The sequence below is a fragment of the Myotis yumanensis genome, unplaced genomic scaffold (genome assembly GCF_028538775.1).
Source record: "Myotis yumanensis isolate MYYU_CA2020_CCGP unplaced genomic scaffold, mMyoYum1.0.hap1 SCAF_3, whole genome shotgun sequence".
Lineage (NCBI taxonomy): Eukaryota > Metazoa > Chordata > Mammalia > Chiroptera > Vespertilionidae > Myotis > Myotis yumanensis.
The window spans coordinates 197367768-198463803 of NW_027223754.1; the positions used below are offsets into that span (position 1 = coordinate 197367768).

General features: G+C 40.1%; 6 protein-coding genes, 1 long non-coding RNA gene, 3 other non-coding genes and 1 pseudogene across 28 annotated transcripts; 6 read left to right on the forward strand and 5 right to left on the reverse strand.

Moving 5' to 3' along the window:
• The first annotated feature begins 10012 nt into the window (after positions 1-10012).
• TRNAD-GUC (transfer RNA aspartic acid (anticodon GUC)) lies at positions 10013-10084 on the forward strand. Its single transcript has one exon. It is a non-coding gene; the product is annotated as a tRNA-Asp (tRNA).
• A 768-nt stretch (positions 10085-10852) lies between these two features.
• On the forward strand, positions 10853-10924 carry TRNAW-CCA (transfer RNA tryptophan (anticodon CCA)). Its single transcript has one exon. It is a non-coding gene; the product is annotated as a tRNA-Trp (tRNA).
• Positions 10925-18525: 7601 nt separating this feature from the next.
• On the forward strand, positions 18526-52770 carry TMPO (thymopoietin). Of its 4 annotated transcripts, XM_070410871.1 has the most exons (9): positions 18534-19064; positions 31796-31922; positions 35866-36024; positions 41455-41552; positions 47674-47793; positions 47893-47988; positions 48411-48521; positions 49762-49850; positions 50577-52770. In XM_070410871.1, the coding sequence occupies exons 1-9, from the start codon at positions 18798-18800 to the stop codon at positions 50860-50862; spliced, it is 1353 nt and encodes a 450-aa protein (XP_070266972.1). In that variant the 5' UTR covers positions 18534-18797; the 3' UTR covers positions 50863-52770. The 4 variants fall into 4 exon arrangements, with proteins under 4 accessions (XP_070266971.1, XP_070266974.1, XP_070266973.1 ...); XM_070410872.1 differs by lacking the exons at positions 47674-47793; positions 47893-47988 and having other exon boundaries at positions 18533-19064; XM_070410873.1 differs by lacking the exons at positions 47674-47793; positions 47893-47988; positions 48411-48521 and having other exon boundaries at positions 18532-19064.
• Positions 27838-64519, reverse strand: LOC139007439 (uncharacterized). Its single transcript, XR_011470853.1, has 3 exons — positions 64390-64519; positions 62593-62710; positions 27838-28116 (listed from the first exon to the last, which is right to left on the reverse strand). It is a non-coding gene; the product is annotated as an uncharacterized lncRNA (long non-coding RNA).
• A 153-nt stretch (positions 64520-64672) lies between these two features.
• On the forward strand, positions 64673-71353 carry SLC25A3 (solute carrier family 25 member 3). Of its 3 annotated transcripts, none has more exons than XM_070410876.1 (8): positions 64673-64774; positions 65011-65171; positions 66396-66520; positions 68375-68554; positions 69376-69557; positions 70216-70388; positions 70822-70932; positions 71014-71353. In XM_070410876.1, the coding sequence occupies exons 2-8, from the start codon at positions 65015-65017 to the stop codon at positions 71172-71174; spliced, it is 1089 nt and encodes a 362-aa protein (XP_070266977.1). In that variant the 5' UTR covers positions 64673-64774; positions 65011-65014; the 3' UTR covers positions 71175-71353. The 3 variants fall into 3 exon arrangements, with proteins under 3 accessions (XP_070266977.1, XP_070266979.1, XP_070266978.1); XM_070410878.1 differs by lacking the exon at positions 66396-66520 and adding an exon at positions 66696-66817; XM_070410877.1 differs by having other exon boundaries at positions 64756-64774; positions 65015-65171.
• On the forward strand, positions 69898-70145 carry LOC139007912 (small nucleolar RNA SNORA53). The gene has a single exon (XR_011471039.1). It is a non-coding gene; the product is annotated as a small nucleolar RNA SNORA53 (small nucleolar RNA).
• Positions 71354-75252: 3899 nt separating the features above from the next.
• Positions 75253-97262, reverse strand: IKBIP (IKBKB interacting protein). 2 transcript variants are annotated; one of them, XM_070410875.1, is made up of 3 exons: positions 96830-97259; positions 88352-88469; positions 75253-76168 (listed from the first exon to the last, which is right to left on the reverse strand). In XM_070410875.1, the coding sequence occupies exons 1-3, from the start codon at positions 97003-97005 to the stop codon at positions 75413-75415; spliced, it is 1050 nt and encodes a 349-aa protein (XP_070266976.1). In that variant the 5' UTR covers positions 97006-97259; the 3' UTR covers positions 75253-75412. The 2 variants fall into 2 exon arrangements, with proteins under 2 accessions (XP_070266976.1, XP_070266975.1); XM_070410874.1 differs by lacking the exon at positions 75253-76168 and adding an exon at positions 80663-83766 and having other exon boundaries at positions 96830-97262.
• A 278-nt stretch (positions 97263-97540) lies between these two features.
• Positions 97541-172566, forward strand: APAF1 (apoptotic peptidase activating factor 1). Of its 5 annotated transcripts, none has more exons than XR_011470854.1 (27): positions 97541-97690; positions 101504-101682; positions 101954-102143; positions 102800-102997; positions 109166-109349; positions 113117-113229; positions 113332-113463; positions 114932-115170; positions 115524-115691; positions 116768-116899; positions 121005-121118; positions 121834-122018; positions 123923-124049; positions 128127-128252; positions 130311-130442; positions 134211-134336; positions 139066-139227; positions 142949-143077; positions 146352-146477; positions 148084-148203; positions 151907-152023; positions 154333-154458; positions 160326-160445; positions 160753-160878; positions 163125-163250; positions 164534-165040; positions 165989-166072. XR_011470854.1 is itself a non-coding variant. In XM_070410879.1 (27 exons), the coding sequence occupies exons 2-27, from the start codon at positions 101545-101547 to the stop codon at positions 170651-170653; spliced, it is 3750 nt and encodes a 1249-aa protein (XP_070266980.1). In that variant the 5' UTR covers positions 97541-97690; positions 101504-101544; the 3' UTR covers positions 170654-172566. The 5 variants fall into 5 exon arrangements, 3 of the variants coding, with proteins under 3 accessions (XP_070266980.1, XP_070266981.1, XP_070266982.1); XM_070410879.1 differs by lacking the exon at positions 164534-165040 and adding an exon at positions 170507-172566 and having other exon boundaries at positions 165989-166135; XR_011470855.1 differs by lacking the exons at positions 134211-134336; positions 139066-139227; positions 142949-143077; ... (7 more) ...; positions 164534-165040; positions 165989-166072 and adding an exon at positions 129350-129507 and having other exon boundaries at positions 130311-130383.
• A 9187-nt stretch (positions 172567-181753) lies between these two features.
• Positions 181754-973985, reverse strand: ANKS1B (ankyrin repeat and sterile alpha motif domain containing 1B). Of its 7 annotated transcripts, none has more exons than XM_070410884.1 (27): positions 973824-973985; positions 865726-865806; positions 856688-856844; positions 853801-854097; positions 848443-848518; positions 846272-846373; positions 842467-842580; positions 841332-841498; positions 790596-790739; positions 731929-732094; positions 717291-717427; positions 690090-690270; positions 595329-595918; positions 593563-593635; positions 530559-530665; positions 453663-453761; positions 426042-426194; positions 253034-253141; positions 250700-250879; positions 230156-230227; positions 223611-223739; positions 221452-221523; positions 208667-208678; positions 207669-207755; positions 201084-201221; positions 187261-187428; positions 181754-183614 (listed from the first exon to the last, which is right to left on the reverse strand). In XM_070410884.1, the coding sequence occupies exons 1-27, from the start codon at positions 973955-973957 to the stop codon at positions 183507-183509; spliced, it is 3852 nt and encodes a 1283-aa protein (XP_070266985.1). In that variant the 5' UTR covers positions 973958-973985; the 3' UTR covers positions 181754-183506. The 7 variants fall into 7 exon arrangements, with proteins under 7 accessions (XP_070266985.1, XP_070266984.1, XP_070266988.1 ...); XM_070410883.1 differs by having other exon boundaries at positions 181754-183617; positions 230156-230230; XM_070410887.1 differs by lacking the exon at positions 230156-230227 and having other exon boundaries at positions 181754-183617; positions 593575-593635.
• A 30465-nt stretch (positions 973986-1004450) lies between these two features.
• On the reverse strand, positions 1004451-1085545 carry BLTP3B (bridge-like lipid transfer protein family member 3B). Of its 3 annotated transcripts, XM_070410891.1 has the most exons (22): positions 1085278-1085526; positions 1071011-1071155; positions 1047200-1047362; positions 1045795-1045833; positions 1044716-1044807; positions 1042922-1043111; positions 1042234-1042374; positions 1041193-1041363; positions 1040258-1040438; positions 1036608-1036691; positions 1028917-1029099; positions 1028276-1028394; positions 1025588-1025729; positions 1021175-1021368; positions 1017910-1019405; positions 1017464-1017633; positions 1015932-1016074; positions 1015132-1015282; positions 1010026-1010279; positions 1009582-1009690; positions 1006897-1007090; positions 1004451-1005253 (listed from the first exon to the last, which is right to left on the reverse strand). In XM_070410891.1, exons 3-22 carry the CDS (start codon positions 1047260-1047262, stop codon positions 1005134-1005136), a joined length of 4236 nt encoding a protein of 1411 aa, XP_070266992.1. In that variant the 5' UTR covers positions 1047263-1047362; positions 1071011-1071155; positions 1085278-1085526; the 3' UTR covers positions 1004451-1005133. The 3 variants fall into 3 exon arrangements, with proteins under 3 accessions (XP_070266992.1, XP_070266991.1, XP_070266993.1); XM_070410890.1 differs by lacking the exon at positions 1071011-1071155 and having other exon boundaries at positions 1085278-1085527; XM_070410892.1 differs by lacking the exons at positions 1004451-1005253; positions 1006897-1007090; positions 1009582-1009690; ... (4 more) ...; positions 1021175-1021368; positions 1071011-1071155 and having other exon boundaries at positions 1019308-1019405; positions 1085278-1085545.
• Positions 1038960-1040193, reverse strand: LOC139005727 (high mobility group protein B1 pseudogene; annotated as a pseudogene).
• Positions 1085546-1096036: the final 10491 nt, after the last annotated feature.

Genomic DNA, 1096036 nt, shown 5'->3' on the forward strand with positions numbered 1-1096036 from the left:
AACATAGTGGATGGAACGCACATGGAGCCTTGTTCCTGTAGAAGGTTGCTGGCCTCTTTAGTCAAGGGATTTCAGCTGTCCTCAAGTTGGTGGTTTGGTTGTCCTTGTTGATCTGGCTATCGGGCAGCGTCATTGGCGACGGGCTTCCCCGAAGCGTCAGTGAGTCGAAGGGCTGCATCAAAGGGTCCATCAGGGCCATGCTTGATGGTGGTGTCGGTGTCCGGGGAGGAGTCAGCTGTGCCCTCTGGGTCGGACGATATGGATGATACCGGGGAGGAGGAGGATGAGGAGGAGATGGAGGGTCGTGTGACATAAGGTCGGATTAGACGGTCTGGAATCCACACAGGTGAGTCTGCATCCTGTGGAAATATACAAGCATCTCCTCTCCCCTAGGTTAAAAGTACATCAGGTCCCTTCCAGGCTTATGTAAGTAAGTCTTTCCATTTGACGAAATAAGTGAGTTTCTGCTAAATGAAAGTTTCTTTTGCTGATTTACTCAGAGTCCTTGGACTTGGCTGAGAGAGTAGCTTCCACTTCTTGCTTTTCTACCATCTGTTGGGCCTCAGTTGTTAACTTCTTCAGCTGACCCTATGTTGGCACCTCAGTCCCTTGCATAGCCGTCCTTTTCTTCTTTTTTTCCGCTTTTCTGTCATCGGGGCAACTCTAAGTCTTTGGAACGATGAGACAAGGAGCTTCTCTGGGTCCATTGTGGTGACGCACATAATGCATTTACTCAATCCAAAGTAGGCATTAAAAAGAAAAATCCCAAATGCTGTCCTGTATCCATTTTAAGAGTAGGATTGGCACTTTTTGCTATTACCTGAGTCCTGATCTATCACCCCAGGGAGAGCTTTCCAATCCTGCACTTTCCCGGGGTGGAAAGGCTGCAGTGGGGTTAAGGATAAGGCTCCTTGGGCCTACCTTCTCCCATGCCTCTACATTTACCTTTCTGGCACCTTTCCTTCCTCAGAAAAGCATGGACATACTTCTTGTATAAAACATTCCGTCTGACTGGACGTAACCTTAACTCCTCTGCTAGCAAGCATATGTGTTAAAAGATCAATACAGAGTCTTTTTTTCTTTAGACTCAGTATGGCACATCTTCTTAATCTAAAGATCAATACAGAGTCTTCTTTCTTTGGACTCAGTATGGCACATCTTCTCAATCTAAGTTCTGTACTATCTACCTTCTTACCCTACTTATCCTCTATAGGGGGGTCTGTAGCACCCTGGTGGAGTCCTATCCGTCCCGAGTGTGGGGGTTCTCAATGGGGGGAGGGGCTTACCTAGGGGAATCCTGTTCCAGGGGTTCCCAAAGGTGAGGATGGAGTCGGCGAAGAAGGAATGACATGGAGACAGCCTTCAGTTGATCAGCAGCCTAGTCAGGACCTATAGCCAGGATCTCCAGCCAAAGTTCTGGTCGGAGCTCTGGTTAGGAACTGATGAGGTTCTGATGCGCCATAAGCTGGTTGCTGGGGTCCAACCCCAGCGGGTCCAGGGGTCCTCAAAGGTGTGGACGGAGTTGGCGAAGAAGGAATGGCATGGGGTCAGCGTTCAGTTGATCAGCATAGGTTCTCTAGCCAAGATCTGTTCAGGATCTTTTGCCATGTTCTCTGGCTAGGTTCTGGTTAGGATCTGAAGAGGTTCTCAAAAAATCAATAAAATATATTAAAAAGAAAAAAAAAAAAGTCAGGACCTGGAAGGTCACTGACTTTGAGGCTAGGGACCAATTGTCACAGGCGGTTTTCTCAGAGGAGAAGCTGAGACTAGCCCAGAAGCAGATTACAACAGGGAAGATGATTGCAAGACCTGATGCCCCGGAGGCACCCAGGGACACCTAATCACTGAACCTGCTGCCGGGAATTACTGCACCCAATAGAGGCAAGAGTGGTGATATTCTCGCCCCAGAACATCAGAGAAATCTCTGACGCTCTCTGGGCCTCAGTTTCCTTATCTGTATAATGGAGGGGTCTGAAAGATCTTGGAAGTCTCCTGCCAGTTGCTTAATCTGTGATGTTTCACTGTCCCCAAATGTGCATGGTAATGAATGGTGAAGACATTTCCTGCAATCCACGTGCAGCAGCCCTTCTACTGGGTGTTTCCAAATCTCCACAGATGCTTTCAGAGCCTTTGCTTCCTCTTCTAGAGGTGCTGGAGAACCTTTCCCCTCCTCTTTCAAAGTTCTTCAACATCTTTTGAAGGCCCAGATGAAAAGTAGGCCTTTTTCAATCCCTAGCAGAACTAGTCCTTCCTTCTCAGAAGTCCAATAGTATTTTGTACATACTTCCATTTTCTACCTGTGTGACCTCAACCTTCCTGTCCCTCAGTTTCATCATCTGTAAATGGGGGGAAAGTACTATTAAACATATCAAATTCACAGGATTGAAATAAGGATTACAAATGTAAAGCACTTACAACAGAGTCTACGTGCCGTAGGCTCTTAATAAGCATGGACTATACCTTCACCATGGCACTTAAACTGTATTAAAACTACCAGTTAAAGAGTCCACCTCCCCCATGAAATCTGTGTTCCTGGAGGGCAGGAAGTGAGCCTTACTTATATTTCTGTCACCAATACCTGGCTCCATGCCTGGCAAAAGAATAAACCAAAAAAGATTTTGGGGTGTATTGTTTGTTTGTTTTTAAATGAATGAGAAGAAAAAGAAAAGAGTAAAATGTTAAAGTGTTGATTAAAGTGGAGGGGGATAGACTTTAGCCTCTCAATTTTAACTTTGGGTTACTATTTAAATAAAATAAGAAATGGGATTTTTGGACTGGAACCTGGATTATTTGTCCGCCGGAATCAAAGAATGAATCCACAGACAGAAAGTGGTATAGCAAAGTTGGAGATTTATTGAAGAATAAGTGCAGACTCCCATGTGGGGAAGGGGAAAGGGTCCCACTGAGTTCTTTCTCCCTATGGCTTATAAAGGCTGCAGAGCCTAGTGCCTCGATATCCCCTCTGATTGGTCACTATTCCCCTAGGCCAGTGGTCGGCAAACTGCGGCCCCTTGTATGTGGCTCTCCCACAAAATACCACGTGCGGGCACGCACGTACTGTGCGATTGAAACTTCGTGGCCACACTCAAGGGGCCAAAGAGCCGCAGTTGCCAACCGCTGCCCTAGGCTGGTTACTACAGTAACTCCTAGGCTCAAAGGTCGAACCTCACATGGGACATGTGAAGTTCTCCCCCCTCCTTCCTTATTATTTTCCTATTCCCTTTGGGCTTTCTTCTTCTATAGACCTTTTACTGTTCCCAGCTCCCTCGTTCTATGGAAATATACCTGTTGCAGCTTTTCAGCTTCCCTATTCTATGGAAATATACCTTCTGCTGCTCTGCAGCCCTGTGCTTCCTCCATGTTTTCTAAATTTCTAAATTCCCCCTAATTTCTAAAATTTCCTAAAGCCTGTCTTTTTCACCCCCAAAAATTCCTGTTTCCAAAGGAAATAGTGACGTATAAGCATCCTCATAGATTTTTTTTCCCCCTTAACAATATAAACATGTACCCATCTAAGTCTGTCTTCCAGGCCCAAATCGTAAACATTCAACTTTGAATATTAATGTTTGTGGAGGTTTAGTTCCCATATTTGCATGGGGTGTTTTGCACTTTGATAAATGCAAATAATGTTTCTGTGAGTGAATGATTATAGAATCCAAAACTGCCTGGGAACAATTTAGGCTCTTTTTAATTATGGGGCAGGAGCGGAGGGAAGAAGGAAGGTTGCGTAGTGAGCTGGCCCAAGTTCATGTTTACATTATGTTCCAAGGTTAGGTTGAGGAAGTGAAAAAATAATAGAGAAAAAAGGGAAGAAACACAAGAAATCAGGTCATGTATGGTCTGATAAAAAACACAAGTTCTTTAAGAGAGTGAAAAGACAAAACACAGCTGAGAAGAACATACATCTCCCAAGATATAGGTGTGATGAAATATTGCAAGATGTAGCTCAGATATGGTTTGGAACACATATCTGATTTTTTAAAAAGACCATTAATTAGAATATACAAAGAGCTTTCAAAACTCAATAATAAGAAAACAACTCAATTTTAAATCGGGCAAAATCTGGATGCTTAAATAAATCCATAAGTGGTGCTCAACATCATTAACCATTAGGGAAATACATGTTAAAACCACGGTGAGATCCCGCTACACATCTATTAGAATGGCTTGAATTAAAAAAAAAAATTTAAAAAAAAAGTACAGCACAATACCAAGTGCTATTAAAGATGTGGAACAACCACATTGTTATGTATTGTTAGAGGGAATGCAAAATGTTACAGCCACTTAGGAAAAGTTTGGCAGTTTTTTATAAAGTAAACAAACACCCTATAACCCTAGCAGTTCCATTCCTAGGTATTAGCCCAACAGAAATGAAGATATATGTCTACACAAAAACATATACACTAATGTTTATAATAGCTATATTTACAATAGTTAATAATTGGGAACAACCCAAATGTCATCAGCTACTGAATGAATAAACAAATATCTATGCAACAGGATAGTAATGGCCGGTCACAAGCGTCTTGTAGCTGCATCACTCCAGTATCTGCCTCTGCCTTAACATGGCACTCTCTCCTGTGTGTCTATGTCCCTATTTACTATTTATTTTTTTTATTTGTATTGATTTCAGAGAGGAAGGGAGAGAGAGAGAGAGAGAAACATCAATGATGAAAGAAAATCATTAATTGGCTGCCTCCTGCACACCCCATACTGGGGATGTGGCCTCTAGTGGTTGAGCCTCTACTCATAAACCAAGAGGTCACATGCCCTGAGTTGCGGGGCTCGATCCCCAGTAGCAGACATGAAGGAGGCAGCCAATCAATGATTCTCATCATTGATGTTTCTATCTCTCTCTCCCTCTCCCTTCTCTGAAATCAATGAGAATATATATATTTTTTAAAAATAAACTACCAGTGAGCAATTGAAAAGAAAAAAAATTAGTAATACATACAACAACGTGGATGACTCAAAAGCATTAGGCTAATTGAAAGAAACAATATTTAAAAGGCTATTAATATGACATTCTAGACCAGTGGTTCTCAACCTTCCTAATGCCACAACCCTTTAATACAGTTCCTCATGTGGTGACCCCCAACCATAAAATTATTTTCGTTGCTACTTCATAACTGTAATTTTGCTACTGTTATGAATCGTAATGTAAATATCTGATATGCAGGATGTATTTAGGCAACCGCTGTGAAAGGGTCGTTCGACCCCCAAAGGGGTCGCGACCCACAGATTGAGAACCGCTATCTAGACAGATCAGTGGCTGCCTGGGGCTGGAGGGAGGGGAGTGACTGCAAAGGGGCATAAGGAAACATTGTGATAAAAGTGATGGGGATGATGGAAGTAGTCTAGAACAATCAAAATTCTATAACAGTACACCTAAAAACAGGGAGTTCTAACTTCCGGTTGCAATCAATCCATAATATTCCTAGGCTTGTAGCTGCATCACTCCAGTATCTGCCTCTGCCTTAACATGGCACTCTCTCCTGTGTGTCTATGTCCCTATTTACTATTTATTTTTTTATTTGTATTGATTTCAGAGAGGAAGGGAGAGAGAGAGAGAAACATCAATGATGAAAGAAAATCATTAATTGGCTGCCTCCTGCACACCCTCTACTGGGGATCAAGCCCATAACCCAGGCATGTGCCCTTGGAATTGAACCCAAGACCCTTCAGTCTGCAGGCCAATGCTCTATCCACTGAGCCAAGCCAGCTAGAGCCCTACTTACTCTTCTTATAAAGACCTTAGGCATTAGATTTGAACTCACCCTAATCCAGTATGACTGCATTGTAATTTAACTAATTACATCTGCAAAGACTTTACTTCCAAAATAGGTTACAATCTGAGGTTCCAATTGGACGTGCTTTGGGGAGGGGGGGGTATTATTCAACCAGGTACTTGTTCAAATTCTCATGAATTCTGAAACTCTGTGAACTGAATGAGTTTCTGTTGTGCCTGAAGCCCAACCCTGTGCCCATAATTCTGAAGGTAAAAGAAAGAAGCACGCAGATTGAAAATGGAAGGGGAAGTGGGAGTACTGTATACGGGCAATGCAGAAGAGCTCATGGTCTGGAGAAGGAATAAATATAAAAAGAGTTTAGATTTTTCTGAAGCAAAGCACAAGACACGGGATGTTTTATAAAATTGGTGTGATTTTCTTTAACATTTGATACTTTTATGTTCTTAAGTGTCCTGGTACCGTGAACATGGTAGGTGCATGATACATCTCTGCAACTATATATATTAACACAAGTTCACTTTCTTTTTAATCAAAGACAACACTACCAAGAAAGCAACCTATTTGTGTTTTTAGATGTGGACTTTTGGCCATCTCTCTATGAACAGTCACTTCCTGGCTCCCCACTGCAGCAAATTATTGAGAGCTGGAATGGTTCCCAGGAAAGTATATTGGAATTTACTTTATTTTCTCATTAAAGTCAGGCAATTGCAGTGTATAGGATAAATTATGCCTCCACTTAAATTACATGTTTTCCTTTAATTGAGGGAGAATTCTTCTCTATTGTTATCTTCACACGTCTGGCTATAAATCCATAAATGAAAAGGACAGTTTTTTAAAAAGTTTTCCCAAATAAATATCAGCATGGGATTTTTTCAATATGCTAACAATAACTATTCCATGTAAGTGATTTTTCTAACTAATTTTCAGCAACTCCTTTTCTCTGAAATTTTAACTATATTGATGAGACTGCCTCTTAAATGTATTACACTTGCCTACATTGGTAAATAGAGCATGGTAGATCATATTTAACCTTTTTTTTGTCATGACTTCAATTGAAAGTTACACATTTATATCGGGCTGAATGGTAATCCCAAAAAAAAGATGTGCTCATATCTGGTATGAATTCCACAAAATTCATATGTAGAAGCCCTAACTCCCAGTATGTCAAATTGTAGTTGTATGTAGATGGAAATAAGCTCTTTAAGAAGGAAATTAAGTTAAAATGAGGCCTTTAGGGTAGGCCTGAAAAAAAAAAGGAAAGAAAAAGTGATGGCTGTCATGGAAATAGACTAGAAAATCAAAATTCATATAACAGTACACCCAAAAAAAAGTGAGTTTTGCAGAACATAAATTATACCTCAATAAACCCTAAAATTAATTAATTAATTAATCGTGATGAGTAAGAGGCCAAAAAAAAAAAGCTCTTAACACAGCCTGAGAGGCCCTGCATTGTCCCACGCCACTAGCCTTCAGCCTCATCTCTCCCACGATACTCCTCACTCTCCCTAGCCACTTCAGTTTCCTTTCAACCCCTCTACTCACCATGACTCCTCAGTTCCTGTAGCCATTGCTCATCCAGTTCCATCTACCCAGAAAGCGCTTTCCTCATCTTCTTCCTGGTAACTGTCACAGTTGTAGTTTTACCTTTTTGTTGTTGCTGTTTTCCTTTGATTAGTGATATGTGTCTCCTCCACTAAAATGAAAGCTCCTTGAGATCTTTGCTCATCACTGTCTCTCCAGCTCCCAGCACTATCTATCATCATCACCTCTCACATTCTCCACCACTCCCACTGTAGCCTGAACCACCATCATCTCCCACGTAGATTATAGCAGTACACCTCTTTGGTCTCCTTGCTTCTGCTCTTGTTCCCTACTGTCTACTCTCAAACAAGCAGCCCCAAACCCTTTAAAACATAAATCAGACCATGTCATTTCTTTGTTCAAAACCCTAGAGTAGCTTCCTATGTATACACACTTTAGCAGCTGATAACTCACTTAATTTTCACTCCTTTTCAGGTTTAACTGGTTTGAAATAATGGGTGAAGCCAGATTAAGCTTTGAACACAGAAAATTTATCCTAAAGTGCCACTAGACTTTTTTATGGGGATACATAAAAGATAAAGTTTACAGTACAAAACTGGTAACTGTCGATGAATTAAAAGCACACAAATACCGAACGAAATGATTCTTGATATTTGCTATTCCATTGCTTCGAGTTATCAGCACTGCCTGGACCAGAACAGTCATCAATTTGAAAACAGGCATTAACAACAATAACAAAATGTATTCATTTCTGTAGATTCTTTTAAATTTTGAAAATGAACGGTATGCTAATAAACCCTGACTTAATAATCATTCAAATTTTGTATACACGATTTTAGTTTGGGGGACATCCTGTATGTATACAGCTTGAGTGGTTCCTGGCCTCTCTCCACTTCGTACCTGTATGAATCTCTTTATCCATCTGTAAAATAGAAATGAAGCGCTTGTCCTCACTTGCAGGTTTAACTGGTTTGAAATAATGGGAGAAGCTGGATTGACTTCACTTAATTTTCACTCCTTTTCAGGCTTAACTGGTTGTTGAGAAAATAAAATGAATGTGAATGATTTTGCAAACTGTGATAAGCCATACAGTTTTAGGTGGGTAAGATTTGAAACTTTCAACAACATCAATTGCCATCATGCTATTTACTTCCAAGGAGAGTTCTGTGCTTTCTGTACTGCCAGTCAGATTTTAACCTTTACTCTCTCGCAGAGCTGACAGTGAGGAATCTCTCAGCTCCCTTACCCTGTTCGGGTTAATTACTCTCTTTTCCTTTCCATTTTAGGAAAATGGACAGCAGGTGCTGAGTTCCCTGCTCCAGGACTTCTGCTGACTCAGGCTGCTTCTTCATTTCCCTAGCGAGGAATAAAGAAGCGCAGTAACAACACATGCAGGAACACGGACATAGCTTCACCTGAGCCTAGGTGGAAAGGGTGGAGTCTCTTCTGAAGGGGGAAAAAAATTAAGCCTAAGCCTCCTCTACCCAAGCGAGGCACTTGGGAGGGGGTCGGGGGGACAGGGACACACAGGCAGGTCAGGAAGCCTAGGTTCCCCCTTCCCTGTGGCTTTGACAACTGAGAAACCTGTAGCAAGTCTCTTCAAGTCTCTTCAATCTTACCAGGAGGAGGACATCAGCATAGTTATTATAGTGACTTTGGAACTCACAGGTTATTGGAGGATCAGAAACAGAAGAAAACTCCAAGACACTGAGTTTTATTGAGACTTTTGGGGTATTTAATTTTAAGAGTGAAAAATAATGCCAAAGTGCCCTCAAATTTTTCCCTATTTTAATGCCTTCAGCAAACAATCTCATTCATTTGGTGGAAAATAGCATGTAACCTATGGTCTCTCAAACTAATATAGTTCATAGTACACTACAAGGAATGACTTACTTAGGACACAAAAGTTTTTCCATAATGAAAACTTTCAACTATCTCAGTTTGTAACTTTAAATTCGCTTATTTAGAGATCATGTGAAATCTTTATATGTACATGAGGCCCTCCTGGTCCCCCTGGCAAGAGGCTTGATACTGTTTATGAAAAGGCTCAAGATGATACAAATTATTCTATTAACCCATTCTTCTAACCCTGTATTTAATCAATGGCATATTCTTGTGAATTATTTAAATCTATTATATTAACAATTTACGTGTTTTTTTGTCATTTTCAAATAACTGTACACGCATAAGGGCCCCAAATGCAGGAAAAATCGGCTAATAAAATTCCATTCGGCTTCAGCTGGCCAAATGCGTGAGCCCTTTTGTGTCCCAAAAGCTTACAAACTGAAGAGGCATTGGACTGTGTGACAACCCGGACATTTGACAACCATATGATATCCTTGAACTTCGACTTCAGAATGAGAATGTAAATGTGAGAAAGTAAAGCTCTGCTTCAATTCATATATTCTTGCTCACTATTTAAAACAAAAACCTCCTGCCTGCAGCCTAAATTATCCGGAGAACATTAAGAACCCGGAAAACTACTTTCAACAATACACCACCCCTAAAATTGGAAGCACATTTTGTTTCATTTATTCGCGCCCATTTATTAACTCTTTTCCCCGACGAGTCCAAAGTACTGAGAAAGAATAATTAGCAGAGGAGTAACTGCGTTTTGACACTTCCGGGTTGTGGGCGGAAGAGGAGATAAACGAGAAGAGGGCGGGGGAAAAAGCTTGACAAGCTTTAAAGAGGAACCTGGGAGGACCAGCAGCAACAGCTCCTCGTTAGTATAGTGGTTAGTATCCCCGCCTGTCACGCGGGAGACCGGGGTTCAATTCCCCGACGGGGAGGTTGGAGCTTTTTACTAATTCCCTTTTCTCCCCTATTTTCCTTGTAATTCCAACAATATGCTAATTGTTTGGTAATTGTATCTTTTCTAAATGACGATTTTTATTCCCTCCGCTCCCTATTTCCCTTGTAATTCAACTGCGCGACATTGCTGACAAATACAACAGACTCACTTTTTGTTAATTTCTTTGTGTGTCTTTTCTAAATGATGACTTTTAAGCTTAAGTCTCACCATGAAATAAGTGCCTACACTGAGAGCAAACGCTTTATATTGTTGGCAAAGGAAGAAGAGAGGGGAGAAAACGCCCAGGCGGACCTCTGGGCTTGCTCCCAGCCGCTGGCTGGCAAAGGCGTGCGCGTGCGCAGTGGCGCCCCGCCAAATTACAACGGAGGAAGGTCACGACCTCGGCTCGCGGGCCCCGTGGGGGGAGGGGAGAGAGAGAGAGAGAGGGCGGAGTCTCCGCCCCTAACGGGGCGGGTAAGAACGGAAATCGCTTACTGAAGAGGAAGGACGGATTTCCTCTGAACGTGGGGACTGGGCTAAACGGAAACTCCTTTCTCCGGCCTCCGCTAGTTCCGTCCCCACCTAGGTAGGGGGGTAGCTGTTAGGAAGCTCTTGGTGGTAAAGGTATCAGTCTCCACCTCCGACCTGGGCTTCGACCGACACGAAACGGAGGGGCAGGGGAAAAACTGCGGGCACCGCGGGGGTGTACAAAAGAGACGCCATGTTACCGGAGTCCTAAGAAACTGCGCGAGCCACAGCCCAGCAGGACCTCGTGGCGCAACGGTAGCGCGTCTGACTCCAGATCAGAAGGCTGCGTGTTCGAATCACGTCGGGGTCATGGCGTTTTTTTTTTTCTTTTGTGCCTCCTCAACCACTGGCTTCTTATAAACCTAGATGTCTTCCCGCCATTTTTTGAAAATGCCTTTACCTTTTAGAATTAAATCTTCCTCGTTCAAATGTTATCCTAGTAACCCTTATTCTGCAAGGAGACGAGACTCAGTATAGATCGCAGAAGGGCTCATGATTTTTGTACTGTTTCGCCTTTGAAAGTGAGTTTTCTGTCGTTTAACATACGTAATTGTAAAAATAAGGGTGTTTTAGTGGGAACATCAGTCCACGGTACAATATAACTGTGCTTAGATGGTTTTCCAAAGATGGTTTTAGACCCGTTTGCCTTTTGAAAACCAGAAAAAAAGAGTAGAATGTCTAACTTTTAGTATTATAATAGTTTACATGGTTTAGTCCGCGTGCCAGACACTGTAAACAACCTTACAACATGCGATTAATACCCCACTTTTACAGATGAAACTGTGACACACAGGAATAGTGAGTGACCTAACAAGGGTCACCCAAGATAACAACCCAGGTGACTTGACTCCAGATCCCCCTCATCACTAAATGTTTATAATAAAGGTGGAAATAAACTTGAATTTAAGTGATACATCAGTGCACCATGTTTTCATGAGTGGTGCCAAGTCAGATAGCCACTTTCAACTACTGTATTACTCATTCACTTTCGTAAGCTTCAGAACTTTTACTACTACACAGTTCCTTACAGGCATGTGTCAAATATTTGTTGTGCAAAAAGTAAATAGCAAGGCTATGAGAAATGAATATTTTTAGATTTTTATTTAATATGTTTCATAAAACTTCCTGACTTTTTTTGTTTAATGTTTTGAAAATACCAAATATTAATTTCTTAGGATTCAACCTAATATAGCAGTAGAGCTGGACCCTGTATTTTCACTTTGTGTAGTTAGTTCTTCCTTCCCCTATTTGGTTGGATTGAGATTAGATCATCCATTTCAACAGATATTTATGGACTGCCAAGTATGATGAGCCTGATACTGTGCTAAAACACTGAGGAAAAGGATACACTGAGGAAAAATGGGTTTGTGTGTTTTTTGACCAGCAGTAAGACAAATATGTTAAGTAACCAAATACCATGAAATACTTGGGGATAAGTGCCATGAAAGTAGCATAAACAGAGTGGTGTGATGTCGCTAAAATAGGGACGTTAACTCTGCCATGTGTAGTTCAAGAAGGCCTTATAATAGAAGATCTTGAAAAATAATGAAAAGTTTGCTATGTGATTTTTAAGGCATTTATTTACCCAATGGACATATTTCAATGCCTTTTTGAGTCAAGCTCTTATCGCTTAATATTCTTGGGATCTGATTTCTTCAACTACAAAAATAGAGGTTGAAATTAGTTTTCAAGGGCTGCTGTAGCAAAATACCACAGAATGAATAGCTTAAACAATAGAAATTTATTTTCTGACAGTTCTGGAGGCTTAGAAGTCCAAGATCAAGGTGACAGCAGGGTTGGATTCTTCTGAAACCTGTTTCGGCTTATAGATGGCCACCTTTTCACTGTATCCTCACACCGTCTTTTCCCTGTACTACTACATCCTTTTATAACGACACCAGTCAGATTGGATTAGGGCCCACTCTAATTGTTTCATTTTAACTTCATCACCTCTTAAAAAGGCCTCATTTCCAAATACAGTCCCATATTGAGGTAATGGGGTTTAGGACTTCAACCTATGGATTTTAGGGGGACACAACTTAGTCTGTAACAAAACTTACGTTCTTTCTCCCCCTAGCAACCTTTGCATATACAGCGTATTATCTGCATGCAACAATACTTGATCTTAGCTTGAACAGAGCATGTTATCTATTTGTACAAAATCATACTCTTGTGAAGTAGTCCCAGCAGGTTGTATTACGTTGTTAATCATTTTGTTATGGCAGCCCTGGCAAACTAATACAGCTTTGTTGGAGAACCGCTAGTTCTCCAGTATGGCTGGCGAGGAAGAAAGAGAGAAAGCTGTAGAGGTAAACAGTTCAGATCACTCATTGTGTACTATCCTAATTTAGATGTTATTCTGAAGGCAATGCTGAGCTATTATTCAAGAATGTGGAATGGTTGGCTGTGGCTTTACAAAGAATGTAAAAAAGCAACAACCTAGAGTTGATGTTTCTAGACCTGCATCCTGGGGAAAAGTAAGGAATGCAATTTTTCAGGCTCTACCCTAGACCTGCTGGCGACGGGGCTAGCAACCTGAGTTTTAACCAGACCTTCCAGGTGATTCTGATGGAAACTAATGTTTGAGAAACACTGGTCTATACAGGAAGGCCAGACTGGAGGTCCTACTTAACTCACAGAGTTGCTAAGAGAACAAATAAAAGACTAACTTGTAAAGCAGTGTATATACATATCATTACTAATACTGCTATGATTCTAAAACTGGGATGTCTGTCGTTTCTTAGAATGGCCAATTTGCTGACTTGCTATAACTTTGAAAAGACCTAAAATCCAACACTTCATTTTAACTTAAACGTCTGCGATCATTATATAGAAATGATGTGAGGAAAGTGGCTGTGGAATAGACAGATTCATGTTTGAATTACCAAATACTGATGATAGCTATGTGATTTTGTTTTATTTCACGAAAAAAAAATGCCAGTCTGTTATTCTTCCAAGTGGATTTATTCACTGGTACAGAGTCCTTTGAGCATTTATTTCACCTGTTTAATATGCCAGCTTTCTCTTTTGAGGTTATTTTCAGTTACCTAAGACTGATATACTCTGGATGAGCTGATAAAATGGAGCCTTTGGAAATGCAAAACAGACTGAATTTTGAAAAGCGAAGTGATTACCTGATTTCTCACACTGTTTCAAAAAGAGAAGTAGTTATGGATATAAAATCATGTATTCATTTTAAAAATCTTGGGAAATATAGAAATACGTAAGGAAAAAAATAAAAATCATTGTGCCCCAACACCTAGAGGAAATTACTAGAAATATTTTGGTCTATATTCATTTAGTCTTTTTTTGTATATATTTTAAATATACACATATCCATACATACTTTAGTTCATTATAGAACTGAGATCTTACCCTAATTCAGTGGTTCTCAATCAGGATTTTAAAAAGATTCCCAGGTGATTCTAATGTGCAGCCAACATTGAGAACCACTGCCCTAATTGGTTCTCTATTTTTTCTGGGTTTTTTTTTGTCTGTTTGTTTATTTTTTACTTATTGCTGTATCATGAACATTCTTTCATATTAAAAAAATTTAAGAACATGACTTTTATGACCTTTAGTGTTTCGTCATCTGCTCTGTTTGAGGTGACACCCTTAAATTCACAATTAAGTCCTATGCAAAAGAAAAATGTTATTTTTATATGTAATGTTTTGATAATAAAAAACAAAAAAGTCTGCAGTACATTTAATAGCATTAAGAACTTCAAAAAGGAAAATGGAAGCAGTTATCAAGTGATTTAGAAAAAAATGTTTTGGCAGAATTTTCTCACAAAGTACATCAATTAAAAATATTTTTTAAATTGATTTAGGAGAGAGCGAGAGAGAAACACCTGGGATGAAACCAAGCAACTTTGTTGACCTGGGATGATGCTCTAATCAACTGAACTACCAGCCAGGGTTTCAACTTCTTTTTATAGCTGTGGCTTCACAGAGACATATTTTAACACTGTTTTAAAGATTTTAGGTATCAATGCTGTAACATGTAAAGATTAAAAAAACAACACCTATGCCAGTATGAACATAAAGATAATTTTAAAATTTTATTTATATTGGATGAATGTAACAAAATAAAACGCCAATCTTTTTCTTTTTAATTCAGAAATTTCACAGGAGAAGACTGAAAGAATAAAATTCTTGAGAAAGAAGTGTGAGATCCAGAGTTCAAGTGGTGGAATTCACTCTGATAGAGGGACAACTCTTCCATTGAAACAAGAAAGATGCAAGAGAAAATGATTGCAGATTTAACCATCTGAAGTTGAAGCATTCCCTATAGATGGTTTCTGTTTCCTCAAGTATGAGGCAAGGCCACCAGCTGAAAATGGGGAGAGGTGGGGAAAGGCATGTGAGTGATTTGCAGGAGAGAAGTGAAGGTGTGAATGATTAATCCAGATGACTAGCTTTTCCAGCCAGTGTTGAGTGCTCCTATGAGATCTGACATCATAATTTAAAACGAGCCAGCCCTGTTGTATGATTTTCTCCAGTAATATTTGTTACTTGGTTGTAAGCAATGAGAAAGTTGGTTTCAGCAGGGTTCAGTCCAAGCAAGGTTGAGGTTCTTCCAAATAAGAAAGACAGAGACATTGGGGTAAGAGAATTAAAACAGTTTGTAAAAGACTGGTTACAAGAATTGATCAGGGAATCTAAGTCAGATGAGTTGGACATGATTATATGATTGCAGAAGCAGGATAATAGATTTTTTGAAAGTGTTGGAGTTAATGGATTGGAAGTCTCATTTAGGTCAATGAGAGTACAATAAATGAGCCAAAGGGAGAAGGATAGCAATTGATAACGGGCATGCTTGAAATTGAGATTTAAAAGGTAAAACAGCTATTGATGACAGGGTTCAGATTCTTACCACTGGAGTGGATGGATGTGATGGAATAGAGCAGTGGTTCTCAACCTGTGGGTCGCGACCCCTTTGGGGGTCGAACGACCCTTTCACAGGGGTCGCCTAAGACCATCCTGCATATCAGATATTTACATTATGATTTATAACAGTAGCAACATTACAGTTATGAAGTAGCAACGAAAATAATTTTATGGTTGGGTCACAACATGAGGAACTGTATTTAAAGGGCCAGAAGGTTGAGAACCACTGGAATAGAGGAACAAGTTTTTGGAGATGGAGAGATCAAGCATCCAAGAGGCCAAGTGTTGGTGGTATATGGGTCATCTGTAAGAATGTTGAATTCACACACAATGTAGACAAAAGAGATGGTGAGGAAAACCTAGAGCAAGGAGCAACAGTCTATAATTTCTGAGGGAGAGTGGCCAAGAGGTTGATAAATGATAGCAGTAAAGAAGGAAGAGAGTCCATGGCCTTTGTGCCTATGTGGTTAGAGCATCAACCCGTGGACAAGGGTCCTGGGTTCATCCCTAAAAAAAAGTAGTGCAAGGGATATACTGATGTACCTAGGATGATACCAAGTCTGAATTTGATAACTCGAGTTTCTGGATGATGTAGAAAGGCAGTCTCTTTGCCTGATAGCTTATGACATCAACTATGTCTCCTGAGAAATGTAGAGTCCACAAGTAACCTGTTAATCAGTGTCCCCAGAAAAGAAAAGGTGAGATGATCAATAACAGGGAATGAAAATGATGCTTTTGCTCAGGGAACACTTCAGGCATCTAGAATGTAGTTCTTTGTGAGTTATCTTTAATACTGGCCTATAGGGCACAGTGCTACGTCTATTTAAAACAACTTTCAGCCCTAACTGGTTTGGCTCAGCGGATAGAGTGTTGGCCTGCAGACTCATGGGTCCCAGGTCAAGGGCATGTACCCTGGTTGCGGGCACATCCCCAGTGGGAGGTGTGCAGGAGGCAGCTGATCGATGTTTCTCTCTCATCGATGTTTCTGGCTCTCTATCCCTCTCCCTTCCTCTCTGTAAAAAATCAATAAAATATATTTTAAAACAACTTTCAGACGCAACAGGTAATTATTTTTATTTTTTTGCTTGTGGTAAAAATAGGATGAATTACTGCCTCTAAAGATTACACTGTCTGGAAAATTTCTGGTGCAAAGGCCCTATGGAAACAGAGTTCCCGTGTAGCACCCTCGGGTGATTCTCTCAGGTGGCACTGTGACTTCCGCATTGTACTTTCCTCACTTCATATGAAGGGAGAAGAATATTATCCTTAAGTGTCGGTCCTGCCACCTCCTCTGAGGATCCACGTCAGCAACCAGCTGCCCAGGTATTATCAAACCATAGCGGCTTGGAGACCATTCCCGTCAGATCAAGTCTAGCTCTGGTGACTCCGACACTTTTCAGTGAGAATAGCTAAAACCTACCTCTTCAAAACTATTAGTACAGGTAAGCCGGAGCCAAACTTTGCAGGGTTAACGATTTAGCAGGACAGCTTGCGGAGATTATGCTCAGTACTTGGTTGCTCTGCCCATTACAACTTGAGACTACACTGGAAGAAGTAACTGACCTGTGGCAGGCACCATGCACCTCGGGACCGTCCTATATGCATTAATTCCGTTTGTGAGGTTACCAGTACTGCAAACGCTTGGTCCTTTGCCACTCAGTGTATTCAGAGAAGCTTGCTAATTAAAACACAATATTTAATTAGTATTACTAAGTTTAATACTATTGCTTAAATATATGTAAACACTGAGGTTTGTAAAAAAAAAAAAAAAGTAAAATTGCCTCTAGGAAAATAGCCTTTCATGAAAAGAAATGTCTCCTCCTCTTGAACAAAATAAAATGATTTAATCCACAGGAAACATTTTTAGTGAAAGCGTTTGAATCGACTGGAACTTAACCATGCAGAAATCAGATAAACGTTTAAAAATCACCTTAAAGCAGCTTATAAACTAGTTTGGAGATCAGAATCTGGGTAAATGATTAAGACACCCTAGATCCAATCTCGGCTTCTTTCCTTTCTTGGAAGAAAGCATCGTGAAATATACAAGTTCCTAAGAAGTACAGATACTTGCCATCAATGGCATTTCTGAGGAGGATATTTTCATTGTAACACGTTTCTGAGCTTCTGCCAGGTTTTGATTTGATTCAGTAACCGGTTAGGGTTTCCCGGCCTCCTCATAGTCACCGGGCAGGGTTAACACCGAGTGTGTATCCATCCACCTCGCTTATCTTAAGTCGCCCATTCAGGCATGCCGAAATGTTTCCTTTCGTTTTGTTGAATCACTAAACGTCAGGTTTAAACCGTGGTCAGATACAGGTGGAGGGTAACTCAGAGACGGCTCCCAACAGAAAGACAGCGGAAACCCAGCTAACTGTTCGCACGTAATAACTTATTAATGCCCCCACCTTCAGGGTCAGAAGCAAATGGGATACTTGACAATACAATTTTATCACAAATTCATGGGCAATCTGAAGTTCCCCGTAGTCCAGGTCCGGCTTTCCCCGAGTTTCGGGAACAAAAGAAGCGTTCCCAAGCCGAGACGTGAAGGCGTGAGTATTACATTTACTCGAAAGTAAATCAAGGGCGATGCGTGCCCGCACACACGCCTCGCTTCTGCTCCTTCCCTTCGGGGCCAGCGGCTGGGGAAGGAGGGGTTGCGGCTATTCTTCGCGGGTCGTGTCCCAAGAGTGAGGCAGGCCCAGCCGCGGTCCCCGCAGCTCAGCTCGGGGGCGCCCGACCCGGGGAGGAAGGTCCTTCTCCATACAGGAGGGGGGTGGGGGGGAGGAAACGGCGCACAAAAGCAACCCGACTGGTTCCTTATCAGCGTCCAGGGGAAGGGTGGAGAAAGGGGAAACAGAAACGGGCCGGCGCGGCGCTCCCGCCCGAGCGGCTTTTAAACTGCGTTTCCACAGCCTCTCGCAGGGCGCCGCGGCTAATGGAACCCGCGCGAGGCGTCGGGCCAATCAGCGCCGCGCTTCCTCCGGCCGCCGGCCAATGGCGGCGCGCGTTCTTGGGGCGTGGGCGAAGCAGGCTGCTTTCCTTGGCTGTCGTGTGTGGGCTGGGGTTGGTGCGGGCTGCACTTGGTCCGCAGTTCTGCGCCGGGGGCTTTTGTGTCCGCCTTTTGCTTTGCTTTCTGTGCGCGTTTTTGTTTTTTTTCTTTTCTTTTCTCCGCGCGCTGCTCCCCAGCGGAAGCCGTGAGGCTCGGAGGCAGCAGCCCTCACCCCAGGCGAGGAGCGAGCGCGCCAGCGTGAGCACCGGAGTGACGGCTGCGGGGAAGGGGGTTCGCCGCCGAGATGCCGGAGTTCCTGGAAGACCCCTCGGTCCTGACGAAGGAGAAGTTGAAGAGTGAGTTGGTGGCCAACAATGTGACGCTCCCGGCGGGGGAGCAGCGCAAAGACGTGTACGTGCAGCTCTACCTGCAGCATCTCACGGCGCGCAACCGGCCGCCGCTCGCCGCCGGCGCCAACAGCAAAGGGCCCCCGGACTTCTCCAGCGACGAGGAGCGCGAGCCCACCCCGGTCCTCGCCGCCGCGGGCCGCGGCCGCGCCGCCGTCGGCAGGGTAAGGGCGCCCGGCCCGGGCCACAAAGGCGGCCGTTTGGCGGTTGTCGCTCCCCGCCGCGCGCTGGCGGTCCTCCCTCCTCGGCGCCCCCTCGGGCCTCGGCCGGCGGCGGGGCTGGACGCGGGCCCTGCGCCGCGGGCTTGCAGGCCACGGGAGGGGAGGGCGCTGGAGAGGAGAGCCCCGGAGTCGCGGCCGCAGGGTTGGCGTCTGGGCTGAGTGTGCCTGGGAGGCGTGAAGTTCGCGTGTGCGCGGGGGCTGCGCTGGGGGCTCGGAGTTGCTGGACGGGCCGCCGCGACGGTCTTCGGGCGGGGACTGCCGAGCCCTTTTCGAAAGCGCTCCGGGGGGGTCAGCCCGAAAGTGCCCCGGGTTACCTTCGAGCGTTTTCCCGCTTTCTTAACTGCGGTGACTGGTAACCGAGTCTCGGAGCGCTCCCTGGAGGGCAATTTGTGCATACTAATTTCTAACCCAAAATTTGAAATAAATTCCCGCCTTTTTATGTGTGTGTTTTTTTTTTTAAATCTGGAGGGCTTTTTGAACCGTTTATGTTTTTCTTGTTTGTGTTATTCTTTTCCAGTAACAGGCTATGTTTTGGTGGAGGACCTTAAAATGAGCATTTTAAAAAGACGCCGTTAAGCGGTTATCTTAGACACTCAAACATTTTAAAATTCTGGTTTTTAAGGGCTTTGGTTTTTGGTCAGTTTTGTAGGAGGAAAGCAAAGACTTAGGATGATTGAGACACGTTTATTTCAGGACATTCTGTTATGTCAGTGTCACAGTTTGGAATATCTCAGATTGGCTCCAGCAAATGGATATTTTGTTTGAAAACAGTTTGGGAGTTTTGTTCGGTGGGTTTCTATAGGTGGTTTTGCTGGTAAGAATCTATCTAGTTACCAGACTTTAAATCCTAATAGAATGTAGTTCAAAGTAGTGATTGATGTAAGGGACAATGCTTTGTAAGACTTAGAATATTGAGCTTGGAGCTGTTGCTACTAATTATTGGTATAATTCAGAAGTACTTCTTTCGAAGTTATGTTGTTTAACTTCAGTTTTCGATCTCATGTGCTTTCTGGACTATCCTATAGAAATGAAAGAAAGATGTAATAGATACATGTAAATTTAATTGAAAATCTTAGCCTGGGCTTTCAAGAATTGAAAATCTTATAACCTACGCAGTGCCTGGAAAATAGTAGTACTAGGTCTGTATTTGTTCAATAAATAAACGACTGCTGGGCCGGAATGGCTCAGTGGTTGAGCGATGACCTATGAACCAGGAGGTCACGTTGGATTCTGGTCAGGGCACATGCCCAGGTTGCTGATGGGGTTGCAGATGGATCGGTACCAGAGGCAGCCAGTCAATGATACTCATTGAGTCTCAGTCTGTCTGTCTCTCTCCCTTTACCTTCCTCTCTGAAATAAATCTATATATTAAAAAACTAATAAACAAATAAGCAAAAAAAGACTGACCTCTTGTTTCTGATGTCTTGTTTTTGTGGATTTGAAGAAAGCCACTGGACTCTTCCATAAAAAAAACCCCAGAAATTTACATTTGAAGTAAAGCATACCACTTACCTGTTTTTCTCCAGTCCCTCTGAAAAAGAAATGCTCAAACTATTTCAGTAAAGATTTGGCTGAAAATGAAATGTTTTCCATTTAAATGAGCACACTTAAAAAAAAACAAAAACACAGGTCTTCTATAGAACACTATCCTGGTGTGCAAACATTCTTTTTTTTTTAAATATATTTTTATTGCTTTCAGAGAGGAAGGGAGAGAGAGCTAGACATGTCAAGGATGAGAGGGAGAATCATTGATTGGCTGCCTCCTGCACCCCCCCTACTGGAGATCTAGCCCGCAACCCAGCACGTGCCCTTGACTGGAATCGAACCCAGGACACTTCAGTCTGCTGGCTGACACTATCCGCTGAGCCAAACCGGCCAGGGCCAGACATTCCTTTTTGTTAATTCTTAACCCAGGGCCAAGCATTCTTTTTTGTTGTTAATTCTCAATGGAGGATATTTTGTTAATTTTTAGAGAATGGAAGGGAGGGAGTCTGGAAAAGAGTTGGTGGTTAGCAACATCGCAGTGAGGTCGTCAGAGGGACATATTGTTTGCCTCCTGCACACTCCCCACTGGGTATGTGCCCGCAACCAAGGTACATGCCCTTGACCAGAATCGAACCTCGGACCCTTCAGTCCGCAGGCCGACGCTCCATCCACTGAGCCAAACCAGCTAGGGCATCATCGTTGATGTTTTTATCTCCCTCTCCCTTCCTCTGTGAAGTCAATAAAAAAATATTTTTAAATAATGGTCTCTTAAAAAAAAGTAAATAGTGGTAGTTGCTTAATAACATCATAAAAAGCAGAAATTTAAAATCATCTGTTTTAAAGCACATTAAGTAAAAGTGGTTATAATTTAACTTAGGAGTCTAATAAACAGGTTTGTCAGGCATAGGAAAAATATCTTGAATATCTAGGAAAAGCATCTTGGCATTTATAATAGCGAAATTACTCTCTATTGAACATTCCTTTTATGTGTATAACATTTTATGTTCTAGTCATTGTTATCCCTGTTTATAGTAACAATATAGACACATTTCTTTCTTTTTTTAATGGGAACTTGGGAAGAATTAACTTTTTTTGAAATACATATTTTATTGATTTTTAGGAAGGGAGAAGGATAGAGTTAGAAACATCGATGAGAGAGAAACATCAATCAGCTGCCTCCTGCACGCCCCACACTGGGGATGTGCCTGCAACCAAGGTATATGCCCTTGACCGGAGTTGAACCTGGGACCTTTCAGTCCGCAGTCCGATGCTCTATCCACTGAGCCAAACCGCTTAGGGCAACTTTTATTATTATTGATTTCAGAGAGGAAGGGAGAGGGAGAGAGAAACATCAATGATGAGAGAATCATTGATCGGCTGCTTCCAGCAGTGCCCCTCGTGGGGATCGAGCCTGCAACCCAGGCATGTGCCCTGTAGGGGAATCAAACCATGATCTCCTGATCCATAGGTTGATGCTTAACCACTGAGCCACACCAGCTGGGCTAGACTCACATTTCTTTCTTTTTTTTAAAATATATTTTATTGATTTTTTTTACAGAGAAGAAGGGAGAGGGATAGAGAGTTAGAAACATCGATGAGAGAGATCGACCAGCTGCCTCCTGCACGCCCCCCAGTGGGGATGTGCCCGCAACCAAGGTACATGCCCTTGACCAGAATCTAACCTGGGACCCTTCAGTCCGCAGGCCGATGCTCTATCCACTGAGCCAAACTGGTTCGGCAAGACTCACATTTCTTAATATTTTCAATCTGTGAGAAAGCCAAATTATGTTTGAGAGTTGCAGAAAAGGCAAATATTTTAGGTGGTGAATTTTTAACATTTTAAAATAAGTCAAACTGTGGATTTGGCCAGAGGCATAGCACTTAAACATGGGTTTATGAGGAATATTTTTAAAAAGAATGTTCTTACTGATTTTAGAGAGAGATGAGGTGAGAGAAACATCCATCGGTTGCCTCCCATATGCACTCAGGCCAAGGATAGAACCCGTAACCTATGTATGTGCCCTGATGGTGAACCAAACCAGCAACCTTTTGTGCAAGGGACAACACTCAACTACCTGAGCAATTGTTTTCTGTCATCGCTGTGGTCTCTCAGATTCATTTGATGTAACATGACAAAAATGTTTGCATGTCCAAAATTTGGTTTTGGTTTTTATTTTACGCATTTTGGTGATTACCAGTATTTTTAGGTGTTGAGGTGATCTAGATTGTTGTCACAAAAATAAACATTTACAGAGTTGGCAGTCTACCTGTTACTGCCAAGGTGCAAAGCACTGTAGCAATTTTGAATCCAGTAGAGCATAACATTCTTGAATGATCTTGCTCTGGTCAGGATTATGAATTCTTACCAGGAAATATTTGAAGACATGAAACAAAACATTAAAAAGTATGCTATGTGCCCTGGCCAGTTTGGCTCAGTGGATAGAGCATCAGCTCTCTGACTGAAGCATCCCATATTCGATTCCGGTCAAGGGTATGTACCTCAGTTGCAGGCTCAAATCCCCCAGGTGGGAGGATGTTTCCCTCTCTGTGTCTCTTCTCCTCCTTTCTACTCTCTAAAAATCTATGGGAAAAAATCCACCGGTGAGGATTAACAACAAAAGTATGTTAATGGTTGTACATATTAATTAAATCATAAATTGGCCATCAGACTTTACAATAAGGTGTTAAGTGTACAGGCTTCTGAATCAGCTGCTTATTTAGATGACTTTTAATGAACATTGGCCATTGGATACTCAGTTTTCATTTGGAAAATAGAAATAATCTAGTAGCTACTTAATTAGGTTAAGGTTTACAGCAGGTTGCATTTCTGAAAGTATCTAGTACTCAGCAATTTCTTCTACTACTACTACTACTACTACTACTACTACTAGAGACCCGGTGGATGGATTCGTACACTGGTGAGGTCCCTCGGCCTGGCCTGCGGGGGATGGGGCCAAAACCGGCTGACATCCCCCGAGGGGTCCTGGATTGGAAGAGGGTGCAGGCCAGGCTGAGGGACCCCACCGGTGCATGATTGGGGCCCGGGAGGGACCACGGGAGGGTTCCAGGGCATGTCCAGCTCGTCTCCCCCAGCCCTAATTGGCCAGACTCCAGCAGCAAGCTAACCTACCTGTCGGAGCATCTGCCCCTGGTGGTCAGTGCGCATCATAGTGACTGGTCGAGTGAACGGTCGGACACTTTGCATATTAGGCTTTTATTATATAAGATAATGTGATTTCTAAACTTCTTTGTTTTTATTTAATGCCAGAACAATACAGTGTTACCATAATATATTTTTCAGAATTGGGTGAGGTAGGTTTGTGAAAGTGATGTATACATAGTCTATTCAAGTGTTACTATACAGCATATTATGCAGAATGCCTGAGTTACCCATGCAAAAGTGTACTTAAGTTTTCTCTCGTAAAATGGGAATATTAGTATCTATCTCATAGGATTTTTTTTTTTTTTTTTTTTTTTTAATATTTTTTATTGATTTTAGAGAGGAAGGGAGAGGGGAGAGAGAGATAGAAACATCAATGATGAGATAGAATCACTGATCGGCTGCCTCCTGCACGGCCCACACTGGGGTTCAAGCCCACAACCTGGGCATGTGCCCTTGACCAGAATCGAACCTGTGGCCCTTTGGCCCACAGGCCAACGCTCTACCACTGAGCCAAACCAGCTAGGGCTCTCATAGGATTTTTAAAAAATATATCTTTATTGATTTCAGAGAGGAAGGAAAAGGTAGAGATAGAAACATCAATGATGAGAGAGGATCATTGATTGGCTGCCTCCTGCACGCCCCCACTGGGGATCCAGTCCGCAACCCGGGCATGTGCCCTTGGCCAGAGTTGAACCTGGGACCCTTCAGTCTGCAGGCCGACGTTCCATCCACTGAGCCAAACTGGCTAGGGATCATAGGATTTTTATTGTTCATTAATTTAGTACATGCAAGGTACTTAGGAAGCAGCTTGGTATATAAGTATTCACTAAAATCTGTTTCATAACAATAATTATTATACTTCAGCATCTTTACTAATGGTAGTGATTTCAAAATAAGTAACTCTTAGGTGATACTATACAGCTGTTGGATTTTATTTTATTATTATTATTTTTATTGATTTCAGAGAGGAAGGGAGATAGAAGCATCAGTGATGAGAGAGAATCATTGATTGGTTGCCTCCTGCACGCCCCCTACTGGGGATTGAGCCTGCAACTTGGGCATATGCCCTTAACCAAAATCGAACCCAGGACCCCTCAGTCCGCAGGCGGATGCTCTATCAACTGAGCCAAACCGGCTAGGGCTTATTTTATTATTTAAAAAAATGTATTTATTAAATTGATTGGGGTGACATTGGTCAACATGAACATAAGGTTTCAGGTATGGGTTTCTGTGTTAGAAGATCTGTATATTACACTCTGCCCACCACCCAAAATCACATCTCCTGTCACCTTATATTAGGACACCCTTCTCCTCCTATCCCAACTGTTGGATTTTAAAGTTGAAAAGGATATTAGAGATCACCTGGTAGTTGGGAAGAAACTGGAGAACAATGCCTGGCACTTACTAGGTACCAAGTATTTTTGAATGAATGTAACTAAGAGATTAACATGATTTAATTAAAAGTAACAAAGCTTTCTGAAGACAGGAATCAGTACAACTAATGGTTTCTTCCTCACTGAAACTGCTGGCTTGATAATTATGTATACCACACTACCTGCCTACCAATTTTTATTCTTATTAAAGTTGACATTTCATAAAATGACATTACTTTTCTGAAATTTTCCTACAAATTAAAAATAAAAATCAAGCCCGGATCGGTTTGGCTCAGTGGATAGAGCGTCGGCCTGTGGACTCGAGGGTCTCAGGTTCGATTACGGTGAAGGGCTTGTGCCTTGGTTGTGGGCACATACCCAGTAGGGAGTGTGCAGGAGGCAGCTGATCGATGGTTCTCTCTCATCGATGTTTCTAACTCTTTATCCCTCTTCCTTCTTCTCTGTAAAAAAAATCAATAAAATATATTTTAAAAATAAATAAATAAAAATCAAGCAGCCTGTTATGAACCCCTGCTCAATTTAACTTACCTTATTCCAATGTATTAACCTCTAATATTTCTATGTACAGCTGTCGTTTTTTCATTATTTTAAGAAAATATAAGGGAGTTGGTTTCCTACTTCGATTTGATAAGCTTTTTTCTTTAACAAATGGATTTTTTGGGGGCGGGAGCAGGTGGGGAGAGTTCAATGGGGGGGAGACATATGTAACATTTTCAACAATAAAGATTTTTTTAAAAAATATATTTTATTGATTTTTTACAGAGAAGAGGAAGAGGGATAGAGAGTTAGAAACATTGATGAGAGAAGAGAGATCGATCAGCTGCCTCCTGCACGCCCCCCCAGTGGGGATGTGCCCGCAACCAAGATACATGCCCTTGACTGGAATCGAACCTGGGACCCTTGAGTCCGCAGGCTGACGCTCTATCCACTGAGCCAAACCGATTCAGCAATAAAGATTTTTTAAAAAATGGATTTTAAAAAATATGTGACTTTTTTTCTCCCCAGGTGACACTTTCATACATTCAACAAAACATCAAGTACCTGTACCTGTGTCTGGCACTTTTTCTTTTTCTTTTTTTTTTTTTTTTTTTTAAATTAAATCTTTATTGTTCAGATTATTACATTTGTTCCTCTTTTTTCCCCCCATAACTCCCCTCCTTCCAGCTCCCACCCCACCCTCCACCCTCACTCCCCACCCACTGTGTTCATCCATAGGTGCATGATTTTTGTCCAGTCACTTCCCGCATCTCCCACACCCCTTTTTCCCCCAAGAATAGTCAGTCTATTCCCTTTCTATGTCCCTGATTCTATTATAATCACCAGTTCATTCTGTACATCAGGTTATTTATTCACTTGATTCTTAGATTCATTTGTTGATAGATGCATGTTTGTTGTTCATAATTTGTATCTTTACCTTTTTCTTCTTCTTCCTCTTCTTAAAGGATACCTTTCAGCATTTCATATAATACTGGTTTGGCGGTGATGAACTCCTTTAGCTTTTCCTTATCTGTGAAGCTCTTTATCTGACCTTCAATTCTGAATGATAGCTTTGCTGGATAAAGTAATCTTGGTTGTAGGTTCTTGGTATTCAGCACTTTGAATATTTCTTGCCATTCCCTTCTGGCCTGCAAAGTTTCTGTTGAGAAATCAGCTGACAGTCGTATGGGTACTCCCTTATAGGTAATTAAGCCTCTTTCTCTTGCTGCTTTTAAGATTTTCTCTTTGTCTTTTGCTCTTGGCATTTTAATGATGATGTGTCTTGGTGTGGTCCTCTTTGGATTCCTTTTGTTTGGGGTTCTCTGCGCTTCTTGGACCTGTAAGTCCATTTCTTTCTCCAGGTGGGGGAAGTTTTCTGCCATTATTTCTTGAAATAGGTTTTCAATATCTTGCTGTCTCTCATCTTCTGGCACTCCAATGACTCTGATATTAGACCGCTTAAAGCTGTCCCAGAGGTTCCTTACACTATCTTCACACTTTCGGATTCTTTTTTCATTTTGCTTTTCCAATTGGGTGTTTTTTGTCGAATCTTTGGTTTGATTATTGTACTCCTCTGGTCTGCTATTGGGTATAATATTCTTTATTTCAGTCCGTGTATGCTTACTTTCTAATTTCTTTATCGTAGCATCGAGGGTCTCATTAGTTTTCGTGAGGCTCTGCACAAATTTATGGCAAGCCCTCAAAATTGCGATTCTTAGCTCCATATCCTCCATTTCTGTCATGTTTCTTTGTCTCCGCATCTTTTATGCTTTCTTGGTGCACCCCCTTGTGGTCTCTGTGCGCAGTCTTGTTCTAGCCAAGCCTTAATTGTTGTAGTTAACACTAGAGGGATTTGACCCCCAGGCAGGCTGGCTGTAGGAATCAGCTGTATGGAAAACGTCTGCCTTCTGGGGAGGCGCTAATCCAGCCTTTGCTTGAGGCGATCGGCAAATGGCTGTGCGCAGGCTTTGGGCGGGGCGGGATCAACAGGGCGGGTGGAGGGAGCAGTTATGGCCACGCTCAGTCCCGTTCCCAGAGGCTCTGCTTCTCAGAACCCCGGCAGCCACTGCAAACCTCGGAGAGAAAGCTGCCCTCAGGTTCCAACTGATGCCGGATAATCCCGCTTCTCCCGTTTGAGTCTGGGTCCCTAGAGACTCGCCCGGATCTGGAGCCCAGAGTCTGAGACTCACTCCCGACAGAAAACGACAACCGCGCCCTCAGCCACCAGCCCGCTTTGCGCGCGCACCTCGGTACCTTTGTATTTTCCACACTGCGCCGCCTCTGAGCCTCGATTTGCTGTTCTCTTTCCTTCTAGTTGTAGAGTCTCTCTTCAGCCAGCCTACCTGTGGTTCTGGGTGATGTCCGTTCAGTCTTTTAGTTGTATTTTTGAAATGGTTGTTTGCGGCAGCGGTCTCCGGTGTTTACCTACGCCGCCATCTTGGTCTCTAGTCTGGCACTTTTTCTTTTTCTTTTTTTTCTAATATATTTTTATTGATTTCAGAGAGGAAGGGGCGGGGAGGGAGGGAGAGAGAGAGAGAGAGAGAGAGAGAGAGAGAGAGAGAGAGAGAAACAGAAACATCAAGGATGAGAGAGGATCATTGTTCAACTGCCTCCAGCACTCCCCCTACTGAGGATCGAGACCGCAACCCAGGCATGTGTCTTTGACCAGAATCAAACCTGGGGTCATTCAGTCCGCAGGCTGATGCTCTATCCACTGAGCAAAACTGGCTAGGGCTCAGGCACTCTTTATTTTAGATGTTTGGGAGAAAAATATAAGTATAACAAGACTTTTGCTTTCTGCTATGTTATTAAATGCTGCATCCAAAAATCACCTGATACTCATTGAAATACAGATTCTCAGGCCCAAGATTAGGACTCATACTGGGTAGGACTTTTAAAAATATATTTTCATTTATTATAGAGAGTGAGAGAGATAGAAACATCATTGATGAGAAAGAACCATTGATTGGCCGCCTCCTGCATGCCCCACACTGCAGATTGTGCCCGTAAAATATCCTGTATGTTTTGTTGATAGTAGAGTTTGAACATTCTTATGGTGGGAGGGATTATCTACAAGTAATCTGTACCTGATTGTTTTTCTTTAAGGTATTTATGTTATACAGTGGAGTTTTTCTTTCTAGTCTATCCACACATTTTGGAAAATTCAAGTAGATCATCAACACGGGATTAGGTCTATTTGATTAAAAGTGTTTTGTCTAAAGAGACTTCAGGGCTTTGATAGATAGAACTCTTAGGCTCTAGGCAACTATTTTGATATCAAGGTGTGGGGTTGCTTTAAGATAAGTGCAGTATGTACAGGGGTGGGCAACAGTAGGTTTAAAATTGTAATACAAATACAATAAGTAATAAATAATAATACAAGAATAAACTTTTGCATACTCACAACTATAAACCTACTTTTGCCCACCCTTGTATATTAAAGCTTTCTGAAAGTACCCTCACTAACTTGTCACAGCCAAATTTTTATTATTTACCTTAAATTGATATCATTGCTCTTATTAGCAGCTCTCTTTAAATAATGTCTCATAATCTTGTCTTCAAATTTTTATTTGATTAAAGTATTCAAGTTTTTATTTGGTTAAAAAAGCAGAAATTCTAATCCATGGCCAAATAATGTGATTTCCCCTCCTCCCACTCACCCCCCCCCCCCCCCATCATTGGAAAGTAAGCAATTTATACAACTTTATGATTTTTGCCCTTTTGCATAAAATATTTTATGTGTTAACTGTTCTGCTTAAATATCAGGGCCTACATTGACTTTGACATTTGTGGCCATTTAAATAGCCATTGGAAGTTTACACAGTTTTTCCAGGAGATACTGCCATTGCTTAAATTGTTCTTAAAAATTCCTTTGTAATTTCTCTCAAACCTTGTTCCATGTTCTTTCAACTATAATAGTGTTCCCCTTATCCATGGTTTCAGTTACCCTTGGTTACCCTTGATTAGCCAGTCTAAAAATATTACATGAAAATTCTAGAAATAAACAGTTCACACATAATTTTTAAATTTTTCACGGTTTTGAGTAGCATGCTGACTGAAATCTTGCACTGTTTAGCTCTGTCCCACCCAGGACATGAATCATCCCTTTGTCCAATGTATTTATGCTATACATATAATAATACACTAAGATATTTTAAGAAGCCACATTCATATACTTTCATTATGCTGTACTTATAATTGTTCTATTTTATTCTTAGTTATTGCTAATCTCTTACTGTGCCTAATTTATAAATTAAACTTTTTCATAGTTACATATGTACTAGTGCCCCGGTGCACGGATTCGTGCACATTAAAAGGAAATTAATTAGAAGGTGGCTGGCGGGGTGGGGTGGGACTAGGCGAGAAGGGCTGGACAGGCCCTGGAGCCAACCTCCTGAGGTCCCTCCCCTGCTGGCTGCACCTGGGGCAGCACCTCAGCTTGAAGGGCATCTGCAGAGTGAGCGGGTCCCTCTGGCAGGTGGGGTCCCTTGGCCTGTCCTGTGGGGATTGGCCCCAAACTGGCATCCCCTGAGGAGTCCTGGATTTCGAGAGGGCGGTTCTTGGGTGACACACCCTGGAATCGGGCTCCCTCCTCTCTGGTACCGGGGTGCATCACCTGAGAGCTGCCACTGCCAAGTCACCAGAGCTCAGCGGCTCCTGCATTGAGCGTCTGCCCCCTGGTGGTCAGTGCACATCATAGTGACCATTTGTTCCATTGTTAAGTTGATTTGCATATTACCCTTTTATTATATAGGACTAGAGGCCTGGTGCACAAATTTGTGCACGGGTGGGGTCTGGCCAGTAATGGGGGCCAATCAGGCTGGGTCGGTAGGGGGAGGGGCCACAGGTGGTTGGCCAGCCAGCCCCGCCCCCATTTGGGGTTGGGGCTGCCAATCAGGCTGAGCTGGCTGAGGGGAGGGGCCGCGAGAGGTTGGGGGGATGATTGGGGCCCAAATTGGGCTGGTTGTCCGCCACAGTGTGCATCATAGCGACCAGTCATTCCATCGTCATTCTGGTCACTGGGCTTTTGGATGGATGGATGGATGGATGGATGGATGGATGGGGAAAATATGGTGTATGTATAGGGTTCAGTGCTATGTGCAGTGTCAGGCACCCACTGGATAAGGGCGGAATTTTTTTCTTTTTTTTTTTTAAGGGAGAGGGAGGGAAACGTCGATGTGAGAATGTCATTCAGCTGCCTCCTGCACACACCCTACCAGGCATTGAGCCTGCATCCTGGGCATTTACCCTGACCAGGAAGCGAACTGGCAACTTTTCAATGCATGGGACGACACCCAACCAACTGAGCCACACCAGCCAGGGCCAGACTTCTGTATTCTTAATGAGATGGTCATATAGATCTGGGATCTTGGAATATATCCCTTGGATAAGGGCAGACTACTGTATTCGTAATGAAATGGTCATATAGAACTAAGTATGGCAAAAAAGCTTTTCAGAAATGATGTGCCTAACTTCCTTCATGGGTCAAAAACTGGCTATTAAAGTCATTATAGTATGAGAAGAATATTCACTTAGGCTTTGTAAATTCTGATGTGTTTGTTTAAAGGAAATCATTTTTATACATATTTATGGTAAAGTCTTAAACTCCTAGATTAACTTAACATTTAAATATTATAAATGTTTTAAAAGGCCAGTAGTGAATTGTATTTACAGTTATCTGGATGAAAATATTTAAATCCGGTCCATTTACTGGTTTGAATTTTTCATGCCATCACCTCCTCTTTAAACAGGTTAGCCCACATTGACTGTTTTAACAGTAATGTTTGGCCCTAGCTGCTTTTGCCCAGTGGATACAGCATCGGCCTGCGAACTCAAGGTTCGATTCCAGTCAAGGGCACATGCCCGGGTTGTGGGCTTATCTCTCCCTCTTCCTTCCTCTGAAATCAATCAAACAAAAAATGTCTGTAAAATTGAGTTGATTGGCTTCTAGGTTTGTGTAATTATAACCAAACTTAGAAAATATCTCCAAACAATGAGTTACTTTTAATTTAGTCAAATAGCTGAGGCTTAATATAACTATAAATCAACTTGAAGGTGAATTTCCATGTTTATTGTACTAAGTGTTATTTATACATTGTACATAGAGTGAACATTTTAAAATTCATATTGAAATGATAACTGGACTTTGTTTACAGAAAGCCACAAAGAAAACTGATAAACCCAGACTAGAAGATAAAGATGACTTAGATGTAACTGAACTCACTAATGAAGATCTTCTGGATCAGCTTGTGAAATATGGGGTGAATCCTGGCCCTATTGTGGGTAAGTTGACAAAATTTTAAATATCTTTTCTGTGAAGTAGTACCCCAAATTGTTTTTCCTTCTTACCTAGCACTTAATTTTGGGTTTTAATGGCCACTCTGCCAATCATTTCTATGACCAGGACCTTACTTTTTTTTAAATTATAAATGAGGGAAATAAAATGAGGGAATTGGACTAGACAGTCTCCAAGATTACCTCACCTCTGTGTTGAGATTGTTTCATATGTGCTCATATTGTATTACCTGGTGAGACACGTGGTAATATGTGTCTGACATGTCAGTGGAGGAAAATCTGAGGTAACATGACTGGCCAAAGTAATTTAAATCAGTAATTTAGTAATTGACTTGTTAATAAAACTCAAGTTAATCAATACTTAGCATTTTCAGTTATTAAAAGGACCTTTTTTTCTCTTTTTATTTTTAATGGGAGAAAAACCAATTTAATATGTGCACATGGAAGAATCATAAAAAGTCTTGTTTTGGTTAGAATTGAAGATGATATCCTGAACAAACTAAAAAGAAAAAACTTGGAACTAAATATACTGAATTGCCATCATTTGGTTACTTTTGCAAGGCTGAGTATGCCTTAATTTTAGAAGGTCATGGCAATATATAACCTCAGGATAAAGTTCTACATATTTTGATCTTATAAGTTATGTGAAAGTTTGAACACTGGAGATTTGTGGGTTTGTTTTCTCCTATAGGCGTAGGAGCAAACAAGGATTTTGAATGCGTCTTTCTTTTGTTCTATTTAATAACTGTATCTAAGTAGATAGTATTTGCCTATTAATATAATTACCAGCAGACATTTGATACCCCTTTAAAATTTTATTTAAAATTCAAAAGGGAGATGTTGAAAAATGTGTATTATCTATCTATATATATATAAAAAGCCAGCGACCAGAATGTTGTAACGACCAGAATGACCGGTTGCTATGATGCCCACTGCGGCCAGCAAACCGGCCTGATCAGGGGGTGGGTCCAGCCAACCTCCTGTGGCCCCTCCCCCTAGCCGGTCCCACCCCGATCAAGGGCAGGACAGCCAGCCAAAACCCCCCCCACGACCCTTCCCCCTGACCAGCCCCACCCTTGATTGCCCCCCTACCCCAATAGGGGGCAGGGCCGTCTGGCCCATGTCCTGCAGCCCCTCCCCCACCCTGGCCCCACCCACCCCAATCAGGGGCAAGGGCAGCCAGTCAACTGCCTGCCGCCCTTCCCCCCCCAGCCAGCTCTGCCCCTGATGGGCCCCCACTACCCCAATCAGCCCATGACCCCTCCCCCCAGCCAGCTCTGCCCCCTGATCAACACACACACACACACCCCAATCAGGTGGGGCTGGCTGGTCAACCTCCCCTGGCCTCTGACCCTTCATCGGTCCCCATCTCGCGCCCCCCCCCCCCCCCCCCCCACACACACACACCTTCATTTGGGGGCTGGGCCCGCTGGCCAATCGCCCACCGTCTCCTCCTCTATTTGGGGCTGGGCCAGCTGGACCCCATCCATTCACGAATTCGTTCACTGGGCCTCTGGTCAGTATATATTAAACTACATGTTGGTTGGTATACAGACTATTCCTTTTTCTCCCCCAGCTATATGGAGGTTTAGTTTACAAAATTATATATATTTAAGGTGTGTAACTTGATGTTTTGATATATATAATCATTGTGAAATGATCACCGTAATCAAACTAATTAACATATCCATCACCTCACATAATTTTCTTTTGTGTGGTGAAAGCACTTAAGGTTTAACTTCTTACCAAATTTGAAGTATATAATAAATACAGTATCATTAACTATGACCCATGTCATGCATTAGATTTCCAGAACTTACCCATCTTGAAATTTTATACCTTCTGACCAACATCTTCCCATTTCCCCCTCCCTAGCTGTTCATCTCAAGACTACTTATATAACATTTTGAGATATGTGTTGTTTCTAAAAATATACATTGTCATTTTATTCATCTTACAGAAATCAGGAGAAGACATACAGCTAGTTTAAAACAAAAAATAAAAGCAATTTTTTTGCTTTAAATCAGGGGTCCTCAAACTTTTTAAACAGGGGGCCAGTTCACTGTCCCTCAGACCGTTGGAGGGCCGGACTATAGTTTAAAAAAAAACTATGAACAAATTTCTATGCACACTGCACATATCTTATTTTGAAGTAAAAACACAAAACGGGAGCAAATACAATATTTGTATTTGCATGTGGCCCGTGGGCCGTAGTTTGAGGACCCCTGCTTTAAATTGTCATTGACATTGAAGTGTTGAGAATTATTTTAGCCCATCTAGAGTGTCTCAGCTGTGCACCAAAAAGCTGCCAGTTCAATTTCTGGTCAGAGAACAAACCTGGGTTGCAGGTTCAATCTGGTTGGGGCAAGTATAGAGGACAATGAATCAATGTTTCTCTCTCACATTGATGTTTCTCTCTTTCTCCCTTCCTCTGTCTAAAGCATGTCCTCAGATGAGGGTTAAACAAAAAGTTTATTTATATTCAATTTTACTTTGCCATCTAATTGTTATAATTTCTGTTACACAGTTTTCATAAAATGTGGTTCAACACTAAATTTACACAATTATATATATTTCCAGACGTATTCATCTTGCATAACTGAAGTTTTGTATCTTCTGACCAACATTATGCCAAACACATTAACATTTTTAAAAGTGATTTATAGCCCTAGCTGGTTTGGCTCAGTGGATAGAGCGTCGGCCTGTGGACTGAAGGGTCCTGGGTTTGATTCCAGTCAAGGGCACATGCCTGGGTTATGGGCTGGATCCCCAGCAGGAGGCAGCCAATCAATGATTCTCTCTCATCATTGATGTTTCTGTCTCTCTCCCTCTCCCTTCTCTGAAATCAGTAAAAAAATATTTTTAAAAAATGGATTTATAGTATTTTTCCCATAACTGGATGGCTATTTTTGTTGTTGTTTAATATGTTTTTATTGATTTTTCTTAGAAAGAGAGGAAGGGAGAAGGATAGAAACATCAATGAGAGAGAAACATCCATTGGCAGCCTCCTACACACCCCCAATGGGGTAACAAGCCTGCATGTGCCCTGACCGGGGAATTGAACTGGAGGACCTCTTGGTTCATGGGTTAGTGCTCAACCACTAAGCCACTCTGGTTGGGCAAGTTGTTAAATTAATCCCAGTAATTTAGATGAGTACAATCGTTTAATAAAAAATAGATTTTCTACAAAGGCAAGTACTATTATGTAGTACTGGAGAAAATATACAAATTCTAAAACTTTTGAGGCAAAAATACTCAGTCCTATCTGGTTCTTCAGTAGGTTATCTAAAAGGACCTATATCAATCTATGTATCCCATGCTATAAAGGAAACATTGTTGTAATTTTGTGTTAAAATACTATGAAAATATATTTTTATAAAATAATTCATTATACAACTCTGGCCGGATGGCTCAGTTGGCTGGAGTCCATACACCAAAAGGTTGAGGGTTCGATTCCCAGGTAGGGGTGCATATGGGAGGCAACCAATTGATGTTCCTCTTCCTCTCCTTTCTCTAAAACTATAAAAACATCCTCAGGCAAAGGTTAAAAACAAATAATTATTTAAAAAAGAATTCATTTTTCATTTTTAAGCACTTAAATAATTAGAAAGGAAAAAATGAAAGTAACATTTTAATGTTGCTAAAGATAATGTCTGAGCTTATCTTAAATAAGACAATGTAAGTACTAAAGCAGCGGTTCTCAACCTGTGGGTCGTGACCCCTTTGGCGGTCGAACGGCCCTTTCACAGGGGTTGCCTAAGACCATCCTGCATATCAGATATCTACATTACGATTCATAACAGTAGCAACATTACAGTTATGAAGTAGCAACGAAAATAATTTTATGGTTGGGTCACAACATGAGGAACTGTATTTAAAGGGCCAGAAGGTTGAGAACCACTGTACTAAAGCGAGTTCTGCCTTAATACAGGAACAACCAGGAAGCTATATGAGAAAAAGCTGTTGAAATTGAGGGAACAAGGAACAGACTCAAGATCTTCTACTCCTTTCCCAACAATTTCTTCTTCAGCAGAAAATACAAGACAGAATGGAAGTAATGATTCTGACAGATACAGTGACAACGAAGAAGGTAAAGTTTTAAATGATGTTAATCAAATATATGTGGTTTTTTTTTTCAGACTCATAAGATACAGTAACCATGCAGATGATAAAATTTAAGATATTACCAAGACATGTCATTTTTTTTCATACTATATCATTAATTTTCCAAGTAATTTGATTTAAATAGCTTTTGTTGAAAACTCTAAGAAACAGAAAAGTACAAGTGTCTAATATTCTGTCACCTAAAATTACCTAAGTACCTGTATCTTTTTTGCTTCAAATCTCATTTTTCTCAGAGAATAAAATATTACAAATAAAGATAAAGTTCCCCCACTTAGCCCTTTCCAAGTATCATCTACATAGAAATAATCACTGACATTAGTTCTATGCTTTCCAGCCCATTTTAAAATGTTTTTTTTATATGCATCTATCTAATACATGGTATTACTTTATACTTTAAAAGATCTATATAAATGATATCATGCTAAATCTTGTCACTTTTCTTTATTCTATTATACTACCAAGATCTCACTTATCACTTGTCTGTTTTATTCCTTATAATTAATAAATAGCAGTAGTGTTTACATATGGCATGTTTTCTCTGTTCTCTATAGGCATTTTAAATTGACAGTTTTTGCTAGATAATCTGATTTCAAGGCAACTTCAGAGCAGATATTTTAGTGGACTATTTTAAGAAAATTTGACCATATATTTAAATATTTTTGAAAATAGTACAAGAAATAAATGACCTTTTAAAATTTATTATAAGAACAAGTTTATATTTATAAATGTTCAATTCATTTATATGACTTGTTTTATAATTTCATAATTAATTAATTTGACCCAAATTACTTATATCTCTTAAGCATTGCCTGCCAGGGCATAGTTTGTCAAATTGGTTGTTCCGAGTATGAAATATAGAGCCTTTTCCTTCAACAGCACTATGTTAGCAAAGAGGCAAAGAATAAAATCAGCTTAAACACAAGTAATGCTTAAACTTCCTGCCTCTTTTGCCTCTACAGGAAAGAAGAAAGAACACAAGAAAGTGAAGTCCACTAGGGATTTTGTTCCTTTTTCTGAACTTCCAACTACTCCCTCTGGTGGATTTTTTCAGGGTATTTCTTTTCCTGAAATCTCCCCCCGTCCTCCTTTGGGCAGGACTGAACTACAGGCAGCTAAGAAAGTGCATTCTTCTAAGGGAGACCCACCTAGGGAAACTCTTATTGCCACAACCTTGCCTGGCAGGGAACAGTTGCACAAGTTAGCCTCTGGAGGGAATTTGTTCATTTCCTCCAGTTCTAGCCATGATAGATGTTTAGAGAAAAGTTCTTCGACATCTTCTCAGCATGAACTCGCTGCCATGTTGGTCTCTGCTGCAGCTTCTCCTTCACTGATTAAAGAAACCACCACTACTTGTTCTAAAGACATAGGAAATATTTACTGTGGAGAGAAAAGTGGAATTCAACCATTTTGTACTGAGAGGTCCCATGGTTCAAGTCAGTCGATTCTGTCCAGTAAAAGGAAAACACTAGAAGAGTCTGAGAGATCACAAGTAATTTCTCCACCACTTGCTCAGGCAATCAGAGATTATGTCGATTCTCTGTTGGTCCAGAGTGGGGTTGGTAGTTTGCCTGGAACTTCTAACACTACACCCTCACTGGATATAGAAAACATATGGAAGAGAATTGATCAATCTAATTTTCAAGAAACTGAATCTCTGTCTCCTCCACGAAAATTGCCTAGACTGAGTAAAAAGTTAGGAGAGGAAAAGGATTCAGGTTCCTTTGTGGAATTTCAAAATATACGTGGATCTGAATCCATGTCTTCTTTTGCTACAACTGTTGTCTCTCACTCACTTGCTACCTTAGGCATAGAGATGTCTAAGCAATCACAGCATGATAAAGTAGATGCCTCGGGACTATCTTTTCCTTTCCACGAATCTATTCTAAAAGTAATTGAAGAGGAGTGGCAGCAAATTGACAGGCAGCTGCCTTCATTGGCATGCAAGTATCCAATATCTTCTAAAGAGGCAACACAGATATTATCAGTTCCAAAAGTAGATGATGAAATCCTGGAGTTTATTTCTGAAACCACTCCACCAGCAGGTATTCAGGTAGCTTCAACTGATAAACAGTTGGACTCAGCACTTTGTAGAGCATATGAAGCTGCAGCATCAGCATTGCAGGTTGCAACCCATACCGCCTTTGTAGTTCGGGCTATGCAGGCTGACATTAGTCAGGCTGCACAAATTCTTAGCTCAGATCCTAGTGATAGCCACCAGGCACTTGGGATTCTGAGCAAAACATATGATGCAGCCTCATTTCTTTGTGAAGCTGCATTTGATGAAGTAAAGATGGCTGCCCATACCATGGGATCTTCCACTTTAGGTCGCCGTTATCTCTGGTTGAAGGATTGCAAAATTAATCCAGCTTCTAAGAATAAGCTGGCTGTTACTCCCTTTAAAGGTGGGACATTATTTGGAGGAGAAATACACAAAGTAATAAAAAAGCGTGGAAATAAACACTAAGAAAGTTAAAAATAAAGATGCCCATCTTATCTTTGATATAGGGAACTTAGCAGATTTTCTAGGAATTTTAAGTACTTTTAAATCAAAAAAATTTTAAGGTCTTTTTAGTTTCCAGATGGGGCTGATTTCAAAATGTCAAGCCATCAAATTATAGTTTAAAAGTAATTGCCTACATAGAACTGCCTTTTAAAAAAGGTTGCACAGATAGAAATCCTGATACAATTTAAAGCTTTGTAGGTTACATTTTTATCTCTAATTGTTCACTCCTTTCCATAAGATTTTATAACTCTTCAAAACTAGTTCTATTAACTAGAATATAAGTAGAGTCTTCGCTGGTCTTAATATCTTTGTACTTTCTACAGCTTTTCTACATTTTTTTTCTTTCATTATTCTCCCTTTTGTTTGTTTTTATGTCTACAGTATCATTCATAATATTCTAGATTATTGCATCTCAGTGTGCCAGTCTTCAGACTGTTACTGATCCACAGACAAGCATGCACCAGAACTTGACTGTAGGAACACTTTTCAGATTAATGACAGGGTTTGTTTTCTTGGTAAAATTTTATTGATAGAGAAAACAGTGTGCAGACCTACACTCTGTTATAAGAGCTTCATTTCTTCATGGGCTGGTGGCAAACAGTTTGTTGACTACACTGAGAAACATTGCTCGACCATGATACTCTAGGATAGTGCATTCTCACTATCACTGTAGTTTATTAGATGAACTCCATACTGGAAAGATGGGAATTTAAAAGTAACACTTTCAACACTTTGCAGTTCATAGGTTTAATCTAAATTCTAAAAGCAAATTTAAGTTAGTTGGGTGGTGTGTTTTTTTAAAGTCATAAGAAATCATACTATACCCCAGTATCTTTGTGTCTATATAAAACAATATATTATCTTGTGTTTTCATTTCTATGATTGTAAGATGAGAGTTTAACTGTAGAGGCATTTGATAATCGAACTTCTTTGTACTTTTATGAAAATAATAGTATTTAAGTATAAACAAAATATGCTCCCTTGGGTACTCATAGGCAGATTCTTAGACTATACATGCCCATCTTTGCAGCTTTCTGGGAATAATTTTATTTGTTATTTGTCTTCTGAAATGTACATGTATACATGTACCTACTAAGTGCTGTGTGACTTTAAAAATGTATTACTGTAGAATGCTTCTGCAAATTCAATAAAGTTGTTAAATTTGAACAGTTTTGTGTGGTCTCCAGCAACATGTTGTATGTGTGTTTTATTCTTGGAGTTAAAATAAGTTAGATATTTGTGAACAAACATCCCTTTATCATTTCATCATTGAAACTCACTTGACATTACAGTGGTATAGTTGAAAATATTCTAAATATAGTTTTATTATATTTGAGGACCATGTTTTTATTGGCTGTTGGAATTTAAAATTTGTAAGAGAAATTAATCTGTAACCAGATACCTTATTTGTTTAAATCAGTTTCTGCTCAACTACTATTGAGTTCTTTGGATGTTTTCTAATTCTTAGGATCTGAGTTAACAGCTTAAGATTTTATAAAGTTAAGGATTGTTCCAAATACAGATATATAATAGATCTATTAATAGGAGCTTTGGGATGTAGGGGATAGAGTTGATACTTAATCCTAAATAAAGATTGAACTATTTGAGCTAACATGCTGAAAATAAAAATCACTACTCATTTTTGGGAAATTTGCAAGTAGACATTGGACTGACTAATGCTAGACTAGCTAGCAAGATACATGGCTCCCTTGGCTACTTTTAGTACAACTGGATTGAGTTCATGCAAAGCTAAGCTTTTAATAATTGACTCCATTTCTTCTTTGGTGCGAAAGTAATCTAAAATTTTTGGTAACAAGTTTTAGAGGTAACAACTGACATTTTGCTCTGTGATAATAAATGGCTACAAAATGTGGAAGTTAACTAAAATTTATATTAGTCTTTTAATAAATCCAGCTCTTCAAGTGATAGAGGAATGGAATATTAAAGCCTATAAAAAGACATACATATTTATTTGGGTTGTTAACGTTAATAACTATTATGGTGGTATGCTAAGTAACACATATGCACTAGCTTCTTTTTAAAGAAATGTTATATTGTATTGGGAAGAGGTGGAGAAGTGGCCTGTGATTGGTTGCACTTTTCTGCCAACAAGATTTCTCCTTACCTCCTCAGTTGTACTCAAGTTTTTTTGAAATATATATTTTTATTGATTTCAAAGAGGGAGAGAGCGATAGAAACATCAATGATGAGAGAGAATCAATGATCAGCTGCCGCCTGCACGCCCCTTACTGGGGATCAAACACAGGACCCTTCAGTCCCCAGGCCTATGCTCTATCCACTGAGCCAAACCAGGTAGGGCTGTACTTAGGTTTCTTATAATCACATCAAAAAAGAAGGGATGAGAGACTTAAACTGCACTTATGTATTAACATTGTTGCACTTAATGTTATTGGAAGCTTGGTACCATATCGGTAGGTTTGTTTTGTTTTTCATCTTAAAATTCCCTATAGCTTTTTCCTTTACATATTTCAATTTTTAATTTAATAAACATTTGCACTGTGTGAACAAAAGAATGGCAACAACTATATTTTAATGTTCTTTTCCCACCTCTAAATTGTTTTTCGTGAAAAGCCTCCATGGGAGCAGTTTGAATTCACTTTGTTTCAGGTTGTTTGTCCCAGAAAAAGGGAAAGAGAATAGAAAGTTGTGATCAGATTAAGGAGTGGGGGAGATAAACAGAAATGGGATAAAATAAGAATGGAAAAGAAAAAGACAAAAATTACAGTTAAACAGTTTTGGTTTGTTGAGGTAATAACAGATGACTTGTTTTACATATTAGTGTGCCTAAAACCAGCATTCCAAACTAATGTTAAGATGGTTTTGTTTATTGTATGTTTCAGAAAGTAATGGTTTCTAAAATGTTATTTCCAGACTCTAAAATAGAGCTCAAGCTTGAGAAGAGAGAACCACTAAAGGGCAGAGCAAAGACTCCAGTAACACTCAAGCAAAGAAGAGTTGAGCACAATCAGGTATCTTTAGTTTTATGATCACTGTATTCAGGTATAAGTAGTTTCCAGGCCTGTGTCCTAGTCTTTGGTTAATAGTTGACACCTAGATTCCATCACACTAAATATTATTCATTCATTGTTCATTAAATGGCATCAGAAATCTGAATTTTGTGTTGTCAGTAGTGTACCTGTGTTTACTGCAAAAGTGTGTTCAATAAATGTCTCATTTGTGTTTGATTCTGTGCTAAGCATGGTTCAAAGCCAGTCATACTGGTTTTGAAATTTTTTATTTTTTTTTTTTATTTTTTACCATATCTTTGTAACTTTATTTTCCAATTACAGTTGACATTCAATATTATATTAGTTTCTTGTGTGCAGCATAGTGGTTAGACATTTATGTAATTTACAGAGTGATCCTTTCAGTAAGTATAGCACCCACCTGGCATTATACATAGTTATTAAAATATTATCGACTATAATTGCCTATGCTGCACTTTACATCCCTGTGACTATTTTGTAACTACCAGTTTGTACTTCTTAATCCCCTGACCTCATTCACCCGGTCCCCCAAGCTCCCTCTCATCTGGCAACCAACCATCAGTTCTCTGCATCTGTGAGTCTGATTCTGTTTTGTCTATTTTGTTTTTAGATTTCACCTGTAAGTGAAATTATATGGTATCTGTCTAAAAAAAATATTTTAAAAGATGGACATGCCTAAGTAATTCTGATGTTATTTCTTTAAAAGGCAGGGAATGGTTTTTTGTTTTCTTTTTTTAAATATATTTTATTGATTTTTTATAGAGAAGAAGGGAGAGAAATAGAGAGTTAGAAACATCGATGAGAGAGAAACATCGATCAGCTGCCTCCTGCACACTCCCTACTGGGGATGTGCCCGCAACCAAGGTACATGCCCTTGACCAGAATCGAACCTGGGACCTTTCAGTCCGCAAGCCAATGCTCTATCCACTGAGCCAAACCGGTTAGGACGAGGCAGGGAATGGTTTTATATTTGTGTCTTTGTCTCTAGATTTCTTTCTTTTTTTTAAAATTGATTTCAGAGAGGACGGGAGAGGGAGAGAGAGATAGAAACATCAATGATCAGAGAGAGTCTGATCGGGTGCCGCCTGCACGACCCCCAATGGGATCAAGCCTGCAACTCGGGCATATGCTTTGACCAGGAATCGAACTGGAACCTCCTGGTTCATAGTGACTCAGGACCAACCACTGAGCCACGCTGGCCAGGCTGTGTCTAGATTTCTGGCTTTGCTTTTACTTTTGCCTGTCTTCTGTGACTTTTCCTTCAACTCTGAACTTGGTCTGGTTCTAAGACCACACTTTTCTTGTTTAGATGAAAATTTACCTTTTTTATTATTGGTGAGGCAAGATGCACTTAGTGTAGAAACTAGGAAAATCTGGTGAAGGACACTGAAATAGACAAGCATGGATAATTTTGGCCCAGAGTATAAAGGCAAAATGATATAGGGCTAGCAAGAATGTGTGACTGGTCAGATAACAGGGAAAAAGGAGGGAGGAAGGATGATATTAAAGATGGTTTAAAGGGTAATTGTTTCCATTGGGGAAGCTAAACTGAAGGACAGGATAAATAATCAAAGGAGAGTAGATTGAGGAGACGACAGCAGAATTAGACAGTGGCCTTAGATAACAAAATTTTAAAATATAGAAGAGTGGAGAGAAGAGTTTAATGACTCTTCAGTCACAGAGCCTCAACAGTTGTCAACATTTTATCAGTTTTATTTCATCTTCACGTGTACTCTATAACTTAATTCTTTGGTTTTGTTTTGCTTTTCACCGGAGTACATGAAAGCAAATCTCTGACTTGTCATTTCACACATTAAAATTTTGGTATATGTCTCTAAAACATAGCTGTTTTTATACACACACAATGCCATTTTCACACCTAAAAATTATTTTTCATATATACTCTGTTTAATTCCTTCAGTTTCAGAAATGTCTCGTGATTAAATTATTCAACTTAGGATCCAAACAAATTCCACATATTATTTGTTGTTGTTTTTTATCTCAAATCTGTAGCTACTTCCCCTATAACTGTTTTTCCTCCCTCCATTTATTTGGTGAAGAAACCATGTTGGTTTGCTATATAGAATTCCTCATATTCTGGATTTGGCAATTGTTTCTTCAAGTGTCATTTAATTTGTTCTTCTATACCCTGTATTTCCTGTAGTCTGGGAGTTAGAGATTTATAGTGGGGCAATGCAATTGACCTTTCTGTGATGACAGAAATGTTTTGTATCTGCTGTCCATTATGGTAGCCCTGAGCCATATATAGGTATTGAATACTTGGAATGTGACTAGTGTGGCTGAGAAACTACTTTATAAACTTAAATTTAAATTACCACATGTGGTTAGTAACTACTGTATTGGACAGCATAGATTACAGAGTTGGTTAGATTCAGGTTCAGTTTCCTTGACAAGAACATTTCATAAATGGTGGTGTGGCCTTCATATTCCATCGTTCCACATGATGTCCTTTGGTTATGCTAAAATTAGTTAGTAATGGGTTCAAATGTTGAAAGCCTAATCCATTCATTATAAAGTTCTTTTTTTTTTTTTTTTTAATATATTTTATTGATTTTTTACAGAGAGGAAGGGAGAGAGATAGATAGTTAGAAACATCAATGAGAGAGAAACATCGATCAGCTGCTTCCTGCACATCTCCTACTGGGGATGTGCCCGCAACCAAGGTACATGCCCTTGACCGGAATCGAACCTGGGACCCTTCAGTCCGAAGGCCGACGCTCTATCCACTGAGCCAAACCGGTTTCGGCCATTATAAAGTTCTGTATCACCCTTTCATTTAATGGTTTTGACAGCCATTTATGATTATTGCCCAGATCCATTATTTCATTTGCAGTTGTAAGATGATTTCTCTCATTCCTTTACCTGTATAATTGGAATTTTTATAAAGAACTTTCTTCCCTGATGAACTGCTTAGTTACCGTAAAATAAAACTCATATAGGAATGCCAGAATAAATGTTTAATTCTTGTCTTTTATTTTCTACTTTTCAAATCAAAGTGCCCTAGTTACTTTGAAAAGGGATCATTAAATATCTTTTAATAGTATGGTATTTTTTCTTTTTTTCTCTTAATATGTTTTTATTGATTTGGGAGAGAAAGAAACATTGATCAGCTGCCTCCTGCACACCCCTTACTGGGATCAAGCCCCACCCAGGAATCGAACTGATTACCCTCTCAAATGCATTGGACAACACTCAAACAACTGAGCCACACTGGCCAGGAAAATAGTATGGTTTTATATATTTTATGATCAATTGCAGTCATTCTTTTTTCATGTTCAAATTATGCCATCTTTAGCTATTAGGGATTACTAAGTTGGATCCTGTTTCTTTTTATTGACCTTGTTTGTCTTTGATAGTTTCTTGTTTTCTGGCACAGTAAGTTGACCCATGCTCATATATATTTCCTGCCTCTTACCATATCAGCCATTTTTCTAAAGAACCCTAATCCTTTTCATAGAAAATATTATTTAGAGACTACCTACAATCTGGATGCAATCACATTAACTACTAATTTTATATAGCAGTGAGTTTCTTTTTAATTAATATTACTTAGTCCATCTTCCTAAGTAGTTATAACACTGAATTATAATTTTATAATTTAAATTCTATTTCTTCTCGAAGTCACTTGTGTATAGTGGATTCTGGTAGAAAAAATTCTTTATAATTTTCAGAGTATCTTTTCTGGTTGTATTAGTTTTCTGTGAAGATGATTACTTCTAAATTAGATAATGAGAGTCAAGAATAAAACTGATTAATAGTCCTCAACCAAAGAATTCAACAAACTTGAACAAAGGGAAGTATAAATAATTTATAGCGAAAAGTATCCATCCCACCCCCTTTCCCAGTTATTCCCACAGGTAATAAATATGTTTCTTGTGTTTCCTTCCATAGAAGAAAATAATCGTTAAATGGTACTTGGCCCTTTTTATTAACCATAATAGTTTTAATAGATGTTTCATAAGAATTTTTGATGAAGGGATTATTTTAGTTATTTATTAAAAATAAAACGTAACATGGGAAGTCCTGGAATTTGGTAGCTAACTAATTTTAAGGAAAAAGACATTGTCTACCCAAGCCCCCTACCTTCATGAATATAGGCTAAATGTTTGGTCTTTATATTGTATCGGTTGCATAAATGGTAAATATTACACCTTTCAAGCAATGCAGTTTTATATTCATTGAAGAGTTTTAAAATACTGAGTTTGATAATACCAGATAGACTATTTTACCTAGACTGTTTTAAAATAGAATATTTTAAAAATACTTCCAATTGTTTATATTGGCATTGATTATTAAAGAGGAAGCAATGAGGTGCATCATAAGTCAGTTAAAATATTATCTTAAACAAGTTCTCAGCTCTGGGTGCACATTAGAATCCCTTTAGGAGCTATAAAAATTTAGTATGTACAGGCCCTTCTAATTCTGACTTGATTGGTCTAAGGTAGGGTTTTTTATATTGGTATGTTTTTTTAAAAAGCTCCCAGATGATACTGTGCTTCAAGGATTGAGATTGAAACCATTGTTTCCTTCTATTCAAATAATCAGGAACTTAACTATTAATAAGCATTAATTATATGTATATGTAATTTGTTCACAGATTTGTCTTTTTACTAACATTAAGTTTGCATTCAGCAAAAATTTCCTAATTGAGAGCAGGAAAAAGGACTCAGAGGTTCAGATTGTGAGTCAAAGGGAAACTACAAAATCAGTCCAATGAGACTGTCAGTATCTTGTGGGGTTTGGTACTAATACTTCCAACGAAATAAGCATACTTATTGGGTGACCACTCTTGTCCCAGGATAAGAGTAAAATATATTCACCTTTATTTTATTTTTTTAAATATATTTTATTGATTTTTTACAGAGAGGAAGGGAGAGGGACAGAGAGTTAGAAACAGAGATGAGAAAGAAACATTGATCAGCTGCCTCCTGCACACCTCCTACTGGGAATGTGCCTGCAACCAAGGTACATGCATATTCACCTTTAAAATTAACGGACATTGACTCAAATATAAAGAAACATCCTTTATCTAGATAAAATATTAGCTTGAAAGCAAAAGTGACCATATATGCGCACTCTAATATGCTAATCATGGATGGCTCTTTTCTAGTTAAAAGAATTTTAAAGGATCATCTGGTAATGGTGGCTTCAACGTTGAATAGCTTGATGCTTGGGGTGCAGAATCTCAGGTCCCATACCTGGGCTACTACATTAGAATCTGCATTTTAACAAAAGCTGCAGTTGGTTGAAACACACAGTACAGTTTGAGAAGCACTAGTCTAATGGCTTTCAAGCTATTTTATAAGGACTGGTAACTTAATTTTTCAAATGAGGGAATATTACTCAGCTTTTCAAGGAAGAAATGAATCATGGACTGGAAGGTAAAACAGTAGTGTGTCACTATTATCTTTCTGTAGTGAGGAGTGGATAGCATTGAGGGAGGTTTGGCTGTGACAGGTTAGGCATGCATGTTCATGAAAGAGGTGACGCCAAGTTTTTGTTGCTATTTAATGTCTTTAAGAAGAGTTTGACACTTGGGAATTTTTAAGTTCAGATAGCTGTGTATGGATTATAATTTAAACTGATTCTATTTAATAGTTTAATAGTCCTAACCACAAGAAACGAATAATGTTTAACAATTATAAAATTTGTATTTTGTTTTAAAAGGATTCTGACTTGTAACAAATGACTTTTTTATAAGTCAAAGAAAGTCTCTCATGCTCAGCCTCAGCCTGCTTGTTGATTAAACGGTCAGAGATGCAGCTGCAATGCTAGAGGCAAATAGCACACAGCAGTCACAAAAGGAGTCAGTGATGAATTGATGCACTTTTTCTCCCCTTGTTTCTATTACAATTTGTGAGCTTCTATAGTTGGACTCTTGAATGTATTTTTACCATCCGTTAAGTATTTTCTGATAACTATATATCAGTTCAGTCAATACATATAGAAATATATTGAGGGCATAGCATTGTTTGCAAATGCTGGCATTTGGAGAGTTTTCATGGCTTGTCGGTGCTAATATGGCCATTATTAAGGTGTTTGATGTTAGAATATGACTTTTTAATGTGTCGATGTTGATTAGAGCTATTCTCAAGCTGGAATAACTGAGACTGAATGGACAAGTGGATCTTCCAAAGGCGGACCTCTGCAGGCATTAACTAGGGAATCCACAAGAGGGTCGAGAAGAACTCCGAGGAAAAGGGTGATGCAAGGCTTATTGCTTAGAATTGGGTTTTCAGATTGGTAGGGTTTTAGTGATTATTTTATATTTATTGTTTTTGTTTTGTTTTCAAACTAACAGGTGGATACTTCAGAACATTTTCGTATAGATGGTGCAGTAATTTCAGAGAGTACTCCCATAGCTGAAACTATAATGGCTTCAAGCAACGAAACCTTAGTAAATATGTTTCATAAACTATACAAGTTGTATTCTTTGTAAACTACCCTTTAATTAGAATTGGGGAGGTGGTGATTTTTGGCAAATATCAAACTTACATGTTTTTAAACATGTGTTAAACTTATTCCCCACATAATTCTAAATTTAAAATTTTCAATATGGCCAATTTACATATGTATAAATTTTAAATCATTGCTCAAGAATCCAAAGTATTAAAAGGATACTTTTTTGCTAAAATATTTAAAGCGTGATAAGGTTTCATATGTGAGAACCACTGAATATATTCATTTCTGGGTCCTTTTGCCTAAATTTTTATTAAGGGAAAGTTCTAATAATATAGAAATAAAATATATTTTTCTTTTTTTCACATGTCTTTGTTATGTTTGGATAATTCTGAGTCTGAATAATTTGAATCTTGGCAGGTTGTCAATAGGGTGACTGGAAATTTCAAGCATGCAGCTCCTATTCTGCCAATCACTGAATTCTCAGACATACCCAGAAGAACACCAAAGAAACCATTGACAAGAGCTGAAGTAAATGAATAAAATTTAGATCGATGTTATCATTGATCTTTTAAAGAGGAAATACTTATATTTGTTTTTTAGAAGTGGGAGGGAGCAGAGCTTTATTGAGTGGGGGGTGTGTGTGTGTGTGTGTGTGCACGCGCACATATATTTTTAAAGACATCGGCTAGTGACAATAAAAAGTAACCAATGTAATATGACGTGCTAATACTATCCTCTTGCTACTACTGTGTGCCTCTTAACTTACAGTTTTCAAGGGAGTGGTCATTTGTGTGCTGCTTATAACATGTTCTCTTCGTTATGGATGAGAGTTGAAAGTATAACTGGGCAATACGGGAGGCTATACGTTCTTTCACTGAAAGATCAAATAATGGGACTTTAAAATGACTTTGTATGATGCTTCATTTGATTAACTCCTGTATAATTAAGCTTTAAAGTACTAACTGCATGATGCATTATAGTTTTAATGAATTTTTACCAAAGGTTATTTTGATCGGGGCATAAAGGCAAGCAAGCAAAACAATCAGGTTGTTGAAAAGTATACATCTTGCGTTTTTTTAAGTTAGGAAGATCAGATTGACTGCTTTAAAACACATACTAAAATTTGTTAAAGGTCCATATTAATTTGATATCTTCTATATTTGATCATTTATTACAAAGTATTTTTTTAAAATATGTTTTTGTTGATTTTTTTTTAAGAAAGAGGAAGGGAGAGAGGGAGAGAGAAACATTGATGAGAAAGAAACATTGATTACCTGCCTCCTGCAGGCCCCCTACTGGGGATTGAGCCTCAAAACCCTGGCATGTGCCCTGACCAGGAATCAAACTGGCAACTTCTAGGTTCATGGGACTACGCTCAACCAACTGAGCCACTCCAGTCGGGCATATTACGAAGTTTTTAATGGAGGAAAAAACAATGTACTCTTAATGTTAATGAAAAGCATGGGAAATCCAGTGGGGGAACTTATACTGCCATATTAGCTTCACTGAATTTTTTGTTTCTTTTACTTTAACTTGTTAATTTTTAATGTGTGGCTATCCCCCTTCCCCCCAATTATCACATTAACATCTTAAATTTGAAGAAATTTGGAAATATGTGGATACTTAAGTGATAATGAATTTAGAAATAGCGGTTAAAAGCTAGGATAGATTTAAGTGCATTCTCTTCTTTGAAACTTCCATTTAAAATATATTTTCATTGTTGCACATTTACACTAATTTTTAACCTTGGTTGTTTGTTTCTTATTAGGTGGGAGAAAAAACAGAGGAAAGAAGAATAGAAAGGGATATTCTTAAGGAAATGTTTCCCTTTGAAGCATCTACACCAACAGGAATTAGGTATTCAGATACATTGAAACAAGTATTAGTGTATTCTATGGGGGCATTTTTATTTATTCACTTATTTATTCCCACCTTTTTTTAGATATAATGGACACATAAAATTATATACATTTAGGGTATACAACATTATTTGATACACATAAATGGGAATTTTAATTTGTCATTCTTCACAAAAAGTTAACTATACTTGTGTTCTCAGAATTAAACTGTTCTTTGGGAAGATTTCTAAGCTATCAGTTCATATTCTGGAAAATTGAGTCAGTTTCAAAATTAACTTTGTTAAACTGAAGGATTATAAAGAAATAATTTACCTATTTTTAAAGAAGGAAATCATTGTTTTCACAGAGAGATTCTGTTTTCTGATTGAAAAGACTATATTTAGATATCTGTTGAATTGTTTCCTGACTGAAGGAATCACAACCAAACTACCTTATTTCTTTCCTCTTATCTCCTAAATATGTTAGCTCTGAAAAGACTTTAAGAAGGCAAGTTTAGTGAATATTTATCAATGTTCTGAATATTATTTTTTAATAAAAGATAATGTATCTTTTAAATGGAAAATGTATAGAAGTTTTAAGTAGCTTGACCTGTTTATATGTGACATTTACCTACTGTTAAGGAATGCATTTGGAATAAGGAGTGGTAATGATATTTTATATTACTTATGTAACTCATGACTTTATCTAAAATTTATTTTTTTCTTTGTCCTTTTATTCCCAACAGTGCTAGTTGTCGCAGACCAATCAAAGGGGCTGCAGGGCGGCCATTAGAATTCAGTGATTTCAGGATGGAGGAATCTTTTTCATCGAAATATATTCCTAAGTATATTCCTTTGGCAGATGTCAAGCCAGAAAAGACAAAAAAGGGACACTCTATTCCCATGTGGATAAAAATTTTGCTGTTTGTTGTTGTGGCCATTTTTTTGTTTTTGGTCTATCAAGCTATGGAAACCAACCAAGTAAATCCATTCTCTGGTTTTTATCTTGGCAACTCTAAAAATCACAACTGAATGATATCTCTTTGGCACACTCAACTTGGTCTCCTATTTTTAATAACTGTATAAAAAAAATTGTGTACACTTCTTGACGCAAGAGCTAAATATAATGTGATTCACCTCAAATGTAGTATTCCATTGAAAAGTAAGCAATATATAAATGGACTTCATTTAAATGTTTTGGACTTTGGACTAGTAGGAGATCACTTCGTGCCATACAAATAATCTTTTTTAGCTCTGGAACTTTTTTGTAGACTTTATTTTTTTAATGTGGGCATCTTATTTCATTTTTGAGAAAAATGTATATTGTTTCTGTGTTTCAAGAAGGGCGAAATGTATAATGTGAAGCTACACATTTAAATACTTTGAATTCTTACAGAAAAGATTTAAGAATTATTCTCTGCTGAATAAAAACTTTAGAGATATGTGAAACATGAAATTTGGTAAGAGAAAAAGTAACTTGGAGTTGTACTTTTGTAACAGCAACGAAGTTTAATGGTGTTTATGGGGAAAAATACGGCAATAATCTCTTCAGTAACTTTTATTACTAGTAATGCTATTAGTGTAGCCCTGTTGTACTCACTTTTTAAAAAATTTCTAGTATCATGAATGTCCTACTTCAGTAAGACCCATTTAAATACAGTTGAATTTTAGCAGTAATCTTTTAGTGCTAAAGATTCCTATATGTATATGTTTTAGAAAACTGCTAACTGGCTATCCATGTTTTTAAAAGCTGTTTAGCTAGCTAGAAGGCTATAATTGGGAACCTGTATTTTTTATTTACAGCTAAAAATATTGTCAATCCAGTTTGCTACCAAATATTTTTTAATAAATAAGTGTGTGTCTATTTAGAAGTTAGAAACTTTACACACTGGTCTTTGTTTCCATTTGAATTCCTTATTGCATTGTCTTCTGTTACTAAAAACAAATTTTGCCAAGTTTTTTTGCCCAGTTTCCCAACATAATTTGATTTTAAAATGCAGAAAGTATTACCTTTTAAATTACATAAACTTTTCTTGGATACACAGTAGTTACATGAATTTGTGAACTCTGAATATGAGGTGGGCATTATGATTTTTGTGTACTCTTGAAGTGGTTAACTTTATCTTGTGGTTGATGTATTTTTTTTAGCTAAAACTTACCTCATGTATAACTTGGTTAATTAATTGAAATTTCAACAGAATCAAGTAAAACAAAAAATTTAAACTTACTCATTTGAGTTACTAATTTTACAGTCTTTGCCATAAGCACACTAAAAATGTAAGTTATTTTTAAATGCCATCTGAAATAAAAAGATACTTTTGCAAAAGGGAAAATGCTAAAGGTGTATATTTAGACCAGCAAACAATTTTTATTTGAATTAGCCCTTTTCTGATATTTAGCTTTTAGATATTTTGTAGACATTTTTCACTTGGCAGTTTATCAGAAATGTTTATAGGCCCAAGGGAGTAAGAAACATATAGGTCAGAAATGCTTGCCTCTTTGAGTAAAAGTGTTTCTTTGAGATGAGCCACACAGGGGGCACGTTTTACTCAACTTTCCTGCGTAAGATAATAGCAGTCTACTTTCACTTTCTTTGTTTTTAAACTTTGTTTCCCATTTTGTTTTCGATCTTTTGTTTATAATTAGAAATTGTGAGAAGCTGCATTTACTGTTTAAAAATGTGGGATGATAAATCAGACTTAATATGTATGTAAGATCAATTTTCTAATAGGAAAGGTGTGGTCCAAAATAGCAAAAGTAGGACCAGATAAAAGTCTTCCCCCCCCTCTCCCCCCATGTGTATTTGGTCTTTTGTGTGTGTCTGTTTTACTCCATTAGAATTAATGTGTCCTTGATGTAAACGCAAAGCATTTCTTCCCGATTAAACTGTAGATGTAGACTTTACAATATAATTCAACAATAAAAAATAGTTAACCTGTAGTTTTGTCATTGCAATAAATGCTTTTTAGATTGCACAAATTACAAAATGTCCTGATAACATTTCTTATGTGATATTTATGGATTGTTGCATTTTAGTTCTCATTTTCAGTCAGCTCCTTTATGTTTTGTTCTAATCATTGTAGTAATTGGGTCCTTGTTTATTCATAGGTAAGTAGTATGTAGCCATTATGTGTACTTGGAGAATGACAGGGAAGCTTACAGAGGCACCTCTCTCTCTCTCTACAATGTAGAAACTACTTCTTTTCAGTCATCTTCCTCCACCCTTTCCCAGCTTTACTGTCTTAATACTTTTCTGAGGCATCATGACAGTTAGTCTTTTTTTTTTTTAATATATCTTTATTGATTTCAGAGAGGAAGAGAGATAGAAACATCAATGATGAGAGAGAATCATTGATTGGCTGCCTCCTGCACGCCCCACCCTGGGGATCGAGCCCGCAACCTGGGCATGTGCCCTTGGCCGGAATCGAACCCGGGACCCATCAGTCTGTAGGCCGACGCTCTACTCACTGAGCAAAACCGGCTAGGGCAATGGTTGGCACTCATTAGTCAGCAGAGCCAAATATCAACAGTACAACAATTGAAATTTCTTTTGAGAGCCAAATTTTTAAAACTTAAACTATATAGGTAGGTACATTGTTATTAACTTAATTAGGGTATTCTTAAGGCTTAGGAAGAGCCACACTCAAGGGGCCAAAGAGCCGCAGTTTGCCGACCACTGGGCTAGGGCATGACAGTCTTGCTCTGAGAATAAGCAAAGATGTTGTTATGGTATATTTATCATGGAGCTGTGTTCACAAGGATCGAAGTGCCTTTATCTCTTCTTCATTCATGTGTTCCCCAATTTATTTAAATTGGCATTTCTCATAGTAATATATATACTATAATTAGAAAGAAAATAGGCTTAAAAATTCCTAGAGGTTTGGAACTTAGAAGGACCACCAAAGTCATACAAAGAACAAGGCTTAAATAGAACTGGTGTAGAAAATGAATGAACATGCATGGTCTTTTAGATACCCTTATTTCCCAGCTGTGCCAACTTGGGCAAGTTTCTTAACCTCTCTGAGCATCATTCTCTCCTCATTTGTAATAAGAAAATACCTACTTCGGCCCTAGCTGGTTAGTGGATAGAGCGTCGGCCTGTGGACTGAAGGGTCCCGGGTTCAATTCCAGTCAGGGGCACATGCTTGATTTGCAGACTCGATCCCCATTTGGGGGTGGGCACGAGGCAGCTGATCAATGATTCTCATCATTGATGTTTCTATCTCTCCCTCTCCCTCTCTGAAAACAACAAAAATAACTGGCTAAAGCAAAGCATCTATTTAACCCCAGGGAAGGCTCCCTAGGAACCACAAAGAGAACCAGGAGTAAAGCTGTGGGTGGGGGCAGCACGGGGCCAGGTAGAGCTAGTGGGGGGCATAAGGAGGGGCCGTCCCACACCGCCTGCTCCCCTTCCAGGCCTGTAGCCATGAGCAAACAGCATCCAAGTTGCCCCCACTTCCAACGGTTGCAATTCCTGGTCCCCAAGTAAGAAGTGAACAAGAACTCAAGGAGCTAAGATTACCCGAGCCATTACAGCCCTGGGATGGGAGTACCCCTGCCTCACCAGAAGCACCACCAGGCAGGTGAACAGGAGATGAGGTGTAAAGCACCACAGGTCAACTGGCCACCAGAAGCCAAAGGTTTGGTTGGTTAGTGGGGGACCAAGGACAGGAAGCAAATCCTAGTGTGAAACTGGTCTGCAGTGGGGACCCTTTACCTCCACGAGGCAGCTCACAAAGTGGCAATTGCATTTCTGAACCAAAGATTGAGATACAGGTTTTGACAAAATAAATTTTTTGTCAATGTATTTGGGATGGCCTAAAGAGGTTTAAGAAATCATAATGTATTTTTATGTGAATGAATCAGTTCTATTACAAAAATAAAATTTTAAGAAATCAGAAAAAAGCTCTTCACTCGGGAACTCGTTCAACACGTGTGCTGTGGGTTCCTCTGGCACTTGCTGGACCTGGGTCTTGGGGGCGGGGCCTTCATAGGTTACCTTTCAGGTGCTAGGAGACAGGTAAACAAGAACAACACTTTATTTCAGAAAACACTGAGAGCCATGAAGAAAACAGGTGGAGGTTATGTGATTAGGGAGTGACAGGAATTATATTGGTTTTCTATTGCTATTACTTCAAGCCGAGGGGCCTACACCACAAAGTGTGATCACAGGTGGAGGGGGTCAGAAACCTGAGGCGGGCCCCAGCTGGTTGCTCAGTGGTTAGAGTGTTGGCCCATGCACAGAAGGGGTGTGTGCAGGAGGCAACAAATCGATGTGTCGCTCTCTTGTCCATATTTCTCTCCCCCTCCTTCCCACTCTAAAAATGGAAAAAATATCGAGTGAGGATTAAAGAAAATAAGGGATAATATATTGAAAATAATGGAACAGCAATTTTATCTCTGTCAGAGAAGGTAGTCATAAATCTGAAAAAAGGCACCTGGCCAGCATGGCTCATTGTTGACCAATGAACCAGGAGGTCATGGTTCGATTCCTTGTCAGGGCACATGCCCTGGTTGTGGTGTTGATCCCCAGTGTGAGATGTGCAGGAGGCAGCTGATCAATGATTCTCTTATCATTGATGTTTCTCTCCCTCACCCTTCCTCTCTGAAATCAATAAAAATACACTTTTAAAAAATAAATGAAGAATGAACTAAATAAGTAAGGAGAGAGGAAAGCACTTCCTTACAGTACAATAGTAATGTAGAACTGGTGGAGTTAGAAAATCATCATTTGGCAATTATCACAATAGATTAGGGCAATAATCATTGACAGATATGAAAATTAGTGGGTGAAAGTTTGTTGTAGTCTCAAAGCATCACCCCACATATTACTTATTAATTAGAGATGAGAAACAGTAAGTTACCATGAGGAAGCCTGACAACCCTACCTTGATTAAGTGATCCAAGTCCACCTCACCAGTAATAGGACAAGTCAACATCACATGCCTTCTGATATGATACTCCAAAAAGAACAAAGAATCACTTCTGTGATATTCCTGCCCTAAATGATTAATTTAAATCTAATCATGAGAAAACATCAGACAAATTCAAATTATGTAACATTCTCCAACATATCTGTCTTCAAAAATGTGAAGGCCATGAATGACAAAGAACTGTTCCAGACTGAAGAAGCTTAAAGAGACATGAATATTAAATGCAATGTGCTTCTGTCTGGATACTGGACTAGAAGAAAAATAATTGTTTTTTATTTTATTTTTCTTTTAAAGTAATTCTGTTTTCTGATTTGTTTTTTTGTTATAAATGACATTGGGAAATTTGGATAGGATCTATGAATTGGATAGTAGTAGTATATCAATGTTCATGTCCAGATTTTGTTGGTTGTCCTCTGTCTTTTAGGAAATACACACTTAAGTGTGTAGAAGTAACTAGGCACCCTGTAGATTCAGGAAAAATATGTGTATACAAGGGTATATATGTATGTGTGTATGTGTAATCTATCCATAATATAAATATATTATATATGCGCATGTCTATATATGTGTCTGAAAACTGATGGGAGACAATGATGAAGCACATGTGGCAGAGTGTTAACAATCGGGGAATCTGACTGAAGGGTCTATAGACGTTCTTTGCACTATTCTTGCATCTTTTCTATAAATGTAAAATTACTTCAGATTTTTACAAAGTAAATAAACAATACCAAAAACATAAAAAATAAAATACTGAAAAGTTTCCCCCAAAGATAAAAGCTAATTTCCATGGGAGTAAAGGAGATTCCTGGGAAGAGAATGAAGGGAGGCCAAAGACAGAACTTTGGACATATCCACAGTACCCTAAACTAGGTGTCCAATATAAATTAAGTAATTTAAAAACATAACCTAGCTATTATATTACTTTTTAAGATTATTATACTAAGATAGACACTCATTTGTCCTACACATATTCACACAATATACTACATTAAATGTTTTAACAGTTGAAACATGCCTGATTTTTTTCAGTTACCCTTGAATCCATTGTGTTAAGGCAATATCTCAAATGTTTCAATCTTAAAAAATGTGATGTTACCTTGTTCTTATTTTTTTCAATAATATTAAGAGTGAATGGTATTCCAAAAACTTTTAAGTTGTCTAGATCAACAATTTTCAAACAGTGTGCTGTGGCACACTGGTGTGCTGCAAGAATTTTTAAAACATGCAATACCTGACTATTTAGTCAGGGGCACTGACCTCTTTTCCCTTAGATTGTCAAATAAAATAATGACAACGGCCAACACAACAATAGCCGTCTGATGTGAATGAGTTAAAAAATCTATTTTTTGATGTTCCACAGAATTTTAGTAATTAGTTTATGTGTGTCTCGAGATGAAAAAGGCTGAAAATCTATAGTCTGGATTCCTATTACATAGAGCAGTTTTAATATACATATATTGACAAATAGGCAAGTAGGAATGATGCTTAGATACTTTCTGAAAGATTGGACCTAATTGGGAGATTGTTTTAGAAAAACAGTGACTACGAGTAGCCAATAGGACTAGGTCAGTGGTCGGCAAACTGTGGCTCTCGAGCCACATGCGGCTCTTTGGCCCCTTGAGTATGGCGCTTCCACAAAATACCGACTTCTGCACACGAGCCACGAAGTTTCAATCGCACTGTACATGCGTGCCCGCACGTGGTGTTTTGTGGAAGAGCCACACTCAAGGGGACAAAGAGCCGCATGTGGCTCGCAAGCCTCAGTTTGCCGACCACTGGACTAGGTCATGGCAAAAGAAGGTATAAGAAGTTCTGAATGTTTAAGACTGAAGCTTTTCCACATAACTCAGAGATTAATTCATGTAATGAAAGTTATGAAAACAGGAACACATAAAAACAAGCCGGGTTAGGTACAATTTGTTTGAAAGACAGTAGTAATATTGGAACACATACTATTCATGTGCAAGAACACAGTATAAAGAATCCCAGTGTCCACCAATGTATGATGAACAGATAGCAACTTAGTTCTAAGAGTAATTACATTTCCATTTACACAGACTTCAGGTGTTTATCATGTTTTTAAAAAAATAGAAAATTAGTTCCTAAGCTTCAACCCATACCACTTAACAATGAAATGAATAATAGTAATAATCTTTTTCATTTAATTCAGACATCAAATCTGATCATTCAAACACCCAGGAACAAGTTATGCTGACCCATAAGCTGCCCTAGATAAATCAATTAGGTTGTTGACAAAATTCTAATTTTTATTTTCTCCTACTCTATCATTTAAATGAAGGATGATTTAAATATTTTTCAAAGTTGACATTCTTGAAATCAAGAGGAAAAATACTGTTTCTTTTCCACAATGATTCAAGTCACCAGAAATTATAGAAAATTTAAGTGATTGCTAGTGTTATATAGGTTAATTGTAATTGTGTAACAGCAATGTGTAGTTTCAGAAGAATCAAGTCCGTCAATGTAACTAACATTTGAAGAGATTGCTCTCTAAAGCAGTGGTTCTCAACCTTCCTAATGCCGTGACCCTTTAGTACAGTTCCTCATGTTGTGGTTACCCCCAACCATAAAATTATTTTCTGCTAATTCATAAAATTATGAAGTTGCTACTTCATAACTGTAATTTTGCTACTATTATGAATCGTAATATAAATATCTGATATGCAGGATGTATTTTCATTGTTACAAACTGAACATAATTAAAGCATAGTGATTAATCACAAAAACAATATGTAATTATATATGTGTTTTCCGATGGTCTTAGGCGACCCCTGTGAAAGGGTCGTTCGACCCCCAAAGGGATTGAGACCCACAGGTTGAGAATCGCTGCTCTAAAGGATATGTTTGATTCCCTAAAGATGGTCCTTCTCAATGGGCTGCCTTCCAAGTTTAGAGATATCATTGCAGAACACAAATATTTTCCTGAGGTTCCATTATGTTTGCAAATTTTAATTTCATTTAGGGCTGACTGCAATTGTGCTCATTTGTGAGAAGGCCCCTTAATACCTACGGCAAAAATATCACACAAGTGGTATGAGTTTGAACTACGACAAAACTGCAGTACATTTCAGTTCATGATGACCCAGGACATAAACAGAAACTTAGTGTTAGGTATCTTCTGTCCCATGTCTCTAAGGATGGACGGAACTATTTCTACTCCTTTTAATAAAACTTAATCCCTTTATTTTATTTTCATCACTTTTTCATTCATTTCTCCCTAAAATGTCCTGTATGGGCCCCTCCTTGGCTTACTTCTTTTCTATAACATTTCTAGAGCCAAAGCAGCCTTGCCTAGTCTCTCCCTTGTTGCTTCTTCTATCCCAAGACCTTCCTTGTTTCACTGTCCTCAGCTTTAATAAATGTACTCTCAAAATACATAAACAACAATAACAAAAACAACAACAAAGTTCCTGTATGTTACACTCTTGGTGTACACCACAGCCTAGCACCTTGCTCTTGCACTTGATCAAACCACATCAGCAAGGATCCTTTCTAGTAACTAAGCACTTTGTATCAATGGCAAACCTGGTAATTCAGGATATTGTCTCAGTTTACAGATAGGAAACTCGTGGCAGGCTCATTCCACCGGCTCATGTTTATCTTTGAATTCCCTAGAGCATCAGTTCCTAAACCTGGCTGTCTATAAGAATCACCTCGGGATCTTTAAAAATGGCAGATTCCAACACTCCTCTTCAGACTTAGTAAGTATAATCTTTTGAGGCCTGAGAACATCTGTGTTTCAAAAAACTCCCCAGTGCTTTTATGAGGAACCAGATTTGGGAGCCTCTAATCTGTGATGAACAGGCCTCATTTAAAAGCTGTCAGGGTGATGGATTGTAGCCATTGAGTGACCAAAGTTGCCACATGTATGTGTACCTTCAATGTGGACTATTTTAGGGTCTGTCACATCTAGGTAGCCTCTCTCCTCTCTGGGCCAAACCAGATTTTATTATTTTAATTGAAGAAAGAAGGAAATTTCTAGATGTGAAGAAAGACTGGGTAAAATAATCCACCTGCCATTTATCCTAGATAATAAAATCCTAATATGCAAATTGACCAGTCTCTATGACATGCACTGACCACCAGGGGGCAGACGCTCAACACAGGAGCTGCCCCTTGGTAGGGGGAGCGCCACTGAGCCAGAAGCTGGGCTCACTGCTGGTGAGCGCAGCAGCGGTGGGGCACTAAGTCGGCAGGTGGACATCCCCCGAGGGGTCCTGGAGTGCGAGAGGGCGCAGGCCTGGCTGAGGGGCCCTTCTCCACCTCCCCAGTGCATGAATGTTGTGCACTGGACCTCTAGTTTCCTATAAAATACAGTGTCCCTGAATATTCATGTGTAACTTTCAGAGTTTAAATCCCCTGCACAAATATGGGTGACTTTGAGAGTCTGAATGTGAGCCTCAGAGCTGGGTCTGCTTATTGGGATGCACTTTGGTAGAGGGGTTGCCCCTAATCTTATAGCCAAGGTACTCTAGGCTCAACCTAGGATACCCTTCCAAAGAAAATGGGGGTGGTTTGACCTTGTAAAACTTTCCAGAATAAAATTATGGCCCCAAGGTGAAGTCCATTTTATTTATTTTAGATACAAAGAGACAAATTTCTCCTTACTCTATTTATAGAGACATGCAAAAAAAAAAAAAACAAGCCCTAACCGGTTTGGCTCAGTGGATAGAGCATTGGCCTGTGGACTGAAGGGTCCCGGGTTCGATTCCGGTCAAGGGCATGTACCTTGGTTGCAGGCAACATCCCCAGTGGGGGGTGTGCAGGAGGCAGCTGATCGATGTTTCTCTCACTCTCATCGATGTTTCTGACTCTCTATCCCTCTCCCTTCCTCTCTGTAAAAAAATCAATAAAACATATTTAAAAAAAAAGAAAAGTAAACAAAGCCCTGGCTGGTTTGGCTCAGTGGATAGAGTTTGGGCCTGTGGACTGAAGAGTCCCAGGTTCAATTCCGGTCAAGGGCATAGGCCTGGGTTGCAGGCTTGATCCCCATCAATGATTCTCTCTCATCACTGATGCTTCTATCTGTCTCTCTCTCCTTTCCTCTCTGAAATCAATAAAGATATATTTATTTTAAAAAGCAAACAAGATTTCTAATAAAAAGAAAAGACAACAACTAAGTGACGTTATTCTTTTTTATTCAGGGCAGGTATGAAAAGGGACTTTAGTCTCCTTTCCATAATTTATTATATCCCTCCATTACATGGCTGTGGTAGGAATTATTTAAGGATTTTCTTGTGATTCCCCATGTAAGGGATAATCCTAAATGCAAACTTGACCGCTAGCTCTAAGTTTACAAATGCTTGTTGGAAAGTTCCACTCGGATGTTCTATCTTTCTAGCATCTCAAATTCTGTTTATCTCCACAATACAGTTCTGGGTGAAGATTGGCCACAGGGGAAATTTGTGTAAGATTTCAAAGGCGGAAGTGAAGCAGCAAGTATTACATTCTAAAGGTTAGTATAGGCCCTAACCGGTTTGGCTCAATGGATAGAGCATCAGTTCGCAGACTGAAGAGTCCCAGATTCCATTCTGGTCAAGGGCATGTACCTTGGTTGTGGGCTTGATCCCCAGTAGGGGGCATGCAGAAGGCAGCTAACTGATTGATGTTTCTCTCTCATCGATTTTCTAACTCTCTATCCTGCTCCCTTCCTCTCTGTAAAATCAATAAAATATATTAAAAGAAATCCTGTTAGGACTTCACTGAAAATAAAGTAAAATAAAAATAAAGGTTAGTATAGGACATGAGGTGCTATGGCAGCTCATGCACATCGTTGCTAATCTGCTGGCTCACCTTGGAGTGGGGCAGTGGCCAGGTGTGGAGCTCTTTCAGCAACTGCTGGACCTTCTTCAGTGTCTCTGAGTCTTGGGCCAGATGCCTGTGTAGCACCATGCCTCCTGCATCATCAATGCAGGTGGTAAAGACAGATGGCACAGTCTAGTTTATGCTCAGGGGGTCCAGTTTGTCTTAGTGGGTTCCATTTTGTCCCTGCTTGTCCCCACTTCATGTCCAGTTTTCCTGCCTTGACTGTAAAGCCCTATCAATTACAGCAATTTTAGGTCCAACCCCAGGCACAGAGGCAACTTTGCCAGCTCCCACAATTTCATAAGGTCTAATCCCTAAAATAAATATCTTATTGCATATGACTCATACTGGTTTTGCTCTTCTCTGGTCAAACTCTAAAACAGAAATAATTCCAGGAGAGCCAAATGTTAATAATGGGTTCTCTGAATTTGATTGGATTTAAAGGCACTGATGACCAGTTGTCAATGTGACACTGGTTGTCCATGGCATGCATCAGCCAAAACAGTTCCTTAATATCGCACTTGTGGACACCTGTAATTGGTAGCTAAAGAATCGAGGTTTTTGGTGACTAAGTAGATGCTTCCATAGCGTATTTAAGTGAAAATAAGACATACAGTGGAGTTGGTTGGTTACTCCTAATTATGCCTAAATGGGGGAAAGGGAATGATAAGCTTAGGGCTTTAAAGTCTCAGTTCAAGATGAAATAAAGGACCAGAAAGTTTATATGACTGCCTTCCAGTATCTGCAAGGCTGTAATTTCTAAAAACCAAACCCCAAATCTAATCCTGAATGCAACTGAATTCCCAATCTTGTAGGTCTCATGTTAAAGGTAGAGAATTTAATTTCTTTCATTTTTTGAGGAGCAGTGAGCCTCTGAACACCGCAATGGGAACAGATGAGCAGATTCAGATGATTCTGATATCACAAACCCCTAAATTCTGCTGAGCCTCCTTTGCCAGTAGAAATAGCCCTTCCTCCCTTGCTGAGGAGCCTAGATTCTCCTTACCTGTAAAATCTGTAATGGCCTCCCCTGATTTGGTTGCCTTGCAGGGTCTGCCGATCCTCCTCAAGGTCAATTCATTGACAACACCTCCCATTGCTTCTAGTACCCATGGCAGGAGATCCTAGAAGGTAAGAAGACTCTCTCCTTGAACAAACTTTAGTTAGGCTCTTCTGAGCCCTCTTCCCACTAGGCCTGCTATTGGGCATGTCCTTCAAGATCCCAAGTGTAACAAGAATTCTGTCAAGTCAGTTTAGTTGATAGTTGATAAAATTCTTCACCCCCAAATGGTATCTGATTACCTTGGCTTGCCTTCAGCAAGAACCCTATTAGACCAATTTAGCAAGAATTACCCTACTCTCTCTCTTAGTAACTTCTCATCCACTCACCCCCTCCCCAACCTGGCTCCTTAGCTAAAAATACTCACTTTTAGAAATCATCTTACTGAGTTCGCATGAACTCTGCAAGATAGGCATTATTCCCATCCAGCTCCAGCTACATAATCTGCACAGGGCCCATTCCAAAAAATGCAGGATCTCCTGTTTGCTAAAGAGAAAACCACAGGCCCAAAATGGCATCAGTCATGCTTAAAGCCCAATGTATCAGACCTAGATTTAATGCCTGACTTAACTGCAGTTTCAACCTCTCCAAGAAATATAATCTTAATCAACCCATCTGGACTTTCTGGTCAATCAACAGTAAGGTATTTCTGTACCATGGGCCCTTTCTATCTCCTCCCTGCCACCCCCAACACCCCCCCCCCCCCCCCCCACACACACCATAGAAAGAAGAGGCAATCAGCTGATTAAAACCCTTGCCTTTTCCTCTATCCCAAAAGAGGATATCTGGGTCTAAAAAGAATTCTTTCTTTTCTTTTGTTGATAGTTCCCTTGCTCATCCTTCTTCCTATACAAACCCTCCATTTTGTATTGCCCTTCAGGGCACTCTTCTAGTTGCTAGATGGGATGTTGCCCGAATCATGAATGGCTTAACAGCCAATTATATCTTCAAATTTACTTGGTTGCATCCTGTGTTGTTTTTTTTTAACATGTTCATAAATTATTAAGAGTTTCAAATGGTGGCAACATGGCATTAAACCAAGCACAGGGTCCTGTGTAAACTGCATAAGGTAGAGTCTAGGATGATTATCAGTCAGGTGTCAGGCAGTCTGGATGATGGCTGTTAGGCGGATGTCAGGTCCTGGGCCCTGAGTCCTTTTCAGGGGGTCATCAGAGACCTGGTTATGTCCAGATACATGGACTGTAAAGTTCAAAAGTTCAAGTTCCCAGGCTCGTTGGAACAAGAATTGAATGGGTTTCTCGTGCCTCTCAACCTTCATAATGTTACCTTTAGCGGCTTGGTTAAAGGGACTCCATATTTTCACTCTTTCCTCAGAGGTTTGACCTCAACTAAACTCCCCCTTCATTAAAGTAGGTCCTTCTCTGTTAAACTGAATCTAATGAAGATTTTCTAAATTTATTCAACGCACAAAAATCTGCTGCCAGCCACTTTCACCCTAGCTCATCTCTGGACCCTCAGGGCTTACACGGCATGTGTTGAATGTTTTAATGTTACATAAAATACTGTGATGAAGCAGCAAGCTGTTTTGTCTACCTTTAGAATTCTTGCTGCACATTTCCCTTTAAAATCCTCTTCTAAAGTCTTGCAGACATTTCTACTTGTCACGTCAATGGAAGTCACACAAAATACTGCAGGGACATTCTAACCGCAACACCCGAAATGATTCGCAACAAGCATTCCGTGTTTGTTTGTTTTTTAAGCCTCTATTATACCGGGACTCACTTAAATGGAAAAGAACGGAAGCCCCAGCGTCAAGGAGAGACTCTTCAAGGTGAAGGGACACGGAGGAGGAGGTCACGAGCACAACTCCCACACCACTCAAAAGCCGGCCCCGCTCGCGCGCCTGCGCAGCACGAATCCTCTTGCGCAGAAGCCGGACCGGAAGGGCTGGGGCCGGTGGGGCGGGGATAGGGTTGCTAGGAGAACGCGATGACGTTACTGCCGCGGCGCTCTTCTCCGCCAATGGGTGTCGCCTGACTGTAGTGACTGGCTGCGTACGTCACACTGACGTTGTGCGAAGGACACTCATCTAAGGGCTCGGAGGACGTTCGGCCTCTGTGAGCCGCTGCGTTTCCGCGGAGCGCCGGTGTGTTCGCCATCTTAAGGAGTGAGTCTGGTCCGGCCTTCCGCGCGGCAGGTGCGGGGTGGCGGGGCGCGGCGAGCGGCGCCCCTGGGGGATGATGTTTTGGCGGTAGGCCCGGCCGACCTCCTCTTTTGGGGAGGCGGCCGTGACCTCCTCAAGGGCGCGGAGGCGGGAAAACCAAGGCCCAGGCTGCCGGTGCCTTGGGTCGGCCTGACGGCGCCCTTTGCCTTTCCTCTGACCTCCCGCCCCTCCTGCCCTAGGAAGATGTTCTCGTCAGTGGCGCACCTGGCGCGGGCGAACCCCTTCAACGCGCCCCACCTGCAGCTAGTGTACGATGGCCTCGCGGGTCCCTCCAGCAGCCCCGCCGGGCCCCCGGGCCCGCCCCGCCGCTCCCGCAGCCTGGCAGCCGCCGCGGTGGAAGGTGAGCGCAGGCCCTGCCCCGCTACGCTCGTTATGCCCACTCGGGGTCTGCGGGGCCTCGTTGCCCTGCGGGGGGCCTGGAGGGCAGGAAAGGACGTGCCCGCCCGCCGCCCCGCAGGACGGCGCTCGGGTGCTCGCGGGAGGATGTCAGCCCGCTCCTCGCAGGCCGGGTGTCGGAGCCTTGGCCCTCCCTCCAGTCAAGGGCGTGGGAGGCCGAGGCCCGGCTCGCTCCGTGACCTCCGCGTCCTCGAGGTAGCAGAGGAGAGAGGCCTTGACTAGCCCCTTATCTCCGCCGTAAGTCCGCTGGGTCAGCATCGGGTAAAGTCTCCTTCCTAACCCCTGGCCATCTGCAGGTCCGACGGTATTACCTGCTCTTTGATCTGGCCTTAATTTCCTTCTGCAAAGCACTCCCTCCTCCGTTAGGTGTTGGCCCAGGATAGTGTGGGATAACGGGGTCTCTCTCAATGCGGCTGGTGGAGGCGGCGAGGAGCAGCCTCAGATATCTGGGCCGTAGAAAGGACGTCATTGGTATAGGATCCCTTAGGTCTTATTTCTGGGGATTCTTGGGGGTTAGACGCCATTAAATGAATTGTGTGAGACCTGAAAACGAACTTGTAACTCCAGCACGGCGACATCGTACCTGTAAAATCTCAGGTCTGTTTTTCTTAAATCGGTATGTGTTTCTGTTGCTGAGCCTTTAGTGTGGGTAGGAAACCCTCTCCCTAGCATTCCGTCCTTCCATTTCGGAAGGGAAAGCTAGCGCCCTAGCGCCCTTGGCGTAGTCCATGGGCTGGAGGGCAGGAATGGATGTTTCCCCAGCTGTGTGCGCTGTGGGAATCCAGTGGGGGTGGGACTGGTCAGTGGCTGGGGTCAACCTAGGATTTGGCAAGCGGAGTGCTCCTTCCGAGTTTGATTTGTACTCTGAAGTGCGTTCTTACCAGCGATTAATGGTTGGAAGTTTGATTTTAATCATTAATGTAGGAAACTTTTTTTCCCTCACAGATGGGATCTTCATCATCTTTTGGTGATTGTTTTAATTGTGACGGTGAATTTCTTGTTACTCGAGCTAGGTGGAAACTCACCTTGCAACTTAATTGTAAACAGGTGGCCAGAGCTATTCAGTTGCGATAGTACAATTATTTCACAGGGAAACAGTTCTCTTCATTCCCATGGCCTTCGTCATCTGAAGAAATACTTACTTGATTTTTTTTTTTTCCCCAATCAGAGGAGTATAGCTGTGACTATGGATCTGGCAGATTCTTTATCCTTTGTGGAATTGGAGGAATTATTAGCTGTGGCACAACACATACAGCATTGGTTCCTCTAGATCTGGTTAAATGCAGAATGCAGGTTTGTTTTGCATGTGGGACTGAATAAAGCATATTGTTGGCGCATGGCTAAGTTGTAAGATGTAGTCATCTACTAACAAGCTGTGTGGGAACCTAACTGTCCAGGAGGTAAGTTGAGAACCAGTAATAACATGAGTTTTATACTAAAATGCATGGTGTGTCTTGTCTTATTACAGAGTACAGTTGTGAATATGGCTCCATGAAGTTTTATGCACTGTGTGGCTTTGGTGGGGTCTTAAGTTGTGGTATCACACACACCGCCGTCGTTCCTCTGGATTTAGTGAAATGCCGTATGCAGGTTTGTATTGGGATAACAATGTTAAAAGCTTTCATGTGGGACTTAATTCCAAATAATCTTAAAGGACTTCACAAATGAGAAGAATTTGAATACAGGAGAACTGCTAGAAACTTTAGTAGGAAACCAAACCTGAATTTCTTTGTTTTAATTAGCATTTTAAATCCAAGAAATGCCTCTTTTAAAATAAAGAATGTGGGTAGATTGTTGGATCTTAGACTCTGGCTGTCAATGTTTTTTTGCTGTTGGGCTCATTTCTGGCTAGAGTGCCTCTTCAAGACCTGCTGGTTCTTTATGTTCCAAGTAGTCATTTTATAAGCAGTTACATGTCAGAGTGGGTAATCATTCTTTGTATTATGTGAAGTAACTTTACATCTCTTAATTGATAAGATTAAGGCAGACAGTGCTATGTAGATTTAAAAATGTATTTTAAGCTTTTTATATATTCACTTACATAAAAGGTTTTTAAGTAATTAGAATATCTTGATTAGAATTATTGAAGCAAAAATAATCAAACCTTAAAAATTTATTTGTTCCAAACAGGATTAGAAGTCTACTTACCTAAAAGAGAAAGGAAGTGAAATATTAGCAGGGAGAGGAAGGTGATGTATACCGGCCCTTGTAGTACTGGCAGAAATAGTGAGATAAGATAACCCCCCCACCACTTAGTTAATAGAATAGATATGAAATATACCTTCTCTAATACTTTTTATGCATGTCTCTTGAAGTGAGTTGAGGTCAGAAGACAGATACTCATTATGTTGATGTACCTTTTTAACTTGTATTTAGTTTGATTGTATTAAGTTCACAAAACTTTGACTTTATAGTGTAATCTACTTAATGGGCTAGCCTATATCAGAGATATACAGGCAAGACCCTTCATGAGCAAAAAGATTATGAGTTGCTGAAAAGCTCAGGTGGTGGTTAGCATTTTTAGCAATAAAGTATTTTTTATTTAAGGTATGTACATTGTCTTTTTAGACAATGCTATTGCACACTTAATAGACAACAGTATAGTGTAAACATAACTCTTATGCACTGGGAAACCAAGAAATGTGTGTGACTTGCTTTATTGTGATATTATCTTTATTGTAGTGGTCTGGAACTGAACCTGCAATATCTCTAAGGCATGCCTGTAGAGTTATCTGTTATTTAGACAGTAGTTTTGAAACTAAATCTTTAAAATGGTAGAGTTGGGTGGTGAGAACTCTCTTAGAGTCAGTTTTGTTATGTATTTTTGTATTGTAGACATTTTACCCTCTGAACTAACCCTCCAAGACTTAAGTCTAACTGAAAGAAAGATAAACCTCATTGAACACCAAGCATGTCAAACTCGCGGCTTGTGGGTCTCGAATTTGACATGCTTGATGTACACATTTACAAAGATAATTATAGATAATAAGCTGTTACCATGTGGTGAGCTTATGTTGTTCTACCTTTTGTGTAGTTGCTGAAGTTTATTTTAGAACCAAATGGGAAGAAAAACTAATAAGAAAATTAAGTATTTATGAGAAATGTTAGCTCTTTGGTACATTTTTTTTCTTTTTGTTTTAAATATAGGTGGACCCCCAGAAGTATAAAGGCATATTTAATGGATTCTCAGTTACACTTAAAGAGGATGGTGTTCGTGGTTTGGCTAAAGGATGGGCTCCAACTTTCATTGGCTACTCTATGCAGGGGCTCTGCAAATTTGGCTTTTATGAAGTCTTCAAAGTCTTTTATAGCAACATTCTTGGAGAGGTATGTAAGTTAACTTTGCAATTGAAAGTCCTGAGCTTTTAACTTAAAGTTTGAAACCAAAAAGGATCTTAGATTTTTGTCTGACCCACCTCATTTTAGAACTGAGGAAATGGTCTCAGAAATGGTAAGCAACATGTTTTGAATCATAAGTCTGTTCTAGCAACAAGATGAAAAAAAATATATATATATCATTATATTTCAGTGCTCTTTTTATTATACACCGCTGCTTTCCAAAAAGTTGGATTTTGAGTTTATGTCAAGAGTTTATTAAGGGAATTTACACACTAAGCATGTCTTGGGTGGCAGCAAGACAAGGCATGGATATCCTACCACATGGTAGGCACTAAGGAGTTATTTAGGATTGGGAGAGATGGTTGGGAGACTTGCATGTGACCTGCCCCAGATAAAGGGAAAATGCCTTACATGCTTGCTTGTGGCAGGGCAACGGAACCCACACATCTGGGGTGTAAGGAACAGGTCCATCAGGCAGTCTTTGGGTGAATTTTCAGGAAGCAATCTCTGTTCTGGATCTAGAATGAGGTTCCAGCAGTAGTCACTCATGGCACAGTCTCTCCTCCACAGATTCTTTAGTGTAGTTCAGGGATCAGCCATTCTTGGTACCTAGATGTTAAAGCTATTCACATTGCACTGTGGTTGAAGTTTTGAGAGGTAAACATATTCAGTCTCATATCATGTGTATTATCCATGTACTGTATAATAGAGAAACACTTAAAATGTCTGAAATTTAACTGTTTCCTAGAACTTTCCCTTAAAGTAAAATTGAAAATAGCCAATTCACTTCCCTCGTGTTTTTCAATTAGGAAAACACCTATCTCTGGCGCACATCACTGTATTTGGCCGCCTCTGCCAGTGCTGAATTCTTTGCTGACATTGCCCTGGCTCCTATGGAAGCTGCTAAGGTTCGAATTCAAACCCAACCAGGTTATGCCAACACTCTAAGGGATGCAGCTCCCAAAATGTATAAGGAAGAAGGCTTAAATGCGTAAGTAAACATTTCCCTCAATTTATAGTATAAGGTACTCATTTGAGGGAACTGCATTGGTTAGCATTAAGCCTACCAGACTTTAAAAATTTTTTGTTTAATGTTCATCCCCTCAACCCCTTTACATAGAACATAAACTCCAGGGGCAAGAATAAGTTGATAACATGGTTTGAGCCCTGAATTAAGAATTTTCTCTAAAGTAGGGAGGGAGGGACCATTTGTCAATCTACAAGTGACTTGATATTTGACATAAACATTAACTGTTAATTTTTGGGGAGACTTTGTTTAGAATTCTTGTCATCTGTATTCACAGTTAAGAATTTGCATATGGTCAGGCCACAACATGCTTCCTTAGATCCACCTTTGTGGATGCCAATCTTGAACTGAGTTCTACTTGTAAACTTTACTGTTTCTTGTAGTTCCAGTCAAGAAACATCCAGCAACTTTTTGGTTGTACAGTCGAAGGTGCTTGAGTCATTGGCATGTGAGATAAATATACCTGCATGTTAGTCTTAGGTTCTGATACAAATGGCATGCCATTGTGCTGCCATTTTTGTACTATCAGGACTTGACTGGTGTGCGGACACTTCTGTTAATGATGGAAATTGTGCTAGATAAATATATGCAACTGACTAAAATAAGTCCTGTGATTTCCTAGATTCTACAAGGGGGTTGCTCCTCTGTGGATGAGACAGATACCATACACCATGATGAAGTTCGCCTGCTTTGAACGTACTGTTGAAGCATTGTACAAGTTTGTGGTTCCTAAGCCCCGAAGTGAATGTACCAAGGGAGAGCAGCTGGTTGTAACATTTGTGGCAGGTTACATAGGTATGAATTACTTAGATCACGCTTGTCCGAAATGAAAGACAGAGTTATTTTCATTACTGACCTCTTGTGAAAAAATACTCTAAAGAAGCTATCTTCCCATAGCATTTCATATGACCTTCAGGATTCATTGTTTGCATGGTTAAGCTTGGGAATACATTGATTTGATTGCTCTCCTATTTGTTTTTTGTTTGTTTTGTTTAGAACAGATTTAAAAATACAAAGAAAGTGTTGATTAAAAGCTGAATATAAAAACTTTTGAAAGATTGGGTAGATCACTTTATAACCTTTCTTGTCAGTCTTACTCTAATTCTGATTTGTTCTTAAGAACCACAAAATTTTATTACTTAGTCATGTCAGTATTGTTGGCTGTGGTGTGGTTTTTTTTTTTTCTTAACTGACACCATATTGAATCATATTTCTTGACTTTTTTCAGCTGGAGTCTTCTGTGCAATTGTTTCTCACCCTGCTGATTCTGTAGTGTCTGTGTTGAATAAAGAGAAGGGTAGCACTGCTACTCAGGTCCTCCAGAGACTTGGATTTAAAGGTAGGATTGTTCTTCCTCTAAAGAAAGAATAACACTTTGGGGTATATTCCATTTTTCACTCATATTTCATTTTTTAACCAGGTGTGTGGAAGGGACTCTTTGCCCGTATCATCATGATCGGCACTCTGACTGCACTACAGTGGTTCATCTATGACTCCGTGAAGGTCTACTTCAGGCTCCCTCGCCCTCCACCACCTGAGATGCCAGAGTCTCTGAAGAAGAAGCTTGGATTAACTGAATAGATAGATCGATGCACATATGGACTGAATCTGCTTTTGGTCAGTGTTGACGGAAGTGCTAAAGGAACTTTTATATATTTGACAGTGTAGGAAATCGTCTATTCCTGATATAATTATTGTAGTACTCTTGCTTAAGGCATGAGTTTCAAATTTGCTGTTGAAATAAATCCAATTGGTCATGATTTGTGTGTGACTTGATAATTATTTTTAAAACTATAGTTTTTAAAGATTTAATCCTAAAATGGAAAGAATTAGTATAAAACTTAGAGAAAAATGCAAACTAACCACTGTTGGTTCAGTCCTCTGATCCCTACTAGCTAGCTGGTTTGGCTCTGGATAGAGCATTGGCCTGAGAACTGAAGGGTCCCGGGTTCAATTCTGGTCAAGGGCACATGCCTGGGTGTGGGCTTGATCCCCACTAGGGGCATACAGGAGGCAGTCGATCAATGATTCTCTTCACTGATGTTTTTATCCCTCTTCCTTCTCTCTGAAATCATAAAAATATTGGCTCTGGCTGGGTAGCTCAGTTGGTTAGAGCATTGTCCAGATACACCAAGGTTGCAGGTTCAATCCCCAGTCAAGGCACATACAAGATAGCCAATCAGTGCATAAATAAGTGGACCAACAAATTGATGTTTCTCTCTAAAAGTCAATTAAAAAAAAAAAACAGCCTGAGTTTTGCTAAATTATGCATATGTAGTAACATGTAAAATAAAATTGGACTGAAAAAGAAGTAACAGCTTAAATCTCCATTTTGTGAAAACTTCATGAAGTGTTTTGAGCATACAGTGGGGCCTTGACTTAAGAGTTTAATTCGTTCCGTGACGGAGCTCGTAACTCAAATTACTCCTATGTCAAATCATTAAAGTGAACGAGTGAGACACATGATGCTGGGCTGATGTGGCGTTCACTGTGACATTCGCTGCGCCAACTAGTGGTGGGGTATCTGAAGCTGGCTCATAACCCGAATTTTAGCTCGCAACTCAAAGCAAAAAATTGGCCGAGAGACGGCTGGTATCTCGAAAAACTCATTAGTCGGGACACTTGTAAGTCAAGGCCCCACTGTATTTCAAAGTGAGTTTAACATTTCCATGATAACTTTTTGGGATAGAAATGCCCATATGTCCATGAAATTTGGTGCATGGCAGTCTTGCTGCTAAATTAGAGTTATACACTGTTTCTTTAGCATAAGGCTATATAACTGTTCATGTAATTTTTATCATTTATGAGATAAATCACAATTGTTAAAAATTTCAGATACCATATGATGAAGGAACAAACTCCAAACTTCAAGGAATCTAGCTCAAAAGTGCTATGCCTCTCCTGATATATCAAATAATAATGTGGTAGCTTAAGTCGGCTCCTCGTAACAGTTCTTACCTCAGATATTACTGAATCATTTATCCCTTAAAAGGCAGCCCTGCCTTCACATTTTTAGCAATGGTCATAGGAGTCTATGAGGTGTACCTTCATCATTGATAGAGTTTATGAACCTTTGGGTTATTACAATGTGACTTGAGTTCCCTAGAAAGCAACAGTTCCAAAGTTTTTCATGAGTTTCTATGGACTAATGTGCCATGCATGCAACAGTCACTTAATAAATGCTGGCTATGCTGAATGAAAACACAAGACATACTGTAATTCTTATCTGATACTGTGATTTGATGTACAAGTCTGCTGGCTTTCTTTGTGGAATGTGGTATATATGAGATTTGAAAATGTAGGATAATTCATGTGAAGGACAGTATTATTTGAAGACCCATGAATCAACCCCAGGGGGTTGTATTAAGCAAGATTAAAACTATTAAAAAATCATTAACATTAAAATATAATGTGACCCACTTTTATGAATAAACAATGATTTACTGATTATATTGACGATGAAGCTTTCACTGATATTAGTGCAGGGAAATTTCACAGCTGAGGATGACTCCCTCATAAGAGACCATATATATTATTGAAATAAGTAATTTTACATCATCTGTTAGGGAACATAAAGTTTTTCATCCTGTATTTGCCATGGAAGCTATGTGACTTGAAGACAAAATCATGACCATGAGCTTAGTGACATCCAGATTTTAGGGTTCCTTCTCAGCATGGCTATCAAATTATAGATTTGTGAGTCATTATTTCAATGAGTAGAACTAGCACCAAATAAGATGAGTGCCTTGTTTATTTGGCACTGATAGAAACAAATCTTCATAAATGAATTTTCAGATAAATTTGTATTTTAAATGCTGAAAATTGTTTTTTCATGTCTAAAATGCATTATTGTATCATAAGATAATTCCATGGAGCATAATTTACACTTCATTTGGTATCATTATGAACAGTCAAGGGCACCTGCTGGGTTGTGGACTCAATCCCCAGTAGGGGTGATGCAGGAGGCAGCTGATCAATGATTCTTTCTCACCATTGATGTTCCTATTCCTCTCCCTCATTTCTGAAATCAATAAAAATATATTAAAAAAATAAATATGGCCGAAACCGGTTTGGCTCAGTGGATGGAGCGTCGGCCTGCGGACTGAGGGGTCCCGGGTTCGATTCCGGTCAAGGGCATGTACCTGGGTTGCAGGCACATCCCCAGTGGGAGATGTGCAGGAGGCAGCTGGTCAATGTTTCTCTCTCGTCGATGTTTCTAGCTCTCTATCTCTCTCTCCCTTCCTCTCTGTAAAAAATTAATAAAATATATTAAAAAAATAAAAATAAATAAAAAATAAATAAATATGTTCATAGAAAAACTCACAAGGACATATAAAAAAAATGAATAGTAGTATTGACTGAGAAAAACGGATAAGCCTTAAAGAACCTGGGAGATGCAGGCAAAACCACACCTTCATCCGAGGTGTTGCAGCCTCTGATCAGGTCAGCCTCCCTCAAGTTTCTCTTTGGCAATCCTTCTCAATATCCACATGAATTTCCTCAGGATTTTATTACAAATGCAGATTCTGATTCAGCAGCTCTGAGGTGGAGCCTGATATTCTATATTTCTAACAAGTGCCTGGGTGAGGTTGATGCTCTGGTCTCTTCGAAGGAGAGAGAGCTCTGTCTATTGGTACTGGCCTTGTGGTTCCAGATCCCATGAGCACTGGTTATGGCACAATTCTTCCCTTGGGATACTCATGAAATTAATAGATTAAACGTCTTCCCCTGTTTCTTGCAACCAGAGCCCTGATTAACCCCCCTCATAGCCAACTGTAAGTTCTGTAAGATCAGAGGATACTTGTTAGCCAGCTTTGTAGCCCCCAAAGCACCTACACTTGTGCTGGGCACACACTGAGCACTCAAACAATTTTCAAACAAATGAATTAAACAACTAAGGACAAAACTACCTCTTTCGCCCTAGCTGGTTTGGCTCAGTGGATAGAGCGTCGGCCTGCAGACTGAAGGATCTTGGGTTCGATTCCCATCAAGGCCCCATGCTCGGGTTGTGGGCTTGATCTCCAGTAGGGGGCGTGCAGGAGGCAGCTGATCAATGATTCTCATCATTGATGTTTCTATCTCTCCCTCTCTGAAATCAATAAAAATATATTTTAAAAAATACACTAAAAAACGATCTCTTCCTCTAAATGGATAATGAATGCAACAACCCTGATTCTAATGGCAGGATCCAGTTAGGACCCCAACCACACAGACTATGCTACCTGGCAGTCAGTGAGGGCAAGTGGGGATTCAGATTCTGCCCCATCTAGTTTCCCAGTGCTAGACTGGCAGATCCTGCTTCTCCCCACTTGTCTGAGTGTGTGTGTGTGTGTGTGTGTGTGTGTCAGGGGGATGCATAAGGTTTTTTTTTTTTTTTTTTTAATATATTTTTATTGATTTTTTACAGAGAGGAAGGGAGAGGGATAAAGAGAAACATCGATAAGAGAGAAACATCGACCAGCTGCCTCCTGCACACCTCCTACTGGGGATGTGCCTGCAACCAAGGTACATGCCCTTGACCGGAATCGAACCTGGGACCCTTTAGTCCGCAGGCCGACGCTCTATCCACTGAGCCAAACCGGTTTTGGCGAAGGTTCTTGCTAAAAAAAGTTTCAATTACATGTTTTAGCATACTTATTTTGAAAAATCAAGTGCTCAACCCTTTTCAAGATTTTATTTTTACTGTACAAAATGGAATCATGTACAAAATGGTATTTATTCCAGAATTTCATTATTTCTAACTTGTCAGTCTCTTCATGACATGACAGAGGTCCCATTTAAAAAACAACTTACTTCAGTCTAACCTAAATAATATCAAACTAATCCGTACCTGAAATGTGTGTTATTTCATCTTTTATATCCTTAATCTCAGCTTGGACTATTGTTAAATTAGATATTTTTTCATGTAAGAAAGCAATTTCTTTCTCTCTTTGTAGTAAGTCAGCAACCAGTCTCCCAATGCGTAGTGTTAAATCATTTACCAACGGTTCCAAACGGGAAAAGTCCTTCTTTAGATTATACACCTTAGGCTTTAGATCATTTGCAAAAGTCACTGTCTTCAGAACTTTAGCTCTGTCACTTTCTAAGCTTAACAACCTGTCTGTGTGCTTGTTGAAGTCACTCCTTAGCTCCGAAAGCATCTTCTTAACAGAGTTAATTCTCTGTGAATTTTCAGATGCTGTCTTTCGGAGCATTGCTGTTCGGTCAATGCTGCTGGAAAGGAGATCACCTATGTTTTTTACTGTATTTTTTTCTGTTTTTTCTATTTTACTTTCCAGTTCTTGCACAGAGTCTGTCAAGGATGTTATATCAGTTACTAAACCTGAAATACGGCGTAGATCTGTCTTTATAGTTGTAATCTTGAGACCAACATCTTTTGCCGTGGAAGTTGTACTTTGGTCTACTTTTGTAATATCTTGTGAAAGAGTCGTCAAATTGTTGTTCAATATGCCCTGTTTTTCAGTTATCCTGTTGGACCAAGTTTTCAACTCATAAATTTCCTCCTGTAGATGCTTCAGATGAGCAATTATTTGAAAAGACTTCCATTGTTCCATGATAGCTTCAGACTTCTGACACTATAAGAAAATATAATACCACAGTAACTAAGTTGATTAAGATCTCAACAGTTAAAATTTAACTTAATTTTGTTAATCCTCACCCGAGGGTATTTTTCCATTGATTTTTAGGGAGAGTGTAAGAGAGAGGGAAAGACAGAGAGAAACATCGATGAGAGAGAAACACACACATTGATTGGTTGCCTCCTGTACGAGCCCCAACCAGGGGAGGAACCTGCAACCAAGCTACCTACCCCTGATTGGAATCGAACGCTGACATTCTATCCACTGAGCCAAACCGGCTAGGGCTTGACTTAAATTTTATGTTAGTTTTAACCATAATTTCACTGCTCCTCTGGAAAGCATTTGATAAAAGATGTATTAAGTATGTTACTAATGAATAAGAAGGAAAACTAAGGAAATATAAAATGTTACTGAGAATGACATTTTTCAGTTATTATTTTTGTACTATCAATCCTCTGTACAGTGACAAAATGAGCTAAATAATAGTGACTTATTTTTCTGTTGCTGGAGAAGGGAGGAACCTTCTAGATGAGCACTGGTAGAATTGAAGGGCCAAACAAGGCAATAAAACTTCTGAGACATAAATTGTGTGTAGTTATAACAAGTGCCAGAAAGAATGTCCAAGACACTTTAAATACACTTACCGTCCTATTACTTATATGAATAATTTTCTGGGGTATCTATCTTGAATAGTTCAATTTAACTAATTCTTAAGTTCCTAATATGTTATTAGGCATGCCAGGTGTGAGAGACATAAAGATGAATACAGCTTAGGCCAGTGATGGCGAACCTATGACACGCGAACTCATTTTTTTGGTTGATTTTTCTTTGTTAAATGGCATTTAAATATATAAAATAGATATCAGAAATATAAATCTTTGTTTTACTATGGTTGCAAATATTAAAAAATTTCTATATGTGACACGGCACCAGAGTTAAGTTAGGGTTTTTCAAAATGTTGACACACCGAGCTCAAAAGGTTCGCCATCATTGGTAGGCTGAGTTCTCAATTCAGTTTATTGGTTTAGTAGAGAAGACAGGTGAAAAACAAAACAACAAATAACAAAAGCTATCTCCACGGTTCCAAAATTCCATGATTCCAAATACAAGTGGTTCTCAGTTCTTGTATGTTTCAATGCCATTGTCCTTCCCCACTATCCACTGTATACTGATATCTCTGAATTGTCTTTTTGGTTTAACTTGGACACATTAGCTGATGAACATTTTGAGTGCCTGGCATTATTTCAAGTTGTTTTTGTTGTTGGCGGTGGTGTGTGCAGGAGGCAACCAGTCAATGTGTCTCTCCCACATCAATGTTTCTCCCCCGCCCCCCTTTTGATAGAGAAGTTAGATTGTGAAAATGTCATTGCAGCTATGGCAATAAGGGACAGCCACAAATGGGAAGGAAATTGAGTAGTGATTGCAAAACCACGTTTTATTTTTAAGGGGAAAGTTTTGCAATAAAATGTATTTGCTAAAACAGAAGATCCCCAAGGGTGAAAAGAGATGGCTTACTTTCACCTATTTCATTACTAGGTTATCATTTATTAATGTATCTACTCTGTAAATGTTGTTTAATAGCATATAATTAAGATACCTCAGAAAGAACTAAGTTTATTCTTAAAGGATCAGATCACTAAGAAGCTGCTAGTAAGCCTCTTTGTTTTACTTGGTAGCTTACAAAAGCAATTTACCAAGAACTTCCACTGACCTTTACTAAAATATAAGCTTGATACATACACTGTAGGATTTGTCTACTAATTGTTTTACTGAATTATTTTTAAAAATTACTTATGGCTTGCTAAAGCTACTTAGTTAGGATGTACAGAAGACAGGGAGAGTCTACCAGTACCAGTAGCAGTTCAAAAGATTCAGCCAATAATTTGAATATTTACCAAGTTATATATATGCTAGAGGCCCGGTGCGTGAAATTCGTGCGGGGGGGGGGGGGGTCCCTTAGCCTGGCCTGTGCCCTCTTGTCGTCTGGAAGCCCTTGGGGACATCCCTCTCACAGTCTGGGACCCCTTGCCCCTTACCGCCTGCCTGCTCGCTGCTCCTTACAGCTTGGCTCGCTGCTCCTTAGCGCTGCCACAGAGGTGGGAGAGGCTCCCGCCACCGCCACTGTGCTCGCCAGCCGTGAGCCTGGCTTCTGGCTGAGCGGTGCTCCCCCTGTGGGAGCACACTGACCACCAGGAGGCAGCTCCTGCGTTGAGAGTCTGTCCCCTGGTGGTCAGTGTGCGTCATAGTAACCGGTCGTTCTGGTTGTTCTGCCGTTAACGGTTGCTTAGGCTTTTATTATATAGATGCAAAGTACTAAGCTAGATTGTCCTACAATGATAAATATTGTCTGGATATACAAACATAACAACATGGTTCCAGGGAATGATTTCTGGGTCCAATTGGCTTTCCAAAAACTTTGCTAAAAAATCTTTGAACTGCACTAAACGACCTGGAAAATGTCTCTAAAATTTAAGACCACTTTAAGCCTGAAGGAATCATATCATTTGGCACAATTCCCTCATTTTACAAATTAAAAACCTCAAAATCAATTGCCCAAGAACACACACTTGGTGGCAAAGCCTAGGTCAGAAGATTCCCAACTAAGGTTCTTTCTCCTCCCCTGCTTTCTCACTCTTTCCTGAACATTGATTAATTCCTTCTTATGCCCAAGGTCACAGTTACAACTTTTGAGTGACTCAGTCTAGTTTAATAGCGATATGGTAGTTGTTACTTTGCTATACCAAGTTTGGTTGAATTACAGCTTTTTGAATCCTTAGGGTAGTTCTACTTACAGATTCCTTGTAATTTTTTTCCCTCCCCTGGTTGAACAGCAGTGGGCTGCATCGAATAGTGTGAGGTCAGTGGCCTCTGGAGTTGGACAGACCCAAAAGCTTGTTTGCAAGATTCTTAATCTTGCTGAGTCTCAATGACCTCATTTGTAAAATGGGTCATAGTTAGCAAAGCTGTGGTGAGAATGCTAATGAACAAAATAAACTAACAAACAAAATAGAAACAAACTCATAGATACAGAGAACAGACTGACAGCTGTCAGAGGGGAGGAGTTAGGGGAGCTGGGTGAAACAGGTGAAGGGATTCAGCAAAAACACCACCACCAAAAACTCATAGACACAAACAACAGTATGGTGATTACCAGAAGGAAAGGGGGTGGGAGCAGGTAGGGGAGGATAAATGGTGGTGGAAGGAGACTTGACTTAGGGTGGTGAACACACAATATATAGATGGTGTATTATAGAATTGTACCTCTGAAACATATAAATTTTTTTTTTATTTTAATAATTTTTATTTCTTAAAGTATTACAAAGAGTATTGCATATGTCTCCTTTTTTCCCCCCCTTGACATTCCCCCGGCCCCTACCCCCCGCCCCCCCCCGCCCCGTGTCTTGTGTCCATTGGTTAATCTTATATGCATGCATATAAGTCCTTCAGTTGGTCTCTTAATCCCCCCCCCCCCCAACCCTCCCCAGGCTTCCCACTGTAGTTTAACATTCTGTTCAATGTTGCTCTGCTTCTGTATCTATCCCTGTTCATCAGTCCATACTGGTCCCCTTTATTTGTCCCAACCTCACTGGAGTAGTCTCAACCTCACCAGGGCCGTCTGAGCCTCACCAGGGCCGTTTCAACCTCACCGGGGCCGTCCCTACCTCACGGGGGCCGTTTCAACCTCACCGGGGTCGTCCCTACCACACCGGGGCCGTTTCAACCTCACCGGGGTCGTCCCTACCACACCGGGGCCGTTTCAACCTGACCGGGGTTGTCCCTACCACACCGGGGCCGTTTCAACCTGACCGGGGTTGTCCCTACCACATCGGGGCCGTTTCGATCTGACCAGGGTCGTCCCTACCTCACGGGGGCCGTTTCAACCTCACCGGGGTCGTCCCTACCTCACGGGGGTCGTTTCATCCTCACCGGGGTTGTCCCTACCACACCGGGGCTGTTTCAACCTGACCGGGGTTGTCCCTACCACACCGGGGCCGTTTCGACCTGACCAGGGTCGTCCCTACCTCACGGGGGCCGTTTCAACCTCACCGGGGTCGTCCCTACCTCACGGGGGCCGTTTCAACCTCACTGGGGTTGTCCCTACCACACCGGGGCTGTGAAACATAAATTTATTAACCAATGTCACCCCAATAAACTCAATTTAAAAAAAGAAAAAAAAAGACATGCCAAGTGCCTGGATGACGTGACTCAGTGTTTGAGCACTGACCTAAGAACCAGGAGGTTATGGTTCCATTCCCCGTCAGGGCACTGGAGCATGCAGGAGGCAGCCCATCAATGATTCTCTCGCATCACTGATGTTTCTCTCTCTCTCTCCCTCTCACTTCCTCTCTGAAATCAACAAAAATATATTTTAAAAAATCATGATGATGTATCAAATATGGTGATAGGCCAAACAATTAAGTAAATAGAAATGAAGGATACAAGAGATCACATCTCTCTGACAGGATGGAGGTTTAAAGAACAAACTCCAGCTAACTTTATAATCTATTTTATTAGTACGAAAATAAAAACAAAGAAATACAATTTTGTCAGTGCACACAGACAAGAACTTAGACATTCAGAACTCGAGGAATTTATGTTAAGATTCCAGAAATTAATGCTGTGACTTTTAATAGAAAGACTCTTCCATTTTTATGATCCACGGCTATCCACCGTAGTAGAATGTATTTGGGATTTCTCCCAAAATGTGCAAATTTACATAGTACAACTACCTGACCATAACTACCTTTTGTAACTGATTGCTTTCAAGTTGTTTGTGCTTAATTCCACTGAAACTGCATTACAAAAAGGGACTACAGTTGGTTATTGGCAAGAATGAACAAGAATAGTACTTCCATATACAGTTGTCTCAGTTTTCAACACCAAGTTTGGACACTCTTGATATATCAGTTTACCAATAAAAGTCTCATGTGTTCCCCCCAATCCTGCACATTTCTGATTATCGTTATTAGAAAAATACAGCTAGGTCTCTGCTTAATCACCTTGGTATGCCTGTCTTATTCCTTGTGACTCTATTAGGTAATTTTGAGTAAAATAAATCACTATGTGAAACAAATATTTTTGGGTAATTAGTTTGGGGACCCTTTAAAATAATGACATACTTTTAACTACCCTAATTGTCATAATTTCTCTCTCTTTTTTAAATGTTTATTTTTTGTGTACCTGGCTCACTGTGGGGAGTGGTCCTGGGGCAAAGGAGAGCGGGTGGAGCAGAGCCTGAAAAGCAGAGCCTTTTATTTTAATTTTTTTTAAAATATGTTTTTATTGATTTTTAGAGAGAGGAAAGGAAAGGGAGAGATAGAAACACCGATCAGGTGCCTCCTGCAAGTCCCCTACTGGGGATGGAGCACACAACCCGGGCATGTGCCTTGACCACCTAGGAATCAATGGGTGACTTCTTGGTGCATAGGTTCAGCCACACCAGCTGGGCAAGCAGAACCTTTTAAATTTGTTTCATCAAATCCTGTGCCTGTGTGAAGAGGCTGAAGGTTGCACCTCTGGATGAGAAAGTAACCACTCAGGCTTGGGGAAGGCGAGTGAAGGGGATGCCTGGAGAGCTGCGAGATGGTGGGAAGCTGAACTGGTCCCCAGAAAAAGGAAGCAGAGGTGGCAGGCTGGCTCTCATTTCTCGTTTTGCTGCTTTTTCCTTTTTAAAACAGGCCACAGGCTTATTGGTGTATGTTCTCGATAGAGTAATTTACCTAGAGATCCTGTATCTAGCAAACTCAGGAGTCTGCAACACAGTCAAAACTTTTTTAAAATAAAAAGCTCAGCTATACAGAGATATTCCAAAGGTCCATACTTAAAGCATACTCATGTCATTCCTAGGAAAAGCCTTAAAAAAACCCCCCAAAAAACAAACAGAACAAAAAAAAACCCCCTCAACCATATGGGTGGGGCAAAAGTAGGCTTACAGTTGTTTGTATGGAAAATAATACACTAATGAATAAATAATAATACAAGAATAAACTTTCGCTTACTCACAACTGTAAACCTACTTTTGCCCCACTCTATATTACTCTTGTTTAAAAATTCTTACAAGTATCTATAACACAGTTTAGAACCTTAACAAAAAGTAAAAACATTTCCAAGGCTCCATAGTTTTCAAAAAGTGCATATTAATTCATTGCAAAGTACCCCAATCTTGCTCTTGGGCATGTTATTTTTTTAGTTTAGACAAAATTCCTATGAACTCCGTAGTCTGGATTCTTAGCCTGTAGTAAATTACAAGGGAAATGAAGGCCCAGCTGAGGCTGGCACTTCACCGACCCACCTGACAGTAACAGGTCAGTGGGTCACCTTTTCAGGTGACAGAGGAGATATAAGAAGTAGACATAAGGTTTGAAAAATAGCAAACTGGGGTCACTTAGTGAGGAGGTAAACACCCCTCATTAGCTACTAGAGATACTATATATTTGGGTCCAATGGGTGAAATTCATAATAATGACCAGTAATTATTAGAAAAACATGAAAAATATTAAGGATATTACTTTAAAAAAAGTATATATATATATACATATATATATATATAAAGAATTATTTTTATTTAAAATGATTAAAATGAAATAAGTTGTATTGCTTAGAGATAAGCTTTGATTGTCTGGATAATATACTTCTGTGGACATCTCACCTCTTTCCCAATAATGTAGGGTAAGTGAGACATATCAAAATAACACAGAAGCATGGAACTAATAAATTGATGTACAATAATATGATTCATCAGAATAAATGTAGTGCGTTTAAAGGTTACTATCAATTCCTTTATTTTCTAGATTACGTTCTTTTAAAGTTCCCTTTTCCCCTGCACTTGAATATACTATAAAGTCATGAACTTTTCCTTTCAGAACGTCCAGTTCATTTTGCATCTTTAATATGCTGTTGTCGTACTGAAGTCCTTCAAGAGTTTTCTGCATCTCCATGATCTCAGATACTGCTTTCAGCATATCATCTTCCATATTGAACATCTGAAGAGTTAAATCTTCCATTTTCTTTTCTGCCCCTATCAGATCCTGAGAGACTCTGAGAACAGAGCGAATTGCACTTTCAATGGTTGGCAAATGTGTCTTGCATTCCTCAACTTTGGGTTCGTAGTTGGAAAGCTTATTAGTCAGGTCTTCATCTCTGGCCAAGAGAGCATGCTGTTCCTCTTCCAACTTTTCCACTGCTTTTGCATCAGAGCCCAGCTGCTCCTCGACTCGCAGAAGATCCTCTTCTTCTTGTCTTTTCACTGTTCTGATATTTCTGAGTGTGCTGTCTTCCAGATCTTTTAGTCTTTCCGTGAGCAACTTTATTCCTTGTTCAGCTGAGTTAATTTGGACAGTCACTTGCGAATGCATATGCTTTGATTCTGATTTGAAAGTGTCTGTATCAGCATTCATTTCTTCCAGGCTTCTCTCCCAGAAATTTGTGACATTTTGGAATTTCTCATTAAGGCTTTGCATCTTTTGAGCGAGCATCTCTTCACTAATTTGAATGTCATGCATGATATGCTGGAGGCTGGATACTTCCTGTTCAACCTGGGTCACCAAAGACATGGATGATGTAGCTTCTTGCAGGATACTTTCAGTAGATTCAAGCTGCATTTATAACACAAAACAATTCCCAAGGCTACTTAATAACTTATATTAGGGAAACATACTTTAACAGTCACGTGCCAATTTCAAATTCTGAAGATGTCTAAAATACCAAGTATATCAGAGCCATCCTGGCAAAAACATTTATTACTTTCATGTTGTTTTAACGTATTTAAATTTAATAGATTAGCACTATGGCTGAGAAATATACCTGAACTTATAATGCTAAATATTTGCACATTTTCATGGAGGGATATTCAACTGAAAGATAATGCTAAAGGGAGCCTGGAGTATAGCACATTTCTTTCTTTTTTTACTCCAATGGAAAGCAACTTAGTTGTTATTTCTATGGTTATTTGAATTTTTAAGGAACTGTAAGTTAGTTATACAATTTTTTCACTTTTCTAAATCCAATGATTCTGGAAGAGTTTCTGCCTGAAAAAAAAAATTGGTTGACCGACCTTTGTGGAGAAGATACCAGAATCAGATCTTACAAATATCACAAAGGCAAAATGAAGAAAAAGCTAGTGTAGTGAGACAACTATGTCAAATAGCAAAGTGTCCTAAATATCTGTAAATTATGGTAAGCTCCTGGCATGTCCTCATGTGCCTGGAACATAGGTAGATGAGGTTGTGCGTCTCTCTTAGTCTACACTTACAAAGATAACAGCCTTAGAGACACAGGAAGGACTAGAAATGAATATCACTTTATCAAATGTTTGCAGCCTTGTGTTGAAGACTTAATACTGTTCAAGATACAGTTCTGCCCTTAAGCAGCTTAGTGTAATTGGGGTGAAAGTCAAGTCTATATACGCTATGATAGGGGAAGAACTATGGAAGCACTTACATGGGGCACCCAAACGAGACTGATGATCAAGGCAAGTATTCTAGAAGCATTATCTAGTATCTGCTTCTAATTACTTCCTCCCTAAATCATCCTACACACTATAGTCAAATTAAGCTTTTAGGAACTGCTATGTATATCGTGGTACAATATGATGTTTCCTAAAATATTGGTACAATATGATGTTTTCTAGGTTCAAGTCCCAAATTCTATAACCTCTCTCTATACTTGTCTTCCCTCCTCTTTGCTTAGCTGAGTTCTGTCCTTCCTTCAAGGCTCAGACCAGATCTCAGCTCTTCAGTGCAGCATTCTCCCATAACCCTAGTCCAGTGATGGCGAACCTATGACACGCGTGTCAGAGGTGACACGCGAACTCATTTTTTTGGTTGATTTTTCTTTGTTAAATGGCATTTACATTTATACAATAAATATCAAAAATATTAGTCTTTGTTTTACTATGGTTGAAAATATCAAAAAATTTCTATATGTGACATGGCACCAGAGTTAAGTTAGGGTTTTTCAAAATGCTGACACGCCAAACTCGAAAGGTTCGCCATCACTGCCCTAGTCTGACAGCCCGAACTCCTGTACAGCAGCACATACTGTATTATGTATTTGCCACCTATTTGGCACTCAGCACATATGATTCAAGAATTTTTGAGTGTTCACTCTGGGCAGGACCTGTGCTAGACACTGGACATAAAATTATAGATATAGTATAGTCCCTGGCTTCACAATTTGGCAGGGGACACAGAGATTTGGATCTTTTATATTCTAGAGTTCCAGTAAGACTTATTGAGTGTCCTTTGTTCCATTATTATATAGAGATATAGGAATATAGAGATACAAGACACTGTGATTGGCCTAAAGATCAGTAAAGGAGTCAATTAACAACAACAAAATCACAATAGATTATGACTTGTGTTATGACAGAATTAGCACGGGAGAATGGATGCTTAAGGAGAGGTTAGAAGTCTGGATCTCAGTGAGGGAAGGCTTAGGAAGTGACTCGGAAATCTGACCCCTTAACAGACTGATGAATGAGACAGTGAAGATAGGAGAGCTTCTAAATTCCTTAGGCGAAGAGAGCACATCTGGCACATTTTTGTAGTCCCCGTATCTTGAGATATAAAGAACATGTTTGCTGATGTTTAGGAAGAAGAGTGGTGTCCAGCCGGCATGGCTCAGGGGCTGAGCGTCGACCTATGAACCAAGAGGTCACGGTTTGATTCCCAGTCAGGGCACATGCCCAGGTTGGGGCTCAATCCCCAGTGGGGGGCATGCAGGAGGCAGCTGATGAATGATTCTCTCTCATCATTGATGTTTCTGTCTCTCTCTTCCTCTCCCTTCCTCTCTGAAATGAATAAAAATTTATTTTAAAAAAAAAGAAAGAAAAAGAAAGAAGAATGGCCATAAACCTTCTGGGCCCACCCCCATCATACATGAAGCAGTTCCAGGTGACAGCTGGGAGCAATGTGCAACCCCACTGAATAATACAATAGGAACACTTTGAAACCTTGTTTACAAATTATCTTCAGTGCACACATGTAGCCATAATACAAGTTCCTTTAAAAGCCAATTTTGAGAAATACTTGTACTTTGGTAATACTGCTAGGTTTAGTTGTCTTGTTAGCAGCATTTTGAAGAGGCAAGCTTATCTTCCCCAAAGGTAATTTCCTACCTGGACTGTTCATCAGAGCATCACTATATTCTGAGGAATATATCTCAAGAGTCCCAAAAGTTCAAAAGGATAACAAGGTTTCAAGATTTAATCTGCAAACATATACAGCGACTAGTATACCACAACAGCTGTCATTTATGGGCTGCCAATATATTCTAATAGTTTTTCATTTTTTTAAAGAGAGCGAATACCTTTAAAATTTATTACTGCTTGAAAGTTTTCAAAGTTTACATATGTATTGTATCTCATCTAATCCTTATAAAAATTTGTTATTCTCATTTAATAAATGAGGAAACGGAGGCCAAGAGGAGTTAAGGTGATTTTTTTCTGAGGTGATGTAGTTGTGAGGGAGTCCAGGTCTAGTTGTTTTTCCTCCTACTCCATGACACTAGCCGTGAGGATCAGCTTTGTGAGAAGGCAGCTGTTGTTAAACTACTCCTAGGCAGACTGGGAGAGAAAGAGCTATGCAAAGACTGAATATTTTTTGGATCCTATGATAATATATATTTTAATAATTAAAAAATCTGTTTTAAAAAGCATTTTATTTGCTATCAAATTTTTCATTTAAAAAGGAAATCTTTCTTCAAAATTTGCTTTCCATAGCTTTTAAGCACATTCAGTTTCTGTTTTCTGACATTTTTTTTCTATCATCATCTCCCTGATGAGAGGGGCCTCCAACAATTATAACCAGATTCCAACTTGAGCTCTACGTCAAAATACCAATTCTTTTTTTAAAAATTTTTTTAATTGATTTTTTACAGAGAGGAAGGGAGAGGGATAGAGAGTCAGAAACATCGATCAGCTGCCTCCTGGCACACTCCCTACTGGGTATGTGCCCGCAACCAAGGTACATGCCCTTGACTGGAATCGAACCTGGGACCCTTGAGTCCGCCGGCCGACGCTCTATCCATTGAGCCAAACCGGCCAGGGCAAAATACCAATTCTTGCAGCTCCTTCCCAGAGGCCCCTAAGCTCACATTCGATCTCCTGGCATGTTCGAGGGGATGTATGATTATCATCCACGGCTTTTATCTTCTGAGGGAATATATGCCCATTTTGTGCATGAAGCTGCAGGAACTTAGACCCTTTATTTTTTTTTCTGTTTATTTTTATAACATTCTTTTTAAAAATTTTTTTATTTTATTGATTTTTTACAGAGAGGAAGGGAGAGATAGAGAGTTAGAAACATCGATCAGCTGCCTCCTGCACATCTCCTTCTGGGGATGTGCCCACAACTCAGGTACATGCCCTTGACCGGAATCGAACCTGGGACCTTTCAGTCCACAGGCCGATGCTCTATCCACTGAGCCAAACCGGTTTCGGCTTATAACATTCTTGCTCACCCTGGTGCCAGACACAAGTCCTATCTACCTTATGACTTAAGTAAAGATATAGTGCATGAAGAAATGAACAAACAAGATATGTTTCCCAATGATACTTTGGTCCCCACTAGCCAGGCAAGGCCCACAGATGTCTCGTTGATTACAGCAGACCCTCTCCTGAGAAGTGTAGTAGTTAACATTTTTTTAATCAGTTGCACATTTCTAAGAATCATAGAAATAATGCATCTGCATTTGCAGCTTGAAGAAACACAACAAAGACATGGATTTCAATTTTCATTTGGCTACAAAATCAATATTTATTTTTAGGTTAATCAGTCTTATATGCACACATATATGTTTACCAAGCAGGAAGTAAAGAATAAAACACTGATGAAACCTTGCCCAACAAATGCTTTTCCTATTCTAATTTTATACCAAAATATCAAGCATATACACTTGATATTTAAATAGAAAACTGAGGTCACCTCAATATGAGCATGTTAGTCTTTTCAAACAATAACCGTAGTTGTATTTTAAAAAATTATTTTCCTTTCAAAATGTAATTTAATTCTAAATTGGATTGAAGGGAGAATGTAAAAAGGTAGGGAGACCTGTGAGAGTTAAAATAGCATTGCTTAAAAGGCAAAAAAAAAAAAAAAGAATTTATGAACTGGGGTAGAATGATGATAGGAGGAAGGAAAGTGGAAAAAAATCTTCCCAAATAAGACAATTAATAATTACCTTTTCTGAAATTAAACTGATTTTACTTTGAAGCCCTTGGAATTCGTTGTTTTCTATTTTCAGTAATTGGTATTCGTTTTCCACCTTTGCAAACTTTTCCGATTGTTGAAATACAAACCTGGAAAAGAAAAAAAAAATCACTATCTTACCTAATTCATATGTATTTAAGTCTGAATTTTAAAGGAGTATTTTTTTTTTTTAAAGGAGTATTTTATACCCACTTCTGGTAAGGACGACATAAATTCTGGTATAGATACTCGCAGCTTTTATTATTTTATTTCAATAAATATTTAGGTAGGTAGTGGTTAAATGATACTACTCATGCAAAGATGAATGAAACTGCTCCTGTTCAAGTTCACAGCTAGCTTAGTGAGCAAGACGATGTGATAGTTGTAATAGACATATGCAGAATATTTTGAAGGAGGAAATAATGAATTATTTATTTTCTTAAAGGTCTTAGTCTTTGCCTTTTTATCAATTAATTAATTAATTAATTTTTTTACAGAGAGGAAGGGAGAGGGATAGAGAGTTAGAAACATCGATGAGAGAGAAACATCGATCAGCTGCCTCCTGCACACCTCCTACTGGGGATGTGCCCGCAACCAAGGTACATGCCCTTGACCGGAATCGAACCGAGGACCCTTCAGTCTACAGGCCAACACTCCATCCACTGAGCCAAACTGGTTAGGGCAATAATGAATTATCTAGAAAAAAAAAGTTATCTCTACTATTTTGCCTATGTAAAAAAAGCATTTTTAAATGAAAATGTAAAAGAGAAAAAAAAGCAAGCAGTGGAATGGAAGAAGACATGATGGTGATTAGAAGTTGCAAAATAACCAGACCCAAAACTGATGAACACAGGAGTCACTGTTAAAGTGACAATAGAACACATATGCAGTGCAAGGTGTATCATATACACAATTGTTTATAATAAGAAATACACGTCATATCGATGTACTTTGGATGTCCTAAAATTGGAGTGTTTTTCCATCTGGCAGATAGTGCAGGGTAGAAGCATGAAAAAGTTATCCCAGTTTTAAAAACTATAAATGGACTGTTTTGTGTTTAGAACTTGAAATGAGCAAGCACAAAAGACATGCTTCGAATATAGTACCATTCTGGTCCATCTACTTTGACTCAATTCTTTGGGATCTGAAGGAACAGCAGTTGAAATTCTTCGTGTGTTTGATGCATCAAAAAGCAGTGGAAGGTTGGGAGGAGGGGGGCAAAAAGGGAGAAAATGGGAGTCATCTGTAATGCTGTCCACAATAAAAAGAAAAAAAGAATAGCATGACACAGTCAGCCATTTTTCTATCATATTAAATTTTTAATAAATTTCTGCTATTAGTAAAAAAAAAAAAAAAAGGCAGTGGAGCCCTGTTCAGGTGGCTCAGTTGTCTGGAGTATCATCCTGTACACCAAAAGGTTGCAGGTTCAATTCCTGGTCAGGGCACATACCTAGGTTGTAGGTTCGATCCTGGATGGGGTGCATATAAGAGGCAACCTATCGCCCTGATCTGCAACCTTTTGGTGTACAGGATGCCAAACCGGTCAGGGCAAAGAAGTATTCTTGAACAATGTTCAGGATCCCTTCTTTGCTTTCCACCTGCGTTCCTCTATCTGGCCAGAGAGTACGGCTTCTGGAGAATCCCCAAGGCCCGTAAGCCACCCAGGAAAAGAATGATCTCAAAACAAGTTCTTACCTTCACTGGCAGCTCAGTGGCTGGGAGTGGTTGGGGCAAACCAGAGCAAACTGGCTGGGAGGCTTGTAGAGTAAGCCATGTGGCCAAAACTGGATGGACCAAACGGGGATAGGAAGTTTATTTTGTAGTTTTTTTTTTCCTTATTGTGTGACTGGCTCAGTGGATAGAGCGTTGGCCTACGGACTGAAGGGTCCCAGGTTCGATTCCGGTCAGGGGCATGTGCCTTGGTTGCGGGCACATCCCCAGTGGGGGTTGTGCAGGAGGCAGCTGATCGATGTTTCTCTCTCATTGATGTTTCTGGCTCTCTATCCCTCTCCCTTCCTCTCTGTAAAAAATCAATAAAATAAATTTTTTTAAAAAAAGAGACAACCTATCAATGTTTCTCTCTCTCTCAAATCAATAAAAACATATCCTCGAATGAGGATTGAAAAAAAAAAAAAAAAAAGGCAGGTGGAGCAAAACCCGTGAAGCCAGTGTCTAAATCGGAGTACATATACCAGTGGTTCAAAAGCTTTGCTGCATATTGGAGTCACCTGGCAGTTTTAAAAAAGTCTGATGCCTGGGTCACACACACAGAAATTCTGATGTAATTGGTTGGGGATTTGACTTGGATATTGTAAAATTTAAAAGCTTTCCAGGTTATCCGAATGCTCAGCAAAGTAAAAACCACTAATTGACACTGGTTTGTGAAATTGACTTCGGAAGTCAAACATTTAAAGATCCCAAAATTCAATGGAGGGGTAGAAGATATGAGCTTTGTGCATCATTGCAAAGGTGGTGACATTTCAAACTCATAAATGTCATCATTATGCTGTTTCTATAAAACTATTCAAAACTAAAATAGACTTTTTGCTTTTTAAACAAATGTTTACAATGTCAGATGAAATAAATTTATTTTAGTGATGGCTCCCATCCATTCTATAACACTGAATGTGCTAATAGGAACTTTTAAATAAAACTTCTGGTTATTAGAAAACGCCATTATCCTAATTTTTAAAGATGGATATGTAGCCCTGGCCGGTTTGGCTCAGTGGATAGAGCGTCCGCCTGCAGACTCAAGGGTCCCCGGTTCGATTCTGGTCAAGGGCATGTACCTTAGTTGCGGGGTACATCCTCAGTAGGGGGTGTGCAGGAGGCAGCTGATTGATGTTTCTCTCTCATCGATGTTTCTAACTCTCTATTCCTCTCCCTTTCTCTCTGTAAAAAATAAATAAAACATATATGTATTTTTTAAAAAGATGGATATGTAGACTTAATTCTCTTTTGATTGGTTGTTTCATTCTTGGCTTTTAAGAGGTTCTTTTCAGAGTATAGGCTTATCTGAGACCAATAGACCAAGGATAGAGACCATTCTAAAGAAATACATCTAATTTCAAGGACTTTAATTCTGAAAAACTAATTTTTAAAACAGGCTTTTTAACAGGAGCAGTTCAAAGCCTTTTTACACCCATCTTCCCTAGTTTAGATGAGACAAACAATTAGGTTCTGCTAAGGGCTACAGCTTGTAATTGAAGAAAGAAAAGAACTATAAGTAATTTTGGAGTAAAGATTTCTATCTCTAGGGCCTTGCCTCTTCTTAGATTAATAATACTGGTTGAGTGTGGATTTGGGCAACTTTGGCTCTGCCATTTACTAGCTATATAACCTCGCTAGGTAAGCTAATGAAGTTATCTTTGCTAGTTTCCTCATCTGTCAAGAGGGGATACTACTACTGAGTTCATAGGGTTGTTGTACAGATTAAATAGGTTCTTATTTGCAAAGCTCCTAGACAGTGCCTAGAGCAGGGGTGGGCAACCCCTGGCACGCGTGCCAAACATGGCACGCCAATAACTTTTGCTGGCACGTGAAACCCTCTCTTATAACTTTCCATTTACAATTTTTTCTTAATATCGACTTTTTTTATTTTTCAGATAAATTCAGTGTAGGTGCATCTTAGATAAATAATTTTACATAACAAGTTATCTTAAAGACCATAGACATGGATTGACCAGAGAGGGAAAGAGCAATTTCTATGCCTCTGCCTTAAATCTCCCTGCCTTCCTAGATCCGACCAGTGTTTTGGTTTCATCCACATACGCTTGTGAATATTTGTTCTCAGTGATGAATTTTGTTAAGTCTCGTAATAGGAGTAGCCTGACGGATGAAAGTAGTAGCTCGTGCATATCTCTGAAGGTCACGAAATATAAACCTGATGTAAAAATCTCTGTCATCAGTGATGCAGCAGCAAAAGTCCCACTGATAATATCAAACGGGGTCATAAAGTTTCCTGTCGGATTAGCAGTGTACATGTATACATTAAAAAAATAAATGTATTTTTCACCATCATATACTGTTTTTGTCGCTCGAATGAATTTTATTTCTTCAAGGTTCTTCACATACGTACACATTAAGAGATATCACGTAGGCGTAACATGTTCTCAAAAAATTAGGGTTGGCACGCAGAAGAATTTTGAGTCAGAGATTTTGCTGGTTTTGGCACGCACTCACAAAAAGGTTGCCCACCCCTGGTCTAGAGTGTAACACCTCAGCTATTCTCTCGTACCCTTGCCTTTTCTTTTGGACTGCATTGTGCAGCTACTTTGCCATCCTTCTGACAAGCCTATAGTGCAGTGATGGCGAACCTTTTGAGCTCGGCGTGTCAGCATTTTGAAAAACCCTAACTTAACTCTGGTGCCGTGTCACATATAGAAATTTTTTGATATTTGCAACCATAGTAAAACAAAGATGTATATTTTTGATATTTATTTTATATATTTAAATGCCATGTAACAAAGGAAAATCAACCAAAAAAATGAGTTCGCGTGTCACCTCTGACATGCGTGTCATAGGTTCGCCATCACTGCTATAGTGGGTGATAGAAACCCCAGGCTTGTCCCCCTTTGAAACCAGGGTAGGGTTTATAGCAAATGAAGGATGCAATGAATGGATGAGATCTCGAACAGGAAAGAGAATAGCTCTTATTCTGTTTTGGGCCTCTTCTCCTTATGATATAGATAAAGGTCTTGAAGCCCAGCTAGTGCGGCTCAGTGGTTGAACATTGACCCATGCACCAGGAGGTCGCTGGTTCGATTCCAGGTCAGGGCACATGCCTGGGTTGCAGGCTCACTCCAGTGGGGGGGCCTGTGGGAGGCAGCCAATTGATGTTGATGTTTCTTTCTCATAGATATTTCTATCTCTCTCCCTTCTTCTCTCTAAAATCAATAAAAACATATTAAAAAAAAAGAAAGGTCTTGGAGGCTTGGAAATGTAGGAGAAAAGGACCCAGTTTAATTGGCTACCATAGTAGGGTTTACAAAAGGAACCTTTCTGACTCCATAATCCACTGCAGTCTATAGAGACTTCATACAGATCCAGGGCCCTATAGTATTAAACTGCATTTCCACATTGTGCTGCCTCTGCACAGCACCTTTAAGACTCTGATAGTCGCAGACAGCTGATTGAGGACTAATATTTTATAGGAGTTTCCCTGTTTCTGCTTCAACTTAATGAGAAAGAGGCAAATAACCAAAGGAAACTGTTATTATGGACCTTCAGCAAGAAAGGAAGTTTCAGGGCTACTGCTAGGGTCAGTACCCCCTTAGTTCTGTTTCATTTTTAGCATAATACTGAATGGTCAGAAAAACATTGATTATATTCCATTTTTTTAAAAAAAATATTTTTATTGATTTCGGAGAGGAAGGGAGAGGGAGGTAGAAACATCAATAATGCGAGAGAATCATGGATCGCTGCTTCCTGCACACCCCACACTGGGGATCGAGCCCACAGCCCGGGCATGTGCCCTAACCAAGAATCAAACTCTGACCTCCAGGTTCGTAGGTTGACGCTCAACCACTCAGTCAGACTGCAGGGCAAGAATAAACTATCTTTTAGATAAAACTTCATTAACAGAAAGATGAAAAATGGGGTTAGCCATGATTTTGCTGTATATGACTTGTAGTGTGTTAGATGATAGACAAAAAAACCTGAGTTAGCTGGCTGTTTAAAGAGCTTTTGACTTGCACTAGCTGGTTTGGCTCAGTGGACGGAGCGTTGGCCTGTGGACCAAAGAGTCCCAGGTTTGATTCTGATCAAGGGCACATGCCCAGGGTTGCAGGCTCAATCCCCAGTGGGGGGCGTGCAGGAGGCAGCCAATCAATGATTCTCTCTCATCATTGACGTTTCTATCTCTCCCTCTCTCTTCCTCTCTGAAATCAATAAAAATATATATATAAAAAAAGAGCTTTTGACTTCTTATACATAATTATCACAAATGTGTTGAAAAAATTTTATAAAGGCAATTTAGAAATCTGTTGAAACTTCCAAGAACACATTTATTTTTTACACTGGAACTTCTGGTTTTTAATTTACATAATTAAATAAGCTTGTAAAGTATCATTTGTGTCTTATTTAGTAACTACACAACTTTTAAACTTTTTGAAAGCAGAATTTCTTCAAAAATTTTCTTAAGAGTTTACAAACAGTATGCAAGCTAACACTCAAAGCCATATAGTCTTGGGCAACTGTTATCTCCAACATCTTATTGTTAAACTGTCAAGTCAGGACTTTATCTGTTACACATTATCTACTTACTTTCTAAACAAGAATTCCAAGCCTACAGGCCTGGAGGCACTGAAGTAGAGATGTCTTGAAATCCTCCAGAGGCAGTGGAAGGGTTCAAACTTCCCCTCCCAATTTAATCTAAGTGTAAGAAGATGGATAAACTGTGTTGACAGGCACATGTATTCAATGTTGTATTTTAATAATCATGACAGGGTCAGTACAATAAGCATTACGTATTTGACCAACTGACCTGTAGATGCTGAAGCATGTGTTCTAGAGGTAAAAAAATTTCGATGGCTTTGTTGTAATTCTAGTATTTTGAGATGCCAAATGTTTATTTGGAAAATACTTGCAAATGTCTTACCAGAATAATTTTTCATTCCTGAATTTACCATGAATACATATTTTGCTATAAACAGTGACTGAAGTATTTCTACTTCCAACTCTTGCGGCAAAAGATTTCACAAGAGCAATTAACAGTCAGCTATTTTAATAACAATCATAGAATCTGCCTGTTTTAGGAAAAAAGCTTTAGATATTGTTTTATCATTTTGCAAAGACAGTTAAAATAAAGTCTTCCTACTGAACGTAATTTCTTTGGGTCTAACAAATTCTGTGGAAAGTAACCTCACAGGGTAATTTGATCATATATTTCTAACTGGGCAGGTCATGGTGGGTAGTCACATCCTAGGCATATAACTTTTTTAGTAAAGGTTTGCCTTTGCCTTAGGCAAGCCCTGTCCATTGTTTCTGTTATCTAGGTTAGTACACCTTTGAAATAAATAACCACCCTCAGGAGAATTAATCTTGTTAACTATCCTATAATCAAATCCCCATCTTGCTTTTTCCCACCTTTATATATTCTTCCTTAAGTTTTTCCTTAATTTCAAAGGCATAAAAGAAACTGAAAAACTGTTACTCTCTGGGGAATTTTTAGACCTTGCTTCCCAGCAACTGTCACCAGTTCTGGCTCAAATAAACTATTAATAAAAATTCTCTAGTTTTGGACATTTCTTATGCCAACAGATTACTATTAGTGTTTTTCCCCAGGACAGGAACTAAATTTTTGAAAGTGAACAACTTGTGATATAATTTAGCTCCCATGAATATGTATCTTCAGATAAATTCAGTAAGTAAAACCAGTTGATCAGGTTCCAGAGAAAAGCAATGTATATCTTTGAGCAAACTAAATTCTATCACTGAATAACCTTCCCAATACAAAAAGGGTTTAACTTACTTAAAGAAGGCCATGCATTTTAAGGTATAAGAGCAGTTTTCAAAACAGTAAATTCAGTACATTTATTCCTTTAAGACCAAAATAAAATATTCCATAAAGAAAAATAACATTAGTAAAATGACAATATATCAAGAGACCATTTAATAATCAACATTTCACAACACTGTGACCAATCTTTTATTAAGTTCAACTTAGGATGAGTCACCACTAAAGCACAATTCGAAACTCACTAGCCTGAAAGATGTTCTAGACTAGAGGATGCCCAGGGCCCCTTCCAGAATTTGATCACTTTCGAAGACGAATAACTATCTTCTAAATACCTTAAAAATCAATGAAAAAATGGAGGGAAAGTCTAATGTAAAGTGTGTCTTGTCACAAGGGCTACGACATACGTTTGTAGCTTCCCAGAACCAAAATTCGCTCTGCAGCCTAGGAATAGACTCCACATTCACATGAACGCATGCACACGGATCAGAATATGAGAAATCCTCCAAGCTTTGATATAATCATTAACGTTTGTTGCTTTGAGATCCTAATGAATTCTTTCAAGGTTGCACACGTGGCCATCAGGCATTTACAGGGCGGGGCGAATCTGTCCCGGACGCATGCATAGCGGACTGGAATAACGTGTTTATGCAAACGGTAGAGCTTCTGAAGTGTAGCAGGCACTGCATAAAAAAAAAGTTTGGCAGAATCTGTTCTCTCTTAAGAAATGGCTGACTCGTCCCAAACCTCCCCCTCAACTGCAGTTGAGCGATCGGGGCGCGATCCTGGCGCAAAGTTAAAACGAGTTACAGGAAAAGAGCGAAAAGGAAGAAGTTGGGTTGTCCCTTGGTTGAGGTCGAGGCAGAGGAACAGAAGCCGCAAAATTGGGGGTGGGGGGGAAGGGTTGGAGATCTGTGCATGCCGAGCCGGGTGGGGCCAGGGCGGGATTCCGACAGGAGCGGGGCGACCGCTGGAGGCCGGACTTGGGGCCCGTGCGGCCTCGCGTCCACTTACCAGGACAGGCCCAGGCACATGCCCAGCGACAGCAGGCTCACGCCGGTCCGGGGGTCCGCCCAGCCCCCGCTTCCACCGGCCCGCGCCTCGGCGCTCTTCCCGCCCTCGCTCCGCTTCCCGGGATCCGCGGGGGCTCCCTTGGGCCCCGACTTCTTCCGGTTCTTCACCTCGGACATGTCTGGAGGTCCGGAGGACAGCAGACTCCGGGCGGCCCCTACACCCAGAGGGAGTGGGACGTGGCCGCCTCAGCCTCCGCGGGAAGCCACGGCGGTGACCGCGCCCCCGCCCAGACTTAGCGCCGCCCACGAACCAGGCCCCTCCCTCTCCCGGCCATCCTCGCTGCTTCGCCGGGTCCTCCCGTCTCCTAGTTCCTCCAGCTCAGTCGGGCGGTGACCTCACTACCCGCTTCCTCAGCGTGAATGCTGCAAACCCCAGGACATCGCCAATTCCGGAAGCTGGCGGGCCGCGGGACGCAGGGGTGGGGCGGGGCAACGCGCGCAAAGTCCAGCGCGCCGCCGCCTGGGTCCTCCCCTCACGGGAACGCGGCGCGCCCCTGCGTCTGAGCCACGCCCCTAAGCCACGCCCCCGCGTCTGAGCCACGCCCCTAAGCCACGCTCCCCGCCGTGGCGGGGCGCAGGGCGCTTCCTTGTGCGTGCGCGGGCTAAAGCCGGAGCGGGAGCGCGCACGGCGGCGGCCGCCCGCCTTGGGGCTTGGAGTGTGTTTATTTGCATGCGCGGGCGCGCGCCGTCCGGCTGGGCGGGTCCCGCGGATTTTGACTGCTCCGCGCTCCTACGGCAAAGAGGCGGCTTCAAGTGGACGCGGATGCCTTATTCCTGGACCGAAGGGGTGAGGGAGCCGAAGGTGAGGCAGCAGTCTGGGCCGATAGCGCCCCGCGAGGACTTGAAGTAGCCACGACAGCGTCCAGAGTGGCCCTGGGCTCCCCGGGTGCAGCTGCCGTCCGGGGGAAGGAGCGACAGTGGCCCTCCTTTCTTTGTGTCTGGGGTGGGGTCCACCGGCGGGGCGGGCCTCGGGCCGGGCCTCACCTCGCGCCCCGGGACAACAGTGTTGGCTGCCTGGGGAGGTGGCGCCTACATCTCCGCCCGTCGGAGGTCCCCGGAGGTGTTCGGCGCCCCCCAGAGGTGTTCGGCGCCCCGGACTGCGGAAGCCCAGGTGAGGCACCTGGCAGACCCGGACTAGTCCGGGCCGCGCTCCGAGTCCTGCTTTCCCTTTCGGAAACCCCCGTTACCGGACCACCCCCCGCCCCCACACACCAAATTTGGTTTCCAAGTCTGTCGCCGAAGAGCTCCTCTTCCCAATAAGATCTTGGTGGGAAGATTTGGATAAGTTTGCGCCTCGATTTTCCCCCCAAGCCGGGTCTTTGGAGGCTCAGTGCCGATTTCCAGGACGCAGAATTCTGGGACAAGGTAGTTTCTCTACCAGGAAGAGAAATTATCTAAAGAGGAAGTAGTCAGCTATTAACAGGTTTCCTGGATGAAATTGCCCTCCTTTAGAAAGAATAAGGGATTTTACATCTATGAAGACTTTTGACTTTTCATTTTGGTGTGGCTACAAAAGATGGGGCGCTGAGAATTTACTCAGGATATTTCACTTTGTGCACTTTAAATTTTACGTATTTTTAATAAGTCTAGGTAATTAGGAATTAGTTGGAAATTAGTTTCAGATTGTCAGAATGTCTTCTTGCTAGGCAATTGGACATGATTTTAAAAATTCATTTTTGTTTTGTCAAATCGAGTTTTATTGCTTACAGTTAAGGGATGTTTTACGTTTAATTGAGATCATAAAAACGTTATTAACATTTAAAAAATCTGATAGCTGTGATTCTAATCATAACTTTTTCTTTAGCAGTTTCGTTCCAGGCCTGGGCATTTTATGAAACTTGACAAGCATAGGCAAATGCTCTACTTTCCTATATTTACAAGTGCCACACTTGGTGGCCCTTTAAAAACATATAGTCACTAGAGGCCCGATGCACGAAATTCGTGCTAGAGTAGGCCTTTATTCCCCCGCTGCCGGCACCTGCTTCCCTTGCAGAGGGAGGCCCATCCACCCGCTGCAGCCTGCAAGTTGGTGGCCTGGGCCTCCCTCTGCGGACGATCACGGAGTGATGGCCAGGCCAACCAATCGCATCGCACCCGCCTTGGCTGGCCTGGCGCCAGTGGGTGTCATAGCGTGGTCCCGGATGGTCATCCGGATGGATGGTGGTCCAGATGGTCGTTCTGCTGTTTGGTCGATTTGCATATTATGCTTTTATTATATAGGATAGGATAATTGAAGCTTACTGGTTAGTGCTCCTGTTACTTGTGTTTATCCCTGTTTTTGCTCTTAGACATAACATTCTAATTATCTATTTTTAATTCCCACTAGATTGTGAACTTCATCAGGGATATGATTTAATCTTTTCTGTAAATGCAGGGCTTGGCACAAGGAGAGGCTCAAATGTTTATTGAATGAATAAACGAATATACACATTTAGACACTCACTGTAATACATTGGATGGAGTTCTGTTACTGTTCTAAAACTTGCATACATTCTAATCTGGGTTTTATAACCATGGAAAAGTTTGCATTATATTTGAAATAAAGTTGGTAGAAACTTAAGAGTATAATACTGTAAATAATATGACTCTTTCTTTGTGGTCTCTTAATCTAAGAAATGACATCAGAGTGTATTTCCTGTTGCTTGGTCATACTTAGCAGCTCAGCAGAAATATTAGTGGAGTGAGCATATGAGAACTGTGTTTATCATTGAAGACAGAGCTGACATACACCTTGTGTGAGAACTATTACACAATACCAGCAACGTTCTAATTAGTCTTATGTTGAATAAAGAAAACAAAAAGGTTTATTTTATTTTAAAATATATTTTTATTGATTTCAGAGAGGAAGTGGGAGAGAAACATCAATGATGGGAGAGAATCATTGGTTGGCTGCCTCCTGCATGCCCCCCCACTGGGGATCGAGCCCACAACCCAGTCATGTGCCCTTGACCGGAATCGAACCTGGGACCCTTCAGTCCATAGGCCGATGCTCTATCCATTGAGCCAAACCAGCCAGGGCTATTTAAAAATGTTTTGTTTTTGCCCTAGCTGGTTTGGCTCAGTGGATAGAGTATCGGCCTGTGGACTGAAGGGTCCCGGGTTCGATTCCGGTCAAGGGCACATGACTGGGTTGTGTGCTCTATCCCCAGTGGGGGCCGTGCAGGAGGCAGCAACCAATGATTCTCTCCCATCATTGATGTTTCTCTCGCTCCCTTTCCTTCCTCTCTGAAATCAATAAAAAAAGTTTTTTAAACATGAGGACTTCAGTATGATTATTGTTTATAAAATTTTAATTTAAAAAGGAAGTTTTTTTTATTGTAAAAGTGATAATGTGTATTGAAAAAAAATTAAGACAATACAGAGCAGTACAAAAGAAAGACAGGGCAGAGGGAGAGGAGAGGGGGAAACCCCAGAGTCTTGCTACTTGGAAGTAACCCAAACATTTTGTTGAACAAACTTTGAAACATCTCCCTATATATTTACATGATACATATTTTGTGCTGTATATGGGATCATATTTCTAATTTTTTAAATCAGCAATGTGTCATTAGCATCTTTCCATGTCAGTTTATGGAGATGTGTTTTATTTTAAATGGGTATATAATACTAGAGGCCTGGTGCATGAAAATTCATGCACGGGAGGGGGAGTCCCTCAGCCTGGCCTGCCCCCTCTCACAGTCTGGGAGCCCTCAGGGGCGGGAGGTGACTAGTCAATCAGGGGAAGGTGACGCCCCATCACACCTCTGCTGCTGCCACTGCCGGCAGCACAAGCCTGGGCCGGCCCTGGTTACCTGAGCCTTGGGCGGCCCTGGGCAGCTAGGCAGCTGCCATCTGAGGCTTGCCTGCACTTCGGGCATCGGCTGGGCAGTCGCCATTCGAGGCTTGCCTGTGCCTCGGGCCAGACCTGGGCGGCTAGGGGGCTGAAAGGGCTGGGGGATTCTGGAGAAAGGCGCCTTGCTGTGCACCTGCTGCCCTGGCAGGGCTGAGGGGACTGGGCACTGCCATCTTGTGGCTGTGGGCGCTGCCATCTTTGAGGGTGTGACAGTCAATTAGCATACTCCTTTCTTATTGGCTGTGGGTGCTGCCATCTTTGAGGGCGGGGCAGTCAATTAGCATATTCTCCTTTTTTGCTGTGGGCACCGCCATCTTTGTGACGGAGGATCAATTAGCATATTCCCTCTTTATTAGATTATTAGATAGGATTCTATCTTATATACATACCCTAATTTTTAAAATCCATATTCAGATTGGTTGGCATTTTGGTTGTTTTCATCTTTTCTTTCTCAGCTGAGCACTCTCTGTTAACTCTTTTTGTGGATATTTTTGTGTACATATATGAATGTCTCCTTGGGATAAATTCCTAGAAGTGACATTTCTGGGTTAAAGAGAATGCTTACTTTAAACAGTTTTGTATCCTAGATTGCCTTCCAGAAAAGTTGCATCCATTTTGTACTCACCTCAAGTAATGTATAAGAATATTCATTTTCTCACACGTTTGAAAGCATTGGATTTTGTCCATTTAAAAAAATCTTCACAAAAAATAAAATCTTATTTTTTTAAAATATCTTGACTACCAGTGAGGTTACACATCTTTCATATATTTATTGCCCTACAGCTCATGGTTAACAGCTCAGAGAAAGAAAAATTTGAGGGAGAATGGATGCAAAAGCTCGAAATTGTTTGCTTCAACATAGAGAAGCCCTGGAAAAGGACATCAAAACACCCTACATAATGGATCACATGATTAGTGATGGAGTTTTAACACCATCGGAGGAAGAAAAAGTAAAAAATGAGGTAAAGTCCTTTTAGGCAGTCTATGCTTTCTTTAAAATTAGAACTTATATGCATAATCCATGAACACATAGAATAGTGCGGTGAAGGCCTAGGGGGAGGAGGGGGTAGGGTGGAAGGGGTCAGTAGGAAAAAAGGGGGACATTCAGCAATAAAGATAAATTTTAAAAAATTAAAAAATTTTTTAGAATTTATTTCAGAACTTGCACTGTTCTCCACTGATTTGTTGCAAACATATTCTTTATAGTACACTAAACTGTTACTTTTTTTTTAGCCCACTCAACAGCATCGAGCAGCTATGCTAATTAAAATGATACTTAAAAAAGATAATGGTTCCTACATATCATTCTACAATGCTTTACTACATGAAGGATATAAAGATCTTGCTGTCCTTCTCCACAGTGGTCTTCCTGTCATCTCTTCTTCCAATGGCAAAGATTCAGTTGGTGGAATAACTTCTTATGGTTTGTATGCATAACACTTGCACCTTCTATCACATTGCTAGCACAGTGGCTACATTGCTGCAATTTTATCTTATTGTAGATGGAATCTGCTGAAGAGACTAATCAGTTCACTGAAAAATGTGAAAAAATTGTTTTCCAACCTAAATATTTTTATTTGCATCTATATTAACTCACATTTTCTTTTTGCTCAGTGAGCTACCTACTGCTCTGAGGTAAGAATAGATATATCCTAATTTTTAGAGACAGTAAGATAATTTATAGGCCTTTATTTAAGTTCTTCTCCAGTTCTGTGTTTATCAAGTTCATGCATAGGAAAGAATAAGACTTATTAGGAATCTAAGTTGTTGAAAGGAATTCCATATGCGTCCCTTTACACACTCCTTCCCAGTCTAATCTGAGAGAGATTGTAGAGTCAGAGAGAAATAGGGTAAGGGCAGATATAGATGGAGATTTCCAGTGTCTATAGTCATCTTGAAAGGTATATGTTTGCTTTTGTTCTGAGTTTTCTGAGAAATCAGAAAGTTGAAGTTAATATGCTAGCCACATTTTCTTCTCTTGGAAATTCTGAAGCTAAGGCTTTGTACTCTGGTTGTTATGATATTACTTGAGTAGTCATTTCGAAGTTCTGTTCACGCTTTCTTTGTTTTGGATTTCAGTAAGAACAGTCCTGTGTGAAGGAGGAGTACCACAGAGGCCAGTTGTTTTTGTTACTAGGAAGAAGCTGGTGAATGCAATTCAACAGAAGCTCTTCAAACTGCATGGTGAACCGGGATGGGTCACTGTATATGGAATGGCAGGTTGTGGGAAGACTGTATTAGCTGCAGAAGCTGTTCGTGATCATGACCTCTTAGAAAGTAAGTTTTGATTACCATGTGTTGCTGGCCAAGCAGATATTCTTTAGGCATCGTATTAGTTTCCTGTTGCTGCTGTAACAAATTACCAAAACTTTGGTGGCTTAAAATGAAACAAATTTATTATCTTTACAGTTCTGGGGGTCAGAAGTCCAAAATAAGTTTCACTGGGCTAAAATCAAGGTGACAGCAGGACTGAGTTCCTTCTGAGGATCTAGGGAGAATTCTTTTAAAATATATCTATTTTTTAAAAATATTTTTATTGATACCAGAGAGGAAGGGAGAGGGACAGAGAGAGAGAGAGAAACATGAATGATGAGAGAGAATCATTGATCGGCTCTCTCCTAAACGCCCCCTACCTGAGATCAAGCCCACAACCCCGGCATGTGCCCTTGACCAGAATTGAACCCAGAACCCTTAGGTCCACAGGCCAACGCTCTATCCACTGAGCCAAACCGGCTAGGGCTAAGGAGAATTCTTTTCCTTGGATTTTCCAGCATCTAGAGGTGACCTGCTTTCTTGACTCATGGCCCCTTCCTCCATTTTCAAAGCTGGCAGTGCCCAGCATTTTCATATCTTTCTCTTTCTCTCTGATCTTTGCTTCTGTCATCGTATCTGTTTCCTGACTCTGACCTTCTTGCCTACCCCTTATCAGGGCCCTTGTGACTCCATCATCACAAGGGTAATCTTGGGATAATCTCATCTCAAAATCCTTTTGCCGTGGTAGATAACTTTTGCAAATTCTGTGGAATGGGATGTGGACATCTTTGAGGGGACATTATTCTGCCTACCATAGTTATGGTTACATTGGGAATATATTTTCGACCTAGCCTGTCACAATGAGGCTTGGCTAGCCAGGCCAGTAAATTCATGTATTATCAGATGGCACTTATCACTGGAATGAAGCTAGTTCCCTTGTATCTTACCAATGAAGGGACTGTAGAGTTGAAAAAGGATCTTGAAAGATTATATCCCTGCTTTTCAGGCAGTAGTAGACTTACTGATAAAGCTTCCTATTTAAGTGTCTATTTTGGCAGAGTGCTGTAGTGCAAGAGATTCTTGGAAACTCAGTTCCATTAATGCCTGTCCCAGTAGGTGATTCTCCCATGAATTTGCATCCTGTGTTAAACTACTAATTCTATTTCTATAATTTTATCAGTTGCTTATCTTTAAAAATAAAAATCTTTAGTAACTTGTCTATTTATGTAAGCCTCAAGAAGAAGAAAAATTGGGAGTTGACTAGGTTTCTGGGAGTTGATAGGTTTTTGTAGGGGGATTTTATAGATACATTCGGTATCTGGTGACTGACTTTTCTTGCTTTAGGTATTCCGTAAATGTTTGAGAGCCTTCTGTGGTGCCAGCCACTGCTATGGGTACTGGGAATCCAGAAAGAAGGCACAGTTTGTTTATCTAATAAGGATTCACTCACGTTCTAGTAGGGGAGATAAACATGTAAACAAGTTATGATATTTGTGATAAACTGACCAGTAGAAACAAGTATAAGGTACAAAGTTAGAACGAAGGACAGATGCATTATGTCTATAGGGAAAGAGGATAGGCTTCCTGAATGAGATGGCATTTTAGCTAGAGTTTGGAGGAAGATTAGAAGTTTGTCAGACAGACAGGTAGGGATGGGAGACTAGGGAAGGTGGGAAGTATATTGGGTAGTTACTGGAGTGGGGAAGGGCAAACTGTACAGAAGAGGGTTTTAGGACATTTGGCTGGTGTACTCCTGACTTTAATGAGTCTGATAGGTTCTCAGGGTATTGTCAGGAATAGTTATACAGCTCCCTCATTGGTTGCCTCTATTCATTAGTGAGTTCTAGGAGAAGTAAAGTACAGTTCCTGACTTCTGGTTGTTAGTAACTTTTTTATTTTTAATGCGTAATTAGTCATTAAAATCCTTTATGATGAGATGACAGAATGAATGGAATAAATATTAAACCTCTAAGAGATTTGGAAAAGTGAAGGCTAGGGCACACCTGTTGTATACATGTGGCTTTATTTATACTTCAAGCCTTTGTCAGCAGTGTTGGTCTTACTCTTGTTGAAAGAATGCCCAATTCCTACTTCTTTGTCATTATAAAGAAGTTTCCTGGGACTTAGCTCTATGTAAATCTTTATCTACCTATCTATCTATCTATCTATCTATCTTTCTTCTGCAAAATTGATCACCAAGTATAATATTTCAGGATGAAATCAGATTAAGTTTCTTTAGTGTGAAGAAATGGGTTTTTCTTTCAATATTATGATGAATTTCCTATAAGATATACATTTATAATGTGCTAATTTATAGGGTTAAAAGTGTACCCTCAACTTAGTTGAAATCACTCAATTATTGGAGTGAATTTTCAATTTTAGCAGTTAAAATTGACTAACAACTTGTGGTATTAATTGTCCAGGAATCATATTGTATAAATTGTGCTGTTGGAATAGATTTTAAATATTTTGTTTTAGGAAAATGTTAGCGACAGTTGCAATTTTCCCGTGTATAGTGAGCTTAATTCATATTCCTCATATGCTCTTGTGAGAGTTCAAGTACAGAGGATTGAATTAATCGTATTTTTTAGTTCACAGTCTTTTTAAAAAAATATATATTTTTATTGTCTTCAGAGAGGAAGGGAGAGGGAGAGAGAGAGAGAGAGAGAGAGAGAAACATTAATGAGGGGAGAGTATCATTAATAGGCTGCCTTCTGCATGCTCCCCGCTGGGGATTGAGCCTGCAACCCTGGCATATGCCCTGACGGGAAATTGAACAGTGACCTACTGGTTCATAGGTGGACGCTCAACCTTTGAGCTGTGCTGGCTGGGTTAGTTCATAGTCTTTATCATATTAGGTCTGTAGTTTCTTGTTGTGTGTATTTCCTTTTAAGAATTTTTCATTCTCATTTCCCTTCCCCACTTCTAAGGGAAAACACACTCCTCCTATGTGTCGCCTCTACACAACTACAACACTACTTAATTTCTGACACCATAGGTGAGTTTTCCACACAGCCAGCAATTCTTCAGCACCAGCTGGGTATCCTATGATTTAAATTCCATTCTGACACTGTCTATCTGGAGATAGCGTCCGATTCCATTGGTTAAAGGTTCAGACTCTCTCCCCGCTATCCCGCCTTTAGATGCCAATCACAATTCCAGATTGTTACATATGCTTCTGACCAGGGGTTCCCTCTCCTTGGGTTTGATTAATTTGCTAGAGCGGCTCACGGAACTCAGGGAAACATTTTACTCACTGGATCACTGGGTTACTTATTATAAAAGGATATAACTCAGGAACAGCCAGTTGGAAGAGATGCAAAAGGACAAAATATGTGGGAAGGGTGTGGAGCTTCCGTGTGCTATTCTCCCTCCACCTCCTTGTGTCCACAAGGCAGAAACTTTCTGAACCTCACCCTATTGGGCTTTTATGAAGGCTTCATTACATAGCCATGCTTGATTAAATCACTGGTTATTGGGGATTGAACTCATTCTCCAGCCTCTCTCCCCCTGAGTTTTTAAAGAATGGAAGCTTTTTCCAGAGGCTGCCTACCTATTTGCTTCTGTCCTTCCAAAAGTTCCTTGATGCTATTATATTATTAATTGCTACCAGGATAAACCTTGTGTGGAAAGTAGGATGGGGCTAATTTTCTCTGAATAAAGGCATTTTTTCTCTGAGTGAATTATAGAAATCATACAAGGCTAAATTGCTCCCTCTTGTGCCCATAATCAAGATGTTTAGGTTCTTTCTGAAATGTGGAATTAATGCTTCAATATTTGTCATTTTGTGATGGTAGGAGTTTTTCAGATCAGTAGGTCATTTGATCTATATTTTTAAAGCTAGTAGTGTTTTATTTTTTTCTTACATATTTTTATAATGCCCTCATTTATTAGCTTTAAATTTAGGAGAGAAAGACCTTTGGTGTAAGTAATAGGTAATTAAATTTAAATCTAAAGAGTTTATTAGCTAGCTATATCAAAGAAAGGGTACTTTCTCTGCCTTGTCTTTAATCCTGGGATGATTTTAAAAAATTTCTAAAAATAGAAAGCACAAATTAAAAAATAAAAGAACTGTAGGAGCAACAGGTAGTTTAAAACTTTGTTTTAGCCGAACCGGTTTGGCTCAGTGGATAGAGCATCGGCCTGCGGACTCAAGGGTCCCGGGTTCGATTCCGGTCAAGGGCATGTGCCTTGGTTGCGGGCACGTCCCCACTGGGGGGCGTGCAGGAGGCAGCTGATCGATGTTTCCAACTCTCTATCCCTCTCTCTTCTTCTCTGTAAAAAATCAATAAAATATATTTAAAAAAAAACAACAAAAAAACTTTGTTTTAAATATTGCAATAGTATATGCAAAGCCATGGACACAGACAATAGAGTGGTGAAGACCTGGGGGAGGGGGCGGGTGGAGGGGGGGAGGGGGTCAATGGAAAAACAACAAACAAACAAAGGGGACTTCTGTAATACTTTCAACAATAAAGATACATTAAAAATAACTATTACAGTAGTAATATTTTCATTTAAAAAGAAGATAAAAATTTTTTCACTTACCTTTCTCCCCTTTCTCCTAAATTCTTCACCAGCGATAGTCATGGTTAACAATTTACAGTAAATTCTTTCAAACTTTTTCCTGTGCATTTACAAACATATGCACTCACAGAACACAGCTACAACACTAGGTGGAGCCAGAAAGTGAAACAGAAATCAAGGATTTACTGCTTTGTAACTGTTGCCTTACTCTGAAGGAAGCATAAGAGAACTCAGGAAGCTTTTAGGAGTAAAGCTTAGGACTTGTCCAGCTTCTTCTAAGACAGTGGCACTGATCATCAAACCATGCTTCATGGAGCCATCTTTAACTCAGTTATCACAGAGTTCTTTGTCTCCTGGTCACTTGTTCTCTTTTAGATTCTCAGTACATTGCCAATTCTGACCTTGCCACTGGTATGATCTAAAGCTACTGTTCCCCATATTTTACATTTCTTTTCTATCTATGGGGAACTGATTAAGTATAGTCTATGAAGGATTAAGGTTTTTGACCCCTAGTGATATCCAAGTAAAAATATATACTTTAAGAAATGCTGTGCTTTAATTGACAATAATGATGATGATAACAGTTGACAGAACAGTAATAATAATGTCCACTCTTCTAGAGTGCTTACTAGTTCACAGCTTACTATGTGTAAGGTGCTCTCAGATCTATATCACTAAGAAAGTCTGTTACAGCCCTTTACAGTAAACATAGCAAATTCGCATATTTTATAGCATTAATTTCTCAGAGTAACTCTGAAATAAGTAGGGTAAGCAGTCTTATTTCAGTATAATGAATGAGACTAAGGTTAAGTGATTTGCCAAAGATTGCATAGCTAGTAAGCATTAGAGCCAGACTTGAACCTAACTTTTTACTTTAGGTCTCTATATGAGAACCGTAATGAGTGAGTTACCCATTTCTAGCCATCAGTGGTTCTCAATCAGAGGTGATTTTGCCCCCTCACCCCGCAACTGACATTTGGCAATGTTTGGAGACACTTTTGGTTGTCGTAACTAGGGAGGGGGAATGCTCCTAGCATCTACTGGATAGAACCCATGAGGCTGTTAAAAATCCTGCAGTGCACGGGACAGTCTTTCACAGCAATGAATTGTCTGGTCCAGAATGTTTCAAGGGCTTAGGTTGAGAAACTGCTGTACAGTGATGATTGATGGCATAGGAAAAAGATTGTGCAATTTTGTTTGGTAAGATTTTACTGATAAAAAGCAGATTTAGCCATAGCTGGTTTTGCTCAGTGGATAGAGCGTCAGCCTGTGGACTGAAGGGTTCCAGGTTCGATTCCAGTCAATGGCACATGCCCAGGTTGCAGGCTTGATCCCTAGTAGGGGGCGTGCAGGAGGCAGCTGATCAGTGATTCTCATCATTGATGTTTCTATCTCTCTCTCTCCCTCTCCTTTCCTCTGAAATAAAAAAGTATATATATAAAGCAGATTTACTTCAAACTTAAATTTCTCTGTATTTTCAACTTTTCTTAGATTCAGGCTATAAAGCTCAGTAATACCCTACAAGTAAAATTTATACTCTTAAGCAAAAGAAGTTGAAGATGTAATGCGATTGAAGATTGGAACAAATCTGCTGCTTATCAGTAAAATCTTTGAAAGAAGGACTCATGTCCAGAGGCCTAAGTTTATTCTTTTTTTCCTCACCAGGTTGCTTCCCAGGGGGTGTGCATTGGGTTTCAGTTGGGAAACAAGACAAATCTGGGCTTCTGATGAAACTGCAGAATCTTTGTACGCGGTTGGATCAGGATGAGAGTTTCTCCCAGAGGCTCCCACTTAATATTGAAGAGGCTAAAGACCGTCTCCGCATTCTGATGCTGCGCAAACACCCAAGGTACGGATGGTCAAATGTAGTTGGTGTATGAAGTTCCAATGAGACTTAACTACTGACATTTTGAGAGCATCATACCCTTTCCTCGCTGTTTGGTAGAGGATCTAAGAAAGAACCACTGCTTTCCTGCTCTTCTCTCTTGTGTTAAAAAAAAAAAAAATGGCTTTCACTGGCCTAAAACTGCTACTTTTCTCTTTGTCTCCTATATACCACATCATCTCTTATGTCCCACTAGAGGCCCGGTGCACAAAATTTGTGCAGGGGTGGGGTGTCCTCTCAGCCCAGCCTACACCCTCTCCAATCTGGGACCCCTTGGGGGATGTCTGACTGCTGGTTTAGGCCCGATCCCAGGGGCATCCCTCTCACAATCCTGGACCGCTGGCTCCTAATTGCTCACCTGCCTGCTTGCCTGGTTGCCCCTAACTGCCCCCCCCCCCCGGCCTGATCACCCCTCACTGCCTCTGTGTGCCGGCCTGGTCGCCCCTAACTGCCCCCCACTGCCGGCCAGGTTGCCCCCAACTGCCCCCTCCCTGCCGGCCTGGTTGCTCCTAACTGCCCCCCCTGCCAGCCTGGTCACCCCTTACTGCCCCCCCTGCTAGCCTGGTGACCCCCAACTGCCCCCCTCTGCCAGCCTGGTCGCCCCCAATTGCACCCCCCTCCCCGCTGGCCTGGTCGCCCCTCACGGCCCCCCCGCTGGCCTGGTTGCCCCCAACTGCCCCCCCATGCTGGCCTGGTTGCCCCTCACAGCCTGCTGTTCAGTTGTTTGGTCATTTCTCACTAACCCCCCTGCCGGCCTGGTTGCCCCATGCAGCCTGCTTGTTCAGTCGTTTGGTTGTCCCTCACTAACCCCCCTACTGGGCTGGTTGTAGGCAGACATCTTGTGAGGGGGTGAGGGTTAATTTGCATATTACCTCTTTATTAAATAGGATTGTTGGCTCAAGAAATATTTCTTAAGTAGGTGAGTGGTCTTTGCTAGAAAATGCAAGCTTGTTACTCTGAGCATTGTTTCTAAGGGGTTAATAAGAGACACAATAAATCTAGAGCAAGAGACAGAATAAATTTAAGCAACTGAGTCAGGAAGGATTTTTTATTTAATTGGGACCCTTCTATTGTGTTGAATTAGTTTTTGGGTATACATGTAATTCGTCTATTTTCATGTACTTTGAGTTTATTTTATTTTTTTATTTTAATAATTCATTCATTCATTCAACAAATCCTCCTATATAATAAAGCCTAATATGCTAAGTGTCCCAGTCATCTGTTCAACCAATCCTATATAATAAAGACGCATATGCAAATTGACCATCACTCCAACACACAAGATGGCCGCCCCCATGTGGACACAGATGGCTGCCACAAGATGGCCAGCAGGGGAAGGCAGTTGGGGGTGACCGGGCTGGAAGAGGACGGCAGTTGGGGGCACCCAGAACTGCAGGGGAGGGCAGTTGGGGGGTACCCAGGCTGGCAGAGGAGGGCAGTTGGGGGGGGAACCCAGGCCTGCAGGGGAGGGCAGTTAGGGGCGACTGGGCCAACAGGGGAGGGCAGTTAGGGGTGACCAGGCTGGCAGGGGAGGGCAGTTAGGGCAACCAGGCCAGCAGGGGAGCAGTTAGGCGTCGATTAGGTTGGCAGGGGAGTGGTTAGGGGGTGATCAGGCTGGCAGGCAGAAGTGGTTAGGGCCAATCAGGCAGGCAGGCAGGCAAGCGGTTGGGAGCCAGCAGTCCTGGATTGAGAGGGATGTTCGACTGTCCGTTTAGGCCCTATCCCACGGGCAGTCGGACATCCCTCGGGGGCCCCAGATTCGAGAGGGTGCAGGCTGGGCTGAGGGATTACACACACACTGCCCCCCGTGTACGAATTTCATGCACCGGGCCTCTAGTCAAAGCATAATATGCTAATGATATGCTAAGGCCGCTCAACCGCTAGCTATGATGTGCACTGACCACCAGGGGGCAGACAGTTGACCGGTCAACCAGTCACTATGATATACACTGACCACCAGGGGGCAGACGCTCCAATTGGTAGGTTAGCTTGCTGCTGGGGTCCAGCCAATCGGGACTGAGTAAGATGGGCCAGACATGCCCTGGAGCCCTCCCACAGTCCCTCCCTGGTTGGCCAACCTCCCGCGTCCCTCCCCGGCCCCGATCGTGCACCGATCTTCCCTCAGCCTGGTCTGTGTTCTCTCACAACCCAGCACCCCTCGAGGGATGTCGGAGAGCCGGTTTTGGCCCTATCCCGTGTGCCACGCCGAGGGATCCCACTGATGCACGAATTCATGCACCGGGCCTCTAGTACCAATATAATGATGTGCTAGGCACTGTTACCAGCTATTTCACAGTTTTCACTAAACCAGAAGGGAGACAGCAGCTCAGTTGCTATTTATATGGAGGGGATAGCCAGAGATTCAGTCAGTAGTTTCATTTCCATGATCTAGCGGCCATTCCTTTCATTTGCTCATTTAAGTAGCAGTGAGTTTTGTGCCTGGGTCAGTGCTGCAAGAACAGAGATGAGTAAAGCATTCCTTGGGGGTGTAACAGTAAATTGGGTGAGAATTAAGTGATGGTACAGATGCACTTGATGATGTAGTACATACACTGTCATATGTAACAGTTGCTGAGTATGGCAGTGATTTTCAAATTGGTAAGGGGATTAATATCAGGATATCAGGTGAGAGGATTAATTTTTGGAAAAAGCTTCTTCTAGATGATTATGATGGCTACTCATTTGAGGGAAGCTTCCTTTTTTCTGGCTTTTTTCTCCTCCAGTTCCCTCTATCATCTCCACTTCCCCTTGATAGTCACTGGTATCTATTCTTTTCGAGAAAATAGAATTGAGACCACTAACCATTTTCCCTTTTTCTTGCTCAGTATCTTCCTAATCCCACTTCCCTTTGCAAAATGAAAGTGATTTGTGTTTAGGAAAACATTATAATTACTGTCAGATGTATCGGACATGGCTTATGATGCCAGCCAGTAATTTTGTTTTTCTCTCAGCATTATTTTGGCTTATGCTTCTGCAATTTTTAACCTGTGTATGTACTTTTTTTGTAGTGTTCAGAAGTAGTGTGCCATTCAGACAAAAATGCTAGTGTGTAATTATGCTATCAGGTTTTAGTTGCATTTTTTCTCATTTGTTCTGGTGAGTTTAAAAAAGTTTTTGGAGAGACCAGTCAGGAATTGACACAGAGGTTCTTTGTCATTATGAACTGATTTCTTGGATGGAAAACACCCCACTAGTGAACCAAATGAAAAGTAATCTTGCTAGTGTATTCTGTTAGGTTGGAACATATGAAATTGCTGGTTTTGTAAGTAAAAAAGGTTAAAAATCATCATTGTTCTATGATTAAGTCTAGTGCTAACCTGAGCCTAGTTGCCATTTGGTTTTGATGCTTAAAGACTGAATAGGAAACATCCCATTACATGGATAGTTCTTTCTAGGCACTAGGTTGCTGATTTCTAATACTTAGAGCCCTCTTTTTAGAGGGCCCTTAACTTTAATATGCCTTGAAGGTGGGAGGAAGGGGAAGGTTCAAAAATTTTTTCCTTATTTGAATCAATACATTGGTGAGCAAAAGTATTGGTTTATTTTCGTATGGAAAATAATACAATAATTAATAAATAATAATACAAGATTAGACATTCTTGTACTCACAACTGTAAACCTACTTTTGGCCTATCCCTGTATTGTGAAAGGGATACGGCAGTAGTGGCATTCTCTTTTTTTAAAGGAAGCTTAAAATGTCATTAGTGACTCAATACAGTTCTTTTAATTAGGTCTCTATTGATCTTGGATGATGTTTGGGATCCTTGGGTATTGAAGGCTTTTGACAATCAGTGTCAGATTCTCCTTACAACCAGAGACAAGAGTGTTACCGATTCAGTAATGGGTAAGGATTGTTAATTTAGTTTTTACTACCTTTATGTTTTAATTCAATTACATTTATACATGTGGCACACCAAATTATTTATCATACCTTGTGATTTTGCAGGTCCAAAATATGTAGTCTCTGTGGAGAGTGGCTTAGGAAAAGAAAAAGGACTTGAAATTTTATCCCTTTTTGTAAATATGAAGAAAGCAGATTTGCCAGAAGAAGCCCATAGTATTATAAAAGAATGTAAAGGTAGGGTTATTTATTTTGTATATAAGGGGTTTATAGAGATGTTAATTTACCCTGTTGTGTAAATTAAGTTAATGAATATGACAATTTAGCACAGGAACATCCAGAAACTTTACTAAAATATTTAGTATTTTAGGTTCTTCTCTGATACCCTAAATGTATAATAACCCTAAATGTGTCATGATATTTTGGTATTCATTCATTCATTAAAATAATATTAAGTGAAAACCTGCAGCATCTTAGCATAAAGACGTGACTTCTGCTGTCAAAGAACAAAAATATAGCGAGAGCTTAAAATTCTTTTGGTTGTGATTTTATAAAAATAGTATTCTAATTTGAAAGTAAAAACTGGTTTTGTCTTCTTAATTTACATTTTTTTACTAATGAAGTTAACTTTTTTACTTATCTATTGAATTTTTGCATTTTAATAAATTATTCTTGACTCGCTTTTCTTTTGTGATATAAGTATTTTTATTGACTTTTAGGTACTCTATTGAAGCTATTGGCCTTTTTTCATGTTTTTTCCCCCCCAAATATTTTCCCTAGTTTTTTGTCTACCTTTTAATCTCATTTATAGTCTTTTTCAAATACAGAAATTTAAACTTTAAAAAAACCCTCATCTGAGGATATGTTTTATGGATGAGACAGAGAGAGAGAGAGAGAGAGAGAAGCATTGATTGGTTGCTCCGGTATGCACCCCGACTGGTATGTGCCCTGACTGGGAATCAAACACACAACCTTTTGGTGTACAAGACGATGCTCCTGCCAACTGAGCCACCTGGCTAGGGCCAGAAATTGAAACTTTTATGTAGTCAAATCTATCAGCATTGAAGATTACTTTTTCCATAGTTGTTACTCCATAGAAATACCTTCTTATTTTTCTTTCTGCCATTAAATAGATACTTGGTTTTGAGTTAATTGACTTTTTAAAAAATCTTAAACTTAGAAAAAAATACTTCATTTTTATAATTATAAAGTTGATGCATATTCATTTTGAAACTGTGTGAATCTATAAAGAAAAATAGAAACTATTCATAATCTGATAATTATTAGTGTCATGAGAGTATTTTTTCCAGTCTTTTAGGACATACAACTTTGGAAAAAAAGTCAAGATTATAATGTGGTATACATCATTTAAAATCTTGTCCTTTTTATATAACAAATCTTGAGCATTTTACAATGCCATTAAATATCTTTTGAAAAAAATTTACCAGTGACATGCTTTAATTCAGTCATTTCTGTTAAGATTTTTTCATTATCTTAAGTAATTCTGTGATGAATATGCTTAAATGAAATATTGATTATTTCTAGTAACTTCCTTATAATAAATACCTAAAATGAATTCAAGAGTTAAAAATACTTTAAGGCTTTGGATAACATGCAGCAATAAATTGAATCTTAACTTAGTAGTGATTCTGAAATGAGACGATATTAACACAGTGACTTTTTTTTTTTTTTTTTTTTTTTTTAGGTTCTCCTCTTGTAGTGTCTTTAATTGGTGCACTTTTACGTGATTTTCCCAAACGCTGGGAGTACTACCTCAGGCAACTTCAGAATAAGCAATTTAAGAGGATAAGGAAATCTTCATCTTATGATTATGAGGCTCTGGATGAAGCCATGTCTATAAGTGTTGACATGCTCAGAGAAGACATCAAAAGTTATTACACAGATCTTTCCATCTTTCAGAAGGATGTTAAGGTGCCTACAAAGGTAATAAAAGGATCAAGAATCCGCATCACTGGGTATTTATGGCATGCAACCTTGGATACAGTACCAAGGATATTGTTACAGAGGATACTGGAAAGATAAGACCGGTGTGACTGAGGTGGTGGGGTGGAAGGTTCAATCTCCATCAAGGGCTTGATGTTGAACTGGAACGGGTTACCTAATTTTCAGTGGTTCTAGTGAAGCTGGAGAAGCAGCCGGCTTCTTTCTCTTTTCTACCTTGAGGAATGGTTGAGCTGCTTCTTATGAAATAGATTCTTCTTCAGGGCTTTAAGATATGATTTTTGGGTGTGTTTACACCTTGTCTGCAGTCCTGCTCATTTTATTTTGATTCCTAGGTGCTATGTGTTCTCTGGGACATGGAGACTGAAGAAGTTGAAGACATACTGCAAGAGTTTGTTAATAAGTCTCTATTATTCTGTGATCGGAATGGCAAATCATTTTGCTACTATTTGCATGATCTTCAGGTAGATTTCCTTACAGAGCAAAACCGCAGCCAGCTTCAGGTACTTGCACCTCTGTATGCTCTTTTTTTAACTTTTTATTTTGAAATAATTTTTTTGTTTGTATTTTATTATTTTTGAAAATAATTCTTTATTGTTGAATATTTTAAAGTAATTTTAGACACGGAATAGTTACAAGATAGTACAGAGATTTTGTGCATAAACCCTTCACCTAGTTCCTCCCAAAATTAATACTTTTATGTAACTATAATGTTACTAATTCACAGACTTTGACTTTTGCCAGCTTTCCCACTAATGTCTTTTTTTGTGGTCCAAATCCAATTCAGGATCCCATATTGCATTAAATTGTCATGTTTCCTCAAATCTATGAAAATTCCTCAGCTTTCTGTATCTTTCATGGTCACTTTTGAGGAGTACTAGCTAGTTTTTTAAAAAAATTATCTTTGCCCTAACCGGTTTGGCTCAGTGGATAGAGCGTCGGCCTGCGGACTCAAGGGTCCCAGGTTCGATTCCAGTCAAGGGCATGTACCTTGGTTGCGGGCACATCCCCAGTGGGGAGTGTGCAGGAGGCAGCTGATCGATGTTTCTCTCTCATCGATGTTTCTAACTCTCTATCCCTCTCCATTTCTCTCTGCAAAAAATCAATAAAATATATTTAAAAAAAAATTATCTTTATTGTTGAAAGTATTACAGATGTTCCCCTCCTTTCCCCCATTGATATCCCCTGCCCCCGCTTCTACCTCCTCCCCAAGCCTTCACCATACCTAGATAGTTATTTTGCATATTGTCTTTAGGTTTATCTTATATTTTCTTCTGCCTAGAGTAAGGTTATATATTTTTGGCAAGAATACCACAGAAATGAAATTGTGTCCTTCTCGGTGAATCATATCAGGGTGTTGATACATCTTACTATCAGTGATGTTACCATTGATCACTTCATTAAAGTAGTATCCACCAATATCTCCACTGTAAAGTTGCTATTTTTTCTTTTTGTAATTAATAAGTATCTTATGGAAATATTTTCTATATATTCTTAAATAGCTTTGGAAGCTGGTGTTACTGTAATGTTTAGGTTATAAATTGTTTCTGTCCTCTGAAATGTTTCCTTTGTGTTTCAGGATCTGCATAAGAAGATAATCACGCAGTTCCAGAGACATCACCAGCTACACGCTCTTTCACCAGATCAGGAGGACTGCATGTACTGGTACAATTTCCTGGCCTATCACATGGCCAGTGCCAATATGCACAAAGTAAGAGGACTGACTTAAAAATTATTTTCTTTTATCTCACTTTTATTTATTCCTATGTTTAGAATTTTTTAATTTATAAAAATAGAATTATAGACTAAGCATTTTTGTTTTTGCTACTATTTTTACTTGCAGTGATTTTTTTAAAAAAAGGTACCTTAGTAAGTGTAGTAAATGAACCACCTGAAAATTCATTTTTTTCTTGCCAGTAGCTTTTCTTTAGAGCCAGTATGAATTTGTTTTTAAGTTTTAAGAGGGAACGGAGGGTGGTGAAGTATATTCATTCATTCAAAAAATATTTATTAGCCCAGCTGATGTGGGTTGGTGGTTGAGTTTCAACCTATGAACCAGGAGATAACAGATCGATTCCTGATCAGGGCACATGCCCAGGTTGCAGGCTCTATCCCCAAGTGGGGGACGTGCAGGATGCAGCCGATCGATGATTCTCTCTCATCATTGATGTTTCTATCTCTTTCTCCCTTTCCCTTCCTCTATGAAATCAATAAAAATATTTTAAAAATATTTATTAAATGCCTGCTATATACAATTATTGTTATTCATTGTGAGGCTATGTTACAGAGTCCCTCTTGTCATTTAACTTACATTCTTGGGTAGACTGACAGTGGACAAATAAATGTATACTATGTCAGGGGGCAGTAAGTGCTCAGAAGTAGAAAAAAGCATGAAGGGGAAAGAAAGTGATGATATAGTAGTAGAATCTTCATCATTTGCTGATGGATTTGATAGGCATTGTAAAAGAGAAGAGTCAAAGATGACTTCAAGTTTGTGCAGTAAAAGGATTAGAGTTGCCATGAATTGAGATGGCGATGTCTGTGGGTAGAACAAGTATTTATGGGGCCAGGGTGAAGATTAAGAACTCATTTTGAGTATATTAAATCTGATACTCATATTAAGACATCTAACTGGAAATATTAAGCATGTAGATGGATGTATAAATCAAGGTTTCTGGGGAAGATTATGGACTAAAGATAACATTTGGGAACCATTAACACATAGATGATATATGAAGTCAACTACCAGCTAACTATTAAATATGTTAACATTTTGGAAAACTTTGAGTAATTTTTCTTTTCTTTCTTTCATTTTTTTTGTTTATTAATCCTCACCTGAGGATATTTTTTCCATTGATTTTCTTTTTTTGAGAAAGTGGACGGGAGGAAGGTAGGGGGGAGAGAGAGAAAGAGAAACATTGATGTGAGAGAGACACATCGATTTGTTGCCTCCTGTACATGCCCTGACCAGGGTAGGGATCAAACCTGCAATCCAGGTAAATGCCCTTGACTGGGAATCAAACCTGAGACCCTTTGGTGCTCAGGCCAATGCTCTAACCACTGAACATACTGGCCAAGGTGAGTTATTTTTCTCTGCTTAGGCACATTATTTCTTGGTTACAAAAATGGTGCTGTAGTCTGGTGGTTTTTTTTTTTTGTCATCTTCCCTGAGGATATTTTTCCATTGATTTTTAGAGAGGAAGGGAGGGAGGAAGGGAGAGAGGGAGGGAGGGAGGAAGAGAGAGATAAAGAGACATCAATACAAGAGAGACACATTGATTGGTTGCCTCCCACACACTCCCTGATCAAGGCCTGGGATTGAGCCTGCAACTGAGGTACATGCCCTTGACTGGAATTGAACCCTTTAGTTCATGGGCCAACACTCTATCCACTGAGCCAAACCGGCTGGGGCATGGTGTTTTTTTTAAGGTATGCCAATAAATATCAATGCCCTAATTTAGTTAACCAAACTGTAATTGTTAAACATTTAGGTTGTTTTCAGTTTTTTTGCTTTTATGATGCTGTAATGAATATTCTGTCTTTGCACCTATATTATTTCCTTTGAAAATTCTTTGAAGTGGAATTAATAGGTCCAGGTATTTAAAAAAAAAATCCACTTAAAATTTTTTTTAAATTGATTTCAGAGAGGAAGAGAGAGGGAGAGATAGATAGAAACATCAATGATGAGAGAGAATCATCCATCGGTTGCCTCCTGCACAACCCCCAGTGGTGATTAAGCCCGCAACGTGGACATGTGCCCTGACCAGAGGTCACTGGTTCATAGGTCAATGCTCAACCATTGGCCGGGCTATCTTGTGTTTTATTTTTTACTTAATTATATTACGTGGTCATCTTTTTATGTCAATTTATATAGAGCGACATAATTTTTAAAGCTGCATACTATTTTCATTGTGTAGCTACATTATGATTAACCAGTTGATCAGTTAGCTTGCATAAGCATACTCATCTGATTATTGTCTTAGCACACATATTTGTAAGTATAATTTGTGGGTCACTTTTAATTTTAATACAGATTGCCGAACTGTACTCTAGAGAAGGGTTGCTTTGACTTACATCACTACCAGTAGTGTAAGACAGTGTTCATTTCCTCTGATTCCAGCTGATACTCTTATCATTTCTCTTAGTCTCTAGAATCTGATATTACAAAATAGTTTGTGATGGGTAAGTCTTACACAGGCAGCCCAACACTGAAGTTTTCTTTTTTTTTTTCCTTTTAATATATTTTATTGATTTTTTTACAGAGAGGAAGAGAGAAGGATAGAGAGTCAGAAACATCGATGAGAGAGAAACATCGATCAGCTGCCTCCTGCACACTCCCCACGGGTACATGCCCTTGACCGGAACCGAACCAGGGACCCTTGAGTCCGCAGGCCGACGCTCTGTCAGCTGAGCCAAACCGGTCAGGGCCCAATACTGAAGTTTTCACCAAGTTAGACCCTGTTTCAAAGATTCTTTTAAGAAAACACAATGAAAAAGAATTCTTTAAAAAGTTTTTATTCGTCTTTTAAAATTAATTAAAAATGGTACCAATGTTCCCATCCAAGATTAGAGTGAATTTAGAGATAGAGGATTAAGTAATGACTTTGTAATTAAGTATGTGCACAGAGAGTTTAGATAACATGGTACTTTCTCATTGAAATACTTTAGGTTGAATTTGTCCCAGCCTTTATCCTTGCTCATGTAAATAACTGCCTATGAGCCATGATAGGTAAATGGGATTAGCTACTGCTTGAGATAATTATATTCCATGAAGGCAGTGGTAATGGTTAAATATTGAGATAGGGTTGTTATAATAATAAGAGCTAAAAATTTTTTTTTTAAATTTATTTTATTGATTTTTTACAGAGAAGAAGGGAGAGGGATAGAGAGTTAGAAACATCGATGAGAGAGAAACATCGATTCAGCTGCCTCCTGTACACTCCCCACTGGGGATGTGCCCGCAACCAAGGTAGATGCCCTTGATCGGAATCGAACCTGGGACTCTTGAGTCCGCAGGCCAACGCTCTATCCACTGAGCCAAACCGGTTAGGGCATAACAGCTAAAATTTACTAAGTATTTACTGTGCACCAGGATTTGTTCCAAGCATTTTACACATACTAACTCATGTAAAGTTTTATCACAACCCTGTGAGATGGGGCTACTAGTATCTCCATTTACAAAATGAAGAAACTAAGGTTCCAGCCTGGTGGTGGCAGAAAAAAAATTTGTGCTTTTGATTTTGTGAATTGGTTCTCATCCATTGCCTTTACCTATTTTTTATATTGGGGTGTTTACCTTTTTCTTATTTTTGAAGAATTTTCTATAAAACTGAATGAGTAGTCATTTTTATTCTATTAATACTGTCATCTATTATACCTCTTATAAATTTTTTTTCCTGGTTTATTTTTTGTCTTCAAATTTATTTATATTGTTTTCTACTATATTGAAGATTTGAGTTTTTATGTTATTAAATGCACCATTTTTCTTTTTTGTAGTTTACTTTGGTGTCATATCTGCAAAAATTTCCTTCATTACAGGCTTATAGAAATATTTACCTGTTTGTTCTAGTTTTTTTCTGAAGTTTTCTATTTTATATTTAAGTCTTTAATCCAACTAAAATTTATTTTGAGTTAAGGTGTGAGGTCCATTTTATGTTTCTTTGGAACTATTTATGTGTTTCTTTTCAATAGTTTCCTTTTTGTCCTTAAATTTGTCTGCTAAGTTTCAGTAGTGTTAGGATAGTGATGGTAGACTTAAAATTCTCTGATTTCTTTAACAGGGCTCCTGATCTTATTATTTATTTATTTTTTAAAAGGAACTTTGTGCTTTAATGTTTTCCCTGGATTGGATTAAAGCAAAAACAGAACTTGTAGGCCCTGCTCATCTGATTCATGAATTTGTGGAATACAGGGATATACTGGATGAAAAGGTATATATTCATTCAAAAAATAAGTCCTGAAAGGACATGCTTTTTCTGACATTTAATTCTAGGGTTTAATAGTGGGGACGAGCAGAATAGAAAGGAATGAAGAAAGATAATTTTCTTATTTTGACCTTTGATTATTCTAATTATTTTGCTTCCTAGCCTGTTGGGAATGTGAATAGGATTGATTTTTGAAATTTGAAGAAGTAAAGTGTTCAGTGTTTTTTTTGTTATTGTTTTTAAAGAATGTATTAAGAAAGTAGTACTTTGAGAATGAGATTTTTTTTAAAAAAATTATTTATTTATTTATTTATTTTAAAAAAAAATATATTTTATTGATTTTCTACAGAGAAGAAGGGAGAGGGATAGAGAGCCAGAAACATCGATGAGATAGATCAGCTGCCTCCTGCTCGCCCCCCAGTGGGGACGTGCCCGCAACCAAGGTACATGCCCTTGACCGGAATCGAACCCGGGACCCCTGAGTCCACAGGCCGACACTCTGTCCACTGAGCCAAACCGGTTCGGCGAGAATGAGATTTTTATCTTATGTTTAAAAGTTTATCCTATGTTTAAAAGTCTATATTTGTTACCTAAGTGGTTGGTTATTCAATTTTAGCTCACATAGAGACTATGTCATTTAAGCCTTTAAAGTGATGAGATCACAGAAACAGAAAAATGTTGGCTCTGGTTATATTTCTAAGAGATTTCAGTTTGTTCATAGGATTATGCAGTCTGTGAGAATTTCCAGGAGTTTTTATCTTTAAATGGACATCTTCTCGGACGACAACCATTTCCTAGTATTGTACAGCTGGGTCTCTGTGAGCCGGAAACTTCAGAAGTTTATCAGCAAGCTAAGCTGCAGGCCAAGCAGGAGGTCGATAACGGAGTGCTTTACCTGGAGTGGATGTAAGTAGGTTAGGAGAGACCAAAGGGAGCAACGTGCTAATTATATCATTATTTTTTTCAGGTAGTGAATAACTTCACTCCAGGAAGATTTAACTACAGTTCTTTGGAAAGGCTGGAACTTTTAATAAGCGTTTTTACTTATTGAGAAGTTTTGGAGAAGTAAGCATAGGAGAAATATTCATGTTCAAAGAGTCCATAGAAATAGATGCTGTCTGTTTGGCATTTTGACAAGTCATTCTAAATATTAACACCAAATGCTTTACTTAGTGTAATACAGTAAGTAGTGAAGAACATGGGCTTTGAAGCCACAAACCTACTTTTGAGTCTCCTTTCTAAAATCACAGTTTTGTGATTTTTGAACAAGTTATAGCTTCCTCTCCTTTCTCATAAGTAAAATAGAGATAACAGTCCTTTGGGGTAAGTACAATTTTTGTGAAGATTAAATGAGATATTGGGTATAAAATGATTAGCACAGTGGTTCTCAACCTTCCTAATGCCGTGACCCTTTAATACAGTTCCTCATGTTGTGGTGACCCCCAACCATAAAATTATTTTCGTGGCTACTTCCTAACTGTAATTTTGCTACTGTTATGAATCGTAATGTAAATATCTGATATGCAGGATGTATTTTCATTGTTACAAATTGAACATAATTAAAGCATAGTGATTAATCACAAAAACAATATGTAATTATATATGTGTTTTCCGATGGTCTTAGGCGACCCCTGTGAAAGGGTCGTTCGACCCCCAAAGGGGTCGCGACCCACAGGTTGAGAACCGCTGGATTAGCACTTTGTCTTGCACTTAGTCCTTATTAAACTTTCCCTGAATCATGATTCTTCTAACTTCTTATCAATTAGTAAAAGGAAAGCTAAAATATCATCTTTTTCATGCCTGTAATATACAGTAAGCTCACATCTTATTCATTTTATCTTCAGAACAACCTTATAAGGTACTATTAAATATTATTTGCCCTATTTTACAAATGAGAAAACAGGCACAGAGAGGCTGAGACTTAATTAGGCTTGCATGCCTTGCTGAGGGAGGGAGAGGGAGAGAGAGAGAGAGAGAGAGAGAGAGAGAGAGATTGATGTGAAAGACAGAAACATTGATGTGAAAGAGAGACACATCAATTGGTTGCCTCCCACATGAGCCCCAACCAGGGCCAGGGATCGAGCCTGCAACTGAAATACATGCTCTTGACTGGAATTGAACCGGAGACCCTTCAATCCTTAGACCAACCCACTATCCATTGAGCCAAACTAGCTAGGGCCAAACTTTGACTCTTAAATTAAACACGAAACCATTTAACATATATTCTTGTACTGAGAGTTACTGACACAGAAATCCTGACTGTTCTGATACTTTTCTCATTTTAAGTATATGTTTTATTCCTTTACCCTTTTGTTCTTTATTTTTTTGTTCCTTTAGCCCATGAAAAATCATATAATATTTATACCTGTGGGATAGTTAGTATTCAGTAGATTAAGATACACAGAAAATAACATTGCTTTATTTACTTTTTCTCTATATCTGAATAATTTTACTTAGAGAAGAGCAGTTTTAAAGTACATCATCATAATGGCAGGTGTACATATTATTATTAAAGCTTCAAAGGAAAATAGAAGGTGATGTGTATCTGATTAACTAGATTTCTTCCAACTCAGTGACATTTGTAACACATGACAGGTTGCTTGATATAGGGTGGCACTTCTCTTAAAATGCCAAGTTTGTTATATTAATGCTTTTTTCCTTCAGGTGATCTTCTGTGCTGTCATTTACATGTTGGCAATTTAATTTTAAGAATTTGGTATTTTGGGGAATATAACTAAGCTAAAAGACAGTTTATTACTGAAGTTTATTCTCACTTGTTGGGTTTTTGTTCCTTTTTTCCTTGTATTTAGAAACAAAAAGAACATCAAGAATCTCTCTCGCTTAGTTGTCCGCCCCCATACAGATGCTGTTTACCATGCTTGCTTTTCTGAGGATGGCCACAGAATAGCTTCTTGTGGAGCTGATAAAACCTTACAGGTAAAATATGTCTCGAGAAAAATTGAAAAGGGCATGTATGCAATACTGTGTGTATTAAAATATATTTAAATTCTAAAAGTCAAGTAAATTGCACAAAGTGATAGAGAAACCGAATCTCTTGAACATTTTATAAAAGCTTTCTCTAGCGATTTTAAAGATATGGTAGTGTTTTTTGTTTTGTTTTTTTCCATAATTCTAAACTTGCCAAGTGACATAGAGGTGCCTTTTACCCTGCCAGTCAGTTGTCATCACCCATGTGCCAGCTAAAGGTAATGAGGAATTGATTATTGTTGAAAGACATAGGACTTTCTAGCAGAGTGAGCAGGGCTCTGACTGAAAAACAACGATTAAGTAAAATACCTATTTTATCACCAGCTCAGGCACAGATTTCTGGCGATAAATGGAATTGGGCTAGGTTGTTTCCTAAGGTGCCTGAAGGAATTTCCTTTTAAGTTCTCATTTGTTTTCAGAAAATATGGACCTTGAGAGCTTGTTTGGAGGTTCTAGCAGGGGAGCGCAGCTACTCGTATACCCTTGACCGAAGACCGGTCCTCTCCTCGGGGGGGAAGGTCGTCCTCTTCGACCGAGCGCGCAGCTTCGGGAGGGACGCACATGGATCGGTGAGGGAGGAGGGGGACACCCGCCTAGCCAGCCAGATCAGCCGAATCAACCCTGGCGATCAATGGGGTGACAGATGTCGCAGCCAGATCGCCCTCACATCCTGTTTTCAGAAAATATGAATGAGTGCTTTACTTTAAACTTGTGCTCTAACTTTTGGATTTTGAAGGAATCAGGATCAAATTAGTTAAAACTTTTATAATTATGATAGCTTTAGTCTTTGTAAGATTATGACTATAACCTTTATTCCTATGTATGCTTTATTACTAATTTTGTCTTTTGAGCCCCGGAAATAAATTATATTGCATGAAATATTTTCTATTTGCTTGTTAAGAATTTGTGAAACTATTCTCACGAATTGAAGCTATACTCTGTTAGTTATTTTTATTAATATTACTAACATTTAACAATGGATAGTTCTCTATTTTAAAGCATACAGATTCTGACACAAATTCTGATTTTTGGAGTGATTTTGCCAAGGTTCATTTTTTTGCAGAATAACAATGATTAGGATCTTTTAAGGAAAGATTTTTATTTAATAACTAGAGGCCAGGTGTATGAAAATTCGTGCACTGGATGGGGGGTCCCCTCAGCCCGGCCTGCCCCCTCTCACAGTCTGGGAGCACTCAGGGGACGTCCTACTGACGGCTTACGCCCGCTCCCTACCTCTGTGGGAGGTGACCAGGCCAATCAGGGGAAGGCGCTGCCCCATCACCCCACAGCTGCTACTGCCTCTGGCCTCCCTCTGCAGTAGGTGACTGGGCTGATCAGGGGAAGGTGCTGCCCCATTACCCTCCTGCTGCTGCCACTGCCGGCCCTCCTCAGCCCTCACAGCTGTCATGGCTGCCAGCCCTCCTCGGCCCTCGCAGCTGCCGTGGCTTTGTCTGGAAGGATGTCTGGTCTATCTGGTCTAATTAGCATATTACCCTTTTATTAGTATAGACTAGTGGGCCCGGTGCATGAAATTTGCGCAGGGTGGGGTTCCCTCAGCCTAGTCTGCACCCTCTCCAATCGGGGACCCCTTGGGGGATGTCCGACTGCCGGTTTAGGCCTGATCCCTGTCGAGTAAGTGAGTGGCTCCTAACCACTCGCCTGCCTGCCTGATTGCCCCTTACTGCCTCTGCCTGCCTTCCTGATTGCCCCTAACCACCTCTGCCTGCCTGCCTGATTGCCCCTAACCTCTCTGTCTGCCTGCCTGATTGCCCCTAGCCACCTCTGCCTACCTGCCTGATCACCCCAACTGCCCTCCCCTGCTGGCCTGATCTCGCCCCTAACTGCTCTCCCCTGCTGGCCTGATTGCCCCTAACTGCCTCTGCCTGCCTGATCGCTGGGGTCCGGGTTGCAGGTGAATGGGATTCCTGGCTGGCAGCTTGCTGACAGCAAGCTATCCAATGGCCGATTCTGCGAGGAATGGGGCTCCCTCCTCCCTCCTGTCAGGGTCTGGTATGTAGGCCGGCCACACCCTCAATCGCAGGAGACCCAGAGTTCCACCTCGCCCTGGGCGGCTGGGGCCCACAGTCCCCTCCTGTCACAGTGCTGTGGCGTTCCGGGGCCCACAGCCCCCTTGGCATTCAGTGCTGGGTTGCCGCAGCACCCGTGGTGGCAGCAGTCAGTGCTGGGTTGCCGCGGTGCCTGTGGGAGCTGGGGGGGAGGGACTGAGAGGTCAGCAGTTCATCCCGCTCACCAGTCCCCGCCCACCCGAGCCTGCTGCGCGTGAAGCCTGGCATTCGGTCGTCCCTTCAGTCATTTTGGATGTTACGGACCCTGGCTCTTTATATATATACTAGAGGCCCGGTGCACAAAAATTTGTGCACTCGGGGGGGAGGGGGGGTCCCTCAGCCTGGCCTGTGCCCTCTCGCAGTCTGGGACCCCTCGGGAGATAACGACCTGCTGGCTTAGGCCCGCTCCCGGGTGGCAGAGGGCAGGCCCAATCCCTAGGCGCAGCCCCTGGTCGGGCTCAGAGCAGGGCCAATTGGGGAGTTGGGGCGCCGCTCCCTGTCATGCACAGAGCAGGGCGGATCAGGAGGTTGCGATGCCACCCCTAGTCACGCTCAGGGTAGGGCTGATTGGGGGGTTGGGGCACCGCCCCCTGTCACACTCAAGGCAGGGTCGATGAGGAGGTTGCAGCGCCACCCCGTCATGCACAGAGCAGGGCTGATCAGGGGGTTGGGGCGCTGCCCCCTGTCACTCACAGAGCAAGGCCCATCAGGGGGGTTGGGGAGCTCCCCCCTGTCACGCACAGAGCAGGGCCCATCAGGGGGTTGGGGAGCTCCCCCCTGTCACACACAGAGCAGGGCCCATCAGGGGGTTGAGGAGCTCCCCCCGTCACTCACAGAGTAGGGCCAATAGGGGAGTTGGGGCACCGCTCCCTGTCACACACAGAGCAGGGCCCGTGGGGGGGGGGGGGCGGGGTTGGGGCGCCGCACTTTGTCACACACAGAGCTGCAGGGCTGATCAGGGGGTTGGGGCGCCGCACCCTGTCACACACAGAGCCGCAGGGCGATCAGGGGTTTGGGGAGCTCCCCCCTCTCAGGCACAGAGCAGGGCTGATCAGGGGGTTGGGGCGCCTTCCCCTGTCACGAACAGAGCATGGCGGATAGGGAGGTTGTGGCCCCGCCCCCTGTCACACACAGAGCTGCAGGGCGATCAGGGGGTTTGGGCGCTGCCCCCTGTCACACTGCTCCAGGGGCCAGAAGGCCTCGCGGCTCCACTGATCCCGGTGCTGGGAGGCATATTACCCTTTTCCTATATAGGATAGAGGCCTGGTGCACGGGTGGGGGCCGGCTGGTTTGCCCTGAAGGGTGTCCTGGATCAGGGTGGGGGTCCCCACTGGGGTGCCTGGCCAGCCTGGGTGAGGGGATGATGGCTGTTTGCATCTGGTCACACCCCCTTCAGGGTGGGGGTCCCCACTGGGGTGCCTGGCCAGTCTGGGTGAGGGGCTGAGGGCCGTTTTCAGGCTGGCGGGTGACTGAAGCTCCCAACCGCTCCTTTTTTTCTTTTTTTTTAATTCTGGGCCAGCTTTAGCTCTGAGGTTCGACTCCAGCTATGAGGCCTCTGCTGCTGAAAGCAGGTTTCTGGCCTTTGTTTACCTTCTGTATTTGAAACAATGTTGCGATCCTGCTGGCTGAAGCCCGGCTGACTAAAGCAGGTTTCTGGGGTTTTGTTTAGCTTCTATATTTGTAACAATGTTTCAAACTGCAAGCTCAGAGGCCGGCAGCAGCAGGCGGGGAACCTGGCTTCCTCCGTCACTGGAGCAAGCAAGCCTCCCTGTTTGCGTCAGCTGCCTGGCTGCCGGCCGCCATCTTGGCCGGCAGTTAATTTGCATAAGGATATGCTGATTAGCCAATGGGAAGGGTAGCGGAGGTATGGCTAATTACCATGTTTCTCTTTTATTAGATAGGATAGATGGTTCATGGTTAAGTGATACCTAGTAAAAAGATTTTGTTGTTGCTTGTGCAGGTGTTCAAAGCTGAAACAGGAGAGAAACTTCTTGAAATCAAGGGTCATGAGGATGAAGTGCTTTGCTGTGCATTCTCAACAGATGACAAATTTATAGCAACCTGCTCAGTGGATAAAAAAGTGAAGGTAAGGAAACATTTTCTCTTCAGTTGTAATCACTACAGAATTTATTTTCTTTTTCCATGATAGAGGGACTAGGATAAGAAGGGTTAAAGGACTCCTTCTTGCCTGTTGATCTACTAACTTGAGGTAAATTAGTTTTATCCATTGTAAATTAACTCTCTCTGAAAAACCTTTATATTTAAGTCCCAGCAAAATATCCAGGTTGATCAGTCTGAGATATTTACCAGGCAGCTGAGAAAAAGAGTTACAAATTAATGAATTTGCCTGCCATTTATTGACTGGTCTGTGGGTTAAATATCAGTTTAAATCTTGCTTACCATTCTTGCTTTTCTGAGGATGGTCACAGAATAGCTTCTTGTGGAGCTGATAAAACCTTATAGGTAAAATATGTCTCTTGAGAAAAATTGAAAAGGGCACATACCCAATACTGTGCATATTAGAATATATTTAAATCCTAAAAGTCAAGTCTACTGTTACTGCACAGAATTACTATCTGAGATTGGATTCTGTTGTAATTTGTGAAATGCAACCTGGATTTTTTACCTTTATGAACTGGCTTATATTCAGTGCAAAACCAGATGGATAAACAAATTAATAATTAGGTTACTAGTCTAAAAAGTAAATAGAGAAAAATAAATACAGGAGTTTTTATCTTTGTTAATTTTTCTTTCTTGTCTCTTGTCCCTAAATTTGGCTTTTAGCTAGAGCATTTATGCAGAATATAAGATAAATTGAAGTCCAAGGGAATGTTTTATATGACAAATGGAGGGGGAATTTCACTTCAGGCTTTTTTCAAAGGGTTGTGGAGTGCTGAATTTGGCTAGGTGGGGTGGACCTTTGGAACAATATAATTGACTTAGGAGTTTTCCTGGAGTTTCTATCCACTTGAAGAAGGCTCTGGAGTGTCCAGACTAAATTGAGATCTTGGAGAAACCTATTTCTTGATATATTGGACTCTCTTAGGTAACTTTACAACCAACTAGTTAATTTACTATGTAACCTTCACTCTGAGTCAGACTTCCAGTTGGCCACTCTGAGCAGTTCCAAAGTCAAAGTTATAAGGAGTAAAAGGAAATAATATCAAGTTTCTCTTTTCTAAGAATTCAAAATTTAAAGCAAGAGACAGAAATTAAAAGAACTTCAAAATAAAGGAAACTCTCTGGACCTCTGGGGAGTGCTTTGATGAGATAAAAAGAAAATGCTAAGAGAGGGACATTAGTACCTCTGAGAAGTCCAAAGCCCAGTGAAGAGTGATTAGGTAATTTATTTCATTTGTTTATTGTAGATGGAGTAGACATACTTAGTTAGTCGTCTTACATAGTAATTAGAATGATGATTATTTTTTATTGTGAACTCAACACTGCATGAAGCTTTATACTATACATTTTCTTAAATGATCAGTTTCACTCTACAATTTGCAAAGTAAGTATTGATCCTATTTTTCAGATGAGGAAACAGGTTCAGAGGTGAAATTATTTGCCCAAACTCATGGAGCCAGGGTTGAAAGCTAGGTTTCCCTCAGAATCTACAGTCTATTTTTTTCACTGAGCCATCTGCCTATACTTACTTACTGGTATCTTACCACACCCTTTTCCCCATTTGATACCATGCTTGTGGGACAGGTATACATATTCCTTAAGAGGGAACTGAGGTGCAGGAAAATTAAGGACTTGCCCAGGGACACTTAACTTAAAAGTGGTATAGCCAGGTCTTGGATTTCATCCTTCCCAGCGAAGCCCGCTATTCCATTCGCATATAGCACTTCTCTGCCTGCTTTCATTCATATGAACATCTGAAATCTTGCCCTTGAAGACTGGAATGTTTTTGAGGAGATTCCAGTTATGCTATAGAAAGACACATGTATAGACTTGCAAAATAAGCTTTATTAAAAAAAAGCTATTTGACATGTTTTAGGGAAGTGGGAGGTATTTATTAACATCATCTACGCCTGAGGAAATGTGACAGACAGAATGGATAGCATCTGTAAAGCAGTTCATATTTTACTTGCTTTATTTCAAAATAAGAGGTAGTGGTAAATTTTATTTTTAAAATTTTCTTTAGATTTGGAATTCTGTGACTGGGCAACTGGTACAAAGCTATGATGAGCACTCAGAGCAAGTCAACTGCTGCCACTTTACTCACAGCAGACATCACCTTCTCTTAGCCACTGGGTCAAGTGACTGCTTCCTCAAAGTAAGTATGGATAATGAGAATTATGTAGAGACATTTGTAGACCCATCAGGACATTGCCTTTGACTTTCTTGTACATCGTATTAATCAGGGCTCTTGGTTGCAGTGACACAGACTTTCATATTAGCTCACTCAACAGCAACAAAAGATATTATTGGCTCATGTAACTGGAAAGGCTAGAGGGAGCATGGCTTCAGACAGAGCTGATTCCAAATGCTTAAACTACGTTCTCAGGCTCTAACTCCCTGTCCATATCTAGAGTTGGCCTTTTTGTTGGTTTAGGCATGGTATCTCTGTGTGACAGGAAATAGAGCTATTCTCAGCTCGGCTTATATAGGTCTTACAACTCACAATCACAGAGGAAGAGAAACTTGCTTTTTCCCAGATTCTGCATATTTAATTTTAGAGAAAGCTGTAGTTGACCTGGTTCTGGTTATATACTCATTTTTAAATAACCCTACTAGCTGGTAGGATGGAATCCTTAGGTTGACCAAGGGTCACAAGTTTAGTCATGTAGAAATTGGACAGATGAGGTGAGGTCAGCTCCACTAGAATTATAAGTGGGGTTTGATTCAAAAGAGAGATTTTGTTGTCAGAAGAAGGGGAGAAAAGGTGCCAATAGGAAAAAAAATGTAAAAAAACAACAACCCTCTAAAACCAACATTAGCTATACATTTCACGTGTTTGATAATGTTTTATAATTACAAATTATAAAAGAGTCTATCTTTTTTTCCCACTTAAGTGGCATACTAAAGATAGCTAGATTAAATTTTCTTGGATCCCAGAAATGTCTGCTTTTGGATTCTTTTTTTTTTTTTTTTTAATATATTTTATTGATTTTCTACAGAGAGGAAGGGAGAGAGACAGAGAGCCGGAAACACCGATGAGAGAGAAACATAGACCAGCTGCCTCCTGCACATCCCCCACTGGGGATGCGCCCGCAACCCAGGCACATGCCCCTGACCGGAATCGAACCCGGGACCCTTCAGTCCGCAGGCCGACGCTCCATCCACTGAGCCAAACCGGTTCCGGCTGGATTCTTTTTTTGGTTTGGTTTATGTCCTTTCTTTGTAAATGTCACACCATTTTTGCATTGGGACATTGCATTTTTTGGTGAAGTAGGTAAAACATTTCAGTTTGGAAAACCTCATAGACTCTGTGTTTTGACGTTTAAATAAGCTATTTTAAAAAAATTTATGAAAATATGGAAACATTTGTTGAAAATTGCCCCCTTCCCTTTTCAGGAAGCTGAACTTTTTTTTTTCTCCCAAAGAGAACTTTATTTTTTTAAATACGATATAATTTTTAAAGAGTATATATTTTATTGATTTCTGAGAGGAAGAGAGAGGGACTGAGAGATAGAAACATCAATGATGAGAGAGAAACACTGATCGGCTGCCTCCTGCATGCCCCCTACTGGGGATTGAGACCGCAACCTGGGCATATGCCCTTGACCAGAATTGAACCCAGGACCCTTCAGCCACAGGCCGATGTTCTATCCACTGATAGGGCCCAAAGAGAACTTTTATATAGGAGCTCAGTGTGTAGAACAGATAAAACCCACTTTTTTGTGTGTTGAGGTGGCGGTATGGGCCTGCATTTCTAATCTCTTTTATTCCCTCTCTTACTCCCCGCCCCCTCTCCTCCCCCCCCCTCAGTGCTTTTTCAGACATGTTTCTGGAGTCCCTGGACCCTGCAGACACCACCAGATTGGATCAAAATAATATAATAGCATAAAATTATCTTAAAATTATAGATCACTTTTACTCAGTAAAGCTTATCCTATTGAGTAAACCACCTTTAAAAAGAAGACTGTTGTACCATTTCAGAAAAGCTCTTTTTGAATGAATCCACTTCTAAAACTAGATGACTTTTGTAGTATATGTGACTAATTTTGATGTTATTGTTAACATTTTGTAGGGTGAGGAAGTTTATATTTCCTCCATTTATTTATTATTATTCTTTTAAAATATATTTTTATTGATTTCGGAGAGGAAGGGAGAGGGAGAGAGAGAAACATCCATGATGAGAAAGAATCATTGATCGGCTGCCTCCTGCATGTTCCCCACTAGGGATCAAGTCCACATCCCGGGCATGTGCTCTCACTGGGAATCGAACGGTGACCTCCTGGTTCATAGGTCAATGGTCAACCATTGAGCCACACTGGCTGGGCTATTTATTATTTTTAAAATACATTTTTATTGATTTTAGAGAGAGGAAGGGAGGGGGATAGAGAGAAATATCAATGATGTGAGAGAATCATTGATCAGCTGCCTCCTGCATGTCCCCTACTGGAGATCAAGCCCATAACCTGGGTATGTGCCTTGACCAAAATCGAACCAGTGACCTCTTAGAGCATTAGACAACCAACTGAGCCACACTGGCCAGGGCAATATATTTTCTTCTGTTAAATGTAGACCAAAATCTCTAAGATGTAGGAAGGGGTTATTGGTTAGTCAAAAGTTTTAATTAAGAACAAGTTTTATTGTAAGACCTGTCATACCACACCTGCATTATCCTGAGGGCTATTAGAACTCACTTATTGTGACTCTTAAACTGAGAGAAGCCAATGAAAATATGTAAGTTTAAAGCTGCCCCCCATGTAACTTGCTCCTCTGAGGAACTGGGTTTACCTGGTACTGGTTAGGATAAAGGAACCAAGCATGGAGATGACCATGAAGAACAGGACTTCCCTCACTTACTCATCATTTCCTAAGGATTTAAATTAATTGTGGGGGATACTTGATTTACCCTTTTGTGTTTAGTCTAGTTGGCATAAATCACCAGAGATTACTATTGTCCCCTTTATTTGCATTTTTAAATACTTTTCAACCATACCCAAAAGGAGAGGAGACAGTAATGAACTCCTCTGCTATCCACCATCTAGCTCCAACAATTATCAACATTTTCCCAATCTTATTTTATTTTCCCACAAACTCCAATTTTTTTTGGACTAGAGCATTTTTAGCAAATATCATTTCATATCGCCCCAAAATACTTCATGTGCACATTTCCCCATTAATCTCAAAACATATCTTTCTACCATGGGTTGATTGGGGTCAGAATCTGAAGTTCAGGTGGCATTTGGTTGTTATTATGCTTCTTAAGTCTTGTTTATTCTATAAAAGTTCCCCTTTCTCTCTGCCTCTGTTTTTTATGCCATTGTTTGGTTAGAGAAATTGAGTCATTTGTCCCGTGTAATGTCCCACATGCTGGATTTGGTTGATAGATTCCTGAAGGTATTATTTAATTTACTCTTCTAACCCCTTATATTTCCTGTCATATATTTACTAGTACATCTATCTTTGCTATCCTTGTATTTTTGAGTCGTTTTTAGAGCATTAATAGATTTTAGCTTAGTTAGCACACTCAAGGTTTGCATTGGGAAATCTTAGAAATGACCACTTTTTGAGTTGGGTAATCTAGCATCTAAAAGAATTTGGGGTGATTTATTTTGCATATTACTTATTATAAAACTGAGTAGAATAATAATGACTTCAAACCACCTTGTTAAAATAAGCAGTAATTGTTCAGTTACTTAGTGCTCAAACTAAAAGTCCAGGCGAGCCTTGAGTCCCTGAGTGGATTTAGGTGCTGACCTAAGGGTTGCCCCATTACTTGTTAATCACAAGTTCCCCTTTGTGTTACTGCGAATTGAACATCTGCCTGTAACTGAAAAAGCTTAAGTGAAATGGAAGAACTTTACATGATTTCTAACTTTCCTCCATTCAGTATTAGTTTTTTAGTTATATTTTTATCTTTCTCAAATAGACCTGGGATTTGGATCAAAAAGAATGTCGAAATACCATGTTTGGCCATACCAATTCAGTCAATCACTGCAAATTTTCACCAGATGATAAGTTTTTGGCTAGTTGTTCAGCTGATGGAACATTAAAGGTATGCTTTTGTTTATCATTAAAATGGATTGTAATTTTATGGCCTTAGAATTGGGTTATGAATTAGGCTTCTGTTTCACATTTCTGCAGAAAGAGCTTCAACTTCCAGGACCTTATTTAATGTAACTGTAATTGCTTGTCATAATGATTGTTTATTCATGGTTTACTACCTTATGCTTTAAAGTTCATAAATTTGATTTCTTAATTTTTAAGATATATTTCATTTCATGACTTCATAAAATCTTTTGAGTTCTATGGGGTCAAATTTGTAAAGGTTCTGCTTTTATTTATCATTTATTTATCCTGCCTTTTATGTTATTATTTTCCTTTTTTTAAGAAGTCTCACTGGGGGGAAACTCAGAGCTAAGGAAAAAAGTTTAGTTCAGTCCCCTAAATCAGTGGTCACCAACCGGTGGTTTACGGACCACTGGTGGTCCATGAGATCCGAAAGGTTGGCGACCGCTGCCCTAAATTATAGTTCTAAAAAACCTAAATTCTTCCTCCTTAAAATTTCACCTAACTTCTTCAATAATTTCACTCTCTTTTTTTTTCTTGTTTCTACAATCATTCAGGTCTGTTTATTGATTCTCCTTTCTTCCTTTGTTCTTTTTTTTAAAAAAAATATATTTTATTGATTTTTTACAGAGAGGAAGGGAGAGCAATAGAGAGTTAGAAACATCTATCAGCTGCCTCCTGCACACCCCCTACCGGGGACGGGTCCCGGGACGTGCCCGCAACCAAGGTACATGCCTTTGACCGGAATCGAACCCGGGACCCCTCAGTCCGCAGGCCGACGCTCTAATCACTGAGCCAAACTGGTCAGGGCTCTTCCTTTGTTCTTAAGTCCAATCCACCTTTGACTTCCTTGTCTTTTGGTCTACCTTTTCCCTCCCATTCTATAGTGTTTGCTGTGGGTTCCTACAGTCATCCCTCATGTCTAATAGCAGCTTTCTAAGATGCACTCTTCATTCCTCCTTAGCGCAGTGCAGAGCTGCTAGAATCCTCCCTACCTCTATTTTCATCTTGCCACTTTTAGCTGGGGTGAAAAGGTGCCATGTTATAAATTGTGATAAACCCAGGTTCATTAGGTATTAATTCGAAGGCTCTTCACCTTCCATCATTTTGCTGCCTCTGTTCCTATCAAATTTCTTTTTTTTTCTTTTTGATGATTAAGGTCTTTCTCTCTCTCTCTCTCTCTCTCTCTTTTTTTTTATTGCTTAAAATATTACATCCTAACCCATTTGGCTCAGTAGATAGAGCGTCGGCCTGCGGACTCAAGGGTCCCAGGTTCGATTCCGGTCAAGGACATGTACCTTGGTTGCGGGTACATCCTCAGTAGGGGATGTCCAGGAGGCAGCTGATGGATGTTTCTCTCATCGATGTTTCTAACTCTCTATCCCTTTCCTCTCCTCTCTGTAAAAAAATCAATAAAATATATATATATATTTAAAAAAAAATATTACAAAGAGTAGTACATTTGTCTCCTTTTTTTTCTCCCCTTTACTTTCCCCCAGCCTCCCCTACCCCCCAGTGTCTTGTGTCCGTTGGTTATGCTTATATGCATGCATACAAGTCCTTTGGTTGATCTCTTACCCCCCGCCCCCCCAACCCTCCCCAACCTTCCTGCTGTAGTTTAACGGTCTGTTTAATGCTGCTCTGCCTCTGTATCTATTTTTGTTCATCAGTTTATAATGCTCTTTATTATCCATAAATGAGTGAGATCATGTGGTATTTTTCTTTCACTGACTGGCTTATTTCACTTAGCATAATGCTCTCCAGTTCCATCCATGCTGTTGCAAATGGTAAGAATTCCTTCTCTTTTACAGCAGCATAGTATTCCATTGTGTATATGTACCACAGTTTTCTAATCCATTCATCTGTTGATGGGCACTTAGGCTGTTTCCAAATCTTAGCTATGGTAAATTGTGCTGCTATGAACATAGGGATGCATATATCCTTTCTGATTGGTGTTTCTGGTTTCTTGGGATATATTCCTAGCAGTGGGATCAATGGGTCAAATGGGAGTTCCATTTTTAGTTTTTTGAGGAAACTCCATAGTGTTCTCCACAGTGGCTGCACCAGTCTGCATTCTCACCAGCAGTGCACAAGGGTTCTTTTTTCTCCACATCCTCGCCAGCACTTGTCGTTTGTTGATTTGTTGATGATAGCCATTCTGACAGGTGTGAGCTGGTACCTCATTGTTGTTTTGATTTGCATCTCTCGGATGATTAGTGACTTTGAGCATGTTTTCATATGTCTCTTGGCTTTCTGAATGTCCTCTTTTGAAAAGTGTCTATTTAGGTCCTTTGCCCATTTTTTGATTAGATTGTTTATCTTCCTTTTGTTAAGTTGTATGAGTTCCCTATAAATGTTGGAGATTAAACCCTTATTGGTGATAACTTTGGCAAATATGTTCTCCCATGCAGTGGGCTTTCTTGTTGTTTTGTTGATGGTTTCTTTTGCTGTGCAGAAGCTTTTTATTTTGATGTAGTCCCATTTGTTTATTTTCTCTTTAGTTTCCAATGCTCTAGGACAGTGATGGCGAACCTATGACACGTGTGTCAGAGGTGACACGCGAACTCATTTTTTTGGTTGATTTTTCTTTGTTAAATGGCATTTAAATATATAAAATAAATATCAAAAATATAAGTCTTTGTTTTACTATGGTTGCAAATATCAAAAAATTTCTATATGTGACACGGCACCAGAGTTAAGTTAGGGTTTTTCAAAATGCTGATATGCTGAGCTCAAAAGGTTCGCCATCACTGCCCTAGGAGATGTATCGGTGAAGAAGTTGCTTCGGCATAATTCTGAGATTTTGTTGCCTTTGGATTCCTCTAGTATTTTTATGGTTTCCCGTCTTACATTTAAGTCCTTTCTCCATTTTGAGTTTATTTTTGTGTATGGTGTAAGTTTGTGGTCTAGTTTCATTTTTTTGCATGTATCTGTCCAATTTTCCCAGCACCATTTATTGAAGAGACTGTGTTGACTCCATTGTATGTTCTTGCCTCCTTTGTCAAATATTGAACATATTGGTTTGGGTCGATTTCTGGGTTCTCTATTCTATTCCATTGATCTATATGTCTGTTCTTGTGCCAGTACCAGGCAGTTTTGAGAACAGTGGCTTTGTAATACAGCTTGATATCTCCTACCACATTTCTGTATTCTCCCTCCCATATATTAAGCACTAATTGTCACTTCTAGGCAGGGTAATTTTGAGGGCTTATTTTAGCTAGTGTTTCTATATATGTTTTTTTTAGTTGTTCTTAGTGTTTTTTTTGTGTTTTGTTTTTTTGCCTACAGTTTACTTGTCCCTAGTTTTTAATGACCTTTAAAACTATGCAAAGCCTTCTTCAGAAAGTATTCTTTTATAACATCCATCTGGAAGGAAGGAAGGAAGGAAAGGAAAGGAAAGGGAAGGGGAAGGGAGGGGAGGGGAGGGGAGGGGAGGGAAAGAGAGGGAGAGAGAGGAAGAGAGAGGAAGAGAGAGGAAGAAAGAAAGAGAGGAAGAAAGAAAGGCAATTACTTGGTTTGTCTTCCGATTTCTACTTGTAAATGTTTTCTGTTTAGTTCAGTTATTTTCATGTGTCTTGTATTTCTCTGGTAAGGTTGAATATAGGTTTATGATTGGCAGAGACCTTGTCATCTTCTTGTTGTATCTCTTTGATGTTTGTAGAACACAGTTAAACTTAAAACATGCAAATAATACATTGTATTGGCATATACCTCTTCCAAGGAAATACTTGAACCCCTTTGGGCACTTCTTTTGTTAGATTCTCTAGAAAAGGAGATACGTTAAAGCTACTAGGTGACTCCTAAATTATAGTAAGGTAAATTCTCTTGATACTGATCCTCTGGTTGAATCTTTCTTAATTTTAATTTTAATAAAATAAAATAAATATTTTTATTGATTTCAGAAAGGAAGGGAGAGGGAGAGAGAGATAGAAACATCAATGATGAGAGAGAATCGTTGATCGGCTGCCTCCTCTACATCCCCACTGGGGATTGAGCCTGCAACCCAGGCATGTGCCCTTACCAGGAATTGAACCATGACCTTCTGGTTCATAGGTCGACACTCAACAACTGAGCCATGCCAGCCGGGCTGGCTGTCATTTTTAATGTTGAACTCCTGATGTCAGACTCTTTAGATCTTTTGTGTTGATCTGATGGGGTATTCAGAGGAAAATCTTCAGTCTTCTACCTGTAGAGTATGTCTGGCTGACAAGTTCTGAGATTTCCAGGCAGAGCTTTCAGCATATCTTCTAATTTCCCTTTTTACAGAATGGTGTCTCTGGATGCTAGATTATAACTTGGCTTGGACTGGGTCCTGTGTTCACATCTACCGCATGCTGTCCATGCAGTAGATGTGAAGCGCATTTCACACGTGGCACAGCAGAGGGCAGCAGTGGCAAGTTGTTCGTCTTCATCTCACTTTTCTTCCAAGCTCATCCTACTGTCCACACAGCCTTCTCCACACATGCAAGGCTCTTTGAACATTTTATTTAGTTTTCCATTCTGCATTTCAGGCAGTGCTTCTAATTGTTTTCTTTTTAGGAATATACTGAATGAAACTGGAGTTCTTAATTTAAAAGTTTTATAAAAATAATAAGTAAAAATAATCATTAGGTAAAGTGTGTAGTTTGCGGGATATTTAATCCTGGTGGCATTCTAGAGGTGTGATTTGAGATTAAAATAAACTTAAAATGTTTTGGTTATGTTTGTAATTAAAGCTTTGGGATGCAAAATCAGGAAATGAGAGGAAAAGCATTAATGTGAAGCAGTTCTTTCTAAGTTCGGAGGAGCCTCAAGAGGATATAGAAGTGATCGTGAAATGTTGTTCGTGGTCTTCTGACGGTTCTAAGATAACGGTGGCAGCAAAAAATAAAATCTTTGTAAGTACCAATATTTTAAAAAGCCAGATTTAAAAAACATTAAAACTTCTGTTGATTTTTGCATTTTTACTTTTTTTATTGAAATAAATAAAGTATAGCTACATGATTTAGCTCTGTGCTCAAGGGGATGTCGATAGGCCTTGTGAGAAAAGGTCTCCATGGTCATACAGGTTTAGGAATGGCATGTATTGCTTCCCTCTTATAAGTAATTAGTGTATGCTAACCTATTTAAGGCTTCAAGAAGTCCTACAGTACAGAAACAATCCGTGTTGTTTAATCCAGTGTTCCTCAGATTAAGAGCATAGAATACTTTCTGTATCACTTCTTGTTGTTGTTGTTTTAAAATTTTGAATATGTTGGTTCAGGTGATTAAAACTTTTTTTTTTAATCCTCACCTGAGGACATGTTTTCATTGATCTTGGAGCTAGAGGGAAGGAGAGAGCAAGAGCGAGATCGAGAGAGAGAGAGAAAGAGAGAGAAAGAAACCTTAATCGGCTTCCTCCTGTAAGCACCCAAACTCTAGGGATCAAACTCGCAACCTGGGTACATGCCCTGACCAGGAATCGAACCTGCAACCCTTTGGTGTACAGGACGACGCCCCAGCCACCTGGCCAAGGTTTAGGTGATTTTCAAAGTGCTTTCTTACCCCTAAAATTTTGTGATTTTGTGACTGATAAGCAAAAAATACTCATCAATGCCTGAAGACAATTGTGAGATTTCTATGAAGTAAATGAGGAAGATATGCAAAAAAAGTAAAAGACAAGAAAATGCCTTCCTCCTTTTTCAAATCTAATAATAGCTTATATTTGTAATTTCTTTTCATATAAATACCCAAGGGACAAGCAGATTGCAATTGCCCAATGATAATAATGAGACAAATGAGGTTTAGAACAGCCAAGGAATTTGTTCAAAGTTACATCATGACTTGGAGAGCCAGGTTTTATGGCTCAGCAACATTCCATTCTAACAGTAATTTTAGAAGACTTGAATAAGAGATATTACAATTTTATTTTTAGCTTTATTGAGGTATAATTGACAAATAAAATGTAAGATATTGAAGTGTATAATGTGATGATTTGATATATCACTATACACTATGAAAAGATTCCCCCAATCAAAATAATACAACTGTTATCTCACATGTTTACCTTTTTTTTGATGAGAACATTTAAGTTTTATTCTCACAAATTTCAGTTATGCAATAGTGTTCTTAACTATAGTCACCATGTTATACATTAGATCCTCAGATCTTATTCATCTTATAACTGAAAGTCTGTATTCTTTTACTAATTTCTCCCTTTTCCCCTCATTTCAGATATTACATTTTAAAGAACACATTGAAATATACCATATAGTTATATAAAAACTCACTGAGGGACTGTTTACATTATTATTATCGATCTAGTAGCTATGACCCTTGGATCTTGGCTGCTTATAGGTTTATACCCCTTTATCAGGAAACTAAATAAGAATATCTCCTTTTGTCTTAAATTTGTGAAAGACTATAAGAACAGAAAAGGAACCACTAAATTTACAACTTGAAGATTACAAATATTTTTTGTTGTAAAATATATAGATGTAAAATTTGCCACTTTAAGCATTTTAAAATGTACAATTTAGTGACATTAAACATGTTCACAGCAGTGTACAACTGTCACCACTGTTGCTAAAAATATTTTTCATTCTAAACAGAAACCCTAACCTGAACCCGAACCCTAACCCTAACCCGAACCCGAACCCTAACCCTATAGTATAACTAGTAAGTAAAAACTCCATATCCCCTTCTCCCTGGAATCTCTAGCGACCTCTAATCTAATCTTTGATTTTGCCTATTCTTATTTAATGTAAGTGGAATCATAAAATATTGAACCTTTTGTGTCTGGTTTATTTCATTTAGCATACTATTTTCAAGGTTCATCCCTATTGGAGCATGTATCAGAACTTTTATGGCTACCTAATTTTCCATTATATGGATACACCACATTTTGTTTATCCTTTCATTTGCTGGTGGACATTTGGGTTGTTTTCAACTGTTGGCTATTATGAGTAATGTTGCGATGAACATTGGAATGCAAGTATCTGTTTGAGCCTCTATTCTCAATTCTTTTGTGTATGTACCTGGAGATGGAAGTGCTGGGTCATAGGGCAATTCTGTACGTAGCTTTTTGAGGAACCACCACATTTTTCCATAGCATCTGCACCATTTATATCCCCATTAGCAATGTACAAGAGCTCCAATTTCCCCATATCCTTGTCAACACTTATTTTCCTTTATTGTATTATAATCACCCTATTACATGAAGTGGTATCCCATTGTAGCTTGAGTTGCATTTCCCTAGTGACTAATGGTGCTGAGTAGAATTTGAACATTTTAGAAGATATGTTACAGTGAGAGAGGAAAATAGTTTTATATTGCATGAAATGCCTTCTTAGTTTAAAAATCTAGACCAGCTCCTTATTTTACCTGCTAAAATAAAGCTACCCACCCTAGCTGGTTTGGCTCAGTGGATAGAGCGTCGACCTGTGAACTGAGGGGTCCCAGGTTCGATTCCGGTCAAGGGCACATGCCCAGGTTGTGGGCTCGATCCCCAGTAGGGGATGTGCAGGAGGCAGCCAATCAACGATTCTCTCTCATCATTGATGTTTCTATCTCTCTCTTCCTCTTCCTCTCTGAAACTAATAAAAACAAATATTAAAAATAAAATAAAATAAAGTAAAGCTACCCTAAGATCGCCCTTAACTACATGTAGATCCCAATTTCTTACTTTTGGTCTCTCCATTCCCCTCCTCTTATTTCTTTCCAACTCTTTTGTGTTGTTAGTTCACACCTATTGTTAGGTATCTTCTTTTTGCTACTCAATAATCAGGATAGCTGGCTATATCATATTTGCCAAGTTTCCTCTCTCACTCTCAGCCATTAATTTTTAAAAATGACCTGTCCTGGAAGGCATTTTAAGTATGATTCCCTGTCCTTTGTGGTTCGCCCCTGATGTTGTGCTGCTTACCATCTGTGCATGCTGCATTCCCAGGACGTTTTCATGGCTCCCGCTGAAGCTTATTTCCCTTTGCAAGACTGCCTTACCCTTACATTGCTATACTGTATATATATTGGTATCAGTGTTTGTATCATTTGGAAAAATTTTTGAAGAGTATACTCAGCATTTAAAAATATTTCAAAAATTGAAATGAAGTTTGAGTTACTCAAAAGTAGCTCTTCTTTGGTTAAAAAATGGGAAAATGATTGATTGTAATGGAGTAATTTGGTAGCTCTGAAGAGAACTAGAAATGATTGAACTAATTTCATTTTAGCAAGCCTCTGCAATATATTATTTTGATCATCTTCATTTCTGATTATCTATTTTCTCTTTTGAATAAACAAGCATTAGGAAGAACTGCTCTATAAATTTGGCTACTCCATTTTTTTCACAGGGGTTCTGTTTCTCTCTAGGCCAGAGAGATCATCTGTGATAAATTTTCCTTTATAGGAAACACGTTTCAAGATGAGTGATATTTTAAGAGCATATATGTATTGATTTATATATTACTTATGACTGTTAACAATATGTTAATTATCAGTAATTATAGTGTATTTTCAGGATTTATACTTTATGTTTGAAATGGCAGGATATTCTTTTAGAAATAAATTTCGATTCAGTTTGGATATAGCTTGTTTTAAAAAATATTTTGCTTTCATTGCTTCTCTCTTTTTTTATGTTGACAGCTTCTTGACATTAATACCAGTGGCCTATTGACAGAAGTCCACATAGGCCACAATAGCACCATCCGGTACTGTGACTTCTCCCCCCATAACCATTTGGCAGTGGTGGCTTTGTCCCAGTATTGTGTGGAGGTGAGTAATTGAATTTACGCTGTGAAGTCTGGGTCTCCAGAGGTACAAGGATGATGAAGAATGGACTGCTTAAACCATTAACTGCTGAGGATGTTTGCTTGGGAAATTGTATTTTCTTCATGGCATAATGACTTATAGCTTTAAACTATATGGCCATCTTTATTATTTAGCAGGTTAAAGACTTGACTGTATGACAAATCATATTGGGGATGACAGTATTATTCACCAAGTATTTGTTGGATGGGTAGTATGTGCCATGGTCTGAGGAAACAGTGGAATGACCACTGGTTTTCGAAGCAGAAACAAAGCATCTCTTAAACAATAGGCATAGGCTCTTCTGTAAAAGTAATGATGAGAGCTGAGTCCAGTTCAGATTTCTTAGATCACTGAGAAGGATAAGATGGAAGATATATTTATAATTGGTTAACGTAGGATGTTCATAGCTAAGCACTAATGAATAAAATGACTCTTGTGTTTGTAATTTAGCACTTACCTGATAGGTTTATATTCAGAGTCTGTGCCTCTGGCCCTGGAAGAATCCCACCCAGTGAATTGGTATATATTTTTTTTAAATATATTTTATTGATTTTCCACAGATCGGAAGGGAGAGAGATAGAGAGCTAGAAACATCGATGAGAGAGAAACATCGATAGCTGCCTCCCGCACATCTCCCACCGGGGATATGCCCGCAACCAAGGCACATGCCCTTGACCGGAACCGAACCTGGGACCCTTCAGTCCGCAGGCCGACGCTCTATCCACTGAGCCAAACCGGTTTCGGCTGGTATATTTTTTTAAAAAGCAATGAATTCCCTGATATTTTTCCTCCAAAGACGGTTTTTCCATGCTTTGTTACTACCCATTTCTTAAGTGGTTCTTACTACCAGGTAATTTGAAGTCCTTTCTGATTACAGCCCAAGAAAATGAGGCTGGGCCTTTATCTGGAAAATTATTTGGTTCACAGGTTCTCTTCAAAGGAAGCTTGACTACTGCAAGCACTTCTTCAGTGTTCTGTGCTTATTTCAGCAATTTTTAGTGAGTTTGCCAATCTTGCCCCTTACTCTGAAGGTGTGTGTGTGTGTGTGTGTCTGTGTGTAAGTGAGAGAGAGAGAGAGAGTTGCTGAGCTATAGGCGTTCAGTATGGAGAGACAGATGAAATGAGAGTGAATGGATGAGTTCTGTAAGCTCCTCGTAATTCTAAGTTCAGCAGTGCGACTTAGAATTTCCCTGCCAAGAATCATTCCGTTGGGAGCAGAGGCAGTGAGTGTGAACAAACTCCAGTCCTATTTGAAACAGTGGGAAGTAGGGTGCTGTGGGCAGTGTTCTCTTTGGTAGAGGCGTTGGATTGAAATTTTCAGATCTGCTAGGAATCTTGCACCTTACCTGGAGATCCTCAAGGTAGGTGTGGTTGGAAATTTCCCCTTTCTGGATTTTTTTTTTTTAATCTTCACCTGAGAATATGTGTGTGTGTGTGTGTGTGTGTTTAAATCATTATTATTATTGATTTTGGACAGTGAGAAAGGGAGAGAAAGAAACATCAATGTGAGAGAGAAATATTGGCCTGTTGCCTCTCTTACGTGCCCTGAGTAGAGATCGAACCTGCAACCTTTTTGGTGTAGAGGACAATGCACCAACCAACCAGTCACCTGGCTAGGGCCTGCTCTGGGTTTTGTCAGGATTTTTAGGAGGTATGGAGATGCAACCCATATTTCTGCTTTTCCTGTCACTTCTAAAATCTTTGTCCTATTCTTAGAAAGCTCCTGGGAACATTATCTTTTCTTCTTGAAATACAGGGATGAGGTTTGGGAGGCTCCGGGTAACAAAGAAATGATGGGGGAAGAACTAAAAAGGAAGAGAGGGAAGGATTTCAAGGGAGATTTTTCAGTAGTATAACCACTTTCATCTCTGTGTCCCACCTTGGACTCTAGAGATAAGGCAGAGAAAATTTCATGTACTTAATTTGTAGCCATAGAACTCTCTGATTGAAAACCACTGGGCATGTGATGAAGCACTTGTTTGTCCATGCTATTCTGAAATCATAAAGTAGGTCTGTAATTCAGAGTGTAATGAGAGGAACTCGGGCACATATGGTACTTCATTAGACTGGAATATATTTGAGTCATTTACAGCAGTACTGAGGACAGAATACAGCCGGGCTGGTGGTAGACACTGACAATTTGTAACAAGCATGAATAACAGGAGAAATGTGTACATGTACAATTAGTACCTTCATTTGTTATAGGATTTTGCAATCAGTTGAAATGAGGATTAGATGACAGTGGAAAATAGTCTGAATATAGAAGCTTCTTGTGTTCATCTATTTTTTAATTGATTTTTAAAAAACACATAAAACGTTTGCATGATTCTAAACCAAAGCTTTATAATAAGTTATACTCAGAGAAGTCTTGCTTTCATCATTATCCCTTCCCCTCCACTCTTTTCCACCCCTGTCCATAGATAACCATTTTGGTTTTTGTTTAACATTCCAATGTTTCTTTTTGCATATATAAGCAAGTATTTATACGTACTGTTTATCTCCACATTTGTATCCATTTATATATTTACTGTTTCTTATTTTTTTGTATTGCATAGTGTGTATATACATATGTGTATATATTCTTCTACAGAAATATATATACTCTGCTTTGTTTTTATAAGCAGCATTGCCCAGAAACTAGTCATTATCAGGATGCTTTTCTCATTACTGTTTTTGGCCTCATAGTATTCCATTCAATGGGAAATATGTGTAATTTATTCAGTTGGTCCTGTTGGTCATTTGGGTTGTTTCCAGTTTTTTGTGATAAAAAATAGTAAAATGCTCTGACCAGGTGGCTCAGTTGGTTGGAGTGTTGTCCCATGCACCAAAAGGTTATGGGTTTGATTCTAGTTAGGGCATACACCTAGGTTGTGGGTCCTATCCCTAGTTGGGGTGTGTACAGAGGCAATAATAAATGTTTTTCTCTTTCTCTCTGTCCCCCTTCCTCTCAAATTAATAAACATATCCTAGGGTGAAGATAAAAATAAATAAATAAATAATTAAATATATAAAATAATGAAATCAATGAATAGTCTGCACAAGTCATTCAGTATCTATAATAATAAAAGCGTAATATGCTAATTAGACTGGACAGCCGAACAACCTTCCAGACGTCCTTCTGGACGAAACCAGGGCTGCGAGGGCTGAGCCCCTTGCACGGATTTCGTGCATTGGGCCTTTAGTACATATATAAAATGCTTATGATTGTGACTTCCTGTATGCTGTGTTTATTCTGTAGTTGTGGAATGTGGACTCCTGTTTAAAAGTGGCTGATTGCAGAGGACATTTAAGTTGGGTTCATTGTGTGATGTTTTCTCCTGATGGATCTTCGTTTTTGACATCTTCTGATGACCAAACAATCAGGGTGAGAAATACTGACATTTTTGTTTTAGACATTTATTGATGGTAAGCTAAACCTCCTACAAATTAAGAAATTGATGGTCAGTATCAGGGGAAGTGAAATAGGAAACCAGTACATTTAGATTTATCCTTGAAAAGTGCTATTATGTGGACATAACAGTTTCATTCATTTAGGACATGCTCATTGAATATTACTATGGGCCAGGTGCTGAAGGAGTCCAGTGATTAAACTGTATTTTGGTTAATTTAAATATGTTACATTTGATTCCTCAGAGTAGTATTGACTACTTCCTCTACCTTGAATTCCCACATCTAGTTTCTTGCCAAATCCAATGGATCCTACCTTTCCATTTTCTATCATTTATTTCTACTTTTCCATTTCAAGTTTAAATACTCATTACCTGTTGCCTCTCTTGTATTAGATTCTGCCTTGGTTTTCTATTTGCTGCTTCTAAGATATTTTCCTTATGTGCATATAGCCATGTTATTTTTGCTAAAACAACAACCAGATAGTGGCTCCTTTGCATACCAAAGTAAATGTGTACTAAATCTCCTATCAAATTTTTCTACAGTATGGCCTCATTCTGCTGCAGTCTGTCTTCTAGTTTATTTCTATAGGTGACCTACTCTAAACTGCTCACATTTCCCCAAGCATCTTATAGTTCCTTGCCTCTTTACTTTTGCTTATGTGGTTTCTTGTGTTTGGAATACCCGACTTCTCCGTACCTCTCCTTATTAAAATCCTAACGGTTCTACAAGCCACAAGACTCCTCTGAAGCCTTTCCTAGTGTTTCATTTGGGGGACTGTAACTCTAAGTCATTTTCTTATGGTACTTACCAAATCCTGCCTTGGACTTCGGTATACATTTGATTTACTCCTCATCTCTAATACTCTGTTGCTCCTCTGACTTGTGCACATATTTTAAATGATGAATTTGTTGAGGCCAGGGACTCTGGTTTGTCTCTGTAGCATCTAATACAGTGTTTTATACAAATTGTAACTAAAATTCATGTAGTATATACTGTATGCCTGATGTCATGCGAAGTGCTGTACATGTGTTTGCTAATCCTCACAACGGTCTTTTGTGCAGCTGAGGAAACAGACACAGAAAGGTTAAGTCAGTGCTACACAAAGTGCCAGTCTCAATAAGCTTGAGCCAGAAGGATAATCCATGCACTGCTTCTTTCATCAAGGAGTCTTGTTTAAAAAAATCACTAAGTACACTGTTAACAGTGTGTAGTGTAATAGAGTGGATTTACATTCTGGTACAAGCCCCTTATCTTGGTATCAAACAGTTTGAGAACCAGCAGAAGGTTCTTATCTTTGAATAGCACTGGGTTTACATAATCTGTCCAAAGTTACAGGTAGAACTAGAATTTACACTAAGGCATTTGGGCTCTAGCACCCATTACTTCAATACTAACTGCTTCTTACTATAGCATGTAATTAATAAATGTTTATTGTTGAATTATAATCAAATGATCGAATATTTTTTAGCATGATAGGCATTTTGAGTGTGAAGCTTGTTTTGTATTTTGCTAAGGCTTGTCTTTATTAAGATTTTGAGAATACAGTAATCCTATTTTGTTTTTTAAAATCTCTTAATCAGCTCTGGGAAACAAAGAAAGTTTGTGAGAACTCTGCTATAGTGTTAAAGCAAGAAATAGATGTTGTATTTCAAGAAAATGAAGTGATGGTTCTGGCAGTTGACAATATAAGACGTCTGCAAGTAAGTATTTTTTAGAAAACAATTAGAAATTTTTTTAAAAAATAAGTCTTTATTGTTGAAAGTATTACATATGTCCCCTTTTTCACCCTCATTGACCCCCTCTAGCCCTTCCCTGAGTCCCCCACCCCAGGACCTCACCACCCCATTGTCTGTGGCCATGGGCCATGCATATATGCATACAAGGTTCTTGGGTGAACTCACAACTCACAATTTTTCTTGTTTGCTTTTGGGCTTGGGCTCAGGCACAGTTGTCTAGTATCCAACAGATGCTCAGGTATCAGTTGACTAAGTATATAGGTCTTGAGTTGAGGCTCAGATAGTATTTGGAAACATCTCATTCCTCTTCTGTTGGTATCAGTGGCACATGCTTTGATTTGCATGGAGTCTAGGATAGCATGAGGACAAACTTGAACTTGTCCACAGCAATGATTTAGACATGTCTGTTGGAGTATGCAAGGGGGATGGGCATACCAATGGGAGTGTTATTACAGGGAAATGATAACAGGGTCTTTGGAAGAACAAAATCACATCAAGTGAGGAAGGAGTCTGACCCACTGGAACTGAGCTGGAAGGAGCGGGGCTTCACATACTGAAATACACCTGTTTATTCACTCATTTATTCACACATTTGTTCAAAAATATTTCTTGAATGCTTCTTATGTTTCTGAAAAGGAAAAGTTTTTTAAAAAAATATTTTTTTATTGATTTCAGATCGGAAGGGGGGGGGCGAAGAGAGAGAGAGAGAGAGAGAGAAATAGAGAAAGAGAGAAACATCATTGATGAGAGAGAACCATTGATCAGTTGCTTCCTGCACGCCCCATACTGGGGATTGAGCCCACAACCCGAGCATGTGCCCTGACCTGGGAATCAAACTGTGACCTCCTGGTTCATAGGTCGACGCTCAACCACTGAGCCATGTCGACCGGGCAGGAAAAAGTTTTTAAGGCAAAATTGAAAAGGCTCTATCATTTAGGGATCCAAACAGATGTACCTTAGATCTTGCCCCTCAATGAGTGGGACACATAAGAGGAAGGCATTTCTTGACTGGCTGATGAGGAAAGGAGCCCTAGAGTCAGGTCCATTGGCAGAGGATTGATAGGAGTTTTGAGTGGTGGTAATTTAGAGCAGATGTCTTCAGGATCATTGGGCTTAATATAGGTAGCAAGAAGAAACGTAAGAGAATGCAATGAGATAGTGAAGCAGAGCTAGAAGAAAGAGAGAAACAATAGAGAAGAGGAGAAAGAAATAGCAAGGGCTTTAGACAGAGACCGGCCAAGAGCAGGCCAGAGCTGAACATGTTCTAATGCTGCAAACCTCAGCCTGATGTAGTGGAGAGAACAGTGACTTCACTCAGGAGACCCAGGTTCAAGTCCCGGCTATATTACCATTAGCTAGTTCTGTGATGTGGCGTAAACGGCATCCCTTCTCTGAGCTCACTTTTTTCAGAAGTCTGTGAGCTGGTTATATGGTCAAGGTGGAATTAAATCCAGGAGACAAGTACCTGAGAGTAAATTGCCTATGGCATGTGATAGTTTTTCCTTATCTACTGTGGAGGTCAGTCAAGCTGTGAGACACCCCTACATATGGCTTGTTCTATATTTTACAAATTTTACGTTCATCCTTAATATGTTGATGCGGATCACCTGATGCCTTGTATTTCTGGGATGGATTGGGATGTGGGTTGAATGTGAATTCCTCATTAATTTAGCAAACTGGTTCTTCACCTTGGGAGATTTTTCACTGCAGTATTTTTGTCTTCAGTGTTCTCATGCTTCTATTTCCTTCATTAAATTTGTGCAACCTTTCTTTAACAGTTATCATTACTGTGAGACTTAAAAAAAGTTATTTATATATATAAAAGCCTAAGCAACCTTTACGACCGGTTGACCGAACGACTGGTCGACTGGTCACTATGATGTGCACTGACCACCAGGGGCCAGATGCTCAATGCAGGAGCTGCTCCTTGGTGGTCACTGCGCTCCCTCAACCAACATCCCGAAGTTGGCCAACATCCCACAGTCCCTCCCTCTGGCCGGCTGGCCCCCATCAGCCCTGATCAGGACTGGGTGAGATAGCCCTGATTGGCTCTGATCCCCAGCCAGGCTGAGGAACCCCATCCATGCACAAATTCGTGCACCGGGCCTCTAGTCTGACTATTGCCATTTTATTCTATGGCAATGATTGTGGGAGACTTTTGAGGATAGTTTTTTTCTCTTCTTAGAAGCTCAGCCATTTAGGGACAAATAATAGTTGCTTTAAGTGAACAAAACATTTTTCAGTCACTTCTTTAAAAAATATAAAAATCGATTTTTGAGAGAAGATATTAAACTTTTAGAAGTTCCGTCTTTATTTTGAATGTCTACTAGATCAGGTTGTGCTGGGTAAAATACTGTAAAGAAAAAGCTACCTTGATTGATTGACCCTATAATCTTGTACCTGAAATAAAGATTACTGCTTATTTCATGCTAGAGGCCCAATGCAAGAGTAGGCTTTCGCAGCTGAGGCAGCTGCCTCGATCCCATGGCTGCAGCCCCGGCTTCATCTAGAACAGCGGTTTTCAACCTGTGGGTTGTGACCCCTTTGGGGGTTGAACGTCCGTTTCACAGGGGTCGCCTAAGACCATCGGAAACATATATATAATTACATATTGTTTTTGTGATTAATCACTATGCTTTAATTATGTTCAGTTTGTAACAATGAAAATACATCCTGCATATCAGATATTTACATTACGATTCATAACAGTAGCAAAATTACACTTATAAAGTAGCAATGAAAATAATTTTATGGTTGGGGGTCACCACAACATGAGGAACTGTATTAAAGGGTCACGGCATTAGGAAGGTTGAGAACCACTGATCTAGAAGGTTGCCCGGAAGGATGTCCGAGCGGCCATTCTGTCGGTGTTCAGTTGATTTGCATGTTATGCTTTTATTATTATAGATTGAAAAATAACTCAAGACATCGAGGTTGTAACACTCAGTCAGAGAGAGGTATCTGACAGTTGATTTAAGTTTGAGAAATATTTTCCTAGGTCACATGTTTTAGTTGTGTGATAAGATCTCTTTATTAGGGGATTTAAAAAATAATAATTAGCATTGGTACATGTTATGAAATTGCGTACCTTTAGTTTCAGTTTACAAGTCCAGCCACCCACATAATGCTCATGGTTTCTTCTCCAATGCTCCCTCCTCCCCCCAAAAAACGGGAAAAAATAATTTATATTGCCTTGTGAGTGATTTGGAGATTAAAAACCCATTTTAATTTTAATTTGCCTTTTTATGTAATGTCTGTCTCAGTCTTGTTTTCACCAACCCCATTGAATAATATCAGAAAAGTGTCTTTTTACAAGTGATGGTCCTATTAAATCGGGCTCTGCGAAGAAATGGAAAACAGGGTGTGGAACTAGCTGTGGGGTTAGAAATCAGACAGCTGTGTCTGAGGTGGAGGGCACAGCAGCTGCTTTTTAAACCTTTTAAAGCTCATTTTTTCTTATGAAAATGTATTTGAACTGCAAAGGTGAAATGGAAGGACAGCGTGAAGTGCTAAACGCAGCTGCTGAGACTAGGAAAGGGCTTTGTTGTTCCCTTGGGCACTCTTGTTGGTTATTTTCTCTGTTTTTATTATTTTTCAATTGAAGTCTCTGTTCTAAGGAACAAAAACTGCTCTTTCAGACTAATAACTGTGTCTTATTTTTCATTAGCTCATTAATGGAAAAACAGGTCAGATTGATTATCTGACTGAAGCTCAAATTAGTTGCTGTTGCTTAAGTCCGCATCTTCAGTATGTTGCATTTGGAGGCCACGATGGAACCATTAAGGTATTCAGTTCTTGACTCCAGTCAATCTGTGCAATATAGTTATTTATTTAAAATTAATCATGGGTCTGGCACGTGGACATGTACTACATAAATCTGTGTTAGACCAAAGATACTCTTACAATTCTGTTGGTTATATATTTTCAGACTGCCTTTACTATTGTTTCTCATACTTTTTGTCTTTTTGTGTTCCTTATTCTCTACTTAGTTGTTTTGCTGTTTTCAAAGAATATCAAATACTATCAGAGCTTCTATTACTTTGCAAAGAGCATTTTTTTCTCTTCTTAAAAGTGCAGCCGTTTAGGAATAAGTTGTTTCCATTTTGGTACTGATAAGGTTCGTTGGGAATATCAGTGCAGGATTGCCTGTGCTTACCTGTTTCACCACCCCTTGCTGTTCTTCTTCTGTACACCTGTTCACCACCTGAAATTCTTAACTTACCAAACAAGACCAAATAAATAATAAAAGCAGGCTATATGACAAAAATGTAGTGTAACAAAAATCATTTTGGATAAAAATGATTTTCTCACAGATGAAATTCATCACAAATGCATATTTTCTCTAGTTATATAATAGTTTTTCAAAGAACATTGGCTTCTTCAACTTTTTCTCACCCAAGCTTTTTGGAATTTGTTCTTAATGTATTAATTAATTATTTCTTAATATATTAATAGCTATATTTATGTTACTTTTTATTCATTTTTATGAGGAATTACACAAAATATTCTCCTGTTCATATTGACCCACAAAGGGGAGACTATATGTTCATACACAAAGTGAAAAAGAAAGCTTTTGGAAATTGATGTCAGTGTTATGGAATGTTAGCCATGTCTGTTGTGGCATGGATTCAGAGCTAAGGCTTTGGGTTTTCTTTTCATTATCCTGAAAAGTTGTTTATTAATTGTGAAGATGGCTGCTACTCCGAAAAAGTGTATTGTGGATGTTTGTTAAGCAAGGAACGGTTGTACATTTACGGGTGAATCTTGCTCTTCTCTCTCAGTCTCATCTCGCAAATTTATACACAGGTATTATTTATTCCTAAAGGATCTTTGGCTCCCCTTTTCTTTTTTAGCTTGTTGCCAGCACTACATTCTTTTTGTTTTTACTATCTAATCTTATTCTTATCCCCCTTAAAGTCATCAAATAATATTCAAATAATATAAATAACATAAGTGAATAATGTAAAATTACTGCCACTTAACTGTTTTTAACCTATAAAATGACAATTTTATGTGATTCAGCCTAGTAACATCAAATAATAACAGCTACTATGTATTAGGTATTTACTGTGTCACATGCTCTCGTTGGATGTTAGTTATTCTTCTTCTTTTACAGATAGATGTCTGAATTCCTAGTTTCCACAACTTTATAAAATCAGTAAGTGGCAGAGCTAAGATTCAAACCCTGAGCTTCTCTGCTCAACTATTAGGCCCTCCCCCCAGGGGAATTATGAGATCCTCTATCCTGTTCATCCAGGAAGGCTTTCATTCCCACAATCCCCTGTGCTTTCTACGGGACCTTATTTCAGACATGCAGGTTAGGTTTGAAATTCTGCAATCTCCTATTTTAGCATCATCTGTATTTTCCTTAGGCTTCCTTGAGTACATTGGGCAAAGAAACCATGTTTACTTTTTGGGGAGGGGTGAGTTCATTTGAAAACCTTTTTACATAGTCATTTTAGTTCTTCTACCACATTTTTTCTTCTTCTGATTTTACATGTTACCACTTTCTTAATCTCTGAATCTGGCATATTAATCTTTAGCCCTTTTAAGGCTTCTCAGTACAATGCCTTCCAGCCCACTCACATCCTCTTTTCCTTACCTGTCTCCCTCATTATCCTTTATCTTACCTTGTCTCTGTGTTGTTTTGTAAAGACCTTGCCATGTCTCTTATCCATCTTAAATGTCATTTTCTTTTTGGATGTTGAGCCCAGACTGCCACTTGTTTGATGAATTGGATCGTTGACTACTGAGAAGGACCACTGGTTCCTACTGCCATGTGGTCATTCCAGTGAGTCTTACAGGTAGTTTAAGCAAAAAACTCACAAAACACACATGTGTCTCATCCAGTGAGTGTTTTAATTTAGGGTGTGTGTGTGTGTGTGTGTGTGTGTGTGTGTGCGTGCGCGCGCAAGCACGTTGGTGTGCATGTATGGATGTGTACCATTCATTTATGGCTTTAGTTAAATTGAAAGCACTATATGAGATGGAAGTTCTATACCCTTCTGTAGTTGATTTAATAACTTTGGGGTGATAAGCTTGGGTCTTGCTGAGTTTCTTTGTATTCATTTTCTGTGGTTTTCTATTTTGAAGATTTTAGAACTCCTAAACAACAGACTCTTCCAATCCAGGAATGGGCACAAGAACACTGTACGGCACATCCAGTTCACAGCTGATGGGAAGACTCTCATTTCAAGCTCTGATGATTCTACAATTCAGGTGAGAAGGAGGATAAACTCCTAACACACGTAACTCTGACTCTATCAAAGGAACACTTTGATTATGGCTCACATCTGGTGTGAATTTTAAACATTTATTTAACATCATATTACTCTGGGCATACATTCAGACTATGCACATTGTTTTAGATGAAACCGATTTATGTTTCATATTTTTCTATAGGTGAGGCAGGCAATTTAACTTAGAATTCTCTGTTGGAAGGTTGTTTATTTTGAAAATCAAGGATTCATTTGAATTCTCCCATCTGCCTTGGTATTTGGATTTGTATTTACTTTTTGCCACATTTATGTAATGTCTCTTTATTTTTCTTTATAGCAATAAAATCTCATTGAAATAATTTCATTCTCTCTTTTAAGGAGAAGATGTTTATTATAGGGATGAATCTTTTGAAAAAAGAATAGTTCACCATAATGAATGATTGTGGCTATAAAGGCCTTAAGCCTACTATATGTTCTTTTAAAATTTATTTTTATCAAATTTCAATGCACATACTTTTAAGACTTAAGGAGTACTACTATAAGGCTTATTATGAAAAACAGACTCTCCCATTTCTCATTCTCTAGAAGCACCACTTTTAGCTTTTTCTTTTGATATTTATCTTCATGTTCCATGTTGCATGATTATAAAGCTAATTCTTGATTTTTATTTTGAGGATTTATCTACTTACCTCCTTATATGAAAATTTGGCTTTTTTTTCTTCTCCCACTTACCCTACCTATGATTTAGGCATATACCCTTTTATCAATCCTCACTATCTCTATATAACAAAATTTTGGTTAGGTCATTAGTGACGTCATTATGACTAAGTAGACTAAGTGTATTATGAATGTCTTTCTTACTTAATGCAATTTAGGAAAGTTCTGCCTTTGAGTAGATGTAGCTGGAAATTATTTTACCCTAAAACATTGCTATTAATAATTTAATAAGAATAATTTACACTATTCAAAGCTATTTCGGAAAAAATTTTTAAAAATACATTTTTATTGATTTCAGAGAGGAAGGGAGAGGGAGAGAGAGATTGAAACATCAATGATGAGAGAGAATCATCAATTGGCTGCATCCTGCATGACCCACACTGGAGATTGAGCCCGCAACCTGGGCATGTGCCCCGACTGGGAATCAAACCATGACTTCCTGGTTCATAAGCCGTCGCTCAACCACTGAGCCACACCAGTTGGGCTATTTTGGAAAATTTTAATGTTATGTCTTTGTGAGTCCTATATGATTAGAAAGAAATTTGGCTTTAGTACAGAAACTTATTATAGGCTCCCATGGTACTGGTGGATTAGCTGTGAAACTGTGAAATATTCATCCTTCTTCCTTTCCAGATGACTTTGAAATGGGTAAAACTAAACTAGGTCTGATGCAATTCTGTTGAGACATTGTATACTGTATAGCCTTTCTGTCAAAAGCTCAATTCAGGGGTTTTATATCCTGCTTAAAGATCAGATATTTTCAGCCAGAGGGAGTAATATTTCCTAGGAATATCTTTGGTATTGGAGTTAGGTTATTTTTAGAAATATAAGTTAAGTTGTGTTTCATCCTCTTTTTCTGCTTCACTAGGAATACTTTTTACATTTAAAATGTTTTATGAGTATACATTTATGTAACAAAACTCTTGGTAGGTATTTCCAAGAATAGACTGGTTGAGTTTTTGGTATTTTAGTATAATTAATTGGAGTCCCCCCCCCCCCCCCCCCCTTTATTGAGGTGTAATTGACAAAACTACATGTGTAAGACATACAATGTGATGATTTGATATGTGCACACAAATCCTCACCTTGCAGAGTTACCATTTTGGAGGTTTATTTTAATCATCTTTGTATCCTTAATGCTTGGAATATAGAACGGTTTCAGTAAATCTTTGTTGAGGTGAACGAAAGTTATTGCCAACATAGGAAGAATTAACTTGTCTGCTGTTAGCACCTAGAGTTGTGAAAACTGAGGTCTAACTTGGTAGTTTTTGATTCTTTACCTTAAGGTGCATAAAGCCCAAGTGGCAGCCATGCTCACCAGAATCAGTGTATGAGAATGTATAATTTTTTGGAGGTAGAAGAAGATTCTTCAGCATGTTTTTAAATTTAAATTTTATTATTTATATACTTGAAAAAATTCTACAGTGTAAATACATTGCAAAAATTATACCTAATGGTAGAGACATCCCCAAACTCAGCCTTAATATATTTGACTAATGCTGGTAGAAGTTTAGCTGTTATATAAGGTGATTCAATTCAGTATATTTGAGCCCAACAACAACAACAACAACAATCCCTGTCATCATTGCCTCATCAGAAAGCTCCTGCAACACAGTCTGCTAAGGGTATCTCAGTCTCCCCTCAGTGATTGCTAAATTCTTTGTTATATCTGCTCAGGAAGGCTCTCTGACTTCTTGATGTGGGGGGTTGCAGAAAGAACATAACGCAGAGCCTGGCCTGCATCGCTCAGTGGTTGAGCATTGACCCAAGCACATGCCCGGGTTTGCAGGCTGGATCTCCAGTAGGGGGCGTGCAGGAGGCTGCCGATCAATGATTCTCTCTCATCATTGATGTTTCTATCTCTCTGTCCCTCTCCCTTCCTCTCTGAAATCAATCAATCAATAAATAAACAAATATATATCTTATCTAATAAAAGAAACATGCAAATTGACCACACCTCTGCTACACTCACAAGCTACACCCACCAGCCACGCCCACCAGCCAGTCAGAGTGACTATATGCAAATTAACCCAACCAAGATGGCGGCCGGCAGCCACATAGCTGGAGCAAGCAGAAGGCTTGGTTGCCCCGGCGATGGAGGAAGCCAAGCTTCCTGCCTGCCCTGGCTGGCTTTGGCCTCTGCTAAAGGCAACAAAGTTTCAATTATAGAAGATAAATAAATCCCAGATACCTGCTTCCATCCAGCCTCCACTGGGAGCTTGAGTAGGCAGCCTGCAAACAGCCATCAACCCCTCACCCAGGATGGCCACACCCTCATGGGGTGAGGGTCCCTGCTGGGGGCCTTGGCCAGCCTGCAAACAGCCATCAGCCCCTCACCCAGACTGGCCAGGCACCCCAGCAGGACCCCCGTCCCTGAAGGGGATGTGGCCAGCCTGAAACGGCTCTCAGCCCCTCACCCAGGCTGGCCAGGCACCCAAGCAGGACCCCCACCCTGATCTGGGACACCCTTCAGGGCAAACCAGCTGGCCCCCACCCATGCACCAGGCCTCTATCCTATATAATAAAAGGGTAATATGCAAATTGACCCTAACAGCAGAAAGACTGGGAATGACTGGTCACTATGACACACACTGACCACCAGGGGGCAGATGCTCAATGCAGGAGCTGCCCCCTGGTGGTCAGTGCGCTCCCACAGGGGGAGCTCTGCTCAGCCACAAGCTAGGCTGATGGCTGCCAGTACAGTGGTGGTGGTAGGAGCCTCTCCCGCCTCCTCAGCAGCGCTAAGGATGTCCAACTGCAGCTAGGCCTGCTCCCCGCTGGCAAGTGGACATCCCCTGAGAGCTCCCGGGCTGCCAGAGGGATGTATAACTGCCAGCTTAGGCCCAATCCCCCAAGAAGCGGGCCTAAGACAGCAGGTGGACATCCCACGAGGGGTCCCAGACTGCGAGAGGGCACAGGCCAGGCTGAGGGACCCCCCGGAGTGCACAAATTTTTGTGCACCGGGCCTCTAGTATATATATAAAGAACATAAGGCAGGAATGAACATGGAGTCAGACACAGCTGGGAATGGCAGTTCCCATCAACCAGGACGAGCTATTAATAATAGCCACTGATCCTTTAGTCCAGTAAAGCCCAGAAAGTCCGGTGAGAATGGTATAGGATAGTTTATGTTTAATTGCACAGGTGCCTTTCCTTTCTGATATGATTTGGGGAGCCAGAAAAGCCCTTGACATATCACTGGGTTCTTAAAATGCTGAAATTCCTAATTCAGTCTCTTTAAGTTATTCTCACTTCCAGCTTCTCTTGCTCTCATAGAAGATACTTTGCCCTGCTATCCTGTTTCTGTGAATGAGCACTTCGAGGCAGAAGAGACGGAGAGAATCTGAGATCTAGGGCTTGGTGGGGAGGAAGGGTGGCTGCTAAATGTGGAGGAGAAAGGAGTAAAGAAAGGCAGGGATAAGGGAGATGGCATTTCTTTTACTATTTTACCTAAGTCCCTGATAGGAAAAACCTTAAAGACATTTCTGCTTCTTAACCTTCACCAGTCAAAACCAGATCCAGAATATTACTAATATGCACTACTTCCTGTAGTGGTGGCTGATTTTTAAAAATAGAAGAAAATTCTGTGGAAGCCTGCCTGCTTGTCCACAGCTCAGATATCAAGCTCTGGGCTGTTTTGTCAAATATTTTCCCAACCTTTTTTTCCTACTGTTCCTCTGCATGTCCTGTACTCCAGCCAGATTGTGGACTATGAGCAGGACCTTATAATCTGTCCATGTTTCCTGCTGGCACTCATGTCCTTTGTTTGAAATGCCCTCCACAGTTTGTGAATCATACTTTCAAACCATGCCTCAAGCCTACTTTGAATGTATTCTCTCCATCAAATCCCTAAGGGATCGCTTTTTCGAGTTCCACAGAACTTTTTTTTTTTAAATTTATTTTTATTGATTTTAGAGAGGAAGGGAGAGGGAGAAAGAGATAGAAACATCAATGATGAGAGAGAATTATTGATCAGCTGCCTCCTGCATGCCCCCTACTGGGGATCAAACCCGCAACCTGGGCATGTGTCCTTGACCGGAATCGAACCTCTGGGACCCTTCAGTCCGCAGGCCGATGTTCTATCCACTGAGCCAAACCGGCTAGGGCTAGTTCCACAGAACTTTTATCTGTATCAATAGAGCTTCTGCTGTTTGTTTGCTTTTGGGGCGTCTCATTTTCTTTGTTAGACCCTTAGATTTCTTAATGCTACATTCTTGTTTCTTTCATATTTGCCTGACTTATAGGTGCTAAGTAAATATTTGTTAAATTAATTTCAAGTCAAGAATTAATAAGACTAAAAACATAGTTGCTTTGATTTAGTAATTAAGGGTTCTGTACATGGACATGACATAGAAGTAAAAGTTTTGTTCACCTATGTGCTTCCCTTTTCTTTTTACTATATGTCCATACATTTTTAAAAATTGAATTTATTGGGGTGACATTGGTTAATAAGAGTATAGGTAGGTTTCAGATATACATATGTTTACCTTTGTATACATATAAACATATATTTGTATGCCTTATTTTGTGCCAGTTACTTATCTTATTTCAGTTTCTTCTTCCCTTTTACCTGAGGACTTTAATTGGAGCTCCATGTGAAAAAGAAAAATAATGTATATATCACTTCCTTTGTCATTTTTGAGGATTGCATTTGGTTATAGCTAAGATATCTGGATCTTGGAAATTCTGAGACCTTGTCTGAAGCTGCTCTGGTCAATTGACCTTGCCAGGAAGGGACCAGTAGGATTCAGTAGCTTTAGTGGAGCTGGACTCTCCAGACTAGCCTGGCTTATGAGATCAGAAATCTGTAATTAGGATAATTTTCTGTGGAAAATTTAATCAGATGGTGAGCTCACTAACATGTGATGGCTTTTCTCTATCTTCTGGTGTAATTAACTGCTCTCCAGCAACTGAAGAAAACAAATTTTATTTAGGAGGAAACATACTTTATTTTACTCCTAGTCAAGTTATTTAACCTCAGGTTTTCTCTGTCTGTAAAATGGGGCACCATATTCTTTCTTGGTACTCGTCTTTGTTTTACTGAAATGCCACAAGGATAAAAGACTTAAGAAGGGATCACATTCTTCCCCACCCCTCCACTGGGATATTATGGGGAGAATGTTATAACACTTACATTTTTTTAATATTCAGGTATGGAATTGGCAATCAGAGGAATATTTCTTTCTGCAAGCCCATCAGGAAACAGTGAAAGACTTTAGGCTCTTGAAAAATTCAAGACTGCTTTCCTGGTCATTTGATGGCACGGTGAAGGTAATTTGAAACACAGATTTTTTTTAAAAGTATTCTAATGTTGCAGTGATGATATTGTGACAGCCAAAAGCAGATGGTTGATAAGTAACTACTTAATTTTCAAACTTGTGTTCTCATGTTGTTGTCAGTTGACTGCAGTCACCTATGTGTGCTCTGTGTTTATGAACATTTGTACTAAAGGGCACGTAAAGGGGTCAGAACAACCAGTGTGCTAGCGCTCTTACTGTATAGGCCTGTCTTCTAGCTGATTATGTCCAGAAACACAGAATGGTCTTAAAAGTGTCAACTTCTGAGTTTTTCTTTGAAGGTATGGAATATCACCACTGGACGAATAGAAAAAGACTTTGTCTGTCACCAGGATACAGTACTTTCTTGTGATGTTTCTCCCGATGCCACCAAGTTTTCATCTACCTCTGCTGACAACACTGCAAAGGTAGGTGGGTCAGCTGAAATGTGCATGCATAAAACTTTGGTATCGGTTATGTATTATGAGTCCTATGTACAGTAGGTCCTCGGGTTAGATTTTCACTGTAAGTTGGAACCCACCTACATAAGCACCTATGGCACTCACATGGAGCACATACACAGCAATAATGAAGTGAAACAGTAAAAAAAAATTTAGAAGAAAGATAACAATTCCTGACCTTTACTTATGGTAAATAAATAATATAAAACATAAAGCACATATGCACATACGTCAAAATGACGGAACTTTTTTTTTTAAATAAATAAATGGGAGATGGCAACGTAACCATGAAACGATGTACGTCGAGTCCAATGTAACCTGAGGACTGCCTGTATTATGAGTTCAAATAATGTGTAAAGTGGAAAAATATGTTTCTGTCTGCATGTCTGTCTTATTGTGTGAGTTTTTGGAGGATTCCCATTGGCCTTTAGTTGGTGTCAGATAGATTACATGAATAACATCAAGGACTTTTGATTTTTCCCTTACTGATTACTTTTGTTGTTACTAAGCAAATGCAATCTCTGCTGCATATTATAGGCAATAAAAAGCATTGAAAAGGGTTTACATTTAATTGCACACCCACAGTAGGTTTTTATATAATTGATATAAGTTGATGCTTCTGAAAATCACATTTCAGTGAAATGGTGCTGCCTATTTGGGGACATTGAATACTCCATTTTCTTCTTTTTTATCCATCTTGTTAATGGCATTATTATCTACCTATCTTTCCAAACTACAAACCTTAGAATTGTCTGGGACTCTACTGTCTTTTATGCTCTGTTGATTACTTCTCAATACCTCTTGGATCCTTCTTCCCCTCCTTGCCCCCACTCTTAAGACCAGGCTCTCTTCCTTCATTGGTGGGCCTGCTTCTGGTCTGTGCCTCCTCCAGTTTATCTTCCCTACTGCAGTCTGAGTCCCTGCTGAAACACCTCCCCGACCTGATAGTTTGTAAGCCAGATTCCTTAGCTCAGCAACATCTGTTCCTTTCTTTCTTTCTTTCTTTCTTTCTTTCTTTCTTTCTTTCTTTCTTTCTTTCTTTCTTTCTTTCTTTCTTTCTTTCTTTCTTTCTTTCTTTCTTTCTTTCTTTCTTTTCTTCTTTCTTTCTTTCTTTCTTTCTTTCTTTCTTTCTTTCTTTCTTTCTTTCTTTCTTTCTCTCTCTCTCTCTCTCTCTCTCTTCTTTCTTTCTTTCTTTCTTTTATTTATTTTTAAAATCTTTGTTGTTAAAAGTATTATGAATTTCCCCCCTTCCATTGACCCCTTCTAGCCCGCCCCTGCCCCCCGGCCCAGACCCTCACCACCATCGTTCCCTCTGTCCAGGCTGCTTCTCCCTCCGACTTTTTGTGCATGCTGTAACTGTGGCTTGACACAACCTTCTATTCCTTTTCACCCTGAAGCATTTTGACTCATTCTTCCATACCTAGATTTGGTGCCAACTCTTCAGTGAGCCCTTTCCTTGCCCTCAGGCAAGATTAGCTGCTTCACCCTCAGTGTGCCAATTCCATGTTTTCACATTTATTAGAGCATTTACTTCATACCGGTGTTCACTTAGCCATTCATAAGCCAGCGTTCTGATTAAATTACAAACTTTTCTAGGATAGGGGCTATATCCAGTTCATCTTTGTATCACTAGATCTTAGCTCACAGTGCTTGGAAGATGGTAGTTTTCAGTCTATGCTTGTTGAATGGCGATGACAGGATCATACGGGAGAATATTGGAAAGAAAGAACTGTATTTGACTGCCAGGATTGTAGGGTAGTATAGTGACTAACCTTTAAAGAACTCTTGTCATATGTTAGGCCCTGTGCTAGGAATGTCACTCTATTATCTCATTTAATCTTCACATCATCAGTACTTTGGTCCCCATTTTACAGATGCAGAAATTAAAGCAACAGCAACTTATGTGTATTGTCGTAGGCCACAAGGAACTAGTAAATAGTGGAGCCACTACGCACAGACTGGTCTTTACTCATTCACTGTTCTTTCTTCTATATCTAAAGTTAAGAACTTTGATCCTTGAGCTGAAGTTAATTTGAATAATTAAAGGGAAACTCAACAAGGAACAAGGTTACAAGTGGGAACTTGGGCCTCTCAAGAAGGTTTATGAACTTCCATATGATCAAGTTTGTGGTTAACGAACACTCAAGACAGGGTTTGCAGATGTTTATTTTGAATGTATTTACTGTTGCTAAACAATCCTAATTGCCTTCCAGATTTGGAGTTTTGAACTCCTTTCCCCTCTTCATGAATTGAAGGGCCACAAAGGCTGTGTGCGCTGCTCTGCCTTCTCTGTGGACAGCACCCTGTTGGCGACTGGAGATGACAATGGGGAAATCAGGGTAGGGTGTTTGTGACGTGAAGCACTGCTCTTCGTGTAGCTTGGGCCAAGCTCCCTGCACCACACTGGGGACCTTTGTTAATGGGACCAGGAAGCGCTGGGTTCTGGATGGATGGGTTCTTTGTTTTTTTCTGTGCACGTTGTGTTCACAGCTGCACTCTATTGCAGAAAGAATTCATTTTAGAGTGAAGCATTTCCTGTGTAGGTGAGGAGGCAGATGCCCTAGTTATTTGCAGTTGGTTCTCTGCTGTTATCTTGAGAATGAGTCATCTTAATTCTTGGACCTGAACCAAAGGTTGTTTTTAGTGGCAGAACTTGGGGAAAATAATTTCGTAAGTCATTATCTAGATTATAAATGAATTGCATATTTTGCTGTTTTCAGCACTGAAAGAAAACATCTCTTTAGCATCATACCCATTAGATAGTCAAGTTTTACAGTGTGGCCTATGGCAGGCCTCATGGCGCTGCCTGCCTCTGGTTGTTAGAAGGAGTGGGCACTTGATGGGAAAGGTTTGGGCACTGGGGATAGCTGCTATGGTAACCAGTATATTCGAGGAGAGTCTTGTTTTTTTTTCTTTTTCTTTTTTATAAAAAATGAATTTAAAATTCAAGGAGTAGGTCTATAATGCAGAAGAATGAGAGAGTCTGCAGTTGGCAGGCGTTACCAGATAGGCATTCCAGGAACAAGGAGATTCTCCTGCTTGAGCACTAAGTAACCAGTCTTCTCTACACCATTCTCATAAATGCCATGCCAGCTGAAGTGGCTGTGTGGGACATTCATTTTGCTCTAAGTTCTCATCTTGGATGAAAGGGCTCCTTTACTGGTTATGAGGCAATGTTTCATTTTTCAGAAACCCTGAAAAAAAAATTGCCTCTCTATAATATATCTTAGGGAATTCTTTCTAATGAGCTTTTCCATTTGATTCTTTTTTTGGGTAATTTTATGGCCTTATTTGTTTATTTATCATTCATTCATTAATACTACTTTATTGAGGTATGCTTAGCATGTAAAAAGCTGTGCATAGTTAATGTATACAATTCAGTGAGTCTGGGTATATGTATTCACCCTTGAAATCATCATCACCATCAGGCCCTAGATATATTCATCACATCTCAAAGTTCCCTCCCACCCTCTTTATTATTATTATTTTCTTTGTGAGTGGTAATAACACTTATCATAAGGTTTACCCTCTTCTGAGCAAATTTTAAATACCCAATACAGTATATATATCTTGTATAACAAACTTTGTAACCTTTGACCTCCCCATTTTCTCTTCCTCTTAGCCCCTGAAAATCATCATTTTATTCTCTGATTTTGTGAGTTTGACTATTTTAGATTCCATATAATTCTTTTTGATTTTTTTATGCCTCTATTTTTTTAACTTTTAATTTTTTTAGATTTCAAAGAGAGAGAGAGAGAGAAACATCAATGATGAGAGAGAATCATCAGTCATCTGCCTCCTGCATGCCCCTACTGGGAATCTAGCCTACAACCCAGGCATATGCCCTGACTGGGAATCAAACCATGACCTCCTGGTTCATAGGTCAGTGCTCAACCACTGAGCCACACTGGCTAGGCCGTGCCTCTATTTTTTAAAATTTAGACTTTATTCTCTGTATAATCTTTTTTTTTAAAATCCTCAACCTTAGGACATGCTTAGAAAGAGGGAGGAAGATGAGGGAGAGAGAAAGGAAGAGAGAGAGAGAGACGAAGAGAGAGAGAGAAAGAGATGTGAAAAAGAAGCATCAATCAGTTGCATACGCTCTCTGGGGATGAAACCTACAACCCAGGTATGTTCCCTGACCAGGACTTGAACTGGCAGTCACCTGAGCCATTCCGGTCGGGCTTTTTTTTTTTTTTATAATATATTTTATTGATTTTTTACAGAGAGGAAGGGAGAGGGATAGAGAGTTAGAAACATCGATGAGAGAGAAACATCGATCAGCTGCCTCCTGCCCACTCCCTACTGGAGATGTGCCTGCAACCAAGGTACATACCCTTGACTGAAATCGAACCTGGGACCCTTGAGTCGCAGGCTGACACTCAATCCACTGTGCCAAACTGGTTAGGGCACCAGTCGGGCTTTTAAAAAAAAAATCTGATATGCATTTCTTTGAAAAATTAGAGTACTGCTTATATATTAAGTGTCACTTGAAATAAATGGGAATATTAACATCGGTAAGTAATATGGTTGTTTATAAGAGTCTAGTAAATAATCATGTATATTTAGAACTTTATTAGGACTTCTAGATTTTTTTGACTTCGTGTTTAAAATATATATGCTTTACATATTTGAATGACATCTGTCAACATTTTAGTGGTTAATTTTAGGGTAGAATTATTTTTTTAAATAATTTGTTGGGGTGACATTTCTTTGTTGTTTTTATTTTGAGGTAGTTTATATGCTACGTCTTTTTTGTTTATTCCTTTTTTCTCCCATTATTCTCTTTTTATCAAATGAAGAGAGTCACAGTATTCTAATCAATCACTCTAAGTTCTTTTGTTTTACTTTTGGGAGTATAGTTAATGATAAATATTGTAAGTAATATATTTGTGGTATAATTAGTGTTTTTAAAAAATTTGAACAAGAGAGAACTCAGTCTAAAAAAAATCCCTAAGGTATCATTGAATTGTAATTACATTTTTAAGAAAGATTTCCAAATATGTTTCAGATGAGGTAGCTATTTATAAAGAATTTCTGGGCAGCCCTGTTAATGAATTGTATCATGTTTATGTAGATATGGAATGTCTCAAGCGGTGCGCTTCTTCATTTGTGTGCTCCGGTTTCTGTAGAAGAGGGAGCTGCTACCCATGGGGGCTGGGTGACTGACCTCTGCTTTTCTCCAGATAGCAAAATGCTGGTCTCTGCTGGAGGCTACCTTAAGGTAAGAGTTCATTAAAGACTGAAAGAAAAGAACAGCCTGTATCCTACTGTGCAAACTGTTTTCACTTCCTGTTTCTCCGTGTGTCCTCATACAACCCGACAGAGTGCAAGGGCAATTCCTATTATCCTGTTTTGCGGTGATGAGGCTGAGAGGAGCAAGGCCTCACATCTGTTGGAAGTTCTGGTGGCAGTGTGGGGGATGTTCTCAGTCCAAGGCTCACACTGCCCTGTACTAAGTCTTAGAGGATCACAATGACTAGAGAGTGGGGTGTTTAACTTAGTTTTATTTTCTACCTCATAATTATTAACTATTTTAGTTGAAAGTCTTTAAAACTTTTTTGAAATTTTCTTAAGTATTAGTAGCAGTGGTAGTAGTATTAATAATAGCTGGAGCATATCTATATCTATAAAAGCCCAGCGACCAGAACAGTGGAACGACCAGAACAACCAGTGGCTATGACGTGCACTGCGGCAGCTAACCAGCCTGATCCATGCCCCGATTGGTGCCCCCCCCCCGCTGGCCCGGCCCCCAATCAGCCCCCAACACCCTGATTGGGGTCAGGGCCAGCCGGCCAATCGCCCACAGCTCCTCCCTTCCACTGACCCGGCTGATGGGCCCCCATTGGAGAGGGCCAGTCAGACCCCACTTGTGCATGAATTCGTGCACTGGGCCTCTAGTTGTTTTATAGTTTACAAAATGCTTTACTTACATCATCTCCTCAGCCAGTTTTATGAGGCCTGAATTTTACTGTATTTGGTGTATGATGAGGAAACTGATGTTCATGGAGAGTGGTGACTTTCCTAAAACTGTGCAGTTAATAAGTTGCTGTATACAAACTTACTATGAGTGACCACTGTGGCCAAGGCTGTGTGTTGTGGTGCCTCGGGGTCATTTTTTGGTGCTTGCATCTGTTTACCCGTCCCCTCAATAAGGATGTGTTAAATGCCACTGTGTGCTAAGACACTGCTATGTGGTTCCTGCCTTTGGTGGCGTACAGTCTATAGGGGGAGCAGACAGTAAACAAACAACATCTCTTAAGTGTAAGAGGGATTCTGACCTGTTTGCATATGGACAGTGGGGCCCAGAGGAGAGGTGAGAACAGTTTTACCTTTGGGACTTAGCAGAGGCTTCCTGAGGAGGGGGATGCTGAGGGGAGGCTTCTGAATAGTGGTTTACTTAGAAAATGGAGATGATACTGAGTAGCGTACCGACCACTTACAATACCTCCCTAGTACATTAGATCTTATGATACTGTTATCTCTGACTGAAGACATTCAGGTGTAGGAGATGATTCTGTCTAACACAATGTAGATGTTAAAAAATATTGGCACGAGTGAAGTTTTTGGTTACACGGGACCCATGTAATTGTAATTTTACTCCACATAAAAACCTAGTTTATAAAAACGGTAAGTAAGAGGGCGGTTTTTAGTTCTATGAGAGGATGTACATATGGTCCCTTTACAAGTGTGCATTTAAAATAGCATGCTGTTGCCCTAGCCAGTTTGGCTCAGTGGGTAGAGTGTCTGCCTGTGGACTGAAGGATCCCGGGTTCGATTCCAGTCAAGGGCACATGCCCAGGTTGCAGGCTCAATCCCCAGTAGGGAGTGTGCCGGAGGCAGCCAATCAATGATTCTCATCATTGATATTCTATTTCTCCCTCTCCCTTCCTTTCTGAAATCAATAAAAAAGATTTTTTAAAAATCCCATGCTGTTTGCAAGATGTTGCATTAACCTATACTTTTTTTGGGCTTGCCTTTATTTAGTTATTAGGGATTGTGAGACTGTCACCACTCGTTCCCCCTTACTGCTCTGAGGATGATGCTGAGAAGAGCGGCATTGCTGTTTGTGTTGGGAGCTGGGAATCTTGATCTTTATTAACTGCTAAAAGCTGCTTTGGCACTGAGCTTCTAGAGACCACGTCACTTGATGCTCTGGGCGCCCTCGAAGGCTCGTCCATGTTCGTGAGCCTGGCTTACAAGATGGGATAGAGATCAATGACCAGGTTTCCAGAGTTCTTGGGGAACTTTGAAATAAAGCCGCAGTGTAGATAGCTATGCTGTAGGGGTTATGCCTCATGGGTGGGAGAACCTTTACCCTGTATATTCAGTCTCTGTTATTTAGGTGACAATCAGGCTGCTCTTCCCTCTGGTTAAGCTGATTATGATGCAGCCCAGCCTGCATCTACCCAGCTTGGTAATGAGACTCTCCAAAGCACAGAGCAAATTAAATGTAAAAAGAAGCAGCTGCTGTAGTGTCCAAGAAAATGGGCCTTTTGAGTCTGTTTACTCTAGAATCCAAGTTGCATAAATTGAATGTCAATAAGATAAAGTAGGTATCCAGTAGCTAAAATGCTCTTAACTTTCAAAATTGTTCCTATTTCTAAGTTAAAAATGATATAATTGAGCTGTCTACCTGTGTTATGCCACAGGGCATGTATACTGTTAGAATGACACGAAATCCACATTAATTCATACTCCTGAGGAGAAAGGCTGGTTTGAAATGTAGAATACAGGGAGGTAAATGCAGGTTTGCTGTTGCTTAGAGGCAGCAGAGTGTGATGGTCAGGAGAAGGCACCTTGGGGCAGGCTGCCCAAGTTCAAAGCCTGGCTCTGCTATTCATTAGCTTTGTTAAGTTAATAATCTTATTAATCACAAGATTATTAAACTCTCTGTGCCTCTGTTTTCTCATCTGTAAAATGGGCACAATAATTTTGACCTCAGGGTTGGGAGCATTAAAGGAATTAATACATGTAAAGCATTTATACATAATAACATAGTGTACCCTGAGTAAATGTTAGCTGCTAGTTTTTAAGAAAAAAAATTCACTTTATTTCTTAGAGCAGTTTTAAGTTCACAGCAAAATTGAGCAGCGTGTACAGAGTCCCAATACACGCCCTGTCTCCCCCACTATCAATGGCCTGCCATCAGAGTGGTACCTAATTCAATTGATGAGCATTCATTGACACATCCTTATTACCCAAGGTCCATAGTTTACATCAGGGTTCACTCTTGGTGTTGTTTGTTCTGTGAATTTTGACAAATGGCACGTGTCCACCATTGCAGTATCATACAGAATAGCTTCACTGCCCGAAAAATCCCCTGTATTAGCTACCACTCTAATATCATTGCTTTTTAGTCCATACTCAAATTAGTGACTAGTGTAGTGTTTCCAAGTAGAGTGGTCTGTTTTAATAGAGGGAAGGTGGCGGTGGGATCTCTTGGACGAGGAAGCCGGAAACTGTTGTACCTCTGTCACCTGCCAGCTGGGTGGTCTTGGGTGACAGGGCCTCTCTTCTCTCAGAACCTTGGTTTCCTTCTGTGTAAGGTGAGGCAGTTCCTGGGTGACCTCCAAGGGGCTGCTGCCTCTATCATTTGCCCCTAGCAACTCAGAACAGGAATGTGTCCTCTGCCATCTTGTTTACATTGCTGTTTTACAGAGCAAAATTGTCAGTTCTGGAAAATGTCACGTTAGTGCATGTTGCTTCAGTGGGGTTTAGAAAGTCCATGGGGTGTACTTGTACCAGTTATTATTACTGATAGCGAACATGAAAAATTGACTCAGTCACATGCACAAGGCAGAACGCGAGGCATTACCACGGATGCAAAAGTGACCCCATTATTCTGTTCATAACACTCAGGCTCTTGATGTACCTGAGCCCTTTTCAAAAGAGGCTCATGCACAGCGTCTCTTTGGCCCTCATTTTAGCCGTGAGATATATGGGTAAACTTTATGACCTCCATTTGGTAAGTGAATATAAATATTGTTAAAATCTTAGTGAGTTCAGTGATTGGGAGGAGAAGGGACGGACCTGGCCAGAGCACATGCTACATTTGAGATGTTCAGTATTTATTTAGCAAATCCATGTATGAATGACAAGAGTTTATAAAGAAACTTGGTCATCGGCTCTTGAATCACTCCTGGTGAAAGGGAAGATTCAGTAGAGAGGACATTCTATCCTGTAGCCATATTATGAATAGCCTTGGTGTCTGCCAGTTCATGTCTGCAAAGGGGCATTTTTAGAGGAGAGAGGGCATTCTTCTGCCCATTCCACTGAGAAGGACGTGCAGACGAGCTCAGCCCAACCATGGCCTTAATGGACATCGAGTGGCCTTGTATCTGCTACTCTCAACAGGCTGCACGCTTCTCCCAGTGGAGGGAGGTGTAGGGTCTCTGTGAGACAGTTACCAGGGTTGGTCAGGAAAGGCTGACCTGGTTGATAACTGTATTCAGAGTTAACTGTAGACTTCTTTCCTGCTGTTTGCTTGAAGTGTGGGCGTGGGGAGGTGATAGGTTGAAGGGTCTGGCTTGTACTACGATTGTCACACAGTGTAATTACCAATCTAATGGGAATTTTATTTTTCTCTGAACAGTGGTGGAATGTCATCACTGGGGAATCCTCACAGACCTTCTACACAAATGGAACCAATCTGATGAAAATACATGTGTCCCCTGACTTCAAGACATATGTGACTGTTGATAATCTTGGTATTTTATATATTTTACAGACTTTAGAGTAAAATAGTTAAGCATTAATATAAGTCGAACTCTTAAATTTTGAATTGGAAAAAATTGTGATGAACTCTGTATTTCAACTTTTTATAAAGCTGTGAATTGTTTTACAGTATTGCATTCATTACAGAATTGTTTATGGTTTGAAGAATGATACTAATGTAGCAACACACCTTTAATCTTGTTTTTCATAATCATCGTTATTTTTAACAATTTGTCTTTAAGATGCAAATGAAAATGTAAATACGCACCTTGTTATACTGTTGGTAAAATTCTCTCTTGATACATTCAAATTGGTTGACATAATTAATGAGGATAACTGGAAGGAAATATGTATTTTAATATTGTCATTATGCGAGTTGTGCCTCAGAGTAACAGTGGCCTGCTTTCTGAGCCACATGACCCCACCGGGGTATAGTTCCCCAAATACAACCTTGGAGCTTATTTGCACTCCTTAAATTAGCTTTAAAAATATTGTGTCTGTGAGCACAATTTGCAATATTTTCTTTAATTCACTACATCAGTGAGTCGTGGATTTCAAAATTCTTTCTGTGGAGTGAAAATTATGTGTTGCAGAGTCGATTTTATTGGTCTACCTTCCCTCACTAGTTGAGGACAGCTCGTGCCCTAACAGACTCCCGTGGTCAGCCTTTGAGCTGGGCACTGTCCTGCTCTCTGTTTTTTTACATACCAGACCTTCTTTAATCTTCACTATTTTTCTGTTTTTTGTTTTGTTTTTAAAGCAATTTGCTCTATAGTTAGATATTAGTAAATCAGATTGATGGAGAAGGAGCCAATTTTAATAACAGAATTTTCCTAAGAAATATAGAATAGTAGAAAATGATTTTCTTCTAATTACATTTACTTTTAGATGAATGGCAGTGTCAGTGCTGTTCTCTGAGTGAATTTAGGAGAGTTCTCAGAACCAGAGTCATCGGGACTCTGCATGGTGCTCCCTTTGACCCTCCAACCAGTCTGTCTCCCTTCCCTTCTCTCCTTATCTGCTTCCTTTCCTCCCTGCCTCCCTGGGAGGTTAATCAGAAAAGGTAGATTCTGACAGGGAAAAAGCACATCAGCATCAATAATTAGCTTTTTTGACCTCTTGATTAGGAACCTTAATTGCAACTTAAATCTAAACATTTTCCCAGAAATATATTGTTAAGGGATATGCTGATAAATGAATGATAGATATGGTTGCTACATAAAAAAATAACCAAAATTTAAAAATTTATTGCTGTAACAGGGACTAAATCAAATGGGTATTAGTGTCAGCAGCAGGTAGGCCATGAACCAGTTTTTATTGTTATCACATAATAGGGTGGGCGGGAGGACTAGACCACTCCAGGTGTATTTTAGATTAGATATTTCTATTTAGCTTTTCAGAGAACCATAAATAGAGTGAATAAAATCTTTTACATTGTTAAGGAGGTTCTTTTTTGGGGGGTTAAGGAACTTGTTACAGACTTACTGTGATTTAAACAAATGTGATGTGCAGTCTTAATTTTATAAAAGAAATTTATGTAAATAGCATGTTCTGCTTAGAGTATCCTCATTAGAACTTCATCTGCATGCAATGTTTAGGAACTCGTTTATAGCTCAGAGTGTAAAGTATTAACTTTTGGAATTGAACTTACTTGACTGTTAAAGTATAACAACAAACATCAGCTCTTAAAAGGCCTTGATGGCCTTTGTCTTAAAAATAAATTATAAAAGAAAATGGAAGAAAGAGTAGGTAACATGAGGGATGAGGAGAAGCTAGGAGGATGTAGCTGCAGATTTCATGGCAGCTCAGGTGGTCAGTCAAGGGGAGGATGTTGCTTTGTACTTGTGATTCGCATTTTGCCCTGCTTTTTTTTATTTTATTTTATTTTTTGTATTGGAAATTACATTGCATTTTGTATAAAGATTTTTTTACATTGTATGTGTCTTGTATGTTTTGTATCTATAATACAGTTTACATGATTTTTTTTGTCCTTGGTATACATTTTAATACATGAAATAGAAACATTTTTATAAAAATAAAATTCCAAAAAATATTTTTGAAAAACATTTTCAGATTGTTTCATACTCCTTGCTTGTTCTTTGTTGATTAGAAAACAAATGTGAAGGATTCTTCAAACGAAATCCATCAACCTTTTGATGAAGTGTTATCAGCTCTGTATAATTCACTTCTACCAAAATTTTCTGTCTCTTTAGTCTGTCTGATCGCTGCTTGGTGTAGCTGGCCTGGAGAAGATCCTGTAAAGGATAGAATTCATCTATTCATTTTTTCATTCAGTAAATATGTATTGAGATCTACCATGTGTACCTGGCATATTTGTAGGGAGATAGCAGTGAGCAAAACAAAGTCCTTGCCATACTGCAGTTGGGGGCGAGGGAGAGGTGGACGAAAAGTAAATAAGTAAAACCTGTAGTGTATTAGTTGTAATACTGGGTGTACATGGGGAGGGGAAGGGTTACTGTCTTAGATGGAGTTGCTTATTGAGAAGGTGACACGAGTACAGACCTGAAAGGTGAGGGACTGAGCCATGCAGGTATCTGGAGAGCAAGCGAAGGCCTGAAAGTGGGATGGGTTGGTCTGTTCGAGAACCGGGAGGAGGTCAGTGTGGCTGGAGGAGACCGGGTGAGGGGAGTATAATAGGAGTGCACTGTGGAGGGCCTCCAGGGGCTCGAGGAGGGGTAGAGCTGTGCAGCATGTGCCTGAAGCTTTAACTTGATCACTCTGGCAGTGGGAACCAGCTGACAGGCAAGGGCGGAAGCAGGGAGACCAATGAGAAGCTTTTGCAATAATCTGGGCAAAATGAAGGCAGCCAGTCTAGAGTAGCAGCAGTAGAGGTTGTGATAGATTCTGGATATAGTTTGAAGATCAGAGTTATTGGGTTAGATAAAGGTTGTGAGAAAGACAATTCCAGAATGACACCAAGTTTGGGCTTGTGTGGCTTGAACAACTGAGATGAAGACAATGAAAGGTGTGGTTTTTCGGACATAGTACATTTGAAGTGGCCATTCGGCATTCAAGTGGAGATGTTGAGTAGCTGGTTGGGTAAAAGGGTCTGGAGCTCATGAGAAAAATCTATGGTGGAGATAGAAACCACGAGAATCATCGTGACTCGTGACACTTGAAACCACAAAACCAAAAGAGATCAGCAGTGAAATGGATGTCAAGGAGGCCCGGGACTAGGTCCAGGTTGGTGAGTTGAGGGACCAGCACAGGGACTGAGAAGGACAGCAAAGACTAAACATTACAAGTTAGTGTGGTAAGTGTAGTGAATACAGTGGGTGTGACTGTATTCACCAAAATTCCTTTGTTTGTTCATTCGGCCACCTATCTATCTTATATGCCTTGAGGGTCTACTGTGTGCCAAGCACTATTTTAAGCAGCAGCCAAGGGAATAAATAAATACATTTTAGTTGCTGGGGGGAGATTAGGGACAATAGATAATAAGAACACAAGAAGATATCAGCAGCTGTCTTACCTGTAAAATGCTTCTCAGGGTTGTTAGGATTTAGTAAGGCAATGCTCACGAAGTATTTATCTTGGAGCTTGGACCAGTGAACAATGCTTGCCATTATTTGGGTCCCATTATCTGCCTGGCAACAGGTCCCCAACTACCATCTATGCATCAGTCCTGCCCTCTGCATGATTTTTACCTCTTTAAAACCCTGGGCCTACTGTGTGCTCTCTTGTTTCTGTGGCTTTGTATATATTGCCCTCTCTTCCATACTACCCCTCTTCCCCCTATTTTTTTTTCTAATTCTTTCTTATTCTTCATAAATTCTTTGAGATTACCTTTGAAGCGCCCTCTTTTCTCTTACATGACTTGTGTTGCCCTGTGTCGCTTACTTATTGGCGTCCCCCATTAGGTCGGAAGCTCCACAAAAGCCAGGTCTCTGTCTTTTGTACCAGAGTCTCACGTAATCCTGGCTCCCATTGGAGCTTCCATAAGTATCTGAATGATTGAAGCCCCTGCTTGCCCGCCCGCCCAGAGCACGTGCTGTGTTCTCTCTGCACTAGGGTACCAAGGGGCTGTCAGATTAAGATGCAGCACGTCACCAGCATTTTCTTCACCTTCCGGGTTAGTTTCACATTTTATAGCGAAGCAGCATTAGGGAAAAGTAAAACTTTTTTTGGATAGAAAAGATTTGCTTCCAAATTAGATGAAATGAATAAACATATCCCCGGAGTGTTTAGGTTGGCAAGTATGGCAATCTATGACTCAGCAAATGCTCTGTTATCATAATTTACTTACTGACCTTTAGAAAAGGAGAAAATGGTTTTCTTATAATTCTTAGTCTCTGAGGATAGTCACATGAATAGATTTCCTTGCCTATACCCTCTCCCTAAGACTACCTACCGATGTATGATGTACGGTTATTAACATTCCCGCCTTAGGAAGAAAACTGCTGTTCGGCTGTGCGTTTAACCACAGAATCGTTGTGTAGTTGTGTGCACGCGTGTGGAAGGGGCAGAAGAATCTGCATCCAACCCGGGACTCCTCAGAGGCCGGGCTTTTGAAGTCATTTGTCATCAACAGCGACTGACTTCTGAATCAGATGATGTTGTGAGGAGACCAGAAGTTAGGACATTTTCATTTCCATTATGATTCAGGAAAATGAGTTGCTGTTATTCATTGTAAATTCACTCATGAGGCCAGGCTCTCAGAACAGGGAATACTGCTTATCCCACAGAAGTGGAGAGAAAAACCTGCCTCTGCGATTCCCCATCACCCAGGGCTAGAATAAGAAACCAGAGAGAGCATTCCAAGCCCGAGTGTGTGCCCGGTGGTTCTGAGCAACAGGTCAAACTGGAGAACACCCAGCAGGTGAGTGAAGACGCCTGCTTAAGACCCAGGTGGCTGCTCTGAGAGCTGGAGCAAATGTTCACATTCATCCATGCAAATCTGCATCACCTCCCCACTCAGGGCACTGCCCAGCTCTTATTTTATTTTTTAAAAAATATATTTTTATTGATTTCAGAGAGGAAGGAAGAGGGAGAGAAAGATAGAAACATCAGGGATGGGAGGGAATCATTGGTCACGGCCTCCTGCACACCCCTCACTGGGGATTGAGCCCGTAACCCGAGTGTGTGTGCTGACTGGAGATTGAACCGTGACCTCCTATTCATAGGTAGATGCTCTACCAGTGAGCCACGCTGGCTGGGCCCAGCCCTTATTTTATCTTCACAGTAGTTACGAGTGGATTTGCAGACTATGCAGTTGCAGTTTATAGAGGAAGAACCACACCCCAGGCAGTTAATCAGTATCAAAGCCAGGGCCAGAATACAAATCTGATTTTTTTCTTTCTCTTTTATCAAATACAAATGCAAGTTTATTTAGAAAGTCACAGAGGTAGAAAAAGTGAGCCAGTTGGGTGTGTGGGCTCAGGAAACAAGTTACAGAGGCCCATAGAGCTTACTAGTGGGAGAGAGAGAGAGAGGATTTGTTCTTTATAGAAAGACCCAGACCACTGGGCTACAAGTGGAGTGTCAGTTGCAATTGGAAGTGGAATCCTTTTGGGGTCATGGACACCTGTGTAGGGGTCAGCTGGAGAATGCATTTGAGATCTCTTTCTCCTTTTGGATTCATCTTCAGTTAGCAGTGATTCTGAACCCTTCACCTTGGGTTTATATGCCTGTGGATGAAAAAAAGTTCTAGGGAAAGTAACCTCAAAGGGTGATCTGATCATAAATTCCTAACTGGGCAGGTCTGGTGGGCAGTCATGCCCCAGGCATATAGCTTTTTAGCAAAAGGTTTATTTTTGCTTCTGTGCACCTAGGTTTCACGAGAGCACATAATCTTAACTATCCTGTAATCCAGTCCCCGCCTTGCTTTCTCCCACTCTCATGTACTCCTCCTTATGTTCCCACATTAATTTCAAATGCATAAAAGAAGCTGAAAAATTGTGATTCTCCGGAGCATTTGAGGTCTTGCTCCCCAGCATATGTTGTCAGTGCGGTTCAAATAAACTCATAGGAAAAGTCTCTACAGGTTTGGACGTTTCTTATGTCGACATGCCCCACTCTGTCAAGTAACTTTCTGAGACAATACATCATTTTTAGGAGGAAGGAAGGGGGAGCTACTACTTTTTATAGGCCTTTTATGTGTCAGGCCCTGTACTGGACACTTTCACACATTTAAAAAAAATTTTAATGTTTTTTATTGATTTCAGAGAGGAAGGGAGAGGGAGAGAGCGAGATAGAAACACCAATGAAGAGAGAGAATCATTATTTGGCTGCCTTCTGCACGCCTCCTACTTGGGATCGAGGCCAAAACCTGGGTATGTGCCCTGACTGGGAACTGAACTGCGAACTCCTGGTTCATAGGTTGATGCTCAACCACTGAGCCACCATGGCTGGCAAGAATCAGCAGGAACTGAGTAGCCATCCCCCCCACCCCCAAGATGAGGCAGTTGCTCTGTGGGTCATCATAGCCCTCCCTCCACTCCTGTTACCTGTGTGGCCTTGAAGCCGTCTGAGTTTACCACCTCTCCCCTCCCCGCAGACCAACTCCCCAGAAATGCCTGCTGAAGTGGGATTCCTGAATTTCCTGTGCCTGCCTTCTTTCCAAGTCTCCCCTGATTCATCACTTAGCAAATTAGGTTTTTTTGTGTTGTTTTTTTATTTTGTCTCCGAAAACTGAGCATGCAGGTTTGAGAAGTGGCGAGAAATCAGCTTCTCAAATGTCAGAAATCAGCTGATGTTGCTTCTTACGTGGAGGCGTCTTGACTTCCCTCCAGAGGTGTCTTATTGACGAGAGGCAGTAAGATGGGGGCGGCAGGCTCCCCAGGAGCAGTTGTAGGGGTGCTCGATGGAGGCCACAGACTCAAGGCCAGCTCAGTGGAGCACTGACGGGACTGCTCTGCCCAGCTCTCATCCCAGGCTGAGATCTGAGTGGCTGTGAGAGACCCATCTCCACTGACTCTCCCTGTGGCACTGAGAGTCCTCCTAAATGGCAGGACTTGGAAGGTGCATGTTAGCTCCGCTGTGCTCATGAAGTCTGGTGTGCGACGCGTGTGCTCCTCAGGCGTCTGAGCCAAGCAATGGGTCAACCTCAGCTGCTTGCCCAGCTGGCGTGGCTCAGTGGTTGAGCGTCGACCTATGAACCAGGAGGTCACAGTTTGATTCCCAGAGTATGTGCCCAGGTTGCAGGCTCGATCCCAGTGTGGGACATGCAGGAGGCAGCCAATCAATGATTCTCTCTCGTCATTGATGTTTCTATCTCTCTCTCCCTCTCTCTGAAATAAAAATATATTTAGAAAAAAACAAACCCAAAACCTCAGCTGTCACCTTCAGCTGGGTGACGCCCCTGGAGAATCTTTATTCAGTCTGATGTATGTGTAAGTGTTTGCATTGGTGGTCATTACTCTTGGAATGCCTGTGCAGCTTTTACTACACAGGTCTCTGGGGTTCTAGAGAGGAAAGCAGACATTGTTTTGGCGGTAATTTGTAGCTGTGATTTGTTAGGAGTTACACACAGAGGGCAGTATGTTGGGTGGGGATGATTGGCTCTGCATTCACAACTCTAAGTACAGTGGCGCCACCCTGAGCTCAGAGTGAGTTTTGAGTGAGCACATGGGCTTGAGATGAAGACAGGAAACAGTTACGTAGAACTGGTGTTCCCCAGGTCAGCACCAAAGTCTTAGGATTAATCCCACCACCAAAAGTAGGTTCTGGTTGCCCTGGATTATGTTGCTAAGTGGCTAGAGCATTGGCCCTAGCAAAGAAGGGACTCAGGTTTGATCCCCGGTCAAGTGCACATACCTGGATTGCAGGTTCCATCCCGGGGCACATACAGGAGGCAACCAATTGATGTGTCTCCCCCCCCACCCCCTTCAACTCTCTCTAAAAATCAATGGGAAAATATCCTCGGGTGAGGATTAACAACAACAAAAAAAGAAAGTTCTGATTTGAGGGCACCAAGGGAAGCTCACAGTGTGCACGATGGTCATTACTCGACAGGGCTAAGGAAATCCTCTGCCTGTTTGGAGCTGGTTTCTGTGGAAGCAGGACTCTGCCACCGGGGCAGGCCGATGCCTGGGTTCACATGTTTGCTCCGACAGCAGCAAATGGGTGTGGGGTCCAGGGGTGAGGGCACCTGATGGAGCACCATGGTGCAGCGCGACTCTGCTGGCCTGTGCTGGGCGCTTACCCAATCTTATTTTAAGAAAATGTGTATACTTTGAAACAGCATGGAGGGACCTGGAGAGTATTATGCTAAGTGAAATAAGCTAGTTAAAGAAAGACAAGTATCACATGATCTCATTCATACGTGGAATCTAATGAACAAAATAAACTTATGAACAAAATAGATCCAGAGACATAGAAGCATAGAACAGACTGCGGAATCTCAGAAGGTAGTAGGAAGAAATCACAGACCTTGTATGCATATATGTATAACCCATGGACACAGACAATAGGGTGGTGAAGGCCTGGGTCGGGGGAAGCAGGGGAAGGCTCAAAGGAGTCAATGAACGCTCTGAAGAGAAAAAAAAAAGGAGTAAATGGGGGAAAAAAGGGGGACATATGTAATACTTTAAACAATATTTAATTTAAAAAAATGTGTTATAACGGTCAGATCGCTTAATTTTCATAAGAAACATACTCAGTGAAGAGCTTGTATAAAAAAAGAGAACTGAAAAACTTAATGTTAAAAAAAAAGGCTTTATTCCATATAGCCTTCTGAACACAGACATCATATTCCAATTCAGTGAAGAAGCAAGAACTCTGGAGGTTCACCCACTTATCAAATTTTCATTTCTTTTCAGAAATAGCTTAGACGCAATGTTATTTGGTCCAACTGTGAATTTGTATTGATTTTTGGGGATTTGGCCATGTGTTCGTTAAGCCTGTCTCCCGCCCCATCACATCCAAACGTGATATGCACCAGCAATATTCCCAAGTATTCCAACAAAAAATCTGGTGTCTTGAGAAAAATCACTTCCATGACTTATTAATGAACTAACCAGGAATAATTTTCATAGGGTTCATTTACCCAAATTTGTCATAGAATATAATTTAAGGAGAAAAAAATTAATGGAGTGATTGAATTGAAGTCCTTTTTGGAATAATAATAGCATTCAAGGATCCTCACGCCCATGGACATGGCAATTACCAACTTGTCAGATTTCCCCTTCAAGAAAATTAGCTCAAATCCCTTCTTGATACGTGGGGGCTCGCTCTCTGTTTGCCACTTAGATCCACTCCTCCCTGTTCCCAGTCCTGATTGGTGGCTAGGGGCTGCCCTGTGTAGACCATACCAGTGGGCCTCCGCCCTCTGGCATCCGTGGGTTCAGGTAATGCAGAATGGAAGGTAGAGAGTGAGATCAGGATACATATATATTTTTATTGATTTCAGAGAGGAAGGGAGGGGAGAGAGAGAATCATTGATTGGCTGCCTCCTGCATGCCCCCAACTGGGGATTGAGCCTGAAACCCGGGCATGTGCCCTTGACTGGAATCAAACCTGGGATCCTTCAGTCTACAGGCCGACATTCTATCCACTGAGCCAAATTGGTCAGGGCCATATAAATATATATTAATCCTCACCCGCTTAGAGAGAGAAAGAGAGAGAAACATCAGTGTGAGAAACATACATTGATTGCCTTCCATACACACCCAGTCCGGGGATGGAACCCCGCAACCCAGGCATGCGTCCTGATAGGGTATTGAACCAGTAACCTTTCAGTACACAGGACAACACTCAACCAACTGAGCCACACCGGCCAGGGCTGAGATAAAAGTATTTTAATCCATGGCTCTCTTGCTGAGGGCCCCTGCACCAGGCCACATTCCTCAACCTGTATGCAGCCCCCTCCTCTCCCATTCCCTCTCAGCCCATCACCAGCCCAGGGACACTGCTCTACCCCCTCTGTTACCCTACAGGCTGCCCACACCTATGTTAGTATTTTATTTATTAAACTCTTAAATGATCCTAATTGGAGTGTGCCATCCGCTTTGTGCTGGGGCCATAAATGATGCAAATAAGCATTTGATCCATGGAGAAAATGAATAAAAGCAATACTGACCTTTGGTTAGCAAAGATAAAGGGCCAAAGTAGCTCAATTGAAGCATTACCATCTAAATTTCTAGCCCAAACCTTCCTTCAGGAAACCCGCCCTTCTGCCTCTGTGAATGCCACCCCATTGCAGGATGGTTTTAGCTCTTTGGGGTTTAAAGCCCCGGGCCTCTGCATGTCAGGCTGGGAGTGCCCCAAGATTGCTTTGGCATGTGTTTTGCAGAGTAACAGACTTGGATCCAGCTGTGGAGAGATCTGAAAGCCACAGGGTATGGAATGTGAACCATTGATCTTTCCCGGTGTGTCTCTAACCACTCAGTTCACAGCTGGCACATGCGTTTTAGGGAAAATGAAAGGATTGATGAATGTTGCTATGGAATGTTGGTGTCCCCTCAAAATTCACATGTCGAAGCCCTAATCCTCCAATGTGATAGTATTTGAAGATGTGCCTTTGGGAGATAATTAGGGTTAGATGGGGTCATAAGGGTGGGGCTCTCATGATGGGATTAGTGCCCTTGTAAGAAGAGACACCAGCAAGCTTGCTGCTCCCCACCTGGGCTCACACACACAGAGGTCATGTGAGCAAACAGCATGATGGCGGCCGCCTACAAGCCAAGAGAAAGTGCCTTCTATGAAAACCACTGTGCGGGCTTGGACTTGACATTGGACTTTCCAGCCTTCAGAATTGTAAGAAATTAAATGTATTGGTTAAGCTCATCAGACTATGGTATTTCATGATGGCAGCCTGAGCTAAGACAAACACGCAGATGCTTTACCCAACCTGCCATCTCTGTGATCCTATAAAAGTGACCCAGTTGGTGGTCACTTCCTCTTTTAGAAATTTCTGTTTTGGCAATTTCTCCTCACAGCCCACTTTAATATTTCAACCAAGACAACGGGGGCTTTTTGGCTGAAATTCAAGCTGTGAAGGCCACTGTATCTTTTCAGACAGGTTGAACTTGGAGATGAGCAGATTTCCTCAATTATTGTGCCCGTGTAAAGATCCCTTCGGCTATGCACGCGGAGAGGGCTGGCCCTCTGGTTCCCCGCCTAAATGGAAGCAGGAAGTGCTCACAGAACAATGCCAGGCACCGGCGGCTGTACAATCTCCTTTTTATTCTGTGTGCTTTTTTACAGGATATAAATAATGACAAAAATTACAAAATTTATAACTGGAAGCCCAAGCATATTTACACGTATGTTTCTGTTTCGGCAAAGCTACTATTCACTTTGCTCCTATACAGTTTCCTTTTGGTACCATAGATGTGTTATTTTACTTTCCATTTTCTACATACATATCGACAGTGAATAGGCAAAATATGTACAAGGAACTGTTCAGTTCAAGTAATTTAATATTGTATTAAAATTCTTCCACACTGAACTGAAACCACATACATGTGTCAGTTTGAAATAAAATGTAGTTATCTTCCAAAACTCACCAACTGATGAATGTAACTGATATTCTCAGGTTTAAAATCATATCGGTTAATTATTTTTTAAAAAAAAGCAACATTAAGACAGTCCCACAATTTATCAATATTTCTATAGTGAACTTCAAAATGATTCACAATATGATCAGTTAGAACAATATACATTAAAACGTTATTTTTTTTCTATAATGATATTGATACTGTATATAATTTGATTCTACATAAATATACATTATGGTATTTATCATACAAATACTCCACAGAGACATTAAAAAAAGTAAAATAGCTTAATGAAATGTAAGTAAATTTTATTTAATCAAATAGTAAGCAAACATTATTTATTTTTCTGTGTCAAGAAAAGAGTTTTATTACTTTGGAATCTCTTTTTTTTTTTTGTATTTATTTTTTCTAGAAAACAAATTTTTGCAATAGAATTTTATTAACACCTTTCTCAAACAAGTTTTCCATGACAGAAATCTTGACAGCAGGAGCCCTAGTTTTTTATTTTAACATGTTCTTTAAAACACGGTGAAGATTTAAAAAAACAATCTCTGCAGGCTTGTGGCTGCGTCAGCAGTTGGGGTGGGATCCCCGTCTGCTTGCCCGAATCTCCTGCCCGGGGGAGAGTCCCAGGACCTTCCCACGCTCAGCCTACCTTCTTGGTCGTACGTAGCAGTAGAGATTTAGTTACTTGAAATGAAACCGGGAACATCCCTCACAACTAACCTCGTTTGCTTATCAATGCATTAATGAAACATCTTTTTAGTAAAAATATTGAATACAAGACACATTTTCCTGTGCATAATAAATTTCTCTGCTTTAAAGCATTCGTAAATTTTGAATCAGTTCGTAGATGTGAAGGTTTTCTTTAGCCGACATAGTTGATGACATAAAAAACCACAAATATAGAAATTGGGAGGCAGGGTTTCCTGGCCACTATGGAGGGTGGTTTTTGTTGCGTGAAATGATGCGCAGTGATAGAATGATTTTACAGATGCTTTGTGGGGGCTGTTCTGATTCTACCTTTAAAACTGTGGACAGTGAAAAACCCAAGATTTTTATACTTTTAGGCAGTATTAGAGATCCCCTGCACTTTTTTTTTTAAAGAGATGTTTATCCCCAACGACAGCAAAGCAAGTGTGGGGGCCAAGTCACTGGAAATACCTTGGGTGGTGACAGGGAGGGGAGTCGGGAGCCCGCGGAAATCTCAGCTCGTGCCTCTCAGGGTTTCGGCTGCGCTTTCTGTCACTGGTGCAGAAAGAACGTCCCCAGGAATGGCCAGTGGCCTTTCGCCTGTGACAAGGCCACACAAACAGAGCAGTCTCCCTCCTGGGCTGGGTGGGAACGGAGGCGGGAAGGGAAGCCTGCTCCGGGCTGCTCGGCGTGCAAGGCACCACGAGGGCGGGAGGACGGTGAGTATCAGAAAATCGTGGTCTCATACTTGGTATTAATCCCCCTCTTGGCTTCTTGTCCCGGCTCCACGATCCACGGCAGGTTGGCCAGAGTCTTTTGCTCAGAAGGGTCGATCTGCTTTGAGAGAGAAAGGCTGATGCCTGTTATGTGGTACCTGTACGGGGTGGGAGCACGCAACCTACCACTACTCAGGGGCCAACACCACCCCAGCAGGACTTCAGGGCTGTTGGCTGTGAGAATCATTTATTTGCTCTTTCGACCACATTTAGTGCATATGGACCGTGTGCAAGGCACTGGAGAAGGGACGGGGAATGAGATGTGGGTTTTGTTCTTGAAGGCACACCGTTGGGGAGCGGACAGGGCAACACTCAACACTGAGAGGTGAGATGGGAGGGGGAAGGGTGCTCTGTGGACCCCACGTCAGGGAACCAGGGGGACTTGCAGGAGGCGGTGATGCCACTCCCTAATTCTCAAGCCTCCAATGGTTTCCATCACAGAATAAACCCAAAGTCCTCAAGGTGACCTGCAGGTGGCCCTGCCTGCCTACCTTGCTTCGCTCCAGCCACATCGGCCCCCCTGCTGCTCCCCCAGCACTAAGCCCTCGCCCAGGGCCTCTGCCACTCTGGCTGCTCCGTCTGCTCTGAGGGATGCTCCTCTCCAGACCCCTGTCTGCTTTATGTCCTAACGTCATTCAGGTGGCGGCTCGAACATCAACCTCCTCACCGTGGGCCCATCCAAAACAGCGCCCCAGCTTGCTGGCTCTCCTCTTACTATTCTGTGTAATCCTTCGCCACACACATCCTGTCGCATCTGTTTATTTGTCTGTTCCGTTCACTACCTAGAAAAGCTCCCGGCAACCCAGTTAACAGTAGGCACATCATACATACCTGCTGAAGGGGTAACATGAAAAGAACGGGATAACGTCTAAATGGAGAGCTGAAGGAAAGCGAGGGTCGGCCTGGCCAAGGCAGGGGAGAGGGAACAGCTTGGGCAAAGTCCCCAAGGGAAGGGAATGTGGCCCATTTAGGGCTTGTAGTCAGTTCACAGAGGGGGAGACAGGAGGGGAGACACCTGCAGGGGGAGGTGAGCAGGGCCAGGTCAGGCTGAGCTGGAGAATGGTTAAAGCTGGCCTAGCCCTGTGCATGCAAAGCCATGAGCTCTCAGAAGGGCCTGGGGCGAGTTCTTCACCAAACACCAAAGGGTGTTTCCCAGTCTGCCCCTGGCTCTGGCCCCCGGCTCTGCTCAGCAACCCTGGGCAAGGGCACGGAGGGGAGGCCTCTCCCATTGCTCTTGCACAGTGAGCTTTGAAACCTGCGGAGGTTGAGATCCATGCCCATCGCTTACCTTCCCACGTGATTTGGTTGCATCTCCATAAGGCTGTGGGAGCAGGTCACCTATTCTCAGGAATCACGGATTATTTCTCAGCAATAAACGACTGGGGCCGAGGGACATGGAACACGGACACCAGGTGCAGGTCGAGGCCTTGAGGCCCTTAACGCACATCAGTGCTGTCACTGTGTGTTTTCATATTGCTCAGTGAAGCTCCCAGGTGGATTCCATGAGCCCGCAGAGCGCTCAGCCCTCAGTGCTCTTCCGGCTGAGTCTATGGGGACCAGAGGCGCCTGCCCAGAACTGATCTACAGCCCACACGAGAATGCATAGACTAGTCTAACAGAAACCACAGAAGGATCCTGAAAATTCCTGGATATGTAACTCATAGTTTTTGTAGGGGAAGAGAGACAATAAATCTCCATTTATAAATGCTACACAGAATTAAGAGCAGAAGATAAGCTTGAGTGTGACGAGGGAGCGTGGCCCAGAAAAAGCCCCCTCATGTACTGAGATCTGAATGACAGAGTCAGCTACATGGAAATCAGGGGGACACGAGGCCAGGCGGGACAGAGGCCTTGGGTAGGAGTGAGCTTTGTCTCCCAGGAACAGAAAGGCCTAAGCGTCAGAGAGAAGGACAGTGGGAAGTCAGGCTTTAGGGAGCTGGGCAGTGGTGCCATGATCTGACCCATGGGCTTGTTATTTTTAATATTTTAAAAAGATTTTAGAGAGAGAGGAAGGGAGAGGGAGCGATAGGAACACTGATAAGAGAGGAACATTGACCAGCTGCCTCCTGCACGCCCCCTGGGGATCAAGCCTGCTTGCAACCCGGGCATATGCCCTGACCAGGAATCCAACTGGTGATCTCTTGGTGAATGGGGTGACGCTCAATCCACTGAGCCACACCTGCCGGGCTCTGATCTATGATCTGAGAAGACCCTAGGTGCCGTGTGGCGGCCGGGGGTCTGCTAGGAGGTGTTCTCCTGTAGTTTTAGGGAGGAGCGGTGCTGGACCCTCATGGGGTGAGAAGAGTGACAGGAAAGGAGAGGAGTGGGCAGATCTGAGACACGTTTTAGAGGCTGAGTGGACGGAAGCTGCTCATGGGCTGGACGCAGGCCGAGGGGAAGCCAGGAGTCCAGGGTGACGTCTAGATTTACAGCTGGAGCACCGTGGGGAATGGTTGTGTCATTTACCGAGCTGGGAAAGATCACAAACAACCTCGAGGGGAGAACCAACCATCCTGCCCTGGACATACCCCGTTTCAGGTGTCTGTAAAATGCTGAAGAAATCTGACCTGGTGAGTCTGGAGTTCTGAGTTCTGGGAATGTGTCAGGACCGGGCCGGGAAGGGGAGGAAGGGCTGTGGAGGGAGGACCAGGGCATCAGGGGGCAGGGCGTGAAGGACAGGTTTTCAGAGGCGCCCAGTCCCTGGTGATGATCAGCAAGGAGGGCTGAGCATGGAGTGATGGCTGAGGGGGGTGGAGGCAAGGTCCCAGAGTGAGCTGACAAGGAACACAGAGGCCCGGGGCAGGGACCACCCCAGGGACATTGATGTTGCCGAGAATGGTGACAGGAGCAGAGGCCAAAAGGAAGATTGCCAACAAGAACCCACAAGGTCACAAAGGTTATCACAAGGTCACAAAGAGAGGTGCCTCTCCACAAGCATTAGAAATCTCCCCCAGGGCCCTGGGGCCAGGGGTTGGTGGGAGGGGAGGGAGTTACAGATGGAAGGACAGGCCTGCCCCGCGTTTCTAGGGGGCCATATGAAGCAGAAGCCGGTTGGGAGCATTCCTCTTCTGGGTGTTGCTACTACCAGAGGAGGGCGCTCCGAAGGCATGCAAGTCTGTAAGACAGGGTGTCTGCAGAGCTCCTGGGAGGGCAGGGGAGAAGATTCCTGGAGGAAGGCAGAGGACCAGGAGGAGGGGCCAGGGGCCAGCCATCTAGACTTCCCCAAACCCCAAACTCAAAAGTCGGTGCAGCTCTGCTCCGACTGCCCAAGGCCTGTGCATCCAGCTTCCTCTGGGTTAGAGTCACCTTCACCGTGAACCTCTGCCAACCTCCCTACAGGCCAGGGGCTCGAGGAGGCTTCCCCGGGTGGGACGGCTCCCGGAGGCTCAGGGAACGTTGTTCCCACACTGGGACCTTCAGAAAAGATGCACAAGGACAGCAGCAGGGCCCAGCCCCTCCTGGCTGCCAGAGGAGACAGAGGGGGTGGTGTTTTCTCGGGAGCCCGCAGGTTCAGGCAGATGGTCCCCCCTGCTTTCCAGGAACTGGGCTGAGAGGATGGCAGACATGTGCCGGGAGGAGGCCACGGAAAAGGTGAAGAAAGGCAGGCCCTGAGTGTCACCGGCACCCCTCCCCGCAGGCACCCGGGGAGCAGCCCCTTCCCCTCTGGTCCAGGTTTCCCCAGCATCTGCATCCTTTCTACTTACCACGGACTTGCGGATGCTGACGCGGGGCTTGGGGATGGGCTTGGAGGGTTTGTTTTCAAAGCTTTCTGGGAGCGTGGAGGAATGGCCCCCTTTTCTCGCCTGCAGTGCGAGCTGGTAAGCCACTTCAAATGCCTGTCCCAGCGTCAGGATGATTTCGTAGGCTAAATTCTGCAAGAGAAACCAGGAAGCGTTTACGATGGCTCAGTGCAGATTGGAGAAGTCCAGTGGCTGAGGAGCCTGTGGGGGTGAACCGGCGGGGACCTTGAACCACTCCACCTGTCCTGGCAGTGAGTATGCAAATGTGCGGAGAAGGGGACACTCCGGGCCCAAATCAGGGTCTGCACCAGGAATTAGTCACTGATGCCAGGCACTTGCTTACAGCCAGCCGAGCTAAGCAGCCTACTTCCCACTTCTCCCCACTGGGAGCAGGCCCCCGCCCCCACCCCCTGGCCTGAGCCTGCTCGCTCCATTCAGAGCCCCCCCTCCCCGCACCGTGGGCAGCTGGCTTGCTCCCCAGGCCGGGGAAGGGAGGGGGCTCCCCTGGCCTGATGCCTGAGAGTGCCCAGCCGTGCCTGTGACAACCCCACAGGCTCCACGGGAGGTGTTCCTCAGAAGTTTGGGTCTTTTTACCTCCAACATCTGCGATTCAGTGAACATCTCTGAAACACAATCAGAATCTAATTTAGGCGGAGGGAGAGGCGTTAGTCATGCTGGCGGGTGGCTCACAGGCCCAGCAGCGAGCACGCCAGCAGAGCCAATTATCCATCTACTTCTCCAGGCGGTTGCTCTCCCGGGGGGTCCACTCCATATTTTATCATCAAATCAGCAAGAGACAGGAGATTCTGTTAGGCCCCAGCTCTGTGCCCAGGCGGCCGGGAGGAAGGCTCTTTCCTTCAGACCTTCAATCACTCCCTCCAGGCGACTTCCAGCTTCCCTTTCTCTTCTCCCGGTGTGAATCTTTGATTTCTGCCTTCTCTTCTGAGAATAGCTCCACCCTGCCTGCTCTCCCCGAGAAAACAGGACACTGTCTGACCCCAAAGAGGCAGGGTCTGGACAACACCCCCTGAAGTCACAGCCCATTCAAAGGAGGCGTCCATTGGTCACAGAGAGCAGTCTGTCCCAAGTTTTCATTCTGATGAATGTCCCTGGACATCTGTTCATAGTTTTTTAAAACCACAGAAAGAGCGTTCTGCTTATGCGATCTATCCCCCGATCCCCCTCACTCCCCGTTCCCCCCAATTGAGCACAGAGAATAACTTAGTTCCCATGAGTCTCAGGACTGTTCGGTGCTGATCCCACTTGATGAGACGTAGTGGGTAATGCAGGATGGCTTTCAGAAGCCACGTGGAAGGGCTGTGGGTTTCTGGATCGACCACATTTCCGACCAATGCCAGACTGACTCGGTCTTAGACCTGAACGGAAGAAACGCCTTTGGGCGCGAGAGTTAATTTGACAGAGAATGTCTTCTCCTTGGAGCCACCTGTTGGGAAATGATGGCCCCACAGGACGGGTGTGGGCTGCTTGGAGACGGTGAACCTCACACAGCCAGCCAGGCACTTCCTGCAATGAACACCGATCCAGTTTGCCTCCAAGGATGAGTCAGACTGGAAAATGAGTAAGGCACCAACAAATGATAGTGGAGGAGGGCTGAGCCCTCCCACTGCCTACACTCCTGGGCTCTGAAAGGCAGACTGGGGCTGCTGACTTCTGTAGTCTCCGCAGGAAGTCGTGGGCTCTTGGACTTGGTTGTCTACCATGGAGATGGGTGAAGTCCAGCTGTCAGGGATACGTAGCAGACATCTGTGCTCTGGGTCAGTACGGGGAAGCCGGCGATTCCGGGATTCCACACCATCAGCTTTCCGATGCGGGAACGGCGAGCTTCCTGAGTGTGAACTCCTTTATCACTAACCTAAAAACAAGTTCCTCCAAGTGGGAGCTCCTTAAAGCTCCAGTGTCTTCACGTGGAAGTCAAAGATGGTCACTTGAGCAAGTGCGATTTTTCACAGGCCTATTATGGGACATGTAAAGGTTGCGAAAAGTGCTGGGTCAGAAGCTCTGCCCCTTCGTTTTTAATTAGTTCCTGGTGTTAGAAAGCTGCTCAAATAAAGACACGGAGACCAGACTGTGGGGCGGGGGTTGCCTGCCAAATGGCCTCTCCTGGTTTGGCCTGCACTCCCTGACGTCTGGCTTTCTGCTTTATTTTAGAATGCTTTGCAGAGTTCTTCTTTCATGATTATGTATCGGATACAGGGCATTGTTACCTTTCCGGTATGAGAATCCATACCTCACACACTGCCTCCTGCACACTCCCGGTGTGTGAGGTATGGATTCCGGAAGTCAGGGAGGGCCCATGGGTACGCGGTGCAAGGAGCAGCTGGTGGCATGCTGAGTGCTGTGCCACCAACATGCCAGGGCCCTGAGCGGACACATGCTGGTCAGATGGGACCTGGGATACACTCCGACCCGAGGTGGGGGCGGGGGCAGACTCATTTCTTCTGCTTCTCCTTAGTAACAGCCCCCCCCCCCCCCGCCCCCAACACACACACATTTAAAAAGGGGAGAGAGCAGGGGACTCTACTGGGACGAGGCCAAAGATAATGTTGAAATATCCAAGAGGCGTAGGTGACAAGCCCTTGCTTCCCTAACGATGCCAGCTGGCACTGGCTAGCCCACTGACACCGCTTTCTAACACCAGGAACTAATTAAAAACCTGAAAGCCCAACTGGTCTCTGTTTGCAACATGTTGTCCTTGCCCCTGTGGGGAGGCCTGAGCCCGAGCCTGTGCCTGGTACACTGCAGGCACCAAGCAGATGCTGGCAGAATGAAAGAATAGCAAAATGGCAAACCAGAGGTGTAACACTACTAAGTGATTACTCTACGTAGTGTGCCTACTACGCAGGGAGAACTCAGTTGGTGTTAGGCACTGTGCACAGCCCTACAATGATCTCATTAAGTCTTACTGAAGCATAGTAACCTCCACTTTGTATAAAAACTGCTGTTTGAAATTCTCTGCTATTTTTAGATAGTCCCTTATTCTGTAAAATAGCCGTTTTAGTTTGAATAATAGAAAAAGATAAAAACTTAACTGTCTGACCTTGCAAGCTAGACCAGCTAACGGAAGGGGCTGACACACTGCTACTGATACTGATAATATTCTCATGCCAGGTGTTTGTTAGATATAATATGTACTCAAGGTTACAAGTTATCTGCAAAAGATATAAAAAGAGAATGCTTCTTCCTTTGTTTGCTCAGAATTTGAAAGACATTTTTTTTCTGCGTAATAATAATAAAGTGTAGCTCCATTTCTCTAAGCGGTGCTTGGTTTTTCTCCGGTCTTCTGTAACATTACCATAAGCATCTGTGGTAGAATATCATTATCCTTATTTTATAGATAAAAAAAAATTGAAGCTCAGAGAGGTTAAGACACTTGCCTGACATCACCCAGCTCGAAGGTTACCGAGCTGTGGTATGAACTGATGTTTGTGACTCAAACAAAGCCCATGTTCTTAGCCCTCCCCCTGTGGTCGCTGGTCTCCAAGCCCGCTGCCACATTCCCCGCTGAGAGGGCGCAGCTGCTCCTCCGCCTCCTAGAATCTGAATGGGCTTTGCTGGCTCCCAGATAGCAGGATGCAGCAGGAATGACACGCTGGCCCTTTAAGATTAGATTGTAGGGAGTCTGGCAGCTTCCACCTGGGCCTCTGGGAACGCTCGCTCTGAGGGCAACCAGCCACAGGTGAGAGGTCTGAACACCTGAGATTGCAACGCTGCGAGGATGTCCGAGCTGGCCGTGGGGAGGCTGCCCGGGGAGCAACAGCAGCCATCCTGGCCCAGGCTCAACATACCGAGGGGAGGAGTGTCCCGGACACTGGAGCTGCAGGAGACGCCACACGGGGAGGACCTCAGGCTCAGACAGATGTCCCCTGTCGAGCTGCCCCAGCACCTGCAGCCACCTGAGCCACCCCTGCGGAGGCCCCTGGTATTGTCAGGCAGAGCAGAGCAGAACTGCCGTGTTCTGCCCAGATTCCTGACTCACGGAATTGTAAACATAATAAAACGGGCATTGTAGCCGGCTAGCGTGACTCATACATGGCTGAGCATCAACCTATGTATGAATCAGGAGATCATGGGTCGATTCCTGGCCAGGACACATTCTGAGGGGAGAGGGGGGTGGCGGGGGATGGCGGGCTCAATCTCCAGTAGGGGGCGTGCAAGGAGCAGCTGGTCAATGATCCTCTCTAATCATTGAGGTTTCTATCTCTCCCTCTCTCTTGCTCTCTGAAATCCATATAAATATCTATTTTTTGAAAGGGTGTTGTTTTTTGCCATCAACTTTTGGGGTGGTGTGTAAGCACCCACAGGTCACTGGAGCACCACGCAATTGTGAAGAAGGCTGGTGGGACCCTCGTCCAGCAGCGGGAGGAGGCGCCTCGGTCTCAGAGCTGGGTGGGGTGAACTGTGTGTGGCCCTGGCTGCAGGGAAGTGGCTGACGCCTCGACCCATCCTGGTCACAGGGCACAGCAAACACTAAGGCAGTGATGGCGAACCTATGACACGCGTGTCAGAGTTGACACGCGAACTCATTTTTTTGGTTAGTTTTTCTTTGGCATTTAAAAATCTGAAATAAATATCAAAAATATAAGTCTCTGTTTTACTATGGTTGCAAAGATAAAAAAATTTCTATATGTGACACGGCACCAGAGTTAAGTTAGGGTTTTTCAAAATGCTGACACGCCGAGCTCAAAAGGTTCGCCATCACTGCACTAAGGTATCCCTTCCCACAGGCCACAGGCCACAGGCCACAGAGCCGGAGCAGGGCCTTTTAGGTGGCACAGTTGTGCTCTCATGTCTAGTTACTACCTCCCTTGGGTATAAATGCAAACTCACTAACGTCCCGTCTCTCAAATGCTGAGACTCGGCTGTCTCCGACCATGGCTCCCTCTGCCCCTCCTCGCTTATTGGAAAATTCCTGCGTTGGCCTTTCCAGTGAGTCTCTTTCCATAGTCACACTTACTCTGGCAATTGGCCTTGAGTATTTTCTACCTTCCATGGACCACCCAGGAAAGAAGGCGGCCCAGGTGTGTGCGTGTTTGGTACGGGGGTGTTTGGTGCAGGTGGGGGGGTGATTACTGGGAAGAGCATGCGCCGAGCCTCAGTTCCCTTATTTTAAAACGGGGATAATGACACACGCAGTGCCTACCTCACTGGGTTGTTCTGAGAATCACTCAGGGCAACAGTTACTTAATGACAATACCAGACAACATTGGTTATCTACTGTACTCTACAGGCGGACTCATTTAATCCTGACAGCCCCATGCCATGGGCTATTATTATTCCTGTTTTGCCTGTGGGATAATTAAGTTTAGAAAGGGTTAAATAACTTGCTCATGAAGCCAGCACCTGGCTGAGCTGGGGTTGGAGTCCAGGAGTTCTGGCAGGCCTTGCTCTTGGCCACTACAGCTTAGAGCAGTGGTTCTCAACCTTGGCTGCACATTAGAATCACCTGGGAATCTTTTTAAAATCCTGATTTCTGGGCCCCATCCTCCGGAAATTCTGTTTCTTTGTTACTAATGTTGTGGCTCCACCCCATAACAAAGAAACAGAATTTCCGGAGGATGGGGCCCAGAAATCAGGATTTTAAAAAGATTCCCAGGTGATTCTAATGTGCAGCCAAGGTTGAGAACCACTGGCTTAGAACCACACGTAAGCTGAAAGACTTCTGCAAACTGTTAAAAAAAAAAAAAAAAAAAAGACAACTTGAAAACATTAAACCCAGAAGCTCCGGGAGATCGATGCATCTGGGTTGGGGTAGGGCATGCCAGTTGCCTGGGTCTCACATCAGGACCAGTGGAGAGGCAGCCAACAGCAAAGGGTGTCCTTTGTGACTGGACATGAGCCACCAGCACAGGGATTCTCACCCTGCAGGCCCTACCTAAGGCAATACTGTGTCCAGCAGAGGCTCTGCGTCATGATTTAATGGGGACAACTGCCCACCGAAGCACTGACCTTCCCTCCCCTCATCCAGGAACTTTAATCGGTGGATGAAGAATTGCTACAGTAGAGGAAGCTGAGGAGCCATCCTACTTTAAGGATAGATCCTGATTATAATCCAGGAATGCAACCTTGTTTTTGTTGTGCAAACTGGAGACTGTGTGGGCTGCTTGTATTTGCCGTGGGCCCGTAAGGCAGGCAGGACTGCAGTTGAACATCCCCATGGATGCGGGCTGAGCTGCCCTCCTGTGTCAGGGCTCAGTCCCAGGAAGTGCTTGCTGAATGATGGGGGTTCGGGGAGGGTGGGGGGCAGGAGAGGCTTTTATTTATTTATTTTTTTAAATATATTTTTTATTGATTTTTTACAGAGAGGAAGGGAGAGGGATAGAGAGCCAGAAACATCGATGAGAGAGAGAAACATCGATCACCTGCCTCCTGCACGCCCCCCACTGGGGATGTGCTCGCAACCAAGGTACATGCCCTTGACCGGAATCAAACCTGGGACCCTTCAGTCTGCAAGCCGATGCTCTATCCACTGAGCCAAACCGGTTCTGGCAGGAGAGGCTCTTAGAGAGACAGAGAGATTCCCGGCCCCCCTTTGTACTCCTGCGCCCTAGTCACAGGCTGTACCTGCTGTAGGCAGTTGGACAGACGTGAGCAGAGCAAGGACAATGGGCCAGGTATAAAGGGTCACCAGGGTGAAAAGCCCCGGGGGGCCTAGCAACCGAAGATCAATTGTAGGGTGGGACCTCGCCCCCAGGGTGACTTTTCCTCCCCTAGCAGATGGCTGGGCATGTGGTTTGGACCCCCTGACCTTTCCTCCCTGGAGATAACATGTGGGCCTCAAGTTGTATTTCAGCTCCAGGCCAAGATAAGCAAGGAAACCAGCCTAGGCTGAGGTCAGGACCACCTGCATGGAATAATGACCCCCTGCCCTGGCGCCGGCCAATCAATACAGGGGAGACCACAACCCTGCAAGGACACACCTGGAAAGCTGCTGAATATTCGATGGAGATCTTTCCCTGGGACCGCCCCTAAAATCTCCACCCTTAAAACCCTTAGGATGGAGGCCCCAGAGCTCTCCCTCCCTCCCGGGAGCATGGCCACACCTTTCCCTTTTCCCTCTCCCTCCCCCGCTCAGCCCCAGGCACTTTACCATTAGCTTCCTCACGCCCAAGCTCCAAGGGCCCTTCTATTACTGCCATCACTTGTTTCCAAGGCCCACTTCTTCTGGGCATGACTTCTTCTACCTTTGTAATTTACCAAATAAAGGTTTTCTTACAGTTTGGGTCTTGCTCTGAATTCTTTCCTAGTGAGAACCCAAGTACCGAGGTTGCTTTAGAAAAACCGCAGCAGCAGGAGACCACAAAAACAGATCCAGAGACAGAGAAGCATCAGATCAGACTGTGAAACCTCAAAGGGAAGGTAGGGGAGGAGGAGGGTGGAGGTAAGGGGGAGAGATCAACCAAAGGACTTGTATTCATGCATATAAGCCTAACCCAGTGGTCGGCAAACTCATTCGTCAACAGCCAAATATCAACAGTACAACGATTGAAATTTCTTTTGAGAGCCAAATTTTTTAAGCTTAAACTATATAGGTAGGTACATTGTTATTAACTTAATTAGGCTACTCCTAAGCTGGCCTTTGCTAAAAACGTCCTCAATCTGATTGAGGTATGTTCGCTGAGGTCACCCCTTCCAACTCTCCCATCCACACTCGTCTTATATACTTGTTTTGTCTATCTCCTTTCCAAAAACCCATTTCTGCGCATGGGCTACGAAGTTTCAATGGCACTGTACGTGCGTGTCTGCACGTGGTATTTTGTGGAAGAGCCACACTCAAAGGGCCAAAGAGCTGCATGTGGCTCTCGAGCCGCGGTTTGCCGACCACTGGCTTAACCAATGGACACAGACACCAGGGGTGTGAGGGCATTAGTGGTGGGGGTGGGGGGGGGGGCAATGGGGAGATAAGGACACATATGTAATACCTTAATCAAGAAAGAAAAAAAATTAAAAAAGAAAAAGAAAAACCATAGTAGAGACCGTGGGAAATCTGTCCCCTAGGACAAACTCTGACCACCAGATAATTAATTTATATAAACTGGGGCACCACTAGGATTTGTCTGTGTTGGAAACTCCTGGTTTTTTTTTTTAATTGTTTAAAGTATTACAAAGAGTATTACATATGTCTTCTCCCCCCCCCCCCCCCCCCCCCCCCCCCCGCTCTTGACAATCCCCCGGCCTCCCCTACCCCCCAGTGGGAAACTCCTGGTTTGAAAATCTTTTTGGCTCAAGGGTCCAACGGCATGTTTGCAAGAACATTCATTATAGCGTTTAACATTTTTCATTAGTAGGGGTCTGATTAAGTACTCTGCATAGAGCAGTGGTTCTCAACCTTGGCTGCACATTAGAATCACCTGGGAATCTTTTTAAAATCCTGACTTCTGGGCCCCATCCTCTGGAAATTCTATTTCTTTGTTACTAATGTTGTGGCCCCACCCCATAACAAAGAAACAGAATTTCCGGAGGATGAGGCCCAGAAACCAGGATTTTAAAGATTCCCAGGTGATTCTAATGTGCAGCCCAAGTTGAGAACCACTGGCATAGAGCCTCGACGTGGAACACGGGGCAGCCCTTTCAAATGAAGATTGAGTCATTTAAAAAAAAACTAGAGGAAAGACTGTAAGTAAAAACATGTGTATACATACAAAACTGGGTGTCATCTGTCCACGTGCGTGGGCAACAGAGGTACGATGTATCCACGTGTTACCAGTGGTTACCACGGCGCAGGGGACTGTGGATGAATTTCCTTCTTTGTACGTTTTGAACTTTATTCAAATGAAGATGAATAATTTTATCATCATCAGGATAAGCCTTTCCGTTTTGATAATTAAAAGCGTGAGAAAAATCTAGCCGAAACCGGTTTGGCTCAGTGGATAGAGCGTCGGCCTGTGGACTGAAGGGTCCCAGGTTCGATTCCGGTCAGGGGCATGTACCTGGGTTGCGGGCACATCCCCAGTAGGAGATGTGCAGGAGGCAGCTGATCGATGTTTCTCTCTCATCGATGTTTCTAACTCTCTATCTCTCTCCCTTCCTCTCTGTAAAAAATCAATAAAATATATATATATAAAAAAAAAAAAAGCGTGAGAAAAATCTAGCTCGAAAGAGTCTTATTTGTTCTTTACCTGCCACCTTGGGGTTTAGTGGCCCCTCATTCTTTTGCAGAGAGGGCTGGGAACTGTTTTCCAGGCAGAACCCAGGCCCTGTTTGCAGGTGGTGCCATGGCTCACCCCCACCTACCAGTGGGCTGGCCATTTGTTTGGCCGACCTCGTGCTACACACTGAAGGTTACAGAGTTTGGGGGTTGCAAGTAAGAGAGAAATGGGCATGGTTAAACTATGAAAGACTGCAAACATACTCTTTATAGAGAAGTGAGAATTAGCGAGGGTCTAGCAACAATCACGGCTTTAATGCTGGCTATGAACAAAGTTTAAAAAAACAACCTTGCCTGTTTTAAAACTATTGAATGAGGTCCTTCCCAGTTTTTAAAAATAGACCCAATACTCCCACAGAGAATGCATCAAAGTCTCTCTGATCTACCTACCTCGATTTTTGACTTAGAAATTGGACTAACCAAGTGAGTAATATACATATATATATATCTATATATATCTATATATATATATATCCCTTCCCTATCGTGGCCTTCGAAGGATGATCACTGCAGCCTTGGGATCTGGTGGCCACTGAAATCCTCAGCCCCCCAACCCCTGTAATCCTAGCAGCAGGGAACACCCCTTCACTAGTTTGAGATGAGAGGGGCAGAGAGCATTGCTGAATCCATGTTTTGAACCCCACACATCTAGTCTCATAACACATCCTTCGTTTCTACCCAATCCTACTGCTCCCTCTTCCCCTAAGTTTCCCCTGCCAGGAAGGTGGGAAGCCTTTTGTTCTATGAGGTCTGCTCCGGGCCCAGCAGGTTAGACATGTGAATGGAAATCAGCTGCCACAAGACTGCGAGTCTAGAAGGCAAAGCAGGCCTGGTGCGTGCCTGTGGGGAGGTGCTGGCTTTCTGTCTTGGGAACCCCCATTCCATCTTTGCTCTAGTCTTTTCATCCACCTGTCATCTAAAACTGAAAATACCACAAGCGGAATGAAGCACAGAGTCTAAGAAATGGGAACAGGCTTAGAGATCAGTAGGTATAACACTTCCTGAGGTGTGTTCTGCAGGACACCACCCCTGCAGGTTCTCTCCCCAAAAGGCTGCCTAACGAAAGCACTTGGGAAGAGGCACACTGTACCCCTCCCGGAGTCTGAGCATACGGCGCTCAGCCATGCCCCAGAGTGAGTGAAGTATGTTCAGCTCACATGCTAGCTTTTGTAGGGGTCTTGGGCCTCCCTTCCCAGGTCACAGGATCTCTGTGGGAAAAATGCTCTGAATTTCAAATCTAACTCTCCATGAACTGGAAGCATCCTAGGGGCCACTACATTTTCTTGACGGTAGCAGACACTCAAAAACATCGTGTGACCCATAAAACGCCTACAAGGTCAAAGTGGCAATAACTTTGCAATAAAAAATGTGTATGTATTCATACATGTCAGCTAAAAGATTAAATGTATACTCAAGGTATTTTCTTTCCTCTCTTGCTTCCCTCTCTCTCCATCCCTGCCTCTTTTATCTTTTCTTTCCTTCCTTCCCTTCCTTCCTTCCTTCCTCTCTCCCTTCCTTCCTTCCTTTCTTTCTCCTCCTCCCCTCTTTCTTTCTCTATCTCTCTTTCCTCCCCTCCCTCCGTTCTTCCTTCCCTTCTTTGCCATTTGGGCAGCCCAGAGGCCTGACTCGTATCAAAAGAATTTTAAGGCTTCAAGACTGGACTGAATATGGAGCTGCCCTACATAAAGATACAAAATCCACGCTCAAAGAGGCTTATTTTAGCTCCAGCAAAGCTTGTTGCATCTCAGAATCGCTCAAAGGCCCAGGTCAAGGCTGGTGGCCTCTGTTACTATTTTTGAAGTCAGACAAACTGTTCAGAGGACTGAAACGGTGGTTTTGTGGTGGGAGATGAAAATCGTTTGGAGCTGATACTGGAATCCTAAGCTAGTGAATATCTACATGAAGTCAAACATCTGGACGAAGACATAGAATATGAAGCCATTCTCCACGCGATTCCCAAATGGATCAGGGATATCACGTTGATCTGAAAACGAAACACTCAACTACTTTCCCCCCATGTTTCATCCTAGTGTTCTCGTGTCTTGTACACATATAGTTAAAAACCTCAAGGGGGCAGATGGTCCATGGGTATCATTTTTAGTTCAAATGTAGAATAACGTTTGGATACTCTTATGAAGGCAAATTAAATATTTTTAATTTAGAAAAAAAATGCTACAATACTCAAGGAAAGGCTGGACTTCACCCTAAAAAGTACTGGAATATTAATGCTGACATTCAGTGAAAACAAAGGGAGGTGATACGCCAATATGAGGCCTGCAGAGTCCATGTTTTCTATGAGTCCTGTTTTATTTATGTATTGCTTCCTATTCTTTCATTTCTTTTACAAGGGCAATGGGAAAACTTTGGACCATAAATACACTTCCGGCAACTCTATCTTATGTCTCTTAGCAGAAAAAGGGGCCAGGCTGTCTGTCAATGGTAATGTCGGCGGGCGAGGAGAGCGGACAGGTGGAAATGGAGCTCATGTCCAACACCTGTTATTTATGAAGCCCTCTACAATGTTCCTTCATTTCTATCCCCATGGAAACCTATGAGGTGTAAATCCTTGGACCCGTTTTATACACCAAGAATATCAACTCAGGAAAGTCCTACAGCTTGTCTAAGACCAGGGAACGGGGAGCTGTATGGGGTGAGACAGCAGTCCGACTGCCACAGGGAAAGGGGTTTCCTGCAAACCAAAATATAGGTGGACAGGATGGAATTTTGCTGCTTAAAAAGACAACCGCATTTCACAAGAATAGGCTTACGTCACCAGAAACCTACTCCTGAAATGACTTTAATCATCATGGTTGATTCCATGCAAAAAAAAACACACATCCAGAGATATTAGGAGCCGCCTTTGAGGGCTTTGCTTTGCAGCCCTTACTGTTACCACATGTAACTTTTACACTAGTCTCCCCAGGCCTCCTAAAATAGAGGGAATTGTTTGAAGGCACATGAACATTCAAGCCTCAAAAATTGAAAGGAATGAGCCACATGCAGCGTGATCCATGCTCTGGATCATACCTTAGAATGATCTTCCTTAGAGTCTGACATACCTTAGAATGGTGTAAATTTTGCATTGTGGTGGTCTGTGGTCCATGCATGGTTGGCAGAACTCAAACAGACTGTTTCAAGAAGTCTTATCCCTGACACTGAACTCCCAAGAATATATTACACTGCAGTATCGATGTACAGTGGGGCCTTGACTTACGAGTTAATTCATTCCGAGACTGAGCTCGTTAAGGAGCTCGTTAATTCAAATTACTCTATCAACTCAATGCAAAAATTCGGCCGAGAGACAGCTGGTATCTCAAAAAACTCGTTAGTCGGGACACTCGTAAGTCAAGGCCCCACTGTAATTTCTTTTTTGGGGGTAAGAAACCATTTAAAAATATATTTTTATTGATTTCAGAGAGAAAGGGAGAGGGAGAGAGAGAGATAGAAACATCAATGATGAGAGAGAATCATTGATCGGCTGCCTCCTGCACGCCCCCTACTAAGGATTAAGCCCGCAAGCCGGGCACATGCCCTTGACCGGAATCTCACCCAGGAACCTTCATTCTGCAGGCTGACGCTCTATCCACTGAGCCAAATGGGCTAGGGTTGATACAATTCTTTATGTATATTTCAAACACACTGAACAGAGAAGAACTGTCAAATTAAAGTAACATTTTAGAATTCTCCTGATTCCGAAGTATTTCTGGTTACAGCCATATCTGTTCTATCTGCTTCAAATGCAGAATGCCATTCAATTTGTACCATCTTGAAGATGTGTGTGTATTACGGGAACACTTGTTGTTTTCTAGAGTTGCTTTCATTTTCCAAGTTTGTAATATATGGGCTAGTTTTTAGACCTAATAACAAATAGGACTCTAAGAGGTACAACACCATGAGGACATCATTATAAGACTAACTTCTGACTAAGCCAGCGGTTCTCAACCTGTGGGTCGTGACCCCTTTGATGGTCGAACGACCCTTTCACAGGGGTCACCTAAGACCATCCTGCATATCAGATATTTACATTACGATTCATAACAGTAGCAACATTACAGTTATGAAGTAGCAACGAAAATAATTTTATGGTTGGGTCACAACATGAGGAACTGTATTTAAAGGGCCAGAAGGTTGAGAACCACTGGACTAAGCCAATGGGCCAAATGTTGGTGTTCCTAATTATTTTTGTGGGTGTCTAATTTGACTGCTATTCAAAATAGAAAACCACAGATATTGCATGAGGCACTGACATTTATTTTTCGTCCAAACAAACCCAGACTATTATGTCCTACTATTTAGAAACAGCAACCAGAGAAACGGACAGGCACAGTGAAGGAACTGGAGGCTGGAAGACATTTCCTATATTTTGATACCAGAGAAAGAAAGGGATTCGTCAAATCTGAAAAGTGAAGTTAGTAGTTGAGCAACGACATTTTCGATACCAGGTAGAAGTGGAGTGATACAGAAAAAACTCAGGAAAACTGAGTCTGCACAATACCTTATACTAGGTATACCTTAATTTTGGCTAAACATGCCAAGTAGCTTAATGGCAAGTTGGGCTTTCAATACATTCCAGGTACATTTGGGAAAAGATTTAAACTGTCCGTAGAGGGCAGCTACTCACCACATCGAAGGCGGTAAACACGTGACAGTAGTGGTGATTGGACTTTAAATCTTTTGTGATGTAAGCAAACGTGGAGAGGTCGTCCGGGTCCTGGGCGGCACAGGAGATGTTACGAATTTCATGCTCGGCAATTATGTTCTGGAAGAAATGACACGAGTGACCATTGCTTTCCTTTGCAAACCAGCATATTTTATTTTATTATTATTTTTTAAAAATCCTCACTCAAGGATATTTTTTCCACTGAATTTTAGAGAGAGTGGAAAGGAGAGGGAGAGACAGAGAAACACCGATGTGAGAGAGACACATCAATTGGTTGTTTCCCACATGCCCCCGACCAGGGCTGGGAGCCTGCAACTAAGGAAGGTGCCCTTGGCTGGAATCGAACTCGGGACCCTTCAGTCCACAGGCTGATGCTCTATCCACTGAGCCAAACCAGCCAAGGCACAAACCAGCATATTTTAGAACCAAGGCAAATGACCAGAGAAGCAGCCGCTTTCTCCCTTCCTAGAATGTTCTAGACCAGAAACATTCAAAGCGATCCAACACACTCTCCACGGGTAAGTGTATGCCAGGTCTGGAAGGCATGTGTTCGTTTAATTAAAAACAACCTAAAATAGTCACATCCTGGAGCAGCGGTGCTCACCAGGTGCTGCACACAGAAGCAGTTGGGGTGGCAGCCACTTCTTTATAAAGAGTAATTGCTAATCACTTTCCTGTCTCCATTCCCCACGGGCACCTGTGGATAGGCAGGGCGGCCTCCTCCTGCCCGGTCTGCACGCTAGGAGGAACTCTGCCCCAAGGAGGCTGATCTACACCATCGTCCCACCCCTGTCTGCTCCCTGCCCCTCCTGCCCCAGGGCCAAGGTCGGTGCAGAAGAAGGCAGCAGGCAGGCAGAAGCATCAAGGGGCTGTCTCTCTCTCTCTTAAAAATTTTTTTTTATTGATTTCAGAGAGGAAAGGAGGGGGAGAGAGAGAGAGAGAGAAATATCAATTATGAGAGAGAATCATTGATTGGCTGCCTCCTGCATGCTCCCCAATGGGGATCAAGCCCGCAACCCGGGCATGTGCCCTTGACTGGAATTGAACCTCGGACCCTTTAGTTCGCAGGTTGACGCTCTATCCACTGAGCCAAACCAGCGAGGGCAAGGTGCTGTCTCTTGATTCTGTGCAGGCTAAGGTGTAGGGGTGGGATGAAGGAAAGACCATACTGCACTATTTGGGCCTTAGATGCCTTGTTTGAGGTGGGGTTTTGGGGGTGACACTGTGTACATGCTCCCCACTGGGGATCAAACCTGCAACCTGGGCATGTGTCCTGATTGGGAATTGAACTGTAACCTCCTGGTTCATAGATCAGCACTCAACCACTGAGCCATGCTGGCCGGGCTCTTTCAAATGATTTTGATGCCCCTCATCCCTACCCAGCTCTCACTGGTTTAACATAATTTCATTCTTCTCTCTGTAGCATTTCTTTATGCCCTCTCTCTGCCAGCACCCTCATCCCAACCTGCCTCTGAGGATCACTGGTGGGAGGTGAGTGAGGAAAGGTGTAAGTACCATTATCCTGAAGCACAAGATGACTAAGGAGCATCCTTGCTGCAGAACCCTGCTAGAAACTTCTTTTGATACACAGATGTATTTAAAAAGCAAAAAATTTTTCACATAATCATGCAATCATTTTTTATCTTATAATATCCCATTTATGTTTTCTGCAGTTGTCATAGATCTAAAATCCTCAATACTTTAGTTAGCCTAATTGGGTTTTAATTGCACAGTCTTAAATAACCTGTCGGCAATATAATGTTCCATGTATACCCATCAATGTCTACAAAGACGTACAAAATGTCCTTCCCTGCCAGCAGCCCCAGCGAGGACTTCATGTCCCTCACTCTCCTGAGCTGTGTGGCTGGGAAGCAATTACAGAATTAACACATAAAAGAAAATTAAATTAAGACATCCTTCACCGGGGCCATGTCTGTTGACATTACATGCAGCGCTCTGTCAACTATAACTCAAATTGAAATTGGAATCCCGTAAACAAGTACCATTCTATTGCAAGATATACGGTTTCGAAACAGGAGGTCGTGAGCCTCTTCTGGCATTCAGATAGCATTTCTTCGAGTAGAAATGTGAATTAGGATTGAGTGAGTCTTAAAATGAATTTAAAAATAATAAGAACTACAAAGCCTTTACAGGTATGACAGAGGCAGGTGCTGAGAGCCTCTACCATCATTTTAATTGGGGGCTGTCAGTGCCTCGGGAAGTCTGGGTGGATCTGGTCTCACCTGTCCAGGATTCACTATTACCGGAAACAGAACTTTGACTCCAACTGTTAACTAAATTGGCATTTCGTGTTCTGTTTTTTTTTTTGGTTAATCCTCACTCAAGGACATTTTTCCCATTGATTTTTGGAATGGAATGGAGGGGGAGAGACACAGTGAGAGAAACATCGATGTGAGAGACACATCGATTGGTTGCCTCCCCCTTGCACCCCAACCCAGCCAGTGATTGGGCCGAGGACTGAGCCTGCAACTGAGGTACATGCCCTTGACAGGAATTAAACCTGCCACCCTTCAGTCTGAGCCAAACCGGTTAGGGCCATTTCGTGTTCTTGAGATCATTTACCAGCATAAAGTAGATCAACTTCTTGGGAAAGCATTACAGTGAAAAGTGCCCCATGGTTTTTATTGCACTAAATTTCCTGAATCTTGCCAAATGATAAGGTGTCATGCTTGACGATTTTCAAGGGTGTATGACAGCATTGTGGCCCTGGGCCTGTGTAGGGCGGTATCTTTAAAAAAAAAAAAATTAAAATTGATTTCAGAGAGGGAGAGGGAGAGAGAGATAGAAACATCAATGATGAGAGGGAATCATTGATCAGTTGCCTCCTGCACTCCCCTTACTGGGGATTGAGCCCACAACCCGGGCATGTGCCCTTGACCGGAATTGAACCCTGACCTCCTAGTTCTTAGGTTGACGCTCAACCACTGAGCCATGCCAGACGGGCTAGGGAGGTATTTTTTTTAGCAGAACTTGATATATCCACAGTGCCAAAATGTGGTGAGGACCTGGGATCTCACTACTGAAAAACTAACATCATCTTTGTTACTAATGTTGTGGCCCCACCCCATAACAAAGAAACAGAATTTCCGGAGGATGAGACCCAGAAATCAGGATTTTAAAAAGATTCCCAGGTGATTCTAATGTGCAGCCAAGGTTGAGAACCACTGGGCTAGGGGGTGGGAAAGTCAAGTTTTAGTCCTTCTCCAAGATCAACTGGCTGTGTGACTGTGGGACAGTCCCTTAACCACTCTACTTGTCCAGGTCAGGTTGAACCAGCCCCTTGACTGTACCAGGGCAGGGTTAAAGAGATGTAGTGGTTAGGAGAGGGCTGTTTATGAAGAAAGGGCAATGAAAACATCAAATATAAATGTTAAGGTGTGACTGGGTTGAGCCTAATTACAGGCCTAGTGGTCACTAGTAACTAAAGATGCCAAGTCTTCCAATATGTCTACATGTCCACGTCCTTCTCTTCAAATCAAAGTGCTCACCAAGATAATACTTCCCAGGGGAGAAATCTCTGGTACAGACCAACAGCAGGACTCTGGAGTTTATGTACCTGCCCCTTCCCGGCTGTGGGCATTAGAGGTCGGTCTTTGCTACGGAACAGAGTGTTGTACAAAGATGCCAGCGCAAACACTGCTAGCCTCTAGGTGTCTGAGCACAGTTCCTTCCACGCCACGACCTGAGGGGTCAAGGTCCTTCAATTGTGGGTCCTCCATGACTTCTGAAACCAGCCCTGCAGCCCTGGTTGCTGGTAGTGTTGCTCGGCCTTCTACAGCCAAACCCCACCAGTGTGGCGTTGCACCATTGCTTTTTTCTACTCTTCCAAATACTGCCTGTCTACTTTAGTCCTCACACAGCAACTCCTAGACCAGTGGTCGGCAAACTCATTAGTCAACAGAGCCAAATATCAACAGTGCAACAATTGAAATTTCTTTTGAGAGCCAAATTTTTTAAACTTAAACTATATATGTAGGTACATTGTTATTAACTTAATTAGAGTACTCCTAAGGCTCAGGAAGAGCCACACTCAAGGGGCCAAAGAGCCGCATGTGGCTCGCGAGCTGCAGTTTGCTGACCACGGTCCTAGACTATTGTCCTGAGTCCCCTGCTCTCTCCCAATCCGCTGTCAGGTTGGGGTAGATCAGCTACATTGCAGGACACTGGGATGGGGACCCTGGATAGCCAGTTGAGGTCAATGTCCCCACATTACCGAAGAACCCAGGCACAGCCCTGGCTTGTGTAGCTCAGTTGGTTGGGTGTCAGTCCCATGCACCAAAAGGTTTGATTCCTGGTCAGGGCATATGCCTGGGTTGTGGGCTTGATCCCCAGGGGAGGGTGCATGTAGGAGGCAGCCTATCAATATTCTGCTATCACATTGATGTTTTTCTCTCTCCCTCTCCCTTCCTCTCTTTCTCTAAAAATCAATAAAGAAAATATTAAAAAAAAGAGAAAAATCTAGGCACATAGTCATATAGTCATAAAGAGGTCGGCTCCATCTATCACCAACATATGCACTTTGCCTTTGCTCTAGATTTGAAAATATGCAGAGGACCACCCTGAGGACTTATTTATTTAGTGTCTTCTTTATTTAGTGTCTTTATTCACCCAAAATTACCTTTTGCATGTCTTTTGGTGCTTATACCTTTTTTCAACAGTAGTATATATTACTTTCTTTTCTTGGTGCATATACTTCCAAAGAGTAGTCATCTGTGAGGAGAGATCTATCTAATCATTGGTGGTTGAAGCTTGCTAAGGTTGTTCATTCAAGCCAGTGTCAAACTCACACACTGAAAATATATTGCTATTCATGGTTTTTCAAATGCAAATGGGGTGGAGAGTTGCTCCAGGTTAGAAAAAACTCCAAATGCCAAAGCTGTTCTTGAAATTTAGATATAGCGGTAGCAATGATATCTTCAGTGAGTTTGGGAACTTTTAAAATCAACTGACTATCATTTAAGGATAACGCAAGTTTATGGTCCAGTAAAAATGTTTCCCAGAAATCAAAAAGCACATCAATTGGGATTTTTCTGATTAAGTCTCCACAATTGTCATCTGACTAACAGTGACTGTCACCAACACATTGCAGAGTTGAAACTAACATTCCATGTATTGACTTGGAGACTGTCAGCCAGCATGATCATGCAGGGTTATAAGCTTTCTGCTTGGTTTTCAAAACTGTTTCTAAACTTGGGAGGTTGTTTCCTTAAGTAGATTTGGGGGGCTTGGGCATATCTGACTGCTAATGTGGCAATCTCCTTCATTACAGAAAAATCAAGAAAACTTCGAATTGGTTGATTCAGATGCTCAGGTTTAGTGTAGACACCCAAGGGTCACTGCCCATGGGACTTCCCCTGGCATCTGAATCTGGCTGCCCTGGCCCTAAGGTATCCTTACGTTCACCTGTTCCATGACTTTCAGCTCCCAGTGGGGAGGTCTGAGTGGGGAAGTCCAGAAAACAAATGGTATTCACCAGTGGTGATCACCTCATTCCCCCTCCTTCTATACTTCATCAGTTGGAAGGTGTAGAAATAAAACACATGGACGTTGGGGGTTTTGTGAGAAGGAGCCAGTCAGCTTTGCGTTTAGGGAGAATGACAGTGTTCACACCCAAGCTTTCTGGCACTGTCATCTTCGCCAAGAAAGGAACTGCAGAATACCTTTTAAGTAAAATGCAACCCAGTTGTCCACACTCAAACATAAGGCTCCCAACTCTTCCCACTGAGAGTACAAAGTCCCAGCAGAGCCCAGCACAGTTTGGCTTTCTTTTCTGATTGTGTCTCTTAAGAAAACTACACAGCCCAGCCGGCGGGGCTCAATTGTTGAGCTTCGACCTATGAACCAGGAGGTCATGGTTCAATTCCCAGTCAGGGCATATGCCCGGGTTTCCGATTAAGTTTCCACAGTGTGGGGCCTGAAGGAGGCAGCTGATCAATGATTCTCTCTCATCATTGATGTTTCTCTCCCTCTCCCTTCCTCTCTGAAATAAAAAATAATAATATTAAATAAAGAAAACAATACAGCCGAAATTCTCTTTTCCATCTCAGTAGCTGAGAATTAAATGCACTTATAAAATATCAAAGTCAGAAAATGTGTTCCTTGGTGAGGTATTCATTACATGTATCAAATGAGAGGACATGTGTCTCTAGAGAAATGGAAAGACATATGTCTAAGAGGATGACATTGCTTCATCTTCATTCTATACATTATTTTTTTCTGTTCTAATGTTCTCTAGATCCAAAGGGACAAGCCAGATAGTAAGTGGCCACAATCGATTAGAGAAAGCTCCATAGACACGTGAAAGCAGAGTATGTATAGGAATCCTAGGACAAGTCCGCAAAATGAAATGTGTCCTTCTGTATACACGTGTGAGTGTGTCTGCAGTTGTGTTTAGGGAGCATGAAGTTCGGGGAGTGGGGAGGGATTAACATGGGGCACGTTGGTCATGATGGGAAGCGAAGGATGTTAGATCACATACTCAGGACTGTGTCTGATATCTAAGCCACAGAGAGGTGCAGTACCCACCTTATTTGTTGCATCAATAAATTTGACTCCTTTATATGAGACTGAAAGAATAATAGTAGGGACCTTCTTCATTTGCTCGGTGGACTTCTGAAATTAAAATTAGAGAGCTGTTAGAGCAGTTTGTGTTGCATGGCAACTGCAGCACATAATTTTTTCTCTTGAAAGATAAAAATGAGCTACACATACACACACACACACACACACACGTTCGTGCGCGCGTGCCCCAAACACACTCTCATGTAAATGTTATGTCTCCCTTCTCCTGGGCTTAGCTATGGTTTGGGCTTATACAGAGTCTGTCTTGCACTTGAGGCTCTGGAAGGAGCTTGCTCTGCTGTGTCACGTGGATGAAGGGACACTCACTCCCCCCACCCCCCATCAAAAGGAGAAACGCATGACACTGCCTCCCACGGTGATTGCAAGCGACAATTCTTCTGACTCGAATTAGACCATGTCAGGTTTAACTCCAAGGGTGAGGTTAGCATTAATAAAATATATACCACCTCTCCTTTTTTCCTAGTCACTCTCTTGCTTCAGGGCGCAAGGTCTGTCTAAATACGCACTTAAAAAAGGGATGTAAAATACATCGCTATGCATTTTTCTTGACCCTGGCCAAATCCGTGACAGCTGATAGTGTATTTATGGCGGAATCACCGTGGCCACACAGGATGTAATGCCGCCTGCGACAACTAAGCCGTCTGGGTGCAGCCTGTGCTCGGAGCCACAGCAAAACCGGCCGGTCCAGGTAACCTGCTTTGTCATTCAGCGCTGCTCCGTTCTCTTAGGGCAAGTTCTCACGGTAGATGCTCACACTGGCTAAACACACTTAGAGCGTGCAGCTTGCAGCTTCCTGCATCTGCAAGAGGTTTCTGCGTAATTTAGTATGTGCCTCTTCCGTTTAGTTGTACCACTCATCACAGGTCACTGACAGTCTGTTTACTTCTTCCCCGCTATGGATACTCCCCTAACAATCACATCCCACAGCCAGAGGGACCTACCTGACAGTTGGCCTGATGCGTTTTCCAGACAAGACAGGTGGGAACATAACAGGAAAGAAAACACATAAAAAGGTGAGTGGAAACCATTTCAGTAATCCGCCAACCGCACACATTCATTAAAAAGTAAACAGAAGAGGCTTGATGGCTCTATGTGGACGCAGCGAAACCGTTATTTTAGGAACGCTGCAGGCTTTACAGACCCGTCTCTCCGTGTCTTCTGTTTTCTCATCATTCTGTTCACTGCATTGCACCGTCTTATGACTGACATGCAGGAACCTTCCGCTGTGAGCGGTCCACTACCAGCCGTCTTGTGTATATTAAGGGAGTTGGGAGACAATATGAACTTGTTTGATTTCTTCGTTTACATGTACTTTCCAATTTTCTGTTTGTGAATTCTGACAATGGACCAGAATGGAAAGGAAGCTTTTAGTTGGGTAGTGTGAATGATAGCCATTGAACTCAATATGATAATTATACTGCCTCTCTCACTTGAGCCACCCAAAAGTGATTTTGTCCTAGTTATTTTGACACATCTTTTTGATAGTTACTATACCCATTTCAAAGATAAAGATAATGGATCTCTAAGAGGATTGCTACTTAGTATTTATTAGGTGTTTCATACAGTATAGAAAAAGCAGCTCTTTTGAAGGGCTTTTTTTTTGTTGTTGTTAATCCTCAACTGAAGAAAATTTTTTCCCATTGATTTTTAGAGAGAGTGGAAGGGAGGGAGGGAGAAGGAAGACAAGGAGAAGGGAGAGGGAGGGAGAGGAAGAGAGAGAGAGAGAGAGAGAGAGAGAGAGAGAGAGAGAGAAACATCTGCGTGAGAGAGACACATGACACATGGATTGGTTGCCTCCTTCACATACCCCGACCGGGGCTGGGGATCAAACCTGCAACCCAGGTATGTGTCCTTGACCAGGAATGGAACCCGAGACCCTCCAGTGCTTTACTACTGAGCAACACAGGCGAGAGCTTGATGGCCTTTTTAACTAGTTTTAAAATTACCCAGACTCACCAATTTTCTTTTGTGATTGCCAAAAAAAGACACTATGAAATTGGGGTGTAAGGTTAGACATTTTTACCTTTTTAATGCTTTATCCAACCAACTCTTAAGCATGTGCAAGATAAATCACAGGCCAACCTAGGAGAAATGATGTGCAGTGTGCTGATTTTAAGGCAAAGCAGTGGACTGAACTCTGGAAAGAGAGAGGGCTGTGGCAGGCACGGGAAGGGGTTTGGTGGGCTGAATGTGCAGTTTGTGAAGAATTCTTTGCAAAGAGTAACAATGGATTGCAATGAAACACCTCGCCTATCTCTTGCCGTGAATACCAGGCGTATTCTCCTGAACAGATCTATTGGTAACATGAAACAATATTTAACTAACATAAGGTTAAAAAATCAACATTTATTTAGTAATTAAGAACCCCCCTCCAAAATTAAAAATTAAAACAAGAAAAACCCATTTGTCATTCATTTTTAGCAGTTGAGTGGTTATATCAGGCAGCTCATTGGGCTCTGGAAAAACTCAGAATCTATTTCAGGGGACATGAAACAGACCTCAAATTGTGTGCTAGCTGCAGTTGGCTGAAAAGGGCTGTCTGAAGGGCTGTGTTGAGAAGGATTCTGAGCCTGTGTCTGGGCTCGTGGGAAAGAGGGCTGGGGAGAGGGAGAGGAAGAGCAGCACATTCCTGGCCTGGTCTGATACAGTGAACGGCTACAATACAAGTATCGACTAATGTGACAGAGATATGAACAAAGTGTCAACAGAGTACTGAGCAGGGAGAGCCTCAGTTTGCATGAGAGAGTGGGACAAGACATACATTCATTCATTCATTCATTCAACAAACACTAACTGCCTGCCAGCTGGCTCTTAAAAGACAAATAGGAGCTGGGCTGGTGTGGCTCAGTGGTTGAGCATAAACCTATGAACCAGCAGGTCAAGGTTCAATTCTAGGTCAGGGCACATGTCTGGGGTTGTGGGCTCCATCTCCAGTAGGGGGAGTGCAGGAGTCATCCAATCAATGATCCTCCCCATCATTGATGTTTCTATCTCTCTCTCCTTTTCTCTTCCTCTCTAAAATCAATTAGGAATTTCCAGGTGGCAAAAGAGGACAAAAGAGGCAGTTTTAGCAGCAGAATCAACATACACATACACATATGCCTGGAACTAAGAAACAATGTGGAGGGTGTGGGCAATCGGTGGGAGATGATGCTGGTGCAGTAGGTTTGGAAGATAGTGACTTGCTCTGCTAAGCTAGGATCCAGTGGCAGCTTCTAAGGAGGGAGTGAGACAGTCAAATCTGTGTCGCAGAGAGATAGCTCTGATGGCTGGATGGACAGGAACAAGGACAGGCTGAGTGCAGGGTGGCAGGAAGCTCTGGTACAAACCCAACGAGAGAGCCTAAGCAGCCGGGGTGAAGTAGAGGCTCTGGAGAATGCGCCAGGGAGCCACAGTTCCAATGAGGAAGCATCAAGAGGATCTGCTAACTGATCCGCCCAGAGATGAGAGAATGAGAGGATATCACGGGTAAAGAGGCCATTCGCTGGGATAAGGAACACTGGAGGGGAGTATGCTTTTGCACACAATCCTTTCGAATGTGCTCAGTTTGATCACCAGTAGGAAATCAGAAACCAGAATCAGATCTGGAGCCCTGGCCCATGTGGCTCAGTTGGTTGAGGGTCATCCCATGCACCGAAAGGTTGCCGGTCCGATTCCCAGTCAGGACACGTATCTTACTAAGGTTGCAGGTTTGATCCTTTGTCAGGGTGCGTGTGAAAAGCAACTCATCTCTCTCTCTCTCTCTCTCTCTCTCTCCTTCCTCTCTCTCTAAAGTCAATAAAAGCATATTAAAAAAAAAAAGAATCAGATCTGGAAATCCACCCACATAGAGGATATGGCTGAAGAGATGGTAGCAGAGGGAGTAGCTGAAGAGATGGTAGCAGAGGGAGTGAGCAAAAGGAGGTCTAAGAACCACCCCTGAGGAAAGAGAATATTTACCAGCTGCAGCAGGATGAAGGAACCTGAAACAGAGCTGGAAGCAGTCTGAGAGCGGAAGTCGAGAAAGAAGATTCCTTCAGAGGTGGGAACAGTGCCTGATGCCCTGAGGGCTGAAGAGGCCGAGAAATCTGAGCCTGGCTTAGTGGCTGGCACACGGAGGAGCGGCTACTTTTATGGGGTCTCCTGGGTGAAATCTGTAGCTTTAGCAGCTAGACAATTTGTTGCTGAGTTTATTAAGAGCCGCTTCAGAACGGTGGCAGCAGACGAAGAACACAGCGAATGTCCGTGAAAGGGAGCGGAGAGATGGGGCAGTCAGCGGGTCAGGACACACTCTCAGGCTGAAATGAAGGCATTCGAGGGGATTTCTGTCCTGATACAAAGATTCCACCTAATCTGCTCAGCAGAGCTGAACAGAGAAGAAAAGATAAAGGAGGGCCCTTTCTTTTTCTTCCCAGGGTGCCAAGAATCCGTCTCCGCACTGGAGGCAGGCTGGGTGCCGATGATGCAGGCTGTGACAGGCCCGTGTGAATGGCAGACAGTGCTGGGGGTGGCCACGCATCCCCATCAGCACCTGGTCGCTGCTCACATTACAGCATGCACTGCCAGGCAACACTGGTTTCTAGGGCCTATCTATCTGCAGCTTTGCTGGGGGGTTCACACTCCCATCTGTGTATGTTAAGAATCCAAGCCTTATTTATTTGTGTGTTTTTTTTGTGTGGTTTGTTTTTGGTTAATCCTCACCCAATGTATATTTTTCCATTGAGTTTTAGAAAGAGTGGAAGAGAGAAGGAAAGACAGAGAGAAACATCATGGTGAGAGAAACACATCGATTGGTTGCCTCCTGCACGAGTTCTGACCAGGGCCCGGGCTGAGGAGAAGCCTGCAACCAAGGTATGTACCCTTCACTGGAACTGAACCCAGGACCCTTTGGTCCACAGGCCAACGCTCTATCCACTGAGCCAAACTGGCTAGGGTCAAGCCTTATTTATTTGTGTAAGCTGAATTGAACCGGTGACCTCTTGGTGTATGGGATGACACTCAATCCACTGATCCATACCGGCCAGGCAAAACTGCCATATTTAAGGGTCAAAAATGGCTAACTTGGAGCAATTTCCTAGGGTTCCATGTCCCAGCTGCTGAAATCCGCGACTGTTACATGAATGAGCAAATGAGTTCATGTGCGGTAATGAGCACGACGCTGACGTTACCACAATACCAGCTCCTCCACGCACAGAGCTCAGCAAACCCTTAGAGAACCTCAGTGCCCGAGCCAGGCATGGAGGCCTTGAAGGAACTTGGAGAACCACAGATGTGATTAAAGATACCCCAGGAGATTCCTATGGGGTGGCAAACGCTCCACAGATCTGGTGATTTTCCAGCCTCCGGGAGAGAAGCCTTCATTTCCGCGACAGAAATCCAGCTTCGATGGCGAGCGCTGAGATGAGGAAAGACTTCCTGGGAGGGCGGCTGGGAAGCTTCTCCCTTGGGATGTCTTAGAGCAGCGGTCGCCAACCTTTTGGACCTCACGGATCATCAGTGGTCCACTGGTTGGCGACCGTTGTCTTAGAGATAGTTTGGACATTTACCTGTCACTCATGACTCAGGGGTAAGTCTCCTTTGGCTGGGAAACCAGCTAAATGACCTCTCAAGGGCTTTTCTGGCCATAGGAACTCTGATACAGAGGCTGGGCGAACGCAGAGCCTGTGGGAGACCATGTGACATGAACAGACTGTGGGCAAGCAGCCATGCGAACTGCTCCTCTGGCCTTAGACACGGCTGCTGTCCCCCAGAGGAACTCACATCCGGGCCAAATCTGGCACAGCGCAGAGCCATGCTCATCTCCTTTCCTGCAGCTGGTTTGCCGGCACCGTGGCAGAGGGATCCTCCCAGGGCAGCCTGTCTATAGCAGCCTCACTGGGTGCCCAGTGGACCAAGGCCGTGGTGCCCGATCTCTCCAGTGCCTTTGAATCCCATGGAGGGCTCGGTAAATAACAGACTATGGACCAAATAGTTGTCTCATCAAAATTCATGTTGAATTCTAACACCCAATGTGATAGTCCTGGGAGGTGGGGCCTTTGGGAGGTGATGAGACATGCGGGTGGGCCCTCATGATTCCCGGTGCTTATGAGAGAGACCCCACGGAGCTCCCCTGCTGCTCCTGCCATTTGAGGATGCAGTGAAAAGACGGCTCTCTAGGAAGCAGGAAGAGAGCTCTCACCAGACATTGATCTGCCAGCTCCCTGACCCTGGACTTCCCAGCCTCCAGAGCTGTGGGAAGTAAATTTCTCCCTGTGTATGGTATTTTTGTTACAGCAGCCTGAACGGACAGACAGTAAGTCTGAGGTAAGGCCTAAGATTCTTCCCTTCCTTTTCCTTCCCTTCCCTTCCCTTCCCTTTTCCTTCCTTCCTTCCTTCCTTCCTTCCTTCCTTCCTTCCTTCCTTCTTTCTTTCCTTCCTTCTCTCTCTCTCTCTCTCTCTCTCTCTCTCTCTCTCTCTCTCTCTTTCATCTATCTATTTATCTATCCTATATAATAAAAGGATAATATATAAATTGCTCCCCTCAGGAGTTTGACCGACCAAGAGTTCAACCGCTTGCTATGACGTGTGCTGACCACCAGGGGTGATGCAGAAGGAAGGAAGGCCCCAGCTGGCAGCCGGGGGAAGGAGGGCCCTGATGGGCCTGATAGCTGGCCAGGCCTAGGGACCTTACCTATGCATGAATTTTGTGCACCGGGCCTCTAGTCTATTTATAAAAAAACGATGCACGAAATTTGTGCAAGGGGCTTGACCCCTGCAGCCACAGTGGCTGCCTCTGCCTTGGCCCCTGCTGCGGCGGCTTCGTCCAGTAGCTCGTCTAGTCTAATTAGTATATTATGCTTTTATTATTATAGTTGGTATTTTTTGTTGTTGATACTCACCTGAGAATATTTTTCCATTGAATTTTAGAGTGGTAGAGAGGGGGAGAGACACAAACTTTGATGTGAGAGAGACACATCGATTGGCTGCCTCCTACATGTGCCCTGACCGGGGCCGTGTTCGCCCAACCTTTGTATTAGGGTTCCTATGGCCTGAAACCGAGGTATGTCCCTTGACCAGAATAAAACCCGAGACCCGTCAGTTCACAGGCTGACACTCTACCCACTGAGCAAAACTAGTTAGGGCTAAAAATATGTTTTTATTGATTTCAGAGAAGGAGAGATGAAAACGTTGATTGTTTGTGCCCTGCAAGGCCCCTACTGGGGGTCAAACCATCAACCCGGGCATGTGCCCTGACCAGGAATCCAACCGTGACATGGAATGGAACCAGCAACCTCCTGGTGCATGGGACAACTCTCAAACAAATGAGCCACTCTGGCCGAGCAGATCCTGTATTTCTAACGCATTTCCAGATGCTGTTAGTCTGGAGACCACACTTTGAGAACTTCTGCTCTAAAAATGCAGTTGATGAGTTTGATGGGAAGTCACTGTCAGAACCGCTCTCTGCTGCTGTGCAGGTAAACTGCGTCCTACATTAAGTCAGAAAGAAGTTAATTTACCAAAACACACTATTCTCCACTTGACAAGTGATTTCCAAAAACCCTTAGTTAGCACTCAACTGCAGCTCTCGGTCTTCAGAGCAATTAAGAGTTATTGAATTCTTCCACGATCTCTCAAGGGCTGTGAAAGTATAAAATGTTCTTCATAAAGACAGACTGTAGAGTTACGTCTAGAATAGATGTCGGTCAGACAGAGCCCATAAGCCCAGGGGTCATGCTGAAGACGTACAGTTTTCTCATGAAAGTTCCCCCGCTCTCCCTCCCTAGGAGCACATCCAAGATATTAAGTGTTTGCCCCTGTGACATGTGACAAGCGAACGTCAACACGTTTCCAGGTCCTGCTTCTGGGGGACTGAACTGGGACAAGCTTTTTGGAAGGCAACCTGGAAATTCTTACCCAGTCTCAGGATGTGTATACCCTCTGACCTAGCTATTCTACATTTAGTGGCTTATTCTAAGGAAATAATCAGACCAGTTTTGAAAGAGTTAGGTATGGGGACATTACCCACAGTATTGGCTACAATTTGAAAAAATTGGAAATGACCTAATGAGAAGAACTGGTTAAATAAGTTTGAAGACTGTCTCCGAGCACCAATTGAGCTGGAAAACCCAACCAGTAACATAAAAGGCATCACTAAACAACTATGTTCAGATTAAAATAAATATCTTAATGTTTTTAGATTTTAATTTTACGTGTAAATGTCTCCAAAGTTGTCATGGTACAAGAAAGAAGCAGCCAATTGTACAATTAAGGAGCAAAATATATCATTCATAGAAACCATTCTTCTTAAAAGTGTGCCTCAATATCAAGGCATAGCCAATCTCTTAGGCTTTTAAAGAAAACTCTAAAAGGGAAGGCAAAGATTGCAATTTTACTTAAAAAATTATCAGGTGTTAATGCAAGTTCCTATTGACTCTTCTTCGCAAGACACAGTTCAGAAGATAATTTTAAGAGGAGCATTATTTAGAGTTTGAATCTAGGAGAAAAATAATCTAAAACACTTGGGTTGCGGGAAACGAGTTAAGTCGGCTCGCGTGAATTGCGCGTACTCCGCGGGAGCCGTCTTAAACTCAGTTCATATAGATTTGCGGTGGAGTGCGGGAAACGTGTAAACTCGGGCCGATTGTAACTGCGTATTACCAAATATTTCATTTCAATCGAACCCATACTTCAAAAGATATAGGCATTTTAACGCGCCATCTTATATTTTGGCGGGAAATTCACCCGCAACCCAAGTGTTAAGATGAAAACCTGCATACACATGTTTATAGCAGTACTATTCATAATTGCCAAAACCCGGATGCCACTGAGATGGCCTTCAATAAGTTATTGGGTAAACAAACTGTGATATGTCCATACAATGAATACTATTCAGTGATAAAGTAAAAATGAGCTATCAAGTCACAAAAGACATGGAGGAACCTTAAAAGCATATTGTTAAGTGAAAGAAGCCAGTATAATTTCAACTATGAGATTCTGGAAAAGGCAAAACTACAGAGACAGTACAAAGGTCAGTGGTTAGGGGGGCAGGGGAGAAAAGAGATGAATAGCAGGAGCATAGGGGATTCGCAGGGTGTGAAATTTTCTGTATGATATTATAATGTTGGATATATGACATTATGCATGTATGAAATACCCACACACTGTATAACATAAAGAGTGTACTCGAATGTAAGCCACAGACTTTAGTTAATAATAACATATCAATATTGGTTCATAATTGTGACAAACGCACCACACCAATGGAAGACGTCAGTAATGAGGGCAACTGCCAGGAGGAGGGGTAGAAGGAGTGTATACATGATAACTCTCTGTGCTTTATGCTCAAATTTTCTTAGTTAACCTAAAACTGCTATAAAAAATAAAGTCTATTAAAAAAATCTCAAGATGGTCTGAGGAAAAAGACTGGTTAACCTGAATGAACAGAGAAGTGATTCCATATTATAGAATGAAGTGAATTACTACTATCTCACACATGTTAGTGTACTACAGCATAGTTTTAATTGAAATGATAGGTGTATAATAAAACACCAGGAAGATTAGTGTAGAATTAACTTTATTTTAGAATTGGAAGGGACCCTAAGGATGAATAAAAAGGTTTAGATAAATGTAGAAATTAACCAACTGTGACTATCAAACATTCCAAATTACTCTGAGAAGAGAAAACTGTTTTGTTTCTGCTGGGGCAAAGTGAATGTGTTAAAGTGAGTGCTGTGGAAAAAACATGTTCCAGTCTCTATGGATGCAATAAAAACTCTCTTGCAATTTTTATTTATGTTAACACATTAGAATAGAGCCCAACTTACTACATATGTCTGTACCTAAATGGTTTAATTTAGCCAGTGCTAATCTTATAGGTTCTTTGAAGGTTTCTAAAGTGATTTCTTTTAAAAAGTATGTTTTTATTGATTTCAGAGAAAGAGGAAGGGGGGAGACGAAGAGGGAGAGGGAAGGAGAGGGGGAAGAGGGAGAGGGCGAGAAACATTGACCGCTCGCCTCCCATATGCACCTTGATGGGGTTTGAACCCACCATCTGGTTACGTGCCCTGTCTGGGAATCGAACAAGTGACCTTTCAGTGCAGAGGAAGATGCTCGACCAACTGAGCCACAGTGACCAGGGAAAGCTATTTCTTTATCAATAAAAATGATCCATATCTTTTCAAATATTTTAAAACTCAGGGCAAGAAGCGTTGTACTGGCTCATTAGAGAGCTGGTACAGTCTGGGGTTCAGAGTGTGCGTGGTGGAGTTAGGCTGCCTAGGTTCAAGTCCTGGTTCTACCACTTGTTGGCTGAATAACCCTGGGTAATGTACTTAACTTTCCTTGGCCTTTGTTTCCCCATATGTGAAGTGGGGACATAGCAATACTTACCTCATGATGAATTAATGCACATAATCATTTGTGTAGGGCCTGGCATACAGACCTCAAGTGTTAACTGTTATTAGTCCTTATAAATTGATTTTAGGAGACCACACTTGTATGTCACTTTTGGGATCATCTATGACAATCCATCAGGCCGTGGCAACATGAAGATACCTCTATGGTAATACTTCTGCTACTTTGGGGTAATTAAATGGTAACATGGTAGACTCCTCCTCTAGGTCCAGTGAGAGCAGGAGCCAAATCTTAGTTATGTTTATCAAACTGCATATAATGAAACATTTCTCAGAACAAGGACCCACAGTGATTTACTTCTTCCGGAGACAGAAATTTCAATTTCAGCTACAATGCATACTGCTGAATTGAAAACAACTTTTTTTTTCAATTTAGAGAGTAAGCCAGGTAAAGTTTGAATCTACAATACTCTGGTCTAAAAATCTTACTGTACATCATCTGTGTCCTAAAGTATTTCCCATGGGGAGACTGATTATACTGGGACTTTGAGCTGAACGGCCAGAAAACAGAGAAAACAGCAACTTGAGGTTCAACCTGAAAATTAACTGCACGGTGAGATCCACACCGTTTTTAGTTGGCGAGAGTTCTAATTCACAACCCAGCAGTCCCTGATAGCATCAAATCCACGCTTCTGATTTTGAAAGGCTCTGGTGAATCCAGCGAGTGCAACTTTAGCTCCCGTATCAAAGGCTGATACTTATTCAATCAAGATGGGGAAATAAGGGTTTGAGATATTCTAAGAAGCAATAAAGCTCCCATTTTCATGTAAACCACTCAAAATAACCACCTAGAGCAGCAAACCAGAAGAACGCCCTAAAGAATGGCCTGTAAATCGGCAGCCTTTTCAGTTTCATTTTAAGCAACAGACAAGTATTTAGCAAAATTATTCTCCACCGAGACTATTAAAATGGCTTTGCCATTGCTTAGCGGAATGAAATTTCAGACCCACTTAATTTCAAGAAATTGACTGAAATTCAAATCACAGATCGGGTGTATGTTAAATGGTGCTATGAGCTCTACCCACTATTTATGCTGATTATAGCATTGAAGTAGCTGGACTCAGATAATTGAGTTAAGAGTATGAAATCAGAGATGCCAAGTTAATTTCTTAGGTATGTTCACGAAGAGCGCTAACATCATTACAGGGCTTGATGATTGGGAAACATTCCCATTTTCTTTTTGTGCCCTGGTGACATCATTTAGATGATATATATTTAGAATACAGGTTTTCCAGAATTATAAAACCAGGAGGAACCCTGAAGGGCTTCTCGTCCAATGTTCTCATGTTCTCAGTAAGAAAATGAGGCCCAGGAGAAGTTGGAGAACATAATAAATGCTTGGGCTCTGGGGTCAGATGGATCTGAGTCCCAGTTCCAGATGGGCAAATTCTTCACTGTGTGACCTGGGGTCAGTTATTTAACTCTATAAACCAAGCATGTCAAACTCACAGCCTGCGGGCCACATTTGGCCCACAATGAATATTTTTGTGGCCCAGCCAATATAACGGTATGTAAGAAATGTTTTAATAAAACTTTCGTAACTTAACTTTTACAATATCCTGTATACATAATTATTAATAACAAACTACAATGTTCGCTAATGACTGATTACTATAATCGTGTTGCATTCATTTCCCTTACACGCCTTGCGCATAGGTGCACCATTTCTCTCCACTAATACTAGCAGCGAATATTTTAGCAGGCAATTGCCACATCATTAGTCTTGGACTGACTTGTTTGGTGTGCACAACAGGAAATATTTTGCTTTCGGGGAACAAGAAAAATAGGTTTATTTGTGCTATACTTATTAATGTGTGCAGTTATTCAGTGTCTGCTAAGTTAATGTTCAAGAAAAAAATATTAATTTTTATTAAAATGTTCTATTATTTTATGTTAATGATTACTCATTTATTTCAGCCCTTTGTATTCAGCATGTCTCTATTGAAATAAAACTTCGTTTCTATGAAAATTGAAGCTTTTTTTTTTTGCGGCCCACATAAACTTAAACCTTGTTTATTTGGCCCGTGTGAGCCTTTGAGTTTGTCATGCATGCTCTAAGCCTCAGTTTCTCCACCTGTATAATGGGGATAATAGTCGTACTATCTTACAGGGGTGTGATAAAGATGAAATAAGATGAACATGCACAGGACTCAGCACAGAGCTGGGCACATTGTAACTACTCAGTAAATGTTAGCAGTTATGATAATGACTAAAAAGTGACTCATGAGCCAGGTCAGCAGCAACCAAACTAGACTTAGAGTTCCTAGAACATACCAGAGCTTTTTTCATAAACACAGTCCCTGTAATAAAGGCTCACTGACGCTGACAATTTACATACAACTTCTGCATCAAGTAGAAAGAAAACTGTTTCAGGCTATCTGCTACTGAATTGGTCAAAATATTAGATCAGCGATCACATGCTGAGGTCTCAATTTCATGAAGACTCACTCACATTTGGCTTTCCATGAGCAATGGGTATTACATATTTACCTTCATATCTGTTTTTAGTTCAGTTATATGCTTTTAAGTAACTCCCACCAAAAGCTGCTCATATAAAATAAATGACAAGGTATCTGGTCGAAAATAAAAGTTAGGGTTCACTCAGTAATGATGTTAAATCTGACTCCGGTTAGTTGCTATGTGGAATAAGTCCAATATTCTTAATTTGTACTGTCAGTCAGCTATTGCTCTAACCCCTATCCATCTGCTATGGAGGAAGCAAGACTAAGGGACTCTCGGAAGAAAGAGCTAGCGTGGTTCTGCAGTGTGAGAGTTGGATTGGCTGGTACAGACTCCAAGGAATCCTGCAGCCACCAATCACAGAGGTCTGGAATGGCCAGTTCTGTCAACATTCACTGTTATTATATGATTCAATGCAGAGTTGAATGTGTTTCTTATACTTAAAAAGAATAATTAAGAAGCCTCATAAAGAACATTAGCTTTATAGAACATGTTCCCAGTACTTCTGAGTTTGATAAGTTTTAGTTAATTGGCAGCCTTTTCAGAAAATCAGTACGTAGACTGTCAAGTGGGTGCTGAAAACATTTTCTTGTAATAAACTAAAGATCATTTTTTCCTCCGAATCTGGACAATGATCCATGTATATACAATTTGTTTTCAATCTTTAAGTGTAAATGTCATACATATAAATATATCAAAAAGACATCATCTCAAACTATAACGAGATGAGCTCAAGTATAAACAAGAACAAGGCCCGAACACCTTCTCATGCAACACCAGTGTGACTCAGCAGACCAACAGATGAAGAAAGCAGGAATGTGAAAAGTGGCAATTTGCATCCATACCCAGTATTTAGTATTTCAGTGATTAGAAATAAAATTGTTTGGCAAACTTACCCGCATTTTTGCACAAGCATCTTGGGTTGATTCTGTCCCCCTGAGCTCTTTAATCAGCATAGAACCTAAATACTAAAACACACACACACACAAAAAAATCCAATGACTTATAAATACAAATATGAGCAGCGATTTAAAAACACAGTGTGAAAGTACCATTGGCTAGCTTTCCTGGCTGTGAGTTGGTGCACAACTTTTAAGAAGGAACAGTAACTAATCCTAACGAATCAAGACTTCTGTAGAGAGGACACAGTGGAGTTAACTACAGTTCCGAAAGCTGTAAACTGCTCTTCATAATAAAACTGCAGCATTCTCTAAAGACACCATCTTTCACATCATATTTAACTGCAAAATGGGGGCATCTAAAAATGTTTTCCCTGTGTTTTTTTGAAGCAGCAATGTCTGCAAAAATAAATCATGCTGCCGTCTATGTAATTACAGGGTTGTATGAGACAGCTGAGGAGCTGAGCCACAGGCACCCCGTTTGGGCTTAGTTGGCTGCTTAGGTAATTAATGTTAGGCTGTTCCAAGGCAGAGATGCCTATTTTGGACCCTTTCCTTCACAGCTGTGTGGCCTCTGATGGTTGACCCACCTGAGAAGGGGATGGGAGCCTGTGGGGAGGGACAATGTCACCTCGGTTGTTCAACCACGGAGGGGGCCCTGGTGCAGATGAACAGTGGAGGGCTGAACCGGGTACCAGAAGGCTGGGAAGCTCTCTTCCTGGAATCACCAACCACTTAGATCTTAGGTGATGGGATCCCATACTGCCTTAGTACAAAACACCACCACGCCCCAGGTTCTAGCTGGAGCAAACACGTCTATGTTAGCAAAATGTTTATTTCACCTTGCTATCAAGGGACTCCTCAACTATTTTTTGTTGTTGTTGTTAATCCTCACCTGAGGATAATTTTCCATTGATATTTAGAGAGTGGAAGGGAGGGGGAGAGACACAGAGAGAGAAGCATTGATATGAGAGAGATACATCGATTGGTTGCCTCCCGCATATGCCCCAACCAGGGACAGGGATGGAGCCTGCAACCAAAGAACATGCCCTTGACCGGGATCGAACCCGGGACCCTTCAGTCTGCAAGCCAATGTTCTATTCACTGAGCCAAACCAGCTAGGGCACTCCTCAACTTTTTGAAGCTTCAGTAGGGTTCTTTCCATCTGTCACTTTTCCTTCTCTAATTTCCTTCAGAAAAAAAAAAAGAGCTCTAGGTGTGTTTTGTTTTAGGTGAATTAAGGTAATTATTTTCCTGACATGACTGAGGAGACCCTGGCACTCTCTAAAAACAGGATTGGCAACCAGTCCTGCAGCCAGGGAAGTCCCGATGAGCAGAGGATGGGCAGGGGCACAGTGTGGTCAAAGGCTCTGAGAAGGCATGTTCAGAAAGTCTCCAGGATTTGGAGGAAGAAGGGGGCATTTCACTCCTACAGATTTTGGGAAATGACTACTGAAATAAATCCCATGTTTCAAGATAAGCAAGCAGTAAAAGAGGTGCAGATAACACCAAGTGGAAAAAAAAAAAAAGCCTAAACTGCTTGAGAAAGCCAGAACGCCCACATCTTAATTAAGGAAAAAAGGATCTTGGTGAAATCCTTATCTTTTAAGGTATCAGGAAAGTTTGTCCTAATTGAAACACTTGCGAGGCAGTTTCAATGCACTGCTGAGGGTTCAGCTATGTTTCCTGCTGTAGTCATGACAACCACCTGCCCCCAAACCTATGGTATCTTTTGATCAATTACCCGTTCAGATTACTCACAATTCTCAGCTAAGCTTGATTCCCTCTCCTATTAAAAAAATCCTTAGTAATATAATCCCATTGATAACAATGAGGAGAGGTTGGAATTTTTATAAGGCAGTAGACCCAATGTTTTGAGACTACTGGTGAATGGAGATGTCTATATGTGCTATATTGATACTCATTTCCATTTTAAGGTTTCAGTGTACAACATTTTACTTAAAATATACAATTATATAAGAAGGGAAAACAGACCTTAAGCTTCTACGATTAAAAGGGTTATAAAGCTCTATGTATTTGGGGAGATCATTTTAGGAAGATGGGCATTTTGGTATATTTTCAATATAAAATAAAGAAGCCAGAAATATACCCACTACCCCTACTCAGACCCAAATACTGAATTCAAGGTAACTTACAAAAGCTTTGTAATCACACGACTGGAAGATGAGCTTTTCTGGGTGGTGCTGCCAATACTGAACTGGAGTTGAGGCCGTAGCTTCATTTGGAGGGCGCAAGGTAATGGAAGGTTCTCCCCAGTCTCCTGTCTGAAAATCACATTTATTCCAGAGATAATATGAGCAGTCGGCAAAGTTCATTCCCTGTGGCTAGCCCGAGTTCATCATATACACAGGTGCTGCACATGTGCAAATAAATTTGCGTGTGTTATATGTATACAAACAGTTCCACTATTTATTATGGTTTTATATGTATTAGCATATTTCCCAAAGCTGAGCTAATTTTTGAGGTGTGAAAGAACTTGAGTTATTCTATTGTTAGAATGACACTGTAAGCTAAGTAATTTAAAATTAAAGGTCTTTAAGATATTCATAAGTGGTTTACTAATTCATACTTTTCTGTTACAGGGGAAAGAATGCCTAATCTTTGAAAGAGTTTTCCATTTTTAAACCTGACTGTTTGAAATTTTTAGTTTGAATTGCTTTTATGTGCAGAATACTCAGTTCCATAAATATCAGTTCCCAAATATGACAGGTACCATGTCCTTTGAATAATTTTATCTCTGGAGAAAAGGCTGTATGTGACACTAAACAACATTTTAGAAGAAAGATTTACTAATGGATGACAACTCGTTTCTCTCCTGACTTCATTTGCATTGATATAATGCCACTGTGATTGTTGTCGGCATTATTACAATGCCATGTTTGGTCATATGTGCATATGCATGTAATTGAGGATCCTGGCTCACAAATACAAGCATATATGCATATGCTGGGCTATCATATAACACATATGCCCACTAGGGCAGACCCATCATTTGACGTATCATTTTCCACGAGGTGAGCCTCAGCCTGTTTTATTGCTTTGGCATACCTCGGAGATACTGCAGGTTCGATCCCAGACCACCGCAATCAGGTGAGTATTACAATAAAGACAGTCGCAATCTTTATTTTTTATTTTAGTCGTAATCTTTTTGCCTTTTGTTTGAAAAAAAAAATACAACATCCATGAAGCTCAATGAAGCGAAACGCAATAAAACCCAGTCTGCTTGAATACGGTTTAGTGTGAGATCTATAAAGCCAAAGGCCTGTGTTGGCAGGTCTTTTCTGGGCTCTAGTCTGATTTAGATATTACACATGGGAGATTTCTTACTCTTTCCCCTGGCCAAAATTCTGGTTTTTCAAAATTCTGTTCTTTCTTCTCAAATAGACATAATTAAAACTAGACAGTAGGCAGATTTCCAAAGCCACTCTTTCCTAACCTGGATTTGACTGGTCTTATAGAATTATGAGAAATTACCTTTCTTAGGAGATGAAAGAATATAAAAAGGTCTCATGAGCTCCCAAACCAAGCAAAACTTTGGCTAGGGACCACGTTCCATAGATGTACTAGCATATGGGTTGACACTGTAGGATTCCTTAAGTAGGATTTTCAAGGAGTCTAGGATAACAATGCAACGTTTTCGATGTAGGTGTTTTGGAGGAGAAAGTCCAGAGCTTTCATTAAATTCTCTGAAAGAATATAGAGATTGCCAAAGACTAACCACAATTAACCACAATTCTCCAGGATGTGTGTTTTGGGGAAGAGGACCAGCATTCCAATTTTTTCCTGTGCACTTTGGACTTCCGTAAAGTGGCCTGTAAGGTGGCTGCCAATGCTGGAACATGTTAGGCACAGGCTTTGCCTTCTGGAAGTTTCTAACTGGCTTTGGAAAACCAGAAGAAAATTCTAGAGTTCCTTGGGAATGCACAGACCTTTGCATAGAGGGAGAGAACCTGATGCTTTTCTCTTTAAGATGTGTCACCCCAGTCCCAGAAAGAGCATACTCAGTATCATGCTCTTTCCCGGGCTTCTCACTGGAGCGTGTGAGCAGTCAGAACCCCTCTCACTCCTCTCTCATGTTCTAATCTGAGCTACTCTGTGAGTTCGTTTTCTTCCAGTTGCTGGTTTACATGCAGATGGTGTGGTTCTTCAATCCTCCCATCTGTGGATACTGTTAGGACTTTACCTGGGATATCTATTTTAGCGTTTTTGTCTGTTTTATGATCCATCCCTGATTCATTCTTGAGTTTTTTTCTTTATAGCTATATGAATGTTTATTACGTAAGAACCATAACTGACTGCAATTAAGTTTAGCATTAAGCTTTCCCCTGACTTCCTATTTTGATCGTTTCATTTCCTTCTTTCTCAAACATCTGGCTCTTTATTATTTCTCCAGTCTTCATTGCAACTGGCTGTGATTTGGTCTAAAAAAAAATGTAGGCTATGTAGATTTCAATGTTATTTTGAGGCTGAGTGTAACAACTTCTATGTGACAATCTCTCTCTGGAAACATGCAGCGATGTGTACTTAATTAAAAGCTCTCCCAACACCTATAGCAGTTCATCCTCTAATCTCCCCCATTAACTTTCCCCCGTCTCCCGCCCCCTCCCCATAGAGCAACAACAACATAGCAACAGGTGTCGTACATTTAAGTCACAGGTAACACTGTTAACGGAACAACAGAAGTTTGCACACAACTCCGTGGAATGGTACAAAAGGAGCTGGTTGGCATCAAAAGATCCTTCGATCCAGCATCTGCTGAAGTGACAGCTCAAACCAAGCATCAGATCTTCACGTTAGCCCTGTCACCGTCTAGCTGAGGAACCTTGGCCGAGCTCAGCAGGCAGTTTCACAACAGCCTACACAGACAGGGCAGGAGCTGGGGGCACGATGGGTTGCAGGGGGAGGGGTGGGTGGGGCGAAGCTGGAGTTATGGGGACGTTTCAGGTGTTAGTATATTAAGCATGCAAATCATATGCAAACTCATTCTCTAATTGTTTCATTAACTCAGGCACTTTTATAATTGAACTTCAATGTGAGTTCCATACACTTAAAGCAGAACTACAGCCAAATGCTAATCCAAATATTTACATCATCCAGCATAAACTGTAGCAGCCATTTTGGGAATAACAGGCCCCAGCACATACCACCTCCATCTGGAAATCACCCCGATCTCTTATGAGATAACCACTTGAAGAAATTAGTGGCACATCCATTTAACTTTGTTTGGCAATTGCATCATCTGCTCTCTTAGGATTTCACTTTGTCCAGAAATCACAAACCACCTGCTTTGAATCCAGAGTGATCAGACGGGACCTCCCCATCGTGTTTGGGGGAGGTAATTATAGGGAAGAGAAATATAATCCTTACTTTACTTTCTTTCTGGCCTTGAAACATTGCTCGAGTCCAAATATTTTTAAATTCTCTACGTGGCTGAATCTACCTTTCTGGAAATAGAAATTGAGTTTTGTTATACTTAGTGCTATTTCCAGAAATTCATTTTCAAACTGAGGGAAAAGTGTTCTTAATATTGAATTGGTAAGAAAATAAATTTCTTTTCTTCCTGGATATTCATCAACTTGTTTGTTTTAAACCTTAGAGCTAAGAATATTTAGAAGACTCAGCTCAAGTGTTGCGTTTTCCCTCTGGAATTAATTTAACAGGAACGGATGGACTTGGCATCACACTGTGGTGAAGGGCACATGTGGCCTTAGCCCTGGGGTGGGATTCAGCTTCCCCTGGTTGATTGACTGTAGGAACAAAAGAGTTCAGAGAACAAGGGTGCTTTAGGTCTCAGCCCTCCTGGAGGCTGAATTACAGCAGGAATGAGCCAGGAGGAGCTGGGCAGGGTACTGACTATCTGGGGTTTGGCATTATATGTAAAATGAATTCAAACTATTAGCTTCTGTTAAATAATGCATTGGTACCTAGATAATACCTGTATTTTTTCAAGTAAGTTGAAAGAACTAATAATCTTTCAGTTAAAAATGTTCACTAAATATGAAATAAAAATCAAAAGGTCTTTGGCCTCAAATAATGATTTATAATAAAACTTTATCTTTAATGAAAAGTAGATCTAAACATGGGTTCAATGAAGCAATAATGTTTAATTAGAATAAAAAAATGAAGTAGGAAATGTCTGGGGTAAATTCTGTCGTATTTTAAACTACCACTGACTGGCAGTACTCTTTAAAAAGCTTAAGTAATTACATAAGAATAATGGAATAATTCAAGCCACTCTTCCTAAATGTGTCCAGGCTACCTCTTTAGAGCTTAAAATACCTAGAGAAAATTTTTCTTTTAGGCTCTTGTATTGAATGATCTTAATATTTCAATAATTGGGCAATGGCTTAAAACATCATTTCCTTGGCATGTGTGTATTTATTTATTTCCTTTAGGATATATAAATTATACAGAGGAAAATGTACTTTATTAACTATCCCTTCAAACTCAATGAAAAATTAACCTTCTAAAAGAAAGAAAAAGTATAATTTGCCCAGCCGATATGACTCAATGGTTGAGCGCTGACCTGTGAACCAGTGGGTCACGTTTCCATTCCCAGTCAGGGCACATGCCTGGGTGGTGGGCTCGGTCCCCAGTAAGAAAAAACAGAATTTGAGATTAGAATTTTAAATGGAGAACTGATTCTGTGTAACAGGTATTTGCCAACTGCCAACTAGAAATCCACAGTTGGGCTGAATCTGAAGGATCATAATTGGGTCATGCCTGTACGATGTCATTAAATTAAGTGTCTCAGACCACCAGCTGAAAAACATAAAACTAGGAGCTGAATTTAGTTTTAACACAGGAAAGTAATTCACAGAAGTCTACAGATAGGTTTTTATTGCATGGCAGAGTCTAAAGCAGCTTTTAAACTTTGTATTATTTCAAAAGGTGGCAAAGCTGCATGGTTTTAGTACAAATGTACCAGATGCCTAAGACAGGCGTTGAAATATTTTATCGTATAGTTTTCTCCCCTAAAAAAGGAAACTGAAGATAATACATATTCTATATGCTCTGAGAATACAAAGGGGGAAGCATTATTTGTATTCTTATTTTCTTCTTGAGAAAATTTATTTACTTCCTAAGGATGCCAGTAAATAAAAGCCATGGCTATGACTTAGCTTTCTAACACGACAGGAAGGCAGGGTATCATCCAAGCCCTCTCATATTTTTTTTAAAATTTATATTTTTAAAATTAGAATTTAATTGGCTTTTTAAAAACTGAGGCTTTTAAATCTCTTCTATTAGGAACTGCTCCCACCTACCTGCTTGTAAATTTAGATCCGAATATTAACAAACATTATTTCCTACTTCTTCAAAAACACTTAATGGAAAACTAAAATGATTTTAAAGGACAACTGCTATTTTAAGGTTTCACTTTCAATAATTCTGACAAATGTCAGAGACGGGCTCCCCCCAACATCAGACATAGATTTCTGTGATTACCTTTAATTTCTGTTATCTCTAAGGCTTTGCAGAATGCTACATATAGCTCTCTGCTTATAAATATGTATACGGCTACTTGAATGTGAATGTAAGAAAAAGCCTCCTTCAAACATTCACACACACAAAAGCAGGATGCTGTTGTAATTCCTTAAAAAAAAAAAAAGAATAAAGAATGCTAGTTTGGTCCAATGCAGTTGGTTATAATGAGTTTGTTCCTTCTGATGATACAGAGCAGAGATGGCCACTTCTGAACAGGAAAGCACGTTTTAGCATTTGCAGGTTCAGGAGGAACTGCTGGACCTCAGAGCACCAGCACCAGGCAACATCTAGACCCCCCTGGTCCCCAAGAGCCAGAAGTCCCATGCACAGGAGGAGGGGTGCGCTGGCGTGGCACCCCGAGAGAGGACCCTCGCATGCCGCCCCACGAGCTCTGCTTTGTGATTCTCAACCAAATGTCACAGCCTCTCAGACGGTAGGCTAGTCAATGGGAATAATTTAACAGGATGTGAAAACAGGGCTGTAGTTTAAACAACAAAATGGAAAAAAACCCCAAACATTAGAATGTTTCCTTTCCAAACACAAATGAATTTTGGTGAAATGTGAACATCTGAATACTATTCAGCAGCTCAGAGTAAAATGGGTCATGATTCCACATTCCAGAGATCAGTTCAGTGCTGTCAGATGCAAAAGGCTGAGAACCACTTTTAGCTGTAACAGTGCCTCCCCTGGCTCGCCTCCTCCCACATTTGCATAAAACGGATACGGAATATCATGCAACTCACACACCAATATTTCTCACTAGTAAAGCGCATGAACCTTGGAGAACTGTTAGACACAGTGGGCTGACTAGCCCATGGACACGGGGAAGTACAAAATGGGGAAGAAAAACACCGATATATATATACATGTGTATATATATACCTATTTACCCCTTTCCTTCTTCCTGTAAAAGCAAGTTACACAGACACCTGATATGAAAGCCAAAACTCACATGAGACAGATTTTAACTGTAGACTTCAAAACCAAGTATGTTTCTCATTTTAGGACAATGTTTGCACGTCAACTGGTCACAAGGCACAGTGAATGAAGTATCATAGACAAAAATCTCAGGAGTCATTAGACATCACGCATTTTCTGCATTGCCAGGACACAGTCCCTGCGGCCACTGACAACACTTTGCGACACATCACACAGCGCAAATTCAGGACAAGAATATAACCGTTTGTAACCTTACATTATGGACCTGATGGATGGCTGAGAAAGGGAATCCAGCGTTCTGATTCGTCCATATCTCACAGACAGACGACTGCTGATATAAACAGAAAACTATCTCATCTTGTCAATATTTAAAACATGGCAGCTACCGAGGTAGCATCAAGGAAGGGAGAGAGGAAAATAATAAAAAGCAAAGAATCACATTTCTTAAAAAAAAAAAAAAAAAAAAAAGAAAGAAAGAAAAAAGCTCAAAAAATGCCCAAGGTTTAATCATTGACTTCTAAGCCATTCTTTTGCTTAAAAACATTTTGGGTTGGCTAGGAAAAAAAAAAAGAGAGAGCATTTAGGTGTTAGCTTTAGATCAAGGGAAATGGCCAATCATGCTGGGAAAAGCCAGCTGCGGTTTACTTTTGCTGAACGGAAATAGTTTCCCTCTTCACATCATTTCAGAGGATCAATAGTTTCAAGAAGGATGGGAGAAAACCTTTAACACACGTCAAACATCTTTATTTTCTTATCTTCAAATGACCACGAGCAAACAATGCAGTAAAATGACTTTTGTGATTTAGTCATTGCTCCTCCATTCGATAAACCTAGGCGATATTTTTCCCTCTGGAGTTCTCAAGGGCAAATCTCTGTGGTTAACAAGGGCAGAAGTGTCAGCCCGCCGCCCGGCCCTGGGAGTGTGTGGTGGCAGAGGTGGCGGGAAGGAGGCTGGGGGTGGGGAAGCACAGTTCTGTAATTCAAGCAGAAACTTTGGGGAACAGCATTTGAATGAATCAGCTCCGTAATTCGCTCTCTCCACCATACCACCGCCAATCTAATAACTAGCAATTATTAGGAGGCAATGAGGTCTGCTTAGGACTAAACTGACCAACAGCCCCTCGCAGGAGTTAGAGTAGAAACCACCAAATAGAGTGAGTAGGCGCCTGGCTGACCTTTGCAGTTCTTTTCCTGAAAAGGAGTGAATTCCATCACTAAAAGACATCATGAAATGGAATCTCAGAGCAGCAGAGCTGCTGAATAACCTTATTATAAAGATCATAAAGATCAAAGCACTGATCTTTCTAGAACCCAGCACTGTGGACACCCTGAGAATTCACGAGTAGATGTGCAGAGATCAGGGCAGGAAGGAGATAAAAACGTACCCGCGATATGGTTCAGAAACCCAGTAAAGAACAACATCACCGGCCAAGGGCTCAAGGGAAAGAAAGCTTCTTCCGGCTAAATGCTTCCCCTATCCCAACCCTGCCAGAAATGCTCACCAGAAATTTAACATCTTTTTCTCCAGCTACATCTGCACATACGTACATCTTCGCTTTCCATCCCTTCTGGCTTGCTGGGGACAGAGTGTCGGGTAACTGGCATTCTATTAAGCAAGAAAGAACCCCAGGGTCTAACCAAAAGGCACCTCCAACCACCTTCCACTTACACCAGCTCTGCTCTCCTCAGCTCCCTCTCTCAACTTCATGTCATTCTTTCCCACAGGGCATCTTCCTCTTCCTACTGTTCAAAAATGAAATCCCTAGCAGTTTAAGTCTTGGGCCCATTATCCCCCCAGCCTGGTCTCCAATAGCCGCCATCTGATTTAAATATATTCACTCCTTGCCTCCGTGGGATTAGCATCCTAACAGGGACAGACTCCCTCCCAGGATCGCCATGACCCTTCTGCACGCTCACCCCCAGGCCTGAGCTAATCCTTTCCTGTAAATCACATCGCCCACCATGTTCACAGATGTGCTAGAAGGGGCCCAGGGACGCCTGTCACCTGCAGGTGAAGACACTAACATTCCCAGAGGTAAAGTGCCTGCTCAAGTCACATGGGAGTGTCATGCACGTCAGCCTGATGGGATAGGGAGCAAGGCCTGGGACCGACTTCACCGGAAGGCAGAGGGATCCTGGTTACACGGAACTTGTTTTGCTGATCCTGAAACAAATATAACAGGGTGTCCCCCAAAATGTATACATACTTTAACAGCTGACAGCTCAATTAATTTCGAAAATGAACTGTAGTTTAATAAAGACTGCCTTTATAATTATTCAAAGTGTGTATATACATTTCTGGGGGACATCCTATATATACATGGGACCCGTTCATGGAACAGTCTCAACTCTCTCAATTCCTCTGGGGTTCAAACACCTGAGTGTTTTATTGTTTTCTCCTCATTGCTCCCACATGGGCCATGCCCAGTCCCTCCTTCCAGATGGGCAACAGGCTAACTGACATTTCGGGAACAGTGCATGACTTCCTGGTCCCTTTGAGTCTTGAAGAATCCATTTTGAATAAAACTCCAATGTCCTATCTGATTCAAACGCTGCTCTCCCTCACCACAGGCCAGTCTTGGGGGTTTACCAAACCTGGGGGTCATGGTCAACCTTGGCTGCCCCCAGCCCCAAGCCCTGCCTCCTTCCTGTGCTCAGTTGGGGAGGAGGGTACAGAAGGGCTTGGGGCTTTCTTATCTGGTGGAGCCTGGGTGTCTCTGTGGTTGTCACTGGTTGTCAGGGGAACCCTAACTTGGCCTCTGATGGCCTCTTGAAGGCACAGCCCTGCGGGTTGTACTGTATCCACATGAGTTCTTGGAGGGCTCTTCAGGGGAGGGTGCAGTCCCCACAGCACAGTTCCAGACGTGCAAGCTCTGGCTCCAGCTTGGCTTCCTCCACTCAGCCCTCTGCGAACACATGCACACACCGTGGGTGGGATGCTGGGAGAGGGCATAAACCCAGCCTCCGTCTGCACACCCGGTCCCATCACGTGGACACAACGTTTTCATGCAGGGCAGGCTGCTCGGCGACCACTCCCCTCTCTGCCAGGACAGCTCTCTCCAATTCTCTATTTTTCAGCTCAGGTTGGTGCTACATGATCTGCTTGCCAGAAGTCCAACTGTGGGAAGAGATGTGCTCCCCCTTCTTGTAGGCTCCCCAACTCTGGTAAGTATCCTCATGGGGCCCTCTCACCAGGCTTGGAGAGCATGGGGACACGTTCTCTCTCCTCTCCCAGGAAGGCAGGAAAGCCTCATCTCTTGCCACAGTGGCTCAGACCATTCTCTGCCCTTCCCAGCACTGATCTTCTGCTCCATGACTGATAGCTGAGGGCAGGCTCACCACCCCTTGGTAAGCCCCGAACAGGTTGCATCTTTCTCTTTAGAATGTGCAGTATTTACAGGAAAATTCCCACATAGCATCCGGTTACCTGAATATATCTTCCAACAGTCCCTAAAAGTTACCAGAGTTAAGGAGGAAAAAGAGGGTCTCACGCCATAGTTAAATATTTTTAAATTAATATAAATTTTTTTCTCAAGGAAGAAAACCCCCCACCTCTAGTCATATACACTGAAGAGACAGAGTTCATATGTGGCTTACATATCTTTTAAAGTAACAATGACTATTTTCCACTTACAAGCTATGTTTTTTTTTTTTATTATTAAATCTTTATTGTTCAGATTATTACATTTGTTCCTCTTTTTTCCCCCCATAACTCCCCTCCTTCCAGCTCCCACCCCACCCTCCACCCTCACTCCCCACCCACTGTGTTCATCCATAGGTGCATGATTTTTGTCCAGTCACTTCCCGCATCTCCCACACCCCTTTTTCCCCCAAGAATAGTCAGTCTATTCCCTTTCTATGTCCCTGATTCTATTATAATCACCAGTTCATTCTGTACATCAGGTTATTTATTCACTTGATTCTTAGATTCATTTGTTGATAGATGCATGTTTGTTGTTCATAATTTGTATCTTTACCTTTTTCTTCTTCTTCCTCTTCTTAAAGGATACCTTTCAGCATTTCATATAATACTGGTTTGGCGGTGATGAACTCCTTTAGCTTTTCCTTATCTGTGAAGCTCTTTATCTGACCTTCAATTCTGAATGATAGCTTTGCTGGATAAAGTAATCTTGGTTGTAGGTTCTTGGTATTCATCACTTTGAATATTTCTTGCCATTCCCTTCTGGCCTGCAAAGTTTCTGTTGAGAAATCAGCTGACAGTCGTATGGGTATTCCCTTGTAGGTAATTGAGCCTCTTTCTCTTGCTGCTTTTAAGATTTTCTCTTTGTCTTTTGCTCTTGGCATTTTAATGATGATGTGTCTTGGTGTGGTCCTCTTTGGATTCCTTTTGTTTGGGGTTCTCTGTGCTTCTTGGACCTGTAAGTCCATTTCTTTCTCCAGGTGGGGGAAGTTTTCTGCCATTATTTCTTGAAATAGGTTTTCAATATCTTGCTGTCTCTCATCTTCTGGCACTCCAATGACTCTGATATTAGACCGCTTAAAGCTGTCCCAGAGGCTCCTTACACTATCTTCACACTTTCGGATTCTTTTTTCATTTTGCTTTTCCAATTGGGTGTTTTTTGTCGAATCTTTGGTTTGATTATTGTACTCCTCTGGTCTGCTATTGGGTATAATATTCTTTATTTCAGTCCGTGTATGCTTACTTTCTAATTTCTTTATCGTAGCATCGAGGGTCTCATTAGTTTTCGTGAGGCTCTGCACAAATTTATGGCAAGCCCTCAAAATTGCGATTCTTAGCTCCATATCCTCCATTTCTGTCATGTTTCTTTGTCTCCGCATCTTTTATGCTTTCTTGGTGCACCCCCTTGTGGTCTCTGTGCGCAGTCTTGTTCTAGCCAAGCCTTAATTGTTGTAGTTAACACTAGAGGGATTTGACCCCCAGGCCGACTGGCTATAGGAATCAGCTGTATGGAAAACGTCTGCCTTCTGGGGAGGCGCTAATCCAGCCTTTGCCTGAGGCGATCGGCAAATGGCTGTGCGCAGGCTTTGGGCGGGGCGGGATCAACAGGGCGGGCGGAGGGAGCAGTTATGGCCACGCTCAGTCCCGTTCCCAGAGGCTCTGCTTCTCAGAACCCCGGCAGCCACTGCAAACCTCGGAGAGAAATTTGCCCTCAGGTTCCAACTGATGCCGGATAATCCCGCTTCTCCCGTTTGAGTCTGGGTCCCTAGAGACTCGCCCGGATCTGGAGCCCAGAGTCTGAGACTCACTCCCGACAGAAAACGACAACCGCGCCCTCAGCCACCAGCCCGCTTTGCGCGCACACCTCGGTACCTTTGTATTTTCCACACTGCGCCGCCTCTGAGCCTCGATTTGCTGTTCTCTTTCCTTCTAGTTGTAGAGTCTCTCTTCAGCCAGCCTTCCTGTGGTTCTGGGTGATGTCCGTTCAGTCTTTTAGTTGTATTTTTGAAATGGTTGTTTGCGGCAGCGGTCTCCGGTGTTTACCTACGCCGCCATCTTGGTCTCGCCTCTCTTACAAGCTATGTTTTAAACTTAGAAAAAGTAAAACCTTCCTCATTTCTAATAATTATGTGACTCAGCACAAATGGTAAGATGTTATATTTTAAAAACAGTTTATAATAGAGGCAGTTAATTATATTTTAGTTATGAAGGTTGTTTTGTAAAAAGCTGATACATTTCAGATATCACAGGAATTCTGTTGGCAGGAAAGGCTTCATCAGGCTCACAGAGCAGTAACTTAAGGTGGACCAGCTGTGACTTTATCACATGAAATGGCTCTTCTAGCACTGAGTGCTGGAACAAATGGTTTAAATACAGAAGTTTCTGCTGTGGAATTTCATTATATTTATGAAGACAATATTTCAGGGTATACCATGTATTAAAGCACCGAGTTTTGAAGTTTTGAGAAAGAAAATATAAGTAATAAAATTTCACCTGAGGCTCCAATTCCTAGAATGGTAGTGATTTAAATTTGAGTTTTAATTAAGCCTTAGAATGTCTTCATCTGTAAAGATGAATAATAACAGTACTTGACCTACATATCTCACTAGTTTGTTGTGCAGCTCATGGCAAGCTTCATGAGAAAGATACCTTTTCCACAATTTCTAGGACCTAAATTCCTAGGACGTTTGCTTGGAACACAGAAGGCTCTCAAGCATGTTGACCGAAGAATGAAATCAGAGGATGTGTTCAAAGATGTTCTGGTTAGTGGTAACGCACTACAGGAACATTCATTCATGTTATTCATTCTCATTTGTAGTTGGTCCACGTGGTTGTTGGCACTTGTGCCTCTCAACTAGTCACTGCAGACACATTTCTGGTAAAATGCACCAGAAACCAACCCTGCAGACTTCTTGTTAGAAATGTTCTCATTTTTCCTGGTAAGAGCTGAAAAAGTGTGGCCAACTTGGTTGACGAGAGTAGGAACATTTGTAATTAGCATGCCTGCATGTTACAGGGCTACTTGGAAACAATTCTATAAAAGGATATTAAACAGCCCTTTGCAGTTTCATTTGCTTATCAATTTTCTCTCAATCCCTTTTCCACATATATTGGAAAGGCGAATGTAGTTTATCTGAACCCGAATCATCATGATATCCAAATAAATGGGGGTTAAGTAAAAATAAAGTAGCCTTATAACTGAGATACAATTAATACTTTAATGTTTACTTCTTGGATGATGAAGTCAACAGAAATTTGCAGGTGTCTAATTTTATCTTTAGTTCAGACCTGCCTCCTGACTCTGAAAACATTTTCTTAAAATACAACATACATCTTGCTCTTGCTACCATCTGTCTCTCAGGTTATCATGAATTCAGTTCAGAAAATACAACATATTTGCCTTGAAATCTAAGAATAAAGTGAAAGCATTTTACTTATCTCCAAGGTTTTCCTCCTAAAGGTGGCCTTCTTTTCTGCTCAACTGGTAGCAATCAGGTAGTTTATAAAAGCTATCTCTCCTTCATCATCCATTTTTCCCCCTTTACTGGAACATTCTCAAAAAGTGCTGTAACATCTTCCACACCAAGTAAACAGACTTCTTCCCTTGACCCAACATCCTCCTTGAGATCCTGCTCAATTTCTGCTCTTCTTTAAGATGCAAACTCCCCCAAAGGTATCCACACAGTCTCCACTTTCCCCTTTCCTATTGCACCCGAGCCCACTGTACTGAAACTGCTCTTCGCAGCACCCGCCACTCTGCCAAATCCACCTGTTCATTTGCCCTGACCCATCTGACACTGTTCATCACTCCTTCCATTTCTCAGCCTCCTTTGCTGGTTCCCAGGATCTGATCATCCTCTGATCCCATCAGTCCTGTTTCCCTCTCTGGCTATATGAGGTGGTCTCGTCCAGTCCCAACTCTCAAACTTGTATCTCCAGCCCAGACCTCTCTCCTGAACTCCAGACTCAGATATCCAGTTGCCTTCTTGATCGCTCTACTTTGACAATGAATAGGCACATTAACCTTAAATTAAATGCTCAGAGCCAAGCTCCTGATGATCTTACTCCGCTTTAAGCTTTCTTAGTAAATGCCAACCTCCTTCTTCCAGTTGTAAATATCCTTCTTCCAGTTGCAAATATCCTTCTACTCCCATTTTGCACTCAACCTAGTAGGAACTCCCATTGAATCTCCTAAAATCTTCTCACCCTCCCATCACCTACCTTTTCTTAATGGATTATTTCATTAGCCTCCAGACTGGTCTCTCTACTTTCATCCTTGCCCCCTTAGTCCTTATTCTCAACACAATAGCCAGAATGATCCATCCAGGTCATGCCACTTTGCTCCATTTAACTCAGAATCCTAACAATGGTCTGCAAGGATCTCCATCCTCTGGCACCATCCCCGCCTCCCCTCTCCGCCCCTCCTCCCTACTACTCTTCCCCTTGACCATTTGGTTCTGAACAGCAAAGCACATTCATGCTTCAAAGCCTCTGCATGTGTTTTCCCCTCTGCCGGAAATGTCCTTCCTTCACAGACTGCAGGACCAGCCCTCACTGCCTTCAATGCCCCTTTCTCAGAGAAGCCTTCCCTGAGCACCCAGCATTTTATATCCAAATCGAGTCTACGCTGACCTCACTGTAAAGGGATTTCTCTTTCAAGCAGAAATTGAAAATCTGAAAAAACTTCAGAGCACAAGAACCTGTCTCCCTGGCACCCAGACATTCATTTAAAGGCTTGGGTTGCAAAGTGAGTAGGCATCCACCTGGCTTTTAGTGGATGACTGTGGGATGGAAATTGCTATGGACACCACCCTTTTTCTATTGTCAGGACTAGGAGTAAGCTGGGATTCAGAGGCCGACGGTGGGTCTTGGAATGGAGCAAGCTAACAATACTTCCATCACCTCAACAACTCCAATTAGGCTCTGAAGACCTTCCGGGAGTCGGCTGATGCTGCATAGCTAGTTTAATAAAGAAACCTGTATGAATAGAGCCCGCTGGTCAGATTCTATCAGAGAGGAATTTTTTGCTTTGTTCTAGCCCTGAAAAAAAATGGACTTTTCCTGTTTCTTCTCTTTTTTGGTCTTAATTCTTTCACAGTACGGGGTGTTCAGAAATTTACCAGAAAGAATCCAACAAGAAATAAGAAAGGCTCCGAGCAAAAGCCAAAGGAAAATAATAAAGTCGATTCCTTCTCTTGGATGACAGCGCTTCTATAAAAAAACAAACTTGAAGAGCGAACAAAATAGCTTCAAAGGCAAAAGAAAAAAGGGCACCCCAACCAAGGAGGCCTCTGCCCACAGCCAACAGCCAAAAGCCAGCAGCCAGCAGACTCCGTGGCTCCTGGAGCTGGGACTAAAACGAAATGAGCTCTGTCAGAGGACAGAGTCGAACAAATCCAGTTCAAACACCTCCGGTGCATCTTTGCTTCCACAGGAACAGCCCCGTGGCCTCGGCCTCTTGTTCCAGGGGCACTACGTGAACCTGGTCAGGAAACCAGAAAACTGCAACCTCTTGTCTCTCCCCAGTTACCCGCAGGCCAGCATCTTATCATCTCTTTTGTTGCAGGTACAGGACTCATCCTCCTTCTCTCCTCTCAGGTGAGTTGTGCGATATGTACAAGGCCCTGAACCAACTGTATTATGTGATTCTTCTCAACTACACTGTGAACGACTCAAGTTCAGGGTTTCTTATCAGTGACTTTTTAATTAATTAATTAACTAATTAAATATTTTTTATTGTGATAAAAAATTTTAAAAATCTTTCAAGTACAGCTGACGTTCAATATTACATTAGTTTCAGGTGTACGGCATAGTGTTAGACATTTATATAACTTACGAAGTGATTCCCCCAACAAGTCTAGTACCCACCTGGCACCATACCCCACTGACCCTTTTAATCAAAGGATTCAGATGAACTATTTTATTTGCAGGGAATGCCGGACTCAAGAAAATGCTGTTTCCTGTCATTTCTCCATCTTTCTGAAGAGTAGTCCTTGCAAACCTTTGTGATCGTGACCTTCCCCATGTCTACAGGGAAATTCTTGGACAGATCGGTAATCACCTGTTGGATGTGAAAGCCAGGCCAACAGTCGTTTCTCCATGTGTGACCCACTGTTGCTGGTGTCGGCATTAATCAATCTAGCAAAAGTGGGAGGAAGTAATACTAGTAACCACCACGTTTGGTCCCATCATAAGTACACTGGCATCATATATATATTCTGCTATTACCTTTAGCCTGCTCAAGTTTACAGTTTCCCTCCCTCCCTTTCTTCCTTCCAACGCTGATTCTGGAACTGATAGCACATAAAATAAGCCCTTAGCTGCCAAAGAAGGAGAACTATAGGCTATGTGATTCCTGTTATTCATTTGTAGAGATAATATATAACCTGCATTCCTAATATGACAGTTGTGAACCTAAATTACAGAATTATTTATGAAAAAATAGAGCAGAGAAAGAAAAATGGAACACTAACTCCAGATTCTGCTGGGCAGCTCCCCAGGTTCTCTGGGTGTTTCAGGGAATGTGAGTCAATTGGGATCACGCTATTTATTGCAATATGGGCTATTTTACTTGTTCTGCCTCAAAGTTTGGATGCCATCACATACATTTTTCAGGACCACTAAAAAGCAGAAATATTAATAACTCACTCAGAAAAGCAGTGATCAGCTTTTTATCAAAACATGAATTGCTGCAAAGAAACTCGATTTTGCGAAGTAATGCTGTTCTTTGCCTGTAACATCCCTTTAAAATATACATTATGTTCCTTTCTTGCAAGCTGAGGCTGTCATTTTCTTTATTTAAACCCATTTATTAACTGTAGGTTCAACACCGCTTCCTGCCTCTGGTAAGAAGAGAAGTATTGGACAAAGCAATTCATTCAATGACTAGAGGTCCAATGCACGAAATTCATGCAAGGGGCCTGGCCCTTGCAGCCTAGGCTGGCCCTCACAGCCCTGGCTTCATCCGGAAGGTCGTTCGGCTGTTCAGTCTAATTAGCATGTTAGCCCTTTATTATATAGGATGTTTATCAAGATCCCCTTATTTCCTCATTTTATCCTTGTGGAAAACATTTTAAAAAAGGTCTAGCTGAACTATTAACTTGAATGATGCCAACCTAAGAGGTCTCTGGTAGACGTTACAGTTTTCCCCCTCAGTTCTGTCCATTTAGCACTGAAATTGATAAATTGTAGGGTCACTTGAAAGATGTGCTTTTTTGAGGTAAGCTTTTAAAATGAGCACATTACATAGTCAGGAAGGATTACTGATACACAGAGTATTGGCCAAGTTTTAAAAAGCCATTGGTAGAAGGTTATTAGGTAAACTTGAAAAAAAATTTTTAGCTGGAAAGTAATAATGTTAATGCAAAATCCTGCGTTAAGGTTAAACACACACACACACACACACACACACACACACCACTGTTGAGGGCTGAGAAGGGAGCTATGACTCATGGCCATTAACAAAGGCTGGAAAACTTCCAAACTGGGGAATCAGGATGCTGCGTAGCCCACATCCCACTTATCAGAATGATATTGGCAAGGAGCTAACTATGGTTAATATAGTGAGGGGAGGACAGCAAGTTGTCTTCAGTCTAGAGAACTGTTCTCAGCAAGAAGGAGCAGGTTTCTTCATTGTTTCAGAAGACAGCATTAACTACACAAGAATTTTAGGGAGGCTTATTTCAATTTAATATAGGATGAAAGTCCTACCAATTAGAACTTTTCCAATGGTGGAGCTGCCTCACAAAGTGGGGGGCACCTTTCCAGGGACAAGTGTAAGCAGAAGCTTGTGGCCGTCTGTTAAGGATGCATTAGAGAGCGTGATGCATCATGAGGCAGGACTAGAGGCATTTTCTGGCCCCTTCCCACACAACAATCCCGCTTTCCTTTAACAGAAGAATCTTCTGGGTATTAATACACAAACACCCGTGTGATGCTGCTTTCAAACCTCATTAACATAGAGACCCACACAGAAAGGGGGTCACCTCATTTCACAGCTGTTCACATGAAGCAATTGTTTGCTGTCCCTGATTTGGAAAGGATAAAAAATGGGGTGTCCAGAGTGAAGGACTGTCTTCAAATACAATGTTTATCCAATGCTCCCCTAGAGGTTTAATTCTCTACTAACCTCACATTTACATCAGGGATTAGATATTATTAACAGAATTTGTTGAAGGACTCAAAACATGGCACTGGAGCCCTCTGGGGTTCTAGAGTTTCTAGAGGGTGTCATGGACCAGTTTGTAGAGACAACTCGGGTGTTCATCACATAGTGGTTAAGGCCTGGGTGTGAATCCTGGCTCTGCTCATGACCTGTGTGGCCTGGAATGAGCAACATAAACTCTGTGTCCCAGTTTCCTCATTATAAAGTTGTATTAATCAGTGCGGGCTCTGACAATGATGACAATGAACTACCAGATCAAGCTAGGTAGGTGACACACTGCAGTTCTAGGTAGTTTATTTCTCTAAAAAAATTTGAGACCATCCCAATTTATGTCCAGTCTGCTGTCCTAGAAACATGTGTTGTTTTTTGTGTGTGCCTATAACCTTGTGTAAAGTAATCTGATCAACAAGTATTTATGGAGTGCTTATTATAGGGAATTAACAAGTGATCAGTCGGGCCTTGCCCTTACATAGCCAACATTTTAAGAGAAATAAAATAAAATATTTTAACATAAAGTATGATATATTTTGATATATGCTAATGCATTAGGGTATTTAAAAGTATTTACTAATAAGTATGGGATATCATCCCTAAATGTTTTCCAAAGAGCCCTAATGCTAATTAGGTTACAACACGATAAGAACCTGTACCGTGTTTGCATTCCTAAAAACGACTGTTTCCGTATCAGTGCACAAGTATTAGTCTGGGCTTACAAGCTGGAAAACAGAAATGGTTTTGTAGAACACAGCAAAATAGTATGAGCTTTACTTTAAAAGACATTTATTCCCAGTTGCAGTTGAAAAGGCATAATGTAGAAAACTAGAAGTTATCTCAAATAATAATAATATCTAAAACAACCCAAACTTACAGCTTTGTAGTTTGTAAAATACCTTGACAAATATTACTTTACTTGTGTCTCAAAACCATGCTGTAACGTGGGCATTAATCTCCCTGTAGGAAGAGAAAACAAAGGCTCTGAGTAGCTAAGAGGCCTGTTCCAGGTTACAGAGGTAACAGACACCAGAGATGGAATTTTTAACCCTGATCTCATTACTTCAAATCGGGTATTTTTAAAAAACTCATCAAATTAAGTATGCAAAAATGAAGTCAATAGCTGCCACAATATACGAGTTTTCCATCAGACATTCTCATTCAAAAGTCAACGTGGGTTTATTCAGGCACCCACCATTGCTATCCCAGCCTGCCTGGAAACCATACCCACTTCTGGCCACGGCCCTTTGACTGTCCATGGGAGGAGCTCCCTTCCCACCCCTCTCAGTCCATGTGGTTCAGGTGGAGCTAAAACCACCTCCAGGCATGTGACCGAGGCCTGGTTAATCACCCCCCTCCTGTCTTTGTGATTAGCTCAGGGCAGATAAGTGATCCAAACCAGGCTGATCTGAACCAATGGGACTCAGTCTTGGGACGTTTAGGGGAACTATTAGAAAGATAAGCCTTCTCTCTTATAGGTTCAAATTTAGCAGGACTTGAACTCGACACTCCTTTCATGTAGAGAAAGCCTGTTTGGGTAAGGAGCTAGCCCACAAGAGAGCAGAGCCCGAGGGCAAGACATACCGGGATCAGGACTGTGTGGACTCCGCAGTGAAGTGACTCAAATACATGCCCTTTTATGCTTTAACATCTTGAGTGGGATTCTTGTTACTTGCACGCATCCAGAAGAGTCCCTACTAATATGTTACCTTAGTCATATATAAACGCAATTAACTCAGACAGCACTGCATAATTGGCCCTGTTTCCTCTAGACATGAAAAAAATCCTCGCTTTTTTTTTTTTAACACCGAGAAAAGAAAAGGAAGAGGGAGAAGGAGATTAAGAGAATTTTCCTACCCTTGAAAATTTAGCAAGGTCAGATTATACCAGCCAAAGCTCTGCCCTGTGAACCCAAAAACTGGACTGAATATAATGAGAAACATTCCGAAAAGTTAACAAGTGGAAAAATAGCCTAGTGTGCCTCTTTGTGAAGAAGCCTAAGGCACCATGAAATATCACAAGGTCAATGCCACTGAAACAGGTTTTTTTTAATAGACTGTCAGATTTCTTATTTATTCCGGTGAAAATAGGATCTTTTCTACTGATTAAAGAAAAAAAAAATCCATGGTCTGGTTTTAATTGGAAACATTCACCTTGGCTAAATCCCAGCGCATAGAGGGAAGGGGAGACATCAGAGCTTCCCTAGCGAAATGACCAGTGGTGTTACGGTCTGCCCAGCAGCAGTCAGAGTGAGCCGCTGGCCACCTCATTTGCCTCACTGATGGGCTTGAGAGAGAACAAAAGAACCAAGATTTCTAAGATCAGTATCAAAACCTAAAAAAGCTCCTACTTCTTCCCATTATTTTTTTTAAGACCAATGAACATGATAGTGACATGCCAATGTGGCCTGAAGGACACTCATCATATTGGAATTTCCAACCCCAGGTTGTCACAGGGAGAGCAACGTCTATGTTGAGAAAAGGCAATTAACTGTCCACATAAACAAACAAGGTGTACAACCATCAGGTTTGTTTCAAGTATGAGAGCAAAGTTTTCCACTTTTGCCCGGGAAGATGCCTTTAGGAGTAGATGGCCGGTGGTCTAGTTCCTGGCCTGGAACCGGGCACAGATATCATCAGCATCCCAAGGTACATCTGAAGCGGGTGTGTCAGCTTGTCAATGTGACAGGATATCAAATGGGGAGTTCCTGACGGAAGAGCTTACTGAGCTTATTCTTTTAACCTTCTTTCTTTTGGGTTATATATTATGTGTCTGTGCTTAGCATCACAAGTGGGTCTTTACACCCGCATGGAAGAAAATGTTAAAGTCACGGTCAGGCTGAGCCTTTCTGAGTAGTGGGGATAGGTGATGAAAATCTGAATTAAAAAATACCCACTAATTATGGGCATTAAAAATAATCTGATATAACACAGGAATAAGAAACCTTGTGTAGTTTGTGGGGGGACAACCACTTAAAATGCTCTTGCTCTTAACACAGTTGGGCTATTTTCTGTAGGCTGAGCCTGTAAATCCCCATAATGTCAGACAGTGGGAAGAAGTCCTAGGAGCAATAGGCTTTCCCTCCCAGGGAAAGTATCAAAGGATAAATTATGATCTTCCTTCTTTTCCAGAGATGGCCAAGCATTTGCCCTGTGGCTTTCTGAGCTAGCCATGGTTCTCCAGCTAACAATTCTGTGTACTGTGTATTTCAAACAAGTTCTAAATTTCTTTCTAAGTGGTTTATCTCACCCTGTTACAGTGATATCACGCTAATACTATGGGGTGTCCTTTGCCGCAGACTTTGATAACCTGTATTTGCAGGGACTATTCCATCTCTCCTCTCCTTTCTCTGGCTCTGATGATCATTCTGCACAGATCCCGTCTTCATCATGACAGATGCTCCTTGGCAGCCTTCATATTCATACAATTAAAAGAATAAAGAGGAAAATTCCAATTCCATTTTCAATATACATTCAAAGCCCGGATAACACCAGAACAAAAGTGATTGTGTTTATAGAATGGATAGCCGCCTGACAGCTTTGTCATTAACTGGCCCTACGATGGATCAGGACCTTTGAATTAGGGGCTGACAGTCATATATGCTAGTCATATCATCTAAACATGTAGTGACTTATGGTTTGAAATGTACTTTCACATGAATCATCGTATCTGACACACTCAAACCTGAGAGGCAGGCATTACCTATATTTTAAAGACAAGGAAACGGAAGTCCAGAGAAACCGCATGACTTGGTACAGGTCTCAGAGCCAGAGAGAAACCAAATCAGAACACCAACTGAGGAAGCCACTAAAGATACAGCATCCATTTTGGAGAACCCCACAAGAACTTCTCTGTAAATGCAGCAACCCCAGACCTACGTGCGAAGCTCTTCACAAACACGGGAGAAGGGCAGAGTTCTACCAGGAGGTACAGGATGGGTTGTCACCGAAAGGATCAACAAATAACCACTGTAGTTCTGCATTTAAAGGGTTTTGTGGTGATTAACCATGAGCTGATTCAGTAAATTTCCACTACTAGTGATTTTATGCTCAATCTGCTCGCTGTGCCTGCATAAGTGTGATCTATTAGAGCATGTGGGAAATTAGTGTTTGTTGAACTGTTATTAAACATTTTATATCATTGTAAACAGAGGCAGCCCACAGGGCATCAGGACCATGGAGGCAGCAGGGTATGACCGGCAGAGCAGAGCTGGAGTGCTGGCTCTGCCGTGTACCGGTGGTGAGGCCAAGCACTCACCCACCTGGGCTTCCTCCACTACAGAGCGAGCTGCTGTGAGGATTAACTAAAATACCGCACATGGAACCCCAGGCACAGACCTGGTCAGGGCAGGACTTCTATATGGCTGTTTCCATTTCTCTTCCTTTAACAAAAGAATGAATATTTGGCCCAGCTGGCAGTGTGGCTCAGTGGTTGAGTGTCGACCTATAACCAGGTCACTGTTCGATCTCAGTTGGGGTATATGACTGGGTTGCAGGCTTGATCCCCAGTGTGGGGCATGAAGGAGGCAGCCGATCAATGATTCTCATCATTGATGTTTTTCTCTCTCTCTCCCTTCTTCCTGAAACAATAAAAATATATTTAAAAAAAAGGATGAATATTTGTGGAACTAATATAATATGTAAAAATGCTTTCAGATAAAGGAGGAATTGATCTAGTCATACTTATTAAGTTGTACTGTTTGGATGAGAAAATACTAGACTTTGAACTGAATCAACTTTCTATGATTTAGAAGCAATTTAGACAAAGCCTTTCTAGGAGCCTCACATACTGCTCCTAGCAAATTCTAATTTGGTTTCTTATGGGCTCTGCTACCTGGACCAAGTCAGGGAGTTTCTCAGTCTCCTTGCCTTTTTTTTTTTTTTAATATATTTTATTGATTTTTTATAGAGAGGAAGGGAGAGAGATAGAGAGTTAGAAACATCGATGAGAGAGACATCGATCAGCTGCCTCCTGCACATCTCCTACCGGGGATGTGCCTGCAACCCAGGTACATGCCCTTGAGCGGAATCGAACCTGGGACCTTCCAGTCCGCAGGCCGACGCTCTATCCACTGAGCCAAACCAGTTTCGGCTCCTTGCCTTTAAAATGTGGCTCATGCCTGCTTTCAGGGTTGTGCTCATCAGATAGGGCCACTGCCCCAGGCGAAATTAATATTTTCATTTTGATGGTAGTGTTCAAAGCACAAAGACCTTTACATTATGAATTTTCCTCATGAATATTAAGCCAAAGGTTGTGCGAAAATATGCATTTCTCTTCCTTTTAGAAGTCTTTTTTTATTTTGTGAAAATAGAGGCATTATTTCATTTTTCCATAAATATTTTCTGTAAATGGAAGCCTTCTATAAATGGTTTTAAGTTTTGCACCAGAGAACTGTTTTTCCTTTTTTTCCCCATAAGTTTGAAAATGTGGTCTCTAAACTTTATTAATTCCATTACTCTTCTTTAGTATTCATTTACCCCCCCTATTAGTATCCACTTTAAGAGTGCTTTGACTTCTCCTAAATATCATTCAAGAATATTCCTAAAGATTGAGATTAGGCTGTAAGAACTGGAAGTATTTTTCTTCCTTCTGATAGTTTCCCCATATTTTCATTTACTATCTCATCCCCACAGTACTCGACTTAAAAGCTGATCTGCCATGTGCTACACGCACATCAATGGTTGTGCAGTATATACCTTGTTTGTGCTAAAATGAGATAACAGATGTGAAAGTATTTTAAAAGTTGAAAAGCTTTAGGTATTATTATATAACTGTGAATGCAACGCTTATTTATTAGGTGTATGGAAATAGGGGAACATTTCAGAACTTCTGAGCTGAAGTGTCCAATTTAGAATTACAGGCTTGAAAAGCTATGTTTTTAGCACAATAGGAAACCCACTGTTTAGATGTGTTTACATCATTACTCTCAGTGGTTTAAAAAATGCTATTAGTACCAAACTCAATTTTGCTTCTCACATATTCATCTAAGATAATTTGAGGCAGAATACTGATTTTATCAGAATAAAAGCAAACAACAGCCACAACATTTGCAAAGCCCTTATATTCCCAAACAGCTATTTTTCATATTGGTTTAAATGGAAAACAAGTAATTAAACACCGCTCCAGTGTTACCTTTTAAAAAATATGTGCCAACAAATGAACTTAATAGGTGGAATGGACATCGCTCTCAGCATTGTGTTTCCAAGTGAAGCAAAGCATTTCCAAACGTTTGGTCAGCAGACCTTAGGAAGGCAAAACTCCCATGAATGACTGCAGCCACCGAGAGCACAAGGCTTCTCGCCTACGGCTGGAACTCCAGATCACTCCGGTGGGGCCTCAGATAAACCTGAGGCACCGCCAGCATGTCAAACTCAGGGCCGGTGAGTGTGACATGCTTGCAGTAGAGTGTTTCCTGAAAACATGGATCTGTCTTGGTGATTCTCTTTAACTGTGTTTCCCTGTCCTTTAGCAACAGGAAAGAAACTCTGAAGATGGACTTCAGCGACTTAGGAAGAGACAAGCATGTAGTGACCAAACTACAGTAAGCCTCTGGAGAGAAACCGCTGGGGGAAGACCCGCTGGGACTGGGCTCCTGGTGGGAAGGCGGTGTGACTGCTGCTTGCTTACTGGGATTTTAATGGCTAATGCAAGTCTTCGGGAAGATTCGACTTTACTGGCTAAGCACATAACTTTGAGAAAAAAAATGTAGTCTAGAGAGTATGTTTTTAAAAAGCAAGTGAATTTTTGAAATTATGATAGCAAATGACCCAAAAAAGAAAAAAAGATCAACCTCAGTTGTTGAGTGGTGGAAAAGCCACATACATAAAACTGTCCGACAACAAAATTATCAAGTATTTCATATCTTGTTAGGTTAGGCACTACTTTAAAGAGGTACATACGTGTTCATTTTTTCATGATTTTTTTGGTATTTACAGATGAGGAAACACTCTTAAAGCAAACGAATCAAAGGTTGCAATTAACACAACCTGAAGAGCTGCAATCCCAGAATGCCTTTTCTTATAGGTCAGATTCCTGTAGTGCCACCTCCTATTTTCTCAGCAGCAAAAGTGCCGTATCGAACAGCAGGATTTTAGGACGTTTTTAACAAGCTCCTGGTTGCTGATGGAGGCCTGTGTCTACAACTAGTCATTTGAGCATTGTGAGCAGCACACGTGAGGTGAATGAGCACATGCACACAGGCCCTCCATGGCTCACCACATCCCACCGCCTGCTTGTCTACCTCTTCTTGCTGCTTTTGGCCCTCTCTCACCCAGCCAGATACAAGTTCACTGAATCTTCTCAAGGGCAAGACAATTCCTGAAAATGATGCATTCAGACTGGAGTGACAAGAAAACAATGTAGGTTATTCAAAAGGTACTACTGGCCCAGTTTGTGACTCTCATAAAGAAAGTAAGAGAGAAATTTTGCTAGAGTACTTCAGAGAGTTAATATATAGGAGGAAGAGTAATTAATTTCCTCTTTGGAAAAGCTGTACCATGTGGAGAAATTTCATAAATTATGTGAGCAGCTGAGATGGGTAATTCTGTTCCTGAAGTCGACACAGCCAATAAGAGCTAATGCTCATCCACGCACGATCCTACCTTACCCAGCAGAGAGAAGGGTTCGGAAAACACCCTGTTTGCATTAATACATAAAGAATACATGGTTCAAGGTCAAAATGTACCATGTCTCTGAAATCCTGTCTTTAGAGAGATTTAACCACCTATGTCAGGGGTGGGCAAACTTTTTGACTCGAGGGCCACAATGGGTTCTTAAACTGGACCGGAGGGCCGGAACAAAAGCATGGATGGAGTGTTTGTGTGAACTAATATAAATTCAAAGTAAACATCATTACATAAAAGGGCATAGTCTTTTTTTTTTTAGTTTTATTCATTTCAAACGGGCTGGATCCGGCCCGCGGGCTGTAGTTTGCCCACGGCTGACCTATGTGATCCACAAATTCTAACAAGTAGCAGGAAATACATGAACACCTTTTGGAAAAAAGTTCTCAGACTCGTTATTTAAAAGAACATCAGTGAAAACAGTAATAAGGATTAAAAGGCAACACATAACAAGAGAGAAAGGGAAAATTATTCTTTTCTTGTCTCTCCTACATTTTCCATCTCCCTTCAATAAAGGATTCTCCACAATCCCAACATTGCCATTCCTTGCACAAAGAACTCTGAGGACAATTCAGAGCTGGGAGAGCTAAAAGGAGATGCAATATATCAGGCCCTTTCTTCCTGGGGCATTAGCAGGCAGAATAGCCATAGTTTCCAGAACATTCTCTTCACATTTTTTTTTTTTTTGTGAGTAGCAGCATAGAATGTTTGCCAAAGGCTTTTAAAAACAGAATCTCACAAACAGTTGAGAGAAATATTTAACAACCAAGGCGAAGCAATTACAGTCATATTTTCACCTCGAAATTTTCATCTTAGGTGTGAGAGGCAGAGAGAAGCCTTTCAACACATCATTCTGAACCTAGAATGAGGATGAAAAGGGCTGAATCTGCCAATTGTTGTCAACAAATCCATGTCTCTGAATCTCAGGGCTACACGCCAGGGCTAGCTGTCCACATGAATGTGCGCTTAAGAACAGCGCCACTGTTTGGCTACGGCTGACTCCCGTCTCAGAGCGGCCATCTGAGGACAGGTCAGACATAGACGTCCACACCAAAACAGGGAAAGGTCTGAATGTGACAGATCTCTTTTTTCAGTTCTTAGTGTCGGGCAGCAGCGGCATTTTCAGCTACTCAAGTTCACAACGTGAGATGATGCAACTAGTCCCAATAGTACACGTCTATGCAGGTGTGTCTACTTGGGAGGGAATTAACAATATTATCGGAGTTAACACTTTCCCCTGATTTCTGCTCTGTATTCCAGCCCATTTACATTTTCTAATCTAGACTTTCATTATTCATTTTCATTATGATTTCATTCTTGCCCAGTAATTATTCCCTTTAGGGCAAAGACTTATGAGAGTGGACATAATTTCTTCAGTAAGAATGAAAACCAAGCGTTTGTGTATACCTTCCATTCCCAGAAAGGTCTGTTTCAATCTAGGTCAAGTGAGCAGGGAATGAAAGCCATGGCATAAAATGGTCAAATTCCCATTGGTGTGGACAATAGGCATCGTTCGTTAGCTATCGCTCAAGTTTAGAATACATTTCGAGATATGAGTGAAAGGCAAAAAGAACGTTAGCGAGGCATTTAATAACACCTTACCTGGGCCATCTGCCTCTCCAGTTTTGATCGGGGAATATCATCAAAGTAGTTTTCATTTCTTCTCCTCCTTGCATCGCCCTGCATGATAATGTGAGGAACGTCTAGGGAGCCACCAGTGGTGTAAGTGCTTTGGCTAAGTGATGGAGACAACTGAGGAGGAGTGTGATTACCACTGGGTTCCTGAATGGAAATACATCATGAAGTAAATACCACGTTTTGGCGGCTAACCTTTGGTTGCAAAATTGTGAAATACCGACAAGACACTCTGTGGGGGTGGGGACTCATTTTTGAATCAACTGCCAAGGCGTGGATGGCATCCCACTGTCCTGTGAATGGCATGATCTAGTCAATACTTTCCCCCCCTAAGTATTTCAGGCCGAAGGGTTAGAGTACAAAGAATCAGGCTGTTTTCTTCAACCAGCACAGTGGGTGATCTCAGGGGAGAGGACGCAGATGTCGGGCAACCCTGACACGACCGCGTGTGTGTACAAGGGCAGGAGCTGCGTCCTCCTGTGGACAGAGTCCTCACCACGGGAGATGCTATGACGAGGAAGCTAAATGGGAACCACTAGGGCTTGATTCTCCATCAAACGGTGGTCTGGCAGTCAGGTGGGGAAGAGGACACAGTACGGAAACAGAGCATGTCACACGTGCAGATGGCAGGGCAGTGCATAGAATGACTTTCAAAGGCAAAGGTGACTTAAGCTGGGGAAAAGTGGTCGGAAGTAAGATAAGAGGCAGCAGACAGCTGGGCTCTCGCGTTTGCAAGTAAGAGGAGGGTTGGAGGGTGCTGACGCCCTGGCCCCCAAAGGTTCTGGACCTCCTTTGACAAATTAAGGTTCTGCACTTTTTCTTGGGAATCTCTATTGTTCTCCTAAATCGCTTTCAGGGGGTCAGAGGGACGGGTTCAGAAGTGGGAGGAAAGAGAGGTGAGTAAGCAGCAGGGAAGGCCTCCTCTAAACAGTCATTCCTGGAGGGCTATCCTGACGGTGCCTACATCTTTCTCCCCTTCTGTGTAGCAAAATGAAGGTAAGACAATAATCCCTCTCTAGCCTCATTTTTCTCCCAATTTATTTGAAGCTCCTCTTATTGAGGGAGAAAAATAGGTCCTAATTCTACGTTCACTGCTCCCAAAGCCCTCAACTAGCCTCTGAATGTCCCAGCGTCTCCCAATTGCCCCAATAATTACTTTTCTTAAGGGCTCCGTCTTGGAGCCAATTCTCTTTCATTTCCAGAAATCTTTGTGCACTTTCTTCTTTAAAACAGAATCAGACTCAAATCTTTTTTTAAAAAAATAAAATCCAACAACTTTTATTGTATAAAGTATTACCTGTCTCCTTTTCCCCCCAATTAACCCCCCCTGCCCCACCCCAACTCAAATCTTAACAGCTCCTCTCCTGCCCGACCCTCTGCCTGGCCCACGGTGGTTAAGCTGTGTGCTGAAATCCACTGATAGGAGGCATTCTACTGCATCACATTGCTGGCCATTCTGTTGAAGTGCCACACTGCGCATCAGTTATTACCGCTCCCTTTTCTGACACTTAGAGAAAGGGAGTCAGAGGCACCAAGCGCAGGACTAAGAGCACAGAGTGGGAACTCCCCAACTGCTCATGGACAGTCCAACTTTTCGATGAATTTTAGAAAAGTTCCTGGAGGCCTCAGGTACCCGGTGAATACGGGCTTCCCCTCCCTGCTCCATTTCGCCTGGCAGTCCTCTTGCTCATTCTCTTCCTCTCTGCCTTTTCCTCCTCGCTTCCCTTCCCTTTCACTGTATTTCTCCCTGCCCCACCTGTAGGGTTTCTCTCTAGTTGTAGTGCCCCATAATTCTAAACAATAGCTGAAATAGTTTATTAAATATTTAGTTCTAGCTTCTCCAACCTTAATTTCTGAAGTGGGTAAGGCTGGGCAATATTTACTTCATAAAAAACCGGAGACCCTAAGGTTAATTTCAAATTGACCTTCACTTAGCTGTGGCCTCTGATCGATTTTCTTTCAGTGGGTTTGAGGAGTCTGACAGAAAACTCATTTCCTCTCTCTTGGTGTAAGATGGGAGTGTGGGATGGCAGTAGTGGGGGGGGGGGGCGTTCTTTAAAGGTGGGGGTTTGTCTGATGTGTATCTAAATCTCAAAAATATATATTTAGCCAATCGAGGGGAAAAAAATCTTGTCTTACGAAACACAATCAGAAGTGAGATTGTTTTTCAGATGGGTAAGGTAAGCTGTGTGGAACGCAGCCCGCACTTCCTGGCTCATTGCTTCAGTCATTTCAGGTTATTGCCCCACGTTAACTCTGGGGGCTAGGCGTGGAGAAAACAGGGATATCCTGAGCACTTACCCTGAGGGTGATGGAGCGAGGGGGCTTCTGGGGCGGGTCCTCGTGCAGCCTGTCTCCCAGCGACGCCAAAATACGTTTCCTGTGGCCAATCAAACTGATTTTTAAGACCTGAAACGACACACATTTGGGTTGTTTCATTTGAGAAAAATGATTTCTGTGGGTCCTAAGAGATGAAGGAAGGAAAGGAGATTTGTGCAAAGCTACCTCTGCCCCGGGACAGATGTGAAATCAGCGTGAGCCTTCGAGTCCAGGAAGGTAGAAATGCCATGGAGAAAGTGTCGGGCGGCACAGTGGTGGGGGGAGGAGGAGAAAGTGGAGATGGTGCCCCTTCACTCAGGCTGCCCCAGTCCCAGCCTCTACCAGGAGCCAAAAGACCTTTCAAAAGGCAAGCCGTCTCCCCAACCAGCTGGACTCTCCGATCGCTTGCTCTGGCTCTTAGAATAAAAGCTCAGTCCTGACCTGGCTTCGAGGCTCAGCAGGGCTGGCTGCCCACTGGAGGCCTGTGTCTGTGTCCCTGCCTCTCTCCCTTCCATTCAGGATGCTCAGTCACACCGGTTTCTCTGCTCCTTGAACATCTGGTACACATCCTCACCTTGGGGCCTCTACCCCATTTGTCCATCTGCCTAGAAGGCCCCTGAGAGGTCACATGACGCCTCTCACCCCTCTGGACACTGCACAAGTGTGGTCTCCTCACAGAGGCCCCCACACCTCCTCACTGAAGCACTGTGCCCTCAGCCCTATCACACGCTATTCTACCCTGGATCTCCCTGCCCCCCTTTTAATATGTTTTCATTGATTTCAAAGAGAGGAAAGGAGAGGGAAAGAGAGATAGAAACATCAATGATGAGAGAGAATCATCAAGGGGGTGCCTCCTGCACACCCCTTACTGGAGATTGAACGGGCAACCTGGGCATGTGCCCTGACTGGAAATAACAGGAGCTCCCTGAATAGGAGAGAATGAATGTTAATCAGTGGTTCTCAACCTTCTAGCCCTTTAAATACAGTTCCTCATGTTGTGACCCAACCATAACATTATTTTCGTTGCTACTTCATAACTGTAATGTTGCTACTGTTATGAATTGTAATGTAAATATCTGATTTGCAGGATGGTTTTAGGTGATCCCTGTGAAAGGGTCGTTCGACGGCCAAAGGGGTCGCGACCCACAGGTTGAGAACCGCTGATTTAGATAAAAGTTGTAACGTAGGGTTACAATCAAGCACAGTGACTTGGGGGACTCCGGTCTCCCCCCGATAGGGTTTTAAGTCTGACAGAGCTGCAAAGGACACCTTGGAGAAGAGATGACACAAGGAACCAAGATTTGAAAAGTCTCAGTCCCTACCCTTCCTGCAGCTTCGCACATGCTGCCCTTTCTATCCTCCCAACACTCCTATCCAGAAGGGCTTCTTCTTGCTTTACAGACAAGGAGACCGAGGTTCAAAGTGGTTCAGAGTTGCCTATCCAAGAGCTAGTATGAGGTGGCTCTGAGATTTGAATCAGGTTTGCTGATTCCAAAGCTTGTAAATTGCAAAGTTTGGGTGTATCTCCAAACATGATTAATACAACATGTAGATGCATTCACAAAAAATGTATTTACCCTGTCCCTGCCCACGTGATGTTCCAGGATACAACTCATTTTGGGTAACTAGTTCCCAAAGTAACTAGTTTCTTAAAAAATTTTTTCTCTCTTTTCAAGTTTTAAGGGGGAGGGATGAGTATGTCTTTGGGCATTTCATCCTATGTTAACCTTGAATTTTTATTTGCCTATTTGTCACTTGGCTTATTGGCTTTTCTGCCTACATTTATTTAGATTTTAAATTAGCACTTAAATTCGAATGTCCACAAGCACACACACCCCATTGATTTTATAAACCTCCAAGGCTGACGAGTCCTACACTTTGCAGTTTGTTTGCGTAAAGCAGGCCCTCTTCCCAGAGATCACTTTAGTCCACTTTCTCTGCACCATCTCCTACTCTAGCACAACTGCTTCAGGGGTGTTGAAAAAAACTGCTCACAATAAAAACAAACAAACAAACAAAAATTGCTCACAATATTCCAGGTATAAGTGAACCACGTCTTTCCGTTTGAGCAGGATACAATTTTCTGCTTTAATCCCCCTTTAAATGCCCTTTTATTTTTTTATTATTGATTAAGTTATTACATATGTGTCCTTATCCCCACATTACCCTCCACCCCCCCGCTCATGCCCTCACCCCCCTGTTGTCTGTGTCCATTGGTTAGGCCTATATGCTAGCATGTAAGTCCTTTGGTTGATCTAAAATGCCCTTTTAAAGCACATCTGAGGTAGGGATAAGTAGGGACAAAAACATACTAGTACACTGGCTGCAAAACCTCTTAATTTTGTTATAGTTGACAGGTCAAAACTCTTTGATCTTGGAAAGATGGTTTGAATTATTTCTCCCTAAATTCCTTATCTTACAGTTGTCCATGCAGAAGCCCATCTGCCATGCTCTGCCCACTCACACAGCCCTGTGTACTCTCTCTGCATTCATATTAGTCAGCTTGGCATTTTGCTACCTGGAGGAGCTTGGCAGTTTCTGCAAATCTGGGATTTGACCATAAACTCCTTCTTCCAGATGATTTATAAATATGCTAAGTGTGGCCCCAATGCTGCTGACTTATAGGCAACACTGTTTATATGATCCAGGGAAATGCCTTTAAAATATTCTTGCATTGTTTCTTTTTTTTTTTTTTTTAAGCATCAAGATCAAAGAATCCCCAATTTCAGAAAAACACAACAGTACTCTTTTCAAATGTATTTTGTAAATCTAAAACATTGCATTTTCTTATTCCCTTTTATTCTTATTTTCAGTTACTTTGCCAAAGATTTCTATTGTGTATAAATTCCTTCCATAAAATTCTCACTGCCTTTCTCCCAGTAGGAAATTGGATCCGATGCTGAGGGTGCTACTTCGAGCTCCTGAGTCCTGCTAAGAAATGCTTTTCGTAGTAATACAGATGTTCAAAATTATTTTGACAAATAACAGACACTAAACAACAAATAACTGGTAAAAGCGAGCGGGTGTAACCGCCTTTGCTGCTTCTGGTTTACTCTCTCAATTCAATTGTGGGCAAGTGACCTGACTCCTGTGGTCTCTGTTCTCTCACCTATAAAGTGAGAACATTCATGCCAATCTCAAATGTTGTTGGGAAGATGAAGTTGTGAGCATAACCAGCACAGTGCCTGGCATAGAGAAGATGCAACCTTCCTGGGGTGCTTATCCTAGCTAATGGACCCAAAGGATGCACAGAAATCCTCACCCAGGAAACAGAGACTTGGCCGTTTTCATAGTCAGTCATGTCAAACAAATTCGCTGGTGCTTTGCATGAAGAGATGTGGCTAACCTGGGAAAAGTCCTCATTGAAGTGATATGTAGTGAGTGATAGGAATGGATCTAGTTTCTAGGTCTTAGTTTAATTCTGGACCTAATCTAAAAGAATGCATGCTATTCTTCCACACACACCATTTACTCTCTGACAGGAGGTACTCTGAGCCACTCACTGGAGCTCCATCACTGTCTCCTCCACAGAACTACCCAGAAGAGAATGGATGGATGGATAGAATAAAAAAATTAACAGAGTGATAATTCATATCAAGAACATTTGGATAACTTTCCTTATTTATTAGAAATGACTCTATATCACAGATGATAATGATAACTATTATCCTCTGAACATTTGCTATGTTCTAGTTCTATGTTCTAATTGTGCTAGAAACTGTGCAAAGTGCACCATATACGTGTATAAACTTCTCACTTAATCTTTAAAAAAACATTATCATTCCCATTTAGAGATACAAAACCTGAGACCACGGACACTGAGCACCTTGTCTGTGGTCACGCTGCTAATGGCACCGTGGCTAGGATTTGCACCTGACTCAGCCTGCTCTTCCCCACTCACCATGCTCTTCTTCTAGGTATTAACCTCCTCACCTTAGCTACACTATTGTTTTATACCATGTCTTGAGATGGTGCTCTTTGCTTTGGGTTGTCAAGTTTAAAACATTTATACTGGGTCTTGACCATCTGAAAAACATTAAAATTATACAGCTTTAGTTTTGGATGAGGCTTATAGCTGTGTTAAAGCTGGGCCAAAGGAGCCCAGGCAGATACCCTACAGAGTTCCCTGTGAAATGCCTAGACAGGTGTCCCCCCGCTTTTTGAAAATTCGCCCTACGCCACTTGGCTTTCGACAGACCTACATTAGTTCCTGTTGTTGCTAAGTGAAAGAAATCTGAAGAGGGTTTTTACTTTTACGTAAAAAGGTGAAAATGGGAAATAGCATCCAGTGTTTGTTTTGCATGATGGAGGCAGCTGCACCCTGAGCAGCGAGAGTGGCCCCCAAGCTCCTTCCCTGGGAACCACACTCAGCATCTCAGCATCAACCGCCACAGCTCTGAGCTGTCTGTGCGCATCTGGGCTTTATCTCCGTTAATTTTGTGCATCTGTTAGCCAGATGTGTCCTAAGGTAATTTCTTCTTTGCTTTAAGCCACTTAGGCTTAAGAAAGGTCTCATAGGAATGCTCTACTTTCTGAGAGTGGGGGAAATCTGTATAGACAAAGACCAGAACATCCTCATCAACCCAAGATTCAATCCAAGTTGGCTAAGAGTAGAGTGGTAGGGAGGGTGACATTTGGCTTCAAAACTTCCAAGTCAACAATATGAAATCCAATCAGCAAGACAACAACAGAGAGTATTCCAAAGAAAGAGAGTCATATGGGAAAAGTCAAGCCCAAAGGCCTTTGGGTTTGCTTTGAGTGAGATCAGCGTAACATCTGATCATCATTGTAAGCAATAGGGAAGTAGTGAAATCCTACCACCCCAGGCACCATGACAGATGTCCAGTCAGTTTATAAACAGTTTAAAAAAGCCAGAGCAACAGTTACTGTGGTAGAGAAAAATTCTGTACGGTTTTCATTACTGTTTGGGTGAAAGTTAACTGCATGTACAAGGACCCCAATGGGAGTAAAAGGTAAAGTAATGGCAATATTAGGGGGATTTAGTTATTCTAAGATATTAACACGATTCAGTTCAACTCAAAAACAATATTAACTTTCTGCCACCAATTATTTGGAGAATTCAAAGGGAAAATGTGCAGAGATTGGGCACAGATAACTACATTGTCAAACCATTAGCTAAGGAAAAATTACTATACACATGAGCATAAGAATGTGCCCAGTTCCAATAGATAAGAAATGGAAGTTATGGCATGCTCCCTTTGTGGGTTTTCACTACAACTATCATGAGAAATGTGGGTCAAAGGCAAGGAATACTGAAACAATACAGGTCTGCTGAATATTGGTATCCACTCATCCAAGGAGTAGCTACCTCTTCAAATTTTCTTCACTGTCAATTAAATAGAACTTCAGAAACAACACTGCAAATTCCAGCAAGAGGAGAATAACTGTGCTGAGTGACAATGCCATACTATTATGCCACTGTCATTTATGTTTCTGGGCTTAGCTGTGGGAATTCTGCTAGACAATATTATGACCCTACCCCTGCACTGAGCAGCTCACATCAGAATATATGTCCCAGCAATACAGGAAGTCAGTGCAGTTGGACTTCTTTTTTATTCCTTTTAAAATGTAATGTGCCACAAATTAAACATGTTAAATTTGAGGTGATGTAAATGAAACATGCTTTTTTTCCCCGCCTGATTTTTAAAAATTGATTATAATAACAATACTGCTTTCCCATGGTAGAGACAGAAAATATAGAAAAATAAGAGAACAAGGTATCTATAGGCTATTTGCATTTAGGCATATTTCGTTTCATTTTGTCCCCATGATTATGTTTTGTAGTGGCCATAAGTACAATTTTCACCTTAATTTTTTCGCCCAATGTGAAAGCTAAAGAGCTTTCCTACATATTCAAATCTCAGTAGATGTTTTAAGTAACTCCATATTACCATATTATTGCTTTAGAGAAGCACATCATAATTCACTAACCATTCCCCTTATTGCTGGATATTTAGTTTGTGATTCCTTTCTGGATATCAAACATTCCATGTCCTTAGAAATATCCTATCATCCTTCAATTTCCATTTTCATTGCCATGTTTGCATAGACACGATATGAAAAACACCAATGAAAACTGCAAGACCATACACATCATGCAGAAAAGTCATGTAGCGACAGTCTCTCTCCATGCTCCTCATGAAATTGCAACCCATTTATTACCGGCTGGGCCAAGTCCCTCCAGGGACAATGGCATGTCCACATTATCTTCCTCGGTGTCACCCTGTGCATTTGTTATGCTTTGGGGTTCAGATTTAGTGGGCAGACGTGAAATAACACATGTAGCTGGAATCCTCCAGAGATTACACATGCAGCATCGCTGAGCACACAAGCGATTCTAGTTATCATTGTGCCTTCTCATTTCTGTGTTTTTGTGCAGGGAGAGATTTTTTACTTTGTTTTTATTTAAATGGTCTTTAGAATGGAACAGCTTCATCTGCATTCTGAATCCCCCTCTTCCCTTTCTAGATACTTGCCTTGAGCTTGTCTGGCTTCAGAGCGGCCTCTTGATCTAAAATCTACCCAGAGATATGTATAAAGCAGCACATTAAATAACAAAGATACTATTCAAAATCTTGCTGTTAGGGTTATTCAAGGGTGGAGTAAGAAAGTTTTAAGTTTCTGTTATACTCAAGAGAGAAATAATGCCTTAGTTCAGGGCTTTATAATCCCCAAAGCAGCTTCCTAGTCATTCATATTCAATTTACAGAAATCTGCACAAACCTGCAAGTGTTCTGCAGATTCCTGGTGGTCTCGGATGCCCAGACCGGATGCCCAGACCGGAAGTCGAGGTGGAAGTTTATCTACTTTGTTCTCATATGCAGAACTAAAATTGCAATTAAATGGGAAGGATTCCCCCCCTCCCTGGTTATCATTTCCAAAAACTTTCCACCTGAGAGCATCCAGGCAAAAGTGCCAGTGTGCCATCGGATTTCCACTCCCACAATTCCAGACACCCTCGTTGGAAATGGCATTTGATTTCCGACTGTGACATTTTCTCTCTTATTTCTTGGAAAGTAATAATGCATGCTGGCACTGCTATGGTGGAGAGAAGGACCTTGGAAGCAGAAGGTCATGATGTTGTTCTTTTCTTTCTTTCACTCTTCTTCTAGGGAAGTGACCTTTGCGTTGTGATGGTCAAGGGTCAATGATAATCTTATTCAACAAACATTTATTGAATATCTTTCACATATGACCACCGTGCTATGCAATCTGTGAGCCACAAAGAAGAAAAAAATATTCACTCCTCTAGGGCTTTTAATCCAGAGGCTGGAAAAACATTTTTAAAATTTGTTTATATATTTCTATTATGTGTCCGTCTATCCATCATCTATCTATCCATCCACCCATCCCCACCCACCCATCCACCTACCTACCTAACATCCATCTATCTAAATATATATGTCTACTTAGCTACATAGATTAAGAGAGATTTCTGTTAACTAAGGCATTATTTCTCTCTTAAATATAACTTAAAAAACGTTCTTACTCTATCCTGAATAACCCTAACCACAAAATTCTGAATGGTATCTTTGTTATTTAAATGTGCTATTTTATAGATATCTTTGGGTAGACTTTAGATCAAGAACCAGCCCTTTCTCCTATTATCGAAACTGTCTTTAACTCCAGCCAATCTCCTCCATGTCTCCAACTGCACCACATACACCCCTTTGGCCCACATATACAACACCTCTGTACACTCTAGAATGTCTGTGCCTCCTTTTCATTTAGGCTCTTGCAAGCATGAAATCAAGACCCATCTCAAGCCTTCCTTGCTCACCTTGGATCCCAGCAACCTCCTTCTCTGAATTTCTCTAGTATTCAACCAGACTATAAGCTCCAGAGGGTGAGATACAGGGTCACTGTATCTAAGGATCCCTCATAGCACCCAGCACACAAGTACACCATCAAGGGGCATCCCTGAATCTCAGACTTCACCCCTTATGTGTAGACAACAAATGAAGTAGGAAGACATCTCTGAAAGGCAGAGGGGAAAGGAAAAGAACACCGTATCCTATTTCTTTCCCTTTTGACTCTCAACAGTTTTCTATTCCTTCTGAGCTTTGGTGCCTTGATGTAAAATTTCCTTACCTCCCATCTCTTCCCTTTAACTCAAATGCTTCATCTAAGAAAAAAAGTCACTCTGACTATATCTTCCCTATTTTTCTCTTCTGCTATTAGTTTTCTTTTTTATGTTTTTATGTATGTATGTATGTATGTATTTATATTGATTTCAGAGAGAAAGGGGAAGGGAGAGAGAGATAGAAACATCAATGATGAGAGAGAATCATTGATCGGCTGCCTCCTGTATCCCCCTCTCTCCCCTGCTCTGCAATGGAGATCAAACATGAAACCTAGGCATGTGCTCTGACCGGGAATTGAACCAGCAACCTCTTGGTTCATGGGTCGATGCTCAACTATTGAGCCTCATTAGCTGGGCTGCTTTTACTTTTCAAAGAAACTGCTACTAAATAATAATTTGTATGATAGATGCCATCAAAATGCAACTGTGTTAACGTATGGAAAGGACCAGAGGTTCCAAGTTACACAGTTCTAGAGAGAGCAAAGGACAGTGGGAACGAGTGAAGGAGGGGCCGGGGATGTGTGTTTTCTGAGTATAGTCTGTTTCAATAAACAGGAAATACTAATTATGAGGAAATGAGAAAATCTTTACATGGAAAGAGAGACCTTACTGGTATAATTGCCTCTGAGCACTTAAGGGTGCTGGAGGTAGAAAAGCCTTCTTTTGTAATCAAGGAGAATCATCAGTTTATTTGTAAAGCTCTCTGAATTACCTCTTGATGAAGGTACTAATTTTCTGATTATATTTTCACATAAACCTTACTCCAGAAGATTAAAACAAATACAAACAAACCAACCAATCAGTTCCTAACCAATTTCCCTGTAAGTTACTTTTAAGTACAGCTTGCTGCAAATTCGGTTTTCATAGGAAAAATTTGGTTTGCATTGCTCAAGAACCCAATAGTTGGAATTACTGAAGGAAAATTTTGTTGCTAAAGAAAATGGGAAATATGTGCTACATCCCACACCCGAAGTTATTCTTGCAGACGTGATGATGGCCTAATAGCATTTGAAATCTGAAAATCTCTTTGCAGTATTATTAATATATAAAAATGCTCTGCAGCTCCCAGCTGGCGTGGCTCAGTGGTTGAGCATCGACCTATGAACCAGGAGTCACATGCCCGGGTTGCGGGCTCAACCCCCAGTGTGGGGTGTGCAGGAGGCAGCTGATCAATGATTCTCTTTCATCACTGATGTTTCTATCTCTCTCTCCCTCTTCCTTCCCATCTGAAATCAACAAAAATATATAAAAAAATATATTATGAAAAAATGCTCTGCAGCTTAAAAAGTGAAGTGCTGCTTATATTTTGCTAACCATGCAAGACATTTATGGCTATTGAGGGTACTTTTCAACTTATTTCCTTTCAGTTTTTGAGATCATAAAACTTAGGATCTATTATATTATATGACTGATGCTCTTAGTAATGTAAATAAAATTATATTTAACAAAATTCATTATTAACACATTTCCATATATTATAAATGCAACTGAAAGATGCAAAATACATAACATACACATATTTGTAAGGAGTAGTTTTTTAAAAAAAATATTTTATTGATTTTTTTACAGAGAGGAAGGGAGGGGGATAGAGAGTCAGAAACATCAATGAGAGAGAAACATCAATCAGCTGCCTCCTGCACATCCCCTATTGGGCATGTGCCTGCAACCAAGGTACATGCCCTTAACTGGAATTGAATCCAGGATCCTTCAGTCCGAAGGCCAACACTCTATCCACTGAGCCAAACCGGTCAGGGCTGTAAGGAGAAGTTTTAAGATAAACTGAATCTCAGGAGACAATCCTAGGCAAGTGAGGGCCTGGTTATTCAATGTTTGGATCATAATTGGTTTTCCTCTCTGCTCTTTTGCTGCCTCCTTCTTGCTGTTTCACTACTTTAAAGGCACATAATACCTTCCATCAGCTTGTAGAAGAAGAAGAGAGCCAATGAATTAAAATAAGTAAATTCTGTTTTGTTTTGTTTTTCCCTCCAAGTAGCTCTGATATATGAATGTGGTATAGGAGGAGGTAAAAATCTATCTAAAACTAGCTAACATTCAGGTTTAAAAAACACACCTGTGGGTTTGGCTTAGCCTAGCAAGCTACTACTGCTCTTTAGATTGGGTGTTAGTGTATTTCGGCCCATGTGTAGAGGAAGAAAGGATGTGAAGGGCTTATGAAAGTATTTCTAAGGAAAGCAGATGTTGCTGTTAGTCCCAAGGACAGGCTCCAGATGAGGAAGCAGGCTGACAGTGGGAGACAGATTTTTATAATCCCTTTTTCTTCCATTGTCCACCCCCCCCACCCCCCGCCTCATTGGCTATCTGCTTCCTTCTCTCTTCAATAAATTCAGCACCACTGAGGCAGCAGAATCTGCTCCGCAGGCACAATAACAGCAGGGCTCAGTCTCAGGGGGACCTGGTGTGAGCTTTGACTCTGACACTATATACGACTCTGGGTCAATTATTTAACTCTCTAAGCTTCACCTAACTCATCCAAAATAATGGTGTTAAAAATAGTGTGTATAGTACTGGAGTGCTGGGATTAAATGAGATACATGAAGAGTACTTAGCACAGTGCCTGGCTTAAAAAAAGTTTCAATAAATGAGAACTCATTCAGTTTTTTTGAGTCCAGTTTTCTGCACTGGAAGGGCTGAGCTCACTGCTGGACCTTGGTCAGCTCATCAATGTCACATCAATGCCACAATCTGAAACATGTCAGTAACTGGCCAGAAGCCTTTTCTCTGGCAGCAACCTCTGTGTCATCAGCCACTCTTCTTTCCCAACTTCAGTGGTCTCATTAAAAATAAGTTTTTGCTGGACTATATTCATTTCCTTTCTCTGACAGGGTTGTTAGTATGAGGTTGACAGACTAGGAGAATGCCATAGACGCAGTCTTTGATCCCAATAAAGCACTTGATGAGTTCTTTCATTATCTATAAGATGGGGGGCACCAGGAGAGAAAAATTAAGTGGAATCACAGCTGGTTGTCCATCTACACCAAGAGGCTTGATGAATGACACTGTTGCCGCCTGTAAGGGGACCACTGATTGAATGCCACAGGGCTCTGGCCCTGGATTCTGCTCTATTTGATATTCTTATTAATGGCATCAAAGTAGACATAAGAGGAACGTTTATCAGGTTTTCAATGGCATAAAGCTGTGAAGGCTATTTAATATGGTAATAGGCCAATGCAAAAATTGAAAATTTCCTCTACAGGTTTAAAGGCCACGCTGACACCGAAATGATGACATTTAAGAGGGAGAAATGTACTGTCCTACATTAAGGTTCCAAAAGAAATCAATTGTGCAAGTTCAAGATGGGAGAAGATATGGCTTTGCCACAGTTCAAAGAGATATCTGAGTTTTTAGTTGGACACGAGAAGCGGTTTAGTGGAAAGAACGCAAGCCCTGCTGGCGTAGCTGAGTGGTTGATCATCAACCTATGAACCAGGAGGTCATGTTTCGATTTTGGTCAGGGCATATGTCTGGGTTGCGGGCTCAATCTCCAGTGTGGGGTGTGCAGGAGGCAGCCGATCAATGATTCTCTCTCATCATTGATGTTCCTATCTCTCTTTCTCCCTTCCTCTCTGAAATCAATTAAAAAAATGTTAAAAGAAAAGAATACAAGATTAAAGGTTAGAAAGGGAAGGGAGCACACACATTTAAAATGACTGTTCAAAACAAATAATCTCATTTCCCTTACCATTCAGTCTTAAAGATTGGTAATCATCTCTATTTTAGAAATGAATAAACCGAGGCTCAGGGATTTTAGAAACTTGCCAAAATAGGTGACAAAGCCAGGATTTGACTTCCACAATCATGTTCTTTATATTCATGGTGCCCAGAGCTGCTGTGAGGCTCCAGTGAGACCATTTTAATGGAGGAACCTGGCACAGTGCCTGGCACACATCCTCTGTTCAAAAGTGGTTTGTCTATTCCCAGGGACTCCTGTAGCTGTAAGGCTGTGTGATTATACCTAAATGACTGGTACTTTATTTATTATAATAGGAGACCTGCAGTTCATTCTCTTTCCAAGTTTATCCATTAATACAACTATTAGAAATGATTCTGTCAATTTTTCTACATTCCTGTTACTCTTACACCATTATTCCTAAAAGCTTAATTCCAGAAGAGGAAGCTCCGGCCAGGAAAAAGGTAGTGGGAAATTTGGGGGCAATCTGAAATCTCAGTCAGTAATGATTCCTGGATAATGAAAACTTTTTTTTCCCTTAAGGTAATTTTCAAGGGCTGCATTAGTGGTTTAATGCTGCATATTTACATGAAAAAAACCTCAATTACCTTTAGATAATGAGGTAGTGCATATCTCCGTAGTATAATGATATGATGTAGAATGTACAAAATTCAATGATTTAATTAGTGTATTTTATGGCTAAACCCTTTCCCCCCTGTTGTTGTTGGAGTCGTTATTTGACTTCTTCCAAAATATATGTATATGTGTTACATATAAAATATGTTCATATGTATTATATAACATTTGGAATTCTTCCTAAATATGTATATATTTAGAAACATATATATATATATGTATATAAAAGCATACATATTTAGGAAGAATTCCAAATGTTATATAGTACATAATATATATTCTTCCTAGATCTATAATCTATATAGTTAATATAAATATATAAATATTTAAAAAGAATTATAAATATTATATATAATCTATCTATATAAAACCCTAATATGCAAACAGATCGAAAGGTGGAACAACCAAACAACTGCTTGCTATGACGAGGGCTGACCACCAAGGGGCGTGTGTGGAACATGTAGGCGTCAGCCACAGTGGGATGGTGGAGCAAGTGGGCAGGGGTGCCAGACCAAGGCGGGGCGCAGGTTGCTGTAATTGGGGCGAGCCTCTGTTGGTTACTGAAAATTCTTTGCTTCCCACGTGCCACGGTCCCACCTGGTGCTTGCACCCGCTGCCGGCGCCCAGTGCTGCCCCTGATCATTAGCGCTATCAGCGGGTACAAAGGGCGGCTGCAGGCTACGATCGCCCCTCAGGGCTTCTCCTCTCCCTGCTCTTAAGGGGAGATTGGAGCTGGCAGCCACCTTTCACACCCGCTACTAGCAGTGGCCCTGCTTGCACCTGCTGCTGGCGCTGGAGCTGCCGCTTGTACCCGCTGCCAGTGCCTGGAGCCGGTCCTTATTGTTTGGCACCATCCGTGGGTGCAAGTGGTGGCTGCCAGCCCTGATCACCCCTGAGGGCTTCTCTACCTCCCCCTGCTCCTGAGGGACAATTGGGGCAGCAGCTGCCGCTTGTACCCGCTGCTGACCACAGCCCCAATCACTCTATGCCGTCAGCAGGTACAAGCGGGGCCAGTGCTGTCAGCGCATGGGAGCAGCAGCAGTGGGAGCCGGGCTGCCGGCAGACAGGGGACGGGGGGGGGGGGAAGGGAGGGGCGTGGCGGGAGGGGCCAGGCGGGGGCATGGAGGATGGGCCAAGACCAGCCCCTGTGCCTACCGCAGCCTCGCAGCCCACAGTTCCTTTCAAGGTGCACGGATTCGTGCACTGGGCCCCTAGTATATATTATAATCTCTACATACCTAATACACACATACACACATTTTCCCCCTCCCCTGCCTAAATTCAGTTTATCGAATGTCCTTACTTCTTTCCTGAAACTTGGGAATACTGCCAGTATCTGAGCCACGCTCTGTGAAGCCCATCAGTCACTGGCCACGGTGCTGCTGCAGAAGGAGGCCGAGGAAGACACCGTGGCCCCAGCAGCGTCCCAGAAGGTTTGGCTCTTTTTAATAAATGCTTAGGAGCAGCTGTTTTTCATTGTCTCTTGCATTAAAAGCAAGGGCTGACAACATTAGCTATGTGAAAGTCCAGTTAATGGAGGGTTTATTGTAAAAAAAAAATAGTATTTCTTTTTGGGGGGGGGTGTAGGGGGGGGACTGACCTCCTTTTAATTTTCTCTTTCCTTCTCTTCTTCTAGGCTAGCCATGATTCACAAAGCTGGAGAATGGAGAGTCATTTAAAAGATGAAGCCCCAGCCAGTTTGGCTCAGTGGACAGAGTGTTGACCCACTGACTGAAGGGTTGAGGGTTTGATTCTGGTCAAGGGCATGTACCTCAGTTGCAGGCTCAACCTCTGGCCCCAGTTGGGTTGCGTGCAGAAGGCAACCAATTGATGTGTCTCTCACATCAATGTTTCTCTCTCTGTCTCTCTCCCTCTCTTCCACCCTCTCTAAGAAGCCTGGGAAAATATCCTTGGTGAGGATTAACAACAACAACAACAAAAAAGATGGAGTCATTTGCTGCTGATGGTGCTGGTCCTGTTCTCTCCACACCCTGGCAGGGAAAGGGATGGCCTGGTGAGTGACCAGGTTGCCCTGTGCAGCGGACAAGCTGAGAACGTCTGCTGCAACCTGTGTCACACAGATATGGAAAGAAGTGATGTTTCCGGGGATGGAGGATCCTTTAGGGGCCAGAGGTAAAGTGGGACACTCGCTTCAGGTTTTCAAGGTACATGAGTTTTGTCTTCTTTTTGGACTGCCCTTCATCTCTTCACTATCTGGTGAACCCTACTCATCTACTTATATAAAAACCATGGGTGGTGTTCATCACGACCACAACCGCCGCGATCAAGCGGAAGGAAGTCAGTCCTGCAGGGGTTGTCTTGGCAATGGCTGCGCCCTCCCCTGAGCTGTTTCCCGGAGCTGTTTCCTGTAAGGGCGGGGTTTGAGGCAGGAACCCGCCCTGGGAGCGTGGAGGCATTATCTTTATAAAGTGTGCTGCGCCAGCACAGCCAAGGGTGAACCTGAGTGGGGGCGGCTGAAAGGCTTAGAAGAGACAGACAAGAGAATGAAAGCCAGGTCTTGGTGGGATGCTGCTTCTCTGAGAGGCAGCGACCACGCCCACAGCCATGCCTTTATTTTATAGCAGATGCTACGAGGCAAAGTAAGGGCGTGACCAAGATGTTTACAACATTCTCCTGGGTTTCAATCCTACTCAACTACATGCACCTGAACTCTATCAAGCCTACATCACTCAGGCACGTGGGGCCACGCGTTTGGACTATAGGTTCAAGCTTACAACTATAGCTGTTGGCTATAATTGTGCTGAGAGGGCCCTGCCCTCCAAGCTGGGACTTGCACGTGGCAATGCGAGGACTGTGCCCTCTCATCAGTCCAAGGCTTGAACCTGTCCAAAACACTGTAGCGGCTCCCCAAAATAAAGTTTTAATTCTGTTTCTTTGTTACAGAATGTTATGCCCCCCCCCCCCACCCATAACAAAGAAACCATTTCAGGAGGATGAGGCCCAGGAATGAGGATTTTAAAAAGATTCCCAGGCGATTCTAATGTGCAGCCAAGGTTGAGAACCACTGCTATAGATAATATTAAACATATATCTAAACGTGCAATTCTTTGTCCAAAAAATGAGCATGTTCAAAAATTAAATGAAGAAAATTTGGATATACTCGATGGAAATTTTCACACATATTTGAGTGATGATTCCACTGATTCCACAGATGATGCTGAAAAGGAAAATTTTCCCATCGAATTTCTTAATAGTATTACTCCTTCCGGAATGCCATGTCATAAATTAAAATTGAAAGTGGGTGCAATCATCATGCTATTGAGAAATCTCAATAGTAAATGGGGTCTTTGTAATGGTACCAGATTTATTATCAAAAGATTATGACCTAACATTATCGAAGCTGAAGTATTAACAGGATCTGCAGAGGGAGAGGCTGTTCTGATTCCAAGAATTAATTTGTCCCGATCTGATACTGGCCTCCCATTTAAATTGATTCGACGACGGCTTCCCGTGATGCCAGCATTTGTGATGGCTGTTAATAAATCACAAGGACAAACTCTAGACAAAGTAGGCATATTCCTACCTGAACCCGTTTTTGCACATGGTCAGTTATATGTTGCTTTCTCTTGAGTTGGAAGAGCATGTGATGTTACAGTTAAAGTTCTAAATACTTTATCCCAAGGGAAATTAGTCAAGCACTCTGAAAGTGTTTTCACTCTTAATGTGGTGTACAGGGAGATATTAGAATAAGTTTAATCACTTTATCAGTCATTGTTTGCATCACTTGTTCTTATATCATGTTTTTGTTGTTTTCATATCATGTTTTTGTTGTTTTCATATCATGTTTTTGTTGTTTTTATATCATGCCTCTGTTGTTGTTATATCCTTTTGTTACTGTTTATTTATTAATAAATTTATATATTATTTTCATATACATTTTACTAATTTCCTTTCATCTCTCACACTTCTATTATAGAGAAAGGGCAAATAGCAATATTAAAATATCTTTGCTAATTAATTCCCTTTTAAAAAAATATATTTTATTGATTTTTTACAGAGAGGAAGGGAGAGGGATAGAGAGTTAGAAACATAGATGAGAGAGAAACATCGATCAGCTGCCTCCTGCACACTCTCCACTGGGGATGTGCCTGCAACCAAGGTACATACCCTTGACCAGAATCGAACCTGGGACCCTTGAGTCTTCAGGCCGATACTCTATCCACTGAGCCAAACCGGTTAGGGCAATTAATTCCCTTTTAATGTGCACGGATTTCATGCACCGGGCTACTAGTTTTCAATAAGTCAAGACCAAGTTCAATGATTATATTTATGAGAGATGAAACTTCTACCAGCACCCTTGTCATCCGTCCCCACCACCTACCACACTGTGCCAAAGCCAGGTGTTCACATGTTTCCTTCTACTGACCAAAGTCTTCAATGTAAACATGTGAAAAACAAGCCTTATCTCTTTCTATTCCTAGCATGCGGTACATTAGAAGGTGGCTCAAAACTATTCCCAAGCAGACCAAAACAAAGAAATCTCAAAAAAATAAGTGCAACGACCTTTTGAATGACAGTATCAAATTAGCCATGCTACAACAACAACAACAACTACAAAATCTACTCAGCCCACTGTATGAAAACATGAACAACATTTATTTTGTGTGAGGTTTGCAAACTTGTTGATCAAATTCATGGGCTCAAAACAAAAAAAAAGTGAAAAGGAGGTCAATGCTTTCAAAGTAGATGCTGAACCATCACACAGAAAAGTAATTTTCCCTACTTGCCAATGTAATTGAATAGAAACTACAGGGTTCCAGTGAAAACCAAGCAATAGACAATGTTTTAGTATTTGGTAGAAAATGGGGCTTAATATGAAATTGTCACTAAACTCATTACCTATATATAATGTCATTTGTACAGTGAGAAATTATTCATTTTTACTTCAAGATAATTATAATACTAAGCTGGACAGAAAAACACATGATGAAAATTTGGTAATTTATTCTTTTTTTTGTGTAATTTATTCTTATATGAGAGGCTCAGTGCACAGGATTTGTGCACTGGTGGGGTGTGTGGCATGAAAGGATCAGCCCACTGTGGGAGCACGACTCATCCCGGTCAGCTGAGCAGTGCTCCCACTGTGGGAGCACAATGACCACCAGGGGACAGCTCCTGGGTTGAGCCTCTGCCCCCTGGTGGTCAGTGCATGTCATAGTGACTAGTCGACCGGTCATTCTGGTCATTCTGCTATTCGGTTGCTGGGCTTTTATTATATAGGATTGTCCTAGAATGCTGATAATATGGGGCATGTCATTAATTAATTAATATAATGTTATTCATGTAGCAGGCACTTGATATCCCTGAAATGCATAATTAATGATGAAAATGCCACAGTGTTAATATCATACTTACTGATTACATCAAGTTTTTTTTTCACACATGCTTAAATGAAATCCTCCTGAAATTTCTGTTTTCATCTTTGTGGAATTCAAGTAATTTGTAAAGAAGCAAAAAAGATGAAAAATTGAAAGACCAAAGCTTACTTCCTACTTATGAAAAAATGATTGTTTGCCAATTAGAAGTATTTTAATCTCAACTCTTTAAGGAATTTACTGATATTATTTCAGGCCTCGAATGTTGAAATCCCATATTTCAATTCCTTGAGATGACAGTGGCTTCCCTTTCCTCAGCAGTTCTTGTTTTTATTTAGGTTTAATCTCTTCTTTCATCAAGCTTCATGGAAAATGATATTTATATCTCCTGAACATTAAAAGAATGTGTTGAAGGCTCCCTGTGGAAAAACCACGAGTAGAAGTAAAAATCATTGCAGAATTCTTAGCTTCTTAACTACTGGGTCTCTTGGAGAAATGTTGCACATGAGAGATGCTAATTAAGGAGCCCAGGAGAAAAGAGATGCTACCTTGCCAAACGCAACATTTAAAAAACAGGTGCTATTTACATGGCGGTTTTATGAAGCACGTGGATCTTATATAAGTATGGCTTATTTTTTGTTTCATAAAAAAGATGGCATTAGGGCAAACTAAAAACTGAGTAATTTATATATTTATTAAATATATTTTTTAATTGTTGATAGTATTATAAATATGTCCCATTTAAAACTGAGTAAATCATGACTTTGAGAGAAAAAAATTTGCATCTAGGCAGGAACTGAATAAAACGCACCTTTTCAAACATTTCCCCCTATTTTATAATCTTTACATGGCTATTTGCAAAATCTCTAGTCATGATGTTAAAAAAGATGATTTTAATTTTAAAATAGCAATACTGCACTCACTTATGAGGAGTTTTGCAGGGAGAAAGGTTTTATAAACCATTCATCTTAATGTAAAAGGGCATACATTCAAGTGTTTAAACTTAGAATCTGAATTTACTCCTTGGAATGGCCTCCTGGCTAATGTCTTGTCTGTATGCAAGGTCTAATAGATGTATATCCCCAGTTAATTTGAACCGACCACAAAGCAATTTACTAGGAAGCTGGAGGATTTGAATTGATCATTCAAACAACAGAACAAATGGGCTTTGTCTGATTAGTTCAGTTTACTTGATGATTAAATGATCATGCGTGCAGAAAATGCACTTGGCTTCCAAATGAGATAGACAGACACCCTCATGACAGACTTACTATTTAGAATCCTATCTCAGTTAAATAAAAACCAAACAAACAAATTTCTAAAACTCAGCATTAAGCATGTTCTGTTGTTTATGTCGTTGCTGAACTGCCTCTCAGGGAGTGGAAGGGCTTCTGGCTGCTATACTTTCTGATCTATTATCAGATTCCCCACAGCTGGAGGCTCTGGGGCAGATGGGTAATCTGGGTGTAAAATAGCAGAAGTTGCAAGTACCTGGTCTTCCTTTAGCAAATACTCCTTTTCCAAGTGTTCAGCTGATCTTTGATTAAAATTTAGGCTAATGCTTCCTTAGGAGGCTATTTCCCACATAATGTAGGTAATGGAGACCATAGAGACAACATTAAAGGGGGAAAGATAGAATCTCTCCAATTCCTGCCAATACTTCTATCTGCACAGCACCCAGGCCCATCAAGACCTAACCTGACACTGAACAAGGGTACATGCTTTAACCGAGTATGCAGTTCCATTACTGTTGTTACTTAAAGTGCAAATTACTAGGAAGAAAGCTTATAAAACCTGTGTCCTTAACAAAATTGTTACAGTCCTGAGTTCTAGATCCCCATTGGAAGTTTCTGTTCTGAGGTGGCTCCTTGATGGGGGACCCCCAGAATGCAGCCTGAGTACCCAGTTATTCATCAGCATATATGCCTCCAGATTGACTGTATTGGTTGTCAGGGCATACAGAAATGAACGGGATATAATTACTCCCGTAAGGAGCTTCCGGAAGACATGGAATTACTGGCACTGACAGCTACTCCAAGGGAGTACATTCAATGTAATGGAAGTGCAGGGTGACGGGAATTGCAGATGCTTCATGGGTAGGAGACAGGCTTTGAGGAATGAGTAGGAGTTTTCCAGGTACAGAACTAAGGGAAGGGAATTCCAGACAGAGGAGATATCGTGTTCAAAAGCACAGAGGTATGCAAGAACATGAGAACATGAGCTGTTTATGTTTTAAAATTTTTACTTATGTTCCTATTTAGTATTGGCAAGTAAGAACTGTATGTGTGAATGGCAGGACCGGAGGCTGTGAAGGTGGGTTATGGCCAGATTTAAGGGCATTCTAAAGGAATTTGATCCCAATTTTATTAAATCAGATACCACATGTAAAGTGCTCCCAACAATACTTGGCATTTCGTGCACACTCAGAAAATGTGGCTTGTTTTTATTATATTGAGATCTTTGGAAAACCTCCCAAGTTTTAAGGAAGGGAAATGAGTTGATGAGATCAGAGATCAGGATTGCTTATCACAATCATTTTGATGTCACTCTTGAGAATGAATTGGAGTAAGGAGGTTCAAGCCACAGATCAGTAAATTAAAATAATTTGAGTGAGTGAGGATGACAGCAAGAATGAAGTCTTGTTCACTATTGTCTTGCCAGAGTCCAGTGTAGTGGCTGCACATGGTAGGTACTCAATACATAGTCACTGAATAAATAAGTGAATGGCAAGGAGAGAAAGGAGCAGATCTGAGAAATATCCAGGTGGAAGAAAGGGCAGGGATGGTGAGTAGTGTGTGTCGGTGGACAAGGGAAGGGGATATTTAAGGATGACTCTAGGAAATTGGGCTTGGGAGAATGGCATTGCAGAAAGGAGGGGGAACAGGTTTGGGATGGAGGGTGTGTGACAAGGCTCTGTGATGACTATTTTCCATGCAACTGCAGGGCTTATCCTCTCCTGAGTGTTGAGAAAAAGCAGCCAAGAGGGGGAGAGGGCGAGGCCCCTCACACAGGCACTGAGCTGAGTGCTTTCCCGGTCACCCCATTTAATCCCCACGCGCTGTCTCTGAATTTGTGATCCTTGTTTACAGGTGGGGAGCCGGAGGCTGAAGACAACATATTCATTAGGTGGCGGAGCCCAGATTAAAAACACACACACCTTCCTGTGTCTGCTTTTATCACTCAACCATAATGCCTCTCCTGTTAAAATGAATATTTGGAATGAGGTATATTCCAAATTCAGAATGCTGTGGCTGCATGGAACAGACTAACAGACTGACAAGTCTCAGAGGGAAGGGGCGGGGAGGGGGATGAAAGAGATTAACCAAAGAACTTCTATGAATGTCTGCATTACCTATGGACACAGACAGTAGTGTGGTAAAGGCCTGGGCGGGGCGGGAACCAGTGGTGGGAGGCAAGGGGGAAAGACAGGGGGTCGGGGGAGGCATCTGTAATACTCTCAACAATAAAATTATTTTTTATTTTTAAATATATTTTATTGATTTTTTACAGAGAGGAAGGGAGAGAGATAGAAAGTTAGAAACATCGATGAGAGAGAAACATCGATCAGCTGCCTCCTGCACATCTCCCACTGGGGATGTGCCCGCAACCAAGGTACATGCCCTTGACCGGAATCGAACCCAGGACCTTTCAGTCCGCAGGCTGACGCTCTATTCACTGAGCCAAACCGGTTTTGGCAACAATAAAAATTTAAAAAAAATAAAGTACTTTGTTTAAAAAAGAAAGTTTGTGGCTGGAGAGGGGAGGTACTTTGCAAATAAACCAAAACATAACTTCTGTTAACTTTTTTTTTACTTCATTAATAGGCCAAACATGTCTTCCCTATTCACAGAACCAAAAAAGATGTGAAAATCTTTTGAAAACTAGAAAGCCTTCTATAAAAACAAGGTGACATGAAAAACGAGAAAAATGTTCAGATTCTTGTTAAGGAATTCTAGAGACGTGCAGAAGATGATGGGAGCTGGATGCAGTACTGGGGTCGTGTGATGGCAAAGGCACCTTTTTCAACCATGGCTCAGAGAACTGGTTGAGTTGTTTTGCTGCCTTTATGAGTCAATTTTCCTAAAACATGAAAATCTGAGTTGGAGGTGTGGGAAAAGAATGAATATTGCCTTCCACAGTCAGAGGGTTTATTACTCAACTGTTTTCAAGGAGGCTTGGTTCTGAATAAACCCAAACTCATACCACTCATGTCTGCAAAATTCCCTCTGGGACTGGGTGGGGTGGTCACTGGTGGGGAGCAGTGGCCACTGGGTAGGATGTGCTTCCTCCTGGCGCTGAACAAAGCCTGTGAACATCACGGGGGGGGGGGGGGCCTGCAGAGGGTGCTGATCTGTCTCTTGGTCCCATCACACCGTTAGCAGACTGAGTAGAGGCTGCACCCACCTTCTGTGGTAGCCGTAGTGCCTGGCTTTCAGTGACATCACTGTGTGTCATTGGACCCTTCCTGTGACTCTCACTGCACTCTGTTCATTTCTCACATGGTTCTTTTTAGATTTTCTAATCACACCTCTGCTTGTTTGCTTCTCTGCTGCCTCCCTCTCAAACTGAGGGCAGGGAGCATGCCTATGTGGTTCAGCCCAGCACCTAACATGGGCCTGGCATACTGTAGGATATTGGAATCTATTTGTTGTTTTAATGAACAAATGATACTAACCCTGAGATGGTGAGACAAGCGTTAGCAAAGCAGAGGACCACTCAGCCCCTGGGGGGTGGGGGGAGTTGTCCCATAGTTGGGCTTAGTTATGATCTGGGACCGGAAATGGAACACTGGATTGACTCATGTGTAGATGGAGGCCACCTCTCTGGTCTCATCAGCAAGACAGGCCAAACAAATGAAGTGACTGGCCCACACACAAGCCCCCACAAGGAAGAGCACATGCGCATTACTATTCCTCAATCTTGGAGTAGTTTTCTTGCTCTTCTACTTAAGTATGCATGGTTTATAAAAATAACTGTGCAGACAGAAGGGCTCGCTGTTGCTCACAGTAGTCCAGGGAAGTGTCTGAACCAGTCAGTGGGCGGTGAGACCGCCAGGGAAGTCAGGAATGTGCTGGGGTGGGAACAGAGACTACTCCAGGAAATGGTACTGCAGGAGACAATTGACACATTTTACAGCACGGGAGGTTCTGGAACAGCATTTGTTCCCCTGCATTTCCACCACTGAAATAAATGGTTAAGACCCGAAATGAGCAGATGATATGCAGTGATAGAGCTGGAAAGCCATACAGGACTAGCTGATAGGCGAGTCTTTATGCATAATTTACCACATCAGCTCCTTACAACATGTATTGAAGGTAATAGTACCTCCTATGTTACAAATGAGGAAACAGGTTCAGGGAGGTTATGCAAGCAACTAAGTCTGTTAGGTCTCAACACTTGCACTTCTTTTACCCTCGAGCCAACGCCAGATAACTGCTTAGATATAGTTCTACTTATTGCAGTGTCATTTCTTACATATTTCTTTTTTTAAAATATATACTTTTTTATTGATTTCAGAGAGGAAGGGAGAGAGATAGAAACATCAATGATGAAAGAGACCCACTGATCAGCTGCCTCCTGCACTCCCCACACTGGCGATCAAGCTGGAAAGCCGGGCATGTGCCCTGACTGGGAATTGAACCGCAACCTCCTGGTTCATAGGTTGATGCTCAACCACCGAGCCACACCAGCTGGGCATCTTACATATTTCTTACATACCTTTTAGATAGCAGGAATACACACACACACCCACCCACACACACACACACACACATATATACATATTATCTGAGGGTATGCTTTTATTGATTTTAAGAAAGACAGGAAGGGATGAGAGAGAGAGAGAGAGAGAGAGAGAGAGAGAAATATTGATGCATTGCCTCCTGTATACACCCCGAATGGGGATTAAACTGCAATCTAGGTATGTGCCCTGTTAGAACGTTGCCACCCTTTGGTGTATGGGATGATCCTCCAACCAACTGAGCCAGCTGGCCAGGGCTAGATACCAGGAATATATGCATTGCAAACATAGTGGCTTCCAAGAGATGGGATGCATTTTCCACTTGGAAACACAACTAGGGGAATGACAATTTTCCTTCCTCATTGTTAATTAAAAGGTCAGTCATTGAGAATTTCACCTATTTCCCATAGAGTGATTTTAATCCTTCTAAACAGTTCTTTTCTTTTTAGAAACAACATCCTTATAAACTCTCTCCTTGTAAAACACTTATATTTTTTAGGAGATATCTTCTCCGACGATTCTTAAGAAAGGTACGTGAATTCTACATCCAAGCTAGAGTTGTCAAGAGAGTTGAAATATGCAGTAGCCATATTTATAGTACCCAAACCTGTTCGTCTGATGTGGCATTTTGCTGACCTGCTCATACTGAAGGGCTCTGGTGCCTTAAATATCCCCGCACGTCATTTATTGCTGCTTATTCACCAATTTTTGAAAATAGAAGCGCATTTAATTTTCTGATGTTGAAAATGATCACTTCTGGTCTTCACCCAAACTATATGGAGTACCTGGCATATGGAGAATTTTGCTGCCTTTATGCAGCAAAATAGAGGCAGCAAAAAAGAGAAAGTTTATTAATAAAAGAAAATAAACGGAGGCTAACAGAGTCTTTAAAAAATAATTCTATCCTTACATAATTTCTTGGATTGTACTGGCATAAGAGCTGGGATTGCCTATACAAATACGTAATCAGTGTGAAAAGTTTGGTAAAGGGGGATGCAGAATTCACAACTGGCTCTTGGCCCATGATTTATAAAAGAATAAGGTCTTCAAATATTTCTCAACTGAAAATGCCTTGGCTGCCCTTCCCATCCCCTCTTTGCATCTGGCATTGTCACATGATCTCTGCATCCTTCCCCATTAGTCTGTGGTCTGGGATCCTTACGTATGGGGAGTGTCAATCTGCTCCCTGAGATGCACAGTGTTTCTCAAAAGCTCGGGCAGGCAGACAGATACTGTGAAGTTCAGGATGGGGTGATGCGCTGGGACTCTATGCTGACTTTCAGGAAGGGTCTGCTCTTCTCTGGGCCTTGATTTCCTTGTCTGAATCTTGGAGAGTCCTCTGTTTCAAATAAAAGTTATAAATATAAGTCATTCCTCAGTCCCGTGGGGTGCAGATATCAGCACTTAAGAACATATCTGAGCCTGATACATCATGGTTTAGTAAATAACTTATATTTTTATGATGCATGCAGTGCAGCTGTAAATAATCTACCACAGTCATGCGTACACGCTATACAGTCATTAATGTTAATCAATTCTCCCTATCTCTCAGGCACTATGAGTACCAGAACGTGCACTTGCTTTGATGTGGAGACCTGGATTGGATTCCTGCCTCTAATATTTACAGGCTGGATCTCACCTTTCCTAGATTCGGTCTCTGGACCTCCTGCACAGATCTCTTGAAAGCATTTCATGTGTTGATTATATGTATATAAACTGATGTTAATAAAATGAGATGGTTTTTTTTTTGTGTGTGTGTGTGTGTGTGTGCACGCGCATGTGCACGCATGTGTGCATGTGTTTGGTGCAGGATTAATAAATGCTGTCCTTCTCTTATGTGTTATTTTTTAATATGATTATGAGGACACTGGTCAGTGCTATTAATTACCTTTTCCTTCTAGAGGTTAGATAGGGTTGAGTCGGATAAACGGGAGTGTGGCTACAGGCAGATCCTGAATAATCTCTGTGAGCCTCTGAGGACAGACAGTTGTAACTAGCTAGGGACAAAAGAGGAAAAGCTAAGCTCTGGCCAGGTGGCTCAGTTGGTAGGAGCACAGACCCACACACCAAAAGGTTGCAAGTTTGATTTTCAGTCAGAGCAGATACCTAGGTTTGGGTTCAATCCCTGGTTGGAGTGTGTAGGGGAGGCAACAGGTTGATCAATGTTTTTCTTCTCTCTCTCTCTCTCTCTCTCTCTCTCTCTCTCTCTCTCTCGTCCTTTCCCTCCCGCCTTCCATTCCTCTCTAAAATCAATAAAGATATCCTGAGGATTTTTTTTTAAAAAGATGCCCTGTCCTATGTTTCTCAGTGGTTAGAGTGCTGGCCCATGTACCAAGGGGTTTCAGGTTTGATTCCTGGTCAAGGGCACATACCTGGGTTGCAAGTTCAATTCCTGACCCTGGTTGGGGCACATGAGGGAGGCAGACGATTGGTGTGTCTCTCTCAGATCGATGTTTTTCTCTCTTCCTCTCCCTCCCTTCCTTCCACTCTCTCTAAAATTCAATGGAAAACATATCCTCAGGTGAGGATTTAGAAAAGAGGACAGAAGAAAGTTTCTATTTGAGAACATAAATGGCATGATATGTGTTGACTTTTATTACGTACCACCTGGTAAGAGGGAAGACAAATCATTCCACAAACATTGGATAAAATATCAACTATGTGAGAAAGCCATGCAATGGAGAGACATTGATTCCTAAGACATAACCCATCATGCAATGAGTTCTCCATCTAGGTAATTAGAATAAGCTTGAATAGACAAGAGAGACTACCCTGCCAGGCTGTGATTGTTCCTGTATTAAGACTGTGCCATGGGAGGACCTGAGAGGACCAAGGGCATTTCCAAGAAGCTGGGGATATTTTAGGCTAGGTCTTGGAGGAGCAACGGGATGTTCACAGCGAAGGGGGATGTACATGAGTTAGGGATGGGGTCCTGTGTGAGCAGTACGCAGAGAGTCACATATATTCTGCTACTGCAGCAGCACAGTGACCTCAGCAGTGGGGTGTTGAGGTACATTGCAGGGAGCCTTGAGGCAGAAGAACTGAGGGAGTTTGGAGAAGGAGTGTGGGATGGACCTGGAACACAGATAAGAGTGCTTAGCTTTGGAGAGATGGAGGGACACATGTTTCTCTGAGCAGGTGAGTCTGGGTGTTACTTGGATAAGTCTAGAGATGGAGAGGCGGGGTTTTTTTCTTTCTTTTTTCTTCTGTTCTATTTTATTGAGGTATGATTGACATATGAAAATGCTTTTCATATTTAATGTATACAACTTGATGGGTCTACACCCACGAAACCATCATCACAATCTATGCCATGAAATTACCCATCACCTCCAAAAGTTTATTCCCACTCTCTGGCTGTAAATTCTAAGTTACATTCATGGTTTTGGCGAGGTGAGAGGCAATGCTGTTGATTGAATGAATGAATGAAATTGGCTAGCGTAGAAGCTTAAGAAACATAAAATAAAAAGCTATTTATGGGGATCCGTAAACAGGAAATAAATGAAGGCATGGCTTCTGACCTCAGGTATTTGAAACATATGTAAAGACATTATACGTAGCTTCAAAGCAGAGGAAGTGAAGTAAATGGTTCATATATTAAGAGTGTTCAAAGGAAAAAGTATGTTTATGAATTGCTTGAGAAAAAAAGATTGTGGCTACATCTTGTATACTACATTATGGTGCATCCTAATTTGGGGGGGGCTATGTGTTCCCTTCTTAATGTTAAAAATATAGCTCACCTATGTGACAGTAGTTACACTTTAGTTGTATTCAGGTTTCTGACAATGTTTTGTGCACAGACAGAATTGGGCAGTTTCAGTAATCCAGTGGCTTTTCCACTTACTCCCTGTGTCCCGACCCTCCATTCCTGGGGTCTTCAGGCCACAGTTTGGGACCTACTATACTATAGTGCTTCCTATAAGCAAATGGGGTGATTAGTGAGTATTTCACTGAGAAGATCCTGAAAAAGAAAGCTCTTGAATCAATGAAAAAACATAGTTCAGAGTAGAAAAGAGAGAGGCAGGAAGAACGGAAGTTAGATTCTACATCTTACAACTTTGTAGAGAATCTGACCCTCACGCATGGGCAGTAGGAGCCAGGGGGCAGGGCTGGCACGTGTCTCCTGCACTGCTGGGAATTGTGATGTCCGACCTAGGCTCTCTGATAGCTCTAACTAAACACAACCTTAGCACTTGTCCCAATTTCCCTTGAGGAAGCGAGTCTTGAGAGCCATCTGTTTCCCGTGGGAAGAGAGAGAAGCATAGATTATCCAATTATATTAAGTAGACTTCCGGCTGCTCTTACGGTTATTGTCTCTTTCGGGGGGGGTCTCAGGCAAGTGAGTAAAACGCTGATTTTTCATGGACTTTCTATTTGCTAACGAATGTCATGTCTAGTTTGTTATGATACATTTTTCCCAAGACATCCTCATGGCCATGGACTAATTTGGTTCATGAGAAAAATAAGGGGCTAGGTTCTAGAAGAGCTTTTGGGTCTCTCACCAGTATGTCTAACCCTGCAAGGAAGAATAGATAGTTTGGGGAACTCAAGCTACCCAAAAGGACTTCAATAGAACAGTCACATGTGTGAGGGTATCTGAGCACAAGCCTTCAAAGAGAAATATTTTGAAAATTCTCCCTGGTTTCTGCCAAGAGCAGCAAATCCTGCCTTTTCAGTTCTTTACAAAAATAAGAAAAGACTAACCATTTAAAACCTGGGCATTAATCAAGCATTTAATAATGCCAACAAATGAATTGAGTTCTACTGTAATTCACTGTGGGGAGATTAAAGGAAACCCAAGAGCTACAAATAAGCCATTAGGAGCAGTTGATAATGATTGAACACATGAGCTGTGATTAATAATGAATCAGAAGTAAAGCTCAGAATGACAACAAACAGAGAAGACTCGTTAGATTAAGAATTTCATCAGAAAAGTATAACTTGGGTGTTGATTCAATGTTTTCACTGGTAACAACAGGGAAAATAAATGATCTTTTGTGCAATGTGTTTTAGTTGATCCGATTCAAATGGATAATGTCTGAGACAACATTTATAACAATACAGCCCAACGGGATGTAAAAGTATAGGCTGCGTGGTCTTCTAAACAACTGGCATCTATAGATTCAACTTTTCTTAAGATAATTGTAAGAAAAATGGGGAAGGCGCCCTGATAGTGCGGCTTTTCAGGAGGCAGGCTTGTTAGTCTTGCTTATATTTAGGTCAATATACTGACATGTTGATGTGTGACAAAAACCATTTTCCCACCCATATTTTGGGCTCAGGTTTTCTGTATTACACAGAGAATAATTTTATTGCACAGAGAAACAGCAGCTACGTGGAATGGATTTTATAAGCTGCCATAAGTACAGCTCCAGAAACAAACGCAAATGGAGTGAACAGTTCTTCCCATATGTTTCATGTAGGCTACTCACGCTCTCCTCATTCCAGGACGCTTTAAACACCTGTGCTGTCAATGTATGTGTGCCACTTCTGCAAGCTTAAAGATTTAAAAACCTACGAGTTTTCGCAGTCCTGATGATCCTAATACAATGTTTTTTTCTTTTTATAAAATTAAAAAAAATATATATCTTTATTGATTTCAGAGAGAAAGGTAGAAGGAAAGAGAGACAGAAACACCAATGATGAGAGAGAATCATTGATTGGCTGCCTCCTGCATGTCCCCCACTGGGGATCAAGCCCGCAACCCAGGCATGTGCCCCCGAAACCCGGGACCCCTCAGTCCCCAGGCCGAAGCTCTATCCACTGAGCCAAATCAGCCTGGACCTAATACAATGTCTTCACACCTGGAAGCTGAACACAGATACAGAACTAGATTCTACGAACAAAGGAATCTGAGGGCCCATGAATTTCTCACCGCACGCTGAAGCTGTCCTGCGTCAGCTCGTCACGCACATACCACACTCGTACTTTTATTTCCGTAAGTTTGACCGGTTGTTGTCTAGTTCTGCTCCTCAGAGAAGCAAGTCTGCCTTGTGCTTGCTGAATGGATACCAATGTCTTAATTAAAGCTTGACAGAGGAGCACACTACAGCCCTCACTTAAAATATGCACAAAACTAGGGGTAAAAAGAGCAGGATGCAGAGGGCCCAGCAAAGGAAGAGGACAGCCAACTGTTAACAGTGCATTGACAAGACTTCCTCAGGCTGCTTTTCCACTAAAGGCCCTAAAGTGAAAACCGCTCTCACTTCCCCTTCATTGACATGCGTTTTTAAATAAAGGATATATATATATATATATATATATATATATATATATATATATATATATATTTAGAGGTAAAGGAGCAACAAGAACAGAGTGGTTTTAAGTCCCTAAAAGGATTGCTGATAGTCTGTGACAATCTCAAAGCTTCCCAGTTCATCCATTTCCAACCCCCACTCCTCTTTGGGGTTAGGTCAGGTGGACAGGATTATAAATTTTCTTTTTTAAAAAAAGTTTTTATTGCCTTGTTTTAGATAGGGAGAAGGGGAGATAAAAACATCGATGAGAGAGAAACATCAATTGGCTGCCTCCCGCATGCCCCCTACTGGGGATCAAGCCTGTAAACTGGGCATATGCCTGCAATCCCTACTGGGAATCGAACCCATGATCTCTTGGTTCACGGGTCGACACTCAACCACTGAACCATACCGGCTGGGCAAGGACCATAAATTTTATACTAGATTCTCTTACAGTAAAATTTTGACTGCTTTTCCTTCAGAGTTTATTTCATCATTTCCAGTTCTGAATGGGGGTGTTGTTCATATAGATTGATCAGGTTTTTATCTTGATTTCAGCATTCTTCATCAATTTTTTTGGGAGGACTTTCTTGCAGCCTAATTTCTGATGGTAAGAAAACTGATTTAGTGTCTCTTTGTGGGGGGAGGGAGGGAAGGAAAATGGAGGAGGAGGAGGAAGAGGAGGAGGTAGGTAGGTAGGTAGGTGAGGAAGAGGAGAGAACGAAGGAAGAGGAGGAAAAGGAAGAGCGGGAGGAGGAAAAAAGAGAGGGAAGAGAGTGTTGCTTAATTAATAGATCATCCTTGTTGCTTGTTGTTCTAATGGCTCCATATGGCTCTGTACTGTGTGGAGAAGATATTACAGTGCCTTCTTGGGGGAGAAATAGAAGATTTCATCAGCTTTAGCAAATGACCAAAGGTCCATTGTGATGGTGGATTTAATGTGATCAATTAACAATGTTTGAAAAAAATTGTTTGCCCAGCTATGGATCTCATCAGGAACTCCCCCCCACAATAATCATGTTAGAAAAGAGTTTAGTTAGTTCTCATTCTGAGATGGCAAACGTTGCAAATTTCTAGTCTCAAGATATTCACAAGGTAGAACTGGCACAAACTCTGGTGATTGCTAGGAGAGGATTTTAAGGCTGTGGAAACAGACTCAGAGGGTGCCATGTTCAAGGTCACCTAGAGTTAACAGAAGACCCAGGAGAGAGTCTTGGGGCTTCCGGGTTCCAATATGCTGCTTTTCTACTGCAAATCACAGCTTTTGAGATTCGCACATTGAAAAAGAATGACATAGAGTAACACTGTCATTTTGTGGTTAGCTTTTCTGGTGATGGATGATTTAAAAGAAAAATCTTGGCCTTCTTGTTTCAACATGTTTGAAATGCTATTAATATTTCAAATTTCATTTTTGTTCTTTCTTCTTTAAATTCATTAGCGATTTTCAAAAGATAAATTTGCTGTATCAATTTCTAAAGGTTAAGAATTTATGTCAGTTCTCTTTTATTCTAAACTAGAGGCCCAGTGCAAGATATTTATGCACTTGGGTGGGTCCCTCAGTCCGGCCTATGCCCTCTGGCAGTCTGGGAGCCCTCAGGGGATGTCTGACTGATGGCTTAGGCCTGCCCACCCTCTCCCAGAGAGGCTCCCGCCACCACTGCTGCACTAGCTAGCTGTGAGCCCTACTCAGGACTTCTGGCTGAGCAGTGCTCCCCCCTGTGCGAGCGCACTGACTACCAGGGGGCAGCTCCTGCATTGAGCGTCTGCCCCCTGGTGGTCAGTGTACATCATAGCGACCTGTGGTTCTGCTGTTTGGTGGATTTGCATATTAGCCTTTTCTTATATAGTATTGTTTTAATCATCCCTCAGTGTAATAGGATTGTGGTGTGACTATGCTGACATTAAAGGTCCTATTTCTTAAAGTATAAACTAATGACCTTGAGATAGTCTAAGAGCACAGGCTTTGGGGTTGGTCTGGCTGAGTTCAGACCCCATCCTACCACTTCCCAGCCATGGGGGAGTTACTTAAACTTGTCTGTATTTCAGTTTTCTCCTCTGTAAAGTGGGACTACAGTAAGTTCTTTCTCAAAGGGTTGTTGTGGGTGAGAATCAAATGAGCTGATACACAGTGTGGAAACAGTGACTAGCACATGGTAAGTACTCAATACAGTTGATAGCCACTATTATTATTAGAAAACAAAAAACTGAGAAATTATTTTATGTAATTATTATTCACATGACTATTGGGAACACAGCTTCACAACACACTATGTGAAGGATATGAAATTTTATCATTATGTCTGAATAGACATTTTAACACAAAATCTTTTGCACAAATAGTGTAATTTAACAATGACTGACTTTTAGAGATTGGGGAAATTGGGTTAATAATGCAACATCCCTTCTCCCCTTCCCCCACTACCACCAAAAACCCCCACAAAACACTGTTCAGGACAACCTTGCTTTACATATTATACACATTAATACACATTCAAGAATCATTTAGAGTTCTCAAATGTGATGTGCAGAGTGAGCATCTTGTAGGGATATGTGCCCAAATAATTGTTTTTGGCCCCAGTGGCAAATAATAAATCTCTACCACAGACATTTGCATTTAATGGTCCAATATAGTGCCTGCGACAAATCATTGAACATGACCGCCAATACATTGGCACTATGCCACACAATCTAAAACCCATTCATGTCATTGGGGTTTTCACCAACTCTTAGGTCCTTGACTCATCTGTGACTGGAAGTCTCTCTTCCCAAAGATAAGCTTTTTTGAATACTTTCAGGGATACAAGCAGCTGCAGTCTTGCCCTGCAAAATAACGTGTTGTTTTTTTTTAAGGCTCAGTAAGTGGAGTTCACCTACTCATCCCATTAGTAAATGTTTATTAACCATAATGACAAATACTAAAGAGGTTGCATCTTCTCTCACCCTGCAGCTCTGCGGGACCCCAGCCTCTGTGACCTCTGCTGCTAACAGGCTCTCCACAGGCAATGGGCAGGAGGTGCCAACCATGCAAATTAGAGTCCTGATGTTCATTACAGGCTGCAAAACCCAAATGACCCTGAATATGAGCCAAAGGAGGCATTTCTATGCCCTGTACACGGTTAGGTGGGGACCCTGGTTAGTCTGATTATGGCATCAAACTTTTAATCCCTTATGGGATGCATGGAAATAATTTGTTAACCTCTTTTCTTAAGAAAGGATTGAATAAAGTGTGTTGGCTGTATAGATTCACTAATAAGAGGAGATGAGAAAGAAGGCATTCTTATATAGAAATAAAATTTGTTAGTCTGCACATCAAGTTGGTTGACAAACAAAAGATGTTGTTTTCTCATATCAACTATGGGCCATTGATAACATCCCTGGAGCACCCAGCTCAGGTGACCAAGGAGACTGCGCCACTGGGTCCCACAGGACACTCACTACATAAGACCATCCTCCCAAGAGTGGGAGTCATGCCAGATCTATCTAATACATAGAAACGAACACAAATAGGCAGTCAGATGGGGAGACAAAGAAACAATCCTAAATGAAAGAACAGGAGAAATCCCCAGAAAAAGAGCTAAATGAAATGAGGCAAGCAATTTATCAGATATAGAGTTAAAGAAATGGTTACAAGGATGCTCAAGGAACTTAGTGAGAACTACAACAGCATGAAAAATGACACAGAAACAATAAAAAAGGAACCAGTCAGAAATGAAGAATACAATACTTGAAGTGAAGAATACATTAGAAGGAATGAACAGTAGGTTGGATGAAGTAGAGGACTGAATCATTGATTTAGAAGACAAGGTAGCAGAAAACACCCAATCAGAGCAGCAAAATGAAAAAAGAATCTTCAAAAATGAGGATAGTTTAAGGAACCTTTGGGACAACATGAAGCATAACATCAGCATCATTGGAGTACCAGAAGGAAAAGAGATAGCAAGGAATCAAGAACTTATTTGGGGGGGAAAAAAGAACTGATTCTTTGAAAAGATAAACAAGATTGAAAAACTTTTAACTAGACTCATCAAGAAAGAGAGAGAGAGAGGACTCAAAGAAATAAAATCAGAAATGAGAGAAGAATAGTAACAACTGATACCAAAGAAATACAAAGAGAAAATATTATGAACAACTACATGCTAACAAATTGGACAATATGGAAGAAATGGATAAATTCCTAGAAACATAAAATTCTTCCAAAACTGAATCAGGAAGAATCAGAGAATCTGAATAGACAGATTACAACTAGCGAAATTGAAACAGTAATAATAATAATAGTAAAACTCCCAACAAACAAAAGTTCTGGAGCAAATGGCTTCGCAAGTGAATTATACCAAACATTCAGAAAAGAACTGATACCTATCCTTCTCAAACTATTACAAAAAATTTGAGAGGAGGAAAGACTCCCAAGCTCATTTACAAGGCCAGCATTATCCTAATTTTAAAACCAAATAAAGATATACAAAGAAAGAAAATTATAGGCCAATATTCCTGATGAACATAAATGCTAAAATCCTCAACAAAATATGAGCAAACCATATCTTACTATACATTAAAAAGATCATACACGTGATCAAGTAGGATTTATTCTGGGGATGCAAGGTTGATACAATATCTGCCAATCAATAAATGTGATACTCTAAACAACAAAATGAAAAATAAAAATCACATGATCATATCAAGATGCAGAAAAAGCATTTGGAAAAAATCCAGCACCCATTTATCCTATATAATAAAAGAGAAACATGTAAATTGACCATCCCTCTGCTATGCTCACCAATCAGGAGCATGCAAATTAACCCGACAAAGATGGTGGGTTAATTTGCATACACAGGAGCTGAGCGGAGAGCAGAGCAGGAGAGCTGGCGGCTTGGAGGACTTGGCAGAGTGGGAGGCCATGGGATGGAGACAGAGCAGGAAGGGAAAACCAAGAGCGTGGGGAGCACCAAGAATGCTGGGAATCGTAGTTCTGGTGGCAGACGGATCTCCTAGACCAGCCGTGGGCAAACTATGGTCCGAGGGCCGGATCCGGCCCGTTTGAAATGAATAAAACTAAAAAAAAAAAAAGACCGTACCCTTTTATGTAATGATGTTTACTTTGAATTTATATTAGTTCATACGAACACTCCATCCATGCTTTTGTTCCAGCCTTCCAGTCCAGTTTAAGAACCCATTGTGGCCCTCGAGTCAAAAAGTTTGCCCACCCCTGTCCTAGACACTAGAGCAGCAGTTCTCAACCTGTGGGTCGTGACCCCTTTGGGGGTCGAATGACCCTTTCACAGGGGTTGCCTAAGACCATCGGAAAACACATATATAATTACATATTGTTTTTGTGATTAATCACTATGTTTTAATTATGTTCAATTTGTAACAATGAAAATACATCCTGCATATCAGATATTTACATTACGATTCATAACAGTAGCAAAATTATAGTTATGAAGTAGCAACGAAAATGATTTTATGGTTGGGGGTCACCACAACATGAAGAACTGTATTAAAGGGTCGCGGCATTAGGAAGGTTGAGAACCACTGTACTAGAGCAAAGTGAGCCTGGAGCAAGTTACTGTTGCAGTGGGTATGGAGGGAAAGCAAAGGTGAGAGACATAAGTAAAATCAGAGTGTCTAGGAAAAATTAAAGAGAAGATATCCTAAAACTTCCAGGAAATCTCCACCAATGAAGCAAAGAAAAAAAAGCCTCTATTATTCTGTGAGCAACAAACCAAACTGAGTTGGGGTCTCAGACAATTCACTCATATGATTGCAAAGACAGACAGAAACTCCAGGATTGGAGAGGGCTCCCCTGAGGGCTCCCAGATTAGAGAGGGTGCAGGTCGGGCCGAGGGACCCCCACACCCCCCAGTGCATGAATGTCATGCATCGGGCCTCTAGTATTATTATAAACTCTCAGCAACGTGGGAATAGAGGGAAAATACCTCACCATAATAAAGACCATATATGACAAAGACACAGCTAACATTATACCCAATGGGCAAAAACTAAAAGCATTTCTTTTAAGATCAGGAACAAGACAGGGATGTCTGCTACCTCAGTCCAGGCCCTGTCCTTTCTCATTTACATTAATACGCTGATTTTCTTGGTGGTTTCCTCATGTCCAGTCTTGTCCCAAACCTCCATCTATTTCCTACACAGAAGCCAGAATGAGCTTCCAAAAATGCAGATGTCACCTGCTCAGAATTCTTTCATGGCCCCCCACGGCCTAGGGGCTGCTGTGTGCAGTCCTGAAGCAGGGCTTAGGGACCCTCTTCCATCTGGCTCCAACCCACTGCTCCAATGTCATCTCTTGCCATGTCATCCCACCCTCGACACTTGGCCACATGACCCTACAAGAGATGCGCAGAACATGCCATGTTCTCTCTGGCCCCCATGCCTTTGTGGGTGCTGCTTCCTCTTCCTGAAATGTCTCCCCCAACCCCCTTCACTACTTACTGCAACTTTCCTCATGTTGAGACGTGTGGTCTGGTTAGCTCAGTCTCAGCTCCTTTTTTTCTTTTCTTCTTTTTAAAATACACTTTTATTGATTTTAGAGAGAGAGAGAGATATAGAAACATCAAGGATGAGAGAGAATCATTGACTAGTTGCATCCTGCACGCCCTCTGCTGGGGATGGAGTCCAAAACCTGGGCATGTACCCTGATCGGGAATTGAACTGTGACCTTCTGGTTCATAGGTTGATGCTCAACCCTTGAGTCATGTTGTCTGGGCTCCTTTCTTATAACATCACTTCCTGCAGGAAGTTTCTCCTGACCTTCCTCTCTCTGTGGCTCCCCTTCACTGTGCTTCCCAGAAAGCTATGGCCTATCTCCACAGTCTCCTTTTCTCTTGATCTCCCCACTAGGTTTTAAGCAAAGGTGGGGATGATGCTTTTTTAAATAGCCCAGCACCTAGCACCTGGCTTGACACAAAAGAGGTGTTACATAAACGTTTGTTGAATTAATAAATAAATTCATGAATAATCCCCATGTGGATAAGATAGGGAAAAATAACTGTATAGCCTCCTCTAAAAGGGAATTTGCTAGAGAAGCGGAATCTGTAACCCTGGGCAGCCACCTAAGGGAACGGAGAAGTGATCCGAGCTGCTTCTGTCGCTGTGGGTGAGCATGAGCTTTAGGGTCAAATGGATTACCCTGATCCCTCTTCAGAGCAATTACAATGAGCCTTGTCTCAAACAGAGGCTGTGCCAGAATCTGATCTCTTTAGTCCACACTGTGTGAGGCCATCTCCAAACAAACCCTGTCTCTGGTTTCACAGACAAGAAGTAATCCATTCCCTACACGTGACAACGAAAGAAAATCTAAAATGGCATAAAAATGTAACAGTAATAACATTCAGACAGGAAGGAGCTCAATCAAGAGGAAATAGAGCCAAATGCAATCAGCAACTACCAGGAGGAACAGGGCAGCTCTATCTTCACTCCTTTCACCAACATCTTTTTTGGGTTTTATTCTCTTTTGAATTGAATTTATTAAGGTGGCACTAATTAATAAAATTATACAGTTTTCAGGGGTACAGTTCTATGACACATCATCTGTATATTGCACTGTGTGTTCACCACCCCAAGTCAAGTCTCCTTCCATCACCATTTATCCCCCCTTCACCCTCTTCTACCTACCCCACCCTCCTTCTCCTCTGGTAATCACCATCCTGTTGTTTGTCCATGAGGTTGTGTTTTTTTTTTCTTTTTGCATAAATTTCTTAAAGCAAATTATATCTTCTAGACTTTAAGTCAGTTTTCTTTCTGGATATGACTGCTTAATGCTTCTGCCATCAGTGGGAGGTGAAGCATTTTCTACATTCCCCAAGTGAGACGTTGCCTCTGAATCCCACGGAGGTGTTTATTCATTAGAGTCCACCCTCTCTTAGCACAGCATCTTCCCCAAACACCTCCAGGTCTGACAGTCTTCTCCTTTTGTCTCCTATGGAACCACTGATTGAAACACAATCTGCATTGATTAATCAACATGCGTCAGAAGCTCTGGGTGCTCTGAGTCCACAGCGGAAAAGGTCTAGATTCAGATGTATAAATCTACAATTCAAGGCAGAGTGCACCGGGGCCTGAGGGGGCTGAGGACAGGTGCCAAGTGTGGGCGGTGCATGGAGCAGAGAACGGAACACTGGTGTTAGGTGTGGGCTGCTTGGAACTCTCAGGAGTGGCTCGCCTCATGTTCCAGACCAGGCATCCAGCTGTCTGGAGGTGGAGGTTCCATGGATGCTGAGTACTGCGCAGATATAGTTTCAAATTCTTTTGCAGGGTGCACACGTTAGGAGAGACATCCTCAACAAACAAACAAACAAACCCCTCTAATGGCTTTAAAGGAGCACGGAGCATTCAAATATTAATTAATCTTTGGCTGTGTAGACAAGGCGTTTCCCAAATTATCTCAAATGCTGATGGCATGACTAATTGTCCCTTGGAAAAAAAAGACCAAAACCATGAAAGACTAAATGTACTATTCATCTCTGGGCAGGAAGAGAAGAACCTGAGCAGAACTGAAATCACCCAGAGTAGATCTACAGAACGAGATGGTGCAGCACGAGACCCGGCCCTGTAGGATACAAGCCCAACAATGGGGGGGGGGGGGGATTCTGGTTATAATTTATTACTGTTTATTCATCTCTTACCAGCTGAGCACTGCCACAGGAAAGGCATCTGCACTGGAACAAAAGAAGGGGCGGGGTCTTGGAGCCAGAGAACTAACCTTTTGCTACATATCTTGTGTCTCAGGCACTGCTGGCTCCTCCATGTGCTGCTTTCACTGTATTTTTCACACAGCCTTTTCTGAGACCGTGCACACGTCTTATAGAAGAAATTCGTGAAGGCTCTGTAGCTGTTAAGCATGTCCAAGGGCACAAAGTTGGTTGGCAGAGAGTGAAGACATGGACACACGTGCTGGACTCCAGAGTCGGTCCGGAGCTGGCTTGTGGTTGGAGTGGCTTGTTCTCCCACAGAGCAACCCTTGCAACTGCTCCTGCTCCTGTGGTGTTTCCCCAAAGCCACTCGGAGAGTAAGCGCCAGGAGAACAGGACTTTTATGTTTTTGTTCATCGTTAATTACATCCACAGTGCTTGCCAGGTACTTGGTGCTCAACAAATACTGAGAAATGAACAGACCCAAGGCCTGGAGAAGAGCTGTCTGCCTCCAGCACCGTCTTCTATGCATGTGGCATGAGTTCTCCCCTTAGGAGGGCTGGCGAGAACCCGAACATTCCCAGGAGGAAGTTTTTACTATTTTTTTTAAAAAAATATTTTTATTGATTTTAGGGAGGACGGGAGAGAGAGAGAGATAGAAACATCAGTGATGGGAGAGAATCATTAATTGGCTGCCTCCTGCACACCCCCCCCCCGCCCCCCCCCCCCCCGCAACTGGGGATCGAGCCTGTAACCTGGGCATGTGCCCTGACCAAGAATTGAACTGTGACCTCCTGGTTCATAGGTTGATGCTCAACCACTGAGCCATGCTGGCCGGGCTTTACTGGGGTCACTGAAGGATTCCTGACCCAGGAAGAGACTTGTGTCAACCCAGATGACAAAGGAACCTGGATACCCTGGATGGAGTTACATCCTAAAGATATATCTGGGGGGGGGGGGGGGGGTCCATCTTTTGGTGTTCAGCAATTCCCAGTTTGGATGAAAATTAAAATAAATAAAATTCCAGGACTCTAGAGGTTCCCAGAATTGTGGTGACCGTCTTTAATGGGTTTAACACCAACCATCTAATCCAGTTTTGCAATATTCTGATTTTGAGCTACAATAGCACAAAATAACATGTACACACACACACACACCTACGTATACATATATATGTGTATGTATATATATATTTGCCAACCTTTGTCTTATGTGGGAAATTCGAGTTTAAAACAAAAAGAAACTATGTCCATTATACTTTCCTAATAATTTGGCTATTCAGCCACTCACTGTCATTGAATCCCTTTGAGCCTCAATTCTTTCTATAAAATGGAGTTAAAAAAACAAACCTGCTGCTGCATATAAAAAGCACATGCTGCAATATGGTAGCATGTCTTGACAACCAGAATGCAGTCTTGTCCACAGCGGGGGTCTGCTTATCTCTTCCACTTTGGGCGTAGTAAGCAGTTAAGATGAACGGCCTGGGCCCCAGCCCTGGCTCAGCCTCCTGGGCTTTCTAGGGGGTTTGGGAGACCTGTGCTTCCATTTGTTTAATGTCACTGAAGGCTGATCGTGTACCCAGCTCTAGAGCCATTAGGGAGATCAGCACTTACAGAGGCCCAACACGTGAGGAATGCTAAACAAAGTTAGCTATGGCTATTACTCTGCTTTCAGAACCCGTGTACAAATGTCGAACCTGGCCAGTTACGAGCTGCCTGAGCAGTAGATCCTTCTGCTGTCCTCAGGAACTGGCCGGCGTGAAGGGTGGGCAGATCCAGGCCCACAACCCCCAAAAGGTGGTCGTCGCAGAAGTCACTTTACCAGACAGAGAGGAACCCAAGAGAAGAGCTTTTTGGGGTATATTATATATTTCCCTTTCCTCTCTCCTTCCCTTCCACCTTTCCTCCCTTCCTTCCGTTTTTTTCTTCTCGCCTATTTAAATAAGCCACAGAATTCAGAACTGCCTGGGAGGAGATGGCAGGGTGGCTGGGAGTCCAGCTGTGAGATGATGAGGAAACAGGGCTCAGCCCCTGCTGTTCCACCCCAGCCACTCCATCTTCCCAATTAACTGGCAGTGAGGGGGGATCCCCTCCTGGAGTCCCACTTCCTGCTCCTAAACAAAGCTTGCACAACACATGTAAACACCCGGCTGTCAGCATCCAGCAGCCCGGATGTCCATCACACCTCCGGGCATGCTCACTGGCACCCAGGAGGCGGGCCCAGGACCACAGCAGCCTGGGTGCCATGCCCAGTGCTGTGCCAGGCTCTGGAGGCACTTACAAAATGCTTTTACATGACAAAAACAACAATGGTTCCCTATGGGAGATTTGACAAGAAGAGACTCACTCTGTGTCATTCCTCTGATTATTCAGACTTGGGGGAAGGGCAGGCAGGGTGTCTCCTTTTCATTTCCTCCTTTCTCAACTAACACAATTTCCTCGCCCCTCTTTGCACTGGACCCAGGTCTTCTTCCCTTTTAAAAATCAAAGACATCTTTTTCATTTTACCTTAAGAACAACTTTAATGGTCTAATTTTCTTAAAACTGTTCCTTCATGTAATAGAAGTGACCTCTGAGGTTTCTTATATCTTAGACCTTTTGAGCTTCAAATTTTGTTCTAAACCAATTCCCTCTTGGCAATGCATCATTACTTTCTATTCACATAAATACGATCATCTCCAATTTTCTCTCTTCCACCATAAAGTATGGTTTATATTTAAAAAATAAGTTCTGGTATTTAAAAAAAATCTAAATGATGTCTTACATATTAATTAAGTAACTTACACTGGAAAATGCACAAGAATATAAAATATTAAACAAGCTTTATGGAAATACTAGAGGCCCAGTGCACGAATTTGTGCACGGGTAGGGTCTCTCTGGGTGGCCTGCAGGAATCGGACTGAAACCGGCAGTCCAATGCTGCCTGCAGCTCCTACCTGCCACCCTGGCTCATCCTGGCCCCACTGTGCCTGCCGTGGGCTCGCACCCAATCAGTCCCAATTGGGAGAGGCTTGTGCTGCTGCAGCAGCACTTCCCAGCCATGAGCCCTGTATCTGGCGCCCTCCCAAGGGGAGTGGCCTGCGGGATCAGACTGAAACCAGCTCTCTGACAATCCCCTGAGGGGTCCCTGATTGTGAGAGGGCGCAGGCCAGACTGAGGGACCCCACCAGTGCACTATCAGGCCAGGGAGGGACTGCTGGAGGGCTCCAGGGCATGTCCGGCCCATCTCACTCAGTCCCAATCAGCTGGACCCCAGCAGCAAGCTAACCTACTAGTCGGAGCATCTGCCCCCTGGAGGTCAGTGCACATCAGAGCGACTGGTCGACCAGTTGACTGCCTCCTGGTGGTCAGTGCACGTCATAGCAAGCGGCTGGGCAGCCTTAGCATATCATTAGCATATTACGCTTTGATTGGTTGTTTGGTTGGCCTGCCGTTCGGTCTATTTGCATATTACCCTTTTATTATATAGGATAATCATCTGCACTGGACCAAGGAGGTGTGAAAGTGCTGGAAAAAGGAAAGCCTTGAACAAGCCATGGAGTGAGGGGGCCCTCTGAAATCAGAAGGGACAGCTTCCAACCATTGCACAGTTTTTCCTGCAAGACCACAGAAAGATACACTATGAATGTCTGATATGGCAAACTCACATTCAACAATATACATACCCCCCAAAGGAGATTCAAGGAAACAGGTCATTTTGTTGAGGAGTTGCGTGTTGTTTTTTTTTAAAAAAAAACTAAATTCTTATCTCTATTGTAATTCTATACTGGGATCTGCCTAAATCAAGATAAATTAATTTATCTCTACAACGGGAACAGATTACTGGAAATTAAGCCATTTAAAGCCTAATCATTTTATCCATGGAAATGAACGTGATGTGGCTTCCGCTGCAGCACTGAAAGGGTTCAGACACTGTCATGTGTCCTGGGTCTTTAGGGACAAGGTTCCATATTTAATGAGGTGTGACTTCTATAAATGATATTTTAATTCTAAACAGAGCTACCTGGGGAATCTAGGACATTTATAGTAACATTTAGTATAAGTTTAAAACATTGAAATAGCTTTGCTCGGCAGATACAGCTCATCGCGTGTCCTTTAACGAAGCCAAGTGATTCCGAAGTCCAGTTATGCCAAAGGATCAACGCTACCAAAGACTAAATACAAACTCTTATGGGCTGAATTGTGCGCCCTCCACCAATTCCTATGCAGAAGCCCTAACCCCCAGCCCCTCTGAATGTAATTCTACTTGGAGATACGGCTTTTAAAGAGGTAATTTAATTACAAGGAGGTTGTTAGGGTGAGCCTCATCCCATAGGACTGATGTTCTTATAAGAAGAGGAGATTAGGAAACAGACATTCCAGAAAGAGGGTTGGCCGTGTTAGGCCACCATCTACACACCAAGGAGAGAGCCTCAGGAGAAACCAAACACTTTGATCTTGACCCTCCAGAACTGTGAGAAAGTAAATTTCTGTTGTTGAAGCCACCCAGTCTGTGGAATTTTGTTGGTAGCAGTCCTTGCAAACTAACACACAATACTAATACTTATATTCTCACTCCAGCCTCTGTGCCTGTGTTTCCTGTAGCTTTCTGCTTCCTCCTTTATGCCAATAATACAATGATGGGCTGGTCTGGAAGGAGGAATCAGGACAAGTTGAGAATACCCATCTTATAAGGCTCCATGAAAAGCCATCCCCCTTGTCTGCCTAGAAAACTCATCCCAATTCCCCCTGAGTTACAGTTAGATTCTTCTTCAGAGCCTTCATCTCCTCAGGGCAGTGCCCCTGCTACACTTTGTAAACCTGTCATAACACATATCTCACCCAGTTAGAGCTGTTTCCACTGCTGATTCCTTTGCCACCTTGGGCTTTGAAAGGAGGGGCTCATCTTTGTAGCCCAGTATCTGACACCTCGAAGGTAGTCATTGAATATTGGTTTAATGAACGAATACATGAAATAAAAAGATTTCCACGCCTCCTGAAATAAGCCTTGAATAATTAAGTCCCCAACACAATTTGAAATATAGCTGAATTTGTTTGTTCAGAAAAGTATAATGTGATACAAAGCTAAAAAAAAAAAGAAGTAAAATATATAGAAAGAAAGTACCTATTGATGAGTTTGTTGACCCTTGAACAATAGAGAGTTAGGGGCACTGGCCACCTGTGCAGTTCAAAAATCTGGGTATAAAATACAAGTCATCACCCACCTCCCCAGTATGCGGGTTCCCAACTGCCAGGTGACCTTAAAACAATGAGGACTTGAATTATGGGGGCCAAGTGAACTGTGGTCAATGGACCCATGCAGTTCACATTTCAATGGACCCATGCAGTTCAAACCCACGTTATTCAAGGGTCAACTCTTAATTGAGGATGAGATCATGAAAAAGGAAGAACCAAAGACCTTGGGACAGAACAATGCAACCTAACAGGGCAGCACTTGGGTGTAGACTTGGTTAGACTTGAGGAAAGGAATCACAGGGGCGGCTGTTCTGAAACAGGCCCTACAGCACCCCTCATCATGAAGTTCAAGAAGCGAAGATTCAAAGAATACTCCAGGTGCAGTTGAAAAGGACAGTCATCGTCCTGGAGGTAAAAATACCTTTATTCTCTAATCAACAGAATCATGAGAGAACAGGGAATAGGCAGATAAAAATCAACTATTTGTGAGTTCTCGTCTAAAGGGCGGCAAAAGCAGATGAACTGATGCTAATGGATCCTGTAAGGGGGCCGGGAGGTTACACATTACAGCACCTGGGGTGGAGCAGAGGCATGCTGGCGGGTAAGAAGGAGGTGATGGAGTCGGTCAGGATGGCACGGGCATGGTGTGAGTGGAGAGCCCCAGGTACAGAGCCCCAGGGAGATCGTCTGCCTGCCTCTCCTCGCTGTCACTGCCATCCCCTATAAATAACGAACCTGGTTAACGGAAGGCGTAGAATCAACAGGAATCCAAAGACGTAGGCGCTACAAAATGAGGCAAAAGAAAAAGAGAGCCCTGGTTTTTCAAACAATGAAAGTGACCCAGGCAATCGTAATTTGGAGAGTTTGCAATATTGTGAGAGTAAGAAAAAAAAATCTCTTAACACCTAGACGGAATAAACTCCAAAGTAATAAGAAGCTGAACATCAGGAAGCATGCCAAATTTGATTGCTTTTCTGATGGAATTAGAAGATTACTAGTTTAAGGGAATGGAGCAGATGTGATGTATTTGAGTTTTATTAGAGCATCTGGAAGAACATCACACACAATTTCCTTCACAAAACTAGGTAACTTGGGCTTGAACGTGGACTCAGGAGATCAATCAGTTTCACTGGGAGGAAGGTATCTAAGAGGTGGCACAGGGCTCCTACTGTTTAGGGTGCATAGAATATTCTTTTATTTTTATTTATTTATTTTTTAAAATATATTTTATTGATTTTTTACAGAGAGGAAGGGAGAGGGATAGAGAGCTAGAAACATCGATGAGAGAGAAACATTGATCAGCCGCCTCCTGCACACTCCCCACTGGGGATGTGCCCGCAACCAAGGTACATGCCCTTGACCAGAATCGAACCTGGGACCCCTGAGTCCACAGGCTGATGCTCTATCCACTGAGCCAAACTGGTTAGGGCAATATTCTTTTAAATGATCTATAAAAACAGAAGGTTGAGAGTGGAAGACAAGAAAGGTGGAGATTTATTAAACAAAGGGCTTAGAAACTTGGTTAAAATCATCTGAATATAGAAAAAAAAAGCTCACAAAGATATTTAGAAAAGTAAATACACTTGGAAAAATATTTGCAAAAATGCACACACACACAAGGAGGAAGAAACCAGAAATTAATAACACGGAAAACTGCCTAAGGAAAACCTCTTTGCTAAAAACTTGAATTGTAACACAGATACAAAACAGATTTTACTGACTCACACCATGTCACAATGAAAGCACATTTTGTATTTTGCCCCAAAGTTGTTTAGGGGCAAAAGAGCTGATTTTCCCCCTCATCATTGGATTTTACCAGAATTTTAACCATAAAGTTTAGCAATAAAATGATTAAAACAGATGAAATGAGCCATTCTGGGGCGGGGGCGACTCATCCAATTTCCCTCTGAGATGCTGCCTTGCTTTTGATCTGATCCTCAGTGAGGCCCAGCTCAGCCGAGAATATTTCTGGACAAATGAACCTTCTCCAGGGCAGGCCTGACCCGTTCTAAAAGGATCCCGAGCACCGCTGTGAAGGTTTGCTGCTGCGGCTATTGCTTTCAGAAACCTTTTTTCAAAGTTAAAGAAAATCTCCTACACAAATTCTCCTGAGCAGGGTTTGAAAACTAATGATTATGCCCTGGACTTGTCCACCCTTAATTAAGCTCATGGATTTGTTATCAGCTAAGTGAGAAGCTCCGAAGCCTTTATGTCTGGGTTCAATCCCTGGCTCAGCTGCCTGTGGCTTGGGGACCTTAGACAAGTTACTTCCCATTTCAGTGCCTTAGTTTCCTCATCTCAAAGGGGACAACATTGCCCTGGCTGATAGCTCAGTGGTTAGAGCGTCGGCCCATGCACAGAAGGGTGATGGATTTAATTCCAGGTCAAAGGAACATACCTGGGTTGCAGGTTTGATCCCTGGTCCGGGCACATGTGGGAGGCAACTTCTCTCTCTCTCTCTCTCTCTCTCTCTCTCTCTCTCCCTTTATTTCTTCCTTCCCTCCCTCCCTCTCCTTCTACTCTCTCTAAAACTCAGTGAAAAAAATATCCTCAGATGAGGATTAACACACACACACACACACACACACACACACACACACACACACACACACAAAAGGGAAGTGCCATCAATGTCTACCTCACCAGATTAAGTGATTCAGTGAACTAATACTAGGCAAAGCACACAGTGAGCCCTCTAGAGGCATGAGCTATTCCAAAATAGACTCACTGTGAGCAGATAACAAATTGAAAAGAGATAAGCTTCAGAGGAAAACTTTATATTCAACTCTAGAAGCTCAACAATGACTATTTGCTGCAAAAACAAAAAATGAATTCCATTTTGTCAGGATCACATAATCTAGCGATTTATCTTCAAAGCACACAATGCAGTCGAGAATGAAGAAGCAGGGCGAGGATTCAAATCCTCCCCTGCCACCTGGGCCGTGTGCTTCTGCGCACGATGGATTTGCATCTGCATAAGGAGGGCATTGCCCTTGCCTAACCTTCCTCAGTGGTTTTGAAGTAAAATCATATAAAAGGTAGAAACAATGTGCAGGACTCCATAAGGCTTATGAAAGGAGTTTTATTTTTGACAATATAAAAATGAACCAAGGAGGAGAAGGCATAGTAAGGGTATGTGACTATAGTGTGGCTCTCAGATCCACACAGAAGTGTAACTCATATCACAACAGTGGCACTCATTGGAAAACTGTGCCATCTGTGGACTGTGAGCCTCCTTTTTCATCCTTGACTTCACCCTCTTATTCATCTCTACACCCATGATCCACAACCCCTGGCAATTTCACCTCCTCGCCTCTCCTTCAGACTCATCTTTATCTCTCCGTTCCACAGATGCTAACTTGGTCATAGCTCTCATTATTTCTTACCAGAATCACTCTCAGAGCTGAGTAACAGGGACACAGAGGCAGTTTCCTGTCTCCAGCTTGTTCCTCTCAAATCTGCTCTCTTTGCTCTCAGAACAATCTTTCGGCAGAGCTGACCGTGTTAATTCTCCCTGTTTAGAACTCCCTGGTGTACCCCTTGGAGGCTCTGGTCCCCTCTGACCTCTTTAGCGCCTTCTGTAATCACCTCCCTCCTCCCCTCCTCCACACGCTGGCCTGAGGAGCTTCCAGTTCTCAACAGCTCCTTCTGTTTCTCTGCCTTGCACTTGGACATTCCTGTCCACCCCTCTTTGCTTCCTTCTTCAGAAGACGTAGACGCCACTTGCAGGAAGCATTCCTGGTTCTCTCCCTCTCCCTCTCCCTTCCGTTCCTTCAGTTCCTCTACTACGACATTCATTGTACTCTGTAGGAATTGTTTACCTGTTTGCAAATGGCAGAAGGCAGGGACTATTTCATCCCTCTAGGTCGCCAGCCCAGGACACATAGCAGGCCTCCAGGTACATGCTGAGTGAACGGACACAGACGATCAGCATACTCAGGGACTGCATCCAACATCAAGGCAAGTCAGGGCTTGTAATCAAAAGCGCCTTGGTTTTGTGAGCAGTGCACAGGAGGTAGAAATGGCCCACACAAGGACTATAGCGATGACACAACCTAAACGTTGGTATAACAAGTCAGCGGATAACTGAAGTAGGCAACCTGCTGGCCTGTGGCCCTTAAGTTCAGCCTTCCTCAGTTCATGTGGCTTGGAACATGCTAGAATTTAGATCAAGCCCTGCAGGAACTATAATAAAAATGGAAGGAGGGGCTGGTCTTTAAATACAAACAACATAGCAGAGGACCAGGAATGCAGAATGCACCCAAGTGACCCTCCCACCTACAAATCTAACCGCACCACATCTCTGCCCTTCTATCGCTGGAAGGCTGAAGTCTCACAGCCTCATTTCTCTCCTCCTCTTCCTCATACCCACCCATACTACATTACTAGTGATTCCTTTCATCACTAGCACATGCTGTTTCTTTACCTAAGGGACTCTTTCCCTTGTCTTCTCAGGTTTTCCTGGTGAACTCCTGGTCATCCTAGAAGACTCATCTCAACGTCACCTCCTCTGAGAAGCCTTCCCTGACCTCTCTATGTAGAGCTAAGCATGCCTCCTTGCTGCCTCCAATGCACCTTGTAATCTACAAATGTAATTGGACAGACTGTCTGTTTACATGCTTGCTCCTCCCTCACATGGCAGACATTACATGCATATCTTTGTATTCCAGGATTCTAGCATAATGCCCTGCCCAGATTAAGAACTCAATAAATTATGTGTTTAATTGACTTCGTTGAATTCACATGGACGAGAACACTTATTTAAAGCCTGAACAGTGGTTAATCTTTTGTTTCATTTGACAATAGGGAACATCATTAAAATGAGCTACAATGATCAAGAATTTGCAAAAAGATCTTCACAATCAGAAACTATGGGGATACCAAACCCTTTAGTTAAATAAACTGAAGACAAGGGCCATCACAGAAAATAGTATTTAATGGCTTTAGAGTGCAGGTAGATATCACATGATATTTTTAGATTTCTTTCTATAATAATGCATCAAAGCATTGTGAAAAGCCCCAAACCAGCTTTTTAAAAGTGGTGTTTTACAACAGGAATTTCAATTCTATTTTTACTGTGAGTTTATTCAGCATAATTGTACAATAAAGTAAAGCCCTTGGCCTTCAGGTTACTATGCAGATATAGCTAAATTATGCAATTAGATCACTGTAATTAACTGGAATAGCAACAGAGCCAATCTAATGGGGCCAGTTTGGGTCTGAGTGACTCATAAAAACATTATGTAGTTAAGTATATTGGCACCTACAAGAACACTGGATTGCAGTATACCTACAGCCTAACCGATCAATCCCTCCTGCAACTAAAGAGAAAACAGAAAGAGAGAGCGTAGAGATGGGCATCTCACTTAACATTCTGCCCAAGAAGGAGCTGAGGTGCCATCTTGATTCTTACTCCATACAACTTCTAATGAGTCAGGAAATCTCTACAAACATACAGCTATCAACATGACCAGGTTGACCTACCATTACTAGAAATAAGAAGAGAACAACATTTATCAAAGCTTATTTTGAAGAAACACTTCCGGACCCATCACTCGGGCAGTACAACAGGGTGAATATCCAGTAAGCAAGAACTAGTGTTAGAGGACGTGGAAATTAGATTTCTTCCTTCTTCTTCAATAATTCATACGTGTCAAGCATGAGTGAATTAATAAAGCCATAAAAGAGAAATGTTATGTTTTTTGGTAATAATAAAGGTTTTGTTGTTGTTGAGTTTTGTTTCATGGGGTGATTTTGGTTTTGTTTGCTTGCTTAAAATATGGAAGCATTCCAGTTTTTTAAAAAAATGTTTTCATTGATTTTAGGGAGAGAGGTGGGAGAGGTAGGGAGGGGAGAGAGAGAGAGAGAGAGAGAGAGAGAGAGAGAGAGAGAGAAACATTGATCAGCTGCTTCCTATATGCCCCCTACTGGGATTGAACCTGCAATCCAGGCATGTGCCCTGACCAGGAATCGAACCAGTGACCTTTTGGTGCACAGGACGACATTTAACCAATGGAGCCATGCTGGAGGCAAAGACCAAAAAGTAGTTAACATGTAAATGCGAGAAGTCTATCAGAAGGCTGATGGACTGTGATATTCAGCAAGGGCTGAGAATCAGCATTGTATTATCCTGCTGCTGGCTGAATGGCTGAAGGCAATCCCCTAACCCCATGGTCGGCAAACTGCGGCTCGCAAGCCACATGTGGCTCTTTGGCCCCTTGAGTGTGGCTCTTCCTAAGTGTTAAGAGTACCCTCATTAAGTTAATAACAATGTACCTACCTACATAGTTTAAGTTTAAAAAATTTGGCTCTCAAAAGAAATTTCAATTGTTGTACTGTTGATATTTGGCTCTGATGACTAATGAGTTTGCCGACCACTGCCCTAACCTGATAATCCTTTATTGTTTACCAAACCTTACCATTGATGTCTGTTTGCTTTACTAAAGGGTAAATGTATATTCTCGTAAATAAAAATCTATGGGTCTGGAGATTCGGGGAGCCACTCACTAGAGAGTAGGTCTCTGCCTGGCTCCCCCCAATAATTTCTAAATTTATATATTTCTTATCTAGTATATCCATTTGTGTGTGGCCCCTTCTCCAGATTCTGAATCCTTGCTGCAAAAGGTTGTGGCAGAGCCACATGGATCAGGGAAGCTTTCTAGTTTTGAAAGGATTTAAGCTAGAAACAGAAGGCATCCTTTAAGAATTATCCAGCTACCCTTGTCTTCATCAAGAAGAATCTAGCAAATGTCATATGAAATGTTTTCATCTTAATTTTAAGTGAGAAATAAAACAATCTAGCCATGTACTCACAAACCCATCCATCAACTTCCAACATGACTTATTCCACATATATTTACTGAACATAAATATACGAGGCTTCAGTGGGCACATGAGGGTGTGGAAGTTTAGTACCTGCCTTTAAACTGCTTACAGTCTACCGGAGGAACCAAATCTGTCACCCAATCTTTATTTTCTACTTCGAAATGGCTTGGGTATATACATACATTGTAATGTTTTAATTAAAATTGTATATATAAAATTATAGAAGGATACATACTAAAATACAGAGGTAAAGCAAATTATTTTATTTTTGTGCTTCTCTATATTTTCTAACACTTTTCTATAATGAGGATATATTACTTGTATACAAGGATGAAAAAAGTTATTTTATAAAAGATGAGAAAAAAGATCCCATTCTAGGTAGCCTTGTCTAACTTTTGAACACTTACAGAGTCTCACTGCCTAAACTCTGGAAAAGCCAACAGAGTTTTGTTGATGACAAAATCTATAATAATTTCTGGTTTCCTTGTCTGCCTCTCCCCGACCAGTGAGGCAGTTCCTTGAGGGCCAGGCGTCTGTCTCTGTTGTTAGAGCTAATAATGCCTAATATAGATTGAGGCCCACAACAGGCACATGATAAATACATGGGGAAGAAGGCGGATAACAGGAGAGGAGGAAGAGAGGGGAAAAAACTGGAGTGTCTCATGGAAACAAGTCGTTAATGTAATCATTTTGGTGAAACTAAATCAATTAAATACATTGTAGGCATGAAGATGACATAATTGATATGATGACCAGTATGTTTTACTGTTCAATCAACTCCATTGTTGGCAGGAGCACCCCCTTGAGAGATGTCAGTATACATGACATCTGGGAGCAGGCTGTTCCCCCACCCCCTTTTATACAAGGGATTTTAAAAATCCAAGTTGTTGTAAAACCGAAAAAATTATTTTTCATGCCTTGATTTTTATGTTTTTTCAAAGGCAGAGACTAACAAAGCAGATCTAATGAACCAGGCATCACATTGTGCATACTGTCTGTGTGAGTGGCGCCCCCTGGCGCCGCACAGGGGATCACCTGCGTGTGTGAGGCCATCGTCAGCCACTCTAGGTTTGCTTGGGGCCTTAAGTTCTCATCCTAGCTCTGATTTTTCAGGTCCATGTGGTTTGAAAATATTGATCGATTGGGGTCCTAACTTTGATGATGTATTGAGACGGGCAGGCTAAGGATGAAGGCAAATGTCTGTAAGGAATCTAGGAACCTTCAAAAAATAGCAACAAGGGTTTATTCAGCACCTACTGTGCATCAGAGGGCTATCCGTCTACCGGTCTATCTGTTAGTCCTCAGAATAACCATGCAGGCTAGCCATTTCATTATTTTACAGATGAGGACAACAAGGCTCAGAAAAGTCAGGCAATTCTTCCAAAAGCACACCCAGCTAGTTAGTGGGGGAGCTAAGATATAATTCAAGGTCTGCCGAACAATGCCAAGCTCATTCTTCCTCGCCATTCCCCTGAAGAAATGCAGCAACTTACACCAGGGTTTCTACTGACATGTCATAAATTTAACCTTCTTTTCTTCCTCATTTTACTGTGTATATTCTTCCTGTTTCTTATCCAACCCCCTGCCTCCATTTCAATTCCTGTTCTTTCTATGTTTTTGTGGCATTTGATAAACCTTAGTTTTAAATTCTTTAAACAGTGTCTGCAGGTCTTTGGAGAAAAAGTGCCATAAAATAATCTTTAAATCCTTAAAAATAATCTTTAATCTGCATAGCATAGATAAACATATTTAGGCTTTCAGGCACCTTGAATATTGGAAAATAATTCTCTTGGAATTTTCATATTCTCACACACACACACACACACACACACACGATTCGAATCATTTGTTTTCAATCAGAAAGGACAATTCCTTTTGAAATGATTATTCAATATTAATCTCACCCTCAGTCGAGAGTTCCACAATGCCTGATAAACAAAAAGGGGGCTAAATACTGAGATTTTTCAGCTTTTTTCTTTTTGTGGGTGTGTGCATAGTGTTACAACTATTGATAAAAAGTATAAAATATATGTTAACAATACACAACGGAACCATCTCCGACTCTTTTCAGAATGGAGCCTGGATATCCTGGGATGCTGACCTCCTGACAAATCTGTAAGTTTTATTTCCTGTGGCTACAGTGCTTCCTCTTTTTTTTTTTTTTTGAAAACAAGTAAGTAGAGCCTCACTGTGAGACAATAACAGCTCATATTTAGGATTACCTAGTTTCTCTATAGAAGAGAGGCTCAGGTATCAATAGGGAAAAAAAAGATTTCCATTAAAATCATTTAAAACGATTTAGCAACAACCACCACAAAAGACAGACACGATGGTGGAAGTCCATTAAAATGACAAGCATCCTATATAATAAAAGGTCAGGGACCATAAGCATAATGACCGGAACAACCGCTTGACCAGTCGCCATGAGGTGCACTGACCACCTCTTGGCCCCCACCCCCACCCCGCCCCGGCCTGTGAGTGGGGTGGCGAGCAGCGGCAAGCGGCGGTGAGCTACCCGTGCACGATTTCGTGCACTGGGCCTCTAGTCTAAAATAAGACACTAAGGAAGGAGGCAATCTCAGGAGCTGGGCTTTGGTAACAATATGTCAATTGGAAACATGAATATAAACTAAATCAACCTGAACTGGAATTCACAGGTATGCTTAGCTTCACAAGATGGATAGGTTCCTCAGAAGTTCTGTATAAATACAGTTTTTTTCCCATAAATATAAGAGAGAAAAAGACATAATACAATCTTGCAATAAATTTCTCCATAACAGAGAAATGTTGTTCTATGGCAAACAGATATCTGCTTTGATTCCCTGCCTGAAAAGATTTTTTAAATTTTATAATACATGATGATTTGTATAACAGCATGTTTTCTAAAACGGCAGCAAACCAGTACGTCACTGTGAATATGGAAAAAAGAGAAAAAACCAGAGGGGTGATTTCCATTTTACTTTTGGTATTTAAATGCCAGAGGGATAACTGAACACGGTAGTGTAGAATCAAATATATTATTTTCAATTGTCTTGTAAATTGCTCAGGCCTTCGGTCCATAGTCAATAAAATATATGCATTGGCTGTGGTTTATTCAGGACTGCAGACATTCAGAGTGATCAATCATTCCAGGTGGCTTTTACAGCTTTCTGAGCATCGAGAGCTGTATTTCCCTGAATGCAGGCATTTAATTAGTGGTATTATTAAAGTGCAATTTTCCGCATTAAACAATTTTCTATATAAACTAGCTTCATGGTATGCTGACTTGTAAAGACAAGGTTATCTTGAGTTCACCCAACAGACAGGTAATGCCTCAGTTTTGTCTGTGTTTTCTGATTCTACAGAAAGCATTCTTTTGGCTGTAAAAAAAAATAGTCTCAGAACAAATATTCTCCGAGGTTTTTCTTGTGTTACTGTCCTATAAATGACGTTTTTAAAGACTAACCTGCATACTAACATTATATATTGTGACATTTCTTTGGCTATAAAGAAAACTGTATCATAATTATCCCATGGTTGATGGACTAATTACAGCCATTCCACCACAAAAGTGCATGTTTGACAAATGTCTTTTTTCCACTACAGGATAAAATACCATTTTGAATTTTATTTTAAAAAGACAATGACAGCCTTGGGTGGCTCAACTGGTTGGAACGTTGTCCTGTACACCGAAAGGTTTCAGGTTCGATTCCTGATCAGGGTGTTTATGGGAGGCAACTGATGGATGTCTCTCTCACGTCGATCTCGATCTCTCTCTCTCTCTCTCTCTCTCTCTCTCTCTCTCTCTCTTTCTCTTTCTCTCAAATCAATGAACATATCCTCAGGTGAGGATTTAAAAAAAAGACTGCGACAAATGACTATTAATTCAATGCATAAATTCTATCTAATAATGATCTAAATTTATCAATATAAATGGCAGGAGGAAAATGAACCTGGAATGAATATGTACTTCACATACATGGCATACATGAAGAAGCATTCAAGCAAACGAATCCACTTGATTAAAGGAAAATATTATAGACAAAATCCAGGAACAGTGGAAAGATTATCTTTCTTCGTTACTACTGAAATTCACTGGTTGGAATACTTAAGTTGCAGATCTTTTCTTTAATGGTAACTTTTGTTAAAAGATCTCTAACAAGGCACCATTGCTGATTATGTAACACTGATGACAAGATGCTGCGATTTCTCAGCTCTGTACCAAAAGATTTAAAAAAAACAAACCCAATACATTGTAATGTTTTTAAGTAAGAATATATCCCTAATCAATCGGGACTTCTCAGCATTGTGCTAGATGTCCTGAATATTTATAATACGAGAAGTGACAAATGATATAAAGAGTAATATCAATTCTCACAAAATTCAAACTTTATAACATCTGAATGGATACCATGGATGAACAAAATATCCCTTCTCAGATGATGTGCAATATAATTAGCTGGAAAGGTGTGCCGATGTTGTTGGTTTTGATCAGCCAGTTGGAAGGATTATCAAATAAACAATCTAGCTATTGCTGCTTCGCTAACAAACTGATCCTTCTTAGTGGTGAATATTAATAATCACTTTTTGAAAAAGATTAGAACCTAGCTTTTTGAATCACTGCATGCTTTCTTGCAAATACACAGTAAGTAAATCAACAGTTTGTCTAATCACCTATACTGTATACCTTACTATAATGGATATAAATAATTGTCGCTAAAGAATAATCTGTTATGTGTTCAGATAAAGCTATAGATATCTGGCCTGTTACCTAGCAACTGGGCAAGTAACTGCCATACTGCAAAAAAAAAAAAAAAAAAATCCTTATTTTTTAGGTAGAGAATGTTCATAAGACTCTGCGTTAAGATGTTAAGAAAGCCAAATATACAGTAAGGTAAAATTGCAAACTATTTTAGGGACATCTCTGATCTACATTTTGAAATGACACACAATATCGAAACAGTCAATATTTAGGTCTATTATATGAGCTGGTCACATGCAATAACACCCTGTACAGTTTTGTTTTTTTTTTAAAGAACCACCATACATTACCAATTTTTATTTGTATTATTTCATAGACAAAGGAATCCCGGCAAGCTCTGGTGTACTGATTTGTGTTTATTGAAAGGGCGATGCTGACTTGTATCAAATACAATAGAACTGTTCTAATTAGCGCACTGTCAGGGACCCCAATTATTTCTTACACTTCATGGAACAGCTTCAGGCATTAGATTGATATCATTTGGGGGAGTCTGACTTGCCAGCTCATCTCAATTTTGCTTTAAAAATCTGGATTCCAGGACTGTGTGTGCCTAAAATCTCACTGCAAGAGCAATAGGTATTTGAGACAATTACATGATTGACTTCTGAAGTCTACAGAATCAGGATGTGGGGGCCCTTCAAGACCCCGTGTGAAAGCAGTGTCTTCTGGTGTGCGGTGCAGGCTGACTGGCTGTGGCTGTAGGATGGTGGTCACACGGCCGTGAGAACACCGTGTGCCCCTGCAACAGGCAGAGGTTGTCCCCGGGCAGATACAGCTGTGACAGCCAAGGTCCTCACAGCACCGCAGACGCACTGCTGACACGGCACTCCCGTGCTGGTGCAACGTGGGACGCTTTCACTCGTACTTGTATAGAGAGAGACACAATTCACAAGAGCTCTTCAAGTGATTACATGGAATTAATACAAAGAGGATAATTAAGGAAGGATGGAGCTGAAAATTAAGTGTTTGGTTGTGGGACCCACCACTTTGTATCCATTGGCTTCTACTCATTCTCACATCACTACCAAACCCGTCTTCTTTGGTTTGAGAAGTAATCCGCATTAAATGTAATCTGCTAAATAAATCATATTTACACAGAATCAATAGGAGGCTAGAAATCAATCCGTTTGAGTTTGGGGTGTGGGTTTTGGGAGAAGGCAGCGGTTCATAAACTTCAGTGTTTCTGAGAACTGGTTGAAGGTGATAGGTTTTGTGCCCCACATCTGGCTTGAGAGGAATGGCTATGCTCTGTTTTTCTTCAAGACCTTCACATACACGATCTCATTCAGTGCCCACAGCCTTGTAACCCCGGGAATACACATATGGATACTGTCATCTGACTGATGGGGAACTGAAGCTAAGAGACTGGCCCACTGGAGGCCACACAAGCAGGTCAGCAACAGAGCTGGGACTCATGTTTTGATTCCCAGGTCAACGTCTTTCAGACAATGTTATGCTTTTAATTTGAGTAAAATTGTTTCACTTTGTATAGAGAAGCCTGCATTTCGATTGCTATATGCACTCTATACACATCTAGACAACTGATTTAAAAAGTGATGAACGAGGTTGTAAGGGTTATTGTCCCTGCCCTCAAGTAGCTTAGAGTCTCACCGAGAATATTACAATGTATGCCAACACCCAAATGTAAGGCACAGGAAACTGGGAGTTCAGGTGAGGGCTGGTTATTTCTAACTGGGAGTTCAGGTGAGGGCTGGACATGACCGATGTGACCTGGAGCACAGGTTAGGATCTGAAACAGCATGAGCAAAAGTGTGAGGGAAGATACATCTGTGACATGGTCCTAGTCGACCAAACTCTCCATAACGTCCTCCCTCTGCTGGCTAACCTTTGTTACATAATGGTTCATCTCCCCCCTAACTATAAAATAATCTATTTCCATTTGCTTTGGTTAAGAAGATCATTAAAAAATTTTCACATTTCTTGATAAAACTGTATAATTTAAGATAAATTATGCTGTATTTCAGAGCCAGAGGGAAGACTGGCTTTACAAATGAAAAGCTGAAAGTCCAGGGAAATTAAGTAGCTGGAAACTGTGTAACTACACAACTTCTTGAAGACATAAATCTATGTACAGGGCTTAAAACAGTGCCCGTCACACCGACAGGATGGTGAGTGTTTGATATTGTTACCTTTTATTACTGCCATTATTACTGGCAGAGTTGGCTCTAGAATTTGTTTCTCAATTTTCAGTGTTCTTTTCAGGAAGCACAATCCCTCAGAATATAGTAGTGCAATTAAGTTGATAATGTCCATCTTCTATGAGCAAAAGCTTCATTTAATTGTAAAAGTATGTATTCAATAAAAATGTATCTATGACTTCATTTTGAATACAGAAAAAATTGAGTCTTTGTAACTAATAATTTACCACTATTTATTTAAAAATCAAATCTGTATCGTCTTCAACTGTATATCATGGATGTGTAAATAGCTAAAAGCAAGTCTAAATGATCTCCAAAAGGGTACCCTTTACTAGTGTTACTGTGTAGATGTAGAAATGTAAATTTTCCCATCTTTAAAAATGTTCAGTGCTCCACATTTCTCACTAATTCATACCGGTTATTAACCTGATACATTTACCCTGGAAGATGTCAGACGTTCGTTAGATTAAGAACAGTTTACACTGAGCCCAGAGAGTTTGTACATATACACATCTCCAATACTCGTTATGCACTTCCCTGTTTACATCTCTCTCTCTCTAAGTGCTCTCCTCCAGGTACATGATTTTAGATACCATCTACATGCTCAGCATCTTTCCCATGAGCTTCAGACTTGGAAATCCAACCACCTGCTCCGCCTTGCCATGTGGATGTCAAGTTTCTCTAACTTAAAATGCCAAAACAGAACTCCTCATTCCTTCTCCCACCACCAACCCAGTCCATTCATCATCCACCCAGTGGCTAAGGCTAAACATGTAGCCTTAACTCCTCTCTGTCCTTCATCTTTCAAATTCATTAGCAAGACAACTATCTCCAGATATATCCCGGAGTCTGATTCAAGCGGATCCATTTTAACTGCCTCATAGACCTTCCCTTCCTAAGTACCTAACAAAATGTAAAAAAAAAAAAAGAGTAAACATTAGTAACAAAAATACCCAATAGTAACAAATCAAGGAAAGGAACATAGACAAATATAAATAAACCTCAAAACTGTCAGCCAAGGAAAGAAAACAGCAGACTCTGGAGCAGGGTAAAGACGCCCGGTGTTGCTGGGGTCTTCCTCCTGTTCTCACTCCCCAGAGAGGCGAGTCAACAAAATTCTGAGAATTCTCACCAATAACCCTAACTTTGGAGAAAAGCACACTCATTGAGTGCTCTTATCTGTTTCCTCCCTCTACTGAGCAGCAATGGAAACACTGGATGTGGGAGAAAGGGAGCAAAGGGCTGACTCCACGTTACTGAAGACTCCAGGGCCCCACTGTAACGGGAATCCCTTGAAGTTCTAGGTTATCTCCAGCGTAGCTACAAGTCCACAGGAAACCCTTCAGTTAATTATAAAAAGGCTGTCCTTGGTCTCTCCCTCTCCCCCTTACGAGCTGGTGAAATGAATGCTGATGATAGGGATATTCCACAAAATATCTGAGAAAGCACAGCCCAGAAAATCTAACCAAGATTACAAACAGACAGCTTGAGCTACCTCTCTGGACAATTTCTGCCTCCTTCTGCAATGTCTTCAGACTGCAGAAAAAGTGAATAGATTTAGGCAATAAAATAGCTTGAAGAAGAAAGCAAACAGACCCCTCCAAAAAGGTAGGAAGTGATTTAAGAAGTTACACTAGGTCTGGGCAAAGCTACCCAAGTACCAGCAAGATGGAAAAAAAAAATAGCATGGCAGATATGCAAGCAAGGGAGGAAGGACGAAGGGAAGGACACAGAGAGACAGAGAAGAAGAGAGGAAAGGGAAGAAATAAAATGCAAGGGTCACAGCATAAGGAACTAAATCTAGAACTTTATTCAAAAAAAGAGAAGAAAATCCTCACACACTTTCTACTATGCAAGAATGGTTTTAGTAAAAACTGAAGCTTAATAGCAGAATAATGAAACAATTGAACGAGATGAAAAAGAGAGACTGTGGACCTAAGGAAACAAATTAAGGACCAAAGACATCATTTTAGAATCAATAAATAAATTAGAAACATCCAGAAACAGAGCAGACACTTCTGAAAATTGAATTACTGGCACAGAAGAAAGAATTGACATACTCGCTATGAATACAGATGAAAATGACAAAAAGATTAAATTATAAAGAAACTAATAGATACGACAGAGAGACAAAGCTGATCCAAAAGAAGAATAATTGATGTCCCTGTGTGGGGAACAATACACAAGGAATAAAAGGTATCTTTAAAGATATGATACGCTATTATCAGATTTAAAGAGTCCATTGATTGTACTGCGGAAAATTTTGACACAGAGCATTCAACACCTAGACTTAAACCTAGCTCTGCTACTGAGTCATGAGGATAAAAAGAAAGAATTCTTTGGATCCAGGCAGAAAAAGCAAATTACCTATAAAGGGTGGCTTCTGATTTGCACAGCAATAGTGAATAATTGTAAACATGGAGTAATGGCTGCAAAATTATAAGGGAAAGAAAGCATAGCACAAGTATAGTATAGTCAGCCACTATAGTGTTCAATTTTAAAGTATCAGGAAGGCATCCTCAAATATTAAAAAAAAAAAAAGCCGTGAGAAATGCAGTAGTCATGAATGACTCTTTCTGGAAGTGAGAACAAAAAGCAATTGACAGTGAAAAGGAGGCAATCAAGAGATGACTCAAAGGACTCATCCACAATTGAAGAAGCTACTCTGAAGAACTGAAAACCACGGGGTCTATTTTAATAGAACTTATACTATATAAGCTTAGTGATTATGATTACAGAATAGAAAGTGTGTTATAAAGATGATCTATATAAATTAATTAAAAGTATTCGCTGAAGAGAGGTGATGAGCAATCAAGTGACAACACAACTTTTTTTAATAGCACAGAATCGATCTGATGTATTAAAAATTGGAATAGGTAGTTTAAAAAACACACGATGATTCCAAACCTGGGGTAGATTTGAGGGAAGCGATGGAAGCTCCAGTTTCAAGCCCCCTCAACGCCACGGGAGACTTGCTTTGCCCTAGGCTGTGGGAGGTGTCACAGCAGAGCATTCACATCATCATGTGTTGGCAAAATTTGTAAAATACATGCCATTTTGTTCCGACGGAGTCCCAAATTGTATAATCTTCCCACAGCTCTCAATCCATTCCTGCTGAAACATCTTCACGTGTTTCATAACCATTTCTCTTAACGAGGGGAGATCTTTTAGGAACTAACCCTTGTACTAAGGAGACATTCCTTTGAAGTTCAACAATTACTTAGCTCTTCTTACTTCCATTTTTCCTGCTGCTAAATACAAGAACACACATTTTTAATGCTTCTTATGTAAAAAACAGCATCTCCAGTAGGATTCCATTGTTGCCATTGTTATACAAGCATTTCTTTCTATTCATGCATTCATTGATCAACCCCTGTGTAATAGGAAGATGCTTTTAAATGATATTAGCCTATTGTTAAAGATGGTTATTTCTGGGTGGTGGGATTTAGAGTAATTTATAAAAGGTAGTATTTGTATTGTGTGCACTGCCTGAATGATATGATCACATATCAAATATCAAAAATAATATAGCCATTACTTTTGCTTAACAATGCCAAGATATTAAGATATATTACGCTGGATGGTCAGAACTAGGGAGAATTGTGATTTTCTTCTTCGTATTTTCCTACCTTTGTGAAATTTCCAAAGAACTGTTTGCAATTTGACATTCTCACTCTTCTTTATGTACTGCCCTTGCCCTTGTCCAAATCACTACCACTTCTCAGCTGGACTGCTTCTACCTGTTCTCTCTCCGTTCCATGCTCACCCTAGTAATATCCAGTCTTCACACAGAGGCCAGGGTATTCTTTCCAAAGGTAGAACTATCATACGCCTGCTTTCACACTGCTCCACAGTTTTCAGAATAAAGCCCTTTGCCATGACCGGCAAGGCTGACCTGAGTTGGCCAGGACGCAGTCCCACTGGCCTGCTGCTTGCTGTTGCCCAAACGCATCGCGCTTAGCTTACCCATGAGGTTCCCTGTGCCTGGAGAGTGCTTTCCCCGCCATCTCTGCCTGTGTGGCTACTGCTCACCATTCAGGTCTGTGTGAGGGGCACCTTCTTAGGGACACCTCCTCTGAACAACTTTTTAAAAAGTAGCATCCTTGTCTGGCCTGCGTGGCTCAGTGGTTGAACATCGACCTATGAACCAGGAGTTCACGTTTAGATTAGTCTGGGCCTATGCCTGGGTTGTAGGCTCCGTCCCCAGTGTGGGGCATGCAGAAGACAGCCAATCCATGATTCTCTCTCATCACTGATGTTTCTCTCTCTCTCTCCCTCTCCCTTCCTCTCTGAAATCAATAAAAATATATTTTAAAAAATAAATAAAAGCAGCATCCTTTTCTTCAGAACATTCTCAAGCATGTCACCCTGTTATGATCCTCACAGCACTTACCACTATCTGAAATTGTCTTCTCCATTTACTTACTTACTGGCTTTGTGCCACCCCTCCCCCACTAAGTATCGCTCTAGAAAACAGGGATCTTGTCTATTTTGTTCACTGTTATATCTCCCGCCCTAAGAAGAGTGCCTAGAAGATAGCAGACACTGACTATTTTTCAAGGGAATGAATATACACGGAGATTGTTTTGCAGCTTAAAAAAGAAGGGTTGTGTTTGCAAAGCTGTCTGTTCAGTCGGTGGTTTAGAATTCAGAATGCATAGTCCTTCAAATAAGCCTCAGTATATATAATAATTAAATATCAAGGTTGGCCCATGAAAGTCTACTGGACCCATAAGAGGCTAGGATTCTGTATCTATGCCAAAAATACTAGAAAATCAACATGAGGGATTATCATTGGCATACTCTATAGCATTTAAAAGAATACTTTTAATTTACTTAAATATGGACAAATTACAACTATTATTTAGCTTTCATATTGGTGGAAATATTTGTGGGTATTCTGAAGGGGACTTCTAAACATTTATAAGGGCTGTAGAGCTTTCTGGTCCTGGTTTTTTATTACATAAAACATTACTTTAAGATGGATGGCTTTCTGCTCCTTTGACAACAGACATATTCCTAGAACCACCCTGGATTATTGTCAGTCATGACTTGGCACAGTGCATCAAAAACATAAAACAGGAGCCCAGTCAGCATTGCTCAGGGGTTGAGCATCGACCTATGAACCAGGAGGTCACTGGTTCGATTCCCAGTAGGGGCTCATGCCCCGGTTTTGGGCTCCATCCCCAGTGTGGGACGTGCAGGAGGCAGCCGATCAATGATTCTCTCTCATCATTGATGCTTCTATCTCCCTCCCTCTCCTTTTCTCTCTGAAATCAATAAAAATATCTAAAAAAAATATATAAAAGAGGAAAGAGCACAATTATTTCTGGAGGTAGGAGAGGAGATGAGGAAAATGGTTAAAGAAGATGTGTGATTTGAGAGATACCCGAATTAAGAGCAGTGCAGGAGAGGAGAGAAGTCAGTGCTGAGTGGTTGGGAGAAGATGGGAAAGAAGAGTTTCTCTTGTTAATTAGTAGGGAATTTCTTTTTTTATTAAATAGTTTTTTTATTAGTAGTAGGAGGAATTTCATCTTCTACGTCAGCTTGGTTCCTGAGTGGAGTGGTTCTGAGTGGATAAAAGGAGGGAGAGCCAGTGTGCAAATGTTGAAGCTTGAAAGGGATTGTATCTTTCTAATTTGAAGCTTTGTCCCAAATTTGGTTTGCCATGAGTTTTTACGACCAATCCACCAGTAGGGTGAAATAAATAGCATCATTCATGTCAGGAATATGAACCAACCCTCGGGAGGTATTCAGGAGGCTATGCCAGACCTTCCATTCCGGAGGGAAAGCTACACTACAAGAAAACAATTTGAGCCAATTATTTTTACACTAAGTTGACAGTTAAGACAGAAACAAAATGTATTAAGAGCCAAGAGCTACTGCATATGGTCTGCAAGTCTTTTCTGGAGAAATGAATCATGGAGATACAGAGAAGCCGGCTTATTTTTTTTACAGTTACATTTTACATTTCTAGAAAAATAACTACAACATGGTCATGGTTTCTAAACACAGGGAAATGAGACTTTTATGAACGTTACACAACACAAAACATACCACCTGTTGCAGTTACAAGTATGTGCAAGTCATTCTCAAGCCTTAAAACCAATAACAGACCATAAAACGTATGGTTTCCAAAACATTACTCTAAAGGAAACACGCTAAAATGAGAGGACGCTCAAATAGTCTTAAAATATAATTTTCTTTTGCCAAGTGTCTTGGTTTAATAACGGCCACAAAACCTAGCCTTGGCCAATATTACTCGCGCTACAGAATGGAGTACTATGTAAATGTAAGGTCACGCAGCGCTGAGATTATGCTGGGGGTGCCCACTGATTCCAACAAAGTCTTCCCAGGTACCCCAAAGGTACTGTCTGCAGTGACGGAGGTGCTAACACATGGCAAACATCTCAATACAGTCACTGATTTTCCAGAGCGAGTCCTTGTGCTTAGTCCTGTGAAGTTTCTCATTTCAGTTTAGTTACGTGCAATCCAAACCCCAAAGAAATGTATCCATAAAGGTCCACTTATAGAACAACTCTGTTTTGAGATTTACGTAAAAGCACACTATCAAGCATTTCATAACAGAGGGGATCAGAACACGCATTTTTGCTTCTTCCAGCTCAAGTCTTGTTTTGATCTCTGCATTTCTTCCTATTGCCGTATGAGAAAACTACCAGGAATAAGTGTTTGCTCTGTAAATACCAGAACTGAGAGATACTGGCAAACGATCATTTTTTTTAAAAGGAAATTTATCTTGGGTTTTCACCTAAACAAGCTAATATAGTCTCACATTTTTTAAAAAGGAAAAAAAAAGGCTCAGCTTAACCATATTTTGATTTGTAAAAAACCATCTCATGATTCCAGGAAGAGAAAGCAAAAATCAGGCGAGCGAGAATGGTTTTCATCTCCTGCTAGATTTGTAAGAAAGGTTCATTTTTACATGAAAATTACATCTACATGAAAATAGAATTCTGGAACAATGCATTATTGACAGTTACGTGGGAAGACAAATGCACTCATGTAAATGTTCTTTCTCAAGCAAATTATTAAATATATTGACAGTATTGCATTTTGAAAACAATCATTTTAAAGAAAACAAATATTAACACAAAAGTAAAACCATCATAACTAATAGAATCTTTCACTCAATGAAATATGCCTACAACTATTTTTCTAAGGCTTATTGATATAATCTGTTATTAAATTCAATGGCAAACATTTATGCTTTGTTACTGGTTTTTGTCCCTGGGAAGAAAAAAAAAGTAACCAACTGATAAATTTGGATTCTGTCCACACTTCTGTTAATTATTGGTGGCCTACGGAAGACCTTGCACTTCAATTACTGGGATTGGTACTTGTAAATGCTAACCAAGTCTGAGTTCCTGCTACAAATACAAAATGTGTAAAAGATCAAACATATCTATGGAAATACAATACTTTACTCATGGTTATTAATGAGTTTAATCAAGCAGAACTCCTAATTAATTTTGCTAATTGTTCATTCCTCCTGGGACATTAACTGGCTTAATGGCGATTACTGGGATGTACTATATGTTGACACGAGCATCTGGTCAGAAACAGGGACATCAATAAACTCTATCCGGTGTTTCCACAGACTCTGCCAATGCAATAAACATTGACGATGCCAAAGCATTTATTTCAATGTAATATTTAGAGAACATGTCTGATTCCATTTAGAGAAAGAATAGACCTGCTTCGAAACACATGGTGCTCAAAGTTGCCTATTCAATGAATGATGTGATGGGAATGACTTGATAATAAATTGGAAAACATCTGTCGGCCCACATTTAAAAGAGGATAATAATATCAGAAATGATTATTGGAATGCCTTTCCTGTACAATGTACTGTCTGTTGATTTATTCCCTATTTAGAATATGTAGAATAACTTTAAACAAATACTACTATTTTAAAGAAAGCAATTCCTTAACATGTCAGACGACTGTACCGTATTAGAATTCAATACATGTATACAAATTTGATTAAACCTGAAAACTTTTAGATTGTTAATAACTATTCAGTGATTATCAGTTTAAATTGCTGACAAATAAATGTATTTACACAGTTTTGTTAAGAACTGGTACCCCCAAATATCTTATTAAAGACTATAGCATGCTGTATCTATACTTCAAAATTATTTTACTGGAGACTTCAACTTCAAGTAGAGGCAAGACACTTTGTTCTCGCTGGTCCCCCCTTAGCAGAAATGTAACAATACAGGGTTTTTCATTCCTGATACATGGATATATTGTCACTCTATTGTCCCTGACGAAGAAAAAAAAATATTGCTTCAAAACTACAAGTGTCAAAGTGTATTAAGCAAAGGAACGCCAGTGCAGTAAATCAGGTTTTGACAATTAGCAACTGCGGGACAAAGTTCCCATCTCTGGACAGAGCACTGACTGGTCATTGCTTTTTTCCATCATCACATTTCCCCTGCATTCTGAAGTTAAAAAAAGCCTTTGCAACAATGTTTCTGTATGACCCTGTCACAAGCATCCCAGGTAGTGTGTATCTGTTTTCACTTCATTTGTACCATTTACTCCTCTCTCCACCCTCTGCGTCCAGGAGGGTCAGTGCCATCACACCAAGCACTACCAGGACAGACAGAACAACAGAACAGAACACATCTGAAGAAGCCTTACAGCGGTATAGCAGCAGCACCAGTCATTACACTACTCTATTTTGTCACAGAGCCATGAACACTATGGACTCAAATAACCCAGACACCACCAGCATCTTGCCCAAGCACAGTGGCTGAGTACAAAGAACACAGGTTTGGGAGGAACCTCAGAGAGGTTTTCTAATCTTGCCTCTCTTCCTTCCAGCTCCGAATCCGCTCTGAACTTCAACATGAATCTTAAAGACTCCCAAAGAGGAAGATTACAGTCTCCCTTGGTAACATGTCAATGTTAAGGAATGTCTTAAGGGTGCCTAAATTCCAACAGTTTCCTCTAATTCTGTCTTTCCAGATGCAAGAGTCCCCGTAGCAAGCATATTAATCTAATAAGTGTCTAAGCATCCTTATCGATCCCAAAGTTCATATGCCTCCAATCTACCAATACAACACGTTCTGTGCATATATGCAGTAAGGGTGTTGCATTTCTCAGTCTTCTAAAAACTAACATCAGAGTCGCTCATTGAGGAGAAATGGTAACGGCAGTGAGGACTAGGCTTCCTGGCCAGTCTCTGAAAAAGCAAAGCCTTTGGCGGAGGGCGGGGGAGTGGGGGGGACGGGAAGGGGGGACGGACTGCCCGCTGCCCGTTTGTTTTAGGGGCTCATGTTTACCGAGGGCTAGTTTTCCTGGAGGAAGACAAACCAAAATAAATAAATAAAACCCCCCGGGGCGGTGGCAGCATCCTTATAAAAGCAAGTCCTCCTTTGGCTTTGGCAAGTTTTTAGCCTGGAGTAAAATTACCTCCAAGTTACAACCACGGAAACTGGGATTTCGGTGGAAATGCTGACCCGACCTTCAGGAAAGCAGCGAATTGCAGTCTCTGTGACCATTCCAGGCGTAGCGCCGGGAAGTCCCTGCCCACCGCTCCCTCCGATTAATCAATGCGTAAAAAAAAACACAAAAAACGAGGAGAGAGGACACGCTCCACACCGACCCTGCCAGCGCCCATTCTACCTGGGCTCCTGAGAGGGAATGCAGAGCGCGCCTGGAAATTACACGGGATGGCGTGGCTTTCTCACGCTGAAGACAAATGACCTTTGGAAAAATACATAACTCATGAAAGTCAAACCGTTTGGAGAGATCCGGCAATTTATTGCTTCAAACTCCTCGCAACCCCAAAGAGGAGGAAAAAGAGATGGAAAATGCATCCAACACGAGGGGGGGAAACCAATATCCAAACCACGTTGTTGTTTAAAAAAAAAAAAAAATCAGCCCACACGCGAGAGACCAAAGCCTAGGCTGCAACAAATGCCCCAACAAACACTGCCCGCAGCCTCCCCGGATTTCCCGACTGGCTCGCTCTTTTTCCCCTGCCCCAGCTGCAGCACCACTTCCCGAACCGCCACTCGCGAGCGGGGGCCGCGGACCGCAGGGGCAGCTGTGCCCCACGCCGCCCGCGGCCACGCCGCCACTCACCCGAACCGCTGGGCACTAGCGACGGCAGCGGCCGCGGGCTGGCGGCGAGCCGGGATCCGCGGGGGACAGACGGGCTCCGGCCGCAGAGGACGCGGACATGTGTCTGGAACCTCCTCTCCCCTAGCCGTGGCCTCTGAGCATCTTTCTGGGGCCCCCAGCGAAAGCGAGCGACGAGGCGAGGGCGGGCGCGCCGCGGAGGGTGGGAGAGGCGCCGAGCTGAGCGGCGCCGCGCCGAGCGCCGGGCTCTCCCCGCGAGCTCCTCGCGCTCCCGCGCGCGCCCCCGGCCCCGCCGCGCGCCCTCCCGCGTCCGGCCCCACGCAGCGCGCGCCAGCCCCGGCGGTGGCGGCAGCGGCGCGTCCTCCCCCGAGCGCCGTCTCCGGGGCTGCTGGCGGCGCTCTCCATTGTTCTGCAGCTGCTTCCCGGGGGTGGGCGGCGGGGGAGGGTGGGAGGTGTCGGTACAGTTGCCGGGGAGGGCTTACCACTCAGTCGGACCCTGGCAGAGAGAGCGACGCGGACCCGGGCACGGCGCGCGGGGGCTGCGGGGCGCCTAGCACCGCGGGCTGCGGGCGCGCGGGGACTTCCTCCTCCCGCACTCGCTCCCGCCCGGCGCCCGGCGCATCCTGTGTTACTATGGATATCTCGCTGCTCGCCGCCTCCTCCTCGCACTCCGAGAGGCCGCCCGCCCGCCGCAGAGGCAGCCGCCTGGCTGCTCCGCAGGCGCCCAGGTGACCAGCTCGCAGCAGCGGTGGCAGCAGCCGCCACCGCCGCCGTCACTGCCTTCGCCGCCGCCGCCGCTGGGGAGAGGAGGAGTAGGAAGAGGGGAAAAGCAGGTCCTGGTCTACCCCCGGGCCACTTCGAGTTTCCACCCAGTAACCAAGCTGCTTGGGATTCTCCACGTAAGAGAAGCCACAGCAATGCTCAACACATGGACTGGTGGCGCCACCCCCAGCGACTGGCGGTCCAGTTGTTCTCTGAGGAGGATGGTCGGCCCCCAACAGACTTGGAGGCTCAGGGTTAAGATGGGGAGTCACATTTTGATATGGTTCAAACACCCCGCATCCCTGCCCCAGATGTAGACATTCACTTCAAAATTAAGCCAATTAAATGAAGTAAATCTGACCTTAAATGACCAAACTTCCCTTCCCCCCCTTACTATAAACAAATAAAAATAATGTGTGGCTTCCATTTTGCTTAATACCATACATTGGAATGAACACACCTAGCAACCCACGCATTTCAGTGCTTTGGTGTTTCAACATTCCATCCAAAAGTGTGAGATTCCCTCTTAGTCTGAGATAAAGACCACAGACTTCCACAGGGGATAACCCAACCTCTGAAAACAAGGCAACAGCCCCCAAAGAGTCTGTGAAAAAGAAAAAGAAAAAAAGGTTGGAACGAAGGTACTTTATGTAAAAGTATTTAAGTAAAGGTATAATATGATGAACTCCAAACAGAAGAATTCCATGATGTAATACAAATTCATCTAAGACTGTTGGTCTTAAGCCAACTAGAATTATATACTTAAGAGAAATGCTTTGAGTGTCTTAGAGGAAGAAATACTTTTATATTTAAGAATATTAAAGTAAAAGATCTTTCTTATCTCAGTGTTAGCTTATCTTAGTATTCTACATTCCACAGAGGATAACCCAACAGCACCCAAAGAGTCTGTGTGTGAAAAAAATAGGTTGGAATGAAGGTACTTTAAGTAAAAGTACTTAAGGAAATATATAATACAATGACCTCCACACAGTATTAATAACCCATTGTTTAGGGCAGTGGTCGGCAAACTGCGGCCCCTTGAGTGTGGCTCTTCCACAAAATACCACATACGGGCACGCACGTACAGTGCGATTGAAACTTCGTGGCCACACTCAAGGGGCCAAAGAGCCGCATGTGGCTTGCGAGCCACAGTTTGCCGACCACTGGTTTAGGGTGCTTTCTCTTTCTAAACTTTAAGAGTATACAGTAAGTTCTCACTTAACAGTGTGGATAGGTTCTTGGAACTGCAGTGAAGGGACGTATAACAACCAATTTTCCCATAGGCTAATTGATAATTCCTACGCATCTTATCAACATTACAACAAAAGGACATTATTTGAGGACCTGCTACACATTCAATGCCTTAAAATCACTAAAACAAAAATTTTGATCAATGGCAAAGCACCAGGCACTAAAATAGAAGTGTGAACCAATTCTTGTATAGTAGGTAACCTTTACTGAGCATTAAGGTGTGTCAGGCATCTGTGAATTATTTAATTCTCACAGTTCTGTGAGGTAGGTTTGATTATTATCCTCGCTTTTCAGATGAACAAAAAAGCTTAGATCTGCATCTAGTACTTATGGGACAACGTTCACTTCCTTAAACAAGAAACACTAAATGTGCACCATCTTTTCCACCCTCATATCATTGTCTGCTTTGGTGAAGTTCAGGTTAACAGTGTTCCCTGAAGCCACCCTGCTAGCAAGGGGCAGGAACAGGGCATAAATCCAGGCCTGTCAGGCTCTAGAATATGAGCCTTTAACCGTATACAAGCTACCAGTATTCCTCACTCACATGAGGACTTCATGAAGCTTTTTGATTTTACATCTTACATGTATAGAAAGAGAAACAGATTGGACATGACCTGCCTTCTTGCCTGGAGCATGATTGGATATGTCTGGGTTGCTGGTTTTTGTGTGTGATCAGAGATGAGTTTGGAAGTCAGGCCACTTAGTTCTACTTCTCACTTTGCAATTCAAACATATGTGACTTGAGGCAGAATAGGTGTTTTCTTGCTTTCCCAATCCCACGAATGACTGAAGGGCATCACTCTCTTCTGAATATTGTTCTCTGGTGACAAATACTGGGTTACTTCAGAGAGATGTCATTTGCTAGGACTGAATTACAGGCTCCTTGGAAAGGAGGGGTGCTATGGTGTCGGGTCCTGCCCACTCTAGAGTCATTTGGGGTCTATAGCTATTTGTGTCTGTACAACCCCTAGAGAATGGTGGAAACCTAGGCATTTGTGCTTGGCTAGTGAAAATTCCTTGAGGGAGCCAGGATGAAAAGTCTCTGTCCATGGTGGCTGTCACTGATTCTCCAATTCAGCATAATCAGCTCGCACATTAAATACTGCCCACATTGTCCTGTGCACCAAAAGGTTGCCAGTTCGATTCCCATTCATGGCACATAACTGACTTTTGGGTTTGAGCCCCGATTGGGGCATGTATGAAAGGCAACTGGTCCATGCTTTGCTTTGCTCTTTTCTTCTCCTCTCCTCTCCTCTCCTCTCCTCTCCTCTCCTCTCCTCTCCTCTCTCTCTCTCTCTCTTTCTCTCTCTCTCTCTCTCTCTCTCTCTCTCTCTCTCTCTCTCTCCTTCCCTCCCTCTCTAAGCATGTCCTCAGATGAGGATAAAAAATTTACTAGAGTCTTGGAAATTAACTTCAGTACAGCAATAATGAAATTTGGCAATAACCTAAAGGTATGAGAGTTAAAATACAAAGGTCTTATCAGTGTAATCTCCTACTGGTTGGAGTAAAACATTAAATAGTTCACAGAAGAATTCCATGATGTAATACAAATTCATCTAAGACTGTTGGCCTTAAGCCAACTAGAATTAAGTACGTAAGAGATCTGCTTTGAGAGTCTTAGAAGAAGAAAGACTTTTATATTTAAGAACATTAAAGTAAAAGATCTTACTTATCTCAATGTTAGCTTATCTCAGCATTCTACATTTGAGCATTTTTAAGCAAAGAAAATATTTTTAAAAATACCATTAAAAAGCAGGCATTGCACATATCTACTTATAGAAGTTGTCTCTGCCTTTAGGGTTATAACTGCTCGAAATATTTCAAGTCCAGTGAGGTAGTTCAGATGTAAATAGGATTGAAAGGTGATAAGGAAGTAAAAGAGAGAAAAAAACATTTTGACCCTATATTAAAGCTCTGATAACTTAGAGTCGATCTTAGAGAGTACATGTTTTAGATTGTGTATCTGTGTATGTACATGAGTGTGTATTTGCTAGAAAAAGCTATGGTATAATCCTTAATACCATGTTAGTGATTTTAAAAAGATAGTGATATAAAAATACTTCCATCCATTATGCCAAGATTTATTGAATGCCTATGAGGTCAAACATTGAGCTGGGTGCTGAGGGAGAGGAAGGTAGATTAGAAATGGACTCTTGCTTTGTAAAAATCTTTCTCTGGGTAGCTTCAGTTTATCCTATGGATTTTAACTAACATTTATTTACTCCAGTAAAGTTTTTATACATCCCTCGCCCTGCACTGGCCTCAGAAACTCTGCTTCTTCTAATATAGTATTTATCACTTTTTTGTAATTACTTGTTTAGTTATGGATCTCCCCATACGACTGCATGAGGTCAGGGACCCTGCTAATGTAATGCTTCATTCATGTTCAGCTTCTGACTCCCAATAGGCATTAGGTAAACATTTATTGCACAAGTGAATGAAAGCTTGGGACATGTTGGATTTCAGTTGCTCTCCAAATAGACACCTACAGAAAGCAGACAAAATCTAAATCTGGAGCTCAGGTGAGGGCAAGAGATACAGATTTGCTACCAGCTTATTCCTGGTAGTTGGAAGGCTTGGGAGTGAACTGTCATCAACAAGAAGAGGTTTGAAGTCAGTACCCCGGACAGCGCTCACACCACCAATCTTAACAGGTCAGAACGCCGGACAGCGCCCACACCTCCAATTTTACAGTGAGGTCAGAACCCTGGACAGCGCCCACATTTTCAATTTTACACTGTGGGATGGATGATACCTGGCCCACTGGTTAGGATAGAACAGGGTGGGAAAAACCCACCGTCAAATAAATCTTTTGAACCACGTGAGCAAGTTTCTAATGAGCAGGCATTTCAGAACTAAGCTATTGTAGAGGTAGGAGCACTCTGAATGTGAATTTATTATATTCATGATATTGTGGAATTTTACCTCCCAATAATATAAAAAGCAGGGCTTTGAATTTTGCAAAAAAAAAAAAAAAGGTCGTATGTGTAGTTAGAAGGAATAGGACACAAGCCAGAGAGAAAGACAGTCTGTGTAATGGTGCAGCAACAGAAGTAAGGTGCTCCATAAGAGTTAGGCATCAAGAAAGGCTCTGAGTGGTGAACAGACTTGGGTGGCTATTGGTGTATGTCCGCCATAGAAACAGTATGGTTTTCTATACTCAGGGCTTGGCTGTCATTAATGAGATAAGTAAGGCATAGGTCAGCTTCCAACATTTACAGATTCCTATTATTTTTTTTTATTGTATGATCATACCTTTGCTATGGAAAAATGTCTTTATTTGAATAGCAAATTTAAAACAACTCATCGAGTGCCTATTAACCATGGGCATATTTACAGATCTAACTATCAAACTAACACAACACAGAGTGAGCAGAAGGGACATTCACTTTTTCCTGAAGGCAAGCAGGCTTGGAATCCAGGGGGAACGAATGTAAACACCAAGGCCCATCTGCCAGGAATGTTCTGGCCCAGTCTTCTGAATTAAGACCTTGAGACTTCTTTTATATGTTCACTATGTTTAAGTCCTGAGCCACATACAGCCCCAGTGAGCCATAGTGAAGATGTTTGCTGGCAGCTTTTGTTTACAACCATCTCCTGAGAATCCATGTTAGCCTCATAGCACAGGTGTTAAGCACCTCATCCTTCTAACACCTTTAAGCAATGGAGCAGTGTGCTCAACACTTGCAGCAACTTTCAAGGTTAGCCACAAGAGGAGAAGGCTCCAGTAACCTGTTCTGAGCATCTGTTTTACTACATGCCCATCCATTCCAGATGTCCTAGGTTGGCCCTCTTTGAATAAGCTAGGCCATGAGATCTGATTTGAGTTTGGAAAATATGGTCTCTAGCATTTTAAGGACTCATACTTTAAGTTTCAAGGAGATGGTAAAATGTACAGAAAACCTGGGTTCATGCCTGACTCTATCAGTTACTAGTTATAGACCCTGAGTGAGTTGCTTAACCTTGCTGCACCCCATTCTGCATCAGTAAAATAGGGATAATTGTTCCTTAAGGATTGAATGGGTGCACCCATGTAAAAATATTCTTAATACCTGGAGCAAAATAATTATTCAACAAGAGAATTAAGTGCACCCTAGTATTAATTCATAAGTCTTTAGAAACAATAGGCTACACTATCTTATCAACTGAATTAAATGACTAAGTTCCCTCCCATAGTACCTTCTTGTGTGCTTGTCATCTGTGTAAGTGAGGAAAGGCCCAATGCACCGGGGATTGGAAGTAACATTTTATGGTATAGACTCATAAAAAAGTTATATATATATATATATATATATATATATATATATATATATATACACATACACACACATATATATATATATATTTTTCTCCACAGGATTTTGTGGAGGACAAGATAGCCTATTATTTGATGGGGATTATGTACATATATCATTATATGAATTCTCCAGCAATACACATCAAGGGTGTTGAAAATACCAGAGGGACAAAGGGAGAAAGAGTTACCTAATAAATGTTAAAAATAATTTTGGGTTGGAATAATTGAACCTTAGGATAGGAAGGTGTGGTTGATGTCCACTGTTTTGCTCTTGCTCAACACCCAGGCCCTATACTTCTGTTAGCAATAGTCTGATTTTTTCATTGGGGACATACCTCTCCAGCTCTCTGCCATGAAATCCTAGAAAATTCTAGAACATCTGACCATGGAGTGGACCTGTGATCCATTGGCCAATGAGAGCTTTCCATTGCTCAGTCACAGTGGTTCATCCAGGGAGGGTGAGGACCAGGACTCTGTTGGAAATGTTGGGAAAGAGAAGCTCTGTCTTCACTGAGGTTTCTGAGTTGCCAGAGTGCTGAGCTTAATGCCTGGGACTGCCTAGGGCTGTCCTGTGTGGAGGGTCTCCAAGGGTGAAGCCAGTGCAGAGGAAGCAGAGACATAGAGAGAGAGGCTGAGAGATTCCAGTGATAGCTTTAAAAATATATATTTTTATTGATTTCAAAGAGAGAGAGAGAGAGAGTGAGAGAGAGAGAGAAACATCAATGATGAGAGGGAATTATTGATCCGCTGCCTCCTGCACACCCCACACTAGGGACCAAGCTTGCAACCTGGGCATGTCCCTGACTGGGAATCAAATCGTGACCTTCTGGTTCATAGGTAGATGCTCAACCACTGAATCATGCCGGCTGGCTCCAGTGATAGCTTTTGAGGCTCTGCATCCAAGCCTGCCTGAAATGATTGCATATTGCCTCATTGACAAAATATATTCAAATACTATCTCAATTAATCCCAAAGCAACAACTTAAAGGCTGGTATTGCCAATACAGTCCCTATTTTTATGGGCAAGGAAACAGAGTCCCTGAGATGTTCTCGGACTTGCTCAAGGTCACACCGCTAGTAAGTAGCAGAACTACAGCTGGAATTCAAAATTTCTAACTCCAAGTTTCATGTCTTTTCCAATGACACTGCAGCTCCTGTCCTGGGCCAGCTGCTGCGAAGTGGGGCTTTGTCAGACAGTGAGAACAGCATCGCTCTCAAACATCCCTTCCCTGGCAGAGCAATGCCCAGCCTGACACTTGGTGGTAGTACCTGCTCTCACTCTCACTGGCTCACAAGAGAAAGACCCCAGGGAAAAAGAGGAATGTAGGCTCCCTGGAGTTTCTGGCAGGGGTAGAGGGTGGGGCAGGGGATGGGATGCTCCTCAAGAACCTTTAGCCCATTCCCTTTGTGTGGAGCACTAGGGCGAGGTCTATAGTGCGGTGCTGTGAAAATCCTCCTGCTAGTTCTACACACTGTCAGGACCTAGGATAGGATGAAATGACTCCCTGGGTAGAAATAAAGTAGAAAGCCACATTAACTCTTTCAGGCCATTTGGTTATTTAATAAATTACTACTTTGCTCTAAATGGGTCCCTAGTGGGTCTGGAATGTGAGAATATTCTAATTTGTGTTTTCTCCCCTTTCTCTCAGCTGCTTTGTTTAATTATGATGTAGACCAAGAAGCTGTGTAATAACTGCTTTATTCTGACTCACTAGATGCTCTTACGGATATGAAAAGTGCCCCCGCAGCCCTGACCATTGTGGTTCAATTGTTTGGAGCATCGTCTGGTGCATCCAAAGGTCGTAGGGTCAATTCCTGGCCAGGGCACATACCTAGGTTGCTGGTTCAGGGTGTGGACAGGAGGCAACCGGTCATGTCAATCTCTCTCTCTCTCTCTCTCTCTCTCTCTCTCTTTCCCCCTCCCTCCCTCCCTCTCTGTTGCCCACTCCCTCTCCCTTTCTCTCTCACTCACTCTCATTCTCCCTTCCTCTCTCTCTAAAGTCAATAAAAACATATCCTTGGGTGAGGATTTAAAATAGTTGCCTATGCAGATCTGTTATATTGAAATGTTTGGAGTCAAATCTATGTGTAATGTGTGAGGGGCTGGGAGCTGCAGCCCAGCACCCATAGGACCAAAGATTGACCCAAGGCACTGGGACATGCCTGGTTTTCAAGTTATGAGTTAATAGAAGATGTGTGATGGAGAACCCATGTTCCTGGGGGCTTGGGGTGGTGGGTAGGGGGAGCAGATGTGGGAAGTTCCAGGGTAGGAGTTCCTTTCTCTTGCTTAGAAGGGAGGATCCACAGTACTGATCTGAGGAGGACTCAGGGTCTCTGCCCTGGCATACTGTTTCAAGGGAGATTTCTGGGAAGGGCAAGGATGTTCCCTGAAAATGCTGGTTTTACCGATCACTCAGAATGCATGAACACTGACAGCTGAAGGAGCTGGGAACATTTTTCCTCCCTGGAGCAAAAACAAAAATGTCAGAAGTTTCCTTTGCTCTTGAAAATCTGGGGTTACTAACTTAATGCCCAATAGAGCAGCTAGGGAGTGTGATTACGTGATTGCAGCAACAAGCTTCACATATATGGAGCATTTGCATATCCATTGTTGATATGGGCTGGCTTCATGGACATGTGACCAGTGCTCTCCCACAGGGTCTGGCTCCCAGAAGGGCCCCATGTTTGGTTCAATGCTCTGCAGTTGCAGACTTGTACATCTAAATAATTGTAACTTTGAATTTGTATCTGATGGGACTATGGAGCATGTGCTGGAGCTTCGACCCTCAGCTCACTTGGGGTCCTGCTTTCCTGGGAGGAGGTTTTGGCTATTCCCTACCTCCTGCTGCCCAGGGCCCTGCCTGCACCCCCACCCTGGGCTTCCCCCACAACCACTGCTGTCCTTTGCCTGGGGTAGCAATCAGGTGGCATTGACAGGGTGGGGGTGGGCTGGCCTTCCTTCAGCCCTTGCCTTTCTTCCTCCGCTAGTGGTAGTGATGGGTCTTGGCATGGAGGGACATCACCCTGTGACTTTGGAGGCAACAACCATTCTTTCCCTAAACTGCAACTCATGGCGTGTTTGATGGGCAACATGGTGGGGTGATTCTGCAAAAGCCTCTCACCCACAGCACATTCTAGCTTAGAGACTGTTGTCCCTTGGTGAGGGTGGTCACTTGTCTGCTGTAGGTTGGGTGGTGGGGCTGTGGGAGGGGGATATTGACTTCCCAGCCACTGGCCAGATCCCACATTTTCATTTTGTACTGGGTCCTGCAAACTGTGTAGCTGGCCCCGTCGCTGACACTCATTATGATAGCCAAGCAACCTCAATAGGACAAGGGTGTCATGACTATTACATCTTCTGCTGTTATTGCTCCTGCTAGTGGAGGCCACCGTTACCTTCTCAGTGACGTGCACTGGAGTAAGCCTTTAGCAATGCCATCTTATTCAGTCCTCACAACCACTATACAAGATAGGGCTTGTCCATGGGGTAGTTCCCTAACTTCTTTGAGTTCGTTTCTCATCTGTGAAACTGGCACAATAATGCCCCCTTCACAAGGATATTGTGAGAATTAATATGGTGTGTGTATAGAAGGATGAAGGAAATTTTATTCACCTGCATTAACCTAGCACTGTGTTTGTTTGGAAGAAATATTTTGATAAGCTTCATGAGGAGAAGTGTGCGGATCCCCCTCAGCCCCCCACATTCTCAGGTAACTCAAGAAGGTAGCTTAACTTTTGCACATATGACAAGGAGAGGAGTTTGCATTGTTCCCTGGAGGAAGTTGGGAAAGAAAGAAGAGTCCCTGGGGCAAAGGCTTAGGGGGAAAGAGAACACAAGTGGCCATCTGCCCTTCAGAGGATAGAATACTGAATGGGGCCTTAAACAAATCGTTGGTGTTGGGTGTATGCTGTACACCCATCTTCACAGAGTCTTCAGTAACGATAAAATAACTGACTGATGCATTTGGGTGTGATTAGATTAATGGGGGGAGGGGAGTCTCCAAGAGATATTGAGGTTCACATTCATGTTGGCACATATGGAAGGAGGCAGCATGTGTGGATGCGTGTGCCAGAAGATGAGTGTAGAGTTGATGCTAGGCTACATTATTCTTTGATGGTTTCCTCCGAGTGATCTCACTTTTTGTTCAGGTCAGGTATTTTTGAGGGATATGACAGCAGCTATGTATATTCTGTTTAGTTTGTATTTTCCCACAAGCCTCACCACCAGGCTCTGCACAAGGTGGATACTCAAGTGTAGAGGGCTGACTAATGTGAGTAGTAACTACTAAGGAAAGGAAATGGATATGACTTTGTATAATCATTTCAATGTATAATCATACTTTGCATAATCATTTCAATGACTCTTTGACATAGGTATTAGTCTATCCAGTTTACAGATGAGGTATCTGAGGCTCAGAGAGGCCAAGATACTTGCCTGGGGTCACACAACTACTAATGACAAAGCAGAGATACAAATCTATGCCCATTACTTAATGTCTCCTTGATCAATGTACCTTTACTCCATTATCTAGAGTTTCAGTGTCATATAAACCAAGCATTACTCATATATGTGTAGTCTAAAACCCCAATGAAATCAGAAGAATAAGACAAATCGATTTTAAAAACATTCCTAGAGAATAAAACATTTTCTTTTCAAATGGGTGGAGAAAGAGCAAGAGCATAAGAAAAACATATAGCATAACTCAGTTCTCTCTTAAATAATTGTTGGATTGTACTAATATTAGTCATTGTACTATAATGAAACCAATGGGAAAAAATGTGCCTGGAAGATGCAACCTATTATGCAAGAAAAGGCTGACTCAAATGTGTCTAAAAGCATAGTTCTCCCTTCAGCCAAGTCAAGTCCAAAGGAGCGCATGAATAATTGGCTGCAGCTACCCTTTAAGCCAGTGCCAGCTCTCTCTGCTCAGGTTGATACATCTCCAAACCTCAGGGAGTCAGGAATCAGCTGCCAGCAGCCAATGGGCTTCTGAGCATTCATAACCAGACCAGGTGCTGATCCATCAAGCTAATTAGCAGCCTGTGGGCCACAGTTAGCTGGGAAGGTAGAGGTTTTTAACTCTTTTCTTGATAGACTCTGTGCCTATCTCTGTTTTGTGATCAATGTTCTATCAGTAAAACCATACCCTCCCCCCGCCCGCAAGCATTTAGAATTCAAAAGGAGGGAGCTAAATGGAAATGTAGGCTTTAAATAAGAGAGACTGAGAAACCAAAGTGAACTTGGACACACCCATATAGTGTACACATAGTGCTTTTTCCCATTCTATGTGCCTTCGTTTTACTTAGCATATCATCAGCACAGAATGGACATCCAAAAATAATAAACAAAAGGAGGACATAGAACAGAATTACAAAAGAACAAGAGATATGGTTTGTTGGCACCTCAGATGCATTTAACCATCAGGATCCAAAAAAGAGCAGAAGAAACAGAATTGGCTTTGATGGGAAATACAGAGAACATGTTGAGAGTTTGGAAAAGTGGAAAACCTGCTTTAATTAGGAGATGGAGTTGATGGAAGACATCAGAAACAGTGTTATTGTAAATTACCAGGCTTAAAAACCAATGTGTAAATCAGCAGAGGGAAGAATCCAGTGGATCTTAATAAATTTGCAGAAACTTGTTTGAAATAGTGTGGTTAAAGTCAGTTCGAATGTGGTGATCAAACAGTAAAATAGAATCAACAATCATTGAAGCCAACACCATTCCAAATGTCCGCCTGGACACAAGAGAAGCATTCCGCAGCCAATTTCCCCAATATTCCCGACTTTAGTGTGATTTGGTTTTTCATGGATCCAGTAATCTCCAGTGGAACAGTGCCAATACGTGATCTGGAGGTATCACAAAAAAGGCATTCTAGCCCTTGAAAAAGCCAAATCTGGAAATCAGAGAGGATGGTAAGGCAGAATCCTGGCAGACGTCTTAAACCACAGAGGTAACATTTATGGAGATGTCTGCATGAGCTCTTCCTCAACATATGGAGAATTGAGGAAGGGCTATGGGATTTCAGTGACACCCCGTCACCACCATCTGGATATGAGAACCCTGCAGTACATTTTCTTTTATCTGTGATATCTTACTGATGAACTTTATATTAATGACAAGGTCCTAGCCAGAGTCTCCCTTGGACTGCGTACTGCAAAACTGCTTACTGCTTTGATTCTGGGGTTAGAAAACAGATTTATGGCTCTGCGAGGAACAGCTGTCATTGTATTTGTGGAACCAGAGAATCAAGATGCTGAAACTGATTAATATTCCAGAGCCTACAGGAACCTAAAGAAAGCATTGCACAGCCAGAGGAACTTGGGATGTACTGGCTAGAATGTAAACTGTACTGCCCCAAGGAACAACCCTACATGTTGAGATTATGAGCTCAAATCTTTCCACAAATATTCAGAGTGAGGAAAAACAGAGTGAGTATTTCCTTAGGAGGAGCAGGTGCATGGGTTGGATTACTTTTGCTGTAAGAAACTAATGCACTACCCTGGACTAGAATCAATTTCAGGATTGCAGTCCTTTAAACAAGAGAGTAGTTTATCCAGGGTCAGGGAGACATTGGATTCATGCCAAATGATAATTCTCCATAATGCTTCTTACAGGCTTATGTGTGTGTATAGATGAGGTCACAAGTCTATTCTATGGCCTCCAGGAATATTGGTTCTGGTTACTGTCCTAGAAAAGCAACTCTCCTACTTCCCATCCACTCCCACAAACTGTGGTTTGGTTAGAGCTACCTCTGAATTTCTTCCTGCCTAAGTCATTTCTTACTAGCCAAGGAAGAAAGAAGCATATGCTCCCGACTTTTTCTTCCTCTCTAGCCTCAACGCTGGCCTCTCTTCCCTTGAATCCTTTGGTGCACCTGCAAGGATGCCATGACTCAGTGCCTTTGCCTGTGGGACTTTCTTGACCTTGAACATCCTTCCACCAGTTCACTGCCTTGCACACTGTTTCTCCTTTATGCGTTACCTCCTCTTGAGAGCTTTCCCTGATCACAACAGCAAACACGTAGCACTTAATTGGTACTGGGTACATGTCGAGCCCTATGAAGTAGGTACCATTATCACATCCATTTTAGAGATATGGAAACTCAAAGGCAGCAAGGTTAAGAAATGTATTCAAGGTTACAGGTAAGGAGCAGAGCTGAGATTATGAACTGACGCGGTAAGGCTCCAGAATGTCTGTTCTTCACCACTGCTCTCAGCACAGTGATCCCTACAGCTTGCCATAGCAGCCTGAGCACACACAAGGTGCCTGGCACAGCAGTTGTGCTTTCTCCCCTCCCCTCTTTCTGTGCTAGTGCCAATGAATCCTTCACCATTCAGCCCAAGCATCATTTTCTTTTTTTCCTTAACCCTTCCTGCTCTTACTCCCCAAGTCTGGGTGTGATGGATCCTCCACTGCTCATGTGCTAGAGCCCAGCACCATGTGTCTGTTTACCTCTCTGTCCCCCCCATCAATCCATCCAGGGATGGTCTCAAATGTTATGGTAATCCACACAGGGCCTGGAACATAGAACTATGTATTGCTAATACATATTTGTCTGTTTCATGAAGGACATCTTTATTTTGCAACTCTGGTTTCCAGGGTTTGCAAGCACATTAAGAACAAAGGGGATTCTATCTCAAATCCTAGGAGAATAATGACAAATGCTTAACTCCAGTATAGAAAGAAACAAGACTGTTTATAGCTCAGGGGCTCAACGTTACATGACCTGAACTTAATTTTTCCTCACGGCTTAGATTTGTAGACCTGTAGACTGGAAGGGCCCTTGGAGATCATTTAGTGCAGGCATTATAAACTGGTGGCTTTGAGATACCACCAGTTTTATTTGAACATTATTGTTTGTTTCTATTTTTATTAGGACACCGATAAGCAGGACATTTACTCTTTATTTCTCCACACTTTGTACCATATCCCATCATAAAATACCACTTCACTTATTGATATCATCTTCCTGGCCCTTTAAGGCACTTGATATGAAAAAACGGATTTGAGTCCAGCCCATTTTTAGCCCCCTTTGACAGCCAAACTCTTCAAGTCTGTACCTATAGGCCCCAATTATCTCATGAACTCATTCCAAGCAGGTGTTCATTCCACCTTCTACTGATGTGTCCAAGTGACCAATGACCTCCATCTCGTGAAGTCCAGTCCCCAGCCCTGACCTGAGACCCACCTCCTTGATTTTCAGAACCATACTTCCCTGGTTTTCCTCCCACTTCTCTGGCCTCTCCTTCTCTGTCTCCTTTGCTGATTCCTCCTCATATGCTTGACCTCTGGTAAATATCAGATGCCCCAAGGTGTAGCCCTTGGCCTGCTTCCTTCCTTAACCTATTCTCATTCCCTTGGTGATCTTATGCAGGCTCATGGCCTTATACTGTTAACGTCCTGGCACTTCCTCAATGGGAATCATGGTTGTCTAATGGGCCTGTGCAACTTAAAAACAAACTCAAACAAACTCTTGAATTCCACCCCAAATCTGCTCTTCTTAGAGCAGTTAAGGGTGTATCCATCTTACCAGTTGCTCAGGTCAAAATCCATGAGGTTATCCCTCCTTACCCCTCTCTATTATTTGCCACATCTAAATCCTTGGCAATCAATTCTCTACTCAAAACCCCCAGTATACCCCCAGTTCTTTCAGAACAAAAGCCAAAGAAAGTCTTTGTTTTGATGTGCAGGAGCCTTGATGTTCTACCACCGTCCTTATTCCCACCCCTACCTTGATTTCTCTTCCCCCTTTTCCTACCACTATTCCCCTTACTGACCAGCTGCAGCCACACTGGCCTCCCTGCTGTTCACTGAACACTCCGGGCTGCCCCCACCTCCAGGTCTTCGCACTTTCTGTTTCCTTTGCCTGGGACATGCCTGGTCCGACCTTCACCCATTCCCCAGGTGTCTCCATGGGTTGTGACCTCACTCCCTTCATGAGTATAGAAATAAGTCTTCTTATTGAGGCTTTCCTGGACCCACCTGATTTAAAATGGACTCCCTGACCATAAGATTCTTTGCCCTCCAACCCCTTCTGCTGTACTTTTCTCTAAAGCATTTTATCACCCTTTAACATGCTGTATAATTTACATATTTACCTATTTTGTTTGTCTTTCCCTACTAGAATGTAACCTCAATGAGGGCGGGCATTTTGTCTTTCTTGTCACTGCATGTCCTCAGCAACAGAATAGTAATACGACTTAAATGAATTGAATCATGTGATTCCCCCACCCTCATTCATATCTTGAAGTCCTAACCCCCGGTACTTCCAAATGTGACCTTTGGAAAGAGGGTCATTTCGGATGTAGTTATTTAAGATGAGTTGGAGTAGGGTGTGCCCCTAATCCAATACAATTGGTGTCCTTGTAAAAAAAATGCTATGTGAAGAGAAAGACACAAGCATAGAAGGAAGACAATGTAAAGAGTCACATGGAGAAGGTGGACAACTCTAAGCCAAGGAGAGAGGTCTGGAGCAGACCCTTCCCTCTCAGCCCTCAGAAGGAACTTACCTTCCTGAAACCTTGACTTTGGACTTCTAGCTTCCAGAGCTATGAGACAATAAATTTCTGTTTTTAAAGCACTCCCAGTTGGTGGTACTTTGTTATGGCAGCCCTGGCAAACTAATATAGTCTTCAAACAAATACTCAAGAAAAATGTATGGATAAATAAATTAACTTTTCTGATGAAACAACTGAAGCCCAGTGAGGTTAAGTAACTTAATTAAGAAACACATAGGGGTGAACCGGCAGGACCAAAACCCAACTTCCCTACGTCCCCATCGAGCTCTTGGCTGCCACCTCCTGAGGCAACCTAGGTCTGTCTGGCACACACTGAACAGTACTGTGCTGTGGGCAAAGGAGATCTCTAGAGATGTCTCACCAGGTCTCAGGTCTCATCTTTTCTGCTTTCCTACTTAACACCCCCTCTCCTGGCTGGACAAGGATTGATGTGTTTGCTAAGTGGTCTGCTCTCCTCTCAGAGGGAAGCCCTGTGTGTGACTCTTCCATTTTTTAGGAAGTAACAGAAATTATAGTCATAATATAGAGGGGGAAATGATTCACTGCTGAGCCACTGAGCCATGGGGAGCAATCCAACGTCTCGAGTAGACAATCAGCTAAGAGAAGTCACGATGATGTCACAGCGGAACATACAACTGCCTCAGTGGGCTGATCCAGAAGAACATCACAATTAAGTCAGCCTGCTGCCGAGCACTCCTCCACATCTGGGAAGAGCGGCTCTCCCTGCTGACAGCCACATTCAAGGAAAGGCAATAAGAGATGGTGGGAGGCAGCAATCTAGCCAACACACTCCATGGAGGAAGAAATGATTCCAAACTGCTACAAAGCAAATGAACATCAGTCACAGAGAAACATTCTGAAAGAAGTCAAACATGTTTGGGCACTTCCCAAACAGGCCGGGGAACAGTGTTTTCTTTTCAGAATGGAGTTACGGTGTGACATCGGGCATGAAAAATTGATGAGGGCCATCAGGGGTGATATTTAAAATATTTAACAAAGTGTCGACAGCATAGGCCATCAACCGCTAGCAAAGCCTTATCAGGACCTGGTTGTTGAGCATGGTCTTTGGTGAAACTCACTCCGCTAGAATAGCAGGATGCTCTTAACCTCTGTGACCCTCGGTCTAGTTTCTTTGGAGGGTGAGACGCCCCCTTCTAATTCTCAGTATTTTTAGGAAGATTAAGAGAACATGTTTGTGACTGTCATGTACATATCAGTCCCTCAATAATATGTTATTATATACCAGGCATTGGCAAATGCTAATTTACTTAATCTTTACAATAACCTTAAGATTCAGCAATTGTTGTCACTATTTTACAGATGGAGAAACTGATGTACAGAGAAGTTAAGCAACTTTCTCAACGTCACACTGCTAACAAGTGGCAAGACGGAGTCTTTGGAATAGGTAGTCTGGAACTCAGGGGCTCAATCTCCTCCCTATACTACCTCATAAATGTCAGAGCCCATGTTTCTGAAAACACAAAGTTTTATTGACTCTAAGTCTCTGTTAAGGGAAAGAGGACAGTACATTGCTATCTGGCGCTCAGCAATTTAGCCTTTCTTTCCACGTCTGCTCAGCTCCGTATACAGAGAGAGAGAGAGAGAGAGAGAGAGAGAGAGAGAGAGAGAGAAAACAAAACAAACCCCTTCCTTCCAAACAGTCAAATTAATACAAAGGCAAGATCAAAGTTTGGGAGTCTTTTTTTTTTTAAATTTAGTATCAGCTGAACCACTCTAAGCATCAGGGTTGAAGAGTTATTTATCGTAGTTAATGAATCTCATGATAACATAAATGTCTTACAGCTTTGAGCTAAGTGAGTAGCTCTTGTCTAGGGACCACTTAGTGAAGCTAATCTGCATGAACAAAGGAGGAATGGGATTTGGGAGAATGAGGAGGGGAGGAGAGGGAGAATGAACTTTTGTTGAGTAGCTACCTCATGCCAGGCATCACACTAGGTGCTTGACCCTCATTATTTCCATGTATTCTTATGGCAACTCAATCATTCAACACACACCCACTGAATGGCAGGCATCATAATAGGTGCTGGGGTTACCAAATTAAACACTTCATGGTCCCTGCCCTTCTACGTAAAATGAAGAAAGAAAACAAGCAGAACAGCCACTTGAGTTCATTGTGATAATATTTTGATGTGAGTACACAGCCAGTGGAACTATGGGAGACAGGCCAAGATGGTACCAACATGTTCACAGTCTCCTCCTAAAGGACTCTCCTGGGAGAGAGCAGCTGTGTTCCGAACAAGGGGATGCTACCACTGCTCCTCCTTGCTGCCCTCCTGCTCTCTTCCCAGAGAAGGGGGTAAATGGGTTTGATGAGTTGATGAATTAGAATAAGTCAACCTACTCTGACTCATACAAAGAGTCAGAAACCCTAAACTCTTTACCTGGGTCTGGACTGATTTACAATGGGACAAACACACTGTACTTCCTGGACTCCAACACCCACTTTCCAATTGCACATCTTTCAAAAGAGATGTCAAATTAGATGTCTTAAAAAAAAACAAAAAACACCTCTTCCATTTGGGAGAAATTGTTTTCTTTATTGTTTAGCTTGTATTTACTTAGTGTCCAGGGCAACTTCAACTCATATTTTCATAGGGTCTTTTTTAAAGTGTGATAATTGGATAGAAGCTGATTGGTGCAATCATTAGTTGGCTATGTTTCTAAAAGTATGCACATATGAGTGCATATAACAAACAGCAATGTCCACAGGGGAATAGGCAACGGGAACATTCTAAAGAATGACAACACTCTAGACCAGTGATGGCGAACCTATGACACGCATGTCAGAGGTGACACGTGAACTCATTTTTTTGGTTGATTTTTCTTTGTTAAATGGCATTTAAATATATAAAATAAATATCAAAAATATAAGTCTTTGTTTTACTATGGTTGCAAAGGTCAAAAAATTTCTATATGTGACACGGCACCAGAGTTAAGTTAGGGTTTTTCAAAATGCTGACACGCCGAGCTCAAAAGGTTCGCCATCACTGCTCTAGACTTTCCATTTCAGCAATGGAAAACTTCAGGAATTGGGAAAAGCCCAGTAACTCAACACCCAATTCTCTGAAAGTAATGGTGTATGAGTTTGCTAGGGCTGCTGTAACAAAGAACCAGGAGCTGGGTGGCTGAAGCAACAGAAATTTATTGTCTTACAGTTCTGGAGGCTACAAATCCAAGATGAAGATGTGTAATCAGGGTTGTTACCTTCTGAGGGCTGTGAGAGAAAATCACTTCTGGTGGTTTGCTGGCCATCTTTGGCATTCCTTGGTTCATAGAAGCATGACCTTGATTTGTTTATGTGAACTTATGTTTACTCTTTGGAACATGTGATCCACTTTGTAACCAAGTAAAAAATCATGAATCAATTTTTCAAGAGGATCTGTAACATTTCACCATTCCCTAAATTTCAGGTTTTATCCATTGGACCATGTTTCCCCCAATATTGCATTAACAAGAAATATCTTGCTTGATTCTCCATGGTTAGCTGGGAGAAAACTCCTTGTTTAGAAGCTTGTTGAAGTCTCTTTTTGCCAAGCATTTGTCTTTCTTGGGAGCAGAGAATCTTGTTCTTTCTGATAAGATACTTCTTAGAAGACTCTTTAAGGCAGTGGATTTTGAACTTTTAAAAATTCTTATTAAGAAATTACACACAAATTCTCATATTTATGGTTAGTGCAGGGTAGAGGGCCTGAACATCCTTTCTTAAGGTTTCCTGTGACTTAGAGGAGATTGCGCCCAAGGGCTCCCTGGAACACAATTTGAGAACCACAGTGTTGAAGCTTGGTCTAGAGAGGAATGAAGAAGCAGGTTTTCCACACTCTACTCTTTATATCATAAAGTAAGAATCACAGGTGGTGACATCAAGGAAGAGATAGGAACAGTATTGGTACACATGTCCTGTGATTCACCTGGAAAGTCTAGCAATGATGTCTGATGGCTTGCCAGTAGGTTTCTTTCCTATTAGGTAGGAAGGGTTTAGTTTTAGTGATTTAGGACATATATGCCAGTTTCTCTAGGGATTACTGACTGATCCCCCAAGTTGTATGCGGAAGTACCTGCTTTTACGTTCACAGCCACCAGTAGCTGCACTGATATTGCATCTATATTATAATGGACAGTTCTGCTTACTAGTTGGATCCTCCAGTAAAACTCATTGAGGATGGGAGCCATGTCTTTTTATTTTTATATCCCCAGTCTAGTAGCTGGATAATAACAACAATTATTAATCAATTAATAATCAGTAATAAATAATAAATTATTAATTAATAAGTCATCATTTTAAAAGCAACTGGCATCTTTGAGCACAGTGCCAGACTGTTCTAGTTAGTTCATATGTGGTATTTTATTTAATCCTCAATTGACCCAAAGAAGTAGATTCCATCACCAGTGTCCCATTTCACAGATGAGACAACCGTGGCACAGAGAGGTGGAGTCAGTTGCCCCTTAGTTCATGCAGCTAGGAGGAGGAGCTGGTTTCTAAACCCAGGAAACCTTTTCCCCCCACTATATTATATAATACTAGAGGCCCAGTGCACGAAATTTGTGCGTGGGGGTGTGTGTCCTTCAGCCCAGCTTGCACCCTCTCCAATCTGGGACCCACTGGGATTGGGCCTAAACAGGCAGTCGGACATCCCTCTCACAATCCAGGACTGCTGGCTCCCAACCGCTCGCCTGCCTGCCTGCCTGATTGCCCCTAACTGTCCTCCCCTGCTGGCCCAGTCACCCTAATTGCCCTCCCTTGCCATCCTGGTCGCCTCTAACTGCCTCCCCTGCAGGCCTGGTCCCTCCCAACTGCCCTCCCCTGCTGGCCTGATCGCCCACAACTGCCCTCCCCAACTGGCCATCTTGCAGTGGCCATCTTTGACCACATGGGGGCGCCATCTTGTGTGTTGGAGTGATGGTCAATTTGTATATTACCTCTTTATTATATGAGATTATTCAACAATGTTTGTGAGGTCTCTCTGTGTGCCAAACATGGTTCCAAGCACTGATGATACTTGGTGGTCAAAACCAAGTCCTTGTTTTTGTGAAGTGTACATAGTGAGGTACTCTCTAAATATGTGCAGATAATATATATTAAATGAGTGAATTCAAAGATTATATATATATATATATATATATATATATACATACACATATATATATTTTAAAATTCATTATTGTTTAAAGTATTACATATGTCTCCTTTTCCCTCCATTTACCTCTCCCCGGCCGCTCCCACTCCCCAGCATATGCCTTCACACAACTAGTGTTTGTGTTCATTGGTTATGCTTATATGCATGCATACAAATCCTTTGGTTGATCTCTTACCCTTCCCCCCTCCCTTGCCTTCCCTCTGAGGTTTGACTGTCTGTTCGATGCTTCCCTGTCTCTGGATCTATTTTTGCTCATCAATTTATGTTGTTCATTATATTCCACAAATGAGTGAGATCATGTGATATTTATCTTTCTCTGACTGGTTTATTTTGCTTAGCATAATGCTTGCCATGTCCATCCATGCTGTTGTGAATGGTAAGAGTTCCTTCTTTTTTACAGCAGCATAGTATTCCATTGTGTAGACCATAGGCCATCAATCATCCCAAATACTTAGATAACATAGTTCCTGCCCTCAACAACTGCACAGTGAACTGATGGGGGAGGCTGGGAGTGATTCTTCTATGAGAGTGGATTAAAGGAGTCCTCTCACATCTCTCGAATGCATTCCATGATGTTCCCATCTGAAAGCCATCTCAATAGTCATAGGAATGTGTTATAGTGTTCCTTCAAGTAGTTCAGTCTGTTTTCCATAGACTTTGCCAATTATTGCTGTTCTAACAAGGTTCTAAAGCAAATGTTTGATGTTTGGGGCCTTTTCATTACACAAGGAATATCACCCGCCTTCCATAGTAGCATGCCCACCCTCCGACCCAAGAAGCAGGGAGGTGGGGGTGACACAAAAGGCTACTAGGGAGCCATTGCTGTGCCCCGTTTGCCTGCTTTGGTTGAGTCTAATTTGTAAATTAATTGAAAGAAAGTGATTATTAATGAAGAGTATTTCCATCTATAAAGATGGAAACTATAAGGATTAATCTGAAGGGATTTTTTTGACATTGAGTATAGAACCTTCCTTTCACTGAGCTTAAAGTCCTAGATTTTAAGAAATTCCACAGTCTGAACCAAATTTATTTACTTTTCAGAATGGAAAGAGCAAAAATATCTTAAAGACAGAGCAAAAATATTTTCTTCCTATAACATCAGCAAATGTGAAGGCTGTCTGCTCTGGCAATTTTTTTTATTATTATTTCAGGATATGGACAAGGAAACAGTGATGTAGTTATCAGTGCCTTTATTTTGCACACTCAGAATCACTCTGCAATGCCTTGGTGCTGGAACATCTACCCGCAAGTGGCACCTCTACTGGGGAACTATAGTTCTGATTATTTAGAGTGTTCTGTAATTTTATTTCATGATGTTAACATTTAATAATATCATATCCCGAGAGACACCCTTGTGCAACTTTAAAATATACACATCTTGCCCTTAAAAAAAAACTTTAACCTTTTATTCCTCCAGCACTCTGAATATAATGGAATCTATATACATTTTAGTGAGGATTTTTTGATCCCTGGTTCATCACTTATATTCACTGCAGGCTTTCCATTGCAATATAAATTCCTGCTCCCCATACATTGATTCTAATGACTTTGTTGGAAAGGTAACTATGTCATTGCATAAAAAAAAGGAATTAGCCCAGCTGGTGTGGCTCAATAGTTGGCTGTCGACCCAGGAACCAAGAGGTCACAGTTCCATTCCCAGTCAGGGCACATGCCCAGATTGCAGGTTCGATCCCTGGTGTGCAGGGCAGCTAATCAATGATATTTCTCTCTCATTGATGTTTCTATCTCTATACCCCTCTCCCTTCCTCTCTCTCTAAAAAGAAAAAACATATTAAAAAAGACATTAATTGATGTAAATCTCTCTTGAGATCTTCACATGAATGTTGCATGCATACTTCTGATTTATTTGTGGGCTTTTGTGTGAAGAAGATGACATTTTCTTACAAATACTTGGAAAACCATGGAGGTTCTCATTGTGCCTAATAGCAGATTCCCTGAGCGTTCCCTCCTCAGAGTCAAAGAGGAACTTCAATACCAGAAGATGACCTACTGATGAAGGAAGAGAGGCTTTGGTTTGCCTGCTATAAACTAATTTGAGTCCAAACCCAACATTTTTTAAAGATTTAGCTTCCAATGCGTTTTGGTCTGTAATTCACAGACAAATGCAAAAAACATTTTCTGCTTGAATAGAGCAGGCACACTTTCATGCAGAGTGCATATATAGGAATCCCTTTTTGGGTAACTGATAAGATGGTCCCTGATCCCTTCCTCACTGCTCTGAGCCACCAGGGGAGAAGTGGGACATTGTATTGGCATCAAGAGGAAGCGGAGCCCAGTAGGGTTACCACTGAGTCCCGAAACAATAGCTGCTGCTCATTTTTCATCTTCCCTACTTTTATCAGAGCCATTTATTTTCTTCTAATGCTTCCCTCCTCCTTGTCCTTTTTTTGCTCTTAATATCTCTGGGGGACACTAAAGGAGGCATTTACTTCTGCATTCATTAAAAATGCTTCCATGTTTTGCCTTTTTGTTCCATTCCCACTTGGAGCACAAGTAAGATGCAAACATGAAAGCAAGTGGAGTGTTGGACACAGTGGCCCTCAGACTCCGGTGCTGCTGTTTACACTGAATTCTCCCCGCTGCTCAGGACTGGAGGAGAGAGGCAGTGGTGCGCTCGCTCCTTAAAACATGGACTCCCCTGCCCACAAAGGCCCCCGCAATGTAATTTCAAGATTAAATGCACCAATATCCCCTCCATGTTGCTATTTCCATGCATTACAGGACAGTGAACTTCCAGTGTCTAAAACAAGTGGCATTTTTCATTGTCATTTATTTCTCTGCTCAATAAGATAGATAATACAGGTTTTAAGTGTATCTTTCTTCTCCCCCTCATGAGACTTATCTTTCTCTCTCTACAAAAAGACTGCCTTTGCTTTTGAACATACATGCTAGCTCCAAGTGTTTTTGTGTGACTTTGACCTTAGGAAACTGAAGGAGCCTCTCCAAAGCCATCCTCTCTTTCTCCTTTCTCTTTTGTTCCCCATAGCCTAGTTTTACCTTGTTCTCGTACACCACCAACCCAAAGACACTGCCTTAGGGACACCACTGTGGAATTGGTGTAGTTGGTTTTATTTTGAGGTCATGCAATTTCTCTGCTAAATCATAGGATATCTAATGGTGTTGGAAGAAAATTTCCTTCTTTATGAGGCTTTCAGAACTTCTGGAAAGGAATTCATAATGGAAGCTGGTTCCTTTTGCTTCTTAATCAATTCATTAAATAGCTTCTATCACATAGGGAAATTATCCCCCCCAACTGAGACCGGATTTTGAAACAGATTATCAAATAATAGTGCAGACTAATTTCCATAGTTCAATGAGTAGGAAGGCGGCATACACTATTTGATAATGCAAATGCTGAGGCTGTTCCAACAAATTTAATATTCATAGTCCAGAAGGGACAAGAGACAAAAAAGCGATTGCTTAACAATTTTCCAAACCAAAGTGACCCATAGCACACAAAATACGACTCCATTATGTGCAACTGACACTTTCTTTGTTAAGAATAATGAACTGCAGCAGAATGGCATAATGTAGAACTTCACATATGATAAGCTTTCTGCATAAGAACAGAAAGAGAATATTCCTTAAACAGTTCTGGGTCTACTGCTTGCCTTGAGGAGGCACTTAATAGCAATTACTGTTAATAGTTACAATATAAAGCTAATTGGTTTATAATGAAGCAGCAGAAAATACTGACAGTAAGATTGGGATATACAAAGGGAGAAATAAAAATCTATATTCAGGCTACATAAAAGTGATACTTAAAAAGTAACTTAACCTTGATATTATATTCATAAAGGACAGATTTGTTCATTGTAGTGAACATTCCCTAGGTGACTCATCAAATCTCATCTCTAAGCTGGTGACTCAAATTTTTATACCCAGTTCTGAATTCTCTTGTAAGCACTAGACCAGCGATGGCGAACCTTTTGAGCTCGGCAAGTCAGCATTTTGAAAACCCTAACTTAACTCTGGTGCCGTGTCACATATAGAAATTTTTTGATATTTGCAATCATAGTAAAACAAAGACTTATATTTTTGATATTTATTTTATATATTTAAATGCCATTTAACAAAGAAAAATCAACCAAAAAAATGAGTTCACGTGTCACCTCTGACATGCGTGTCATAGGTTCGCCATCACTGCACTAGACTCACATTTTCAACTGCTCACTTGATATTGGCACTAACAGAGCTAAGACACCTCAAATGTAATATGCTCCAGATAAAACCCCTGATATTCCCCTCTGCTCCTCTTTTCCTTCTCCATCATTGGCACCACCACTCACTCAGTTGCTTCAACTAATAATGTAGGAATCACCCATAATTTTTCCCCTTCCTCCAACATTCCCTCAGCAAGTTCTGTTGCTTCACCGTTAAAATATATCTTAAATCCAAGTGCATTTCACTAGCTCTACTGGCACCATCTCATTCAGGCCATGGTAATCTCTCAAATAAATCAGTCTCCTTTCTTCTACTCTTGTCCCTCCACTGCCCATTTTGGCAGAGGCAATCTGTGATCTTTTGAAAATGTAAATCAGGTCATGGCACTTACCTGCTTAAATTCCTCCAATGGCTTTCCTTACCCTTACAGTAAAACTAAGACTCCTTACCCTTGTCTACAAGGCCATTATCTGACCCATGCTTCTTTGTCAGACCTCATCTCTCATCACTCTCTGCCATATTTTACTCCCAAGCTTTCTTGTGTTTCATTGAGAAACCCATTCTTGCCTCAGGGTATTCAAACTTGCCATGGCTCCTCCCTGGATCTGCTGCTCCTCAGATCTTTGGATACCTTGCTCTTATTTCAGTGACTGTGCTCTCCTCGGAGATGGCTTCCCTTGACTACCTCTATATAGCCACCTTCTGTTGCTGGCTTCAAAGCTCTCTCTAATCCTCCATCGCCTTCTCTTGCTTACCCCAACCTAAATCTATAGTATGCATTTAATATTTCCCCACCCAAGAATATAAGCTCTATGAGGTCAGGGCTATTGTGTGGCTCACTGCTGCATCCCCAATGCACAGAATACTCAATAGATATGTTGAATAAATGAATGATTGATGCCTCTACTTAAGAACTTTCTATGACTTTCCTTACTTAAAGAATTAAAGTTTAAACTTCTTAGTCAAGACCTTCCTTAGTTAAAGTCCCTCACTCTCTTACTTCATGCTCCCTTTCCAGCCACAACTTCTCCCTGGGCATTAGTCACCTTGTACTATCAGGCCCCAAAACTTTATGGGCTCAAGGATATCTTCTCTTTCTGGATGCCTGCCCTCCTTCTCTGTGGGCAAATTATAGCTCATCAGTCATGCTTAGCTCTTAGATCATTTCCTTCTCAGACGCTTTGCATTAAATTGATTCCTCCCATCAAATTGTTATTATATTCATTATAATAAATACCACATCCCCAGGGAATTTCTTTAAATAATCAGCAGCAATTGTTTAACATCACAGCTGCCAGAGTAGTGATACTAATTAGAGCTAAATAGAGGATGACCAAAAACTTTATAGAAAAAGTAGAGAATGATATGTTCATAGGGGCTTTGAAGAGCTTCAGCTCGTTCTTGGTAATCTAGAAGGCCATGCATATGTGCAGGGCTGTGTATATACCCAGGAAAGACCTGAGAAGGCCCTAATCTCTCACCCCTGTACAAGCAGAGGCAATGAAAGTGAAGATATATCATACCAAACATTATGGGATATAGCTAAAACAGCAGTTAATGGGAAATTTATGGCTATAAATACCTATATAAAAAAAGAAGAAAACTATGAAATTAATAACCTAAAATTCTATCATAAGCCACCGGGGAAAGCAGAGAAAGACAAATACCATATGATTTCATTTATATGTGGAATCTCATGAACAATAAACAAACAAACAAAATAGAAACAGACTCATAGATTCAGAGAACAGACTGACAGCTGTCAAAGGGGTGAGGGTTAGAGGAACTGAAAGAAAAAGGTGAAAAATTAAGCAAAAAACTCCCAAACAAACTCATAAACATAGACAACAGTATGGTCATTACTAGAGGAGGGAAAAAAGGGATGGGGTGAGGTAGAAGAAGGTAAAGAGGGGATAAAGGTAACCTAGGAGATTTAACTTTGGGTGGTAAACACACAGATAATGTATTATAGAACTGTACACTTGAAACCTATATAACTTTATTAACTAATGTCACCCCAATGAATTCAATAAAAATTAAAAAAGAAGAGCAAACTGAACCCCAAGTAAGAAGAAGAAAGGAAATAATGAATGTTAGAGTAGAAATAGATAATACAAAGAATAGTAAAACAATAGAGAATATAAAATTCAATGTATATCCTTTAAAAATTTCAAGAAAATTGTTGACACTGACCAAGAAAAAAAAAAGAGAGAAGACTGTAATTACCAAATTATGAATAAAAGAGGGGACAATGTGATCATCTATATACATAAAACCCTAATATGCAAATAGACCAAATGGCAGAACAACTGAACAACTGGTTGCTATGATGTGCACTGACCACCAGGGGTCGTGTGTGGAACATGGCAGGCATTGGCAACAGGAGGCAGAGTGCAGAACATGGCAGGCATCGGCCATGGTGGGATGGTGGAGCAGGTGAGCGGGGCACCGGACCAAGGCGGGGTGCTGGTCACTGTCATTGGGGCGAGCTTCTGTTGGTTACTGAAAATTCTTTGCTCCCACGTGCCACGGTCCTACTCAGCACTTGCACCTGTTGCCAGTGCTGGAGCCACCGCTCGCACCTGCTGCCGGCAACTGGTGCTGGTTCTGATCACTCAGTGCCGTCAGCGAGTGTGAGTGGCAGTTGCCGGCCGATCACCCCTGAGGGCTTCTCCACCTCCCCTTGCTCCCGAGGGGCAATTGGGGCAGCAGCTGCTGCTTGCACCTGCTGACTGCACCAGCCCTGCTGACACCTGTTGCTGGTGCCAGCCCCAATCGCTCCACGCCATTAGCGGGTGCAGCAGGGCCAGTGCCATCAGTGCATGGGAGTGGCGGTGGCGGGAGCAAGGCTGCAGGCAGACAGGGGATCGGAGGCCACAGTGGGAGGGGCCGGGCAGGGGCATGGAGGATGGACCAAGTCCCGCTTCTGTGCCCACTGCAGCCTCGTAGCCCACAGTTCCTCTCAAGATGCACGGATTTGTGCACTGGGCCCCTAGTATATAAATAAAAACCATTATAAGCAACTTCTATAAACACTGTATGCCAACAGATTAGATAATCTAGATGAAATGGGAAAATTCTTAGAAAGGCATAAAGTATCAAAATGGACTCAAGAAAGATAAAAAATTTGAATACAAATGTTTAGGAACTATATTTGTAATAATAATAAAACTTCCCACAAAGAAAAGCCCAGGTCAAAATGACTTCACTGATGAATTCTACCAAATACTTAAAAGAGAATTAACAACAATCCCCATAAGCCCTTCCAAAAAATAGAAGAGGAGGGAATACTTCTGGACTATTTCTATGAGGCCAATATTACCTTGAAACCAAAAATGAGATGAAAACATCACAAGAAAACTACAGACCAAGATCTCTTACAAATATAGAGGCAAAATTTTTCAAAAAAATGCTAGCAAACGGAATCCAGCATCATATTAAGAGGATTATACACAATGAATAAGAAGAATATATCCTAAGAATGCAAGATTTTTCAATACACAAACAACAATCAATGTAATATATTATATTATATTATTTATATTATATTTAGATTAAAGGACAAAAATGCCATGATTAACTCAATAGATGCAGGAAAAGTATTTGGCACAGTCCAATACTCTTTTATGGCAAAATTATTTGACAAACTAGAAAAAAAAGGATACTTCCTCAAACTGATAAAGGCCAGCCATACACAAAAACTACAGCTGAAATCATACTTAGTGGTGAAAGATTGCATGCTTTCCCCCTAAGATCAAGAATGAGACAAGAATGCCAGCTCTTGTCACTTCTATTCAACATTGTACTGGAGATTCTAAACAAGGTAATTAGGCAAGAAAAAGAAATAAACCTTATCCAGATTGAAAAGGAAGAAGTAAACAATCTCTTTGCAAATCACATTATCTTGTACATGGAAAATACTAAGGAATACACACACAAATTATTAGAACTAATCTATAAGTTCAGCAAGATGGCCTGATATAAGATAAATATACAAACATTAGTTGTGTTTTTACATATTAAAAATGACCATTTCAGAAATAAAAGTAAGAAATAATTCTTCATACAACAGCATTGAGAATAGAATACTTAGAAATAAAATTTTAAAAGTATATACAATGCAATATATAGATGATGTATTATAGAATTGTGCCCTTAAAAGCTATATAATTTTATTAACCAACGTCATCCCAATGAACTTAATTTAAAGTATTAGATATAAAAAAAAGAAATGAAATACTTGTAGAATGAAAACTACAAAACATCATTGAAGGAAGGATCTAAAGAAATGGAAAGACAACTCACGTTCATGTGTCAGAAAATTCAATATTGTTAAGATGGCAATACTTTCCTAATTGATCCACAGGATTCAATTTACTCCCTATCAAAATTTCAGCTGCTTTTATCTGTAGAAATGACTAACTGATCCTAAAATTCACATGAAATTGAAAGGACCAGAAAAAGTTAAAAAATCTTGAATAAGAAGAACAAAGTTGGAGGAATTCACATTTTCTAATTTCAAAACTTATTACAAAGCTACAGTGATCAAGATAGTGTTGTACTGGCATAATAATAGAAATCTAGATCAATGGAGTAGATAGAGAGCCCAGAAACAAACTCTTACATGGTCAATTGATTTTTGACAATGCGCCAAGACAATCTAATCAAGGGTAAAAGAGTCTTCGACAAATGGCTCTGGGACATCTGGATATCCATACTCAAAAGAATAAAGTTAGACCCCTATCTCACACAATATGCAAAAATTAATTCAAAATAAGCCATAGGCTTAAATAAAAGGGCTAATACTTTAAAACACTTAAAACAAAACATAGAAAGGAATCCTATGACCTCAAATTAGTTAATGACTTCTTAGATATGGTCAAAAACATGACAAGAGAAAAAAAATAAATAAATTGGACTTCGTTAAAACTAAAACCTTTTTGCTTCAAAGGACATCATTAAGAAAGTAAAAAAAAACAACTACAGAAATGGAGAAAGTATTTTCAAATTACATATCTGATAAGAGACTATATTCAGAATATATAATTAACAGTTAGAACTCAATAATAAAATACTACTAATAAAGAGACAATTAAAATGAGCAGAGAATTTGAATAAACATTTCTCTAAAGAAGATATACAAATGGCCAATGAACACATAAAAGATGCTCAATCTCGCTAGTCATAGAGAATGGAAATCAAAACCACAATGAAATACCACTTTGCACTTATTAAGATGGCTAAAATAAAAAAAAGACAGACAAGATAAGTGCTAGTGAAATAAGCCAGTCAATGAAGGAAAAATACCACATGATCTCACTCATTCATGGATAATAGAGACCATTATAAACTTTTGAACAATAATAGTTACAGAGGCAGAGCTGCCTCACACAGATTGTCAAACTGCAGCGGGAAGGCCGGGGAGGGTTGGGGGGCAGGAGGGAGGGGGGTAAGAGATCAACTGAAGGACTTGTATGCATGCATATGAGCATAACCAATGAACATAAGACACTGGGGGGTAGGGGAAGCCGGGGTATTGTCAAGGGTGGGGAAAAAAAAGGACACATATGTAATACCCTTTGTAATGCTTTAAGCAATAAAAAAAATTAAAAAAAATAAAAAAAATAAAGTGTTTTGCAAGGTAAAAAGAAAAGATAAGTGCTGACAAAAATGTAGAGAAATTGTAACCCTCGAATATTACTAGTGGGATTGTACATCGGTGCAGCCTCTTTGGAAAATAGTTTGGCAGTTCCTCAAAAGGTTAAACTTAGATTTATCATATAACCCATCAATTCCACTCCTAGATATACACTCAAGAGAATTAAAAACATACATCTATACAAAATTTACATATGATGATTTCTAGCAGCAATATTCATAATAGCCAAAAAGTGAAAATAACCTACATGTTTCTCAACTGATGAATGGATAAATAAAATGTGTATCCATACAATCGAATAAAAATTCATCAGTAAAAAGAATGAAGTAAATACTTAAAGTGCTACAACTTGGGTGAACCTTGAAAACATTATGCTAAGGAAAAAAAAAATACAAAAATGAGACATTGTATCATTCTATTTATAAGAAATGTCTAGTATAGGGGATGGGGAGAAAGAAGAATGGGGAGTGACTATTAATGGGTTCAGAGTTCGTTTTTGGGATGATGAAATATTCTAAAATTAACAGTGGTGATGGTTGCACAGCTCTGTGAATACACTAAAAACCACTGAATTGTACCTCTTAAAAATAAATTTAATACTATGTGAATTTTATCTCAATAAAGCCATAATAAAATGTGGGCACTTTTAGTTCTTATATTTCTTCTTATTGTTGTTAATAATAATAATAGTGGGGCAATTCAGAAGTTACCATGCTGGCATCTCTGGTAGAAAATGACGATGACAACAAATGACATTTCAGAAATGGCTTTTAAGGCACCAGGAGCAATAGCCTGAGGATAATCAGAGTTGTTAGGCTACTCTGCTACCCTGGGAAGTGAAATCAACCTGATTCTGTCCATCACGGATACTGTTGGCTTACAGTTGTTGATGAATACTCTGTAAAATTTCACATCCCCTGTTATACTTTAAACTAGAGGCCCGGTGTACGAAATTCGTGCACTGTGTGTGTGGGGGTTCCTCAGCCCAGCCTGCCACCTCTCACAGTCTGGGAGCCCTCAGGGGATGTCCTCTGTGGGAGGCAACCAGGCTGATCAGGGGAAGGCACCACCCCCATCACCCCACTGCTGCAGCCACTGCTGGCCGCTGCAGCCGCCAAGGTGTTTTCATTAACATGGACTTCAGTCCCTTCACCATGAAAAAATAACAACTTTCTTTAGGCATTTTCAAGATGTCTCTTTCATAGGATATGGCATTTCTTTCTTTCTTTTTAAAAAAATCCTCACATAAGGATATTTTCCTATTGATTTTAGAGAGCATGGAAGAGAGAGGGAAAGACAGAGAGAAACATCAATGTGAGAGGCACACTTCAATTGGTTGCCTCTTGCATGAGCTCTGACCTGGGCCCCAGCCAGGGAGGAGCCTGCAACCTAGGTACATGCTAGGGCTGGGGGCCGGCCCCCCTGTGGGTTTGTGTCTCCGCTCTGGCCCCAGCAGCCCAGCGCCGTGGCTTAGGAGCTGGGGCTGGGGGCCGGCCCCCTGTGTGTTGTTCTCTCTGGCTCTGGGCCCCCGCCAGGCCCCTCCTCCTGAGCTGGTTGTGACTGTTACGGTGTCCTGGCCTAATTTGCATATCACCTCTTTATACATATAGATATAGAGTCCAATTAACAATATCTTTCAAATGCAGGCTATTTTGAACATTAATAAAGTAGAACTTTAACATTAGAAGGAACTTGAGGCCTCTGGTCACTGGCCAAAGAGAAAAAAATCATTTTTTTTATGGCCTGGAGATATATTTAGTATTAAAAGAAAATGACTTCTTTAAATGAAAACAAGGGAGAGGCAAAGTAACTAAATCAGAGGTTCTGGGTAAATACAAAGCAACAATTTCTACTTCCTCCTTTTTCTCTATTAGGATAATATTTGGGGATACTACATCTTCAAATAGTAGCTCTGTATACTTCAAAGATAGGGTCACTCTTTAAAATCTGAGATAGAACACCTATATTACTGTTTTAAAATTTATATTGATATCCTGTTACAACCCTGGTTTGTTGGGGGTTTTTGTGTTTTGTTTTTTTTTTGCCTCTGGGACTTGGGAAGAGAGAGAGGGAAAGGACCCAAACTCAGCTCATTATGTTGCCAAATACTTCCTCGCCGCTTTTGTATGTGATAGGAAGGAAAAGTCATTCACAGCTGCTTTCTCCATGAATACTGCCCTTCATCACTGCGCTTGCCCCCTTAAGCTTCACCTCTCTATTTCCTGGTTGGCTTCTCAATAGTTCACACCAAAATTCTACTTCTTTAAGGGAAACCTAAGGAAGCACTTTCCCCAGAAAGAAATTGGTGTCTCTGACTATACATCCTCAAAGCCTTCTGTGGAGTCCTGCAATGGACACACCTGTGCATCTGATTTTAATAAGCTCTAAATCTACAGAGTGTTCTTCAGCGCTGCCTGTCAGAGCTCAGTCCAATAGTGGAAAATGCACCAACCTCAGCTCTCCCTGCGTTCCCTGGCTTAAATCCCTGCCTATTTCTCTCTGCCTTCTTCCCATTGTCATGTCCTCTCCTACCGCCTCCAGCCCAGGCAGGGGACCAGGGGGAAGTTCGGATTAGCACCGTACACTCCTCCTGGTTTTGTGTGCTGCATCTCTTGGTAATTTCTCTACTCTGGGAGGCAGCACTCATCAATCAGCCCTGCAGCTCCACCATGGAGAATTCTTCACCAGGAGCAAGCTTTCCTTAGTCATAGCCCCTTGCATAAGAAGAGATGTTCCCTCTCCCGAGCTGTTTGCTATGCAGCACAGTCATCCCTCCTGTTCTGAAAAGCTCATCCTGAATAGGACGGTACAATCCCAGGATGTTCAGAACCATAATACCTTAAGCTTTGTGTTTCCAAAGCAAATTTCATGTTTGTGAAAGGAACTGAGTTTGATGAGTGGCAGGCACTGAAGGCTAAAGGCTTATCTGTGTGAAATTGTTGCTATAGAAAAGAGCCATATATCTTCCCTCTTTTGTACCTACTAAATCTTCCAAAGGGTTAGAAAAACAATATTTCATCTGTCGTTGGCTTTCTGATAATACCAAATAGCATAGCACATGGAAATAGTCTTACAGTTTCTCCAGATAAGCATTTCCCAAACTTGTGGTTATTGAATAGCTGTTCCTGGGGGATGTGATATTTATTCTTGGGAACCAGAAAGGTTTCCATGGTCAAATGCATTTGAAAATTTGGGTTAAAAGAAAATAAACTGATTTCCTTCCTGAAGAGCTTCACAGATTCTTCAATAATACTAATGCTTGCTTTTTTTTTAACGTCTCAGATGCAGCTCTGGTAAACAGCTTTGTCTCTGGAACAAATACTTATCCTTCAAGGAGCTAGTGTTCTGTGAAAGAGTTTGTGAAATGAAGTTTTAGATTCATACCCTTTAACCTGATATAATAATTAAGGGAGAAGATTTTGGATAAATAGGATTCGATTCTAGTTGTGGGCCCTCTGTCAATTAACTTCATTTATAAAAGATAAGAATACTTGCTGCAAATGGTGTTGGGGAAATTAAATGAAATATTATATGCATACTAGCTAATAAAATCCCAAGCACTGAGTAGGCTTTAAATAAATGAGAGCTGTTACTATGTATAGAAAAAACGAGTTGTCAAACTTTTTCCAACAAGAAGCAAGCATTTCTTTAATTTACAATGATAATTTAATAGAGGTTTCTGAAATAGCTTCTGTATGATGCAAGAAGGATGGAATTATATTTAATTTTACATCCAATTTTAGCGATTAGTACAATTTATGATATTTTATTTGTTGAGGATGGGAGGGAAAAGAACATCTATTGAGAATTTACTTCATATTCACATCACTTTTATGGTGTAGAAATGAACCAACCCCACTACACTGATGAGTAAGCTTAAGTGAGTTGCCCAAGTGTATACGGAGCATATTAAGTGGCAGAATTAGGATCCAAACTCAGTTCCCTGTATCCTAAGCCGGCATTCTCTCCATTGCCTATTCCCTAAAGCAGTGATGGCGAACCTTCTGAGCTCGGCGTGTCAGCATTTTGTAAAACCCTAACTTTGGTGCCGTGTCACATATAAAAATTTTTTGATCTTTGCAACCATAGTAAAACAAAGACTTATATTTTTGATATTTATTTTATATATTTAAATGCCATTTAACAAAGAAAAATCAACCAAAAAAATGAGTTTGCGTGTCACCTCTGACACGCGTGTCATAGGTTCGCCATCACTGCCCTAAAGCCTTCTTTAAGAATTGATAATTAATTCTTACATGTACATGGTAGCTCTCTGTTAACAAAGACCAACTTAATCCTCATTCCAGAGAAACTGCTACTCTCCTAGATTTCAATATGATGATCCTATTTCAATATCATCCCAATGATATTTTATGACCCCTTAGTCAAAATTTCTCTCATGTAATGTTAAGATAAGGAAGGATCATATCACTGAACACCCAGCTATATCTTGTCCAAAGCCTCCTGACTTCACAGGAAATGGTGGTGAGGAGTACAGCTCAGGGGAGGTGATAGGAGGTAGTAGGCAAAACATTACCTGGGTCTTAGTCCCCGTCTTCCCTAGGCTATAATTAGTTGCATGACCTTGACAAGTCATTCTGTATCTCTGGGGCTCAGTTTTCCTACTTTAGCCCTACTTCCTTCCTTCTGTGAAGTATGGATTAAGTCCTTCACTGCCTTCTCCATGTCTGTTGTAGTTGTCCCAAAGTGGGGTATACATACTCCAGGATGTGCACGGCGATTCATTGAAGTGAAGGAGAACGATATCAGAACTTCCATCTATAGTAATTTTTAATTTTGTCCTTTAAAAAAAATTCTCTTTTGCATATGTTTTGTAATATAGCCTAGCATTACATTAAGGTAAATTATAAACAGGCAGATGGTGGAAGTATGCTCAAGTTTTTCATTAATAGGTGTAAGTAATAAAAATTCTGGAGGCCCAGTGGCCTCTAGGATAAAGTGCAAATTCTTTGTGAACTCTAGCCTCAGTTCTTCTGCCTGCCTCTCCCACCTAGTAACCAAATGCACCAGCATGTTTCACAGCTTTGTTGTCTTTGCTTATACTGTTCCCTCTGCCTGAAAGTCCTGAAGCCTTTCCCAGTCCCCCACCTTCCACTTGGAAACCTACTACTCATCTTCAAGACTCTACGAAGGAGTTACTGCCTGGATGAGTTCTTTCCCAAACCTCCCAGGTATACCAGATGACTCTGCCTGGAACTTCCATTGGACTTTATACATGGAACCTGCAGCTTGTCTGGAAGTGTATTTGTTTGACTTCATTTACTAGTTTGTATGTCTCTGAAGGGCAAGGGCCCTATTGTCTTCATCTTCCTTGTTTTGGCACCTAGTATGCCTCCTGATTAGTGTTTAAAAATATTGATTAATTATGCAAATAGCAAATGAGTCACGAGAGTAGTATTATAAAGTGTTAAAATCTGCAGGCAAATGCAAAATCATTATTAGTAACATTTGTTAAATTCTGATGGATTTCAGTGGAATATATTGCTGAAACATTTTGCTCAGGCGATGGGAACAAAACAATTCTAACTGACACTTGTAGGCATTGGCTCTCAGCCTTGGCTGCACATGTCACCACGGAACTACCCCAAACCCCAGTGCCCAGGCCTTAGTCACAGGAGTTTCGATTCAATTGGTAGGGAATGAGGTCCAGACACCTGTTGTGCTTTTTCAAAGCTCCTCAGCTGGTTTGCATGAGCAGCCAGGGCTGAGGCCACTGCGCTAAGTAGCATGGATAAACCAAGAAAGGGACTTGGGTAAACCTGAGACAGAGTTGAATGTATCTCCTAAAAAGGCAACTGCGGTTGTGAAAGTCCTCTGTACCCTGCTTTTGTGAGGTTAGAATCCCTCCTTGGGAGAGGTATGACACACAAATCGCAGTTATTTATTGAGAGCAAACTACTGAGTCACTTGGATGAAAATGTGAGGGTTTAAGACTCCCTAGCATGGCTTCACTAAGAATAGATCATGTCATAGAAACTGAAACAAGTTCTTGAAAGGAATGGCTGAAGATATTGACAAAGGCTGAGCAGAGGATACACGTTTTGTGAGGTCCCTCATGGAGCATGAGGGTTGTGACAGGTAAAAACATACTTGCTGATTGTCATGAAATAAAAAAAGGCCTTGGTGATGCCGAAACCGGTTTGGCTCAGTGGATAGAGGGTCGGCCTGCGGACTGAAAGGTCCCAGGTTCGATTCCGGTCAAGGGCATGTACCTGGGTTGCGGGCACATCCCCAGTGGGAGATGTGCAGGAAGCAGCTGGTCGATGTTTCTCTCTCATCGATGTTTCTAACTCTCTATCTCTCTCCCTTCCTCTCTGTAAAAAATCAATAAAATATATTAAAAAAAAAAAAAAAAGGGCCTTGGTGAGAAGGTGGTGGGGGTTCATGGTAATACATTGTGCTGAGTTTTAACAAGACAACTTATAGAAAACCATCCTGAGAACTGTAAAGGATGACACATCTGTAAGGAGTTATTATTATATTGAAATATATTTTTATTGATTTCTGAGAGGAAGGGAGAGGGAGAGAGGGATAGAAACATCAGTGATAAGAGAGAATCATGGATCTGTTGCCTCCTGCACGCCCCCTACTGGGGATCGGAACTGGGGATGTGCCCCAACTACAACTTCCTGGTTCATAGGTGTTGAAGCTCAACCACTGAACCACACTGGCTGGGCTATTTTTAAAATATTATGGTCAGAGTGGGTGGGCTCTGTCTAAAATACTCTCTGGGAAAGAGAGTATCTCAGAGTACAGAGAAAACAAAAAGGCACATGTTTGTTAAATCCGATACTGATTTTGCAATTAACACCTTTTTTTCCCTCCCTCTCTTTTTCACCCGGGGGATTGTAAGAAAAGTGAGTGAGGTGTCAGATTAGCTTCAAACTTCATCTTGGTGACAACTTTAGGTGAGCAACAGCAAATACTAGCCCAGAGTTTCCATAAGGATATTTTTGAGAAATCTTATTAGGCTTGATGTGTATGTTGTCGATATTGTATTTTTTAAAGAATCACAATGTTTATCTGGTAAATAAGACATTTTTAATTTGCGTCCTGGACATCAAGGCCTGCTGGATAGAAATTAACTTTTGCATTGTATACTAATTTGGGCACTGCTGCTTTACATCAGAAAATAATCTAGCCTATAAACAGCTGAAGTTTGAGTTAAGAAAGAATTTGCTAAGCAAGTCATGGTCTGCCAAAGGTCACTGCAGTTAATCTTTTAAAGAAAACTTAATATTTTACAAGCACTTAAGTGACATGTGTTATGAATCACACCACCCAGACTAGCTACAAAGGAGTCTTATCTGCTCATTGAGGTTGGACAGGCCGGACCTCTAGTGGCAGCAGCTGGTTAGCAGTTAGATTGGTGTCAACATTTAAGAAAGAATTTAGAAATAGTATTTCTTTTACATTCTGCTTGATATAATTCAGACTAATACCCCCCTAAAAACCTCCAAATAATTAAGCTTTGCATGTTCCAATTCCTAGATGTTCAAATTGTATCAAGTTCTGTGTACACATTTCTTGGAGGAGTCCTCCCAAAGCAAATGGTTTCAAAGAGTCCCTGGCAAAATAGACACTTGGACCTCTTCAAGTAATGCTGCCCTTAAGGCATGGAACAAGGTCAACTAATGTTTTTCATTGGTTCCCGGCTCGAATGTGTATTACTGACTTGTTCTCAGATTGCACACTGATATCCCTAAATAGGCATTTCTACTCTGAATTTGATCTTTGAAAGAACAGCCATAGACGGTTTTGAGCAGTGGCTCCATTGGGGGAAAGGAGATGGGAAACGGGGGGTTGACTGTATTTGTGGGAAGCCTGTAGTTACATCTGACCCCTCTCTTCTGTCAGCCAGGTCTTGTGGGGTTCCCTGGCTGGTATGTGCTGCATCCCATCCGGACAGGTGTCCTTAGCCTAGCCTAATGGCCCCTCTACTCCTGTCTTTGTTCCCTCTGTGGTGGTGATACTGTGGTAATTAACAAGTTACTAATAATAGGAAAGGAGCAAAGGGAGGCCAAACATTATAAGCATGGCCATCTGGGCAGCTTCATCAGGAAGCTGCAACTATGCACTCCCCAGGGAACCACTGGCTCATTCCCCAGAGACCACTCCCCAACAAAGGGGAGATAAGATCATGTGCAGTGAAGTTGGGATGACTAGGGAAGGTGCCTGTCAGTCACACCTGAGAACAGAGATCATTGGCCAGAATGGGTGTGGCCCCTGCAAGCCCAGGAAAATTTGAGAATACATAATCCCCTAAAAGTGGTTCTCAAGCTTCTGGCCCTTTAAATACAGTTCCTCATGTTGTGACCCAACCATAAAATTATTTTCGTTGCTACTTCATAACTGTAATGTTGCTACTGTTATTAATCATAATATAAATATCTGATATGCAGGATGATCTCAGGCGACCCCGGTGAAAGGGTCCTTCGACCGCCAAAGGGGTTGCGACCCACAGGTTGAGAACCACTGAAAGGAATTCTCTCTCAGTTCCCTCTTGTTTCTTAGCTCGTGGGGCTCTCTCATTCCTATTTCCTTGCATTCACCTGTGTTTCCTCCATAGTCATGTGGCCCTGCAGAGCACCGCCCTGCCCCCCCCGGGCCCCATGTGATGCGCTGATGGACTGCAGTGGAGAACACAAGCTAAGCTAGCCTGATGCTGGATTGGACACTGCTCCAATATGGAGCAGAAACTCTGGACACTGACTCTGATTCTAGCCTATTGAAGCCACAGCTACACTTCTTCCATGGAAGGAAGGAAGGAGAGGGGACTTTGGCAATTCAAGGATATAATTTCACAGAAATAAAGATCACTTGTTCTCCCGTGCGAGTCTCAGAAAATTCTTTTTATTGGGATACTGCAAGAATTCTACTCCCGCGAGCAACAGGTGGGAGCGAGGACCTCTTCCCACTGGTAACAGAGGGGGTGGGAAAGAGGGTGGTACTGGGTGTGGACAGGCAGCCAGATGGTAGCCTGACCCCGTGGTCACATGCACACACAGGGCACAGCCCACTAATGCACCATTTGGCTTGTGCGGTGGGGAGAGTGAGGAGGAAGGAGAGTAAGAGAGAAGAAAAAACTAGGAGTCTAGTGTGCTTCAGCCCTGGGCTCTTTCAGGGCTCAGCTGACTAGGTCATGCCATCCAGGAACTCCTCTGTCATCAAGGTTATGCTCTCTTCTGTGCTTTTGTAGCTTCCTGTACTTGTCCTTTCTAGCACTTATTACTAGTATAATAAATTATTTGTGTAAATATTTGCTTTTTATCTGTCCCGTTCAGCTGATTATAAACTTCAGGAGGGAAGAGACTGGTGTCTGTCTTATTTTATTTTTATGGCCTTTGTGCAAGAAGCCTGAAATATAGCTGGTGCTCAATAAATATTTCTTTCTTTTTAAAAAAATATATTTTTATTCATTTCAGAGAGGAAGGGAGAGGGAGAGAAATAGAAATATCAATAATGAGAGTCATTGATTGGCTGCCTCCTGCACGCCCCCTACTAGGGGATTGAGCCTGAAACCCAGGCATGTGCCCCTGACCGGAATTGAACCTGGGACCCTTCAGTCCTCAGGCCGATGCTCTATCCACTGAGCCAAACCAGCCTAGGGCTAAGTATTTCTTGAATGAATTAATGAAAAGCACAAAATGTGTATATAAAAATGATCTTTGAAATATCCTAACATTTAGGAAGAAAAAATAAATAAATCATGTAGATCCACTTGGTCGAATACATCATTAAGGACATATTTTAAAAAATTTAAGGACATTGAGAAGTGTTCTTAATGTAAGGTTAAGTGAAAAAAAAAAGGTAGGACACAAAAATTAACATATGCCACAATTACTTTTTGGCATGTAAGAATACAGTAGATTCTTACAATCCATGGTAGTTATGTTCTATAAGGCCACCAGGAACCCTGCATTACCAAATACTGACTCATTGCTCCGAGGAGAAATACAGCGTTTGGTCACATATTTGTCAACTGAATAATTTAATGTACCTTACTTAACTTATGTTGTTGTTGTTTCATTAATACTGAATGCACAGCCAACGACACTCTAACTCATATCTGCATGAAGCTTATTTCACTCAGGCATTTCCCAGTAAGCACATCCCAACCTTGAGCTTAGAAACACGGCGCAGCACTTCGGCCCTGTAATTGGGGGTCATTTTAAACAATGAAATCACCAAAAAAGCACACAAATGAGAACAACGTGGCTCAGAGCAGACTGTGAAAAGGACACTGTTTACAGCACGTGTGTGGGTGACTCAGATGTTTTGCTGCTCCATGCATGTCCACAGTGGCCAAGAAAGCATGCTGAGAACTGATGCTGGGGCTACAATCAAGCTTTAGTGTGTAGGTGAATTCGGAATCTGTAATAATGAAGGCTAACAGTATATACTTAAAAAACAAAACAAAACTGAGGGCAAAGATGCCCCCAGGGTAGTAGGATTATGGTGAGAAACTTTTTTTTAATACTTTCCCACAATTTTCCAAATTTCAAATATAAACTTGTATTATGTTATAGCTAGAAAAATAAGCATTATGTTTCTTACATTAAGAATGAGCAAAATGTAATGGGCATGATATATAGAAAGGTTAGCAAAAGGTTATTTGGGCAGTTGTTGCATAGCTGTTGCATGAGCGTCGACCCATGAACCAAGAGATCACTGGTTCAATTCCTGGTCAGGGCATGTGCCCAGGTTACGGGCTCGGTCCCCAGTAGGGAGTATGTGGGAAGCAGCCAATCAATGATTATCTCTGATCATTGATGTTTCTATCTATTTCCCTCTAAAAAAAAAAAAGCATACTGAGCCATAATTTTAGAGGACATGTTGCATCCCCTGGACATGATGTTTTAAATGGCCAATGTGTTCTTCTACAACCAAGAACAGGGCTTCAAACTGACCAAAGGAAAGAGAAAGAATAAGATCCAGCTCTTCAAACAGCACGCAGCCATCTGACTAAAGCAATGCAAACGGATCTGCGTTCTCTAGAAAGCTTTCAGCTACTCATTCCCCACTCTCAGCCAAGTCTGGGTTAGGCACCACTTGGCAGAGTGTCCCTTTTTCGACTATGGCCCTTCGCACGCTGTGTGGTAATGGCCTTTGTACGTGACAGCTAGCCTTTAAGCTCTGAGGAGCAAAGGCTGAGGGCAGCTTCTTCATTATGCATCCCACCAGCTAGCACAGTGCTTTGTGCACAGGGAGGGGCAATAAGTATGTGTCCAGTATAGATGGGATGATCATGCATCAAGAGCCCCCATAGGCAGTGACTCCTGTCAGTTGTCACCTTTACATCCGAAACACCGAAACCTCATCCAAAGATGTTGAACAGTTCAAATGAGAACATTTCAAAGACATAAAATGGACAGGATGTCTTATATTCAGGCAAATAGAGACCATGGAAATAAGAATCTGCCTCTGTATGAAAAGCAAATCAAGCTCTTGTTTCCTTTTGCATTCTTACAACGGTACATTCTGTTCAGCAGCATTCTGGTGTGCGATTACTGGGGCGTGTCCACAAACACAGATAGCAGAGCCCAGTCCCTGACATGCGCTCCTTGTGGGACAAGGCGGGTTGGGCTGGATCTTGTTCAGCCTTCAGTCTATTTCCTTAGGCATCAGAGAGTGTTCCAAACGCAAGGCTATTTCAGTAGCTTTCTATTTGCCATGTGTGATTTTATAAAATGATCGCTGTATTCGTTTTCTTTGGCTGCTATACAGGTTATTACAAAATTAATGGCTTAACACAAATTTATTATCTTACATTTATGTAGCTCAGAAGTCTTATAATGGGCAAAGATCAAGGAAGGTGTCAGCAAGGTGCATTTTATTCTAAATGCTCCAGAGGAGGAGCCATTCCTTCCATTTTCCATCGTTTGAGGCCACCTGATTTCCTTGGCTCATGCCCATCCTCGTTCATCTTCAAAGCCAACTCCAGGGTGCGTTCTCATGCTGTCATCTCTCTGTTCCCTCTCCCCAAACTCTCTTCCATTCTCAAGGACCCTGTGATTACACTGAGCCCATTGGGATAACCCAGAATAATCTTTTTATTTTAAAGCCAACGGTTTAGCAACCTTAATTCCATCTGCAAACAATTTATCTTTGCCATGTTACTTAACATACTCACAGGTTGGGGGATTAAAACATGGACATCTTTGGGGCCATTATTCGGCCCACTACAACTACGTATGCATACAATTATACATACACACAATCTAAGAAATATAGTAAGTCATTTTAAAAACCATGTCCCCATTCCAACTCTCCCCCCACCCCAAACTCCCTCCCCCAGGAAAAGAAAAAGGTCAAGTTCTGCTTTTGTTACATGGATTTAGGAGATTAAACTCCACAGTATCACTTCTGTGGGAGTGTATGTGTAGGAATCTAACTCTCATGAGTTATTCCTATGGATCCTCACTCACAGTAAGAACATGCGTGATCCTGTTATGATCTGCTCACTGTTTGCCCGAAATCGTGCATACAAATTGTGTCTAAAACTTTTCTTCTTAATCATTCCTCATTCAGGAATTTTGTTTCTCTTTCTAATTTGATTAGACAAGGCTCCCCCCGCCCCACAACTGTTTTTTTTTTTTTCAACAGGGAGCACAGAGTCAGACTCTGGCTAGTCCCAGGAAGAATCACCAGTGATCGGAAATCAGCAGGACTGATAAGCTTTTCTATGTGGTTTACCCAGAAGGCGCACACTGCAAATTCCATGCCCTACATGTCCCCTTCCTCTCCCACATCACACACTGAACACATTATAAGTAACAGAACTCAAAGCATTCCACATTCTAGCCTGTCTACAAACTGTAAGAGTATGAGACATTGGTTGTATTTAGTTTTGAGTGAAACCAGAATCGATAACAAATTTGTTTCCTAACTATGCATTCCTAAATATATTTGCTGTGTGAGTATGAATTGCCAGGCATGGTGTGAGACTGTCGCACTCGAGCAGGGCTCCCGTGCAGCCCACATCCACACCTCCCAGGCACCCGAGCAGGGCCAATACATCATAAAGCTCACGTGCTACTGAATTCAGAGCATCTCCTGAAAAATCAATCGAGGTGCCTTCAGAATGATCAGTTTTCGAGCTTCTCTTTCTAGAGCAAATCCCTTTCCCGACCCCTCTGTCTGCCTTTCTGTCTCACTTGGCTAACTCTGAGGAGTGGACACTGGGTTTGCCTCCTCTCCATCCACCTCACTCCTCCCCCATTGAGATGATCATCTGCTTGGGGTGAATTTTGGTTAATCTTCACTAAGTCCATTGTGCTTTTTTCATCTCCTCTGTGAGGCATAGCATTGCCTATAATTTCCCTGGCAACAAGAACAGGCTCAATCTGGGCCAATTAGATGCTAGCAGAAGTTTGCTGAGGTTTCTAGTTAAAGTGCCCTCATGCTTAGAGTTTCAAAGAGTCACCCCACATGGATCCTGGAAGCTTTTCAGTATCAGCCCGACAAAGTAACTGACCTGGAAGAATGACAGGGAAGTAGACCCCTTCCCGAATCCCACATACACCTCTGAACTTCCAGATACATGGGACAGTGTTTCCTTTTTGTTTAAGTCAGTTCGAGATGGATTGTGTATTACCTTTACTCATTCATTTCACAAACAACTACAAATGTCTACTGTGTACTAGGCACTGTTCTAGGCATTTGGGTTACACCAGAGGACAAAACAAAAGTCCCTGCCCTCTAGTTTGAGGAGTTAAATCCTATATAATAAAAGCCTAATATGCAAATTGACCAAACAGTGGAATGACTGGTCACTATGATGTACACTGACCACCAAGGGGCAGACAATCAATGCAGGAGCTGCCCCCAGCCCATAGGCCCCAGGCCGGCCAAGGCGATGCCAGCGGCACCCCGCCCCCCATCACCCTGCTGGTTGTCCCACAGATTGGCCCTGATTGCCAGCCAGGCCTAGAAACCCTACCTGTGAGTGAATTTAATGCACCAGGCCTCTAGTAAGAAAATAATAGAATAAATCAGGGAACTCAGAGTGGTTGCCAACCGGTGGTCCATGGACCACTGGTGGTCTGTGAGGTCCAAAAGCTTGGTGACCACTGCACTAGAAGGCACTAAGTAGAGCCAGTGAAGGAACTAGGCAATGAAAGGAGCATAGGGTGACAGATGAGAGTAGCTGACTGCAGTTTCTTGGATGAAGTGAGCAGGTGTGGACATTTGGGGAAGGACCTTCTTGGCAGAAGCAGCAGCCAAAGCGAATACCCTAAGTTGGGAGCTTACCTGGAGTGAGAGAGAAAGGACACTGGGGTGGTGGGAGTGAAGGAAAGGAGGGCAGAGGTTATACGGGGAGCCTATGGGCCTTAAAGGCCAACGAAGAAGGATTTGGGCTTTTACTCAGTGAAATGGGGAGCAGAGGAGTGACAACCATTCCCTTGGGAAAGACTTCGAAGGGGAGAGGGAAGTGCAGGAAGCCCACCTGGGAGGCCATAGTCCACCTCCAGGTGTTAGTGATGAGATGATGATGAGTGGTTTTGATTCTGGATAGGTTGGTTGGCCGAGCCAACAGGATATTCTGACAGGGTACATGTGGGATATGAGAGAAAGAAAGGTATTAAGGATGACTGCAGTGAAAGCAGCCTAACTCATTCATTCATATTTACCTGGCTTGCCGATTATCTACTTATAAACATTGTGTTACAAATCATGGAAAAGTCCAACCAAACATAGCTACACCCAAGCTAGTAATTCGATATCGAGGGCTTTACAATTTCTATTAGTTCTCTCCTCCATGTAAAACATGCTTTTCTCGGCTGCCTTGTAAAAATAAACATCCTCATTCCTCACATAGGACCAAAGTGATGACTTTTCTACCCTGGGCAGTAATGTCCTTGTCATTTACCTTTGTGTGGTGCCATTTCCCTTACTATTCCTCGTTGGTGGACTCAGCCTCCATGTATGGGATGTTTCCACTGCAATTTTGCTGATGCATCATCTTAATTGTCTGGTTGTTACTGCCTTGTCACTTACCAACTGGTGTGAGACAGTCTTTGCCTTTTCATCTGGAACAGAATTACAGTCTCTATCTTTAGGAATGATCTATGCCAAGGATTGTTCATGTTTATAATTACATATCTTCCAGCAGAAGCACAATTATTAAAAACCTTTGGAAATGACATTTCGTCTCACATCGCAGAACTTGCTGATAGCTTCTCGTAAGGGTGTTGCTTTTGTTGCTTTAATCTCCACCTGCACTTTAATTGTAATTTAACATTATTGTCTCTCTCTCTCTCTCTATCTACCTAGTTGTAATGGCTAGGTTTCCTGCTGTTTATCCTTAAATACTTTTCCCTCTGTTCTAAATCCTACTGGGCTATTTTCTGTGGTTGCAACCTAGGAAACAGCTGTGGCAACACTTGTTGCCTTATGATAACTCGAGAGGGAGGGCTGTTTCATCTCTGGGGCAGGCCAGTTAGGGGAAGAGCCAGAGGCAACTTTGGAGATCGTTTATTTTAAGGATGAAGAAACAGAGGTTCTGGGAGGTTGAGTGAATTTGCTCATGGTCACCTAGTTTCTCATTGTTGGGTTATGCTCTGGAGTAGCAGGTATGGATATATTCAGGGATATTTGAAATCTTAGCAGCTTGCAGTTGAAACTGGTTAACCAATGATCTAGGTGACAGAGCTGGGTGGGAAGGGAAGTGACCCTGTATGCTTCTTCTAAGCCACACATTATGCTAGGCGCTTGTATCATGGACCACTTTCATATCCACAATAACCCAATGAGTTAGGAATCACTATGCCTATTGCAATGGGAAAAAATGAGGCTCTTGGAAGATTAAGTAACAGGTTGAAGAGCATACAGATAGTAATCTGATTGACTTAACTTCCCACCCTTTCTTTTTCTACTAAATAAGAACAGAAAAATAGACAATATCCTGAACTGTTGGGGTGAGAGCAGCATGAGCTACTTTTTTTGTTGTTAATCCTCACTGGAGGATATTTTTTCTATTTATTTTCTTTTTTTTATGACAGAGTGAAAGGGAGTGTGGGAAGAAAGAGAGAAAGAGAGAGGAATTCTGAGAGAAAGGGAGAGAGAAAGATCAATGTGAGAGAGACACATTGATTGGTTGCCTCCCGCTGGGGTGAGGGATTTTTGAACCTGCATCCCAGGTACATGCTCTTGACCAGGAATCAAACTCTTGACTCTACAGTGCATAGACCTACACTCTAACCACTGAGAAACACCAGCCAGGGTAGCATGAGCTACTTTTAAAGAGAGAGGTGCAAGCATGGGCTACTTTTAGGGAGATCTGGGAACTTAAAAGTGTTTGGGAAAATGTGAAGATGGTGTTAGAGACGGTGCCTCACAATATATGCCATTTCCTTGGGTCTGTGCAGCTGCCTCCATTATTTTGTCCTGAGCAAACCAGACCTGGCTAAGCAATGCCACCCAAATGTTAAAAAAGGAAACTCAAAAACTAGGACATAGGAAGCCAGAGTATTTGCTTAATACATGAATTTTTAACTTTAACTTTTGAGGTTGTGTTGTGCCTTATTGGTGCATAGTGTTCCAAAGTGGCTCAATTTGGCTGGTGGGGTTGGTGGAGAGTTAGAGGAGAAAGGAACTGGGGGGAAAAAGATACTGTCTACATCTCTATAGATAAGGATGCTGCCTGAGCTTGCCTGCCTGCAAATAAGAGAGTTTGACTCTACCATAGGCTCTCTTCCTGAAATAACCAGAAATACTGGACATTGGAGGCATGTAGTCCTTTAATTTTTAGCTGTTTCCATTGCTGCTGCAGAAACAGAGAGATGGCTAGAGAATTAAGATTAGGAAATAGTATAGAGGTCAAGGGAATCTACTGATTTTTTGCTCTGTTGGGCTATCTGAATGAGTCACCCTTGAATTGCAGAAGGTCACCCAGTATACTTCACTCTCGAGAGATAGTTTCTAGAACACTGGAATTAGCACTAAGTCAAGAAAGGTCAAGAGCCATAACCGTGATGATGGAACTAGAAACTATATGTACAAGCACAGTGGGAAGGGTTGAGATTGTGAAAGGCTGAAAGAAGGAATGGTTGTCTTTCAAGAGGGCATGGTGAACATGTCGAGTGAGGGATGAAGTTAAAATAGCAATTGAAGATGCATGAAGACCTGAAGGTAAGGTTTCAGTAGTAACTCCCTAAGAGTTCAGCCCCATAATGACGTATTGAAGGATCTCTACTAAGATCTTCAGAAAAAGCAGAGTGTCACATCTGCCTAGGAAAGGGTAGAGCTGGGGTCCCAAAGAAATGAGATTAGAGGTTTCAAAACCTGCTTTCTTACCACAATGACCTTGATTAATTAAAAAGTCATATTTTAGTTCTGCCTCCAAAAAGTCTGACTCACCCATGGGAATAACCCTCAGGTAATTCTGGCAAGGATTCTCCCTGGAAATATCTGGGGTGGGTAACCCGACCTTCTGTAATTGTGGATTTCTATGTGCTGCTGCTTCTGGTGCTTCTGGAGCATCCTTAATTTGGTCTTTTCCAGCTCAGAGATTCTGAATCTGAATTTCTGGGGGCTCAGTGGATAGGGCTCAGGAAGTCCATGAACCCCCTGAAATTATATGCAGAATTTCACATATACAGTATATGAGCTATGTACAAAGTCTCAAAGGAATCTATTATCCCCAAAGGACTTAGAACCACCGCTTCAGCTGTTGAACCCATCTCCTTTCTGCCCTGACCCATGGGTGCTGGCACCTTGCTTCCTGTCCAGGCCACTCTTCATGGCTTCAGTACATGTTCTCCTATTTTGGAACTTTGTATTCAACTGTGAAACACAGGAGGATTGGAAAAGACAGAAGTGAACTTCCATGTTTCTATTGAAATTAATTTTCTTTGGAAGGACATGCCTGTGTTAGTTTTCATAGAATATTTACAGCTGCCGCATTTTAATGAGCAACTTAAAAAAATTCATCCATGTCATCAAAATTCTACTGTCCCCATTTTCCCCCTTGAAGCCTACCCCTTTGCTGAACCATCTTAAGCGCAGCCCCAATGGTTCTACTTTGCTTCTCCTGGTCTTTGTTGCCCTCATTGTGTTCCACTGTCCAGAGGACAAAGTCATGATTCCTGGGCCTGGCATCTGTGCCCTTTACAAGCGGACTATCGCCTGCTGCTCCCCTAATTGTTCCATGTTCCAAGCTGACTGTGCTCCCTGCCGCTGCCCAAGCCCTGTCTGTGCCCTTTTCCCTCTGGGCCTATGTGGGATGCCATCCCTGTCCTCTCCATCTGTCACAGTTTTGCCCTCACTCAAGGCCTTCCTTCTATCCATCCTTCAGTCAGAGATTTCCTCTTCTCTGAACATCAATTGTACTTGGTTTGTATGAGCCTTGTGGCATTTATTACATATCGATTCACGTTTTATTATTCATGACTTGTGTTTTTCTTCTTCCTTACTGTATCCTAAGTCCTTTCATAGCAGGGCCCACGTTGATTCTAACTCTGCATCTGGTGTGTAGTGTCCCAGTGCTGAGCATACCACAAGCCCTTACTAAAACTTGTTGAAAACATTAAAAAACCTAGATATGGCTACCTTAACTTAGAAAAATAACTGTTTGTCTTTTGGTAATCTAAATTGGACAGTAGCTTGCAAACTGCATCTAAACTGCATTTATTTTTGATGAATTAGAAAAGGAGCCGGATGGCTTCATTGAAAAATTTTTTTGAAACATATTTTTATTGGTTTCAGAGAGGAAGGGAGAGGGAAAGACAGATAGAAACATCAATGGTGATAAGAGAATCATTGATTGGCTGCTTCCTGCATGCCCCACACTGGGGATCAAGCCCACAACCAGGGTATGTGCCCTGACCAGGAATTCAACTGTGACCTCCTGGTTCATAGGTCGATGCTCAACCACTGAGCTACAACCAGCTGGGCTTCATTGAAATTTATACTTAAAAAATATTTATGTGATTTTGTTTTGCACAACACCTGTGAATCTTGTCATAGCGTAGTATTTTTATCTTTGTTTGGCTGGTGATTATATAAGGTTAGAGGTTAAGGGAGTCATCCAAGGCCACAGAACAGGCAGGAGACAGTACTAGGGCTGGAACCTAAGCCTCCTGAGGACATATCAGCAGAGCATAGTATTGGCTATGTTCAGAATGGAATACAAATATGCTCACACACTGACAAAGCCAAAAAACGTGGTTTAATGTAGACAATATGAATAATGAACTACTTGAAATTTTCTCTCTTCACCAGTCTCTTTGGCATTGCTGGCTTAACTTGGTCTTTTTGTTCCCTAAAGAAGGACATGCCTATAAATCTAGTCATCAGCTTTCTGCCTCTAGTCCATTCCAGTGCCTCCCTCAGGGACCAACTCATCTCATGGTTTCAATTTTCACCATTCTGCCAACTTTTCTAACATTTGTAGTGATGGCCCCTCTCCTGATCTCCACCCTGCACCTCATAGGGTCTGATAAAAGTTTTCACTTGGAGTTCTGCCATCACTTATACTCCTGAAATCTAAATCCAAACTCATCACCTGCTCTCTGACCAAACTTTCCTTATTCTCAGCCTACATTTTCCCATCACTGTTTTAATTATACAAATTCAAAATCATTGTTATCTTTAATTTTTTCATTTTTCATAGTGTATTCAATTATATCTTACTAGAAGCCCAGAGTAAAATCACGCAGCCCTGCCCACCTGCGCATGCCTCACCACGCACATAGCCTCCTGGTGACCGGTTTTTGGTCGTTATGGGGTTACGATCACTGAGTTTTTATTATATAGGTTAAGTCTTCCTCCAAAATGTTTATCATGTCCCTTTGAGAATCTAGAGGTTTTTGGGTAAGGATTGCATCTTTCTGTAGAGCCCCTCATCTCACACGCATTCTTTCCTTTCTATTTCTATCAGCATGTTCTAATCTAGGGGATCTGTTGCCTCCTCCTTAAACCATTGCAATAATCTTTGCCTGATTATCATATGTCATCTTTTTTATAAGGCTTTCCTGACTACTTAACTCCACAACTCTGAAGTTTTTTCATCCTTACCTACTATATCTTTGCCACTCAAAGTGATGTCAAATGATCAGCAGCACGGGCACCACCTGGGAGTTGGTTAGAAATACAGGGCCCCGCCTCAGACCTGCTGAATCTGACTTTGCATTTTAGCGACATCCTTGAAGTGACTCATGAAGGTTGAGACACCCTGGTCTCCTTCACTTAGACACCTAGATACTACTTAATTATTCACTGATTTAGGTACTTATAGGCACTCCTCAAGATCTTTGAGGCCTAGCAGCCTGTGTTAATTCTTTTGCATCGCTCTCAAACATGATTTCATGACAAAGTAGGCACTTAGTAAATAAATTTTAGTGTCCTTCTCTTAATTTTCCTATTCAGAAGAAAAACACCCCAAGACACCTAGAAAGTGAATACAAGCCATGGGTGATGTTGTGATGACGAGAAGGTCAAATGATGCCACCTAAAGTTGGCAAAGAAAGCAGTAGCAGATCTCTTATGTGATGATCTCTTTGTGTTCTTGTAGGGCTTTGGGCTCTCCCTCAGTAGGACACCTCTCTGCCTGCATTTCAACTGTGTGCATGCCCTTCTTACAGCCCAGCCAGGTTGTTCCTTGAGGGCAGAGATTGGGCCTTAGTCCCCTTTCATCAATAGCACCTTTCCCATTGAGAGTTATATAAATGCTTATTTGATTTGGCCCTACCCAGTTTCTCAGTGGTTAGAGCATTGGCCTGCAGACCAAAGGGTCATGGGTTCGATTCTGGTCAAGGGCATGTACCTTGGTTGCAGGCTTGGGGCTGCATGCAGGAGGCAACCAATCAATGTATCTCTTTCACATCGATATTTCTCTCTCTGTGTCTCTCCTCCTCCCTTCCACTCTTTCTAAAAATCAATGGAAAAATATCCTGGGGTGAAGATTAACCAAAAAAATGCTTATTGATTTAAACAAACAAACAAAAAAAACCAAATAAATAACTTGTTACACCAATAAATTAGAGAGATTAAGTCTAGGCCTCTGTTGGCTGTTTCTTACTATCATCAGTCAGTGTATGTCTATCACCCTTCTACACCAGTGACTCTCAGTGTGCCGTGGCACACTGATGTACTGCAAGAATTTTTAAAACATGCAATACCTGACTATTTAGTTGGGGGCACTGATCGCTTTTCCTTTAGATTGTTAAGTAAAAAAATGACAACAGCCAACACAACAATAGCCTTCTAGTGTGAATGAATCAAAATTATACCTTTTTTTTTGGTCAGATTGGCAAAATATACACTTTTTTGGTGTGTCTTAGAATTTCAGTAATTAGTTTATGTGCCATGAGATGAAAAAGTTTGAAAATCACTGCTCTACACAACCGTTAAACTGACAAGCTTCTCTGAACCAGAGATCTGCTCCATTGTTTTCACTCCATTGACACCGTATTTCAATTTTTAAGGGCTAAAGATGAGAAATACGGAGGCTGAAAGTAGAAACAGGAAAGAAATGAAAGAATCTTTGGTGAAGAGTTAAAGGAAGCCTCAAATGGAAAGGACTTTTCCAATGAAAAATGTCTCAATAGTCACATTACAAAGTGTTCTCCTCTAACAAGTTCATCAAACAAAAAGGAGTGATAAGGTAAATGACTGTAGAACAAAGTGGTGTTTATGAAGCCTGACAGTACATGCTGGCTCACAATTTCATTTTGTGTCTGGAGAATAGATGAGGTTTTGCTAAGCTTAGTAGAGACGTGTGTGCTTTGTGGCAAATGTTGTCCATCAGTGAAGCAAAGAGAAATCTGAGAACAGTTAGTGTCACTGTATTCTTCCACTAGCCTAGGCTCAGAAAAGCTCAAAGAATACAACAGTGCTATATATGACACCAGCATGCAAATGTATTGTTACTTAACTTTCTTCACAGGAATGTGTCTTATTTCCGTCAACAGACTGTAAGGAGGGCAGGCACATGTACTTTCTAATTCTGTACATATTGACAATGCTCAGCACATAAAACTTCAGCTCCATCTCCCCTTCATTTCCTTTTCTTCCTTCCTTCCTTCCTTCCTTCCTTCCTTCCTTCCTTCCTTCCTTCCTTCCTTCCGGTATTTATTGAGCAATTGAGATAGTCTATCTATGAAACATAATATACATATATATATATAATCATCCATAAAACCAAAAATCTTTCTCTTCATGGAACTTGAATTCTAGGAAGCAAAAAAGGACAATAAATAAAATAAGTAAAATATATAGTTAGATCACAATATGCACTGTAGAAAATACATTAGTGAAGGATGTTAAAGAGTTGGGAAAGAATACTTTTTTTGTTTTTGGAAAGTATACTTTTAAATAAGGAGTCAGAGAAGACCCCCTTCAGGAAGGTGAGATTTATGAAAGGACCTGAAGAAGGTGAATTATGTAGCTACCCAGTGGAACATCCCAGACAGTGGAATAGCAAGTGCAAGGGCCATAAGGTAGGTGTGTGCTGGAATGGACATGGAACAGCAAGAAAGGGTTCCTGGGTTTGGAATACAAACAAGGGGCTTGGTGGAGAAAAATAGAAGAGATGAGATTAGATCTTGCTGGCCACTTTATTGTGAAAAGCCTGAAGGGAGATAAGGGTGGAGGCAGGAGGCCAATTAGGAGGCCATTGCAGCGATACAGACAAGAAATGATGGTGGCTTGGATCAGAGAGGCAGCAGTGGAAGAGGTGTGAAGTGGTCAGACTCTGAATATATTTTGGGTAGAGCCAGCAGGATTGGATTTGGAGTATGAGAGACAGAGAGGACCCAGGCACTCAAGCTTTTTTGCTTGAGCAACTAGGACGATGTAGTTGCCATCAAATGAGATGGGGGAAAGGCTGCGGGTGGAGGAGTTTTCAGGGAAGATTAGAAACTTAGTTATAGCCATGTTGAGTTTGACATATCTTTCAGACAAGTGAAAATGTTGGGGAGGCAGTTGGATATTTGTGGAATGAATGAATGAGCAGGATCTTAATAAAATGTTTAACACTCTCAAACATAAATCAATATATTCCTCTGACTATTTTTTTGTAATGTAAAACATTCTGGGGAATGACATTGGAAGTTAGACCTTCTGACCAAGACCAGACCTGTCTGAATTCCAGACCTGGAGATCTGATGGTATCTCCTTGAATGTTCCCTAGACCCTCAACATATCTAAAATGGAACTCATTCTCTCTCTCATAAACCTGGTGTCCTTTGTGAATGGGAAGAATGGCACCATCAGGCAGGCATGCAAGCGAGAGTCATACTAGATTCCTTTCATTTCCTCATGCCTGTCTTCTGGTCACCAAATCTTATCAGTACTACCTCCGTGCCATCTCTAGAATTCATCTCTCCCCTCGATCCTCACTGCTGCTTTTCTTGGTGATTGTGTTCTCATCCTTTCACCCTGCTATATGTCAATCTTCTCCTACTTGGTTTCCCAGTCTCTAATCACATAGCTCCCACAATGGTTTCTAAAATCCAGTTGTGGCCATATTACTAGTTTGCTTAACATTTTCTCAAAGGCTTCCTTCTGTCTACAAAGCCTCCAATCCAGAGCTTGGCCTACAAGGATCCTCATGATATGGCCCTGCCTTTCTCTCAGACTTACTGCTCCACACATGCACCCATCACTTCCATCCACTCGCCACATTGAAACACTGTAGTTGACTGATTTATTCACCTAAAATTTAAAATATAAATGGAGTGCTTCCTAGGCTAAGCTCTGGGGATGCAATGCTGGATGAGGCTCTGGAGGAACCCCACTTTATCAATTTCCTTGCCTTTCCTCTTTGATCCTTCTGCCTTGAACTTACCACCCCCTTACCCGCTCTCCGTCCCACCGCCACTTAGAGAACACCAATCAACTCACCTTTGAAGATTCAGTGCATGTCATTTCCTTGTAGTAGCACTTTTCTTAATCTCCTTCTGTCTCCTAAAAATGTTTCCTCCCTCAAAAGGCATTATTACTGAATACTGGTAAGTTAGCAGCTCTAGAAGTGAGGATATCTCTAAACACGCTACAGCTTCAGTTCAGAATATTGTATTTTATATAAGAGATTACAGCTCAAGGAATAGGGTTTTCTTTTTGATCCCAGGAGGCAGAAAAGCCTCTTTTCCCTGGCTTTGTCCCCCTGTCTTTGGGCTCCACAAATGGGATAACTAACTGTTAACCTGCTATAGAGTACATTACAATACACTGGATTATATACCACCATTCTGTAGGGGTGGTGATCTGATTGGAGGGTAGGGATGCTGGGGAACTTGCCTTAAAGCTGAGTTTGCATAGTAAGCTCACAATTTTTACTTAGATTAACATATAGAGGGGACTGATAAAGATGGGGGTTAAAGACTCCCTTTTAAGCCAAACCTTAGTGCTACCACTGTACAGAAAATGATTGCTTTATGCACACCTGTCCATACTCCTGATATGCCCTTGTTTGCAGTTCCTAGAGGAAGTATATGGTTTGGAAAAGAAAATACATGTGGATTCAACACATGTAATCTGATGGGGGCTTTGGGGGTTAATAAGTATGAGTACCAAGAAAAGTACTAATGACCTAAGGGATGTTTCAGTATATGAGCGAGCCTTTTGCTCAGGCTGAGAAATGCTAGAAACTCTGATCCCAATCACTATTTACATCTTTTCTCTCTTCCCTTTCTTTTCCTCAGTCTCTATACCTCCTCACTACACTCTCTGGATATTCACACATGTATACATTTAGATGATCTTAGAAAACTCCTTGGGGAATAGCTATATTTTATCAATATGCAACAGCACTAAAACCAAGTATTCTAGTAACAAAAGCCTAACCTCTTGGTTCTCTCCCTCTGACTTACTTACAGGCTGCAGGTGGCAGTGTACCTTATAATGGTACCTTATAATGGAGCCATAAAAATGAACGTCTGATATTTTCTCACCCCATGTCTGGTGTGATTAGGCAGCCAACAATCTGATTATCACCGTAGAAGCATTTTAAAGACTAGCAGAGCTCAGCCAGTGTGGCTCAGTGGTTGAGTGTCAACCTATGAACCAGAAGGTCACTGTTCAATTCCTGGTCAGGGCACATGCCTGGGTTGCAGGCTCGATCCCCAGTGGGGGGTGTGCAGGAGACAGCCGATCAATGATTCTCTCTCATCATTGATGTTTCTATCTCCCTCTCCCTCTCCCTTCCTCTCTGAAATCAATAAAAATATATTTAAAAAAATATACCAGAGAGTCACTCTGGCTACAATAAAAGTCACAGCCCCCAATGTGGTACAGTAGGGTGAACCTTCCATAATACCCGCTAACACATGTCTGATTATGCACATACACATACAAATACATGCATATACAAATACACACATCTAACATTATAACCACATTCATCTTTTCCTTTTGTGTTGTACTGAACATTTGAGCATATATTTCATCAGTGATTGTCAATCAGAATTATAAAACCATGAATATATTTATAAGCTGTAAATACTTTCAATAATTTATGAAGGACACAATTTGCTGCATAGGAGAGCTAGCACAGCCACTGTTAATAGGTTTAATTTATTCAAAGAGATGCCTACTCTGTTATTACTTAAGATATAGTTACATCTACGTGTAGCTGATTATTTATTAATTTGCCACAACATTTAGATATATCAATGAGGCATTTTATAAATTAAAATGCTATCAAAGTAAGAGGACTATGCTGATTCTGAAGGCTTATGATTAGGTGGTGATTATGAGTGTCTTGTATAATAATTATAACGGTTTAATGACTCCTGTGGTTATACTATAACAAAATTGCACATTTAATGGCATGGTAAGGGATGGTATGTAGTAAACAGAGAAGAAAAAGTTGTCGATCCTGAAGCATTAAGTTATATTCCTATTGATTTGACGTATGAAATTTCCTTGCTGTACATATTTTCATGGTTGTCAGTCTCTATTACTGCAGGTTAGTGATTTTATAAGAGACCCATTAAATGCCGGGGTAGGGGCACAGCCAGAACCCAGCATTGATGACATGGACCTAGTACTGAGATTGCAAGGTTCTTCCCTGCCTCTACTCCATCTCTGCTCAGGAAGTCAAGCCACAGACTTCTGTATGTGTCTCAGACACATGCCAAGCTCAAGCTAGGGTGTCTGTCTCTTCTATGGCAGAGGCTGGTGACCTGTGCCTCTTCTTATAGCCCCTTAGCCAAGATTTAGACATCTGCTCCGAGGCCAGTCATTTGGGCAGACACACCTGGTAGATAATAGGAGTCAGGTTCATTTATTCATTCTGTCACTCAAAAGATATTTACTGAGTGCCTAAGTGCCAGGCATCATTCGGCAGGGGTGGGGAGGGGGGTCTGGGAATACAACATTGGTCCTGACTTCAGGAACTTCCATTGTAATGATTGCTTTGGTTCAAATCCTGGCTCCCTGCTTTAACCTTGGGCAAGATGTTTTACTCTCTGAACTTCAGTCTCCTAACTTGTACCAGACTCCTGTCTGCTGGAAGGATTAACGGAGGCAATGTATATAAAACATCCAACATTGTGCCCAGCGCATTGCAAAGGTCAGTGATTTTTATTGTTGAGCAAAAGTCAGATGCAGGCTATATTTCTACCATGAATGTGATCTATTAGCTGAAATGACTCTGGCTCTCTTTGCTTTGAGTCTAGTCTGAGCAGCATTTACAATGCAGTAATGACCATGCGACGATGGGCATATCATTACCGTCTTCCTAATAAGGGTTTGCCCTTCAGGTAACACACGTGGAATGAATATCCAAGCTCCTTTTCCTTCAGGGCACTGAGAGTAAAACTAGAAGATGATTTTTCTAAGAGCTGTGTACACATTGCATAAGACACAAAAATGGAAATTAAAAAAAAACCTTTAAGATAATATTTAGTTTAAATGCTTCTTGGCCCAAAGAAGTTTAAAGAGTAGAATTGTCCTTTTGTTAGACTCTTGTCCTTGAAAGAAACTGAGGAGAGAACATAAGAATCTGGTTGTAAAAATCTCATTAACTATTGAATTGCGTGATGATCCTTAATAATGGAGTTAGTTGGATGAAAAACCATGAGGCACTTTCAAGTGTTGAAATGAAGGCCCTAAATTGATCACCTAAATCAAATACTGTTTTATCAAAAATGCCTGGAACCTGTACAGGCTGGTGATTGGTTAGTACCACAAACCACGTCATCCCAGGGAGGACTGATTTGTTTATCTATGTTGGTAGCTGGGCCTCATCTGAAAGCAGGTGAGGGCTTCAACACATTCTATTCCCTAGGCAGCGGTTCTCAACCTGTGGGTCGCGACCCCTTTGGGGGTCGAACGACCCTTTCACAGGAGTTGCTTAAGACCATTGGAAAACACATATATAATTACATATTGTTTTTGTGATTAATCACTATGCTTTAAATTATGTTCAATTTGTAACAATGAAAATACATCCTGAATATCAGATATTTACATTACGATTCATAACAGTAGCAAAATTACAGTTATGAAGTAGCAACAAAAATAATTTTATGGTTGGGTCACAATATGAGGAACTGTATTAAAGGGTCGAGTCATTAGGAAGGTTGAGAACCACTAGGGACTACACTAGAAGCTGCTGAAGAGGGTATTTTGGGGAAAACAGAAGGTGGCGCCAGAGAGCTTCTGGTGGAAGACAGAAAGTGCGAGTTGAAACAGCACTACAGAGGCACTCAACAAGAAGAGAAGCCGATTCAACACGAGATCCTGTCTCAGAGGGTTTGGAAGAATCACCTGGAAAAGTTTTAAAAATGCCATTGTCCATCCCTTACCCGAAGACCAACTAATGAGCATCTCTGGGTCTGAAATCCAGCATTGGTCTTAAAAAAGAAGCACGGCTGGTATGGCTCAGTGGTTGAGCATTGACCTATGAACCAGGAGGTCCTGGTTTGATTCCAGGTCAGGGTACATGCCTGGGTTGTGGGCTCGATCATCAGTGTGGGGTGTGCAGGAGGCAGCTGATCAATGATTCTTAGTCATCATTGATGTTTCTCTCTCTCCCTCTCCCTTCCTCTCTGAAATCAATAAAAATATTTTTTTTAAAAATTTCCCCCAGAGGTAAAACACACACACGTACACACACACACACACACACACACACACACACACACACACAACACTATGTTAGGCTAGTAGTTCTCAAAGTATAGTCCCTAGACTACTATCACCTGAGCACTTGTAGAACTGCAAGTTCTTAGGCCCCAGCCCAAACCTACTGACTCAGAAACTCAGGGGGTGGGACTCAGTGACCTGTGTTTCAACAAACCCTCCAGGTGACTTGGGTGCTCACTCAAGTTTGAGGACCAATGTCCTGGACAAGTCATGTCACACGGGAAAATCAGAAGGGCAGTGAGGCTGAAATAGCTTAGGGTGGAAGTCCACTGTGCAATGATTTTTCTATTACAGAAAAGAATGAAAAACACACATTCTCATTCCCACACAGCCTTGGAGAAGAGAGGAGAATCGAACTTTGCTTTATGACTCTCAAAGCTCTTAAGAAGGAGTCACAGACCTCTTGGTTCCGACTGGGTCATATGTCTTTAAATAAAATGCAGACACTAATAATGGAAGGCTGTCTATCCCTGAGAAAAGACAGCTGGCCCTTAACCTAGGAGGGAAGTAGGTGAGTGCAGAAGGTAAGGGCTTTTGGACCAGGAAAGAATAACCTAAAAATAATAAGAAAAGAAAGTCATGAAGAACAACCTTGGCTTTACTTTTCCTTTTGTTTCATGGGAGCAATGTGGTTGTTTCCGGGGGCACGGCACTGATATGCTAATAAAGCTGAGTAACGTCCCTTGTACAAAGTTTTCAGTGCGAGATGAGAACGAATGAGTAAGAACATGTTCTGATGACGCGCCGCTCTTCTCACAGTAACATCCAGCCCCCAGAGGGTTCTCCAGGCGCCCACACACCCCTGTCCTGGACAACCTGGAACAAAGCTGACAGTCTGAGCTGCCGCAGCCTGGATGGGGTAGGATGAGCTTGTGACTTGCAACCCGGCTCTGTTGCTGGCTTAGACAGGAACATAGGGAAGTAACAGCTTCTCTGGACTTCAGTTTCCTTGAGTAGAAAATGACAGAAACCGCCCCAATGAACTGAAATGTTAATGTGACTTGCACAGAACTGGGCAGAGGGCCAGGTATCCCAGCCATGCAGGATAGAAAAAACTGCACAGACTCCTGGCAAGCAGACCTAATGAAACTGAAGCTGCAACACTGATATGTTTCGTTATCAAATGTGGGCCAAACACTTGAAATGCATTTTTTGTTGTTTATTTTAATTATCTTTTTTCCCTCATGCACTCTGCCTCTACCAACCGATAATCAAAGTAAACCAAATGAACCACTAGAGATGAATCATATATAAATAAGTAAAGAACCTCAACCAAATCGCAGATAAATTGATTTTGTGGAACAGAAATATCTTTTTTTTTTCCTGCTTACTTCGAAGTTCACTTTGTGAGAAAACATACCACCTGGGGTATTGTTATTTTAAACACAAATTGCATTTAGAGAGAGTGCCTGGTAAACTTTCTGGGGCTGTAAATTACCTATTAAGTTCATTCGAATACAGGCTGTGAAATGCATTTCTGGAAATTACAGTACAGAGACACGCTTCCAATACTTTACAAGATGGACATCACTGGGTTCCTGTTATGAAAGTGAGGCTATTCAGTGACCCTGGCTCTTTCTATCTGATTTGATAGCCAGCTTTTCTGGGATTTACAAAATCTGAGATTTGGGGAAAGAAAATGAGAAGCAAGGAGTCATTCACACAGACACGTAACTAGCCATTTGAAATTGGCATGCCGACCACCTGATCTTACATCTCCTGCTTTTTCTGGTACTTTTCATTACCTACTCTGTTCAATTCCGTTGCTGTTATGGTCAATTACCACCCTCTGTTGCTTGAATGCTGTTTTGCTTTCAAGACGAGTAACAACTCTTTTCGATATATATTATATATTTTTTCATTTCTTCATACAAGTTCCATCATTTCTTTCTTTATTCCTCCCCACCCCCCACTATATTTTTCTGGCATTCTGGCAGCTGGAAGCAGATCAAAACAAGCACTCAAAACAATATTATTAGAAATGGAAGTCTGGACTTGCCAAGAAATGTCTTTAATGCTATGTAATAGGAAGGCCGGTATTAGATAGAGGTGGGTGTCTTAATATCATCTGCTCCTAAAATGCAGCCTAGATGCTTCTTTGTGATCTCCTGTGGTGATTCAAACGAAGTGCAAGTCATTTTAAACATTTTTGGAGAGCAGGTGAAAATTGTGTGTTTTCAATACTGTTTCAAAATTATGGAATTTATTGTTTGTTTTTTTTTAATAAAGCAAATGATGGTCACAAATAAAAGTTTAAAACAGACTGCAAAATTTCTTGGCATTCACTTTTTTGTTTTGTTTGGTAACATGGACATCTGTGTAAAACACCCAAGATTGTAGAGAGCAAAAGCGAGAGGACAATTAATTTCTATTGGGTACCTAAGATTTACCAGTCATGTTTATATACTTTATCTTTTTAATTCATTGGGAAAATCCATAAGTTGAGTAATGTTACATTTCTAGATAAAATGAAAAAGAAAACAAATAAACCAAATGTTCAGGGGGGTCAAGTAAGTTATCCAACGCTGCATAGTTGAGATACGGCAAAACTAGGATTTGAACCCAGATCACATTCTTTTCCTTCTGTGATGTTGCCATAGCAGATGATAGGAGCCACAGCAGGTGATATGAACAGTGTAACATGTACACAGAGATGACCTTCTAAGGTATTGCCATCTATACCTTTCTTGGGGCAGGTAATTACAGAATATCAGAGTTGGAGAGCCCTTATAGAGTATGTAGTCCCATCTTTTAATTTTACAGGTGAGGAGCATATACATGAACTGAGTTCTTAACTCAGAAAAGTAAACTGTCTAAGGTCACACAGATAGGCGTCTACGTCTTCTAAATCCCAGCTCAGTGGTATTTGTTACATCAGTATGTTTAATTGTTAAGAACAGGGGCCTTAGCATGACATTATCTGTGTTCAAATTCTGGCAGGATGATTGGGGAAAGTTACCCAATCCCTTTGACTCTCAGTCTACTCCACTGTAATATGAAGATAATGGTACTTCAGAGGGTTGATTATTTGAGTTAATACTTGCAAAGTGCTTAGGTTAGTGCTTCCTGATGACAAATACTCAATAAGCGTTAGCTCGTATTATTCACACCTTGTCTCCCAAGGCCCAAGCCTAGTGTAATGGTTGAACTGAAGGAGAAATAGTATAAATAGTATAAAAGGCAAACTTTTCTTTAAGAGAATCATGGAGAAGTTTTCCTACTCACCAAACTGTAGGTGTTGGGAGAGGAGAGGCCACTGTGACAAAGGCTTATATTAAACCAACAAACAAACATTCCTCCAAACCCTCAGAGTCTAACAGACACATTTCTGATAAATAAAGACTGGAGAATATAATTTATGTAAGTGCCACAAATTTCACTAGTAAAAAAATATATACTGCTCAGGAAAATGGAAGCATAAAAAGGCTCATACTGCCCTAATCCGTTTGGCTCAGTGGATAGAGTGTCAGCCTGCAGACTCAAGGGTCCCAGGTTCGATTCGGGTCAAGGGCATGTACCTTGGTGGTGGGCACATACCCAGTAGGGAGTGTGCAGGAGGCAGTTGATTGATGTTTCTCTCTCATCGATGTTTCTAACTCTCTATCCCTCTCCCTTCCTCTCTGTAAAAAATCAATAAAATATATTTAAAAAAATATTAAAAGGCTCATACTAACTCATAGTCATTTTGCTAAACAATAGCAGAATCTGAATTGATAAAAGGTCTCAATCGGAAAAGTTGTTCATTTCTGGTTTGGGATTGAAAGGCTTTGCATTTATTTATTTACTAGAGACCTGGTGCACGAAATTAGTGCACTCAGGGGGTGTCCCTCAGCCCTCTTGCAGTCCAGGAGCCCTTGGGGGATGTCTGACTGATGGCTTAAGCCGGCAGTTGGACATCCTTAGTGCTGCCATGGAGGCAGGAGAGGCTCCTGCCACTGCCGCTGCACTCACCAGCTGTGAGCCTGGCTTCTGGCTGAGTGGTGCTCCCCCTGTGGGAGTGCACTGACCACCAGGGGGCAGCTCCTGGGTTGAGCATCTGTCCCCTGGTGGTCAGTGCACGTCATAGTGACCCGTCGTTTCGTCATTTGGTCTATTATTTGCATATTAGCCTTTTATTATATAGGATAGCTTTGCCTGAAAGTAATTAGCTTTAATTACTACTAAGTTATTATCTTTTCAGGTCAGGTATACAATGGCTTCAAAGACAAGTCAAAGTTGGGTAGTCAGAAAACATACTGGTACAAGAAGTTGAATGGAAAAATTGACATTTTTCAATCGATCAATGAAAATGTAAGAGTATCTTTAGCTGGTGATAACACAATAGAATAAATAATGTAAGCAAAAGAATCAGTTATTCACAGTACGTATTCACTGTTGTACAATAAAATTCGGAGAGACAAAGGTTTAAAGTGAATGAAAACTATCAGTTCTAATATTTGAAAATTCCAGCAGCTCAGAGAACATTTTCAATATGCTTCCTATGCCCCAAATGTAAAACTTAAAAAATTATTTTATTAAGAAAATCTGGTTTGATCTCTTGAGAAATTTGCATTTCACTGCAAAGATGGAACACAGCATCCTTGGCTGAGTTATTTTCTGTGGAAGTTGGTGCTGTTTTGTGGTATATGATTAGCACATTCTAAAGGAAAAGATTCCAGAAAGTTTAAATTTAGTTTTGGAAAACTGAAAGCATTTATCCATTCATATAGAAACATGAAAATGCAAGCTTCACTTTTAGGGTATTTAAATGCCACATATTATAATGAGAACTCCACAAGATACGATCACCAAAATCTGGTTTCGCAGTTAAAAATCAGATTTAAAAAGAGGCTGGCCTACAGTTAGTGAAACAGTCAGATCTGGTACCAAAATAATGGCTATCATAAAAGAACAAAAATCTCTTATGGCTTGAGTAAAGTAAGATACTATTCTTATTTTATGTTTTCTTTTTTCATTTGTTGATTTTAGAGAGAGGAAGGGAGAGGGAGGGAGAGATAGAAACATCAATGAAGAGAGAATCATTGATATCATTGATTGGCTGCCTCCTGCACGCCCCCTACTGGGGATCGAGACCCTACCCGGAATTGAACCATGACCTCCTGGTTAAGATACTATTCTTGATGGATATTGTAGGTCAGTAAAGTTTGGAGAATCTAAGTAGAGGAATAAAGTGTTTATATCACTCTAAAATTCCAATATTATATCTATAAAGAATTTAAATTCCCATACCAGGAAAAACATAGACCAATCTGTTTTAATCTATTTATGTCTTTACTAGAGGCCTGATGCATGAAAATTCGTGCAAGAGTAGGCCTTCCTTCCCCCAGCTTCTGGCACTGGCTTCCCTCTGGCACCCAGGATCTGGGCTTCCCTCCTCCGGCCACTGGCAGGCACCTGGGACCCGGGCTGGCTTCCCTCCGGCCCTGCTTTGTCAGTAAGGACGTCCGGAATGATGTCTGGAAGATGTCTGGTCTAATTAGCATATTACCCTTTTAATATTATAGATATTTAAATACATTTTTTCATAGACAGCAAATAGTTGGGTATTGTTTTTTAAAAAATTAAATCCAATTTTTGCCTTTTAGTTTACAGTTAATGTAGTTATTGATATAGTTGAATTTACGTTTATTATCTTGCTATTTGATTTCTATTTATTTAATCTATTCTTGTTCTGTTCCCACTCAGTTTCTGCTTTATTTTGGATTCATGGAGTATTTGTTTTAATATTCCACTTTATCTCCACTATTGGCTTATTAGCTATACCACTTTGTTTTACTTATTTATTTTTAGGTTTCACCTTAAAGATTACAATATGCATTTTCAGCTTCTTGTAGTCTATCTTCAAAGAGTAGGTCACTTAATGTATAACATGACCTCTACAACAGTTATAATAACATTCCTCCATCCTTCATGCTATTATTATACATTTACTTCGAATATATGTTATACTCATGATACATTGTTATTTTTATTTACACAGTTAAGTATCTATCTAACAAAATTTTATTTTTTTTAATTTTTTATTTTTTAAAATATATTTTATTGATTTTTTACAAAGAGGAAGGGGGAGGGATAGAGAGTTAGAAACATCGATGAGAGAGAAACATCGATCAGCTGCCTCCTGCACATCTCCTACTGGGGATGTGCCCGCAACCCAGGTACATGCCCTTGACCGGAATCGAACCTGGGACCTTTCAGTCCGCAGGCCGACGCTCTATCCACTGAGCCAAACCGGTTTTGGCTCTAACAAAATTTTAAAATGAGAAAAAATTATTTTATATTTACCCATATGTTTACTATTTTTAACACTTTTCTTTGTGTAGATTTGTTTATCTGGTATCATTTTCTTTCTAACAGAAGAGCGTTTAACAATTTCTAATAGTGTAGGCTTGCTGGAAATGAATTATCTCAGAGTTTGTTTGCCTAAAAACGTTTTATTTTACTCTTATTCTTGAAGAATATATTCATTGGATATAGCATCTAAATTGACAGTTTTTTTCATTCAGAATTTTAAAGATGCTCATTCCATAGTCGTCTTATGGTTTGTATAGTTTCTGACAAGAAGCCTGCAGAATATTTTATCTTTGTTCCTCTATATGTAATTATTTTTTCCCTCTGGATGCTTTTAAATTTTTTAGTGATTTGATTATGCTGTGCCTTGGTGTAGGCTCTGGGGGTCATTTCAAAAAAAGTTGGCTTCTTTTGAAATGACCCTCTACTTTATAGGTGATGTGGGTGGCTCTTCCATTTCATTCTCCTTTCCAAATTCTTATTGGCCATCATAGGCTTTTATTTTTTTAAAATTCTTTTCCCTTATTGATTAAGGTATTACATATGTGTCCTTATCGCCCCATTGTCCCCCCAACCCACGATCATGCCCTCACCCCTCTGTTGTCTGTGTCCATTGGTTAAACTTATATGCATGCATACAAGTCCTTTGGTTGATCTCTCCCCCCATAGGCTTTTCTTGTTGCTTGGAAATTAATCTAAGGATATTCTTGTTTCTTATGAAAACATCAACACAAGTGGCTTTCTAAAATACTCCAAGGAAACAGTGAGCTATAGGAAAGATTTTATTCTTCATTTATGATATATGCTGGTAATTAAGGAGTAATTTTTTGGCTAATTGCTGAAAGTAAAGTGATGAATATTGGACATGATAAAGCTGTGAATTATAGAATAATTCTGATTCTGTTTAAAAATCTGATTAACATTAATTTTACTTCATTAATTTTCCCTGTGAAATAAATGCATTACTAATTATATACAAAATGATATTTAATCTTAATAATGGAGGTATAGCATAATCATTTTAGCTCTATTCATGGAATGCTATTTGAACTGATAGAGTAAATTATTATATTGAAATAATATTGGCTTTTAATTAAGTACTTTTTATATCAAACTAATTATTATTATTACTGTTATTTCAAAATTGACACAGGAGAAGCTTTTTGAAGGTAAAAATCAGACATTAGGACCTGAACTTTTTCAATCTTATAAATGGGAATGATCTAAGGAAGATTTAGAAAACTGAAGTCAAATGGAAGAAATATTTATGACTTATTGTCATCACAATGAAGGAACTCAGGATCTGTTCAGGAGGTTATGCAAGAACTTTTAGTATCTCTGACCATGGTAAGATAAAAGGATTTTCTTTTAATGTAAAGATTAAAATTTCTAATCCCATATATGTGACAGGACAAAAAATATTAGGGTCTGAGTATTCCCAGTCTTTCTCATTGAACCCAGTAAAGAGTCTGCCAACTTATAGTTTCTCTCCATTCCCAGGTCTTCAAAGAGGTTCTCCAGACTGGTCCAGAAAGGGGGCGTTAATACCCTTCCAAGTGTTTGGCAACTGAAGTAAAGATCTTGAGATATTTTGGTATTGCTCTTTAGTTGCTATGCACTATTTGTTTGCCTATTATACCACTTTAAGAGTTGGCAACTTTGGTCATAACTTTAACACGGTTATAGTTTTACTGACTGGACAGATGTTTATCAAAAATTAAGTGTATAAATGTTACCAAACATTGAAAGAAGAGTGATTACTAATTCTTCTTCAACTCTTCCAAAAAATAGAAGAGGGACCACTTCCAAACTCATTGTATGAGGCCAGCATCCCTGATACCAAAGCCAGATAAAGACACCACAAGAAAAGAACACTATAGGCCAAAATCCCTGATAAACATAGATACAAAAGTCTTCAAAAAATATTAGTAAACCAAATTCAACAGCAAATTAAAAGGATCATATACCATGACCAAGTGGATTTATCCTTGGGATTTAAGAACGGTTTAACAGCCAGAAATCAATTAATGTGACACACCACATTAACAGAATGAAGGATAAAAATCTTCTAATCATTCCAATAGATGCATAAAAAGCATTTGACAAAACTCAACACCATTTCATGATAACAACTCTAAACAGGTTAGGATAAAAGGGACTTCCCTCAACATAATAAAAGCCATATATGAAAAGCTCACAGCTAACAATGATACAAACTAAAAGCTTTTCCTCTAAGTTCTGGAAAAAGGCAAGGATGCCCCCCTTTGCCACTTCTATTCAACATAGAATTGGAAGTCTTAGCTAGTAATGGAGCAAGAAAAAAGAAATAAAAGGCATCCAAATTGCAAAAAAATGAAGTAAAATTACTTGTGTTTGAAGACATGATCTTACATGTAGAAAACACTAAAAATCACACACTGTTGTCTGTGTCCATGGGTTAGGCATATATGCATATATGTTCTTTGATTAATCTCTTCCCATCCTCTCTACCCCCACTCCTCTGAGATCTGTCCAAAAACATGCTAAAAATGTACCCCAAAATATAACCACTATGCCGAAAATGTACCACATATCATTATATGCTAATAGCCATTTAAAATTATTAGAGGCTTATATTCCAAACTATTTTTTAAAAATATTTTTAATTTACTTCAGAGAGGAAGGGAGAGGGAGAGAGAGAGAGAGATAGAAACATCAATGATAAGAGAATCATTGATCGGTTGCTTCCTGCATGCACCACACTGGGGACAGAGCCCACGACCCAGGCATGTGCCTTGATTGGGAATAGAACTGTGACTTCCCGTTTTTTTGTTTTTTGTTTTTTGTTTTAGTAGCAGTTACCTCTTTCTCTGGGGACTGAGCAGGGAGGGAGAAAATGGCAAGAAGATTCTTTCACCTTGTATTCTATATATTTCTGTGTTGTTTGAATAAATTGAATCAAAATTAATTATTATTTATTATGAAAATAAAACCAGATATTAAGGATTACATTTTTCCTATTATTAGTCATGATTTGAAAACATTTAACTAGCATAGTAAGTAACCAACAGACACTTAGAATATGCTAGTGTTTGTTATTCCTACTATCTTAGACAACTCCATTCTGGTTCAATCTTTTGATATTTAAATGCATTTCAAGGTATTGATATAATTATTATGGAAATTTCCCCAATTTCTTTTGTTAAAAAGGTGCATTTCAAAGTTCTTTGGAGTTTGCATTCATTTTATATTTGGCCATGTTGTTTTGTTTCTTTTAAAATGAAAAGGTCAGTTATTTTAGCTATCTCTGATAACATTCACACACACTGCCTTGTTCTGTCTTCTAATTTGGCACCTTCTCAAGGGCAAAGGTACATTTGTCTGATGTTCTGTGTGCAACCTGTTTTTGTGCCACTTTTTGGTGTGATGGGGAAGGAACAGCTGTCATCTGTCCTCTGGGAATTCAGCCTAGTGTCTGGCACCATGGGAATTTACCCAGGCTGCTTTGGGGGCAGACATCTGACACCTCATATAATCATAACTGTAAACTGGGAAGACACTGGATCTAGTAGAATTAAAGGGAATCTGACAGAGGATTGAGAATTTGAGATGAGTACAGGATGATTTGAATGTACTTTTAAAGTCAGCTTTATTTAATAAATGTACTTTTAAAGTCAGTTTTATTTCAGGCCGGATGCATGAAATTTGTGCAAGAGTAGGCCTTCCTTCCCCTGGCTGCCAGCACTGGCTTCCCTCTGGCACCTGGGACCCAGGCTTCCCTCCAGCTGCTGGCAGGCACCCGGGACCCAGGCTTCCCTCGCAGCTCCGGCTTCATCTGGAAGGTTGTCCGGAAGGATGTGTGGTCTAATTAGCATATTATGTTTTACTAGTGACCCAGTGCACGAAATTTGTGCATGGGGAGGGAGTGTCCCTCAGCCTGGCCTGCACCCTCTCCAATCTGAGACCCCTCAGGGGATGTCCAACTGCTGGTTTATGCCCAATCCCACAGGGTTAAACTGGTAGTCGGACATCCCTCTCGCAATCCGGGACTGCTGGCTCCTAACCGCTCACCAGCCGTCCTGCCTGATCGTCCCTAACCATTCTGCCTGCTGGCCTGCTCACCCCCAACTGCCCCCTCCACTGGCCTGCTTGCCCCAACTGCCCTGTCCCGCTGGCCTGATCACCCCCAACTGCTCTCCCTTCCTTGCCTGATTGCCCCTAACTGCCTCTGCCTCGGCCCCACCACCATGGTTTTGTCCAGAAGGATGTCTGGAAGGTCTCCTAGAAGGTCTCCCGGTCTAATTAGCATATTACCCTTTTATTAGTATAGATTATTATAGATTACATTCTAAAACATAAGAGAAGATCTAATAAGGATGCTAAGAGGAACTTGTAAACCTGGGTCATGCTTAGATAAGGTTACTGAAAATAATAACAAAAACAATCATGGAGAATGTTAGAATGAGAATGGTATTGCTTTGAATTGAAGAAGAGTGGCCCATAGGACGACACATTGCATCCTTTAAAAGTGTGGGTCCTTTTATGAGAGAGTGACAAACGAGGGGTGAGGAAATGGCGCTATATATCATGAGAGCATAGGTACATACATGAGTAGGTTTCATTAACCATAAAAGCAAAGTTATAAGATTGAAAGGTAGCCTCCACATGTCTGTGGAAAAGAGACAGAAAAAATAAGTCCCAACACTTTAAGAAGCCCAGTCTTTGATCAACCACTATAGAGACCAATTTATTCACAGGTAACCTAGAACAAATAGTGAAGTGAATAACAACAGCCAAGCATGTTCACGTTTCTATTTTGCTCTGCCTTTGGAATATAAAGTGATGGCGTTAAGAGATTTAGCACCTCTTGCTTCTGGTTAGAAGAACACCAGAGCCACCTCGTGGATTTTTCATTTACTGCACAGCTCTTATGCTCTAGTACTGCTCCATTGTCATCACTGAGGTGAGTCCTAAAGTGAAATCAGTGGTTATGATCTCTTGGTGGCTTCAGAACAGAAATAGTAATTGTTAATCTTCAACAATTACTGGGAAAGTGAAATTCAAGAGGTTTCTCTTTTTCTTTTCAAGCCTGTATAATGGAGGGGAAGATAAGGGACATCCGTAATACTGTCAACAATAAATTAGAAAATAAATAAAAACAATGGACATCTACTATGTATATTTGTCCCGAATATTTGAAGAGAAGTCCCTGCCCATCACACACTCACCAATGAGCACACTGCTGCATCTGAAAGCGCAGAGTGAAGCACTGACTGCTGGGATAGGCAGAGGTAGATGAAGCTCCACATTTTTTAAAAAATATATTTTATTGATTTTTTACAGAGAGGAAGGAAGAGGGATAGAGAGTTAGAAACATCAGTGAGAGAGAAACATCAATCGGCTGCCTCCTGCACGCCTCCTACTGGGGGTGTGCCTGCAACCAAGGTACATGCCCTTGATCGGAATCGAACCTGGGACTCGTCAGTCCCCAGGCCGACGCTCTATCCACTGAGCCAAACTGGTTAGGGCAAAGCTCCACATTTTCCATGAGAGTCGACAAGCAAGGTAAACCACAGAAATTCATCTGCATTCCTGGCAGAATCCTCCTTTTGCTGAGCGAAAGGAGAGAACTCTACAGAGCACAGTCGAGGGGCTACGCCAGCAGCTGACCTTTGCACAAATCTGTGGTTGCACACACTGGAGTGTAGAATCAATTTCGTTTTGGGAGCAAAGGAGCCCTTATGTGTGCCCTAGCCATTCTGCAGCCCGTGGCTGAGCCAGCTGGCCCGCCGCATCTTGGTGGTGGTGACAGATGTTTCATATATGATTTTGGAATTTGGGATGATGGGTTTGAGAAATAGCAAACATTCTGGAAAAAGACACTTTGGTGAAATGCAAAAGGTTATAAAATGCTAAATTTTAGTAAATTCTGATGCTGAGCCAAAGGTCAATTAAATATCATGGCTTACTTAGGCATCAGAAGAAAAAACCACTGGGATCTAAGGGTATAGGAACGTTGATGCTATGCTAGCCTGTGAGCAGGTAGTTTAACTGTTAAGCAGACGATAGGCTTTGGGCTATGAGGCGGGTGCTTTTCAGTGGGGTACCGAGTGAAGGGCCCGTGGGTGGGCACCGCTGGGGCTGGCTGCCATCAGAAGACATTTGCAGTGTCTGAATCGGCTGCTCTCCTGCTCTATGAACAATTCCCATTTGATTGTCTTCCTCCTGCTGCGTGAAAGAGGCGAGGTGAACACTCTCCCAAGATTGAGTTTCAAACTGATTTTCACAAGCGTGCTGATCTCCTCCTCATTCTTTAGAAGCTAAGACAGGAACAATTCCAGCTCCCTGAAAAAAAACCCCAGTTCTGCTTCTTGTTGGGTGGAGCATCCAGTAAAATGCTCAGAAATGCATGAGTAGAAGAAGAGAAAAGAAAGAGGGGGAACAGAGAGGCTCGCACAGATGAAGAAGGACATTGGAAAGGCAGGGGAAAATGATGCACATAAGCAATAACCCCAACAGAATAGAGTGCAGAGAGAGGGAAGGCTAAAACCTCAGACAGGTCAAGGTGAAGGGCTTCTAAGATGGGCCACTGGACTTCTCCTGGTCAATGAACATAACAATGGGAGCTTAATTGTGAGCAGTTCTTAATATTGTGCAAAGCCTATTATATCTCTTACCACTCCCAGGTATTTGCAATTATAAATTTATTCGTGTGCTTCTTAGTTTTATGGCTCCACGAAGGCAGGACCATGTGGAGTGACCAGCATAGGCCCTGGGCTCCCAGGCCACTTCAACCACTTACTCCCCCTGGCATGTCTACTGCCTACTGGCTGACCTAACACCGCCCGCCCCCCCCCCAAGATCCCTTTCCATCCTGCCTTCTATTATACAGGCTTGAAAAAGAAAAAGAAAGAGAAAAAGAGAAAACACTTGAATTTCACTTTCATAGACTCTCTTGCTGCTAAGGGTGGTGACCACATGACACAGACGTGGCCAATTAGAGGTGAGTAGAAAGTGGAGAAGGACTAGAAAGGCTTTGACAAGGACAGACGTAGGTAACACTACCCTTGCTCTCTTCCTCTTAACATGAACGTGGATGTGATGGTTGGGTCCAGACAGCCATTGTGTGCTCGTGAGGGCAGAGGCGAGGCAGGCCTCGGAGATGTCAGCCCTGACATTGTTGAGCCTGGCAACCAATGACCTCCCAGCTTATTGTTATGTGAGAGAAATAAATGCCAATGTGCTCAGTCACTGAACTTGTGAGTAAGCTACTTGACTCTGTTGCACTGTCCTCATTTGGAAATGAGGGTTGTAGCAATAGCTTCCATATAGGATGGTTGCAAAGATTAAATGAGGTAATTTATATACAGAGAGAGCACAAAGGAAGTACTACATAGAGAGGAATATTTTTATTACTATTTTAATGATGGGCTCTTAATAAATCTTGGTTGAATGAGCGAATAAGTGGAGTAGAAGGTCAGACCTAAAGGGTATGGCTTGAACCAAGCAGCCACAGAACAACTCAATTGTTCTGCTTGAGAAAACTGCGAAAAGGGGGAGAGCTGAGAGGAAGGGCAGAAATGATGGGGGCCAAAGAGGCGCCAGGAGGGTGCTGTGTGGGTTGAGATGGGCCAGGACACATCTCCCTGGCGGGTGATGGGTGTGTTGGTGCTAAGTATAAATGGGTGGCCCACGCACGCCAGCATCAAGTAGACGCTGAATAAACATCTGTTGGCTCGCTGAATAGATGAATGAACCATTAGGGGCTTTACTAAAAAAGAAATTGCTCTCTCCCTTCCTTGAAACTAAAGCCACAGAAGCAGCAGAAGGTTTTTCTCCAGCGCCATCTGCACGCCTTTCCCAATATCTGCCTGAAAGTACGTGGGTGAAGATGTATTGCTCTGTAATTGCTGGTGCCCTCACAAGGAGCAGATAAGAACATCCGGTGGGGGCAGAAGCAGCTGAAGGAACAGGTTTCCCACAGAGTAAAGTGTCCTGTTGTCATCCGAGCCCTTTGCCGTAACAAACGAGAAAATGAGAAGGAGAATCTATAGATGAGAAGCAGACACCCCCTCACCGGCACATATCTCCAAGGTTTCCCACCAGAAGCCGACTGTTCATTCACACCGGGAGCAAAGGCTAAGGTGGGGCTCTGAACGGCTGTTCCAAGCCCCAGCGCGCATGCAAAAGCCTCGCTTTCCCTGCCGCGGGCCCTGGTGACAGCTTGGCGGTCATGTCCGAATCCCCCTGCACTCACAGCTCCTTTGCAGCTGCTCTGAGGAGGCTCAGTGCACTTCTGATCCTTCCTAAAAACATGTGCAGAAAGCAAGGCAAATTTGAACCATATAAAGGGCTTAGTCATGGGATTATAGAGTGGGTGCCTCCACGTGAAGGAGCACGTCGATGGCCATGTTTCTGAACATTATTTGCATCACAGTTTAACACGAATGCCTCAGATCTAGCTCTCCTTTCCTCTCCTACCCCCTTACCCCGTCTCTCCTCCTCCCTCCGGATAACTTTGGCTTGAATTTTGCATACATTGGTGGTAAGTAACAGAAAGCAAGATCCCACTTGAATAGTGAATGGACTTGCATTGCTGTTTAGCGAAGCAGATTTGCTCGTGGGTTCTATAAGGAGGAGACCCATGAAATAAAACCTAATACAGATGGGAAACACTCTCTCTCTCTCTCTCTCTCTCTCTCTCTCACATACACACACACACTCACTCACTCATATACACCACTCAAAGCTCATGTGAGTTGAAAACATACTGATACACTTGATCTGCTGATGGCATTCTGAGCAGTGAGCCCACTCCGGACAGCTAATGGGTCTGTGACAGTCACTCTTCATGGGAATAAACAGAGTGCTTGGATAAAGAATGATGCCAACAGTCTTATTCCAACCACTGAATAAATAAATCAGCATCTCTTCTACCCTGTCCAACAAGGCCCCATGGTTGAGGCTTATAAAACTAAGGCCTTCTAAATTAAAGGGTCATGTCGCCTTCTAGGTCAGACCCTGTAATTGAGGTCCCATCGCAACACAGAAACATGCCAGACAGACTACATGGGGGCTTTGGGGAAAGAGGGAGCACAAACCTTCAAAAGCAGGGAGCTGTGAGCAGAGCTTCATCTCCTTAATGGAAGTCTATGCCGGTGGAAGCTCGTCTCCTCTACCTGTAACTTACTCCTTCCTAAAGCACCAGCACTTTGAGAACTTAACTGGTTCATTCATTCCATAAATATTTACTGAGTGCCTGCCCGTGAGGAGCGCACAGTTCACCAGAACACTGCCCTGGGTAAATTAATTCAGACTTGATTCCATATTAAAGTAAGTCAAGGCCCACAGGTGGGTATGTCCAAGAGATTTATTCCTGCAGCCTTCTCCTCACTCCCTTAAACATTGACCTGGGGTCATCTGTTTGTGGGCTGTACTGGGTGCAGTGCCAAGGGGCAAAGCAAATTAAAGGGCAACAGTCCTATTCAATAGCCCAGGACTCAGGATCAGAAACAGGCCTCCTCGCTCTTGTTGCGACTGTTGCCACATGTGGGCTCAGCCCCCAAACTGCTTTTGAAATCCCAGAAATGAGTGGAGGCTAAGCATCTCACGTATACTTTGAGATATGCTTCTGGATTATGATAACCATGGTAATGATGATGATGGTGATATTAGTTAATACAATAAAGCTAATATTTGTTCTTATGCACCAGGCACTGTTTTAAGCACTTTTTTTCTAATTTCACTCACTCCTCTGTTATTTAATATAAACACTACTATTCCCCATTAGTCATACAACAAAACTAAGGCCCTGAGTTAAAACTACTAACTTTTAACTGTTCATCTATTAGGCAATCCAACTCCAGAGGCCCCACACATTCATAATGATTAAGCTAGGCACTTCTCCATCACTACTGCCCGAAACTACAGGAAACTGAGAGGTTCTACAATTAAAATTCAAAGCATTGAAGTGAACCAGGCTGATGTGGCTCAGTGGTTGGATGTTGACCCATGAACCAGGAGGTCACAGTTCAATTCCAGGTCAGGTTGTGGGCTCTATCCCCAGTAGGAGGCGTGCAGGAGGCAGCTGATTGATGATTCTCTCTTATCATTGATGTTTCTGTCCCTCTTCCTTCCTCTCTCTGAAGTCAATAAAAACATAACAAATAGAAGAACACATTGAGGTGATATAAGAAAGCATAAAAAATAAGTTAGGGATTTTTTCTCTTGCTTTTGCTCAACTGTTTTTGATTTTCCCCAAATCAGCCCCATTTTTTTTTAAATGCACAGTTACCTTGAGGTGATGTGGGAGCTGGAGCTGTCTACCTACCCACCAGCTGTTTTTAAAGGAAAGGGATCAGGAACTAGTTATGAAAGAAATGTATTGTTTAATATAGTACCTGTGAACCATAGACCCATGAGTTAGAAAATACAGAGGCAGAAGTGATGTCTCTATGGAAACAGATATGAAGATTCAAGAGATTATTAGGTGCACAAGACTTTTCATGAAGAGCAGTTTTATAGCTTGTTTATTGAGGAGTCTGACTGTGGTGAGGGGCTAGCTAGAAACACATTTCTCTCTCCAGTCACTGCTCCTAAATCTGCTATGTCGAATCTCCAATCTCTTCTGGACAGCCCTCTTTTAATGACATTTGTTGGGAGGGCACCCACGGTCATTGAAAGTTCTCCAGGGGTGGGCAAACTTTTTGACTCGAGGGCCACAATGGGTTCTTAAACTGGACCAGAGGGCCGGAACAAAAGCATGGATGGAGTGTTTGTGTGAACTAATATAAATTCAAAGTAAACATCATTACATAAAAGGGTACGGTCTTGTTTTTTTAGTTTTATTCATTTCAAACGGGCCGGATCCGGCCCGCGGGCCATAGTTTGCCCACGGCTGGCTAGTCCATTTCAGTTCTTTGACCTCAGATCCAGTTAAAGCAGCGGTTCTCAACCTGTGGGTCGCGACCCCTTTGGCGGTCGAACGACCCTTTCACAGAGGTCGCCTAAGACTATCCTGCATATCAGATATTTACATTACGATTCATAACAGTAGCAACATTACAGTTATGAAGTAGCAACGAAAATAATTTTATGGTTGGGTCACAACATGAGAAACTGTATTTAAAGGGCCAGAGGTTGAGAACCACTGAGTTAAAGATTTCCCACAGACGGCTAGACTTGCGTCTCACAGGCCTGATGGGGTGTTTTGGGGCAACTCGTCCACTTTGGTGTGCAGTATGGAACTGCTCTGGTTCTTGGCTACCTCCCTCCTCCTCCTGCAAAACCAAATTCCTCTTGTTTTGGAGATCAGGAGAGAGGGTGAGAAGAGTTAACAGTTCTTTGCTCTTTCCATTGCTTTTGCTGCTTCTCTGTAGTCACATAGGTAACCATTGAGACTCTGTGGGGCATGTGTCCAAGTGTTAGCTCTCTCAGGGACATGTGTGGGTACTTTGGGGTCCCTCACATGAGATATATGGCTCTGTCTCAAATGCATTCAGCCCCATCAGCTACTTCACCATCTTATCAGCTGTACCTGCACTGCCTGCATTTTCCTACCTGGTATAAGGTAGGTGCCTTATACCATGTGGGTTGGGTGGTTGGAGGACAAGTCCTGATATAGTAGGGAGAGTTTAGCTACTTCTTAGTGAGCCCCAAGGAAGGTATTTGGTGGTGCTTGGTTTGTAATGTGAGGTACTACCCCTTCCCCTAATTTTGGTCCCTAAGCACCAGTTCTCAGACAAAATAATTCTCCTTTAAAATCTATGAAAATAATAAACTTTTTTCTCTAAATATGTTTTTTAAATTGATTTCAGAGAGAGGGAGAGGGAGAAAAAGATATAAACATCAATGATGAGAGAGAACCATTGATCAGCTGTCTCCTGCACACCCCCTACTGGATATTAAGCCCGCAATCCCAGCATGTGCCCTGACTGGGAATTGAACCACGAACCCTGACCTCCTGGTTTACAGGTTGATGCTCAACCACTGAGGTACACCGGCTGGGCTGTAATAATAAACTTTGATCAAAGATTTAATAAGAGAGCATCAAGATGTTTCTCATTTCCTTTCTTCTTTCCTCCTTCCCTCCCTCCCTCCCTCCCTCCCTCCCTCCCTCCCTCCCTCCTTTCCTTCCTTCCTCCCTCCTTTCCTTCCTTCCTTCCTTCCTTCCTTCCTTCCTTCCTTCCTTCCTTCCTTCCTTCCTTCCTTCCTTCCTTCCCTCTTTCTTCCAAGCAACCATACAAACGAAAATATGAGGAATAAAAAAGCCTAGAAAATCAGTATTATCTTATGTCAAGAAAAGAACTTTATCAGAGTAGAGGAATTTGAACTACGAGAAGACAGGAAATGATCTTAGTTTCCAGAGAATTTTGGTGACAGCTCTACCTGCTCCAACCTTGGACGGTACTTTTCTACTCCTGGATGCATCCTACCACCAGGCTGACATTGCCATCAGCCACTAGGACTTTCTTGTACTCTGAGCTCAACCTGCTTTGATTTGGATCGGAGCTTTCCAGTTCTGAATGCTTGATTACTGGTCCAACAGTATAATTTGTGTTGACATGCTGAACTCACATCAGCCTCCTTACAAATTGCTATTGAAATGCTCTAAAAATATCAAAGAAAAAGATTAAAGAAACTAGATAAGGGTGCTGTTCACATGCTAGAAGTAGAGAATTTTTGGAGAACTGAAAAGACAAAGAAGTGTCAAAAGGTCCTAGTGGCAGTTCTTCCAAATTTATGGCTTCTAACATAAAAGCTGCCTGCTGTCCCATTTTTGTGAGACCTTTGTATGTGTGAATTAATTTTTCTCCTGTCTTGTGTTAATTTATTTGGTTAGAACCACAAGAAGAACTAAGAAGGGTGGGAGGAAAAATAACCCTCCCCAACAACCTGAAGTTTTGAACACAATGTCCCAGTAGAATCAATTGCAAATCCTGGAATCTCTGTAAGGATGAGCAAGCAGAGAGAAGTGACTGGACATATGAATGAGTCTGCAGTTCACAAGAAGAGGTTCTGTGTGGGGAACTAATTCTCAACTCCTGGTTCCCACAAACTTCCTCCCTCAATTATGGTTGCCTCCACCCCCAATTCAGCACCCATTTGTGACTCTCCCTTATTCATTGGACCCCTGTTCTGGGGAGGGGAGGCATATTTTTGGCTTTATGTAGTTCTGCAGCCCAGTGTCTTCTATGGTCAGGGGCTAAGGATTTCTTTCCTTGGCTCCTAGTCCTGCAGAAAGCTCTCTGTCCATGGAGAGGCAGGTAGGGGTGGGAGTGGGGGTGGGGGGAAGGGGGGTCAAGGGAATGGGGGGTTAGTCGGCATCCACAAATTGGGGGGAAGAGAACTTGAAATGAGTGAAGAGAATTGAAGGGTGCTGGAAACTCTCTAGTTAAAACTTCTACCAGAACCAAGGTTTGAGAAATTGATGGGTATGTTTCCTCACTGTACCTTTAATACCATGGTTGCCAACAAGAATAAATATCCATGGAAAATTTGGAGGAGAAGCAAAGATCCTGGATAATTTAATTACTGTGCCTGGCAGAATTCTAAGGCAGCCTCCAAGGTCCTTGCCTCTGGTTTACACACCTGCATACTTACCTCTCCTTGAGTATGGGCAAGATCTGTGACTACGATGGGATCATCTCATGTTTGGTGAGGTTACATGACACAGAGAAGAGGCTTTGCAGATGTAATTAAGGTCCTGAATCAGTTGAATTTGAATTAATTAAAGGAAGATGATCCTGGGTGGACCTGACCCAATCAGGTGAGCCATTTAAAAGAATAGGAGGCAGCCCTAGCTAGTTTGGCTCAGGGGATAAAGCATCAGCCTGTGGAAAGAAGGGTCTGGGTTCGATTCTGGTCAAGAGCACATGCCTGGCTTGTGGGTTCAATCCCCGATGAGGGCTGTGCAGGAGGCAGTCGATCAATGATTCTCTCTCATCATTGATGTTTCTATCTTTTTCTCCCTCTCTCTTCCTCTCAAAATAAAATAGATCTATATCTATATCATCTATATCTATATCTATATCATCTATATCTATATCTATATCTATATCTATATCTATATCTATATCTATATCTATATCCTATGTAATAAAGAGCTAATATGCTAATTAGACTGGACAGCGGAATGACCTTCCAGAACAACCAGTGGGTGGAGGGTGGGGCCTCGAGGCAGCTGGGGCTGTGAGGGCCTACTCTTGAACAAATTTCATGCATTGGGTGGGGACCCTCGGCCTGGCCAGTGATCGGGGCTGATTGGGGGTCCGGCTGGGGGAGGGACCATGGAGGTTGGCTGGCTGGCCAGCCCTTAATAGGGCTAATCGGGGGTCCAGCCAGCTTGGGGGAAGGCCATGGGAGGTTGGCTGACTGTGGGGAGGGGCCACAGGAGGTTGGCCGGCCAGCCAGGGGAGGGACCGCAGGGGGTTGGCCGGCTGGCTGGGGGGAGGGACTGCTGGAGGTTGGCTGGCCAGGAGGAGGGACAGAGGGAAATTGGCCATCTGGCCGCGGGAGGTTGGCTGGGGGAGTGCACTGACCACCAGGGGGCAGCTCCTGCACTGAGCGTCTGCCTCCTGGTGGTCAGAGCGTGTCATAGCAACCAGTCGACCGGTCATTGGGTCGACTGGTCGTTCAGTTGCTTAGGCTTTTATATATATAGATAGATAAAAGAACAGGAGGCATCAGCAAGATTGTTCTGCTGGTCTGGAAGAAGAAATGAACATCTATGTTGTAAACTGTCTACAGAGAGGAGTAGCCTCTAGGAGCTCAGGACCTCAGTTTTACAACCACAAGGAACTGAATTCTGCCAACATTCATTAGAGCCTGGAAAAAAATCTCTGAGCCTTGGATATCTCAGCCACAGCACACACCATAGTTGTAGTCCATGAGGTCTTGAGCAGAGGACCCAGCTAAGTTGGGCCCAGACTCACAGAACATGTGGACCCACACAAACTAAGAATAAATGTATGTTGTCTTAAGATGCTCAATTTTAGTAATTTGTTACACAGCAATAAAAACTAAAACACAGGTAAATTAGAGGAATAAATTTGCATAACAAAAAGATTCACCAGAGGACTAATACATTCAGTATTCAGATCCTGAATTAATTATTAAATAGTCCTGAATTATTAAAAGCTGGTTGCATAGTGAAAGAATAAATGTGTATTTGAGTTGGAAGATTTCAAGTTTTCAATGAAGAATTAAGTGTGATTGAAATAACCTCAGAGTCACTATTTGGGAGGCCCATTCATTACTCAAATACTTGGTAACTGAAGGAGTGCTAAGATTATGGCTATCACAGTTGATTCTAAAGCCTCAAGATTTATTTCCTACGTGTGCCGGAAAAGCTGAAACTCTGGCTATAAAGAAAGTAGTATTTTTCTTTCTCTTGAAATAACAGACACTATTCATTGTATTATTAATTGCCAAAAAGATCATGTTACAAACTATAAAGCACTTTCATACACATATTTCTGTTATTAAGCAACATATATATTTCAAAAAGTCACTGTGTTATGAGAAATAAAGCAAAAAACACAGGATGTATATATGCTGCAATAAATATAGCCCTTTCCTTAGGAAAAGACCGCAAGTTTGACATGAGTTGCAGCATGTGAGTTTTTGTGAAGTGGTAGGAGAGAGATGATCTGAAATTAGAGGGAATGTTGTATCCCCAGATGTTCATGGGTGTGGCCTCTAACACCGGTGGTGAACTGAGGTGGGTGGTAAATGTTGGAGGTGTGTGACAGTCTGTTTTTTATACTCCTAGGTGGCTGGGTTCAGCTGGGTGCAATTTCCTGTGTTCACATGGTGTCTCTCATGGACTAATAATAGTGCATAATTGAACTGAAATTCATATGACACCCAAATTGTTCTCTAATAATATATTAATCATTTTGGGAAAACTTCTGTCTTCAAAACAAGTCTTATAGCAGAACTGACTGTACATTATTTTATTTGAATCTTAAAATAACAGCAAGAAGCAGGGAGGTAACAGAGATGAAGACACTGGGCTGAAGATGAGGAAAAGAGTTAGTAAGGAGTCCAGCCAGATTCTGTGCCCATCCTCGGGTCTACGCCAAGAATGTCCCAGGCCGGCATATTTGGAATCTGCGTGATGTCCTAGTTACTGTACCCCAAGTTTTAGGACTTTATATTTTCAATTAGACATTTCTTTTATCTCTTAGAGGTAGCTTGACCCAGAAGGTCATATGCTCCCAGCCATGGAGAGTTCCTCCAAAAGACAAAATTCCACTTCTGTTAATGAAAATGTAACGAAGACTGATATTTCAAGAGATTTAAAATTTTATTAGTTATTTCATATGACCATGATGCAACTCAAAAAGATTTCAAAGTTTTTACTCTAATCTTTTCTTCATTTCAATCTAATTTTCCCCCTGCAATTTGATTGTATTTTTGAACTATTGGTTATGTCTGTATTGATCATGTCATTGTATTTATTAATTTATGAAAAATATAACCACCTAAAAGATACCTCTTACACAAATTCATTTTATAATTTAAGACCTCATTTCAGAATGTGGAGGCCCAGTTAAGTAGAAGGATAGTATCAGTTCCTAGGAGCAAGGGGATTATACCTGCAAAACTATAGGCAATATATTGCTTTGCTAGGCATTTGCTATGAAGGATCCTTGAGAAAATTCTGTACTAGGGCCCATGACACCCATGATATGGCCATACCATTATTTTTCCTTCTCAAGTGAACATATGAGTTTCTTACCCAAAATAGACCAATCATGGTTGATGGACCTTTTCAGGTTAACTATTTGTCATGTCACCTGAACAGAAAACCCATTGTTTTTGCAAACAAGAACTTAAAAACAGACCTTTTCTACAAGCAAAGGGATGGTTTGAGCAAATTCAGACTTACTGAAAAGAAAAATAAGTACAAACCTACAAAACAGATCAATTAGAGGGATGAATTTGCATAACAAAAAGATTCACCAGCAGATTCCTAAAATAGCCAGGATCTCACAGTGTACTTAGAGCATCTAGGAGGATGTGTATTGTATAAAGCTATTTGGCTTGTAGACATAGAAGTGCTAGGATGAATCCTTTTGTAAAGCAGCAAGTCCTTTTTTGTACTGTGAATGATCACTCTCTAATTTACAAGTTTGGAAGTTTGGGTCTTTGTGTATCTGGGCTTTTACATCTGGCTTCAAATAATAGAGATCTCAAAAAAGTAATTTACATAGAGTCCAGGTTTAATTCTCCTGTGTTTTTTATATTAACATCAAATAATCAAAACAATATGCATATTTAAAGAATGGAATCAGAAGGTACTTCCAATGTTTAATATGTGCATTCCTATATAATTTCCCATGGGTCTTGTAATTAGAAATATGTTGAAGACATATTTCCCACATATTAATTGATTTTTTTGGTATATTTACTTAAGCACACAGTAAAAATAATCTTGACCAGAAACAGTAATAGTTAATTCACTGTGTTCAACATCATTTACTGAACTAGTAATCACTGTACTAAACGGTTACTATGTTGCATGAACATGGATTTCCTTTGCTACTTATTGAAAATAACAGTACTATAAACGCTGAATAGAATGGAATTACTTTCTACTTTCATCTAGATTGAGTATGATGATTGCCAAGCTCCTCTCACAGTCTTCAAAGAGTCTCAGTTTGATAATCATTAAATATTTTAATAGAGTAGTGTGCAACTTCCAAGGAAAACGGGCTGCTAATTTCATACTAATCCTTTTCTGGGTTAAAAAATAGCTCTGGTTCTCAAGTGTGGCTGTACATTGGAGTCGCCAGGGGAACTTTAAAAAACACTGGCTCCTACTTAGAGATTTTGATTTAATTGTGTGGGGTGCAGCCTGGCACTGGGATTCTAATGTGCAGCCAGAGTTAAGAACCACTAACCTAGTCGAACCTCAATAACTCAATCCCACTTAATCAGAATTCTCAACTAACTGGCATTGAAGGGAAATGATGGACAGAATTGCAGAACTGAATTCTTTTATTAAAAAGGAGAAAAATCATTTAAAAAGCTTATATCAGACATTCAGTCTAAAATTTGTTTTTAAGGATGATCTGAAGGGAGGTTCCATATGTCCCTAACTCCTGCACTAACAACACTGGACAGGGACAGTGCCACAGGACAGTGACCTGGGTAGTTACTACAGTTCCATCAGTGATAAATAAAAAAATATTTAATTTTGTTTTACTCTGTACTTATCATCAGGTGGTTGGCTCATCCATATGGACATAAAACTAGTACATTGAACAGAAGTGATTCATGGTTTTAATCACAAGGCAACTGTTCTCCACAATGATTACTTTAAATTTTTTCAGTGTGGCTGGTGCTTCCCTGCTGCTGGATAAAATACGTGGGCAGACTTATTCACTCCCAGGTTAAGAAAGATCACTGTGGTAGGAAAACTCCATCTCAGGTTAGTAATCACCAACGTTCCTCCCGTGCCACAGTGAAAAACTCCAATCTTGATTTAAACTTGAGACTTCTCCCCTTTCCACCTGGACTCTCCTTGCAAGGCGGGGAGCCTCCAGTCAGGGGCATGGAGTGTGGTTGGGATCTCCTCTCCTTCCTTCCCTCTCAGCACTGGGATCCGGCCAGCTTCCCTGCACTTCACATTTTAGCGATTCTGAAAGCTTAGTGGTCCCTCAGTTGTGTCCCAGGTATGCACAGCTCGTCTGGACTACTCTTCCTTCCCTTCCTTATTCACCTTGACTCCAGTTTGACCTTCAAAACCAGTTTGGACATCTCTCTGGTTTCAGTTCCTTCCTTTCTCAGCTTTATTATTGGTAGGCTAGGAGGTAGTAGGGAAGAAGTCAGAAATAATACAGTGAAATCTACTGAAGAATGGTCTGAGAGCTTCCCTGTGCTGCTCAGTTGGATATCCTGGGATATCATCTATCCAGATGAGCAAACTATGAGGTCAAATGACTTATTAAATGGTTTCATGGCTGCTTAGGGGACTGTAGGTCAAGGGCTCTCTCCAGCACACTATATTGCTTTCTTCACTAAAGTGAAATATTTCATGAAATCAAAGAGGTTTTCAACTCCACACATGAAAAATTTATGCCAAAGAACCATGATTCACCCCTAGAGGGTATAGGCAGAGACATGGGCCAGTGCAGAGAACAGAGAGGTGTACTTGGACAGGCTTGTGTCTGCACATCTTACTGTGGCCTTGGGAAATTTACTTAACTTGGTCTAAGCCACAGTTTCCCCATTTGCAAAACAGAATATTTATGGTCATCTTGGCTTCCTGAAATGAATATGATTATATGAGATATACTTTACTGTCCAATCTCCAAGGGCTTTAACATGTGAACTGTTACCATTATTGCTATAGCTGTTCTAGAAAATGCCTACATCTGAAGGTTTATGGACTTCACAAATATTTTGCAGAATAGTCAGGAAGTACATCGCTAATCTTTGCAGAGCAATAAAGAGACATTTGACTCAACCTTTATAGAAAATGTTTTTTTATGATTTAGAATTGTGTCCAATGTCATTTGCTATACATATCTAAGTGGATTACTTAAGGAATTAAAAATGATGAATATATTTAAAGCAATTAGAAGAACAATTTTCACACAATCGAAGTTTGGTAAACATTTGTTATTGTTGATATTATGTCCTCATACTTTCCTATTCTTCCCTCGATTGTGAAAGCTAAACCTAACTGTCTAGACTGAATGTCATTTTCTATTGTTTGAAATGACAAAGATCACAGGTGACTGACAATTTAAGCATCGCTTTTGCTAGATATTTGGGAAGCATTGTTTCTGACAACTGCTATAGATTCTCAGGACAGTGTGTTTTTTAAATGCATGTATGTATTTATTATACATTTATTCTCATTAAGCTTCCGTTATAAAAGTCCTGAGACAGCCTGTGGGCCTTATTCTATTTATGGGTCCAGATGTCAAGGAAATGACAAGACCAAAGGTTAGAGAGAACATTTTGCTACTAAATTAAGAATTACAAAGGAGCCTTTTCCTATTGAATTATTTCCTTCTGGAATTTCAGAATAGGGCCATCTAGAAAGGTTATATTACTCCAATAAAAATAATTGTCAGGTAAGGAAGATAATAACAATATCTGTACAAAAGGAAAACAGAATTTAAATAATGTACAAGAAGTTATCTCATTGTGGTAACTTCTCTAAATTCCTCATGGTTAGAGGCATCATGCAAGTTGGTAAAGGGCTTCATTTCAGGGCCAGCACAGCTTCTCCTGTATGTTGTACATGTGTTTCAATGTGAATATTAAATGACTTTTAAAGAAAGAACAGTTAGAAGAGGTGCCGCCATGGGATTCTGATAACTCCTTAAACACTGAAAGATATTTTATTTTAAAAAGGCACTCTGTGTGCTGGTAATTGCAATCACACTCATTAAAATAAAAATTTTCATGCAGCATCCAGAAAAAAATATATGTTAACCAGAGAAAATTAAAAAAATGGGGGTTGTAATTATTGTCTGTGGTCAATACATCAAGTCTACTTGCAAATATGCACAATTATTTTTTTAATAAGAAAAGAAATTAAGCACTTTGCTGGCTTAGCCAATGGTAGGCAATTATATGAAAACTGACATGAAAGTAGGCAGCTGTGTACTGACTCACGCTGCTTCTCTTTTGAGGTGGGATTATCCGAATTGGAAAAGAAAACCCCTACTTCTCCAGCCAGGCACAGACTGTACAAGACACAGGTCCATTGTTGACACGGGAAATAGCCAACAACTCTACCTTTGCTTTCACTTTGCTCCCACCCTGAGCCACCCATGAAATCAAATACAGGGCTTCATTTCCACTGGGGAAGGGCGTTTCCACCCACTGGATCCCCGAGGAGGAGAGGGGGCGGTGGCCATGCAGGGGAAGTTGCCAGGCCTGGGGCTGGGTGGCAGCTTCAGGAGGTGGCGGGGGTGGGAAGGTATTGCTCATGCTTTGGGACCAGGTTCCTTTCTCCCATGCACAGCCTACAGAGAAGTCCATGTCGGGGTGAGTGGTCGGGGGGCAAGGCGGGTATGGGCTGCAGCTGGTAGATCATGAAAGCAGAAGTGGAGGAAGGCTTCCCAACAGAAACCCAGCAATGCGTGAGGAGGAGCTTCTTTCAGTCTTTGGCAAGAAACCCAGAAGCGTGAGGAGCACTTATGTCTAACAGAAGTGCTGGGAGAAGGCAGCTTTACATACGATGTAGTAAAGTGGAAAACAATATTCATTCAAGGGAGGCTGGTGTCTCTCTGGAAAGAGACTTGGGTTCAGCTAGACCGGGCATGAGCTCCAGTCTACATGTGGGACCGTGCACCCGCTCGCTGGTGTCCTCTGCACCTCCCCTCCTCTGCAGTAAAATGGGGATGACACCCCCTCTTACTGAGCTGCTCTGAGGAAACAGCCTTCTGAGATACAGGAATTTTCCCCTGACACCTGCCTCGGGAAACAGGGAACTAACTGTAAGTAGGTGCCAGCCTTTGCATCGTCTTCCCTTCAATGGAGGGGCTTTTCTCCTGGATCTCACGCTCACTGGCTCACGCCTGCCATGTGAGATGGGGTGACTGGTCCTCGGCTTGGGCACGCTGCGAAGAACACTCCTATAGTGGTCCCTGCGGCTGCAGGCACCCTGCAGGCAGCCTCCTAGGCTGCCCAGCTGTTGCCTCAAGCGGTTCTGACCATGATGATGGTGGGGGAAGCTGTCCTGCAGGTCCTGCTTCTGACGCTCCATTTCTGGGTCCTTGTAGTTGTGTGTGGGGTCAACAGCCACACCCCCTTCTCTATCACCCCCAGGCCTTCTCCCAGCTCCTTTCCCTCTCCTGTCCTGTCCTCTCCTCTCCTAAAGGAGTTAGATTCCTCTCTCAGCTTCCAATCCCGCTTCCTCCCAACCACGCAGAATGCTCCTCTCCTCCTCTTTGTTCTGTGTGCCTCCCCCAGGAAGACATTCCTGATCCGTCCCTGCCCTAGGCTTGTTTTAAGGTCTCAGCTAGACATGTGCCTATGCAAACCTTAAACGTGGCACTTACCACCCTGCACTGTAACTGTTACTCTTCATCTGCCTACCAGAATGAGAGCTCTTCCAAGGGAAGACACGAGTCCTACACACCAGTCTCTCCAGCATCCAGCACCGTACTTCGCACACAGTAGGTTGAGGGTATATGACTGCTGCACTGAAGTGACTAGACCCCCTCCTCTCCACAAATTCCCACTGACTTACTGTTACACTTATGCAAAGGAAGGGTCATTTTGAGACCACAGTGTAATAAAGATATACACCTCTCTCCATCCCCGAGGCTTGCCTCTGTCTGTGACCTTCTATGTGAAGGGCCAAGGAGAGAACAACATCAGGGGGCAAAGGTAAAGCAGAGTCAGTCACAAAGCTAAGTACTTCTTCTTTCTCTTTTCATTGAGCTTCTGTTATGACGTTCCAAAGGAATTTAAAGATGTTACTCTTTTTCTGGTGTTCTTAATTTAAAATGCCTAACAGTCTCTATGTGGATAAAAGACTTGGATAATTGTAAACTTGATGGGTTATAGGGAAAGTTTGGAAATCATTCTATAACTTCTAGAAATATTCCAAGTCAAATTGATGAAAGAAACTTTTTATTTCCTCTTTAGTTATACATCATATACCCTAGAATTCAGGGTTTGAGAATTTTTCATTCAATTGCATAGTATTAAAAACAGTCTGAGGCCTTTCCAGGGCATCTGCTGTTTTCTGAGATGGACAGGAAGAAGGAGGGAACTGGACAACACAATATGAAGCCAAATATGCAAAAACGACCGATGAGACAGGAATCAAGCTGAGTTTATTCAGTCTACATTGATCAAATATCTACTATGTGTTCCCAGTGTTGGGGATACAGAGGTGAGCACACGTTCCAGTGAGGGAAACAGACCAGCAGACGGATAAGAGAAGACTTTCAGGGCTATGAGCACAAACAAACATGCATTCCAAGGAATGTGATGGAAACTGATGGAGAATGGAGAAACACTACTTCAGGTTGGGTGGTCCAAGGAGGCGTTGACCTCAGGAGGTGATGTCTGAGCTGAGCTGAAGAAGAAGGAGAATGGTAAGATGTGCATGAAGTGGTCCAGGCTGAGGGAACAGCAACCGGAATGGCCCTGCGGTGGGAATGCATTTGGAGCTTGCAAAGAATCCGACAATTTCCAGTCTGGGCATGTCAGGAAGAAGTGGAAAAGGCAACTGAGTGTGATGAGGAGCAAATGGCTGAGCTCCCGGAAAGGTCAGGTTGAGGTCTTTTTGTTCTGGTCTGACAGGAACCGAGGTCCCTCTGGATGTGCGGCTCAGGGCTGCACCGATGCTGACAGCCTGTCACGCTGACAGCGGCAGTCCTATCCTCCCAGCTGTAATGAGGCACCAGGTTGGCGCTGCGGTTCCAATAACACAGGGCGCACCTCCGTTCCCCGGGGGTGGTTTTGATAGTTTTGCCACATGCACAGTGATTTTAAACGCGGGAGCTACATGAGCAACTGCGGCAGCATAAGTCAGTGATGTCAACCCCTGACAACTGCCATGACCGAAAAAGTCAGAAACCTGAGTGACTTCATTTACACTGCTGCATCCTGAGAGAATCTGAGGTCTCTCTTGGAACCCAATACCACCTCATAGCTACGGAAATGAAAAGAATGGGACTTTTCCCCCCACCTAAGCAAAAGGAAAATATGAACTGAAGATCTAAATTCTGTTTTATTCATTGTGCACTTGATAAGGGCAGACATAGAATATTGGGGACCAACTGTAATTGTAAGAAATATTAATCATGCTCTGTTAACCGTGACTGTTTGGTTTTGATTAAAGAAGGCACATTCTAACCTGGGACCTGGGAGCTCACCTGGAAATGCAGCCCATCCTCCCCACCAGGCAAAGAATAACAACCTTGTTGCAGAAACCAGAATCACCAGCCCTTTGAAGACGCCAGCCCTTTTGCATATCACTAAGCCCTTTGAAGATCCCAGCCCTTTGCATACCTGTAAACCGCTCATTTGTCCTGTTTGCCTACCTCCCATGTAATCTTTGTCCTTCTACCCAATATAAGCAGCTGGCGTTATATGGTGGGGTTGCAGAGCAGATTTTTGCGGATGAACTGCTGCTCATATATGATTCAATTTTATTGGAATAAATGCTCATATATGATTCAATTTTATCTCTGCTTAATTGGTTCAAGTAGTGAAAGACAGCATGAAGCCGTTGATTGGTTACACACTCTCCCAGAATACCTTGCTGCTACCATATCTCATTGATTTAAAGACATGTTTTACCCTCATTTTACCATCTCTGAACTGGTAATGCATCTTAACAAGCAATGGTGTCTCACGGTTGCTGTGACCCGCCTGTCACCACCTGTGCACGTATATTTGGTTACAGCTGTTCACATTGTCAATTCAGCCCAGGGGTATTGCTGATATTACATGTGGTGAGTATAACTGTCATTTAAACTGTGTTTTAAAAGATTACGCTATATTTTGGTATTAATATGGAGTTATTTGGTGTTCAGGTATAAATAGAGAAGAAAGGGTACTTTTTTTTTTTTTTTTTTTTTTTTTTTTTTTTAAATATATTTTATTGATTTTTTACAGAGAGGAAGGAAGAGAGATAGAGAGTCAGAAACATCAATGAGAGAGAAACATTGATCAGCTGCCTCTTGCACACCCCCTACTGGGGATGTGCCCGCAACCCAGGTACATGCCCTTGACCGGAATCGAACCTGGGACCTTTCAGTCCGGAGGCCGACGCTCTATCCACTGAGCCAAACCGGTTTCGGCAGAAAGGGTACTTTGATAGTTGTGATATATCTTTACTGGGGAAGAGAATGCAATTGCGTATTTTCTTTAAAAGCAGCAACCATGTGCTTTATGGGGCTGAAGAAAGGACGATATGCATAAATACCCAAGTCACATTATGCTTTGTTACTGTGCTACCTGAGAAAAATGACATATTACATGCCCAGGAAATCAACAAAGTCAGGAGAAATGGACAAAGCCTCCTAAATGAAAGGCATGTCAAAGCTATGTGAAGCTGTTGTGATGGGTTTATAGGTTGGACAGAATCACATAAGGCGCTGTGTTATCATTTAATTGTTTTTCCCCTTGGGGATGTAGAAAATAATGGTGCAACTTATAATAGATGGCATTTCAGATTCGATGAAACACAGGAGAAGAGAGCAGATGTTTTGACTTTAGATGACTAGGGCTATGCAACTACTAGATCCCGTTTATCCCACTCCATTTGGAGCGTCTCACGCAGGCCCATTCACACATTACCAGCGATCTGTCCACTTGAAACCTTGTAACTCACGCCTCTGTAGACTGAACAAAACATTCTTAGGACAACTTAATACCCTCGGCTAGTGAGCTGAATGTAGTCAAAAGCCTCTAAGTACTTAGATAAATATGAAGCATAGGTAGCTGATTGTGAAATAAATGGCTTCAATGAAAAATCAAATAATTTTGCTGAGGCTGTTATTTAAAATTCAATTTTAGAAGGTCACTGTGTTTTCATGGCTGAGTCTGAAAAGTCAGGACTCAGGGCCCTGAGGCTTTTTTTGTTTTAGGGTGCTCTCAGAGCCGTGTGAAAAGGCAGACTGGGGAGTGTCAGCTGGAAAGCTATGGAATAATTCACAGTCCTGCTGTGGGCCGGCTGTCAATCACACGGTGTGTGAAGCCTGCCCTGATATTTTTGTCAGAGCCAAAGTTATTCTTCTCTTTCTACTCAAAGATACTGCCCTAAAGATTTAGTCAACTGCTTTGACAAATAGCAGGTCAAGAGCCAAGGGCACGCTGCCTGATGTGTGGAGGTGGAGAAAGGGTACCCCTCTCTGCCCCAAGCCCCAGGCTGGGTGTTTGATGTAGCAGCAGGTTCTTAAGAGAAAAGGCTTCTGGAAAAAAGGGTAGCTTTATGGAGGGTGCCGAGTGCAGAAATGTTTTTAGGCCACACTGTGGATTTTTTCAGGCACTGATCATAAATATTTATTTCAAATGCAAAGAAGAGCTGAAATGCTGTATCTATAATTGTCCCAGACATTGCTACTTGGAACGTGTGATAGGTACTTCAAACTTAACATGTTCAGCAGAACTCTTCATTTCTCCTCCCCCATTTTTTCCTCCCAAATACCCGCCCAATCTCAAGAAATAGCTCCGACCCAAAACCTTTGACTCATCCTCAACTACTCATTCCTCTTACACTCAGTGTCTCAGTCATCAGATCTGTCCTCATTGTATATTTTGATTCATCTTCTTCCTCACAATTACACTAGCATGAGGCACCATCATTTCTTAAAAAAATTTTTTTAAACATGTTTTTACTGATTTCAGAGAAAGGAAGGGAGAAGGAGAGAGCGATAGAAACATCATGATGAGAGAGAATCATCTATTGGCTGCCTCTTAACTGACTCCCCCCTCCCCGCCCCCCCTCCCTACTGGGATCCAGCCTGCAACCTGGGCATGGAACTGGTGACCTTCTGGTTCATAGGTCGATGCTCAGCCACTGAACCACACTGGTTGGGTGGCACCATCATCTCTTGTCTTGACTATTGGGAGAGACTCTTAGCTAGATTTTCACTCTCCCCATCCCTGTCACCTCTCCCCCTACTTGTTACTCCCACATTAATAAAAGTGAGCTTTTAACACATACATAAATCAGACAATGTCACACTCTCTTACTCAAAACACCTTCATGGCTCCCACCCACACAGGAATTCAATTTGATCCTTCTCATGACCCTCACTACCTGGTCCTTGGCTATCTCTTTGACAGCATTTTCACAAGCCTTTCCTCTTGCTCATGCTATTATATCATGGTCCTGCCTTAGGATATTTGCATTGGCTGTTCCCTCTGCCTGGAATGCTGATCCTTGCATGGCTTATTCCCACATTTCATTCTGATCTCTGCCCGAATGGCACCTCCTCAAAGAAGTCATTTCTGACCACCCTCCTTAAGATCTAGTCATTTGCTGTCCTCTTACCCTGCTTTATGTTTTTCCATGTGCCACTCTCTGCTGTCATATCATAGACTTACTTGTTACCTGTTGATGTCTGTCTTTTTCTCCAGAATGTAAACTCCATGACAGAAGGGGCTCTGTCACCTGTACTGTTTCCCACTGTGTTTCTAGAGCCTAGAACAGTGCCTTGGCATATAGCAGTTGTTCAAGAAAAATTTCCCGTCAACATAAATACTGCATATACTTCTTCATATGTCAGATCCCCAGTTATACACATTCTAAACACATTGAGGCCTGGCAAAAACTGATCTAGTGTGGTCTGCCTTTCCACTGAAGCATTTTTACCCAACATGCCTGGCATCCCCAGCTGATGGCAGCACCCGGTGGTGGCACTGAGATGGGTGCAGGTACATGAGTGGTTGCCTCTCCTGGACCCTCCACTTGCCAAGTAAGTGAAATGTGCCTCTGACAACCTTGCCTCCCGTGGCTCCTCTGTTCCTTCCTCTCCCCACTCCTCCCCTGGCAGCATTCAGTCAGGGAATATTTGTAAGGAGCCGCTTTGTTAAGGGCATTGGGGGTGGATATACAGCTGAGCTTTCTGAGGTCAGGTCCTCAAGAAATTTGGTGATAGACAGGGTTTGGGGTAATAGGGATGAGCCAAAATAAATATAAGGGCTGTTGTAAAGGTTAAGTGTCTTGCTCCAGAGGAAGTAAGAAACCAGAAACTGAATTTGGCTCATTAACTCCAAGTCTAGCTCCCCCCCCCCCCACTCTGTCCCCCAAGCCTGCTTCCCTGTATTTGTAAATTTGGCACATTTCTTTTTAGTACATTCCCTGTGCCTGTCTAGAGTAGTTAACTAACCTAAGGAACCACATTCAATTAAAAAAATATATTTTTTGTTGCATACTCACTCAGAGCAAAGGGTGAATATGCAGCAAATATTTGAGAAAGGCGTGAAAACGATTCTCTATTACACACATACTCTAGAATTTATTTTCCTAAAATAAATTAGTTTGATGGCCAATGAATTCAACAAACAAATGTTCAGCTTTTTATACATCTAGCAAGTCCATTACCATACAGCATTGGTTGGAGGTTCCTGTTCCTAAAATTTCCATACATTTACTTTATTTTATTGATAACATTATACTTTATTTTGTTGATTTCAAAGAGGAGGGGAGAGGGACAGAGAGAGAGAGAAACATCAATGATGAGAGAGAATCATTGATTGGCTGCCTCCTGCACGTCCCCCCCCACCCCCCACAGGGGATCAAGCCTGCAACCCAGGCATGTGCCTTGCCTGGGAAATGAACCATGAACTCCTGGTTCAGAGGTCAATGCTCAACCACTGAGCCACACTAGCCAGGCTCCATACATTTACATTTAAGTCCTCTAGTATAGGACCTTATCCAAGTCTTTTTTCCATCCTGTAGGCCCCCACACTTTAGCATCATGAATCATTTTAATTTTTCTGAGATGTTTTTGATTTCACATATTCTGATTGGAAGCTTAGAAACAATGATAAGACCATCTAACGTTTAAATATTCTCTAATCAAACTTCTCTTTTGTGATGGACTGATTGTATTCATGGTCCCAATTCTTCATCCCAACCTGCATCTAAGCCATTTACACGTGAATTTTCAGCTCCTCCTATCAAGAGATGAAACATATCCTTCCCTCTCAACTTGATTTTCAGTTGCTCATGGAGCTTCCTTTGGGCAATTGTTAGCAGATAGTTAGCAAACAGAAGCTTGGAAAAGTGCCGGCACATTTTCATTTCTCTGTCTTTGCCACAGGACGTGCCTGGGAGAGCACGTTATGGGATGGGAGTAGAGCCAAGTTGCCCTAGTTGTCTGAGCTGAGACCATCCCAGTTCAGCTGACTGTCATACCCCAACCGTCTAGAGCCAGCTGCCAGATGTGAGGGAGCCAGCTGAGAGCAGAAGAAATTTCCAGTCAAATGCTGCCTGGATTACTGACCCGCAGACTCATGAACTAAACAAATGCTTGTTGCTTGAAGCCACTGCCTTTGCAGACAGTTTGATGCACAGCAGTGCTGTGACCATAGATAACCAATAATGCTTCCTTTAAGTCTTTCGAACTTGGAAGCTGTCCCTCCATTTGGCTTCTATTAAACAAAAATGGAGTGCCTCTATTAGCAAAGCATTGTGCAAAATGCGTTACTACATGATTTTATTTAACCCCCGACAACGCTATTATCTAGAAGACAGATAAAGTGATTATCCAAAATTTAGAGGCAAGGAAATGGATGCTTAGAGAAGGTGAAGTGACTTGACCAAGGTAGCAAAACGATAAGAAACAGAGTTGGGAGTCAAACCCCGGAAGATTGCTTTTAGAACTTCTGCTCCTTCACCATCGATGCTGCTATTTACTCTACTGGTTCTTCCACCACATCTTTTCTCCTGCCCATGGATTCAGAGACCACTGTTATACTTAGGTCCCCTTAAAACAACTTTTGTTACAGCTACTGTCAGCAGCCATCTTCCCCATTAGTCTGGAAGTTCTGAGGATAAGGACTATAATTACTTATTGTAATGCCCCCACCCCTCAGCTACTATGAAATAGAATTTTTAAAAAGGCAGTGATCCTATTCAAGTTTAAGGAAATATAATTATCCCCAAAAAAGCAACTTATGCAAAAGTAAGAAAAAATTTACTATAGAATATATGTTTAAACATACATCTATTTAAAGGGTACCGCTATCCCATATTGATTTACTTGGTAGAATGCATAGTAAAGTTTTTTCCATTTTTGTAAACAGTTTTAGGTATATAGTGTTTGAATTTCATGTCTAAAAATAAAACTCTCCTGAATCACGTTTTATTCACATAATATTAAAAACAAGGATTTATATAAAATTAGGATGGAATAAGTTCTATGAGGCAGCTAGTTTCTGCATTTGAGAGTTTTATGATTTAGTTATTGTGCTTTAGGTATGCTGCCACCAGGTGGCGACAGGATGCCAGACATAAGATCTACACAGTAAGGAATTGTGCTTTCTGAGGTTACAAGTAATAGCTCTTTGCTTGAGTTCGGAAGTAATTTGCGACCGCAGATATTTAATTTAACATACTACATCTCTTTAGTAAAATAGCTAAACTTAAACTCTAAATCAACCTTAAACATCTTTCAAGCAGATATAAATCCTAAACTACAAAATCAACTGCTTCATCTCTCTCCTCTCCAGCTTTGAATTATTTTCATAATGGGCTGATTTTAACATTAATCTTACATACTCATTTGGGTGACGATGTTAACCGTTATGATTTACGGAGTCTTTATTTATTGTCAATGTCTACCATGGCAGCTCATATGTCAGGCGTCAAAAGTCTTAATATTTTTTTTCTAACAAAAAACCTCTCTGGCTTCCATTTCATGAGGCTTAGATCTTTTCAGTATGATCTCAGATCTCCCAAGGAAGACCCAAAGCATTTCTGCACTAGAATAGCATGAAAAGTGTACTGTATTTTTATTTCTTATACTATAGAATAATCCACTAGAATTTTCCCTTCTCAAAGCATTACCTATTTAACTGCAATGGAAATAGATCTCCGTAGCAACAGGCTCTGTCCTAAATATTTCCAGAACAGAACAGTAAGATGTATCTGTTGGGCAAGATGGGAGAGCCAAGGTAGGAGAAAGACATAGGAGTTGGGAATGGGGAAGATAAGCTGAGTGGTGATTTCTGGAGGCTGGAGTTTGCACAATAAACAGAGCTATCTGTGTTCTAACCGGTGAGAACAGAGAGGGAGAAGCAAATGGCAACTGAGTAGTGAAAGCCTGCTCCAAAGAAGTGGGCCAGCTCCTAGCCTAACTCTGGGAGAGGAATCTAGGGAAGGGATAAAGAAAACAATGAGGCAATATCAAAATCAAAGAGGGAGAGAAGAGAAAGGCATGGGTCATTAAAAAGCTCTCAGGTGATTTTGAGTCTCACAGGAAACCAACAGGGCAGATGTTATTATCCTCTACTTACAAATGAGAAACTGGGGCCCACAGTCAGTAAGTGATTTTTTAAAGGCCACATACTGAGCAGCAGATATAAGACTCAAAATCAAGTGACCTGATTCCAAGAAAAAGACTAAAGAAGAGAGGGTGCATTGGAAGCACTGATACACACCATATGCCCTACTCTTTATGCTATAAACAGGAAGTAAATGTTTCATATAACCAAAACTTAGCCTTTTAAGGACCACACGGAAACAATTTTAGCCATTATTGAAAAGCATTTCTGAAATGTATTATACTTGCCCTTCAATACCGACTGTTTTTGCCTTCTTGATACATGGGGTTAAAGTGTTGAAACTTGACTCAATATAGATAGACTTCCAATTCAGGGATACCCTCCGGTTCTAACAAGGCATACAGATTTTATTGCTGTCATGCCTAACACATTCATGGCTAGAAATAGCTGTAGAGCAGAATCACTGACTCAGCTGCTTCTTCCTTCACACTCCGCTCTACCTTATTCAGTATGTCGGTTTCTGCCCCTGCCTACTGCTTCTGATCATGTCATTCCCCTGATTAAAATCCTTTTAATGGATCCCTACTGATCACAGCAGCATTTTAAAATTCAGGCTGCACATTAAAATCATCTGGGGCGCTTCTAAAAAACCTCTCAATGCCCAGATGCCACCCCAAAGATTTTGATTCAATTGTTTAGGTGTGGGATTAATAAGAAGTTGCATGGACTTGGGCTTCTGGTCAAGATGAAGTAACATGGATTGGCTAAACCCTCCAACTTGGCACAATGAAGAAATCTAGACAAAATACATAAAACGCGGGTTTTCAAAACATTAACATGAGGCAATGAAGGACATTGATCCCTGAGAGATGAGAAACACGCAGTCAGTCCTACAGTTTCCCTAGTTTGTCACCTTGAGAGAATTCCCAGGGAGCCTGGAAGATGCTTTGAATTGAGAAGATGCTTTATTGCGAAGATGGTGTGAGACTCTAGGGAGATTACATGGCTAGAGTTTTCTGGGTAGAGTACTAGACAGGAGAGAGTACAAAAACAGCATATGCATATAAGGAAACTATCCAAGGCCAGATAAACAAAACCACCTGAAAATATCAATGGGAACAGCACTCAGAATTCAAGCAGGGTTGGTAACAGTTTGCACTATTCAGACTGGGCTGTTTGGAAATTCACAGGGCATTGCTGGGATACTCAGGCACATTTTGCCTCAGTAGTCTGGAAGTGTTAGCCACAGACTTAAATGATGCTCTGGTCTTGCCTACTGTGGAAAACAAAACCTGAAAGGATCAAAGTATATACAAGGAGCTTCTCTGCATCCCAGAACAAAGCTCAAGAATATTTATAGGAGTACAGAAAAAAATCCAGCACCCAATGAAGTAAAATTCATAATGTCTGGCATATAATGAAGATTACCAGGCATGCCATGAACAATAAGGAGAAAAATCTCTCAATCAAAAACAACCATAAACTGACACAATGTTGGAAAAGTTAGAAGATGAGGTCATTAAAAATAGTTATTATAACCACATTCCATATTTTTAGCAAGTTAGAGGACCAACCCAAAACTAGAATACAAAGGCATTAAAAGTTATTATAACTGCATTCCATATGTTCAACAAGTTAGAGAAAAGATTGAGCAATTAGAGACATGGAAAATGTGAAAAGGACTCAAATCTCACCAGTAGAGATAAAAAAATATGCTGGATGGTAATAATGGCAGATTAGACATTATAACAAGAAAATGTTAGTGAACTTGAAGACAGCAATAGAAATGATCCAAATGACTCACACAGAGAAAAAGTGTTGAAAAAAGCATTGGTGCGCTGTGGTCCACCTTCAAATGGCTTAATGCACATGTGATTGGAGTTTCCAATGGAGAGGAGAAAGATGACAAAAACCAATATTTTAGGAAATAATGACCATGGGGCGGCCATTATAGAGGTTCCTAACATTTTAAAAACTAGAGTTACTATATGATCCAGCAATCCCGTTTCTAAGTATAGAGTCAAAATAATTGAAAACAAAATCTTAAGGTGATATTTACACATCCATGTTCACTGCAGTGTTACTCATAACAGGCAAGTGATGAAAGCAACCCAGATGTCTATCGATGGGTGAGTGGCTAAAACAAATGTGGTATTACATACAATGGAATATTATTCAGCCTTAAAAAAGAAGGAGAATCCTGTCACATGCTACACAACATGAATGTCTTTGAGGACATTATGCTTAGTGAAATAAGCCAGTCACAAAAAAAGACAAATATTGCACAATTCCACTTACGTGAGGTATTTAAAGCAGTCAAATTTTTAGAAACAGAAAGTAGAATGGTGGGTGTCAAGGGCTGGGTGAGGGGTAAAAGAGAGGCTGCTGTTCAATGGATATAAAATTTCAGTATTGCAAGATGGAAAAGTTCTAGAGATCTGTTGTGCAATAAAGTTACCTGACACTACTATACAGTATAGTAAAATTGGTTTGCATGGCAAATTATATGTTACATCTTTTTGAGTACAATAAAAATAATTTTAGTGATGATTGTATAACTCTGTGTATATACTAAAATGATTGAGTTGTATACTATAAGTGGGTGAATTGTATAATATGTGAATTAGACCTCAATAATGCTGTAAAAACAAGTTCAGGATAGTACATAGCAATGAGAGAGAATGACCTGTCCTTCAACTACATGCAATGTGATATAAATGAAAGAAGCTACATGCAAGAGCATTCTGTACAAAACAAGCAAATTGAGTGTTGCTATTAGAAGTAAGGATGATAGCTGCCTTGGGGTCATAGGAAAACCAGTCACTGGAATGGCCATGAGTGACCTTTGATGTGCTGGTAAATTTTTATTTCTTGTTTGGGTGCTAGTTACATGTGTGTGGTCTTTTTGTGTAAAATCATTAGGCTGTACACTTATAATATACTAGAATCTTGGTGCACAAAATGCATGCACTCAGGCAGGGAGTTCCCTCAGCCTGGCCTGCACCCTCTCGCAGTCCGAGAGCTGTCAGTCGGACATCCTTACTGCTGCTGTGGAGGCAGGAGAAGCTCATGCCACTGCCACTGCGCTCACCAACCATGAGGCCAACTTCTGGCTGAGCAGTGCTCCCACTGTGGGAGTGTACTGACCACCAGGGGGCAGCTCCTGCGCTGAGCGTCTGCCCCCTGATGGTCAGTGCGTGTCCGGTCGTTTTTGCTGTTGGGCTGAAACTGGCTCTCTGACATCCCCCGAGGGGTCCTGGATTGCAAGAGGGCGCAGGCCAGGTCGAGGAACCCCACCAGTGCATAATCAAAGCTGGCGAGGGATGCTGGAGGTTGGCCAGCTGGGGAGGGACCATGGGAGGGCTCCAGGGCGTGTCTGGCCCATCTCGCTCATTCCCATTTGGCTGAACCCCAACAGCCAGCTAATCTACTGGTTGGAGAGTCTGCCCCCTGGTGGTCAGTGCATATCATAGTGAGCAGTTGAGCAGCCTTAGCATATCATTAGTATATTACGTTTTGATTGGTTGAACAGCCGACCAGATGACCGGATACTTAGCATATTAGGCTTTTATTATATAGGATATGGAGTTTTTAATGTATATTGTAATTCTATATAAAAGTTTTGAAACATGGAAAAGAAAACAAATATAACTTCTTCATGGAAAACAAAAAAAAAGAAAAGAAATAATAACCAAAATTTCCCTCAAGTTGATGAAAACTATAACTTCATAAGAAGCACAAAAATCTTCAGACACAAGAAACAAGAAGAAAACTATATCAATGTACATCATAATCTTTCTCAAAAGCAGTGATAAAGACAAGTCAGCCAGAGGGAAAACAACACCGACTAAAACAACAACAAAAAAGAAAGGATAGCAGGAAATAATGCAGAAGAGAGGATGGTGGATCAATGTCGATAAAAAAACTGTTACCCTAGAATTCTATACCCAGCAAAAATACATTCCAAAAATTAAGGCAAAATAAAGTCTTTTTACCAGCCAAAAAAGTTAAAAAATAAAAAAGCTTATTCCTTCCAATGAAGATTTAGTGTTTAAGTGCATTTTATTGTGGTGTAATTCTATCTTAGTTTAGGTCAAGGCTCCACAGTTGAGAGCAACGTAATAGGTGCCGATATACACAATATGCTGACAGAGAGTGGAATCAATAATCTCTGTCCTAGACCATCACCAACCTCCAGGCTGAACGTGAAAGGGCTAAAAATAACACTGAAGTGTGAGTGCTTGGGAGAAGATTGTCCATCTTACATGAGGAAGGAAAAAGGATGTTTTTTCCCCCAAAAAACCATAAGCGAACTTGGGAAGCTTCAAGAGAATGACTGGGAGAGTTTGTAATTGAGATGCACTGAGCGGGTGGTGGGGTCCCAGAGTTTCACCTGACACAGGCCTGGAAATGTCCGAGACTCAGACATCGTGTCTAGCTGTCCTGAAGGCTGCCGGAAAGCTGGCTGCACTGTGTGTGGGTATAAATGAAATGCTTAAATACAAAGGTAATTTATGAAGTTTGCTTTACACTCAAATACTCATATCCAGTCATTTAGTTAAAGTCTTTGGCTTTGATTAAAGTTTTTAACATTTGAAGTATTGACTGATGTAGCTTCCCTGGTGAGGAGAAATGAATATTTTTTCTCATTTATTAATGTCCTATAGTGAAGGCATAACCTTTTACTTAAAGTAATTGGTTTGGAGATGGAATTACAACATTCATTATCCTCCTGCAATTTGTGGATTTGCACATTATTCTTCTGGGTTGTCAGCATAAGTTACTATTTGTCTTTATCCAATATGTACACACACACAGAGAGACAGACAGATGGACATATACACACTCACACACACACACACAATGCAAAAAAGACTTGTAGAAAGTAAATTTTATTGCCATTATAGCAATGAGGGAAGAGTGGATAGGAGTGTGAGTTTATGATGCTGATCATAAGGTAAAAGCAAAGCAAGTAGTGAGTCTAAGTTTGATACCGATAGGACTCTATTTCTAGAGCATTTAAGTAAATAAAAGTCACACAATTACAGATTTAACACAAAATTAAAATTAGAATGTTCCCTTTGAAAATTTCTTAGTGCATCTCCAAGTGATTAGCTTATCACAATATTTCCCCTGGAAAGGTAGAAATTAAATCAACAATATTGCAAAAGAGAAAAAACCCCCTGACAGTCCTAAACAAAAGAGTGATGCAAATACGGTTTCGGTGGCTATTAGGCAGGAAGCAGATGATCTTCTAATCAATTTACTGTTGCAAAATAAGTCCAAATGATTTTCATGGGACACACGGGTATCACTGCTGTAGTTATTTTATTTGTTTCTACCCAAAGGTATTTAAAACACAGCCAATCACCACAGTTAGATTGTCAAAGCTATTTTTGTATTTAGGAGCAGGGATTTAAGAACACAGTGAGGCCTGCATTTTATTTTGTTCATTCAATGTGTACATTTATCATGATCAATGCCAGTGAATATCATAAGCCTAATCTAGAATTGTTTCCTTGGTAAATCCACTGGGGAGAAATGAATGATAGGTACACTGAGATTCACAAATTAACAAATTGGACACTGTTCCAATTTGCTTGGTCTTACCAAAATTCCCTTAGTAGGTACACAGTGGCATAGTAAATTAACATTGTTTTTCATAATTGCAATATGTTTTTAATCTAGAAAATGGATAATTTCATGGGGATTTAATAATTATTCATACATATCTCATACGGGTAATATGCAACCTTTTTATCTAAAATTTCCCCCATGCAGGGCTGTTGAGGTTGTCAACAGTAGAAACTGCTGTGCAAACTTGGTAATACCAGAGGCAAGGCCAGAAAAATTCATTTTAAAAATATTGATGTACTTACTCACTGTTAACTTGCCTTTCATTCTCTTAGCAAGCCTTTGATGAGGACTATAATTCAAGCTAGAGTTTCACCAGCTAGCATCTGCAAAGGGGACAATTTGCCTGACAATCTCTCCCAACATATTAATATTTTAACAATAAAATATCATGTAAAAGCGATGTTAATGATGCTATTAATGATAGTGGCAGACACAGGGGCAAAACAGAGATATTGATAAAAAAATCGGTTTCTGAATATAAAGCATGGATTTGGGAACAAAGGGAACAATTATTGGTATAAAGGACATTCTCTATGTTTAGATATATAGGGGCCTGTAAAATTGACAATACCTGATGTCTTAAAAGTTTCTTTGTGCTTTATTTCCCTTGCTGACAATGGTGGTTTAAAGACATGAGATTTCTAACACTCTCCCTAATCCCTATACTTGGGTAGCTTTGTGACCAAAACCTTTATTAAATTACTCAAATAACCTTGTTTTTCAAAGGCAAGAATGTACTCCACCAAGAAGAAGATCTTTGGACACTTTTAGAAAGATTATAATTTCAAACATATTTGTGCTTGTTAACTCACAACTTTGTATAGTTTTCATTTCATCCTGAAAATACTTTGAATAAGCTTATTATGCCACTGAGACAATATGATTTACTAACAAGCGTAATACCATGTGAAATTGGAGGCTTAGTCAATACTACGTAGTGATGCTGCAGTTTCTTGCAATCATATCAGCAGTCATCCTCCTCATCCTCATCCTCTTTCCCTCCACCAGCAGGCCTCTGTCTCAAAGTTAGTCTACACTTGCACTTCTCTCTTCAGTTTACACAGAACCACAGTTATTGGGGTCACTTCGTTTCCTTCAAACTAGCCAGTCAGCACCAAGATTCAAGATGTGAATTTCCCAAATTGCTTTGCTCTCATTCAAGGTGACTATACATTCTCTTCAGCCTAAAACACAACAATGGGTACTTAATATAGAATTACAAGGCCCATCCTATATAATAAAAGCCTAATATGCAAATCGACCAAATGGCAGAACGACCAGTTGCTATGACACACACTGACCACCAGGGGGCAGACGTTCAATGTAGAAGCTGTCCCCAGCCCTCAGGCCCCAAGCCAGCCAAGGTGGGTGCCAGCAAGGCACCCCCCTGATTGCCCCACAGATCGGCCTTGATCACTGGCCAGGCCTAGGCACCCTACCCCTGCATGATTTTCATGCACCGGGCCTCTAGTATATTATACAAGATGTTTTCTTATATTTGGATGCCTTCCCTCATTAGTTGAGATAAATAAAAGTCTTGACTCTGAGACCAGTCAAAAGCTTCGTAAGCCAACAACCCTAAATCACTCAAAGAATGACTCTTGCACAGCAGCTCTCATGGACACAAACATTTTGTTCTCTGATTTCCAGCCATGAAAGTACAGAACAGCGTTTGTCCATAATCAGTATATCTACTGAGAGAAATGACTTGCAAAGCCTCCTTCAAGAGTGCAAACTTGCCTGTAAAGATGTCACAAGGAACTTTAAGTTTTACCAATTTATTTTAAGGACAATAAATTAATTTAAATGAAACAAGGAAAAAGGTTGGTGTTAGATGCAGATGCTATACTCCAGGCTGGAGAAATTAGGCCTCAAGGTCTCAATCACAGTGACTATGTTTTCCGATTCTGATACAACGCTTGTGACAGGCACTTCTGTTCTCCAGATTAAAGTCAGATTGCGTTACAGAAAATGCAGCTAAAGGGAAAACCCTTAAAGAGACAGTCCCAACTCAGGGCTGGCTGGCCCATGGGTGGTGGTGGATCAATCCCTGACCCTGGCGGTAAACCTTCTGGCACCACTGACCCTGCAGGCATTGTAGCTGTCCATAATGCCTGGCCACAGGGACTGACCAGGGATCTCTGGGCCACTGGTGTCTCCAGCACTGAGGAAGGTGTGGGTCCAAAACACTAGTCTCAGCATTTGGATTTTGAGAGAGTATAGTCTTGCTTCAATGATACTTGCTTCACACATTTTATAGTCAAGTTCTATTGGAATCCATTTTTTTTTTCAATGGGCGATTGCTGCTAAAGCCTATTAGGTGAGTGACTCCTATGCTATCTATCATGTCTGTTCTTCAGTGGGGAGCAGCCTTATTCAGAAGATGCTTCATAGAGATATTTGTCAATTATATCATTGGCTTGAATGCAACTTAATTGGAAGCATGCTTGTTTGATCTATGGAAGGTACCCCTTTAACAAAAGGCTAAGAGTAGCTGTAAGATGAGTATTGAGTTCTCACTGGAGAACTGAAATTGGCTTGATGCAACTAAAAAAGCAGCACAGTTTCAGCTAGTTACACTGCCATACAGACTAAGAGCAAAATTAATCAGAGGCTTTTAGTCAGTAAGTTTCTTCTGAAATAATGATCGCTTTTGTGAGGGATGAGCACAGAAAGCTAAGAGGAGAAGATGGCCAATTAGAAGGAGCCAAGAATTTGTCCATTGAAAGTGGGTGTTTTTTTTTTTTTAGATTAAAGAACAGTTTTTATGAGATGTTCCAGAAAAGGTATTATTTTTAGGACAGACATTTAAAAGCGAAGAATAATCAGTCACTACTAATGGCCATCATTTAATATAATTAGTGACGTGTATTATGTCGAGACCGGACTTTTGGAGACAATGTGGAACAGAGAGTAGAACAGATAACTTTTGAACCAGCAGAAATTCACCTGCTTTACTTTTCAGCTTCCGAATACATTTTCAGTTATTAGACTATAGAACTTAAATCTAATAAATCCTTTAAAAAATTAAATGTTTTCACATTCACATTTAAGAAGTGTTCGTGATTCCAAATGTAATGCAAAGACATGATCATTATATAATATCTTTTTTATCTCTGTCATCCCTTTATTCTATTAGAAATGAAACCGCAGTAAAAATAAAATGAGAGAAGTGTCAGTAACAAAAATACCTATGTACATTCAGTCGATCTCTTTGGACTCAAATACATGGCAACATATGTTGGCCAATTTTTATAGAAAACCTATGCCATGTGTATGAATAAAATGAAGACAAGATTAGATATAAGCTGTGGAAAATAAAATTTTGATATTACAGCAGCCTATTTTAGTATGAACAAAAGCAGTCTCTTATAATGCAATTAAGGAGTAGAGTCAAGGAATCATAATATTCAACCAAAAATTATAACTTTCCTCTTTAGCAATAAATTTGAGCAAAGATAAAATAGGAGCCTATTCGCTATCACATCCATACCCTAAACTGATAAAATTTCCTAAATTGGAAAATCCAAAAGTGCTTGGAAAGTTTTCTGAGATAATGCAAAACACCCTGAGAGTCCTTTGAGTTCCCACCTCGAAACTGCAAAAGACCGTGACTGTGGAACTTGACTGGAGCCAAGAGAGATGTCTATTTAAAGCCAGAAGGCATGTCTGTAAATCCTTGGATGTCCGAACATTTATAAAGAAAGAAAAAAAATTACTCATGTACAAGAAGAACTTCATTTATCAAGGGTTGAATGACTAAGGCATCTTTAAGAGACCAACTTACATTAATAAGCTCAACCTCCCAGATTTTTTTCAACAGGTCCATCGACGTGTAGCCATTGATGAGAAAGGCTTTGGTGTAGTCACCTAGTTCGATGGAATCCAGCCACTCAGCGACAGAGGTGGGATGGTAGCCGTCATGGCCAATGGGTCTCATCTGCAATTAAGAAACGTGAATTAAGATTACTTTAATCTGTCTACTTTGTGTCCCCAAACCAGGATGCCTCTTGGAAACTTATCTGATAGGAAGCAAGAGATTTTTCTGGGTAAGGAAATGAAGAAAACCGAAATATTTTATGCACAATTCTAATTCACTAATAATCTTCACGCTGAATTAATTTAAAAATACGCACCCCAAACTTTCCAATTTAGCTGCTACATCACCTCCATATTTGAGAGAACTAAATATGTTGAACTTCTGTTATAGACATTATTGGCATTCTGTCGGATGGAATTTCAAACGATGTCAGTCATGCGGCATTAAATGCAATGCTGAAGGCAAAAGGGATCGCATTCCCCAAATGTGGATGATACTTCTCATATGCACAACATCAAAGCATGTGAAAATACTGTATGACTTGCCTGAAACAACCAAAGGAATTAATCCGTATGCAAGACATGTATGGTAGGCATTGCAAACGTACTGGAGAAAAACACTGCTGTGCTAAGTCTGCAAAGAAAGGCTTTTCAGTGTTTAAAGACCACGTGTTCTACATTGATTCCACAGTATGTTAGACATGAACAGAGAACTTACTGGCAGACAGGTTTCTATTTTTCATCAGCTATATACAGACTTTATTTATTTACTTATTTTTTACTTTAGGAGAACAAAGAAGTGTGACAACAGCATACTGTTTCTGAGTTTAAATTGGAGTGTGAAAATAATTTCAGCAAGAGAAACCTCTGGGTTTAAAATTCTGTATGGATTATTCCAGTCCTTTAGCTTTTATCTGGAATTTTAGTTGAATTTGTGGTTCCTGAAGGAACTCACTTCCAAGGTGTGTGCTGCTTCGCGTGCCACACTGTATATATCTGATACTTCTGCTACTAAGGACAGTTGGTACCTCATCAACCTGCTGTGATCCTTCAGTGAATTTGTGATGGGAACAGCAAAAACAGGGCAGCATACAAAATAGATTTTCCTCTTCCTTCAGACTCAAGGAGATAAATATTAATGGAAATCTATATGACTGATTTGTGAGCAGAGAAAAGATTAGCCTGGGCGTCAGGGTTTCAGATTTTAATCTTAAACATGTTAGGCTTTCTGTCACTATGCAGTGTTCTCATTTTTAAGATGCTCCTTGCTCCTTCATTTTAAAGTTACTTTTTCACCTTTTTCTCCATTGTTTCCCTCCCCAATCTATTTTTAATTTTGAGGTTTAAATGTCTTCTATTTTTAAAGTCACAATGTAATTTATTATTTGCATGAGAGTCTGAACTGCGTCTGGCTTTTGTATATCACTTTTACATGGAATAACCGGTTGTAGCTACTCATTCAATGTTTGTTTGGGTAACACTTAGCTCGGTGTTTATACCAAAGTAGCTACAAATGTAAATAACTGCTCAGGGTTATGTATGTGTAAAATTGAAGACTAGGACCCAAAGCAGAGGCTCAAAGGTATGAAGTACCTTCATATTCTAGAGAGAGCTACAAAAATATTGGGCTAAGTGTATTCTCCAGGACCAAGAGGTAGTTGAATCAACTCTGCTGACTTGAATCAACACCCCAGCCCCAGAAAATCCCTGGCTGCCCCAGTTGACACGAGGAAATAACCAGAGAAAGGGAAAGAAAGAAGGAGAACTCAATGGAGTTGAAATTAACAGCCTGGCAGGGAGGTATTGCTGTCAGTCATTCATGAAACTGACCACCCTGGTGGTGGATACTGGGGACAAGCTTAGGGAGTCCTGATGAATCCAGCTGGGGCAGAGTCAGATATCTCATGCCAGAGACTGGGCAGTGACACACCACTTCTTTGAGAGAGCAATGTCCATCTGCCACACAGAGGTTGTCGATGGTCTGTTAGCCAATGAGCAGTGGCAGGGATACCCACCAGATCTCTGCAAAGCAAACCTAAATATAAAAATGTTTGCCTTTCCCACGATCCCTCCTTCTTGCCCAGTGCCAGGGAATTTAGAATAAGAAGAGAAAGGTGCCACTACCCTGGGGAAAGCCTAAAGTAGGGAGTGAAGGGCAAATAAAATAAAATGAGGTTTCAATGGGTTGGCACTGAATTTTCAATATTTCACATGAGTGGAAAGTTATTAGATATGTTTGAGATAACATTAAAAATTAATAAAGAGAGAATCAATTGAGTTTAGTTGAAGGCAGGATTAGGAAAAAAATCACATCAGTATCTCATGGAATGCAGACTGACTGCTCATTAATCTGGTTACTCCCATGAGGCAAGTTCTCTAAGCCCATCCTTAAGGAGGTGAGAGGGAGGGAAGTATTTGCTGGGATTGTGAGAGACGGGCAGAGTAGAGAGCAAGAGTGAAGAGGACCTGGAAATGGCTACATTGATGTGTGCAGGGGCAGCATTCATTCATGTACTCATTCAAAAATATTTAGTCAGTGCCTATTCTGATGAATGTTGTGAAAACAGTAGAGAAGAAAGCAGTTACAGTGTCTCCCTCATGGAAATTATAACTCTTAATTAAAAATATATGAATAGGCCCTGGCCAGGTAGCTCAGCTGATTAGAACATTGTCCTGATATGCCAAGGTTGCAGGTTCGATCTCCATCAGTGCACATATAGGAAGCAACCAGTGAATGCATAGGTAAGTGGAAAAAATCAATGTTTCTCTTTCTCTCTCTCTTTCTCTCTCTCATTCTCTCTCTCTCTCTGAAAGCAATCAATAAAAATTTAAAAAACATATGAACAGGTGACCAATAAATTATAATGGCTCTGTGTACCTGAAGAGAGGAAACCTTTAGAGCCATATGAAGTTACAAAATTAACTTGACACGTATTTAATGATATGCAGAATGGTTACTGTGCACCACAATTTCTTTCAAAGCAATTCTCCCATCTGTTCCTTCATTTCTGTTCCTACTGTCACTACCCTGTTTAGGTTCTCATTAGCATTTACAAAAACTAATGCAATAGCTTTCCACTTGCCACCCCCCACCCGACCTTTGCTCCATCTTGTAACCTGCTGCTCCATCACTCTGCTAAAAACTCAGGCTCTTAAGTCAACCTTTGCACAAAAACCTATAGTGATTCCTCCTTAATAAAAGCCCAAAATGTCATATTCCAACATTCTGGAACAGCTGTGCTCAGGTACAAACTTATCTTTTCAACCTAATCTCACACTGCTCTGCTATATGCAGCTTAATACATATGATTAGACACGTGTGTATGTCTAAACAGTATGTTAACTTGCTACTGTCCCATGAACATGAACACTGCAAGACACATTCATATCTTTGCTAATACCATTTCTATGCTAGGAATGCTTTTGTCTTTATTTCTGGGATGTTTCTCCAGCACTGGCTTCCCTTCTTGTGCTCTAAGACACAAATTTGCAATCATTTGTTTGTAGGCTATCTCACATAGATGTCCTATAGCTACCACCAACACAAGTAAAAAACAAATTTATCTCCTTCAGTTCACAGACTAGCCCTCCCTCTGTGTTTCCCATCTCTGTTAACAGAGAACCATCACACCATTGACACGTCGATGCTTAGGAGGCATCTTTCCTCTTTCTGTTTTACTTACCATCATATCTAGTTAGGCCAACAAGTTTTACAAATTTGATTTCTAAAATGTTTTTCAGTTCAGTTCTCTCCTTCCAAAAGGGACTTTGGATTCTGACAGTAGTGCCTACCCCAAGTGTTGTTGTGAGAATTATATGGTATAGGGTATAGATATTGCCTAGCAGAGTGCTTTGGATATAATAGGTCTTCAGTAACTCTTAGTTCTCTTCCCTCTCCACTGCCTTAAATAAGACCCATGCTTATTTTGATATAATACCAAGTCTGTTGGCTGCTAATATTTTCAACTTCCAGTTAGAACTTTTCTTTCCTCTCCCATCCATTTCTCCTTCCCTCTCTACTTTCCCATTTTTGTTTTAAAAAGGGTTTATGTCTACTCACCTCTTTATACTCCTCCTTCTCCCAGATAACAGTTACTGTTCAGAAATATTTCTTACAAGCTCACTCAAGTAGATTGAATTGTTGTTCTCAATGCTCTGCTTTCTTCCTATATTAGAACTATGCCCCTGTGCTCTTTGCCAAGGTTTCTGCATTGTATTCCGCTGCTGGCTGGAGTAAGTTCTCCATCCTATTGATGTTGGCCATGTACTTGCTTGGACAATGGAATAAGTGGAAGTGTCAGTGTGGCATAGATCGGGCCTCTGTGCTACTCTGATCTATTCATCCTTTTGTATTCTTAGGCTCTTCCACAAGAATAACAAGTGCTGAGTAGTTGCATAACTGCTGGCCCAGGAGAAAGATGAAGACTTATGGGGCAAACCTAAATCTAATCCAAAGCTTGGAGTCTACCCTAGTTCAATGAAGATCAGGCATGAAATATATTTCTATTTCTTTGTGTTATCTTCACTTTCTTTCAACAATGTCTTATAGTTGTTACCGAACAGATCTTTTACTCCTCGGTTAAATTTATTCCTAGGGATTTTATTCTTTTTGTTGTGATTGTGAATGAAATTGCTTTCTTAATTTATTTTTGTCATTAATGTATAGAAACAAGAGTTTTTTTTATTGTTTTATACCCTGCAACTTTATTGTATTTGTTTATTATTTTTAATATTTTTTTGGTGGAGTCTTTAGGGTTTTGTATATATAAAGTCATGCCATCCACAAGTATTGACAGTTTTACTTCTTATTTGCCAATCTGGATGCCTTTTATTTTTTTCTCTTGTCTAATTACTCTGGTTAGGACTTCCAATACTATGTTGAATAAAAATGGTAAGAGTGGGCATCCTGATCTTAGAGGAAAAGCTTTCAGTTTTTCATCATTGGTATCTTAGCTGTGTGGAACAACAAATCATTTGTCCTATATAGTCTTTATTGTGTTGAGGTACTTTCCTTCTATAGTGATTTTATTGAGAGTTTTTATTTATCATAAATAGATATTGAATACTGTCAAATGCTTTGTCTGCATCTAGTGAAATTATTGTATACTTTTTATCCTTCATTTCATTAACATGGTATATCACATTGATTGATGTGCAGATATTGAATCATCCATGTATCCTGGAATAAATCCCATTCTATCTTGGTATACGATTCTTTTAATGTATTGTTGTATTCAGTTTACTAATATTTTGTTGAGGGTTTTTGCATCTATGTCCATCAGCGATATTGGTCTGTAATTTTCTTCTTTGTGTTGTCCTTGTTTGGTTTTGGTATCATGGTAATGCTGGCCTCTCAACATGAGTTAGGAAGTATTTCCTCCTCTTTAATTTTTTTGGAAGAGTTTGAGAAGGTTAGGTATTAAATCTTCTTTGAATGCTTGGTAGAATTAAAATGCCCTACTCTTTAAACCACCATATTATAGAGGTCTGTATTTCAGCAGCTTAGCCTTTCCTTTAATACAAACAGAATTGAAAACAAGGTAATTTTATGTAAACATTTAAAGGAAGGCCATATTTCTATTTGCCAGTACATTGTATTATCTCTTGCTTTGTGTAGCCACAAGTTTTCACATCCATTGCTGGTAAAGAAACTTTATTTTCTTTAACTGTGTGTGTTGGCATCTTTTTGTTAACCACGTCATCATCCCTTTGTGACAACGAAACAAGGGATAAGAGGGAGAAGTGCCTCAAAATTCAAACTTGTACACGTGGGTACATGGTGGTATTACCAGCTGATAAAGAAAAGAGCATGGACTGAGATGGCATTAATAATTTTGAGACATGTGAAATTAATGATGCTGTGGAATATCATGTTACATTTGGGGGTAAGTCTGAGGAGTTATCTAACTTTGGGGATCATCAGCAGTACAAGTGGGAGTCTTGGCTCCTCCACTCATAAGCTGTGTGACATTGAGTAAATTATTCAACTATCCTAAGCATCCATTTTCTGAATAGTAATGTGAGAGACAAAAAGGATATTTACCTCTGAGTGTTGTCATGGGTAATCAATGAAATAATGAGAGTTTAGCAGAGTACATGGCACAGAGAAGCACTCAATAAATCTCAGTTTTTAACTTATTTTATCATAAGTGGGAACTGAAATCATAAATGAGGCTAAAAAGGGTAATTATATAGTACGAGAAGATAAATGGCCTTAGGGTGAACCAACATTATCAATTAGTAATCAAAAGATAAGAATTATACCCAGCAGGCCAAGAAAAGGAATGATTAAGATGAGGAGGGGAGGAAAGAGAGTTTCAAAGGGGGTATGATGAGCCATGAGGAAATGCTGCAGAGAGGTATAATGAGATGAGGAAGGAGAAGTGTTTTCAGGACCTGGCAAATTAATCACTGGGATCTAACTGGGAAGAGCCTAGAAGCTAGGCTGGATTTAGGTGGGAGTTAGAGATGGGGAAGTAGCAAGTGTACTCTAAACTATTCTTTTCAGTTCATTCATATGGGAAGAGGAAGAGAAAGGGGAAGATGTTAGAAGGTATATGGTAAAGGCATGGAAGGGGTGAGAAATGAGGACTCAGCCTTGAAGAAGGTCAGAGATATAAAGGAATAAAAACCTAAGAATGTAATGGAGATTGGGGTGGGGTGGAGGGCTTTTTGCTTGTCTTTCTTGGAAATATAATGCAAGAGGCATAGTTGGCGCTAACTTTGGGGTTAGTAATATTTCTGTGAAAACAGTTGTGAGGGTCCAGAAGCTGCCTGGCTTAGACTTGGTGATAGCTGGATCCTTTTATGGGACCAGGTAAAGGTCCTTATGTGGGCAAGGACAGCCATCCACGTGGCATGCCACTCCCTAGATACAAACACACAAACCTATCATTTATGTAAACCTGTGCAGCAGCCCTGGCGTACCAGGCTCAGCTACTAAAACTTGCCTAGAAAGCTGCAATAACGTGGCTTCTCTTCATATTCTGGATGTATTTTATACTCTCAGACTCCCTGATGTGACTTTTGTGATAACAGACAGCTGATATTGTCGAGTACCTCCCTCTATTCCTGCTCCTTGTTCTAGCCTTTGCTGCTCTGTCCTGCTGCTACCCAAGACTTGGACTAACAGTAGCCCTGAAAATAAACCAGGACAAGCAGTGCTAGCAGCCAGTGGGCCCCCGAGTCCAAATGCAGGTCTATCCAGTAGTTCGAGGATCAAATCTCATACAGGCTTTGAGACCTGGGCTTAGACATCACTGTGCTATTTCAACAGTGGCTCTTAAAAGACTGATTGAACATAAAAGGGAAGGCAAATCCACTGACCACGGGTCCCCAGAAAGAAGTCTATCCAGCACCATCTAAGTGTTAGCGCAGTGCAACTTTGCTGGGAGAGACGTGTCTGCAAATAGGATAGGACTATTAGTGATAAGAACATCACCTAATAACCATATGGGACTTTCAAGACCCCAAAGCATTTTCGCATACATCATCTCACTTGTGAGGGGTTTCAGGTGACCTTGGGGAAAATGTCCTTTGTGAAGTCCGAGACCCTGGCTAGTCCATGTAATGATATCTTTTCTGAGGGAATTGAAAGAATTAGTACACTACGACTATTGTTGACAAGCAAGGTGTGATAAGGTCTCCGTATTGGGTCTGTGCAGCAAGGGAGGGAGACAAGTAACATTTACAAATCTGCTTCTTGAAGCCCCTTTGTTTAGAATCAGACTCTGTCATGGATACAATTTCTATGAAAGAACAGGGAGGAAACCTAAAGCCTCTGAGGTACGTGAATTGTGTTTGGGTGTTGCTATGGACTTATAATTGCAGAAAGAAGTAACCTCTCTGTTCTTCCCCACCACGAACTGAGCCTCACTTGGGATGCCTACAGGGTTCAGACAATTGAAAACTTCCATGCCTGGCCAGTGTGGTTCAGTGGTTGAGTGTTAATCTATGAACAGGAGGTCATGGTTAGATTCCAGGTCAGAAATCGTGGTTGTGGGGTTAATCCCCTGTAGGGGGCGTGCAGGAGGCAGCCGATCAATGATTCTCTCTCATTATTGATGTTTCTACCTCTCTCCCTCTCCCTTCCTCTCTCTGAAATCAATAAAAACATATTTTAAACAAATACAAAATGAAAACTCCCAGCTTTAGGCACAGGGCGGGAACAGTAAAGAGGTAGTACCTGGATATTACTTGGCACTACATTTTGGGGGAATAAAGGGAAAGTAAAGCGCTTTGGACTGGGCACTGTCTCTTAATACCCTATGGTTTCTATTTTAGAAACAAAGGAAACAAACGAAGGTCTATCTCAGAGAGTACCTGAGCCTTTCCTTATTTTTTCAAGTCTTATATCTCGGAGTAAACTGAAAGGAAGCAATGAACAACAAACAATGCATAGATAAGAAATGTTCTCAAGAGACATGGCGGTCAACTTTAGCAGCACAGGATTGTCAGGCAGTGAACAAAACAGACACTGGCCAGACTAACCTGGCCTTTAGTCATCAGGGAAGCGGGACCCTCTTTGATCAAAGGTTCTGGGCTCACCACAAGTTAAAGGAGTGAAGCTTCCCAAACAAACACGTTCTATAAATCATGGTAGAAAAAAATGACATCAACAACAGCAACTCCAAAACAATCTCTTCATGGCTTTGCAAGCTCGGTGAGCAGACTGCTAGCCAAGCCCTGGTCTTTTCAGCTTCACCTGTGCACATAGACTAACTGTGGTCCATCGCATCACCTGAGAACTGGCAGTTATCTGTCAAGTGAGATCTATGGGGATGTGGATGAAAAGACACATACACATGGCTCTTGGGCTTAAACGATTTTATTAAAGGATGTTACTGTACTTTCCCCTGAAGCTTTTGGTAAAGGGGTACTTTTAAAAGGACATGTGTTTTGTTTTGTTGTTGTTTTTACCATCACCAACTGAGCCTCAATCGACTTGGAGTGCCTTTTAATTTTTATTTCTAAAATCCTTATTGAGATAATGTCGACCTGAACGCCCTTTGATAAATATCACTATTTGTTTTGATTCATTTCCTTGGTGCAAAGCTCTTCTATGAAACAAGGGCTCAGACTGAAGATGAACTGGACTTTTTGCAACTGAATAAGTTGCTCGCCATAATTCCCATTTCTCAAGCTTCACCGGTGATGTGAACTATATTTAGAAAATGACACAGGGCCTCGTTTTCCCTCTGACAGTACATGCTTTCTGATATTCATGTAGCTTTTCAGGGGCTGTGCAGCACACTGCTTTGCTCTTAAAACAGAAACTTTAAATGCTACTATCAATCAGGAAAATTGTTGGCAAGTTTTTAGTCTCAACTAAAAAAAATCTCCTCACCCTTGAATCTTCAGAAGTAATGAATGTTCCGAATGTCAATTCTATTTATTTGATATTTAAAAACCGTGTCCTTTCTCAGAGCCTCCAGGCATGTGCATAATAACATCACCCACTGAAGCACTTCAAACAGATAAATCTGCCATAAAGCCAATGTTAACAGGTTACAGATGAATAACTTATGTCCTGACTGGGGAGGGCAGGACGAAAGATATTTACATGGTGGCCTAAAATTAGTAAAGGAGTAACAAAAATGAGAACCCACCACCCCATTCCATCCATCCATCCATCCATCCATCCATCCATCCACTTAACCAGTTTATCTGTTCATTCATTTATTCATCCACTCATCCCATTCATTCAACAAATACTTATAGCATGTCTACTATATTGTAGTGCTGTCCTGGATGCATCAGTGAACAAAACATATACAGGTGCCAGTCCTTGTGGAGCTTACATTCTAGTGGGGGAGAGAGATAATAATTAACATGCATCATAAGTAAGGAAATTACATCCAAAGGTGATAAGTGGGTCAAGAATCCAGCAGGAGGATTGGAGGTGCTGGAGTGTGTGTGTGGAAGCAGGAGGTGCACTATTCATAGGGTGCTTAGGAGAAGCTTCATCCAGAAGGCAAGATTTGAACAAAGATGTGAAGATGGTGAATCGGCTCTGTTGGCAACTAAGGGGAGAGAATTCCTAGTGGAGGAACCATGTAGAGCAAAGGACCTCGGGATCGAGTGAGCCTGGTGTAAGTTCAAGGAATAACAAGGACATCAATGTGGTTGGAGCAGCTTGTGCAGGCAGAGAGAAGTGAGCAGCAGGTCAGAGAGGTAATTGGGGGGTCAGATAAGGTAAAGCTCTGAAAGCCTTGTAAAGACTTTGACTTTGAGGGAAATGGGAATCAATGCAAGAATTTGAGTAGAGGTGTGACATGATCTGGCTTATGTTTTAGTAAAATCACTCCAGCTGCTGTGTTGAGAACAGTTCACAGGGAGGTAAGGGTAGGAGCAGGAAGGCCGGTGCAGAGACTGTGGAAGTAATCCTGGAGAAAGAGGACACGGCTTGCACAGGGTGTGCGCGCAGAGGTGGTGAGGAGTGGTCAGATTTAGGATAATTTCTTGAGACACGAAATAAAATGTTCCTGTTCTCGCCCGGCTGGCGTGGTTCAGTGGTTGAGCATTGACCTATGAACCAGGAGGTTACAGTTCAATTCCTGGTCAGGGCACATGACTGGGTTTTGGGCTCGATCCCCAGTAGGGGGCATGCAGAAGGCAGCCAATCAATGGTTATCTCTAATCATTGATGTTTCTATCTCTCTCCCTTCCTCTCTGAAATCATTAAAAAATATATTTTAAAAAATTAAATAGTATGTTCCTGTTCTCTAACACAAAGTGGGAATCGTGAGCTGACAGCTGCAGCTGTGTGGCATGGATCTCAGCTCAAACAGAACTGCACTCAACTGTTCTGTGCAGGAATATTTGGATGACTGGCGGGATTGGGCTTGCATGGGTCTGTATTCTGTGAGGAATCCTGGGCCACAGGAGAATCTTCTTCTGCTCAAAGAAGGTGATCAAGGCATATGTATTTGATTCAAGGGACAATAGACAAGGGTGAGAAGGGAAGGATTGCGAACGGATTTCAGGATCTGGTGCTTTGACTGGCCCTTGGCCCAGCTCCCAGGAGCCATGCCCATAGAAGAAAAAGCTTTAGTAAAAGAGCCATATAATGAAGCATCTCTGGGACATTGGGAACAAAGGAGTCAGAAGAATTGGCACCTGCAACTTCATCAGCGAGCAGAGATGGTGCCATATTGCAGACATGGGTGCTCTTGACATTGGGCACCTGCAGTTGGCGGTGGTGCACACATTGGCAGGCTTCAGTGACAATGGCAGAACATTCACTTGGCACTGGCTAAGCTGCCTTTGATGGGAATATACTGGGCATTGCAGCCAGTAGCAAGTAGCACAGGCATCAGTGCCCTTGCTCTGAAGCAGCCTTTGGTGATCCTTAGTAACAGACTTGGTTCCCTCAATGGATGTTAGCAGCACTGAGAACACGTTGGGTAAGTTCTGGTAACATTTTTTCAAGCTTTGGTGACAGGAGCCATCAACCACATAAACTAAAGCAAGAGAGGCAGAAAAGGGCAGATGTCACTCGGTCAGCAAATGGTCTTGTTAATAGCACATGTGTGACCTGGGACACCCAGGAAATCATTAGAAGGCAACCCTATTTTGAAGCTCTGCTAGAATTCTATAGAACCCCTTTTATATCTATAGTAAGGGAATGACCCACGAACTATTTCACCAACATGGGGGGTTGGAGGCGGGGAGAGGAGAGAACAGCAGTCACAATAAACAATAGGTTGGCCTTTAGGTAAATGTTTCTAGCCTTATATTTTGGTGGTGGTTTTTTTTTTTTGTTTGTTTGTTTATTTCTGTATTTATTTTTCAGTTCAGATTTTTTAATCACCTTAGACATCAAAGTGACAAAACATTTTTATTTATTTATTTAATCCTCACTTGAGGAAATTTTTTCCATTGATTTTTTTTTAGAGAGAATGGAAGGGAGGGGAAGAGACAAAGAGAGAAAAACATTGTTGTGAGAGAGACACATCAACTGGTTACCTTACTGCATGTGCCCTGACCAGGGCTCGGGATCAAGCCTGCATGTACTGAGGTACATGCCCTTGACCGGAATTGAACCAGAGACCTTTCAGTCCGCAGGCCGATGTTCCAATTACTGAGACAAACAGGCTAGGGCAAAGTGACTAAGCATTTTTATCTCTACTTATGTGAATCCCCAGTAGAGAGTCAGCTCTAAAAATCATTTTGGTAGTTATTACTAATTTAATTCAACAAGTATTTTTAAGCACAAATGATATATGCAACATCATCCTCTTGTATTATAAAAATGTAAAAGGATCTAAGGTTCCTTCCTTCCAGAAATATGTAATTTCCTTGAGTATACATTTGAAATACATACACATATAAGAAAGTTATTATGTGCCAATCCTATCTAATAATAGAGAAACATGGTAATTAGCCATACCTCCGCTACCCTTCCCATTGGCTAATCAGGGCGATATGCAAATTAACTGCCAGCCAAGATAGCGGTTAATTTGCATATATCAGCTGGGAGCATAGCAAGCCAGGCGGCCAAAAACAAGCTGGGTGGCAGAGGTGGGAGCAAAACAAGCCAGCCGGGCGGCTGAGGGAGGTGGAAACAATCAACCTGGGCCAGGCGGCTGAGGGAGGCGGGAACGAAACAAGCCGGACATCCCCCGTGGGGTCCCAGACTGCGAGAAGGCACAGGCTGGCCTGAGGGACCCCCCCCTTCCACTAGTGCACAAATTGTTGTGCACCGGGCCTCTAGTGTTTTTATAAGTCCTATAAAAGAAAAGAAACTGAGTCGGTTGGAGAAATTTGAGAAAAGTTTCTTTTACAGTTTTTCTTGGGGTTAATATATTGGGAAGTAAGTGAATGCCTCTGGGTGTGTGTGTTGTTTATATGTGAAAGGGAGCATGCATGAGAGACAGATGGAGAGAGAGAGAGAGAGAGAGAGAGAGAGAGAGAGAGAATATGAATGAATAGGCATCCACTTCTTACTATATCTAGATCTGTAGGAACATGGGCAGTACCTTTTGTCTGAAGTGACTTACTAAGTGCCCTGTTTGGCTAAAAATATGTATTAATTTTTTGAGATTCAGTTCCAGCATCATCTACCTATTTAGAAAACCTTCCCTGACCCCCCATGCTCTTCCTCCTTTTGTAGCTTTATTTTCACAGTAGTTTAGTTTTTAACATTATCTGTCTCTGTCTAAAATATAGGTAGAACTCCTTGATTCAGGGACCAAGTCTTATCCATTTTTGCATCCCCATCTCTGAACCTAGCACAGGGCCAAAGTGAATGGACTGACTGAATGGATGAATGAACCAGAGATTCACCGGTGAATATCTGGCATGTGGGTGTTGCAGACATTACGAGTCTGGAGTTGTGCTAGCTCTCTTTCTCCTGGCTCCAATCCTACCAGGGGTGCTAAGGTCTCGGGATGTAAGGTCAGATGTTATTCTATGTCTACATCAGTAGCACTTAGAAAAGTGTTCTGTTGAAAGCGAACATCAGAAATACTAATACAGGAGGATGTAATTGAGTCCCAGAGGTGAGAGGCAGGGAAATCAATCTTCTCTACACTTACGGCAATCATCTCTTGTACATTGTAGATTTGTACAATCCCTTGTACAAAATTTCACATTTGAAAACATCTATACTTCTTAGTATTAGAAAATTGTAAATACAACCCTTTTTCATCAAGCAGTGGACACTAAGTAGAGACGGAGTTGAGGGTTAAAACTAATGATGCATTGAAGAAAAAGCTTTAACCAGTTGGAATTCTATGATTTATAAATGATAACTTAAAAATCATTTAAAGTGTATCTAGTTAGCACTTATACTGTCATGAATTCATTAACTCAGCTCCTTATTTAGCCTGTCCCATTGAAGCTGACTACAGGTATCTGCTTGGACTTGAAGAATTTGACTCATTATAGCTTGAAGGGCAAAGTGATGGATGAAATTCGTAGCTGGATTGATGGCTGAAATCCGTAGCTGTATTTCAGAGGATGGGTATTACAAAGGAGAAAAAAGTAGCATGTCCATATGCTTGAATAAAAAAGCAAATGCTCTGGGTCATTTTTTTGCTTGGAGCATCATGTGCTACCATAAAACTCCCGACAACAAAGGTGTTTTGAAGGTGCATAAGCATGGCTTTTGACTTACCTGCCTCCTCCTCCAGAAACCCTTCTCTAAACAAAAGAGACCTTCCTTTCCATTTAACTTCCAAAGCTTATATTTTTACCTCTATTACAGCTCTGTTATGCTTTGCATTGTATTAAAATCACTGGAATATTGGTCCAACTTTCTTTGCTAGACTGTAATCTCTTTGAAGGCAGATACTGTGTTCTTTCACCCCTTTTCTCCTTTCACTATATCTGAGACATAAGTAGATGCTCATGCATTTGTAAACAAACTGAACAGAGACTTCTCACTTGAATGCTTTCTATAGAAAATAAGAAATATAGCCAAATTAGATTCAACTGTTAAATTAGAACCCAATTCAACTGTTTTGCAAAGGGAGGGAACAATGGCTCATTCAAAATGGTGGAGATGTTTTATTGCTCTTGCGTAAGTCTACATATTCTGCTTTTCTATGAAAACACAATACCTTTAGGAATTTAATGGAATTGCGTGGTCAAGATCTGACCCTTCAGCTTCTCAGTTCATTTCCATTGCATTCTCTCCCACATACATTTATTGAGCCCTTGTGCTTTAAGTACTCTCTTCATTTTCACTCTTCTCCCACTTTCCACTTTGAGTTGGGAGTTAATTAGGTTTCCTCCAAGGGATACAGACAGGAAGCCCTCTCAGCATTATACTTATCCATTTAATCTCTTACATAAGAAGACCCTAGTTATGATTTCATACAACTTCTCTTCTAATGTCTGGTGGGATAACTATAATCCCAAATATTTTAAAAATAATTTAGTGGCTGATGATCAGATTTTAAAATTTTTCCCCTTTTTTAATCTGGAAAAGGAATACTCTGTGGGTAATCCACTCATAGAGAATGGAAAGCTCACTGGGCAATGTGGTCACGGGTACTTTTATATCACAGGCTTTTATATCAGTCACCGAGTCTCTTTTTGTTATTTTTTGGCCCAGGCAAGAGAAATGTCAAAAATTCATTGAGTTGCCTGGCCAGTGTTGCTCAGTGGTTTAACATGGACCTATGCACCAGGAAGTCATGGTTCGATTCCCAGTCAGAGCACATGCCCAGGTTGTAGGCTCAATTCCCAGTTTGGGGTGTGCAGGAGTCAGTCAATAAATAATTCTCTCTCATCATTGATGTTTCTATCTCTCTCCCTCTCCCTTCCTCTCTGAAATCAATAAAAATATATTTGAAAAATTCATTGAGCTTTGTTAATTTAGTGAGCATTTATTGAACAAAAGCAAATGGTTATTAACTAATATTAATTTAGTCCTAAGTGCCAGGCACTTCATATGCATTATAAATCTATAGTTTACAACAATCTAATGTGGTAAATTCCACTATTATTTCCATTTTACATATGAGGAAACAGAATTAGAGAATTCCAATGACTTGTCCACAGTAACACCGGTAGTAGCTGGCTAACCTAGGATTAATTAAATTAGACCAAAAGCTCATAAGAATTCATTTTTTGAGCCCCTGCAAATTCCTTAAAGGTGCCTGAAGTGGATTATTCAGCTCACTCATTTCAAGATCTCCTTACTATCCTTCTCAGGTTTTCAAGTATAGTGTTTAGACACACAGAGAGGTGGCTGAGAATCTCAGTTAATCTGCCTGGGTGTGAATCCTAGTGTCTTCATCTACAACAGCATTCATCCATCCTCGATACGTTGTCTATTCCCTTGCTTCCTATTTCTCCATAGCACTTATCATTACCTGACATTACATATTTTTACTTCTTTTTGTATGCATTCCCCAATAGGAATCTGCTGCCTGAGGACAGTGACTGTGTATATCTTGCTTTTTAACAATGAATCCTCAGCATCTAGAACAGTGCCTGTCATGCAGTAGGTATTTCATAAAATATCTATTGAGTGAATGAATAAAAGGAGATGCATTTTGCTTATTTATGCCTGAAGTAGTAATTTTCATATATATATTTAATCCTCACCTGACGATAATTTTTTCCATTTATTTTTAGAGAGAGTGGAAGGGAAAGGGAGAGACCGAGAGAAACACCGATATGCGAGAGACACATTGATTGGTTGCATCCCGCATGCCCTCAGTCCTGGGAGCCTGCAACTGAGGCATGTGCTCTTGACTGGAATTGAACCTGGGACCCTTCAGTCTGCAGGCTGATGCTCTATCCATTGAGCCAAACTGGCTAGGGCCCAAAGTAATACTTTTTAGATATACTTAATGGACTTCACTTTATTCTTGGTTCACCTTCAGTCTTCTGTAAAATTTTTATTTAAGGTACACTACAATATCACATACAATGTGCTGAGCTCTGTTTTAAGTCCTTTACATCTATTGACTTATTCATTCTTACAACAACCTATGGGGTAGGTAAAATCAAGCTCAAGGAGTCTGGTCATGTTCCCAACCATTACACCATGCTGCTTCCTGGATAAATTCCATAAAAAATGTCATCTCCATGGAGTTTAATTCTCAAAAGATGTGTCTTCATTCTCTCCTATAGAATGCCCTTCCATCTTCCCCATTTTTCCTTTCTCTCTACCCAGAATAAATAAGAAAATAAACCCTGGCCGGTGTGGCTCAGTTAGTTGGAGTGTTGTGCCATACACCAAAAAGTCACAGGTTTGATTCCTGGTCAGGGTACATACCCAGGTTGTGGGTTTGATTCCCCAATAGGGAGCATATGGGAGGCAACCGACTGATGTTTCTCTCACATTGATGTTTCTCTCTCTCTGCCTCCACCTTCTTCTCTCTCTAAAATCAATGAAAACATCTTTTGGTGAGGATTTAAAAAGAAAAGAAAGTTGTTTTATTTCATTCCATTATGCCTTTCCTTCTTTGGAACAGCAATGCCTACTGTTAGTGAAGTTTTTTCAGGTCACCTTCAAGGATAAACAAATGGTTTGATCCCTACTGGTCACTGGATAACAGACATGGTGTATGTCTACCTTTATTCTTTCTCATGTTTGTCTCCTTCCTGCTTCTCTAGGGCTTTGGGATCCCTGCCACAGCCCTTCCCTTCCAGCCTTGAGAAGGGAATTTAGTGGTCTATGGAGGTTGCAAAAGCTGCCTTTAAAGTCTGAAAATTAAAAGGAAATCCAATTTTATAAGCAATTCCTTTTTTTTTTTTGCATTTAGGTCACTTGGTCCTTTTCTGCCCATGTACAGTTTTTCTCACAAAAGCACAAGCATCCTCAGAGTCTTGTATCTCCGATGTAGCACAGTATCTACCTAGGAGGCAACTATCATGAGCACAGACACCTGGGATTTAGTCCCAGCTCTGTCACTAAGAAACAATCTGCCTGGGGGCAAGTCATGCAATCTGACCAGAACTTGGTTTCCCCACCTGTGAAAGACTCAGGTAAGAGGCTGAGCAGATATTTCAAGGTCCTTTCCACCTCTAAATTGTGATGTTCTTAAATTACATAAAGAAGAGAAAGTGCTCAGATTTCTAGATTTCTTTACTATTCCTACTGATCGCAGTGTCACGCCAAAGGAGCCACTGTTCTTTACTAAATGAGCTTCTCAAAGTTGAAGGATGATAGCTGTTGGGGTTGGCAATAGGTCAGAACCTAGTTACTGGCAGGATTTCTCCCCTACTTCCCTGTAAATATTCAGGGGAGATAATGAGTAAATCCAGTATTTCACCTCTTTGTCTTCATAATAAAATAATAATAATATAAAATAAATTTATTTTTAAAGTAAAACACTAAAAATTGTCCCTCTTTCATTTAGAAAGAATGCAGCAGTCATCTTGCTTTCGGAAACTGCATGAAACCTTGGACCAGAGCATTGGTAAGTACAAGGGGCTGCGTCACTCTCACACCTAGCAGTTCTTTGGAGTTACCGATCTGAAGAAAGACAGCAGCTGAGGCACAGAAAGGAGAAAGTGTTTCTGGCACAGAATGGCTAAATTCTCAGGAATTCTGTTACCTCTTCCTGGGAAGGGAGACTGTATGTCTTGGCTTACTTTGCAGTTTAGTGAGGATCATATAACTGAGTCCTAGTGAATCAAATGTGGTCTAAAGTAAGTGATGCACTTCCAAGCCTGGCATTACAACATCCTGTGTTCTCAGCTCCTCTTTATCCTGCCCTATGGCAGCCTCAGAGAACTCTGAGATGGGATAGCCACATTAATGAAGAAGCCTGGATCCCTGAGCCACTGGTTGGAGAAGAACTTTCTGACCCCCCACTGGACTTAATGTGAGTGAGAACAAAATTTAAGTGTTAAGACACTGAAATTTTGTAGTTGTTTGTTATAGCATCTAGAGTTCATTACCTGATTATAGAGTGTGCCAGGCTAAAGAGGAATGATAAAAAAAGATCTGAATAGCCCTAATCAGTTTGGCTCAGTGGATAGAGCGTCAGCCTGTGGACTGAAGGGTCCCAGGTTCGATTCCAGTCAAGGGCATGTACCTTGGTTTCAGGCACATCCCCAGTAGGGGGTGTGCAAGAGGCAGCTTATTGATGTTTCTCTCTCATTGATGTTTCTAACTCTCTATCCCTCTCCCTTCCTCTCTGTAAAAAAAATCAATAAAAATATATATATAAAAAGAAAGATCTGAATAACTTGTTGTCACTTCAGAATTTATATATTTCAAATTACGTTTTTCATCTTAAGGTCAGTTATTCTTTTGCCCTCCCCTATTCTAATGGCACCAACGTTTTTCCTGAAAAATAAGACATCTTTTACAGTGATCTAAGGGAGTCTATCTACTTGTCCTAGAACCATGAGACACTTACAGAACAGAATGGAGCTTGAGAGGACTCTAGGAACACTGCAGCCTCTCTCACCAAAAACTACTAGTAGACCTAAAGGAAGTAGAACATCCTATGCCTTCAGTTAGACTGTAGGTCCAATCATGTATGAACTTTAGGTTAGATTCCCCGTGCTAATGGTGCACATATGAGTGTGAGATTTTTGTTTGTGAGTATATCTTTAACTAGATGTCCACAGGGTAGTAGGTCTACATTGGGTGGCACAAAGTTGAAGATACCAGGTGTTGAAAAGAAAGAAATGCAAGTAGAAGCAATGAGGGTAGATGGAGAGTGAGTGATGGCATGGGAGAATGCAAAGTTACTCTGTCTGAAACTACCCTGAGAGCATCTGTGCCTGTAGCCAACATTTTGTCATTGCCCTTTTGAGAAATAGCAGAAGAAATAGGAATAAGTTTCTATCATTTTTCTAAGTGACAGGGAGATAAGACTGAACCTTCCTTTCTAGACTCTTAAAGAAATTACGCTGGTTGTACTCCTATCCCCTAAAGCTTGCACACTTCTTCACCAACCATCAAGACTAGAATTAATATCTGAATTTTAAGGACCTTGGAAGAACTAGAATCTTTAAGAACATAGTCCTGGGCAGGAAGCAGATTGAGATAAATCACTTTCATAATACTCCTTATATACTCAGAAATAATTTGTGATCCCATTGTATTAAGACTTTCATTTCTGGAGATATTATCTTGCCCTGTGACACAGCTATTGCCAAATCTGGTCCCCAATACTTTGCTTTACTAATAAAGTGTTTGGAAATAAAGCTGATATTTTTTTGAGGGCGGGGTTTGTGTTCTCCAGCTTACCAGTTCCTACCACTCCATGTTGTCATGCTTTTATTAATGTTCAAGTTTTCAATCCCTGCCAATGCATCTCTATATCCTTGCTCACAAACTTTTTTTGTCAACTGTTGTCTTTATCTATTTGCTTTGATCAGACCTAAAGTTAAATAGTCCCTTTTACTGTCTCACTTTATTAGTTTTTAAAATGTGTTTTCCTTGCTAATATCCTTAAAGTCTTATCCAATATACTTTGACTAATTTACTTCCCTAATATAGATGTAAATACTCTATTTTTAGCAATGAGTCACCAACAAAGAATAAACATGCTTTTAAAATTTGTAGTGTTTTATAGGATTACTTATTTGTGTGAATTACTTAGACTAGTGGTGTTCAGAGCATGAAGACTTTTTGTGCAACTGACAAATCTCTCATATGTCTAATTTCTATATGATTGTATTATATCAAGCTACATTATATAGGATGTCCTAAAACATGTATACACACTTTGAAGCTGAGAGCTCAATTGATGTTTCTTTCTTTTCAGATTTAACCCATTGGAATTAATAATTATTCAAAGTGTGTATACTTCTTATTGGGATACCCACATATTACTCTACAGATCAGATGCATGTACCTCTGTTCTGAGTGATGTAAAGTGTGGCTTCTAAACTATCTAAATGCAAATACCATAGTCCCATGAAGATGACCCATGGAAATAAAAGATGCTTTTGTTGTTGGTGTTGTTAATGGGCTATTCCATTTTAACCACAAATGTTGACAGATTGTATAGTGGTAACCTCTGAGTTGTCCCCAATGACTCTATCTCTTGGGGTTCACATCCCTGTGCAAACACCTGCTATTGGGTGGGGACTGGGTCTAGTGACTTGATTCTAATAAATAGAATACAACAAAGGATGGAATGTTCTCATCACAGGGAAAAAATGGCCTTCCTTTTTTCTTTCTTCTTTTTAATTGTATCTACATGAGAAGATGGATGTTAGCCGAACCTACGTGGCAATCATTTCACAACCTATGTAAATGAAACAATCATGCTGTACACCTTAAACTTATACAGTGATGTATAAGTATTATTTTTCAATAAAACTGGAAAAAATAATAAAAGAAAGGATGGGGCATTGTAAAAGCCTGGACTTCCATCTTGCTGGCACTTTCTTGTCCTCTCACATGCTCCTGCTGTTGAAGCCAGATGCCTGCTGTGAGATGCTTTATGAGGGCCCATGTGACAATGAACTAAGTAAGGAAGGCCTTCAGCTAACAGCTTCTGAAATACTGAGGTCTCAGTCCAAAGGCGCCCAAGGAATAGAATCCTGCCTACATCCACATGTGAACTAGTAAGTGGTTCCTTCCTAGTTGAGTCTTGAGATGACTGTAGTTTGTTAGAGACCCAGAGCTTGAGAACCCAGCTAAGTTGCACCCGGAGTCTTGACCCACAGACACTCTGAGATAACAAATGTAGTTGTCACATACCACTAAGATTTGGGGGTGCTTTGGAACCACGAACACCTCTTCATGGACAGATGAGCCAGTTCAAGTTCCCTCTCTCTCAGAGAAGAGGCTCCCCGCTGGGGGCCAATGCCAGGGCCCCTCGCCTGCAGACAGAACCCAACTTGGTCTGGGGAGAGTTTTCCCAGGACATTGACAGGTGAGCTGGGTCTGGAACCCAGGTCTGTACCTAAGAAATAAGAGAAGTGGATCTTTTCCACAGAGGTCGGGGATACACCCACCCCTCAGGGGCTGCCTCTGGTGAAGGGGCAGGGGTGCCTACAGACCCACTATGCACCCTTGCGCCTTTGTCTTCTCGTGCCCAAGGCTGCTCCCCTCCTCTGGATGGCAAACCACGCTCAGCATCTGCTCCCACCTGCCAGCTGTTCCCTCCCCACTGGCTGCTGGGCGGGGCTGGGTGGGCTCTGCTATAAGGGCTGGCAGACCTCACCCAGCTGTGCTCCTCAGCACCAGCTGTGGCCTTGGCCGAGAGGGAGGTGCCACCCTGGGGTATGGCTAGTGTGGTCTTTAGACTGGTCTCATCTCTGTTGCCTTAAAGCTGTGTGGTCCGGGATCCCGGGGAGCCTGCCTTCATGCCCAGGAGCACCACGTGTGACAGCGTGGGGTGGGCGTCCTCAGGAGGGTCTGGGTAAACTGGTGAGGACAGATGCATCATGGAAAACGGGAAGTGCAGCTTTCAGGGTGGCTGAAGGAGGGAGGCTGGTGCCCGTGCTGGTGGGGCCGGCATGGAGAGCAGCCTCCATGAGAGTGGGCACAGCGCCTCCGTCTATCATGTGACATTTAAAAGCGCTCTGTCCCTGGGTTCCACAAGGTAGGGGTCACCTGTCTGGAAGATTGACATGAGAGCTGCTTGCCCCTGAGGCGCCGTCTTTCTGGGAGGGTTGGGGAGGGGGGGAGGAGGATGCGAACCACTCGCTGTTGTGCAATGAGAAATCATGAAGATGGGGCAGAGAAAAGGCCTGTATGCCAACAGACCGACCCCCTGTCCACTAGCTGGGGTCCAGCACAGCCCCCAGAGCCATGTGGACAGTTGGCTTTGTCCACTCGAGCCACATGGAGACAAAAGGGATCTTTTACATTGCGGAGATTTTATACATAAATATATTTTGTCTGTAATGAACCATTCTCAATAAATGTTATTCTCACTGAAACGTGGGAGGAAAAAATATTTGGAGGTAATTTGTTATATAGCTTTAAACAACTAACACAGAATTTTGTTTTTCTATTGGAATAACTGATAATTCCTTTATTATTTTTTAACCAATCTCAAACTGAGGATGGGGATAATTTAATACAATCAGAGATATTCAGTGCCATTCAATGAAAAAAATAATTAGAACAATGTAGCCCAGCCTGACCAGCATGACTCAGTGGTTGAGCATTGATTTATGAACCAGGAGGTCATGGTTCAATTCGCGGTCAGGGCATGTGACCAGGTTGTGGGCTTGTTCCCTAGTGTGGGCTGTGCAGGAGGCAGCTGACCAATGATTCTCTCTAATCATTGATGTTTCTATCTCTCGCTCCTTCTCCCTTCCTCAATAAAAATATATTAAAGAACAAAGAACTATGTAGCCCAACATAAGTTGGTTAAATTGAACTGAACTTAGAAACAAAGGCAGCTAAAATGCAGGTGTTCATTATGCAATAAAGTAGAAGTAGAGTAGCAATGAACAAAACAATGAATACAAGAAACTGTACAATGATCAAGAATCCCATGATAACAACATTCAGTAGCCATCAGATATTTTTGAGTTTGAGCAACATTTCACTGAGGAGAATGAACAGGCAAGGAGAGAGGACATCAGAGAGGCAGGAAGATAATCAGGTATCGGGGAAGCCAAAAGAAGACAATTCAGAGTATCAGAATCTACCAAAGCCAGAGTCAGGTGACGGTGAAAAGGGCTTATGAATGTCTGCTCTGCTGGTCACTGGTGACCTTAGTGCTGGTTGTGTGCTGAGGCAGAAAAGGAACTAGTAGACCTAAGTAGATGGAAAGATGAGTGGAAACAAGGGAAAGGAGGATAGCAAGGAGACAAGTACTTGCTAACAAGTATTCAGATAACTACTAAATAATTCCAAAAGATATTATGAAAAGGAAATATTGAAAAGTGAAGTGAGCATGTGATCTCAAAGTTGCTAGTATGCTGAAATACATTCTCAATTCAGGATGAAAAATCTTAAGAGAACATATGGGCCTTGACATGAAGTCCTACAAACCTTTAAAATAAATATCCTTTGAATTCCTGACTTCCAGTTGTTATATTGTCAAAGGACAAAAGAGATTATGGCCTTTCAAAAGGATTTTAGAGGATTATCCAAAGACCTGGCCACAGAGAATTCTTATCTGGTAAAAGACAAATTATACATTGCAAATAAGTAAGCAGATAATTTCTCTGTGTCAAAGGGACAGAAAAAGCCCATTATGCTTACAGTTTCTAAGAGAGTAACAAATAGGTCATCTTCTCATGGAACTTTTGGTATGTTTCCTTTCTTAAAAGTGAGAAGGGTGAAATTTGATCTTCAAAAGTTCAGGGAAACTTGTAGACCTAAAGACTGAGTTGGGGTTGGTGAAGGAAGTGGATGCTAGGTGAACATTGACATTAAGCTTTGCTACGAAAGGTTAAGCATTGCAAAAGACAGAGGGAAAGAATGGGTGGAGGGGGAATTAATGTGATTACTGTTCTAAAGATGTCTGTGCTTAGAATCTACCAAATGTATTCTGTGCTCAACGTATCAAGTGTACTTGAGAACATGTGGTGGTGAACATTTCAATACAGAAAGGGCATATTCCAGAAAAACCATTCTTACCAAGGGAATAAGCTTTTGTCTTTGAAACTTGAAACATCAAACACAAATAAAGCATGAAGAACATGGCTTGAAGTGTGCTAACAGGTCAAGATCGCACTTAGAAAACCATCTTTTCTCTGTTTAGGAACAATCTCACTTGTTAATTAAAGGACCTCAGGTAGCAATCATGGAATATTTTACCTGACAGATGAAGAACACAAATATTCTGAAGACCCAAATTGCATAAATACAACGAAGAGACATTTTGTCCATTTTCTGGCAGTGCAAAGTTAGAGTGAATGCAAATGAATGTGCTGGCAGTAAAATTACACTATTAACCATCTGAAGATTGGGCTCATTACCTAAGAAAGCAAAGCATCAATTTGTAGCATTATAACATTCTGTTTGTGCTGCTGAACACATGTTTGGATGTTTTTATATATTCTCTGTTCATTTGGGTGCATAGTAAGCACTTTGCATCAGCCTATTGATAGAAGTTTAATTTTGTATTGTTTCTATGATATTGTTTTTGTCTGATGGGAATGATATTCTGTCTTAAAAGTAAACACTTCATTTATTCTCCAAATAATTCTGAGTTCAAGTGGTTTTGTTTCTCATTATTAAATGGCATGGATAAGCCTAAAGATATATTTTAAAACCGAGGAATTAATTGATTTAAAAAAATTATATTTGAATAACATGTGAGGAGACTATTCATTCAATCACTAATTCTTCCATTCTTTTAAAAAATATTTTTATTGATTACAGAGAGGAAGAGAGATAGAAACATCAACGATGAGAGAATCATTATGGGCTGCCTCCTGCACGTCCCCTACTGGGGATCAAGACCACGAACCCAGCAAGTGCCCTGGAATTGAACTGTGATCTCCTGGTTCATATGTTTACTGATCCACACCAACTGGCTATTCTTTTATAATTTTAACTAGAGGCCCGATGAACGAAGATTTGTGCAAGAATGGGCCTTCCTTCCCCTGGCTGCCTTCCCTCTGGCCAGAGCCCGCCTTTCTGCCTTCCCACGCTGCCCAGAGGCCCTGAGTGGCTGGGGCGGTGCGGAATGCCTGCGTCATCGCCATGGCAATGACACATCCTGCCATATTTGTTGAGTTAATTTGCATACTCACTCCTGATTGGCTGGTGGGTGTTGCAAAGGTATGGTCAATTTGCATCTTTCTCTTTTATTAGTGTAGATGTGTAAGCACAGTGGAAAATTCAAGGATGGATGTGACATTGTTCCTGCCCTAAGAATGGTTGTAATAATATCAGTTCCTTCTGAGAGAACAAGCATAGAACTATCAAATCTCAGAGGAAAAAGAGAGAAGTATATCCCTTCATTCCACAAATATTTTGGCCACCTACTATGTGCCAGGCACTATTCTAGGGAATGTGTACACAGAAGGGAATAAGACAGTCATGGTCCGTGATCTTGGGAACCTGCATCCTCAGGGAGAAGTGGAAAATAAGAAAGAAAAATGAACTAATAATATAACTTGGGGTAGCCATAAGTACTATGAAGAAAAAACTAAAGTAGGACAATACAAAGGGCAGTGTAAATGAGCGAGGAGTGTGACTTTGAGATCATGAAGGCCTCTGAGAGGAGGTGACAGCTGAGTAGAGATTTGATTATGTATGGAAGCAAGTGAATAAAGATCTGAAGAAAAGGCTTTCCAGGCAGAATTCAATATGGAAAGACCTTGGGGCAAAAATGAGCTTGGCAAGTTTTTGAACAAAAATAAATCCTATGATGAGAGTGAAGGAGAAGGGGAGCGTGAGCGTTGCAGTCATAGATGTGAGAAGGGGCCAGATTCTATTGACTTTTGTAGGCCATTGGAGATTTTTTTAAAAAAATATGTTTTTATTGACTTTAGAGAGAGGAAGGGAGATTGAGAGAGAGAGAAGCATTGATGAAAGACTGAAACATTTATTAGCTGCCTCCTGTACATCCTCACTGGGGATCAAGCCTGCAACTTGGGAGTGTGCCCTGACTGTGAATCCAACCAGCAATCTCTTGGTGCATGGGACGATGCTCAACCAACTGAACCACACCAGCCAGCACCAGTCATTTGAGATTTTAAGCAGGTCATGGCATGTGGCATGATATAATATACATTTTAGAAGGGTTGTTCTTGATGCTGTGTGTAAATGTAATTGTAGAGTGGTAAGAAAGGTACCTAGGACAGAGATTAGGCATATATGAATTGCCCAGGCTAGAGAGAACCAAGGAGAAATGGACTCAACTAGTCTAACCTAGAGATGACAGATTAGAATCTAGTGTAGTCCAGTCAGAGGCAGTTGGTTTGAACGAGGGTGATAATTACCAAGGTGGAGAGAAGCAGCTCCACTTTAGGGAAAATTTCACAAAGGAAGTGAGTGACATGTAACAACGTGAGCTGAACTTCAAATGATGGGCAGCACTATGACAAGGGGAGAGTCATTTAATGATTTACTGAGTGCCTACCATGGGCTGGGCACTGGTGTAGGTGTTGTGGGCATAGCAGTGCAGAAGCTCTTGTTGACAATAAGGAGAAAACTTGCTGAGTAATATTTTAAGTAAAGATTCAAAAGTAGTGAGGTGAACAATACACTTAAAGAATTACTTCTAGAATTAGTTCTAAGGATGCTTTATTTTTTTTCCTTTTAGTGGAGAAAATTGTATGATTAACCTTTGTATGCTTGACTCTCCTTGAATTTGCAAACGTGTTAAGTTTATATCAGTAGCAACTCAGTTTATTGTCAATTGGCAAATATCATCAGATCCATTCCTTAGAAACAATGGTTAATATATATCTTTCCCATCCTGCTACCCTGCCTCAAATTCCCCCATCCTACCCCCGCCCCCAATTTTTTCCCAGCTGGATGACTCAACTTCAACTTCCCCTCCTAGTTCCTATCGTGTACTCCTCTAGAATGAGGTGACCTAGACCATTCTAGTCATGTCTGTTCCCCAGAGCTTAGAGAATAAATTCCAAATTCCTTAGCCTGCACCAACTGACCCAACTACCTTTTCTGCTTTATCTCTAACTCCACTCTCCTATTGTTTTAATCACACTGGATTTTTTCTTCCTTTTTAAAAAATATTTTTCTAATTGTGATGAAAAGAAATAACCAAACTTTGTTCAAATAACAAAGACATAACAAAATTAACCACCTCAACCATTTTTTTTTTAGTGTATAGTTTAGGGCCATTAAGTACATTCACATTGTTGTGCAAATCCCATCGGATTCTAAATCATACAGTGTCACTATTCCCCTAACACTCTGGCAGTTTGTTGCTTGGACCATACCTGTTATAGGAGATATTGCCTCTTAGGGGGCATGAGGCTTCTAATCCAGGAACATCCCTATATCCATCCAATATTGATCTTATCTTCTTGTACTTGAGGGGCCTAGGCGGATGTTTGTACTGATATAAGGACTTTCACAGATGAGAAACTCTGATGCTGCTCTGTTAGCCAGTGGTGTTTCCTGTATCACATCCTTGTAGGTAAGTCTAAAGACCTGCTTTGGGGAGTTGCATCAATCTGTGGAAATGTCCTAATTACTGACACCCCTTGCACATCTGGACTTAAACCACTGGGACTGTACTTAGAGTGAGGGTAATAAAGCATGGCTTACCTTGGGGAGGAGCTGGATTGCCTGTAGAATTCTCTGTCTGTGCCCAGAATTAAGGATCCCAATTTCCAATAAATCCTGATCTTCCATAACATTGCTTCCCTGAAACAAAACCAGAAATGTTGTAAGTGAAGTCAGGCATTTTTATTATGCGTAAATAATGATTTATTTAGTACAGAGACAAATAACCAACATATGATCTGAATTTTATAGATAAAACATAGTCATGTTTCTATGAGGGTAGGATTAGAGGGAGTCACTCATGTTGAAAGTTCTGGGAAAACTTCCTTCCCCTCACCAATACTCTCATGATTTACTATTTCTGGTTGGATTATCTACACTGGGGATTCATTCCTTTGACTTAAAACTTTGTCCCCCTAAAAATGTAAATGCTTTGAGGGAGCAGTGCCATTTAGAACCATCCATGACTTATACCTTGATATGAATGAATCAGTTTTGTTTTTCCCCCAGGAAAACAGATTTCGTGAGGAGGGCTGATGGAAAATTGCATAGACGAGGTTAAAAGTGAGAGTTAATCTTAAAATAGTGACTGCCAGACACCTGGTCAAGATGTGGGGCTAGAACAATGAGTAAGACGCAGGTCCCTACCCACAATTGTCATTATTTCTTCTAGTGCAGTGATGGAAACAGACTGTTCAAAGGCAGTCAGAGTGAGGTAAATGTGCTATAATGGTGACATGGTCTTGGGAGCCCAGAGAGGACCAAGGGTATGTTTTCAGAGGAAATGATGTCTAATGGCTAAAAAGAATAATGAGTAATGTTCTGTGGCTAAAAAGAATAGTGTCCTTGGAAGCACTAAGTTCTGGGGTAAGTTGAAGAGAGGAGCAAAAGGTAAGACTGCAAAGGCAAGCAGAGGCCAGACGTACAGACATTGCATGGCACGCTGTGAAATTCAGACTTCATCCTCCCCATAACAAGGACCCCTGGGCAAATGTTTAAGGAGTTACATGATGTGATCCCAAACTTAGAAAGATCAATTTGGTTTTTGTGGCTGGGTCTCTGTTTCCTTACCTATAAAATGACGAAGTTGAGCTCCACGGCCTTCAAGGACCTATCTAGTCCTGAAGTTCTTTGATTTCAATTATGTTTTAAACCTCTAATTAATATGCACACATTTGTTTTTTGGGGTTTGTAAGCTAAATTGAGGAATCTATAGGAGAGTTCAAGAATTCAGATCGCTACATTTCTGGACAAATCAAACTCTGTCCTCTTAATGTGTAATACAAAAACTTTTATGAATAGAAGTTACAGAATACCCATTTATGGAGAGCAATGGGTATTGATGAAATTGAAAGCAAAAGAGGATGAATTGGAAAGGGAAACCCTGGGGCCTGGGGCCCAGGAGGAGGCCACTTTAGTTGTTCTAAAGATTGGGATTAGACTGTGGGACATAGAAAGAAAGAAGGGGACTTGAAAACTATCAAGAAGTTTGACTTGGCAAGTGAATGCATGGAATGATGGAGAAATGCAGAATACACACTGGTTCCAGGCTTGGGCAAGAGGGGTGATTCATGATGCCTTTCCTTGAGATAATAAAGGAGAAGGGGCCAGCCCAGTGTGTGCAAAGTGAGACTAATGTCTTTCCCTGGACAGGGACAGCATAGATTGATGTAAACAATTTCATATCGGACTACATTATAAATGGAGAAATGACTGGTCTTAGAAAGATGAAAGCCATTAGAATGGTGCCATAGCTAGGGATTTAAGATGGGCATCCAACGGACAAAAACATTCTACCTACTCCTAGTACCATCCCTATGCTTGAGCTGCTCTGGTGCTCTTGGATGAGGCATAACGATGCAGGTCTGATCATGAAAAGCCTAATGAAAAACAAATAAAGCCAGTCTTGGCAATGTGCCATAGGAAACATTGCTCTCAAGAAATTACTCAGTGCACACAATAGAGGATGGCTAAGAATATAAATGACTTCATTTTGAAAAAGTGCTATTATTTTCAGAAATGGACTAGTGTGTCACAAGCGGGATGCATGATACCATTCACATTTGACTTCTACTCTTTGAGGGGTTTTCCAAAAAGAGTTTCCCAGCTCTTAAAAAACAAACAAACAAACAAACAAACAAATAAACACACAAAAAAAACAGTGGCCTTCTATGTATTAGACCATTACTAGGTTTTCCATGGACTAAATTACCAGCCTACAACTTCAGCTCAGAAAATATAGAACCTAGTTTCTTTGTACAAACACAAAACACACCAGGATCCCTTAGCCTGAATTAGCTACTATCTATATGTAATCCTGAAAACTTGATTTCAGTATTTGAATACTGAAATGCTTTGAAGAATTGAAACTTTAAAGACCACCTTTCTTCCTCTAACCTACCAATATACCATCTTCTCTATTTTCTTTTTTTTTGTTAATCCTCATCTAAGGATATTTTTCTATTGATTTTTAGAGAGAGTGATAGGGAGGGGCAGAGACAGAGAGAGAGAAACATCAACATAAAAGAGACACATCATTTGGTTGCCTCCCACATGTGCCCTGAGGATTGAGCCTGCAACCACAAGGTACATGCCTTTGACAGGGAATCTACTGGAGACCCTTTAGTTTATGAGCCAACACTCTATCCACTGAACCAAACTGGCTAGGGTTCATCGTCCTATTTTCAGTAAGGAAAGAAACTTTGGGGAGAATTGAAAGGAAGTTAGACTTCTCCTTGGGTCAAATTTCCTAGCAGGCAAGATAATGACTAAGAATTTTTGAAAAATGAGTGAAAATTATGGGGAGCACAGTGAAAATGGTAAAAATGTGTCCAGAGGGAAATGGTACTAATTGTAGAAATGTGAAGAGAAAGGTTCGCTGTCCCCAGTGACGCACGCAGTTAGAAATTTTCTATTTTCTTTCTTATTGTAATACACAGGAGTACAAAAATATCTCGGTGCATCATCTAGCCAGTCTTTTTTTCAAAACAGCACCAGGCTTGGAGTCTAATGATGTGGGTTTGAGTCTTGTCTGGGTAAACTTGGCTAAGTCATATATTATTTCCAGGTCTCTGGTCCTTACCCATTAAAATGGAGCACTTTAACAAATATCCATTCATAACAAATATCAGTTCTAAAGTGCTATGATTTCAGTCAAGTCCAACTTTTGATTAGCATTATCTATATATATAAAAGCCTAAGTGATTTGACGACCAGCCAGTAGTTATGACATACACTGACCACCAGGGGGCAGATGCTCAATGCAGGAGCTGTCCCCTGGTGGTCAGTGCGCTCCCACAGTGGGAACGCTGCTCAGATGACCAATGGGTGCCAGACGTCGGGCTCAGGCTCACGGCTGACTGGCGAGCACAGCTGTGGCTGCCTGAGCCTCTTCTGTGGACACTCCCCCTGCATGCCCCTCTCCCATCTAGACCAGGACCGGGATCGGGACTGGCATCTAGACTCACTGGCTGAGAGCCCGTGGCTGCTTCTCCAGCACTGCATGAGGAGAGAGGCTGCCATGACGAGCAGTGGCTACATGGTCATGGGCGCGCTGGTATTGCCCTAGGACAGGTGCGCCAAGACAGCAGAGGAGTGTCAGCGAGCCTACTGAGTGGCAAGCAGTGGCAGGCACAGCATGGCCAGGATGAGTGGGAGCAGCATGGTGCCCAGCCTGGGCTCAGGCTCCTCCCCTGCCACCTGCCACTTTGCACACTACTTTGTGTTGTGCGGGATCCACACGGACAGTGGGCTGGAGCCTGACGAGCTGGTGGGTAAGGCTGGGCTGCAGCAGCTCGAAGGTCCACTGATCCCTGCAGACCAGGTCAAGGGACCCCAGTGGTGCACGAATCCATGCACCGGGCCTCTAGTTATACATAAGTATAGATTCTATAATTTGAAATTACATTTTATTATTTCAGAATTTATAACTTACACTTACCTTTAAGAAGTAATTATAGAAAAGTGCAAAAATGCATGTGTGGGTTTTTTTGGACAAATTCATCTCAGTGCTAGGAACTTATAAAATTTCTTATGAAAAGAAATGCTAGAATACCTTATTTTTGTAGTGTCATGGATTCTTACAGAATTTCAGAGGATAATGAAATGTTTTAAGTCTTACAACTAACTATTTCATTTATTCTTGGGTAATAGTCACACCATCAAGGACAATAAATGTTTCCATTTTTCCTAGGAAACTGGAATTTATTCTTACATTACCACTTGCCTTCACTAAATGTTAGAAAACCTCAGCTTAACTCATATTTTTCCTCAATTAAAGCTAAACAAAACTCTAGTTTTTCCCCTCCTCCATCCATTTCTCACATGGCTGCCAGAACAATGGTTTTTCGAGTAGAGCTCTGATATGTCCATCTTCTTCTACTCCACTGCACTCTCTACCTCATCTTCCCAGTACACGTGCTGGCTCTACTTCCTCATCTCCCATTTGCTCCTTAAGCCACTATAATAAGCATTTACCCCCATTAATTCCATAGAATTTCTCTGCCCAATGTTAAGAATGACCTCTCAATTGCCATGTCTAGTTGATGCTTTTCCATTCTGACTTCAGGGATTCATTGGCTATATGTGGTTGCTGGCAACTATATTGGAAATGCATATATAGGACATTTCCATCATCACAGCAAGTTCTATCCAGCTGTGCTTCTCTACAGTTGAAGACATTGAAACTGGCTGAATCCCACAGATGGAGCAAAGGAGGTGATGTTACAGGGAATCAGACAGAGGAAGTCAAAAACACTCAGGCATCTTTCTTAGGATATAATTGATGTGCCTCTCAAAGTTCATAGACATTGAATTTAGGATCTCCAGCAGATGCTCTTCTAACATTTCAGTAATGAAAATAAATTAGAAACTGATTCTAATCAGTTTCATTAGTGTGGTTTTATTATGGGGTTAGAAATCTATGCTACTGAAATGACAAGTCTAATTGAGAAATGATCTATTTTCTTAGCACACTACCAGGCATGTTGCACAGGGTGTCTAGGGAATAATAACCAGTAGGTTAAGTTGTTTAGTTAATGACTTACTAGAAGCACCAAGGGCCCAAGGCAGTGTTTTTAGAACAGGTGTTCCTTTACTGACAAGAAAGATCTAATCCAGGGGGCCTTTATTGCTTTCTTAAATTATGGAGTAAACAAACATAATCTAATATATGTGTACTGAGAGGTGAAAGTTTCTTCTCTGATCATGGGGAGAGTACTTATGTATTAATTTTTTTTCAGCCACGATAAACTAACAAGATGACCAAATAAAATGAAAAGGAGTGTTTTGATCTTAGTGATCCATTAGAAATAGAACAACTATTTACTAAAATCATCTCTCAATAATATCTGTGCTGATTGCTTCTGTCGCATAGAACTCCAGCTTGAACACTTCTCCTATCTCAACAACGTTAGTACATACATATCATACTCATTTAGAAACCTTCCCTTCACATTGCATCCTATATAATAAAAGCCTAATATGCTAAGTTTCCAACCATTTGTTCGACCAGTCAACCAGTTGCTATGACACGCACTGACCACCAGGGGGCAGACGCTCCAACAGGTAGGTTAGCTTGCTGCTGGAGTCAGGGCAATCGGGACTGGGCGAGAGGGGCCGAACATGCCCTGGAAACTTCCCGTGGTCCCTCCCCAGCCGGCCAACCTCTGGCGGTCGGCCTTGATTAGGACTGGATGAGACGGACCCCAATCAACCCCCATCAGCCCCTATTGGGACTGGGCCAGACATGCCTGGGCCAGTGGTTCTCAACCTTCCTAATACCGCGACCCTTTAATACAGTTCCTCATGTTGTGGTGACCCCCAATTTCATTGTTACAAATTGAACATAATTAAAGCATAGTGATTAATCACAAAAACAATATGTAATTATATATGTGTTTTCCGATGGTCTTAGGCGACCCCTGTGAAAGGGTCGTTCAACCCCCAAAGAGGGCACGACCCACAGGTTGAGAACCGCTGCCCTGGACGGATCTGTGCACCGGGCTGGTTTCGGCCCAATCCCCGCAGGCCAGGCCGAGGGACCCCACCTATTACATAAAATGCTAGGGAAACATATTTAAGGACCATGGAGAACTGTTTTCTTCTTAATATAAGCAGGAGTGGGATGTTATTTATTTTCTCTTTTCAGGCCAAGAATGAAAAAAGTCAACAGGGTGCTGTTATTGGAGAAAATTTTTTTGCTCTATACTGAACTAAATTAGATTCTTCTCCACAGTTTGTATGACCTTAAATATGTAAAATAGAATATTTGTATAATCCTATGACCCGAAGATCTTGCAAACTCACACATGTAAAAATGCATATTTTCGTTTATTTTTAATACAAGTTTTCACAGCATAAATGATATGGTGGTATAAAACCAAAGGCATTCCTTGCCTTTGGAAAGTTCACTTTATACCACTTTACTTTTATAAAAGACGTATTTTAGTACCTGTTTTCACTAACCAAAGGAAAAAATCTGAAGAGGCCTTTTGCTTTTAAGAAAAAAGGTGAAAAGTGAAACTAGCGCTCAGTGTTGGTTTTGCAGGGAACCATTATAGAGGCAGCTGCACTCCAACATCCAAGCATGGCCCCCCAAGCTTCTTCCACTGGAACCACACTCAGCATCTCAGCATCAATGCTCCATAGCTTTGTACTCTGCACATCTGGGCTTTATCTCAAGGATCTTATTTGTCTTTTAAACAAATTTTATTTTTTACTTTATTTTTTAGAGAGAAAGGAAAGGAGGGGGAAGGGAGGGAGAGGAAGGGAGAGAGAGAAAAACATGGCTGTGAGAGAGAAACATTGATTGGTTGTCTCCTGCACACACCCTGACCAGGGACCAAACCCACAACCTGGTTATGTGCCTTGACGGAGAATCAACCGGCGGCCTTTCCGTGCATAGGACAACACTCAACCAACTGAGCCACACTGGCCAGGGATATTTGTCTTTTTAATCCTCACCGAATATATGTTTTTATTTATTTGAGAGAGAGAGAGAGAGAGAGAGAGAGAAAGAGAGAGAGGGAGGGAGAAACATTGATGTGAAAGAGAAACATTGATCAGTTGCTTCCTATAAGTGCCCCAACTGGGGATCTAGCCACAACCTAGGCATGTACCCTGACCGGAATTGAACCTGCAATGTTTTGGTGTATGGGATGATGCTCCAACCAGCTGAGCCACTCGGCCAGGGCTTTATCTCAAGTATTTTGTGCATCGGTTGGCAAGATTTGTCAGTATCAGAAAGCCAAAGAGAGCTCATAAGGGTGTTATACTTAATGTAAAACTGGACATAATAAAGCATTTCAATCATGGCAAACAAAATAAATACATTATGCATGCATTGAATTCTGGGTCAGGGAATGCTAAAAAATTTTCCCATATAAATTAACAATAATTGCTAAACGTTTTATAGGCACACTCTCCTTTGGATAGCAGGGGAATCCAGCATATACGATTTTCTTGCAGTAACAATGCTACTCTTAGCTTCTTTAAGGCTTTGAGTCAATTTGCCATCAATTTACAAGTACCCAATGCATGTCTTTATTGCATGATTATGATAACTGCTATTGTGTAAAAACCAGATTTATAATTCCTTTACTTAGTTTATCACACAGAAACATGGGTTACCATAAGATATTAGATAATGTGCTTCTTCCAAATTTAACTCCTTTTGTCACACTAATGAAATGGCAGTGGAAGAAAATTTCATCATATATATATTTTACCTCTTTACCTTTTCCCTCTAATTGGACATATTCTGTCTACAGCAATGGAATTTCATGTTCATAACTAAATTTTCATGATGTTAGCTTAAGAAGAAAGCTTTCCAGATTCTTTGGACCATATAGAATATTGTTTCAAGTAAATGTCACATTTAAACAATAAATTAGAGAAATCTTACATATGTAAGTTATATATCTTAATGAATAAATTATATATTAGACTTTTTTGTTGTTACTTCTTGCCCGAGGATATTTTTCTATTGATTTTTAGAGAGAGTGGAAGGGAAGGGGAGAGACAGAAACATCATATAAATTGGTTGCCTCCTGCAAACGCCAGGCACCAAGCCTTCAACAGAGGTACATGCCCTTGACCAGAATTGGACCCAGGATCTTTCAATCTGCAGGCTGACACTCTATCCACTGAACCCAAACTGGCTAGGGCTTGCTTAGACTTTTTTTTTTAAGATTAGCATTTAACAGCTAACATGATTACACTGTTATACTTTCATTTATTCCCTTCATTATTTTTCAAGTCTTTTTCCCCTTTGAAATATCTGTTCTGAAGCTGGGGGTGGGGGGATTGGTGGTTTAAGTAATCAGGTATTTATTTGTTGAAAAGTATTAAGCAAGGTTTGGTGATATCATAAGTTACAACTATGATTCCCTTGAGACATGTATTCATGCAGATTTTAATAGATGTATACTTATAAAAGACTGCAAAGTCATTTATACACTAACTCGTACTGTCCTGGTTAAAAATTTCATATCTGCAAGAGAGGAAACCTGTTCATTTTTAATTAAGAATGTTAACCCACAAGTCCTACAAGAAGAAAAGCAGATGACAACAGAACTTACTTGTATGCTCTTATTTTTCTCCAGATGCATGCATATGAAAGTATAAAGCTTACGAAAACGTAATGTTCTCTTTCAATTTTCACACTTGGAGCAGTTAGTGTAAGTTAGCATAAAGTAATTTGCACACTTAGTGAGTTCTCATTCTGTGCCAGGCACTGGTCTAGGTGCATCAGAAATACAAGTTTATTTAATTCTCACAGCAACTCCATGAGGTAGGTACTTAAGTAACTTGCTTCCATAGATGAATAGAGTCTTTCTCATAACTCTTACCTGATATAGCCTGTAGTGTAGTTAGTGCAGGAGAGAAAAGTTTGAGTAAGAAAATGTGGCTAGACCTAAATCATCTGCATTTTACTTTAGAGCCATATGAAATTCACATTTGAAAGATAGTGTTCCCACTTCTTTTATGTTTGATTTCACAGCGTTTAAGCAACAATGACTCCCTCTGTATAGAAGAGAATTTGGAAAGCTGTCGGACCCATTCTTCCCTCCTCTGCAACAGTCCTTTCTGTTCACTGAATCATGGAATCAGGGCTGGCAGGAACCTGGGGGGCTTTTCTAGTCTAAACGGTTCCTAACTAACCACAAAGCTTTAACTTCCCTCTCCTTTGAAGCATGCTGTCTAACCTGGGTGGCACTATTCCCAAAGGGGTAGGGCGGATATAAAATGCTTGACATGGTCTTTCCCAGCAACTAAGTCTGAGCAGGGGGTGGGGACAGGATGGGGGACACCTCAGTCCCACTCTTTTAGCTCCCACTGTGCTACATACTGAGTGGGACAGGAGAGCTATTAGAAGAATATGCCAAAAGTGGAGATGAAAGAAAAACAGTGAGCAGCTGTCCTGTGTCCTTTTCCAATCACAAGCTGTGAAGTTCTGAAAAGGAATTTTCCTTGGGTAGGCTGTCCATAATCTTGGCAGATGTCCGATCTTGTTCCCATCTAATATACTGCACATGTCTCAGGTCTCACAAGAGAGAAGTGAGCAGTGATTAGGTTAGTTTGGACACCCTGCTCTTCTTTAAAAATAAAATTTACCTGGCCATCATGGCTCAGTGGTTGAGCATTGACCTATGAAGCAGGAGGTCATGGTTCTATTCCCAGTCAGGGCACATGAGAGGATTGTGGGCTTGATCCCAATGTGGAGTGTGCAGGAGGCAGCCGATTAATGATTTTCTTTCATCATTGATATTTTTGTCTCCCTCTCCCTTTCTCTCTGAAATAAATAAAAATATTTTTAAAAATAAAAATGACATTTATTGGGGTGGTATTGGTTAATAAAAACATACATATTTTGAGTGTACAACTCAATAAAACATCATCTGCACACTGCATCGTTAAGTCTCTTTCCATCCCCATTTATCTCCCCTTTGCCCACTTCCAACCCCCACACCTTTCCCTCTGGCTATCACCATAGTGTTGTTCATGTTTATGTGACACCTGCTCTTAACACAGTGGTTCTCAACCTGTGGGTTGCGACCCCTTTGGCGGTCGAACGACCCTTTCACAGGGGTTGCCTAAGACCATCCTGCATATCAGATATTTACATTACAATTCATAACAGTAGCAACATTACAATTATGAAGTAGCAACGAAAATAATTTTATGGTTGGGTCACAACATGAGGAACTGTATTTAAAGGGCCAGAAGGTTGAGAACTATTGTCTTAACAGAAGAGGATCATGGCACCTTTTTGTTTTAAACAGGCTCCTCTTGCACATGACCTCTCACAGGTGATACAGATCTCCAAAAGGAAGGGCTCCTCTTGGGAGAAGCCAAAAGAACTTGCTCCTGGGTATGACCAACACAGCGACACACCATGAAGCGGGAAAGGGAGCCTACCATGATGAACTGCCAGCCATAAAGCTTGTACTGAGTACCAGCCACTTTGTTCATCTTATTCATAGGCCTTTCTATGATTTCATAAGATAAGTAATGGCATCTTCATTTCGTAGACAAGGAAACCGAGCCTCTGAGCTGTGAAAAGATGGACCTGGGGTCAGTGTCTTTTCCTGATAGGCGTTGATGCTCATGTCTCCTTCACTACAGAAGGAGGACCAGTGCTCTGGAGGGGCACTTTCTGGATGGAGTCAATAGATGTGTAACACTGCCAAGAAGTGACTATTTGCACCCTATTTGCACACACAGCCTGCCATATGAATTGACAGACCATTAGGAGTAACAGGCCATAGTTTCTCCAACACAGTTTATTTCAAATAAATTACCTTCTGAAAACATTCAGGAGTTAGTTCTTCCAAAGACATTAGTGTCACCTAGAGCCAAACCTGTTAGGATAAGTGACCCAGAACATTTCTGGCTACAGCATCAAGCAATTGGCCATGTTCTGAGCCAGGACTATGTTGGGAGGTGGAGAATGACAGCATGGCATTGAGCTGGCACTTCTCAGCTCTTCTGTAGAGCCTTGTCCAACTATTTGGAGGACCAACTGGAAAACGAGAGTTCTCAGAGTCAGAGCCATGTTTGGGTGTCTTTCCTTTAGGTCTTTTTCAAAGCCAGGATTTACGATGGGGGATTTGTAAAAATGAATACATAAGATAGAGGATGTCTGGAAATAAATTAAGGACATTTGTGTCCCTAACGTAACATGTTCTGAGTCCAAAGAAAAGATGGTCAATTGCAGTCTCTGAGAAGGCTATGGAAGCTGAAGGAGCCTGTAATGGTGCAGGTGGATAGGTTAGTCCTCTGGGAACTGGTAGACCATCATAAAGTTGACTCATTAGTCCATCAAAAAAATGGTTTTCCTTGAGAAACAGACACCTTGAGATTTAAGGATGATGGGGTGTCCCAACACCAAGAACTAGATTCAGAAATAACCAAATAAACGTAACAGGAGAGGAGCAAAGAGGAAGAGAAAGGCAGGGAGGGAAGGAGGGAGAGAGAGAAACTGTTACTTATTAAGGATGAAGGTGATTATGAGGGAAGTAGGCTGCCAGATAAAATACAGAAATTCCAATTTATCTGGGATTGTGTATGTTTATTTGCTTAATCTGGAGCCTTAGAGAAGAGGCCATTGAATGCTGGAAATGAGCTGCTCTGCTTCATTTATTTACATATATTTGTTCAACTAATAGTTTGTGAGCACTTACTATGTGCAGGCTCTGGGCTAGGTCATGGGACAAGCTGATAACAGGACACGAAAGGTCCCTTACTTTTAAGTTTACAGTCTAGTGGAGAAAACAGGAAAATAATCAGATAGAAAATAATACAAGTAATGATCATTTAGCAAAGTTTTATATATGCCAGGTACTATGAAGTGTTTTACCTTGTTTACTGTTCACAACAACCCCCAAGGTTGGTATAGTCATTACCCTTATTTATAAATGAAGAATTAAAGACATAGAGAAGCTAATAATTTGCCCAAGGGAACACGGCTAGAAAAAACTGCTCTAGAGGTGCTGTAGTAAAAAGAAAAAAACACAAGGGACACCTGTGTTAGAAAGACTAGTCAGAAAAGCCTCTCTGAGAAAGTGACATGTAAGTTGAGATGTGAGGAATCAGAAGGAGCAACCCAACCATGAGAAGAGCCATTAAAAGAAGATTCAGGGCAGAAGGAACAGCTTGTGCAAAAGCAGTGAGGTGAGAAAAGAGCCAGGCATAGTCTAAGAACAGACAGAAAGCTAGTAAGACTTGAATTTGGTGACTAAGAGGAGTGAGAACCTTGGAGGGGAAAACAAAGCATAGATAATGCAGTACCTTGAATATCCTGATGAGGACTTAGATTTTATTCTAAGTGCAATGAAAAACACTGAAGGAGATAAACTGACTTACACTTACACCTGGCTATGGTGTGAAGGATGGATGGAGGAATTGAGTGATATTGAGTTCAACAACCAAAATTGAAATGACAGTGCAGAAACATCAAAATCTGAGGGAAATGTGATGAAAGATGACCTCCTGGAGAACCACGAGAACAGGGAGTCAAGTTTCCAAGCCAAATATAATTTTTCATTTGAATTAAAAAGAAAAGGCAGATGGCAAAGATAAAAGTCAGATGGTCTTTGATATAGGGTCTAAATGGATACAACTATAGACAGAGATTGAGTACAGTAACACCTTTTAAAATGCAAACATCCATACTCCAGGGACTCAGCAATTCTATTTCTAGGTGGTGGCAGACACTGTTGGCAGGCTGACGCCCTTCTCCCTAGCTACCTCCTACTATGGAGGCTGGACAAACTAAATGCTCTCAGTCTGCCTTGAGGCTATGATGGAATATGTGGCAGTATTTGCCCACTGGAAAACATCTGGAAAAGATTTTTTTCCTGATTAAAAGAGAAAAATTCACCTGGTACCCTCCAGTGTCCATAAGAAAGTGGCAATGGACTTCTCTCATGTTGAGTGGGTCCAATTGTTTATACAAAGTAACAGAGATGCGTTCACAGTGAGTTGACCATCAGAAACAAATATCCCCATTGGATACCTGTAAGCAGGGAAGCATTGGCTATAAGAGAGTTAGTCCCTGAGTAAGAAAGCTCATTTAAAGCTCTCTCCATCTTTTGTATCCAAGTTGCTCTGACCAGTGTTGATCTGTTGGTGAAAATAATGATGAGGATGTGAACTATGACACATAAGAGAGTCATAATGGAGGCGACAGTGTATTTAAAATTTACCTTAGACAGACCTGGGTGTGATAACCACCAAGAAGAGAGAAGGGATTAGAAAGAATAAAATGTATCAGAACCAATTTGGCATCAGGGTGTGTCAATCTATAAAACTGTCTCTTCTCGTTTTGACTTAAAATTATGAAATCTCATAAAATTATTATTTGAAGGAATTTATTTCCTATAGATTTTGGTTTCTGTTCGATTTACTCACTGGATGTGGAATTACTAAAGTGTTCATGGGGTTGAAAGATTTTAAGTCTGGGAGTGGCTTCTGAAGATGACAGCAATCCAGAGATTGATTAGCGTCCTTATGGTTCTATGGGAAGGACTTTTTTTAAAACATAAGTTTGATTTTTTATAGGAAATAGTTTTACACTTGAAACGTGAACACATTATAATCTTAACAGAGCAGAAACAATGAGAACTTTGGGGGATGTTAGGTTGGCCTCCGCATGTGGCTGTTCCCTGAACTCTTGAGATGTCCAGTTTGTAAGCAGGTCCTTGGTTACTCGGAATGCCTATTGAAACAGGGGACCAGAATATCCCTGACTTTCCTCCACATTTATTTTTGGTTTTGAAGACATTTTTCTTGAAATATCTTCAGTAGAAAAACATATTTTCCCCCATGAACACTTTGTTTGGTTTGCTTCATTGTTAAAGTTTGGTGATGGGAAAACTCACTTGCACCATAGTATAGATGGAATGTTTGTGTCCTCCTTCTTCCCTTATGATCCCCTCCCACACCCCCGGCCCCAATTCATGTGTTAAAACCTAATCCCCAATGTGATAGTATTTGGAAGTGGAGCCTTTGGGAGGTACTTAGGTCTTGAGGGCCAAGTTCTCTTGAATGGAATTAGTGACTTATAAAAGTGGTTCCAGAGAGTCCCTTTGCCCCTTTCACCATGTGAGGACATGGAGAAAAGATGGTCATCTATGAACTAGGAAGTGGGCTGTCCTCAGTTGCCTAATCTGCCAGTGTCTTGATCTTGGACTTCTAGTCTCCAGAATAGTGATAAATTTCTGTTGTTTATAAGCCACCCTGCCTATGGTATTTTGTTATTGCAACCCCAAAAGGACTAAGACATATAACAACACTGGAATTAATTGTGAGGAGATGGTCACTGTGGGTTAGACAGGCACGAGGCAAACCCAACCAAGTGGTTAAACGGAAGGCTGAGCAAAATTACAACTAAGAAGAGTCCTTTAAACCTTTGTGGAGCTGTCTGGCTCCACCATTTGCCCTTGGGTTGAAAACAAAGGGAAAATTTGTGCAAGACACAAAAATACCCTTTCCATGGTATAGCATCTATACTGTGAAGGATCCTCACCTCATTTTCTCCCATTGTTTTCTTCACTAAATAATACTACCCAACAAGAACAAGAGATGAGAGAAAGAAAAGGGAGATACCCTTTCTTCTAATGAATACTAAATGTTTGCTTGCCTAATTTTTCTAATTAAAGTGAGAAGTTCTTGGGTTTTACTTCTAAAATATTCAACTGGTACCAAAAGCATCATGAAGCCTTTCAAATTAAGTTAAGCATTATTAAAGATGAACGCATCTTCTCTAGGTTAAAGCTGATGCTAAATAGGCCACAGAGTCTCTTATTTCTTTCTACTTGGTGTTATATGTCCTGTATTCATCATTGAATAGCCTACTTTTTGGGAGAAGTGATCATGCCTTAAGCATCTTTGCATCTACCTTATCACCTGTTTGCTAAACTTTGACTAAATTAAAAATTTGAAAGAATGAATACATAAGTAAAAATGTGAAGCATAGATTTATAAAAACATCAGTCTAGAGATCACTAAGCACTTTTGTAAAAAATGAATTTAAAAGTTTGAGCTGAAAATTCTAATATTTAGGAAGTTAAATTTCTCCCCCTTAATTGAAGGAAATATAAAGACGGAATTTCCAGTACACAATAACACCAAAATGTTCTTAATTTTTTTCAGTTTTGCAAATTCTTATGATTTGAGTTTCATCCAGGACTGTCAGTTGAGACATCTGATCATCTAAAAGCATTCAGAGAATTAGGATCCCATATGGCTCGAAAATATTTCCTATCCGGCAGGGAGAAAGAGAACTTACTGTGAAAATAATACTGGTATAGACTTCAATTTATGAGCACAAGAAGCACAAATGAATTTAAATCATTATTTATGGCATCATAATCATTATAATGACCATAAAGATCAATTACAATGAACAAAATAAGAATATACAGTTCAAATAATCATGCTGCATAATGAAATATGAGGTATATTTCAAAGCCACCATACCAGTGCAGCTACATTTTCTCTTACAGAAGCAACACTCATTGGAATCAGAAGTCCTGGCTTATCACTAATTGTGTAAACCTGGAAGAGTCATTTAACTTCCTTGGAATTTAATTTTCTCAACTGAACAATGATAAAGTTGGATTGGATGTTCCCTTCTAACATAGCATTTGTTCTGGAGGTTCTAGCACAAAGTAACTCTACTCACCTACTCATCTTTTCTGAAGAATAATTCTCCTTGTTTGGGGGAAAGTATTTTCTTTAAATGAGTGCTCAGAGACACATTTCTATAACGATGAAAGAGGAGAAGGATTTGGGCTCAGACAACTGCACCAACTGAATTAATAATAACAATAGTAACAGCTGTTAATATTCATTGAGTGTTGACTGCGGGCTGGACACTGCTTTAACTCTCAGAAAAATTCTATGAAATAAATATTACTATTAATATCTCCCCTTTACACATGAGAAAACTGAAGCTCAGCGATAACTAGGAACTTGACCGAGATCACACAGTAAGTGGTAGAGCTGCTGTGGCGACAATAAAGAAGAAAATGAAAGCAGAGAGTCAGATGCCCCTGCATCCCATCGCCTAGACAACTGTCTTCCACATGGAAGTGGATGTAGATGGATGGAGTCTCTCCCTACTAGTCCAGTGGCCTGCATTAACCCCTTCCCCACAGTCTCTCCTTAGGCATGGAGATTAGGAAAAAGAACATGGAAATTGTACCTCCTGGGTTCACATAGTCTTGATCTTTAATAGCAGAGTGACTCTGGGCAACTAAGCTTCCTGTCTTCATCTGTAAAACGGGGATAACAATGACACCTACCCTTGGGGATGTGGTGCATAATGCTTATGAAATTGCTTTATGAACTAAAAAGTAAAATTGCTAAAAATGAAGCACGCCTGCTAGGAACTATTATTTTTTTTCCGTTAAGAACACCAAGCAGTAAATCTTCTAGTTTCATGTGGCTTTTGAGAGAAATAGTCTATTCTGAAAGTGGCAGCATGTGTGGTGGAAAGAAATGTAGGTTTCAGTACTAGCTCTGCCATTTACTTAGCTTTGTGGCCATGGGCAAGATGCTTAATTTGGCGTCCCACGGAGGGGGGGGGGCGTTAATGCTCTGTGGTGACTGTCTTGAAATTCTTCATCATTTTTTCTTTGAATTTGTATTTTGTAAATGAAGACTGATGGGGCAAGGGAGCATGTGTTGGGGTTTCTCGCCACTTCTTGGGATGGATTCTGCTGAAAACCTCATCACTGATTCCTGAGCTCTGCTTGGACTTCCCCCCTGTACCTGCTCCCCAAACTGCTGCTGCTCTTCTCTCCACTCCCAGCAGGGCTCTGGGAACTGACACAGGGAGGGGTAGGGCATGGTGTCTCCTATCCACACCTCCCCTGCCCAGCATTGGCAGGACTCTGGCACATCCCTTGGAAAGTGGGTCCAAGTATACCCTTGATCTGGGTACCAAGCATGTCCTGACACAGACACAGAGATTTAAAAACCTCACAAGTCCCCCTGTCTCCCATGGGTTGGAGTGACAGGCCCCTGGAAAAGGCTTCCCAGACCCTGCCCAGGTCAAGGGCTGCTCATTGCTCAGGGGCTGGTGGGAAGGGGGGCTCAGCAAGAGGTGTCAGGATCTGCAGTGAGGCACCTGAGTCTGCCTTAGGAGGCATGGTCCCAGGTGTCTGTGAGGGTCTGTGCTCTCCCTGCTGGTGTCTGAGCCTGGGAGTGCTCCTGTGGCTGCTGCTATGCCCAAGGGCCTCCTACCTCTTCCTTCCAAACTTTAACCTTTTTTAGTTTGGCTTACCTTTGTCTCTTTTGGCTCGCTCATGGCATCCTTTGGATGCCATGCAATAGGAATTGTGTCATTTTGGTGATTCTGTATATGAGTTAGATGCTGTAATATTTGCATTTAAAACTGGCAATGCACAATATAAAAAATGGCAACATTTATGCTAATAAAATACTTTTTTTTTTACTCAGAAGAGTAATAGTAAATTAAAAAACACCATGGCAAGTCCAGAGAGAGACTGATGAAGAAAGGGAAAAGCTTTTTCTTCTTTTTTTCTCTTTATTGATTAAGGTATTACAAATGTGTCCTTATTCCCCCATTGTCTCCCCATCCCCCCACTCCTACCCTCACCCCCTGGTGTCTGTATCCATTGGTTATGCTTATAAGCATGCATACAAGTCCTTTGGTTGGTCTCTCCCCCTTAGCCCTGCCTTCTCTCTGAGGTTTGAGCATCTGATCGATGCTTCTCTGTCTCTAGATCTATTTTTGTTCGTCTGTTTATGTTGTTCATTATAATCCACAAATGAGTGAGATCATGTGATATTTATCTTTCTCAGACTGACTTATTTCACTTAGCATAATGCTCTCCAGCTCCATCCATACTGTTGCAAATGGTAGGAGTTCCTTCCTTTTTACAGCAGCATAGTATTCCATTGTGTAGATGTGCCAAAGTTTTTTAATCCACTCATCTGCTGATGGGCACTTAGGCTGATTTCAAATCTTAGCTATTGTAAATTGTGCTGCTATGAACATAGGGATGCGTATATCCTTTCTGATTGGTGTTTCTGGTTTCTTGAGATATATTCCTAGAAGTGGGATCAGTGGGTCAAATGGAAGTTCCATTTTTAGTTTTTTGAGGAAACTCCATACTGTCCTCCACAGTGGCTGCACTAGTCTGCAATCCCACCAGCAGTGCATGAGGGTTCCTTTTTTTCCGCATCCTCTCCAGCATTTGTCATTTGTTGATTTGTTGATATTAGCCATTCTGACAGGAGTGAGATGGTACCTCATTGTCATTTTGATTTGCATCTCTCAGATGATTAATGACTTTGAGCATGTTTTCATATGTCTCTTGGCCTTCCTTATGCCTTCTTTCGAAGAGTATCTGTTAAGGTCCTTTGCCTATTTTTTTTTTATTGGGTTGTTTGTCTCCCTTTTGTTAAGTTGTATGAGTTCCTTGCAAATGTTGGAGAATAAACCCTTATCGGAGATATCGTTGGCAAATATGTTCTCCCATGCAGTGGGTTCTCTTTTTATTTTGCTGATGGTTTCTTTAGCTGTGCAGAAGCTTTTTATTTTGATGTAGTCCCATTTGTTTATTTTCCCTTTAGTTTCCATTGCTCTAGGAGTGGTATTGGTGAAGAAATTGCTTCGGCACATGTCTGAGATTTTGTTGCCTTTGGATTCTGCTAATATTTTTATGGTTTCCCGTCATGCGTTTAAGTCCCTTAAGTCCTTTGAGCTTATTTTTGTGTATGGTATAAGTTGGTGGTCTAGTTTCATTTTTTTGCATGTGTCCGACCAAATTTCCCAGCACCATTTATTGAAGAGACTGCCTTGACTCCATTGTATGTTCTTGATTCCTTTGTCAAATATTAGTTGAGCATAGTAGTTTGAGTTGATTTCTGGGTTCTCTATTCTATTCCATTGATCTATACATCTGTTCTTGTGCCAGTTCCAGACAGTGGCTTTGTAATACATCTTGATATCTGGTATTGAGATCCCACCTACTTTGTTCTTCTTTCTCAGGATTGCGGCAGCTATTTGTTTTTGTTTTTGTTTTTATTTATTCCAGAAGAATTTTTGGAGAATTCTTTCTAGATCTGTGAAATATGCTATTGGTATTTTAATGGGGAGTGCATTGAATCTATAGATTGCTTTGGGTAGTATGGACATTTTAATGATGTTGATTCTACCAATCCATGAACACGGTATGTTCTTCCATCTGTTTATGTCTTCTTCTATCTCTTTTTTCAATGTGCTGTAGTTTTCCGTGTACAGGTCTTTTACCTCCTTAGTTAAGTTTATTCCTAGGTATCTTAGTTTTTTTTGGTGTGATGGTAAATGGGATTGCTTTTATAGTCTCTCTTTCTGTAAATTCACTCTTGGTGTATAGAAATGCCATAAATTTCTTGGCGTTAATATTGTATCCTGCTACATTGCTGAATTCATTTGTTAAGTCTAATAATTTTTTGATGGAGTCTTTAGGGTTTTCTATGTACAGTATCATGTCATCTGTGAATAAGGACAGTTTTGCTTCTTCTTTACCAACTTGGATGCCTTTTATTTCTTTTTCTTGTCTGATTGCAATGGCTAGTACCTCCAGTACTATATTGAACAGGAGTGGTGAGAGTGGGCATCCTTGTCTTGTTCCTGTTCTCAGGGGAAATAGTTTTAGTTTTTGCCCATGAGTACAATGTTGGCTGTGGATTTGTCATATATGGCTTTTATTATGATCATTCTATTCCCACCTTGCTGAGAGTTTTTTTTTTTTTATCAAGAAAGGGTGCTGGATTTTGTCAAATGCTTTTTCTGCATCAATTGATATGACTATGTGATTTTTATCTCTCAATTTGTTTATGTGATGTATCACGTTTATTGATTTGCAGATATTGTACCATCCTTGCATCCCTGGGTTAAATCCTACTTGGTCATGGTGTATGATCTTTCTGATGTACTGCTGGATCCAATTTGCTAGAATTTTGTTGAGGATTTTAGCATCTATGTTTATGAGGGATATTGGCCTACAATTCTCTTTTATTGTGTTGTCTTTATCTGGTTTTGGTATTAGGGTGATGCTGGCTTCATAGAATGAGCTTGGAAGTGTTCCTTCCTCTTGAATTTTTTGGAATAGTCTGAGGAGGATAGGTTTTAGTTCTTCCTTGAATGTTTGGTAAAACTCCACTGTAAAGATGTCTGGCCCTGGGCTTTTGTTTGCTGGAAACTTTTTGATGACTGCTTCAATTTCTTCCATAGTTATCAGCCTATTCAGGGTTTTATATTCTTCCTGATTGAGTTTTGGAAGGTTATATTTTTCTAGGAATATGTCCATTTCCTCTAGGTTGTCCAGTTTGTTGGAATACAGTTGTTCATAGTATTTTTTAACAATCTTTTGTATTTTGGTGGGGTCTGTTGTTATTTCACCTCTTTCATTTTTGATTTTGTTTATTTGGATCCTTTCTCTTTGCTTCTTGGTGAGCCTGGCTAGAGGTTTATCAATCTTGTTTATCCTTTCAAAGAACCAGCTCTTGGTTTCATTCATCTTTTGTATTGTCTTTTTGGGCTCTATGTCATTTATTTCTGCTCTGATCTTTATTATTTCCTTCCTTCTGGATACTGTGAGCTTTTCTTGTTGCTCTCTTTCTAATTCTTTAAGTTGCAAGGTTACATAATTTATTACCAGTCTTTCTTGTTTTTTTGAGGTAGGCCTGTAGAGCTATGAACTTCCCTCTCAGGACTGCTTTCATTGTATCCCAAAGATTTTGGATTGCTGTGTTTTCATTGTCATTTGTTTCCAGGATGTTTTTTTTTATTTCTTCTTTGATCTCTTTGGTAACCCAATCATTGTTTAATAGCATGCTATTTAGCTTCCAAGTGTTTGATTTTTTTCATTGTTTTTATTGTAGTTGATTTCTAGTTTTATGCCATTGTGATCTGAGAAGATGCTTGTTATGATTTCTATTCTCTTGAATTTGAAGAGACTTTGCCTGTGTCCTAATATGTGGTCTATCTTTGAAAATGTCCTGTGTGCACTGGAGAAGAATGTATATTCTGTAGCTTTGGGGTGAAATATTCTGAAGATGTCAATTAAGTCCATCTGATCTAGTGAGTCATTTAGGATTGCTGTTTCTTTGCTGATTTTTTGTTTAGAGGATTTATCCAGTGGTGTCAGTGGTGTGTTTAAATCCCCTACTATGACTGTATTGCTATCAATCTCTCCCTTGATATCTTCCAGGGTTGTTTTATGTATTTGGGTGCTCCTGTATTGGGTGCATATATGTTTACCAAAGTTATATCTTCTTGTTGAATTGCTCTCTTTAGTATTATGTAGTGGCCTTCTTTATCTCTTTTTATGGCCTTTACTTTGAGATCTATTTTGTCAGATATAAGTATTGCAACCCTAGCTTTTTTCTCATTTCCATTTGCCTGAAAAAATTTTTTCCATCCCTTCACTCTCAGTCTGTGTGAATCCTTTGTTCTGAGGTGGGTCTCTTGCAGACAGCAAATATATGGTTCATGTTTTCTTATCCATTCAGCTACCCTATGTCTTTTGATTGGAGCATTTAATCCATTTACGTTTAATGTTATTATCAATTACGTACTTGTTTGTTGTCATTTTTATCCTTAATGTTTGTGTTTCTTCTTGCCTTTCCATTTCTTCTTTTTACAGCAGTCCCTTTAGCATTTCTTGCATTGCTGGCTTGGTGGTAAAAAACTCTCTTAGCCCTTTTTTTTCTGTGAAGCTCCTGATTCCACCTTCAATTCTGAATGATAGCCTTGCTGGGTATAGTATTCTTGGGTTCAGTCCCTTGTTTTGCATCACTTTGTATATTTCATTCCATTCCCTTCTGGCCTGGTGTGTTTCTGTTGAGAAACCAGTTGATATTCTAATAGGAGATCCCTTGTAGGTAACTTTCTGTCTCTCTCTGGCAGCCTTTAAGATTCTTACTTTGTCATTGGTGTTTGCCAATTTAATTATGATGTGTCTTGGTGTCCATCTTTTGGGGTTCATCTTGTTTGGGACTCTATGTGCTTCTTGGATTTGCGTAGTTTTTTTTCTTGCCAATATCAGGGAAATTTCCTGTCATTTTTTTCTTCAAACAGGTTTGCTATTCTTTGCTTCTTTTCCTCTCCTTCTGGTATCCCTATTATGCGAATGTTGTTTCGTTTTGTGTTATCCCAAAGCTCCCTTAGGCTCTCCTCTTGCTTTTTAAATTTTCTTTCCAGTTGCTGCTGTGTTTGTGTTCTTTTCCTACCTTGTCTTCTAATTCACTGATGCGGTCGTCAGCCTCTTCTAGACTACTGTTTAAGCCTTCCATTGTGTTCTTTGTTGCAGTTATGTCATTCTTCATTTCGTCTTGGTTCCTTTTCATGTTTGTGACATTCTCATTCACCTCCTTATAATTCTCATTGAGTTGTGTGTATTTGTCATTGAGTTGTGTGTATTTGTCACCCAGCATTTGAGCATCTTTTAACCATTACTCTGAATTCGTTCTCTGATATGTTACTAGCCTCAGTATCATTTAACTCCCTTTCTGGTGATTTTTCTTTTTCTTTCCTTTGGGGATTGCTTTTTTGTCTTCCCATGTTTTGCTGTAACGTTTTAATTGTAGATCTGTTTGCTTTACTACCCAGGTTCTTTTGGGGATGGTGCTACTGGTGTGATCTCTCAAGTTTCCTGGGCTTGGTAATCTAATGTAGCTCCCTACTTGAGCTATATGGGTTCTCTTGATGTAGGCTTGTGAACTGGAAAGGCACAACTGCGGTCTAGAAGTCAGCAGCTGTGGAGGGGGGTGTCCCAATTTTTGTTGTCTTGCGCCCTTGGTTAAAGTCGTGCGTGCCCAGTGGGGATTCACAGTGGCATCCAGGAACTGTCTGTTGGGGTGGTGGGGCTCAGGAGGCCTGCTCTGTGGAAAGGTGTGACTATGGTGTCCAGAGTTCTGTAGTTTTGGGGTGGGCAGACTCAGCTTTTTCTGCTGCCTGCGTGGTTGGACACTTGTGACCCAGTGACAGCTCACAGGGGCACCCACGGTGCGTTTGCCATCAGGGTGTACTGGCGTACTCTGAAGGATGCTGGCGCTGAAGCCACGGGACTGTGGTGTCTGTGGGCAGGTATCCCAGAAGAGGGAATTCAGCGTTTCTACAGCCCAGCAGTGCATCCCTGTTTGTATAAGTGCGTGCCCAGCAGGGGCTTATAGCAGCACCCAAGGGCTGCCTGTGGAGGGGTGGGCTTGGGAGACCTGTGTGTCGGAAATGCGTGTGCCTGTAGTATCCAGAGTTCTGCTGCTGTGGGGTGGGAAGACTCAGTTTTTGCTGCTGCACCTGTGATGGATAGGACCAGTGGCAGCTCACAAGGGCACCCGCAGTGCCTTTGCCAGCACAGCAGTGCACTGAAGCACTCTGAAGGGCCCTGGCACTGAAGCTGCGTAATTGAGGCGTCTGTGGGCAGGTGTCCAGGATGAATGAATTCAGAATTTATACTGCCGGAAGAGTGCATCCCTGTTTGTCCAAGATCACACTGAGTCGGGGCTCACAGCAGCTCCCCAGAGTTCACTGTGGATAGATGGGCTCAGGGTGCCTGCTCATTGGAAATGCACGACTGTGGCAGTGCCTTTGCCGGTACAGAGCTCTGACACACTCTGAGGGGCCCTGGCACTGAAGTTGCACAGCTGGGTTTTCTGTGGGCAGTTATTCATGAAGAAGGAATTCAGAATTTCCACTGTGGGGCAGCACGCCCGTGTCTGTACAAAGTCATACCCAGCGGGGGCTCACATAGCTCCCAAAAACTGCCTATGGAGTGGTGTGCCCTGGAAGTCTGCACGCTGGATACGTGTGAATGTTGGAAACGCGCGAATGTGATGTCCAGAGGTCTGCCGCTGAGGAGGGGGGAGCGGTGCACCTTTGGAGGTGGAGGTCCCAGGGTTTGCGGGTCTGTGGGTGGGGCAGTAGGATTTTGGCTGAAGTGGCTGCTGGGTCACAGACAGTGTCCAAGGCCTGCCTGGGTGGTGGTGCTGATGAGTTCCTAGAAGAGGCCACTCTCCCCTTCAAGATGGCATGGGCTCCATGCCCGAGACCCGCAGTCTGGGGAGTGCCCGCAGCAGTGGTAGTCTCTCCCTGTCCAAGAGAGCCTGGTCTTCCAGCCCCTACTGCTCCTGCCAGATTTAACTGTCCCTCCCTCCCTCACTCACACACACAGCACACACATCCACACACTCTCCTTTCATCCCCTCACTCACTCACTTCCTCTCCCTCACCTCTGTCCTGCCAGCTGCCATATTTTCTCTATGGCAATTGGGAAAAGCTTTATATATAATTTTCATGGTACCTTTACCCCTGCTTTTTGAATAAAGGGCACCACATTTTTATTTTAAACTGGGTGCCATAAGTTTAGTAGCTGGGCATGTTCCTAGCATGTCAGCTTTGCACAATCACCTGGTTCTTGCCTCACTGCACAGGTGTACCTGCACCAGGTCTGTGAGCTCAGTGAGGAGCATGGCCGGACTGACCTATGAGCAGCTCATCTCTATCCAATTTTCTCTAACTAGAGGCCCAGTGCATGAAAATTCATGCACTGGAAGGGAGGGTCCCTCAGCCCGGCCTGCCCCCTCTCACAGTCCAGGAGCCCTCAGGGGTGGGAGGCGACCCAGCGATCAGGGGAAGGTGAAGCCCCATCACACCTCTGCTGCTGCCACTGCCGGCAGCACAAGCCTCTGCCGGCCTCGGTTACCTGAGCCTTGGGCCAGACCTGGGCGGCTGGGCAGCCGCCATCCGAGACTTGCCTGTGCCTCAAGCTGGCCCTGGGTGGCTGGGAAGCCAACATCCAAGGCTTACCTGCACCTCAGGATGGCCCTGGGCAGCTTAGGGGACTGGGGGACTCTGGAGGCAGGTGCGTGGAATGGCTTTGCCATGCGCCTGCCACCCCAGCGGGGCTGAGGGGACTGGGCACCACCATCTTGTGGCTGTGGGCGCTGCCATCTTTGAGGGCGTGGCATTCAATTAGCATATTCCCTCCTTATTGGCTGTGGTCGCCGCCATCTTTGCAACAGTGTGAGGGTCAATTAGCATATTCCCTCTTTATTAGATAGGAGTCTATCTACACCTTTTCCAAGAGGAGACGTGAGGGCCATTCTCTTGGAAACTCTTAAGGTCATTTAATCCAAAAAGGGTGATGCTTCCCTAGACATCAACTAGATATAATTTCCATTTCCAATCCTGGGGGTTGACTTAAAAACATGAGGATAAAGAGAGGCACTGAAACTTGCCTGGTCTTCTGGGGCTCCGTTATTTATTTATTCATTCAGCCTGTCTCATTCTCTCATTCACTTTCACTGTCGCTTTGCAATATGGACCATGCTGCACACATTTTGTTAAACATCAAGAATTCAAAAGTGCTGAAGACATTCTCTCACCTAAAGGAGCTCAAAGTCAGTGAGGGTGGAGGTGGAAAGGAAGAAGGCACATAAATAGGTAATCATTTTTTTATGACAGTAAGTGCAATAATTTTGGCTGTACTGAGAAAAGGTTCCCAGAGTACATTGGCATGGATCAGGAAAGACATTTGGGGGAGGGTGAGGTGTGTTACCCACTAAGTGATGAGTAAAAGTTAGCCAGGGCATGGAAAATGGTAGAGCAGGGAGGGAAGGGCATTGCACGGGTTGCTTATAGGTATGGAGACAAGAAACCAGTGTAGTGAGAGTGAAAACCAGCAAGCAGTTCACTGTTAATCAGGCAGGAAAACTAGGGAGGGAAACACCAAGGAGTGAGCCTTGCAAAACTCACATTACTAAGTTTCTAAGGGGCTTCATCCTGTCGCTCTGGGCAGCAGGTGAATGAATGGTTTTGTGCCCAGAAGGGAGATAGTTAGAGTTATTATTTAGAGAGCCCACTCTAGTGGCTACTTGAAGTGTGGATTTGAAGGGATAAAACTGGAGGCTAGAAGTGGGAGAGCCTGTTTAAGAAGCTCTTATAGCAATTAATACAAGAGACAGTGACTCTGTGAATTAGGGCAGTTGTAGCAAGGGAGGTTCTGTATTAAAAAATGCTGAAGAGTTAAAACTGGCTGGACTTATTATTGAATAAATGGAGTGAGAGGAAGAGAGGAGCAAGGATGACTGCCATGTGCTTGTTTGGGAGACTGAGGGTGAAGGGGTCAGGGGAGAAATAGACTCAGGAGGAGATAGGGATTTGGGAGGTGCAGCGGGGAAGAACGGTGTGGGCTGTTTTGGATGTGGTCAGGGGCCTATGGAAAAGACAGGTGGACATGTGAGCAGGCAGAGGAGGCTGACATTTGGGGAGAGGTTTGGGCTGGTGTCCATTTGGGGGTGATCAGGATCTGGGTGGTGGATGTAAGTGTGAGATGGATGAAAGCACCTACAGGGGCATCACAAAAGAGGGAAGGAAAAGAGCCAGGTCATGAAGAAAAGAGGTGAGTATGTTGTCACAGAAGCCAAGAGGATAAAGAGTTTCCACCTGAGGACAGGAACCCGCTGTTTAGCATGGCAGAGAGATCCTAAAAGTGGAAGAGGTTCTTTGATTTGGTAATACAGAGCAGTTCATGAGGGATCACAGGGGAGTCTTTTCAGGACAGCTGTGGGGACAAAAGACAGATCTAGGAGTACTGTGAAATAAAAGGAGTGGGGACTGTGAATACAGATGACTTTTGAGACCTTAGAAAGAGTAAGAGAGGAGAAAATTTGGAGCACAGTTGGAGAAGGAGCAGGGTCAAGGGAGAGTTGCTTTATTGTCTTCTTTATTTTTCTCTCTTTAGAATAGGAGACACTTAAGCAAGTTTACAGGCAGAAGAAAGGAAAATACTAGAGGGAGAGTCTGAGATGCAGGAGAGAGGAAGAAAATTGGTGGAGGCAGGCGAGGCAGGCTTTGAAGAAGACAGCGCCTCCTGTGGGCCAGAAGGAGAGGATGTGAGGATGGCTGAGGATGCAGACCCTGTACTCCTGGGGTCCTTCCTGCTGCCACCTCTGCCACCACTGGCACATGCCCAGTCTTCAGACTGTCTCTAGTCCTGAAACTGAGCTGGCAAACTGCTGGAAAATGCCAGGCAACTGTGCTGAGTGAGTTCTCTACAGATTCACATTACTAAATCGCTAATAGACTGCACATCATGGCAAGTCTTTTGTGGGGAGATTCCTATAAAAGTCCCAGATAACAATTCTCCAAGTCTCTAATCTTATCTTTAGATCCCTCAATCTTACAAGCTCCCCTCCTATTTGGAGTGATTCAAGGTTATCCATCATGAACCCCTTCAGCATCTCTCCTTTCTATTTCAACTTCTTATGTCCTCACCTTAATCTCAGTCTTATTTCTTGAAATATTCAAAATTCTATTGATCTTTCAGAGTCCATCTAAAGTGATATTCCTTATCTCTGTTTTGCTTTCATCTTACATATACATTTCAAGTTATTTGATGTCTTTTATATTTTACTAGTGGCCTGGTGCATGGATTCGTGCACATTAAAAGGAAATTAATTAGAAGGTGGCTGGCCAGGCAGGACTGGGCAAGAAGGGCCAGACATGCCCTGGAGCCAATTTCCCATGGTCCCTCCCTGGCCAGCTGAACCTGGGGCAGCGCCACGGCTTGAAGGGTGTGGGTCCCTCCAGCAGGTGGGGTCCCTTGGCCTGGCCTGCGGGGATCGGCTGAAACCAGCTCTCTGACATCCCCCGAGGGGTCCCGGAGTGCAAGAGGGCACTCTGCAAAGTTGCTGTTGTACAGGGTGTGAAACACAAATGCAAGTGTGCAGTAAACCAGATTAGGGGCCTATAGTGCCCCAGCAACAACATAACCTATGGCCGAAGGTATAACTGCGTGGCCCTGTGAGGAATCGTTCTCCCTCCTCTCTGGTTCCAGGGTGTGCAGCTCCTGCATCGAGCGTCTGCCCCTAGTGGTCAGTGTGCGTCATACCTACTGGCCAGTTGGACGGTTGGATGGTCACTTAGCCTTTTACATATATAGATAAGCTATTTTAAATATCTGTAGAACAAAAAAGGGATTCAATCAACCAACCAATTGCCCTGATGCCTTTAAAATAATCTTGCCTTCATCTTCTCTATCTCTTTGACTCACTCTTATATATCATTTCTCTAGTAAACTATCAAGTCCCTTAAAGGCAGGTACATTATTTTTTTTTATCCATTCTAGCAGTAACAATGTATTGTAAATAATAGCCACCTACCACAATTAATGGATTGTAAGTTCCCAGAAGATAGATGGATGAGACAGACTTATCAATAAATACACACATGCATATGTAGATATATGTGCATATTCTCTAAAGTACATCAATTTAATACAATACTTATTACTCACTTGTTAGCAATTAGGGGTATACCAAGATAAAACAAAACAAAACGCAGTTTCTGTTTCTTAAGGGTGCAAAATACAGTAGGGTATTCTAATCTGTATGTAACACCAGTACATAAACACAAATAAATATTATGAGTCTTTAGTGTGAACAGGATTTTAGCAGGTACAGTGTGGAAAAGCCAAATCTGTGAAAGCCCATGGCTGGAGAGCAGGGTGAGAGGAAGGAGCTGGACATACAGTTTAGAACCAGAGACTGAGAGAACTGGCATGCTGGTGAGGCTGCACTTCATAGGTCAGGAATCTGGGTGCCCTCAAAGGTCTTAGGCAAAGAACATGATTAAACATGTGTTTTCAAAAGATAACTGACAGAAGAATGGATGGAGAATTGGAAAAGAATGAGATTCAAAGTACGCAGATCTATTAGAGGACTTCTTTTTTTTTTCTTGAGATATAATTGACATATTAGTTTCAGATACACAACTTAATGATTTGGTATTTGTATATATTGCAAAATGATCACCAAAATAATTCTAGGTAATATCAGTCACCACACATGGTTTTTGTGATAAGAACTTTTAAGATCAACTCACTTAGCAAACGTCAAATATGCAATACAGTATTGCTAACTGTTGTCACTATGCTGTACATTACATCCCTGACTTCCTTATTGTATAACTGGAGGTTTGTTATAGTTTAGGTGAGAGATGATCCAGGTTAAGCAAGAGCAACTTGGTTACAGATTAGATATGAGACAGACAGGAGAGAGAGAGAGAGAGAGAGAGAGGATGGGGGAGGTGGTATACAAGGTTAACTAAGTGCCCAGAAGTTATTTATTGATCTTACTTTTTAGAAGACATTAAATGACAAATACAATAATGACTATAATCCTATATAATAAAAGTCTAATATGCAAATTGACCGAATGGTGGAACAACCAGTGGAACGACCGGTTGCTATGATGCGCACTGACGACCAGGGGGCAGACACTCAATGCAGGAGCTGCCTTCAGCCTGTAGGCCCCAGGCCAGCCAAGGTGGGTGCCAGCAGGGGCCCCCACAGAGGGAGGCGACCTGCGGTGGTTGGGGGGCAGGGCCAGCAAGCAGGTGGTGCCAGGCTGGCCAAGGCAGGTGCCAGTGGGGACCCCCCCACCCCACCATCCCACTGGTCACCCCATAGGTTAGTCCTAGGGACCCTACCCATGCATGAATTTCGTGCATCGGGCCTCTAGTTTATTATATACTCTGTAACACATTTCTCTAGAATCAGCCCCAGGCAATATTGACACCTCTTTTCCTTTACCACTTAATTACCTTCTGGGCCTGATTTTGGTACTTTGTCCTAAATGATCAAACATTCTTCTCTTATTTATTCAGGTCTTAAGTTTTGAGCACCCTATGAGCTCCTGCATATACATTAGTATGCATCTTTTATACTTTTCATGATACTTGGCAGAGGGTTACCAAATAAATATTTTTATTTTGAATTGAGTGGTATTACTTGGGTTTTCCTGAACATTGTATGCCCTTGGCCTCTGCAATGCTGTTCTCTGTGCCTGAAATACTTTCCTCTCTCTCCTCTCTCCCTCTACTATCTTTACCTAGCTTTGCCTAGCTTGTTTTTTCATCCCTTCCTCCAAGATTTCTTGATTGATTTGCCTACACTGGGTTAAATACGTTTGCCAAATAGTATTTTTGCTACTTAAGTATTTGTTTCTCTGTTTGCCCCCAAAGGCAGAGAACTTTTTGGTAATTTTCTCACTGTCTTATCCCCATTCTGAGCACAGCGCCTGCCATACAGTGGCTGCTCAGTAAATATTTGTTAAATGAACATGGTTTTATTTGTAAATCTGAACATTTTTAAATTTGAATCTCCAAATGGCTGGACACAGAGCCCTAAGTTCATCCAGTGCAAAACAGTGATGAGAGACCATCTAAAAAGGCTACTAATTAAGTTAGAGGAAATTGAAGTAGCTGTTATACTTTTGAGGACTTCTCTGCAATTAAAATCCTGAGAAACACTGATATGTCTCAAGCGCCACCACTCTACACCACCCCCAAGAGCATGCAAGTATCTGCTTGGTTGCCCATTTTCTCAGGTGTACTCACTATCATGTATCAGTGTGTAAGTTTCTGTGAGGCCGCAACAGTAAGCATCTCAGAATTAGAAAACAAATGTGACGGCAAAAATGCAAAGAAATCAGAAAGCTAGATTCCATTTTATTAGTAGAAAATCTTTGGAAGTCTAGCTTTAGTGTTCTGTAGATAATACAAGGTCATAGTCAGCACGGTCCTCTGCTCTGGGCATTTCGTTTATTCAAACAACACACTCTTACTTACTACTGCCTGGTACCATGTTAGGTCTTAGAAACAGAGGTGTTAAGAAAATCAGGCATGAACCTTATTCTGATGGAACTCAGTGTCCAGGGATAAAAGACTTGGGGGGGTGAGGGGGGGTGACCTGGTTTTTAGGAGGTTGATTCAGATCAAGACCCAATTTTGGAATTGGTCCCCAAGAAGGTAAGTGGCTTCTTGGAATATAGCTCTGCACAAACCAATTCATATCCCTGAGATAGGCTGTGACTTGGGGTGAGGAATTCTCCCCAACAGACCCTTTACTAGGTGTCTCTGCCGGGGCTCCAGTCTCTCTCCAGTACCGATGCTCCATGTTACCATCTGTGGGTGATTTTCCCAACAGGTACTACAAGAGGATCAATTACTACTGGCAGCCTTTATTTTCAAGATAAAGAAGTTTCCCATTATTCTAGTATCTCCAGAGCCAAAGTCTAGTGTGTTTTTCTTTAACATCATCAGCCACCATCATGGTGTAATGAAAAAGAAAGTCATGGAATAGCCCAAAAGGCCTGGATTAGAAATACTCACAGCTTCGATGCCCCTATGTGCTCCAAAAGCTAACTTGGAAAGTGACTGAGAGGCTAGAGCCCATTGTTAAAATGTAAGATTAAGACAAGGTTCAGAGGAGACTCATCTCCTACATTTGCCTAGCGCAATATAAGCTTATAAATCACATTTTGGATTACACCTTAACAGATAATATTTTTTTTTTAATTTTTTTTTAATTAAATCTTTATTGTTCAGATTATTACATTAGTTACTCTTTTTTCCCACCATAACTCCCCTCCACCCAGTTCCAACCCCACCCTCTGCCCTCACTCCCCACCCACTGTCCTCATCCATAGGAGCACGATTGTTGTCTAATCTCTTCACTCACCCCCACACCCCTTTCTCCCCCCCCCCCCCCCCCGCAAGAATAGTCAGTCCATTCCCTTTCTATGTCCCTGATTCTATTACAATCACCAGTTCATCAGATTATTTATTCACTTGATTTTTAGATTCACTTGTTGATAGATGTGTATTTGTTGTTCATAATTTGTATCTTTACCTTTTTCTTCTTCTTCCTCTTCTTACAGGATACCTTTCAGCATTTCATATAATACTGGTTTGGTGGTGATGAACTCCTTTAGCTTTTTCTTATCTGTGAAGCTCTTTATCTGGCCTTCACTTCTGAATGATAGCTTTGCTGGATAAAGTAGTCTTGGTTGTAGGTTCTTGGTATTCATCACTTTGAATATTTCTTGCCATTCCCTTCTGGCCTGCAAAGTTTCTGTTGAGAAATCAACTGACAGTCATATGGGTACTCCCTTGTAGGTAACTGATTTTCTTTCTCTTGCTGCTTTTAGGATTCTCTCTTTGTCTTTTGCTCTTGGCATTTTAATGATGATGTGTCTTGGTGTGGTCCTCTTTGGATTCCTTTTGTTTGGGGTTCTCTGCGCTTCCTGGACTTGGAAGTCTATTCCTTTCACCAGGTAGGGGAAGTTTTCTGTCATTATTTCTTCAAATAGGTTTTCAATATCTTGCTCTCTCTCATCTTCTGGCACCCCTATAATTCGGATGTTGGTACGCTTGAAGCTGTCCCAGAGGCTCCTTACACTATCTTCATATTTTCGGATTCTTTTTTCATTTTGCTTTTCCGGTTGGGTGTTTTTTGCTTCTTCGTATTTCAAATCTTTGACTTGATCCTTGCAACCCTCTGGTCTGCTGTTGGGAGTCTGTATAATATTCTTTATTTCAGTCAGTGTATGCTTAATTTCTAGTTGGTCCTTTATCACAACATCGAGGGTCTCATTAGATTTCTTGAGGATCTCACTACATTTATCGGCGGTCTTACCAGTCTTTTCGAGGGCTTCTAAACAGTTCTTTAAAGACCTTAAAAGTGTGGTTTTGAACTCTATATCCAACAGTTTGCTTTCCTCCAATTCTGTCGTTTGTGTCCTGTTTCTTTGTCTCGGCATTTTTTTATGCTTCGCTCTGTCAATAGAGTGCCTTTCTGTGCTAAGTGTCCCAATTACCTAAGGTAGACACTCTTGGTGCACCCCCTTGTGGGCTTTGTGCATAGTCTTGTTGTGGTTAAGCCTTGATTGTTGTAGTTATCACTGTGAGGAATTGACCTCCAGGTCAATTGGCTGTGAGAATCAGCTGTGTCTGCGGTGGGAGAACTTCTGTGCTGGAGACACCCCTCTGGGGCTAGACTTGCTTCGATGGGGCTTTGGTGCTCACTGAGTCTGCCTCCTGAGTGTGTCTTTTATGGTTCCACGGAGCTTAAAGCTGGATAGTCCCACTCTGACCTCTGGGCTTCCTGGCTCCTGGATCTCTAGGGAGGTGCTAATCTAGCCTTTGCCTGAGGGTATCCAGCAAAAGCCTCCCTGCAAGGCTTGGGCGGGGCGGGTCCCACGGGATCAACAGGGCAGGATTAGCAATTATGGCTGCTCTCAGTCTTGCCCTCAGAGGCTCTGCTTCTCAGTGTCCCAGTAGTTGCTGCAAGCCCCACGGAGAGAAAGCTGCCCTAGGGTTCTGAGCGATGCCAGACAGTCCCGCTTCTCCCGTATGAGTCTGGGTCCTTAGAGACTCACCCGGAACTGGAGCTCAGAGCCTGAGACTCCCTCCCGATTGAAAACAACCGCGCCCTCAGCCTCCAGCCCGCTCCACATGCACTCCGAACCTTAGTATTTTACTTCAGCACTGCGCCTCCTCTGAGCCTCGGTATGCTTTTCTCTTTCCTCCTAGTTGTAGAACATCCACTCAGCCAGCTTTCCTGTGGTTCTGGATGATGTCCGTTCCGTCTTTTAGTTGTATTTTTGAAGTGGTTGTTCGAGGCAGCAAACTCCCGTGTTTACCTATGCCGCCATCTTGGTTTCTCCAACAGATAATATTTTTATCCAATGCAATAAAACAACAGAAATATTAGGGGTGGTAAGGCTGGGCAAGGAGTGCCTTTAAAGTTGTTGCCTGTTTCCAAAGGTGTTTTTGATTGTTAAAATTTAATGACTCATTGGTAATAATAGCATCATAACATGTATTCTGTAGAGCATTCTTCAATTCAGCTTTCAGTTATATGATTTCATTGGATAGCAAGGGCTGATAGGTTAGTTGGCTTGGCTCTGACTATCTTGATCATAACTATTAGAGTAAGAACAAGAATCCAGATATCTGCTCTTACTGTAGTTTCTCCTCCACCTCCACTACATGATAGTGAAGGATGCTATTGCCAAAAATATTACAATATACTCAGGATATTGAAATAAATTAACAAATGGAAAAATATAATGGACAGTAAGCTCATCACCCCACTTTTACATCTATTTCTCAGGAGCCATTCCTTCTTTTTGAAGGAGACCAGTTATACCCTGTTTGAATAATGATACCCTGGAAAATGATGAGAATGGGCAACTGGCATAAACCGGCACAGAGGAGACAAATGGAATACCAGGTGATAAATAAGGAAGCTAGACCATGTTGCTTCAGACTTATAAACAAAGCACAAATTAAAATGTTTAGCTAGAGGTACCTGACATCCCATAACTCCACAAGGACTGTCTTGGGGGCTATTTATTTCTATAGATAGAACATCTGGCATTTCTTTTTGTCACATTAGACCAAAGTATGGAATAATGACAACAAAAATGCCTTAGGTAATGTTAATAATTTTTATATACAGAGGGCTTAGTGGAAGCTATTAACTAAATAAGATCAGCCTTGCATCAAGACTGAGCCTGCCAGGAATTGTCAGGCCTGGGTTGCACACTAGAACACTTGAGTGAGTTTGAACACAGGCTCACTTGTAAGTTAGACATAATCTTGTTGGAACTCAGTTTCTTCTATTTGAAGCTACAATGAAAAGATGAAAGGTACAGGGATGTCTGAGTAGATTAATAACACAGATAGCCAACGAATAGGAGCTAGAGGAAGAAAGAACTAAAAACACACAATGATTTTAAAAATATTTTTAACACTCCAGTGTGGGGTGAATTTCCCGCCAAAATATAAGATGGCGCGGGCAATTATTTAGGTTTCCCGCGCAAAATCAGGGATTTTTATGATACCTATTACCCCAATGGGTATGAAACGGTTCGCATACGCAGGTAGGTATCTTTGTGAACGGCAAACAAACAAATATTTGGTAATACGCAGTTACAATCGGCCCGAGTTTACACGTTTCCCGCACTCCACCGCAAATCTATATGAACCGAGTTAAGACGGCTCCCGCGGAGTACACGCAATTCACGCGAGCCGACTTAACTCGTTTCCCCCACTCCAAGTGTTAAAAACTGGAGAGACATTAACTGAACTCATCCTTTAAGATCAAGAATATCTCTCTCCTTTCTCATTAAAACTTTCCCCAGGCCTTCCAGGAAGAATATAAAGAAAAGAAGAATTGGTCCAGTTCCTTATAAATGAGATGTGAGGTTCAGCAAGGTCAAATGACCTTATCTTGATAATAAAGCAAATAACTGCAAGAGCAGCAGTTATAACCCCTGACTTGCACACTGACATTTTTGCCATTGCACCATCATGGTATGATAATTCTGGAATAGCTACAGTAGCTTCAGTTCATGAAGATAACCCATTATGACAGAAAATGCTTTCTGTGCAAAATTGCATGCACTGATCACAGTGGATTTTAGCCAATGGTCCAGGTCTCCATCTCTCCAAGCAGACTGTGTGCCTTGAGGATAAAAACTGTTGGAGTCTATGTAATATCCCAGTGGTTAGCACAATAACTAACATAGTAGACAGTTAATAAACATTTGAAGAATGAATAAATGCATGACTGAAAACATGATGTAATCTGCAAAAATTACCTTCAAGAATTGGAGCTCTGAGAGAGAGAGAGAGAGAGAGAGAGAGAGTGCATGCAAAAGAATATAGAATAATGTGGAGTGGTCATAATCTTCAAGTTGGGTACTGATACAGGGGAAAATAGATTAGAAACAGTAGATTATAAATAGAAAAAGAAGGTAGTGTTTGTTTTCTTTGCTTTTGCTTTTAAAATGGACCCATTATGAATACTGCAGAATTTGAGCTATAAAGAGAACAGATAAGAAGGGAGGTGACTGTAGAAATGGTTGGTGAGAAAAATAAGAAAGCAGAGTTTAGAACACAGAAGCGGAGAAAGAAGGAACTGGAAAGGTATTCAATAGGGAAAGGAGAAAAGACTAACCTTTCCATAGGACATTTTATGGGCATAATATGGTTTTTTCCTACAGAATTTCAGAAGCTGAGAGAGCAAATGGGAGAAACTAGTCATGGAATGGACAAAAGAGAAGTAGGTGTGATATATAGGCACTGCTCACTCTTAGAGAAAGAGGAAGGGAAGAAAATGGGTCATTTCCATCATCAAGCAGGACATTCCTCCTACATGCAGGTAGAAATCAAGACCCAGCTGTGAACTGGTGGTCTGTCTTCAACTTCTTCCTCCTTCCACTTTGATACCTGCTCTTAGGGCTGCTCCTTGGCTAGCAAGGGGACATACTTGGCTGTAATACTTTCCCAAGATGTGGGTCTATCCCTACAGTTTTTCAACCACCAGAACTTGCCCAGACTCTACTTTATTTTCTCAGGACACATGTTTCTACCAAACAAACAAACAAACAAACAAACACACAAACACACACACCAAAGAAAGCTAATTGGTTCAAGTAAAGTAATTCCTATTTCAAGCTTAGCTAGCTAATGGCTACCTTGCCTATCCTATCTAATAAAGAGGGGATATGCTAATTGACCCTCACACTGTTGCAAATATGGCAGTGCGCACAGCCACAAGATGGCCAGCAAGGGAGGGCAGTTGTGGGCAACCAGGCCAGCAGGGGAGGGCAGTTAGGGGTGACCAGGCCATCAGGGGAGGGCAGTTGGGGGCAGCTGGGTCGGCAGGGTAGGGCAGTTGGGGGCGATTGGGCTGGCAGGGGAGGGCAGTTGGGGGTGATTGGGCTGGCAGGGGAGCAGTTAGGCATCAATCAGGCTGGCAGGGGAGTGGTTAGGGGGTGATCAGGCTGGCAGGCAGAAGCAGTCAGGGGCAATCAGGCAGGGGAGGAGTTGGGAGCCAGCAGTCCCAGATTGTGAGAGGGATGTCTGACTGTGGGATCGGGCCTAACCCGGCAGTCGGACATCCCCCGAGGGGTCCCAGATTGGAGAGGGTGCAGGCTGGGCTGAGGGACACCCCTCCCCAGTGCATGGATTTCGTGCACTGGGCCTCTAGTCACATATAAAGGTAATGCAATTAACATCAAGATAATGAATGGATGGAATTCCTTGTGTGTCAAACCCTGAGCTAGATAAAGCAGAATACAGTGGGAAGCACATGGGCTTTGGAGACAGAAAACAAAGGCAGAGGTCCATCCCACCATTTCCTACCTATGTACCTGGGGAAGGTGTCTTCTCTGGATTCTTTATCCAATTCTTTATCTGTAAGGAAATGATTCTTCATTCTTCATTTCCTCCTCTATGAAACAGACATAATGTTACCTACGTTGCAGGGTTGTTTTTAGGATTCCAAATAGGTATAAGTGATAATAATGCTATTTAGTATTTATTCATTTATTTGTGCATTTACCCCTTTTGAAAAAGGGAAAGCTGAGGCCCAGAGACGTAAGGTGGCATGACTAAGGCCACACAATTGGGAAGTCCCAGAGCCAACATTTAAGTCCAGGCAGTTGTTTCCATATCCCTAAGAAATACACAAAATCATCTAGGTGAACAGATGCCTCCATCTACCATCACCATGACTACTGGGGTAGCCTCTCACGGTGGTGGACACTTGGTGCTCACTGATCTCATTTAACCCTCACAGCAACCTTGAACAGCACTATTATCCCTACTTGAAGGTGAGGAAACTAAAGCCCAGAGCAGGTACCTCACTGGACCCAACTCAAATAACTAATTAGCAGCATAATTTCAAATCACATGCAAGATTTATAATCATAAATAATATAAGACAGAGAGCCAGCCCTGGGACCAGGGAAGGTGCCCACATCATTACTATTTATCTAGGCGATCTGTTTACACTGCTTTTAAAGTTCTCTGCTAGCAAAGCTGAGATCTGGCTAGACATCATCAGACAGATGAGGAATGGAAAGTGAAGGCATGAGTTTATGAGTAGATTTGAACTCCTTACCGCAGGGGTACTGGTTAATTATCTCCTACTGAGTGGTGCTATCAGCTCAGGGTAAAACAATTTAGACTTTTAAGAAGGTGCAAAATTGCCACTATAAAATCAGATAAGCCTCCTGCAGTTGGGAATAAATTCTATCATAGAAATACATCCTGCCTGGTATCAAAGGCAGCCAAGAAACCATGCCAGGAGTTTCTTGGATGAAGACTGACTTTTCTGCTGTACAGACAGAAGTAGAAGCCCTGATTGGCGATTTATCTTATGAAGAGTTCTAAAATATTTATTGTCATTCCAGGTCATTTCTTCATTTACCCCTTAATCTAAGTTCATTTCTTTTGTGCCACTGGGCTGAACTTAAAAGCAAAGAATAGAATTTCATTTTACTTTTATACATTAATTTACAGCAGAAAGCTTCTCTGTTCTTGGGTTTGAAAAATAATTGCATTTTGAGAAATATTAAACACTAAAATGTTCTTTCAGAAAAATGACTTTTGGTGTTTATTGGGGATACTGGATTTATCTCAGTAGGCTATAAATTACTACTTTTTTCGGGGGGCAGCTTCCTGCAATTTAAATATTTCAAAAGGGGGGGAATGAGAAAAACAATGAAAATTGCCATTGTTTTACTGCATTGATAACCCATTATGCTTTTTTAAAAAATATATTTTTATTTATTTCAGAGAGGAAAAGAGAGGGAGAGACATAGAAACATCAATGATGAGAGAGAATCACTGATTGACTGCCTCTTGCATGCCCTCACTGGGGATTGAGCCCACAACCCAGGCATGTGCCCTGACTGGGAATTGAACTGTTACCTCCTAGCTCATAGGTCGAGGCTCAACAACTGAGCCATGCCAGTTGGGCTATGCTTGCTTTTAGACTCTATCCAGGCACCTCCTTCTTCAGGTGGCCTTTTGTGACTCTTCATTTGAATGCAAACGCCCTTCCTCTGGGCTCCAGGAGTACTCTGCACAAACCACCCCCCATCACTGCCCCCAGCACACTGTGTGGGAGCTACCTGCCTGCACATCTGAGCCTTGGAAGATGATCAGGGCAAGGACCGTGTCTCAGATTCACCTGGTGTCCTCAGTACCTGGCTTAGAGCCCGGGCTCGGAAAATGTTTAAGGAACAGCACTAAGTTTTAAAATAACCCGACTGTGGAAATGCTCCCTCCGATCACATGTAGGTCACTATTTCGAGTGTATCAAGTGTATTTAAAACATGATTTTCTAATGATATCAAAACTTGCAAATGAAAGAAAAAGCGAGTCTTATTTTCCAGGTCTGCACTAATTGGTTATATAATACTAAAAGGTATTTCTTTACAGCATCATTTCTATTTCTCAGGCTGGAAGGATACTTTAGCTAGTGCCCTCATAGCTTTCTATTTTGGCTCTGAATACAGAGACATGAGAGAGATTTGACTCAGCTTAATACTGCACAAGCCTGAGAGAGAAGACTATTATATAAGCTAATGTGTATTTTAAGGTGTATTTTTCCCCCACAGCCATTACCTACATGTTACCTTTCAATCTTATGAAAGTGCTGAGACCCAGCGTGTGGGAAAATGAGGTCCCCTACTTGCTCTGTGTTCCTTATAAGTATATTTTAAAAAAATAAAAGCAGTTGATTAAGGGTTAGCAATTTTCTTTTCTTTCTTTCACATACTTGTAATTCATTTATTGCAGGAAGTGGGCTGAGTTTTCTTGTTCTTTCCAATTCAACTGTCAGGCAGCTTTCTTGCCAGCCTGCTATGGTTACCATGGCAACAAGATGATGGTGGCAGTAATATGATCTCATGTGCCTTGTGTCAACAGCATCAGATCATCATTCTTGGGGATCATTTTGACAATAAGTTTCAGTTATAGATTCGGATTTATTAGCATCTGATCGATTTACTGGAAACATTGAACAATTATAGCCCTAACACTGCTCATAGAAAGCATGGTCTCAAAGGTTAGCATTCTTCCCTGCATGACATCTTATATGGCATTCTAAAATATATAAAGGACTTTTATATAATGTACCGACTTCAATGTTCATTAGGCAGGAAAGACATTACTAACCCTTTTTAGGGGAAGAAATAAAGGCTCAGGCAGCATGCTTGTGTAAAGCAGCAAAGCCACACTGCGTCTGCAACTTCAACTTGGGGCTTCTGTCAATTAGTATCACGACCCTCTCCTTTTGATTGGGTTGAGAATTGCTGGGTATTAGTAAAATGTTCTTAGGTGCGCAGATTAGATGTGAAATGTTTGAATGAAATGAATTAAAATGTATGCATGCTAACAACTAGTAGATTGAAAGTACACACAAAAAAAAAAAAAGAAAAAAGAAAATACAACTATTTTACATTTGGGTGATGCTTCATAGTTTTTACATCTCCTATGCACCCTCCTCTCTTAAGGCTTCCCTTTTCCATATACATAAATAGATATGCCTCTCCTTCCCTTTGCCTATTGACCGTTGCCTTCCTTTTAAAAAAGTATTATTAGTTGATTTATTTTTCCACTGTGAGTTTCTTGAAGGCAGGAATCATATTACTCATCTTAGGTCTCCGTTCCTGGCACAGTATCTGGTACATAGTAGCTACACCATAAATGCTTATTGCTTGCTAAAATCCATTCATTTGAGTCTCACACAACTTCAAGAGGTAGGTACAGTGGGCATTATGACCCACTACTTTAAGAAGAGTAAATAGGGATCGAGTACATAATCATAGGGAATTTAATTCTCCCAACCCCAGCCATGCTCTTTCCACGTCATCCAGTTTGCCTTATTCCTTCATTTATTTCTTCATTCATTCATTCATTCACTCACTCACTCACTCACTCACTCACTCACTAATCAAACATTTGTTGGTTGCACCTTATATACCAAGCACTATTATAGGTGCTGAGATACAAAGATGAGTAAGACACTGTCCTCACCATCATAGGACTCACAGGTATTACAGATCATGTCTGCCTCGACAAGTAGGTAAAATAAAAGCTTACATGGAACCCTAAGTATGCATCAGATTATTTCACAATTTAGTTCGCTGTTTAAGACAGTATCTTCAGAATATATTTCAATTCCACCCTATAATGCATGATTTTAGAATAAGACAAACCTTGAACCATCACCAATACAAAACCAAATACTACTGTAATTCTAGGACTTGACTTTTTTTCCCTAATGTGAAATCAGCTTTCCCAACTTCTCACAGAATCCCCAAACTTAACGTGTCTGAAATAAAACCGAGTACCTGCCCCACACAAATGGGATGTAGTAAAAAGAGGCAAATGAGTAAGTTTAGTCCGTACTGTCCTGACTCACTTTGATTGTCACCTTGGGTCTGTTACTTACACTCTACTGGTGTTTCTTCATTTCTAATTTCTACCGAGCTCAAAACACAGTGCTCAAACTACGTGCTGAATTAACGGATTAATGAAAAATTTGTCAATGAGGATTAAAATGGTAACACTTAATAGTGATACCTCAATAAACATGCGTTAACTAAATGAATGTCCTAAATAAATATGATTAGATCCATTTCCTGAAACATACTGGATTGCCAAGACAAAATTTGTGAATATCTTTACTTCTCTTCCCTCAATCTCCACACCATGCAGTCCGGTTTATTTTACCTCTGCAAAGCCTTGGATTGGTTCCTTTCTTTCCATCCAATGCTATGCCTCTGCCCAGCCCCCACCCTTTCTCAACTAGACTGTTATAGAAGGTTCTAGTCTGAAGTTCCCCTCTTCCATGCTTTCCCATTCCAAATTATTGCCCAAACTGTTATTTTTAAAGCATAAATAAGATCATATGTCTGTCCTGGTCAGAAATGTTGTGTTTATTCTCATATTCTAATGAAGAAAATTTTTAGCATGGTAATCGCAATCCTTCAAATGGGAACCTTCGATTCCATTTATAATCAACCCCCCTCCACACACTCTAAGTCTTAGCTTTCCAATTCCCTAAACATGCTTTTGAACTTTAAAGTTTTTGTCTATGCCTAGTTAGTGGAATGATAACAACTCTGTAATACTTGACACACACTTTGCAATTTATAAAGAATTCACATGCATATACATTGAAACTTCACAAAAACTCTGTGGTAGGCAGACAAGATAGCATTTCATTCACTGATTAGGAAATTGAAAATCAGAGAGGTTGAATGATTCTGCTCATCATAACCTTTCTGAGAATGACGCTGCAAAATTCTGGCTGGGATGATTGTGGAACCATAGAATAAATCAAAATATTTAAAATGACAACAGTGACTTCAAAATGTTAACACTCAACATCTGCTCAGCTCCTCAGCACAGAGGCCAAAAAGAATGCCCCTGAAGCCAAACTGCCTTGGTAGGAACCCTGGCTCTACTCTTTCCTACCTGTGTGGTCTTCATAAGTTATTTGATCTCAATGTCCTCATCATTACAGTGGGATGCCAGTAGTGTCTACTGCACAGGATTACTCTAAGAGTAGATTTTATTATGTGAAAATAAAGTTTTAGAATAATAGCTGACACATAAGTAAATACTTCTAAATGCTCCCAAATGTTGTTGTTTGGAGCCTCAGTGATAGATCATAAACATGTCTTCTTTGGAGTATTCCCTGATCTCAAGAAGCAGAATTCATTGCCTCCTCACAGGTGCCCCTGGAGCGCTTTGTTTCTATCTTCTATATAGTGGACACTATAGCTGCTTTAAGGTGTTGGCTCAGGATACACTTGGATGTTTACATCTGATCCTTATTAGGACTGGTCACTCAATTTTTCTAAGCCTTGGTTTAACATCTGGGAACACCAGGATAATAACAGTATTTATGTTATAGGGTTGTGGTGATTATATGGTTAACTAGAACACATAAGTACTTAGTGCTTGGCACAGAGTAAGTACTCAAAAAAAAACAAAAAACACCCAACTACTATTACTATCGCTCATAGAAATGTTTCACCCATGATATTTTCAATTTCTTTTTTTAAATATATTGTTATTGATTTCAGAGAGAAAGGGAGAGGGAGAGAGATGATAGAAACATCAATGATGAGAGAGAATCATTTTGATGGGCTGCCTCCTGCACATCCCCTGCTGGGGATCGAGTCCACAACCCAGGCATGTGCCCTTGACTGGAATTGAACCCAGGACCCTTCAATCTGCAGGCTGATGCTCTATCCACTGAACCTGGTTAGGGCTATTTTGAATTTCTTATGGCTGGAGTCTGTCTTTTTTGTAATCTTTACTCCTACCCTTATTCTTCCTACACAGATTTTTTAAAAAAACAACATTTAGATGTAAGGGATTTTTAAATAAACATGATTTAAGTGGAAAGATGTAACTTAAGCTTTGTAAAGAAAATCCCAAATTCTAAGTTGATACATGCTAGATTTCAAATACAAAAACTTTACATTCCAGAGAAATCTATCTTTTAAAATATCTATTCTAATTATTACATAATATAGACCTAGTGGTTGTTTGGAAAATACAAATGCAACATATAATAAATTAGTTCAGATTTAAAAAAACTGTATTATCTTGTCTGAAAAGAAAGCAACTATATATATATCTATAGGTGATATATATGTACATATATATATATATATACGTATGACTTTGTAACACTAAGATTTGAGAATTTTCTTCTGTAAGTTGGCATATCTCAGTAAGGAATGGAGTTGGTCATGCTGCATATGAGAACATTTTAATGCAGTAGAATTTTTTATTATGCAGCTTTATATAGCACCCTTCCCTGAAAGTGTCTATACAGTGTCTAGTGCTAAATTCAGTAGCTAACTCAGATCTTGTCACTTTCATAAGGAGATTTCAGGAATGAAGTTAATATTCTACTTAGCAAATTAAAATATAACATTATGTGTTGCGATGTTGTGTGCCCACCCACCCATCAGATGGCAGATGAGCTGCTATTCATACGCTCGAATTAAGTACTCTGCATAGTCCTGGTTCACTATCAAAAGCAACTGCACATACACACAAAAAAGGATGGGAAAAAATGAATGAGCACAGCTCAAAATGATTGTATGCAACTTTAGCAATACCAGATCAGACATTTTTGACAAATATTTAATTTGGAATCCACTAATCTTTTACTATTAGCCTCAAGGGCTGGCAGGAGTGAAGGATTTCTGGGGATTTTCAGAAGTCCTGGATCAAAGTTTTTGGTCTCAGGTTAACAACAGTAGCCACCACAAAACAAAACCAGCAACCACCACTTACTGAGCATTCACTTATAAGACTTCAGCTTCTCCAGTAGGTGGAATATGGCCCTCAAAGGTATCAGGTTTGAATCCCTGGAACCTGGAAATATTACTTTATTTGAAAAAAGGATTTTTGTAGATGAGATCAAATTAAGGGTCCTCACATGGGGAGATTAACCTGGATAATCTAGGTGGGCCCTAAATACAATCTCCTATATGCTTATAAAATAGAGGCCAAGGGATATTTGACAGACAGGGAAGCAAGAATCAATATGACCGTGGAGACAGAAAGCAGAGTGATGCAGCCACAAGTCAAGGAATGCCGGCAGGCACCAGAAGCTAGAGGGGGTAAGGAGCAGGTTTTCATCTGGAGACTCTGGAAATAGAGAGGTCCTGTCTACACCTTGATTTTGGCCCAGTGGTACTTTTTTCAGACTCCTGGCTACAGCACTTTGAGTGAATAAATTGTTTCTGTTTTAAGCCGCCCAATTTGTGGTAATTTGCCACAGCAGTCACAAGAACTTAATAGAAACGTTAATCATCTAACCATAGAACAAATATCAGAATAGTACTGATATTCTTTCACAGACTCCAAAATTCTTGATTTCCTGGCTCTGTGGGGGCTGCTGGTGGTAAGAACAGAGCTATTAGAGCATTCTTCCAATGTTAAGCATCACTTGCTGACATTTCGGTAAAATCTCTTCCATTGTCAGCTTCACCCACTTGTCAGTTGGAATTGACACATAGGTACAGTGAGTCAGTCTGATGTACATACCTTGTTTTTCCCTAAGTGGATTTTCTTAAACAAGCACTACAAATGCTGTTATTTCAATGTTTCTTGTTTAATCTCACTGATTTAAACATTTGAGTCTACTAATAATTAAAAAGAACAATATCTGTGACTATAATGCATAAGAAATAGATTTACCTATTTTTCTTTTTTGCCAACAAATGCTAAGAAACTGTGTAAGGCATTGATTTTGGCGGTAGAGATTTAATGATATATATGACATATTTCCTGATCAAACTTAAATTCTTGTTGAGATAAAACAAAACAAAACACCACAATATCAGCTCACAAATTGTGAAAAGCAAGGTATGGAAATGCAGTAAGGAGAGAATGGAGACGAGGTTGACATCCGGGTTTCTTGCTTGTATGACTGAAAAAATAACAGTGTCATTTCACTGACATGAAAACTGTGGGAGAAGAAGTGGATTTGGGAAGGGTTATGGGTTTCAGGTACCTGTGGAGCATCCACATGGGAAAATGGGTCTGGCTTTAAAAAGACAGATCTAGGATGAAAGTATAGGTTTGGGAACTATCTGGACATTGGTGGTAATTACAGTCCTAGGAATGGAAGTGACTGTCCCTGGACATTATGTGCAGGGAGAAGAGAGAATTGAGGAAAAAGTACAGGGCTCATAAAGCACACGGCATGTCAAGAGAATGATGACCAAATCAATTTAAGATTTAAAGGGGTCTGATAGGACATCAACTGAAAAAGTCTATTCAATGAGGATGGCTTTAAATTCCAGATCAACATTTAGAATTTTCCCCCATAAGTAATAGTTACATGTTTTGTTTAGGGGCCTGATCTGATTATAGCTGTGCTTCATAAGGTGAACCCGGGGGAGAGTGAGGATGGACACCACACAGAAAAGGCTGAGGGTGGGAAGTTTAGTTGAAAGATTAATGTGGAAATCTAGGATAACAGGTGGCAAGGTCCTAGAAGAAGTTCCAAATATACTAAAGAAAATTGGTCTCAAAGGCACACCTCTGAGTATTTATGTCTGTGTCAAAGGTCTTGCATTTTGTATTAAAAGGTAGAAAGAGAGGAAAGTCATATGTCATGAGGAAAATTCGGTGCATGGCCTGACCCAGTTTATTTACTGAGAACTTTGTGGAAGCAGGATCAGTGGGACATGCAGTGCTGTCTCCTGGCAGTTACAAGTTAAAAATAACCATCTCCACAGGATAGATGGTAGCCACTCACTGAGCGTGTTGCTAAGGGCCGCAAGAAGTGAATGAAAAGAATGATCCCTTCGTTCCCCTTTAGGAGATGCTGACAAATGAAGTGCAAAGTCCGAGGGCAACAGCTTTACTTGGTGGTTTGCTTCCTGGGGTCACTGCTGAGCTGATGTGAGTGATGGGCATGGCTCCTTTGATCTTGGAGTTCTTAATATCATTTTCAGACTTGGCCAAGAGTTCGTGGGGTCTTAGGAATATCCTAGGAAGGGCACTCCAAGTAGTTCTGTAGGTAACTGGAATGATTTCTGAAATATTTAAAAAAATTGTGAGGCATTGTGAAATAGTGGAAATAATACTATTTGGAGTCAGACAACCCAGGGTTTGAGTGCCATTCCTATTATTTTGTGATCTGGAGAAAATTGTTGAGTCTCCTTAAATCTTGGACAAAAGGAGATAACAACAAATTATGTGAAATTTAATAAAGTAATAAAATTAATAATATATATCTATTAAATTTAGTAAAATAAATTTAATAGATATATAATAAATGTTAGTTCCCTTACATATTTGAGGTCACACCAAAATATTCATTGAGAATCTGTTGACTTGAACACTTTGGAGAAGGAAATCAATCAAGGGGTAATGGAAGGAAATTCCTTTAGAAACAAAATCTAAGATTTTGTGGGGGTTATTCAATTTGGTTTATTACAACTCTGGAGATATTTTCTTATTTACATAAATTATCAAAGATTTCTAATCAGCAGGCTTTCTCCTAACTTCCATTCAATTTTTGGTTGGGTGATGCAGAGATGTAGGTATTTAGAATAACTAATGAAATACTTTTCTAGGGAATATTGCAGGGTACTTTGACTTACTGTGTATGCTAGGTAAATAACTCCTAATATGAGACAACAAACAAAGTGTCTGTCTAATTAATTTATAAAAATGTTTAGGAGGCTCCATAAACATGTTTTCATAAATGCATACTGCCTGCCAACTTGCCTGACTTGAAGAGTTGCTATAACAACCATCAATCCTCTCAGCAGTCTTGGCACTCTGAATTCTTAGATTTTTTAAACTAAGAAATATTATTATCATTTCTGGGCCCATTAGCTCAATCTCTTAAGGCTTGATACTAATAAAGCCAAGGTTGGGGATTTAAAATTATACATTAGTAACAAAATTCTATCTATAGGCCTTCTTCCAAGGCAAACTTGTTAATTCATTCAATTCATTCAATAAAAAATATTTACCAAATGCCTGCCATAGGCCAGACTGTTCTAAGTGTTAGGAACAAAACAGTAAAACACAATAAAATAAACAGAAAACAATGAAAAGTGCTTGTGGTGATGCTTACAGTCAGGTGTGAGTAACAGGGAGACCCACACTAAATAAGCAACAATAAATATATGTGTAGGGATATACATAGAGTCATGTGTACAGTGCAAGCAAAGAAGGCAGAGAAAGGGAGAAGTGCTACTTTAGGCCTCTTCATGTGGCAATATTTGAGCAGATTTGGATAGAGTAAGAAAAGTTGTAGATAACTTTTGGAAGACCATTTCAATAGAAGGAGAGCAAGTGCACAGACCCCCAATTGGGAGTGTGCTTGGTTGTATCTAGACAAGCAAGGGGCCTGAGGGATTGCAGCAGAGTGCTCTGGGGAAGATTGTAGGTAGGTAAGTGGTGAAATCAGAGATGAAGAGAGAATCTGTCCACACAGGTTCTTGGAAGCCACTGTAAAAATCTTAGATTCTATTATGAGTGAAATGGGGAATTGATATATGATTATGAGTAAAGGAGTAACATGATCTGATCTATGTTTTGGGAAAGGTCACTTTAGCTTCTTTGGGAAGAAGAGACTGCAGGGGTTCAAAATAGGAGGGAGACCAATTAGGAAGCTATTGCAGTAATACAGGGGAGAGGTGATGATGGCTTAGAGCAGGTGGCAAATAGTGAAAAGTCAACAGACTTTTGATATACTTTGGAGGTAGAGCCAGTGGGAAATGTTGATGGAATACTTATGAAGAAGGAGAGAAAGAGTGAATTCAAAGATGATTCCAACATTTGTATCTTGAGCAGTGGAAAATTAAAGATAATATTTTTTTCCAGGGGAAGATTGAAATAAAAGTCTGTGTGTGTGTGTGTGTGTGTGTGTGTGTGTGAAATAAAACCTAGCTCTGGGCATGTTAGATTTCAGTGAGACATCAAATTACATCCATCAAGTAGGCAATTCAATATAAAAAATAAAATTCCTTTATAGATTTCAGAGTTCAGAAGAGAGGACTGGGATAAAAGTATAATCTTGACAGTTATTGTTGTATAGATGGAATATAGAGCCATGGGGTTGAAAGAAATCACCTAGGGAGTGAATGAACATGGATAGAGAAAAGAAGACAAGAGACTGAGACTCAGACCAAGATCACTCCAATGCTAGAGTTGGGAAGGATGAGGAGTGTCCAGCAAAAGAGAATGGGGAGAAATGCCCAGAAAAGTAGAAGAACCAAGAGATAATGAACTATTGGAAGAAAGTTATTTTAAGATGAAGGAACTTATTAGCTGAGTCAATGCTTCTGATAGGCCATATAAAATGAGAACTGAAAATTGACAATTAGACTTGGCAATGAAGAAGTCATTGGGTACTGTTTTAGAGCAGTTTTGATAGAGTGATGAGGAGAAACAACTATTTTTCAAGAGAAAACAGAAGGGGAGATAATGATTCCTGACAGATCTTTTGAGGGATTTTGCTAAACAGGGAGCTGAAGCATGGAGCAGTAACTGAGGCAATGTAAGGTAAAGAGAGTTGTTAAATTCAAGTTAAATTCAACCGAAGGACTTGTATGCACGCATATAAACCAAACCAATGGACATGGACAACAGGGGGATGAGAGCATGAGTGTGTGTGTGTGTGGGGGGGGGGGGGGGGAGGGGGGAGGTTAGGGGTTAATGGGGGAGATGAGGACACATTTGTAATACCTTAACTAATAAAGAATTCAAAAATAAATAAATAAATAAAATAGAAAAGCAACCCAAAACATAAAAAAAAAAAAATAGATCAAGTTAGGATCTATAATGACATGTTTGCATAATGATAGGGATAATCAACAAAGAGGGGAAAATTGATGAGGTGGAACAGAGAGGGGATAGTGGCCAAGAGGGACCACATCATTTATATGTGATGGGTTTCATTCATCAGTTCAAAAAAATTAAACAGGCATCTATCATATACCATATATATATATAGCTAAGTACTGGGACACAGAAATGAATAAAACATGGTTCCTGTTATCAAAGAGCACATTTTCTGGAAAGGGGGAAGAAGAATTTTTATAAACCAATCATTCATATTCAATGTAGCAATGGTAATGTCCGAGAAATGTACCCGGGGCTCAGACTGGGTGCTTTTCATCTTGGCCTGTCGATTCTTGAGCTACCATGTCACTATAAGCCAAGAGTCAAGGTCTTTGTTTCTGTAATGCATGGACATGCTCAGGATTCCACTACTGATGGGACTAATTCAGGCAAGAGATCTGAGTGCAAATGGATGCTGTGCTGCACACATCAATTTGAGGTGACAGATTTAAGAAATGTTTGGGAAGTAAAATCAATAATACTTGGTGACTGGCTGATCTGGGGTAAGATAAACTAGAGGGAGGGTCTAGGATACCTGCCAGGTTTCTCACATCCAGGATCCTGGGGGTGTGGCAGCTGAGAAACCAATTGCTAATAGGCAGGCAGCATGGATGGATGAGAAGACCTTTCATTTAAACAAAAATTAAGATCTACTTGACATTTGCAAAGAGCTTCAAAAGGAGCTAGATATTTCTGTCTACAAAAAGAGAAAAAAAATAGACCTGCTCTTTCTGCGATGTCACAAACACAAAAGGAAAGTAAGACAGGAGAGATTCTAAAGTACTTTTTAATACTACATAAAGACTCAAAAAACCCCAACAAACCCAAACCCACAGTTCCTGGATTGATGTCTTCCCCCACCCCCATAGAATAGCTTGAGAAATTCAATGAAAGTTAATTGAAACATATACTTGCAGTTCATGGTGACCCCAGGCTGGCCCACCCTATGAAAATTGTGAGTAGTCCTAGAGTTTGGGGAGAAGAGAGTATTACTGAGCTAGGGGTCTTCTCTCAGCTGAACTCATCCAAGCAAGAAATTTCATGGTACCATACACTGCCGTTTTTTAAAAAAATATTTTTATTGATTTCAGAGAGGAAGCGAGAGGGAGAGAGAAATGATAGAAACATCAGTGATGAGAGAGCATCATTGATCAGCTGCCTCCTGTACACCCCCTACCGGGGATCTAGCCCACAACCCAGGCATATGCCCTTGACCAGAATCAAACCTGGGACCCTTCGGTCTGCAGGCCAATGCTCTATCCACTGAGCCAAACCAGCTAGGGCTACACTGCTTTGTATACCTCAGTGCCCCCTCAAGCCCTCCCACTGCCAGGGTGATGAGAATTTGCATCTTTGGATGGTGGATGAGGAAAGGGGGTGTCTGAGGGTATAACCTGAAGCAACCAGTTGCATACATGACATTTCTTTGAAGCCCGGCATTTTAATTTTAACATTTTATATTCGGTTCCATAAAATATTCATTTTCTTTCATACAAAAATAATAGATTCTACTATTTTTCCCACCTGACCCTGCCTCAAATCACTGGGTAAAACAGATGCATTGGAAAGATTTGTCATGATTTAGCTAATGATTCTGATCACATCCCTGTGTCCTGCCACTCTCCCCTGGACATGTTGAGAAGCCCAGGGGAAAGGGAAAGAATGCCAAGTTTCAGGAGACCTGGGCTCTTCTATCCTAGTTCTACATTTATTTTTAATTTTATTTCTACCCTATTTATTTCCAACAGGAGTCTGGAGTAGCTTTCAGAAAATCACAAACACTCTGTCCTGTGGTTTCCTTCTATAAAGAAATAAGGAGATTGTTCTACGAGATCTCCAAATTTCCTTCTAATAGACTAGAATCTAGTCCTTTGTGGTCCGGACAAAATATAGATGGGATTAGTGGATGGTGGCATCAAATATATCTTAGTAGATCCAGTGAACATTTTAGGAAAAAATGAACATTCAGCTAAGTCTTGAGTCATAATGAAAACTTTGAAAACAAAAACCCAAAACAACCCAAACCTTGGGAGATGATTATAGCATAGAATCCATACACTTGACATGTGTTATAAAAAGAGGTTATTTCTCAAGAAGTAGAATTGCAACTTTCTGCTGAAAAGATATCAATCCTCCAAGGCACTTTCAGCAAGCCCACAGGCAAACTCCCACCTCAGAAGACTGAATCATTTGCCTGTAAAATATCACATTGAAATCTGCATGCTGAATATGCTAGAGAAAGGTTCATGGAGGAGAGGACCTGCACTGAGATGGCATGGAAATGGCTGAGGCAATCTGGAATCTTAGTATAGACCTCTACTTAGCACCATCCCATTCTCAAGTACTTCTCTTATTTACCTAATTTTTTAAAAAGTCTGACACCAATAATGCTGATGCTTCCATATTCTGGGATAATAATGATGATCCAATTACATTTTCATCATTTACAAAGGAGAAAACAATTACCTATGAATGTCTAGGGGGAAAAATCCTAGAACCAGACAAGCAAAAGGTACATGATGCTTGATCCAGCAAAGGCTTACGATAGTATGGTATAATCCTATATAATAAAGAGGTAATATACAAATTAACCCTCACGCCCTCACAAGATGGCTGCCTATGACCAGGCCGGCAGGGGGGTTAGTGAGGGATGACCAAACAACTGAACAACAGGCTTCGTGGGGTGACCAGGCCGTTGGGGGTCCATGACGGGCAACCAGGCCAGTGGGGGGGGCAGTTGGGGGCGACCAGGATGGTGGGGGGGGGCAGTTAGGGGTAACCAGGCTGGCAGGGAGAGTAGTTAGGGGCGATCAGGCCAGCATGCAGAGGCAGTGAGGGGTGATCAGGCCGGCTGTGGGGGGGGGGGGGCAGTTAGGGGTTACCAGGCAGGCAGGTAGGTGAGTGATTAGGAGCCAGCAGTCCAGGATGTGAGAAGGATGTCCAACTGCCGGTTTAGGCCTGATCGTGGGGATCAGGCCTAAACCGGCAGTTGGACATCCCTCAAGGGGTCCCGGATTGGAGAGGGTGCAGGCTGGGCTGAGGAGACCTCCTCCCCCAACCCCCATGCACCCCCCATCCATGAATTTCCTGCACCAGGCCTCTAGTATAGTATAAATGTAACATCACATCACCCAGGAGGGGTTGCTTCCCACAAGGAATTGCTCTCGTCTTTGAAGGGAATTCATTAACAATGCCCATGAATAAACCTCACTATACAAAGGATCATGTGGTCTTAGAACTATTCTATTCTCCCTAGAAGCTTTGAAGACCCGATGATCCCTTGCATGGATGTTTGCGTGTCTCCTAGGTCTCCTGAGCTATGTCATATTTGTGTCAGCAGAGGGTTGAGAAGGCTTTCTTTTTTCACTACGACGGCCATTCCCCTCCACAGACCATACTTCTATAAAACTTAATCCTCTTTTCCTAAGATAAGGATGAACATAATTTATTTACAAAGATACATAAAATGTATAATAAAAAATGATAAATGTAAACCACACATTGAAAACTAAAAACTAATATCACTAACATCTACCAGTGGATTGAATGACCTTGGGCAAATAGTTTAACCTCTCTGAGTCTATTTCTTCATCTATAAAATGAACATAGTACTTTCTTGCTTCATGGTACTGATTAGTTAAAAACCACGCAGTAGCTGCATACTGTACTGGATTCCAAAAAAGCCTTGTTCAAACGCTATCACTATAAATAGCATTGTGGCTTGCCATTTGAAGAGATGCATCATTAGTGTCCTGTCTCAGCTGCAATTCTTGGTGAAATTAGGACACAGACCATGAATGGGTTGGCCAGGACTCTGATTCAGATGACCAAGCAACAGGGAAGGAAGTCTTTATCTGAGTGCTCATTATTTTCTACTGGAATGCTGTTGTGTATGATTAGAATTGGGGTAGAGCCCTTAGCACACTGATGGCTAATTTGAACCTGTTAGACTAGCTGCAGGGATTCCAGTCAATAAGCAGGAACTGGCCTGTTCATCTGGACATTCAAATTGGTGGAAATAAATCCTCAACACTTGGTTTTATGACCTGATTCTCAGCCATTCAGCACCAGCATGCAGTCTGGCTTTATGAAAAATGTTCCAGTCTGTTGGATGAAAGTAATCCAATCCTGCCACTGTTTTTTTGTAGAAGGAAGAGATAGTATAGAGACAGGATCCAAGAAAACGAGAGAAGTTTGGAGGCTCGGGAGAAGCTGCATCATGTAGTAGCAATCTGGAGAAATAGAGTTGGAGGTGACAGAAAAAGTAAAAAGATCGAATGTCCCAGAGAACAGAGCTGCTTTTAGGCTAGAGCGTGGAGGATGGTTAAAGAGTAGAACGCTTCATGTCTGGATTCTTCTGGACATGATCAGGTAGTGCAGCAGGGTGGGGCAGATGGGGCTGTTTCAGGGCCAGGAAAGGGGGCCTTCCTCCTATGGCGACAGAACAAGGGCTCAGGAACTGATTTGGTTGTAGCTGTGGCTAGAGGAGGTCCAGGCTGGGGGTAGAGCATGGTGCCCAGGGAGGGCACAACAGTAGCAGAGCACAATTCCAGCAGACAGTTCTTATAGAGGGTCCCAGATAAAGAAACATTCAAGTACATGTGTGCGGGTGGTTCTTCCTTCCCAATGGCATGGGAGATTCTGGATTGGGCAACACTCACAGCTCCAAGCAGAAGGGAATAAGTCTGTGAATGGGTAGCAGGGCCTCAGTCATTTATCCCAGAGAAAACCATTGGCTAAAGCCTTTGATAAGAAGAAACGGGCCATGTGACATGGAGAGTGGAGTGAGACTCAAGGAGGGAGCCTCGGGAATGAAATAGGGCCCACTAGAGAGATCAGAACTGGGACAGGGCAACAGGGCAGCAAGACCTGTTTGATGTGCAGTCACAGAAAGTAGGTTAGAATTCAAATATCTGCCACTTTAGGGACGTCTTGACCTTGAAAGTGTGGGAGCAAGGCACAGTCTTGAGGTGGAGAGGGGGTGATCCCACTGTGGTGAGGAGGAGGTGTGCTCAAATTCAGAACCCAAATGGGGAGCAGAGATGCTGGAAGGTAGTTCTCTCACCTCCTCATGCTCCACCTTGCTGTCAGTCTGGATGGAGACTCAAAAATTTTTTAAAAACCTTTAAGTGAATCTTCCTAACTTGGATATAGAGATAAACAAGGTACTGCTGCCTGGTTAAATAGTGGAAGAAGCTATCAAAATGGTATTGATCATCCCACCGAAGACTATCCATCATCATTCACCTCCTCAACACCTAAAAAGATGTTCAGTATAACATTTGGGTTTTAAATGATGACTACATCAAAAATGAAGAATGTGAAAACTCTTATACTTGCAAATGCACATGAACAGGATGGAGGCTCTTCCAGGATTTATTCCTGTGTTTACTCATTGAGTAAATAACAATAATAGCCCCTGATCTAATTTGAAATTTTAGGCATGGTTCCTTTTAGAGGGGTGTGATAATCCTTATCTTTATCTTCTGGCCAGTGACATCAATTTTGTCAACGCTTGTCCAGTTTTACCTCGAGATTGTATGACCTCTGCCACGTGACACAGCACAATGTGTTTCAGTGGCATATCAAGATACACAGGGGGTTGCCACTGCTTGCTAACTTTAAAAATAATCTTCAGCCATTTGTTCCTCTTTCAGATCTTAACATGTGGTTTTGTTTGTGAAACACAAAAGATTGATATTATATTTATGAGCCGTTTGGTAGGGAAGCCAATAGAATAAAACTTAATTGATTTTCTCCCCCCTGAAGCTCTTGAAGAAATAGGTTGTGAACCCAGACTAGGTGCCAACCTACATATTTTTGTGAAAGGAACTTTTACTTGTTTAGACTCAATTCATACTTGTAAGCCTCAGTCACTGTTTTGCTCACTCCTAAAGCCAAATCTTACCTTGTCCCATCCATTTTTCTGCCACAAGATCTCTCTGAATTTGTCTCCTTCTGCCCGTCACTATAGCCAGTGATTTCCTCACATCGTCTAACAGGCCCTTCTTCTCCCTCCCTCCATCTTTCATATTGGCTCCAAAGTCAAATACACAAATCTTATGACTCTGTGCTAGTCCAAACCCCATAGGTGGCATCTGAGGGGCTGGTGATCTGGTCCTAATTTTACCTTTTTAACCTCGATTCCTGTCTCTCCCATTCCTGATGCACACATGGAGCTCCCAACAACATCCCTCTATTTTCTGAACACCCTCTGCACTGCCACATCCTCGTGCCTCTTGGTACACACTGTTTCCTCTGCCCAGAAATTCTTCTTGGGTTTCTGTACCTTTTGACCCCTTCAACTCATCCTTAAAAGACTGATTCAAAACCTGCTGCTGTGAAATGGCCCCTCATTCCCACAGTCGGAGTGAAGCAAGACCTCTGTGATGCTCACAGCATGTGGAGCGCATCTGTGCTGAGAACTAGCTACATTGCATTTATTCATCTGTCTCTTCCACTCGGCTGAGAGCCCCAGAAAACCAGGGGCTGTTATTGCTCTCTTCTCTTTGCTTTATTCTTCCTCCTGCCTCCCCACCTGCTCTCCTGGCCTCCAGGGTCTCGTATAGTCTCTTGACACACAACAAACACTTGTTGGTTAAAGAATGAGTGATCAGAATGAATTGGATTTCATGAGTCCCTTCAGCTCTCTGCTTTCTTTACTTGCTTAGTGCTTATTAAGGTAAATTCACTGTCAGGTCTACCTTACCAACTCTTTTGATTCCAGTTCTCAGTCATTTCTTCCTCTTGACACAAAACCGATTGTGCAGTATTTGCTGAGGTCTTCCTCTTCAGATTAGAATGGAAAGTTTGAGGGTCCCAGCTCCTTTGCCCAGCACAAACAATTCATTTCTTGAAGGCACGGACTACATTATCTGCCCGTGAAGATGCTGTGTACTCTGTCTCAGTTGTGTTTGTAGAACAACCATTCCTGTAAAGGTCCTTTTCCTAATTTTTAGCTTCAACTTTTCATTAGACACAGGCCATTTCTTCCTGTCTCATCATCTTCTGAAGCTGTAAATTATTCTGCTACTTTATTTATAACGGGAACATACTTATTTTCTGTGATGATGGCTCCCATGAGCCTTCCTTTTTCTTAGCTACATAAAGTTAACTTCCTCGGTGGCAAATTAAGGACAGATTACAAGCAGCCTGGGAACCAGGCTCCGTTACCACAGGGGGCCGCCCACTCAGCCTCCTTATGTTCAGCCATCCAAAAGATGCAGCTGCTAAGCCAGCCCGGCACTGGGCTGCTCTCCCCCTGACTCTCCGCCTCGTAGGGGGAGTGGAGAAGTCCCTTGCTCCATTGGGAACTGCTTGGGTTCCGATCAGAGTTTTCCAGACTCCCCTCCTCCTCCACCTACCCCAGCTGCCTACCATCTCCCTCCCACACCAAGGCCAGCAGTGACTGTGCTCCAAGACTCCCCCTCCTTCCAGAACTGCCTCTCGGTTTCCATAGCAACAGAAAATGTTGGTGGGAAGCAAAAATGCTGAACTGCAACTAGTGTTGGGGCTGGGAGGAGGAGGTGAAATGTGGGCCCCTCTGGAGGCTGCAGAATGAGGTGAAGGGAGCACTCGGGTGGAAGGAGGGGAGGACGAGGCCAGGTGAGGAGCCCTCAGAAGAGAGAAGGGCAGGGAGGCTCTGGGGAAAGGTGCATTGGCAAGCAGAAATCACTCTGGTTAGAAAAGTAAGAAAGGAGGAAGGACTCAAAGTAACCGAGAATCCTAAATATAGTGATTATGTCAGGCATCAAGCTGGGGATAGGTGGTTTTTATTTCAAAGGTGAGTAGGGGAAGGCAATAGTGTGGTGGCAAAAAAAATAAGGGCTTGAGAGCTTAATGATAATATCTAAGGGGTAATGTAACTGGGCTTGTAAATTGGCAACTCTATTTAATAGTCATGTGTTACTCATCTTCTGTGAGTCTTTGGTTGCTCCTTTGTTTGCTCATCCACTAAAATAGACTGATTAATATCTACTTCAAAGAGTGGTTGTGGATCAAGTGAACTAAAAGCACATGAAGTGGCCACTTATAGTAGCAGGTAAAGTAGCTATTTTTAAAAAATCAGTGTTTGAGGTTGAAAAATAGTATTTCAAAGGGGCTCGGGCTGGACATTTAAGTTAAAATTCATTGAAAACTGTGCATTGTTATTTGTATTGATTTCAATGTTCCATATCTTCTGAGTAGTTGGCATCCGGATCATATGTACCTGACTACATGGTGCGAATATTTAGGTCTAGCCCTTTCATCACAGAAAGGGACCCATCCTTTTCTTTCAAATAGCTTTTCTATCTGTGCTTTCCAAAAACCTTCTATAACATTTGCTCATTTCCTCTCCTATAGAGTCAGAATGCTATTGATCTCATCACCTCTCATTTCTCTTCTCTCCTCTTAGCTCAAGAGGTTGCTGCAAAAACCACACTCCCTGTTCACAGGCAGGTCGATAGCACCCCATCAGTATTTTTTGCATGAAGGTGTTTGCCATCACTTCCTTCAGGACTCCAGGACAAGAAGCTAGAAAAGTAGTGGCCTAACCAGAGTTGCCTAAAAGTCCATTTACTCTGGGCTGTCCTTGCTATCTCAGAAGAATGACATGAAATTACTGCGGACTCTTCTTCTCCATGCCTCCCTGTCCTGACAGTGGGACAATAATAGCAATGATGACGACTAGCATTGATCTTGCTGTTCCAAGTGCTTCACATGAATGGACTCACAGCCCTCACCTGAGTCCAATGGGATTAGTACACAGTTATCACTGTACCTGCTTCCACATGTGGAAACCGAAGTGCAGAGACATTAAGAAATTTCCCCACAGTGATAGAGCTTGTAACTCCCAGGGCTGTGGTTTGGATCTAGGCAGAGGCGATCTGCTTCTCTATGGAAGGAATATCTGGGCTCTTTTAGGAATTGTGGCTCAGTGATATTTAGAGAGAACTATTTTTTCCTCACTTGGTATCAGTGAAAGAATATAGCAGGAATGTGTGGATGTACCCTTGGCTTCTATTTCAAGATGTGCACTGAGTCTCCTGGTTGGTGTGTTTCCCTCTTAGATGCCAGTAAAAATTTGGAAAAGGAATAAAATCTCATGATCTCACAGTAACAAAGATAACTGGATGTAACTTCATGAGTATGAGAGGTTTCAATAATTCTCCAGAAGTTGGAAAGAGCATGGGAAAGCATTGAATGGTGCAGTGAGGTGGAGGTAGGTTTAGTTTGGGGTGTTTCCTGATCAAATTAAGAAGCCAAGTTGCCCATTGGAATAAACCCCAGAGGTTTCAACCTGAGAGAAAGAAGAGATTGAGAAGTAGACAGAAAATGGGGTCAAATTGAAGGTCTATTATGCATGGGACTGTTGCCTCCTTACCCAAGCATATTCATAGTCTCTCTCTCTCTCTCTCTCTCTCTCTCTCTCTCTCTCACACACACACACACATACACACATACACACACCCACACCCACCCACCATGCATTTCTCTCTCTCCTTAGGCCAAGAAGAAAATAGATGCTTATTCTCTGAAGACATTTATAAAATCCTTCCTGGGGATAATTAGACCAGTTAGTATGGTGGTATTTGGGACACCTTACTCATTATAGGGACACACTGTTTACTACTAAGTAAAGAAAGCCTGAAAGTAAAAATCAATGTGCTTATGTACACAGAGCTTCTAGTCAGCCTTCCATGGTCTCTTCCTGAAATCTGGACACAAAACCACAAGCTGCCAGTCATTGCAGCCTGTGGTATGGCAGAGAAGGATCAAGTAAAAATAAAGCACAGAGAAAAATTAACTCTAGAGATAATTCCACAAAGAGAATTTCAAAATAAAGACAAGTGGTATCCCCTGACAAAGCCAGAGGAATGTCACACAGAAGGAAAAAGAAAAGGGTGTCATGAAAAAGGAACAGAAAAGAAGAAAGGGCTTTGTGAAATTAAACATATCATTGCCCAGATTAAAAACAACCAATTTAAAGATTGAACTCAACTTCTTAGAGTATAAAATAAAAATAGAAAGAGATAGTAAATATGAGAGAAAGAACCAGGGATATTAAGGAATGATTGAGAAAGTCCAAACTCCAATGTCTAATAGGAGTTCACAAAAAGGCAACAGAAAAACATGAAGGGATGGAAATGATAAAATAAATAATAAAAGAGACTGTCCCAGAATGTATCTTTCTATTTAAAGTGCTTAACAAGAATGAAATAGGATGAACGAGATGCTCATGTAGTCATGTGTCAGTGACACATCAGGACACCAAGAATAAAGAGGAGATCCTGAAAACTTCAAGAGAGGGGTTAAGGGGAAGGTCACCTGTAAGGAAACCAAGGTCAGACTTCTCAACAACCATGTCTGATGCTATAAAAACAATGGAGTAATATGTGCCAAGCTCTGAGAAAATTTAGATTCAGCCTAGAACTACATCCTAAAATACAAGATTAATCAGCTGTGGGGGCAGAATACAGGCATTTTTAGATTCACAAGGACTTAGAAATTCACCTCTCATGTATTTCTCAGTTTTTTCTTTTTAAAAGAGCTAGTTGAGTGTGTGCTCCAACAATATGAGAAATCAAATCAAGAGAGAGGAAAACATCCAAGAAACAGTGGATTCAACCAGGAGTGCAAAGCAGAGTCCCAGAATGACTAGTGTGAGGCAGTCCCAGAGCACAAGCGTGCCTTGGTAGGGGTCTCTGGGAAAAAGTGGGCAGAAAAATAGATAGTATGATGGAGACCGTGGAAAACCTAAGGACAAAAAAAGAGGCAGAAATGTCAGAGAAAGGAAAAATAATTGGAAATGACAGGAAGAAGAAAACAATTAGTAAAAATGAGTAGGATAACTCTCATGCTTGTAGCTTAGTAATTTCGTGAATGGTATATGGCCATCATCGTTGAGGCTCAGCCTCATCATCATGGGAGCAGCAGCCCAGGAGTGGGGTTTTCACCCTTGATAAATGCTCCCACACCCATGAGTGGCATGGAGGCAGAGAAACACTTGATATCAAGGTACCACTGCAAGGCTGGACAATGAGGATGTCAGCAGAGGCCACCAAAAGCAAGGGCTTCCCTTTTTGCCTGGCAACATTCGGTTTCTGGTATTATGGGGTGGCAGTAGAAGCCAATACTGATTGCAGTGGCATTTCATGCTAGCTCTGGTATGGAGTCAAAACTAAGTTGATTTAAGACACTAAGAAGTGATATTTCAGTTGCAGACAGAATCTTAGCCCATTGGGGATGGAGACAGGTAGGAGAGAGAAAAGATGATGGCATAAATAAGGTAAATCCGCATAACTCCCATCAAGATGTCAGTAAATGATATATAAAGTTGACAGAGTGAGAACTAAGGACATATGCATATCATATGGGCATAACCCCAGAAGGACTCAGTATGGAACTGTTTAAAGTATTTGCTTTTAGAGAATGGCGCTGGGGCTGGGGAGAATAGTGCAAAAAATTGTTTGCATTTAAGTTTTATTTGTACATTTGTTTTGATGCTTCAAATATATATATTAGTTAAACACTTTTTAAGAAGTGTGCTCCTGTCAATCCTACTGTCCAAACTCCCTTGCTCTAGTGTAGTGGTTTAAATTGTCCTTGTGTCTGCAATAAACCACCTTAGAAGAGGGTGAGTTAATAAATCAAATACTTAAGCAGTCATGGGCATCCACTCCTCCACTGGTCGAACTTCTTCCTCCTTCTCATTCCAGGCGTGTTCTCTAAAACACACGTGAGGAGCACCAGTGCTATCATTGTCTTGGTTGCGTGTTGGGCAGAAGAGCCTTAATTTTTAGCAGCTAGGCTCTGGCTCTGAAGACTGCCATTGAAATCACAAGCTCTAATTGCAGCTTTTGAAAGTGCACCCGTTTCCCTGAGGTGATAATGGTCTTCTGAACTCGTATCAATAAAATGCTCTCTAATGGATTCTCTGACACCGGAAGTCATCATTGACCCCAATGTAATTAGCACCTCTGGACTTGGCTTTGCCAGGTAGCACAGATAATCACCTAGGACCAAAGGCTGATGATTAGTCAGTCAGCTGACACTGAGTGCTCACTATGAAGTTCCATGGGGGTGGCAAGGGAAGAGAAGACCTTGAAATGACCTTTCTTCAAGGCACTTCCAATTAAAAGGGGCTAAGGGTGCAGAAGGGGAAGGACCGCAGAGATTCAAGCCGATCCCAAGACAAATACTAAACAGATCATTCTCAGTTGCACAGAGAGGGCCCTGGAGATCTAAGTTGGATTAGAATAAACATGGACTCTCTCTGATGGCCCATGATGGCTTCCCTGGTTTTAGGTGTTGCCTCTTCTTGTTTTTGCCCTCTGTCCCCCAACTGGACCCAGACTACTAGATATCTCTCTATGCTAATTACATGCTATTCCATTTGCCTGAAAAGCTGCCCTGTCACTCAGCCCTTGTCAGGCTGTGAATTTCCCCAATCCATCAAGAGTTAGTGCAAACCTGACCTCTTCTAGGGAACCTTGCCTGAGTTGCTAGTTTTGAATGCCTCCACCCTACACTGAATTATAGTTCTGATCAGTTACAGTGCTGAAGGAATTTGACTGTTCTCATGGTTATTTCTCCCATACATTGTAAGCTTCATGAGAGGAAGGACTGAGTATATTATTCATTCCAAAATAACTAAAAAGTTAATATATATAAAACACTTAGACCAGTACCTGGAATATAAGCATTATACAAGTGTTTATCATCATCATCATCAATCTTTGCATTTTTAAAATATGTTTTTATTGATTTTTAGAGAGAGACAGAGTAAGGGAGAGGGATAGAGAGATAGAAACATCAATGATGAGAAAGAATCACTGATTGGCTGCCTCTTGCATGTCCCCTACTGGGGATCAAGCCCGCAATCCAGGCACATCCCCTGACTGGGAATCAAACCATGATCTCTTGGTTCCTAGGTCGATGTTCAACCATTAAGCCACACCAACTGGGGAAATCTTTGTATTTAGATACCTTTCACGATGTCTGGCACATGCAAGTAGCAGCTAAGCAAATGTTTCTTCATTTGTATTTTTTTGAACATTTCAAACCAGCTGAGTTTTAAAGATGAGGAGGTTGACAGTAGTCTTGGTTCCAAGGTGAAAGTAACAACAATGTCTTTAGATATTGGTAATTGAGAGCAGTGAATATCTTTGAAGAAGCAAAGAATCTAACAGGTGGATAAATTTAGTTCGGGAGGGTAGGAGGGAAGCTTAGATGATATGAAACTATTGAAAGCAGATTTATTGTTGGCTTTGAGACAATACACTAGCCCTCAGAAAGAGGCTTGTTAGGAGAAACACCTAGTGTAATTCAAGTAACTTCATTTTCTTCAAGATTATCTAGAAAAATAAGGCCACTCAGTGAAACAGATGTTTCCATGCCCATCCTCCCTTGCTGTCAGTATGCGTGATGTGCCTGTGCGTGCTGCCATCTGGGTGAGCCTGTCTGGGCACAGTGATGGATCATGAATCTGTCTTTCCGTATGGTGCATGCATGGCATCTGAACCGTGATTTCACATGTAGGCAACGCTTTCATTCACAGAGGCATCACATGATTGCTAGGATGGTTGTCAGGTCAGTATCTCTTTTGGTCTTCAAACATCACATGCACTTTTCAATCTCTCCATCTTTGTTCATGATTCCACTCAATCTTACATCATTGTTCCTGTTCTTCACCGTTTACAGAAAACCCACACACGCCCACTTCCTTCAGAGAGGCCTCCCTGATCAATCCAGCTCACAAACATCTCTTCCTTCTCAGGATTCATGAATCCTAACACTTATTTTTCCCCATAGTTATATTATATGCCATGAAAACATTTACACTGTTGTCCTTGATTGCAACGTGAACATGAATTGCTATTTCGCTGTTAGGTATGCTAGTCTTAGCTCCCTGAGTGGACTGCAGGATCTTTAACAGGAGCCTGTGTTATCCCTCTCTAGTCTCCACCACAATTGGTGCAGTTTGTTGAGTATAGTAGGTACTCAATAGGTTGTTTCCTTAGAAAAGAATAGATGACTCTTCTAGGAATCCATTCAAAAAGGTTTTTCTGGGAGCCCCTTCACAAATGCCTATCTATTTTCTACTTTAGATTGTCAATACATATTAAAGAATAAAAGATGCAAATTTGAAACATACAGATTTATATTTAAAAATGCTACAGTTTTTGCCATCTGTGTTTGTTAATATACTTTATAGTATGCATGCAAATTTACTAGTTATACTTGAGGACAAAACTACTAGATCCTTGGGTATTAAAATATTCTCATAAAATTAATTATCACAATTTTATCAACCATAGCTAAGGGAACATTTTATTGCTGTGAGCAGGGGGGTGTCCTTGGGTGTTTCTTAGGGAAAGCACTACATTCCATCAGTTCCTTGGAAGTCCCACAATATCCTGCCAACAGCATTGCACTACTTCATGGCCACTAAGCCTGAAAGGTTCAGCACTTTCAGTGTGCATGCAGTCAATTAATCAAGGTCTGTGATGGGAAGAGTAAATTAAGTGACATAAGTTTCCAGCATACTTTAGTTATTTGATATAAGGTCACTGATATAGGTGGGTTTGGGGTACTTCAGTGTTCATAGCATAAATCATGCAAGCATTTTCCTTGTATTAAATGTATTATGAGGGCAAGAGCAGTGACGCCTTATAGCAATTTCTGTGTATCATTGTGCTGTCAGTAATTGCAAAGTGGCTTTGCCAGCTAAATGGCACAAGCAATCTTGTCACCGTCATGATTCATTGCTTACTGAAAGCACACAGCTAGCCTTAATCTAATTCTCACCAGAACTCTGTGAACCACGTGGTATTGTGCCCTGTTTGCACTTGGGAAACTAATGTACATGGAGGTTAAGTGAACAACCCAAGTAGGAGAAGGAGCAAGACTATGAAAGCAGTTCAGAGTGCAATCATCTTTCCAATTCCTATGGAGTATAATGGTTACAAATCGCAAATAAGCCCTCAACAGGACCCTGTCATTCTACTCCCTTTTCCTAGTAAATTCTGTCTCCCACTTTTGAAATGTCTCTTTAATATCTTCTATATCTTCAAATCTCCCTTGTCTTCTAATTTGCTAGAAAATAGAAACTATTAGAGGAAACGTACCTCCGTATTCTCATCACCCTATATAAAAATCATATGGTACTCATTCCTTCTGTATTCCCTCCTGTTACTTGTCTTTGGATCCCAAACTCTATTTATTCAGCCTGTCCCTCTTTCTTTTCCAATATCAACGCCTCCCTTTCTACCTGATTATTCTTTTTCATAGCCAAACATGCCTCAGTCTCTCCTGTTTCAAAAATCTTCACTCTGACCTTCAAATCACCCTTTAGCTACTTGTTTATTTCTGTGTTCCCATTCTCAGCAAAACTTCTTTCAAGGGTTGTCTACTCTACTACGTCTTCAATCCACTGCAATATGGTTTCTGCACCTCTCACTCCACTGAATGTGCTCTCGTCAAATTCTCTAGTGGCCTCTAAGTTGCAAAATCCAGATGCTCCAGTCTCAGCACACTTGACCTCTCATCATCATTTTACCCTCTTGATCGCTTTCTCATGAAACAAGTTTTGGGGGAAAGACCTTTCTACTTTTAGACCCTTGAAGTTTGAGGAGTCTGTACATTCTAGGAAGCAAAGAACTGTTGCCTTTGTTGAGTATAAATGAAGTCACCTAGGGTGAATGTGTGGAGTGAGAAGAGGGAAAGGGCTGAATCCTAGGAGATAGGCAGAGGCAGGGAGATCTACAAAGGAGCCAGGGAAGTGGTGGCTACTGGGGCAGGAGATGCCAAGGACAGAGAAGCTGAGGCAGAAGAGAGTGATCAATAGAAAACAAACCCCAGAAAGATGAAGCATGTAAGGACTAGAAAGAATATATTGTATTTGGGAATTAGGAGTTCATTAGTCATCGTTTATAAATAATTTCAGGATGCTGACATAGGCTAATTGTACTGAGGCCTGGTTGTATTGAACTGAAGGGCAAGCCAGCAAGTGTAGACATTTGAGAAGCTTGGTTGTGAAGGGAAGAAGAATGACCAGGTAGCATCTAGTGCAGACACAGGATTGTGGCAGAGGGTTGGGAAAAAAAATCAGGTTATATCTGGCTTGTTCAGAGATTGCAAAGAAGAAGGTTTGTTTATCTAATGTCATAGCACTTATACTAGAACTGAAAATAGAACTCATTTATTTTGTGACCTGAAGTAATTGAGATAATATATGTGTAAGAGTTTTAAAGATTATAAAGTGCAATGGGATTTTAATATGGTATTCTTTCCACAAAGAATAATTATGTATCAGGGAAAATTACATTTTTTGACTGTATAATATAGCCTTCATCCAATCCCCCACCAAAGAACCTCGTTGTTATCTATTCTGTAGTTTGTAAATTATTAAATTGTTATGAATGATGTTTTGCTTGCTTCCTTTGGAAAGAGTGAGGGATTTCCGGAGTAGATGTTGGCCAGCCTGTCTGTTTCTGTTCAGTTGTTCTGAGCTGGCCGACAGCTAGACAGGCTATATAATTACATAGACCTGATGAATACTAAGTGCTCAGCTCCTGCTTTACAGCATTACTCCTTTCTGATAAAAGGATATATAAATCCTGTCAAATGAACTTGAGATACTTTAGATTCTAGGCCTCTTATTCCAAGATCTCCTTCAAAACTCTGGAAGGACAAACCTAATTCTTCTTGCCAGCCATCTAAACACACACTGGCTTATACAACCAAGATGTTCCACAAGGCTTTGGATATGAATCCTAATCATCTTTGCTCAGTCTGACAGAAGGTAAAAGTTTAGCCATCTGAAATGTAATTTTGTGTACTCAAGGGGCAGAAATCCATGACCTGATATTAAGAGACCTCTATTAACTATTCACTGTAGTTTTTCCTCCTCCTAATGTACCTCTATGATTTATAAGTACAGACATAAGGGCTCTTCTTTCTCAATACTCTTTTAGCTCATATGCTTTTAAATGAATGATCACTCTCAATGTTTATGATGTGCATGGTACACACAGACCAGTTTAGGAAGCCTGGGGTGATGGCAGGGGTGTATGCAATGAGCTGTAGGGTATTGTTTCCATGTATCTCTAGCTTAAGTTTTCTCATGGATAAAAATTTGCAGCAATTCATAATGACAACTTATTATACCTTAGAAAGGATTAGACTGAAGAAGGCAAAGCATGTCTTCCTTGAACATCTGTCCTGTTTGATGCAGTGTCTCCTGTATGTATAACAGAATGACTCCCACTCAGAGGTCTCACGTCTGAGGACAGACCTGACCTGGAGGTGCAGCTGTATGTTTATAGCTCTGGGTTTGGAGGGAAGTTTTCTTAGTCTGATCTGCCTAATCTCTGTATGACGCAAGGTTCTTCTCGTTCACCTCTCCTGTTGGTTCTCCTCTGAATCATCATCCCTCCAAGGAAAAGAAATGCTGATGCAACTTTTGTTCTTCCGGAACACATGCCTTTCTCAGCCCCAGCAACATAGTCAATAAAATAGTGTTTTCCTTTGGACTCAGATTGACCTGGGTTTGAAGCTTGAGTGCTTTGGGCCAGTCATTTAGTCTCTAAGTTTTGTCATTTGAAAAATTGGAATACATAACATTACATACTTTGTAACATGTGTGGGAGAGGTAAATATAATGTATGTAAACAAGTATGAAACAAGTTTTGATAAATAGTAGTTATCTTATTAAGTTGGTTACATTTCCTTTCTCTCCTATAACACACTACTGTTCTAATCACCTATTCCCTTGGGAGTCTCCTATCAGATAGTTACCAGTCATAAGGATGGCAAACAAATTAATAGTTCTTGTAAATGTGATTTATTTGGAAACCAGCAGGGCTGCAAAGTAAACTGAAAAGAGCATTGGACCAGAGAGGTAAGAAGTTCTCAGTTCTGGCCTTGCTGGTTCTCATATTAACTAGCAGTGTGACCTTGTATATGATTACCCATACATACAAAACTATAAGTTATCAGGAAGATTGCAGTTATCATTAATGAAAGAGCAACATAAGATTTTTTGAACATTTCAAGTCTCATGTAAATCCTGATTAGGTCAAGTGTTTATTGCATGACCATACAGACTGCACTTGGCAACGTGAGGGATTACAGACAAAGGATGCATATGCACACTCATTTATGGAGGACTGTTATTGGCTGAACTGTGTTGCCCCCAAAATTTTATGTTGAAGTCCTAATCCTCAATACCCTAGAATGTGACCTTATTTGGAGATTAGGTCATTAAAGAGATAATCAGGTTAAAATAAGGTCACTAGGGTGAACCCTAATCCAATACGACTGCTACCTTATAAGAAGAGGATCTGTAGTTCATGCCACCCAGTTTGTGGCATTTTGTTATGGTAGCCCTAGCAAACTATACAAGGGCATATTGTGTGCTAGTGACTGGGAAGATAACACAAGCCAAGAAGGAGTTAAGTAAAGAAGCAGGTAATTCAGCCCTGTATGAGAAGCCTGCTCCAATAGATATATATATTTGGAGGATATAGGCTATGTTAGGAAGGAGCAGGTACATGGTACAGGGTGTCATGGGAGGCCGCTGAAGAATAGCTGAGCAATACCAAATAATTCACTACAGCCTCCCCAGAAGGAACTTCTGAGCTGGGATTTTTAAGTAAGAGTTTCCTAGGGTCAGAATGAGTGCAGGAAGGCAGTGTCCTGGGCAGAGAACAGTATACATCAGATACAATGTGTGCAGAGACATGGATCCGTCAGCAAGTGTGGCATAGTTGTAGGACTATAAGTCATTCAGAGCTTACCAGGGTAAGAGGTGAAGCTGGAGAGGGGAACAGGGCCCAGATCAGCAGAGAACGGCTCCACAGAGCAGGAGGAGGGACCAAGGCCTTGAGGAAGGGGTCTTTCTTGAATAGGCAAATTGGAAGATATAGGCTATGTTAGGCAGGAGGGAAACCATGAACAAAAGTGAAGGTTTATATTTGTTTGGCAGTGAGGGTTCTGATCTGGTTAAAGCAGAGGCTCTCTCGAGAAGCAGTGGGGATGAGGTGAAAAGGTAAGGAGATGTGAGATAAATAAATCGCTTAAAGGACAGGAAGTATGACAAGCTGGGAATGCTTCAAGGGCAGGACCAGCGTCCTGTTCAGTATCTGCAATCTAGCAGGTGCTCTACAAACATTTGCTGAATGAATGAAGGGGTGGAAGGATGACACAATATGGTCTTAGTGAATTGAGCAGGGACTTTCAGGTCCTTTTTTGGTTTGGTTTCAAAATTTAGGTGGCGCAGGGTTTTTCTAACCTTTTTGTGTCTCCTTTTCTTCATTTATAGATATGAGGATAGCAATACTTAGTGACAGGGATATGATAAGAATTTCAGGGGATAAATTAAATGGAACTGAATGGAACTTAAGAATTCCATCCAATCAATATTTATTGAGATGCTACTATATGCCAGGCACCATGCTAGGCTTTAGAAATACAAAGATAAACAAGACCCCCACCTCTGCCTTGAAGGATACTTTATAGGGTGGGAGGCAGACATCTGAACAGATAATGAAATTGCAAGGCAGGATAATAAGGACCAGCCTAGGGCCAGGAGTGCACAGGAATGGGTCAGTTTTGCCAGCCAGATAACAGGATGGTATTAGGAAATACTTCCTAGAGGAAGTGATGTTTAAGCTGAATCCTGAACAATACTGCACAATTAGGTGAAGAGGAAGAGAAAGGAATTCCAACCAGAGGGACCAGCGGGCTTCCTCTGCAGCTGTGTTTTCCTAGTTCCTATGCCCGTGCAGTTCCCTTGCTGAAAATATACTCCAGGCTGATTGGTTAGAACAAAAACACTCTCTTTCTTACTTTTGTCAGACTCCTGAAAACTGGACTTAGAGTCTAAATATCCCTATTATCTGCATTCTCCTTAAACTAACAGGCCTTCAGGAACCTTGCTGTGGCCACCTGCCTGATTCCCTCACTCCCTTTCTCCTTCTCCTTTCTTTCCTTCCTTCCCCCCATCCTTATTTGTTCTTCCTTCCTCCTTTCATCAAATGGTTACCGTGTCTACATATGTAAACCATGGGGATATAGAGGATCAAAGCATAATTTCTAATTCTCAAAGAGTTAAACATCGGTGAGGGGAGCGGGGGGCAGCGAACTATGACTCATTGACCAAATCTGCCTGTTTTTGTAAATAGAGTGTTGGAACACAGCCATGTCCATCACTATGGATTATCTACGGCAGCTTTCATGCTACAAGAGCAGAGTTGAACAGTTGCAACAGGGACCACGTGGCTTTGAAAGCCTAAAATGTTTACTACCTGGCTTTTTACCGAACAAGTCTGCCAACCCCTGTTCCAGTGTTTGTGTGTGGCAGAGGTGGTGGACAAGGAAATAGGTAATACAGTGAGATAAGTGGTAAGACAGAAAACTACAGAAGGAGGGTTGGGGAGAAGTGACAGCTAGAAGAAGGGACAACTAGGCTAAGAACTAAAAGATAAAAAGGAGTGAAGAGGGGAAGGAAGGTCATTCCCGGCAGAGAGAGCAGCACATGCAAAGGCCAAGCAAGAAAAATGTGCCGTTTGGAGAGGAAATGGTAACAGATGAGGCTGGAAAACGCATTGGGCTCAGGCAGGTCATGAGGTATCCTGCATGTGAAAGTCATCTGAAGGATTTTGGAAATATAATGTCTCATACGGAGTCGAGAATCAATGAATTACTGTAAACAGGGTAGTGCTAAAGCAAACGTGTGCTTAAGAAAGATCACTCTGGCTGTGTAATACTTAACATTTGTTGGGAATTTATTCTATGACAGCTCTGTGCTAAATGTACACATGTATATGGAAATGCTTGTTAGGTAGCTTGGACAGCAACTGGAAGCCAGGTAGAAAGAGGTGAAGAGTAGGGACAGCTCTGGATCTATGAGAACCAATTATCTCCCTACCGGATGGACAGGCAGAGCATCACACACATGCAGAGGCAGGAGGAGGAGGAGGAGAACAGAAATGATTGGGAAAGGCAGTAAAATGTCACAGAACCCCAATAAAAATGAATAAGGGAGTGCATGTTAATAAGAAGTAGATAGTAAAAACCAGACATTGTAAAGAAGGCGAAGAGAAATGAAGTGAGGGGGTGGGGGGGAAAGGGGTTGGGGTTTGACTAAAAGCAGGTCACAGCTGACTTAAAGGGGGACAATTTCAGCAGAAGAGTTGGGAAGCAGGCAGGATTATAAGGGTTTCGGAGCTGACCAGAAGTGAGACAGTGAAGATCGCTGCCACTGAGCGCTTGTTGGAGAGACTGTCTTTTCAAAGAAGCAAAGAAATATGACTGTGGCTGGATTTCTTAACGAGGCTGTAATTCAGCAGTTTTAATACATTTTCTGATTCATCAAGTAAATTACTCATCCCAAATACCTGGCCATTGGAAGTAACAGTGAAGATCAAATTATGCAGCCATGCCGGATGACTAAATTAAAAGACAATGCATGTCAGCCTTAGTTAGTCATGGGAGTTGTAGTACTGCATTATCAGAAAATGGGGCAGCGCATTGTAGTGCTTAAACATGTAATCGGAGGAACTTCCAGGTGGACGAAAAGGCTCTCTCCTTGGTATCACCAGAGATGATTGTGGCTCATGTCATTTCCGAAAGCCTCTCTCCGAAGGTGGTCATCCCTGAACATGCCCTCCTGTCTGACTTTCCACTGCACAAGCAATCAGCATCTTTCTCGGGCTAATGAGATCTACACGAAGAATTAATTGCTCTGCCAGCACCAGAGTTGTACCCTGCATCTTTAAAGAGCTCAAAATATTAAATAACAAGCCCAAAGAACCTTGCTCCCAGATCCTCATTAGATTGATTTTACAGATGAGTAAACCGAATCATAGAGAAGCAAGACAGTGGAAATGAGAAGTCTTTAGTTCTCTCACACGCCACAATGAGGCTGTTGCCTATCAGATTTGTGATTATGCTGTTGTTCAGAAAAGAGTAACTTCCTCCTTGCTTTGACTCTTGGATACCAACAGATTTTTAAAAAACTGTTACTGGGGTGACACTGGTTAATAAAATTAGATAGGTATTAGGTGTACAATTCTATAATATGTCATCTGTATACTGGATTGTGTGTTCAACACTCAAAGTCAAGTCTCCTTCCATCACCATTTATACTCCCTTTTGGATACCAAGAGACATTAAATGCCTGCAGTTGAAAAACACAATGTCTTTTATGTTTTGTAAAAGTGGGTGTGTAACTACTGGCCTAAATGAGTTTGAAGAATTATAGCTGAACTTTCAATATAAAGCAACCCACTCAACCCAGAGCCTCGCCTTTGTCAGAAAGAGGAAGGTGTGGAGAGTGTGGAAGGTATTTTTTCCTCTTGTGCCTTTAAAACTCAGTAACTTTATAACATTTTCTTAAACAATATTTGAAACAAGAAATCATCATGGGGACGATTAGTCTTACCCTGTAGGGATAATTTATTTTTCTGCTTCACAATTTTAACTTCTTCCTTGGATCATGATTTGATGCTAAGATACTTAAAAGGTCATTTTATCGGGTTAACCACAAATGGTGCTCTTATTACAGAAAAGTTATGTAAAAGATGAAAAGAGAAGCAAGTCCATTAACATGTAAAATGCACATAAAAATGGTGAAATTTTTCAGTTACATACTGGTCAGATGAATCCTGCTCAAATCTTTTGTTCAAATGGATGACTTTTCTAAGAGCTCTGTGGCACCACTTCAGAGGCTAGTAGGCAGCATTCTCTCTGACCTTTAGCACTTTTTCTTTATGAATGCTATCCACCAAGTGTACAAAAATGCCAGTTCACATAAGGCTCCTGTGTTACTTTTATTTCTTGCTCTGTAAAGGCTGCATTTTGAACATTTTAATTATGGTCAAAACATTCCTAGTCAACCTAGAGGGCAATTAGTAGAAACACAGTAGATGCTAAAAAAAAAAGATAATTTGGAATAATTTCACCCCCCCTCCCCTTTTATCCTCACTCAAGGATATGTTTACTGATTTTAAGGAGATAGAGAGATAGAGGGAGAGGGAGAGGGAGGGAGAGAAAGAGGGAGAGAGAGAGAGAGAGAGAGAGAGAGAGAGAGAGAGAGAGAAAGAGAGAGAGAAAAGAGAAACATCCACACATGCCCCAACTGGGGATCAAACCCACAACCTAGGTAAGTGCCCTGATAGGGAATTGAACCCGCAGACTTCTGATGTACAGGGCGGCGCTCCAACCAACTGAGCCACTTGACCAAGGCTTTTTCCCTTTTGATTAGAGTTTGCAAATATAACTGTCAGCTAGTTACTCTGGTGAGGCTATGAGTCAGTCCTCCTCCAAGTAATATAAACTTCCTAATTTAGTCTTTGGTCTATAAATCTACAGTAACACTGCCAGTGTTTTGATGTTATCAGTATCTTCATCTTCCTTTGCTCCACGCTATCATAGATTTTATCTTTTCATTGCCTACTGTAATTTGTTGCTGGAAAAACAATTTCTAGTAAGTAATATGCTGAAAGATGGTGATTATCTGAAAGGATGGGGGTAAGATCCCCATGATGTAGTGTGTGTATGAGCAAATAAAGGAATATGTGCGCCATGTTCATGCAAATAATATGACAGGTCTGAGGGCAATCCTGTAACCTGCTGGAGGTCAAGGATCGTGTATGTTCATTGTTACATCACTAGTATTTAATACTGTCCCTAGAACATAGAATATATTCAAGCAGCATTTGCTGCATTAATAAATGAAGAATTCTAGTGCTCCATGTTCCCACTGGCAAAACAAGGCTTCCGGGTTAAAAATGAGGTTGGAAGGTCCATCTCCAACAATCTGCTATGCATTTAGTGTTTATGGGAGATTTCTAGGTATACAGCATCATGCTAGGAGTTGTGAGAAAGGCAAGGAAATTGAATACAGGGAGGGGAGCTGGAGGTCTGGGTAAAAGAGGTGGAGGGATTAAGAAGTACAAATTGGTAGCTACAAAACAGTCCCGAGGATGTACCAGTAAAGTAAATACTAGGGAATATAGTTCATAAAATTGCGATAACTCTGTATGGTGCCAGTTGGGTTACTGGAAATATCGAGGGAACACTATGTGAAGTATATGATTGTCTAACCACTAAGCTGTACACCTGAAACCAATACAAAATAAAATTAAAAGGAAAAAATAAGACTGACAAATCTTTCAGAAAAAAAAAATAATAAAGAAAATTGAATACACAGAACTTGGACTTGAAGTGTCCGGTCTAGTGGAGGAGACAAGATATATACAAGTGAAAAGTTAACTCCTAATTCTAGAGTGAATAATGGCATGCCAAAGGTAATTTTTCATACCAAATACAACCACTACATGATTTCAGAGAAGAGAGAGGCTGCTGAGGACTGGAGTCATTAAGGAAAGCTACATAAACAAGGCAGGGATTGAGTTAGACCTTTGAGAATAAAAGAGGGGAAGGGAAGGAAACGGCAGTCTGGAGGGGGAAGGCTGGAGAGTACAAATGAACAGTCATCAAGATAAGAATAGATAGTTTGAGACTTAAAATGAAGGAAGCAGTCATCAGACTTGGAAAAATAGAGATGATGACAGAAAAATATAGAATAAGGAAGTAGCTAAGCATGTGCATTTTGTATGATAATCATTTCGTACCTAAACTCCTTGGTGAAAAAAAAAAAGTAACTTTGAAACTTATATACATTCTATATGTTGCAAACTTGGGCAAAATAGGTGGGATGTCAGAGGACCAGGAGGCTGCATTCCCAGAGGCTAGCGAGTAGCAGGCACACATGCCTAACTGGGAGGGAGCTGATGTACCACTCGAAGGGGCTGCACAGGTAGAGTGAGGGCCTGCATAAGTCTTTTGACAAAGGATGCTGTGTGGAAAGGGTTTATGATTGCAACATAGATTTGACTTTCCCCAAATCTTACGTGACCTGATGCACTTTTGTAGCTATTCATTGATTACATCAATTTTCATTTATCTTATATATTTAAGGATACAGAAGGGTCAAGGCTGTGTGTACACCTGTTCTGCAAACCAGAACCAGATACTTAAAGACAAAGTTTGGAATTTTGCCTTTCAGATTCACACATCAATAAAATCAAGGATAAGGATAAGAGACCAAAGGAGAAGCCATAATTGACAGATATTTAAAAATAAATGGGGATCCTTCTTTTCTAACCATGTCTAGCAATGGATGTAAGAAATCTTTATTAACGTTAATTATAACAATGTAGATAAACCACCTGTATATCGTGTTTGTGTGTGAGAGTATGTAGAACAGAATGAGCAAAAAATTTTGTTAAAGCTTTTAAGAAATACTTTGAAAGTTACTTACATGGACCCTTTAAAACTCCCATTCATTAATGGAATACTGATTAAATAAAAATTAACTCTTGAGAATGTCTCCTAGGTAAAGTATATCTATGCATGGATCTACTACTACGATGCTTTAACGAATGTTAATTATAGCCTTTTGATGTCTGTACTGCGTGGCTCTAAAAAGCTAATAAGACCTGCACTACATCATAGTTAATAGAAGTGTGGTGCTTGTTGCTTAGGCAACAGGATGAATAAATGCAGGTCAGAATGTGCTTCAAGAAAAACAAAAGCTAGACTATGATACCGAGTAGAGACTGAGCTGATCTAACGGATTTTTCCCTACATTAATGAAATCTGTTTGTTAAAATGGCCTGAGCATATCAGTGTACTTTAACTAAGTTCATAATGAAATAAATTAGATTATGGAGATCAAGAAATAATTTTTATAAAGGCAGAAATTGATTTTTTATGATAGTAGTAGCAAATAAATGATTGATAGCAGCATTTAAAGCAATAATTGATGACAACCATTTTATGATTTGCTTCCTTTACATAATTAACTAATTCCTCTAAATGATAATTCAAAGCTTTTAAAATTGATTCTGTCCCATGAAGAAAGTATTTGACTGACTTTTCTGAATTAACCACGTTTTCTTAATTTCTGGAAAATTTTACATAATCCTGGGAATACTTAGAATTGAAAAAAATAAAGACAATAATCTATGGAGGAGATCAGACCTTGGTTTTATTATGTAGGTACAGGGTTTTTGCCTTCCAGATGCATTTTGGAGTGCTCATACATATTTCATTCATGAATGTTTTTACGATCTCCAAATGCTTATTTGAAACCTGTTTGATTAACCTTTCAGTTCCAGGCTTTCAAAGGGGGATTATATTTGCTGAAAAGTGTTTAAAATTCAGGGGAAAATTATGCTGAATTAAAATCTTTCAAAGCAGCCAAATATTCCAGAGAACCCAAAAACCTACCTCACTTCTCATGGGACCAGAATAAATTTGGACGAGAGTTTGAGGAGTAGGAATGAGAGTCTTATCTCAAGTAGAGAGAGGGAGAAAGCATACTTGTCAAAATGTGCCGTAAACGTAAGTAACAATGTAAAGATTTTCATTCTGTTTGATAGTCCCTCTAGTTCTTGGTGTCATCTGTGTAGTGTCCTAAATCTAAAAATTTCACTTTTCCCCCCTATTTTAATACCCACAATATCGTTCCTGTCTAATTAGTGATGGTATTCTTAAACATGAGAAAAATGCAGTAGCTACACATCTCATTGCAAAAAAAAAAAAAAAAGGTTCATAAAGAGTTCATTGTATACAATTACCTAGAGCTCATATGTTTTGATGCATTTAGTAGCTTTTTATAAAAAGCTCATGGGGCATACACCTTTTTTGGAGAAGAGGCAGAAGTTGAACAATTTGAATGATTTTCAAATCTGTAATAATCGTCAAGTCAGGCTTGGAGAAAAAGAATCTCCAATGGAGATAAAAAGACATAACTAGCTCTTCGTGTTTTGTTAGCAGTTTTGGTGTTAATAAGCCTCAGGTGTCGGCTCCAGCAATTTATTTAGAAATAGCTATTCATTAGTTCTACATTTGCGTGCTACATGCCTATGTTATGAAGCTCTCTCTCTCTCTGAATTTAGGGATAGGCAATATGTGTGATGGGACCTTAAAAGCAAGGTAAGGTAATAAGGACGGTGACGTAGCTTAACAAGGGAAAGTGATGAGCACTGAGGGAGGCGTGTGAATGATTAGAAAGCTGGATCGCCCGTCTGCACCTCTCCCTCTCCTCCTTCCTCACCTATATTCACCACCATGAGAAGTTCGCACACACCGCACCGGGTTTAGACTGCATGCAGACCAGTATTCAGAAGTACATGCATGTGCTCAGCCCATTAGCCTCTCCTTCTGAATATTGACAGCTAACTGATGCAAGTGTTTGTTTTTCCCTAAAGTAACAAACAATTACTTCCATGCTCCTCAGTCAGCACGTGTAAGTAAGTGAATGCTCTCCAGAATGGACCGTCTGAAACAGTTTGCTAAGGAACTAAAGGTCGTTCGATAACACAACTTAAACTGCCTATCGAACAATGATCAGGAAACAAATGATCTTCACACTGTAAACATAACACGTTGTCCACTGAATCCCTAACTGCTGATGCTCACACGAAATCCTATGTCTTTAGGCACCCAGAATCCACTGAAGAGGGGCTGATCGACCCCGGGGAATTCAGAAACTACAAATTTATAAAAAATCACACAAAGAATGGAAGGGAGGACACAAATGTTCATCTCCTCTCGCTGCCTATAAATAGTCCTCTCACCGGTTCATTCATATCAGACACACGCACATGGACGCCTCTCGATCTCATTTCTCAGCAAGTGTCTCTATGTACACAGTAAGTTCAGCCCTGAGGGCATCCCCTTTCCCGATGCCGCTACAGATATAAAACTGACCGGTTTTGGTGCAAATCGGGCTGCTTCTGAGCCATGTCAGACACATGAGAAGCAAAGACAGACAAAAGGCAGCTCTGTGGGCACAGAGAGCGTCTTACCATAAACTGCACATTGTCAAATCCATTAGCCATCAGGTGGTTCTCGTACTGAGGTAGCCCAATGCTTTCCAACCATTGTCCCACTGTTTGGACGGGGCATCTGGGTCCTGTAAGAGGATGAAGAGGGAAGCGTTTAAGCAGGGAGTAGCCGTCCACGGGGTAATAGCGGTAGTCCTGGGCTGAGAGGTGGCATTGCCACATCATGCTCCTGGGAAAGTTGCTATCAAAGGAGCCCGCCAGCTTGACAGATTAGCGTTCCCGGCGCGCGAGAGAGCAAAGTCAGAAGTAACACATAGTTTGCCAGGCAGGCTGTGGAGTCTGACTTGATCCTAGCTCCACATTTCTCACATATTAATCTTTACTACCGATCAGGACGTCATACAGCCCCCAGAACCAGGCAGCGGTAGAAGGCATAGCAAGCTGTCGGCCGAGGCTGGTCTGCGTGCTATGTGATTGTTGGAGTACTCCACAATGAGCAGTGCACGGCCAGCAGCCAGAATTCTCTTTATCAAGTACTCCTACACTCATCAGTATGCAGCTCCATGCTCCCTGCTCCCCCTCGCTCGCTCCCCTTCATTACCCAGCCCAGGCTACACCTCGCATTTTCAATAATAGCCATCAGATAAGGCAGATTTTTTTTTTTTGTCTGCAAGCTGTAAGCTGCTTCCTCCTACACACCCATCCAAGCGTCAATCTTGAATGATGAGAGCAGTCAAAACAAATGCAGAAAATAGCAAGATTCAAAAGCAAACCAAAGCGCTTAAATCTGAATTGCATCTTCATACCGGTTATACATTACAGAGCTGTTTGTTGTGGAATTTTACGTTTCAAAAGACACCAGGAAATGCAAAGCTTTAACCATAGCTGTGAGCAGAGCTCACGACAGGTTCCCTTTCTCCTTTTCTTCCCTTCCCTTTCTTCTTCTTAAAATGCAGCAGAGATAAATGCTTCTGATCTAAAGCTTTACAATGTGTGGAGAATCATTATTCTCTTTCTTTCGCAGGCTATATATATAAAGGAACATCTCTGAGATTCCTTTTTCATTTTGAATTACTGTAACATACAGAAACTGCATCGCAATCTTGAAGTCAAGATAATTCGTTTCTTGTTTGCATGGCTCCTTCTAAACAAAAATATTATTTGGCATAAGAAATCCTTTTCCCCTCTGATATTTATAACCCGGTCTACCAGGGTTATCATCCTAAATGTGCTGTAAAGGTAACATTACTGGGTAGAATTGTTTAATAAAGAAGAGGAGCCCTCACCAAAAATAATTCAAGAATAACAGATGTAAATGTGTGAGTTTTACTGAATGGCAGACAGATTGAGTAATTTATTTAATAATTGAGAGAAACGAGAGATTAATAATAGAACCCAGAGGACTAGATCATCAGAAAGAACAGACTCTTACTTAAGACTGGGAAAGAACTCGCAGAAAGGCTAGTCTCACCTCCCCCTTACCACAAGAACCCCTTGTCACAGTGTTCCTGGGAGACCATCATCTAATTTATGCTTGAATACTGCCTGTAACGGAGCCCTCACTACTTATCAAGAGGACTCCATTTATTAGAAAGCTATTTTACTTCCTACCTGACTCTACCCACTGGCTCCAGCTCTACCTTTGGAGTCCCCACAGATTGGGAACAGTGTGTTTTAAAAATTAAAGATAACTCTCCCCTCCCCTTCCCCCACTCCACATAGTAGGTGCTCAATAAATATTTACTGAATGAATGAAATATCATTTTCCTTCTTTCCCCAAACTTTATCTTTCTCTGTTTCCTTTCTCTTTTTAAGAACATTGCCAACCTCCCTGACACACAGACATTAAACCTCAAAGCACCTAGCACACTTTCTCTTTCGCTGCGGACACCAGTTCCCAAATTCCCAGCATCCCTCACCACAGTGTCTCTGGCCTCTGCTCCCTTGATTCTTTTTCCTGTCTCACGTGTATGGAACTTTGATTGACTCTAATTCTGCGATCTTAGTTCAGGCCACCTGGCCCATGCAACAGTGGCTTCTACACGGGTCTTTCTACCTCTAATATTTTAAAAATCTATTTTATGTGTGTCAGAATAAGTTCTCTAAGATACTGTTTTGATAATTACTTCCTTTCCCAAAACTCTTCCTAGGTTTTCAGTTGGCTTCAAAATAAACTCTCAACTTCTTTGATAATATTTTGGGGCATCTTTATGATCGATGACAAATAAACCACCTTGATTTCCCTTTCCCCGGGGTTCCAGTCAGGTGGGATTACTGGCTGGTCTCTGAAGGCAGCCTATAACAGACTTCAGTTGGTTTTATTCTGTTCCCACATTTCTGTCCCTTCGTTGGTTTTGAATCAGATGGCACTTCCCTTGTGAAATCTTTTCTAATCCCCTAACAGGAATGAATCTCTTCCTTATCTGTCTTAAGTGGCATTTTTAGGCTCTTTATTAGAATAACTATTTTCTGTCTAACATTATAGTTATTAGCGTACAAGACTTATTTCTTGAATGTACGAATGTTCTTCCTAATATTGCACGTGGTAAGGAAGCAGTATGCATCTGCTAAACCAAATAATGTAACTCTCATTTCACATAAAATCCTCCTAGTTTTGATTTAAAATTGTATTTTCATTTTGAAATCTTTTCCAAGTATCTGAATTCTTTATAAAAGATAGTTGGGTTTCTAAATAGAATTTTCAGGTGAATTTTTATCATCCTCATCCTCTCTTTTACTCTATTAGAATTTATCCCTGATTGGTTCTAGACCTTTCAAGAAAGTCAAAAAGTTTGTGGCATTCTAGAAATAAATTTTAAGAGATTCTGGTTGCTCAACATTAATTGTATGAGAACTTAAAAACAAAACACTCTTTGTCCTTGGACAACTCTAAAGCTGGTATGAGGTGGAGTAAAATTGAGTATTAATTGCCATCTTTCCTAGGGTCACATCCATATTGTTCCTCCTGATTATTTAAACTTAGTACGTCAATAAGCTACACAAAAAGTGAGAAAACACTGCAATATTGTTTTGCCTTGGTAAGACATATGCTGACTGACCAGGTTCTCAAATCCTATCTCGTCTCTCTTTTTTAAAAAGTATTTTTATTGATTTCAGAGAGGAAGGGAAAGGAGGAGAGAGGCAGAAACATCAATGATGAGAGAGAATCATTGATCGGCTACCTCTGATCTGCTGCCTACTGGGGATTGAGCCCTCAATCCAGGCATGTGCCCTTGACTGGAATTGAACCCGGGACCCTTCAGTCTGCAGACCAACACTCTATCCACTGAACCAAACCAGCTAGGGCTCTCATTTCTTAAGATGTGTGCCAGGGCTAAAATACAGGGAAGAATGCCACATACATTACAGGCATTAAATCATCTTTGTTCAAGGAATGAGTGACAGTAGAAATGATTTTCATGGTATTTTCATGAAAAGAAAATAGAAAGAAAGTCAGTCTGTCTATCTATCTATCTATCTATCTATCTATCTATCTATCTATCTATCATCTATCGAGGTGGGTTTTTTCCACGGGCCAGACTGTTACATAAACACACAGCTCAGAGAGAATACTGCCCAGTCTTCGAAAATTATTATACAGACCGATTGAATTTTATTCTTTTAACTGTTCAATCATTCAATTTCTACTCAGTGATTCTCATATATTGGTGAAAGACGATAATGCAGGAGGGAAGTGAGTTAGGAGAGAATAAAGGAGGGAGGGAGGGAGGGAGAGAGGGAGGAAAGGAGGGAGGGAGGGAAGGAGGGAGGGAGAGAAGAAAGGACCTTGAGGCAAACCTCTAAAAGAACCCTGGTCTGGGTCTGAAGATCATTTTTTAAATAGTGTCTAAGTATATTTCTCACTTTACTTGAAACACTTTCTTGGAGTCTTAAAATTCTTAAAGCCTATCAATGCATTATTGGGCAGATTCCTTTATTCAACTAGAACTTCTCCAAGTCCCAAAAGTGAGATAAGAGGAGGTAAAGGAGAAAAACTAACAGTTATTCTGTGCTACTCTGACCTGAGCAGCGTGGCGTGGATTATGATCCCCATTTATAGATAAGGGAATTGAAGCTCAGGGTGTGTGACGAAGCCAGTCTTTCTTTGACACAGTCTTTTAAAACATAATCCTGGGGGTTCCACTTCCAGAATAGCAATGTAAAGACACTCCATGGACCCTATCCCAAGCCAAACAAACACAACCGTATATACACTAGTATGTGTGTATATATATATATATATATATATATATATATATATATACCATTTGCAGTGGTTCTCATCCTTCTGGCCCTTTAAATACAGTTCCTCATGTTGTGACCCAACCATAAAATTATTTTCATTGCAACTTCATAACTGTAATGTTGCTACTGTTATGAATCGTAATGTAAGTATCTGATATGCAGGATGGTCTTAGGTGACCCCTGTGAAAGGGTCGTTCGACCGCCAAAGAGGTCTTGACCCACAGGTTGAGAATCACTGATTTAGAGTCACTGGAAATTGTTTCAAAAACATACAGAAGATGAAGAAATATTTCTTTAAGAAAATGTACGAAAACATGTAAGAACAGAGAGAATCTAGGGCCCTGGGGCCATGACATGTTCCCTCCCTCCCTTTCCTCCCTAGCTCAGCTGGAAAGAAACTACACTCTAGGTGGGTGTGCCCCAGAGGATGGGACTCTGTTTCTCCCCAGCTACCAGCTCCCATCATAGGATATAGTAACTTACCTAAAGGACCAGGCCAGTAACATTTCTGATTCCTTCTAACTCCAAGGTGCAGAGGTTAAATTTCTGGTGGGTATGTGGCTGAGATGTCAGGGGTTCCCTTTGTCCATCCAGCCGCCATTCATAAACCAGAGGCTCTATCCCACTGTGGCCAGCTAGGAACATTGAGGCCCTTGCGGCCCTCATCCAACTTAACTATAGGGATGAGGGTCTGTGCCCAGAAAGCAAGCTGAGAAGATGATTAGACCAGGGATGAGGCTACCATCCCTGCCCAGTGGTTCAAAGTCCTTGCCAAAAGGGAGAGTCAGTTATTAAGTACAGAGAGCTCTAAAGCTCTATCCCAAGAAATTGATTTTATTTGAAACTAGAGGCCCGGTGCACAAAATTCGTGCATGGGGTGTTGGTGGGGGGGGGGGGGGTCCCTCAGTCCAGCCTGCACCCTCTCCAATCCGGGACCCCTTGGGAGATGTCCAACTGCCTGGGGATCAGGCCTAAACCGGCAGTCAGACATCCCTCTCACAATCCTGGAACATTGGTTCCTAATCACTCACCTGCCGATCACCCTAACTGCCCCCCACCCCGCTGGCCTGGTCACCCCTAACTGCTCCCCCACCAGCCTAATCGCCCCAACTGCACCCCTCTGCCGGCCTGGTCGTCACATGCAGCCTGCTGTTCAGTCGTTTGGTTGTCCCTCACTAACCCCCTGCTGGCTGGTCGCCCCATGCAGCCTGCTTGTTCAGTCGTTTGGTCATCCCTCACTAACCCCCTTGCCAGCCTGGTTGTAGGCAGCCATCTTGTGAGGATGTGAGGGTTAACTTGCATATTACCTCTTTATTATATAGGATAGTGTCTGAGGAAGTTCAAGCCTAAGTGGGGTATGAAAAACAATAGAGATTTTTTATGATAAACAAATAAAAGGAGGCTAGTAGCTCCATTAGGACAAGCTAAGTGGTAGGCCATTTACTAGTATATGAAATATCCAGAATAGGCAAATCTATAGGAACAGAATGTAGATTAGTGGTAGGGTTGCATAGGGGTAGGGAGAGAGGCTTGGGGATAAACAGTGAGTGATTGTTAATAGATACGGGGTTTCCTTTTTAGGGTGACAAAAATGTTTTAAAATTGTGGTGACAGTTGCACAACTCTGTGCATATACTAAAAACCACTGAATTTATATGCCTCAAATGGATGAATTGAATGATATATAAATTATTTCTCAATAAAATTACAATTATTAAATAGTAATAAAAATAATTCTTAAATTTTCTTTAAATTCATATGAAAAAAATACATACAATGACATATGTGTACATTGTTATTATTTATATGTATATTGGTGTTTTTAGTGCTCTTTTTTCATTTTCATTTTTTTTTTTTTGGTTTACTTCTTCCTCCATACTATCTGTATCATCCATCTTCTCTTCAAGATGATTCAGGTTAACAAACTAGTATCTTCCATGCACATTTACCCATTGCCAAATCTATTTCTCAAACACACACAGATATGTATAAATATATATGCATGTGTGTATGATATGTATATCTGGGGGTACTTTTGGAAGTTGTTCTTAAAAAACAGAATCATATCACACTCACTTTTCTGAACCTTACTTTTCTCATTCAACAAAGCCTTATGGAAATTCAACCAAGTAAATGACAAACTATGATTTATTCTTTGAAATAACTGTATAATAGTCCGCAATATTGACTAATATTTTATTCACTATATGCTATTCATTATTCTATCTCCAGGCCTTCATTTTCTTTTTAAAAACTTTTTGAGTTAATTATAGATTCCTATGCAGTTATAAGAAATAATAGTAAATAAATTCTGTATAGATGTTACCCAGTTTTCCCCAATGGTAACGTCTACCTACAGTATGCTATCACAGTCAGGTAATCGACATAGATAAAATCCATTGATCTTATTCAGATTTCACCAGTTTCACATGTGCTCATTTGTGTGTGTGTGTGTGTGTGTGTGTGTGTGCATGTATGTGTTTAGTCCTTTGCAGTTTTATCACATGTGGACTGTGTAACCATCACCATGGTCAAGATAAAGATAGTACCATCACAAGAATCCTCTTGGTATTCTTTTATAGCCATGGCCATCTTCCCCTCTCTCTAACTAGCAACTACTAATCTGTTCTCCACTTCTATCATTTTGTCATTTCAAGAATGTTGGCTGCATGGAATCATACAGTATGTTAGCTTTGGGATGGGCTTTTCTCATTCAGCATAATTCTCTTGGAATCCATGTAACTTATTCCATGTATCAATAGCTCATTTCTTTTTATTGCTGAGTAGTATTTCAGGGTATGGATGTACCAGAGTTTGATTAATGATTCACCCATTGAAAGACATTAGGGTTGTTTCCAGCTTTTAGCTATTATGAATAAAGCTGTTATGATCATTGGTGTACACGCTTTTCTGTGAACATACATTTCCATTTCTGTAGGATAAACGTCCAAGAGTGCTACTGCTGGGTCATACAGTAAATACACATTTCATTCTATAATAAATGGTCATATTATTTCCAGAGTGGTTGTAACATTTTACATTCCACCCAGCAATGCATGAGAGATAAAGTTTCTTTGCACCTTCACCAGACTTTGGTGTTACCACTATTTAAAAAGATTTTTTTAGCTATTCTAATAGGTGTGTAGTAATATTTCATTATGGTTTTAATTTGCATTTCCCTCATGGTTAATGATGTTGAACATTTTTTTATGTGTTTATTTGGCATCTGCATATGCTTTTTGGTAAAATGTCTGTTCATGTCTTTTGCCTATTTTCTAATTGGGTTGTTTGGTTTTTGCATTGTTGAATTTTGAGGATTCTTTATACATTCTGGGTACATGGTATTTGTGGATTTTTGATTTGCAAATATTTGCTCTCTGTCTGTAGTCAGTCTTGATCCTCATCACAATTCCCTGCAGAGCTAAAGTTTTTTATTTTGATAAAGTCAATTTATCAATTTTTTTCTTTGGTGATCAAGTTTTGGGTGTTTGCCCTGTTATTTTTAACTTTTAAAAATGATCATTTAAAAAAAAGATGCCTGTATTAAATAGCCTATAACTAATTATTTTTTAATATGGAATGTAAAAAAAACTATAGTCGGGTGGCTTACATTTTGATGGACAAATACAATTTAGGGTGATGACAGTCATGCTTGATTTTAACCATTTCATCTTATTTTATGTTTATATTTATTTAATATTTTGTTTCCTTATTTTCCTTTTCTTCAATTTTGTTGTTCTGGTGACATTCTTACTCATTACATTTTTTTCCTTTTGAACTTTGAGATTTTGTGATACTTCTCCACTCCATTCACGATTACTTTACTTTCCCTGCTCTAAAAAGCAGACATACTCTTCTAAAATTATTTGAAAATAATATACCAATTATTTCCCCCTTCAAGACACTCTGTTTACCTCCTATTCCAGTAAAATCAGACCTTCAGAATATTTTTTCTTCTCTATTCTCCCTTTCCTACAATCATGTGCTGTAATTTCCAAAATGTTTTTCCTTTACCATTCTGTCCTATTCCAAACCTATTCTTAGGTTTTGCTGATAAACATTTAGAAAATTTTATTCTAGTCTATTACTAGAATTTTACTTACTCCTTCTGTTTAATTAACTGTTACTTAATATTTATGTTGAAGTCTCCCAATATGTTTATATTATCTATTTGTATGAAGATTATTTGATTGCTGTTGTTTTATTTCCTCATAACCTTCTCCATCTTGATATTTCTGCTTTTGTTTGTGGTTTTGTTAAAAACGTTATCATATACTAAAAAACTATTTTGAATTGAGTGAAAATAAAAAGCACAGCATATAAAAATTTGGAAATGTAGCTAAAGTAGTATTTAAAGAGAAATTTATTTTTTTTATTTTTATTAAGATATTACATATGTGTCCTTATCCCCACGTTATCCCCTCCCCCTCCCCCCCGACTCATGCCCTCACCTCCCCGTTGTCCATGTCCATTGGTTAGGCCTATATGCTTGCATATAAGTCCTTTGGTTGATCTTTCCCCCTACCCCCACCCTCCCCTACCTTCCCTCCAAGGCCCGACATACAGCATTAAGTACATATATTAGAAATACAGAAAATTTCAAATCAATAATTTTATTATCCAGCTTAAGAAATGAGAAAAACAAAAAGGCCTAAAAGTAAGCAGAAATAAGAAAATAAAAATTAAAGATAAATAAATGAAATAGGAAAAAGAAAAATCAATAGGAACAAAATCAATGGCTGTTATTTGAGAGAATCTATAAAATTGATAAAGCACTAGTCAGGCTAAGCAGGATTGAAAAAAAAGGAGAATAAATGATTTACCAGTATTAAGAATGGGAGAAGTGGTAGCCTACAGACTACAGATATTAAGAAGGAAAGTAAAGAATATTATGAGTAATTTTATACCAATAAATTCAATAACTTAAGTAAAATGTACAAATTTATTGAAAGACACAACTATCAAAGCTCACTCATGAAGAATTTTCTAATTCAATATCTATTAAAGTAATTGTATTTATACTTAAAAACTTTCACAACGAAAATTTAGCCCTCATTAATGACTTCAGTGTTGAATTCTAGCAAACATATAAGGAAGAAATAATACCAATGTTACATAAATTCTTCCAGAAAATTAAAAAGAATAACTTTCTAATTCAAGACATGAAGTCAGCATTACTCTGATATCAAAATCAGACAAAGACATTATGAGAAAAGAAAACTATAGACCAGTGATGGTGAACCTTTTGAGCTCGGCGTGTCAGCATTTTGAAAAACCCTAACTTAACTCTGGTATCGTGTCACTTATAGAAATTTTTTGATATTTGCAACCATAGTAAAACAAAGACTTATATTTTTGATATTTATTTTATATATTTAAATGCCATTTAACAAAGAAAAATCAACCCAAAAAATGAGTTCATCTGTCATAGGTTCGCCATCACTGCTATAGACCAATGTATGTCATGCATGTAAGGTTTAAAAACTCTATTTAATGGGTGGAGGATACTTCTTTTTATAATTTACTAGAGGCCCAGTGCACGATTTCATGCACAGGTGGGGTCCCTCCGCCTGGCTGGCGATCGGGCTGATTGGGGCTGTCTCGTCCCGTCTCTATCGGGGCAAATGGGGGCCAGCTGGCTGGGGAGGGACCACGGGAGGGCTCCAGGGTGTGTCCGGCCCTCTTGCCCACTCCCGATTGGCCAGACCCCAGCAGCAAGCTAATCTACCGGTCGGAGCATCTGCCCCATGGTGGTCAGTGTGCATCATAGCGACTGGTCGAGTGGTCAACTGAATGGTTGACTCATCGGTCAGACAGTATATTACGCTTTTATTATATAGGATTCATTTCTTTAGCATTGACTGATATTTTCAGCAAATACGTATAAAGTACCTCTTGTTCCACTCATTTTGTTAGGCGGTGGGGATATAGCTTTGAACATCCTTGCACATATGTAATTTATAGGCTAGTGGAGAAAACTGGTTTACCACCTAGAAAATGTCATTTGAGATTAGAGGAATTAAAACTTAAAATAATGACTTTCTATTGCAACCATACAGAGAGAAGTGAGTTAGAGGAAACTGCTTAAGTGACTCCAGTTTCCATGAGCAGAAGAGAAACCTAATATACTGTTTCAACAGGTGCTACTAGATGAAATGGTTAACATGAGTAAACTGCTTTGGCAGAGGTGGCAGTTATCAAATTGGTTAGGTGGGAAAATGGCATTAGGAAAGGGATAAAGATAAGACACTGAAAAATAGTTAAAAAAAAAAAAGAAACTGGCTAGTTCCTCAAAAATGTAATAAATACCTGTTTATCATAGCTCCAAGGTAACTGACAAAAGACACATACTCTTCAATGAATGTGAGTCTTCCCAATGATCTAAGCCCTATCTGAAGAAAGGGAACTTGTGTTTATTGAGCATTTACTATGCCTCTGGCCTTTTAAATGTTACCTCATTATGTAAAACTAGAGGCCCGATGCATGAAATTTGTGCAAGAGTAGGCCTTCACAGCCGCCGCGGCTGCCTGGATCCGTCCCTCACAGCCTCGGCATCTGCCTCCATCCTGTGGCTGCAACCCTGGCTTCGTCTGGAAGGATGTCCGGAAGGACATCTGGTCTAATTAGCATATTATGCTTTTATTATTATAGATAACAGAAAACATGCTTTTACTCTGGTCAGGTTCCAAAGGCTCTGCAGGCATTAGCTCATAATTACTTCCATGACAACCTTGTGAACTATTACTGTTTCCTCTCTTTTCACAGGGGAGGATAATAAGATCCGTGGGGTCCATGAAGCCACCCAGTTAGGCTAGATCCCTGGTAGCTTGGTTCCCGAGAGAAGCTTTCAGCCACGACTCTACTGCACCTCTGTTCCCGGTGCACAGAGTGGGAAACAGGCCTTTTCGCAGGAGGGAGAATGTGCACCTGTCCACCTGCCAGCAGGCATGCTTTCAAATCATTTCCCAGTTTTTCTTAGTATTCTTCTTCCCACCCTTCATCTTACATTCATTATTCTTGGCTTCTAAAGAGCAAAGCAATGGGAAAAAGCAGGGGGAGTCATGAGAGGTGGGAGAAGGGTAAAACCTATCACTCAGATATTTCTATTCCACCCAACAAAGGGCTTTTCTGTGATTCTAAAAGACAGCCCCTTCCATTCCCACAGGTGTTCAGCCTCTCAGGTCTGCAGTGCACGGATGCCTGGGCTGCGTGACTCAGTGAGAGCTGGCATAGCATCGCCTGATGGTAAAGAGCCCAGACCCTAGAGTCAGTCGGCAATGGGTTTGAATTTTGGTTACTCTCCACTCTGTATATGTATCTGTTGTTTTGATTCTATTGCATGGAGGGATAGAAAGAGTACCTTTCTGCTTGGGCAAGTTTCCGTGGCTTCATTCTTTGTCAGTAAAGTGAGGGTGACACCTCGCCCCACCTACCTTATGGTTCTGTGTGAAGCTAAAATGAAATAACACGTGTGGAAAAACCGCTATAACGTACAAAGCGCTGTTCAAATGCTTGAGGCACTCATTATCTTTACTGTCAGTAAAATATACACTCGTGTTGTTCATTCAGTCCTTGGATCGAAGGGACTGGCCCTGAGCCATCAGTGCTTTTCCTTGCCCAGTTTTCTTTGTTTCAAACAGACAAAAATGAATGGGGTGAGCAGTCTGGCCAAATAACAGAGGCGAGCTAATTGTACTGTGAAGTGATCAGAATCCCAAAACCAGTGATGTCATTGGGGGCTTTGTCTTATCTGATGCACCAACAACCAGGTCTCAGCACGAAGCAGCCTGGTCTCCCCATCCATCTAAGGGTGAAAAGAGAAGAAAGGGGCACCAATGGCAGGAAAGAATGGTTCCTATTCCCAGCTTCAAGATGGAAAAAAGGGACTACTAGTTATTTAGTCCAAGCTATTTAAATTAAAGACTGGTCATTTTTTAAGAGACTGGTAGAAGAGCCCACTGAAATTAAAAGGTAGGCCCATATTTTTGGAGAGAAATTGAACATTCAATTAGTAACAATAGGGATGGCCTCTCTGTGAGCCTCCTTTCCTCTCTTTTCAAGCCTGTAATACAGGTGTAGGAGTAGGAGTGAACAGAGTTCGTTCCGGTAGAGTAGTGTAAGAAAGATCCTTACAATTCTATTTTTAACTAGAAAGTACCGGTATCTCGTTTTTCCAATCCTACAAGTCCTCTGAGCTGAGAAACACAAATGACATATCTGTTTTCCTTATGGAGAAAAGCTGACCATGAAAATTAGCAAGAAGAGAGAGACAATGCAATGAAAAACATGCTTCTTCCCCTGATGAAAGGACAGCCATTTGGAAATACAGACAGAAATGCAAAGCTCAGGTGAAAGACAAGGAAAAGGGAAAGAGATGAGTCATTCCAGGAACTGGGCAATGTTGTGGGTCAACAGAGTCCTGGATCACCAAGCCAAGATTTAAGGAGGAAAATGTTCCAAGATTATGCTTTGGTGTTTAAATGCTAAGGCAAATCAGGAGCTCAGATTCAATTTTCCCTAAGGCCTTGAATTTTATTTTGAACTAAATACTTTATGAAACACTTAAGAAATACCAGCCTTTACAAACCAGATCTGACAACTTATGCACTGGGGTATAGTCTAAAATAGAAAATGGAATTTAAGTCTAAAATGCTAAAATCTTCTGGCAGATATATATATATATATATATATATATATATATATATATATATATATACCAAAATATATTTATTTAATCAGGGCATACCTGATTTAAAAAAAATAGTAATTCCACTGATTTAATTCTTATTTCTCCTTCTTTTTAGGCTTCTGGCAAATGTCTGAATCTTCTTTGAGAAGAAGCTGATTACAGGCATAAGTCACTGAGGCCTCCTGTGTGCCAGTCATCCTGTGAGGCCCACGGGGGAAGGGAGCCTGTCCTGCCCTCAAGGGTCTTATAGTCTCGTGGAGAGAAAACTACCAGGAGGAGGATGAATACTGTAATGGAGGTGTATACAAAATACGTAAAATGTAGAGAAAAGGAAAGGACCTTTACTCTGGCTTAGGTAGAGAGCTTAAGAGACTTTACAGAAGAGTTCATTTGATCTGTGGCTTAAAGATTCACGAAGAATTTGTGCAACAAATAAAAGAAAGATGGTTATAATGGTTAATTTTATGTGTCAACTTGACTGGGTTAAGGGATGCTCGCAGGGCTGGTACCAGGGTGATTTCTGGTGTGTCTGTGAGGTTGTTTCCAGAGGAGACTCACATTTGAACCTGTAGACTGAGTAAAGATCGCCCTCACAATGTGGGTGGGCATCATCCAATCTTCTGAGGGCCTATTAGAACGAAAAGTCACAGGAAGAGCCATTCACCGTCTCCTGCACTCCAACATTGGCACTTCTGGTTCTTGGCCTTCACACTAAGACCTGGACTTCCACAATTAGCATCTGAGACTCTCAGGCCTCTAGACTTGGACTGAATTATACCATCAGCTTCCCTGGTTCTCTGGCTTGCAGATGGCAGAGTGTAAAACTTCTCAGTCTCCATAATCCTGTGGGCCAATTCCTATAATAAATCTCCTCTTATGTTATCTCTCTATATCCTATTGGTTACATGTCTCTGGAGAATCCTAATACAATGGTGTTCCAGGCAGAGGGAATAACATGAGGGAAAGGTATATTTGAGTAAAAAATGATTCAAATGATTACTGCCAGAATTCAATTATATGTGCATGTCTAAGGAGGGGAGTGCCACAGGGAATGGGGCAAGATATGTAGGCAGGAGACAGATAATCAAGAAACTTGTATGCCAAGTAAAACAGTATTTTTTTTCCTCAGGAACAGAGAGATACAATCACAATCTTGTGGCACAAACAATATCTGGGAGGATGTGAGAGAGAATAATTCAGGGAAGAAATTGGAAGTAGGGAGACACGGGAAGCCTGCAAGGTTCTCTCTCTTGTAAAGCAAATAGACTAAACAACACAACTAAATATTTTAAGGGATAGTCTCTCAGGAGAGGAAATTCCAAATATTCTCTGTCTCTTAGAACCTTCCAAAGTAAGCCCTCATTCAATGGCTGACTGAATTTCCCAAGAAACAAGTTAGCTAACTGTGCCTCAACTACAGAAAGTAGTAAGACATGGGGTTGATTCTCCCCATGGAGACTTCATCTAATTGGCTCAAACTTAGCTTGACAGTCATGGTAAATGAACACTCTGGATAGAAGGGCATCAAAATTCCAAGTGCTCTGTGCATGTAATACAAAGTGGTAAAAAGGAAATGATTACATAATAGATATTTTCCAAAAAGATGATTGCTGTGAACATCAAAAGAACTGATTACTCTGGAAAGTGCTTAGATTAGTACTTGGCATAAATCATGCACTGAGCAAATATTAGTGAAAAAAAATAAAAGCATTTATTATAATAATACATATTAGTTATGATTAGCTATAATGGTACTTATTTATAACAAGCAATACATATAATAATATTATTAATATTAATTGGCTCCTGAGCCATAAGCAAGTTTCAAAAGATCAACTTGCTGAGTCAGTCAAGCACTGTTTAAAATCCATGAAATTCATGATTTTGAAAGAACTCTGGGTCAGATTTATCACCCATCACTCTAACAGATGCATTGTGATTAAGTATGAAAACAGATAAGACACTGAATTCATTTCATCATCTTAGCCTGACAACTTTAACTGTTATGAAATCTCATGGGCACAATATATACCCACTGTGATGGAGACATGTTTACTTCCTTGAGAGAGTCAACTAGTAAATCTATGATTTCTATAAAACAGAAGCTCCTTCAGAATATTTTTTAACCTCAAGGTTAATGCTTATTTCCATTTTCTACTAAAAGCTTGAAAAGTCAGTGCTAAAGATTTGGCTTTGCTTGATTTTCTCAGTTACCATAAAATGTTTCTTTTGATAAAGTAGGATGAGTTTTGAGAGAATTTGAACTTCAAGCTTGCATGTAATCCTCCACGCAAGACAAACTCAGCAAGTTAACAAACAGAAATTTTAATCTATTTCAGATAGAGGTGCTGGCTGAAAATTAGAATAGAAACCCAAAATATAAAAGAAATAGAGCTGGCTTAGAAATGTTGAATAAACAGACCAAAACAGCTCCATCCCATAATATAAACATATAATTAGGTAATTTAAAATAAGCATTGAGGCTCATAATGATTCAAAGTCATGGGGATAGAAAAAGAGTTTTCTCTTGTTTTCTAAAGAACTCAGACCCAAACCTGGTAATACATCATAAACAGTTGTTTCACCTGGCAACATCCATTCTTCTCTTCTGATAATGATCCAATTTTCTATTTTCCTTAGGGGGTTTGAACCCTTCACTCACTCACAGTTTCTGTGCTTTGGAAAGAGTGTCTTGCACCCCATCTTCAGGGATGGACATATAACTCAAATCTGACACACAAATCCTTGAGTAACTTGATTCTAACCAAGAGAATACCTCACCATTGTGACTATGTCACTTCTAAGATCAGATTACAAAAGTTCAGACTTCTTACTAGGAGAAAACTGGTTGCTTTGATGAAGCAAGTTGCTATGTTCAGTCCCATGTTAAGGAACTGAGGAAAACAACTGGCTAGAGAGGAAAAGAGGCCCTCAGTCCAACAGCCCAAAGGAACTGAATCCTGCCGAAGATCATGTGAGTGAGCCTTCAGATGAGCCCCGGCCCTGGCCAACACATAGACTGCAGCTTGGTGAGAAAGCCTGAAGCAAGAACCCAGTTAAACCATGCCCAGATTCCTGACCACAGAAACTGAGATTTTTTTAAAGTGTCTTTTAAGTTGCTAAATTCCATGGTAGTTTGTTATGTATTAATAAATACCTAATACTATTATTACTAATACACCTGGCAATTTATGTTCCCCTGGCCAGAGTATTTCTCTCATGATTGAACATATGACCAAATTCAAGTCAATAAAAATTAGACTCAAAACAAAATAATTCTGTTAATCACCCTTCCCCCTGCCATACACACAGGGAACAATATTATGAAGACATAGGCTTGGTAGTATTCGCAGTCTTACTCACACCACTTTGGAACCTGAGAATAAAGCCAACATGGAGAATAAAGCAGAGAAATGGAAAGAGTCTGTGTCCTAATGACCTCTTTTGAGACCTCAGGATCAAGCAGCACTTGAAACTTAAAATTTCCTTGGATTTTTTGACATATCCATTTTATATTTTGCAAATATTAAAAAATTTGTTTCATGTTTTAGAAAAATACCCTTTTGCTTGAGTCAATTTGATTTCTAAGATCCAAGATACTTCATAAAATAATTTCATTTCTTTCCTTGTTTTTGGCTTTGTAAACAATATTTTACTCTCTGTATAAAACAGTGATTCATTGTTGATATATCTAAGAAAATGGGTGGTGAATAAAGGAAATCTCTTCTTTAGTACCTCTAGATTCTAAGATAATTTTTTTTTTAATATATTTTATTGATTTTTTACAGAGAGGAAGGGAGAGAGATAGAGAGTTAGAAACATCGATGAGAGAGAAACATCGATCAGCTGCCTCCTGCACATCCCCCACTGGGGATGTGCCCGCAACCCAGGTACATGCCCTTGACCGGAATCGAACCCGGGACCTTTCAGTCCGCAGGCCGACGCTCTATCCACTGAGCCAAACCGGTTCCGGCATAGATTCTAAGATAAATTTTAAAAAATAAAATACTAAAGACCATCTCAGTAGTAACTAGGTGATATTAGAAAGAACAAGATTGATACTGCTTTGAATTCTATAATCACTATGTACTTTTGTTTTCAAATATAACAATTAAATTTCTTTTTTGTGTGCCCACAATTACATTTTTAATATCTTGTTTTCTACCATGTCCACAAAACATTTTGTTCTATGTTGAATTCTTCCAGCAGTCAAATAACATCTTTAAGTTCCTGTGGACATTTAGCAAAGTTTGCCCAGGTTCTACTATAGTTGAATATGTAAAAATATCCAATGTATATGATCAGATCCTAACATTTTTACATAAATTGTACCTATGTTTTCATTATTAATAAGTATGTTTTGTTAATGAATTTTCGTTTCTTTCATGAATATACTATAGTATTTTATCTTGACTTTCTATTTTCTTTTCTATTAGTTTTGACAAAAGTAGGGTTCCGCTGTGGGTTATATCAAACATGGTTAATTGAAAATAACTTTGTACCCACAGTTTATCTATTGGATCACAGATAAGTAACTTAGGACCATCCTATCTAATAAAGAGGAAATATGCTAATTGACCCTCACACCATCACAAAGATGGCCCACAGCCAATAAGGAGGGAATATGCTAATTGACTGCCCATTCTCAAAGATGGAGGTGCCCACAGCCAATAAGGAGGGAATATGCAAATTGACTGCCATGCCCTCAAAGATGGCAGCGCCCACAGCCAAAAGTTGGTGGCGCCCAGTCCCCTCAGCCCTGCCGGGGTGGCAGATGCATGGCAAGGCCCTGTGTGCCTGCCTCCAGAGACTCCCAGTCCCTTCAGCCCCCCAGCCGCCCAGGGCCGGCCTGAGGTGCAGACAAGCCTTGGATGGCAGCTGTCCAGCTGCCCAGGGCTGCCCAAGGCTCAGGTAATGGGCTGGCCGAGGCTTGCGCTGCTTGCAGTGGCAGCAGCAGAGGTGTGATGGGGCGTCACCTTCCCCTGATCGCCGGGTTGCCTCTTGCCCCTGAGGGCTCCTGGACTGTGAGAGGGGGCAGGCTGGGCTGAGGGACCCCCCCTCTAGTGCATGAATTTCATGCACCAGGCCTCTAGTCTATGTAATAAAATAACATTAACAACAATAACATTTTTATAGTTTTAGATGTAGTTTAAGAAAAATAGAAGGAACAAACAATTTATTCTGTCAAGGCTAAGAGCAGGTTCAATTGTAGATCCAAAACCAGCTCTTCAACTCATTTTCAACCCTTTGAACTATCGATGACTAATATCATATCAAGATAATAAAAATAATGCTTTAGCATTACAAAGGAATACCAAATTTAAAGACAAGGTAGCAAAAAAGGTTAGTAATAATACAATAAACCTTAGGTTGTAGAACCACAGCAATCCTCTAAGTCAAATATACATTATGGATTAACTAACTATGATAATAAGAAATAGGTTTAGTGCAAAATATATGCTTACTCTCAATAGAGTTGTCTATTTCAGTGGTTCTCAACCTTCTGGCCCTTTAAATACAGTTCCTCATGTTGTGACCCAACCATAAAATTATTTTCTTTGCTACTTCATAACTGTAATGTTGCTACTGTTATGAATCGTAATGTAAATATCTGATATGCAGGATGGTCTTAGGCGACCCCTGTGAAAGGGTTGTTCGACCGCCAAAGGGGTCGCGACCCACAGGTTGAGAACCGCTGGTCTATTTTAACTTGACACATATTCAGGAATAGAATCCTGCAATCTCTTTCCTCCTATCCTAGATTTCAATAGCATTTTGTGATTAGGGGCTGGTTTAGGGACATGTATCAGCTTACCTAGCTATGAGTTCTAGCAACTTTTCTAAGTTTAAGAAGTAAAGAGTAAAGTCCTATGTAATCATGGACTTTACAAACTTCTCTGTGAAACCAGGTCTTTATCTATAAAATTAGGAGAATCTGTATAATGAGAGTTTTTATCTTATAGGGTTGTTGGGAAATTAAATGAGATACTACTTAGAACAATACTTGGCATATGATAAATCCATAATAAGTGTTAACTTCCATTATACTACTTCATTACTACTATGACTATTGTTATTTATTATTAGTATTAACATCATTACATGGCTTTCAAGGGTCTCCATTATTTGGGTTTACTCTACCCCAAATTCATTCATATGCCCTTCCCTCCATGTAGGGTGTGGCTATCTATTGGATCACAAAGCCACAAATAAGTCTCAGCTTAGAGGGCACAGTCCTCTTAGCATAATTAGGTTTGACCTTATGACACTCTCTAGATCTTATCTGGGAAGCTAATGGGCTGAGGGAGATGCAGCAAGTGCTGCCAAAACAAGTAAAACTCACAAGAACATTGTAACTATGGTGACCACTACCTTGTTTACCTCTGGCTATAAAATAAAGGCTCAGCTTGCCTCTGGATCTCTCTCTCTGTGGCCTCAGCCAGGCACAGGAAAATCCACCTAGACCAGTGATGGCGAACCTTTGACACGCGTGTCAGAGGTGACCGCGAACTCATTTTTTTGGTTGATTTTTCTTTGTTAAATGGAATTTAAATATATAAAATAAATATCAAAAATATAAGTCTTTGTTTTACTATGGTTGCAAATATCAAAAAATTTCTATATGTGACACGGCACCAGAGTTAAGTTAGGGTTTTTCAAAATGCTGACACGTCGGGCTCAAAAGGTTCACCATCACTGACCTAGACCCAGCTTATTCTCTTTATCTGTCATTTCTTCATCCTTTTGCCGCCCTCACTCAGGCTTGCAAACCCTTGACTGAGCTGGCTTGGCACACCTCCATGTTTAAATAAATGCCTTTTTGTATTCATTACCTGCATCATGCCTTCTTGCCCCCTGGTTTTTGCTCATGCTACCTTCTCTACCTGTCATACCTGTGGTCACTCCCACCCTCATTTCCAATTTCCTAACGCCTTTATTCTATTGGCTCCTTAAGGTCCTTCCATGTCTTCCAGAAGACTTTCCAGAATACTCCAAGAAGAATAATTTCATCTTCCTATAAACCCCCACAATACATTATATTTGTGCCTCTTACTTGGAACTTTTCACTTTTGATACTGTGTAATATTTAGGTATATATCTTTTATCTTTCACCAGACTTTAAACACCTAAATGAAGGAAGCCATGTCTTAATCACCTCTTGTCCAAACAGTACCTAGTAGAGTGTCTTGCACAAAGCTATATTTTTCTCATTGTTTTACTCAAACATTTTTGAATGGATAAAAAAGTGTTTATAGGAATCAGATATATAACTTTAGCTTAATTAGAAAAGCTTTCTAAACAACAGGCCTATGCAGTGCTTACTTTCCTAAATAGCTGAATAGGGACTCGTTGCTGGAGTTTTATTTCTTAGATATCCAAAGTTGGTCAACAGTGACCAACTTGATTTTCCCAAGCTTGGGGCTGTAATCTGAAACTAAGGGAAGTACCTTGAGGGCAAGGGAATTTTCACCCCATCTTTCTATCCCTTAGGTACAGTGAATGCTTCTTGATTTAAAAGAAGTTTAAAAAAATGTAGAATAGGAGTTTCTGAGTTGAAAGAAACCTTGAATTTTTTGCTTTCAAATGCCCTGCTCTTGGAGCAAAACTTTATCATTTTTTAGGCTGGTATGTCGTCCTACCAAAACTCCAGCCACCCACTGAACTTGAAATCTATGATTTGTTTCTACAGGCTTATTGTTCTAGGACAGCGGTTCTCAACCTGTGGGTTGCGACCCCTTTGGGGGTCGAATGACCCTTTCACAGGGGTCGCCTAAGACCATCGGAAAACACATATATAATTACATATTGTTTTTGTGATTAATCACTATGCTTTAATTATGTTCAATTTGTAACAATGAAATTGGGGGTCACCACAACATGAGGAACTGTATTAAAGGGTCGCGGCATTAGGAAGGTTGAGAGCCACTGTTCTAGGAGATGTTAGCTTTAATTTGCACAATGATCAAAGGAAACTGGCTTTACAGCCTCAAAGTGAAAGATTATAAACAGCAGGTTAATAAAAAAAAAGTATTTTCCTTGGATTTTACCTTAAATGTACTAAAAAATCAAGGTGACTTCACAAAAGGAAATATTACTTTTCAAAGTAATATTTATATATTTGAAAATTGGAAATCCAAACAAAATTAATTTTTCTAGTGAGAAAAAGAGACTTTCTCAAGAGAAAGTTTTCAATATTAATTTCATAAAATATTTGAAAAGAATAAGAAATAGCTGAATCCAAAATTGAAGGATTTAGGGACAGTGATGGCATGATGAACTTCATTTACTACTGTTGTTACAGGTGATCTAGATATTGTTGGATGCATACAAGAAACCATTGTAGGGAATATTCAACAACTGGATTGGGGCTAACACAAGATCTGCCAAAGTTTTTAAAATTCTATGCAACAATAAAAGGAATAATGTAAAATAAGGATCTAATAGTCAAGTAAGTTTGGGAAATATAAGGATAAAATAAAACAGGCTTCTTTCATATAGATTTTCTAAAAAACTTTGAAATACTGATTTGTTTCATGAATCCACAGGAAGGGGCACATAGTATTGATGGTTCCTGACTTTATATGTCATGGTAACTCTCCACATTTTTATCAGAACTCCTTGAGGGACTAATAATCTATAAGCCACACTCTGGGAAATTTATCCCTAATATTACCTAAAGAAAGTTAATGGCAACATTCAATGGGAAATCAAATATGTCAAATGCAGTGCCTAAAAACACATTTTATTTATAATATCAAATCTAAAAGGCATAGTCCTGAAATAAAATGGGCCTTACCATCTTAAATGGGGTTGTTTTCTAAAGAATAGGGAATAATTCTAGAATCTATTCATCTGTTGATTAAAGTGTGAATATTCATTAAACAAGTACTCTGTTTTCACCTTCTTTAAGAATAACACTGTTTTTAATATCATGATAAATAAAAGACAGTATATCTTCACTTTTAGATTACAAAACAGTCAGAAATATGTCAATAATCTACCAATACTTTATCAAACCCTCATTGATTAAAGAAGTGGAAAGTCAATATGGGAGAGAGAAGAATGTTATATGGAGGATATAAGTCTTCAGTTTGGCCTAGACTAAAGAATATTTATTTAGCTCTATTTGGGCTCAAGCATAGAATATGTCCAGAATAAATAAGAGCTTCTGTACCCCAACTTCATGGTAGAAAAGTTTCCTGAACCCAGAGTTAGAGATTTGGATTCCAACCCAAGTTCTGAAAGTCACTTGCTATGTGACATGTTTCAGCTTTCTTTCTACAGATGATGGAGAATACTGCCTGTTATGTCTACCTTAAAATATTGTTAGGAGGAACACCAGTACACTGCACAGCAATGGTGTTAAGATTCTGGGTTCCAAGCTATTCATCTCTCTAATTCTATCAAGATCTATTGCAAAGCATTGCAATACAATAAACTTTTTTTTTTTTTTCATGAAAGAGTGACTGGAAGAATGAAGTTAGACAGACCTGAATCTCTTCTGCCAGGTAGTAGCTGAGTGATCTTAGCCATATTACTGAGCCATCCTGAATCGTAAGTTCTTTAAAATGAGGGTTAAAAATTATGCTTATATCACAGAATTGTTCTGTGAGTAAATGGAAATAACTCATAGCCTGGCCTGTGTGGTTCAGTAGATGGGCGTCGACCTATGAATCAGGAGGTAACAGTTCGATTCCCAGTCAGGGAACATGCCCAAGTTGTGGGCTCGATCCCCAGTAGGGAGTGTGCAGGAGGCACTGACGGATGATTCTTCCTCATCATTGACGTTCTCTCTCTCTCTCCCACTCCCTTCCTCTTTCTGAAATCAATAGAAACATATTTAAAAATGAAAACCCAACCATAATTAAAAACAAACAAACTCATAGAAAGTGCTTAGCATAGTAGTTGGTACATACTTTTCAAAACATACATTTTACAAATTGGACAACTGATGAGTACTCAGCAAATATAAAGTACAGTGATTGTGTTTATTAAAAAAACCATCTAATGGAAGAGGAGTTGTAATACAGTGTCCAATATGTAGTCGTGATCTGATGCTTTTGGTCCAACAGCTATGCAGAATGGATGAGTGACACACAATGCATCCAATAGCATCACTAAGACTGTGGGTTTAGAAAGAATCATGTCTTTGAATTTAATTTTTCATGAGGGTTCCAGATTATTATGCCATTTCATTTAAAAATATATAAAATACAATCAGAGTTCAAAAATAATATATATAAGGCTCTCTGGTGTATGCTGAGCCTCAAATAAATGAATATAATAAACTGAAACTTTGACAAAGATGGTGGTATAGCTTCGTGGTGATAATGCTAATTGTTTTACACATTTGTACATTGGTTTGACTTCTATTGGGAGCCAAAGAGAATGCTATAAGATCATAACAAAAGGTATTTGAGGTGGTACTCAGTGATTCCAAGGAACATCCATTGAAATTTTATGATTAAAATGCTAACTTAGTTTGAAATTTTCCTTCTATGTGTTGGTGGGATAACTTAATTGGTTAGAGTGTCATCCCAATAAGCCAAGGTCAGGGCACATGCAAGAATCAACCAATGCATGCATAAATAAGTGGAACCACAAATCCTTGTTTCTTTCCCCCTTCTCTCTCTTCTACTTTCTCTCTAAAAGAATGAAAAAAAAAATTAAATAAAAAGAAATTTCTTTCTATGTTCTCTCTATTATTTTTGAAGTATTTTGAGGGGGGGGCTCAATAAATTAATAAGATATATAGATTATCTATTGAGAATCTATTTGTTTCTTCAGACCATTAGCTGTTAGCAGCTAATTGAATTGTTTATGACTTGTTCAGATGACCAAGTTTGTATTATCTAAACAGGGGTGGGGAACCTTTTTTCTGCCAACGGCCATTTGTATATTTATAACATCATTTACAGGCCATACAAAATTATCAACTTTACAATTAGCCTGCTATATTTGGTCAAACATATAATAAACTCATCCCTAATGCCTAGACAGGGCCTGACCAAATGATTTCACAGGCCTTAGAGGCCCATGGGCTGGATGTTCCTCAAACCCGATCTAAAAGATTAGTTCAGTCCTACTCAATATATTATTAAAATTATGTTATCTACTCCTAAAACCCTTAGTTGGGTGCAAAATTATTTTTTTCTTTAGCATTTTACAAATATAAATGGGCTTATTTCCAATAACAAAAGATTAACCACTGAATAAGGCATGTTAGAAAGAAGTACTCATAATATCACATTTTAAATAATTGAGAAATGTATTTAAATATATTTTACCCAAAGTAAAGTGCGACATAAACCATCTGTGTATAATATAAAATTGCATCTGCTTAAATTCTGTGACTACATATTATAGTGACTATTATGCAAAAAAAATTACCAAATTATTCTAATAGATAAATTTTAAATCATTAAAACATTTTCTGACCTTGTTTTTCAAATGTAATGTAATAATAGAATTTGGGTGTGATATTTTGGAAGTTTTTATATGCTACTTTACATAATAATTGCATATAGTACTACTCCACACTTCTGGTATTGAAAACTAAAAAATTTGGAATTAACCCTTACTCTTTCTTATTTTCATGTCTTAGCAAATCTGACATGGCTTCCCAGTTCTTTAGATTTGATTTTTCCTTTGATTCTCATTTTCATTATACCTGTAATTAATTATAAATATCTTAATATGATTAATCTTTGTACATAGTAGTTATAGATGCTCAATACATGGTAGGTGAATTAATTACTCATTCAACTTTCTTCTTGGTCTCTCTTTCAGCCATTGATTCTCTGGGGAACCAGTGTAAAGAGACAGACTTCCCATGTATTATTTATGTTGGGCTCTATATGTGATAGAATAATAAAACGTAAGTTTAATTAGAATACATCTGGTTCATGGAAATATTTCTTATTTATGCCTATTTGAAGACAGCTACATTTGAAATTGATGTCTATATTGCATAAACATAAAGCAAGTTCTCAATAAGTATTTATTTAATAAAGGAATAAGCGAACATTATAATCAATGTAAATGAGTTTAGACCATTTCCTGATGGCTTCAAGGGGCTCATCATCAGTATGCTAGGTACTAGGTCCTAGGATTTCAGTGTCTTACTGCTATGGTACTGCCTTTAATTTAAAAAGGGATCTAATTACTTTTAAAATAGATTTTCATATTTTGAGAGAAGCCAAGTTTTAAATAACAGATTACTGAATTCATAAAAGAAAGCTTTAAAACATTTTGGCATGACTTCACCAACAAATAAATTTTAAGGAATAAGATAAAAAGGAATGTGAACTTATATATTAAAAGAGTCTTAAGAGACCTATCAACCAACCATAATATACTTAATAGCAACCTGATTCAAACAAACCAAAGGTTCAAAAATAAATTATGAGACAATTGGGACATTTAAAAATCAAGTGGGTCTTGAGTGACATTAAGAAATTACAGTTTGATTTTTCTTTAGGTGTGGTAGTGGCATTTGGGTTATAGTCTTAAGTCTGTATCTTTTAGAGTTTTACACAAAATATTAACAGATGACATGATGTAATGTCTGAGATTTTCTTCAAAATGACCCTGGGTGTGTGTAGGGAATGAATGGTTGGTATAGCATAAAACAATATTGGTCATGTGTTGATAGGTTTTGAAGCTAGATGACAGGTCTGTGAGTGTTTCTAATACTATTCTGTTTATTTTTGTATATGTTACAATTTTCCACAATGGAACGGGTTTGTTTTAAGGTCATGTTGGTAAAACTATAGGAGAAATGCTGAACACATTCTATTTTTGACTTTTCAAGAAAAAAGTGGCACAAAATAAAATGCTGTCATACTTTGCTCCCTAAATGCTTTAATTGATGAATTTTATTTAAATAGTTTTACTATATAAGTTACTGGATTCCCAGTTGGCTAAGTCAATGTATTAAATGGTGGAATTATCACTGTCATAATTAGCTAGCTAATATTAATAATTGAAAGAGAGCAAAGGGAAGGGCAGATTTTATACCCATGATCCTCTGGGTAGATTCAGCAGGAAGCTACACTTCATGCTACTCAGGGAACCATAGGTCCATTTCCTGAAAATCATTGGGGGAAGGGGTCCAACAACAGGAGTGATGGGCACATGTACAGTGAAGCTGGGGTGATGTAGCGATGCTGCCTGCCTGTCAGTCTAACCTGGGAAAAAGAGGATTGGCTAGGGCAGTGGTTGGCAAACCATGGCTTGGGAGCCACATGCGGCTCTTTGGCCCCTTGAGTGTGGCTCTTCCACAAAATACTAAGTGCAGGCATGCACGTACAGCGCGATTGAAACTTCGTGGCCCATGCACAGAAGTTGGTTTTCGGAAAGGAGATAGATGAAACAAGTATACAAGACGAGTGTGGATGGGAGAGTTGGAAAGGGTCGACCTCAGTGAACATACCTCAATCAGATTGAGGACGTTTTTAGCAAAGGCCAGCTTAGGAGTACCCTAATTAAGTTAATAACAATGTACCTACCTATATAGTTTAAGTTTAAAAAATTTGGCTCTCAAAAGAAATTTCAATCGTTGTACTGTTGATATTTGGCTCTGTTGACTAATGAGTTTGCCGACCACAGGGCTAGGGGGTGGAGCCATGGCAAACCTATGAAATCTGAAGAGCTAATTGGCTAAGCTCCTAGTTGTAATCCCCAGACAAAGAATTCTCTGTCTCTGGTTCTCTTGCTTGCCCTTGTTCCTCTTGCATTCTCTTGCTCTGTGGCCCAAACTCACCTGCCATGTGGCCCACACTCACCTGCCATGTGGCCTTAAGCAGCCACATGGTCCATGGCCATGTGTACCCCTCACACAATGGACTGCAGTTGGGAACACAAGGTAACCTAGCCAGATACTAGACTGGACTGGACTTTAATATGGAGCAGTAGCTGAAGACAAGACTGGATATTTTCCACACCAAGACAGAGGGAAATGGGACCTTGGAAACCCACAGGTTTAATTCCACAAAAATAAATATCACTCACCCTCCTGTGTGAGTCTCAGGAAATTTCTTTCCTCAAGACATCACTAGAATTCCACTTCCACCAGCAACAATAGGTAGAGACACAGATATCAGAACCATGATCTTGACAAGATTTTAATACCTTTATTGATTATATATTCCTCATAGATACAGTACTTCGTTTGACAAGTTCTAGAACTCCAATAACATAATAAAAATGTTAGTTCCCTTGTATAGATAAATCTCTCTGAGTATCTACCTTATTGGTGATTTTGGATATGAACTGCTAGTAACTGAATGTCGTAGTGTCAAATGTTGATTTGGTCAAAAATGCTGCTTTTGACTGGTTCAAGCAAAACACTTTCCAAAGTGCAGCTGCAGCAGCACAATCTGTTATATTTGCAATAAGAAAAAATTGGCAAGGAATATGAAAGTTACTTAAGAAAGAACTTCACAAGATGAAGCACAAATGGAAATGCCACATGAAGTGGAATGTAGGGCAAATTCCTGAAGAGATCACAGAGAAATAGCAGAAGTTTGTAGGAGTAGGGTCAGAAAAGCTCAGTGGGAAACAGGATGCCACATCTAAGAGACATAAAAGGAAAGAGAAAAAAAGAATTCTTTTACTATTTCAGGAACAAAAGAAAGCTAAATGACACATTTTGCTCCTTCCATAGAGAGGAGGGAAAAGCCATTGGTTCATAGTAAAAATGCATATGCAATTGGTAATTTGTTAAAATTCTCCTTAAAATAAAGATGAACTTGGAGCAGAATTACTAGTGCATTGTCGATTGAGAGGTTCCAATTTAAGCCACAAAAATGAAAATTATTTTTTAAAGTTATTCTAACATAATTTATTATGATGATCTTATAATTGATGTCCAAAGCTATCTAAATAATTAACATGATGAAATATTATGCAGCCAGTAAAAGTCATATTTTCAAGGATACTTTATGATAAGAGGAGTTGTTAATAAAATTATATTAAATGACAAATGCAGAATCATATTATTGTCTGGAAGGGAAAGAGTAAATCATCAAGAGTAGTTAATACTGAGGAGGTTATTGGTGATTTTAATTTTCTTCATCTATTTATACTTTCGTTCGATAAACTACAATGAGAATTACTTTTATAACCAGAAATAACAATAAAAATATTGTTTAAAGTACCAACTCCTCAATTTCCTATAGTTCAACTCCTACTAGCCCATTTAAATAACTATTGTTAAGGTTACCAACAAATCAGATAGATGCTTTTTGCTTTTATTCTCTGGTTCTCTGCAACCTTTGACATTGTTGGGCACTCCATGCTAAAATTCTGCGTTCCCTTGGCATGGCTATTTTGATTGAATCACACATCAGCTGTCACCTGGAAGACTGCAATGGCTATCTGTCTTTACTAAAAGCCATTTAGCACATTGCCACCAGGGCAAACCTGGCCACATCACTCTATTGCTTTCATCCTCGAAAGACTTCTCATCGCACATAAGGTAAGTTATTTAGGACTCTTTCAGTTGCCAGGCACCCTCTAAAAAGAAAAGGAGAGGTTCAGGTCCAGGGATTTAAATCCTCCCTCAGATCTCTATTTCTTGCTTCTCTTTTCTCTTAGGAAGTTGCATCTCTTAGAAGCTTCCTCACAGCAATTGGGACTTGAGAGCAGAACCACAGATAATTCAAGGCTTATATCATCCCAGCTAGCAATCTCAAAGCCGAGAGACACTTTCTCTGCCAGTATGTGTGTATTAAATACAAGGCAGACACTCTGGTTAAATAATATGTCTATCCTTTGGACTAATTACAAAGGCCAAGAGGGCAGGCCGGAGTCACAGGTCCAATCCTGTGGATGGGGTGTAATAACAGTACCATGATTAGCTGACCCAAACCATAGCATGTAGAATGCCCAAGGGCACATTCTTCACAGGAAACTAGGGATACTGTTAATAAGAGAAAGGGGTCTGTAAAGTTGGGCAGATGTATAAACAAATCTCCGCTATACAAGGTAATATCCACTCTTAGACTTCCTTGGACTGGCCTCTTCAGATGCCTGTAGCCACTCTTTTGTCATCATTTACTCCCAAGAATCCTGCAATGTAATTATGCTGAATTCTTTTCTGAAGAGACTGTGGTAGGCAGAGCAGTGGCTCCCAAAGATGGCCACCCCCTAATTCTCAGAACCTGTGAATTAGGACAAAAGGCAGGCTGCAGACGTGATTAAGGTTAAGGACCTTGAAATGGGGACATTATCCTGGTTGACCCAACCTAATGATATGAGCCCCAAAGACTAAGGAACATTTCCCAGATTCAGAGAACCAGACAGCTGGCAATGTGAGAAGGACTGGACCCACCAGTGCTGACTTGGGGCCCAACCCGGAAGTGTGGGTGGCCTCTAGAAGCTAAAAAAACCAAGGGGATGGGTTCTCTTCTAGAGTTTCCTACAGCCCTGCTGAGATTTTTATTTTATCCCAGTGAAATCTGTGTAAGACTTCGTAACTGTTATAGAACTGAAAGATAACAGACTTGTATTATTTAAGCCACCACATCTGTGGTCATCTGTTACAGCAGTAATAGAAAAGTAATGCATAGGCCATGCTATTTCATGTTTCTGTAGGGGAAGAAAGATTTTCCTTGACCCTCTTAGGGTCCCTGGCTGGATCTAAAAATTAAACTGGCAAAGACAAATGAATGGTAGAAAAGCATACAAATTTATTTAATACTAGTGGCCCGGTGCATGAAATTCGTGCATGGGGGGTATCCCTCACCCTGGACTGCACCCTCTCCAATCTGGGACCCCTCAGGGGATGTCAGACTGCTGGTTCGGACCCCTGACTGCGGGATCGGGCCTAAACCGATGTTTGGACATCCCTCTCACAATCCGAGACCACTGGCTCCTAACCACTCGCCTGCCTGCCTGATCACCCCCTAACTGCTCCCCTGCCAGCCCAATTGCCCACAACTGCCCTCCCCTGCCGTGACCCGCCTCCTCTGCTGGGACCTGCCTCTTCAGCACAAGGTGGCAGAGACGCTGGGACCGGCCTCCTCCATGCCGCACAGAGTTGCGGGAATCCCAGGCCTCACTGCGTGGAGCAGCTGCTGGGCCCTGCCTCCGCTGTGCACATGGCCATTTTGTGTTGGCCATCTTGTGACGACGTAATAAAAGCCACCTAGGCTTCATAAGGAAGTGAAGACCCAAAGACACATCAGACTTGTCTATATTATGTACAGTTATGGAGAAGTATGAGGTGAAGAAGTATGAGGTTACTGCAGTAAACTGGAAGAAAGTTAGCAAGGCCTATTTGCTTGAATTCTTCTGGGAGTCCCTTTGTCTTTGGGTATAGGGAGGGCACCTCACAGAAGGGTTCTATGACCTACTTCAGAGAAAAAGAGTGAGTGGGGAGGAAATCAAAGTTACCTGCCTTTTCCTGCTGTTTTCTTAAACTTCTTCAGCTTAACATATTCTATGTGCTAAGTGCCATATTTTGGGGTAGCATGTTCTGAACCTCATCATTTTCGTGATTTTGCAGAGTTTTGTCATTTCAGGTAAAATGCCTTCCATACCAACCCACCCCACTCAATCCCAGTCCATTTGTTGAACTCCTACAATTGTTCAAATATACACAGGTGTTATCCCCTCTCTGAAGCCTTCCTTAGTATCATCCCCTAGGACTTGTGACCTGTGGCCACAAGGCACTCAATACATACTTCTGCTCTAGTATTTAACATACAGTATTCAAATAGTCTCAGAACATATATATATCTCCCATGGTATTGTAAATGTCTTTCAGGCCAGAGACTATATCCTATTCCCCAATGTATAGCACAGGTCAAGCAAGGTTGGGCTCATAGTAAATTTTAATGACTGCTGATGAGTGCATAAAAATCATTGCACTGATCACACACTCTGAAATTTACACAGGAATGAGAAAGAGTTGGAAACTGAAAAATGTCCATACTGTAAAAAGATAAAATAAATATAGCATTATAAATTTAACTTTTACTGCCATATGGATGCTGGAAATCAATCAATGGTAGGTCAATTTTCAAATACCTTGAGGATAGCAGGCACATATTTATGACAAGAAAATCTTGTCTTAATTATTTAATCGAATCTTCCCCTATGTCATGCCTGAACTGATAAATTTGGGAGTAGGAATGGGTTATAATCAATCTTTCTTGATGTCATAGGCTTTGGATTGAATCCTGTATATCAATGAGTTGGAACATGTAATCATTTCTCTACTGACATTAGTTAATAATATCTAATATTATCATGTAGCATCAGGCCAATACATTTTTGTTGAGCCAGCCTGCAAGATGGCCCCCAAATAATTCTTGACTCCTGAAATTCACTCTCTTGGGTAGATCGCTCCCATATTGAATAGGGCTAACCTATGTGACCAATGGAACTTTTCAAAAGTGGCAATATATAAATTCTGAGACTAGATCATAAATGCTATGGCTGCTTCTACCTCATCCTCTTGCTCATTCTGCGGGGGAAATGGCCCCATGTTGTGAGGCCACTCAAGCAGTCCTTAGAGGAGCCAATTTGAGAAGAACTGAGGTCTATCATCTGCCAGCTGTTTAGTGAGGCCACTTTGGAAGCAGATCCTCTAGGCCTGGTTAAACTCTCTGATGACCACATCCCTGGCCAATTTCTTGGCTGCAACCTCATGAGAGATTCTGAACAATAATTACTCAGCTGAGCCACTCTCAAATTCCTCACCTACAGACACTGTGAGAGATAATAAAAGTCTATTGTTTTAAGCCATTATGTTTGGGGTAGTTTGTTATACAGCAATAGATAAGTACTATCTATGTGAACTGTAACCGGTAGACTAGAACACGCAGACAAAAGTCACCATAAAGCACTTCCTTGTGTTGTTAGCTATGAATTAAAAAATAAAAAAAGGTATTTACCAGTATTAGCACAGAAGGAAGATAATCTCAGGGCACCTCTATTTCTTTTAAATTTCATATTAAACAGAAGAATAAGGAGGAGGAGGAGAAGTGCCATACTTGATATGCCACTGCCAGTCCTCAGTAATCAGTGATTAGTGATGAAGCCTGGTCAGCTCTTCCCTTGCCTCTAGATTCTTTTCTGCCATTGGAGGATGGGAAATTGGATGATATGATGGTTAATTTTATGTGTCAACTTGACTTATCTATGGGGTGCCCAGACATTGTCCAGATGAAATATTATTCTGTGGGTATGTCTCTGAGGCTATTGTGGGTGAGATTAATATTTGAATCAATAGATAGAATTAGGCACATTTACCTTCCTACTGTGGGTGGGCATCATCCAATTAATTGAAGACCTGAATAGAATAAAAAGGCTAAGTAAGAAGGAACGTCTCCTGCCTGACAGTTTGTGCTGGAACATTCATCTTTCCTGACCTTCAGACACTGAAGCGTCAGCTCTACCAGGGTCCTGAGCCTCTGACTTGCGGACTTGGACTGGAACTCCACTCAGCTCTCCTGGGTCTCCAGCTGGCCCACTGCAGATGCTGGAACTTCTCAAGTTTCCATAATTATGTGAGCCAATTCTTTATAATAAATCTCTTCATACATAGATAGATCATAATATATATCATACATAGATAGATCATAATATATATATCTATTTTTCTGGAGAACTCTGGTATGATTCTTAATGTGACTTCATGCAACCAGAAAGATGTGACACATTGTAAGTCTTCCACTTGGCAGGACTCAGGGAAAAAAAAGAGAGCCTTTAAGCTTCTCTGTTTTCCTTAAAGAAAGAAACTGAGAAGGTATAAAAACTACTTGCTATCTTTCAGGTCAGATATTCTTGTGGCTCATTGTATTTTTCCCATTTTAGGGAGCCTGTGAATGGACATATACTCAGTGTGCTCCTATGATGGCTGTTCTATGTGTGACCATCACAGAACAGAGCTATGCCTTGATGTTGTCACATCAAAAGCAGGGAGGATGTTTTAGGCAGAGAGAGGGGGAGGGATAAGAGGAAGAGAGTGATGAAGTGCAAAGGAAGAACAGCTCTAGCTGAATTGTGTGGCAACAGAAAGCAATGAACTGGTTCAGGCACAGACCAGAATTGCTCCTTGGCTATTGAGTTAATACAGAGACACTCTAGTTAATGCCCTAAGAAAAGATGAATTAAATGAAGCACTTTGGTTCTAAAGAACGTGGTTTCTGCAAAAGGGCAAGATGGGGCACAAATCGAAGAAAAAAGCTTGCATTCTAGTGTAACTTATTCAATCCTGAGAAAGTAACACATTACAGTTGAAATCCTTCCTATTCATATGGTCAATTTTGAATCAGATAAATATTTATGACTCTGATAGATTTTTTCACATGAAGCTATAAATATCAAGCCTTAGGTTTACTGTCACCATTGTTCAGAAGGAAATTAGAGCATTTTTGCAGCCTTGCTAGAAAATTACTTCAATTTAGATAGAATAGCTAGATGGTTGTCTTTAGTATCCTGAAATTTACTAGTAGAGCTGTGTAGCAGATTTCAGACTTTCTAAGCAGGAATGGCAAAGTGGTTTCAAATTATTATGTTTGTCATTATATGACTACTAGCATGTCATTAGTATTTCAGTTTTATAAGTATCTATTTATCAGGCTGCAGAAGTCATTTTTTCCCCTTGTTCTATGCACTGTGGGGAAGCTAGTGACCTCTGTAGCATGATAGCAGGAGTTAATGGGGATAGCCAAGACCTGGTGTTATCTTCTTAGCTTGTCTAATTTCAGGGAAGTCACTGGAGAATAAAAAGGTACAATCTTACTACAATAGAGTGAAGATTCTAGGCAGTTCTTAGGACCAGGGACTAAATGTAAGTTTCACTAGGGCAGACATCTTTGCTCTTTTTCTTTCCTGATCAAACACAAGCACTCGTGCCTTGGATAAGCATTTCTTGAAGGTCGGAAGGTGCTAGGGAATGCTCAGAAGAAAATAGTTCCATGAAGAAATGGCACCTATGGAAGTCAGGGACTCTCAGAAGATCGGGGAATTGTTCCGTGGCTCCTGACCTGGGTTGGGTTCTGAACTGTGTAGCAATAAAACACTTAATTAGTATTACCTCTAGATTAGGGTTTTATTTTTTTTATCTATAGACTCAAACAGGTATATGGAAAGGCTTCAGGGGATCAGCAAAGACCCAAAATGATATGTAAAACTTTTGTGTGCAATCACACATTTTCTGAGCTTCGTCAGATTCTCAAAAGAATCTGTGACCCATAAAAAGTTAAGAGTTGCCTGGATGGTGTTGCTCAGTGGTTGAGCATCACCTATGAACCAGGAAGTCATGGTTTGAGTCCTGGTCAGGGCACATGCCCAGGTTACAGGCTCAATCCCCAGTGGGGGGCTTGCAGGAGGCAACCGATCAATGATTCTCTCTTATCATTGATGTTTCTATCTCTCCCTCTCCCTTCCTCTCTGAAATTATATATATTTTAAGAAGTTAAGAGCTATTGCTCAACAGAGAAATTTTTAAGGGGACAGTCTCTCTGGACATGCCATTTGAGAAGACATCTGAAAGGCAGATGGGCTATAGGGTTGCCTGGAGGAAGAGTGGTGTAGGCTGTGGAACAGCATCTTAAGGGCCTGATGAGGCGGTGAAATTGGCCTGTTTGAAGAGCAATAATGCCTTATTGTGAGGCAAAGTAAAGAAAGGGTGAGTGGTAGGAAATGGGTCAGAGAAATAGCTGGGAGTCAGATCATGTAGGGTCTTCTAGGTATTTATACAAATTTTATCATTTCCTGTATATGATGTTATTTATTAAAGAACATGGTCAGGGAACCAGAATAAGCATTCACAATCATTGAGAGTGACAGTCTGTCTTTGAAATATGTTATTTCCTGGGTAGAAAAAAATTAGGAATTCTGAAGATACAGTAAAGTATCCCATGAGCACTGAATAAATGCTCTTAATTCACTAGTAGGTAAATGTGTTTGAAATGATTAGTAAGGAACATACTGTGTTATTATTTAAGCTAGTATAATGGGTACTGATTTAGTTCTTTAAAGAAAGCTTCTTAATTTTGAGAAGTTGAATAAATTTATTACATTTTACAGAGACATAGTCTTTAGAAAGAGAGTTAGTGTTATGCCAATACTTAGGGATTTTCACTTATTTAATCTTTTAGGTATGCAGGGAATTTGCATAATAAATTTTGCAAGTATATATTTCCTCTTTCCTTTGCTGTAAAAAGAAGCCAAGTAATAAGTATTCTTCCTCAATAAAAGTCTTAACAAAGGAACACAAATATTTACAATAGCCAAATCACATAAGATCATTGATAAGGAGAGGATGATAGGAAGACTTTATCTACAGGTTAGGCCAAAATTTTATATCTGGAGGAAATAACTCGGCTGGCTATTTCCAATTACTTAATAAACAGATACTTATGAAGGGCTATTAGGTAAAATGAACATTGCCAAGTGGCATAGGGAGGTTGAAAATTTGGAACCTCATTCATTCATTTTCATTCATTCATTCATTCTTCACTCATTTATTCAAATCAACTAACATCTATCATGCCTGTACCATATACCAAGTACTAGGTATAAAGCTAGGGGCCAAAAATGGAAGAAAAAGTTTCAATTTTAACTAAAAATAATTAATAGTCAAGTAAGAACTCAACAGAGTAACAGTGGCTTATTCTCGTTCTAAATGAAAATAGAGTTAGCATATTTGTTCATAGTTATGATAACTGGCAATAGACTGTTAATCTCTTTGGATTGACTTCCTTCCTCTCTGCCCTGACTTTGTTTGTACTCAACAGGACTGTCAGCATGACTGGACCCACAGATGAGAATGCAACTAGACGACTGCCTAATTCTCATGGTCAGTTTAGATGACCGCCTTGTCCCCTGGTGCTTGCCCTCTGAGGTGCTGTAGACCCCCTTCAGTGATTTGCCCTCCATAATCCCTCTGTGGTTCTTTGGATGTGTGCACAGGTGGGCTACTTCATGGAAAGCCTTATCTCTGTTAATAGAGAAAGTGTATGTGACTGAAATAATGATTAGTTCTCACTTCAGTACTTAGACATCAGGCAATTAGTTTACTTATGCTTTGCAATTTGGAAGCATTCCACTCCATCCCAATCCCTCAGCTGGACAAAGTTCTTATCTTGTTAGCACACCGGAAGATTAAGATGGGAATGGGAGTGCAATAATTTCTCTAGCCCACAGACATCTCTCAAACTACTGTCTCTAGTATTCATATGAATTTTTATATATTTAGGTTTCAGTTATCTATGGCTATGTAACAACCCCAAATCTTAGAGGATTAAAACAACAGACATCTTATTTTGTCATGATATTGCAATATGGGCTGGGCTTTGCCAAGCAGTTCTCCTACTGGAGGTTAATGGTGTGGATGTATTCAGCTGGTGGTGCTGCTGTGGGACTCTGAGACAGCTGTGCTTTCAGAGTCTCTGTCTTCATGTAGCCTCAGGCTTCTCTCTCTCCATGCATGCTGTGTCTTCTCTGCACTGTCTCACTGCAGGTTGGATTGCTTTCTTCACACAGAACTTCAGAGCCTCAAGAGTCCCATGGCTTATGAAGGCTTAGCCTTAGAGCTAAAACACATCACTTCCACTTCATTCTGTTATGAGTGAAAGAGAGTCATGGGGCCAACCAGCTTTAAAGTAGGGGACCACACAGGAATACGAATACTCAGAGGCATGGTTCATTGGAGACCTCTGATGTAACCTTTACAACTACCTTGAACTGAAGTGTCTGTAAACCTGTGCTACATACTCAGGTTCAAAGAGAACTATAGGATGGTAAGAGTGAGCTACTTAGGAAGGCAAAGGGGTACTAGTCCTTGTACTACCTGTTTTGTACTTCATGGTTCCAACAACACAGCTTCTGGAAGCCATATTTCCGCTAATCATCCTGGTCCCTTTGCCTGGGAGAGTTCTCCCCCCTGTTTTGACATCTGGCAAAGTCTCTACTGCAAATTCCAGTTCAGGCATTACCTTCTTCAGGGCACCTTGACTGATGCTCTCAGGTTCTGTTAGGTCCTTGCTTCTGAGTTTCTAGCTTCGCTTTTGCAGAACTTGCCATATTGTATTAAATGTCTGGGAATTTGTTTCATGAGCTTGTTTCCCCAGATAGACTATAAATAACCTAAAGGCAGGGGCTGAGTCTTATTGTGATTACTGATTTTAACCATATGTTACAACAGGATTGGAACCACAGGAGTGCATCTTGTGTACCAACATCACCAAATTATGCAGAAAAATACAATGTGCATATTAGTGGTTTAATAAATATGAATGGCTAATTGAATAAATAAATCTCTTTCTCTTGGTTGCTATGTAAGAGACATAAACTCTGATTTCAGCGACCTAGTAAATTTTCAGTAAGCTTCATAAAAATTTCAACTCTTAGCTTGGAAGGAAGAAGCAATATGCCTTAGGCATAACTTTTCAAGAAATAGCAATGTTTAACAGCATAAACCTTTCAGGTGGGAGCATAGGGCTAAAAATAAATCCATATCCTTCTGAAGATGCTGGCTAAAGTTCTGAGGGCATGTATTCGTGCCACTAAGCACAAAACTGTTCTCTTGCTTCTACAAAACAGAATAGAACCTGTAGGAAACCAAATTACATTGCTAAGTGTGACTGCTTCAGTGCAAGAGATAACATAAATCAATGGATCTCCGAGGTGGACACCAGGAGTTATTTTGAGGTGAGTGAAATCCAGTCTTCCTCCTAGTACCATACCGCATTCGCATGGATCAAGTTTTATGCTATATGGGAAATGAGTTCTACACAATGAATCCAGCCACCTGAAAGCCCTAAATAAATGTGACAGCAACAGGGTACCATTCAAGCACATGCCTGTATTTACTGGCCTCTCTTCCTTTTGAGTACTCTGTGGTGAGCTGTGTGCCTGTATTTGACAACTTCCCCTGTAAAACCTAAAAGCAGAGATGCTGCAGGGGTTTGGATTACCAGGTGACTCACAGTGCTTGGATTTGATATACCGTTGCTAAGGCAATAAAACATCATAAACATATTCTCCAGCTACCATCTTTTCCTGTTTTCAGAATCTATTGTTCTAAGAGAAAGGAATACAGTGTCAAAAACTCTTGACTAGGAGGCAGAAACGTTGGGTTCTAAGTATGGCTCTGCAACTCCTTAGTCCTATGACCTTAAACTAAGCATCTGACCTCTATGGGTTTATAAGATTCCTCCCCAATAAAATACTACTGCAGAGAGGCAAAAAAATCTCCTAGATGTCTGCTGTTTTCCTCTAAGGCAGTGGTTCTCAACCTTCTGGCCCTTTAAATGCAGTTTCTCATGTTGTGACCCAACCATAAAATTATTTTCGCCAAAATCGGTTTGGCTCAGTGGATAGAGCGTCGGCTTGCGGACTGAAAGGTCCCAGGTTCGATTCCGATCAAGGGCATGTACCTGGGTTGTGGGCACATCCCCAGTAGGGAGTGTGCAGGAGGCAGCTGATCGATGTCTCTCTCATCGATGTTTCTAACTCTCTATCTCTCTCCCTTCCTCTCTGTAAAAAATCAATAAAATATATTTAAAAAAAAAATTATTTTCGTTGCTATTTCATAACTGTAATGTTGCTACTGTTATGAATTCTAATGTAAATATCTGATGTGCAGGATGGTCTTAGGCAACCCCTGTGAAAGGGTCGTTTGACCGCCAAAGGGGTCGCGACCCACAGGTTGAGAACCTCTGCTCTAAGGATATTTGACTTTCTATGATCTAAGGCCCTAGTACCTTTTAGAAATTTGGATGGATTGTTAACCTTTATTATCCTATATAATAAAACCCTAATATGCAAATCGACCGAATGGCAGAATGACCAGTCGCTATGACACACACTGACCACCAGGGGGCAGACTCTCAACGCAGGAGCTGCCCCCTGGTGGTCAGTGTGCTCCCACAGGGGGAGCGCTGCTCAGCCAGAAGCCGGGCTCATGGCTGGTGAGCCCAGCAGTGGTGGCAGAAGCCTCTCCTCCCTTCGGGGGATGTCTGACTGCAGGGAGTGGGCCTAAGCCGGCAGTTGGACATACCCTGAGGGGTCCCGGACTGCGAGAGGGTGCAGGCCGGGCCGAGGGACCTCCCCCGCCAGTGCATGCATGTTGTGCACCAGGCCTCTAGTTTTAAATAATGTTCACAACCTGGGCTACTAGGAGTTTCTTGCTGGTACCTTTGTAACCGCAGAACCAGCTCAAACTGGTTCTATCCTGTTTGGAAAAGTACCAAGTTGTTTTTCAGAGACAAAAGACCACGAATCATACACCCACAGCATGCACAGAGGAGAGAACTATGGCTTTTAGCTGCACTTGGAACCAAATTCTCATCCCCCCAACTTTCCCTACACAGAACCAAAAGATGAGGACATAAATGAAACTTCAACACCAGAACCCTTTCAGAAGCCAAGAATCTGTTGTCTAAGAAGATCCTGTGTAGACAGCTCTTTACCATAAATGGCCAAGTTTCAAGGTCCTCCAATGAAAACTTGCCCCACCAGTATGTCTGCATACCTGTTACCTCATCTCCTTAAAAACCCTTGGCATGGTCCAGTGAGCAAGATGGATATGAGGCACCACTAAGTCTCCCATCTTCTCAGTTGGTACCTTCTCAATCAATAAACCTTTTCTTACTCCTGAGCCTTCCCTATTACAGGCAGATTGCACTGAATAATATTAATGTGCAAGATGTCCTGAGTGCCTACTGTGTGCTAATTCACAGCACATTCAGACTCCTAGTGCTCCTGGTGACATAATGATTGATGATGCCTTATCTGATTTTTAGAGAAGACAAACGAATGCTGAAAGATCAATGTCCTTGCTCCCAGTTTCACTGAGAGTTCGAGTCAGAGCCAGGATTCACACTTTGGTCTGTTTGGCTTCAAATCCAGCTTTCCACCCTACCACCCCATGTGCCCTCTTTGAACTGCACAGCAGGTTCTATGGACATTTCTGCTATTTCTCTGTCACTTTTCTGAGGTTCACTTCCTACTCCTGCAGCTTCACAAAAGGCCAATTACGCCCGCCAGTGACCTGCTTCCTCTAATAGGATTTCCGATGGCCAAGGCGCCATTTCAGCCTGTGCATGGTCTGCTTCTCTCTACCCAGAATAGGCTCCCAGGAGGCGCTGGCAGCCTGGCAGCGGGTCATCTCAGCCACTCGTTTCTGCTGTCCTGTCAGCCCAAACTGCTCATTTCAGACCTTTCTGTGATACATCACTCACCTGCCCTGACTCCCACTTTCGCCTGCCCTTCTGTCCATCTCAGACGTCTGCAAGTCACAATGTGGCAACTCAAGGCAACATCAGGAAGAGCAGAAACCTTAAGTGTCAGACTTACTAATTGGGATGTGGGGAAAATTCCACCGAGACTCATCTCATGGAGATTACATTTGAACTACCTACGAAGAAATGGTTTTCTGAGCCTTGAGGAGACTAACGATAGAAGTGTGTGTGAAAAGAGTGGGAGAGGAATTCTAAATTGTGAGAGCAGATCAATTTGCAAGCATCAAAACATCTCCTTAAATATAGTTAATGAACCAAGTAGAAATATTATTTCATCAATTCTAAAATGTAATTTTTTAAACATGTGAACATCCTGCAATTGGAATGCAGTTTACAATTAATTGATAGTTGCATAACCATTGTTGGCCAAACAGTAGTCATCATAGTTGTCATTCATTGCCTTTACGTGTGTAATCATCAGATTTATCAGCATCACAATTAGCAGAATGAATTGAAAAAGCAGACTAGCTCTACATAATTGCAAAACCAACTTAAAAGCCCAAGAATTTAGTTCTTTTACAGTTTTCTTTAGGAAATGCTTTATCACCAGTACTTTTGGTGGCCCAGAGGACAATATTGTATAGAAGAACTTGGACCTCAATGACTAAGTCAAAACTGAATCTACTAAAAAAATACACATAAACAAACAAACCTGAATCTACTCAAAAGAGTCATATTTAGACCCTGAGAAAGTTTTAGAAATGTCTGAGCCAATCTGAACCAATTTATTTTGCTTATATTTTCCTTTTAATGTATGCCAAAGAATGGTATATCATTTTTAAATGTCTAAGTGTTTTAGAGCACTTTTAATTAATATAAAATAAAAATTTTAAGTGATAAAATAGTATGTCATAGTCAAATTGATATTTTTCTCTGATATAGTTTATAAAAGTATTTAAGTATACATGGAAAATAACTTGTACTTTTGCATCAGAGTTTAAATTCTGGTTTTACCCCTAACTAGCACTGGAACTCTGGGCATGTTACTAGATGTCACTGACAGAGTAAAATGTATAAAATGTGGCTAATAACTGGTATTATGCAAGTATTTAATGATTTATTAAATCATTGCTTTTGATAAGGCTTTGTAAACAGTTTTATTTTTTTCTTTACTAGAATGTTAAAATATACATTTCTTTAAAAAATCAATAGCTTTCTTTGCTGGTTGATTTTGTAGTTTCAATAAAGTATCACATATTTTACAAACAAGCTTTGCTGTCACTTAAAAGAGTGGAAATAAAACAACAGTCCAGGAGATTGGGTGGAGTCCAATGTCTTTGTAGAGACTGGCAGGTTTCCTCTAAATACTAGTGGAAATATAGTATCTGACAAGGCCCTGACCTATTCCCTTTAAGAAGGCATGGCATGATACAGCATCATGGTGCTGGGATTTCATGACTGGCCTTCTCTTCTGGTAACCATGGTATAGACTACTTGTTTAATAATTTTTAATTAATAATAACAGAATTTTTGGTGGACTTATCGCTGCTCAGCCAAGGACTACATCTAGCTTCCTTTGCAGCTTGGTGTGGCCATGTAACTAAGTTCTGGCTAACGGTATACACGGAGATGAGAGGTGTGCAACTTTGGGATGTGCCCTTTAAATGAAGATGCATCCTCCTTCCCTGCCATTGTTTGGAATTTGGATGACATGGGGAAAGCTGGAGGCATGATCTTGGGTCAAAGATGGAAGCTATGCGTTCAAAATGGCAGAACAATAAGATGGAACACAAGCCATGATGATTTTGGATGGTTTTTGCTATATCACCTTAGACCACTGACCCAGACTAATGTGCGAGATAAGTACATTTTTATCTTATTAAAGCCACTATTATTTTGCGTCTCTCTGTTACAACAGCCAAAAACATTATGTTAGCTTCTCCACTTTCAAGGTCCCTCTCTTCCTCTCCTCTTCTCTCTCTTCTCCATGACTCAGTCTACTCATGTGTGCCAGTCCCGGAAAGGGCTTCTCTGAGCTCTAAATCTGAGAACCTGCTCAATTTTCTTGAAACCTGGTTGCCTTGGAGTTACTAGACTTCCTCCCTGATGAATGGAGGCCTACCCTTAAGCTGGGCCCCAATACTTATGGAAATTGTTTCTGGTTCATATTCAGTTGACTACCTGAATCCTGTTATGTTGCCTCTCTCTGCTTAAGATCTTCAAGTTCCTTTGGTTGGACTGGATACTGACTATAATCTTAGGTTGTCTTTTCCTTGCCTTACCTATGTGATCCTTTTGTTCATCACCTACCACCATGGAGTCCACAGACAGCTGTTTCTCTAGCTCACAAAATAGACCTGGTCCGTGGCTCAAATCTCTTCCTGCTTTGCTCTGAGTTCTTCAGTTGAACATGACTGGAAGAAGCTTGCGAAAGCATAACAATAATCATAATGCTGAGGGACTATTGCGTAAGTGAAACTTTTTTCTACATTATCTCTAATCTTCATAACAACTCAAAAAAAAGTTATCCCTACTACACAGATGAGAACACTGAGGTTCAGAGTGGATAAATGCCTTGCCCAAGATGCCTCATCTAAAAAGCAATGAATCTTCAATTTAAAACAATCTATAATTTTCCCTCTATCCATATATATTTTTTAATCCTCACCGGAGGATATTTTTTCATTGTTTTATTAGAAGGAGTGGGAGGGAGGGAAGGAAAGAGGGGGAAAGAGATAAACATTGATGTGAAAGAGACACATCAATTGGTTTCCTCCCACATGAACCCTGACCAGAGCTGGAGATTGAACCTCAACCCAGGACATGCTCTTGACCAGGAATTGAACTTGTGATTGTTTGGTGCATGGGCTGATGCTCTAATCACTGAACTATACAGGCCAGGGCCCTCTATCCATATTATCACCCAAGCCCAGTGGCAAGACAAGCGTCCAAAGATGAGGACTCAATTGGAAAGAAGAAAGAAGTAATCTTTAGTGATCATATCCTGGCACAGGTGCAGACTCCAGAGAGGTAAAAGGACTACTTAGCATCCTGCTCTAGAATGCTAAGGATGTTAAGATTAGCATTTCAAAGCTACTCATTAAAAAAAAGGATGCTTTCCTTCTAACTTGCTTTTTGGGATTTTTTTCAAAAATGATTTTTCTCACCTTTCCTCCCCCAGGAGTCTTCTATTTATCCTTGACCGTGACAGACCAATGTCCTCTGAATTATTATGGAGTAATATGGCTTATTTTAATTTCCCTGGGTGTCTTTATTGAGTCCTTTCACAGTATTTTATGGAAAATATCTGATTGCTAATTCATAGAACAAACTACTATGAGATTCTCTGCTAAGTGGCTGCCTCCGTGGTATTCAGGCCGGGGTGTCTCTGGAGTCCCTGGTTCCGAGCCGCTGCCCACAGGCTCAGCACTAAGGAGGCAAGCTAAACTCCAGACTTACACAGTTTACCCTATTCTATCAGCCCCTGATAATTCCTAATAAAATACTTTCCCAGCCCTCTGGCAAGACATTTTAACATAGAAGTTAAGATCTTGGGTTCTGGAATCAGACTGGGTTTACATCCTATTGCTTTTGTGTAAATGACCTTATTCTCTCTGTTCCTTTGTTTTATCGTCTGTAAAGTGGGGAAATAATGATCTCACAGAGTATTTGTGAGGAATACATGAATTAATATAAGTAAGGTGCTTAGAACAGTGCCTGGCTCATAATAACTGCCTTCTTGAAAAGTTAATAATTATTTCTCTTATAATTAAGAGTTAGTGTGAGTCCTGTGAAACCTGGTACAAAAGACCATAGTATGTGAAAGGTTCTGTAGGTGCCTGTACCTCACAGGCATTTTCTCACCTATGTATGCAAACGCTCAGAAACATAAAATCACATGAAACCATTGTACTTGGTAGTGTGACTCCTCTAACTCAGCTTGGGTGAGGAATATTGCACACCATGTGGAAATGTCCTGGGAGATCAGCTGATTCTCTCAAGGAAGAGAATCCGCATTAGAGAGCTGGTAGTTAAGGCAGAATAGATTCACTGTGGGCTAATGTTTCCCTTAGTTTTACTGAACTTTAGACCATTTTCTTCTTCACTTTTCTTTTCTTAGAGCATTTGCTTTAGAAAACTTACAATTGTAAATTCTTTCTCTGCCTTTCTGACATGCAAATCTCCTAGTCTCTTGCTGGTTTTACAATCCAGGAATGTCTTTCCCAAGGACTTGGAAGCCATCCTTTTGAAATGTAGCAATCAAAGAAGATACTTCCCCAATCTCTCAAGGCTCTGTAGGAGGGTAGGAGTCTAATTTCAATAAGCATCAATTAGTCCACACAGATGGTCTAATTACATTGACCAATCTTCCCCCATAACTGTCCTTCAGTACTTTTCCACTAGCTCACGCCAGCACTTAAAATCTCTCCCACCTTTGTTTCAGGAGAGTTGAGGTCAATCTCTCTCTAGTGCAATAGTCTTGAATAAGTCTCTCTTGACTCTTTAGCTGCACCTAGTGCAATTTTTCTTTGACACTACAATCAGCAGGTAGAATACAACTGTGAAACAAATGTTTCTAGGCATAAGGAATGATGATGATATAAAAATGGAAATGAAGAATAAAAGAAGACCCTTCTTCTCTCCCCGCCCAGCTATCTGCCAACAAACCAACAAAACCAACAAACAAGATTACGCTTTGGAGCAAAGGAATGGGAAAGAAGGGAACTATAGGGAGGGCTGAGTGTGGCTCAGATTCAAGCAGAAGGTCAACTATAGTCATTACCAAGAAGTTACAATATATGTTAATTTCTTAGAAGTTGGCTGGGCTTTGAGAAGACTGGAAAAAGGCTCAAAGCTACAGACCTTGTGAAAAAATAGGCAAATAGATTGCTCTCACAACGACAGTGAACTCAGCTCTCCAGGGGTTGCCACCGTTCCATACAGTTCCATGTGAAAACCAGCAATTCAGTCACTAAAAGCTCCAGGAATGTGCAAGGACCATCCACTTACTCATAAAGCCTCTGTCTAAGAAGCCAGTCTTCAAGCATAGCTGTCAACTAGGAAGAACATTCTGGCTGATGGCTGAGTCTGCAGGACTGGGGTCATTTACATGCCCTACAATAATAAATTAGGCATCTCTGAACCTTGATGAACCAGAGTGGTAGTGGCTGGTGTTCAAACATTTTTTAAAAGTATTAAAATAGGAACTTACTGGGTAAGAAAACATGAACTCTGAAGATGGATATTAAGACATATTATAAAGTGCAAATAATTAAAAACAATGTAGTGCTGACATGTGGAAAAGATACAGACACATAAGGGGAACACAATAGAAAGTGAGTAAAAACAAAATATCATTGGACATCAAGTATATAATAAATGTGTATCTCAGATCAGTGAGGACCACATGGAATATTAATGAATTAAAGGATGTGGGGGCAATTGAGTAGTCATCGGGAAAAATAAGATCTTCCCAAATGGAACACAGGCTCTATATCTTTCTCTGAAGACGGTGATGTGTGTAGCACTGATTGTGGGTATGAAGACATTCAACTCCGGAAATCCAAAATCTGGAGTACTCTCAGGAGTTAAGGAAATCTTCTTAAAATTGCTAATTCTTCATTAATGCTTACATTTTCTTTGTCTAACAGCATTTTTCAATAGATAATAGTCATTATCTCTCACAGATACTGCTTTCCTTTTTTTCTATGGCTTCTAAAGTCTAGGTTGTGAGTTTTCCTTGGGTCCAGATGACTGAGACAGCAGCACATCTGCCTTCAGGTCTCTAAGCTCCATACTATATACTTAGTTGTTGGTATCATCATCTACGTGGCGTAATGCCCTCACGCATCACACCCTAATGTCATACAAGATGGCTGTCACAAGATGGATGCACGCACAGTGGAGGTGGGGCCTGGTGGCTGCTCGAGGAAGTGAGGCCTGGGGGTTCCGCAGTTCTGCATGGTGCAGAAGAGGCTGGTCCCGGCATCTTCGCAGCCTCGTGCAGAGGAGGCAGGTCACGGCAGGGGAGGGCAGTTGTGGGCGATTAGGCTGGCAGGGGAGGGCAGTTGGGGCCATGAGGCCCTGGCAGGTAAGGGCAGTTGAGGGCCATCAGGCCCCAGCAGGGGAGGGCAGTTGTGGGTGATCAGACTGGCAGGGGAGCAGTTAGGCATCAATCAGGCTGGCAGGGGAGCAGTTAGGGGGTGATCAGGCTGGCAGGCAGAAGCAGTTAGGGGCAATCAGGCATGCAGGCGACAAGCACCTAGAAGCCAGCAGTCCCGGATTGTGAGAGGGATGTCTGACTGCCGGTTTAGGCCCATGGGATCGGGCCTAAACCGGCAGCTGGACATCCCCTGAGAGGTCCCAGATTGGAGAGGGTGCAGGCCGGGCTGAGGCACCCCCCACCCCCGTGCATGAATTTCATGCACTGGGTCACTAGTTTTTAAAATAATGTACCACCTACTTTATCAAATTTTTTGAAGAGAGTTTGATTGTAGGTTGAATAACAATTATACTGTAGTCACACATTTTACTGTTTTCATTGGTATGGAAATTACCTTATTTATTATATTCTTAAAGTAAACAAACTTTTCTTTAATATAGAGAAATGAAGTAGAAAATCTGATTCACTGATCACTGCTTCAAGGAGAAAAGCCTAATTTAAACAAAAATTATTTTTAGAGAATTTCCAGAGGGTCTATGTGTGAATATAAAGCAACTACATCACTGAGTGCTTATAAACTGCATTCAGTTGCCTGAGAGAAAAACGAACACAATGACCTCTAATTTAAAAGTAAAGAGCTTTCTGGGAAGGCAACATCATAATCACTGACAGACCATTCCCGGTTACAAGTGCTTTCATATAAATTATCTCATTTAATTATAACAAGAAGAAATGTATTATTATTCTCATTTTAAAGAATAAGGAAATGAAAGCTCAGAATGATGAAGTAACTCACTCAAGGTTACTCAGCAAGTAAGAGATGGAACTGGTACTCTAATTTACATTTTCTGATGCGGTGTAGCACCCCAATCTCACTGTCATATAAAATTTCATTAAGTACCCCTGAAATGATGGTACTCGAATCACTGACACACAGAACAGGTTAAGTAAAGAGGGCCTTTTTTGAAAGTAAGGAACAAAAACATTGATCCTTTAGAGGCAGTTTTGTTTATGTCATGGAGAAAGCTAGAAGTCACAGATAGGAAGGTCCTTAGAGAAGCACTACCTTATCATTGTACACCTGGCTCAGTATATATATAGGGAGAATACTCCCCCTTTCTCCTGCATTCTAATGAAAGTGCTGCTCCTAATCTAGTTATACTAGAGGCCTGATGCCCGAAATTCATGCAAGGGGCTTGGCCCTCGCAGTCGCTGCAGCTTGCCTCGGCCCTCGCAGCCCCGGCTTTGTCCGGAAGGATGTCCGGAAGGATGTCCGGAAGGTCGTTCGGCTGTCCCGTCTAATTAGCATATTACGTTTTTTAGTATTATAGATATCTTTTATAAAACAGCCCATGAGGAAAAGTCCTTCTAGCATTTCAAGCCTGGGGAGAGTTCCTTTCTCTGCCTGCCTTGCTAATAGTTCCCTGAGATGGTTCTGTAGCACACTTCTGACCTGGTTGCCAGGAAGCTCAGAGCCAAGTCATATGCTCAGTTGCAGTCATTTTCCTTAGTTCAGGTTTTTCTGGAATATTTTCCTTTTTGTCCCTTTTAATTATTTTTCTCTTTTAAACGATCTGTTTCATATGGAGGCAGGATAGAGAAAAATTAGGGAAAGCTCCCAGAAAGTGAAATGAGGAAGTAGGAACAGATACCACAGATGGATACACCACAAGATCCTCTCACCAGAGTTGCACCTCCACGCATGATCAAAGGGAAATAATTTATGGCAGAAACCCCTACAGTGGTCACAGAGGTCAACAACAAGAATTGACTAAAACCAGTCAGTCAACCCAAGATAGAGGAAAAATTGACTGAAAAAAATGACCCCAGAGCTCATATACCATCATTAGTGAAAATTGATGCTGTAAGTAGAAGGGGCACCAAGGGGTATGAACTCCATAACACTTGGGAACAGACCATATTAGGAACAAGACCCCCTCCCAACCAGAGGGTAGAGACAGAATCTGGCGCCACAAAGTTTAGGAATAACTCACCCTTGGAAATGCATAAAATCCCAAAACTGATTGCAGCATGGAAAGCAACTCAGTTGCGAGTTCGCCCACACCCACTCTGATGTGTACAGTAAACCCTCGATTTTGTGGACCTCAATTTAATGGACTTTGGATTTAACGGACAAAGTTTCTGGTCTGTATGTCATATGTGAAAATTAACATCCTATTCATTTTTAAATGCTTTTAACCAAGATTTGCTTATAATTACATTAAGGGGCACTTTTTAAAAAAAATTAATTCACTGTTATTTCTTTTTTTTTCTAAAATATATTTTATTGATTTTTTACAGAGAGGAAGGGAGAGGGATAGAGAGTTAGAAACATTGATGAGAGAGAAACATCAATCAGCTGCCACCTGCACACTCTCTACTGGGGATGTGCCCACAACCAAGGTACATGCCCTTGACCGGAATCGAACCTAGGACCCTTGAGTCCGCAGGCCAATGCTCTATCCACTGAACCAAACCGGTTAGGGCAAATTCACTGCTATTTTTAACAAATTTTAGTGAATAGGCCATATGTTAAAAACAACTTTAGTAATTTCATTGACATTATATATAAATAAACATTATATATCTACAACTATAGTCTACATATTTAAATGCAAGAGACACTACTCCTAAACAATGTGTTCAGCATAAGACTAGCACATGATCATACTGAATCATGAGTGGTAATTGGTTCTATTATCAAGTGGCATGACTTTCTGCAGCAGTTTTAACACTTGCTGGCCAACGTCCCAATGTGCCCCAAGCCATGCCCCAGCCACACACATTTGTTTACTAGGGTGACTGGTGAATGCACACATTTACTGGACCTATTCAGTATAAATTTAAAATGACAATAATACAAATAGAACACTTTTCTATGAAATTAAACTTTTCATACACAATTTTAATTACACAAATGTGTCTATATAAGTAAAAACAGGTACACTAACTAATTTGTCAATTTTTTAACTTACATGTTTGGAAAACCTACTTTATTATACAATGGACTTTCAGCTTTAACGGACACCCCCTTGCCTGAATTAGTCCATTCTATCAAGATTTTACTGTACTTTTGCTTCTTTCACAGTGGTGCCCTATGAGATTTGCAACCAGGGGAGCAGCAGATGGCTAAACCCTGATCCTGTCTCCAGGAACCTGCAGCCTCGCCTCTTTCCCTCAACCTAAATAAAACTTGCTTTTGGTTTTACTGGAACTTGCTCTTGAATTCTTTCCTGTGCAAAGTCAAGAACCTACAGATCCTGGAGTGCTTAGGGGCTCCATTTAGGGTCTGCCTCAGGTGACAATATCTTTTACTACCATTTTAATGGGGGTTTATTTTACTGTAATTATATCTTTTATTACAAGCTTTCTCAAGCCTCTTTTGAAGATAGGCAGAGTATAAAAGTACAGAGTCCCACACTAAGTAACTCTAGTAAAAATATGAGTAGTCACTCCTTTGAAAAAATAATAATATACCATGTACATATAGTTTATTTAAATACTTGAAAAGCTCACATGGAAGAAATTTTTGTTGTGAATGCACAGGGTAATAGAGTTCCATTTTGTTTCCTTTATTCCTTGTTTCTGTGTTTTTGTTTTTATTGTTGTAAGAACACTTAACATGAGATACTCCCTTCTTAATGAATTTTTAAGTGCACAATACAGTATTGTAACTACAGATCTTTGGAATTTATTCATCTGGTATAACCAAAATTTTGTACTCTTGAATAGCAACTCTTCATTTTTCACTCCTCCCAGCCCTTGGCAAACACCATTCTATTCTAAAGTATGACTATTTTAGATGCCTCATATACTACAGGCTGAATGTTAGTGATCCTCCAATATTCATCTGTTGAAATCTAATCCACTGGTATAATGGGTTTTGGAGGTGGAACTTTTGGGAGATGATTAGGTCATAAATGGGATTAGCGCCCTAATTGAAAAAAAAACACCCCAGAGAGGTTCCTTGTCCCCTTCTGCCATGTGAGGACACAGTGGAAGACCATGAACTAGGAAGTGAGTCCTCATCAGACACCAAATCTGCTGGTGTCTTGATTTTGGACTGCCCAGCCTGAAGAACTGTGATAAATACATCACTGTTTTTTTATTAATATCCACTCTGTGGCATTCTGGTAGACGCCTGAATAGACTAAGCCATCATACAATGGAATTATGTAGTTTTTGTCCTTCTGTGATCACTTATTTCACTAAGCATAATGCCCTCTAGGGCAACAGGTACATGAAAAGATGCTACATGTCACTTATCATCAGGGAAATGGCAAATCCAAAACCACAATAGCTTTATTACCTCATACCTTTTAGGATGGCTATTCCACATATTAAAAAAGATAACAAATGTTGACAAGTATGTAGAGAAATTGGAACCCTTGCATACATACTGTTGGTGGGAATATACAATGGTGCAGCTGCTATGGAAAACAGTACAGAGGTTCCTCAAAAAATTAAAAACAGAACTACTATATGATCTAGTAACTTCATATATGGATATTTATGCAAAAGAACTAAAATTAGGATCTTGAAGAGATATCTGCACTCCTATGTTCAATGCGGCATTATTCACAGTAGCCAAGATATAGAAACAAATGTCCATCGATGGATCAATGAATAAAGAAAATGTGCTATACCCGTACAATGGAATATTATTCAGCCTTAAAGAGGAAATTGTTCCTTTATTTTTATAATAAAGGCTCAGTGTCTCTTAAGAAGCATTTCATGTGTCAGCAACAGTAGGTGATGAGGTAATTGTTACTGCATAATACACTTTTATTTAAAAACCAGAGGCCCGATGCACAAAATCAATCTGTATATATCTCACATACAATTATGTCACATCCACCGTTCTTATTGTAGGAATATAATCCACACGACACACACACCTATAAGCATGCACACATTTTTCAAAACATAGAGAAAATCAGTAAGTAGGAACAACACTGGGGAGATGTTCTTTATGGTCTGGTTAGTACTAAAAGAGGAAAAGAGAACTGCCTGAGAAGCTGAGGTGACCAAAAGGGGTCTAAAAATTTGGGGTATTGTTGAATAAAAACAAATCCAAGTTTAGGCCAGGAAAGACTTAAACAGACTACAATAGGGCCAACACTCCTCCCTGAGGATTTTCAGGCATCTCAAAATCAAACAGAAAAAAGTGTTTCTTTTATAAGGAGGGTAAGCAGCACTCGCAGGAATGTTGAGGGGAAATGGAGCAAGAAGGTGGAGCTGAGCCGACAGCAAAAGCAAGGTGGTAAAACATCTCTCTCTGATTCCAAATGAACTGTTAAAGGGGAGGCGGTCTGCCTTTTAGTCATTGGTCAGATTTGGGGGCAAGACACATCCAGGAATCCTTGGAAGTATAGATGCCTGCTTACAGTTTAGTGAAGCCAAGGCAGTAAGTAATAAATAGGCAATTGTGAGCACTTAGTTCATGCAACCTAATAAAAAAATACACTATTGAAATGTTAACTACTTTTTTTCTGCCATAAAAATTCTCATAAAGAGTCCAGTGACAAAGTATACTACAGTAGTACTGCCTTATCCATGATTTCTCTTTCTGCAGTTCAATTACCTGTGGTCCAAAAATATTAAATGGAAAATTCCAGAAATAAACAATTCATATATTTTAAATTGCACACTGTTCTGAGTAGTATGATGAAATCTCATGTCCTCCTGCTTCATCCCACCCAGGATGGTGAATCATCCCTTTATCCAGTGTCTCCATGCTGTATAAGCTGTTACTCACTCAGTAACTGTCAGTTATCAGATCAACTGTTGAGTTCAAGTCACCTTTATTTTAATTAATAATGGCCTCAAAGCACAAGAGTAGTGATGTTGGCAATTTGGATGTGCCAAACAATAAAGTGTTTCCTCTACTTAATAAGGAAAGAAAAATAACTGTATGCTGAGGTTGCAAGATCAAATAAGAACAAATCTGTCTGCAAAATTGTAAAGAAGGAAAAAAGAAATTCTTGCTCATTTTGCTACTATCCCTCAAGCTGCAAAAGTTATGGCCACAGTGTGTGGTAAGTGCTTAGTTAACATGGAAAAGACATTAAATTTGTGGGTGGAAGACATGAACAGAAAATGTGTTCCAATTGATCGAACGTGCTGCACCAGAAAGCACTCGACCTATACAAAGACTTCAGCAAGGATCCTCTGAAATGAGTGACCACCTTCTCATGACTTTCTTAGTATATTACTACAATTATTTATCATAGGTTTGTATAGAAAATAACAGTATATTTATATACTGTACTATCCATGGTTTCAGGCATCCACTGGGGGTCTTGGAAGGTTTCTCCTGTGGATAAGGGAGGGACTACTGTTTCAGAAATTCTGCATTGATTTCCATTCACATTACTAAAGTGCACATGATTTCAGTTAGTCATTTAAGTCTCTGACAAATCAACATAAGATAAGATTTATTAAGACAGCTTAGGAGAAAGTTTGCATATAAAAACAAAGAACTTATCTTACATTCATATATCCATTAAATTATGCAATTATTGTATTAATATATCTAAAAAGCATTGTAAAATGAGAATCTGGCAACATTCCTAGAAGAACCTGGTTGAATTACGCATCCTTGAGATTTATTGGTCACTTGTCCTTACGAAATTAAGAAGTGGAAAGCTTTAAAGAAGGACCTCCTGCCAAAGTGTAACCCATTAAATGAAAGATAAAAGTATGAGTCATAGAATTATAGAGCTGGGGAGGATCTAGCATCACCATTTCATCTTCAAATAAAGAAACTGAGGCTCATTGTGAGCTGATATTTTCCAAGTCACACAGCAAGTTAGTACAGAGGTCAGAGGAGCAACCAGGTCAGTGTTCTTTTCCTCTCGGAGGATGAACTTCACCAGTGCAAGTTCGTTTCATAGGTTATTTACTTTACTGATTATAAAAACAGGTGAAGCTTTGACACATTGTTAAATGGGAAGAACAAATTGGAGAGAAATGTATATAGTGTGATTTCATGTTTTTAAAACATAACATCTATCTATCTATCCATCCATAATCTACCTCCTATCTGTGCTCACGTGAAATTGGAGAAAAGAGTGGAAGTATCTATACCAGGTTAACAATGGCTATTCACAGGAGGGATAAAGCAATAGGGTAAGGAAAAAAATGTAATAAAATAGCAGTTTTTGAAGTTGTACGTCTTCACAAAATAAAGATTGTGAAATTCTACCTATAAGATTATTATTAATGCATAGAAATTAAATGTGCACATAGACAATGACTATAAAGTCACTCGATTATGCATGCAGACTAGAACATAGACAAAGGAAAGTGTCATTTTGATCAGGAATTGGGTTATGGATATTTTTTAAATTGTGTAGTTATTTTTAAATAGTGTTTGCAGAGTTATAAAAGTAATTCAAGTCAAATGAATCTCTTTTCTAAAACCACTGAAACACACTTATTTTAACTCAAATCTGATAAAAAAGACTTACTCATGTATTCATTCACAGTATTCACTGGGAAAACCTTTCATTATCAGCACTGATAGCTATAACATTTTATGTTTCACATGCAAATGTTTACATATAAGTGTATAGAGGTCTCTATATAAATATATATTTGTTTATTAATTGGGCATATACTTTTTTATTGAATGCTGTGGACAATGAAAATAAAAGTAATGCACATACTCACTATAAAAATTACAGAAAATGAAAAAAAAATTACAGAAAATGTAGGAGAGCATAAAGTAAAAATTAATGATAATATTATCTAGAGATATCCACAGTTAATCTTTTTGCATCTGTCTTTCCAGATCTTTTTATGCATGTGTACTCAAAAATGGGATTATAATTTACTTTATCTACTTTTTCACTTAGTTGATATATTATGGCTATATTTCCAGGAAAATAAATGCAGATACATGTAATTTTAAATTAGATAGTTGACATTTCATCATAGGAAATTACAGTAATTAATTTTACAAATTTTCTATTAATGGCCTTTTGGTTTGATTTTATTTTTTAAATGATCATAATGCTGAAATGGCCATCTTTACCTACACATTTTTTGCTCTGGTCCTGTTGCTTCCTTAAGAAACATTCCTATGAGCAATATAACTCTAGAAGTTTATACTTGAGTATCAAAAATACTAGTAGATGAAAGCCTTTTGTTATCAGGACAGTGTATCATAGGTACAACCAGTACAAGCTATAGTTTTTCTCATGGATAAGTGACCCATATTTATAACTTAATTCTTCATTATATTTGAGGAAAACAAAATTGTATCTAAAAGCAATCATTGTGATTATCCATAACTAATGAAGTTCTATTATCTATATTTCAAATTATTCCCAATTATTTTTAGGTCCTACTCTCTTACTGGTATGAGATCATTAATGGTGGCCCTTATAAAATGCACTGACATTTATATAGTAGTTATTCAACTATTTTTAAAGTGTCTACAAAGAACATTCTTTGCAACTGTTTTTAACTTTATGTTGAATGTGAAAGGGGTATACTCTATCAAAAATATCCTCCATATCCTGAAGATACTTATATACTAGTAGAGGCATGGTGCATGAATTTGTGCATGGGTGGGATCCCTGGCCTAGCTGGCGATTGGGGCTGATAGGGGCCATCTCACACAGTCCCGATTGGGGCCAATTGGGGCTAGCCAGCTGAGGGAGGTTGGCTATGGGAGTGCACTGACCACCAGGGGGCAGCTTCTGTATTGAGCGACTGCCCCCTGGTGATCAGTGCACATCATAGCAACCGGTCGACCCGTCTTTGGGTCGACTGGTCATAACAGTTGCTTAGGCATATATATACACACATATATATATACTAGAGGCCTGGTGCATGAAATTCATACACTGGGAGAGCAGATCCCTCAGCCCGGCCTGCACCCTCTCATAGTCCGAGACCCCTTGTGGCTGGATAGCCTTCTGCTGCTGCATGGCCTACTGCTTGAGCTTTAGCCTACTGCTGCATGTGCACGGCCTGGGCCACCATGGTCTGTCCTTGCGAACACTATCAAGTTGGTGAGTCAAGCGTGGAGGCAGGCTCACCCTGAGTTTCCTGCACTTCCCTGAGTCACCGAGTTGTTCAGACTGACTGCCTTCTACAGAGAACAACACTGGGATCGGATCTAAGCCAGCAATCGGACATCCCTCTCGCAGTCCAGGACCCCTAAAGGGATGTAGCAGTGCACCAAGTGACAGGCGGCCAAGGAGGAGCCCAAATTGGGGCCAGGCGCTGTGCCGCTCGTGCTCATCCCAGCCCGCTGCTCCTGCTGCCTCAGCTCGGTAGTGCTGCTGCGGAGTCGGGAGAGGCTCCCACCGTGGCAGCTGCACTCGCCAGCCATGAGCCCAGCTTCTGGTTGAGTGGCGCTCCCCTTGTGGGAGCACACTGACCACCAGGGGGCAACTCCTGCATTGAGTGTCTGCCCCCTGGTGGTCAGTGCGCATCATAGCGTCTGGTCATTCCAGTAGTTCCATGTAACGGTCACTGAGGCTTTTATTATATAGATAGATTTGAAATAATGAGCTACTATCCATTTTTTGTTTCGTTGGACTTTTTTTTAAAGAGAAAAATGAATAGATAGGAAAAAAATAAATCAAAGAAGGGAGATGTCAACTCTTATGGTCTACTATGTACTAAGAATGCAGCTAACTACTTTTTCATATAGTAATTCATTACATCTACCCAATGATATTGGGGAGAGGTAGATTGTGGGGCGCGGCTATAGGGTTAAGCCTCGGACTGACCTGTTGGCAAAGTCACAAACAAGTCCCAGCTTAGAGGGCACAGTCCTCTTAGCATAATTAGGCTTGACCTTATAACGCTCCCTAGATCTTATCTGGGAAGCTAATGGGCTGAGGGAGGTGCAGGAAGTGCTGCCAAAACAAGTGAAACTCACAAGAACAGTGTAACTATGGTAACCACTACCTTGTTTACCTCTGACTATAAAATAAAGGCTCAGCTTGCCTCTGGATCTTTCTCTGTGGCCTCAGCCAGGCACAGGAAGATCCACGGAGACTAAAGAGAGCTATGCTGATCATCTGAACACTGTCTCCATGTCTTTCATTCTTCGCCGACTCTGTCCACACCTTTGGGAACCCCTGGCCCGCTGGGGCTGGACCCCGGCAGTAGATATTATTTGTTATAGCTGCTTTTTGTATGAAGAAGTGAGGTGTGGGTTATAAATTCCCCAAGGTCCCATTGTTAGTAATTGGTAGAGTGAGTTTTCAAACCTATGTCTATGTAGGTAACATATTTTGTCTCAAAAAATAAGTGTCTTAACAATTTGAGCTTCCCAGTGATAAAATATTTTGTCTGTGAAAGTAGTAAGTGTATCATCATGGGAAATATGGAAGCAGGTGTTGGTGGACCATACATGAAAGATGTAATGGGAAGTGTTCCAATACAAGCAGAAGACTGTGCTTATTTCTCTAGGCCTCATCTAGAAGGTTAAATATTTTGTTAAACTGAAAACTGTACCAAGTTATAACTATTGATATTAGGCCACAGAATGATACTCAACTACTTCAAACTTAAATAAACCTAATTTCACATATGAATATGGTAATTTCAAAGCCAGAGAATCTAAGCCATATCCTAATGAAAAAAAATCTATATTACATAGGCTATTTTAGTTTTTAATGATGATGTATTTGGAATGATGGTGTTAAATTTTAGTGTCTCTTTTGCTAGGGACACAATTGTTTGGTTGCTTAAATATTATCTCTTAATGAAGATTAGTTAACTCATGCCAGCCTGATGATTACTATAGTTCACATTTCTATATCTCTATTCTATTATTAAGGGATTTCTTAGATTTAATCTATCTAAAATATAACTAAGTCACTAGAAAATAGTGTGATTTAGACAAATTAGTGTGCTTGCGTGCTAACATATTCTACTATCCACCTCCCCCAGTTGGTTCTATTAAAAATAGTGCTGTAAAAAGAAGTAAAAATCAAAATAAATTATGCCCGCTGCAAAGCATTTCACAGAAAGGCTTTTATGTGCAATTTAACAGTTCATGAAAAAAAGAATATTACTGAAGGCAAGGAACATTCTTCCTCTGAAAAATAAGTGAAACTTGGATCTTTCTTAGGATTTATGCATTCACTTTGGGAGGTAGGAGATATTCAGGGCTGTGATTCATTTAAATATATGACCAAGTGGCCTGTGCTTTGGGGTCTGAGTGAAAGCCTTCCACGCCAGTAGTTGAGCTTTGCTAAAAGAAAGTTATTGGTTCTACATCTAAACACCCTCAGATGTCTGCCCTTAGTTCCTATGATTTGAACTAAAGAGAAAGAGGCAAGGAGCTGGCTTCTATTATCCTGAGTAGGCAGCATATTTTATCAAAAGGTGTATGGACTTCAGGAAGAAGAAAAACTACATTTGAAGCAGCTGACTCGACAGGTAACTTAAACTTGTGAGCCTTTCTTCATCTATAAAGTGGGTATAATAACACCCCACTGAGTTATTTTGAGAATTGAATGCAAAAATGTTCACAGGAATAAACTGCACAGCATCTGACACACAGTAAGAATACAATACATTTTAGCTTCTTTCCTCTGTCATTTCTCTAATAGAGCAACTCTGGAAAACTGTAAATGCATCTTTAAAAGCATTCTCCTAAATTTTGAGAAATGACAGTCCCATCAGCAGTCCCAGCTGGAGGACAGCTATCAGCTGCCCTGGTGGCAAGGTACCTCCTGAGGCAGATCTAGAGCTCCATGGGCAAAACTCAGAGGCCTGGAGGCAGCCAAGACGTGAGGGAGAAGCAGCTTCCAGAGCTTGGAGAGAGAGGTCTGCCCTTACCAGCCCTTCTTTGGGAAAAGGCCATGTAAACTCCCTCTATTCCTGCAGACCAAGGAGAAGGTGAGACTTGGACCATGAGAAGACAGAACATGGCCTATCCTTTAGAGCCGTGGTCGGCAAACTGCGGCTTGCGAGCCACATGCTGCTCTTTGGCCCCTTGAGTGTGGCTCTTCCTAAGCCTTAGGAGTACCCTAATTAAGTTAATAACAATGTACCTACCTATATAGTTTAAGTTTAAAAAAATTGGCTCTCAAAAGAAATTTCAATCGTTGTACTGTTGATATTTGGCTCTGTTGACTAATGAGTTTGCCGACCACTGCTTTAAAGAGTTCCTCAGTTCCTAGAAACTCTTCATGGAGGATGAGGGACTCTAACCTGGCCCTCAGATTCTTGGAGGAAGAGGAGCAAAAGCTTAGAAAGTCGGGTTGTGGGACTAATGTTAGCTACTGTTTTTAGAGCTATGTGTTTTCCAGCTTAAGAATTATGTTTTACCCAATATAGACAGTGTAGCCTATGGTAAAATCCTTTATAAATTCATTTTAATAGCATTCATTGATAATTAAAATTTAGATGGAATTCATGTATTGGCAAAAGTAGGTTTTAAAAGATAAGGCTGGGGAATATTTCTCTTTGAATACAATTTAACCTTAAGTATAAGAAAAAAAAATCCCAGTCTTAAAAAAAAAGTACTTGTGAACTAAATACTATTTTTCACATTCATGTACTTGAGTTCATTCTAATACAGTCCATAGACCTGAAGTTTGTTTAGTGTAACAAGAGATTATTCAAGCCCATTATTCAAGGACAGTGTTTCTAAGATTACCTGCCACCCCTGTATTGGTTAAGTCTGGGCATTTGATTGCTCTGGAGCCAATTATAGCCTCCTCTTCACTTAAGTGATCTTCAATTTCATCAAGAAGATCATCAAACTGACTCTTAGAAAGTGTGACAATCTGAAGTAGTACTTTCAATAGATTTTCTACCTTGAAAGTGCTTCCAGGCTAGTGTGGCTCAGTGGTTGAGTGTTGACCTATGAACCAGGAAGTCACAGTTCCATTCCTGGTCAGGGCACATGCCTGGGTTGCTGGCTTGATCCCCAGTGGAGGGCATGCAGGAGGCAGCCAATCAATGATTCTATCTCATCATTGATGTTTCTATCTCTCCTTCTCCCATCCTTTCTGAAATCAATAAAAATATATTTTAAAAAAGAAGTAAAACTTCAGAAAAGACTCCACACGAAAGCAACTTAGAATATAAAGAGTTCTCTCTTAACTACAATCCTCACTGATCAAAAAGATAAGCAAGGTTTCCCAAGTATCTTCCTTTGGGGTGTACACTCTAATTGGAAAGATAGCCAAGCATATTGGGATCAGAAGCAAGAAAATTTATATTTATTGATCACTTGGTACATTTTAGGCTACAGTAGTACAACTGTGTGATTTAATCTTGCAGCATTCTGATGATATGATTATAAAAAAAATCTGAATTTATTGGTGAGGAAGTTGACATCAAAGAGATCACAAAGCAAAGCTGGGGTCTCAATCCAAGTCCACATAACTTAAAGACTTGTTCTCTGAAAAAAATCCTATACATGGAATTTCATGATTCTGTAGAATGTACTAACTCATCACAGCATCCCCTCAAAATAGGATGTTCTACATCATATGAGGTATTCAATATAACTGAATCCTGCTGCCAATGCTGGTTGGTTGGGCACATAAATCTGATTTCAAGTGGGAAACTAGAAATTATATTGGTGGAAATCTTGAGTTAGTATTACTCTGAGTGAGAACCCTAAGGGACTGACTGAAAATAAATGCAGTAAATTGTATTTATTTGTATTTCTATCTTAGCACTGGACAGTTTAGGTTGCTGGATAAGTTTCAAACTATTAATTGCTGAGGATTTTTTTTTTAAGAAGAAAGTAGTTTCTATGAGTGAAATTAGTTATATGATTCATAGAGACTGGTCAACAGGAGTGAAGATGAGAGTGTTTCAAATCCCGTCCTGGTCCAATGAGTATTCTGTTTATAAAATACCTGAAATTGCAGATGTGCAGGTTGAGGGACAGGCAAACAAAAACACTGAAACAAAATGGGTAAGGGCATGGACAATTAAACAGTGATCCTTGATTCTTCATGTATTTCCACTGCTTATGATTTTATTCTGTCATCTTCTAAGGTTAACAAATACCATCCATGCTCATAAAACTATGCAGCTCTGTTAAAGCCAGGCACAGTGCTTGGCTCAGTGGCCTTCCAACGCAAAATTCTAGACACTGACAACAGTGGTATTTCCTCTTGCTCATTCCAAGTTTACCTGTTGTTAATTTCATTGTGCCTCTCCTCCCCATTGTCAGGCAAAAAGAGGATACTCAGACCTCAGAAAAATACTTTAGACCATTTAAATCACTACATCCTAAATTTTTCTCTTTTCTTTTTGAGGGTCCCCTGAAGTTTTATACTCTCTTTTAGTAAGTACTCTTCTTTGGTACCAATTGACTATGGGCTTAGTACCAGCTGTATTACAATCGACACACTACAATTTCAGGAAATACAGCAAATTTAATGTGAAGACCATGAGACTAGCTACCATCATTAGCTCTTCAAGAAAGATAAACACTGATATGTGTTTATCTTGATGTGTCCACAGTATCAAATTCAACATCTCCCTCCTGGTAGGGTAAGGGGGGAGATGAAATAGAATACATATCTACAGGTGTCAGACTCTACAAATTTTCCATTGCACCTCTCTAGCATTACTCGATATCAATATCCCTATTTCTGTCTTTGGGGAAGCTGAGTGAGTTGCCTACAATCATGAGCTAGTAAACAGCAGGGCTGAGATTTGAATTCATGTCAGTCTGACTTTTTAATTTCACCACGTGATTCTCCCACCATACTCATGCCTGATACAATACTTATGGAAGGTCACCTTCATGGGGCTATCACTTCTCTAGTGCTATCCAGCCTCCAGAGGCAAAAGTGTGCAGCCCAGTAAGGCTGTAATCCACAAATGGCCTCATGGCCAGTTGGAATGCCAATTGTTATGGTCAGTCGCATAATTAGTGTGTAATTAAGAAGTGACAATTAAGGTGCATACAGTACTCAGTCTTGGGGACTGAGTGTCTGTTTTCATTACCACTGTAGTAAATAGTAAAAAAAAAAAAAAAAAAGGCAGCAGGTAGGATGGAGTGTGAGAGGTGGAAGGAGGAGAACTAAGGGAAAATGGATTTGTTTATGGCTAAAATGCCCTGCAGAGGCAGTTTTGCCAGAGTGGCATTTTTAACATTTACCCTTATTTTCATTATAATCATGTTTGTAACAGTCTTTTACAATATTATGGTACTATGTGTTTGAAGAATTTTAGAACATTAATGTTCAATGGCACTTAGGTCTTCCACCAGAAAAGTACCAGGGCTCTGCTTGGACATTCTCAGTGTCAGAGAATTCACTATGTATAAGAAAATAAAGTCTTACCTTTATATCGACCAAGACACTGTATTCCTACAGCTAACTTGAAATTATTCTATAAGCACGTCCGAAAGAACTGTGTGGCAACATACATTCCTAGACCAGTTCTACGGACACTTAGAAAAGTCTTTAAGTTCTGTCAGCATTTCTGTGTGAGAGACCTGGCCACACATGCTGTCACAGAGCTAATGCACGTGGGTCACTAAACATATACACACAATGTTGATGCTTTTCCATAATGTTTCAGTTTTCAAAATCTAAAACGAATAAGCATTTCATAAAAAATTATTTAAGCTTTTTAAAAATTATCACTTAATTAACTTGGAGACCAATTATGTTAGAATAATTTAAGTTCTTACTTATCCCACACCTGAGACATGAGTGAGATACTCCTACAAGGGTCTCCAGTGCGGGTAACCCGATTTCAATGTCACTGCTTAACCCCCCAGGCCCAGTGCCTCACAAGAGAACCATTCTCCAACTTACCTGTGCTTAAGAGTCACTTGGAATGCTGTTTAAAGGGCCCTCATAACTAGTTAAAGGGCCACAAAATCCCATAATTACAGTATTTACCCAATGATATATATTCAGACTTCTCTTACACAAATCTTAATTGCATTATCTCTGTAGAAACATCAACTATTACCACTAACTTAACACGAGTTGTTCTGGGAGTTTAGAAATCACCTATCTTTAACTCCAAATTCTATAGATCAATTTAATCTACAGTTACACCTCTACTTAGTGGCAGGGTAGAGCTGCAGCCAGATCCTTTGACTCTTTCCAGAATAGTAGTTTCTTTAGTAGGACTATTACAGCCATTTTTAGGTGTAGCTATCTGGTAATTGACACCATCCATCAGTATTAAGCAAAAAATCTTCAAAGAAAGTTTCAAATGGCCTTTACTCTGAGCCTTAATTGTAGGGAAGGAAACAGTATTTCATATGGGTAATAGATTAAATAGAGATTGAAAAACTGACTATTAGTGAGACACCCTGGTAGATATTCTGGAATACATGAAGATGGAGTAACACACAGTTCTTGCCATACTGGAGTTGACAACTTACATGGTGCTAATCATTTTGGCCAAGAAAAAACGGGACATTTCACTGAATGAGCAACAGTAGTATAGTAAGTCATCAGATTCTACAACACCTTGAAGTGCTTCATAATTAGCTCTACCTAAAATTGAAACTCCATTACTGTTAACTGGCATAGTACAACAGCACATGGGAAAAAATATCTCAGTGTGCTAAATTAATATACTTATAATTGATATTGTTTAGAGGTTGTGGTTGTTTGATATGAATAAAAGGAAATAACTTATAGCTGCTGTTGTTATGATAAACCAAAATTATCTGAAGACTCCTATCATTTTCTAGCTAGGTCCTGTGCACATTTATTCATTTATAACATACAGGAAAGATTTTCTTACTTGTGGCCTCACCATTCATTTCTTCAAGTTCACTGTTAATTCCAACATCTATGGAACTCATTATTTTGTCAATCTGCAAGAAACAAAAAGCATATAAGTGAATGATTACATTCACCTTTAGCATTGCATTTTAAAATAACTTTCAAATGCTACAAGCATATACAGGGTGGGGCAAAAGTAGGTCTACAGTGGTGAGTACAGAGTTTATTCTTGTATTATTAATTATTGTATTACTTTCCATTTGCACAACTATAATCCCACTTTTGCTCCACCGTGTACTCTTGATGTTATTACCACTGCAATACCACAATTAAGAGACTGACAGACAAAGGTTTAAAGGGAAACAGACATCTCGTGAATTGCTTTTAAAAACATAAATAATGTTTCCATTTCTTAAGCTTTGAAAATCAACTTCTCTTTGTATTTCCTAAAGTGAACTTTGTTTGGAACTACCTGGGTCAGGACATTAGGAATTGTGCATTCTTTAGAATCAGAAGGGCGGGGTACGTGTCTCCTCTGACTGCTGACGAGTGGGTTTCAGTTCGTAGGCACGGCCATTGGAACCAAGCTCTCACTAAATGGTCTGACCAGCCACAGGCTGACTTGTGGCATCTAATCACAAGAATTGAGGCATGGAAACAACTTCATTCTAAGAGGTAAGTTAAATGCTAATTAATCCTGCTTCGTTCCAAAAAGAATTTCAGATGTTACTCACAGTGTTAATAAATATAAGTAATGGGTAGACTCGAACAAACTATCTATCTAGTTGTATGAAATATATAGGAAGAAATGACTTTGTAAAAAGCTTTAGTTCTCTATGGCTGAATCCCCTCTTTGTCACGTTAGCATCCCCGGTAAGACAGCAGGTTCCAGAAGGGACAAGAAGCATTACTTCAATGTCTCATTTTGTTCACCCTGAAACAGATGCAGGGAGATTGAGTGATTTTTCCCAAACAGCTCAATTCAGAATGTCAATATCAGAACCATTCCAATTTCTAGTTCTCAGAATATTATAGTGACCTACGGTGTTTCAAAGCCCAATCCAACTGGCACAGTCTTTTGGGAGACAAAATGTGACATGTTTGAATAAAATGTCAAAGGAGAGTGTGGTCCAATCTTTGAAGAATTTCAAGAAAAAAGCAAGAAATGTTTTTATTTCATGATGCAGTCCTCTTTAGGGACAAAGGATGATATTTCATAATCCTACAAGGGCCCTTGCATTCTCAGTAATTCTATGAAATTAAATACTCTGTCTTTAGGTAGAGCTTAAATTGCTGATACGTGACCTCAACACATTTTTTCTTAAAAGTCACTCTGATAATTGTAAAAGAGAAATATTAAGTAATTTTTAAGATTATATGGAGATTCTCTGAATATCTAAGATTCTTTAAAGAAGGGAGACAAGCTAACAAAGAGTTTAGTAAGTAAGCAAAATGATATAGGGCAGCAAAAACAAGGAGATTTTTCTCAATTTGTCAGCTGCAGTGCTTGGGAAGACATAATGTGAACATTCTCTTGCACCTCATAGCTAGTTATTACTTCTGCTTGATATCAATTTCTATGGAAACAATAGATTTCCCCACATGTGTGAAACTATTTGTTTTTAAATTATCATGTGCTGCCCCTAGAATTTTCCCTTCCACTCAGAGCTGTATGCATTGTTAATTTTTTTTTCTATTTGCCGCTGAAAGACTTAAAGCTGAAAATCCTCCCCCCTCAACCTTCCTCGATTCCAAAGCATTCATATAAAGAAGAACAAGGCTTACTTCTTCCCATTCTGAGGTGAAGGATGGCGTTCTTTCAGAATTCCCTTTCGAGCTGTGTTCAGTAGTGGAAGATTCACTCCAGTTAACTCTCGATGGTTTCTCAGTTGAAGGGTAGGCAATGAGATCAGAATCTGACTTAGACACATTTTTTGATAAATGCATGTCAATCAGGGCTTTTGGCAATGACCTGATTCTCCCCAGGGTGCAAGCTCTCTCCACAAATCCCCCCGTGTTCACAATCCATTGGTCCCCATTCCGGGATCCACTCCTAGTTGTTCTTGTACCAACAATGGTATGGTTTTCGACTTGGTTGGGTTTTTTGTGAAAAATTGTTCTACTGACCACCTTGGGTTTAATTTTCTTTACCAAAGGTTCTGAGTTATTTTCTATTGGAGACTGCTTGAAAGACAGAGGATTCTTGGCCAAAATGATTTCATCTTGTCCTTCTTCACGTTCATCTCTTTTCCTGTAGAGATGAAATGGGTTTTCAGGAGACTCACAGGCTGGAGAGGATCCATGGAGAAGGCCTGCAAATTGCCCAGGATCATATTCCTTTGGGGGATCACTGTCCTCCTGTTGAGAGAGGTCATCTGCAAAAGAAAATAAAGAGGTCAGGATATCTATAATAATAAAAGTGTAATATGCTAATTAGACCAGACGACCTTCTGGACGAAGCCAGGGCTGCGAGGAAAGCCTGGGTCCTGGGTGCCTGCCTGTGGCTGGAGGGAAGACAGGGTCCGAGGTGCCAGAGGGAAGCCGGTGCTGGCAGCTGGGGAAAGGAAGGCCTATATTGCACGAATTTCATGCATCGGGCCAATAGCATATTTATAAAAGAACCTGAAAGCCCTGATATACCTTAGGGAGTATTTCAAAAGTATGAATTGGGTATTAACTGAGTAATTGCATATCCCTCTCCCTTATCCCCAGGGTGTATGTTTTATATTAAATAACAAAATTGGGTTTTCTTAACATGAGACACCCATATCCTAACCCAGCAATAAATGAGTCACTGTTCAGGTGGACATCAGGCATGTAAATCAAGGTCATGCACCATGACATCCCTCTGCCCTTCTCCCAGCAAATAAATCCAGAAACAAAACTTGAAAAGAAGTATTATTAAACATAATTTAAAGTAAATAATCCTAATATTGTTACTTTAAGTATAAAATTAAGAATGATTCTATACAAATTATATAATTTAGACAAAAAGGATTTGTACAAGCTTAACATAGGCCAACAATGTGATCTCTATCACTAAAAAGGGAGAGACTCTTTTACAAGAGACTGATATTGAGCTGTTAACACAAAACTCTTTTCCTTTCTTCTCTGAAATAACATTAGTTACCTTTGAATTTCTTCAGGTCTTTGAAAAATGTAATGCATTCAAGAAACCAAAGAAAAATGCTAATTTTTATCACTTTATATTTTTTCTAAGATAAATCATAAATGTTCTCTGAAACTTAAAATGTACCATACTTTTTTTATTACCTAATTTGTGTTTTAAAGATACGGTGTCAAAATCTTGGCCAAATAATTTAACAAAGAAAGTCAGTTTACTTTTTTGATAGTTCATCTTAATTCATTTAGCTAAATATTTGCTACAAAATTACCCAATAAGCCCATAACCCAGTCTTGTGAATAAAACACTGTATGGCCAATGTGGTAGATAAAAACCACAAATCCAAAGCTCACATGCTGACTCACATTCCAAAGAAGTTACTTATTATTACAAACCGCAAACACCTACATTTTTAGAAATTAACAAGTAACACTGTGAGTAGGTATATCTATTTACTAAGTACTTAATGAGGGATTATATTGACATCATCTCATTTAAACTCAAATTAATCCTGTGAAATGATTAATAAACATCATGACTTTCTGATAGAAAGAGATATGGCCAGAATACTGAATTCACATATTTACACAAATCAGCAACCACAATAGACATTTACCTAGAGGATGCTACGTAGAGACAAATTGATTTTCTTCATTGAGGTTTGGTCTCAGGTCCCTATACTGTTCTCTCCCTCAGAATTGACAGAAGCATGTCCCCTGACCTCACCCTTGTTCCTATTTGACTTCTCCAAACAGAAGATGTCCCCTTTCCCAGACCTATCACAACGGTATCCTGAGATGGAAGAGAAGAAGAGTGACAGGAAGAGGGGTCCAAGAGATCACAATCTAAAAGAGAAACAATTTGCACCCGTCCAGTACTATTATAATTACTTCATCATCCCACAAAAACTCTGTTCCTATCGAGTGTAGCAACACTATGTCCTCGTCAAAAAACCCATTTTGGGGAAAGGAAGGCCTACTATTGCACGAATTTCATGCATTGGGCCACTAGCATATTTATAAAAGAACCTGAAAGCCCTGATACAACAGCAGTGCCCTTTTGAACTTGTGCCCTCGGGACTCTTCTTAAAGTAGAATAGTGTGTGTCTGGGGGGGTGGGGGGGGCGCGGGGGAGGTGAGGCAAGGCAGCTCTGAACTCTCTAAAAGGGCAGTGTTTATATAAGGCCTATTCTATACATGTTCTAGAAGTCAAAATGAACACTTAAGCAACTTAAATTGCAGCAGTTTCCCCAGCCAGTATGTTAAGCTAAGATTCAAACTAAGGTCTATTGGATTCCCACACCAAATTGTCCTGGAACATATTTCACTGTTAAAATAAAAGAAAAATCTAAGGTTCAAGGACAAGCAAGTAGACTCTTTGTGAGGAAGGATATGGTTACTCCTGTTTATGACTGTTTCAGGAATTTGGAATAAATGGACTGAAAGGTTTTTTTTCCTGCTTCATGGAAGTAACTGATGCTCGGAGAAAATACAACTTGGCATTCTGTTCCAATTTATTTTCTCTCTTTCTTCCTTGGCTACTTGGCTCCCCATAGCACTTTACAACGTAAGCAGGTTGGTGTGGGATGACAATAATGGGTGCATAATTGTAAAGGGGAGGAGGAATTTGAAAAGGAAGTTCAGAATATTACTTTGAAAGTTGCTGAAGAAGCCCCAATAGTTTGCGTTTGAACGGAAACCTGAAAAGAATCAGCCTGCTCCAAGAAAAAGATTCTGTAAATCTCAGTCAAAAGGTCTCTGACCATGTTCATGACAAAGAGAGTGTTAGGGGCACAATACTCAAGTTTTCTGTGGTTATTATTATTAGGTAACAATCCCCTCTGCGTTTTGACAAAAATGACTCTAATCACCACCCCAAAATGCTTTATATTGTCCAAGTCCTTGCGTCACCAGCAGTCACTTCCCCACGTAAAAGAGAATTTAGTCAGCTTATAAGATTAGGCTTTTGAATCACGCTTCTTAGCATCATGACAGTTGGTAACATTTTTACAAATATTATCTGTTTCTTTCAGTGGCCAAACTCTAAGAATGACAGTCAAAGACAAAGAGAAGTTGATCTGAAACCTCCTGAAACACCTGTTTGGTGGACTGATTACAGCTATGACCCTGCTCTGCCCTGGCTCCCTGCAGCCAGCCATTCCTCCCACATGGCTCTGGGTGTGGCCAGGCACCTTGCTTTGGTCAGTGAGACAACAGCAAATGTGATAGGAACGTTCAGAGAGCCTTGAAAAGCACTTGTATGGTAGGCCTTGTTCTCTTGTTGCTCTTGGAACCTTGCAGCATGTGAGCAAGGCCAGGCTGGCCTTCTGGATGAGGAAATGATACATGACCCAGCTCTTTGAAGTTGTAGGTGTTATTATTTTTCAAGTATAAAGAGGCTTACAGACTAGGAGTTGCCACTTGGAAAAGACAGATTGTTATACTCAGATCCCAAGAGGAGGGAGCATGCCATGCCACCAGGGGGCGCATAGGGAGGCACCAGGATTGGGCAGGAGGCAGAATGGGTGAAGGAAAAGGTGGGAAGAACCTTTATTGTGGTGCCTTTGGGAAACCATAAGCAGTTTTAGGGTTGGCTATTTTGACCCTAGGGCATAGGCACTGTCACTAGTGGTCTGGTGTGTGGTGTTGGTGTGATTAGGGCAGGTGGATGGTGGCTCCCTGTGAGAACCTGAGAAAGGGTGCTGTTGGGATATGGCTCTGGATTGGCTGGTTTGCATATGAAAGGCAGGTATGTAGGTGAGTTTTCTATCCCTGAGAATTTGCTAGCCCTGGGAGGGGCCACCCCTCCAGAGTCAACAAGGTCCCAAGATGTCAAAGCATCAAACAAAACAAAAAAAAATAAAAAGGCACCTTAATATCCCAGCCACCCACCCTTACCTCGGTCCATCGTCAGCAAAATTCCAGTTGAGTCTAGGTAGTTTCGCCATAAACATTTTTGCCACAAGTATGTTTGCTGCAAACATTTTTGTTGCAAACATTGGCCATAAGGCCATTTTGCCATAAAAGTTAAAATAACTGGCTGACAGTTTGGTTTACATTTGGCAAACTTCATGTTTTTTGTCAGTTTGGTTTCATTCTCCATTGATGAAGTCCTCTCAGTACGCCCATTTGTATCTTATATAAATTTTAGCCCTCATAACGGTCTATACTGTGATGAGTAGACATGGTAGTCTTAAAATACTGGATGACAATAACTATGTATAAAGCCAGATTGCAAAGCTATGTGTAAAGTTAGATAACATACCATAGTAGAAAATGATAATATATCAGTTTTTGTAAATCCTTTGGTGAGCTCAGTCATCCCTCACACCTGTCAAAAGCTACATATGACAAATATAAAACAGGCAGCTAATTCACAAGTCTTCCAGAGCATTAATTACCAATTCTTTAATTGGAAACTGATACCACTTTTAAATTTTTTTTAATTTATTGACTTTGAGAGAGAGGGAGGGGAGGAGGAGAGAGAGAAACATCAATTGTGTTCCACTTATTTATGCATTCGTGGGTTGATTCTCGTATGTGTCCTGACCAGGAATCAAACCTGCAACCTTGGCATATTGGGACAACTCTCTAACCAACTGAGCTACCTGGCCAAGGCTGATACACCTTTTAATAAAGAAAAAAAGTGCAGAGCCAAAAGAGAAGACAAATCCATAATCAAAAAGAAAAAGAAAGAAAAATGTGTAATATAATGAACAAAAACTTTCAAAGACAATGTATTTTCATTTTTCTCAGCAGAGTTTTAAATTTCGTTATTAATTTTTAAATGTTTCATTGTGTCCTTTAATGCTCCTCTTTCATTTTTTGTCCTTTTATCTTTTACCATGAAAATTGTCTTACAGCAAAGATGTTTACTGCAAAACTACAGGACATGCTTCCAAATATGCGAGTGAGGCCATCCAGAACTGACCAGCCCCAGGCCAGCCAGCCTATGAACCACAAATGCATGCATGAGCCCAGCCAAGATCAGCTGAAGCTGACCCAAACCAGAACACCCGCCAGAATCATGAGCTAACCAAATGGCTATCATTTTAAGCCATTAAGTTTTGGGGCAGTTTGATATATAGCAGTACATAACTGATTCTGCCTGTATTCCAACTTTTAAAGAAGAATTAATACATTTTTCCAATATCTATTGTTATGCCCAGATTTCAAGATTCCCAAGAAACCACATCAGGGAGCCATCCAATCCGATGCAAAAGCATAAGAATCTGTATTTCAGGCTAGCTTGAGCTCTCCATCCACCAGACTCACCGACACATTGGCTAGCCAAGTGGCCAAGAGAGAGCCAACCCCGCTCAGAGACCGGTTATATGGGGGGGGGTCTGAGTAAGGGGAGGAGAAAGGACTGTGCTCTGCCGATTGGCCAGGCGCAAGCCAGGTCCTGTTACACAGGATGTGGTCATATCTATGGCGCGCACTTCCCTTGATTGTCATTGGTTAGTTTAAAATCCCGGGCGTGGCCAGCAGAGGCCTGGGCTTCCGGGAAGAAGGCCGCACGTGGCCCCAACATGGAGGATACAGGCAAGATGGAGGGCATAGCCCTCGCCCCTTCATCTATCAGTGTTGTGAAGACTGAGTGAAAGAATAGAAGTAAGCCTGTGGCACAGAACACATTAAGCATATGTTCATGTTATTATAATAATAATTTTTTTAACCTACAGGGTTTCATTTTTACAAAGAAATGCTGTAGTAATTAATTGTATCAGGCACTCAATGCAGATTGGTATTTTTGACATGGTAAACATGGGATTTACTCCTTTGTTTCTGCTTGTCTATTTTTAAAAAGTATACTGTATTTTGGAAAGAATATTTGCATTTTATTACTATTTCTTTAGATGAAACTGAGGAAAAGTATATAGATTAAACTGTTTTTATAACTTGTCTCATTTGATTTCACACTTCTCTTTTGATAAGTGGTTATTTCATGCCAAAGTACAGAACTAAATATGTGTGAATTCCAATCTGATAGTTATTCAAAGCACCATTAGCATTTCAAAGAAAAGTCAGAGTAAGTACCCAGTAGTAAGCAGTTCAGTCTCCCTTTATCCATCTTTGCCCTGATCTGTATCACCCATACAAATACCTGAATAACAATAAAACCGAAAATGTCATGTTAAGATAAAAACAAATGATAGAAAACAAGCTATTTCTTCTTCTATTATAGACCATACCTTCCGAGTATTGGGTCATTGCATTCCTCTTTAGAAAATAAAAATGTCTTCATTTTCAGGGATTCTAGTGCTGATATTGATATCATAGAAATTCTAAGTTCATTTTACAAATATGCATAAATGCCTTCTGTGTACCAGGCACTGTCCTGTGTGTCAATGTTTCAGCAGTGGCAGAACAATGAGGGTGATGATATTCTAATGAAGGAAACAATTGCAGGCACATCAAAAGAATCTAATTTCTGATGATGGTAGGTTCTATACAGAGAATAAAGCAAGTAATGAGATAGGAATTGCTATTGTCAGCCCAGGAAAGAAGGTATGGAAATCCTCTGAGGCTATTCTGAAGGCCAGTATAGCCACAAAAAAGTGGTGAGAGGGTGGTGTATGAGCCAGCGGTCTTCAGAGAAAGGGAGAGAGAGAGAAGTGTAGTTGCAGTCTGGAACCAATGGCCTGAGAACCAGAATTGATGGTGTATGCAGTTCTAGTCTGAAGAGCCATGTTTCAGGTTGAGTCCAGGCAGGAAAATGGTTGATGTACTACTTCAAAGAGTGTCAGGCAGTAAGAGTTCTCCCTTGTTCAGTGTGGGGGCCAGCCTTTTGCTTGTATTCAGGCCTTCAACTGATTAGATGAGGCCCACCCATATTAGGGAGGTCACCTGAATTTACTCAGTCTACCCACTTAAATCTCATCCAAAAACACCCTCATAGAAATCTTGGCACCCCATGGCCCAGTGAAGTTTACACATAAAATGAACTACCACTGGTGGATAGAAGGGATGAAGATGAGGTCAGAGATAAAGGCAGGAGTAAGATTTACATGGTCTGATTTACACTTTTAAAAGATCACTTGCTATTTCTGATGGCCAGAATATGACAATAATGTAGTATTTTAAGAAATTAATCTTCCCTTGTCCCCTCATAAAAACAATATATATGAATGTAAAAGAATAAAATGTCAGCACATGGTAGCAAACAGCAACAGCACAACCTCACAAGCCAAGTGCAAGTATATCCTCAATAAGGCAGGGATCAAGGAATCCCTATGGTCCTGGACAATGGGTGGGCATAGTCAAATCACGTGATGATGGCTGGGTCCAGAACTAGACTAGCAGTTGCGAGCTGCAATAGTAAAAAGAAAAGAAAATTTTACGGAGCCTGCAAACCACAGGACCCAGAAATTGCGATTAGACTGATTCCAAAAAGGGAAGGGCCTGGCACTCAGCAGGATACTCGAGAACAACCAGCAAAACTTGAAAAAAAAATCCCGCAAAAGGACAACAGAAAGCATAAGCTATTGAAGATCTCAGAAATACCCAACAAATCCATGTCTTTGGTAGGCTAGAGACTCACACTGAAGAAAAACTTTCAGGAGCAGAATCCAAATTGAACAGGGTGAAAACACCAGAGCTCTCAGGGAGTAAAATGTTTCCTATAATGAGGAGGCGGGAGTGGCAGGGAAGGCAGAGGTCCAGAGGTGGGGGACCTTGAATGTAATAATAGCAAAATACAGTGTTCACTTGTGAGAGCACTGCTTTGGAAGGCAAGGTTCATGGAACTCTGGAGAATGCTGAGGTTAATGACAGGAAGCCTTTCTGAATTAAGCAGAGAAGTACCCATACTTCTTAACACCTCACAGTAATAACAAAGGAGAAAGTCCTTGGGCTGTGGAGTGGGGACAGCTGCTGAGGAACATGCCTGCTCTCCCACGGAAACCTCTTCTGAATAGTCCACGACATCTCTTCTCATGAAATATGGAGAAAATAATTTTTTTGGTGGAATCCTATTTAAAGACATTGCAAGAGAAAGAAGTGAAATGAATGTCTAACAGCTAATGAAAACAAACCAGAAATGTAGCCCCAAAGCAATCAAAAGCTGTAACCTAAAATTCAAAATTATATAAAAGAAATTTTAAAAATGGTCAAAGTTCTGGAAGAACAGTCTAAACTATATGTAAGTAGAAGAGCTCAGAAAAGAGGCATCTGATCTTTCTTGTTTTGTTGATGGTTTCTTTCACTGTGCAGAAGCTTTTTATTTTGATGTAGTCCCATTTGTTTATTTTCTCCTTAGTTTCCATTGCCCTAGGAGCTGTATCGGTAAGATATTGCTACAACAAATGTCTGCTATTTTACTGCCTAAGGCTTCTTCTAGGATTTTTATGGTTTCCTGTCTTGTGTTTAAACCCTTTATCCATTTTGAGTTATTTTTGCGTATTGTGTAAGTTGGTGGTCTAGTTTCATTGTTTTGCATGTATCTGTCCAATTTTCCCAACACCATTTATTGAAGAGACTATCTTGGCTCCATTGTATGTTCTTGCCTCCTTTGTCAAATATTAATTGAGCATAATGGCTTGGGTTGATCTCTGGGTTCTCTGTTCTGTTCCATTGGTCTATATGTTTGTTCTTGTGCCAGTACCAGGCAGTTTTGAGAACAGTGGCTTTGTGAGAACATATTTGCCAATGATCTCTGATAAGGGTTTAATCTCCAAAATTTATAGGGAATTCATACAACTTAACAAAAGGAAGATAAACAATCCAATAAAAAAATGGGCAAAGGACCTAAACAGACACTTTTTGAAAGAGGACATACAGAAAGCCGAGAGACATATGAAAACATGCTCGAAGTCACTAATCATCTGAGAGATGCAAACCAAAACAACAGTGAGGTACCATATCACACCTGTCAGAATGGCTATCATCAACAAAACAAACGACAAGTGCTGGAGAGGATGTGGAGAATAAGGAACCCTCTTGCACTGCTGTTGGGAATGCAGACTGGTGCAGCTACTGTGGAAAACAGTATGGCGTTTCCTCAAAAAATTAAAAATGGAACTTCCATTAGACCCAATAATCCCACTTCTAGGAATATATCCCAAGAAAACAGAAACACCAATCAGAAAGGATATATGCACCCCTATGTTCATAGTCACACAATTTACAATAGTTAAGACAGGGGTGGGCAACCTTTTTGTGAGTGCGTGCCAAAACCAGCAAAATCTCTGACTCAAAATTCTTCTGCCTGCCAACCCTAATATTTTGAGAACATGTTACGCCTACTTGATATCTCTTAAGGTATACGTATGTGAAGAACCTTGAAAAAATAATAAAATTCATTCAAGTGACAAAAACACAGTATATGATGGGGAAAAATACATTTATTTTTTTAGTGTATACATGTATACTGATAGTCCAACAGAAAACTTTATGACTCCCTTTGATATTATCAGTGGGACTTTTGCTGCTGCATCACTGATGACAGAGATTTTACATTAGGTTTATATTTCGTGACCTTCAGAGATATGCACGAGCTACTACTTTCATCCGTCAGGCTACTCCTATTATGAGACTTAACAAAATTCATCACTAAGAACAAAGATTCACAAGCATATGTGGATGAAACCAAAACACTGGTCGGATCTAGGAAGGCAGGGAGAGTTAAGACAGAGGCATAGAAATTGCTCTTCCCCTCTCTCGTCAATTCATGTCTATGGTCTTTAAGATAACTTGTTATGTAAAATTATTTATGTATCTAAGATGCACCTACACTGAATTTATCTGAAAAATAAAAAAGTCGATATTAAGAAAAAAATTGTAAATGGAAGATTATAAGAGGGGGTTTCGCATGCCAGCAAAAGTTCCTGGTGTGCCATGTTTGGCACGCGTGCCAGGGGTTGCCCACCCCTGAGCTAAGATTTGGAAACAGCCTAAGTGCCCATCAGCAAATGAGTGGATTAGAAAACTGTGGTACATCTACACAATGGAATACTATGCTGCTGTAAAAAAGAATGAATTCTTACCATTTGCAACAGCATGGGTGGAACTGGAGAACATTATGCTAAGTGAAATAAGGCAGTCAGAGAAAGATAAATATCACATGGTCTCACTCATTTTGTAGAATATAATAAACAACATAAACTGATGAACAAAATAGAACCAGAGTCATAGAAGCATTGAACAGACTGTCCAACCTATGAGGGAAGGCATGGGGTGAGGGGGTAAAAGATCAACCAAAGTACTTGTATGCATGCATATGAGCATAACCAATGGACACAGACTGGGGGTGGGGGGGGGGGAACGGGGGAGAGGGGGCAGCCAGGGAGAGGTCAATGGGGAAAAAAGGGGACTTATGTAATATTTTAAACAATAAATAATTTAAATTAAAATAAAAAAAGAAGCAGCTGGTCATTCTCTTTGCCCTTCCCCTTTCACTCCATGAGCAGCTCCGTCTTAATGTCATTAGATAGAGAAGAGTGAGACAGACAGCTGTACCTTCCATGGAGAGGGGGTATGCAGTGGCCCAGAGTAGGGTACCAGCACCCAAGTAAGGTAATGGTAGTACTCATTTTTGAACCAAGCAGGATTAAGGGGGCAGTAGCCCAGTGTCAGGGCCTAGGAAGGGTGAGGAGGGAATCCAAGAACAAGGAGTAGCCTAGCGCAAAAGGAGTCAGAAACTGAGCAAGGTGAGAGGGTATCCCTGCAGAGTCAGGGATGTCAAAACCCAAACAGGGTGAGGAAGGTGTTCATATCCAGCAGGAGAGTGTTCCTGCCTTGGGTAGCTTGGCATGAGTTGTCAGAGCCCAATAGGAGAAAGGAGGGTGATCACGTGTGGGGATGGCCTACCAGAAGGTGCAGAGTCTCTGGAAATGAGTGGGTTGTTGACACAGAGAGATAAATTGGCCTAAGGCATCAAATCTCAGTCAGGGTGAGAAATGTCTGAGTGGGAAGGAGGTGGCTGTGGATATGGGTTGATCAAATAAGCAATTACATTAAGGTTCAGGGGAGCTAGATTTCTCACTGCTGAAGAGAAATTTTTATAAATAAGAGAAGGGAGAAAACTAGAGTGAACTTCATGATATTAGATTAGAATTGGAAATAATCAAGATAGAGATAGAGATAGAGATAGAGATAGAGATAGAGATAGACATGAATATGTATTTACGCATGCGTGATATATCTATATCTATCTATCTATCTATCTATCCATACTAGTGGCGCAGTGCACAAAATTCATGCATGGGCGGGGGGTGTCACTCAGCCCGACCTGCACCCTCTCCAATCTGGGACCCCTTGGGGGATGTCTGACTGCCGGTTTAGGCCCAATGCCACAGGGCCTAAACCGGCAGTCGGACATCCCTCTCGCAATCCAGGACCACTGGTGCCTAACCGCTCACCTGCCTGTCTGCTTGATTGCCCTGAACCATTCTGCCTGCCAGCCTGCTCACCCCCAACTGCTCCCTCACTGGCCTTCACACCCCCAACTGCCTCCCCTTGCCGGCCTGATCGCCCCCAACTGCCCCCCCTGCTGGCCTGCTTGCCCCCAACTACCCTCACCTTGCCGGCCTGATCACCCCCACCTGCCCTTCCCTCCTGGCCAGATCGCCCCTAACTGCCTCTGCCTCGGCCCTGCCACCATGGCTTTGTCCAGAAGGATGTCCGGAAGGTCTCCCAGTCTAATTAGCAATTACCCTTTTATTAGTATAGATAGAAGCCTAGTGCATGGGTGGGGGCCAGCTGGTCTGCCCTGAAGGGGGTCCTGGATCAGGGTGGGGGTCCCCTTGGGGGACAGGGCCAGCCTGGGCGAGGGGCTGGGGTGGTTTGCAGGCTGGTCATGCCCCCATTGGAGTGGGGGGGGTCCCCGCTGGGGGGCGTGGCCAGCCTGGGCGAGGGGCTGAGGGCCATTTGGGGGTGGTTTGCAAGCTGGCCAAGCCCCTGGCTTTGTCTGGAAGGACATTTGGAAGGTCTCCGGAAGGTCTCCCGGTCTAATTAGCATATTACTTTTTTATTAGTGTGTGTGTGTGTGTGTGTGTGTGTGTGTATTACCTAACTCTGTCCCCTAAGTGGACCTGGGAAGTTGACACCCCAATAGCAATAAGTAAAGCCCAGATTTTGGTTTCTAAATATATTTTCCACTAAAAGAAACAGAGATCCATTGGGAAATAACTGATATCAGGGCCAGGGTGGGGTAAGTGCAAGGTGAGCCTGGAACACCTTATGCCAGAAAACAAGGCAGAACTCAAAGAATGATGATGCACGTCAGGAGGTTAGAGTAGCCAGCTTGAATGGGCTCCACTGGTTAAATTGTAGGAACAAAATAAATAACTGTAGTGGATTATAACTCATTGAATAAAATAGAAAAACATGAGCCCATTAGGAATGGGGAATTTCCTCTCCTATATATTCATTATGATTTTATCATGTCTCTGATTAGATGTGGATTAACCTTCTTATTCCATCCTTCACACCTTTCATGTCTCCAATAGTTTTTGCCTCTTTGGCCCTCTGTGCTATATGTTAGATAATTTCTTCAAATTAATTTTTCAATTCCCCAATTCTCTTTTCAACTCTGCCCAATCTGCTGTTTATCTGTTTATTTAGAACTTCAAAATTAATTTCAAGCATTATATCTTTCACATCTAGAAATGGCATTTATTTTTTCAAACGTGCCTATTACTTACGATAGTCCTTGTTTTTACTCATCTTTTTATCTCCTTAAACACTTTACCTTCTATTTTCAGTAACAATATCTATAGTCACTGGGGACTATATGTGCCTTTGTTAGTTTTGCTGATATTTATAGTGATTTGCTTTCCAAGGTAATTAGAAATGATTTATTGTTACCCCATTAGTTGATCTTAATCTATGGAAGCTTGTCAATCTGAGCAGAGAAGGTTTCTTCCACAGAAGATTTATATTTACCTTCAGTTTCCCTGAATAGTCTTGATGCAGCCTTCCCACCTTCCCACTTAACCAAGGTACAGTGTCTCAATAGCAGTGCTATTACTGACATCTGCACTTGGTGCAACATTGACTCACTTGTCTTCTAACACACTTTCTTAGAGAACCAAGGTTGTTAGAGCAGGCAATGTCTCAGAGAACATGTCCCATTGTTCTTCTGAATAAAGATCTCTCAATCTGCCATAATACTTTGTAGCAAAATATTTTTATTGTTCAACTGTACATTCATAAAGGTTCCAGTTTTTTTAAAAACCCAGTTTATTAAGACTCAAAAGTTTTAAATATGACTTTAAATGATTTGTACCCTACTAAATAGGTAGAGTTAATAATGAGTTGCTTGATGTGCATGGTAGTATTGTGTAATTTATGATGCAATATACAAATCAATAAATTATCTTGAGAATTATGTAAATGAAGAACATGCTTACTATGGACGCAAATAAAGCAAATACTTTTTTAATAAGATCCCTCTAAATGTATATTTATAAAGAACACAAAATTCATGGAGGCTTGGTAATTTTTAAAGCATTCCAACTATTATGATATTCAGGAAAAAAGATAATATGCAAATTAACCATAGAGTATATTTTGTATTTAAATTCTAGATCAACTAAAGAGAAGAAAGAGCTAAATTTTCAGAACATATACCGTCAACATGTCTCAAGAGGCTTTTAAAGAAGTGCTGAGTATTATCAGAAAAATTTGGGAGAAGTGCTACTTTTTTCATTTATAATGTAAATTATATGAATTTATTGTAGTCTACGCATCTGCCTTGCTTTCATAGTCATGGAACTCATGAGCTCTAGATAGTATGTCCATTTACATCCAAATATTAAGAATGTCTTTCCAGCTCACCTACACATTGATATAAAAGTGAGAGTCAAACAGATAATGTTAGTCACAGAATATAGAATATAGACTTATATTCCCTTAATTCCCCAAGGTAAAAAAACAATGAAAGTTTCTAAAAATACATAAAATTAATTCAAATAAATGCAAACTCCCTGGAAAAGATTTTACCTCAAAAATTGCAAAGGCTAAGATTCCACACTAGGTGAAGAAAGAGAAGGAACATTTATTGTGTGCCTTCTATGTTCAATGCCATTCTATCACATTTAATCCTCATATAAGCCTCTCCCCTATCTGTGGTTTCACTTTCCATGATCTGGAGAATTCCAGAAATAAATAATTCTTAAGTTGTAAATTGTGCACTGCTCTGAGCCGCTTGATGAAATTTTGGGCCACCCTATTCCATCCCACCCAGGTTGTGGATCACCCCACGGTCCAGCCTATCAATGTTGATAAACTATCCACCCTTTAATCTCTTAGCTGCCATCTTGGTTATCAGACTGACTGTCAGAGTAGCTCAGTGCTTCTACTGAAGTTACTCTTATATTACTTAGTGATGGCCCCAAAGCACAAGAGTAGTGATGCTGGACATATACCAAAGAGAAGCCATAAAGTGCTTCCTTTAAGTCAAAAGGTATATGTTCTCGACTTAATAAGGAAAGGGGGAAAAAACCTAAGCTGCGATTGCTAAGGTCTAGAGTAGGAATGAATCATTTATCTGCGAAATTGCATAATTTATAAATTAAACTCAATCATAGGTATGTTTGTATAGAAGAAAACACAGTATATAGGGTTTGGCACTATGTGTGGTTTTAGGTATCCATTGGTGGTCTTGGAACATATCCCCTGTGAATCATGGGGGACTACTGTATTATGATCTTCAAAAGGAAAAGGAATCACACAGCTAATACTAGTAGATACGGGAGCCAGTATAGGACACAAATGTAGCCAGTCCAAAGCCTGCTTTTTTCTGTTCCATTCCAAGGCTTTGTGCTTAGGGCTTACTACAGAATTTTCTATGGCATCAGCCCAATGTGCTGTACCCTGCCCTGCGCTGTCCTATCTGAGTATTACTGGAGTTTGAAAACCACCCAGTGTGTTCTTTTACAGGAACCAGCAGTGACCTTGGGGTATTTTTTCTGATTGTATAATTAGCCCAAAGGTCCCTGCTATGCTTGGATGCTGTATGACATTAGATGCAGCAAATAATAAAATTCCCTCCCCTAAACAATTTAAGATCAGCAGCTGTCTTTCAGAAAATGCATCCAGGTGAAGTCTGTTGTTTTCTGCTCTATTAGCCCCTACACTCTGCCAAACTCAGCATTTAATGCCGAAGCCAGAGGATGCTGGAGTTCTGGCAGCTCCTGGACCAGAACAGACCATGCTGTTTGGCTCCGATTTCACACATTTATAATCTTTTCTCTTGCTCCCTTTGCTCAATATAGGAGAGGGGCTAGGGGCCAATTTCCCCACCGTTTATAGCAAATCCCAAGGCTCCCTCGTTTCCAGCTGCTGAACTGCCTGGGCAGACTGTATTACTAAATTATTGTATCTTTTTGGTAGAGTGCCTGATCTGTCTTGGCATGGGCTTCGCATTGAAAGGGGCTCCTGTTGCAAGCAAAGGAAGCTAAGAGACATTCACCCTTCCCACACGCCTTTCCTCTGTTACCCTCAACCACTAGCTTCTTTGTTTCCCGTGTAGAAGCCAAGTTCATAGGGGCAGTTTCTCATCTATCTCTGACCCCCTAGGGAGCTAGGGATTTCAAAGAGCGTTCTGTGCTAGGAGTAGTTCCCATAGCCTAGAGCCAGGCGAATAAATGGCCTATAGTGAATAACTACATTGGAAACCAAGAGGTTTTGTTTTTCTCTTCCCAAAATGTATTTCTTTGTAATAGTGTGGTCACTGTACCCATGCATTTTCCCAAACAGAAGATTCTGTATTGGGGGAAGAGAGGAAAGAACCCCTTTAACTCAAGTCTATTGTTTTCAAGTGTTTTTGGTCGTCTGGTTTTAACATTTTTAAAACACTTTCCGTTTTTATATTCTCCCAACTGGTTAGGAAAGTGAAATGAAGTACTGCTCTGGAGCAATGAAACAAACAAACACAAAATACCCCAAGGTCACTGCTGGTACCTGAAGAAAAAAAACACTGGGTGGTTTTATTTGAAGAGCATAAAAACGAAAGTAATTTTACAATATAAAAAGGATGAAAATTATGTTTAATTACTTTAAAATGCATAATCACTGTGATTCAATATTCAAAAGATCTATCCTAAATGTGAACTCAAAGTCACCCAAACATCCTCAGTAAAAGCTCTGGGAATGTAATGCATTCAGATGTATCCTGTAAATTTTCTATTCTTCTAAGCAACGAGTCGCCCAGATTTTTGTCACATGCATCCCAAGAGATGTCTCATTTCAAAAGAACAAGAGAGTCATCAAAAGCATTATCCCATTAACAAGAAAATATACAGAAATGTAAGAGATAAATTATAGCTGGTGAGTTATGTTTCAAATCAACATGCTGTTGCTATGGTAAGAAATATGTCATGTAAAATAAAAATCCCCTATAAGGGTTCAGTGCTATAGCCATGGCAACGGTGAGGTGATGATTCTAGTACTGCTCAACTCTGCTAGTTTTCATCGGATCCAGACAGAGGAACAAGATGTGCTTTTAATGTATGTAAAATGACCTAGAAAATACATCACTTATTGCTATCTTTCACATAATCCCTGGACTGGTTAAAGAAGACACTGCAGAAATAGAAGCCAGGTAGCCTAAGCAAAGGGTATGTCTGGGTTTCTCCGGGCTATGGAAGCAGGAGAGATCCGCTTTAGCTAAGTGTTGGGGAAATGGCATGTTCATTGAGCAAAATGCCTCCCAGCATTTTTCAGGTGGGGGGGGGGGCATCATGTCATTGTCCATGGATAGGTAAAAATGAAAGGCAATCAAAGTGCAATTTCTACCACTCTAATGCAGAAAAAGAAAATGTAACTTAAAGGAAAGTGGACAGCAGTGTTCCTTCCGCCTCTGCAGAAGAAGAGCTAGTTCTCATTTCTCTCCTCCTAGGCTCTTCAATCCACTCTGAATGGGCTTCTTGTCCCATATTCCTCCACTGAAATGTCCCTTATCAATGTCAGCAAAATCTCCACATTACTGACATAAACATTCCTTAATCCCTATCCTACTTGATCTGCCAGCTATATAATTAATACGGGTTATCATCCCTCCTGTATGAAACACTTTCATTGAGCTCCCAAGATACCACACTCTTCTGGTGCTCATCCTACTTCTCACTCTCCTTGGCTGCTTCCTCTCATCTCCCCCTTCCTCTCACCTCCCACTGCCTCATTTTGAAGTGCCCCAGGCGTGGCACAGTGGGACCTCTCCCCTCCTCTGTTTACATTTATTCTCTTGCCGGGTTCATTCAGTCTCAGGGCTCACCATATCACCTAAACAATGACAGCACCCACCTTTCTGTTTTCAATTTGACTTCTCCCCTGAACTCCAGACTTGCATTTCCAGGTGCCTTAGAGTCATCTCACACCTCATACCCAATCATGCAGTGACTCCTGGTGGCTTTATTTTTTAAAATATACCTACAACCTGTCTGTTTCTCTCCCACTGTCTTTCCCCTGGGTCACTGCAATAGTCTCCTAACTGGTTTCCCAGTTTCTACCCTTGTACCTCTTTATATGATTCTCAATGTGGTAGCCAGAGCAATCCTAGTAAAACTGAGTCAAACGATATCACCCCTCTGCTCAGAACTCTCCACTGGAACCTCAATTCTCGCTGGGTTGAATCTAATATTCTTACAGTTGTCTATGAGGCCGTACATGATCTGGGCCCTATGCACGCTCTCCCCCAGTTCTGTAATTTAAGCTCCCAGACCTCTCCTTTTTACTTACAGCGAGCCATCTTGCTTCTGGGCTATTTCTCCAGTGAATCAGGCATTCTTCTGCATGGCTACCTCTGTACTTGTGGTTCCCTCTCCTGGGACTGTCTTCCCTTAAGAAGTCACATGGCTGCCCCCTCTATGACCCCCTTTAACTAACTGTCACAAGTGAGACCTTAATTCATTGTCTTCTCAATAACCCCTCCACAGATCTTCCCTATTTAAAATGGCAACCACTAATCTTATCCCCCTCCCCTGCTTCATATTTTCGGCATCTACCTAGCAATATAAAAAATGTATATTTTACCTGTTAATGCTGTTCTCTCTACCCCAACTACATTCCAGGAAAGTGGAGATTTTTTATTTATTTATTTATTTTTACTGCTATATCCAGAGATTAGAAGAAAGTCTGGACCATAGTAGGCAATAAATAAGTATTCTTTGAATGGAATAAACATTAGCACATAAAGAAAAATTCTAGAGTAATATTCACTTAAATGTTAACAGTGGTTAATAGTAAAGCTATTTAGAAAGAAAATAATATTTTCCCTGCTTGTAAAAATGATGTATGTTCATTATAGATATTAGTGAAAATAGAGAAGAGAAATATAGTTCCAACCTAGCAATGATTATTAACATTTATGTGTATGTATGTATATGCATATATATATATATATATTATTTAAAAATATATTTTTATTGATTTCAGAGAGGAAGGGAGAGGAAGAAAGAGAGATCAAAACATCAATGATGAGAGAGAATCATTGATCAGCTGCCTCCTGCAAGCTCCACACAGCGGATTAAGGCCGAAACCCGGGCATATGCCCTGACCAGGAATTGAACCATGACCTCCTGGTTCATAGGTCAACACTCAACCACTGAGCCATGCTGGCTGGGCTATTGTCTTTTTTCTATGCACTTATGAATTCCTCCAACAAAAATGTAATGACTGTATGTATTTTTTTAAAATATATATTTTATTGATTTTTTACAGAGAGGAAGGGAGAGAGATAGAGAGTTAGAAACATTGATGAGAGAGAAACATCGATCAGCCGCCTCCTGCACACCTCCTACTGGGGATGTGCCCGCAACCAAGGTACATGCCCTTGACCGGAATCGAACCTGGGACCTTTCAGTCTGCAGGCCGATGCTCTATCCACTGAGCCAAACCGGTTACGGCGACTGTATGTATTTTTGAAAATTTTCAAAATTAAATATCACCTAAACAATGAGAACATGTTTATTTGAATGGCTCTAGAGTATTCATCTTTGACATATTCAAATTACTAATATATTTTATCTTATTTCTTTTTTTAGGGTACATTTTAGTCTTTTACAATGAGTTGGAGGGTGTATATATGTGTTCTATTATTCATTACTTTTCCGTTACAAAACTCACCCTCAGATCGATTTCCTCCTTTTATCAAGAGTATCTTTGATTTCTTTCTTTATAAGCTAATAGTTTATATTTACTGATTGCTTATGGGTGCTAAGTATTTACATGCAGTATCTGGTTTCACTCCCACACAACTCTGGGGTATTATGGTATTCCCATTTCATAGGGAATCCTGAAAATGTTAAGTGACTCCCCAAGGTTACACAGCCACTAATTGGCGGGGCAGCATATGAACCAAGCAAAGATGCTCTTGACTGCTAAACCATTTTGCATTCCTAAAATGAGAAAATTAGTATACTCATCTCGCTTCTCCAAACTCTTCCGCCCTTCCCAATTTATATTAAAATAACCTGGGGTTTTAGATAAAGTCTATACTATATTTTTCTTTTCAAAAGTGTTAACATTTACATTCATTTAAAACCATATTGAGAATAACTATTTGAAAATATGTTCTATTTATTACAAGTTTCACTTTACACTCCATAATCATTTATACTGATATTTTCCTTGCCCATTCTTGAGATTTTTATTATTCATCCCTTAATCAATTGAAGTGTATCTTTCAGCAACTCTTTCAAAAGGGTTGGTTGTTTTCTACTATACATATCTGATAATGACTTACTTCCTATGACCTTGCATACCTTGGCTGGGCACATAATTCTTGAATCTGGATTCCTAACCCATTTCTCTAAAAATGCTTAGACTCTTCTCCATTGTTTTCCAGTTGCTTTGAGTTGAGGAGTGTCTGAGATTAGATTAAGTTTTATTCCTTTGTAGGTAACTTGTTTCGGTTTGGTCATGTCTATCTAGATCCTTACAGGATTTTTTTCTTATCCTTGAAATTAATGAAATTTTCAAATTTTCAAGTATAACTTTGCTTATTTTAGAAAGTTTACCTATATTCAGCAAATGATCTGTGATTTATTTTTCAAGACTTTAGCTCAGGAAATTTTTCTTTAATTTTTCCTTTTATTGATGCCTTTTAAAAATTGTTATGCTCTTACTTCTGACATTCCTATAACCTATGCATATTGGATTTCTTAGAGTTTTCCTCTATGTTTTATCTCATAATTTTTCTTCTTCTATACATGTCTCCTGTCTACTGACTGTGTTGAGTTATCTTTTACTTCATTAACTTTGGATTCTCATGACCCATGCATTTTTACCTCCATTAGAGTTTTGAATTTGACATGAATATTATTCAGCTGAAGCCTTTATGATTCTATAACTTTGACTCTTAATAATGGCTTCTTCTGCCTTCACACAGCATTAGTCTGCTGAATACTGTTAGATTCGTCTTGATGTTAGTAGTTTAGAAAACTCCTTTTTCTTAAGAGTAATTTTATTTCATAAGATGGCACTGTTTTGATTCTTCAAAATAAGCTTCTTTTTAAAAAATATTTTTATTGATTTCAGAGAGGAAGGGAGCAGCGAGAGAGATAGAAACATCAATGGCAATGGTGAAAAGAATCATGATCAGCTGCCTCCTGCACGCCCCCTTCTGGGTATTAAAGCCGCAACCCGGGCATGTGCCCTGACCTGGACTCGAACCATGACCTCCTGGTTCATAGGTTGATGCTCAACCACTGAGCCACACTGACTGGGCCAAAATAAGCTTCTTGTTTTGAGGTGTCATTTAATATATCTCGTTATTTTGCTACTTGCTCACTCTTGCAGAGGAAGATTTGTCTTGTTTATTTTGGAGAATTGAGATGAGTTCTGTCAGAGGCTGAGGGAGTCTTTCTTTCTAGCTTTAGGTTCTAAAAAGTGTTTTATATCTATGCTGTCCAATATAGTAGCTGCTAGCCAGAAAGAGAAGGAGAGAGAGATGGATAGGTAAATGGAGCGGGAGGGTGGGAAAGCTTAGGTAAACTGCTGGGTCTGCCATCCTGCACAGTTCCAGGGACCTTCATTCCCAAAGCACAAACGTGCCTCCTGCAGTTGTGCATGGTGCCCTGTTCACTGAAGTTTTATTTTTTAATCTAGAGCAGGGCTGTCTGATAGAATTTCCTGTGATGACAGAAATGTTCTCTATCTGTGCCCCATCCGATATGGTAGCTGCTAGTAGCCACATACGGCTGTTATGCATTTGAGATGTAGCTGGTACAAATCAAGAATTAAATTTCCAATTTCATTTGATTTTATTAATTTTAAATAATCTCCTGTGATAGCGGCTATTATGTAGAGCAGAGCAACCTTAGAGCAGTGGTTTTCGAAGTGTGGTCCCTAGACCAGCAGCATCAGCATCTCCAGGCAGCTTATTATAAATGCTCATTCCCAGGCTCTGCCCTAGAGCATCTGGGGGTGAGGACTACCAGCTATGTTTGAACAAACCCACCATGTGATTCTGGAATAACAACTGGGGACCAATGATCTACTGATTACAAGTTAGGAGAGGATCAGACCTAACAGCAGTCGCAAGAGGGAGTTTTCTCTCTGTCCCAATGTTTCTTTCCTGTATCTGAGGTTAGCAGCTAGGAGTTAACTAGGACAGTGTCCTCCTTCTTTACCTGTCACGGTTGTCCTCATTAGGAACTAACTGTGACAATGTGTCCCCTAAGCGTAAGTCAGGAGCGAGCCTGTTACCTGATCCTTGCTTCTCTGTGGCACTTGGTAGAATCCAAAAATACCTCCTCACTGCATCCATGGATGTTTTTGATTCTTGCCCTGAACTTTCTAAGTCTTCTTCATTTTACTACCTTAGTGAGTTGTTGCTTCTTATATGGGAAATCATGTATCTCGTATGTCTTCTATCTTATTCACTTTCCTTTTTATTTTGCACAAACTCTGGAATTACTGGCATTTAGGTGTCACACATGATTAATTTGCCATGCTGATATAGGTCTATTCCTCCTTATTTTATATCTGTTGGTCATTTCTGAAATGACACAAACTGAGATGAACCAGAGAAATGCATTCTTGCTTCCCCCTCCACCATCCTTTGTATCCCTCTTATTACCTTACTTTTTCATATAATTCTTTAGTGCTCTTTCAAATGTACTATCTCATTTAATCTCCCAAATGTTCCTCTGATGTGGCTTTCTTATTCCTATTTTACAGACAAGGAAACAGAAGCTTTGATGATTTAAACCATCTAGATAATAGAAATGAATAGAGTATCTGCTTTGTAAGGGTCCCTCATATGCAGAAAGTGATGGTTAATACTTACTCGATTTTTATTATGGACCGAGCAGTGTATTAAGTGCTTCATATCTAGTACATTGTTAAGCCTTATGACAAGCTTATGAGATCTGTGCTATCATTATTTTTCTCTATAGATGACAGGCCAACCTGGAGAGGTTGAATAACTTGTTCAACTTACACAACCAGTCAGTAAAACTGCCAATTTTTAGGCCTGGTCCATCTGACTTTATAGTTTGTGCTCTTACTGACTATACTATACAGTGGGGCCTTGACTTACGAGTTTAATTCGTTCTGAGACCGAGCTCATTAAGGAGCTCGTTAACTCAAATTACTCTGTCAACTCAATGCAAAAAATCGGCGGAGAGACAGCTGGTATCTCAAAAAACTCGTTAGTCGGGACACTCGTAAGTCAAGGCCCCACTGTACTGGTTTCTTAGCCTGGAGAGTAATCAGAGGGTTTCTTCATATCTCATCATTTGTCACACAGTGGGCTGTTTTATTATTTATTTTCTATATGGCAACCAAGTTCAGAGTTATGTGGTTAGTAATTTAGAGAAACACATTAATCTGTTGTAATCTTTTGCTTATTTTCTGTTATTCTGTCTAGAATCCTTAAAATGATGCAAGTCCTGACTTCCACCTTCCATTTGTTCTAAATATTTGCTGCATAATTTGTGGCATGTTAGCCACTACACTGGGTGCTGTATTCCCGATGTTTGCTAGACTGCAGAGTAATAACCCTGACGAGAGGCTTGGGGGTGGTCTGACTAATGCTAAACTCTCCTGCTCATCTGCCTTTGTCACCATTACCATTGACGGACTCGTTCAAAACGTCACTAGCACTTTAAAGAAAGTATCATCAAAGAGTATTTGCAGCAAATAGGCAGTTTGAGGTCACCTATGAAGAACTCTGGCTTCGAAGCTGCAAATTTAAAACAGAAAACTCCATCTCCAAATTGCTGACATTCGGACATGTACGTCTATGGAGGACAAGTGTCAACCCTTACTGTCCACACCAGTTTGATAGGAATGATTCAGAGGAAAAGAACTGCTTACAACTGACCAAACTATGAATTTCCCATACGGTGCAGTTTTCCACAGTCACCATCAAAGGAATACTCACTGAAGCCCGCCTCATTACACAGAGGAACATTTTATCCCCAATATTTATTTTCTCCCTATGTCAGGATCAGCCAGTTCTACTTTAATTCCTCTCATTAGATAGTATTCAGATACCTTACATTTTGGTAGAATTTTTTTTCTACAAAATAGAAAAAAAGGGTATTCACTTACAATATCTAGTTAAATGTAATATTCAGGACAATCTGGGCTGTAGGTACTCTTTCACTCATTTTATCAAAATGAAGATGAAGATTATTTTGGCTGTTCATTCATCCATCCATCCAATCTTACAACAAATACATATATCATACCAAGGCACTGGAGTAACAAAATTAATCAAGTAAGGTCCACCCTGTTGAGGAGATTAGAGTCAGGAAACATGCAATATGTTGTAACATGTGCACCACTAAAGAAGTTTAGTGGGCTTCAGAGGAAGAATAAACACTGAAAAAAGATTGAGCCTTGGAGGATGGATAGGACTTAGATATGTAGAAATGAGTGACAGATGTTGCAAGCAGAGAAAATATAAGCAAAGACATAGAGAAAGAAAAGTCCAGATGTCATGGGAAAACTGAGTAGTTACAAAGGTAGGTTATAATATTTAGGGGTTTAAGTAATCTAACCAAAGTAATCAGTGGGCGTAGAATGCAAACCCAGGTTCTCTTACTCTGAGGTTGGAGCTCTTTCTATCAGCATCCAGCACCTCCCTGGTATTCTCTTTCAAATTTACTAACCCAGTATAGCTCAATAAAGCTGAACAATAGGTATGGGGATATGTTAAAAAAAACTCGACTTGGCTTGCTTCGATCAAACCCTCAATCCTCGGAGGGAAGGTAGGGGAGAGTGGGGGTAAGTGGGAGAGATCAACCAAAGGACTTGTATGCATGCATATAAGCCTAACCAATGGACACAGACACAGGGGGGTGAGGGAATGGGGGAGGGAACAATGGGGGGATAAGATAACATATGTCATGCCTTAATCAATAAAGAAATTTTTAAAAAAAACCTCAACTTGGTTTAGAAGTGCAAACTTCAACAATTATGAGAGTCAAGGGCATGCATGGATTCATTCAAGACAAAAAGAACGGATGTTGGAATGTCCAAATATTTTGTATTTTAATTATATTTTCCATTGGGAAACTTCTTTTGAAACAATAAGCTCTGTCTTAGGAATAAAATCTAGCTTGGGGAGGAGAATGAAATTTATACACATTACGAATTCATTGTGCATAAAATCAGGTGTCATTGGTTGTTATGTAATGGCTTGCTGAAAAATATTAAAAATACACAAATGAGTAGAATTTTAATATTACTTTAAAATCAGCTTCAGATTAAAAATAAAATCCCCAAGTTATTTATAAAAACAAATCCTCTGATTCTTGTTTGAAAAGTAAGTTCCAATGAACAGATAATACCTTTGCAATTTGAATTTATGAGATGTTTATTTGCCACTGGGGTAGTTAATTATGACTATGCAGTGTTTGGTTGATATCAAGCAAATTCATTTTCCTGTTTTAAATATTATTTTCATGGCTGAATTTATTTAGGGAAAATTATCTACGGTTTGCAGATAAAAGAGAAGCATCAATTGAGCAAATTATGGCATTCATAATTAAATGCTTTTGGTATGCAGTCTCCAACACTGCTAAAGAAATCTATCACTCCAACAAAATATTTAATATATTTAGCATAAAATTGCATTCAACAAACCCTTAGGAATTTTATTAACTTATTTGGGATGAAATCAGCAGATATTTTCTTGTCAAAAGTTTTCTTTTAAATTCAATTCAAAGGCTTTGGTCATGACTTTTAAAATCATATTTTACATGGTCTATACCAGGGTGGACTTGATAACCTGATAGGCCATTGTTTCATTTGAGAGAGAAATATGGAGACATTTCAGATGAGAACTTTGTGGCATTAAATCAAAGGGTAATACATAGTAAAATTTTCAGAAGACATAGCTTCAATATTCAAATGTGTAATAGGTAATCAAGTTCTTCAATTAATAGAGAATTGGAGTAAAAGTGAGATAAAGCTAGGTAGAACTTGAAAAAAGCCCAGTTATGTTGATCAATTCCAACTTAAAATATAACTTTAAAATTAGGCAATTTTTAACTTCTCCTTCTCTCTTACTTAGTCAGTACCTTAGCCCATCTGATTTTACCTACTAAATATTTCTAAACTCCAAAGATCCCACTCTCCTACTCATGATTGGCTCCTTATTATTGAGGGCTCAGCTTAAATGTTACCTGTTCAGCAAGGCCTACTCTGATTCCTATAGTCTATAGTAATCAAACTCTCCAGCCCTCACCCCACCTAGCCCTCACTGCCTCCTACTTCTCTAGTCAGTTACTCTCTAATGCGTGCTCTTCTTACTTACTCAACATTAGTCATCTTTGTTTTCTTGCTTATTGTCTGTTTCCTCCCTGTGCCCCAACTAGAATGTAGCTTAATGGGGGAAGCGACATGGTCAGCAATGATAACTACTGAGTCCCTAATACATCAACTTTAAGGTAATAAATGGGAGGGAAGGTATCTGGTAAGAACTTGAAATAATACCTAAATAATCCATTGTCCTAATTCAGACCCTTATAATTCCTTGCTTAGGTAACTATAAGAGTTCCCTAACTGGTCTCCTTGACATCAGACTCCTCTTTCGGAAATCCATTTCCTTCACTATTGCTGGGTTGTTTTCTATAATGCAGTCTAATCATATCACTCCATTAATTCAATATGACTGCTGTTCTTACAAGAAAAGTAAACTGAGACACACTACGGGACACCAGGGATGCACATGTATGCAGGGATGACCAGGTGAAGAGGCAGCTGGAGGGTGGCTGTCTGCAAGCCAAGGACAGGGGCCTTAGAAGAAAGCAACTCTGTCTGTGGTATTTTGTTATGGCAGCCCCAGTAAACTAATACAACATCTTCTAATGAGGATAATAGAAGATAGTACCTACTTTCTTTATAGGGATGATCTGACTATTGAATCAGATATTTATAAAACATTTATAGAATGCTTGGCATTCTATAGGGACCAGATGAAGAAATCATCCCCTCTGTGATAAGATCGTGCTATATATCTGTAATCAAATAAATAAAGTTGAAGTATCAACAAATACTGAGACCCTTTTATAGTTTTTCAATGTTTTGCTTCTTTGTAAAAGTTATGAGATCTCACTATAGTTCCTTAATATTTTATTGGATAAACACTAATATCTTTTTAGCAAAAGGCGAAAGATTTATGCGATCTGAAGAAAAACCAGAGTATAACCCTGATATCTTTTTGAAGTCGTCTACTTATGTTATGTTTCTGTTCCTTGATGAATATTACTAGGTCCCTTTTCCCTCACCTTCCATGAGGATCTCCCTCCCTTGATGACACACGGCAGTTCTTGAGAAGGGTCATGTGATATATTCACACATAAAAGAGAACCTATAATTCTGATGTGTTAAGAAACTGGGTGTGATGATCTCCATGCTTTGAGCCCTCCTCCTCCTTCATTCCTGTCTGCCATGCAGTTCTCAGTAACTGGCAAAGTCTTATTTTAAAGTTTAAGTCTGCTTAGTTCCTACAAGAGCACCCAATGAAAGAAAGCTCATTCCTACTTATCCTTACTATGACCTGAATTAAAAGCGAAAGCAAAAATAAAAATGGAATCATTGGATTCCTTCAGAGACCACATTAAGAATCACATTATCAAAGCAATTTTGATGCCACAGAGCACAATGGCAGCTGAGAAGCCAAGGAAATATTAATCTTACCAGCAGTAGAAATTGTTTTTCTAAGAGAAATCTAAGGCAATAAATGGGAGGGAGGGTCTTCAGCTACATATATACATGGAACGTGGGAGTTGGAACCAAAGATGCGCCTATGGCTCAGTAAAGAGTTCTTCCCTTTACTTTGAGGGCATCAGGTTATGCAGAAGATACCCAAGTTCTCAGGATTGTTCAAAACTTTCAGAAGCAAAATTAGACCCTCGGCATTCAGGATCTTGTTCAGGGTGTGCTAAGTGCCTTCAAATTGGTATGTGTAATTCATTAGTGTTTGGTCTTATTTGAACTCAGATGGATAAAGAAGTGAGTTGTGGATCACGGTAAGACTGAATACACATTTCATAGGATGCAACAAATCATTGTTTTGCTCTACAAACTATTCCCAAACACGTGTCCTCTGGTAGGCTGCACAATGGACATGTGTCTTTCCTTCTCCATAGGTAATCTGAACATCCGTTGTGATCATTCTCCACAGAGTCACGTGATTCCCAAGCGCAGTTGTGAAAGTGATAATAATCTGTAAATGTTATTCTGCACTTTGTGACATAAAAGATAAACTATTCCAGTGAGTATGTCAGAAATAAAGCTGTCCACCGAAGATTTATGTTTTCTCCCGTGGAATAGAGTGGTTGTGTTGCTAGGAAGGAGCTGCACATCCAGGAATTACTTTTTTCCCAGCAATGCCCTAAATATTACCTATATATTATAAATCTTTTCTTTGGCTCTATACTACCTAATATTAAGCTAAATTATAGCACTCAAATTATAGCACCTAAAGTATAGCACACTGTACTCCACACAGTCCAACTCCTTCACTAGATTTTGAACTTGAGCACAGAGGCCATGGTTTTACTTATGTTTCTGTTTCCAGATCCTGCTACGGTGCCTGAAATAGTGTAGATCCCATAGATGTCTATTGACTGACGTGATGACTTGGTGACTGGCTGACTGCCATCGTGTCAGAGGTCATCGAAAAGCTTTCATCAATAAGAAAAGTTAAGTGAACTAGATTAGCTCCATTATAAGAAAAAGCCTCTAAGATATAATCTACATACCATAAAATTCATGTTTCAAGTGTACAATTCAATGATGTTTAGTATGTTTAAGGAATTGTGCAACCATTCCAACAAACTAATTTTAGAACATTTCCACCACCAAAAAAAGAAACCTTGTAGCAATTACTCCTCATTCACTTCTTTCCACCTCCACCCCTAAGCAACCACTAATCTACTTCCTCTATCTCTATATATTTGCCTTTTCTGGACATCTCCTAAAAACAGAATCAGGCAATCTGTGGTGGTTTTTAAAATCATGTTTTCTCTTTTGAAAACTGTTGATATCATTTTAACATGCAGTTGAATATATAAAATATGTTCTTAAAATTCACAAAAAAGGAAACAGGATAGGGTTTCCTATAACTGGCTGAATTGCTTAGAAATAACAGTGAAAGGAGCCAGCAGTTGAAATTTTATTACCAATAATTCTAAAATTGATATTTTCTCCAAATGCTACCAAATTCCCTTCATTTTTTTTGCAGACCAATTTTGTAAAATGTTATAACAAGCACTAACATTGAGGGACATTAGCAAGTAAATAACCAGCTATGCTCTTTGGCAGAGTCTGCCAGGACTCGCCAGTATATGTCCTCTCTTTGTCCTTCTGGACACACAGTTGGACCCTTCCCCTGGGCCTCTTATAGTGATGTGGTTAATTTTGCATATCAAATTGACTGGGTCATGGGGTGCCCAGATCTTTGGTCAAGCATTATTCTGGGTGTGTCTGTGAGGCTGTTTCTGAATGAGATGAACATTCCAATCAGCAGACTGAGTAAAACAGGTAGCCCTTCCTAATGTGGGTGGTCCTCATCCAATCAGTTGAAGGCCTGAATAGAACAAAAAGGCTGAGTAAGAGGAAACTCCTCCTTACTGACTGCTTCGAGCTGGAACACTGGGGTTTTTCCTGCCTTCAGGCTTAAACTGAAACACGGCCTTCATATAAGAACATACAAGATCAGCTATACAAATGCCAGATCTTGAACCCACAAGCTTTCAGACTAGAAGTACATACCATTGGTGTTTTGATTCTATTTCTCTGAAAACTGACTAATGCATGGGCCCAGAACGTAAACCCTTCCACAGAGGATCTTGCTCTCTTTCCTCATCTCCTGAATGAATGGAAAGGATTCTAAGGAGCAAAGGTCGGGGAAGGTCGGGCAACAAATGGAAGGTATCTGGGTCCCTGAATAAAGAATGAGAAGAGAGCCAGCCAGTCCGCCTTCCTTGTACTGCACCATGAATGAGAAATAAATATCTGTTGTGTTGACCCCTGAGATTGGGGGGTTTACCTGTTCTAGGAGCCAGCAGCATTATTTACACATACTGTATGCTGGCTTTTTGTGGAACTGAAGGCAAACCCATTCCAAGTCAAAGTGCAACTAAGTTAACTATCTCAGTCAAATGAATATCTTTCCCTTGTGAATTTTTAAAACTTACCACAAGAGAAAAATGAGTCATAAGCTGCTAGTGGAGGAGTGCTCTTACACAGCCAGCTCCTAGCTCACATGGAGGCTGTGGGTCTAGCTCAGGTAGCTGAGTCTGCTTTGAGTTCAGATCTGACTCATCCAGTTGGGCTTTTCTTAAGAGACAAAGAATAGGCTCTATCTGTTGGTAGGTAATGTCATAGCTCTTTAGCAAGCACAAAAAATACTTTTATTATTATTATTTTTTCTAGCTATACAAATGCCAGTAACTAATGTACCAAACTTCATGACCTTGAACACAAGAAAGAGCTTCTGAAAAGTGGGAAATGTCTTGTTAGAAAGCAACTTCCTTAACAGAGAAGCAGAATTATATGCTAAGCACAACATAAGCTTTGGAATTAGGCCATCCTAGGTTTAATTTATTCACTGATTAAACAAGCATTTATTAAGAACCTATTAATTGAATTGAATTGGTGAAATTCTGGATAAATGTCAGATTTCTTATGCTTTCCTTCACTTTTTGTCTCTCAGTAAGATCCTCAAATATGAATCCTACTAGAAGCCCAGTGCACGAAATTCTTGCATTCGGGTGTGGGGGTGGGAGGGTCTCTCATCCCGGCATGCGCCCTCTTGTAGTCCAGGAACCCTTGGGGGATGTCCAACTGATGGGGAGCAGGCCTAGGCCATGAGTTGGACATCCTTAGTGCTGCTGCAGAGACAGGAGAGGCTCCTGCCACTGCTGCTGCACTTGCCAGCCATGAATCTGGCTTCTGGCTGAGCGGCACTCCCTCTGTGGGAGCACACTGACCACTAAGGTACAGCTCCCGCATTGAGCATCTGCCCCTTGGTGGTCAGTGCACGTCATAGCAAGAGGTTGAGCAGTCTTAGCATATCATTAGCATATTACGCTTTGATTGGTTGCCCAGACGACCTGACAACCAGACACTTAGCATATTAGGCTTTTATTATATAGGATAGTTCCACAATGTTGGCTACGGAAACAAGAGCCTCTATTTTTCTTTCATTATTAGTTACACACTTTCAATTGCAAAGCTCACTATTATTAGATTCTTGTCTTTGCTCCTCCCTCTCTTCCTTTTTTTTGAAGTGGACTCAGGGTTAGAGGTGGAATAATCACTAGTCTGGGGATGAAGTGGGTTTGGGGAGAATGGGGCTTGGTGATGGGTTATTTATCAGCTGGTATTAGGGTGCCATTACTTCAACATTTCACTGCTCACCAAATAACTGAATTTCAGAAGATTTTTTCAGTGCTGTGGAAGAGCTATCTGTATATAAATAGCTGAGTTAAGTAGACCTTTCACTGCAGCTGTTGAAACCTATTGTTGTAGCTAGACACCTTGTAGTGATTCAAGATCATCTGTCCTTGGAGAAAGTCTATGCTTTCTTTGATGCAAATGTGGGTTCCTTTAGCTATGAAAAAAAGAAGCTTTACTTAGGACTGATAGAGAAAGTATTTACTGAATAAATGAGGGGTACCTGAAATAATACTCAGTCACAATCACTTGCTTTTATTTCATTTCTCTGTTTTCAACATATACCATGAAATGCTTATTGAAAGAATGAATGGAAAAATTAAGTGAATGAATTAATTCATATATGAAAGGATTTTCTGTTTTTTCCTAGTCAGAATCCTCCTAAATAATTCTGGATAAGTTCTGGATTAGGCTGGGGTTTGTCCTTTACCACAAGAATCAGTAAGTAGATGTTGGGGAGCACAGGAGACTTGGTTGGAAAGTTTGTAAGGAGGACATTTCAAGAAAAGGGAAGTGTGCTGAAGGTGGCCTGCCCTTTTTATCAGAATTCCAACTTAGGGGAGTGCCAAAGGCGGTGCCCCTAATCATTCCTTGACCTTTCCAAACAAGTCTGTGCACATGCAGACCCCCGGGTGTTTACTGGAATCCTTATGCTTAATCTTTAGGTGTCCTTGCTTAAAGGACACTGCAAACACTTGTGCCCTGTCAAGATTACTTATCCTATTGATTGTATCTAAAAGATAAACTTTATCTCAAACTGCAGTTACAATAAAAGCTTAACGAGGCAGGTGATCCTGGCTGTCTGGTTCCTTTAGCCAGGCATTCCCTTAGCCCTCTCTTTCACAGCAAACATTGTGTCTGAGTAAGCATTCATCCATTGTTCAGGGTCTGCTAGTCAGCCCCAGCAAGCAGAGATACCTTTCATTAAAAGAGATAAACACCAGGGTCTCAAGCCCACAACTTCGGCATGTGCCCTGACCGGGAATTGGACCGTGATCTCCTGGTTCATGGGTTGATGCTCAACCACTGAGCCACACCAGCTGGGCAAAAATCTTATGCTCATTTTATTAAATTGGACTTGAGAATTCTTTATATATTCTGGATAAGTCCTTTCTCATACATGATATTTGAAAATGTATTCTCCCAGTCTATGGTTTGTCTTATCATTCTCTTAACAATGTCTTTCTGAATGGAGAAATTCTTAAATTGTATCAAATCCAAATTTATCAAATTTTCTTTTATGGATTATACTTTTGGTATCCTTTTTGGACACATCTTTGCCTAAAGGTCATAAAAATTTTCTTCTATGTTTTCTTCTATATATAGTTATTGGTTTTGCATTTATGTCTATAACCCATTTGAGTTAACTTTTATATGGTGTGAGATGTGGATCAATACTGTATGGTTTTTAAAAAATATGTTTTTATTGATTTCAGAGAGCAAGGGAGAGGGAGAGAGAGAGAGAAACATCAATGATGAGAGGGAATCATGGATGGGCTGCCTCTTGCACACTCCACACTGGGGATCAAACCTGCAAAGCGGGAATGTACCCTGACCTGGACCGTGACCTCCCAGTTTATAGGTCGATGCTCAACCATTGAGCCACGCAGGCCAGGCCTGTGTGTTTTTTTAAGTGATATCCAATGTTAACAAGAATATCTGTTGAAAGACTTTCCTTTCTTCACTGACTTGCATCTTTGCTAAATATCAGTTGGCCATGTAAATATGAATCTATTTCTGGACTCTGTATTCTGTTCCATGAGTTTATTTATTTAACTTTATACTGACCCATATTAGTCATTGTGACTTAATAACAAGTCTTAAAGTTGGTTAGTGTAAATTGGTAAGTTTGACTTTAAGTGGTTTTGGACTATTCTGTATCCTTTACACTTACATATGAATTTGAAGATCTGCCCATTTATCCAAGGGCTGGGGGGAAGGACTGTTGGGGTTTTGATTAGGGTGACATTTTTCTGTTTTTTTGTTTTTGTTTTTTCTTTTAAGAAAATTAAAAGTTTATCATCATTTTAAGACCTTTACTTTTTTGGCTGTTTTCTCTTTCCACAGATTTCCCCATGACAGGGTCCTTTGCACCATTCAGATTTCAGCTCAAATATAATATCCTCAAAGATAACTTTCTATGACTACCCAATTTAAATTAACACCCCTCATTCTCCCTCTATCAAAACATTCTGTTTCACTGACTTCCCAGCATTAATTAGCATCTGAAATTAATCTTGTCCATTTGTTTATTTAGTTGCTTATTAGCTGACTATCCAACTTTAGAATGTAAGTGAGACCTTGCTGGTCTTATTTAGTTTGTATCCCTAAAGCCCAAAAGTGCCTTTGACAGGCAGACACTATTTGTCAAATGAATGAATGACTATTTGACAACTGTGCCTCTAAGTAATATTCAACTGGAATGGAAATATCACAATATTAACTAGCACATATAACTTATTATGAAATATTTCTCTGGGCATACTCTGGGACATGCATGTCACTTAAAGCTGCCATTCTCTAAGGTTGCCAATTGTGTTTGTTGGGCTAGATGATGGCATTTTCAAAGTATAGTGGGGGTTTTTTAAACCCACACATCTTCAGTTTGGCTCATTAGCTTTGCTACTAGAATTTAAAAGAGATCTCACATAAGATGGAGATAAAATGCACATGACTTCAGGAAAAATGAATAAACTGGACAAAATAAAATCTTTCCCAAATGTTACAGATAAAGGTAGAAAGTTTCAGGTCCTTGAGAAATTATAGGCATTTTCAAAATAATATTTGATTTTTAAAAGAAAAAAAACGAACCATAATTTTTACACAATGGGGGCAACATTTAGAAAGTATTTTATTAAGGTGCTCAGTGGTTTAAAGTAACAAATGAGAACAAAGTCAATTTACTGAGCCCTACCCATGTTTCAAATGTATGAAGAGAATTCTATCCTTAAGGAGCTCATGCACACAAGTACTACATGACCTAAGGTTGGCTCAAGATCTCTTGTGGTAGCAAAAACATAGAATTTTCCTCATTGTGCTAGTTTCCTCTCTCAGAAACTTCACTCATTTAACCCATTAAACGTATCCTGAGCACCCACTGTGTGCTGGGATCCATGCTAGGCAATAGGAATAAGAAACGAATGAAGAAGTCACAGATTTCATCATTTCATTGACTGAAGGAAAAAAACCACAATTGAAAGAACTGAAATCATGAAACTGGTGATTTCTTTCCAACATGGTTTTTAGGTGGCTTTCATTCAATACTTATGCCTGGTGGTGGGCTTAGCTTTCCCCTTCCTCAGCCAAGAGACTCAGAGGCAAGTATGATGTAGTGTTCTATTATTAGCCTTCTCAAATCTGATTATTCTAAGAAAGGATTCCCGCTGGCAACATGGTAATCATGTTTAAATATAACTCTCCATGATCAATCTAAATCTCAAGATTTTTCACCAAGTTTCCCTGTGGCTTAGAGACTCTGCTTTTCTTTTTTAATTAATCCACATTTTTATGATCTTTGGTAACTTTACCATGTAAGGTGTGTGTGTCCTTTTACTTTACAGTATTAAATACAGACTCTGAATAAAGGCCTTAGGCTCTTGTAGGCAGCCTTCCTCCTTCCCCTGCAATGTCCAGAGGCTCTAGAATTAAAGATGTCAGGATGAGAGCTAATAGGATGCTTGTATAACAACTCATAACTCATGATTTCTATAATTATAGCAGCTAACGTTTATTGAATGTTTCTTATGGACCAGGCACTGGGCAACATGCCTGCTCTCATTTTATCTTTGCATTAATCCACTAACATGGGGAGTCTTATTTCTAAATTTTATCAAACATGCTCGGATAGGATGAATAATCTGACCTACAGTACATTAGCAAGTGACGAGAATAGGATTTTAACTTAACCCTGCCTGTCTAGTCTTAGCCTATATACTTATAGTCACTATATTGGCATGAACATACACTTTAAAGTTAGAAAATATCTAATATTAAAAATAAAAACAATTTCTATACCCTTTGCAACTCCATTTTCCAGGCTTTAGTAACCAGGGTAATGAAACTGAACCCATTAATTTAATGCCTTTATAGGCATTCTGTTTTTTAAAAACAAGCTGTTAGTGTAAAATTTCTGCCTCTGTGAATCTGGAAACCCAGGGCTCCAGCTGACCTTTCAGTGAAATTCTAGGCCACTTATTCTATTTCATCTTTGTAGCTTCTGTAGAGTGAGAGGGAGAACTTACTCTATATAATAAAAACCTAATATGCAAATCAACCCAACAGCGGAATGACCAGTGGTTGCTATGATGGACATTGACCACCAGGGGCAGATGCTCAGTGCAGAAGCTGCCCCGAGCCTGTAGGCCCCAGGCCAGCCAAGGCAGGTGCCAGCAGGGGCCCCGGTCAACCCGCCAGTCACCCCACAAAGGGAGGTGACTGACGGCAGCGGTGGGGATGACCAAGGGGCGGGGCTGGCCAGCAAGCAGGCTGGTGCTACTCCTCAATGACCTCACTGGGGAGTGCGGCCAATGAGCAGGTGGCACCAGGTCGGCCAGTGTGGGTGCCAGCAGGGGCCCCAGCTGCCCCGCCGGTCACACCACAGATTGGCCCTGATTGCCGGCCAGGCCTAGGGACCCTACCCATGCATGAATTTCATGCATCGGGCCTCTAGTGAGTTCATATAAAACATAAAAATGTCAATATCTTATGAATAAAGGTATAATTTTCATAGCAAACCTTTCTACAAATTACTTCACTCTTTTTTTTCAAACTCTAATAAAATGAAAACTATAATTACTTTTCACTTTTTTCTTGGTCTTAAGCTTCTATTCTATTACTTTTGAATGTTTGTATGTGATCATTGTTATTACTGTATAAACTCATCTTTAAGTTATCTACCTTTCAGAATTAGCAGTTGCCCAATTTTCCAAAGATCATATTCTGAAAACGGATTTAGGACATATCCATATGCAAGCCCATATTCAGAAAAAAAAGAAAGTTAATCAACTAAAAAAAATACAAGTTTTTCTAATAAGTAGTTTAAAAAATATTTTTTTGCCTTTTTTGGTTAGGCACATTGTGTTTCCTTTTTGATATCAGATGTTGACATCCTGCCAGCTATGCAGTTACAGTGTTGAGCACTTGCTTTATTAATTTCTTGCTTCTCCTAGGAAGGGGCAATAAATGATCTGAATCTATTGCTGTTCAATTCTTGGTGGGAAAATCACAGTTCCTTCCATCTGTTTATTGAGTTTGCCTTCATGGTCAATAGAGATGGCTGTAACCAAATCAATTCTGAGACAAGTCACACTGAATGTTAAAAGTTTGATGTAAATGGTTCAGCCTAACAGATGATGGAAATCATGCAACAGCCTGACAATTGGTATGCGTTAGGAAAATAAAAATGTCTTAATTAATTTACTAGGAGGGGAAAACTCTATATTGAAAGAGTAAAATTAAAAATCTAATCAAGAGTGGTAAAATCGCAAAAGAATTAGGCCTGTGGAAAGGGTTCCCACAAGATGACTAAATGATTTCTCATACAGACCTATGATCCATCTAATGAGTGGTTGCTCACAATGACAGATGCAGCTTATTATAATTTTAGAAGGACATGAATTAAAGATAAATATAAATAAACTATCATTCCAACATAAAATGTAATGTGGATGACATATTACAGTGGGCTTTTGATTTCTCCCATTTATTGAATATCTACTGACAGCAGAACATCACTGAAGTTCAGTCTTTCAAAAAAAACAAACACAAAAAACACAAAACACAGATCAAAACCTATTATAATAAACTCCATGGAACATCTACATTTTGATTTTGTCTTTTTATATATTTAGAAATTACTTTCCCAATAAAAGAAAGCTAGAGAGAAGTAAAAAGGCTCATGCCCACCTGTTCTGGAGAATTTTAGGAAGTAAAACATTGTGTTCAAAACTCAGTAGGTATAAGTGGGAGATAAAATGTACATAACTTCACTTTTGCTTCTTCTCTCTGTGAGTGAGTCCAGGTCTGGTTTGGTGTGCAATGTGAAAATTTAGAAGCATAGTTTGGTTGTGTAGTTTTGTTGAGAGTTTGATGTGGATATAAAGGCTCAAAAAAATTGAAAAAAATCTGTGAAAAATTGAGCTCTTTTAATAAGGAAACAAAGGAATACTTAATAGGAATTATGTATTACAATGAATTTGGCATACTATTTTAGGATTATGGAAAGGAAATGATGGGAAACCCTGTGACAAAAAGGATTTTACCATATATTTATTAAACTGCACATACTATAAATGTACATAATATACTTATTCATTGTATTGCTCAAAAACATTGAGTATATACTATGAACCAGGCACTGTGGGTGAACCAAATAGACTTGGTTTCACCCTGATCAAGTTTTCAAGTTATATAGAAAAGAAGATAAACTCTTGGGAAAAATAAACACAAGCCCCGTCATAGTGGCTCAGTTGAGCATCATCCTGTGCATGGAAAGGTTCTCGGTTCGATCCCCAGTCAGGGCACATAGCTGGGTTGTGGGTTCAATCCCCAGTCAGGGCACATATGGAAGGCAACTGATCAATGCTTCTCTATCTTCTTTATTCTCTCTCTCTCTCCCCCCCACCCCCTTGGGTGAGGATTAAAAAACAAATAAACACAAAAAGAAAACAACCATTACAGTAAAAAGGAAACAACAAAATTCACGAAAACTGTTCAATAATACCTGTATAAAGAAGTGTTCAATGTTGTGTAAAAAAAAAAAGGCATAAATGTGACCAGGGTCAAATAAAGTTAGTTTGAGGAGGCCAAGTAGGAACTTGCATTTATAAAGAGGAAGAAGGCAGAATTTGTTCAAGTGGAGTGGGAAGGGCACCTCAGGCAGGCCAAACAGGTAGGAGAAACACATTCAAGTGAAAGTTTTCTTAGCTGACATGCAGAGCACGGGTGTGGAGAATGCACTGAGTTCTTAACTCTGCATGTTTCCAAACAAAGAAGTCACGTGGTGTTCACCAATGTAGAAATTCTGGTTCCAGTGGGACAACAGTGAAGATTTATTCCCCTGGGAGGATATTTCATCAGATTTTTCAGAACAAATGAGGTATTGGTTATTTGCATGAAAAAATAATTATTTGGTTTACAAAGAATTTTTTTGCCACAGCATTGTTATTTAAATAGCAAAATTCCTTTACATATTAAAAACATTAAGCTATTTTCTAAAATGTGCTTTATATCTTCTCCTCCTGGGAACACATGTATTGTACAAAAGAATGTATCCATCTGCCTTTCCATAAAAAAAACAGCAGCTCTACGATTTCATTTTATTTGGCTATTAACATCAAGATGGCTCTATTAAAGTATGTTTTCATGATTCCCTTTGAAAACACTTTTCAGAGGTCATTGCAGGGTATGTTATATAGAATTTTAGAGAGGGAATGAATGCATGGCAAGCATAACACTGTTTTCCAATGATGTGCCAGGTGTATGAATTATTATCATGGCTTGGGAGAAAATTTCATCTAAACATCTTTCCAATTTTCTTTCATTCAATGTCACTTTTCCAGTGTCACCTATCAAATATTTCAAACAAAAAACCACCAATTGTTAAGTAACCCAAATAATCAAATTTGGCAAGATAGATTTGGCTTTTCTCCTCTTACATAATGAAACAGAAAATTATGAATACAAACTAATTTAGTTTAGACTTGCTTCATGTCTCATCTAATTAATAGAACACATTTCATAGAATACTAGTACAAAGCATGCTAAAAGTGGAGATGACGTTAAAAGCTATCTATAATTCTAAATTTCATAAGGGCTCAAAAATCTCATGCCACAAGAGGCCTAGAGATTGGTTTTCATGTTCTTTAGGCTAACTAGATTCAAATATTTGCCTCTGTGAAATATATAGAAGGGCCACCTGATTATTAAGCAATCTTAGCAAATGCTCGTGCTGGTATGAATGGTCATGTTTGAATAAAATTCACATAATATTTTTAATGTAGCAATAAAGCAACCTCTGAGAAAGTCATATCATAGGAAATGTATGCTTCAGTTATTTCTGATCTAAAACATTTTACACTTAGAAAATTTAGAAAACCCATCATAGATGAAATGTGGGATCTGACAGTGACGTGGCCATTTATCCTTGATTAGAATTCTGTTTCAAGAAGAAATCTATTCACCCAACCAACATGACACAGTGGTTGAGTGTCAACCTATGAACCAGGAGGTCATGGTTCAATTCCCGGTCAGGGCACATGCCTGGATTGCAGGCTCGTTTCTCAGTGTGGGACGTGCAGGAGGCAGCCGGTCAATGATTCTCTCTCATCATTGATGTTTCTATTTCTCTCTCCCTCTCCTCTCCTCTCTGAAATCAATAAAAGTATATTTTAAAAAAGAAGAAATCTACTCTATTTTCTTACTCCACTCTTATTTGGGGCTCTAGTCACCATCCATCCATCCATCCATCCATCCATCCATCCATCCATCCATCATTTCTATATCTGTATCTATCTATCTAAAATAAATATTAATTGAGGGTATAGTACATGCTGGTGTTGTTCTAAACCCTGCAGTTTCAGTAGTGACTACACAAGGTGCCTATACTCATTCTAGAGAAATAAAAAGACAATAAAAAATTAATCAAACAATTTCAATATTGATAAGTTGTATGTTGAAAAATAATGCAGAGTAGGAGCAGCAAAGACTATTTTAAATTAAGGGGCCAGGGAAGGCCTTCTTGAGCAGAGGGTTCTTTTTTGCTCTCCTTAATCTGTCATTTTTTCTGTAGACTGAGCACTTCCTGTGCAGTGCTGATTCTTGGCTCTTCTCTCTCCTTCCCACTATTTAATTTTACCTAGTTTTTGCCTCTCAGGAAGAGTGAGTTAGGAGGTGGAAATAATATGTGACAATGTTGTTCTTGCTGATAGTTCTACAGAGAAATTTGGTTCAAAGGATGCTGACAATAATGGATAAAATGAGATATTCTTGGATTCTAACAATACTTTTTTTATGCCACCCTGGGCTCGTATATCAATGGATAATTGAGAGTTGCCTGGTTTTCTGAGTGACCTCAGCCTATCTAGGTTCTGGGGATATGCCTGGCACTCCCAGGCACTCCCAGGCACATACATTAAATATTATAGTTTAGTAGACTGTTTTAATTTGTTCATTTCTAAATTTGCTAGGAAGTAATCTTGAACCCTTGGCAATGAATTTGTACCTTGACATTCCTTTGAATTCATTAAAAAGGTTAATGAATTTTACATTTTGTACATTTTCTGAGTATGTCTTTCTATATATCTTTTTCTGTAAATACTGTTTGTATATTTTCAATTTAATAAAGTTAAATTGTGCCCTAATTCTTTGTCTTGTACCAAGGACTATCATGAAATTGATGACAAACGCTTTGGACAATGTAACAGTTGCAAAGTACTGTTTACCAGGAATTATGATGCCTACTACAAATAGGATGAAGGTCTGTGGGAATATTTTATATCAGAAAGAAGCAATTCATTGCAGTTACAGGGTAGGAAAAAAACTCTCTTAGTATTTCTAAAGAGAAAGAGAAGGAATATGGCAATTTAGATTCTTAGTCCTTGAAAATATAGACACAATAGGAATTCTTATTTCATTGAAATTCTTCTTGGGAAGCTAAGTGATATTCTACAGCTAAAATCAGAATTCAGTTCTCTGTATGACAGCTGTGAGAGGGGAGCGGGGTTGCAGGGCTGGGTGAAAAAGGTGAAGGGATTGTCCATAACAGTTTGCAGTTTTCTTTGAACATTCTATGGATACAACTATATAAACCACATGTAATTTCAGTATGTGTATTCCTTTACAATTGTCATGCTTCATATTGCTTCTTCCTACCTTATTGCATTGGTTATGACTCCAGTATATTTGAATATAGGCAGTAATGTATTTTTCTATATGTTTTAGATAATTTTTATCAGCTTAAAGATATTACCTTCTATTTATAGCTTGTTAAACCTATTTTTTAATCTTATGAGTATGAAATTTTATCAACTGCATCTTATTATCCTTACTGGGAATAATTATGTTTTTCTCCTTTAATCTGTTGACATTAATAATTTTCCATATGTTGAAACATCCTTATATTCCTATGATAATGACCAGTTGATTTTACAGCCCTATGAATTCTGATATTATCAGCTGAAAGTCTTGTTTGGGAAAAGGATTTTCAAAGTAGAATGCACAATGTCTTGCCATTAGGGATCAAGTGGTATTTCAGAATGTATAGGTGTGTGTGCAAAGGTATACACACAAATTTACACATAGAGCTACTCACAAATAAACAAATACATACATACATATTTATACACACATATAGAAAAGAATATAAAAATACTGTGTCTATTTTCTTTAAGGACAATTGCTAAACTTCTCATTGCTAGTAACACTGAATTTTAATAACCATTTAGAATAATCGTATTTTATAATCAGTGTAGCAGTGAGAAAAAAATAAAGTGAGGCTCTACAGAATTTTAAATAAGCCTAAGCAATATTATGAACAACATTCATTTGGCTGAACACCATGGTGTCCTCTTAGAAACATTACTTAAAATCTTTAAAGCTCATTTTCTCTCTAGTAATCATGACTTTAGAGTGAAGTGGCAATGTAGCGGGGGGGGGGGGGGGGGAAGAACTTACTATAAATAGTATTTGAAAGTTCCTTTATATGGATCCACATAGTGTTGCTAGGGAACATGGATTCTTCGCATTTGAAAACCTAGAAACCCAAGCTTCTTACCTCTTTCATTTGGCCCTGATGATAAAAATTTATTTCATTTTACAGAGAGCTGCTCTCAATGAACCGCTAATCAACTGTGGTAAAGCAAGAAAGCCCGTGACTTAGAGTCCAAAGACTTGCATTCAAGTTTTGACTCTGTCACCTACTAGTCTCTCTTGGCTTCAGTTTGCAGATTATATAATGGCAATATTACTAAGTAGTTTATAGGGTTGTCATGAGATTAGTGCATCTGAGAACTTTAAAAAAATGAAAGGACAATACAAATGTGGAGTGTTTTTTATATAAAAGAATTGTCTTAAAATATATATAAGTAATGTATTTATTTCTGAGCAATAATAAATTATAGAAAAGTAGAAAGAAAAAATAACTTGTAATATAATTAAGCAGTGTATTTTTCAAGATCTCCCTCTCTCTCTTCCTTCCCACCCCCTCTCTCTCAGCAACTTAATTGAACACTTGTTAAAACTTTACCTAAACCTATCTATACATGTAATCAATGAAAAAAAATGGACTCTTCAAGGAATTTTGGGGAAGGATATTGATTTAAAATCAGAGAAAATAATATTAGGTTGTTTCACAAATGTAGTATTGGTTGTCTTAGTTTGATTTGCTACAGTCTTTGCATTCAGATCTTAAGGACAAAGCTTCCATTTAGATTTAACTTTTTCAACAAACTATTAGTGAATAGATTATCCAGATTTAATTGTTGCAGACTATAGAATCCCCTTTAGCTGTCTGGAACAGAAATGAATTTATATAAGGTATTAAGTAGCTCACAGAATCTTTGGGAGGTTAGAGAACCAAACTTAAAGTTTCACAATCAGAAACAAGGCATCCAGAAATAAAGCAACAAACTCACACTATCTGACCCATGAGAATCAGCACTCAAGCCTCGATTTAAGACATTTCACTGGACGTCACTACCACCATGATTGTCACATGTGGCTGCCTCCTTCTCAGCTTTCTGTTTGCTCAGTAGAAACAAGTTCTAAGTAGAAACTTAGCTTCAAGGAAATCTAGAAATAAAGTGTTAGTATGTTTGTTTGTTTAAGGCTCTGTGGTAAGAAGGGGAGATATAAGGAACTGGAATGGAAATAAGTAAGGCAACCTGTATTATCTGCTACAGGTTGGTACTATAATTTCTCCCATTTTATAGATGAGGAAACTGAGTCTCAGGTAAATTATGTTCTTTGCTAAATGATAAACAGTTAGTATAGGAGGAAGCCAGGATTTCAACCTCAGCATTCCAATCCAACTTTTGCCTTCTTAGCCACTGTGATATTAATAGTTGCTTATTTACATTACTTCTCTCCTAATAGAGTATGAATTTCTGAGGAACAAGAATCTTTCTGATTCTGTAAGTATTTTTCACTATGAAACACTGGGTGCCATTATCCCTTCACTCAACAACTTTTTATTGAATATTTACTATGTGCCAGGTGCTCTTCCAGGGACCTAGGAATATGGAGGTGAACAAAATAGGTATAGTTCTTAATCATGTGAGGCTTAGTGTTTAGTGGCTGTCATTAGATTAAAAAAATTGCACATTAATTAAACACAACTTTTATTACATGTGACATGACAGAAATATACATGAAAATAAGACAGCCTATAAATGGAGGATTTAAGCTAATTATGGAGGACAGGCAAGTTTTCCCTGGGTTAGTAACTTGAATTATAGAGACTTGTAAAATGAGTAGGTGCCACAAAGAGTAATGGGTAGGTTCTGAGCAGAGAGTATTGTAGACACATGAAAACACAGAATGTGAGAATGTCTGGAGGATGAAAGGAAGTTAGGGAATACAAAGAAGGCTAGTGAGGCTGGAGTACAGACAACAAGGACGAAAATGACTAGGGATAAGATGGTAAAAAATAAGGAGTTCTTACCATTTGCAACAGTATGGATGGAACTGGAGAGCATTATGCTAAGTGAAATAAGCCAGTCAGAGAAAGATAAATATCACATGATCTCACCCATTTATGGAATATAATGAACAACATAAACTGATGTACAAAAACAGATCCAGAGACAGAGAATCATTGATCAGACTGTCAAACCTCAGAGGGAAGGTAGGGGAGGGTGGGGGTTAGGGGGAGAGATCAACCAAAGTACTTGTATGCATGCATATAAGCATAACCAATGGACACAGACAACAGAGGGGTGAGGGCATGAGTGGGGGGGGGGGGGTAAGGACACATATGTAATACCTTAATCAATAAAGAAATTAAAAGTAAAAAAAAAAAGACCAAAGGGTGGGACCTCATCAATGGTTACTGAATCAATGTGCGCACCAGTGAGGGGTAGCCATGAAGCCTTCTAAACTTCCTTTTACACTGCGGTCCTATGATTCCAAAGAAAGCCAGTAAATTGATGCATATTTCAAAAAGGAAAAGTGAGGCCGGAATGATAAACTGCCCTAAACTTATTAGAATATCTTGATAGTCTACCTTAACACTTTAAATCTTGTGGATGCTGTGGATTCTACAAGGAGAAAAGCAGAATGGACACAATTATCTAACACCTGAAAGCAAATTAAAAGAATCACTTAGTATAGTTAAAATTAAGTGGATGGCTAATTTAGCCTTTGAGATAACATTTAAATTGCCATTGAGATAACATTTTGTCTTGATGAATAAACACCAATCTTTAGAACTTTACCTAAAACTCCTTTGCAAACAGTGAAAATGCACACAACCCTTGCATTCAGAATACTATGATTTCTTCCTCAACATATTTTGAGTCAAATAAAAATCAAATTGCCCTATATCTGTCATATGAAAAAATGCAATTATATTTCATTTCTGTATGTAAGAAGAATCCTTGAAACTACTCCATCAATATCTAATACAATTTTCAAACCTTTCAAAGATTTACATTATTACGCAACCCAAAGTAATGGTTAAAATCATATACTCATTGACATGTATATCTTTTAAGTCTATAAATGAAACGTCTGGCTGTTCAAACACATTCAATGAGCAGAAGTCATGTTCAGTGAAGAAAATTTAGTAGCTTTCTGGACTCCTCAGGAATAGATCCAATATCCCATGAATCTGCAACTGTTCTAACATAGATGGTTTATTTCTCTAGTATTTGATGTACGTTATCATAGGCATATATTTGAGCCTCCAACACTGTCCTTTACATTCATAAAACACCCTTAGAGTTACTTTTCTTTTTCTTATCTGCTTCTCTCCCAGGTTCATGGACAAGCATAGGGACTCCACTGTAAGGCTATTCCCTTTATCTGTCCTCTGAATCGCATTGACTCCTGACTATGCGGGGACTCTACTTTCTTCTCAGCAGGAACAACCTTTTCCTCTAAACTAGTTCTTTCCCCTCAGCAGATCATCATGCTCAATTCTCCCTTGTGATAAAAAGACACAAAAACAAATAACACAACAAGCCCTCAAATATGTCTCTCTTGATCTATAACCCTTGTTTTCTCTTTTTCTTCAGGTCCAATATTTTTAAAGAGTTGTTGATATTCATTGGCTCCTCTTTTTCACCTTTCTTTCACCTTTCAACTGTGGTCTGGCTTCTGCAGCTGCACTCCAATGAAACTGCTTCTGAGAGCCGCACCAGCGAGCCACCTCTTCATTGCCATACTCAATGGGCACTTTTCAGGTCATTTTGGGTTGACCTCTCAGCAGCATTTGATATTAAACAGATACTTCTTTTTTTTTATTATTTTTTTTATTTTTCGCTTAAAGTATTACAAAGGGTATTACATAAGTGTCCTTTTTTCCCCCCCGCCCTTGACAAACCCCTACCCTCCCTTACCCCCCAGTGTCTTATGTCCATTAGTTATGCTTATATGCATGCATACAAGTCCTTCGGTTGATCTCTTACTCCCCTCCCTCCTGCCCCCCAACTCTCTCTGGCCTTCCCACTGCAGTTTGACAATCAGTTTGAGGCAGCTCTGCCTCTGTATCTATTATTGTTCAAAAGTTTGTAATGGTCTTTATTATCCATGAATGAGTGAGATCATGTGGTATTTTTCCTTCATTGACTGGCTTGTTTCACTTAGCATAATGCTCTCCAGTTCCATCCATGATGTTGCAAATGGTAGGAGTTCCTTCTTTTTAACAGCAGCATAGTATTCCATCGTGTAGATGTACCACAGTTTTCTAATCCATTCATCTACTGATGGGCACTTAGGCTGTTTCCAGATCTTAGCTATGGTGAATTGTGCTGCTATGAACATCTGGGTGCATATATCCTTTCTGATTGGTGTTTCTGGTTTCTTGGGATATATTCCTAGAAGTGGGATCACAGGGTCAAATGGGAGTTAAACAGATACTTCTTGAATCTCATGGCATCACGAGGAGAAATAAGCCCGATTCCTAGAATCATCACATGGAAGGGTATCTGCCTTGCACTCAACTGAACTATTATGTGTGCAAGAAATGAATGTGTGTTATTTGCACTAAGCCACTGAGGCTTATGGAGTGCTATAGCACCCAACACTTTTACCCTGGCTAATTAGGTCATTCCTTACCTGGTCTCCTTGATTAGCTTCAACATCCTCTTTATCCCTGTGAACTCTATGGCCTAGCTATACAAAATACTATGGGTGTGTGTGTAACTGTGTGTGTTTGTGTGTGCTATAGCCCTTGCTATTCTTAATTCCTTTCTTCCTATTATCTGTTGACACAATCATATTTTTAGCCTCACTACCTCTGAGAAAGTTTCCCTGTTACTGACAAGCATAGTTACTCCCATTGCACCCCATGTATCCCTGGCTATTGCCTGAATGTTTGTGTCCCCCAAATTCTTATGTTGGAAATAATTAACCCAATATGATGGCATGTGGAGATGAGGTCATTGGGAGGTGATTAGGTAAAGCGGGCAAAGTCCTCACGAGTGGAATTCGTGCCCTTGTAATAGAGACCCCAGGGAGCTCCTGGCCCTTCTGCCATAGGAGAACACTGTGAAAGATGCCTGTCAATGAACTAGGAAGTGGGCTCTCACCAGGTACCGAATCTGCAGGCACCTTGATCCTGGACTTCCCAGCCTCCAGAGCTGTGAGAAATAAATCTGTTTATAAGTCCTCCAGTTTATGGTGTTTTCATACCAGCCTGAGTCTGAGCTGACTAAGACACCCCTCTATTGCAGTACTCATAATATCATATCAGGCATTTTTTGTCCCCAGCTAAATGTTTTGGGGCAAACACCGTGTATTTTCAGTAGCAGTGCCACTGCCTAGCATTATGTCTGCCGCATGCCAAGATCTTAGGTTCACAGAATACATGAATTTTAAGAACAGCATGTATGCTGTGTGAAATCAGGTTGAAATGATAAACACTGTTCCCTTAAATGAAAATCTATAAAAACACTAGATTCTGGCAAAAAATAACACATTCATGGTTTTATATTTTGTTTTCCTGTAGTTAAATCCTAGCTATTAAAAATTTATAACTTTCTAAAAAATAAACTTTTACCTACCACTGGTTTTAAATATTACTTTGGGCAACAACTACATGAATTAAATAAATCCCTGTATCTAATTTTCTTAGAGGTGCTTTTCTATGCACAATAAATTTAGCTCTTGCAAAGAATATCTGTATGTGATCAGTCACCTTTTTTGTATTCCAAATGTATATTTTAATTAGCTATAAGCAATAGGAAAGAGATTTATCCAGTCTGCTATAGAAGTGCTAATATGATTTTAAAAAAACAACTAGGAACACTAATTTTGTTGTCAATTTCATATCCTTATAATCACCTCTTAAACAGGCAGCATTTTTCTCATAGTGATCACTACTGTTTTCCAATGGATTAAAAAGAAGCAAAGCATTTAAGCTAATTCTTAGAACAGATGAAACTGCTTATTTTGACATTTGTCGGCTATGGACCATGTCCTTTCCAATTCCAAAAGACAACCTGGAAATGTCTGTGTTCAGAACAAACAATTTTAATAACTTTAGGAGTGATTTAAAAATAGAACCACTTTTAGGTATCAGATAAGATGATCCTAATTCATCTTTTCTCAAAGATATTGGCCAGTGACATTGGTTGGGGTATAGTCAAATTGTTACTGTGCCAACGGCTCGATAAAATAATCTGAAAAGTCAGATAGGCAAGATCTATGACCCTGAGGAATAACTCCTTTCTTTCTCTCCAGCCCTAAGTTGAGCACTTGATTTAAATGGGAGGAAATGTAGGACACTTCTTTGAGGCAAGGTCATATTAATTGGAAGAAAGACAAAATAGTTTAGGAAGTGGGTCATAACTCAAGAGATAGTTTAGAGGAGCGATGGAAAGTGATGTTAATATAGTTTATGAGGTAGAGGCTCAAGTGTTAAATATATATAAAGAGGACAGAAGAATATAAAGATTCTAAATTGTGTCAGAAGGAATCATGGAACTTGAAGAGTATAAAGGACTTTAGAGAGGCACCGTTATAACTCAACCCTTTCATTTTAAAGGGAAGGAAAATGACCTTTAAAAAGGTTAAATCACTTGACCCAGGTTGCACGGAGAGTTAGTGAAAATAGTGTCTGTGGGTTCCTATGGTGGGGATGGGGAAGAACACAGAAGGGAAGAAAGGAAATGGGTCTCTTTTCATTCTGATCCAGAAATGCAAATCCTTTAAAAGGGTATTCAGACCTTTTTAAAAAACACCTGGCATTACCTGCAGAGCTGAGCCAAATGCTGTGGTTGGTACCCAGGTTAGGCCAGAAAACTGTGCTTTATAAATGTTTTTTTTTTCTGTGTATGGATAACCTGCATAAAATTAGTTCACACTTGCTTTTAAATTACTTCACCCCTGTCTCCATCGCACCTGGGTGGGAATGGCCTAAGGCAGTGATGGCGAACCTTTTGAGCTCCGCGTGTCAGCATTTTGAAAAACCCTAACTTAACTCTGGTGCCCTGTCACATATAGAAATTTTTTGATATTTGCAACCATGATAAAACAAAGACTTGTATTTTTGATATTTATTTTATATATTTATATGCCAGAAAAATCAACCAAAAAAATGAGTTCGCGTGTCACCTCTGACACGCGTGTCATAGGTTCACCATCACTGGCCTAAGGGCCACACAGGGTTTGTAAAATTGGTCATTATTTTTGGGATCATTCTACCTGACTTGGCTTGGAAAACATTTTACTGCTACTGATTTTGTTGCCTCATGGTGTATAATTCAGTTTCAATGAATGTGTATGGTCTCATCATGTTATTGAGAAGTAGTGCTTAAAACAAAACCATAAATAAGAAAGGCGTGGGCATTCTGCTGAATATCTGGAAGGAGAGAACCTGAGCTCGAGAGCCGCTTACTCAGACAGAGAAACACGGAAACACAGCGGTTCTCAACCTGTGGGTCGCGACCCCTGAAAATACATCCTGCATATCAGATATTTACATTACGATTCATAACAGTAGCAAAATTACAGTTATGAAGTAGCAACGAAAATAATTTTATGGTTGGGGGTCACCACAACATGAAGAACTATATTAAAGGGTCGCGGCATTAGGAAGGTTGAGAACCACTGCGAGAAGCAGACTTGAGTCCTGCCATAAATACTTTCCTGCAGCCACCAAAAATCCTGCTTCATCTTTAATGAATATGATGGAATCCTATATAATAAAAGGCTAATGTGCAAATTGCCCCCTCGACCGGGAGTTCGACTGGGAATTCGACCAGGGGGCAAGGCAGGCCAGCCAACCTCTTGTGTCCCCTCCCCCCAGCCGGCCCAGCCCAATCAGGGCTGGCCAGCCAGACCCCACCCATGCACGAATTCGTGCACTGGGCATCTAGTTATACTATAACCTGCTTTCTTATTTCCATTATCTCTTGCCATCTGTGTTACATATAATCTGAAAGGAGAGATTATCGCCCGGCCTGTGTGGCTCAGTGGTTGAGCATCGACCTGTGAACCAGGAGGTCACAGCTCAATTCCCGGTTAGGGCACATGCCCAGTTTGCAGGCTCAGTCCCCAGTGGGGGGCGTGCAGGAGTCAACCGATCAATGATTCTCTCTCATCATTGATGTTTCTATCTCTCTTTCCCTTTCCCTGCCTCTCTGAAATAAATAAAAATATATTTTAAAAAAATAGAAGGAGAGGTTATCAAGGAATCAAGATATTTTGAGAGGCCACTCCCATTAGGCAAAAGACTTATCTTTAAATAAACATCGCTCCATTTATAAAAACCTTAAAGAGATCTTACAAGTCCATTAATTATTCATTCAAAAGAATAAGCATCCAGAGATTATTTGAGTTCCTCAACCCCCACTGGCAATTTTATTTTTTGAATATTGGTTCCCTAAATGTTTCTTGAGGCAAATGAAAGCTAATTTTCTTAAGAATCTAGACTTTTTTCCTAAATATTCCAATTACAGAGTTTATTATAGCTATAGCTAAAGATCCTCCATAATTCTTAAATATTACTTCATAATACATTCAAATGAAGGGTAGATGTGACTTTGTAATTTCTTTGTATTGTAATTCAAATTGTAAATCAACTCCCACTCCCTAACAGGGATCTACACTAATAAAAGAGAAACATGCAAATTGGTGTAACTCTGCTATGCCCATCAGCCAATCAGGATGAGTATGAAAATTAACCCAACAAAGATGGCGGTTAATTTGCATATGCAGGCATGGAGCGAAGACTGAAGATGACTGAAGACTGAAGACTGAAGATGACTAAAGACTGAAGACGACTGAAGACTGAAGAGGCTTGGCTTCTCTGCTGCGGCCAGACCAAAGGCCTGGGTCCCAGAGGAAAACCGGTGCTGGCAGCCGGGGGAAGGAAGGCCTATTGCGCGAATCTTCATGCAACTGGCCTCTAGTCTAATATAACCCCTGAGGTCCAATGCAAACACAACTGAACCATGGTACTCAAGCCCAGGTTACCTTTCTCCTAAGTCAGTGATGGCAAACCTATGACACGCGTGTCAGAGGTGACACACAAACTCATTTTTTTGGTTGATTTTTCTTTGTTAAATGGCATTTACATATATAAAATAAATATCAAAAATATAAGTCTTTGTTTTACTATGGTTGCAAAGATCAAAAAATTTCTATATGAGACACGGCACCAAAGTTATAGTTTTTCAAAATGCTGACACACCAAGCTCAAAAGGTTCGCCATCACTGTCCTAAGTGGAGTCTTTGTTTCTTGCCAATAAAAGTCTTACAAGGATCCCAGACCCATCTTACATGAGGAGGCAAAGGATAATGTGATCTTTAGATTCAGATATACAGGGTGTCCCCCCAAAATGTATACACACTTTAATTGGTAGCTCAATTCTGAAAATGAAATGCATTTTAATAAACACTGTCTTTATAATTATTCAATGTATGTGTATACATTTTTGGGATACCCTGTATACGGGTGAAATGCGGGCTTCACTCCATTCTCTTGTGAACTCTTGGGTGAGTCTTTTCTCTCTCTTAAGTCTTAGTTTCCTTATCTGCAAAACTGAGAATATTGATCTCATAATTTATGGAGGAGCATAAATGCCCATATTATCTATAAAAATCCTGGCATGCAGTAGGCACATAATAAATAGTAGTGACTATTAACTATAATCACCTTCTAACATATTACTTCCTCATGTTATTTCCTACTAAAAAACCTAGAATGAGTCTCTCTGGCCATATCAAATTAAATATAATTTTTCCCATTGTGCTTTTAATGCTTTCTCTATTCTGGTCCAATTTCAATTCTTCTCCCAGGATCCCAGGTTAGAAACCATAACTCGGGTCAGTCTAATTTCCTTTTGACCTCTTTCACTCAACATGCCAATTCCTGGATGTTGTCTTTGTTCTTTTCTTTTGCTTGCTATGTCCTCTACTCTTCTGCCAGGGCCTGCCCATTCCTTAAGGTTTCAGCTCATGTCCCATCCACTTTCTCTTTAAAAGATTCCCTTGAGGAATCTAGCCCATTGCTTTCTTCTCTAGGTCCTAATGCCAGCTCTCAGAGGAACTGGGAAAAGGATGGACTTTGCCTGTAATGTACTCTCTTTTCTCTATCAGAGCCTGCTCTTCTTTCTATGTAATTCTACCACTTCAGGCATACACTTTATACTGTAATGGAGAACACTACTTAAATATGAAAATAATTTTCTTTTCCTTTGAAGTCACTCAAATCATAGTACAAAGAAAAGATGAATTTATGTTTGTGCAGATTATCTTGATTTCATCTAAGTTTCTTACTGGCACACTGGGTTCTCTTCTGCTTCATGCAAGATAAAAGAAGTATCACAAAAATCTTATGAACTAAATAGCACATACCCTATATAATAAGAGAGGAATATACTAATTAGCCGTTATGCCCTGATCATGGATCAGCAGGAGGTTGGGCCAGCGAGGTGCAAGCGGGCTGTGAAGAGCTACAGGAGGGGGAAGGGCAGCAAGCTATGAGGGGGGGAGGACCGAGGGGTCGGGGAAGCTACAGGAGGGTGGAAGTGACCTACTGGCTACAAGTGGGCGGCAGAGAGCTACAGGATGGGACAGGGCAGCAAGCAAGCAGGAGGCGGAGAGCTACAGGAGACAGCAGGGCAACAAGATATGGGGGGCAGCTACAAGAGGGTGGGGCAGTGGGAAGAGAGCTACAGGAAGGCGGGACAGTGGTCGGAGTGCTACAGGAGGGCTGCGGACCTACTGATGCACGAATTCGTGTGCAGGGCTACTAATAAATTAAATAATAGCACAGTGTGATGTATTTTTTCCCAGAGCATATTAATGAATGGATCTATTAACCAGGAAGGAGATCTTTAGTAATATGCCACAGGAATCTGATATGAGCCATAGACCTGTCCTGTTCATTAGGGACACTGTGGTGTAGTGTAGCAATTCTTGAATACAGATTCCTAGCTTCTACTCCAGACCTAATGAATGAGATACTCTTGGGAAAAGCCTAGGAAATACATAATTGTTTCTCATGTGATTTCTCATGCACCAGGAACCATAAGAATAATGGCAAAAGCGTGTACTTCAAAATCAAGGATCTCAATTCAAAGTTTGTCTCTATTTCTTTCTTTGTATGTGATCTTGAAACTCTCTGAGACTCAATACCAGTATTTCTACATGGTGAACATTAAGCAAGGTGACATATGTATAGTGTCTGGCATATAACAGGCACTCATTAAATAGGGGCCACTTGTCTCTAATTTGGATGGCCACCCAAAAGAAATGCTTATCAAATCCATGGTTGCCACACATTGGGAAAGAGAGTGGATACAACAAATACCAAAATGACCTTGAGTCCTTGACCACTGGGCCAGACACCCACAACGTTAACACCGCTAAGATTAGACAGTGGACTTAGATTGCAATATCAATGGCTTAAGTAAAAGGTAGGGGTCCTGTGAGATAACAACAAGTGACAGACAAAAGAACATTCAAATTTTTGTTGACTTCAAGTTGAGTAAAAGACAAGTGTCTGATTTAAACAGTCTTAGGAACAGGGAATTAGGAAGTTAGGGGGGTACTAGCAAATCCAACAATCTTATATATTTTCCACCATTCCTAGTATAGTATTTCTTCATAGAAAAAAACACATCTCAAAGGCATTTTGAACAAATAAATAATAATGTGTGATGCCAATAAAAGGGCAATATGATCTTTGGCTGTATTAACATTAAATATGGTGTAATATCTAATATCATGTGCTTATCACATGCAATATAATATGCTACATGTTTTAGATTTAATATGTTTTAATATATTTTATCGATTTTTTACAGAGAGGAAGGGAGAGGGCTAGAGAGTTAGAAACATCTATGAGAGAGAAACATCAATCAGCTGCCTCCTGCACACCCCCTACTGGGGATGTGCCTGCAACCAAGGTACATGCCCTTGACCAGATCGAACCTGAGACCCTTCAGTCTGCAGGCCGACGCTCTATCCACTAAGCCAAACCAGTTAGAGGTACATTTAATATTTTTAACTGATAAAGTTTTTATATCAATATCTTTGTAAATAACTACTTCTTTGAATCCCCAATTTTAAACCCAGGTCACTCAAGACTTAAACCAGTGGAATTTCTACATCCTCTCAATAATTCCCATGAAATAAGGTAAATGTGCTTTTCAGTTTTCATAGTTGGTAAAAAACAAACACACAAAAAAACACAGATTAAAATGTGCTAGAATTATTTCCTTAGTTTCAATGCAAATTTCTTTGTGTAATTCATTTTAATAATTACTTCAGATCTGCATTTGCAAAATCTTATTTATTTTTTTTCTGTGACAAATTTATTCCTTAACACGAGTTTGGGTTCATTCTATCCCTTTTATAACTTTTTTTCATTGTCCTTTGAATAAAAGGTGAGTAATGCTAATTTGAAAGAATCATATTTTTTCAGAATTAGACAAGCACCACTGCCTTGAAATAAAGGAGCTCACTTCTGTTTGCCTGGCTTTCTGGTTTGGTGGCCTCTATATGGAGATTCAAATTAATTTCTTATTTGCATATATAATTTTGTCTTCTGATAGTTTTCCTCCTATAATTCCTTTTTGCTAATAGCTCTGCTTTCATGCTGTTTACCATTTGCAGAAGGGGATATTTCTCTTTATTCTATTTTATAATCCAAGGACATTTTCATTGATTTTTAGAGAGGGGGGGGAAGGGAGGGAGAGGGTGTAGGAAAGAGATAGAGGGACAGAGGGGAAGAGAGAGAGAGAGAAATATCAATGTGAGAAACACTGATCTGTTGCTTCCCACAAGCACTCTGACCAGGGCCAGAGATTGAACCCTTCACCTAGGCATGTGCCCTGACTGGAAATCAAACCTGTGCCCTTTTGGTATATGAGACAACACTCCAACCAACTGAGTCACACAAGCCAGGGCGGGATATTTCTTTTTAACACCTTACATTTCCTCCTTTTCTGCTTAAGAGCTATTTACCCAGTTTACACCATGCACCTGCTCATTTGGAGTTTTATATGCTTTGAGGGAACTTTCTTTATATCTCCTTTTTCATATTTGAGCAGGTATGGTTCTTGACTTCAGTAATAAACATAACCCTTGCCATATTTTAGTTATATCCTTTACCTTTTGTTAGTGAAGAGAGGAGGATGGAAATGATAATAAAATTATTGAAATTCACAAAACCCAGGTGTATCGATCAGGGTCCACCTGGGAGACAGAAACCACAGAGTAAACTGAACAGGAAGAGTTTAATATATAAAGAACTATTTACAGGGCATTGGCATATTGAGGGACTGGCTGGTAGGCAGTGAAAGGAACTCCACAGAGTATAGGAATCTTGGACCCAAGGAGCAGCCACTCCCCTACGGCTGAGGTAGATGATGTTCTGAGGAAGTTGACCTGCCCCCCAAGGCTGATCCAGACCTGTCCGGAGGGCACAGCCATGGCTCACTGCATTGCAGGCACTGAGGAAGGTGCCATGTCAGAGTAAGTTGATGAAGATCTGGCCTCCAGGACTTGCTGGAAACCTGCTCTCTAGAACGCTGGCACAAACTGTTCGTTGGGAGGTGTCCTGCTGGAGTCACTCCATTACACACCTGCCCAAGGTGGGCGCTGAGGTAAACTGCAGGCTGGTGGGTGCTGCTGACCACCATGCACTGCGAAGCCTGCTGAGTACCCACACCATATAATTAATATATGGAAAGCACCCAGAAAAGTGCTTGAAAATGTAACCCATTTAAATATTGGCTATTATACTTTTCATCTGTTTATGTGTCTGTATGTTCCCTAGAGATACAAGTACCTTGTTTGGTTTACCATTATATCCCTTATATCCGACACACTGTCTCATCCATAGTTGGAACTTAATAAATATATATGTAATAAATTACATGAAAAAACCCTCATTTATAAACAAGATCTGTGGTTAAGATAGGATGAATTCTTGTAAGTGGTTTTGCTAGTTTAGAGTATGAACATTTTTTAAGGATCTTGATACTTATTAAATTACATTATTCCAGAAAAGTAAAGATTCCTGCTCTAACCACAGTACATGGTAAGAATGCATTTATAGCCAACTCTTATCAAGTATTATAATTTTTATTTTTCTCTAATTTTTAATATGTTATACTCTATTGTTGCTTTAATTTGTATTTAATTATTAATGAGGTGGAACACTTTCAACCAATTGAATAGATTCTTCAAATAGTCTATTTTATTGACCCAATTTTCTATTGACATATAGGTGTTTTTTCCTATGAATTCTTATGAACTCCTCACTATAAGCAGTCAACTAATTTTAGTAGAACTGAAATTGAATGATTAAATCTCTCCATGTTGAGAACAGAGCTATGGTGAACTTTTAGTTTGTCTACTCTGATTTGGAATTTTCTTTCTTTTCCACTTCTCAGAGAGTGCCTAGTCTAGATGAAATCATTAGCCAACTGGCAGCATAGTGCTTTGATAGTGAAGAATGGTAAGCTAGGTTTCACATCCATCTTCAGCACCAACAGAATCTAATCGTGGGCAAGAGTCACTTAACATTACACTGTTTTATCTCTATGATGAAGCAATGGAATTACCGACTCTTCAAAGTCCTGTCACCTCTAAAATGCTAAAATTCTCCAACTCTACCTTGTACATAAAAAGACTTAATGATTCACGTGTGAATGTAGGGGTTTCTGAAGGCCAAATGTCTTATGCTAAATAACACAAGCACTATAAAAGATTGCATTATTTCTTCACTATTATTCACCTCCTCCTTCAGGATACTTCCCTGTGGATGTAGTATCATCCCTCCCCCACTGACCTTGAGTTTGGCTATGTGACATGCTTTAACCTTGGAATATAATGAAAGGGCCTCTGTGGTGATTCAAGGAGAGACTTTAGGAGGCACTACATGCCTCTTGTCACTCTCTTAAGATGATCTCTCTGCTGTAAGCACAGCGTGCCCCAAATAGCAGTTGCTTCTTGAGCTCAGGTCCCTGAGTGAAAGGACACATGGAGTAGAACGACTAACCCAAACCCAGCTGAGCCATTCCTGCCCAGTACAGTGCAGCCAACCTGCAAACCTGAGAGCAAAAAAACAAATCTTCATTGTTGTAAGTTGTTAAAATCTTTTGTTTATCGTCACAGCAATAACTGATGAATCAAGCACTAGGTGTAGTTTCTATTAATGTAACAAAAAGATTTTGAAAGCCTCCTTCCAAACACTTTATTAAGCAACTAACTCCTTACTGCCAGGGCCTTTGTTCCCTCCTGTCGGCTTGGTATTGTACTGGATCAGCTTAAATAAGACACAGGGGGAAAGGGACGGAAAGGTATGTTTGTAGGGAGTTAATAGATCATCTGAAGCTACTTCACATAATTAAATGTTAAAGAATGTAAGTGTGAATGGTACAAACATTAAAATTTTGGGGTCATTCATCTAGCACTTGTCAATATATGGTTAATATGTCTTGGTCAATAAATGAGCTTTAATAGGATACAGTGGACTGTGTTTGTTGAATGGTCAAATTTGAATATCTGTATGGTGTTTTCCAATTAATTTCATGAAATTCATTATTAAAAAACCTCTAAAATTATATAATCTTTGGGATAACTGATTTATGCTTTATAACAACATTGGAAGTAGAGGAAATGCTAAGCATTTGACTCTAATTTCAAAAGAGAATTTAATTTTAAGTTCTGCCTTTTAAATTTTATCATCACATTTCCTGTACAGTAACATATGAAATCAAGAAGATGATTATCTATGTCAGTACATAAAAGCTTCTATGTAAATTTCAAATGCCAGGGAAAAAGGCGAAGCAAAACATATATTATATAAGAAATCTAATAATTAGACATTTTCTAAGAATGTTATAAATCTGAAATATTTATGAAGAAATCCTAAGACCCAACATCACTCACTGTAGACAATATCCTAAAGCATCACAAGGATATTGACTGTGTAACTCAGTGAAATGAAATGGCCCATTGCTGAAATCTACTGGCATGTTCAGAAGGGGAAGGTATTATGGCAGCTGCATCCTTGAATTTCAATTTTATCTATGCCTAGAAATAACTTGACACGACCACCAACAATGAGTGAGCTTCGATAACATGACAGTCTTTACAGATAAGACAACTGAGACTTGGAGACATAAAAATCTTTGCCCAAGGTAGTGGCTTAAGGTCAGGAAATATGATTTCAGAATTCAAACTCTTCATGTTAAAGCATTTTCTAATAAATGAAAGAAACTGAAATGTCCTTTTGGGTCATAGCCTAAGATTTAAAAATACTAAATATCATATTCAAAGTTACACAGCTAGTTAGAAACAGAAGTTAAACAAGAACATGAGTTTTTCTTTAGCATGGTCTTCTAATATATTATATCACATATTTTGTTTTTGTTAATCCTCACCCAACGATATTTTTCCATTGATTTTAGATAGGGTGGAAGGAGAGAAAGAAGGTAGGAAGAAGGGGTAGAGAGAAAGAGAGAGACATCGATGTCAGAGAGATATATTGATTGGCTGCCTCCCACATGTACCCCAATCTGGGCCGGGGATTGCACCTGCAACCCAGGTATGTGCCCTTGACTGGGTATTGAACCCACAACCCTTCAGTGCGTGGGATGATGTTCTAACCATTGAACTACTGGCTAGGGCTGTACCACACATTTTAAAAAAACAATTTCTATTGAGTTCTTGAAAGTTTATTTCTAAATATGTATTTTTTTTTCTACCAAGTCTCAGTATAATTTTTATAGTCACATACCTTAATAGAATCAATTAATCTGCTAATTTCTACATTTTCTCCCCTGAAGAGTTCAATAACCTCTAAAAGATACATTTTATCCCAGTAGGGGTCTAGGAGGATGAAAATAATTAACTCCTAAGATATCTTTGTTATATTATTCGTATTTTTACTCTAATTTTTAATTGATTTTTTTTTAGAGAGTGAGAGGAAGAGAAAGAAACATCCATATGAGTGAAACATCAATTGGCTGTCTCCTGCACACCCTCTACTGGAGATCGAGCTGGCAACCTGGGCATGTGCCCTGATCAGAAATCTAACGGGCAACCTTTTGGTGCACAGGATGACACCCAATCAATTGAGCCACACCAGCCATGGCTTATTCATATTTGATTACTAAATTAAGGGAATTGTGAGATACATACCCAAAGTAAGTTGATCTTAGATTAAATAATTATGTATTCTACTTAAAGACAAATTGTACATCTCAAAGATGTCTGAGAATTATTAGAAACTGGAAGAATTATTAGAAAATGTCAAGTCGTCTCTGAAATCATTACATATTTTACAAAGATTAAGTGAATTTTCCTCTCACCTCTTTATGGCCAATGCAGTAAAGGACGGGTTCCTTTCCCTTGTTTATAATTAAGTCTTTAGCAAACTTCCCAATTTCCACTTTTAGTAAAAAAGAGGAGTGTAGTATGGTAAGATGTTCAACTTTAAAGGAGAAATTGAAATGGGGTAGGAAAGGAGGAAAGAGATTACTTCCCTTAGCAACAAATATTTCAATAAAACCTATTTAGTAAAAGCTTCAACTGACTTATTCATTATTGCTCACAGGGACTTAAATAAAATCATAAATTAACTCCTAATTTACAAATGACATGAAAGCAAGAGGAATGAATAATATAGTTAGTGTATAACCACCACAGGATCTCTGAGGTAGAAATTTAATGAGGTAAACTTTAGAAGAGATAGGTAATATTTTGCATTGAGAATTTATTTTTTAAATCGTCATTCCAACAATGGCAGATTTACCATGAAGCTCATGCTGCTTAAGCCTCAGGAACTCTGATTTACCAAAACCTTCCAGAGCCCTGTACCTAATCTTCTTCTTAAAGAGGGCCTCCAAAATTATATAAACACCACGCACCACAAAATCTGAATTTACCCTGAAGTTTCAGTTCCCATAGGGTAATGTAAGCTCCCTAACTGAATTCCTCCATCTTCATTCAAGAAATCTTTTAGATCAAATCAAGGAGAGCAAATAAAGTCCTCATGACTCATGCCAGAACATAATTTGGACAGAGTCAACTTACCTCTAAGTGGGAAAAAATAATCATCTAAAATCAACAAGGTGGGAAGCAGGAAATTGCAGATACAAGGGGAAAGTGAAGCAAGTTTCCCATAGTAAAAAAACACAAGGAATTAACAAGCATTTCTCCCAAAAGAAGAAGGTCAGACCAGGACCACTCATAAGGTCTGCAAGGCCCCAGGCAAATTATTTTGTTTCTGTGGGACTCCTGTCTATATAAAGAATTTGATTTAAATGTATTACAAACAGTATAGACCCATGTGAAACATGGTGATTTATCAAATAAATAATGGGTAGAGAAATGGTGCTTACATTTTTGTTTATTGTACAATCAGTACACATGAAGATTCTTTATAGTGTCTGCTCACTACTTCTACCTGTTCAGATGCATATCCTCATGTTCCTTATTGTCAAATGTCCCATTCCTAGCCATTTCATATCTCCCAGGATGATAAAAAGGTGCCAACATGGTTATTGTTATTGTCATGGTGGAACCTGTGTATATTTAAACAACACATATCCTTTACACCAGCAGTCCTAATACCATTTACTTATTGCTGCTTATATCGTTGCTCATGTCACTGCATCACTCTTCAGGCCACCCGTGGATCCTGACTTCAACGACTCCCTCAGAGTCATTCCCAGGCTTTGTTAATGATGACCACCAATGCAAGTCATTCCCAAGTATTCCAGAAAATGAGAATGACTGTTTTCTGGTCATGTTAAATTTACTGATTTCAATTTGATAGCACAAACTCAATGTAGCTTCCACTGTATTTCTCCTGAACCATTTAGGCCAAAATCACTGCATTCTTAAATATGGGATGGCTTTGGATGTTGTCTATGCTCTTACCTTCCATAAATTGCCACCTGTGGGGAACACAGACAAGGGACTTAAGGGCAATGTGAGAAGAGAAGTTCTGTTTGTGCAAAAGAAATGTCTATCTTTTCTTCAGCATAGCTTAGACTTGCCTCTGCAGAGCACAATATCATGTGTCAACTGGAGAACGCTGGCCAGAACAGCCCATTGGTAATGCTGAGTAAGAGTCTTCATAGGTCTTGGAGGACAGCAGCATGGCTACCCCCAGAGGACTCCCTGACTTGTGGAATGGAGCCTGTAGCGGGACTGAAGTGGGCATCCTGGGTGCAAGTGGCTGAGAGTGCATAGGGCCAAGGATGCTGCCTGCGGTCCCTTGCTGTTCCCAAGGGGTATAGACTGGCACAGTGGTCAACACATACCAGTGAGAGCTGATGCACAAGCCCACAGCTCGTGCCTAGGGGTGCACTGCAACTTTGTGTCTGACCTGTGTGAGAATACGTGGGCTGTTTCCCCAAAATTCCAAGTCAGCTGGTTTTATGGGTAGACTTGATTAGCTAATAAGAAGCTATTATGAAAGACTGCAAAGTATTAGGTAGAGAGATGCCAGGGGTAATTCCCTCCCTCTCTTTCTGCCTTGGGAAGCATCTCCATTAGTGACTGTGTCTTTTCTGTGGCTCCATTATTATATCCTTGGTTTTGTTGTTCCCTGGGCTCTCATAACACCACCACCTCCTTTTGTCTCTCAGCCCAGCAATGCTAATGGCTTCCTGCCTCTGCTAGTCCTTAAGTCACCTCACTGCTCCCGGTTTGGCTTTTCTACTATTCCATCATCTACACAGCCAACCTTCTGCATCCTATTCCCTCTGTTGTAAAGCTTCTATAATTAAAAGTATGGTATTGGCCCACGAATAGACGGAAGGACAATGAAAACCAGAACATCTAGAAATAGACTCAGGTATATATGGAAACTGGGTCCACGATAAAGTTGGCATCTCAAATCACTGGGGGGGTGGGGGGAGAGATGACCTTTAGAATAAGTGGTATTGGTACAGCTTGATAGTCATTTAGAAAAAAGAAAAAAAAGTGGAATCCTTCCTCACTTATTACTTCCAGATTAATTCTAAGATCATATTTGCATAAATGTAAAACATAAAACCACACAAGTTCTAAAAGAAAACACAGTGAATTCTATTATAACCTGAGAGTTGGCAGAGCCTGTCTAAGTATGACTTAAAATACAGAAGCAATAAAAGGAAAGAGTGAGAAATCACACTACTTAAAAAAAGAAAAAGTATTCTATTATAAGCAAAACCAGAGGACAAATCAGGTGTGGACGAAAAGGGGCCACAGGCCAACCTGACTAGCTCAGGGAAGGCCTGCATGGTGGCCTTGCAAACTCAGAGACCTAAAGTAACCACAAAGGGTAGTCTGAAATTAAAAGTTTTTAAATTAAAAAGCAGTTTATGGTGAGTAGTCATGTCCTAGGCTGGTATCTTCCCTGACAAAGGTCAATCTTTACCTTAAGGGAGCCTATTGTCTTTTTGTATCTACAATAATTTTCCCTTTTTCCGGACCCCTCAAAGCACAGGCACTGCTCTGTAGAGACCACAAATCCCCTCATTGTTATTGGGTTAATTATTGACTATTAACTATCCTGCACCCACTTAAGTGAAAGAAGTATGTGTCTATCATTTTACTTTTTATCCAATCCCAGAGGTTTCCCAGCTTTGCTTTCTCCCGCCTCCCTTATCTATCACCAATGGAGTTCATGTAACCCACGTACATCACCTCTTTTGATTGTAATGTATAAAACAAGGTGAAAAACTGCCATTCTCTGGAGCATTATCTCAATGCCTTGATATTCTGCTTCCTGGCAATTGTTGACAGTTTGGCTCAAATAAACTCACACAAATTCTTTATAGGTTGAATATTTTGTACATTAACACAGGAGAAAATATTTGCAATGAATATCATAGTCAAGGGCCTAACCCAGTGTTTCTCCACCCCAGCACTATTAACATCTGAGGCTGGATAATTAATTCTTCGTTGTGGGGGCTGTCCTGTGCACTGTGGAATGTTTAGAAGCATCTTGACCTCTAAGCACTAACCGGTAGCTCCGCCTCCCCAGGTGTGACAACCAGAAATGCTTCCAGACATTGCCAAACGTCCCAGGCAGGGGAGCAGGAAGGTGACAAGTCATTCCTAGTTGAGAACCATTATGCTGTTCTAATATATGAGGACCTTAAGATAGTGAAGGAAAAGTTCAAGACCCAAGTAGAAAATTGGGCAAAATACATGGATAGTTGATAAAAGAGAGACAATGGCTCTTGAATACGCGAAAGGATGCTTAACCTCACTCATTACTATAAGGAAAGTCCAAATTAAAATCACACAGATATTTCTCACCTATCAGACTGGCACATATCCAAACATCTGAAACAACTTGGCCAGGCATACATTACTGATGGGAGTGCAAAACGGCGTAATCCTGAAGGGGGATTTAACAACAGCTAACAAAATTATCTTCATGTTTCCCTTTGACCTAAAACCTTACTTCCAGGAATCTTCCCAAAGAGACGTACTGGTAGTTCCACAAATGTAAAACAACATATGCGCAAGATATTCTACGGATGCTTTTTGGGGGGGAAGGGAGTAATAGCAGACGGCTGAAGTAATTAAGATACCCATCATTATGGAGAGTGGAATAAACTATGACACACATACCCAATAAAGTACTCTGCAGACCTTAAAGGAAAATGAAGAATATCTCTATGTATCGATATGGAATAATATTCAGAATGTATTGCTAGCTGAAAAATACAAGGTGCAGAACAGTGTGTGTGTATATGTGTGTGTGCACATGTATGTGTGTGTGTGGCAAAAAAAAAACTTTAGAAAATGGTGACCTATAGGAAGAATGAAGTAGAGAGTAGATGGAAGAAAGCAAGAATTTCCTGAGTCTATCTTTCTTTTTTAGATAATTTTGACTTTTGAATTATATAAATATCTTATATATTAAATATTTTTAAAAATAGGTAAAAATTAAACTGACATTAAAAAGAAATAAAAATGATTAAACCTAATTCTATTTTAAATTAGTAATACAACTCAGAAAGAAAATAATTTCAAGTGACTTTTGACGTAGCATTCTGATTATATTTTTAAGACTATCATCTTAAAATACTTTCTAACCTCAAGAGCACTTCAAGTAAATCTTAAATTTCACCCAATAGTTTTATTGTTATTAGTAATTTTCAGTATTATAACTTAGAACCTATTTTACATAATAGGATAAAACAAATAAATATCTTAGAAACCAAAATTCTCGTTATAAAAGATACAAATATAAAATAAAAATCCATAATATTATTTTTAATTAGTAAGAAATAATTTTACTGGTACTATCCACTATCACTGATTGTAAAACACTAAATATATAAAACTTCACAAGTCCACAGTGATTCTCAGAGAGAGGGAAGCGGGGTGGGAGCGCACTTGGGAGAGCACAGCAATTGGGGGAAGCTAGAGGGGAAATCTGTTTGTCATTAGTGGTGGTAATTAATATACCAACTTTTCACTTTAAAGGTTGATAATGAAAAGAAAATAATTCAGAATTTCTCTGCCTTTTTGGGAGAAGCTGTTGCCCCGTGCCCTCTATTCTGTGGAAAACTCTTTATAGAAGATTAATTGCCAATAATTGTGGCAGAAATGAGATTATAAGAGAATCATAATTTTGCAATACCAATGAAACAATAGTGCTCACAAAGGATCACCAAAGAATAATAAACTCTTTTATGAGATGCCATTGGAAAATTCATGGTGTGATTCCCAATAGCTCATTCATCCCACAGTTTACTTGCAAATTTCAAAGGGAAAAGGAGACCTTGATAATGAAGAGATTTAGCAGCAACTACTAAAATGATCACATTTGAAAAGCCAATAGAGGGGAAACCTGACATTTATATGTCTCCAGATGTGATGCAATAGATACTCAGAATCTCCTATGAAGTTTTCTTGCAAAAACCTTCAACTGAATATAACCAAGATTTTAGGTCCAACTTCCAGGGTATAAGAAATACAGGGTATAAAGGAACATATTATCAAAAGCCAGCAAGAAAATAATCGGACAAATATAAAATGTCAGATATTTTACAAGGCAATTGGCTTAATCTCATAAAAACATCAGTATCATGAAAAAAATAATGCAGGGGGATTGTTCTAGATTAAAATAAACAAAAGTGATGTAGCAACACAATGAAATACTAGTATATGAATTTTGATTGAACCCTGGTTTGAAAAAGCAGCTGTAAGAGTATTTTTTGGGGGGGGCGGGGGGATTGCATAAGTTAGATGGATTGGTAGATTAGATACCAGTTGATTTAAAAATTGTTACTAATGATCTTATGTGTTAAAGATTATTATAGTTATGCAAAAGAATGCCTTTTCTATGTATGCTGAAATACTTAGGAATAACGTTATTTCTGAAATGTATTTTCAAATGATTCAGCAAGATAGATAGGTAGATAGATAGAGGAAATGTGGCAAATGTTAACTGTTAACAATAGGTTATTGGATGGTGGGCATATGTTCATTACACTATTTTTTTACTTTTATGTTTGAAAATTTTTGTAATAAAACCATGGTTTAAAACATTGTACAAATGTAGGATGATATATGACTGAAAATAAAGAAGACTCAAATGTGTAGGGGGTTAGTAGGACATGATATTCTATCCTTAAAGAGGCACAAAAAAATTGCTTAGTCTGAGACAGCTGGTGGTATGGAGATGCAAGGACGGCTCTTCTAGAGTCACCTTCTAGAACCAGAAGACACTGGTGAGCTGTCTCGGATGTAGGTGCTGACAATGAAACCGATGGTAAGACCTATGGCTCTGGAGCATTTGGTCGTGACTTACAAAAACAGGTAGTAGTGCCCTGACCGGTTTGGCTCAGTGGATAGAGCACTGGCCTACGGACTGAAGGGTCCCAGGTTCGATTCCAGTCAAGGGCATGTACCTAGTTGCAGGCACATCCCCAGTAGTAGGTGTGCAGGAGGCAGCTGATCGATGTTTCTCTCTCATTGGTATTTCTAACTCTCTATCCCTCTCCCTTCCTCTCTGCAAAAAATCAATAAAATATATTTTAAAAAAAACAAACAGGTAGTAGTAGGTGGTGATGTTGGCAGGGGAGAATCTACCTCAGCTACTATTGTTATGGCTTATGGAACACGGTGAAAGGGACAATACGGAGAAATCCAGAGGAGAAGCAAATGTCACTCAGAAGACCTATCCCCAAGGAGGATTCAGGCTGAAATCCAAGCAAAAGGGTATAAAGGAACTTGATAGAAACCTAGGAAGGCCAATGAACCCAAATGAGATCTAAACATCTCTTTAAAAGACAGGCAACAGATAGCCGAGGAATCATTTAAAATTATGTAGTCGTGGTTCACTTTCCCAGACCCAGACAGTGTTTGCCCTCTGGGTGAAAGATAATGGTCTGTTAATGAGTAGCTGGCCTCACCACACACTAGTTTCAGGGTGAAAAGGAAATATTACTTTAATGGACTAGCTGAAAAGTTCCCAGGTTTGGAATTTAATTACCACAGTCTCATAGCATTTTAGTGCCTCTTAAAATGACCATAATTTATCAGAATCTTGGGGAGAAACTGTATATTGAAATAAGATAACTACTGGAATGTAACTAATTCTAAGGTTGAATAAAAATACTGAGATGTTTTGAAATTCAGGGGGAAAGGAAGAATTCTGTTGAAGTGACAAGGATAAACTGTGCTTAAGAGCTCTCTGTTGTCTTCATGTTTTGCAATCCAGTTTCTGGTTTTGGATCCCAGGGAAAATCTGAAGGTGGCTGAAGTTGTTCTTTGTGAAATTAGCCTGGCTCCTTTTCAAAGTTAGCCCACTCTAATTTAGATCCTGTCTGTCCTAATCTACCTCTTGGCTATAGAGGGTTTTGTATTGTTTTCTAGTTTAACTCTAGTGTCCTTGTCTAAGCAGCACAGGTACTCAGGGTAACATATGGTACTGTGTGTTTTCTACCTATTTATCACAAGAATGGGTCCATGGACCCTTGGGGATAGCTTGATGAACAAGGGAGAATAGAATGAAATGTTTCCTAGCCTCGAGCTTGTAAAATGCAGAATGTAAAGGAGAAGATTCATGAGAAGAGCCCAGCCGGTGTTGCTTGGTAGTTGAGTGTTGACCTATGAACCAGGAGGTCACGGTTCTATTCCTGGTCAGGGCACATGCCCGGGTTTCGGGCTTGATCCCCAGTAGAGGGCATGCAAAGAGGCAGCCGATCAATGATTCTCTCTCCTCATTGATGCGTCTATCTCTCCCTCTCCCTTCCTCTATGAAATCAAATATTAAAAAATATTTTTAAAAAATATTCATGAGAAGAGACTTTAAAATACTTTTATGTTTCACAAATGCAAGCATAAGGATCAGATGAACTAACTGCTAGTCTATTAATCAGATAAATTAATTTATACTCTGGTTATACTTCTTCATTTATAAGGACCTCCCAATTTCTTGAATGTTATAATTTCATATGCAAAGAACAGATCTCTGCTGCGAGATTGGTGTCTGAAAATAGTCAGCCCTGATCATTAAAGAAACAAACATTTCTCTGAAAATATATTTTCCATTTGCACTGATAATGCAAAGGTAAACTTCACCAGTGTATAAGAAGCATAAACTCTTAGTAAGCAGCATATGAACTAATAAGACTTTTACAGTTATTAAAATATTCCACAGTGATAAAGACATTCAGCTACATGAACAAATGACCCCAATGAACACTAGTATTATTTCTTTAAAGTTGATAACCCAAGTGTGAATAACACCTGAATTACATAAAACTTGAGCGTTTAAAATCAACTTGCACCATACTGATACCGCTTAGGGTTCTTATCATGCTGTGTTTCTTATGATTCAGTTGTAATTAGTCAGAATATACTGCAGCTGTTTGTGATTTCAGGGAAGAATAAGATGTTTACAGGGAGAAAATGTTTCATTATCTCTGCTTTTGAAAATTCCTTTCTTTGCAAATGGTACTTTATGACATGTTTTCTCATCATTTCAAATTCTAAACAAGGTTGCTAAATAGGTTTTTATCATACATGGAAAAACTGCCACATATTAGTTTCTTTCCCCACTTCCTCCCCTAGTTCTAAACATGCACACACAGCACTCATATTATTTTTATATGCGACAGCTTCTGTTCCGCATAAGATGTTACTGGAAAAGTAGTGTGCCAGGTTTTCTCCGCTTTTTACATTTCTACTCTGGTACCATGGCCAGAGGTTCAGATGCACTATTATTTCCTTCCATTTGTTTCATTTTAGTGGTTATTTTGAAATCAAGCATCATGTCTCATTAGAGTATTTGAATGTCTGCATTCCCGTGTGAGTGCCTTCTATATTGTGCTGGGCTGCACTCTTTTCCTGTTTTGATTCCCTCATTTTTGAGTGATATTGGAATCAGTCATGGATATAACAGTGAGGGTCTATATTAAAAACAAACATAATCCTTATAGATACAGCATGGAATTCTGAAGCATCATGAAGTGTGAAAAAAACACCTTCTCAGATATCTAGGAAAACAATTACTAATTTCAGCTATGTTTTATCTTCATTATATAAGTTTTACATATACCCAATGCCTATCCTTGGATTTCACAGAGTTGGTTATGGGGTAACATAAGGAGATACCAGGAATAGGCCATTATGTGCATGTGATAGTAAAGAATCGGTAGAAGCATCAAGAGGTATAGTATGAAAATTGGAAGATGAAAAAATATCTTTCTCAAGGTTTCAAAATAATTGGGAGAGAAAATAAGGAATGCCAGGGTAATGCTAAGCTACTATTTCTGCTTGACTAGAAGCCTCCTTAACAACATCAAGATTTTTCTCTGAGAACCATCCCCTTCCCTATGAGATGGTGAGAGTGTTAATCATGGTTCTCTGTCCTCTCCAGGCCAAGAGCACAGATTTGGCCCGATCAAGGAAAATCAGATACCCCATGGTTGAAGTTTGAAGATTGAAGATTTTTAAAGTTAATTTATCTCAACAATGGAGTTTTGAAGATTCTTTCTTAATCAGTCTGTGCGCCCTAGATATCCCTAGTTGCTCTAGTTACTGATCCTTTTAAAGCCTTGTTTTTTTATCGTGCTGATGTCATTGCTTGTAATAGTACGACCCTAACTGATACATCCAGACCAAGGAGTTAGGCCTCTTTAGTGATCTGGAGAAGAAAGAAAACTCTGACTTTGAAGAAGTGTGGAGTGAAGAAGTGTGGACTGGAGATTAAAGAATGGAGACTTTCTGAAAAATAGTAGAGAAATAGACTGGGCCTCTGGTCTACCTTGAGATAAGAACATTTAGCCAGAATATAAACCACTGCTTCCTTAGTTGGTAAGCCATACAATCCATACAATGAAAATGTTGGCTGCACTAACCAGTATGCTTAGTGAGGTGTTTGGCTTTACATTCTGCTGCCGGTTCTGTTAGATTAACTCTGATCTAACCTAGGTTGTTTTAATCTAAAGATAGTGTTGATTGAGAACATCTGTTGGAATATTAGAATTAATCAAATGATCTACATAAGTGTAGAGGATCTTGTGAAATATATAAATCAATGACAAAGACAGTCATTTTCCTAGCTGAAAAAAATTGCAGCAATGGACTCTTTCTTAACTGCATCTTAAAAGATATAAATTCACATACCTTCTTTATCTTTTTTTATGTGCTATTTTGTTGCTCACGGGTCATGAATGTAAATTTAACACAAATTTAACCTGGATTCTTGACCTTGATTAAATTGCAATTCACAAGTGTTCGTAAATTTTTAAAAATATTTTTTTCTGTTGCCACACAATAAAAATGGCTACTTTAAAATGGAACGTACTCTGATTTCCAGAGTCAGTGAATTAAGTTCAGCTGGAGTCTATAAATTTGGATAGGCTTAATCTTGAAGGCTACATGGTAAACAAAGTCAAAGTTTCAGGATAATCCATTAATTGACTAGGGAAAGTGTTTGGGTATATCAGGGTTTCTCTGCTTTGGCACTATTGATGTTTGCAGCTGGATAATTCTTTGCTATTGGTGGCTGTCCTGTGCATTGTAGGATATTTTTCAGCATCCCTGGTGTGCACTCACACAATACCAGGAGCAACCCCCTCAGTTGTCAAAGTTTCCCTGGGGGGAGAGGGAAAAATCACTCCCAGTTGGGAACCACTGGTACATAGCATTGTGGTGAAGGGCACTGACATTAGGGCCTGACACATCTGAGCTCAACTCTCAGGTCTACCACTTTCACAGTGTTGACCTGGGAAATGACTCATTTTCCTTACTTGTGAAATATTGCTTTTAGAATCATCTATCTTCTAGATTCTTGGATGAGAATGAGATAGGACAATGCATTTAGCTTGGTGATTCACCCACAGTAAAAATGCAATAAAAGCAGTCATTGTCATTAATAGCAATAGTATCAGAGTTCCAAAATCCTACATGCAAATTCCCTGACTCAAATCTGCAAAATTATGACTAATCACAATTCCAACAAAGGTATAATAAATGCAAACTCTAATATAAGTAAAGTAACTCCTAAATGGGACAGAGATGAACTGGAAACTAATTTTTTTAAGATTTCGAAAATTGTTGACAGTATTACAGACGTTCCCCATTTCCCCCCTTTGTCCCTCTCTACCCAGCCCTTACTCCACCCCGGGCTTCACCACACTGTTGTTTTGTCCATGGGCTATGCATACATGTTCTTTGGCTAATCTCTTCACCTTCTTTTATCCATTATCCAATCTATTTTCAGAGCAATAACTGAAGTAATGTTGCTTTCCATACATGACTGCTGCGGAAAGTATAGATAGGAGAGAGAAGACTAAATAAGAGTTATATATCCAAAGCTCTAGACCTAAGAAGAAAACCTTGAACTCCTCCTTCTCCCTCTAAATCCTCAGGTTGTTAGCAGTGAAAGTCACCAAGAAAATAAAGAACTATAATATGGAATATTGTCAGTTGAAAGTAACATAAGAAGTACAACCAAAGACAACATTTAAATGAAGGAATATTGTACATGCACATTTCAAATCCTCTCAACCCCAAAATTAGAGAAATGACAGATTGAATACACAAATTGTTAAACTACTTGCTGTATAAAAATAAAGTTCTGAACTTTAGTATTTTGCTTAATAGAAAATATTTTCTTTCTTGACTCAATTATGACCTCAGACATTCATCAGAACTTAATGCATATGAAAAGCAATTTCATGCCAAACTTTGAGGCTGTTAAAAAAAATTGCATGGGTAGAATGACATTTAAAAATACTCATTTAAATCCCTGAGCATAAAACCCAACCATCTGGGAATTTTATGTGCTTTTCCCCTAGACTCTGGTGCACACTCAGGTGAGTATAGCTGTAAACCATAAACAAATGATTGTTCTGAGGGGGCAGTTATGGTTGTTTTAATTCCAGGTTCACTTTGTTTGAGGATGTTCAGATAGTGCTTTCATTTGGGGAAGAGGTTTGTGGAAAGGGTAAGATATGAAAAACTCCAATTATTTTGTTAGTAGATTCTGCTGAGAAGAGGAATTCTGATTACTACTTTGTACTTGCAAGGATATCAGTAACAGGGCCTCTCAGAAGCAAGTCACCTGTATGTTCAGATTGTAGTGAATCATCTTAGAAATCTTCTCTATGAAAGTAAATTGCATGGTCCAACCAGAGTACTACTCTCCTACAATGACTAAAATTGCTTAATCACTAAATTGCACAAGAATGCCTTTTAAATAGAAGATATGCAACAAATAATTCTTGATGATGGTCCCACCTCCCCCTATTTCAGCAAATTAAAATGAAGTTCAAAGGCTTTTAAAAAGTCGCACAGCTAGTTGATTACAGAGTTTGCTCAGGACACACATTCCTGAATCCCACTCCAGCTGTGGGTTGGATGATTAAATCATGGACACATTGATTGTTTTGATGAGAGAAGTTTACATGTTCATTTAATCTAAGATATCTTACAATTAACATACGCCACCCACACATATATCTTTATTTTGAATGAGCTGAAGCGTTGCATGGTTAAAGCACTTGGTCATTGTTCTTTAGGATATCATTCTTATTTGTTTATTTATTTATTTTCAAATCCTCATTGAAGAATATTTTTCCATTGATTTTTAGAGAAAGTAGAAGCGAGAGGGAAAGACACAGAGAAACATCTATGTGAGAGAAACACATTGATTGGTTGCCTCCTGCACGCGACCCCACCAGAGCCCAGGCCTGGGAGAAGCATGCAACCAAGGTACATGCCCCGGACTGGAATCAAACCCTGGACCCGTTAGTCTGCAGGCTGACATTCTATCCACTGAGCCAAACTGACTAGGGTTAGGATATCATTCTTGAACAAAATAAGCTTTCTGTTATACTTGCTTTTGCATGGCTGGCGGTATCTGAAGAAACACTTGAGGAAAACACTGTAGACTGTACTAGTATGCCCCAGGGTCCAAAGAGATCATCAGTGAAACTTCCAAAGGCTGAAAACTTAAATAAGGGCAAGGCAAATGAACCTATCACAAAAATGTGCTTTGTCAACAAATTGTGCTAGTAGTATGTAGTATGCAGCCATAATGAACCTCTTCAAGTTTTTTCTAAAGTAACTCTAAAAACTAAATTCCAAAACAGATTTACACAAAAGCAAACTTTTAAGAAAAAGTACAAATCTTCCCAAGGTAACTACTTTTAAGGCATTTGCATGTTTAGGTACCAGTCCACTTGTTTAAAAATGCTTCATCATATTGTAGTGATTCTTTGAGGTAGATTGCATTTTCCAAAGATGGTTCCAACAATATATTCTATATATCCTTCAAGAATCTTGCAAATTTCTCATTAAGAAATACAGCCTATTTCCTGTCCCTGTAAATTTGGACAAGTTTGTGGCTTGCTTGTAATGACCTATAACTTCCTTAGCTAGGTCTGAAAATGCAGTGCAAATTCCATTTGTACATTTGAACATCCCCAGCCTCTCCAGATGGCCCAAAATTCCCTAATTAAGGAAGCCTCAAGCCAAAGATCAAATCCTGTAAGGCTGTAAGATCGCTTGGTAAGGCTTCTAAAAGATCTAAGGCTGTACCTCATATGATATTTAAGAAATAAAAAAGGCTCTTGAGGATCTTAAAGGCATGCCTCATCGGTCCTCTCTGTTAAACATTTATAGAGCTTTTAAGCATCTTAAGGATGTAGTCCCTCAGCAGACTCACAGGGAACCTAAAGTAGAGAAGGGTTATCATTTTTAAAAACATTTTATTGAATTTATTGGGGTGAAATTAGTTAACAAAATTAGAAAGGTTTCTGGTGTACAATTCTATGATACATCATCTGTATATTGTATTATGTGTTTGCCACCCCAAGTCAAGTCTCCTATCACCTTCTGTCCCCCCTATGCCCTCTTATGCCTCCACCCTCTTTCATTACACTTTTGTCTATGTCTATGAGGCTTTGGTTTGTTTGTTTGCTTGCTTAATCCCTTCACCTTTTTCACTCAACCCCACTACCGCCCTCCTCTCTGATAGCTGTCACTTAGTTCCTGAAGGGTTATCTAGAAGAGATTTGTGACTATAAATCTTGTCTAGTAGAATAACAGCCAGTAAGATTCATAGAAAACCCCCCAATGTTTCTAAGAATTATATTGGTAAAAACAAACAAACACTGCCAGCCTGGCTGGCATGGCTCAGTGGTTGAACGTTGACCTATGGATCAGGAGGTCCTGATTCGATTCCCGGTCAGCACACATGCCCAGGTTGTGGGCTCAATCCCCAGTGAGGGGCGTGCAGGAAGCCCGGTCAGCACACATGCCCAGGTTGTGGGCTCAATCCCCAGTGAGGGGCGTGCAGGAAGCAGCTGATCAATGATTCTCTCTCATTATTGACGTTTCTATCTCTCTCTCCCTTTCCCTTCCTCTCTCTGAAATCAATAAAAGTATATATATTTTAAAAACACTGCCAGATTAAAAATAAAAGGAACAGAAATAGTACAAAATAAAAGGAAGCCTTTGGATGCTAGAACTAGTATGCGCAAGAATCAAACTGAGATTATTTAGCTTTAAGCATAGGTCACTTACTATAAAGAGGAAGACGACTCAGCGGGGATAAGGCCCCAGAAGGCAGAGCCAAGAAACCATGGAGAATAATTCTCAGAGAGCAGAACTGAGCCCTGCTCACAGAACTGACAACATATACCTGGCTAGAATTCAGAATTTCTACAGACTTTGTTTTTCCATCTCTTTTTAACGGAAGTTTATATTTTAGTTACTCTATGCTTGTCTGATCATTATATGATGAATACGTGGGTGGGAGATAATCTGTCTCTTTCACAGGACTTCTAACCAAGAGGAACGATACTCAAGTGCTTTGCTTAAGGCACCTTGCCTTAGGAAACTCAACTGCACCTGGACCTAATTAAATGATAAACCAACTGGAATAAAACTTTTGAAGAATCTTGGGGTGAGGTGAGCATATTTTACTTGTGGGAGGAATGTGAATTGTTGGGCTAAAGCAGGGATGGGGAACATCTGGCCTGCCCTGCCAAGGCATTAGGTGAGTTAATTAAATGTTTGACCAAATATAGTAGGCTAATTTTTTAATCTTTATTATTGGAAGTATTACATATGCCCTCTTTCGCCCCCATTGACCTCTTCCAGCCCGCCTCCACCACCCCCGCAGACTCTCACCACTTTATTGTCTGTGTCCATGGGTAATGCATGTACTAGTAATGCATACAAGTTCTAGGGTTGGTCTCTTACCCCCCACCCTCCCTCCATCCCCCATCCCTTCACCCTTGCCTTTCTTCTGAGGTTCTACAGTCTATTCCATGCCTCTGGATCTATTTTGTTCATTAGTTTATTTTGTTCATTAGATTCCACATATGAATGAAATCATGTGAAAATTGTCTTTCTCTGATTGGCTTATTTCACTTAACATAATACTTTCCAGGTCCATCATGCTGCTGTAAATGGTAAGTAGCAGGCTAATTTTTAAGTTAATAATTTTGCATGGCCCGAGAATCTATATATATAAAAGCCTAAGCAACTGGCCAACCAGCCAGTAGCTGTGATGTGCACTGACCACCAGGGGGCAAACACTCACCACAGGAGCAAAAACCACAGGCATGGAAACATGGAACAGACTGATGAATCTCAAAGGGAAGGGGGGAGGGAAGAGGGCAGGAAGAGATTAACCAAAGATCTTATATGCATATCAGAGGCCCGGTGCACTGATCCATGCACCAGTGGGGTCCCTTGGCCTGGCCTGCAGGGATTGGGCCTAAACTGGCTCTCCGATATCCCCCAAGGGGTCCCAGATTGCGAAAGGGTGCAGGCCAGGCGATGATGCGCAATGACCACCAGGGGGCAGATGCTCAATACAAGAGCTGCTGAGCTCCGGTGCCTTGGCAGCTGCGGTTCTGGAGTGACACACCTGGAACCAGAGAGGAGGGAGTCCAATTCCAAAGTGCATCACCCGAGAACCACTCTCTTGCAATCCAGGACCCCTTGGGAGATGTTGGAGAGCCAGTTTTGGCCCGATCCCCGCAGGCCAGTCCAAGGCACCCCACTGGTGAATGAATCCCTGCACTGGGCTTCTAGTGATGTTGTAAATATCCAAATGGCCCTTGGCAGAAAAATGGGCTATTCCCCTGGGCTAAAGGAAGACTGTATTTTACAGTGATAGCCACAACTATATCTCTTATCCCACATGTCCATATAGAGTCTTGCCACTCCCCCATCATAGAGTCTAATTTCTCGTCTATTGAATCTGCATAGATAAGTAGCTCACTTATAACCAATAGAATGTGGTGAGAAGAATGCTGTATAACTTCTGAGGCTGAGACAGAAAGACAATGCTACTTCAACCTTCCATCTGAACCACTAGAATGGGGTCAAAAGAGGGTTGAATCTTTTTAAAATTATTATCCCTTATTACCATGGACCATTGAAAGTAACTCAATCCTTTTGGTTTCCTGTCTTGACAATACCTATGAAAGAATGATCACATTGATTAAGTTGAATTAGAGATATTTCTAAGCAAAAATCACATGCCATCAGTTTGGTATATGCAGTGGAGAAGATGGACAGAAGCAATGGCATTTCATCAGAGAACTAGCCTATTACCTTATCCCTTTTGTTAAACTATCGACATTTCTTTCCTTCTCTGTGTCAGCAACAGGCTAGAGACTCTGGTTCTCTGATGTACCCAGCCCCTAGCACAGTGCCAGGCATAGCAAACACTGTGGAATGAACAAATGGAGTAACATATGAACCTGAACTCATCTATAAAAAAACAAAACAAACAAATAAAAAACCAACCAAGCTGGAGACACTATTTTACTCCCTCCTCCCACCCCCACTTTAAGCAAAACTTACTGGACTTGGAATTTCTTTTAGGTAAGGGCTGAGACTTTTACATCTGTATCTCAGTGACTAATAATGACTAAAGCAAAAAAAGTGCTCCATAAATCCAGGCTTAACAAAGGAAAAAATAGTTCTGTAACATACTTCCTAATATACAAATATACTGCCAGCATTTGGGGGAAATCTGAGAAAGAAAAGGTCTGCTTCTCTAGATCCACTTACACTCTTAAGAATTCTGAGATAAGGGATCAAGTTTAGATGAATTAATAACAATTATAAGTGAAAGTGGTACATATTTTCTAAAGATATATATATCTTTATATATATTATATAAAGATTATTATATATATAATATATATCTTAATATACATATTTAGATTATTGAGATGCAGAATAACATGACCCAAAGTCAGAATGTATAGAAGAAAATCCCATTTCTATTCTCTTCTAACCATAGGAATGTGGGCAAGTCAGTTAAAGGCTCTGTGCTTTACTTCCCCATTTGTAAGTCATAAGTAAGAGTTGTCCCTACCTAGGTACTATTTTAAGGATTAAATGAGTTAATAAATGCAAAACATGTAGAACATTTCTTAAGAATAATAGAGATGGTTTACCTATATGTGCCTAATTGAAAATGACAGCTTTCATGGCTGAAATAAAGGAAACCATTTAAAGACTCTAAAATTACTCAAAATTCAGAAGTGCATCTTGTTGAGTGAAGAAAATTGCTACACAAGGCTTTTAAGTGGTTGCATAAGTACCTAGAGAGGCCCCCACACAACACAATATGGTAAAGTCAGAATCTTCTGCCTTGAATTTATCAAAAGTAACTAAAAATAGATGAAGAATAATAAATACTGAGCTGTGAATGTCAGCATCTACTTAGGATAATTTAGAGACAATAAATCTAAGCAGACTCACTGGGTTATGCCAAGACATTTTCCTAACTATATCTAATGTGGTTGACTTTCTGTTTAATTAGTGAGTATTAAAATTATGTGTTCTAAAAGTTCTGTGAATTTAATGCCATAAAGTAGCACTAAAGCAAAGTAGAGCAAAATACTAATACTTAGAATTTCTTTTGAGGACTTGCCTTCCAGTAAAGAATTCAATGAACTCCCTAGAGTAGCCCTTATTAGCCTACATAATGAATGCTGTGAGAAAGTGAGGCAGTTCTACTTTTCTTCGCATCGACATCTATAGGAACTAGTCTGATTTAGCTAAACCAAGAGCATTTCCAATAATTACAAGCACAGGGGTCTCCCACAGATCCTTTCGTGGGAGAAAATTTATTAATGTAGGCAAAGTAGATACAATACAGCAGGTCTGATCCTTTTTCAGTTCTTGGTTGCCTTAATATTCATTCAGAGCTTTCACCAGCTTAGAAAGGCTTAAATGTTTTATAAAACTAAGCAGATTTAGCCCTGGTTGGGTAGTTGGGTAGCTCAGTGGGTTAGAGCAACATCCCAATACACCACGGTTGTGGGTTTGATCCCCAGTTACTGATCATACAAGAATCAACCAATGAATGCATAAATAAGTGCAACAACAAATCAATATTTCTGTCTCTCTCTCTCTCTCTCAAATCAAGAAATAACCATTTTTTAAAAAGTAGGCAGATATAATTACAAAAGATGCTTTCTTTCAGGCTATCCGAAGGCATTTTTTTTTTAGGATATAGTGTGTTGTTTTTTCCTTTCTTTTCATTTTCTTTCTTCCTTTCTTTTTGTAATTAGAATGCTAGTAACTAATTGCTTAACCTTATCTTTTTTGGAGATATGTTCAAGAAATATTAGGAAACAATGTCACCTCCTGTAACATCAAAAGAAGCAGGAACTTTTTCATTAATAAAGGGGTAGAGAGAGCCAGTTATGAAATAGCCAGTGAATAAACATGACTGTATTTTCCAGCATCTATGGAACCAAGGACTTCTGTTACAATAGAAAAGAAGGTTTTGACTGATTCTTAATGTATTTTGTTAATATATTGACTAGAAAAAAATCCATTTAGCCTACGTTTACAAATTCACACTTAAACTTATTTTGGTTTGCGTATCTTTTTTTTTTTTCAGATTAATTCTTGTTGATTAATTGCTTTACTTTTCTTCATCCTCCTTTTCAATAAATATTAGGCAACGATTTGTTTACTGACACTATACTTAGTAGAAAGGCATAATCTCTATAACCATTAAGCTCATGATACAATAAAAAACAAAATAAATAAACAAAGGTAGTTAGGGTAGGCCCTTAGTCCAGTGACTGATATGCTTATCAGAAGAGGAAAGGACACAGAGGAGAAGGCCATGAGAAGATGGAAACGGAAACTGCAGTTACGCTGCCACAAGCCAAGGAACACCTAGAAGCTAAAGAGACAAGGATGGATTCTTCCTGAAAGCCTTCAGAGGTAGAATGGCCCTTCCTGCTCACACCTGGATTTCAAACGCCTAGCCTCCAGAACTGTGAGATTTCTATTGTTTTTAGGACATCTAGTTTGTAGGACATGTTTGCACAAGCCCGCGGAAACTAACACAGACATGCTGACTTTGAAGCACCTGTGGGACATCTAAGTGGAGAGGTAAAACAGGAAGATTAATTTGGAGGTGTCAAACTCCAGTTTGGGCTGAAGATAAAACTTTGAGGAACATTAGCATATGATTGAGCAATAAAGTCGTGACGTGGCTGAGATCATCCAGAGAAGATTAATTAGTCTAGAACAGGGGTGGGCAAACTTTTTGACTCGAGGGCCACAATGGGTTCTTAAACTGGACCGGAGGGCCGGAACAAAAGCATGGATGGAGTGTTTGTGTGAACTAATATAAATTCAAAGTAAACATCATTACATAAAAGGGTACGGTCTTTTTTTTTTTTTTTTTAGTTTTATTCATTTCAAACGGGCCGTATTTTGCCCACGGCTGATCTAGAACCAAACCTTGAAGAACAGTAACCTTGTAGGAGTGGGAAGGGATGGAAGTACTCACAAAGGAAGAACGAGATGAAGACTTGAGAGGCAGAAGGAAGGTTGGGACACTATGGTGTCACAGAGGCACATGCTGAAAGAGCATTTCACCAGCTAAGTGAAACAGTTTGAGCAAGTAAGATACTTTGTCCATTACATCCAGGAAGAGACAATCCAGGGCATTTAGTGGCATAGTTTTGGGGGAGGGGCCGACAGATGAAAAAGTGAATCTAGGAGGTTGAATGTGAAAGGGAGGAAAGCTATACTGAAACTGGAGGTAGACAAAGGATTAATAGGAAGGGCTTTTTGTATTACTTAAAAATCAGTATTTGAATTCCCTTACAGATGATTATGTTTTTATCTTGATGTGTAGGCAATGAAGATAAAATAAATAAACCAGTTCCTTATTGTTGGCCATAAAACTACTACTAAAGTAGATATAGCAAAACAACTAGAACATGTTTTGTTTTACAGATACAAATCTGAAAAGTCAGTAAATGAGAATCTGTTGTTGGTGGAAGTTTTCTTCATAATTTATAAAGAGGGAAGTTGTAGGTAGGATAACGTCTTGAAATGCCAAACATCTGACTCATAGTGGAGATGAACAGCAGTGAATGACCCATGAAAGAAACTTATCTTATTGTTTACATACAGGGCAGAGAACATTCAAAACCAATAAGGCATCAGTCATGTCAAAGCAAAACTACTTAATGAAGGTGAGTCATGGTGCCACTCAGGGAAATGAATCAGGTACCCACATGCCCAATCTTCTTCGTAACTTCGGTTTTTATCCTCTTTTAAATTAAAACCAAAGTCTGGTAACAACTAATGTCTCTGTAGAAGAAATTTAGCTAAATGGAAATATACCGTGGCCTAAGAAATAAAACAAAAAATAACAAAGGGATGTAGTTTTCCCAGTAAGGAAAAAAGGAAGGAAAAGAAAGAGAACCATTACTTTAAGTGTTAATGTCATGCCTGCTGGCCCCAAGGATTTCTAAATACTTTTATTGTGTCCTCTATTCCAGCTGATTTTGGCACCTTCCCACTATGGAATAACTCCGGTAGCTTTTCCTCAACATTAAAGTCTTAGATATTGTGCCCAAGGCTCCTACGGTTTTCTGCTCAAGCCAGGAAAGTGAGGAACATCCCTGTCTCCACTCATCCCCTCTCCCTTCAGCTTCCATGTCATCACAAATCCTGTGAATTCTACATCTCAAATACCTCATTTCTCTTCTTCCCCAGAGCTACAGCCCTGATCTAAGCTGCCACTGACTCCCCTATGCCAAGTCTCACTTCTACTGTCTTGTCCCCTCTAAGAGAAGCCACAGCATGGCTAGAGTGAACTTGGAAAAATACAAACCAGGTATCATCCCACTGCTTAGAATCTTAAGTGGCTTCCAACCAGCCTGCTTGAGTCTTTGTGAGGGATTTGAAAAAAGTAACCATCCCCTCTCTGCGATAAGTAATGAATGAGTCAGATTTCAGACCCGATTTCCCCTCTGGTCAGGCTTTGTACGCAGTGCAGAAACTTAGAAGAAAACCCAGTCTCTTGAAGACGGCTTGTGAACCCTGTACAGCCTTGTCTCTGCCAGTCTCTGTAGAGCCACCTCTTGCCAATCTTTCACTCATGCTTTCTGATCCTACTGTCTTGGATCGGTTTCAGTTCCTTGAACATATCTTGTTCTCACTCACATCTTTGCCAAACCTCCTGCTGTTGGGAAAATCTTCTCTCTGTCCAGATAACTCTTGCTCACTCTTTAGGTCTTGACAGAAATATCACTTCCCCTCACAGGACTTCCCACACCTCCTCGATTAGAGTAAATTTTCTTGCCACACATACCCCAGAGCATTGAACTGTGCCCTTGCCTAACACTAATTTAAGGACATAATGAAATTGCTGGTATAAAGTCTGCCTTCTCTGATGAACGCTCAGCTCGATAAGGGCTGACTTTATCTATTTGTTCCCCACTGTATCACTGTATCATCTGTGTACAGCAACATGTGTGACACATAGTAGGTGCTCAAGAAATATGTATTGGCTGAATAAATAACTAAGTGCATGAAAAAGCCTGGAATCCTTATAGCAGCATAGTGGGGAAAATTTTGTCAGAAGATGTAGGTTCTAGTCCTAGCTCTACCACTAACTTATTAGTTGTGTGACCTTAACTACTGTGAACTTACTTTCCTCATCTTCAAAATGGTGATAATGTCCTATTTACCTTCAAGGTTGTCTCAAGGCTGAAAGTAGGTGAGAAGGGACAATATTTATTGATTGCCTACCATGTGCAAAGTCTTATGCTAGGTTTGGCCATCTACATTATCTCAAAACAAACAAAGTGTCTCGGAAAGGTTTTCATTCACCTAACTATTACAGTAAGTGACAAAAAAAGGACTTAAGTCCAAATTTTTCTGGTTCTAAAGTCTCTTCTTTCTTTTCTTTTCTTGTTTTCTTTCCTTTCTCACCATATGGTGTCAGTATCCATTTGATTAATTATTTGAAGTCATAGGACAAGCACGACTTGTTCTGTGAAACCATCTCTGACTCTCCGAGGCAGATTTTTACGCTTCTATTTCTAAGCTCACATTATACTAATGTAATAACAGCAGACTTTAATTATTGGCTTACCACAGAGCTTTTCAGAGAAGGGACCGTGTCTTTTTCATTATTATATACCCAGTATCTTGCCTGGGTTTTAGTACTTTGTAAGCACTAAAGGAGTATTTGCTAAATAAATAAATGAACTTTATCTAGTATTATTAATAAATTTGGTAATATAACTAATTTTGTTTAGTGTTGATATATAGTTTTATATTTTTAAAATGTTTTATTTTATTAATTTTTAGAGAGAGAGAGGGAGAGAGAGAAACATTGATGTGAGTGTGAAACTTCGATCAGCTGCCTCCTGAACGCCCCAACCAGGGACCAAACCTACAACCTGAGCATGTGCTGTGACCAGGAATTGAACCGGCAACTTTTAGGTGCACAGGACGGTGTGGCTCAACCAAATGAGCCACACCGTCCATGGCTATATTTACTTTTAACCAACCAATAATTAGGGTCTCAACCACAATGGCTCATATGATTGGGTTGCAAAGACAGTATAATGAACATATGATACCAGCACTTATCAAATAATAAACATCTGGTTTTAGATAAATATATTAAAGATAATTTTAAAGAACATCTAATAATTGCCTAAAAGAGAATATATCAAATATGAGGAATGGGGAAATGGTTCTGGCTCATTTTGAATTTGATATACTACTTTAAATTTTCTATATGGAAACTTCAGGGATCAAATATATTGTTAGTAAATAGCAAACTACTTAGCCTAGAGAACTTGACATATTATTTATAATAATAGTAGAAAGAAAATGCAGTTGCACATTAATGGCCTACGGCACATCAATAGACTAGAAAACTAAAATAAAGTCGAAGGTTTCCTTTATATTTAAAGGAAAATGAGAACTATTTACTTGATACTCAAATCAAGAAAAAAATACAAAGAAATACTTTGAACTTATGTAATATAGGATCTAAATCCTCCAAGACAACAGCTTGTCAAAATGCTAATTATTAGGAGCTGAGAGATTTGTTTAGCTAATAATGCTTCCTTTCACATGTGCTATGTGCTTTCCAGAAGGAAATCTGAAACTATTATTAGCGTCCATAGTCAACTCCTGATTATCTGTGTTAATAAGAGAACACAGACATCTGTGGTAATAGAAAGAATATAGACATAAAACAGGCTTGTTTCAGATCTAAAATGGTGGCTAACACAAAAATTACATCCCTGAATCTGGAATAAATGTTGATTCTTTACAGCATATTTGTCTTCCTACTATATGTCATTAGTTTTTCTAAGGAAGGAGAACAATGCTATGGAAAACTCATATATCATGCAAGTGAAAGGTCACTCTAGATCCTGTGAACTGCTGGCCAGAGATTAGAATTCTGTCAGTAGCATTCATTCTGCACATTGGATTTTATTTCTTTTTTTTTTTTTATCCTCACCTGAGGATATGTTTATTGATTTTACAGAGAGAAAGGAAGGGAGGGGGCAGGGAAGAGGAGAGAGAGAGAGAGCGAGAGCGAGAGAGAGAGAGAGAGAGAGAGAGAAACATCTGTGTGAGAAACATCAATTGGTTGTCTCCTGTATTCTCCCTGACCAAGGATCGAACCTGAAACCTAGCTTTGTGCCCTGAATGGGAATCAAACCTGTAACCTTTTAGTGTACAGAAAGATGCTCCAACTGATGGAGTCACCTGGCCAGGGCTGCACACTGTATTTTGGTCATTACTATTATGCTATAGTTTCTCATCCTCAAGGTTCCAGGTCCTAATACAATATTTTCAAGCTCACACATGGCTAATACAGAAACTAGCAAAAACAATGGTGGAAAAAAAGTCAGTTCTAAGAAAGAAAAGAAAAGTCATAATATGCCTTGCTTTGATCTTATGAAAGAACAGACATCACTAAAGTTTTCCCTGTCATTTTAAAATTAAGCCTTGGATATTGGCCCACTAAAAGAAACACAGGAAGGAAGTTAGAAATTAGTGCACACTGCAGATATAATGCTTTCTAGAGTGATATAAATGATTTTGGCAATGCTGGGTCAACTACATTATAATTATCTAAGAAAACTGAATAGCCTCCCAATGTAAATAACTGGTATCTTCTCATCTGTTAAATCAGATCAATTATGCAGCAAAAATTTACATTAAAAATCACATTTCTCTCTGAGGCATTTTAAGAAATAACCAATGAAAAGTGGGCTCAATGCCTCATAAGAAAGCAACATAGTTAAGAGAAAAGCTGTCCTGGCCTTACTGTATAGATAGAAATAGGCTCAAAGTAGGGATAGAAGTCCAACAAAGCAAAAGCTAAGTTATTCAATCATTTACCACTTATTGCCCTCTATTGTAAGTTAGTCACTATGCTATGTGCTGGGAGTACAACTTAATTGAGAAATTATCCCTGCATTTAAGGAACTCACAGACAAAGAAAGACATATTTTCTGCCCAGGTGCGCTAAATAGTTACAGCATCAGCCCATGCACCAAAAAGATCATGGGTTTGATTCCCAGTCAAGAGCATGTACTTGGGTTATAGGTTTGATCCCCGGCCCTGGTTGGGGCAAGTGCAGGAGGCAACCAATTGATGTGTCTCTCTCACATCAATGTCTTTCTCACTCTCTCTTTTGCCCCTCTCTTCTTCCCTCCCTTCCACTCTTTCTAAAAATCAATGGGAAATATATCCTCCAGTAAGGATTAACAAAAAAAAAATTATATAAAATAACTAATAGTAAAGGTGTGTTAAAAGTGCGAAGGGGGTCACATGGATGAAATAATTTTTGGAGCTACAGAAGGCTTCACAAGTGAGATTACCATTGGCCAAATTCCATACAATAACTGAGGTTTACCAGGTAAATTAGATGGAAAGGCAGTCCAAACTGACAGAAGCATACTCTAAATCAGCAGTTCTCAACCTGTGGGTCTCGACCCATTTGGCGGTCAAACGACCCTTTCACAGGGGTCCCCTAAGACCATCCTGCATATCAGATGTTTACATTACAATTCATAACAGTAGCAAAATTACAGTTATGAAACAGCAATGAAAATAATTTTATGGTTGGGGGTCACAACATGAGGAACTGTATTTAAAGGGCCAGAAGGTTGAGAACCACTGCTCTAAATGAAGAACAATGAACTCTAACAACAATGTTCTTAGGAGTACGTGATGTACATGGATAGAAGTAAATAGAAACCTACAGCCAGATTAGCAAGGATCTTGTTGGGCATGCTAAGGCATTTGGACATTCTCATACAGATAGTGACAAGACATGAGGCTGTTAAACAGTGGAGTGGCATGATCAGATATCTGCTTGAAAAAATTAACCCCCGTGTTGAGAAAAAGCTAAGTCCTGGAGGAGGGAGGCGCAGTTGGGAAGAATTAACAATTTAAGGATTTCAGGTCTGTATGTCCTAATATTTCCTACTATCTGGTTTATGTCTTCAGATTTTGCCATTAGAGCTTTAGCTTCACAACTTGGTACCTATTAAAATAAAAACTAATCTTTTGGGGGGAAATGGTGTGACGGATGTGCGTACGGGCATTAACTGAGTTGGGCGTGGGGACGTGGGGTGAAGGAGACGTTTTCAAATTCTTCACTCTGAATCATGTCTATCATCTCAGTGAGGACTTGTGCTAATCAGGGGAGTTCTCAGGCCAAGGCAGGTGGAAAGACAGTCTCCCTTTCTGCCAAAGCAAATGAACATTAGATACTGTGTTCGTTTTCTCTCTGCCATAGCAAATCACCATAAACTTAGTGGCTTCCAACAACATGCTTCTATCTCACAGTTGGGAGTCTGGGCAAGTCTTCACTGGCTCCTTCATGAGGGGTCTCACGTGCTGCAATTCAGGTGTCAGCCAGGAATGTGACCTCAATGAGCCTTGGGGTGCAGCTCTAGCACTCGAATAATCTATGATTATTAGAGCTATTACATTTAACTCTAATAATCATAGATAAATTACTTCTCCAAAGCCAGCAATGGAGACAGTTGGCTACTCCAAGTAGCCAACTTCAAGACCCCCATTTATTTATTTTATTTTTTTTTATTTTTTTATTTTTCGCTTAAAGTATTACAAAGGGTATTACATAAGTGTCCTTTTTTCCCCCCCGCCCTTGACAAACCCCTACCCTCCCTTACCCCCCAGTGTCTTATGTCCATTAGTTATGCTTATATGCATGCATACAAGTCCTTCGGTTGATCTCTTACTCCCCTCCCTCCTGCCCCCCAACTCTCTCTGGCCTTCCCACTGCAGTTTGACAATCAGTTTGAGGCAGCTCTGCCTCTGTATCTATTATTGTTCAAAAGTTTGTAATGAAGACCCCCATTTAAAGGAAATACTTGTTTATTTCAAGCTACCAAAGATAATCTCTCTTTTTAGTAACTTAAAGTAATTAGAGACCTTAATTATATCGTCCAAATTCCTTCATCTTTGCTATAAAACGTATTATAACTATGGGAATGATACCCTATCACCTTTGCCATTGGCTAGTAGCAAGTTACAGATCCTCCACGCCCCCAAAGCAGGTGGGGGGGGGGGTGAGCATCACACAAAGGTGTGGATACATGGGCGTGAATCATGAATCCATCTTAGAATTCTGCCTATCACAGATGCCAAGAGTCAAGTAAAAAAGTTGAAATCACTACAGCCCAGAGCCAGGTAGGCAGGGAGCTAGTGGTTTATCAGGTAGGTAGGAAGTTGACTGGGGGACTGTCTGGAACAAGTTCTGTCCTGGGCTGGCTCACTGTGGCATGGTGCATAACAGAGAAGTTATGTATTTAAAGTGCTAGGGCCCTAGCTGGTTTGGCTCAGTGGATAGAGCATTGGCCTGCGGACTGAAGGGTCCTGGGTTCGATTCCAATCAAGGACACATGCCCGGGTTGCAGGCTCAATCCCCAGTAGGGGGCATGCAGAAGGTAGCCAATCAATGATTCCTTCTCATCACTGATGTTTCTATCTCTCACTCCCTCTCCCTTCCTCTCTGAAATCAATTTTAAAAATATATATTAAAGTGCTAGGGCCCAGGCAACCACCACAGAGTGTACCAGCCCAACACAGACAGGTGTAAAAACAGGGGGAAATGTTCTCCCAAAAGAAGACTGTAGAGATAGAAGATGTCAATAGAGAAAAAGGTCTGGCAGTGTTGAAACTGTTTTCAATTAAGGGTGGCGTAGACCTGGAAATACCAAGCTTTTTTCTCCCACCACCTACACTAATAAAAGAGAAACATGGTAATTAGTGTACGACCGCTACCCTTCCCATTGGCTAATCAGCATATCCTTATGCAAATTAACTGTCAGCCAAGATGGCGGCCAGCAGCCAGGCACTGAAGCGAACAGGGAGGCTTGCTTGCTCCAGTGACAGCGGACTCCAACGTTACCACACTTGCCGGCCTCCCAGCTGCAACTCTAAGCAACTATGTAGCAAATATAGAAGCTAAACAAAACCCCAGAAACCGGCAGCCAGCCGGACCGCAACATTGTATCAATGTTTTCAGCAATGAAGCCTCAGAGCTAAAGCTGGCCCAGAATAGAAAAAAAAAAAGAAAAGAAAAAAAGGAGCAGTTGGGAGCTTCAGGACCCACCAGCCGGAAAACGGCCCTCAGCCCCTCAGCCAGCCTGGCCAGGCACCCCAGTGGGGTCCCCCACCCTGATCCAGGACACCCTTCAGGGCAAACCAGCCGGTTCCCACCCATGCACCAGGCCTCTATCCTATATAGTAAAAGGGTAATATGCCTCCCGGCACCAGGATCAGCGTGACAGGGGGCAGCGCCCAAACCCCCTGATTGCCCTGCGGCTCTGTGTGCGACAGGGGACGGGGCCACAACCTCCCTATCCGCCCTGCTCTGTGCCTGATAGGGGGGAGCTCCCCAAACCCCTAATTGCCCTGCGGCTCTGTGTGTGACAGGGGGCGGTGCCCCAACCCCCTGATCAGCCCTGCTCTGTGCCTGATAGGGGGGAGCTCCCCAATCCCCTGATCGCCCTGTGGCTCTGTGTTTGACAGGGTGCGGCGCACCAACCCCCTGATCGACCCTGCTCTGTGTGTGACAGGGTGCAGCGCCCCAAGCCCCCCCCCCCCCCACGGGCCCTGCTGTGTGTGTGATGGGGGAGAGCCATAACCTCCCCATTGGCCCTGCCCTGAGTGTGACAGGGTACAGCGCCCCAACCTCCTGATCCGCCCTGCTCTGTGTGTGACAGGGGGGAGCTCCCCAACCCCGGTGGGCCCTGCTCTGTGTGTGACAGGGTACGGAGCCCCAACCCCCTGATCGGCCCTGCTCTGTGAGTGACAGGGGGCAGCACCCCAACCCCCTGATGGGCCCTGCTCTGTGAGTGACAGGGGGGGGGCTCCTCAACCCCCTGATCGGCCCTGCTCTGTGCGTGACAGGGGGTGGCGCCGCAACCTCCCTATCGACCCTGCCTTGGGTATGACAGGGGACGGTGCCCCAACCCCCCAATCGGCCCTACCCTGAGCGTGGCTGAGGGTGGCATCGCAACCTCCCGATCCACCCTGCTCTGTGCATGACGGGGCGGTGCCCCAACTCCCCAAGCAGCCCTGCTCTGAGCCTGACCAGGGGCTGCACCTAGGGATTGGGTGTGCCCTCTGCCACCCGGGAGCAGGCCTAAGCCAGCAGGTCGTTATCTCCCGAGGGGTCCCAGACTGCGAGAGGGCACAGGCCAGGCTGGGGGACCCCCCCGCCCCCCCAAGTGCACAAATTTTTGTGCACCGGGCCTCTAGTTTATATTTATAGTCAGCTTTCCTTTTACCATTTTACATTTTGCTCTAATAATCATAGATTTTTCATACAGCTGTAAGTGATAACAGGGAGCTTTCCCAAGAGCTGTAAGTGGCCTGATAGAGGAAATCAGGAGAGAAAAACTATCGAGCAAACAAGCAGACAAGATAATTAGAGAGAAGATCTACACAGCACTGAATTTGAGTTGCAAAGAAAATTCCAGCTAACAAAGCAGTTATATGTTCACACAAATTAACAGAAGGTAAAAGCAAGAGAAAATTGAGTTAATAAAAGATTAAAGGGGGTGGGGGGAGATTTTCAACACAAAAACTCTGAGACCGTTTCTCTCTTGCCTCTGCTGTAACTGCACCGGTGAGCCCGTGAAGCCTGGATCCCCCCGCAGGGGCACAACTTCCAGGTTTTGCAGCGCTTCCACCCCAGGACACGAAAACTGGGGCAAGAGCAGATGGGAATTCCAACTCTGCTCCTCTGTGGGTTGACCTGCTTGTTCTAAGCAACGTTGTGGATTTAAGATTGTGGCAGCCTGGCTGGACTCCGAGCACCTGGCTGCTCTGTGTTTGCACTGAATACTTAGTGTTTAGGCTCTGCTTGCGGCCCAGTAATAACACCAATACTGATAATAGAAATGGTCACAGTTATTAAGCAGTTATGAAGCTACATTAATTAAGCATGTGTTATGTTCAGGTATTTTTTTTTTTATTTAGCTTTTTCTCAACACGGGGGTTAATGGAAATACTATCCATTTCATAGGATAGTATTTTTCAAAGAAGATATTAATACATTTCCACTCTTAAACTGAGTTCTTTTGGAAACCTCTCATCCCCCAGGTCTACACTGGAGACTTAATTCCCAGAAGAGGAAGGATACAAGCCTTTGAGAAATTGTAATAGGGAGGGTAGGGAAGTAGATCTACATGTGTGTCCTGAACATTTCTTTCTGGGCTTTGGCCTGGAGAGGTTATAGTGTGATAAGTAGGTAATGGGAGAACAAGCACAGAGAACGGCCCAGGCTCCCAATGCAGATTCCGGCATGGCCACTTCTGAGTAAACTTGGTAGTACCACGCGATATAGACTAGTGGGGTCTTGAGGATAAATTTTTCTGAGCTCCGCTTATTTTCCTTAATTATGAATGAGACCCAGGTGTCTCTGTGGCCTCCAGGAAGGGCCTCTGAAGTATCTGGGCTGAAAGTCACGTAGGCTGCTATAGGGCCAGCTTGGCAAGGTTGCTATGGTGACTGCTGCAGAGGCTAGCATGGACAGAGGTCAGAGTGGAAGACTTAGAGGGCTCACCTTCCCACTGAGGGATAACCTTAAGTGAAGGAGCCAAAAAGCTGGTCCTAGCCACACCCACCCCTACCTACTATCCTTTCTTCCATGCTAACCTTAGGCCTACATACTAGCCATTTGCTAGGAGTTTAAACAAAGAGCTAACTCAAACTTTCTCCACTCTCCTTAATTGTCTGATCTCTGCCCTCATTGGTCACTCTCCAAGAAAGACTTTGCTTTAGTTCACAGAAAAAAAATAAAAAATAGGAGACATCACACAGAAAAAAAATTCATATCAGTTCTCTCTGCTTACAAACCTGCCAATACTGCTCTTAAGGCTTTATCTCAGGATGCACACCAGCATCCTGAACACAGCTTCCAAGACCCTGCACAACTCTCACTCCCTCCGTGGTCTCACAATGGCCATATTTGGACAAATAAATGTGTCTCTTCTTTGGAAGCACTGCAGACCCCACATGAGGTCAATCACGCTCTTAGGTCCTCTCACAGTCCCCTGCACTTTCTCACACTGAGTAAACATGTTTATTTTATGCTGCCCAAATAAACCAATAGTCTTATTTCAGCTAATTACAGTCAGAATAACAAATTCCCACCCAACTGCATGCACTAACTAAATCACATTACTCCAACATCTAACTATGGAAGATCTTTTCATATTTTTAAGCAATTGAAATAGGGTGTGTGTGTGTGTGTGTGTGTGTGTGTGACATTTGATATAAACATTATATGACATTTGATATAAACATTACTTCGTTTTGGCTACTTAAAACTTAGTCAACCTAAAGTACTCAATTTAACAATAGATAATCCAGATAGTTTATTTAATGCATTTTTTAAATAAAATAAACCACAAAGATATAATTAACACATAATTCCCACTAACCCTTCACTTCCTCCATATCAGCTCACCCCGAGTCTCAGCGTGGAGCTTCCACATCATCTCAGCTGCCCGGCTCTGGCCTTCATGCTGGCTGGAGGCCAGAGCGCCCCTCCGCTGCCTGCGTCCAACGGCTGCCGGAATAACACTGCCCCAGCTTCAGGAGGCCTATTTCCAGGCCGTGTGAACTAATTAAAAAGAAGGCCTTCATTTGCTTTCTGGCAATCCCCAAGCAGTGTGAAAGGTCCATGCCACCTTCTCCGTTCTAATTTTAGTTCTTTTCTAATGTCTCATCTCCTTTGCATAAAAGCATCCGATGCTGCTAAGCACTTAAAAGCTTTTGTTTTTGTTATTTCTATCATTTGGGAAGAAGTTTTCTCCAGCAGGAGGTGATGGTTGGAAACTACTAATGAAATTGGAGATAATTCTTTATCTAGGGTAGTTAAATTCCTAAGCAAGTGTCGAAAAGTGCCAGTTAACAAAATTCTTCATAGAGCTTTCTGGAAACAACTTTACATATGAAGGAAGCATCTTTTATTACTGGTGATTCTCAGCTTCTTTTCCCTCAGCAATTCACAGCACACCTGCCCAGGACATTTTCATTGAAGAATTCAGAACTCACGGGTCACTCATTGTGGGCTAAAGCACTGATTCTCAGTCTTTTAAAACTGATACCCCTTAATTGGCTAAATATAAAATTATCACATAGCTTCTTCCCACCCTTCCTTATCCCACTAAAAAAAATCACTCTCAACTATCTACTCAGCTTATCTACTTGATTATACAATAATATTTCAAATTAAAATGTCCAAAACTGAGCTTCCTCATCTCAACTAATATCAAGTCCATCCTTCCAGAAGTCAAAAGGGCCCCAAATCCTTGAGTCACATCTTTGGTCTCTTTCATTTTCTCATACCCTACCACCTAACCCATCCAAAAAAATGTCGCTTCTACCTTTCAAATAGATTCAGAATTCCACCACTTCTATTTTAAAAAACTGTTACCTGAGGAAAAGGAACACATTGGCAACCATTAGGGGTACCTACTAGACTGAAATACTCTATCACCTAGGCTCTCAGATCACTCAGAAGTTCATACAAGAAGGAGATCCGTGGTAGTCAAGATCAGAAAGAGAACCATGAGGGAGTGATCCTGTATGGAACACCCCTCTCAGGGAATTAAGTGATTTGATGGAAAATACCTAGGAAATCAGTGACAGAACTGACACTGGAACTCATCTTCTTTCCATATATCCTATGTGGTAGCACCTGCATGTGCAGGTACTTAAATGCAAAGGATAGCAAAACATCGATGTGTAAGATAATAAAATACTAGTTTTCCTAGTAGATAAATAACTCCCTAAAAGTTTTACTTTTTGATGTAAAACAATCAGCACTCTCTGTCCTTACTCATTATTACTAAATATCAGTCCACTCTAAAATTTTTGATGTAACATGGAGGTGAAATATTACATTAGGAAACCATAATAACATGCATGCTATTTGAAATTATTTCAACTGTTAAAGGTTAGATTTTAGTTCTGTTCAAAAGTCAGACCTGAAAATAACAATTTTGAAATGTGTGGAAAATGATAATTTCTCCTTACATTTTGGATGGTGCCACTGAAATCCAGACGGCAACAGGATGTCTTTCTTATCCTCTCCCCCTGGTGGTCAGAGTGGAGAGAGGACACTAGCCCCATAACTTCTCTTACTCTTAATTTATAAATAAATAAATAAATAAATAAATAAATATCTATCTCAAAGCATTTTTTGAAATTTTTCAAAATTAATCATTAAAAAAAACACCGATTAGTACACTAAAGTAAAGCTAAGAAAGATTTCCCGAAAGGCAAGTATCAGTGTCATTTTTCCCATTTCAACTTTCAAAATTTGGAATGAGTAATTCAACTAAGTATTAATTATGAGTTATATGCCTACAACCCTTCCTGGGGTTCACATACCACTTTTATTTACAAATCATGTCCCATCTCTCCTCTCCTGGAAACTTGCATCTGGTGTAAGGCAGACATACACTAAATGCCCATGCTCACTGAATAATACTAGCTTTCATTAACATAATGACTACTACTAATAGTTACTAACATTTATTTAACACTATGTACCGGACACGGCACTAATCACTTTACATGCATGACTGCACTATAGGGCAAGCTAATCTAATTAATTAATTATTAACTTAATTCTATAGATAAAATCTATAGCATAAAGAGGTTAAGTTTCAAAGCTAGGTAAGAAGTCCAGTTTCATAGTTAGTAAACAAACTGAGGCAGCCGACAATGTATCAGGGACCCATCCATTCTAAATCACAAATCCAGAAAGAGGAGAGAAGACAATAAATAAGTACACAAGTGAACAATATAATTTTAGATAGTAAATAGGTTCTGGAAAAAAACACAGGATGATTTGACCAAAGTAACTAGGCAATGTTGAAAAATGTTTAAGAACATGGACTCTACCACCAAGTTTGAAGTCCAGCTCTATTATTATGGGCTGTTATTTGTTATTTAGCTTCTTCCTGTGTTACCTTGTCTATAAAAAATAACACCTAATTCATATAACAGTTATGAGGTTTAAATGAGTTTATACATAAAATGCCTAAAACAGTGTATGAAGCATAGTGTTAAGTATTTGCTTAAAATAAATACTTATTGCTTCTTAATATTAAAGATATTAAATTCAAGACATTAAATATTTATAATAATTATAAATTAAATTTAATATTGAAAACATTATGAAAATCATTTAAACATTTGCTTAAATACTATTGCTTATTAATATTATTACTATTGCTCTTTTTGCATCATTGTTATTATAATTATCATTATATTGAAGGAACCTGGGAAAGCGTCTATGAGGAAGTACATTTTAGTCAAAACTGAAGTGACACTCAGTTACATAAAAATTTGAACACAGAGATTCTAGGCAGCAAGAACCAAAGTACAAAAGCCCCAGAGCCAGAATGCCTAGCAAAGACAGCCCATGTAGGCCAGGATAGGTTTGCAAAAGGTTAGGTTAAAGAGCTAGTTAGGAGCGAGGTTACAGTGAACTTCATTGGCCACAGTAAGGAGTTGGGCTTTATTCTAAGTTCAGTGAGAAGCCATCTAGCATCTTAAGCACGATGATGACATGCTTTGATTTACATTTTGTAAATATCACTCTGGTTGCCATGGAAAGATTAAAGAATAGCTTCCACAGAATATCAATCTCACCACTTCCATTAATCATTATTTTTTAAAATCTTAGTTGTTTTCCTAGGGGAAAATAATTCTCTGGCTAAATTTTTGAAATAATTTTAGTCTTCTTAAAGTGTTCTTAAAAGCAGAGCCAGTGTAAAGGACTTAAATAAGAATATGTGTATTCTTTCATATAGTTATACACACATTCATTTTGAACATAATTACATGAAATACACACATGAACAATAATTTATGATTCTAAAAGTCATATTAATTATATATAGAGTTTTAAAATAATACCTCTTTGAAGAAAAGTAGTTGAATAGTTCACTTACTTTAAATCAGATATAAACAGAAGATATCCTTTAGGCCCCACTTCTCATATTTCTGTCCACCAGTCATTAGCTCCTAGCCCCCGAAGAAGGGAAGCATTGCAAATCTGATTGGATGGAACCAGGTATGTTTGACTACTGGGTGTGGTTCCTTTCCTAATCTTCCCTTTACCCCTAGGCTTATTTCTTCACACCCCTCTTCTCTAAGTTCACTTTGATTTGAATAGATTGATAGCCCACTTAGACCACACTGTTCAATTTAATCTTCCCAGGTAACCTTGAGCCAAAGTCTCTAGTTTCAGAGCTAGATGGCATATATTGATGAGTTGCTACCACTATGTGGAGAGGGGTAAATAGTAGTATTTACCCCTATTATTTTATCACAATATCATTATAACATCATCTTTAATATCTAATGCCTAGAAGGCCATTAATGCATTCAGAAGGAATATTATACCCACACTCTGACAAAAATCATAAAGCCCTACATTGCCTCACATGTAGGTGATCAAAGAACCCAGCACAATTTGTACAAAGGATTCCTCTTAATGAATCTAACTCATAAAGGCTTTAGTTTTAAAAGTTGAGAAATATAGCTGCATAAAGTGAACTGCTTTACCTGGATGGCCAGTTGCTTCGTTCTTGACCTCTGCGGTTCCCACAGAAGAGGTGGGTGGACTAACAGGAGGGCTGGAAGGGAAGCTTGTACACCCTGTAGACGTGTTGATTTCGAAATATTCTTGGTTATGATTCATCCGATGAAAATCCAGAGAAGACACAATAGAGGTTCGTTGTTTAGGCTAAAACAAATGAGCATGATGACAGCATTAATATGATCATGTTCATCTTTAGCCCCATCTCCCCATCAGTTTAATCTAAGAGACGATTTTTTTTCAGTTAAACTGTCTGGATTTATACTTAAAATATAACTGTGCTTTATAGACGGACACTAAACAATCCCTTAATAAATTAAATAATGAAAATATTTAATGAAAAAGTACAATGGCATAGTTGATTAAATCATTTAGATTCTTTGTTAGGTTTCTCCAGAAGTATGTAAAAATGTAGTGTGCGGAATTTCTTTTAATGATCAATTTGGAAAGTTGCAATTATAAGTCACCTTTCAATCTACTAACATTTATGAAACATCTGGCATTTGCCAGACCCTGAGGATATAGAATCTAACAATAAAAGGGATCTCATGACATTGAAGCATCATTAAGGCAATTCTATTTTTTTTAATTCTTTACATAGACCAAGGAATGGTGGCATTAGATATTGTCCCCAAGTACCATATGCTGAAATTCTATCATCGGAATTAATTGAAGTCATATAGGGCATTTTCCAGGATCCAAGAATCTGCTTGATATTTGTGGTAAACTTTGATTTTATTTTTTAAGGGTTTTAATTAATCCCCAAATAGCAAGAAAGGTCAATTTAAAATAAAAGTTAAAATCATGGAGTAATGACACCTATAATCTATACTGTTTGTCAGTAATGGATTGTTCCCAATAGCAGTTTTCTATTTTTTTTCCATAGTTTTAATTATGTTCACTCTTTTTCCCTGCCAGCAGAGCTTCTAACGTAGTCCTTCAAAAAAAAGATTGCAGTCTTTTTGGCTCTCAGAATTGTGTGCATTTCCCAAGAATCAATTCAAGTATTTCTACTTTTTATTCTTCTCATTCATACTACTGAAATAGTAACGATCTCACAATAATTAACAAGAGGTTAACTTCAATCTCTTTACAATAAGTTTATTTCCCCAAAGTTACTTTTGGTTTGCCAATGTTTCCATTGCCCTCAAATACCTATTAATTTAATCACTATACTTCAAAGATTGTTTTCTTGCATAATATTTCAGCTACCCTGTCTCTTCCAGATCATGGTTTTTAAAGTAGATATCATTTAGTCTATAATCTAAAATAAATGATACTGAAAATACCTGTTTTACAGGTTATTTTTTTTTACATAAAGGGTACAAATGATCACATTATGATTTATTCTTTCACCATTGCAATATTTTAATGAAAGAGGTTGGGAGGCATAAATATTGTTATACAAGAAACTGCAAGTCATTTATTATTATGCCACATCAACTCAGTAATGGAATTCAAATGAGTACCCACAGGACTCAGATGCTTTTGAAGTATGAAAGACCAGGGTTCAATGTCAGTCATGGTTTCTCATGAAATGTCTGTCCTTGAAGCTGCTGAATCTCAGTTTCACATTCAATGTTCTTTCCTCTAGACTGTATAACAGCAATTAAATGTCATGAACTACGGGCGGCTCTCAATGGAGCAGCCCACACCTTTCCCCCAACGCACATTTTCCTGCCTTTCTCTTTCTCCTAAGCTCTGAGCCCATTTCTTCCACAGCTCACTTTTTCTACCTCTGTGACTTTATAAATAAACTTTCTCTTACAGAGAACAAAGTCATGAACTATGACACTAGCTGCAATAAAAACACAGCCATGCCCATTATCTTGGTCTTGTTTTATTGTGCTGTGTTGTGTTTCTGTTTCACTTTGTAAACAGGCCATAAACCAAATTTTTATAATTTGCCTTGTCATAAACTTTATAAAGGTCAAGCTAACTGATGTATCGGACTTCTTTATGTTTAAATGTTTCTTAAATAAATGTTTTTTAACCCGGACCACCCAAAGTTCTGTTTACATATAAACCCAATTTGTTATGCATAAAATAATAAAAGCAAACAGGCTATATTTTTTTTGCTACATGAATTCATTCTACAGATATCTGCTGAGTGACTAAATTGCAGATGCCATGGTAAGCACTGTAACAGGAACAGATAATAAAGACATTGTCTCTACGGTCCAGGTGATGATAAACTTCTGTTGGAGAAGGAATGGTGCATGAGGGAAGAGACAAGCCACCCAAGAATTATGCTTCAGTACAATATAGTAGAGTGAAAAGGACTATAAGTGGAGGAACAGAATATAAAGGGAGCCCAAAGGTGGGTCTCTAACTTAGGGAGGGAATCAGGAAAGGCCTCCATGAGCAGGTGATTGGTGACAGTTGAATTCTGATGAAGCAGAGGTGGGAAGCATGTGGTAGGCAGACAAAAGAGGATGGGGAGAAAGGAAATACAGACTATAAATAGTCTGGGTGGCTACAGTGCAGATTACGTGAAGATAGTGGTGGGTTCAAGACATGGGATATTGTAAGTTGCAGGGGCCAAATCATAAAGGGCTCTAAATGCCATGCCAATGAGTTTGATCTTTAATGTGAACATTTAAAAAAAAAACACACTGAATGATTTTCAAACAAGGTTTTGATAGCCGAGTTTGCATTTTAATAAACTTACTTTAGCAATTTAGAGAATAGATTGGTCGGGGTTGGACTTGAGGAAGGAAAACTAATTAGGAGGATGTTATAGAATTCCAGCCATGACATAACGAGATCCTAAGTAAAGCAATGGCAACAGGGTTAGAGATAGCAGATGTTTTTAGGAGATGCTAATGAGGTTAGCTTTTTAGTCTTGACACCTGATTGTATGGGAAGATTGATTTTTAAGGGAGGAGTCTAGGGTGACTCACAGATTTCTCACTTGGGTAAATACCAGAAGATAAGTTCTTTAATGGGAAACACAAATGTATATATTCCTACACAGAAACATGAAAGATGTATGCTTGTGTGCTCTCAGGACTCAGTGTAGACTGTCTAATGCATGGTCATGCAAATCTACATTTTACTTTCCCTTTTCCCTTTCTTTCTTTGAGCAGAGTGCTATGATCTCACTGTAGCATAACTTCAAATAAGATATCTGGAGAAAGGGAGATAAGCTAATAGAAATTTGAAGGGAAGGAACCATTGATCAGTGATCAGCTGACCCCATTCTTATTTACCTCTTCAGAACTGTCCATCAGCTATTACCCAGTTTGAAGAACAAAGAGTGGAGAGTTATTGCCCAAAGCTCTTTGAGCATCTGAGGTAATAAAAAGGAAGAATCATATGGATCAGCAAACTACGGCCTCTGGCCCACATCTGGCCCGCCTCATGTTGCTGAAAATAAAGTTTTACTGGAACATATCTATGCCCATTCATTTACTTTAAGTTTAGACAGAAGCCACATTATCCACAACACCTGAAATATTTACTGCCTGGTCCTATAGAGAAAACATCGGCCAACCCCTGTTCTAAGAGACCATTTTAGTGCTCAACAAAACTATAAACGTAGGTTCCTTGTTATTTCCAAGCCTTATGTGCATTTAGGTTGGTGACAGGTAACTAATTCTGACCAACAGACTGTCTGTAGAAGTGAGCCTTCTCCAACCCTCTCTTACTCTGCAGATGATGTAGTTCCAAGATGAAGGAGGGTCATTCAATCCACATTGGACCTTCTAAGAAGTTGAGGTAAAACCTCCTTTATGTTAAACCACTGAGATTCTGGGTTGGTCTGTCGTGTCAGCTAGCACTACTTAGCCTAACTAGCACAGAATCAGTGGATCAGAGAGGTTAAATTATTTACTCAAGATCACATAAGCAGCAAGCAGAAGGGCTTCAAAGAAAAGGAAAGGCCATGTGTTCACATCTAGACATAAGCAAATGGTGCCTCAAAACACAAAACACAATGGCAGGATTAAAGAAATATCTGTGTGGAGAAATGAAATAATAGTAATGGGAGAAAGAACAAAGAGATAGTAGCATTATTAAAAATGGAGATGGGCCTGGAATACTTGCTTTGATTTTAATACATTCACTTAAAAAAAAAAAACTATCCTGATGGAATCCTGCCAAGCTATTCAGTATAAGAAAGAAAAGTATTTTCACAAAAACGTTAAAATTACAAATGGAATTTGCCAAGTTTCAATTTGTAAAATGAGTTGCACTTGTGTTCATTGTGACTCTTCCTTTAAAACATCTCCCTTCCTTGCCTGTGGTCCAGCACTCATCTCTCCCTATTTTCCCAAGGACTTGCTCCCACACATATTTACTTAACCAGAATTAGCAAACTACAGATCTGACTATTTTTTAATGATGGGGGGGGGGGGGCAAAGGAAAAATAATATTAATGGCAGGTGAAAATTACATGAAATTCAAATTTCAGTATCCATAAATAATGTTTTATTGGAACATTCATTATATCTGGTCTATGGCTGCTTTCATATTATCACAGCAGAGCTGAGCCGTTACAGCAGAGGCTCTATGACCCACAAAGCCTGAACTACTTTATTCTCTGGTCCTTTACAGAAAAAGTGGGTCACCCCTGTGATAGGGTGATTAGGAAATGTCTCTGAGGAGCTGAAATTGAACAGATACACGAATGACTGTGAAAGAGTCGGGACCAGCTCCATAGAGTTGTTGGAACCAGGGCAACGTGAAGATGTGGGGCCCCTTGTTCCCAAAGCAGATATAAAACAAAGCTTTCCTTTCTTCCATGGTCTCTTTCTAGATCTGTCATGTGGTCTTAGTTGCTACTTAATGTCTCATTCCCTTGGGCACTGGGACACTCACAGGATGAGAGCAGACTCTCACAGGCACCCATAGGCTCTGTCCTGCAACTTAGCGTGTGCACCTCATCTCTATCCTCCCCATGTTCAGGGTCTCACTGCTAAGAACACACCTGATAAGGTGGGGAGATGGTGGGAGGTGAACCACAGATGAGCCAAGGCTCCAAGCCCCAGCACAGGCTCCATGTGCACACAGACTTCACTTTGAAAACAAATTCAGAGGTCAAAATCATTCAGAAATTTAGACAGTTGACCAGGAGCATTAAACCCCAAGCATGAGGCCCTTCTGAGAGTGATGCCCATTGGGACTGCACTTGTCCCACATCCATGAAGCCAGTGCCATCTTAGGTTATTACCTTAAAAAGAGTAATTTAATGGTGTCACATACAGAATGGCATGCATTTCCTACCCTTACTTTGGATTCTCTTCATCAGAACCAATTACCATAGAATCTCTTTACATTCGGTAAAAATGTAAATGAACTGATATATTCTGATACAACCTTAATAATTTCATGGCATTTCTGCAACCGAGACAGATATGATTCGTTTATGAGTAAAATAAGAACACCCAACTCCTGATTAGGGTAAGATCTAGGCAATGTGTGCATTTACTTTCAAGTGTTTTCTGGATTGGAATGTAACTTTCAAATATCCACTTGTATGTTTCCTCCGTTATTTTCAAATTACTTAAACTAATGGACATTTTTTAAATCCACTTACTTGGATTTAAAATCATTTGAATTCACTTAATTTCATTATAAAGGGACCTCATCAACCTCCTAATAAAATGTCAAGTAGGACTAGAGGGACATTCTCGTGTCAGTACAAAGACAAAGTGGTGCTAGAAAAAGTCAATGGTGGTATTAAATTATTCAAGCAAAACTCAAGTTCAGAATGACTTCCAAGGGAAGATGGCTGAAAGTCAAAAAATTAGCAAGTGACATCCATAAACATACGCGGAAATGATAGACTTTCCATCCAAACACTGAACCATTGGTAAATTATGTCAAGTCAATGGTAATAAATTAGATTCTTTCTTAAATACTTTCCAAAACTGAGATGGAAGTGGCATTGTAAAAAATGGGAAGCTAGACCAGTAGTATTTTCTTTTAGAATTTTTATCAACCTAGAATACTTTGTGTATCTGGTATATGGTAAAAAAATTCAATTCTAATTATTTTTCCCCAAAATGATAGCCTACTAGCCAATACCGTTATATATTCGCTGATTTGAAATGCTACTTTATTACACTAAATTTCCAAATATGACTGGCTTTACATTGCTGGACTCTACTACATTCTCATTGATCTACTTGTCTATTCCTGTGCTAATACCACACTCTCTCAATTACTGTTGTGACTTCTCCTGCTTCTAGAACTTTTAGTAAATGGCTTTTGGATTTCTTTGACCCTCCCTCTTTTTTATATTTTGGGAGTATTCTATAATTTGGTGTTCTAAACCACTCCCATTAATTTGTTCAAAAAAGTACTAGTGACCATAAGCCATGTTTCCGACACTATTGTAGGCTCTGGAGCTACATCAGTTAAAAAATAAGATAAGGCATGAAACTTTTAGGCATTTTTTTATGACTTTAGGTGTAACGATCCTATTTTTTTTTTTTGTATAACTTACAAAGTGTTCCCCCAATAAGTCTAGCCTCCACCTGACTTCATACGTAGTTATTACAACATTATTGATTATATTTCCTATGCTGTACTTTACATCCCCATGACAATATATCATTAGTCTAATGATCCTATTTTTAATTTTAAAAAATTCCATTTCAAAAATAGCCTCTTCTTAATTTTATGAATTCAAGAACTTCTCAAATCTTCCTGAGGATACTGATTATAATATTTTTCTTACATTAGCTCTGTTTTCTCAGAGGTTATTTACTTTGTTCATTGACCTTGGTTTCGCTCTTTTCAGTTGAACTTCTTTCAGAAGTTCTCAAATGCCTCTGATAGTTCCACTCTCTGGTTTTCATCACTGTTATGGAGTTATTCTTATTTGTATATTTATTTTACCATTTTAATTGCATTTCAGGAGAGAGAAGATGTAAACAGTTGGGATCAGTTCGCCATCTTGAGTTAGAATTCTCCTATTTCTCTGTCTTAATCACTCTTAAACCTGTATAGAGAGGGGAGGGAGTCTAGACAACTCAGTAGGGGTAAATATTATTAAACTTTTATTCACATGTCATACAAATGGAAAATAATATTTTCTTCTTTTCAGTAAAAGGGAAAAAAGCCTTCATATGGAGTACAGTTTTTTTGTGTGTTTGTTTTTATTTTGGTCACGAATATAATAGTTGATATGATTAAGGCTTATTTTGAAGATATGGAACTTCTTATCTTCAAGTATGCAAAATACCATTCCTCTGCTATATAGATTATGGACAAACATAGACAGGCAAAAGTGGGTGTGAGCAAATATCAAGTACCCAAGAGGGGGTAACACACTTCTAGGAACTTAAAATTTGTTATCTCATTTAAGCCTATAAGATTGGTATTGAAAGTAGCTATTACTCTTTCCGTTTTGCAGTGAACTTGAGATTTAGAGATAGTCTCACAGTTAACAAATGGGAGAGCTGAAACTAAAACACAGTTATATGGAATTTTAAATTGCATCCCCCCTACCTGCCCCCGCCACCCCCCCCCGCCCCAGCCAGGACACCACACTATAGATAAAGCAAAAAGAAGCAACATAAAGTACAGGTAGATCAAGAGCCTAATAGCTCTTGAGTTTCTCATATTTATATCAATGAGCAATTTTCCTACTCTCCAGCCTACTGACAGCACTGATTTTTTAAAAATCATTGTTTTAAAGGGTGCTGAAGAAAATACAGGTAGGTGGAACACAGGAACAAATGAAATCTAATTCAACTGTGTATTAAGCCCTATAGTTATTCAGTGTTGAAAGGCAAAAATTTTTTAAATCTTTATATTTTATGCTTTTCTCTATTAACTCATTTCATTTTTATATAGAGATATTTGGCTATGGATTAACATATAGTCTCATCTTCTATTGAAAGAAATAAATTATAAAACTGTTAATACATCCGTAGTATTTAACATACATAAGTATGAGTGTAAATTTTTAAAATGAAAAATATGTAATATATGTTTCTTCATATGAGTGAGTTTCTTCATACAAGTTATTCAAACCTGAATTGGAAATACTATGTATATATATATATATAGACATGAAAGGGTATTAGAAGTTTGGGTGATTATTCTAGTTTTATTCAATAAAAGTGTTGTTGCTGTGGACTGAATATAGATATTAAAAACCTGGAGAGTGTTTTTTTACCTCCAAATCATGAAGTTGATTCTCAGGGAAGCTTCTCCCAGCATTAAAATAGTCATGACTTTCTTGCAAAAAAATATTTTTTGAACTAGGTATTCAAATATTCAAATATCTGTTTTTCCAGAGTCACTGTACCATTTCACTTTCCACAAGGAATGTATGTGTTTCTCCATATACTTGCCAGCAATTGGTGTTGTCACTATTTTTTATTTTAGTCATTTTGATAGATGTAGTGATAGCTCACTGGGGTTTTAATTTGCATTTCTCTAATTGTTAGTGATGTTGAAAATCTTTTCACGTGCTTATTTGCCATTTGTATATCCTCTATAGGGAAATGTCTCTTCATGTCTTTGGCCCATTTTCTAATTGGATTGCTTGTTTTTTATATGACTGTTTAGTTTTGAGTATTCTTTATATATTTTAGAAACTCTTATTCTGCAGGTGTGTGGTGCACAAACGTTTTCTCCAGTCTCCACTTGTCTTTTCATCACTTAACAGTTTTTCATGAAGCAATCATTTTTAATTTTGAGAAAGCACAATTTGTCCTTTTATGGATAATGTTTTTGTTATAAAGTATAAGAGCACTTTACCTAGCTCTAGATCCAAAAAAGTATCTCCTATAATTTTTTTCTAAAAGTTTTCTAATTCTACATTTCCCATTTAAGTCAGTTAGCCCTTTGTGTTAATTTTTGTTTAAGGTGTGAGACTTAGGACAGATATTTGCCTATGGATGCCCAATTGCGCCAACACCATTTGTTGAAAAGGCTATCTTTTCTCCATTGAATTGCTTTGACACCTCTGTCAAGTATCAGTTGGGCATATTTGTGTAGGTCTATTTCTGGGTTCTCTCTTCTGTTCCATTGTGCCCATCCCTTTGCTAATATAGTATTAAATACTGTAACTATAAAATAAATCTTAACATTGGGCAGACTAGTTCCTCCCAGTTTATTCTTGTTTCCAAAATTGTTTTAGTTATCCCAATTCCTTTATATTTCTATGTGAATTCTAGAATAATCTTGTATACATCTTTAAACAATCTTGCTGGGATTTTGAGAGAAAGCACATTAAATTTGTATATCAATTGGGGGAGAATTTACATCTTTACTATTGAGTCTTCTAATCCATAAACACTCTTTATATACTTATTTGCATTTTTTATATCTTTCACCACTATTTTGTACTTTTGTACACAAATCCTATACATGTTTTGGTAGATTTTTCTTTGCTTTGTATGTTGATTATAAATGATATTGTATTTTTAATTCCAGTGACCACATGATTATTGCTAATTTATAGGAATGCAATTGATTTTTTAAATGTTTATTTTTCATCCTGTGACCTTGTTGAATTAACTTATTAGTAGGAAGATTTTTTGTAGATTCATTGGGATTTCCTACCTAGACAATTATGTCATTTGCAAATGGAACAGTTTTATTTATTCCTTTCCAATCCACATGCCTTATGCCTTTTATTTCCTCTTTTTATTGCACAGCCAGAACTTTCAGTGCTATGTTGAATAACAATGATGTGTGAGTGAACATCTTTATTTTGTTCCTATTCTGAGGAGAAGCATTCAAATTTTCACCATTAAATATTAGCTAAAGAATTTTTATAGATGATCCTGATCAAGTTGAGGAAGTTCTCCACTGTTTCTATTTTTCTGAGATTTTTTAAAAAATCATGAATGGCCCTAGCTGGTCTTGCTCAGTGGATAGAGCATCGGCCTGTGGACTGAAGGGTCCCAGGTTCGATTCCAGTAGGGAGCATGTAGGAGGCAGCTGATCAATGATTCTCTCTCTCTCCCTCTCTCTTCCTCTCTGAAATCAATAAAAATACATTTAAAAATCATGAATGGATCTTATATTTTGTTGATGGCTTTTTCTGCTTCAATTGATCTGCTTCAATGATCATGTGGTTTTCTTCTTCATTAATTTTCAACCAGTCTTATATCCCTGGAATAAACTCCACTTGGTCACGGTATATAATGCTTTTTATATCTTGCTGAATTCTACTTACTAATAGATTAAGAAATTTTGTGTCTATATTTATGAGGGATACTGCTCTGTGGTATTTGTTTTTTGTGTTATTGGGCATTTTTAGTGTTTTTGTTTTGTTTTGTACTGTCTGGTTTTGGTATTAGGGAAATACTAGCTTCATAAATGAATTGCAAAATTCCTCTCTTGTTTCAGGAAAAAAAATGTTTAAAATTGAACTTAATCTTCCTTAAGCCCTGACCAGTGTTGCTAAGTGATTAGAGCATAGGCTTGCGTACTTGAGGGTTGCAGGTTCCATGCCCACCACAGGTCAGGGTGTGTGAGGGAGGCAATCAATCACATCAATGTCTCTCTTTCCTCTCTCTCTTTCTGTCTTTCCCTCTCTCCCATTCCTTCCACTCTCTAAAAATCAATGGAAAAAATATCTTCACTCCTTGGGTGAGGATTAAAAAAAAATCTTCCTCAAATATCTGTTATAATTCTCCAGTAAAACCAACTTGTTTTTCTTGAAAGATTTATAAATTACGAATTTGATTTCCTTAAAAGCTATAGGACTATTCGTGTTATCTTTTTCATATTGGGTAAATTGTGCTAGTTTGTTATTCATTTAAGCTAAATTGTCAAATTTATATGGGGAGAGTGGTTTACAATATTCCTTCATTGACCTTTTAGTGTCTATAGAGTCTGTAGTAATATTCCCTGTTTCATTCCTGATATAGGCAATTTGTGTATTTCTCTCTTTTTTCAATTTCTGCTTAAGAACAGCAGGAGGTAATTGTATAATGATTTATAGAAGATATGTTTTGAGCAGCCAAAACAGGAAGCATATGCTACTGTGTGCATGAGAGCAAAAAATTTTTTTACAAATAAATGTGCAGTATGCATTGCTTTTTAACCTACCAAAAGTCATTCTGCTTTCCAATTCTTACTTTACATCATTACTAATAATACCTCTCATTAAATACATGCTGTGTCGGACATCCTACAATATACTTTTCATGCAAATACAACCACTGCAAAAGTGAATATTATTTACCACATTTTACAGATTGGGAAATTGAGACTTCTCAAAGGATACTCAGTAACTTTCAAAGACAGTTTTACACTTTAGCCCTCTCAACACTTCAAAGCAATGCATACCCTTTCCATTGCACCATGCTTTATTTATTTTTCTCTACAATTACCCCAAATGTCTTCCTATATAATAAAAATAATGGCACCCCCTTTTTTTGGTTTGGTAAGTAAGAAAATTACAGTTTAAAAGATCATTTTATCCAAAGTACAGGGTGGGAAAAAGTAGTTTTACAGTTGTTCATATGGAAAATAATACAATAATTAATATGTAATGATATAAGAATAAACTCTGTTTCATGTATTCACAACTGTAAACCTATGTTTGCCCACCCCTGTATATGTAAAAGCAATTGTGATGAGGGTTATCACCAAGAAGTAAATAAACAGTAGATAGAAAAAAAGAGCTTAAGGTTCAAACCAGAAAGATGTGACAGTACAAATACTTATATGGATGAATTTAAGATGATATGAAGTTTTAAGAATAAGTAAAGGGTGTCCCAAATTCACGCAAAATTTGAATTTTGTGTGAGCATTAACAACAACAACAAAAAATAAAAGCCTAATTTTACTTGGTTTATTGAATAAGATTCTAATATCTGTTGCCCTTTGATTTCAATCCCTTCAATTTGATAAACATTACCAAGTACCAATTATGGCCCAGGAGCAGGGACGATGAAGACCAATGAAGACCCCGGCTTTGCGTATGTGCCAGCAAAGCTGTGGAGGCCATTTACCCGATGTGCTAATCCATACATAACCCTATACTGTATACTTTATGAATCAATAAAAAAATTACAATTTTTAATTATAAACCTGTGTTTTCTATCAAAATTACTTCTTGCATGAATTTTGGGACACCCTTTACAATACATAGGACTTCCTTTGGAATAAAACACTATCAGTGTTATGGAAATTTATGTCATACTAGAAGCCCATTGCATGATATTCATGTGGGGGGGGGGGGGGTGTCCCTCAGCCTAGCTTGTGCCCAAATGGAGGGACATTCTATAAAGTAACTGACCCGTTATCTTCAAATGCGTCATGGTTTTAAAGTCTAGAAAAGACTGAGGAATTGTTCCAGGTCAAATGAGATGAGAACTAGACACACTGTATGGTTCTGGATGGGATCTTATTGCCATAAAACATTATTATGACAATTGGTGATATTTGAATCGGGTTATAGGATTCAATGCTAGTAACATGCCAAAGTTCAATATCTGATTTTGTTTTCTGGTTAAGGATACATGTCCACGTTCGTAAGAAATAACATGCCAAAGTATTTGGAGCTGATAGGATCAGCAACTTACAAATAATTCCAGGCAAAAAGGTCTTTATATTGTTTTTTAATTTTGCTGTAACTTTTTGATTGTTTCAAAATAATAATATTAAAACATGAAAATTACTGTGAGAAATGTAGAAGATAAGTTAGAGCAGATGAGAGTGCCAGCAAGGGAGCCATTATGGAAGCTATTTCAATAATCAAGTCAAGAGAAGGTGAATTAGACATTTGCAGTGGGAACAAAGAAAAGAGGAAAGCTTTGGCAGATACTAAGGAAACAGAATTGAGATGCTTTGGTTTGCTATTTACTAGTCGCTAGGGAGAGAAGAAAAGGGAAGGCTCTAGGGCAACTCAAATTTCTGGTTTGGAAAACCGATTAGATGGTAGTACCATTAATATAAAGAAAACAGAGATGTTTTTGAAGTAAGCTGATGTAATGGCAAATAAGTATAGTGAGCTTTATTATCCAAACACGCTAGGCTACTTGACCAAATAAAGCATATTTTATTATCATGTTAAACTGATTTTGTACTCTCTGGCCTCATGTTTCCACAAGAAAGGTAATTCCATCAGAGTAACATTCTTGGCCTATTCTCCCTTCACTCATATCTCCCCATGGAGTGAGAATTGCTCAGCTGCAAAATGTCTTTGGGGAAAGAACTAAGCATTCCAGGCTCTGCCCCTTCTGGGCTTCTCCTCTACAGAGCCAACATGTCAGCATAATCTATACATCCCTGCTCTTCTGTATCAAAACCACCTTGTAGATGGCTGTGATGTGTTTCATTCCAGGGCAAAGTTACAGCAAGCACATTTAGCTACATATCCAGAATAATATTGTCCAATCAGTTCTACAGTAATAATAAAAATTATGACATTTTATTTTAATTTGTCTAACTCCTATATCATATCTCTCAACTGGTTCTGAATCTGGGAGAGAAAGTAAAACAGTGCAGTTAATTTGTGTACCAAACTCAAACAATTATGTAAACTTTTTTATTCCTCATAGTGACTAATATAGTGCTTGAAACAAACTTATTGAATTGAATTCAATCAATGTAAAATATAATGATGCTAACATAATACTGTATTATAGTGAAAAATGTAGGTCCTTCTAATTACTTGTTTTTCAGTTTTAGGGATTTAACACCATTGATTTAAAACTTGTTTTTCAACAGGGTACAGTATACTTATTTTACTTTTCTTCATACATAAAATAGAAATTATAATGGCTCTATTATCTGATATGATTGCTTAGAGAATTAAGTAAATAATGTATAGATACCATTCTGTAACAGACTACATGAATGACACAGATTTATTGCTTAGTCATCATGTCCCCTTCTCAACAGTATAAATTTGTGCAGAATGAGTGGAAAAATCAAACCAGAATGGAACTGCTGGGGTCAGCTATAAAGAAGCATATCAAGTGACCTATATCATGTTTCCCAAATTGTGTGCTGTGGATCACTAGTTGTGAAAAATAATAATGGGTTTCCAAGGGTGGAACTGGGGGAAGGCTATGAAAAATCCTTCAGTGCAGAAAAGTGTTTAACCCTATAATTCCCTAATACATTTGACCACTGGAACATTTTTTTACTCCAGAAACACCACTCAGAATGAGTACTTCACAGATATTGAGACATTCTGATTGAGGGGAAGAGGGTTGACTATGTGGTTGGGACTTCTTGATTTATTAGAATACCCTATGGTGAATTTGGCACAGCATTAAGTAAAAAATCTATAAAAGCCTTGCTCATTCTATTGTGCTCCCTGGACAGTGTATATACCACTTTATCTACCTAATTTCTATTCAAATATAAAGCTCCATTTGTGTACCCTCTTCCTAGAATAGCCTTCTCTGGCTTTTACCGAACCATCCTCTGTTAATGAAAATTATACTTATTGAGCACCGATTATGTACTAGGTGCTGTCCTAGGTACTAGGATTGAGCATATAATAATCATAATAATACGTTGTTCTTATTCTTATGGAACATCCATTCGAGTGGGAAAGACATTGACCAACACATAAATGCTAAATCAGGAAAATATGTTACAGAGGAAAACTAGCATAAAGGAGCTAGAACGTGAAGTTGAGGCTACTTTATATTCAGTGGTCAGAGAAGGCTTCCTCATAGTGGCATCTGAATATGAGCTGAAGGAAGAAAGATAATGAGCCACGTAAGTCAGTGGGAGAAGGGCATTCCAGACAAGTCCATGATGAGTATCAAAAACATAAGGCAGGGACTGTTTGGCTTATCTGAGGCAGTGTAGAAAAGATGGCGTGGCTGGAGTAAAGTGAGCTACGTGGAGGCTGACAGGAGATCGATTAAGAGGTTTTAAAGAGAGAGTCAAATTACATAAGGTGATGTATGATTTTAGTCTGAGTGAGATGGGAAGACATTGGAAGTTTAGCAGATGAATCACATGATCTGATTTAAGTAAGTCCACCTGCCAATTTGTAAAAGAATAATAAGGGCACAACAGTCATTGCCAGGAAACAGAGTGAGAGGCTTTTTCAAAAGTCCAGGCAAGAGCATTAATGGTTTATATGATAGTGGCAGAGGAGAAATGGTCAGAGGGTCCTGATTCAAGATATATTTTGAAAAGAAAACTAGAGGAACAATCTTTAAACTTTTATTAAAATCTCAGGACCATTTCATATCCTTAAAAATTACTGGAAACACATTTCGTACAGGGGGGTAATAGTGTATTAAAAATTAAAACTGAGATACTTTTAAAAACATAGGAATCCAAATGCACATTTCATTAGCCATCAGAGCTATGATGTCATTGCACATCATCGCGCAACAATGGAAAACTCCATCAAGCACTTGTACAAATAAGAGTGGAAAGGGAAAAATATGTTTGTATTATTATGAAAACAGTTTTGACCTCACAGACCTCCTGAAAGGTTCTTTGAGACTGCCAAGGGGTCCTGAACCATAGTTGAAATTGTCGGCCCTAAAAGGTTTTCTGATGGACCAGATGTGACAGTGTGAGAAGAAGAAAAGAATCAAGAATGGGATCAATTTCTTTACCCTGTGCTGCCATGAACTGAAATGCAAAGTTTAGTGCCACACATGTTAAGCTTAAAATGCTTTTTAGACATTTATTTGAGATTTAGGGTAGCTGGCTGCATATGAGCCTGAGTTCAGGGAAGTGGTCGGGGCTGGAGATAGAAGTTTAGGAGTCATCGGCATATAGACAGCATTTAAAGCCCTGGAACTGGAGGAGAATACACAGGGAATGAATGTAGATTGGGAGAAATCTCATGATAATCCCGGGGATTATTCATTCAATCAATGAATTCCATCAGTGAAAATCTAAATGCTATCTCTTTAGAACACAGTCTCCCTCAGTCGATTAAAGGTCCTTTGAGGTCATTTTTATATGTAAATATCATTTTATGATGCCCAGCATCCAATAAGCACTCAACTCTGTTTACTGAACAAATCAGCAAATAAAGTAACAATGTGCTCTGTGGTACATTCATAGCTAAATTCCAGAATTTTGGAACAGGCAAGAGTAGGAAGTTGAAGTGATCAACTTCAGATTCATACATTAGGTCTGCTATTCATCACGCGGGCAATCGGGTTCCCATGAATTGAGAGGCAGAGGTAACTACTGCAGGCCTTTAACTTTGCCCAGTACAAGTCAATAACAAGGAATGAGATTAGGTTTCAAATTTTAATTCGCACTGAAGACATTTAAAACAATAATGCCAACGCTAGTTTCTAGACATTTTATTTTTTAAGGAAATTTTTCCCAGAGAAATTTCCATCTATGCGTTCTTATTCAGACTGCCTAGAAATGCTCTAGGGAGAAAGACATGCCAAAGAATGGCACCCACTGAGATTTTTATGTATGCAGAAGAAAAAACCTGAATAACTGCACAAAAGAAAAAACAACAACCATTTAATAAAGTCTGCTGCTGTAAAGGGCATTGTGGGCACAAAATTCAGAGAATCAGATTTTATGCTTAGAAAAGGAGATGAATTTTTATTTTACATGTAGAAAGAGTCAGCAGTAAATCATTCCCAATTTTCAATGTGGGTAAATACAGCCAGAGTTTCATCAAAAGAAATGAGGATGAATAATATTCTACTGGCATATGATTGGCATGGCATCTATAAAGAATGATGGTGATTTTATTCATTAACTAGAAGCCTGGTGCACAAAAATTTGTGCACTGGGGGGGGGGGGGGTCCCTCAGCCTGGCCTGTGCCCTCTCGCAGTCTGGGATCCCTTGGGGGATGAACACCTGCTGGTTTAGGCCTGCTCCCTGGGGAATTGGGCCTAAGCTGGTAGCCAGACATCACTCTGGCAGCCTGGGAGCCCTCGGGGGATGTCCACTTGCCAGCAGGAAGCAGACCTAAGCTGCAGTCGGACATCCTTAGTGCTGCTGGGGAGGTGGGAGAGGCTCCTACCACCACTGCTGTGCTGGCAGCCATCAGCCTGGCTTGTGGCTGAGCAGAGCTCCCCCTGTGGGAGCGTACTTACCACCAAGGGGCAGATCCTGCATTGAGCATCTGCCCCCTGGTGGTCAGTGTCTGTCATAGTGACCAGTCATTCCCAGTCTTTATGCTGTTAGGGTCAGTTTGCATATTACCCTTTTATTATATAGGATAGAGGCCTGGTGCATGGGTGGGGGCCGGCTGGTTTGCCCTGAAGGGTGTCCCAGATCAGGGTGGGGGTCCCGCTGGGATGCCTGGCCACCCTGGGTGAGGGGCTGATGGGTATTTTCAGGCTGGTCACACTCCCTTCAGGGTGGGGGTCCCCACTGGGGTGCTTGGCCAGCCTTGGTGAAGGGCTGATGGCTGTTTCCAGGCTGGCTACACCCCCTTTAGGGTGGGGGGGGGGGTCCCCACTAGGGTACCTGGCCAGTCTGGGTGAGGGGCTGAGGGCCGTTTTCAGGCTGGCCAAGCCCCCTGGCGACGGAAGCTCCCAGCCTCTCCTTTTTTTTCTTTTTTTTCTTTTATTCTGGGATTTATTCACCTTCTATAATTGAAACTTTGTTGCCGGCTCCTGCTCGCTTCAGTTCCGTGGCCATGGCCTGCTGAAAGCAGGTATCTGGGGTTTATTTACCTTCTATAATTGAAGCTTTGTTGCTTTGAGTGGAGCTCAGAGCCGGCCGAGAAGCTTGGCTTACTCCATCATTGGGGCAACCAAGCCTCCTGCTTGCTCCAGCTCCGTGGCTGCTGGCCGCCATCTTGGTTGGGTTAAATTTGCATACAGTTGCTCTGATTGGCTGGTGGGCGTGGCTTAAGGCATAGCAAAGGTGCGGTCAATTTGCATGTTTGTCTTTTATTAGTGTAGATGGAAGATACAGCTTGTAGTGGGTGCTTTTTGGATTCTGGCTTTTCCCTTCAGCCTGACCCAATTCTGTGTCTATCTTTATTGGCTTCTCTCACATCCCAAATTTCAGTTCATATCTCCATGGCTCACTTATGCAGACACCTCTATGGGATGAAATGCTGGAGGTTGGGAATACCCCCTAGTTAGCCAGCATCATTCTGGGTAGACTTGAATGACTTTAGGAACTTAAAAGGCTCCCAAACACATTTCCTAAAAGCCGAAGTTGCTATCATCAGAGCCACTGTGGATGAGACAGCAAGAGAGGAGTGTCTCTCAAAGGTCATATTTCAAATGTGGACAAACACCACTTTTAAATCACTGTAACAGCAAGTCAGGCTGCTACAGGGCCTTACAATTTACACAGCACCACTGCACATTCCATCTGATCTGAGCTTTACTGCACCCCTGAGAAGAAAGCAAGGCAAATACCATCCTCATGTTGCTGACAAGTTGAAGGGTCAGAAAGGTTACACAGAGGATGACAAGCATGATTAGAAATGAATTCCTAGAAAGAGCAGCGATAAGGATTTAAAAAAAAATACTTGTCTTCAGAGATACTGATTTAATTAGTCTGGGGTAGGGTCCAGGCATTTTTTTTTTTTTTAATCTTCTCAGGAAATTCTAATTTGTTGAGGACTACTGATTAATTGTTGAGGCCACTGATTTCTTAATATCTTTTTCTTTCCCAATTGTTCTTTGTTTCACCTAAGATTATTTTCTATTATTTTATTATCTTTCTGTTTTTAGCTTTCACTTCTCACTTGGCTTTGGTTCAAGGACTCCAGATTACTGAACAGAGTCTTCTTTGGTTTCCTCCATTAGGTCACAAACTACAGCCATCTATGTTTCTGCTCTTCTTCCTTTTTCCAACCTATTATTCTCCTCTCAAACTTCATCATCCCTTTGGAATACAATGTTCCATCTTGATGATTTTCTCCCCGAGGAGCTAATTAACATGAACAGATTATTGGAGTTAGGAGACCAGAGTTCGTCCAGTCAGTGAGTCTGAAAGACTGGGAAAATTATTCAACCTCTTTAAGTCTCAAACCCAATCATTAAAATAAAGAAAAAAAAATACTTACCTTGTAGGGGTTTTTAAAGGGCAGGAGTGGAGTGGAAGGGGTCAATGGGGGGGGAAGGGGGGGACAACTGTAATACTTTCAACAATAAAGATAAATAAAAGCAAAAAAGAAATAAATGAAACACATGGTCAATAATAGAAATAAATGGCCCAATACACTAAAAGAAAAATATTTTTAAAAGATTATCTTTTAAAAGGCCTTTTTATTTCTTATCTACTTTTTGCTTCAACCCAATACAATATTCTGTACTCTGAGTTATAGGACTCTGTTTTTTACCCACTCTCATTTCTAATTTTAAAATTTAGCGTATATATTCTATAACCCCACAGTGCCCAGTAAAATAGTATTCTAAGTTTGGCAAGAATTTTATATACCACAAGTTCTAAACTCTTAATAATGGAAGGGAGAGATGGTATGGATTATTATTAAATTACCTTATTATTAGCTCATTAAGCACCCCAAAAAAAGTCCAGAAGAATATCTAAAATATTGATTTCCTTCAGGTTTCCACCTGATTTAAACAGAGTCCATCATGGATAGGAATTCAGGAGCAACTCATCTTTCTTCAAATCACCTGCCTTAGTCTCTTGGGAGACCTGGGCCCTTGACTTTTATCTTTCTATGGCCTCTGTGTGCTTCTTTTTATAAGATCCCTCCATAGCTGTGAAAAAGTGTAGCCTTCTCACTTCATTGTGTCAGATTCTACTATGGATGGGGTTTAAAGTATGTGGTGGGATCTGTACCAGGAACAGCCTCAAGATAATCAGAATTTCCAAATTTTACAGGTTGACTTGCTGTTAATATCCACCTATGTTCATGAAAATGTTATTATCAAATTCAATATTAAGCACCTAATAAAATGATTCATCTGTGATACTGTGCCAAAATTGTCTTTTTTTCTGCCTCCACTTTGGGTCACTTCTCAAACATACCCATGTCGTGAAAAAGGAAGAGTAGAAAAATCCATCCAGCTAAAACCAACACCAAGGGTGCAGCCCCAAAATCCAATGCTTTAACAGCCAATTCCTTATCCAAACACTCCAGTAATGCCAGTGTTTGAACTTTGGAGCTAATTAGATTTAGTCACTCCTCCTATTATAAATTTAACATTTCAGTATTCATCACTCATGTCTCTCCCATCAACTTTTAATCTCCTCTTTCCCATTCTTTACAACCAGATTTAATTTCATGCATCCTGACATTCACACACACACACACACACACACACACACACACACACAATGGTTTCTTAAATTCTGTCCTTCCTTCAACACCTGTCATATTTTCCTTTTACCACCAAATTATTCAAAAGCTTGCCGAAACCGGTTTGGCTCAGTGGATAGAGCGTCGGCCTGCGGACTGAAGGGTCCCAGGTTCGATTCCGGTCAAGGGCATGTACCTGGGTTGCGGGCACATCTCCAGTGGGAGATGTGCAGGAGGCAGCTGGTTGATATTTCTCTCTCATCGATGTTTCTAACTCTCTATCTCTCTCCCTTCCTCTCTGTAAAAAAATCAATAAAATATATAAAAAAAAAAAAAAATTATTCAAAAGCTTAATCTACAACCAATGCATCGCTTTTCTTCAACTCTTCAACTCTTTGCAATTTAGCTTCTACCTTCTCCACTTTAATTAAATTGCTTTCTTGAAGGTGTTTGTCCTCATAATCACCAAACAAGTTGACATTGTGAGCTTCCTTCTGGTTTGCATCCCAACAAGTTTTAATAATGTTAACTAATCTCTTCTTCAAATTTTCTTCTCTGTTAATATTTAGGATAATATTTTACCTTTCTTGTTTTTTTATCTCTCAATGCTCCTTCTCTCACTCCATTTGCTAAGGCCTTCTTTCTAAAGTATATGTAAAGAAATTACTTAAATGTACTGATTTCCAATTTCCTCATCTATAAAATGAAGATAATATCCTTTCCCAAAAGAACCAGGAAAATTAAATAGTATTTTGTACTTAACAAATATTAATTATACTCTTAAGAGTGAACATTTCCAGCATTCTGTCTTTGATACTATCTCCCTTCACAATCTAATTCTACAAATGACTATAAAATCTTTACCTTAAGCTTTTACCTCTCACCAGAGCTCCACATCAATATTTCTAATTTGTAATATCATGCCACACACTCAATAAGTTTACAAAACAAAATTTATCATGCCACCCTCTTCCTCATCAAAATAAATTCTGCTCAGGTCTTTCCTATTTTTATTAAGATCATTGCAAAATCCCAGCCAACCAGGACCAGATCATTAGTCATCTTTGACTCCCTTAGATTTAATCCATCTATTTACATACTAATGCTTTATCCAAAGTGTCTCTTGAACATCATAACCAAGTCAACTTATCCCAGAAATGCAAAGTTTGATTAACATTAAAAAATAAAACAATGTAGCCCTAGCCTGGTGGCTCAGTTAGTTGAGTGTCATCCCATACACCAAAAGGCTGAGGGTTCAATTCTCAGTCAGGGCACATACCTAGGTCAAGGGTTCTATCCCCAGTCAAGGTGTGTATAGGAGGTAACTAATCAATCCTTCTTTCTTTCTTTCTTTCTTTCTTTCTTTCTTTCTTTCTTTCTTCCTTTCTTTCTTTCTTTCTTTCTTCCTTTCTCTCTTTCTCTCTTTCTCTCTTTCTCTCTCTCTCTTCATGTCTTTCTAAAAATCAATGGGAACATATCCTCAGATGAGGATTAAAAAAATAATTAAAATATAAAAAATAAAACAATATAATTTATCACATCAACAGAACAAAGGAAAAATCATATGATCATCTAAATATACACAGAAAAATTTTGAAAAATGTCAACACCCTTTTATGCTAAAAACTTTCAGTAAATTAAGAGTAGAAGAGTATATATAATAAACATAGGTTATATTGTATTTAATGCTGAAATATTGAATACTTTCCCTTAATGATAACAAATAAGGAAAGGATTTTTGGTTTTACCAGTTCCGTGCACAACTGCCCTGCAGTCACAGTAGTATTATATTATCATATCTAATAAAGAGGGAATATGCAAATTGACCATCACACCATCACAAAGATAGCTGTGCCCACAGCAGAGGTGGGTTTTTCTGTAACAGAAGATGGCTACCCCACAGCGGAGGCTGAGTTCCCTTAATGAGCCTTAATGAGCAATCAGCAGGGACCTGAGGCTGCGCCCCTGCCTGGTGGAGCTTGACAGGGGACCTCAGGCTGCACCCCCTGCCCGGTGCCAGGCCAAGGGACCTCAGGCCATGCCCCCTGCCCTGGCACTAGGTCAGGGGACCTCAGGCCACGCCCCCACCCAGCAGGACTTGACAGGGGACCTCAGGCCACGCCCCCCACCACAGCACTGGGCCAGGGGACCTGAGAGTGTGCAGGGGGCCCTGCGGCTGCGCCCCCCACCCGGCGGGGCTTGACGAGGGACCTGAGTCTGTGCCCCTCGCCCAGCACCAGGCTGGGGGACCTGAGGCTGCGCACCTTGCCTAGAGGGGCTTGATGAGGGTGGGGCTGGCCAGGGCTGGATATTGCCCAATGAGAGTGGAGCCGGCCGGGTCTGGGTCTTGCGTGATTTCTTTTTTATTTTTTAAAATATATATCTTTATTGATTTCAGAGAGGAAGGGAGAGGGAAAGATAGATAGAAAAATCGATGATGAGAGAGAATTATTGACTGGCTGCCTTCTGCACGTCTCCTACTGGAGATCAAGCCCGCAACCCAGGCATGTGACCTTGACTGGAATCGAACCTGGGACCCTTCAGTCCACAGGCCGATGCTCTTTCCACTGAGTTAAACCAGCTAGGACCTTGAGCGATTTTGAGGTGCACACGGGTGGGCGGGGACTTGACTCTGGATCCCGCGGGGCACCCCAGATTCTGACAGGAGGAAGATTTTCATACACATTTTACTAATTTTCTTTCATCTCTGACATTTCGATTATAGAGAAAAGGCAAATAGCAATATTAAAATATTTCCTCTAATTAATTCCCTTTTAATGTGCATGAATTTCATGCACCAGGCCACTAGTTAATAATAATAATAGACATAAAGACTAAAAAAAGAAGAAATAAAACCATCATTATTCTCAGAGGACAGAAGAAAACCATTAAAAATTATTTTTAAAAGGAACTACTATAACTTTTCCATAAGTTTATCCAGGTGGCAGGACACAGGATAATGGAAAACTCAACAGCATTTCTATATACCAACAATGAACAATTGGAAAGTGAAAGTAATAAAAAATACTAAAGCATTAAGTCAACTCAATGAGAAAACTCTTTTTCTATGTAGGAAAAAAAATGAATCTCAACTCTTACCTCACAACCTACAAAAACAATCTGAGATAGATCATAAAACTAAATATAAAAGCCAGAACCAGAAAGCATCTAGAAAAAATATGAGAGCACATATTCACAACCTGAACAAAACACAAAAAGCACTAACCATGAAAGAAAAAAACTGATAAACTGGATCTCACCAAACTTAAAATATTCTGTTCATCAAAAGTTATCATTTAAAAAATGTGGGTAAATCATCCTGCTAGAGAAGCTCAGCCTTGTAGGTTAATATACTGGAGGAAGACAAAGAGAAACCAGTAGTATATAAATATTTCAGTCTCTATGAGTTGAAAATAGAATATTTCACAATCTGAAGAATTTTATGACATGAAAGAACCCAAAGAAGCAAAGGTAAAAAGGTCAAACATGGGATACAGAACTAACAGCTGTGACTTAGTGAGTTAGTAAATATGCCACGCCCAGCCAGTGTGACTCAGTGGTTTAGGTTGACCCATGAACCAGGTGGTCATGGTTTGATTTCCAGTCAGGGTACATGCCCGGGTTTCAGGCTTGATCCCCAGTAGGGGAAGTGCATGAGGCAGCCGGTCAATGATTTTCATCATTGATGTTTATATCTCTCCCTTCCTCTCTGAAATCAATAAAAACATATTGAAAAACTAAATAAATATGCCAAATAAAATCAAACAACAAAACACTGCAAAATCTGTGGCTTCTAAGTAATTAACAGTAATTCCAAACATGCAATGTATAATCAGCCCTACCACAAATTGAATGCAATGAGTCCTTGTTTACAATGGATATTCTCATGTATAGGTAGAGTTATGGAAAGTAGACTAGATAAAGACATACAAAGAGAAGGGGAAGTAACTAAACTTGCTCTATCTAAGTAGTATATATTTGCAGTGAATGCAATGAAAATTATGTTTTTATTCCTCATCAATTCTATATCATTCTCACAATAAAAATAAACACATGTGCCAATGCCCGGGCAAAGAAATGCAAATTCATGAACACAGGTAGTTTTCAGAGTGAAATGATCTTTTCAACTATGTTATTAATTTCTAATTAGTAAATTTTAAAAGTGTTTTAATACCCATAAGTCAATCTAACTTCACATTTTTTGCATTTCCAGCCAGAATTAGCAAACACTTTAGAGGATTAAACTTGTGATCAAAATATAGGCTCTTATATAACCTAACAACAATTATCTTTTCTTTGGAACAGTTAGATCTCAACCATTCTCCATCCCTCACACACCTGTGACTTGTCAGAACACCCCAGGGAGTCCCCTGTTCTATCCATCCAGCTGTCCCCCACCCACACTCTCTAGTCTCCAAACCCTTTCCTGAAATCACGTGTCCTACCCTGATTCTCCCTCATAATTACTTCCACTAATTTTCTATTCCCTGCTCTCTACAGTGAATGAGGAGCCCCAGGAGGTTAGACATCATGAGGAGAAATAAGCAATCCGCCACAGTCTCTGCGGTAAAAAGAAAATTGGGGTTATATTCTATCCCGAATTATAAACATTAGCAGTCATTGTTCTATTACATACAAACTTATAGACTGCATTGGTTCTAAGTTAAATACCATAATCCTTAGTTTCCTGACTTTCTTCATTTTTTCCTCCTCAAATCATCACTATGACAGCTAAGAAAGGAAGCTGGAGTTAGCTTCACAGACATTTACTAGTAACAATGAACCAAGGAATAGAGTCAAGTTGGAATTTCTGGCTTTAACACTACCTCTCGTTTTCTTCCAAGTTTACCAAAATAAACACAGCTAAAGAATATGTAAGGAAGGATTTATGGATTAAGTTTCCTTAGGGTTGCATAGACTTCAGATATGTAGAAAGAAATCCGTTTTTCATTCATTGAATGACCACATGCATTTACATTAGAGAATTTACGTTGGTATAAAAGTAAATATGTTTATTAATGGATCTTATTAACTTACATATAGGACAATCTCTTACCTAAGACATTTTAAAATTTCTGGAAATGTTATGGCTTCGCAGTACACCAGAAACAGTTTCATATAATGAGAGAACCAATGACAGTTAATGTGGCATTTAGCATCTAAATATGGGGTTAATGAGGTTATTTCTTGAAGCAAATGAACTAGATGACATTTCCCTGAAGAGGAAGAAAGGGTTTTTGAAGACATTTTTCTCCTCTGCATATTGGGACTCTGTGTAAAATGTGACTGTGCCTAACTGACCCCAAACCTGTAAGTTCCTCATAAAGATGTCATGTTGTACAATCTCATGAGGATTTTTCTAGCCTCTGAACAGGGCCAGAAGAGACAACTATTATATGAAAGAAAGGAAAAGAACTGCAAATTAGTTGTGCAACTTAGCCCCTTTGGAGTGCCAACATCCTTACCCCAAACACCAGAATATCCATTCCCTTGGAGTTAATGAAGGTTAACGGAAACAATTTATATGAAAGTGTCCAAAAAAAAAGTAAGAAAAAGAAGAAAATATTCTATAAACTGAGGTAAGGTTTAAATTCCATTTTAAGAAAATTTTAGCCTTTGCGACAGCATGAATGACCTGGAGAACATTATGCTAAGTGAAACAAGCCAGTCAGAGAAGGACAAGTACCATATGGTTTCACTTACATGTGGAATTTAATGAACAAACAACTACCAAGCAAAATAGAGAATAGACTCATAGATAGCAGGCAGTCAGCTCAAGGATGGGGGTGCAGGGAGGGGGTAATGAGGAAAAAATAAAAATAAAAGAGAGAGAACTCATGGACATGGACTACAGTGTGGTGATTGTGGGGGTGGAGGGGGAATAGAGGGCATAGAGGAGATAAAAGGTGATGAAAAAATAAAAATTTTTAAATTTTAAAAGGAAATGAATGAACTAAACTGCACATAAATGTGGGTGAATATTCATAACATAATATTGAGAGTAAAAGGCTAATTCCAGGTAAAAACATAAATAAATAAATGCCATTTTATTAATGAGGATGATGATTATAATAAGAATCGTCCTAAACAAATGATATGAAAGAAGATAAGATAATAAGGAAATCATGGCTCATTCACAGCAAAACAGTCTTAAAAGGCACATCTTACAAATTAGCTCAAAGGACTTGTTCATACTATATACTTAAGTAGATGGTGAACGGCATTGATTGGATCCACAGTCCCCCTCTCTTGGATTTTATGAGGCCCATTCAGAAGGAGCCAGGTTTGAGAACAAGACCAAGTCCATGTTCTGAGTTCTCCTGTTGGCAAAAATATAATGCTAACAGCTTTATAAGTGCTATTTTCAATGAAATATCACAGAACAGCTTGTCCCAGTGATATTTCTAAAGCTTGCCTGCAAACCGCCTACTGGGAAATCCAACTGAAAGAGAAGAAAGAGGGAAGCGAAAGAAAGCCACACAGACAAATGACAGGCATGAGGGAAAAGAACAAAGGGTAAAGGGAGACCAGCTAGGCGAAAGTGAGCACTGAAAGGAAGTAAGGAGCAATGAGATATAAAATACCAAACACAGGCAAAATCAGAGACCGTAAGGAATAGAGAATGTAAAGAAAATATATAAAAACAACTGGGGCTGGAGGATAGGGAAGTGATTACAAGTAATGCAGCATGTTCAGAGAAATGAAGACAAAATGAGCAGGAGACACCAAAAAAAAGTAACAACTTAATAATTGGACTATAATTATTAAAATGTTATGAAAGGAAGATGATGTGAAATAGCACGTTTCCTAAGCTTCATTTGTGTGTTTTTTCTACAATATACAAAGTCCTTTTTCTAAAAGCTGATATAGATTTCAGTGTCTACCATCAACTCCAAGGGCAGAAAACATCCCCTTCCAAGTCCCTTCTTTTAATCTAAAAATCAATGTACATATCATAAAATAGGCCAGGCATTGCAATGTCAGTTTTGCATGCACTGATTCAGAAACAAAATACGTTATGGTGCAGATAATGTCATTCTGGGCACTTACCTGAGGTCGAATAACTTTTACAATATTTTTGAGGGCAGTGTCGGGGGATGGAGGTGAGCAGTCAGGTGTTGGGCCTGTAGAGCTGTTTCTATGGTTACTAGTTCCTGGAGCAGTAATTGCTACCTCAGAGGCATTATCTGTGAATAAAAATAGAACTGCCATGAACCTAATCACTCAGTTTACCTTTTAAGACTGCAAATTAGTTTAATGACCAGGAATTGAGATTTCAACTTAAAACTGGTATCAATTACAAGATCATACTGAGGAATAAGCTCAGCAGTATGTTTTAAAGATAATGTTTATTGAATGCATTGTTCTCTTTTAGAATAATATCACCCCCTGTGGTATTATCCCAAGAAAGAAGAGTATTATTATTCAGTTAATAATGATAAATTAACCAACATAGCTGTGAAGACTACCACAATTATATGAATGACTAAAACTTTAACTTTAAAAAGAACATGATTTTTAAATATATTATGGGGCTAAGTTTTCTTCATAATCTTTCAAATGGGTATTGATCTTTATTAAAGTAGATGTTTCATAGCTCCAATTCATAAAACCCCAATTCAAACCTCCCCAAAGCATTTCTCTCAAGCTATAGAAAAATATCCCAGTGAATTAACCTTGATGAGAAACTGACATTTGTACAAAACATTTTTATAATACAAAACTATTACCCCACAGATAAATATATCCTCCTATATGGTCAAAACTAAATGAATGAAATTTCAAAAATCTAAATTAGTCTTCCCTTATGGTAACTGTTTGGGGGGTGGGGTGGAAGGATAAAGAAAGTAATGTCTTCAAAATCAGCAGCATGTGAAACATTTTCTTCTTAAGTTTATATAAAAACAAAATAACATCAACGATGCCATTTGGAATGTTTAAAATACTTGGGAAAGGATGACAAATGTTTTATAAATAACTTCTGCTAGCACAAAGAGAAGTTATATTATTTTAACAACAATTTGGCAATCCTCTGTGGCTTTTTATGGAAACGATTGCAAGTTCAAATCTGCAAAAACATATACTTCCCTGTTATAATTTTAATTAGTTCCCAATAATGTTCTGTCCTAGACAGCTAGCTGAATTGATGCAAAAGAGACTGAGACTGTGAATTGTTTATAGACCAGCAAATCTCTCTGTTCCACAGCTACTGTCTACAATCCCATCTGAAAAGCAATAATTTATGAAGGCATCTCTTCCTCATAATAAGTGAGGATCTAAAAACTCTACCCCCCACATAAAAATATAATTCAGTCTTCTGGGGAATCTAGACATAGGCTTATGAAAAATACAAGTGTGGCACATTGAATTAAATAGATCCTTCATTAAATATGTCTTTAAAATGTCCAGAGTTCTCTCTTGACTTCAGTTTAATGGATCAGGTGGGAATTAGCATTTCAAGAACAGGCAGGTTTGTATGGGTGGTCTTCTGAGTAGAACAGAATAGTATGAGTCAATATTGAAACAGAGACAAAACATCAGTCAGCAAGAGGGTGACAAAGATGCCCTGCTTCTCTCCAATTTGTCCTTTCTTCTTTCATTCATTCAACAATACATCCAAAAACATTTATTTGGGGGCAAGAATGTCAGTTATTATGTTCCTTCTACGGATAAATTTAAAAAAATCTCTAGCCATGGGTAGCAGGTAGGGAGGGATTAAATAGGTGGAGCAGAGAGGATTTTCAGGACAGTAAAACTGCTCTGTATGATTCTATAATAGTGAGTGCCTGACATTTTAATTTGTCTAAACCCATTAGACTATACACCACGAAGAGTGAACCCTAATGTAAACTACGGACTTTGGTCCATAGTTTGGATAATGATGTTTCCATGTAGGGTTGTTGATTGTAGCAAATGTACCCCACTCTGGTGGGGGGTGTTGATTGGCAGGGGAGGCTGTGTCCATGTGGAGGCAGAGTGTATATGTGAACTCTCTGTATCTCGACTCAATTTTGCTGTGAATCTAAAACTGCTCTAAAAATAATGTCTTCAAATATTTTTTAAAAAATCTCTGCCCCTGCCCTAGCCGGTTTGGATCAGTGGATAGAACATTCACCTGTGGACTGAAGGGTCCCAGGTTTGACCTCAGTTGCAGGCTTCTCCCCAGCCCAAGCCCTGGTCGGGGCGCATGCAGGAGGCAACCAATCGATGTGTTTTTCTCACAATGATATTTCTCTCTGTCTTTCCCTCTCTCTTCCACTCTCTCTAAAAATAAATGGGAAAATATCTTTGGGTGAGGATTAAAAATATATATATCTCTGCCCTTGACAAGTATGCAATCAAATGTGGCATCAGAGATGCAATTTATAATGCAATATAACTTGAGAACTGATAACAGATCAATGAAGCACGATGAAAAAGCAGGAGAGGACTGTGGCTGGAGAGGAAGGTGGTTGTAAAAGACTTCAGTTTTCAGGCCAGAAAGCTGGAGTAGAACATAAATCATAACAACATGAAGGTAGAATGAGCATAGATGAGCTATTTTATGTTAGGAAGAAGCTGGAGATGAGTTGAAATGAGTTAGAGGAAGGTTTTTAGTATAAGAATTTACATTTAATTCTGTAGGCAATAAGAAATATTGAAGGTATTTAAGCAGGGAGTGAGTGACCTAGTAGTAATAATAGCTAAAGTTTATTGGACTACAATGAAATGATGTTAGAGTTTTATTTTCCTTATCATTTATCATTGATTCTCTCTTCTGTGCTTTTCATTGTTGTCTCTCTGTGTTGTATTCTGAATAGTTTCTTTTTTATTGAATTTATTGGGGTGACATTGGTTCCCAAAGCGATACAGGTTTCAAGTGTACAAATCAACAAAACATCATCTGCCTAGTTTCTTATATTTATTTTCCAGTTTATTGGTTCTTTCTTCAGCTCTGTCTGGTCTGCTATCAAATCATTTTCTTAATTTCAATCCTATTTTTCAATTCTAAAATTTCTACTTGTTTCTTTTTCAAATATACTGTCACCATTTGGCATTTTTCAGTTCCCTAACTTTTTCAAGCTTCCCTTTATTTATTAGAAAATGTCAAGGACATTTGTTTTTGCTGGGGGGTTTTTTGGTTTTTTTTAGCATCTGAGTCCAATAATTCCAATATCTGAATTCTCCATAGACCTGTTTCTCTATACACTGTTCTATTATCTATCTCATCTTTAATTCTTTATTATGTGTCACTCAACTTTTTGATAGAATAAGATATCCAACATTAAATATAATGCTTTTGTCTTTTAGTAAATGTTAATTCAAAGAAGCATCCCAACATACATTCTAATACCATATGTTCAATGTTAGATAATTTATTTAACGTCTCAGGATTTCAGTTTCCTGAACTTTAAAAATGAAAATGGTTAATAACTATCTTCTTGGGTTTATGTGTGCATATAAAATGAGAGAACACACATGAAAAATAACTAGCATGTTATCAAGTTTAATAAATTTGAGTACTGTACAGATTTAATAAATTTGAGTTTTGTTTTCCCCTATCAAACCAAATATCATCAGAATTAAAATAAAACATGGAAGTGAAAGAAAATCCAGAGGGAGAAGCAAGAAAATAATTACTAATGTGTTTTAGATAATACATCTAGAGTAATGACTGTGAGTAATTGGGTAGGATTTGAGGCCAGTACCTTTAAGCTATTAATACAAAGAGGTAGGAACAGAATTGAATTCCAGGAATAAGGGATGATCCACTGAGGAATGATTTACTGCAAGGACTGGCCCTGTTGACTGCCTTTGGATCAAAGACAGAAAAACTGCTGGGTACTCTAAGCAGACTATAAAGCAAAAGTTTATGAATGTTTCTTACAAGTAATTTAACACACAGTATAAGACAGTGGGTAATGAAGTACTAAATTCTTTAGAAAAGACTATAAGTGTCTCTATCTCCTGAATCCATGATCTCTGCCATTATACCAATAATTTGGCTTTATACTACTGTGCACTGTTCATTATCTCTTCTAGACTAGACTATATTACCTCGGAGACTTATATTTCCATTATCCCCTCCATAGCTCAATGCATACCTTTAAAAGTACGAAGTGAAATAAAGCAAAGAAAGCAAAACGTGTGTGTCAGTGGCAACCATCACAATGCCCAGGGTGACATGAGGAAAGGGGACCTGGCTTTTATAATTCCATGGTCCTTTTCTCTAATGTTTAGAGAAAATTCAAATGAAAAGCATAGAACATACAGAAGAGTGTTAGGAAACAGATTTATGCCTTAAAATAGCCTTTATTATACTACTTATAAAAAATACCAGTTATCCAGTAGACTTTGTAAAATGGCAGCCTATGTCAAAGATATACATGATCAACCCACATCTCACACCTGCAGCTACAAAACATGGCTGATGAAAATGAAATGAGGTGTGTAAAAACTGCTTAGAGAAAATTACTGAATATACTGCAATCTTAGATTGAAATAAGAAACATCTTCTAGACAGATTCCCTTACTATGCATTAGATTATGCACTATGATTGTCAGTTTCCTCTACAATAATAAGCTTAGAAGAAACCTTCTAGTTTACTTGAGCTTTTAGAGGAAAGCATTCTATGAATACAAAATAACGCATGGGCAGTGTTATAGAATTTTAATACCATTCTTTAGCATGTGCAGAGCAGTCAAAGGACACCAGAGACCTTGTTAGCTGCTGTGTAGCTGACAAATAGGACTGAGATTGCTTCTGGCTGGAGATTCAGGAAAGGTGTCATAGAACAGGTGGTGATAAAGGAGGTCTCTGACAGATTAGTACAATTTAGATATAAATAAAGGGGTGGGAAGGTTAGAAGTAGGGTGAGAAAAAAGCAGAGGGATTGGAAAGCGCCACATTGGTAGAATAAGAGAGAGCTCATTTTGAATAAAATATAATACTCATGGAAAGTAATACAGAGAAATGGAGGAGCCATATAGTACAAATTTGGGCTTTGGAACTGAACAAACCTAAACTGCAATCCTGAAAGATTTAATCTCAGTTTCCTGTGAAACAGTGTTTTCTCATAGTGCTGTAAGAATAAATGGGGTATCTGTGTATGTATGTCTGTTTAACATACTTCCTGGCACACAGTAGGTGCTCAAATAAATGTGGCTATTATTATCATAATAATCTTGAATGTAACACTAAGTAATCATCAAGAAAGTATTTAATAGTTATTAGTCTAGCAATTCATGAAGTACAAGTTTTAATTATTGGCCTTAAGTCAGGAATTAGCAAACTTCTTTTGCAAGGGCAGATAGTATTTTAAGCTCTGTAGGTTATACTGTCTCTTTCATAACTACTCAACCTGCTGTTGTAGCACAAAAGCAGCCACAGACAATATGTAAGCAAGTGGATGTGGCTATGTTCCAAGAAAGCTTTATATATAAAAACAAGTGTGGACCAGATAGTTTGTAGACCCCTGTCATAGTACTTCCCGTGGAAATGTTTTCTCTCTTATGGACAAACCTAGGAGAATGGTATATTATACATTTCCTTTTCCATATTCATATTAAATATGAATATTCTCCTCACTATGTAATTTAAAACTAAGATTTTCATTATAAAAGTAGAAATGTACTTATTATTTAAACAAAAAATAACATTATATCTAACACAAGGGCTATGCTTTGTCCACAATAAGTGTTCAATAGATGCTCATTGGATGGATGAATAAAAAATGAATAACCAATTGAATCTTTGTATTTTAAAGTAATTTTGTTTTGCCTTAGCTGGTTTGGCTCAGTGGATAGAGCGTTGGCCTGCAGACCGAAGGGTCCCAGGTTCAATTCCGGTCAAGGGCACATAACTCGGTTGCAAGCTCCTCCCTGGCCCAGGCAGGCCCTGGTCAGGGTTCGTGCAGGAGGCAACCAATTTTTTCTCACGTCAATATTTCTCTCTGTCTTTCCCTCTCTCTTCCACTCTCTCTAAAAATCAATGGAAAAATATCATCGGGTGGGGATTAAAATAAAAATGAAGTATCTTTGTTTTAGTAATGGGACATAACCATCATTTCTGAGACAGGCTGTAAAAAATCATAAGTAAAATAGTCCAAATATCTTGTTTCAATATTTCCAGTGAGAAGAGCTCACTATGTACTAGTGGAGGAAGTTAATATTTAATAATTGTTTTAGAGCATTAATATTCCAAATAGTTATTACATTTTTACTTTCTCCTAGCGATGGCTTTTTATGAATTAGTAATTCTTTAAAATCTATTGAAAACTGAAACACTTGAACCTTCATTACTATCCCCAACAACAGCTGTGCATATTCCATAGTCTTGACCAAGTAGCTACTTGACCAGATAAAATACATGGTGGGCAGCTTCTAAAATGGGCCAGATTGATCCCTCTCTGCCTCATGGCATTCATGCTTTTGTTAATTTCGCACCCCTGGAGTGTGAGTTGAACTTGTTGATGAACTTCCAACAAACAAATACAGAAGTGATGAGATGTCACTTCCAGGGTTAAGTTATAAACAGGCTTGGGTGTGTCATCTAGTGGCCCCCCTCTTTAGATATCTTACACTGAGGAAAGCAAGTAACCACACTATCAACAGCCACTTGGAGAGGCCCCCGTCGCATGGCAAGGAACTGAAACCCTCAGTTTGATAGCCCATTTGGTCCAAAATTTGTCAACAACCACATGAGTCAGCTTGGAAGTGGATCCTTGCAGCCCAGTCAGGCCTGGAAATGACCATTTCACAGAGAGTCTGAAACCAGAATCACCGCCCTCTAAGCCCCTCCTGGATTCCTGACCCACAAAAACTCTGAAATAATAAATATTTGCTGGTTTTGGTCACATGTTTTAGAGTAATTTTCCCTGTGTGCACACATACAATATGGTTCTGAAAATAGATTTGTCATGTAAATTAAATATGTATTTCATAAAATTAGTGATTTTTACTCAAAAATGTCAATAAGTTCTTTTTTTAAAAATATATTTTATTGATTTTTTTACAGAGAGGAAGGGAGAGAGAGAGAGCTAGAAACATCAATGAGAGAGAAACATCGATCAGCTGCCTCCTGCACATCTCCTACTGGGGATGTGCCCGCAACCCAGGTACATGCCCTTGATTGGAATCGAACCTGGGACCTTTCAGTCCGCAGGCCGACGCTTTATCCACTGAGCCAAACCGGTTTCGGCGAAATGTCAATAAGTTCTAGGAAAACTAGATGAAAATCACCACCTATATAGAGTTTTCTTTGAAGTCTACACTAGTCAGGAACCCATATTTATTTTGGTGATGTGGTATTTGGGCATAAAATACAGCCACAATTTAGTGTTACTCTATTATTAACATCTGAATTTATATTTCCTTTGATATGCTATTATACTCTTCAAGTTATGTGAATACTCATGATGACAGACTTCACATATTGTAAGAAAAATATATTGTATCCAATTGCAATTTGTTTAGATGAACTTTGGGAAAAGTTAGATTGCATTCCATATGCTTTCATAAATCAGATTGAAATGTCTCAGGATTCCCAGAAAGTAAATGGGAACCACCCAAGTATTATTTAATCCTAACTCATCTCTTCTCTTTTATACCCACAGCAGGAATACAATTTAACTTGGAGCAAAGATTTCCATTTTCCCTATTCTAGAGATGAATTCTGTATTCACATCATTGTCCTCATTTCTTCTTTATCTACCCATTTGGGAAGGTGGGGACTGGTAAGAGATGAGGCTAAATATAAAATAAAATAAAATAAAATAAAATAAAATAACCACAAGAAAAACCAGCACATCATTCAGGGCTTTTTGAACCTTATTACAGATTTGGGTCATTTTTCTAAGAACAATGACAAAATAACAAGTCACTAAAAGTTTTTAATCAGAGGAGTGATGCATTCAGATTTGTGATTTTTAAGATGACTTTGGCTGTAACATAAATCATAAATTCAAGGAAGGCAAATAGGACAATTAATATTTTATTATTAAAATAATCCAGAAGAGTGATTGGTGAAGGTAGAGATTGAGAAAATAGATTTGAGGGATAGTTGGGGATATATATAATAAGTTACAGAATTACCCTCACCCTTCTACTTATTACAGTTAAGAAGTACAAGAACTAGTGATTTATTGGATATAGGAGTTCATAGAGATGGTGATGGCAAGGACACTGAGGTTTCTGAAGTCAGATGAGTGATTAAATCATTTACTGAGATAAGAAACCATGCATGAAGAATAAGTTTGAGGGGAAAGATATGAGCTTAGTTTTGGATATGTTAGGATTGAGATGCCTTTGAGACATGCTGGTGAAGATATTCAGTAGACAATGGATGGATGGATAGATGGATGGATGGATGGATGGATGGATAGATGGATGGATAGATAGATAGATAATAGATGGATAGATGAATGGATGGATGGATGGATGGATGGATGGTGGATGGGTGGATAAATGAATAGATAGATGGATAAAATGAAGAACAGATTATCGTGGAGTTGACAGAAGTGGTGTAGCCTGGAGAACAGTATTTGGGAGTCCTTAGCATGTGGATTATAACAGAAGCCACACTGTGGATGAGGTCACTTAAGAAGAGAGAAAAGTAAAATGAATAGGGAAGACTTTGTCTGAGCCTTGAGGAACTCCCAACTTTTAGAACTTTCAGAAAAATCTCAGCTGTCATGGAGGATGTTAACAAAGTTCCATCTAATGGCTTCAATTTTCTTTATTAATTAAAATATGAGAATATATGCTGTGAGAAATGAGGTAGGAAAAAGAATCAGAGGTTTGAGAAGAATAAAGGAGAGAAAGAGTGGAGGTCCAGCTTGAATTTGGTGAGCATGAATTTATGAATTAATGACTATTATTTTCATAATTATACACAGTCTGACATTGTAGGAGAAACTGTTCCAGAGGGTACCATAAATGACATCATAAAAAGTCTATTTTCCTAACATAATCACTTTAAAGAGTTTGTTGTATTTTTAGAAATATTATTCTGCAATTCATGTTATTCATATATTGTATAAGTAAAATTAATCTGAGGGGAAAGGATTATAATTTGCTTTTTATTTAGGGTATTATTTTCCACATATAGCCAAATTCCACCAATTTAAGCAAACTGAGATGATTACATTTTCAAATTGGTCAACTGTTCCTATGGGTGATTTCCCTGAAGGTACTGCTGCCCTAGTCTCCTCTCTTCACCCCTCTATGAACTAACATTGGGTTAAAAATGTACCGAGTACCAGTCTGCTTTACTAAATGGCTAAGACAGCACATAACAAATGCCAAATAAATAATTGCTGTTTGATAAAAATGGCTCTTATCAGCAAGGCCAGTATTTATATGTAAAAGAATGATTCCAAGGGGCTTAAAAACATTTGCTCTCTTAAATGAGTTAAACATACCCACAGAAATTATGTTGACATTACTCACTTGCTAAGCAGAGATAAACATTAGTCCTGGTCCAGTCGGAATTCTTTTAGTTTCAAAATTTTGGCACTAAAATTCAAAAAGCTTCACCATTCATTTCAAAAAATATTTTGGTATGCAGAAGTTACAGAATCACCATCGAAATGATCGATTTCAGGGTAGCAGTGGAAGTGTAGTGGGGGAGGGGAGGATTATTCACCAGATGACCTTTTCATTTCAAGTTGACCACAGCCAGTAAGCACATTAGGCAAATTGCATTGAGGTAACCAAGATCCACACTGTCCTGGCATGTACCTATGATTGTGTTCTTTTTTTATCAGAGATCATCTATTCTCTTCCAACAAGATTGGAAACAGTGTTGCTGCAAATTGCTCATTAATCAAAATGGATTTATTGAGCATCCATAGTGTGCAAAGCCTGTACTAAGTGATTCAAAATAACAGGTTGCCTAGTTACCATAAAATAGAAATATTCCCCTGTGAAGGTTAAAATTAAATGAAAAGCAGATAAGAAAACATTATCTTTGATGGCATCTGACTATTTCATAAGGGCTTTTTCTGCCATTACAGCCATTTTCTTTTAGAGATAATGGTCATTCATTCATTCACTCATTTGATTATGCATTCATTTATGCAACTGAGTCACCACTGTGATTATATGCGGTTCTTTTATCCTGATACAATAAGGGAAAAATATGATTCAATATTGACTGCATAAACATGAATCTCAGACAGCAAATTACCAAGGAAGTACTGGACTCCTGTTATTCTTTATTTAATGAGCCTGGTACTACAGCAATATCATGTCTTACTCTGTGTAAAATCTGTAGTCATTGAGGCATTAGTTAAGATGCACCTTGGGAAAAGCATCCCTCATTTCCTGGTTGGACTGCAAAACTTTGTTGAATATAGCCTTACTAATAAGGTGCTTCATATTTAAATCAAACCAGTGGAAATGCTGAATTTTTTTCCCTGTGGTCAGGGTGAGATAATATTTTGTACTAGCTCATCCTAGTTAATACATGGGACAGCCCACAGAAAGGTAACTAAGATGCATACTTAACTGTGATTTTCTGAGAAACTATATATTCTATATCTATGAATGACACTGCCGGTCACAGCCATGACCCTCAAGCTGCTTAGCCTCTGAGATAAGCAGGCCAGGCGGAGTCTGCCCTCACATCCCAGGCATCCTCATTCACCCTCCCTTCTGTGTAGTATTGAGTTTGTGTGCTCAGTTTTGGTCCCCATATTTGTTCCCTTGAGCTGCTGTAACAGAGCATTCCCAACTAGGTATTTTAACAGAAGTGTATTATCTCACAGTTCTGAAAGCTAGATGCCTGAAATCGAGTTTTGGCAGGGTTGGTGGCTCCTGAGGGCTGTGAGAAAGGTTTTGTTCTGAGCTCTCTCCTTGGTTTTCAGATGTATCTCTTCACATCATCTTTTCTCTTTCCATATCGCCTGTGGACAAATCTCCCCCTTTTTATAAGGTCACCAGTCATGTTGGATTAGGGCTCATCTAATGACTCTGCTTCAACTTAATTATCTCTATAAAGACCCTCTATCCAAACACTCTAAATAAGGTCACATTTTGAGGTACTAGACGTTAGGATTCCATAAAAAGGAGAGGGGGAGCACAATTTAACCATAACAGTCCCTCTAAAGATCTGATCATCCCTTCATCATATCTCTTTCCTAACTCTTCCCTTCCTCCTCCTCTCTCTCTCTCTCTCTCTCTCTCTCTCTCTCTCTCCCCTTCAGAATCCAGTTCTTGTGTGTGTAGAGATCTCCATTTTATCTGTAAGCCTATGTCATTTTATCCAACACAACTAACCAAAAACTATAAAACACATTCCCTAACATGTAACACTTTAGTTCCCTTGGCTACTTCTTTCACAGATGTCGGAATCCCTAAGGCAGGAAGGGATGAGCTTCACTCTCAGCTTTGTCCCTCTTCCCTCAGGGCTGCCATTGCGTCTGTCCTGGCCACCATCATTTCTTGCTGAGACTGCTCATTGATCTCCTCATTAATCCTCCTGCCTCTAGCCTCATCTCTGTCCAATCTATTCTCCACATTGCTTCCAGAGAGTCATTTTAAAACAAAAACCTATCACGTCACATCCCCACTTACAGTCTGTCAGTGATTTGCTCCTGCTGTGAGGTAAAACCCAAACTTCTGCACGCCACTCTTGTTATAATGCATTTTCCCTAAGAGCATTCCCTAGCCTGGGGGCCATACAAGTCCCTCTCATCCACCCAACTCTTCCTTCTTTGAGGCACAGATTAGCCAGCAGCTCCCTCAATAAGCCTCCACTCACTCTCTCCTACCCTCCCATGAAAACCTCATGTTTACCTCTCTCATTGCACTTATTACCCATAATTTTAACACATTCTAAGCTCCTAAAGATCAAGATTTGTACCTTTCACTCTGTTTCCTCTGCAACACGTAGCGCAATGTCTAGAACACAAGAGGCACTCAATAAATGCATGTTGAGTGGGTGAGGAACTGGAGGGTAGTTACCCACCCAGTTCAATCTGAGTGCCCTTAAAAGACTCAGATGCATCAAGAGGTGTCTCCATATCCAAAAGTCCTATTTTCAGTCAATAAAGGACTTAGTAACAAACGAAAAAACATCCATAACTCCCTGAGAAGTCAGTAACTCCCTAATACAGTGATGGCGAACCTATGACACCTGTGTCAGAGGTGACACGTGGACTCATTTTTTTGGTTGATTTTTCTTTGTTAAATGGCATTTAAATATATAAAATAAATATCAAAAATATAAATCTTCGTTTTACTATGGTTGCAAATATCAAAAAGCTTCTATATGTGGCACGGCACCAGAGTTAAGTTAGGGTTTTTCAAAATGCTGACACACCGAGCTCAAAAGGTGCACCATCACTGTTCTAGGTACTATGGGCCAGCCTCATTTCTACATCTGAAAAAGCCACTGGACTGTGACCAATAATTATGAATTAAGCCTGGGTCAGTTAAGCAAACTGACCTTTTATACTGAATCCAGATGATTGAACACAATTGAGGAAAATCATATTCATGCAAATTAATTCTTAACCCACTCAGTTACTGTGGGATTTGTACTCTCCAAATGTGGCTACAAGAACATATTCTTATAATATAACTTTATTTTTAATATATTATTTTATTGATTTCAGAGAAGAAGGAAGAGGGAGAGAGAGAAACATCAATGAGAGAGGATCATTGATCAACTGCCTCCTACAATCCCCCTACTGGGGATTGAGCCCGCAATCCAGGCATGTGATCTGACTGGGAATTGAACCGGGACCTCCTGGTTCATAGGCCGACGTTCAACCACTGAGCTACACTGGCCATGCTCTTATAATGTAACTTTAGTAATACATTTCCTTAAAGGGTCGGGGAAGATTAAATTCCCTCCACTTAAATAAAGGCAGCCTCTTAACTACAATGAAATAGATGTTGTCTTTGAGGCTAAGTCATAAAAAGTAATACCTAGAGCTTTGCCTCATTCTCTAAGGATACTTGCTCTTAGAATCCCATCACATACCATGAGGAAGTCCAAGTTGATCATGTGAATAAGGATTGACTTTGCGACTGGATGCTCCTGAACCTCGCAACGTTGTCCCAGTTGATATCACTTGGAGCAGAAAGAAGTTACCCCTGCCAAGCCCTATCCAAATTGCAGATTTATAAGAAAAATAAATGACTGTTGTTTTAACGCACTAAGTGTTGGGGTGGCTTATTATGCAGCAATCAATAACAAGAACAGATTGTGGTACTTGGAAATGGGGTGCTTTCACATCAAAAATCTGAGTGGCGTTCACTTGGTGATTGGGCAGCAGGACAAGCTGGAAGGGCCTCCCAGTGAGTGACTGTGAAAAGCTAAATGGCCTTTGGGAGATGATTCATGGAAGCCCAAAGCACTATGAGGAAGCTATTGGTAAAGCTCAAAGGACAGAAAATGCAATTGGAAGCTCAAGGCAAGGATTCTTGTGTCATGTCATAGTAGAAAGTTTGGCAACATTGACATCTGTGGTAGCATAGAAAATAGCAACTGAACCGAATGAACTCTATGATCTAGCTAAGGATATTTCCAGGCATAATATTTAAAGTAGAACTTAGCTTCTTCTGGCTGCCTATATTAAATTCAGAGAACTGCAGAGTGGCCTGCTAAAGTCAAAGGAACCAGGAATTTCTGGGTATAAAAACAAAATTGGTTTTTTTTTCCAGCAGCTCCACATCGCAAAATAATAAATAATAATAATAATAATAATAATATCTCAAATTAAGAAGGCCAATGATCAAGTCTGGGTGGGAGTACAAAATCATTCCTTAACACCTAAACAAGATCTCAGGAAGAGCCACATAGAAACTTTAAGCCAAACAGAAAGGCCCTTTAAGGATTTTTAAGGGCATACCTCATAGATCCTCTGGGTTCAACAATAGAACTTCTAAGAATCTCAAGGACATTGTCTCACAGAAGTCACCCAATGTTCAGAAGAGCTTATCTGGAATATAAGCTTTTGTCTAATGGGGTGTAATATATATTGAAACATAAAAAGTCCATGGAGTTTTAAAAGAAGTTATATCAGCTTGACCTGGAAGGAACAGAGATAGTACACAATGAAAGATCTTTTGACTGCTCAAATTTTAAAGGCAGGAAACAGGTGAGAAAGATACTCAGCTGTAAATATGGGGTTTTTTTTTTAATGGAAATTGAAGAATGACTCAGAGGCTGGAACCTAGAGCCCCAGAGAATAATTTCTATGCATAGGACTGACCCTTAATCAAGGAACTGTGTCTGATTAGCTTCATAATAGCCACAGGCTGTGACTGCTGTGGGCCCTGTTTTCCCTGTGTCTGAAAAGGAATGTCAATTGTGGCCTTCCTACACTTGTTCCACTATTATAAGTTGGGTGCGTAGGAGAGGAGACTGATAAATTGTCTCTTTAGGTCATCGCTGCCAAAAGCAAAAGTAATCAAGGACCTGTACCGTAAGAACAGTAAGTACCATGGAGAGTCATGCACCTAGGCAGTGTCATTCCTATGAGGCCTCTTGCCAGGAAGTTAAGAGACTTCACATCAAATCCCTCTGACTTACCAGGACTTACTTCAAAATGCAAACAAAACAAAACAAAAAAAAAGGAAACATATTATCATGATTATATTGGGGAATTTCCATGTTGAAAATATTGTGGGAACTCAAAATATGAATGACATATCTTCACATACACAAGCACGCAGATCAAACTGGAAGACACGTTACCAGTTCTTGGGGAAGGGGCTCTTGCAATTTCTAAGGAGCAGGGTTTCTTCGTAACTGCTGTGTCCGTGGGATCACAGAGAAAGTTCTCGTTTTCTGAAGGAAACGTATCCAGAGAAGCAGATGGTACAATTTCCATAGTGTAATTCCTCTTCTTTGGATAGGATTCCTGAAAGGAAGGAGAAAAAATAAAAATAGCTTTGTGATAAAGACACAGCCTGTTTAATTTATAAAAGCTAGGAAAGATAACGGGTTCATCAGTGCTCCCAAAAGTGATTGACAGGGGATGATTCATCTGTTTGAATAAGTTATGCAATCATGTTACTCCAATATTATCAGCAATCTTTTTAGAAGAGTCTTTGCAATTTGGCTCCCCAGAATTTATCACTGAACTAGTAAAGTTCAGAATCTCTTGTCCTGATCTCTCTTTATAATATATGTCTATTTTCTAGCTGTGGCCTAAACTGTTGTTTAATGAACAGTCATTCCCAAGACTCTACTCCTTTGCCTGCTTCCTGGAGATAGGCATGAGACTCAGTTTTGGTCAGTTGGATATAAGGGGAAATTTGCTGGAAGGGATCTGAAAAACTATCTTCCCCAGAAAAAAGAAATGCAAAGAGGCTGCTTCAGAGACTCGGCCCTCAGGTTCCTCTGTCTGGATGCAGTTTTGATGCCCGGTGCTAGGGCAAGGACATTGTAACTATAAGGCAATAAGCCTAAAGTCAAAAAGGTAACAGGTCAAGGATAGCAACAGAAGAATAAAAAGAGCTTGGGCCCTTGATGACATCATTGAGCTACTCAAGTAGCCCAGGGCCAGTTTCCCCAGGCTTCTTAAGTAACTAATAACGTTCCTAATGCTTGAGTCATTGCAATGTGGGTTTTCTGCCATTTCGAGGTAAAAGCATTCCCACATAACACACTAGTATTTTTCTTTGTGAATAATGTTAACTAATATACTAAGGTTACTCCTTGCAAGTTAGAATAAAATTAAAGTCCAACTCTACTAGTATATTACTGATTCTTCACTATATTCTAAAAATTAGAATTTATTTCATTTTACAAGATCTTAATTTCTTGTATAGGCATTGACTGAGCATCAGATATTTATTGGGCATCATCACACACAGCTAGGACTATGCTATTCGCAGAAGATTTTTTAAACTAATAAGAAATAATCCTTGCCCTCAGAAAGGTCACAGTTTACTAGAGGAAAATAAAACCAGATTATCTGCATTGTGAATTTAACAATTAACCATGTTTTGTTTTTGATATCGGTTACCTTTGTATAGTATAATTCACTACCAAAAGAAAAAGCCAAATAAGAAAAAAATAATAATAATTTCAAAAAAATTTTCCAAGACATATCCAAGGGTTGGTAAAGATGTAGCACAAGCTCCTATTTTTCCCCTATAATATTTACAGTACCGAGAGTAAGTAGTCAAGGTCAGTGCAATTGCTTTCGGACCATACCAGACCCTCACACATCAAAGAGTCAATTATGTTCACTCTACTCTACTGAAAGCAGGAAATTGGGAGTAATTTATTTTTAACAACAAAGGGTGACAAAACAGAAAGTGTCCAGAGGAAAGCAATCAGGATGGCATGTGATTTAAAAACCATGTCACAGAAGATATGATGAAAGGGCTGCAGCGTTCCAACCCAGAGGAGCCTGACAGCAGGCGACAGTGCTCTCAGCATGTCTGAAAGGCTGCCACTCAAGAACTATCCCACAAAGTGAGGAAGGGGAGAGGTTGCTGTGGTAGATTTAGTCTAACATTCTTAAAGGCAGAACAGCCCGGCTGGTGTGGCTCAGTGGTTGAGCGTCGGCCAATGAACCAGGAGGTCACAGTTCGACTCTAGATCCAGATCGAGGCACACACCTGTGTTGCCCCCAGTGGGGGGCAGACAGCTTCAAGATGATTCTCTCATCATTGATGTTTCTATCTCTCTCTCCCTCCCCCTCCTCTCTGTGAATAAAAACATATTTAGTTTTTTAAAAGGCAGAACAAAGATGGATATTTACAAGTCAAGGAGGGCAAATTTGGGTCAATACAAAAAGGAATTTTCTATGAATTGATAATATTGCTTATCTTTTGGTTAAGTTGGAAATCTGTGTTTATAAAGAATTATGAGCATTTTAAAGGCCTTGAAAAACACTCTGAAATCTAACCACATGGAATGAGTTAGTTTGCTTTCCTCTTAAAGAGAAAGGATATACACTTATTAGAGAAATATTAAAAACCATAAAGAAGAGAAAAAAAAAACACATTGTACCCAGCATGCTCAGATAATTAACAGTAACATTTTGGTGGTGATGCACTCTGACTGCTTCCCTCTGTAAATATGTATGTAGTCATGTGGGTGTGGGCAAAAGGGAGAACAAATATTTTAAACAATGACAAAGTGCCTCCTATGGAAGGACCAGCATTTCTCAGTGGAATAAAAGTCTGAAGTACACGATTTCCTTGTGGAAAGTGAGACCCCTAGGAAGGATATGGTAAAACAAAAATAGGGAAACTTATGGTTTTGTAATCATATTGTCAAGAAAGAAGGGCAGCACTGACTGGTTTGGCTCAGTGGATAGAGTGTCGGCCTGCGGACTTAAGGGTCCCGGGTTTGATTCCAGTCAAGGGCATGTACCTTGGTTGCAGGCACATCCCCAGTAGGGGGTGTGCGGGAGGCAGCTGATGGATGCTTCTCTCTCATCGATGTTTCTAACTTTCTTTCCCTCTCCCTTCCTCTCTGTAAAAAATCAATAAAATATATTTTTTTAAAAGAAAAGAGAGAAGGGCATTCAACAAAATACCTGACAAGTATCTCCCAAAAGAGAATGGATATGTGAGATGATTAAAATTGAATGTGGCCACTACTCTGTTGAAGAGATAGAATATTACCATCGGAACTCGCCCCCTTCCCATGTTCCCCTTCCCATCCCTCCCCACCCTCTCCACCAACGCTAAATCCTGTTGTGAACTTTGTTCATAATGCCCTGGATTGTTGTTAAAATTTAACCCTCTTTCCTTACAGGGGGAAACTTGGATTTTGATTTACAGGTTAAGTGCCCACGTACTCTTGATGGTACATCCTGGTAACAGACCAGAGGAATTAAAAGAACTGACTCAACAATTTGTGACTGACCTTCAAGGCTCCATTGTACCTCGTCTAGCAAAAGTGGGCTCTAATCTAGATAGCAGTTTGCTTTCTCCTTTATATTCAGACTCCATCTTTATTCTAATGCCCAGTTTCCAGGATCTCAAATGTGTTCCTGTGCTTGCTTTGTTTTAATGGGAGCATGCCTAAGACTGTGTTCTCTGACTGGTGTTTGCCAGCTCTCTTCTGAGGGACAAAGAATCCTTTCCCTGAATCCTAACCAGGTCCCCAAGGCCCTGAATTCCTAACTTCATAGCTCCTGACTGAGTGTGACTCTATCATGCCTAGATGTACTTAGTTGGCTTCATCCCACCTGCTACAGTTGACTGCACAATGTGTGGATCAAATAGTACTTCTTCAAAAAGATACATACTGAAAACACTGAGTAAACTAAAAGAACATTATGTCCCCCCAAGAAAAAAATAAACAATTAGCCATTGAAAGTCTACAATATATGTTTTCACAGGTTGCTTAAACTGTGTTCCTATAAAAGTTTAAAATCATCAGGGGTAGACCAAATCTAACAAGTCAAAGTTTCTTAGTGACTAAAATAAGGTCCTATCATCCGGTACAGAAATGAGTTATAAAAATTCAGTATGGGGGGGATATAGATTAGCAATACCATGAAAAAACTTAGTAGGTACAGCTCACAGCATGAGTCAGCGTGTATAATACACCAGTTAAAGACGTAATGCGACACTGGCTGATTTAATACGAGTATGATATTTGGACTAGAGAAAGTGACAGCCCTCCCTTCCTCTGTGCTAATTAGAATTAGGAATGATCTGATTTAGTAATTTCATAAAAGACAGATTAGCAGTATTATGTTGATCATCCTTTGCAAGGTAGTACTTTGCCCTCTGACTTATGAAAAACCTTGGCAACAACCAGGGAGCCAGGTATGGGTGCAGCTGTTTCTCAAAAATACCAATGATGTAGCTTCTTATTAGAAATAAGGTGACTCAGAGGCTTTTCTAGACAACTTTGACAAGGCATCTCTGAGAACTTGCCTCTAACGCAGCTCTATTCTTAACCACATGGAGGAAACTGAAGCCACTTAACCAACACAGCAGGGAGACCACACCAGAGCCCTCAGCTGGCAGGTACGGGGGCCCACATTTGAGCAGGTGCAAAGACCAAATGGACTATTTTCGCTGGACATGGATAAGGAAAGTGTTGAGTGTCAAACCCATGTCATGTGAGAAAAGATAGAAGAAAGGGTGCAGGGATACATGCAACACAAGTACTTGAAAAGTAGAAGGGTGAAGCCAATTGTTCTCTAAGGGGGTACGAATGTGCAGATGGAGAGATGGCAACAAGGAGACAGATTTCAGCTCAAGATGAGCTTTCTAAAAATTAGAGCTTCCAGGTGCGAAACTGGCTGCTTAGCAGATAACAAGTTCCCTGCCACTGGAAGTCTTCAAGCCCAATGTGATCAACACAAGACATCTCCTGAGAACAGAAGTTGGGAATAGAAGTATGTGTCAGCATAAGTTACAAGCTACCTGTATACTTTTGCTGCTTCCTGAATTCTTTTTCTGATAATGAGAAAAGTAATACTAACACAAGGAAGTATGGGTTTATGACTCTCTCAAAGTTAGTGATGACTCACAATTTCAAATGACTCAAAACAGGTGAAAGCTTTTGGAGGTGGTTTTAATGCTCTGACATGTCCTTCAATATAAAGAAATTATACCCTGAAGACCTACACTGACATTTAAATAGGAAGACTATACCATAAATGTGAAATACTAAGAAAAATAAGGAAATTATAAGGAGAGTCTTTAAGTGGGTGGGAAGAGATCATCCTGGATTATCCACTTACAAGTGAAGGAGAAAAGGGGAGTCAGTGTCAGAGTGAAAAGATATGAGAGATTTGACTGGCCATGGCTGGCTTTGAGAATGGAAGGACTAGAGCTCATAGAAGCTAGAAAAGGCAAGAAAATAAATTCTTCCTTAGAGTTTCCAGAAAAAATGCAGCCCCACAAACAGCCCTATACACACCATGAATTTAGCTTACGGGGACCCATCCTCTATTTCTAGAACTATAAATTAATAAAGTTATGTTTTTTCAAGCCACTAAGTGTGTGGTAATTAGTTACCACAGCAATAGAAAACTGACAGGGTAAAACCAGCAGATGCCATCACATAGGGAGGCAACAGAAACTATTAAAGGCTGAGTGGGGGACATGAAAATTGGAGTCCAGTGGAAAATACACTTTGTTATATCATGACTAGAGGCCCAGTGCACGAAATCGTGCGCAGGTAGGGACCCTAGGCCTACCCTGGGATTAGGGCCATCATCCACTCACTTGCCAGTGCCCAGTCCTGGCCCGCCACCGCTCACCCTAGTTCCCCGTGGTTCTCCATTTGTCATCCAGTGATCGGAGCTTGTGGGCTGTGGGGAGGGACCAAGAGGTCTGCCTTCCGCCCACTTGCCAGCCCCCAGTCCCACCCACCACCACCCCGGTTCCCCCATGGTTCCACGTTGGCCATCTAGCAATCAGAGCCTGCGGAATGGGGAGAGGGACCAAGAGGTGGTCAATGCACTTCATAGCAACAGGTCAATCAGTCGTTCCAACTGTTACACCGTTATGGTTACTGGCCTTTTATTACATAGGATATGATTCAATATTTTAAAGATAGTGATTTTTTTCACTTTCACTTAGTCTTAAATGTAATGCAGTACTATTGTAACAGAGTTTCCCTCCCACTCTATCTTGGATCTTGACAAGTAATTCTGAAGTGAATTTGGAAAAATAAATGTTCACGATAGCCAGGTTATCAATCTGAAGAGAGAAAAGTAATGGGGCGATACAGATCAGCCTTTACCAGACATTTAAATAAATAACAAATGGCTGTGATATAATAATCAAAAGGCAATAGAATAGAAGAGAGAATTTAAAAAAGCAAAGCTCAATGTTTGTGGAAATTTATTATATTATGAAAGTGTTAGGTCAAATCAGTAGAGAAACAATAGATTATGTAATAGTTGCCAGTGAGATAACTGACTAGTCATCTGGAAAGAAAGAATAAAGCTAAATAAATACTTCATTTCTTATATGAAAATAAATTCCAGAAAATATTTAAATAACAAATAAATAAACTTGTAATAATAATCTCAAAAATAGGAATAACCTCTGACCAGGAGGGATAACCAGATGCATACCCAGAACTGTAGAGAAAAAAAAATGATGAATTTGAGTACATGTAAATATTTCTATAAAGCCACTAAGATTCCAAATATTGAGACAAATGACAGATTTGGGAAATTCTATGACAAAGGGTAAATATCTTTATTATATCAAGAGAATTAAAAATTGAGATGAAAGAGATCATTATCTTAAGGGAGAAGGTGGGCAAAGGATAGGAGCAGTTCATTTTCTTATCTGAATAGATGCTGGATCTCATTTATAATTAAACTAGAGGCCCGGTGCATGCATTCGTGCACTGGTGGGGTCCCTCAGCCTGGCCTGTGGGGATCAGGCTGAAACCGGCTCTCCAACATCCCCGAAGGGTCCTGGATTTCGAGAAGGCAGTTCTCGGGTGACACACCCCGGAATCGGGCTCCCTCCTCTCTGGTTCTGGGTGCATCACCCAAGAACCGCAGCTGCCAAGTCACTGCAGCTCGGCAGCTCCTGCATTGAGTGTCTGCCCCCTGGTGGTCAGTGCACGTCATAGCTACTGGTCAGAGTGTCTGCCCCCTGGTGGTCATTGCACATCATAGCTACCAGTCGGACGGTTGGACGGTCACTTAGGCTTTTATATATAGGGACTAGAGGCCCGGTGCACAAAAATTTGTTCACTCAGCGGGGGAGGGGGGGTCCCTCAGCCCGGCCTGTGCCCTCTCGCAGTCTGGGACCTCTCAGGGGATGACCACCTGCTGGCTTAGGCCCACTCCCCGGGGGATTGGGCCTAAGATGGCAATCAGACATCCTTCTGGCAGCCCGGCAGCCCTTGGGGGATGCCCACTTGCCAGCAGGGAGCAGACCTAAGCTGCAGTCAGACATCCTTAGCACTGCTGAGGAGTCAGGAGAGGCTCCCACCACCACTGCTGTACTGGCAGCCATCAGCCTGGCTTGGGGCTGAACAGAGCTCCTCCCATGTGAGAGCGCCCTGACCACCAGGGGGCAGCTTCTGCATTGAGCATCTGCCCCTGGTGTGTGTGTCATAGTGACCAGTCATTTCCAGTCCTTCTGCTGTTAGGGTCAGTTTGCATATTACCCTTTTACTATATAGGATAGAGGCCTGGTGCATGGGTGGGGGCCGGCTGGTTTGCCCTGAATGGTGTCCCAGATCAGGGTGGGGTTCCCGCTTGGGTGCCTGGCCAGCCTGGATGAGGGGATGATGGCTGTTTGCAGCTGGTCACACCCCCTTCAGGGAGGGGGTCCCCGTTGGGGTGCCTGGCCAGTCTGGGTAAGGGGCTAAGGGCCGTTTTCAGGCTGGCGGGTGACTGAAGCTCCCAACCTCTCCTTTTTTTCTTTTTTTTTATTCTGGAATTTATTTACCTTCTATGGCTGTCACTGGAACTGAGAGCTGGCTTTAGCTCTGAGGCTCAGCTCCAGCTCTGAGACCTCGGCTGCTGAAAGCAGGTATCTGGGTTTGTTTGGGTTCTATAATTGTAACACTGTTGCAGTCCTGCTAGCTCCAGCTCTGATGGCTGAAAGCAGGTTTCTGGGGTTTATTTACCTTCTATAATTGCAACATTGTTTCTTAGACTGCAGCTCAGAGGCCAGCAGCGGCAGGCGGGGAACCTTGGCTTCCTCCATCACTGGAGAAAGCAAGCCTCCTGTTCACTTCAGCTGCCTGGTTGCCGGCCGCCATCTTGGTTGGCAGTTAATTTGCATATCTTGCTGATTAGCCAATGGTAAGCGTAGCAAAGTTATGGTTAATTACCATGTTTCTCTATTATTAGATAGGATGTAAATAAATTAAAGTAACAAATCATACACCATTCTTGATCAAGTTGCTGTAGATAACAGATAGTGTTAGTGACAATTTGGAGAAATGGGTACCATTAGGTGAAGTGTGAATTGTTTTAAGTCTCTTTTAGGCTAACTTGTCAATTGTTACAAAAGACCTTTAGGAAGCAGATCTTTAGATAGCAACAACTTTTAGAGCTTTGCCATGATAAAAATATTCTTCCTTCACCTGGAAACAGATGGATGGATAAAGTGCCATCATTATTCCTAGAGCATGGTACTGCAAGGCCCTATTTATATAAACTCCATAATTATCACTCTTACACTCTAGAAAATTATGTGCACTTTCTACTTTTAAAATATTTTTTATTAAATTTACTGGAGTGACATTGGTTAATGAAATTATATAGGTCTCAAGTGTACAGTTCTATAATACATTGTCTGCATATTGCATTATGTGTTTATCACCCACATAAATTTCCTTCTGTCACCATATATTTGACCCCCTTTATCCTTTATTCCCTCCCTGTACCCCACTTCCCCTCTGGTAACCACATAATGTTGTCTGTGTCTATGAGTTTTCACTTGTTTATTTGCCATGTTTGTTCATTTGTTGCTTTCAGTTTTCTATCCCACATGTGAGTGTAAGCATATGGTTCTTGACATTTTCCATCTGACTTATTTTGCTTAGCATAATATTCTAAGATCTTTTAAACCTTCTATTAAATAATGAAATGGAGGGAGGGTATGTTAAGGGAAGCTTGCCTCTTAGTGTCATGAATGAGAAAAGTTGTGATCAGATCTTACCAATATCAATCATCTGAGTTCTAAATGGGTGTCAGGATATTTTCCCCTCCAGAAAATATTACCAATTAATGTCTGTGGAGCTTGATTATTAGTTAAACCTTTCTTGATCAGCCACTTCAAAGTTGGAGGTATCAATTAAACATTTGAAATCACAACAGAAATCTCACCAGCAAAGCGCTGAGAAACCAATGTAAGTACCACCTAACAAACATTACTTTGAGTATGTTATGGATTGAGTTGTGTCCCCCAAAATTCATGTGTCAGAGTCCTATCCCCACTACCTCAGAATGTGATCTTACTTGGAAATATGGTTGTTGTATATGTAATTAGCTAAATTAAGATGAAGTTGATAAAGAGGGGAAATTTAAAATAGGCATGTACACAGACACGTGTATATAGTGAAGATCGGGGTTATGCCACCACAAGCTAAGGAATGCCAAAGATTGCCAGCAAACCACAGTCCTTAGAAAGAATCAACCCGACACATACCTTCATTTTGGACTTCAAGCCTCCAGCACTGTTGAGACAATAAATGTGTGTTGTCTAAGCCACCCAGTTGGTGGTACTTTATTAAAGCAGCTTAGCAAACTAATACGGGGTAAAAAAATAAATCAAAGGAACTGGCTGAAAAACACTTTTGACTAATCTCTTTTTAGTGTTCAAAATCTTTACTCCTTGGAAAATAACTAGTAATTAACCAGGGGCTAGCAAGGAAAAGGGAACTATCTCTGTTCTTGATAAAATTCCCAAAAGTGTATCAAAATTTTAAGTGCACATACTTTTACCCAGGAATTCTGCTTCCAGAAATGTTTCCTACAATTACCCACAAATACAAATAAACATGTATATGTAAGGATGTGTATTGGGCATTGATTGTAATAGTAAAGTACTATAAATTATTTTTTAGATTTCTCATTAGGAGACTGTTTAATAACTATAATTCATACAAGGAGGTAATGTAATATAATACAGAGGTGCACAGATTTTTACACTACACAAAGTCTACTTGGATCATTTGTTAATAATTAAAATTTGTGACTTTCCCCCAAATATTTACTAATTCAGAATCTCTGAGAGCAAACCTAGAGACCTATGTTTTACTACTATCCCAGGTCATATTGATGGAAATGGTTAATGAAATATACTTGAAGAATATAATAGTTAGAGTGTGGATTCAGAACCCCAGCTCAGCCATTTTTGGCAAAGTTACCTTGGCAAAGTCTCAGTATCCTCATTTGCAAGAATAGAATACTAATACTATCTATTTCATAGGGTTGTTGTTGGTTGTGAATGACATAACAAAATCAATGAAATAAATTTGAAATAAAGTGAAATGAAATTTATAAAGAGCGTAATATAGTGCCTAAGTTTCTAAATACTCAATAAATGTAGCCATTATTACTATTCAGTCATTCCTCAAAATGAGATACATGTGTAGGTACCAATATGGTGAGATAAAACAAATAAAGGCAAGAACAATAAGTAATGTATGTCCATGTCTGTGCAAAGATAAAATATGTATGTGTATAATATATGCATGGACTATTTCTGGAAGGAATGATGAAAAATTTGGTGATCAACATTGGGGAATGAGACAATATTCTCTTGTTTTATTTGGTCTTTTTTAAAAATTTATTTTTATTGATTTCAGAGAGGAAGGGAGAGGGAGAGAGATAGAAACATGAATGATGAGAGAGAATCTTGATTGTCTGCCTCCTGCACACCCCGTTCTGGGGATCGAGCCCGCAACCTAAGCATGTGCCCAGTCCAGGAATTAAACTATGACCTCCTGGTTGATAGGTCGATGCTCAACCACTGAGCTAAGCCAGCCTAGCTTACTTATGTTTTTTTAAAACTATATGTACACATTATTATCAGGGGGAAAAAATACACAGTCTAAATACCACCTGAAAAAGGTGATGATACCATTTTAAATATAAATGAACTTTGATTTTTACTTCTGGTACTATTGTGTAGAAATGTACATACCCCAGGTGAAACTGAAGATGGTGAAATCCCAGAAATAATCTCCTTAATAAATCACACAAATGCAACTGAAAATATGCCAAATGCCAAGTGAAGCTAAATATGAATCAGCTCAGTACAAATCCACAAGAAAAGACCTAGGTAATCTCCATAAGAAGTCAAAAGAAATAAAATGTAATTCACCAAAAACAAGATGACAAAAAGGAAAACTGCATCATGTGAAACAACCTTGAGACTAAAAGACTAAGAAGTGTATTGTCTGGGAAGCATTAATGATAGTGAAAAAGAGAAGAAAAGAAAACAAAAGAAGCCAAGATTGTTTATATTAAAGGATTTCTTTACAAGGTGAGTAGACTAACACCTCGTACTCTTTACTGGAAAGAGGCAGAGAACAAATTATGAAAAAAAATTAATACGGAACAAATAAGGGAGTTAGGAGATAAACAAGGTGTCTATTAGAAAAATACTGAGATTTAACTTAAGTTTTGGGAAGACAAAAGGCATCAGCAAGTTCATTAGAACAAAATGCTGAATAGATGCTGAAGTTCCACAGACAAATGCTCAGTGTTGATAGGTCTAATAATAGTGAAGGGTCCTGCGTGACTGATGTTACTAGGCTTGGAGCCTTTACACCTGATGTTGGTGAATGTGGGACTTAAAGGGCCAGAGGCAAGCCAGATAGGTAGAGTAACAAATACATTGTAAGAGTTCCCAGGATATTAACCCAGTCACCTGGGCTTGAATTCTTGGAGACATTTGCTTTTTTCCTGTCCACCTTGCTTACTGCTACTGCGAAGAAGTAGGCATCAAATTCCATATAATTTGCACTTCATAAAAACCCCTAAACCCTGTATTACTTTTCTATTTTCATAATCACCAAACTAGTTCAAACCTCACTGGCTCATACCTATGTTACTTGAATAGCTCCCATCCCTGACTCCACTTCATTTTTACACCAAGGATTTCTACTATTTTGAGTAACAAAACATGTTTTCAAAGTAAAAATTTTCACAAATCCCTACAGGATAATGCTGGGATTAATTTAGGAATTCAGGGAGTACAAATAAATGACTTCCCTGCCCAAATTATAAATGAGAGTCCAGGGATTGATGGATCTTTTCTGTAAAGGGCCAGATAGTAAATATTTTAGGCTTTTCAGATCTCTGTTGCAACTACTCAATGCTGTTGTAGTAGCAATAAAGCTACACACAACATGTAAATGGAAAAGTGTGGCCAGATTTGGCCTGCAATGAGTCAGATTTGGCCCAGAGACAGCTGTTAGCCAATCCATGAATAAAACAAAAGGTTTAGGCAAATGGATTAAAATGTCAATTAGGTTAGTGATGGAGCATATCCTAGAGAATGTAGTTTAGGTGCAAGGTCACATAGACCTCCTGCTACTACATTCCAGGATTAGAGAATTCTAGCATCAGGTCTCACAACCCTGAGCAGGTTCTTCCCTGCTAAATTTAACAGATCATTCTCTCTGCAGGTGAGACGATAACGGAGTATTAGTGACACACGCTCAGTTCCTGCTTCCAAATTTACAAATCAATTAACTCCCCTGAAGAGTGAGTAGGAGCAGAGAGAAGCTCAGTTAAACTAATCAAATGTCTCTCCACATGAAAATATGACACAGAGAGAAAGAACCCTAATTCTCTACCAAACTCCAATAGGTAAGTTACAGTTTTTGGATTTGTTGCTTGAAAAAAAAATGTGACCAAAAAAGCAACAAAAAAATTTCTATTTTATTAATCATAGCAAAACTTATGCATGATTATTGAAAATAATAGATATGGATATGGGTAAGGATTATATTATGTATGTCATCTACAGACTAGGCTTGGTGCCCATATGAAACTGCAAGCCCTTTATAGTCCCTCCCCTCCATACAGTGGTCCGGTTTCAGAGCTACAGCTTCCTACCATTCCCAAAAAGTATGTATTATAGCCTTGGATTATAGTATTATCAGAGGACACTAATAATCATTCAATAAATATTTGTTCAATGAAAATATGAACTTTTTATAATTATTCTATTTTTTCAAACTTCTGATGCTGCCCCAAGAATACCTTTCAACACTCTGCTCCCATAGGCTGATGCACCCAGTAGCCCCATTCCTAAATGTCCTTTTGCTTATGCTGTCTCCATCCCTTCTGAGTATCAGAGGGCTCTTCTAGGCCTATCAAAATTCTCCTTTTCTTTCACAACCAATCATAAATTCTGCATAATCAATGAAGCATTTAATGAGTACTCTTGCCTGCATGGCTTGCTTTCTTCTCTGAATCTAAAAACAACAATGATATTCTGTATTGATAATTCAGTATCTCATGACACACTAGATTTTTCAGATCCTATATTAATGCTTAATATTTTTATTGTTAGCTACTTCTAAATTCTGTCTTCTCAGAAAACAAGTGCTCCATATACTACCTCTTTGTATGTGTCATTGAACTCAATATAGTATTAAAGGATTGAATTAATTAATTAAAAGGAGGACTAAATAAATAACCAAGATTAAGAAAAATTAAATATTGAGAATAGGGAGAACAACCTGAATGGCCTCTCAAAGCCTTCCCATCCCTGTGCTATTTTAACAGAAACATGAATTATAAGATAACTCTTTTGTAAACATTTACTTCTCTACCCACAGAGACAAGTAAGATAATAATGATACTGTTGTAATTAGCTGATAAATTGGAAAAAAGCAAAGGGAAGGCCAGACATTATAAGCATGTTCCCTGCAGAACACTACAGGATAATGGAGGGAGGAGGCTGGTCAAAGGGAAGATAGGTGACTGCCCAGTAAAGTTGGGAGGACTAAGAAAGGTACTTGTTGTCAGTCACACTTGGGGACAGAGATAGTTGGCCAGAATGTGTGTGGACACTGCAGGCCCATGAGGGTTTGGGATACTTAATTCCCTGAACAAAGAAACTTGCTCTCTTGGTGCTCTTGTGTTCTTGTGCTCTTCATTCCTCTTGGCATGCTTGGCTCCTGACATTCTCCCGTGTGGCCCACACCATGTGGACCCCACACACAATGGACTAATGGACTGCAACTGGCCTGATGCTGAACTGGAACCGGCTCCAACATGGAAAGGAAACTCTGGACACTGGCTTTGCTTCTAGCTTTGCTGAAACTCCAGCTATCCTTTCTCTATGACTGGACTCAAAGAAATGGGACTTGAGAAACACAGGGATTTCATTCCTCAAAAATAAAGGTCACTCATTCTCCCATGCAAGTCTCAGAAAATTCCTTTCCTCGGAATATCATAAGAAGTCCACCCCCAGCAACACACACTGGGGAAGAGGAACCCCCACTTCATCCGGTATCAATACTAGAATTGAGTCTTGCTCTTTTAGCTTCTAAATAAAAGTAAAGGATACAAATCTGTGATTTAATGATTTAAACAAATTGGGAAGAACACAAACATTGATAAATAATATAATTAAAATATTGAAGAAGATGATGGTGCAATGGTAATGTGGAAATATGTACTGTTGTCTCCAGTGTCAGCCTTGTTAGAATTACACACAGAAGTAAACAATTGAATGAGAAATGTTCACAGGTTAAGAAGAGTCCAGAAATCTGACTCTGATCCCACCTAGGAATGAACATTTCTCAATTATATGAATTAAAGTGGTCATCTCATTGATAATCACCTCATTTTTTATTTATTGCTTTCTCTCCTTGAGGACTACAAAAAAATAAAGGAGGGAAATGATTTGAAAAATAATGATGAATCTGCATGCTGATACATTGTGTTCTAAGTAACAATCAGTGCTTGAATGCAGGACTCTTATTTGTAACAGATGCATTATTAATATACATTCTATTAACGCACATTCAATTAATGCACATAGTGTGAACCACCACTACTATACACATTAATTAAATCCCTTTAATATAAAACTTCAACATTCTGATGTCTGCCTTCCCAGAGAATTGCATGTTAGAAAGTTAACATGATTAACATTTTGGAATATCTTTAGATTTTAAAGAACCTTTCCTTTCCTTCTTCTTTTTCTAAATGAATGTGATTTAAGAGGCCTCTTGATGATATTTAGCTTTTGATAGCATAAAACCCTGGTTTTAATAACCAACACCTATTCATTTGATCTTTATGAGTCTTATTGACATGTCTGCAAAGAGCCTAAGAAGAGACTTAGTTAGATGAAGGAATCTCTAAGATATCAAAATAAAAATTTGCCACATGCCTTCCATTATCTTCATTATCATTACTCTACCATCATTTTTGCAAAGCAGAACAGCAACATTTTTATCTTTTGAAACTCCTCTATTCCCTTATTCCCCAGATCCAGTCTATCACCAAATCCCATGATTGATTCCCCCTTACATTTCTATATCCACCGCTGCCATGTTAAGCTAGACTTCAGCATCACAGACATAGAATTTTGCCACTGCCTCTGAACTCATCTCCCTTCTCCTAGAGCTTTATTTCATCCTACCACAACCATCTGAATAATCTACAAGCATCATTATCCTCGCATTATCCACGGTCCAAGAACTCAAGTACTTTCTAAATACTTTTCATTCAAAACTATTTCATGTTACTTTTCAGTCAACTCTATGCCATTAATCTGCTTCATGTGAATTCATCTGCTTATTGGTTCAACTTAAAACTGAATTTGAACATGACATACTCTCCACCTCTTTAGAGGATGGTGAAGAAGCACTTCTGAAAATTTTATCTCTGAAAATCCACTCCTCCATAAGAGCAACAAGAACATTCACAAAAGATGATCAAAGTCAACTTTTTCAGAACTCTAAAAATTAACCAATGGTTTGCAACAATCTGTGTAGAATTTATTCCAGAAAAGTCAGCAGAATCTTTGTTCAAACAGTAAGCATGTGGCACTTTAATGTGTCCCATCTCCCGTTCCCACTCTCCAGTTCCACAGGGCAAAATCTAACAGTCTCACAATAAGAGTGAATCTTAAAGACAGCAGCCTAGAAGCCACTGGGGTGGGTGGGGTGGGGGTGAGTGGGTTTGGAGCACTACAAACATCTTCGCACCCACAGAGAATTCTCATGAATTAACCTGTTCAGCAGCCCCCTGGGAAAGGCTCATTTACAGGGCTTGTTTTTATTTTACCTGATGCAGAGCTCACGCAGTGGGAAAGGCCTTATCCTCTACCAGTGGTTCTCAACCTTCTGGCCCTTTAAATACAGTTCCTCATGGTGTGACCCAACCATAAAATTATTTTCGTTGCTACTTCATAACTGCAATGTTGCTACTGTTATGAATCGTAATATAAATATCTGATATGCAGGATGGTCTTAGGTGACCCCTAGGAAAGGGTCGTTCGACCACCAAAGGGGTTGCGACCCACAGGTTGAGAACCGCTGCTCTAGACGTTTGTTAAAATGAATCAGTAGCAGCTGCTTAATGTGGTAGCTACTAGCAGCCTGAGTCAGTGATAATAGCAGCAGCAAACAAAAGGCTGCTCAAGAAGCTTTCAAAAAAATCTGGGAAATGATATATCCATATCAGTCTCTGAAAAGTTTCAACATATATCTATGGACTAGAAAGACCACATGCATGTGCATGGCTGTGTGCATACCCAGGAAAGATCCTAATCTCTTGCTTGTGGTTGAACTTGAAGCTCTGTAAAAAGAGGAAATGAAGGCTAAGGCAAGTATGTAAACTGTCAAAACTTGAAGACATATCAACACACAGAGTCCATGGTTATTGTTTCAAGATATTTAAGGAAATCTCTATCAAATCATAAGGTAACCACTAAGATAACCAAGCAGATACTTAAGTAACCACAATTCAGACTTGCCAGAATTAATCCAGGAGAGTCACTAACCAAACTACAGCAACAAAACACACATACACCATGGGAAGAGAAGGATCTGATTTCCACAGTTGCCATTTTATACTATTTCAAAAGCCCAATTTTCAACAAAAAATACAAGACATCAGAAAACTATGGCCCATATAGAGAGGGGGAAAAATACAGTCAATAGAAACTCTTCCTCAAGGAATAAAGATTTTCTACTTACTAGATAAAGCCTTTAAGTCATATGTCATAAATATGTTCAAATAACTAATTGAACCATGTGTAAAAATTAAAGGTAAGAGAGTGGATGTTAAAGTGAAATAGAGAATACCAATATAAATAGAGATATAAATTATAAAAATGGAACAAAATAATTCTGCACTGTAAATTATGTTAATTATATGAAACATTTGCTAGAGGGACTCAAAGATAGATTTGAACTGTTAGAAAAATGAATCAGCAAACTTGAAGATAGGTCAATTGAAATTTTCCAATCTAATAAACAGAAAGAAAAAATACAAATAACAGAATATTAGAAAACTGTTCTGCATCTACAAGTACACCAACATGTGCATTCTTGGAGTCTCAGAAGGGAAGACAGAAAAAGGAAAAACTAGTATCTGTAAAAATAATGGCCAGAAACCTCCAAAATATGATGAAAAAAAATTACTCCACACACCAAAAAAAAACAACTCAACAAACTCAATGTAGGATAAATTCAAAGAAATCCACACATGGACTGTTAAATAACAAAGAAGAGACAACCATGACAGCAGCAAGAGAAAAATTATTAATAGCTAACTTTTCAGCACTCATGGAGTCTAGAAGGCAGTTAGTTGAAATATTCAAAATGCTAAAAAAACATAATGTGAACCAAGAATTCTACATTCAGCACATCTATTCTTCAGAAATAAAGAATAAATTAAGGCATTTCCAGATAAACAAAAATTGAGAGAATTTATTGCTAGTAGACTTGTCCTAAAAGAAACACTAGAGAAAAAAGACCTACAGGAATAATGAAATTATTAATTGGCTATAGCAACAAGCCTTGTTGGCTTTTTGCTATTAGTTGTCCTTAGTTTTCAACTTCATAACCTTGAGGCATGTACAGGCTTAGATTTTGGTTATCTTATGTAGGCTGCCAGTCTAATAGCCTCCTTGTTTAATTAATATAAAATATATATATATTTTTTTCAAGATGGAACAAAAGTAGGTTTACAGTTGTGAGTATGCAAAGCAGAGTTTATTCTTGTATTATTTGTTATTGCATTCTTTTCCATACAAACAATTATAAACCTACCTTTGCCCCACCCTGTACATTACCACTGCCATAAAAAAGTAAATCTCACCATTTGCAACAACGTGGAACCTTATGCTAAATGAAATAAGTTAGAGAAAGATAAATACTATATGATCGCACTTACAAATGGAATGTAAAAAAGAAAAAACTAATAGAATAGATTAGCATAACTTGGAATCTAATGTATTACATATATTTTTCTTTTTTTTTTAAGAGAGAGAGAGAGCAGAAAGAATAATCAGTTACCTCTCGCACATGCCCCAACCAGGATTGAAACCGCAACCTGACTATGTGTCCTGACCAGAAATCAAACCTGCCACCTTTTGGTGTTCTGGACAAGGCTCCAACCAATTGAGTCACACTGGCCAGGGCTATATTATAAATGTTTGATACAAACAAAGTGTGCTTTTCTTGCCCAAACTATGAAACAAGAAACTATTGAACTTTAGACCTTAAGAATTATACTGTATTCATATCAGAAAACAGCATCTTCCTATAAAATCATATAATTTATTAAAGAGAATACTTTTGGAACTCCCATACAGTTTTGTGAAAGAATTAACTTTTCTCTCACAATATCTGGAATCCCTGAGTTGTTTTGATTGTCTCTGGAATAGTGACCTGAATCTCACTCATATATGCACAGAATCACCAGGATTATACTATCCTGAAATATACATTTTCCTTTCTGAAGGTAGATTTCAGTCAGAAAAAAAAAATCAGCAGCTACCTCTGTTAAAGTCTATAACGGACTTTTTTTCCAGCAACTTACAACTCTTCCATGCAAGATTTGTGAACACAGAGACATTCATTTTCAAATCTACTCATGGACAATTGAGCTGTGCAAGTGATTACTGACTTCAGTTTTGACTTATGAGGAAAAAAAGATACTTAAAATTTCAGTAAAGAATCTGAGTAAAATAACTATTTAGGCATAGCCCAGGTTTTATAGATGGATTCCTCCAAAAATTTGTATTATGTTGCTGAAAGCTGAATATTAAAAATTAAAGTGGTAAAACTGTCAAAAACTAAAAGAACATAGGTTTAGGATATAAACCTACAGTGCAATAGTCACAAAGTTAAATGCTGTCACTGGTATCAAGAACCAAACTTATTGTCAAATAACCCCACCTAAACAGCACAGTCCTCAATAATTCACTAATAGATAGGAATATAAAAAGCAATAATGCCAGCATACCCTTTTTTATAAAAAAGCATGGCACTGATAGAACAAATTGATCACTTAGGTCTCAGTCCCAAGATAATTTCAAAAGATAGAGTTAGTTAATCAAAAGCGTTAAATATAGTGATCATTCTTCAGTGTATTTCTGTAGACGTATATGTGAGTAATAAAAAAAAATGGTTGGTGGGAACTGCAGAAGACATAGAAATCAGGTCAAAAAACGTCTCTGGACATGAAATCACTTTTTCCCCCAACAATATAAAGGGATAGGCTAACCTTTTGGTGGGAAAAAAAAGACCACTATGGGACACCCAAGCTAACAAGCAATAGGAAAATTAAATTATCAATTAGTAAGCACAGGAGGAACCTGTAGCATTCGTAAAGGTCAAATGACATTTTAAAAAAGTAAAATCAGAACTTCGCTGAGGATCAAGATTGGTAGTTGAAATTGAAGATGCTGCCACTGTGTGTGTGTGTGTGTGTATACAATGACTATGAAATTTAAAGTGTTACGAAAAACAGAAAAGAAAGCAAATTCTTCCCTTAAACTGCTTCGTATTTGGATTGTGCCACCTACTGCATAGCAACATCCAAATAAATGTGGATAATATGTAAACGAGCGTATAGCTTGTGGCCATGGGAAAAAATATTGAAATTAGTACATTTCGCGGTTATCAATTATTTCCATCCTCTCCCCTCAATTCTAATATCAGTCACACTCAATCTGGTAGATTTTCCTTTAAATTCCAATCTGCCTTGGATTTTTTTCACATTCATTTTCTGGAGCAGGTTTCAAAGTCCAGCCGTCCCGGATCTAAAAGGCTCATGACTGTGCTGTTATGCGTGGCAGGCCACTGAAGCCCTGCGAGCGCCTCGGCCTCATTTGTAGAGTGGAGGTGATCAGATCGTTCTCAAAAGGCTGTTTTTGAGAATGACGTGAACTATCCCGCGTGAAAGATCTAACTCCCGTTCTGGAACACAGTATGAGCCTGCCTTTAGGCAAGCTTCATTACCACTGCCTGGGAGCTGCACTCCTCATGACAAGAGACCTCAGAATATAAGGAGTCAGAAACACCCACCTCGTTAGTCAGTCGTGATGGGAGGCTAAGTGACAAGAGCAATTGTTCCCCACCCTAGCTGTGAGTCTGGAACATCGGTGACGTTTTTAAAAAGCCTATATAGTCTGAGCCGCACCCACCCTCTGCCCCCACTGAAATTCTAATTCGGGAGCTCTGGGGAGGGGGAGGTGGGACCCAAGCATCTGTATTTTTGGAAAGCTGCACATCTGATGATTTTGATGCACTCTGGGCCCGTGCTGCTACCCTTTCTCCTGCATAAAAGTCTTGTCTAGTTTTAAAAAATATTCTTTAAAAAGTCCTCTGTGTTTTCTTCCTGGGGCTGAAAAAAGCCCTGCTATTTTAACCCTTCTTCTGCAAAATACATTCTGTGTGTTTATTCTTGTAGCTCTCCTTTGAGCCTTAGCTAAATTATCTGACTGTCTCTGTGGATAAGTGGCTCCATTTATCATCGGGTGAACTTACTGGAAGTGAGAGAGAAGGTTACTGTAGTCGTTAGAGTTATTGATGTTCTCCTAAGATACTGTTAATGCACAGGACATTTTAATTATTGGATCCTGTGTTCTTGAAAGGACAGAAACAGGTCACCCTAGGCACCATCGGCCAGCCTCATTTCTACATCTGAAAAAGCCACTGGCCTGGCTTTTCTGTTCTCTTTCCCAGCAAAAGTGTTATATCACACGGTTGGTCCTGATGGCGCACAGCAAATGTATTCAGCATTCAACCAACATTGATTGATTCCTTCATTTCATGAGGGACTACAGGCAGCCCAGAACTTTCCCTGTCTTTTATTTCTTGAATGTTTCCCCTCAGGAGATAAACAACTTAGAAAGGGAAACAAAATACAGAAAAAATTCCCTTGAATTATTCAAAAAACCAACCTCCAGCCTTTCCCTCACCACGCTCCTCAGCGGGCGCCTTGTGAGGCTGGATGGGTTTGCATTCTTTTTGTGTGATTGTGCTATTCCCAGGCAGAGACATAAGTGGGCTGTGGAAGCTTGTTTGCTGTTTGATAACAGAACTAAACCTCAGGCAGGCACTCTTGCATCTGCATTTGTCCATTTGCTTTCTAGAATTTTTTCTTGAAGCAAGTCACCTAAACACTGAACATATATATATATATATATATATATATATATATATATATATATCTCTTTTATTTCAGAGAGGAAGGGAGAGGGAGAGAAAGAAACATCAATGATGAGAGAGAATCATTGATCAGCTGCCTCTTGCACACCCCATACTGGGGATCAAGCCCACAACCCGGTCATGTGCCCTGACTGGGAATCAAACCATGATCTCCTGGTTCATAGGTCCATGCTCAACCACTGCGCCACACCATCCGGGTGTGAACATCATTTTCTTAATCATTACCTTTGTATAATAAATAACATTTACATCAAAGGACTCTTTTGAGGTTATATAAGCTAACACATGAAAAATGCCTGGCACTGTTCAATCGTTCATTCTACTTTTTCTTTTATTTTATTTTTATACTAGAGGCCCGGAGCACAAAATTTGTGCACTCGGGGGTTTCTCAGCCTGGCCTGCACCCTCTCGCATTCTGGGAGCCCTCAGGGGATGTCCAACTGAAGGCTTAGGGGAGCGGGTCTAAGCCATCAGTTGGACATTCTTAGCGCTGCTGCAGAGGCTGGAGAGGCTCCCGCCACCTCTGCTGCACTCACCAGCTGTGAACCTGGCTTCTGGCTGAGCAGCACTCCCCCTGTGGGAGTGCACTGACCACCAGGGGGCAGCTCCTGTGTTGAGCATCTGCCCTCTGATGGTCAGTACACGTCACAGCAACTGGTCATTCTGCTGTTGGGTCAATTTGCATATTAGCCTTTTATTATATAGGATAACATGCAAAGTCTTACCTTTTCAAAGCTTATCTTTCTGCCCATTGGAGATGACCCAACTCCCAGTTCATAAAAAAATAAATAGGGAGAACATGGGAACTTAAACACGCCGAGGGGCTGTGCATTATCGTAAGGCACCAGGCCTAAAAGACAATTGGGAGCTGAAATGGTAGCCATAACTCCACAGCCAATTAAGGATCTAGCCAGGGGCTGAATCCATGCAAAGTGGAGTGCCCTTCTCTAACTTCTTCAGAGACTCTACATGGGCTACTGGGTGACTGTGAAAGCGTTTCCCTGGGAGAGAGCCTTTCATGTTCCACATTCCAACACTTCAGTCTTAAGTGGAATTGAACCAAGTGTTGAGTAAATGAATAATCCTCAAGTTCTATGTACATTAAAAAAAATCTACTAGAAATACAGTGTTCAAATATTCTGAAAGATCAGTACTTTCTTTCTCATTACCCTACCATTTCTGTCTCTCAGAACCACATTTCAGAAGCAGGCCTTAAAAGAAGAAGGCAGAGGAGATTATTCTATATTTATTACAGTGGGTATCTTCACACAAAATAAACACAAAATTACAAATTGCAAAAATGTTTGTAGGAGAGTTTTGTTTTTTTATTTATAATCTTAATCTCTTGTATGATGCTTTCCTATACCCCAAAGAGTTAAAACAAAAATTACAGTTAAATGATATGAACTATGAATCTGTAACAGCAACAAAAAATGCCTTAAATAATCAAATAAAAATGTCAGACTGATAGTGCAGAACAATACTGAATTTCCTGTTGCTCAGCAAAAACAATTGGTCTATCTTTCTCTAACTTTTGTTTTATCTTCTAAAAGGTAAGCACCAAATATATAAAAGCGTATCGTCAGAACTTGTTCCACTGACTTGGCCTAAGTAACTTCTGTTAATGTTGCTGTCACACTCTAGCAGTGAAGAGGGCAGTAGCTCCCTGGCATGGAATACTAAATCCAAATTCCTCTGCTCTGTCTTGCAAGGCCCTCCACCAGGTGGCCCTTTCCTTCAAGGCCCTTTGCTTTCTAACCCCCAACAGTTTAGCACATTAAATACTCAGAAAAATATCTGTGGAAATAAAGAAGGGAGGCGGAGAGGGAGAGGCAGAACTACTAATGTGTTTTTCAGAGAATGCAGGAATCCCTGCTCCATTCCACAAAGTACCTTCTCCATCTCTGATAAGTATATGGAATTTTATCTAATGATATACCATCTTTCTGGCAATAATTTCTTTAAAGACATAAATATTCTTGGAGGGTCGACATTAGTAAAGCAATTTACTCATCAGTACTCTCCAGAGGAAAATTTGGGAGCCAGAACAAGAGACGGGATGCAGACATGTGAAAAGAAAAAGTAATACAGAAAAGGAGTACTCTGGGAAAGAAAGAAAGTAACCTTTGCCTTTGTTCTTGCTAAACACATTCATTCCTTTGACTGGTCATTCAACAAGTAGCTCCTATACATATGAGGAACATAGATATCTGATTATTAGAAGTTGGAAAAACATTTATTCTACAAATATCATTGGGTTCCCATTATATGCCAGGTGCACCAGTGTAGGGTACAATATTGTCTAGTCAGAATTGTAAACACTAAATAAATAATTCCAAGTGTGATATGCATAATAAGGACTGCCATGGGAACATGTAATGAAGAGATGTAATAGCGGAAAAGTGGAGGTGAGGTGGAGCTTAGAGACCATTAATAGGTAATAATTCACCCATGTCTTTTTTACCAGTTATTGTTCATAACTGTGTCACATCTATCAAATTACCATTTCAAGCCTTGCTTAAAGTGCCCTCCAGCACCAACCGATTATTTCTTTTTCCTTTTGCCCCATAGTACCTAAATTTTTAGTTCAAACAATAGGTTATAAGAGGTCCATTTCCAAACTGAGTAATATAATATATAAAATGTTAAATAAACTTAAAATACATAAAAATCCAGTTTACTAGCTATATTAGGGGAACATTTTTATTTAGAAAAATCCTATATAATAAAACCCTAATATGCAAATCGACCGAATGGCGGAGCGACTGGTCGCTATGACATGCACTGACCACCAGGGGGCAGATGCTCAGAGCAGGAGTTTCCCCCTGGTGGTCAGTGTGCTCCCACGGGGGAAGTGACACTCAGCCAGAAGCTGGGCTGACGGCTGGCGAGCACAGCGGTGGTGGCGGAGCCTCTCCCACCTCCTCAGCAGCGCTAAGGACCCCTTGGGGGATATCTGCTTGCCGGCTTAGGCCTGCTCCTCGTGGACATCCCCTGAGGGGTCCTGGACTGCAAGAGGGTGCAGGCCGGCTGAGGGACCCCTTCTCCCACAGTGTATGAATGTTGTGCACCAGGCCTCTAGTATTTCAAATAAAAAAGTACCATTACATAGTAAAAATGACTTCAAGAAAAACCACATGTAAATTTTCAGCAATTTATACAGCGCAATAATCATATGTTAACAAATACTGTAGAACAGCTATTAGGAAGTAAAATAGAAGTAATTTAAGGTTTTTTAATCAAATGTTCTCAAAACATAGTTTACCATTGTGCTCTGCCTTCCAAACTAGACTATTTTCCTCAAGCATTTGAACGCTCTATGTCATTTATATAATGGATGTAAAAGTATTAAGAGTGACAAAAGCCACTGTTATCCTGGCTATAGCCACAGGAATAGGAAAGACTTACACTAACCATGCCAACTGCTTGAACAAAAGAATTGTGTTTTCATTTGCTGAGGACAAAAGCAGTCCAAGTACTATATCCTGGGTCAAAACTAATGCTGAAAAGTTTGAGAAAAAAAATAGAAATCAGCAATAGAGACAGAAAAGAAAAGGCCACTGAGGTCAGAAAAATACACAAAATAACAACAAAACAATCATAAAAGAATAGAGTTTACTGAACTGGAAACTAAGTGATGAAAACATGTCAAAGAGGAGGGACCAACTTTGTCAAATGCAGCCAGTCCAGTAAAGAGTGAGGGATCTTGTGCAGTGATGGAATTGTTCTACAATGGGACTGTGATGGTTACACGACTGCACGTGTTCAGAAAAATCAATAAAATGTATATTTAAATGAGTGAATTAAGACAGTATGTTATACTTCAAGAAAACTCTTTAAAGTAAGAAAGAATTTAGCATCTATCTACCCAAAATTTCTTACTCCCAGGTATTCATCACACAGGGTAAATGGAAAAAATTGATTTTAACAAATGACAGCCAGCAGGCAGAATCAACCATATTCAATTCTGCTTCTATCTGTTCTAAGAAGAAGAATGATCTTCAAACTGGAAATACACTATCATTTAATATAAAGAAGAAACTGAAACTCGAGATGGTCATACAATAATTAGAGAGCATCCACCCATGTGAATGAAGTCCAAGACCGCAGCTTATGTACATCATACCTCAGGGCACTAAAAGAACTTACATATCCTGATTGTTGTAAATATTTTCTGTAAGTCTTCAAAAATCACAGTGAATGTGATGGATGACAGAAGGACCAGATATGCACAAATTTTTACTCTAATTTTTAAAATAGAAATTGAGGCAAAAAGAATAGGAAGTTTGAGATCAGTCCCTGCCAAAATTTTGGGGTTAAGCAGATAGATGTTGAGATCTTAGTAAATGAACAGGTATCCATGAAAACCAATAGAATTTGCTAAATCAAGTTATGTTAGCATAACATAACTCACTCACTCCCCTCCTCCTCCTCTGGGTCCCTCCCTCCCTTCCTTCTTTCTTTTCTATCTACTTTTATTTTTGTATTGCTTTGCTATTACTGTATAACAAATTATCATAAATTCGGCAGCTTAAAACAATACCCAGTTATTTTCTCCCAGTTTTTGTGATTCAGGAGTCTGGGCATGACTTAAAGCAGTCCTGGGCTCAGGGACTCCAAGGCTCCATGCAAAGTGTGGGCTATTGGTCTGTGATTCTCTTCTAGAGATTAAGGTTCTCTTAGAAGCTCATTCAGATCATTGGAAGCAGTCAGTTCCTTTCAGCTGTAGGACTGAGGCTCTCAGTTTCTACAGGCTACCTCTCTCCTAGTCATAGGCAATTTACAATATGGCTCATTTCTTTCTTCTAGATCAGAAGGAGACCATTTCTCTTTAAAGGGCTTCCTGATTAGGTCAAGTTCATCCAGTAAAATCTCTGCTTTGATTAACTCAAAGACAACTTAATTATATCTGATAATCTTTTTAAATGTATATATCCATGTATATATCCATAAAAAATTTGCTATCTCCTCATTCCCCCAACATGACACACATATACATACACACACACACACACACACACACACACCTAGCTGTTGATCATAAAAGTTTTCCTAAAATACACCCATTGGGTTGTATGATTTTCTTCAATGGTGCTAAATAGCCTTGGTTTAGCAACAGAAGATGGTGGTAGAACTAATCTAGAGAAAAAGGATAAAGAAGTCCCTATAGGATTCTCAATATGCAGCAGCAAGAGATATTTACTAGTAAAGGGGGAAGAGAGGTCTCTATCAGACACTCAGAGTAGATAAAAACATTAGGACCAAGACAATGACACTCAGGGCCAGCCCATCATCCTGCAGTTTAAGTGGAACAGAAACCTCAATGGGAAGGCTTTCCTAAGAAATTCTGAGAGGAGCATAACTGCCCATATCCCACACTGACCTGGTAGCCAAGAAGTGGTAACAAGACAAACCTCGGCGAGAGTTTATCAACTAAGACTGCACTTAATCTGGAGATGCACAGAAGCATCCTAAGACACACTCCCACCTCCTTCCAGGTATGGTTCTTAGACTTGACAACAGGACAATTTATTATTTCATATGGACCAAGATCTGGTAGTTAAATGAAATGACAGCATTAGTTTCCTATTGCTGCTATAACAAATTGCCACAATTTATTGGCTTAAAAACACAAATTTATTATTTTATAGCTTTGTAAGCCAGAACTCTCACTGGACTAAAATCGTGTCATCAGGACTCCATTTCTTCTGGAGGCTCTAGATGGATGTATTTTTTGCTTTGTCCAACTTCCAGAGGCGAACTGTACTCTTTGGCTCATGGTCCCTTCCTCTGCCTTCAAAGCCAGCAGCAGACCACCTTAAAATCTCTCTCCTATTCTGATATTCCATCTCCATTTTACAAGAACATCTGTGAATACACTAGGTTCACCTAGATTGTCCAGGATAATATTCCCACCTCAAAATCCTTAGCTTATTCACATCTTCAAAGTCCCTTTGGTTATGTAAGGTAATATTTCACAGATTTAGGGAATTAAGATGTGGGCATCTATTTATTCTGCTTACCATACCTGTCAAATGCCTTTCTAATACTGAAATTCAATCAGTTCATTTGGCTGCTGACAAAAATGCCCAGTGATGTATTAATGAGTTTGTTTAAGTTTTTGCAATATATTTCTATAGAATTTTATATTCTCTAAGAAAATTAATAGAGGAACTATAATCAACAAATTTGATTAGCTAACAGAAAGTGTTTTTTAAAAACACGATGTTTTCAAGTAGTTGTTTCAAAGCATTCACAAAGCAGCTCATCTATTCTTATAATTGTCATTTAAAGTAAGAGAAAGGTGGATATCATTACAGTAATTTTCAAGTAAGAAAATGAATGCATACAGTGAGTTAAGTGGCTTTCCCTAGATCACTTAGGGAGGAATACTGGAGGAGTTATGAATAGAACTCAGCTTTCCCTATTCCCATTCAGTAGCTTAAAAGGTTAGAAATAATGTTTCACTGATTCATACTGATTATCTAGTGTCTCTTCTCCAAAGCACAGAAAATCTAAAAGAAAAATCACCCCAGATACATTAATATGCCTTTGGTTAGTTTTTCTTACCTCATGGTTTCCATAAAGCTCTAAAGACATAGAAAATTCATGTTCGAACACGTCATCTCCCTTGAATTTTAAGTAGGTTTGCAAGGCCTTAAATTAACATGGCTTTAACTTTTTAAAACAGACCTTGCTTACCTAACTGGTAAACAAAAACAAAAAGTAAAGGAATATGGTTGTGCTGTCTGAGGGCTTTACTTTCTGGTGCACTGAGTGTAGAGAGGCTGTGCTGGTGGAAAGAGCTGGAGAGTAGGACATATTTAATTGAAATCTCAATTCTTCCACATATACTAGCTGTGCCCTCGGACAAGCTGCCTGCCCTCTCAGATTCCTCCTCTTGAAAATAATACATCTCTTTTACGAAGTTGATGTGAAGATTAAAGATCACGTACAGGAAATACCTGGTACACAAAAGCATTTAATACGTTTCCAACTTAGGAAAAACCAAAAAATATAGGAACAGATCTTCCTGCTAAAAAAATATTTGGAGTGGATGCTCTGATGTGCTGCCCCCATCCCACTTCAGGGAGGAAGGATCTATGCTCCAAGCTGCTAGGAGTGGTCCTGACGGAAAGCTCTTTGTGTCAGCTCCTGTGAGGGTTGCCCTACCTGAAGAGAGCCTCCTCATCCAATGTCCACCCCCTTCCAGGGTGACCAGACCCCAGTAACTGATCACAGGGCTGTCATCTCTGATCAGAATTTGCCAAAGGGTTGGTTGAGATCTCTGCTGGGACTACTTACCAGCTCAACTCCTTCCCCTGTCCCATCTCACTTCCTTCTTTTTGCTTCCCTTCCATAGGTGTTGATCTGAACAGCACTCCTCATAAGCATCCTATACCCTAGTCAGAGTGGGAATTTAGTTTCCCAGGGAACACCCACCCAGGAACAAGGTTGCAGGGTATGTTGCTCAGCCTCTCATGTGGACCTTACCATCATCATTCCCCATAAGGGCATGAGGGCACATGACACACCCAAGCATTGCTGGGCTGCTCGCACAGGAATTGCAGAATAAGGTTTCTTAATTAAGTCTTGAAAGTCACTTCTGCTGTTTACCAAGAAGCTAGAATAAGTATGAACCCTTTGTCCTAGCTCTACTTTGCCCCTCTGAATATGTTTCACTCACCAATTTGTGTACAGATTCAGCCTATTACATTAGAAATGTTGCTAATCTCGCAATTGAGAAAATTTTAATATTATTTATGCAGTGATTGATACTAACAACTAATAATATTGCTTTATAATAATCCAGAAAATGAAAGGGAGGACAAATGAAACAAGATTGGCAAACAGTTGATCACTAATGAAGTGGGGTGACTGGTACATAGAAGTTCATTATACTATTCTCTTCTTCATGTGGTTGAACTTTTCTTTTTTTTCTAAATATATTTTTATTGATTTCAGAGAGGAAGAGAGAGGGAGAGAGAGATAGAAACATTAATGATGAGAGAGAATCATTGATAGGCTGCCTCCTGCAAACCCCCTACTAGGAATTGAGCCTGCAACCTGGGCATGTGTCCTGACTATAAATCGAACCGTGACCTCCTGGTTCATGGGTCGACGCTCAACTACTGAACACACTGGCCAGGCATTTTTCTTCTTCTTCTTTTTTTAATCCAACCGCATCTATTATCATTACAACTACATTTTACTTTCTTTCATATTATATTTTCTTTTAAAATGTTCCTTTTATTTTTCTGGTCCTCCTCCTACTCCCTTTCCAGCCTCTAATTCAGAAGGTTTATGAAATATTTTAAATTTGGCTGTGCTTACATTCTCTAATTAAATCTTCTTTGAAAATGTGTTCATTTTTTATTAGCATGCTGTATTCTCTTTCTGCCCTCTTTTCTCTTTTAAAATATCAAACATGTTTGCCTTTTCTAATTCGTTTTCTGACACAGACTGATTCTACCTGAGCTGATAATTCCCTAAACATGGTGCCAACCAATGGTTGTTGGTGCCAAGTCAATGCCAATAAGAATCTCCAATTTGGGGGTGCAGTGAAGAAGGAAGCTACTCGGGGCAGTGCTACAGCCCAGCCTGGCTGTGAAAGAGTACAGCTGTGGAGCAGCTCTGGGGAGCCAGGCAGCCCTCTCCAGCCAGAGAGCTCTGCTCCTCCGGTCTTGGCGCCCCCTGATGGTCTGCCCCACTGCCCTACTCCGCTCCAGAGTTGTTGTTGTTTGCTGTTGTTATTTACAGGTATTCTTTATATAAATAAGACTTGGTGGACCTGAAATAAAAAGAAATAATGGAGCATTCTAAAAACAAATACATAAATGCTATGAATTACGAGCTAGTCCAATAGTCAAAGAAGGCTGAATTTTCAAAGCATTTCATTTACTTATTTTTTTTTTTTTGGTAAAATATATTTTTATTGATTTCAGAGAGGAAGGAAGAGGGAGAAAGAGCTAGAAACATCAATGATGTAGCGAATCATTGATTGGCTGCCTCCTTTATATAAATAAGTCTTGGTGGACCTGAAATAAAAAGAAGGAATGTGCTGGAGACCAATTCCAGCATGACAGCAGGGCTGCATCTGGGAATGGCTGAAGGCATTTCCCCAAACCTGAATAGGATACATTAAATTAATTCTTGGCTGCCAGACAGCTCAGGGCATCTTAATCTACATGTTATTGCCTCCTACTGACCAAACACCTGAACAGCTGTAGGCTAATTCCCCCATTCTGACAATGGGCTCTGTACTGAAACCCTGACCCTTTGAAGTGTATATCTCTGCCTTGCCTCAGGACAAATTGTGTTAATAAAAAGCATGGGGTCCTGGGATGAGGAGACCTGAGAACTTAGATCTTGGATCTTAGCTCCTTTAGCTAAGCTTCTCTGACCCCCAAATGCCTTTCAAAATTATACTTCGTCTCTGGACTCTAATTTAAAATCTATGCACAGCCTTCTCCAGATTCCTGAACCCTTCTTGATGCTGGGACAAGAACCCCAGCAGGAATGGAGCATTCTAAAAACAAATACATAAATGCTGTGAATTAGGAGCCAGTCCAATAGTCCAAACCTGGGGATCAAGCCTACAACCTGGGCATGGGCCCTGACCAGAATCAAACCGTGACCTCCTGGTTCATAGGTCAATGCTCAACCACTGAGCCACGCCAGCTGAGCTTCAAAGCATTTTAATCTAGCTCACTGGACTACCTCAAATAAAAAAATGAGGAAATAAAGCCTAAATATGTATAAAATGTATGCCTGCTGAGCCCAGTCCTATAGGAAACATGACAGATTTGAGAAGAATTTGGTGTCATAAAATATAATGAGATAGGGAAACAGTCAGGAAACTAGGTTCTTGTACTAGATTTCCCACCGACTAGCTCTATGATCCTGGGCATTGTCCCCACTGTATCTCAATTTCTCTATCTGTAAAATGAAGTCCCCTTACAGTTATTATATTCCAAGGTTTATGAATCAAGTATTATACTTTAAATATTAATAAGCAATCATAAACATGTTGAGCAATGGGATTAAAAGAATCTTGAATAGAAATTAAACAAGAATAAAAAAATCAATTTTTTCTAAAAGTTGAAAATAAATGTTACCAATTATATAAGAGTTTAGATTTCCAAATATTATGTGTTCTGTTTCCCTTACTACATTTTCCTAAAGTTTTCTAAAATAACATGAGATGGACCTTCTACCAGGAATTCTGGTGGGTGCTCTACAGAAATTTGATCATTCAAATCTAAGCCAGCAATTTTATAATTCAAATCAATTTTATAGTTCTAATGTATAATCACAAGTTAAATTCTACAGTTACAGTCTCTAATACTTGGAAATTTCAGCTTTAACCACAGTTTTAAAGTGTTGCATTCTAGGTACTTGTAGGCTTATTCACAGGGAAATAACTTCAGGCTAGTAAAATAATAATACAATTTCATATTCTTACATAATTTTAAAACAACATCAATTTGGCAAATTCAGGTGGTGAGCCTAAAAATCCAAGATATATATGTATAGACAGAGAGAGATACATATATATATACACTTATGTGTATATATGTACATGGGCAAATATGCCATTTGTAAATAAAGACAGTTTTAATTCTTCTTTCCAACCTATATACTTTTTATTTCCTTTTCTCACCTAATTGCATTAGCAAGGACTATACTTACGTATAAATCTAACAAAATAGATATGATTTACACAGGGGAAAACACAAAACTCTGATGAAAGAAATCAAGAAGAAATAAATAAATGGAGATCATGTCCATGGACAGAAGGACTTCATACTGTAACATGTCAATTCTTCCTAACTTGATCTATAGATTTAATGCTATCCAACTCAAAATTCCAGCAAGTTATTTTTTGGATGTTGATAAAATGATTATAAGTTTATATGGAAAATCAAAAGACCCAGAATAGTCAACACAATATTGAGATAAGAACTAAGCCAGAGGACTGACACTACCTGGCTTTAATAATTACTACAAATTTACAGTAATCAAGACAGTATGGTAATGATAAAAAATAGGCAAATAGATCAGTGAAAAAGAAGAGAAAGTCCAGAATAGATCCACATAAATTTAGTCAACTGATCCTTGACAAAGGAGCAAAGGCAATACAATGGAGCAAAAAATAATCTCTTCAACAAATGGTGCTGAAACAACTGGACATCAATACGCAAAAAAAAGTTAATGTAGACACAGACTTAACACCCTTCACAAAAATTAAATCAAAATGGATAATAGACCTACATATGGAACACTAAACTATAAAACTCCTAGAAGGTGACAGGATAACATCCAGATGACTGTGTGTTTGGTGGTGACTTTTTCAAAATAACATGAAAAGCAGAATCCATCAAAGAAAGAATTGATAAGCTGACTTCATTAAGATGAGCAATGAGATAACACTACACAGCTACTAGAATTCAGAAGACTGACAACACCAAGTGAAGGGGAGGATGTGGAACAAACAGGAACTCTCATTTATTGCTGGTTGGAAGGCAAAATGGTACAGCCACTTTGGAAGACAGTTTGGTAGTTTATTACAAAATTAAACATATTCTTACCATATTATCAAGCAAGTGTGCTCCTTAGTATTTTTGAAGGGAGTTGGAAATGTCTGTCCACACAAAAACAAACTGCACTATATCCATAAAAAGCAATGCTACAGAGCAATAAAAAGAACAAACAATGGAACAAACAAAAGAACAAAACCTAATGAAATGTGTAGTTCTGAGTCAGTAGAAATAAGAATAGCAATAAAGAATGGTAAATAATTACCCCCAGTATATTCTTGTAATGGAATATTATGTAAACATTAAAATATTTAAGAGGTCAATGGGGGGGGAGGAGAGGGGACATATGTAATACTTTCAACAATAAAGATTTTAAAAAATCTTTAGTCACACAGGAAGTCACCCAGTATATTCTTGTAATGGAATATTATTCAACCATTAAAATATTTATAACAATGGATATATGGATGGACTTCCAAAACATTATGCTAACCAAATACACCCAAGACACAAAAGAATGCATACTATATAATTCTATTAATATGGAAATCTAGAAAATGCAAAACTATAGTAAAAGCAAACAAATTAAAGAATGCTTCACTCCACAACATAACATGCACTGCTTGTTTTCTTAATCATCGCTACTTCTGACTTCACTGCCGTAGGTCCTGCCAGCCTTCTTTTGATGAAGTCATATGCATTTCTAAAACCTAATGAAACTGCCTAAATTGTCCCTTAATGAAATATAACTTATCTTATTGGAACTCAATTTGGCAATCTACACAAAAGCCTTAAAAAAGATAATAACCTCTGCTCAGTGATTCAATTTTTCTGAATAAATGTAATCAAAGATATAAGGAATTATGCATAAAGATGTTCACCAGAACATAATTCAATACAGTAAACTACTAGAAACAATCTAAATGAATGTGTAGTTCTGAGTCAGTAGAAGTAAAAATAGCAATAAGGAATGGCAAATAATTACCCCCAGTATATTCTTGTAATGGAATATTATGCAACCATTAAAATATTTAAGAGGTCAATGGGGGGGAGGGGAAGGGGACATATGTAATACTTTCAACAATAAAGATTTTAAAAAATATTTAGTCACACAGGAAGGTGTTCAAGACAATGTTAAATGAGACAAATATATTATGTATATAGAAAGATTCCAATTTTAGGTATAGTATATGAAAATTGTATGTTTATCTACATGAATTAATATGAAAAAAAATGCACAATGCTATTTGTTCACTCCTTCAGTGTTCTTTCATTTAAAATACATACACATTTATTTACTATCTAACTTTTCTAAACAAAACAGAAATGGTCCTTACCCTTTGGAGATGATTATCTAGGGAGGAAGATACTCTTACAAGTAATTACAACAAAATTATGTGTACACATTTCTTTTATTTGTTTGTTTCCTATGTGTCCACTATAACTGCCAACTCCATGATGATAGTGATCTTGTTTATCGTGTTTGTCACTGTATTCCCAGCATTCACCAAGTCCAGGAGTATAAATATTTGATGAATGTGGAGGAAACCCACAGACTACACAGGAACATATTAGCTGGAGGACCTGAAATATTCAGAAAGTTTAAAAATTTTTTTGAGGCAAGTGCCATTTAAAATAAGACCCTGAAGGATGAATAAGAATTAAGAACTAACCCTAGCCGGCTTGGCTCAGTGGATAGAACGTCAGCCTGTGGACTGAAGGGTCCCAGGTTCGATTCCGACCAAGGGCACATGCCTGGGTTGCGGGCTCGTTCCCCAGTGGGGGGTGTGCAGGAGGCAGCCAATCAATGATTCTCTCTCATCATTGATGTTTCTATCTCTCCTCCCTTCCTCTCTGAAATCAATAAAGAAATATATTTAAAAAAAAAAAAGAATTAAGAACTAGACAAGCAAAAATGTTGGGAAGACTGTACCATGTAGAAAATTGCTAAAAGGGTAAAAGGAAACGCTAAATTCAAGAAACAAACAATGCTTATTTCATGGTAAGGGCATATAAAGAATTTTCTTTTCAAATTTTCTTCAATGAATACGTATTTTTGTGGTAATTGGAGAAATAATATTCTGAACAAAACAGATTTAAAACATCTGACTTCTTGGAGATCATCCTGATTCTACGTTCATTTTCTTACCTTGAATTGTCTCTGCACTAAACATATAATACTGAACAAATTATTCTAAATTTAATGTTCTTCTCTAGAAATTTATTCCTAGAGTTTAAGTATTTCCTCCCAGAGTTTAAGTCCTTTCAGGTCAATTATAATTTTTTATTTTCTTTACTTTGTATCTTCCATAGCACTATGCTCTATACCAAATATGTACTTAAAGCCAGTTAAATAATTTCTACATATGGATATAAATAGGAATTGAACCCATGAAACCTATCATTCTGATCTTATTATATGACTAGAGGCCCGGTGCATGAAAATTCATGGACTGGAGGGGGGGTCCCTCAGCCTGGCCTAACCCCTCTCACAGTTCGGGAGCCCTCAGGGGCGGGAGGCAACCCGGCGATCAGGGGAAGGAGATGCCCCATCACACCTCTGCTGCTGCTACTGCCAGCAGCGCAAGCCTCGGCCAGCCCTGGTTACCTGAGCCTTGAGGCTTGCCTGCGCCTCAGGCCAGCCCTGGGCGGCTGGGGGGCTGAGAGGACTGGAGGACTCCAGAGGCAGATGCGCGGCAAGGTTGAGGGGACTGGGCGCCACCATCTTGTGGCTGTGGGTGCCGCCATCTTTGAGGGTGGGGCAGTCAATTAGCATATTCCCTCCTTATTGGCTGTGGGCACCATCATCTTTGCAACAGCGTGAGGGCCAATTAGCATATTCCCTCTTTATTAGATAGGATGGCTGTTGTTCCAATGACTTTGCAGAACTAGTCCCAGAGTTATCAGAAGAATTATTAAGTTTTTCTTTTATATATCTTTGTTGAAGAAATCATCTCACTTGATATAAATACTTTATACTTGACTTGGAACAAAAAGTAATACTACTGTTTGTCCTAAAATCTCAGAAACAGATGTTTTGATTTCTTTCCAAAATGGAGGAAGAAAAGAAATTCAGATGCTCAAAATGACCATGGCTATAATTTTCGGTACATAACAAGTGTTATTTTCATTCACTTTGTGTTGGTTAAAATAATAGCCTATTCTACATAAACCTTCCTTTCATAGTACACCAACTTAAAATTGTTCATCAATCCAATAACAAGTAGCTTCTAAAAGTAATTATTTTTCCACACTGGAGAACTCTTAAGAGAGTAGAAGTAACTTGCCTCTAAAACATTTAGGACTGTTACTTTGGTCAATATTAAGATCATAATTCCCTTTTTAAGATAGTTCTCTCCATTCTCAAGGGTGAGGAATGATTCTCAGCCTTCCCATTCCAGGCAGATGGGAAAGGTGGCACAAACTTTAGGGTTTTCAGGGAGAAAGAGACACAGGGCAGTCCTGGTCACAGCCAGTGATTGCTCCCCACACTCAAGTGGCATATAGACCCTCATATCTATGATAACATTTCATAGAGAAAATAATGTGCATACTTACTTAAACTAACACTCAACTAGACTGAAAATGGGTTCACATTTCCAAAGAGCCTCTGTGAATAAGTAGAGCATGTCACAATACTTTAAGACTGGCCCTCTATTCATACTAATATAACAGTGGCTTTATTACTAGGAGCAAGATTTTTCCAAACTCCCTACCTCCTTCTCCAGCCTTATTTTTATCACTTTTATTTTTCAGATACAAATATTTTGTGTCAATATCAATAATTTATGAACCACTTCTTATAAGACATGAGAATTCCTGCTTACCTCCTCATATCACTCCTTCTACCTAGAGCAGTGGTTCTCAACCTTCCTAATGCCACAACCCTTTAATACAGTTCCTCATGTTGTGGTGACCCCCAATTTCATTGTTACAAATTGAACATAATGAAAGCATAGTGATTAATCACAAAAACAATATGTAATTATATATGTGTTTTCCGATGGTCTTAGGCGACCCCTGTGAAAGGGTCGTTCAACCCCCAAAGGGATCACAACCCACAGGTTGAGAACCACTGACCTAGAGTGTCTTCCCTTCTCACTGCTTTCTAAGTTTAGTTTGCAGGTTGGGTTCTACTTAATTTATGGAAATTTGCTGGAACCCTAATACCTCTTCAATATTTCTGCCATAATTGTAAAATTTAGAATTTAGCAAATGTTTCCCTGCATTTGTGGATCTGTTCTATGCCTCTAATTAGATGAAAAACTCCTTTGGATAGTCAGCATATAAGATCATATTGTGGTACCAGTATCCAGTGGGTCTCAATAGATGATAATGATAAAGGTCACCTAAAAGCAGATTTCAAAATATAGAACAGACTTCTAGTCTAGCCTATGAATATGATCTTTTAATTTTTTTTACCAAATTTTTTATTCTGTATAAACTTTTCCAATTAAAATTTCCACCTCCTTCTTACAAATACAGTTTTATTTTCATAAATGAGATTTCCTTGCTATATTTCCTTTAATAGCTCTACTCCATCTGTCAAATTTTAATACTGCCTGAAAAAAAAGATTATTTTCTGGAATAAAATTGTATCTTTCACTTAATTTTCACAGTATCTCATTATATTAAGGAAAAACAGATAAAGTAACTAAGATATTGCTTCTGTGGTATTCTTACATATTCAATTTGGTCTCCAAAAAAAACAATGCATCCTAATTTAAAGCATCCTATATAATAAAAGCCTAATATGCTAAGTGTTCAGTTGACCAGTTGGCCATTCAACCAATCAAAGCATAATATGCTAATGATATGCTAAGGCTGCTCAACTGCTCACTATAACATGCACTGACCACCAGGGGGCAGACGCTCCAACCAGGTTAGCTTGCTGCTGGGGTCCAGCAGATCAGGACTGAGCAAGACGGGCTGGACACGCCCTGGAGTTCTCCCGCGGTCCCTCCCTGGCTGGCCAATCTCCCACATCCCTCCCCAGCCCCAATCATACACCAGTGGGGTCCCTCAGCCTTGCCTGTGCCCTCTTGCAATCTGGGATCCTCGGGGGATGTCGGAGAGCCGGTTTCGGCGGAACGGCCGGTTGCTATAACACACACTGACCACCAGGGGGCAGACGCTCAACACAGGACCCACCCACAGTGGTCAGTGCACTCCCACAAAGGAGCACCACTCAGCCAGAAGCCGGGCTCACAGCTGGCGAGCGCAGCGACGATAGCAGTGGCAAGAACCTCTCCCACTTCCAAGGCAGCACTAAGCGATCAGTCGGACATAGTGCATGAATTTCGTGCACTGGGCCTCTAGTTAGTTTATAAGATTAAATCTCTTTTATATCAGAGATGTCAGTTGGGCAAAGGCTTGTAATCTGAGATAACTAGCTAAGTGGCAGCTTAGGCACAGTGAGATTAGTCCCGAGTCTCCTCGCAAAGGGATCAGTACTCTACCCGGCCACATTCCAAGCAGCTGCTTACTCAGACACCTCCCAGGGAATGGCTGACATTGGGACATGTATGATGCTCAATCAAAGGACTCCTTCTTTAAGTTCTATTAGACTGTTTTATTAATTATATTATGATCTGCTTTCTTCTATACAACATGTCATTAAACATAGCAAAAGGAGCGAATCAAAGATGGCGGCATAGGTAAACACCGGAGACTGCCGCCGTGGACAACCACTTCAAAAATACAACTAAAAGTCGGAGCGGACATCAACCAGAACCACGGGAAGGCTGGCTGAGGAGAGTCTCTTCAACTAGAAACAAAAACAACAGCATTCCGACGCTCAGCGGAGGCGCAGTGTGGAAAATTTAAAGGTACGGCGGTGCGGTGGTGAGGATGCGCGCGCAAAGCGGGCTGGCGGCTGAGGGCGCGATTGTCGTTTTCAATCAGGAGCGAGTCTCAGACTCTGGGCTACAGATCCGGGCGAGTCTCTAGGGACCCAGACTCAAACGGGAGAAGCGGGACTGTCTGGCTACGGCCCCTCCGAGGTTTGCAGCGATTGCTGGGACAGAGAGGCAGAGCCCCTGGGGACGGACTGAGAGCGGCCATAGCTGCTCCCTCCCCCCGCCCTGTTGAGCCCGCCCCGCCCAAACCCTGCGCACAGCCATTTGCCGATCGCCTCAGGCAAGGGCTGGACTAGCGCCTCCCCTGAGGACTGAAGTTTTCCCACAGCTGATTTCCACAGCCAGTCGGCCTGGTGGTCAAATCCCTCTAGTGTTAACTACAACAATTAAGGCTTGGCTAGAACAAGACTGCGCACAGAGACCACAAGGGGGTGCACCAAGAAAGCATAAAAGATGCGGAGACAAAAAAACATGACAGAAATGGAGGATATGGAGCTAAGAATCGCAATTTTGAGGGCTTGCCATAAATTTGTGCAGAGCCTCACGAAAACTAATGAGACCCTCGATGCTACGATAAAGAAATTAGGAAGTAAGCATACACAGACTGAAATAAAGAATATTATACCCAATAGCAGACCAGAGGAGCACAAGAATCAAAACAAAGATTCGACAAAAAACACCCAATTGGAAAAGCAAAATGAAAAAAGAATCCGAAAGTGTGAAGATAGTGTAAGGAGCCTCTGGGACAGCTTTAAGCGGACTAATATCAGAGTCATTGGAGTGCCAGAAGATGAGAGACAGCAAGATACTGAAAACCTATTTCAAGAAATAATGGCAGAAAACTTCCCCCATCTGGAGAAAGAAATGGACTTACAGGTCCAAGAAGCGCAGAGAACCCCAAACAAAAGGAATCCAAAGAGGACCACACCAAGACACATCATCATTAAAATGCCAAGAGCAAAAGACAAAGAGAAAATCTTAAAAGCAGCAAGAGAAAGAGGCTCAATTACCTACAAGGGAATACCCATACGACTGTCAGCTGATTTCTCAACAGAAACTTTGCAGGCCAGAAGGGAATGGCAAGAAATATTCAAAGTGCTGAATACCAAGAACCTACAACCAAGATTACTTTATCCAGCAAAGCTATCATTCAGAATTGAAGGTCAGATAAAGAGCTTCACAGATAAGGAAAAACTAAAGGAGTTCATCACCGCCAAACCAGTATTATATGAAATGCTGAAAGGTATCCTTTAAGAAGAGGAAGAAGAAGAAAAAGGTAAAGATACAAATTATGAACAACAAATATGCATCTATCAACAAATGAATCTAAGAATCAAGTGAATAAATAACCTGATGTACAGAATGAACTGGTGACTATAATGAATCAGGGACATAGAAAGGGAATGGACTGACTATTCTTGGGGGAAAAGGGGTGTGGGAGATGCGGGAAGTGACTGGACAAAAATCATGCACCTATGGATGAACTCAGTGGGTGGGGAGTGAGGGTGGAGGGTGGGGTGGGAGCTGGAAGGAGGGGAGTTATGGGGGGAAAAAAGAGGAACAAATGTAATAATCTGAACAATAAAGATTTAAAAAAAAAAAAAAACATAGCAAAAGGAAAAGAAAATGATGTAACTTATTTCTTACAGTCCACAAGACTCGGGTCCTCCCAAGAGTTGGACAATGATCAATGTCCCCAGAATTAATCTTGTCATGTGCCCCCAAAGCAAGATATCATGGACGTATTTAAAATTAGTAACAACAAAATCATTTTTAAAATCCAGTGAAAATGAAATATATAAGAACATACTTTAAAGGACTATAAATATGGAAAAGGAACCACAGAAAAATTAGAAATAGGAAATTATAACAATAATATTGACACACTAACATAAAATAAAATAATTACATTAAAAGACAGGTAAAATTGGCAACTCATTCAATATCCTGTCTGTTCTTTTGAGGCACAAAACAAAATGATCCACAACAGAAACACCTCTAATATGCCAAGCCCTTTTGGAGGCTAATTTAAATACACAAGAACTGAGTAAGTATAAATCTTATTGTACATAGATGAAGAAACTGGGGCATTAAAATAAATCAGCCTTACTGTGTCTGAGAAACTATATAAATAGTTGTCTTTCAAATATTCTGACCTGAGACAATCAGGTTACATTAAGAACTGAAATATATATTTTTATCTCTAAGCTAAATATATGTTGCTAGAGCACAAAACAATATACGAGTAAATTATAAACTTAATTATCATAAAATGATCGGTACTTTTCCTATGTATTTTAGGTAGCCAGCTATTCGCTGTTGCAATGAAAAATGGCTCACCAAAGGTATATAACATTCTGTAATTTCTTCTCTACGTTCAGGTGACAATGACAAAGTGCTCAAGTTTCCACCTTTTATTCCCATCATCACTACATGTTTGAAAAATTGATATCTCACTTGTGGCCAAGGATTACAAATGCAACCCACATTCTTCCTTTTCATTTCTTATTTTTCTTCTCCATCTAGCCTACCATTTCTCTGTCATTATTATCCATCTATTTTTCATCTCCCTTTTCATTTGTTCTCTCCCTAAAGCTATACATGTCACTTTTATGACCACCCCCAAATCCTTATCCTCATATCCAACAAGAAGCAATTTTTTAACTCACTTTTCTAAGAGCTTAAGCTACTAGCTAGGAGGCCTGGGGACTGACTGCTACATACCAAGGTGAATGAAAAGCCATCCTAGGATTCTGGGTTTGGTGAGGAGCAGGATAACAGCAGAAAGGGGCACATGAGGAGGGAAGGTCAGTAGACCAGCCCAAGCAGTACTGGAGAGCAGAGGCTCCCAGGGGAGTCGTGGGGCATTATCATAACTAGGCACATACACGTGGCAGAAGCAAAGAAAAAACAAGGATGGCGATACCGTTCATCTCTTTATGGTCATTTCCTTCTTCCAGTACAAAATTTGTACTGACCATTATTAGTTCATAAAAAGGACATAGATACCATGCTCTCTTTTCCCCAACAAGTTCCCTTATAATTCCTGTTAATTTTACCTGTTTTTAGAATGGAGGAGCCTAATCAGTAGAACCAGAGCATGAAAGCAAGAAATAGAACTCCTTCTAGAAGTTCAAATTAAATTTAGCTTTATTTTCGTTGCTATAGTAACTTTTAAAAGTACAATGGATAAAATATTTGTTGACAGGTGCAGAAAACAATATAACATTTCAGAGACAGAGGAAGACATACGGTAAACAAGTGGAAGAATATACTGTGTTCATAGATTGGTATAATCGTCATTAAAATGTCCATACTACCCAAAGCAATCTATATATTTAATGCAATCCCCATGAAAAAACCAAGAGCATATTTCACAGACCTAGAACAAACTCTCCAAAAATTCACATAGAATAAAAAAAGACCCCGAATAGCTGCAGAAATCTCGAGAAAGAAGAACAAAGTTGGGCCCTAGCTGGTTTTGCTCAGTGGATAGAGCATGGACCTGTGGACTAGAGGGTCCCAGGTTCGATTCCAGTCAAGGACACATGCCAGGGTTGCAGGTTCAATCCCCAGTAGGGGGTGTGCGGGAAGCAGGCAATCAATGATTCTCTCTCATCATTGATGTTTCTGTCTCTCATTCCCTCTCCCTTCCTCTCTGAAATCAATAATAAAAAAAAAAATTTAAAAAAAGAAAGAACAAAGTTGGAGGGATCACAATACCAGATATCAAGCTACATTACAAAGACACTGTTCTCAAAACTGCCTGGTACTGGCATAAGAACAGACATATAGACCAATGGAACAGAACAGAGAACCCAGAAATCAATCCAAGACATTAAGCTCAATTAATATTTGACAAAGGAGGCAAGAGCATACAATGGAGTCAAGACAGTCTCTTCAATAAATGGTGTTGGCCCTTTCTTGATAAAAAATCCTCAGCAAAAAGGGAATAGAGGGATGATACCTCAACATAATAAAAGCCTTATATGACAAACCTACAGCCAACATCATACTCAAGGGGCAAAAGACTAAAACCATTTCACCTAAGAACAGGAACAAGAGAGGAATACCCACTTTCACCACTCCTGTTCAACATAGTTCTGGAAGTGCTAGCCATAGCAATTAAACAAGAAGAAATAAAAGGTATCCAAATTGGAAAAGAAGATGTAAAACTGTCATTATTCGCAGATTGCCGGGGTTCTTGTCCCAGCATCAAGAAGGGTTCAGGAATCTGGAGAAGGGGCTGTGCATAGATGACATAGGAATCCAGGGACTAATAAAGAGTCCGGAGACGAGATATAATTTTGAAAAGCATTGGGGGTCAGAGGACCTTCAGCTAAAGGAACTGAAGACTCCCTCCTTGTCTAGGACCCTTGCTTTTATTAACACAATTTGTCCTAAGGCAAGGTGGAGATAATACACTTCAAAGGGTAAGGTTTCAAAGGGTACAGAAACATTGTCAGTTTGGGGGATAGCCTACAGCTGTTCAGGTGTTTGGCCAGTAGGAGGCAATAACATGTAGATTAAATGCCCTTTAACTGTCTGGCAGCCACAGTCAGTTTTCTATTCAGGTTTGGGGAAATGCATTTAGCCATTCCCAACAGGTGAGTACATGTGTGATTCAACCCTGTTGAGTCCCCAATTTTCATCAACCTTTTGATGAAACTCTTGAAATTATGACATGCTGGAATTGGTTTATGGCAGCAGATGACATGATACTGTACATGAAAACCCTGAAGACTCCATCAAAAAATTATTAGACTTAAATGAATTTGGCAATGTAGCAGGATACAAAATTAATGCCAAGAAATTTATGGCATTTCTTTACACCAATAGTGAACTTACAGAAAGAGAGACTAAAAAATATGTATATAATTTACCATCGCACCAAAAAAAGTAATATACCTAGGAATAAACTTAACTAAGGAGGTAAAAGACCTGTACTCACAAAACTACAGGACACTGAAAAAAAAGACAGAGGAAGACATCAACAGATGGGAGAATATACCGTATTCATAGATTGGTAGAATCAATATCATTAAAATGCCCATGCTACACAAAGCAATCTATAGATTTAATGCACTCCCCATTAAAACACCAATGGCATATTTCACAGAACTAGAACAAACTCTCCAGAAATTCATCTGGAACAAAAAAAGACCCCAAATAGCTGCAGCAATCCTGAGAAAGAAGAACAAAGTAGGAGGGATCTCAATACCAGATAGAAAGCTGTATTATAAAGCCACTGTTCTCAAAACTGCCTGGTACAGGCACAAGAACAGACATATAGATCAATGGAATAGAATAGAGAACCCAGAAATCGACCCAAACCACTATGCTCAATTAATATTCGAAAAAGGAGGCAAGAACATACAATGGAGTCAAGACAGTCTCCTCAATAAATGGTGTTGTGAAAATAGGGCAGATACATGCAAAACAAAATGAAACTAGACCACCAACTTAAACCATAGACAAAAATAAACTCAAAATAAATAAAGGATTTAAACATAAGATGGGAAACCATAAAAATACTAGAGGAATCCACAGGCAGCAAAATCTCAGACATATGCTGAAGCAATTTCTTCACTGATACAGCTCCTATGGTAATGGAAACTAAAGAGAAAATAAACAAATGGGACTACATCAAAATAAAAAGCTTCTGTACAGTAAAAGAAACCATCAACAAAACAACAAGAAAGCCCACTGCATGGGAGAACATATTTGCCAAAGTTATCACCAATAAGGGTTTAATCTCCAACATTTATAGGGAACTCATACAACTTAACAAAAGGAAGATAAACAATCCAATCAAAAAATAGGCAATGGACCTAAATAGATATTTTTTTGAAAGAGGACATAAGGAAGGCCAAGAGACATATGAAAACATGCTCAAAGTCACTAATCATCTGGGAGATGCAAATCAAAACTACAATGTGGTACCATCTCACACCTGTCAGACTGGCTATCATCAACAAATCAACAAATGACAAGTGCTGGAGAGGATGTGGAGAAAAAGGAACCCTTGTGCACTGCTGGTGGGAATGCAAACTGGTGCAGCCACTGTGAAGAACACTATGGAGTTTCCTCAAAAAACTAAAAATGGAACTCCCATTTGACCCAGTGATCCCACTTTTAGGAATATATCCCAAGAAACTAGAAACACCAATTGGACAGGATATATGCACCCCTATGTTCACAGCAGTACAATTTACCATAGCTAAGATTTGGAAACAACCTAAGTGCCCATCAGTAGATGAGTGGATTAAAAACCTGTGGTACATTTACACAATGGAATACTATGCTGTGGCAAAAAAGAAGGAATTCTTACCATTTGCAACAGCATGGATGGACCTGGAGAGCATTATGCTAAGCGAAGTAAGCCAGTCAGAGAAAGATAAATATCACATGATCTCACTCATTTGTCGAATATAATGAACAACATAAACTGGTGAACAAAAATAGATCCAGAGACAGAGAAGCATCAAACAGACTCTCAAACTTCAGAGGGACAGCAGGGGAAGGGAGTAGGGTAAGAGATCAACCAAAGGACTTGTATGCATGCATGTAAGCATAACCAATGGACACAGACAACAGGGGGATGAGGGCATGTACTGGGGATGGGGATGGCCAGGGAGAGGTCAATAGGGGAAAAAAGGAAACATATGTAATACTATATGTAATACTTTAAACAATAAAAATTTAATATATACTGGTATATATATAAAACATTTCACTAATTCATACTCAAGGAGATGTTAGTGGCCTTTTTCACAGTCGACATTTACATATGATTGGGCAGTAGCCCAATATAATTAGTCATTTTATTTTTTTTTAATTTAATTTTTTATTGATTTTTTTCTTTTTTTTTGAGAGAAAGGAAGGGAGAGGGAGAGATAGAAACATCCCCGGCAGAGAAACATTAATTAGCTGCCTGCTGCAGGCCCCCTACTGGGGATCAAGCCTGCAACCTGGAATATGGGATGATGCTCAACCAACTGAGCCACACTGGCCAGGCTATTAGTCATTTTAAAAACAATCCCATCATATAGTGGGTTAAACAGACAAGTTGAATACATCCTTTAGGTATAATAAAGGCTACTGTTTTATGTGTTAGGTTTTCTGTTAGGCACTTGACATATGTCAACTCATTTAATCCTCAGAAAACAATTCAATGTTGGAATTATCCTCATTCTATAGATGAAGAAACTGAGGCTGATTCACAGGTTGATGTTTTGTGAGCAAGTGATCAAGTCGGAATTTGAACTTAGATTGCCAAAGAAAAGGCTTTTTACACCATTCCAGCTTGCTTCCTGTGATAAGAGTGAAAGAAAAATTCATAAATCAACAAGCCTAGCCAGAGTGCCTCCTGCGTACAAGGCATAAGCAGGGTGTGTAGAGAAAATAAACATTTGTCAGACACAGACATTGCCCTCGGATACCTTACAAGCACAAATAAAAGATGTTACATAACTACACAACTATAACATCAGGGAAAAATCCACAGATGTCAAAAATAAGTTATTTGACTATTAAGAGAAAAGAGATTGTTTCTGACAGGGGAGGACTGAATAAGACTTTGGGAAGAAAGTGGCATCTGAGTTGGGCCTTCAATCCTACAGAATTAATAGCTTTGCACCAACTACTTGCACACTAACATTTGGAAGAAGTACCCATCTCACATAAGAAGTACCCATCTCACATACCACAGAGCGTATTCATCTCATTTAGAGTTTAGTTTTTTCAAATCCCGAGTGGCTCTGTATGAACTCTAATCTGGTTTCGGTTGCTTAGAAATGTGTTTGAGCTGAACATCCAGAATGATTTCTGTGAAATTGTGCTTTGAGCTTAAAAGTTTAAAAACTGACACTTTGGAGTCTTGTTACACATGAAGAATGCATTTTTGCCTTTTCTCCAACCTCCAATTTTTCTGTACAGGATAAAACATTTTCTCATTTGAAAATATTCTCAATTACACTCACATTGATGTGGCTTTCATTCTAAGTACTGGGGATCTAATTTTCTTACTCTGTAGACCTGAGGTCAATAAACTTCAGCAACAACCCAAGCCGATGACTATTTTCATAAATAAGGATTTATAAGAACACAGCCATGCCCACTCGTTCTCATATTGTCTATGGCTGCATTCGTGCTATGCTGAGTAATTTCAACAGAGACCATATGGTATCAAACCTAAAATATTTACTATCTGACACTTTATAAGAGAGAGTTTGCAGACCCCTGCCATAGCCAATTCGTTCAGCAAATATTTATTTAAAGGTTTATGAGGGTAGGTGTCTGGTGGGCAGCTAAAGTGGGTTGCTAACTAAAGATGGTAGCCTCATTAAACCAAGTTAAAAATTAATTCACCGTGCACTGTATGCTTCATTATAATTAATCAACACACATAAGGAAAAACTGAAACAACTTTTGCTGTGGAAAAAAATACAGCAGGTGACAAAATGTAGTATTTTTAGGAAGTATTCTACTGCTAGTGAACATTTATTGAGCATTCACTGAGTGCTAGACACTATTATAAACATAATATAAACAGTATATGTCATTTATTCCTCTCTACAACCCTAGGAAGTAAGTACTGTTATCATCCTCATTTTACAAAGAGTCAAAGTGATTTATTTCTGAGGTCCCACAGCTTGTATTTGTTAGGGCTGGGACTTTACAGAACATGCTTTCATCCCTGGTGATATTTAAGCAGAGACTGGATGACTTCTTAACTGGATAATGGTGTCTGCTTTTAAAAAGAAGCAAAAGAAATAAATAAAGGCTACCATTTATTGAGAAGCGACTATGGGTTTGGCGTTGTTCTATGTGCTTTAAATACATTCTCTAATTTTTATATCTCCCTACAAGGTATGTATAAGTTCCCTCTTTTAAAAATGATGAAATAGTATAGACAGGTTATTTGATTGACCAAAGGCATATATCTAGTAAGTTGCAAAGCTAAGATTAAAATTAGGTTTACCCGACTTTCAAGTATATCAAGCTATATTCATTTTTTTAAAAATCTTAGCTGTACTTCTGTAGTGTATGAAAAGGAACCACATTTAAAAATGGAAGCAGCAGATATTCAACAGCTAAACAATGAAATATCAGTCAGGGCAGGATAACTATTCAATTAAAATATCAAAGAGAAAAATATATAAATATGAAATGTATTTCTAAATGTAAATATAGAGTCTATTCCGAATTGTAGCTAAGATTAAACTCAGAATAAGCCACAGTGAATTTGCTGGAGACACTAAGATAATTGGAAACCTTCATTAATTCTCTATCTAATAGAAATAATGATCCATTAACATTTAGCATATGTTTTGGACATAATCAGGTACCCCTTTTTCCAAGAGAGAGGGGGCTGGTCAACTTATTTCGACACTATTGTTGAAGAAACAGCAGAAGATGTGAATGTGAACAACATTCTTTTCTTAGGAGGCATGATTGAATGATAAAGAGAAAAACACGAGGAGCTCTAGGCATTAGGTCCAAATAGACCGGTGTTGGAATATTCACCTCTGCTACTTCGTAACTGTCACCATAAACAAGTTAACAGACTTCTCTGCACCTCAGTTGTCTCATCTAATAGGTTCCTGGTGACAGATTCCATAGAGGCATCAAGCATGCCTTCCGAGAACATATCCAATGCAGGGAATTATTATTCTTTCAGTTATAATCATTTTTCCTAAAAAAGAACTTCAAGAGAAAATATTATTTTCTCACTTATTCCCTTTACCACTATGTAAATAGACTCCATATGTCTCCTTGGTTTGAAAGGTTTGAGAAGGAATATTTGTTGTGTGCCTGCTATGAATGGGTGGGTTCATAGATGCTGAAATAACGAGGGCATTTCGGGTACTGGAAAGGACTCATGGAAAGCTGAAGTGTGTTCCCATTCTCGGCAATCCCTCTAGTTTAAGTATGACAGAGGGCAGAGTAACAGGAGTCAGACTGCAGACAGCTCTCAAACACCACATTCATGAATTAGGATCCTGATAAAATGAGCACATCCTGCGTATCACTAACAACTCATAACCTGCAGTATGTATCCTACCCATATTCTGTGGTCATGCACTTGTCACCTCTAACACAGCCAAAGAGTTCCTTCCTTTACAGGCTAATTGACCAGAATCCTCTTAACTTCATTTATGTCTTCCCCTTCTCTGGTAGGCATGAAAGCATCCCTTTCTGCACTGTGACTCATTTTATGAGATTTGAAATAGAGTCTTACAATACTTCTTTTTTAAATATATATTTTTATTTATTTCAGAGAGGAAGGGAGAAAGCAAGAAATCTTACAATACTTCTTACAAGGAGCTATCCACTCAGAAAGTACAGAACAGGGTGCTTTGAGAAAGACACAATCAGAGAATAAAAATAAAAAAAACTCTTTGAAAGTAAAGCTGATTGCTAAAACATACAAATCAAGAAAGTATTGAAAAATAAATTGGAGAAAAAAACAAAGGTATGAGGGAAATTAAAATATGAAAACAATTCATGTAGGGGCTTTAACATCTAATTAATAGATACTCTAAAAAGAAAATAATGAGAATGAAAGGAAGAAATATTTTTTTAAAGTAGAAAAGTATTTTCCCAGAGCTGAAAGATACAATTTTAATATTAAAAGGGAAAACTTACATGTACTATGATACATTTTTAAAACCCCACAACTAGACATAAAATTTTAGAACACCAAAAATGTAAAAATCAGACCTTATAAGCATCAAGAGAGAGAAAAGAACAAGCCATAAGCACAGGAATAATAGCAATAGACAGTAAAAGGAAGTTGTTCAAAACTTTCTAACTTTGAGGCAAAAATAAATTTTAACCTAGAAATCAAACTGACAGTCAAATATGAGAGAAAAATAAAAGTTTCCATCACTCATGGACTATAAAAGCTCTTCCTTGAGAGGCTACTTAATGATACTCAAGGATAGTCAAGAAATAAAGTGAGAACAAGATATGAAGCTAGGAACAAGGATCCAATCATGAGAACAATAATTAAAGATTTTTCCAGCAAGCCCAGAAAGCAAAGGGTAGAGACTGAAACAGAGAAATAGACAATTTTAGTATTGAGATATCCGGGGGGGGGGGGGGGGGGGAGGGGGGGGGGACTCAATAGATGGTAAGGAAGAATTTAGAAACTTAATGAGGATATGATAATGGAAAATTGTACAAGGAAAAGAAAAGCGATGAAAAACGCAAACAAACAAAAATCTGACTAGAAAGTTGTTAGGTTGAAAATCTTTATTAAAATGTTAAACAAGCAGTTTCATTAGAATAAGAGAAACAAAACAAGGATATCAATCCACCCATGTACTTTAAAATGTATTATCTCCATTACTGCCCACATTAAAAAGAGAGATGGAAGAATTTATAAGCAGGGTTACTGTCTCCCTCATGTCAACACACTTTCCTGGTTTTTATACTATGTAAATATTATGGTGGTGTGTTCCCACATGCTTATCTTTTAGCAGTATCCTGGAAACATATCCCTCCTAAGTATACTAGTACATATGGTATATCCATAGAATGGCATAATAAAATGTATATATATAATCTAGAAAAGGGAAGGACTTAGGATCTGAGTATTAGTATTAAACAAAGAATCTTTAGGGTTTTAACAAATTCTATAAAATGGTATTATTATTATAATTTGAGTACCCCTCCCATTGATGGCAACCATTTGGTCCTCCCTGCTCTGCTCTCAGCTCAAATGTCTAGTACCACAAATGGTGGCTTATGCATCTCAGCTTGCAGAGCTGCTGAAATTAAAAAGAGAAAATGGAACTCCCATATGACCCAGTAATCCCACTTCTAGGAATCTATCCCAAGAAAACAGAAACACCTATCAGAAAGGATATATGAACCCCTATGTTCATAGCAGCACAATTTACTATAGCTAAGATTCAGAAACAGCCTAAGTGCCCATCAGCAGACGAATGGATTAAAAAACTGTTGTACATCTACATAATGGAATACTATGCTGCTGTAGTCCAAAATCTCATCAGCTAAATCAGGTATGGGTGAAACTTTAGGATATCCTGAGATAAAACCCCTTTTCATCTGTGAATCTTTGAAATTAGAAAACAGATTATTTGCTCCCTAAACACAAAGGTAAGCTTAGGATAACAATTATAGATACTCTCATTCAAAGACAGAGAAATGAAAGAGAAAAGGGGACTCAACAACCACAAGAAATTTAGAAAACTAACTGGGAAAATCCCATTAGGTTTCAGGCCTAGGAATAATCCTTTGTAATTCTCAGCTCCATCTTCTGTGTCCTTAGCTCTGTCCTCTGAGTCTTACTTCCTGTTTCATAAAGGTTAACATATATTTACAGTTGAATAGTTTTACAAGACTATTTCTTTTCTGCAACAATCCATTCCTTTAAGAATCTAACAGCCCCTCTTTTATTTTGTGTTTTTCCTGTTCCTTTCAGTCCAAGCAGGCAGTATCTCTACTGATATACTAAATTCAAAAACCTTGTGGGTCTCCCACATATGTCACAGGAATGTATTCCAGTAAACTAGAGACTCCTCCGTAGATCTTGACTGGTTAATCCCATCCCTAAATTATGCTAAAATGAATTAAGAGATCTATGAGACACATACCTAATTTCTTTAAAGAGATTCCCGTGTGAGTGAATAATCTGATACTTTGATGCTACTGAGGAACTAAAAAAAAAGTTATCCAGCCACCCTTTTCTCTTCTCCAAAACACACTTTCTTGACAGTTAAATTTTAGCATCTTTTTTCAATCTGGATAGGTTGAGAGAGTCCCAAGTCATCAAGTCCTGGTCCCTTTTTGCTCAAAAATTCTTCATTCAATTTATCTCTTTCCTCTCACATTTTGCTATAGCCAACAAGAAGAACAAGGCTGCACCTTCAATATTTTGCTCGGAAATCTCCTGAGCCAAATATCCAAGTTCATCACTTACTAGTTCTGCTTTCCACATAACTACAGAACACAATTCTGCTAGGCTTCTGCTACTATATAGCAAGTATTTCCTTTCCTCCAGTTTTCAATAACATGTTTCTCATTTAATTTTCAGTCCTTACCAGAAGTATCTTTAACATTCATGTCTACCAACATTCTATGATGATTTAGCTATTCTTTAAGACAGCGATTAAGAGTGCAAGAACTTTTACAACTTTCAGTACCTGACTAGTCAGGGGCACCGACCTCTTTTCCCTTTTATTCCTTTTCAAGTAAAAAAATGACAACAGCCAACACAACAATAGCCATCCAGTGTAAATGAATCAAAATTATACTGTGGTGTGTGTTTTTGTCAGATTGGCAAAAAAACAAACAAACAAAAAAAACCTGTTTTTGTGTGTCACAGAATTTATGTGTGCCATGAGATTAAAAAAGGGGGGGGGGGGGGGTGTGTTGAAAATCGCTGCTCTAAGATAATACAGGTTCTCTACCATTCTCCTCACTTTTTAAGCCTTACCAGTAGTGCCTTTAATATCCATGTTCTTAAAAAACATTCTATTTATGACAATTTAGGGATTCTCTAAGACAAAATAGGTTTTCTCTACCTAGCACTTCCTTCTGAGCCCTCACTGGCAGGACCTTTCAGATTCATATTTCTGTCCCAAGCAGTCTAGTCTTATTCTCCCATGCTACTCAGAACTCTTCCGGCCTCTCCCCACTGCACAATTACAAAGCCACTTCCACATTTTAATGTATTTGTTACAGCAGCATCTCACTTCCTGGTACCAGAATCTGCATTAGTTTCCCAGAGCTGCTGTAACAAATGACCACATACTTAATACAGTTCTGCATGTTGAAAGCTCAAAATTATTTTCACTGGGCTAACATCAAGGTGTTGGCAGGGCTGGTTCCTTTAGGAGGTCGTAGGGAAGGAGCCATTTCCTGTTTTTCAGGGAACTCCATCCCCAGTCCTTGGTTCATGACCACATCACTTCCAACTCTGCTTCATCATCACATCTCCTTCTCCGACTCTGACCCTCCTGCTTGTCTCTCAGGAGGGCCATAATGACCACATTGGGTCCATCTGGATAATCCAGGATGTTTCTCCGTCGCAGGATCCTTACCTTCATCACGTCTGAAAAATCCCTTTGCCATGAAAGGTCACCTATTTGCAGGTTGTAAACATAAAGATGTGGACACGTTTTGGGAGGATTAATCTGCCTATCACAGCCATGTTCATAATCAACTAAATTCTGTTTAAAATATGTAACCCATGCCCGGCTCAGTGGTTGAACATCGACCTATGAATCATGGTTCAATTCCTGGTCAGGGCACATGCCCAGGTTATGGGCTCAATCCTGATTGTGGGACATGCAGGAGGCAGCCGATCAATGATTCTCTCTCATCATTGCTGTTTCTATCTTTTTCTCCCTCTTCGTCTATGAAATCAATAAAAATGTTTTTAAATTTTATTAAAAAATAAATAAAATATGTAACTCATATTCAATTACATAGTTTCAAGCACTGCCCCCACTAAACTCCCAGCTTACTAAGCTACCATTTGTGTCATTTCCACATTTCAAATGTTGGTTCTTTTAAAAGTTTCAGCAAGAAGAAAATCAGCAACAAAATAAGACTATGTGTTGAATCACAATTCCCAAAGCTGTCGATATCTGAGTAATTCCTTGACTCATAATTATTGCTTGGAGTATTCAAACCCCTATCATGAAATCATAACTATTCTGGAGTTGAAAGATACCTAAAGGAGCATCTCAATTTCAAGGATGATGAAAATAAGGCCTAAGGAGGTTAAATGATTTACCCAATGGCATAAACTCCAACATAGAGGAGAGGGAACATAAATTTAGCTTAAGAATATCTAATGAGAAGCTGTATGGAAATCTGTTCTAAGAGCAAACATACAGAAAGCTGCTGCATTTACATAAAAAGAATTTCTTAATCTCAGGTCGATTTTTATTTAACCACCTGAGCTTCTTAAGTATTGAGACAAATACAAATAAGGTAGTTTTCTAAATAGCAAGAGGAATTTCAGAAGAAATTCATCAGATTCATGAAACTAGAGATATAGTTGCCAGAATGCTACACATGATGGTTATCAGGACAAATAACAGAGGTTCTACAATTGTCGGTCTAATGACTAGATTGGAAAAAATTCTGAAAGTCTGTGGACCCTACAAGTAGAATAGTTTCTGGTTTCTCTGGATACAAGGCAATTAACTCAGTGCTTTAATGGAAACCTAAGATAAATACCTGGTAATAAAAGTGCATGGCATATAAGTGCTTTTAAGCAAACGGATATATCTTCATTTTAATTTTTAAATAGCACCCAAATTATACTGTGCCCAATGCTACCTACTGCTTTCAAAACAACACACACCAGAACCACTTGATATAAGGACTTTGAACAAGCCAGTGAGAACTGATACTGATATGTGAATTGGCCTTTCAATAAATAAAGGAAAAATACATTTCCATAAATACCAGATATTTTAAGCTGAAAGGAAGAAAAATGTCCTTTTTGACGTATAGAACAAACTAAAGACTCAAAAACTATAACTTTGGGCTATCAGAAGAAGGCAGCATGAGTTTCCCTGGTCTCTCCCCCTTGAAGTTGCAACAAATTGAACAGCTATAACTCAAGAAAGGATTCTCTGCTCGACACACCAACATGGCTGAGCTGTGGACATCGAAACATCTGAAGGTGGGCAAATCAGAATGAACCGGGGAGGACAAGGGAGAGGAGCAGAGATGGGTGCCACAGACACAGCCCAGAGCTCACTGTGAGTCTTTAGAGAGGGGAAGAATCCCTGAGGAACAGACAGATACAGGGAGCAATCCTGCCTTGAGTAGTCCATATGTGCTGGTCTGAGGCCAATGATGGGGTGGGGATGGAGAGGCTTGGGGAGAACTGGGAGATGGAGTACAGAGGTGTGGCTGCGGTTGTCTGGTGGCTGCCATTGTCAGGCAGAAAAACAAAGCCATGGGGCCTGGCGCTTCTCCTCACCCTCTCACAGCTAGCAGAGGGCCCCAGAAGAAGCTGTAGCACCGAGGACCTGCAGCCTGGAGAACTGGAGAGGCAGAAGCATGCTGCAGCCAATCCCAGCATCAGGGGTGGAGATAAGTGGTGAGGCAGCTGAGGTCTGGCAGTCGCCATTACTGGGAGGAGAACAAAGCCACAAAGGCACCAGCTGGCCTCTCCCAGCTCACCCTGTCCCCACCCATGGCGCTGCACTGCCAGCAGTGTCTGGTGGGGGCAGCACTAGGATTTCTTGGGCTCAGCATCCAATCACCCACCACATCTCCCCATGGGGTTGGTGTCCTAAAGTGACTTGGTTACCGAAGAGACACTCACCTCCCCAGGGAATAGAGCATTTTCCACTGCCCCTGAAGAGATCTGAGAAACCAGATCAACTCAAGAGAAACAAAAAAGACTTATGCTTTAGCGCCACCTACTGAGAAACAAAAGAAAGACCTCTTGATCTTCTAAATAGAGACATGCTACACTTTAAAAAAAAAAAAAAATCCTATATAATAAAAGTCTAATATGCTAAGCGTCCAGTCGTCCAGTCAGCCGTTCAACCAATCAAAGCATAATATGCTAATGATATGCTAAGGCTGCTCAACTGCTCACTATGACATGCACTGGCCACCAGGGGGCAGACCTCCAACCTGTAGGTTAGCTTGCTGCTAGGGTCCAGCCGATCAATACTAAACGAATCAGGTCAGACATGCCCTGGAGCCTTCCCGCGGCCCCTCCCCAGCTGGCCAAACTCCTGTGTCCCTCCCCAGCTTCGGTTGTGCACCAGTGGGGTCCCTCAGCCTAGACTGTGCCCTCTCGCAATCCAGGACCCCTTGGGGGATGTCAGAGAGCCAGTTTCGGCCCAATGGCAGAACGACCAGTTGCTATGATGCACACTGACCACCAGGGGGCACATGCTCAACGCAGGAGCTGCCCCCTGGTGGTCAGTGCACTCCCACAGGGGGAGTCCACGCAGCCAGAAGCCAGGCTCATGGCTGGCGAGCGCAGCAGCGGTGGCGAGAGCCTCTCCCGCTTCCACAACAGCACTAAGGATGTCCAACTGCCAGCTTAGGCCTACTCCCAGTGGGGAGCGGGCCTAAGCCATCAGTTGGACATCCCCCTAGGGTTCCCAGACTGCGAGAGGGCACAGGCCAGGCTGAGGGACCCTCCTCCAGTGCATGAATTTTCATGCACTGGGCGTAAAGTAGCTTAATGTTTGAGGATCTTTTCACTGTATAGTCAGGGTGCAGCTGTTTAGGGAAAAGGTTAAAAAATCTCATCGGCAATTTAAGGGTGTGTCAAAATATAAAAATTATCATGGCTGTAAAAATTAGACATTGCTTATAAAAACAGCTTTATTTTCCCTGTTAACAGAAATAATTATCCTAATAAAAATAGAAAGTAGAAAAAAGAAAATCAAAATCACTACATCCAGATAAGCACTTAAACATTTCACTGAACACACTTTCAAACCCAAACACACACACACACACACACACACACACACACACACACAGATAATTTTACATAAATTGGACCATGCATATAATGCTAGTTTGAAATATGTTCACTCTGCTCCTTTAAAAGTCAGGGGTATCTTTTCATTTCAATAAATGCAAAACAATATAATCATTTTAATGGATATAGAATATTATATCATAGAATGCTCCATAATTTAACAAATCCCTATTGTAAGATATTATTCTTGGTTATTGTCTTTTTTGATACAATACACCTTGAAAAACATCCTGTGCTAACCTGTTTACCAACTTGCCCAATTCCCTCCTTAAGGTAAATTCTACAATTAATTTTAATTATCTACAATTAGAAGTGCTGGCTGAGAAACTATAGATATTTTAAACTTAGACCTAACAGAAATTTGCCTAACACTTATTGAGAGCAATTTTCCAGTATTTATTAAGATTCTTAGAGGGGCCCTGGTGAGAGGGGGTGGTCTGCTGAGCTGTGGGGGGCAGGATGGCAGAGTGAGGTCCAAAGGACAGTGTCCCTGCGATGAGGGAGGGGCTGCTGGGCAACAGAGAGAAAAGGGTATGTGATGGGCACAAGTCACAAGGGCAGGAGAGTTAAAAGCACACCCTCCGGGTAGTTTGGGCGTAGGTGGAGAATTTGGTTTCCAGAAAAGAGGAGCAGAGGGACTGGCAGTTGAGGTTGCTAAATCAAAGAGCAGAGGTTTTTAACGAACCAGTGTGTCTGGCTTAAAAGGAAGTCCTCACCGAGTGAACAGCAATGCCTCACACCTGGGCTTCTGCGCACCCTGACCTGTGCGAGGACCGGAGATCTGCAGACCCCCACAGGGCACAGTCTGGTGCAGGAGCGATCATCTCTAAGCCTGCAGAGTCAGTAATCAGCGCCCCCACCCTGTCCTCAGTCACTCAGAGACAAAAACACCTGCAGAAGACCACCGCTAGCCCACCTGCTACAAAGAGTGGGCAACAGGACGCTCTGGGAGCTGTGATAAGGAGGTGTGGAGGAGCCGTCTCAAAAGAGAGCCATGGACAGCCAACCATGTTTCTGTATCGCACACCCTAAAGAGGCCCGCAGTTGGGCATGTTTAATACCCCCGTGGGGAAACTGCAGCAGCAGTTGTACAAGGAGGAGTATACTACATTCAAGTATGCACCGATGTTTGAGAGAGACTTCATACAAAAGAGAAGTGATTGATGTGGACAACAGTGACCAAATAGTAATGGTGGGCATTTGGATGTAAAAGCCTTAAGTGAAGAAATGAAACCCTAGAATATACATATTTGTGACTTAATTCTGACAATATACCAGGGACTGTGATGGCATTAGACCTTGGATGGTGAGCAATACATGCTCCTTACTTTTATGGAACTCACAGCCCAGCACATATTGATAATAATTGTGTAATGGTTAGGATAAATTGTCTTAAAGTCCTATAACAGCTCATATTAAGGTGAAGAGATTCTTTAAGTACCATATGTTGATTTGATTATCTTATTTAGTTTTCCACAACAAATTAATATTGGAATTTGAGTGGGTATCACCAAATTGTCCATTGACATGAAAAATGTTACGGTTCCTTAGATACAATTGCTTCATATTTGTTACAAAATAGGAAAGAATAGTTTTGAGATATAACACTATTCTGGAAAATCACTGTGGATTATTTCCTGTCCTGCACTATTTTTCTCCCCATGCTTTATGTCGGTACACAGGCGTACCTTTGCTATTACACTGTTTTGTTTTGTTTTTAATAACATGCTTTTTCATTTTTGTGTAGAAATATTTCATTGTGGTTTCCAATTTCTTCACTCTGTTTGGCTTATTTTACTTTTTCTGAAATTCCCCTAAGGGCTTGTGGTCCATAGCAGACAATAGGAATTTGAAGGTGGTACAATCGAATTAAAACTGACTTAATGAAGAGCAAAATGGGTTCAAAATTATAGTCAATGTTTTAGTGTTCGCCTCTCATTTTGGGGTTGTACTAATAATGCCACACATTATTCTACAAGGTTCCATTGTGCTAAGAAAAAAATCACTATGCTCTTATAGAGCCCTAGTATGTTTCTTTGTAAATCATTTTATTATTATTTTAATACAAATTATGATTTAATTTCAAAAGAGCATCTTTTAATAAATATTTCTGGATCATAAATATTAAATTGAGTAAATCCATTTTTCTGGAACTAGCATCATGACCAAAATAAAACAACCACATAAAATTATGTAAAATATGTGTTTGCATATGCATATATGTATAGCAAGTTATATAAATATATTACTGACCTTAACTAAAGAAAAATTACAAAGCGAACAAGATACTAACTGGATTTCCAGAGGGGAAAAAGGATTTACTTAAAAACATAGGCAACCGTTTTTATGTTTTATTGTACCTTAAGAAAAGCAAGCTGTTACCTGTGCAAGAATAGGGAAGCCAAGGTTCCTACATCCATTGCAAGGAGTCAGCGCTTCCCAGAGTCCTGAGGGCCCACAAGTGTTTTCATCATCATCTTCTTCTTCCACTTCTCCTGGTGACAAATTTATTGTAGATGAAGTTCTCTGAAATTAAATTTATATTAGACCAATGTATTATATCAATGTTATTTAGATATCTTAACATCAATTAAATTTAAATTTTTATGGTGTACTGTAGCAAGCAAGTCAGCTTAATTCTAGCCATAGTTATGTGACTGCACCATCTGACTCAGCCAAAAAGAACATGTATAAATCAATTTTAAGCTGAAAGTGAAAAAAACCGGGTGGGAAAGATTGATAAGATACAAAGTTCATAACAAAGAACAGGACATGAAAATGACCCAAGTAATAGCTGAATAGCAACAAATGAGAAAAATCTTATGATTTCTAAATGCAATCAGAAGAATAGTGTGCAAATACTTTTTTAGAATAGAAATTACTTAAAAATCCCATTTTTTTCACAATGTCACCAAAAACATAGTCTCCTTTTTGAAAAAATGATTCATAACATGTTATATTATCATATAAAGGAGAGTAATACTTTTTAAGCGAATCATAGGACTTCCATTTTCAACATGGTCTAAACCATAAGGACAAGGACAAAAGGAGTCTGTTAAAAGATGATGAGCAATATCAAGAAAAGTTTTGGATAATAATAAACAGATGAATAGATATTACCCGATTTGGAAAATTTGAGAAAACTGGAAGCCAAGTGCCTGCAAGAGGAGAGAATAAGAAGCAGGCCTGTTCATGCCTCAGCACCCTCCCAAGGGCTTAACGAAGGGAGAGATTCACTACTTCTGAAGGTGTAGGTGCAGATGGGGCTAAAACAGGATGGACACTATATATTAGAAAAAGTTAGACTCCCTAGACCTATCCTCTCACCTACCCAAGAAACTAAATCTTTACCACCTGACAAGAAATTGGAGATTTACTTTCTGGTGAGGTTGAAGCAAAGGGATTATGAATTCTAAGAATGTAGGCACAGTGAGCAGAGGGCCCTCTCTCTAAAAACAAAGGAATTAAGTGAATAAATATCTATAATAGATGAGGAATCCCACCCGACCCCAGTGCCTACCATATTTACCTTAGAGAATATGGAAGCTAGGGTGATATCCCTCCAGACAGGAGAGTAAGCATATTCCTCTCTACAAAAATTAACCTCCTAAGAAAAAAGATCTATAAGTATGTAGGAATATGGTGGGGATCTGTGCCGTAATGCCTGCTATGAAGGCCACATCTGGATAAATTCCACCCGGATAAATAGTTTCTAAGTTTTTAGTTAAATTTGACCAAGAGCCAAAAGCTCACTGCAAGTTTAAAGGAAGTCTTTAACAGAGAACAAAATAAATATACAGAAACAAAGTTATAGAATTAGAAGATATTTGCATCCCTGAAAGAGAACAGAATGCTATCAAACAAATACATAAACTCCAACAGGAAAGTTGGAAAGTAAGTGTGAGGACATTTCCTACAAGATTGAAATAAGTTAAAAACTAAGGTAAGTAGGGGGTCAAACTAAGAGATCCATGTTGAATTAGTAGGGATTTATCAAAGAAATAAGGTGAGAAATTTTGCCAGAAATGAAGAAAAATTCCATATTCAAAGAACCTGCTAAATGCTCATCAAGGGGAATTTTGTTTTTAGAAAAAAAGATAGTAAGTTTGCCTAAAAATCTTTGGAAAGTAGCATTCAGCACAATACTGATAGATCATGACTACTGAAGTTAGTAAAGATATTTTATATATTGAATTGCAAATAGCACCCCCACACCTTCCAAATGTTGTTGCTTTTAAAAATCAAATATAAATCTTTATACAACTATTTTTGACATTCACATCTTGTTTCCCTTTATCGATTTTCAATAACTGAGAAATTATGAAATTAGTCTCCCAATCATAAGTTACTGTCTATAAGACGCAATAATAATAACTACAGTCTTTTGAGCACTATTATTCATTATTTTAATTCACACAACTACCCCTTGAGGTAAATACTAACAGAGAGGTCAGGTAAAACCCAAGGTCACAGAGCTGGAAAGTGGCAGAAAAAGGATTCCCACCCAACTGCCTGACTCTAGAGCTTACCCCTTAACCTTGTGTTGCATGACCTCTCATTGAGCACAATGACCTGTGAAGGCAGTATATTGAACAACCAAGCTGATACCATTGCAGTTTAAATTGAAGAAGCATATTTGTTAATATATTTCTACTGTATGATGATATTCCCCAAAGCATTTTGTTACCTGTGACAGCCAGTGAAAATTTCTGCAGTCTGGTACATAGCCCCATACTTTCATAAGTACACATTTCTCAAATCAGTAATATAAGATGATTATCACAGAGATTTTTGGTCCTGCAGATCATCTGGGTGAAAATACTGGGGAATGTCCAAAACCTTAATATAGCAAGAGCATCAATATGATCAATGCTGTCTACAAAAATGAATAGGATGATCAAATAGGCATCTCCTTCACTAACTCACGATTGGTTTGCCCATCAAGGTTGAGATGGCATGGCAGTATAAGTCATTACATTCTTGGCTAAGAATTATCAATATTTCATAGGCTAATCAGTTCTTTTCTTCCAATGTCTCTTTCTCCTTCTCAAAGAAAAACTCTTATGTCTCTACCCTGTTCATACATCACCAATTATATCACATAATCTTATTAATCTTCAGCTTTCTTATTGCAAAGTAGGCATTATAATAATTCCTACTCAATAGGGGTTTATGAGGACAAAATTAATTGCTTGACAGTAACTGGCAAATAAACAATTATCAATAAATATTGTTATTTATATCATTATTATCTTTATCTTATGTACATACACATAGCAGACACATACAAGTATGGTTTGCTTATCCTACTCAATTGTAAGTCATCTGAAAGCAAACATTGCCTTATTCACACATGTGTTATACATAATGGATTTTAATAATTGTTGGATGAATTATTAAATGACTAAATTTCAGACTATTATTCTCATTTGACTACCTAGAAATTTTTACAAATATTAAGAGGTGTACATAATTGCATCCCAAATCTCATTATTATTATCTTAATTTTATTTAATGGTGGTCATTACCAATAGCATTAGCAAAAATAAAAAAATTTATCAGTGGTTTAGTACTGCCCCCTAAAGACAGTATATAAATTAGCTGTTTAAAACCATAATTTTCCACTTCACTGCTTTACAATTAAAGATGGCTAAGAAAGGTTTTATCAAACTAAACATAATCTTCAATTATATGGGGGAGAAGCCCCATGAACATACAAACTCATAAGTTTCTTTCATTTCAAATGGTTAAAACTTTTTACTGGAGATCAACTATGTTCCTAAAGTTCTAAATGTCAGGAAATTTTTCCATAGAATATGAACCTAAATTTACATAAAATTTCAACTTATTAGATTTATTGGTTAATTCATAGAGATTATGCAGAAGAAATATTGGACCAATTCTATACTGTTTCAAAGAATAAATGTCATAATACATAAATACCATGGAGAAACAAATTTAAGCTCAATCAAAGAAAAATGCTTCTAGAATAACTACCTTAGTCTAACATTTTAAGATATGGGATTTCCTAATGAGGTGATATCTGAATGTAATATAAAAATGTTATTATATGAATATACAAAATATTTTATTTAATTAGTTTAACATATTATAATAGTATATATATTTAACTTGCTCTGACTGTGTTCATCTCATATTCAAATTAGTGAATTCAGCACCTACTTTATTTCATAATGAGAGCATTCACGCCAATCATTAGCGAGCTACTTAGATTTTACCAAAACCTCTACAGGATTTAACTTGCACAACTAAACCCCTCCCCAACAAATATTTTTCTCCTTGGAATGATGGTTGAGTAGAAGGGTGCTTTCACACCCCCTTCCACTAAGAAGTGCCCAGGTTCCTTGGTATCTATTTTCTCCCACAGGTTTTTTTTTTCCATTTGCTCTTCAAATCCCTCTAACCTTTATTATGCAGAGCAGTTTAACTCTAGTGTACACCTAATCTCCAAATTTGCATAGCCAATCCCATTACACAGATGACCTTACATAAGGATTATTCATTTTTGTCGATTTGAAAGGCAACACCAAAAGAAGATATACCCATGTTATTTTTTTAAAATACTTTTTAAAACTGGAATCCTAAGAGCCTACTGGGCCACTGAAAGAGGAGGAAAATTGTAAGGTGTTAAGGTGGTTTATTTATATCAAAACTATAACAGTGCCAATGATCAACCAGATACAGGTCAGTAATGGTTTTTACTCCGGAGGAACAGACTCACTTATCTTACATTCAGTCCTGAGAAAGAGATCACAGTTTAAAGCATTAGCCATGTTCAAACAACTTAGTGTCAAATGTGATATTTTTATCAGCTCATAAACACTAAACATCTGTTCAAAATTTTCTGAAAATAACTCTGCAATGCTCCCCTATGCTATCTTTTCCCCACAGCCATTTCCTCTAGGTTACTGAAATTCATCAAGCCTACAATGTGTAAGTCTTCTAAAAAACAAAATTTCTCTCGGAATCATTTGGAATTAGGTATCAATTCTAAATTGCATTTATAGTTGCATGGGAAAAAACAAATCTTTATGCAATGAGTACACTAAGTCCACCTCCTAGCATCCACACACAAAAATTATGTTACTGTGCATGGTGACATGCTAAACTCGGGGATTTGCCACTATCAAAAGTATTTCACATTTATTAAAAAGTAGAATTGCTATTAGAGCAATTATTTTAGTTGCACGAATATTGAAAGATAGATTAAGAAGAACTGTTCTCTCTTTTTTAAAATATATTTTTATTGATTTCAGAGAGGAAGGGAAGAGGGGGAGATAGAAACATCAATGTTGAGAGAGAATCATTGATTGGCTGCCTCCTTCGTGCTTCCCACCAAGAATCTAGCCCACAAACCAAGCATGAGCAAGTGCCCTGACCTCCTGGTTCATAGGTTGACGCTCAATCACTGAGCCACACTGGCCAGGCCAGAGCTGTTCTCTTTTTAATAGTACATGAAGCAATCCTTACAATTCCTCTAAGACACTCAGTTCCAACACATTTTGTCCCCACCTACTACCTGTTTATATAGTTGACATCCTTTCATAGTCATCTGGGAAACTTTAAAGAAGAATGCATTTGGTTTGCTACTCTACTTTAATACAATCAATTTGCATGTTCTTTTTAAAATTTTTATTAAATTTACTTGGGTGACATTGGCTAATGAAATTATATAGGTTTCAAGTGTACAATTTTAAAATACATCATCTGTATGTTCTTTTATCTCTTAAAACTTCTGTGCATTTATCAGACTCTAGCTTAATGATACTATTTATTCTTCCAAAATTAGAAAAAAGTCTAAACTAATGTCAGGTTTATGCACAAGAGACAGGAGCTAATGTCAAAAAAGTTAAAGGTTACTCTATAAAGTTTATTCAAGTTTAGTTTGCAATTTCAGCAAGACTGAGTATGAAAGGCAAAATGTGTAACTTTTGGAAAACTAAACTATCCTTCATGGCAGATCATTTTATATAAATAAATACTATTTGGGCAATGCAAGGATAAGTACACATATGTAATACCTTAATCAATAAAGAAATTAAAAATAAATAAATACTATTTTTCAAATAGTTTCTCCTTTAGGATCAAAATTATAAAGGTCTTATTTAAATACATAATATGCACCCATTTTAAATGTAGAGTTGGGCATTTTTGATAAATGTATACACCTGTGTAATGACCACCACAATCAAGACACATGATGTGGAGCATCTTTGCAGATGGTATTTGCCATCTGTATGTCTTCTTTGGGGAAGTGTCTGTTAAAGTCTTTGACCCATTTGGTACGGTGTGCGCAGAATGTTTCTCACATCTATGTTTCTCTCTCCTCCCCCCTTTTTCACTCTCTAAAAATCAATAAAAACATATATTTTTGAATGTCTTTATTTTTACAGTAATGTTGACCTCATACAATAACTTGGGAACAACCCTCATCCTTTATTTTAAGAAAGGGTTTTTAACAGTAAACCACCTGGGCTTGAAGTTTCTTTGTGGGAAAGATTTTAGTTAATAGAAAATTAATTACCCCTTACATTAATCTAATTAAATTTATATTGTTCACGTCCACTATTTCAAACAAATTCACTACACAGTTTTAATTATCTATTGATCAACAACTGCTGTCTACAAGACTAAACTTGTGGGGGAAAGGAATGATAAATATGTCATGAACTCTGAACTCAAGGCATAAAAAGATGTGTAGATAAGTAATTAGAAAGTAAAACTAGGCCAAATGATGAGCATTACAGAGATAAAGAAATAAGGTGTTAGGAGAACATAAAGAAGGAACAATTATTTCCAACTGAGTGTGAAGAGGAGAGAATGCAGAGAAGCACCTGCATTTAAGCAAAAGCACCTTCTAGATACAAGTTCTGAGGAGAAGAGGGGGGTGAGAAAAGGTGGGGGCATCATATGATCCTGGTATGTGAATGTGCTTACCACATCTGGCAAATCCGGTGTCAGGAAGGGCATAGTGAGGAGGGAAAATACATCGGGGCTTTATTGTGGAAAACGGTTGATTTGAAACCAGTTCAACATCTGCCAAAGCCCAACTTTCTACTGTTAATTCTATGATGATTATAAATTTTTTAAAAGCCTGTATTTGGCTGGGTACAAAAAATTCAGAGACTATTTCTCTTCTCTGAATTTCCATAGTACATACAAATGACCTTGGCAACTCAAATCTATTGTTTTTAACTATTTGCTACTATGCACTGTAATATATTTTATCTTTATGATTTAGGGGCAATATTTTCTATTTGTGTGACCAGCAAAATGGCCAGCACTGTTCTAGGCACATTATATGCATAGACTTTTGACTAGACAACTCTGGCCCATTCTCATTCTCTATATTTTCTTTCAACAATTATAAAACAGAGAGGCCCTCAGTGCTAGTGTGTATGTAAATATATGCTCACCTGTATGTATGTGTGTGTGTGTGTATGTGTGTGTGTGTGTGTACTGGACTGAGAAACAGATAATAAAAGATATGTTTGATAAGGAGGACATGTGAAAAAAGACTTTCAATAACTCCACAATCAAAAAATTAAAATTATCATTCTTAAATGATAATATTTTACCATTTTCAATATATAACAGCATATTACTTGCATTCCTCAAATTTATATTATATACAAGGTTATTTCTAGTCTACTTAGTTTCATCCATTTTCAGAGGAAGCAATTATTCAGTTATATGAAAAAAATAGAATAGCAAGGAATGTGATTGAAATGTATATTAATTAAACCATCAAAAAGTAACAAAACTTAACTGAAGCATTTTATATTAAAAATTAAATGAATACAAATTAGACATTAAGTCTGTTAGATCAGCAGAAAACTGATTAACTCTAGGTCATACTGACATGAAATCAAAGTAGAATAAATAAAATGGGAATAGAAATTGGGGATTTTGCACACTCTTATTAATATTAATGTAGCCAAGGATATGTTAAGGACATATACTGCTAAGAGATGTAAGAAATGGTTTAGACTAATGATTTGATACTTTGTGGTGACTTCCATGATTCACATTATTTGATGGAGAAACTACACAATAAGCAATGGTCCTCAATTTTTTTTTTAAAAAAGAGGAAATATATTCTATTACAAGTCTGAAGGAGAACATAAATTCTTAACTTTGTAATCTCAAAGGAGAATAGAAATAAAAAACATATAATCAGCTTCAGTTCACAAAAAAAAACAAAACAAAATAACAAAGCCACAGAAAGACTAAAATACAGTAGATGTTAGATAGGTTAATATTTGCAAATTCTATTGCAAGATCAAAACATTCTCTTAACATAGATAAAGTCCAGAAAATAAATCTAGTAAGTTTAAAAATGCATGGAGAACATAACAATGGAAAACTATAAATGGTCAAAAGAACAATGGGCACAGAATCTTTTAAATGTATCCAATTAAAAAAATTTATACCATAACAAGAATAAGCCCAAAATGGATTAAAGATTTAAATGTAATACTCAAAACCATAAAACACCTAGAAGAAAACACAGACAGCAAAATATCTTAGCAATATTTTTTCTGCTGTTTCTCCTCAGGCAAGAGAAAAAAAAGAAAAAATAAATAAATTGTACTACATCAAACTAAAAGGTTTTTTTGCACAGTAAAGGAAACCATAAACAAACTGACACCCTACTAAATGGAAGAAGATATTCAACAATGATACAGCTGATAAGGAGTTAAGGTCCAAAATTTATAAAGAACTCACACTACTCAACACACAAGAAAAACAAATAATCCAATTTAAAAATGGGCAGAGGACCTGAACAGACAATTCTCCAAAGAAGACATACAGATGGCCAATAGACATATGAAAAGATGCTCAATGTCACTAATTATCAGAGAAATGCAAACTAAAACCATAAGAAGATATCACCTCACATCTGTCAGAATGGCTATCAATAAATCAACAAACAAGTGTTGATAAGGATGTGGAGAAAAAGGAACCCTCATGCACTGTTGGTGGGAATGCAGATTTGTGCAACCACTATGAAAACAGTATAGAGTTACCTCAAAAATTTTAAAAGGGAACTGCTTTATGATCCAGCAATTCCACTTCTGGGAATATATCCAGAGAAACCCAAAACACTATTTTGAAAGAATATGCAAGGTGGGGCAAAAGTAGATTTATAGTTGTGAGTATGTAAAACACAGAGTTTATTCTTATATTCTTTTTTAAAATTTTATTTTATTGTTTAAAGTATTACAAATAGTAGTACATGTCTCCTTTATTTATTAATTATTGTATTATTTTCCAAACTTAGTTTTGCCCCACCCTATATGCACCCCTATGTGCATTGCAGTGTTATTTACTATATTCAACATATAGAAACAACCCAAGTGCCTATCAAAAGACAAGAGGATAAAAAAGTAGTGGCACATATATATGATGGAAAAAGAATGAAATCTTACCATTTACAACAGCATGGAAGGACCTAGAAGATATTATGCTAAGTGAAATAAGTCAGACAGCAAAAGACAAATGCCATATGACTTCACTTATATGTGGAATCTAAAGAACAAAATCAATAACAACCAAAATAGAAATAAACTCATAGATACAAAGAACAGACTGATGGCTACCAGAGGGGAGAGGATTTGGAGGGCTGGGTGGAAAAGGTGAGTGGATTAACAAATACAAGTTGGTAGCTATAAAATAGCCACGGAGGTGTAACATTCAGCATAGAGAATATAGTCAATAATATTGTAATAATTACTTAAGGTGCCAACTGGGTACTGGGAATATTAGGGGAAACACTTGTAAAGTATATGGTTGTCTAACTACTATGCTATACACATGAAACTAATACAAAATAATATTAAATGTCAACTGTAATTGAAAAATAAAATTTAAAAAAATTTAAAAATGCTTGTTATTCACAAGCACTTTCATGAACAATTACTGAATATATTTTTGACCTAATGAAACACAATCATAATATCCCTGATGAGATGTGTGTGCTACTAACTGCTATATATTGATATGTTACTCTCATGTGGCACTTTTTTTTTTTTGCAGAGGCCCTTTCATATAGTACTTTTGATTTTTTTAAAAACATTGCTTTCACTTACATAACTTTAGAATGAATGTGTCAATTTGCATAAAGAACTAATAAAATAATTACCAAAAAGTCAAATTTTCTTTGTACACAATAGAATCACAACAACCATATGTCTAAATAATCCCTTACCATTTACAGCACACAATTTACAGAATCTTAATGAGTTTTATAAGCATTAACAAAATAAATCTCAAGGCCTCCTCAAGGATAGCTATGATTTCCATTCCTCCCAGTTTATACACAAAGCCAGATCACACTAGTCCACAGAGTGAAGTATGTCTACGGTACGTGAAGGTCATAGAGGTGAACAAAACAGGAATCTAGATCACATTTTGGTAACCATGACTCAAGAGGCAAAAATTAGCAACAAAAACATATTAAGGAATTTTTAAACACTTAAAAATAATTGAACTCTTTTTGTGAAAAGATGTGAAGCTTCTTTTAGAGTGCATACAACATTGCAATATAAGACATGATGTCTCCACAGAAGGTATTTTTAATGCTTGTTTTGTGTATCTGTCTTTCTGTGTGCGTGAAATAAACTGGCTGAGTTTGTTTTCCAGTGAAGAGACTTTCTTGTCCTGATAGAAATGTTCCAGGTCTTTAGTCTTAGTTTATCTTTGACTTGTATGCAAGGTAAGTTTAGAGTTAGGTTCATTTCTAATCCTTCATCAGTTTTATCTGTCGCAGTGAACATGATGGTGTGCATACTGAAGAGATGAAACGGTCTAGATAAAAGCTTCAGAAGCAAGTCTTTGAGGTTAATTTCTCACTTCAAGGCCCAGTTTTGAACTGAGTGAAAGTAAATAAACAATACTATCTAAAATATCATTCTCTCTCAGAGGTAAGAACTGGTAAAGGTAGTCTATATCGGACTTGTATGTCTGTATTCCTAATATCCACAGTATGTGGCACAGAGTTAGTATGCAAAGGTAAATTTAACATGCTTCCTTTATATGCTTAACAGCACCAATAAATGCTTTTTGACTGAAATATTTTGCTAATTTACACTAGCAAAGGAAATAAAAATTGATCATGTTTTCTCCAAAAAACAACAGCTACCTTTAATTAATGGCCAGCTTAACAATGCTGGGTGTTTTTAAAAACGTTTCTCTTTTACAATTTTTTTAAGTAGAAAGGAAGCTTCCAGATACACCAAGACAAGTTGAAAAGTATGGCCATACCCCTCAGCCTGTGCAACATTCTTGCCATCTGCCGGTATTTGATGAACTCTCTCAAATCCAACATCAAATGCCCGACTTGAAATGCCTGAGCCACATCCTGTCTCGCTGAGACATTAAACCCATGCTGGATTAGTCATCTGTCTGAGATACTCAATTGGGAGGTATCAAAAGCATCAGCAAGCTCTGATTTACCAGATGCTACTGTTGACTCATTCCCCAATGCTCCACCTTGATCATCCTAAAGGAAAACTAATTTCATCTAGAAGAAATAAATTATTTTGTTCCCTAGCTATGGAGTTCTATCATCTGAAAACCCCTCTCAAATACACACAACTCCGACCAAACAGAACTACTCCAAACAGGTCTGGCCCCATACCATTACATCTGCCTCTTACATCACCAGAAAGTCCCATCCTGTCATTGCCAAGGCACAGCCTCTTCCTGGGGCAGCCTGCGTATAATAACTGGTCAGTGAGGTCAAGCCACCTCCTCCCAACTCAGGACAATTCTGAAGGGCCAAGCTGAGAGGGACCATAGAGTGGGCAGCAACGAATACCTTCTCCAATGAGGCCTGAATCACAGCCTTGCAGAGAAGGACTCTCCCCCAAGTTCGACCTCCCTCGGGTGCTCTCCCTCGGTCATTGAATACTTTTATATTTTGTTCTACATCTTTATAATTACTCTCATATCATGGTTTCAAAATCTTTTCTTTTAAGCTTTGCCTTTTTGAATTTCTATGTGGCATCTGTCTGCTACCTGATCCAGACTGAAACAATACCTTTAGTAAGGAGAGAGCCAAGGATGTACCATAGCTGAAAATAGAAAGCAATGAGTGGTGCTTGACACTAGAAAGGGTAGTCAGTGACTGAAAAGCAGAATGAATAGCTAGTGTTTCACACCAAGGGATATATTCCTTAAGATACATTTTTCAAAGAACAGAAAACTGTATTTGATTCCCTAGCCTAACCAGAAAAACACAAAAGCCAGAGTAAGAGGTCAAACTTCATTCTAGATGTCTCTCTAGACGGATGGTTGCTAGGCATCGCAAATTGAGTGCTCATATCAAAGTAAGACAGTATTGAGAACATTAAAAATCTCAAAGTTTATTTTTCACTCATTCGATAATTCAAATTCATTCAACAACACAGGCAATGGGCTGGTGATTCTCCCAAGTTTCATCCTGTACTTGGAAATGCACCAATATTCCCCATTCACCATGGACACCCACATGCTTACACATACTAGCACATACACAAACAAACGGAATATATGCATCCACATTTTAAAATTCCACTCCTTCCATAAATTCTTCTCTAATTAATGAAAGCACATCTTTCCAATGCGCGTTTTCCTATCTAAAACTGCAGCGCCCTTGAATCTAACTCTTGAACAATTCTTTTGATCAATATTGTAATTACTTAATTAATGCATGCATTCATCTAGTATTGTTCATCATTGCCTCCTCAGTGTTGCCTTTTTTAAACAATAAAATCCTTGAGAGTAAAAAATATGCCTGAGTCCAGCAACTGAGAAGACTTCCAGCAATACTTGGTGATAACATTGCGGCCCTGTGCACAGTGGTGGCACAAGAGATGTTGGCTGACAGAATGGAAATAATAGCCTTGACAAATGTTGAAGGATGAGGCCTTCTTGTATTGTAGTTTTAAATACCCTATAACTTCTGGTCAAATCCCTTTACTTGCTATAAGATGCAAAAAAAAAATAATTGGCAAGGCTTGCTCAAGATTTTATACTTTGGAGGAGAGAGTATATATATTCATCAATGCAGGCAACTGAAACATAATACAGTAAAATGAAAGAATTTTGATACAGTAATTCCATTTTAATTTCAATGCACAGGTGCTGGCACTGATAAATGTAACCTGGAGATTTAATTCAGTGAAATCTTCTCCTTCAGGCATATTTAAAAGGAGCTGTTTGCATTTTCCTGCATATGATTATTCTAACCCTGAAAGCACCTTTTAAATATGAATTATAAATCCAACTGCCTTAAAATGAAACTAAAAGAGTTTTTCCCCCCAAGTCGTTAGTAAATAAGAAATGGATGTCATAGAATTATTTTCTGTTTAGAGGGCTACACCACCTCCTGACTAGGTAATTCATGTTTAATTTTTTAATGTATTGTGAGTTTACCAAAGTTTGTACAGAAGGTAATTTTTAAAGTGTTAAAATGTTGTAACGTTTGAGTTTTTAGTGCTGTAATTTTTCTAATGTGTTATCCCTCCTCCAAGAAGGACATTTCACAAAAGGAAGCAACCCTTAGTCAGGCAGGATGGAGGAGAGCACGGGAGGGTTAAATAGTGATGGAAGGAGACTTGACTCAGGGTGATGAACACAGTACAGTGTACATATGATGTGTTGTAGAATTGTGCACCTGGAGCCTGTATAATTTTGTCAACTAGTGTCACCCCAATCTCTCTATATAAAACCCTAATATGCAAATAGACTGAACAGTGGAACAACCGAACAGCTGAACAACCGGTCGCTATGACGTGCACTGACCACCAGGGGGTGAGCGGAACATGGCAGGCATCGGAAGCAGATGGAAACATGGTGGGCATCAGCTTCAGTGGAATGGTGGAGCAGGCTAGTGGGGGCACCGGACTAAGGCGGGAGGCTGGTTGCTGTCATCAGGGCAAGCCTCTGGTAGTTACTGAAAATTCTTTCCTCCCGTACACCATGGTCCTGCCTGGTGCTCACACCCACTGCTGGTGCCAGAGTTGCCACTCGCACCCACTGCCGGCACCCGGCGCCAGCCCCCATGATCGCTTGGTGCTGTCAGCGGATGCAAGTGGTGGCTGCCGGTCCAGATCGCCCCTCAGGGCTTCTCCATCTCCCCCCAGACGGGTGCAAGTGGGGCCAACATCATCAGTGTGTGGGAGCGGTGGCAGGAGCAGGGCTGCCAGAAGAGAGGGGACTAGGGCCCATGGCAGGAGGGACCAGAGGGGGCGTGGAGGATGGGCTGAGACCCGCCCCTGTGCCCACCGCAGCCTTGGGGCCCACAGTTCCTTTCAAAGTGCATGAATTCATGTACTGGGCCCCTAGTAAATTCAATAAAAAGGAGAAATAAACAAACAAACTCAGCTCGGTCATCACTTTTGTGAAGTCATTCTGAACCCTGCTCTCTCCTAGGAGATTCCCTGTGTGTTACTCTATTCCCAGGATATATTTCTTTCTTTATCTCATTAATCCTGTCTTACGATAATTTCTTTACAAATGTGTCACCTTGCTATCCCGTACGTCCCATGAAGACTCGTCTTTATTCCCAGTAACTAACAGAGCCTGGCACCGTGTAAGTGCACCATAAAAGTCTGATAAATTGAATAATAAATCTAAAGTAGAAATATTTTAACTTGATTTTGGGCATAAGTTATTGTGTATTATTGTTTCTGTGATTAATCCCTGTAGAACAGCCATTACATTTGGCAAATTGTATTAACATTTAAATTACAAAGGACAATGAATTAAGAAAAATAATTGCTAAAATCAGTAGCACAACTTAGGCCTTTTAAGCAGTTCATTTCAAGCTTGACTTTACTGTAGGCCCACCCAAAGAATAGTTTTTGTTCCCAAATCGAAGTTAAATAATAGCAATATAGATGTGTAAATAAGAACAGAAAGTAAGAACATAATCAGCCCAGTTCTCTGACAGGTGGGATGGAGCTGGGGTACATGAAACAGTAAGGAAAGTTCCCTGTGGGCTAACTTGGGAGGGTTCATTTGGCTTCCTCTCTCCATAGGCAGATGGAGGCATGTTTCCCCTGCATAGCTTCTGAGAATGCAATGAGGAGAGAGGATTGGGACGCTCCTGGGGAACAAGCATAGAACTGTTCCCTTAGATTACGGCTTAGATTTAAAAATAGATTGAAATGAGTATCCCCAGGGAGAACTAACCCAAGACAAGACATTCCAACATTGCTAAACTCATTTCCCTGTTACTGCGCCCACAACAGGTACTAATATATAATATATAAATATAAATATTAAGTATATGTACACATACATTTTTCCAAAGGAAACTGTGCCAATTTCCAAATAAAGCTCAACTGGATCTCAATTCTGCCTCCTCTCATAAGGAAATTAGGTTCTCCAGCTTAGTCCTGGCATTCCTAAACCAGGGTAAGAAACTGGAAGCTAAGAAGCTGTTGGTGGTTCCCCAGTTAAATCCCTAGAAGTGTAATACATGTCTGATAGCCCTTCAAATTAGAGGACGTTTCCAGGAATTGATAAGGGGGAAAAAATGACAGACTGAACACACACACACACACACACACACACACACAAACACACACACACACACACCTACCTTCCCTGGCTCCACAAATGCCATTAAAATAGCAGAAACGTAATTATAAAGGCACAAACACATAAAGATAAGCAGAATGAGAGGAATCTGAAGTAATGACATTCTGAAAGCTATAGATACATGACAAATGACTAAGCTGATATGAGAAACATTCAAAGGAGCCTATGGGAAAAACGAAAAATCAACCTAATGATAGCCTAGAAGACCCACAAATTTCATACCAGACATGCCTAGAACATTGTCTAAAAGCAAAAGAACTTCGGCAAGAACTGAAGAACTATTTGAAAGGGTATTTAAACAGCAGTTAATTCCCATATGTTTTCCCTGCTCTTTCATAGCCTGATGATTATTTCTCCTTCAATCTTTCAAAAGACTGAAGTTTATTCTCCGGAAAGAGTAAAATAACTGTCTCAAACAGTCAAAGGTAAGGTAACATACCAAAGACAGGGTGGTTGAGAAAACACAGGCACACTGAATCCTGACATCCCCGAGCCCCCTTTCCCGAATTGCCCCCAATAACATCCCATTAGGACCTTGCAAGGGTAATTCTAGGATATATGTCTAGCTCAAGAGTAAACATCTAATGATACTGACATCAAAGTTTCCCCAACAAAACAGCTCCATTAGACCAACCTAAAGACAAGCTCACAGTGACAAGAGTATCGAGAAGATAGTACGGTAATCACCTTAAATTTCTCAAGGAAACTTATTTCCAACTCTAAAGTTGTATACCCAGTCTAACTATCAATCAGGGGTTAGGATAGAATAGAGGTATTTTCAGAAAATTACTGGGAGATGTGCTCCCTTAAAGCAAGAAGAGGCACAGGATGTAGAGAGTGAGGTCCAACATAGGAGAGAGGCAATAGGAATCCCCCGGTGATGTTGAAGAGAACGCCAAGTCTGATACCTGTGCAGGAGCAGAAGGTGACCAGTCCAGGTCTGAGCAAATAGAAAGACTGGGGTGACATTCTTCAAAGATATCCAATGTACAGAATACCTGATGGATCGGAATATCTTGAGACAATATGAGCTCAGAATCATATTGACTATATGTATATGCATGGAAAACTTACCATAATGAAAAAAATAAAGACAATTATTAACTCTGGGGAAAACAAAAACATTGTAAAGAAAAAGCAATCAGTGTACTATATGGATCAGTAAACTTTATTGCTGTCAACAAACATAATAAAGTAAATGGAGAAAAGCGATCGAAATGGAATTATGCAATGAACACTGGTCACATGTACACACATATGTGTGCCTGTGTGGTGTGTAGGGAGTTAGATTTATCTATAGTGGGAGGGCAATAAATAGTACCTAAAACTGAAAAAGTTAATAACAAAACAAACCGGTTAGGCCAGTGGTCGGCAAACTCATTAGTCAGCAGAGCCAAATATCAACGGTACAACGATTGAAATTTCTTTTGAGAGCCAAATTTTTTAAACTTAAACTATATAGGTAGGTACATTGTTATTAACTTAATTAGGGTACTCCTAAGCTGGCCTTTGCTAAAAAAGTGGTATTTTGTGGAAGAGCCACACTCAAGGGGCCAAAGAGCCGCATGTGGCTCGCGAGCCGCAGTTTGCCGACCACGGGTAGGCCATAAAAGATAAATACTGAGATAATTCAGGTAAAAGAGATGAATGTGACAGGGAGATGAGAGGAAGATGCGCAGGAGACGGCTGTTTTTAATAATTATAAATTTTATAGAAATATTTGACACTTTAAATTATATCCTTTAAAACATCATTTCCACTAAAACTAAAAGACAAAAGTACCCTATAGCTGCTGTAGCAGAAAGGGCGTGAGAAACCCAGCCTACTTCAGGTCCACTGGAAATTCATGTCAGCCTGTCACATCTCCAAAGAATCCAAGCGGAAAATTATGGTAGAAAGGGCCCTACATTTGGATCCCAGCTTTAACAGGTACTAGTTTTGTCACCACGATTGTTTATCTCTCTAACATAGAAATGCCTGCTTTACCCCCTTCACAGAGCTGTTACAAGGAAGAAATCAAATAGTGTCAGTGAAAGCTCATAATGTATCAACAGATTTGCAAGTATAGCATCAGTTTCATTGCTCAAATTTATTGAATCCCTAGGATATATCAGGCATGGTTAACATCATTATTCCATTTCATACATTGCTATACACTGAGCCCTTCAGTCAAGAACAGAGGGCAGCCTGAGTGTGTCTAGAACTCAGGCAAACCTCAGCTGACAAACCACAGAAACTGAATCCTGCCAACAAGAGTGTGAGCGTGTAAGTGGACCCTGCCCGGCTGGACCACAGAGGAGACGCTTGCCCCAGCTGGACCTTCATTATAGCCTGTGAGAGACCCTCCCGTTGGATTCCTGAGACACGAAAACTGTGATGCCACTTAATTTGTGGTAACATTGTCAACGGCAGATTAGTAAAGGGCCTAACGTGAAGAGACTGTGACTGCAGCACCTCAGCGGCGTGTAATGTTAGGAAAGAGGTTGCTGACTTCTGCTCGTCACAGAGGTGTGGAACCTGAGCGCACAGGCCCAACCTCCGCCCACCTGCACCATCCAGCCTCAGGAGCTCACACTCTGGCAGCCGAGGATCAGCGGGGCCGCCCCGGCTGACTGCACTCGGGTCACATCATCTAATCATCCGAAGTCACAAAGTTATCTCCCAAATACTAAAGAACTGAAACCAATTACTATGTTTAGCAGTGTCAGTCAAATGTCACCCAAAAGGTAAAGTAATAGTCATTTCAAGATTTTAGAGGAAAAAGCCATAAGAGGTGACACACCAATAGAAATCTTCAATTTAATAAAATGTGTCCTGGCGCGTCATCCTGTACACAAAAAGGTGGTGGGTTCAATTCCTGATCAGGGCACATACCTAGGGGGTCTCTCTCTCTCTTTCTCTCTCTCTCTCTCTCTCTCTCTCTGCATTCCTCACCCTAAAATCAATTTTTAAAAATTTAAATGAAAAAAATTAGCATTTTAAAAAAATCAAGTTTTTTACTTCCCAAAAACTATACACTGTAATTCTAACGCATTGAATATTTATCAAGCTCTGGTCTCTGGGTAAATGGAAATGAAATTTCCTTTGCCTTTAATCTAGAATAAAAAGTGATGTGTGGGTGGCAAATGGTGCAGCTTACCGAGCGTACATTATTGCACAGAACGAAATGGCAGCAGGGAACCAGAACTACAGAAGAGGAGAAAATGCTGTGCCAACCAGGTGGGCAGCAGAAGCCATTTGACTCCACTTACTAGCTCTCCTAGACTTCCTCGCTTTAGCATAATCGTAACCACATTGTTAGAGAAAAACTGTAGTTATCTGCTGTTTCAATGTCCTTTATCACGCTGACTCACAAAGTATGTGTGTAAGTGGGAAAATGTCCCGAAGAGAATCCATATACAGCTGTGAATCACTCGCCTGAGGAACAATGAGCTGCATGGGCAATCAGGACAGACTGTCACTTGTCAAACCTCCTGCAAGGGACGCACAGGTTAACGTGGGGGTCGGATGCGTCAGCACCCAGGTTCTGGCAGCTGTCACAGTGGCACAAGCTGTCTCCATCCTGAGGCTTGTGAGCCAGATTCAATTGAGTGAGACTCAAGTTGGTGACAAGGTTGGAAATGACAGAATACATCAGTGCGGATGTCTCTCTTCGATGACTTCATGTCATGAAGCGTAAAGAGCAAGTAGGTAAACATATTGTTCTTATCTAGCTCTGTAGTGAGGGCGAAAATACATTATTTTGTATTATTCTCAACAGGTGCTGTTTAGATCCTGCATTATTTTACTTTGCTGCTGTAATCAGTTACCACAAACTTGGTGGCTTAAAACAGAATATTTATTCTTCTTATAGTTCTGTAGGCCAGAAGTCTGAAATGGATTTCACTGGGCTAACATCAGGGTGCGGGCAGGCCTGCCTTCCCTAGAGACTCAGGGGAGAATCTGTCCATGGCTCATGTTTCCTTCCTTCATCTTCTTCCATCATCACACTGAGTTCTACCTTCTGTGGTCTACTCTCCCTCTGCCTCTGTCTTATAAAGACAGTTGTGACTACATGTAGGGCTAGCCAGAAAATCCAGCATAATCGCCACTTATTAATACCCTTAATTTAAATCACATCTGCAAACCCCTTTTGCCATATAAAGGAACATTCGCAGTTTCTAGGACCTGGGTACTTTTGAGAGCCACTATTCAGACCACCAGAGGTTCTGGTCTCATAAAGGTCTGAATCAGAAGTTACTTGTCTATGATAAAGTAACTCGTTACTCATATACAAAGCCATCCAAAATACAATAAATGAAAATTGATTAGAAGTTGTGAGTCAATATTATGTAGGCTCCCAAACTCTTTAATAAGTTGGTCTGAAATGTTTACGATTCATTCCTCTTGGTAATCCTAGTGTGGAAAACTAAACAAGAACAAATGTAATGGGTGAATGTTATCTTAGAGGTGAATCCCTGAAGGATTCCAATACTTGCAGGCTATATGCATGGAATGATTCAGACTATAATAACCACTGTTGGCGCTGAAAAGCATAAGATAATTTTAATCCAAAATCCAGATTTTGAAGCAGTTGCTCTGATACCTAAGGATGTAATTATGTGTAAAGGTGTGTGGGATGTGGAGAGGAGAAGGAACTAACCTTTATTACATGGCCATCAGGTCTCGGGCACAAAGCTATAAAGCTTTACAAATTTTAATGTTAAATCAGTTAAGGCCCACAATACCAGATGATGTAGGTATTCAAAGAAGAGAAATAATACCCAGAAATAATAAGGTAACTTTCTCAAGGTGTCAAGCTGGCTAACGGTACACCTAAATTCAAACCTACATTTGTTGAAATCTAAAAATCTATATTGGGCTTCTTCCGCATACTTTAACATATAGAAGAGGTCAAGAGTTAAAAAAAAAAAAAAAACCACCCAATAATGGTTCTTTCAAAAGAGCTCCACTACCCCCCAAAAAAGGATGAGATATGGGGAACTTCAAAAATATTATCACACACTCCATGATTTGACAGTAGCAGTAGCTCATGACTGTATATCCATGTGTTGGACCCCATGTACTATCAACATCACAATATACAACTCTAAAGCCTGTTTCCACTTCTGGGTTGCAGTTTCACTGTTCTGACCCTCCCTCTCCTACCCAGGCACAGAAACGTCATGGAATCTTCTCTCCCCATAAAATGGGCCCTACAAACAAGCCCCATTTCCCGCTTCATCTCAGATACAGGCACAGACCTTTAATTGAACTGAGATTAACTGCATGGATTTTCCATAGTGGGGTTTGTGCATTTTTCCCTATTATAGCATCTACTTTCTAAAGCTGATTTAACTGAGATATAATATTCCAGATCAGGCTGCTAAAGAGATGACTGCTAAAAACTTGATCCAATAGGAATCTGAGCCATTACCACAAGGAGAAAGAATTTTTTTACTCATGAGGCTGACATTGCAGCATAAAGAAGACAAGGCCTCATCATAATTGTCTTTTGATCAGACTGCCTTTTGACTTTAGACCAGCATTCTTTGATGGGACATTTGCAACTCATTTACTGGAAGAAAAAAATGAAGATAAAACCACCGATAGACAGATAATTAATTTCTTGGTGCAAACAAAGCTTTAGGGACCATCCCTCCAGGAACAATTAAAGAAGTGACTGTTTGAATTTTTATCCTGCTTGACTAACCTAAACTTCATTGGATAGAAGAGACAGACTCAGGGGGCAAATCCAGGTCAAGCCTTGACTGAGATCTCAAGTGTAGGTATCTGTGTGTGTGTGTGTGTGTGTGTGTGTGTGTGTGTGTGTGTTTTATTAGGAATGGATTAGGTAAGGCATGTCATGAAAACAAGAACTCAGAACCAATGTTTCTTCCTTTTTAATGCCCCAATAGCAAAATTCTGCATAGTCATAAGGAAGAATACAATTCTGGCCCTTTCAGTCAACATCTCAATAGAGCTGAAAACACAATGCAAGGAAGAATTGCTTCCCAAAGTCCCTTTTGTACTTCACTTTATTTGCATGTGCACCTTTAGACCCATATAGACCTAAAGTAATCTGAGAGAAATGTTACTCATATCTGTATTCCTAAGGCATGCATCAGAATCAACAAAAGCCCATTACATTTGAGACTTACTGATTAATCACCATCTTTCTCCTGTGTCCTTTAATTATAATTCAGCTTGCTTTATGTTAATCACTATCTTTATATCCTCCCAACTCCTCTTTGAATGAAATTACCACTGCTCAAACCACCCAGGCTGAAAAATCCAGACATCAACAAAGTACCTCTCCTTCAAGTCCCACAACCAATGACTAGGTCAACGGAATATACAGCTTCCTTATGCTAGTTTCTCGGGTCTTGATGGAGTTGTATCTATAATAAAGTCAAGAAAAGAGCTAACATCATTATAATGAAATAATCTTAAAAACTGGAATGTACTGTGCTAATGTTATTCTTATCTTTACTTGAAAAGTATTCATTGATTTCCTCAATAAAAGATACAAGACTTGGGAGGCACAGATAAAATAAAAATTCAATAGTATATGTGTTTTATAAAGACTTTTTATAGAAAAAGCTCTTGTTTAAAAGACTAAGTTAGAGGATACAATGAATAAGGCTCCCCCAAACTATTTGTTTCCCAGATTATATGCTTCTCCTCCCAGGCAAAAATCCCTGAGCCTGTCCTCTGAAGCTAGGGATATAGACAATGACACATGTCAGACTGGCACTTCCCTGTAGGCGCTGATCACTCTAAGGAGACAGGGAGAGGTTAGGGTGGACAGCAGCCTAATCACCTTACAGGCCATGGCAAGGGTGATCCGGGCCCCCGTATTCACAGTAGTGCCACATCCAAGATGAGAGTTCATCCCATGAGTGGGATTTGGGTTGAAGAAGAGAGCCACACTTCTTGGCCACACTCTCCAAATTTAGCCTCAGAAATAGTAGCTGGGGAAGGATGAGAAATGGTGATGACCTGCCTGTGCCAGAAGATAGCCCTCTGAGTGGAGCTGGAGGGTGAGGGAGCCCATTGGTTTTGTCACCAGTATTGAGTTTCCATCTTGCCAAGTTGAGATGGGGGAGAAAGAAAGTGGGTCTCAGTTCAGATACCATAGAGTCTCACTGTTCTTACCAAACTACAGATTTTTTTCTTGAATAAATGTTTCTTCCTTTATTGTATACACCAGTAATGGCGAACCTATGACACGCGTGTCAGAGGTGACACGCGAACTCATTTTTTTGGTTGATTTTTCTTTGTTAAATGTCATTTAAATATCCTATATAATAAAAGGGTAATATGCAAACTGACCCTAACAGCAGAAAGACTGGGAATGACTGGTCACTATGACACACACTCACCACCAGGGGGCAGACGCTCAATGCAGGAGCTGCCCCTTGGTGGTCAGTGCGCTCCCACAGGGGGAGCTCTGCTCAGCCACAAGCCAGGCTGATGGCTTCCAGTACAACGGTGTTGGTAGGAACCTCTCCTGCCTCCTCAGCAGCACTAAGGATGTCCGACTGCAGCTTAGGCCTGCTCCCCGCTGGCAAGTGAACATATCCCAAGGGTTCCCGGGCTGCCAGAGTGATGTCTGACTGCCAGCTTAGGCTCAATTCCCCATGGAGCGGGCCTAAACCAGCAGGTGGTCATCCCCCAGGGGGTCCCAGACTGCGAGAGGGCACAGGCCAGGCTCTGGGACCCCCCCCCCCGAGTGCACAAACTTTTGTGCACCAGGCCTCTAGTATAAAATAAATATCAAAAATATAAGTCTTTGTTTTACTATGGTTGCAAATATCAAAAAATTTCTATATGTGACATGGCACCAGAGTTAAGTTAGGGTTTTTCAAAATGCTGGCACGCCGAGCTCAAAAGGTTCGCCATCACTGGTATACACTTAGGATCATTTACAGAGACATTAAATGGTTTTTTAAATAAATTATTTCCACCAGTTTTTCTGGGGAGTAGGTCCACTGAGCTCCTCATGCTGTCATGCCAGAAGTGCCTCTGGTCAATTGATTAACAAGAGTAGCGAGGTAATAAAAAAACTAGAGGTGTTTCTTTTTTCAAAAAGTGATGCTGGACAAACTCAATGCTTCCTCACTCCATATACAAAATAATTTTAAATAAATTGTATCTTAAAATGTGAAACTATTGAACTTCTAGAATAAAACATAGGAAAAATGGAAAAATTCTCTGAGATAGTGACTTTGGGATAAGCAAATATTTCTTAACTAGGACACAAAAAGCATGAATCATACACCAAAAAAATTGTTAAATTGGCCTTCAACAAAATTTATTAAAGTTTGTCCTTCAAAAGATACTGTTAGAATAAAAGAAAAGGCAAGCTAAATGCTGTGGAAATAACTTTGCAAACCATATATCTGATAGAAACTTGTTTTCAAGATACATAAAGAACTATTTCAACTCACTATAAAAACATAAATAATTTAAATGGGTCAAACTTTGAACAGATATTCCACAATGAAGATATGTAAATGGCAAGTATGAAAATGAAATGATGCTTAAATATTGATGCTTAAATATCAATTGTCTTCAGAAAATGCAAATTAAGACCCCAATAAGATACCTCTATACACTAATTAGAATGGCTACAAGTAAAAAGATTGGTGATATTATTCATGAAAAAATAGGGAGCAACTGGAATATTTATACATTACTGGTAGGAAGTTAATAAGTCACAGCCATTTTGGAAAGCAGTTTGGAAAGTTATTTAAAAGTTAAAATACATGTAATAAATGATACAATAATCCAACTCTTACATGTTTACCACTCCTACAAGAGAAATAAAAACAGGAAGACTTGCATGCAACTGTTCATAGCTTTATTTATTATAGCTATTATAGTCAAATGTCCACCAACAGGTGAATGGATAAACATAATGTGGTATATCTATACAATGGAATACTATTCAGCAATAAAAAGAAATAAATATTTAAGTGAAGGAAGCCAGACACAAAGGAGTGTACAATTCTATTTATATGAAATTCTAGAAAAGACAATGTTATAGCGATAGAAAGCAAATGGGTGGGACTGTTGCGTAGGCATTGGCTGTAAAAGGGAATAAAGGATCTTTGGTAGGATGAAAGAAATATTCTATATCATTATTGTAGTTCTGGTTACATTACTATTTACCTGTCAAACTCATCTAACTGTACCCTTAAAGTACATGAATTTTATTGTATGTAAACTATATCTCAATAAAGATTTTTTTTAAAGAGCAATAGAAAGAAATGGTTAAATAGCTCATTAGTAGAAAAAGATCAGCGAGATTGAGATGCTCAGTCCCCATACACTGAATAAGCTAACATACTGGAGATTCTGAAATTATGTTAGCAAATAAGTACATTTTCTTTCATCAGTCATTTTCTTCAGTTATAAACCAACATTTCTCTTAAACAAGATTTGTGAAAATTAGATTTAAAAATAATCAGGTTATTTCAGCTGGGTGTTATTTTTCCTTGCTAATTAAGAAAAAGTATTGAGATATCATAGCTAACAAAGCTGAGTTTTATTCAGCATATATTCACTTACTTCCTCTCCCCCATGAGATATAGAGTATAATTCCCACTCCCCATGCCTTTATGGTTGGCCACAGACTTCATTTGGACACTGGAATATAAAGCAGGATGTTAGCATAGTTTAAATGTGCCTGCAGATCCCTAACCGGTTTGGCTCAGTAGATAGAGCGTCAGCCTGAGGACTCAAGGGTCCCAGGTTCGATTCCGGTCAAGTGCATGTACCTTGGTTGCGGGCACATCCCCAGTAGGGAGTATGCAGGAAGCAGATGATTGATGTTTCTCTCTCATCGATGTTTCTAATTCTCTATCCCTCTCCCTTCCTCTCTGTAAAAAATCAATAAAATATACTTTAAAAATAAAAAAAATTAAAAATATATGTGCCTGCAGAGTTTGGATTGCTCTTGAACTCATACATTAACATATGAATATAACCCAGGTACGCCCTTTCAATTGGGCTTCAGAATAAGGCATGAGGAATAAATCTGAACTTGCCTCAAAACCTGGAACTGAACCACAGCTTAAATCAGAGCCACTTAAGAGAAAATGCAGTTTGCCTTGATCTGAGGATGAGCTTGGTGGAGGTTTATTATACAACATCACTGTGGCAATAGTTGACTAACACTAACATTTGGGGAGAATTTACATTAAGCACTGAGCTAGAAACTTTACATATACTACCCATTCAATCATCACAATGAATCTGTATGTGAGAATGTCTTCCTTGGTCTAAACTGGCCAAGCCTTGGTAATAAATCTTTGACCTCATGAGACTATATCAACTTCCTCTAAGCGCTCTCCCTAATTTATAGCCTCACTGGTAGAAATGCTGCCTTAATTATTCAGATAGTATCTGACTTAAGCAACCTCTTCTAAGCAGATCCTTAATTACAATAAGTCTCTCTAGAAAATGGACTTACTATAAGACTACAGATATGGGAAAAGACTTTTGTCACAGTTACAATGAAATATAAAGGTACACTTAAAATAACAGACTAGAGTAAAAGACCTCTGAGTCCATATGGATACTGTTTCCTTAATTATAACATATATGCAATTTATCACTGACCTGACTTAGCCACTCATTCTTTATAAAGTGATTTCTAAGTATTTTCATTATGAATATGTTTTTATAAGTCTACTTCTAAAATCGCCTTTTTTTGGAAAGGCAAGTGATCTTTTGTCTCAGAATACAATTCAAAACACAACTTTAAGCTTTTATTTGATAAAGAGGAAAAGAGGATTAATAAAGTAAATCTTATTTTGGTACAAATGGGAACCTATATGTGACTGTAGCGGTACATTTGTACTAAATAATTTTAAAGTTTTATGTAACTTATTTTGCAATTTTCTATCCCTGTGAGACTCTGACAGCAGTTGAAGTATTTGTCACCAACTATAAAAAGTGGTTAAAATAATAACACCACAAAAACTAAACTGGTATCATATTTAGTAGCCATTTCCAAAGATGGCAGCCATCCTATATAATAAAAGGGTAATATGCAAATTGACCCTAATGGCAGAATGACTGGTCGCTGTGACACACACTGACCACCAGGGGGCAGATGCTCAATGCAGGAGCTGCCCCCTGGTGGTCAGTGCCCTCCCATAGGGGGAGCTCCGCTCAGCCACCAGCCGGGCTGATGGCTATGAGTGCAGTAGCAGTGGTGGGAGCTTCTCCCACCTCCTCAGCAGCACTAAGGTTGTCCAACTACAGCTTGGAAGCAGGCCTAAGCCACAGTCGGACATCCCCTGAGGGCTTCCGGGCTGCCAGAGGGATATCTGACTACCAGCTTAGGTCCAATTCCCCAGGGAGAGGGCCTAAGCCGGCAGGTGGACACCCCCCGAGGGATGCTGGACTGCAAGAGGGCACAGGCCAGGCTGGGGGACCCCCCGAGTGCACAAATTTTCGTGCACCGGGCCTCTAGTTAGAAAATAAAGCAATGTTAATGTCAGCTAAAATTCTCCACAGTGAACTATATCTTAGAAAGAACTATGCCTGAGCACTAAGTAATGAGTTTTGGGAAAACTTCATGAATCTTGATAGTTTCCCTAGGTTTAATTGTGTAGATTCTGAAAGGCATGGCATTAACAATCCTAATGAGACAAAGATGGTACTGGGAAAATATTAAAACATCAGGAAAAATAAAATGGTACAGTAGAGGTGACAAAGAAGGAAGAAAGGGAGTGGGGTGAAGAGTTTTAAATGGATTTTTACATTTAAAAATTCATATAAATTAATTAATTTCTCCTTTCTAAGAGTCAATCATATGATACCTTTAGTGTAAGATTTCTCAACATACACTAAATAGTATATACTTTGATATGAGGCATAACTACTCTGGACTTGATCAACAGAAGTTTCTAACTTAAGGTAAAAAAAAAAAAAAAAGACCATTATTAAAAGTTTCACTAACAACAGCAACCTTCAGACACAGCACAAACTCTACTCACTGTTCTCATTATGTCCCTATGTTCCCCAGTCCCTGTACAACCTCATTACCTTCTTAAAGGCATCTGAAACCATACATAGAACCTACAGCTGCAGGGGTTCCTTTCTTACTGGGCTCAGGTCCTCTGTGTTCAGTACTGTAAAACATTGATAGAACAGACTAATTCAGGCGAGGGGGTGTCTCTTAAAGCCGAAAGCCCATTATACAGTGAACCTTTCATTTCACAGACCTCAATTCAACAGACTTCAGGTTTAACAGACAAAATTCCCGGTCCATGTGCCATATGTGAAAATTAACACCTTGTTAATTATAAAATGCTTTTAGCCAAGATTTTCTTATAATTAAATTAACAGGCTATTATTTTTTCTTTGCTATTAATTCACTGTTATTTTTAACAGATTTTATTTTTAACGTATGTTGGGAAAAAAACACCGTCGTAACTTGACCGACATAAATAAATATTACATATCTACAACTATAGTCTATGTATTTAAATGCAAAAGCCACACCACATCACGAGTGGTAATTGGTTCTGTTGTCACCTGGTGGGACTTTCTGCAGCAGTTTTAACACTTTTCCCAATGTTCCCATCTGTGTTAATTCATATCTCAGCCTTGTGCATTTGTTTACTCAGGTGACTGGGCAGAAGTGTTTAACATCTATTCTTTTTAAAATATATTTTTTAAATTAATTTCAGAAAGGAAGGGAGAGGGAGAGAGAGATAGAAACATCAGCGATAAGACTCTGATCGGCTGCCACCTGCACGCCCTTCTTTGGGGATCGAGCCCACAACCAGGGCAGAATCGAACCTGGGACCCTTCAGTCCATAGGCTGATGCTCTAGCCACTGAGCCAGACTGGCTAGGGCCAACATCTATTCTTGATGGTTGTCATAGTGATGATCTCTGCTATCCTCCATGGTGTCCTCCCCTGGCTTTGGGAACCCATGCACAGTGTTCTGCTTGACACACGTCTTTGACAAAAGTAGACCAAGCTTCACCGTAGAACCTACAGTGTGATCATAGGACTGTTTCAAAGTAACAATACCTAATTCTCCTTAAGGAAGTCAATATAAACAAAATGAGGTCCAAGGCTATATATGTGATTATCAGAAACTAGGGTTGCAGAAATAGTCTCTGGAGATTGAAAGATCTTAAATCAAGACAGATGAAAAATGTTACTTTGGGGAGGAATCAGTATATAGAATAAAAGCAATTCTAAAACCAAATGAAAGCAAATATAGTTCACTATAAGGAAAGTAACCAAAGATAGCATATCCAGGTGTGCTATCACAGACACAGGTAATAATCCAAATTTTAACTATGATATTTAGAAGTAATTACTGACTTATCTAGCAGACATCTCAAAAATCATTAACATTCTATTTTAATGAGGAAATTTTTAATGTAAAGAAGAAACAAGTCATTTCCATTTGTATTTTGGAAAACAAGATCTGGGATTCTTTCTTACTCAAGCATATTAAAATTGCTGATTTTATTTATTTAAATGTGTGAATTAGTGAATGTAGCAGTTATTTATAACTTGATACATATAAGTAAATGCATCAAAAATTATGTGTAAGTGTTCATAATTACTCTAAAAAAATATAAAGGACCTTTCATATATATAATAAGCCAATGAGTAAAGATAACTATAATTTTCTTTTGGAAGAAATTAAAGCTTAAAATTGTCTTGCATAAAGGCCTTGTTATAGAAAAATATTCCACAATTTTAACAGGGAAGACTTTAATTAATAAATGCATTCTTAAATGTAGAACCACCTATAACTATAGAAAAAAGTTTTGATGAATGAGAACTATAAAAATCAGTATCTATATAGAGAAAAACTATTTAAATTATAAAATATATTTTGCAGCCAATTCTGGTTAGGTCATTACCAACCTGCTTCCTCTACTTCTTGAGCACCTAGCTAGGCTATACTTCTTAACTTCCCATGAAGATTGAAATGCTGTAACTATATGACTGAGTACTAGTCAATGAAATATGAGTAGAAGTGATGTTTGCTGTTTCCAGACCCATCCCCTAACCTCCTACCTGTATCCCCCATCATCTTTACCCTTTGCCACCTTTTACAGATGAGCCAGGTGATCTTGGATCCTGTGCCCAAGGTGGCAGAACCACCAGATGTAAGGAATCTAACTTCCTGAATTCCTACTTGGAGGAGAGCCACCTGCTGATCAGGAACAACTGTTATAGACTTGTAAGGAGCGACAAATTAATTTCCATTATATCTGAGCTATTATTTACTATATGGTTTGTCTTAATTTTTTCTAAACCGGCTAGCATTGCCTTAATTAATATAGCTTATGTCAATAACATATAACCATTAACATTCATTTATTACTCTACTAATCTAAAATTGTAATATCCCCAAAACTCAATGCAAGTACATTAACTTCAATTGAGAAATATTTTAATGTTCAGAAGTAGTCTACATTTCAGATAAAATTAGTTTTCAAAGTTTATTCTTTGCTTAATCCCAGCAGATCCTAAACTCCTTTAACACTTAATTAAGACATCAACCATATTAATGACTTTAGTGATCAATTAAATCTTTAACCTAAAGATTTGTCTTTCTTATAAAAAATCAGATAATGTAACCTCTTTTTTACTAAAACTAAACATAAGGACCAGTCTTATCAATTTTATCAAATTGCCATGAAGCATCTAAAAAGTAACAAAATGTTTTTAAGAACACTACCAGAAAATAAATTTAGATTAACTTTAAAAGAAGTAAAAATGGTCCCACCAGACTAGCTCTCATTTAGTAAGAAGTAGGGTGAAATCATTCAAAACAGATGAAGGAAAAAGCACACACCACTTGACAAGATTTTGAAGTACGGGAAGTTTTTCTCAATGTCCAGTCAAGCATTAGTGCTCACCTTCCTAACAATTATCCATCCACCCATTCACCCATCTATCCATGTATTCATTCTTTTCTTCATTGAGTCAATGAAAGTATATTGGTTCCCCTCCACCCCCTTTTTTTTTTTAGTCCTCACCCAAGGATATGCCTATTGATTTTAAAGAAAGAGGAAGGAGAAGAGAGAGAAAGAGAAACATTGGTCGGTTGCTCCCATACAGACCCTGATCGGGCATGGAATGCAAAACCTTTGGTGTACAAGACAATGCTCCAACAACTGAGCCACCCATCCGGGGCAATTGGTCTCCTTTTATTTACAGGCATTATATTAGAACCTGCTCATATAGAGATGAAATATACATAGAATGCCCTTGAGGAGTTCATAGCCTTGTAATTTCAAGAATAAGAAACCAACAAAATTTATAATTACTCACCACAATTACAATCACAATCAGTACTACTACAGAGCACCTATTTCATTCAGACCAAGGAGAGGGTTCAAGGATGGGCTAAGCTTGGAAGAAAGTCACATCTGAGTCAAGCTTCGATGGATGAGGAGAATTAAAAATAATAAAGTTGATGTGAAGTGAAAGAGAGGGTCAGAACTTCAGGTATGTAAAGACAGGTAAAAAAGAGTATGGAAAATTCATAGAAGTACTGGTTAGTAGGGAAAGTAATGAGAAATGAACACAGAACTATACTAGAGTCAGTTCATGACATGCCCTCCTTATTTCATAATCAAATAGTCGGTATCATCCCACTTTTTAATACCCCTCCCATACTTGATTCAAATGGGACAGGATCACCTCTTCATTTTCACTGATGAAAACACAGCTATTTCTTTTTTCAACATACTTATTTTGTTTCTTGTTCGTTTTTTGTTAATCCCCACCTGAGGATATTTTTAGCCATTGCTTTTCAGAGAGAGTGGAAGGGAGGTCGGGAGAGGGAGAGAGAAACATCGATGCGAGAGAGACACATCAATTGGTTGCCTACTGCATGTGCCCAGGCCGGCGACAGGAAACGAACCCACAACCCATGTATGTGGCCTTGACCAGGAATTGAACCTGAAACCCTTTGGTGCCCGGGCCGACGCTCAAACCACTGAGAACACTGGCCAGGGCTCAACATACTTTTATGGAATAGCTAACATGTGTCAGACAAGATACTAAATTATTTCTCTTTTTCCACAGCACCTCATACTAACATTTACTGGATTGTTTGGTAAACTAATTTATCACTCCACATTTCTATTATTTAGCAATGTATCTGCTTTCTCTGCCAAACTCCAAGCTCCTGAGAACAAGACAAATGCCTCATTCATGTTTTATCTGCCTTAAAACAGTAGCTGGTGCATAGTAGAGGTATAATGAATGTTTACTGAGTGAATGAACTGAAGTAATGCAGAAAAATGGATCACCTGTAAAAAAAAGGGGGGCCTCTCATTTTAGTTTTTTCAAGGTATAATGAGGCTTTTCAAGAATATAAAATATTAAAATGTATTTTTTATTTTTTGCAGAATATTTACACTAACTTATTGGTAAATAATACGTTTCTATTATAGTACTCTTTCCCTATATACCTTTATATTCATAATTTATAATTTTGATAATTTCTAAAAATTTATATTTGAATCTTACTCAATGTTATTAAAGATATGAGTAGAATTCATGTTTTCATCCATCCAAAAAAATATTTATTGAGCACTTGCTATTTGCAAGTAGGTATTTAAAGCAGGGACACTCTTTGGTATGCTACTCGTTCCAAAGGAAGAGATAAAATTATAGAACTTTTCCATCAAAGAGCAAATATACAAGTTCCTACTGCTAATACTGATCTGTCTCTGCCACTCTTACACACACACACACACACACACACACACACACACACACTTTTGTCATGTGTGGTATACTGGTTATGCATTCTATTTGAAAGGGAATTACAGCAGAAGGACAATGAAAAACCAATTATAAACATGAAACACAATCTCTGTGAACATTTCCATTCCTGAGGCCTTATCTAGAACTTCACTTAACTCTCACAGGGAATGCTACTGAGCCAGTACAATCTTTTAAGATTATCCTGGTAAAATGACCTCATCTATTTATGTTGCCCAGAACCTGGGGGTGAGGGAGTATGACATAGCTATGAGGGGCTGGGATGAGCTTTGATTAGCTATAATAGGATGAATGAGAAGAAAGACATTGGTAATGTTGAATTTTAAAAAGACTAATTAGGTTTGAAGATGGTGGTGTAGGTAAATGCCTGTACTTATGGCCTCCCACAACCACATTTTAGTTTAGTTCCTACAACTAAAATACAGAACAACCATCATCAAGAACCTCTGGAAAGCTGGCAGAATGAAAGTCTTACAACTAGAGAAGTAAAGAAGAAAGCACACTGAGACTGGTAGGTGGTGCGGAGGCACGGAACGAGCTGGTAGTCTGGCACCCACGTGTGCCACTTTTTTAATTGGGAGGGAGACTGTCTCTGCAGAGGCTGCCCATGAGGAGCAAGGGGTCCCAGCCCAACACCAGGAGTCCAGCCCAGAGTCCCAGAGCTGGGAAAGTAAGTCCCCATAACTGCGGGCTGTAAAAACCAGTGTGGATTGGGGCTCAGTGGCACAAAGGCTGCTGGAGACCCAGCTGTTCCTCTTAAAAGGCCAGCACCATGAACGGAACCTAGAGGATCCCACTTCCTCTGAGCTCCAGCACCAGGGCAAATCCCCAATGAACACAGACACATATGAGCAGGAACTGAATTGTCTGGCATTGGGGCAGGAACTCAGGGGCAGCTTTCTCCCAGGTGAAGGTGCTCGCAGGGATCATTGTTCCTATGCTGAGACCTCCCAGGCTGCAGGGCTGACTGGCAGCCATTTCTGTTTGCTCCACCCTGGTGATTCCCTAAGACCTGCCTCATCCAATTTACAACTTCACCCAAGCTGTGTGCAGTGGCTTTTGCATATAAATAGCCTGTTCTTGCTCAGGCTACAATCTCTCAAACAAGCTGCAGCTGGGTCAGGGAGCCCCAAACCTATCAATAAAATGCCCAAGACTTGGCACCAGCACCAGCCTGCCTTGCTTTACAGCTGGGTCTCATCTGGGCACTTCCAAACCCAATACAAAGAAGAGGAATCTGCAGGTATCTCTGTAGCTCCTGCTGGGTGGCCCCTGGCAGTGGCTGACTTTGTACCTCCCTGGAGACCCAAGAACAAGTGTACCCAGTGGTCAGTGTCAGACCATACCAGATTACAACTCTACACATCCATAAACAACACACTCAAGGGGCAGACTCAGTAAGCACCAAAGCCCCACTGAAGCAAGTTCTGCCCCATAAGGGTATCTCCTGCACAGCAGCTCTCCCACTGTAGTCGAAGCTGGTCCTCACAGCCAATTGGCCTGGAAGTCAATTCCTCCCAGTGATACCAACAGCAATCAATTCTCAACTACAACAATACTGTTCTCACAGCCCACAAAGCGGTGCACCTAGAGTTCCTAGCTCAGGTGACTGGGGAGCCTGAACTCCTGGGCCCTAACTCCTACTACACAAGAACACTCTACCAACTCAGTGAGACAAAGAAGTTCTACCCAATACATATAAACAAACACAGGGAAGCAGACAAAGAAACATGTCACAAACTAAAGGAATGAAAGAGAGCAAACTACTGGATATCGATTTCAAAACGATGATTATAAGGTTTCTCAAGAATCTTCTAGAAACCTCCAAAAAAATTGAAAAGGACCGGTCAGAAATTAAGCATACACTGACTAGAATAAAGAATAATATACAGGGATTCAACAGTAGATAGAGGATTCTGAGAATCAACGATTTGAAATATGAGGAAGCAAAAAAACACCCAACCAGAAAAGCAAAAAAGAAAAAATAATCCAAAAATATGAAGATAGTGTAAGGAGCCTCTGGGACAACTTCAAGCGTACCAACATCTGAATTATGGGGGTACCAGAAGAAGAGAGAGAGCAAGATACTGAAAACCTAATTAAAGAAATACTGACAGAAAACTTCCCCTATCTGGTGAAAGAGACTTACAAGTCCAGGAAGCACAGAGAATCCCAAACAAGAGGAACCCAAAGAGGACCACACCAAGACACATCATCATTAAAATGCCAGGGGCTAAAGACAAAGAGAGAATCTTCAAAGCAGCGAGAAAAAAGAAGTTATCTACAATGGAATGTCCATATGACTGTCAGCCAGAAGGGAGTGTCAAGAAATATTCAAAGTGATGAATAGCAAGGACGTACAACCAAGATTACTCTACCCAGCAAAGCTATCATTTAGAAGTGAAGGTCAGATAAAGAGTTTCATTGACAAGAAAAAGCTAAAGGAGTTCATCACCACCAAACCGGTGTTATATGAAATATTGAAGGGTATTCTTTAAGAAGAGGAAAAAGAAGAAGAAAAAGAAAAAGATCAAAAATATGAACAACAAAATGGCAACAAATATGTACCTATCAACAACTGAATCTAAAAATCAAAATAAATGAGTAAGAAATCTAATGAACAGAATAAACTAGTGAATAAAATAGAATCAGAGGCATGGAAATGGAACAGACTGATGATTCTCAGAGGCAAGGGGGATGGGAGGGTGGGAAGAGATTAAACAAAGATCTTATATGCATATATTCATTACCTATGGACACAGACAATAGGGTGGCAAAGGCCTGGGGTGGGGTAGCAACTGGGTGGTGAGGGGCAAAGGGGAGAAAAAAGAGGGACATCCATAATAATCTCAACAATAAAGATTTAAAAATAAAATAAAATTTTTAAAAGACTAATTAAATGACAAACATTTATTGAGCACATTATTATATGCTAGGAATGATAATAGGCACTCAGGATAGACAATTAAAAGTACAACATTGTTCCTGGCTTCACAATTTCATTCTTGTAGAGTTTTATTTAAATGAGGAGGAGAGCAAAGAGAAATAGGCAGGGATAGAAGGGAAGAGTTGTAAAGAAGGTAGAACTTCAAGAAACAAGTAAGCAGCAGTGAATGCAACTACAAGTTTGAAGAACTGAAAAATAAAGAATGATAAGGATGATAATATATTCTTTTGAATACCACTTTATACTTTATTTGGTACTTTAACATCATTGTCACTTAATTTCAAGTATAAATATTACAAAAAGGTAAGTTATATACAATGTCAGATAAAAATCACATGATCATTTTAATAGATACAGAAAAAGCATTTGATCAAATACATCCTTTCAGGATAAAAATGTTCAACAACTTGGTTAGAGAATAAACATACCTCAATATAATAAAGGTCACATATGAAAAACCCACAGCTGACATCATATTCAACAGTGAAAGGTTGAAAACTTTTCCTCTAAGAACAGGAATATGACAAGGATGTCTACCTTCACCACTTCTATTCAACATAGTACTGGAAGGCCTAGCCAGAACAACTAGGCAAGAGAAAGAAATAAATGCATCCAAATCAGAAATGCATCCAAGAAGTAAAATTGTCTTTGTTTGCAGGTGATATGCTCTCATACAGGCATAGGCAAACGTAGGTTTACAGATGTGAGTATGCAAAAGTTTATTCCTATATTATCATTTACTCACTAATTATTGTATTATTTATTTGAATTGCCTCCTTTTCTTTTTCTTCTTATTGTTATTATTTTGTATCTATCCTTACTTGTGATTTAGCTCTTAGGTAATGATGGCTGGTAATTTAACTTGTCTTTTCTCATATGAACAACTATAAACCTACTTTTGCACCCCGGTATAGAGAAAATCCTAGACTCCACCAAAAAACTGTTAGAACTAATCAACAAAGTCAGTAAAACCAACATACATAAATCAGTTGTGTTTCTATACATTAATAATGAAAAAGATAATAATCCTATTCACAATAGCTATATATATATACACACACACACATACACACACACACACATACACACACACTAGGAGCCCGATGCATGAAGATTCGTGCACAGGGAGGTAGGGGGTGGAGGGAGGGGTCCCTCAGCCCAATCTGTACCCTCTCTAATCTGGGAGCCCTCAGGGGAGCCCTCTCCAATCTGGGAGTTTCTCTCTTTGCAATCATATGAGCAAATTGTCTGAGATTCCAACCCAGTTTGGTTTGTTGCTCACAGAATAATAGAGGCTTTTTTTTCTTTGCTTCATTGGTGGAGATTTCCTGGAAGTTTTAGGATATCTTCTCTTTAATTTTTCCTAGACACTCTGATTTTACTTATGTCTCTCACCTTTGCTTTTCCTCCATCCCCACTGCAACAGTAACTTGCTCCAGGCTCACTTTGCTCTAGTGTCTAGGACAGTGGTCAGCAAACTCATTAGTCAACAGAGCCAAATATCAACAGTACAATGACTGAAATTTCTTTTGAGAACCAAATTTTTTAAACTTAAACTATATAGGTAGGTACATTGTTATTAACTTAATTAGGGTACTCCTAAGCTAGCCTTTGCTAAAATCGTCCTCAGTCTGATTGAGGTACATTCGCTGAGGTCGACCTCTTCCAAATCTCCCATCCACACACAACTCGTACATGAATCGCACCACCTCCCCCGCGCTGCGTATCCCACAGCCCACCTGCGCCGCGTCTCCCGTCGCCCGACCAACCAACACCCCCCACTTCTTCTAATGCCACTTCTTTAAAATAGACTCGCCCAGGCCGAAAACCGACTTCTGCGCATGGGCCACGAAGTTTCAATTGCACTGTACATGCGCGCCCACATGTGGTATTTTGTGGAAGAGCCACACTCAAGGGGCCAAAGAGCTGCATGTGGCTCGCCAGCTGCGGTTTGCCGGCCACTGGTCTAGTAGATCCGTCTTGCCACCAGAACTATGATTGCCAGCATTCCTGGTGCTCCCCGCGCTCTGGGCTTCCACTTCTGGTCCTGGGGCTGCCACCAGAACTACTATTCCCAGAATTCCTGGTGCTCCCTGCACTGGGAGCAACCAAGGGAGCCACGGCCCCCCAAGCCTCTGGCTCTCCTGCTCTGCTCTCTGCGCAGCAACCAAGGGAGCCACATCCCCCCAAGCTGCCGGCTCTCCCACTCTGCTCTCCACCCAGTGCCTGTGTATGCAAATTAACCCACCATCTTTGGCAGGTTAATTTGCATACTCACTCCTGATTGGCTGGTGAGCATAGTGAAGGGATGGTCAATTTACATGTTTCTCTTTATTATAGAGGATCTACAGACACACACATACAAACATACATACATACATACATACATACTTAGGAATAAATTTAACCAAGGAGGTGAAACATCTGTATAGTGAAAACTACAAGACATTGGTGAAAGATATTGAAGGCACAAACAAATGGAACAACTTGTGTTCACGGATTATAAGAATTAATATTAAAAGTTGCATACTACCCAATGCCATCTACTAGTAGAGATTCAATGCAATCCCTAGCAAAATTCCAACAGCATTTTCACAGAAATAGAAAAAATATCCTTAAAAGATAAATTATTTTGCCTTGATGACCCATTAAATTTGCATACAGGGGAGTGCAAAAGAAAGGCAAAGGCAAATTAGGGTCAAATCACTGGAATCTGAGATTAATAGGTCTGTGTGGGCAAAAAGAAAATGGATCTGAGTAGTTGACTATCTATGAAATCAACATTTTAAAAATATTCTAGTGCAGTGTGCACAAACTATGAAGCATAAGCATGACCTAGGGCAGTGGTCGGCAAACTGTGGCTCGGCAAACCGCGGCTTGCGAACCACATGCGGCTCTTTGGCCCCTTCAGTGTGGCTCTTCCACAAAATACCAACTTCTGCGCATGGGCCACGCACGTGCGCGCCTGCATGTGGTATTTTGTGGAAGAGCCACACTCAAGGGGCCAAAGAGCCGCATGTGGCTTGCGAGCCGCAGTTTGCCAACCACTGACCTAGGGAGTTTATTAGTCTGGTTCCGTAAAAGAAGGTGAGGCTTTTTAGGCACTCTATTTTTCAGATGAGAATATAAAGATCAGAGTAGTATTTATCTAAAGAGAACTGGGATCCAAACAAGTCTGTTTGACTTTAAAATTCCTGTTCTCTACAATGCCACTCTGAGTTACAACTACTGTATATGTTTTGAAAAAATTGGTATAATTCTTTAATGGGGGAGTCTCAGTAAGTTGGTAAGGATGGTAATAGTGACTATGATAATAAAGATACATTAAATATTTAGAAAAGAGGCTCAAAGCTAGGAAAGAGTAGGATTATAGGGCAAAAAAAAAATGTTCTTCAAGGCTGTAATAGATTTATTTCTGCAACATAGAATGGATGATTATAGTAAAAAATATATCATGGCAATGTTTGTCTCATTTATTTTGGGGCAAGCTATTTCCACTTTACCGGTTCATTATCTTTTTCCATTGCAGAGCTTTTCATTCCCCATCAAATTCATATTCTTGGCTACCTCATTCTTTCTCCAAATTAAGACTTTTTTTCTCATTATTAATTATTTGATAGCAGAGACTGACAGATAGCAACTAAATGGAACTGTTGTGAAACTGTAAGCCACCAAAATACTTGAGCTTTAAAAAGCATAGATGGTTGAAATAAACATTCTGGCAAAGGAAAGTGAAAATAAAACCAGAAATAATTGCCTGGCCAGTGTTCTCAATGGTTGAGCATCAATCTATGGAACCAGGTCACAGTTTGACTCCTGATCAGGGCACATGCCAGGGTTATGGGCTCAATCCCTATTGGAGGGCGTGCAGGAGGCAGCCAATCAATGATTCTCTCAGCATTAATATTTCTTTCTTTCTTTCTTTCTTTCTTTCTTTCTTTCTTTCTTTCTTTCTTTCTGTCTTTCTCTCTCTCTCTCTCTCTCTCTCTCTCTCTCTCTCTCTCTCTCTCCCTCTCTCCCTCTCCCTCTCCCTCTCTCTTCCACTCTTAAATCAATAAAAATAGATTTTAAAAAATACAACAGAAAATTTTAAAAATCTAAGCCTGAAACTGAATCAGGCTACAAAGTACCTTTTTCATCTACTGTTATGGACTTTGTATCACAGAGAACCCTAATTCTTCAGCTGTTAGAGGTTAAATGAATTCTAATATTCAGTAGTCAAGTCCCAAATGATCTCGTGATGAAATGTGTTAGAAGCATGAGCGATTTTAGTAATTTTTTCTGGGTTACCATTAGAATCAATTTGCTCTTCAAGGTGAAAAACATTTCCCTGAATTCAGAGATAAGTGATTATTGCCACTGACATGCTCCTCTAAGCTCAGGCTCTAGACTGATTCCCTTTGGCATTAGGCAGCAAAATGGGATTCTTTTGTAAGAGCAGACTGTCCAAGGCCTTTACTCCAAAAGAGAATCAAGAATTCTCAAATGTGTACCTTGAAACAGAATTACAAATTAGATGCTTTATGGCAAATGAACAAGGTAAATGTAGCATGCAGCTGAGTGTGGTCAAAATGTAACTTCATCATTATCTGGAAAGTGAGGTTAGAAGAACATTGAATTATTATTAAAACTAAAAAAAAATTAAAATTAGCTCCTGCCAAGCCGGTGTTGCTCAGTGGTTGAGGGTCAACTAATGAGGTCACGGTTCGATTCCTGGTCAGGGCACAAGCCTGGAATGTGGGCTCGATCCCCAGTAGGGGGCGTGCAGGAGGCAGCCAATAAATGACACTCTTCATTGATGTTTTTGTCTCTATCTCCCTCTCCCTTCCTCTCTGAAATCAATAAAAATGTATTTATTGAGCTTTAAAAAGCATAGATGGTTGAAATAAACATTCTGGCAAAGGAAAGTGAAAATAAAACCAGAAATAATTGCCTGGCCAGTGTTCTCAATGGTTGAGCATCAATCTATGGAACCAGGTCACAGTTCGATTCCTGATCAGGGCACATGCCAGGTTTATGGGCTCAATCCCTATTGGAGGGCGTGCAGGAGGCAGCCAATCAAATGTAGCATGCAGCTGAGTGTTGTCAAAATTTAACTTCATCATTTTCTGGAAAGTGAGGTTAGAAGAACATTGAATTATTATTAAAATTTTAAAAAAACACATTAAAATTAGCTCCTGCCAAGCTGGTGTGGTTCAGTGGTTTAGGGTCAACCTATGAGGTCACCGTTGACTAATTTATTTAAATTACCTCCTAAGCATAAAGTTTAACTTGTCAGGGACATCATAATAGTTGAGCTCTTCTGTTAGGAAGATTAAATTCAAGTCAGATATTTTAGAGAGATCAGAGAGAATGAAAATATCAAAACAAAAACTGGCTGATGTCATATCTGCAAACTAGATAAAATAATAACTTCCCAAACTTCAAAAAAAATTCAAATACTTAAAAGTTTAAACACTTTTCTCATAATATTATGAGGCATTTTAGTGTGAAACACAGTTTAAGAACATGCAAACAATAATACTGTACATCAGCTGGACACATCATAATCAGCAAGAATCACTAATAATCGGGGGAAACCAAGGTGCTGGCTTAAGCCCATTTCTTATGATTAACTGAAAAAAAACACAACAACAACAACAACAACAACAACAACCTGGTTCAAAATAGCCAATCTCAACTTGTACAGAAAGAAAACGGATACATTTTAAAAATATTTATCACAAAATATTGAAGAATTTGAAAATTATTAATGTGAGACATATGTTCCTATATTCTCATAGTAGATTCCCATTATATATGTTATCAGGAATCAAACATAGTGTTTGTAATATAAGATTTCCTTGGTATTACTGAAAGAACTGTATTGCTACCTAAGAAAGATATAACTTGACCTGTTCTTCTGAGATTAGAATGACTCCATTTTAGAACTCTTCCCTTAGGTCTGCATCTAAATTCAGGTACCAAACAGACTTTTTGATGTCCATGGCCTAGCATACCTATTCAACAAATGTTTATTAAGCCTGCAAGTGAGGAACTATGCTAAGGATAAACACACACAGAGATCAATATATCCCCTGACATCAAGGAGCTTACCATAAAACCAACAACAAAAATTCATGCATAAATAATTCAGAACAGACTATGAAAATATGCAATGATTTTTATTTTTTTAAAATATATTTTATTGATTTTTTACAGAGAGGAAGGGAGAGGGATAGAGAGTTAGAAACATCAATGAGAGAGCAACATTGATCAGCTGCCTCCTGCACACTCCCCACTGGGGATGTGCCCGCAACCAAGGTACATGCCCTTGACCGGAATCGAACCTGGGATCCTTGAGTCCGCAAGCCGACACTCTATCCACTGAGCCAAACCGGTTAGGGCGCAATGATTTTTAAATGAAATGTAATATTTGATCCCAATCGTTGGGTCTAAATAGGAAGATCAGCCTGGCCGGTGTGGCTCAGTGGCTGAGTATAAACCTAGAACCAAAAGGTCACAGTTTGATTCCCAGTCAGGGCACATGCCCAAGTTGCTGGCTCAATCCCCAGTAGGGGGGGTAAAGGAAGCAGCCAATCAATGATTCTCTCTCATCATTGATGTTTCTATCTCTCCCTCTCCCTTCCTCTCTAAAATCAATAAAAAATATTTTTAAAAAATATATATATATACAGGAGGATCAAAAAGGGCTTTGTAAAGAATGGTTTTCAATAGTAGAGACAATAGGGAAAAGAATTATATATAGATTAAGCTCTGTGAACCATTGCAGGACATTTGGTCCTGTCTACAATGTCCACAGAGACATCTGGTCCATGACAAGAGCTCCTTGATATTTAATCCTGTCCAAAACGTCCACACTCAGAAGACCTTTCTGCATGAACAACTCCCCCTATTAAATCTCTCCCATCTTATATTTATGCCACTGAATTGTTAGGAATCCAAATACAGGATTTTGTTCTAACTCCCACTGAGTTCTGTGTTTTTACTTTGAGCCAAGAATCTCAGTTTATTGAGATATTTTTCATGTAAGTTGTTATTTGCCATGTTTGCAATTCCTCCCTAACATCCGACAAACCTGACTAGAATATATGATTGTCTTTTACAAAGTAAAATATTTACTAAGACCAATCCAAGAACAGAGTATTTAGCATTTCACTTGAGAAATCCCTTCCATGTAGACACTGAGTGATTATTGAAAGTCCTCCTGTGTAACTTCCAATCTCATACTCTTAACTGCTAGACTAAATTCTTCCCTAAGAAAGATGGTTGATTCTCCATGCTTGATGAGAAAAACCTGTCCTTGGACTCTGTAATTCATCAATAAATAATTAAACGTGTGTTTCCATGAAAATGGTGTGATTACAGCAATGGTTTATGTGCACCTTTACATGCAGTGTTTGTCTTTTTATGCATTTATTCAATAAATTTTCATGAGAGACCACTACATGCAAGGCACTGTGTAGGCAGATGTGATTACAGAGATCAATCAAATATAGATTCTACCATCAAGGAGTCTGTAAGAAATAATATAAAAATGTATATAGCTACAAGGGAAAGCAGAACAAAGAGATGTGTCATGAAAGTAAAATTAATTGTATTATAAGTTCAGAAGAATGACTTTTTATCTCAAGGATCCTCCTAGAGTCACTACAGATACAAAAAGTTTTTTCTCAGGTGACAGAAGGGACAAGAATTTTACCATTCAGATTCTGGATTTTTCCTTGCATGTACATATATAGGGTTGAAGGTATTTGTTTTAAAATATTAATGTAAGTCATCAGAATCTACACATTCTCTAAATTGTGGAAAAATCTGTCAGGACAATCCAAAACCGGGCTTAATACACCACAGCCTTGAGTCACCACTTCCAAAAAATGTGTGCAACTATGTAAGACATGAATTATTGAAGTTAGAATATTCTCTGAACACTATCTTCCCAATAAGGCAATAGTTACCATGGCTTAAGACTTGGCTCCACTATAAAACACACACACACACACACACACACACACAACAACAACAACAACAACAACAACTACTACTACTACTACAACTCATATCCTAAAGAATCAGTTATAATCCTGTAAGAACTTTCTGCTTATGTTACAGAAAATCCATTTCCCAAAGTGTTCTGAATCTTATGGGAATTGGATGGGAAAGCTATTGCACTCTCACAATTCTGAAATTGATGCACTCTTGATTTTAAGCTCTAGAAATTGTGTTGAATGGGTTTGAAAGTAAACTTTTTTTCAGAAACACCATTTGAATTTTAGACATTTGATTCTACTGACCTTTAAGACTTGAATTCTGGTACCAAATTAAGTATATTTTCCTATAGAGACTCCCCACTCCCCGCCCCCCAACTCCCAAGAGTATTCTCAAGCAGTTTATCAAAGCTTGGTATAAAAACTGAGACACTGAATCTTGAAATCTTGAAATATTCAAGTAAAAGACCTCACACTTCTGAAAGTTTACATGTAATTTAAGATTTTTGCATTGAAAAGGGAAGTGAAGTAACAGAAAAGAGGTGTACTGGCTGAATAAAATTGCACAAAACCTGCAATTGCACAACCACTTTCAAACAACAAGTCTTAGATGCTGCTTGTTTCTAGGTTTTTTCTCCCTCAGGAGAAAAAAATATATAATGCATTTCATCCCTGAAGCTTCCTGTTTATTTCTTAGAGACATAGACTAATGAGACAATAATGCTTTTTCTATTTTAAATATTTTTTTAAATTTACCTTTATTGTATTATAGATGTCCCCTTTGTGTTTTTTTTTCCCCGTTGATCCCCTCCACCCAGCACCTACCCCTCCCAGGCCTTCACCACACTATTGTTTCTATTTTAAATTTTTAAAATATGTTTTCCTGAAGCCTAGATTCTGATACCTGTTCTAATGATCTTTCTGTTATCATCAAATTTCTCTATATCATGATGTGTTCACATTTAAGAGTTGTGCACAGCATTTATACACATAGAGGGGAAAACTGAATATATGAGTTGGGAAAATAAGTGAAGAGAACATGAATTTTTTCAGATTGTTTTATATTCTTTCCAAAACCTAAATTTCTTATGTTGAAAAAAAAAGTGAAGATATTTATATTTCTTCAAAATTTACATTCTAGATTATATAATGTCTTAATTCAATTTAGAAAATGGCTCCACATGCATATTATAAAAGCTTTTAAAAGAGACTAACTTTTGAATTAAAATTTATGCAAGAGAAAATGTAATTATAACTTGAGCTGGTTTTCATATTAAATGCAAAATTTTTAATCGAATACATTCAACCACAATAAGAATTTAATATTTAATTCACTTATATTAGTAAAATTGTTCAAACTACCACCTTAAGGCTAATTTTATATTTTAATAAAACCAAAAACCTCCAATTCAAAAATAAAGTTCTTACATAAGATGACTGATTTTGTATTTTAAATTACTGAATTAGAGTGCCCTCTATTGGAAGAAAAAGGCAATAAAAGCTAAACTGAACTAAGAATAGTTAAAATAGTCGCAAAATTCAAGCCACATCATTAATATATAATACATTTATTAATAATATGAATGCTACACAACACATTTCCTTACATTTTAATTCCTTCTAAGTTACTTTTGGATTTGTCATATTACAATGAAAAGTGGTATGTTTCATATCATCTAAAATTAAATTTTAACTGAACCTAAATGCCTGTCCTTCAGCCAGTAATATGAATAATAAACCAACAAAAATGGCCACATTTAACATTCTGATATAATAGAAATAATTTTAATTTAGGACTATGACTGAACGATAGTTGGAATTTGCTTGATGAGAACTTTAAAATGTGCCTAACTCAAGAGATTTTTAGAGCTCTTACCCTGGGGAGTAGAAATAGGCCAGATTCTAGGTCTATACAATTTAGTCCACCTCTGAGAGTCTATAATTGTGTGCTGTTATCAAGACCTCAGCTCAAACTCAGCACCTCAGGCCTGAATTACCTCAGCAGGGACCTGGCAGATTTGGAGTCCTCTAGACCAACAGTGTGCATGTTAGAAGAAGCTCTTTAAAAGAACAATGCTTAGAGCCACCCAAAACATTCTGCTTTAGTTGGTCTGACATGGTATATGAGGGCCTCCGTATTTCTTGAAGCCTCATCAGATAAGTCTACTGCATAACCACTGCTGAGACTCACTGAGCTTCTCCCCAGAACATCTGACATTCAGTTACCACTTTCTTCTTCCCAAAATCTCATTTTCAGGAGAGAACTCTCCTTTTCAAGTGTTTATTCTCCTCAGCATCAATATTAAACTTCTGACTAGCTTTCCAAATATAATTATCGGCCCCTAGCAAAATGTTGTCTGGTAAGGGGTATGGCTCCAGCCCAGACTGTCTGTGTTCAAATCCTGGCTCTGGTACTTACCATGTCTGCTTGGGAAAAACATAAAAGTTCTCTGTGCCTCTGTTTTCTCATCTGTGAAATGGGAGAAATAAGTCTACCTATCTCATAGGATTATTGTGAGGATCAAACCAGTTAATAGAAATAAAGTGCTCCCTAAGTGTAAGGTATTCATATAACTCATGCAAATTTGTTTCCCATTACTTTCTCAAATCAACTCTCATGGTAAACTACTCTCCTTAAATTAGAGGCTACGTCTCACCTCTGTACCGTCTCTGCAGGCTGGAATCCTCTCCCATTTATTCATTCATCCTAATACAAGTACAAGGCACATCTCCTCTTCCACCAGGACCCAGTTTAGTTTCTCCCTACCTCCATGAAGTCTTCAATGAATGCCACTGAATTGTCACTAATCTCTTCCTTCTTAAAAAAAAAATCCTTTGGCCACAGTATAGTTTATTATGAGAAATATAAGACATTGGCTCTGAGTTTGAATCCTGAATCTGCCACTTGCTGAGTCATTTCCCAAGTCTATAACTTACATATTAGGACTACTATGAGGATCAAAGTGACTTAAATCACAGAAAGCATTAGAATAGCAAACAGCAAGCATGTAATAAATGTAGCTTTTATATAGCTGTTGTTTTATTGGTATATGTTAGCATTGCCTACACACTGTGACTAGAGACTCCTTGGAAAAAGTATTTATAATTCCTTGAAGTCAGGCACTGTCTCTCATTATTGCTATTATAAATCCTACTAGAGGCCTGGCGCATGAAATTCATACATGGGTAGGGTTCCTAGGCATGGCCAGCGATCAGGGCTGATCTTTGGGGTGACCAGCGGGGTGATCGGGGCTACTGCTCACACCCGTCTTGGCTGGCCTGGCACCGCCTTCTCACTGGCCCCGACCCCCGCCACCACTGCCAGTCGCCTCTCTCTGCAGGGCAACTGGCAGGGCTGGCCTGGTGCCGCCGGCCCCGCCCCCACCACAGCCACCAGTTGGGGTCTGCAGGCTGGGGGCAGCTCCTATGTTGAGCGTCTGCCTCCTGGTGGTCAGTGCACATCATAGTGACCAGTCGTACTGCCTCTCGGTCTATTTGCATATTAGGCTTTTATTATAAAGGATAGCTCACAATGTGGAGATGACCTATAAGTGATCTATAAGTACTTGATGCATAATTTGAGAGTATAATTCATAACAAAACTCTGAAAAAAACATTTTTGATGAATGGAAACAAATATTCAACAAAACAGGGAATGAACCCAAACAAAACACAGGCTGCAGACAAGGGTAAAAATAATTTGATTACATTTTCAACATTCAATAACAAGTTCTATCACATTTATCTTCTGAAAGGCCACTTCCATTGATGTCTTACCTGCCCAAAATCCTTTAGATTTTTCCTCATTCCCTACGAAATAAATATCAAAATTCTCAGCATGACATTCAAAATCATCCATGGCCTGACCTCTACCTATCCTTCTATACCTACCCCCTTTTCCCCCCATCTCCTCTCTTTATAAACTCTACTAGTGGCCCGATGCACAAAAATTTGTGCACTCGGGGGAGGGGGGGAAGAGGGGAGTGTCCCTCAGCCCGGACTGCACCCTCTCTAATCTGGGACCCCTGGAAGGATGTCCTACTGCTGGTTTACAGGGATCGGGCCTAAACTGGCAGTCGGACATCCCTCTCACAATCTGGGACTGCTAGCTCCTAACCACTCACCTGCCTGCCTGCCTGATTGCCCCTAACCACTCTGCCTGCCAGCCTGCTTGCCCCCAACTTTCCTCTGCCACCAGCCTACTTGCCCCCAAATGCCCCCCCCCCGCCAGCCTGATCACCCCCAACTGCCCCCCGTACCAGTGTGCTCACCCCAACTACCCCCACTGCTGGCCTGCTTGCCCCTAACTGCCCCCCCTGCTGGCCTGCTTGCCCCCAACTGCCCCCCTGCTGGCCTGCTCACTCCAAGTGGCTCCAACTTCTATTCCATTTGTGTCCTTTCCACCCCTAAGTTAATGCCGTGTCCTTAATATGTGGTTATGAGATGTCTCTGTGACTGAGCTGGGAAACCTTTCACGTTTCTCTTTCCTTTCCTTTCATCTCAGGATAACTGAGCTCTGTGGTTTGTGTGGGACCAAAGGCCCTGGGAATACAATGCTGAGCCCTCTGAACTCATTTTATTCTTTATTCTATTATTTGATTCCTGGGGCTGAATTAAACATGAAAACAGAAGAAAATATACCCTTAGATATAGAATCTGAGTCATTACCCGGAGATTTCTGTGGGAGTTAACACTGGGGCATGAGACACATGTGTTTATTGGTCAGTTTCCTCAACTATGGAACGAAGGTTGATCCTGCCCCTCGGATCCTTTGGAGGTTGGATATGATGCATCCAGAGGGATTAACTGGCAGCTCTGAGAATAAGATCAGAAGTCAAGAGACACTTGTTTCCTTTACCCAGCCAGAGTTAGAAAAACACAACTCCTTTTATCATAACAGCAGCCAGGGCCATGCCTGTGGGAGGAGGAACAGGGAACAAGGGCTTCCCCATTGCTCCTTCCCCGCCCTCCCTCCCTCTATCCCTGCACTGGTCCAGCTGCTATAGGAACCCCTCACTCAGGCTCTGGCCCCGCCCATGTCACAGAGAGGAGCATGTGCAGTTTCTTGCAGACACAGGAGCAGCTGTGGAGTAGGGAGGTGGCGGTTATTCCCCTGAGCAGGCGCTGAAGTCCTTGTTGAAGTCTCCACTCCGGAGCCTGCGAATCCGAGTTTGGGAGGCTGCGCAGTGGAGGCGCCACATTCCTTTCAGTAGAAACTGAAGATTGATAGGAGCCTGCTGGCTGAGGGGAAGGACCAGGAGGTCTGCCTTGTGCCCATTCCCAATCCACAGTCCCGCTTTGCTGGTCGAGCCTCCTGAGCCCAACGCCGATGGCCAGGGCGCACACAGGGCGGGCTGCACAGGGGGCAGGGCCCCCGCTATCGCCTCGTTCTGCCTGAGCCCCGTGCCAATGGCTGGGGCTGCACACGGGGCAGGCAGCACATGGGGCGGGGGCCCCCTGCCATCGCTGCGTTCCCTCTGAGCCCGGCACCAATAGCCAGGGCTGCACACGGGGCAGGCTGCACAGGGGCGGGCCCCACCCCCCACCATCACCGCATTCCCTCTGAGCCCCGCGCCAATGGCCTGGCCGCACACAGGGCGGCCGCACAGGGGGCGGGGCCCCCACCATCACCTCCTTCCCTCTGAGCCCCAGAGCCGCCTTTGCCCTGTCACCCGGCTCTTAGCTGCCACCTGGGTTTCCGATCACCTTCAGTCGGCTTCTTCCCTCCTTCCCCTTTCGCCTCCCAGCATTGCGCCTACGTATGCAAATTAACCGCCATCTTTGTTGGCAGTTAATTTGCATATCATCCTGATTAGCCAATGGGAAGCATAGCAGAGGTATGGTTAATTACCCTTTTTGTCTTTTATTAGATAGGATTATTCCAAATAAACAGAACTCCTTGCTCTTACTCATCTGTTCCTTCTGCTTTTCTGCCTCATATAAAGTTTAATATTTAAAATGGCAATATTTTTAAGGAACAAAATATAAAGGTTTGTCACTGAAACAAAGAGTGATTGCTTATGTGAAAGTATGAACTTGAATTTGAAGAACTTCATTTCAATTTATGAGCATTAATTTCTCTCATGCTACTATCACAATACAGTCTTTGGCTTACAGGGGGCGGGGGGGGGGGGCGACTGACCATCGTTTCCTCAAATTATGTCACCCCAGCAATGCCAGATGCCCCTTCCATCACTATCTGAAAGATACAAATTTGAATGAGCATGGTCTCCAAAGAGAGTGTGCAGACCCCAGGGGGCACAGATTACCCACTGAGTAAAAGATTAAAATTAGAGCTTCTATTGACACTTATTCTTTATCATCCTCCCTTGAGTTTCTTTTGTAGTACATTACTCATAATTTACATCATATATTCTTAGGATACTAGTAGATATATATATAATTTATAAATAAATGCATTTGGGATGTTTGCTCAAAATCTGTTTGCTACTATGGTACATATAATAAGAAAAGTTTAATAAATGAACTGGTCTAGAAAATGAGGGCTTTCCAAAAGTCTGTGGGTTTAAACATAGAGGGTCAGAAACGGCAAATTTATAGAAATCTTTAGGGACAGATATAAAAAACAACACCATGGATTGTTTATGCAGAAAAAAAAATGTGGTCTCATTTCTAACCAATTTCAAGGAAATATTGAAATGTAATTGCTTTGTAATTTGAAGACAGCATATACCTTTTTACATTTTTAAACAGGGAATTTTCTCCTGACATTAAGGTTACTATCATAAATATTTCATTAATATAAATTCTTTTCTTTTGGTAAAACCAACAACTATTTACTTCTGTGCATATATAATTAATCATCATCATTCATAAAGACCTTCTATTGGAGCCAACAGTGTGATGTTTTACAAAAGACAGTGCAGAAAACAAACAAACAAAAGCAAAAGCAGGCTATGTGGTAAAACCAGCTGTGGACCTTCCAGACTAAGAGCTGCTACCTGAGAAAGCGTCACAGCTCACATTAACTAACTAAATGAAGTAAGTAGTCTCATACCAGTCACGATACTTAGCTATTTATTTTTGTTTTCATAAATCACATGGCATCCCTTTAACACAATCCACTCCATTGGCTTTAGAAGAAAATGTTTCTAAAACAAATTAAGTTATAAAAGTATCATCATAATATATTTCCTTTAATACCAGTGCACCCTATAAATCCTTCCTCTATAGGACACAAAATAGATATGCAAATCTTAATTTTAAACTGCTTGATTCTCACAGTTTTGGGTTTTTTTTTTGCTGTTGTGCTAATACAAAAATCCAACTGAGCAAGCATCTGTAACTCATGATTCAGATTCTAAGCTTGTAGGTTACAGGCAAAGCCCTTGGGATTATAAAAACATGGAGGTCCAACTTCCCACCATGTCTCTCTCCTACAATGACATGCCGAGTGACCATACACACAGGGCTCTGGCTTTCTTCTTCAAGATGGAGTTAGACTCAGTTCACAGACAACATGGGGAAGAAAGACAAAAGGAAACCAGTATCCTCACACCCAATAAAACTAAAAGGACATAATCAAAGAAACTATGAAACTACGAATGTCTAACAGTAAGGAGATCATCACAAACTACAAGTGATTTATCTAGCAACCCTTCCCCTCCCCATGCAGTGAGAATAAAACACCAATGAACATGAGGGAAAAAGGAATAGGTAGCCTGACATTGGACAATGGCCAAGTCAGCAGATAAGATAATGCACAAGCCCATGCCTCTTCGGCACACACTGAACTGGTAAAGACAGACGAATTGGCTTCTTGCCCCCCTTACTTACTACACTCTGGCTTCCATTTTTCCCAAGTTCTTCCTCTGAAATCTTGCTCAAATTATCTAAGTAGTGGTCTGATATTGTGTGGCACAAGTCTTCAAAAGAATAATCCTTTTCTTGACAGAGTTTTATTTCATCCAAGAGTTTTGATAATTCTCCAGTCACAGTTTCACCTGTTAAGGGGACAGTAAATTTTTTCAAAGTTCCAAGAAAGGCCACTGATAAAACTTAATGTTAGATAATAGAAATATGACTTGCTATGGTAATAGAACTCAAAATATGGCAAACAAGATCAAGTACTCAGAAACTATTCTGCTAAAAACAAGATACTAAACTATTTATAGTACAAGAATATTAAAAGACAATGAGAAATTCTAATTTTGCCTATAATTATTATTTTTTAAAATGGAAGTAAATATTGAAGGTTCACATATACATGGTACATAAAATATCTGGAATTATGATTCCTAAAGCTTCATTTATTATAGCATTTAATTTTCTACACTCTTTTATCAGCATTACACTTCACTGACAGAATTCATTCAACAATTCATTAGCAAATTTAAAATTATACTAGGAGCCTACTTCCTAAGTTTAATAAAAATAAATAGAATGTATTAAAACAAGTAATTAATAAATTAGAATTATGATATGTGATATTAAGGGAAGACTCAGAAGAAACAGGTAAATAATATGCAGCATCTGTCAAAACATTGATATTTGTAGGTTGCATACAAATATTCATTTTTCTAATCATTCTAAGAATGGCGCTTTATACTGATAATTTATTCTAGAAAAAAAATCCAGTAGTTACAATCCAGAGATCAATATTTTTTATTCTGCATTAAAAATGCATTTGAGGAAAAAATAACCTACTATGAAATATCCACTCCATGTAAACTTCATGGCAGCAGGGATTGCTCTCTACCTTGTTCATCCCTCTATCTCAGGACCAAGAGTAGGGCCTGACAAATAGCAGGAGCTCAATAAATGCTGGTTGAATAAACAGATAAAATATGGAGGATAAGGTAGAACTTATTAGACTTGAAATTTTCACAAGGCTTAGCAATTTTGTACAGATAGGACAAAGTTGTACCTAAAAGTCCAGTATCATTTCAAGGATTTATAATTAGCTACTCACTTTTGGTCTTTTGGGAAGGAGACTCAAGAGGAGATGAAAGGTGTGTTTCCTGTGTTGTACATTCCTGCACATGTGCTTCAAGGACTGCTGGTCTTCCCATGCCTTCTAAATACTCTGTGTGTAAGTTTTAAAATTACATATTTGAATTCATTTATTTTAAAATCTTTAACTAATCTTTATGCTTTACCTCTGGTGATCATTTTCCATGTCTTTCCTCATATCCTAAATACATCCTAAGTTTTTATAAGAACTTCATAAAGCCAAAAAAAAAAAAAAAAACCCAAAGAACTTCACGGTGAGCTATTAACTTAAAGCTTTTAATGAGAACAAAAAAAGATATTTTGGAAGAGACTTATGGAACATTTTTCTGAAAACTAAACTTAACCTATTCTTTCCTTAAAAATAACTTCACCTGTTGAAAACACAATAACATCCGTGGTTTCCTTAAATGTATTCTACCAAAAGATTTAAAACTCGGAAAGATGCTTTGAATAGACTTGATTCCTAAGCAGGAATGTCAAATTCATTTGGATACAACCACCAGTCAAGTCACATAAATGAATGAAGTGGGGTAAGTTTATGATAAAATGGTGTTGTCATCTAGTAAGATAAGCATAATTGTATATTAAACTTTACTTCTACAAAGAAATAATGTTCTTTCTCATTATTCTTGGAGCAATGTCCCACACTCAATCTCTCTCTCATTTTTCTAACTTTAATGAAGACGTATTAATAATAGCAGCTAAAACGAAAATTTTGCTTACTATGTACCCAGCAATGTTCTAAGTATTTAATATAAGTTAACTCAATCCTCACAAAACTACAACTCAGGCACTATTACAATCTCAGTTTTAAAGATGACAACTAGAGGACAAGGACTTTAACTTGGCTACGTTCATACAGCTAATAAGTGGCAGAGCCAAACAGACATAGGACAAGAAAACATCTCACTTTTGAATATAAAGAAAACAGCACCTCAATGTAGGGAAAATGTCCACAAATTGCACCAGTGTCATGAAAGAACAGAGAGCATACAGACCATGAGTAGCTAGAGAGCAGGTACACTACCTAAAGTTAGGCTTCAACTAAGGAAAATGAAAGCCTGCATTTGTTAAAGCTCTGGAGTTTTAACTAAAATCCTAGATTTTTAAATGTTGAAAGCTAATTCAATTTTTTTAACGGCAACAGTGTGAGCTAAAAATATGTGATCTAAACAAAATGTATCTGCTATCTCCCCCAAGGATGCGGCTCCCAGTTTGTGGTTAAGATTAAATGAATAGATCCCTCCCTATGGGGATCTTTTACTTGCATTTCTTTATTCAGAAGAAACCTTTAAAAAAAATCCAGTTAAGAAAGTTTGTGCTCTCTTGCCAGCCACTTATGTCCTCATATCATCCAAAGAGTTTTTACCTAAGGGCAATTCTACTAGGCACATTCTACTAGGAAAAGAAAGCAACCTATAGGCTTCTATGCTTAAAAGTTTTGACTCATGCAGTAATTATGAACATTTAATTTCTCCTGGGGATAGAAATAGTAATTTCTTTATTGGCTTTATTGCTATAACAAACTTTTTCATAAGATTTAAGATGCACCAGTGAGCCCAGCTGGTGTGGCTCAGTGGTCGAGTGTCGACATATGTACCAGGAGGTCACGGTTCGGTTCCTAGTCAGGGCATATGCCTGGGTTGTGGGCTCAATCCCCAGTGTGGGGTGTGTAGGTGGCAGCTGATCAATGATTCTCTCTCCTCATTAATGTTTCTATCTGTCTCCCTCTCCCTTCCTCTCTGGGGAAAAAAAAAAAAAAAAGATGCACCAGTGACCAAATCCAGGAATATAAAGAATATAGAACGTGTTCACATTCTAAAGTTTTCCAATAATTTTAAAAATTCAAAGGTGCCCCATATACCCTATCACAAATTGGCATACCTAATGAATCATGATCATTTAAAAGAACACAGTTATTCCTCTATAATAACACTTTAAGTTGAACTAATGCAGCATCTTATAAAAAATGTCTGTAATTCTGTCATGCTCCCTTTTTAGTGTATATTTATTTTGCTTTTTCCAAAAAAAAACACTATGCACAAGCCTCAGTTGTGTGTTTTTTTAATCTCAGAGCCAAAAATCCAACATGAAATACAAATCACCTAGAGGGGGAAGACTTATAAAAATGCTGCGTACTACTTTGATGTTTTAGCTTTGATTCGACTCGATTTTAATTTGAATTGATATGAAGAGCCACTCTTGTATTCTCTGATTTATCTCTATATGCACTTGACTTAAAATTAACTTCTTTATTGACAAGGAAATTGTAGGGGCCTGAACTTCCGTGAGAGGTTCTGGAAATTTGGAGAGAAGAGAGCATAATGATCTCCTGTAGAGTATCTATTCTCCTTACCCCTCTTTGGCCCTTGTTGACCCTACATATCTCCTGCTCACTTGGTTGTAATTCACTTATCTCCCTGCAGGACAAAGCTGTTTTCAGCCTCCCAACTGATAATCCAATGAAACCCATCCAGCCTCCTGCCTCAATTACATTTGCAGCCAATCCGTAACAATTATAGGGGCTAATCACCGCTGAATAGTGTCTGAGCTAACTGGAATGGAGAGAACAAACCTCTGGGTTTTTAAGGGAACACGCTACATGCCAGGCCTAACACCAAGCAGAAAGGGAGAGCATTTATATCTAAATTATTTTAATATTGTTGTTGTTTTTATTGACTTCAGAGAGAGGAAGGGAGAGGCGTAGAAACATCAATGATGAGAGAGAATCATTGATCCCCTGCCTCCTGCACACCCTTCACTGGGGATCTAGCATGTGCCCTCCTGGCTCATGGGTTGACGCTCAACTACCAAGACACACCAGTCAGTCTAAATCTAAATTTTTCATAAAAGTTTCCAATCAAACGGGGACATATGTAATCCTGCAAACAAAGAAGCAGTACCTAAAAGGTTGTCAAACCTTCAGTATACCTAATAACTGCAACTAACTACAAAAGTATTTAAATGGCCTTTATCAAAAACAGAGCTGGCAAGATGGAACTATTGGCACTACTGGATTAGGGAGAAAATAATCTACATACCATTTTACTGTTGTTAACCCAGCACTTATGTACCAACTCTACCGCTCCAAATAGAATATACGAGTTTGAGCAAGTCCCTTAGACTTTCAGAACTTCACAACAATGACATCTGACTTACCCTCACAGATTAAAGAAATAAGACAAAATAACAGAAATCCCTGAACTCTTTAAGGATTAGTCAAATGTGATATAATACTTAATTACCATCACTGTATAATCTTATACCTTCCAGCTCATAACTATATATTTAATATCTGTGTTTAAAAGAGACTAATATCAAGTGCATGAAAAAATATCTGAGCTTTTCTTAAAACACTGAGTAGCTTAAAAACCAAAATAAAGCATTACAAAGAATTTTATTTAGTTTAAAAGTCTACTAGAGCCAAAACTGGTTTGGCTCAGTGGATAGAGCATCGGCCTGCGGACCAAAAGGTCCCAGGTTCGATTCCAGTCAAGGGCATGTACCTTGGTTGCGGGCACGTCCCCAGTGGGAGATGTGCAGGAGGCAGCTGACCGATGTTTCTAACTCTCTATCTCTCTCCCTTCCTCTCTGTAAAAAATCAATAAAATATATTTAAAAAAAAAAAAGTCTACTAGAAAAAAAAATGCAAAGAAAAAGTTCATTCAAAGGTAAACATTAACTCAAACCCCCAGGGGAAACAAGGATGGTTTTCATTGAATCTTAACTTTAAGGCACACTCATCCATCATCAATACTGTTTACCTTGCAGGAGTGTTGCAATCTGGAGAGATTTCTGAGATGGATGTTCTTTCAGAATGTCTAAGACGGTCCTCCCTAAGCTATCCTTTATATTGGCATCAATTCCTGAAAGAAAAAGAAAACCCCACTAGATATACAACATTGGAGTGACCAGAAGACACTGTTAATATATAACTGCTCTAATTTCAAACATATACACACTAAGCACGTTTAAAAAGTCATTTTTTAATAAAGTTACATGTGCACACCTACACATGCAAGATTTTAGTAAAACAGAAGGTAGGCATCAACTACTACCAAATATTAGGAATAATCTTGATAATGAATTAACGCTTAAGAATTTTTTTTAGGATTATAGCTATTTTAAATTGTAAACTAAATGGAACAAGCTGAAAATATTAATTTAGAATGTGAATTCCTAAAGTATAATGGTCATGTGATTTATATAGTCTGTGTGTCATAAAAATATTTTTAAATTATACTAATGTGCCATGTGAGTAATATAAGAACAGTCTTAAAATACTTGAATAGTCACGAAAATGGAAAGAGTATGATTATTTAGAACTCTTGTCCAAATACCAAAGTCAAATATTTCATACATTACAATCAATGTTAGCAACACTCATCGTCTGCATAGTGAGCAAAATTGCTGAAGTGCATAATTAAAAACCGTTGGAATTATTTTAATTCTGAAAATACATATTGCACTAAAGAACTTATTGTAATGTAGCAAATAGCTTCCGCCACCCTAAAAAAGTTTATAAATTTCCAAACATCTAAAGACAAACAGCCACTTTTCAGAATCTGGCCTCAAATGGTAGTTCATCATAGTAAGATTATATATTGTATTTTATTATTTTTTCAGTTGTGTAGGGATATGTGACTAGCACACATTTAATTGATTGCCTCAACACATTTAATATATCACTGTGTTACATGTCAAGTTCAATATACATGAAATTTTAACTTTGCATAAACACAATCAAAATGCCATAGTCTGCCAGTGTTTTACACTTTACTTTTTTTTATACAGAGGAAAATAAAAGCATAAAATATACCCATAACACAAAAGACTCATCAATTGTTTCCAAGTATGAATTGGTACTCATGCCTTTTGATCCTGAAAAGAAATAATCCCTCCTCTGTACCAATTTTATTTCATTTTGATCACAATATGCCCACGAAGACAAATAAACCTCCTTTGTTCCTTCAAAGCATACCCTCTAAAAGGTCCCCTTTAAATCACTGGGGCTGACAAACAACAGCAACTCAGTTGATTAAAAAAACCAGAAGGAGAATTTGCCTTAAGGATAGAGAACTCTAATTGCTGTTTACCACAGTTCACAGTATGAAAAGCAAGGGAAATATTCTGTTCTTTAATAAACAAAGCAATTGTCATAAATTCACAGGATCCTTCCTCTTGTGGAAAGCAGAGATTTCCTTTTCCTTTTGGAAGTTGCTCTAGTATATTTTACTGTGACTTAAATGTACATCATTCTAATTTCCAAGAGCTTTTTACTAAAACATCCACCAAGTGAAATTGATACACATTTATATCAATTTTATCTAAACACTGAGGCTCAATTCTGCATGATATGAATATAAAACTGCAATTTGGAGGGAAGATAAGAAGAAAGGGTGATTATGTAAAAAATAAATAGTTTTCTTTTACTCCTGAAATAAAAAATAGTATGTGCTAAGCCCTGACCGGTTTGGCTCAGTGGATAGAGCATCAGCCTGTGGACTGAGGGGTCCCAGGTTCGATTCCAGTCGGGGGCATGTACCTTGGTTGCGGGCACATCCCCAGCTGATCGATGTTTCTCTCTCAACGATGTTTCTGACTCCCTATCCACCTCCCTCCCTCTCTGTAAAAAAATCAATAAAATATATATATTTTTAAAAATACGCCGAAACCGGTTTGGCTCAGTGGATAGAGCGTCGGCCTGCGGACTGAAAGGTCCTGGGTTCAATTCCGGTCAAGGGCATGTACCTGGGTTGCAGGCACATCCCCAGTAGGAGATGTGCAGGAGGCAGCTGATTGATGTTTCTCTCTCTTCGATGTTTCTAACTCTCTATCTTTCTCCCTTCCTCTCTGTAAAAAAATCAATAAAATATATTTAAAAAAAAAAATAGTATGTGGTAGAATAAGCTCCATGGGGACACATGATAGTTACCTGTTTCTAATAGAACTCTCACAACATCCACCTTTCCAAACAAAGCTGCTTCATGAAGTGCACTCCCCTTTTCTGTCTGGAAAAAAAAAGAATCAGAAAAAGAAACACAGTTGCATTAGGAATGATTACAGGTTTAAAAAATTGTGTCATTTTATATATTCCTACATATTCTCTGTAATATCAGCACTTCTCTTTTTTCTTTTTATATATATAATTAATTTCAGAAAGGAAGGAAGAGGGAGAGATAGAATAGGGGTATTGGAAATCGAGCCTACAACCCGGGCATGTGCTCTAACTGGGAATCGAACCTGTGACCTTCTGATTGATGCTCAACCACTGAGCCAAGCTGGCTGGGCTCAGCACTTCTTGAGAGAAAGATAGTGTAAAGAAGACATTCCAGCCCTAACCGGTTTGCCTCGGTGGATAGAGCATCGGCCTGAGGACTGAAGGGTCCCGGGTTCGATTCTGGTCAAGGGCATGTACCTTGGTTGCAGCCACATCCTCAGTAGGGAGTGTGCAGGAGGCAGCTGATCGGTGTTTCTCTCTCATCAATGTTTCTAATTCTCTATCCCTCTCCCTTCCTCTCTGTAAAAAATCAATAAAACATATTTAAAAAAAAAAAAGAAGACGACATTCCAGTCTCACCCATTATCCCAGGCAACATCCATTCAGTCCCTGACACAGAGCCACTTAACTGACTTACAACTGACCCCAGACGAATGAGAGAACCCCGCCAAGATGGAAGAACTACCCAGATGAGCTCAGACTAAAGCACCAAGCCCAGAATTATGAGCTAAATACACAGTTACTGTGTGAAGCCATTCAGTTTGGGCATAGTTTGTTATGCAGCAATAGCTTACTAATACACAGGGGAGAAGATCACAACCTGACAGGAACCAGAAGAGTCTCTAAAAGATAAGAATGCTACCACTGACTTGGGAGCCAAAAAAAAGAATAAAATTGTTTTTTAAAAGTTTTGGTAACTTGGGACAGATAATAAAAGCAGGTTACCCTTTCCTTGTGGAGAAACAAAATCTATCCTAATGTTACCCATCCTTCAAAGCTCAACTCAAACCACTTCTCCAAAAAGCTTTTTTCTGATAGCCTTAGGTACAATGGTCTCTCCTTCATTAGTTATGTACATACAGCACATTGTTGTGAAAAGAGGCCTGGACTTTAATCAGTAAGTCTAAATTCACATTCTGGGTGTATCAGCTATGTGTCCTTTGGCAAGTTTCTTAAATCTTTGAATCTGATTGCTCATATCTTAACTGGAAGTTAACAGCTCTCATTCCCTCAGGACAGTTGTGGAGAATTAGATTCTAAATGTGGTGACATATTAAACACAAAGTACATACTCAAAATGTTCAAGTGCATTTATTTCATTCATTCACTCATTCAACTTGGATGGATTCCTCGTGTGTGCTAGTTACTAGAACAAAAGAAACAATTACTAAGGTACCACACACAACTGCCATCTAAGAATAATTTTTCATGTATATAGCCCTCAAATTAGAATGAGGTTAGAGATCATGCCTTATATCTCTACATACTTTCCAAAAGTGTGTGACAGGGTGCCTTGAACTTAGTAGTTACAAAAATACTTGCAGACAATTTGACTAATCAAAAAATGGTATGATTTCTACATATAATGTTTTTTTCTTTTTTTAAATATATATATACTAGAGGCCCAGTGCACGGATTCGTGCACCGGTGGGGTCCCTCGGTGTGGCCTGTGGAGAGCGGGCCAAAACAGGCAGTCCAATGCTATCTGCCACTCCTGCGCAGCCTGGCCCTGCTGCGTCTGCCACTGCCACCACTCGGTGGGCTGGGTGCTGCTCTACTGCGGTCTCTAAGTTGAGGCGGCCAGCCATGAGCCCTGTGTCTGGTGTCCTTTGGTTAGCAGAGCAGCGCTCCCACTGTGGGAGCACACTGACCACCAGGGGGCAGTTCCTGCTTTGAGCATCTGCCCCCTGGTGGTCAGTGCACATCATAGCAAACAGTTGCTTAGGGTTTTATATATATACTAGAGGCCCAGTGCACAAAAATTTGTGCACTTGTGGGGGGAGGGGGGTCCCCCAGCCTGGCCTGTGCACTTTCGCAGTCTGGGACCCCTCAGGAGATAACGACCTGCTGGCTTAGGCCTGCTCCCCAGTGGCAGAGGGCACACCCAATCCCTACGTGCAGTCCCTGGTCAGGCTCAGAGCAGGGCTGATTGGGGAGATGGGGCGTCGCCCCTGTCATGCACAGAGCAGGGCAGATTGGGAGGTTGCGATGCCACCCTCAGTCATGCTCAGGGTAGGGCCGATTGGGGGGTTGGGGCACCGCCCCCCGTCACACTCAAGGCAGGGTCGATGGGGAGGTTGCGGCGCCACCCCGTCACACACAGAGCAGGGCCAATCAGGGGGTTGGGGCGCTGCCCCCTGTCACTCACAGAGCAGGGCCCATCAGGGGGGTTGGGGCTCCATACCCTGTCACACACAGAGCAGGGTCGATCAGGGGGTTGGGGAGCTCCCCCTGTCACACACAGAGCAGGGCCCATCAGGGGGTTGAGGAGCTCCCCCCTGTCATGCACAGGGCAGGGCCAATCAGGGGGTTGAGGAGCTCCCCCCTGTCACTCACAGAGCAGGCCGATAGGGGAGTTGGGGCACCGCCCCCTGTCACACACAGAGCAGGGCCCGTGGGGGGGAGGGGGTTGGGGCGCTGCACCCTGTAACACACAGAGCAGGGCCGATCAGGGGGTTGGGGCGCTGCCCCCTGTCACTCACAGAGCAGGGCCCATCAGGGGGGTTGGGGCTCCATACCCTGTCACACACAGAGCAGGGTCGATCAGGGGGTTGGGGAGCTCCCCCTGTCACACACAGAACAGGGCCCATCAGGGGGTTGAGGAGCTCCCCCCTGTCATGCACAGGGCAGGGCCAATCAGGGGGTTGAAGAGCTCCCCCCTGTCACTCACAGAGCAGGCCGATAGGGGAGTTGGGGCACCGCCCCCTGTCACACACAGAGCAGGGTCGATCAGGGGGTTGGGCACCGCCACTGTCACACTCAGGGCAGGGCCGATGGAGAGGTTATGGCTCTACCCTGTCACACACAGAGCAGGGCCCGTGGGGGGGAGGGGGTTGGGGCGCTGCACCCTGTAACACACAGAGCAGGGCCGATCAGGGGGTTGGGGCGCCGCACCCTGTCACACACAGAGCTGCAGGGAGATCAGGGGATTGGGGAGCTCCCCCCTATCAGGCACAGAGCAGGGCTGATCGGGGGTTGGGGCGCCTTCCCCTGTCATGAACAGAGCAGGGCAGATAGGGAGGTTGTGGCCCCACCCCCTGTCACACACAGAGCTGCAGGGCGATTAGGGGATTTGGGTGCTGCCCCCTGTCACGCTGATCCCGGTGCCAGGAGGCCTCACTGCTCCGCTGATCCCGGTGCCGGGAGGCATATTACCCTTTTACTATATAGAATAGAGGCCTGGTGCATGGGTGGGGGCCAGCTGCTTTGCCCTGAAGGGTGTCCTGGATCAGGGTGGAGGTCCCCACTGGGATGCCTGGCCAGTCTGGCTGAGGGGCTGAGGGCCATTTTCAGGCTGGCAGATGACTGAAGCTCCCAACTGCGCCTTTTTTTCTTTTTCTTTTTTCTATTCTGGGCCAGCTTTAGCTCTGAGACCTCGCTGCTGAAAGCAGGTTTCTGGCCTTTACCTTCTGTATTTGATACAATGTTGCAGTCCAACTGGCTGAAGCCCGACTGACTAACACAGGTTTCTGGGGTTTTGTTTAGCTTCTATATTTGCAACATAGTTGCTTAGAGTTGCAGCTGAGAGGCCGGCAAGGCAGGCGGGGAACCTTGGAGTCTGCCATCACTGGAGCAAGCAAGCCTCCCTGTTCGCTTCAGCACATGGCTGCTAGCCGCCATCTTGGCTGACAGTTAATTTGCATAAGGATATGCTGACTGGCCAATGGGAAGGGTAGCGGTCGTATGCTAATTACCATGTTTCTCTTTTATTAGTGTAGACTAGAGGCCCGGTGCACAAAAATTTATTCACTAGGGAGGGGGGTCCCTCAGCCTGGCCTGTGCCCTCTCGCAGTCTGGGACCCCTCGGGGGATGACCATCTGCTGGCTTAGGCCCACTCTCCGGGGGATTGGGCCTAAGCTGGCAGTCAGACATCCCTCTGGCAGCCCGGCAGCCCTCAGGGGATGTCCACTTGCCAGGAGGGAGCAGGCCTAAGCTGCAGTCGGACATCCTTAGCGCTGCTGAGGAGGCGGGAGAGGCTCCCACCACCACCGCTGTACTGGCAGCCATCAGCCTGGCTTGTGGTTGAGCAGAACTCCCACTATGGGAGCGCACTGACCGCCAGGAGGCAGCTCCTGCATTGAGCGTCTGCCCCCTGGTGGTCAGTGTGTGTCATAGTGACCAGTCATTCCCAGTCATTCTGCTGTTAGGGTCAGTTTGCATATTACCCTTTTATTATATAGGATAGAGGCCTGGTGCATGGGAGGAGGCCAGCTGGTTTGCCCTGAAGGGTGTCCTGGATCAGGGTGGGGGTCCCGCTGCGGTGCCTGGCCAGCCTGGGTGAGGGGCTGATGGCTGTTTGCAGACTGGTTAAGCCCCCCCCCGAGTGGGGACCCTCACCCCATGGAGGTTTGGCCAGTCTGGGTGAGGGGTTGATGTCTGTTTTCAGGCTGGCCACACCCCCTTTAGGGTGAGGGGCCCCCACTGGGGTGCCTGGCCTGTCTGGGTGAGGGGCTGAGGGCCGTTTTCAAGCTGGCCAAGCCCCACGGCGATGGAAGCTCCCAGCCTCTCCATTTTTTCTTTTTCTTTTTTTATTCTGAGATTTATTTACCTTCTATAATTGAAACTTTGTAGCCTTGAGTGGGGCTCAGAGCTGGCTGCGGCAGGCGGGAAGCCTGGCTTCCTCCATCACTGGAGCAACCAAGTCTCCTGCTCGCTCCAGCTCCGTGGCTGCCGGCCGCCATCTTGGTTGGGTTACTTTGCATATAGTCGCTCTGATTGGCTGGTGGGCATGGCTTAAGGCATAGTGAAGGTACGGTCAATTTGCATGTTTGTCTTTCCTTATATTAAATTTTTTTTTTTAATTTCCGAAAGGAAGGAGAGGAAGAGGGAGAGAGAAACATCAATGATGAGAGAGAATCATTGATCAACTGTATCCTCCACGCCCCCTAAGGGGGATACAGCCAGCAACCCAGGTATGTGCCCTGACCAGAATGGAACTGTTCCTGGTTCATAGGTGGACACTCAACCACTGAGCCATGTTGGCCGGGCTCTATATGTAACTTTTAACATCTGCATCTCAATGCAACACTAGAGCACCATCACTTTGAAAGCCTCGCTAACAGAAGACTCACCTGACAGCTCACATCCATTCCTGCTTCCAACAGCACCTGAACGACTGCTTTGTGGCCATTGCGTGCGGCGAGGTGTAGCGGAGTGTGCTTGCGAGTGTTGCAGCTCATTAAGTTAGGGTGCGCACTGATGATCATTTTGACTACTCTCAGCCGTCCGTAAAGCGCCGCCAGGTCCAAAGGTGTTTCCAGCTTGCTGTTCCTGATGGTGGGATCCGTGAGCTCATCCAGGAGAACGGCCACGACTTCAGAGTGTCCGTACTGAGCTGCACAGTGTAGGGCAGTTTCATTCTCATTGTTCTGTTAACACAGACGCATAAAACGCACGTTTTCAGAAATTCAATTCCTTATCAAAATGTAAACTCCATCATCTAAAACCTCAGATGCTTTGAAAATATGTTTAAGATTTATCTATTTTGATAAGTATTCTTAATAGAATTTTATATCTGATAAAAGTATGCATCATTGATTACATCAAAAATATCACATTTGATTTTTATCACTTCAATAGGGAAAAAAATCTAACTTTTCCCTACATTATTTATTCCAATTTCCAAGAGTGATAAATGATTTAGCCATGTTAGTCAGCGGCCCTGCTGGGCCCAGATGGTCGGTGTTTCAGTGTGATCTGCATTGTGCATCGCGCCTCCATGACATTTGTTAATGAGAGAGATTAATAACAATTATAACACACTTTCAATAGCCTGGCTTTCCAAAAGACAAATGAGTTCGTCAATTCTTTTTTTTTTTTAAAGTACATTGATGCTGTCTCAATGGGACTTCTTTTAAAAGTTGATTTCCGAGAGGAAGGGAAAGGGAGAGAGAGATAGAAACATCCATGATGAGAGAGAATCATTGATCGGCTGCCTCCTGCATTCCCCCTATCGGGGATCGAGCCTGCAAGCCAGGCATGTGCCCTGACTGGGAATCAAACCCTGACCTCCTGGTTCATGGGTCAAAGCTCAACTCCTGAGCCACACAGGCCAGGTGTGGCTTTTTCTTTATATGCTTAGTTTAGGACTTCTGTTCAGCTAGTCCTCAGATGGTTCGCGAGGCTGGTTGTTCTGTAATTTAGCTGTAAATCTGATGTGGTCATGGGTGGAGGAGAGCACAGCATCCACCTAGTCTGCTATCTTGACTGGCGTCCCCCACTAATCAGTAAATTTTTGACAATGAAAGACTTACAGAGGGGTCTCCCAAATTAAGTTTCATTTTATTTTCCATATAAGTAAGAGAATGAAGACATACGGGTGCCCTAATATGAAACCAAATAGAAACCAAAACACAAAGTATAGAAGTGAAAAAAAAATCTCCTTGGGAAAGACTTTTTTTATATTTTAATTGAACTGTTCAACATCACACAAAACAAGTGTTTCTCTTTAAAACATACCATTGCAGTCATACCCCATTTAAATTTGTCAAGTTTCAAATATAAATGAATTCTAGATGTGTGTTTTTTCTTATTTTCATGTCATTTAAAAAATATTTTGTTTGTAAAAACTAATAACCTCTTGTTTAACCTTGGATTATTTTTCCATTTTATTTCAGGTTTGCTTTGGGGCATTCAGACAATTATTCAGAATAACCACCAGATGGCTCATACCACAAATGATCTTTTAACTTCTGGTTTTCTGAAGAACAGAACAGCATTCTCATACATTTCCTTTTAGTATGATACACTGAGCCATATCTGCCTTTTTATTAAGATCAGATTTATATGTGTACTCTCATAAAAAATATTCTGCATTTTTAACCTGTAAACACAGACATTTTTATTGTGATAAGTATTAATCAGACATTTCCAATTAATAAAACATTTTTCTTGATTAGTTCTTCCTATTGTATTGTTGAAAAATAAATGTTTTTTCTTCCTTTTGCTGTTTATAGCTAGTGATCATGTTACTTTTTACTCTTTAGTCTGAATTTCAACCAAGGGCCTGCAAGGTCTGTATCTATTTGAACAATATGCTAATTATACCTTATTAGATGTGCCTGCCCTAGAGTAACCTACTTGCATTGATGTTGGACAGCTGCCAACCTGCAGCTTAATGCCATGGTTGAAATTCAATTGTTGGACTGCATGCTGGTTTTCAAATATTGTTTTACAAAATGGGAACAGTAGGGGGCATGCAGAGCTAAGATGTTTGTTATCATACTGTTTTAGGGGACTTTATTCTGCTTTCTGGAATCTGTGGTCTTATTTATTTAGAATACTGACAATGGCCTTCCTCTTTTAATATGTCTGTTTTGAGTAATATGAATATTATGCACTTGCAAATATTATGACTTTACCTGTGGTATCAACTGCTGTTGGTGTTTTACTCAACTTACTCTAGGCATATGTATATATTTACGTATATAGAAAATTTTTAACTTAATTTGTGACCAGCAACTCTATACATTGTATTTTGATTTGCAAAAGGCACTTACTGTGAAGGTGCTATGTAAATGGTAAAGCACTATACAAATGATAGTTATCATCATTTCCCTAGCATTAAAAATTTTACTAAGAAAAGCTTTAATTCACATTATAAATGTGAATTCCGTTCTATCTTTAAATATTCAAGAGCTATAAAATCGATGCTTATATAAGGCAGGCAAAAATATCACAACTACTTCTTTTAGGTGGGGTTTTCTTGTTAACAAATATCTTAACAAATGCCCAAATTAGTGCCTATGTATTGTATACAAATGCCAAAGAAATTTTCAAATTTCCCTTCAGGAAATTCAGTAGTGGAAAAGTCTTTGGCAGGGTAAAGACAGAAGTAATCAAATTTTTTCACATTCACTTTTTAATCTCATTTTAAAATAACTTAAGTTTTCACTTGTGGCTTTGCCTTCTCAAAACTCTAGAAAAGATACAGCATGAGCAAACATTTGACAAGCGCACCTGTTCATTGACTCGGGAATGCGATGGCCCATGATGAATAAGGATCTTCACAATTTCCTCATCTCCTTTCCAGGCAGCCAGGTGAATAGGGAAATAACCCTTGTTGTCTGCTACATTTGTGGATGCCTCATATTGAAGTAGTTTGAGAACTATTTCCCTAAGAAGAAAAAGAAGAAGAAGAAGAAAAGTACACAACAGAAAAGAAAATGTGCTGAACAACACAGATTTTATTAAATAGATCATGATTAAAGTATAGTAGATGCTGGGTGGCAATTTAGCATAATAATTCAAGGCACTGAGGTGTAAAATTGGGTTTAAGAATCTGCTTATTGAACATCTGGCTGCTGTACTTACCTGAAAAACCGCCACTGCCACACACACTCACACCGAGTGTTGACTAACCAATGAAACGACTTAATAGAAGTCATTGGGGGGAAAAAAATTATCTAATTTCATTAACCGAATGAATTAAGTAAAATAATTTACAAGTATACCTTTTCCCGTTGTTGTTTTTTTTTTTAATGTAGTTCTTTCCAGATAGCCCATACCTGAGATTTAGCCTAAAGAAAAACCTGAGGTACAAGCAAACTCCTTGCTTATTTTTTTAAAAAAGTTATTATACTGCCAGCAGACATTTGGGGAGTTTATGTATCATTCCTATTGAGAACTGCAACATGTAACTGAAGATACAGATGCTGTACAAGAGAAAGCAGACAGCACAATAAGAATGGGACTTTTAAGGTCTAGCTGCAGTACAAGCCCAAGGTTGGGGGGGGGGGGGGGGATTTAATTCATTTTCAGCCATAGCACACAATATACTTTGAATATGTATTGTCCATACTTCTGCACTCATTCACCTTTGTCCTCTCAAGCCTACGAAATCATTTCAAGAGGTAAATTCATTTATGCGACAAGTTCTATCACTGATGCAATTTCAGTACATACTCAATATATCCTACCTATAGGATTTTGTACTAAATCCCACCAGGTTTTCAAAGTAAAAATTTTAAATTGCACTACTCGACCTCAGGCAGAATTAATTCATAATTTTTAGTATAATTACATTGAACTTTGCAACAAACAGTCAAAAACAACTGAGCAACTATATTTTCATTTGGATGCATTTAAAAAGCAAATTCTAATAATTCTCTAAATGAAATCCTAGATAGATAAACAAATACGTGCAGACAGACAATCACAACATATTCTAAAGTTGTTTCTCCTATATAACAAATCACCAGTGGTGAGGATGAATGTAACATAAAGACCTACATTTAAATATTTCATAAAGCCAGGCTTTAAATGTAACAAATGAGAAAAGGTGGAGGAAATTTGAATAGGAGTTAGAACCCTGATAGCCCACTGTAGGGGTTTAGAATAATGTGCCTTTGTGGTATGTGGATTTTTTTGAATTAAAGGCAATTGAGATCTTGTGGGCTTAAAAGAAATGTCTGCCCCCCCAACCGCCCGCCACCGCCTTACCCCAACTACCTAGAAGAAGTGAAATTAGGGGCCTTGCCCATGATAAGAGTTATCAGAGATAACCTCTTTTGACCTATCTGTATGGCGGGACAAATATCTAATTACTGAACATCTGGTTTTTTATTGGATCTGTGAATATCCTCTTGTTCTGAAGCCTCAGGTGTCGAACTGCCTTCCTTAGCTCAGGATGCCATCTGTACCTCATTTTGCCTGTCTCCCTCTGAACAACTCATGATGTGGGGTCACTGACTCTCATGTATGTGAGGTTCCCCTACGTACATATATAATTAAGTTTGGTTGTTTTTCTCTTGTTAATAGTCTGCCTCGCGTCAATTTGATTAGACCAGCTGAAAGAACCTATAAGGATAGACAAAAATTTCTTCTTCCCCCACATCACAAAAAAATAAACATGACACAACACAAAATGACAGTAAATGATTAAAAAAAAAACACACAACATTGCCCAGAATGTGGCCTGGACTTGTGAAAGAGAGCAGAATATACCACCCAAAAATATGCCTATTTGACACAAGGATAATTTTAGGCTGATTACTTTTAAGATTGGGGGGAGCTCTGAAAGCTGAGAAGTTACTCTGTTGTAAGAGATGGTTACATTGATCAGGGAAAGCTCTATTGTAAGGGTATCTCCCTCTGTGTACCAGCAGGAGAAAGCTGACTCGATCTCTATAAACTCTTATCAATAGGGAAGGCAGTAACCTAAATCTGCAGACAACCCCATACTCTTGTTTACTGTGCTTTTTCTGATAACCTCCCATAACTGGCTTCCTCCCTCACTCCCCTGCCCCAACATCTTTTGTCTTTAGCTAGAAATGGTATTTAAGGTAGTGGCTTTTGTGGGAGTTACTCAGTTTTCCTGGGTCCCTTCCATATATATAGGAAGTATACATGTTATTACATTTCTGTTACTCTTTTTTTTTTTCTTTTTCTTTTTTTTTGTCGTTGTTGTTAATCCTCACCCAAGGATATTTTCCATTGATTCTTAGAGAGAGTGGAAAGGAGGAGGAGATAGAGAGAGAAACATCAATTCGAGAGAGACACATCGATTGGTTGCCCCCTCCCCCCCCATGTGCCTCAAAAGTAGGACCAGGGATCGAGTCTGCAACCGAGGTATGTGCCCTTGACCGGAATTGAACCTGCAATCCTTCAGTCTGTGGGCCAATGCTCTATCCACTGAGCCAAACTGGCCAGGGCCTGTTAATCTTTCTTATATCAACTCAATGATCAGACCAGCCGAATAACCTATAAGAAAAGAAGGAAAACTTTTCCACCCCTGCACCGCCTTCCAATATCTCAATCAGAAAAGAGTGATATGCGTGTTTATGCAATGGCCTTTGGTGAACAATAAGATCTAATTAAATACTGTTATTTTTATTTATGTTTTTAAAATTTTATTCACTTTATTAAATTTGTTTATTTTTTAATTTACGTTTATTTTTAATTTTTATTTAAGTTGATCTTTTCATCTTATTCAGAGATATCAGCTAATGAACTGGCTTGGCTTAGATTTCTAATGTGAAAATATGTTTGTGAAATATAAAGTTATATCTCTAATCAAGTAAGTGCCTTATTGAATCATAAAATATTAATCAACAAATTGTCATTAATCTTTTTTTTGATGTATCCATGTATGTCACATTTAATATGTACTACACAGGCCTTTTTCATCCAAACTCATTCAAATTAAATTTCAAGTACTTTCTATAATATCTAAATTTAAAAAGTAGTTAAAATCAGGATCCCATCAAATCAGTATTTTCTCTTTTTTTTAAAGTATTTTCTTAGTATCTCTTTAAGTTATACCTTATAACTTCTAGAGGTATCAAAAAATAAACAGGTTGACTATGCTTGGTTACCTAGTATAAAATACTGAGTTATATTGATGAACAAGTCTATAGAATAGCAAGCAGAGAAGTAATTCCTATTTATCTTCAATATTAAATGGCACTCTTTCTCATATGCAGCATTAATAAATAAGAAATGATTTAAAATTCTAAAGTAAATGTGATTGATGGGATCATAGAAAAAATAAGCCCATTTCCCATGAGCTAAACAACATATAAAATAAATTTAATAATAATCCAATTCAAAGCAATGCAACATTTTGCAGCTTGAGGTTAATATATATAAGTGTGGGTAAAGATAGGAATTCTAAAAGTGTTGATTTTCACTACTATATCATTTTCTAATAGGTATAAATATACTGCCAATTAATATGAAATGCTTTTTTAAGAAGTTTCAGTTTATGGTCAGAGTAAAATGAAACTAATTGGGAAGGTTCAAAATTCAAATTTTTTTATCTCAACAGCAAGTTTTCCTATAATTAAATTATAACCAAAGATTTTTTTCTTTTAGGATTTTTTTATTGATTTAGAGAGAGAGAGGAAGAAGGACAAAGAGAGAGAAACATCAATGTGAGAGCGGAACATGGATCGGCTGCCTCCTCCATGCCACCTACCGGAGATCTAGCCTGCAACCTGGGCATGTACCCTGACCAGGAACAGAACCAGCAACCTTTTGGTGCATGAGACGATGCCCAACCAACTAAGCCACACCAGCTAGGGCTAACCAAAAATACTTATTTTGTTTCATTTCCCTTTGCTTATTGGCAGTCAAAAGAACTTTGAAATAAATGCAAATCATCTTCATATGCATATGGTATTAACAAAACTAATGAAATTCTTAAATTCATGAAGGTTCTGTTAATTTCAGACTTTCTTGAAGATTTTACTTCTCCTTGATGGAAATAAAGTGGCAAATTTAAAGAATTTAAATTAGGGACCTTGCCTGTAATAAGAAGTATTACCAGAAATAACTTAGGACCTATCTCTATATAGGACAGGGCAGACTTCTATTTACTGAACATCTGCTCTTCTTATCATACTGACAGTGACCTTTCTCCCCTCTGAAAGCCCATGTACCTTACCTCATCCTTAGCTCAAATGTCGCATATACCTCATTTTAACTTTCTGTCTTTGAATCTCTCACATATATGAGGTTCCCATACATATGTCTGCAATAAATTTGGTTATTTTCTCCTGTTAATAATTTGTCTCATGTTGATCTGATTACTAGATGAGTCAGAAGAATATGGAATGATAGAGTAAAATGCCTTCCACCCCACACTGGCTAATTACTATGTAAATTAAAAGAATCAAATTTGTAGTAAAAATACATGAGAGAAATAATGAAGTTTCCATATTTAAAGAGATAGGTCTATAGCCTATCGAAATAATTTATCTATAATTGTTGCTACTGGATTTTGTTCTACTGACCATGATTTTTCTATCATTTGAAGGCAATAATTTTCTAATCTTCAATTACAAATACCCCAAGAAATCATCAACAGAGTATATTTTCTATTGTGTCCTAATCTGGCTAAGTGGAGATGAATTGTCCATTATAAAATAATGTATTTCAGGTACAAAATGCTGCTCCACTTGTGGATTAACTAGTGTTGATAAACAAGTGCTACCAAGAAAGCATACAAAATAAGAAGAAACGGGCTTAATATGCAGTAAGTAGTCCTTAGATTATATGTTGGGAGTAGGAAAAAGGCCTGCATTCAAAGCAAAAATAAAATAACTACAGGACCCTGTAACATTATTTCTAGCTCTACGATTCCATAAACTTCAGCCTAAAAATCACAATGTTTATGGAAACCTTCTAGTGCTGATGGCTACAACAACAATAGCAACCCACGTGGAAATGATGTGTTTCCATGCTGACTGCTAAGGCTTGCTTGGAAAGAATACAACACAATCAATAGTTCATTACCTATGCTAAGTGAGAATAGCAAAGGCAAAGAAAAGAAAAACCTTCTCTGGCTCTGAGATATATTCTATGACATTTTTTTTCTCCTTCAAATGTCTTAAGACAATAGTAAAATTAGCATTCCATGTGAACACCCTAGTTGATGATAATGGGAGGCAGCCCAGAAATGCACAATGTGACAGAGAAAAGCCAGCGAGAGTTTAGGAAACTGATGTGTGTGTGGACAAAAAAGGGAGATAATGTAGAGTGTTGGTAAAATCATATACTTTAAACTATAACACTTAGGCTCTAAACACAACCCCACCTTAATATCTAAGTGGCCACTCAGTCACTTATCCAGAATGGCCTTATTTCTCCACCTATAAATGAGGGAAGTGAGGAGGGTAAGGTGAAATAGATGATCTCCAATTTTAAAAGTCCATGGGTAATTTAAATAATTAAAAATAGGGCAATCTTAGAACCTAGCGAGAGAACCTGGCTGAAGAACCTAGAGACAGAACCTAGAGACAGAACATAGCAAGAGAACATGGCAAAAGATCCTGGACAGAACATGGCTACAGAACTTGGCTAGAGAACCTAGAGGCAGAACATGGCAGGAGGACCTGGACAGAACCTGACGACCGAACCTGGCTAGAACTTGGCTGGAGAACCTAGACAGAACCTGGCTGGAGATCCAAGACAGAACCTGGCTGGAGAACCTAACCAGAACTTCGCTGGACATCCTGGCCAGAACTTCGCTGGACAAAACTTGGCTGGAGATCCTGGAGGGAGAACCTCGCTATGCTGATGAACTGAACCCAGTCTCCATGTCATTCCTTCTTCGACGACTCCGTCCACACCTTTGGGGACCCCAGGACCTGCTGGGATTGGACCCAAGCACTCACCCCACAGGGCCCCCTCCCCCCACGGTGCCCCGCCTTCCCCACGTCTGTGCTGCTGGTGGTGGGTTTGCTGTGGACATGCTCCCAGGTGTGGAGGTCTGCCCAGGGTCCTGGCTCAAGGCCCTAGGACAGCCTGAGGGGAATGAAAGAACAAAGCAGGAACATGCCCTCCTCCCTTTTCAAGGACAGAGCAGAGACACACTCTCCTCCCTCTCCTCTATCTTGTCTTGCAAAGGCTGGGCCCTCAGCCCAAGCCCCCCCACTTTTCTGAGAGTGACTGCAAGAATGCTGGTATTGTCCTAACTCCCCCAATCACTACCTGAATGGACCAATGAAGCTCCAGAAATGCAGCTCAGGTCCTAATAAGGCTGTAGAGGAGGACGGCTCTAACCTTCAGAATGTGTTGGTCACCTCACTCCCTAACCCTTCTGACCTAAATGACCAATCTCTGTAACTCATGTCACCCCTAAAGCCCACCTAAATAACTTGCCCTATATAACCTTTGTTCTCCCGGGACACGCTCTCTCCTTTCACCGCTGCGTCAGACAGAGACCGGGAGCCAAACCTGGGTTTGAATAAACGACTCTTTGCTTTTGCATCGGAAAAAAAAAAAAAAAAATAGGGCAATCTTATACTTTAGATGAAAATCCAAATTTTAGAGTTGTAGCAGCATAACTGATCCACAAATAATACGAAAACAATATACCACAAAATATTATAATTGGAAGAAACAAGGAAAAATACCCAGTATATTAAACTGAGGCCTAGAGAGGTTAATTAAATGGCTCAAGGTCACATAACTAACAGAGATGGGAAGACAGGATTAGAAATTTCCTGCTTTTTTCCAATGCCTATAGAATGACACTGAGTAAAATCTCTCTAGAAAATGTTCAAAAGGTCAATGAGATCTTCAGATAAGCAAAGCAAAGATATATAATTCTCAGAGAATATCTGCAATTAGAGAGATCTTAAAAAATATCTAGATATCTCTTTATGATGATCTTAATAAATGCTATCCAATGCACTTAAATCAGCTTCACTTTGTGCATTGCCAACAGGAACTAAAAATTATGCATTGAACCACAGAGCAATATATCTCAATGATTAGAATTTCATAGGCCATTATGGATACATCATTAACATTTACTAAACATTGAAAATCAAGGAGGGATGTGAACGCTAATCCATTTTGGGACAACATTCTTTTGAGAAGTGCTTATACTGGCAAGCTGAGATAAAAGAAAAAAAGGAGAATAGGTCACATGGTCAGGCCTCAGATCTTAGGTCAGTTATTTGTCAGCTGGTGTTCCCACCTAGAACTTCCAAAAATCTAAACCTAAGATGGCCCGAGAGGCCGTCAGCATTGAGTACTTTGGGCTGATTTAATCTGGCTTCGTTCCTGATGAGCCATATTGTATATGGCACAAAGAAAAATAAATAGCAATTCCTTTAAAAGATTCAAATAGTAAGGATCTGGACACATATTTCACTCTACAGAAGAACAGCAATATAGTTGAGAAAAACCTGGCAAAATAAAACAGTTCTAAGTTAGATGACATAAGATGACATAAAATAGGGAGTGGATGAAAAACATACATAATTTGGAAATACTGATACTAAGAATCCAAGTGATGAGACATTAAGTTTATGATATTTTATGTACTTCAGATGGCTCTCCAAAGAGAATGTTAGATTTATGCAATAATTTTTAAATAAATAAAAGGTATAGTGAAACATAATTTTTAAAAATGGTAAGTTTCCTGTGTGAGAACTTTAAGGCCATAAAATGTGATCAAATATGACTAAGTCCCTTGTGTCTCAATTCAAAGTTAAAAAAAAAAAAAAGTGGGAAAGCAAAAAGTAAGAATTTTAAGGCAGTAATTACCACCTTTAATAAACTAAAGTGAGCCTGGCTGGCATGGCTCAGTGGTTGAGCATTGACCTATGGCCCCAGTCAGGGCACATGCCTGAGTTGCGAGTTCAATCCCCAGTGTGGGGTGTGCAGGAGGCAGTCGATCAATGATTCTCTCTCCTCATGGATGTTTCTATCTTTCTCTGCTTCTCCTTTCCTCTCTGAAATCAATTAAACACACACACACACACACACATTTAAAAAAAAAAAAACTAAAGTGAAATGAAATTATCCAGACTTGGGAAGACCAACGGGGATCATGAGAACAAAGGAAAAACAGACAGGAGGAAGAGACACGTGAAAAGTGTCACTTTTCATCTGAATCATTCGGAGAACGCCTCACACTTTGACTGTCACTAACCCAGGAGGTTACCTCGCTAAAACACTGGGAATGAAATGGTTGCTATGGTTACACATTCTTTTGCTCTTCATACTGTACACTATCACATTCTTTGAAGCATAATTCCATAGGTTACACAAGTTTAAAACCAGAAAGACTATCATGAATGACAAAGAAAAGGCACGTTAGCTAAATTTGATGGATTTTGGAGTGGATTGTATAAGTGTCCGTGGCTCATAACAGCAAGAATCTATTAAGATTTCGCTCCCTGTGAATATTTCCATGTTAGGTGAAGACACCAAAAAAGGTAGGGTGGTGTTATTAAGTGGTTTGATCCCATTCCCTCCCCAAAGCTACACATGACTAGCAAGCCCTGTCACTTCTTTCATTTTCTCCCTGTGTGACATCTGACTAGTTTAGAGCAGGTCTCTACGTTTACACTCTGCACATCATCATCCTCAGCAACGTTCCTACCAAGTTCAATGTGTAGGTGTTGCTACCTGATGCCTCTCCGAGTTTCTGTAAGCCCACGGGACTCGTGGCAACATGAGACAGCTATCATCAGACATAATGAACTCCATCACATGTAACGAAATACACAGGGATTCCAGTCCAAATAAGTGGCACTTACTTATGTCCATTTAAGGCCGCATGGTGTAAAGCAGTGTAACCCGAACTGTCTGTGCAGTTCACATTGGGGCCTCGCCAGATGCTGCAAATAGAGCACAAGCGCAGAGTTAGCGGTTAAGCAGAATCATGCTTTAGAAAACAGAAGGATGGTCCCACAGCCAGCAGCCTGTGGCACATGAAAAGTCTAGTCATGTGAAAAATGATTGCCCCGTCTTTCATACACCCCCCTCAGATCAGTAACTTCATTTATTTGATTCAAGGAAATTATTAGGGAATATAACTACCTCCAGAAATTATTAGCAAATGCAGGCCCTCTGCCAAAATCTGGATCCGCCCTGGCCGGTTGGGCTCAGTGGACAGAGCATCAGCCTTCGGGCTGAAGGGTCTCAGGTTCGATTCCGGTCAAGGGCACATGCCCGGGTTATAGGCTCAATCCCCAGTAGGGGGCGTGCAGGAGGCAGCGGATCAGTGACTCTCTGTCATCATTGATGTTCCTCTCTCTCCCTCTCCCTTCCTCTCTAAAATTAATAAAAATATTTTTTTAAATATCTGGATCCAACATTTCCCTATTACTTGATACCATTACTCAAATATTGGAAGCAATTTACCATCAGCTACCATATTATAGACTAAAGACTAAAGATTTATGACACCTGCCTCTTCCCGTTTAACACACTATACTGAGATGGCACTGATTTATGTCACTTTTAGGATTACTTTGAATTATGGGAAGAATATCCTGGAGATAACATGTAACTATATAAAAGAGTCCATTGTAACCTTGATCACTAAAGTTACAGAAACTATTTTTAGCTATTGAGTAAGGCATTGAAAGACACTTTGCCAAAAGTAGACAAAAAAATGGCTTTATCGCCGAAACCGGTTTGGCTCAGTGGATAGAGCGTCGGCCTGCGGACTGAAAGGTCCCAGGTTCGATTCCGGTCAAGGGCATGTACCTGGGTTGCGGGCACATCCCCAGTAGGAGATGTGCAGGAGGCAGCTGGTCGATGTTTCTCTCTCATCGACGTTTCTAACTCTCTATCTCTCTCCCTTCCTCTCTGTAAAAAATCAATAAAATATTTAAAAAAATGGCTTTATCTAATGCTCACGATGATATTAAAGCCATCCAAACTGACATCTAATAACAAGTTAATTCATGTACCCGCAAAATATTGATTGTACCCCAACTGCATGTTACATATTAAACTTAGGCACTGAGAGTAGAAAATCATCATTGAAGGTCCTTCTTTACAAGAACATGGTCTCTAGACATATAACTCACAATTACAAAGTAGTAAGATACCTGAAGTACCAGAGAGCACATAGGCTTCTCTGAGAAATAAATAGCTATTCCCAATGAGAGATCATAACTGAATTAAACTAAGGCGGGACGATAAAAATGAATAGAATGTACTTATTCAAAATTTAATTAAAAGGATACTTTTTTCTTTTTCAATTACTGTTGACATTCCATATTATTTCATATTTGTTTCAGAGTGGTTAAATAATTATATAATTTATGGAGTGATCCTCCTGATAGGTCTAGTACCCACCTGGCAACGTATATCGTTATTACAATATTACTGAGTACGTTCCCTATGCTGAACTTTACATCTCCGTGACTGTTTCGTAGCTTCTTAATCCCTCCACCTTTTTCATGTGGCATCACCCTCCAATCCGGCAACTCTCAGTTCTCTGTATCTATGAGTCTGTTTCTGTTTGTTCATTTCTTTTGTTCTTTACATTCCACATACAAGTGAAAAGACATGGTCTTTTTCTTTCTCTTTCTGACTTATTTTCTTAGCATAATACCCCCTGGGTCCGTCCATGTTGTCCCAAATGAACACTACCTGATTTTAAGGCTATAATAAATCTCTAGTAAACAAGACAGATAGCTTGGTATTGGAGGAAAGACAGAATGAAGGGACAGAAAGTCAATTTAGACTTTCACACATATATGCAATTGATTTTTTACAAAGGTGCAATGGCAATTCATTAAAGAAATGAATTAGCAAAAAATTGTTCTGGAACAAATACATATCCTTAGGCCAAAAAAAAATAAAAAGAGTCTTGATCCATACCTTGCCACATACCAAGATTAACTTTAAAATGAATCAGAGCTCTGGCCAGGTAGCTGGGTACACTGGGTACATACGTCGGTTGAGGGTTTAATCCCTGGTCGGGGTGCATACAGGAGGCAACCAATCGATGTTTCTCTCTCTCTCTCTCTCTCTCTCTCTCAAACATATTCTCAGTTAAAGATTTTTTTTTTAAAAAAAGCAAACTGCAGAATATTGTGTATGTTAATATCCTAAATGTTTTATGTACGTGTATTAAGTCATTTATATCCGTACAACTGTGAAACAGATACTACCCTTTTTTTAATTAAACTGATTGGGATGACATTGGTCAGCATGAACTTATAGGTTTAACAGATACTATTCTTATTCTCACTGTAAAGATGAGAAAGATTTGCATTAACATAGAAAAATGCATGCAAAAATACATTATTCACCTCTAAATTGTTTGAAGAGTAAAAATTATCACGTAATTCTTCAAGGAAACACAAAAAAGACAATAAAATACAAGAGGAGAAAAGCCTATGTTTGCTCTAGGTTGTGAAGAGCCTTATAACATGTCAAGAAGCTTAGTCTTGATTCTATAGGCAACTTGGAGCTAGAGGATTATCACAGAGATACTAAGCATGTTTCTGACATGATCAGGTTATGAGGGCTCTAGTGACAGCTGGAAGGGAAACAGTGAACAAGTTGGCGGCAGGGCGGCAGGTTCATTGTCTGTTTTTACAGTCTCAGGGAGAAACAAAGGAATTTGGACGAACGGAGATACAGTGGTGGATAAAGAAGAGGGGGAAATTCAAATAGGTATGTCTAAAATAAAACCTAAGGGAAATGGTATCCACATGATAGGCTAACAGTCAAAGGCTCCCACCATAAGTGAAATGCATGGATGATGAGATATCTCCGTGAGAGCAGTGGTGTCTTGTGGGGAAAGGCAAGTTTCCTTTAAAGCAGACTTGAACACTAGGTTGCTCCAGAATACCTCTGGCACAGGATAGAAAAAAAAAGAGAAAATACTGTAAATTAACTCAAATTATTTTTTAAATTTCCTGTATGTTATGAGACCTCATAAATATTTAGGAAGGAAAGATATTGATATTCATAACTAAAATAGATTCAGGGTCGATAGATTTCATTTACCTATACCATCTCAGTTCCCCATTACCAGAAAAACAAGGAATTCATTATATTAGTATGAAAAAAATATCTCCAATGTATTTCTCATTTCCTAGACAGAATGGAAGCGGATAGACTTTTTTTTAAAACAAGGAGGTTTAGAATAGAAATTTAGCATTTGTATATAAATATATCTGACTGCACCTATTACCAGAGCCTCTAGGCACATATCCATATATTCATAGAACATACACACACGTTTTAAACACTATAAATAGGCCAGACCCAAAACTTCCAATTAAAGGCTTACTTTAAATAAACCTTGATGTTTAAAAGCTCAATCGGTGAGCTAATACCATTCCAGCTTTTTGCACTGCCCTCCTCTCGTTTCTCTTTGATGATCCTGGGACTTAAAAAGAGGGCCTGTGTTAACTTAAGGCTGTTCTACAAAATCCAAGAGTTCTAAGTACCTTTAAGGATGTCTCAAAAAAGTTTTAAATAATTAATTACATATTTACTCAAAAAAGGCAATTTATAGATCCTTGGTCTTTAATATATTTGTATTGATTTCAGAGAGGAAGGGAGAGGGAGAGAGAGATCGAAATCAATGATGAGAGGGAATCATTGACTGGCTGCCTTCTGCGCACCCCCCACTGGGGATCGGGCCTGCAACCCAGGCAGGTGTCCTCACTGAGAAATTGTACCATGACCTCCTGGCTCAGAGGTAGATGCTCAACCACTGAGCCACGCCTACCAGGCATCTTCGGTCTTATTGTAACATACACACAATCTCATCTCCTATACCTACTTGTCAATATTTTTTAATTTTTTATGTGAGAAATCTTGCCCAGAATGAATGCTCTGAGATCATCAGAAATCCCCAATGACCAAAGATTCAATTTCCTATTATACTATTTGTACTAATATAACAAATAGTTATATCCAATGATTAGTATGTTTTAAAACAAATATAAACAAAATAGGTTTTCCACAGAACTTTCAAATGACCAGATATTCATCGAAGTTTTCACATATTAAAGAAGATTATTCCTAAATAAATAAAAAACCTGAGTTTGTTGGGCCAATATTCATATGTATAGCAAATAAGATTTAGGCACAGCTACTCCACAAATTGATCGTCATTATGCCCTCTACCAACCTATGGGAAATATTCATCAGGAGCCACGTAAGAGTGCTCAGCATTTCTTAATTCTCAACTGACTCATGACACTTGAGATCACTCCAGGGCTTCAGATACGGAAATTCATACAGAAGGTGCATTGAGTGCCGCAGGCCAGGTCAGATGTAGGAATGGTCTTCTGACAAATCAGATAATTTCAAGCATGCAAAACAAAGTCCCTATTTTTTTCAATTTGTATCTTAATATTCCACTCCCATGTTTGCAAGAATTGGACAGATGTGCACAAGCTATTGAGTACTGTACGTGAAACCGAGGATCCTTATGAGTTTGATTAAATTTAGCTTTAAATCCTAGCTCTAAAAATCATCTCTCTCTCCCTCTCTTCCCCCCCCCCCCCCACATATGTGTCTGTCCATCAGAGATCTAGCCTTTCCCCCCGATAATCATCAACCTCTGAGGCAGAAGACAGTAGCTGGACCTAATAGTCACAAGATCCAGACCTCTGGCAGGCTAAAGACATCTTGACTTATGTTATGTTTCAGCTGCTCTAAGGTGGAATGACCCCCTGTCTACTTTCCCATGAAACCAGACAGAGGGACCACAGAACAGACCTCAGAACTGTCAACACCTTAAGAAATGATTCATTGCCCTTATCACATCTCTGACCAATCAGCTCCCAGCACGACCCAAACCCCTAACCCACAGTGTCTTGAGATTTTGCCCTATATAACCTATAACGTATAGGCCATTGGGCAGTTGAGCTTTTGAGCATTAGCTTCCCATTGTCCTGGATGGTGCCATTCATAATAAAACAGGCAATATTTCTCCACTGCAATTCTTGGTGTCCAGTGTCACTGCTGGCACCAGTGGACAAACTCTTTCTCTTCTATCACATACGTCCTCATCTTCTATAGTGATGATATAATTTTATTATCATGGGCTAAACATATCTCATATGGGTCAAATGGGTCTAGAATAATGTGAGCTATTGATGTAAATTTAAATTTTCTATTGACCATATTAAAAAGGTAAAAAGAGGGAAATTCATTTTAATATATTTTATTTAACCTAGTATATCCAAAATATCATTTCAACATATAATCAATATAAAAATTATTGAGGTATTTTTACTTTTCTTTTTGTACTGTTTTCAAAACGAGTATTAATTATATGCTTTGTTTTACACGTCGCAATTAGGACTAGCCATATTTCAAGGGCTTTATGCCTCATGTGGACAGTGGCTACTCCACAGGGAAGGCCCTAGATAATTAATTCCAGGGAAAAAGAGAACACTTAAGCTTAACTCTGATCATTTTAAAGGCTTTCTAAAAATAACTGAAAACATTGGCTTTTAGTAAATAAATGTCCATTTGATTGAGTCACAGTAAATTTAACAAATATTTTACATTGTGAGAAAAAATGTATGATAGATTTAATATATAGTCACATCAGAGACTGTAAATGCACAATTTGACATAAGTGAGCACATTAAGAAGCACCACAGCCAAAATTATACTAACTAACTATACTAACCAAATTATACTAACTAATGACAAATATGCACCTTGAATTGCTTGATGCAGTTCTCAGTAACATGCATTCACACAGCAAACCAGAATTGGCTAACTGTGAAATGACTCCTTGAATTAAAAATCACACAATTTATCATCTCTCTACTATCCTATATCCTATCTAATAACAGACAAACATGGTAATTAACCGTACCTCCGACATGCTTCCCATTGGCTAATCAGGGCGATATGCAAATTAACTCCCAACCAAGATGGCGGCCGGCAGCCACGCAGCTGAAGCAAACAGGAGGCTTGCTTGCTCCAGTGATGGAGGAAGCCAAGGTTCCCCGCCTGCCACTGCCGGCCTCTGAGCTGCAGTCTAAGAAACAATGTTGCAATTATAGAAGCTAAACAAACACCAGAAACCTGCTTTCAGCCAGCCGGGCCTCAGAGCTAGAGTTGCAACAGTGTTTCAATTATAGAAGCTAAACAAAGCCCAGATACCTGCTTTCAGCAGCCGAGGTCTCAGAGCTGGAGCCGGCCTAAGAGCTACAGCCGGCTATCAGCTCCGGTGACAGCCATAGAAGGTAAATAAATCCAGAATAAAAAAAAAAAGAGAGGTTGGGAGTTTCAGTCACCCGCTAGCCTGAAAACAGCCCTCAACCCCTCGCCCAGACTGGCCAGGCACCCCAGTGGGGACCCCCACCCTGAAGGGGGTGTGACCAGCTGCAAACAGCCATCAGCCCCTCACCCAGGCTGGCCAGGCACCCAAGCGGGACCCCCACCCTGATCCGGGACACCCTTCAAGGCAAACCAGCCGGCCACCACCCATGCACCAGGCCTCTATCGTATATAGTAAAAGGGTAATATGCAAACTGACACTAACAGCAGAAAGACTGGGAATGACTGGTCACTATAACACACCCTGACCACCAGGGGGCAGACACTCAATGCAGGCGCTGCCCTCTAGTGCCCTCTCACATGGGAGGAGCTCTGCTCAGCCACAAGCCAGGCTGATGGCTGCCAGTACAGCGGTGGTGGTGGGAGCCTCTCCCGCCTCCTCAGCAGTGCTAAGGATGTCTGACTGCAGCTTAGGTCTGCTCCCCACTGGCAAGTGGACATCCCCCGAGGGCTGCCAGGCTGCCAGAGGGATGTCTGATTGCCATCTTAGGCCCAATCCCCTGGGGAGCGGGCCTAAGCCAGCAGGTGGTCATCCCCTGAGGGGTCCCAGACTGCGAGAGGGCACAGGCCGGGCTGAGGGAACCCCTTTACCCCCCGAGTGCACAAATTTTTGTGCACCTGGCCTCTAGTCCTTTATAATAAAAGAGAAACATGCAAATTAACCATCCCTCTGCTATGTTCAAGCCATGCCCACAAGCCACACCCACCAGCCCATCAGGAGCGAGTATGCAAATTAACCCAACTAAGATGGTGGTGGCCACGGAGCTGGAGCGAGCAGGAGGCTTGGGTTGCCCCTGGCAATGGAGAAAGCTAAGCTTCCTGCCTGCCCTGGCCATCCCTGAGCTCCACTCGAGGCTACAAAGTATCAATTATAGAAGATAAATAAATCCCAGAACAAAACAAAAAAAGAATAAAAGGAGAGGCTGGGAGCTTGGGTTGCCAGGGGGCGTGGCCAGCCTGAAAACGGCCCTCAGCTCCTCACCCAGGTTGGCCGGGCACCCCAGTGGGAACTCCCACCCCAAAGGGGGTGTGACCAGACTGAAAACAGCCCTCAGCCCCTCACCCAGGCTGGCCAGGCACCCCAGTGGGGACCCCCACCCTGAAGGGGGTGTGGCCAGCCTGAAAACAGCCATCAGCCCCTCACCCAGGCTGGCCAGACACCCCAGCGGGACCCCCACCCTGATCCAGGACAACCTTCAGGGCAAACCAGCCGGCCCCCACCCGTGCACCAGGCCTCTATCCTCTATAATAAAAGGGTAATATGCAAATTGACCCTAACAGCAGAAAGACTGGGAATGACTGGTCACTATGACACACACTGACCACCAGGGGGCAGGCGCTCAATGCAGGAGCTGCCTCCTGGCGGTCAGTGCTCTCCCACAGGGGGAGCTCTGCTCAGTCACAAGCCAGGCTGACGGCTGCCAGTATAGCAGTGGGGCAGGAGCCTCTCCCGCCTCCTCAGCAGCACTAAGGATGTCCAACTGCAGCTTAGGCCTGCTCCCTGCTGGCAAGTGGACATCTCCCGAGGGCTCCCAGGCTGCCAGAAGGATGTCTGACTGCCAGCTTAGGCCCGATCCCCGGGGGAGATAGCCTAAGCCCACAGGTGGACATCCCCTGAGGGGTCCCAGACTGCGAGAGGACACAGGCTGGGCTGAGGCCCCTTCCCCACCCCCTACTCCCAGAGTGCACAAATTTTTGTGCACCGGGCCTCTAGTATATGTAGTATATGCCCCAAGATAGAATTTCACAATATGAGAAGGAATTTGTAACTGTGCAGAGAACCCGGAGTTAAGAAAATGTTAGAGGAAATCTAGAGCATCTAATTTCAACCCAGTTTCAACTTTGTCACTAGTGCTAAAAGTGTACAACATATTCCTCCCAGCCCTCATCTTTTCTGTCTGGATATAATTCCTGAAAATAAATCAAAAGGCAAGGCAGATTAATCTCTCATTATTATGCAAGGCAGATTAATCTCTCATTATTATGATTTTTGTGGCAACCCTTCTTCTAATCCTCATATTCTTTTCTTAGGTAATAGTATTTCCAAGGGCACTGTGTTAGGCAGAATAATGGTATCCCAAAGATAGTCACATTCTAATTGCTGGAATCTGTGAATATGTTATGTTGCACAGCAAGGGGGTATTAAGGCTGCAGATGGAATTAAATTGCTAATCATCTGGCTTCATCCTGGATTTTTTTCTTACACACCTGCATTGGCTAGAACCACTAAAATAATGAGAGGGTAATTCTTGTCTCGATGAATTTTATGACATACCTGCTGTTGTATTCTCATGGATATCTTACCTTTTCACCATATTAAGTAAGCTTTTATTCCTTCAGTAATGAACAAAAAATAGGCAGAATGGCATAACAAATAAGCACATTGAAACTGCCTAAGTTCAAATGCGGGTTCCATCTCTAACTGCATGACCTTGGGAAGGAAAATTACATTGTACTTCAGTTTCCTCATCTATAAAAGGAACATACCAGTAATAGCTACTTTGTAGGATTGTTATGAAGACCTGATAGTCCATGTGAAGTGCTAGCACAGAGCCTGACACATAGTATCATGATTATTTCTGTAGGAAGAATAATCCAGTATGTTCTTATGGTTTGTTAATTTATTGAGGATACCATTTATGATCATATGGGTTTTCCCTTTTTATACATTAGTATATTTAATTCCCAATGAGAACCATCTTTACACTCCTGGGAGTAAATTTGTCTATCTATGGTGTATATTTTTTAACTTAATCCTGAATTACTATTTTACATTAGAGTTTTGCATCCATATTCATATGTAAAATTGGTCTCCAGTTTTCTTTTCTCTTTTATTTCACTTTTAGTATTAGAGTTATATAAACTGAAGAGTTTTACGCCTTTTTCTAATCTCCAGAATAAATCAACTAACACATAAAGTGTCTATTACTTGCATATTTTGAAAACTAACATGTAAAATCATCTAGGACTAGCACTTATGTGGAGTTAAGTTCTTAAAATTTCCTTTTTTAGTTTATACTAGAGGCCCGGTGCACATAAATTTGTGCACTGGGGGGGTCCCTCAGCCTGGCCTGTGCCCTCTCGCAGTCTGAGACCCCTCAGGGGATGACCACTTGCTGGCTTAGGCCTGCTCCCCGGGGAATTGGGCCTAAGATGGCAATCAGACATCCCTCTGGCAGCCCGGCAGCCCTCGGGGGATGTCCACTTGCCAGTGGGGAGCAGACCTAAGCTGCAGTCAGACATCCTTAGCACTGCTGAGGAGGCGGGAGAGGCTCCCACCACCACTGCTGTACTGGCAGCCATCAGCCTGGCTTGTGGCTGAGCAGAGCTCCCCCATGTGAGAGCGCACAACCACCAGAGGGCAGCGCCTGCATTGAGCGTCTGCCCCCTGCTGGTCAGTGTGTGTCATAGTGACCAGTCATTCCCAGTCTTTCTGCTGTTAGGGTCAGTTTGCATATTACCCTTTTACTATATACGATAGAGGCCTGGTGCATGGGTGGTGGCCGGCTGGTTTGCCTTGAAGGGTGTCCCGGATCAGGGTGGGGGTCCCGCTTGGGTGCCTGGCCAGCCTGGGTGAGGGGCTGATGGCTGTTTGCAGCTGGTCACACCCCCTTCAGGGTGGGGGTCCCCACTGGGGTGCCTGGCCAGTCTGGGCGAGGGGCTGAGGGCCGTTTTCAGGCTGGCAGGCGACTGAAGCTCTCAGCCTCTCCTTTTTTTTCTTTTTTCTTTTTTTATTCTGGGATTTATTTACCTTCTATAATTGAAACATTGTTGCCATCACTGGCGCTCCCTGCTCTGAGGCCGCAGCCGGCTGAAAACAGGTATCTGGGGTTTGTTTAGCTTCTATAATTGAAACATTGTTGCTTTCGGGCTCAGAGCGGGGAACGCTGGCTTCCTCCATCACTGGAGCAAGCAAGCCTCATGTTTGCTTCAGCTGAGTGGCTGCCGGCCGCCATCTTTGTTGGCAGTTAATTTGCATATCGCCCTGATTAGCCAATGGGAAGCATAGCAGAGGTATGGTTAATTACCCTTTTTGTCTTTTATTAGATAGGATTATGGTTACTTACCTATCACTACAGTGAACTTTGTCTTGCACCAATTCTGTAATTTATGTTTTTCTAGGAAGTCACTTATTTCCACTTATGTTTTCTAATTTATTGAATAAAAATGTACATGTTTTATTATTACCTTCTGTATTTGCATTTCTATCACCATTTTCATTCATAATGTTTCATATGATTTTTCTCTTCTTGGCTTGCCTAAGTGGTTTTATTTTATTGTCATATTCAAAGATTCATTTAACTTTAATAATCAAACATTTATTGGATGTGTCACTTATTCATCTATTTGCTTACTTTCTAATTTACTGCTTTCTGTTCTTAACTATGAAAATTCAATCATCTATTTTTATATTACTTTTTCTAGCTCTTTGAGTTGAATGCTTAATTTTATTTTCTTATTGAAAAGTAAGAGCATTACAGGCTATATGACATCTCTACTAAGTATAATTTTGTCCACATCACTCAGGTATTAGCCAGTCATATTTTCATTTCAATTGTTATACATTCTGCTATTTAGTTTTTATTTCCTTTTTACCCTAAATATTAGGCTTGTTTTTAAATTTTTAAGTGTTTACATTCATGGTCTCTTACAAATACATTTCTAGTTTTACCACATTATAATCTGAGAATCATTATTTAACTTCAAATGATTTCTTTAGATTTTCTTTGAAAACTAGTATGTAGTTTTCTTACATTTCATAACCTGAAAAGTGTATCCTGTTTTTAAAGGCGAGCTGTATATTTTCAAGCTTAGTAATTGCATAATTCATACTGTGGGGGTTCAGAACAAGCCACCCTAAGATGTGCTTCGGTGGTATAAAGATTGTTTTCAGCTAAAGTCAATTTGGCTTCAGGCTCAAGAGAAACTTCTGCCCCTTCCTTAACTACCTAGAAGAACTTGAATTAGGGGTCTTGCCGCAAAAAAGCAATGATCAGAGATAACCTCTTTTGACCTGTCTATAAGGCAGGACAAACTGCTATTTATTAAACATTTGTTCTTATCTTGCAATAACCATTTCAAGGCCCCGAGGCACCTCTCCTCTCCCTACTTTTTCCTATGTTCCCTATCTCTGAATATCTGGTGCATGTAGGGTCTCCGACACTCTCATGTATGAGGGGTTTCCATACATATGTATGTATCAAACTTGGTTATTTTCTCTTGCTAATCTACTCATGTCTGTGTGATTATCAAACCAGTCATAAGAACATTGAGGGTTAAAAGAGGGTATGCCCTGGTCGGCAAACTGTGGCTCGCAAGCCACATGCAGCTCTTTGGCCCCTTGAGTGTGGCTCTTCCTAAGCCTTAGGAGTACCCTAATTAAGTTAATAACAATGTACTTACCTATATAGTTTAAGTTAAAAAAAATTTGGCTCTCAAAAGAAATTTCAATCATTGTACTGTTGATATTTGGCTCTGTTGACTAATGAGTTTGCCGACCACTGGCTAGGGGGATAAATGGTGATGAAAAAATAAAGGAGAGAAAAAGAACCTTGAGGGTAGAGAAAAGTTAGTTCCTCCCCAACAATACCATGTTAGTTTGTCTACCTCATCATCAAATTCTGAAAAAATTACCATACACTGTAACAGGGCACAGCTAGGGTTTCTGGAGTGCTAGCAATATTCTATTTCTTAATTTGGATTCTGACTAAATAGATGTTAAAACTGAAAATTCATCGTGCTTCACACTTATTTATGTGGGTTTATTAAAACAAAATAAGCAATAGTAAGTCTTAATAGCTAAAATGTAACTGTTTTAATAACAGAAAATTAAAATTATGGAATTAGATTTAGATGTCATTACAGAGTGCATTATTCAGTAAGAAAGGGAATTTCTATAGAACACAGTCGTAGTAGAAGTTGGAAAAACAATTACTTTGTATTTACACCTCACGAGCTAAGAATTTGCAGTCATTTCAGTTATATTAATCTTCCCTCTACTTGTGATATTGATTCTGATTCAACTTCATTTGGCCAGAGAACTTCCTTGAGGAAATATCTATCTTAGTACCACAAGAAACAGCTGCCCATCTATAAACTGAAGGCATAGAACAGAGCGGACATTTTTTCCCCTTTGACACTCTGAATACACTCCCCCACTATCATCTAAAATCCAGAAAGACAACTCGACCAATGTCAATTTGATTCTCTCTCCTTTGGGACAGCACTTGCTTTTTCAGTCTACAATCTTCTAAAATGGTCTTTGTTCATAGAATTCAGAAACTCCACTGAGATATATCTAATTGCAGATCTTTATTCCCTCAATAGTTGTGTTTACTACTTCTTTCTGCATTTTCAATTGAGAGATTTAAATTTGTCTTCATCTCAGTGAAATGTTATTTTGTTTTTATTATCGTTTCCTCTATCTACTTAATTTCTCTTTCTAGAACATCTATGACTAGAAGATTAGAGTCCCCTGGATATACATCTTTTATTCTCCCTCATTTTTCTATCTCTGTAGTTTTTTCCCTATCTTCTGAAATCATTGTTTTAATTGTACTTTAATCACTAGTTTATTTTTCAAAAATGTCCACTCAACTCATGGTCTCTGAATTATTTATTTTTATAAACTTTTTGCTGTAACATGCTAAATTTCCTAGACACTTGAAAGTCCCATCTTCGCGGTAGCCTTTATTACATTTGTCTAACTTCAAAGTAAACTAAATTCATCTAACTAAAATTTTCAATCCACAAAACACATCTATAATTCCAGGTTTTTATAAATATAAGATAGCTATTTTTGTCTTCCTTTTATATCCCTACAAAATAGTTGGAAGCATTTTACAATCCCAGGCAGAAATATTGCAATTATGTTAAGTGACTCAAGGGAGAGAGTTAATTTTGTATGAACAGATTAAATTTGCTTGATTGCTTCAGTGAAGACTGTTAATATCAAGTTTAAAACAGATAGCTTTATTTGCTTTTGACAAAGACATATGGGGTAAATTTTTCTCAGCTAGTTCAATACACTCTAAATCAATCACAAATATAAAAACTAGTCCAAGTTCGTACAACTAAAAGAACACCTGATAAAAGTACAAGAATCAGTATAATGAAAATAAAGGGTACAAGAGAAATTTAATATGTTCCTCCTTTCTATTTCCTTTTTGTTTGACTTTCCATAAAAGTCTACACTAGTGGGAGACATCTGTGTTTTGACGCTGAGTATAAGTTTTAGTTCCCTATGACATAACAATGACCAAACATTCTAACTTGGTAGCCACTCTCCAGCTACACATTTTCCAGCTCCAGAAAGCAGTCCTGTGTAGAACTATACTGGGGTGATTTGATCGTGACCATTTGAAACCCTGAAAATCATCAAAATACAGAAAAATACTATTTTGGCTTGGTCTTCTATGGCAGAAATATTGAAAACGATTTGAGAAAAGTCCTAACCAGAACATGTTCAGGGAATCCTTACCTAAAATATTTATTCAGAAGACTAGATGCCCTCTTTGCCCCATAACACCATCCTTTCTAGTTCAACTCTTCCTTCTGCACGCACCCTACCCATACCTGATCACCATGATGAAATCAGGACATGAGTAAAACATCCAAAATCTAGGCATATTTATCAAGGAGATATTAATATTTAAGGAACTTTTTTTAATCTTTAGAATTTAGAACATGTGATATCCTGGGAGTTACTCAAGCAAAAATATTTAGTAAGTTGGAAGGGGTAGAATGTCCTTCTAAAGAGGTCACAAGGAAGTAAATTATGGGAGAAATAATAACAATATTAAGCATGTACAATCTTTTATAATGGAAGATGATGGTGCTAACCCGGGCAGGTTAACAGGCATATAGCTGGGGTAATAACATTTCACTACCAGTCATATAGATAGAAAATCTTTTGCAAGACCATGTGACATAATTAATATGTAGTCTGTGTCAAAGAACCCAGCAGTGGTTTCGAACTATGTTCTTCAGAACCTCTCAGAGATCTCAGGTAAAGCAGGCTCACATTCCATGGTTGCTATCTCCTTCATTCACTTACATATACTATAAATACTTAGCAAGCTGTCCATTACATGCTTGTGGTTAGCACCTTCTGGGATCACACCTGTGAAAATAGAAATAATTCCTGCCCTCAGCGAGCTTAGTCAAGAATAAAAACATCATACAAGTAATTAGTTAATGTCCACAGGTATAAACACTATAAAAGATACAGAGTGCTATGAAAGCACATAGCATGGAGTCTTTCGTGTGTGTTAGCCATTTTATGGGTATTCTCATAGATTTTAGCTAAATAAAGGTTGCCTGCTCCCAAGCCACCAAAATAATGTAAACTAACCTGGCATTTTTGGTGTTAATGACAAAAATCTAAACTATGATGCCCTACTTTATCATGACACTGGTTCAAAAAAAAACATAGATTCAATAATTAAAGTATCTTAAGTATCTCCATGTACCAGACACTATTTTAGATGCTTTGGGACTACAAAGAAACATTCACTTAAGATATATTTCAAAATATTTTATTGAATGTCTAATATGCTAGGCATTGGGGATTGTTTCCCTACAAGAATTAGTTTCCAGCCTTTCTCAGAAAATTTGTTTTTCTAAATGCCAAGTCCTAAGAAAACTTAGTTAAGCAATAAAGTCAGAAATAGGAAAAATAATATAACTCTTCTGTGAGAATTAAAGCTTAACAACATGGAGACATGACTGAGTCAAAGGAATACACTGATGTCAAGCAAGAGCAGGAAGTACTGACACAACGCAGAGTGGAAGGTGAAGGTCAACATTGCCAGCAACCAGGGAAGGCAAACGTAGGAACAAAGGGGTCACAATTTAATCAGTCACTCTTGTCTGTAGCTGTTGTCAAGTTATAAATGTGTTCAGGGCCTGTCTGATGCTAAGAGGAAATCACTCTTGCAAATAAAACAAATATTAATATGATTATATGTATAATATACTTTACATAAATCCTATGAGTGATGTTTCAAGAAATAAGAGGTTTTGGAACAAAATATTTGCTTACATTGGCATTTTTGACACATAATTCTGTGTGCTGCTGTTAGCTTTTCAAGGAGGTTATATAATTCAAATATGTTTGAACATAGGCCACAGTTCTTTATAAATAATACTAACCTTAATATTTCTCATATATTAAACAAACTTTTAGATATTCATAATAATGAATATAGCATATAAAGACTGTCAGAAGCATTTTTAAGAATAACATTTCAGGAATTCCCAAAAATTCCTAGGAATTATGAGTCCTTGTTCCTAAATTCCGAAGATTAATGTTTATTGGGGATTTGGAAATACTACTGGAGTTAAAAAGTTGACTAAGAGACTTTCCCCTCTTCTTTGGAGTTCAGAGCTTAGAAGAGGGACAAAAAATGGAAACAAAAAAAAGTATTATAGGTGTTATGATAAAAGGAATAGTGTAGACACAAAGGCAAAAAAGAAAGCCTGAAGAAATCTGGAGGAGACTTCATAAAAAAGGAGATGAGTGCTTGAACTGTCTTGAAGACCAAAAATAAGAAGTATTTTCCAGGTACAGTAGAGGGAGGTATAAAGTTGCTAACAGGCAACACCAACAGTGGGAAGTCTTTGTGCAAAGTCTGGGTTCATGAAACACATGGTTGTTCAGTAAAAATTCAGTGAGAAAGGGATTTAACTTATGGAGTCTCCTAATGAATGAGAAAGCCTAAGAATCTTAAGTAGTTGACTGACATGATCAGATTTCTATCTTAGAAAAAAATCTCTCTAGAGCAGTGGTTCTCAACCTTCTGGCCCTTTAAATACAGTTCCTCATGTTGTGACCTAACCATAAAATTATTTTCGTTGCTACTTCATAACTGTAATGTTGCTATTGTTGTGAATCGTAATGTAAATACCTGATATACAGGATGGTCTTAGGCGAACCCTGTGAAAGGAGTCGCGACCCACAGGTTGAGAACCGCTGCTCTAGAGGATACATGGAGAATGGTTTCAAAGTGTGTGAGACTAGAGATTAGTACAGCAATCAGACTACCACAACGGTTAGGCATATACCCAAACAATACAACTCCATATATTGTTGAAGACCCATCCATATCCAACATTGCAAAGTGAAAACCTATACGAGGAATTGGGGACAGAAGTGGACATTAAGTTATAAGCAATAGAGTAACAATAAATACTAGGTGTACCGGTTAATAATGTGGATTTTTTTCAATAGATGGAGTTACACATATGTTGATATATATGCGATTTGATATGTATGCTATTTTGTTGTATTGATAGCAAGCTTCAAAACTTCACATGTCAAATTTGCTAAAGGTATTAGCATCATAGATATTTTTATGCTTAAAAATGTTGAATTTTGTGCCAAAAAAAGAGCATTTGCGGGAAGTTTTAATTCATTACTTTATTTTGAAGAAAAAGTTATCATATACTTCGGGAAGCTTGTGGTGAACATGCTCCATCTCACTTGTGAATGCTGGTTGAAACACTTTAAAAGTGATGATTTCAATGTGAAAGACAAAGAAAGTCCAGGTCAACCGAAAAAGTTTGAAGACCAATAATTACAAGTATTGGATGAAGATATGTGTCAAACTCAAATACAACTTGCAGAAAGATTAAACGTGGCTCAGCAAACAATTTCTGATTGTTTACAAGCAACGGGAAAGATGTTAAAGGAAGGAAAATGGGTGCCACATCAACTGAACGAAAGACAAATGGAAAACCCAAAAGTCATCAGTAAAATGTTGCTTCAACAGCACGAAAAAAAAGTCTTTTTTTGCATCGAATTGTGACTGGCGGTGAAAAGTGGATTTATTTTGAGAATCCCAAATGCACAAAATCATGGGTTGATCCAGGTCAACCACCAAATCGTTTCGGAAAGAAGACAATGCTCTGCATTTGGTGGGATCAGGAAGGTGTGGTGTATTCTGAGTTTCTAAAACCAGGTGAAATCGTTAATACTGATCGCTACCGACAACAAATAATCAATTTGAACCACGCTTTGATCATGAAACGACCAGAATGTGCCAGAAGACATGACAAAATAATTTTGCTTCATGATGACGCACCATCACGCACTTCAAAACCAGTTAAAGACACATTAAAAGATCTTGCCTGGGAAGTATTAACCCACCCGCTGTAACCCACCAGACCTTGCTCCTTCAGATTACCACTTGTTCTGATCGATGGCACATGCACTTTCTGAGCAGCACTTCAAAACGTACAAATTGGAAAATTGGGTCTCTGAATGGTTTGCCTCAAAACAAGAAAAGTTCTATTGAGACAATATCCACAAATTACCTGAAAGATGGGGGAAATGTGTAGCTAGCGATGGACATTACATTGAATAAAGCACTTTTGATGTTTTTCTTGAAATTATCATGTTTTCTTTGATTACAAAATCTGCTATTATTAACCAGTACACCTAGTAAATTTTCTTTTTTTAAGATTTTTTTATTGATTTTTAGAGAGGAAAGGAAAGGGAAAGAGAAACATCAATCAGTTGCCCTCCTATACACACCCCAGCCAGGATTGAGCCCACAAGCTGGGCATGTGCCCTGACCAGGGAATCAAACAGGCAACCTTTTGGTGCATGGGGCGATGCTCAACCAACTGAGCCACACTGGCCAGGGCAAGAAATAAGTTTTTAAGAGAGAGAGGATGATGATGTTGATTGTACTTAAACTGAGAAGTATGATAAACTCAACTCTGAAGCTGAGGTTCCATGATACACACACAAAAAGAAAACTATCTTTTCTATTCTTCTATATAATCACTTTAAATAAATGAAGAAAATCAATGTTTTTTTAAAAAAAAATCCTTTGACTAGTAACTCAACTTGGTAAGAAGGTCAATTTCCTACCGAAAGAGGAGAGAGAGAGAGAGAGAGAGAGAGAATGAATCTGGTTATCCTGCCACTGACTCTCCTAAGGAATCTACAGATACCTTATGTATCTTCTAAAGTCTTGTTACCCTCCTAACCCATTAACCTGCAATTAAAAATATAGACTCCATAGATTCTATTGCTATGCTTCTTTCAGATTATACTTAGGGAAAGCTATTTATTAGAGGAACATCTATGAATCCCTCTACATCTCCCTCCCCCATCATCCCATTCTGTTGAGAGTATTATGCAGATTCTGTAAACAATTAAATCTGTTCACATGCAAACAATTTTGGCTAATCATGACCAACAATAAAGGAGTTCACACACTTCTTTTATGTTCTTCGTGACCTACTCCTGCTCTTTTTAAAAACATACTAATATATCCTATTATGTATTCCAAAGCTGTTACACATAAATGAGTGTTCTTTTCAAAATTCTTTTGACGTGCTACTGGAGCAGCTCCAGAAATAAAAAAATTAACACTTTTGGGGATTTTTACTGCATCCTTTTTAGTAGCCAAATAGGAAGCTGGTGGGGGAGTGAATCCAAAGATTAAAATAAATGCATTATTCATTTTTAACATAGTAGGTTTTCTCTGATTCTTCATTGTAACAGCTCAAGAAGTAATTTCACTGTTAACACTGAATTTTTAGAGTGGGGTTGTATAAATCATTTTTTACAAAGAAGGAAGCTAAAAAGATTTTCTGCTCACCATCAGTGCACAAAATTGAACAAGTGACAATCTTCACATACAATATGCTTCCAATGAGCATGCTCTTATGCTTAAAAATAGAAACAAAGCAGCTTAGAATTTTATTTATAAAGGGATTATTTAAAAATAAAAAAAGAAAGAAAGCACAGAGCAAGTTTCAGAATGGAAAATCATGAAAGACTCTCCAATATTCAAAATCTGCACTGGATTTTTTTTTCTAAGGTAACATTTAAAGCAGGACACCTGTGTTATTTACATAATACCAACAATAAGAAAAAGCACAAAGGTATATTTAATACAGCTAAAGAACCCAGCTATAAAACAATTTTATTTTTGTCTTCCTATCAGTCACCTGAACAAGGGTACTATTATTCTGCCTAGGCAAATATGTCCTTGAAATCATCTCATGTTTTCTGTGATGCTGACTGGTCTAGCTTGTTCATATGTCTTGCTTAATGCAGCTAAATGAATGCTATTCATTTACCAAAGATATATAGTACCATTTAAGTACAGGGAAATGTTAAAATCTTTAATTCAGAATAACAAATTATTTTCATGCACTTCTTTCATCTTCCCACTCAACATCCAAATACTACAATCCATTCTATTTTACGTTTAAGCCAGAGCACCAAAATTTCTTATTGCAGCGATAAGTGTGAGAATACAGAATCCAGTAGGGGAGGAAAGGAGTGAGAGACAATGTAAAGGTGGAAAAGTTATGTGGAGAAGAAAAAACAGGATTCATCTCCCTTGGATGCAGTTTTCAATTCTAAGCAAATGTCTTCAGAAAGCTCACTCACTATTCCTAGACCAGATGCAAAGGACAGCCTGGCACAATATTCTCTACCCTAGGACCCAGCTGTCAGAGGAAAAGAGAGGCAATTCTTGTTAGGAACTAATACTTAACACCATGTTTCATGTGGCCTGTGTCATCCATTCATATATCAGCTGATCTTTAGGCAGTGATTTTTTTTTCTTTGTTTTTTTTTTTTCTTGTAATCCTCACCGAAGGATATTTTTTCCATTGATTTTTAACGAGAGTGGAAGGGAGGGGCGAGAGACAGAGAAAGAGAAACATCGACGTGAGAGAGACACCTCGATTGGTTGCCTTCTGCACACACCCTGACTGGGACCAGGGATTGAGCCTGCAACCGAAATAATGACCTTGACCCGGGACCCTTCAGTCCAAGGAATGACGCTCTAACCACTGTGCATAATCGGCTAGGGCAGTGATGGAACCTATGACACGCGTGTCAGAGGTGACATGCGAACTCATTTTTTTGGTTGATTTTTCTTTGTTAAATGGCATTTAAATATATAAAATAAATATCAAAAATATAAGTCTTTGTTTTACTATGGTTGCAAATATCAAAAAATTTCTATATGTGACACGGCACCAGAGTTAAGTTAGGGTTTTTCAAAATGCTGACACACCGAGCTCAAAAGGTTCGCCATCACTGGGCTAGGGTGTCATTTTTTTTCTTTTCTTTTTGCTGGTTTTCTATGTGGGTGCCTCTCAAATTTATATATCAATCCTTGACCTCTCTCCAAACTTTAATCATGCATTTTCAGGCACTGTCCATGATCTCCTTGGCGCATCCAACTCAACATTCCCAAAAAACAAACTCATTTTCCCCTAACTCGGAAAAGGAAAGGTCCACCTATCTCATAGGGCTATTGTGAGGACTAAATGCAATAATATAGTAGCATTACAATACATAAGTAAATCTCACTTATCATTGTGTCTAAATCTTAGATAAATTATCTTTGTCCACCTACTTATTTTTAAAAATGAAACACTATAAAGCTGATTAGAGGCTTTGTGAGCATAGGGAAACTGATGACACAAGGGCTTCTCTTTGGAGTGACTGGGTTGAGAGGGAATCTTGCATTAAAGGACTTCCAGATATCAGTATCTAAAAGCATTTTCTTTAGTTTTCAATTCTTTCAGAGAAGAATATATTAATCTCCTACCTGGAAAGTAGCTGCCTAGTTGATGGTATTATGCAAAGAAATAAAAAGAGGGGTTTTAAAAAAAAGAGGGGTTCAGCCCTAGCTAGTATGGCTCAGTGGATAGAGTGTCAGTCTATGTACCGAAGGGTCTCGTGTTGGATTCCAGTCAAGGGCACATACCTCGGTTGCAGGCTTCTCCCTGGCCCGGGCCCTGTTCAGGGCAGGTACACCAGACAACCAGTGCAGGAGGCAACCAATCAATGTGTTTCTCTCACATTGATGTTTCTCTTTGTCTGTCCTTCTCTCTTCCACTCTTCATTAAAAAAAAAAAAAATCCTCAGGTGAGAATTAAAAAAAGAAAAAGAAAAAAGAGGGGTTCAATTGTTCTGTATATAAACTATCTATCCCCTTGTTTTCTGCCTCAAGACTTATCCCCTGGCCTCTCCTATATCTGGTATCTATCTCCAAGCCCTTCAAATAAAAATAGCCATTATTTTCTTTGTGAGTCTTTTTTTAAAAAATACGTTTTTATTGCTTTCAGAGAGAAGAAGGGAGAAGGAGGAGAGACAGATGAGAGAGAATCATTGATCGGCTGACACCCACAATGGCCCGAAACCTGGGCATTTGCCCTGACTGGGAATCGAACTGTGACTTCCTGGTTCATGGATTGATGCTCAAGCACTGAGCAACACCGACTGGGCTCTCTGTGAATCTTAACTTCTCCAGCAAGACATATCTCTCTTCTTTAACTATCTACATATCCTTCATTCATTTTTTAAATTAATTTGTTCATTTAAGAAATATTTAGTGATATTTGTTGTGATGGTTAATACTATATGTTAACTTGACTAAGCCAGGGTATTCAAATATTTTGTCAAAGATTATTCTAGATGCTTCTATGAAGGTATTTTTAAAATAAGACTAGCATTTAAATCAGCAGTCTTTGAATAAAGCAGATTATCATTTGGAATGTGAGAAGGCCTCATCCAATCAACTGAAGACCTTAAATAGAAAAAGACTGACCTCCCAGAAAGAAGTGGGAACTCTTCCAGTAAATCAACTTTGAACTTGAACTTCAACTCTTCTCTGAGTCTCCAGCAGGCTGCTCTATCCTGAAGATTTTGGTCTTGCCAAGTCTCCACAATCACCAATTCCTTAAAATAACTTCTCCATATATATATATAGATAGATAGATAGATAGATAGATATATCTCCTGTTGGTTCTGTTTTTCCAGAGAACCTTGACTTATACAGTTATGTTCCAGAAACATAAGTAGGACACACTACCCACCTTTGTGAACCTCCCAATCTAAATTCACTTCATTATGTCCACATAACTCTTTAAACTCTGCCTAAACCACACTATTTCAAATGCAATCGGACTAGAAGTTAGAAGAAAACAAACTGCGATTTTTTCACCTCCCTAATTCTAGCTGCTATTGTTTCTTTCATGCAGCCAAAGAGCAGCCTAGCTGCATCACTACTCATAGTGAGCTTACCGAGATAAAATGCCACAAGCTTTCCATAAGAACTGTTGCCAGTCACACCTCACAAATTCTGCATTTGCGCAATCATTTTGGGGAGCCTACACACAATACCCAACATTTGTTCCTACTGAATTTTAACCTTTGCAGTTTAGATTTTCATTGAATGCTGTCAAAATCTTTGGGAATCCTTATTCTTATTCTCTCATTAAATATAAACACTTATCTTTATACTAGAGGCCCGGTGCATGAATTCGTGCATGGGTGGGGTCCCTCAGTCTGGCCATGGGAGGTTGGCTGTGGAAGCGCACTGACCACCAGGGGGAAGCTCCTGCGTTAATAGTCTGCCCCTTGGTGGTCAGTGCATGTCATAGCAACCGGTCAACTGGTCATTTGGTCGCTTAGGCTTTTATATATATAGATGAATGAAATACTAGTCTTTATCAAACTGAAAAAGACATAGCTGAAATCAAGAGAAATCTCTAACATCATCAACCTTAAACAAAGCCTTAATTCAAATAGTTTTGGCATAAATATGCTGCTGTTGAAGTTCTCAGAGAGCAGGATAGCAGAATGCACGCTGTTCCAGACAGACCTGGTTTCAGGTACCACCTCCAAACTCTAACTGGACAAATTGCTTATTCCTTAAAGAGTGTCCACTTCCTTTTCAGTAAAAGGGGGAGAATGAAACTCAGATCACAGGATTGCGGTGAGGTTTAAAATATACATAAAGCATTTGCCATAATGCCTGGTACATAGCAAGTATTTGACATGTGTCTCTTTTTAAACACATAGTAAGTACTCAGAAAGAGTCAGATCCTTTCCAACTTCACATTCCCTTGGATCAGCCAATAGCCTCAGTGGTCACCAACCTTTCGGACCTCACGGACTACCGGGTGGCGACCACTGGCCTAAATCGCTTAGCCACTCTGGGCACTGAAGGAGGAAGGAGATGCTGATGTATGATATGAAGTTGCTGCACAGAGTTTGGAATAATGACAATGAATACTTAGGAATTTAGACATACATCCAGGGGAATCGGTAACTACTGTTAAAGACTTCAAATTCTTTAGAAGATATCCATTAGTTTAGAAAAATACTTTCATTTAGTCTCTTGTCTAATTACACCTTCTAGCCAGAGAGGAATAAACGCAGTGAAATTTAGAATTTGGTTAAATATTTAAATTGCATTTCAAAATGTTGGATTTGGCAAATTCTAAAATAAATTTTGCCAAGTCCTTGACTTTTTTACTTGTATGTATTGAATGGAAAGCCAGCTTTTAGATTTAAATCATTTAGATTTGACTCATTAAAATGTACAGCGTGTCTTATCAAGCCACAAAAACTCTGCCTCAAATCATTCACATTTTAACTCGGGGGAAAAAAAAGTCTTATGTAAACCACAGCTCTCATACAGTAAGTTGCTGAGACTTGGAAGATTAACTCAGAAAGGCTTCATGAAAGAAAGAAATATTGAAGAGGTCATTAAAGGAGTAAAATGACACCAAATGCACAGGAAATGGAAAACCATTCCAAGTGTACAGACCGAAGTGATGTTACATAATAGCTGACAAGGACCACATACAAATCTCAGTTATTGGACTTAAAGGTTTTTTGTTTTGTTTTTTCTAAAAATGTCTGGAAAAACTACTGCATCTTTGGATTATCCACAAAATTACTGTCAGGTTATATTTATTCAACAAATGCTTCTCCACATGCAAGTCTCTGTAACAAACACTGGGAAACAATGCTGGGCAGGACAGGTGCGTCCTGAAAGCCTACGGTCTGTACAGAAAGTAGATCACAAAATAATTATAAACTGCAATAAGTCAGAAGTAGTGTTTATACATAGATTTTTTAAGTAGCAATATTAGGGCAATTAATAAAAAATAATTATAAATTTTCAAATTCTGCTTTCCATCTTCTTATCCTGTAAATGGGGATTAGAGATACCTACTAGTTTTACTGAAGATGAAATGTATATATCTATTGTTACTGTTTGTTTTTAAGCAATTTCTCTAAGGAACAGAATTATTTTTCCTGCCCTTTTTGGGTTTTTTTGTTTGTTTGTTTGTTTTTTGTTCCATCTTTTTAGTCTAATTTATCCTGCCATTTTTATTTTATTTATTTATTTATTTTTGTAGTATATTTTTATTGATTTCAGAGAGGAAAGGAGAGGGAGAGAGAGATAGAAACATCGATGGTGAAAGAGAATCATTGATGGGCTGCCTCCTGCACCCGCCCCCCTACTGGAGATTGAGCCCACAACTCAAGCATGTGCCCTTGACCGGAATCGAACCCGGGACCCTTCAGTCCGCAGGCCAACGCTCTATCCACTGAGCCAAACCAGCTAGGGCCTATCCTGCCATTTTTAAACAGGTAAGTTTCTAATTATGAATTTAAAACTTTAAAACATTCATAGCTATGAACAGAACATGCTCCACGGCAAAACTCTACCTGCTAACAGAAGACAGTATTGGTGATCATACATCATCAGTTTAGAAAGGTTAGTACATTGTTGATTTTTCATTTCTAGGAATATGACATAATAGCACGAATTCTGAAGTCAAATTGCCTAGCTTTACATTCTGTCTTCATTTTACTAACCGTATGGTCTTACACAAATTCTCTTTACAGCAATCTCTTAATCTGAGAAATGTGGAGTGGTGTGAGAATTAAATGAACAAAGTAATCAGCACATGAATAATCAATGAATACTAGTTGTTATTATTAACTTCAACAGATCCAATTTTCCAAAGCGGTGAGAGTGACAAGCACTCTTCTAAGTGCTTTATAGGTATTAAATGATCGAATCTTGGAAACAATACTATAAGATAGGTAATATTACCCGGCTAATTTTGCAAAGGTTGAAAATGATGCACAGATAGGTTAAATAACTTGCCCAAGGTCACACAGCCAAAGCTAGATGATTGGAATTTAATTCCAAGTAAACTGGTTCTAGAGACTTTGATCTTAACAACTTATACAGTCCACGGCCAGCATGATTCAAATCTGAGTTCCCAGGTTCTCCTTAGTTCTCTTATGGAATGCCAGTTAAGTTATACTTGGTACCATAAACAAACAAACTTAAAGACACATTCCAAAATGACAATGCAACGTAATGGCAGTGTTACAGAATGATTGTATACTTGTGATACTCATTTCCATAATGAGGAAAGAACACAAAACATAAAAGTACCATACAGTTTTTAAGCCTATTGTTCCCAAATCATTCACTGTGATTATATCTTTTATCATATGAAAATGTGTTTTCTAAGTCTATCGTCTTTGTGTGAATTGAACGATTTATAAAAGTGAAAACTCACCTTCCTCTACCAAGAGTCCCATCAAAACAGAAGTTCTTAATTAACTAAGCAATTAGTCAGGACAAGTGAAAGCTAAAATGAAGCACAAATACATAATTTTCTGATTGTTTTTCTTCCACTAAAACCATTAGCTAGACTTTAATAGTATGTGTCCTTTGGGTTCTGGTTCTGAGTCAGATGGAAAAAGCGTATTCCACCCTGTCTCTCCTACTCGATGCAGATATAAAACCTGAACAGAATGCATAGGGCAGCTATTTGGGAGTTCCAAAGAGTAAATAATAACAAGTGCATTCAAAATAAAGGCCAGAATTCAAAATAACAAGTAGTTTCCTCTTTTTCCTTTGGCAACCCCCAGCCTGGACTCCAGGTTCACCGAAACCAAAAGTAGACAGCGAGATGTGAACAGAGAAAGTTCCAGAGAAGCCCTCTAGTCTGGCTCAACTAGTAGGACAAAAGGATTTCTAACACTCGGAGTGTAGAGGAAATCCCCATTTTTCCTTTACTGTTTTTTGTGTTTTTGGGTTTTTTTTTGGAGAGGAATAGAGAGTTAGAAACATCGATGAGAGAGAAACATTGATCAGCTGCCTCCTGCACACTCCCTACTGGGGATGTGCCCGCAACCAAGGTACATGCCCTTTGCCAGAACCGAACCTGGGACCCTTCAGTCCACAGGCCAATGCTCTATCCACTGAGCCAAACCGGACAGGGCCCTTTACTGTTTTTTCCCCTCTTTTCTCATGCCCTAGTCCCCAAGTAATCCTGTGGCAGTGGCGGCAGCAACAGTGACAGGGAGGAACCCATAGGTATCTAAAACTTGAATTTTAAAAATTCCCTTCCTGCCCTGACTAGTGTTCTCAGTGGTTAGAGTGTCGGCCTGTGCACCCAAAGAGTAATGGGTTCAATTCCGGGTCAAGTACCTCAGTTGAAGATTTGCTCCCTGCCCCCCCTGACTGGGGCACAAGGGGCAACCAGTCGTGTCTCACATCGATGTTTCTCTCCTCTCTCTCTCTCTCTCTCTCTCTCTCTCTCTCTCTCTCTCTCTCTCGTCTCTTCTTTCTCTCTCCTCTCTCTCTCTCTCTCTCTCTCTCTCTCCCTCCCTCCCTCCCTCCCTCCCTTTCTCCCTCCCTTTCTCCCTCCCTCCCTCCTTCTTTCTTCCCTTCTACGCTCTCTGAAAAGCAATGGCAAAAATATCCTCAGGTGAGGATTAAAAAGAAAAATTCCCTTCCTATCAGAGGAGCTGTGGTCCAAGAGGAAGGAGTACACGGCTGTTTGTTTCTTTGTTTGTTTCTTTGTTTTTCTCTGTCTAGGTACCTCTAGACCAGTGGTTCTCAACCTTCCCAATGCCGCAACCCTTTAATACAGTTCCTCATGTTGTGGTGACCCCTAACCATAAAATTATTTTCGTTGCTACTTCATAACTGTAATTTTGCTACTGTTAGGAATCGTAATGTAAATATCTGATATGCAGGATGTATTTTCATTGTTACAAATTGAACATAATTAAAGCATAGTGATTAATCACAAAAACAATATGTAATTATATCTTCAATATGTGTTTTCCAATGGTCTTAGGCGACCCCTGTGAAAGGGTCGTTCGACCCCCAAAGGGGTCAAGACCCACAGGTTGAGAACCTCTGCTCTAGGCCCTGAAAGTAGGTACAGCCATGAGATGTGTGTAGCACAACAGAGTAACTAAACCCCCCTGTATTTTTGGCAGGGGGAAGGAGTGGGGGGGAGGCAAAAAGCACTTGGGATCTATTATAGAGAAGGAGAAGCTTGGGACATGAGCTCATCCTGAGCTGCATGGAGATGACCCTAAACACCACAACAAAGACTTGAGAATTGAGCTGAATCATAGACCACTGTCCAGATCTCTGGCTCAACACTGGTTTGGAAACACATGGGACAGATCAAAATAGAACTACAAAGGCTTTAAAAATGGAAGTGACATTGAAACCACAAACCACAGGAGGGTTAGCCAGAACCTGCAACCTGAACTCTCTGGGTTGACTGCCTGCTAAAATAAAAATATCAACATTCTCCAAAGGATATAAATAAGACCCTGGGTCTCATCATGCATATTCAAAATGGCCAGAATACAACACATAATTACTCAGCATTACAGAGAACCGGGAACATCCCAGCTTACCTCGGAAAAGAAAATTTACAGATATCAACGTCAAGGTGACACATACATTAGAATTACCGGACAAAACGTTCAAGTAGGTATTAAAAACACTCTTTAAATGAATGTTAAGATGGGAGTTTCAGCAAGGAAACATAAGATATAAAAAGAAACAAATGTAAAATTCAGGACTAAAAAATACAATCACCAAAATTTTAAAACTCACTGGATGGGATCTGTAACAGACTAATGATGACAGAGGGAAGTGTCAGCAAATTTGAAGACAGATTAATATAAATTATCCAATCTTAACAAACAGAGAGGAAAAAATTTTAAGTATATACCAGTAAACAGTGTCAGGACCTGTGGGACATTACCATAATGTCTAGTATTCATGTCATCTTAGTCCCAGAAGGAGAGGAAAAAGAGTATAGTGCAGAAAAAACACGTGAAAAAAATAATGGCTCAAAATTCATCAAAGTTAGCAAAAGACATAAACCCAGAGATTCAACAAGCTCAATGAACCCACACACACACACACAAATAAACTCCAAATTATCCATGCCTAGACAGTGATCATTAAACTCCTGAAAATTAAGGGCAAAAAATATCAAAAGTACCCAAAGAGAAATGATGTGTTATTTATAGGTATTAAATGATATCAAAGACTGAGGATCCCTCATCAGAATTATTAGAGGCCAGAGGAAATGGCACACATTTTTAAAGCACTGACAGAAAAGAACACTTAAACCATGATTCTATACGTAGTGAAAATACTCTTTAGGAATAAAGATGAAATACACATTCTTAAAGAAGAGAAACTAAAATAATCTATTAAAAATGGACTTCTCTAGAAGAATTGCTAAAAGGAAGTTCTTCAGATGGAGGAGATGAAATCCAAAGAAAACTTGGAACATCAGGAATAAAGAACAACAGAAATGGCAAATTTCTGGGTAAATATAATAGACTATTCTTCCATCTCCAGCTCTTTAAAATAATGTTAGAAAGTTAAGAGCAAAGATATGTAGTATTGTCTGATGGGGTTTTCAATGCATAAAGAGAATCCAAAAATAGACCCACATCAGTATGGTCAATTGATTTTTGACAAAGGTGCAAAGGTAAATCAATAGAAAAATGACAGTCTTTTTCATAAGAGGTACTGGAACAAAAATGGGCATTTCAAGCAAACCAAACATAACTCAAAATATATCACTGCCCTGAATGTAAACCGTAAAACTGTTAAATACAGTTTTTAAAGAAAACATTGGAAACAATCTTTGTAACATTGGTTTTGCTAGAGATAAAACATCAAAAGCATGGTCCATAAATATTTTTTGATAAATTGAACTTTATTAAAATGAAAACCTTTTGTTCTGCCAAGACACTATTAAGGCAATGAAGGGATAAGCCATAGATAGACTGGGGGGAAGAATCTGCAATCATATATTAACAAAGGACTTGTATCCAGAATACAAAGAACTCCCAAAACTTAACAAGAAAATTAAAAACTTTACTTTAAAAATGGACAAAAGATTTGAAGAGATAACTTCACCAAAGAAGATACACAGATGTTAAATAAGCACATGAAAAGATGCTCAACATCATTAACCACTGAAAAAATGCATTTGCATTTTGGAAAATAAATTCACAATGAGATGCCATTACACATCTATTAGAATGAGGAGAAAACCTGACATTTCAGAGTGCTAACAGGGATGCAGAGCAACTGAAACTCTCAGACAGTGCTGGTGGGAATGCAAACTAGTTCAGCCACTTTGAAAAACGTTTGGATTTTTACAAGTTCTGTATAGATTTTGGATATTAACCCCTTATCGGATGTATCAGCAAATATGGTTGGTCTCCCATTCAGTAACTTGTCTTTTCATTTTGTTGATAGTTTCATTTGCTGCACAAAAACCTTTTAGTTTGATGTAGACCCATTTCTTTATTTTTTCTTTTGTTTCCCTTAGTGGGGTTTGGAGGGGAGAGATGGAGAAGGGTGTGGGAGGGGTGATAAATGGTGATGGAGGGAGACTTGACTTGGGGTGGTGAACACACAATACAGTGGACAGATGATGTGTTGTAGATTGTGCACCTGAAACCTGTATAATTTAGTTAACCAGTGTCACCCAAATAAACCCAATAAAAAAGAAAATAAAGAAAGAAAAACAAAAAACAGTTTGGAAGTTTCTAATAAAGTTAAACATACCATATGATAAACAGACACTCATCATATGACCCAGTAATGCCACTTTTAGGTATTTACCCAAAAGAAATAAATATTTATTATTTTCACACAAGCCTGTGCATGAATATTTATAGTAGCTTTATTCATAAACACCAAGATCAGAAGCAAAAAGGCATGTGTCCTTAAACTGATGAATAAACAAATCGTGTAACATCTATACAAAAGAATATCATTTGCCAATAAAGATGAATGAACTACTGATATAACATGAATGAATTACAAATGCTTATGTGAAATCAAAGATGCCAGACACAAAACATTATATATTATATGATTCCATTTATATGGCATTCTGAAAAAAAAATACAGAAACAAAGGAAGATCACTGGTTGCCAGGGTTAGGGCAGGGGACAGGGTTGTCTAACAAAAGAGCAGAATGAGGGCATTTTGGGGGGTGATGGAACTCTTCTGTATTTTGACTGTGGTACATGATCATGCATTTGTCCAAACTCATGTAACTGTATACTCAAAACAGTGAATTTTATTGTATGTTAATTTTTTAAATATGTTTTTTTATTTATTTTAGAGTTGGAGGGAGAGGAAAAGAGAAAAACATCAATCATTGAGCAGCTGCTCCTACACGTCCTCTACTGCGGATGGAGTCTGCAACCCGGGCATGTGCCCTGACTAGGAATCAAACCAGCAACCCCTTGGTACAGGGACAATACTCAACCAACTGAGCCACACTGGCCAGGGTTTACTTTTTTTAAATTTAAAGCAAATGTATCTATTTAAAAAAACAAAGACATGGGTAACTTAGGATCCTGTATTACCTCCATTGTTTAATATGTGATTTTAGACTAATGGCTTAATATCAAAGAGCTTCAGTTCTCCAACTTTTAAAATGAAAAGTATGTTATTTATATCTTACCGGTCTTTGTCATTTTCAATTCTGTAGTAACATTCTGAGATCCTACAATTTCATATTCTATGCCTTCTTTCTGAAATGTTTCTTCTCTTCCTCTCTTTCCTATTTTGCTTGGCTAATTCCTATTTATCCTTTAGGTCTCAGTTTAAATGTTATTTCCTTATAAAAGTATACTGCAGATCTATATTTAAATAATCATAGTCAATGCCTCTTTCATAAAATGGTAAACTCCATAAGAAAGGGTACTGTTTAAATTGTTTTTATCAGAATCCAAGCAACCAGAGTGGCTAAAACACTGGTTAGTATTCCATAAATACTTTTAGACCACTCTGTAAAAACCAATACATATAGCATTTTCTATTGTATTCTTATTCTTTGTTAATATTTTATCTTTCTCATTCTATATGTATATATTTACATATACATATATCTTAGTTTTATCTTTCTCACTATATATATATATATATATCACTCTATATACATACATATATGTGCATCTGTATGTAAGCATATGTGTATATGTGTGTGTATATATATTTATATATACACCGAAATATAATGGTATGTATTACATACCATCAACAAAGTACCTTGCTTGGCTAATTTTCCTTGCTTGGTAAATTTCCATCAAAAAATAACACTGATTATGCATAGGCTGACATTTTCACTAATTTTTCCTCATTTGTAATCACTAACATTAACTGAAACTGACAAAAATGACAATGTGATAGACCTACTGTATATCCATAAGCTAAATTAACAAATTAGTTGGTACTTGAATGACACATATGTATATGATATGTATATATCAGATCATTGTCAGGCACACATTGTTGGGTGCACATACTAATTTGCATCGTTGCTGGGCACACATCCAAACATACACACAGACAAGCACTCGGAAACCAAACCTGTTTCTTCATTACAGAAGCTGTCAAAAATATTAAAAGTGAGACTTTCGAGAAAGTCAAAGCATGACTTATAGATTACCTTACATACACTATGGTGATAAATCATTCTAAAATGGCCAGCAGTATTAATAATTAGCTGGAACTCAATTATGGATGTTCCCCAAAATATATCCCAGAGAGCCATTTTAGATCTTTAAACTTAGCCTTATATAAATGATCTAATGCAGCACCCTTACATTCCAAGTATGTAAGATATTAATAGCCCCATTTAATAAATTGGTAACTGATACCCTGAAAGGCTCAATGAAGATCATAACACTAATAAATGGTTCAACGGGCATTCATACTCTACTGCCATGCTGTCTGATATGATAGCCACTAGCCACACGTGGCCACTGAGCACCCAGAATATGACTAATTCAAATCAAGAGGTGCTGTAGGTGTAAAATACATACCAGATATCAAACATTTGGTACAAGATAAAAGAATGTACAATACATCATTAGTAATTATTTATTAGTCACTCCATGTTGAAATGTTTTACGGTGATTACCAGTGGTAAAGAGGGGTGGAGGGAGGCAAGAGAGGGTAAATGGGGGATATCTACACTAATAAAAGAGAAATAAGCAAATTGACCATACCTTCGCGACGCCCACCAGCCAATCAGGAGTGAGTATGCAAACTAACCCAACAAAGATGGCGGTTTAATTTGCATATGCAGGCGCCGAGTGGCCGGGAGTGGGACGCTTGCGTTGTCGCCATGGCGACAACACAGGCATCCCACCCCGCCCAGCCGCTCTGAGCCTCTGGGCAGCGTGGGAAGGAAGAAAGGCGGCTCCGGGCTGAGCAAAGGTGGTGCCAGCAGCCAGGGGAAGAAAGGCCCATTCTTGCACAAATCTTCATGCATTGGGCCTCTAGTATGGTGATATAAGGAAACTTGACTTGGGTGATATATTATAGAATTGTACTCCTGAAACTTAAATAATTTTATTAACCATTAATACCCCAATAAATTCAATAAAAAGGAAATATTTTAAATATATTAAAATTAATTCACTTTTTTAATGTAGTTACTTGGAAATTTAAAATTATTTCTGTGGTTTGCTTTCTATCTCCATTGGCATTGGACAAAGCACTCCCAGGGCAGTATGGTTTAACAAGATGAGATACATCCAGACTCCACCACATACTTGCAGAGTGACTGCAGAAGATTATTTAACATTACTGAAATGAACTTTCTTGCATTTAAAATTAAAGTACTAAATTGATAATACAGTACTATTAAGAAGTTAAATGACACATGAAAGGTCTAACAATGTGTCCTACAATTAACAGCCACTCAATGGAAATGTCTCTTCTCCTCCTCTTTCCCAGCCCACTGCCCTATTAATTTAAACTGGAGTTAAAAATTCCGTAGTGGACATACATGTAAATCCTAGTACCTATCACCCCCAATGTGTTGGTCTAGGTTAACACAGTGCCCATGACCAGGAAAGCAGATATTGGCTGGTGATCACTGATTAGTTCAAGTTGGACACTTGATTCCAGTATGACCCCTCTGAAGTCTGGCCAATGCACAGTATGATACAATGAGCCCAAACAGTAGATCAATGATAATTTGCTCAATCGGCCATATTTGTTCCATAAGGAATTCATCCTAGCAATAGACACAGACAAAAGTTAATAACAAGAGGATAATGAAGCAGACATGGTGAGAGAGCAGAGGTAACAAGAGAAAAACCATTCATTCATTCCAAAAATGTCTATTTTTGAGAGGCCCTAAGAGAGGAATGAACTCCCAGAGCTTTATGAGATCCAGGCAGTATCTAGTTTCAGTCCACATTTCTCTTTACAATCCATTTTTCCCCTTAAGAAGGATGGGGTAAGGCTCTGTTCCTTGAAACCAAAATGATTTAGCTAACACAATTTCACAAGGGAAGGCACAGAAAAGTGGCTTTCTGATAGTGGGTTATTGTTTTTTTTAAGACAAAAGTCTTGCCTTAGGTAATAACTCAAGTGAAAAAAGGTTCCTCCTAAAAGTGTGTAGTACTTTTCCTAAAACAGGTAAAGACAAAACAGAAAATGACAAGTGGAAATAGGAAGGGGCACTGACCCTAAATATTCTTTTATATAACAATCACTACCAGAAACATGCTTTTAAGTGTCTGACCTCTGTTGCATAGAAATATGTAGGCAAAAAGAAAAAATGTCTGCCAACTACAAATACAGACTATAAGTTCTTATAAAAGCCTTTTTCATTAACACAAAGGTCATTCACTGCATCAGAGTCTCCAGACCATTTTCTGCAGGGGAGTGTATCGACCTCACTAATTTAACTTGGGATTCTAAGGCAAGGAGGGTAGATAGTTCCTCACTGTAATGTATTACTAAACAGGCTTGAAAAGGCAGGAAGTGTAGTTATGTAATGGACAAAAAGAACTACTGTTTTATTATTTATTTATTTATTTATTTTTATTGGCCCTCACCAGAGAATATTTTTCTATTGATTTTTTTTATAGAGAGCAGAAGGGAGGGGGAGAGACACACAGAGAGAAATATCAGTGCAACTGAGGGACATGCCCTGGACCAAAATCAAACCCAGGACCCTTAGTCCAAGGGTCAACGCTCTATCCACTAAGCCAAACCCACTAGGGCACAACTACTTGTTTTAAATTGTACCTTTTTTGATAAAATATCTCAGTGATTTCAGCAGGAGTATAGGATCTGGTCTCTTCACTCTAAAGTTCCAGCCCTTGCAAAATGGTTCCCCCTGGCAAAATACGAGTCTAGAGACTGATTTGTAAACCAAAATTTATTTACTTATTAAAAAGCAAATCTGCTTTATAATTATGTGCAAGAGTCACTATGCTAAGAACGTGGTGCTGGTTTTCATCACTGCAAGTGGACATTCCCACTGGCCCTATACCATGCTCATTCTAGAGCAGAGGCATTGGTAAGCATTTACTCTGTACCATGCATTTTTACATAGGTTATTATTTTCATTCCTATGAAAAATCATGTGAGGTAGGTTGTGTGATCCTACTTTAAAATAAGGAAACTGAATATCCGAAAGGTAATTTATTGGCTCAAGATTCCCAAGCAAGTAAATGTCAAAGTAGGTGATCTGACTTGGGCAGCCTTACTTTTATCCATCGTGACCAAGAGCACTACCTCTCCAGGACTATGAATGTCTCTAAGAATAAAGTTTAGAAAAATAAGTCTTTCCTGAATATGTCTCACTGACTGGGGATATTTCTTTTTTCAAGGAAGACCATTGCTTGAAGATCCCAAAGCAACCAGTAGTCATTTTTCTAACACTATAAATTCTAAACACAATTGTCTGTCAACTAAGGAAGGGCAAAGAACATTTTAAACACTCATTTCTCCCCAATCCATACGATGACTCTGCTTGCTGAGAAAGTCCACACTAAAGGCAGAGTGCTTACCAAAACACTAACAACATTTCCTTTCAGAAGTGTAATCCAAGACAATATAACTTGGTGTTCACTGCTTCATAGTGTCATGGCATCTTAAAAGAGAAACCTATTGGTAAAATCACTTATTGTCTACAATGAGGCAGTGCCCTCAGTGGTCCCAGATCTGTCTCTTGCTTCAACAGTGTTTGGATGGAAGAGACCCAGAGACACCCCTTCTCCCAGTGTCCGGCCACCCTCCTGCATCTTATCCAGGCACCACCTTCAGAACCACCTCCGGGACCAGGCAACACACCAGGTTGTTTTTTTTTCTACCTTAACTTCTTATTGCCAAACAACCATGAGCTCCCAAATTCATCAGAATTATTCCACCAAAGTTGAGGCTGTGGTCAACCGCCTGGCCAACCTTCATCTGCAGGCATCCTATACCTACCTTTCCCTGGGCTTCTATTTCGACCGTGAAGCTGTAGTTCTGGAGGGTGTGGGTCACTTCTTCCTCGAGTTGGTGGAGAAGAAGCGCGAGGGCGCTGAGCATCTCTTAAAGTTGCAAAACAAGCGTGGTGGCCACATTCTCTCCAGGACGTGCTGAAGCCTTCCAAGATGACTGGGTAAAACTCAGGGCCATGGAAACGGCCCTGGCCTTGGAGAGGAACCTGAACCGAGCCCTTTTGGAGCTGCACGCCCTGAGTTCTACCCGCAAATACCCTCATCTCTGTGGCTTCTGGGAGAACCACTTCCTGGATGAGGAGGTGAAACTCATCAAGAAGATGGGTGACACCTGACTCACCTCCACAGGCTGGCCGGCCCCCAGGCTGGGCTGGGCGAGTATCTCTTCGAAAGGCTCACCCTCAAGCACGACTAGGAGCCCAAGGAGCCCAGAGGCCTTTCAGAGGCCCCTCTGTATTTCCCTGGTGTCTGGCTTTTACTTGAGCCTCTTCCTGAAACTACTAGCCATTCTTTTAACCAACCTGAAGCCCTCTCCCATGCACTGAACCAAATGAAACAACAAAGCTTTCTGCAACCAAAAAAAAAAGAGTCTACAATGAAGCAAAGTTCAGTCCTTTTACAATGTTTTAGTATCTTGCCAAACATATTTAAACTGGAACCCAAATATCAGAACAAAATTATAGCATACCTTTAACTCTTCCAGAATCTTACGCTGACGGTGTTATTGTTGTAACTAGCAAGCTAATCCTATGTAATAAAAGGCTAATATGCAAATCAACCAAATGGTGTAACAACTGTTCCCTATGACGCACACTGACCACCAGGGGCCAAATGCTCAACACAGGAGCTGCCCCCTGGTGGTCAGTGCACTCCCACAGGGGGAGTGCTGCTCAGCCATTAGCCTGGCTCACAGCTGGCAAGAGCAGCAGTGGAGGTGGGAGCCTCTCCCACCTCCCCTGCAGCGCTAAGGATATCCAACTGACGGCTTAGGCCTGCTCCACAGGGAGCAAGCCTAAGCCGTCAGTTGGACATTCCCCGAGGGCTCCCGGACTGTGAGAAGGCACAGGCTGGGCTGAGGGGACTGCCCCCACCCCCCACCCCCCCCGCGCCGAGTTCATGAATCTCGTGCACCGGGCCTCTAGCACTAAAATAGGAAGAGAGCAGTCCCAGCCAGTTTTGCTCAGTGGTTAGAGTGTTGGCCCACAGACTGAAGGATCACAGGTTCGATTCCAGTTAAGGGTATGTACCTCTGTTGCAGGCTCAATCCTCAGTCCGGTCAGAGTGCATGCGGAGGCAACCAATTGATGTGTCTCTCTCACATCTATGTTTCTCTCTGTGTGTCTCTCCTTCCCTTTCACTCTCTATAAAAGAAAAAAAAAATCAATGGGAAAATATCCTCAGGTGAGGATTAATGAAAAAGAAATGGAAGAGAGAAAAGGGGAGCCCAGATAATATAAGCATGGTCATTTGGGCAGCTTCACCAGGAAGATGCAACTTTATACTTCCCAGGAAACCAGCAGTCCATTCCCTGCTAATCACTGGCGGAAGGGGTCAAAAAAAGGAAAAGATGGGCACATGTGCAGTGAAGTCATGGTAACATAGGGAAGGTGCTTGCTTGTCAGTCTCACCTGGGAACAAAGATCATTGGCTAGAGGGGTGGAGCCCCTGCAAGCATGTGAAATCCTGAAGGATTCATTGGTTAAGCTCCTATTTAAAATCCCCAAACAAAGAAACTTTCTCTCTCTAGTTTCTCTTGTGTGCTCCTGCTTCCTTGCACTCATGTGCTCTGTGGCCCGCACCAGCCTGCCATAGGACCCTAGGAGCCGCATGGCCCAATGGACTGCAGCTGGGAACACAACTAAGCAAGCCAGATGCTGGACTGGACTGTGCTGATATGGAAATCAGGATTTTAAAAAGATTCCCAGATGATTCTAATGTGCAGCCAAGGTTGAGAGCCACTTAGAATCACCTGTCTCAACTGGCACCCAATGAGAATCACCTGTCTCAAATGGCACACGATAGAGCCCAATCTTCTATAACTTTAAAACCTCCCCCAAATGATTCTAATGTGCACTCTGGGCTGAGACTAGAAGTTGCTGGGACAAAAGCCAACACCCATTCATGATGAAAATGCTTTGTATACTAGGAATAGAGGGAAATTTTCTCAACTTGATGGGGGGAAAAAATCTACCAAAAAACCTACAGCTTAACATTATACTTAATGGCCAGGAACTCAGCTTTGCCACTAAGATCAGGTACAAGGAAAGGATGTCCCTTCTCATCACGCCTTTCCAACATTGTGCTAGATACAGCCGTGGGCAAACTACGGCCCGCGGGCTGGATCCGGCCCGTTTGAAATGAATAAAACTAAAAAAAAAAAAGACCGTACCCTTTTATGTAATGATGTTTACTTTGAATTTATATTAGTTCACACAAACACTCCATCCATGCTTTTGTTCCGGCCCTCCGGTCCAGTTTAAGAACCCATTGTGGCCCTCGAGTCAAAAAGTTTGCCCACCCCTGTACTAGAAGCTCTGGCTGATGCAATGGGACAAGAAAAGTAAGTAAAAGGTGAAGGTTGGGAAGGAAGAAATGAGACTGTCTTTGTAGCACCTGCAAATTTCTATAGCTTCTCAAAAGTCTTAGGAACAATGAATAAAGAGACAACCCAAGCAGGAAACATCTAGTGTACAGAAATCTAAAATTTTACTAAGATCATACTGTGAGTCTAATCCTTTTTTGATTGTTTGTTTGTTTTCTTTCAGGAGAAAAGAGGAGCCTCACCTAACTTCTTGAAAGTTGACAATGCTTTTGAGTCCTTTATTTGGCAGAGAGAATTGGAAAAGTAAATAACACTATTTTTGGAAGATGACTAACTGCCCTTCAGAATAAATCAAAGGGAAAGAGGAGGATGAAAATGCAAATTCTTATATATTGTCCCAGAACTGAATTAAGAACTGCTGGAGTGCCTGGCCGGCATGGCTCAGTGGTTGAGTGTCAACCTATGAAACAGGAGGTCGCGGTTCGATTCCCAGGTCGGGGCACATTCCCGGTTGCAGGCTCGATCTCCAGTGTGAGGCATGCAGGATGCAGCTGATCAATGATTCTCTTGCATCATTGATATTTTATCTCTCTCTCCCCCTCTCCCTTTCTCTGAAATCAATAAAAAAAAATCAAAAGTTAAGCCCTGGCCAGGTGGTTCAGTTAGTTGGAGCATCATCTGTACACCAAAAGGTTGTGGATTCCATCCCCCAGTCTTGGAGCAAATGGGAGGCAACCAATCAATGTCTCTCTCACACTGATGTTTCCCTCTCTCTTTATCTTCCTTTCCCTCTCTCTAAAACCAATAAATAAATAAAAACATACCCTCGGGTGAGGATTTTTTAAAAATCACAAGTTAAAAAACAGATGTATGTTCTTAAAAACATTTTATAGCAGGAAAACCAAATGATATGATCTTTAACCATAGTTTACAGTATAGCTAGAGGATAATTTCTATATTCCTAGATACACTGTTGGAAATGAATGAAAAGTTTCAATTATACTAAGGGAGAAAAAAAATCCCAACATCCAGTCCAGCCATGATTTTGCATCTATTAAAGTAGAAAATATTATCATATTCTCACAACTGTCAGTCTGTGCTGTCAGACTTCATATTTAGGAATTATCTTGATGCCAGCTGTCCCCACAATTTCATTCCAAATTTAATATCCCTTAGAAATGATTACATTTTAAGACTTCAAGTGGCTTACACAAGACAGTGACAAAAGAAATGGCCTCTGAAGGAGAGGTCTGGGCAGCCTCTCCGTGCCCTGTGGGAACATACCGGAATACTGGGGTGGACATTGGTTATTTACCCCAACCCGCCCCTGCTTTATTTCCGGTTCTCCTGGTACAGCGCCCAGTTACTGTATGGATAACATCCCTCCTCCACTCTCAGTCATGTGGACTGGATGGGGTCTTCCCACCCCAGTCAACAGAACCTGAAATGAATACAAGACTTCTGATACCAAGGCCAGTGCTTTGTAGTACATTGTGCTGTCTACCAGAGGATTCTTGTTTTGTCTGCCCACAACAACATTCCCTTCTTATGACGTGGCAATTAATAGTGGGTTTGAAACTTGTTTCCATCATGTCATAGCATGTGACTTGAGTCAGTTATTTGCCTTCTCTCAGCCTCAGTTCCTTCATCTGTAAAATAAAGATTCATCCACATATTAAACAAGTATTTATTGAACACTTACTATGTTCCTAGACCCTATACAGGTGCTTGAGTTAGAACAGTGTAAATTAAATATAAAAAGCTGATATGATCATGGGGTTTATACATTGCATTAAGGGAATCAGATGATACATAAACAAAAGTAGGACAAATCATGAAAAGTGCTATAAAACAAACAGTGCGGTGAGGTAGTGAAAGAGAAACTGAAGATCCACTTTCCCTAGGTGTTCAGAACAAAGCCGCTCTGAGGAGGTGACATTTAAACTGAGACATAATGAGCTAGCTACTCAGAGAACAAGAAAATCATTCCAGGAAGAGAGAAGGCCAGAGAGAGGAAAGAGCTTGGCATGAAAGGAGACCTATGCAACTGAAGCATAGTGAGTGAGAAGGGGTATAGCACAAGATGAAGTTGGAAAACTAAACAGGCCATGCTGGGCCTTACAGGTTTGAGAAGGAGTTTAGATTTCATTCATTGAAGTGCTTTATTTATGCTTTATGTTGTGTGTTAATAGATTTTTACGGATTTTAGAGAGAAAGGAGGAGGGAGAGATAGAAACATCAATGATGAGAGAGAACCATTGATCAGCTGCCTCCTGCATGCCCCACAATGGGGATCAAGCCCACAACCCAGGCATATGCCCTGACCGGGAATTGAACCATGACCTCTTGGTTCATAGGTCAACACTCAACCACTGAGCCATGCCAGCTGGGCAAACACTGAGTGGTTTAAACAACAGAAAGTTATTTTCTCACAATTCAGGAGGCTGGAAGTCTGAAATCAAGGTTTCAGCCAGTTGGTTTTCTTCTGAGGCCTCTCAATCCTTGGCTTTCAAATGGCTGTCTTCTTTCTGTGTCTTCACATGGTCTTCCTTCTGTGTATGGTGATGTCCTAATTTCCTTTTCTTTTTTTTTTTTTTTTTTTTTTTTTTTTTTTTTTTTTTTTTTTGTCTCCTTTTTTTTTTTTTTTTTTTTTTTTATTTTCCTCTTAAAGTATTACAAAGGGTATTACATAAGTATCCTTTTTCCCCCCCCCGCCCTTGACAAACCACTACCCTCCCTTACCCCCCAGTGTCTTATGTCCATTAGTTATGCTTATATGCATGCATACAAGTCCTTCGGTTGATCTCTTACTCCCCTCCCTCCTGCCCCCCAACTCTCTCTGGCCTTCCCACTGCAGTTTGACAATCAGTTTGAGGCAGCTCTGCCTCTGTATCTATTATTGTTCAAAAGTTTGTAATGGTCTTTATTATCCATGAATGAGTGAGATCATGTGGTATTTTTCCTTCATTGACTGGCTTGTTTCACTTAGCATAATGCTCTCCAGTTCCATCCATGATGTTGCAAATGGTAGGAGTTCCTTCTTTTTAACAGCAGCATAGTATTCCATCGTGTAGATGTACCACAATTTTCTAATCCATTCATCTACTGATGGGCACTTAGGCTGTTTCCAGATCTTAGCTATGGTGAATTGTGCTGCTATGAACATCTGGGTGCATATATCCTTTCTGATAGGTGTTTCTGGTTTCTTGGGATATATTCCTAGTAGTGGGATCACAGGGTCAAATGGGAGTTCCATTTCCAATTTTTTGAGGAACTTCCATACTGCCTTCCATAGTGGCTGCACCAGTCTGCATTCCCACCAGCAGTGCACAAGTGTTCCTTTTTCTCCACATCCTCTCCAGCACTTGTCGTTTGTTGATTTGTTGATGATGGCCATTCTGACAGGTGTGAGATGGTACCTCATTGTTGTTTTGATTTGCATCTCTCGGATGATTAGTGACTTTGAGCATGTTTTCATATGTCTCTTGGCTTTCTGAATGTCCTCTTTTGAAAGGTGTCTATTTAGATCCTTTGCCCATTTTTTGATTGGATTGTTTATCTTCTTTTTGTTAAGTTGTATGAGTTCCCTATAAATTTTGGAGATTAAGCCCTTATCCGATATGACGTTGGCAAATATGTTTTCCCACGAGGTGGGTTTTCTTGTTGTTTTGTTGATGGTTTCTTTTGCTGTGCAGAAGCTTTTTATTTTGATGTAGTCCCATTTGTTCAGTTTCTCTTTAGTTTCAACTGCCCTAGGAGCTGTATCAGTGAAGAAATTGCTTCGGCATATGTCTGAGATTTTGTTGCCTTTGTATTCTTCTAGAATTTTTATGGTTTCCTGTCGTACATTTAAGTCCTTTATCCATTTTGAGTTTATTCTTGTGTATGGTGTAAGTTGGTGGTCTAGTTTCATTTTCTTGCATATGTCTGTCCAATTTTCCCAACACCATTTATTGAAGAGACTATCTTGGCTCCATTGTATGTTCATGCCTCCTTTGTCAAAAATTAATTGAGCATATTGGTTCGGGCTAATTTCTGGACTCTCTATTCTATTCCACTGATCTATATGTCTGTTCTTGTGCCAGTACCAGGCAGTTTTGAGAACAGTGGCTTTGTAATACAGCTTGATATCTGGCATTGAGATCCCACCTACTTTGTTCTTTCTCAGGATCGTTGCAGCTATTCGGGGTCTTTTTTTATTCCAGATGAATTTTTGGAGAGTTCGTTCTAGATCTTTGAAGAAGGCCATTGGTATTTTAATGGGAAGTGCGTTGAATGTATAGATTGCTTTGGGTAGTATGGACATTTTAATGATGTTGATTCTACCAATCCAAGAACATGGTATGTTCTTCCATCTGTTTATGTCTTCCTCTATCTCTTTTTTCAACGTCCTGTAGTTTTCTGAGTAGAGGTCTTTAACCTCTTTAGTTAAGTTTATTCCTAGGTATCTTAATTTTTTTGGTGCGATGGTAAATGGGATTGTTTTTCTGATCTCCCTTTCTGAAAGTTCACTGTTGGTGTATAGAAATGCCTCAGATTTCTTGGGGTTAATTTTGTATCCTGCTACATTGCCAAATTCATGTATTAAGTCTAGTAGCTTTTTGATGGAGTCTCTAGGGTTTTGTATGTATAATATCATGTCATCTGCAAATAAGGACAGTTTTACTTCCTCTTTTCCAATTTGGATGCCTTTTATTCCTTCTTCTTGCCTAATTGCAATGGCTAATACTTCCAGTACTATGTTGAACAGGAGTGGTGAGAGTGGGCATCCCTGTCTTGTTCCTGTTCTTAGGGGAAATGGTGTTAGTTTTTGTCCATTGAGTATGATGTTGGCAGTGGGCCTGTCATATATGGCTTTTATTATGTTGAGGTATGATCCTTCTATTCCCACCTTTCTGAGAGTTTTTATCAAAAATGGGTGTTGGATTTTGTCGAATGCTTTTTCTGCATCAATTGATATGACCATGTGGTTTTTTTCTTTCAATTTGTTTATGTGATGTATCACATTTATTGATTTACGGATGTTGTACCATCCTTGCATCTCTGGGATGAATCCTACTTGGTCATGGTGTATGATCCTTCTGATGTACTGCTGGATCCGATTTGCTAAGATTTTGTTGAGGATTTTGGCATCTATGTTCATGAGGGATATTGGCCTGTAATTCTCTTTCATTGTGATGTCTTTACCTGGTTTTGGTATTAGGGTGATGCTGGCTTCATAGAATGAGCTTGGAAGCGTTCCTTCCTCTTGAATTTTTTGTAGTAGTCTGAGGAGGGTAGGTTTTAGTTCTTCCTTGAATGTTTGGTAGAACTCCCCTGTGAAGCCGTCTGGCCCTGGGCTTTTGTTTGCTGGAAGCTTTCTGATGACTGCTTCAATTTCTTCCATAGTTATTGGCCTATTGAGGTTTTTAGATTCTTCCTGATTGAGTTTTGGAATGTTGTATTTTTCTAGGAATTTGTCCATTTCCTCCAGGTTGTCCAGTTTGTTGGAGTAGAGTTGCTCGTAGTATTGTTTAACAATCATTTGTATTTCTGTGGGGTCTGTTGTTATTTCGCCTCTATCATTTCTGATTTGGTTTATTTGGGACCTCTCTCTTTGCTTCTTGGTGAGCCTGGCTAGGGGTTTGTCAATCTTGTTTATCCTTTCAAAGAACCAGCTCTTGGTTTCATTGATTTTCTGTATTGTTTTTTTGGTCTCTATTTCATTGATTTCTGCTCTAATCTTTATTATCTCCTTCCTTCTGCTCACTCTGGGGTTTTCTTGTTGCTCTCTTTCTAATTCTTTGAGTTGTAGAGTTAGATGATTGACTACCATTTTTTCTTGTTTTTTGAGATAGGCCTGTAGAGCTATAAACTTCCCTCTCAGGACTGCTTTCATTGTGTCCCAGAGGTTTTGGATTGTTGTGTTTTCATTGTCATTAGTGTCCAGGATGTTTTTAATTTCTTCTTTGATGTCATCGGTAACCCAATCAATATTTAATAACATGCTATTCAGCTTCCAAGTGTTTGAGTATTTTGGGTTGTTTTTATTGTAGTTTATTTCTAACATCATGCCATCGTGGTCTGTGAAGAAGCTTTTTATGATTTCAATCTTCTTGAATTTGTGGAGACTTTGCTTGTGACCCAATATGTGGTCTATTTTTGAATATGTCCCATGAGCACCTGAGAGGAATGTATATTCCGCAGCTGTGGGGTGAAGTGTTCTGAAGATGTCAATTAAGTCCATCTGATCTAGTGAGTCATTTAGGATTGCTGTTTCTTTGCTGAGTTTTTGTCTAGCGGATTTATCCAGTGATGTCAGTGGTGTATTAAAGTCCCCTACTATGATTGTATTGTTGTCGATCTCTCCCCTGATATCTTCCAGAAGTTTTCTTATGTATGTGGGTGCTCCTGCATTGGGTGCATATATGTTTACCAGGGTTATATCTTCTTGTTGTATTGATCCCTTTAGTATTATGAAGTGGCCTTCCTTATCTCTGGTTATGGCCTTCACTTTGAGATGTACTTTGTCAGATATAAGTATTGCTACCCCAGCTTTCTTTTCCTTTCCATTTGCGTGAAAGATATTTTTCCATCCCTTCACTTTCAGTCTGTGTGAGTCCCTTCTAATGAGGTGGGTCTCTTGTAGACAGCAGATGTATGGGTCATGTTTTTTTATCCATTCAGCCACTCGATGTCTTTTGGTTGGAGCATTTAGTCCATTTACATTTAAAGTTATTATTGAAAGGTATTTGTTTGTAGCCATTTCTTTTTGTGTGTGTGTGTGTGGCTGTTTTCTTTCTGAGCTTGATATTTCTTCTTTTTACACCAGTCCCTTTAGCATTTCTTGCATGGCTGGCTTGGTGGTGATAAACTCCCTTAGCCCTTTTTTGTCTGTGAAGCTTCTTATTTCCCCTTCAATTTTGAATGATAGCCTTGCTGGATAGAGTATTCTTGGATTCAGTCCTTTGCTTTGCATCACTTTGTAGATTTCCGTCCATTCTTTTCTGGCCTGATGTGTTTCTGTTGAGAAATCATTTGATAATCTAATGGGAGATCCCTTGTATGTTACTTTCCGTCTCTCTCTTGCAGCCTGTAAGATTCTCTCTTTATCCTGAACATTTGCCATGGTAATTATGATGTGTCTTGGTGTGGGTCTTTTCGGGTTCACCTTGTTTGGGACTCTCTGGGCTTGTGTGACTTTTTTCTTCCCCACCTCAGGGAAGTTTTCTGATATTATTTCTTCGAATAGGTTTTCTAATCCATGTTCATCTTTCTGTTGTTCTGGCACCCCTATTATTCGTATGTTGTTTCGTTTCATGTTGTCCCAAAGCTCCCTTAGGCTCTCCTCCTGTCTTTTAATTTTTTTCTCCATTTGCCGTACAGTTTGAGTGTGTTTTGCTTCCTTGTCTTCTAATTCACTAATTCGGTCCTCCGCTTCTCCCAGTCTACTGTTGATACTTTCAATGGAGTTTTTTATTGAAGCTATGTCACTCTTCATTTCTTCTTGGGACTTACTTAAGTTGTTGATTTTTTCATCTGTTTCTTCTAGCTTCTTGCATAAGTAGTTGAGTTTTTCATCTGTTTCTTCTTGCTTCTTGAACATGTGGTGCATGTACTCTAGGAACCTTATTCTGAATTCTTTTTCCGTCATGTTGCATATCTCTGTCTCACTTAGCTGCTTTTCTGGCGAGTCCTCCTTTTCTTTCCTTTGGGGGTTTCTTTGCCTACCCATGTTTGATCTCGCTGACATATGTAGATGCTGAGGTGTTCAGTGGCTGCTCCCTGGGTGGCAGGGGCTCCTTGGTTGTGGTTGCTGCTCAGACGGTTGCGGTAGCAGCTGCTTTCCAGTTGGCAGCAGCTCCTCTGGTGGGTGTTGTTCACAGCTGTGTTGGCTCTTCTGGCTGGTGGGGGGAGGCTTCACGTACAGTTGCTGTTCCACAGACAGAGGGTGTGGTGATCAGGAGGCTGTGGTGATCAGGAGGCTGCGGTGATCAGGGGGCTGCTGTTGCTTGGATCTGCGGTCTGGGAAACGCTCCTCTTACCAGCACTGCATGGTCTGGGAAACGCTCCTCTCTTATGGGCACTGCACGGTCTGATCAGTTCCTCAGGATGCCCCCTTTAGTCTCAGTTCTCCGCAATCACAAAATCCAAATCTCAAATCTCCTGGCGCCAGCAAACCCGCGGAACTCCTTACCCTGGTCAGGGTCTGTGTCTGTCCCAAGAGACGCGGCTGTCTGCCATGCGGTCTCCCTCCGACCCTCTGGGCTCAGGTCTGGCAAACTTTCCTGCCCAGATCCCTGGTTTTTAACCTTTCCAGGGGAGGTCTGCCCTTCCAGGCTGCAAGCCGTCTCACCAGCTGAGTAAATTTGCCAATTCGGGGTGGGTGTTATTAGTTTCAGCTGCTTACTCCGTTTGCTCCGGGACAAGACCTGGGACGCGTCTGCCTATATCGCCGCCATCTTGCTTCCGGATCTAATTTCCTTTTCTTATAAGGACACCAGTCATAGTAGATTAGGGTACCATCCTAATAACCAAATTATAATGTAATTGCCTCTTTAAAAGAGTCTATCTCCAAATCTAGTCACAACCTGAGATACTGAGGGTCAGGACTTCAACAAATAAATTAAGGGGAAAACACAATTCAGCTCATAACAAGTAATATCTAGGTATCCATCTGCCTTTTGATGGATAGAATCCAGGACTAGCTGAATCTTGAAGAGGTGATATAGAGTTATTTATCTCAGGGATATAGTAAAAATGAAAGACCCACAACAGTGGTTTCAAATTATGGGGTATGTTAAAAATTGTGGGTGTTCTAGCCACACTCAGAAATTCTTAAGAGTAGTCCAGACATCCATATTTTTTTATCAAGCTTCTTAGGGATCAAGGCATACACCATCGTTTAACGACCACTGACTGAAACCTGGAATGAACAGTTCCTAAAGTTGTTGCAGCCTGGGATGAACCGAGTCTGGTCTCACTCCTGAAGGGCACAGCAACCCAGAGAGCCAGAAATGAGGCAGAACCAGGACTGGCAAAGAATGGGGAAAAAAACTCAAATAGTCTAGATATGTGTATCACTATATTCTCTTTATCATTATCTTTCTGTTTTTAAAAATTCACTCTGTCCTGGCCAGTGTGGCTCACTCCCTTGGAGCATCAGCCTGCACACCAAAAGGCCATGGATTCGATTCCAGTCAAGGCACATACACCCAGGATGCAGGTTTGATTCCTGGTTGGGCTGTATAAGGGAGACAACTGATCCATGTTTCTCTCACATTGATGTTTCTCTCTCACTCGCTCCCTCTCCCTTCTTTTCTCTAAAATCAATTTTAAAAATTCATTCTACTACTACATTACTCTCTTTGTGACTTCTGTCCAAACAAAGCCTTTCTAGAGAAGTAATGCAAAATGAGCAGAAATTTGTGGTTAAGATATTTTAAAGGGGAGGGCTGGTAGTCATTTGCTTCATACCTAATATAACTCATTATCTACTGGATGAATATTCATTTATTTACTAGAGGCCTGGTGCACGAATTCGTGCACAGGTGGGGTCTGGCCGGCCCTGGGCAGTTGGCTGGCTGGCCCTGCCCCCGGTAGGGGTGTGGGGGGCCAATCAGGGGTGGGGCCGGCCAGGGGGGGGGCCCAGACATTTGGCAGACCAGCCCCGCCCCCTGGTCGAGCTCAGGTTGAACTCCTGGTTGGGTGAACAATTTGCATGTTACCCTTTTATTATATAGGATTTATTTATTTATTTTTGCCAATGGATTCAAAGACCATATTCATCTTTCCCTCCACTTCAAGCTGCCTCTGGGACAGCCTGGTATACATTTTCATAAATCTCTATAGTTCACAAATGATACCTGCAGAATTATATTTCTTTTCATTGTTAAACAGTACTGGGCTCAAAGTAAACATCTGGTATAATTGTTTTTAAAAACAGACTTCATTTTCACATTTTATCCTTTGTGCAACTGAATATTCTATCACTACCTTCCATCCAACAAATATTTTTTGTAGGCTACAAACAGTGCCAGGAGTATAAAATATAGCAATGAATAAGACAAAATCCCTGCCCTTCAAAAAAGTAAAGTCTATAAAAAATATATGTGTAAACAATAACCACAAGGGACTATGCCATATTATAACAAGATCTCCACAAGGTGCTAGGGAGCACAGAGAAGGAAGCTAACGTTGCCGGAGGCAGAGCTTCCAAATATAGAATGAAGGGTACAGTCAAGTATCTGGGGAGGACACACCGTAAAAACAGGCACAAAAGCAAGAAAATGCAAGGCAATGTTTAGGGAACAGAACCTACAATAATGGCTGTAACAAAAGGCTCGTAAGGGTGGGAATTATGGTGAGCTTTCAACGTTATGCTACATAACAAGCACTTGAACCTCTCAGAGCAAGTCACTGACAGTGTTTAAGCACCATCAGTACCGTGTGTCACTTCCCCAAGGTATAGCTTCCCTAGGCTCGCTTCCGCTCCCACCTCCCCAAAGCCCCTATCCCCCCTCCCCAGCCCCAAGCTGCCTGTGCTATAGCTATCAGAGGTGCTTACTGATCTCTAAATATGCCATGTTTGTTCTCAGTGGCTGCTAATGTCAAAAGCATGAATTGAACTTCTAAAGATATGGCAAGACCAGTGAGAGCAGCCCTATGGTGGAATTTTCAACGATTAAAGAGAAGAAATACAGAACCATTCATGTTCTCTAAATTTTTTCACTTACCGTTCCAGGTGCCTCAAAGGAAAGCTCAACATGTTCTTTGTACATTTAGTACATCCTCATAACCACCAGCAAGGAGGGACACCTTGCTCTTCCCAGCAGAATTTGGGTGGAAAGTGATAACATTTAAAATGCCATTTTTGTTTTATTTTGATTCTCTCCTTTTAAAATCAGACTTTACTTTCAACAAGGGGGTTAATGAAACATTGCTTTTTGCTTCTAATGCCTCTTGGAAATAATTTTCCTTTTCTCTATAAACATTCTTTAAAAAAAATCAAACTTTAAAAACCTGACTGTCTATATATATATATATATCTTGTTTAGTGAATAGGGTATTAGCCTTAAAGCTCACCCAAAAGAGTAACAAGTTAAGCAACATAATAAAATAAAATCACAGAGTTTTAGACCTGAAAGGACTCAAAAGGGAATTCTGTTTAAAGTTATGGTTCCAGCCCTGGTCAGGTGGCTCAGTTGGTTGGAGTATCTTCCCATACATCAAAAGGTCACGGGTTCAATTCCTGGTCAGGGCACATAAACAGGTTGTGGGTTCAATCCCAGGTCAGGGAACATACAGGAGGCAACTGATCAATGCTTCTCTCTCACATTGATATTTCTCTCTGTCTCTCTCTCTTTCCTCCCTTCCCCTCTCTCTCTAGAATCAACGAAAAACATATCCTCGGTTGAGGATTAAAAAATAATAATAACAATAATAATAATAAAGATCATACCTTATGAGCAAGTGGGATTTATTTCGGAGATGCAAGGTTGGTACAATATTCACAAATCAATAAATGTGACACACCACATATACAAAATGAAGGATAAAAATCATATGATTATATCAATAAATGCTGAAAACGCATTCAACAAAATCCAGCACCCACTTATGGTAAAAAGTATCAGCACAGTGGGAATAGAGGGTTCATCTCTTACATAATAAAGGCTATATATGACAAGCCCACACCTAACATCATACTCAAAGGGGGAAACTAAAAGCACTTCCCTTAAGATCAGGCATAAGACAGGATGTCCACTTTCACCACTCTTTTTCAACATAGAACTGGCAGTCCTGGCCACAGCAATCAGACAAAAAGAAGAAATAAAATGCATCCAAATTGGAAAGGAAGAAGTAAAACTGTCATTATTTGCAGATGACATGATACTGTATTTTGGTGAAAGGTATCACCAAAAAAATGCTAAAACTGATCAATAAATTCAGTAAAGTGCAGGATACAAAATAATTATCCAGAAATCCATTGCATTTTCATACACCATTAATGAACTGTCAAAAAGAGAAACTAAGAAAACAATCCCACTTACAATTGTGCCAAAAGAAAAACAAACCTAGGAATAAATTTAACCAGGGAGGTAAAAGACCTATACTCAGAAAATTATAAGACACTGAAGAAAGAAACTGAAGAAGATACAATTAAATGGAAGCATATGACTGCTCATGGATAGGAAGAATTAACATTGTTAAAATGTCCATACTACCCAAAGCAATCTACAAATTCAGTGCAATTCCTATCAAAATACCATTGGCATATTTCACAGAACTAGAACAAATAACCCCAAAAATGTATATGGAACCACAAAAGACCCTGAATAGCCAATCTTGAGAAAAAAGAACAAAGTTGGCCCTAGCCAGTTTGGCTCAGTGGACAGACCATTGGCCTGCGGACCGAAGGGTACGGGTTTGATTCCGGTCAAGGGCACGTACTTCAGTTGCAGGCTCCTCCCTAGCCCAGGCCCTGGTTGGGGGCTCGTGCAGGAGGCAACCAATCAATGTGTTTCTCTCACATCGATATTTCTCTCCGTCTTTCCCTCTCTCTTCCACTCTCTCTAAAAATCAATGGAAAAATATCCCCGGGTAAGGATTAAAAAGAAGAAGAAGAAAAAGAACAAAGTTGGAGATATCACACTACCTGATATAAAACTATACTACAAAGCTATAGTAATCAAAACAGCATGGTACTGGCTAAAAACAGACATATGGATCAATGGAACATAATAGAGAGCCCAAAATAAACCTATATCTTTAGGGTCAATTAATATTTGACAAAGGAAGCAAGAACATTCAATAGGGTAAAGACAACCAATTCAATAAATGGTGTTTGGAAAATTGGACACGTACCTACAAAAAATGAAACTAAACCACCTTCATATACATTTACAAGACTAAACTCAAAATGGATTAAAAATTTAAATGTAAGACTCAAAACCATAAACCTCCTGGAAGAAAATATAGGCAGTAAAATCTCAGACAAGGGAAACAAGAAAAATAAACAAATAGGACTACATCCAACTAAAAAGTTTTTGCACAGCATAGGAAACCATCAACAAAATGAGAAGACAGCCCACAGATGAAAGAATGTATTCTCCAATGATTCATCTCACTGCCTATCTATATATATAAAACTCTAATATGCAAATAGACTGAACGGTGGAACAACTGATCGCTATGATGTGCGCTGACCACGAGGGGGTGCACGGAACATGGCAGGCATCAGCAGCAGAGCATGGAACATGGGCAGCATTGTTCCATGCTCTGGTGGAGCAGGTGAGCAGGGGCGCCAGACCAAGGCGGGACACCAGTCACTGTCATCGGGGTGAGCCTCTGGTGGTTACTAAAAATTTTTTGCTCCCACGCGCCTTGGCCCTGTCTGGCACTCATACCTGCTGCCAGCCTGATCACCCCTGAGGTCTTTTCCACCTCCCCCTCCTCCTGAGGGGCATTTGGGGCAGCAGCCACTGCTCACACCCACTGACGGCGCCAGCCCCAATCGCTCCGTGCCATCAGTGTGTGGGAGTGGCAGCAGCGGGAGTGGGGCTGCCAGCAGACAGGGGACCAGGGGCCTGGGGGGGAGCACGGAGGCTGGGCCGAGACCCGCCCCTGTACCCACCACAGCCGGGCAACCCACACTTCCTTTCAAAGTGCACGAATTCATGCACTGGGGCCCCTAGTCCTATATAATAAAAGCCTAATATGCAAACTGTCCCCTTGGTCGGTCGTTCCACTGGGAGTTCAACCAGGAGACTGGGAGTTCTACTGCTAGCTATGCTGTGTGCTGACCACCAGGGGGCGGTGCAGAACATGGTGGGCGTTGCGATGCAGTGCTGGCAGCAGGTGGCAGCAGGCGGCAGTGGAGGTGCTGCTGGCCCCGATGGGCCCCGATGAGAGCGAGACCACGGTAGGATGGTGGAGCAGGTGAGCGGGCAGCGCCAGGCCAAGGCAGGTGCAAGCAGGGGCCCAATCACCCCACCAATCACCCTGCATTGGACGACCAGAGGCTGCAGCATGGGGGTGGGGCTGCCACCCAGCTCCCAGCGCTAAGGGAGCTGGGCGGGGCGGGGGGTGCGGGGACTGGCCCCAATCAATCGCACTGCAGGTGGGATGGTAGAGCAGGTGAGGGGGCGGTGCCAGGCCAAGACGGGGTGCCAGGCGGGGCTATGGGGCTGTGAGGCTGGGGGTGCGAGCTGGGGCCCAATCTCTACAGGCCACCCTGAAGGACCCCCTACCTGTGCACAAATTCATGCACAGGCCTCTAGTATAGTATGAAGATGGTAATAACAGCAGCAATAATAATGACTGCAATGATAATATAATGAAGTATTCATTGAGTGCCAACTATTTCCTAAAGATAGAAAAATTTCTGTCCTAGCTGGTTTGGCTCAGTGGATAGAGCATCTGCCTGTGGACTGAAGGGTCCTGGGTTCGATTCTGGACAAGGGCACATCCTGGGTTGCAGGCCTAATCCCCAGTAAGGGGTGTGCAGGAGGCAGCTGATCAATGATTCTCATCATTGATGTTTCTCTCTCCCTCTACCTTCCTCTCTGAAATCAATAAGAATATTTTCTTTTAAAAAATGATACAAAATTTCATTTAATCTTCACCAAGTCTCTGGAATGTAGATTCTATTACTATTCATGTTAACATACATTATTTATTTTAATCCCCACAATAGGAATTATTATTCTTCCCAAGTTTCATATGATAAAACTGAGATTTGGGGTCATAGAATAAATCATGCTTTTCACAGCTATAAAGTTGCAGAGCTATGACTTGAACTTTGATCACTGCAGATAGCTACCACTTCAGCTATTGCCGTTTTGGCAACTGAGTCTCAGTGAGCTAAAAGAATCTTATATCACTGCTGTGGACAGGCATCTAGGGAAAAATCCCAGAACCAATAGCTGACACCCAAACCCCAATCTGAGTCATGATACCAACCAAGCAGGCCAGCCAAATTCCAGTCCCTTTATCTACAAATTTAGAAATTAGACCAGAGAGCTTTCAAAGTAACTGTTGGCTTAAAAATCCATATAGTTTATGAAATATTTAAAATTCAGTCTTCTGCCCACAACCTTGACAAAAGAACTTGTTTATGTCCTTCACTATGTCTTTGTGACTAGTACTGTTACTATGTTGTGAACATATTAACTATAACTGGAAAAAGAAAGCACAATTAAAATCTATTTATGAAGTTGGGTACTAAAAATTAGCAATAAACCACATGATTTATTAACTTTTATTATGAAAAAAATTAAACATTAGAAAGTAAACAGAATAGTATAGCATGTACCATCACCCATATTCAAAAATCATCAACTCATGGCCAATCTTGTTTAATCTACATCCCCTCCCACTTTGAAGGAAATCCCCAATACCGAATTTTTTTTGTAAATATTTCAATATGCATGTTTAAAAGATAGGATTCCCTTCTTCTTTAAAATATAACTAAAACACCATTATCAGCACTAACAATATTCACAATAGTATCTTAATATAATGACTTAAATAATATATTAATATACTTAATAAATATAATGACAAATAGTATCTTAGTATAATGACATCAATTTATAACATAAATGACAATAAATAAAGTATTTTAATTAAACAATTTTATTTTGAATGTTAATTAAAGTTATCTGTATATTCAAATTTTCTATGACTATTATTTCTCTTTTAACCCATTATTTCTATAGATGATTTGTCATTCCTATAATTAACCTTTCTCTACTTTATTCATAAAATGTCCTATGGCACTCTCTCTAATGTACCCCATAAAAGAGTGTTAAACCTTCTATATGCACTAAGCGGATTAGACTTTCTGTACTCACTGAGCTTCCCTGGATATCACAAAGGCATTAAATTAGCTTGGCATGAGTTGTTTGTGATTAACCTTTGCTGTCTTCCACATTTCAATTTACGTCCCTCTCGGTAACACCAAATGACTACTTATTAATTGTCCCAGCAACTCGCCAGCTATTATTACTCTCCAATTTCATATAGTATCCAACTGAAGCATTAATATAAACCTTTTTTATTCTGTGACCCTTATTTTTTATAACTCTCTAGAAGCATTTTGTTCCTGCCACATTCACTCTTTCTTATTCTTTTCTTAACTTGCCTCTCCTTCCGAAGTTTCAACTATAAAATTACTGGTACCTTAAAGTGTTCCTTTGAAAATTTTTTAAAAAATAATTAATTTCATTTCCTCAATCTAACTGATGATAAAATAATGGTGATATCAAACAGAATAGAAGCACAATAATTCAAAAATAGGAAACATTATATTTTGTGTTCTAAATATATACCATTGTCTCACTAGTACACCATACATTTCCCCGGAGAAAGAGTTGTAATTACCATTTGCACCTTAAGTAAGGATTTTCCCCAGGCCTACCAGACCTATAAATAACACAGTTTCTCCTGAAATAGAGAAGAATAGAAATTTTCATTGTCTCTCATCAAGTTAACAAGAAGTGAAAGAGAGTACAAAAAGCTGGGGTGAAGAGATTAGCTTCAAAATAACTGCACTGCAGGACCAAAATGCGGGACTAAATAAAGGCTAGTCATCGTCTCATTGTTACAGTTCAATCACAAGTCAGGGCTCATGGGAGTACCTCAACTTAACAAAATAGAAGTATTCTGGAAAGTTGGAAATGTCTGGAAATATTCACAAATTAAGTCACAATGCAAATACATTAGGAGACCACTAATTAAATGTATCCTGAAATTAATCCTTCCATACTGCAAAAGCAAACAAATCAAACAAAAAACAATTTGTATTATCATTAAGCACCAAAACAAGTAATAGCTAAATTTACTGAGTACTTTTTGTGTGCTCATTTCTATGTTCTTGCCTTACAACTCTTTATAGCAACCTTATTAGGGCCATGTAGAAGATTGGCAACGTCCACCCCAGATGCCCTTGACTTCTCTGAGTTCTCTTGCCACAGTTGTGGACAGTCATGCTGATGCTGACAGACTCCTAGCTGAAGGACCCATAGCTCTTTCCCCACTTCCTCCCGAGGCTTCCTGAAATTACATCACAAATACACTACTTGCATTTAAATCCTTATTTCAGGGCCTGCTTTTGGAGAAAAACTCTAATTAAGACTGCTGGTAATAGAAGTGGTGTCAGAAAACAGACCCTCAGCATGGGATTCCGGAATGTTGTTGCTCGCTGGTTAGGGGGCAGGTGAGGATTCCATTTCTAGTGATAATGAGTGGTAAAAACCCACAACACCTAAGAGCAGTATCACGACTCAAACCTTTACCTGAGGGGTACTGGAATGTGGTGCAGGAGGAAGGAGGAAGCACAAGCTTATACAATAGCCCTAACACTGGAAAGATAGAGGTTTGTCGTAGCTATAAAGATTTTGGAGTTAGAATTGGTTAACCACTCTCGAACCTTTGAAGTATGGGACTGGCAGGCTTGGGTAAGCCACGTGTTCCTTCAGGGCATACTGTAGACACCAGAGAAACTCCATGTCAGCATTTAAGTGAACCTTATCTCCTGTACCCAGAGAGCAGACAATAGTTAAAATCCGGTCCATGATCCAACTGAGTACATGAATCCAAAAGAAAACTGAAAGCACAGCCCCCGCAGGCCTCCCAGGCAATTAGGGTTCTGATAGGGAAAGAGTAGGATAGTGAGACGGTGATATTTGGGTGGGTGCACATGAGAACGTGACCTCTCAGATTCTGCTGACCCTCTGGGCGGCAAGGATCCACTCCCTTCCCTTTTATAAATAAAAGCAGCCTCCGGATACCTGGAGACTTTGCAAAGGCTGTACCTGAAGAAGACATCCTCCTCAAGGTCTGCTCTGCCTCCCCTCATGGCCTCTAGACTAAACACGAGGGTGGGGCCCCGCCGGCATGGCTCAGTGGTTGAGCATCAATCTAGGAACCAGGAGATCACAGTTTTCATCATTGATGTTTCTATCGCTCTCTTCCTCTCCCTTCCTCTCTGAAATCAACAAAAATACATTTAATTTTAAAAAAAAAAAAAACTAGGGTCGAATTCTACTCATAATCTCTCCAATTGTGAAGTACAGTCCCTGCTCTGAGAAGAAACAACTTATGCACCAAAAAAGCTGCAGAGCCTATCTGCTGTGTCATCAAGAATTGGGGGCATGCCTAAACCGGTTTGGCTCAGTGGATAGAGCGTCGGCCTGCGGACTGAAAGGTCCCAGGTTCGATTCCCATCAAGGGCATGTACCTGGGTTGCGGGCACATCCCCAGTAGGAGATGTGCAGGAGGCAGCTGATCGATGTTTCTCTCTCATCAATGTTTCTAACTCTCTATCCTTCTCCCTTCCTCTCTGTAAAAAAAAAAAAATCAATAAAATATATTTAAAAAAAAAAAAGAAGGCTAGAGAAAGGAAAGTGCATCAATATGGAGCCACTCTCCTGTGACTCTAGCATGAAACCGTTAAGGAAGTCCTAAAACACTAATGGGAGGACAATAAGAGTGACAGTATTTCAAATGAGCAGGCCCCAGAGGTAGCACTTAACTAGTAGAAATGAGGTGAGTATATTTGCTGTAACAGGGAGTAAGGTCAAAGAAGGGGTCAGAGCAACTTGATCTGCAAGGATCTGCAGCTATGGCTACTAAATCATTGGCCATTGTATTTTGTAGGAGCAAAGAGGTGGGTAGTATATTCGTTTGCTAGGGCTGCTACAACAAAGTACTACAAACTGAGATATTGTCTCACAGTTTGGGAGGCTAGAATTCCAATATCAAGGTGTCAGCAGGGCTGGTTCCCTCTGAGGGCTGCGAGAATCTGCTCCGTGATTCTCCCTTGTCTTCTGGTGGTTTGCTGGCAAGCTTTGGCATTCATGGGCTTGTAGAAGCATCATTCTGATCAATGTCTTCATCTGCACATAGCATTCTCCCTCTATGTTTTATGTCCAAATTTATCCTTTTTCTAAGAACATCAGTCATACTGGATTAGGGTTCCAACCTACTCCAATATGGCCTCATCTTAACTAATTATATCAGTAATGACCTCATTTCCTGGTTAGGTCACATTCTGAAGTACTAGGTTTTAGTACTTCAAGATATGAATTTGGGGAGGGGGACAAAATTCAACCCATAACAAGTAGTGAATGAGGCTATTTCTTGACTTATATGGCCAAAAAAGGCCAATAATTGAAGCACGTAAGATTTATGCGCAGTTTCCAGACATAAGCCAGTTAAGAGACATAGACTCCACCAATATAAGGGCAGGCTGAGTTCCCTTGAGCAAAAGAAAAAAGTCAATATTTCTCCAATCCTCAGTAAATCAACACTGGTGAAAGAATAACACCTAACCCTTCCAGGGACTATTGGATATAGAATCTAAGCTGACATTAGTACCCAAACTACCTTTATGGCCTCCCAGTTAGAGTGGAAGCATATGAAGGGCAGAAAATAAATGGAGGCCTGGCCCAATGTGTCCGCAGACTCACCCTCTGGTCATGCACCTTGTCTCTTGAGTACATAATTGGGATGGATATACTCAGCAGCAGTCAGGACACAAACACTATGAAAGAAGGGTCATTATGATAGAAAGAGACAATAGAAGCCCATGATATAGCTTCCCCTCGCCCCTGGCCCAGATAATAAATCAGAGGGAACATTGCAACCGGATGAAATAACAAATGTTTGTGCAACTATCAAAGAGTGGCTCCTGCAAAAACCATACAGCTCATGGATGGGTCAGCACAATATGTTGGTGCAAGATGCACCGACCACTTCAGGTACTTAAGTGCACACTGTTATCACACGGTAGCCCCATGCAGGAGAGAACTACCACAGTGTTACCCAAAAGGTGGTCCACAGACTAGAGCCAGTTCACAAACTGTTTTCTATCATTCCACAACAAGATATACAGCAAAAACAGGTATAAAAAGTGAGAGGACACATTTGGAGACATTTACAGCAATTTGACACTGATGAAATAATGGAGTGTGTGGTTTTATATTTTACAAAAGGATCAATCATGATGAACTGAAAACAAAACCCAAACAAAAGGTCCTTCACATGGTGCGTTTGAGTCGTACTGTTCTGAAGGACAGTGGTGAAAGGAAATTCTACCTCAAGCAGAGCGTCATCAAAGTTGTATGAGAGAAGTGGTTTGAGGTAAGGATATATACGAATTCTTGGGCAATGGCTAATGGCTCTGCTAACTGATCAGAGGCCTGTAAGGAACAATAATGGATGATCAGACACAAGGAGGCCTGAAGTAAAAGGCATATGGGTGACTATAGAAGTGGACACAAAGTGTAAATACCCAAGAGAGCATCTACAGCAGAAGAAGCACTCAACGACCAGATAGAAAAGATGCCTCACCCAGTGAATGTCAGCCAGTCTCTATCCTTGGCCATGTCAATGCTTACACAGTGAACTTGTGAACAGAATAGCCGTGGTGGCAAGGATGGACACTATGCATGGGCACAAAAGCATGTGCTCTCTCACCAAGGCTGATCTAGCTATTTTACTTTTTTAAATATATTTTATTGATTTCAGAGAGGCAGGGAGAAATAGAAACATCAATGATGAGAGAGAATCACTGACTGGCTGCCTCTTGCACACCCCACACAAGATATTGAGCCTGCAACCCAGGCATGTGCCCTGACCAGGAATTGAACCATGACCTCCTGATTCATAGGTCAACACTCGACCACTGAGCCACTCCAGCCAGGCTGATATAGCTATTTTACAAATAATAATTGCCTGTATGTATTAGGCACCAAAGATATAGACATATAAACCATAGCCCTGGGAGGTAATGTCTGTTCTGACTACTAATGTATGTACAGAAGTTAGCTGAGGGAAGAAGAGAAGATGACATATGAAAAGCATTTGGAGAACCATGCAGAGTCTGATAAATCCAAATCCATAGAAGAATGCCAAGATCAAGGCAGAGATGGGATCATTAAATGCTTTAGATGCAAGACTTAAAATGAAGGCGACTGGTAATTATGAAAGGATTTAAAATAGGTGAGTGTCATGGTCATATCTGTGTCTGAACAAAGCCTTTCTGACATTAGGCCAGCTAAGAGTAATCCAGGAGAGACCAAGTTAATGAAATAGCATTAATTATGGGGACAGAGAATAGGAAGGGACATTCAAGAGGGATTTTGAAAGAGGTCAACACTTGGTCAAGTAAGAAAGAAAGAGACGTTTAGGACGACTCAGGTTCCTTCTTATGTCCCCTCAGTAGAAACATCTCCTTTGAACCCCTATTTTATTTGTACGTTGGTGGACTTTCATTTTCGTGCTTATTTATTCACATGTCTCTCTCCCTCTATTGGTAAAACTCGTTATGGGCAGACATTCTGGCTTTTCCCCCATCTTCTATCTTCAGCAGGACCAGAACTAAGGTGAGGAAAATGAGGCACCCCCAATGGGTTTATGGTGTTCGTGCCAGTGCAGGTTTGAATCCCTTCTTGACTTAAAAGTTTGATACTTCATTCATCATAGACATTTTTGTATATATCCTGATTTTTTAAAATATTGCCTTAAAATATTATTCACCTCAATTACTGAGTTTTGCCACCTCTTACCCAAGGCACCTACCTCATTTACTTCAGCCTAGTCCCTGCCCTGATTCTCAGTGCCTAACACAAGCAGGTACGTAAGTGCACACTGAATGAAGCAAGAGCTAACAAATGGCACAACCAACACGATGGAAGGTGGTGGGCCATTCACAGAGACGTGAATGCAGGAGAAGCAACAGACTTTGGAGAAAGATGAGTTTATAATGCATGTCAGAGTAGCTGCTTGGTGCCTTATCTTATAGATTCATTTATTATTCAATACTGGCAGCATTTATCATAGGAAACAGTAAGACTGACAGTACTCAAGCAATTGTTCTCATTAGCTTTTTAACCTTTCATTAATATTTGAGATATTGAAGCAATATCCAACTTCTTAGCTCAGCTGATGAGTTCACACTACTTAGGACATCAAGATGAGCTGCTCATTGCACAGATGTATCATTAATACCTGCAATCTTTGACATTATCCTACCAAATACTCTATCAATGAGGCCTAATCTGACCACTGTATGTGAAACATACCCTCATTATTTCTTTATTCCTGCTCACTCTTCCTCATAGAATTTATATCACCTGATATAGTATATGTTTATTATTTTTTTCCCCCTTTAAAAAGCCATGAGCTCCATGAGAACATGGGACTCATCTGTTTTGTTTGTTTTGTTTTCCCTTCAGCACCTAGAATAAATACCACTGAAAGTCATGACAAAGGGTGAGAGGTGGCTGTAGGAAGACTTATACTGGTGCAGAAAGAGGACAAAGAAAATAAATGATGCCCTGTGTGGATAGCATACTGGAGCTAGGCGCTCACAAGGATATCACTGAAACCCCTGGAGGCCAAAATCAGAATGCAATTGCTAACCAAAGCAATCACCTTGGGAGCTTACCTGTAGTCACCTTGGGGGGGTTTCTAGTTAGGTAACCAGTGGGCGTGGGTGTTTATAGCCTTTGACCAGATGAGATCCAAGAATCTGTAGAAAGCTGGGACCTTTGAAAGGCTATCTGCTTGGATATCACTGACATACAAAAAGATGAAAAAGAAACTTGCCTCAGCTGTGGGGAATGTGAAAGTCTCTATGACCTCCCTTCAAATCTTTTGGCTTTAACTGTTTACTACCTACCTGGTCTAGGAATCTCAAACCAAAAATAACCTGAAATAAATATTGGTTCTGGGGTCTAAAGCTACCCTTCTTCATCCTACCTTGTGATATTAGAGCTGGGCCCTATAAACATTTCCCTTGTGCCTAATGGATCAAGGTTAAGTTTGCAACAGAGTGTCCTGAGGAAAAAGATCAATGATTTCAAATGATTTTACTCATTAAGTACAATAAAACATAAAAGATTTATTTCTGAAAACCTAATAAAAGTTAAAACATAAAATTGTCACCTATCAGGCACTCTTTTCTTCCCATGGTAGAGCTGTCTTTAAGCCAAGCTTTAATTTTTCAGATACTAAAATATTCCCATTATATCTAACATTTGAGTAGATTTTCAGCTGCTTCTTTAACTCAGTGGATGTATTTTTGAAGATTTATAACTTCATATGGGTACACATATTTAACAAGGTGCTCTGTATTCTCCAATTTTAAATAGAATACCAGCATAGCTTCTTCTGAGAAAAGGCATATTTATTAAAAGGTACTGTTTGATGGTAGAAATGATAAAATAGGCATTGCTATGAATAATTGGTTTATAAACAATGGCGTTCAACTTACAAACTGACTGTCCAGCCAAAAACAAGATTTTAAGCTTTGCTTGATAGTTTTATAGCATAAAGTTAATTAAGTCAACAAATAACAACTGAGTCCCTATTAGGTGTAAAATACTGTATAGTAGGTAATGATGGAGAGGAAAAGATTCATTAATCAAACATGAATCCTGCCCTCAAGTTATTTATAATAAATGGGGGGGGGGGAGACAATCCTAAGGGCAGGAACAACTCAATTTTTCTTTTCCTTCTGTGGCAAACAGACTCCTCAGGTGGCCCCCATGATCCCCAACTTCCAGTGTTCCTGCCCTTGTGTGACCCTCCCACCTTGTGTAGGCAGGGCCTGTGACGTTTCTAACCAGAAGAACTCAGCAAAGATGATAGGATATACACGATTACCTATATGTAATGATGCGATTATGTTACACAAGACTGTAGCACCCATCTTGGTGGAGGCTCTCTCCTTTGCTGGCTTTAAGGAAACAAGTGGCCACAGTGGGAAATGCCACATGATCAGGAACTGCAAGAGGCTTCTAGGAGCTGAAGCTGGCCCTAGCTGACAGCCAGCAAGAAGCCAAAACTTCAGTCCTACAACCACAAGGAACTAAATTCTATCAACAACCTGAGTAAGTTTGGAAACAGCTCCTTTCCCAGTCAAGCCTGAGTTGAGGACTATGTCCCAGCAAACACCCTGACTAAAGTTTTGGGGAATCTTCAGCAGAGGACTCAGATGGCTATTCCCAGACTATGGCTCACAGTAACTGTGAGACCATAAATGATTTTTTTAAACCACTAAGTTTATGTTAATATTGTTACAGAGAAATGAGTAACATCTTCCTTCTTATACCATTCAGGTTGCTCACATAGCATAAGAGGTGAACTTAAGTATTCTAAACACCAGAACACTATTGGCAATATGAAACACACCAAATCAGTCACACACTCACACTCTTTTGTAAGATGTAAGCTCAGTTTGTTGCCAATATTGTCAGAAGGGCCAGGCTGGTTGACTGACTAACATATCAAACACTAAGATCAGTTGCTTATTCTTAGAGAGGAAACAGCTTCCATTTCCTGACTAAATTCTCAGAATGAGCCATAAGGCCTATTAAGTAGGAATAGAAAATCCCAAGGGTCAAGGGTCACCACAGAGGCTGGTAGAGAGGACAGGCTTAAGGTGTAGAAGAAATCTCATTCCCACTTACTCAAAGAAAGTAAAAATAAGTACCTCCTAGTAAAATACAGCTGTTGTCTTTCAGATCTAAAATCTACCTTTTTTGTTTCAGCTTTATTGAGGTATAATTCACAATACAGGATGTCCCCAAAAATGATACACACACTTTGAATAATTATAAAGGCAGTGTTTATTAAAATACATTTCCTTTTCAAAATTGAGCTATCAGCAGTTAAAGTGTGATTACATTTTTTTGGGGGGGGGGGGACACCTTGTATTTCACAGGAGTGGAAGTGATATATTAGCATAATTTTATTCGGATCATAAATTTAACTAAAAACAATTAGCAAGATTTATTTTTTTATTTTTCAACAGTGAGATGTAGAAAAAGAACTCATCTATCACTGTATTTATTTAATGCTCACATTTAAAAGAATAAAGTCAGTTACTTGTAAAACACAAAATATGTGACAAAATATATGCTTAGAATAGTATACTTTTCTTCTTTGTAAAAGGAGATTCACTACATTATTTCATGTCATTTTTCTATGCATAGGAAGTGAATCAATAACCTAGTTCCAAATGGACAGCTAATAAAATTAACTTTCATTGCATATTTAACAGTTATTTTAATTTCCTTTAATTACACACAATAAAAAGGCTTTTTTGCACATCATTAATAGTTAAGAAGTACTTTCATTGACAAAATTTATGGTTGTCTGAGAAAATGCATTACTAAAAGCATAATCACAGTTCCAAAATTGCAGGGAATAAAAGCAAAATAATTGGAAAGAATGCACATTTACCCTAAATAAAGCTTGAGGACATTAACAGAAATGAGTGTGCAAAGCATAACTTGGTCTACATTCCCACTGTGCCTCAAGGTATCTCTCTGAATGCCCTGTTTGTGAACATCTGGGTCAGTCCTATGGCTGGAACAACAATGCCCTAAATAGGGCATGAGAGTAAATGAAATGCACAGTAATGTAAACCAATATATCTCCCAGATACAATGAGGCACTAAAGGTAACAATGTTTAAAACCAGCATACAAAGGCCAAAAATAAAACAAAACAGAAATATGTCTAAGGTTTTCCAGAAAAGAAAAGAAAAGAAAAACCCAGGCAGAATAAATGAAGAATAACCCATAGATACCTATTCTTGCCTCAGTGAAGGGCAAGAGTCACATACTGGTCCCTCACCTGCTACTTCTAGTTATTAGTAATAACCTGGTCAACCAAACTCATGAACATCCAGCCCACAGTACAAAACAAGTAGAGTATCTGGCCTCATCCTAAAATGGCTGTTCTACCATATTTGCTGGAATCCCTTTAAGAGGCCTCTGAACTTCTGGGTTTTTTAAACCTGTGTGATGACTGACTTAATCATTGGTTTCAGCTACTAAGGCATACATTAACACATGTGGGCATAGGTCTCACATCTACATTAATAAAAGACAAAGATGCTAATTGACCATACCTTCGCTATGCCCCAAGCCATGCCCACCAGCCAAACAGAGTGACTATATGCAAATTAACCCAACCAAGATGGCAGCAGGCAGCCACGGGGCTGGAGCAAGCAGGAGGCTTGGTTGCCCAGGCGATGGAGGAAGCCAAGCTTCCTGCCAGCTGTGAGCCTGCTGTGGCCTCTGCTCATGGCAACAAAGTTTCAATTATAGAAGACAAATAAATACCAGATACCTGCTTCCAGCCAGCCTCTACTGGGAGCTTGGGTGGCTGGGGGTTGTGGCCAGCCTGCAAACAGCCATCAGCCCCTCACCCAGGCTGGCCAGGCACCCCAGTGGGGATCCCCACTCTGAAGGGGCTGTGGCCAGCCTGCAAACAGCCATTAGCCACTCACCCAGGCTGGCCACACCCTCATGGGGTGAGTATCCCTGCTGGGGGTCTTGGCCAGCCTGAAAACAGCCATCAGCCCCTCACCCAGGCTGGCCAGGCACTCCTATATAATAAAAGGGTAATGTGCAAATTGACCCTAACAGCAGAATGACTGGAAATGACTGGTCACCATGACAAACACTGACCACCACGGTGCAGACACTCAATGCAGGAGCTGCCCCCTGGTGGTCAGTGTGTTCCCACAGGGGGAGCTCTGCTCAGCCACAAGCCAGGCTGATGGCTTCCAGTACAGCATTGGTGGTGGGAGCCTCTCCAGCCTCCTCAGCAGCACTAAGGATGCCCGACTGCAGCTAGGCCTGCTCCCAGCTGGCAAGTAGACATCCCCCGAGGGCTCCTGGGCTGCCAGAGGGATGTTTGACTGCCAGCTCCCTGGGGGATTGGGCCTAAGCCAGCAGGTGGTCATCCCCTGAGGGGTCCCAGACTGCAAGAGGGCACAGGCCAGGCTGAGGGACCCCCTCCCCCCCCCCCGAGTGCACAAATCTTTGTGCACCAGGCCTCTAGTCCTATATAATAAAAGGCTAATATGCAAATCAACCGAATGGCAGAACAACTGGTCAACGTACACTGACCACCAGGGGGCAGACGTTCAATGCAGGAGTGCCCCCTGGTGCTCAGTGCACTCCCACAAGGGGAGCACTGCTCAGCCAGAAGCCGGGCTCATGGCTGGCAAGCACAACAATGGTGGCAGGAGCCTCTCCCGCCTCTGTGGCAGCACTAAGGACCCCCCAAGGGCTCCCAGACTGCGAAAAAGTGCAAGCTGGGCTGAGGGACCCCCCAAGTGCACGAATTTCGTGCCCTGGGCCTCTAGTTATATAACAGCAGTCTACAGACTTTTTCTGTAAAGTGTCGCATAGTAAATATTATAGGCTTTGAGGATCACATAATCTCTGCTAGAACTGCCCAACATCATGGCATGAAAGCAGCCTTAGAGAATGTTTAAATTAATGGGCATGGCTGTGGTCCAGCAAAACTTTATTTACAAAGAGCAAGCTACAGGCTAGATTTGGACCACAGCCCATAGTTTGCCAACCCCCAACAGGGAATCTCAGAGGATCCTACACCTCAAATCTTTTCAAGTCGAATAAGTAGTTGAAAAAGATGCCTTTGGTAAAGAAGAAAAGAAACCTAATAATTTGTATTCTTCCTTGAAATTGCCAAAAGCACAAACTAGCTACACAGCAGACCCAGGGATCTGTGTGACTCCCTGAATGAACAAAGACATTATGGCAGATGACGAGTGAAGATAGCCAGTAATTTTAACCAAAAACAGTTATTGAAAATCATCAGACCCACAGAAATTCTATCTGACCTAAAAATGTTATACTTTTTCTGAAAGTAGTTCATAATACATACGCCTTTTCTCTCCTACTTTTCTACTCCTTCTATTGCTTACCTTGTGTAAAAATAGATTTTAAACAGCACTTGAGAGTAGTAATAGCTTCCTAATTAGTCTTCCTGCTTCCAGGAATGAATTATCAAAAACACAGTTCTGTTCTGCTTAAAATAAGTTGCCAGTTCAGCAATGGTTAAGCCTGTGGACTCTAGGGTCAAAGAGAACTCAGTGGGAGTCTAGACTCCACCACTTATTAGCTGTGTGACCCTGGGCAAGTTACTTAATCTCTCCGAGTGTTACTTCCTTATCTACAAAATGGTTATAAAATAGTAAAAATTAAAAAAAAAAAATCAGTTGTGGTGTGGAGTAAATAAGGGAATTCATGTAAAGTGCTTGTCAAAATACCTGTACATTACTATCATTCAATAAATGTACATTATAATTATGGTGACTGTGGGGGTTTTAAAACACATCTGCAAATTCTGTGACACTCCTATTGAGAGGCAGAATCTATGTGCCCTCGCCTTGATTCTGGATTAGCTTGTAATCATGAGAATAAAGCAGAGGTGACAGTGTCTGATTTGAGACTAAGTCAGAAGAGGCCATTCAGCTCCTGAGTCTCTTGAGAAGCTCATTCTTGGGCCACGTAGGAAATCCTAGTACTCTAACATTGTCATGTTGGAGAGACCACATGTAAGCATTCCAATCAACAGCTTACTAGTAGCTGAGCACAGCTGCCAACATCTGCTGTGGGCTGTGTGGGTAAGCCATCTTGGTCAACCAACTCAGTTGAGCTTTCAAATGACCACAGCCACAGCCAACACCTGATTGCAACTAACTGACTCACAGTGATTCCATCCCACATATATGAATTTCAAAAACAAACTAAGTCAAACTGATATAAAGATAGAAGTCACAACAATAGTTACCTTTTGAGGATTGCCCAGTAACTAAGAAATGGCATAAGGCAGCTTTCTTGGGTGTTAGAAATGTTTTCTATCTTGATGTAGATTCACTGAGCTGTATACAAGATTTAGATACTTCACTATACGCTATGCCTCATTAAAAATTGTTTAAATGTCCTGCAAAAGTTTACTATTCTAATGGCACAGATATAATACTGAGAGCAAAACTACCAAAACCTACATAAGAGCAAGAAAACATTGCCATTGGCCCTCCTTTCACCTCTGGATACATTAAATGCCATGACAGCTGAAATCCAGGTGTGCAGGAAACAGCACCAGATAATGACTGCTTTCGGGCCAACTTCAATTGGATACACAAAATATCTAGACCACTTACCTCAGTGGTTCTCAACCTTTTGGCCCTTTAAATACAGTTCCTCATGTTGTGACCCAACCATAAAATTATTTTCGTTGCTACTTCATAACTGGAATGTTGGTACTGTTATGAATCCTAATGTAAATATCTGATATGCAGGATGGTCTTAGGCGACCCCTGTGAAAGGGTCGTTCGACCACCAAAGGGGTCGCAACCCACAGGTTGAGAACCGCTGACTTACCATAAGCCTGTAAGAATAATGCTTTTGTCATTTATGTTGCTACCTTATCAAATTTCTGTGAAATAATTACAGACTTAGATTTTTTAAACATACATAAAAAAATAATTATCCTTTAAGTTATCTGTTTGAAACTCAACCATTTAAAGTCAATCCCCTGGAGTTATATAAAAGAATAAAGCCATGTGAACTATATTTGGCCTATCTATATAGTTAGATTAGATGAGTGATACAATGAGATCAATGTTTTAGGTTCCAGCCTTACAGGAGTCAATTCGATGCGGAAAACTAAGGCCCTCTGACGTGGGCATAGCAATGCCACTCGTTACCTGATAGTTTCTGTTACAAAATCTAAAGAGAGAAGAGAGATAGTACAGGTAGTCCGAATTGCATAACCACTAAAAGCATATGATTTCAATCATACTGGATTATTACCACACTTATTATTAATACCGCTAAAAAATGTATGAACTCTCCCTGATTCCACATGATAAAATCAGCAGGATACCGTATAGAAAGTAAAATCAGGAGCGTTATTAAAATGCAGGAGTGCTATTGGTGAAGAGCTCTCCACAAACCTACCTGTTGCTGGTAGGAGTGGGGTTCTTGTAATGTCACAAGAAAAGAAATTTTCTGAGACTCGCACGGGAGGATGAGATAATGTAGAAAGCTTTATTTCTGTGGAATCAAACCCTGAGTTTCTGAGGTCCCATTTCCCTCCGTCCCGCCAAGGAAAAAGTCCCATTTTGCTTTCAGCAGAGCTAGGATTAAAGCCATTGCCCTGAATTTCCGTTCCGTGACTGCAGACTAATCCAGCATCAGGCTAGGTTAGTTTGTGTTCTCAGCTGCAGTCCATCAGTCCATTGGGTGTGGGGTCCACAGAGCCACGTGGCTGTGGAAGGAACATGGGCAGGAGCAAAGCCAGAGGAACAAGAGAGCTAAGAGACAAGAGAGCAAACTCCTTTGTCTGGGGATTATGTATCCCAAATTTTCACAGGTTTGCAGTGGCTCCACCCACTCTGGCCAATAATCTCTGTTCTAGGTTAAACTGACAGGAATCTTCCCAACATCACCCCAACTTTATTGTGCAGGCGTCCATCTCCCCTTTGTTGGACCCTTTCCCCCACTTATCTGTGGGGAATGGGCCAGTGGTTCCCTAGGGAGTGTAAACTTGCAGCTTCCTGGTGAAGCTGCCCAGATGGCCATGCTTACAATGTCTGCTCTACCTTTTGCTCCTTTCCTATTATTAATAACTAGTTAATTGCAACACTAACAGAAGGAGCCCTGGCCAGATAGCACATTGCACCGTCCTGATACGCCTAAGAGTTTGATCCCAAGTCAGGACACATACAAGAATCAACCAATGAATGCATGAATTAGTGGAACAATAAAACAATGTTTCTCTCTCTCTCTCTCTCTCTCTAAAATCAATCAATCAATTGATCAATTAATAAAATGTAGAAGGAAAAGGCTAGCAGAGAAATTGGCCAACTTGATAAACTCAAGAACTTTGTCTCAATAAAGACTTCTAATGTTTTCTTTTTATATTTTATATCAAATGGTATTCTTCTGCCTTCCCACACTCCAGCAATCTGCATTAATAGATATTCCCAAATCTACCTGAGAGGCCTGTTGTGGAGATTAAATGAGATAATGTAATAAAATAAAAGAAACCAAAAAAAATTATTCACTTAAAATTCAGTAATTACCCTAAAGTTATAATATGATTAGTGACAAACTTAATTGAAATCTAAATGTTCTAATACTATTAGATTTGTCCCAAAAAGTTTAATAATTCCTTGAAAAGAGGACTACTTAGTCCTAGCTGGTTTGGCCCTCGGACTGAAGGGTCCTCTTGGATTCAATTTCAGTTGTAGCACATGCAGGAGGCAACCAATCAATGTCTCTCTCATATCAATGTCTCTTTCTCTGTCTCTCCCCCTCCCTTCACTCTCTCTAAGAATCAATGGAAAAATATCTTTGGGTAAGGATTAACAAAAATAGGGGGCGGGGGGAGTGGGCACTACTTAGAATAAAAATTGAGAAGATTGATCCATAATACAACTTACTTAATGCAAACAACTTGCGATGAGAAATATACTGAGAAATTCAAGATTGACTTGCAAATGGTTCAAATTCCACACTAACAATTGAAATAGCTTGTAAGAAAAAGAATATTCACACATAATCCAAAGCAAAAATTGAGGTGAATCATGAGAAAATACAGATAAAGTGGAACCAGAGCTTAAAGAATAACTTCCAGCTGAGATAAGGAAAGACATCATTCAGGAAGGAGCATTTGGGTTAGGCTTTAAAGGCAGCCTTAGAATATGTAGTGTTACAGTAGGCGTCATTTCAAAAAAGGCAACAGCATATGCCTTCATCGCTGCAATGAATTATGTGCAATTTTTTATTTAACATCTCTCTTCCTGACTAGACTTCTGAGAGAGTTGAGACTATCACTTTTTCAACTGTCTCTCCAGTACCTAGCAGGATATCTGTTACATAGTAAACAGTCAGTAAATATTTGTTAAATAAATGAATAACAAACAGAGGCCAGAAAGTAACGATTTGCCTAGAAACTAATGAAGGGGACATAAAGATTATTTAGGACAAAACCACAGAAGATCTTGAAAATCAAACAGAGGAATTTTTACTTTATTTGGTTGGTAACAAGAAGTCACTGAATTTTTTCAGGAGTGCAGTGACATAAATAGGACTATGCTTAGAAAATACATCTCAAAACAATACACGCAGTAGATTACCAAAAGAGAAACAATGACAATCAGGACATCATTATAGGAGTCCAGATCAAAGATAACAAGCACCTGAGCTAGAATAAAAACAGTGGAATGAAAAGTTTTTAAAAAAATAACCATGGGAATATTACACAGATAATATCAATAGTGCAATCAGTCATCCATTCAAACAGCATCTTTTAAGCATCTACTATGTGTCTACCAGACACTGTGCTAGGGGCTGGAGACAGAAAAAATAAATAATCCTTTACCATAGTCCTTTACCTCGGAAAGCTGAGTCATCCCAGTAGGGAAAACTGATTGAAGACAGGATGACTAAAGAAAGAGAGAAGTCAAAGACTCTTACGTTTTGAGTCTAGATGACTAAGCAAATGACAATACCATTCAGAGAATAAACGATATCAGAAGAAAGTGGAAAGGGAAAAGGATATGACACTGTGACATGTTGGCTTTGTGTAAAATAACCAAGGGAACCCATTCAGATGGCAGTTGCAAATTCAAGACTGGAGAACAGAACAGAGGTAAGGTCTTATGATTTGGAAAGCCTGGCATACCTATGAGAGCTGAAGTTGAGAGCTAGAAAAAATAAGAAAAGATTAAAAATGGCTGCGGAGTAAGTGGATGCTGCAGGGACATGCTTCCAGGGCCAAACTGGAATTACAACTAAAATACAGAAAAACTTCCTGAATAATCAATAGAAGACTCGCTAGAAAGAACCCTGATAACTGAGGACTAAAAGTGGAGACTGCATAGAGACTGGTAGGAGGGGCGGAGGCGCGAAAGGGCTGGCTAGGCACCCACAGATGGCAGCTGAAGTTCCGGGCACCACCCACAGGAGCTGTGAGGGGTTCCCCCAATTTGTTGAAAAGAACTCTTGCCACACCTGTGATTGCCTGAGGGAAATTCAAGACAAAATCCTATCAGTTTGTAGACAGAGGCAGTCTCCAGAGGCTTTGAATCTTTGCCTGGTCTAACTAGTCAGAAACAGCATTTGACACCGTCCTGGACTAGAGATTGAGAGGCATAGCAGATCTACCTAATACGTAGTCAGAAACCCAAACAGGCAGCCAAAATGAGGAGGCAAAGAAACAACCAAATGAAAGAACAAGCGAATTCTCCAGAAGTAGAGATAAATGAAATGAAGATAAGAAATTTATCTGATACAGAGTTCAGAATAATGATGGTAAAAATGCTCAATAGCATGAAAAAAGATATAGTAACTATGAAAACAAATAAAGAATGACATAGCACAAATAAAGAACACATTGGAAGGAATACACAGTAGATTTAAAAAAGCTGAAGATCAAATCAATGAATTAGAAGACAGAGTTGAAAATATCAGAGATCCAAAAAGAAAAAAATTAAAAACAGGAGGACAACTTAAGGAGCTGTGGGACAATGTGAAACATAACAATATTCCAATAGGAGGTGTGCCAGAAGAGGCAGAAAGGAAGAAAGGGATAGAGGAAGTGTTTCAAGAAATAATGGCAGAAAATTTCCCTAACCTGATAAAGGAAAAAGTCACACCAGTCAGGAGGCACAGAGAACCCCAAACAAGAAGAACCCAAATAGGCCCATTACCAGACACATCATAATTAAAATGCTGAAAAAATTAAAGGCAAAGAGAGAATCTTAAAGGCAACAAGAAAAAAGCAAATTATGACCTACAAAGGAGAACCTGTAAGGCTGACACCTCATTTCTCATCAGAAACTCTACAGGCCATAAAGGAATGGCATGAAGTACTCAAGGTAATGGAAAGCAAGGATCTGAAACCAAGATTACTATATCCAGCAAGGCTATCATTCAAAATAGACAGTCAAATGAAGAGCTTCTCGGACAAAAAAAAAGGTTAAAGGATTACATCACCACCAAGCCAGCATTACAAGAAATGCTAAAGGGACTGCTGTAATGAGGAGAAATAGAGAGAGAAACCTAGCCATACAGAATTGAAATGGCAATAAATAAGTACCTATCAATAATAACCTTAAATGTAAATGGATGAAATGCTCCAATCAAAAGGCATAGGGTAGCTGAATGGATATGAAAACATGACCCAACTATATGTTGTCTACAAGAGATGACCTCAGACCAAAAGACACACACAGGATGAGAGTGAAGGGATGGGAAAAAATTTTCCATGCAAATGGAAAAGAAAAACAGCTGAAGTACCAATACTCATATTGGACAAAATAGACTTCAAAAAGAAGGGCATCACAAGAGACAACAAAGGTCACTATATAATATTAATAGGATCAATACAACAAGAGGCTATAACCTTGGTAAATATATATATATGCACCCAATATAGGAGCCTAAATATATATTAAAAAAAATTTCTAGAGGACTTTAAAGGAGAGATAGACAACATACAGTCATAGTAGGGGACTTTAACACCCTGCTGACTTCACTGGATAGATCTTTCAGACAAAAACTTAAGCAGGAAACAGTGACTCTAAAGGGCACACTGGATCAGATGGATTTAATTGACATATACCAGTGATGGCGAACCTATGACACGCGTGTCAGAGGTGACACACAAACTCATTTTTTTGGTTGATTTTTCTTTGTTAAATGGCATTTCAATATATAAAATAAATATCAAAAATATAAATCTTTGTTTTACTATGGTTGCAAATATCAAAAAATTTCTATATGTGACACGGCACCAGAGTTAAGTTAGGGTTTTTCAAAATGCTGACACGCCGAGCTCAAAAGGTTCGCCATCACTGACATATACAGAACATTTCACCACAAAGCTGCAAAATATACATTCTCCTCAAGTGCACATGGATCATTCACAAAGATAGACCACATGTTAAGACACAAAACAAGTCTCTACAAGTTCAAGAAGATTGAAATCATATCAAACATCTTCTCAGATCACAGTGGAATGAAATTAGAAATCTACTACAGTAAAAACACCAAAAAACATTCAAACACCTGGAGGCTAAATAGCATGTTATTAAACAATGAATGGGTTACCAACAAGATCAAGAAAGAAATCAAAAACTTCCTGGAAACAAATGAAAATGTACACACAACAACCCAAAATCTCTGGGACACAGCAAAAGCAGTCCTGAGAGAGAAATTCATAGCACTACAGGCATACTTCAAAAAAAAACAAGAAAAATCAACAATAAATTATTTAACCCTACAACTTAAAGAGCTAGAAAGAGAACAACAAGAAAAGCACAGAATAAGTAGAAGGAAGGAAATAATAAAGATTAGAGCAGAACTAAAAGACATAGAGACTAAAGTAAATAAATAAATAAATAATCAATGAAACTAAGAGCTGGTTCTTTGAAAGGATAAACAAAATTGATGAACCGTTAGCCAGACTCATCAAGAAACAAAGAGAGAGGACCCAAATAAATAAAATCAGAAACAAAAGCAGAGAAGTAACCACTGACACCACAGAAATACAAAGGATTGTAAGGAAATACTATGAACAACTATATGCCAACAAGCTGGACAATGTGGATGAAATGGACAAATTCCTAGAAAAATACAATCTCCCAAAACTGAATCAGAAGAATCAGAAAACCTGAATAGGCCAGTAACAACTGAGGAAATTGAAACAGTAATCAAAAAACTCCCGGCAAACAAAAGCCTGGGTCCAGACAGCTTCACAGGGGAGTTTTACCAAACTTCCAAAGAAGAACTAACACCTATACTCCTCAAACTATTCCAAAAAATCCAAGAGGAAGGAGCACTTCCAAGCTCTTTTTAGGAGCACTTCCAAGCCAGCATTACCCTAATTCCAAAACCAGATAAAGACACTTCAAAGAAAGAGAATTATAGGCCAATATCCCTGCTAAAAATCCTCAACAAAATATTAGCAAATAGCATCCAGCAATATATCAAAAAGACCATACACCATGACCAAGTGGGACTTATTCCAGGGATGCAAGGCTGGTACAATATTGGCAAATCAATAAACGTGACACAACACAAACAAATTGAAAAACAAAAATTACATGATCATATCAATACACACAGAAAAAGCATTCGACAAAATCCAACAACCAATTTTTATAAAAACTCTCAGCAAAGTGGGAATAGAGGGAAGCATATCTCAATATGAGAAAGGTCATATATGACAAACCTACAGCAAACATCATAGTCAATGGTCAAAAACTAAAACCATTTTCCCTAAGAACAGAAACAAGGCAGGGATGTCCACTTTCACCACTCTTACTCAACATAGTACTGGAAGTCCTAGCCACAGTGATTAGACAAGAAGAAGAAATAAAAGGCATCCAAATTGGAAAGGAGGAAGTAAAACTCTCATTACTCGAAGATGACATGATATTGTACATAGAAAATCCTAAAGACTCCACCAAAAATCTCCTGGATTTAATAAATTAATTTGGCAATGTATCAGGATACAAAATCAACACCCAAAAATCGATGGTTTTTTTAGACACCAATAATGAATACTCAGAAAGAGAAACTAAACGAGCAATGCCACTTACCATTACAACAAAAAAAGTAAAATACTTAGGAAAAAACGTAACCAAGGAAGCAAAAGACCTATATTCGGAAAAATACAGGACATTGAAAAAAGAAATTGAAGAAGATATAAACAAGTGGGAGAATATGTTCTTCCATGTTCATGGATTGGTAGAATCAACATCATTAAAATGTCCATACTACCCAAGCCAATCTATAGATTCAGTGCAATACCTATTAAAATATCAATGGCATATTTCACAGATCTAGAACAAATACTCCAAAAACTTATATGGAACTGAAAAAGACCCCGAATAGCCACAGCAATTTCGAGATAGAAGAACAAAGCTGGAGGAATCACAATACCAGATTTCAAGTTATACTACAAAGCCACCGTAATCAAAACAGCCTAGTACTGGCACAAGGACAGGCATATAGATCAATGGAACAGAACAGAGAACACAGAAATCGACCCAGGACATTATGCTCAATTAATATTTGACAAAGAAGGCAAGAGCATACAATGGAGTCAAGACAGTCTCCAATAACTGGTGTTGGGAAAATTGGACAGATACATGCAAAAAAATGAAACTAGACCATCAACTTAAACCATATACAAGAATAAACTCAAAATAAATAAAAGACTTAAATGTAAGTCATGAAACCATAAAAATCCTAGTAGAAACCATAGGCAGCAAAATCTCAGACATCTCTCGTAGCAATATCTTTACGGATACATCTCCTAGGGCAAAGAAAACTAAGGAGAAAATAAACAAATGGAACAACATCAAAATAAAAAGCTTCTGCACAGCAAAAGAAACTATCAACAAAATGAAAAGAGAGCCCACTGTATGAGAGAACATATTTTGGCAATGATTCATCTGATAAATGGTTAATATCCAAAATATATAAGGAACTCATACAACTTAACAGAAGGAAGACAAACAATGCAATTAAAAAATGGGCATATGCCGAAACCGGTTTGGCTCGGTGGATAGAGCGTCGGCCTGCGGACTCAAGGGTCCCAGGTTCGATTCCGGTCAAGGGCATGTACCTGGGTTGCGGGCACATCCCCAGTGGGAGATGTGCAGGAGGCGGCTGATCGATGTTTCTCTCTCATCGATGTTTCTGACTCTCTATCTCTCTCCCTTCCTCTCTGTAAAAAATCAATAAAATATATTTTTTAAAAAAATGGGCATAGAACCTAAATAGACACTTCTCCAAAGAGGACATACAGATGGCCAAAAAACATATGAAAAAATGCTCAAAGTCACTGATCATCAGAGAGATGCAAATTAAAATAACAATGAAGTAACACCTCACACCTGTCAGAATGGCGACCATCAACAAATCAACAAATGACAAGTGCTGGTGAGGATGTGGAGAAAAGGGAACCTTAGTACACTGCTGGTGGGAATGCAGACTGCTGTAGCCATTTTGGAATACAGTATGGAGTTTTCTCAAAAAGTTAAATATGGAACTGCCATTTGACCCAGTGATCCCACTTCTAGGAATATATCCTAAGAAACCAGAAATACAAATCAGAAATAATGTATGCACCCCTATGTTCATAGCAGCACTATTTACAATAGCTAAGATCTGGAAACAGCCCAAGTGCCTATCAGTAGATGAATGGATAAAAATGCTGTGGTACATTTGTACTATGGAATACTATGCAGCAGTAGAAAAAAAAAGAAGAATCTCTTACCCTTTGAGACAGCATGGAGGGACTTGGAGAGCATCATGCTAAGTGAAATAAGTCAGTCAGAGAAAGACAAGTATCACATGATCTCACTCATATGTGGAATCTAAGTAACAGAATAAAGTGATGAACAGAATGGATCCAAAGACTGGAAGTATGGAACAGAGTTCGGAATCTAGGAGGGAAGGCAGGGGAGGGTGGGTGGGTGGGAGGTAATCAACCAAGGACCTTGTATGCATATATGCATGGCCCATGGAGACAGACAATGGGGTGGTGAGGTCCTGGGGTGGGCACAGTCTGGAGGGGGTCAGTGCGGGGAGAGATATATGTAATGCTTTCAACAATAAAGAATTATAAAAGATAAGAAAGAGTGGTACAGGTATAACCTTGGAGACTACCCACATTTAAAGAAATAGAGAGGGGAAAAAAAAGACAAAGATTGATCAGCAAATCACCAAAGAGAAACAATACAGAAGAGAGCAGAGAGGCAGAAGGATCAAAGCAAAGAAGTGTTTCCAGAGGCATGGACTACCAACAGCATTAGTCTGATTCAGGAATGGGCACAGAACCCAAGTTGGCCATATCAGAATAAAACCTGGGCTTTCATTTAATGGAAAAAGAGACATTTCTAAATGTGATGGACTGCATTTGTTGCCCCAATTTTCTATCTTTCCCTACATCAATGACTATCAGTACTAGAGGCCCAGTGCACAAAATCTGTGTACTCAGGGTGGTCCCTCAGCCAGGCGTGCACCCTCTTGCAGTCTGGGAGCCCTTGGGGGATGTCCAACTGATGTCCATGGGGAGCAGGCCTAAGCCGGCAGTCAGACATCCTTAGCACTGACGCATAGGCAGGAGAGGCTCCCACCACACTGCTGCGCTCGCCAGCTGTGAGCCTGGCTTCTGGCTGAGCAGCACTCCCCCTGTGGGAGCGCAGTGACCACCAGGGGGCAGCTCCTGCGTTGAGCATCTTCCCCCTGGTGGTCAGTGCACATCATAGCAAGTGGTTGGGTGGCCTTAGCATATCATTAGCATATTATGCTTTGATTGGTTGAACAGACAACTGGACACTTAGCATATTAGGCTTCTATTATATAGGATGTAACTTTGCAGTTCCTCCTCCTAATAGCATTGAGTATATGTTAGTCAACTTGAGCTACCATAACAAAACACCATAGACTGGGTGGCTTAAACAAAGAAATTTATTTTCTCAGTTCTGGAGGCTGAAAGTCGAAGATCAGGGTGCCAGCATTGTTGGGTCCTGGTGGAAGCTCTCTTTATGGCTTGCAGATGTCCACCTTCACATTGTATCCTCACATAGCAGACAGAGAGAGGAGGATGAAAGAGGGTCCTCTGAAACCACTTCTTATAAGAGCACTAATCACTAATCCCATCATGAGGGCCCTACCTTCATGGCCTCGTCTAAACCTAATTATCTCCAAAAGGATCCCACCTCCAAATACCATCACATGGAGGGGGGTGGGGGTAGAACTTCAACATTTGAACGGGGGGATTGCAGGGGAGACACAATTGAGTCCATAGCAGTGTACATCCTCCCACCCTTCAGTTTGTGGTTTGGCCATGTGACGCTCTGGCTAATAAATGAGATAGAGGTGACAGTGTATGCAAGTTCCAAGGCCGGGCCTTAAAAGGCACTGATGTTTCCACTTTCCCTCCTGTGTCTCTGTCATGGCCATGAGAAGAGCATGCTATGGCTAGACGTCTCCACCAAGGAGGACAGAAGTACTACCAGCCAGCCAACCCATGCTGTAACCACCTGCAGTGAGAAGCGCAGCCACCTAGCCCCCAAGCCGAAACTGCCCTGCGGAACCCAGCAGATGCATGAATGACAATAGATGATTATTTTTTTGTCACTGAGTTTGGAGGCAATTTGTTAGAAAGCATTATTGTGGAAAACAGGTAACCGATGTAACACCCATACAATATCTACAGGCCAAAGAACATATCCAGCCCTTTAGAAAGAGCCATATGCTAACAAAGATGTCTCGGGAAATTAAGTTGGGCTGCCCCAACTGTTTTCTTCAAATCCCTGTGTCTTTTTTCACCTCTTCTGGTTCCTCGCAATAGCTACTGAATTCAATTCCAATACTGGTCAGCAAGATTTGTGAAGAAAACAGAGGAGACAGAAGAAAGTGTGTGGGGGGGGAGGGCGGGGGGGGGGGGGGGTGTTCATACAGTGTTATAAAAAATAAAATCATTCAAGAGAGAAAATCAAAATGAAGTACAATACAAAACATCAAAGAAAATGAGAATGGAGAAATACTTGGTTTGATAAAGAAGAGGTTGCTAGCTCATCAGAGAGTCATTTTTGGACACTAGAGAGACAGAAGCACGGAATACAGAAAAGAGTAAGTTGCATGTAAACAGTGAGTTTAGATAATTTTGTTTAAAAGCTTAACAATGCAAAGAAGAAATAGGGCAACAACTAGTGGGGCAGGAAATAGAACTCATTTCTTAACAAGAAAGACCTATGTTGTATTAGTTTTCTATTGCTATGTAACAAATTACCACAAACCTATTATCTCCATTTTGTAGGTCAGGGCTCCTCGTGGGTTTAGCTGAGTTCTCTGCTTGGAGTCTCACAAGGACAACATCCAGGAGCCCAGCAGGCGGGGCTCTTATCTGGAGGCACTGGGGAAGCATCCACTTTCTTGCTAATTTGAGTTGCAGGCAGAATACAGTTCCCTGCAGCTAGAGAAGTGAGGTCCCATGTCCATGTTGGCTATTGGCTGGAGGCTGCTCTCCAGTCCTAGTGGCTGCTCTCCCATTTTCCCAGGTATCCCCCTGTGTCCTCATGCCAGCCACAACCAGGTGGATCCTTCTCATGTTTTGACTCTCTGGCTTTCCCTTCTACTACCAGCTGGACAAAACTCTGCTTCTAAAGGGCCCATGTGACTATATTAGGCCTTCTAGATAATCTTCCTATATTAAAGTCAATTGATGAGTAACTTTAATTGTATCTCAAACCCCCTTTTGCTATGTAACCTAACATAATCAATAGGGTAATACCATCATATTCACAGTCCTAGGGATTATGGCAGGAAATCTTTGGGGGGCATTTTAGGATTGTGCCTTTCACATATACATATCTAAAGTTAGAAAAGGATCCAAAAGCTAAAAGACCTTGAAGAAGATTTTCAGCGTCAGAATCTTATATCACACGAATTACCAATAATTAGGAAGGAAAGAAATCAAGGAAAAAGTACACCATCTTAGCCATAGCAAACAAGAAGGATGTCTTTTCTTGGAGACTAGAAGAAAAAAATGATAAAAGGGAAGAGGGGGAAGCAAAAGACAGCAGTTATGCCAACTATTTATTTCATCAAAATCAGTATCATTTTAATTTAGATACAGGAGACATATTCTCATATTCTGGGTCCTTTGAAAAAGTTCTTCCAGGTGGTTACGCCTCCCTAGAGTGACAACACCCAGTGTAGCCTTGCATATATTGGGAATTCAATTAAACACTGGTGACCATCTGATTGAGAATTCAGAGTCTGGAGTAGCTGACTCAAGACAAACATATGGCTTAGTTTCCCATCAAAGGAAAAATCAAGTCACTGTATTCCCCTCTCCCACATTGCACCTCCTTTGCAATATGGGAGAAAACATAAGTGAACTAACAAAAATAGACTATGTAACAAAGATTAGGGAATAGGCAAACTGTAGAATATAAAATTGCTATAATTTTGTGATGAAATCAGAATTCTTCAGCTGAAGATCAACACTGAAATAGTTCTTTCTTATTCACGTCAATCAAATCAATGCTTACTGAACACGGCTTCAGGATATCTAAGATAAGAAAGACAAAAGCTGAGCTCAGATCACCAAGGGTTGGGGAATAAGTGAAGTACACAAATGGTTATAATGTGAGGTTGTGTGAGGCTGAGTGACGATAGTGAAAAGTGAAGGAAAGAATTAAATATTAAATTACTTTTCACTCTATAAAAACCACATGAAGTATTTACAGACAAGAAAAACAAAAGGCTCAGATGGGTTAAAAACATTTTTTTCAGGTCATGTAGCAAGAATGTGCTAGGATATAGATTCAAATTCAGGACTGACTGACCCAAAACTCAATCTCCCCCAAAGGAGGAATAAATCATTTCAGGTTGGCTAGTTGAATAGGGGTTTAGAGGCTAGTGGAGAGAAACCTTAGAGGCAGTTATTTCAGGTAGAACTTGGAGAGATAGATACAATTTTGAAAAGGTGAGATGTTAAGGAAGGAGAACAATTTCAGAGGAAACAGCATAAAGCAAGAAGAAATTCCCATCAACATTTAGAGAACAGTAAGTAGTTCAGATCATCTACAGCACAGTCTTTACAAATAAGTATTAAATTGGACACACATTTTAGGGGCCAATATCGGGGGTAAGAGATTAGTGCATTAGTCCAGGCAAGAGTCTAAACTAGGATCTCAGCAGTTATAAAGAAGAAGAGGGACTGATGTGAGGGACAATGTGACATTATTCTATATTTAAGGAAGAAAGGAAGGGAAGTCCGAAAAATGAGCTTGTCCCACCTCCCTTTGCCTTATAGTCAAAAGGTTAGCAAACTATGGCCCATGGGCCAAACTCTGCACTTCATCTGTTTTTGTTGATAAATTTCTACTGGAACACAGCCATGTCCAGTCATTCATGAATTGCCAATGACCGCTTTTACCCTATAACAGTAAAATAACATACGGTCCATGAAACCTAAAATATTTACTTTTTAGCCCTTAACAGAAAAAAAAATGTGGACATTTTCTCTAGTCCCACACCTTGTAAACCACTGTTCCAACTCTTTGAGTAGTTTGCTCTGGTCTAAATATAAAGCTTAAGATACAGAAAACAGACTAATGGATGCCAGAGGGCTGAAAGGTTGGAGGACTGGGTAAAAAAGGTGAAGGGATCGAGAAGTACAGATTGGTAGTTACGAAATAGTCATATGGATGTAAAGTACAGCATAGGCAATATAGTCAATAATATTGTAATAACTATGTACCAGTATGGTGCCAGTTGGGTACTAGAAATATCAGGAGGAACACTTTGTAAAGTATATGATTGTCTAACCACTATGCTGTATACCTGAAACTAATACAAAATAACAGTGGATGTAAACAGTAAAATAAAAAAAGAAATTATAGCATAACACTAGAAAATAAATATGAAGCTTATATGAATATTTATTGATTGATCAATTTCCAAGGTTATCATTTTAATTTCTATTAGAGTAATTGAGAATTTGGCTCTCTTACACCATCAGCCTTCCTCCCCACTCCCGTGCTCCCCCGCCACACACACACACAAACACACACACTTTTCTCTCCCAATATATAAATACATATTTAAATCAGTAGTCAGTGTTTAAAACATCATTATGACTACATAAATATTCTTCATCACAGAGCCAGGTGGGTATAGCAATCCTACAGTGCAAAGGACAACCCTTCCCTACCCCCAGCAAAGAATTATCTGGCTCCAATGTCAACTGTCCCAAAGTTGAGAAATCCTGCTCAAAAGCTACTTTACTCTTGCCCAGTTGGCATGGCTCAGTAGGTGAACCAGGAGGTCACGGTTCGATTCCTGGTCAGGGCACATGCCCAGGTTGTAGGCTGGCTCCCCAGTGTGGGGCATACAGGAGGCAGATGATCAATGATTCTCTCTCATCATTGATGTTTCTATCTCTCTCTTCCTCCCCCTTCCTCTCTGAAATATATATATATTAACCGGTATACCTAATTTAATTGTTTTTTTAATAACTGCATAATCTCCTGATTCTTTTTTTTTTAATATAGTTTATTGATTTTTTACAGAGAGGAAGGGAGAGGGATAGAGAGTTAGAAACATCGATGAGAGAGAAACATCTATCAGCTGCCTCCTGCACACTCCCCACTGGGGATGTGCCCACAACCAAGGTACATGCCCTTGACCAGAATCGAACCTGGGACCCTTGTGTCCGCAGGCTGACGCTCTATCCACTGAGCCAAACCGGTTAAGGGCTATATAATTGTTTTTAAAAGCTACTTCACTCTTATGCTAAGACCTAAAAATAGCTCAACAATCAAGCAAAATCTGCTTTAGGCTCAAGATCGCTCCCTGACCTACTGTGTTCCCAGGCCCTGTGTCTCCCTTGACCATTGAGACTTTGCCTTTTTGCCAGCAATGCTATGGTATAGTGTTCCTCCTGACTTCTAACACACAAGACACGGTTGCCTCCCATCCAGTTCCAAAACTTAATGACTTGTTTCTCATCATGGAAAATAGAGAGACTTTAATCCTTGGTTTTCTGAACTTGGATCTCTACAGTCTGGTCTCCAACCCAACCTAAAATTAATCACCTCCCTATGTCCCAGGTGACAATATGATTTGACACTGCACATCAGAGCAGCCTTTAAAAGGTCTTCTCCTGTCTAACTGGAGTCCTGGCATTTAATCTCTTCTTTCTGTAGTCACCTTAGGGGCTGCTGCCTGTCCCTAGAACAGCCACTTATAGGTTTTAAGAGCTCATTACATGGTCACTGAAGGAATACATGAGCCAATAACCCGTAGGCTTGAGTTATAAAGAACATACATCTAGATTGAATGAATCTGAGTTCTTTCATTCAGTCACTAAAATATTTATTAAAGTACTGTGTTAGGCATTGGAAGGTGAAGGAATAAAAACTAATTCGTGATCCCTACCCTTAAATAGCTTAAAGCTTAATATATGTCAGATACGTAAATAAATAATTCATAGTTTGAGTAATTATAATCAGATTATCCCTGTTCTGTAGCTTAAAAAGAGAATAAAACCCTTTCTCAGAACTGACAGAAATAACAGTCTCAAAACAAAAGTATACAGAATGAATGAATGAGCAAATGAACAAGCAGATGGAGAAATAAGAAACTAAATACCAAACTAGTAAAGCTTTTTTTGGGTCTCAGGCAAGGTGGTATATCATGTAAATGAGAGTTTCATTATTCTACTACATCTCCTCTCATTTTCCTTAAATGTCATTCTCACTATAAATGCTAATTGGTTTAGCATCTATAACAGATTAATCTGGTGGTAGAATAATCCTATAACACAATCCATGCTAAAAAAAAAAAAAAAAAACTTTGTTTTTCAGCTTTATAGATAATGGAACTGCTGAATTGATCTAGCCCACTAGTCTGCACAGACGAGACCGATACTGGCCCAGAACACATGGTACAGCCTCTCCCTATTTTTTCAGCCAGCATCCAAAACTGATCAGTGTTTGTGCCTTATAGGTTGTTAAACAGTTTTAATGCCATGTTTGACTGGCAATTCTCTCAATTTTAGAACAACAGGCAGGGTTTTCAAGAAAAAACATCAGCCCGGGCCAGGAAGCGTCACGGGTTCGATTCCCAGTCAAGGGCATGAACCTGGGTCTGATCAGGACGTGTGCAGGAGGAAGACAATGTGTCTCTCTCACATCAATGTTTCTCTCTCCCCCCTTCCCTCTGTCCCTCCCTTAAACTCTGTCTAAAAAAGCAATGGGAAAAATTACCCTCAGGTGAGGATTAACCAAAAAAAAAAGAAGTAAAAAGGTCATAACTATATTATATTCCTCCTCTTCTAAAAGTATGAAAATACCAGTTACCAATTGGGCCAGCACCAAGAATCCACCGGTTGGACTGATTCTGTCTCTGTATAACACCTTCACTCATGACAATGTATACTGCAGCTGCACTGAGATATCTGATGCTGCAACTGAGATGACCTCCATTCCTCATGACATGAGTGACACAGAGCTGGGTTGAAACCCAAGCTCCATTGGGTTCTATCTACGTCAGTGGTTCTCAACCTTCTGGCCCTTTAAATACAGTTCCTCATGCTGTGACCCAACCATAAATTTATTTTTGTTGCTACTTCATAACTGTAATGTTGTTACTGTTATGAATCGTAATGTAAATATCTGATATGCAGGATGGTCTTGGGCGACCCCTGTGAAAGGGTCGTTCGACCACCAAAGGGGTCGCGACCCACAGGTTGAGAACTACTGATCTACATGGCCTTAAACAAGATGTTAAAGCTATTTTAAGGCCAAAGAGCATATGGGACTTTAACCACATGCAAATGTGGAAAATAATATCTTACAGGTTTGCTATGAGAATTGATAAGGAGATGATAAATCTATGAGACTAGCATATTCTAGGTGCTCAATGAAAACTAGCATTCCCTTTATTCTAATATAAATTTACTGAGCAAAATTATCTAACTCTGTTCTCTCTTTTTGCTTCATTTTCTTTAACTCCCTCTACTCTACCAACACTTCATTCTTTCATTTATTCACAGTTACAAAGAGCACAAGCCACTGCCTCTCCCACAACATCACCCAAACATCTCTGGAATCCATAGTGTAAAGTAGAAGTCATGGTTCCAAATTGGCCTTCACTCTGAAAACACTGATCTGCCTTTGTTTTAAATTGTTTCCCCCTACCCCCATTTCTGATCATTTCCTGGCACTGGGGAAAGAACAAGGGCTTGTGATCCAGGCAACATGGCTTCCAAACCCACCTATGTTGCTTACTGGCTTAGTCAAGTTACTAACTTGGTGTAGTTATTAAATTTCTCTGGGTCCCAACGTCCTGTAAACCAAAACATATGTGGCAATGAGCACAGTGGCCTAGCACATAATAGATGCTCTAAAAATGATTTAATATTTCTCAGCACTGAGGTTGCTAACCAAACCCCTGTTCTCAGCCAACAATTGCTCTCAAAGCTATAGTCCAAAAAACATGTACCAAACTATGTAACAAAAAGATATACAAAGTCCAAAGTCTGCCTTGTTCCATGGTTATTCATTTAGTTACTCAACAAATAATTTTTTGGAATGCTGTACATGTTCTAGGCATAAAACAATAACACTGTACAGGACTTTAAAATTTAACTAAGCCAAGGTTTCAGGCCTGAAGGAGTTCAGGGACTAATAGGAAGGCAAACATGCGAACAAATCATTACAATGCAGTATTTGAAGTGCTAAAAACAGGTGTGTACAAGATACAGGAATGCACAGAAGACAGAGAGCAGGCAAAGCTTTCCAAAGAGATGACTATGCTGGAATGAGACTACAAGGATGAACAGAGCATCACTGAGCACACGAGGGAAAGATGGGCATTCCAAGGGGAGCAATAGCAGGAAATCTATGAGCCTGCTAACAACACCAAGTTGTTCTACGGTTGGAGGACACTGTTGTAGAGGATTAGCAGGAAATGAGGCAGGAAGGAAGGAGCCAAATCACAAAAGACCTCAAACAACACTCCAATGAGTTTGGACTAAGCACTAGAGAGCCACAAATTTCTAAGTCAGAAAGTAACGTGTTTTAGAACAATTCCTTAACAGCAGAGGAAGGAATGAGTTGGGAGGGCTGATGTTGGAAGTGGTGGCACTGAATGGATTTAAGTGGGAAGGAAGGATGCTCTAGGGTTTCTAGCTTAGATGAATAGCACACTGCAGTCCCACTAACGCAAAGGAGCCATACAAGAAGCAGAGCAAACTGTGTAAAATAATGAACATTTCGACTTCAATATCTCCATTGAGGAGGTGACGTTCGATAGGCCACTGGGAGTAACATGTCTAGAGTACAGGATAGAGGACTAAATTAGAAATCTATATTTAGGATAGATATTAAGAATCATTAACTTTTCTTAAAACCCAGAAACATACTTTTTAAAAGAAATGTAATTTCTTTGGACTTCTCTCCCAACTTCAATTGAAAAGATTACAAATTAAAAACCGTAATTTATTGTCCATTGCATATATGTTAAATTTTAACATAAAAAAAGAAAAGGTATCAATATATTTAATGAAAAAATATAAACATTTACCAAAGTATTTTATATTCATTTATTTATCAGTTTTCTTAAGCAGTCTACTAACTAATAATACATTTCCAAAATACTGTTTCAGGACCAAAAAAAAAAAAATACAGTATGCTTCATCTTCTGAATAAACAGCATGTTTAATTTCCTGAGTAAACATTACTCATACTTGACATTGAACTGAGTCCAAAGTCACTGACGGAGTTAAGAAATTTCTAAAATCCCAGGAGCAATAAACCTCACCCAGAGAATTTAGTCAAGAGCTTATTATAAAGGACTAAAAGTCAATGTCATACCAAAATTTTAAATAACATCATGCATCCCTCTATTTAATAAATTATTTCAAAATCAGGTCACAATTGACAGACACCCTATCCTGGGCAGACGGGAGAGAGTAGATAAGCAGGGAAATTTTCCTTTTCTCTACTGAAGCATGTCCACCAACTGTCATATCTGGAAAACAGCCAAAATGAGCACTTTATTTGCAAAAAGGAACAGAAGACTCGAAGTATTAGCAAAATGTGATGCAAAATGTGGAATGTGAAGAATTCTTTTAAGATTAATATTTACAGATGTTTAGAAATAATCTTTCTAAGACATAGATTAAAAGCACAAATCCATCCATTTAACAGGCTCTAAAAGTAAAGGTAGAGCCCCTTGAATCCCTGGAGATAAACTTGATCCTCTTCTTTCAAGGCTGCGACCATCTCTCCAGGGTAAGGTTCCCTTACACACTCTGAAGACAGATGGTGGACCTCAAAGATATTTACCTGAATTAGCCAATAAATTACCTTAAGGAAACCATTGTCAACCCATGTCTCTTTCTCTTAACTTTCTTTTGGTTATGTTTCCCAACCTTGCTATTCCTTTTTCACCATAGGGCATGTTCTAGTTTCCTGGCCACATGGTTTACCACCAAAAGCTGACACAGCTGAGTTGCTGAAGGAAAACAGCTGAACTTTTAATCATAGAGGAAAGAGGAAGGGAACCTAGTAATGTTAACTGGAGAAGAAACAGAAAAACCTTGAACTTCGTCTGAATCTTTATAAACTAGTAACCCTAGATTAATGTTCTCAGTGCAGATCAGGGCCCATAGTCAACTAAGGATCACCAGTGGTTTCTAAATGGCTTTCTCACTGATCTAAAATAAATACACATTTCTTACAAAAACACACACACACACAGAATGGTAAGAGTCTGGATAATGTTTACAACCAATAACCAGGGAAAACACAAGGACAGGCATTCATTTTGAGTGATTTTACTATTGAAAATGCCCTGACAAGTATAGCATTGCTACTAACACCACTGTCACCTCAGATAAGGTGCTCAGTTGTGTCATACAATATTTTGGCTCTTTAAAGAAGTAAGGAGTAAGTTGGTGGTCTAGTTTCATTTTTCTGCATGTATCTGTCCAATTTTCCCAACACCATTTATTGAAGAGACTGTCTTGACTCCATTGTATGCTCTTGCCTCCTTTGTCAAATATTAATTGAGCATATTGGTTCGGGTCAATTTCTGGGCTCTCTATTCTATTCCATTGATCTATATGTCTGTTCTTGTGCTACTACCAGGCAGTTTTGAGAACAATGGCTTTGTAATACAGCTTGATATCTGGTATTGAGATCCCACCTACTTTGTTCTTCTTTCTCAGAATCCCTGCAGCTATTTGGGGTCTTTTTTTATTCCAGATGAATTTTTGGAGAATTCATTCTAGGTCTGTGAAATATGCCGTTGGTATTTTAATGTGAAGTGCATTGAACTAGACGACCAACTTACACCATACACAAAAATAAACTCAAAATGGATAAAGGACTTAAATGTAAGACAGGAAATCATAAAAATAATAGAGGAATCCAAAGGCAACAAAATCTCAGACATATGCTGAAGCAATTTCTTCACCGATACAGCTCCTAGGGCATTGGAAACTAAAGAGAAAATAAACAAATGGGACTACATCAAAATAAAAAGCTTCTGCACAGCAAAAGAAACCATCAACAAAACAACAAGAAAGCCCACTGCATGGGAGAACATACTTGCCAATGTTATCACCGATAAGGTTTTAATCTCCAACATTTATAGGGAACTCATACAACTTAACAAAAGGAAGAAAAACAATCCAATCAAAAAATGGGCAAAGGACCTAAATAGACACTTTTCAAAAGAGGACATTCAGAAAGCCAAGAGACATATGAAAACATGCTCAAAGTCACTAATCATCTGAAAGATGCAAATCAAAACAACAAGTAGGTATCATCTCACACTTGTCAGAATGGCTATCATCAACAAATCAACAAATGACAAGTGCTGGAGAGGACACAGAGAAAAGGGAACGCTCGTGCACTGCTGGTGGGAATGCAGACTGGTGCAGCCACTATGGAAAACAGTATGGAGTTTCCTCAAAAAGTTAAAAATGGAACTCCCATTTGACCCAGTGATCCCACTTCTAGGAATATATCCCAAGAAACCAGAAACACCAATCAGAAAGGATACATGCATCCCCCTATGTTCATACCAGCACAATTTACCATAGCTAAGATTTGGAAACAGCCTAAGTGCCCATCAGCAGATGAATGGATTAGAAAACTGTGGTACATCTACACAATGGAATACTATGCTGCTGTAAAAAAGAAGGAATTCTTTGCAACAGCATGGATGGAATGGAGAGCATTATGCTAAGTGAAATCAGCCAGTCAATGAAAGAAAAATACCACATGATCTCACTCATTTATAGATAATAAAGACCATTATAAACTGATGAACAAAAATAGATACAGAGGCAGAGCAGCATTGAACAGACTGTCCAACTACAGCGGGAAGCCCAGGGAGGGTTAGGGCGGGAAGCGGTAAGAGATCAACCGAAGGACCTGTATGCATGCATATAAGCATAACTAATGGACACAAGACACTAGGGGGTAGGGGAGGCCGGGGGAATGTCAAAGGGGAATAAAAAGGAGACATATGTAATCCTCTTTGTAATACTTTAAGCAATAAAACAAAATTTAAAAAAAAAGAAGTAAGGAAAGCATAACAAAGAGGAAGTGGGAAACATAAAGGGAAGAAAGACTTATGATTTTGTGTTTTCTCATTAAGTTCACAAAATCGTCAAGGTAAAAAATATTTTTCCACATACCCCTTTTCTGAAATTTTGTCCCCTTTCCCCTCTGAACAATCAGGTTGTGCCCAAAGCAACCAGCAGCCCCACATATGCTCCATGATTTTGTCACCCAGATCCTTGCTACCTTGATTCCCAGTCTTTCCAACTCCTGGCAGTTCAATTTCTCCTTGATTTTATGAGGTCTATATATTCCTATAAAACCCCATTTCCCCAGAGATTTTAAGATGGCGGCATAGGTAAACGCTTGTACTTGCCACCCCCCCACAACCACATCAAAATTACAACTAAAATACAGAACAACCATCATCCAGAACCGCTGGAGAGCTGGCTGAATGGAAGTCCTACAACTAGAGAAGTAAAGAAGAAAGTGCACTGAGACTGGTAGGAGGTATAGAGGCACAGAACAGGCTGGTCTGGCACCCACATGTGCTGTTTTTTCAATCGGGAGGGAGGTCGTCTCTGATGAGGTCGCCTGGAGGAGCAAGGGGTCCCAGCCTCACACAAGCCCCCCAGCCCAGGTTCCCAGAACTGGGAAAAGAAGTCCCTTCTGGCAATAAGAACTATGGGCTGTAAAAACCAGTGCAGATTGGGGCTCAGTGGCACAGAGGTTGCTGGAGACCCAGCTGTTTCTCTTAAAAGGCTGGCACCACAAATTGAACTTACAAGATCCCGCTTCCTCTGAGCTCCAGTAACAGGGCGAGCCTTTGGAGAACACAGACACATGCAAGGAGGAACTGGATTTTCTGGCATCAGGGCAGGAACTCAGGGGTGGCTTTCTTCCAGACAGAGGTGCTTGCAGGGATCATTGTCCCTATGCTGTGACCTCCCTGGTCTCAGGGCTGACTGGCAGCCGTTTCTGTTTGCTCCACCCTGGTGATTCTCTAAAACCCTTCCTCATCCAATTTACAACCTCACCCAAGCTGTGTGCAGTGGCTTTTGCATATGAATGACTTGTCCTTGCTCAGACTAAAATCTCTCAAACAAGTTGTAGCTGGGTCAGGGAGTCTCAAACCCATCAATAAAAGGCCCAAGACCTAGCATCAACACCAGCCTGCCTGGGCACTTCCAAACCCAATACAAAAAGGAGGAATCTGCAGATCTCTCTGTAGCTCCTGCTGGGTGGCCCCAGGCAGTGGCTGACTTTGAACCTCTCTAGAAACCCAAGCGTCAGTGTACCCAGTGGTCAGTGTCAGACCAAACCAGATTACAACTCTACACATCCATAAAAACACACTCAAGGGGAAGACTCAGTGAGCACCAAAGCCCCACTGAAGCAAATCTTGCTCCAAAGGGGTGTCTACTGCACAGCAGCTTTCCCACTGTAGTCAGAGCTGGTCCTCACAGCCAATTGACCTGGAGGTCAATTGGGAGGTCAATTCCTCCCAATGCCACCAACAGCAATCAAGTCTCAATAACAACAAGACTGTGCTCACAGCCCACAAAGCAGTGCATCTGGAGCTCCCAGCTCAGGTGACTGGGGAGGCTGAGCCACTGGGCTCTAGAGAACACCTACTACACAAATCCACTCTACCAACTCAAGGAGACATAGCAGCACTATCCAATACATAGGAACAAACACAGGGAAGAAGTCAAAATGCAGACAAAGAAACATGTCATAAATGAAAGAAATGGAAGAAAACAAACTACTGGATATAGAGTTCAAAACCATGGTTATAGAAACTTCCAAAAAAATGCAAAAGGGCCAGTCAGAAATTAAGCATACACTGACTGAAATAAACAATAATATCCAGGGATTCAACAGTAGAGGATTCTGAGAACCAAATCAACGATTTGAAATATGAGGAAGCAAAAAACACACAACCAAAAGAGCAAAAGGAAAAAGAATCCAAATATATGAAGATAGTGTAAGGAGCACCTGGGACAACTTCAAGTGTACCAAAATTCTCATTATGGGGGTGCCAGAAGAAAAGAGAGAGCAAGATATTGAAAACCTAGTTGAAGAAATAATAACAGAAAACTTCCCCTATCTGGTGAAAGAAATAGACTTACAAGTCTAGGAAGCATAGAGAGTCCCAAACAAGAGGAACCCAAAGAAGACCACACCAAGACACATCAACATTAAAATGCCAAGAGCAAAAGACAAAGAGAGAATCTTCAAAGCAGCAAGAGAAAAGCAGTTAGTTATCTACAAGAGAGTACCCATACAACTGTCAGCTGATTTCTCAACAGAAACCATGCAGGCCAGAAGGCAATGGAAAGAAATATTTAAAGTGATGAACAGCAAGAACCTACAACCAAGATTGCTCTACCCAGCAAAGCTATCCTTTAGAATTGAAGGTCAGATAAAGAGCTTCACAGACAAGAAAAAGCTAAAGGAGTTCATCACCACCAAATCAGTATAAGAAATGTTGAAGGGTATTCTTTAAGAAGAGGAAGAAGAAGAAAAAGAAAAAAAATCAAAAATATGAACAACAAAATGGCAACAAATACATACCTATCAACAATTAGAATCCAAAAATCAAAATAAACAAATAAGAAATCTAATAAAGAGAATAAACTGGTGAATAAAATATAATCAGAGCCATGGAAATAGAACAGATTGATGATTCTCAGAGGGAAGGAGGGTGGGAGGTGGGAAGAGATTAAACAAAGATCTTATATGCATATACTGTTATGCATTGCCTCTGGACACAGACAATAGGGTGGTGATAGCCTGGGATGGGGGAGAGGGGCAATGGGGGAAAAAAAGAGGGATATCTGTAATAATCTCAACAATAAAGATTTAAAAAAAAAAAAACATTTCCCACCCTGGCCTTTGTGGCTCAGTCGTCCCATACACCAAAAGGCTGAGGGTTCAAGTCCCGGTCAGGGCACATACCCAAATTGCGGGTTCTATCTCCAGTGGGGGGTGAGGACAGGGAGCAACAGATCGATGGATGTCTCTCTCTCTCTCTCTCTCTCTCTCTCCCTCTTCTTCTCCCTTCCTCTCTCTAAAATCAATAAAAAACATATCGGGTGAGGATTATTCAAAAACAACAACCCATTTCCTTGTAAAGAGCAAGCAAGCAAGACTTCCAAGAAAGGTCACAGTAGACACGGCTCTTGTACTCTTTTCCTCAACTCCTTTCTATCAGAGAAACAACATTTGAATTACATTTCTGAGAAAACAGTATCACCCAGTTCCACATTCAAGAGTTTCGTTAAGATAATGAATCGATTAGGTAATATATTGGACAGATACTGTGTGGTCCCTTATTCTGCTAATGAATAAATAGTACCGTAACTGCAAAGCCAAGATACAAAAAGAAATACTATGAAAAGGTCATATGTTCTGAGAGGTGCTGATGACGATAAGAAAAGGTAAGAAGGTAAGGAAAGAGGAGGAACCATGATCTCTTTAGATCCTGAGAGGGTACCTTGCACATTAAGCATGCTGTTTACTAGTAAATCCAGGCCTGTTTCATTCCTTCTGAGGGAGTAAAACCAAAAATGTTATCATCTTTCCACTGAGCTTGTTTTCCCAGACCTAGAAAAGGACAGCACAACTGATAATACTGCCTGCTGCTTATTTTTTCTTAAACTTGGCATCAAACGCCAAATGGTCCTTTAAAGGACAGAATACAACTGCAATGAATGATTGTTACAAAGCTCCCAAACTACTGTTTCCCAATTTTTTCAAATAAAAAGGGTATTTTTCAGCTATATCAAAATGCTTACTAAAGAGCTTCAAGGAAGTTTCTTTGTTTAGATTTGTTTCTAGAAATTATGGATTCCTGGTAGTAATTTAAAGTCTGGAAAATCCCCAGTATAAATTATTTACTGCCCTGGTTCCTTTAGACCAATAATGATTTTTATAAGACCTATGCAGATTGACCATATTTTAAAATATATTTGGTCAATTTCCTGACATATTGTTTCTGTGACATTTTAAAAATCATAGTGGGAATATCACGTAACAAGAAATACCTACTTGCTGAAATCTTTCTATCAAATTCTGCAAACTCAACTTCCTTGGTAAATGACAGTTACTATCTTGGTGCTTTTATAACTCTTCTTTTGCATTATCATCATCTTACTAAAATTCTTGAGAAGGCATTTCACTGACAATTATGATAAAGACTTTCAGCTAAACAGCAAAAATTATATAAAGATTTTCTGTCTCTCAGTCAATCTAGAGGCCTACTACATATCCACAACAATATACAAGAAAAAAAAAAAAAAGCTCATAAAAAGAAAATGCAACATACTGACCAGCCTATCAAATTATCACATCTTTCCTCCAAAGTGCAAGGAGAAATAGTGTCCAGAAAAAAGTGCCACATAATACCCAAGCTTTGGTCATCATCTCCATGTCACCTAGAATTTTTTTATTTTTTTTATTTTTATTTTTATTTTTTTTAAATATATTTTTTTATTGATTAAGATATTACATATGTGTCCTCATACCCACGTTACCCCCTACCCCCCCCCTCCCGCTCATGCCCTCACCCCGCCCCCCATTGTCCGTGTCCATTGGTTAGACCTATATACTTGCATGTAAGTCCTTTGGTTGATCTTTCCCCCTTACCCCCGCCCTCCCCTACCTTCCCTCCAAGACCCGACAGTCTAATCAATGCCTCTCCGGCTCTGGATCAGTCCTTGTTCATCAGTTTATGATGTTCATTATATTCCACAAATGAGTGAGATCATGTGGTATTTATCCTTCTCTGACTGGCTTATTTCACTTAGCATAATGCTCTCTAGTTCCATCCATGGTGTGGCAAATGGTAAGAGTTCCTTTTTCTTCTTCCTCTTCTTAAAGAATACCTTTCAGCATTTCATATAATGCTGATTTGGTGGTGATGAACTCCTTCAGCTTTTTCTTATCTGTGAAGCTCTTTATCTGACCTTCAATTCTGAATGATAGCTTTGCTGGATAAAGTAATCTTGGTTGTAGGTTCTTGGCATTCATCACTTTGAATATTTCTTGCCACTCTCTTCTGGCCTGCATGGTTTCTGTTGAGAAATCAGCTGACAGTCGTATGGTACTCCCTTATAGGTAACTGGCTTTTTTTCTCTTGCTGCTTTTAAGATTCTCTCTTTGTCTTTTGCTCTTGGCATTTTAATTATGATGTGTCTTGGTGTGGTCCTCTTTGGATTCCTTTTGTTTGGGGTTCTCTGCGCTTCTTGGACTTGGAAGTCTATTTCTTTCACCAGGTAGGGGAAGTTTTCTGTCATTATTTCTTCAAATAGGTTTTCAATATCTTGCCCTCTCTCTTCTTCTGGTACCCCTATAATTCTGATGTTGGTACGCTTGAAGTTGTCCCAGAGGCTCCTTACACTATCTTCGTATTTTTGGATTCTTTTTTCATTTTGCTTTTCCGGTTGGGTGTTTTTTGCTTCTTCGTATTTCAAATCTTTGACTTGATTCTTGCGATCCTCTGGTCTGCTGTTGGGAGTCTGTATAATATTCTTTATTTCAGTCAGTGTATGCTTAATTTCTAGTTGGTCCTTTATCACAACATCAAGGGTCTCACTAGATTTCTTGAGGATCTCACTACATTTATCGGCGGTTTCCATAAAATTCTTGAAAAATCTTAGAACCATGGTTTTGAACTCTATATCTAGTCGTTTGCTGTCCTCCATTTCTGTCATTTGTGACCTGTTTCTTTGTCTTCGCATTTTGTCTGCTTCCCTGTGTTGGTAGAGTGGTTTTGTGTGCTAGGTGTCCTACAGGGCCCAGTGGCTCAGCCTCCCCAGTTACCTGAGGTGGACACTCTTGGTGCACCCCCTTGTGGGCTTTGTGCACAGTCTTGTAGTTATTCCTTGATTGTTTTAGGTGTCACTGGGAGGAATTGACCTCCAGGCCAATTGGCAGTGAGAATCAGCTGTGTCTGCAGTGGGAGAACTTCTGTGCTGAAGACACCCTTCTGGGGCAAGACTTGCTTCAGTGGGGCTTTGGTGCTCACTGAGTCTGCCCCCTGAGTGTGTTCCTTATGAATCTGAGGAGTTGTAATCTGGATGGTCCCACTCTCACCACTGGGTACACTGGCTCTTGGATCTAAGGAGGTGCTAATTAAGCCTCTTCCTGAGGTTACCCAGCAGGAGCTACGAAGAGATATGCAGATTCCCCTTCCTTTTTTGGGGGTTTGGGGGTGCCCAGATGAGGCCCAGCTGAGAAGCAATGCAAGCTGCTGTGGGGCCTTGGGCCTTCTCTTGGAAGTTCTGGGTCTGTCTGGCCCAGCTGCAATTTGTTAGGTAGTTGTCAGGTTGCAAAGGACCCGGGCATTCATATGCAAAAGGCTTTGCAGCAGCCTGGATGGGGTGGGGTCTCGGAATCAACAGGGCGGAGCAAGCAGCTATGGCTGATTCTCAGCCCTGCCCTAAGGGGCCGAAAGTCTCAGTGTCCCTAATTGCTGCCAGCACCTCTGAGGGAAAGCCACCCTCAAGTTCCGAGTTCTGCCTGCTGCCAGACCGTCCAGTTTCTCCCCGTATGAGTCCTGGGACCCCAGAGATTTCCCAGAACCGGAGTTCAGAGCAGTCGGGAGCTTGTGACTCCCTCCCGATTCAAAAAGACAGCCTCGTCGTCAGGTGCCCGCCCCTTTCCGCGTGCGCCAGAGCCTCCGTACCTCTGCACTTTACTTTCGTAGCTCCTCTGAGTCTGTGTGCTCTTCTCTTTCCTTCTAGTTGTAGAATTTCCACTCAGCCAGCCTTCCTGTGGTTCTGGATGATGACCGTTCTGTCTTTTAGTTGTACTTTTGAAGTTGTTGTCGGAGGCAGCAGTTTCCGGTGTTTTCCTATGCCGCCATCTTGGTTTCTCCCACCTTGAATTTTTTTAAAACCTATCTTTCATTGATTTCAGAGAGAATGGGAGAGGGACAGATAGAAACATCAATGATGAGAGAGAATCATTGATCAGCTGCTTCCTGCACACCCCCTACTGGGGATTGAGTCGGCAACCCCAGGCATGTACCCTGACCGGGAATGGAACCATGACCTCCTGGTTCATAGGTTCAATGCTCAACCACTGAGCCACGCAGGGCAGGCTGTCACTAGAATTCTTGCCCTAGCTCAGTGGTCGGCAAACTCATTAGTCAACAGAGCCAGATATCAACAGTACAACGATTGTAATTTCTTTTGAGAGCCAAATTTTTTAAACTTAAACTATATAGGTAGGTACATTCAACTTTAAATTCACGGTTTTCGTCTTCTGTTTTTCTTTGCTTCTCCTTTGTAGCCATCTCAAACAGGGCACCTAAAAAAATGTTTCATTTTATAATAGTAAAGCCACCAACACAAAAGAATTACAATTCTTAAATTGATGACAAAAATACCTAAAGGATTTGCAGCTGGTTGGAAAAATACAGGCAACTTTATGCTTCGAGTAGGTACCTTTGTCACCTGCGCGCGATTTGCAGACACGACTAGCACTAACCACTGCACATGAGACTGCTGACTGACTGGCTCACTCAACTCGTGCATGTATCACGCGTGCCTCCCCCGCGCTGCGTATCCCGCAGCCCACCTGCGCCAGTCTCCCATCACCCCCCACTTCTTCTAACACCACTTCTTCAAAATAGACTCGCCCAGGCCGAAAACCGACTTCTGCACATGGACCACAAAGTTTCCATCGCACTGTACGTGTGCGCCCATACGTGGTATTTTGTGGAAGAGCCACACTCAAGGGGCCAAAGAGCCGCATGTGGCTCGACAGCCGCGGTTTGCCGACCACTGCCCTAGCTGATTTGGCTCAGTGGATAAAGCATCGGCCTGTGAACTGAAGGGTCCCAGGTTTGATTCCAATCAAGGGCAACACGCCCACGCTGTGGGCTCAATCCCATTAGGGAGTGTGCAAGAGGCAGCCAATCAATGATTCTCTCTTATCATTGATGTTTCTCTCTCTCTCCCCCTCTCTCTCTTCCTCTCTGAATTCAATAAAAATATATTTTTAAAAAATTTAGACTTCTTAATTGCCCAACACAAGGGTATAGGCATGGCTGACTTGGAGAAATTTATCACCATCACCATCATTGTCACCATTAAATAAAAATAAGAGCATTATGTTACTCTCCTCTTCCACTTCCTCTTCCACTCTTTTCCTTCTTCACTTCCCTCCTCTTCCTGAACAATTCCACCCATAAGCCCATTAAGTAGGGCAGAGAAAGATAGGCGTCCATACTAGAGGCAAGAGTGAAGTGACAGAGCCGGAGCCAGGGGAGGAGAATGTCCATATTGGGGGAACTGAGCATGGGGTGTCAGAACTTAAGCACATTAGAGAGGGCACCCTATAGGGGTGTGCATGAAATGAGAGGGTCAGAGCTCACGTAGGGTGGCAAGGGTATCCACGTGGTGGTGGCAGAAGGGAACATCCAGACATGGGGTGTCAGAGTCCAAACAGGGTGAAGAGGGCACCACATGCAAAGGTGGCCCAGTGCAGGGGTTAGACCCCAAGCAAGACAGAAAGGGTATCCCTCTGGGGATAATCTGGCGTAAGGAGTCAGAGGCAGAAAAGGGCAAGACGGTGTGTGTGTAGGAGACCTGTCCCTGCTCGTAATGTTCACTTTAATCACTTGTTTACGATAATGTCTATCAGGTTTCACATACAATTGCTTTTTCCCTTTGCACTGGCTATTTTGCGGAGAGGAACATTCAAACTATGTGAATATCCCATTCTTCATTATTAATTTTGGTACTTAAACTGTCCCAGACTTTGCGAGTTCAAGTCCCTTCGTGCTGGCTTTTAGAGTCATTCTTTGAGCATTTTTTTTTTTTTTTTTTGGCATTTTCTCTGCTTCAGTCCTAGATCAGTCATTTTACCAAGAAACCAGAGTTCCTTTTATCGAAAAATGGTCATTAAGGGCTAAGATTTGGGTACTAGTTATGCCCATCAGTGAAAACAATATATTCGCACACACAAATACACGTTTATATCTACATTTATTGAAAGCAATGATTCGTCCATCTCCACAGGCAGGATTCATTTTTGTTTCTCCCTTCCTATATTTGTAATTTCCTTCTCCAATGGTGAGAAACTTGGGTTCTGTTCTCGTTAGTAGGTACAGTCATTTGCTACATCCTGCCACAGGTAACCAATCCTCTCCATCCGCCACTCAGGCTTTGCCACCATGCTAGGCTGAGATGCCCTTCCCCCAGATTGTCAGTCTGGTAAACTCCTATTCATCTAACAAGATTCAAGAATCACCTCCTCTTTGAAGTGTCCCCTGATTATTCCTCTCAGATAGAAATAAAGGTATCTCCTTGCTCCTCATGCTCCTGTAGCATTGTTTGGTACTTGCATTACAGCAAATACCACGTATATTTTTTAAGTCTTTTATTTTTATTGAATTCATTGGGATGACATTGGTTAATAAAATTATATAGGCTTCAGATGCACAATTCTATAATAGATCAACTGCATATTGAATTGTGTGATCACCACCCCCAATCAAGTCTCCTTCCTGTATCACAGAGTATTTTAACTCTTTGTTGACAGAGCTGTCCAATTACTCTACAAGTACTAGAGGGCAGAGAGAGATGATCTGATTCAGTTTTAGGATCCTCATGGTACTCAATAAATACTAGTTAAAATAAATAGTAATCGTTCTTTGCTATCACTGTCCTTAGGTCAGTTCCCTATAAAATCCTGGCTGACGTTGATTAGTTGGATAGTAGTTGGTTCATTGAGTAATAAATTCTGGTCTTACTACACAGCATAAAACTTACCACTGGAAAAACTTACAGGAGATCGTTTTAGCATTGTTCCTAATTCTTCATGTTCTCTGATAGGTCCTCAAAGTTTCCATCGACCTTCAGAGTGAGAGACCACTCTGTTCACTAGCCAAAGCAAGCCCACGGGAAGCAACTCTGTCCTGGGCTGCCCCACTGCTGGCGTTTATCATTCCTGCTGCTCACCTCCGATACACTCCCACTCACTCCCATGTCTCTACACTAGCAGTAAAACAGCTATACAAAACAGGGAGACTTCTGTAAGTAAATATAGCAGTGTTTCAGTATTTTCAAAACGCAAGATACTATATTTAGCCTACTCGTGATACATAAAACATTTCAAATGCAGATTAGGAACTACAGGTATCAAACAGAGACGCCAAGTGGCTAAACAGTAATTAAGGCACAAACAAAAGAAGAAAGAAGACTGTAATGTGGAAGAATGGTAACTGGGATCCAGGGGCCAGAACTCCCAATGCCTTCCTTGTAAAGTAAAACATAGGTTTATGCAATAACTAGACACTGAAGTCAACCTGCAACATGAAATTTTTTTTTTAAAAAGCAAGAAAATGCATTTAAAAGAATTTGAATCTCAAACCACATTAGATATTAAAGCTCTTGTACAATTGCACTCCATATCTTTGTCACCTGTGATCATATCATAAACATATACACCTAAGGAATAACTTCTTCCGCAAATAGGCAAACAACATGCCATTTGCTGATATCCGAGATGTGTATATAGTATAACAAATACCCAATAAAAAGACTACAAAAGTAGCAAAATGGCTTTTCCAGCACCAGCCCCTATGTTATCCCATTTCTCATGTCTCCAATGAGAAGGAAGGATAAATGACCACCTTTTCCAACCCCCTCTCAAAAATCTGACAAAATCGCAAAATCAACTCCCTCCTACAAGAGCCCCCAAGATTAACTAGTTTAGTCTAAAGTTATGTTTCCTCTTTAAATGAAAATGTTAAAAGAGCTTCCTCTTCCTAAATGCATATATCAATCAATCACACTTCAGTATGAATTAACTGTCAGCTCCCACAAATAGTTTATGGTGGTTGTGTAAAGCTGAAAAGTGAGGACACGGAGTCCATGAGGTTAGAAATTAACATTGAGGGAGGCAGGAAACTAGAGATGATGAAAGCAAACTCTGTAAACTCAGTTTTGAGGGTTCAATATCCGTTCTTCGTAATCTACTTCTCACTACGCAGCCCATTCCCGCTTTCCCTTAGGAGAGGAACAGTTGGCACAAAAACTAGAGCCAGGGTGAACTTGTAGCAATTAGAATGGAGATGAGGCTTTCTTTCTAGAAAACTATTTGGGCAGGAAGAGTCAGAGGAAATATGGTGTGGGGAACAGAAATATCAAGCAGGCAGAGAGAAATGAGGTTGGCTGTTTATGCTCACATCCATCACTCAAGATTTGTTCAAAGAACGGTGACAAGTCTAGGCCGATTGTTTCAGCTCACTTAACTAGAAGTAATTAACCACTTTAAGTAAAGCTGCCCTCACAACATACTGGAACCCAGATAACTCCATAGCACAACTGAAGCAAAGTTCAATTTTCAGACAGATTCATGAAGACATCCTGCTAAATGAATCACACAATTTCGCCCGGCTGGTGTTGCTCAATGGTGGAGCATCAGACATGAACTAGGACAGTGATGGCGAACCTTTTGAGCTCGGCATGTCAGCATTTTGAAAAACCCTAACTTAACTCTGGTGCCGTGTCACATATAGACATTTTTTGATATTTGCAACCATAGTAAAACAAAGACTTATATTTTTATTTTATATATTTAAATGCCATTTAACAAAGAAAAATCAACCAAAAAATGAGTTCGCGTGTCATCTCTGACACGCGTGTCATAGGTTCGCCATCACTGAACTAGGAGGTCACAGATCAATTCCCGGTCAGGGCACATGCTGGGGTTGTGGACTCGATTCCTGGTGGGAAGTGAGCAGGAGGCAGCCAATCGATGTTTCTCTCTCATCGATGTCACTATCTCTCTATCCCTCTCCCTTCCTCTCTCTAAAATCAACAAAAATATATTTTAAAAAATAAAATAAATAAATCACACCATTTCAGTCCTCACCCAGACTGAACACAGATTTAGAGACCACTTGCTGTCCTGTTCATGCGAAAGAAGAAAACTGGACTCTACGGAGAGTCCCTGGGTCTGTGTTACACAAGGAAGTTCCCCGGGTTTTCACCTGGCATTGTGCCTCTGCCCGCCATATGGTTCACAGGACCGTGTCATCACGTACATAAGAACGAAGTGGAACACAGATGAATCTTCTGTGCAAATTCTGCTTTTCCAGATATAAAATATTCTCTCATATCAACCTATGATGAATCACCAACTCATCGTATTTTAATAAAACCATGCTGCAAAATGTTCAAAATGGAAACCAAAGGCAGACGAAGTATGCATTAAATGTTAAATACCTTCAAGTTTTGAAGGCTGAAATTAGTCTTTTCTAATATTTCACTTGAATTATAGTCAGCTTCCATTTCTAGTTAAATACGGAAGAATGTTCTATAACAGGCTACTTGAAAGAATTTTTCAAAACGACCCCAAATGCATAATTAAGTAAACTCTTTCATTCTACAACTGATCTAATCATGTTGTGTTTACCACCACGTGAGGGGTTAAATGGCTAAAGTTGGTAGACACGCTACTGAATATTGTAAGCTTCTGCATTAACATCAGTGAAGACCTGCTCCACCCTTCTGTCAACTGTAAGGAACCACTGAGACACACGAGGCATTGGGCGATGTAAGAATGGACAAGGTGCGTAGTAGTCACGGGCCGGTTGTCCTAATTCCCTGCTACACATCAGCCTCACCGTTTTGAAGAGGGAGCTGAAAACCCTGCTTAGGAGAGAAAGAGGTCAATACCAAAATTCCCTCTCTCCCTCCTCACTCCCCATCATGCAGCTGGCACTGTTCGCGCTGGCAGACACAGTTCCCTGAACATAATGGTGCAATCACCGCTTCAAACATCATTACTATCTAAAATAGATAACCCACTTGCAAGTTGACTATTTTTATAGATACAACATTTTCATGCCGTTTCACTGCTCTATTTGTGATTTATTCTACTTAACCGATGCAGTTTCCCTGGAAGTATCTTCTATCAGAGCCTCCATAACCACAGTTGTTCAAATAGTTGTGGAAATTACAATGCTTCCAAGTTGCCTCTTATCTCCTTGTACTCGTCAACAAAAACTTCATGAACAGGATCCTGAATCTAAAAAAAAAAAATTCATAAGCTATCTGGTTTGTATGTGTTTGGTGACCAGAAGGTTTTTTTCCTCCACTTACTGAGCTATTTTTTCCCATAGGGATCTTGAGGACTGGATTCTTGATGTTCAACAAGAACTTATTGAACACATATTAGTAAGATACACTTTCACTAATGGCTCCTTGAGGCATTAAGAAAATCAAGTAAATCTGAGGCATTCACAAACTTTTTATTACTTTATTCAAATACAAATAACTCAATCTAGACACACTAAAGAAGAAATAATTTAATATACATTTTCAAAGGGAATTATTCCTATTTGGATTAAAAGGCAGTTGTACCAAAGGAAGAGACTTCAAAAGGTATTGCAGCTGTCTCATGAAAGTTATGTTAAATACAATGAAATTTCACATATATTATGGACAAGGAAAAAGGAGGGAGGCAACTCAATTTCATTTCTGTGGTGAGCTCTGACGAGCTCAGGTTTCTTCAAGGATGAAAGGGGGTGGTGAGGAGTATAGCTGAAAACAAACACAAAACCAGGCGTATATACTTGTCCTGGGAAAATGCTAATGTCTCTTTCAGCTAAGTTTGAAAAACAGAAGGGAGGCATAAAAGTTCACTGCTATGGCAGCTAATGTAACCTTGAGCTCTGACAGAGGAACAGTAAAAAAATCATGGATGGTTTTAGGCCACAAGAGAATTTCCTGTGACACTGAATAATGCCAAGAATCCGATTCTTCCCAACTTCTAGTTTGCTTCTATCTTCCCTGGTGAGAGTAATTTCCAAACTAGAAAGAATAAACAAATAACGTAAGGAGATTACTGACGTTCTAAACAGACAGAGACCCTAAGAGACACTTAGCTGCTTCAAATGAGTGTAAGTACCCAGACTCAGAAGAATGAGACGCATCAGTATTAAGCATCATCAATGGCTTACATTCGGAAACAAGCTATAATAGTAAACAAGCTATAATAAAGTAGCCTGATTTGGATGGAATTTGTTGACTTACCACTAAAGGGGTAATTAAAGGAAAGCCATAACCTAAAGATAGTGTAAATTTAAAAAGGCAGTGGATAAAGTACTCCTCCATATTATTCTCACAGGTATATTGGAAAGAAGTAGCTGACAGTTCTGTTAAGTGGCTTCAATGGTGGTAGAAACACTACCCATAAAGACTGTTACTTTTACATTTGTGCTAAGCCAAAGAGAGGTTCTTTAGAGATACATCATGGTGTGTTGAATTCCAGTTATAGAAAACATGCTTACTAAATCTACAGATGATGCAGAGAAGTGACTCTGTTGGAAGACAGACTTAAGAGACACAAAGATCTAGATAGATTATAAATATAGGCTAAACAAATAAAATGAGATGTAATAGGAATAATTTAAATTCAAGCAACACATTTACAAGTACCACAGAGGGAAAGCATGGCTCCACCTGTCATGGAAAAAAGAATACCTAGAAGTTTTGAGTATCTGCTCAATGTGAACCAATGCCATTATACCGCCTAGAAAAACTTGACCTGTATTAAGGTAGGTTTTAGATCAACAATAATAATAATGTGACAGTTTCATTGTATCATGTTTTAAATAGCTGCTGTTTTATTTTCATTTTTATAATATGTGTCCATTGTAGAGTCCTGGAAAATGCACATAAGGGAGAAGAAAATAACGATCACCACAATTCCACCACTCAAAAATGAATACAGTTTACATTGTGGTGTTGGTCATTCCAGACTTCTTAATGCACATTATAAATGTTCACACACACTTATTTTTTTTCTTAAAAAAAGTAGGATCATACTACACATGCTATTTTGTAACCTGTTTCTTTGGTTTTGCTTTTTTAATTCAACAGTACATTGAGTCCCAATGTATTCTACATTGGTCTAATGACAGCTAGCGCATTTTGTCCACTTCTCGCTACACTTTAAGAGAGTCATTGCAAACTTTGAGAATATACAAAGAAAGAAAAATAGAGCAGTAAAAAGTATGAAAATCTAACTTCACCTAATCTGTAATGCCACATGACAAAAAATTGCTGGAAATACGGTACTTCCATGAAAAAAATATAGAAGTTTTATAAGGAAACAAAATAGCTAATGCATGCACCTTAAGAACTGTCCTGGCAGATGAATTAAACTAATACCAACTGCTGGAAATGAAAGGGAAGTGGATTTCAACTCAATAAAGTGAATTTTTTAAATAATTAGAGCTTTCAAAAATGGAACAGATCTAGTCACTGGAGGGCTTCACAGGGCTGGAGTAACTCACTGGTAAAGGATGTTAGAGGTAATTCCTCTAAGTGAGATGTTGAATTAAAAGGCCCCATTCTATGTGACGATTCTGTGATTCTAATGGAAAACCTACTACAGAAATTTACTCCCAGTCCATAGTCATTAAGGTCCAGTGCTTTAGAGATGCATGAGAAATTCCAATAACACTAATGGTGAACACCAATGTGCTAAATGACGTGCATTCATTGCTTAGCATCTCATTTAATCCTTACAACAACCCTGTATGGTAGGTGCTATTGCTAGTCCCTCTTTATAGAAGAGGACAGTAAGGCTTGGAGCAATTTTATATTTATTCAAGGTCATTCTTACTTTTGCTGAAAAGTTCAGCTGTCACCCAAGAATACCTGACTCCCCATCATAATAGCCACTGCTCACTTAGTAGGCAATATGTAATCAAAAGCATCTTCACACAATTTCTTAACTGGTGATCCCTCAAAGGGCAGTGATGAGATTTTTTTTAATTAGAAAAAAATTTAAGGTTTTTTTATTAAATTATGTGATAGCAAAAAAAATATTCAGATACACCTTAAACTGTTGAAAATAAAACATTCAATGAATAACACATAAGATGTAGTGGAGCAAATCTGAATCACTTTACTTCACATCTTTGCCAGTACTAATTATGGGACCTTGGGCAAGTTCTTGGTCTTCCTATCTCTTTGGTCCTTCATCTGTGAAATGAGGATCGACCACTTAAGGCTGACATAGAATTGAATGAGACAACACACGTAAGCATTTCACATAGGATCGAACACTACTATTACACAACACAAGGAATAAATGGTGGGGAGAGACAACCCTATTCCACAATTCATTCCAAAATATTTTAAAATTTTGAAGGGTCATCATGTTTGAAGTGGAGAGGGTCACATTTTCCATTATCCTATAAATAAATTTCTGATGACAATCATTTATGAAATAAAGAGACAACTAAAAAAACCGTGCCTTCTCTCAGGAATTCCATTTTATGCACATGATCACCCGAAGAATACAAGTGCAACTCCCATTTTCTTCAAAGACACTGTTTTAGTTGTTTATTCAGTATGAGGTAGGAAAGTGCAAGTTTAAAGGTTACTGGGTTTGATTCTGATTTTTACAACTTGGTTCACACTGCTCTAATGAGCATGTTTTTTTAGTTTCATTGTTTTCTACGTGCATTCTTGTTGTAGAGTTACTGCTACTACCTCTGAAAGACAGCAAAATAGAAAACCTCTCATTCAAGAGGTACATTGTGGGTCACAATTTTGAGATTTAATGTTTACTAACATTAAAGAGTTGGAATTATATTCCTAAAATTTGACATATATTCTTTCTAAAAATGGCACAAACTACAGCGGGAAGGGCCCGGGAGGGTTGGGGGGGTGGGTAAGAGATCAACCGAAGGACTTGTATGCATGCATATAAGCATAACCAATACACAGGAGTCATCACTTCTAAGACCTACTTGGGGGTATGGGAGGCTAGGGGAAGGTCAAGGGGAGAAAAAAAAAGGAGACATATATAATACTCTTTGTAATACTTTAAGCAATAAAACAATTTAAAAAATGGCACAACTGAGAAAGTATTTCATAGATATCTGCTGATCACAAAAACAGTCTTTTTTTTAACTATCTCAATGAAATTAACTGGAGTTCTCCCTGTTCTCAAAGAACTCTTTAATGTTATTCCAAAGGAATTGATTATTTTTAGAAACCTATTTTAACCACATAGGTTTCTAGCCATATTCAATGTTATAACTGATACGTCACTCTGGTAAAAATTTATTTTACCCGCAACTTAAAACTGTAACCAGATAACTGCTTTTGTATACATTATCTGTGACTAAGGGCACTTACTGGAGCTATAATCTAAAATATGTACACATTATCCACTTGTGTATGGAAGTGGAAATTATTTAACAAGGGAGTATACACAGGAGTCATCACTTCTAAGACCTACTGAAAAAACATGTCCCACAAACATTCGTTGTTCTGAAGTGAACTGTCATTCCAATAAAATGTCACTGTCAACAAGTATAGATGGTCACTTACGGAGCTTTTTTGAATCCCGGCAACTATTTTCCAACCAAATTCATTTCACTGTAACACAAATGTTTTCATTTACCCTATTAGCCAGGACTGCAATTAACTGCATTGTCTGACCACTACAACATATGAGAACTGTATTTAGAAAGCACTGTTATCGTCCAAAAGTTTGTATTAAGCACATGTTAGGAGTAGCACAGAACAGCTTTTTAAAACCATGAAAATCACTTGGGCTTTTAAATTTTTTTTTTTTATAAGTACAGCTGAGTTGCCTAAGAGATGGGGTAAAGATATGAATAAAGCCTCCCAGGATATCCAGGATACGTGGAAAGGCCATGATTTTAGAAACTAAAGAGCTTTCCTTGAATTTTATCTAGTGACTGCTCTCCAGGCGTCCTTCCTCCCAACTGATCTCATTTGCCCATCAATTCAACTTTTGCCTTCTGCAAGAGAAGGCAGCAGCAGCCAAAGTCTGTGGCTTTTGCAGGGTAATTGCAAAACTAAGTCAACAGTTTTTTAAATGTGTAAATGATCCCTGCTATTTCTAAAGCACGGCTTGCTGAATAAAGACCTTGACATTTTTAAAAAATGTCATCCTAGAAAGATTCTCCAAGCGGTATCAGCCTCACCTGAAACATCTCCACATTAAAAGGCCTCTACCATGTTCCAAATAAAGTAAGTATCCCAATCCTGAGATATAAAATAACTAAGCTTCCACTCAGCTATATCCAGGTAACAAAGTGCTGCTGGGCTGCCTCATCAAGTTCTATCCACACCCTGTACCGATGCCATCTCATCGAAGGCTCACTTTCTTCATCCTGTGGGCTCATAACCCACAGCAGAGCAAATGCCTTCTGCAAGAGCAGGTAGCGGCAACCCAAGGCTGTGGCTTCTGCGGGGGTAATTGCATTCACGCTATAGCTTCTCTGCCAATCTCATTTAAATAGATACACACGCACACAACAAGGCTGGGTTCGAGGCTGAAGCTGGAGAATAAACACGGATGGAGAGCAGGCGGAACACCCATTTCCTTCCAGCAACACTAGCCCATGTCCAAGTTCTGCACCACGGCTCCGAGAAAAGTAGCTACTAGCGCATTGATGGAAGGCTATTCTAAAATTACTCCAAGAATCCGAGGCGTCCATCTGACCGGGAGGCTCGCGCAGGCTCCTCTCCATCCACACACACTGTGTCCCTGTCTAATTTAAGAATGAAGCGCTGGCCGCCAGCAGGTGCCGTTACCCCGAGGAGCAGCGCGTACCCATCACCCTGCTTCAGGGGGGAGGCAATCCCGGAGCGGGCGCCCGTCCTTACCTGAGCAGATTCGACAGGGGCAGGGGTCCGGATCCACCGCCCAGGATCCCTCCTTTCCTGCCAGACAGGAGTTTCTCCACCAGAGCCACGTTGCCCGTGCGAGCCGCTTCCAGCAGCTCCTGGTCCTTCCCCATAGTCTCTTCCCGACTCCTTCGCGGAGTCCTTTCCCCCTCCGGGCCCTTCTCCCCGCCCACCCCCCACTCCCCCAAAATGCAGGGCCCTCCCCGCCCCACCCGAAGAGAATGCCACCGGCTGCTTCGGAGGAGCGGGGCGTTGGAGGGTGAGGACCGAGGAGGTCGGAGCAGGAGGAGCCGGAGCGCAGTGCACGACCGCGGCGGCGGCGGCCTCGCGCCCCGGCGGGTCCTCCCCGGAGCCTCGCGCGGGCCGGCTGGGCGGTGGGGCGGCTCGGAGGGGCGCGGCGGCGGCGGCTCGGGCGGCCGGGGCCCGCGCCGAGGCCGGGGGGGAGCGGGCGAGGGCGGCGGGGCGCGGGCTGGGGCGGGGGCAGGGCGGGGGGCGCCGGGGGCGCCGCGGTGGCGCGGAGGCCTGGCGCGCGGGGCGGCCGGCGCGCGGGGGGCGTGTGCGCGCGGCAGGTGCGGCCGCGGGTCGGTCCCCAGTCGGGGAGGGGGGTGGGGGGGGCGGGGCAGGGGACGGAGGAGGCCGGGCCCGGGAGGGGGGCGGGGCCCCGGGCCGAGGTGATCCTCGTTTTTCGTGGGCGGGGACCCACCCTTCTCCCTCCTCCGGTCGCCTCGGGAGAAGGTTAACCGTGTGAGGACTGGAGTTCTCCCGGCCGCCGCCACGCCTCGGGTTGGTGGTCAGCACGCTCGAGGAAAATCCTCCATGGCGGGCACGGGAGGCCGGGGACGCTGGAAAGGGGCCTCCGCCACGCTCCCGTCCTCCTGCAGGCGGCTGGCCTCGCCCTAAGCCTTACCGCCCCGAGACGGCTGAGACCTGCCCGGGGTTAGAAAGAAGAGGTTTGTGTTATCCTATTGCTGTGGCACTGCACAGCTTGTGACTGTTCCCGTTTCGCCAGGGCTTTGAGGATCTGCTGACTTGTGAAAATATACCAGGAAAAAGGGGCTCTCACTGAACCCCGGGCACAATATGAAGGGGAATGGGGGGGGGGGGGGACCCACTGTGATGTGCATGTGTCATCAGCACTTCACTGTGAGTGGCTGACTTGGTTTTGGGAGATGCTCTCCGTGCCCATAGTGGAGACCATGCGTTTATTTTCTTTTGAAACTTCTTGTGACACCTTGCCTTGCCCTTGGGATACACTTCATAATGCATTGGGGAGTAAAGGGACATCAGAGGCATTCAGCAACCCAGTGAACTGGATATGACTACAGCATGTCCATTTGGGAAATGAGAAAGTAGCGGCACAAAGGGTTAATTCAATTTCTCAGTAAGTGGTGGCAACTGAACACCAGAACTGACTCACTGCGCACCCAGGCTCTTCCTAATATACCTTACTGCCTCCAGGAGAAAATAAAATGGACAGGCAATGATGAGCACGGGCATTTGATAAGCAGTGACTATGTACCAAACACTCTGCTAAGTCCTTTCCATATGCTATCTCAACCCTCATAGCCATCCCCGGGAGATGAGTACCATTTTTGTCCTGATTTTACAGATGAGGAAACTTACTGTTCCAAGATTAGGCAGCTAGAAAGTTAGCCAAGGTTCAAACCCAGGGCTGCCTGCTATCGGCAGAGATTTTAAATGAAGAACTGGGGAAGACTTAAAAGATGTTTAGTAATAAGTAACAGCACAAGTATTTTTTTATGGAATTCAGTATCCTGTGATTTCAATAGAAAGGTTCAAAATATTAGGTAAATTATGATTACTCATGGGCGGTTTCCTGAAGGAAGTAGATTTTGAACTAGTGTGTTTTTTGCTTGTTTCCTTATGTTTTAGAACCTGTTTTAATGATAAGATGATATTATATGTGATAATAACATGATCCTTGTCATAATGGGATTAACCAGACCAGTTAAAGTAGCAGGCCATTGAATTCATTTTGAAAGTTGCCATTTTCCCAATGTTGTCACCTAAGCAAAACACACTTTTTCCAAAATATACTATAAGTATTCAACTGCTCAGAGCTAAAAATCACCCCCAGTTTTCACATGCAACATGTAATCATGGCTGAGTTAGTGATCGGGAGGCTCCTGAGTTGTCTTATGAGAATCAACTCCCAATGGGAAACCATTAGTGATGACTTACCCTAAGGATCAGTTCCACAGTTCCAGTCAGTATCTGATATTCAGAGCAGTTTTCCAACTCCAAGCTCTTTGTTTTTAGTTACGTCATAGCTTCTTGTTGAAAAGGAGAAAGGCTTGGCTGCATGGGAACTAACATGCAAATTAAAAGTGAAAACATACTTCCAAAAATCTGAAGAGGCAAAAAACAAACAAACAAAAATCACCTCCAGATTTTTTTTAAACATCAGATTTCATTAGGATATTTTGCATCTGGATATGGTGGAAATAGCCAGAAAGTCTTGGGGACCAATTAGATCTCAGTTTGCATGCATGTGAAATATGTGAAATGAAGAAGTTGTGCCTGATGGTCTTCACTGGCCTTTCCAGCCCTAATATTCTGTGCCTAGGATGACATATGGTCTAAGTCCTTTAAGTCATATGCATAATTGAAGCTGTAAATCAAGCATGGGATAGATTTGTGATCAATTTCTATTCTGTTTTTAATCACAAAAAAATAAATTATCTATTCTCCAGGTTTTTCTAATTGAATAGTTTTATCAAAATCTCTGTTCCTTATTCTCAATATTAATAACAGTTTTAAGTGCATATTATATACCAGGAATGATACTAGATTCTTTTTCTCATTATATACTGTATATATAATTGTATATATAGTATACTAGGGGCCCAGTGCACGGATTCGTGCACCTTGGAAGGAACTGTGGGCCGCAAGGCTGCAGTAGGCACAGGGGCAGGTCTTGGGCCATCCTTCGTGCCCCCACCCGGCCCCTCTCGCCAGAGCCCCTGGTCCCCTGTCTGCCAGCAGCTCCACTCCCACTGCCGCTCCCACGCACGGACGGCACTGGCCCCGCTCACACCCGCTGACAGCGCAGAGCTATTGGGGCCGGCTCCAGCAGCAGGTGCAAGCGGTGTCTGCGCCGTCAGTGGGTGCAAGCAGCAACTGCTGCCCCGATCGCCCCTCAGGAGCAGGGGGAGATGGAGAAGCCTCAGGGGCAATCAGGGTTGGCAACCACCACTCGCACCCACTGATGGTGCTGAGCAATCAGGACTGGCGCCAGGCACCAGCAGCGTGTACAAGTGCCAGCTCTGGCACCAGCTGCGGGTGCAAGCGGAGCTGGCGCCGGCATCAGGTGCAAGCGCCAGGCAGGACCGTGGTGCACAGGAGCAAAGAATTTTTAGTAGCCACCCGAGGCTTACCCCAATGACAGCAACTGGTGCCCCGCCTTGGTCTGGTGCCCCCGCTCACCTGCTCCACCATCTTGCCGCAGCCGACACCCGCCATGTTCCACACACACACCCTGGTGGTCAGCGCACATCATAGCGACTGGTTCTGTTGTTCAGTTGTTCCACCGTTTGGTCTATTTGCATATTAGCCTTTTATTATATAGGATATTATTGTATTATACACACACACACACACACACACACACCTGTACCTGTCAGAATTAAATGAGACAAAGTAAAGAATCTAATATCATTCCTACTACATGATAACACAATCCTATATAATAAAAGCCTAATATGCAAATTGACTGAAAGGCAGAAATACCAGTCGCTATGACACACACTGACCATCAGGAGCCAGATGCTCAACGCAGGAGCTGCCCCCAGCCCACAGGCCCTAGTTCAGCCAAGGCACATGTGAGCAGGGGCCACCCAATTGCCCTACCGGTTGCCCCACAGATCAGCCCTGATCACCGGCCAGGCCATGCACGAATTTTGTGTACCAGGCCTTGAGTTTTACTATATTTATGTACACATAACGTATATTATATATAACCATATGATATCTACCTTATGAGGTAGATATTACAAAGAATCTCTGAAACCCTTATTCTAAAACTGATATATACAGATCTAATTGTGTATACTTTTTGGCAAGTTGAGAATTATTACTCCAATATACACATATTGCAAGTCACTCCTCTTGAATTAATAAAAAAAAAAGGTACTAGGGATTGAGGCTAGAAAAAGGAGATAAAGCAAAAGTCAAAACAAGTATAGAAGTGTTTTCAGACCCATTTAAAAAAAAAAAAAGCCTTTGGAAACATAAATGGAAGGAACATGGATCTCGATCAATCTTAGAATTATATACCAGAATTATATACCAGAAAATGATGATGTTTGACAGCATCAAGTTATCAGCTGAGCTAGGAGAGGATAACCCTGTGATTTAGGGAGTGGGTTTGGAAAATATCTACTTTCTTTATGTCGAGCTCTGCAGTTACTGGGGCTGATAGGCTGTGGGATAGAAGTCAACAGCTTCAGGTTACAGAACGTGAAGATACTAGATATCTAAAAAGAAGACCAAGTTTTCACCTTCTGCATTTCATTTGTTTGTCTCCTTACACCTACTTGGCACAAACTCTGCCTCTCATCGTCTTCCTGAGGAAACCCAGGCACCAAGCATATCATGATGTTTGCAGTCTTTCTGAATTTATGGTCATGCGTGTTGAAGGCCATAGACTATCAGTCACCCATGTTCTCCAGGTTCTAACCAACTGAGAATAGACACAGGGAACCAAATGAGCATCTCATTAGAGCATCACCTTTATTATCAGGTCAAGTAAGTATCTAATATCCCTCACAATGCAGGGGTCCCTACTAAAACTAGACTGAAAATGAGACTGGGGCCTACCTCTCTGTAAATGTGCACCCTGAGACCTGCCTATGGAGAAAGCTGGATCTACAAATATGACTTTACTAGAGGTCCGGTGCACAAATTCGTGCATAGGTGGGGTCCGGCCACCTGCCCTGATGGGGTCAGATCAGGCCGGCAGGGGGAAGGAGACAGAGGAAGTTGTGGGGGGAGTGATTGGGGGCGGGGTCAGCTGGGGGTGGGGGGCTGCAGGAGGTTGGCCACCCTGCAATGCCCAGATCAAGGTTGGGGTACTGATCGGGGACTAGGTTGGCCGGAGGGAAGGGATGCGGGAAGTTGGGAGGGGCCAATCAGGGCCTCAATTGGGCTGGTTGGCCGCCACAGTGCACATCATACCAACCAGTCGCTTTGGTTGTTCCATCATTCCGGTCGCTTGGCTTTTATATATATAGGTACACCCATCCAGACTAAAGCCTGTCTCACAGGGGGGTGTCAGAGGACTGGAGAGAATGATGTTTTCAGGGCTGCCTTTGGAAAGCATGCTGAGACAGGTCCTGATCCAAGTATGCCCACCATCTTAGGGTAGGAATTGGAAGAAAGCTCACTGCCTTTCTTAGTGATTCATAACACAGGGACATCAAGAGAGAAAGAAAGCCGGAGTTGAACCAGAATCTTGTCTAGAAATCAAGGTAACCCTACCCACATAGATCTGCCAGAAGAGAACTTTAGGAGTATTACATTAGGTAACCTTGGGCAACCAGTTGGCTATACATTTGACCAGTACTGCCCCTTGCACAATTTTTCATTGAATTGAAGTATAATGCAAAGTCCTTGACTATTATCAGCAGTTATATGACATCTGGTATCCATGGGGTGTGGGAATGTTCTTGGAAGTTTTGTCCATTACTTATTTAGTGAATTCTATATTGAACCCCACACTTACATTAAACTATACAGGAAAGTTTGCTCCCCCTAAGGAATTCATTTTCTGATAATATTAACTAATAAACTGACTTTCACTTTCCACATTAGCTCTCAGGTAACTAAGCCAAATTTAAAATTTGATATATTTGTGATCTTTTTGCATCCTAGTCATTACTCTTTACATATTTTTGCCTTGGTTTTTATTGATATTCAGTTGTATTTTATTCAGTATGTTTTTATTATAAGAGATATGTATGCATCTTTATTATTGAACTTGCATCTGTATTACTGAATTTGCTATATGCCATATTCTAAGTACTAGAATAATGAGTATAAACAAACATATTCTCATTCCTCATGGAGATTCCATTGAAAGTAATTTAAAAAATGCCAGAAATTAAGGAAACGTACCCTGTTCTCTTCCTTTTTCTTTTCTTTTTTTTTTTTTTCCTTTGGTAATTCTTTCACTTATTCTCACATGAAAGCAGGCATAGGGAATATCTTAGAAATTGCTTCTCCTTCAAAAATGCTATAAGAAACAAGCTTATTTTGGATTTTTTTAAAAAATATATTTTATTGATTTTTTACAGAGAGGAAGGGAGAGGGATAGAGAGCTAGAAACATCGATGAGAGAGAAACATCGATCAGCTGCCTCCTGCACACTCCCCACTGGGGATGTGCCCGCAACCCAGGTACATGCCCTTGACTGGAATCGAACCTGGGACCCTTCAGTCCGCAGGCCGACGCTCTATCCACTGAGCCAAACCGGTTAGGGCTTATTTTGGCTTTAAAGATATACGTAAAGTATACATTTCTCATCTTTTCATTCACTCATTGTCTGTGATATGCCAGGAAGCTCACTAGGTGCTGCTGATTCATCAGTGAACAAGGCAAATATAGTCACAACTGCGATGGAGCTCACATTCTTTTCAAGAGCAGAGACATGGAACAAGTATTCACAAATGTGCCACGTGCTACAAAGAAGATGCCATAGGGCTATGGGTGTGAATAACAGGGCCATCTAAGTCTTAGAGGTGAGCACAAGGCCTGAGACCTGAGCGATAAATGGAAAAGAGAAGCAGGTGGTGGAGATAGAATGTTCCATGCAGAGAGCTGTTTGGGAATCACTACACCTTGCTTTTCAGAGGACAGTCTGGAATTATACTCTCAGAACCAAATTCCCAAGTCACCTCCTGCCATCTCTTTCTTTACCTTTGCTCTTACTTTATTCACTCACCTCTCCCAATCACATTTGTATTTTTATGAAATTTAAGTTTATTGTTGTTATTGCTATTGCATGTTCTTAATTTCAAAATTATATAAAGTATTATCCAAATGCTTTTTCTAAAGGTAAAGTTGCTTTTTTTACTTGTATATGGCCTCTAATTCCTTTTTTAGTCAAATTAGCCCCCTTCAAAGAGATTTCCCTCTTTCTTCATATGAAGAAAACCCAGGGAGAAACCAAGATGGCGACATAGGTAAACACCTGAAATTGCTGCCTCGCACAACCACTTCAAAAAATACAACTAAGAGACAAAATGGACATCATCCAGAACCACAGGAAGGCTGGCTGAGTGGAAATTCTACAACTAGAAGGAAAGAGAAAAGCACTGAGACTCAGAGGAGGTGCGGAAGTAAAGTGCAGAGGTACGGAGGCGCACGTGGAAAGGGCTGGCAGCTGAGGACGCGGTTGTCTTTTTCAATCGGGAGGGAGTCTCAAGCTCCGGACTGCTCTGAACTCCAGTTCCGGGTGAGTCTCTGGGGACCCGGACTCATATGGGGAGAAACTGGACTGTCTGGCATCAGGCAGAACTCGAGGGCGGCTTTCTCTCAGAGGTACTTGCAGTGATTACCGGGGGACACTGAGACCTGGGGCCTCTTAGGGTAGGACTGAGGAGCAGCCATAGCTGCTTGCTCCGCCCTGTTGATCCCCTGAGACCCCACCCCACCCAAGCTGTGCACAGAGGCTTTTGCATATGAAAGGCCTGGCCCTTTGCAACCTGAAAATTACCTAACAAACTGCAGCTGAATCAGAGAGACCCAGAACTTCCAAAAGAAGGTCCAAGGCCCCACAGCAGCTTGCATTGCTTCACAGCTGGGCCTCATCTGGGTACCTCTAAACCCCAAACAAAGAAGAGGAATCTCTCCATAGCTCCTGCTGGGTAGCCTCAGGCAGAGGTTAAATTAGCACCTCCTTAGAGATCCAAGAGCCAGTGTACCCAGTGGTCAGAGTGGGACCATCCAATTACAACTCCTCAGATCCATAAGGGACACACTCAGGGGGCAGACTCAGTGAGCACCAAAGCCCCACTGAAGCAAGTCTTGCCCCAGAAGAGTGTCTCCAGCACAGAAGTTCTCCCACTGCAGACACAGCTGATTCTCACAGCCAATTGGCCTGGAGGTCAAATTCCTCCCAGTGATACCTACAACAATCAAGGCTTAACTACAACAAGACTGTGCACAAAGCCCACAAGGGGGTGCACCAAGAGTGTCCACCTCAGGTAACTGGGGAGGCTGAGCCACTGGGCACTATAGGACACCTAGCACAGAAAGCCACTCTATCAACACAGGGAAGCATAAAAAATGCAGAGACAAAGAAACAGGTCACAAATGACAGAAATGGAGGACAGCAAACTACTGGATATAGGAGTTCAAAACCACACTTTTAAGGTTTTTCAAGAATTTTCTAGAAACCGCCGATAAATTTAGTGAGACCCTCAAGAAATCTAGTGAGACCCTCGAAGTTATGAAAAAGGACCAACTAGAAATTAAGCATACACTGACTGAAATAAAGGATATTATGCAGAGTTCCAACAGCAGACTAGAGGATCGCAAAAATCAAGTCAAAGATTTGAAATACGAAGAAGAAAAAAACACCCAATCGGAAAAACAAAAAGAAAAAAGAATCCAAAAATATGAAGATAGTATAAGGAGCCTCTGGGACAACTTCAAGTGCACCAACATCCGAATGATAAGGGTGCCAGAAGAAGAGAGAGAGCAAGATATTGAAAACCTATTTGAAGAAATAATGACAGAAAACTTCCCCTACCTGGCGAAAGAAATAGACTTACAAGTCCAGGAAGCGCAGAGAACCCCAAACAAAAGGAATCCAAAGAGGACCACACCAAGACACATCATAATCAAAATGCCAAGAGCAAAAGACAAAGAGAGAATCTTAAAAGCAGCAAGAGAAAGACAGTCAGTTACCTACAAGGGAATACCCATAGCACTGTCAGCTGATTTCTCAACAGAAACTTTGCAGGCCAGAAGGGAGTGGCAAGAAATATTCAAAGTGAAGAATAGCAAGAACCTACAACCTAGATTACTTTATCCAGCAGAGCTATCATTCAGAATTGTAGGTCAGATAAAGAGCTTCACAGATAAGAAAAAGCTAAAGGAGTTCAACACCACCAAACCAGTATTATATGAAATGCTGAAAGGTATCCTTTAAGAAGAGAAAGAAGAAGAAAAAGGTAAAGATACAAATTATGAACAAATACACATCTATCAACAATTGAATATAAAAATCAAGTGAATAAATAATCTGATGAACAGAATAAACCGGTGAATATAATAGAATCAGGGGCATAGAAAGGGAGTGGATTGACTATTCTCGTGGAGGAAAGGGGTGTGGGGATGTGGGAAGAGACTGGACAAAAATTGTACACCTATGGATGAGAACAGTGGGTGGCAGGGGTAAGGGCAGAGGGTGGGGTAGTAACTGGGTGGAGGGGAGCTATGGGGGGGGGGAGGAACAACTGTAATAATCTGAACAATAAAGATTTAATTTAAAAAAACCCAAATAAGTAAACCATGGCTTTTTTTTTTTCATGTCTAGGTATACTTTATGGATCAATGAATAGAAATGGGAATTAGTTGCATGAAACAACATGAAAACAAAGCTAAGCTGAATATGAAAAATTAAATCGTTAATTCTAACTATAACTGTCCAGCATACATATGCTTTTTAATTCTCTTACGCTAACAAAGAAACATGTGCAACTAATTATTTATTTGCCACAATCCAAAGTCCTCCCACCTTCCATATTCATGGGCCAGCTTCTTCCTGTCACCCAGCTGAGGTCCAAGCCTGCCAACTGGGGGACCAAGCTGGGCTGGATTTGCAGCCAAGAACAGAAGGGGAGTAATTGTGAGATATTTTTTCCTGGACTCAGTAGCTAACATCATCTGTCTAAATGGATGTGTCATCTTCTACATTGGTATCTAAGTGCTTTCCAAAGCACTCTTTCCATTATACCATAAATTATGGTTTTGTAAAAGAAAAGGCACTAGCATTGTGTTCAGAAGACCTGGTTTGCAATCCTTGTGTGACCTCATTTTAGCTTAGGAAACTTCTAGAAGCCATCAGTGTCAACGCGGAAGTGTAACACACACCTTTATAAGTATATCAGTAACACAGTACCACAGACTGGGTGGCTTCAACAATTAAAATGTATTGCCTCACAATTCTGGAGGCTGTAAGTCTGACATCAAGGTGTCAGCAGGGTTGTGTTTTTTAAGGCCTCTCTCCTTGGCTTGTAGATGGCCATCTTCTCCCAATGTCCTCACCTAGTCTTTGCTTTATGTGCGTATGTCCTAATATTCTCTTCTTCTTAGGACATCAGTTACATTGGATTAAGGCCCATTCTAATGACCTGTTTTAACTTAATTGCCTCTTTAAAGACCTTGTCTCCAAATACAATCACATTCTTAGCTATTAGGGGTAATAAAGACTAATAACGTCAACATATGTATTGGGGGAGGATACAATTCAGTTCGTAACAACAGGGTTGATTGATGTTTTGAGAATCACATTAAATGAGACTAAAGAAGTGAAGGCATGAAGAGATTAGCTGAAGAACATATCTGCATAACCCATGGACACAGACAACAGTGTGGTGAAGGCCAGGGGACGGGGAGTGGGGGCTGGGTGGAGGTGGGCAAAGGTGGGGGAAATGGGGACATCTGTAATAGTGTCAACAATTAAAAAAAATAAGTGAAGACATTTGATTTACTAAATTTTAGATAATCATATACTTGACAAAGCGTTCCCTCCAGTATTACAAGTACCACATACATAGTAATTACAATATTATTGACTACATTCCCTGTGCTTTGCTTTGTATCACCATGACTATTTTGTAACTACCAATTAGTACTTCTTAATCCCTTCACCTTTTTCACCCAGCCCCTCAAACTCCCTCCCTTCTGGCATCCATTAGTCTGTTCTCTGTATCTATAAGTCTGTTTCTATTTTGTTTGTTCTTTAGATTCCACATACAAGTGAAATCATATGGTATTTGTCTTTTTCTGTTTGGCTTATTTTTTTTTTTTTAGCATAATACCCTCTAGGCCCATCCATGCTATTGCAAATGGTAAGATTTTATTTTTTTATGGTCGAGTAATATTCCATTGTATATATGTACAACTTTTTATAGACTTGTCTAGTGATGGGCACTTTGGCTTACTTCCATATCTTGCCTATTGTAAATAATGCTGAATGAATATGAGTGCATATATTTTTTCAAATTAGTGTTCTGGGTTTCTTCAGAATATACCCAGAAGTTGGATCACTGGGTCATCAGGCACTTTCATCTTTAATTTTTTTAGGAAACTCCTTACTGTTTTCCATAGTAGCTGCACCAATCTGCATTCCCACCAACAGAGCATGAGGGTTCCCTTTTCTCTACATCCTCACCAACACTTGTTTGTTGATTTATTGATGACAGCCATGCTGACAGGTGTGAGGTGATATCTCATTGTGGTTTTAATTTGCATTTCTCTGATGATTAATGATGATGAGCATCTTTTTTCTTTTAGGACAAAAGAGATGTATGTATTTCATCTCCCCAACTTCCTCCCATCATCTTCCTAATTCTTTCTTTGTTTTATATTTTTATTTAAGAGACAAATGTCTTCTCTCAAGACAATACTCATGGAAAAAATGGCATTTTGAAGGTAAGATTTAATTTCAAATTAATCTGTTATATTTAGTTAAATTGGAGGAAAGGTATATATATATATATATATATATATATATCTGTAATTTGTTATAGTAAATCTTAAATTTGTTACTTTCCTCTTCAATGATTGTTACTGTAATAAACTATTATACCAGAAAAACATTTGTGAATTACATTATTGACAGTTGGCAATATGTTCATTTCTTTGTCAACAGAAATGCTATTCTTTTTGACTGCTCCTAAAGTCTTAAGATTTTTGTAATACTTTAAGCAATAAAAGAAAAAGAAAAATATTTATTTAGTTCCAAAAAAAAAAAAGAAAAGAAAATAACAAACAGAAATGCTAAATGAACTCCTGTTGTTCTTAGGGTCTCAAACACCAAAACTAGCAACTTCAGGGTTCCAGATGTGAATTATTAACTTGGTTGGTATGAATTCAACATTAAATTTTTTTTTATATCTCAAAAAAAATTTTTTTAAATAAATAAATAAATAAAGTCTTAAGACTAGAAGTTTTGGTCCAAAATCAGAATAAGTAAAAAAAATGTATTCTTCTTCTAATAATAGATTATAAAAGTGGTGGCAAAGATTATGAAAAATAATAAATAGCTAAGTATTGATTTATTCATTTATACATTTTTATTCCCTGTGTAAACTGTTCTATTCATTTTTGGCAAATAATATATTTTTCACAGTGACTTGAGCAACACTTACCTTTAAAATGTTTAAAATTAATATATATGTATATTTACTTTTATATGACCTCTGATCACAAATATAGACATTGTGATCTCAAAATCAGCTATAAAATATATTTTTTGTTATTTATACATTCCTGAATTTTTTACAGACAGCTGAACTTCAAATAAATGGAGTGTTACTGAAAACTTTACAATTATGTTAAATTTATAATCTCACAATTCTATAACTCAAATCATGATTGCTATCAAATTATTTATAATATGATTAGGATTTTTAAATATTATAGCTGTACTGAACAAAGACAATTATGTTTTGTACAAAATGGATTGTTAGGCTTTTTGAACTAATGTTCATCAGCAACAATTTATTTGCTAAATAGAAATCCTTTTTTTATTTTAAGAGAAACCACCTTGCCCGGTCACCGTGGCTCAGTGGTTGAGCGTCAACCTATGAACCAAGAGGTCACGGTTTGATTCCCAGTTGGGGCATATGAAATCAATAAATATATATTTTTTAAAAAGAGAGAGAAACCACCTTCAGGTTTAATGGACACACCCTTAAAACCATTATTGAAGCATATTTATATAACATCAAATTCACCCACTTTAAGTGGTTGTATGAGTTTTAGTAAATATACAAGGTTGTGCAACCACTACTGCAATCATGTCTTAGAATACTTTAATCACACTCAAAATTCCTTGTTTCCCATCAAACCACCCTTCATCCGCAGCCACAAAGCAAGCACCGAACTGCTTTCTACTGTTATATTCTTGGTTTTTTTCAGAATTTTATATTCATTTCATGTGTTTTGTGTCTGATTTCTTTCACTTACCATTATGCTTTTGAAATTCTTCCTCATTGTTCTGTATACCAATAGTTTACTCTGTTACATTTGCTAGATTGTATTATATTGAATGCATTTGCCACATTTTATTTATACATTGACCAGCTAATGGATATTTGGGTTGTTTCTGTTGTTATTATGAATAATGCTGCTATGGATATTTGTGTACAAATCTTTGTGTGGACGTGTATTTTCACTGATGGGTGAACACCCAGGAGTGGCATTGCTGGGTCATGTAGAAGGGGTTTGTTTCCATTTTTAAGACACCGACAAATTGTTATCTCTAAGGATAATACTTAGAGATAAACAACCATGTTCAATGGCTTCCATTGAAGCAGACAATTTATCAAAATTTAAATACAGGAATAAGCAAACAAGGATGATTAATATTTCTTAAAATTTATTCTTTACTATACAGTTTAAAGCAAAAGTCATAATAAGATCATTTCAGATTTTTTTAACTGGTTTTGAAAAAAATTAGAAGGAAAAGCCTATTGCTTGAGGTAGTAAACTATTATAAATAGTGTTGCTTATACTCATTACATTCAAATTTAAGAGGCCAGTGTGCTCAATGATTAGAGGTTGGCTGCCACATCTTTACCAACACTTGGCATTTCAGTCTTTCTAAGCTATTCTAATAGGTATGTATCTCAATACGGTTTTAATATGCATTTTCCTAATAACCAATGATGTTGAGCTTTTTTTGTTAAATACCAACCAATACAGATATTTTTTCTTTTTCTTCCTATTGAGTTATCTTACTATTATGTTGCAAAAGTTCTTTTGTTGTTGCTAATCCTCACCCGAGGATATTTTCCCATTGATTTTAGAAAAAGTGGAAGGGAAGGGGATAGACAGACAGAAACATCGGCACGAGAGATACACATCACATCGATTGGTTGCCTCCTGCACATGCCCCAACCAGGGCCAGGGATCAAGCCTGCAACTGAGGTACATGCCTTTGACTGAAATCGAACCTGGACCCTTCAGTCCTCGGGCCAACGCTCTATCCACTGAGCCAAACTGGCCAGAGCTGTTGCAAAAGTTCTTAATCACATCTGGATATGTCTTTTGTCAGATATACTATGTTTTGCAAATATTTTTTCCCAAGCTGAAGTTTGTCTTTTCATTTTCTTAATGGTTTCAACAAACAAAAGATTTTAATTTTTTTAAAAACTCATCAGTTTTTCCATTCGTGGTTCATGCTTTTTCGTATCTTATCCCAGGGTTACAAGGATTTTTCTTCTATGCTTTGTTCCATAGAAAGTATGTGTTTTTGCTCTTGCATTTAGGTCTATGATTGTTTTTGAATTAATTTTAGTGTATTGTATAAAGATCAAAGTGTATTTTTTTCTATGTGGATATATGGTGTCCCAAAAACATTTCTTGTAAAGACTATACTCTTTTTAAAAAATTCTATTAGCCCTAGCCGGTTTGGCTCGGTGGATAGAGCGTCAGCCTGCGGACTGAAGGATTCCAGGTTCGATTCTGGTCAAGGGCACATGCCCGGGTTGCGGGCTCTATCCCAGTGGAGGGCATGTAGGAGGCAGCCAGTCAATGATTCTCTCTCATCATTGATGTTTCTATCTCTCTCTCCCTCTTCCTTCCTCTCTGAAATCAATAAAAATGCATTTTAAAAAAAATATTTTTCTATTAAATTTCTGTGACACCTTTACTGAAAATCAATTCACCACATAAGTGTGGATCCATTTCTGGATTCTTAATTCTGTTTCATTGATCTATATGTCTATCCTTATAAATCCTTTCATTTTAATCTTGCATCCCAGGATAACACTTAGGGAAAAATAACCATGTTCACTGCCCTCCATTGAAGCAGACAATTTATCAAAATTTAAATACAGTAATAGGCAAATAAGGATGATTAATATTTCTTAAAATTTATTCTTTACTACACAGTTTAAAGCAAAAGTCATAATTAGATCATTTCAGACATTTTTTTTAACTGGTTCTGAAAAAATTAGAAGGAAAAGCCTATTGCTTGAGGTAGTAAACTATTATTAAATACTGTGTTGCTTATACTCATTACATTCAAATTTAAGAGGGTTAGGCCTGGCCAGTATGCTCAGTGATTAGAACATCGGCCCTTGCACCAAAGGGTCACAGGTTCGATTCCCTGACAAAGGCACATACCTGGGTTGCAGGTGAGGATTAACAAAAAAAAAAAATTAAGAGGGTTTAAGAAACATGATTATTAGACAACTAAAGCACAGCTTAAGAATACACATAGTTCTGTTAAACTGGTTAAGTGTTCAGCCACAGATGACTTGCATCCATGACTATAAAACATAATAATACTAGGTGATGTAATGATAGAATCATTCTCACTAATTTTGAGAAATGGAGAAGAACGCAAGAGTTCCAGAAGACTGAAGATGGCCCTAGCTAGCCCGTGGTCAGCAAACTGCGGCTTGCGAGCAACATGCGGCTCTTTGGCCCCTTGAGTGTGGCTCTTCCTAAGCCTTAGGAGTACCCTAATTAAATTAATAACAATGTACCTACCTATAGAGTTTAAGTTTAAAAAATTTGGCTCTCAAAAGAAATTTCAATCATTGTACTGTTGATATTTGGCTCTATTGACTAATGAGTTTGCCGACCACTGCGTAGCCGGTTTGGCTCAGTGAGTAGAGCGTCAGCCTGCAGACTGAAGAGTCCTGGGTTCGATTCTGTCCAAGGGCACATGCCTGGGTTGTGGGCTCGATCCCCAGTGTGGGGCGTGCAGGAGGCAGCCGATCAATGATTCTCTCTCATCATTGATGTTTCTATCTCTCTCTCCCTCTCCCTTCCTCTCTGAAATCAATAAAAAAATATTTTTTTAATAAAGACTGAAGATGAACAGATGTTTACATTTTCAAAACATAAAAAAACAGATTCCAGGAACTAAATACTAATAAGCATGACATTGAAAGCTGGCAAAATTATAGAACAGATGAAGCACATAAAGCACAGAGTTTATCAAGATCTTTTCAGGTGATCACTAGAGGATAGATTTTTTTCACCAAACTAAATTACTTAAATTATACACCTGAAAATGACTAACATAGATCCTGATTTATTGTGAATATTTTTTAAATAAAGCAACCTCAAACCTTTCTCTGAGAAACATAATATATAATAGAAAGAAAATGAAGTTAAAAAAAGGAAACCAAACAAAATTATTTTTAAAATATCATGTATAACCTACATGTAAAACATAGAAAATTTATAAAATAGACTCATCTCAAACAATTAAAATCGATGCCCCTCCTCTGTGCTTGGCCAGTCTAGTGACACCAAGTATAAACTGAGAAAGACCCAGGTGGAAGTCAAGTATATGAGTTTGAGTCCAATTAAGGAGTCAGAGCTGAAAATATGAATATGGGGATAGTCAATGTGTCTGTGGGATTTAAAGCGGAACTGGAAGAGATCTCCTAGGAAATAAGTATGGACAGGGAAGAGCCAAAACTGAGTCTTGGGACACTTAGGAATATAAGCAGAACTCATTAAAAAAAGATTGAGAAGGGGCAACCAGTGAGGTAGGGGGAGAACACAGGCTAGTGAGTCCTGAAAACCAAATGAAGCAAGTGTTTCAAAAGCAGGAAATGATCAACTGTGTTGATTGGTCCTGAAAGGTCAGATATGATGACTGAGACCTGAAGCAAAGTGGAGATAGAACAGTTTCAGTGGAATAGTAGGAACAAAACCTGATTGCAGTTGGTTCAAGATAAAATGGGGACAAAAGAGAGAGAGGGGCAGGGAGGCAGACAGTACTGTGAAGAGCTTTTCTCTAGAGAGGAGCAGAAAAAAATAGAAGCTGAAGGGGAATGTATGTATGTATGGTCAAGGGAAGCTTTTTGTTTGATTTTGTAGGTTGAAAGATTTACAACACGTTTGTATACTGGTAAAAATACTACTATAGGAAAAGATATATGATATAGGAGAGAGAGGAAAACAGAGAAGAAAAAGCCTCGAATGATTTAGAAGCAATAGTATTCATGCAAATTGAGGATTTGGCCTGAGTTAGCAGTCCACACATTTCACTTATGCAAGGCACAGACATTGTTAGGCCAATAAATTTAGGGAGTGTTTCAGGTTCAGAGGGTATGTAAGTTTGCCAAGAAGCAGACACTGAGGCAGGGTGAGGAGCCTAAAATGGTGACTGGGAAATGACGCCTATGAAAGGAAAAGTCCTGAGTCAGGGGAGCCATCACATTATGACGTAGACTTCTGCAATGCTGTCCTAACAATCTATGCCAGCCCACGTGCAGGGTCAAGACTGCATTATAGCAGCCCCGTCTTGAATGAAAATGGATATATCCTTGCACAACACCTTGCTCTGTCATTGTCTGGGGGCCTTTCAAGGAGCCATGGCTTCAGCTTGAAAGCTGAAGTGGACCCTGAAGGCATTAATAGCTGGAAGCTATCAGCCAAGCACACACCTAGCAACTGAGCAACCAGTCCTTTCTTGAAGGGGTGTCTGAGTGGGTACACATCTTCATATCTGACACAGGGTAAGAAGATGTAGAAATTCTCTTTTATTTCCATCATCACAGTGAAACAAGCAGTCCTGGACTTGAGTGGGAGAAGAGAAGGAATGTTAAAGGTTTGTGGAAAGAAGAGAAATCATGACATAGTTGACTTGAAGAGGATAACTGAATATAGAGGGATTATGAGGCAGCCCTGATGATTTAGTAATGCTTGTCATTAATTTAAAGCAAAGTCATCAGAAGAAGGATCAGGAGAAACCAGAATTATTGAAAAAAATGAAGAAAACTTTTAGTATCTGACTTGAATCTGCAAATTTAAAGGCCAAGAATCAAGAAAAATAGAGACCAATGGTTATACATGCTACAAAGTTTTTTAAAAAAATATATTTTTTAGTTGATATCAGAGAGGAAGGGAGAGGGAAAGAGAGATAGAAACATCAATGATGAGAGAGAATCATTGATTGCCTGCCTCCCACACACCCCACACTGGGAATTAAGCCTGCAACCCGGTCATGTGCCCTGTCTGGGAATTGAACTGTGACCTCCTGGCTCATAGGTTGATGCTCAACCACTAAGCCACCCCAGCTGGGCAAAGATTTTTTATTTTATTTTAAATATTTATTTTTAAATATTGCTAGCAATCAGTTGACAAAAACAACTGATATATAAAAGAACAAGAATCATGCTGTCCTTATATTTCCCCAGGGAAGCAAGGAACAACATATAGAATTACAAGTTGTGTACCAGGAGATTTTTAGTTCCAAGAAATAGAAAACCCAGCACAACTATAAGTATAAGCAGTAAAACAAATTTAGTATCTCACATAAGAACTCCTAAATTGACTCTCAGACTAGTTAAGTTAGTGGCTCAAGGACCTGAGTTCCTTCCATCATTCTGCTTTGCCAAGCTCAGGGGACCAGTCTTGTCCTGAGCTACTCATTATTTTATTCATAAGATGGTGCCACAGTTCCAGACATTACAAGTAGACATTATAATATCAAGCAGAAGAAAGATCTCACTGGCCAGACTTGTGTCACATGCCCATTCTTAAACCAATCACTTTTAAAGAGAATGCAACTGGCTTAGTATAGTGCATGGCTGGGTAGAGAAGGATGGATTATCCAAACAAAACCAGAGTTCTTATAATAAGAATGGGAAGTGGCTGTTGGGTAGGCAACCAACAGTGCTGCTTTCATAAGAGGACATAAATATTGTGACCTGAAAATAAAAAGCCACTAAACTGTTTTGTTTTGTTGTTGTTATTTTAATTAGGACACATTCTTGGACATAAAATGTTTAGAAAAAATATATCACTGCTGGGCCAGTATGGCTCAGTGGTTGAGCATTGATCTATGAACCAGGAGGCCATGGTTTGATTCCCAGTCAAGGCACATGCCCAGGTTGCAGGCTCGATCCCCAGTGTGGGGTGAGTGGGAGGCAGGCGATCAAAGATTCTCATCATTGATGTTTCTCTCCCTTCCTCTCTGGAATCAATATATATCTATATCTATATCTATCTATCTATCTATCTATCTAGATATATATATATATATATATATTAAAGAGCTAGTCTTGAATATATCACCCATTTATCCTTCCTGAAAAATTTTCTTGAAAATATTACAGATGACTGAAAAGAGAATCAAAACAACTCCAAAAGGGGAAGTCATGTTATAAAAGAGCTGGTAGTAATCAATGAATCCAGCAAAACAAAGTAAAGTCTACTTGTCTTTAATAAGTGTATCTGCATATTATATTAAAAGCCAAACACTTAAATGGCATTTAAGTGGGGACTTGAAAACTGAGAAGTAAACTGGTAAAGAAATGGGAAAAGGGCATTACAGACAGAAGGAACAACATGTGAGCATTTCCTTAAGCCTGGAGTGGAGATAAGCACAAGATAGATTAGTCAGAAGTCAGATCATGCTGAGCCTTGTGAGACATGTTAGGGATTTGGAGTTCTATTTTAAGTATATTGAAAATCAATGCTGTATTTTGAATAGAGTGATGTATCTGTATTGTTTCAAGATCATTCTGGTTTCTCTTTAAAAAGATAGATGGGAGGTGTGCAAGGATGAAGTTGAGACAATATTGAAGGTAAGAAATTATGTTACTTGGACTAGGAAGGAGTTTGAAAATGGTGAGCAATTCTTATATTGGAAATATGTGTAGAGACTAAACAGGACAAGCTGATGGATTGCATGTATATGAGGAAAAGTTGAGAGAAATTATAGAAACAAAGATCCAAGCTTTTGGCTGTGTGAATGGTAGTGCCATTTACTAAAATGAGAAATACGCAAAGATTCTCATCTTGAATGTTAACATGGGAAGAGGAGAGGGGAAAGTGGGACCAAGAGCTCTATTTTGAACATTTTAAGTGTGAGATTTGTGACACATCTGAGTGAAGATGTTAAGGAGGCAGTTTGAGTTCAGACAGTAGTCTGAGCTACAAATATATTTTTGGAAGTCTTGGCACATAGAAAATACCTAGAAACCTCAGAAAATGAATAAGATTACCTAAAAAAAAGAAAAAGGCATGGAATCCCAGCATATAAAGGTTGGATAGAGAAGAAAATAAAGGGAATGGAAAAGGAATAGGCATGAATTAAGAGGAAAACCAAAAGTGTTGGAATCTTGGAAGCCAAGAACAAGAAGTATTTATTTGTGTCAAAAAACTCCAGAGAGTCTAGTAAGGTGAGGACATGTGCATTTTCATTAGAAATGGCGACATAAAGGGTGATGGTACAAAAGCAGTTTCAGTTGAATGGTGGTGGTGAGGTGGAACTTCAGACTGCAATGGAATCCTACCCTATATAATAAAAGCCTAATATGCAAATTGTCCCCTTGACCAGGAGTTCGACCAGGGGGTGGGGCAGGCCTGCTGGAGGCAGCAGCAGCAGGCGGCCGGGGGAAGGGAGGCCCCGACTGGCAGCTAGCCACTAGGGGCCCTACTCATGCACAAATTTCATGCACTGGACCTCTAGCTGAGAATAGAGTATGTGAAGATATGGAGACTATAACTCTTCTGAGTTTGGCCATGAAGATAGGAGCAATATCTGGATAGAAATAAAAACTCAAGGGGAATTTTTTTATATTGTTATTGATTTCAGAGATAGAGGGGAGAGAGAGAGAGAAGAGAGAGAGAGAGAGAGAGAGAGAGAGAGAGAGAGAGATTGATTGGCTGCCTCCTGCATGCCCCACACTGGGGATGGAGCCCCAAACCTGGGCATGTGCCCTGACTTGGAATTGAACTGTGACCTCCTGGTTCATAGGTTGATACTCAAACCACAGAGCCACACTGGATGGGCAAATTTGTTTGTTCTTAAAGATGGGAAATATTATATTTGAATGCAGATAAATGATCTGATAGGTTGAAGATAGGGAGATGGAGCTTTGCAGATGTAGTCAAGATGAGGGTGGGCCTTAATTTGATATGACTGGCATCCTTACAAAAAGAGAAAAAATTGGATAACCATGTGAAGACAGGTAAAGATCTGAATTCTGCTACCACAGTCAAGGAATGAATGCTTGGGGTTACTAGAAGCTGGAAGAGGCAAGGAAGGATCCTCCCCTTAAGCTTCAGAGGGAGCATGGCCCTGCCAGCACTGCGATTGCTGACATCTCGCCTCCAGACTGTGAAACAAATTCCTATTGTTTTAAACTAGTTTGTGGCACTTTGCTACAGCAGTCCTATGAAACTAATACACCAGGTTAAATTACTTATGGCCAAATACAATAATCATTAGTGAAATGATAAAATCATTCCCTTGCATACACTCTGAATCCCCTTGCTTTCTCTTCAATGTACTAAATAAACCCTGATTAAACTCCGTGTTCAGCTCTGACTACACCTGCAGTGAAACCTGGCTTGAAAAACACACACAACCACGTTGATTGGTCTCACTTCAACACATGACTAAATGCAATTGGACTCTAATGGTGCTTGGCAACCATATCGAATCTAACTACTCCATTCGTTCACTTCTATAAAACTATTTCATATCTTCTCTTCTAAAACCTGCGGTAACTCCTCCCTAATCCTCACTCTCAGCTAATGACCTCACTACCTATTTCAATGAGAAAATACCTTTCTAAGAAAGGTTCCACGAGCTCCCATGACATCACCTTCCTACCTGCATTTGTCCCCATATTTTTTGCCTTCTATCTGTGCCCCTGGCTAACCAGCCATTCCACATGTGCACCATATGCTACCCGCTCTTGGTTACTCAAAGACATTGCTACAAAAATTTTTCTCCTCCATCATAAATCTTTCCCTCTCTTCCAGAGATCATCCCTATTGCCTATTATTTCTCCCTTCTTAAAAAAAAAAAAAGTAACCAATTCATCCAGCAAATCCTCTTTCATAAAATGACATTTGTTGTGACAGTTCGTTTATACTTGATTAAATTTGGGGTTTATTATTATTTTTAAATGTTTCATTGATTTTTTACAGAGAGGAAGGGAAAGGGATAGTCAGAAACATCAATGAGAGAGAAATATCGATCAGCTGCCTCCTGCATGCCTCCCACTAGGGATGTGCCCGCAACCAAGGTACATGCCCTTGACTGGAATCGAACCTGGGACCCTTCAGTCCGCAGGCCGACGCTCTATCCACTGGGCAAAACCAGTCAGGGCAAATTTTAGCTTAATTATTAATGGTGCCCTTTGCAAACATGTTCCAGTTTGGATTGTAAATTATGTGGTTAGCTTACCTTTTAATAGAAAACTCCTTGAAAGTGGTGTCTATGTTCATTCTCTCCAGTTTTTCACCTTTTATTCTCTCCTGTGCCCCACTTCAAACAGGTCTTGATCCTATTTGCACTGAAACTGTTTTCAAGTTCACCAAACATGTCATTATTGTTAAATCTAATTGTCAGTTGTCACTCATCTTTTTTTTTTTTTACCTTTGAGCAACATCTGACATAGCCAATCATTTCCCCCTTTTAAAACAATTTTCCCACCCCTCTTTCAGGGCACACACTGTCCTGTCCTGATTGTCCTCCTGTCACTGCTTCTGGGTATCCTGTCCTGGTTCTTCCTCACCTGTCTGACCTATGAACACTGGAATGGCAAAGAGGTGTGTCTAAACCTCTTCTGCTTTTTATCTACTTGTTCTACTTAGGAAAGGAGCTAGAATCCATCATACTTACATACATACATAGTTACACAAAAGAGATGTGCTCAAGTAAGAATAGATAGCTCCCAACTTTGTCTAAGAAGTTACCTGCAGGGATTTTGTTTGCTGAAGGTGGTGTGCAATCACTGCACAGTTGCTCACGTCAGAAACATACATCAATCATAGTCTTATCTTTTACACAACCAATCCAAATCCTCAACAAATGCACCTTCAAAATGTATCAGGTTCCAACCACTTCTCACTTCTGCTCCTTTAACAGCTCCATCCCTATTCTTTTCAGTTGTTAATGTCACACAAAAGTACATCTTTATGTTTTGTCCAAAAACATAAACTAGTAATTTTTAATGCCTTAGCCTCTTAAATTATATAGAAAATAAAATATGTAGTTACAAGTTACAATACTAGCTTTCAGACTAGCAGTTTTTAAAAAATGTATCTCAAATCTTGTAGAAAAAGTGGAGTTACACAACCATTGCCACCTATTATAACTGCTTATGCATTTACTGACATTTTTACTTCTTCATATGACTCTGAGTTACTGTCTAATGTCCTTGCATTTCAACCTTTGTTTACTTTGTTCTTATGATGATATTCACTACTGGTGACAGTGCTTCTGAGGATACAAACTTCGCTGAAGCCTTCTGGAAAGCAGTTCCAATCATAGGAAATTCATGACCTTTGATGGAGTTATTCTACTTTTGGGAATCTATCCTAATAATCCAACATGTAAATAATCTTTTGGCACAAAAAGTGTTCATTACAGTTATTTATAATAGTAAAACATTGGGAAATCCCAAATGATTAATACAGCAATTATTAAATTTTAGTAATCTACTCAATGAAATATTATACAATAAGATGACAAAGAACTTATAGTGATATGGTGAAGTAAATGTGCATGGTATAGCAACAAGGAAAAGTATTTCATGATTACATAAATGCAAATGCCAAGTAATTTGTATAACTAGAAAATGAGAAGTAACATTAACAACAAAAATACTTAGAATGCTCATGAGATATATTAAGATATTTTAGAACTAGTGGACAATCCAAGCAATTATACTAAGGAAATAAAAAATGGAACCAAGAGTACAAAAAGGTTGTGGTAAGTGAAATAATGGTACCCACCTCCATCCCCAGCATGTTCTATGTTGTTTTACATGACAAAAGGGACTTTTGCAGTGTATATTTTTATATTATTTGTGCTTCAGTTTCTAAAATTGGTCACATTATAATGGCCACCAGATATAATGGAACTACACAAAAAGGTAGATCAAAAGGAAGTCAAAGATGAAGCTACTCAGTCAATATATTGACAAGAAACTGAATTCTGAAGGCAAAAGGGAGGGAGGGGACTTATTGAAGACTAGAGACCCGATGCACGAAATTCATGCAAGAGTAGGCGTTCCTTCCCACGGATGCCGGCACCAGCTTCCCTCTGGCACCCAGGACCTCGGCTTCCCTCACAGCCCCGGCTTCATCCAGGTCATCTGGTCTAATTAGCATATTACACTTTTATTATTATAGAAGATACAGGGGGAAATGGCAAAATATTAACTAGACTCCCACTAGACTACAGATAAGGCTTAAATACATTACAGTAATTCTCAAATATGTATGTTAACACAAGACCCTATCACTTTTAATATACTTGGCTTTTGCATGTTTTTATATTGATATGATAATATGGGACTGTCGTTAAGTTCTGGAAATTTATAGAAATAGGATATTAAAAAGTTGCTTTATTTGCTCATTTTTTATCCCTCTTTAAAACTCTTTTGCCTTCAGAGCTCTAATATTTACTATAGAAAAATCTTGTTTGACTGCAAGGAATGGAGAAAGTAAAACCAGAGAAGCACCAAATCATTATCATATCTATGCTAATTATACTAATAAGAGTTATGAGGTAAATATCATGAATTCAGATAAATGCTAAGATGCCACATTAGTTTTATACAAATAAAATGTCTCCAATAGCAATGAGTGCCCTATTAATATCAAAATTGGAATCAAGATTTCAATAAAAATTTTTAAATCTTCACCCGAGGACATTTTTATTGATTCTTAGAGAGGGGAAGGGAGATAGTTAGACAGACAGACAGACTGATAAACATCGACTGGTTGCCTCTAGTACATGCCCTGTCCCCAAAAGTTCTGCAATGTTTGGGACCATGCTCCTACCAATTGAGCCACACAGGGCAGAACTCAACAGATATACTTTTTGGGCATATCATTATTTATAAAAATTCTGAATGTGCCAATTTTTGCATATTAAGTTGGAGAATTTCTGTATCTATTTTTTGCTTAAGGCTTTAATTCATTATGATACACCAAGTGAATTTTTTATCATAGATCTTTCTGAAGTGTTTAATTATAATTTTGTTCAACATATTTCCTTGCACAAGATTTATTCAGTGGTTACTTTTTAATGTTCCTGCTCTGATTTTACTGTATATCTATTCTAATTGGAGTGATTTTTAAATATTGTGAAAGATGGACTTTGATCATACCCTATAAATTTATTTCACCCATATCCTACAGGGATTCTTTTAATCTCTACTTATTTAAACCTTTATTCACATGCCTGTCTTTAAAAATATTCTCATTTATTCTTGATGACATTTATGATGCAGTATTTGAGTTCTTTATCATACCAACAAAAACAATTCTGCTCAATGATCACAAGAAAAAGTTTAATCACCTCACTGTACTCTCCTAACCACCACCCAGCAAGTATTTCTTCATCTAAACTATCAATTTCTGCACATAAAAATTAATAAAGTCAAGAATGAGAAATTTTACTTACCATTCAACCAGTTAAGTATAACATGTAAAGAATGAATTGACTTTTGATTAGTGATGCAAATTGAAAATAAAATATAATTTATAAGTGTTGCTTTTTTTGTCCAAATATTTTTTCACAAGTTTTTTAAATCCAGATTACTCTTCTTGGTGATTTAGATACCTTTATTCTAAGATCAAAAAATTATCATACATGTTTTATTATATAAATAGAAAAAAAGACATTAAGTTGATTTCATATTTTTCTATTAAAAGAGTTTCAAACTCTGAAACCGGCCAAGACTACATAGAAGTGTTGGTAATAGATAAGCTGAATTTCAATATTGTAACATGAATTTCCTTCCACTTTATGATAATCCATTAGGTTAATATCTAATGGTTTATAAAAACCATCATGCTTACTTTATTTGCTTCATATTACCATAATTTTTGTACTTCTCAATAAAAACTGAAAAACATTTATGAGAATTTATAATTCAATGAATTAGTGTTTTAAAAGCATTACTATATTAGTGCTTTTATGTCCTGTGTGATTTCAACTTTCAATATCTTATGTATTCTAAAAGGAAAATGAAACAAGTTCAAAATCTACACTTTAGGCATAAGCTAAAATGAGATAGTTTGCACTTTAAGGAATTACACACTACAGATCCTGTGTATCAGTCAATTTCTCAAAATCAAAAACTTTCAGCCATTACTCTCTGGGCCTTGTTTCCATTCTGTTTTGCTGATGGGACAGGCACATTTTGACAGCCACAACACCATATGCCACAATCAAAGCCAGATGACATTCTGGCACTGTAGTAGTTTTATCAAGTGATATGCTAATTTTGTTTTGTGATGGCTTGCGATAAATTAACCAGAAGCTCAGCTATTCAAAATTCTGAAGAACACAATATGGCAAATTTCTCCATCCCCCACCTTTTCCCCCAAGGACTCAAAGAGACTGTTCCTTTTAATAACCACCACCTACTTTTCTGCCTACGTTCCATCTCCCCTCAGTCCAACTGAGAGGAAGAACTCAATACCTGAAAACATCCTTGATACCTCATCCATTTTATTCAACAAACTTATTGAGCACCTACTATGTGCCAGGCACTGTATGAGGCATAAGGAATATAAAGTTCAACAATGACAACAACAAAAACATAATTTCTGTCCTCACTGAGTTTACAATCTTCTAGAGGATCTACATTAATCAAATACATATAAAATTACAAAAGTGTTCAATGCTAACTGGAGGTATGTGTTCATGTGACAATGTGTCCCAGTAGTTTTGCTTTGTTATAGAAATTAGGGAATGAGCTGAGATATGAAAGACAAATAGGAGTTACATGAGTAGGGAAAGGTATTTCACGCCAAAGGAATAGCATGAGCAAAGTTTCCAATGTGGAAGAAGTACTCTATTTTCACTTATTCCAGACACTTAAGTAGAACACAAAGTAACTGAAACATGGTACACAATGAGGCTAACTAAGCAGTAGTAACAATAACTAGCTCCTACTGAGTGCTTTTTAAGGTGATGTGTCAGCCACTGTTTTAATTTTATGAGACATTACCTCTTCTAATGCTCAGAGTTACTCTATAAAGTAAATGATAGACCTAATATATGTGACCTCATAGGTCACAACATATTTTTGTTTTCATCTTAAGAGCAATGAAAAGTCATTGAAGTGGCTTAAGCTGGGGGTAAGAATGAGTAGGTTGCCTTATATCCTGTGTGATTTCAAAAACGAGAACTCTGCCTGGATATAGAGAATGAATCGTAGTAGGTTCAGAGTAGCTGTAGGAAGACCAGTTAGGAGGCCATTCAAGTAATGCAGGCCAAATATGCTGATGGTAGCTTAGATTTAAAAGGTGGTGAGAAGCGAAGACAAGTGGACAAGTTTGAGAGATGTTTGCAAGGTAAAATGACAGGCAATAAATTGACAGGGAGGGAGGGAAGGGGGGGAAGAGAAGAAGGGGGGATAGAGAGGGAGAGGAGGGGGAGAAAGAGAGAGAGAAAGAGAGAGAGAATGAATATGAATGAATTAGAGAAAGACAGTGTCTAAGATGAATTCTAGGTTACCAGTTTGGGAACCAGGGTGATGGTGTTGCCATTTACTGAAATAGGATGATGCTTTGAATAAACTGGAGGTTAATAAAAACTTGTTAAAGAGGAAATTATAACTCCTGTATTGGCAAGTATTGAATAATAATAACTACAATAAAAACCCACATATATTTGCCTGCAATCATACACTGCCATACTAACATGCCTTAAATAAAAAATAATGCGTCAGGCCCTAACCGGTTTGGCTCAGTGGATAAAGCGTCAGCCTGTGGACTCAGGGGTCCCAGGTTCAATTCCAGTCAAGGGCATGTACCTTGGTTGCGGGCACATCCCCAGTAGGGAGTGTGCAGGAGGCAGCTGATCGATGTTTCTCTCTCATTGATGTTTCTAACTCTCTATCCCTCTCCCTTCTTCTCTGTAAAAAATCAATAAAATATATTAAAATTAAAATTAAGTTTCTATCTTAAGCCTGTTTCACTTTTTTAAAAAATGCCTCTTATTTAAATAAATAATAATAATAATAATGATGTTTCAGCCCTGGTTGGTGTGGCTCAGTTAGTTGGAGCATCATCCTGTGCACCTAAAGGTTGTGGGTTCGATTCACAGTCAGAGACACATACCTAGGTTGCAAGTTCAATCCCCAAACAGGGCACAAACATGAGGCAACCATCTATGTTTCTCTCTCACATCGAGGTCTCTCTCTCTCCCCCTCTCTCTAAAATCAATAAGCATGTTCTCCAGTGAGGGTTAATAATAATGGTGATGATGCTTTATAGTGTCATGAGGTGGTCTTTTGAAATTCTAGGATAAAATATGAGAAAAGGGAAAAAAAAATCCAAGACACCAAGAAAATGTTTTTTGACATACACAAAATTAAAATGTAAAACGATTACAATTTCCTTCCCCTGATCAGTAAAGTCTGACAGAGATTTAGAAAAAAAAATTTTTCAAGATATGGCAACTTTATTTCTAATATGTGGTTTACTTCTATACTTTTCAACCACCAAAAAGGATGGGATTCACTTAATCAATCAAAAATCCTCCCACTATCTTATACAGTTTGCATAATACATCTCTCTTTCTCTCTCTTCCTCTCTCTCTCTCTCAGACACACACACACACATAATTAAAAGTATTATATTTATCTTTAAAAGAAAAACAGATAAAAGACAGTGATTCTCCCCACCCCTGGCAAAATCTGCGAATTAATGACCAAAGTAAAATAAAAGCATATAACTGGGATTCAAGTCAAAAGAGCAAGTTATTAACTATGATTTCAGTAAAGTCACTTGTCCCTTCTGAGCCTTAGTGTTTTTATTTAACTTCTAAAATGTGAATAATACTCAGGTTTTCTTGTGGGAATTACATGAGATAGTGAATTTTAAATCTCTATAAAAACAGTATTCACTATAAATTTTTTAAAAATCCAACATTGCAAGTAGAATGCTCAGATCCACATTAATTATCATATCTACTGTTTGTATGGCTTTCTTAAGATGGCCAATAAAAAGGAGTAAGACAAACATTTGGCTTCCATAACACTAAACAACTGTAATATGCCACAAATTTAAAATTTCTATAGAGCAAATCGGTCAATCCTGAGAAACACTGTCAGCTCTGAAGAAGTTAATGTCCCATCAAATCCGTTTTTCTATATGAGAGACTGCATTCGTTGAATATATACTTATAAATCAAAAGTACTCTATAAAGGATATTAGCTATAATTTTAAATATTGAATAAGACCTTTGTTTTTAATCTAAGACTATTACATAGTTTTAGATTAACACAGTTTAACATAATTTTTAAATACTTTGAGGTAAAATATTCACAATTTAAATCTATTCTTTGCTGTAGCCTCAGCTCCCAAAACAAGGCCTGTATTAAAGTCATGTCAATGAAAATGGATGTTACAGAAGAAAAGACCAGTACTGTTTTAAATAAAATCCAAGTCACTCCAACACTGAAGTAAATGAAACCTGTATTCTCCTCCAAGTACTCAGACATAGGGACGGCTGTACGTCATGCCAACAAGCAAAGCACCATAAAGTGTCGTAACGTTGTTTAAAATTTTCAAGTACCTTACAGAAAAAGTAGTCCAGCTGTTTCATGTTCTATCTTGGATATATTTATATTTAAGAATGCAAACTTTAAAATAGACTATCTATTTAAGTCTGTCTGTTTAATTATATCACAAATATACTTTAAGTCTTCAAAAGCCTCTCTTGCTTAAACACTAGGAACTTTTATTTCATAATGCATGAAAGAGATTCTCTCTCATGTTGGTTTCAACCTCAACAATTCCTAGAAAATAGAATTCAAAATTTACCAGTCATTCTTATTATAGAAGACAGTATATATATCACAAAGAACTTTAATCAAAACTAGCTATATAAACTGGATATGTGCAAACATCCACCTAATCTGATACTATAAGAATGGTATGAAATTTTTTTTGTATGTATAAAGAAAATACTCTGAAAATTTTACTCTTAAATAGAGAAAAGATAAAGGTAAAGAAATATAATATAAATCGTATTAATTAAAATTCGTAGTTACAAATGCTGCCAAATTTAGCTGGTTACTCTTTTACTTCTAACAAGAAATGTTTCAAAGAATGTACAAGTAATGCTTTTTAAATCAGTTGGTCATATGCTCTAATGCAGTGGTTCTCAACCTTCTGGCCCTTTAAATACAGTTCTTCATGTTGTGACCCAACTATAAAATTATTTTCGTTGCTACTTCATAACTGTAATGTTGCTACTGTTATGAATCATAATATAAATATCTGATATGCAGGATGGTCTTAGGTGACCCCTGTAAAAGGGACATTCGACCGCCAAAGGGGTGGCAACCCACAGATTGAGAACCGCTGCTCTAATGTTTTACTTTTTTACAGTTTGTGCTTTTTATTTTTACACTTGTACCACTTTTTGTTGCAAATTATGCCTCAATTTATACAGTTTACCCATTATTTAAAATGATTTCTTTTTCACATTTCCAAGTTACTTTACAAGTTCAGTAGGGTGATTTGCCAGAATTTTCAAACCCAAAATTATATAATTTATTGTTTGATTGGACTTTTTACAGTAATTAAATACTTACAGATTTAAGTACATTATTTTAAAACATTTAGAATGTAAGCCTTTTATTTTACATTAGCCCTAAAAGCATTTGAATCTTTGTAAATCATAGTAATCATTAACAGAGAGTGATAAATTCAATAATCTGAGGAACACAATAGGTTTTCATTTTTCTTTTTTAAAAAATGCCTATAGTGTGATATCAAAATTATGAAATGACATCTGCATTAGGCATGAAATTACTTTACAGTATGTGTTGACTTCCCTATATCAGACCAGTTTAAAAGAGGGTTAACAAACACAAAACAACCAAAAGATTGTAATGCCCATACCTAATACTTCCTAAACTGGCTTTGGACTAGTCACCACTTCATCACATACCATTTAATTTTATTGTCTTTTCATTAAAAGGAAATTCTCCCACTAGTTGGTAACCTCACATTATAAATATAACCTCCCGACTGCAGAACTATAATCTGGGTTTTGACTGCCACTCCTGCTATTCAACTGTCATCTTCTTTATATGATGAAGAAGAGCATCTTTCTCCAGGTGAGCCTCTGCAAGAGCCATTTTAGCTTTCGCCAATTCCTGCTTAAGAGATTCATTCTCTTCCATTAGCTGAAATGATAAATTTGAAAATCAGAGAATTTAATCATTTTCAGAAAATATAGAAAATTTATATATCAGCTAAAGGTGTGACACTTGGAACAGAAAAATAACCAATGCTGGCAAAGGTACACTTATGCTGAAAACTGCTTTGAGAAGCTATTTGGAAATACATATCAAGTCCTTAAAAATGTTCATAAGTACTGACCCAGCAATTTAAAACACTAATTAAAGCCTACTTTCGAAATCTAGCAGTGAATTAGTCTAACTTTAATTTCCCTGGACCCCTCTGTGGCTTTAGACACTGTAGACCTCTCTTCTCCTTCCTACGTGTCTCTCTTCTCTGCCTTTTCTGCCACAGCTCTTTCATGTTTATCCCTCCCACATATGGACTTTTTATCCTCTCCTCCACTATGTAGGAACCCTTAAATTTTAATGTTCTGTTAGCTTCCATAATTGGTCATCTTCCTTTATCACTGAGTCACTCTCTCAGGTCATCTCATGTACTCCTGTGGCTGATCCACTATCAACCACTCTCGAGCTTCAGACCCACATTCTGAATATCTTATTAGACATTTTTATCTAGATGGCTAATAGGTCTCCCCTCCTCATTAAGACTCCGTTCAAGTATTTTATCTTCTTAGGATGGTTTCTTAACCCCTACTTATGAAGATTTGATAAAACTAAGTACTTTCTCCCCAGAAAAATGCATTTACTAATATGTGAAAATATTTGCATTTAATTTCAAACAGTTCTCAGATTTCTTTTGATACAGCTTAAGAATTCCTGCCTTATAAACCAAGCTGGGTACTTGACTGTCTATCCTTAATTGCTAGTATAGCATTACACAGTACATGATAACCAAAATTCGCACACCCCTGTCTTTCCCACTAGTCTTTGAGTTTTTCCATAGAGAAGAGTGGTATACTGCCTAATTCTATATCCTAGCTCAGAGCTGACACCCAACAAATCCTGTTGAACAGATGAAATAGCTCATTCTATGGTTATATCATAGAAAATTAAACTTCTACTGGACATTTTATTTATAGTGGAAAAAAAATAAGAAGCAACTCAAATGTTAACAAATGTTAAGAGGAAGGTTTAGAAATGACAGTACATCTGCATCCATATTACTCTGTCATTAAAATAAATATGAAGCATAAGTAGCAATATCCAAAAATAATTGTTAAACAATGTTAAGTAAAAAAAAAAAATACAATATATACACTAGAATAACAACTGTTTAGGAAAATTATGGAAAAGAACCTAGGAAGAAAATAAAGTAGTATTAATAGCACTGTAGGAGGTTAGAATATATTTAAGTTGTTTTAAATATTTTTATGAAATATTATAACACTTTTGCAACTTAAAAATAAGACATCAAAATGAATACGTCGTCCAGGAAGTGTTCCTGAATTCCAGAAACCAGAACTCTTTCCACATATACTCCTCTATCTCCCCATTATACTACAACCCCTCTGAAGGCTGGGCCTGTCTCTATCTTGCTCAACAGTGTAACCCTCACTACATGGGGGTTCATGACAGGTACTCAGTAAACATTACTTAGATAAGTAAATAACTTCTTAATTATTTAGTATCTAACATTTATTTTAATTACTGACACTGAATGAGAATGAATTAGTTTTCCCCATTACCTGTTCCCGAGTGAAGTTAAAGGAGCGCTCAGGAGAGTGAACTGACTGAGAAGGCCAAGGTGTCTCTGGACTTGTTTGAGTGGCTTGAGTGACACTGTGCTGTTCCTTCAGATCATACTTCCCACTGGAAAGCTGCACTGATTCACTTGTGACATTTTCTTTCAAATCATTCCCAGTGTTAAGCATCTGAGAATCTGAACAAGTAAAATGCTCAGGTAAGACATTTTCAAATACTTGATAAATCTTAATTTTTAATGTGAAAGACGAATTTTAAAATGAATATATATCTATTAGTATGAAGACATTATTATGAAATGGAAAAAACAATAAAGTCAATAAACCAAAAGCTCATTCATTGTAAAGATGAACAAAATTGACAAAACTTTAGTTAGACTGACCAAAAAAAGAGAAAAGAAATATTAGAATTAGAAATAAAACATGGGACATTACTACCAGCCTTAATGAAATAAAAATGATTATAAAGGAATACTATGAACAACTATTCCAATAAAGATAACTTAGATGAAATAAAAAAATTCCTAGGAAGACAAACTACCAAAATAGACTATAGAAGAACTAGACAATGTGAATAGACATATAACAGTTAAAGAGATTGGATCAGTGATTAAAAAAAAAAACAAAAAACTACCCATAAAGAAAAGCTTTCAAGTGAAGTCTACCAGACATTTAAAGAAGAATGAATACCAAATCTTTACAAACTCGATCAAAAAATAGAAGAGGAGAAACATTTCTCAGTTCATGCTATGAAGCCAGTATTACTGATTGTAAAATCAGACAAAACTAAAATCAAAATGCTCATAAATATAAACACAAAAATCCTCCACAAAATATTAGCAAATCCATATATATAAAAGCCAAGCAACCAGAACGATGGAATGACCAGTTGCTATGACTCGCACTGCAGCGGCCAACAAGTCCTATCGGGGCCCTTCCCCCAAGCCGGCCTGCCCCTCCCCCCTCCTTCGCCTTCCCCAGCCCGTGGCCCCTCATCCGACCAGCCCTGTCCCCAATCGGCCCCCCCAGTCCCCATCGGGGGCAGAGCCGGCTGGCCAACTGCCTGCGGCCCTTCCCCGCCCCCCCCCCCAGCCCAGCCCAATCAACCCCCATTGGGGCGGCTGGCCGGACCCCACCTGTGCACAAATTCGTGCACCGGGCCACTAGTATAAAAATAATTTTACACCATGGCCAAGTGGGACTTATCTCAGGAATGCAAGTTTGACTTACTATCCAAAAGCAATTAGCATAACACATCACGTTAACAGAATAAAACAAGTCACATGATTATCTCAATAAATGCAGGAAAAACATCTGATAAAATCCAACGCTTTCTCATGATAAAAACACTCAGAACTAGGAATAGAATTTCTCAATCTGATAAAAGCTAGCTACAAAAAACCCACAGCCAATATCCCTCTACTTAATGGTATAAGACTAAATGCTATTCTCCTAAGATCAGAAATAAAGCAACGTTTGCTCTCACCACTTTTATTTAACAACTAGTAGCCCTGTGCACGAATCTGTGTGCCAGTAGCTCGCTGCCGCCCTCCTGTAGCTCTCTGCCAGCTCCCCTACCCCCACTCATAGCTTGCTGCCCTGCCCCCTCCTGTAGCTCTCCACCTCCTGCTTGCTTGCTGCCCTGCCCACTCCTGTAGCTCTCTGCCTCCCGCTTGTAGCTCGCTGCCCCACCCTCCTGCTGATCTGGTCATGACGCAGTCGGTCATTATGCTTCATAGCATAACGACCATTTGCATATTACGTCTTTAATGTATAGGATGTCCTAAAGGTTTTAGGTAAGACAATTAGGCAAGAAAAAGAAATAAAAGGCTCTCCCTTCCCCTGTCTAAAATCAATAAAATATAAGTAAAATAAAATAAAAAGAATTTCTGACCCACTAATGGTACTTATAGTTCTTTTGCAGTATTGTTATAACTTTATTCTTCTTTTAACATATTTTATGTCATTTGATGAGATTTTGGTAGGCAATGAATGCATGCACATATCATTCCCTCATATTTCACTCTGTAGTAGCTACTAACAATTGAGGAATAGAACACCTAAGTCTATGGACTCAAGCTCTTTCTACTACTCCACACTACCTTATAAGATATAATCCTTACATTAGAGACCTTAAAAATCTTGCTAGAATGAATATAGACATTAAAGCAGAACTAAACACATGGCAATATACCATAAGTAAAAAGGGAAGCTACAGATAATCTTGGAAGAAAATTAACAGTTCTATTGAGGAATAACAAGCAATAAGATTATAGAGGTGGGAAAGTGGAAGACAAATTCCTATACAGGGAGTATAACAGGTCGGTCGAGCAAATATACAAAAAAAGTGGGAAATAAAGCTAGGAAAGAGATCAAATAAGAGACCCAAGCAAGATCAAGAAAGATGTAGGACCACAAAAACTCTCTTGCTTCATTCAAAACACATTTGTAGGATAGGTACTAAATCAACTGTAGATGAGTTATTTCTGAAATAGAGATCTACACATAGGTAGTATTTTATTACAATGTATGGAAAGTGTCTCTCAATCATCTACTCCTACATATGTGCACACATATAATGTTAGTAGGGGTGAAAAGAAACAATCAGCATGTAAATAATTTAATTCAAAATTTCAGTAGGTATTCACTTAAATTGTTTTTCATATATACCTCTGATATGAAAAGAGCCATCGTCATTTCTCTCTACCACAAGATGATCAATATGAATGGCTACAGGAGCTGGTTCAAGGGGTATTGTACTACTACGAGGACTGTCATCCTATAGGAAAGAAAAATAGTATCAGCATGTTGTTATCAAAGTAAATGATAAAATCAAGATTATCATTTCTTAACACATATTACTTCAGTCAATATTTTTAATGAGTTAGAAATGTATCTTTTAATTAATACAGAGAAAACTGCCTATTCTATTTTTATATTTTCTAATTTCTATGAAGGATCTCCACATCATTCACTAAAAACACTAACATATTCATTTCAGTGCTGGTAAAGTATATATTACAGGGAAGGCATATTCTCAGGCATGAATCCAAAGTTCAGGTAGGCAAAGTTAACATGTATAACATGAAAATGTGAAAATATTTATTGACATACTTTTAAATTTATTTTTGTATTAGAAACTTGTATCTTCATTGGCATCACTGTTGCAACAGTATCATCTTCCAAAAAATGTTGAATATTCATAAGAGAAGATGTAAGAAACTCAGTGCTAAAGTTTTCTATATGGCATTGCAGAAATCCATTTTTTTCTGCAAGCAAAGAGTGCATTACAGCACCAGGCCCACTTTCAAATCTCAGAGTAATCTCAGGAGAGGATTTGGAATGAATAACAGCTTTATGATCAGAACCTACGGAAAAAGAACATGTAAAAATTGTAACTTGCAGTACTACTCAAAAATGTCACTCTCGTATGTCATTAGAGGTTACAATCATTTTGTACAATGGGAAAGCAGTAATCAGGTTTAATAGTCACCCTTAATTTAAGTGATAGTTACAGTACTTATACAACACTAGTGGTCCAGTGCACAGATTCGTGCACATTGAAAGGAAATTAATTAGAAGAAAGATTCGTGCGGTAATTATGTTACTGCAAAAAGTTACACATCAAAATAGTATATATAATATAGTATTATAAAATTAAAACACGCGTGTGATTGGCGCAAGCATGAGCTTTATATGTATTGACGCCGGTCGGTTGATGAATAAATCGTGATGTGGTTCATGTCGAATGTCAACAAAAACAACCAAATTCACAATCAACAATGACAGATTGAAACACATGCGTGCGAATGATGCCAGCAAGAGCTTTATATGTATCACACATGCACGAGTCAACACTTATTTATTTAGTTAGTTAGTTATTTTAGAAGAAAATGTCTTTATGTCTCCGGAATAGGAAAGTGTTTCTTTTTTTCTTTTTATTATTATTATTTTTTTCTTTATTGATTAAAGTATTACATATGTGTCCTTATCCCCCCATTAGCCCCCTATCCCCCCCTCAACATTTATTTTTAAATTGCCAGTGCGCGTCTTATGTACCAGCCAGTTGGTAGGTCAGACGGTCGTACAGTCGGTCATTTAGCCTTTTATATATATAGATACCATATATAACCCCTCACATCCTATTTTATAGATAATTTTATACTGCAATAATGTTCATTTGTCTCTATGTTCTACTTTTTGGTAACATGAAACAACATACCATGATATAAATCTGATATCATATAGACATATATAATACTTTCAACAATAAAGATTTCAAAAAAAGAAAAGAAACATAAATCTGGTATCATGCATACCTCAGATACTTAAGAGTGTATATGGATATGTACCTATCTACAAATTTGTAATATAATGGACGATGGTCATGAAGAAACAGTCATGGCATTTAAAGTAAGTGACTACTAAGACATTTCTCAAGAAGTAACAAAATGGCTTTGCACCTTCCTCATTAAAACTGGGTATTAAATATTTACATTTATTAAGCATTGGCCTTATTCAAAAAATTTTTAGGTAGCTTACAGACATATAAATACTTGAGTTCAAAAACAAATTTTAAAACTTTAATAAAGTACATAAAGAATATCCAACTTGCCCTAACCGGTTTGGCTCAGTGGATAGAGCGTCAGCCTGCGGACTGAGGGTCCCTAGTTCGATTCCAGTCAGGGGCATGTACCTTGGTTGCGGGGACATCCCCAGTGGGGAGTGTGCAGGAGGCAGCTGATCGATGTTTCTAACTCTCTATCACTCTCCCGTCCTCTCTGTAAAAAATCAATAAAAATATATATATATATAAAAAAAGAATATCCAACTAAAAAAAGAAAAGTTTCTAGTGGAACCACTGAAGTGAATTGACCCTTCTAGTAACTACTTTGTTTATTTTACTTTACCCAGCTCTAAAAAGAACAGGAGGAAACATGCACATGGCATAATCAGATAAAAAGTAAGCGATAAAAAAATAAGAACAGAAGGGAAAAGGAAAAAATAGGTAGGAAAGTTAATAACTCAAAATACATTATTTAAGTTTCTGTATCAAAGGTAGACCAAAAATGAGCTTTCCAGCAACAAAAAGAAAAAGAAAATCCATTTCACAATTCATAAAACCCATGAGTTAAAAACAAACTAATTGTTCTGGAAAGGCAAAGAGGTATCAATTGTTGAGGAACCAAAGTTATCTGTACCATGGGACCGCATAAGAAACCCCACTAATTAAATTCATGAAAATGTTTATTTTCCCTCAGCATAAGTGTGAATATGTACTTAGATGTGTTAGTATTTCCTGTATCAAGAAAAAATAAGTTAATTAACTTGTCTATTCTATATAATAAAAGCCTAATATGCAAATTGACCAAATGCCATAACGACTGGTGGAATGACCAGTTGCTATGATGTGCACTGACCACCAGGGGGCAGCCACTCAACGCAGGATCTGCCCCCAGCCCACAAGCCCCAGGCCAGCCAAGGTGGGTGCCAGTCAAGGTGGGTGCCACTGGGGCCTCCCGATCACCCCGCCGGTCGCCCTTCAGAGGGAGGCGACCGGCAGCAGCGGCGGGGAAATCAAGGTGCGGAGCTGGCTGGCAAGCAGACTGCCGCTGGCCCCCAGTCACTCTGCCAGTCGCCCCACAGATCACCCTGATTGCCAGCCAGGCCTAGTGACCCTACCCATGCATGAATTTCGTGCATCGGGCCTATAGTTTAAAAATAAGAGCAATTAGAAACAACTTGGTATATGTGATTTCATAGTATATTTTAATGATCTGTACATCTACATATCTATGTCTACACATACACACACACACACCAGATACATACTCCAGGGAGCTGACCGCTAGAAATAATTATCTTCATTAGTCAAATATCATTCCTCCCTACTATCACTTATGCCATGAAACTATTACAGTAAGGTCTTCCTATTAAAGGAATCCAAAATCCACACATTATAGAAAAACAAAAACAAGCAAACAAAAGCAACCAAATACAATCTTTGTTCATATGTTAATAATGTTTGAAATGATAAAGCTAATTTTTTTTAAATCTTTTTTAAACCTTTCCCCATCCTTTTCCTCTTTCTCTCTCCTTGATTTGCTTGCTTGTTTGTTTGTTTGGTTGGTTGGTTGGTTGGTGTGTGTGTGTGTGTGTGTGTGTTTATCCTTCTAGCAACCAGCTGAGTGAGACAGTTCAGAAAAATTAAGGTATTAGATAGCACAGACTATATAACCCATACATACAAGGCATTTCAAATGGACTTCTTCATTTAAGAACAACAGGAACAAAAGTAATAAGGTATGATACTAAGTGAAGTATAAAAAAAGTTAAGAAAATAATTGTGCAACTGGAAATCTATCAATGTAAAATTAGAAAAGTGGTTGAGTTGTATATAGAACACGGTCTAGGTTCTGAAATTTTATGTTCAAACTTTTTTAAATTTTTGTCCATTGTAAAACCTTTCCAACAATATACTTAGTTTCCTTCTTTTTGCATGTTATTGGAATTTTACACTTGCTAATATAAAATTCTTGACATTTTTTTTTTAGCAGATACATTGTAAACTGCAAGGCGTACAAACAGAAAAAAGCCAGGAGCCAATTTTTTCCATAATGGTTTATAGGAAAACTAGAGGCCTGATGCACAAAATTCACGCATGGGTAGGGTCCCTAGGCCTGGCCAGCAATCAGGGCTGATCTGTGGGGTGACCAGCAGGGCAACCAGGGGGCGCCCCCCCAGGCACCCGCCCCTGGCAGGGTGATCAGGGGGTGGGGCCAGCCTGCTGTCACCAGTCGCCTTCCTCTGTGGGGCGGCCAGTGGGGTGACTGGGGGGGCCCCACTGGCACCTACCTTGGCTGGCCTAGGGCCTGCGGGCTGGGGGCAGCTCATGCATTGAGTGTCTGCCCCCTGGTGGTCAGTGCACATCACAGCAACCTGTCATTCCACCATTCTGTCAATTTGCATATTAGGCTTCTATTATATAGGATGGCAAATTTATCTGCAATTCCCATGATGTGAAGTGATAGCATACTTATTTGATATCATGTAGGACTATATGTATTTCAACATGTTATATATCAGATACAGCATTCTATATATATGGCAAAGAAAAACATTACAGGGCTGTGATTTTTTAAAACATTTTAAAACTTAAATATTGTCATTTTAAATTCTTAGTATAACTACTCTATTAAATCATTTCTTCAAATGACTAAAAACCATAAATATCTTTATTTAAACTTTGAAAAAGGGATGGCTTCCTCTTCATACCCTTCATGTTTTTTTGTTTATATCCCTCTATGTCCAAGGGAGAGTGTTGATCTTAAAATACAGAACCACAAGAACAGAATACGTGATTTTTCCAAATACCAAGTATTTGGAAATGTTTGTTTATAAACAAAACTATGGAATTTAGAAATTGACATTTATTCTAGTATGGACCTAAATTTGACCTTCTAGAATTACTATATCACTCTTTTCATATAGAAAGAACTCAGTTTTCTCAGACCCTTATATCCTCAACAGATTATATTTCTAAATCAACATGAAAATAAACTGATGTAAAACAAGTCTCTAATGTAAACGTAATTTTTATTGAATTCATTTATATGGTAACTAGTGACCCGGTGCATGGATCTGTGCACATTAAAAAGAAATTAATTAGAAGGTGGCCAGCGGGGCAGTACTTGGTAAGACAGGCCAGACACACCCTGGAGCCAACCTCCCACAGTCCCTCTCCAGCCAGTCGCACCTGGGGTGGCACTGTGGCTCAAAGGGCGCCTGCAGAGTCAGCAGGGTCCCTCCGGCAGGTGGGGTCCCTTGGCCTGGCCTGCAGGGATTGGGCCGAAGCCAGCTCTCCAACATCCCCCAAGGGGTCCTAGGGTGCAAGAGGGCACTCTGCAAAGTTGCTATCGTACAGGGTGTGAAACGCAAATGCAAGTGTGCAGTAAACCAGATTCAGGGCCAACAGTGCCCCAGCAACAACATAGCCCACGGCTGAAGGTGGAATCACACGGCCCCACGAGGAATCGGGCTCCCTCCTCTCTGGTTTTGGGGTGCAGCAGCTCCTGCGTTGAGTGCCTGCCCCCTGGTGGTCAGTATGCATCATAGCAACCAGTTGGACGGGCGGAGGGACACTTAGCATATTAACCTTTTATATATATAGATGAGTCACAGGTATTAAAAAAAAAAGTTTAAGTCATATTAAAATCTCACCTACTGAACGACTGGAAAGGTAATTCCGAACACTGATATTGCCTAATTGATCCGGTGTCACTTGGTCCACTTGAAGACAGATTTCTGTATCTTCCCCTCGGATGTGAATTTCCCCATTAACACCAGTAATTTTAAACATCACGACTGACATCTAACAATGATTACATAAATAATATTAGTATACCAAGTAATTAAAACAAAAATTTTAAAAAATAACTCAGGAAACTACAATCTCTAAAAATACAACTTAGGCCTAATAAACCAAATATATACTTGTGATCAAAAGAATGTGGTTACTACATTATTGTCATAAATTTCAGCCCCCTTTCTTCTTACTCAGTCAAGAGAAGAATTTTTTTAACACAAAGACTAATTACATAACATTTCCATGTGAAATTATTTTCATTTGGAACATATTTTCCAAATCATCCAGAGAATATCTCACTGGGTGAAGAGGCTTAAATAAACCAGTAATATATTTCTTTTGTAGAAAGCCCCTCATAGGAACTATCAACCTTATCATCAAACTATTTCAAAGTATATTTAAATTGAAACTAAAATAAAGGTGAAAAATAAAAGATGAAAAAAGATAGAACCTCCCCTCAATACAAAAAAACAAAATTTTTAAGTGAAATTCAGAGAAAAACAACTCAGGAAGATGAATTTTCAAGAATAGAAAATGAGTTTTTAAGAGAGAACAAAGTGAATCACCCACAATCTAATCATTTTATATGTTAATGTCTTAACATGTGAACACATTAAGTTGGCATTTCTCTTCATAGAATCTCTGAAATGATTACCAGGTCATTATGGTTTTCTTGAGCACCCTCTGAATTCGTACTGATGGCATCTGGAGAGGTTTCACCATAATTCTGTAGGTTTGCAGTCGCATTTGCACTATTTGCTGGGTTCTGATAATTTGTACTTGAGTTCTTTTTAATAACTGAAATAATACAAAATAAACTAATAAAATCAGTTTTACCAATAATCCAAAAATGTTATATTTATCTAACTAAAATGGGCTATCCCTTTAACTTTTTCCTAAGCATAGCCTTGTTTAAAAGACAATAAACAAAGAAAAATTAAATTGTGATTAGTTAGCAAATAATAATAACTTCTCACAATAAAATGTTAGCGGCCCTAACCGGTTTGGCTCAGTGGATAGAGCGTTGGCCTGCGGACTGAAGGGTCCCGGGTTCGATTCCAGTCAAGGGCATGTACCTTGGTTGCGGGCACATCCCCAGTAGGGAGTGTGCAGGAGGCAGCTGATCGATGTTTCTCTCTCATCGATGTTTCTAGCTCTCTATCCCTCTCCCTTCCTCTCTGTAAAGAATCAATAAAATATATTTTTTAAAAAATAAAATAAAAAAATAAAATAAAATGTTAGAGATACTTAAGCCCTAAACTTAGTCTGAAATCTACCACAGCTGACTTCAGCCTGTGTTCTCCATGCAGGCATGGTGCTTCTGTGACTAGCAGGTTCGTGGTCAGCCAGCGTGGCCCACTTTACTCTGTTCTACATTGGATAATTCCAGTCTGACCACTTAATTTTTCTTTTTAGTACCCTACAGTAGCTTCTAATGATCTTCTACATGAAGTTAATTCCACTACCATCAATGTAATCATTCTCCACTCTTATCTACCTGCCATACTTTCTCAATGTGCTGTATTATTTCCATATTTCTCAAATTCTCTGAGGTAAAAGACAATTTTTTTAAGTGTCTGTCACAGATCAATTATTAGAAAATTACTAGAAAAATTAGTAAATTACTAGAAAGATTAGAAAAGTCAAAGACATACAAAACATGGTCTCAATGTTTTTATTATATTTACTACCATATAATAAGCTTCCATGAGCAAATCCTGCTATGGGACTAAGTAGATACAGTCTGGACTCCTGTCCTAGGACCACATACTTAAGAATCATCATGCTAATTAAGGTCACCTAATCAACATTTCACATATAGAAGTCTCTGTAAGAGCACTAGTAGCCTTAATGCTATTCTGCTTTATGATCTACTAGAGGCCCGGTGCATGAATTCATGCATGGGTGGGGTCCAGCCAGCCCGCCCTGATTGAGGCTGATCAGGCAGAACCAGTTGGGGGGAGGGGATGCGGCTGGCCAGGAGGGACAGCAGGCAGTTGGCCGGCCAGCCCCGCCCCCCGGTCAAACTCCGGGTTGAGGGGACAATTTGCATATTAGCCTTTCATTATATAGGATATACAAATAAATGCTAGATGTAAGCCACACAAAAAAAGAGAAATATCTGGTTAAAAGAAGCACATATAAGATACATATATGTAATATAAATGCTTTATTGTGTTGTTTTACCTTTTTCCAAAAAACTATCACTTCCATCACTTTCTAACAACTGTTCTTCCAATATCATGCTATCAAGTGAAATGGTATCCAATGAGGTTTGTGAGGAGCTTCTTTTTATGTTCTTATAAGATGTACAGTGTGGAACCAGGTTCGGTGGGCAGTGTTCCTTAGGCTTCCCACTGTTAACAAACAAAATTATTAGAAGATCATCACATATAAGGTAAAAAAGTCTTTCTAAAAAATACCTCTAACAAAATAAAAATATGTATACAGTATCCACAAATTTATAAATATATTTTATAAATATAACCTTAAAGTATTTTCATATTTTGAAAAACCTGCTCTTCCATGTGTTAACTCTAACAATGCCATATTTTGCCATGCAATTTCAGGTCAAAAATCAAAATACGCTCATACACAAACTCCCCCGCCCCCTCCCAACAGCACACTATTACCTTAAAGACGACTGTGATTTAAGTGTTCTCACTGTGGGTGCTTCTTCTTTACTGAATTCCAGGTTCTCAGTGAGCGAAGCTGTTTCTGGCAGCAAATCTTCAGCTTTAAAGATCGACTTTATGGTTTCATTTCTTTTACTAGTTAAACTACTTGAAAGCACATTTTGATTACCATCATTATCAAATGACAGCATGTCTGAATGTTCTCTGTAGTTTAAGACACTATTTGAATCTGTAAGAGATAAATTCCTTTTGTCCCTTGTTTCTAATCCAATTTCTTCTGAGCCACTTTTGCAAAGAATTCCACTACTTTCATCTTCACTTATTCTCTCTAAATTTTTATCTGACAAATAATCCAGAAAAGAAATGCCTTTTTGCAGATTTGTATCACTAGCTGATTTAAAAAGCAAAGGATCCTTCAAAGGGACATGGCTAAGGTCAACACTCATAGATCTGTTCTCTGACATATGATTAACAGTTACACTTCTAATTTGATTGATACCATTACTAACTTGTTTCCCTTTTGAAGATAAGAATTCTCTGTTTTCTGTAGGCAAATAATCGGGAACTATTGGGTTCACACCTCCAGAAATAGGAGACTTAAGAGTATTTGCTTGTTCTACTGGATGTAGTAAAAGAGCCACTTCTGCACTTTTAAGTAAAATTCCAATGCAAACGGATGTCTGACTAGCAGGACTGCCAGTCACCGCTTCTACATCATTCCTTAAGTTCTCTGAAAGCAGGATAAGTGATTCATGGAGGAAAAGCAAGAACAGATACTGGTAGTGATTGATCTGCATACTGACGTGTTTATGAACATGAACCAGGACGTGAATATCTGCATCTGATGAAGAGGAAAATCTTAAAAATGTATCGGAAGATTTCTGCCTACCATTTGTTAAGGGCTCAGACTCTGTACTGTAATACTCCTTCAAGAGCTTTTTCCGCTTCAATCGGCCAGTCAGATCACTAGATTCACTTTGTGATGTATTTAGAGATACTTGATTACAAGTCTGAAGCTCTTTTTGAGACAGTGCATACCTTGTTGGCTGACAAATCCAGAAAGAAAGAGGGAAAGAGTCTACAAAGCTTAGTGGTCGTCCTTTTCCGCTTTTCATCCCTTCATAATCTATCCAAAATTGAGAAAAGTACACAGCCCAAACATCTGTGGCAGCAGAAGTTTTAAGAGTGTGTTTATTCAACTTGGGAGTAATATTTCCTTTATAAACTTCATGCATTTTGGTATCTTGTTCATGAGCATGTCTCTGGAAGATTGGATGTAGAAGATTAAAACTGTCACCTGACTTGGGGAAGCTAGTATACGTCTTACTGAAAAAGTCACAATCTTTAAAGTCTTGAAACAAGGCTTCTAGGTCAGAATGTCGACAGTTTGGACAGTGCCTTGTATTTGTGGCAATCATTTCAGAACTCTGAATAGAAATTGCATGTGGTTGATCTTGATGACATTCAGATTTCATTTCAGAAGGAATAACAACCTAGAAAAGAGAAAATATTTTAAAAAAATAAAAATATATTACAAATCCATATAAGTTAAAATAATCAAGAACATGACTTAGCTCAGGAATTCTTTTTGATTTACCCCTCAAAATACTAGTTTCCTATCCAGACATAAAATACTCTCCCTCTACCCCCAAAATCTTTTTATTAAACTGAATAAAAAGGATTTAAGTGATTTACCACTAAGAAACGCTTGAAAAACAAACATAAGTAATGAATAATGTGCATAGTATACAAATATATTTGCATATAACATATCACAAAGTTAAAAATTTTTAAATTAAATCAGTACTATTAAATGCTTACTATGCCCTGTGTACATATAAGAAAGTGCCAAGTTTAAAAAAGGAAAAATTTTAAAGATATTTGAGGTTCAAGGAATTTGGAGGATGAATAGATGAGTAAATGGAATGACTTGATAGATGTTAATCACTTTTCTGGGAGAAAACAATTAAGAAAATAAACTTAAGTGTATAGGTGCAACTATTTACTAAAATAATTTTCCAGGGATGATTAATCCCAGTGCTTAAAATACATCAAAAAATTCAAAGTGATTGTTTTTAAAACTTTTCATACTCAGAAAATGTAAAGATCATTATATAATTGTATCTTATAATTATAAATATCACAAAATGTGTTTCTTTTTTTTTTTTTTTTTAAATATATTTTATTGATTTTTTACAGAGAGGAAAGGAGAGAGATAGAGAGTTAGAAACATCGATGAGAGAGAAACATCGATCAGCTGCCTCCTGCACATCTCCCACTGGGGATGTGCCTGCAACCCAGGTACATGCCCTTGACCGGAATCGAACCTGGGACCTTTCAGTCCGCAGGCCGACGCTCTATCCACTGAGCCAAACCGGTTTCGGCAAAATGTGTTTCTTTATATTGAATATTATAAGATCTTTGAAACATTTCTGCACTGTAATTGTTAAGTATTATTAACCTCATTTTACAGAGAATTAAAGGTACATAAATTGTCTTCCATCAACACTGAAATTTTCTTTCTTTTTTTTTTTTTTTAAATATTTTATTGATTTTTTACAGAGAGGAAGGGAGAGAGATAGAGAGTCAGAAACATCGATGAGAGAGAAACATCGATCAGCTGCCTCCTGCACACCTCCTACTGGGGATGTGCCCGCAACCCAAGTACATGCCCTTGACTGGAATCGAACCCGGGACTCCTCAGTCCACTGAGCCAAACCGGTTTCGGCAACACTGAAATTTTCATCCATGCCCAAGTCTTATTCTATTTACTATATTAAACTGTTATTCTTTTTTTAATTTTCCTTCCTTTAAAGTTTAAATATCCATGGACTTCAGACTACCAGTTACCTGGCTATAATATAAAGCAACTTTCTATTACCTTTGGGTATTAATAATAGAATAAGTGTAAATAAATAATACTTAGGTATAATTTTAAAGCTTCATTGTATTATTTACTCTCCTTAAAACAAAATTTTATCAGCTCTGGTGAGAAGTATGAAAAAAATGACTGACTTAAACTTCTACTGATTACCTCCAAATGGATAAGCAATGAAAAATAAATAAAAGAAAGATAAAGAACCAGGGAAAGGTCTCTTAAACCTTCTATAACAAAATTAAAACAAATTTCAAAATCAAAATCAAGATCGCAATGAAGCTGATTTAAATTGAGCACCCCTCTTAAATTCTGGAAATTAAAATGGTGTTAACTTTTCTTCTGTAACAATGGTTATGTTCTCATAGCCACTTGTTTATATGGTACCTTTAGCATTAAGCCATCAACTCGAATATCAACATGCTCATCAGATTTTGAATTGTCATTCAACTTGTATATAGCCATAAATTGACTAAGGCTCTGTTTTAAATCCAATAGAAATTGGTTTAACCACAGAATACTTCTTTCATCCACAGTAAACTGTAGTGCATTCAGCTGGCTATAAAGGTTGGGAGATGGAACTGTGGAGAAAAAAAATTTTAAAAGGTTTTTAATAAACAGATAGTTTTTAACCTTCCCTGAGAACAGAAAAGACATTTTTAACAAGTTTTATTCTTTTTCAATTTAGGTAAAAAGACTTTCAGATGTTCTTTCCAAAACTGAAGTGACACGTGTGGATTGATAGCAAACACGTTTAGATATATAAAAACAATTTTTTGTTTCACTAACTAAAAAATATGTAATTTAATCTAAAACTAGCTATATAAATGGGAAATACTGTTTACATCTATTTTCCTAATGTGATAGTACCAATTAGCAAACTTCAAAAAACCTTACCTTTTTAATGAATTATGACACCAAAGTTGTGATCGTTAATCCCTTATTTCTATAAGGACTTTTACTACCTGAATCTGAATCTGAATCCTCCACAATGAAAGAACCAAGTCTTAATGATTAATTTCTTATGAAAGTGGTAAACCAGGCGAATCTTTTTGACAGGAGGGACCACGTGCAGTTTTACTCTCCCCTTAATCCTAAACCTACCATAGTGCTTGGTGCAAAGTGAAAACTCAATTATCCCTTAAATGATCAAATGAATACTCTTTTTCATAGCTTACCAAAATAGAAGAATGCCTAGGGGTTGATAAATGTTTTAGTGCCAATATATGTTCAAGTAATATTTATAATTACAGTGTATATCACTTCCTGAAATCCACATATATTTGCATCATAAAAGCCAATATTATTTTCAGATCATTTTGATGAAGATATTTTATTCTAAATATTCAGACCTATTTACTTCTACCAAAGCAAAGTAGTGTGTGTGTGTGTGTGTGTGTGTGTGTATATATAAATTTTAAACTATATTAATTTAAGGAAAATAGGCTCAAGTGGTGGGATACCAGCAAAGATAGCATTATAACAATGTCCTGAATAGGATTTATTTGCCTGCCTGCCTGCCTTCCTTCCTTCCTTCCTTCCTTCCTTCCTTCCTCCCTCCCTCCTTCCCTTCTTCCTTCCCTCCCTCCCTTCTTCCTTCCCTCTTTCTTCTCTCTCTCTCTCTCTCTCATTTACTTTCTTTTAGCAAAGATTCACTGAATGGTAACTTATTTTGTGAATTGTGTTAAGCACAAAGAATTAATTTTTAAAAATAGGGCATGGTCCCTTTCTTAAAAAGCTCATAGACTATTACACGAGACAGACATGAAAAAAGCAAAATTATAATTCAAGTCCAATAGAGACATTCAATTGGGATGTAGAGGTGCTTGTCATTAGAAATAGCAAGGAAGTGGGATGCTGAGAAAGGGAAGAAAGGAGAAGGAATCTCAAGTATATATTAAGTGATGATGACAGCCACAGAAAAGACTAGACAGCAAATGTGGTCCTCAAGGCTAGAGCACAAAAGGAAAGGACCCTGACTGAGATCTGGGACAGAGGAAGAAACCTGGTGCTCTAAGCAGCAGAAAGATCTACATGCAGTTTCCAATGGGGGTCTACTTCTGAAATAGATTATTATGTACCTATTAAAGTATTTAAAATGAATTTGGAGAAACCTGGGATATGCTCATATAATTAAGAGAAAAGAACAGGATGTAAATCAAATATGTAAGAGAAGCATGCATTAACAACAGAACAATACTCTACTTCTTGTTATGGTTTGAACTATGTCCCCTCAAAATTGATATGCTGAAGTTCTAATCTCCAGTACCTCAGAATATGAATGTATATGTAGATAAGGCTTTTAAAGAGACAATCCTATATAATAAAAGGCTAATATGCAAATAGACCAAACAGCAGAACAACCAAACAACTGGTCACTATGACATGCGCTGACCACCAGGGGCCAGACCAAGGCAGGGCGCCAGTCGCTGTCATTGGGGCAAGCCTCTGGTGGTTACTGAAAATTCTTTGCTCCCGCGCACCGTGGTCCCACCCGGCACTCACACCCGCTGCCAGCGCCAGAGCCTCTGCTCTATTGTTTAAACCACTCAGTGTGTGCTTCTTTGTTATGGCAGTGCTATTCACACTAATACGCTTAGGTATTAGAAGAAGGTGCTCTAAATTGTAGGATATTTTTAAATTTTGGCAGTTTATAAATATATAATAAACATATTACATTTATAATTATTTTAAAAGTTGTATGTTTTTTTTGTTGTTTTTTTAATATATTTTATTGATTTTTTACAGAGAGGAAGGGAGAAGGATAGAGAGTTAGAAACATCAATGAGAGAGAAACATCAATCAGCTGCCTCCTGCATACTCCCTACTGGAGAAATGCCCGCAACCAAGGCACATGCCCTTGACCGGAATCGAACCTGGGACCTTTGAGTCCGCAGGTCGACGCTCTATCCACCAAGCCAAACCAGTTAGGGCAAAAGTTGTATGTTTTTAAAGTTAGATAGCTTAACAGAGAAATGAAACATAAGGAATGAAAGTGGATCCCTATACATGGGAATTCAGTATACTACCCTCTTAACATTTAAGTGTGTTTGAAAATTTTTCATAATAAAAACAGTTAAAACATAACACCTAGCAATTCCACTCCTACATATCTAGGGGTCTAGGATTTAAATTGCTGGGGGAAAAGTTATATTTGTATCAGAAAAAAATGTATAGGTTATAGAATGAGATTTTAATTCCTTTGGCACATGTTAATAAAACTGATAGAAATAAACCTAGATTAGAAGCTAGAAATCCTGGAAACTAGCCTTCACTCTGAAGAAAAATTACTAGTTCAATGATGCATTACTTAAGGAAAACAATTTTGGGAGGTGTGGGAGAGGGCTGGAAACAATAGGATTACCCAATAATAGACAAATGGCTGTGAATGCCTGGGGAAACCAGTGGGGAGAAACGAATTTCGATTTAGAAGACCCATGCTTGAGTTTCAGCTATGCCACTCTACTGTTTATAAGGTGCTGAGCAAATATCTTTATCTTAATTTTCTCATCATTTTAGTCAGGAAGGTAGAAGAAACAAACGAATGAAAAACACACAAGACTGTTGAAAAACATAAAGCGGTGAGGATTAGATCCCAAAATCTGGCACAAACAAAAATTAAAGTGATAAAATAGTTCTGTTTGTTTCTCCAAAGTAATTTCCAGGCTACCCCCTTTTGTTTTTAAATATTTTTTAAATTGATTTTTAGAGAGAGAAATATTGATGTGAAAGCAAAACACTGATCAGCTGCCTCCTGCACACCCCCAGCCAGGAATCTAGCCCACAACCAGGGCATGTGCCCTGACTGGGAATTGAACCAGCAACCTTTCGTGGCACGGAATGATGCCCAGCTGAGCCACACTGCCCAGGGCAGGCTACCGTCCTTTTATGTAACAACAAAGGCATGAGATCAGAAATCCCCTTTGAAACTAAGAACCTATATTAAGTCAATATTAAACAAATGGGCAAAGTAGGTCAAACTATTTTGGAATCCCACTTTTAAAGAGAGGACGTAAAAAAAATTTTCCCCAATAACATAACCTATTTCATTTAAACACTTCTATTCAACTATGATTTTTAACTGTAATAATGAAAAAGGTACCACATAAACAAGGCAAATTTTAGTTTGAAGGACTCCTAGATCAATGGAGACAAACAAAACAGAATTTTAACAAAGAACACAAATGTAGAATCATTTTAACTTTCAGGAGCGAAAGTAGGTTACAAATAAAAATTCATGTAATATATGTTTAACTAAAGACAAATGCCAAAAGTTCTCCAAGGTGTGTGTGTGTGTGTGTGTGTGTGTGTGTGTGTGTGTGTGTGTATATATATACACACACACATTAAAACCAGGCCAAAAAATTCTGTGTAACTAAAAGGATAACTTCATTATTTATTTTTTCCAATTAAATACAGTTTTATATTTATGTAACAGAAATATCAATGGAGTTTGACTAAAGGGAAAAAATTATCTTATTCTATAAATAGCCTAACTGTCATTAAACAGTCACCAAGTATAAAAATAAGTAAAAATTCAAGGATAAAATGAAGCACGAAGACTACATAATTCCTGACATTAAGTATCCTACAAGCTAGTGAGGGAAAAGAACATATGAACAAATAATAATATATAAAAAGGCTATACTGGAATCGTATACTACACACAATGATAACAAGAGTAAAGAACAATGGACCTTTGCTTCTTTTTTCACATTTATAAAACTAAAAAACTTAGCAAGAAAAAAAACAACTTCCCAAGTCTTGAACAAATGATAACAAAATAGGAAACCCTCTTACTTGGAAAATCCTTTCCATCTGGATAGTAATATTCTGTGAATTCTATATAGACAGCTGACATTTCTTGTGGAAGATACAGGGATTTTTTATTGCAAGAAATCATACTTTTGGGGGAAGAACGACAATGTTCTGCTGTAGAGACCTAAAAAAATAATTAAATTTCCTAAAGTAACACTGAATATCAAAGCCCTTATGCAGTATAAACAACACTTCAAACTCTTAAAACTGCTTCCAATAATTTATGAATGGTTAATTTCCAAAGAAAATTTTATTATATAATTAACTTCACATGAAGTTATTTTAAAATCAACTATTCAGAAAACTATAATCTCTTTGGAATATTATCAATTACAAAATTAACTTGTACAACATTCCTTGCAAACTTATTATTTTGAGCCTTAAGATAACAGACAGAATATTTCTACAAGATAATACAAATAAGTCAATGGCAGGGTCTGGACATAGTTCTAAGTCCACAAGATTAAAAAGCTTCTCTAATATATACTTTATAATAATTCTCTACTCAAATTTCTTTATTAAGAAAAGTATTATATACAGTTTTAGTTTGAGATGATAAAAAATTATGAAGATAAACAGTGGTGATAGTTGTACCACAATGTGAATATACTTAATGCCAATGAACTCCACACTTAAAAATGATTAAGATGATAATTTTTATGTTACATATATTTTACAATAAAAATAATACAACTATACTTCTCAAATCCTTTAAATTATTAAAAATACACTATTAGTTTTAAGGTTCTCATTATACTCACCCCAAAACTGATGATTTATAATTATATTAAAAATGTATATACTAATTTCCCCAAAGTTCAACCAATAGAGTTTTATCAATTTCACTTATTTATGCTTACTTAGTAGACTAGAGATGTATCTACAAGTAATTTTTTTCATTCATTCAAAAAACATGTATATTTCTCACAACGTGAAATGCTTTTTCAATAGTTTTCTCCTATGTAAGTTACTAATCAAACCTTTTGATTATGTGTAGTCTATAAATTTAAGTCAGTTCTTTATATGATCTAATTAAGAAGCTTTTCTCTGCATATATGAAAATAAATCCTTTTCAAGTCAAAGTGTCAAGTTATTTTATAGTCAATGGTTTATTCCCCCTTTTCCTTTAAGTTAGAAAGTTATTAAAAATGGAATGAACATTCTATTTTATTTTCTTCCAGTTGCTGTTGTTTTGTTTTCATGTATTTGTATTTGTATATGTGGAATTTCTTTACCATATTTCACCTTCAACCATTTGAGATTATGGATAATTCATTACCATTTAAATTTATCAAATCTCCTTCCTACTTTAAAGTCTGTTTCAAATGAAATGCACTATATATAGAATGTAAAGAAAGAAGCAATTGCACAATTAAAAAAAAAAACACACACACAACTCTTAAATCAGGATTTCCCAAAATTAACACCATTTAGGGCCAGATAATTCTTTGTTGTGGGGGCCATCCAGTACATTGTACAATGTTAAGCGGAATCACTGGTCTCTACCCACTAATGTCAGTAGCAACCTCCTCCTCCAACTGTAACAACCAAAATTGTCCTCAGGCAATGCCCAATATCCCCTAGGGAGCAAAATTGGCCTCAACTGAAAACCAATGAGTGAAATGAAAACTTTTCAGATAAAACTAAGTTCAAAGTCATAGGCTTATCAAAATAAATGAGAACATTTCATAATTGCTAATACACATCTGAAATACTTCCTTTTATTTTTAAAAAATATTCTATTGTGTTGGTCTCAAGGACTGTGAGGTTAGACCATGTTGTGAGATCATAGCCCGAATAATATTTTTAGTGGAAATAGGATATAGAGTTCTTAGCTATAAAATTATGTGCACTATATAGACAATACTTGATAGTTCAATAAAGCAAAAAGGTATTTTAGTTTCTTCCACTAAGACAATTGTGTAATAAGGAACCTGGACTACAGAGAAAGGTCTGGCCTCTGTCCCTGCCCCTGGGAGGCAATTCTAAGTTACTGGAATTTCCTATTCATGGTGGATGACCCCGGGACCACAACATGATAGTTTATGCCCACAAGATGTCTCAGAGTAGGACTGGCCACATTTTGATTGCCTTAGTAGTGCCTAGAGGGTGGACACCTTGGGTCACGGGGTATCAGTATACCTAGAGACTGAATTCAACTACGAGGGCAATATTTCATGCATACTGGTACATGTCCATGTCAGGAGGCTAAGGTGTCCTGAGGAAAAAAGCAAGTTCTGAATTTAGAACCGTCCCAGGCTCCATGTTATGCTTCTCGTATGGCTGATGCTAATTTGTATTCTTTCCCCTGTAATAAATGTGACTCTGACTATAGTAATTGATTTCAGCAAGTTCTGTGAATTTTTCCAGTGAATTCTCCAATCAGTGGGCAGTTTATTGAAACTCCTGAACTTGCAGTTGCTATCAGAAGTCTGGTGCAGAGTTGGCAATTTAAAGGACTTCAAGCTTAACCACACACTGTGCCTAACCCTGGGAAACTATACACACAGAAATTAATGAACTAATATTTTCTATCCTATCTAATTTAGTCACTTCACAAAACTAGTCAAGATGTGTTAAAACAAAATAGTGGCATTAGTTTAGAAAAGTTGCTTGCAGAAGATACTGAACGTATTTATTAGAAGATTTAATTTAAAAAGTGAAACATACCTGATATATATTGAAATCTGCAAGTCTAACCACAACAGAACTAGACATTAACTTAGCTTTGGACTGTTGAGAAAATACTGAAGGTATTCTGGAAGTCCCTTTCACAGCTGAGTCTTTCTCTGTGGGAAAAAAAATCCTTTCAGTTTACTGCAAATTTTTTTTCTAACAGTCACTCTTTTACTGTTATGAAAGCTACTAGAAATAAAGGTAAACTCTGATTTCTCAAATGAGATAATATATGTGGAAATACTTTACTAGTATATGTAAACTGATATAAAAATGTTAAGTTATTGTGATTATTTTTTCATGTTGATTAGCCCTTAACTAGGAATCACATCACATTTAAGGTACTCTCATGTGATAACTTTTGGCTGAAGTATTTATTAAGAGAAGTCTAAACATTTAAGAGTCAAATATTCTATCTGGGTATTAGCCTTATATATTTTTAAAAAGTGCTTTGTTCCATACACCTATGGTCTGAATGAGATGCAGGATATTCATACACTAATTAAACACAATACTTATTCAAAGAAACCATCATTTTATGAAAACACGCACACACACACACACACACACATATCAGGGTAATGCCATAAATACAATAACAGGGGAATGCCATAATGTTGTTATAAGTAAAATACCTGTTTGTGTGTGCTGGGGAGAGGCATGTGTTGGGGATTTAGGAGGTGAACCTACATTATGATCCTTTATAGCCTGTTTAAGCATTTCGACATTGCACTCAAATTCATGTAACAACTCGTCGGCCCATCCATTTTTTGTCTTGGTTGCATCACTAAAATACATCCAATGATTACAACTATCTCCTGAAAAATGAATAACAAGAAATTGCACTGAAAAGTTCACCATTTTCATTTATTCTCGTATGCTTTTAGTGAGATTTATTCATATTCAAGGGATTCTTCAATTTCCCAATAAATTTATAGCCTTTACCTACTACAGATTTTAATATTCCTAGAAAATATGAGCAAACAGTTGGAATAGAGGGAAAGAAGATCAAAAGGAAATAATCTAGGAGGGTTTCCACCTAGAAGCAACCCTTGCTAAAATGTCACTCAATGTTTCCAATGGAAGCAGCACTGCTGGTGTACCTGCACTGAATGCTCCACCACCTGGCATAGCTCCACCAGACAGAATCCCAGAGAACAACAGCAAAGAAAATAGTCTTTTCATCAAAGATCCGTTGAAAAGTGATTAACAAAAACTTATCCATAAAAATGATGAGGATTATTAAAAAACTGAAGAAACTGATAAAAATTCCCAAGATAGACATCAGTCATAAAGATATCTATACTAATAAAAAGATAATATGCTAATTACACCGGACGTCTTCAGGACCACCTTCCGGATGTCCTTCCTGACACAGCCGGCCAGGGCAAAGCCGCCCATGGTCCCGGGTGCCTGTGGCCGGCCTGGGCAAACCTACCCCTGGTCCCAGGTGCCTGTGCCTGGCCAGAGGGAGAGAAGCCCAGGTCCCGGGTACCTGTGGCCAGTCCGAGAAGGGGAGCCTGGGTCCCGGGTGCGGGGCCAAGGAAGAGGCAGTTAGGGGTGATCAGGCCGGCAGGGGAGCAGTTAGGGGCGATCAGGCTGACAGGGGAGCAGATAGGGATGATCAGGCAGGAAGGCAGAGGTGGTTAGGGGCGATCAGGCAGGCAAGCAGAGGGGTTAGGGGCGATCAGGCAGGCAAGCAGTTAGGAGCCAGCGGTCCCAAATGTGAGAGGGATGTCCCAAATTGGAGAGGGTGCAGGCCAGGCTGAGAGACCCTACCCCCACCTCCCCCACCCCCGCCGTGCACGAATTTCTATATAGAAGTTTTTTACAGAAATAATTTAAAAATCAGGATTATGTTTCTCTGTAGCAACAATGAAAGAAATCTACACTAATAAAAGACAAAGATGCTAATTGACCGTACCTTCGCTATACCCAAGCCATGCCCAACAGCCAGTCAGAGCGACTATATGCAAATTAACCCAACCAAGATGGCGGCCAGCAGCCACGGAGCTGGAGCAAGCCAGAGGTTTGGTTGCCCTGGCGATGGAGGAAGCTAAGCTTCCTGCCTGCCCTGGCCGGCTGTGGCCTCCGCAAAAGGCAACGAAGTTTCAATTATAGAAGCTAAATAAATCCCAGATACCTGCTTCCTGCCAGCCTCCACTGGGAACTTGGGTGGCTGTGGGCTGTGGCCAGCCAGCAAACAGCCATCAGCCCCTCACCCAGGATGGCCACACCCTCATGGGGTGAGGGTCCCTGGTGGGGGACTTGGCCAGCCTGCAAATAGCCATCAGCCCCTCACCCAGACTGGCCAGGCACCCCAGCAGGACTCCCCACCCTGAATGGGGTGTGGCCAGCCTGAAAATAGCCCTCAGCCCCTCACCCAGGCTGGCCAGGCACCCCAGCAAGACTCACACCCTGATCCGGAACCCCCTTCAGGGCAAACTAGCCAGTCCCCATCCATGCACCAGGCCTCTATCCTATATAATAAAAGGGTAATATGCAAATTGACCCTAACAGCAGAGCAACTGGGAATCATTGGTCACTATGACACACACTGACCACCAGGGGGCAGACACTCAATGCAGGAGCTGCCCTCTGGTAGTCAGTGTGCTCCCACAGGGGGAGCTCTGCTCAGCCACAAACCAGGCTGATGGCTGCCAGTACAGCGGTGGTGGTGGGAGCCTCTCCTGCCTCCTCAGCGGTGCTAAGGATGTCCGACTGCAGCTAGGCCTGCTCCCCGCTGGCAAGTGGACATCCCCTGAGGGCTCCAGGTAAGCCAGAGGGATGTCTGACTGCCAGCTTAGGCCCAATCCCCTGGGGAGCCGGCCTAAGGCAACAGGTGGTCATCCCCCGAGGGGTCCCAGACTGTGAGAGGGCACAGGCCGGGCTGAGGGACCCTCCCGAGTGCTCAAATTTTTGTGCACCGGGCCTCTAGTATGTATATAAAAGGGTTAAGAAAAGAAAATCTACATTATAACTAAAAGTTTTACCTCACAATATGAATGATTTCTACTGTTAAAAATATTTTAGGTATATGTAGCTAACTTATGAATCTGGAGAAATAAAATATTAGAAAAAGCCCCTCTAACAAAAATCAAAACAAATAGTACAATCTTTAAAATTTGTCAGGTAGTGATATAGAAAGGACAAACAATGGGAGATAACAAACTGTAAACAGAAAAATGTTATCACTTTTTAAAATCCTAGAAAACTCAGTTTGTGTGAATTAAAAATAACAAACCACATACCACCAAAATGCAGAGATGTGCATAAGGTCAAATTACTTAATTTGGCCATAAACATATATTCTTTTGCTTTTATAAATTATTTGAGGTGAGGAACCTATCAATATTTGATTATTAAGGAACCTAATTAACTCTTATTTACTAACAAAATTTCAAAAATAGAAAAATATTTTTTGTAATGTACCTGGACTTCTATGACTTAGCTAAAATCTTTGTTATCCTTTTGCTTTAAATTCTTTTTTTGATTTTTTAAATACAGTGGGGCCTTGACTTACAAGTTTAGTTCGTTCCATGACGGAGCTCGTAACTCAAATTACTCATATGTCAAATCAACAGTGAACGAGTGAGATACGTGCTGCTGGGTTGATGTTGTGGCATTCACTGTGAAGTTCGCTGCGCCAACTAGCGGTGGGGTATCTGAAGCTGGCTCGTAACCCGAATTTTAGCTCGCAACTCAAAGCAAAAAATCAGCTGAGAGACGGCTCGTATCTCAAAAAACTCATTAGTTGGGACACTCGTAAGTCAAGGCCCCACTGTATCTAAAAATATCATTAAAAAATTCAAACATAGCCGAAACCGGTTTGGCTCAGTGGATAGAGCGTCGGCCTGCGGACTGAAAGGTCCCAGGTTCGATTCCGGTCAAGGGCATGTACCTGGGTTGCGGGCACATCCCCAGTAGGAGATGTGCAGGAGGCAGCTGATTGATGTCCCTCTCATCGATGTTTCTAACTCTCTATCTCTCTCCCTTCCTCTCTGTAAAAAATCAATAAAATATATTTAAAAAAAAAAAAAATTCAAACATATTAATAAACTTTTTGTGTAACAACAGAATAGCATAAATATGTATCCTCTGTATTATGATTTTTTTAAAAGTTTTAAATTAGTTATTTAGATTATTGCCAATGTCTAATAATTATACTTTCTAATAATCTACATAAACCTCAATATAAAATGCATGAATATTTCCTATGGCAATTATATTTTCTTGGTAGGATACTATAGAGGGAAAAAAAACAAATGCCTTGATTTCCTTTTGCTTTAAAAATTACATTAGCTCTCTAAGTGTGAAGAAGAGAGCACTCCATCAGCAGAGGCCCTGCCACACAAGGAGGAATGAAAGGGCGGACTTTGTTTTTCTAGTTCAGTTTGGAGAAAAATAGATAGGATGGAGCTCAGTCTGAAAAGAGCAGAAACACGAATAAGCAAATTTAGGCCTTTGTCTTCATTTGAATTCTAAAGAAAAGAATGCAATTAAGAGTTCTATCAGGGGAGAGGAATAAACTGGAATTACAACTGAAATACAGAAAGGCTTCCTGAATAATCAACGGAAAACTCACACAGGAGAGAACCCTGATACCCAAGGACCAAAGGTGGAGACCACATAGAAACTGGTAGGAGGGGCAGAGGTGCCAAAGGGCCGGGCAGGCACCCACAGATGGCAAGTGAAGTCCCAGAGAGATATCTCAGCTGTGGTGGGGGGAAGTAGGGGGAGTGCCACTGAGAACTCTGGTATCTAATCCAGAAGCTGGGTTCCCAAGCAGAGAACACCAAACTGCGAAGGTAGCCAGATAACATCTAGCTGTGAAAAGCAGTGGGGTGCTTTCTGCCAGGGAGTGGCAGATCGAAGTTCAGGCACCCTCTTAAAGGGCCAATGCACAAAATTTCCCTGTGGAGCCACCCACCTTGTGCTCTGGCAGAGGGAGGGTGAAGTGGACTGGAGCTGTGAGAGCAGAACCCAGGACAGGGGACTCGGAGGACAGAGCTCAGAAGGCAGATACCCCAAGTTTCCTGGGCTGAATCATTTCCTGACACAGCAGAGGACACCTTTCCCACATAGACTTCTGCCTTGCCTGGGGAAAAGACAGTTGACACATCCAATTGGAAAACTTCTTGCCCTGGGGCCACTTAAGAGATAAAAAATAAAAATTAGCTTCCAGGCAGAAGCAACTGTTCCACCCTGCTGAAAAAACTCTCCCTACACCTGAGGATGATTGCCTCGGGGCAATTCAAGTCAGAATCCTATTAGTCTGTAGACAGAGGCGGCATCTGGTGGCTTTGAGTCTTTGCCTGATCCAAGCAGTCAGAAACAGCCTTTAACACTGTCCTGCCATAGATATTGAGAGGTGAAGAGGATCTACCTAATACATAGTCAAAAACTCAAACAGACAACCAAAATGAGGAAATAAAAACAATCCCCAAATGAAAAAACTAGTGAATTCTCCAGAAGAGATAAATGAAGCAGAGATAAGAAATTTATCTGAAACAGAGTTCAGAGTAATCATGTTAAAAACGCTCAACAGGAGAAATCAAGATGGCGGCATAGGTAAACAACTGAAATTGCTGCCTTGCACAACCACTTCAAAAATACAACTAAAAGACAAAACGGACATCATCCAGAACCACAGGAAGGCTGGCTGAGTGGAAATTTTACAACTAGAAGGAAAGAGAAAAGCACACTGAGACTCAGAGGAAGTGCGGAAGTAAAGCGCAGAGGTACGGAGGCGCACGTGAAAAGGGCTGGCAACTGAGTTGTCTTTTTCAATTGGGATGGAGTCACAAGCTCCCGACGGCTCTGAACTCCAGTTCTGGGTGAGACTCTGGGGACTGAGACTCATATGGGGAGAAACTGGACTGTCTGGCATCGGGCAGAATTCGAGGGCGGCTTTCTCTCAGAGGTACTTGCAGTGATTACCGGGGGACACTGAGACCCGGGGCCTCTTAGGGCACGGCTGAGGATCAGCCATAGCTGTTGCTCTGCCCTGTTGATTCCCTGAGACCCCAACCCACCCAAGCTGTGCGCAGAGGCTTTTAAAATTACCTAACAAACTGCAACTGGGTCAGAGAGACCCAGAACATCCAAAAGAAGGCCCAAGGCCCCACAGCAGATTGCATTGCTTCACAGCTGGGCCTCATCTGGGCACCTCCAAAACCCAAACAAAGAAGAGGAATCTGCAGATTTCTCTGTAGCTCCTGCTGGGTAGCCTCAGTCAGAGGCTAAATTAGCACCTCCTTAGAGATCCAAGAGCCAGTGTACCCAGTGGTCAGAGTGGGACCATCCAATTACAACTCCTCAGATCCATAAGGGACACACTCAGGAGGCAGACTCAGTGAGCACCAAAGCCCCAATGAAGCAAGTCTTGCCCCATAAGGGTGTCTCCAGCACAGAAGTTCTCCCACCGTAGACACAGCTGATTCTCACAGACAATTGGCCTGGAGGTCAATTCCTCCCAGTGATACCTAAAACAATCAAGGCTTAACTACAATAAAACTGTGAACAAAGCCCACAAAGGGGTGCACCAAGAGTTTCCACCTCAGGTAATTGGGGAGGCTGAGCCACGGGGCCCTCTAGGACACCTAGCACACAAAGGCACTCTATCAACACAGGGAAGCAGCCAAAATGCGGAGACAAAGAAACAGGACACAAATGACAGAAATGGAGGAAAGCAAACTACTGGATATAGAGTTCAAAACCACACTTTTAAGGTTTTTCAAGAACTTTCTAGAAACCGCCAATAAAGTTAGTGAGACCCTCAAGAAATCTAGTGAGACCCTAGAGGATATGAAAAAGGACCAACTAGAAATTAAGCATACACTGACTGAAATAAAGGATATTATACAGAGATCCAACAGCAAACTAGAGGATCGCAAAAATCAAGTCAAAGATTTGAAATACGAAGAAGAAAAAAACACCCACCCGGAAAAACAAAAAGAAAAAAGAATCCAAAAATATGAAGATAGTGTAAGGAGCCTCTGGGACAACTTCAAGCACACCAATATCAGAATGATGGGGGTGCCAGAAGAAGAGAGAGAGCAAGATATTGAAAACCTATTTGAAGAAATAATGACAGAAAACTTCCCCTACCTGGTGGAAGAAATAGACTTACAAGTCCAGGAAGCGCAGAGAACCCCAAACAAAAGAAATCCAAAGAGGACCACACCAAGACACATCATAATTAAAATGCCAAGAGCAAAAGACAAAGAAAGAATCTTAAAAGCAGCAAGAGAAAAACAGTCAGTTACCTACAAGGGAGTACCCATAGGACTGTCAGCTGATTTCTCAACAGAAACTATGCAGGCCAGAAGGAAGTGGCAAGAAATATTCAAAGTGATGAATAGCAAGAACCTATATCCAAGATTACTTTACCCAGCAAAGCTATCATTCAAAATAGACAGTCAAATAAAGAGCTTCCCAGTCAAAAAAAAAAAAAGGCTAAAGGAGTTCATCACCAACAAGCCAGCATTACAAGAAATGCTAAAGGGATTTGTTGTAAGGGATTGCCGAGAAGAAACAGAGAGAGAAACCTAGCCATACAGAATTGAAATAGCTATAAATAAATACCTCTCAATAATAATCCTAAATATAAATGGACTAAATGCTCCAATCAAAAGGTGTAGGGTAGCTGAATGGATACAAAAACAAGACCCAGCTATATGCTGTCTACAAGAGACCCACCTCAAAACAAAAGACACACACAGGATGAAAGTGAAAGGATGGGAAAAAATTTTCCATGCAAATGGAAAAGAAAAAAAGCTGGAGTAGCAATACTGATATCCAACAAAACAGACTTTAAAAGCATCATACTAAACGAAATAAGCCAATCGGAGAGAGATAAATATCATATGATCTCACTCATTTGTGGAATATAATGAACAGTATAAACTGATGAACAAAAAGAGAGCCAGAGGAGGAAAAAATATTCTAGAATATAATAGAAGTAATCCTGTTATTTGCAGATTTTTAATATTTCCTACAACTTTCGTGATATCATACTATGTTAGTACAGTTTTGGTAATATTATTATACTTAAAATCCTTTTATTCTTGAAATATTAATGTATACTGCATGTAATATTATTATATGTAAGATCGTTTTTCTTGAATAATTGGTGTTTATTGCATAAAACATTATTATATTTAAGATCGTTTTTCTTGAAATATTAAGGTTTATTGCATATAACATTCTATTTAAAATCATTTTTCTTGAAATAAAAAAACAAAAAAATTACATCAAAATAAAATAAATTGGTTTTATAATATAATGCAAGATTTATGTCATTTAAAGAATTTGTTATACATACCTGCTTTGTGATACGGATAATAATCTATAGTCAATTTTGTAAAAGACAGTTGCATAGCCCCTCCAGTAATACGTCTATTTGACTCTGGGAAAAGAAAAAAATGGATTTGAGAGAAAGTGACAAGAATATTAAGCAAATATCAGAAACACTTAATTTACCACACCTACAGTACAAGCAGTAATAACTGTCTCTCTGTTATCATGAATAATACGTTAAGGATTTTAGGAAATGCAATTCAATCTAATAAGTATTAAGCCTCAATCACTTGCAAGGTAATAGGATTAAAAATGAGGATACAATCTACTTTTATATTTACAGCCCTAACCACATGTCAAGCATTGTTTTAAATACTTTAGGTATACTTACTCATTTGCTATTCATAACAACCCTATAAGATAGGTACTATTATTAGTAGTGTGCCCATTTTCTAAATAAAGAAATTAAGACACAAGTTAAGTAAAATAGGCCAATGTCATACAGCCAATAAGTGTAGAGTTGGTTCTGAACCCAGAAAATATTTACTACTACACTATATCATCTTTTCTATTACTGAAGAGGAAACTGAGTCTATTAGGTTGGGCAAGCTGCCTAAGATCACATAGCTACATTAAGGTCAGAAGTACCTAAATTAGTGTAACTCCAACATAAAAATCAAATTTTAAAACAGCATGGACAAATCAAATACAAATTAAGACAAAAGCTATGTACACACTCTCTACATTCATTTGATAACGCTAATTTATTTCAACTAGCAGAATTTCTAGTACAGTGGGGCCTTGACTTACAAGTGTCCCGACTAACGAGTTTTTTGAGATACCAGCTGTCTCTCGGGGGATTTTTTGCATTGAATTGATAGAGTAATTTGAGTTAACGAGCTCGTTAACGAGCTCCATCTTAATGAGCTCAGTCTCGGAACAAATTAAACTCGTAAGTCAAGGCCCCACTGTACAGACTTACAACCACTCATTTAAAACTCCTGGCCAAATATTTCAGAATTCAGGTGTTTTTTTTAATATTTTATGAAAGTAATATGGTATCTATATATGCAAGGCACATCATATTCTAAGCAGATTCGAAGGCAGCACCAAGTAATAAAAAATAGTAATTATGCAGCAAAACTCAAATATTTACACTAAGTGAATAAAATAAAGATGATAAATAGTAATGTGTTTAAGTAGTTTTTCGAGCAAGTTTTTCACAAACCTAAGAAGAAACATTTCAGAACTTTCTGGATTTTAGAATAGCAGAGAACTAATTACACATCTGTACAACAGAAATACTGTGTTTTGGTAGAGGGGCTTGCCATTTAGTAACGTCATTCGGCTTATTCTCTGAGGGAATATATAAAGTAAGGAATGAAAGAGCTTAGAAAACACTTTTCTCTGTTCTTTTGCTTATTATTTAACTTTGACCCCTCTTGTTATTTTGGTTTGTTTTAATTTTTTGGATTTTCCTTCCAAATCACTAAAACAGAAGATACCAACTATGCCAAATGTCACAAAGGACGGACAACAAACCTTCTCCAAATTCCAAATATCCCTCACCTTTTATGCTCCACCCTTTGATCATATTATATATGATGAAGGCAAGATGTTTTCTACTGCTAAGTAGCCAGTATCAGTCTGAATATTCACTCTCATAGCCTTAAAAATCCAGAGCAGCAATTGTCATAGCTATCATTCTGATTCAGGTCTGAGAGACACAGGTCAGATATGCCCATTTTTTAAAAATCCCCAGCTTGATTCTCATGCGCGACAAAGTTTTGAGAACCACTGTCCAAGAGATAGGACCACCTGCTGAACCCTTTCAACACTATGGGCCAGGGACACACTCTGACAGAGAAATGCCCCAGAATCTAGATTAGGGAACCACAGTTTTTCAAAGTGACCAAGAACCTTTGTCTACTAAATAAGAAAACATAAAAGAAACAAAAGCTAAAAAGGGGGAAAAAACCTTCTTAACTGAAATTTAGCTTCCTAACTAAATCTAGAATATTGGAAGAGACACAAGAAGTATTAAACATCACACAATTGTATTTACATGCACATGGGGGTCAGAAAAATATAAACCACCAAGCTGACAACACATGTGCAAATTATATGTTGAGTATGGACAATAATTTAATTTATGGACAATTCAAAATTATAAAAAAGTTAATTCACAGGTAAGTCTAATATTTCATCCTCCTCCAAGGATGTCATCTACTAAGTCTTTCATTTTATTTAAACTTAATTTTATTAGCATTGATAGCTAACAATTATGCTGAAGTACTAAATACTAATGCAAAATAACATTTCATACCAATATGTAATGTTTGTTTATTTTTTAATTAAAATATTGTATTTACTTAGAGGCATACAGAATGTCAACAAAACAGCTGCAACTTTTTTTTCAATTACAGAGTGACATTCAGTTACAAAACAACCATTATTTCGTATTAGCGGCATCAGAGACAACTGAAGATGAAAATACTACCATCCCCACATAAACTAAGTTGTGCTGTGCACCAAGAACCTGCTTTAAATGTCCATGCTAATTTACAACCCCCATACTGTATAGCAGGCAAGGTTAGTGGCTACTGAAAATACCACCAAGACAGGGCTATCTAACGTCACATTCAGGAGTATGTTAACTATATAAAAAAAAAGACTCTGTACAGTTTTAAAACAAATCTTACTCAACCTTACATTTTAATTTTTTTTTCTCTAAAATGAGTGAGTTGTGTACAGGGCAGTTAACTACTTTATAGACAAGAAAAAAAACCTGTGCTAGAACCAACTTATTCATCATCTTCTTCTTCTTCTCCTTCTTTCTCCTGATCATCATCCTCTACCTCCCGCCTCTTCCTTCTTTTTCTTACTTTTTTCAGCCGTGATGACACCCTTCTATGCCACATCAGGCTCTCCCCATAGCTGGGTATGCAGCAATCTCCTTTCCATATTTCTCCTTCAGCTTAGCAGCCTTCTTTTCATCAGGCTGTTTGTCATCTGCAGCAGTGTGATTCCATATCTCTCCCAGCTTTTTTGCAGCATCACCAATGGATAGGCCAGAATGCTCATTTTACTTTGATTTTTGGGTGATACTCAGAACAAAACAAGAAAAAAGCTGAAGAAGATGGCCTCTTGGGTGCATTGAGATCCTTGAACTTCTTTTGTTTCCCCTTTAGGAGGGCTGTAAGTTTTCATTTCTCTTTCATTTAACAGGCCTTGTCCACCTTTGCCATGTCTGCAAATTTTCCTTTCTCTTTAGCAGACATGGTCTTCTACCTCTCTGAGCACTTCTTAGAAAACTCTTGAGAAGTTGACTGAAGCACCTGGAGGTTTCTCCTTGCGCTCCTCCCAGCAAGTTTGCACAAAGAAAGCATATGATGACATTTTGCCCCTCAGCGTCTTAGGATCTCCTCTTCCTCAGCAAGCACAGTCACCCAGTGCCCGCCAACTCCCACTTGCCCGAGTGTGTTTCTATGGAGCTCAATGTACTGCAATCTATAATGTTTAGCATTACACCTTTCATGCATGTATCTCTTTTGAATGATAAAGTTATGACCAGTTATCTTATGTACATATTACAAAATAAACATGATAAACAATCCATTTTCATAGTAAATTCTAGGAAAACCAAAATAGTTTAAAATAAGCAGCTTTAGTTACCTTTTTCTTTAGCATGAATATCATCACATATGTGTAGGTCTAGATGAGAAATCACTAAATGATGGGAAGTTTCTTTGACATCGAAGTCATTGAACAGTTTCACGATTGCATCATTTAGATCAGGAGCATTTGAAGCCTGGGGTGACTTCACTTGCTGCGTAGATGGGGCTGCTGTGGAGCTCTAAAAGGTTCAATACTGCCTTAGCACTGCAGGTTAAACACTTGTAATTCCCACACCAGAAAACATAAATATTCTTAGGAATAGCGATGAAAAATAAGCTAATACATTTTCTTTTGTATCAACTATACACAATTTGAATATGAACCCAATATGTTTTGGTAAATAACTGAATAGTTATATTCACATATTTGTAGCCTTTCTTGTCTTAGAAAACATATTTATTAACTACTAAAGGCAGTTTATTTATTTGACTATTATTAGTTCTATCTATTAAAGAGAAAAGAAATGTGAGCCCTGTATATATCAACTGTATACACTATTATATATCCTATAGAAATTAATCATTTCTTTGTAAAAGCACTTGTGTAAGTGCTCTAGTGCCTCTATAAGATGTGGTGTGTCTTTGAACTTGGATATATAAAGAAGCTAGAAAGCAGAAGAGACATAAGAGATTTTAAGTTCAAAGTCCTTTCTCCCCCAAGAGAAAAAACACAGAATAGTGAAGTGTATAGATATATGTGTACCTCTAATAGCCTAAAACAATTCTGCATACATATTCTGATGATATATTAGCCTTAGAACTGTACGTGAAACACCAATGGATGTTTCTCTCTCACATCAATGTTTCTCTTTCTCTCCCTTCCTCTTTCTCTATTATAATCTATTTCACATAAACAAAACAACTAACCATTCTGATTTTTAAACCATTTACAGGTAAAATAGAGTTTTTGTTCCTGTTAACTTAGTAGCATACCTGTGTAGGTTCAGAAGCCATACTCTTCCTTTGGTCTGTTGATTTTTCTATTGCTTCACTAAGAGATTTTGCATATTGTACCATAGCCTTCAACTGAGAATCCGTTAAAACCCATAACAAGTCATCCAATATTAGAACTAACTTTGTTGCAATGACGTTGCAGTCCTTTAACTGTCAAAAAAAAAAAATTGATTCATAAAATGAAGCCAAGAAATAGAACGTATAATGTACTTTTATTTTTTAATTTAATTTTTGAATAGAAATATGGATCCTCCGTTATTCATCAAATATTTAATGAGTTCCAAAGTATGGAAAGAATATTTCTTAGTATTAGCAATACAGTGGTAAAAAAAGACTGACAAATTCCTGTACGTAAATAGGTAAAAGCTATATAGGTACGAGTACCTAAATAATTTAATTTTGCATTTAAAGGTAATAAATCATTTAATTACCTATGTTCATTTTAATTCTAGTATAAAAAGGGGCATTAAAATTCATTAAAAACTAAAATGCTATTTTAACTACATATTCTAAAAAAATTCTTTTCCAACTTAATTTAGTATAGTAATTTATGTCGGGTGATACAAAACATGTTATTGAGACTTTAAGCCATGGTTAAAATAAGTCATTACTCTGTCATTAGATTTCATCATAATCCATAGTGGACTTTCAACTACTTACATCCTTTAGTACCTATCTCCCTTATTTATCTTAGTTATCAGTCAATATCTTAATAACCTTCAAAAGCTAGTAGTTTTGGTTACTGTTTACTTACTCTTGAGTGATTCAACAGGAGAAATAAAATGTTAAAACTGTTAATGCTCAACAGTTATTTGGCAACTGAGAAATCTATTCAATCATAAGAAACAAAAATCTAAGTATTAAATCCAGAGGACTGAAAAATGTTATTATATGGTTTAGGCACTATATTTCATTTTGCATTCTTTTAATATGCCAATATTTTGCTTAAAAATTATTTTATATTTCCCGTCAATTCTAATAGTTATCACATGAATCACAAAGGAAACCCTGTTAACTTACTCTTCTTTTAAGTGTAACTCTGATTTTTGATTGGTTGGTTATTAATCGAACAGGAGCGCACATAATTTCAAGATGTGAACTTTGGGTAGCATCTGCCTCTATTCGAATCATCTGCCAATTTATTTCTTTAAATGTCAAAACCTAAAGAGAACACAGAGATTGGCTTCACTTATACAAAACAGAATGCGAAAAATGTAGATTAAAAAAAAAGAAATAGAAATGTATCTTCACTAATTTTCATGACATTCTAGATAGTCACTATGATTTTATTTTTTGAAATTGTATACTTCCAGCAAGTTCAGTAACACATCTTCATAATTATAGTCCTCATCTGTAAAGCTGTTAATACTTTTATTCGAAGTAATTTAATTTTACTATAAAGTACAAAGATCATTTGAGTCATGGGACCAAGAATTTAAATGACATATTTTAGTTTGGTAAATGTAAACTTCAATTCTGAGTAGCTGAGAAGTTAAAATAGATTAGCTCTGATTTGAAAGATTACAATAAAGATATTAAAATATGCATATTTAATAATGAGTAAGATTAAAACAGAGATATAGTTAAAAAGCAAATCCAGTAGTATGTGAATCTAAGTTACCATAAGAAGTAATTATTTTAAACATCCTCTTTTATTTATCAGTGACTAAAATAATTTTTAAGCCAACAACAACAAAAAAAACTTTACCTCTCCTCTCTGTGGATCTAGGATACGAGTAAATCTTAAATCTCCATGCTCCCAGTTTGCATTCACGCTATAGATCCGCAGCTGGGAAAGTTCAAAGGATGCATTGAAGGCTTTTGCTCCAATGCGGATGACAATAGAATTTACAGAAACAGTGATTCCCTCAACTACTTTTTCAGCAAAGCTGTATTCACTGGAAAACAAAATATAATGTGCTAAAGCCAAAAAATCATTTAAAAAGTTATCTGTTAATATTCTCAAACATGTACACAAACTATCATAATATTTATTCATTTTGGCTTAAAAGAACAAATTTTTGTTAAAACAATAGCCTAGCCTGGTCACATGTAAGTTATAAAAATGCTCTTCTCAAAATGATAAAAAGATTTTTTAAATTGGAGGTTATTTCCAAATTAAATTATTAATATCAGTATCTCAAAAATTATCAGTCCAGACAGCAGGCATCTATAACAAATAAGAGAGCTGAATTCTTGACACAAAGAAGGATGAAGGAACCAGTGAAATATAATTTCATCATTTCGGAATAAGGTTTAAAAAGTTTACATTCTCTAATTCAATTCAGCAAATACTTATTGAACATCTACTATATGAACAACACTGTGACATAAGGAAAACTAAAATATAGTTATGGCATTATAGGGCTCATAAGTTACTTGGGGAGGAAATAAAACACCCTAGTAACTAAAACATGAGGCAATCTGTAATTGTTTTTTAAAAGGGGCATCATCAGTACATTTGGTAGATTAAGAAATTGCGTATAACTAGGAAGATATATATCCAGGAAAAAAAGATGAAGTTTCCGAAGGGAGAAATAGGAAGGAAGGGAAACCCTGGAATGGAGAAAGCATAAGCAAAGGCACAGATAATAATGATAAGTAGTACAGTATCTATAATAATAAAAGCATAATATGCTAATTAGACCAGACAAAGCCAGAAGGTAGAAGCTGCGGAGGCATGAATTTCGTGCATCAGGCCTCTAGTAACTAGAATATAAACTATCAATATATTTTGGCAGGAGGGAAGGTAAAAGTTTGCCCAACTAGTATATTACTTCTATGATCATCAATCAATATGACCATTATTCCTAAATCTATGTCTTCATCCAGATCTGGAACTTCAGACTATAAACTTCAAATGTCCCCTGGGGAGCAAAATTGGCCTCAACTGAAAACCAATGAGTGAAATGAAAACTTTTCTGATAAAACGAAGTCTCAAAATCATAGGCTTTTATCTATCAAAATCCAATTTGTGAGCATTCTTTACTTAATGAATTTTATAATAATCCAAAAGGTCTAAAATTTTTTAGGCATCAATTTAACTCTTAAGAATCATAAAAGCTCCTTTGATGAATAGAATATATGATATCCATCTGATTTATAGAATGCCTAAGCTGTGCTGCTTTCATTTTCTGCTACTGCTCTGCCTTTGGTTGATCATTACTATTTAAATATCAAGAAAAACAAGATGAATAAAAGAGGCTAAAATCAATTCTGCTACTTTTGTAATGTATATACTAAAACTGTACAATGTGTGTTGGAAAAGGTGACTGAAATAGAGACTGTCTGAGGTTAGTGGATTTTATTTTATGTTCCCTTACTACAAAAAATAGAGATGACTATCGGTAAAAATAAAGGAAAAAAAACACACAAAACAATGAATGCATAAATCAACCAATGATTCAACCAATGGAACAATAAATCAACAAGGAAAAAAATAGAGATGACTCTAGGAAAGAATTCCCTTTGCCAGTCATACAGATTAATGGAAATAGCTTACCTCTGTCCTGAAGCAGTTGCAATTGGTGATGGGCCATTAGGATTTCGAGGTTCTTCACATGTACTCATTTCCATTATTACTTTATCTAAGGACTAATAAAAATGCATTAAAACTGTAAGCAATTAGATATTTTATTTTATGTATATTATAAAAATACTAGTGGCCCGGTGCATGTAATTTGTACACATTAAAAGGGAATTAATTAGAGGAAATATTTTAATATTGCTATTTGCCCTGTCTCTATAAATAGAAGTGTCAGAGATGAAAGAAAATTAGTAAAATGCATAAGAAAATCTCCCTCCTTTCAGAGTCTGGGGCGTGCCACAGGACCCAGAGTCAAGTCCCCGCACACCTGTGCACACCGAGAAATCACTTGAGACCCAGACCCACCAGCCCCACCCCCACTGAGCAAGACCCAGAGCCAGCTGACCGCACACCTGTCAAGCCCCTCCCCCCCCCCGCCCCCACAGCGTCATGTCAGCGCTGGGTGGGGGACATACCACGTCCCCAGCGGGGGACGCAGGCAGTGTCATGTTAGCACTGGGCAGGGACGCACAGGCAGCGTCATGTTAGCACTGGGCAGGCCTCCGCACGCCTCCACTGGGGGCCGCCCTCCGGGCCAGGCCGGACCTCGCAGAGGCCCTCCTGGTGATAGCAGTCCCTGCCCACCCACTCCTGCTGTGCATGCCGCCTGCTGAGCGGTCGTGACATGATAGTATCCCAGATAATTTGCATATTCCTCTATTATTAGTATAGATTTAAGACTATATCCTCTTTCATTTCTTTATAAGCTAAGTAAACATTAAGTGAACAGAGTCATTTTAAGTGCCTCTCTAAAGGCCTAAAGAGACTAGTATCAAAACAGAAAACAATGTATTCAGTCCTTTCTCAAGGCATTTACTATATGGTGGGAAAATTGTGAGTTTTATAGGAGTATAACAGAAAAACAGTAAGAAGTAGTCATATACTGCTGAGAAAATCATATTTTATACAAGTGCAATTTCTAATCCTAGAGTGTGTTAATATTAAAAGTTAGATGCTTAGATAAATGTTTATTTCTGAAGCAATTCAGAACTCACCAAACAGATGGGATGTGTTTTCAGTTTTGTCCACGGGATCTGAAAAAAAGAAGTTTCTTTCTTTAAAATGAATCATTAAAAAGATGTAAAACAGTAACCAACACAGTTCTTTCTTAATATAGTGACAGATATATCAAATTGTATCAGATGACTTCTTCCTTAAATTGCAAAATAATAAAATGAGCAATTCATTCATACTCTTAAAATTAGATGTGCCTATATTACATAAAAGACTACTCATATGTTTGGTCATCATTTTAAATAAAAATTTCAGGTCGCCTTAAATATCTTCTTTTCCCAGCCCTTAAAACACATTTTAATTTCATAATTTAGTTAAGACTTCCCAGAAAGCGTAATCAGTGTTTTGTTCACTTAACAATTTTTTATATTCTACAATTCTGACCAATCTTTTTAAAGATATTCAAGATAAATACAGAAGTGAGGCCATTGCTATAAAATGTAGGCAATGTCGAATAAATATTATTCAAACATAACCTGCACTAAAATACCATGTCATTGGAGATATTTGTGTTTAAGGAGGTTAAAAGAAAAAATTAAAGGAGATTATCTTTTTTCCTACAATCTTCTCTTTGGTGCCCAATTTTAATTTTATGAAACAAATTAGCATTCACTATTTCCACTGGGCAGACTTTAAAATTAGGTCTAGTCTTTAAGATCAAGAAGTGATATGACATTAGTGTCAAAGTAAGTAGAAATAAGTTTTAATTAGTAGTAATAATAACAAAAGACAACTTTAAAATCCTCAAAATAAGAAACAAATAAGAAGAGATTAAACTTCAAATAAAAATATACAGATTAAGGTAATTTATCAGTCCTCATGTCTTCATTTAAAATAAAGTGTTTACTTATCACAAATTTAAACTGTCACATTTGACAAATCCTATAAAAACTTTGAATATTTTACTAATAAATTCCCAATAATTTTATTTAAATGATATTAAATGTTTTAAAAATTACAATCTATAATTTAGTAATTAATATATTAGTATATGACTAAATTCATAAGGCACATATTCATGTAATTATTTAGACTAGGGCGTGGGGAACATCCTGCCAGCGGGCTGTGTAGTAAGGCACGCAAAATAATTTGGTCTGGCCCTGCCAAGGCATTAGGGGTGAGTTAACTAAATGTTTGATCAAATATAGCAGGCTAATTTTTTATCATTTTGTATGACCCTCAAATAATGTTATAAATATGTAAACGGCCGTTGGCAGAAAAAAGTTCCCCACCCCTGATTTAGACAAAGGTATTTGTCTTTTTAAATTATGTTAATAAAAATGTTTCTTTATAGAATTATCTAAAACAAAGTATTTATTTTAAAATATAGAGATGAAATAAAAAATAAAAAACAGAAAATGCTTTTCACACATATCAAAATCTCACCCTAATAGATGCCTTATTACAAAAAACTTTGTTGATAGCAAGCCATGTTGGCAAATCCAACATATTCTGGAGCACCTCTTCATCCAACTCCAAATTCTTCAGTTCACCTTCTCCTTTAAGAGTACTTAAATTTATCTTGTCAGGAGATAAATTTTTAGTAAATCTGAAAGAGAATATATATTGACATTTATTTTAGCATCAGTTATGGTAGAGTCATTCTTGCAAATATACAGAGCATTGAAAATGTAATAGCAGCACCAAGAAACCCAAAACTGTGTGACAGTCTCTACTTTAATCCATATTTTTCAACATGGTTTTATTTTTGTTTTCATCTCTGTTGTCCGTAGCTCTATTACAGAAAACCTAGTATTTTTGTCATACATTTAAATCATATTCCCATATGTAATCAAGCTCTGGTTCTCACTGTCTTGCAAATTTATGAGTATTTACTGAGTATCCACTGTTTCCCAGGCACTATGAAAGGCAGTGCATATCACATTTTGTTCACTTTGCTATACACTACATCACAAGAGGGGATATTCCTATTCTATTAACCAACCTACAAGGAAGGTTAGGAAAAATGAGACCCTTTAGAAGTAGGAACAACAGCGGTAATTACCACCATTCCTTTTCTTTTTTTCTAAATTATTTTTTAAATAATTTTTCATTTTCAATTACAGTTGAGATACAATATTATATTAGTTTCAGATGTGCAACCCAGTGACTAGACATTTATATAACTTAGAAAGTGGTCACCCTGATAAATCTAGTACCCATCTGACATAGTTATTAAAAAATTATTGATTATATTCCCTATGCTGTAATTTACAAGACAGGCCGTTTGGATGGAAAATCCACTGGAAACAGCTTGGGTGGGCCAGCAAGTTGGATGGGGTGGGGGAAAACAGTGTTATCAGATTAATGGAAACTCAAATATGGCTCCCCTCTGCTGGCTCTGTCGGGGGAGGGCTCAGCAAAGAAACAATGGGCTCTGCCAGCACTTCTGTAGGTGGGGGAGAAAGCTACAATGTCCCTGGTGCTTTTGGAGCTACTGCCCCAGCACTAGTGCTCAGAGCAAGTGAGTACAAGTAAGTCCACGTTAGCACTCCTTTTATTTTTATTGATTGATTAATTTTAGGGAAAGAGGAAAAGAAAAAAACGTCAATTTGTTGTTCCACTTCTTTATGCATTAATTGGTTAATTCTTATATGCCCTGGGTGATCACCCAGGGTGATCACTTTATAAGTAATATAAAGTTTGGCGTTTCAGGGCCACACTCTAACCAACTGAGCTTCCCGGCCAGGGCTGGCACTCCTTTTAAAATCATCCAGTGCTTCCCAGCTTTAGAAACTGACCCAGATCATTCTAGGGATAAATTATAGTACACACTAGAGGCCCGGTGCATGACATTCCTGCACTGGGGCGGCAGGGAAGGGTCCCTCAGCCCGGCCTGCGCCATCTCGCAGTCCAGGACACCTCAGGGGCTGTCTGCCTGCCAGCTTAGAAGCCGGTAGTCAAATATCCCTCTTACAGTCCAGGGCTCTCGCAGTCCGGGACCCCTCCCTCCTTACCACCCACCTACAGAGGAGGCGGGAGAGGCTCCCGCCACCACTGCTGAGCTTGCCAGCCTTGAGCCTGGCTTCTGGCTGAGTGGCGCTCCCCGGCTGAGTGGCGCTCCCCGTGGGAGTGCACTGACCACCAGGGGGGAGCTCCTGTGCTGAGTGTCTGCCCCCAGGTGGTCAGTGCACATCATAGCAACCAGTCGTTCTGCCATTCGGTCGTTTTGCATATTAGGGTTTTATTATATAGACTAGAGGCCCGGTGCACAAAAATTTGTGCACTCGGGGGGAGGGGTCCCTCAGCCTGGCCTGTGCCCTCTCGCAGTCTGGGACCCCTCAGGGGATGACCACCTGCTGGCTTAGGCCTGCTCCCCAGGGGGATTGGGCCTAAGCTGGCAATCAGACATCCCTCTGGCAGCCTGGCAGCCCTCGGGGGATGTCCATTTGCCAGTGGGGAGCAGACCTAAGCTGCAGGCGGACATCCTTTGCGCTGCTGAGGAGGCGGGAGAGGCTCCCACCACCACCGTTGTACTGGCAGCCATCAGCCTGGCTTGTGGCTGAGCAGAGCTCCCCTTGTGGAAGTGCACTGACCACCAGGGGAAGCTCCTGCCCCCTGGTGGTCAGTGTGTCATAGTGACCAGTTATTCCCAATCTTTCTGCTCTTAGTGTCAGTTTGCATATTACCCTTTTATTATATAGGATAGAGGCCTGGTGCACGGGTGGGGGCCAGCTGGTTTGCCCTGAAGGGTGTCCCGGATCAGGGTGGGGGTCCCGCTTGGGTGCCTGGCCAGCGTGGGTGAGGGGCTGATGGCTATTTGCAGCTGGTCACACCCCCTTCAGGGTGGGGGTCCCCACTAGGGTGCCTGGCCAGTCTGGGTGAGGGGCTGAGGGTCATTTTCAGGCTGGCCGGCAACTAAAGCTCCCAGCCTCTCCTTTTTTTCTATTTTTTTTTTTTTCTGGGATTTATTTAACTTCTATAATTGAAACTTTGTTGCCGCACTGCTCGCTCCAGCTCTGAGGCCGCGGCTGGCTGAAAGCAGGTATCTGGGGTTTGTTTGGCTTCTATAATTGAAACTTTGTTGCTTTTGGGGCTGTTGCTTTCGGAGCATAGAGCAGGCCGCGGCAGGTGGGGAACTTTGGCTTCCTCCATCACTGGAGCAAGAAAGCCTCCTGCTCACTTCAGCTGCATGGCTGCCGGCCGCCATCTTTGTTGGCAGTTAATTTGCATATCTCGCTGATTAGCCAATGGGAAGCGTAGCGGAGGTATAGTTAATTACCCTTTTTGTCTTTTATTAGATAGGATTACATAGGCTATTTTGTTCTAAAAGGTCTCTGAGGTAGGGACTTATGCAACTCTATTTAGCAAACGATGTTGGTGTTCTCTATGTGAGACTCGAGTTTACTGTACACCAGGCTCTTTGTTGGCATGCACTACTACCTCATCTAACTCCCAAAATTACCCATTAGGGTCAATACTACTTTTATTCCCACTTTTTACATGAATAAACATAATGCATAACTTATTTTCCTAATGGCCCAAATAAATGATAATAACAGTAATAACAATAAATTTCACACATTTTAAAGTACTTTCATATACATTACTTTAATGCTTAAAGCAACTCTAAAATATATAAAATTGCTAATTTCACACAGCAATTACTTTTTTAAAGTGAAACTACATACAAAATTTACTGGCTAACAAGAGTTACTAGTCTTTTACCTTTTCCTGAAATTAAATAAAGTAGCAAAATGTACCAGGTTTTCACATGCCCTACACACCAACAAGAATATCAATCAACTAGAGGCCCGGTGCAAGAAAATTGTGTACTGGGGGGGGAGGGTTCAGGGGGTCAGTACCCTCTGCCAGCCTGCACCCTCTCGCAGTCTGGGAGCCCTTGGGAGATGTCCGACTGACAGCTTAGGCCTGCTCCCTATAGCGGGCCTAAGCCATCAGTTGGACATCCTTAGTGCTGCCGCGAAGGTGGGAGAGGCTCCTGCCACCGCCGCTGCACTTGCCAGCCATGAGCCTGGCTTCTAGCTGAGCAGCTCCCCGCTGTGGGAGGGCACTGAAGACCAGGGGGCAGCTCCTGCATTGAGTGTCTGCCCCCTGGTGGTCAGTGTGTGTCATAGCAACCAGTCGTTCTGCCTTCAGGCCGAAACTGGCTCTCTGACATCCCCTGAGGGGTCCCAGATTGCAAGAGGACACAGGCCAGGCCGAGGGACCCCACTGGTGCATGATTGGTGCAGGGGAGGGACATGGGAGGTTGGCCAGCCGGGGAGGGGCTGTGGGAGGGCTCCAGGGTGTGTCCAGCCTGTCTTGCTCAGTCCCAATCGGCCGGACCCCAGCAGTAAGCTAACCTACCGGTCAGAGAGTCTGCTCCCTGCTGGTCAGTGCACATCATAGCAAGCAGTTTAGCGGCCTTAGCGTATCATTAGCATATTACACTTTGATTGGTTGAACGGCCAATTGGACGACCAGACACAGCATATTAGGCTTTTATTATATAGGATATGCACATGCTTCTCAATTTATGCTAAACCAGAATTCTTCAGCCATATTTTATTTATATTCATATCTTCTCATGGAATGTCAACTGAGAAATACAAAGTTCATATCTAACCCATATTTGACCAATAATGCTGGGTTATAATACTTATCTATCAATCCTGTTTAGTTTAATACTATGAAGTTTCCTGATACCATTCCTAATTATATAGAAATGACCTACCACTTCCTTAAGGCAGGACATTAGAGCTAGAAGGGAACATTCAATAAGAACTAATTAAGGAATCACTATTCATACACATACAGTGGCAAGCAGAACACTCAAGGTCCCTACTTTTGTGCAGGTTTCAGTTTAGTTGGAAAGATGGAAGATCAAATAGTATGACTGAAAGAGCATATAGTAGGGAGTCTTAATCCAGAGCTTCTTTAAAACAAGAAATTTTGAGTAGTAGGATGAGTAGTAGACACCAACACAGAAGGAAAAGAAGGTGGCATGGCAAGAAAGAGTATTCCAAGCAGAGGAAATAAAGCATCGAAAAGTTCTGAGGCCGGAGGGAGCATGGTATAAAATAGAACAAACAAAAGATCAGCGTCTGGAATGTAGCAAGAAGGACAGGACAGTAGAAGACAAATCTAGAAGGACAAAGAGGAGACCAATTATCCAAGGTCCTGACCATTTTGTTCATTAACTCATTCATTTAATTAATTTTAATTGATACAGCAGTTCCTCAAATAATGTCATTCTGTTAGAACATTGATGAGACACCACAGGAACTTAAGTCTTGTTTATATTCATTAGCCTATGAAAAATTGGTTTCATTATACATTCTTTTGCCACAGTTCTAAGAACCTGTTGACAACATTAAGTGAGGTCTTACTGTTCCTATAATTTAATAGGCACTGGGAATTTTAACAATTAACAAGATAAAAAATCTCTGTATTCATGGAGCTTAATGGGGGCGGGAAGGGGGGAGAATTAAAAAATACAGCGAACTAAAAAATAAATTAAATATATAATAAGCCAGGTTCTGATATATATAGAGATAAAAAATAAAGCAAAATAGTAATATAGGAGGTATAAACAGAGGACCTTTTAAATTTTTAAGGGTGGGCAGGAAAAGCCTCATTGAAAATTTGACATTTGGGCAAAGAGCTGAAGGAAGGTGCTGGCTATGCAAATAATGCCCCAGGCAGAGGCAAAGCAAGGACAAAAACTTCAGGTGGAAACATGCTTAGCATGTCTAAGGAACAACAAGAAGGCCAATGTGACCGGAGGACATGAACAAGGGCAAGAGTAAAAGGAAATAAGGTTAGAGAAATAACAGGGGCTAGATCATGCAGGATCTTTTAAGCCACTCTAAAGACTGTGGCTTTTGCTCTGAGTAAAAATGAGAGTGATTAGAGATGGTTTTAACTAGAACAGGAAACTCTCATTTTTGAAGAATCACTCCACTGAAAAGATATAATAGGAAGACATGGGCAGAAACAGGGAGCCCAAACAGGAGGCTACTGCAACAATCCAGTTAAGAGAAGCTACTGCCTTGGATCAAGTAGGAAGTGGTGAGAAGTTTAGATATATTCTGAAGATAAAGCCAACAGAACTTGATTATATAGACCAGTGGTTCTCAACCTTCCTAATGCCGCGACCCTTTAATACAGTTCCTCATGTTGTGGTGACCCCCAACCATAAAATTACTTTCGTTGCTACTTCATAACTGTAATTTTGCTACTGTTATGAATCGTAATGTAAATATCTGATATGCAGGATGTATTTTCATTGTTACAAATTGAACATAATTAAAGCATAGTGATTAATCACAAAAACAATATGTAATTATATATGTGTTTTCCGATGGTCTTAGGCGACCCTTATGAAAGGGTCGTTCACCCCCCCCCCCAAAGGGGTCGCGACCCACAGGTTGAGAACCGCTAATATAGACTGAATTCAAGGATGACTCCAAGGTTTTTGGTCTAAGTAAATGGAAGAATAAAATTGCCATTTATTGGGGTAAAGAGGTAGAAATAAATCGAAATTCAGGATTAGAATTTAGGCTTTATAAAGGTTAGTAGTTAGATATACAAATCTCATTCAGTAACTACAGATAGAAACTTTGTAATCACCAGTGTTATAGATAGTATTCATGGTTGCAAGGAGATGGAAAATGAAATGGCTCAAAGACTGTGGCCAGGGATCATTAAGAAGCCAAGGCAACGTATAAGAAACCAATGAAGGAGATTAAGAAGAAGGGCCAATGAGAAAGGAGAGAAACCAGGTTTCGTTTGGTTTTCAAGTGAGAAGTCAGCGGGCTTATATGCTGATGACAATCATGCAGGAAAAGAAAGCTACTCTTGATGATACCAGAAGGACAGACAATTCTTGATCAGGGGACAGCAGATAAAGTATACAAGAGAAGGGGCTGGCTTTAAATAGTTCTGACTTTGGAAAGCATGTTAATGTTCTACATATGTAAAAAATAAAATAAAATGAGAAAACTAAAACTGAAAGACAAACAAACAAAAAAACCTAAAACTGAAAGCAACTGAAACAATTGAACTAATTGTACTTCAAAAATACTATAACCACACTCAAGGAGAAAACAGAAAGAAAGGAAGGAAGGATAGACAAAGGGACAGATGTACAAAGAGTAATTAGCCTAAATGACTCATGAACATAACATTGACTGGTTATGTACAAGAATATTCATCTCAATGATATTTACAAAGGGAAAAAAATGAAAGCAACTAAATGTCCAAAAAGGAATAAACCACTTAATTATGATACATTATGTTATATACATATCAAGTACTATATTTTGACAATATTATAAAGAAATGCTTATATTATAATGTCTGGTGAAAATTCAAGATTCAAAATTATACCGTGATTTCAATTATGTAAAAATGCATTATAAAATCTCAAATCCCAAGAGAACCTATGTTGTGGGCGAGATTTTAGGTTTACTTCTTCTTTATACCTTTCTGTATGTTTAAAATATATACGGAGCATATGTCACTATTATAAAGACAAAAGTTCAACCAAAACCCCAAAAGACAGGCCTGGCAAGAGTAAAAGTGAAAGATGAAAAGATTAAAATACATGTAATTCGCAAGAAATTCTATCTTCTAATTAGTTCGTAACAAAGAGATAACATCTGCAAAGATCATGGGCCTTAAAGTCAGACAAAAGGTTTGAATTTTAGTTTAGCCACTTACTGTGATAGCTCTCTAACTCAATTTGTTCATCTGTAAAATGGGGAAAATAATACTAACCTCAAAATATTTTAGTGAGGATTAAAGATAATATGTAAACCATCTGATAGAAAATAGATCTTCAACTGAATTCTCTTTTTCCTTCCCTCTTTCTATTTAGTTTAAGTTATTAACACACTGATTTTAGTTTTAACTGGAGCAATATAAGAAAAATCATGCTTATCCAAACAGGATTTTTAAATGACTGAGCTATAGAGCTAATTTTGAAAACACCTGATAGTAAGATATTTTTTAATTAAAAACATTTTAAAAGGGTGGGGGTGGCCAGGGAGAGGTCAATGGGGGGGAAAGGAGACATATGTAATACTATATGTAATACTTTAAACAATAAAGAATTTTAAAAAAGAGAAACAATAAAAAAAACATTTTAAATAGAAAGCTGGAAATATATTGGTAACTCTCATATCCACAGCTATTAGAAAGATGGTTTCTTATATTGGGTAGGCAATGTATATATCAAATTATTTATCTTCTATTACTCATATGCTAGACTTTAATTTGCCTATGTTTAAATCTGGCACAAATGTTTCCCAATCATTTATTAATATAATTATGCTTTTTCCAAAATCAGAAAGTAGCGAATGGTTCTTTAGCCACAGGTGTTATAATTTAACTAGAGGCCCAGTACACAAAAATTTGTGCACTGGGGGTGGGGGGCCCTCAGCCCGGCCTATGCCCTCTTGCAGTCTGGGACCCCTCGGAGGATGTCCACCTGCTGGCTTAGGCCCGTTCCCTGGGGGGATCGGGCCCAAGCTGGCAGTCAGACATCCCTCTGGCAGCCTGGCGGCCCTTGGGGGATGTCCACTTACCAGCAGGGAGCAGACCTAAGCTGCAGTCGGACATCCTTAGTGCTGCTGAGGAAGCGGGAGAGGCTCCCGCCACCACCGCTGTGCTGGCAGCCATCAGCCTGGCTTGTGACTGAGCAGAGCTCCCCCTGTGGGATCGCACTGACCACCAGGGGACAGCTCCTGCATTGAGCATCTGCCCACTGGTGGTCAGTGTGTGTCATAGTGACCAGTCATTCCCAGTCATTCTATTGTTAGGACCAATTTGCATATTACCCTTTTATTATATAGGACTGATATAGAAAAAGCAGTCTTTCATGAAGTATATACTAGGCAAACAAAGTGAATAATATACACAAAAGAGCATTAAGGCATAAAAGAGAAATGTGGATTGGAGAACCAAGATGGCGGCATAGGTAAACACCGGAGACTGCTGCCGCAAACAACCACTTCAAAAATACAACTAAAAGACGGAACAGACATCACCCAGAACCACAGGAAAGGTGGCTGAGGAGAGACTCTTCAACTAGAAGGAAAGAGAACAGCAAACCGAGGCTCAGAGGAGGCGCAGTGTGGAAAATACAAAGGTACCGAGGTGCGAGCGCAAAGCGGGCTAGTGGCTGAGGGTGCGGTTGTCGTTTTCGGTCGGGAGTGAGTCTCAGACTTTGGGCTCCAGATCCGGGCGAGTCTCTAGGGACTCAGACTCAGACGGGAGAAGAGGGATTGTCCGGCATCAGTTGGAATCTGAGGGCAGCTTTCTCTCCGAGGTTTGCAGCGGCTGCCGGGGTTCTGAGAAGCAGAGCCTCTGGGAAGGGACTGAGAGCAGCCATAACTGCTCCCTCCACCTGCCCTGTTGATCCCGCCCCGCCCAAGCCCTGAGCAGAGCCATTTGCCGGATCGCCTCAGGCAAAGGCTAGATTAGCACCTCCCCAGAGGACAGAAGTTTTCCACACAGCTGATTCTCACAGCCAGTCAGCCTGGTGGTCAAATCCCTCAGTATTAACTAAAAAAATCAAGGCTTACCTAGAACAAGACTGCGCACAAAGACCACAAGGGGGTGCACCAAGAAAGCATAAAAAATGCGGAGACAAAAAAACATGACAGAAATGGAGGATATGGAGCTAAAAAACGCAATTTTGAGGGCTTGCAATAAACTTGTGGAGAGCCTCACAAAAACTAATGAGACCCTCGATGCTACGATAAAGAAACTAGAAATTAAGCATACACGGACTGAAATAAAGAATATTATACCCAATAGCAGACCAGAGGAGGGCAAGAATCAAGCCAAAGATTTGAAATTCGAAAAAGCAAAAAACACCCAACCGGAAAAGCAAAATGAAAAAAGAATTCGAAAATACGAAGATAGTGTAAGGAGCCTCTGGGACAGCTTCAAGCGCACTAATGTCAGAATTACTGGGGTGCCAGAAGATGAGAGACAGCAAGATATTGAAAACCTATTTGAAGAAATAATGGCAGAAAACTTCCCCCACCTGGTGAAAGAAATGGACTTACAGGTCCAAGAAGCACAGAGAACCCCAAACAAAAGGAATCCAAAGAGGACCACACCAAGACACATCATCATTAAAATGCCAAGAGCAAATGACAAAGAGAGAATCTTAAAAGCAGCAAGAGAAAGAGACTCAATTACCTACAAGGGAATACCCATACGACTGTCAGCTGATTTCTCAACAGAAACTATGCAGGCCAGAAGGGAATGGCAAGAAATATTCAAAGTGCTGAATACCAAGAACCTACAACCAAGATTACTTTATCCAGCAAAGCTATCATTCAGAATTGAAGGTCAGATAAAGAGCTTCACAGATAAGGAAAAGCTCAAGGAGTTCATCACCACTAAACCAGTATTATATGAAATGCTGAAAGGTATCCTTTAAGAAGAGGAAGAAGAAAAAGGTAAAGATACAAATTGTGAACAACAAACATGCATCTATCAACAAGTGAATCTAAGAATCAAGTGAATAAATAATCTGATGTACAGAATGAACTGGTGATTATAATGAATCAGGGACATAGAAAGGGAATGGACAGACTATTCTTGGGGGGGAAAGGGGAATGGGAGATGCGGGAAGAGACTGGACAAAAATCGTGCACCTATGGATGAGGACAGTGGGTGAGGAGTGAGGGCGGAGGGTGGGGCGGGAACTGGGAGGAGGAGAGTTATGGGGGGGGGGGGGAAGAGGAACAAATGTAATCTGAACAATAAAGATTTAATTTAAAAAAAAAGAATAAACAGTAATGAAAAATAAAAAAAAAAAAATTAAAAAAAAAAAAAGAGAAATGTGTCTACCTATGCTTTTTCCAAGTGTTGCTGCCAGTTCTTTGGACTAAATTGCCACTTGAATTCCCCAGATAACTAGCTGTATTACTCTTCTAAACATTATAACTGAGAAGTGTTATAACACTAGGCCTTATCCTAAAAAGAATAAATTATATCTTAAATAAACCATTCCAGCTGACTAAAGAATCATTTAAAGCTGTAAAAAGGTATCTAAACATTTTAAAGTGAACTTTTAAAAAATGGTAGAAATTTAGGTCAATTAATTAAACTCTGAATAACTACTTACTTGGTGGAGGTGGGGGTGGGGGTGGGGAATGGAAGCATGAAATCTATAGAAAACCAAAGTAGTTATGTTAACAAAGGCTCAAAACAAAGATAAGAGAAAGATGATTGACCTAAATATGTCATCGTTATAACTGCACAGAAGAAAGTCATACCACATAAGAAAGATAAAAATGGCACAACTCTTACTGGCATTTTAAAAATTCAGAATGCACACGACAGTTTTATTACTATGTACATTATGGCATGCAAAGAGGTTTTAAAATAAACGTGACTCTGATTCTAACATTAGTATTATATAAAATAATCTTCAATGTGAATGTATACATTTTGTTGTTTAACTTTCTCATATTTTAAACAATGTAACAACTTAAAAGCATACGTAGTATATGAAAACATGCTTCCATTTTATCCAAAACCTTCTTTAATTACACATAATAAAAGAAATGTACTGGGGTTTTTTTTCAGTATTAACAATAAAAATAGCTAACTAAAATTCTCAGGCAAATAAAAAATATATGGGTTTGATTTATATATATAATTTACAATCAATACATATTATTAGAGTATAAATTAAGTGCTATGCTAATAAACATTTAGGGCAAAAGCAAGAGCAGGGGTACTCAAACTTTTTAAACAGGGGGCCAGTTCACTGCCCCTCAGACCGTTGGAGGACCAGACTATAGTTAAAAAAAAACAACAACTATGAACAAATTCCTATGCACACTGCACATATCTTATTTTGAAGTAAAAAAAACAAAATGGGAACAAATACAATATTTGTATTTGCATGTGGCCCGCAGGCCGTAGTTTGAGGACCCCTGAGCAAGAGAGTAAATCCACATAATCAAGGTTCATAATTTAAGGGAGCACAGCATAAATGCATGAATACTCAAGAAACCCAGTTCTCCAGCGGTGGGGGGTGGGAGTGGACTAGAAGGGGTCAATGGGGGGGAAAAAAGGGACATATGTAATACTTTTAACAATAAAGATTTAAAAGAAAAAAAGAAACAATTCCAGCTCTGCAAGAAGACAAATACCACTAACTAAACATCTCGATATTTCAGTTTCCTGATCTGTAAAATGGGGGTAATAATAGTGCCTGCCTCGTGGTGCTGTTTTGAGCATTAACTGAGTTAGAACACTTAAAATGCTAGGAACTGTACCTAACACACAGGAAAACTCAGTGTTAACTACTATTAATATTAAGATACAGGTTAAATAGGAATATCAACAATACAGGGACAACCTTACATAACTAGTGATCACAATTTTCTTTAAAAAATTTTTACTTTGCCCTGGCCAGTTTGGCTCAGTGGATAGAGCGTCAGCCTACGGGTTGAAGAGTCCTATGTTAAATTCCGGCCAAGGGCATATGCACAGGTTGTGGGCTTGATCCCAAGTAGGGGGTGTGCAGGAGGCAGCCGATCAATGATTCTCTCTTATCATTGATGTTTCTATCTCTCTCTCCCTCTCCCTTCCTCTCTGAGATCAATAAAGATATATTTTTTTAAAAAAATTTTTTTACTTTATCAAACATTAAGTATGGCCCGGCCAGTGTGACTCAGTGGATTGAGCATCATCCCATGCACCAGGAGGTTGCTGGTTTGATTGCTGGTCAGGATACATTCCTAGTGGGCTCAATCTCCAGTAGGCGGCGTGCAGGAAGCAACCGATCCATGTTTCTCTCTCATCATAGCTGTTTCTATCTCTACCTCTCCCATCCTCTTTCTGAAATCAATAAAAAAATAAAAACAACCCTTATCTGACGTTCTTCCACACTTACCTCTTTGCATCATATAATAAATTTCTTGATCTACCTTATCCTGAAATTGTTTTTGGATTCTATTATTGTATATGTTGTTAGAGATTCGTATCAAGACCTACTATTTTCCTAAACTTAAGAATTAGCTCTGCCACTTGATAATATTTTCTCAAATAATAGTTGTAATTAGAAATAATCATTTCTATTCTATGACATTTCATGCTAGAGCAACTAGATTTTAGAGAGTTTAACAATGCATGTTTAAATTGTTTAATTAAAAAATTTAAAGTAGGCACTTTTTTAGATAGTAATTTTGCCTATGGTTTTATTTTTAATTTTTTTTAATTTTTATTGTTGAATGTATTACATTATGTCCCCTTTTTTCTCCCATTATTAGCTTCTGCTAGCCAGCCCCCGCCCCCACCCCAGGCCTTTAAAGTAGGCACTCTTAATCTGAAGTTCGTGGATGGGATTCAAGGGATTCAGGATATTTTATTATATTTTCAAAAGGGTTTTTGGACACCAAAAAGGCCAAGAACTATTGCCTTAAAGAAAGAAAATTAATTTTAACTACTATCCAGAAAATAAATGATTTCAACCTCATAATTTGATTTTTTAATATCATTAAATTAAATTAACATTAATTAACAAACACTTCTTAGGTTGCCCGCTATAAGTGATTTCATCTTCCCAAAGCAAGGCTACAGACAGGGAAAGTTGCAAATCTAAGATACTTCCTTGGTTACAGCTGATCTAGAGTTTGACAAGGCTTCTAGGCTGTTTAATCAGATTCTTTGCTTCAAAATTTGAAACTAAAGCATTACCTTAGGATTGCAATCACAAATAATAAAAGAATAGATTTGAGAGAAAAACACAGAACCAACACTTTAGAACTTACAGGTACCAAAAAAATTCTTCCCCCATCATGTTCCATTCTCCACAACTGGACCTAATTCAAACACCCTTGAAAGGAACAAGTAATTGAAAGCACTAGCAAGCATCTCTGAACTGTGGGTCCCTACAAGGATTAAACTTCTCATTGCATATGAAGACATATTACAAGAAGCAATATCTTTGCGTAAGCAAATTTAACAACTTCTGCTTGATTTTATTCAAAACAATATTTCAAGAAGAGAAAAGTACCTTACAACCACATGTTAAAGTCATACAAGAGAGGATGTTCTTGGAGACACTCCCCAAAATCTGATAGCCTGCCAAGTCCTTTGGCTAGGAACATCAAGTTATTAATCTGCAACTAATTACACCCTTTCACAGTCCAAGGACTTCAACATGCAGCCATAAAAATCCCTCAAATCAAAACTAAGAAACAAAGAAGGCTTTTCTAAAGAAACCCACATGTCTCATTTTCTCCCTTACCCAACACCATTTTTTTCAACCAAGTTGTATTTCCTTTAATCTGGCATCCTCCTCTTATGGCTAGCTGCTTTCTTGCCCTACTTTATGCCTCATTATCTTCAGACTCAAAAGTGAATTAATTATTTTTAAATTTAAAAATATGAGCTAGGTCAAGAAATACACTGTTACAATCTAATACACATAGATAACTGAAAAAAATTTCACAAAATAGTTTCATACAGTCTGACATTTTCTATTCTATTTCATTCTTTTGAAATGGTGATCACAACCTACTACAATAATTTCACAAGGCAAGCTATGACCCGCAGTTTAACAAATAATATATAAGTACAATACAACCCTGACAGATGTCGCCCAGTGGCTAGAGCGTTGGCCCCTCACACTGAAGGGTCGCAGGTTCAATTTCTTGGCTCAGTAGTTGAGTACAGACCTATGAAACAGACCTATGGTTCGATTCCCTGTCAGGGCACATGCCCGGGTTGAGGGTTCCATCCCAGTGTGGGGCATGCAGGAGGCAGTTGATCAATGATTCTCTCCCATCATTGATGTTTCTATCTCTCCCTCTCACTTCCTCTTGAAATCAATTAAATATATATGTATACATATTTAAGCTATTGGAACTAATAAATGAGTTCAGCAGGTTATAGGGTATAAGACCAGTATAAAAAATAAAATAGACTGAAGAGACACAGGAGCCACATAAAAGATCTCCCAAAAGCCAAGGCTAGAACAATTTGAGCAACAAAATGAAACATTATTGGATTATAACCCAAACTGTAAAATAAGTATACATGCGTCTAAACAGATATAAACACATGATTAAATAAACAAATAAATGGGAGAGAACATATAAATCTCCCATGCAGAAAATTTCCAAATTACTTATTTAGATATTCAGGGATATAGAGCACAATTCCTCACTCCTTCGGTGTGGGCTGCATATAGCACTTCCTTCCAAAGCATACAATATGAAAGTGGGGTAAAGAATAACTTTACAGTGGAGAACCTGACAAACACGTCATCAGTCAGGTGATCAAGGTCAACATCAACAACACTAAGACACGTTGATACTATGTCCCACTGATATGACATAATAAAAATGCACTTAACCTCTGTGGTCTTCCTGCCAAAAATTCTTAATCCCATTCTAACCATGAAAAGAAAATAGACAAATCTTGACTGAGAGACACTAAACAAAACATCTAATACTAAGCAAAACTCTCAAGGTCATCAAAAGCAAGAAAGGTCTGAGAAACTGTCATAGCCAGTAGAAGTCTAAAAAGACATGAGGATAAAATATAATATGGTATTCACAATGGAATCTTGGAGCAGAAAAAGGACACTGGGCAAAAAACTATGGCAAAATGAATAAGCATGGGGTATAGTTAATAATAATTTATAAATATTGGTTCACAACTGTAACAAATGTACCATATTAATAATGCTAGTAATAGGGGTGATGGGATGCACGGTATATGAAAACTCTGTGTACTATCTTTAAAATTTTTCTGTAAATCTAAAAGTATTCTAAAATAAAAATATTACTTAAAAAATAATTTAGCTGCATAGAAAGATATATATATATAAATTTTACTCAATAAAAAGTTAGTGTAATAAAAGTATCAGCTGTGTTTCCATGTCCTAGCAACAAACAACTGAAAACTGAAATGTTAAAGTACCATTTACATTAGCATTAACAAGGATGAAATTTTTAGGGATAAGTCAGACAAAATGTGTACAACACCTATATACTGAAAACAACAAAATGTTGCTGAGAGAAATTAAACAAGACATAAATAAATAGAAAAATAAAACTATAGGTAGACCAAAAAACTTAATATTAACATGTCAAATCTCCCTAAAAATGATTTATAGATTCCAAGCAAAACACCAAGAAGGCTTTTGGGTAGAAATGACAAGATGATTCTAAAGTTTATACAAAAATGCAAAAGACAGTATATCAAAGTAACTCTGAACAGAGTTGGGTGCCTTATAAAGCCAATTTTAAGACTTATGGTTAATGGAACAAAATAGAGTCCCAAAACAGACCCAAACATATCGTCAGCTAATTTTCAACAAAGGCACAAAAGCAAGTCAATGAGAAAAAGGTAGTATTTCAATAAATTGTGTTGGAACATTGTATAGCCATATGTTAAAAAAAAAAAAAGGGTGGGGTAGGAGGTTGGGGAGAGGTCAATGGAGGAAAAAGGAGGCATATGTAATACTTTAAACAATAAAGAATTTAAGTTGAAAATAAAGAGGAACCGTGACACCTCACACCAAAAACAAAAAATCAACTCTAAATGGATCACAGACTGAACTCTAAAAACTAAAATTTCTGGAAAAAAAATACATAGGAGAAAATCTTGAAAATCTCGAGCTTGGCCAAGATTTCTCTAACGTAACAAAAAAATGTGCGAACAATAAAAGAAAAATATCAATACAATATACTTTATCAAAATGAAATACTGTGCCCATCAACAGACACTATCACTAAAGGACAAACCACAGACTAGGAGAAAATATTTATAAATCTTGTTTGAAAAAGCACTTGAATCTACAATATAAAAAGAAGTCTTACAACTCAAAAATAAGACAACCCATTAATAAAATAGACAATAGATTTAAAAAGACCTTCAACCAAAGAAGACATACTAATGGCAGGTGTACAACATCACCAATCAACAGGAAACTGCAAATTAAAAACCACACTAAGATACCACTACTTATCCCATCGGTTCTCAACCTGTGGGTCGCAACCCCTTTGGGGGTCGAATGACCCTTTCACAGGGGTCGTCTAAGACCATCGGAAAACATATCTTCGATGGTCTTAGGAACCGAGACACTGCTCCTCTATCCGTCTCCAAGTGGGTCTGCCCACATGCAGATACGCCCACATACGAGTACCCGGCGTGATGACATCATCGCACCAACCCCATCACATACACCCCGTACAAATACAGGTGTATGTGACAGGGTTGTCGCCATAATGTACTTACTCAGACCAGTCACATATGACTGCTACTGTGTAGAAAGTAGCTACTGTGTTGAAAGCAGCAGTATTGGAGGTAAAATGACACTTCATGAATTATAATTACTGGGTAAATGTAAAATCATGTACTGTAAAATCATCAACTACTGCGAAAAAAAATATCTGTACCATGGGAACTTAATCTGGAAGCTGATAGGTCTTTTTATATTCAGCTGTGGTTGATGTGAATACTGCCCCCTTGTGATAGTAACAGGTATGTAAAAAAAAACAACAGAGAATGGTAAATCATAGGAAACTTTAATGAACTGTATTGACTGAGCTATGCCATGTATCATCTTTTGTATTAGTAAAGCTATTGTTATATATTATTTTCATTAGCAAACCATCCCATGACAATGGATCTTGTAGAGGAGAACATTAAGAAAAGAAAACATAGTGAGGATCTTTTACAGTATGGTTTTACCTCAATAATTACAGCAGGAATTGAGAAACCGCAATGTGTTATTTGTTGTGAAGTTCTATCAGCCGAATCTATGAAGCTGAACAAACTAAAACGCCATTTTGATAGCAAGCATCCAAGCTTTGCCGGCAAGGATACCAACTATTTTAGAAGCAAAGCTGATGGACTCAAGAAAGCCAGACTCGACACTGGTGGCAAGTACCACAAACAAAACGTAGCAGCCGTTGAAGCTTCATATTTGGTGGCACTCAGAATCACCAGAGCTATGAAATCTCACACCATTGCTAAGGATTTACTGTTGACTGCGGCCAAAGACATTGTTCGAGTTATGATCGGAGATGAATTTGTTACAAAATTGAGTGCAATTTCCTTATCTAACGACACTGTCCGCAGAAGAATAGATGACATGTCTGCTGATATCTTGATCAGGTAATCCAGGAAATTAAATCTGCTCCACTTCAAATATTTAGTATCCAGCTTGATGAATCTACATATGTTGCAAACTGTTCACAGTTACTGGTTTACGTGAGATATATTAATGATGGCAACTTCAAAGATGAGTTTCTTTTTTTTTGCAAACCTCTTGAAACGACAACTACTGCACGTGATGCATTTGACACAGTTGGTTCATTTCTGAAAGAGCATAAGATCTCTTGGGAAAAGGTTTGTGGTGTTCGCACAGATGGTGCTCCAGCTATGCTAGGATGTCGATCTGGATTTCAACATTTGGTACTGAATGAGTCACCAAAAGTCATCGGAACTCACTGTATGATTCATCGGCAAATATTAGCAACGAAGACGCTGCCACAAGAGTTACAAGAAGTAATGAAAAGCGTCATAAGTTGTGTCAATTTGTAAAGGAAAGCACTTTAAACAGTCGACTGTTTTTGCAACTGTGTAACGAGTTGGATGTGCCAAACAATGCTCTGCTATTTCACACTGAAGCAAGATGGTTGTCGAGAGGAAAAATTTTAAAACGTGTTTTTGAGCTTCGTGATGAACTCAAAACGTTTTTTAATCAGAAAGCAAGACCACAGTTCAAAGCACTTTTTGGCAATAAAAGTGAACTGCAGTAAATAGCTTACTTGGTTGACATCTTTGCCATCTTGAATGACTTAAATTTATCACTGCAAGGACCAAATGTAACATGCCTTGATTTGTCTGAAAAGATCCAATCATTCCAAATGAAACTTCAGCTTTGACAAAAAAAATTGGATGAAAAAAAATTTACATGTTGCCTACCTTATCTGCTTTCTTTGAGGAATATGACATTCAACCAGACAAAAGGATTACAATGATAATTTCTGTGAAAGAACACTTGCACATGCTTGCAGATGAAATTTCATCGTACTTTCCAAATCTACCTGACACCCCATTTGCACTTGCCAGAAGCCCTTTCACAGTCAAAGTTGAAGATGTTCCTGAGACAGCACAAGAGGAGTTCATTGAACTTATTAACAACGATGCAGCGAGAACTGTTTTCTCTACAATGCCAGTTACAAAATTCTGGATCAAGTGTTTGCAGTCATATCCTGTTCTGCCTGAGACTGTGTTGTGCCTTCTTCCATTTCCAACAACTTATCTGTGTGAGACAGGGTTTTCCAGCTTGTTGGTTATCAAGTCTAAATACAGAAGTAGACTTGTTGTGGAAGATGATCTTCGCTGTGCTCTTGCAAAGACTGCCCTGAGAATTTCTGAACTGGTGAGAAAGAAGCAATCTCAACCTTCACACTGACGTTGGCTTTTTACACATACTGTCATAAAATGTAGCAATGTAGTTTACTTTTGTTATATTAAGACTGTTACCCATGCTATACCATGCTTCAAGACAAAATTTCATTTATTTGTAATTAGAAATAAATATTTCACAATATATAATTACATATTGTTTTTGTGATTAATCACTATGCTTTAATTATGTTCAATTTTTAACAATGAAAATACATCCTGCATATCAGATATTTACATTATGATTCATAACAGTAGCAAAATTACAGTTATGAAGTAGCAACGAAAATAATTTTATGGTTGGGGGTCACCACAACATGAGGAACTGTATTAAAGGGTCACGGCATTAGGAAGGTTGAGAACCACTGACTTATCCACTAAAATGAGTAAAATTAAAAAGACTGACCATACAGCTCAGCCTGGTGACTCAGTTGGTTGGAGCTTCATCCCATATACCAAAAGGTTGTGGGTTCAATCCCTGGTTGGGATGAATGGTATGGGGGGCAACCAATCGATGTTTCTCTCTCACATCTATGTATCTTCTCTGTCTCTCTCCCTTCCTCTTTCTCTAAAATCAATGAACATATCATCAGAAGAGGAGGTAGGGGGAGGAAAGAATGATACTGACTGTTGTTAAAGATATGAAGCAAGTGGAATTCTCATATACTTGCTAGTGAGAATATAAAATGTACACTGGAGTCACTCTGAAAAGCTGTTTAGTAGTTTCTTAAAAAGTTATTTATATGTACCCACACATAACCCAACCATTCTACTAGATATTTACCCAAGAGAAATGAAAAGCATATGTCCTCACTAAGACTTACACACGATTGTTCACAGCAGCTTTAATAGCTACAAACTGGAAATAATCCAAATGACGGTCAACAGGTTAACTTAAAACAGGTGAGCAGCAACAAGTTATAGTATATCCACAGTGGAATATAAACAGCAATAATATATAATGCATAAAACCAAAATACATTAATTGTAAAATAATTATGCTGCAGGGAAGAGGCTGGGGGGAAAAGTATACTATGTGATCATTTATATAAAATTCTGGGAAATGCAACCTAATCTAAGCAAAATAAAATATATTACATAATAATGAAAGACAAAGCAGGAGAGAAGGAAGATTACAAAGAAGTATGAAAAACCTTGAGGGCATATGTCAAAATGTCATCAAATTGTACATCTTAAATATGTGCAGTTGATTGTTTATAAATCAATTATATTTCAATAAAGCTGTTTAATAAGACATATATAGATGTAGCTATATATACTAGTTATACAAGATTGGATTAGTTTCTTTATTTACATATAATTAAGCCAAATAAATTCTGTATACTGGGTCCTGGGAATACTTAGAAAAGGGTAATTTATCCTAAGTACATCCTGATATAGGTAGAGTCATAGGTGGTGTTCATACTAGCAAAAAAATATCAAATAATTTTATAATTGGAGCACCTAAATAGTTCCTCTAATCTAAAGTCCTCATTTTATAGTAAAGAATTATAAGCAAATTTGTACAATTTTAACTTAAAAGGTATCTTAGTTAAATTCCATTATCATACTGACCAATTTTCAATTCAACAATATTTTAGGATCAATTACCCTTCCATTATCATACTGATCAAATTTCAATGCAACTGAACATTTACTAGGCACTATAGGAGTACATGGCAATTTTCACCCTCGATCTCAATTTGTGAGGCTTATTAAATATTTAAGGCATAAGTATTATTACTATGAAATCTACAATGTCAATAATGGAACAAGGATCAAGGAAGGTACACACATAATAAATTACCTTTCTTTTAACATTCTCAATTTACAGACTTTGTTTGGCTTGGGTAGTTTTGTAATATGCATGTAAAGAATCAATCTTATCTAACCAGTTTTTCCACAAAAACATGTAAAGAATGGAAGAGGTTGAAAATTGGTAGGCTGTGAGCTATGCTTTACCCAGAGATATGTTTTGTCTGGCCTGCATAGTATGTTTTAAAAAACCTGATTTTGTGGCTAACATTTAAAATGGGCGGACCTTTGCCCTGGCCAATGTGACTCATTTGGTTGAGCATCATCCCATGCACCGAAAAGTTGCTGGTTTGATTCCTGATCAGGGCACATACCCAGGTGGCATGTTTGATCCCTGGTCAGGGTGCATGTGGGAGGCAACTGATCGATATATCTCTCTCGTAGTGATATTTCTCTCTCTCTCTCTCTCTGAAATCAATAAAAACATTTATTTTTTTAAAAATGGATGAACCTTATATTGAAATCTGGGTTTCTGAATTTTTGAAACATTGGAAGATCTGACACATACATCCTTCATGGCAAAAACTGAGTGCTGATTAGGCTCTTGGACAACTTAGATAAATAAGGCATAATTAACTGCTTTCAAAGACATCAGAGTTTATCACTAGAGACAAGCACACAAACAAATCATCGCAGTACATTAAATTCTTACTATGTGCCAGGCACTGTGTGACAGATATTACCATAAAAATGAAATAGGATAAGAAGTAGGCACAAGGGAAGAGGTGATCAATTATGTTAGAAAGAATACTGCTTTGCGCCCGGCCCGCATGACTCAGTGGTTGAGTGATGACCTAAATCAGGAGGTCATGATTCAATTTCTGGGCAGGGCACATGCCCAGGTTGTAGACTTAATCCCCAGTAGGAGGTGTGCAGGAGGCAGCCGATCAATGATTCTCCCATCATTTATGTTCCTATCTCTCTCTCCCTCTCCCTTTCTCTCTGAAATCAATAAAAATATATTTTTTTTAAAAAAGAATACTGTTTTAGGAAGGCTTCAAGGATGAGGCAGCACTTGAGCTGTTTTAAGAGTAAGAGTTTTTAAGAATAAGAGTAAGGACATTTCAAGTAAAGCAGCAGCACATTCAAGGCTCACATACAGTAAGCAAAGATGAAGTACAAGGCATCAGGTAGTTTGGAAAGAAATGATAAGCCTTGAAAGATGGACTGAAGCCAGATCATGAAGGACTCTTTGTTATCTCATGTCAAGAAATGTGTGTTTCATCCTACACTTTAGTATTGTTCCCAAAGTGCCACTTCAGAAAATTGCTCATGATTCAACGCAGGTGGAAGAAGTAAAAAGGGAAAGGCTATGACAGCTGACCCAATTACTAACTCAACTAGAGGGACTCTACTTTTGTCTATTTTATGCAGTGACATTCTATTTTAATATGTTTTGGACAAAAATCCTAGTTTTTATCAGGAAATAAAATAAGATTAGCATTTTGGAAAGATCTCTCTGGTAACAGTGCCAAGGATGAAAAATGAAATACGAGACCAGAAGGGAACGAGAATACTTAGTTGCAATAACTGATACAAGAAATTATGAGTTAAATCTGAGTAGTGACAACAGAGATATTCAAATATTACTGATATCTACTTTATGCCAAGAAGTCAGCTATGTGCTAGGTTCAGGAGAAAGAACATAAATTCAAGAATTATTTAAGTATAAAGGAATCATAACTGATTAAAATGAGAAGGTAAAGAAATTACCAAGTACTTAAGCTTGGTAGGTAACTTGAATAGCTGTGGTTTAAACTCAGAAAGAAATCGTAACACCACATCTCAACAGGCTTAGTACAAGCCAGGCCAAAAAAGATAGGTAAGGAGGTGCAATCTAGAAAAAGCAGAGGATTACAGTTATGACTATACTTCAGAAGCAAAGATCCCAGTGGATTTGCTAGAGGTATATACAAAATCAGAACTATCTTTGAATGCCATTATAAACAAGTTCTTAACCATCAATATCCTAGAGAGAATCTCAAAGGTTTCACTAATGGTCTACCTAAGTAAGGTTAAAGCATGGCATCTCTCTCTTGGCAATTATGAGACCCAGATACCGAAACGATAATATGGAATCAAGGCAGACAAGAATATTGAAAAACAGTACTTTTATCATCATACCTATACAATTGCTAGCTAACATATGGCCACAAGTTTATCAACTGTCCCATTACTAATAGGGTATGTATGTAATGAGTTGCACAATTCCACACATGGCTATTCTTTAAGTATCAATTTCTTACTAGACTTTTAGAATAGGTTCAAAATATTTATGTGGATATATTTTCCAAGCATTAGAAGTAGTCATTGATATTGAGTTTCTAGGATTTTCATAGAACCCTAAATTGAAAGAAATTCAGCGCCATTTCCTCATGAATCTGGTTTTATAACCTAATTGCTTTCTCTGATAATGAATTTTTTAAAAGGAACAGGGTGGAGGAGAAAAAGAATCGGGTGGGGAGCCCTTATATTCTTCAAAAATGAAACCTGTTTTCACTGCTGCTCATGAGTTATTTCAATCTCCTTAATAAAGAATATAATGAACATTAAGTAGACAAAATAAACTCTTAAATCCTTCAGTAAGAGAATTGATCAAAACATTTTCTTTACCAAAAGAGCCTTCATACCTCATTAATTAAACAGATTAGGAAGACTTACCCATTAAAGAATGCTAATTGCTATTTCCAAGTATCTGACTCTAAATTATAAAACTCTTCTTTTGGCAACATCAGAAAGAGCCGATTATAAGTGCAATGCCAAACCTAATATATTAGAAAAGATATTCTAAAAGAGGAATTGCACGAGCCTGTAGCTACATCGCTGCTGTGTTTTTGGTTTTTTTTTTTTAATGCAATTGGTATCTGACTAAAATAATAAGAATTAGAAATTGCTCTCTAAGTATCTTGGAGATGGGCATAAGTGCTCACATTTATAGAAAGAAAACAAAACCGTGGGGAATAGAATTATTACCTGAGGGCAGGAAATTTCAGACAAAAGGTCCCTATTCCTGGTGAAAGCAAGTAGCCAGTTGCCAAGGTTTCTTAGATTCCTCTGGTACTCATTTGGGTGATTATGAAATTCACAGCACATCAATCTCCACAGCCAGCAGGGATCGCTGCAGGGAATGGGTACACAGGGGACACAGAAGGGAGCAAATTTAAGGGAAGGAAGAGGAAAGGAATGATATGATAAAAATATTTAGCTGTGATTCATTTTGAAAAAATACAGTTGTATTTCACACTGCATTAACTAAAGACAAATACTGCTAAAATTCTAAGAAAAACTAACTATTTATGATTTCTTCATTCTCCTTACCAGTGGAATTACTACTATGCTATTAAATTAATATGTATTTTTTAAATTTTATATTAAAATTCTAATTAACAAAAATGAGATGGCTATGTTGTACAAAAGTTATACAAAGACTGAACTGTATAATTCAACATTAAATGAAACCAATTAGGACAAGCACTCTAAAAAATACAAATAGTCAAGTTAACTGTCAAAAGGCCCAGTTAAAACTAATAATCCTCACTTCATTTCATAGAGAATACTAAAGTTACCTATGAAAAATAACAAAACAAAAAAGAAAGGAAAATCCAGCAATAAAAGACATCTGTATATTCAAAAATAAATAGGAGAAATACAGTATTTATCAGGAAAAAAAGTTTTGAATCTAATTTTTTTGGATATGAATCAACTTTTTAAACCAGTCAAAAATGGATTCAGGGTAACTAATTCATGCTCTATGTATCCTATGAAGACCAATGTATTATAATTATTTCTCCAGTCAGCTAAATATGTTTCTGAATAACTGCTATTTATCACAGTACTATGGAAGGTGTTAAAGATACAATGGAGAACAAGACAAGCATAGTCACTGTCCTCAGAATTCAGAACCTATCAAGATGATTCTGCCCTTTAAAGAGATGACAATCTGCAGAATTAACAAATAAAACAAACAATACATTTTAAGACCTAAAACATTTCAAAATGAAGATGAACAGTGAAGACTAGCCTAGTTAAAGTTGCCTATGAAGATGTACAAGTATAAAATGAAGCCTGAGAGGATGTCCTAACTGAAGGGACACAATTTGGCTGTAAGAAAAAACAAAAGGTGGGTGAAAAAGTGGGGATGGGGAAAGAAATGTAGCATTGGGAAACAATGAAAAATAAAATTGCAGCCAAATTTGGAGGACCTAAATCATCCTTGACGTCTCTACATACTTGCCTTAAATACTCTCTTGGTATGCATGCTGTAGTCAGATAAAATAGATTTAATAATTATCCATTTTATATCAACAAGCTGTCATTTATGTGCTTTATTTCATTACTGCTTTACAATTTTCTCTGACACTTGGACTACCTCCATCTCACTGTCTCTAATTCTTTAAAAGTTGCAGATAGTATACACTGTGCCTCTCTCAAAAAACTAATATATTACCTTAAATTCTATTTACTCACTCATCTACCATATTGTTTCCAGAAGACATTCCTAAGTCTTAGTTTTATTTATATCTTACAGAACCTTCTTTAAATACTGGTAGGAAAAATAAATGAATGACTTATCAATGAGGATATTTATAGTATTTCTTAAAGATAAATCTTACATATTATGAATGCCCCTTTTTATAGTGTATTTCATCCTATCTAATAAAAGAGAAACATGGTAATTAGCCGTACCTTCGCTACCCTTCCCATTGGCTAATCAGAGCTATATGCAAATTAACTGCCAGCCAAGATGGCGGCCGGCAGCCGGGCAGCTTGAAGCTAACATGAGGCTTGCTTGCTTCAGTGACAGAGGACTCCAATGTTTCCCGCCTGCTGCTGCCGGCCTCTGAGCTTGCAGTTTGACACATTGTTACAAATACAGAAGCTAAACAAAACCCCAGAAACCTGTTTTAAGCTAGCCGGGATCTCAAAGCTGGAGTTGAAACAGTGTTTCGATTATAGAACCCAAACAAACCAGATACCTGCTTTCAGCAGCCAAGGCCTCAGAGCTGGAGCCAAGCCTCAGAGCTAAAGCTGGCCCAGAATAAAAAAGAAAGAAAAAAAGGACAGGTTGGGAGCTTCAGTCGCCCACCAGCCTGAAAACAGCCCTCAGCCCCTCACCCAGACTGGCCAGGCACCCCAGTGGGGACCACCACCCTGAAGGGGGTGTGACCAGCGGCAAACATCCATTAGCCCCTCACCCAGGTTGGCCAGGCACCCACGCGGGACCCCCACCCTGATCCAGGACACCCTTCAGGGCAAACCAGCCGGCCCCCACCCACGCACCAGGCCTCTATCCTATATAGTAAAAGGGTAATATGCCTCCCAGCACCGGGATCAGCAGAGCCGCGAGGCCTCCCGGCACCGGGATCAGCGTGACAGGGGGCAGCGACCAAACCCCCTGATCGCCCTGCAGCTGTGTGTGTGACAGGGGGCGGGGCCACAACCTCCTATCTGCCCTGCTCTGTTCGTGACAGGGGAAGGCGCCCCAACCCCCTGATCAGCCCTGCTCTGTGCCTGATGGGGGGAGCTCCCCAAGCCCCTGATCGCCCTGCGGCTCTGTGTGTGACAGGGTGCAGCACCCCAACCCTCTGATCGGCCCTGCTCTGTGTGTGACAGGGTGCGGCGCCCCAAACCCCCCCCACCATGGGCCCTGCTCTGTGTGTGATGGGGTAGAGCCATAACCTCCCCATCGGCCCTGCCCTGAGTATGACAGGGTGCGGTGCCTCAACCCCCTGATCCGCTCTGCTCTGTGTGTGACAGGGGGCAGTGCCCCAACTCCCCTATCGGCCCTACTCTGTGAGTGACGGGGGGAGCTCCTCAACCCCCTGATCAGCCCTGCTCTGTGCGTGACAGGGGGGGAGCTCCCCAACCCTCTGATGGTCCCTACTCTGTGCGTGACAGGGGGGAGCTCTTCAACCCCCTGATCAGCCCTGCTCTGTGTGTGACAGGGGGGAGCTTCCCAACCCCCTGATGGGCCCTGCTCTGTGTGTGACAGGGGGGAGCTCCCCAACCCCCTGATCGACCCTGCTCTGTGCATGACAGGGTACGGAGCCCCAACCCCACTGATGGGCCCTGCTCTGTGAGTGACAGGGAGCAGCACCCCAACCTCCCGATCTGCCCTGCTCTGTGCATGACAGGGGGCGGCGCCCCAACTCCCCAATCAGCCCTGCTCTGAGCCCGACCAGGGGCTGCACCTAGGGATTGGGCCTGCCCTCTACCACCCGGGAGCAGGCCTAAGCCAGCATGTCGTTATCTCCCGAGAGGTCCCAGACTGCGAGATGGCACAGGCCGGGCTGAGGGACCCCCCCCCCAAGTGCACAAATTTTTGTGCACCGGGCCTCTAGTTTACATATAAAGCATCAGAGCAGAAGAAAAATTTGGAGCAGAAACCCAATTTAATATCTAAAAACATACTGTTACCAAATTTTAATATCTCTAAATTTTCTGGTACTTACTATATTTATCCCTAAATATTAATTCCTAACAATAAAATTACAAAAGGTTTACAAATACACAACAGCAGACAAAAACAACACTTGATGCTAATAGAGTAGGGACAAAAGAAGCCCGATAATGCCTCTATTAATAGTATTTTGGGGTAGAAAAAGTATATACATATAAAATTAAGCCTTAAAAGACAGACTAATATGGAATTAAAAATTAATACACTACATTCATTTTGTCTGGGAGAAGTCTCAAAATAAATGAGTGAATTATCAGACAGACCAGTAGTAAATCTAATTCCTGAAAAAATCAAACAATAAATTACTATATCCTGAATCATATTTGCTTCAGCTCTCAATTTTGTTTTAATAACTTGGTCTTGATATAACTGTTCATATTTCACTCATAGAAATAGTCATTAAATCTTCTATTTGTAACTTACATTCAATCTGAGCTCCATCATTAATATCAACTGACTAAATACCAATATTAAATAGAAATATTAAATTACTCATCCTAAATATTATAACATGCAGAATTTAAAACATGTATGTATAACTGATAAGAGGTCAACTTATTCAGAAAATGTTTACACTGGAAACTGTAGTATTAAGGTAAAGTGCAATATTGTAAAAAGTAATATTGCAAAAAAATTATGCAAGTAAAAAGAAATGGTGGAGAAATTTGTTGGGGAGCATAAGAGACTTGGTTGCAAAGTTTGTAAGGAAGACATTCTGATAAAATGGAAGTGTGTGGAAGGCCGCCTGCCCTGTTTATCGGAATTCCAACTTAGGGAAGTGTCGAAGGTGGCGACCCTAATTATTCCTTGACTTTCCAAACAAGCCTGTGCATATGCAGACCTCTGGGTGTTTACAGGAATCCTTATGCTTAATCCCTAGATGCCCCTGCCTAGAGGACAATATAAACATGTGTCCTCCCAAGATTACTCACCCTACTGATTGTATCTAAAGATAAAAATTCCAAGAAAGGTGTAACAAGGCAGGCAATAGAGGCTGTTCTGGCTACTAAAGCCAGGGGCCCCTTAGCCCTCTCTTGCACAGTCAAACTGTGTCTGAGTAATCTGTTCATCCATCGTTCAGGGGCTGCTTGTCAGCCCCAGCAGAAATTATGCTTCCACAACTTCAAAGAACTGTTGAGTCAAAGAATTCCCAAGTTATAAAAGAATCTCCTAAGGGATATTGCAGCAGTATGGTGAAACACCATGAGAGTACTAAAAGAAATGCTGAAAATGGAGTAAAAGAAAATCAAACTATTAGGTGGGAACAACAGCCTGAGCAGGCGGCATAGAAAAATCAAATTAAAAAGGTGCTGGATCAGTGACGCAACCACTCAACACCTGTCAAACTTTAACCTTAGGCAGATGACACATTTCAATCTATATATATAAAAGCCTAAGTGACTGGAACACCGGAACAACCGGTCGCTATGATGCACATTGACCACCAGGAGGCAGCTCAACAAAGGAGCTGCCTCCTGGTGGTCAGTGCGCTCCCACAGCCAACCTCCTGTGGCTGGCCAACCTCCCCTGGTCCCTCCCCATTTCAGCCAACCTCCTGTGGTCCCTTCCCCCCTCCAGCAGGCCCTGGCCGGCAGCCGGCAACTGGCAGGAAGGTGGGGCCAGCCGGAGGAGGGTCAAGGGAGGAAGGCTCCGGCCAGCCCTAATTGCCGGCCAGGCCTAGGGACCCCACCTGTGCACGAATTTCATGCACCAGGCCTCTAGTGTTTTAATAATTACCTTCTCACAGACTGCAACAAATCCCTTCTGATTCTAGAATGGTGATATTACAACATCCAGTGGGCCAAGCATCCATCCCCTCTTCACCTAAAGTTTTCAGATTAATCTCCTGAAAGTAACTTTTGCAAGAATCAATCTGTTTTTATGTGAAAATTAATGTGAAATAAATAGGCACCTCCTCGCTTTCAGATACTCCTATATAATGCAGTTAATAGCCTAAATAAATAAATAAACAATCCACCCTTAAAATTCTGTATTGCATAAACCAAAGGATAACCACACAAAAAACATTGTTGCCATACTAAAACACGTAGTGTAAATTAGTTCACAAATAAAAGGGATCTTCATAGATAACTGAAAGGTATCCAAATTAATGTGTTCAAACTCCTGATCTTCCATAAGCCTGTGTCCTCCAACTTAGTGAACAGCAACTCCACCTTGTCAGCTGCTTATGTCAAAAACTCCTGAGTCATCCATGACTGCTCTCTTTCTTTCTCAATCACATTTTATGTCAACAAAATCCTGTAGTTCTACCTTCAAAATACATCTAAAACCTGATATCTCAACAACTTCACTGCATCCACCAGGTCCAAGCCAGTGTCTTTCTTATCTGGAGAGCTAACACTAACTGAGCTCCCATCTGCCCTTGCCCTCCATTACTTTTTTTCCACTTGGATGCAGAGCGATCCTTGGTTCCAAGCTTTCCAGTGGATTCCAATCTCACTCAGTTAAAAGCCAACTCATTACAAGGCCCCACAAGACCTGGACTTTGATTTCATCTTCCTCTCCTCACTCCACGTCACCTGTCACCTGTATCCCTGGCCTAGATAGATATCAAAATAACAAGCAAGCTTCCACTTCTGGATCTTTGCATTTGCTTCCACCTCTTTCAGATCTCTTCTCTAGAATCAACAGATTTAAAACTGCAAACCCCATCCCTACCTCCACGCACTTCTTATCCCCTTTCCTGCCCCACCCCCAACCCCAGCACATACCACAAACTGATAAAATGTACTTCACTTACTTATTTATTATCGGCATCCTCTGATTAAAATGTAAACTCCATTGCCCTGGCCAGTGTGGATCAGTTGGTTGGAGTGTCCTTGACCTGTGCACCTGAAGGGTCATAGGTTTGAGTGCCAATCAGGGCACATACCCAAGTTTTGGGCTCAATCCCTGGTAGGGGCAAGTACAGGAGGCAACCTATTGATGTTTCTTTATCTTGTTATCTCTCTCTCTCATCAATAAAAGAACATTTTTTTAAAAAACAAAAAGAATACTGTCAATTTAAGTAACTAAAAGTTACCTTAAAAATCCCCAAATTTAGCCCTAGCTGGTTTGGCTCAGGGGATAGAGCATCCACCTGCAGACTGAAGGGTCCTGGGTTCGATTCCGATCAAGGGCACATGCCTGGGATACTCGCTCGATTCCCAATAGGAGGCGTGCAGGAGGCGGTTTATCGGTGATTCTCATCATTGAAGTTTCTATATTTCCCTCTCTCTTCCTCTCTGAAATCAATAAAAATATAGTAAAAAAAAAAAAAAATCCCCAAATTTAGCCCTGGCCAGTGTGGTTCAATTGGTTGGGCATCATCCTATGCACTGAAAGGTTGCTGGTTCAATTCCCAGCCAGGGCACATGCCTCAGGGTTGATTCCCTGGTAGCGGGGAGGAAGCCAGTGGATGTCTGGCTCTCACATTGGTGTTTCTCTCTCCCTCTACCTTCCTCTCTCTCACAAAAACTTTTAAAAATAATCCCTAAATTTATAAAGGTACATTTATTAATCCTAAAAGGGAACATTAACTCAAGTTTTCCCAGTTGCCTAATCCAAGTAAAACAAATCTCATTAATTTCAATGGCAGTATAGTCTATAAATAGGTTACATTTAGTTATGCTTATTATGCCAGAATGAGAATTACTGAAGTTTTCCAAGAACTGAGACTATATCTTACCCATCTTTGTATCTCTAATACCAAGTACTCAAGACCTAGTATACATAAACTTTAAAAATTATTGAGCTTTGCCATAAAAGTGGAAGATGTAAATAATTAGGCTATATAAAATTATCATTAAAGGAAATAATTTGACAGTCTAAATAATCTATGTTGTATTTCCTTTTAAGAATGTCCAGAGGGAAGAATCGAAGATGGCGGCATAGGTAAAACACCAGAGACTGCCGCCGTGGACAACCACTTCAAAAATACAACTAAAAGTCGGAGCGGACATCAACCAGAACCACGGGAAGGCTGGCTGAGGAAAGTCTCTTCAACTAGAAGCAAGAACAACAGCATTCCTACGCTCAGCGGAGGCGCAGTGTGGAAAATTTAAAGGTACGGCGGTGCGGTGGTGAGGGTGCGCGCGCAAAGCGGGCTGGCGGCTGAGGGCGCGACTGTCGTTTTCAATTAGGAGCGAATCTCAGACTCTGGGCTACAGATCCGGGCGAGTCTCTAGGGACCCAGACTCAAACGGGAGAAGCGGGACTGTCTGGCTACGGCCCCTCCGAGGTTTGCAGCGATCTGGGACAGAGAGGCAGAGCCTCTGGGGACGGACTGAGAGCGGCCATAGCTGCTCCCTCCCCGCCGCCCTGTTGAGCCCGCCCCGCCCAAACCCTGCGCACAACCATTTGCCGACCGCCTCAGGCAAGGGCTGGACTAGCACCTCCCCTGAGGACTGAAGTTTTCCCACAGCTGATTTCCACCGCCAGTCGGCCTGAAGGTCAAATCCCTCTAGTGTTAACTACAACAATTAAGGCTTCGCTAGAACAAGACTGCGCACAGAGACCACAAGGGGGTGCACCAAGAAAGCATAAAAGATGCGGAGACAAAAAAACATGACAGAAATGGAGGATATGGAGCTAAGAATCGCAATTTTGAGGGCTTGCCATAAATTTGTGCAGAGCCTCACGAAAACTAATGAGACCCTCGATGCTACGATAAAGAAATTAGAAAGTAAGCATACACGGACTGAAATAAAGAATATTATACCCAATAGCAGACCAGAGGAGTGCAAGAATCAAACCAAAGATTCGACAAAAAACACCCAATTGGAAAAGCATAATGAAAAAAGAATCCAAAAGTGTGAAGACAGCGTAAGGAGCCTCTGGGACAGCTTTAAGCGGACTAATATCAGAGTCATTGGAGTCCCAGAAGATGAGAGACAGCAAGATATTGAAAACCTATTTCAAGAAATAATGGCAGAAAACTTCCCCCACCTAGTGAAAGAAATGGACTTACAGGTCCAAGAAGCGAAGAGAACCCCAAACAAAAGGAATCCAAAGAGGACCACACCAAGACACATCATCATTAAAATGCCAAGAGCAAAAGACAAAGAGAAAATCTTAAAAGCAGCAAGAGAAAGAGGCTCAATTACCTACAAGGGAATACCCATACGACTGTCAGCTGATTTCTCAACAGAAACTTTGCAGGCCAGAAGGGAATGGCAAGAAATATTCAAAGTGCTGAATACCAAGAACCTACAACCAAGATTACTTTATCCAGCAAAGCTATCATTCAGAATTGAAGGTCAGATAAAGAGCTTCACAGATAAGGAAAAACTAAAGGAGTTCATCACCACCAAACCAGTATTATATGAAATGCTGAAAGGTATCCTTTAAGAAGAGGAAGAAGAAAAAGGTAAAGATACAAATTATGAACAACAAATATGCATCTATCAACAAATGAATCTAAGAATCAAGTGAATAAATAACCTGATGTACAGAATGAACTGGTGACTATAATGAATCAGGGACATAGAAAGGGAATGGACTGACTATTCTTGGGGGGGAAAGGGGAATGGGAGATTCGGGAAGAGACTGGACAAAAATCATGCACCTATGGATGAACTCTGTGGGTGGGGAGTGAGGGTGGAGGGTGGGGTGGGAGCTGGAAGGAGGGGAGTTATGGGGGGAAAAAAGAGGAACAAATGTAATAATCTGAACAATAAAGATTTAAAAAAAAATAATAATAAAATAAAATAAAATAAAAAAAAATCAATGGGAAAAAAAAAAAAAAAAAAAAAAAAGACTTTTGGGAAACTGAGTGATCATCATATCATTATATAAGTATTATTTAATCTAAAATTATAATATAAACTATAGTAGCCCTGAATGCCAGCATTGAAAAAGTATATTAATGTAGAAAAAAAAAAAAAAAAAGAATGTCCAGAGGAACGATTATAGATTTAACAGTATTCATCTCCAATTACATGCACCTTAACTTCTTCAGCAATTAATTTCCACAGCCTTATCTGAAACCATGTACTAAATTAGGCCCATTCCACCTCTAAAATCTTGAACTTTAACATAACCCTTTCAGACAAAACCTCCAAATCTTCCAGTTCTTTTATTTGTTTTTCTCAACTGCTCTTCCACCTAGATAAAATCTCCAACCCTTGGACGGTTCTTTCCTTTTCTCAACAGGCTATCAGCTGCTGCCCTCCTCCTTCCTTCCTTTCTTATGCAACCTAAACCAGCCCATTAATACATTGTGAGGCAATCTAAACTCTATTACTTTGCCAATCCGTCACAATATTCTGCCAAATGCTCACTCTTTAACATATATTCCAAATACTCAGCAATCTTGTCAGGCCACCCTCCCTTTCTACTTGTTCCTTTCCCTTAGTTCAGGAAACATGTCTTGTAGAGATGTCAGGTAGTTTCTCCTGCCTAGATGCTTGGAGCTAGCCTGGATCCAGTCCCTTTCCAAATCTGGTTCTCTAACTTTCCCATAAATTCTGTGAGATACTGACATCCTTCCAATACATTTCTATTATATTTAAATTAACCAGAGATCCTCTGCAGATTCTTTATTTCCACCCCAGACAACTGCTCCTGAACCCTGGACTTCAGAAACCAAACTGATAACCAGGCATCTTTAATGATCATGTCCTTCTTTTGTCTGGAATTCCTTATTAAGTCACCTCCTGGGATGAAGTTAAATTTGAGGCCCTTTGTCACGTAATTTAGTGCAGTGCCTATTAAAGACAACAAGCCTGACTCAAAATACTAGTTCTTCCCATGACCATATCTTTACTGTACCTATAATTCTTTGCCATTGCTAACTGACCAATGGATAAATAGAGCTGGGCCATACAGATTCTCTCTCCCAGGAATCTGAAACTTGACAGGAAAGATCACAGATTGGGAGTTGTGAGAGATGGGATAACACCCCAAAGCAGTGGTTCTCAACCAAGAGCCTTTTTGCCCCCAGGGGACATTTAGCAATGTGTGGAGACATTTTTCATTGTCAAGACTGTGGGGGTGGCTATGGGCATCTAGTGCGTGGATATTAGATATATTGCTCAACATTCTACAATGTTCAGAGCAGCCCTTCACAATAATTATCTTGTCCAAAATGTCAACAGTGCTGAAGTCCAAGATCTCTTTCATGAGGTTCCAGGAGCTGGCTAGTTCTTGACCTTCCCCTTATTCCGTGACCTACCTCAACAGCTTTTGGTTACATTTAACTTTTTACCTAAGTTAAACAGAGCAAGGTTTTGTTGTTTACAGACAAAATAACTTTCACTAGCACAGTAACTCTAGTTGAATCACCTGACATACATGTGTACAATTTAAACCAGTTTCTCAACCTCAAAACTAGCATTGTAGGATGTTTAATAGCATACCTGGCCTTTAACCCATAGACATTAGTACCCTTAGCCAACCCCCCTTCCCAATACCCCAGTTGTGACATTTAGAAATGTCTCCAGACATTGCCAAATTTCCCCAGAAGGGCAAAATCACCTCTGGTTGAGAACTATACAAAGGCTCCACTCAGGTGCAGTGTATGTCTGTCCTGCCAACTCCCACTCACCAGTAAACCTTGTGCCCATTACAGTGTGCCTGGAGCCAGAGGGGAAAGGGAAGCATTTGTATCTGAATCATCCCTACCCCTTTTTAGGTCTTGGCTTAAATATACCCCATCTTCCAGCTTCTCTCCCCCTACCTCTCGCCTTTGCTCAAGCACTCACTTACATACACAGTAAAAGATAATGAGGCCTTGAGCTGAAAGGTAGCTCCTGCTCTTATTTCCTTTCTGATACTTGTTATAACTTTCTTTAGAACTTTCCATTCCCTTGTGAAAAAGGACACCCCTAGGAAAGCTTCCAAAGCATATTTTGTGCCAATTACAGTCTGAAAGATCGGAGTAATTTCTCCTTCAAAGACTTCCTGTTTCACTTCTCTTAAAACTTAAGGACTCCAACCCCCACCCCACCACGTACACAAATGGCATATTCTCTCTATTCTCTCTCTCTCTCTCTCCCTCTTTCTCTCCTCCACCTTCTCTCCCAGCCCCGTATCTGTCAGTTTCAGATCAGCTCCAAGTATACAAACATGCTTAGGACAGAAATAAACAATTAGGCAAGGAACAAGTGTATAGATTTAAACATCTCAAATAGTTCAGCATTTTCTCAAAGCCAGTTTCTCGTATGCCTCTATTAAGGTAAGACTGGTTTCGAGCTTATAATTTCACCATACTTCAATCTCAAGGCTCAGAGTAAGCATCATCTTTCTCCTGTTGGTTCCCAGATCACCTTCTTCCTTATTGGAAGACACCCTATATATGAAGAGTCACTTTCCTAGTTCTGCCTTTCTAGGACACCATAAACATCACATTTATTCAATGATTCAATGACCTGTTGCTTCCTAAAAACCAAGGTAAAGTACCATAACATTGGTGGCATAGAGTTTTGCCTCAGTTTAAAAAATAAAAAAAAAAAAGCAATGTGAGGGAGAGTCAGTTGATTGGTTGATTGGTGCCATTCTCCATTCATTCAAAAAACAGTTGTTGCCCTGGCCAGTGTGGCTCAATTGGCTGGAGCATCGTGGGATGCATGGAAGGATGGTGGCTTTGTTTCTGGGTCAGGGCACATACCTGGGTTCCCCCAGTTGGGGTACCTACAGGAGGCAACCAATTGATATTTATGTTTCTCTCTCTCTCTCTCTCTCTCTCTCTCTTTCCCTTCCTCACTCTTAAATCAATAAAAAGCATATCCTTGGTGAGGATTTTTAAAAAATAGTTGTTGAGTGTACATTATGCTAGACTCAAAACAAAAATCCCTGCCGTCATGGAGTTTGCATTCAAGTGCAGAAGACAGACAAACAGCAAAGATATAGCATGACAGATAAGGATGAATGCTATAGAAAAGCGTGGTCAGTCTAAGGCCTCCTTGGAGAAGGTGCCATGGTTGCAAGCACGGGCTGTATGAAATGTCTATTATTGGAAGGTAATGTGTTTTAAGCATTTGCTGTTAAACTGTATTGAACTGTATGCCAGATAATCACATCAATATAGTGACATCTTCATTGCCAGATAATCTGTAAAATTTAGCTTGACCCAGGTAATTTCAAAGTTCATCACTACTTAAATAACTATTATTTATCATCTTATTTTATCTATTGTCATCCTTTAGATTTATAAATAACATCATAACGATGACAGCAGTACCAGTAAGATTATCCAAGAATATAAATTTGCTATTCTTCAGTCACCTAAGTTGTTTTGAAATATGAAATAAAAACTCACGTGTTTCAAAAACTCATCTCAAGGAAAAAAAAATCCTCACTATTATTTACAACACAGATATTAGAGGTCATACAAATAATGAATATGTGGGTGTTGTCTATTTTGTGAAGTAAGCCATTACCTTGACTATTAATTTTTTAAGAGCCCTTCTCAACTGTTCTGCAAGAGAATGAAACTCTTAAGGCACTCCCTGATTGAGTGAACTTTCCTCCCTTGCATCTAGAATGGAACTGCGTACTAACACCCTTGGGAGGGTGAGAAAAGAGAACTGAAATCATTTTTCTGTAGCTCTGAATATTCTTGTGGATGGAAGTATAAGAGAGGCTGAAGGACATCTGATAAGTCAGACATTACCTAACTCATCAATGAAAGTTAAAACCTTCTTCCAAAATAAGTTGTTCATATGGGCCATACGTACAATTGTAGAAGAAACTTTTTAATTAGTGGTAATATTGAGAAATGTATATTCATAAACGCTACTATAATTTGTTACTTTAAAAAAACGTATCTTATTTAATGTGACAAGGAAAAGATTTGCTGAATCACAGAAATATCGTTGTGCCCCTACATATAACCTGTGGTATACCAGAATTTGTAGAATCAAGTCGTCGTACCCACGCCTTTCCCTACAATGAGCTCAAAGTAATCACTAAGTCGCAGACAAATAACGGAGAAAAGGATCCTAACCAAGCGCTTCGGGTTCGCGGTTAACAACTTGGACACCAGATCCCACGTTCAGCCTCCGTCTGGAGACAAGTATGGAGAAGCCAGGAGCAACAAACAAACTGCCAGCGTGACTGAGTCATGTTTCCGACTAAACCCGCTTATGAAATGGAAAGAACGACAAGTCTTGGGTTTATGGCCACAGATGCTGGCTGACACTCCGTGACATTTATGGGTCTCGGGTTTTTAAAAAGAAAAAAAAAAAAACTCTTTTGCAAGAACGACGTGGGGCTAAACGCCTCCAGAAAGAGCTTGTCGTCAAAGCTGGGAACTCTGGCTGTTTCCCTACAGCAAATCCGAACTGTGCAAACAGGCACACCCGCTACGGCAACGGAGCGGAACAATAACAAGGTGAACGTTTCCCGGAGAAGACGAGCCTCGGCCCTGAGAGTCCGGGCTGCGCCGGGCGCCCGCGGTTAACGGACCCGCTCTGCTCCGAGGGGACGCGAGCCCGAGCCCGGGTTCAGGCCCCCGCGGCCCCCGCACCTGGGTGACGCGGGCATCTCCCCTCTCCGCCGGGACCGCCAAGAGGTGTCCCCGGACGCCCCCGGACGCCGTGCCGGGGCCACCCCACCGCCGCCTCCGCCACGAGTCGGCCGGCTCTCCCCCGTCTGGGGTCTCACTCGGGAAGCCGCCCCGGGCGCCGCGGGCGGCGGGAGATGCGGGGCCCGACGGGAGCGGGGCGTCCCAGGGTCGCCTCCGCACGGCGGCCGGTCCCCGGCGTCCCCGAGGGCGCAGGCTGCCCCGGCAGGGGGGGGGGGGGGCGCACCGGCCCCCGCGCCCGCGGCTCCCACTGACCTGGAGAGGTGCTTCAGAATCTGTTTCTTGATGAGCCCAGCCATGGTGCCGAGGCGGGAGGCGCCCCGCTCTCCTCTCGGTTCCTCGCTGCCCCCTCCCTTCGGGACCGTCGCTCCTCTTTGTCCGGGTTAACCCGGCAGAAGGACAGGCGCCTGAGTGCTCGCGCCCGGGAGAGACCCAAGGCCCTGGCCGAGGCCACCGCCGCCGCCGCTGCCGCCGAGGACCGGGAGCATCTCGTTCAGGCCGCCGCAGCCGCCGCCGGCGCCATCTTGGCTGCAGCATCACCTAAGAGACCTGGGGGAGGGCGGGGGCGAGCCGGGCTCGGGGCGGGGCGAGCGGATGGGGGCGGGGTCTGGTGAGATGGGGCGGGGCCACAGCGGGGAGGGGCGGGGCAACTCCGGTTCCAGACAGGCGCGGAGGGTATGCTGCCCTGCCACCCTTATCCTTAACCCAGCCGCCCTGCTGCTATTGGGTGCTTTGACTCCCAATCCAAAACCTTCTCCTCCTCTGTTCTCGTTCTTGACTCCATCACTAAGTCTCCTGCCACATCCTACTTCTCTTTTTCATTTCCTAAGAATTTGTTCCACAAACTTCTCAGCTTATTTTGCTCTGTTTACCTACTCAGCTATATATATATATATATATATTATATACTAGAGGCCCGGTGCACAAAAATTTGTGCACTCGGGAGGGAGAGGGGGTCCCTCAGCCCATCCTGTGCCCTCTCGCAGTCTGGGACCGCTCGGGAGATAACGACCTGCTGGCTTAGGCCTGCTCCTGGGTGGCAGAGGGCAGGCCCAATCCCTAGGTGCAGCCCCTGGTCGGGCTCAGAGTAGGGCCGATTGGGGAGTTGGGGCGCCGCCCCCTGTCATGCACAGAGCAGGGCGGATGGGGAGGTTGTGATGCCACCCTCAGTCACGCTCAGGGTAGGGCCGATTGGGGGGTTGGGGCACCGCCCCCTGCCATGCACAGAGCAGGGCCGATCAGGGGGTTGGGGCACTGCCCCCTGTCACACACAGAGCAGGGCCCATCAGGGGTTTGGGGAGCTCCCCCTTGTCATGCACAGAGCAGGGTCAATCAGGGGTTTTGGGAGCTCCCCCCTGTCATGCACAGAGCAGGGCTGATCAGGGGGTTGGGGAGCTGGCCCCTGTCACTCACAGAGCAGGGCCCATCAGGGGGTTGAGGAGCTCCCCCCTGTCACGCACAGAGTAGGGCCAATAGGGGAGCTGGGGCACCGCCCCCTGTCACATACAGAGCAGGGCCCGTGGGGGGGGGGGGTAGTTGAGGCGCCACACCCTGTCACACTCAGGGCAGGGCCGATGGGGAGGTATGGCTCTACCCCGTCTCACATAGAGCAGGGCCCGTGGGGGGGTTGGGGCGCCGCCACTGTCACACACAGAGCCGCAGGGCAATCAGGGGGTTGGGGCGCCACCCTCTATCACCCACAGAGCAGGGCTGATCAGGGTTGGGGCGCTGCCCCCTGTCACACACAGAGCCGCAGGGCAATCAGGGGGTTGGGGCGCCGCCCCCTGTCACACACAGAGCAGGGCTGATCAGGGTTGGGGCGCTGCCCCCTGTCACACACAGAGCCGCAGGGCAATCAGGGGGTTTGGGCGCTGCCCCCTGTCACGCTGATCCCGGTGCCGGGAGGCCTTGGGCTCTGCTGATCCCGCCCGGCAGGGTCACAGATCCGGGTCCCAGACCGCAGACAGCCTTGCCTGCTGCCGCCTGCCTTCAGTACGCAAATTAGCCGCCATCTTGTTGCTTCAGGGTGGGGGCCGGCTGGTTTGCCCTGAAGGGTGTCCTGGATCAGGGTGGGGGTCCCCACTGGGGTGCCTGGCCAGTCTGGGTGAAGGGCTGAGGGCTGTTTTCAGGCTGGCGGGCGACTGAAGCTCCAAACCTCTCCTTTTTTTCTTTTTTTTTATTCTGGCATTTATTTACCTTCCATGGCTGTCACTGGAGCTGAGAGCCGGCTTTCTCTCTGAGGCTCGGCTGAAAGCAGGTTTCTGGCCTTTGTTTTCTGTATTCGAAACAATGTTGCGACTCCAGCTCTGAGATCCCGGCTGACTGACAGGAGCTTTCTGGAGTTTTGTTTATCTTCTATAAATGTTACTATGTTTCCAACTGAAGCTCAGAGGCCTACGGGGAACATTGGAGTCCACAGCAAGCAAGCCTCCTGTTAGCTTCCAGCTGCCTGGCTGCCGGCCGCCATCTTGGCTGACAGTTAATTTGCATAAGGATACGCTGATTAGCCAATGGGAAGGGTAGCTCGTACGCCAATTACCATGTTTCTCTTTTATTAGTGTAGATGACTGTCATACAAATATATATATATATATATATATATTATATATATATTAATATATTCTCATTGATTTCAGAGAGGAAGTGAGGGGGAAAGAGAGAAACATCAATGAATATCTTCTATTAGGGATCAAGCCCCCAACCCAGCCATGTGCCCTTGACCAGAATCGAACCTGGGACCCTTCAGTCCACAGGCTGACACTCTATCCACTGAGCCAAACCAGCTAGGGCTCTTTATATTCTTGCCTCAGTTTCTTTTCCTTTGCTAAGCTAGTCTGCTTTCCTGGCTAAGTGCTGTAATGTTTCATCTGATGATTTCCAATCCTAAGGGAAGTAGAAGTTGACAACATGCTCTAATGGAGTCAAGGACCTGGGAATTAAAAGGCCTAAATTCAGGTTCTGGCTCTAGTATTTTCTAGCTGAGTTAACCTGAAGAAATTAATATTCTTACTTTTAGCCTCCGTTTAATCATCTATAAAATGAGTTAATAATATCAGCCTTACCTCATTAGGGTGTTGTATCCAAAGAAATAAAGATGTAAAATCTCACTTGAAAATTTCTGTAAAAAGGAAGGAAATTGTTGAAATAGCAGGGGGAACTGTTACAGCTCTGCACCTCTACTCCACCCAACCCCAAACCAACATTTTTCAGATGTGAAAATGACCGCCCAGTGATGTCTAAAAGAGGAAAAGAAATTACACTACCTCTGAGGGATGTATCAGGAAGACATGGGGGGAAGAGGGTGTAGTTTACACATAGGCCAACACCTGTCCCTTTCTGAAGAAGTGAAAGGAGATATATATGGGTTGACTACTTAATTAACATTTATCATGTACTATAAGCCAGGCATTATTCAGATAACTAGGGATCTCTAAATAAAAACCAAAGGTCCTGCGATCAAAGAGTTAACAGCCTTGTGTAGAAGGTCAATTACTAGTGCTAAGACCTGGAGCTCTATCATTAGACTAGTTCAAATGCTGGCTCAGCCACATTGTAGCTGTGTAAACTTGGACAAGTTATTTATATCTCTCAGCCTCAGTTACCACATATGACTACTGGAGTAATGATATCTAACTCAGAATTTTGTGAGGATTAAATGAGATTATGCATATAAAGTGAGTGTCTCAGAGAGCCCAGTGAATGTCCGCCCTGCCCCCTCCTGCTCCCTGCAGATCCAGATTTGGGGGCTTGGCACCTTGGGTGCCCCCTCAATCCAGACCATGGAGGAAGAAGATTGTGGCCAGCAAGTGCAGAGCATTGGCAGTCAAGCAGTTCCATAACTCCAAGATCAAGTTCCCGCTGCCCTTCTGGTCCTTAGTCCGTAGCACAAACCACCCTTCACTACCAAGAGATCCAACATCTTCTTTCAGATGCAAGGCCTCCCTGTCCCCTGGCCTGCCCAAGTAAACTACTTGGGGGGAAAAAGGAAAATACAAAATTAAGTGATATTAATAAATGCTATTATCATTAGCATAATTGAAAACAGAAACAAAGTACTATGAGAACACAGAAGAGGGAGTGATTCATTTCTATCTGGTTAAGTCAGAGACAGATTTACAATGAATGGAGATATTATTTAAAAGATGAGCATGTAGCTTAATGTGTTGAAAGAACTGGCTCTGAGATCAGACTTGCATTTTAAACCTAGTCCTGTAGGTTTTTAGGTATGTGATCATAGGATAAGAACCTCTGAGCTTCATGGTGCTATTTATCTTCATGAGGTTGTTGCGAGGATTAACCAAGCTGATGAAAGTAAGATACTTAGAGAATCCCAGATGCAATAGAATGGTAGCTGTTGTTATTAATTCACGAAGCTGAAAAAGATGTTTCACACAAGGGAAACACAATTATGAAAAAAGACAAGTGTCACAGTTCATGGCTTCTAAATGGCAAGTGGCCTAATGCTTTGGCAAGAACAAAATATAGATTTCTTTTCAAAGTAATAAGTATCAACAAACCCCACAGGTTAATAATAGTAGTTAAAGTATCTTGTTATTGAGAAAATACATGGTAATAATTTTAATTTTACTCTCCTTGGATTGAGAGAACACATAATTTCACAAAACCATCATAAATTCAATGTTTTAAATTAATTTACATTTTTTGTTGACATTTAATTATCAAATCTTCAAAAACTTAAAATCATGACTGTCATACAAATATATAATGCATCAAAGATTTATTAACTCATATTGATAACCCGAACGGTGAGCCGAGGTGTTTTCCCGGGGTCGTGTCTCCCGATGCCAAAGAATGAACTCCATGGACCAGAAGATTTAAGCAAAAGTGTGGAAAATTTATTACAAGCAGATTCAGATGCCCCGCAGAGGAGAGGGACCCAATAGTGGGCTGCCCCTTAAAGCCTTGTAGTCCAGGGGTATATATTTGCTACAAGCCTGCTCTGTGTCTACCTGTGTCATCACCTGATTGATTCCTTCAGTTGTTTTTGCCAAGCAGTGAACCTGAACTTTCCCTGTTCTGTGTGTTCTTTCTCTGTTCCTGTGCTGAACGTTTTCTATTTCTGTGTGTTCATACATCTTGTTGCTACAGGCCCTCCCTTGTTTTTCCATGCCTCCGGCTTTGAGTCCAGGAACATTTATTATTTCTGCTTGGTTGGTTCCGATGGTTAGGCTGGCTCAAACTACCATGTCTGCCCCTGCCTATGTTCCACCTGCCTTTGTTTTCCACTGGACCCTTCCCTTATCTGCCTGTGTTTCAAGTTAACTCTCTCAATATTAATGTAAGAACCAACAAGACAGGGCATAAAGCCATTCACTAAGCCCTTGCTGGGTAGCTCAGTTGGTTAGAGCATTGTCCTGGTACCCCAAGGTTGTGGGTGTCCTGGTATACCAATCCCTGATCAGGGCACATACAAGAATCAACCAATGAATGAATCAATAAGTATAACAACAAATTGATGTTTCTCTCTCTCTGTCTCACTCCCCTCTCTCTAATATCAATACATTAAAAAATTTTTAACTCATTATTATAACAAATATGTTGCACATGTTTATTACATATTTATAGGAGAGACATGTTTTTAATTGTTTTAAAATTATACATTGCCAAAATATATATTTGTGCTAAAACTTGGGATGAGAGAGTGAATAATGTGAAGGCGGATAGGTCAGAGCTTTTACTGAACAGTCTGTGCTGAAGCTGGCTTATACCAGCTCATGAGAACCAACTGTGTGCATTTCTTCCTGACTCTGTGTTTGGTGTTTGATGACTTCAAGATGGCATGTAAATATCCATTGCAATGGTGTTTGTTCAGCACACAGTGATAAACACTACAAATCAGGATTTCATTTTCTGAAGATCTGGTTGTTCAACATTTACTAGCATACACTGTAAGATGGGTTGAAGGGGGATGAGATTGCAAATGCATGCATATTATAACATAGGCAATGTCAAGCCATGGAAGACGCCTACAGAGAGTGAATTTGGGGAAAAGGATTGGATTTCTGTTTTAGAAAACACTTGCTGATAACTATGCTGGCAGTACAGAGGATAGAACATGATGATAAAAGAATGGAGGGAGGAAGGGCATTGAAGATGCAGAGGCATTATTTCAGGTGAGAAATAAGGCAATATTAGTAGAGATGAAAGAAGGTCAAGGACAGATTCCAGAGATTAAATCAAAGATTAGAGCTGAAAATAGTTGAAGTTTCTAACTTGGGGCACAACAATCTATATATATAAAAGGTTAATATGCAAAGTGTCCCTTCAGGAGTTCAATCACTCCCTATGATGTGCACTGACCATCAGGAGGTGGAGTGGAATGAAGAAAGGCCCCAGCCAGCAGCCAGAAGGCCTCGATCAGCCCTGATTGCCAGCCAGGCCTAGAGACCCTGCCCATGCACAAATTTTGTGCACCGAGTCTCTAGTAATTGAGATAAAGTAATGTAGGTGGGATAGGCGTTTTGGAGATAAGATTCCATTTGGTTTTGTTGCTTTTAAGATTATTTTAAGGATATGTGGGTAGAAACATTCAGGTTACAGTTGGGGGTGAAATTCAGCTTTCAGATTTATCAGTCTTTAATTATTGCTGAAGCCAAGAACAAAAATGATCCAGATCAAGGAGCATGCAAAGGAAAGCAAAAAGAGAAGCTTAAATGTGAAAGGGCTTATCATCAAGAGAGACTGAAGTAAAAGAATATATTTTAAAAGGTAAGAGATGGACAGGAATGATGGCTGCTCTATGAGGTAAGATTTATAAAATATTCTTTACATGTATGTAGTAAGGAATTTTATCAATTTAATATCAGAAAAAATAAAATGACTAAAATTTGACATATTAATTTTGTACGTTCAATGATTTTTTTTTTAATACAAAGGGATATAGACACCAATAGAATAGAGTGATGGACTTCATAGAGTTTGTCATCTATGCAAGTCAACAGAGAATCAACATATGCTAAAAGGAAGAAAGAGAATAATAATAATAATAATGTTGTTAGGGGCAAAAAGAATATTGGGGATTAGTTATGGTATTGGGAAATATTGATCATACTCTGTTAACCATGATTGCCTTGTTCTGGTTAAAGAAAGGACATTCTAACCTGGCAGGAAGTTGTTTGCCCCCAGGACCTGGGAGTCCACCTTGGACAGTCAACCTTGGAATGTGGTCCATTCTCATTCAAGAACTGCCTATTGAGGAAAAACCAAGATGGCGGTATAGGTAAACACCAGAGATGGCTGCTTAGCACAACCACTTCAAGAATACAAATAAAAGACGCAATGGACATCATCCAGAACCACAGGAAGGCTGGCTGAGTGGAAATTCTACAACTAGAAGGAAAGAGAAAAGCATACCGAGACTCAGAGGAGCTGCGGTGCGGAAGTAAAGTACAGAGGTACAGAGGCGCACGTGGAGAGGGCTGGCAGCTGAGGACACGGTTGTCTTTTTCAATCGGTAGGGAGTCTCAAGCTCTGAGCTCCAGTTCTGGGCGAGTCTCTGGGGACCCAGACTCATATGGGAGAAACTGGACTGTCTGGCATCAGCCGGAACTCGAGGCAGCTTTCTCTCAGAGGTGCTTGCAGCGATTGCCAGGACACTGAGAAGAGGGGCCTCTGAGGGCAGCCATAGCTGCTTGCTCCGCCCTGTTGATCCCCTAGGACCCCCGCCCCGCCCAAACTGTGCGCCAGCTTTTGCATATGAAAGGACTGGCCCTTTGCAATCTGAAAATTACCTAACAAATTTGCAGCTGGCCCAAGGCCCCAGGGCAACTTGCATTGCTTCACAGCTGAGCTCCTGTTGCATAGCCTCAGACAGAGGCTAGATTAGCACCTCCTTCGAGATCCAGGAGCCAGTGTACACAGTGGTCAGAGTGGGACCATCCAGATTGCAGCTCCTTGGATCCATAAAGGACACACTCAGGGGGCAGATTCAGTGAGCACCAAAGCCCCACTGAAGGAAGTCTTGCCCCAGAAGGGTGTCTTCAGCACAGAAGTTCTCCCACCACAGACACAGCTGATTCTCACAGCCAATTGGCCTGGAGGTCAATTCCTCCCAGTGATACCTACAACAATCAAGGCTTAACTACAACAAGACTGTGCACAAAGCCCACAAGGGGGTGCACCAAGAGTGTCCACCTCAGGTAATTGGGGAGGCTGAGCCACGGGGCCCTCTAGCACACCTAGCACACAAAGGCACTCTATCAACACAGGGAAGCAGCCAAAATGCGGAGACAAAGAAACAGGACACAAATGACAGAAATGGAGGAAAGCAAACTACGGGATGTAGAGTTCAAAACCACACTTTTAAGGTTTTTCAAGAACTTTCTAGAAACCGCCGATAAATTTAGTAAGATCCTCAAAAAGACTGGTGAGACTGCTGATAAATGTAGTGAGACCCTCAAGAAATCTAGTGAGACCCTTGAGGTTATGAAAAAGGACCAACTAGAAATTAAGAATACACTGACTGAAATAAAGGATATTATGCAGAGTTCCAGCAGCAGACTAGAGGATCGCAAGAATCAAGTCAAAGATTTAAAATACGAAGAAGCAAAAAACACCCAACAGGAAAAGCAAAATGAAAAAATAATTCAAAAATACGAAGATAGTATAAGGAGCCTCTGGGACAGCTTCAAGCGTACCAACATCCGAATTACAGGGGTGCCAGAAGAAGAGAGAGAGCAAGATCTATTTGAAGAAATAATGACAGAAAACTCCCCCTACCTGGTGAAAGAAATAGATTTACAAGTCCAGGAAGCACATAGAACCCCAAACAAAAGGAATCCAAAGAGGACCACACCAAGATACATCATAATTAAAATGCCAAGAGCAAAAGACAAAGAGAGAATATTAAAAGCAGCAAGAGAAAGACAGTCAGTTACCTACAAGGGAGTACCCATAGGACTGTCAGCTGATTTCTCAACAGAAACTTTGCAGGCCAGAAGGGAATGGCAAGAAATATTCAAAGTGATGAATGCCAAGAACCTACAACCAAGATTACTTTATCCAGCAAAGCTATCATTCAGAATTGAAGGTCAGATAAAGAGCTTCACAGATAAGAAAAAGCTAAAGGAGTTCATCACCACCAAACCAGTATTATATGAAATGCTGAAAGGTATCCTTTAAGAAGAGGAAGAAGAAGAAAAAGGTAAAGATACAAATTATGAACAACAAATACACATCCATCAACAAGCGAATCTAAAAATCAAGTGAATAAATAATCTGATGAACAGAAAAAAAACCTGCCTATTATCATGGAAAGATTAAGAACCTTGTTGCTCAAACAATGGAGTCCCACCCCAGCCTGCATTGCCTACTTCTCCATGCCTGTAATCCCTACTTCCCCATGTAATTCTTGTCCTACCCTATATAAGCAGCTGGTTTATGGGGGGTGGGGATGGGAAGCAGGGGGCTAAAGAGCAGATTTTTGTGGATGACTTGCTGCTCTCCCATACTGCTGGCATTATTGGAATAAATGATTCAGCTCTGTCTCTGTTTAATTGGCACAAGTAGTGACTAGCAGCACAGACCCATTGACTGTCTAGTTACAATGTGGTGATAACTATTACCAGGTACTTGACCTTTATCATTTATTTTTCATAAACAATTCTGCAAAGGTGTGTTATTACTTGATTATACAGATGAGGAAACTAAGGCGTAGAGACATTAACTAACCTATCTCAGCCATCTAGTGGCAGAGCCAGAATTTGAGTAGGAGTTTGAATTCAGAGACTGCACTCTTAACCATCTCTTTGATTTCAATAATAGTACCTAATTCAGAAATTTTAAAGATTAAATTAGCTAACACATGTAAAGCTTAGAACAGTTTACCCATGCACATTAAGCGATGTGTATTAATCATCATCTTCATTGCCCAAGGTCACACAGCTATTTTATAGCAGAGTCCAGATTCAAATTCAAAATTCATTCTCTTAGCCATTATTGAAGTATGGTAGCAATCATCTCAGGTAGAAACTATAGTTTAACTTTAACCCTGCTGTTTGGTTTCTGTACTTATTTGCTTGCTAAAATAATAGAAAAGTTATTTTGATTTTCTGAATTATATAAATCATCCCATTTGATTAAATATCCTATTGATTGTAATGTGAATATCCCATTGGTTGTGGTCATACTGGTCTTAGAAAGCACATTCTTCTGTACCTGGGAAGGACAGCACAATTATCCCAAGGTCAGAGGGTTCCAGATAACTTGTCCCTGTTGACTCAGTGGCCCCAAGACCCAAGGGCTCTAGATAATGTGTTTCTGTCAATTCAGTGATCCAGAGACCCAAAACTATAATTTAGATAACATGCTTAAGTAAAACTGCTTCTGCTTCTGTAAACTGCTTTTTTGCAAACCAGGTTCCTCATTCCAAACCTTGGGATGTAATCAATACCTTTGTGATCTTTGCCTATATAAATCTGGTATTGGGGCTGGGGCGGGCACTATGAGATCTGGGAGAGCGAAATGCCCCCTCATAGTCCCGGATTTGCAATAAATGTGACTCTTTAATTCGACTTCTTGAGGTGTCCTTGTGTGATTCGCGGGGTACATTACAACATTATGATATACAGGAATTAGCCGAGAACATTACAGGAACACACAGGAGGAGCACCTCATTTTAAGAAGGAGGACAGAGAGGAGGTATGTCAAATGTCAGGAAGGTTTTTTAGATAAAGATACAGAGCTCTGTTCTGAAGAACAAGTAGACAGGGGAAGTGTGTGAATGTGGGTAAAAAAGCAAGGCCATTGATGAAGAGGATATTTCTAATTCAGGGTAGTTGGATCCTACAGTAGGGTGGGCAATGAATGAGAATGAGACTGAAGAGATCTTTTACCTATACCATGCTGAGTATGGTTTTGCACTTTATTCTACATCAGTGGTTCTCAACCTCTGGGTTGAGACCCCTTTGGGGGTCGAACGACCCTTTCACAGGAGTCGCCTAAGACCATCGGAAAACACACATATAATTTTTTTTCCCTCATGAAACACACATAT

Coding starts and splice junctions, on each gene's coding strand:
- BLTP3B (XM_070410890.1), bottom strand. CDS start 1,085,321: ATGGCTGGGCTCATCAAGAAACAGATTCTGAAGCACCTCTCCAG. Junction 1,025,730..1,028,275: donor CAGATTTCAATATATATCAG/GTATGTTTCACT, acceptor TTATTTTTTTAG/GTCTCTACAGCAGAACATTG. Junction 1,017,634..1,017,909: donor AAATCACAGTCGTCTTTAAG/GTAATAGTGTGC, acceptor GTTTGTTAACAG/TGGGAAGCCTAAGGAACACT.
- APAF1 (XM_070410879.1), top strand. CDS start 101,545: ATGGATGCAAAAGCTCGAAATTGTTTGCTTCAACATAGAGAAGCCCTG. Junction 139,228..142,948: donor CAGCAAAAAATAAAATCTTT/GTAAGTACCAAT, acceptor TTATGTTGACAG/CTTCTTGACATTAATACCAG. Junction 148,204..151,906: donor ACAATATAAGACGTCTGCAA/GTAAGTATTTTT, acceptor ATTTTTCATTAG/CTCATTAATGGAAAAACAGG.
- TMPO (XM_070410870.1), top strand. CDS start 18,798: ATGCCGGAGTTCCTGGAAGACCCCTCGGTCCTGACGAAGGAGAAGTTG. Junction 19,065..31,795: donor GCCGCGCCGCCGTCGGCAGG/GTAAGGGCGCCC, acceptor CTTTGTTTACAG/AAAGCCACAAAGAAAACTGA. Junction 36,025..37,018: donor ATACAGTGACAACGAAGAAG/GTAAAGTTTTAA, acceptor TTGCCTCTACAG/GAAAGAAGAAAGAACACAAG.
- ANKS1B (XM_070410883.1), bottom strand. CDS start 973,957: ATGGGGAAGGACCAGGAGCTGCTGGAAGCGGCTCGCACGGGCAACGTG. Junction 690,271..717,290: donor TAAAAGTTATTCGACCTCAG/GTAAGTGCCCAG, acceptor CATTTGTTTTAG/CCTAAACAACGAACCTCTAT. Junction 453,762..530,558: donor TTGACAATGTGCAGTTTATG/GTAAGACGCTCT, acceptor GTTTTGTTTCAG/GGAAGCAATGTTATGGAAGA.
- IKBIP (XM_070410874.1), bottom strand. CDS start 97,005: ATGTCCGAGGTGAAGAACCGGAAGAAGTCGGGGCCCAAGGGAGCCCCC. Junction 88,470..96,829: donor ATGTGCCTGGGCCTGTCCTG/GTAAGTGGACGC, acceptor TTTCTTTTCCAG/GTTTGTATTTCAACAATCGG. Junction 83,767..88,351: donor TCAGTTTAATTTCAGAAAAG/GTAATTATTAAT, acceptor TTATAAATGCAG/CTTGAATCTACTGAAAGTAT.
- SLC25A3 (XM_070410876.1), top strand. CDS start 65,015: ATGTTCTCGTCAGTGGCGCACCTGGCGCGGGCGAACCCCTTCAACGCG. Junction 65,172..66,395: donor GGCAGCCGCCGCGGTGGAAG/GTGAGCGCAGGC, acceptor TTCCCCAATCAG/AGGAGTATAGCTGTGACTAT. Junction 68,555..69,375: donor ATAGCAACATTCTTGGAGAG/GTATGTAAGTTA, acceptor TTTTTCAATTAG/GAAAACACCTATCTCTGGCG.